General features: G+C 40.9%; 28 protein-coding genes, 1 long non-coding RNA gene and 3 other non-coding genes across 58 annotated transcripts; 12 read left to right on the top strand and 20 right to left on the bottom strand.

Annotated features, from left to right (window-relative positions):
• The first annotated feature begins 42,165 nt into the window (after positions 1–42,165).
• On the top strand, positions 42,166–76,949 carry sulf1 (sulfatase 1). 4 transcript variants are annotated; one of them, XM_084939234.1, is made up of 19 exons: positions 42,167–42,613; positions 55,476–55,655; positions 56,047–56,286; positions 56,953–57,104; positions 59,786–59,955; positions 62,607–62,757; positions 62,848–63,023; positions 63,176–63,304; positions 63,848–63,904; positions 65,925–66,051; positions 68,533–68,746; positions 69,277–69,523; positions 69,611–69,707; positions 69,803–69,897; positions 70,095–70,166; positions 70,936–71,108; positions 71,299–71,441; positions 71,669–71,792; positions 74,944–76,949. In XM_084939234.1, exons 2-19 carry the CDS (start codon positions 55,481–55,483, stop codon positions 75,891–75,893), a joined length of 3,492 nt encoding a protein of 1,163 aa, XP_084795360.1. In that variant the 5' UTR covers positions 42,167–42,613; positions 55,476–55,480; the 3' UTR covers positions 75,894–76,949. The 4 variants fall into 4 exon arrangements, with proteins under 4 accessions (XP_084795361.1, XP_084795360.1, XP_084795358.1 ...); XM_084939232.1 differs by having other exon boundaries at positions 55,361–55,655; XM_084939233.1 differs by lacking the exon at positions 42,167–42,613 and adding an exon at positions 46,683–47,134 and having other exon boundaries at positions 55,361–55,655.
• On the bottom strand, positions 76,619–114,337 carry slco5a1 (solute carrier organic anion transporter family member 5A1). Its single transcript, XM_084939236.1, has 10 exons — positions 114,256–114,337; positions 112,270–113,752; positions 95,608–95,740; positions 95,287–95,507; positions 89,506–89,670; positions 86,294–86,492; positions 81,770–81,929; positions 81,138–81,379; positions 80,973–81,037; positions 76,619–80,111 (listed from the first exon to the last, which is right to left on the bottom strand). Exons 2-10 carry the CDS (start codon positions 113,228–113,230, stop codon positions 79,654–79,656), a joined length of 2,604 nt encoding a protein of 867 aa, XP_084795362.1. The 5' UTR covers positions 113,231–113,752; positions 114,256–114,337; the 3' UTR covers positions 76,619–79,653.
• Positions 114,338–136,917: 22,580 nt separating this feature from the next.
• Positions 136,918–140,975, bottom strand: prdm14 (PR domain containing 14). The gene is made up of 8 exons (XM_084939231.1): positions 140,342–140,975; positions 140,019–140,072; positions 139,748–139,908; positions 139,388–139,658; positions 139,105–139,307; positions 138,663–138,764; positions 137,546–137,765; positions 136,918–137,145 (listed from the first exon to the last, which is right to left on the bottom strand). Exons 1-8 carry the CDS (start codon positions 140,973–140,975, stop codon positions 136,985–136,987), a joined length of 1,806 nt encoding a protein of 601 aa, XP_084795357.1. The 3' UTR covers positions 136,918–136,984.
• A 1,844-nt stretch (positions 140,976–142,819) lies between these two features.
• On the bottom strand, positions 142,820–201,746 carry ncoa2 (nuclear receptor coactivator 2). Of its 8 annotated transcripts, none has more exons than XM_084939224.1 (22): positions 201,635–201,746; positions 185,094–185,176; positions 173,540–173,647; positions 172,448–172,620; positions 169,324–169,427; positions 166,568–166,745; positions 165,018–165,206; positions 162,783–162,884; positions 161,425–161,565; positions 161,098–161,245; positions 159,343–160,687; positions 153,486–153,684; positions 153,168–153,374; positions 152,215–152,418; positions 151,654–151,783; positions 151,319–151,484; positions 150,905–151,201; positions 149,823–149,903; positions 149,158–149,629; positions 148,179–148,356; positions 147,654–147,858; positions 142,820–146,426 (listed from the first exon to the last, which is right to left on the bottom strand). In XM_084939224.1, the coding sequence occupies exons 3-22, from the start codon at positions 173,626–173,628 to the stop codon at positions 146,415–146,417; spliced, it is 4,620 nt and encodes a 1,539-aa protein (XP_084795350.1). In that variant the 5' UTR covers positions 173,629–173,647; positions 185,094–185,176; positions 201,635–201,746; the 3' UTR covers positions 142,820–146,414. The 8 variants fall into 8 exon arrangements, with proteins under 8 accessions (XP_084795350.1, XP_084795354.1, XP_084795349.1 ...); XM_084939228.1 differs by lacking the exon at positions 201,635–201,746 and adding an exon at positions 201,367–201,611 and having other exon boundaries at positions 151,328–151,484; XM_084939223.1 differs by lacking the exon at positions 201,635–201,746 and adding an exon at positions 201,367–201,610.
• A 4,020-nt stretch (positions 201,747–205,766) lies between these two features.
• Positions 205,767–213,325, bottom strand: tram1 (translocation associated membrane protein 1). Its single transcript, XM_084939222.1, has 11 exons — positions 213,027–213,325; positions 210,712–210,775; positions 209,729–209,850; positions 209,531–209,647; positions 209,387–209,445; positions 209,220–209,304; positions 208,958–209,028; positions 208,689–208,793; positions 208,468–208,611; positions 207,875–208,026; positions 205,767–207,310 (listed from the first exon to the last, which is right to left on the bottom strand). The coding sequence occupies exons 1-11, from the start codon at positions 213,147–213,149 to the stop codon at positions 207,240–207,242; spliced, it is 1,113 nt and encodes a 370-aa protein (XP_084795348.1). The 5' UTR covers positions 213,150–213,325; the 3' UTR covers positions 205,767–207,239.
• Positions 213,326–218,772: 5,447 nt separating this feature from the next.
• Positions 218,773–220,793, top strand: xkr9 (XK, Kell blood group complex subunit-related family, member 9). The gene is made up of 3 exons (XM_084940365.1): positions 218,773–219,198; positions 219,577–219,791; positions 219,873–220,793. The coding sequence occupies exons 1-3, from the start codon at positions 218,882–218,884 to the stop codon at positions 220,499–220,501; spliced, it is 1,161 nt and encodes a 386-aa protein (XP_084796491.1). The 5' UTR covers positions 218,773–218,881; the 3' UTR covers positions 220,502–220,793.
• Positions 220,794–271,859: 51,066 nt separating this feature from the next.
• Positions 271,860–334,617, bottom strand: eya1 (EYA transcriptional coactivator and phosphatase 1). Of its 6 annotated transcripts, none has more exons than XM_084939217.1 (18): positions 334,404–334,617; positions 304,341–304,468; positions 303,655–303,720; positions 302,236–302,313; positions 299,708–299,774; positions 299,182–299,327; positions 298,179–298,301; positions 293,874–293,956; positions 292,062–292,248; positions 291,291–291,433; positions 290,480–290,563; positions 287,148–287,237; positions 278,401–278,459; positions 278,131–278,291; positions 277,790–277,904; positions 277,323–277,444; positions 276,427–276,527; positions 271,860–274,136 (listed from the first exon to the last, which is right to left on the bottom strand). In XM_084939217.1, exons 2-18 carry the CDS (start codon positions 304,462–304,464, stop codon positions 274,056–274,058), a joined length of 1,830 nt encoding a protein of 609 aa, XP_084795343.1. In that variant the 5' UTR covers positions 304,465–304,468; positions 334,404–334,617; the 3' UTR covers positions 271,860–274,055. The 6 variants fall into 6 exon arrangements, with proteins under 6 accessions (XP_084795343.1, XP_084795342.1, XP_084795341.1 ...); XM_084939216.1 differs by lacking the exon at positions 334,404–334,617 and adding an exon at positions 311,804–312,408; XM_084939215.1 differs by lacking the exon at positions 334,404–334,617 and adding an exon at positions 306,139–306,247.
• A 24,952-nt stretch (positions 334,618–359,569) lies between these two features.
• msc (musculin (activated B-cell factor-1)) lies at positions 359,570–363,207 on the bottom strand. The gene is made up of 2 exons (XM_084939214.1): positions 360,434–363,207; positions 359,570–360,202 (listed from the first exon to the last, which is right to left on the bottom strand). The coding sequence occupies exons 1-2, from the start codon at positions 360,854–360,856 to the stop codon at positions 360,125–360,127; spliced, it is 501 nt and encodes a 166-aa protein (XP_084795340.1). The 5' UTR covers positions 360,857–363,207; the 3' UTR covers positions 359,570–360,124.
• A 95-nt stretch (positions 363,208–363,302) lies between these two features.
• On the bottom strand, positions 363,303–407,032 carry trpa1b (transient receptor potential cation channel, subfamily A, member 1b). 5 transcript variants are annotated; one of them, XM_084939205.1, is made up of 30 exons: positions 406,925–407,032; positions 388,366–388,474; positions 383,061–383,190; positions 382,676–382,801; positions 382,100–382,262; positions 381,755–381,930; positions 381,103–381,210; positions 380,837–380,945; positions 380,235–380,380; positions 379,372–379,508; positions 376,220–376,268; positions 373,941–374,040; positions 373,742–373,842; positions 372,545–372,720; positions 369,964–370,128; positions 369,702–369,816; positions 369,331–369,497; positions 368,823–368,913; positions 368,596–368,655; positions 368,421–368,513; positions 367,112–367,182; positions 366,829–366,985; positions 366,588–366,677; positions 366,185–366,354; positions 365,975–366,104; positions 365,327–365,509; positions 365,076–365,144; positions 364,746–364,847; positions 364,517–364,635; positions 363,303–364,183 (listed from the first exon to the last, which is right to left on the bottom strand). In XM_084939205.1, the coding sequence occupies exons 4-30, from the start codon at positions 382,769–382,771 to the stop codon at positions 363,970–363,972; spliced, it is 3,357 nt and encodes a 1,118-aa protein (XP_084795331.1). In that variant the 5' UTR covers positions 382,772–382,801; positions 383,061–383,190; positions 388,366–388,474; positions 406,925–407,032; the 3' UTR covers positions 363,303–363,969. The 5 variants fall into 5 exon arrangements, with proteins under 5 accessions (XP_084795331.1, XP_084795332.1, XP_084795333.1 ...); XM_084939206.1 differs by lacking the exon at positions 406,925–407,032 and adding an exon at positions 394,595–394,908; XM_084939207.1 differs by lacking the exon at positions 388,366–388,474 and having other exon boundaries at positions 406,925–407,014.
• A 228-nt stretch (positions 407,033–407,260) lies between these two features.
• kcnb2b (potassium voltage-gated channel subfamily B member 2b) lies at positions 407,261–498,875 on the top strand. The gene is made up of 3 exons (XM_084939210.1): positions 407,261–407,359; positions 408,391–409,102; positions 493,019–498,875. Exons 2-3 carry the CDS (start codon positions 408,518–408,520, stop codon positions 494,999–495,001), a joined length of 2,568 nt encoding a protein of 855 aa, XP_084795336.1. The 5' UTR covers positions 407,261–407,359; positions 408,391–408,517; the 3' UTR covers positions 495,002–498,875.
• Positions 498,876–498,967: 92 nt separating this feature from the next.
• Positions 498,968–515,181, top strand: terf1 (telomeric repeat binding factor (NIMA-interacting) 1). Of its 2 annotated transcripts, XM_084939211.1 has the most exons (15): positions 498,968–500,788; positions 501,225–501,308; positions 501,745–501,872; positions 502,253–502,339; positions 502,454–502,603; positions 503,965–504,074; positions 504,164–504,187; positions 505,507–505,604; positions 505,721–505,794; positions 505,884–506,087; positions 510,381–510,739; positions 510,845–510,902; positions 511,010–511,066; positions 511,157–511,190; positions 511,768–515,181. In XM_084939211.1, the coding sequence occupies exons 1-10, from the start codon at positions 500,605–500,607 to the stop codon at positions 506,043–506,045; spliced, it is 1,101 nt and encodes a 366-aa protein (XP_084795337.1). In that variant the 5' UTR covers positions 498,968–500,604; the 3' UTR covers positions 506,046–506,087; positions 510,381–510,739; positions 510,845–510,902; positions 511,010–511,066; positions 511,157–511,190; positions 511,768–515,181. The 2 variants fall into 2 exon arrangements, with proteins under 2 accessions (XP_084795337.1, XP_084795338.1); XM_084939212.1 differs by lacking the exon at positions 504,164–504,187.
• Positions 506,097–510,475, bottom strand: sbspon (somatomedin B and thrombospondin type 1 domain containing). The gene is made up of 5 exons (XM_084939213.1): positions 510,250–510,475; positions 509,114–509,308; positions 508,889–508,967; positions 508,118–508,294; positions 506,097–506,875 (listed from the first exon to the last, which is right to left on the bottom strand). Exons 1-5 carry the CDS (start codon positions 510,473–510,475, stop codon positions 506,758–506,760), a joined length of 795 nt encoding a protein of 264 aa, XP_084795339.1. The 3' UTR covers positions 506,097–506,757.
• Positions 515,182–517,441: 2,260 nt separating the features above from the next.
• On the bottom strand, positions 517,442–522,651 carry c9h8orf89 (chromosome 9 C8orf89 homolog). The gene is made up of 7 exons (XM_084939200.1): positions 522,190–522,651; positions 522,054–522,099; positions 519,505–519,599; positions 519,088–519,226; positions 518,556–518,663; positions 518,408–518,463; positions 517,442–518,140 (listed from the first exon to the last, which is right to left on the bottom strand). Exons 1-7 carry the CDS (start codon positions 522,386–522,388, stop codon positions 518,001–518,003), a joined length of 783 nt encoding a protein of 260 aa, XP_084795326.1. The 5' UTR covers positions 522,389–522,651; the 3' UTR covers positions 517,442–518,000.
• Positions 522,652–522,918: 267 nt separating this feature from the next.
• rpl7 (ribosomal protein L7) lies at positions 522,919–527,223 on the bottom strand. The gene is made up of 7 exons (XM_084939201.1): positions 527,163–527,223; positions 526,559–526,658; positions 526,295–526,461; positions 525,751–525,888; positions 524,078–524,187; positions 523,336–523,551; positions 522,919–523,027 (listed from the first exon to the last, which is right to left on the bottom strand). Exons 1-6 carry the CDS (start codon positions 527,174–527,176, stop codon positions 523,343–523,345), a joined length of 738 nt encoding a protein of 245 aa, XP_084795327.1. The 5' UTR covers positions 527,177–527,223; the 3' UTR covers positions 522,919–523,027; positions 523,336–523,342.
• Positions 523,198–523,290, bottom strand: LOC146380255 (small nucleolar SNORD12/SNORD106). The gene has a single exon (XR_014801408.1). It is a non-coding gene; the product is annotated as a small nucleolar SNORD12/SNORD106 (small nucleolar RNA).
• Positions 523,918–524,010, bottom strand: LOC146380254 (small nucleolar SNORD12/SNORD106). Its single transcript, XR_014801409.1, has one exon. It is a non-coding gene; the product is annotated as a small nucleolar SNORD12/SNORD106 (small nucleolar RNA).
• LOC146380253 (small nucleolar SNORD12/SNORD106) lies at positions 525,567–525,658 on the bottom strand. The gene has a single exon (XR_014801407.1). It is a non-coding gene; the product is annotated as a small nucleolar SNORD12/SNORD106 (small nucleolar RNA).
• A 1,689-nt stretch (positions 527,224–528,912) lies between the features above and the next one.
• Positions 528,913–541,146, top strand: rdh10a (retinol dehydrogenase 10a). Its single transcript, XM_084939198.1, has 6 exons — positions 528,913–529,545; positions 529,888–530,123; positions 537,467–537,565; positions 538,606–538,751; positions 539,335–539,466; positions 539,594–541,146. The coding sequence occupies exons 1-6, from the start codon at positions 529,260–529,262 to the stop codon at positions 539,715–539,717; spliced, it is 1,023 nt and encodes a 340-aa protein (XP_084795324.1). The 5' UTR covers positions 528,913–529,259; the 3' UTR covers positions 539,718–541,146.
• A 4,078-nt stretch (positions 541,147–545,224) lies between these two features.
• On the bottom strand, positions 545,225–650,258 carry stau2 (staufen double-stranded RNA binding protein 2). 2 transcript variants are annotated; one of them, XM_084939197.1, is made up of 15 exons: positions 650,148–650,258; positions 648,311–648,518; positions 646,725–646,855; positions 646,309–646,468; positions 643,736–643,871; positions 627,009–627,168; positions 621,115–621,222; positions 611,699–611,911; positions 611,451–611,588; positions 606,075–606,203; positions 603,105–603,162; positions 591,665–592,020; positions 577,721–577,834; positions 547,821–547,891; positions 545,225–546,738 (listed from the first exon to the last, which is right to left on the bottom strand). In XM_084939197.1, the coding sequence occupies exons 2-15, from the start codon at positions 648,507–648,509 to the stop codon at positions 546,645–546,647; spliced, it is 2,067 nt and encodes a 688-aa protein (XP_084795323.1). In that variant the 5' UTR covers positions 648,510–648,518; positions 650,148–650,258; the 3' UTR covers positions 545,225–546,644. The 2 variants fall into 2 exon arrangements, with proteins under 2 accessions (XP_084795323.1, XP_084795322.1); XM_084939196.1 differs by having other exon boundaries at positions 547,826–547,891.
• Positions 650,259–651,503: 1,245 nt separating this feature from the next.
• ube2wb (ubiquitin conjugating enzyme E2 Wb) lies at positions 651,504–661,668 on the bottom strand. The gene is made up of 6 exons (XM_084939202.1): positions 661,581–661,668; positions 660,688–660,779; positions 657,778–657,880; positions 654,122–654,277; positions 653,958–654,033; positions 651,504–653,834 (listed from the first exon to the last, which is right to left on the bottom strand). Exons 1-6 carry the CDS (start codon positions 661,593–661,595, stop codon positions 653,821–653,823), a joined length of 456 nt encoding a protein of 151 aa, XP_084795328.1. The 5' UTR covers positions 661,596–661,668; the 3' UTR covers positions 651,504–653,820.
• A 1,070-nt stretch (positions 661,669–662,738) lies between these two features.
• Positions 662,739–667,410, bottom strand: eloca (elongin C paralog a). 2 transcript variants are annotated; one of them, XM_084939203.1, is made up of 4 exons: positions 667,306–667,410; positions 666,803–666,829; positions 666,517–666,660; positions 662,739–663,507 (listed from the first exon to the last, which is right to left on the bottom strand). In XM_084939203.1, the coding sequence occupies exons 2-4, from the start codon at positions 666,804–666,806 to the stop codon at positions 663,317–663,319; spliced, it is 339 nt and encodes a 112-aa protein (XP_084795329.1). In that variant the 5' UTR covers positions 666,807–666,829; positions 667,306–667,410; the 3' UTR covers positions 662,739–663,316. The 2 variants fall into 2 exon arrangements, with proteins under 2 accessions (XP_084795329.1, XP_084795330.1); XM_084939204.1 differs by having other exon boundaries at positions 667,296–667,400.
• Positions 667,411–675,190: 7,780 nt separating this feature from the next.
• On the bottom strand, positions 675,191–707,929 carry jph1a (junctophilin 1a). The gene is made up of 7 exons (XM_084939194.1): positions 707,803–707,929; positions 707,183–707,682; positions 704,298–705,066; positions 685,351–685,469; positions 678,966–679,699; positions 677,945–678,041; positions 675,191–677,775 (listed from the first exon to the last, which is right to left on the bottom strand). The coding sequence occupies exons 2-6, from the start codon at positions 707,559–707,561 to the stop codon at positions 677,961–677,963; spliced, it is 2,082 nt and encodes a 693-aa protein (XP_084795320.1). The 5' UTR covers positions 707,562–707,682; positions 707,803–707,929; the 3' UTR covers positions 675,191–677,775; positions 677,945–677,960.
• A 1,074-nt stretch (positions 707,930–709,003) lies between these two features.
• Positions 709,004–714,869, top strand: gdap1 (ganglioside induced differentiation associated protein 1). Its single transcript, XM_084939195.1, has 6 exons — positions 709,004–709,200; positions 709,774–709,966; positions 710,451–710,624; positions 710,942–711,036; positions 713,296–713,410; positions 713,563–714,869. Exons 1-6 carry the CDS (start codon positions 709,042–709,044, stop codon positions 713,913–713,915), a joined length of 1,089 nt encoding a protein of 362 aa, XP_084795321.1. The 5' UTR covers positions 709,004–709,041; the 3' UTR covers positions 713,916–714,869.
• Positions 714,870–729,604: 14,735 nt separating this feature from the next.
• LOC146380245 (uncharacterized) lies at positions 729,605–733,251 on the bottom strand. Its single transcript, XM_084939193.1, has one exon. The coding sequence runs from the start codon at positions 733,177–733,179 to the stop codon at positions 730,522–730,524; it is 2,658 nt and encodes an 885-aa protein (XP_084795319.1). The 5' UTR covers positions 733,180–733,251; the 3' UTR covers positions 729,605–730,521.
• A 17,583-nt stretch (positions 733,252–750,834) lies between these two features.
• On the top strand, positions 750,835–755,538 carry LOC146380244 (peptidase inhibitor 15-A-like). Of its 2 annotated transcripts, none has more exons than XM_084939190.1 (6): positions 750,835–750,948; positions 751,105–751,431; positions 752,288–752,406; positions 753,346–753,478; positions 753,562–753,677; positions 754,397–755,538. In XM_084939190.1, exons 2-6 carry the CDS (start codon positions 751,156–751,158, stop codon positions 754,530–754,532), a joined length of 780 nt encoding a protein of 259 aa, XP_084795316.1. In that variant the 5' UTR covers positions 750,835–750,948; positions 751,105–751,155; the 3' UTR covers positions 754,533–755,538. The 2 variants fall into 2 exon arrangements, with proteins under 2 accessions (XP_084795316.1, XP_084795318.1); XM_084939192.1 differs by having other exon boundaries at positions 750,928–751,013.
• Positions 755,539–766,865: 11,327 nt separating this feature from the next.
• On the top strand, positions 766,866–782,532 carry LOC146380243 (cysteine-rich secretory protein LCCL domain-containing 1-like). The gene is made up of 15 exons (XM_084939189.1): positions 766,866–767,200; positions 767,746–768,116; positions 773,761–773,879; positions 775,697–775,829; positions 775,927–776,042; positions 776,193–776,293; positions 776,380–776,574; positions 777,217–777,277; positions 777,364–777,430; positions 777,633–777,763; positions 777,871–777,914; positions 778,011–778,083; positions 778,163–778,238; positions 778,369–778,502; positions 781,429–782,532. Exons 2-15 carry the CDS (start codon positions 767,856–767,858, stop codon positions 781,478–781,480), a joined length of 1,563 nt encoding a protein of 520 aa, XP_084795315.1. The 5' UTR covers positions 766,866–767,200; positions 767,746–767,855; the 3' UTR covers positions 781,481–782,532.
• A 12,746-nt stretch (positions 782,533–795,278) lies between these two features.
• dok6 (docking protein 6) lies at positions 795,279–850,260 on the top strand. Of its 2 annotated transcripts, XM_084939183.1 has the most exons (10): positions 795,279–795,438; positions 795,526–795,615; positions 825,228–825,335; positions 831,105–831,219; positions 834,880–834,999; positions 836,599–836,788; positions 837,175–837,313; positions 838,368–838,473; positions 845,841–845,873; positions 847,205–850,260. In XM_084939183.1, exons 1-10 carry the CDS (start codon positions 795,304–795,306, stop codon positions 847,357–847,359), a joined length of 1,191 nt encoding a protein of 396 aa, XP_084795309.1. In that variant the 5' UTR covers positions 795,279–795,303; the 3' UTR covers positions 847,360–850,260. The 2 variants fall into 2 exon arrangements, with proteins under 2 accessions (XP_084795309.1, XP_084795310.1); XM_084939184.1 differs by lacking the exon at positions 845,841–845,873 and having other exon boundaries at positions 795,281–795,438.
• A 1,854-nt stretch (positions 850,261–852,114) lies between these two features.
• cd226 (CD226 molecule) lies at positions 852,115–856,697 on the bottom strand. 3 transcript variants are annotated; one of them, XM_084939186.1, is made up of 6 exons: positions 856,231–856,697; positions 855,252–855,575; positions 854,714–855,091; positions 854,230–854,332; positions 853,874–853,928; positions 852,115–852,783 (listed from the first exon to the last, which is right to left on the bottom strand). In XM_084939186.1, exons 1-6 carry the CDS (start codon positions 856,412–856,414, stop codon positions 852,664–852,666), a joined length of 1,164 nt encoding a protein of 387 aa, XP_084795312.1. In that variant the 5' UTR covers positions 856,415–856,697; the 3' UTR covers positions 852,115–852,663. The 3 variants fall into 3 exon arrangements, with proteins under 3 accessions (XP_084795312.1, XP_084795313.1, XP_084795311.1); XM_084939187.1 differs by having other exon boundaries at positions 852,115–852,365; XM_084939185.1 differs by having other exon boundaries at positions 852,665–853,421.
• A 111-nt stretch (positions 856,698–856,808) lies between these two features.
• On the bottom strand, positions 856,809–890,656 carry rttn (rotatin). The gene is made up of 49 exons (XM_084939188.1): positions 890,478–890,656; positions 890,019–890,206; positions 889,514–889,703; positions 889,251–889,331; positions 889,066–889,156; positions 888,676–888,790; positions 887,009–887,159; positions 886,554–886,722; positions 885,751–885,941; positions 885,388–885,503; positions 884,318–884,485; positions 884,023–884,235; positions 882,859–882,971; positions 882,640–882,766; positions 882,178–882,303; positions 881,871–881,987; positions 881,174–881,313; positions 880,391–880,562; positions 880,207–880,306; positions 878,176–878,261; positions 877,511–877,628; positions 876,827–876,923; positions 876,670–876,735; positions 876,339–876,530; positions 875,247–875,489; positions 873,732–873,888; positions 872,047–872,213; positions 871,426–871,645; positions 870,246–870,374; positions 869,990–870,100; positions 869,051–869,209; positions 868,619–868,696; positions 867,678–867,876; positions 867,399–867,496; positions 867,226–867,313; positions 866,678–866,879; positions 866,225–866,315; positions 865,776–865,926; positions 865,403–865,540; positions 864,542–864,744; positions 864,244–864,349; positions 863,918–864,015; positions 863,601–863,678; positions 863,074–863,200; positions 860,590–860,783; positions 860,143–860,413; positions 857,402–857,505; positions 857,087–857,156; positions 856,809–856,968 (listed from the first exon to the last, which is right to left on the bottom strand). Exons 1-49 carry the CDS (start codon positions 890,506–890,508, stop codon positions 856,889–856,891), a joined length of 6,720 nt encoding a protein of 2,239 aa, XP_084795314.1. The 5' UTR covers positions 890,509–890,656; the 3' UTR covers positions 856,809–856,888.
• A 10,235-nt stretch (positions 890,657–900,891) lies between these two features.
• Positions 900,892–907,393, top strand: socs6a (suppressor of cytokine signaling 6a). Its single transcript, XM_084939182.1, has 3 exons — positions 900,892–901,326; positions 901,781–901,850; positions 902,185–907,393. Exon 3 carries the CDS (start codon positions 902,311–902,313, stop codon positions 903,919–903,921), a length of 1,611 nt encoding a protein of 536 aa, XP_084795308.1. The 5' UTR covers positions 900,892–901,326; positions 901,781–901,850; positions 902,185–902,310; the 3' UTR covers positions 903,922–907,393.
• Positions 907,394–938,147: 30,754 nt separating this feature from the next.
• LOC146380238 (uncharacterized) lies at positions 938,148–939,390 on the top strand. Its single transcript, XR_014801397.1, has 3 exons — positions 938,148–938,215; positions 939,047–939,135; positions 939,279–939,390. It is a non-coding gene; the product is annotated as an uncharacterized LOC146380238 (long non-coding RNA).
• A 95-nt stretch (positions 939,391–939,485) lies between these two features.
• LOC146380237 (uncharacterized) lies at positions 939,486–941,760 on the top strand. The gene is made up of 5 exons (XM_084940364.1): positions 939,486–939,866; positions 939,984–940,048; positions 940,457–940,636; positions 940,781–940,946; positions 941,099–941,760. The coding sequence occupies exons 1-4, from the start codon at positions 939,510–939,512 to the stop codon at positions 940,944–940,946; spliced, it is 768 nt and encodes a 255-aa protein (XP_084796490.1). The 5' UTR covers positions 939,486–939,509; the 3' UTR covers positions 941,099–941,760.
• Positions 941,761–1,007,018: the final 65,258 nt, after the last annotated feature.

Raw genomic sequence — 1,007,018 nt, 5'->3', positions numbered from 1 at the left:
TGGCATCTAATTAAATGGTTGACAGACACTAAACCACTTTGTTTTTCTTTGTTTCTTTGTTTTTCCAAACTGTCTCGAAATACGCTCAAAACAAGAATGTTACTTCAAAATATCATTCTTTATCATTTCACTTGAATAAATATTGTGTATTTGAGTTAACTTAGCTCAGTTCCTCAAACGTTATTAGCGAAAAAAAAGTTTGAAACAGAAATGAGACAAAGCCACGTTCAAAATGAAGGAAGTTTGAAGGTAAGTCCAGCTGAATTATGTGGTTTGTTCGGTTAATTCGTTTGCTTTTATAAATGCTATTTAAAAAAAAAAGTTATATACCTCCAGCATGGCGGTGGGCTAGCCTGTTATTGCGGGGTAATCACATGTCCTTTGATTGTCAACATGTCCACGTGTGTACGGAACATCTTAAATCACCCCAGTATTTAATTTTCAGCTATTACCCCAGGCAGCAGAATGAAACCGTTGACCATCCTTAGCCCAACACTGTAAACCAGAAGATATCTATCATTGTTGTGTGGATAGTTGAGGCTGTTAGGTTTGGCCGGGCTCCTGGTGCGTTGAAGGACATACAGCCTGTATTAAACAAGTGCGATGTTGTTTCTAGCTCAGCAGTTTTCCTAACGTTTACAGCTGCTCTGCCGTGGCAGATTATTGGCACCCACGCTCAACAGCTACAAATGATAGCAGAGACATTAGTTTAACGAGCGTTTTCTTTTTCTTCCGGTATTGCGATCTTAATTTTAATGATTAACGACATGGAAGTGACTCATCTCCTTTGGTGTGTCTGAAAAAAAAAGATCCCTATCAGGATTTGTAAATGCGTGCACGGTCCACTGGAACAACATGTATTTAATGCTGTTTAAAAGAAAATCCAGATGGACTAGTGAGGGATTACAAAGTGGATGGATAAACAGAAATCCTGTTGTGATCTCTGGCTGAGCGTGAGGCTTTTTCCGTCAAATCTCCATAAGAATCACAGACTCAGGAGTGCTCTGGAGCCCTGAGAGTACCCCTGTAGACTGCTATGGCTGAATTGTGAAACCTCACTATGTGAGAACAGTAGTCTGAGCTGTCATGTCTATATCTCTCCTTTTCTTTCTCGCAGACAAATTTATGATTCTTCTCCCTGACCGTGATGTGGTCAGTATCCAGATGTTTGGAGATCTTTTCAAAAGCTCTCTCTCTCTCTCTCTCTCTCTCTCTGTGTGTGTGTGTGTGTGTGTGTGTGTGTGTGTTACACACTGCCAGGCTTTGTGGTGGGTGAGGCTTAGACCTGGATCAGATGAATCATCCAAACTCAGCGTCTGTCTCTGGGTCAAGGAAATCTTTGTGCTAGCTTTAGTGTTATTAGTCTTTCAAATACAGGGTTAAAACCATGGTGTGATGGTGCACAGTGTGCTGGAAATGTTTGGGGTGGACTGAAATAGAATATCGTAGACACAAACAAAGGGTTAATCATTATATATGCCTTCTGTTGTGGTAGTTGACAGTGGGTAGCCACCAAAGCTCCCTTAGGCTAAGGAAAATCACCTTCAGTGCCTCGGTTAAATCATACTTGGGTTTCATTTCACTATCATGCTCTCAAACAATTCCTTCTGCTCCTTTCTCTTTTGTGTTTAAATTTACATATAAAGTTGCAGTGAATTTATTGAGCTTGCACATGGTGTTTTTTACTCAAGCTGTGATTTATTACACATTCTCATAGTGCTTTGTTCTAATTGTCTGCAGGGTACTTTTGCTTTTTTGCGTTTTCTCCCATTAATCCAAACCTTCTGCTTGGGTCGGTGTTTAAAATAACTATTTGGCCAGTGTCAGCATTTTATTTTTCTGGTTGTTTGTTTACTTTTTGGTATGCATTTCCCTTTTTCTTCATTATTCAAGTCCTTTAGGTCTCTGTCACAGTATTTTTTAGCATATTACCACTGCCTTTGGTAAATGCCATCCTGTTTGCAGACAGGCAGATGGCTGACAGATTGGTGCATCGCCACTTGCAACAATAAAAGATTTCCACGGAGCAATAACCATCTCAGAAAATGTCACAGCATACATTATTGTGCAATTATAGTTCTTTTCAGATACAATGACTCTTGAAGGAATAAAAACTGAAGGGAGTTTGGGGGTCGGACAGGCTGTTTATCATAATTAAAACTTCAATTTTCTTTTTCTTTTTAAATGGAACTCTGTAAGAAGCAGCGAACGAGTCTGAGGAGAAAAGAGCTGAGATTGGTTATCTTAATCCAGATGCTTTGCACTCATGTTTCCATGTCGATATGATACTCCACTGCCAATGTGAGGAGATAAATATTTAGGATGTCAGCAGGAGAGATTTGGGGATGAACTGGTAATGCACTGTCAGGTCCATAAATAATATGGCCTTTTGTATAATGAGAAGTGACTGTTTTTGTAAACTCGAGACCTTTTTTTAATCACTTTGGACACATCTGTGGCCTGATTTATGTCTACACTCAAAAAACCCAACTGTAAACTACCGTTTGAAAGTTGTATTCTTAAACAATATTTGACGGTCCATTTCCCGTGCAGGAGTATTTATTTTGATTTCTGGAAATTACAGCATTGGAAGTATTACTCACAGAATATTTTTGTCTTGGCTCCTTCGCTGATGATTTTTTTAACACTTAAGAGCCATGTACTGTAGGGGGTAAGTTATCGGTTGAAATGATACTGAACTTTTTATTTATCGGATGTTCATAAATATTAGTAATATGCATGGTAATATTCTGTCAAAATTGTCTTTACTTTCATACTGTTCTGAAAAGCCTGTTGTGAGCCAAGAAAAAATTCCAGGTATTATGTTTGTACATTAGATTAGGATCCCTCATGTGAGGAGTCGCACATCTATTCATTTGCATACATCGATATCTGCATTCAAACTGTAAATGTTGGCCAAGCATGGAGAAGGAGGACTTACCTCTGATGTAGTTACACTGGAAGCCCTGACACATCCTGACACATTTGTTATTTTCCTCTGCTGCTGCTGTGTTTCCACATTGAAAATACGCTGCAAATGCAAAAGACAGCTTGACAGAATCATAAAATGGGAAGGAGGCGCAGACCTCCTTGTCCCTTACCGCTGACGGCCTCTACTAAGTGCTCACATACCCAGTCTCATTGCACCTTCATCTTCAGCTGCACATCTGTCAAGTTCTGTTGCATTGTTACAGTGCAATGTTGATACAACTGTCTACAAAGACTTTGTCTGTCCAGATACTTTCTAAAGTACTTAAAACTGCCTTTGTGGTCTCAGGGATCAGATTTTTGCTGTGATGACATGGATAGACATGCTGACTGACTCAGAAGATAAAAAAACAATATTGGCCGTGCTGTCACAGCTGGTAATCATTTGATTTGGTAATAAGGGCTCTTTTGTAGTGTTCCTGTTATTTTATCAGCTCTCCGTGGAATGATTTCCCATGCAGGAAAAGGGTGGAGCAGGAATAAATGATGCTGCTGTAACCGGCCGGTCAGATGAGGGTTAGCTGCGTGATTAGCTCTGTTCGTAAATTTGTGAACGCCTGACCACAGGAGGACAGAAAATGTCTGTAATAATGCCAAAAAGCTGCACTACACCTGCTGCCTTCGCTCCCCTTTCTTCTTTCCTCTACTTTCAAGCGAGTAGTGAATGATTTACCTTTTTTGTTGTTGTTGTTTTGTTTTAAATTATTTCCTTCTTGTGCATGCAGTGCATTCACACTCATTCATCTGCAATTCAGGGTCACTGGCTTGTAGGTAACAGCAGGACAAATGGCAAAGATTAATTGTCACTAAGTGAGTAACATTGGAAGTGTTTGGTTCTTTGCATTCCCGATCATCAAGATGACGCCGTTTCCCCTCATCAAAGGCTTATCCTGCCAAGAGTCTGATGTCAACTTCCCAGCAATGCAGTGCAAAATGAAATTATTCAGGGGTCATGATAGGTTAGCTAGGTTTTGCTGAATTGGAACACGATGGACATACTGGAACAGGAACCAGTCACATTTGTTGTGATGAAGTTTGTCATGATTTGCTTTGGATGTTGTTAGTATCAAGATACAAAGAAGATGAATCTCCAGCACGAGGTGAAATTCTGTCTGACTCATAAGTGATTTTGCTTTGGCGGCACAAAGCGCTTTCCAGTTTCTGGGTTTCAGTTTCATGATTTTGAACAAAGAACGATTTGATGTTCATACCAGCTGTCCCAATGTATTTTTTCATCAAAAGGCAGGCTTAAATCTTGTTTTGATTTGGGGCTTTTTTTAATCTTGGGGGTTATAAATGTAATATTTATTCAAACTAAACAGGTCTGAAACCTCAGTAAGTGATTTGAAACCCCAGGGATAGGAGTGACTTGAAAGAAAATTTTGCCTTAAAAGATTACGCAGCAGGTAGGCTACCTCAAACACTGACTTTGGATTCGTTTTGCAGCCACACAGTGTTTAGCCTCCTATTAAGCAGAGACCATAAAGATTTAAAACTGTAGGTGAAAAAAAAAAGTACAATGTTGTAAAATTCTGTAACCCACAAGTGTGATCTGTACAATATGTACTATACTGTAGGCTTGAGAGCAGATGTAATAGTAAATGATCTCATTGGTGTCGGCACAAGAACGAACAAGAGAATAAAAAGGATTTATTGGGTAAGAGAAAGAACAAATCTGCTTTTTTTTATCCAAAGCAACTCTGCACTTACCATTGTACATTAAAAAAACACACGACTGTATAATAGGCACATCCACCAGTCCTAAGTACCAAGATGTCTGCCCATTTTATCATTTACAACCTTTAAAAATCACTTAACCACTGCTTGATGATGATCCTCTTCTTTAGACCCTCTCAAGTGGGCATTAACAACTTAAAAGAGAGATTTATCAAATTATTCAGTCCTGTGACTGAACATGAGCCATAAACGATTTTTAATCACAGTTGATGACTCCTGTGTACCGACTATTCTGTTCTCTGTTCTCCTTTCTAATGGTTCCCATTACGGGATCAGCACTCTGAGTCCTCCTTTGTCTCCTGCTTCATGTCAGTGGGGCAGAAGCTGCCTGTATAATTCCCCTTAAGATTGCTTTTGATATTTGGCTTTGGCTCATTTTAAAGAGAGACCGGTGAACGAATAAAAGGAAATCACTGATAACCAAGCAATTTTACTGTTCCTCCATGATGTCAGTGACAAGTTTAGCTCATAGTTGGACTTAAGTTTATGGATATAGCGCACTGAAGTTTAATAGTCTTTCAAGTCAAGGCCAAACAATGAGGGGTTTGGGGCTGATACCAGTTACTCTGATGTATTTCATGCTGAGAGGGGTCTGGGTCTTGCCAACAGTTTTGAGGGAGGAAAAAAAAAGACGTGCGGAGAAATAAGAGGGGGTTGGAATCGCTGTTGATGAATGTGTCTTGCCAGGAGCTGTGGTCTTTTTGACTCAGATTAGCTAGTAGATGCTTGGAGTCAAGGTTTGTGAACTGTGCCATCCATCCACAAGAGGGCACAGATGATGTTGCTGGATAGCCTCCCCCCAAAAGTGTTTCTGCTGATAAGTCTAGTGGGTCGGAAACTTCATCTTAACCTTCAGCCTGGCTCAATTCATAATCTGTTTTTATATGTACAGATGTTGTGGGTGGTTGGCTGTTGTTCTTTTTTCCTTTTAAATTGAGCTTTAGGAAATTGCAAACTTTTAAACAAATTTCAAGGGACTAATACATCAAAAACAATTATTATACACAGTAGATCATTTAATCGGTTATCAAAAAGGATCACTTGTGCCAAACAAATGTGAATTTTAACAAGGGAAATTATAAAGGACCGTTGGTACTTGCGTTTCAGTGGTGTGAATTTGCAAAGACATTTCTTGGCGAGCTCTCAAAAGTTTGACACATCTACAATGTTTGTTTTTTTTCCCTTCCTCAGGACAAGGCTTTGTGCTTTGCTGAACAGCCTATGATGCATTACTATGCAGTGATTATGATGATATCACCTATCCTTTAGTGCTGGATGTCAGATGTTGACACCGAAGACCGCAGGCTGGGCTTGATTTACAGGAGCATGTGGTCTGGGCTGCTGTTTGTCCTTGCAGTTGGTGTGCTATTACAAAGCCTTAGACTCTTTAGATGGGCCCATATGGTGAAGAAAGACATTCAAAGTTGTCTTCCTGTGGCTGGAGTTTGGTTTGGAGTGAAAAGTGGGAGTTATTTGTTCCAGGGAAGTGATTTTTTTTTTCTTTTCTAAACTGACTTGACATCTAAAACTGGCCTAACTGATGTCAGATACAATAATCTTTCTAGATGAAATTTGGGCTTGAATTTATAACATCAAACCATATTCTTAGCACGATCTGATTTCCTCGTGTTGGTGTTGTTCCCAGATCATCATACTAAATGTTGTTCCAGGATCAACATTGCAAGTGACCAATCAGAATGTTGTGACGTCATACTTTTGCGACTTCGGGAAAAACCGGCGTAAAACAAAAAACTGTACTTAAGCTGCGAGAAACCGCCTCTGTCCACCGATCAACGGACCCTGACCCTAACCCTGACGGTAACCCTTTAATAAACAGTAAGCAGAATTGATATTGTCCTTGCAACATTGGAATTTCATAAATGCACGAATGGCTTGGCGCGCAAAAGAATAACGTCACAACAATGTGATTGGTCACTTGCAATGTTGAACCTGGAACAACATTTTCATGATGGTCTGGGAACAACACCAACACGAGGATATCAGATCATCCATATTCTTAGCCATCATGTTTTTCATTAGAGTACATTGTTAAATTCTTTTGTCATCATCGTGCCTTCTCCGTTCAGTGTTGTCAGTAATCTGAATTCAGTCCATGTTGTACTATTAGCCTCCTTGTCCCCATAAACCCAATTGATACCTAAGGCTAGCAGTGAAGTGTAAACAAACAGGCAGCTGGTGAGACAGCCATGTGTCTTGGATGGAGCAGCCACCCAGCCCATAATGTAGTGCAGTTTGAATTGTTCACTCCCTCTTCTGTGGCTGTCAGGGCAGAACTGAGGCGTGGATACGACCACATAAAAGAAATATTTGTCCAATCTGTCCAAGCAAACTCCCCAATTGAGAACTGAATTTTCCCATCGCTTTGCTCTGTGTCTGTGTGACATGTAATTGAAAGAGGAATAATGCTTTGAACTGAGCAGGAGGCAGCCTTTGAATTGGAAAAAAACAGAAAAGGAAAAAAAACAGTTGTGAAGTGTAATGACCACTTACAAACTTTACACCTGTTCTGTGAAATTTCTGGCACATTTATTTAAATATTTTTAATCGGCACAAGCTTCTGTGTGTTTCTAAAGGGGCTTTTCCTTCTTAACAACGCAACTTTGCGTGGATCATACTTATTTGCAGAGCTTACACATTGAATTGAATTGAATGCACTTCATGAAAGTATCTTAAAGCCTTTGAAAAATAAGCTAGATCCTTATGTTTGGTCAATGATTACCATATGCTAATGTCAAATACATCCTCATTGCACCATAGTTTAAAGCTTGCTCTTTAAACAATCTGTTTCTCAAAATGCTGCGGTCCATAGATCTCTGCAATGTTTAGAAACTGTCAGAGCCTTCAGGTTTCCCAGACGGCTTTGCTACCAGTGTCACAAAGAGCCCGGAAGTCTTTTTCTGGTTGTGACTACGAAAGCGTTTATCTCTCAGTTCATGAGAGGGTGTTGGGTTTGCTGTCAAGAACTTTGATTCGTGTGTGTGTGTGGACTCCAGCAGTTTGCCAGTGTGAAGTGAAAAGAGTTGCCAGGGTGGTGAAAGCATGCTGTTTGCTCATGTCCTGACCTGCCGAATGGCTGAGGACACAGAATGGATTTTTCTTTGGTGGACTTTTCTTCTGACCTAGCCCCTCTGTGTTTGGAGAGACATGGAAACCCCAGCTGAAATGCACAGGCATTTTATTGAATGAGGGGAAGACTTAGGGCTTTCACCAAAGATAGTTTGAATAGGACGTAAGAGACGGGCAGTGAAAGCGGGGGGAGGTTGTTAGGATGAGGTCAGTATAAAGCGAACGATTCATGCTGTCATCATGTTGTTCTTCCACTAATGACTTTGGGTCAGAAAACACATTTTTGGTCAACTATGTGTCTAGAACATGTGGTAGAGTGATAGCAAATCGTGGTCTGCACCATAGTTGTCTGATGCAACTTGGGCGAGTCTGGGATTTGCCCTCTGAGGCAGTATCATAAAACTTCAAAGCCTGGACTTAAGAAATCATCTGGAATTGTTTCTCTACATGCTCTACATGCACTTCTGGAGCTGTGATACTGTGGAGATAGTCACAGAACAGCAGCACTTTTTTTTTTTTTTTTAAGTGGAAACGACATGCATCTCAGGAATTGCATTCAAGAAACACACCTAAGGGCAACCTCATGGAAAGAGGAACTAGCTTCAGTTCAAGTCATTGCCTCATTTGCCCTTGGTTAAAATGAATTTAGCATTTAAAGGAGCAGTCTGCAAATAATCCTGTGCACCATGAACTTTTCTTCTAAGTAATTGAGTTCACAAAAGTCAGGATCTTATCCTATAATGAGGGTAAAATTGGCGTGGGGGTGGGTGGTATGGATCGCACATGGAACTGATACTTGCTAACAGGTGTAGCACAACAAGGGGTGAAAGGTCAGTGAAGTTTTAAAGGCAGTCCCAGCCTGGAATTGCTTCTGGTAATGCGCTACTTGGACAGAACGAGCAACCGACACAAGTCGGGTTGTTGGTCTTGTAGTATGATCGGGAGTCTCTTTGTGTTGTTGTTTGTGTTCTGATTTTGTCATGTTTATGTTTTATTTCTCCATTATGGTTAAAATTGTAGTTAAATGCCTTTGAATACATGCAAGGATCACTATTTGATTGATATTTAAGTTAATATTTATGTTTGGCAATCTGGTTTCCACTGATTTATCACAAACAGTGGAGCTAAAATGAAAAAAACGAAACAATATTAAGTAACCCTCAGTCCAAATAACAGCAGCTACTTCCTGATGTTTAGACAGGACTGACCTATGCATTGTGTTAACACTTAATCATGGGTTTGCCTGGAGTTTGAGGTAACTGGTGGGGGGTAATAATAGCTAGACTACCCACAAAACACATTGTGCAGCTTCACAAAGCAAGCCAAGTATCATCAAAGTTCACAAATGCCTGAGACTTGAAACCTTAATGACCACCTCTTCCTTCATTTTTATCCTCCGCCCTCTTAACATTCTTTGCATGATACAGTTCGCTTGACAAGCGCTTGCATTCAGTTCAATATTCAAACTTTGCAAGCAAAGCAAAACAAGTGATCCAGAAACCAGTTTGACACAACATGACATTGCCCCATTGAAATGATTAAGATGTAAGACCACTGAATCCTTTAACAGGTGCTTTGGTCCTGCCTTAGGCAAACCCTGACTTTACTGTAATTGACACTGTTGAGTGTGGTAAAAAAATACATTGTCATTGGATAACAAAGGCTTTTCGAGATACAAATTATAACATTAAAAACCTGTTCCTACTTTTTCACCTTCTGAGAATACACCTATCAATTAAACCAGTTAGCTAAATTGTAGGTTAATATGCAGCCCTGTAGGTGAGGGGCATGATTGAAGGATTTGGCTCGCAGTGAACTGTGAAAAGACCAAAAACATATTGCCTCTGTCTTTTTCTTTTCTTGAATTGCACCAGCATTTCTTATTCAAATCAAACCTGTTCATAATAGACTGATTGCAGCTTACAGCCAATCTTGAGTTTTATTGCTAGACAGAGGTTATTATACTCCTCGTGGATCTATTGAGAGCTTTTGAAGGACTCCTCAGGTACTGAAAGGTGTCCATTAGACATTTAATACGAGGCTGTTGCATTCACAGCAGTTGCCACATTTCAAGAGGGTGCTAGGGAGTAAAGTTTGTCTGACCCCAAACAGTTGCCTGCCTGATCACAAGCTGTGTCTCTCATTGTTGTGATAGTGTTACAAGAAACCAACGTTGAGCTAAAATTAGGGTTACACATCAATACGAATTCTAATTCAGTATTTGAATTCTTTGGATTTCTACACATACGCCCATCAAGTGACAAATAGATCAGCTGAACAAGTAAAGCTAAGAACAGACAGGTCCTTTCTTTAGTGTTTAGATTAAGAGTCAAGAATAAATGTTTGAATTGATCTAGAAAGACAACAAGGATCTAATCAAATCCTGAGCGAAAATTCTTCCTCTCCTGATTATAAAAATAAGCCAGAAATCAGCCAGTTGTCAGAGATATAATCACTGTAGTTCACTCAATATCTCCCCCATGGCTGCAATAACACATGCGGCTACAGATGTACGAAAGTAGTCTTTCTTGTTTAAGACGGTGCTACTTAAAACTCTATTTGACAGCAGAGGTGACCGAGGCTAGACGTTCATTAGGCATAGTGGAACAGAACTTTGTTTCAGTAGCACAGAGCGGGCATATTAACATCAGGTTAAACCAACATTAGGAATGGGAAGGGGCCAAGATCATTAGAGAGGGGGTGAGAGCACTATGCGGGGTCAGGTTACATGTTGTCAACCCCAGACCTGCCCTGAACCTGTCTGTCAGAGAGGCCGAGGGTAAGAGGAGAGTGAAGACGAGGAGGAAGAAAATTGACGAGTGAAACATTTTGACACGCAGGCTTAGCTCAATAGCTTCTATTCAGCCAGACTGTTTCCTGCTTTAGGCTTTACAGTAGGAGAGGCTAATCAGACCTGATGGTTGTATTGGAAGTGTTTCAAATCAGCAACAAGACTAAGAGAATAAGTAAGCATACGTACTCATATCTTTACTGGTCTTTTGAACTATTAAAAAGAGCTAACAAATTAGTAGATTAAGAAAAAGAACAATAAACCAAACCATTTCAAATATTTTTAATCACTTTATTTATCATGTTATTGTAATTTTCTTTTCTCTTCGCAAACACAAGTAAAAGAAAAAGGCTTCTTCAGTGAGTTAGGATTATTTTATAGTGATGATTTAACTTCACAGTATGTTACACACTGTATTTTTGCATTAATCACTTAAAGTGTGTTAATCTGAGGCATATAGGTGTATGCGCCGAGCTACAAGCGGAGTCCCAGTGCTCTAAGATTATAATTTCCACATATTCGGCCTCTGCATTTATTATGCGAACCCTCTGAACTGGAAGTATTATGTTAGTGATTTGTTACTTCACTCTCTATTCAGCGCAGGTTTGTCTGTGCCCCGGATGTAACATCCTGCAGGGAGGTGTACCCGGCGCTGGGTCAAGCCCTAGTGGGACCAACAGGAGAGTCATTAGTTAGTGTGAGAAAGTTAAAACCGTGGAGAGTAGCAAAAATACGGGTGGAGCAACCCCCTCCACCCCACACTCTCCCACCATCCTCGTCTTCCACCAGCTGGCTAACAGATGGAAGGACCTGTTGGCCAAAAAAGTGAAGGGGAAAGATGGAAATGAGGGCAAGGAGGGGAGGGGGAGAAAAAAAGCAGTGACACATATATTGAATGATGAGCAAATTTATGAACGCTCAAATCAGAGCTTGTGCAGCAGTTACATCTCTTCCCCCTCAGTGTGGAGGATGTGCCGAGTGCATGTGTGTGTGTATAGAGGTGACATTTGGCTAGGGTCGCTGCTTGGGTTATGCAATGTTAGCATTTGGTGTGTTTGTTTATCGGGCTTGCAAAATGGAGGAAGTCAGATTGTGCGGGGGAAGGTGATGAGTACGTCCTCAGATGAGAGGGAGAGTGGGTAGCTGCACAACTTGCCGAGCTGACGGTTGTGCGTGTGTTTGCATTAGCGGTCAAGGAGCGCTGCAGTCAGAATGATCTCTGTCCTGCTGTTATTTACCTTTCACAGAGGAAACCAGTGGGTGTGGTGGGATCAACAGGGACTTGTCCTTCTAAATTTATACAAACACCGCCACCTCAGATCAACTGACTTCGCCCTGTTGTGCTACTGAAAATGATATTTTTAAGCTCTGTATGTGTTAATGAGTGCAAAACTTTTAAGATGTATGCACAGGTGGTTGCAAAGGAAAAAGAAGTGAACTCCCAGTTTAACTGCTTTTTCTGGTGGTCTTGGTTTCAGTAGATATATTGTATCTTTTTAATCGTGTATTTCTCAAAAACCTGTAATTCATTTGCAGATATTTTATATAGTATACTAAAAAAAAACAAGTATTTTCTGTTCACTGTGAACAGACCTGGAACTGGGTTTTTGAGAGCCAGCCTATTTCTATTTTAAGTCTTATAATAAATTCTTCTTTATTTGACCACATAAAATGACAAGTTTCAAACAGCTGAAAAAACACTTTTCTCACTAGTGTTGACAAAGATCATGCACATGTTTCATCTACACTGTTAAAATAAACCTGCTGTCACTGATTGAGAGACCTCTAACACATGGCACGATTGGGTGTGTTTTCTTTTTGTAAATGTCTTGTGCCATAGAACTATAAATGGCCGCTGTTGTTATATGCCCCCTTACAGATTTGTGATCGGGTTTATATGGACTCATTTGAGATTTTAGGATTAGAGATGTTACTACTGCTCATACAGCTGGTTTCAATAGGGAAAAACTTGATGTTCCCTTTCGTTTTGTCTTCAGGAGAAGGAAGGGATTTTGGGGGGGGGATGGAGTGCAAGTGGGGGGGTCTTCAGTGTGAGCCACTGTCTCGCATCATAATTTATCACCATGCTCTGCTTATCTTTGTTGGACATTTCAGAGACATCTTGATGTGGAAAACCTTTCTTCTCTCAACTCAACTGAGTTTTCTTTCCCACAGCTCTCGAGATATTTGGCAGTCAGACTATCTCAGCGGGAGTGCACTGTATATGCTATAGTATGGGTGAGGAGGTTTGCTTTGATTTGTCTGTTACTGGAGCCTGCAATGCCTTCTTGTAATGCAGTCCTGTCTGATCAGTTCCAGTAAGATACCAGGTTGGTGTGCTTTACTTTCAGTGTGTTAGTGTTTGATGATTCCTGGTCTAAGCTGTTTGGAAATAACTTTCAGGTCTATTGCAACTCTTGTCAGTGACTTATTTTTACTGTTTTATTTCTTGAAATAATCTCCAAACATACATTTTGGACAATTTAGACAATTCTAACAAGCTTGAAAGTCAATATTTATCATGACCACCTTTATTCTTCAAACCAGCCTAAACTATCTTAGGCAAGATTGTATAATTTCTTTAAGTAGTCTTCAGGAAGAGTTCTCCAGGCTTCTTCAAGGATATTCAAAGCTCTTCTTTGGGCGTTGGCTGCCTTTTGTTGTTTTTTGTCAAGATGATCCCACACAACGTCAATGATGTTGAGGTCTGGGCTGTGGGGAGACCAATCTATGATGATAGTGATGCACTGGCAGTGGGTTTGGGATCACGGTCATACTCTCTCCTGACCTCCTCCATACATATTGACAACTAACCCATCCTATTTCTTAAGGAACAGCTTTCATATGCTGTTAAAAATTACTGGCCTTGACCCTTAACTAACCAGACTCTACTTCCTCTGTGAACAGTTTTTCCCTTATTATCCATTTATTTAATTTACAGTGAGCTGTGCGCTTTTACAACAGTGTGAATGACAGTTCCTGTCATTACTGTATTTTTTACCAAAGCCCTTGCTTCCTCTTTCCCACCATCTTCTCCTCCTCCTACCTTGTTCTCTGCTGCACCTCCTTTACAACCCACAACTATAAAATGCTAATTTGGCAGCCTGTTGTCTTTGAGTTTGACCTGGCTTGGAGAGATTAGGGGTAGGTGAGGCACAGATGCTCTCCAGTTCACTGACTGTGAGACAATGGTCGTCTCAAGACTTTCTCTGGGAATTTCCTGTTCTCCTCCATGTTTTATACAGAATCATATCCCTGTCACAGCGCTAACAGATCCTCTGCTGTTTCCAGCTTTAAGGGAATTAGTCTCAAAAAGCTAGACGTCACCTGGCTTCTCTGAAAATCAGACTGAATATAGCTCTGTCTTAAGGGCCACACTTTTCCGCATCTCTCTTTATTGCCGTCTGCTCTGAAGGACATTCTTGGAAAATTTAATAGTGTGAGAAACATGCTTGACTTGAAGTCCTGAATACCTCGTTGAACAACCAGGAATGTTTAAGTGAGCATGCCTTTATTCTCTGTAAAGTTTGGGCATAAAGATGGATGGCATCCTGTTGGGTTGATTGACCCACTCATGTGTGGCACTGGCATACCTTGTGTTAAATGCGTTATTTGTTTTTTGGTACTTTACAATGCATTCATTGGATTTATGTCTGTCTGAACAGTATTTTTGAAGTTAACCCCCAGAGAATGTGCTAAAGTAAACTGTTATGCTTCTATGCATCCTCAGGGAGTGCCCATAAACCCAAACTCCTCTCACAACTGAAATCCCTTGTCTCTTGTAGTGGAAATGTGAGTGGAAAATTGCAGGGCATTTGGTAAGCATTCAAGGGTTGTTTTTGTTAGGTGTTGAGTCTTTTATACTATGTTATTGACCTAGACTGTCTGCTAAGTTAGAGATTATAGATGGCTGTTGTTCATATATTTGAGGTATAGCAAAGGTTCTTTCTGTGTTTTATGTGTTCATCATGTTTATCCATTCACAACTACATACTTTGTCTGTAGACCTATAAAATGTTTTAATTAGCTCAAGTTGTAAAAAGCTGTAGGTGAGAATGTGGAAAATACCTGAGTATTCTCAGCAGCCACAGTTTCACAAAACTGCTATTTGTGCTAATGTAGACAAGTTTAGTTTATAGTGCTAACATCCTTCATTGTGTGATTAGTCATAATGACCAGCTGATAAGATGTATTATGGGAGTACCTATTTGTGGTCCTTTTTTTTACAACAGCAACATAAGCAGCACCTCGATTATCTCACCTTTAAAGACGTGAAAAAGAGAGACTCTATGAAGTCCTGTGAAAAACTAAGTACACCCCCATGATTCAGTGGCTTGTAGAGCCACCTTAAGCAGCAATAACTTAAGGTTTGCATGACTTTATCAGTCTCTCACATCATGTCAGTTGAGTTGAGGTCCGGACTTTGACTTGGCCACTGAAACACTTTTCTTGTTGCAGATTTGCTGATGTGGGATCATTTTTCTGTTGCACGACCCAGTTTTAGCCACGCTTTAGCGGTGGCCTCACATTTACACCGAGGAGTTCATGTTCAGCTCAGTGACTGCAAGGTGACTAAGTCCTATGGCTGCCAAACAAGCCCAAATAATCACCCCTCCACCACCGTATTTGACAGTTGGTATGAAGTGTTTGTGTTGATATTCTGTTCTTGGTTTCCACCAAATGTGGTGCCGTACATTACAGCCAGACATATTCCCTTTGGTCCAGAGGATATTGTTCTTGTGGTTTGTACAGATGCAACTTTGCAAACCTAAGCCATGCTGCCCTATTCTTTGTAGAGAGAAGTACCAAAACTGCTTTTACAGAGGTGGTCATGCTTGTTGATGATCGGTTAATCTGGTTGCTGCTTACCTCGTAATTCATATGGAACCAGTAAGAGTGCAAAGTTCTGTATAGAGTCCTGTGAAAAAGAACGTTTAGATACAGACAGAAAAGATGTGAAGGAGGGGAATGTTCTCGACCTGAAATTCATTAAATATTGGGTGCGTGCTCAAAGTACACCAAGTTCAAAAGAGGCATACTTGTGTGCATTCATGTGACTTGATTTATCATGTCATTCTGTAAAAAGGATAGCTCAGGACTGAACAAAGCATTCCTTTTCTGAAATCCGCCCCTGTTTACAGACTCTACAAACAAAAATATCCAGTTAGTCTTTCATATAAATTTGCTGTTCCCCAGAATTTTATGCTTTCATAAGTTAATAAACTTGGCTGAGGATGAACTCTTACTGTAGATAAGCACCAGCACATGATCCTGGTTTTCCTCAATGGAAAGCCTATTTTATAACAGTGAAAAAAATCCAGAGCCCAAGTGCTGTTATAATTCATCTGCAGACTTTGTTTTTACAACTTTATATATAGGGTTTCTGGTATTCATCTTCTGAATATACAGTGTACGACAAAGGTGAGTATACCCCTGTGCAATTTCACTTTAATGTCAAATGAATCAAAAAATCCAGCACTTTAAAATAAGGTGCTTTCCAAGTTGAAAACTGGGATATTTGCTTGTGGGTAAAATGAAAAATAAAAATAACAGTTTAGAAATGATTTGTTTGAAGGCTTTTATGAAGGTTAGACAATGGAAGGCTTAATCTCTCTGTGTTGTGCCTCAGAGACAAGATGGTAATACCCTCCAATTACTAACTAGAATAGATTGATCTGTGGCTCAAGAGATGAAGTAGATTGTCTACTAATCAGAAGGTCAGTAGTTTGATCACTGGTTCCTCCTCTAGCATGTATGTTCCATTATCCTTGGGGAAAATATTGATGGCTGAATTGCATCTAATGCTAGTGTGTAAATAAATAAATAAATCCTCTTTATATAAAAATGTGCTTTTTTGAATATGTAGTAAGAAAGTGGCTTGATTGCTCAAATTGATTAGAAAAGGCACTATACAAATAAGAGTCCATTTATTTGCAGATATGTTCCCATTTCAGTTTAAAGTCATTTGCAAATATATATCCTCCACCATGCCAAAGGTTTTGCATCTTAGCTTTCCATTAACTATTTGCTCTATAAAATGCTGACTAATTAATATAAAGTTCCTGGAGGAGTTTTGTTTTAAAGATTAATATTTGTAGCATCTAACAGCCAAAAGACATTTTTCAGTACACATATATTTAAAAGGCAGAGTAAGTGAGTGTTGTCATTTAGAAAGCTGCTAATGTCAAATCTTTTGTTTTCATCTGAAACCGTTTTTCACTTATTTTCTCTTAATCAAACGATTTATTATTCTAGTATGCATTTCACCACTACTTGCAACATTATCCTTTTTATGAAGTGCAACCATAGGACATCTGAAACTCTTAGCTTTCGGAAGCCTAAGGCTACTGGGACTCTTATGTGACATAATGTAAATAAACTTTTGTATGTAAACTGACCTTCTAAAAATCTTTTTAAAATCTCCTTTCAACAAAGGAAAATATTAAGCAGTCCTTATGAGATGCTTGACTCGTTCTTGTATCTCAGGTATCCCTCTAAAATAGCTATTAATATGACCCAGCCGGTGCAATGTGATCAATATGTTTTCCTTTCTTCTTTCAAGTCAGGGACGCTCCTAAATGGGTCCTCCAGCTTTGACTTGTCTGGCCTTTCTCCCAGCTTTACTAATCAGGGACCTTTGTGTATGCTTGTCTGGCTCTTTCACAGTCAGCCTGGGAGCTCTCATAATTTATGAGTCATTTCCTAAGGAAAACATGCTGCCTCAGCAAGTCCTCATACAGGGATACTTATGGCTGCGACAGTTGAAGTCAGATTTGGTGGCTGGGAGGATGGAGGGGTTAGCAAAAGAGATGCAACAGAGGACACTGAGTCATTTTTGACAAGACGTGGGATTTACGAAGCACCAGTGACAGCAGTGAACATCTGGAAGGATGGCAAAGGGCAGAAAGGATTAGCGGAAAGCTAACAGAAGGAAGGAGGAAAGCTTTGGTCAGTTAAAAAATGGTTGAGAGTGAGTATCCAGAAGTAGTGGTGCTAGGACAAAAGGAAGTCACTGGGACAGGGAATGTTTTAGGACTCATCCTGGGTGGCTACACGAAACATCTTCATGGCAATCCATCCAATAGCTAAAAGTTAGTGTTGGATAATGTGCTCGCTAAGTGTCTCAACGTTAACAGATAGTTCTCTCTTGATCAAGTCAAGATCACCCAACTGACAGACTGACAACACAAGTTTTAGTGCTTTACACCCCTCTGTTAGCTAGATAAAAGGTCACTATATGCCCAAAACCTGCTTACAGTATTAATCATTAGTAATTTTATTCACATAAAATCATGTTATATCGTCCTCTGAGTGTTCATAGTTGGATGTCTTTATTTCTTCTATTCAAGGGTAATTGGCCCACAGCAGCAGTGATCCATTACAGTGTAACAGATATTAATGATTGACTGCCATCCTTGAGCTAAATACAAATGCTGTTTAATTACTTTTACATAAGAAAATTGAGGCTTCTTCTGTTTCCTATTGTGCCACAGTCCCACCTACTTCTCCAGTCTGTCCATCGCTCTCATTGCTTTCTTTTATCTCACTTCATCACACTCTTAAATCTGCACGTCTTAAGACAGGCAGCCCTTTAACCTTTTTGTACCCTAAGGCTACAAAAATAAACATTTCCAAGCATGAGGCCCAGCGTCTGTTCTCTCTTAGTCAGGAATTATACATGGGATAATTGCCATATTAATGTATATACATATCAACAGGTGTGTTTAATTTCCATTTCTGTTTGTCAGATTGTCATGGTTCCTGGTGTATTTTTGGTCAAAATGAATACAGGAACTGACTATAATGATCCAGAACATAATGTTCTGATTTGAGCGATTGATAAATGCCTGATTGCCTGATCTGATCTCCAAAGGTAAAATGCTTAAACTGTGAACATTTACTGTTCTGTGGAATGATTTGATCGATGTTAAGATGTGTATTTGTTTTTCATAAAGTCCATTTCTCGTTTACATGTCCTACAAAAATTCCATTGTCCATGACAAGTGGACAAGCATTAATGTCCAGTCCTTATTACACTTTAAAGAAGCTGATCCATTAAGCTCGGTAGTTTTGTTGGCAGCAAAATAATTTTTCCAGCATTATACCCATTTAACTTTTGTATCTTTGTATCAAGTGACTACATGATCTTCAATTAGTGGACTAATTTAGCAAATAATGTTTTATAGACAGTGTGTTTTAGAAACCCCCAGGGATGGGGATGTTATCTTCTCTTTTACTGCACTTTTGATAATTGTCTGTATTACAGAAAAGAATCTGCCATCATGGATTGGTTGCAGGAATACATAATGGAGTAAATCCACTGCCCTTAGTTGATGGGCGGTGCAACCAGATGTTTCTGAGAGGCTTAGTAAACAGAGAGCACGTTGTCATAGAAGCAGTAAATTCTGAGAGTGGGAACAAGGGAAAATGATCTTTTCAGATGGCTAATGGTAGTGGAGTAGTTTTCAGTTTACACCACAGATCTGAGAAGTACTCCCATCACAGGACTTTGTTCTTCAGTTGTGGTCTTGTTTTAAACATGCAATGACAGGTGTTTTTCATTGATGTTGTTCTTAACACAGTCTTTTAGTTTGCCATCTGTCTGCTACTATCCTCCTACTTCCCAGGGATTGGTGTTTATCTGATCTTACCTTGCCCCAGTGAGCTGGTTCTTTTCCTATCTGGATACTCAGTAGATTCATGTCTGTTTTTAAAGGTATAGATTCAAACCTGGGCCTCAGCTCAGCAAGAGAAAAGCAGTGACATTAGACATCTTTTTTTCTGATAATGATGAAATTATTAAAGAGCAAATAAACATGCCACCCCCACATTAGCGCAACCCTGCAACAGGGTCCTGTATTACTAATTATAACATCCTGTTGGGTATACGCCCACAGCCAAAATGTTGCAGTTTTAAAACACCACAGCAAAAAAGGATGAAAATAATATAAATAACTGAGGGTAGGGCCTTTGCAGATTAATGGACCATCCCAATTTTTTAGTGGGTCAAAAATGATGACTTTTGTATGAGTCTACTAATGGTTTTGTAGGAAAAACCTGCATATTGAAACCGTTAAAAGAATGTGCTAGTAATGAAATGTTTGGCAATTATTCGTCTAATTATGCATCAGCTTGCATGCATCTCACACTGTAAATAGACAAATGTACAGAAATGAACTCCCTGCACCTTTTAGTAATGTTTGTGTCTGTGTTGAAATTTCATTTCTGCATTTATTGTCAAGCCTGGCTCAGATTTTTAAAGGCTCAGTTGCAATAGCACAGCAAAACTGCTGTTAAAAGTTGGCACTCTCATAAATCAGCTTGAGGCAGGACAGCCACAAAGGATCTCAAGGGCATTACTTTAGCAGTGTCAAAAGTCTGCTCAAAGTTCTTCTCAGAGAGTTTAGCTGGATTGGTTTCTCAGTTGGGAAATCTGAACAAAGTCCTCTGGTAATAGATAAGGACTAATGCACAGATGATGACAGACGTATATGTTGTGTAGGTGCTAATGCAGGTTCATATAGCTGCTTATTTCTGAGGATGGGGAGGACATAGAAGAGTAGGTCATTGAGTTTATCTAATAGGAACCTCCCATCACAGATGTTTCATTTAATGGTACATGCCATCCTCCTTGAGCCCCCGGTCAAGTCAAAGTCCATGCATGCTCTTTTTTGCCTTGTTGTTGTTTGTACTGTAATTAAATCTGAATTTGAAATGCTAAAAAAAAGTTCAACTTGACAATTCTATTCTCAAGTTAAATCTGCAGCGAAGTCCTTTTTGTCTCCCAAGTGAACAGTAAGGCCCTAAAACAGATTCATATGGACAGCAGTGACAACTCAATTTACAGTGCAAAGTTGGGTAACTTATAACACAAGTGCCTTCACCAGCATCGAATGCCATAAACATCCCACAGGAGTTATGTTTCTGACCACCTGATAAATTTAAGTCCTGTGTTCACTCCCTCTGTAGCTGTGATGTGGTCCAGCAGCTCTTGTGAAACGATATTTAGGGCCTCAAGTTGCTGCAAGTCAACTATATTGTCTTCTAATAAAGTCCTTTTGTGACTGTAAACTGTCTGCTTCAGTGGCTGTGTCAGCTAGATGCAGCTAAAAGCTTTGAGATGGTTCCAAGAAAGGCAAAATTAAAAATCTCACAGGTCAGATGTATTTTTAACTTTTATTCAAGGGCTACCAGAAAAGATCACATAAAAATATATATTTTCTGAAGTTCAGAAACAAAGTTGTATCACCTGCAGATAGATACAATACTGTGAAAAAATATTTACCCCTTCCTGATTTATTTATTTTTTTGCATATTTGTTACACTTAAATGTTTTGGATCCAATGTTAGTGTTACATTTTTAAATTATGATTTAATCTATTAAAAACACTTATCTAAACCTACCTGGCCATGTGTAAAAGGGGGTGAAATGACCCCTCTTGTTAAATCATGAATTAACTGTGAGTAACCACATTCTTTGGAGAGCTGACTTCAATTTCACTGTCCACACCCATGACTGATTACTGCCAGACCCTTTGAACCAAAGAAATCACTTAAATAGAGCCTGTCTGACGAAGTGAAATAGGCTAAAAGATCTCAAAAAGCAACATATCCATATGCCATAATTTTATGAAACTCAAGAACAGAAACAAAGTAAGTGACATCTGTCAGTCTGGAAATGGTTACAAAGCCATTTCTAAGACTTTGAGACTCCAGTGAACCACAGTGAGAGCCATTATACGCAAATGGGACACTGCTGACCCTTTGCAGGAATGGGTAGCCTACCAGAATCCTCCAAGAGCTCATCGACGACTCATCCAGGAGGTCTCAAAAGAACAACATCTGAAGAACTACTGGCCTCAGTTAAGGTCGGAGAAAACCACTTCTGACGAAAAAAAACCAACAGTTGAACTTTTTCAAAGGTTTAAGTCCCATTTCATCTGCCCTAAAACAAACACAGGAAAAGAACATCAAACCAGCAGTTAAACATGGTGGTGGTAGTGTGATGGTCCTGGGCAAAATCAGATTTAAAGACTGTATTTTGTTATTTACTCTGGTTATCTTTGTGTAATATTAAAATTTGTTTGATTGTCTGAATCTAAATGTGACAAATATGTGAGAAAAACAAGAAATCAGGAAGTTGGCAAATTCATTTTCAGAGCCCTATATCATATTACATGACACATGAGTAAGAAATCCATGTGTCATGTGGATCCCAGCTGGTATCCCTCTCAGCTAAATCCACTGTGAGCTTGTGACTTAACTGGTAAACAAGACCATCGATTCAGTGGCTGGACAGCACGGATATTAATCAGAGGAGATGGTAGACCTTTGCCAGCTTCCAGTTATGTGCAAATAAGGACCCTGTTTTTGTTAACAGTACTGCCTTTCTTGGTTTCCTTGAATAATATTACATAGACACTTCCTAACTAACTTTTTCTAGCTCTGTGAATTCAAACATTGAACTGTGATGTGCCAAAAAAACCCCATCAAAACAAAATCTCTGAAGAAGATTTTGCCTTTGCATTCACTTTCTGGCCTACCGTAGAAGAATTGCTGGGTGGTCACACGTCATTTGCTTTTGAGGATATTGTCAAAGAAGTCAGTCGAGGCCAAGATTTTGCGTGTGTGTGTGTGTTTGTTTTTTGGGTTTTGTTTTTTGATTTATTGTTTTTGACATCCAGCCTTCTGTACAAGGGAGAAAAATATGTCCCATCCTTATATGTTGGTGGTCCATATTCAACCCTCCGGTAAAAGTTGGAATAAATTCTTTCACTAGAACAATCTGGTGGTAGTTTTCTTCAAATTTCTGTCTTTGCTTATTAGCGTTTTCGATATGGCCATATCATAAAATGTCACAAATGGTGTATTTGGACAGGTGTAAGGTTTGAAATGCTCCAAACTAGCTATGATGTCACAACGTGTCAAAAGTGAGGGTAAATTATCTTTCAACAGAAAACATTCCTTTGTTATGAAATTCTGCAAAGAACCCCCTGTTGGGCGTCTGAGGTTTATGGGATGGCACAGCGTGTGTCAACGACTGACAGTCATTACTTGCGATTTTGGTATCCATTAGTGGTGTTCTGTAATGGCCCTGTGGTGATTGTGTATCTGCCATAGATTTTAGTGGGTACAATCAAACTCCACAGAGCAGGAAGTAGGGGAGTAAATCTTTTTTTTTTTGCCTTGCTGAAAAATAAAGACTATCATATATTAAGAACTCGCTCTGTCTTTATATTGACAAAATAGTCAGTTGAGGTTTTGTTTAACGATTGATGTTAGAAATGTTTGCGCTTCATTCAGTGCCCGAATTTAAGTGTGTACTGCCAAATGAGTGTAAATGCCATTACTTTCAAAGTTCTTGACTTACTGATTTATGCTTTCATTTATGAGAATGCAAAATCCTCACCCCATAAAGATCAACTGCTTCATATATAAAACAGTGTGTGCTTCTGTGCTCCCAGTCATGTGATGGAAACAATATCTTCTACTCCATCAATGAGGCAATAGGGAGTTTGATTAATGATGTTGAAAAGACATAAGTAGCAGATGGTATCCTGATTTTGTGTTTTGGGTGAACTTGTGAAGTGCAACAGCTGTGAGGCCTGTGCTTATCACAGCTGTCAGCAGAACTGGGGCTTTACAGGGAAGATGGAGTCCATGGTTGTTTTTCTGGTGGGTTGTGTGCCTTGTAGGCACAGCTAATGGGTGGGCAGATTCTTGATGTGAGCCTCATTGTGAGAGCGTGCAGTGGTGTAGAGCTGGTAAGTATGTTGGTGATTTTCAAAAGAACTTTTAGACTGGTTTTCGGTGTGGTTATGCTTTAGGTTATGAGGTTATGCGCATGATGTAATGTCCTCAAAATGTCGTAGAACTACTGTTAATTCTTAAATTATTCTAAAGATTAAGCAAGACTTACAGGTCAAATATAGTATAGTTTCAGTATACACCCAGAATCCATATAATTGATTAGCTAATAGCTAACTGCACATCACATGGCAGCATCTTATTGCATTAAGGCAAGATGGCCTGCTAAAGTTCAAACTGAGCATCAGAATTGGGGGGTGTGACTTAGTGACTTCAAAGGTGACGTGGTTGTTGTAGATGGCCTGTTCTTTAGAAACTGCTGATCCACTGGGAATTTTCCCACACAGAAATCTCTAGGGTTTACAGAGAATCGCCTGGAAAAGAGAAAAAATCGCCAAGCATCAGTTTTCTGGTTGAAGATGCCTTGTTGATGTCAGAAGAGAATAACCAGACTGCTTTGAGTTGATAGTAATTCAAATAACCATTCATTACAACCGAGGTATGCAGAAGAGCATCTCTGAATGCACAAGTCAAGCCTTGAATCAGATGGGATGCAGCAGCAGAAGACCACACCAAGAACAGGAAACTGAGGCTACAATTTGCATACACTCTGAAAAATGTCACCTGGTTTTAGGAGTCTTAATCGTATTGTATTGTATTGTATTGTATTGTATCATTCACACCATTCTATTGTAATGGTGTGAATGATATTTTAAGAGTGCAGTGGCTTGTGGGTTTGATGGCAAATTGACCAGCATCATGATTCCCTCTTTAGAATGAAAATAAAAATATTTTAAGTAGCTTAAAGTTGTCCCACTTGTTCCAAGTGTGACACCTTGCACCAAAAAATTTAATTCAAGTCAAAATTAAGGAGTACCAAAACTCCATTTTAAATATTAACAGTGGTCATTTCATTTGTTACCTCTGACTAAAACTGTAAAATTATAATCTAAATGTCTTTAAGTTGTGGGACAGGCAATTTAAAAACTAAGGCATAAAAGTAAGGTTGGATTGGATTGAACATTATAATTTATGAATAGTAAAATTCTAAGTGCAGCATCTGTTCTTTCACTCATAATCTTAACTAGTGTAGGCCTATTCAGGGGGCTTAGATGATTATCCTAATCACCTAAAAGAAATTTAAGTCAGTCTGTTGACTGAACGCAGGAAAATCAAGGCATCTAAAAAAAAAAAGAAGAAGTCATTTTTGTACATATGATCTTTAACCAAGTGATTACTTGCTTTGGCATTTGTTGTGGAGAATGGGCCTTTTAACTGAGACCTAAAAGGCTCATTTAAAAATGAGCATAATTGCCATAAATGGACCTATCACTGTGTGTTTTCTGACAGCAAAAGAGTCCTGATGGTATTAAGAGCCATTATTGTTTCTCAGATGGAAACCAGGCCTTTCTCTAGAGCTCTGGCAGGTTCCTGTGTGTAGCACACTAATTAGTGTTGCCACCACAAAGACCTAAATGAGCCTTTTGAGAATCACATGGAACATTTAGAAAGGAGCTTCTGAACTTCTGAAGAGCATGATCATCATCATCATCACCTAACCTGATCCTGAGATTGTGTAGTCATATTGAAGGTTAAGGGGCAGCAGTTAATAACATGTGACCTGGTCCCTTAAAGATGAATTGGCCTCTCCCTAAATACAGTTAGACAGCATTTGGTTCTCATTTTCCATAACTGTATAGAGGATAATATATTAACAAAATGATCAGCAGATGTACTCTGTCTTTAAGGATCAAAGGGCCAGAAAATGTAACATCTAGCCATACTGTTATGAACTGCAGCAAATGCTCTTAAATGCAAAACCAGGATTCTTTACAAAGCTGAAAATTTTCCTACTTGCGGTGACCTCTGAAATATAATTTGAATAAATGAGGTAGAGGATTTATTATACTGGTGGGAAATATCAAAAATGAATTGCTTCACTGAAAAATCTACCTTGGTGTAGGTCCTTTTGGTGTATATAGAGTACCTCTCCAAATAGGAAATGAATTGCTAAGAAACAAATCCTCTTTTGGACAATGGTATACTTTTGCTTTAATTCAACTTCCTCAGGGGTTGTTTTAAGGGCAAGAAAGATGTTTCTGTCTTTATAGGATCAAACAAAGCTCATTTCAGCTGCTTCTAAAGGGGGCGGGGCACAGTGGGCAGCTTTGGGTGTTTGAAACGTATTTTATGTTTTCATGCTGATGCACTTCCCGACACAACCACAAAGGGCTTTGCGTCTTCTTAAACCAGGGATCTTTTGCTTGTTAGGTGAATGTGTAAAACCAGCACACTAGAGTCACTTTTCAGATAAAACATCTTCTGGTATATAAATCTAAAACTTGGAATAAAAATGTTTTAGATTGCAGCTTCTTTGCTTTCCTTTCTAGAGCTTTGGAAAGAAATGTATAATCTAGAAATGTATAAGCAGGTTTTACTGATTCTGACTCTACATCTATTGGGATACTCCATGTGGTAAGCAAGTCACTTGTGAGGACAGTCAGATAAATTATTTTAGCATTAATGATCTGTTTACATCAGCACAGCAAGCTTACACACTATGGCATTCTGCTAGCACTGCTTCAGTACACATGATGGATCAGTGGTTAATACATGAAAGGAAAGTAGCTGGGGTTGTGTTCTTGAATCTTACTGCAGCTTTCAATGTCACTGACCCAAATATTCTAATTGCTAAGCTTAGACATTATGGTTTCTTGCTTTGATGAAGAGCTGCCTCACTGGTAGAGTTTTTTTTTTTTCTGAGAATAAGAAAAAAAATTTTTACTCTCGGGATATCTACTTTTTTTGGAGAGTAAGAAGATATCCTGTGATGTTCCAAAAGTTTCAGTTGTTATTAATGATTTAGCATATGCTGAACTAGTTAAGTACGATGATCATTCAACTACGTTTTGTGATCTTGGTTGCAGACTTGGTCCCTGAAGCAACTATTTCAAAAGCAATGAGATCACAATTTCACTGCACACGTTCGCAGTAATTTTGGTTGTCCCTTGGTCTCCAGCCACTGTTCTCTTCAGTGTTAAGGCAAAAGTGAAGTAATGAAAGACAGACAACACTTTGTTTATGATGAAATTGTATATCCTGGATTTTGGCATGAACATATAACACGTGAAATGACTTTTGGCCAGCCAGCTTCATTGTCGGAATATTTTTTTGACGTTGTAGAAAAAGTAGTTTCATAGTATTTAGTTGTCTTTTGTTTCTTTTTGGTGCTTCTTTAATGTTTCTCTTGAAATATATTTGATGTTTAGGTTTTAATGTGTAAATGGAAATACTAATAAATAAAGCTGAATCCACTAAGCAGAAGCTGTAATAAAAGTAGAGTAGAATAAAGGAATATTAAGTGATTTCTTTTTTAAATTAATTGAGTCAAATGAAATTATGTCAGCCACCATTTGACTTTAATCTGTCTGTCTTATATCATTGAGTCAGTAATCTTTGTGACGATCACTGGAGAAAATTAGATTGGCATTACACGCACAGCTCTGTGGTGCATGTGTGGAGTTGAAGGAATTGTGGATACCAACTATCACTTTGGTTGGCTTTGGTCTTTTAAAATGCATTTTGGGTTAAATTGGTCTTAAACATGACGTTGTGGCTAATTTCTATGTGTGTGTATGCACCATGCATTATTGTAAATAAGGCATAACAACATCCTGGCCAGGCCCTCCTGTTCCTCCTCTCCTGGGCTCAGGTTGCAGCTCCCAGATGGTTCCTTAATCTGTAGGTCCCGCTCAGGTCAGCTCCAGCACAGCCAGGTAACACGAGCCAAACTCATAACTCAACCATCCTCCAAAATGCATCCAGAAACAGATGACTTTAATGTCTTCACTTCTTCTGAAAGCAAAGCCGCAAGGAGCTCAGTGAGCTATGGTAGCCTAACTGTAACTTATTATATACAAGACCTACAGCTGAGAGCTGAAATCCTCCCTGTGTGCTTTTGATGACAAAGCATCTAACGTGGAAAAGAGCTTGAACTTGATAGCAGTCAATTTACCCAAGACCCCGTGTGGTGTTAAGAAACACCTCATTTTCCATTCACTGCTGACATGTTTTTGTTTTTTTTAAAATCTCAGTCCTGTATAATGTATAGGTGAATAGACCTTGCACTGCGTTTAATAGTAGGACCAAACCACACCAAAACCCTCTGTGTCAAAGTCAGTGTGAAGAAATTACAGCACACTCCCAAGGGTTTGATCAACAGCCAGATAAGGAACTGCTTGATGGACTGGGTTACCCACCTTTGTAACCTTGGAAGAGAACAAGCACAACAGGTCCTGAGCCTGGATAAAATGCCTCCCTCTTGGAGTTCTCCCGTCTCCTCATGTATGATGTCTAATAATTTCCATGCTTGGATATCAGTTGACTTGACAGGATTTGGACATATTTCTGCAGCCAAGTTACAGCTGGAAAGCTTTTCAGGCCATCCTGAAGGGTGTGAATAAGCAGCTGACTCAGTTTCACATTCCAGCTTAAGTGTCTTGAAATTAGCCCCAAAAATTAAGGACCGTTGAGTCTGTCTAAATCTTTAGAATCTGCGCCTTTGATCTTTTTTATCCTGTCTGTTTGTGAATTTGACCCTTCTGTCTGACGTAAATATCTTATTGTCAGACTTTTTTTCACCCAGTTTGACTTTTTATGTGGTTGGTACTGACATTTTTTTCTATATAAGGCTTTGAGTTACTCTGCAAGGAGTATTGGTGATTCAAACAGGATTATTAGTGGTTTTTTTTCCATAAGTGCAACATATGTACCTTAGCTTTTTAAAAACATAAATAGATCCTTTTTCCTCTTAGCCTCCCTCTGGAAGCTATAAAACACCTCTTAAGATAAAATGTTGGAGTACAGGGTATGCTTTCAGCAACATGGAGACTATAAATGTGTCTTACCGGTGTGAGAACAGGGTTTTTTTTAACATTTGCTTTATGAGTAGTGTACCGTCTTAGTAAATTGACGAGGGGAAACTACCCTAAACGCATTGTGTAGAGTAGTGGGGGCTCATGTTTATAAGAAGGTGCAGACGTTTGTGCTTGTCAACATGTGTTTTCTTTTTTTGCGCTGATCCTCAAAGGATTCCAGTGATCTTAATGAAACCAATTTTCATATAAAGACGCCTTTTAGCTCTGGCTCCTTGCATGAAGCCAGTAGCATTTAGGACGCAGCCACTGCGAGGAAACCTGGCCTTTGAAGTAGCCTCTGGTTATTTTTCTGCTTGACAGATCAGAGCAACTGTGCAGAAATCAAAAGGGAAGTGCCCTGCTGCCGCAGGTAAATGGTAACTCGGGACTGAGACGGCATTTTGAAAGGTAATATGGCTACTGCTGAGTTAGGGCCATCTGGACAATTTGCCCTCCATCCAAATTCTTAAAAAAAAAAGTGACACCTTATATAGTGAAATTGTGTGTTGTGAAGATTTGTGCCAGAGCTATATTGAATGACTCATCAGAAATACTGCTGCACAACTCAAGCAAGGTTTGGTAATGGTGAGGTGTTGACCAAAGCCATTCAGGCGTGTCTAACCAATCTGCACTTCAATAGGATGAATGCAGGGGTGTGGACAAGTTCGGAAAATTCTTGGGACTCTAAAGATCCTACGTTGCACCTGGTGAAACTCATTTACTCCACTGGAACAGTAGGTACTGAGGGATGAGACACGGTCAATTTAGCTAAGTGAGATGCACTTCCCCATCACGGACTATCTGTTCTCTTAACCGTGGCAGTGGAAGGGAGGAGGGCAAAGTTTCCGCAACACTCGCAATTCATTTTTCAATACCCCCTGGAGGTTTCAAAACAAGCTCTGGGGTTAAGAACAAAATCACTTAGAGCTGTTACACTGCAATGGAAGCCTGGGCAAGTCTGCTTTTCATTGGAAAGGATCATGGGCGACGGAGATGGCTTACCAGGAAGGCTTAGAGTTGCAAACAATCAATGCCACATTGGTCCTCGACCCCCGCTAAGATCACAGATGCCATGCAGAGACACACAAACTAAATAAGATCATACATTTAAAGAGAATATAATGTTATATATATGAAAATTATGATAAATGATCCTGAGCATTTTATGTGTTTAGTAGTGTGCCCCTTTTGTTTGACCTACATGTCTCTAATTTTCACGACATAATGGTTATCTACTTGACCACTAACTGCACTGCAGATGTAGGGTCTGTAACAACTTTTCTATGCGACTTCAGATCTAGAAAATGTTTTTTTTCTCCTAAAATTTAACATCTAAAATAAAAGTAAAAGATTCTAAACTATATGAGGTGTGAGGTTGAGGCTTGCATTTGTATTAATAAGTGGGTAGCTAGTGGCATTTATTGTCCTTTTGCATAACAATGCAGCTGTCCGAAGAGTGTTTCTGTGCATGTGCTGGCACCTCAGTCCTCAATAGCGGATGATATCACCTTTACCTATAGAGATCAGTGCATAGAGTGTGTGTATCTCCATGAAAAGGCTGCAGAGTCACAAGTCATGCATACAGAAACCATTGTGCGGTTGCATATGCTTTATATAACCATCAATGAAAAATGATTTCTTTGGTGTTTCCTGTCTTTCTGAAATCTTCCATTTATGTATCCTGGGACTGGGGCTGTGTACAGTGCAACTGCACATGTTTTTAAAAATATCTATGGCCTTTTTTGTGGTTTGCTCTATAGATTGTCATTATGTAGTGTCGTTCTTTTGCCAGGTTGTTTTTCTAGACCAGTGGTGGAGAAGATTTTAGTTTTGTTTCAAAACGACAGCTTGCGGCTCTGCTGGGCTCAGGGAAACTAGGAGTTCCCGGAAAACAAGAAAGGAGTTAGAGAGCAGTGTGCGTAGAGGTTGATTTATCTGCAGTCTGAGCTTAACCTGAGCTTCCCTTTATCCACAAACCTCTCAATTCCCAGCTTTAAGCCCCAGAAAACACCAGCTAGCCAGGGAGGCTGATATGAAAACATATGTTTAGGGTTTCTCAGAAAGCTTCATATCTGATGTCTAAAATTTCTCAGTAAAAAAGTGTTTTATAACAATAACATGTCTGCTATAAAAATGACAAAGATTGCACTGTTATCAGTAAACACTCTCTTCCCAGGACAGCGTACAGGTCTGTGATATGTAACAGATTACTTTATAGCACCTTTATTGTTTGAGGAAAGGGTTGCCTTAGGGTTAGGATGAAGCAGCACTGAGGGGTGATATCTGATAATCGTCTCCTATCCAGTGGATGGCCAGAACAAACTCAAACTTGCCAATAATGAGTGGTATGTGTTTAAAACTGAGCCCAGAGCTGATGCTGATATTGGGGGGAGCCTGCTTTTGATTGGCTTTGCAACACATTTGCGCAAACGTCTGATCTTTTTATCCCATTGATGAGGCTCTTTTGTTTTGCTGCTTACCCTTTTCCAACATTAGGAGGAAGTGGGGCTTTAATTCTTGAATATGTTTTGCATCAACTCTGAGTATATTTGCCACCCTTGGGGAGTAAACTTCTTTTTTTTTTTTTAGCAAATAACCACATTTTCCCTAAAGTTTTTGCGTGCAGCCTCACTGTGTGCTTCAATGATGGGAACAGAGTAAGTCATTGAACTGTGTTTGAGTGCTTGAAAGTGGAAGAAATGTGAGATGGTTTTGTAATTAAACAAAAACTGAGAGAGAATAAAGCACTCGCAAATAAAAATCGATGGTTACCTTAAATACACAAAGTCCTTTGGTTTTGGCAGTTCTGTTTTTGTAGCTTTGCGGCTTGGTTTCTTTGTTCTTGTTCTTGTTAAAGGCCGGTTTTGGCTCGCCGTATGCCATCTCAAACACACTTCCAGCATGGATATTTGCAGCTCCTACTTATAGACAGAGACAGAAGCTGACTCTCCCTTGTGTCTCCGTGTGTGAGTCTAAGTGAGAGTGTGTGAGAGGTTTAGGCAAGCCCATCTTGGCTCTGTTTGAACACAGTAGGATAAAGTCTCATACATTTTAATAAATTGCCCCCATGTCAAGGAAGAAGGAGCAAACACAATGCCATAGGGGAAACGCTATTTGGTCAAAAGAATTGGCTTCCGAAGTGCAGCGCTTCATGTGTTTGTCTATGCAGAACTAGATCTTGGAGGTAGAGGGGGTGCCAAGTTAGCTTTTCAGCACCCAGATGGAGGTGAAGAATAGATACTTTACATTTGGTTCCCTTTTTTTAATACAATTGACTATAAATTTAAAACCACTGATCAAAATTAAATTCTTTATAGATTTTAAGAAACTACTTAAATGAAATAATAAACTGGGCCCTTGTTGACTTCATCAGCTACATTGCGACTGCAGTTTATCCGCCTGCTGCATGTGTCTCCACCTCATTTGTGCCGAAGAGGACTCTTTCAGATGAAGGGATTAAGTGAGAATCCATAACTAAAGTGTCGTGGCCTTCCTCTCGGACTCTCCCGACTCAGGTCAGAGGTCACGTGGCCGAACCAACACTCTGACTACATAAAATGTACTCGATTTCAGTTGGTCTGAAAGCAACAATGTGACGGTTAGGTGAAACAGAACATAATGTCCAAGTCTTGATGTGAAACATTAAGTAAAGCCGCTGCATTGTTTGGGGATTATCACTAATTGTGGGTCTTATTTGTTCTATTTATAGCTGTAAATAGTGGCATTTCTGCCCCTTTCCAGATGGCTTTCATGGCTAAGACTTGCATGCCCTTGACAATTGACTCCAAAAGTTTGGCTTGTGTACAGCTCACTGGCACCACACACACATCTCAGCCAAGTGCTCTATTTGCCTGCTGTGTGTGCCTGTGAATAATTTGGACCACAGCGGTCTTGTCAGTCAGATGCAGTGCAAAAGGGCCCAGTTTTAGGTGTTTTATATTCTGGGATATATTTATGTCCTAACGGCGGTAGAAAAGACATTCAAGTGAAAGCCATTTGACTTCCTGTTGATCTAGATTTCTACTTTTGCGGGGCCAGAAGCATAGTTTTCTTTGACTTGAGGTTGTGATTTCTGTTTGGCTGGTGACCTGAGAGGACCAGCTTGCCGTTTGACATGGAACACTATTGTGTAATGGCATAAGCAAAGATGCCAAGAACGTGGGGTTCATATGGCAAACTCAATGTGTTGTGGAAAGTGCAGAGAGCGCACTTTATAGGCAATTTCTGTCACACTTTTTGACTCTGCATATTTGTGGTTGAGCTGAGTTACTGTTTCTCCGTAATGGGATTTAGACAGCTTCCCAAAACAGAATGATTTAACCTGATTTGTCAATTAGCTTGCAGCATTTGGCTGGAATATGTCTGCTTGCAAAAGGCTTTAAAAGGCTTGATCTTTTTAGCAGCCCGCAATCCCACTTTACCTGGGCTACACCTCGGTTGTTTAAGGCTGTCCTCTCGCTAAGTCCCGCTTGGCCTGACAGCTATCTGTTTTAGGCGACACTAAAAAGCATGACGATGACCAATAACACTTTTTCACAGATCTTGTTATTTTGTTAGTTGTTTCTTGCATTTAAAAAAATAAAGATTCAAAGTATTAAATTAGAATACTTGTCTTTTTTGCTAGCTTTAAACCATCTTATATCCTGTCATTTTCTAAACGTACCTGTGCAGACAAGTGCTAAAAACTTCTCCACAGCTGCAAGGTTTGTATTTTTTTAATCCCTAAAGCATGTTTTTCTAAGCTATAGGCTATAATATTTATGACTGTTTTAATGCTGTAAGCAGATGTTTTGATTTCACCATGAGCTCAAGTGTAGTACAGTATTTGGCAAGGGGCCCATAAAGCCTTCATGTTAACCCCTTTCTTTCTAATGTGTGTGGTTTCCGTATGTCTAACACTATTACCATATAACGGAGGATGTTATTTTTCCAGTTTTTCGGGAGCTCAAACGGACCCTCATTGAGTTCAGGATTTTTTTAATTATTATTTTTGAAAAAATAGTTTTAGTGATGTATAAGAAACCAGGCAAATGCCTCTAACCGACATTATTCCTGCACCAACTCACTCGTGAAAGTCTTCAGTGATTCAGCTACATTTGCACTCTAGATACCTTGGCCATCTGGACAGGAAATGAAGAACGGGGAATTAAGTGGGGATCTTTTTAGGATATGAAAGCTTGAAAAAGAAAGCCGAGCACCCCTTTTCACAGTTTAAGCTTGTCTTAGAGAGACTGAGCCCGTTTCCCTTTTCTTTTACCTTCCTTCGTACTTTTCTCATTTTTCATTTGCTCCTTCCTTCCTGTCTTTATTCAAAGGCTGGACAACTGTCACTGTCAAAACAAAGTGTGCAGTCATCATATATAAATAAAGGCTGACTTAAAGTTTAAAAACTTGAGATCTTTTTTTTTTTAAGTAAAATGTAAACTTCAGATGAGATTTTAGATTTCGATTTGTGCAAACTTTGATCTGTGTATGTTTTAAATGATCTAACCCAACAGATATGTAGAAAATAATTTGAAGAGGTTAAAATTGTAGCTCAAAGACCTGCTATGCCCATTTTCTCCTTTTCTGGCTAGTGTGAGATTCCTGGCCCCAAGAGGGAAGATGATCACTTGCAAGAAAGATGTTCAGAATTCCTTTATAGGTTCTGTTTCTCTTTGATGGAGTGCATTCACTCAATTATTTCCACGTTATTTTTGCAAGAATATTCACATAATCAGAGATCTGTAACGGGAATCAGAGAATTAACGACGATATGCGGTCCAAGTTGCTTTGTCCGACAAATGAAGATTTCCGTTCTCTTCTTATTCTTCATCTTGTCATTGTTCTCTCTCTATGTGAATATGAGGCCAGCTATAGAACACCGCGCAGTGAAGGAGCCCCTTCACTCTTCTCATGCATATTCAAGCACGCGTGCACTCGCACTCACACATACTGTGAAAGACAACTTGGCTCTTGGTCAAGGGATAAAAACTAGTCCCGGGCAAGGAAGCTGATCGTCAGCCAAGCAGGACAGTTACAAAGTGGAGCACGGGAGGCCCCGCCATGTTTGCAGAGATCTAAAGCCTCTTTTTCTAAAGCTTTGTTTGCGTTTTGTTCGGTGCAGCAGCTGAACAGTACACAGAGAAGTCTTTTCTTACCCGTTCCTCTATCCGTAGCCTTTTAACTTTTCACTTTTTCTGACTCGGCTGCTTTCTGATAGTCGATTCAGTTCCTGTGTACTAAAGGAAATTATGTGCTTAATTGGATTATTGGGAGTTTTCTTCAAATGAGTGCTCACCCACCCACACAGTTCCAGACTCCTCTGAATTCTCCTTTGGTTGGGCCGTCTGGTGCATTTTTTTTCCTCCAGACTCCACAGTCTGCAAGATGAGCATGAAATGGAAAACCCTGTGCCCGTGTCACAATTAACTTTTTCGTTAAATTTAAAATATAAGTATAAGAAGTTATAATAAATACAAATATTAATTGTTCATGCTGCACTTTGTCTACCTTACTTATGCATACCATCACAGTAAAAAAAAATGCTTTTGCCTGCATGAAAGCAGGTCTAGCTGTCAGACATCTCTGCTGGCCATCACCTTCAGTGAGTGGCTTGGCCCAGTTTTAAAGAGGCACAGTAGTGTCCAAGTGCATGCAGGCATCACTGGAATTTGCACCTGTTTGAGACCTAGCTTCTTTGGGGCTTCTTTTCTGAAAGCTGGCTCTTGTTGTGAAGTATACATTCTTTATAAACCAAGGATGGAGCTCTGAACTGATATATAAAAATGTTTAAGTAAATCTTAAAAGGAGAAAGGTGGTGTAGAACAATAAATGGGTACAGGGTATATGAGGAGAGGACCAGGGAGTATAAAAGAAGCTGGATGAGGCAGTTTAGTAAAGGGGAGGGCACCCGCTGTTGTACCTATTCTCTTACAAATGATCTCTTACGCTGTGTGGCCCTGAAGCGGGTCATAAACATCCCAGTGGTTGAGCCGTTCATCTTACTGATTTTCCCCTAGTGAGGGGAAGCGGAGTCCAGGGGCACAGATTAAAAGGCTTCTCTTCCCACCCGCGTGCGAATCACAAATCACACAGAGCCTTCTCCTTTCTCAGGAACCCAACAAACACCCTGTTAAAAGCCACAGCCACAACCCTGTGTTTTTTTTTTGTTTGTTTTTTTTATCTTAGTGGCCCCCAGAAAACATAGTTTGTATTCTGATTCAGATAGCATGTTTACCAAGTTTGCCATGTGGACAGCAGTGCTGCAGTGGATGTTTCCTGGCTTGTCAGTTTGCTTCTTCATCAGGCATTTTTTCTTGCTCATTGCATTTAGTTTGATGGTTTCAGCGTATCATATCATTCGCAGTGCTGTTGTGTTGCACTACAGTACGCTCTAACCCGATCTGCCTCGTTCTTGCCCCGTTCTGCTGACAAATGAAAATTCTGTCCTTATTGTGGCCTGGGGCCAGTTAAGGCCTCTGAGGGGATAATTGAACAGCCTATCTGGCTAACGCAAATCCTAATTCTTCCTCTCAACAGGCCGCTGGCGGCATGCTTTATGGGATTATTTTCAACCAGGCATTTTGAATGTTGTAGCATACATGGCCCTTCCTTCCCACATACCGCTTTCTCCCTTTCTCCTTGGTCTTTCCTTTCACCTTTTCGCCTGAGAGGATTAGTAAGTCAGGCTTCCGGAAATGGAGCACCACTCTGTGAGGATGAGACTTCCAAAAGCGCCTCAATGACATGAAGAAGCTGAGCATTATAACAACGGTTACTCCTTTCTCTGGGTCTTTCATGAGTCCCGGTTTTTAGAAGTTAACACAGAGGGAATATCAGTGTAAACAAACAAATTTTTTTCTGACCCAAGAGACTGTTTGGAGTCTGCGGAGTACAGGGGTATGAGGGGAAATGATTATTTGTTGAATGCATTATTGTTTAGTGGTGTGGAAACTGTTTATTTGTGGCTACAGAGGAACTCTCTCTAGAGGTCAACAATATGCTTTACCAATACATTTTTTCCTTTATCGCTGATTAATCTCTTTATGGTCAAAAGCATTCTTTGCTGAGAGTCAAAAATATCCATGTCCCATTGACAGTTCCAGCAAAAGGGTTCAAATTCAGGTTGGGCTCAGTGAGCAGAAATACTCTTTGAACAGACATCTAGTTCTTGTGCAAAACTGCAAGCCCTCTCTTCAGTCAGAGAACTGTGATTGTCTGGGTTAAGTTCTGTTAATATCAGCAAATTAGATGAGCTTGTTTTAAAGTTTTGGACACTTACTAATAATTTGAATAGCCTAGTTACAAGTTAGTGAAATAACATACGTTTTAAAGCCAGCATTGAATTAAGAGCCAAAGCCAAACTTATATGAACAAGAAGCGAGAGTTGGATATTTTATTAGAGGGAAAAATCTGAATAGTTCCAAATCTACCTGGATCCATACATGGCTTTCAAGTATGCCACTGTCTCATTGTGGAAAGTACCAAAACGTGAACATGCTGGTGTGTGAGTTTCAATGTCAGACTCAGGCATCATCTACACCAGGATAATAAAAAGTTGCAAAGGTGAGCTTTGCAAAGGTGAGCTTTGCAACAGCATGTTATGCTGTTGGATTATTTCATAATAAATGGCACTGTATGAAAGATGTATTATGTTAGATGGCTTTCCAAGAGGACAGGACAAAAATATGGGACTGAGAATGTGGCAAAAATGCAATAATTTCATTTTTGCATGAAGTTTTAAACTTGTGTAATTGAAATCTTTATAATTCTATAAACTTTACATGCCTGAGCTACTTTTTTTCACTTGCTTAAAAACACAAAAGAAAAAGAAGTTAATTAACTAGTTGACATTAATAGTTAGTTAACATTAATTCATTGTCAAAAGTCCCTTGGGCTTTGCCTGTGAAACCTGGTGAGTACATGATAACTGTTGTCTTAGCTTTCATCTTACTTTGACCCAGGGAGATTGATCAGTATCTCTTCTCTGTATCTCATGGTTTACAGCACTGGTTCCCAGCCACTTACCGAACCTTAAGGCCATCCCAAATACATTTCCGTCATCCTGTGGTTTACCAGATCAGATCTGTGATAGTATTGATTTGTCTTGCTATCTGTTTTCTTGCTTTTCAGAAGCCCTTGAAAGGTCCTAATCCTACTTACAGAAAAAAAAAAAAGCTTTGTGGGTGGTCTGTGAAATTTCTGCTGTTCCCTCTGCACTGTCAGTGAATTTTATTGTTTTTCTTAACTCTGTACATAAAATACTTTACATACTAAATAGAAGGATAAGAATATTATTTAGGGATAAATTGAGGGTAGCTTGTAAGAGCCAAGTCATTTCCCTTATTACAAAGAAATACTTTGGGAGGTGTTAATTCAGAACTCGTATGCAGTAGTTAGTAGGTATTTTTTACATTTTTATTAGTACCAATACTAAGAAAATGGATGGAAATTTGTATGGAAATCTAATTGATCATTGCCTGACCTCACAGTATAAGAAGAGTTGTTTTTGGAAACGATTTGTCTCAATGAATGAAAATGAATGAGCTACTCTGAACTAATCTGTCATGTTCTAACCTGAAGATTCGATTATCCAAACATAACAGTGTGTTTGATTGTGACCTATTACATCTGCCAGAGAGGAGATGGCATATGTGGCATTTGATTGAAACCTGTTAATGGGTGCTATTATGAAAAGACCTCTTAATCCCATCACCATTACACTCAGTCTGGTTCCTGTAAATGAGTTCATTATGCGTCAGTGTGTGGATTCTTGTTGTCTGCAGCGCTGCTTGTTAGCTTAATTTACAATGGGTTTGGAAGAATAGGTGTCACCTTTGATGTTTGCAGGAACAGCCTTTTTTTTATCTGCTACATGCAGTGAAATAGAACGTTTGCATCCAAACAAATTTCACTATACTGTATGACTGATTTTTCACAAAGTAAAGCCAAATGTTTTCAGTAAAAATAGTTTACATTTATGAAGCATGCTAAAAAACTTCCATGCCTATATAGCCAACAAGAATTATCAGAGCCTTTGTAGAATTTTTATTACATGTGACATCGCAACTCTTTTTTTTATAAGAAAATGTCAGGAAGCTGTAGAAAATCTCAATAAAAATAGTATTTACTGATTTTAAACTTTATGCATTAAGTGAGAACATCTCAGATGCTCTTTTTCAATCACTTTCTTTATTTGAGCAGAAGAAAAATTAGACAAATCGTTTTAGTTTTGAACAGGAGGTGTCGTCTTATTCTTGCAGGGTGTTGGAATTGTGCTGCTTAAAAAAAAATCACAGCATTTATTTGACTCATAATGAAACAGAAAATACTGCAAATGTTGTTGTTGAGTGCAGCCACGTCAATTTAGTTTAATAATTAGCCATGCTGATTTATTTACATGAATAATGTAGTTTGGTATTTTCTTGCTAAAATAAGCAAGTCCTTGTCTTTTTTCATTTTACACAGCATCCCAACTCCCAACAAGATTGCACAAATGAACACTGGAGTACTGGATGTTAGTTTATCTGCTCCTCTGACCAATTCAGTAGCAACAAATACTTTTAAATGCAAGCCTTGCCGCTGGTTAGCCTTCTTAATAAACCCCGCTGGCCACTTACCCCTGGTATAGAATTCCCCGGGGAGTTTTGTAGAGACTAATGTAAGGGGCCGATGTCATTGCTTACATTTGTGCTTGTATGTGTTTACGTGTTAAATACTGTGTGGCCTTGTTCCGATGTTTCATGTTTGGGGGCTTTTTTGCCTCCTGGGTCCCGGCTCTTTTTTGTGGTCAGTTTTTTCCTTTCCAGAGGCAAACACATTTGTCCCTCAGGTTTTTTTACTTATTCGTACATTCCCTCACAACCATTTTGGTAGCTTTGGCAATCTCCCCCCAGGAATTTGCTGACATTTGTGAGTCCTTATATTTACACTATTATTATTCATCTTTATACTGAGACAGTAATTGTTATTCTCTAAATGATAAATTCTAAACTGCAGAAGAAATAATATCACAATATTTGCAGGCTGTGTTGACATGTAGTTGCACTTTTCAGGAGGTGCACGTGACGCTACGTGGAAGTTTACCGCTTAGGGTAAAAGGGGTTTCCAGTTACCTCATAAGTTACTAAGTCGGTTTACAGCAAAGGTCTAAATCCAGCGTTGTGTGAACAATCATGCTAAAGCATTATCTAAATTAACTTGAATTTTAATGGCCTCTGGAATATAAAACCTGTGTGTTTAAAATTACCGGTCAAATCTGATAAAAAACTGTTTAAAAGGTTTGCCCCAAATGATGTATAAGAAGTTATTTCCCTTCTGACATCATCAGTTTTAGTTCAGATTGCTTTGCCATGTCTCTCTCATGTCTGGTACCGGTTCTTGAGTTCTTGACCTTTTCCATGGCACTGCTAGTGTGGGTATCAGGTGAGATTCTTCCATATGTGTGGGGTATGTATTTAACGTTCACTGCACAATGACTTTAACTTTCTATTTTTTCCCTTAGACCTTCTTGCCTTTTGTCTATCACGTATTTATATCCCCTCTGCCCTCCCCTCTCTTTAATTCTTCTGCACTTTATTGACCAGCTGTGCATGTCATCTTGCATGACACTACTGTAGTACAGTTGGAGGTTAGAATGGTTTGAAAATACTTTTTAAAACAAGATAAAATGACCTCATGTCTGCCCAATCCCCCCACCTCTCAGCTTGAGCTGTAGCACTTTATACTGGCACAGAGGCAGAGTCACAGCTATGACACCCCTATATATCTCATTCAACCATAGAAAATGGAGCTAGTGAACCGAGGAGCCCCCCCACACTGGGCTGTGCCTGCACCTGCAAACCCAACTGATGGCTGGAAAGCTCTGAGGAAAAGGGGGGAAGTGAGCCTGAGGTCAGAAGAGGCTTGGATTCGGTTTGAGAGCAAAGCTTGCACAAGAGACAAGAGGTACCTAATAAGATACGTATAAAATAAGAGAAAACAACTCATCTTAAAGGTAATTTATGTGCCTGATGTCCCCGCTGATGTGCTTGGTGAATTATTTGTGCAGTCAGGATAGGGAGAAGGAGAGTGAATAGGGGTTACCAGAGGACCATGTTGCCCCCCTGCAGGTCATTCAGTCATTCATAAGATGAGGCCGTTTTATAGACCTCCCCCTGCCCTCGCTTTTGTTGCCCTTGTGTCCATCAGCGGAAGTGAAAATGGAAAATGGAGATTAATGGCGGTCGTGCAAAATGGTTGGCTTGTTTGCATAAACCATTGACCATTTTCTACCTTTTTGAAAGTTTGAATAGCCGTGGATAAGACTCTGGATGTTTTCTTCACAGAAACACACCTTTTAAGATGTTTACAGATGTGCTCAGCTTGTATAAAAACAGCCCCTCTCCCCTAGTGGGGCAGCCATCTTTAATCCAGTAAAGAGCACAGGGATTTGGTTGCCCCTGTCCTGCCTGAAGGCCCTTTTGAAACCTCTCGGCCGTGAGAATGGGGGCTTGGGGTTGTAGGTGTGGGTTGGGATGTGTGTAACCGTGCAGCAGGGGCTGGGGACAGTCTTTGTAAATTTAGTTAATCTAATTTGAGCTCGTTCCCCCCTCAGGCTCTTGCTCTGTCTCACCACTGCCCGTGTTTCAAACATCAGTCGGTGCTGGGAAGAGCATTACATGTCTGGGGCTTGTTTAGCTTAATGCAAACCTGCAGGGGAGATAACTAGTAGCATCCACTGAAAAAAGTCACTCTGTGTGGGTTTGTGCAGTAAAATAACATTAAAATATAAAGCTGATACAGATTTGGGACTATTACGCAATAAGGTGAAACTTTCTTTTAGGTATTAACCCCCCCCCCCCCCCCCCCACACACACACACACCCTCCCCCACCAAATGACTCATTATCAAGGGAAGTTGGAAAGTGGCACTCAAACTTTTGATTAATACCTGTCTGACAACTTCAAACAGAGGGCATTGTGTGTATGCTGCTCGTGCTTATGTAATGTAAATGAATCACTCACAAGCCTTTCTTTGCCGTTTCCCCACTCTGATTAACACATGGTGATGCTGTTGCATATCAAACGGGCATCACCTCATTAGTGCTTGCCTTTGAATTTATCCCTGAATATCATTAGGGTCTCATAATCCCTTTTTAATGGATCAGTGAGTAGGACAGTAGTTCAACCAACTGATGAACGTGACAGCCTTTCTCACCTAACGCTCCTCGTGTTTTGCGTGAACTGAGAATCGGATTGATTTGTTTAGGAAACTGAGCAGTAATTGTGTTGCCATCGAAAGACTGATCGTCAAAGGTGTTTGCTTAAACAGCTGGCCATCATCTAGTCAAAATATCTAGACGTCGCTTATCTCTTTTCTCCTTATCTTACTCTTTCCCTTAGCTTTGTCATTTTAGTGTATTCCCCTCTGCCCTCTTTTCTAACTTAAGGCAATAGGTGGTGAAGGGTTGGAATGCGGCCGGGGGACGTAAGGAGTTAACACACTAAGGTGTGAGGGCTGCTGCCTGCGCTTCTACGCTTGCAGATGTAACAGTTTAGTGCCAACAGCTTTCCCACCTCGGAGCCAATATAGAATTTTATTGCATTTTTTGAAAAGTATTATTTCTTTAGACCACATGCACTATAGATACAGGGAGAGGAATTGGGCGGGGGGATTGTTATTTAAGCGACATTGCCAGCAACATAATATGAAAGATACAAATTGTATCTCTCTATCTTCCCTACTTTAGCTCTTAAGCATGTGCCCCTCTCTCTCACCCTCTCTCCCCTCCCTTGCTCTCTCTTGCTTGCTCCCCTCCCCTTCCTCCTCCACTCACTCTCCCCGTCCTACTCTGCCTCTCAGGTTACGATGACTGGGGGGTTTTCTTGCTCTCATCTCGTAGAGTGTCTGTGTGAGTGTGGGGTGGAGGCAGTGGTGTGACCGACTGTGCGTGTGTGTGTCTCCCTCTGCGCTGTGCTGTGTCCTTGTCCCTGCCTCCTGGCAGCGAGGAGCCACCCAGCAGCCGGTCTGTGATTGGGCAGGGGAGTGGGGTTCTTGACACAGCGTGGTGCTGACTGCTTTGGGACGTGTTTCAACAGATGGTCGAGGTTAGAGAGTGTCATCACATTGGGGAGAGGATTAGAGGAGAGAGGTTGTCTTCCAGGAGCTGTGTGGTCCCCCCTACTCTTGAAACCAAGTCCCAGCACGAAGATACAAACCCCTCCATGAGCAAAGGCAGATCTGGTCAAGAAGCGTGGGGATAAAACTGAGAGGAATCGTATCCTTGCCTCTCAGTCAGCCAGCACTTTTCTCTCCTGCCTTCCAGGTACTGTACAACTTTTTTTACTCTTTCACTTCTTTTTTTGTCAGGTTTCCAGTTCTTTTGCAGAGCGTGCATGTTGTTGTTCATTTAGCAGTAAATTTCTGATTCACATTACAGTCCAGGAGTCAGGTATAACTCAGTAAGTCTGGACTTGTGAGCTGCGCTGTTCCTGCAGCCTGTCTGTGCTGCCCGTACAGCAGCTCAGTGTGTGCAGGATCTCATAGTTTTCCCTGTGAATGACAGGAATTCCCTCGGTCGCAAATTCCTCCGTCTCAAGGGATTAGAAGGCAGCACATTCCATTAATGTCATTTTTTCCCCCAGAACATGAGCGTTCATCAGTTCATTTTCCATTTTCCGAATGCCGATTATAGGAGCGTGAAAGGTAGCTCCATTACATTTTAAACTGTTCTCTCACTTAAAAGTATGTAACTGTCAGTATGGTGCAATCTATAAAAGATTACAGGTTGTGTTTTATCATGTTCTTATTTTAATGGTGTCATTTTTTTTATCATACAGAAATCCAGTACTGAGTTTAAATTGTTTTCCTTTTCTGTAATAGCAAATTAAGACACTTTTTTTTCGACATTTCCATAAATCAGCGTGGCATTTAATGTTCCTTCACTTCAGGCCAGATAAGTTTTTTTCATAAATCTCATTCAGAGTGCACCTCTGGCAGATCGTGTCAGTATGCGCTAAATGGATGAGCTGCTGAAGAGTTCTTTCCGGACAAACTGTCAAAGCTCAGCAGAGAGGGAGAGACGCCGGGAATGTGCACCTCACTTTAGCTATTTAGCTCAAGTCAAGTGAGAAGCGAAACTTGCCAGTGAAGTGGGAATATGATGTATAGTATTTATGCCTTGCTGCAGGCACTATGTGTGTGTATGAGGCATTTGCAAATGGAGACTGTGCAGCTGTGAAAAGTTGTGTGAACAGCAGCTGGGCTGAGAGGAGAGAAGGTTGTATGGGTGAAAGCTGCTGCTGTGTGAATTTGTGTTTACCTTTGTAAACCAGCCGTAGCTACACTTCCTGCTTGTTACTCGAAGTATTTAACACAACCACCAACAGGTAGTGATTAGTACTGCTTTAAGACCTGTAGAGTTGTTTGTATGAGCTGATTGTTAGAATCAATCAGCTGGAGACATGACCGACTGTCGTTGCTTTTGCGGTCTTAAATTTTATTAGGAACACCGAGTGAAACTGAGTATTAGCAAGCTTCTTAATAAAGAAAAAATCTAAATGTGGGTACATTTTGCCCCTGTCTGCTGTGTGTGTGGTACATTGTTGAAGTCCATCCAAGTGAACGGTTTGACTTTAATGTGTACTGGATCACTGTGCTCACCTACAAGTCTGCAAAAACCAGGGAATTTATCCTTTTGACCTAGATGGCAACATTTTACTGTGGTCCCATTCAAATCCAGTTCTTTGAGTAGACTGGCTGACTTACATTTCAACACTTTGGCAGTGTCCATGTGTATTACTGAATGCGAGGCTGGAGAATGATGGGGAACTTTAACTTGAAACTTTCGCTACTGACAAGACTGATCCGCAAGCAACGCTTAGACTCAATATTCTGATTAACTTACTCGGAACACAGCAAAGCAGCTTTGGACTGCTTTAAAACGCCATGCCTTATTGCCAGCGCAGAAAAGAAGATAGATCCTTTAAACAGTTTCTAGCTTAACTGTGGTACAAACAAGCGCATGAGCAGCTGCTGCAAATAATTACATTCTGGGGGGTAGGCGCTTGCCAAGACAAACGTTGTTCCAGTAGTCGCTTTGCCATCATTCAGATCTGCTTGCGGATGTATGTGCGTGTGTCTCTCTATGGGTGTGAAAGTATTCAGTGAGCTAATTTGTTCTTCTGATTAAGCATGCCGAGAGACTGGGTGTAAGTGAATGCTACCAAAAGTGCGTGCGTCTGTTTAAATACCAGCAGTGGATCAGAGATTTCCCAGACACGCATGCCATCTCATCATGAACAGGGCCAACACATTCATGGAAGAGTGATTACTGCAGGAAGTGGAAATGGCTCAAATATGCATATATGTGTGTTAGTCTAATAGACTGAACAAGATCTGTTTAAACGGGATGCAAACACAGTTTTAAACTTTTAGGTAACGCTCCTGTGGGAAGTCACTTTGGAGAAAAGAGGCACATGTAATGTCATACTGATCCAAGTTTCTCCATTTGAATTTTTAGCTTTTCTATCCTTACTTGTTCCTCCAAATCAGAACCATGTTAGATGAGCTTTGATTTGACTCTGCTTTTTGTTGTCGTCTCCAACTCATTCATCATGCTGCATTGCTTTGTGAACTTGATCCTATGTGACAGGAGTCAGATTTCTGAATTCTGTCATTTATTTTTTAAAAAAGAGTTTAGTTGGGATTGTGGTGACACAGGTTCTAGTATTGGATAATTATTTTGAATCAAGTAGCACTTAATCAGTTTAATTGGATTGAGACATCTTTGCTTTGAAGTCCAGTGGAATGACACTAGTTTAGTTTTTCCCCTTTTTCCCTCTCTGGAAAGTACAGAGAGCAGTGCTGTATAACTGTAGTTTGTGTGTGTTCTCTTGTGTGTGTGAGCATGTTAAGAAAAGATTTCCTAAACCACCCTCTCTCCTCCAGAACTTGTTTATCTCTTCAACTTAATGATAGTGTTCCTCATACTAGCCTGATTGCATAGTAGCGCTTGTGTAGATTGCACAGTCCTATCACTGCAAATGACCAGCATTTGAACAGTGAGCATTTGGCATGCTTTTATTTATGTGGGATCAAGAAAGGCTATCTTTAGATGAGTCAGCCACTTTCCCAGTTCCTTTGTTGACCTTACTGATCAAACATTGTTATGGAGTTTTGATCCATTTGCAAAGTGCACGTTAAATGCAGTCTTTTTTTTTTTTTTGTAAATTTCAGGCAGGTATCTCAAAAGAAATCTTTTAGGGGGTATTTGGGAGCTCATGATAGCACCCCATATGTTTGTTCAGCTTGCTATTTGAATGAGAGAGGTCAGGGCATGCAAACATTACATCCATCTCATTATTGGAGGGAATTCCTTATCCCTCCAACCTTTGATGTGGTATTTAGGACACCGTAAAAGGAGCAGCAATCCAGACACACATTCAGTACTTTACTGTTTTCTATGGCTCTCATCCCCTTTGTCTCGAGCCTCTGCCTTGATGACTAGTCAAAAAGGAAAGATGTGTTTTATGAAGAAAATGTTCAGTAGGTGGTTCAGCGACACAAAAGCCAGGAATGACCCCAGACAGCCCGTGCAATTGTGGCCTGAGAATTTACACAACAGGGGTAAATGCGGGTTTGCTAATGGTGGCTAAAAGTGCACTTTAATGGGTAAATCCTTGGTGAGAGAGGGAGACTGAGAGAGAGAGGGTTTTAATGCTTTTTCTGTAATGTTCACAGCAGCGTTTGTTCAGATGTCACTGCACATAGATGCAGCATGGACTTTAGAGTGAGAAAGAGAAAGCCAGGTCAAGAGAGCCACAGAGGGGGAAGTGGAAGCGGGATAAGATAAAGGAGAGGCCAAGATCAGAGAAAGGGAGGTGTGAATGTGTGATAATGAGGGGACGAAAGAGAGAGTTTTAAAGTGGAAAAAGATGCAGGGAGGTTGGATAATGTGTGCACTTTTGAAACACATGGGTACAAACATAATCTTCTTGCAGGACAGGGTTGTACAAAAGACAAACACAGAAAAGCTATTTACACACATAAGCACACTATGCACGAGCTCACCCCCTCTGTCCTCCACCTCCCAGAGGGCTGGACAGTCCCTGCTTTGTCATTTCTCTTGTCCAATAATCCTCCTCCCCAGGGAGAAGCAATCTGTTTTAGATTTGAAAGATAAAGGATCCTGCCTGTATCACGTACAATTAAGCAGCCGTCAGAATGCGTCGGCGAAAGTTTGGAGGGAGAAGTGCTGCCACTGGGGGGTTGCCCCTTTCATCCGCCGCCTTTCCAGAATGGATATAATGGGGTGGGAGGGTTGGGGGGATGTTGTTGGGTGGGGAGGAGGCAGAGGGAATGAATATGTTTCCTCACCCCTTCATTGCGCTCTACAGCTCGACTAATAGAAGCCAGCATGCGTTTGTTTCAGCTCTTCTGCTCCCTTTCTTTCCTTCTCCCCTGGAGCGAGCAAACACATTCAGCTTCTGCCAGCGCTCTCCCCTCCTCTGCCTCTGTGTACGTACACGCACAAGCGCTTATATGCGAGGACTTGGCCGTGTTCTGCTGGTCGCCTCCAGTCCTGTTTGACCTTATTTGATCAACACGACTCGGCCGTGTGGATGCAGAATGGCTGCATCTTTAAAGTGTTTGAACAGCAACTTGCTTTATAATGAAAAGCTCTATGATGGCATGACTCACATTATCGTCGTCTTGGTTTTCTCGAGTTGCCCGTGGCAACTTCAGCTGATTCTGCCTGCTGTCTCTTGAACATGTTTGGATGATGTAGTGGCTGCATTCTTCTAGGTTTGGCTCAAAAGTAAAAGGCCTGGAAGGATTCGGATGGGTAAGCTTCCTGTTCAACGCTACGCGAGCTAATTTATCTTTTTATCGAAATCGTGTTTTATTATTTCTTTATTTACAATGGAATTAAATATGGAAATTTTGCCAGAAAGGATAAAGTTAATTCAATTACAAATGACGTTGCTGCGTGCTTTGGAAAGCCACACACTAAGCCAGAGGCAATGGAAAGGAGATCTCCCCTGCGTACAAATTACAGGTTACGTGTCTGTCTGCGTTCAAGTCTGAGTGATTCATTCTCTGTTTGAGTGAATGACACGCACTCACAGAGTACATGATATCCAAATACCCGGCGTTCACACACACACATATCCAAAGGCATGATTGGGTGAGAGGGGGGGGAGTGCTGAACTGGCACAGGTGCAATGAGTCCAATACATTTTTATGAGTGGTATCATGTTGGTGTGTCTGAGTCATTGAGAAGTCTGTTTATGACATTCACGGTCACACAGGCTGGTTCCCATGAGCTATGTTTGTCTATGATTCCCAAAAAATATGCCTCCACATGCTTCACATTTTGGGGGTGTTTAGTTTCATGTGCCAGGAGCCGCACTACATTTAATAGAAGTTTCCTTTCTCAACTGTTACCACCTTTTTCACTCTTTCACAGAAGTAGGGGGATTTATAATACAAGATTAAACTAATTTACAGTCACCTGTCTAGAAGCTAGATGTAATAAACAATGATGAATTAGCATATTCTAAACAAGGATTTCATTAAATTGTTTTTATTGTCAATTAGTAACTAGTGGACATTGACAGAGTAGCTCATTTGTTCCTATTAAACAAATTCACCACCTTAGAAATCCTTTGCTTTTTCAGTATTCACAGAGTGCAAGAGAAAAAAAATAAAGTCACACTTTTCACATAAGGGAACAAAAATCATCCATCAGGCTTGGTGCATTGGCTCTCTCTGTGTTTCTCTCTCTCTGCCATCATGTTGCTGATTTCATGGAAAAGAAGTCAGTCTCTTTATTCTTGACAATTACCTCAGTGGAAACCCATTGAAGCAATTTGCCATAGCTCTCTTTTGTGGTAAAAGAAATAATTTATCTGGGGTATATTTGACACGTCAAAGAGACAAGAAAGCCACCCGTGAGTGAGCAATTCATTCTGCTCCCTCTCACTTTCTGGAGCACTTGTACTCTGATAGAGTGTTTCTGATGGGAGTGTGGATTTTGACAAGAACGTGGCTGGAGGAATATAAATGCGTTTTTATTTCATTCAGCTGAGGTCGTCTGTTGCTAATGGTTTCCATTCATGGCTTAGAATAGTTTAAAAAAGAAAACGCTTGCTTTAGGCTCATATAACTGTGGTTGCTGATCCTCTGATTGTGATTCCATGTTTTCATATCACACTATAAATCAGTGGAGTGGTTTCCCTTCTGTTCACTTTCTTCTCTGCTTCCTACCCCCCTTACCTTTTTCCCTTACCCACGTGAACAGTAAATGAGCTTTTCCATTTGTATACTTGAACCTCGTATACAAAGCCAAGCTTCTGCCTCTCTGGATATTCTATCTTTTCATTTAATCACAAACTAACTCAATCATGTTGAGATTGGGGTTGTATAAAGGCCAGACCATCTGTGGCAGGACTACTTGTTGCTCTTGTCGCTGAAGATGCGTCTGAGTAGTATGCAATTTCAGTTTAGGTCAGTTTTATTTATATAGCACCAAATCACAACAACAGTCTCCTCGAGACCCTATTGTAAGGTAAAGCCCAAGCAACAATACAGAGAAACCCTGCTGGAAGTCTCTTCCTGTTGAAAGGGAGTTTTTTCTTTCCACTGTCACCAAGTGCTCGCTCATAGGGTGTCGTCTGAATGTTCCTTGAGGTGACTATCAGTGTGATAATAAATATATAAATAAAATTGAACTGAATTGTTTTAAACCAGACAAAACCAGTGAGACAAACAAACTAAAATAAGGACGTGATGAAGGACGCCCTTCAGGCCCTCGGGGAAGAAAGCCGAAGGCAATAACATGCTATTATATAACACGTGGCTAGCTTACTTGGTGTGGTCTCTGGTTTAACTTGCTAACCTAAATTTGTCAGATACAATAATAGGACTTTCCACACGAACATTAACAAAAGTCTTAATGAGACTCTTCCGACAGAGCAATGTGCCATGTGTGGAACTCTTTAAGCTTAGCTCAACACAGTAGAGAAAGGAGGCGCTAACTTGTGGCACTACTTTGTTTTAATTACTGTGTTAAACTGACATGGAGGAAAACACTGGATTAGAAAGAAAAAACTGCCCAGCCCTCCTCCACCTACAGTTGTTTTATATACTTTGACAACGGTACAGCAGAGGTTACCAATAGGTAAACGTGTAGCACCAGCACATCATAACGTTATATATAAAATATATTGATTTTAAGTATTACCACTAATTTTAAATCATGGAGGCAGAAACGGGCCTCTTGAACTTTCTAAATTCCAGTCCGGTTACTGAAAGTATGATAGCTGTGTGTGAGTGATTGCCATGGATGCCTACATAAAGTTCTTGGTTTAGACTCAAAGAACTAAATAGCTGAGGATATGAATGTTTAAATACAGACCACCGTCAGACTGGGAACACACCCATACATAAATAAAATGTGACCTTTTGTGTTTTTTAATCATTTACCTCCTAATGTACTCAAAACCCACTCATGTTTCCAATAGGCTGCTTGTGGGCCCACAAGTCATTCCCACTTTGAAGTATTTTGGACCCGGATTCATTTAATTATACATTAAGATGCATCCATAATATTGATGGAGTGGAATGACAGCCATGGCACTACAAAGGGTCTCTCCCCAGGTCCGAGAGAAACATGTGGGGTTTAACTAATAGCTGTGAATGCACTAACTCCAGGTTCATGTTTCACTGAATTGAGGCCATTCTTCTTCATTAAAGTGGCCTGCATTGTACCCCAAACAAACCACATTCCAGTGAACGGGAAGCTTAAACATCTGAAGTTTTATCGTTTTTAATATTGAACAAAACAAAGATTCTGATTGTGCCTGTCACAGTAAAGGGTTTTGTAGCCATAAACGTGCTGGAACAGTGATCTCTCTTCACTACTTTGCACTTGGGTTTTCTCATTGGAATTTTTGCATAAATCTTACACCAACTTGGGCATTTTGGTCAAACAAATCAATGGAGTTAAGAGTCTGAAAACACCAAGGTTTGAGTCTTTTCCCAGTGCCTACCCACAGCCAAGTAAATGTACTGGGACAGAACTCTCCTTCAGTCGGCTCAGTGTGGCTGACGGGTGGGCCTTGATGGGTACAAGCGCTGCCCTTGGCCTGCCGGGCACAGCAGGCCCTGACACAGGCTCTCCTCAGTATAAAAGTCCCCCGTCAGCCCTCATGGCAGCAGACCAGCTGAATTCCCTCAGATTACAGAAATATTTGGACAAACCTCCATATTAATCTAAGTCCTCGTCTTATTCATTTTTTCCTCTCTGAAAGAAGGAGTGCAAAACATTGTGTCTTTATCTGTTAATCAGACCAGCCTGTAGTTTAGCATGTTTTATATCCCGACTCTGCGATGTTTATTTCTTTCTTTCAGCAGTTCTCCTATGGTCGAGGAATGACTATGTACTAAACGATTTTTACTGTTATTGCAAGTCATGCAGCCTACAGTCGCAGAGCAGCCTACAGAATTCAAACTATGCTGTTGGACTATAATTCCCCTCCATTGTTCCTCTGTGACTTGGCTGCCATAGAGATGGACTAGGCAAATAGCGAGGGAGCAAGAGAGAGACTGAACAGGAATAAGGGGGGATTTGAGGTGCTTTGAAATGGCCATTGTCCTTAATAGCAAGGCCTTTTTATGAATGACTGATTTACTTTAGAGGAGCATGGCATCTGGTTTGTGTTTGACTTGCATCTTGTTTTGGGAATGTGAACCCCCTCACCTCCAAACTCTCTGTGTTAACTTGGGCAAGATCCTCCTCTGTGAGCATGCATGCGCTCGTGGACAAACATGTGGCTGTTAGAGATACGCGAACTCTCGGCTGTCATCCTGCCTTTTTACATAAGAAGTCTTTCATGTGCGCTCTTGGGTAATCTGCTACTTTTCAGTCACAGCTGATAAATGTATAGACTGCCGCTCCTGAACGAACACGACTTAAGCCAGATGCAGACCATTGATGAAATGAAAATGTGGGCCAATCACAACCAGACAAGACTTTTGTTGCCTTCATACCTCTGTTTTCTTTTTTTTTCTCTCGCTCTCTCTTCAGACTTTCACCTCTTAACCCCTGTGTGTGGGTAGCCTCAGGTTGCTGAGGTTAGGTTAAACAAGCCACCATCAAAGCCATAACACCACTCAGGTCGGAGGAGGGTCAGGACGCAGCAGTGTGTGGTTTGAGGCCCTAACAAGAGGGCACAACTGCCAACCAGCCAAATACTGCTGCCCTGCATGGCTACACAAGCAGCAACTCTATTATGTTCAGCTTTACTCGGTGCACAAAGCACAGCTGTCTGTATAGACATACCAAATTACCGAGCAATGCTGCATGTGTTGTAGGAAAGCAAGTAAAAGAGCTGTTTTTCTACAAGTAAGAGAAAAAAATACCCTCATGAAAGCAAAGATTAGTACGGTGTTGAGGTGTGCTAAAAGTGTTGATTGCCATTAATCTGAAAATTGCACATCTTTTATGTATCTGGCAGCTGTGCATCTGAGACTCCATAGTGGCCTTTTTGTTTCAGTCCTTTTGAACTCCTAGGCATGCTGCGTTCCTCCCGTCCATGCCCAATATTTCTCCCCCCCAGCTTAACCATGATGAGTACAGTAAGGGCTCATTTAAAGGGTCATTACAGCTAATCCTTCAAAACAAAGAGTAAGGAGAAACAATGTGCTCCCTAGTCCTCTGACTGTGTCCAGTAATAAAGACCTCTTGTTCGCTCCACAGATGTATAGAAGTTGCCTGTTCTGCTGATATCACGCTACATGACATAAATAAATGAGTCATTCAAAATGAAAGGTTTGTGAAAATGACATGAAAATGATCTGCGAGGGATCGTGAAATTGGAAACATGAATTTGAACTCTGGAGGCAAAAAAGAATCAGTGATGATAACAGAAGATGGATTTGGAAGCCTAATAATAACTTTCACATTTCAGAAGTCATTCATATTGTTTTGTGTATTTAAAATGTACAAAGTGCCTAATTTATGCCGATCCCTGAATGTGCCTGAAGCCGTTAACTCTGTGTAACACTTTGTAAAGCTTTTGTACAAAACGAAATACACACACACGTGTGTTTGTACACACACAACTAATGGAGTTCATTCTGACATCTAGCAGTAGTTAAATAGGTGTTTAAACTATCCTGTCTGTAAAGCTTAGACACACTTTCAAATCTGGAGCAGATGTTTTTATTATACATTTTAAATAGAGCATATTAAACTATAAAGCATACCGTGCTGCTCTAGAGCGCTCACAGGATGTATTCTATATTTAAAACAAGCCAAATTAAATCTTCGTGTAGAGTGGACCTGTCTGAGGCAGAAATTGCTGCAGGGCTACTTGTTTTATTCTGATAAAAGCACCACGATGTGGTGCATGGAAGGAATATCTCCTAAGCATCCTTGGGCAAATTACATTTTTAATTCAAGTAAAATCACCTTTTTGCCTCTTTCTCACTCTTGCTCAGTGAATTGGAAACTTTCTGCATGAACTAAAGGTCACAATATAGCCTGCCATCTTTGCTTTATAAACAGCAGTTGCTTATCTCGACACTCTGACATGTCCTGTCACTCAGCTGCTCATTTCCTCTAGAGGCTTTACGCTCCATATGTCACATTAACATGAGGAAGTCAGGGCACTGAGGATATGATGCCAGCATATACTTGGGTTTTCTTTGATGATGGGTCACTTTGAGAAGGATGATCGAATGACTCAAGACCTGTAGAAGTCCTTTTGCTCCTAAGTGAACCTCAGATGGCCTAGTGAGCAAAGTGGATCAGGTGAAATGGACTACGAGCGGTAGTCCAGAAAAAGGGGAGGGGGCCTGCATAATAACAGCCCTCATTCTATTGGGAGGTTTTGTGTGGCGCTTTATTAGCCCTGCGGTCTCAGTCATTTCAGACAGAATAGCTATTGACTCCACTGTAGATCAGCACCACAAGGTTTGCATCAGACACCACAATGAACCTTCTTGTCTGTTTTGTCTAAGATGCAAGAAGAGGCCATTGCTTGGAATCGTTGGCATGTAAAATTGAATTTGCGCTGGGTGCTAACATTACACTCGCTGGCCGACTGGCTTACAGCTGATGTCAGGTCTTCCGCAGCTCTGATAGAAACAGAGACTTGAGCTTTTTCTAGATATGGGTTATGTGTCTTGTATATGGGAAGCGTTCCCAATTTGTGTAGGAGGACTTGGATCCACACGGCAGGAGAGTGTGTTTTTTGTGGGATAAAGGCTCGTCTATGAGTTTCTGCGTGTCACCATGTGTTTGTAAAGTAGTTTGTGTTGTGTGTGTAGCTCACTGCAAGGTTCTGTGCACTCTGCCACCTCGCACCAGAGGGGTGTTTGTCCAAACGGCGCCAGTGTTTGCACAGGGCTGTCACGATGACTGGGCTGGCTGGCTAGTCCAGACACAGCTCGTCTGAAACCCAGTACACCAAAGTACTCTTAAAGCTCTGTCTGAAGCTCTGCTTATCATATCTAACATCTAACTGGAGAAGCAGCTGAAATAAACAGCGTAGTAGAGCAGGGTCAACATTGGGAGGTGTTGGGTGTTGGAGATGATTTGCATCTATCTGATACACGACTAGAGTAGGTGTTTTAATTTCCTGATGCAAATTACCAAACAGAATCTTTACCGTCCTCGACTACCATCCGAACAACGCAGGTTCGTTCATTCTGGGCTATGCGATAGATCAAAACACTTCATTAAAGATACAAATCATTTATTAGGGTTGTTACTCTCTGCTGATTCGGACAGGCCTTTTGTGGAAATGATGGTAAGGGCGGAGCTACCCAGTGGGGTTTGGCCGGGCTCAGGTGTCATAGACCTGCCATTTGTTTTCAGGCCATTAACCCAGAATAGGGAGCAGTGTGGTGCCACTCAGTGGGACTGCTGTCCGCAAGGCACTTTTTCACAGGTGGTGATGAGGTTCTCATTATTACTGCGTCACGGTTCATCTCACAGGCAGAAGCCATTCTTTCACATATATTTTATATATATTTGAAGGCATCTTTGAATTCTTATTACCTTTTATCTTCATTCTGTAGCACAACACTACCGGTATAATGTTTTGAATTTCTTTAGACTGGCTTTTCATTGGTACGGGAATAAAATCTGAGCTCAGGTTTGTACTAATATACATTTTACTTTACTGATCACTGGAATTTAGTTGGAGCATTCAGCTATGATGACTGTTATAGTGAGCAAGAGGCTGCCAAGTGATGACTCAGTGGTCATCTGTGATTCCCGACAGTGGCGTTGCAGTTAATGTAGTGGAACCCTCTCCCTGCCTCCAGTGCCTTTTTTCTCCCCCCACTGGCCCTGTGTCATGCTTGACTCACCAGGGGGTGACTTTTGAGTGGCAGGTAAAAGGGGGGCCACAATTGGCTCATGCAGGCAAGTGGTTCTGGGTGTGCAGCCAATGGCCTAATCTCATCACAGTTAGCTAAACAGCAGCTGTCCAGTAGGGATGGAGACTTTCCGTGCACGATTGTGTTCTCTGACACAGTAGAAGAGTGGAAAACCAGGAAACGATAGAGAGAGATATAAAGAGAAAACTGTAAAAGTAGGGGACTCGCGGGATTCTCTGAGGTGAGATCTGTGTTTCTAGATCTTCAGTTTATTTGTTTTTGTTTAACTTTGACAGAGTTGAGTATTTTCTTTTCTTTCAGATCAGGGAGTTGAGGTTGAGGGATTTTGTGTTCAGTATTAATGGAGTTTCCATCTGCACACAGCATATATTTGAACTGCTGAATAAGATTTCCTTGCTGGACAGTTAAGGGCTAAAGCCAATCTGTTTTGGCTTCACTGTTTGTGGATAAACTGTTCTGTTTGAGTGTGATTTGTGACCATCTGCACAGAAGTTACCTGAAGTAAATGTGCTTAAATGTTCCAACAGGGATTCTGGCTTTCTGCAGGTGCAATGCAGTTTTCTCTTCCACTACTGCAAAACTGACCCTAAAGTTTCACCTCCCACCATGCTTATTGTTGTAATGTCTCCATACATTTTCCCCTCTTGTCTCCCCACAGTCCATCACTGCTGCAAGAGCTGCACAAGTGTGAGTGAGCAGCCCGGCTGGTTCTCTCCCTCCCCTTCTCTCCATTAATCTCCTCCATCTATCCATCCTCTGGCCTGTTATTTCAGTCACCATGCTGATTCACTGGCTGTCCTGGTTGGCCCTCCTGTCGCTGGATTGGGCTCCAGGCAGCTGGGCCTTCACCACCACCAGGGCTCAGGGCCTCAGAGGTCGCATTCAGAGAGACCGCAGAAACATCCGGCCCAACATCATCCTCATCATGACTGACGACCAGGATGTTGAGTTGGGTAAGGCTGCCTGGCAGAAACCCCTGGTCTTCCTGGAAATTTTCATTTGGCTTCTATTTTTTTCCCTATTTAAAAGAAAAAGTGCACAGTTTATCTAAAATTCAGTGTTTTTTCCAGTCTTCAATCCTCTCTGTTCTAATGTGTTTCTTTGTCTTTGTGGTGATTTGCATCAGGACTTCTGTAGTCTTTCTTGGCACATTAAATATTAAGTAGAGGCCATAAGCCACACCGGAATGGCCATCTGGTCTCTCGTGTGCTGAATTGTAATTATTTGCCTTTCAGAGGACTGAATCACAGATTAAGTAAATACGAGTGAAAAACAGTATTTGCGTGTGTTTAATAAGATTTCACTGTAACTGTACAGCACTGATCACGTTACCTCGCCCTCCAGGTTCTCTACAGGTAATGAATAAAACCCGCAAGATCATGGAGGATGGTGGCACTTCTTTCACCAATGCCTTTGTCACCACACCCATGTGCTGCCCGTCACGTTCTTCCATGCTGACGGGCAAGTACGTCCACAACCACAACACCTACACCAACAATGAGAACTGTTCCTCCCCTTCCTGGCAAGCTCAGCATGAGCCGCGCTCCTTTGCAGTCTACCTCAATGAAACTGGCTATAGAACAGGTTTGTGAATGCACACTCACACAAATATAATTGAGGACTCTTTATTTCATGCCTGTGGTGTGTGGAAAATGGCAGTTTTGATAGTGACGATGGTTCACCTGTATGAGGTTCTCGGTTCTGATTAACAGAGTGTCAGTCACTACTAGCTCTAATCTCCTCCTGGCAACGCCATTCATATGTTAGTCAATGCAAATTTATACAGTAAGCTAGACTCCACAAACCTGCCTGCCTGCCTGGCTGTCTGCTGTGAGAAATGCAAACACGTTGAGCGTGCCAGGTCGATGTCGTGTCTCATCAGACACTGTCTGCCTGAGTGATGGGCAGGCGTTGAACTGGGCAGCTCAGTGGGGTCCTGTGGGCTGCAGCTCGACTTGTGGTTTTGGAGTCGTTGCGTTAGTCTGCAATTAGCCGTCTCTGGGACAGCCTGGCTTCCTGCCCAGCCTATCCGAGAATGTTGTCAGGGAATCCAGGGAAAAGGAGACAAGCAAAAATGTTAAACATCACATAAGCGCAGATAAAGTCGCACAGTCACACAATTATGTTTTTTTTGGTTTTTTTACAGGCATCGCCTTAAGGAAGCAGTGCTTGTAAAGACTGCATATATAAAGAAACTGCATATTAAAAGAGGCCCATCTCTCCTTCTTTCTCTCATCTTTTCTTCTGCAGCCTTCTTCGGCAAGTACCTCAATGAGTACAATGGCAGCTACATCCCACCTGGGTGGCGCGAATGGGTTGGATTGATCAAAAATTCCCGCTTCTATAATTATACTGTCTGTCGGAATGGTTACAAGGAGAAACATGGTGCTGATTATGCCAAGGTATGTGTTCTCATAATTCATACGAAAAGGCTCTATTAGCTCAGTCCCTAATTTGTTTTGCCGTTATGACTTAATATTAAGACTTCACATGACAAATTGCAGGTTCCACTCGCTTATAAATACAGACAGTGAAGCAGCTTATGGCTGTGTGGTGATTCAGGATGGCAGGAATTCTCTCTTGAGGATTAAAGGGAACGAGCTGGGTTGACGCCTCCTCTTTCTGCAGCATCCTTTTATTATGATGCACCTTTCCTCAATATTTAGACGCTATAAAAGTGGTGCATCTTTATGAGAAGCCAACTTGACAACTTGTGACAAAAACCGACCTGCACTTGTTTTTGTCTCTCACTCTTATTCTTCCTCTTTGTGTCTCACTATCAAGTTTTGCAGAATGACTTTGTGCTGTAACACCACTGTTTGCTACTGCTGGGGGATGACTGTGGTTACACTGTCTTTTTGTAGCTCTAGATGGCATCGGTCATCAATCTTCCCCAAATGTTTTTGTAAGAGCTGTCAGTTTGTTTTCGCAAGTCCGTGCCAATATCTCCCTAGGTTGCACAGTGCTGGATATACAAGAAATCCATGTGGCGGGCTGGCCTATGAGATGGGCAAACAAATGTTTGGATTGCAACTTCTCTGCCAACTTGGACCAAGGTGTAAAATTACCCACAGGCTTGGGCCGGTGTGTTTACATGACACGGACTTGGTCAGCAGATTGTGGTTTACAACCAAATGGACACAATATTTTCTGTTTACTGCCAAAGCCCATCAACCTGCTGCCACCAGGACAACCGCAGTTCTTTAGGTTTGGATGGGGTGAGAAGGTCAGAGTATCTGTGCAGAGTGCATCTTGCACATCATGACACTGATTAAGCTACAGACCCTGCCCTGTGATTTCATCCAGTTAGGTCCTGTTTGATTTTTCTTCTGTAGGAGGATGAGTTAATTGAGGTTAAGGGTTTTGTCAAACACTCTTGAGTGAGATTTAGTTTCAGAATATCATCCAATGGAGTAATGCTTGTATTCAAATCCCATGACAGTAGAGCAACAACTCTAACAGCTGTGATATTATAAAGTGTCTCACTGCTAATTTGACAGATGTGCAATCTTGTAACTTTGAAAAAACAATAAATGTTGTAAATGTAAACCTATAAAACACTGGTGCATTGGCTGTCCTGTAGGTCATTTAAAAACTTATGAGGATTACAAATTAAATAGATGAATGATTTGGGGAAATGAAACCATGTACTAATGGGGTGCCGTTGGGTGAGTGCCACTTACTATTACCAATCAGCTCCAAAAGGGAAAAGTGATATTCTTCACCTCCCTGACTATTTTATAGTCACTGGCCAGGCATTCCCCACGACACTGTCACTTCCTTTTGACCTGCCAGAGCTCTCAGCAGCAGTGGCTCAGATTTGGGAGCTGGCAACATAAAGTGCACGGCGGTGCTTTGCCATGTGCACATAATCATCGGCCTCCACGGGCATGTACAGCCGCCAGGCCATTAAAGCTGGTCTAGCTGTAAAACCTATTAATAGAGACAAGATGAATCAGCCAAACCCACTTCTGACATTTCAGGGAAATCACCCGTTACCCTTTGATTCTCAGCCTGGCACTCCCTTTCATTTGTTGTATGCCAGGCAGCAACAACAGGTACAATGGTTGGTCTTCTCTTGGAAACTTGGCGAATGCTACTGTAATTTCAGTTCAAGGTGGGACTGCTGTACAGTGTTGTGACAATTTCACATTTCCTGTGTCTAAGCTCTTCACATTAAGTTACAATTACATTCATCCAGTTGTTCTCTCTTTGCCTGTGGTGTTTAATTTAGAGAAACACAGCATTTGGCATCTTGAGAACTGTTGTTGGCACTTGAGTCTACTTTCTGGTTTGATCCCTGGTTGCTCCGGTCTGTATGCCAAATATCCTTGGGCAAGATACTAACCTCAAGTTGCTCTCCCATGCATCCATCAGAGTATAAATGTGCGTAAATGTCAGATAGAAGAAGCATAGAAAAAGTGCTTGTATGAATGGTGTGAATGGGTGCATGAGGCAAATTGTATAAAGCGCTTTGAGTGCTTAGGTAGAGGAGAAAAGTGCTGTATAATAACCAGTCCATTTACCATTTATATTACCCAAAGCCAATATCTCAGTTTCTTAAAAGATATTTTGTTGTCACTTTGTGTGAAAAAGACAAAAGGAAGCAGGGAGATGTAGCAGAAAGTGGGCAAAATTAAATGAAGTTAGCAGAAAGCAAATTTATCACAACATGCTATTTAAAAGGGCCTGGCCCCTCGCCATCAAGTGGTGTCACATTCAATCGTGCAGAGATTCACTGATGAGGCAACTGCCCACATACTGTATACACATACGCACACTCATTTACACACACACAGGCAAGCTGCCAGCTGTTGACTCGACAGATTGGTACCGTAGTGTACTCAATGGCCCCACTTCATATCCCCAATGGCCCCTCTCAATTTATTTGAAAGTGACTAGACGAAGGCAAGCAACATGTCACGGTGATTGGACTGCAAATGAGTTATGAAAGCATGTGTTGTGTAATTTATTTTCTTTTTTTTTGGTGTATATTTTCCCTCAGTTCCATATTTATTTCTAGGTTTTTTCTTTTAGACTTTTCGCCCTTTTAACGGGCCTTATTTTTGCTCTTCTTTCAAAGGACTATTTCACAGACCTAATCACCAACGACAGCATCAGCTTCTTCCGCATGTCCAAGAAGATGTACCCGCACCGTCCCGTGATGATGGTCGTCAGTCACGCTGCTCCTCACGGCCCAGAAGACTCGGCGCCACAGTATGCCGAATTCTTCCCGAATGCTTCGCAGCACATGTAAGCAATACTGAGGCTCACATTATCATACATGCTCAAACATATACACTAATCAGGGTTTTGACACAGGAATTGTAGCCTTAGAGAAGAATGAAAAATGAGTGTTTAGGGCCCAGATTTTGATTTCAGCCTTTCTCTCATTAACAGCTAAATTGAGTTTTTGCGATTTGGTTTGCCTAACATTATTACAGTAAGTATGCACCCCAATCCCCACGAGATGACAGGTTGCTCTGAAGCCGCTGGGGGCGACGACTTGGCAAGCGTGAAATCAAAATGATTTATCATCCAAGAGTAGCTGAGGCACATACCATAGGGAAGATCGGGAATGGCTTTTTAACGTAGCACTGTGCTCTATGCCAAACCCACACCGGCCTCCAGCAGCTCTCATTGAGTTAAGGCAGCGCTGCAGTACTTTGGGTTGTTTCACTGGCACCAAGCCCTACTGCCTCACTGCACGGCTCAATGTGTGGAGGCATGGTGTTTTAGAGAATTAGATTTGGACTTGAAGACTCAATACTCCCTTTTCTTTATGTTTCCCAGAGGTTTTAGTGTTCCTGCCTCTCACTTTCTGTCACACTTAACATTGTCATCTATTTATACTACCCCTCTGTCTCTCTATCTGTATATCTCTGTTTCTGTCACTCTGTTTACCTCTCCCTCCTTGTTTCCCAGTGTCATCTCCTTCTCTCTTTCCAGCTCGCTCTGCTTACCCCTTCCTCCCCGCCTGTGCAATTCGCAAAGGACTTCCTGACCCCGTCCATATCAATCAGCAGTTTCGCCCTGGAGCTCCTAGGACCAGAGGAATGCATTGTGCGCTCTGGAACACCCTTTGTGGCATTATTAATTTATTTTTAGCTTGAGTCTCCGGGTGAAGGGGGTGGAGCTGGGGCCCACGAGTGACTAAAGGGGTTGCCCCAGTTATTGTGTGTGTGTTTGTGTAGATTAAGTGGTGAGATTACTAAGGAGAGCCCAGGTGGTTGGCATGGGTGGGTGTTTGTTTGACTATAAACTTTCATAACAGCTATGGAAACACTTTTTTTCCGATGTTCAAAAATTTCTTTTTATAGATGGGAATATTCTTGACACTGTTCCATTTTAAATTGGATTATGGAAAGATGACTTTGTAGTAGATGCCATCTACAGCTAGTGTGTTATGCACAGAGATGGAAAGAGACCGCGTGGCAGTTAAGGAGGAGCCGCTTCATAAATCAAAACAAGCGTCTGTGCTTTTGACAGCACCAATAGCTGGGGATGGTTTGATGTTAATGTCATTAACATTCCTCAGGTGCTTTTACTCTCTCTCAGATGCGAACTATGTTCCCGACCTATTTTAAACACCGTAGATTTGGTGCGGTTTGTCAATGGCATGTCTTTCCCTGCAGGGAGTGATAGATGCTATTCTGGCCATAGATTAACAACTTGCTTTATGGAAACTCTCTCATCTTCAAGCGTGCTTTGTCTTTTGTGGGGTTTTTTAAGGTTAGGAGGCATTGTAGGGTGCATGGAGTGCTCCTGTAAGCCGAGGATAATGTAGACAATAAGGTAGACCTACACTATATGCAACAGTATGCAGGTGTGACCTCTGCTACGGACTGGCGTCTTTCCACTGACATCTACATTCCTGGTTCCCTGGTGCTCAGCGCCCCCATACCTTGGTGGCCCATTGCCCAGAGACAGGTCCCTTTGTGGGTCTTATTAGACCGCCTGCTAAGTGGGTGAAGAGTTCACCCTTCTCACAAAGCAGTCCTGAGGAGACGAGGACAGAAGGCAGCTCAGTCACTGAGGGCAAAGTAGCTCCCAAAGCAAGTCTTCATTAAGTACGCAAATTTTGAGGCTTGGGCTGTTTATTCAGGGGTAGAAGCTGTTCATTTATAAAGTGGATTACTTAAAGCTGAAGGGACACAACTTCACTGCTTCTGAGATTCTGTGGGTTTCTACGTACATTATATATACTTAGTGTATATAATTTGTGTGCTATTTTGCTTTCAACTGCAGAAGATTTGCACAACATCAGATGTTCCGCTTCCCTTTACTGCAAGCAGGGGAACACTTTCCTTCAGCTGAACACAAACTTAACAAACGCAAGCACTTTTCTCTCTGTCTTGCCTTTGTCCAGTCTTGTAATTCCCCATTTTCAAATGAGCATAACTTCTTTGCTTTTTAGACCAGAAGTTGTTGCAAACCCGACTTTTGGACCTATTATTTTCTTAAGCATGTGCCAATCCTCAAATGACTTGTCTTTGCCAGGAGTGTAGTGAAGCGAGGAGACTTGTGTCTGTGTGAGGAGGAGAGATCTGGTCTGAGAGAGGTGTGGAAAAACAGTCAAGGTGCTGGGTGCAAAGTATTAAGACATTTTCCCCCAGCAAACTGAGCGGCTATTGATGCTTGTCAAGCACAGTGGACAACTGTGACACCTGCTGCTGAGCAGAGGTTTGTGAAAAGTAGCAGACAGGTGTTTTTGGCATCTTAAATGTTTTCCCCTTGGCTGTTAGGCGCTCTGATAAGTCGCATGTGGACACGTCCAAAATGTTTTTCGGACTTCTACATGAGTTAAACGGCAACACAATGAAAATGTTTGAGCTATCAAACCCAAATAATGCATTTTTTTTTAACATTCCCGTCTCCTTTCTCCTTTCCTTTTGCCCTTTCAGCACCCCGAGCTACAACTATGCCCCGAATATGGACAAACATTGGATCATGCAGTACACGGGCCCCATGAAACCGATCCACATGGAGTTCACCAACTTCCTGCATCGGAAAAGGCTACAGACGCTTATGTCTGTGGATGATTCAGTGCAGAAGGTATGAGTAATTATTAATGGATATGTAGTTACTGTAAATAATTGAGTAATCTACCATGGATCATTTTACTGATGCTTTTTTTTCACACAGATTTATGACATGTTGGAGGAAACTGGCGAACTGGACAACACTTACATCATTTATACAGCAGACCATGGATACCACATTGGTCAGTTCGGGTTGGTCAAGGGCAAGTCAATGCCTTATGATTTTGATATCCGTGTACCGTTTTTCATGAGAGGACCGAATGTGGAGCCTGGGGCAGTGTAAGTAACTACGCAAATTTTTCTGTTACTATAAAAACATTCAGTAAGTCTTTGCTGCACTCTTGTTGTCTTCTTTGAGTAAACTTCTGATATTTCAATCCATCAGTTTTATCACTTGAAACTTAACGTCTTTCACGCTTGTACTGTTCCAGAAACCCTCATCTGGTGCTAAACATTGACCTGGCTCCCACATTTCTCCACATTGCTGGACTGGAGATCCCTCCAGACATGGATGGAAAGCCCATCCTTAAATTGCTGGAACAGGAACGGACTGGCAACAGGTTTGTGTGGATCCATTATGCCATGCTGTAATGGATACTATGTACATGTAATTCCACAGCGTGCATATGTGCAACAACTCTTTCTATTGACTTCTATTGAGCAAATGCAAATTTCCATAGCCAAAATGATGGCTTTTGCTCCAGCTGGGCAGAGTGGGTTTGGGGCAATTTGGCAGATTTTCCTTGGCTGTGGGACTTTGGCTGGGAAACACTGAGTTTCTTCTTTATGAGGTTTCCTGTAGAATTTGTTTGCAAACTGAATCATTTTTTGTCTCCAGCAAACCCACTGTACTAACCGTGTATAAAAGGAATGCAAGATTATTGTGCCTTGCACTATTTATAATAAATCTGCACGAAAATGTTTTTACAGAAAAACTTAGCACAATCCCTTTAATACTAAAAGAGCATTACACCCGCAAGGTCCTGTTCTTGCTGTGATCAACTTCCATAATTCTGACAAGCTTTGTTCCCACCGTGCTGTAGCTGATAGTCAGTGCATAGGCCATATGAAGCTTATAAACTTTGTACGTTTTGTTTTCCCAGATTCAAACCAAACCGGAAACCCAAAGTCTGGAGAGACACATTCCTTGTGGAGCGAGGGTAAACCGGCTTTCTTTATTCCCTTTCCACACCACAAACACATCCGTGTCACTGTGTGTCACATGAACCTGATGAAAACATTTAAATGAACCCGAAATGTGCAGGGCTCGGTGCGTGTTCCCTTTTCGAGCAACGCATCTGCTTTTCGCGGTTATTTGTTATCTGACAGACATTTCCTGACCACATTCGGCTTGGACGGCAGTGATGGTGTAACCAATTGAAAGTGTTGTAAGTTGTTTGGCGAAGCTAAAATGCCTGGAAAATTATGACAGTTCACGCAAGGGGCGCTGACACATGTAACCAGGTCATTTAGGGGGGAAAAAAGAAAAGAAAAGCTATCGAGTCTTTGTCTCCTCGGAGGGGAGGGAGGGGTGGGCTTGCATATATTAAGTACACAATCCTAGATCATAGTCCTAAACTTGACTTAGCATGCATCGATGGAGACAGGAGGAAGATACATTTCAGTAACATGGGAGGACTAGACATACACAAAATAAACAAAGGCTAGCCAAGCTCTGGATGATGTTACCTGAGGAATAGCTGGAAGCCTCACACTCAATCCACTCACAGGACATGTCACCAGCTTTCCCATGGTGTGTGGAATGCAGGAGCCACACTGCAGAAAACACTTGACTATTTCCCCAAGGCTGTTTTCTGATTCCATCCAGTGTGTGTCCTTTCACAAACCCTGTCAGTTCTTTATTTAACCTCCTCTGCCACAAGATATATGTTGCAGAAAATGATACCTCCAAGCTGTCAGTCCACTTTTGTTCAACGAACATGCTTCGCTGTGCTAACGCCAGGGGTACACTGACAGAAACATGACAACCGAGGAGAGAAATAATCCCGTCAAGCTCGACTTTATGATATACAGTTGCCCGAGGGTTAAAAAAAACATAGGTTGAAGAAACAAGAAAAGAAAGCCATGAGGGCACTGGTATGAAAACGACAGGCAAGAGAACAATTGCTGGCTGAAGACAGATTGTGCTGGCAGCACAGTCTAACTGTGTAAAAGGAGAAAAATTAAAATGAAAAATATTGTATATTACAGTGTCACATTCTTCTTTACAGCTGCTGTTACTGCTACATCACCGCTATCATTTCTCACACGTATTCAAGAGAATAAAAGAAGCTTTTGTTAGCTTTGCTGCTGCTCATGTCAGCCAGCAGCCTGCTGACATTTAAATCTGTTTCTCAGTTAAACTCTGAACTTTTTTTAAATGACGTCCACAGGTCCACTTTTCTTTAAGTGATAAGATTAGCCTCCATTAACTTGACTCTATTGACACAAATACAGTAGTTGAAGTTTTATCTGCAGTTCCTGCACCAGTCATGTGATATGTTGTCTGATTTAATAACCTCACATGACCTTACAGTACTACATCTGAGCCTGTGAAATGCTGAATGACAGCTGGGACTGACTGTGTTGTTTAAAACTCCATCTACGTAATGCAGCAATCAGGGAGGGTCTTTAACAACTGTTTGCTCTTTAATCACTCTTGGCTGAAGGCAAGATACGTCAGCCAAGCTAGCGTGTGAACATTGGCTGGTTCCAGCCAAAGAAGACGGCAACAAAAAATTAAACCCTGCAGTGGCCCTCCTGTGTAAGGGGACAGGCTGTTCTGTGCCTCACTGGCATCTTCATTCTGTCTGTGACTGCTGTGACTAGTCGAGGTATAATGGAAGAGGAAGGACAGTGGTGTTGGCATGGCCGTAGCAGAGACTTAGCCAGTGTTTGTGGTGGTGGTTGTAAAGGAAAAGGGAACGGGGCAGTTGAATTTGATGCCAAGCTGATGGACCCGAGCAGCGGTGTGAGGCTAAGCTGAACTCCATACCCAGACCCTCTGGCACTTACACACACTACATAAGTTATTCATTCACTGGCCATGAAAACGCACAAGGCTGGCTATGACAGAATGTAAAAACAGGAAAGTTTCATTCACCTTGCGTAGCAAACCGACTCCCTGGAAAAGTCACTCACCACTTGATATGGTTTTGCTTTTCTTGTTTTGTCGTGTAGGAAGATCCTGAGAAAAAAGGATGACTCAGCGAGTACTCAACACAGCAACAGTCTCCCCAAGTACAAGAAGGTCAGAGAGACTTGCCAGCAGGCTGAATTCCAGACACCGTGTGAACAGCCCGGACAGGTAAAGGAGAAACACCCATTTACACACAAGCGCATTTCTTTTTTCTGCAACCTTTTGACCACATGAGTGCCCTGATATATCCACTAAAGAAAGCTGATGCAATTATTTTGAAGTGACCCCTTAGCTGCCTTTTGAACTGTTCTACAAAGCCACAACTGGTTTATAATTGGACCGCTTTACACCGTTTTGTGTTGCGCTAATTGGTACGTCCCTTTGATCTTTGCCCATGAATTTTCTGGCAGACCAACAGCCAAATAGTAGAGGTTGTGGCCCCGGAACAGACAGGCCAGAATAAGACAAATTATTACAAATGTAGAATTGTAGTGTAGTAGTATGTAGTATTCAATTACAGAGATTTATAAGGGTTTGGCTAATGCAGTCCAGATCCATCATAACGAACACCTCACAGTGTGTATAACAATGAGTTATTATCAGGAGCAATAGGCATCAGAGGTGTATACTGCATCATATAATGCAAGTGAAAGCTCATCATATGTGCTCATAAGTACATCTAGTGTGTTGAAGTGATTGCAAGCAGAGATGGGCAGTAATACGTTACAAGTAACGTATTTTATCTTTTTTCAAGTAAGGAATTACTATTGCAAAAAAGGTAATTAGATTGCTGTTACTTTCCCGTAAGCACGCTGCATTACTGCGTTACTAAAACCGTGATTTTTTTTTGCGAGAGTGTCTCATGACAATGACGTAAGCGAGTGCGACGTTCGTGGCAACAGCTGTGTGCAGATCAACAATGGATAATATATCGAGTGCAGGAGAGAGTATGAGCGTGCAGCGTTTAAAGCGTGGAAGTACTGACCTTACTTTGAGTTTGATTCCGTAAAAAGTGACAAAAACATTAGCGTCCGCTGCTCACTGCGTGGGAAGAAAACTTCTTTTTACAGTGAAAAAACCCCTTAACTTCCGTGCAAGCACAGACAAACTCACGGACTCTTCCACTGACCGCTGCGGCACACCTGCACCAGGGAAAACATCCGCCTACTATACAGGTGAAAATAGAGCAACAGGACCGCTGAGTCTTTGATTTTATTTATTTTCTGCTGTGTTTTACTTGCATTTATTTGAAAGACTGAGTGTAAACACAAAAAATATTTTATTTTATGTGCTGGAATGTGCAGAAAATAGGTTTAAATGTTAAACAAATTTCTTCCAGTCAGAGAATGTTGCATATAATTTAATGTTTGCTTGATGCATAAAGTTAAAAGATTAAAACTAATAAAACAAGTTTTAAAAAGAGACTTTTCCATTTGATTACATTTTCTATGATGGATTATGTAGAAAAAGTAGAATTGGGCTGAAAGATCTATCGCTTTATTACCTATTCAGGTTGTAAATCGTGTTTTTAAAAGGTAACTAAGTAACTAAGTAATTAATTACTTTTGAAAATAAGTAATCAGTAAAGTAACAGGATTACTTTTTGGGGGAAGTAATTAGTTACTGATTACTTTTTTCAAGTAACTTGACCAACACTGATTGCAAGTAGCTTCTTATTAATGGTTTAACTATACCTTCATATAAGCAACCTGGAGGCCAGTGAAATGTTTCTTGCTCAAAGCAAACAAATGCTTTATCTCTCCTTTTCATCCATGCTAACAAATTTGATTACAGTTATCTTATTTTGTTAATATGGAAAATCTCAACATGGATCGGTCTCAGGATGATATCCTGAAATTCTATATTATATTATTCTGCTTTTCTGCTGCTGCAGTGATACTCTTATACCTTTAAAGCACTCGCAGGAGGGCGAGGGAGAAGGAGGAAGAAAGATGGAGATTGTTCTCGTCCTCCAGTGACAATACATCTCTCTCTCGCTCTCACGTCTTGTCTGATGCTGATATAACAGCCCTGTTTGGTCTGTAAGCTCTTCCAAAAGGAACCCGATCTGCCTTATAGCCCTTTGTTTGGACCCTCGTTCCCACACTCAGCCCTCATCATCTATACCAAACTTTAGTGATGTGTCTCTTTCGTTTACTCGAGACCCAACAAGCGGCACTACTCACAGCAATTAGCTTCAAAACTTTCTTTTCCCGGCGTGAATTCATGTTGGGAAATGGCGCAGGGGATGTCTCCGATTGTATGGACATGTATTTACACAATTACCCTAGTGACGCACATAGTATGGACATACCCAATGTGAAAACGATATGGCTCTCCGCTTTGTTTTCCAGAAACCAGACAGACCCAATTCGCCTCATGTTTTAGTTTTGGTTGATCTTTCTCGCTGCTTTTGGATGCCGTTCTTTCCCACAGGCTCTGATATGTCTGTTAGAAGCATGTGCTCATTTTCTTAAAGGTTTAGTTGTGAAATCTCAAATTGTGCTGTCATGTCATTAACATCTAAGGCACTAATTAGCCATACCCAAAAAGAAATAAAATAAAATGTGTTCATTGCTGTTGCAAGGAAACTTTGGTTTATTTTTTTTTGCAAGCCTATCGTGCTACCAAAAGTAATTCTTTCTGCAGAAATGGCACTGCGTTGAGGAGATCACAGGGAAGTGGAGGATACAGAAGTGTAAAGGTGGTTCCAAAGAAGGCTCCAGGAAGAGAGCCCGCAGCCTAAAGCCCCGTGACAGTTACGACAAAAGGGAGAGGGCCTGCGACTGTGGAGACGCACAGTATAAACGATCCAAGACCGAACGCCGCTCCCACCGACAGTTTCCTTCCTCAACAAGCCGCCGTGAGTATACCCAAACCTGCTCTTTCTTCTTGTAATATAGAGGGACAGTGATTTAATTGAAACCATGGCAAAATGCATATACATGTGTGTAAGATTATTTCACTTCAAAAACAAGAGCTTTTGTTTTTGAACAGTCCCATTAATGTCTGTCTCTCAGTACTAGAAAGAGAAATCTTTAAAGCCTCAAGTTTTTATTCCCGGCAATGGATTTTTTATGCTCTAGCGAGACGCATGCATGGAAAAAGCAAACATCCTTCAACAGGTCCTGGAATTTATGCTCTGGACGTGCCTTTGTGCACGCGTGGGCTGTTGGGACTTTGTTATCAAATGGTCTGATGCCCTCTGATGTGTCTTGGAAATAGTACAACAATGGTATGAACATGTAATAAGCCTTAAAGATCCAGATAGGATATCCTACCAAAAATCAGTTGGTGTATTAGGATGCTGGCTTTTACTTCATTGCGATGTTGAAATGAGGTGGAAATGAGAGTAAAAAAGAAATACATAGCATCCTTTTTTCTTTGTAATAGGTTATCGCCCACGCTTCGTCCACACTCGACCTGCCAGGTCTCTGTCTGTGGAGTTTGAAGGTCAAATATATGATATTGACCTTCAGGCAGATGATCAGTCAGCTGTCCGTCCTCGTGTCATTTCCAAGCGTCATTACAACCCAGAGGAACCAGAATATGAGCTGGGGTCTGACGACGGTTCAGAGGAAATGCTGGCAGATGATACAAATGCAGTCGGATACCCGAACTCTGTGAAAGTTACACACAAGTAAGCAATCAAATTTGCCCTCTCACTTACATTTCTCTGCGTCAATAAAGTAGAATACAGCAGGGGGTGTTTTTGCATCTTTTTTAGGTGTTACATCCTCGTGAATGACAGCGTCCACTGCGAGAGAGAAATCTACCAGTCCCCCAGAGCGTGGAAGGATCATAAGAGCTATGTGGACCAGGAGGTGAGTGTATGAGGTTCAATATGAGGCTCTTGGACAGTTTTCTGGATATTTGTTTTTATCAAAGGTCATTGGTTGTATTGCTTATGTATTTCTAGATTGAAGCACTTCAAGAAAAAATGAAAAAACTGCGGGAAGTAAGAGGTCATCTGAAGAGGACACGGCCAGATGATTGTGACTGTGGAAAGAAGAGGTCAGTCACTTATAATTTCACTTTAAAAAATACATTTATCTCTCTAGTATTGTTGGAAAAGTTGATTTTAAAGCTTGTTTTAGGCCTTATTCCAAACCCTGCTGGATTACATGGATTTAAAAAAAAAACAACAACAAAAAAACAAAACAAAAAAACAACTTTTCTTCCACGGTCCTTTTTCTGTTCATAAAAAACAGCTATTATAGCAAAGGACACAGAAACAAGGCAGAGAGATTGAAGAGCAGGAATGATCAACTCCATCCGTTTAAGTGAGTTTCTCTTCCCCTTTTAATTCTGAGTTTGCCCTGTTTAGTTTCAGCATTTTATCTTTCAGTTAACACCGACCATGAAATCTGCAACTGATTGAAAATGTGCAAATGGTGTGTGCCGTGATGCTCTTTAACCGTACATCTGCATGGTGGTCCCTGCATGGCGGGTGTAACACGAATCCATCACTAAAGCTCATCTTCATTTTCGGTTGCTTTGTAGATCACAGTTGAAACACTCCATCATGTACGTTTACTTTGGTGTGTTAATGATGTATGCGATCCTAAAATACACACAGGTTTCTAAAGAAGGCATGCCATCTATAAATGGTCCCTCAATAGACTTTAAATGATAAAGCAGATGTTGTCATTGTGTGTCTGGGAGTGATTGAGTTGCATGGAACGACAGAATGATCCAGCAGAGAGGGAAATCAGTTAGTCCCTCAAACACAGTGATCGGCTCGCACCAGGAAACACTGGGAACCGATTATGCTTATGTAAAGCAGCTGTTTCTTGCAGTGCCTGCCGTGTGTTTGGGCTGGAGGAAGAGGGGACAGTGGCTAGAATGTCATTCCAGAAAAATTGGAAATACTGTAGTAAGGCCTCAAACATTAACGTAAACAGGCTGTCATAGCCTGGCATCAGTGAGGCCTTCTGGAAGTCCCCTTTGTATCCCCCCAATTACTGCGGTTAGTTGTACCAGGGAGGGTAGGGGCTGATGTCATGTTTGCGTCACGCCTTTGTAATCCTCTCTCACGTTTCTGTCTGACAGAGAGGCTGCGCGGGACATAGACGGGAAGGCCCAGTTGTACAACGAGATCCGCAGGAGAAAGAAGGAAAGGAAGGAGAAGAAGCGCCAGAGGAATGGCGACGACTGCAGCCTTCCAGGCCTCACTTGCTTCACACATAACAATGACCACTGGCAGACAGCTCCCTTCTGGACACGTGCGTTTATTAGCTTCAGTCTCCAAACATCAGCGAAATAATGATTGTTTGTTTGATGTGTTTAACATGATGTAGATCTGGTTGTCAAACATTCGTAAAATTTCCATTCATTTAATGAGTTTCACATTTTCGCCTGAAATAATGGTCAGGATTAGGACTGACGGCAGCAACTGTGTCATTTATTTCGTAGTGGGGGCATTCTGTGCGTGCACCAGCTCCAACAACAACACGTACTGGTGCCTGCGAACAATCAACGAGACCCACAACACGCTCTTCTGCGAATTCTCCACCGGCTTCCTGGAGTACTTTGACCTCAACAGTGACCCCTACCAGGTGGGTGAACATCTGTCTACAATCAGTCAGCTGTGCTCTCTCTCACTGCGTTTGTCTGCTTTGTCACTCTTAAACAATTTTCATTGGCTCCTGCGTTATAAAACTCATCTATTAAAGAACAGGTGCTGTTAGTAATTTTGCAAGTATTTACATGGGAATATAACAAGAAGATATAACATCATGACAATAAAACAAGTGTCTGTGTGTGTGTTGTGTTGTGTTGGCAGCTTACCAACGCAGTATATGCAGTGGATCGAGAGGTGCTGAACACACTCCATGCCCAGCTCATGGAGATGAGGAGTTGTCAAGGATACAAGCAGTGTAACCCTCGCCCTAAAGGCTTGGATACAGGTAAAAAAAAAAAAGAGTAATTAAAATAAAAGAATCTCCTTTCAGTCTGTTTGTTCCCCGTTTGAGTGAAGAACTGGGTTTAGTGGTAGTTGTGATGCCAATAAAGACAGAAACCGATTCTACACACAGAAGAAACAGACTGACTGAAGCGTGTAACAAGTGGTATCGTTAATATAACTCACAATCTGAGGGACGATGTGATAATATTTGTGTTCCAGTCTTCTGTGGTTTGAATCTGTCTCAGTCTCGGTCTTGTGTGTGTTTGTACATATCTGCATGGTGCATGTGTTTGGGGACGATCCACTCAGTTTGCTCAAATTTCAGGTGGAGGTCAAGTAATCATCACTGAGATATGCATTCCCTTTGTTTCCTGTGTTTTCTTCTCACATACCCACACACCCACACATGCACTGTGACTTGTCTTTCAGGATCTCCCACTCCACCCTACTGGAATATATTCTGAATTTATCAAAAAAAAGAAAAATACAGGGCCAGGTTACAGTTGTGCATCATGGCCAATCTTCCCCTTTGTGAGTCACCGAGTGTTAGGGATATTATTTGGAGGACTCTGTCATCACAGCAATTGAGGCTGTCGTTTTATTCGAGCCTGTCACGCATCGGTGCTATAGGCAGCCACAGTATATTTATTTATTTATTTTTATCACCGCCAATTGGTCCAAGGATCATTAAAAGAAGACATCCCAGTGATGGAGGCGGTTAATAAGTAATGTCACTATGACCTAAGCCTGTAAAGTCTGAGCTATACAGCGTTTGTGTGTGGCATGAACTGGCTGCGTTGTTTATGTCCCAAGGATAAAACTTTCATGTCTGTAATTACCAGCTGGAGAGTGGAGCACTGGAGCGGCCAAAGCTGCTCTGAGAAACCTGATTGTGTTTCAGCGCTGGCATGCTGGTCTTGTCAAATCCGTGCCAGCACATGTCACAAAACAGCCGAAAATCTCTTACTTGCACTGGCTGCCCTTTCTCAGTTACGGTGCCAGCTCTGTGAACCAATGAAATTACTGTTGTGGTTCAATCAAGTGATGTTTTAGTTGGAAAATTAGATTATTAAAATTTTAACTGTGGGGTGAAATGGGTCCAGCAGAATCTATTTGCGATGTGTGACTTAACCCTCAGCAATCACCTGACTGGATAACCTCGTATCCTTTTTGCTTTTGAAGGGGATAACCTGTAAAGTGAGCGCCTGATCAGACCGCTTAACTCTCAATCTCCTCATCTCTAAACCCAGCCCAGTCATAAGACCTTTCAGACTTTTTCCTCCGTTGTCTCCTCATTCCTCCTCCTCCTCCTCCTCCTAATCATCCAATGATTGCGTTTCTCCATAGCATATAGGAGCGGTGCATGAAGACGTCTTCAGTGTGAATGATCTGTTTATTTCCCTCCCACACCTCCTTGAATCAAAACATTAACAATCGACTGCTTTTATTTTTATCAGGAGGTAAAGATGGAGGAAGCTTTGAGCCACACAGGTATTCTCCAAGTTTTTGTTTCTCTTCAGTGGCTTATTTTTTTTTTTTCTCCTCCCTTTAACACCTGCATGGGCCCAACTGCCTCATTCCCACTAATCCGTCATACACGGAGTGCCGACGCTTCATCTGTGGCTGCATGCTGGGAATGCGCTAACAAAGCATAACAGATATTTTGTTTGTTTGTTTCATCCTGCGCACACAGTCTGTCTTTATATTTGCTCGCTGTGTATTGTCGATTTGCAGCAGCTAAGATGCTCTCTGCCACATGTTTTCACAGCAATGCTCAAGATGAAACATTTCTATCAGTTTCTTATGTTAAAATATCGATCATTTTAGTATCTTTTTATAGGATAGCATGGCTGTTTAAATAGAATAATCCCAAGTCTTAATAATGGATATTTCTTTACTTGAGGCCAAGCATCAAGTGCATGTAAATGACAATGCATGAAACCGCATCGTCCCCATAATGCATCACTACCTGACATTAAAGGAATAGTTTGACATTTTTGGGAGCTAAGCTTATATACAGCCCTGAATGGCGTGTACCTGCCAGGCATGAAGAATAGAAAGAGACTTCCAGGAATCTCCTCTTATCAACTCAATATATGTCTCGTTTGTTTAATCCTCACAAAAGCAAAGGGTAAAAACAGACAGACAGACCTTAGAGGAGTATCCATCTCCTCATCTTACTTAGGCAAAAAATAAAGTTGCCCAAAACTTGAAACTATTCCTTTAACACTCGACATTTCATGCCATGCCAGCCACAGTCATTCCATTTTGTCCCGGTGTAACGCGACATTCAGAATAGCTCTTCATATCTACTCGTGGCCATTAGCTAGCAGTAGAATGGACACTTGAGTTGCCGTGACCTCTCTGTCCAGGCACTGACCTCTGCACTTTTGACCTCTGTTTCTGGCACCTGCTTACCAGGCGGCAGCAGCATCGAAAACGGTCAAAGAGGAGAACAAGCCTCTCCTTCCTGTGAGTCCCTAAAAACCCGATGTCAGACAATCTCCATTTTCCTAGCTGCAAATAGTCCAGAAGAGAGCCGATTCCACGGGGACGGTCAACCAAAAGCGGCTCTGACGCTTCTTTTCTTGCACTTATCAAACTGAGACAAACTCTTGAATTTGGCTTTTGCTGCTACTTTTGTTTCTTCGTAGCATTTTGAATTCCTTTCTCATTTTTCCTGGGAATTACCGAGCACTTTCTCTTATTTTGCTTCATGAGTTTCATCTTTTGTTTGTTGACCATCTTTTTGTTTCCTCTGCCATTACATTCTTTTATTCCAGGTTGCCTGACTTTGCATTTCAGTTGAGCCCAGGCCCTTCATTAACTATATCATTACATATTACTTGTTAGTATATTATAATGGATCATTGAATATTTTTGTTTTTCCTCAGACTTTTTTTTTATTTATTCTGAATTAGCAAAAAGCCAGCATGTGTTTGCACTACTCATGGCTTGAGCTCAGGGTGAATACTGTGTTTTTCTAATGCTACTTCTGAAGCGTGTGTGTGTTGCTTGAGGCCTCAGACTCCTATACGTTGGCTGCTTTGGTGAGAGTTGGGAGCTGAGCGTGACTGCATGCCGACTGAGTGAACCTGAAAAGAGCTCCCCGTATTTTTCTGCTCCTCACAGTCTCTCTCTTTCTTTGACAGCACACAGCCAATATGGGAAGGACGACAAGGTTAAGCTACCCAACTTGACAGATGAGGAGGTGAACTGGCAGGGACTGGAGGATTTGTATAGCATAAACGAAAGCCTGTATGAATGTAGGCCTGACTACAGCCCCAGCCCAGAGAACTGGGACAACTTCCAGAAGGATGTAGATAAAATGTTTGCACTGCGACACGTTTTTAACAACCAAACCCATAAGCTTGACGACTCCACCCTGCCAGAGCTGGGCTCCGGGGCCGGGGGTGGAGGGCTTGAAGTGGGCAGTGGAGAAGAGCTGGCTTCTGCCAGTGACGTCTGGCCGGGCTTAGTCACAGAGACTCGCCTCACCACCCCCATCCCCAGCAAAATACCATCGGCACGACCCACACCCAGGCCCACATTGGAACAGAAACTGGAGCCTGCTGTCAACGACCTTCCCGAGAGGCTTGTAAGCGGACCTGAGACGTCTGTTATGTCAAAATCAGCAGTGATATCATCACCAGGTCTGAGTAGAGGCAGGGATGTCCTCCAGAGCGATACGTGGGCGCAGCTGCTTGAGGAGATTGAAGGCGAAACGTTTAGCGGGAATGGGCTGACAGAACTCGAAACGCGACACGATGATCTCTTGCGTACTCACAACAGCCTGCGAGCCCAGCTAGAACTCGGCCCCGGTCACCGAAAGACCATCAGCCCGCAGGGTCTTAGTCATAACCTGGACCCTGAAGAGGAGGATGATATTTTCCACGCCCAAGGCTTTCTCCCTTTGGTCTCGCAGACTCTGAGGCCTAAGGTCCATGCTAGCACCACAGGGAGCCCTCCCGCCACCACCATCCCCACCACACAGACTAGCACACAGAGTGTCAGGGTGGTGCTGCCTCAGTCAGCTCTGCCCATCACCTTGGACTACGAGGCCAGCGGCTCTCTGCCTCAACCCTCCAGTCAGACCCTCTGAGGCAGACTCACGCTCTGGCCAGCCAGCCAATAAACTTCCGGTCACCATAAAGACACGGTGACTAAGGAGCGCTAGCCAAGAGCGAAGCAAAAAGAATAATGCCACCTCAGTCAGTCAGAGTTGTATAATGAGTATTAAAGTTATTGTTTATTTTTTTACTGTTGCCTACAATTATTAGTAAACAGTGTTATGTTTCTTTTCCCTCAAATATATATAAATATATATATATATATATATATATATATATATATATATATATTAGAAAAAAGCCTTAATGCAGCTAAACTTAAGTGTTGGAATTAAAAATGCTGAATTCCACATGGATAACAACACCATTGATGTTTTTAATATGTTTTTATGAAAAACGGTGTGAGTGGTTAAACCATCTCTAAATGCGTGATTAGCATCGAGTTAGTTACGCTCCATTCATCAGTTTATCCTAGACCTGCCCAGTCGCAACAAACTGCCATCACAATCCACAAGCACTTTTAAACAGCCCTCCCCACCCAAAAAAATAACGACCCTGGTCCTCCACTGCCTGTCTGCTGTGAACTCAGATTTTATGAAATAATTTTAAAAAGGTTACAGAATCAACATAACTTTGTTTTGCTTTCAGACAATCACGGCACAGTTTAACAGTCAGCTACGAGCTGCGTGAAACACGACACCGGCTCACGTTTGTGTTTTGTTTTGGGGGTTTTTTTAAATAAAGATTTTCTTCACTGATCACAAGAAAAGCGCTCGCGTGGTAGAACGTCTTCCTCGTGTGGTTCTGTAACTTTTTAAAGAAACGTCACCGTACGACAGAGAATGGTGCTGCACATGGCCAGTTCATTTCAAGGTGGTTACATTGTGACACACTGTTACAGGTTTGTCCATGTCAGTAAAAGCCTAAAAGGTTCTCCAAGGGCAACGTTTCACATCTCCTATCTTGGAAACTGGTTTCACGAAGCTCCTTTTTCTTTGCAGCATTAGCCGTGTGTGTAGAAATGATGGAACAACTCTGGTTTCGGGAAAGCCACGACGCTGTTAAGAAATAAAACCTTTCACCCTCAAGTCTCTGTGTGTAATGATTCAAGCAAGTTCATTTTCTTTTCTTTATTTATTGATTTTTTTTATTTTTATTTGAATGACAAATATCAAGTATTCAAGGCATTTGTAAATCAAGTGTTCACAAACAGTAATTAGACTTTTGCTCCTGAGGAACACAAAGCAATAAAAGCTCAACTTGGAGAGTACAGGAAACTCACTTTCAGTGTAAATACTGAAGAAAAGAAAAAAGAAAGAAAGCAAATCTTGCAGTCAACACAAAGTCAACCGTGCCAATAGCAATCCAGACATTTGAACAGCAGGACACTGAAATCCAAGTGTGTGTACAGTACAGCAAAGTCAGAAATCGCCACCTTGGTGCGGCATTGCCGGATGATTCTCTAGCCGTCCCTGCAAGGAGAGCAGTTTGCTTCACCTCAAAGAGATGGTTTCATGCTTTAATAAAAATAAAAATCGAATTTTAAGAACACAGAAGGCCTTGGGCTAAGTAATATTTTGGAAATGTTACTGTTCTGCCTTGCAGTGAACATATTCCTAAGGTATTTTTGCACAGGTTTTAAGGATCAGAACAGAGTTTCATGAGCAGCAATCACAGTAAGTGAGTAGATGATTTGTAATCCTACGTTGCTAGTCCTCTTTAGAGTGCGTGATGAATACGACCCAGGGGAGGAAGAGCAGAGAATCATAATATAGGAGGACATTCTGGGAAGCATAGTTTAAACATTTTAATTTATTATGTTCAGTTGACGGATAACAGTTCAATAATCCCAACCTTTCCCCTTTGTGATGTAAAATGAACGTTCCCGTGTGAATAATACTGTTCAACCACTTTTTTTTTTTTCTTTTTCTAGCTTTAAGAATTTTTTTTAACCTTTTTAACTACAACATCATGGATTAGTTTATAAATATGCTTCTAACTACACGTGAGCTCTATAATATGATTCATTTGCTTTAATATTTACACAATGATGACTTATGAATATTTCATTTGAAGTCACGGTAACACTAAAAATTCATCTTTGATCTACCTATGATAATCTTTAAGTGGCAGGGCTGCTAACTCATACCAATCAGAATATAAAATACTGTTACTTTTATTAGACTTATGTATCCCCTCGCACGTGGAGAAAAAAATACTTCTAAAAATGTGGTTTAAAAAAAAAAAAAAAAGTCTCACATTTGAGTTTTTCCAATGCACTTTTATATATTTCTAACATCAGAACACAACAAGGCTTCAATGCTCCTGATTAGAGGAAGTTAAGTTATAATTTACTTAAACAACACAAGCCCAGTGTTACGGGAAACACAGCAGACTTTGCCAGAAAAAATTTAAACATCTGACTTAAATAAATAAATATCCAAGACAGCAGGTCATCTGTTCTCTCGATTATAACCTTTGGGGGTCTGAAGCAATTAATCCAGAGCAGTGATTAACTTAGAAACCCATAATTTCATAGTACAGTAGGTCTGACAAACAGCAACATTCACTGGCCTTCACGCGCAATCATTCTGTGTCCACTAGATGGCCCCAAACGCCCAATAACTGACATAAGGGGTCAAGCTTGCTGCACTGCTACTTTTATATTCTAAAATACTACTATGTACATCTGATGATCAGTAGTATGGAGACGCCTTTACAATACAAAGCCAAAATTACGCGTGTTCATCTGCAGGTTCATTCCATACAAGTCTTTTACTCTCAAGATGACGCTTTTAAAAAGGGGTTAAAGTAAACGGGAGTTTTGCCACTTTAAAAATAAATCCTACTGTCACATCTTTGGGACATTCAGTAACTTCAGCACATGGTAAGAGATAATGTACCGTTCTTATTTCCTTTCTTCTTTTTGCCGCCTGACAAATAACATTTTAATAACACCACTTGCTATGAAATATTGTTTTCTTGCCTATAGTCATTCTACACTGTACCAACTGGTCATTGCCTGCTTTGAGCTACATGGTTAACTTGCAGACGATCATCTGTGACGACCAATAAGTGCTGTCGCCCAGCTGAAGAAGAAATGACTGGCTTTTTAGTAGCTAGCGTTTACCCTGGTAGCTAGCCTTTTATACTGGACTGGCCAAGGCAGCCTGAGAGGCACTGTTAAGAAAAAAAAAATGAAGGTAAAGGAGGTGAAAGGATTAGAAAGCAGTCCCACTGAAGATGTGGACAACACCAGACGAGAGAACAGGTGCAAAAGGTTCAAATGCACAAGAGTATGCTTAACCTGCAAGTGAAAATGGGATTATCAAAGAATGGACAACAGCGTGGTGGTATGGGTGGAGCAGAGGAGGTACAGATGTGGAATACAGAGGGAGCTGTACACAGGAGCTTGCATAGTACAGGTTGTGCTTTAGACGCTGTGTTGATGATGATTCATCTGACTGTACATAATGATAATGTCCTGCCCTTTAACAGTAGCACCATGAGATGTCTTTATAGCGTCCAAACCTGGAGGTCTGACCTTCTGTGTGGATGCCGTGCGGCTGCAGCTGATGATATGCTCTTGAGTGAAAGAACATCTTTCGCTCTCCTGTCATCGTAAAGGACGAGCAGCCCTTTAGGTGTGGTGGGCGCACTTGTGTCTCTGCCTGTCTGTCCTACAGCAGCGGCGAACCCCCCGCTTGGCGTCTGACTGGTGTGGTGAGCAGACGCCGTGTCGTGCAAATGCACAGACAGGAAGGCACGTGTCACTATGAAACCGGCGCGCTCTCAGACGTGGGCAGAGCCTCGGTGGTGATGTGGCAGCAAGATGGGGGGAGTTATTGCTTTGAGGGCGTTGCCTGGGCAGCTGAGGCTGCTGTGGCCGCGGTTAAGCAGGAGGGCGGCTGGCGGCTCGGGCCGAGGCGGGATGAACACGGGGCAGGAACGGGTGCGCGCGTGGCTCTTCTGGCCTCCGGCGTGGCATATGAGCTCGCTGACAGTACCCAGTGGAGGCAGGTGCTGACGCCAGCGCTCAGCTCGCGCCTCCTTGTGCTTGATTGAGTACCAGGTGAGGAAGATGAAGACGAAGCCGACGAACTTCAGGCTGGCAGCCAGGCCAAAGTAGACAAAGCGGAACGAGGTCACATCGTACTCCCAGCAGGAGCCGTGCACGCCACAGTCCTGCTGCCATAGCATGCAGGTGGTGTCGATCACAGCACCGAAGTAAATGGGCGTCGGTATGTAGGCTGGAGGGAGAGAGAAGCTGTAGTTAATTACTTTAATTTCAGCCAACTGAATATAAACTATACAGTGGGTTGAGGCTGACATAACAATATTTAATTGAACTGAATTAATTAATTTAACTCAAATTAAACTTCCTCGCTAACAAACTTAATTTCACAGAATTCAAATACATCCTAATACATACAGCACAGTAGTAACAGTAACTGCACTGCAGTACCATTTCTCTACCACTTGGTGGCAATGTTTGTCTTTATGCCGATCAGAAACGCCGCTAACTTCAGTAACATTGTATAGGTGTATATAATGAAACTCATAGTTCACATTATTAGATTGTGTTAACTCTATAATCATACACACACAGGGCTCCACTGTGCATCCTTGCAAACATTTTGCAACTTTGTGACAACTTTATGTTCACACAGCAAGGCCAGGCTGATTGGATTCCACGCAAGGGCAGCGTTTACTCAGCCCGAGCACTTTTCTACACCTGTCTGCTCAAAAGTTCACAGAGGTGTGTTACAAGCTGGCACATCCCTGCTCTCTGTGGCGTTAGTGAGGACGAACAAGACAATAAAAGCTGGAGAAAAGTGGACTATGGAGAAGCTGTGAAAACATCAGATGACAGATTTGCTTGGCTACATGCTTGACGACACATCTTCAGCTGCTCAGAAAGCTGTTTGCTGTCTTAGTGATAAAAAATAATAACAAATACTCACTTTTCACTAAATTAAAGCATTTGCACGTCCTGTATGGGCAAAGTAGATTCAATGGGCAGCAATGATAAGAGATTCATCCAAACTAACAAGTTGGCAAAGCATACCGAGGACAGTTTTTCTATGTGGTGTAAATAATGGGTAACATACCAAGAGTTCGGAGTAAGACAAACTGCATCCCAAGAGCAAAAGGCCTCTCTTGTTCATCGACGGACCTGGGTAAAGGGAAACCACATTAGAATGAAAAACTGAGAACCCTTCAACAAAGGTTGTTAGATGTTCTCTGGCAAAACCTGGCAGGATAGCCTCCCTTACCTGAGTGTGACGATGATAGCGGAGGGCTGGGCACAGGCAGTGATGAGGGTGACAATGAAGAGGAAGATCAGGAAAGGGATGAGTGTGTTGCAGGTGCGATCACACTTCCCTGACATTGCGTAGCCGTTCTCGTTCAAGTACGTTTTAACAATGACGAGCTGGAGCTGGTTGACCTGGCTGCCGGAGGACGGGGTGATGACCTGCCTGCTCTGCACGCAGCCACAGTCGGTGTAGTTCCTGATCTGTGGGAGAAAACAACAATGAGAAATTGCAATTAAACTGAGTTAAATCAGAACAAAGCTCCGTTTAGATTCACATACAGACTGGATGGCACCACCAACACGGTGCAATCAGTGATCTAGGCAAAGAATCCAAACATTTTCTTTCCTTGTGTTGTTATAACTTCCTCTGGGACATTGTTGTACGCTAATTTCCTCTATTTGCAGGGCTACAAGAAGAGAATGCACAGAGAACAGGTCTTTGTGTATCCATTATGATTTGTGTATCCTCTGATATCTTTTTCCACTCACAATTCTCCGATTTATTTGACGCTTGTGCAATTATGTGACACAAACACAAAAGGAACTATGAGTGCAGCAAGTACGCAATCGCCCCCTCTATTGTGCACTCACCCCAGTGCTGTCGTTGCCGACGGTGCTGCATCCAGCCAGACAGGGGTTGAAGTAGGTTATGCCGTCAGAGCCGCAGACTGGAGCGTACTCGTGGATCCTGCAGCCGCAGTTCACGTTGCAGCTGCCCGTCAGGTTCCTGTGGGTCATCGTCAGAGTCGGGCTGCAGAGGAAAAGCGCAGACGCTAAGAACAAAAACACTGTCGCCTCACAGCAAGAAAGTCCCTGGTTTGAACCTCCTCATCGTCAGTGTGGAGTTTGCATTTCCTCCACGCAGTCCAAAGAGATGGATGTTGGACTAACTTTAGTTTTAAACTGGTTGTAGGTGTGAATGTGAGAGAATGCGTGTCAACCAATTGCGGCAGATGGCTGCCCCTCCAGAGGTTTTTTCCCTTACCACTGTCGCCAAATGCTTGCACGTTGGGGTTTTATGGGGCCATTCACAGCTTTGGCTGGTTCCAGCCCAGTAAGAGACCTCAGGTTAGATATATGTTTAAAAAATAAAAATCAGCGGGTGGAAGATGCACCAATAGCAGAGCACGGTATTTTAAAAAGTGAATTTTTAATCATCATAAAGCCATTTTTTTCCATTTACTTCAGTAATGTTATTTGTTTATTTTGCCCTCTGGCCTGACTCGGTGCTTATTTCTACCTCATATTTTCCAGCTGATTCAATTTTTCCAACTATATCAGTTAATGCTAAAATGCACCAAACAGTCTTTTTTTTTTTTTTTTTATACCCCACCCCTCATTTTTAATTTAGCAATGCACACGAGCGCTGTGTTACGAAGAGCTGGAGGCAAGGGGAATTGGCCATTCAATTTGCAGGAGAATTTAATAATTTCTTAAGCATTAATTTGTCCAGGTTAGCGTGAGTGCAATCTCTTTTTGCAAGCGAGAGCCCGCGGGAGGATCAGCATGTCACTTAGCGCCGGGAAAATTGAAAACAAATTTATGGCCCTATATGCAGCATTTTAAACCACATTCCCTGCTGCAAAGACAATTAAACTTGTCCCACTCTCCCTCTCAGCATGCCATAAAGTTTTGTTTCAAGGGTGGAGAAAAAGGGGGGAAAAGCATCAAAAAGCAATTAAAAAACTGAAATAGTTTCTGTGTGGAGCTGTATATTCAACAAAGAAACAAAGTATTATTGAGGAGGCTGCTGATCTTCCTGACAATCTTTACAGTTGTCTCTATATATAATCCGCCTTCTGATTAACTTTGATCTAGCCGTGTGGAATGTGTGATGATAGAATGACAGAAACAAGGGGGCATGAGGAAGTGACACCTCCACTGGCTCTTTAGGCAGTGTGGGAACAGTCGCTCTAAGCCAGACAGGACTTTGGCTTCATCTAAGCCGGGAGCAGTGAAGCGAGCCCTGGGTTTTCTCTGGGAAGCTTCACTCTGAGCCCTGCGGAACAGATGGGGACAGGCCCTAACAACACAGCGGTCAGGAGTGACGCTCGCAAGCACACACAGCTAACACTGGTGGGGCCTCTCTCTCTGATTATTTTTGACATGCCGTGTAATGGTAGGTTACTCTCGTTGCCAGTAATTTTTTTCATTACGTAAAATCTGCCAAACAGGGGAAAAAAAATAAAAAATCGAAACATTTTCTTTTACTCTTAAATCACTGGACCATCATTTTTCACAGGACCAGAAAGTCCAGGCTCATCTTTATTAGCTGTCACTGGAACGACACATTTGGGCTCGCCCTGACATAACAGTGTCACATTCCAGACTCTGTGTGTGTGTATGAGTGTGTTTGCATACTTTTTTTTTTTTTTAAGAAAAAGGCATTTAAGGCTCATGGAGTTGCAGTCTTGCAGCACTGATTGCACATGTCCTTTTCTAGACTAAACCCTGGCCTTTAATGAACCCTGCAAATTTTGCATCACTGTGCCCAGGCAGCGCTGCATGAAAAACCCAAGCACAGAGCGACGAGTGTGAGTGGTTTAATCGGCTTTGACGCTGGCAGACAATGACCAGGAAAAAAAAAAAAAAGGACAACAAACAAACCTGTGATGTCCGGAGGTTTATCAGGAACAAAGGTCTTGTGGGAAGATGCTGTAGCTTTCAATTAAGAAAGCCAGCCCAACACATTATCACATTACACTTTAGCAGACATTTAAGAACATTACATAACTCCACATGCCTCCTGGCTCTGTCCTTTTTTTGTCAGATAGTCCTCAGTCTGTCAGCAGGGGGAGAGCCGCGTCTAGACTAGAGTAAGAGTACAGACACAAAGGGCAGCTTGGGTTAAATATTTCCCGTGTGGGTGCTACCTGTGACTAGAGACCACCGCTGCTCGTAATGAGGAGGCCCGCTGGCTCACACAGTCTTGTTGACCCCTCTACAAACATGGGCTCAGACAAAAACTACAGTTACAATGAGTCAGCTCCAGGACTTGAAAGCACAGGGGCTTACTAGCAGTGTAGTAAATAGTCACCTTAATTAACTTAGTTATGCGAAAAGCACATTTCACATAGGTTAAGCACTGTTAAGTGTATTTAGTGGGATACGCATGGATACAAACTAGAGGTGGGAATCACCAGATATTATACGATACGATATTATCACAATAATTTACTTAAGGTACAATATTATTGCGATTTTAACATTTTGCAATATGCTAAATATTGCAATATTACTTTTTTGTTTTAAACTGAAAGTGATGTCTTCAAAGTTAACCTAACCCTAACCCTGTCATAAATGTTGCCATAAGATAGCGTCAATCTGATATCAGTCTGTAATTGAATGGGGTCAAGTTGGCAATTACATACAATCTGTTCTTAGTAAACTTGTGTGACAGAGCCATTAGCTTGCTGTGAATTAGGAGGTCAGCCCAAGTGCGTCCACTCTTGGATGGTTTTTCGGTTGAGCCTAATTAATGTAAGTTTTCTTGGCAAATAAAATGTTTGGTGCCCCTGTAAAGCTACACATATAAACATATTTACAACACTTCAGTTGTTCCATTAATTTTTCTTACAGAGCTCCTGTGTTGTTCTGTGGTGAGAGGGGAACCTTCTAGAACAGGGATGGGAAACTACAGGCCTCAAGGGCCAGTGTCCTGCAGGTTTTCGATATTATCCTGGGTCAACAGGGTGGAAAACCTACCACAGGTTTTCCAAAATGCACCTGAAGGACTCTCAGACCACGAGAAACCGAATCCTCTGGTCTAATGAAACAAAGATTGAACCTTTTGGCCTGAATGCCGATTGTTGCTACTGGAGGAAACCAGGTTCTGTTCATCACCTTATTATTAACCTCCTAAGACCCGAACTCTTTCATGGCATGCATTTTTAATTTCTCTTTGCTATTTGGGCTGATTGGGACCCGATGAGAGTAAAAACAAAGAATTACCTGATTTTTTTTTTTCTTTACCTGATTTTTGTTTCTGAGAAAAATGAGATTCACATATGAGGATATTCATTTTGAATTTCGACAGAACAATGGCAGTACAATGTCCTTGTAAGTGGACATCAGGCCCTTGTAGAGAAAATTTTGTATTTTGGTCTAAATAACCCAAAATGTGATGTCCACGTATGTGGACGCCAGGTCCTAGGATGTTAAATGATATCACCCAAAACCATCCCTACAGTGAAGCATGGTGGTGGCAGCATCATGCTGCTTTGTCAGCAGCAGGAACTGGGAGACTTGTCAGGGTTTAGGGAAAGATGAATACAAATGTAGAGAGACATCATTCAGTGTGCTTCAGGCTTTGGGACCACTCTGAGTGTTCCAGCCAGAGCCCAAACTTGAACCTAATACATTTTGGAATAAAGCTGTAAATCTAACAAAATGCGCAACAAGTGAAGCGCTGTGAATACTTGTTGTGTTCACTGCATTTGTATTATTTATCCCTGTATGCTTGCACACGTAACATCTGAGAATGCTAGCAGCAAACAGTGGGAGGAGAGGGGGAAATTATTACAGTAGATTTGCAATGTTTGTAATCAGTTTTCAGGGTCTTTTGCATCATCCAAGGTCGCCGTGTGGATGGTACCTCCGTGCGTCTGTGCGAGCGGGCTCATAGCTGAGTGTGCCAGCAGACCACTCCATATTTCTGCCCCCGGGGCTGACACGTCGCATGACTGTTTGTTAACTCAGCAGCAGGCTGCTGATGTGCTGTCGAGCAGCAGCAGCTTCAGAAATAGAGGTGGCAAAGAGAGTCACTTCAGCAGATGCCAGTGTTGCTAATTAATCATTCACACTCCCAACACCACACCACAACACATGAGGAAGATGGGAGCGCTGACAGCCCACACCCCTTCTCAGATACATCTTATACACAGTCTAGTCTGAGGATTCGGGCTTTGCAATGGCTCATTTTAAATGATTAATTTTGTTTTTAGAGTCACGCTTGCAAAGCAAAAAATCAAGACTTCGATCAGACTGGGAAAAAAACTAGTATGTCTATTTTACAACTAATGAAACCTCTTAAATGATGTTTAGATATTATTTTGAATGAAAAGCAATGTTAGGTTTACAATTCCTTTCCAATAACTTCTGTTTATCTGTCCTTACCCAGTGGTGTAGGGTATGTTGATGCCTCCTAGATTAATGCTCTCGCATCCCACTATGAAGAGAGTGGAAAAGCACAGAAGAGACACCCCGCTGCAGATCATGGCCAGCTTGGCCGACTCTCTTGCGCCGAGCTTCAACTTCTTGATGATGTAGCCCCCCAGCACGATGCCCACCCCGGCACTGGGTACGATGATCACACCTGAGAAAGACATCGGTGAGATGGAGAGGTGTTGCAAGCAGATAAAACGTGCCATGGAAAAATGATAACACTGAATGAATTGGTGTAAACATCTGAGGCACAGCTTTCTAATCAGGCACACCGACATGAATGCCAAGCGAGCTTGTTACGCGTTTATATGACAGAGTTTGTGAGTTTCGTCAGAAATGGTTGCTCAAGGTCACCCCACCTGTTTAATCAAGAATAAATTACTTTATCGAAAGCAAGAGACCAGACTAGGTTTGCTCCATCAATGTGACAAGGCCACGCTGTGGGTTAGCTGTGAGTCATTTCAGGCTGCAGCACGTGCTCTCAGTCCACCACAGCCAGTCAGACTGACAGCGAGAAGAGAGGCAACCCTGGCCTCTAGCAAAACAGGCCGAGTGGCAAGTGTCCTCGTGCTGGGGTCGATGATCAGGGTGGGTGCACATGGCAGCCCACGAGCCCGGCCGCACATGCTCACAGCCGGGTAATGAGCAAGACCGGGTCAGTCAGCGGGGGCGGAGGGCCGTCAAAGACAGAGGATTAGCAGAGAAATGATAAGAGTACACATAAATGTCATGTGGCTTCTCACCGTATCCATGGTATTTGTGTGTGTGTGTTAAAAGCAGAGCTCAAGAGGAAAAAACAGAAGACAGGACAAAAGGCAAAGTATCCTTGAGCATGCTCAGGGAGAACTAGGCAGAATACAGGTGTTTAATATTATCCTATAAGTGCATGTTTATATGTTTAAACCATGCACTTTGTGAGACATTAAACATGTACACATGGGGGGAAAAAGGCTCTTTACACATTCTTTCCGCATTAACAGCTATTAACATGAGAGGTTACGTGTGTGTCACTATATGCAAGAGGTGCTTTAAGAACCTAAGAAGAACTATAAGGAACACAAAGAGGGAAACTAAAGTGACAAATAGTCAAAAAACAGAAAGCAAAGCAGCAGAAGAGAGGGAAGGCTACAGCTGAGAGGGGCGTGTGTGATGTTACAGCTCTATCTCTGCAGCAACATCTAATGAACATGTAGCTGTGGCAGCTCTGTAACCAGGCATGATGCTGATCCAACAAGGTGGTAATTAATGTGATTTCAAGTTATTTCTATTTGATGTCTGTGAGACTATATTGCTATGCATTAAATGCAGTGCTAGCTCACTTTAGTTACACTAAGCTGAGTCATGTTTATTTATATACAGTACTGTGCAAAAGTCTTGAGTCACCCCTCATTTCTTTCTTGCTTCCCAGCAGCCAGACTTTCTTGGATTTTTTTTAAAGTGATCTTTTTGATTTTTTCTTCTTTTTTAACCATCAGCCTTGCAGCGTGCACATTTTACAAGTGCTCTTCAAATAAGCACAACTCCATTACTGTTTGTGCTAGAGAAAAAAAAGGTTCCTGAAAGATGAGATTATATTGTCTCTCACGGACAATAACCATATCCAACTCTTTAATAGCACTGAACTGGTCTGCATTGGTGCATCATATCTTTATTCTCTTTCCCCCTCCTGTCCCCCACCCCTCTTTCTTAAATAGATAACTATCATATCTGACATCATATCTCACAGTACAATAATAATATTGTATGGGTTGCATTGTTGTACTTTGTCATGTTTCTCAGGTCTTTGTCTGAATTTCTTATGAACATTACTTGTCATGTTCTCATGTTGTTGCTAAGGATTGTCTTATTGCACTGGAGTCACACTGGGTTAAATATTTACACTTGGGTTTTAAGGGGTATTTATTATTTTCTTTATTATTGTATTTATGGGTTGTACGGAAGCTCCAAATGCAATTTCATTGTTCTCTGACAATGACAATAAATACTTATCTATCTATTTTGTATTTTACAGCCACAATAGTTCTCCAGGCTATCTGGAGGTCTTTCAAAGTTTTGTGTTTGTTAACCCACTTAACACTGACCTATGAATCACTGAAGCAAACTTAACTAAAAAACAATTTTAAATTGTACCTTTAGGCAGTTTGTTAGTAGCAGCCTGTTATAGAGACATATAATTTGCTTCCATTTCTTTACTTGAATCTATGAAAAATGCCAAAGATAATGCAGCTTAAGAGACATAAAGGGGTATTTTTGCACAAACAAGGTGATTCCAGAAGAGCTATTAGCAAAGAGATTTGGATATCTGGCATATAAATACCAAACCTACACCTACTAAGTTATAACCAACACTTCCTTTGCATCATATCTGAAATGTATTCGGTCAGTCCAGCTGACTATTTGAGGAAGCACTATGCTCCCATCAACAGGAGGCACCTCTCCTCCTCGCCTCTAACCATCATCACATCCTGGCAGCTTGGCATCATTTGAGTAGTCATGGCAACTGCACCACCCGTTTGCCCTTACCCCTTGTATCCTGGCAACAGGCAGACGAGAAGAGGCGACGGTATTGTGTGTATATGTGAGAGTCTAAAAATGACCATATGTTAGCCAGCAGTATTCTTGGACACACACACAGACACACACACAAATACCCACACCTTCATGACTTCAAAGACATAATTAAGTTTTTAATCAGTCCTTAGCGTAGTAATCCTGATACCAGATTAGTTGTGCATCAATACCGCTGGCTCAGACGCGACTGAAGGATTAGACCGGTTCTTTGTGAACCCTACGTATGTGGTGCACAAATCGTAGGCAGGGTGGAGGGTCCGGTGTGTGTATGTGTGATTGTGCATATCAGAGAGACCAAGCTATGATGAATGTCGCCTGCAGAGACTTGTGTGTTACAGTCATGAGATGTAATGGAAGATTATCACTGAATGAAATCCAGCAGGACTCAAAGAGTCATAGCGATGTGCGCACGTGGAGAGGTGAGAACAAATGTGAGCTTAAGTCAGTACAGACTTAATCGATGGCTATTTTCTGATTGTAGAAAACAAAACCGACATAAGTACCATTAATAAAGTGAACCATCTGCCACAGCTCTTTCACTGGCAGCTAGTAGCAACATATTCACACCTACGAGTAAAGAAAGTCACACTCACCTGTGTATATGCTAGCATTGGAGGCAGGGATACCAAACTGTGACTCAATAAACTTGGGAATGAAGGTGATGAAGGCGGTGACAATGGCACACTCTGCTGTGTAGGACAGGCTGACGAACAGGAAGGTCATGTTGCTGAGGATCCTCAGTGCTGCCTTGGGAAGGTCTGAGGAACGACACAAGACAAGACGGAGCAGCTCGTTACCGTCGCGCTGTAATTAACGCGCAATCAATTTCTTAATTTGGCTCCCACTCTCTCCCACACACACTCTACATTCGCTGGAACAATCGGAAGAATCGTTGCAAGAAGAGTTGTAATTGAGAAAAGCCAAAACGAGCCCTAAGTAGTATCAGCCTTAGGTAATGTCAGAGTAAACAACACTTAAACGTCTATGAAACTCACTCAAATATTGTTAAATACAAAGATGCACTCAGCCTCGTCTCATTAGTCCGGGTAATTATTCTTGTTTCACGCACGACTGCAGAAGAAAAAGACAGTAAACAAACATGCAGATGTTCCGTGATTTCTGTGGAAAACGCTTTCTTTTTATAAATGAGCACAATTTAACCATTCATGCTGCCCTCTTAATTATCTCCCTTCATTATTTAGTTGTGCCTAGATATCGTTTTGAGCTTCAGGGGTTTCACGAAGCCACCGGCATGTTTGCCATACAGTGCAAACATGCGGATCATGTGCCTCTGTGCTGCATGCACAAAACCAACCAACCAATCTCTGCATTTACAGCCTGAATACTGTCATCCTTGGTTTATCATGACAAGGGCATACATGTCTGCTTGAGGGCAGTGTCCATATGATTTGGTCCCCATGATGAAAACAGCCCCCCCTTAATTCTGTCACTCAGTAGTCATGTGGTCTAACTGCAAAAGTGCATTACTGTTACCGGGCAGAACTGAGCTTCCTTGTCCAGTACATTGGTCATACTGGCTGAGAAATAGCAGCAAAGAAAAGTGGACCGAAGTGTTTTTATTGATTCAAAGATAAATATCTGGTGACAATAAAAAAAAAATGTTTGGAGCAAGTAAGGATTCAGGTACTCATACATAAACAAGCAGGGCAGATGGTTGCTGTCAAGACAAAACAAATGTGAGACTTCCATTTGAATCACTAATCAACTCCCTGCTACTAGCCTTTAATAGTCCCAGGAAATGTTTTTAAAAAATGTTTTTTTTATCCCAATGCAATTATGCAGTTATGTCAAAAATGCATCTCTGCATATATCTTATATACAGACATTAATGTGTGCGGGAATGATCTGGAACGACAATCCAGCACCTTTAATTAATGATCTATTAAATCTGATAGGCGGGTTACCATACTGCCAGCATAACACTGTCAAATGAGTTCAGAATTTATGATGACAGAGAAATCCTTTTCATTAATGAGAAAATAAAGACCTCCCACTCACTGCTATGCCCGGAACACATTCTGTTTTCTTCTCACTCCTGTAAACCGTTCATGGTGCAAATGTAAAGTTGCGGTCAGAGCTACAGAAGAGAAGCGAATATTATCAACAACAACATTTTTTTGTTTAGGGTGGGTTAAGTTGGAGATCATTTAAAATGAAAGTTGAATGTAGAATTGAGGTACACTCATTTTGTCTCATTCAAACTTTGCATAAAAATACTGTAGGCCACTACTAAGCAGTTTAATGCAGGCTAAACTGGTTAGTTTACAGTGTTGTGGTGAAGTTTACAGTCAGGACTTCATGTTGGACTGCTACGGAGCAGACGTGGTGTTCGTGGTCAATATTAGCTTACATCACAGGTAGCAGTCATTAATTTGTATTTCAAATTATGTTGATTAGATTCACTTGCTACCTTTTATAATACTTTCATGGTATTAAGGGGTTGGAAAAATCAGTGATATAAGTTGTGAAACATCGATATGTATCTTATTGAATTTAGCTGACTAAACACACAAAGAGCAGCAACGGTCAGCTGACCACAACCTCACAAAAGCAAGATTTTTTAAGTAATTCTGTTCCAGATTTGAACCCTAAAATTGGGTTTCAGATTTTAATCCCTGCTTATATCTTATAAAAAGATATCAGATCAGAGGAGATGGAAATATACAGTCTCTGCCAGGGATGGCTCCCTGGTTTCCCTGTTTTCACGACATATTCAGGACATTATTTCGGTGTTCTGTATATTTTATGTGTCTAAACCTTGTGTAAGACAAGCTTTCCTTGAATGTGCTTGTAAGAGGTACAAGGTCACTGGCACATATGGACTTCTCCATCTCTGCACAGCTAAGGTATACAATTTCAGGAACAGTTTGACAGAATGAGGATCTCTGCAATCCACAGGGACCTCAGATTCAAGCTACTGCTTCTCTATAACTACTATCCATGTAGTTTGGATGTTTGATGTGCCGTAGAACGCCCAGAACGTGCTGCAGAATCTACAGCTCCAAAGTCACCTTGAGCTGGAGCAAATCATCCTTTAAGAGTCTGTAGGGTTTCCTTTGATTATAACACTTATAACAAGAGACAAAAGTGAATAGAAAGAAAAATAAATTTGGGAAATGAAATGATATGGCCTTTACTTTTTTTTTTTAACTATTCAGAGGAAACTCAAAGAGTCAGAAAACGTCCAACCAACTTTAAGAAGTCAGGTCACAAATATGTCAGTAAAGCTTCTTTATTCAAATGGAAAAATTATATGTCATTACATTATAATGACAGCCTTATATTTTAATCATGAAAATCTTGCTCTTGCTGCTCAGTCTTTCTTCCATCTCTACAGTCTTTTTCTCTCAGTATGAGTGTGTGTGTGGTCTGATCAGTCACATCTGGGCACAAAAGCGAGACTTAGAAAACCTTTTAGCTGGAGGTGGCTCGCCTACCCTCTGCGCAACTGGCATCTCCAGTCTCTCCCTGCTAGTGTGTGTGTGTGTGTGTGTGTGTGTGTGTGTGTGTGTGTGTGTGTGTGTGTGTGTGTGTGTGTGTGTGTGTCCAGGGATTTTAAACACAAAGGTTTTACAGCCATGCGGCTCTCACGAGGGCTTCTTCTGACTCACACGCTTCAAAAGCAAATACCACAAAGCAAAGCAGGAACAAAAGAAAGGGCAGAAAGAAAGTGATGTTGATTATTATCGCCTTTTATTAAAGGAGGTTATTAGGAAGCCGGCCAGTGTGACTAGATGACACGGTGCCTAGATATGAGAATAGGAGTCTCAGTACTAATGCAACTGATCTTGTTGCAGGCGGGGAAATATTAGCAGCATCTGTCAGCATTATCCCAGATCAAATGGTAGGAAAAGGAAAGTGACGCTAATTATTTCATTCCTGGGAGGCGTGCTGTAACGCTGTCTGCAGGGGGACAGATGGTGAAGTCCTGCTGGCATCTACAGCAGCTGCTCCCTCAATCAGACAGACCACTGGCTCACAAGAGTTGCCACATTTGCTTTTCTATTAGAATTTATTTGACGACACCGTCAAATTGTGTCATCTATTTGATCAAGCCAACCAACAAGGTTGAAACACACCGACACGTTAAGCGTCGTTAATAGTCGCGTGTCACATTTCGTGTTGGTTAAAGATATAGAACGACAATTTACCGCAGTTAGTAATACAATGCACCGACCCCTATATCATTTTAGCTTTAAGTCATTGCGCGCTACAGTACTTAAAACTGATTTGAGAGGGTATAAATGCAAAACGCATATTTTGACATGAAATGACTCTATTCTTCAGACGGATGCTGACGTTTGGAGCTAAGAACTGAGTCTTGGAATCCGTTTTATCCTGTGAGAGGAATAAATGGCAGCTGAAATACCTGTGTGTGTATTTCACAGCATGCCAAGGTAATAAATCACATATTGAAACATGGCTGTAATACACAGTATGTGTCAGCAGTTGTTTATCCATAATGACAACATTTCCATGGGGAACTGCATTCACGCAGCAGCAGACCAAGGCCTGGAATTTTCCATAATCAAAAGTTTGTCATTATGATGTGTAAAAAAAATCAGTGTTAGCATTTTTCAGGGTTTGCTTATGATGTGAAGGGCACAACAACAAAAAAAGAAAAAAGATAGCTACTTCACTGCAGCATATCTTTCGCAGAAAGTGCTGAATTCGGGCTATGGACAAACAAGCACACCTCAATTGAAGGACATGCACAGTACTGAAATACATTCCAGATCCAAACACTGAACCTCCCGAGTCTGCGAAATTGGCCACAGTTTGCACAACAGCCCAAAACATTGTGCTGAGACAAATAAAACAGCCGGAGAGCTAGCTGTGGGCTGATGAAGCTATAACGCATTCATCATCATTCCAGCACACGTGCGTCTCTCTGAGACGAAATCCTGTTCCGAATGCTCCGACGTACACACGGGGATTCATTTATAAGCGTGCAGAAACCTTAAATGCGTGTTCAAATTTACAGCTGTGATTTTCACATATGCGAACGTGCACTCCTCTGCAGCTCAGTCTGTCTAGTCCTGTGTGTGGAAATGTGACTGAACTCTCTTGAGAGCTCATTTAAAAGAGAGAGCGAAAGAGAGAGCGAGAGAGCTGTCTGACTGAGAGCAAAAATTGCACAAGCGGTAACTGGGAAACACTAGAGCAGGACTCAGCTAGAGGCTCTACCAGGGAAAGCCGGGAGATTCCTGGGGCATCTGGCTCAGAGATGACATAAACTAGAATCACCACTTTGTAGCTGGAAGCCTCCAAAAACCAGTCCAGTTGCAGTTTGCAATCATGTCTGTCTAGAGTCTAGACCGATATGTGATTTGTTGTGAAGAAGGAATTCATTGGGCGGGTCTTTTAAAAAAAAAAAAAAAAAAATCACATTTTTCATTTTTTAGGGTGGTGCAGAAACCACAATCCAGTTCATCCTGAGTACAAGAAAACGTTTGTGTCAGATGTAATGAAAATAATCCAGGTGCACATGAAACATCAACAACCACAAGAATGGAACACATAAGAAGCTACAGCAACCTTGACCTTTGACCACAAAAATGCATTGCTTTGATATTACATTGATCACTGAAGTCGAACCAGTTCATCCTTAAGTGCGAGTAATCTTTGGTGGCAAAATCAACTGATGGACTGCACGACGATGATAATCATGATTATCATCATGATGATCAACACTGATTTTAATGACCAAAAAAGGAGCACCGCTTTCACTTTTGCTACATTCCTTTTAAATTTGTGCCAACTTGTGTTTGTACCTGTGCCAAAAATTTGAATTTTCTTATAAATCTGTCTTTTAACATAGCTCAACCAGGCTAGTGTAGGAAGCTTCAAGCAGCACAGTGCAGGGAACAGCTGCGATCAGCACATGCAGGCACCTGGTCGGTCCTAATTTAAGGAGTGCTTAATTTGCTTTTGCTTTGTGTTTTAATTGGCAGAGCATGTATTTTAAAATGGAGCTCATTTCATTGCAGGAAGCCAAAATTGTGACTAGGATTAAAATTAAGTTCACTGTGCAGCCATACTGTCCTGTGTGTGACCTTTAGACACGTTTACTGTTTATTTACTAAAGTTAATAGAACCTAAAGTCCACTAACACTTCCAAGGTTTATTCCTTCATTAGGCATCTATGTAGACACGCTCTTCCATCACTAATCGATAACATCTTTAAAGGAGAGTTCAGTGAACCTTGCACTACAGTATAAAATTACTAATCCCAGTCACTGATTGAATTAAAGGCTGTTTGGACATCAGTAGCTCATGGGTCCTTTGTGTAAGGTACCTAGAGATCCATCTATAAGGAATACTTAGTGAAAATAATGTTATCTGTTCCTCACCTTTAATATCCTTTCCAAAGCCCATGGAGGAGGAAACATTTTGGCTTTTGCTATTGGACTTTTCCTTCATCACGTCATCATCACTGGACACGTCACCCGGTGAGCCAATCTTCTTCTTCTTCCTCTTCTTTTTGTGGCGTGGCGGCAGCTTTTTAGGGAAGGCAAACATGGGGAAGATGACCAGAAGCATAGCTATGGCACACAAGAGAAAACCACTCCACCTGAAAGGAAAAGAAAAATGAAAGTTTTATAAAGATATCTGAGAAAATACATGATCATATCACAGGACAGCTGGCATGAGGAAACGAGCTTCATATTTACCAGTTTCCAACAAACCGAGGATCATTCTGGTCTATGTTGACAACAGTCTTGGGGTCAACATAAAAACCGATAAGGACGCCTCCAAGCAGGTAGCCAGCTGCGGGTCCAAGGGCTCCCATCACATACATGATGGCTAGAAGAGGCACAGACAGAACAGTCAGAAGTCTGCAAAACAAACACTTTGCAGCTTTCATTAAACATTATCAGGTATTTGCAAGTTTTGATGAGTGTGAAGCCTGCAGCCAGCAAAGCCTACAAATTTCCACATTAATGCTTAATGACCGACTGTTCCCAGCAACTGACTGCATCAGACCTGGAGGAGCTGTTCATTACATCACATTCATTATATCTTAAACACCTGCACTGAGATCAGTGGGAACTGCGCACCTACACCTCAGGTAATTTCTCACAGCTCATAAAGCATCTGAGGAAAAACAAAAGAAAAACAAAAACAAAGGTCTCACGATGACCTGTAGCTCTGACACACCAGCAGACCTTGTGTGGTTGAAACATTAACTCACCGAGGTCTAAGACCATCAGTTAGACAGCCAATCGTGCACCATCTCTTTGTTTCAGGAAGAGGAAAACTCATTAAAGTTAGTTGGACAAGTGGAAAAACCTCCTGTGGACATCCAGCAGACATTTACCAGTCGGAATGAGGGGGCAAAACTTTCTATAATTACACCTGGAACACTGCTGCTAGCACTTAATAATTACTGTGTGTGTGTGTGTGTGTGTGTGTGTGTGTGTGTGTGTGTGTGTGTGTGTGTGTGTGTGTGTGTGTGTGTGGTTGAAAATGTTGCCGTGAATGACAAAATTCATACCCACATGTAGACTTTGCAGTTAGAGATCAAAATAGCTACAACCCATATGCTTCTGTTGCTCGTCTCCCACACGTGCGTGCACACACACACACACACACACACACCTACCGAAATGCTCAGATTTGTTGATTTGCGTCTCTGAACTGTGTGTTCACACATGCTGGTGTTTGCTGTTTGTGACAGAGTGTTTAGCAGGAGAGGCAGCAGGTGTGCCGTGTGTCCACACCAGCACCCAAAATATCAAATCTATCTGAGACCAAATGAACGCGTCTTCTCAGCCAGATTACATAACACTCACACACACATATTATCCACCATGTAAGCTCGCCTTTGTCAGAATGGAAACTCAAACACCATTTCATCTCAGTCTGTTTAACCAAATGTTTCAGCTGCCGTGCCAACATTTGCATATAGCACCTTCATATTTTCATCCAAGCACTTTGGGTGTTGTTGGACATCGTTTCCTCTGTGGATTTTGGCCAGTAAAGTAGCCAAAAAAAAAAAAAGCGTATTTCTAAAGCCCAAATCCTCATCAAAACTTAATTAAATCAAGGCTCCCTTAAATAAAAGCACTGAGTAAAAGAAGAGAGGAAAACATTGCTCAACGGCCTCCTCTTGCCAACCTAAAGCAGACATTCACTAACAGTAAGCACAAGATGTAAGACAGCAATTCTCTGCGCTCAAAGTTTCTATATAAAAATATATTTTTTAAAAATGTAATGAAAACAAACAACCTATAAACATCTAAAAAAAAAAACCAACACATAACACATATATTAAAATGTATAACCAAGTTGTGGGTGAGCCTGGACATCTGTTAAGTTTTAGTCCAATAAAATCTACATGAACTGAAGAATTTCCTCTCCAGACACCTAAAGCTTCTGCTGCCTTTTTCTCCCTTTATCACGTTTGATCTTTTTAACTCATTTCACTTTGCCGTTTCTCATATCCTGCCGCCCGGAGAGTCGATTCACTGCCGCAGTCAAAGCATTTACACAGTGCAACAGGATATTAGCACCTGGAGACAATAAACAGTTCATTACAGTTGGCAGGGACAATAAGAGGTCTTATTGTGCCTTGGCTTTTGTGAAATTAAAAATGTCTCACAAAAACCACACATGAATTCTGGGAAATGTAGTGGAGTTTAAAGACAAGGGTGAATATGTAGGTAAACGCCATTTTATAGATTGCTGCAGATTCAAATTATCTGCCCCCGTCACGATCCTCTCTCATAGTCGCACTGATTCATCTGCTGATCCATATTACAGGCTGATCTTCTTCTTCACTAAATATCAGTATCTGTCTTAAAAACTTCCTATCAGACAGACTCTAAATGTCACTATCAAGTACTGTAAGCTTGACAAACTTGAAGCAGACAAAGATTGGGTTGCAAAGCATTAATTAACCCATTTTCCAAATTTCAAATATCCAAGAAAAGAAAATCCACAAATCCTCTTTTTATTCACTGCCCATTACATTAGTCAATAAACTATATCTGGTCCATGGAAATACAGACAACTGTAATCTGTAGATAACTTCCATTAGCAATCTTTCTCGGTATAAGGGTATAGCTAAATAACTAGTTATAGTTCCAGTGTCTCATAGACCTTTCCATTGTCCCAAATATAACACACCACAGTTTAAACACCTTCTGGCTTGAGTTACAAATACACCAGGTGCACCCAACCAGCATGTTGTCATGCAAAAGTTAAGCACCAAGCATGGTCCTTTGATTGCCCTCCAAACTCAATCCTCGTCATACGTGGGGGTCCGGGTTAGGACGGCCATATTTTATCCCCTTTGGGGGGGATTGTGTCTGTCCTGCTATCACGTTAACGCCATTGTGCCTGACTGAAGGACAAAGGGCGGGTCATAAACTGTACCTTAGTCGTTGCCCTATCCTGCCCACTTGGCATAGAGCCAAGATAGTTTAGATCAGCAGGTTGGGATGAAGGGATTGGAGGGCCGCATCCGGCCTGAAGGGCGACCGGGGCACAGGCATCGGATTGAGAAATATGCTGGCACAGCAGCAGCGCTCCATCAAACACACACACAACACATGCTGCGGTGGCAGACGTCAGTGGACTGCAGGGGTGCATGCCAATGAGGAACGCATGGCGCCCACAGGCTCATTTCACTGAATTACACAATGGACCTTCACCAGCGGCACCTGAAGGACAACATATTAAGACTTGATGTGGCTTTCTACACATGTAGAGGTACCGCGTTAGGAGCGCTGCATTGCAGTTACTGGTTTATCACTCTTAGGTTAAACAAAGTCGGAATCTAAATCATCCACGTGGTTATTCAGTTTGACTTTCATGTAGGCTGAGGTAACGGCTCAGCCTTCATGGTTTCTAGGCCTCAAAAGATATAAACTGAGAATGTAGTCACACCGCATACATGTTAAAATACACAAACAGAATCCATCTGAGCCACATAATCTCAGGAAACACAATCACCCCAGCACCAAAAACAGCTCAACAAGAAGCACACAGTTTCAATTACAACTCAGTGACTTCACCGGCATCCAAGGTCAGCTCTCCCTGCATCTTAAAAACATTAACTCTAATGTGCATTCACCCGCAAGTGTGAAAGGAGGGAGGCAAGGTGCATTAAGGGTAAGAGTGACGGAAGAGTGAGGTTAGGGTTTTAAACAGCTTCACTGACACCAATTTAGCAGTTCAGCTCCAGTGTTTGTGATGGATGGACACAGCAGTGTCAGGCAGAGGAGAAGAGAGGAGATTTACTCAACAATAATCCAGAAAGAGAAAGGCAGTAAAGCAAGAAACCAACCAGTCAAGCAGGAGTTTACACCCATGTCCGTCCAGACTTGTAGTGCATGCAGAGACGGCTGCGAAGGAATTTAATAAGAAGGTATTAAGCATATGTATATCAATGCAAAAAGAAAAACGCAAAATAAAACAAGATGATTCTGCAGAAAAGTAAACAATGCTTCAAAAATCAATGTTGCTGTAAAAAAGTTACAAATTCTAAAACGCTGGGGCAAGGTAGGCGCCTAAGATTACTGCTGCCAGTTCAGTATCTGACCAAATGTGATGTATGGTCACAATATGTGAGACAGAGAGTGAGAATAAAGAGCGAACATCAAGAAACAGAAGGAGCGCAAAAGAAATAAAAGAAGAAGCTTGGATGCAGTCTGCGGTGACTGATCCTGCTGTGTAACTGAGTGATAAAGCTTGCTCAGCAGCATCCCTCTTACATCTAACCTTCAGGGACCAGTTTTGCTCTGTTGTCTCCGCTCTGCCTCCTCCACACTGCCGGTTCCTTTGTATTCACGAGCAGCAGTGACTCATTCACAGCTCGTAGGAATGAATGAAGGCCAAAGAGAAAAAGAAGAATGAATTGAAAGAATTGGTGAGATGATTTTCACTGCACTCGGCCTTACTGCGTTTCAGCTTTTACGGCGTCATCTTTGGTAGTCACCAAGGCACCCGAAGTTGCTTGAATAGCTAGATGACAAGAACGGACTTTCATCCATAAAAATGCAATGGCTTCTAGTGACCTTCCATCCCCCTCCCCCACGACCTCTCCTGACCTCGTGTTCTCCTCACCCCTCACCAATGAGACTCAGCCAGAGCAGCAGAGGATGCAGAGCCACAGGACCTGATGAGAAAGCACATTGCGGCTAATGAAGCAGCTCCCTGGTGGTCAAACTAATTAGCGCAGATTAATGATTTGATTTAAGCACATTGACGAAATAAAAAGGACAAGACTTGCATCGTCAGTGAGGTCAAAAGGTCGCACAGCTCCACACAGCCACATATACAAAACCAAACTCTATGCAGTGACGTTTACGTGCAGCCAAAGTAAAAATCTCATTTGTTTTTTGGGAATTTATTTCTCTCCTGTGACCGTCCTGCAATAAAGGCTGTAGAGGTATGAGCCTCGCTCTGTAATCCTTCTCTTTCCAGCTCTCTGGCTGCAAAGCTTCGTTTCAATGAATTATGTAGCGCTCCACCTGGCCATTAGCCTACACCGCTCAGTCAGCCTCTAAACAAGCCCGGGAATGGATAGCAGGCAGCAGGCAGCAAGCGAACAACCTTGGGTTTGTATTCAGCGCGTTACGTGGGAGCTGCCGATTCTCTAAAAAAGATGCAATCACGTTGTCTCGTGAGCGTTACTTGAGCTTTGCCATATTGATTTATGTGGCACTATACATCACACGTTAACTATTCACTCTAGCCTAGGATAACAACTGAGCCTCAGAATGAGTTATTCTACTTTATTTAATAACATCTACTTTATGCGATATGTCAGCACAGAATTTTGATTTGCTGCTCTGTGGAGTTCCTAAAGCTCTTTGGAAAGTGTAGTAGCTGTTTTTTGGGGGGTTTTGATAGATGATCTATGCGGCGGCTGCTGTTAGAAAAAGAGCCACAGAAGGGAAACGCTGCTCTATGTATCCCTGTATTATGGGGATCAGTTCAGTCATGTGACCTCTCCAACCCCGAGAGACAAGAGGAGAAAAAAACACAATGAAATAGGGGAATGGCGGCATTGTCATGACAACTAGCTGACATAGCAGTGTCTTCTTACAAGTCCTAACCTTACAGTTTCACCCAAAGGGCACACATACACAAACAGAGTGAGGCCAGTGGGGCAGACTGCTTTAATATGCATGAGTTATTTATATGATACACACATACACAAAAAGGCATACATCTCTAAATCCATTTATTATGTGTTGATGATCTTTTGCAGGATGGATGTGGTCCGAATTATAATGAAGTACACATTTGTCATCACAGACTTGAAGGATGAGTTGCCTCTGCAAGACTGTGCATGTTTTTGCGTTTAGCCCCAAGTGAATAATGGGGAAAAAGTTCTCTGTACATACTTGTACAACTGCTTCCAGTCAGATAAGAACATTCAGGGAGGAGAATTAAATGGAAATCAAGAGACATGCATGAACAGATAGAGAAAATGCAATGGAGTACTGGCAGTGGAAATGCATGAGAATAAGGCATGAAAGGAAAAAAAGCTGAAAGCAACATAAGCACAACTGAGCCGACTATTACTAACTGATTACATTTAATACACTTGCACATTCGCTGTGTTAGTAATATGAAATGATAAAGGAATGCCTTGTACTGCCAGCTCCTAGTTTCGGCAACCAAAACAGACTGACTACTTATTAAAGTCAAACACTGTCGACCAGCCGGCAGATACCGTATCTGAGGTAACAACATAAATCTACGTGGGACACCCAAACAAAGCACAGCCTCATTTAATTGCATAGCTATACAGAACATTAAATCTGGACTAGTTTAATGATGCAAATCAGATCTATTACTACACATATCCATCTTTATATTTAAGGAATAGTAGGAATAGTGCTGGCACTCTATAAATGTTCTAGATAAAGTGAATGAAAACATGCTGAACAAGCAAGACTTTTCGATTTTCTTTATGAGATTTACACCTTTTTAAACTGCATTTTCATTTGAATTTACATTCAGGTGTCGAAAGCGGTGAAGGTCTTAATGGATTAAATGGGGAAAACTCTGATCTAGCAGTACAGCAGCACAGCCGGGTACAGACCCAGACCAAAGTCTTTACCGGGAACCCTTCTGAACTGCACAATCAAAGCAGTTCAGAAGGAAATCAACATTCAGGCCACCCGTTAGACTTCTGTACCGCTTTACCTCCAGGCATTCCCGTGGAAGCCCCTTAAGCAGAGACATGACAAGTCACAAGGAGCACTAAGAACTTGATCAGCATCTCAAGCCTGCCTGTCTCCTCCATCCTCTTCTACGTTCTGTTTCTGTACAACAAACTATGAACGTTTTCGCCTAATCCAGCTGTGAAAAATGCTGGTAATATGGTATATTATTGATGCCTCCAGTGTAAGACACAATAAAGGCAAGTGCAGGCCCATTCATAAATATTCTGTGCATGCTGCAGTCAAGCGGCACAAGTTGCGTCACTTTGAAACTGTGTTCTCTGTTATTACGTGTTATACCACAGCACTTTGCTGTGTAGGGTGCAGGAAAAATTCTAAATGTAATGAATTTTTCATGAAAGCTGCTACATGCAGGGGTTCCCCAAGCTCACTTGACAAAATCAAATATTTAGAAAACGAGAGGGGGGAAAAAAAGAACGAAAGGGGTTTTCTCTATTTTTAGCTGCTCCTCGGCTGCAGCAGAGAGCCTGAGGTACAGTAGTCAGCCAGCCAGTGAGGCAACACTTCAACCAGCCATGAATGCATACACATTTATCTATTTATTTGAATTAGCATAAAGAAAAACATCCTAAAAGATGGGAATAAAAAAATATTAACCGTTTTAATCAGACTGTCAGCAACGTCCAAAAAGAAATAGTGGTTCCAGCATGCCACTGCTCTCCCGTGGGAGCCGATCCACCCACACACAACTTCACGCTAGCGTGCATTAGTTGCGTCACAGACCCAGTCTGACACCAAATGACCATTTTCTGCTGATTCCATTGCTGGCCTAAGGCTTCTAGGCCTGCACTGGCAGCAAAAGTCCTCAAATCTGCTGCTGCTGATCTAAAAAAAAAAAAAAAAAAAAAAAAAAGAATCCACTCAAGGGGATGAAGCGATGAGAGAGCACAGCTGAAAAAGAACGCATGGGTAGGGTAAAAAGAAAGAAAAATCTCAAAAACATCTGGGAACATGACAAACCCAGCAAGCAACGCACATCAGGACTCAGCTCAGCTGCCCGCTCTTCCGTGATGTATTAAAATGTGTGAGTGGGCCTCGAATGCAAATCTGCCCTGTGTAAGATTTTAGGTTTAAGTAATGCATGGGAAAACAAATCTGCTTAAGTAGGATTTCCTCTCTTAGAACCACTTTCCATTTACTGTATTGCTGTTATTTATGGGTGAGTAATGTGTACCGTGTATTTTTTTTGCCACCCTCCCTTCAGTAAAACATGAAAAACAAAAACAAACCCTGCATTAAGCAGCGTACAATTCCATATATGCAGTTAATTATTACTTATAAGTAAGCCATGACTTATTTACTTTAACTGTGACGCTGCAGCAGCTGCAAGGGTGTTTTTGTGAACACTGTTACAACTGAAAATCTTTCTTCTTCACAATCTGCCCCTGTGACAAGCCAATGAAAGCAACACGGTTCTCTTTAAATGGCTTAGTGATGAAATGTCATTCAGAGGCACACGGGCTCAAGAGAAACGGAATAATTCCACTGCGTCTCCTCCCTTTTTTATTTCTTTACTTTACTTCACTTACTCTCAGAAGTCTTTCACGTGCTGCCACGTTTAGCAAATCCTTTTACTTAGCAGCCTAATCCATCATCATCTTTGGATTCTCCTCTTAATCCATCGTTCTTTGTGACTTCTCCTGCATTCACTTTACAAGATTTGAACAGAAAGTAGACAACTTTTTGTTTATCCAAGACTAAATGTTTATGGTTAATAAGTGAAGAGGTTTCTCTAAAAGGTAAAGAAACATTCAGATCAACACCTTGAAAAAAAATTGCAACAAAAATGTGATTTATGAGATTAATGGTATAATTAAAGCCTGTGCTGTGACTTTGTGAATCGTCACATAGAGAAACTTTTGAGCAGAGCTGTAGCATTTAAGGACATTTAAGGACATTTGAGGAGACCTTTACAGTACCTTCCTTTCATTTCTTCCCTGCCAACAGGAACATACTGGGGAGGGGTCCCAGATCCAGCCTGAAACACAACAAGCTGTGTGTTTGCCTGTGCATAGATAATGTTCCAACATTTGAGAGGGTGACAAATAATCTTTCAGCTGATGAGTGGCCATGAATGAGGCATCTGGGGGCTGAGGGTAGAACCACATTACACTTGGTGAAGCTGTGAATTCATTACAGCAGCGAGTTAGGTTTTCAGTGTGCCACAGGCTGGCACCTGCAGCTTTTCAGTTTCTGTAAATGACAGACATGGCACAGCAATCTGCTCCATGGCTCTAAAGCTATGCCCAGAATTTATTTGGCATCCTCAATACATCCTCCACTAGGACTATTACTTCTGCTACTCTTTTAAACCACAAAAATGCTCATTCCAACTCAAGAGCTCATTTTTTTAAAAAGAAGAAAAAGTTTTGTTCATACTCAAACTGACGTTTCTAGTTAACAATTTCCCCTTTATGACTTGGAAATTAATCACACACACTAAGCTAATTCTTAAACAAACAAAAAAATCCTGCTGTTTTCATTCCTGTGGGTGTGCTTTGCAATTCACAGCCATGTAAGAACTCCTGAGACAATTTGATTTCTGGGTATCTTGAAGGATGACAGGCGATCTAATGATCTCTTAACAGGGTGAATATAATTAACACAGGAGAGCACGACGAGAGGATGTGAAGATTACATAGCACAGCCTTGCTTTATTCAGATTTCATTAATTTGGTGTTACGCAAGTAAGAAAAGGACTGTGCTCTGCAGCAGTGCCTCCTACACACTGTGGCAGGAGAGTATGAAGCCATACTTGACGTTGAGGATGAGACTTTTCTGCCCTGCATTTTTTTTCTTTTTTTGTAAGTGTAAGCTTGTAGGAAAAACAAGTGTACAAGCCTTCTGCGAATACTTACCCACACTACCAGCCACCCCCCCAAAAGCCCTCAATTCTAACCCACACCCCAACTGCAGGTGCACACTCACATTCATATATGTGTACTCCCCCTCCCCCAGGCAAGCATCCTGCCAGCTCTCAACAGCTGCTCTCTCCAGGGTCACACCTGGAGCCTACCAACTCCTTAAAACTAGGTACACCCCCCCCCACCCACCCCACATGTAAACAGAAACAAAAGTGTGAAAAATGAACATTTTCGTAGCATAAAGTGTCTGTGCTAAGCAGAGGGATCCTCTGTTGTACCTGTACACCTTCCCAACCCACTAACCTCGCCACAAAGAGCAAACTCAGCTGCTGCCAACATCTGAGGACGACGCTTGTCAAAACACTGCTTCTTCAGTGAACTGTATCACAGTTGCATGTGTAGCCTAATAGTCCGTGTTGCATAATGCACGACCAGATTAATGCTACATTTACAAGCTAAACAGAGCCTGGCAGCATCGCTGCGAGAGACAGATGAAAGCGTACAGCTAAATTCGCCCTTGTCATCTGTGCGGCTGTCAGGCAACGTTTTTGGTCATAATGCCTTATTTTTTTGGCGCTTCCCGAAAGGCGCGCCATTGTGCACAGTGCGTCCAATGGGGTTAGGTCAGAAAGCGCTTAAAGACATCCATCTCATCCCACAGAGCAGCTCTGGGAAGCTCAACACAGGATTTATGTCCATTTATAAACCATTATAAAAATAAATCACTTCTTGTGAAGAGAAAAAAAAAAGAAGATCTGCTGAGTATCTGTATGGACAACAGCAACAGAAAAAATTTCATAAACAGAACTTTTTTTGTTCTCCACATGTTCTTGCACTTATGTAAATCCCATTAGCACTTCTCCCTCCAGCCACCCTCCCTCGCTCACTCTCCATCTGAGCAGCACAGGGGTCAAGAAGAACAATAGCCAGTCTACCGCTAAGAGGGCACAACACTGGAATGGAGTGAGATTTTTTTTTTTTTTCTCCCTCGTCTCTGTAGCAAAGCAACACTCTTAAAACACCCTGAAGCCTGCATCAACATGGAGATTGCACTGCGCAGAGGAGGTAGCATGCACAAGAAGGAGAGGAGGAAATGCAATTTAACTTAATGTGGTTGTACGGTGTCTGGCTGGTGTAACCCTGCGATCCCAAGAGAAAAGCCACTTACGTGGAAACCCAAAGCAGCTCCATCAGACAATGCGTCTTTCCGAGAACATGGCGTGTACTAGCAGCAGTACTCTCTGTTCTGATGGCCATCGCAGGATATACTGCACCCCTGGTAGCAAACATCTGGCAATTATTGACGCCAATTCATTTCCGGACCGGACAAAACAGGCAACGGAAGGCCATGTTTCTCATCACGGTTATGATTAGCTTAACAGCAGAAAATACACAGAAATGATTTTGAGGGTTTTCATCCAGCAGCGATGAAAAGGAAGTGGCTACTTGCAGTTTTTAAGCAATAAAACACTGTCAGAAGGATCTGACAGCTGAGTGGAGCAAAGCTATCCATATAAAAAGCTAAAGAAGTTGGGGTGAGGGATGATAGGTAACTTGTAACGGTGAAAATGTTTTTAGCAACTAAATATTCCAGAATAAACTATCATTAAATCGTGATCCAAGTCCTCAGATGGGGGACTAGACTTCTGCACAAACTGTTTTCAGGCTTCAGAAATTTTGGTCTATGACAGGAGACCAATCAGAGCTCTTTTTAAATTAGATCAGCTGAGATGAGTAATGTAAATCCCCCCCCCAAAAAAAAAGAGAGCGAGAGAGAGAGTGCAATAGGTTTAAAGTGAGGACTTTCACCTGGGAGAGCAAGGTTGCAATCCTGTTTAAGTCAGCTTTCAATTTAGCCCCTACAAAGAAGTGGTGCCAAAGGAGAAGCTTACTGCCTACTGCAGATTAATAATTAGGCATAAGTTAGATCCAGTCCTAAACAAGTTAAATAGCAAATGCGATACAGATAATCACTCTATTGAGGTGTCTATTAATTATGTTATACCCATAACACGGTCTTGTTTTCTACCACCAGTGTTCCCAATCCTCGACAGTGTTTCTGTGCTCTGAGAGTTTAACTACACCAAAAGGTCTTCTGAGAAATTTTTTTTAATTTGATTTCCAAAAAGAAGTCAGGGATCAGTGAGGATGTGGTGGAACAACATGCACCAAAGAGGCAGCAAGAACAAAGCAAGCATTTCTTTCCCGCATAGCTGAAAACAAAAGGACTTCTAGCATTCTTCATATCACAAAAAACTCTGCTGGCATTTCCCCAGGAACCTTCCCACACTGTCAAAACAACCGGCCACCACACTGAAAAACAGCCACTGGTCAATGAGGTTAAGCAATAAATACAACACACTACAATTGCTGCGGTTAAAAACCTCCACCACTGGAGACAAATTATTATGCTCACATGAACTTTTTTTTTTACATCACTTTTTCTCTTCCTGATGCACTATTTGAAGCACACACTGTCATCAGTAGCACAGCCACGCAGAGGTCAGTCGTTCACAGGCGTGTCATAGTAACAGTAGTAGTCCGAGCTGGCAGCCCCACAGAAAGGTCGCCTGCTCCTGAGTAACCCTGCAGGGCCAGTGTGGCATAATTTAAACCCTCCATGAGGACGGCAATGAAACGAGACCAGTCTTCTTTCTATATGTGTGCCAGCTTCTGACAGATCAATGTGTGCCCTAAACTGATCCTGAAACCTGAGCCCGTCAGCCCAGAGGGGCAGAGAGGAGCGGGGAGAAGGCGGGGTCTCTGGGGACTTCACTGTTTGCCTGACTATGTGCACAACCTGCATTTGCTTTGGCTGCTGCTAAGCAGACCAGGACACACAATTTAATGAAACTGACTGAGTGAGCAGAAAAAGGGACGTACCAGGTCCACGAGTGATAATCCTACATCAAAAAAATAAATACATAAACACAGTGAGGTTTAAACTGTAAACTTAACAGTCCATTCCTCCGTTGCCTCTCTAAGCTGCAGTACACGCACGCACTGCAGGAGAAAAGTCTGAGAGCAACTGTTCTTTCTAAATCTGTCAGAAAACACACCCCTTGTGTTCATGTGAGCATGTGTCTGTGTGTCAGCGTGCAGACAGCACTGCTGTTTAGGCCTCTCTTCATAAACTGGGCATCGCCTCCTTCATTTCCTATTCATCCTCCAGAGGCTTGATGCATGGTTTCCATGAGTACCTAATAAAAAATTAATAACTCAAAAACACCAATAATGGAAACTGGGATGGAAGTTTCAGAGAGACCTCTGCACTGCAAACTACAGTACTTAATGCAGAGGCCGTGAGGATGACAGCTAGGAGGAATCAATTAACCTTATCCTGTATGTAAAGCAGGTAGCTAGCTACAAGCGCCAGAGACAGCAACGTCTAGACACTGAAAGGTTATTAAAGAACAACAGAGCATAAACAAAAGGTTTTAATATCAGTGTTTTCTGTTTATTTTGTTATAAATTTAGCTCAAGCACGCCATTTGAAAGTTACTGTGGAATGCAGAAGGCAGTAAAATCAAACCCAGTATCTCAAGTTATTCCACGTCAATTACACCTTCTCTGCATCATTAGCTTGTAAATCACTGCGGTCATCAGTGGAGAGGGGAAAAAGACCCCATCTAATAAGCACAGGTTAAGCCACAGCCCAAAGGCTGGTATGGATGAAATATTCAAAGACAAACACGATTACTGATTAGTTCTATGGATCTCTTTGGAGACATTCATTTAAAAAAAACAAACAAACAAAAACAACAATTTTCTCCTGTCTCCTTCCCCTTTAACCACAATTGGTCCTTCCTCCCCTCCCTTCTTGTTATAAGGGAGTTTTTCCTTCCCACTTTCGCCTAGTGCTTGCTCATAGGGATCATCTGATTGTTAAGGGTTTGTAGGGTCTTTACTTTTAACTATAAGGTGCTTTGAGGTAGTTTTACTTATAGAGAACAAGTCACAACAATAGCTGAGTAAACTGAACAGAAATAACAAGAACAAAAGTGTTTCAAATACATCTTTCTTTCATTCATCTATTGCAAATGATTATTCTGCCACACAACAGTACCCACTGCAACGAGCCACCATCACACAAATGAAGTGACTTCCCAGACAAACGTTCACCATAGTAACACCAAGAATGGTATGCTGTAAATCTGTCCGAGCGAAAGAAGAGGAAAGACAAGAGGAAAGGTAGTAGCCCCTGTGTCCGTCCAAGTCATGTCTTTAGAAAACAGACGAGAGCGGCAAAACACACCATAAATGCTACACTGATGTCACCATTTGCTCTGAAAGTAGAGCAAAAAAGGTAAAGTTCAGACACCATGCCTATTATATTACCCCAGAGATGTGGGGCCGGAGTTGAGAAATGGAGTGATGGGCTCTGTGTACTCATGCAGACACAAAGACACGCATCATATATACATCTCTCTTACACATGTGCATGCCTTCTCTCTCTCCAAGGACACCACAAGTACCCTTCAACATAAAGCATGTTGTCCTACAAAAGAGAGCAACTCCTCCCCTCTGAGGCAGAGCAAATTGAGATAGGGTTTACATTAATGGGTTTGAAGGGGGGAGAAAAGGGGAGGCTTCTTCTAGATGTGGGTTAGCCTATATTTTTACAAAATGATTTTCTGGGTGAAAACCTGCAGTCCTGCTGTAAGGGCTCTTCTCCTTCCTCTGTTCAGGTTATGTTTACACTCAAACTCACAAGAAAGCATGATAAGCCATCGCTGTCTAGACTCTGAAAGATAAGAGTTCTCAAAGTGGATACTACTGAAACTGCGTTACCATGGTTTTCTGGGGATCTACAATACAAATAAGGTACATTTTTTCCCCGATTATCTGCTCCCTCTGACATGTCAGAACATGTCTGGTTTTCCAAACAATGCTTTACTGGAGTGAACAGATTATCCCTTTGTGAGCTCTCTCAAAATAGCCATCAAGGTCATCAGAGCAAGCGCTGCTTTTGATGGAAATCTGCACAAAGGGACGTCTTGAGCAGGACAACTCAGGGAGCATATTGAGCCCTTATGCATCTGCTGCGGAAATACCTTAGTAGGATGAAGGCGAAGCAAGTTGGTGTCTGAGACCGTTTGGGCCTTGTTTTTGTGGATGGTTCGATAGCTATGCTGCAATGAGTCGCTGTGATGAAGGGATCTGATCAATACTGGGTCTCGAGGGCAACAGTGCAGGCAGCAGAGCAGACTGATGCTCTGTAGGCTGCGCAATGCTGAAATAACTGGGCCAGCGTCAGCAGCATGGCTAATGATGTGAATTCATTTCAGTGGTAAAATAGGCACTAATTTCAAAAGTACCAGTAATCAGCTGTCACTGAAACAGATGCTCATGCACACCGGTGAACATATAATCAACGATTTTGATGACAAAAAGTGGACAAATCAAGTAAAACAGTCAGTGGTTCAAGAGTTTTGAACAGTTATACAAAACAACCATATATTCTCTGTATCTCTGAATGCCTGTTTTCATCTTTTATCTGATGTTTTTAGTGTAAAAAAATCAAAAATGTAATGAATAGATTGCATGACACAAATGTTACAGAGTTAGGCTACGTTCACACTGCAGGCGAAAGCGCATCAAATCTGACTTTTTTGACCCTATGCGACCCATATCTGATCATGGTATGACAGTGTGAACGGCACAAATCCGATATTTTCAAATCCGATCTGGGTCACTTTCGTATGTGGTACTGAATCCGATACATAGCTGATGTTTTAGAAAGCGACTGCTGTTTGAATGGTCAGGTCGCATTAAATCCGTCTTCTACGTCACTGACACAAGACAGACGCCAATTATCAGCGCCGGAGAAGCGCCCGATAAGACATCGCGAACGCTTCCTGGCCATCCCGTGTAGATGTCAGTGAAACTGTTGGGAAGACAACGTTGGAGAAACGTGAACATTTTATTTGTGCTGTATAATCTGCAGATTCTGACAGAAATCTGCAACTATCATTTGAAGCACTGCTCCTCTCTAAAACAGCAATAAAGATAATTATTAGGCCATATGTAAATAACTAAATAACTTTATAACTTAAAGCAAAATTGGGAAACGTAAAGTCTGAAACAAGTCTTTATATTAAGGGCCATCAGTCAAACAATACTGGTTGGTCTGGGTCTAAACAGAGCGTGCTGTGTGTGACATCTTCTTTTGCGCATGCGGGCCGCTTTGAGGGTTCACACTAGAGCGCGTTTGCTGTCACATTTTATTTGTAGTGTGAACAAGCAGACAAAAAAAATCGAATTTGATCAAAAAATCGGATTTGAGCATTAAGACCTGCAGTGTGAACGTAGCCTTAGTGGCCGTCTCCAAGACTGAAGGGTGCCCCATGTCCCGGTAACCCAGCTACAGTGCACATATAGGATTACTACAGTCATAAGCTACTCCGTGAGCTATTTAAAGTATGCGATACATCTATATAAATCCAATTAATCTGAGCAAACACATTAAGAGATGGGTAAAGCCCCAAGACAGATAAATAAAAGGAAACCTGTGAAGAAGTACACATAAGAACAGAGAAAACAGTCTGCTAACACCTCGAACACAACCTTGTCTTTTCTGGCTTCTTCATACACACACAAAACTTGGAGAAAACACGCACACGCAGAGCCAGTTCTGGTCTATTAATCATAAGCAACCTAGTTCTGCTTCTTGGTACAGATTCATCTCTCGTGTGCCTCTGGCCCAAGGTTGACTTTGCAGTCTCTGTATTTACCTCAGCGTGGTGCAGAGGTCACATGGCGTAGAGGTTTAAATCAGAATTATCAGATAAAATATTGAGGTATAAACGCATGCATTGTAAAAATCACATGACCCAACAAATTAAAAAGCAGTCTTTTAAATCTCTCGCAATAAAAAATTATAACCTTTCAGCCTCGGACGTTCCCAACATCCAATCCATTAACAAATGGAATGAAATAGGCTCGGGTAACCGATGCTAATTGTGTTACAAACCACTGACTGTGTAACCCAGCGTCTCGGCATTCTTCCAGCCACACACCAGAGCTGCTCGGTTTAACTGCGAAGTTGCTCGAGTCTGAGAAAGCGGTCTGTAAGCTTTACAGATTTATTTATATAAATTCAGCCAGTCTGGGCTGACCAAAACCAACTAAGTGCTTTATTGTTGATACATAATTCCTTGACTTTTTGCAAATGTCAGTCATAAGCAAGGAAAACAGAAGTGGATTAGAGGACGGAACAGATTTATCCTCTTCTGAATGCAGTGCCTCCTGTTCTGCTGCTACTTACCCAAATACAGAGATGCATTTTCTTTCTTCACATTGTCGTCCAGGTAGGTGGGTCCCAGGGTGTAGATTGGCGTTGACCCCATGCCCACGAGTATCTGGGCACAGATGAACAGTGCCACATACAGGTTGTGCTCATTGCCCTCCTGGTCGCGAGGGCACGATGCCACGTCCAGCAGTTCACGGCCGCTGTTGTTGCTGCTCTGACAAAGGCCTTCGTGGCCCGCTGAGGAGTTCATCTCTTGGATCTGGTAAGGTGGTGAGATGAAGTGGGGAAGGGAAAACAGCGCTGCGCCTACAGCGATCACAACACCCCCCACAGCCAGCCAGCGTGGCCTCTGACCTCTACCGCCGAAGTACGAGATGAAGACGACCACCAGCAAGCTGCCGATGTCGAAGCAGCTGACCAGCAGGCCGGACTCGGAGCTGCGCAGGCTGTAGCGCTTCTCAATGGTGGTGATGACGCTGCTCAGGTAGCCCGAGACCATCAGGGACTGGATGAAGGTCAAGTAGCACATGCAGAACAAGAAGCAGCGCGAGTCGCTCAGGATGACCCGCACATACCTTCTAGCTGGGATGCGGATAAGGCGGGTGATGGAGAATCCAAATTTTCTGCCACCGGAGCCTTTGGCCCTGTGGCCCTCCACAGGCAGGGAGCTGCTGAGCCCCACCATGCTGGACATAGAGGGGGAGAAGTCTGTTCTGGAGGAGGGGGATTCTTCCTGGCTGGAGTCTGGGGTTTTAGGATGAAGCCCGCAACTGTCCTCTAGGGCCACACAAGTGTGGGCTGTGCTGACCAGCCGAGGCTCGGCAGCCTTGCCACCCTGTTGACAAGGTTCATTCAGGATTGGTAGACTTTTGGACTTGAAGCAGTTCTCTGGCTCCATGTATTGGTCCTGGAGCTCACAGATCTCCAGAGACTCGGACATATCACTCCCAGTTTCATCATTGTCCAACGAAGCCATGGCGCAGCTGGAGTTTCAGCTTCAGTCGGCCCCTGGCTGCACTGACAAGTCTGCCAGTCAGTAACTAGTGCCACATGAGGACAGTGTAGAGCTGCTGCAGGGCTGTGCGCTGGAGAAAGGACTGCCCTGTCAGTGATACTGAGGCAGACTGAACTCCTCTAGTTATGTGCATGTTTTATTCCACATCCCCACTCACAGCAGCACCGCTCTGTCACAAGCAGCCTCCCTCAAAGCAAAACATCAGACTCCTAATATGCTTACAAGACACAAAACAATCCTGATAGCGGTAGCTCGACTGAACACGGAAAAACATCACCTTCTTGAACTAAAAACCTGAAGTCATCAACAGAGTTATCTGTTGACAACACATTTCCTAGAATGTAATCAACAACAAAAAGATGCTGTCACAATGATTTTCTTATCTAGGATCCCATGTTGATTTTGATTTTATGGCTCTTTGTTAGATGGCAAAATTGGTTCAAAGCTTCTGTTGTTTCCTTTGTTCCCTTGCTGTGCAGCATCCTAGAAAAACAATACAAAAAAGGGGGGTTAAGAAAAACATAATTAAGTATGGCTACTTCCAAAGTGGATACATTTATACAGGCCTAAATACAAAATACAGCCCTTTCCTCTTATGTCAGTTTGGTATTACAGTACATCTACACAGGATTATACCAGTCGCCTTGTAAAGCTTAACTGCTACACAGGACTGGAGAATATTTCATAACAAAAATTAAAAAAAAAATAACCCACACTAGCAAACACTGGTGTCAAGCTACCGAGGCGGTTAGGCAAAATAAAAACCCAGCTCTCCTTTGTCAAAACGAGAAATATAGCTAGAGAACAAAAGACCATGCTGTCCACAAACGTCTCAGTCATGACTTTGAAAAGAAATAAAACCCCCGATTCAACCGCGAGAGAAATATTACTGTGCTGAAGCTTAAAAGAAATCTGACCTCGAGGCTAAACGACAATTTAATATTTATTATAACTTTAACGAAGGGCTCAGAGGCTGGAATACTCACACAGGACTGAGGGAGGTAGCCTGTTGTTCTACACGGAGCAGCCACACAGTGAATGAATCTGTGTGTGATGCGGAGGGGCTGCTACTGCTGGGGGTGCTTTCAAATACGGTCGGAAATCATATAACGCAGAGTTTAGAGCCTGAAACAGTGCAGGAAAAAACTATAAAATGTTTTTAATTTTTTATAAAAAAAACTCGTAAAATGGAAAACGCGCTAGAACTGCATGTTTGATATGACTATAAGGATTTTCTTGTTCGAAGTGTATACTTAATTGAAGATTTACATGTTTTTAAAGTCCATAAGTGAAATTAGTGCTTTGTTTTTGAGCTCTGGGATATTGCAGTTCTTGGCCTGCGTCCTGCGGTTTTTCACCACGAACATTAATCGTAAGGCTGATTATCTTTTTCACAGTTTTCCAACTGTGACGGTAAAAATCCAACGCGGCTACAGCAATTTGAACGCCCCAGATTGTGGGGGTGAATTGTTTTTCCCACACCAGCCATACTGGGATTTGTAGTTTCTTTCCGTAAGCCCAACCTACGTCCATTTCTTTGCTTTATCGTAGAAATAATTGACTTCAGTAACGAAGCTACTTTCAGGCATAAACTACATCTGCTACTCGAGTAAATTCTCCGAAATGTAAATTTTCTTTCTCTTAACTTAAATTGCACTGACACTGTGACTTCATGTACCAGCATGCTTGTCAGTCCATATGGTCACTGGTTTAGTGCACTACGTCATGTGGACAGCTGGGACCCTTGCTGACATAGCAGTGATTGACTGGGATTGACAATGGCCTCTGAGCTTGCCACACTCTCTGAAGCCATAAATTTAAAGCAACATCAAGCGTAGTCATTTCATTTCTTTGAGACCACTGCTCCTACCACCCTGTCAATGATGAAACGGCCTCCAGGGATGCGCTGCAGTAAACACTGCAAATGACATAACATCCTCATCCTTGGACAAAAATGTTTTAACCTTTTATTAAGAAATACAAACAATACACAATAGAGATTCATTAATGTAAATCATGAAACTTGCCTTTTGGGGAGGACAACGTAAATGTCTCATGACATATATTGATATTTCTCAAGAGGACTGCAACACCACTTCCACTCATAAAAAATGAGATTGTAAAATACATTTGTTCATTTTTCACTTGTAAATGTAGATATTAAATGTAAAACATCTGGGCTGAAGGCTTTCCTTTTTTAGAGACTAGAGGCTGGCCTGTCAGAAAGATGGATCGCTATGCTGGTGGTCATTAATTAATTTCCTGGTCTACAAGCTACATCAGTCCTTTCCTCCTCTCATTCGGTGGTCTTTCAGCTCCTCCGTGGAGGAGCACAACTTTTACAGAGACACAATGTCCAGGCTTAACATTTGATGTTGTTGTTGTGATGTTCTGACATTGAAAGTTTCCTGTGACCTCCACACAGAGAGGTCAGTGGATTCAAACTCTGGACTTTCTTTTTGTGAGGCTGCAATGCTGACCACTGCCTATAACGCCTTTACATTTCTATCCAATGTAGAAAAATGTGATTATCTAATTATGTCCTATAATATTTGGTTATTATATGGGTTCAGTAGAGCCACCATTCACCTGGCAAAGTCATGAGGTCAGGACCTCCAACACAATATCTCCATTTAGTTCCAATCATGTGGAATGAATTGTAGATGTTCAAGAAGTATCTGTCTACTCCGCATACTGTATATTCATGGTGTACGGCAGAAATGCCAAATGCTGTTTTCAGAGAGGATAGCAACATTTTAGCCTTATCCTGGGGACATTTGGTTAGCCCATGACCTTTGTGAGAACAAGGAGAGTGAATGGAGACTTCACAGATGACAGGAGCAGCCTTTTCTAAAGGTTAACACGAACACGTTTTCTCAGGGATAGTTTTTATGGAGTTCAGTTCTGCTTTAGAAGAATCTCTCTTAAATGCCAGCAGAAGAACAAAACATGCCTCTTTTTGTGCAAAAGGACAAACAGAAATTTTCCCACATAAACAAGCAAATTTGTACCACAAGGGCCTGAACAAGACTGCATTTTAACAGTGGAGCCACTACAAAGCTTTCCTTCACGTCTAAATGGTTCCCACAAGCGCTGCCAGCTATTATCACTGCATTGCATTTCAGATATTCCCACCAGTAAGAATTTACAGCCACTTATTATAATGACTGCAGAATAGTTTATTACTCATAAGGGGTCAGAAATCAGATTTTTTTTTTTAAAACAGAAGGCTTAACTGGAATATACAGCAAATAAACATCAAAACCTTTAGTTTTATTTGTATTTGTAATGTGAAGTAGGGGTACAAACTAAGCGCTGGTCCCTCGGATGAGACAAGTACAACACTACCCTCTAGTGCATGGATGCATGCAGAGTAGCTATTAAAAGCAGCGCTTTTGGCTTTTTAATGATGACCAGTAGATGGTGCTTTGACCTCAAGATTAGCAGCTTCAACCACAGGATGCTTCTGGGAAGACACAGAATAACAAGCACTGCTTTTCCTGGTTGTAGACTACAAATGCATAGTTTATCTAATATTTTTTTTTCTGATACTAAATATGAAGATAGGCATTAATCAAGAAGAGCATTGCTTAGCCATATCTGCTGCATGTCTGAAAAACTAACCCTTCTCATCTCAGGCTCTCAGATTATTATTAGTAGTAACACCTGAAATGATGAGGTAAGGTTGCAGGCAGGTTAGATCAAGCTCTTTCAAGAACCTTCTAAGACACATCTTTACATGCTGGTTACATCTGACTAACAACTAAAAATCAGGCATATCAGATGTGGATATTTAAGAATAAATTGCACAGGTGCCCCTTAAGATTCATTGTGTATCCCGAAAAACAGAAAATGGCTTTCTCACCCATTAAGTGCATTATTTAATTTTTAACCTCCTAGGACCTGGCGTCTACATATGCGGACATCACATTTTGGGTTATTTAGACCAAAATACTACATTTTGCTCTACAAGGGCCTACTTATGAGAACATTATACTGCCACTGATCTATCAACATTTTATACGAATATCCTCATATGTGGCTCTCATTTTTCTTATAAACAAAAATCAGATATAAAAATCAATCTGGTAATTCTTTGTTTTTACATTCACTGGGTCCCACTGTGCCCAAATATCAAAGAGAAATTAAAAATGTATGCCATGGAAGAGTTCGGGTCTTGGGAGGTTAATGCTTTTCCTAATGTCCTACCTGAAGTATAAGATAAATAAGGATTATTTTGAACTTGACTCATGCAAAGCTACTCTAAGAGAGCCCAAGAATAAAAATCCCAAGTGGTAAATAATTAGGCTCATTCTTCAGATTCAGTATTTACATGATGCCATTACTCACAGTTTGAGTAGTTTTATGTCTGAAGATGTGGAAATATCTTCAGAACATTTTGGTCATGCTGAATAAGCACGGCTCTTTTTCATTCATTCATTCATTTTTCAAAGTTCTCTAAAAGTACACAATGATTTCCAGAGAAATTGAAACATTTACCCATATGTGTTAAACAACCTTGCAATACAAACACTTCCCACCCCCACCATAAATTAGTGGTTTGATCTTTCTGGTAGCATCTAAATCATGTGAACAGCAGATATGCTTCTGATTCATTTTCAGTAATTTTCTGTTATTTTTATCTATATATGGACTTTGTCAATCTTAGTTTTTCACAAATGTCCCACGAATGTCTAAACTGAATGATGCCATGTGGTGTACTGATCGCTGCTAGAGTCAATAATGCCAATAGTGCAAAGATTTCCAGGCCCATCAGAACTCCTGATATAATGGGGTTGAAATCCTGTTGCAGGGTTGAATGCGTTTTACATTTTCTACAATATTTCATTGGTTTTATTAAATGCAGATATTCAGTTATTAATGGGAATGGTGGAAGTTGTTTCACAATAACAATCCTGAAGGATATTTAAGCTGACTGGATGTCTACAGTAATTCAAATAATAACATTTTACAAGCAACGTTTGCACAGGAATAGACAACACGTCGAACCTTGAGGCAGATTGGCTACAGCAGCAGAAGAGTAACCACATCAGGTGTTACTCCTGTCAGCCAAGAACAGGAACCTGAGGCCACAGTTCACACGAATCATTACAACTGAAGACTGGAAAACATTCCCTGATTTGATGACTCTCAATTCCTGATGCAACATTCAGATGGTATGGGTTGGATATTTTCTTGACACACTTTGGCCCCTCAGTACCGACTGATCATTCTTTAAACACCACAGTCTACCGGAGCATTGCTGCTGACAACATAAAGCCCTTTGTGAACGCAGTGTAGTCATATTCTATTTGCTACTTCCAGCAGGATAGCATGCCATGTCACAAAGTTCAAATTATCTCAGGCTGGTTTCTTAAACATGACAGTGAGATCAGTGTACTCACATGGCCTCTACGGGCACTAGATATACATCCAACAGAGCATCTTTGGGATGTGATGAAACAGGAAAGTCACATCAAGGCTGTGCAGTCAACAAATCCACAGCAACTGTGTGATATTGTGTGACACTACCGTGTCAACATGGACCAAAATCTCTGAGATCCTTAATCCTTAAAGAGATATGATGTCTCATGTGTCCTCAAGGTTAGGATATTTCTACTATTTTTCTAATTAAATAAATAAAGTATGACTTCATTATGTGTTTAATTGTTCGTACTGAACCTGGAAATATTACATTTACACATTTTCTTATAATAATTATATGTGCAATGGACAGCTAAACTGGGATGCTGAGAATTACCAAAAGAACTTTGCTCTGATAGGGTTGAATTAAAGTGTGAAATGTTTCAGAAAATATTGTATAGTAATTACCAACATCTGGATGTTAAGAAGGGAAAATGTGTTCTCTCAAACATCACATTAAAAACAAATACTCAGTAGGCCTTTGATTTGGGGGATTTAAGCTTTTCGTTGTCCACTGGTCGATTGTACACAGTCTTTACAATACTCAGAGTGCTTCCTGCATATTTACTGTGACAGTGAGATCTCCCTCTGTCAGCTGATGAGTGATGGGCTCACCACCGTCATCAGCCTGGTCCAACACATCCCATGGCCTTGGGTCGGTCTCCCCCTGCCCCATCCCACACTCTTCCTGTTAACCATCCCAACTTTATTGACATTACAGGAATCACTAATGAAGCGCTGTCTGTTTCTTAGCTCACAGTGTCTGCCTGTTACAGGGAACAGCACACACACTGGCATGTTTGTGCATGAACATATATATATATATATATATATATATATATATATATATATATATATATATATATACACTGTACATGCCCATCCCCCACTATTCAAATCCACACTTTTTCCTGTATCTGCAGCCTTGAGCATCATGTCCACCGAGTGACATACGGGAAAAATCTAATAATGGTAGACACGGAGGTTTGTGCATCTGTAACTGGAAGTCAGGGGTGTTACTATGAATTCCTGGACCACTGAGCAAATGTGATACTTTCTTTATAAGAAATACTACTTAATCTTTACAATAACAATGCATCTTTTTTAGGTCTTTTGCTGTTTTTGTGTCACTGTTTGAAAAGATATAATTCAGTTTCTGCTGACTGTTGCATGTCTTCATCAGCTAATGGCTTTACAGCATCACGAGATTTAGGAGAACTCTGTGCTTGAACTATAACCCTCTGTGGTGCTGTTTCACCATCTTCTGCTTGCAAGAACGCCATCCTTGTAAATTAGCTCTTCTCTTTGTGCTGCTTTTCTAAGTCTACATTCTTGTGTTGTGGACAGGATCCCCGGTCTGTGTCTTAGGACTACTTCCCAAATTAGTTCACCTATTCACGCAGGCATGCATCTGGAAACTTCGCAGCCCAGAGAGCAACTGATACATATGAATGAGTCAAGCAGGTCAGGACAGAAGGTTGATGTAGTTGCTGTGGGGGTTTTTTTAAAAAGGGGGGAAAAAGTGCAAGAACCCTGAAATAAAGACCCCTGGTACAAGCCTGTGGAGGGCCCCTTACTGTGCAGAGCAGTCCTAGCAGATTGACCCCATGCTTATGCTAAAGTCCTCACCCCGCTTTCCCCAGCCCATCCTCCAAAAAACTCTGACCGCCAAAAGCCTGATTGGTAGTCCTGCTCACCCAATGAGAGCTCTTGTATAGAGGTCTCTCCATGACAAAGGCTCACTGAATGTCCCTTTCCTAATAAATCAGGAGGACATTAACAAATATGTGCCTTGTTACGAAAAGAGCACAACAGCTCCTTTCCCTGTAGGGATCTTTAACACTGATAGAATACAGGTTTGATTAGCAAAGTTAATTACGCAGTGATGGCCGAGAACCATCTCCTGCTGAGGGCGGCATTGGAAAACATCTCAGAGCTTAAAACTAATCTAATGTGATTATAGATTGCTGTAACAGTGTAAGAGTTAAAAACAGATACTTGAAATCATTATGTAGAATATATAAACCAAAGCATCATACAGTTCAATAAGCATAAATAAAATAAAGACACGACTGTGCTACACATAGGTCAAGCTGTTGCATTAACAGCCTACATTAACAGCAAGTGCTGGTAAATAATAAATGAAATCTCTAATCATAAATCTGAATGCATCAGGAACTCAAATGAAATGTTATAGTCGATTATCGTATATCAAAATTTAAAATAACTCTGCGCAGTGCATGCGGAGAAATGATCTCAGCTCGGGGAGTTAAATGAAGAGCAGCTGGCGGGTGAAGGTTAAAGAGTAAGCTGCTGGTATGAGTGCCAGCTTTTCCAGATCCTCTGAAGGGACCAGGAGTTTACTGTAAACAGTGGGATGTTTCAAGCTTTCCTCAATTCCCCCATATGGAAATGGGACATACCTCGAGGGCTTTGTTCTCCACCAGGAGCATCAACAGAGCTCTCACAGTGTTAAAGGAGAGACTGCCAAACATTTCATATTCATGGGAGACAATTACCTCCATATGAATGGAATAATTGAGGATTAAGCTGCTATCTGTAGTATGTGTGAGTGTTTCAGGCCCTCAGGCACAGGTAATCACCATCAGCCACTCAAACAGAGGTTCTGTCTTATCTGTCAGTGGAAAGGAAGGTGTGTATGTGTGGGCTCTACCTGCCTGCTAGCAAGTTAGCAAGACAAATGCTAAACTGATTATTTCTCTTGCATGTTTTCATTTTGAATAGGAAGCATGATTCCTGAAGAAAATAAAATATTTTGAATATGACTTTGTGACTGAAATAAACCAAACCCTCTGAACTGAGTTGGTGCTAGCGCGGGTGCTTCTAAAAGGGAAGCTCTTTCCTTTTGTTATCAAGCCACCCAGAAGCACACCAGCTCCACTGGTCTTCAGAAGCCAGGGGTACTTGAGTGTGTGGCTTCTTAACCCTTGAAGAGGATCCTTCTGCCCAGCTCATCCCACTAATTACCTTCTAGCCATACTGTAAATGGGCCACTCCTGATAATCAGCCTGAGCTTGGGGGGGATAATGAAGGAAATGGTAGTATTTCAATGAAAATGACAAGCTGGACCAAAAGGCCTTAGTTTGACAAGTTTTGGTAACAGTTCCCAAGATGCATTTGGTGAGCTAAGATCAATGCACATCTTAGATTGCAAGTGTGCTTCGTGTTACAGTTTGAGAAAACAGTAAGCACTGCTTTGTACATGCATCTACAAAAAGACACTTAGCACTAATAGTGAAATAAAAATAGGTCAGTTTAGTAGTTTAGAGTTTGTGATTCTGGGGCTTTGGATAAGCAGTTAAGGAAATGAGTGGATGAGATGAGATCATCACAAAAAAAAGGACAAATTAGTCGTTTTGTGTGCACATTCAAAGGGATATTTTTAAATTCAAACAGGTCTTTTGTTTTTCTCATTGTGCTGTGTAGACTTTTAGCTGATTTTAACACAATACAATACGCACTTATTTAAAATAATATAACTGTAAATGTAGTTTGGGAATACTAAAACAAACACTTTAAAGGATGAATCTTCTTTTCTCATTGTCCTCGTCCAGTAAAAGAAGAAAAGTCAGTTTTTTTTATTTACTACGTATTTACTAAGAATTTTAGGTATTTTTCACTCTAGTGAGAAATAAATTTGCACACTGTTAATTTCTGTCTTTTTGAGAGATTTGCTGATGAAGACTGAAATGTATGACATCACTGCCATTTTTTATATATTTATTCATTATTAGTGCAAAAAACCCTAAACAAACAAAAATACACAAGCTGCAGGTTTCTTTCCCTTTATTTCCTCTCTGATTTTAATCATTCTGTGGGCCACACACACACACACACACACACCTCTTCTTCTTACAGCGATCAGGTTCTTGAGACACAGCTGCTGACAGAGCAATGCCCTCACTTCTGTGGACCCACATGCACACACACATACACACATACACATATACACACAATACAGCGGTGTTTGCACTGTAATTGCCGCAACACTGTCTTTGTCTGTACCATAATCCCATGGATCTCATTGTTGGCCATACGTGCCTGCTCCTTCATTACTGCCGGTGCTCACCCTCCTCCTCATGCCCTGAACTGCCACCCCCCTAGACCCCTCCAAAAGCTCCAAAAGGCTGTCTTTCTTTCGCCCCACACACAAGAGAAGTGTGCTTTGCCACAAAGGGACTAAGCAGAGGCACAATTAGCCCTGTGACAGTAAGCCCCGCCATGGGCCAGGAAGCATGGCCCACAATGGGGCAAACTTTTATACGACATCTTAATGCAAACACTGGAGTGTGCTGCCCCGTGCCTCTGTGTTTAGAGGCCGGCCACTCTCATCACAGGTCTTTTGTCACTGAGAAACAAGTGGTCATTTATTTCATTTATTAGTTACCCATTAATTGAGGAGGTACGGTGTTTCTATTGAGGCACTGAGGGAGGTGGTGTCATGCAAGGTGGATGAGAAAAAGAAATCATCAGTGGGCTGAGCCTTTAATTGAATCCCATGCCAGTCATTTAGAGATTGCTCCGTCAATGATTATATGGGGATCAATACAGCGAGGGCGACTGTTGCCTAAGATGAGATGAGCACCCGGCCCTCGCTCCATCAAGCAGTGAGAAATCAAGCTCGCAACTCTTGATCTTGCTTACAGAAACTCCGACAACAGCCTCACACACACACATCTGGTGCTGGCCTTGTTTGTGCTGCTGAGCTCTTCCAACAGGTTTCCATCCCTGCTCTGTCTCTGCACTGCAGGCCCCACATTAATGATCGGCAGGCTTAAATAAACCCTCAGTGGTTGTTCTCTATCGATCAGGTGATCTGGCTATCAGATAAACTAACAGATCTATGAAGGACTCGCGTTGTAATTGAGTTGCTGTGGGAGTGTGCCTGTGCTCTGGTTTGCAGGCACATTCGTATACGCCCCAGGTATGCTCCATGTCGGATTATCATCATCATTTAGACACACAGTGTTGCTTTTTTTTTGCACGTGTTTTTCAAACTCTCAGCCCAAATGGGAGATGTTTTCCCCGTGCTAATTATCAGTTGTAAAGCAGATTGTGATTGTGGTTGTTGGTTTTCGTCCCAGAGGGGGATCAGTATTCATCCTGTCCATTGCACTGTGTGATTAGAAAGACCAGGGGGGAGGGGATTGAGACGTGTGGATTGAGATGTTAAACCAATTAATGCAAAGAACAGAAATAGCAAGCACATAGGTCACTTCACTTCGCTTTGGTCATTTCGTTGCATTTGAAAGATCTTAAAAATCATGGAGACACATGAGCTGGAAGGCTGGATGCAGAGGCCTGGGCTTAAATCTGTCCTCAGGCTATTTACTGCGTGTCTTCTCATGGTTTCTCTGTTCTAATGCAATAAAGACTAAAAAAAAAAGCTGCCAAAACTTAGAAGGGATGCTAATTAAATTAAACAAGTTTATGTGTCTGGGTATGTGCATCCCACTTGTGCATGTGCGTGCACCTGTGCTTCCCCGTCCACCTCTGAATACCTGTCAGCTTCCTCACCGCACACATCAAAACCGCCTCTCAGCTCAGAGACTTGTCTCAAGGTAGAGACATGTTACAGGACAACAACAGTCACAGTTAATGGATGCTCGGTCTGGGAGCTGCCTTCATTATGTGTGTGTTTGTCACAGGAGTTGAAGGGACAGTGTAATGGTCAGGTTTAAAAATAATGGGGCACAGGGGGATAGGAGCACCTGAGTGAAGCCCATTGCTCACATGTTACACTCATAAGCATGATCCTATAAGCACAAATGATATGAATGATGAACCAACCCTTTAAAGTTTAATTAGAAATTTAAATAACTTAAATATAATAATATCTTATGGACAGTAAACAGTATTTAACCCCTGCAATGTCTCCTTGTACATTGAAGCTAATGTTCAGCCGTCCAAATTAGCAAAGTCAAGCATGTTTCTTTCAAAGCAAAACAAATGAAGGATATTTGTGCGACAAAGTTCATAACCTCCCTTTTAAAATAACCAGCAGGAGGCCTGTTCGAATGACCTGACACGCACATCTGTGGCAACAGCGAGAATCCATAGATTCAGATGGGCTGTGATTCTAAATCAGTGCATGGAGCCCATTAGAGTTTCTTCCAGCCTTTCTCTTCCCTTGCTCCAGACAGCAGCGACGGCTTTTAAAAATCATCGCTCACAGCTGCTGCTGTAAATCTGGCGGGCCTCAGCAATCCGGCAAGAAAACCGAATGAGATCATCCTTTTTCTTTCACGTGGCGCTTCTGTTGCAGCGGTGAAATGTCGAGGAGGAGGACGATGATGATAAGGGTGATTATTGGCGATTTCTTCGGCTGTGTGTATCTTTAGGAAGAGGAGGGGTGTGTTGTCCTTTGTCTTGTTTATGCACACGTGTTTTTACACTTAGGAGGGTCTGCTCAAGGCGGGATGAATTGTCTGTCCTCGGGTTACTGTTTGGATCGCTTGGTTGATTGTATTTCAGCTGTTGATTAACTAAGGTCGGATTAATGTGAGAGCTATTTCTGGCAAAACAAACAGTGATGACTGTAACTCTGTCATTGCTCAGCCACTGTCTTTATAAATCGGTGCTTTATAAATGAAGCACTTAAGCTCTCTATCTCTCTTCAAGGCAAGCCCTATAGACCCCTGCTCTGCTTCTCTCCCCATCGCTATGTTCCCTCTTCCTTTAATTACTGTGTTCATGCTTGACGGGCACTGATGACTTGATTAAGCCTGCCGTGCACAGTTCCAGTCTCTACCCTGCTGATGAATGAGTCTAAAGCTTATTAACTTACTCATTCTGATCAATAAGGCGCTGGGCCTGAACAGCGCAAGGACAGAAGGGAAACTCTTGTGCCGCTGACCCTCTTCACTGGCAGCTGAGATTAAATCAAATCAACACACATGATTAGCATGTGTAACCAATCTGGATGCTCTGGGGAGATAGTACAGAGTACAGGTGGATTTATTTCCTGGACTACTCTTAGTCGAGGAGGCTTCAGAGCTTTCTTCCTCTGAGTTTCTTCAAAAGTACAGAATTATTCATTTCTCTTGATTATAAGTCACTATAAAACCATTTAAATGAGGCATAAACTTAAAGAAGACCTTGACCTGGAGGGAGCCTGAATGCAAGGTTGAAATGAAACCTGCTCTACATCTAAATCTTTTTAAATCAACACTTTATTTTTTGTCTTGATTCACAACTATGTGGTTAATCCATCTGAAGATCCATAGACTTCATATAAAAGATAGATCTAGGTACTTTTACGTCATCCATTGGTTTCTAGGCTGTTTTCAAGCCTTGAGTTCAGTGTTTTCTTTTTTTTTTTTTAAAGACAAGTGACCTTATTTGCGAGAAAAGGTGGACTTATAAATATGGTACCAATATGTTTTGGACCACCACAAAAAGAAAAAAAATCCATAAAAATTGTCACCTCGTGCATTACCGTGTCCTTCTGCTTGCTTGTCCTCAGGAGGCCTTCCCACAGTAGAAAGCAGAGGAAGGAAGGGTCACATCTAAACCCTTCTCCCCCGAGGAGGCCTTTCAGGTCCACCAGGACCTTTAGAGATGAGTGGCTCATCAGTGAAGCTAATTTGGCTTCCAATAAGCAGTCACTACTTTTTAGTGGTGAAGGTGACATCTCCAGTTGTTATCCACATGAACTGGTCATATCCCTGTCTGCAAAAAAAAATAAAAAATAAATAAATAAATAATATTCAGAATTTTTTTGGTGCCCGTGAATCGATCTTTTTATGGTAGGAGGTGCCATAATTGATGTTTTGCGGTCGGTGAGAAAAAAAGAAAACACACACACACATACACAGCGAGAGAGAGAGACAAGAAGGCTGAAAGGTGCTTGATTTATTTTTCATGTCAAGAAAACAGATGCTTCCTGTTGCAGAGAACATGCAGATCATATGATACCCACCCACTCCACCCTCCCTGCGATACGCCACCAAGTCTGAGAACTACCGCTGGTTTTGTTGGGGTCCTTAATGAACAGGACCTTGTAATGTAAGCTTCTGACTGTTAGCAGGCCTCACTAAGCTAAACACTGGACTGACCTCTGTCTCCCCTCTGCTGGCTACTGTGTTTGACGCATGTATCAGAGTGTGAGGAGGAAGGTCTTCTGGGAAGAGCCCTTTAAGATGATACGAGCACCATTATTGCCGACTGCGGGTCGGCTCCATTTCAGACACATTGATCTGCTCCTGGAGCTCGCTGGGCGAGAGCTGAGGTGGAGCCTGAGAGACGGACCCAGAGTGGATATAAAATCATGCAATGAGGGCTACTAATGCCACATGCTTATCTTTGCTCAGACCTGTCATCGGTGTATCCCAAAAAAATCCAAACAAATTAACTCTCCTCACACTTTCTGGAAAGAACAAAATGTCTGTATAGTTATTTCTTAAATAAAACAAAATTTGCAGATATATTTAAAAGGTCTTGAAACTTTTAGTTTTTTTATTGGTCCTCTGAAATGGCATTTTAACAGTGTCTGAAAGGTAGTTTAGTGAGGGTCTGGTAGTCTCAGAGTAGAGAATAAATCAATGTTAAAGAAAACTTCTGCAGAAACATGCTGAGTCCTTTATTTGAGTACATTAAAAACGTCTTAAGATCACTTTCCTCATGAGTCTATGTATGTTGCAGTTGTCTGCTCCCCTCCTTTCAGTTTGAGACGTGGCTTAACTTCCTATCAGCCTCATATGTAAATATGAAGTCTTTTCTAGAGGTGGAAAAACTACAGACATTTTTGACTTAAGTAGAAGTACACATATATGTGTTAAAAAAAAAATACACTAGAAAAAGTCATGAGCTTCAGCAGATGGGGGAACCCTAAGATCTGTTGCAGTTGCTCAGCGCAGGGAAAACAACTACAAATTCAAACGTGAGCTCCAACAGATTTTGTTTGTGTACAGACTTTGATCAGCTGACCTGCTGCTCTTGTGGATTTATACAACTGAATTCAACCTAAATCTGACCACGAGCACCACAGCCACTGTGCAACAGTCCAACACAGTGCTTTACTGTAAATTCACCACAGTACTCCAAGGTAACCTGTTTATCCTGCACAAAAGGTCCTTTCATGCAACATTTGAATAACACAAGGTTGGATGTTTCACAATATGAAAATACATAATTTATGAAAACACATCATATATAGATTATAAATGGTAAAATTACATGTAGTCTTTAAATCTGCAGTATATCAAGTGTCACTGATCAGATCTTACCTTTAAATATATCCCCTCTTCTTCCATCCCTTTCCCTCTTTCTTACATCTTTCTCCACCTCCGACCAAAACCGTTCTCACCCTTATCTCTCCCTGTGAAATACAGCAGGTGGACCTTCAGCTACCAACACACTGTGGGACAGACTGCTCGCAAACAGTTTGTTTTACATTTGAAATAACGTTGCTCCCTTTATGCTAGCCCCTCGTCTGTACCGCTAGCTAAATGCTAAAGTACCACAACTTGCTCTGGTCCACTTTAACTCCTATAAAGCCACAAATTATACAGTAGAAACTAAAGTAACGAGCCTGGTAAATGTAAGGAGTACAAAGTACAGATATTTGTGTTTAAATGTAGGGAGTAAAAAATTGTCAGAAATACCAAAGTACAGATACCTGAAAACGCTATTTAAGTATAGTAAAAATATACTTGTACTTCATTACTTCCCTCCTCTTGTCTTTTCTCTTCCTAGCACTGCTCAATGCATGATAATTATTGTATACTTATTTTCTTGTCAGTACCACAGATTAGTAAAGCCACAATTCCCATAGTGTGTGTGATAACTCAATTATCTGATGACACCTAGTATCACACTGGCATTGTTTCCAGTCTGTGATGTGTGTTTTCAGGATTATGCCATCTCCCCTGCCTTAGGTGCCACCTTTTTTTTGTACAGCTGACTCCCATCCGCAATTAAGAGTGCATAGGGCCAGAGAAAGGTGAGCCCTAATGCCAGAGAGCTTTGGTGGTTTTGCAGCTAGTGAGCTGTGTGCATGGTGGTTGATTGCTCCTGCTCTGCGGAAAGGAGTGTTTTAGTAACTAACCCTTTTTTTTTTACTTACTTTTCAGTTTATTGGCCAAAGCCTGGGTTTTGTTTTCCTTCTTTAAAAGTTGTCTCTTTCAGTTTAGTTAGTAATAGGAACATTAGTAAAACCTTTTAATTTATCCATTTTGCCCCCATGTCTCCTTTTTTTCAACCCAGACACCTTTTTTCCCTTTCCCTCATCCCTGGACCTTTTAAGGGAATGTAACAAAGGCTAAAACTCAAATTCAGCCTTTTTAAATTTCAAATGATCTTCTTCAAACTGGTCATCTGTTTAATTTAAATAACACATTTATGTCCATTTCTTTTCTGTTCGTGACACTGAATATTTCTGGAATTTCTGGACATCTGGAAAAACTTCCTCTTTGCCCTTTATTTGTCAGTCATATGTGCATCCCGCCTCTTTTTGTAGCCCATCTTCCTTGAGCCTGAATTGAAATGATTTAATTTTGGGCATTATTTAAATTTTTAATTTAATGTCAGCTTAGCATAGATTTTTGTGTAGCAGCTCGTAAGTAAAAGCTCACTTTTTGCCTGCTTGTATCGTGTTGTGCTTTTCAGCCCTCAGTTGAAGTGATTTACAACTTGTAATTAGGATCATTTAAATTTAGTAAACTGTTTAGTAAAACAGATACAATAAAGATGTTTGGACACAGTTTTATATCTGGTATGTAGACACTATGCACCATTTCTTCACTTCACTCCAGAAGTGAAGAATATTCTTGCAGACGTGTGCAGTTTTCTTCTGATGAATGCACATTAAGAGAGATATGGGCTGGCCCTTACCGTATCCTGAGGCATTTTCTATAACTATTATCTCAGTCAATAAGAACATTGTCAATAATGTAGTCTGGGGTGTAAAGTTGTGTGGCGTGAGCCTATATGTGTTGCTGAATGCTTAATTAAAAATAAAACAAACCAAACAACAATTATTCAGTTGACTTCCTGAATTGTAAACACTGTGAGGTAATAGATCATGCTTCAATGAGGACTGAAAACAAAGGACGGCAATGATTGCTACCGCTAATTAATTGGTCTGGTGTTACCAAATGAATCAATGAGCATCAGAAGATTGTCTGTGACCGAGATGAATCTCATGTGTTGGAGATTGTTAAAAAAAGCATAAACAGATCAATGATGTTCTACTTTATAGGCTTAGATATAGCTTAGATATCCATTCTGACTGATGTTGGAGTGTGTGTGGGGCCGATGGGCTGCCTGGAAACCAGAGCCGTAACACTAGCCCATTTAGCATATGGCATTTTTACCACGGAGAGGTAAACACAGTGGGGAGGCCGAGAGAATAGTAAAACACACTGCTCAGGCCAGATCTCCCTGTGGACCCACACAGGGTGGACACACACAGAGGACACGGTCCAATGACACACTGAGGTCATTTTGCTCAGTGCAGAAAGCTTTACAGCACTTTGATTTTTTCTTAAGTTTTATCTTCTGACTTTTTTCTTGTTTTGTTTTGGGTTTTTTTTAAAAAAAAAGCAAACTATGTAACTACACACAGTGGTCCCTTCCTGCTCTTCAACGCCTTCCTGTCTGCTCTCCGGGTCACTACGCAGCACTAACGGATGCTGATATCAACTGTCAAACCTTAAACCCTAATGGGGCTTTTTTTTAAAGTGACAATCTTAACAGATCAATGCAGTGCTTAGGAGTCAGGTTACAAAAACTGTCAATGACCACATGTGAAGGATGAAAGAAACAAGAAGGGAAACAACATGAACCTGGAAGCAAATGACAGAGACTGCCTTAACCATCCCCAAAGACATGGAGGACACACATGTGCATATATGCAGCTTTATTTAGAGCGTCTCTTGGAGTAATGACTACGCAGCCTTCCTTTGTCTGCTAGGGAAAACTTCCTAAGGCAAGGCCTCTCCAGTAAAACTGCTGAAAGGGCTTAAAAGACCAGCAGGGTGTTAAGGACTTAGATGCCGGGAAGCAGCACTAAGGTGACGCTAGGCTAGAGTGAGGCCATAAAGGCCTGTTAGGGTACATTAGTTGGAGGAGAGGATCATAAGGCTACATGAATGTTTCAGCAGGACGGGGGCATTTGCCTTCCAAGCTCTACTGTCAAAAAGCCATCATGACTCAGTATTGGGGGTGGGAATGGACGGCTGCGGCTCCAGGGCCAAGACGCTTTATTTTCCTGTGGCAGGGCACAGTCACAAACATTTGATAGACAATACACTTAGGAACACGCATGCACGGCGTGACCTGCAGAGCAGAAGCACATGTACTTTTAGCTGTGGTAGTGCACTCAGTAACCGCCTCATCATTTCATCTCCATCACTGTCAGCTCGCGCTCTGTTGAATCATTACCTCTGGTCTCCTGGATGAGCAGGTTTATGACTGTTTGGCCTCGGATTTGCCGATGTTTGGCACCAGTGCGAACCATCAGGTGCTTAAACAGTCATGTCAGTCTTGAGGTAGCTGCTAAACATCCACACCCTGGGGCCTTTTAGTTTCTTCTATCCTTTGACCTCACAGACCAGCGGGAGCTGACTGGGGTCACAGTAAATTGTTTCACGAACAATAGAAGCATAGTTAGAATTACAACATTTTTAAAGGCAAGGTAAGAGCATGGTATTTACAGAGACTGTACTAGCTTCAGATGACCCTATCACAAATAAGCACCTGGCGACAGTGGGAAGGAAAAACTCAATTTTTACACCCTTTTGCTGTGTTCCCCGAGCTGTTCTGAGCAATTATTGCAGTTTGGTGCAGCGCACTGTCCTCCAAAGGGAGGCTGCTGCCATCAGTGAGTGCCATTACTATAGTGGGCTGGGTGTGGATGACGTTACAGTGCACATTACTGTAATGAGATGATCAATCTTATTCAATTCACCTGTCAGTGGTTTTAATTTTGTGGCCGTCCAGTGTACACTCACTGGTTATAGTAGATTGCACAGCTCACTCCTATGCTCTCGTGATAGTCAGTGGGAAAATCAATCACTGGCTGTCCTGTGTGGCTGGTGACTGTGCATTCTCAGGGAAAAACTGATGAAGGAAACAAGGAAGATGAGGAAAAGACAAGGGTGCTTATTAGCTAATCCACCCCAAGAGGAATGAAATCTCCCACTTCCTCCATGTTCACATCTTCTGTGCTCTTTAGTATTTGTAGAAAAGTGACACTGGTACAGTAAGCTATGTGTAAGACTGTCTCTAAATCTTCTAAATCTTTATCTCTCTTTCCTCCCCCAAGGAAGGATCCATTCCCCAAGATGTGACAGTAAAAGTGAGAAAGTGAACTGAACTCTGGCACTTACTCTTTGTATACCATACAGGAGCGACACCCTCCAAGTGTTTATCTAAGTGGACAGCTTAGTCAGGATTAGCTGGACTAACAGCAAACATCTTTAGAGGCAGAGAGGTCACCTTGTCTGTGCATGGATGCGCATGTTTCAGGAGTACAGTGTCCATATGTTGTAAATCCTTCCCTCAGGAACAACACATGCAGTTATTCTTTTACTAATTCTTTCCCAGTTTTTTATTTTAAACGTTGCAGGTTTCACTACACTCACTGCAGAAAAGATTGATTTAAAAAAAAAAAAACATTAAGGATGCCTGAAGTGCCTTAATGCATGTATGCACCAGTATGAAGAAAATACTCACCCCAGAAAAGACTCATGCACAACTGGGGGTCTAACAACATGAGGCAGCTCTTCCAAAGGAATTACATGGTCAGCGTGTGTCAGCGGAAGAAACAAACAAAACATATACAGTATTTACACCAGTTCTCATTGGATCAAATCACCTTAAAAAGGTTCTGAAGAAGTATTTCAATGCATGCACATCAGAGGGGTCCCAAGAAAAGGTGGGATGATGTACTGTAGAAACAGAAGCAAAAGAAAGAGGGAGGGAGCAAGGGCAGTACAGTAACACTTAGTCCTCTCCTCACTAACCTACCACCAACTTCATCACCCGCAGGAATAACAGTTGGGCACGGACAAAAGCCTTGCGGCTAAAGACACTCAGATAGCACACAGAGAAAAACTTTTGTAAAGCGCAACGCATGGGGAGGAGAACTCTATAACACTTTCTAACATCCCGAATGACAATGCCACATGTCAGCCTACAAGAAGAATCACTGCTTTCGGCTTAGTTGCATATGAATTGACTCGAAAGAGAACCCCTGCAATCCATCAGGGGTTAAATAGTTCAAACAGGATGGATGGATATAAATAGATGGATTGATAGATAGGTACCAGAAGACTCAGATATAATGTATACAGTAGATTCTCATAGGTTGCTTTGTGAGTTGCTGGGGTTTATGTGAGGTGTGTGTTTGTAAGAGTGTGTGTCAGCAAATATGTTGCCCCATGGGACCACAGTGGAACCTCACACCAGCCCCCACAGGGAAGGATAAGGCCATCTGCCCACCCTACACACCAATCCCACCTAGAGGATACACACTCTCAGGAGCAATATGGAGGGGCTTTGCAGACAGTGTTTGATCTGCTTTCATCCAGCCAGCAGCATGCAGGATGCTGATCCTCTCTGTATGTCTACTCCTCTACTGTCCACTGTCCCAGTGGAAATCACTGGCCGAAGAAAACATCTTCAACCCGAGGCATGAATGGCAGGACACAAGCTGATCAGCTTCATCTCTCAGCTGAGGGAACAGGAGGGGGTGGCATAGCTCAGTAGGTCCTTTCAAACTAAAATGACTTAAGTCTAATATTTCTTTGAAAGAAATGGTCACACAGAGAATACCTTCTCTGAAATGTCAGAAAGCTGGGATTAAAAATGCAACAAAGTAGATTTAAAAGACTGAATTAACACATGCAAAAATCAAAAACAACTGCAGAGTCAGTGCCTACATGCTGTTGAACAACATGAAACTAATAAAATTAATTAAAATCAAATTAAATGAAAGATGCATTACAGTCATTCGAAGTACAAGTGAAACAACAGATGATTGAGAAATAAACAAATCACTGAGAGAGGACCAGAATCTTTCCTCTGATTCTTCTTCGGACTCTCTGGACATGGTGATAAAGAACCTACTTTCAGCTGCTCCCTTACTCACCAGGGGTCTCCACAGCAGGAAGCTGTACATGCTTGGTTTGGCTGAGTTTTTACACCAGACACCAGAGCTTTCTCCCAGGACTGAACCAGGGATCTTTTGTTAGTTAATCAAATGGTCAAAACGCTACACCACAGAGCCGCTACGGTGACAAAGAGGAGAACTCTGTCTAAAGTGAGAACCATGATGAACAATGGATCACATCTCACTCGTGAAATACTAGTCGTCAGAGGTTACATTCAATTATTTATCTCGATTAATAATCTGGCAGATGGCTGCCCCTCCCTGACTGGTGTAGACGTTTCTTTCTGTTAAAAGGGAGTTTTTCCTTCCCACTCTCACCAAGTGCTTGCTCATGAGGGGGTCGTCAGAATGTTGGGGTTTTCTCTGTATTATTGCAGTGTCTTTACCTTACAATATAAAGCCCCTTGAACCTGTGACATGTGATTTAGCTCTATAGAAATAAAACAGAACTGTATATTGGCTAAGAGAGTTCAGGCAAGAGGTGGTACAGGAAGCCACCCTTGTCAGCTTTTTCTTTTGTGTATATTTTGTGCATAAACTGCATATTTTGACCGAAATGCAAAAGACAATCAGGTAAACGCTGGATGAAGGGGGCAGTAGCAATCAAAACGAAACTTTGACCATTTATAAAGAACAAGAAGAAACATGTTTTAAAGTTCTCATGTATCTTTTTCATCAGTGAGTTGCTGTGTGGTTTGACGCAGGCTCAGGCACAGATGGACGCAGAGCTGCTGTGGTTGTATTTTACGAGTCCACTCAGCTGAAGGTCTGAGGCCTGTCTGGAGCAACGGCTAGCCTCAACATCAGACTACAGCACACACAAACACACATACACACCGACAGCTATTATGCAATCGATAGAAGCTAATACATCAGAGCATTTGACTACTCAGCTCTGTATGAGAGAAGAGAAGAGAAGAGCTAATCATGCATGTAAATGCATGATTAGCTCAATATTTGAATCATACCACTGAATGTTGCACTCTTACGGGACGCATTTGAGTGTTACAGAGTATCAAAGTATTGAAGCTGCTTTGTGGAATGTTATGCTCTATTGCTTCAACCTCAGAGGGAATTAACTGCCATAAAAACTCCACTCCTCCCATCATTAATATCACATTAATACAGAGACGAAGCCGATGGATTGCCCTTTAGAGGGCCCTGTTAGCTTGCCAGGAGGTTAAGTGTGAAATCAATCCACATAAACGACCTAAATAAAAATTCTTCCACGCTTTAGCGCTGAGTTCTAAATCAGCCAATCACAGAGGCGCTAGTAAAACCAGGATTTTAGCACAGCATGCTAACAATCTCAGTATTTCAGCTCTGGCAGCTCATTCTCGATTTTCTCCTTCTGTCTTTCTTTTTGTCTTTGTTTCGTGTCCCGTCCTTCTCCTCCACCCCTTTTGCTCCTGGAAGACCACAAAGGGGAGTATCTTGTCTTTTCACAGTGGGCCCATTCATGGTGGCTTGAGGGGTTGTATACGTGGGAGGGGCTGGTCCATTGAAGGTTGATCTACACTTGCTCAAGCATCCATATTTTGGCTATTTGAAGAGAGAGGGAGGCTGTTAAACACTGAGTAAGGAGGTGACCCCTGACCCTGACGACTGCTGTCCATCCATTATAGAAAATAAACAGAGAGGCTGGAGTGATTGCTAATCTCTTTACTGCTCTTATCTCTGCAGACAACCCAGGAGGAAGTCTAATTTTCAGTCTTTAATTGCTCTGAGCTGATGGCAACTTTGAATGTCTAATTTTTTTTTACTGGCACTTGTAAAATATCGTGCTTCGTGATGTGTTTTCACTCACTTTCTTCAGTGTCTTGCTTCATAGTTTTCCTCTTCTACGTTCTACTTGAACCTACCTTTGCAGTGTGATTGATATTACTCCTCCAAACAGTTTGAAGGATGGCAGCCAAGAGGTTAAAGGTGACATAACAGAGCACAGAGACAAAGACTGGACACTGTGTCATCTGTCAGACCTCATGCTGTTACCACCACCACACTACCAATTGGGGCTTTCCTTAAATTAACCCTAAGACACAGACACACACACACACACTTTTCTCTATCTATCTGATCTCAGGGGAACACATGTGGGACAGTTTGTGCCAGCATGAGGGCAGATGTCAGTCATGGCGACTGCCTTTGTGTGTGGAGAAATGACCCTTACTGCTTCATTTCATTGTCATTCATTTGGTCCAGTGGGGTTTGTTCATTTTTACTGTGAGCATGATGCATCCAATTCATCACGTGGCTTAAAAAAAAAAAAAGCTTGGCAGACTGTAAATGCATATGGAGTGACATGTGCCTGACTGGATGGATGCATGTATGGAATTGGGAATGGAGATTGCATTAGGCATGTTGAGATGCAGTTATGTTAATTTACATAAAATAAAACTCTTGCTTCTTGGTTGTAATGGTAAATAACAACTGTTTAAAGGTTTTATTCATCATGAAAACATAAATTAAAAAAACAACCAAAAAAAACCCCTTTAAGACTATTAACAAGCCAGAGTGCACAGTGTGGGCAGTGTTAATTTATTTTATTCGTTTTAGAAATACATTTTCTACATTCGGAAATAAACAAGAGCAAAAACACTCTTGTTGCATGCGCCGATTTTTGTTTTTTAGGTTAACTATGAAAAAGTGAACAAACGACGACACTTGTAGTTGCTTTCTGGCAGCTTATCATTACAGTAAAAAACATTATCATACATTATAAATTAGGAGGGGGTACATTTATACACAAATCGACTCAAATCTACAGCGATAAAATAGGTTTGCTTTTGAAGCGGTAGATGACGCAAGGAAATAATAATACTAATAATAATAATAATAATAATAATAATAATAATAATAATAATAATAGGCATTACAATGCATCAAAACTGTCCCGCACAACAATAGTAGAGAAGCTTTAAGCCACATGACAATACACAACATGTTCATATAAACAGACGCGGACACAGTTGCCCAGCAGCTCAAATTATCCAGTTATTTTCTACCTATTTAAATAGGCCTGTACAACAAATTTACCTTCATCTTTCACAGTCTCACCACAAACACTGCGTAAAGATTCTTCGCTGTGTTTGTGCTGTCTCAAATCATCTAGAATATATCACAGGATCAGTCATGTTTACAGAAGAAAGTAGAGTCTAGTTCCAGGGCCGATATTCTGGATTTAAAACTGTTAAGCCGCTGTAAGGAAAGTTTTGTCCGCTATTCTTCTGATGGTCCTTCAGCGGAAACAGGGACTCCTCCTGCAATCCTCTCTCCGGAGAAGACGGGAGAATGGTGCTGTCCAAGATTTGCCTTTCTGCGGGGAAGAAAAATACCAGAAAATATGTCGTTTAAAAAAAAGTATGCAACATTTTAGTTTGGCAGTTTGCAGTAGTTTTTTTTTAAGGGCATTGCCAATGACAGCAGTCTTTAGCAAAGCTAATTAATATTTCAACTGTCTTAGGTTAATTTTATTATGGAATATTATTATTATTATTATTATTATTATTATTATTATTATTAATTTTAATAATAATAATAATAATAATCGTACTGAACTTCTATTCCTCTTAATATTCGATTGCTTCAATTGCTTTACTGTAATGAACTCCTTTAGACAGCACCCATAAAAACGTCTGAACCCATAAAAAAACACCTGATGCCATGCTGTTAGCCTAAAACACTTCCCATGCGGGTATTTTAAATCGAGCGCTTACTTTCGTGGCTTTTCATGTGGTATTTAAGCTCCTGCTCTTCTTGGAAAGACGCTCCGCACAGCTCGCATGGATACGGCTTGTCTCTGGCGTGCGTCCGACGGACGTGGCTGTCGTGGGCGGCGTGGGAGGCGAAGGCCTTCCCGCAGTGCTTGCACTTGAAGGGCCTCTCGCCGGAGTGCTGTCGGATGTGTGTGCGCAGAATGCTGGAGGCAGTGAAGGCCTGGGAGAGTGGAGTTTAAAACACTGGGTAAGCGTAAATAAGCGCAATTTCAGTTGTCAAGATAAAGGCAAGATAAACGTTGTTTATTTTTTTTATAAGCTAACAGTTACCTTTTTCACAGGAGCCATTAAAAAAATATTTGTCAGAAAAAGTTTTTATTTTTGATTTTTTTAATGCCCCTTAACATTTCATGAATACTTTTGTTAAAGGATTATTTTTTTCCTGTTTTTTTGTGGCATTTTAGGGGCAGCCTAGTGCTCAAAGGCGGCAAAAACCTTTGGGCTCGTGCCACATTGCTAAAATAGTCGAAATAAAGGAGAAAGGGGAACAGCTTGAACAAAACGTCCACAGTCCGCATAAAAAGGGAAGGATATCGAGAACAAAGAACGAAAAACACAAAGAAAAACTTCTGCTCATTCCAGGGCCATAAAATAAAAGTATAATCTTGGCAGACAAAGGGGTGGGTGTACATCTGGCGATAATTAGCATGTAAGTGTCTATGCAGAGCGTGCCCTCCGCGAGGAACAATAAGGAGAGGCGCGTGCCAAATGCACCGTAACAGGAGGAAACCCGAAATGGTTGCGGCTGTAGTTTAAAGACGAACGAGTAGAAAGCCTGCAGGGCTAATAGAAGCAGGTTGGGAAAAACCTCTCAGAGGACAGTGTCGTTATTGCTGGTAAAACTATTTATGTTTCTAAGATTTTCATTTTATTTTATTTGTATATATTTATTTTTGGCAGCACACCCATGTCTTATTCAAACTATTCTGGCACCAGCAATTAAGTCGAATTCCAGGATTTATTCCTATTTTTCTTTGGCATCGAGCCAGTTGTCAAACAGTCTTGTCTTTGTCAAGCCAAACGCATCTTTAGAAAGAATTTAAAAAAAGCTTCTTACCTTATTGCAGTAGACACACTTGTACGGACGTTCACCCGAGTGCACGCGCATGTGTTTGTTGAGACTGGAGGACTGGGAGAAGCTTTTCCCACAAACCGAGCACTGCAGCAAATTCACATACACAAAGTGTCACTCGAATGCATTAAGCTCAAAATAAAGCTGAAAAGAACCTAACCTCATTTTGTGAATGGGTTTAAATACATTTCGGAGTTGTTTTCGCTTTTCAGAAACAAAGCAAAATGCAAGTCTCATATAAATGTTATTCTTTTTTTTTTCTTTTTTTCTTTTTTTTACGTCCAATAAAAATCTGAAGGTCCCTGTGACGCAGTATAGGAGCTGTTCTTTCAGCACCATCTAAAACTTTTCACAGACCACAACCATGTAAAGGGAGGTTTGTGTGGAAATCCCTCACAAAAGCAAGACGGATGCAGGGATGTTGTACCTTGTGAGGTCTGTGTTTCTCGTGGACGTGGAGGATGTGGATCCGTAATCTGTCCCTCTTCTCGAAAGATCTGTTGCAGAGGTGACACGGAAACTTCCTGTCCCCCTGGTCCACGCAGCGCGTGTATTTCAGGTGTTTGTCTCTGTAGTATTTGTACGCAAAAACCTTCCCACATCTGTCACACTTGAAGCCTTCGCTTGAATCTGGGGAAAAACTTTTTTTTAAAAAAACAAACTAAATATATGTATGGTGATTAAAAAAGTGAAGAAGATTAAATCCTGACCTTCAGAGGGAGGCGCCGCGTTGCTGTCCTCTCTAGGGTCTTTCAGTGTGAGGGGGATCCCGAGGAACTGGATGTAGCAGTCTCCGTACCACACCAAAAGCTCCTGGCCTGGCGTGATCTCTTTGCAGGCCTCGTAAAATATCTGGCCCTGGACCTGCACGGCAACCAGGTTCTGCTCCTCGGGAAAGCGAGCGCACTTCACCAGAGACATCCAGTTACCAGATCCCCCTCTTCCGTCCACAAAGTGACTGAGGCGGCCGTTCTCAAACACCTGCAGGGTGTGTTAGAAGTATTAGAAGTACCGACAAAAAATAATCTAGATAAAGACCAGTACTGTGAGGAGACAATTCACCACCCTACCTCCCACATCAAGGTGTTATCGTCGTATATTTTAATTTCGCTTGTGTTGACTAGTTTTCCTTGGAAAGGTCCAAAACGGGCGCCTTTAGGAATACTGCGTTTATCCGCAAAAACACCACAGCTCGAAGCGTTTCCCCAGGATGCCTGGAGAATGGTTAACCCTGCAGCACAGAGCCAAAGCGGTCTCAGATTTCATTACTCTATCATGCAATCAAGGTCACACGTAAAGGTGATTCAAATAAATAAATAGATAAAAATGGTGGCTTCTTACCCTCTGGAAGTTCAAGAGTTTCTTTGTCCAGTGGGAAAATGTGTGAGTCAGAAACTAAAGAGAAAACAAACAAATGTGAACAAAATAGGGAGATAAAAAAGGTTTCTCGTTACTATTTGAGCGGGAGTATTTGAGTAGTGTTTCATCTTTAACTGCATTACAAAGATTCTGATCGATGTGTTATATTCGGCTATAATAGTAGTGACAGGGAAACATTTATGTTTGGGGGATAGCGTGAAATCAAGGGCAGTTTTTATTATCGCACACCAAACAAAATGAAACGCCAGTCATTTTAATCCATAGTCCGTAATCTGAATTCTCACTTGAGTTTTCCGGCAGGGCCACTCCTGATATGGCGTGACCCATGCTACGCTCCTGGCTGCCGGAGTATCCGTAGAGCACCGTGAACAAGTCGTCCTCACTGAAGTTGTACGATGCGCCCTTTTTCTCTGTGGAATGGTCCGTGCTCCGGAGTCGAAGGAAGCTCTCCTTGGGCGGTGTGTTGGCGGATGTAGGAGCAGAAGAAGACCGTTCACTGGACGGGCTGCTGAAGTCTGAAGACAGCGGACCGGCGGCGTGTTCGGTCACCACAGCAGCCAGCTCCTCCGGTTTGGAGTAGAGTGGGTGTCCGGGCAACATCTGGCTCAGATACGGGATGCTGGATGCGCTCAACATGTGTTCGTGGAGGACCGAGGCGTTGTGGCCGGCCTGGCCGAGAAAGGGAGTGGCCCCGCCGTGCAGGCAGAGCGGCAGGGAAGCCTGAGCGTCCGACACCAGACGACCGAGGGACTTGAGCGGGTGGAGAAGGTTGTGCGTACGCGGGAAGAAGTCCACATAGTGATGAGGGCCGGGGAGAGGAGCTGGGTAGAAGCCGCGGGCAGGACTGCCCTTCAGCATGCCGGCTGGATAGCTCTTCTCCTTCAGCATTACAGGGATGCTGGACAGGGACACCGACATGACAGCACAGGAGGTGAGGCAAAGGGTCAAATGGAGCAGATGATGTAGCCTTCTGTGGGGAAGAGAGATAGAAGCAAGTGGGAGCGTGGGTAGAGGGGAGGGGGTGTAGTCATAAAAGTTTAATGTAAGAAATCTAAAAAAGGAAACAGGACATCAAAAGAGGCCGAACCCACCAGAACTGATTATTTTAATGAACGTAAGGCTTTACTTCGCTCTCCAGTTATGAACATTTCTTCCAAATATTTTAAGATTTTTCCAAACGTGTTAAGAAGCTTGGCAACCCTCTGGTTAAATGTGGAACTGATACAAACTGCAGATGATTATGGCTAAGAAATTGAAATCTACAACAGGTTCGCAGTGTTTTTCTTTTAAAATGAAAAGCAATGAAACTGTCGGCGACAGATGAAAATACTGCGCACATATCGAGTAAAGGGGGAAAGCAATCCGCAGTGAACTCGGACAGCCGATTTTGCATTATTTCCAGCTGAAGGGTCACACACAAGCCACACATCAAATGTTCATCAGAGGCTTTTCAGATGACCCCACTGCATGGCGGTGTGCTTTTTAGGAACAGTTCACCAGTCCGCCAGTAAATAGAGAGACAAATCAGGGTCATGACACTAATTAAAGAACCGCTGGCCAGAGCAGAGGTCAACATTAATGAAGCTTTTAATGACTTTTACAATCAGCCCGCTGTATGAAAGGAAATAGGGTCGCGATAGGAGTGCGTAATGCCCGCTGGGGGGGGGGCTTTAAAATTACTTTTTTAAAGGTACAAACAAATATGAATCATGTGAAATGATGACTGAAATTAAAGCGGACCGCTACAAACATCTTTGTGAACTTTAATAAAGAAGCTTACCTTCTGAAAAAAAATTAGAGGAGCTTCACGCGGGCGATGTGTCCGTCATGCCCAGAGGCCAGAGTTTGAACAACCTCCCGTGCTGTAAAATCAAACACTGCAGACAAACGTTCAGATTCTGCCGGGAGCAGCCCAAACTTAAGAGAGGATGTGCTGCTCTGTGGTCATCTGAGGGCACCTATGCCGTATACAGCTATCTCCTTACTCCTATTGGCCAGGAGTCAGCTCAACCTCATGCATTTCAATGCCACCCACCCCATAGGAATAGATTTTCTCAGGGCCAACCCACCCCCGTGTTCTTTGCACTTCGGAGTCGGCTCTCTTTGCCACAGTGAGGCCGATTATGAGAATGAGCCCAAGATTTCAATTTGCTCAGGAGGCGTGGAGTGGATTATCGTGCTTAACACTTAGACGCTAGAAATAAAGAAGAGATTTAAAAAAAAAAAAAAATAGCGGGGAAATGACCAGGCATTTATTAGATCACTGCTCCGACCTTTATTAAATACAAAAAAAACCAAAAACTTAAACCAATCCCCATCAATACTTCAGTAAAGTGCAAATGTAAAGTTGTTTGCTTTTTTATAAAAGGTTTTTATTGCTAATTTTAAACAGGCAATTTTCTTGTGCTCTAGATCAGCGGAGCTTCTTGTGTTTTTTGGAAAAAGAAAACAAACATAAGAGGCCTACACCTTCATAAAACCATTTAAAAAGCTCAGTTTTTACTAGCGAATGAAATATTTCATTCGAAACATTTGGCGATTCGATGACTTGCGATCTTTTATATTAATAAAAAAAGTCTACCAATTATATAACATTTACAATTGCTTATCATATACTGAAAGATATTTGTTCAACTTTGTTATGTCTATGAAAAACGAAATAAAGAGGTCACTAAGTAGCTAATAGCTTTATGTTTCAGTTAAAAAAACAAAACCTGAACACTAATCTTCGTGCGCTGGGAAATGAAATAAGAGTCGCTCGATTAAATAATGCAATAACAGAATTCTTTATTTACAAGGCAAATAGCATCAGCGAAGCCATATTAGTTCACAACTTGCATAACTGTGGTTTTAACTTCTCTTGTATATCTAACTTTGCATAAAACGCTCACACACTAGGGGTACAATGATCGATGCGGGTATACAGTGTGACTCGTGAACAATGCAGAAAAAATACCTCGGGGGGAGGGGGTAAAACACAACAGTAAGCTTTCTTCAGAAAGTCCATAGAGTATATTACATATTGCTTCGGTATCCCTATGTATCATCACCTTTGTCCATACAAACAGTGAGCGGAGGGCGAGGAGATGACCCAACACGGAACAGAGAGCAAAGGAGAACCATGACCAAGTTCCCAGCAGCTGAGAAGAGTTGAACAATGATGCACCCATTCAATATTGTACACAAGTCATTATACAAATTTATACAGACAGCGGTGTAATGTACAAGAACGGACAAAATCTAAGGCATTATGCTAGGGTTTTTAGCATTTCAAGGTTGCATCTTAGCTCTAAGAAATTGGCAGACAATACAAAAGGGCATTTAAAGTTCTTCAAAACCATAAGTTACAGAGGAAAAAAATATTTTTGATTCATGGGTCCAAAGCCTGGATATCTGTGAGGGGCAAAAATCATTTATTTGCTCCTGTCCTCATTATAAGTGCTAAAAAGGAAAAAAAAATGCACTGCTACCAACATGGCTTTAAGTCTTTTTAAAATCTTAACAATCTTTGGAAATTTTGCAAAGGGCTGTGATTCCTTTTTTTAAAATGGCTCAGAAGGCTGATTCTGCACAGCCGCATCTTTTATTTTTTTCCTTGTACAATCAAAACAGCATCTATCAAAAAGGTGGGATCTCCTGTAGGACAACAACAAGAACAACAAAAAAGCACCTGCAGAACAACCAAAGCGTTAATGCAGGCTTCCTTTGTTCCACAGTTGAATTGCTACAGCTTCAAATTTCATACAGAAATTAAAAGTGGGGGAAAAAAGGAAAAAGAAGCAACAATGGATAACGTCAGAAACACTGAGAAGAGCACGGTGTAACCGCACATGTCCACACCTCAATGCACCACCAGTCACATCCTTAGGCCTTTATGGACAATACATTCAGAGTGATTCTCTTCCTGTTTTATGATGTAACATTTACATCAGACCCTGTTGAGTGACATCATCATAAATTTCTTGTTTTTCCTGTGGGCCAAACCATGGTAACCATCAAATGGTTACTTAGAAAAAATAAATAAATAAAAAGAAAATGAGTAGAATTCAGAAATCCAATTGAAATGTGAAGATTATTTGGCTTGCTCAAAGTCTGTCCTGGGTTAAAATGGTCGATATAAAAAGTTTTTTGTTTTTTTTTTTTGAGGAAAATCTTCTGAGGTTAGAGAAGATGACTCGCTTTAGATCTTGTGAAGGCCAAACCAACCCCCCCGTCTGGTGGGGCACAAGAACAAGCAGGTCATTACTGAACACTTTATAGGTGAACTAACTGCCTGAGGTCATAAAATATGGCTAAGTGTCTGTCAGAGCAGCTCTTGTGAAGCGTGCAGTCTTAACTCTGACCTCTGCTATAGAAGAACGGCTGGAGGCAGAGAGGGTGTGTGTCAATATGGGGACCACAAACTAACTCCCTCTCCAGATCTCAGCCTATGCTGCATAATCTAATAGGAACGCTGTGTGTATGTGTGTGTGTGTGTGTGTGTGTGTGTGCTGTGTATGTATGTGTGTGCTGTGTATGTATGTGTGTGCTGTGTATGTATGTGTGTGTGTCTGTGGATGTAGACTTTCTTGGTACAAACTGCAATAAAAAACTGTGTTTAATACTGCATCCAAACGCAGAGGAAAAACGTGTCCTTTTTTTCCCAGGAAACTGTACAAAAATTACAAAAAGAAAAAACCAAACCAAAAAAAACCAAACCAAAAGATTCTCAAGTAATTGTTATTGCTTGTTTACAACACACAGAACAGTTTGCACCTAGCAGCTTGTATGAAGCATTTTTCCACTCCAGACAACATAGAAAGCACACTTTATCTTTTTTTTTTTTCTCCTTTTTTTTTTACTGTATGGCTGTGTTGAATTGATTTTTTTCCTTCTTTTATTTATTTTTGTTGTGTTCTATGCTAAAGGCAGAGAAGCAAGCGATAATCTGTACACTGTATACGCAGCACACCCATTTACAACCCTCCCTACCTCCCGCCCGCACCCCTGTCTGCACTGTACCAGAACTTTAAGAAGGTGAAGGTTCTCCCTCCACTTCCTCAAAAAACACACACACACACACACACAACCCCCCCCCCCCCCCAAAAAAAAACAAAACAAAACAAAACAAACACTGCTTTGCTTCAGGAGGCAGTTGGGGACCAGGCTGAGAGACGTTAAGCCCCAAGGAATAAAATAAATAGGAACAGAAAACGATTTTACTTATTGTTATGTACAAACTCTGTAATTAATTTCAAACTATATTTGATTTTGACATCTTCTGAAACTACATGACCAAAGCAAAATCCACCATTCAGGTTAATAGAAGAATCTTCTCAGAAAGAATACAACCATTGCTGTTAAAATTATAAAAAGAAGTGCCTCTTTCACAATTTTAGAAATATTCTTCTTCTTGCTACTAAGATAAAGAATAATCTACAATAATTAAAATGAATCTATACAGAAAATAAAACTTAATTTAATACACTATATAAACCTCTTTAATTAATCTAATCTTAGAATTCACCATTCAAACCAGTCTTCTGCAGTGTTTTCTTCCCCCCCACGTTCAGTTTCTCTCTCTCACTCTCTTTTTTAAACACCATATTTTTCACTCTACATCTTAAATTTTCACAACAACAAAAATATAAACAGAAACAAACAAATAGGAAAAATCTAAAAAAAACAACAACAACAACAATAATAATTATAATAACAAAAACAATAAAATAAAGAACAGCAAAAAGGCAAAATCGGCTAAGTGTCTGAGCTCCATCCATAAGTGTGAACATAACTTGGGAGTATTTGCTGCCATTCGGAACTATGTGGAAATTTCTCCAACGATCCAGAGGTTGGGGGAGGGGGTGGAGAATAAAGGGGGGCTCCGGGGGCAGAGAAGAGAAGAAATCAGTGTATGTGATCTTTCGAGATGAGATTGTAAATGGCCGCTGTCCACTGAGAGGAATACATTCATCTGAACAAAATCCACCCACTGCTGCCCCCTTAAGTCAGTGTACCCCACCAGGAGGCCTACAGTAAGTCACACTACGGTGAATGCAGGTGGACAGGCAGATTGACTGGCTCGTCACGAGGCTCTCCCTCCAGGAGGATTAGGCTTGTTGGGACAGATATCCGCGATCCTTCCCCAGCCAGTGTCTGAGTGGGATCCAGCTGGACAGACGGCAAACTTGAGCTGGGGAGGGGCGAGGGGTCGGGGGTCAGGGCATGGCCTGGCTGGTTCAAGGGGCAGTCGGTTGATTACGTGTTTTCTTTCTTTCTCTCTCTCTCTCTCTTTTTTTTTTAAAAAATAATTAAAGGGCCGACGCGCTTCTTGAGCCAGGTTGATCACTGAGGTCCAGGTGAGTAGCTCCATGGGGGTCAACAGTATTTCTGCAGAGAAACGGCACACTGTAAGTCCCAACTAGAAAGGCAGTTACTGAATCCGCAATTCAACAGCAGCACATCTGACTGGTTAACTTGAACTTGCAGAACCTAAACTTGTTTGCAGAGCGGAGTGCATTGTCGGCTCAAAAACAAGTCGGTAAATCACAGATGCCTGCACTAATGGGCAAACAGTAAATAATTGAAATAATCTAAGTGCCAATATTTTTCTATAATCCTGCAAGGGAGATAAATCAAGTGACACGTATACTGGTGTGTTACAACAGTCTCAAGTGCAGACATCGAATGGCAGCCCCTTGGTTAAATATTCATGGCCCTTTATTGGCTTAAAAGCATCGCGGACAACAACAGTGCTTTCCATATACCAAGCTAACAATACCAGTGAGACAAAGGAAGAAGGATTAACTTGGACAACATTAAAACAATGATAAACACCAGCAACTAAGTGCTGCCAAAGTGAAAACATTTTCACATTTAGTGAGTGGGAGAAGTAGCTTATCTACATGCAAGTATGACTTCACCTCTCCTAATGACGTAGGGTCACTCTCCTGAATGTGTGTAAAGGCTGTGGCGATTTGACAGATCTGAGGCCTTAAGGAGTCAAGCTCTCCATGTTAAGCCAACCAGCTCGTGAGTCCACAGCTGACAGAGACCGGTCTTTGATCGGCATACCCGTCTTTAGCCGTCTACAGTCTCAACGCTCCGGCTTGGAAGTGCACATTGCTAATTACATCACTGACCTCTAAGTTCAAGTTATGCAGCCGAACTACAGCAAGAAGAGTTACGTAAACAACTAAATTATTCACTAGCCTGCTGGTTCAGTAAGTGTACCCAAACACTCGGGGTCGTATGATAAGACAAACACTGATAGTAGAAGCCAGGAGTGGAGAGAAAAGCCTTTTAGTATTTCTTGGTCCCCTGATTACTGTGTAAAACTTTGTGGGGTCCATTCAGTTAACCTGGAACTGATTTCTACAGAGTACGACTGTAAAGAGATACCCTGAGGATATTACAGGAGCCCCTGAACACCTCTAATTCGGTCAGACCAAGCCCAATGATGCCCGACTGTGAAAGGATGAGAAACACCAGTGGGTATTTCCTAAACCACTCAAGTTTCACCATTTTTGCTCTAACCAATTAGAAAAAATAAAAAAGCTTCCTAATGTTGTCTCATTTAAAGAACCAATGTATCTGGACTGGCCTGAAAGTATTTACCTGTTCTTGCCCCATGGAGGGCAAGCCAGGTGAGGGACCCGAGGCCATGGACGTGACACTCATTTGTCCGGCCATCTGGCCCATGCTGCTGGTTGCCATGTTGGAGGCCAGTGACGCGTTGTTGAGGTTTATGCCATTGCCGTTGTACATGTTGCTGTTATTCGGCTGGCTGAACTGCGGCGATGCCTGCTGCTGCGAGAACATACTGCGGAGAAGAGAGAAGTTGTGTAAGTAAACACAAAATCAATAATATGAATGCAGAAAGAAAAGTACGTGACAACACTCACTTTGGGGTGTGACCTGCTCGGTCAGCCAGAGAAATCTGGCAAGTTTTTCATCTTTAACAAGTGGTAAAAACAACTCTATGGATAATGGATGTCAATACTCTCTATGGATATCAACAATGTTGTTGATAATCATGAATCTCCTCACGAGCCCTTCCTAAAAATAGCTACGCATATATTCATAGAACTCGAGTTGACAACATGAACTGATGCTGTAATGAGGTGCATCAGCCATCCTTACCTGTTGACTCCCATATTACTCTGCGGCCATCCATTCATGTCAGGGGAACCCTGGAAAGCAGCACTCTGCTGGCCCTGCTGCATCATCGGGGACTGTGTGTGGGCCATGCGGGGTGAAAGCAGAGGGCTCTGTGGTGTGCCGGGACCTCCAAATGTTCCATCTGCCTGTTGGCTCATACCTGTGGATCATAAGAGGTCAGCCCGACTCAGCCCACGGAGACTTGTTAATAAACCAATGCAATGAGTAAGGAAGTGTAGTCGACTCCATGCAAATGACACAAACATGCCACATAAAGACAAAACACTTTGACGAGCACCTCGCGTGATAATAGCCCATTCCAGAATTATTAGCCAAAATTTTATATTTCCGTCATGCATGTGACAAATAGAAGGCAGAGAACTAGAAAGAAAATGGATTGGGAGATAGGTCAGGAGGGAGAAAGGGGAGAGAGAGACCAAACTATTGCTCTGCAGGCACCCACAAGCCATAAATAAAAAGTTCTCTAACAAACCAGATTACCAAATTATATAGATCATACCCAGGCTGCATGTCAAGCTGTTAGACTGACAGGTACCAGAGATGATTCATGTCCTTACTGATCACAATATTTAGAGTTTGGCATCAGTGTGGAGCATGAAATAATGCTTTATTGTGCTTCTAGTGTCCCCTGGTGGAGCAAGAGTGAATAGCCAGGTCACCCTTTTTGGACAGTGCACAAAATAATAAAGACATATGGCCACACTTACAGACAACTACTCACAAGTTATTCCGTTTTAAAGAGGAGAATATTAAGTGTGATTTGCATGATGCAATGGAAGCTGATTATTCTAGTCATCAGTATATAAAGTTACAAATTGCATGATAGCAGCTACCAAAAAGCACATGAAGCAGCTCAGGTGGTCACATCAACACACACATACGCACACGAACACAGGTTGTAGGGTGAGGTGTGTGGTTGGCTGGGGTGGTGGAGCAGTACCTGAGTTGGGAAACTGAAAGGCACTGTGCTGCATTTGGGGGCTGAGTACGGCCCCGTACTGTCCGCCCATCATGTTTGTGTTTCCCATCATCATCTGTGAGGAGGAGGAGGGAGTGGAGGAAGAGGAGGAAGTGCCATGCAGGTGGAGGTTGGGGGTAAGAGAGGGCAGGCTGGGGGAGAGAGGAGAGGGGAAGGAGCTGGTAGGGGGAGGTGACGAGGCCAGGCCTGTACTGGTACCGTAGCTGGGCGGGTAGGGGAGCTGCTGGGGGTTGGCCTGGGGATTCCGAGGGTTACTCATGCCTCCGGCGGCCATGTTGGGAGGCAGGTTGAGGCCCTGAGCCCTCATGGCCATGCTCCTTTGCTGCTGGACCTGCTGGGCCTGTTGCACCTGCTGCTGCTGCTGCCTCTGTCTCAGGTGATTACTCAGCAGCTCCCGCTGACGTTGTGCCAACATCTGAGCATTGATGGTTCCCTTCAAGTAAGAGAGGTGGTTTGAATATAAAAAACAAAACAAAAAAACCCACTAACAGCATCTACAAAAAGCAAGTCTACACAACACTGACATCATAGCCTTTAATTTACTGCAAGCTATTAAAGAGATGAACCCTACCTACAGTCACAACATGTCTGTGCAGGCGGCTCATGTAATGATAGTGGGCATATACCTGGTTTGGAGCATTAGTTCTAAGAGGTAGGTTCACATTTGACACACCGCTCATCTGAGTCATCATTGGTTGGCGATTCTGCTGGAAGAAAAAACAGAAGAAAATGGTTGTTACAGAGAGAAATATACACTTTTTAACCCTCTGTAGCTGACGGAGATGCTGTGTGTCTAAAAAAAAACAAAAAAACAACCAAACAAACAAACAGGATTTTCAAGGAAAGCCCTCAAAGCACTAACACAAAACAAAACAAGACACCTCCTTTCCTATTGGTGGAAAAATACATCACATCAACCAATCACACACTTCTATGGCAACATGTGGTATTTGGTTGCTAAGGAAAAGGAGAAAAAATGAAAGTAATGGCAAAAGAGAGCGATATAAATAGCAAGTTTCGAGACATTTAGCATGTTTGGATTCTACAGTTGGTGTGTAGTGTAGTCATGTTTTTGTTTGTGTGTGTCAAAACAATGAGGCCACTCATTGTGTGTCAATGAAGCCACTACTGAATATCAGAAATGGCCAAAAAGCCACCAAAGGCAGATTGAAATGTACACGCTATCTGCAGGTGGACAACAGGAGTCACACACCTCGAAGGTTTCATGCCTGTGTACAAATTTAGCAAACAACAATTTATATTTGCATTTCAAGTTATGAATATGATGCATTAAAAATATTTACGGTATTCATAGTTTAAAAAAATCATTTCAACTTTATACTTTTAAAATTAAGTATAAAGTAAATTAAAAGTAGGAAAAAATGCCCAATTATATCCATGACCCTGGAGGGTTAAAACCCTTAAATAATCTAATTTTTATGAAGACACTGTTAATCAGGATTTGAAAATAACATAATCTATAGTTTTACATTAGAATTAGGCTAAAGTCCACTGGAAGCCTAATGCGTGGCAGGTAGATTTAAAAGTTCCTATGTTGTCATCGAAGCTGCTAAAATGTCACCCTCAAGGATAAAAACACAATTCCTGTCCGTGTGTTCGATCCTAAAGAGAGAGGTTATAGTAGAGTCAAGAATCAGTGAGCAAGAGTACTTCCAGCAGTGTCAGGACAGTCTAGATTCATGTGTACCTGCTGTGACTGAAGCCGGTGCTGGAGCTGCAGTCGTAGTGTGTTGGGCTGGTTGGGGACGACTCCAGTAGGCCTGAGTCCTGGCCGGGCCGGCATTCGCATCATTTGGAAACCTGGCCGTGGACCCATCTGGCCAGGCATCGGGTGGAAACCTGGCTCTTGCATGGGGCCACCAGGGTAGCCTCTTGGTGCCATGTGTGATGCTGGGGGACCGAACTGCTGGGTGTACATGGGGGGCTTCTGATCCAACATCACCGAGGGCTCCTGGGGGAACTGGTCTGGCTCCAGCGATTGGCTCTGAAACAGGCAGCCATATATTATTTAAAAAAATGCAGCACCACAAACAAAAATAATAAAACATCACTTAAAAACCAAGAATGTTATAATGTAGGTTTGGCAGGATGGAAATCCCACCTGTTCTACCAGAGCAGGGATCCCCAGAGCACGATCGAGCTCCTCCAGGCCATCAAAGTCTTTTAGTGCGGTGTACAGCTGAGACATCAGAGCCCCCTCGTCCACTGCGCTGCCATCACTTGAGCTGAGCCCTGTATTGCACAGCAGATCATCCTGGGGTGGAGCCCTGAGCGAAGAGGAGACACAAACAGATATTTTAAAAACATTGTCTTGTATATGCCACAGCAAACATTTAGACCAACAGTTAAACTATTAAAAAATATAGAAGTCTGATGAGAATAAAAATGTTAACTGTGTAAAATTATGCCACTGAGCTACGCTGGTAATGAGCTTACCTGCTCTGGTTTACAAAAGCTGTCTGATCAATTGGCATCATGCTGTCTGGCCAGGGGGCCGTCTGGTTGGGTGGAGCCTGTTGTTGTGAGAAATGGTCACCAACCATTCCAATGTCTATATCTGGTTGGGCTAAATAGGGAAGAAAAAAAGATTGGCTAAATATTAGACAGTGAAGTACTTATGGGTCACGATGAGGAAGCTGAAAACTTGAATCAAGAGTGAATACTCTTTAAAATAAAGGAACATGCAGGGTAGCAGATCTGAGTTAACGCCATGTGCTGCACTGTGGTTAACCACTAGATGGCAGCTTTTACAAGTATGACAAGTAGATATCTGCTAAGGAGCTTTAGATAGATCACAACTGACAACTCAGATCTAATTTCCACAAAGTACAAGTAATTTTGTTCTGGGTTTCTATACTGACATGCTGGAGAATCTGTTACTCTCTTAGGGGCTGGAAAATAGCTTTATTGCATTGCTCAGTCAGAAAACCAGCAGTGTGGTTCTTTCTGCATTTAAAACATTGTAATATGTATTTTTTTGGTACACAGCGCTCTTACCATTAGGCATAATTGGAGACTGCATCATCTGTCGGGGCCCTGGTTGGCTGTTGGGCCTCATGGGAGTACCACTGGGTCCCGTCCTTCCCTGTATGGCATTTTGATGGCCAGGGCCCGGCGCTCCTATAGGAGGTGCAGAAGCTGGGCCTACCCAGCCCTCCTGCTGCTGCATGCCTGGCCGTGGACCACTTGGAGCCATCAGTGCTGGGGGAACACACACCAATGAGAAAAATCTCAGGACAGATTTCAGTAGATGTCCGCTGCCCCCATGATGCTACATAAGGAGGAAAGACTAATATGTGGGAGTAGCAGTCAGAGAACTTTGTGCCAGTGTGGGTGATTGTTTCCTGTCACAGGAAGTGAGTCACAGTGCCATGGCATGATACGTTAAAGGGTGAGCGAGACACACAAGAGGAACGAAGTCCTTCCTCAGAACTCAGGAGCAGCTCTAAGTGTTACCACAGTTATCTAGGAGAAGAAAAATACATTTCTGTCTCTACTTGTTTGGCTGTTGTGAGACTGAAAGGTGGAAATCACACTTCACAAAAACCTGTCAAAAACTGAAAAGAGATTCATTACCGACAGTCAATCTAAACTGAGGAAACACATTCAGCGCTATGTAATCTGAGAAACAATGATCTCAAGATTTAGCCTCTGAGCACGACAGCCAATGTTTCAGGGTTTCCTTCATGCAGCTGAAGCCTGCTCAAATGTGATTTATCATTAGACTACAAAACTAAAACAGAAAGCTTCTGGTAGCTAAATACCTGCACAGTAACAAGCAAGATAAGCCACTCTTACAGACTGAATATTTTCATCTAGCAATCTGAGCATAAACAAGCATTTAAACATGGATTTAATTCATTTTTTTTAGGATATACTGAGGTGTGAAGGCAGTATCACACACATTCAGACAAATACAAGCTTCTGCAAATCATAACCATCACACCTACCTGCATTGACCATAGCAGCCTGGTTACCCATCATGCCATGGTTCCCCACCATGCCTTGCTGCTGTTGTTGCTGCATAACAGTGTATGGGCTTGTGGTCCTTATGGGGTACTGTAATGATGGCTGCTGGGGGGACATATTCACGTCCAGAGACACACTTCTAACAGACAAACCCCTTCCTGGCTGGCCTGGTCGAACACCGCCAAAGTCTGAAGACAGGAATAAATGCAGCTAAGCCACATGCTCATTGGAGTATTTTATGAATATACAATGTGGTTAGTGCACTTTTTTCTGTTTTTCAAACAAAGAAAGGGACTCACTAGTGGGTCCCATGCCGGGCCCGAGGCCCCGGTGTTGCGGCTGTGCAGCCATGACAGGACTGCTCTCAGACATCTGCAGGATGTCATTGATGATGTTCTGTTTGTCCATGGGACTGGGCAACGAAACAGGCCGCGGCTCACAGAAGAGCTGTGGCTGAGCGTTCTGCAGGTCATTCAGGATGTCATCCAGCTCCGATGACTAGAGGACAGATAGACAAGTGGGAAAAAAATGTGAATTAAATTTGCTGTTAAGGCTCCCATTAAGAAACCCTTCACTCATTCACCTGTAAATGCACAAATCTAAATTATTATTAAGCACATCTACCGAGAGCAAACTTCCACGAGGTGTCTTTCAGTGGGATTGGCCTTGTTTATAAAACAGGATAACTAGAAGGAAAAAAATGGAGCACTTTACATCAAATCTAGGCCAGACTTCACTTTGACTTAGCTTCCCAGATTCTCATTCTACTTTGCTCTTGCTGAGTGGTTCTTTCAGGAGGTTTATTACAAGTTCTCTACTTTTAAATCCAAAATTTTACCCCCACTGAACTAAGAAAACAACAAACACAGAAAACATGTGGCTACTTAAACTTTGTCCTTACAAAGTAAAACAGTAGAGCAGATATAAGCAGCAGTCAGGCTAATGCCAACTGTTTGAACTCCTCTCTGCCTCCTTACAGTAAACAGCTGTACTGAGCCAACTCTTTGCAGCCTGAAGCTGCATTCGTACACAGCTGGACTCTCTATACAATTTCTGTTTCATTTCTCCACACACACTCAAACGCAAGGGCATGCTGTGGACCTGATCTTGAACAAAAGAACTGGAAGAACCACAAAAGAATAAACTTCTTAGTGTCCGTTTCACAACACTGGCATGGCGTGTATTTATCTTTCTGTCACAGATGCGGAGGACACAATAACAGGAACTCTCGAATAATGCAGCTCAGTAAAACATCTCGGCAACCCACACCCTTTAAAAAAAAAACAACAACTGTCAAAGCATCAATAAGCAACAACCAAAAAGAAACTACAATTCCACAAAAGTGATCCGGGCACTTTCTAGCGAGGCTTGAGGGACTTTGAGTAAATAAGTTGCACTAGCTGCAACTGTCCACCAGAGTGCAGCACACACAGAATCACTGAATCCCCTGATCATGACATACTGTACAGCAGGAAAGCAGCACACCAGCACTGTTTCAATGTTGTACTTGACAATGACATGTATTTGTTGGACATGTAACTGCTGCTGCAGATAGAAGGCTGCCAAATATGCCTGATAGAACAAATTATCTAGACGGCTCAAGGACTGCAGCCTTGTCTCGGTTATGCCCAAATGCACTTCTTATTTATTTATTTATTTTACATCTTGGAAGATTTTATTTAAATAGTATCTCAGTACAGCCGAATATAGACAGCCGCACATAGCTGATCACAGCTAGAAGCAGACAGGATATGTAGGAAAGCTAGAGAGAGTAACAGAGTGAGGGGTGGGGGTGGCGGTGGTGGTGGGAGAGAGAAAAGCCCTAATGAGGTCAGGAATGATGTAATGCTTCTGTACACTCAGTTTGCTCTCCTCCTCCTCCTCCTCCTCTTCAATTCTCTCTCCTCCCATTTTCTATTCTCTCCACTTCTCCAGTTGCTTTTACCCTTAATGGGTCCCATTTCTATCAATTCATGTTACACTCCACTTTCAAATGCATGTTGGTGCATGTAATGCAATGTGAGCCCTCCTTTTCTGCATCTCTCACCATTTTACTGTATTTCATTTAAAACAAAATAATGAAAGAAATCAAAGATTTTAAAACCATAAAAAGGATCATTTTTCACTGCAGAGCTGATTTACATTTCCAGCAGCCTTTGTAGGACAAATACACAATATATATATGAAGTGGGACACATGGCTAGTGGTAAGTTGAAGCCACATGTGAGTTAGAAACAGCACATGTATCATAAAAGGCATCAAAGTAAACTGCAAGAAAACTATTCCAGCGCTCCTGTATGAAAGGAGCACTGCAATTTTCAGGGAGTGTAGTAAGATCGTGATGTTTGACCTAACAACTTCTTTACTGAGTCTTTAAAAGGTCCAGCAGAAAGAAAATCCAAATGGCAACTACAAAATGCACTACTTAAAAACTCTTATCTGTTGCAATAGTTGTATTCGAAACATTATTTAACATACAGTTTCAAAGCACGCTTTCAAAGTACTGAGCTGGTATTTAGTAACGGACCAACACTGCGAGTGTGACATGTGAGTAATCTCCAACTCTTCCATTAAACGTCCAGTGCCCTAATGGTGATGTGGACTTCAAAAGGACACAGGAGCCCTCCAGAAGCCATGATCTAGCGCATGAAATTTTGTAGGAAAGGGAAGTGAGAAAGGCCAAGAAAAGCAGAAGTGGCACTGTCAAGTAAGGAAAAAGGAAAGTCACCCCAGAGTCATGCTGCTCTTTTGTTAGCTAAATGTAAACAAGTGTTAAATAAAATAAAAGTCAGGACAACACATGGCTCCAACATTAATTGCAACACTTGCACAGACATCTGACATTTAACTGGGAGTACAAGTGAAGATTTTCTGCTTCTGCATTTGGTGCAGAAAAGTTATTTCAGTCATTCTTACTTTTTTGAGTAAATCAGTTGGAGTTTTTTGAGACTAGCTTAATTCCAGCTTTTTGGAAGCAGAATTTAAACAAAATTTCTTTTTTCCCCCCAGTTAGATCCAAAATTAGGTGTCGATTGATCAGCTAGTTCTTGAAGTTACATTAGTGGATGCAGGAAAAATAGGCAACGGAAAAAAACTTGGACTCACTTTGTGAAGAGCCAAAATGTGATAGCTCAAAGAAGCCACCAAAGGAAGTGAAGACTAGTCAGAGTTACTGTAAAAACTGGTGAAACCTGCATGCTGACCCATGTCCACTACTGAAAGCACCACTACTGGGAAATGTGGCCTAGTCTGACCACCTGTGGGCTTTTAACCCTGGGAAGAGAAGGCAGAAGGCAAGCTGATGAAGGTACGTTAATACTCTGGGAATATTCAACGGGGAAACTTTAGATTCACGCATTGATGTGATATATTTTAAAATATATCACCTAGGTAAATATTACAAACCACAGAAACACCTTAATCCATGATGGGAGTGACCTCTTTCAGCTGGATAATGTTTGCATCATAAAAATTCCTCAAGAATGATTTAAGAACGATAGTGGTGAGTTCAAAGTTTTCACTTGGCCTCCAAATTTCACAGATCTCAATCACACTGAGCATCTGTGGAACATGCTGGAAAGAAGGACCTAACAACTTGAAGAAATAGATCTACTTTAAACTTCTTGGTGCCTGAAACTGAAAACCTAAAAGCACACACTCAGACATAATGTGAGTACCGTGTCTCAACGGGGAACACGGTGCACCACAACACTGTAGGTGGTTTTGACGGTGTGGCCTATTGGTGTATACATGGTACAAGAAGAAGTCAATTTTAGCTTCAGATAGTCTTAAGAAAACAGAAAATGTAAAGATAGTGAAGCAGGTAAGAGAGTGAGTCAGATACAGCCTATTACTTCATTGGTCACCTAAACTTCTAATCTTATTTGGCAGATGTGACACAGCGAACATGTGACAAAGCCAGATGCTTTGGTCATGAGCAAGCACATGAAAAATGAAGTTAAAGATCGGATGAAGGAATAACAAACTGACTTCCTTAAATTAGGGATTAAAGAGCAGAGTCACTTTTACGGATTTAATATCAAAGATTATCATTGTCAGGGAAAACAAGCGGTAACTGCCTCGTCAATCGCTAATAGTCGATCTGATCGGCAGTTTGGTACAAGTCTGAACCACCCCTGTTTTCAGCCATACTCATAAGTCCATCAGAGCTCTGCTCTGATTTCTCACTTAGCTCTGCTCCAGCCATCAATAATTCAGCCCTCAACAATCATGAGGACGAGAAAGGCAGAGGAAGGGAAGGAGCGTCAGCGAGAAAATAGTGGGTGAGGTTAGTGGAGAGGAGGATGAGTGGACTCAAACTAGTACAGTCAGCTCTCACACATGGCCAAGCAGCAAGTCACCAGTAAGGAACAGAAGCCCACTCACACACATGTAAAGGCTCTAATGAAGCCTCAGCTTAGTGCACGTCTAACAAAATGCTCTTGTTCTAGTTAATGAGATCTGTTAAACTGGAATGTGTCACCACATTAAGTCGTGAGTGTGTTAAAGTACTAAAGGCAAAACCCCAGAATTCCCTCATTTCAGCTGCACTTTAAATGTAGGGCAAACGAAATCCTTTTAAAATACAGTCTAACTGTGTTCCCTTGTATACTGGCCACTTCCACAAAATAAAACCCTTTGGCATTACACATTAAAACCTGGATTTCTCTCAATTTCTAATTCTCTTTATTGTTTCTTGCACGTTCTGCAAACACACCACTCCCTCTCCCCTCTATCTCCATGGTAGCAGAGAGGACATGCAGGAGCATATGGCTCATCATTTTCACTCTGCCTGCCGAGGCTGGCCTCTCCTGGGGGTATCTACACCTCTCTCCTCTCCCGTTCTTTGTTCAGTTTAACAGCGGCTCTTACTGTATTATCCAACCAATCACCTTTCCCTCTTCTTCACATTATGTACCCCAGCACACGAGCACATACTGTACATACACTGCGAGCGTGCATAGCTGCGTGACAGTCTGTGCCGCTGTCTCTCTCTGAATGGAGAAAAAAAACAAACAAAGCCTAAAATATATTAAAAAAAATAAATAATAATAATTTTTTTTAAAAAAGATTGATTTTTATAAATTCCCTTAAAACCCACTCTGACGCAGGTTATTCTTTTGTAGGCGGACATTTCAAATTGGACAATCAAACCAGGTTATCTGCACTGTCTGATCCCTCAACCACAGTAAGCACAGTTTGCACACAGATTACCTTTTTATAAAAAGATGAACATGCATTTTGACAAAAAAATGTGACCTCTGTTCAGTGTTACTGACATTTAAATGGCATGCATGCAACCCAGACTACGTGACTGGTCGATGAAGAGGAAGCTAATGATACAGAGACAGAAAAGAAAAGGAAGGGCATTTATATAATTATATGTAATTTGTTGTAATTCTGCGGTTTAGCAGTGAAGAGTATGTGATAGAATGACACTTGCAGGCTTGCATAGGTGTTTAGTAGAGCGTGTCATGCGCAGGTTTCCTGTATGAAAGCTTGTGAGTGTCGGTGACGCCGGGTTTCTTTCCTGCATTAGGGCATCAGCAGGTTGTTCTAAACACTCTCTGCCTTGCTAGAACATCAGCTACAAAGAAATTTTGAGTTTCACCAGCAACACTCTGCCCGCTCACTTCCTTTGACTCCTTTCTCTCTTTCAGCACCAGTCTTGACCTGAGCACGGTGCCAAACCTGAGGAATCTGGCCAAAAGCAACCAGGATCAAATGGCTGAAGAACCACAGGGGCTCCTTCCAAATGTCACAGTTGTTTGAAGCTGGCGGATAGATTCCCTCAGCTGCCAACACACAGGCAGTGAAAGGACCTGATGTGTTTATATACATTAATAAAGAGCATACACAATGAGTTCAGTGTATATGATGGTCATTCGGAATGTATATATGCGCAACAAATATTGTTTGCCTTCTGCATTCCCTGACTGTTTGTACATTTAGCTGTAACATCCTGCATGGACGTGGCATCTGCTACTTAACCCAGATTCATGCAAAACAGAGAGAAGAGGCAAGTGGAGCAATAGAGGGCAGAAAACTTTTGCAACAGGCTAAAGAGGTTACAGTTAGTTTTGGGGAAACTCTAGTCCTTTACTCTTTTAAAAAGAAGAAAAAGACAGGAAACAAGATTAACTCCGTTAAACTGACCTGTTCAGCGCGGTCGTATCCTGCATCTTGTTTCTCCGCCTTGACCTGCGGGTGTTTGCCCCCTTCGACTTTCACTTCCCCAGGCTCTAGCTTAGGGACCTTATCCTTCATTACAGTGTCATCCTTATCCAGTAGGTAGCGTAGCAGGGCATTGTCCTTCTTCTTGGGGCTCAATGGCTCCTGCTTAGGAGTAATGTCTGCTGCAGAAGCAGCACTACCGGAACCCTGGGGTTGGTCTTGGCCCATCTCTTTGCCTGTAGCCTCTGCGGTGAGCTTAGCAAGATCCACGGGGGATGTACTGTTCTGAAGCAGTTGGTGGAGGATTTTATGTTTTTCTTTAAGGGACGTGGCGTGAGTGTTGCCACCCCGGACCCCTGTCCCAGCCTGGTCCTTGCCCTCAACTCCTGCACCAGGGGAAAGAGGCGTCTCCAGGGGTTCTGGCTTGGTGGTGAGCAGTTGCAGTAACTTGGTGTGGCCCTTGTTGTCATGTCCACGGCTGTGAGCATCATGGCCCTCGAGGGGTCCATCCCTCTCCTCCTTGGGCTCCACTAAGTTCCCCTCTGTTTGGGCCTGGGTGTGTCCCTGACTCATCTCTGAATGAGGTCCAAATGAGTCTCCTGAACCACCAATAGCACTGGTGGATCCTCCAAGTTTTGACATCAGATGAGCGTTTACCGCTGAACCTGGTGTGACCCCAGCTGGGGAGCCCATTTTCCGGTCTGGAGACCCTAGTGTATGTGCATGAGGGGGTCCATGCCCGTGTCCTACACCATGGCACTCACTAAGGGCCTGCAGAGCTGACAGAGAGCTGCTAGTGTAGCTGTTAGCATGGGTGCTAGCCGTGCTACTTCCTGCACCTCCAGGCCCTCCACTGCACATCCCCACTGGTGAGGGTGAATGCAGACCCCCTGCTACACGAGGGCTGCTTGCACCCCCAGGACTCCCTCGGTGCCTGGGTGATAGCATAGAGTTCTGCTGAGGTGGATGGGGTCCTCCGGCTGGGCTTGGGCTGGCACGAGAGGGGCTATTCATCCTCCAGTTGGGGCCCTGCTGTGGTGGTTGCATGCTCCCATTGTGGTTGTGTGGCTGAGGACAGCCAAAGCGGTAGCCCTGCATATGCCCCCCCATAGCCGTTGGTTCTCTGGGACCAGCAGGACCTGGGGGGGAGAAAGGCGTGCTGTTGCTGCTGATGGTAGTGTCCTGGCCCTGAGGCCCTGAACCTGGCAAGCTGCCTGGGGTTGGAGGAGTCATGGAGGGAGTGGAGGAGTTCATTGGTTTGGGAGCCATCCCTGTGGCCTGATTGCCAGGGCCCATGTCCTGACCCATTCCACATACTGTCTGCTCCCTGGATTTTAAAACACAAACACACACATTAGAAAAAAACAATACCAAAAGTTGTACATGGGAGTTAGAAATCTTAGAAAACTGGCTGCTTTAAACTGAAAAGGAAAAGGAACATTTCTGCATTTCTTCAAATACGCTTTTTACTATCATATGAATGCATGCACAATGAGATGCACAGAAAATCAATAGTGTTGTTTCTCTTTTTTTTGGGGGGGGGGGGGTAACATATCACTGTCTGATTTTGACCAAGAACACTTGGAAGCACATATTTTGAAAACCGTGCCATCCTCACAATTTCCATGAAGCCAACAGGCAGTGCTGCAGGGAACTCACAGGACAAAACATGCTAGCAAGTTGATGCCTCGGGTTTATGTCAGTCTTTTTGACTCACGTGGAGCAGGTAGGACATACCTCTGTAGGATGTGCAGGGACATGTAGAGCTGAGGTTCGTTGGTGGCAGACGAGCGTACCAGTTTGCTCTTGGTGTGGGCTGAGACGATGGTTCCGTCAGAGAGGGAGAACCGATAGATGGGGCTGAACGCCTGGCCGTGTCGGAGCACTAGGCACACATGTACAATTTTATTGATGGCAAAATAACACTTTTCATTTGACCATTTCCTTAATGTGGCTGCAGCCCCTCTTTAAACAACCGTTTCATGCTAATGCAACCATGCACAATGACTCTAATATCCAGAGCAAAAAATTAAACACGATTGTCCTCGTAGTTAATGGAATTACCTTCCTGCTGGTGTCTCTTTGCAAAAGACATCTCTCCGTCATTCTGTAGGTGGAACCTTTGGATGCAGCGCCTCACAAGATCTTCCCAGCCTGGCTTCATGGATGCTCGTAGCAGACTGGTATCTAGGGATGTTATCTTACCTAAGCACACAGTACGGGATTAGAGAGATCTTAGTCATAAAGGAAAGCATTTCGGTTGACATACACAAATGTAAAGATTTAATGTCGACATTAAAAATAAATGTCTCTTCTGTTGACTCGGCCAGGATCTCAGTGGTTTAATATTACTTAAAGAATACATTATAAATCTTTGTTTACATTCTAATTACAGCTTACCCAACACTAGAAATAGCTTCTGGGCTAGTAAACCGAATAGAAGGTCCTGACTATATAGGATTAGACATGGAAATACAATTACAAGTGCTGTCAGTATAAATTTAAAAAGACCACCATTTAGACATTCATTACAGCAGGTAATGAGTTCAGGGCAGCTCAGCCTCAACTATCTTTAGAGCCCAACAAGTACTCTCATGCTGCGTGTGTAAACACAGTCACAGCAGTGTCCCTCACTGGAATGCAATTTAAATGAAAGCATGATGCATTTGAAAGGGTGACAAGCACACTGCTGCTTGAATGACAGCCATAGGGACTGACTAAAGACTTGTCAAACTAACATCCATAATAGAACTATTCACAGCTCAGCACCATGTCCAAGAAGCTCTTGTAGGCATAACAAGAATGTAGAGGCAGTACTTTCAGCAAAATATGAGAGAAAAATAATGCTGTCAATCTAGAATAAAACAATTCACGGCAATTATTTAAAATTGTGCAGTCCAAATAAAGAGGCAAAGAAATAATAGCCCTGCCTAGATGCATGGCTACTGAGGTCTGTGTGGGAAACCACAGTAAATTACTATACATGAGTGACTAAGTGTGTGTGTGTCTGTGCCACACAAGTGGTACGGGTACATCAAAGACCAGGTGAAACAGACAGCTGTCTGTGTCTATGTGCCAGCGTTCAGGCAGGTACTTTACCTCCCAGAGAGCAGCCTGTGGTAGGAAGCTGGGTCTACTAAGTTGTTCAATCCTAAGGATCTTTACCAAGGATATAATATTCTTTGAATCCCTAACTGTAGTGCAAAGTGATTTACAAGCTGTTGACATCAAATAAGGTACTGCTGGAACTTTGCCTTACTAGAATCATTACACCGTTCTTTTGATGCAGGGCCAAGTTTTATTTGAAAAGCCACATATGGAAAGATGCTATGCTAAAACAAAGATGCAATAAAAAAAATCAAGAGCAAAGTTTTCTGTGAACAGCGGTTTGTAGTTCACTGCCGGCTGACTTGTTCGTGTACCTTGTAGGTCCTGACGTGTAGTGAAGCTCTCGTGCGTGGGAAGCATGGGTCTTTCCTTCGTTGGCACTCTGCGAGCTACACAAATCAGGCACGACTGAAAGTCTAAAAACAATAAAATAAATAAAGTAATAATAATTAAAAACTCAGAAAGAGAAAACAGAATAGCACAGGAAAGAAAATAGGAGATGGAGTATATAACAAAAAAAACCCAAAAAAAAAACCAGGGAGATAAAGAGAAGAGGTGAAAGGGGGGGAGAGAGGGGAGGGATGGGGTGTAAATGATAGAGACAGAGGGAGGGAAAGAAAATGAAATGCATGTTATTCCCAGGCAGCATAATTAATACAGTTATTAATGAGCATGGGGATCAGGGCTCCGCTCCTTTCATGAGGAGGAGCAGCTATCGCTGGCAAGGGAAATGATGAAGTGTGACCTTTGAAGGCATCTGTGTCTGTGTGTCTGTGTGTGTGTGCACGTGTGTAAGCGAGCTTGAATGCCCATCTCTGGCTACTCTCACCTGCAGGAACATCTAACACTGATGACACCTCTCCTGGCTCAACATTAAAGTCTGTGTGTGTGTGAAGCGCTGACTGACTGATGGCAAATATGACACTGCCAAGTCCCATCTAACTTTTTGGTGCCAGTAATACCCACACTCCCATACACGTTTCTTGTAAATGAATGCATACCAGAACACACACACACACACACACACACACACACTCCTATTAAAAAGCCTCTTGGGTGGTCCGACCCTCAAATCTGTGAATCTACATTAATTTCTTGCTTTCCATCGCCTCCCTTCCCCCTGTTTCTGTCTATAGCTGGACAGATTCCTGCACTGGTAACCACTCATCTTGCCTTGCCACTTCAGTACACACAAACACTGGCACACCTCTGGCCCGAGTCCTATTTGGCCTACTTGCCAAAGTATGGCTGGCAAACAGCTGGTGCACAAAAAGCAAGCCAGAGAGTAGGGGAAAAGGCTCTAACTAGATTTGGAGTGAAACATTTGCTTATTGTTTTAATTTGCCGCAGAGTTAAAGATTGGCAATATAGCCTTTGAACAAAAGGGATTTAGGCCGCTGTACAATCATAAGTCCTGAAATATTCTGGCTAAAGGTCGTTTGTAATGGAATTTTACACTCTTCAGCATCTCATGCTCCCATCTAAAGCCTTGAATACCACTGGAATAGCCCTGTGACCTCTCAGTGACTGAACTCCGAAAGCAGAGCAGAAACAACATACAATTTAAAATCGCTTCCCTGGAAAGGCGAGCAGATGTTTATACAAGCAGCTAACACAAATTCCTCTTCTTTCTTTACACACAAATGCTCCCAAATGTGTCGGGTTTGTTTGTATTCTGTTGTTGTGTTCAAGCTGTTGTGAAAGGTACTGAATGACTGCTTTTGCTGTTGCATTACATGGTTAAAGCACATGGTTCCCTTGGAGTCATAAGCCCAGGTTTGGAAGGGATGTACGTGAATTATAGATGAGCTTTAATGACAGCTGCCCAACCTCCCGTCCCCCTTGTGTCACTTAACTTTTCATGGGTGTAAGTTGAGTGGCAGCAGCACTGCTCTTCATCATTTGGCTATACAAATCCAGTTATAAGACAGATAATGGTCAACAATCAACACCCTATGAATGACTAGCAGCTGATTATTACTTTAAATGATTTTACATTGGGTGGCAACCAGTGTTTCTTAAAGACAAGCACGCTTTCTTATTTTCTTTCTCCAGGTTTTGTCGATGGTGTGTGTATATCTTTACACTACTTAAAAAAAAAAGTCTGATCCCGCTCACCTCGACTCAGCTCTCCACTGAAGAGGGCAGAATTCAGTCTAATGTTATACGAGTGCTTTTGTTTGCTTTTTAATTGAACGCTCCAAAGCAAAATGTCAGTTTTAATTGAATTCCTTTCTGAAGAGGTCTTTCAGTCCTCTGTCAAGTGTTTTAACGTGCTGACATAAGTGTGTGCAATTTCTAAAAGGGTCAGGTTGCTGAATGTTAAAATGCTTCCACAGATGATTCAAACACCTTTGTACTTCAGGCTATATTATTTTCTCGCTCTTGGAACCTAATCATACTATAAAACTATTTAACAAGGTTACTGCAAATGGTTTAGACTTAATCAAAGCAAACTATAACATTCAACGCAATTGTGTCTAGCAGGAAATGCTTAAGTGTGTTTCATAGGGTGCCACTTTAGTCTCCCTTTTTCCCTCGTTGCATACCGTCTCCTTCCTCCTTGATGGACTTGGGCTCCGAAACGGCAAAACACTGCATGGTCTCATATTTCTGCTGCTGCGGCTCGTGCTCGTGCGGCTCTTCCTGGCTCTCGCCGTGTGGATTGACCAGCATTCGGCAGTTGAAAGTGTGACTGTTCCTTCTTGGACCCTCGCTGGACCACGGGACACCATTTACTAAATCGAGGGGGAGGAAAGGGAACAGGAGATATTTTTTTTAAGCAAATTGTACTGCAGCAAAAACTGAACAACAGAACGCGGAGAATGGGAGCTGCAACGAGCGAGCCAAGAGAGGCTACCACGCTGCAAGTGAAAGACATAATGAGAGCAAGACAGAGAGAATGAAGGCAGAAAAAGTGTAAAAAAGAGAGGGTTGTTGCTGGGTAGAGATCAGTCATAATGAGCAGTTGGAACCCTGAGCCCTGCGCCATCTATCCACAGCTATGCATCACAGCCAGGCCTCCATATGCATGTCCTGTAAAACATCATTGCCAATCTTTCTTCTTCTCTCCAACACTTACACGGGCGCGAGCAAACACACAAGAAAGGGCACACACATGTGTAAGCGGCCGTGCGTGTACGTGCGCACAAAGAAAGAAACGTATAGTCACACACGCCACTCTGTTCACTCTAACAAACTCCCATCACACTCCATCTGGTTTGTGATCTCATTCAGTGCATTGATAATCTCCCAGTATCTGGGACACAGCCCACTGATCGTTTCCAGGGTGCTTCGCTCTGCGCTGCTCTCCCACCCAGATGGGCTGGGTACTCAGACCTCAATCCGAAGCGCCACGAGAGAAGGAGAGGAGAACTTCGAGCTCCTGATGAGCTCCAACGGCACAGATCAAAAATCACCTCTCGTGCGGAAGTCTTGCAGAGGCAGGATGTTAAATGGCCGCGGCTATGAAAGTAAATTCTATCTTACGTGACAGAATAAATGAAGTAAGGTGAGAATAAACGCAATGTTTTCCGTGTGTGGGCTAAAAAATGGGAAAGTGAGAACATGAAAATAGGAACTTGGTGAGCATTTGTGGCAGAGAAAGAGAGAATGACACAAATAAGTGAAGAGAAGGAGAAGGAAGGACATGAAATGGAAATATAGGAGGCGCACGATGCTGCTGACAGGGGAGAGAAGCCAAAAAAAGGAAGTTAATTAGCTGAAAAGGGAGGGAGGAAGAGTGCGAGCAAATGTTTGGGCTGAGCGTCAGCAAAAGGGAAAAATGAAGAACCTATAGGTTTTTGCAGCATCCTAAAAGTCTCTGTTAAACAGCTGAATCAAATGCTTTCTGACCGTGACCGTTTAAATGTTTTAATTAATCTGACATCACTGCAACAACAGCCACCTACAACATACCTGTTTGAATAGGGAGAACGAGAGAGGCGAGGGTGTTAAGAGGCAGCGGAAGCACAGCACAAAGGACATACATGCAGAGTCAGGAAAAGCGAGGGACATGGAATAAAAGAGACACAGTGAGACAGAAACTGACAGCAAGAAAAAAAAAAAGGGAAAAAAACAAAACAATCTCTGAACCAACCGAGGGATTTAGGCAGCAGGTTCTTGATGAACTCAGCATGATCCCCGACATGCAGCACGCTGTAGACACTGGTGTTCATCAGCTCCTCCTGGTTGTAGCGCAGGTACTGGGTCACGTTCTCTGACACGAACACAATGTTACCCTCCATGTTCACCACAAAGAAGAAGCCATCCAGAGCCTGGAGGATTAAAAAAAAGACAGTTCAGAAGTTTGTTCACTATGGACTGGGTCATTTTTCTTTCACTGGTTAATGGTCAGGATATCCAGTTTTAAGCATATAAACTCCACAAACGGATGCAGAGAAAGATGTATATATTCTGCTGAATTCTATTGTTTGTTTGTCTTATTGTAACTTAATTACCAATTAGCTCGTTAGCTCATTATCATTAGGGATGTTCTATTTGCGCCTACTGTGCCTGAGATGTGATTAGTGTGCTCCAGCAAGAATGCTTATACAGCACAAAAATGTTGGCTCAAATCACGGCAAATTCTATAATACGCAGTACTTCCACAACTCCCTAACAAAAAAGGAAATATCGCCACGTCTGGTTATTCTCCGCAACATCATCTAATGCACTGTTACCTCTATGATCTCAGAGATAATGCCAGGCGACTCAGTGAAGGCGCAGTTTATCTAAAAACTCCAACGACTGCTGATGCTAACATCCCCATGACAGCCGACACATGTACTAGTTGTGTCTGAAGAGGAACGATTAGTACGCCATGTGCCGGGTACATGGATCACTCCCACAGACGCTCACCATCGCTGTGGCTGATAAAAAGCAGGATAAAAGCATGTGCCTGCAGAGACGGGCGGATGTGAAGGAGGAGCAGTACTTAATTGAAAGAATACAGCCCCAGGTCAGCCATTACACACAAGGTGGTGTCAATTAGGCCATCAAATCACCGGGAGCTCTTAAAAAGGGAATTCTGCTGCTTGTAACGCTGTCAAGTTGATGTCAAGATAAGACGCAAGAGACTCTTCTCAAGGTGTCTCAACCTCAGCTTAAATAAACATTATCTACACTATACACACACTTGTCAGAGTGTAGGGTCACATGAATTGTTCAATGGGTAGCAACAGGATCTATAACGTAAATGTTTATTTTGTATCGTGTTGGGTTTTTTGCATCGTTGCTCATCTATAACTACAGTGTATATGTCTCAAACTACACTTCCTAACAAATCTACAGTGAACCGACAAGTCTGGATGTAGCAAACCCATATCCCGGGAACACATGATCATGTTGAGAAGAAAGTTTTCCTTTGCACGCCTTAACACAGCACGATCTGAAAATAGATTAAGGAGATCTCATCTATCACCGCATGAAGCAGAGCTGTTCCAAAATGCAACACGGTTGTGTAAGTCCAGTTTGCATGAAGAAAGGCCATGAACTGCACAAGTAGGGCAAACAAAAACAGAGCAAACACTCTAGTGCCAACGCCTGCCTTCCTCCAGACACTCTTGCATAATGTTCTTAGCCAATACCTTAATTTGCAACACCCTCCCTAAATACTAAATATAAACACTAGAGACATTTCTACAGCAACTACAAATTAATAAAGCCTGAATAAATACATTGTGAGTGATATCATAGAACCTATTGTTTTCACATATGATTAAATATTGCTACACAGCAGGTAATGAATTGCAGCAGGGTAGGAATCTGGGAATTTCTCTGGATTATTTAAATCTGAGCAGTGCTTTGCAACCAGAGTTCTCTCTTCTCATAAATTCTCGCTTAATATTAGCCATTTTCTACATTTCTGTCTTAAAGCAATTCAAACATGCCTCTAGTACTGTATGACAGTGATGCTTAACACTTTGTTGGTAGAGGCAAAAATATGCATGAAACACACAACAGCCTCTGTACCGAGTGGGCTAGCAAGGATGCAAACTACATGCCACAATAAATCATGTGACAGAAGAAGACTGCTCACAGAAGGTTAAAACAACAGCACACTAATGTTTCTTCACAGCCTTGTCCGTCTTTGAGCTGGCATGAGAGTGGGCAGCAGAAGGCCTTGAAGGAGGGTCATGGGGCGCGTGGGTGCATTTCCTGCCGACAGCCATACTCCGCAGAGCACACTGTAATTAGCCTGGGCTGGCGGACGGGGACATGGCTAGAGCGGAGCGGGTGTGAATGGCCGATCGCTGTGTTTTGGGGCTGCTGACAGATGGGAAAGCTTGCAGGCTGCACTGGTCTATATTTAGCTGCGAGTTAGTATGTCGATTCAGTGACGCTGGACCAGGAGAGCTATAAATATTCCATGACAGGACAGATCTAGAGGCGAAGGAAGAGAAGATGGGGAGGGAGAGACAGAGAGGAAAGAGAACTGAACAAGCAGGAGAGAGAAAGGGAGGGAGGAAGTGAGTGAGAGGACAGGCTCAATGGACTGATTCATCCGCCAGGCTGTTGCTTTCTTTCCTATTATATGTAAGCACTCCAGTGGTCCTTCGTGGTACAACGGGGCCCATTGGCCCGCTTGTGATTTATAGCCAATCAGGGGCGGATACAAGATGCTGGCAGCTTTAACTCCGCAACGCTCACACACAACCACGGCTGGCTCGTTTCTAATTGTTCTCTGTAGATGGGACACTTTATATAGCAATCATGATTTAAAGAGGAGAGCATCTCCTGCGCGAGTGGTAGCAAATGAGTGGAGTGTGGGGTACTTCAGCACGAGTCTGGCATTTCATAATATTTTCTTCACATATGGCGCTATGAGTAAGGAGGAAAAGGCCGTGCACCCACCTCCAGCATCATTGGTCCCAAGGCGTCTTTGTCGATCACACTTTGGCCTGTTGATGAGACGTCAGCCTTCTGCACCTCCTCCTCGTTTGCTGCTGCAGCTTTTTCTGTTAAAAGTGAAGTTAGTAAAAATTTAAGAGACTGTGTCAGGGCTCCTTACTGTTTCACAATGAGGAAGTTACTAAAAAAAAAGAAAACTGTAACGTACTGTACTGTCAAACATGGAAAAAGAAAAGGCTGAAACAAACAACTTTACTTTTCCTCTGAAACTAACCCACATACTATAAAAGAGGTCAGCCACTGATGAGTCTTTTAACAGGTATCCATGCTGCTGCAAAGCAAACACATCGGTCCCCTTTGTGAAACCACGTGGCCGTGGCTCACACCGAAGCACAGAGCAGCAGCACAGTGCGAAAGGTGTTAGAGCACACAGCTGCCTTGTGGGGGGCAGTCACTGTTTAGATTACTCTGTTATGCCAAAGCCCTGACAAACAAACAAACAAAAAAGGCCAATATGGAAACAATTAAGCATTGATGGTGTCCAAGCAATGTTGTTCCAAATTGGAAAACAAGTTGTAGTAGTCAATACTCCTGTTGATTTTCTATTAATGGATATGGAGAGTATGAATTACTGAGCACATAGATGCGTATGGCTTATAATTTACTACTGTTTTCATCTTATGTCCAATCAAAATCCACTTAAAAAAAAAAAACATAAATAAATATAAATATCCTGTAAGCTCCTGTACCTGTGCTATAATGCGGTGCATGTGTCCGTTTGAGTGGGTTAATAACCATGCAGAGAAGCCTTATGTTCAAAGCGTAGGCTGCCCTACTTTTAGAGATGATGATGTGAGGCGGAATATCATTGGTTTTTTTGTTGTTGTCGTTGTTTCTGGCTTCTTTTTTTGGGGGGGGGGGGGGCATTCGCACAATGCCAAGAAGCAGGCCGACCATATGGTGAATAAATATTGTGGTAAGAATCAAACAAAATTATCCCGTCCCTTGCATTTTCTTTTTGGAAGGGTGAAAGCAAATGCAGGGTTCCCTTGGCTTTGTGGGTTTGTGCACCATCGCACAGACACAAATTCATCTCTTTCAGCATTAATGATGTGTGCATCAGCAGGGCCTCTCCGGGCCCAGCGGGGCTCTGAAGACCAGCACAGCTGCCCTGGGTGCAGACCCATCACTCAGTGTCAGTGCGGCCCTCCCTGCCTTTCTGTCTGGAGAACTGTGGAACTGTGCCAGACACAGAGAGGGACTGACCAGTTGGGTAACAATTGCTGCTTAACACACAACTAACAAGACATTTGCTATATACTGTTCCTTCTTTCAGATATTTAACAATTTGCTCAGAGTTTATTTTTATATTTTGAATATTGGAATAAATAATGTACTAGGCTCAGCTTAGCAGCTACACAGACCCCAGTCCACAGTTTTTATGAGTCTTAACTGGGTGCTCCTGCCAACACGGAGTGTTAAAGAAAAAAAAAAAAAGCTGTAAAACTCTTGGCTATGCCATTATTCTAAAGGCTCTATAAGCATATTTCTCCACATATTGTCTGTGAAGGTGCAACAAGCTGGAAAGAGACACGCAGAAAATTGCAACCAGTTTCCAAATCAGGGTGGAAAATGTACGCAGACAGTGTGAGAGGAACAAACAGGGATGAATTCATTGCTTTTTTTTTTTCGTTCCTTTTTCCAAAGGCCATCTTCCCCACATGGCACATCTCTACAGGAAGTCACCAATCAGAGAGAGATATTAACTCACATAAGTGTATTTGAATACATGTAATATTGTCGCTATAAGCAGAAAGTAAACTAAATGTGGACAACAGAAAAAAAATATACTACTAAAAAATAACTACACCTCTGTTTCAGATCACATTAAACACATGAGGTGCAATGAAAAGCAAATAACAGTAGGACATAACATAAGCTCACAGCATCCCCGTTTCACTTGTGCAGGATGAGATGCAGTAGCTTCCTGCTTTAACTACACACACACACACACAAAAAAAGGTTCATCTACGTGGCCGCTGACGTATGGAGGACAAAGCAGAATAAGAAAATTTAGCCCTTCCCTCAGGGGTTCCTTCTGTACTAAAATGTTTTGCCTTCAGAGTCAGGCAGAGGATGTCACTATAGCAAAGGGTTAAAAAAAAAGAAGAAAAAAAGATGACAATGCAGAGAGGAAGTGTTGGAGGTAGAAAAGAAGGCAGCACAGAATTAGACATCACAAAAGGGGGTGGGAGCAACAGACACTAACAAGAATTTGATTGTGATTTTTGCATCACCATTACATAACAGTTGGCTCTGTGAGTCACAAAACATGATGACATCATCAGCTGGTCTGATTCATACACACCTCGAGTGGGCCACTCTTTGTCTACCAGCCACTCGGCTGTTTTTTTGGCTGTGCGATGGTAAAACATTAAGATCAGCACGTTCCTTCAAATTGAAGCAAGAGAAGAAGCCCTGTTTTTTTAAAAGCTTTAAGTGTTCTACCACTTACTAAAGACCCCTACTTCCACACACAACACACACACAAAAAGAGGCAGCAGCGAGTACAACCAAACATGCTGATCGATTTGCCTGATGTTCTGGCTCAGAGCGCTCCTGGGAAAGACTGGCAGCCAACAAAAAAAAGAAAAAAAAAAACTGCTCTGGCTCATCCACATTGTATGATGGAGTGTTGGAGGGAACATTAAATCAATTGTGCTGCTCTTTAATAAGAACACCAGTTACTGTGTATGAAACAGATCCCAAATCATAATATTTATGCTATCAGATCTGAGGTTTCTGTCAACATAAAGCCACCCGTGGAAGCTGTGTCGAACTTTAAAAGCACAACTAAGAACACAGCAACGAATTTGATTTGCAGCTGTGTCAAAGCCACTGACGTGTTTTCACTAAGGTTAGCCATGGTATAAAACTGGGCTTTATGACATAAAAAGCTGAAAGGGGAAAATTACAGAACTTCATGGGAATAAAGAAATAAAAAAATAAAATAAAAATAAACAGCTCAAATAACTCCGTATTCCTTTCACTGTTGCACTGTAGGGATCTTGATAGTTTCTGCAACAAAGTATCACATTTCAAAAATATTAGAGACTGCCATTTGTACCTTGCTCCTTTATTTGCCTGATTTGTTTCACAGTTTCCTTCAGGATTGCACATTTGTCAGGTTTGACATTGAAGTTGTCGATGTCGTTGAAGTTGGCGAAGATCAGCTCGGCGAGCTCTTCGATGTATTTGTTCTCGTGCTCGCGGTTACGCTTCTCGTTGCTCCGCTTGGGACTGCAGAGACAAAAACAGAGGGGTGAGAAACTGCACTGAGGACAGCAGTAACACAACACGGGCGATACAGATTGATGGCTAAAGGTTCAAGAGAGTGGAAGTGCATCAAACAGCTCCAGGGTAGCAAAGTCCATCCATCTATAAAACTACACCAGGGTTCCAGTGTCCACACATTTTTCCTGAATAGGGCTGAAGAGGCCTCTCATTTTGAAAGCTGCCAAATGACAGCACACTGGCAGTGCAATATATCTACTGAGGCATCGAGGAGAGTCAACACTAGTGTCAATTCATCCTTCTAGGAGCTTTCACGCTGCTAACATGGCACAAGGGTAAGCCAATATTACACTTAGAGCCCGATTAAATATAGGATTTTTAACATTCTTGCCGACTTAAAAACTCTTTATTTCAATATGTCGGCCAATATTTTTCTCTTTCGTACACATGAAACAAACATTTCCCCCACATTGGATCTATATAGTTATTTATTTACGTTCTGATTTGCCAGACTCTGCTCAGTCAGCAGGTGGTTGTGTTTGTGATTGGGAAACTGCAGAGTGCCCTCTGGTCCACAAACTATTCAGCGTCAGTCAGCTGAAGGGTGTTTCTCTCGTCTTTTCCTTCATTAACGGTTATAAATGCAGATACCGATAGATTGGCAAATAGCTAATATAGGTCGATATTATCAGCCTGCTAATAAATCAGGTCTACTCCATTTATGTTACAATAAGTTAAAGAAAAATGTGTGCAGGAGATTGTGAACCGGACAACTTTGCAAAGTCGTTACTCATTTGTGTGGACCGACTAAAACTGGATCTGACCTTTAGTGCATGATAACTACTTTGCCCCACATTACATTTAACTGTACACAGCAAAAACTCGCAGAAATGTCAAACACATAACTCTTAAAGGGACCAAATACCTGGGTCCAAGAAGTTCAGCAGAACATTCTTTGCGTTTCCGTGACTCTGCCCTGCCAGGGTCAGATGAGTTTTCGCCGACTCCACTCATCCTCAATGCATATCAGCGTCTGGAAAATGAACACAAAGAGGCACAAAAAAAGAGTTTTACATTTGAAAGAAATGCTTCAGCACTACAAGCATAGGCAGCTATATAATGTGAAGAACACCCCTGCTGGCCTGTATACATGCCAACATCGGAATCTGCATACAACACACGCACACTCTACAATGTGCTGGGGGCACAGGCAGATCCACTCCAGGAGAAATGAGTGAAAATGGAGCAGAGAAAGAGATTCAATCATTTCTCTCTGATGGTGGAGCTCTCCCTAGAGAGACTGAAATGAGAACACAGCACCTTGCCCACAGCACCAGACTGCACGCTCAACCATGTACCAAGAAAAACCCATTTGTTACACAAAACCAAAGCAAAGCTGGCGCACATTAAGAGCAGAGTGGGTTTACAATGACAACATGTGTTCTTTGTTTAAGTGCCTCTGAGAATGCTTCACATTGGTTTGTAAGAGTCGCTTAAAATTTAAATGCAGGAATCATATCTTGTCTGTTCTCTCTGAACTTATGGAACAGACTGTAAGATTTTAGTGAGTAAGAAATCATGTTGTGACCGTTTTGTGTTATCAGCTGAGACTTTGCTGAATTTGTCTCAAACCCTGCATGCCAACACGTTTTGAATGCTGTTTTTACTCCAACCCTGAAAGCAACCATAGGCTGCCACTAAATGAAAGACAATCAATTATTGATCAGAGTAATGTCTTATTAATTACCACCTGATCTGAACATCTGATGGTGCCTAATGGACTTGGGTTTCAACATAAAAGGATATCCTTCTTTATAAAAAAAATGCATTAAAAAAACAACATTGCGTTGGCTCATGCAACATGATTAACTACACCTTTTTCTGCTTTCGGAGTTTGACAGAGCAAGGGAGGGGAGGTTAAAGGCAATTAAGACTAAGAAACAGGCAAACCTGGAGAAAGAAAATGGAAAAGTCTTTCCTCACTACAGTGCCCAAGATTGGGGCATGCTGTGTTGTTCTACGCTCTCAGCCACTCTAACCATGGAAACGGCTATGACATACACACACACACACGCCGCTTTACTGCTCAGCCATTACATAAGGAAGAACAGAGCAGAAAACAACACAATGTAGAGCAGAGTGGAAAGGAAAAGCTCGTCAGAAGCAGGCTAAACTAAAAGGAGAGAAAGTGACCATGCAAACTTGAGTCTGGCTCCCTCCTGGCCTGAAATGACCTACTTTAAGCTAATGGTAGGGTCTGTGCACAAATGGATGAAGCAGTCATGATTGGCCAGAGAGACAGAGGAGAATCTGAAGGGTAAAAGACATTCGGTTGACAAGCGACTTGAGCACTGTTGTTGGCCTGTACAGTGAATGAACAGAGCATGATACACAAACGTCACTGTGCATGTGCCCTTGTGTTACGCTCTTTCAAATGCCATTAGGGTGCTTTCATGCCGAGGCACTGTGCTGTTCACTGAACGTATAACAGTCTCTAAAAAGAGAGGTTACAACTTTTATTAATGACAACGGAAACAGGCAATTAAACCCTAATAGCTAAGTGGCACTCTCTGCTCCGATTGGTTGTGCCCTGGCTTTCAGGCACAAGTTACCATGGGAATTCTAGACCTGATTGGCTCCACCAGCCCCGCGAGGCCAGATATGATTGGTTGCTTCCGTCTCCTTGACATGGCAGTAATGATGGGTCATTGTACGTTGAGACAAATAAGAGAGACTGGATGTAGAAGGCACGTCTCAATGACACCAATACAGACAGCCAGACACCCTGGCAAGCAGGCTGGTAGGCCATTTTTGTTGCTGGGGGAGGGCTCTGATCTTCACATGGGCAAACTAGGAAAGGATTTCTAATCCTGGAGAATGCGCTGGTTCCCAGGGCAGCTATAAACAGCTGGGCACTGGTGTTAGTACTTACTATACGGGAGCTAAGATTTGACTTAATTATCAACATCACCCCCTTGGGAAGAGCTCCTCAAAGCTTAAATGCTCTTGGACACAGTAGGTATGAAGGAAGCGAATAGTGGCATGCTCCCCAAGTGTGTCCCTGGCATGATAAATTCTTATCCCCATCCCCCAGACCTGAAGTGATGTACACAATTATGATGACAGAGATCTCAGAGGTAACACAGAACATCACAGTTATAGTTCCAAATGCAGGGATGGCTATGCCTAACGACTCTGCCGTGATCCTTACCGACTTCCCATATGCATATTCTTTATTCAATTAAAAAATAAATAAATACATAAATAAATAATTTAGAATAGAAACGAATAGAATTCAACTTTATTGTCATTGCACATGCACAGGTACAGGGCAACGAAATGCAGTTTCATACATTTAACACCATACTTGCATTTTGCTTGTAGCAGACTAGGTAGTAGCATGAGGGGATTAGTGCAATTCAAAACAATTTAATTGGACTAAATGATATTTTAATGCAGGCTATGTTAAACTCTGCAATAACAGGGCTGATGAGACTCAACACAGATTAATGACCGCATAAGAGAGTAACCTCATTATGTACGGGAGTGATTGGCATATTCTGGAAGGCATCTATCAAATGTTCAGTTCATCAAGCTGTCAGCTCATTTAGTTCATTAGTGCTGTAAGTTGAGACATATGGTCCATCACTCATTACAAGCTACCTTATGTTAGTCATACACAGTGTGACATCTGTGTAAGACCAAGCAGGTTTTGCCAAGATTCGCACAGTCACAATAAAAGAGAGCCGGGCCACTTCTAAACAAATATTCTTCACAAGCCAAAAGAGCTACAGAACTGACGGTTAGTACCTCAGCTGGTCATACCACATGTCCACTGGAGTAAGAAAGTGAAATTGAAAAGAGAAGTGTGCCCATACACAAAATTTGGGCCTCTCCATGAACTCTTCCTACGCAATTAGGAGTTGCACAATCAAATTAGCACACATGTACATGTTTTTATCTATATTGTATATTATGATTGGAGTGGGGGGAATCAACAAATAAAAAACAAAATAGTGTTGTGGAATTTTACATGGCGATACTGTAACAATACACAGACACTAAATATTGGTATTTCATTAAATAAATTAAAATAGTCAGGGAATAGTAGCAACAAGAGGGCTCATCTCATGCACCACCATCCTGAGAAAACATTAGCCGAGCAAATTTACATTAAAATCAACCCCAAAAAACACAAAACCAAAAAAAGATACCTCCTAATTCAGAGCAAGTTAATGAGTAAAAATTCATCAGCAATTTCCTTGCATCCACCAAACAAAAATTCATGGCTGCCTGGTCAGTGTACTGATTTTTTTCCCCCCCCACATTTTGCCAACGACTACGAGTTGTGTTGACTAAATGTGCAGTCGCGTGGCAACGACTGACTCCTACCAGGCAACCTGTGCAATCTTTCTGCAAAGAGTCGCAGCATGACTTGGACTGACTGCCACTGCACTCAGATAGATGGCCACAGGTTTGCAAATAATACTGATTTATAAATGTAGACAACTGGTTGCTGGCTGTATTCTGGTCATATTCCTATAGAACGGGAAGGCTGATGAGCACAAATGTAATAATTAAATGTGAATTCCTATGTATGTAGACAGCAACAGATATGCGTTTTTGATGGGTTATCACAGCTAATTATTGTATTATCGGATACATTTCCAAGTTGCATGTAATTGCCAACTTGACCCCATTCAGTTGCAGACTGATAGCAGACCAACTCCATGTTACATTAACATTTATGGCAGGTTTTTAGTTCTGCTATTGTATGCTTGACAATCATTTTACAGGGAAAAACATTTCTAAAAAAAGGTGCTAAATCACAAGGTTATTGCAATACTCAGCATATGACAAAATATTAAAAAGTGGAACAATATCATACACTGGGGCTTTCTGGTGATTCCCACATCTAATTATGATGTCATTATGTTGCCTAGCGGCCTCCTACCAATGGGTTAAAACCATCTATTTGTAATTTATGTACCTATAGCACTTCATAATGGTTCATAACAATAAGACATAATCTACATCTCATTAAAAAAAAAAATTGCTTTGCTATATAATGCCATTTTATGCTTTTTTTGTTGTTGCTCTTGACATTTGTCAACTATAAGGCATGGATCATAATCAAAATTAGATTATGAAATCCTCTTTAACATATCAGTATACACTGGATTAACACAACCTTTTATACCAATTTTTCATTATACACTTCATAATAATGGATTGGATTTATATAGCGCTTTTCAAGGCACCCAAAGCGCTTTACAATTCCATTATTCATTCACTCTCACATTCACACACTGGTGGAGGCAGCTACAGTTGTAGCCACAGCTGCCCTGGGCAGAAGTGAGGCTGCCATATCGCGCCATCGGCCCCTCTGGCCAACACCAGTAGGCGGTAAGGTAAAGTGTCTTGCCCACAACGACCAGACAGAGAGCCCGGGGATCGAACCGGCGACCTTGCGCTTCCCAAACCCCAGCGCCACGGTTGCCACTTCATGTATAATGTCTTTCACTTTTCTCAATGTGATTAACTATATCAGTTTTCAAACAAGCCAAACAATACCGCATCATGGGGAGTGTAGTAGTAACTATGGTAGTAAGCAAGTCAGTTTTGTTTGTTTGTTTTTTTAATATCATGAGGAACACCATGCAACCATGACAAACATTAGCCAGACTGTAAGAGACTATCTGGAATCAATTTGTTTAAAAGGGGGGTGTCTTCTACATACTTTACGGCTGGCTGCAGCGGGCTGGTAGGAGAGAGAGAGGAGGGAAAAGAAAAAAAAAAAAAAAAAAAAAAAATCAATGGGAAAGTACAATTCCATATAACATGAAAATGCAGCCATTCCTGTTCTATACTTTTTAAATCTACTTTGAGAAATTCTCCTCAAGGGCACATGCAGTAGTTGCTGCGCATGTTGTGGTCTAGTGTCTTTCACAAACACTCTGGCAGGCATGTGGTCGCCTGCAGACAGCCTTGCATGTACCATCTGATTACAGAACGTCACTCGTACACAAGCGGGCCATCACACACTGGCCGTGGAAACTATAATGCCTGCATAATAATGCACTTGGAAATTATCCTGTGGTCACTGAGGTCCTCTAACACACGTTTCCATGCAGATTTTCCACAACTTGAAAGCTGTTAGGTCTCAGCTTATGTAAGTGCAGTAAACACTTACCCACTGCCCCAAATTGACACTTCATTACAGTTTTACATCTTTAGCGCATCTGTGTGGCTGATTCACAAGGCTGAATTAAAGGTCAGGTAATTAAACCTCTGTAACAGCCACACCCACTACCATAGCAACACAACATGGATGACTTTCCAATAAAAGTATCCGATCCGTTTTAATCAGAATTATTGATTTTGTCAGAACTTAGACAGAAATGCAAATATGTAATGCTTTCCAGCATATTAAAACACCAAAGTGTAAATAAAAATAAACCAAAAAACAAATGCAAGCAAAAAGCTGGAGAAATCAATTGACTTTGAAAGTACTCTGTGCACTTGAGGGAGGTGCTCATAGGTGAGTGTCATTGCTTATATCTTAGGTGTCACCTAAGTGCAGACTCTCCACAAAGGACCTGGAGCCAACCAGTCTGGCGAGGATGGACTGAAGAGACAACGAGGGGCTGCTGCTAAGGTTGCCTCTGCTGCTTGAGGCAACCATCTTTCCTCTGATCAAACTCAGCTGCTTCAACCTTTAAATGACATACACTATTAGATGGCAATGAGCACATCCAAAGCACAAAACAGAATTTATCTGCATCTGTGAGGAGAGAATGGCACAATACAAAACACTTCACTTTTTTGTACAGAACCAGAGGAATTTGCTCTGCAGCTACTCAGCTGGGAAACAGTAAGATGAATAGATTAATCTGCAGTATCTCCACCTTTATGGGGTAATATGTGAGAAATCTTTTGAGCAATTTTAATAATTGAACTTTCATTTATGCACACAAAGAGGCTGGGAAAGAGCATTTTAATTCAGATAGGACTTTATAAACATTTACAACACCCTGAAGTAGGGCTGGGCGATATATCGAGTTTTTAAATATATCAATGTCTAAGGAGCTTGGAAAGAAAAGCGTCTGGACTTCTTTGAGTTGCTTGAAGACGTTTCACTTGGGAGTTTCCCCCCAAATCTTTGGGGGGGAACTCCCACTGGGTTTAAATCTGGGACTCCCCACGATTTGACCTTAGAACTGAAGAAGCTTCTCGGATGAGAGGTGAAACGTCTTCAAGCAACTCAAAGAAGTCCAGACGCTTTTCTTTCCAAGCTCCTTAGACTACGATGACCTGGATGACTGAGAACCTTCACAGACATAAATATATCAATATATTTTTATACGAGATATGTGACAATATCGTTTATATAATGTTACTCTGCCTCGCCTTTCTCCTTCACTGAACACAACTCCCCCATCGCTTCACCCGCAGGCAACAACAAGATGGACACGGCAGCTATCAAAGAGGAGCTGGTCGGTTAAAAGAAAACATTTGGAGATTACGATTTTAGTGCTGTCAGCGTTAATCTCGTTAAAATGACGTTAACACCATAACTGCATTAACGCGGCAAATCTCCATTAATGAGTTAGCGGGGATCACCCTGTGTGTGGGGCTGGACGGCGTCAAAGCGTTAACGAGCTAACCGCGCTAATACCTACTGTGCTTCAACATAATATTACCATATAGTGTGTGTGTAAGAACCACAAATGGCACCTGTTACGAGACATGGTTACAAAGCGGATTTCAAGCTCCAGGCTGTCAGTCACGCAGTAGAACTTGGGAACAGAGCAGCTGCGAAATCTGTCTTTGTTATTATGCTCAGCGTCTTTTAGTTTACATTTTGACTGTACAATTGCGAGCTTTTTGTTATGCACAAAACCAGCATTGTTTTATTTTATTTATGGAGCATTATTATTTAATAAATGCTGATAATTTATTTCGGAGTATTTTTTTTTATGTACATCTACGCTCTATGATAATAAAAGTGCCTGTGTGAGATCTGGGACGCAGCATGACTAAGAACTCTCTTTTTGTTCTTACTTTATGGCTTTGAAAAAAATAAAAATAATCGCGATATATATCGTATATCGCCATCCAACTAAAGAATATCCAGATATGAATTTTGGGCCATATCGCCCAGCCCTACCCTGATGTTTTTAGCTGTATTTCCAAACCGTTAACAATGCAACGGTTTCTGCTTCCTTAAATGGGTTTGTAATACTCTTAACAGTATACAGCTCATATACCCACAAAAGGTGAACCAGGCTTAATGCGTGCCACCAAAGGGGGCCTTTAAAAAACACTGAATCACCCATTCTAGTCATACTATAATGATGGGGGAAAGGGATGCAACGCAGGGGGGAGGGGGAGACTGTGTCTGATTGCCAAGAGGAGAGGGTATGTGCCAGTGTGCCATTCCTGTAATCATGTGGGTTAGCAGGGCTTTGATTATAGAGACACACCCAGTGATTCTGGAGCTCAGAGAGCTGGGCATGACTATGCATCAAACTGCATCAAAAGCTACTGGGGAATCGTTTGAAGTCTCCTGCACTATAATAATGAGAGCCCTTCCAGAAAGTGCAAAGCCTCTGTGGGGCACTGAACATTGTCTCGCTGGTGTGTAATCTCTCCTCAGTTGGCTCCTTGGTTCAACAGGCCCCCTGAGAGAGAAACGGAGAGCAAGAGTGCACCAATAAAGACTGCTTCTGGAGCGCTGCAACATGGTCCATTTATTTCCCACAAACTGAAGGGGAAATAGTGAAAGGGGAGGGGCACAGAGGACTCGTGGCTTCTCATTTTACGCTCTCGATATTTGCGATGGGTGAAAAGATGTGCAGAGAGTGCCAAAACACAAAGAAACATGACGGGATCATGTAAGATGGTATTAAAGACAAATGCGTTTGTCTTAAAAACAATATAAATATCAGCAAAATACCCAGTGGGGTGGGGTCTGCAGTGAACTGCTGACAGCTGCTGTTACCTTAAACCAGATGTTGTGATATTAGGCTTGGGCTGAGAAAGAGGCAAAAAGAGATGGAGGGATGTATGTGGTGATGGATTTAGTGTTTTGGAGCAATATGACAATGGCGCTTGAGTGATGGGTATTTCCCTGTAGATATATTCCATGTAGAGGAATCAATGGTGAACTGTGATTACAAGAATTCAGAGTCAGTAAATGAACAGAGCGGACAGCAACACAGCACGTTTTGTTTTGTCTTGGCTTTTGTTTTTTTTTTTCCCCCATTTAAGAGAAGGTTTGCAGAGTGTAATGGCTTGTGTTAAGTGGTTCAAATGAGTGGTTCAAATCCGCAACAAAGGTTAACTTTCAGTTCTCTCCTCAAAAACATAATCACTTACCCACCTATACGCTTACCATGACATTTAAACAACCATTGTTACGAGGGTTAGCCAGTAAACAAAGTAAATTCTTTATTCAAATTACATGTGTCCAAAAAGTTAGACACAAACACACAAACAGACCACTGCTGATTAAATCAACAGAGAGGTATGATATTTGCCTGCTACCAAGTCCCACTCAAGCATTTGTCCACTCTAGAATCACTGCAAGGTAATGGCTCTAAAGTGCCCGAGTGCAACCAAGAGCCCGGTCCCCATTTACTGAAAGCTGATCACGCTCATCAATCTTTTAACGCTGGCAGTCACTTCAGGATGTCGCAGGATGCGAAGCAGAGGTCTGTCGGTATAATAAGCACAGAGTGCTGGCTTCTGGCTGTCCGAGAAACACACAAGATTGGTCAGATAGGTGAAGTGAAGTGTCAGCTATCAAGGGATGGTGAAATTGATTAACTGGTATAAGTAAGCGACTCCCCACAACAATCCAGTCAACAATTCATCTGTGGCTGACAGCAATGCCAGAAAGGAGATTCAGATATCACTGCACAAATCAGATTATGGAAGAAGCTGGAAGTAGGGAAACTATGAGCTGATCTTTGAAGTATCAATTGCTTGATTATTTACTTGCAGCTGTATATGGCAGTACTAAAGGAATTACCACAGTTTCTACAAAGGTCAATAAAAATGTAGCCTGATCTTCATCTAAACCACAACTGCAGAAATGCACTGACGGAAGTACTGAAAGTGCGTAAATCTCTGTTTTAATGAATCCCCCTAGAGTCAGGTGTTCCAATCAAGGAGATGCTACTGAAAGTGTGACTTGCAGAAGGTTCCCCTCCCTATAGATTAAGCTATTTTTTATGTCATGTCTTAAGATTGAGGCATAATTCCCACCAACCACTCAGAATTTTCAAATGATCTCAGAGGAAGTGGCATAAAATTTAAGAAAGCTTAGAAAAGCATTTCTAATTACTTTAACATTCATGAAGTAAAAAAGACACCAAGAATGTCTACAAGTCATGTAGTCATCATCGTCATAGGAGTGGAACAAGTTTAAAAAGGATAAAATTCAGGTTTTTGAAAGGCCGAATTGAAGAGTACTGACCTTAACTGAAGTAAGATGCTTTGGCAAGACAGAAAGGTCTATTCAATAAAAAACAAACAAACACACAAACAAACAAAAAAAAAACAAAACCCCAAAACAAAACACTCAAATACTCAAGTATAAAAGGAACAGGAACAGTCTAAAATTCCTCCTAATAATTGTGCAATAAGTATCTGCAGGAAAGGAGTGTCTTTGTTACTAAAGACAGAGTTTCATGTTAATAGTTTAGTCTGATTGTGTGTCTAAAACTATGACTTGGATGTAGATGAGAACAAAACAGAGCACTCTAAACAGCTCAAACCTTATTTTGCAACTGTACTGTGCGGTGCTGAGAACTGCATACCATCTTTTTTTTTTTTTTTTTTAACATTCACTGTGGATCAGCACGTGGCACGCATTGAATCCACACAGACGCACTTAGAGTGTAGCTACGTTAAACAAGTGCAGGCTGCAGCAAAAATACAACAAAACTCAGCACATGAAGAAGAAAATCCAGTTTTAGCAACAGCAACCAAAACCATGCCTTCTTATGCAAACTATTATGATGATGAATCCCCTCAGAAAATGGTGTAAGAACAGTGAGCAAAACAATAATCCCAGGCAGCCCCAACTGAAATGTAACCTTTAAGATAACAGAAACTTAGTAGTAGTACTGGTTCCAAGAGTAAAACATTCTCTCCCCTCACACACAAAATGGTTGAAAAGGTCTCTCACTTGCAAGAACAGCTGAATCTGGACACTGTTAACCCTTTAAAGCCGGTCGGAGTGGGCACGCTCCGTTTTGCGTAACTATTTTTAAATCCCTGTAGAACCGGAACCACGTAAGCTAGCGCAATATTCTTTTTTGCATATGAAACCGGAGGAGTTGTACTTACATCTTATGCCATCGTCACGGTTTCCTTCCACATATAGCTTTGCAAAAATTGCATAAAAAGCGCTTGCTGGAACAAAAACATAATATTCCAGAAACATGCTTTGCCGTCCGACATGACCTGCCCGAAACCGGAAGTGACGTCATTTTCACGGAAAATGTCATTTTTTACTTGTAGGCCTTAAAAGCCCATACTGATGTTTTTAAAAGTTATGTTTGACTTTATGCTTTTCTGAATAGTTTCTGGGATGCTTAGAACTCAAATTGCACTGCTTTAAATTCTTTATTTTGATGCACATGCTGGTTTTTTTGCAAATTTGCATCATAGGTTTGTTTTTTGTTTTTTCTGCAGTATATAAAAATTGGTGTATCTCAAAAATAAAACTATGAAGACACTCAAAATAAATTTCCTGTTGTTGTAAACTTTTTTCTGCAACTTTTTTGTATTTAAAGTTTTGAGGGATAAACCTCTTAAATTTCTCCAAGTAGAAGTATATGTAAAAAAAACAAAACAAAAATGATTTTCAATTTTTTTGTAGTTTATTGCACTTTTTTGCAATTTATGTAGTTACTATGGACTTAATGCATACATATTATTAAAATTTGAGCTATAACAGTTGTATTGATGTATAGCAACTTGAAATGCTCCCAAAAATGGCACTACAGCATGTAAAAATATAAAGTAAGCTCTGGCGGCCTTGGTTCTATGGTAGGTCTTAAAGGGTTAAACACAAAGAAAGGGGTCAGGCAAGAGCTGTGGTAAATCAGGAGAGAGGGTTAAGAAGGCCTCGATCTCCAAAGGGAGCTCTAACCTGTAACCAAAATCTTCACTGTGTAGCTGCTCTTCTCTTAAAACTACAAAACTGATCTAAGAAGCTGGAGATAATAGAACACATGAACAAGGTGCTGAAGAAGACATGCAAGATTGTTTTCAGACAAGCTTGAAGACAAATCTAAACTCCCCCCCCCCCCCCCCCCCCAACTTATTAAGGATTAAAAAAAAAAAAGGTTTGAGCCTTGCATCATCAGTACATTTGGTCTCTGTGTTTGGAGAGGAGTGCTTATTTGCCATGTTGCACAGCAGAGTTGCGTTAAACAAGAATTGGCTTTGGCTTTGCTTCTCACCTTGGCTTCAGTCCAGAGAGTCCCTCAGGCCATTGCTGCAAGACGTTAATGCTAGGAAACCTTTATGCATCATCCACTTCTCCCTGATGAAAGAAATAACAGCAGAATTGGGGTCCACAGTCCACAGTGTGAATCAGCACAACTCAGGACATAAATTAAATCTGTAACTGTGGTATATTAGAACATGTTCTAAGTCAATAATGCAACATCTGCATGTTGTAAAGTGAAGACATATCACGAAGCAGAAAGCCTGGCCTTATTTTCTTGCAATTGTAGCATTAACAGTTTACATTAAGTTAGTGTGAAACTGCAAGTTAGTCGTCTGCAGTCTTATAATATCCTTGGGGACTGTGAAGCCTATTACATCGTGGAAGACAGTGAGCACCTTTTTAATCATGGCATACAATTAATTAGATCCAGAAAAAAAAGGTTTCAATTTTAAATGATATTCCCACTTGGGTAATTATAAAATGCAATGGTAACTTTAAAAAGGACTCTGCCAAGTTATTTGGCTACACTGGGGGGGGGGGGGGGGGGGGAGTAAATGAAAGGCTTCAGTAGCCTCACGCAGTCGTCCTTCTGCGTGAAGGTGCCAAGTGAGTCAGCCTCAGGAATTCACTCACGTGATGTCATGTGCTGACATAAGAGTAAACTGATTCCTCTCGTGAACGCTACACAACTGCACGGCTAGAAGCCATGTGGAAAGGTGATATTCGGCATTCTCAACTGCTGCACACGACACACTTCAATACCTGGCATCTAAGAGGAGTCAGGGAAGGGTTACCAAATACTTTAAAGACAAAAATAAATTAACAATTACTGTCAATCTGCACGAATTAGCTCACGTCTGGAAAAACTGCTACAGTCAATTTCATTTAAAGAAAAATGTCAGTATTACTGTATTTATCAGCTCCACCTTTCATTTCCTCTTTCCTGCATGGCTCTTAGTTTTCATCCTCTGGAGGAATTTTCACTAATGCGATCACATGCGCACTCACAAAAAACCCTTAATCTGTGGGCTGAGTGCGAAAACACTATAGAGTTGCTTTAACATTAATATTCTGTACATGCTCAACTGGATCAATACATGTCAGAAGCTATAATCAAAAATAAAATGGATCTCACAGATCTGTTGTTTGGATCATGAGGAGTTATTGCTATGATGCACCACAGGGGGGAAAGGGGTGGGTTACGAGTAATGCTGAAGCATCCTTCCCATTACATCACTTTAACTGGCAGGTAGCATCTCTCCAATCTCATCTAACAATATCAATGGTTCCTGTGACATAGGGAACCCGGTGGTCACATTACCGGTGTCATCGCAGACTAGGATCAAGAGTCATAGCAGAAATATGCAAGACACAAGCATACAAATTATGTAATTAAAACTGAGCAGAGCTGCCCCTAAGAAAAAGGCGGTGTCCCTTTAGATCCATGGAACCTTCATGTTGTGATTGCAAAAACAACAACAAAAAAAACCAAACACACACACACACACACACACACACACTGTCAAGCCAAGCTACCACTGTGCTTAAGCCGCAACATTAACTGAGTTATGTACTAACATTTATCCAGTAAGACACACAGACACACAAAAGACACTCGCTACTAAAAAGGCCACAAAACCTCAGTACTAGAAGTCACAAAGTTGCAGACTCACTAACAGTGCTGGTCACACAAACCTCGAAACCTGTCACTGCACTCTGTATGGCCTCAGTCCAACCATCTGTTGGCATTTAGAAAGAGGTCAAAGATCATGAGGTCAGAAGTTCAGGTTCCCCTTAAACAGACTTCAGCCAATTAAACAGTTAACTGATAAAAGACCGTTTCATTATACGCAGCAAAACCTCCCATTATCCTTAACATGAGAAAAAATCCCAGCTGAATGAAAGAGAAGCTACAAACTATGAGGGAACTATGAACTACTATTTTATCAAAAGCGTTTACTTCCAGGTTTACACAGCTATAAGGTGGAATCAAATGTGTGTGAGAGACTTGCACTCCACTCTCTGATATGACACATCAGATGGAGAGCTGATGCTGCTATGTGGATCTCACTAAATCAGGGACTACAATCACCCACTACATTTTTAGTTAGTGAAGTTGGGAGTCGACCACACTGGAAGAGGGGCTTACTAGAGAGGCAGCATGTTACCGCTGTGTTATATCCTGACATTAGTTTGCTCTGCTGTGATGCATACTCTGCCACAGGCTCTTCAGATATGCTATTCAAGACCTAATCAGCATTTCTAAGGAGCCAGTTATGGTGTACTTTACATTTGGCTTGTAGTGCTCATTATCCATGTAGATAAGTGCTGTGCTAATTGACAAGATAAGATAAGATAAGACGAGATAAGATTCCCTTTATTAGTCCTGGGGTTGGGAAATCATCACGGCAGAAAAATGAAGAGTACAGGAATAAAATAAATAGATATTGTTATTGTTAGTTTGTTCCTTGATTTTTGGTGCCCACTTAGGGCTGTGCCATATGAACAAAATCTCATATCCCGATATAAGAATTCTATCGTCCCGACAACGATATAAACCACAAAAATGTAACATTTTCTGTAAATTCTGTGAATCTCGGGCAGCTCGACTTGCGGGAAGTGTTTCCAGCTGCGCGTCGTGTACCTGGAGTCGAGTGTTTTAACTGATGCATGAAACTATACATTTTTAGACATAAATTGTAACGGCCGCCGCTTTCTTTGTGAGTATTTATTACACAGCGTGCTGCGGGGAAAAGCCTGTTCTAACGTTTGAGTCTAAGGTTTATTTTTTTAGCACCTGGCGGCTCTTTTTTACTTCTCATCTGTAAATAATCTGCTGTCTATGCATACAGCAACAGATATATGATTATCGACAACTTGTCACAGTTAGTTTCTGTACTATCAGAAACAGATTGCATGTAATTGCCAACTTGATCCCATTTAATCGCAGACTGACAGCAGTCTGACTCTGTCTTACGGTAACATTTATAACAGGTTTTAGTGACCATGTTGCTTTTTTTCAGCAAAAAAAAGTTAAGTATCATGATAATATTGTATTGTTGAACCTTAACAGCAAGACAGACTATTGAACATTGCACAGTTTGAAAACTATTGTACTCAGAGATATATCAGACCCCAGACAAGCCTTAGTTCATAGCCTTAGTTTGTAGGAACCGGGTCATGATTCCTGGAAAGACATTGCTGTTAAGTGACAAATGTATTTTTTGGCACATTGAGTACCACAAGGCAAGTGCCATCAAGTTCCATTATACTCAGAGGGCAGAAATTTCTAAAGCCAAAACTGGGTACCCCACACCAAAGCAATTTTGATGGGTAACAGTTTTGCTCTGGTTGATGCCGTTATCTAAAGCCAAAACTTAGTAGTTGCAATCCCTTACTGCTTACTGCTGTGAGGTGTTCATTTTGAGTCAAAGACTTTGTCATTGAGGCTGGGCTAAACAATGCTACAAAGCCAGCCAATCAGGTTTTCATTGGACAAAGGGTAGATAGTTCATGACCATAAGAGCCAGGTCACACAAGGGTTAACCACCAATGGAGCTATAGCTATGTGCCTTCTGAATAGGGCACTAATGGCAATCAATTTAATTTAAAAAAAAAAAAAAGGTTGATGCCTATCCTCAGGGGAATACCTGGCCGTTAAGTCCTTTAAGCCATTGTGAAGTCAAGATATGGTCAAGACGCTGTGGTAAAAAAAAAAAAAAAAAAAAAAAAAAAAAAGGCACACAAAGGAGAAACTGCAAGGTGTAGAAAATCACAATCAGTTGAACAGCATTTTGCCAAACTGAGATTTCCTACGATCTTGAATAGTTGTGATGATGATGATGATGATGGCGAGTGCTAGCTAAACAAAATCAGCCTGAGGTGTTGGGTTGAGATCTAGTGACCGCAAATGCAAACAGCACTCACATTATTCACATACTTATTTAAACACCGAGTCCCCCCCTCATATCTTATGAAGTGGGACATTGTCACCATTGAATACCATTCTTATCAGGAAATAAATGTGTCATCGTAGGATGATGATAATCACTCTGAACAACTTGTACAGATTTTCATTTACTGCTACAAAGAATACAAGCAGCAAGCACAAAAGGGGAGAGAAGGAAAGAGCCTGCTATCTAAACTATTTGACTAAAAATTCAGTGATTTTTAATCCAGTGATCAGTGAGATCAGCATATACAGAGATATGCTCGTTAATAATTCAAAAGACTGGTGCAGATGAAGCCCTGTGTTTGGTGCACTTACATATGTTGCTCAAATAGCAACAGCTAGCACCTTCAACTGTGACCTCACTGGCAGTAAACGCAAATGTATAACGACCGTAATGACACTAATAACGTGTGATGTAAAAGGTGAGTCACAGTGACAAGAGGAAGCACATGGATACGTGTGTGTGTAGCTAAAAGAGCCACAGGAACATGAGGCTGAGAAAGGGTGTGAACAGAAAGAGCAATCTGTATCAAATTTTAGGATGATCTGGAACTTGTCTTGTGACTTCTCTATATATCGACTGCATATCTGTGTGTGTGTGGGGGTGGGTCTGCCATCTTTTATTGGCTGTCACAGTTTGTAAGGAATTAGTTCCCATGGCGCCTGAAGCTGTACAGTGGAAGCAGAATCAGGATAAGGCTCCATGTTAGCGCAGAGGGGGGGGCAGATCAGCTGACACAACTATGTCACTTTCTCAGCCAAAGACTGAGACAATGTGACAGGCTAACAGTCACTGCAAACACACACAAAGACTGATGAATCTGCAAAAGGCTTAAATAAACGTGCTTCAGCTTTTAGTTCTGTGACAATAGCAAGGATAGGAAAACGGTTCCAAATGCTGTCTTCTGCTTCACGCTACACTGTAAGCATGAGCACGGTAATCATCTGTGAAGCATGTTTAGGGGGATGACTTTAAACCTCAGCATTACCTGATTAAGACAACTGCTGCTGCTCTGATAGTGGAACATGTAATTGGACAAGACAGACTAAAGACCTACGCAAAGCACCCTTCTCTTCCTCTCTCACCATTCCTTCCATTTACACAGTATCCCGCTAAAACACTTGTATATGCCAGGTCAAGTAGACCCTAACCTATTTGACCTACACTTGGCAAAGCACACACTGACTATCTCAGTGGAAATCACTAACAGGAAGCAGTCAGTAGTAGCTGAGTTGGTAGCACCACTGCCTCACAGCAAGAAGGTCCTGGTTTCAAATGCAAGCATGGTTATCCTCAAACTTGTGTAAATGTCATGCACTAACTTAGTGTCCAGGTGGCGGGGAAAAACCCACACAAAAGATTCTTGATCTCAACAGTTTCACTTCCTGGTTTCATAATTTGCCAAAAAAGAAAAAAGAAAGAAAAGAAAAAAACCCACACACAATCATCTAACACAACAGTAATTCATACTTTTCAAAACATTTCTTAGAGATGGACAAATAGAAAAGTTCCTTAAACTTGCCTTGTGATTGCTGGGGGTTACATATTCCTTATTGGGCACACATTGGATGTTAGGCTCTAAACGGCTTGAAAAGACTGAAGATCTGGATCACTTAAACTCTGGTGTCATGTTTTCTGAAGAACTGAAGCACAAATTAAATCTAAATTGAAAAGATTATAAATGAAAATAGCTTAGAAGTTTTAGTAGGTGCGATCTTCTGCCCCTGCAGTTCAACTTGTGTGTTCAGAGGTGCTCTTCTGCAAATCTTGGTTGCATGTAACCAGTGGTTGTTGAGTTACTGTTGCCTTGCTATCAGCTTGAAGCAGTCTGACCATTCACCACTGACCTCTGGCATCAAAGCGGCATTTTAACCCAGAGAACTGCCACTCGCTGGATATTTTCTCTTTTTAGACCATTCGCTGTAAACCCTAGAGATGGTTGTGTGGGGAAAATACCAGTAGATCAGCAGTTTCTGAAATACTCAGAGCAGCCCATCTGGCAACAACAACCATGCCACGTTCAAAGTCACTTAAAACACCCTCCTCCTCCATTCTGATGCTCAGTTTGAACTTCAGCAGGTCTTGTCGACGATGTCTACATAGCGTTTTACTGCATTTGGCCTCATTCCAAAATGTTTTATTCTGTGACTTCAAAAGAATTTTAACAAGACCCAACAATACCTTTCAGTCCTTATTAGTGCGTATTTATCTAGTGCATAATGGTTTTATACCTTTAGTGCACATGGCTATTGTGCACTAGATAAATGATGCCCAGCTTGTACCTGAAAGAATAACACATAAACTAACAGATAAAAGCATTTGGAAATTATTGTAGACTCCAAATGTCTAGGATAGTTTAAATCAAGCAGAGAACAGCAAGAGTAGCTGTTTGTCACGGGCTATGTAGTTCTTCTTTAATTGATTTTTATTTCTTTTAGAATTTTGTTTACTATAATTGCCTTTTTATCTCTGAGGAAAGACTTTGTGGACTGCCATGAGTGAAACTGGAGGAGGCATTTCTTGTCTTTTTTGTCTCTGTTGGTTACTTTTTCTTTGGTTATTTATTTAAGAAAGTAAGTACATTTTTGATTTTAAAAAATGGAATGAGAAAAAAAGGAGTTGAAGTGCCAGGCAACTTTCCAAACATTAGTGATATATTATTTAAATATTCAGTTTATGAGGATACGAAATTATTTCCTGTCAGCACTGCTTTTAATACCAAAGAAAGCTCTCCCCACTAGAAGAGTTGTTAAATTAAGATACTGTCAGTTGGCTTCCACAGCGTAGCATCAGTGCTCAGCCTCTCCTGTGTAATCTCCTCTCCAGCGAGGGCCTTTGTTTTGAACTCCACTGCCAGATGAGATGGGAGGGAGTTTTGTTTTGACAGCCCACATCTTCAGGTGCCAAAACCACAAATCTCTAGAGTTCAGGCATGAATGGTAGCACGTTAACATGCAAACAAACACATGCACACTCACATACAAACACGAGCGACAAATATCTGACAGTTCTGACAGGAAAGAAAACATTTTATTAAGTTATTAAGCATTTGAATGCTTGCACATGTGAATTTCAATTACCTTTTTTTTTTTTTTGCTTAAATCCGGACTAGAGATTTTTGTGAAAAACAGGCACTTAAATGTTATAAAATTCGCAAAAACAAAACCAGGTTCCAGCTTAAGGCCACTATAAGAGCTGGCCTTTAAGGATGTGTGTGGGCTTTAACTGCATCTTGGTTTTTTGACGTAGGAATTGGATTGGTTAAGGTTACCAAACAACTAACCCAAACCAGGCATTTATCCTACAAGCAAGTTGCATCTCTTTAGCCTAAAATTGTTCTCGTCTGTATCTTAGGTGGTGAAACTCCACTGTTAACCAAAATCAAAAGCAAATGTTAGAGCCACACTTTTGCATGGAGGTATGCATGCATACTTTCAGTACTCTGAACAAAGACTTAAGCTTACATCTCTAAGGCTGTCAGCCTCGCTGTCAGTATTTGCATGATGTGAGCCTGTTAAACTTAACATCTAGGAAAAAAAAGATGTTTTTGTGTAAAAAAAAAAAAAAAAAAAAAAAAAAAAAAAAAAAAAAACACTCAAAAGTGAAACATCACAGAGGAAAAACTCAACATACGTGTTGCTTTGTTTTTACTTCTCTCTCCTTCCGTGTTTAGCATGTAGTAGATTTAGATTGAGAGCTGAATAATTTGAGCAGTCAGACAATTTTTTTTAACTATGCTCAAACCCATCTGCTGTTTGGTCTCATCACAAGCTCTCTTCTACATTCAACAACAAAAAATAAATCTTTCAATTTTTACTTTACACTTATCATAATCGAAGCAGATTAGTTCAGCAAATTCTTGTTAATTATTTCCTCAATTATATAAAAGCCCAACAGCTGAAGTGCTGTTGTTATTTGGTTACAGTACTTCAGCTTTATACCTAAACTCTAGTCCAGATTGAAAACACAGGTTGGCTAAGGAGATTCCCATGCCCACGGAAAGCAGTAAAGACAAAGCACGCAAAACCACATTATAGGTCACTGACGAAACGCTGCTGAGTCAGCAGAAAGAGGTCGACAGAGAGATGAGAAAGATGGGAGGGTTAGGAGAAATCGCACTGGTCAGAGTTTGACTCTCACAATGTGCACAGAAGTGAAAAGCCTGAAACTGAATCCCCGCATTCCTCTGACTTTATGACAAGCGGGTGAGAAATGCTGCTGCTCTGCACATCATTCCCTGCCACCCTAGCTCGGCCTGTGATGGCGGTGGAAGTGCGGCGTTTACCTCTGTCCTAGAACAAGAGTGAATGCATGGCTTTCTCAAGACCAATTCACACTGCATATTTTTGGACCACCCACCCAACTCCAGCAGGCAGCTTGCTCAATCCAAGTTTTCTCTCCCTCCTTCAGTGCCAAGGATTCCATCCTGGGCAGTGGGAAAGATGCCAACCACATGCTAGCACCCAGAGCCACAAACACATTGTGGCAGAGGAAAAAGGCAATTCACCCACTCACACAAATTAAGACAGCATACTCAAAGACCCTTATCTACAACGCACTACATCCTGTCATGCATCAAATTAGAAAACGCCAAGCTCCCTTTATCATAAAGCTCTCCATGAATGTCTATTTATTTAGACATTTAGTTTTATTTAAGTAATCTTTCCATTACACTAGCGATGACTGTGGAAGGAGCTCCTCTAAAATAATAATGAGCACCTTACGCATTGTTAGATCTACAGTATTGTACAGCTGAACCATACCAGGTTGACAAACAAAAGGGCAAACAGCAGCAGAAGAACAGCCACACAGACATGTGACCTCTGCTGTCTCCTCTGGTAAAGCCAAACAGGCTGAGGGCACCTTCTTCTCAATAAGCAGTAGATATCACAATATCATTTAGCTTAAGAGATCAATATGCACTTTGCTGTGGCTGACCTACATAAGTGGAGGAGCGCAGAATGTTGAAATCATTGGATTGTCTGTGAGCATCACCATCCCGAGAGGCCTGGTGGAGTCTCCATGGGAGTAGGGCATGAGTCAATCTTTGTGTGTTGATGTTTTTAAAACATTAATGTCAAAACATTCTCAAACATCTCGCAGGGTTTCTCCTGCACAGAAGTACCCCCAGAAGAGGAAAATCACCAGCATTTGTAGTATTTTTTTTTTTAAACAGATCTGCTAAATGGGATTTCATCTCTTTAAATAGTTTCACTAAAGGTCATAAAAGGAAAATGCACCGATGTCCAAATAAGGCTACACAGACTGCAAGTTGATGTATCACAATTACACCAAAGGCCCATCTTAAGCCAGGAGTACACCCTTAACAGTGCAGGTGTTTCATAAGCTAACTGCCACAGAGAAATAGCCCGCCCTTATTATGATTAAATGCAAGATTAATAACATTTACTTACTGAGCTTAAATGTTCTGAAATATTACATTAAACTGACATACTCATTATTTAGCACAGACTGGTGTCCTACTGGTGTAGAATTTCCTTCACTCCCTCATGAAGCACCTTGACATCTGTTGGGAATGAGCTCTATATAAATAAAAGTGAACTGAAATTAATATCCAGTATTCGTCACGGGAAGGAAGGACACACATAAACTGAAAAAATGAGAGCGAAACTGACAGGAGCGACATTGTCAAAGGACTTGCCCATAGTTTGCTGTTAAATCGAAATTCTGACACAAATTAGCACAAACAAAGAGAACTTGTTGGCAAAGTGAACCTTTAATGCCTCCATACTGGAGACCCTTTGTTGTTAGCTCTTTCAACGCTATGTAGCTAGCCTTCTAGCCAAATTGTACTGACGCGTGACATAGTACAAGGACATATGCATTAAAAAAAATTAACATAATTGTCCAATAGATCAGTTCCAATCCTGTATATCAACTTATCTGACAATATATGATATGACAAAGCATCTTCAGAACTTTTCTAGAAAGCCCACAAGCAGTTTAACTAAAAAGAGAAACCATATCCAATGTGGTTTCTCTTTCCACTCCACATCGCAAATAGATGAGATGATTGATTTGAGTTCATTTAATAACACAATGAAAACAGTCTTGAAGCAGAGAGGGGATAAATCCCCCCCCCGACTTCTCCTCTTGGCGTCAAATCCCTCACAGCTTTTTCACCAATCATCTCGGCCTTGCTTCAGATACCTCTCCACTGCCGTTACACCCTCTTCTCTCCCTCTGCTGTAAAAACCTGGCCATTACCCCACAGCTCATCCCTCACGCCCACCCAGGACCTGTCACATTGCTGTTTCCATGACAACACAAACGCAGAGACAGCAGGGTGAGATGCCCAGCAAGACAAGGCATATAGATACCAAGGGGAGGGGTGCACCGTGTCAAGAAAACACTCACAGCATGTGATGGATAGATAACACAGCATAGGTAAATCTGGTACATCTAACCTACCTACAAACAAGAGCCACTTTAAGGTAATAATTCCCCAGTGGTCACTGTAAACTCTGTTAAAAGCAAAGAAACACACTGAATTAAATGTGCACACTTGAAAACAGACCAGCGATACATTTCAACATTCTCATAAATATGAAGCTGCACAACTGTGAGTGTTAGCTGTTGTCTTTAAAACATTAAAGCCCTCAAGTAAGTCAGAGGTCTGTGGTGATGGTCAGAGTTGACTGTGCTAAGCAGCAGACGCATGGATGTCATCTTCCACCCTGGTTCAAATGAGTCAGCTTAACAATGTTAGCAACTGTGTAGTAACAAGAGGAGTAGTTTTGTTCACCGCTAAAATGTGACATGGTTAAAAAGGCTTCTGATGTCATTATTTAAACAGTTGTGTGTTAAAATTAACCCAGCATTATCATTGTTCACCAGATTGCTCATGGGTCACAGAGGTACCATAGGACAGTGGTTCCCAAACTTTTTTTGCTAGGCCCCCCTTTGTTTTACAAGAATAATGTTCGCACACGCACAAACACATCCTCCAACCACACACACCCCTATTTTGCTCCATTGCGGTTTATTTCACACCTCAAACATTTAGTAAACAATTAAGCAAATACAAGTAATCTGCAATAAATTACAGGTAGTAATAAAATAAACTACTAACTCTGTTACGCTACGTCCGCACCTACACGGGTATTTTTGAAAACGCAGCTGTTTCGTCCACACGTAAACGGCGTTTCAAATCACCGAAAACTGAGATTTTTTTTAAAACTCCTTTTTTGCGTTTAGGTGTGGACGAGGACTACAGAGTTCGTCATGCAACGTCAAAGGTATGTGCCTTTTTTCACGTCACGCTGTGCGCCACGTTATTGTTTACATGAGATGAATTGCAGAATAGCAGATAGAGACGAAATACTGTTAATCTGACTATCTTCAGTTTTTACACGCTTACACACGCAGTTACTGTCCCTCCATTTAGAAAGGCAGAGGCATCACGGTGTGATTATTTTACGTGTAGTTGTTTTTTTCCTGTGTAATAATATTCAACATTGCTATCAATACATTTTTCCAAAAATGTCTCTCTGTGCAAAATGGGTTTAAAAACATAAACAGCTGTGGGATACTGTTTGTCCGGGATTTGAACCGGGGGAACAAATCGTGGCAGGATCAGCCTGATATTATATGTATCCCGCTGTAATTTTACTGTATAAAGAGCTAACGTCTCCAAAATGTCAGGAGTAGTTAGTCATTATGAGAAGTGTTTGTGAACTAAAAATCGCGAATGTGGGATACTGTTTGTCCGTGATTTGAAGAGCCCAGCCCGTGTTCCCGACGAAGGGAAAACCAATTGTGCAGGGGAGACCTACCTCGGCACTTGTGCAGGTGAAATCAAAGGGCAGATATGCTTCACCATATTTTCTAGTCTTTGGCTTAGAATGAAGTTGGTTTGGAAACATATTCAGCGATGCTTCATCTCCTGCTTTGCGTTTGTGTGGGAACCCCATGCTAGCAGTGTCCAAGCCCCCCCCCCTTTTTTCATACCGCGCCCCCCCTGCAATGGCTCTGCGCCCCCCTAGGGGCGGGCCCCACACTTTGGGAAGGTCAGCCATATGACAAGGCTGATTTCTCCAGCAAGGCTTTCCCTGGAGGGAGATCCAAGTTCTACATAATTTTCCTTTTGAAATTCCTTTTTTAGGCAACCAACAACCCCAGTGACCATCAGTTTACTCTCCAAGAAGACTAAAGAAACCAACTACAATAAAAAACTGTAAGCTCGAACTAGAAAACAGCTTACAACTACCTCTTAACAATCTTACCAAAACATATACAAGTGATTACTGTCAACAGATCATATTAAGATCATATTAATAACTCAATAAGTCATCGACTGCAACTGGGTTTCGAATCCTAGACACGAGTCTTCAGTCACTGTTTATTTTACTAAAACTAACTGTTATTTGAATAGAACTTTGGTTACAAGTCTAAAATATACAGATTTGCTAAGATAAACGTTAACGTACCAATAACTAGTTTCTGTGTGTCCAATGCAGCGTCAATCAGAACCTGTTGATGCCAGTGCTGTCTTTCCCCCCTCTCTTGTTAAAAACACATTTGTCTGAACACATGTCAGGGTGCCAGATGTCAGCTGTGAAACTACCCATGGCAACATTATCCGAGCGTCATGTTGACACATCTCTCTTTGCTGCATGCCTCTCAAAGTTTAGTTAAGAATTTATGCGATTGTTTAGCTTAATTGATCATACTGAATTACAATCTTCCACCCCCTAAAATGCGAAGCAGTAATTTTGCCAGCATCTGAGTGCTACCTCTCCTTTCAAATACCAATGGACAAAGATTACAGGAACCTTATGATTTAGGAATTCACCTGCGCATGTGGTATACAGTTATTCACACTGTACAAATAAAGTAAGATAAAATAAAATAAAACTGAAAACGAGCTGAGACCACAGGTGACCACAGCAATAAGAGTTATGGCAGGCAGACCCTGTAACAGGACTCAAACTTAACAGAATCACATGATATTATTATTATTGTTATATATTATTTTACTGTCTTGACAGCATTTATAAATTGCAACATGACCCCAGATGTCATTACAGTTTTTTCCCCCTCCAGGTCTAACAAAACTGTTTATAGTGCTGTGGGAGGATTTTCTTTACAGGTTAATGGAAAACTTAGCTTGCCAACTTATCGGTCAATAAAAACAATGTGTATCAAAAAAATAATAATCCGGTTTCAAAAGACTATTTTTCAAAGTAACGGACACATAAGCTTGCAGTAAGCTGTAAAAAATATGGCTAAATATACAGTTTTACATACAAAACTTTCCATTTTCACATGTGTTTTCCAAGCACATCTGGCATCACTGCAGCCACTGCTACCTACCAGCAACCACATGAAACTCACAAATCCCCTCTTTCTCAACAGTACGTGTTTCAAACGCTAACCTGTGAACACCTACTGAATTAAAACACTTTGAAATTGTTTTATACTTTTTGATACACCCCGTATCTAAATAAATCAATCATTCCTTTACCACTGTCAAAGTTGTCTTCATATGCCCTGCTTTGTCTGACAAATATTAAATTCCCTAAAATTCAGTTATATTCATTCACAGCCAAAGATGACATTTTGAATGAACGTCTGTACAAATCACTAAACACACAAATTGCATGCAATTCTATAATTGCACTGAAATCCAAAATAGACCCATTACTGGGGCTAGATATTAGTCCAGCTGTGCTAATGGAATAATAAAAAAAAAAGCCAAGAATTGGCAACACAAATGCAGCAGAACAAAGGTCAAGCTAATACAGTATCACTTCGTGTGACACAACAAAGCAACTCACAATAGGACAAAAGTCAGCACGTATATTAGGAGGGGCTTATCTCCAAGTTCACAGCAACATGTTGGCTTGATTTAGGAAATTACGAACACACTGTTAACAGGCAGTAGGATGCCACAAGGACCTTAAGGGCAATATACAAAAAATCTGTCACCGAGTGAGACAACAAAAAGAAAGCAAGTATGCAGGAGAAAGGCTTGATTCGAATCATGTGACGTGACCGGCACGTCTGTGCCACACACCTGTTGCTGGAGCTGCAGTTTACAATGCGCTCAGGCTGAGTTCTGTTTTTAGGAAACGCCCATCGCACAAATAGTGCCAAGTGAGTGTGAGAAAACTTCCACCCAGTTATCCTTGTATAAACATCCACATACTTGCTTACATGCTTGTGTGAATCCCAGCAGTCATTCTTTCACTCTGTTCAGTGAAAGCTATACAAAAATATTTTCCTTTTTTCTCTTTTTTTTGCTTTCTTCAGTAGTCTAGTATGTCTCCTCTTTTAAACTAGACAAAAAGCATACAGGCATCTAACAACAGCGCTGGAAAGCAGGTTTGCCTCTGAATAGGACTGCATTCCTTTAACCAGTAGTGGGCTGCCACATACACGTCATACAAGAGATCCACACCCCTTATCTAATACAGCCTGAAAATTTAAATCGGGTCAGCTCAGAGGACATCTTTACTTTCTCACAAGGACGAACAGTTTAATCTGCCTCGATCCACCACACACTGAAATACCTGAACAATTTTCTTTCTGTGCAAACTACAAAGTCAACAACTTCTATGCCTTGGAGATTAAATGCTGTTCAGGCTTGCAAAGAGGGATACTTTCAAAGCAGTTTACACACAACACATGCACACATGGATGGGGGGGGGGTTGAAAAAACCCACAATAAGTTAAAGAAATACACTTTTTTGCATATTCCTCTGGTCATACTTCAGATGTATGATTACAAGATGCATGCAGACATACATGCACAGCAGCACACATACACAGAAAAAACAAACAAACCACATTTGTGTCTGTTACATCTTCTCCAGAATTTGCATATGACTACTGTGAGATCTGACTGAATCCCATCTCATCCCATTTCCATATAAGCAGTGAAGCCATAGTCAAACCTGCGGCTGGACAGCATGTCATGTTAAATCTCGTATTGGTGATGTGACAAGCCCCGTGCACCATCAGGTGGGGAGAGGGATGCAATAGAAACTGCTCAACTGGTTCCACGGGATGCGCTCCTGCAGCATTACTGAGAGAACAGTTGACAGACATTGAAATGGCACAAGCTGTGTTGTCTGTATAGTCCAGAATCAGTCATGCAAGAGGGGCCCTTAAAAAGGAGAGTGCTGCACTCCTTCAACACAGGCACAACAATGCAACACACAAGCAGACCCACCACCACCACACACACACACACACACACACACACACACAAACAAACAGACACTGCATTAACGCCTAAAACTGTATTCCAGTTTAAGTTCCTTCCTCCACCAACATGTGACTGGTGCATGTGTGAATCCATGGCAATTTTACTCTTTTAAAGCAAAGCCAAAATACACTACAAAAAAAAAAAAAACCCTCCAGATTTATCCTCTTGCAACCTTAAGTGTAGTGCACAATCTGTGCTCGTGTCATGTGACCATGTGTCCATGGGCAACTTTGACACTTTGACTTAAACTGCTACAAAGTTACAGTTACAAAGCGCTCATTCTGACTGCTGTAACCAAGTCCACGAGTAGTACCGTCAAACACAGGAGAAACATTAGTTCAGGAAAAAAAAGAAGAAGAAATGAAAACCAGCAACAACAAAACAAAAAAAGTGGTCTATGCTCCCTAGAGAAAGGGGGGAATCGCCAACTTACCTAATGTGTCAAGTAGTAATGAGGCTTGGATAGTACAACAACAAACAACAACAGCCCGCTCAAGCACATGGTGATGGGAACTGTCCTGACTCACGTTTTCTGACAACAACGTTAAAAAAAAGAAGGAAAACATAAAAAAAGGGACTCCAGCCTGTGCGGCTACATCGTTAGCATGCTAACTGGGCTCCTGCTTACCCTGGCGAACTTCGTCCGGTGTTGTAGGCACGGTCTCTCGCTCACTCAGCACAAAAAAAAAAAACAGACAGACACACACACACACAATGACACATGAAAGTGTTGTGCACTTCGCATTTTCACTTTTTGCCCATTTCACATGCGGCCACCGCCGAATAAAAAGCGGAGCTCGTACGCTGCAGTAACTCCCCGCTTCAAGGCTCGCTTTTTGCCCGTGTCGTCTAATTAAGTTTGCTGCAGAAAACACCACCGATATAGGCGGCGAGCTTAGCCAAGCAGCTAGCGCTTGCTAATTTAAGCTAACGCCGAAGCGAGAGCCTGTGCCAGACAGACAAGACACACAACCGAGATTTGAAGAACCTCTCGCTCCTGCTCAGCGGATTTCACACACAAAAAAAAAACATAGAAAAAAAACCAAAAACACCAAGCCGCGTCTCGACAAGGAGCACAAACGCGTGTGGCTACTTACGATTTAACACTTTTGGCCGTGTCCTCGCTGTTAAATTCCGCTTATCCGAAGCAGCTCTGACCTTCGCGATAGTGAAACAACATTTCTGCTGGCTAACTGTGCCGCCATGTTACTCCTGCTCTGCAAACCAATGCCGAGTGTTTATCTGGCTGGTAGCGATCCTATCCTCCCCCCCCCACACACACGCCACACCACATCACGGGGGCTCCACAGCGCTATGAGCTCGGTTACGACCGGGGGACTCGTGAGCAGTCCTACGGCGATTTACCTGTCACGATGACCCGGCCACTTGCAGTTTGATTGATCGGCGTCGGATTTGGCAACATTTTATCTGACAAGCAGTTACTTTGACGCGCCACTGTGCCACGTCAGTGTCAATAATATTTCAAAAATGTGTTGTACTTTTATGCGCGGATCGAGCAACTCCCCAACTCCAGGTTCACACAGGAAACAAGTGCATTTTTATGTATATATTTAGAAAATATCCCCAGAGCTGTGGTGAAATGGCTCGTCAAGATGTGTGTAAATGTAAGGTCATAAAGATTTATGTGTGCCTATAAATGATGTGTGTATGCGCTGTGCCTTGAATAAAACGCCTGGTGAAAGCAGTGTTGGGCTTCACTTCAACCACAGCACTAAAAGTGCAATTTCGGTCTGTCCTGGTTAACCCTAGTTTAAAAATCGCTATTACACTCGTCAGATACAGTAAATGCATGAGGGAAATGTACAGCAAGGCCATGATTATTCGTCACACTATTCCACTTTGGTGGCTATTTAACGAAAGGGACCTTTAAAAATACTAAAGGGGCTTTAAAAACCTAAGAAATATGACAAGGCGTTTCCAGCTTATCTGGCTACCTTGATTTACTGTCTGGTCAACTATCTGTGGATCAAATGAGCAAGCAGGCGTTTTCTTTACATTTAAAAGTTGTACAGCATCACCTCCCAGTGGTGCAAAGCTGAAAAATTAGGCTTAGAATGGAAATCCCTCGGAGACCTTTAACCCTATTTGAAATACATGGAAATTGAAAATTACAACCTTAGAATTTTTACCTTGTGTGACTTTTTGCAAAATTTTTCATTCTTATGTTGCAAATCAAGTTCAACGAAGTTAACATATAGAGGGCTGTTGTGGCTCAGGAGGTTAGAGCAGATCATGTACCGACTGCAAGGTTGGTGGTTTGAACCCTGGCTGCTCCACTCGCTTTCATCGGAATGTGAATGTTACACAGAAAGCACGCTGAAGTTTTTTTTTGTTTTTTTTTTGGAGTACGAAACAACTGCTTTGTGGTACTTGGTGAAGCTGCTGTAACTCTGTAATAATGTCAAAAAAGAAACTTTGGCTAAACATCTTCCAAGATATGGCATGGCATGTGATGTATATATAAAACAAAACAAAAGACATTGTAATTACTATGGTATAACTATGGTGCCCTTACTATTTTCCCTAGATTTTTCTTATTACAATTTATTAAATATTTTATTTATTTATTTTTTTAAAAATCAGACCTTTCCCACCCGTTTGATTATAATAATAATAATAATAATAATAATAATAATCACTTTATTTATGAAGCACTTGCAAAGTGCTGAACAGCTATTTGAAGATAAAAAATAAATAAATAAATAAATAAAAAACTATACAGAAAAAAATACAACTTAAAAACTGATAACATAAATATTTCAGAACCAAGAGAACCGAGAGATGGCATGCCATGATACCCAGCGCCGTCTTCCACTCTCTCACATGTCCTTGATATAGTCAGACATAGTCAGACATCGTTAGCATATTTACTCAATCATATATAAAAAATAATGGTCATTTTATGTGTTAATAACAACAGCTGCAATGCTTTCAACAAAGGATATGAATGGTTGCCAGGTAACCTAGACTTTCCCAGCAGATCTTCTGATGGTGTACCTGATCTTTTCTTTCTAGATGAATATAACATATAACCCCTCTAATCTACTAGCCAGATGTTGGGCGCAGAGAATCCTTCAACCTCGAAAGAATGCACACTCTCGCCAACAGAGAAGATACAACAATCATGTTCACATCATGCTCACTAACAGAGATATTTAATGAGACCAACCCTGAGCAGTGAAATCAATAGAAATAGATTTACTGTTTATCCGCGTAATTTAGAAGACGTCCCAAAAATGGAACTTCGCAATCTGTGTAGCTTTATACAGATTCTACTTACAATCTCTTTGGAATCAATTTTGCATAAAAAAAATCAATCTAAAATTGACTGGCCAGGATATAAAGGGTGAGAATCTGAATTAGATCAAACAAAATACCTGAGCTGCAAATAGTTTCGTGTGTGTGGCCTACATATATTATTATTATTATTTTGAGAAAAACTATTAAAAGAAGGCAAAGCTATTTCCTATATATAAATCATAAAGTGACCATATCCCAGATTTTAGGAATCAAAGACTGCATCAGTTACAGTAGGGATAAACACATTGCTTTTCGTTACCTGTGCATGAAACTACAAACCAAAAAGGCTGGCATGTGGTTTTAACTGTATGAAGAGCATTGGATGTGTGGCTTGAAACTGGCTGTTTGAGTGGTAAAATAAGTCATTCCTGTCTTGTATTCAGTTGTAGATTAATTTACACATTTTTCATTATAGGTTTTGAGGGGTCTCATGTTGTTCATAATTTTCTGTCATATAACTAGTTGTTGTCAGAAGCTGACATCCACTCATGATGGGCATGAACATTATAGTAGTTATGGGCTTTTAATGATTTCTTTGAGGCCAAGAAATATTAACTTCTCATTAGTGATCGTGATTGACTATAACAGGTTAATTCTCTTTGCCAGCACAAAAATTAATTTGTTGGATTGATCAATACTCCGAACAATAGGAACGTCCAGTTGCCTCAGTGAACATCCAAGAAGGAGAATTGTAGCTTTATTTTTGGCTCAAACAACCGTACATAAGTACAAGTTATTTGGACATACCAATGCCATGGTCTGTAGGAAGACCCAAATTATCACCCTCAGATAAGAGGAAATTGCTCATGATGTTCAGGAACAATCACCACCATGAACCACCAAGGGTCAAATCTGCCATGAATTGGAAACTGCTAGAATACCAGTGCCGCTATCCATTGGTGAATCAAGTTTTACATTACAATGGGCTAAAAGGGAGCTGACCAAGAAAGAAGCCTGTGCTCCAAAATCAGCACCTTCAAGCTCGACTTAAATTTGCAAGTCTACCAAATGTTTTATGGCCATACAAAATAGAGATTGAGTTATTTTGCCACAATGACAAGAGGTACATTTGGAGTAGTAAAGGTGACGCTTTCAAACCCTAAGAACACTGTACCAACTGTCAGGCACAGTGGTGATAACATCGTGCTCTGGATCTGGTTTGGTACAAGTGGTAGTGGTACATCGAACAAAGTGGATGGAATAATGAAGAACGGGGACTACCTCCCAATTCTTCTAATTTACCTCAAGTCAAAAGCTAGATGTTTGAAAAATGGAAACAGCTGGGTATTCCAACAGGACAATGATCCAACAGCACACATCAAAACTTGTTCTGGAACGAATAAAGCAGGCTAACATTGTACTTCTACAACAACCTTCCCAAACCCTGACCTCAACCCTATTGAAAGTTTGTGGGCTATGCTTCAAAGTCCGGTCTGTACCAGGGAACCAACCAATTGAAATAAATGCTACCAATTGTGCCAAGAAGAGCGGTCAAATATCCAGCCAGAATTATGCCAGAAGCTTGTGATGGCTACTAAAAGTATATGGTTGTGGTCCAACTTGCTAAAAGACACTTAACCAAAAATTAGTGGGGGTGTATGTACATATACTTTTGACAATGCAGATTAGAGAAAATCCAAAATAAATTTGAACTTGTGCACCCAGTTCTTGTGTGTTTTTTTGTTTTGTTTTTTGAAGCCACTTATGTCGTTGAATTGTCCAATCCTGGGAAAACAAACCAAAAACATTTAAAAGAAATCATTAAAATCCCCAAATTACCATGAAATTCACACCCATAGTGAGTGGATGTCATCTTCTTACCACAACTGCACATACCTACGTGACAGAAAATCACGACAAACACAAAGCCCCCTTTTAACTTGTATAGTGAAACAATTAGAGATCTTAATTTCGGCGTCTAAAATAAAAGCTTCATACAGTGTTGAGGCATAATTCGTCGTAACACTGCCCCCTTCACATTAAATATCAGTGAAATGAACTATTCTTGATTTTTCACTCCAGGTTCCCAGCAGGTGTTGCATCTATGTAAGAAGTGATTGCATTCAAACGTTAAATACCAGGCTTCATCTAAGTGATCTCAACTGTGAGCCTCTTTCTTCAAATAAAAACTAAAATGTGTACACGGATATTAATACACAAGTCACAACTCAGAGAATTTGTTTTCAATACATTTTATTCCTTTATCAAGATAACCCCTCAGGACAGGTTCAGAAATCCACATGCGGCTTAAAGGCAACCACTGCATACCCAACGGGTTAATCTTTTGGAACAGGCCGGTGTTAACTGGGAAACTACTTGAAAACGTATTTGATTGCTCTCTGCAGCTTTGCAAATTTATCTTATGGCATGTAAATAAAAGGCATATCAACCAGGCTCATATGGCACAGTCAATAGTAGGGTAAAGGGAGGTGAGGGAGGGGGGAGGGTGTTAAAAGCTAAACAAAACATAGTTATGTTTCATTCTTGGTCCATGCTTTTACAACAACTCATTCATGTGAACATTTTTCAAGCAGGCCATACAAACACAGGGAAACAATTCCACTTAAACAGCAAATGAGGCAGGATCATACAAGACAGCAATTCAAACTCACTAAACCGACATATTGCCTGATTAAGTCTTTTCTGTCTCTCTTAGAAAGTCATCTCATCCAAAGCTAAAACACAAGGCGTGTTTATTTCTTAGAACTATAGATACAAACGCAACAGTTCATGATCTGATTACAAAGCTGTTCTGAACTCTGACACTTAATGCTACATCAGGTTACTTTGCTGGCAGTTTTGCACAATACTGAACCGTGAATCTACTTACATTATTACACAAAGATGTCTCCTGTTTTCCTCGAATGCTTTTTGCACACTCACCCTTATTCTTATTCATAAGGGGACTTTAAAAACCTCCATATTCTACCTTACGTTCCATCTATAGGTGTCCGCTGAAGAACGAAATGGAGAAAACACTGAGTTTGAGTCGATTTGTGACCCCAGTCTTAATCTGAAAGACAAAGATAAGATTTTGTTTCCTTTTTGCATCCCTCACTTAGGGGAAAACAAGAGACATTACAGGGAAATTCACATATAGTGTCTGCAAAATCCCCCCACAGAGGGGCAGGAGTCGGTGGCAAAGAAAAGGAGCAGAGCGAGCGGTTATAAATAAAAGGAGACGAAAAAAACAAAACAAAACAGAAGAGACGAGTTGAAATACACAGTATTTAGAAAAAGCATGAAAAGATAAAATGGGAGAAACATTAAAACACCGCAGTGATCATTCCTGAAATTTTAAAATTACACTCTGTACAAAAAACGCTCCGTATCAATAGGCACTTCTTAAATAAAAGGTCTTTTTTTTTTTTTTTTTTTCCATAGTTTATTTTCTTAATTGGTTTTCTTTTCATTCACAATAGCACAGCAGGGCAAAGATTCAGAAATGACAGTGTGCTGGATGAGAAGCGAAGCTGCATTCTGGTCCTTGAAGTCCAGCTGGGAGGTCAGTCGTGTGTGGGAGCTGAAGATGCGTGTCGTAGATCAAGGAGCCGGAGGATCTGCTGGGCCGGACGTGAGGAGGGGACAGAGAGTGAGAGGAGAGTTCTCTGAGGTGGGGAGGCGATGGAAAGGGCTGAGAGGAATGTTTTTATGAGGACTTCTCTTTTCTGGCTCTTGGTGAATCAGCTTGGTGAGAGTTAACTCCATTTACTCCGTTGGCTAAAAAAAAAAAAGAAGGAGAGATCAAAAATGTGAAAGAGCAGACAAGCCTTTAAGTTATGTACCGTTTTGTCATTTGAAAAACTGAAAAAAAAAAGACATTTAATCATGTATTTTAAAGAACAACTGTGGTGATCCCACTGTGTGAATGAGAGCTGTATTCAAATAGTGCTTTTCTACTCTGAGCACTCAGGGCAGTTTTCCACTACAATTCCTTTTATCGTACATAAACACTGCCCACGCTATTTTACTACAGAACAGTTTCATAGTCCAAGCTGAGCTGAATGCAAGCACCTATGATGATGGCACTGGAAGTGAGTGGTAGAAGGGAAGTTGGAGATGAGGACCAATTTGCATATGCACCACAAAGCCGAACATACTCCAAGAAAGAAAGGTGTAGAGTTACATCCAAGCCATTCTAGGGCATGAAAGGATTATTTACACTAGAAAATAGCTAGATATTATGCTTTAAATATGGAAAGTTGTAAGCTTAATTAATCCTGGGAGAGGAACCTCCAGCCATGTTTTTGCAAATAGGGAGCTAATTCATGCTCGTGCTCTCACCTTTGTCTTTCTTTGATTTGCTCTTGGAAGGAGCTTGTTTCTTTTTCAAGGTCTGAGCTTGGGCATGCTCTCTCCACCGGCGCAGCTGAAAGTTGATAAATTTCCACATCATAAAGGCCTGTGTGAGGCAGATGGCGGCCAGGACAGTTACCCTAGTAGAGAGAGGGATAAAAGCATCGCACTTTATCTCACGCACAAGACACTGGTAGAAACGGCACACAAAAACAAAGTAGGAAGTGTTTAATCTGCTTAGCACAAGACGCATTGTGGTTGCGCGTCATGCTCATTTTTGGACGAAGAAATGTGCACTTCCTTTTGTATAACGATGTTCTTGCTGTAGGTTTATTTTAGCTCTATACAACATGCTCTTAAAGGTCTACAAAGAAGGCCTCACGTCTCCACTGTGAGCAGTCAATGAGCGGTTCTTACAAATTTACATTTGCCGCACATGAATTTTTTAAAAAATATCAAGAAATTTTGCTTCAATCTCCACGAATTACACATTTTAAAAAAGGTTGTCCGAGCAAAAGAAATTAATTTCAGCTCCGTTTGCAAGTTCAGATATTTCAGTTTCTACTCTCAGAAACACTTACCGAACAAAAAGGACGTTAAAGTTTCCTGCGGCCCAATCGAAACCTTGGTTCTCAGTTGTGGAGAGGCCAAAGCCCACGGTGAGGACAGACAGGGACAGGGTGAGCAGCCGTCCGAGGACAAACAAGACCGCCCAAATGGTAAAACTGCGAAACAAGAGGACAAGTTTTAAGACTTTGCCCTCTTTCGCTTTCGATCTAAAACCTCCTAATAGTGAACTCACCCCAGTTGCCTGTTCTCATTGCTGAAGTAGATCAGACGGGAAATGTGGAACAGAAGCTCGACAAAGTAATGACACACAAGGAGGACCAGACCCAGGCGGTTCAGGCTGTAACACACAAAGAAACATCTTTAGAGAGTTTTTCATTACAAATGACAGGAAAAAACCCCCACAAGGACACCACAAACTTTCTCCTAAAGGGCAGTGTACAAACACGAGCCACACCGACTCACACACTTAATTAAAGGCTTTCTACAGTGGGCGCTTCTTACTTTAGAATGTAGGCGCCAGCGATGTGGACCAGGTACAGGGAGATGTACACAAGCTGGCGAGGAATATCCTCCTAAACAGTAAACACAAAGGGTGGGAGGCCAAACATGGTCAAAATATTTACAGCAGTGCGGCTCTGCACATGGTGATTTAAGCGAGAGGATGATGAGACTTTGAAACAATGCGGCTCGGCCGTGGAAGTCAAACAGGAAACTGCGTCGCATCGTCCCATCCCAAAGCGACTGGCTCCGCACGTCCTCTTACCTTCTTTGTCTTTTGGAAATACAGCTCCGGTAGAGCATGCAGCCAGTAGCCCAGCTGACAGATGTAGTAGAATTTCATCTGGAATCTGAAAGAAAGCGAGACATTACAAAAAGCTTAGAAACGTCCCAAATGATTGATGAATTTCCACAATCAGCATCACAACTTACGGCATCAGTGTATGCGGATAACCCTCCCACAGGCTGACTGGATTGGACAGGAAGTTTTCCTAAGAACAAGCAAGCTTTTAAGTATGTTTTATGGGGTCAGGCATAAGCAAACAAAAACCAAAGGCAGCTGGCTATTGTACGTACAGAGAGCAGGATGCTTGTGCCCCAACCAAAGGAGAAGAGGTAGAAGGCGCTGAGCTGGCCGGACTCATTGAACTTGCTGTGTTTGGTTTTGGAGAAGTGCTTCTTCCTGTTGATTTTCTGCAAAGATGACCAGCAGTGAACAATACAGAACCGTTTCTAACAGAGATGACCTTAACTCCGTGTCTTTATCCCACTTACGTCCAGCACATACTCCTGGATAATGGCATGCATTATGATAGCCACCAGCATGTAGAAGAAGATAGTTGCCAAGTCCTTGATCCCGTGGTGGAAGTGGTTCACGACAGTCTCCTCTGGTGCTTCTGCAGCACACAAAAGTCACGCAGAGTGAAAAATCAACACCCATCTGTGATTGATTCACATCCAAAATGTCAGGTGTGCTTTCCTGGAGTGAGATGTTTGGATTAGTGAGCCCCGGCTGTGCAGAATTACACCGCTTTGAAAACGCAAGAGACCGTATTTGAACCAATATACACGCTGAATCTCTTCTAGCTTTCTAAAGTTACATTTATTTCCATGCACCCTTGAGCTCAGTGTCCATAAAAACAGATATAGCCGATACGTGAACGCAGTTCCCAGCAAGTATTCTAGATGGACTGAGTGGTTTTGGTCATCATTTACAGAAACTCGTAAAGAAATAAATCCAATTGGTCGCTTGAAAAAGAAAAATACAGCAGCCATCATTGAAATTGTTTCAGAACACTCACTGCAGAGAGATTAGGACGCTGGATGCTATGTGGCTCATGAGATTCGAGCTGTAAATAAGTTACAGAATACGGCAAGTCGTCAGGTGCAGCAGATAAGAGCTGAATCACCGAGCTGGAAGCCTGCACACCACACACAGCACGAACAGGTCCTGCAGTCTCGGTATCTGAAGTCAGCTGGCAGAGATTCTGTTAACCTTGAAAGGAGCAGGACTCGGATTGTGAGGCCTATATTACACCTTAGCCCAAATTTGCCCGGCGCAACCTTGCCACAAGAGAACTTTATAAATCAGGCAGACTAAATTTAGCTCGGAAGCAGGGGGGGGAGAGAACCCTGAAATGGGTTTGTGTAGGGCTGCGTAAGTGCCACTTTAGAATCCAAATGAGAGGAATGCAGCAAGTAAAAGAAAGTACTGCACTGAAACATCTGTTCTCCCCACACACCACTGGTTAACCTACCATTTGTTGATATGGTGACGTTGTACTGGACAGTTATGAAGAAGACTGCAAACTTAGAGGTGACCTGCAGACAAAAGGCAGTCGTGTCAATCTCAGTCAGACAGCAATTGTACAAAATACAAGTCAAAATGCTTATTAAAAATGGAAATAATACATTTAGGATGTGTATGAATATAGTGGTAATATAACACACCTGCGTTAATGCTGTTATGTTTAACACAAACTTACCGATATTCAGTATTTTTACCTGTTCGCTTTCTCTGTTATGCTTTTCCCTATTCGGTCCAGGAAAGCAAACATATCGTCACTATAAACACAACTTTTCTGCACAATAGACACAATGGAAAAAACCACTTAGAGCTTATATTATAAAGTCTTTTTATTAAGCTATACACCACATAGACAAGATTCTGGGCCTTATCTTTTAATCACTGAATGCTGTGGGGTTGTTTTGGGGGGCCCTGGGCCCTTTAGCCCCAGTGAATGTTAAATCTTACCGAGCCATTTTGGACAATTCTAGGTTTTTCCAGGTTTGTGGGAACAGTTTGGGGAGGGTTTTTTCTGTTCCAGGACAACTGTGTCCCCGTGTATAAAGCAAGGAAAACGGGTGGATGCGTTTGGTTAGGAAGAACTTGACTGTGCCACCTTGATCTAAAAAAACAAAAACAAAAACCTCTTTGAAAGAAAGACTGAGCGAGGGCCTCTCGTTCAGCACAACGCTCTTCTGGATAAAAGGGCAAAAATTTCCACAGACACACGCCAAACTCTTGTGGAAATCCTTCCTAGAAGAGCGAACGCTGTCGTAGCTGCAAAGGAAGGGGGGGTGGGAACCAACTCCATATTATGTAATACCTATGTACTTAGAATGGGATGTCATAAAAGCTCCTGCAGGTGCAGTGTGTAGGTGGCCAGATACTCGTGTCCATATGAGTAAAAAGGCTTTTACTAATACAAGAAGTCAGAGTTTTTCCTTTGTGTCCCACTAATTTTGTGCAGTTATAGTTATATTTATAGTGGAGATATTTGTTTTCCTGGCCTAAAGAGGGAAAACTATAACAGAAAGCAAAACAACAGGTACAAATACTTGACATTTCTATGCCTTCCTATTTTTTTACTTTCATTTTGCTTATGTATTTTTTGTATACAACATTTTTAGTCAGAAAATTTAAGAACACGAGATAATGCATGACACTAAATGTGAATTATGTAGAGCAACAAACTCCTTACGCTCACTGAAAGTAAAGATAACTTAATCAAGGCAGGCGGCTAATGAGATATCAGTTGGAAGTTGCATATTAGTCCTTCACAGCAAGAGAACCCGGCTTGCAATAAATAAATATCTCAAAGCAAAGAAAAAAAGAGCTAAAGCTAAAGTAGCACAGATAAATCTAACAATTCCTGCAAATATCACGCTTTTCAACATCCACGCTGCCAACAGCACGTAGTTCCCAGGAGTTTTACTTTGGAAAGCACAAACAGGAAGCAGTTTTAATTATGGCCGGCTGGACACCAGCAGCGGTGGTGCTTTTTTTCCGCCTAGGATGAAACGCGCTTTGACATTAACGCACATTTGCTTCAAAGCAGAGCAGATTGAAGCGCGTTAAGAGACTGTCGTGCTGTGTGACACGATCCCGTGTGTCAGCTCGCTGTGTCCGGTCACGTCTGAAGCGCTCTCCCAGCTCCGGTGACAACTTTGAGTGACGGAGAAAGCGGGTTTCGGTGATGACAGCGCTGTGTGAACCGCTGCGCGATTGCCACGTAACACATACAAACTAACCCAAGTCCAGAGTGTTGCCAAACACCGTAACCACTGAGCTCGATAAAGTGCTGCAATGCAAACTTGCCGCTTGATGGGAAATTTCTGCAAAACATATCGCAAAAAAATACTTTTGTTTTTGGTTTTCTTTTTGCGTGCATACTCGATCCGCGGGCCTTAGTGTCGATGATTTTTTTTTTCTTAAATAGCTTGTCGAATTTTAGGTGGGAAAGCAGCCAGATGTGAGTGAAATAGTTCCCACGACGCTTTAAAAAACCCCCTCATATTTAGTCACTGTAAATAACATTACCCGAGAGCAGTTGAGTGAGGTTAGAACGCTCTGGAATGAAACGCAAACGCGAGGCCATCGTGATGGGGAAAAGTTTCGATTACGAGAGGAAGTAGTGTGAAGAATAGATCAGACAGCCATGTCAGTTCTCACGAGAACCGATTGGGAGTATTCGGCATTCATTCTAGCGATAATCCCCCTCACTTTTCCTGCCGAGCATCCCTCGAGTGATCCACAGTTTAAAATAAGCCATTCAACATGTGGACTCACCTCAAACATCAAGCCGAGGAGAAACACCATAGCAACACAGGAAACAATATCTGCATGGTTCTGGATGACAAACTCATGGCTCAGCACCGGCGGATTCTTGTTAGTCTTTTTTCGGATCCCCATGTCGACGCGATTCGTCCAACTTTTGCTTCACTGTAGCCGGGTTTTCTCCCTCCTCCTGCCTGATAGTAAGATATCCTTGTGCTCAAAGCTCCCTCCTGTTTCCTACATGCAGCGGGCCAGGCAGCAATTGAATGGCGTGTCACTCTTCCACTAGTGGGAGGGTCCACGGATAGAGCTGGTGCGCCTGACCAACGAGCCATCTTTACGCACAGGAGAGTAACAGCTGGGGCTCTCTGTCGCTGCCTAGAGGTTCGGAGTACAAGATGTAAGCTGAGTTTAGTGGCTGGAGAAAGCCTTCCCTTAAAATATTTTCTATCATATCAGCTGCTTAATTTACTCTAAAAATAACCTGGACCAAGCCACACCTTCATAAAGTAGATAGTGAGAATTAGTTTGCACTCTTATGTCATTTTGTTTAAGGATAGGGAAAAACACAATTTATGAGCAAATATACACTGGTCAAAAAAAAGAAAGAAAGAAAACTCAGTGGGTAGTGATGGGATTTCCGGCTCTTTTTAGAGAACCGGCTCTTTCGGTTCGGCTCACTAAAAAGAGTCGGCTCTTTCGGCTCCAAACTGGCTCTTCAGGTTGTTTTGTTGCTTTAATTAATTTATTATTAATAATAATATAAAATTATGCACAAAAGGAATTACTAATGTAAAAAAGAAAAGTGGTTTTATTTATATATGTTTATATATAAATATATGCGGTGGCCCCTAGAGACAAAACACGTACAAACTCCAAAAAGCACATACAAATTCCAAAACACATTTGTAGCATGAACTGAACTTCCAAAACAGAGCTACCTAGATCACTTAAATTACACAATTGAAAGCATATGTGTATTGTTTGTGTATTTATACACAAGCATTCATATATAGTCAAATAATAATAATAAAAAAAGTACATTTACCTGTTACTGCCACACACCAAATCCGGTCGTTGGTACTTGCTGGCTTGTGTAGCCACTAGGTAACAAAAGTTCAACACTGCCCCTAGCATCCTGGAGCACTTCTGTTGTCTTTTGTACGTGTTTTGAATTTTTATGTGCTTCTGAGGTTTTTACGTGTTTTGGAGTTTGTAGGGGAGACCGGGGATAGTTGTAACGTGGGTCAGTTGTAACACTTCCAATTTCTCCAATCAGGGCTAAGTTTCAAATGATGTGACTCATCCTGTGCATGCCCAATTCAGAACTGCTATCACATGTGAAAAATCAGCACATTTTGTTAAACACAGACAATTTAACACGAAAAAAGTAATTTGTATGCCAAAAAGTAAGTTTTTCTACTTTATTTCAATTTCTAATAGCATTATCTGCTTTGCAGTTAAACTCCTCAAACTTAAATTATGTTATTTGCATGTCTATGGGGATATATTCTGTGTAGGTCTTTAGTGCTAACGTTTTAGCCGTTGGCTGTAATGTTAGCTAGTTCATGGCTATAGGAGTCTGGGTTAGTTGTAACAATAATGCAGATGTTACAACTTACCACACTATTACTTTAACTTATATTAAACAAGTTGGGGCAACGACATCAGCAGAGAGAGGTTCACTGGTCGCTTTTGTATATGCGGTTAATGCCATTGGCAACACAATTCCTCCAATGTTTGTGTTCCCACACATACATTATGCAGACCACTGTGTCAGAGATGGACCAGTAGGAAGTCCTGGTAGTGGAAATAAATCAGGATGGGTGCAAGAAACAGATTTCCTCATCTTTCTGAAGCACTTTGCAAACCACACCAAGGTAAGCCATGATAAAAAGTAATGGAATTGCAATGCTGGTGAACAACTACATTTTTTCAGCTTCATTGTTATGTTCAAAATTGGTGCAAGAGTTGTAGGTTATAATGCCCACTGAGCCAATGAGGCCAAAATCAAGGAAGACCAACCAAAATTAATGAAATATTCAGTTGCAGAAAATTCCATAATTTGTCTTTTTTGGGGGGGTTGGAATATGTTCAAAAGCTAGATTTCTGCATTCTGTCACACACACATAGCTACATAAATGGCTCTAAGTGCATTCATGTGTTGAATAAACAAAGATTACATGTTAATGTTTTGTTAGTACCCTTATTTCATTGTGTTATATTTCACCCCAGGATATGTTACAACTAACCCAGACTATGGGATTAATTGTAACATTTCACTCTTTGTGTTTGAGACCATACCATGCAATGGGTAATTGTGCTGCAGAGAAAATAGCTGCACTATTTAATAGCCGAGACATGTAAATACTTTGCATTACATTTTGAATGCACTACCTTAAAAGAGCTCCAATTTACAGACAGAAATGTCAAAAATGTTACAACTATCCCCGGTCTCCCCTACGTGTTTTTACGTGTTTTGGAGTTTTTACGTGTTTTTACGTGTTTTGGAGTTTGTACGTGCTTCAGGGTTCGTACGTGATTTGAAGTTTGTACGTGCTTTGTCTCTAGGGGCCACCGTAAATATACTTTTATTTATTCACTCCACATAAAATGTAATAAATAAATCATATAATACAAAAATTAACTATTCACATTTCAACTTTTGACTATTTAAATTTTCAGCTTTTTCCTTTTACAAATTTAAAGTGAAACAACACAAAACACTGCAAACCACAACACAATTAAATATAAATTAAAATATGAAAACAAAAAGAACATGCATATTCTCTGTCATATGGACCTGCATGAATAAACTTTCTGTATCATTTATCATCTGCAACTGAAAATAGTTGTGGATGATTACTATACCTTTCTAATGTGACGTTGTTGTCCCTGGCTCTTTCTCTCTCTCTCCCTCCTGCTCTGTTCCTGTGCTACTGCTACCGCCCCTCCCCCCTCTGCCCAGCGCAAAGCACAAGGCTCGCATGCTGAGTGAAGCCGAAAAAAAAGTGCGAGAGAGAGGGTGAGCGAAAGAAGAAAAAAAACACGGCTCGCGATAAGGAGCCGGCTCGCGTCGTTCATGTCAAAGAGGCGGCTCTAAGAGCCATTTCGTTCGTGACCATCACTATCAGTGGGGGAAAAATAATGCTGGATACCCACAGTGATACAGGATGGTTCATGTGCTTGGAATGAAAGGATGCCACACCATTTGATAGAAATAATCATCCGACAGAGGGCTGAATTCAGAAACACCCCAAAAAATGATGTGGCAAATGAGTCCATTTTGGCCCCCAAGTGCTTGTATGCATGCTTGACAAAGGTGCACGCCCCTAATGAGATGATGATGGCGTCCAGGGTGGATCTCTTCTCAGATCTGTACAACCTGAGGTGCAACCTGGTAGCGTCAGATGGACTGAAACATGATGTCTCACAGGTGTTCTGTTGGATTTAGATCAGGTGAGTGTGGGGGTCAATCAATGGTATCAGTTCCTTCATCCTCCAGGAACTAACTCTGTTCACGAGGTTGGGAATTGTGGCATGCCAGGAGGAACCAAACCAGACATGATGAACAATGTTACAGCATAACGTTCTCCATGCTCAGTCTGATTCTGCTCTCGTCTGTGAAAAGCACAGGGCACCAGAGGTGGTCAACTCTGGTATTCTATGGCAAATGCCAATCAGGCTTCACTGTACCAGGAAGTGAACACAGAGCCCACAAGAGGACATCAGGCCCTCAGGCCACGCTCATGAAGTTTGTTTCGGATTGTCTTGACAAAGACATTCACTTCACTGGCCTGCTGGAGGTAATTTTGTAGCTCTGGTAGTTCTCATCCTGTTCCTCCTTACACAAAGAAACAGTTATGGTCCTGCTGATGGGTTAAGGCCCTATTCAGCTTCTAGAATAACTGCCTGTCCCCTGGAATCTCCTCCATGCTCTTAGACTTAGACTCAGCAAATATTCTGGCAATGGCACATATTGATGTACCATCCTGGAGAAGGTGGATTGCCTGTGCAACCTCTGTAGGGTCCAGGTATCGGCTGATGATATCAGCAGTCACACCGACCCTAGCCAAATGCAAAACTAGTGAACAAACAGTCAGAAAAAACGAAGAGGGAAAAATGTCAGTGGTCTGTTTAGGACACTGTCTCATTGTTGCTCCTCTAGTGCACCTGTTGTTAATTTCATTAACACTAAAGCAGGTGAAACTGATTAACACCTTCCTCTGGTCAATATGCCAGAGGTTTTAATGATATCAGCTGCTTATTTGACTCAGAAAATATACAGGACAAAGCCACACCCAGCCTCAGGCCACAGTGTTTGTTGCCCTCATGTGATTCTTATGTATATAGCAAGGGAGGAACTCAAATCTTGGCTCCCTTATGAACAAATGAAAAACATATGAATACATGTGAATTCTTACTTATAGACTTGATTTAGCCTATTTGAATATTTGACAAGATCCAAAAACTTACAGTGAGGATCCTGTGCCTGTTGTCATAAAAGGAAGCTACAGTAGTCATTGTTATGCCAATATCAATGTTTATCTATCAATATATTATTTATTTTTTTAAACTAATTTCTATTTTCGCCATTTCTATGTTTCACTTTTGGAAAAAGGGAAGGGCAAGCTGCTTATTGAGCTCAGGCAAAGGTAATCACATGCTTGCAGTAATCATTCAGATTACAGGAAATCCGCTGAGGTGTTACGTAACTTCACCTGTCTACGCCTATGTGCTCAGAGCAATTAAAAGGTATGTACACAGATCGTTGTGCACGAGTTTTCTGTTATCAAGTTTTAAAATATGTGGAAACCCGGGCATTTCGTCACTTGCTGGTGATATCAGATATGAAACTGTTACAGGGAAGTGTGAACTGTGACCCTGTTCCTATACACGTATACACATTTCCGACCTGACTGTATAGTTATGTAAGGTGGAGCCCTTTTAAAAGAGAAAGGACAGTGGCATTTACAGTTTCCTTCCCTGAATGAACACCTCTCTCCTCTCAGAGTGTACTGGTAAGTTAAAATGCTTGTGTGTGTGTGTGTGTGTGTGTGTGTGAGTGCTTTGTTGTAGCCTGATTTCAGTGTGATAACACGCGATGATAACTGTGTAGACTGAATATTATCAAACAGATCTGTAAATGACATCTGAAAATTTTATAAATCAGCTACCTGAACATAAACTTTTTTTTTAATTGCAGTGCTGTTTTATTCAAAATGTTTCTTTTGCCAGCTTTTGAAAATTCCTAATTGAACAACATAGATTTGGCTTATTTGTTGTGTGAAATGTAAGAACAATCCAGTCTCTTATGTAAGAGTTCTAATGCTCTGATTTTCCCTGATAGAGATAATCAATAATTGTTCTGTTACATAAATTAAGTGCTTATCAGGACTTTTTTATGTGTTCATGACATGGATCAAAGGTCAGTATCACACAGCACCTGACTAAAGTCACGCTGCATTTCATATCAATGACAGAAACGTATGTATGGGATATTGTATTTGTTTTAAATGTTATATACCTATGTGGTATGTGACTTTTGTTGCCATGATGCCAGGTCTCTCTTGGAAATGAGATTTTTAATCTCAATGAGATTTTTTACCTGGATAAATAAAGGATTAATAAAGAAACAAGCAGCAGTTTGTACAAGACAAAATGTTACACACACACAGACACACGTATATTATATATATTTCTTTCTTTGCTTGCCTTCTTTGCAGATTGACCAAAATGGCCCCTGAAACACTGGAAAGGGTCCACAGCAGCATTTCTCCAGACCCTTCAAAGCAAAACTGAACTTCAGGCAAAAGCACATCTGCCTGCAACACAGACGGATACTTCAAGTTTCAAGTGACAACACGATGCTTCAGCCAGACATTCGGTACACCAAAGTGCGATGGCTGTTAACCATCGCTGGAGTCTTCCTGTATGTCGGGGACATTTGGACAGACATTGTACTGGCTGTGAAATATTTTCAAGAGGAACAATACGTCTGGACTGGGTTCACCGTAATGTTTATTCTGATCGGGCTACTGGTTACTCAGATCTTCAGCTATGCCTGGTACTGGGATGACTTGAATGACCCTCTCTTAAACCCTGAAGGAAAAAAAGAAATATCAGACATGTCAAAACCTGGGCTTGTTGTCCTGCATGCATTTGGCTTGGGCATCTTTACCAGGTATGCCATTAAAATTAAGGCTTTCATGAGACCACAGTAGCCGAAGTAGGATATGACCTTTGAGTTTAACACCTGCAAATTAACTTGAAGTTGCTTGTTGTACCTACAAAAAGGAGTGCCTGCATGTTGTGAGTCAAAACGTGCTTTATGATAATCACGCACATTGACAAAGTGGTATTTAATAAACTGGAATGCCCACATTCAAGCTGTGTTCAACTTGTTGTATGGCATTAAGATAAAAGCCTTACAAATGAATCACCGTCTACGCAGCAATAGCACGCTATGCAATAACACGCTATGCAATAACACGCTATGCAATAACACGTGCACTGCAGGGTGGCAGCTTGTTTGTTTTCATTGTGTTTGCCTTGTCTCTAGGTATTACCACCTGCTGAAAGAGGGTTTCCAAGTGGTTTGGATGAAATCAAATGGCGATGGGGTGGATAAGCTGAGGGAAGTTCACAAGAAGCTGTTTTGCGTGGCCACCGATCTGAGCATGCTTAAGCTCTTTGAGACTTTCCTGGAGAGTGCCCCCCAGCTCCTTTTGCAGCTTTACATATTACTGGGCCACAACGAGGTCTCAGTCATGCAGTGTAAGTAGAGACAAAAGATACTCTACACATGTGTGCGAACTTGAAGAATCATTACTTACACTGCCTGTTCTTGTCTTTCAGGTCTATCTGTGGCCTTCTCCTTCTGTAACATTGCATGGTCACTGGTGGACTATCGCCGCTGCCTGCGGAGGTCTCTCCCCCATATCAGAGAAACGCCCTCTGGCCTCCCCACAGCAATCTACCTCCTCTACAAAATTTGTACCATCACCAGCCTCATTCTCAGCTACAGCCTCCTTCTCATACTGAGTATCTACACCACAGTAGCACTCACTGTCCTCTGGCTGCTGGCAACAATATGGACGCACTTGCTGGAAACCAAATTCTGCTCAGGCAGAAGCCTGGAGTTTCTCTACAGGGCAGTTGTAGGAGTCATCCTGACATTCACATTTTTTAATGTGAAAGGACAAGACACAAAAGTAACCATGACCACCTACTACATTTTCTACACCGTTATTAACATTATGTCGCTGTCGTTGATGGCTTTGTTAAAGCCGGAGCTGCAAACAAGCACTTTGCTGCTGACAATCAGCGGTTTAATCTGTGGATGGCCAGTGCTGGGACTGGTGTGCCTCATTTTGTACTACGTCCAACTGCACCCCAGAAGGGTGCAGCGCGAAGAGGATGAGGTGGACGACCCGGGAAAGGAAACAAAGTCACTTGCAAGAATCAAGAACTTCTTGAAACCTTAATGAAGAATTTCTTTTTCAAATTAGTGTAAAAGGGTTCAAAAAGACACGCACAGGTTCAATCGGCCTAACGATTTCACACGGAGATAAAATAAAGGAGCTTTTAGAGATTTTGAAGGTACCATTTGCACTATTGGTGGCTAGCTAGACAATAATATATGTGGTTGAATGTCTATTTTATTTTTTCTTTACCTATTTATTCTTACAATGTGCAATAAAGTAGGTAATCTGCAAATATTAATGAAAGCAGAATTATCTCTTGATGTTTTCACATGACTTTTAAATCTTAGAAGAAACTGAAAGACAAGATTAATAAAATAAAGGATTTCCCCCAAGTGTGTGTAGTATAATATACCAGTGATGAGAGCAACATAAATACATTGTTGTGCTTCTTAAAGGCTTGTTTGTCAGTGCATCACCCCACCCATATTAGCATTTCTACCCTTAGCAGCTTGGTGAAGCACCAACCAAAGCGTTGTGCAGTGTAACATTTGTATATCCAAATCTTGCAAGTGGACCTGTAGTGCATATGCTCAACACAGGATGGCGCCATTATCTAGGCTGTGAGCTCAATGGCGGCGTGAGCGACAGTAACAAAGCCACCAAAGTTGTTCTTTTAGTAAGAAAGCATGAAAGATTACTTAAAGATGGGGTCAAGCCATTTTTTAATCCGTCTAATGTTTTCTCCTTAACATTTTCCATAATCTTTAAAATTATACTGTAGTTGATTTTTTATGATTCCTAAGTATAGTATTTAAGCCTTTAACCTATATATCATTGCCTTATATCTCTTGTTTTTGCCGAAAAGTTTTAAAAAAAATCAAGTACAGGATCACACACAAAACAGGAAAGCTGGACAGTCGAGATGCTCACCAAGAGTTGAAGAGTGGATCATCTACCACTTCAGTAATGTCACTGAACTTGAATATTACTGTAAATGTAGCTACCAGAAAGATCCTCAGCATCCTAATACTCAGAAACTGAAAGGTGGCAACTAAACATCCCCCCTCCCCTCCTGAGAAGTAGTGAAGACAGGGGGTCATGGATGAGCTAACCAGAAATAACAAACCAGTGCTAATTTTGTTTTGACTACCAGCAAAATATTGTATGAGTCAAGCCGGAGAGAGCTGCGGACGCTGTTTCTTCCTGGCTTGGGCAGAAAAGGAGGGGAGGGGAGGGTGGCCCAGTGTGAGCTCACCTGGGAGGAACGCTGACAAACCGCAAGGTCCAGAGAGCACGATGGTTGTTGGCTCTCAAATAAGCGCAGCACGTCCCCCTCCACCCCCACCCTCACCCCTGGCCTTCCTTTAATTTAGCCAAACTCGGAGCTTTCTGACTTGTTTACTCCAAGAGGCCACTTTAACTTTCATCTGTCAGTTGTGCCGTGTCAGAAGCACTCCATAAAATGACAAATTTAAGTGAGGAACTTTTGTTGGAGAGGAAATGAATCACTGCCAGGTAGTGCACAGAATTTTACTGTGGAACCTCATCGGACACACTCCAACTCCACGGCGTGCATTTGATTTGTGCGTATTTAGAGAACACAAAGGTGATTAGATATAGTTCAAAAAGACAGAAATGTATGTGTAGATTGTCCGTGATGCTGATTTTTAACAACTTTCCTTTGGGTATTAGCACCTGCAGGGAGGACTCTCAACCAAAATCACATCAACCTTTGCATTTAAGATGATGAATGCACACCTCTCTGCCCTCTACTGTATATTTCCTCGGGCTCAGTGAACTAATGCAATGTAAATCTGCCAGAGGGATTTTTATTGGGAGAAGACACATGTGTCTTGTGCTGGAGTCCTAAGTAGTCTCTCTCTCTGTGGTCTTTGTCGAACTACATATGGCGGTGACTCACCACTGATAGCACTGCCAGGGAACAGTCGCAAGCCATTGGGATAAAATGTGTTGAGTAAAGCATTACCTCCCTGTCTCCAGGAGAAAACAAGCAGAGAGAACGCTGGCGTTGACAGCCTCACAGTAATTTCCACTTCTGGCACTGAGAGCTTAATACCCAGTAATCTCTAACTCCGATCTCGTTGAAATGCGCCTCCAGAAAATGCTGGAGCGCTCAGTGAGAATCTGAGAAACTAGACCCAGATCAAAGAAGAATCTTCAGAGCACCACAGGTCTCCATTTTGCCAAGTAAAGGCCTGTTCTTGCGGTGCTATCGAACACTCGCACAACACAGCAGCAGTACCAACCCAAAGGCATGCAATCACCCACTGTCACCGCCTCAGCACCGGCTCTGATTTGTCTGATTTGAATGGCACTCCATGTCTACATAAACAGTCTTGACCGCTGACCTTTCCATAACCACCGCTAAACTTTTCACCAAATCTTATCTTTTTGTTTTCCATCACTACATCCTGGAACAGCCGGTCAGAGTTGGAGAAACGAGGGGGGGATTCCTGGCATACACCATCCCCACAATTTGTACAGACACAATAAACCCGGGAAGGCAGGCTGTTTTTCATTACGGCTTCAAAGTCCATATAAACCATGATTAATGAAGCCCTAAGATGCTGTATGTCTTTAATTATTATGGCTTGACTGCTACACCAGTGCCTCAGATGCATTAGCAGTGTTGGCGATCTGTACACGTCTGCCTGGCTCGTTCTGACATGGCAGCGTCGCCTCATTCTGGGAGAATTCCTCAAATGTGGAGGAAGGGAGTGATAGACCCCCCCCCCCCCCCCTCCACCACCACCCCTTTTTTTTTGCAGTGGCACAGAAATTTCTTTAATCACTGTACATGCACACTTACAAATTAGGTTGGGCAGTGACAGATTGGAGAGCAGGCTGAGTATAATTACATGCAGTGGGCTGGTGTGTGTGATCACAGCGTGGCATTGCGTTACCCAGAGGGTTCTGTAAATAAAGCTCTCGTACAATGAATGAGGATATTGTATGCATTATGGTGGGTACAATGGTCTTACCATTGTTACTACTATGATTTTTGCTACGGAGTAGCTGTCAGTCTTGTATGTCAAGAGGCGCAATGAGGGAAAGTCAATCTGGGATTAAGCAGAAATTACTGTAGATGAGGTCAGTTGTTGCTATAATTCTGACATAAGGCATCAATTTGCCTGAAACAACGAGTCATCTAGCGTGGAGAATTAACCTCAGATAGACATATCTTAATTCTCGGGAGACATTCTCCTTATGTAGATATTTATTGTGCAATATGAATGTTGATTTAAAGGGATTGTCTGTTATTATATGGCCCTAATATTTGCTCTGGTTATTATATAGCCCCACATTTTTAATTGAAAAATGGAAATCAGTGCACTGATGTGGAACACACGTCTTAAACTGTTGACCTCAGCTCTATTAAGAAGAAACTTGGTGTTTATGACTGTTTTGAGCAAACAGAACAGCTCAGGTGAGAAAGGGGTTGTAGCTGATCACCTACTGCTTGCAGATTGATCCTGCTTGAGACTTAATGCTCCCTTCTATGTAGACTAGCACACGATTGTATGATATAAGTTCTTTTACTGGCCTAAATCAAAACCAGTTCCTTGGAGCTAAGCTAATAGAAAATAAACGTTAAAACAATTACAGGCGTGTAATTTCGGCTCTTCACAAACCCACATGTGAGTCATCTTTAGAGGACTTCAAAGCTCTGAAGCAAAGCGTGCTCCCCGCTCTGCGTCTTGTCCAGCCAGTGGGACGCAGAAACAAAGAGTGAAGAGGAAGCTCATTTGTATAATCCTCATTTAGTGCAGGAGGTTTATGTTTCACAGCCACGGACAATCAGCGTGCACTAACATAATAGTGCTACCCATCCCAGCCCGCACACGCGGTCTCTGCCGCACAGACATAGACACAGATAGAAAACAGAAGCCATGTTTATGTTGGGCACACTCCCACAGCGCACAAGATGATGGATTATCCAGTGTTCTTTATTTGTGCTGTGCAGGGTAGAAATATGGGTAAGAGGACCTCATGCATACAGCCTATGTATGGCAAATACAATCAGCCGTAAAATAAGATTGCATATTATGAATGAGCAATGGGTTCACACGTACATATGCACAAGGCTGCAATCAAACACACTAGCACACACACACACACATACACACACATCTTTTTGCAAGGGAAGCTTGTCTTGATTAACCTGGCTGGCAGAACCTGACATGTTTTTCCTTTTACGTCATGGCCTGTTCCTCGAGCGGCTCAGTGGAAGCCATCAATTCTAGTTTGTCTGCAGTTTGTCTATTTGAATCTTTTGCTAATCTGGATTATTCATTGATGGCCCGTTGGACTTAAACAGGAAGTGCTGAGCGATGGCCACTGTGGTATAGTTTTTAACATCATATATCATGTTTTCTTTTTTTTCTTCCTTCTGTCAAAATGGCATCAATCAGCATGGCCGCCAGTGAAAGTTTGTAAAATCCGTGGACTCCCTGTGGATTAGAGCTTTACCCCGATGAGAAACACAAATGGCAAAAGAGTCTTCTGATAAGGAAATGATTATGAGGGTGAGCCATGAAAACTGTAAGGGGGCGTACAAAGCATCTGTGACTTTATGAGTATGGGGGGACAAACGTTTTTCTCTCATACATTTTCTCTCTGAGCTGCGTACACAACAGCTTATCACCCCCTTGACAAGTTTCTTTTTCGCCCAGTATCACAAAGGCCAAAAATGTTGAGTAGAGCAAAAGATGCTATGCCTGATTATAACAAGAGGTCAGGTCTTTGATGCTGGTACGGTGAAATTTGTTATACGTTAAGCCAGTGCTAATGTGATTATGGACATTGATCCATTAAATCTACTGTAAAAACGCAGCCTACACTAGTTTTGAACTCGATACTGAGAAGAAATGTGAGAGGTGAAACATTAAAGACCCTTTGATGTAATATTTAACCCATCTGCAGTGAATGGGAGGGAAATGACCATAAAACTCCTTTTGGGCCTGAACAACAGGGACAGGTCGGTGTGAGAAATGGGATGTGTGATTTTCTCTCTGGTTTCTTGCGGTGCCATTCCAGCGTGCGCATGAAAAGGGGGCAACTGCCTGTCATGATTACCCCAGAGGACGTTTTATCAGGGCAATAAAATCAGGTTCTGTGTGGCTGGAATAGACTGTGGAACTCCCCCGCCTACTGGGATCGGGCCGAGTCTCAGCCTGCCACCCCATTCCTCTTCTGCCACGGCCAATAAGGGGAAAGTTTACCTCAAGTTTGGCTAAAAAGCAACACAACAGACTCAAACTTGCCTTCAGTTTGCTTTTTAGGCTTATTATTTTACTGTAGAACCTACAAAATCCAGATGGGCCATGTGCAGTATATGCCCAATCTTTTGGATATGGCAGTTTAAATATTTTGTTAAATATTTTGAACAAAAGATAGAATTTTCTTATAATCATTTCAGATTTTACACAAATTATTTTCTTTTTTTACACGTATATATATATATAATAGATATATTTTTATACTGATAAATAATCAATACTGATTTTAACTTACATATGATCTAGTTTCAATGTGAATTTATGCTTGACAAAACCAAATATAATGAATTCTAATAGTCTAATAAAATGGCAGCTGAGACCGTCTAAGCTAGTTAGCTTAATAAAATTAGCTACAGTCTCTTTTTGTTAATAAGCACCACTGTATCAAAGTGTTAGTTTATCAAGAGTGATATTATTAATGGGATTTTTATTATTATTAATAACTGGGGTAAAACATTTGCTTAAGCTGTAGCTAAAGAAATCTACACAAACAGGCAGATTTAAACTTAGCATAGCTTTATTGCTTCTTTAGCTAGCTTCTTTCTGTAATAGCAAATGCGATGATAGTTTTTAAAAATACTAAAACCAACTTAAACATTTTCATGGCATACAATTTTTCATTATGGCAAAACAATAAGTTTTTACAGTTTTGAGCAAACAGGCTACTGTGGTTTGCTATTGCCTTTTATCTAGAAATGCTCGGTGTTCATACCTCTAACATTACTGAAAATACAGTCCAATAGGGGACTTTCACAAGGCCATAAGGACCTAATTTTATTGTGGATCAGCAGCAATTTCCAAGTGATCCTTCTTTTCTTTTCAAAATGTGTCTTTCTCTTTTTTCTCAGAGTAATTTGTTTAGCACATATACATGAGGTAGTCTTTAGTTTTGTCTGAATTCATGGTCCTGCTATTGACAATTAATGATGAAACGTTCCACTAGCATCATTTCACAGAATTAATCAGGAATCCGATAACTAGAGAGTCACCCCCTTGCCTAAAAAAACCAACCTTCCAACTTCCTCAAACTTATAGAAAGCAGAAATGCTCGGCTCACATGACTGCTGCTATCTGTTTTCATTTGAGTGTCAAAAAGCTATCAACATGGCATCTCAATGGGATGTGCACAGTGCAAGGCCTTTTGGTCTAGCCCGTAATGCAACAAAGGTGTGGTGACTTAGTAATCTCCTTAAAAAGGGTCCCTGGCAAAGCCACGGGTTCACTCCTGGGCCCCAGAGTCTACCAGAGGAAACTACCCCCAAACCACCACCAGCACCTTCAGATCTCAACTCAGATAAAGCACACTGATGACATCACCGTCTCCCCCTCTTTAAAAAAAAAACATCCCAGTGGTCTTCCCTTATTAGCATGTGCAGTGTAGCGGGCAGCGAGAATAATAAAGCGCTCTCCCTCTCACACTGACTGAGCTATTTGGTTGAAACCACAAAGCCCCAGGCAGCGGCCAAGCTAAATAACAGTCAGAGGGAAGATGGTCATAGCATTACAATTAGAGGCAGTTTATTTTGCATTCTGCCTATGCCAAGGGGATCTCAGGCTGTAATTTGTGCCAAAGATGTTTGAAAGTTTAAGTTGTTGGAGAAATCTGTGGAAAGCTTATGAAGGTTTCAGATAGAGGAGTGCGGTCAGAGGTGACTTTGGGTGAAAGTTGACCAGGGGAAGTGGAAATGAATTAAAAGCTGTTTTTTTTTCTTTTCTTATTTTTTTGGACAAAGAATGTCTGCTGGTTTGCTCAAAGGTCAGGGAACGTACATAAGAGCAAGCAAGAATGAATGAAGTGCTTTATTCTTAATAAGTCATTGGAGAGCTCAAACAAACAGCCCCCTGCTTTTCCAGATTGGCAACGTCTTCTGTGATAGGAGTTTTACATTTGACATAATTATTATTGATCATTTTATGGAGCAAAAGTATAGTTTAGGCCACCCAAGGGTCCCGTCCACGCCGGGCTCCATGCATACCCAAATAGGGCTCTGAGTTCAGGCAGGCACATGTGGGATTTCCTCCCAGGAAACGCACACAGGCAGACACATACACACAGAGAGACTTTTAGCATTATTACAAAGCTCTGTTCAGGGTTTTTGGCTTGTGTAAAATATTTAGCTTATAAGGCCCTTTGCTGCTTTCGCAACCAACGGGGTGAGGTCTGCCTGTCGATGCGGATCACATTTGCAACGGTAAAGATTTCAACTTTTAGGAATATGGTCCACTGGGCAGCTCTGAATTGACTTTTAGGATTCATTAGAGGAAATATACAGACTACCTGCTGTGTCATTTTCCTGATGGAGCATCTGAATCTGCCAATCATGAGGTTAGACGAAACATAATATTAATGTATTAGATTCTAAAAATTTACAGGGGGTCCACAGGCTGTCAACTAGTGGTCACCAGAAAAAAATATAAGTGTAACCGCACCACAAATATCAAGTCAACAACAACATGCTGATAGCGGCTTTCATGCTGATATGGCATGAAAAATAGCTTTTGAGTATCATGATAAAAGTTCATTTACTTTGATAACAGCAGATTTTTGCTTAGTAGTTAATCAAGCCCATGATGTTATTATTAAACCTATAATTATTACTCTTATTTCTACTGGTTAGTGTATTTTTAAAAATCCGGGGTATGGTTTGGACTCAGTGTCAGTGCAGACACTTCTGAATTTATTTTAAGATACTATCTGACTTTGTGTGTGTGTGAATAGCTGTGTTCCTGGTTGATTTCTGTCCAGTAGATGGCGGTATATATACACGAAAACACATATCCACGGCCCCGGCCTTCCAGGGCTCCAGTCACCGGCTGCCCCTGTGTGACCAGAGGCCAGCAGTCAGACACCTGATCGGCCTCATTACACTCATCTCCACTCTGCAATAATTAGCCCGACGCTTCGGCTGGTTTCAAGCAAACTGTGCTTTGCCTAATTAGATTTTCAATAAATACCGTTCAGTGATTTGAGACAATTAGCCCGCCACTCCTGTATCTTCGATGCAAAGCTGTTCGTTGCATTTCCAGAATTCCCGAAAACAGCGCAACTAATGTCGTAAACGATTATGAAAAATATGCATGCATTATAGTAATAAGGACAGAAAAGAAAAAATTAATTCTGGATCATATTCCTTTAGTGATGGTAAAGAAAAGGAAAGAAATTTAATATATAACAGGCTAAATTTACTCCCAATTTTCATTCTATTTTTTTTAAAGACTAAGTTATTTTTCCACTAAAATAATAACGTCGATGACATAAAAAATGTGAAAAAAGTTGTAATATTCTATTCTTGTAATTTTAGAACTGAATAATACACTAAATATCACCGCATAATGTTTCAATTAATCTAACCGTTTAAATTGCACAACTTAGAGTTTAATTTTACACGTATGCGAAATTATTTATTTTGTTGTGTGTTAATTTTATTTTGCTTGGTCTATTTTGTTACACAAAATACATAGCAATTCCCTTTATGCTGCATGCCTGTTAGAGTATTGCTATAAAATGTAAATGCGTTAAAAATAATAACAAAAGCATCATCAACAACAACACATTATTATTATTATTATTATTATTATTATTATTATTATTATTATTATTATTATGCATAGATTTCTCATGTCGTAGTGGCTGAATAATTTACCACTGTATTATCTATCGATTGAGAAAAGAAGCGATCCGTGCGCAGCTCTCCTGCGGAGCGATATGGGCTACAGTAAATGTCTCACTCACAGCAGCGAGTGATCAATAATCCAGGGAGTTTGGGACAGTGGTGCAAGTCACATGACGGCAGATTCCATAAGAGAGGCAACAGGACAGGGCCAACCTTGACACTAAAAGGAATATTGAGTTTCAAGACAGTGAGAAGTTCAGGTTTCATGCCTAACATAGAGAGCCGCAATTAATGAAACCGGAAAATTCAAATCAAAGCTGTCCCGTAAAGGTTTTAATATAGTAGCTAATTATTTTTTATGAGATGCAGGAAAATAACATAAATTGTGGATTATTTATGAAAGTGCTGCAGTGATTTATGTTAATGACCTCTTCTTTATTTAAAAAGAGCATATAAAAACTGGCTTCAGTGTCTAAAGATTCCACAAAACGTTTTTATTTTATTTTATTTTATTTTTTACAAGAGCTAAAATCAAAAGTAAATCAACCACAGGTGAAAATTGCTTTTCACTTTTGATTCTGACACTAATACTGCCCTTCCTTCAATAACGCTCCCACCTGTCCTGCAAAGTGATAAAGCTCTTCATCTCACTTGCATGCCTTGCCAGGAAGTGACGGCCTAATGCTCCTACTTAATGATTTCCACAGGATAGGCTGTGCATGACAGACGCCAAAGAATCGGCCCTGCGCGCACACACACACGCACGCACACACACACACAAATACTATCTATAAGATGGATACTACAGTTGGTTCGGTGCATCTCAGTCTTGCCTGTGTTTATATAAGCTTGATTTTCACAACTGGAAAGTAATAGCCATCTGCCCAAGCAAGCTGGAGGGGTATCATATGCGAGCAGGTAACCAACGGCCATTAAAACCTCACACACCGAGTCCACGTATTCACACATACACACACACTGCAAGTTACTGCAAGAGTCTAAAAGAGAAGGAGAGGGAGGCAGAGATGAAATATAGTGCAGGCGCCTGTCTGTCAGAAACTCTAACACAGACAGGACATACCAGGCAAAGGAGCATGTCACTGATGATGGTGATGATTTATGTGTGTAATATTTGTAGATCTACAGCACAAGGCTTCCCACTATAGACGCGAAGGCGAAAGTGTAGGCAATATAGAAAGTCAGACAAGGGAAATGCCTTTTCATGTCTTTTTAGGGTTGGATCGCATTGCTGGAGCAGTTTCTTATACCGCAGCACCACATACAGCTGCCAGTGTACCGCACACGCCGATGCAGGGTTGTCTGCTTGTCACCAGACTGACCGGCGAGAGGAGTCAGTCGGGTCCTGGTTAGTTGTGTTCGCAAGTCTCGTCTCCCCAGGTAGTGTGGGAAGGCTAAACTCCCACCCCCCCTCCCCTCCCCACCTCAGCCTTTCCTCAAAGGGCATGTGCGACCCCGTGATGACATATGACCTCTTCAATGGCCCTCCTGAGCAGCATCTGTCATTTCCCACAATCCCGGGCCCATTTTCATCTCAGGGTAAGCTCGAAATTACAGGAAAGAACAGGGGAAGCTTCCTCCTGGCCAGCGGGACTCTCGTACAATCCACGCTGAGTCTATTTCAACACAGTGGGTTTGTGATAGGAGCAGGTCTTTGGCATCTACGCTGAGAAAAAGCACTTATTGTTGTTATTGTTTTGCGGCTTATAAATAATAAAAAAGAAAAGTTGAACTGCTTTGGATATTTTATTGTTTTACACTTAAAATGTTAAGAATTACATTAATCAAACATGCCTGTGCAGTATAATTTCTTTGTTCAGCATGTAAACTGCATGTAAATTTGACTATTCCCTGCAGTAACAATGTATCAAATGTATTAGAAGCTGAAAAGAATAGTTGCACATTTTAACATCTCATTTATTCAGACAACATAAGGAGTGCCCATTTATTCCCCTGGCTATCTGTAATGGTCTAATTACCCCCTAAAAGCTTCTCCTTTGGCGTCTTTGTAATGAGGCCCCTGTAGACTACAGGTTGACATAAGACTGCGTTCACAGCTCACCCCCGCTGCACCTTAACCCCTCCCGCTCTCACCCCCATCTCCGCCATCCAGCCTGGAGAGCCTAGAGCGGATCGACCAGCAGAGGTCCATCTGCACGGGAGAGGGCGAGCACAGACGGAAGCCATTGAGGTGGAACATACAGGAGAGGTCCTGACAAGATAAAGATATCAGGAGCAGACAAGGGCAAAGGAACATATTGATGGAGAGGGCCTCTCTCAGGGTAGGGTGACACCAGATACCTGCTATTTAAAACAGTGGTTTCGCTTGCTCATGGATTTGTCCATGCTGCAGTGCCATAACCTAACTGGGAGGGTCCAGAACTCTCTCTTCCTTTTCGTCTCTTCTCCACCGCCCCCTCCTCGCTTTCCGTGTCTTCATCCTCCAGACCCTAACCCTCTTTTACACAGTGTCAAGCAGACAAACACAGTCACCCCTATAACTGCTAATGCTGCCGACATAAGGCTCCATCTTTGGCCCCTAATGAAATCGGAATATGTGTTATGGAGTTTCAAACTGGATCATATTAAAACCATCCTTCCCTCTCTCCCAGACTCTTCCTCATGTCCCGATTCAGAGTTAACCATTAGTGTTCCTCTAGTCTTTCAGTGTGACGAGGGGGGCGGCTCAGGCTTGTCTGGCTGAGGGCCAATGCCCCTTTGAGGACGGATACCGGGGTCCAGTCTACCCACTGGCCATGCATTGTGTGAGTGGAGCCAAGTGACAGTGAGTCCTGGGCAACAGCTGAAAGACGCTGGCAGCGTGAGCCTAAATGGGGGAGGGGTTCAGTCTGGCTTTGAGCTCAGTCTAAATCTCCCAAAAGTGGAAACAGTGTAACAGAGAATTGTAGCCATTGTCTACAGAAGAGGAATGGCTCGACTCCCATTTTGAATTTTTTTTAATTCTTTATCAACGTTGGTAAAACACATGGATTCATCAAAGCAACATTTTGATAAATATAAAATCTTTTATTTTCCTGAGTTTCTATCAGCAAACTGCGATGTGCAAAACATTTACTGCAGTCAGTTGCGAACTTGCTCTGCCTCTTAAAGGTTTGGGTGGTTTGACCAGCACTGGTAGCTTTATTTGTAAAAGTGGCGTCGCATATAAAGCTAATATATAACAAACTTTGCAGCCGGTTGTGCTCAAACAGACCGACTTGTTTCCACGGTGAATAAAAATAGAGATCAGAACCAAAAGCATAAGCGTTTGTTTTAATTTTAGGTTTTTAAAAGCTACTCAGTAGAAGTTTTGACTTCTTAAGTTCTTACATTTTGGTCACTTGCAATTGTTGCTCGAAAAGGAGTCAAGCAAAGCATTCTGACCTCAAATATGATGATAGTCAAACCTCAATCAAGCCCCATCTTTAGACCTGCACACTACCAAATGACTGTAATGCACAGCACCTACATCAGTGTTCTGTCTTAACCAGAAATCTTCGCCTATTAGTCTGCTGCATCCTTTTACAGTACACTAGCCTTTCCTTATCCTCCTCAGTGACCAGCCCCTCCCATATCCCAAAGCCCATTAGAGCCCTCAGTCCCTTTCCCCCCACCTCCATCTCCCATCACTCCTGCCCCCTCCTGTCACATACCCTTGCCCCTGCCTTGTCACACCCCTGCACTGATGGATGGTCGGGGTCAGTGGTTCAGCTGTGGAGTTCAAGCCTGCGGGCTCCACCCACTCCCCTCTCTGCTCCCATCTTTTTTGCCCCCCCCCCTGCTCACCACCTTTTACTACTCCACTCTTCCCTCCCTCCCCGATGAAACAATGTCAGAAACCCAAAGCTGGGCGCTCAGCTGAGAAAACTCATAACTCTCCTTCAGCACCCACCTTCCCCAACACCCGCTGTTAACACTTTCATTCCTCGCCGGACCCTCAAATAGACCCGGCTTACTGGGGCCACATAAATCACCCGGAGAGGGTCAGGCTGGGCCTTACAGTCGGGCCTCACCTCACTTTGAATGGATAGAGACAGGTCACTTACTGTCACTGCACTGTGAGTTATCTCTTTATAATGACGCCACTTGGATGTCTGCGAATGTGTGTGAGCGTCTGGGTGTGCTTGGGTGTGTGTGTGAAAATATGAATGTGTCATTTCATTTTTATATAAGGACTTCTGAATTTTAATGTAGCTATCACGTTAATTTAGAACAATTGCTTTGGCTAGATTTGGCTGAGAGCTGCATTACCTCATAGCTTGGTGGTGCTTCTTACAGCACCACCAAGCTGTAAGAAGCTCGGTCCCACATCTGTCGAGCTCGAGCCGCGTAGCTCCTGATCACCCCTGTCCTAAATGACTCCGCAGCAGAGGTATCTGGAGAGTCTCAGATCGGAGACCTAAATCAGTACTGACACACACTCCGCTGTTATGCTAATCACAATGTTTGGGAATATTGAACAGACGAGGGGGGTCGGGACGGGGCCGGACGGAGTTGGGTGGGAGGAATTCCAGTAGTTTTGAAGCAAGGCAATTATCAGCATTAGCCTGCACCCCCGACCCAAACCTCCAAAGTGAGCGGAAATGGCAGCAATCAGGCCCGATTTCCCTCGGAGATGCTCGATGGGCTGGACACACACATCCAGGAGACACGGGCCCTCAGTCAGGGAGGGAGCAGCAGCACCAGAGCCCCACGAGGCCCTGACAGATTGAAGCTAAGCGGGGCAAGTCCTGGGGCTGACAGCAATGTTGCCAAAATTGCTCTTGGATTGACTAACAATTAAGATATCAAAAGAGATCACGGCAGCTCACTGACAGCTGCTTCAATTGTTTGCACCTGCTCCTCTGGTGTTCTGCACATGTCTGGCATGGATTAGGCCGACTCGTGCTGGCCACATTTCACCTTTCCACAAGTGATTTACTCCAGAATCATCCTCCTGCTTCACTAGCATGTTAAACACACCCTTTAGCTGCCCCTACATTAAGGAAGAAGGCGGGGACCAGGGAGGGCGGGGTAGATAATGGCTTCATCATTGTTGTCATTGTCACGAGCAGTATTGTTATCTGTCAGCTCTCCGTTTGCCACTGTTTGACTGCAGCAGTGCATCAGATGTGCAAATCTATGTTCTTTTCAGCTGAACTACACAGGTTCTGCTGATTTTTGACGGGAAAAGAAGCAAATTACTTTTTATTTATTGAAGCGAAAAAGATTTTTTTAAAAAAAAATGATTAAGCTGTCAGAATTTAGTTACCTCACTCAGGCAGAATTAAAGCTTGCAAATACTTTGTGTAGCCAGCTAAAAGTCTCAGGAATTTTCTGCCGCTTTCCTTGAGATCTTAAACAAGTTAAGATCTACCCGCAGATTTCCTGTGTTTGAGAAGTTCATGGCAGATTTTGCGCTGTGTTTTGGACCATCGTCCTATTGTAGAAGCCAGCCTATTTTCAGTTTCTTGTCTTTGGCTGACTGCATAATATTTGTTTCCATAATTTGCTGACATATCGTGGAATTCTCTGTGTGTGTCACATAACCTCAAAGTTGAATATTTTCCAGCCACTGAACAGTCGGCAAGGAGTTCCGATCATCAAATCCTTCTCATTTTTGTTTTTTTCACCAAACATAAAAAAACCATGTCAATAGCAATTGTTTCCACGATGACTGCCGTCACTGTTGCTTGCATACTTCAGATGTCTGCTTGCATTTCCCGCTGATGATTCTTCGGTGCTGCCTCTTGATGCTGCACAGTAGATCAATGCACCAGCACTCCTGTCAGCTACACCCAGCTCCATCTTTCAGTTTTGCTTTGCTCTTTCAGCCCAGAAGACCTGCGTTGGCTTCTTTTGCAGCTTGCAGCTTACCACATACTTAATACATGTGTGTGGGTGGTTTGTGTAATTCTTTAGGTGAAATTTTTTCAGTGTTTGAATGTCTTTTCAATACACTTGCAGAAGATCTTTATAGGCTTGTGAAAACAGAACTAGTGGTCTGAAATCCTGAAGTGATAAAGAAAGTCTTTGTGTAGTCAACTATTACCTACTATTAGAATATCCTTGTGTGGTAACGATAGATGGATGGACATACAGATAACCTGAAGTGCAGATGGACACAGAAATATGCAGAACAAGGCCAGTGTGCCAAACCTGTTCTGTTGTTCCTTGGTACACATGTAACAGGAAATTATGGTGGTGTCATTTTTGGCGTTGTTACTGTTGGAGGAGAGACACACATTCGAGCTTTTCCTCAAGGATTTCTATCCAAAACAGCAAATTCTACATATACCAGAGTAAGAAAAATGGTACCTTTTGAGTTTGCTTGTATGCAGACAGGTGCTGAGCATCCCTGCCCTTTGTCCTGAGACATCTGCTTGTAGACAGAAGCAGCTGAAGGATGAAGACAGCCTGGAAGAAAGGCCCTGTCCAGTGAGTACACACACACATACACACACTCACCGGTGCACACACAAAATAGTATTTTTGTGGTTGTGTGTGTGTAAGCCTGATTACAATACATGCAGTTCAAACAGGGCAACTCTCTCCTATTATCTTTCCATCAGCTTTAGGCTCCATTAAAACAGCCCTCCCCTCAGTACACAATAACACCAGTATTCTCCTATCTGTGTGCTGTCATTGTCCAGGCCCATAAGGCATGGTTACATTTTTTTTTTAACCTGACGGAAAGCTTCCTCTTTGTGTTCATGCATGTGTATCTGCCAGTATAGCTTATGGACCTGTGGACAAGCTAATTACAAAAGTATCCACCCAAAAAAATAAGAACAGGAAGGAAGGATATAGAGGTGGCAGCAAGTATACTCCTCCACTCACCACCTTACATAAACTACACACATGCACACACCAGTCATCCCCTTATCTGTCAGGGGGAGCCGAGGCCAGCTGTACCCAGTGCCAACCCTTTTGGAACCAGGCCAATCCCACTGGACCCTTTGGATCTTACTCTGGTGTGGGCTGTTGAGGCTGGTTGGTCCCACTGTGTAACTCTAGCTCAGTCTCTGACACAGTACAGGTATGTCCCCTGTGGCCCAGATTACCAGGGGACTGTGTAAACAGCACTGCTAATCTGAGGAAGTATCATGCTAGCATATTTGTGAAGCCTGTCTCAGCAAGCCTGTGTAGTGAACACACAAACAACCAATGCAACAGCTTTGGTATTTCATTTAGAAAGCCACTGCATAAACGTTATGCAACTGATAGTCGAGGTGGAAATTTAAAAAATGTTTTCAGTGCCAAAAAAAGAAAAGAAAGAGAAAACAACAACAAAACTGCAGTATTTGTCACACCTCCAGTTCTGATCCATCTTCAACATCAAAAATGTCAATGTAAGGGGGACAAAAACCACACAACACCACATTATAAAAGACGGTGCAGGCTACCTTTAAAAAAAATCTACCATTCCATTGATTTATGAAGTACTCAAGGCCTTGAGATTACTGTCATCATCCATCGCCATCTTTCTCTGAACCCATTCCTGTAGACTTCTGAAAAACGACAGCTATCACCTTGAGGCCTTCAGGTAGAATGCAGGTGTAAGTCACTTGAAAGTGGAAGCTACGTTCATATTTCATACAGTCTATTGCAGCGACACAGTTGGCTAGCTAGCTAACTGGGCGCCATCTTTGTGTCCTTGGTTGGTGCCCATTCCACTATATAGCCAGCATGGCTGGTGTGAAGGTTAGTGTACAGTGTCCCACAGTGTTTTAAACCCCTGTTACCCATCTCAGAACAATATAGCACTCTGTATGTGGCTGCATATGTAAAACGTCAGTGGGAAACTATTTATTCACTCCAAATATCAGATATAGGCACGAAAGTACACAATCTGAAAAACAGTCAATAAAAATACAAATCTTTGTACAGGGGTGTTAGGCGTGAGAACAATAAGTTTCACTTTTAGGACTGAGTTAACATCTGCACCGAAGACATAGCAAAACAGTCACAAAGAATTCCTCCTTTAACAGTGAAGTGTGTGTTTTTTGCATATGAATATGAGAGGAAGAACGTGTATTTTCTGTTTTTTGGTCTTTGACTTAAAATTACAGACAACCTTCACATAACCTTAATTCTCTGTGTCACCTGTCTTATCTTTTTGTCATGGAGAATTCATGCCCCTGCGTTTTTAAGTCACTTTAATCTGCTAACAGCTTGGGCTTGGGCCACTTGGTCATTTCTTAGGCCTTCTTTCCATTGTCCTACATGTCATCTCCAGGCAGACACTGTTTAGATATTAATGGCTGCATGATGAGATGGCCTCCTTACAAGGCCGCCCTTACTGGATAATTGATCGTGCAGTGAATGACATGATGTGGTTCAGGTTTAGGTCTAGCTTCTCCACGATCAGCGTTTTCTTTTTCCTTTATGGCCCATGTACTCTTTAAGAATAAGTTTACATTCCTTTCAGGTTGGCAAATTAAAGATGTACGCATTGAGACTTGATTAAAAAAAAAAAAAAATCACCAACACTATATATATAGTGGAAAACAATCTAGCTGTAAATAGAAAAAAAATCTGGAAAAACCATGAGAGAGATTAATCACACTTTTAAATAATAATTCTTACTGTGAAATACAAACATGCTTAAAAACCTCTGAGTGGTTTCTTTGATGACTTTTCTGTTGCAGTAACTAATCCCGGGCCAAATGAGAGAAGTAATGAGCATTCTTTTCTGACATGAGTTTGTATATAGGAGCACAACTCTAGCATGTAAAGAGAGACGCATGGAAGCACTTCTCTTCCTTGGAATAAAGTAATTAAGGTTCTCGCTCTCATTTTTTTTTTTTTGTGGGGGTGGGGAGGAAGAAACCTGCCTGAGCCAAAGAACGTAGCTTTCTGTATGCAAGTCGATCATCGCCGCAACTTGACATCCTGACCTGGACATTTAATTTATTGATCTTCATTTTATTCGGATGTAAGGGCCCTTTGCTCTTTTAAATTAATCCAGGTTAATTTGGCCAGGCCCCCTATCCCACCCAGCATGAATGGGCCCTCTGTTGGGTAGAGCTGACCCTGGCCACCCAGTTTTATGGGAATCTGCAGTGAATTAGAAAATCTGTCAATGCGAGAGGAGTTGCGCGGCGCGGATATGCCGTGTCACTCCACCTGTAAAAGAACTGCTCTTTGTCCATTATCTCCCAGGCTTACCTGAGGAGAGTTAACCTTGAGGTCAATAACATCTCCACGGTGTTTCATGACTGGCTGGGCCTGGGCTGGGGGTCTGAGGGGAGCCATTGTTAACATGCCGGCTGCAGACCCACACTTCCTCCTGCTTTGGCTCTCCCCATCGAATACCTCTGGGAAACAGATCTGTAAAGAGCAGCGACGGGAGCCATAAAGATGTGATCACTTTCACAGGAAAGGGCAACCACTGTACTAGTTTGTCTTTCGTTGTAGTTAATATGAACGGTTCATTTCTTCAAGTTGAAGTTACAGCACCAGGGCTCCGCTGAATGTAGTTTCTCAGCATCTCTCAGAACTTTTTTCTCTCACATTCATTCTCATAATTACACAAAATACATAAATCTACACTAATATTCCTTTCCGTACCTCTGAAACCAGGGATGTGGAACTCTTGGCTGCATGTTGTATTTCTCTTATTTCCTCCTTCTCACATGATTCATGCGCTTCTCTAGTGTGGCCTTTGGAGTTAAGCATGCTGGTATTCGAATCTAAGCATCCCAGATTGTAGTATAATTTGCTTGTGCATATCTATTGCTGTCCTTGTAATCATGCACATGGTATAAATAACTGAAAGATTGCTGGAAAGTTTTAGTTAGTGTGCCAGGCAAATAACAACTATTCTGTCACAGCACTCTTGCATTATTCCCCTCGATCCGGGCCCCGCTCGGAGTAACAGGAAAGATATTTATGCTCTGCCAGATTCAGATTGAAGATTTGATATGTAAAGGCCTATCGTGGCATTATTAACAATAAAGGATTATGTCTGCAGCTTCGATTTGATTATTCTAGCTTTTGCATCCGAGGAGACCTTATACAAATTGATGCATGATCGCAAGTCAACTGAGGGTATCTGTTTTGAAACGCTCCTCTGTTTGGATGGAGGCATTTGAATAGGATTTGGCCGGCATGTAAATAGTGCGTCGGGAGAAGTTTACACTGAAAGCAAGCAGACAGGCAGGTGCGGCGTGAGGGAAAGTCCAGGTGTGCTGACAATGGCAAAAAATCTGCTCTGTGTTGACTTCTATTGACCAGAGCAATATATAATAGAATGTACTAAAAAAGTGACTTGGTTAAATTATTGCTTTAAGTCACTTTATGGTGTGCGACTCTGTTAGAGGGCACAGGGGATGAAAGATTTGCCTCATTTGGATAGATATTTTCAAGTCAGTCGAGCATTTGTCAACAAAGGGCAACAAAGCGAGACTGAAAGCTCCGTGCCACACGAGTTGACAGTAATATTAAACAGTACTGGACTAATTACCACTATCTGTCCAAGGTGGATTTATTGTACCAAACAAAATCGGGGGACGGGTGTCTTTTATCCAGATGCTCATTACAGCAGTGCACACGCAGGCCGTGCTAATCAGGTATCGATCCACGACGTAGGATTAGAGGGCCCATTTCGCCTCTGCTCCTTTTCTTGGCAAACTATGTTGTCATTGCATTCACTAACAGCCCCAAGGGGGTGGTGCAGAGGCAAGGGAACGAGCTGGGCCAAGCACATCACCTGTTCCTGCAACCAAAATAGGACACAACTTGAGATTCAATTTTAGCAGCCAGTGGAGCTAACCAAAGGAGCGACGGGTGTAACGACCGGCGATGAGTGATGCTCGTAGGCCTTCACTCACAATCAACAGTCCCTGGTGGCCTCGTTTCACTATACCTGTCATTTACTGTGGCCTGCTATTAATAAGCCTGGACATTTGGATTTTCTATTCAAGCCTTTTTTGACATGAACAGTTTTGATATTAAGTGTTTGTTTTGAAGTGGTCATTTGAGTTTTCTGCCCTTTCGCCCCTTGAAGTTCTAATGAAACTCATTTCTGAGATCATGGAGCTAGGAACTGTGTAAGCTGAAAGGTCAGAAGAAACTAAAACAAGCAAATCCTTTGAGATAGTGAAAAAACACAACAAAAAAACCCAAAAAAGCAAGAAATCTGTATCTGGGCAATACAATCAAAAGATTAAAAGTCAAATAATCAAAATGGTCGGTAATCAAAATCACAAATATTCCTTAAAGGAAGATTAGGTCATGGCTTACTCGTGATTGTTGGACAGAGAGATCCTTTTCGTTGATTTCAGCAGCTGCATCTTACTTCTTCCTGCATTCAATTTGTGTCTCATCTTGCTGCCATATTAAAACACAATAAACCACAAAACAAACATTTGTTTTTGTTTTCTCTCTGGAACTAGAGCACTTTGAAATCCAAACCGGCTGCATTGTAGCTCAAACCGGCGCTGTGAAATCTAAAGTGACAAAGCATTTTTTTCTCTCCTTCCAAGCCCGTGGCCAGACGTTTCTTTTCTTTTTTTTTGAACCTGCTAAGAACTGCAGATGTTTCACTTTTTCATAATTTGGAAAATGTATACCTGCCTTTTTTCGGCTATTGTATATTTAATCCTTTGTGAAGGCTTGTGGTTATTTGCGGTTGTAATTAGGCTGTTTCCATTAAGGAATATTACTGCTAAATGGATCCATTACTCTAGGCCCTGCTTCGTCATAGGAAAATGCTCAACCACCACAGTGCCTGGAAGGAGGCCCAGCCTGGATCTCAAAACAGAAAAGACTCACACCTGAAAGAGACAGATGCAAAACCGGAGCTCTGAAATGTAATCTGAATCCATATATGCTGCTTATCTGGGTCCCAACAAAATAGATGTGATGTCCTCCGACTCCTGCAGGGATCCTTAATCATTACTGGACCAGCTGATACCTCCAGGGTGTGTTGCACTTGCCCTCCAAGTGGGAGGCAATCACTGTAGTTAGAGTTCACTCACACCAGAGTAAAAATAGGACCTCACTGCAACCAGGAAAAATCAGCGGTTGCCCGGTGATTGCGTTTCATTTTTTTGCTGTCAGAGACCAGCTGGTTGCCTAGGCAACACCCTCAACCTCTGGACGACTACTTTTGATCGTGATTGCACAGGTCACCTCGTGGGAGGCAACCTGTCTCCAAACAATCACAGTTTGACTCAGACTGACTTCTATTATTCTCAAAGAAACTGACCAAGGTTTGCAAACAGTTACCTTCTAATTTATAAACGCAGACAGATTGCCGACACATTGCAATCAATCGGAGCAATCAATCGGAGCAATGGATCTTTGCCGATAAGCTGGACTAGTTTGTGATGAATCTCTTTGCACTGGGCAACAAATTTATCACCGTGTTTAGGTGTTATTAAAAATGGATTGCATATAATTACCAACTCCACCAAATTCAATAGCAAACTGATTCCAGGCTGAGTCCATCTTATTGTCATTTTATTGCTGTCTTGACTTTCTTGTATCAAACGTACTTTTACGGTAGCAGATCTGTTCCCTGTGTTCAAAGCAACTATTTCATTGGTCGTGCTGTGATCTCCAACTGCAGCGTGACAAAAAATAAAATTAATCCAGCCACAATATATTTGCAACCAAAATTATCACTTGTTTCCCCTTGTGTGACTGTAGCTTTAGGCAACTGGTAGGTTTAAATCACTTCATCTGGCTTTTTTTAACACTGGGGAGCAGCAGCTATGCTCAGCTGTGTAGCAGAGTGTCCAGTGTGTTGGCTTAGGTCTGTATTATCTATGAGCTCAAAAAGCAGCTGAAGACTTATCTTTTAAGCTGGTATTCAAGTAGCATTTAATGTGTGTTACTGTGTTATTTTCTATTTCCTGTTCTGCTGTTTTTCTTGTTTTCCTTATAATTTTATCTTAAAAGGCACCGTATTTATCTTTGCTTAAGCTAACTGGACCATGAATCTATTGCACACCAGGATGGTTTGACTAAGAAGTGCAACTAATAAAAAAAAAAGTTGGTTTTATGTATTATTAAAATGAACTGCAGTTAAGCTCTGCAGGATTCCACAGCACTGAAGAGATAAGCAAGAATCATTCACTTCACCTATGCATACGCTGTATGACACAGGGACATCCATCACCACATGAAAAGGGACAGCATTTAACATGTACAATCAGTGGGGCCCTTATATAACATCTACGCTGTGTTCTTTAAGGTCTGTGCTGAAAACCTCTCCTCCCCGTCGGGATCACAGCAGCACTGACAGAGCCCCGGAGCCCGCGGCGGTTCTTGTCACTGATACCGCTGTTGTGCCCTAAATGCGTGACACTGACACTAGAATGTCACCTGGGACTTTATTTCTTAGTTTGCCTCCACCTCACCACTCTCATCCCTTGGGGTGTTTCCCAGCCTTGGCTCGTCTCACTCCTCCCTATTGTATTGAGACACTAAACAATGCATCCTAAAGCCTCAAGGCTATTTTTGCACCTCCAAGCTTTGTTGTACTCCATCCTCTGTCTTGTTCCGAAATGCACAAAATGACAGGGCAGATCAACTGCAGAAAAAAGAGAAAAAGAAAGAATGAGAATTTAAGGAACACTGGAATAGGTTAGTGTGGCCTATAGGGCTGTTCCACAAAAGGCCTTATTATTGTTGTCTGCCATTATGGTGGCAACCATAGCGTGACAGCACTGTGACAGCAGCTCTTTTTAGATTCAGTGCTGAGCGACGCATTGTTGATAATCACGAACAGATTGAGATCTTCAGTGTTCCATGAATTAAGAGTACTGCAGTTGGCATATGAAGTATGTGGGAAAGAAAAAGTCTTGCTATTAGTAATCTTGTTATTTCTATAACTGCATTCTGCAGCATTTGATTTAGCTGATGGGGAAAACCCTCCAAAAAGGGAAATATTGCTGCTCATTTTGATTGGGCTTATTTTGTTAGGAGCAGTTTTGGACGGTCTTTTATATTTGATATCAAATCAGTTTCCTGAAAAAACAACAACAAAACAAAACAATGCCACAGTGAACCAGGAATCCTCTGCCTAACAGATTGTTCCAAGTCATTACAAAATAATGCGCTTCCTTAAATTCTCCAGGAAATATGTGCTCCATAAAAACATGCCAACCCACAGTTTACTGGTTACATATCAGTGTATGGATTGAACATTCTGCCCTGTCTGTGCGGCATGCCTGTGGATCTCTTTCTTTGTTGTTATTAAGTGCCTTGTATCCTTCCCCTGGTTTAAACTGTGATGACAATGCTTTCCAAATCCCAATTATTTAGAACTCTGTAAACAGACCACCGCTTTCATGTGGGGAAAAACTACACAGCGAATACCCTCTAATAGCGCATATCAATTCCTATTAGAACCAGGGGGAGGGAAAGAGAAGAAAAAAGGAGGAGGAAAAAAAAGCAGGGGGGGGGTCCGATTATCCCGCTAACAGGCCAAGTAAATAGTACCATGTGAGTGACTTGGCTGAGATGGACACCCAAGTCCAGGGGAGTTAGAATTGCCCCAAAATCATCAGAGTTTAGGAGGCTAGGCAGAGTACCTGCCTTACCTCAGCATCCCGTCATCATTAAGGGCTTAGTGTCCCAAATGGATTTTACAGTCACTGCTCCGGGACACACGCCGGTCGACATGGAGGCTAGTAGCTGCTCTAGGCGGCTCAGCCCAATGAAAACCACTTGTGGAGTCAGTGGTGAACTCTTGAATAAGGGAAAGTCTTTAATTGCAGGACAGTGATCAAAGAGAATTACATCATTATTTTTGAAAATGTGGGCAATACCAGTTTAAAAGGTTCATCTCCTAAAAAATATATTTTCCTCACTTACTCCTAGTAGTACATCTCCATGTAGTACTTAATGGACTGATTTCAGTTTTCATTGCAGGCATGACACACCGCCATTCTGTAAAAAGCTGCTGGCGTCTAACAGACATGCACAGCTTGCCTTTAGATATCAGCGCTTTGATGGCGACAATGAGACGAGTCTTTCGTTCCCAGCTTGTCACATAAAGTACAACTTTAAAAAAAGCCCTTTGCCATCAAATTGAAATGCACTGGGTGTTACTTTTCAATATGCAGAGTTGTGAAGATATTAATCTTTTCCTCAACCCAATCAAGCTTTTTTGGTGCCTAAACCTGCCCAGCAAGTCAAATTGAAAGTAAAAAGCCAGAAACTAAACTAAATATCACTTGTATGGGTGCTCAGGCTCGACAAATAGGAAAACAAACATTCAAGTGACGTTACTTACTGATTGTAGCTTAAACATTTTTATCTTTCCTAACACTGCAAATTAAGAAATAATGTGTTGCACATTAGAAAATAAGCAGCAAGTGATCAGCAAACAAAGGAAAACAAAGTCCTGATCAAGAAATGAACCTTAGTTTTCTGGCTGGCAAACTTTATTTCATTGATAGTACTGTATAGAGCAACTTTATTGTCTGATCCTTTATTATCATACTTTTGCTGAGCTGTCATAAAAAATAAATCAAACCACAAATAGGCTAACTGTAAAAACAAAAGAACCAATCATACACATCCACATATATGCACCAATTTGGCACTATCCTGGACGTATGGTCATGTGACATAAAGCCAGTCCTCTATGTGCAACTATATACAACAATATAATTTATATATACAAACTTTATCCCTGACTATCATCATGTTTGGATAAGATACATGAGAAGATATGCACTGCATTCTAGAATTTAGATTAGCATTCTTTTAAAGTTCAGAAACGCTTCTAGGTGCATCCAACAGAACTATCCTGACAAGTGCTGATTCTGGCAATCTACCCATCAGTGTAACGTCTGCCTCTGCTGTCAGCCTCATTTGTGTGTGTAAATAAGCCTGAACCATGACCACAATGGCCTCTGGCTCAGACATCAACAATGGAAATGAGCCCCAGTGTGTCAACAGCCTCAAAGCAGCTTATATCAACTTGCTCATCCAGCTTCATTTAGGTTTTACCATGCCATTTATTTGTAAGAGAAAAGTTGATTTTTCTTTTTCTGTGAGGGTTGGGGAGATGGTCTTTCTTATGGTTATGTAAAGCATGTCTTGGACAAACAATAAAGAAAAACCAACACAAAACGCACTGATTGCCTGACATGTAATTTTGTAAGTTAGTATCACAGTGGCCTCGTGCAACCACCGGCCTTCTGTCACAGTGTCGCAGGAAGTGTAGCGCATCCAGAGAAACTGTGCACCGCTTTCCAGCCATGAGTCTGAATGTCTAAATGCAGCAGCACATGGAAATGGTTGAGCTGACCTCCAGCAGCCCAGTCAGTCCTGTTTGTGAGAGATGGAGCCTGTCTTTTATCAGTCCCCATTAGAGGGGACAGGAGTCTAGCGTGAGTATGCGAGTGTGTGTGCCTTTGTATGTGTGTCTTGCTCGAGCAGCCACATTAATCTCCATGAGTGAGCGCTAGCAGGTGTTAACCTATGTCACTCCTAATCGCCATGGCAACAGAGTCATGGCACCTGGAGGTGTTTGTGAGGCTGTGTCATGGTTTGATCATCACCTAAGCCCAATGATTCAAATTAACTTTTTTTCATTCTTTTTTTTTTTTAAAGTCTTTTAATAGAAGTGCTGATTACTCTAGCTACCACTTGTTAGCTTAGCTTAAAAAAACTTGACAACTATCATAAACAGCTGCTGCGACCTCTAACAGACAAATGGGCATATACTTCTGTTTCCCTACAAAAGACCAAACTTATCGCAAGTCACTGTCTACCAGCCTATTTTTAAGCCCAGAGGAGTGATTTGTTTTTGTTTATATATGAATCAAAATAACTAGTTATTTAGTTTTTTAAAAATCAAACTGACTTTTGATTGTCACCTTATCAAGAGTGCAGACTGTATGTGAAAGACGAAAGTAGTCACCCTTTTGTGGCTACCTGTGAGGACCCATCTCAACTTGAGCATTTCCTAGCTTGAGCGAGGAGTGAGGATGATGCACGCTGAAATGTGATTTCTCAATTACAAGGGTAGCTATCCCCTAAAACATACCCTACTTTATCATCTGATGTATTCTGAATAGATCAGTATCTTACAAAATGTGCATCCCGTATTATTAAATTTATTAAAGACCTTCAAAGGACCATTTGCTACGCTGGTCAACTTATGCGTCTGGTTGATACAGAGAAATCTGGATTTACCAAGCAGTTGGTTCCTGGTGGTGGCAGATGCAATGATGGTGTTGCTTCAAAAGCCTCTTTTTGCAATTCCTTTGGTTGCTAGCAGATTGCCATGGTTGCCAGTAGGTGTATGGACATTGCATGGAAAGACACTTTCCAAATGCTTGAAACCTGAAAAGGTGCAACGCAAGCTAGAAATAGGTAAGTAAGAGTTGTGCTTTACGACTTCAAAAGGTGCAACTTTTACTTTGAAGGCAAATGGTCTATGTTTCCAGTTTGTGTCACTCATTTTCATTACCAGTTGGAGAGTATTTGCAGATAAATTGGTGTCTTCCATGCAAACTAGAGATAACCGTGGTTGCGTGCTAATGACCAAAGCACTTGCAAGGTTTTCAGTGCAGCACTGCATGCCTTTTTTGTGACCGTTTTTACCTTGCAACTGGCAGCAACCCCCGAGTTGCACAGTTTTCTCTTGACAAAGCGGTAGTCAGATGGTCTCTAGGTCTGTGTTGTTGTCTTTGTAGGCTATAGGTCTAGTAATCAATAAGGTTACTTTCTCATTGACTTTTATATAACCAGATTTCCTTTTGCCCTCAGAAGAGTTGCCCCCTGCTGGCCGTTAAAAGTGTGGATTTAATATTCAGTCTATGTTCCAGACATAATGTCCCAGACATAATGTCCCAGACATAATGCAAATCAAAACTAACTGTCTCTGCAATAATTATTTCCCCAAGTCTTTAATGATTTGTTTATTCATAATGTAAAAAAAAGAATGACTGAGACATCTCCTAAATTAACAAAAAACTAAATTCAAGTACAGCATAATTTCTGTAAGGCCGCATCAATTGATCCTCTGTAGGCCTTTAAGCTCATGATGACCCTATCTTTTGGGATTAACTTCAAATATCTTCCTTACAGTGTAATCATTTCAGCTGAGGTCAAGTACTGATGGTTTTTAGAAGAGCTCTCTTAATGCACTCTTAAGTCGCCTGGCTCTATGTTCATCTGGCAGACAGAAGTAAGCAATGGTTTGTGGAGAAAATGCTTTGGGAGGACTTTGAGTTGGAATGCGCCGTGTTGTGCTCCCAGACAGTCATCTTATGGAGGCCCCAGTGTGGCTGCCACACGCCATGATTGCCAGGGGTCAGCGCCTGAGCCCGGACCCTTCAGCTTCATATGATTCAGGGTCAAAGGGTCAGAATATTTCACCGCTTGATGGCTAACCCTGACATTGTTCTTTAACTCTTCATCCTCAGGGACTGTACGAAGCTGAAGGATGTGAGCGAGTGGCCTACCGAGATCAGAGGTGGAAAAAAAGGAGTGGGACAGAGGACGACATAGTGAGCACTGCTCTCGATGGGAATCACTTTGGAGTGCGGTGGTTTACCTTCTCTAAAGGAAACGATGGCGAAGCCAAATGTAGCCAGCTAATGCTGGGTGGCAGCTCTCTGAGGCTGAGCCCCCTGGGCTTTCTGTCGGCTGGCCCAGCTGTCATCTTTCTAATGATTTCTTTATTTTGCAGGAAGAGCTTGTCGCCAGGGGGAAACGCGCCACTTCCGGCATGGGGAAACCCGACGCTGGGCCAGGCTGACGCTGAGACCCGGTGCGTCTGCAGCCACATCACAAGGGACCAACACACCCTTTCATCCTGCCTGTGTTTCTTTGCTTTTTTTCTCCCTCTATCCACACAGTCATCAGTATCACCCTTTCTCTGAGAGCTCCCACCTGTCCCTGGGGGGTTTTAACTTTACTTCTCAGTAGTAATAGTTTTCTTTTGACTTCTAAATGATTATTTAGTGTTCCATTTGTAGCCCATAACAATGTTGCTGATACTTTGATAATATCTAACTAGCTTCTAGGAATAACCTTCCTTATTCTTTCTGGTCTGCAGAGTATACAAGATTTGGGTTTGCTTTTTAACTCCTAACTAAGTAACACATGTGCACAATGTTTTTCCTAAAGTCAAGAAATTTCTTTTTTTGAAAGTCAACATCATAAAAGTGAAAAAAAGAAAGGGTAAAAGTTGAAAATCGTCCTTAAGCTCAAGCCACTTATTAACCATGACTGTATTTTCTTCCACTCCTTTTGAAATGGTTGCTGTAAACATACCAGTTTATAATCAGCCACATTAAAAATGGGTTTTGACCAAATATGAACCCTTGCAATTGATTTTTGTGTCATATCTGAAATCTATTAGTGAGCTCGGCCTGAGCCAGTTGGCTCACGAGCGGGGCGCAACGACTGATCTCACCCTAGTGAAGCATCTCTCCGAGGGCAAGCTCGAACAGATCCCCAGAGCCCCTCGCTTACTTCCAGCCCGCCATCAAAAACCTTGGGAAGGCCTTGAAGAAAAGAAAACCAAATCCACCACCCCCCCGCCTACTACTCCCCTCCACCCAAGCCGAGCATAATCAGGCCCAGCCTCCCAATCATGAAACCCAAGTTGAGCGCGACTTACAGCCGTTCCCCGTGTTTCTCTCCAGGCCTCTGCTGCTGATTGTTCCAGAAACAACAGATGGAAATTGTGAGCGTAAACATGTAAATATTGCAGGAGTCATGGCTGAGAGCAGCGTGGAGCAGAGGTCCTCCCTGCCATCACAGGGAAGCTATTAGAACATGAAACGGGGCAAAGCCTTCAGAAAACAACCACTTTGTGTCAGATGCGATAGCTGTCAGGGTCTGACACACAGAAGCATAAACACGCACGCACACACATAAACACACGCAGTCCATGCAAAAGAACATAAAAGAAAGGCTGAAATCGAGAGCATGTGAGAGATTCGAGTTGAGTCTGAGCTGATGTTATGAACGGTGGGAAGTGGAGAATGATGTCAATTTATTTGAAGGAAATTTACAGGACTGAAAGTGTAAAAAATTAGAATCCCTAGCACATTTTTGGACACAAAAAACAACAACAACACCCAAACTTAATCTAACAGAAAGCTAAAGATATAAGGCATCACATAAGGGAATATATATATGTGTGTGTGTGCATGTGTGTGTGTGTTATGCATGTAAAATTGCTCCAATTTTGGCGGATCTTAATTGTGGCCGAGCAATCCATACAGGGGCACCTGAGAGTCAAAGCATGCAGTGCGGTTGAAAAATGTAAACATTTTTGGAGACTGATTAGTATCCAAACCACAGGACCGTTACCTGTCAAGTCTGAGCACTGCGTACTGACTTGATGAATGTGTGTGTGTGTGTGTGTAGATTAGTGTGTATGTATATGATTATATATGATTGAAAATGAGGCCTGCCTGGGATACTAAAAAAGCTCTGGTTAGAATCAGAGTGTTTGCGCCGCTCTAGGCCGACATTGTCATTATATAATCTAAATTCTCTGTGATTTGATTTCTGACAATGCAGAAAAAAAGTCAATTTGCAGCGAAACCGAGCCTTGATGAACCCAACAAATGTGTGCGTGGGTGTGTGGGTGTGTGTGCGTTTCTTTTTTTTGTAAGACTGTACGATATTCAAAACTTCTACATCTGAAACTGAAAATATAAACATATTCTAAAACATAACCACAAAGATCATGTTGAAACGTCCATAAACTGTAGATTTTCTGAATGAAAACGTGTATGTTTAATGTGTAAGGATCGATGATAAAAACCTTCATTATGTTTCTGGAAATGTACACACCGATACACCGCTGAGACGGTGAATCTGCAGGACAACTGGTAAACGATCATCACTTTGGTTGGCTGTTAAAGGAGCGCCACTTCTTTTACTGCTTGGAGTAGTTTCATAACTTTTAGTCGTTCGTACTAAGTTGATGCTGTAACACTGAGTATAAAGCCAGTGTTATTCATGACACTGACATCCAGTTAGTGCAGTCTTATAAACATCACACAATCAGGGAATCAACCCTGGTATAAACACCGCTGACTTGTACTGCAGTGTAGAACAAACAGAAACCTTCATTCCCTCAGCTATTCGATCACTTAATGCTGTTAATCATCCTTCAGTTTTTCATTTTTTAAACATTTCTCTCTGTTATTCTATTTTTTTTATCATACTTATTTATTTATTTTTTGACCTCATTGTTGTTGAGCTCTGCCTTGACGTGTAACAGTGTTTGTGATTAGTGGTTTTGTGAGTTTGACTGTGGGAGTAGGCTGTGAGCAAATCGTCCTTCTTTTAGGATTAATAAACGTTGATCTGAATGTGAATCACAGTGATCGACAGCTTAGCCCCGCCTGGGAACACTGCTGGGGGCTCGATGCTTTGGAGAGGCTGCCATCGATATCAGTTGTGTAATTTTCTATTGGCAGGTGTGTGATGGCTGTGATTAAATCTGGGCTTTAGCCTCTGCCATCCGCATTATTGTGCCGGGATTCCCCGAGTCCCTGCTCTCCGGATCCTCTGTCACATTCTGTCATGCCAGCTTTGGGCCCTGCCAGCTGGCCCCGTGGCATGGCACAACACAGACTATGCTAGCCCCACAAGGGGCCCCGCCTTTGCTATTCTCTCTCCCGCTCTCTGACACACACTCCATCATGTCTTCTCACTCTTTTCCCCTCTTCTCTCCTCCTCTTTCCCATGCTCAATCACCAACCGTTTAAAGCCCCTCGCTGTCACCCAGCAGGCCTGTTTTATTTATTTTAGTCTTCTGCAGCAATCTGTCCATCATGCTTTGATGATCAGCTTGGTGCTGGGTAGCCACAGGAGGGTCACACCAGGTTTATGATGTTATTCATGCGGGCATTAGTGATTACCGCTGAATGTGTGGGACGTGCAGGCCTTCTCTTGGTGGGCACAGACTGAGACAGCGGCTAAAGGTCAGGCATGCTAAAACAGAGAGACTTCCTATTGATGTCTGACTGGCGTGTTTGTTCAAGAGCAAGGAGGCGAGGAGAGCCACAGTGGCTCTCATTGGCTTTGGCGGAGGCCACTTTACCTCACACACATAATTGGGGAGGCTTCAGCATGAGTTTGAATCATCTCCTGGCCGTCAGCATCATAATTATCCCATTTGCCCTCCAAACACTGACAAATTATTCTGAGGTAATCTGACCAGCTCTGAAAGTGGACAGGGTTGATTCCCTGATTGTGTGTGTGTTTTTTTTAAATAAGTGCATAGGCATAAAATAATAACCCTAAATGAGCACAGAAAATCAGCTAAAACCCTGCCAAAAGTTTAGAAAACACCTGTTTCTTTTAAGAGCTACTCATTGACCATGGTATTGTTGTCGCCCAAGTGTGTAAGTTTAAAAATCGGCACAACTCAAATGACACAAGGATCTTTGTTACAGGCACTTTTTTTTGGATGTGGCTATAAACTTAATGGCGAATCTGCACATGCGCAAGAGCTTTCAGCGGAGGCAAAATAAAAAACATGAGCACATTTGGTTTACCCTAAAAACATGTGGCTTGGATGAAAATCTGTCAGAGACAAATGCATTTGTAACTGCCTCACTTTCCCAATAACAAACATTTCTAATCTCCAAAGAAAATTCTCATAAATCTGCCTAGAGACAAATACAATAGATATATACAGCTTTATTGGAGCACACACAAATACCTCTGTAAGTGTGCTACACTCTCGATGTTTAACTTGTGCTTTTATACAACTATATGTATGCATGACTACAGCATGCACTACCTGTATGTGTGCATATATGTGTGTGCCATCTATTAAACTCTTATATTTCCATGTAGCTCAGCTTTCTCTTTTTTAGTGTCGTGACTGAGGCGGTTTACCGAATCAGAATTAGCCTGTGACACGTCAGGTGCGTACAGTATATCATCAGCACTGTGACCTCTTGAATAGCGCACCTCATGCTGTGAATGTGTCAATATTATGAAGTGCTGTCATCTGATCTAATGGGGTCCGTGTCAGTGGACAAGCTGTGACCCATGTCTGCGCACTCACACACACACACACACACATACACAGACACACACACAGGGGCCCATGTCATGCCGCCTATTCTTGGCTATTGTTTTAACAGAGCGCTTTACCCTTGTGCAATTTGTTGAGTGCTGTATTTGTAATGGTAGATATATCTGATTACATTTTTCCCTGCCATAAGTTCATGGCTTGCTTGCGCATTCGCGCTCTGTTGACAGGAGCGTTTTCCTTCTTTATTTGCTGATTTGGATTTGACGGCGTTCCTATTCTGTCGACTCAAAAAATATAAGTAAAAATTAAAAAAAAAAAAACAAGGCCAGAGAGTGAAAACAGTCCTTTGCCTGTCTCTGTGGGTGCAACATGCAATGCTGCTAGCTGTCTTGGACCTCGCCGCCTCTAGACAAAAACTGGAAAATGAGTATCTCTCTGTTGCTGCTGCGTTCACGCCCTGGAAAGCAGTGTGTACGTTTTCAGCTGCGCGCGTGCGCGTACGCCGCTGCGATGCCGGTAGAAGGCAGCAAATGCCAAAACACACAAGAGGCATTGGATGTGGGCTCAAAGAGGGTCTGTCTGCCTGATTTCGACACTGCTGATGTTTACAAAGACGTGGAAAAATACATGTAGAAAATCATCATTATTACGGCTTGTTTTTATTTCATCTGCTGCAGTACAGTATCTCCCATTGATGTTGCCTGCTTTAAACAGCCCCTCTTGTTTACCTTTAGTATCTATATCTGTTTACCTTGGGTGTGGGTGATTCCTTTGGGTGCTGAAAATGATTTAGACGATGACCTCATTCAGTATGCACACTTGTCAACCAAAGTAAGCATGGAATAGGTTCATACAGCACATTTTGGTGCAGGATTCTTTTTTTCCTTCTTCTTCTTTTTTAAGTGGATGGAAATGATATATTTTCTCACATAGCCCAATTGTCTGGAAACCTGGAGGGTTGTCACAGACGTAGCCAGCACAGCTCACGGCTGCCCTTGCAGACATGCACACTGCCAGTGCGCTCATCACAGAAGCTAATATTGTCAGGTGGAAGGGTTTCAAAGTGGCGCGGGAGCATACCGAAGCCCTGACATGCCTCGATCTTCTTCACGGCTGACGAAAGCCCAAAAGTCATTCAGACTCGTGATTTGTGCAAAGCACGAAGTGATCCTGCGTGATTCCGATTCACGTGCAATTCGCATACAACAGCGGCTGTGTCTGGGACTCGGTGGATCCCAATGGTAAAAGCCACATTAAAGGTGAGCGTTGTTATTCTCCCTTCAGTCCTGCTAGACTCATCAGTTATCCTCTATGGCCTCCAGGATGTCTGCCATCCCCTCCTCTCACTCCCCTGTTTGTTTTAAGAAAAATCCCGCTCTCAAAGTGGGAGTACGGAGTGAGTGCGTCTGACACAAAAGCAAAAACACATCTTTCATGTCTAAATAAATCTGACAAAGAAATGCTTTATGAACTGCCACCTGAAGGTAGCCCTAAAAGCCGCGGTGAGCAAAGTGGCCATAACGTTTAATCCAATTGGCTTCCTAGCTCCAAAACCGTCTTAGCAGATGGTAGGCTGTAATATGAAAGTTATTCACCCACTCACTACGGCCGTGCGTCTGTTATATCACCATGTCCTGTTATTCTTTATGGGTTCCATAGGCACTAAAGAGGAGAGAAGTTATTTTCTTTTCATTACTTCTCTCTCTTGGGGGACTGAGAGACTTGGTCCAGCTCTTCCCTTTCAGTCCAGAAATTCTTTTCAATTAAAGGCCTATCCTACCAGATGGTAGAGACATTAGTGCAGGACTCTGCTGATGTGCTGCCCCTGCAACCGATGGACAGCCATTTCATTTACCAGGCAGTAAATCTTAAGGCACCTATTGCCCCGCTGCACAGGCAGCCAGCAACCGACGACGCGCACCAACCCGACCGAAGTGTTACGCCTGAACTTTTTACCGTGCGATCGTCCCCCTCTCTCAATCACACATGTATTGTCTTTGCCACGGATCAATTAAAAGGATGAGGGCTAAAAAAAGGGCCATTTGTAAAATGGACGTCCTCTAAGAACTGAAACAGCAGCAGAGAGCATTGGAAGCGTGAATAATTTATCCCGAAACCCTATCACAGTGTTTGTATCAGTTTCCATCATAAAGCTCGGCCAGGGAGAGGGGGTGGAGGGGAATACATCAGCCCGCGTGACAGGCTCTGCAGGGAGGGTACAGTACAGGGTCTTCTGGGCAACCGCATACACATAAATCCACTCGCTGTCACCAGAGGAAGAAAATGGGAGGAAATGGCCCGGCGAGAGCATGGCATAAGGACGGCTTTCTATCAAAGTGATAACAAAAGAATTTTCTCTGTTAAAGAGGCCGCTGGTTTAATGTTGCTTTAAGGTTTAAAGTGTTATTTTAATACATTTTACAGTATAGTTAATGCCATTTCATAAAGACAGGTGGAATGACAAGAATGCCTTCCGATTTTCAGTTTCTTTTGGCTTTTTTGCAGCTTGTGCAAACATAGAAGAAATGAGAAGCCTCGAGAATTAGGAATAATTTCTCCCAGTCTAAATCTAGACTGTTTAAAACTGAACCATGTGCTTCTGTCTCAACAAATCATAGGTATCTTTTTCTGACTTTAAGGGAGAAATGCGCGATATCTGCCCCAAAGCAGCTGGGCAAATGCTCGACACTGTTGCCTTATCAAAGCAAACACATCAGCATGGAGGGGGGAGAAGTGATGCTGCACATGCAGGGAGACAGAAAAGGAAGGAAAGCAATAAAAGGGAAAGCCTAAATATATCAGACATGATAACACACTGGGTTTTCTACACCAGCAAATGCATGACAAAAAGCAGAAAGCAGACTGAAAAAGAGGGAATCAGATATCTGAAGATCAGGATGCAGACTGCTTCCTGCGGGCTGTGCGTCTACTTTTATGGACATATGTGTTAAGGCCAGTTATTGTGTAAACACTGTCTGCTATTTTCAGATAGATGTCAATTTTGATGCACACAGACAGTTTCTCTGTACTTTATCCATCTCTATTATACGTCTGCTTGATATAGCTTGGAATTTAATTATAGATATTGTATGATATATTTAGCCTGGGAAAAAGCGAACTGTAACGCGGTGTGTTTTGACGAAGGACATCATAGCTCATTTGCTACCCATTTCCTGTCACATTTGGAGGCTTGTAAAAACAGAGCTCCCGGTGAGTGAGTGAAAACCAGCGAGTCTGAGCTCACCTCACCTCGGTGTCCTGGCCAGTAATCACAGGCCTGCAACTCCCACTGTTCCCAGCTGCTGGGAGAAGAGGAGTTGGAGATTGAGTGACTGCTACTGCCAGCAGGCTCGCCGCGATCTGCGTCTGAAGCGTGGGCCAAACCTCGCTTGTCCCAGCGGAAAGTGCCATTTTCTGCAACAGTGAGTTAAAGTCTGGTCTCAGACGGAGAAGGGAGCTTGTTAGGCGGCTCTGTCTTCACCCACTCCTTGTTCAACAGGAGCGCTGGGACACAAGAGGAAATCCCACAGAGCTGAAAAGAGACTCAGTGAAAACCATTTTCATACACTGTTCAAGCTGGTAAAAGTCTTTGCAGTAGTTTAATTGATTACATAGATGGGAGGAGAGGGAACTAAATTAATCCCATTTATTTGGGTCTGGTGGTTTGATGATTGAGGTTTTGACTAACCCATAATATTCTCGTCTGGTTAGGAGGTTAGGAGAATCTGAATGAAACCAATGCTCTGCAGGAGTACTGCCACCTGAGGCATACCTTCAGGATGCATGACTCCGTGTTGTCCACCTCCTGTCCTCCACGCAACATATAAATATAGCCTCTGTCTGTTTTTTTTTCCTTTCAGACAGTAGAGTTTGAGGGTGAAGTGTCATTTTACTCAGCATCCATAAATAGAACGTGCAGAGCATATCCCAATGGAGGTGAATGCATATCATGTTAGCAGGGCTGAGTAGGTGCTAACCTGCTGCTGGCAACCTCCACACTAAACAATACTTGTTACAGAGAAACACAGAAATTGGATCACTGTTGTGTGAAAAGTGAACTAATGTTATGTGGAGTAAAACACAAGAAAGTGTAACGCAATCTAATGCTTATTGTTGTCAAGTGCTGGATCCCTTGACAGAATTATATTACAAGTAATTGAATAACAACAGGGATGTCTTTAGGTTGCATACTGGGCTATGTCTGATTGAAAATTAGCAAAAATGCTCAACCTGAATAAAGAAGAAATCAAATTTAAAATGTTATCTTATTTTGAGTGTTTCCTGTTTTCATTTTCATCTATCTCGGAAAGTTAGACATAGAGTAAAGGTGTGAATGCAAGCGAAGACAACACACTATTTAAACGAGGTCAGATTTGATGCTGTAATAGTTATACACTTTGCTAGTTAACGGCTAAATGCTAATTTACTGTGTAGCCCAATGCATTTCAATAGTTGAACACGAAAGATTTAGCATAAATGCTACAATAACAATAGTGCATGCAGAGAACACTCATTTTAGTGAATTCAATCAGCAAACACAATTCTAATAGAATGCTACAGAGATATTTTTAAGAGCCAGCTAAGATGTTAGCATTGCCCTCCTTTAAAAATTAGCTGAAGATGATCTCAGAAAATATAATCTTTTGACACTTAGACAAAATAAAGCAGCAACTTTTGGCTTTATAAACAAACTAAATATTTTAAAAGTTACAACCACTAAGCGTTCACAGCTTCAATTAGCTTCTTCCTAGCAACTCTGCAGATCTGGGACATATAAATGCTTACAGATTCATGAGTGGGATAGTTATACTCACACCTTCCTAGTATCGTGTTGGACGTCCTTATGCCTTCAGAACTGCCTTAATTATTAGTGGCATAGATTCAACTTGGTCAACTTCCAGATTCTGGTCTGTATTGCCACGATAGCAACATTTGCCAAGAAAATATCCCCATGCATTACACCACTGACATAAGGCAGGATAGATTGATAGTTTCATGGTGTTTACCTCCAATTCTGACCCTACAATGTAAATGTCTAAGCAAAAATTGAGACTCTTTAGACCAGCTGACATTTTTCCAGTGTTATCCAATTTTGGTGTACCTGTGTGAATTGTAACCTCAGTTTCTAAGTAATCCGGTCGTTAAGTGATGACGTGACGAATCCTACTACCTAAAGTAGTCTGCGTTTAATACGGCTTTTGTGTTGTTAACATGTTTAATGTTATGTATTTTCTTCTATTTAATCTCAAAAAGCTCCTAAAACAGTCAGTGATCACTGTTGACCTCCCTCGGCTTTTATTACCGCTAATCATTTATTTAAGCTCAGTTTGTAAAACCTTAGGATGTAACTACAGCTCAGCCCATGCAGCAGTATATGAATGACTAACCTCGTATTGTGGATGGATTATCTCAGTTGTTCTCCTGGCTGAAGTTTGGTCCTTTTACAGCATCCTACCATGCGATTACATTTGTTCCCGACCACCGAGAACACTCACGTTAACTTTTATCAAGTGGAAAAAAAGTTAGCTTGTTTATATTATGCATAGCTATGTCGCTAGCGGTCACGTAGCACATCATTATATACCAGCTAGCCAAACTTCAGTAACCCTACAAACGTCACTGCTGTTTAGTTTACTGTCTTCATTTATGTTGGAAGTGATAACAGAGCTGTACGTTTTAATTTGTTTCCAAAACCCCGCAGTCAGGACATGCTATATTGTATTTAGATAGAAGCTAGCGAGCTAACCTCCTGCTAACTTCTAACTCCGTTAAATGTCATAAATTCCGTTTTCATGGATGCCTGGATGTTAAACTCAATTGTTACACCTGGTAGAGCAGAACGCTGATCATTTTATTAAAGATGAAAGACTTTAGACAGTTTTTCAACTCTCAGTAATGCCATAGTGGTCGTTTGATATATGGACCTGCAGCGGAGTTTAGGCCCAGACACAGCTAGTGACGTCAGACTTAACAACCGGATTGAATAACAACAGGGATGTCTTTAGGTTGCATACTGGGCTACGTCTGATTGAAAATTAGCGTAAATGCTCAACCTGAATAAAGAAGAAATCAAATTTAAAATGTTATGCTCAGTTTCCAGTTCTTAGCTGACAGGAGTGGAACCCAGTGTGGTCTTCTGCCGTTTCAGAGATGTTCTTCTGCTTGTAATCCCAAGGTAAATGTTCCTTATGCACTGTCATTTTCGTAACAGTCATAAACAGGTATGTATAAATAAAATGGAGACTAAATCACATTTGTATTTGGTAATAAAGGCTGAATAAATCCTCTTAGCTTAATCACAGTTTGAGCATGGTATCTAACTTTGGCTGCTTTATTTTTCTGTATTATTTCAATAATATACCAAATGGTGTAATATGCCAAAAGGTCACATCTTTCTTTAAAGATCTGGGTTCAACTGAAAGTTTGTTAAAACTTTGCCTCTGAAATTATCCCACAGGGTTTCTGAAGTGCTGCCAAGTTTAAATCTGTAACAAATTATCTGAGCGTGTCTATCCTTAATCCCAGACCCTTAAACACTGACTTTGCCTTGTGGTTGGGTGAATAACAATGTGTAAAAAATTTCACACAGTAAGACAGTGTCATTTACAGAAACCTCAACATTGTTATTAACATAGAAAAGACACTGCCCCGTTTGAGTCTTTGACACCATACACCCCCTGATATTTACCTGAGCTGGTATCGAAAAGTAAGTTGCAAACCAAAAAAATATCCCGAGGCATAGAAAAAGCCGCCTGAGAAACCACTAACAAGTCTCCTTCCTTCCGAAGCACCCGCCTCCACCCAGTAAAAGTCTCTGAGCCGTGCCAGTGACATAAAGACGTGATAACTAATATAGTCTTGGCTACCTCGGTATGCCCTGCAGGCACAAGCCTATTGTTGTCATGCTCTTTTGAAGCCTGGGAAAAATATCAAAGTGTCGGAGGCTGACAGAGTTCGAACAATTAGATTTTGGCTCTGTGACAGGAAAACCTTAGACAACAGCAGAGAGAGAGACAGAGTGAAAGAGACTGACAGATGGAGAGAGAAAGACGGGTGTGGGTGTGCAATCATTTTGGTTTTTCCAATATCTGACATATAGGGCAAGGTGAGGAGAGGGGAGATGGAGAATTGCTGTCCTTAAATATGACTTCTTGAACCGCAGAGAGTACAGACGGGCCAGGATGCCAAAGATTTTCATTCGTCCTATTTTCAATCAGAACAAGCCTGTCAAATTAGCCCGAGATTTGACAGGCAGGGCATGAGAGGAAGAGAAGGAATGGCAGCGGAAGAGAACGAAAAAAGGAGCGTCTGGTCTAGCTAAAACCTGCGCTGTTCCCAGGTTCCCAGCCAATGCAGGAAATGAAGAAATCGGATCACATCAAAATATGCAAGCCCTATCATCCCGAGCACACCTTTCCAAAGACCACAGACAAGCCAGCGTAGAGTTTAGGAGATTAACCTTTAGCCAGATGAAATAATTTTATGGAGTTTATTAAGAGACGTGTTTTAACCATGAACAAAAAAATGCACCGTTGACGACAGTAAAATAAACCAAACGTCTAGCAGCCGTCTAGCAGACTTGCCAACTAATACAAAACTTCCCTTAAAAAAAGGGGGGATTATGAAATGTGGATCAAACAATCGAAACTAGAGAAGTACAAACAACAATCACTGTTTCTTGGTCGTTTTAGTAACGTGCCTGACCGACTGATGAGGGGTAGAGAGCTGCACGTTTGAAGCCATCCTGAGAAGAACACCTTATTATATTGCTGTATAGTTTAGCCAGTATGCAAATTGTTGGTACACTGGAGTGCTTAAGGTTAAAATAGCCCCATCATTTGCAAACCTACAACAGCCTGACACATTTTTGCAAAAATTCACAGTGCGCGGCGGCTTAGCTAGCCTCTGTGTCCTGTTCTTGGCTTGTTGAGAGAAAGACAGATGGGTGAAAGCAGACGGATAGCGGCATAAATAAACAACAGAAGCAAATACTGTGAGAAGAAGAAGCGTGCATGCAATTGTTTTGGAGCAGGTGGGGCTGTTTCCCTCATAGTATGCAGTGATTACTGTTGGCTGTGCTCCACTCAGCCTGCAGCTAGCAAAACATTATCTATGGCTCAGTCAATTCCCTTTGATTGGATTTGATCTTTTTTTTTGCAGGTTGTGAGCTGTCGTGGCAGAAACCCCATAATGCTCTTTGAAGCTTAAAAGTTTGAACCGTGTCCTCCTAAACTCCACTGTAGTTTACACGCTGGTGTGTATAGTATGATGCTATGGAGGGAAAAGTACATTTATGAAGTGTATGATGATGTATGACGCTGTAGATCATCCTTGCTATAATGAGAGGAGCAAAAGCCAAGCTCCTGATTAATTTAGCCCTCATTAAGTAACACACACACACACACACACACACACACACACACACACACACACACACACAAAATGCTGTTCATTGCCTAAATAATATCAGTCAGTCCATGACGCAAACACACATACAGCATTCAGCATGATTTAGAAATGTTTCCTCGCTGTATCATAACTGTTAGTTTTTTAAGCAGCAGTGTCCTAAATCTTTTTAAATGGTATTCTGAAAAAAAAATGGTGAGGATTATTCATTTTTATTGCCGCTCCTTAGAAAGTGTAGATGTTTATAGGGTAGGCTTTTAAAGTGTAAAAAGAAAAAAAAACCCTCACACATGCGTATCAGCTGGGTTTCATACCTCTCTTTTTCTGCTTTCGGTTGCTCTCTTCATTGAGACACAGGGAGCTCATAAAGAGGAAGGGAGAGAGGGAGAAGAGAGGGCCCGGGTGATGTAATTTGCTCTTAGCGTCAGTGAGGAGCAGTCCAGTGATTTAGCAGGAGTGTGCTGAAGACATGACAGAGACTAATTGCTTTCATTAATCACGTTTTGCTGGGCCCATTCCGAGGTAAACTAATTGAAATCCTCTTACCTGTCAGGGCGCCAACCATTGTGCACTCGGCAGGAGTCGGCAACGGTGGGGGCTGGGGAGGGGTGAGCAAAGGTGCAGGGAAAGAGTGCAAGGAAGGAACAGGCAGGAAATGAAGCTTTAACTACAAATAAACCATGTCTTTGTCTAGACAAATCTCTTTTCAAGCCGTAATGCTCTCTGAAATGTGTTAATGTCATGTAAAGTCTTTCAGAGGGCTGTTGGGCTGAGGCGAAGCCAAGCGCAAATGTGGCTTGGGAAGAAAGGCTCTTTTCCAGCATAAAATACCAAATCAAATTATTCCCCTGGTCCAGCTGCCAGTGGCGTCAGAGAGAGAGAGAGGCTTTAGGCCTTAATACCTTTGTGTATGACAGGGGCCATTACTGAGGCCCCTTTATGGCAGAAGACAACAGAGACATCAAAAAAGCCCGATCTCTGAGGACAGATGGGGGGGATCTGTGTAGAGATAGAGGAAAGTGCATTCCCCTGGAATTACTTTCGCTATCACTTAGTACACAAAACTGGAATACTGAAATCCAAATATGGAAAAAATTCACATTTACAAAACAATTTAAAAGTAATAAAAAGCACCTTAAAGGTTTGATAGCAACTTGTTTTTAATTAGCATTATTGGATTCGCACAAATTCTTCTAACAAGAATTTCATCATCTACCTTGTTGTAAGCCAGAGAAGTTACCTTTATGAATATTTTCACAAACCTAAAATTTCTCATTAACTTCACAATAAGACCAAAAAAAAAGATCAACCCCTGATGTGACCTGGGTGTCTAATCCAGACATGCCTTACGTTTAATCCGCAGCCAATCGAGAAAAGACAAATACATGTGAGGTGGGAGTTAAGGAAGTGGCCGCACCTGCACGTACGCACACTGACGTGCGCACACACATATACACACCTCTTTTTGGCAAGTGGTATTCAGGAATTGCATAGAGGACAAATCCAAAAGTGATTGCCGTGTGAAAGGCCCTCCTCCTGCCTTGAGAGCGCTTCTCCAGTTACGAGGTCACAGACAATTAGAGAGAGAGAGGATCAGACAGCTCCACTGTTGTCATGGCACTGCATGGCGACTCTCCTGCTCTGCATGCATACGCTCACATGTGCACCGCTGAGTCTAGCGATAATGAAAATCCCCCTTCTGAGAGCTATTTAGGAGTGACTCAAATTTTCTTTAATTACACACAAACACACCTAATGCTATGAATGTCAGCACAGACGCACATTCACGTGAGAACGTGCGCGCACCGATACGTCTCGTTGATTGCAACTGCCGTCAGCTAACACCTTGCACTTCCTCTTTCCCTCCCCTCCCCGCGTCCTAGACAAACAGTGCCTCGGGCTTCAAGAGCAGACATTTTTTTTGAAAGGTGATTGTAATTTAAGGTTCTGGAATGAATTTATTCACCTTAAAAACAACAAAAAAAAATCTCCTGATCTGTTGGGTGTTCACTGCTTCCTGAACACCTCTTGTCACTGCCTTCCCTTGTGGTGTAGTGAGGAGCAGAAGGGCCTGCAGGGACACGGGCTGACTCTAGATCTTATCGCTGCTACCATCCCGTATTAGGTTACATCCATTTTTTAATTTAGCATTCTGGGAGACAAGTCAACATTCACAATGAAGCCTTTATGATCTGCTTCAACTCAGTGCCAGGGATGAGTATTGCTCTTCGTCACTAGTATTAACAGACAATAAGCCACCCCTTTCCTTCAGAAGAGCAGACACTAAAATATAGTTAAAAAGATATTACTTCTGAAGCTGCTAATGTTAAAATTTGAATGTGTCAGTAGGCTCAGTAATGAGCTCTATAATGAAACTACCACATTTGCATTTCTTGATTCCAGGACAACTTGCTACACCTTTGCTAGGAGGCTTTGGTTTGACATAAAAATACAAATGTAGACTTCACATTGCTAGCCACATTCAAACAGGCCGAGAGACCTTTCGGAAACCAGCTGACAATCACTGATCGCTAAATTTATGAAAGGGGAAAGTCGTGCAAAGAGGCATAAGGTGCTCCATCGAAAAACCCTTTTTGCGATTGCTTTGGTTGCTTGCAGTTTGCTGCTGTCGACCATAGTTTTCATTACACTCACCATTACTGCTCTCCAAGCTATACTAAAACAGTTGGTTGCAGTACTAAGGCACAACGTTTAATTTGAACACAGATTTTTAAGATTTTCTTCCACTTGGAGAGTAGTTAGCAAGTGTTTGAAGACAAGCTAGCATCTTCCAGCTGCCAGCAACCAAAGTAATCGTAACAAGGTTTTCAGGCAAGCACCGAATACCTCTTTGCGACCCGGATTACAAATGTTTCTTTTGGCCTGTGTGATTGTGACCTAAGATGGCTAGAAATGAGGAAAGCTTCATTTGTATTTTTATGTTAAGTCAAAGCCTCCTTGCTTTAGTACAGATTCTACATGGTAAACGTACTGAAAACAAATCTAAAGGAAATGTCCTGGAATCAAGAAATGCAAATGTGGTATCTTTATTATGCATTTTCCATGCAAACTACTGGCCACCAGGGCCTAGTTGTGACACTCATATTATTTATCTTTTGTTAGCCATTTAGACAGCAGGAACAGCCAACTACTTGGAGAGTCTTTAGTAGAACTGGAAGCTGAACGAGAGAAATCACCAGTAACGTACAACTTTAAGACACAACTTGAATACACAAATTACACAAGTGATAAAAAATAGATGGGGTAAATTAGATATAAAAATGAGATGTAAAAGCCAAAATTGCCTTTGCTTTGCAGCCCTGATGTTTAGTTTTGTCCTTAAAGATTGACAGCATAACATCGGGATCTATTGGGAGTCTGCCTCAAGAATCAGTTTGTGAAATTCTGACTTCACTTCCCTCTGAATGATCCATCCTGTGTGTAACCTGCCTCTTGGCCTACGACAGCTGGTATAGCTTTCAACCCCGAGTCAACCTAGATTTGGATAAGCAGGTAAGAAAATGGCTGGCCTTCTGCTTTGGATTGTTTTTATGACCTCTTACGTATCATCTTGGACATCATAATAGTACATGGAGAAATCGAAAGCTTGATGGCATTGCTGTACCTTGTAATAGCAGATAGTGAATACAGTCACTGTTTGTCATGGATTATTTTTCTGAACTCTCACTCTACCCAACTAATCTTAGGCCTAAGTGACAGGCCTATCAGCTGTTTGTCATCATTAATATCCTTCAAGTTGCGCACCAGTTGTGACGTACCTCATAAGATTAACATCGTGAACTCTGTCAGTGTTGTACGCTTGTTTGGTGGTTCAGAGGAAGAATCATGAATTATGCATTAAGGTTAAAATACCTCGACTCTGGTTTATTCAGCCTGTAGGATGTAGGCCTTCATGCAGGACAAGCTTTGTGCATTCATGTCGAAGCTGAGAAATGACTACTGCGGATGGAAATGTTAACCTGAAGTATTCTTTTGGATTTAAAAGTAAGCTCATGAAAAAACATTTATTCTTTGATACATCAAGAAGTAGTAGGACAAGCCAGTGTCCCCTTATCAGTCCTGCCTGCCAGTGTGTGGGTGTGGGTGTTTTGAATGGCCTACTGTACAACATGTTCATTCAGGGTAGAGGTATAAAAGTTAGCGGGGGGTGACGAAAGAGAGAGGGCATCGCATGTGGTGAATGCAGGGTGTGTGTGTTGCAGGGCAGCCGGGGGCACAGGGAAAGAGAACGGGTTTAGGTTGTGGGGAAGGAGGGATGGAGGCAAGCCTTGGTTTCCTGTTCCCCAAATTCCCAGCTCCTGTCTGCAGAGCAGGTACACAAAGCCTCCCTTGAAGGTTTTGGAGACGGGCGGCGGGATGAAACGCAGCCACTGATGGTTAACAGATCTGTCCCCCTGGACTCCCTCCTCCTCCTTTCCCTCCTTTCCCCTCCTTCCTGCACTGCTAGCCAGTGCTGCGTTTGTTTACACTCTCCCAAGCCTTTTTAGCATTTTCTGGCCGGGCCGGTAGACTTGGCTGGACTCCATGCTGCTGATTGCCATATTCCCAGACCAGAAATGTCACTTACCACTTTACTCTCCTTCATCCCCCAGTTAAACCCTTTGTAATCCCCAAGAAGAGCGGAGTCACCCAGGATATAGAAAAATTTTCTCCTGTCACAGCGGCTCGTCACACTGTGCTACCTAACATCTCCTCTGAGTCCCGGGCCCAGATAGAGGCAGAAACATTTTCAGCCAACTGGAACAGGACATTAACATTCCTACTGGGACACCATGGCCCCAAGAAAGAAAAAAAAACTGACTAAAGTGAAGATACCATTAGAGAAAAACATGTGGCATAAAACAACTATTGTGCGCCTTCTTTTTAGACATAATGTCCCTCTGTATTTTCAGTTGATGCCAAAATTGTATGATTTTTTTCATTCTTACTCCTATTAGACTCTAAATATGGAATTATTGGAAGCTTTTTGGTTATCCTTATTTGAGGTTACTATTACTATTCCAACATTGTAAAAATTATAATGATTAAAAAAACTTGCGTGCTAAATTAGGCAAGGTTCTTCTTGTAACACTACTACAGTATTGAACTATATAGTACGCAAGCTTACTGTATAATATATAATACGATGAAATGCTATGAAGCCTTTTTGATGGAATCACAAGCATTATTTTGACTAAATGCCATCAGCATCGTGCTGGAGCTGTACACAATGAGTGTGTAGTGGAGATACTTGGAACAACCTTCATGTTATCATGTACGTAACAAGTTTGTGAATTGGACTATGTCCAAACCTACACTAGCATTTTTTTTAAAAAACAGGGATTTTTTGAGAATCTTATTTTGCCTCGTCCACCTACAAACACAAAACTGTAGTTTCTTCATCGCTGAACGAGTCAGAACGTTTGTTTCTGACCTAAAATGCCGTGTACGGTTGTACGGAGGACCAAAGCACATAGAAAAGACTATGGTTACTAAAGTACCAATGTCCTTCTAGACACCACCTTAATCCCAACAAATATTTAACCTGAAGAACTGTGTCCCAAAACAGAGTATTATTTCCCATTATGAATGTACTCTAAATACAGTTTATTTAGTTCTTAAACTATGACAAGATGCCAGTCTTAGGAACAGTTGTCCTTACCATATGTGCTGCACAACCTCAAGTTCTGCATAGTGTATTTAATTCATGCTCATCATGCTACCCACTGCTAGATAAAAGTTAAAACTGTTTGTTGTCCAAACAACTGAAACCGAAACTCCATGGTTCTTTGGGCTGTTCATAATTCGTTTCTTTAGGTTACTACAATATTTTATGGCTACCTGATGTCTGCCCTGATGCAACATTATTTAAATTCATATATAACATGATCGTACAGTAGCTTGTTGTTAATACATTATTATCATTATTACCATTTGGTAACGGTATTCAACTGTATTCTCAAACAACAGTATTTTACTGTAAAACACCCTTATTTTTTAAGTTTGTTGTAGTGAATACAGTGGATTTTATTTGCACACCTAACACGTTTCAGGGTACATTTAACTATAACTGACCCCTTAAAGCTCTAGAACAAATCACTCTTTGAATAAAGACACACACACACACACACACGGAAAACCAGAGAAAACTAGTTACCTTTGCTGTGTTTAGTATTTGAGGACATAAAATAAAATGAACAGGTTTCACCTTTCCTTCATTTCTTCTTAAAGAAGAAATATGTAGGGAGAACGGAAACATCACCCATGACTTATCGAGCAAAAACAAGCCAAGGTGGGACTCGAGGCTGTTTTATTAACAGATGACATCGAGTTTATTAAAATGGCTCAGAGGCTGTTTCTCCTGCCAGACGAGAGGGAGCTTGGCCTCAGTCCGAGACCTAACTGGAGGGAGCTGGCCCAATTAACACCCGTGAGGGAGGTCCATGCAAACACACACTTAACGCTACAAAAACTCACACAAATGCACATTCACGTAAATATGCTACACACACACACACACACACACACACACACACACACACACACACACACACAGACAGCAAACAGGGAGGTCTAGAAGGGCTGTTAAATAAACCCTCAGGGACCTGGTAGCTCATAGCTCTTGAGTTAGCTTAGAAGTGTTGCACTTGCACACTTACACGCAAGCACGCTCACAGTTGTGGGGGTGGCTTTAGCCGGGCCATATAAAATTGTGGCACTCACCTTCAAATGGAATGGTGCAGTGGGCCCAGTAAATACTAGGGAGTGTGTGTGTGTGTGTTTGACCACAGATGCAGGTGGAGGTGACGTGTGGTTGGGCAGAAAGTGAGCACAGGTCCAACTCTGGGCCTGGCAACGCTGCTTGCTCTCATAGCTACTCAAACACTGCAACCTCGCAGAGGTTATGAGCTGTGGTGTGAGGTTATTTGAAAGTATGCCTGGTGCTGCTGAATTTGCTTAGAGAAGGAGTTTCAATACCTGCCAAATTACATCAGTTGTTGTAGAAGTATTTTTGTAGGTGATACACAGCAGTGAGTTAGGGCTTAGGCTACAAAACGGACATCAAGCTACATTATAACATGTTTCTACTTCATCCATCTCTTTTCTCAGCAGCTTATCCAATTCAGGATCTCAGGGGGACTGTTGCCTATCCCAACTGTCCCAACCATTCATGCTCACGTTCACACATAGGATCAATTTAGAATCACCTACTGACCTAACATGCATGCTTTATCCAGAGAAAACCCATGCAGGCACAGGGAAAACATCCAAATTCAACAAAGAAAAGCAGACTACCCAGAAACAGCAGTGCCACACTGCTGTGTGTCATATTAATTAAACATAAGCTGCAGCAACTACTGCTGAGTTATGTCCAACTATGCGAGTCAGCTCAAGTCTGAGTGGGGCAACGATTGCACATCTGTTTACGTCATTCTTTTATGATCACTGGAACCATGCATTTGTCCTTCAGCTGTACTCCAAGTGTACTTAGAAACAAAATATAACAGGAAAGACTTCTTATCCATTGCGTCCACAGCTTTCCGTGTCCGCAAGCGAGTATGGTTCCGACCTCGATGTGGGACGCACGATGAGAGGCTCCATCCACAGTGACTACCACTGTACCTCAATGCTTTATTAACAGTCTGGGCTCTATCAAAACAACCACTTCTGGTAAGATTTCACACAATTTGCAACACTAGAAGCTGGAAAATCCTAATACAATACATGGCTCATCTAGCAGGCGTCTGAATGTGTGTACGCAAATTAACCGTGGCTGACCTCTACGCGGCACAATCCACTCAGCAAGTTCATTTACACCCATGACCAAAGTATTTTGGCCCAATCAGACCCTCCACCAACATACACTAATGGCGTGTCACAGTCTTGATTTACTTGAGAATGCCTCGTCTGCATTGGACAGGCATAGCTGTGGACACCCGGCCCCTTCGGCATTGACACTCCTGGCCGAGATCCCTGGCATCCACAGCTTCCTGATTGCCAGCTGTCCTTGTCCTACTCTGTCTGTCAAATCCCAGTAACTGAGAAATAAACAAACAGTAAACAAAAGGGCCTAGTTTAGCACCATTGCCCACCACAGCATGACAACAGGTTTGCCACTCTCGCTGCCTGCCAGTGCTAACAGAGCCATGCACTTGAGGAAAATGAGAATCTTGAAAGCACTCACGTAGGCATTGTAATCAGTGTCAGTGGGTTTGATATCCAGCCCCAAGACAAATAGCATCAGGCAAACCAAGAATGAAGAAAAGCATGATTTAATGTTCCAACAGCATGAGCTTCTGCTTCTTAGATTGAGCAGAAACTCCTCACAGCACTGCTGAGGGTAAAAGCTTTGTGTCAAAATGTCTCCAGTTCCCCCCTCTTTCTTATTGTCTCAGCCTGTGGACATCTGCTCGCTACAGACACAAATTCCCCTAAAGTTGAGACACACTAGCCACCAAGAGAACACAGGACTATTAATAGGCTTCCTGCTCGTAAAAGAGATGTGGCTCATGTGGATGTGGATCAGGTTTTTTGGAGGGGAGTTTGATATACATGTAATACAATATTAGTTCAATTGTGATGCACCGTCAGAGGCCCCCCTCTATGAAAATCTGCATGAAATCACTGTCTGGGCAAGGTCGTAAATCACCAATGATGTTGTTTATTATTGCAGTACAGTTTTATGGAGGGCGGGCACTTTGCTGGGACGTCCCGGAGAGGAATGCCCAACATGGGATCTGCAAGGTAGTGGTGCCTTTTATTTCTACAAGGATGTGGGTGGGAGTTCAGTGAAGATCAGGCCTCTTGAGAATTACGTGGTTACTGTTAAGACTGATTAAAGTACTGTGAAACCTACACGTAACAGCCGGGCCATACATCGCCCTGCAAAGGTTGGTAGAACTCGCCAGAAATGAAAGACCTGATAGAGGACTTTAAACCAGATGAGTGACACGAGCCAAACAGACACAATCTGGCTCTTGTTTTTATTCCCGTCTGTTTTGTCCGAGCAGCCAGAATGGCTGGCCGACACTCTCGACACCCACTTTTTCTTTCTCAAAATGTCTGGTCTGGTTGTGTCTGACTATTTCTGCCAGGTCTCTGAACATCGGGAAAACTTATCAAAGAGAACAGACCTCTATTCTGTGAGAGAGCAGCGCTCCGCTCCTCGAAAGAGAAATCCAGTCGGGACCTCAGACACCACTTAGTCTTTCAGCTGTTCAGAAGTGGGAAAAGCACATTAGAGGTCATTGTGCTGGTGCATTCCGATGGCAGCGCCCCGACTTGCTTTGTCCAGCCTGGCAGACGCACATGCCTCTCCCTGGCCATCACTCCCTCTCCATCTGAAGACATAATTGATCTGGATATTAAACGGGCCATGCGGCTCTAAATAAAATTCCATGCATGCTTAATTCTCCCACCGTGGTTTTGGAGGCCAGACACTTTCTTCCCTGTCCAGGCTAGTGTAACACACTGGACTGTCTTAGCTGTGACCACCTCATAAAATGAGGCTCATAAATATTTTTCATATGTTATTTAAACTAACTCAGCTCTCTTTGAATTGGAGTGGTTTGATAAGCGTAAATTATGCATGGAGGCTCCGTTAGACTATTAGGATAGAACTACAGCATTCTAAATATTAGGTTATATTTTGGCTCAGGTTCCAGAGACTCAAACATGCATGATGCATGTTATATATTGTTGAAGGTATCAAGTAAACTTTCTCACAGGAATGAAAAAAAAAATCAAATTAAGGAGAAATTCACCCCCATATCAAATGTGCATTTTTTCTGCTGAGCTGCCATGTATGCTAGCCATCTAGAGTGTTTTTGTGGCTTGCCCAGTTTTGGGGCTACAGAAATCTTTGACTCTTTTCTTGTGGTGTTGGAAGCACCAAAAAAATCTGCAAACTCTTTTGTCGCCTCCCTAAAACAAGCAGTCAGCTAGCTACCTTCAGCTCAGATGAAAGGGACACCCTTAATCTTTACATATTAGGAACTATTTTCTTTCTACGAAATCAAATCAAATCAAATCAAATCAATTTATTTATATAGCACTTTTCACAGGATAAAAACCACAAAGTGCTTCACAGTAATATAAAACAGAAATACATAGAATACATTAATAATCAAACATACAGCACAAATCTAACTAAAAGCCAACCTAAATAAATGAGTCTTAAGCTGCTTTTTAAAAGAATAAATACAATCAAGGCAACGTAATGATGGAGGGAGAGCATTCCACAACCTGGGGGCCACCGCTCTAAAAGATCTATCACCTCTGGTCTTAAAACAAGTTCGTGGGACAAACTACAGCCTTTGATTAGATGATCTCAGGAAGCGTGGAACCAGTGACCAAATGCTCTGAGAACGGACAAATGAATGGGATCCTCCTTGACTGAGATGTAATGCTAGCTCGCCTGGATCGTGGATGTAGACTTCTTCCCTCGGCTGGTCCCTTTAGGGGTCGGCACAGCAGATCATCTGCATCCATCTATTTTATCTCTGGCATCCTCTTCTGTCACACCAATCCTCTGCTATCCTCCTTCACTACAGTGGATTGTAGACAGAATACAGACGATAGTCCCACATTAAGGTGCTAATAACATAACAAAGCATGCAAGTAAAACAGTTTATACAGGTTTTCTTCTTCTCAGCAGAAAAATATATAACTTGGATTTGGGGTTGAACTGTGCCTTTAACAGAGATGCAATCAAAAACAGCGTAAATGCTTTAAGAGACACTTAAGACGCAGGCATTTCGAGAATCCTAATGTTATGTTATACTCTAACAGTCACAAAGACATGTCTAAATTCATATGTGGCTTTGATGTGTAAAAAAAAAAAGTCATTGGGAAGATTAATAAAGGGATGTGATTAGCATGTGTGTGTAAAGGGTATGGGCTGTTGTTTGGTCTAGACTTGTAAGAGCTCCAGTTTCTGTTTACTTCCTGGTATGATTAGTGTCTGAACCCTATGGCATCTGTGTCAATCTGGACACTGGTGGTTAGTCATGGTGGTTGTGGGGGGCAATAATGTTGCTCTTCAAAAAAACAAAAATGTTACATTTTATGTTGTAGTTTTAAAGAAAAGGGGACAAAATGCCAGCAACGTGTAACAGTTCACAAATCAGTTTTATTAATTTAAACACAATCAAATAATAATGTCAAAAACATCTGTACACATAATTTGCAGACACGACAATCTTTTGCGTTTTTTTTTTCCACAATGAGGCCCATGTAGTGTAAAGTATTTCCAGTTTGCATTTATGATTGCAACATAATTAAAAAAAAGCGTGCTGTATGAATCTATAAAACATTTCCTCTATTTACCTACCATTACCTTGATCTAGCAGCAATATGTAGATACCCCGTGTGATTGCCGGGGCGGGGGGGGGGAGGGGTACGTCAGAAGAGAGAAGGATTTGAATTGAAATGTAAAAGGACAACAGTGATCATGTGCAAAGGAGGGAAAGAAATTAGAAACAGAACGAGTCGGTTTCTGTTTAAGAAATTCACAGTCGATAGCACATGTCCTGTATGTTCACAAACCTCTCGAAGTTAGTGGCTTTTCTCTCAATGCTAATTATGGTTTCCCCGTCCACAGATGCAGAAGCGCTACGAAAAAGGGCTTCGTGTACTTCAGCTGCTTCAAAGAGGGACACAGAATGTATTCTCAAAGTCGAAATAAAAACACTACAGTATACAAAATTACGCTTGCTGTACAAGAGTTGTTATAGTGCTTGTATAAAAGATAATAAAACCTATTCAAGCCTGCTTTTTTGTTTGTTTTTTTCAAACATCAGATTTATTCAAATTTGACATTAAAATGGCTCTCAGAAATTCCCGTCTGCCGTATCCAAAACCCTCGTCAGAATTGTGTTTGCCTTTGAATATATGGGGTCAGGGCTGCAAGCTGGTGAAATGCCATAAGGACGCAAGGTTGTGAGCTACCTTCCTGCATAACTAAAGAAAAAAAACAATGTATATTTTCCCTTTGATATATGTGTCCGAGAAGGACGTATAGTAAGAAGAGACCTGTTGTTCTATATAAAGTGTGTGACTGAAGTTTCCTGTAAGGACGAGAAAACATCACAGAGTGAAAAGAAAGGTCCTTGACACTTGACATCCATGCTTTTGGTCTTGACAAAACAATTTATCACAAAATCCCAATATCTACATATTTTGTTTATCGAACGTAACTTTAACACATCAACACTTTCAGGCGTCCTCGCACAAGCTTGTGTGCGATGGGAAGCCTTTTTTTTAAAACTTCAATGAAAAAGCATTGCCATCTTTCAAGAGCATGTACCTAAAATGAATATAGGAAGGAATAGTCCAGTGATTACAAACTTAGACACACACACACACACACACACAAAAGATTTCCTCTGTACATGATTGTCTCAGCATTGTAAATAAAGTTTTTTGTAATTTTCTTAAATTATTAGAAAACCCCTTTTCTTCTCTCTTCCATAAAAGTCTTCCTCTCGCTGCGGTGGAAATCAATAGTACTTTGTAAAAGGCACGAGTCTTTTATCATCGAGGTACCTTCTCAGTGGCGCGGTGCCACTCACAAAGTGTCTGTTCATAAATAAGAAGCACAGAGCTCCCAGGCCGACGCTTTACAGAGGAGCACTTGCTTTGTCTTTCTGCCCCACAGCCAAGGGGAGGCTACGAAGTGGGTGAACAGAGGAACAGAAATAAAGCGGAGGCGAAGAGCAGACGTGGGGCGAGCCAGAGGGACGCAGAAAAGTCACCACCAGTAGCTGTGGGCCCTGCAGTTCGCTGTAACTGAGTTCTGGGGCGAAGTGAGGCGAAGCGAGGCGAGGCCATCAGTAGCTCTGCTCTCCTCACAGGTGTGAACCCTGACAGAGTCCCGGCACAAACAGGGGGCCGTAAAACACTTTGACAGCTTCAGAAAGCGGCCAATTCACAGTAACCAGGGCAAGCAGCTGCAGCGCCGTAAATTCACCTCGCTCTCGCTCTCTCTTTCTCTCTCTCTCCTTCGCTTCGCCGGAAAAAAGAAAGAAGGAAAGAGTTTAGGGTTAAGACGATGTGTGACCGTATGTCAGCACGTTAACCGTGTGCTCAGTCTTCTTTTTTCCGTTCTCCTCTTCTTTTCTTCCTATGTAGTGACAGACAGACGCCAGGCAGCACAGCAACACGGCTGTTTTTTTGGGGGGTTTTTTGTCTTTTTTTTTTCTGAGCTGTGGGGTCCGTGGCAAGCGTGGGATGGGGCTGGAGGGCGAAGGTGAAAGGTTGTGTGGTGTGCCGAAGCGGAGCAGGGGGTACACGTTGGTGGTGTGGTGCTACAAGTACTCCAGGTCTAGAGCATGGTGGAGGGCCATGAGGTCTGAATGGCTGGAGATCCTCCAGAAGGGCATGTTGTGCTGTGGGTGGAAGAAAAAGAAAATCAAAATTCTCAAACTAATTAAAAAACAAATTAATCAGTTTTTTAAAATTATCTTTTTAGCCATTTACATGAATGAAAATGACTTCTATTCCAATCAGGAAAATTCACCTTAGAGTATAAAAGAGTAAAATTGCTAAAAAAGAGATGTTAATGAGCAAAATATTTATTAATCCTTTTAGTTATTTATTAAAAGATGAGTGCATTTGTTTCTTTTCATGATTGCAAATCATATCAATTCATTTTGGAATATGTTATGGACAAAATATATACTTTTTAGTCAGCCTTTAACATAGAACACACACTGTTAGAATTGGACAGACCAATACTTGCAGGCCTTCTAAACTGATTTCTTATTCTTTATACTGCGGTAATATGTTTAGTGAATGAAGCAAGCCTGGTCCACTCACCAGGAAAAGCAATCATATCATTAACGCACCCCACCTACTCCTCTTGCTCCCTTGTGCATAAGTCCGTGCAGCCAAATTGTACATCTGTACCTGTAACTAATTTCTTTGCTGCATCAAAGTGGAGTTTTATACCACCAGACTAATGCACTGACTGTCTTTAACTTGAACAGAAATGAACTCCCCACAGTGTCTTTTGAATGAACCTCCTGCCTGCCGGTGTGTGTTTAGGACAGTGCAAATGAGCTGTTGTTCCCAGGCAAAGGATGGGGGGAGAAACCTGAGTCGTAGAGAATGAAAGGAGCTTGTCAGGTAGAGTCCTCAGCTCCTCAGTGTGTGGAGCCCATTACCCTCCCCTTATCAAAGGTATGGCCTCTCCCAGGCGTATGTTCCGCTTAGGAGAGCCTGCACTGACCCTTAAAAAGCTCTTTTGCTTTTTGTTTTGTAAATTGTCTTTGCTTTTAAGTTTAAAAGCTGGCGATGTTATCTCTGCTGTCTCTCCCAAGCGAAGGCAATAACTGAAGACAGGGATTGTGAATTTTTTCTTTCTTTCTTTTTTTTTTGTAAGTGAAGGAATGAGAACGGGGGGGAGAAGTTTCAGACTTTTGCTTTTGTAGTTCCACGATGTGTCACGTCTGATATGCGCCTCCTGACGGGTGAAATTGTTGTGTTATTTCACCTTCTCTCTGATGTTGACACAGAAAACTTTTACTGCATGGCATGTCGCGGGACTTGCACCACTCAAATGGAGGGAAAAAAAAACACCTTATTCTTCCATCAATGTCACTCTCCAACAACTCAAAGCTGAGTAAAAATATTTGCATCTTTTTCCACAATCATCCCTCAAGACCACATTCCCAGGGCGTGTTCGCTTTTCATAACACAGAGCTATTGCTTTACGCTTTTATCCAGGGTAAAGGCTCTTACTTCTCTCTAATAGCTGCCTAATCGCTCTGCGTCGGTCCTCGTGCTTCTGCTCTGTTTACGGAGAAACAGGTGAAGAAGGAGCTGGAGGACTTTCAAAGGGAAACTCAATGTCTTCAGCGTGACACGGCGGCTCACCATAACTGTCAGGGAAGTATTCTCCTGAGCCGCTGATTAATTTTCTAAAGAGCGTGTTTGCTGTGTGAGTCTCACATGCAGCATTTGCTTTACATCCAAACCTGACAGGAATGCTGAATGCACAAGATCTGGAGCAAGAGCCAACAAGTAACATAAAAAATGGGGAAGAGAAAAAAAAACAGCGAGACATCAAATTCATCTGAACAGATACTGTCATGCTTCCTGCAAGAGCGTGGGCGGAGGTCGGCAGCGAGCCCTCCTTGATCCATCTCGTACTAACAGGCTTGTCATTGCAGTAAATATTCTAATTTCATCAACAATGATTTAAGTCGCCCTTATGTGCGCTCTATTTACGATGCGCCTTCAACATGCCTGAAAGGGCTTGTCTAGCGTTACACATACAGCATTCACACTGCTCAGAGCAGCAAGCAGGAATATATAATTATGCCATCCCTCCCCTCCCCTGCTCTGTAAACCTGAGATGGTGGAGGAAGAGGGCTGATTACACACTACAGACTTTCTCTCTTGTGCTTGGATGCCGTATAAGAGGATAAACAAATGAAAGCAAAGCAAAGACTCTTGAGAAGGAAAGCCGGAGCGCTGATTCCTTTCTTTGCAAAAGTATGGCAGGTATGTTCGGTGTTCCCTCACAATGAACTCCTGACCTTATGAAAACTACTCACGAGTTCTTTGCTCCACACTTTATGTGGTTCTCATGGTTGTTTTCACCATGTAAATATACCCTAAAGACATACAAGTGTGCATGTTGTTTACTTTATCTATTATTTTAAAACCTCTTACCTTTTTTGAGCCTTGCTCCTCTTCTACCCCATCTCCAACAACAATGTAAACAACTTTCCTCCCGAACCGTTGAATTACTCTCTCAAAGCAGCTCTCCTTTCCTGTGAAGAAGTCGAGGGCAGTTTCTTAGTAAAGCCTTACGTGGATGCAAAAAAGATATGCAGGCACACACACGCTCAAAGTTGATTTAGGAGCCGAGGGTGACAAAAGCCTCTTTAAAACACCAAATTTACAAAGAAGGGAAGAGTGTAAACAGTGGGTTCAGGAAGGAGATGTGATAAGATTGTCTCCCAGATAAAGACAATCTTAAAAGCATTAACTTTGCCCCTCTCCTCTTTAAATCTAGAACAAACAGGCAAATCAGTCCTGCTACAGGGTCTGGTTTTGAAGACCACTGTGCTCCACTGTGTCTCTTTCTCTCCCTGAACTCTTAGCTGATGGGTCAGATATTGATGCAAGAGTGAAACTTGATGTTTATTTTGCATTTAAAACAGTAAAAAAAAGAAAGAAAGAAAGAAAAAGGGGAAAGTGAGGAGGTAAAAGCAGGAGGAGGAGGAGGAAGAGGACGGGGCCCTGTTGCGCTGGAATGACATAAATGTGCAGAAGTGGTTTCATATGCAGAGATTGAGCAGGAGAGGCCTGAAGAGGCCCAGCACAGGCCCAGCTCCAAGAAAATAATCCTAGGCTGATTGGGACTATTCCTTCACACAAGAACATCAACCCTCTCCGGTGACTCAATCTCCCACCCCGTCCATGCCTCAGTCCTGTCACTTTAGCAGCATGTATGTTGTAACTGTTTTTACCTCACCGGGGTAAAAATAAATAAATAGACATTTGTGTCTCAAAGCCACATAAAAAAATAAAACAAACAAGCTATTTCAGAATGCAGTCTTTACCTATTTTGGTTGCACTATAAATATTCTCGATAGGAAAGACAATTCCCAATCCGTAGAGCAGGACCTTAGCCAGGGCAGGGATGAGCTGCGTGGTGGTCACCAAGATATTCACACAGTTTGACCTGCAGTAACAAAGACAGAGGAGCAGAAAAAGAGGTGACATCATTCAAAATCACTCTGTGGGAGGACAAAAGAAAACACAGTGTGCAGAAAATAAAGACACTGCAATGAATCAGTTCTTTAAATAGTGTCCTGCAATGAAGGATTGCGTTTCAGCTCCTTTTTCAAGTCGGATCTCCTAGCACACGTATTTTTCTAAACGAGCAGATAAAGACTGTCTAAAAAAGACAAATGCATAGCATTGCTGTTTTTCTAATAATGTGGGAGTATGGGGTACTCCACACCACATACAAATTTATATATGTGCGGTATGGGACTGTGTAAAATTTTCCTCACTGGAGTCCTACCTTGAGTGGATTAATGTTAGTGCTTTCAGTGCCAGTGTTAACCAGGAGTCCGTCAAGGCTTCAATTTCTGCTCGCAATTGCAACCAGGCTTCCCTTTTGGCCGGGCCCAGCAGACCTGAAACGCAGGGTAACATTGTTTAGGTTGGACGGGCCCCCCGAATACCAGCGAAGTTTTCAAAATTTACCCTGACCAAGTGGTGGGGGCATGTGTGCTTTTAGAACGCACGCACCAACATGAGCGTACCCTCACACAAACACGCACATAATGAGGGAACGTACATCTGCAAAGTCATTTCTACTCAAAAAATCAGTACAGGGCAGCTCTGCTTGCCGGGGATTACCTCCAACGTTATTTTTGTAGGTGGTGTAAATTTCTTTTACTCGTCTGTAGCGGAAGGCCAGCTTTCTCATCCAGTCCACGCCTCCCCGTACGCCTGTGGCCAGACATAGGTTGGCACTGGTAGCTGCTGCATGGAAACCATCAGCGCTGAAGTTATACGTGCTAAAATAAGGGCAGAGAAAGAATGTGTTAGCACAAGCCTGTTTCACTGTTCGTGGCGGCCGAGCATATGATGCATTTCTTGTTGACTAACTATGAATCACTGCCTTACCTTAGATCCTGGCCGTTGTCGTCAGAGGACACATCGTCAATGTGTACCTGGTCACATTCCTAAAATACACAAAACAATCACTTAATTGTGTAATGCGGGACACTTCCTGTATGTTCCCAGTATTTTTTGTGCTCCCTGTAGACATTCAGCCTCCCCATTTCCTTTTGAATCAGCTCTTTCCCTTTTTGATTTACTATGCAGCAGCTCAAAGGTCTAAATAAAAATAAACTGTACCATCAGCCTGAAAGACATCTAAAGATGTGGACACTCCTGCACATAACCAATAAGCCTCAAACAAGAAACTGTAAACACTCGCCAGGTTTCCTCCTCTATGTATAAGATTACAGATGAACACACACACACACATATATATATATGTACACTCTACATAGTAGAAGGACTAGAGGTAGCTAGTACAAGCATCTTGGCACTAATGGTTTGTGCATGTGTATGTGTCTCTGTGTGTGTCCATCTCCAAACATATGCGCACACTCCTTTTCCCCTTTGGGGGTGCCTGGCTCCTCTTGGAAAGGTAGCAGGATTCTGCAGCCCTGCACTGATTCTACCGGTACACAGTAACACAATCCAGACTTTGGTAAATGTAACCTACTAGAAAAATTGAACCTGATGCTAACCGCCAATGAAATTATGACCTCTGATTGCTGCTGCGCCACACACCAACACAGCCCCGGGGCTAGTGAGCCAGCCAACCGGTAAAAGAGCGCAGGAGAAAGCAGACTAAAATAAAATCTGTTATTAGTTTTCCATTTATGGGAGCCCTCTAGTGCCTCCTCCTTCCTGCCCTCTTTCCACCCCATCAGTGGCGAAAGGTGAGGGAGTCCTGCCTTGGCATCTAGATAAGCATATGACATGTGGGGCAAAGAAAAACAAAGTAGCTCAGCTGCTATTTTTTTTCTTTGATGTTGTGTGGTTAGCAATTTTGCCATAAGGAGGTTAAGCAATAGCCTAGATAAGAGGAAAAAGGTTTGAAATTCATGCTATGTTACTTCTAAATTTGTTTCAGTCAGTTTTAATCCAGTGTGAATAACAGGGAGAGCATTTGATCCACCATGATTTAGTTTGTCTTCTCATTTTTTAGGAAGGCTAAAGATTTTAAAGTGGTTACGCAATTGCCAAAAAAGTTTGTCTCACCTGTTTAAAGTTATGTTAATAGTTTCTCAAGAAAAATGAAACACGAGGATGTGAATTCCTCTGGTCTCAAGTATGAAAAATCCCTCAAAAATTTTTGAGCTTTTTAATTAAGTTTCATCCGGCTGTTAAGACACCAAAACCTAGAAAGGACTTCCTTGTTTTAAGTCAGTCTAACTGAGGCCAAATGCTGACGTTATTACATTCCTCCCTAATGCTAGAGCAGGGTAAGGGTAAGGGCTTTGGACCGTAAACCTTTTTTATTTTACTGGTTCCCATCTGAACAAATTTTTCATCTCCCTGGATTTGTGGAGAGAGGGAGGGAAGAGCGACATGAAGAAAAACTCAAACCAGCTGTTCTTTAACAGAATTAAAATCTTGACCCCCAACCCCAGCTCTAATGCAGCCATTCTCTCGCCAAGCCTCTCCCAGCAAGCCCCGAGATCCAAAGAGGAAAAGACTTTGACCCCGTGACCCTCTCCCCTCCTCTCTGGGGCTCTGGCACCCCGATAAGGGGGTGGAAGGGTAGAGAGGTGGAGATGGAGAAGAGAAACGGGTAAAGGCTGGGGATAGAGTCCAAAGTGACCTCACATGGAGTGAGTTTGAAGCAATGTGTTTCAGAAGATGAACTGCCAACTGACATGGGTTGCAAGTGGGGACTTGTTGCTCTGTCGGCCTAATCTGTTTCCAGACACTCGCTGGCAGATCTTTAATAGTTGAAGAACTCGACAATTTGTCCCAGCTTGAGGGTCTGTTGCCAACAAACTTGTAGATAATTTGTGTTCACAAATAATCCCCAAATTTTCCAGAGAATAGCTCTCAACCCAGGCATATTGTTCCACGTAATTCTGTAAGCAGTAGAGGCGTGTGTGCTTGTTTCAGAAAACAAAAACAGCATCCTGGGTTAAGCACCTCATTAAGGTTCGTTTTAAAGACCTCCCATTTCGACGTAAGTGACTGGAATGCTTTTGTTATCTAGTAATGATCTGCTCACGAAGCAGACACAATAGGCTGATGAGCAGCTTCTGCCACCAATTTCACTGAGTTGGTTACAAAATTCTATCCCACTTTATTGAGCCTTGTTTAAAACAGCTCCCTATATTCTTCACTTGTAATGTTTTCTTTCAGAGTATGACACCGAGCGTGTATCAAAGCATATCTGAGAACACTGTTAGCACGTTAATAATGGAGCTATTTTAGGTCGTACAAGCGATACTTCACTATGGCATGAAGCACATTAATACGTCTCTGTAATTAAGCCAAACTGGAGCCATTGTACCTGCTCCCTGATTACGAATGATTTTTCATGGATGGGTCCAAATATTTAACCTAATAAACACATCAAACCCCAACAAATGTAAAGTGTTAAATATTCAAAGGGGCCAAGAAAAATACAGGGTTTTGGAGTTTAAATGTCTGCACCATTTCAACTTCATTGTTTCTGAAATGTTTACATAGTTTTTTGATTATGTTACAATGCTTTATTAATAGATGAAAAGGCTTTTTTGGTGTGTGTGTGTGTGTGTGTGTGCACGTGTGTGTGTGTGTATGTATTTTGGGTTGCTGGATGAATGAGAAGACTCAACTCAACAATTACGTTTCCCAGCTGGGGCTGGCATAAACCTCTGCACTGGCTCCCTGGGAAAGCTAATAGAGGAGGTTGCTGTGGGTAATGTCGTACAGTAACTCTTACACGTACTCATTAGGAGCCACTTCTGAAGGCCTCATAAACACCACAGGGCCATGAACAGAGCAGGTCGAAGACGACAGAACGAAGGAAACACTAGCAGGCTGTGGATTTTACAATAGTTTGTGGAAATTCAGTCAAAAGAGGGCAAATAAAAAAATGTACTTAATCACATGACCATAATAATTTATGACTTATATATTGCCACATTATGAAGGAGCAGTTTATTTGCAGTCGTGCAGGACTTCATAAAGTTAATAAATTATAGGGTCTTGAACTTGCTGTCGCTTGAAGGCTTAGAAGGAAAAATATTTTGTTTGTATAATCCTAACTATAGACTGACAGGCTTTCATGACGGTGGCACATTGAGGGGCAGTCAGAATTTCTTAGAACCTTTTGAACACCTCTTTTCCGCCGAATCCCCCCGTTCTTCCCTCACCAAGCAAACAGTGGTCTTTCTAAAACCTACAATCACTGCTAACTTACACCAGATGTTCCTACTGTACTAAGAAGTGAAGACCCTCCACCAGAAGCAATTGCTCCTTATGCAAACACCAAGTCTTTCTGTGAAATTCATCAGTGGCGTTCTTTTCTTTTATCAGAGTTCATTCAGCTACCGAGCAGTTTTTATCTGTACAGGAAAGAAGAAAACGCAAACTAAAAAAAAACGAATTGAAGACAGGATGCTTCCATCTCGGCATCATTCACTCTCTCTTCCTTTTTCTGTCTGTCTTTCCACTAGTCTGCTGAAAACCTTTCACTGGGGAGGAAGTTATCAGAGCCCTCTTTGTTCCCTTGGCATCTGTCATTAAGCAATCAGCGATGACGGCATGAGTCTTCCTGTAGCCCTGGATCGAGCTCAGAGTGGTGACTGCAGCAGTCAGAGGTAGGGAGAAGAAAGACGGGGTAACTCTGCAATGCATGCTACCAAAACACAGAAAGGACCATGTTTACTCCCTCTTTGACCATTCCCTCCCCCCCCCGATGAAGGTCTAGGTCACTGCCACACAATAGGGTCCACTTTTTAGATCCAAGCCGCCCCCTCTCTCCCCCTATCTCATCTTCTCTCTCAGGTGAGCTGTGTGTTTTGGCCACCCACCCCACACCACAGTGTGAGCGATAACAGCCATCATCGCGAAATTCCCTGTGACCCTACAGGCTAATGCCATGTGAAAAAGGCTCATCCATGGTTCGCAGGTTCTCAACACTCTGCCGGTAGAGGCTGTCACCCCCCAGTGGTCTGTGACCCCCAGCAACTTCCTTCTATGTTCCCACCAAAGGCACCCCTGTCTAGGGGGGTGAGGAGGGTGCAGATGGGAGGGGGGCCTGTGATTATCTGGGGGTCAAACACAGGATGTGGGTAACAAAGGGAGAGTTCTTCAAACCCACTTCATTCCAATCCACAATCTGTGCTTGAACAGTCATGGAATTCAAACAGCAGTGCCAAACAAAGCACAGGTAAGTCTATGCTGGTTTAAAAAAATCCAACAACCAGGAAAGGGGGCACAGAGGGAAGCAAACTGCATTTTAACAAAATGTTTTTTGGAGCTCTGTAGCTTACAGTTAGAAAAGAAAGAAGGAAAAAAGGCACACCCCACAGGTAGGCAACGGAAAGTATAAATTAGTTCTGTGTGATAGATGAGCTGCTCCTCATTATTTCTTATTTTTGGCACTTCAAATCCAAACCGCACCTCAAGGAGAGCAACATTAAATGCCATATCAAATCTCAGTCATTTCAGCATTTTCCCCCAGCAATGAACAAATCCGTAGTGAAGGAGTTTATCCCTGCCGAGTGGTCTGTTGTTTGGACAAATCTGTGCACTTTCCTATCTCTTCCTACACAAATCACGTTGCGCAGGTGTTGCATCTTTCTTTTTAACGCAAGACTAGAAATCTCCTGTAAAATTTCCTCATTTGTCACCAGACCGTAATGTTATATTTAACCATGAACCCTCAACCCTTAGTGGTGTATGAATCAGCTGTTTGAGGATAGTGGAGGATGGGGTTGATGTGGACCTCTGTGGAGCATAGATTGACAGGATGGCTTTGAAACCACCACTTTCTGTTTGTAGTCCTCCCAAAACACACCATCAACCCCGCCTTGAAACCTGATGGAGTTATGTCTGAGTGCAGCATCAGTGGCCAAGCAAATGATTAAAATAACCACATCACTGTGCGCAGACCCAAAGAAGCCCATCTGACAAAATATACCACATATAAAAATGTTGTAGTTTGGTTTCGGCAGCATGTTGAAAGTTGATAAATTTAAAAAAAAGAAAAGAAAGTTGTAATTTCTGGTTTCCAAGCTTTTTACTGGTGCAGCTCTTCACAGATTTATGTGCTATTATAAAGGTGTCTAACATGATAACAGTGTTGTGTTTTTGATTTCCTATGAATATACAAATAATCACTAATTCTGCTGTAGTGCTAACTGGTAACTGATCAAGTGCATGACTTAATTTTGTGATGCAATGAAAATCACAGCTAGCATCACAGCCCTGCTTTCCCAGGAATAAAATCACCAAGAAATAAACTATCACTAAAAACACAATAAAGCTACCAGTCATATAGAATTGCAAGTACAGGACTGCATTTCTAAAGTGGGACATAAAACCAACAGAAAGGCTCCACAATAAGAGGCTCTGGAGGGCCATTTCAGCCAGTAGGAAAAGGTAACCGTGTGTTTCACAGCATCTCTCATTAACAGGCAGCCCCTGGGTGAAAGTGACAGAGGAGTTTTCAACCCTGTGACTGCAGGCTGGGAGCTATAAAAGGTAGTCAGCTTACAGTGTTACAGGATTGTTACACAGGCATGTGTGTGCGAATGTCAGCGTTTGATTATACACTTACGTACAGTATGCATGCGTTTCCATATGTGTGTGGGTATAGCTCCACGTGTTTAGAGTGTGTGAGTGTGCGCTGCACAGAGCAAAGAGGTATCAGTGGACTAATTTAAAATGTTCCCACCTTTAGAGACCTCTCCCCCTCTCTTGCCCTGTGAGTAGTTTGCCCCCATGGCCTTTATTCTCCAGACTGGGAGGGTTGTTTTCTCACCCAAGGAGGCGGGAGACGGCAGCCCCCGTACCCCACTGAGAGGGGAACACAGGGGGCTCGGCCAGCGAGAAAGAGGCCCCTGGTTCCCACATACTGCTCAGCATTAGAGTTCGGCCTAGAGCAGCACACCTACAGTAAACTCACACCCCGAGCCACAGCAGAGCTGTCAGTCTTCTCTATGCGCTCAGCCTCAGTGGACTTCATTATACACATCACTTCAGACCATCAATTAACTCCACATGCAATCCCCTGCTACAAAGGCATTCAGTGAGGCCAATCTGCTATAATTCAAAGATGATAACAGGTTTAGTATCGTCAGAGTATGATACTGAAAAAAAAAACCCTCACCATTACATTGGATATTATTATTAACTGATTACAACCAGTATTTGTTCTGTTTTACAAATTGTAATAAAGTAAGTATTTGCTTATTTCTGTAAATACTGAAATACGATTTTTCTAACCAGAATAAAAAAAAAATTAATAGAGCTGAGATCGCCTCAGTATGGATTATTCTATACTGAGCATTTTTGATGATAGAAAACAGATCGTGCTGTTCATACAATCATACATCCTTCCTTTATAATAGAGCTTAATAACAAATGGCTTGTGTGGGACAATCGATTGAGAGAATTGCGCGTGCAAGTTGGGAAGGGAGGTCTTTTAGTGAAACTTCAGTATTTCTGGGACTCATATAAAAAACAGTGAATAAAAACAAGAGAGTGCTGATCCAGAAAAAAATGGTTGGAGGAAAAAGGGCGAGGGACAGAGAGAGAGAGAGAGAGAGAGAGACATAAGGGGGAAACTGATCCCTGTTGACCCCTTCGGCATGCCCTCTTTCTTTTTATGACTTTCCCCTGAATCGTCACTCACCAGCTCTATCAACACAGTCCAGCCTCTATTCACACACAGATACACACACACACACTAACACGCATTATACGCTGTGGCCTGTGGCATGTGGCCTCTGCAGACTCAGTACAATATTATGCTTAATTGTGGTTTTTAGATGTCCTATAAAGCAGCCCAATGCTTTAAAAACTTTGAATCTATTTTTTTTTTTAAAAGAAACCATATTCAAATTAAAACAATTAGGAATTATACACACTTTGAAATTTTATTGAGCTCCTATTTAATATCCTCGTGCAGTGGCTGTCAGAACAGTGTTAAGACTTAGATGGACCACTCACACACCGTCAGGCCACTAACTCTGCACCTGTGTTTCTGCACAGCCTCTGGGGTCTCCCTTTATGGCTTAGACCAAATTAGATGGACCATATGCATTTCTGCACATGCTTAAATACATAACTGCTGCTGGCTGTGGTATTTATAGTTGGACTCTACTTGGCTCTATCTGAGATGCAGGACCGTAAATCAGCAGAGAGGAAATACAACTGGTTAGGCATTGCTGAGACCTGGCACTTAACACTCACACTGGCCCTGCTCAGCTTAAGAGGAGAGATCAATATGCCTTCAAGAGAATGTCACTCCTCCTCTGGTATGATTGTTAGTGACAATTACTGCAGAATCTGCAGAGATGTCTTTACACTGGACACTGTAAAAAGCATCCCTACCTAAGCATACTACACCAATTTAAGCTGCCAAATTGAGTCCTTAACGCCTAAACACAAAATCAAATAGTACTGTTGCTGAGACAGAGCAGAAGAAATGTGTGTTCTGGAGTTTTGAAGTAGACTGAGCTGCCAATTCATCTGCGAACACTTTCAAAGCACATGAAAGGATCAAAACACGGGACAGATGTTGAGCAAAACCACATTTAAACATTGTCACAAAGTGCCATTTTTTTCAAATGATTGGGGCACATCTATTAAATAAAGTGCAGCTACAACAGCTTCTACATGGCCAGGGCATAAGGAAATATTTAACCAGCCAATTGTAGCCAATTAACTTTGATCACGATGACTGCACTTGGGATCTCAGTCGCTTGTCTTTTTGGGGGAGTATGCATATTTTCTTTCTCTGTCTCCCTGTCTCCCATGTTTTTTGCTCGTTCTTGGGCTTGCTTCATGTAGCACAGCCGAACATGGTGGTGAGTAATGAGACTTGGCAGGCCGGCCGCAGATCTCTTCACACTTAAGTATCAAACAAAACATTTCCTCTCCTGTGAGGTCAGCATAAAGCAGGACTCTGAGGAAAAAAGCAGGGCCGGTGGGATCAGATTCACCGGGAGAAAAACGTTGAGGCGTGGACAAAAAAAAAACTGCAAATATAAAAAATGCGATAAATTTGTGGACAGTTGCTTGTAAGTTGGGTTTGACATTTGAATCTGCACAGAGGGTATGCTTCATACCCATGCATGAAGTGTGTGTCACATTTGTTGAAACAAATGTGACACACATTTTTCTCCACGCCTGATCCTTCTATTCCTGTGCCCCAGGGGAAGATTTTACACTAACTGTACATGAATCAGGGGGGCAAGGGAGGGGAGGTGGCAGGGATTTCATGCTGTGACGGAGGGGGTCTGTGGTGTGGTGTAGGTGGACAGCGACACCAAGCACACAGCATGACACACAGACAGAGCAGCCACAGAAACACTAGAGCCTGACAAATTGGACTAGCTGCCATGGGAGTGGGAAGACAGTGGAGGTGGGGGGGCAGGGCTGGTGACCCAGGAGACTGACAGCGCATGTAAAATTCATGCCATCGCTTATGGGATAGATTACTAAGAGATTAGTAAAAGAGGCTCTACGCTACGTAACAGTTGCTTCTTTTACTAAAAAATTCTCACACCCCAGCACATCCACTCCTCTGGCCACTAAAATCATCAGAAAGCAAACTGAAGGCAATTGTGCAGAAACAAAACATACCAGAGTAAAACACACACAAACAGACTCACCTCTAAGTCGTTAAAGAATAAGTGCGTGTCGGCCAAGTTGAAGATCATTTCTTCCATCCTAAGGCCTAACGATACAGATGTTGGCGGGTCCTACAGAAAACAGACAAAACTAATTAAATCAAACCACATTATTCTGAAATATAAGTGTGTGTGTATATACTGTATGTTTGAAGAAGCAGATGAAGCAATGCAGAACAGTAAATAATGAAGTTCCCTGCAAGTCTGTCAATTAACACAGAAATCCCTTTAAATTCTACAGCAAGGTATTCCCATAAAAGAAGACATTAGGCGCACTTGAAAGTTTCAGCCTCTGTTTACGACCCTCTGAAAGGGACCAGAATAGTCATCAGAAATGCCACAGACAGACAGAATGAACCGAGTAAAACCATGCCTGTTCTTGGGAGGGGCAGTTAAATGGAAGAGCCGGGGTCACAGCCTCATCGTAAATAGCCCATTCTCCACATAGTTGTCCAGATGTATCATCTGATTGCTCTCTACATGATAAAATACGATTCCCTGTAAAGTTTCTTTAGTTAACTGACAGTCACTCCATTTGTTCAAAATTAAAACTGCAAAATAATTCAACAATTATATTAATCCCTATATCAGGCGCAACTACAAATTCCTCCTTAAATTGTGATCTCTGTCAGCAATGTGACACGTGCTGCAATGGTGATATGGCTGCACTGTCTGTAAGATAATACCAAGAGAGGAGTGAACAACACTGTAAATAGTTAATGAGCATGTGACAATGTGTGCAGTTTTCCTTTTAAAAAGTTAACGTATAGGCAAAATGTCATCAGATCATTCTCACATGAACATCTACAAAATTATAAACCCTAATGACTGTAATTGTAATGAAACTTCTTATGATTATAAAATTGTCCATTGTTTATTGTTGTTTTACTTTTGGGTTTTCATATATATTAATATTACTATTAATTAAATAACTTGAGAGATATGTTTACATTCTTTTTTTGTGCTTGTTTGTTTTCATACATATTGAATGCCTTTTACATTTTAAGTCTCAAATCAGCAGAATGTCCTCAGCAAGTAAAGGACAAAGTCAAGACAAAAGCTTCCCGTGGAGGAGGTTTTCCTGCAGCTGGGTGAGACCTGTATAAGAGACAAGCCAGGCAGGACCAGAAGCAGGGATTACAGAGTTAAACCACCTAAAGACACACCTGAGCTTTCCGCTGATTAGCTGTCACACCCCACAATGCTTATGTTTTCTCTAAAATGACAGAGTACAAACCACACAAGGAGAGCTCAATCCCCACTTCTAGAGGCTTTCTCCTTCCTCTTAACCTCCCAGTTTGAACCAATCTTTCAGTAAGAATTCATCAAAAATAATTAGCCTCCCACATGAACAGGCTACCAGCTCCCTCTTCCCAACCTCTGGCGCTGTTGGGTGATTCACTCTTATGGACTGGTTTGGTGGGAAAAGGCTGCCTTTTCTGCACAAGTGAATCCGTTCCAATTAAATCTAAACAATCAGTCAGTGAGGGAGTTAAGAATACAAGCAGGCCAGAAGGCCAAAGTGCTGCTGCTGTCACTGCTCCAGCACCACCTGTCCTGAGATGTCAGTGGCTTTAGGGGGACGCCAAGCCTCCCCCTCCACCCTCAAGCCCCTTACCAATAACAACCCCCATCCCCACCCACTTTAAGCTCTTGCTCTGGCCAGCCCAGTACCAGCACAGCTGGCCTTAGCCATCAGCTTTATGGGGGTGAGCTGCCTTGATGCCAATTAAAAGAGCTGATAAGAACAGCAGTGTGTTTATGTGTATGAGGGAGAGAGAGAGAGGGAGAGAAAAAAAAGTCAGAGAGTGTGCGGGTGGGAGGTCACAGAGAGTGAGCGAAAGTGTGGATGTGCACTCACTTAGATACACATCTATTTATAGCAAGTTTAGAGCAGCTAGGAGGGAAAACTGTTTTGTATCTTTTTTGTTTATGCCTGGCATCAATGAAAGCCAGAAAGGAGGAGAAGGGGGTGGAATGGTTGTGTTGGTTGTTAGTCTTAACTTTCTTTTCTAAGGGAGTTTATAGATCTGTATTTCAGATAAGGGCATGGCAGAGGGACAAAAACATGGGTTACAAAGTGAGTAAAATGGGCAGAGAGGAAGAAAAACAGAGAACAAATGAAAAAATCCAGAGTGAGTGGCTCTAGTTAGCTGTCGCATCCTATATGAGCTCTGATGGAATGGGCCATTATGGAGTTTCAGAGGAGCACACTGGAGACCCTATGTGTGATTATGTGTGTGCATGGTGCAAGAGACCCTCATGACGGAGCCACAGCTCCCTAAGCGTTTAGCTCTCTCTTTACGCAGCAGGCAGGGCTGGGAATAAAGTAAATAAACAGTAAAGGGTCGTGGGGCAGCCCTCTTTCACCCCCAAAACAAAACACTACCCCCATCAAACACCCCTCATACCAGAACAAAGGCACAGAGCATGGGCTGCAGACGCTAAGCTCTCTGACATAGGAGGAGTAATATGTCATTTTCAAAAAAACAAAAACAAAACACTGTTCTAAAACAAAATTAAAATAAAATGCATATTAGTTTATGAAATTCATATTAAAGTCAGTTTTTATATCTAGAAGGGGAAAAACAGACAGGATGATGTACTTTAAAGGAACCTATGACCTCAATATAACCATGAGAAAAGCATTCTGGCTTATTTCCCAAATTATTTGTTTTGAAGGTTTAAATTTAGAGAAGCAATTTACATGAAACAACAAATAGAAAACCCTGGAAAAGTAAACTCTTCATTTCATGAGCACACAAAGTTACATGGGATAGAAATGACCTTTCGCTATAATAATAAAAATATATGTTTGTTAATACATACATATTTGTTGAGTCTTAATTAAGCCAGGTTTGGCAGAATTTCTAAGCTCTAGTTTGAGTTCTGGCTGGGCTGTATTTAGTGGACTCACTCTCCTGCCAGGGTCTCCAGGGAGATCCCTGTCTGAAAAGGATGGATTGAGAAGCACTTAATTAAACTAACAATGTGGCATTTCTGAAGGAGAAAGGAACACTCAAGATGTGTCAATAGACATCCAGAGTGCAACTGTTGTGAGCCCCTACAGCCGGGCCTGGACGGGCCATGCAGAGCCCCCCAACAGCTGCAAAGAGCAGTCAGGTTTTTGTCAGATCTCATTGGACTCATTTAAAAAAAGAAGAAGAAGCAATTATCTATACATTGAGTTCTGCTCTATCGTCTCACTGTGGGGTTAGAGCAAAGTGAAATCTATCCTCTGCCCCCCTCCTTTTAATATTCATGCATTTTGCTGATAAAGTGAATGGCTACTGCCAGAGTCTGATGTCACTCACCCGTCCATATCTGTTGGCATAAGAACCCGTAAGCAAGGAATGGAAAATGATGATTGTTTCATCTAGGTCCCAGATGAAAACTCGCTAGAGAGATGGGGGGCAGAGGTGGGGGAGAAAGAAACAAAGAAAAACAGAGAAAAAAAGAGGCAAAATCAATGGTGCACTCTGTAGGGCTGCAAGGTGATCCTCCTGGTCAATAGGCCAGGAGCGTATTCGTGTGCCACAGGGACCAGGATCCATTTGCTTGGGTTGGTCACCGCAACACTTCTCTCACCACCCCACTACACGCTTTCCACCCCATGCCCTTTACATTAGAGTAATCAATAGTGACAAACTAATTAACTAGATATGTTAACATGCCATGATGTCAGTGTTTTAATGGCTGCTATTATCCTCAGTCAAATTAATAACATATTAATGAAGAGTCCTCGAAATTACAGCAAGTTTATTTTGACACATGGTCACTATCAAAGTGGGCAATAACACCACTGTAAGCAACAGCTAGTGAGCAGTCTTCAGTGCGTGGTATATATGTAGTACGTATCTCATCAGTGATGACTCACTTAATCACATGCCTTATTGTTTATTTATACGATATACAAAGCTCTTTATAGATGATATGCGTTTAGTGATGACTCATATATTCCACAATGCATTAATAATGCATTTAAAGTTAAGGAATCATGTCTTTAAGTATTAATGTCCATCAAGTGTTAAAGTTGGTGTGGCAGCCATATAGTAAGTGGATTAGTGTCCATGTGTCTCAGACAAGGCGAGGCTGTCTGTCGCCAAGGTAGCGGGTTCACCCTACCTCAAGGTCAGAGTCGGGCGGCGGTGATGGGTTGTTGTTCCTTCTTCCACGGCCACGTGACTTTCCATCCGAGGCTCGGCGCAATCGATCTGAATCTGAATCTTTAATGGGGGTTGATGGACTGTGGATGGTACTGTACTCTCCTGAAAGGAAGGAAAGAAGGAGGAAAGGGAGTATTAAAAGAGCGCACCGAAGACGAGCTTCTATTTGCTTTTAGAAAAGATGTTTAAAGGGACCATTTGTCTTGATGGAGGACAGACAGCATCCTGCAGGAGACATAACTTATAAGACTGCAGGTAACAAGCATGCCATAAATCAGATGCAGAACAAATAATAAAGGCTACTGTGCGCCATACTGATTTAATAAACAAGAGGTAATGGAGTGCATGTCAACTGGAAATAGCTAAAATGTCCTTTATCTAAATTGAATGATGGAAGTATGAAATTCTATTTAGTTAAAGCCAGCTGTCTTCAGTGTGAATGATGACAATTTCAAATGCAGTCATAAAATTCTGAGTGGCTTATAATATACAATCTCAGTTGCAAGATGATGCATTAATGTCACATGAAATTATGGAAAATCTTACATCTGATTTCTGTTTTATCTCACCACTAGATGTAGTGGCTCAAACTGTCCTGTTCTTATGTAGTGGAAGTGAACATTTTCTCTGCTATGGAGAGCAAATTCCAAGAGACACACACCTCTTACCAGAATCAAACTCGTGGTATTCAGGTTATACAAGGCAGGTCTAGCTGAGGTTTAATTCCTACCTGCAGGGTTGTCTGTGAGGGCTTGGCTGGTGATGCCAGTGGGTGGTTCCTGGAGGGTGTAGGTAGTGGTGGTTGAGGGCGTGCTGGGGCTGGTGTTGTTACTTGTCATGTAGGGTGAAGTGTAGGGTGAGCTGTTATAATACTGAGCATACTGGCCCTGGCCGAAGGCTGGATAACTCGGGTAGTCCTGTGGAGTAAGTAGGGTAAATTGAAAAAGTTGATAACTTTTAATTAGTTGATTAAAGTGATGGCATTTCATTTAGTCAGACACATGTAAGGGAATAAATTGCAACCAAAAACTGCTTGAATTCTTTCAGGGGAAGAACACTCATGATTTTCATTTCAGGATACAGACGATCACTTAGAACAACTTTTTATTAACCCCTATTGTACTTTTCCCTCTAAGAGCACTGTAGTGGTTCAGTGTTCAGCTTTTTACTTTAATTTGACACAACTCTGTAGGTCAACTCTGTGTGTCAGTGTTCCTCAAGGTTTCATTCAGACATCTTCCCAATAGTGATGAAAAGAGACGTTACACACATGATGTCATACACTCAAAACTGGACAGCACTGGAGTTTCTGTTCATGGTTTGTGGAAATGGTGCTGTGGTAATGGAGATGACAGAGTTAAAAGAGACATCATGTTCAAAATTTCTTTGAAGAATTTGTCCTAAGTTCACTGCATCTCATTTAACATTATCATCTCCATGGCTAGTTCATGACTTTTAGGGAATCCTTTTCTTAAATTCCCTTTTCTTAAGTTTCTGTCCAAAAGCCTGCCCAGTTCCAAGCGTGCAAAAGGCTGGACTTATTTCTAAGATGCTTTCCAGACAATGGGTCATTTTCTTGTCTGCAAATGCAAATGGAGATATTTGATTGTGGCTCAAGAGTTGGGAGTTCGCCTTGTAATCGGAAGGTTGTCGGTTCGAGCCCCGGCTCGGACAGTCTCGCTCGTTGTGTCCCTGGGCAAGACACTTCACCCGTTGCCTACTGGTGGTGGTCAGAGGGCCCGGTGGTGCCAGTGTCCGGCAGTCTTGCCTCTGTCAGTGCGCCCCAGGGTGGCTGTGGCTACAATGTAGCTTACCATCACCAATGTGTGTGTGAATGGGTGGATGACTGGATGTGTAAAGCGCTTTGGGGTCCTTAGGGACTAGTAAAGCGCTATACAAATACAGACCATTTTATCCTTACTAGGACCAGCGTCATAATACTGCCATCGTGACTTTTACATAAGTATTACCAGGGTGCTCACTCAGACATAAAGTCAACATGTTCAGAGAAGAAGTGCATGTCTGGGCAGGGATACATAAAAAAAGAGTCAAATGGAATGATAAGTTCAATGGGATGTTAGAGGGAAGATTTAGATCAAAACACAGAGGCAGACAGAAAGACAAAAGGTAGCAGAATTGAAGAAAATAACTAGGTGGTTTGGCAGGGTAATCTGAGAAATGCCCTGCACCAGTGTTGCTACTTTACAGTGCAGATTCCAAAAAATAAATGCAAACACATGTTCTGTTCTGTCCTACATCTGGACAACGATCTGTCTTATTTTTTCCCCTCCTCCTTTCCTCTGTGGCATAATATACATGTGTTGGAGGAGGTACGGTAGATAAGCCCGTGTACAAAGCTTTTGACATTGTGAATGATTTATGTCTGAATGTGTCATGGGTGATATGTAGCATATTGAGTACGCATGTTTCATGAAGATTTCCAAGATCTGAGGCTGCAGTTCAAACCTCAAGTATAAAATGATAGCTGCAAATTGATACCAGATTAGAGGAATAAGGAGATAAGGGAGAAATCCGCAGCTACCTGTTGCGTGCTGTTGAAGCCAGTTGAGTTTGTCAGGGAGTTATTTCCTGTGTACAATCCTGACGTTGTTGTGAAAGTCCCACCTATGAGGAGAAAAACATTGGAACTTTAAGTTATGTTACATCAAAAGACAAAATTAAATCTGCAGTAGTGTAAATAAAATGGTGCATTGTTAGGAGGGGGAAAAAAGATTCATCTTGAAACAACTATTTTAGTAGGTGAACAGAGGGAGGCCTCAGGGAGAGCTCCAAACAGTGGCCTTATCTTTCTGCTCTTCCTCCCTTATCTGTGATTGGATCAGGCCTGATGAATGACAGTGCAGAGGTGGGGGGGGGGGGGCAAAACCTGCTTCCAAGCCCGCACAATGCGAAGAACACAAGAGACTGTTGTGTGCGAGTTACCGAAGGGTGGCGTTGAGTAAAGGGGGTGGAAACGGTGGATGCACTCTGGACGGGACATGAGTAGGAGGTGGGGGGTGGGGGTATAGTGACAGAGATGTATATGAAAAGAGGGTTGAAGTTGGGGTGAGCAGCTCTGGCATGGTGTGCTACTGAAATCCAGCCCTGATGAATATGTATGCTTCTCCTTTCCACTTGTTCAAACTATGGTTCTTCTGGGTAATTAAATCACTCAAAAGGGTCGATAGTATCTAATGCCCTAATATCATACATGCTATGATTTGTAGCATAGGACAGCAGCAGCTGCCCTCTGGGACACAACATCTCTCCTCAGTGGCCATCCACCTGTACTGTCATGTCAACAGCAGGAGGGACAGCTTAAAGGGGTCCTACACTGTAGAGAAACCAGATCCTAATTCTTGAGATAACAGTTACTGTGACGATTTAAAGAACTGAATAATTAACATAAAAATCTGTCTTCATTTACATATTTCGATCCACGAATTAATATATAAATGTTACTTGTAACTATTAAAAAAAGGAAAAAAAAGAAAGAATTTGCCAGATTTTATTGCCCAAGGCTTAACGGCATTAAACTGAACTCAAATATTTATTTAATCACAAACAATGACTGTGAACTGGTCAACTAAGTAAAACTGGTTTATCCATTATAAAGATGTAGTGAAGGGGATTCCCATTTGAGCAAATGAGCAACAATCGTGTTTATAAAGAAGTTTAATTGCAAAATACTCATCGGAAAAGCTGTGAGTAGGGGCCACGATGTGTTGATGTGACTTTTATGTGCAGATTTCTCATCAACTCAAGTGCAATTCATTGTGATCCAAAATAATGACTGCAATTAAGAAATGATTACTTGTGGAGTTTAGTAGAAGCAAATTATTCTGCCAACAGTGTAATGCACACATTAAAATAAACAAAACTAAAAATCGAGGGTTTTGGTCAGTTCTGGTCACTCTCTCTCACTCTCAGTGACAATTTTAATTATTTCATTCCAAATGAATTGTTAAAAAACATTGAGCCCAAAAAACAGTGGGCTTTGTAACTCATTTCTGTCCATACAAAAGCAGCTTGTTTGTCCACATAGCCGCAGGGGACACAAAAAGGGCACCGTCGTATTCTTTAAACAATTTCTTTACCTATAACCGTAGTCATCCTACCAAGGCCAAGAAAGTATCCCACAGCTTCAGTGAAAATGAGGCAGGAGATAGATTTACTGTTCCTAAATGAGGACGTAATTACACCTTTGTTGTCAGACACAAACAGAGGGAGTTCCTTTCATCCTATGGTCATTGGCCCCATCAGGAGGGCCCTCCCACACCGTGACAAACATGAAGCAGCTTTCAGAAAGGGGGGAATGATTAGGGAAGTTTTTCTGTGTGGGTGGAGGGGAGTGTGTGTGTGTTTTGTGCGTGTGTCTTTTTTTTGGGTGCGGGGGTGATAAGGCAGTGCATCCAAAGCAGCATAAAGACATTGAGTTTTGACTTGTCAGTTAGCTACACTTGCAGCACAGTGGCTAAAAGATAAAAAAGAAATACCTTTAAATTACCAGAATTTAATAATTATTTGTGCCGCATGTGCAGTTTTTCCTCCAGCATGTTTTACATCCCGGTAATTATCAGCGTTGCACTTTCTTTTCTTGTTTAATATTTTAAGGGGAAGGAGATACGTAAAACTTTCCTGTGTTCGCTGAAGAAAGTTCAAAATACTGCGAAGGTTCAATTGAACAATAAGACAAAAACAAGGAGCAAAGGCCGCAAAGAACAACAAATTAGCCTAATGCACAGTTCAAACAGTCATAAAAGCTCTCGCTGGCAAGTTTGAGGGTTGCTCTGTGGAGAACAAGGAGCCACATAAAAGCTGAGGGGACCCCCACTAGCCCGGTGAGAATGAGCCCATGCTGTTTGGAGTGGTGGTGCTGGTTATAGCAGGGAGAGAAAGAAAGGGCCTTGTGGTTCCCCGGGGGGCATGTTTTCTCTCCCTCCCCCTGTCCTGCTCCAGTTAGTTCACTCACTCAGGACCAGACATCATCCCTCCCTCCTCTCCTCCTTCCCTCCTGCCTTCTGGCTCCACAATTGGAAGTCCATTTGCTTTGCTTGATCAGTCCCTTGCCATGGGCTATGTCTATCATCAGTGCACAATATTTGTAGCAGAAGTTTGTATGCCCCACTTGGGAATAGCCTATCAAGTCCAGATGGGGCTCTCCTTTTAAAAGGCAACCAAGGCTTCAGCTTCTTCAGCTCGCACTACCATTGGGACAGAATGCTGGAACCCAATTATTCACCTAATTAGCATCTGCTCAGCACCACCATAAAAACAATGTCTCTGTCTGTTTACGCTCCTCTAATATTTTTTGCCATTTTCGGTACTCCCTGAAATGCCCTACAAAAAAAGTGCCCCAAGTGTCCACTTTATGATTTGGTACCTTGACTTTAGCAACCACACAAAGCTCGATCGCATCAGAGATGAAAGCAAAGAGCAAAAAACATTAATCTAATCGTCCTCTGCCTTGACAGCTGGCCACAGGCTGGTGGCAGCGACACTGAAAGAAAGGGGAGTATCAGATGTGGAAAAGGAGTCTTTGGTTGGGACACCCAGGCCTGAGGCACATTGCCCAGGCAGATCAATAGGCCGGAGAGAGTAATGATGATGGTGTGGCGGAGGGCCAGAGCCACAGTTAGAGAACCCAGGGCCAGAATAGTGGTCAATCTGTCATCTTACATGGCTGTCAATTACTAACGCACTTAACGCTAACATGGGGGAAAAGATAGGCAGAGATAGCTGAAGAGAGTGAGGGAGAGGCTGAGATAGACGGAGGTTAAAAGAAAGACAGAGTAAGAGCATAATACTTAGAAGATGAATGGGAACATAATACAGTCATCATGAGTTAAACCACTAAGGGCAGGATAGCAGCTTGTGCACTCTGCCACACATGCTCTGACTTTTGTTCCTGTCGTTCTCTCTCTGCCTCTCCTTTTTTCAGGTGTGAAGTGTGCTCCAAAATCTCTGAATGTGGCCAACTGTATTTGGTTAAGAGGCGTGGAAGAGAGGCTTCCCCTGCCACATCTGCTGCTGAGCTGGTGTTATTTATTGTGGGATGTTCTGGGGGCTTTTCAGCAACATGTGGAGATATTTCAACTGTCACACTTTAGATATTACAGGAGAGAATACAAAGACTGCACTAGCAGCTAGCTTGCTCAGTGCAGAGGCTTTCTGAACCAGAGAGAAGCAGAAAGAGTGTAACAGATACACTCCACTGGGCATTAGGCCTGATCTACATTTAAACTGTATGGCTGGAGAGAAAGAGCACAAAAAGGGGGAGTGTAGGGTGCACAACTCATCTTAATCGGTTTCAAGGGCATAAATCTCTGTGTTCTCAGTTCTTAAACAAATGAAAATATGATCACAGGGAGAGAAAAAACAAAGGCTGGGGAGCGACATGGCTGCTGCCTCCTAAGTGCTTGCCATTTTTCCATCTGTGTTGATTCTTTTAAGAGAGGAGAGGAAAAGAAGGCAGCCGTTGTGGCTGCACATAACACCGCTGGGTTGCAACCACTATCAAGGGTGAGGGCGAGGGCTGTGCTGTGAATAAGTCTTCCTCTGCATGTAGATAAAACATCACCAGAGAGCTATGTTTCTAATGTAAAAAAAAAGTACAATAAACCTTATTTGGAAAGGCTGAATATAAAGACAGGATTTTGTGCATTACATCCAAAAAGAGACCCACTAAAGAAACAGCAAAAAAATAAAAAATAGTTTGCCATCTATTTCATATGCTGTTGGGTTTAAGTAAAATGTATTTCATCTTGTGGTGTGTTTTCTAACGCACAAATTCAAACTTCGGAAAAAATTGGGAGAAAAAGCAAAGAATTCACAATGATGTCCTCACCCTGCATCTGGTAGCTGTAGGGGGCCTGTCCCGTCTGTGGTGTTGTGAAGCCAGAGCTGTAGCTTAGGAAGCCTGTCTGTCCCGGGGATTGGGACTGACTCAAACCCCCCTCCGTCTTTATGCCTGCCCACAATGGACCTAAATCAGTTAGTGACACCAGATCGGTTTGATGCACAGACAACAGTCAACACAGTTTTAAATTACACTGGACAGCAAAGGGACACCACCTCTGTCTGTTAGCATAACACACTAATCACAGTGGATGACTGGTGATTATCTGTTACTGATTTTCATCATTTGTTGTTTGGAAATTTTATCTTGCGCTGAGTTCCATCACTCTGCACAACAGCACACTACTTTGCTCGAAAACCAAAACGCATGTTTGGATTAGGCTTGTTTTATTTTATGATTTTATTAATAACTGTTATTATCATTTAGCAAAGGTCACATGAAAAATGCACAAGTAACAAAACATTCTGCCCGTGTTTGTGAGCTACCCTGACCACTGTTTTGGCTGAGTCAGTCACAATGTAGTCTCTATGCGACGGCAGATTGCAGGACTTTATTCAAATAAACAGTGTAAATTCCTCCACATATTGGAGAGTCTTCTGGGGTCAAAACACTCCAAAGACTTAGGACAAATAAAGTCTACAGTAAGCGATGTACTCTATGCTTCTCTTGCAATGCCAGAGGAAACCAGTTCTTGTTTTCAGATTTATATCAGTAATCTTTCTGATCTATCTGAACAGCTTCATAAGCAAATTTTCTTCTATTGCACTGCAAGACAATATGCAGGCACTAAACAACAACTCAGCATCTCTGTTGGTTTTGGTGTACAGGAGGAATTCTGGGAACATGAGCAAGGTACTTTTCCTAAACTTCATGAAGAAAAAAAAATTAGTTGTGCATTTTCAAGACTTTGGGTTAATACAATTTCAATAACTCTGACATTATTAACAGACTCTCTCCAGCAAGAGGAGGCAATCATTTGTGTTAATCTTACCATAAGCTGGTATGCCATAGGGCTGGCCAGGCTGGGGGTAGCTAGCATAAGCTGCGGCCTGCTGCATTCCTGTGGTGTACTGCGCCTGTCCATACGCAGCCATATTTTGGGATGAAGGGGTAGGAAGAATATGCGGATATGTTCTGCTATTCGAGAAAAGAAACAAGAAACTAGAGTGAGAAAAGGAAGGCAGGAAAAGTGAGGCCCGTGTTTTACCCCCAAAACCATAACACAAACTTTGCTAACTGAGAAATTCCTTGTGATTGAGCTACTTCGTTCTAAACAGCCAGCCAAGCTGTAAGATAGACAGCATAGCAAAGCTCATATACATAGTGAAAGAACAATAAATGGCAAAGGAAATTTTTGCAAGATAATAATTACAACAGATTTCAGAGTGCCCTGGCTACAGACACCCATGCAAACAAAGCCAGTAGGAAAACCCCCATCTAGCAGAAGGATCTAATTAAAGAACGAAATGAAGTTGGATGCTGCTTATTTTTTTACAGAAAAATAAAAGAAACCTTACTTGGAAGGGTAAATCTGTGGAGAGAACTGGTGCGTTTGTCTTGGGCTGAAGCCACTGGTTCCAATAGCTGAGGAGAGTTAAAAAGAAAAGAGGCAAGCACATATTTAAACATTAAGAAATAAGGTAAATATTATCTTTTGCCAACAGAACTTCTGGATTCCAAGGAAACAGTAATTACATTGCATTACTCTATTTATTTTGGTAACCTTATTTAAGGTTGAAAACCGGAGAGTTATAATGAAGCAAAATAATCAGGTAAAAACATCAGGTCCTCCTGCTGACCCACGTATCTCTGAGATACTTCTGAGCCGCTATGACAAACACTGGTGTAAACACACACACGACGGCCTGAATCAGTCTCGGCTTGTGGCTTAAGATGCTTTGGGTCTTTCTAGCCACAGCCATATCTGAAGTGACGTCACTGATTGGAGCTAATGAGTGCTGCTCGTTTCATCACCGGTGCTCTTAAGGTTGAAATACAAACAACTCTACAAGATTTTTTTATTTTGAGTGCAGAAAAAATTATTTAACTCTAGATTGCCTTTGTCAGTCATGCTGTATGAGGCTCTGGCTCTCTGTGCAATAATCAGGGGACGCTCAAACTCACTCCATCCATCTTCAATTTTGTACATATTTGTACAATTCCCCGCCTTCATCAGAATAACTATCATATGCATTCACTTGTAAAATTAGTTCTAAAATTACTACACTAATTATAGTTGTGGGGTATGTAAAATTGTGCAATATCAGCTGTCTCACTCCATTTTCCTATATAGTGTTAGAGGGTTTCTCCCAAAGCCGCCTCACAGATCAACCCTATCTCCAGTCAAACTGTGCAGGTGAGACTAGGTGATAGGTAGATAGGTGCAAAGTTGGGAAATAAACTGAGACGGAAACATTTTTTTAAGCATCAGACATGGTAAATCACAGAGATGCTGATTTTTAAATATACCTTTTGATCAACACAAAGCCCTACTTTAGATAAGACAGGCAACTTTAACACAAAGCTGCTAGCAAGCTCAGATTAAACTGAGAATTAAACTAGCTAGTGCGGTTTTAAGTCAAACAACTCAAAATGTACTTTGCATTCTGACACATTCACAGCACGGGGTTCATTTTTCCAGCTTGTCAAATAACAACAGTCACAAAAGTACGTTTAATATCTATAATTTGATTATTTGTAGAAAATCTTCCCGGTTACTGTTGCTGATGCGTGTGTGCATGTGCACCCATGTCAACCCACAGAGCACGTGTACGTTAACAAAAAATATAAATTTACTTATAGGACTCTGGTAAATAATTCTGAATAGAAAGAAAATCTTTAAAAAGAAATTAAATTTGAGAGTGGAAGAGCTACCTTGAATGCTGTTTTGCAAATTTAAACTTTAAATGTTAAAAAAAAACAAACAATATTAGTCATATTGAATGAAATCAAAATAAGCTAATAAAATGCAAGAGATGGCTGTATAAATTAAAACCTGTTAAGCTTGACAAAATAATTCACAGTTAGTTTAAAACCACAACAATTCAGGGAAGCAACAATCTCAGTCTCGGCATTTAACTGTACCGGAGACGCAGTTTTAAAACATCTGTCTAATTGGTCGTGACATGTAAAATAAGGGATTTGGTTGCGGGGGGCGCTAACTGTATGTAACTGTAAGCCCAAACCCCTCACACACGTTATTAATATTGAACACTTTTCCCACATCAGTAGCACCTGCCACTGGACAAAACTTGCTCTTCTGAAGAGCGCTTTGGGTTTCCCCCACGGAGGATATGGGGTATAAGATTACTAAATTTCATTAATACTGTCAGAGACAAAAGTCATGCCGTGATTTATGTCCTCCGAGCGTATAGTATCAAGCATTTAGTCAAACAGCTTAGGAAATAAAGGCAAATTAGCAGCAGGTTAATACCATGTACAGCTGCACATAGTGCTATTAACAAATGTTTACAGCGAAGATTTACTGCAGATGGTGGAAAAAATAAACCCCCCAAATTTTAAATAGTTATAATTCCTATGATAGTTCCAACAATGCTTATCATACTCTGCGGCCTTTGTTTTATTTAACAATGTGTTTATGTTAGAGAGTGTGTGTGTGAGTGAGATGTTTCCTTGCTGAAAGGAAGGTGTGAAAAGCCTGGCTCTGATAGGCCGATTGGGTAACAGCCCGTGGAGATCGAGGGCCACTGGGATAGCGCGTCACTCCACCGGACAGACAAGCTCAGTGCATTACAGGTCATAATTCAGTCCTCACTGACATGGGAACCAGTGGAGTGAGGACACACACACACACACACACACAGGTGCAAGCAAGCACAGCATATATATATGCTGACAGTTGAGGTAGATCCCCTTGTTCTTAAACACACTACCACACAAAAACACACATTGTAATGCAGTTTTAGCTGAAGGGACATTTCCCGGGTACCGGCTTATCAGTCAGTCATCTCTATGCTCATCTGCTGTGTGCATGAGAGAGAGGCAGTCGGACATACATTTACACACACATACCAAAACGTCTCACCTGATCCTGAGAAGCTATCTAGAGAGGTGTCTGCTACTGAGGTGGCGATTTCGGTGCTGCTCATTGGTTCTGTTTTAACTGCAAACAAAGAAGACACATTCTCAGCGAGAGCACCAAATCAATGTCAGGAAAAAAGGAAAATCTTGTCTCACTACATTAGGCTTCCACATTTTCACAAACAAAAAATAATTTTTTGGAAAAAAAAATAACATTTGATAAGTGTATTGCATGTAAAATAAGCTAATTTAAATGCACGATACATTTGCAGTAGTCTTATATACATGTATTACTGAATTGTCTAATTATTTTTGGTAGCGTATCTCCTAAGATGGATTTTCTTTTGATCTCTTGTTATTTATCTTTCAGAGTGACAAAATAGAAAAGATCAAAACTGCAATAGGAAAGTTTTTTATCTACTTAAAAAAGAACCATGAATTAAACTTTCATACGAGAGTGGATTCTAGTAAATGTAAAATACTAAAGCTTTCTATTATTAATTTAAAGAAAATAACCTCCTGACATGTCAGCACTTAGATGTGGGATGAATGAAAATAAGTGCAGTAGATGTGCGTTAAAGTCGCTGATAAAAAGCGATACACAAGTACGACTGAAATGTCAAGGAAATATATGGTGTATAAAATCTTTTTAAGAGGGTGGGGAACGCTGTTTGACCTTGATGCTATTATACAGCTCAGCAATAGATTTGCAAAGACAATTTCACAGCTATCTGACAGCTCAGGATTCTTTGAAATCTATCCATTTCACTTCAGGCGGGCTGAAGGATTGTTTTCTTCCTTTTTTGGAAAAACAGATTGACAATGTGGGCAAAGGAGTCATGCTCAGTGGAATCCCTCATGGTTGAAGAAGCCATTTGCTGTCATGTTTTACATGTTTCCACTATGCTTGCTCAGTGCAGGAACATATGCTGACAAAGGGTAGTTCTTTTCAACAGCACACTGATGAAAAATAGTGGTAAATGCATGCATAAACTAGCATTCAGGTCACAGAGCACACAATAACCACTGTATTCAGGAAATCAGCATGGAACAACCAAATTAAAAAATTAAGAATTATAATGCTTATATGCAAGTTCACAGTACGACCAATCACTAACAATGAACTCAAGTCAAGTCTGTGTCAAACCATGCTTGAAACAGAATGCCACAAAAAAATAACAACAAGTACCAGAGTTTCTGAATGAAAGGCACAATAGTTGAGGCGATTTTATAACTTTGCAGCTGGTAAATAGTAATATAATTTTAAGGGGAGATTTTAAAGAATACAAATTTCTTCATGAGTCAAGTAGATGGTTCAAAATTACAATGAGTGCTTTCAGTTGAGTTGAAACAAACAAACAAACAAACAAACAAAAAAAACCACCAAGTATTGTCCTTTCATTGGCACCAACAGTAGACAAACCTGCAGCGGACTGTGAGTTTGAACCTAACAACCAGTCTGCAGTGGTAAGCATTGTGATGTTATCACCTATGGGAAAGACAGAATGGCAAAGGAACACATGACAGTCTACATCATGACTACGGGTCCTGTGTGTCATGAACAAACAAACAAAAATAATAAATAAAAAAAATACTTCTAAAGCTTATCTGACAATGTGGTTCTTTTAATAAATTGATGTTTTATGATTTGGGCACGACTGCTTCACTAAACAAAGGCTCAGATTTGAAGCACAGGTGAATCGCCTGAGTGACTATAACTATGTAGAGTAGAAACCATATGCAAAGTGCCATCATTTCCATTTGTGGGCTTTGAATAATTACATGGGTGCTTAAATAAACAGCTAATAGTCACGAGAAAACGACCAACAGAGGTACTGAACTGTGTTAAGGCTGAGAACCAGCAAATGTCAAATGAATCCACGCCCCATTTTAGTATCTCGTTAATACTATATTACAGCAAAAGTGTTGATAATATATCCTAAAAAACTTCTAAATATCAGTTCAACACTCACGCTGGCTTTATTGCTGTAAAGTACTGTGATAAAATCCTTTTAGGTTTACTGTCACAATTTTCAGTTATTTTAGGAATTTTAGCAAGCATTACAAGAGAGAAAGGTAAATGTACGCACAACAGCACTGCACACATACCTTCAGTGCCATTGGGTGTCATGGAATTGTTACCGATGTGTGAGTTGTCAAGGTTGGGACCATTAGGAGATTCACTGCTTCCACTTACTCGGCTGTGCGGACTGGCTAGATCCTGCATTTCCATAGACCTGACGACACACACACACACACACACACACACACACACACACACACACACACACACACACACGCAGGCACACATCAAATCAAATTAGATAGTCTGGTTTCAGGGAAGGCGCAGAGCTCTCATGCAGAATTCTGTGTACACAGCGTGCACGGTATAAAATGGTGAACATGAGAGAGTAAAAAGTACAGAAGATAAGGAAAAAAAAAGAAAAGTGTATTCCACTGCACTTACAGTAGAAAAATACACAATTTAATGCAAGTTTACTAATTTCTATCTTGCATGTGATATTTTTCTACTTTACTACTTTAAATAAAGCAATTTTATGCTGTGCTAAATGCCCAGAAAAAAACAATTATCAGATTAAAATGAAAGAAGTACACAAGACAAAATGTTACACCCAAAAAAACCCTGTGTGGAACAGAGTGATAAAATGACTGTTAAGCATTTTGACAGCACAGTTTGAGATTTCTCACTGGCAGTCACAATTTAACGTAATGTGAACGCAAAATGTTTACTCTTAATTTAGTCTGATACTTCTTGAAACAAAAATGGCCTTAAGTATATATCGTTTTGTGCGATAATGAAGACTGTTAACAGATGTTTGCTGGTTGGAAGCAACGCACAGCATGCCTGTTAAAAACGCAGCACTCTGCTTGATTATAAGAGTCTATGCCTCAGTGATGGGCAGATGAGAAGCTCATGAGGCATGTGTTTGCTCTGGCAAGCTCCTTAATTGTTTCTGTGTTTATACAAAAGACCACGGCACTGAAAACCTTATTCTCTCTTCTCATTTGTGCGCTCAAAGGATCTGATTGAGCACAGACAATGGAGCTAAAAGAAGGCACGAGTGATTTGAAAAAGTATGGCCACAAACTCTACACCCCATTTGTTTCTGCTGCTGTTCCCATTGCAACAGTGAGTTAATGAAATTAGGATAAAATGTTTTGTACGTTATACTGTCATTTTTAATTATATTGCAGGGTTTGGGGTATCTCTGCTATCGACAAACATCGGCCTTTACAAAAGGCCACAAAGATAAATGCTCAAGCAACTCTGAGTAGTCTGAGTGATATCAGATGCCACCAAGAAACAGAATTATGAGATAAAAACATTAAATTATGATATGCATTCACTGGGTTTAAAATAACATTACAATGATATTATGTTATAATACTTTCCAGTAGATTTTGGCAGACGTAGTCATTTCTTGGGGTTTAAATCCAAATCAATTATTTATGGGAAAAATATATATACATTTAGGCAAGACAGTACACACCAAAAAGGTAATTATAATTAACAAAAAACAGCAACACAAAAGTCCAAGTCAGTCTTCTTCACGCGTGCTCCAGTAATGGAAGCTGCATTGCCTTTTTCCCAAAGGTATATTAATTTACTCCTCCCCTAAAAATATCACACCCGCTAAGCATACTCTTAAGGATGATCCAGAATAAACTGACCCTATTTCTTGCACACACAGCTTAATCCTGTTTTTTTTTCCCTTTTGCCAAACTTTTTTGTCATTAACTGACGGCTAAAAAGCCTCCCATCTCTAATCAGTCAAGCCGAGAAATGCCGACAGTTCTTTAGCAGAATTTCTAAAGCAATCTCTGATGCCACACAGAGAGCTACATGTCTCTGATGCTCCTGGCACTGGCACAACTGTGCTCTTACCTGGACCTAGATGGCTTTGAGTCCTCTCAAACCACACTCCCTTTCTTTATTCTGCCTCCACCTGCCCCAGCAGAAACAATGTCACTCCTTGTTATTGCAGCTCGATGTCACAGTCCGGAGCCATCCATGACACAAAAAGGCTTGTCTGAGAAAACATTATTGTTATTCTGGAGCAGAATGGGAAGAGAGGGCTAGCTGGGGAACAGAGGCTCACATTGTCTCGCTCTGAGCCGCAGCCCCGCTCCACTGTTGTTTCCTCCTCCAGGTCCTCCCTCCTCCCTGAGCAAGGGGAGCATGGCCAAATGACGGAAAGGTGATTCATCATTGGTCTACGACAGCTGCAAACTGGATTAGCCCTCCCCCAATCAACATGCAAAGCGTCTTAGCCAAGGTAAGCAGGAAGGGGTGGGGTGGAGGGGGGTGAGGGGGTGTTGGGAAGGGGGTGAGGGAGTGAAGGTAGGCAAAGGGGTGAGGGGTTGTGGATAGAAGGGGGCTGAGGGCCAGTAAAGGGTGGGAGAGCCTGCCTACTTTCCTGCTTGAGGTAGCCTGCTGCTGCTGGAAGGAAGATGGGACTTGTTGAGCAGTGGCAAGTCAAGCGTGACACCCCTAGCATCTTCAGCAGATCTTTCATCTGCAATTGACACTATCTGAAATTTATCAGCACTCCTCCTCTAGGCATACTGACAGGTCCTAATGACCATCAGGGCTGTCTTCCCTAGGCCTGCCTGTGCCTGGGGCACAATAGAAAAATGCACAACTTCACAGCCGACTCACAATGGCCATGAAATAAAGAACGGGAGAAATACACACACACTTTCTTTGTGGTAACACAAAGGTTCATGCTTATGTCTTTTTTTTTTTAGCACACAAAGACACATAACTCATTTCTGTATGTCTGCATGTGTACACACACACACGCTCATGCACAGGGCACTACAGAGGCCCCCAGATGAGTGGCGTAGACACACACACACACACACACACACACACACATACACACACACACACACAGGGCACTTTAGAGGCCCTCAGATCAGTGGTGCATCTCAGACAATGAAAGAGACTGGAAAGGAGAACATGGAGAGCATATGGAGCCACATATGTTTCCTATGACGCTACGAATGCCTCTATTACTCTCCTTTAGCTGACAGTTACATTTTGCTGTCCACTCCCACTCTGCTTGTCTCTCTGCAAACATCAAGCAGAGCCATATACTTGCATGGCTATAACACTATATTAGACCTGACTCCAGCCCACCATGGGAATACAGGGTCCAAAAAAGGTCAAAGGTATTCATATGGTCAGGTAAAAAAAAAAGAGAGAGAGAGAGATGGAGCGAAAGATGTATAAAGTCTTTTTTCAAAAATCCTGCCATGATTTTTTAATGGCTGACTGTTTACATGAGCCAGGGTAACCTGAGCTCCATGGTCTAAGGTTTTTTTTCTTTTTTTTCCCAACAGGCTTTGCTCTTCACACCGAGGCAAAGCCTTCATGAACACCATTCCAGCTTTACAATTTGCCTTCTCTCCCACTGCTTACGATACAGCTATCTTAGCAAAAATAACCGGTATATTTCATTCTCACACCTCACTTTTACTTTCACAAAGCACAGACAACAGCATTTCTTCCTCCAATAATTTCTTAATGCTGAAATACACAAAAAGGATGAAAAAAATTACAACATGAGTAAAATCTATATTTATAGAATAGAAAGAAGAGGCAAAAGCAATGGAGACGAAAGAGAAACACATTTTGCCACAGAACATTAAGAGAGATCACAGAGTTGGGGGAAGCTGTGAAGCGAGAGTGTTGTGGTGGGCTGATGTGGTATGGTGCGTGTGGTGGCTGGCTTCTCTCTTCAACAGTTCATGCCAATAAAGCCATTACCATAGTGGTGTGTCAGCCTTTGCCAGCAGGTGAAACCAGCCAGGTGAAGGGGGTGAGGGAGAGCGGGGAAGATGGGAGAGGAGAAGGGAGGGGGCTTGGATTTAAAAGCAAAAACATGCCTTTCTTCATCATCGCTAAATATTTAGTTTTTTCTTTAAAAAAGGTCTGCATTTAGCATCTTTGATGTGCTTCTTTACTTCAACCTGAACTGCCAGGTCTTTGAAGCTAACAAGAACAAAGCCTGACTAGATGAAGCGTTGGAAGTGTCATCAAAAGAAAGAAAAAAAAAAGAAGTGCCACAACATGCTTCATTCAAAGCTGTTAGCAGGCTTTTTTTTTTTTTGTTACGCTTTACTTATTTCAAGACCTGCATTTCCAAAGATAAATATAGCTACAGCCAAGCTTTTAGCTAGATCATCTGAGCATGCAGGGTGCCTGACCAAGCACACACTGTTTCTTCTTCTTTGCTGCATATACCTGTTATTATACAAGCAAGGGTTGCTTATTTTCATATACGCACTGACATAAAAAATTGTGATTTGTTTAGTATTTTAAGATGTTAATGCAAATTTAAAAAATGCACAAGACAAGTAAAAAGTGGCATTTTTCAGTCAATACCCCCTTTGTCATTTCTAATACATATTTATCGTATAATCTGCACAAAGTCTTTTGTATTTTACAGAGTATATAAGCCATGTGTTGTGTGTTACAACTTTTGCAAAACAATGCTTTAATCAAAATCTAACTTTAAAACAACTAATCCCCACTTAAGCTGGTCAGCTGAATCCACATGGTGGCCCAGGAAAAATAAATCCACTCGCAAAGAATGTAGATGCGGACAACAATTGGACACAGATGTGAGTGGAATTAGGCACAGTTTACAAAATGCTACACTTCACTTGTGTCTCCATACGAGGCCAAAAAAAAAAAGCCGGCTGCCAACAAACGCAACATTAAATACACTGGTGCTTTTTCACCCTGTCAGTGTTATTAATTTTACATAAGCACTGCACATTTCTGATAAAATGAAGTGACAAGTGAAGTTCAATACTGTTGTATTTTTAATATCCTTTTTTTGTTTACAAGAAAAACTATTTCTGTTGTTTTATTTATTACGACTTCATCATGGCCCATATATCTTATTAAAAAAACAAATCTAAAGATAATTATTATTACTTAAAATATAATACATTACTTTGTTTTTTTTAATGCATACATATAATGGAGGAGTATTCTTTATATTTTAGCACTGCGTGCGACGTGCAGTGACAATTGAAAGTGCATGGTGCTTCACATGCAATTTAAAATTTTGTACTTGTCTACAATTAAAAGCACAATTATTAACAGATGTGCTGTTTGTTGATGTGCAATTTGTCGCTCTCATTTGGTTCAATATGACATTGTGCTCCAGCAATTCGCTCAATGGCTACATTAAATCTGTTAATACTGTGCTCTTCAACCCTCAAAATTATTTCCAGAAGGCCACTTTGCCTTTGAGGGGCCATCAAACAAGATTTAAGGTGGACATTTTATCACAACCTGCCTACCACCGTGACCGCTGCAGAATGAGAGAGGCTTTACGAGAAAAAGGTGAAAGAAAGTCCAGGGACAAATCGGAATGATTATGAAGCTTTAATACTCGTTGTTTTAATTTTCTCAATCCTGAAAAAGCTATTTGTTATACTGAGAAAAATTTGTACTTGCACAGAATAGGAAACAATACACATTTTAATTAGACTTCAAATTGACAATGCCAAAGGTTGCAAAGTAGTTTTAGCAATATCTTTTTTTATAAAAACAAAAACATAAATCAATTAAATTAATTCTGTGCAATGCAGTTGAAATGAAATACATTTTCTCAGCACCTTGCTTTTTATTCTGACTCTGCATAAACATATTGCCCTTTACACACAAAAGGCACGAAAGTGGGTATTAGTGGTTGAGGACCTGCAATAGCAATCATCAGGAAAGCTTAGAAAAGGCTCGGAGCACTCATTTCCTGCTCTTTCAACCACATATTCCAGATCTAAACAGGGGTGTGTTAACAAAACAACACCCCACAGTATTTAGTAAACAACCCCTTTCCACTAAATGCCCAGCATGGGCTACTTAATAGGTGCTTTCCTATTACCTTCTTCCTTCTCTCGAGCTCTCTTCCACCCCTCCATCTTCCTCCCTAACAGTTGAGTGAGGCTCGATCAATTAGCCGTCTGTGTCTTTCACCATTTTCAATCTCCTCTCTGAGAGAAGAGGATGAGAGCTTGGCCGGCTAGACACATCCATACGGAAGGCATCAGTCCTTGGGCAAACAATGCCACCATCACCGCCGACCACTCCTGCTTATAAACACTGCTGCTACACATGCATGAAGCACTGCAGCCAGGCAGAGAGACCCTGATCTCTCTCTGTGTAAAGCAAATACACAGTGTAAACAGCCCCAAATCAGCCTGCTCATTATCTGTTAATTGGATAAATACGGTTATTGTGTGAATGAATGGCTGCAGCAGGCAGTCAAACACACTGTCATGTTTGTCTACATAGAGCGGAGGCTCACTAGGCGATCCTAACCTCTCTATTTCCTCTCTTTCATCAGCACACACCTTTTCTAAACTCCAAAAAAGGGCAGGCGTTTGAAAATGGCAAGAATTAGAGGATGAAAAAGAAAAATATTTCAGAAAGATGAAATGCGCTTCACACGGACACACACACACCATACAATAATTCCTCGACTTGAGATGTAAGCCTGTGATCATACGCAGAACATTAAACCAGAACATCCTTCAATTAGAGAGGCTAGTGATTACAGTGGGTGAGTCATCTTCGCTACACGTGAAACACTGGCGAGCAGAGACGCAGCACGGCCGAGAAGCGGGGTCTGTTGTCGTGTTTAGAGGCTGTGAGCCTCTCAGGTCTTGCAACATTCCTCGCTTCAGCAGATGGCATTAGATGTCAACTGCTTTGACTGTGCTCATTTTGTTTGTTCCACCAGTAACAAAAAAAAGGAACTACGACAGTCCAGCATCTTTCCCACACTTCAACAAAATGTAGTGTGTTAAGGAAGAAAAAAAAAAGAGGCTCCCATATTTCAAATGTGAATTTTGATGTATTTACGGTCTTTGTATTATTTTGAATGCCACTAAAGTCATTGGGCTTTTCAAAAAAAATTCAAATATATTTTTACTCGAAGGTCAAAAAATTAACTTCAATTTTTTTAATGACTATAAAAAAAATCATATCTGTTTTACACTGTAATTTACATCAATAAATTATTATTTTTGTAGACATATTTGACTGGAAACTTGTAAAACTCAGTCGGACTGTATGTAGTATAAAAACAGAGCTTAGTGTATGATTTTGTGTAATTTTTTAATTTTATATTAGCTGGATTTACTAACGTGAAATATAATTAAATACTTTTGCTATCTATCTTTATCATTAATAAACTGCAAATACCGCGTGAAATTTAAACCCTTCCTTTTGAGTTTGTTTACCATTATTTTTGTAAGATGCATTCAAGTATTACATTTCTTAAATTGCAAAAATAAGGGTTGTCATAGGTGCTGTTTTAAAAGATAATGTCAGTCATAATTGTCACTCTTTCTGCTGACATTAATACTTTAATTGAGTATTATATGCTTGCTTAAACACTGACAGAAATGTATGAAATAAGACAAACTTTCACACACACTATAAGACTCAAGAAATACTGATCATGTCAAGACAGTTAGTAAACCAGAATGTCAAATAATTATCGCACAGAAATTAAAGTCATACTCACTAGAATTATGGTTGAATCACTGTGTGTTTATCCCTTCTTTATCTTCCTTAAAAAAAAAATCTTCTTGAGAAAGATCGTTCAGTCCAGCAGAGCGGGTGGCAAACTTTCTAAAACACGTCTCAGCTGTCCGTAGAACCTGTAGCACAATAAATGTAAACTACAAAACTACTTTTTTCTTTTTCATTTTAGGTGTTGGAACCCATTGAGCCCCACGCGGTATCTCAGGAGACTCAGTCCCATTGAGAAAGAGAGTTGTCCGATTACTGCTTCAGGCAGTGACTAGTGAGTGTCTGAGGAAGAGGGAAAAAAAGAGAGAGAGTGAGCGAGAGCAAGGGAGAGGGAGGGAGGGAGGAAAAAAAGGCAGTGAATGAGGGAAGGAGAGGGAGGCTGCTGTCGTTTGAAAAAGCAGAAAAGTTGCTCGGTGCTCTCACAGGAAGACTTTGGGTCTGGAGGAGGCACGGGGGAGTTGTGCCTCACACCAGCTTCCCATATGTCATTAACTCAAAGCTTTAAGCAATAGAGTCCTCTCCAGATTGTATCAGTGGAGACTAAGACAATGAAAAGGCTGATCTCTCCACTGCCCTGTCTGTCCACTGCTCTGCTCACACACCCTCAGGGCTCACACTTTTCTTCTCCCCCCTTTCTCTGTTGTTTTTGTTATGCTCTTTTTTTTCCACCACAAACCACATTTTTTTCTTTCTCCTGTGAGCCTTGGGTCATTGCTGGATTTCTTTCTGTCACAGAAGGACTTCAGAGAGTAAACAAGGGGCTAGGTCATTAGCTAAGGTGATGGGAAGCCAGAGGTTTTAAAAGCGGCCAAGAAACTCGGCTCTGTTCATCTCCACAGCACTCTAGTGGAAGTCCTCCGTCAACACATAGACACGGCATCTGTGTGCAAGGTAATGACTGCCTTCTGTCTGCTCCAGGTTATTATTTCAACTGCGCAAAGCAGCAACACAAGGCCACGCTGCTACTGATGAGCTTGAACTGGTGATTTATTCAGGCTGGTGATGAGGCGTGTACAGATTTTGCTTCAATGTATCATGACATTTTTTTTTTTCAAGAATATCAAGTCTGTGTAAATAATGGCTGAGATATCAATGAACTGTTTAAAATATGTTTAATTTCCACAAAATAAAGCTGTGGGTTAAATACCAACTGTAGTACTGACAAATGATTACCAAGAAAGAGGAAACCATACATTTACTATGGTAAAGAGGTGGTGAGAGAAAAAGAACACCCACTGCCAGAAGAATAGCGTGCTGTGTTAGTGGCTGGGCTTTTTGTGTGCTACTTGAATATCTTGCTAACTCCCAGTCAGTTGGTGATGATAAGAAATTAAATAATGTCACACATGTCACCGAAAGAGCACGTTCAAATCTTTATGATTATGATAGTATTTATTTAATATTAATGAAAATGAGTTAATCAGTTTGCACCTGATCAGCTGTAGTGTTCAAGGCCCATACTGAAAGCAGGTCGCCACCAACCGGCCTCTGTGTAGCAGTAGTCAACGAGGAGCTGACAGAAATAGATCCGGGCTGCACTACTCCTGATTTTAACACAGTGCAGTAATAATGTGGACGTGCCTGAAATGCAAGCGCTGCCTGCCTTTCCAAACCCTCAGCCCACAGGTAAATCCACAGGATCACATTGCAATATCAGATCATGAAATATATTGCACATTGAACAGATTCTTAATAGCTAAATTGACTAATAGATGCTTGGGGGCTCTCAAGTAACTAGTTCTAATAGCAGACGGGTACACATGCCAATTAAGATGCTACATTCATTCAGTGACTCTCCGTTTTAAGTGGCTGTGTAAAATTAGATTGAGATGTAATTTTGCAAGTGAGTTATTTTCAAATTGTACAGTATAATTATCCAGAGTTGTTTATGTCTCATTGAGTAAACTCAGATTTTCCTCTTACACTCTTGCATGCATGCTGCATCTGAATGTTGTGAATCGAAGTTTCAATCAGTCTAGCAGTTTTACTGCTAAACTACTATGTTCATGTCACGGAGTATTAAATTTAAGGTCAATAAATGAAAATTATCTTACGGAAAATAGCAGATTAAACTTCGAATTGAATTGTCAATATTATGAGTTTTAAAACTGAAGTTTTGCACACAATCAAAAAGAGCAACGATATACTATCGCAGTTAGGGGGACTCAACATATTCAAAGTAAAAAAAAAACTTGCAGATTAGAGCAATAAAATAATCGTTTGTGGAACTGTAAAAACTAAGAGTGCCTCTACATCTGCCAGATGGAAGCGTAACAAAAGATGCACTGATACTGTTCGACTGACATCAGCGCTAAAACACCACTTGCCAAAAACTATATCAAGTAAGAAATTTGAGAAGAGAGCTAAGATTAAATGCGAAGCCGTTCTTTATTAAGGATTATCTTGATGGGACTCAATGGTCTTCATGAGGGGCTGCAGGGATGCCTAACTGCAATTTAGAGTGAGGAGAGATCTGCACTGTCCTCCACTGCCAATAGGTTATCCACTCAGCTTCTTGCACACATGGAAAGAGAGACTTCAATTCCAACTGGCTGATGCAGTTTTTCAGATAAAGAATTAAGAGTTAACATAGATCTAACTCAAGTAATTGTGGCAATTTTTTTACTCTGTTGTTCCACAAAGGAGAACATCTCAGTAAAGTGAGTTTACCTAACTTGACAAAGAATATATAAACAGTGTGAAGGGAGCAGGAACGGTGTGACAAGGGATCAAGTGGTCCAGATGAAACAAAATGCTAACACCCCGGTGACAAAGTTGCAATATTTTCATATGCATATGCTGCAAACTTGTTTGGGTAGAACTACTAGAGTGTTTGCACAATGTCACACGTTGGAGGATCAAGTTCCTTTTTTGACATACGTCTCAGCAAAGCATTACATTCAAAACCTTCCCCCAAGGAGAGAAATCTGAACTTGGGATAACTTTGGATAAAATAACAGTTTTATATATTTATACAGACATTACCGGGTGAAGTGTTCACCTTTTAACTATGGAGAAAATACAAAAAACCCCCTGAACTATACAAACCTCCCACTCCTAACTTTGCCCCTGACCCAAGTGTGACGTGAAGTTTCCCGGATCGCAATTTGTCAGGGAGCTTGGTAAGTGCTAGTTGCTGGATATTCCTGAGCTGTTCAATGTGTAAAGTTTCCTGTTCAAAACAAAGCAACACAGAGCAACATATCCTTGGTAAAGAAAGAGTAGTCTGATGACCAAGGGAAATACAAGATCACTTTCAATACCATTCCACTCCTTCTCTCTTCGAGTGCATGCATTTTCTTCTGAACTCTGTAATAGTAGACTTAAAAGCAACTTTCCTAGCAACAATGACAACTCCAGCACTCGAAGCAAAAACAAAAAGCAAACCAATGTCGTTTTGATGACCAAAAACATGTTAACACATTTCAAAATGTCTTTCTGCATCCAGTATTCAAGTAAACAGAATATAACATTTGCCCATCTAACAGGCTTTTCATTAAATCCAAAGAGAATCTTTGATGATGATAAGCTGCCACCACAAAAAAGATTTTGACAGTGCAGACAGATAATTTTGAAATCCCTCAAGGTAAATTAGTAGCAACTCAAGTGCTTTCAAGTGGTGAATGAAAGTTCTTAGTGAAGCCTGAATTCCTTATAAACAAACATCAGGTTGGATTGGCTCGCTGAGGAGCAGCGATAAAAGTAAACACAGCATACCTCGACATGAAAATACACTAGCACTTTTCTCCAGAAAGCAAGGAACAAAGGAAATGGTTAACCTCAGTGGACGTCACAAGTTAAATGAACAGAGTGACCTTAGTGTTGCAGTCATCTTGATTCCAAATAAAACACGAGAAACATGTTTTGAATTATGAGAAAATTCCATTTAAGAAAAACACACACACACACACATACACACACATATATATATATATATATACTTAACTCAATCTTATTCAGATTTAAGAATTTACAAAAGCAATTACTATATTTTGTAGTTGCCCCGGTGCTTGCTAACTGGCATGTAGTTAAAAACTCTCCATGGACACATTTGTCCATGAATACGCCATAAGAGACAAGTGTAGTTTATGACCAGTGAAGCACACCTGGGGAAAGTCTATAAGGAACCCTGAAAATCCTCAGACAGATACTTTATTGGTCTCCAATGGCCCCAAAAAAGCCAAACAAGCACACTTCAGAGACCTATTACTCAGAATAAGACATTGCTAGGGCTGGAAGTAAGCTATCACTGTGGGCATTACATACATAATATACGTCCTGCTGAAAGATAAAGAAATTTTTAATAGAACATTTGTTCTAATAAGTAAGTGAAATGTGGATTTTTGATTTATCTCTCTTGGAATTTGGCTTAACAATGACCTAACTTTCCTTGCAAATATAGACACACATTTTACAGCTGACATTAACATATCTGTACATGCAAGAAAAAGCTTTACCATACCTAATTGTGTAATTGATGTTGTTTTCATCTTTCGGTGGACATATTTTGCAAAATTCAGTGAAACATTTTATAGATGTCTGCACAAGAACAAAAACTAGATTAAAGAAGAGTATAGTCCAACCTATGAATACTGGGAACTTATGTAATTACGAACTGATGAGTAGGAACATCAACATGTTCTCCAGCTTTAATGCTCGTGCAACCCAATGGTATGCTATGACAGTATGATCTATAGTTTGCTCTTATCACAATCTCTAAAGCTAAAAACACTGAAATATAAGGCTATAAAATTTTAGAGACGGATATATTCTAAATTGCTGATTCTAGTCATGAATGTGATCTATATGTTGCTGTCCATATTAGAAATAAAGTTTGCATTGAAAACTGATCTTGCATGGCTTTACGGAGAAATTATTAACCACGAAACAGGTACACTTTATCTAAGCTGTTTATACCCTAACAACCCTTCATAATAGCATTGAAATATAATTTTAAAAAATGATGAAACAGCTATTTTTGTATTTGTTTCTTTATTGTGCTCATGTTACTCATAAACGGCTCCATTATGCAAGCAGGGAAAAACAATTTCACCCTCTACAGTCGCTTGTCTTTTTTATCGATATAATTTTGCCAAGCCTCAGTATTCTGAAATCCAAAACCCAAAAAAGTTTCATAATTTAATGTAAAAAAGTTACACAGTGGATAACTGCTTTCAGATGCCTTCCCCGCAAATGCAATAACAATCAGGAAAATGAATCAAAACATCTTGAAGTGGCACATTTTTGTCATTCAGCAGCAATTTTTTGGCAATGCACACAAAAGCACATTTTCACTTGATATAACAAATTGTGGGATCTGCTTATAGCTGTCACATCATTTTAAAATTTGCAATCAAGCACAGAAACAAATCTGAGTGTAAAGAGGGTTCTTCCTCAGTAGGTTTAGCAGATATTAATAACTGTTGTGATAATGAAGAGTAAGACTTTAGAATTTCTCTAGCATTCTGGTTTAACTATACAGCCTCACAGCAACACTACTAAATCTAAATTAGCTGCACCCTAAAATACCAATATGTTTGGTAATAAATTTTCACCACCCCTTTAATGGCAGCATTTGTCAGGGTTGCCCCAACTGTCTCGGACTTCTGACTTGTGCAACCCAGGCGGCCAGAAATGTGGCACTCCCCGTCTCTTCCCCAGCTGCCCAGGTCAGCAAAGCACTACAGGCCAGGCCACTGATCAACAGGCTTGCAGTGGGTCTGGCCCGCAAGGAGGCGAGGGGGGGGGGGGGGCAGGTCATCAGTGGAACTTATGTTCACCACCAACCAACTCCCAATTGGTTAGAGTGCAAAATGCAGACATTATAGACATAACTGCCGCCTCTCAAACCCACCCCTCCAGGCAAACTCTCTGTCCTCCTCTCTGACTCACTTACCAAACCCCCACTAGTCCAACCACTGTGACATTTGTGAAGCCAGGAGTCCACATAACAAAAACACATTAGGCAAATGTCTGGGGTCAAACGTCTGTTTGAATTGGCCAGATGAAAGACACTTGGATTGGGTCTGTGCCATTCTCCTCAGTGACTAAATACAGTTACAAAACAGGCACTGCTGTGCAAGCCAGCGGTTTGTCTTACTAACAGAAAATGCTTCCACATTCAAGTTGCAGTGCCATATTTGCCAAGGGATGATACAAGAGCACAAATGAGGATTTAAGCCAGGGGCATTATCAATCAGCTATTTGTCTTAAATAAACAGAAATAGCACAGACCGGAAAATAACTTATATTTAACCTAGATCCACATTTGTTCTCAAAGAAACAAGTGCATGCAAACATAGCTTGGGTATTTCCAGTGATGAATGAGCACCGCCACTGGACACCAGCTTTCAGTAATTTTTAACTCCTCGACACATTTAACAGCTGGGTTTATCTGCATACTCTGCACTTCGGTCGGCTGATGCGTAGATTATTCATTTATTTTATACAGGAGCAAGAAACACAATGAGCTCCACAATAAAGTTGTGAATACAGTTAACAAACAGCAGCTAGCTAGTGAAATATTTCCAGATTTTCAAAATAAGCAATGCATTAATTGTAGTTTCAGACAATGCAGGAGGAGCACTGACTCTAATATATACATATATATATACATATATATATACATATACATATATATATATATATATATATATATATATACATATATATATATATATATATATATATATATATATATATATATATATATATATATATATCACCTCAAAGTACTTCTAGGTGACTTCTGTGCATGTGTCTGGTACTTGTTGCTGCAGCCATCGCGAGTAAGGGAGACAGCCTTTCATTTACTGTTTTTCTTAGAGTACTACTGCTGCACTATCAATATCCAGTAGACAGGAAGGGCTGTCTAAGTTACTTTACATATGAAAAAGCAAAGATGGCACCGCCAGGAGAAGCGCTAACAGTTTAAACCAAGAGGAATCAACGAATACATAATTTACTGAAAAGTCAGTAAAGAGTTGAGATGCAGTTCATTTTCTACAGACACTGTGAATGAAATCATTAAAAGTCAATGATATGCCATGTTTGTTTCCTCTTGATGTGTTCAGAGCAGCAGTGGCCCCTCTAAAAGGTGACTTCCCTTATGAGGAAATGGAATTTGCAATGCACTCCACTCAGAACACTCTCCCTTTGTGCTTGTGAGAAAATATGTTCTCTGTCTCTCTCTCTTTTTTTTTTTTGGTATAACTGATTTAAAGAAAAACAATCTCAGAATTTACGCTTTTCTCTGTCAATATGGCTCGTGTTAGTGTGCAGTATTTCTGTGTATTTTAGTATCAACTTAAGTACAGTAACACCGCAATCCTATTGCCAGTCTTTAATTAAAAAAAATACATTGTTGCAGGCAGAAGGTAAGGGTAAAAAGATACTTCTTGCAGAAAAAAATAGATTTGGTGTCTGCCTGTTTGCCTGTGCCAAGTTTTCTCTTATGCAAATGACTCAGACTGTGAAGTAACAGCTGGATTTAAATGGGAAAGCAACAAACCAGCTACAGCAGACATGTAACCAAAAGAATGGCATTAAAAGTGTGCAGTACCTGGAAATGTATTGCCAGGTCAGATTAACGCAGTGTAAAAGGCTTTAAAGATGGCAGTAGTTGATTGTTAGTTGAATTAATGTATTGAGACTATAACCTACATGAATTCCTATTGATAATTCATCTGGTGTAAACGTCCATCTAACAAATATCCTCCCACTCTTATGGGATCTCAAAATAACTGACCAAGTAGCAGTCTTATTTTTGCATTGCATATATGTAATCTAAATGGCAATGCTACAGATGATGAACTGATTTAAAAAAAAGAAATGCTGTCACGGACATAAAAAAAATTTGCAACAACATGCATATAAAGCAAACAACTGTACAATATTCACAGCCACAGCATTAACAGGACTTGTCTACAATTGTTTAGGTCTCCTTCGTGCCATCAAAAGTTCTTTGACCCGTTGTGGACATAAACAAAGGACCTCTGCAATTGTATTGTTGTGTCTGACACAAGGACACTGGCACCAAATCTTTTGGGTACTGTGAGCTGCAGTGGGAGAAAAGTGGAGGTGGGGGGGCCTTGGTGGATCGTGCTTGTTCCGAAACAATGTTTGAACAGAACGGGATCAGTAGAGTTTGAAGCTTCAGCTCTCGTTTGTACTCCTTGAGTTGTCTTTGAACAGATATGCTGGGCGTACTGTAGCACAGAGGGAGCCTGCTGCCATAGGTGCGTGCTGGTCTGCACAAATGTCTGGGACAGTACATTTCGTGGCTGATCTGTGTAAATGTCTCTGTGAGTTGAAACAAAACTAAGAAAAATGGTGGTACACTTCTCTAACAAGTGATATTATAGTGTTTTTTGCATGCTGTGTGTAAAGGCAGTGAAAGAGACAAGAGTAAAACTGGAGTTCAGCTTGCTACAGCTGCCAAATACCTTCAGGGAGATCTCTTCTTGAACTCTGTACATGGCACCTTTGAAAAATAATATACATTTTCAAACCTGTGAATCAGAGATAAATTATCACTTTAATAATGAGGAATCCCGGATAAACCTTTTGATAGTCAAACATCACAAGGGGAAAGTGTGATGAACTGCTAGTAACCTCTGATGATGAACGCATGATTCATCAATACCAGCAGATCTGCATGTCTTTGCTAACAAAGCCACAACAAAGAAATTCTGGCCGACCGGGACTTTGCCTCTGACTCCAAAATAAACACTATTTGTTATAAGGAGCAGACAGAGGGAAAACCGGGATGAGAGTGTTAAGCCTTCTTCCTCTCAACTTTGTGACTCAGTTACTGAAGCCCCAGGTGTTTTTTTGTTCTTAAACACATGTCAACTCTCAGACTATCAACACCAACATAAACTTTGCCTAAAATAAATAAATGAATAAAACTGTTAGCAATACTTTCTCTGCCTACTACTACCAACTAAACAGACATATAAATAGCTCAGCAGCCTACCATGGAAACAAACAACCGCAAAGGCTCGGATCAGTTACAGGAGTAGCAACTTTTTATAGGTCACAAAACTTCCAGTTGCCTAGGAAACAATGTGGAAGAACAGTGTGCTATTGGTTGCAGAACTGGTAATACTGGTCGGGGCAATTAGAAGGCCTATTTTGTTGAAGGAGGAGTATCAGAAGGCTGACTTTGAGTAACTGAAGGCTTTGGTCATTCAATGGGCATGGACTGTTCTGTTAAAGCCGCACCTGGGCTAAGACAATTTGAACAACTCACAATGGGAAGAAATGCCTGTTTATTCTGGTGTGAGCTGTTGCAAGTATCTGGTGGAAATTTGTCTAAAGATGGGAGAATGGTTTAACAAAAAGCAACTTTCTGAATATTGATTTAAATTGTTCATGCTGTAGCCAAGCTTATGTGGCAAACTGTGGATCTACTTTGGGAAAATTTCAACCCGAAGTACTGAGTGTCAAACTTTTATCTATAGTTAGGTCTAGAAATTCATTCTAGTTTAGATATACTGAGGGCAAGAAAACCTTTAAAATGGAGGTATTTTTGACACAAAGTTGGTTAACACTATCTTACTCTTGCATCTTCAAAAGGCATGAACTCTGGACCATTTCAGGAGAATCTAATCTACACATCATCCAAATTTGCACTTTCTCATATGTTGCAAACAATGGAAGATATCCCTCGTTATTTGCATTCTTCCCAATGAAATTACTCCATGTGGTTTAGGTTGTATCTGGGCAGACATGGACAGTTACCTGAAGCACATACTCTACAAGATTTGGACATTAGCATTTTGACATACAGCTCTGTGATTCTAGAAAGATTTGGGGCTGCAGTGCATGTATAAATACAGCTCTAGATTCACAGCTGTGGCTCTCAGAGGAGCCTGGCCCATCCATTGCATGATGACTATGCAATTTACAAAATTACAAGCTAGCTGAAACCCTGCCCTAAAGAAGCCCCAGACTCTGCCTGAATTATTTATTAACTATTGATGAAGGCTGATAAATGCACCCCGCTCACCATCCCAATGACATTCTTGTCTCCTGCCTTGAGCCACTTCTGCCACTTTGTCTGCCTGTATGTTCCCGTGATACAAAACTTAGCAAAATGTGGATTTTGTTCATTTATAACACAAAAAGGCAGCTGTTTTCAGCAATGTATCATCTTACAGCTCTCAACTGTGCTGCTATCTCTGCAGCCGGGGGACCCAAATAAGTACATTACCAAGCCAGCTAATTACAGTTTCACACAGTGCGACAGTCGACATCTTTCCCTATTCTGTTGGCCAGACACCAAAGCGTTCTAATGTGCTCACACAAGGGGAATCAACATGCCAATCTGATGGAGATATACAAACATCAACAGAGAACTACCGGCATAATTTTGATTACTTCCTTGCCTTAGGTATTAATATAAAATCCATCAAGCTTTGAGAAACAGAGGAAAACATTACTGTATATTTGAGGAAAGGAAAAGTGTTACTTTCTTTTTCACAGTGTGGATAAATCTTTCAAAACACGTACAAATGCATGCAAAGACACTAGTACAATACTTAAGAATTTTAGGGATATTAATTGACCAATAAATATGAACATTATCAAATGACATTTGAGCACTTGAGCAGCCCCTTTGACTGACCTCTGGGACTGGCTGTCCACATCTCCACCACCAATATCTCTAGCAGCTGCAGAGCACTTAATAAATTGCACCTTTAACAAAAGGAAAAGGTGATGAATTGAAAAATGTTTAGCCCTTTCATGCATTATTAATGCAGCCTCTCCCTCAAATCGGCCGCTGATAAATAATTAAAATTAATCTCCTTATGGGAGTTTTCATTATAGGATAATTTAATTAAATGAAAGCCCAAGGACCTCTGAGGGCCCTGAGCCACTAGGGCCCCATGCCCTACTCCTCTAATGGGTCGAGGACAGGAGATTGTCCTGGTAATGCACGGGAGCCCATACATTATTTAATAGATCCCACTAAGTAAGGACAGATCAATGATAACTTGTCATCTCATCAATGTGTTGAAAGCATTCCAGAGGCCACTGCAGAACAAATCCCAAAACTGAAAGAAAAGAATATCCGTGCACACACATAGAAAGTAAAACAGTTGCAAACACATACACATTAATAGCAGCTATGGATATTCTCTAGTTGTGTCTGTGCATTTTACTGATGTGGTGGATCAAGGACGACGAGGTAAGATTGCTTCGGTACAAAAAGTTGAAAGGTGCAAGATATACACCTGATACAAACAATATCAGCATCAAATGGGAGCCTTTAAAGACAGTCTTGGTAAACAAGAGAAAAGACTACTGCAGAGGAAGATGGGTCCATGCTCGTCTCGACTTCTGGAACACAGGCATCTAATTATTATAGTGCACTGATCACAAAACATTATCAATGATAACGTACTCATCTAGCTCACACCACAAACAGCAACCCCACAACCAGTAAAGCAAATAGTACCTTTAATTTTAAATACAATATACTGCATAAACATGTATGGTAGAGTCACATTCATGTCTATCTGATAGGGCTTGACTTGTCTGTGATTAAGGATACCATTTGAAGTCATGGTGGAAAATCAACATAAATCTAGGATGGAAATAGCAACTCTTAAAAAGTACAGCTTGGTTTCTAATTATGCAGAGATCACATTGGGCACTGAAAAAGCTAAAGAGTCCCTTTAAAAGAAACCATACAGAGTCACTCAGAGTTTGGCAAAATAATGCCGGATAAGTTTTAGTAAGGAGTGGTGAAAATATGATTTTATTTTGCTTTTGCCAAAGCCAAGCAAATAAACTGAAATTCCTTCTGGTTTAATAATAATTATGGAATATGTAATATTGGCAAAACGTGTTTCAACCCCCCCCCCGGTATGTCCACTACATGCACACATTTCTGCTAGTACAAGTTTTGTTGCAGTTTAAAAATGGTAAAATTCAAATTCCAAGATGGACCAAATGACTCCGAGTGCCAGATTTGACCCAGGGGCCAGATTCAATGATTAATACTGTAATACTTTAAAATAGGACTTACACAAATTAAATGAATGCAATTACTATGCTTAAAGCTTAGCGGGAAGTGCATGTATATGCACGCCATGTCTGAATTTAAAAGAGGAAATCTTTAACATAAATATTAGCATTTTGTGAAAACAACTGAGTAATTAGTTTAGGGGATAATAAGCTGGGGTAGGCACACAATGAAAGAAAGCATTCTGGCTTTAAAATGAATAAAAATTGATTGTGTCCCAATAAAAAACGAATTGCCAGAGTGTTAACTGGATTCCCCATAAACGTCTGTAGCAGTCCCTGGCCGCTTTATTGTGTGCTAATGCAATAGAGAACACTTAGCAATAAATGCTCCTCTCTGATGAGCTCACAGAGGCTTTCCAAGATGGCCTGATGAAATTGTAAAAATTAGATTTGAGCTAGCTGCTAATGACTCCTAAAACAAAGGAAACTCTCCAAATGGAATTAGCCTGCCCTCTTCTTCTCTAAATACATCATATGTAAATTACTGTCATTTGGAGAAATATGCTTGCCTGGAAGGTAAAGCCTTCATTAGAGATCTCAGTAGGTTTGGGACTCGAACAAGAACTCCTCTAGGACATTTAAAAAGTTTGAGTACTGAAAGAAGGTAAAGGTATTGTTCACTCATGGTAGCAAATCAGAATAATGACCAAAGAACTTATTTTTGATTATTTTAGTCAAACCTCATGGATTATTTTTCACAGATGAGGACACAGTTATCTGCTCTGAGAAACAAATACAGCATATCTAAGTTTTCATTTATATAATCCTCATTTGCATATGGATTATCGTTAGTGAATTACTTCAATAATGCAGAACCACGGACACCAATGAAGTGTCTGCTCAGGTTATTCATTACAGTTTATTAAATAAATGGCTCCATGGTGGCAATGTCAGCTATTAGCTGCATGTTTATTTTAAGCTTTTTTCATTTGCCATCATGCAAGATTGTTTTCTTAATCATAATAAAGTTAATCCAATATTCAGTCTGACTTGCAGCAAGGACGTTGTTTCCTACTACTATTAATATCCAGATGATTGCAAAGTGGTCTTAAAGGTCTGTACAAGGAAGGCATAAATTTGCTTTTTAATATCAGAGTTATCTCGTGCTTACAGCTAACATGAGAATTAATTAAACAAACAATTAGCAAATGAATGAATCATCACTTTGCAGTCATTTGGGCATTAATGAGGTACATTAATGAGGTTATGCTTGAAAATACTTATTAATGAGCCTGTGAAAACTTGGACAAAAACAAAATTGCTTTTATTATTTCCCTGATCAAAAAGGTTTACAAACTGGTCACAATAGGCAACTCTGGAAAATTTCATAAAGAAAAACAGTGTATTTTGTAGTATTACACAGCAGTGTTGTCTTTAATATGCTTAATCATCCATAAAACAGTATTTTTATACATGAGTAGCCATAGGGCTTGGTGTTGCATACACAACTGCACTGATGGGCAATAGTCAGTCGTGCAGCTCGGTTCTAAAATATTTACACAACTCAACCCAACAGTTATTTGCCTTTCTAACGAAGGCAGCACTTTACCACTCAGCAACCATTCACACTGCTCTGTACTGTTTGTATAAGACAACTTTGCAGGAATTACTTACCAATTAAACAGGATAGGTAGTGTTTGGCTGAGCTGGTCAATAGTTTCCTAATATAAACAGAGGGCTTTTGAACATTACTGTTGTGTGTTCATACCAGGAAAGTAATTCACTTATCAGGGCGTTGTTCTCATTTAACCCTTGTTGAATCACCTGACTTTGTTGGTAGACTTGGTTTTAGATAAAACCTCCAATTATCAGACCTCACAGTGTGTCCTGAAATAAAATGTTTACATGTAACACCATGGAGTTACATGTAAACATGCATATCAATAATAAATTAAACATTAAGGATTACTACACATCTGCATGGAAAATACTAGCTGACTTCTAACTATGTTTTCTATTAATTTGATTGTGACTAAAAACAAGACATCTGTTTCTCTTTGTATTACTGTTTGCTGGACACATGTCTGTGCAACACTGAAGTTTGAGGCTCTTCTGGGGGAAACATATGGAGCAACAGCCAGACTGCAGCTGTGGGGTATTTCCACCGTCCATAAGTGCCTACCTATTAATGGGCTTATAGAAACTCAAAATAATAACTTAGATCTGTCAGACTGTTAAAATCTCTCTAATGCAGTCATTTTGTATCAAACCAAAAGCAGGCATGCAGATAGCAACAAAGCCAAAGGGTACAATACGCTCTAATGTCCCAAAATATTCACTCCACAATATCCTAGACTAACACCCAAGAAGCCAGTGTAACGGATAACCATCATGTAAAAATAAAAGTTTGCCAACCTTGCATCCGAAAATAAATAAACACTACCAAATTAAATGATCTAAATCCTCTATTTAATAAAAAATAAATAAATAAAAATTAAAAACAGAACATAAAAATTCCAACCGGTGATAAATGTCATAACTAAAAACATTGCCAGTGAACACAGTTCATTCCAAGTTAAAACTGTGTGAGGCAAATTAAAAAAGAAACGCAGAAATAAAATCAAGAAATGTTGCTGCATTCTGTGGGTCTGAGCTTCTTTAAGATGGACTGAGACAAAACAAACAGGGAACATCTGTTTTGTAATAAATGCAAAGTAACTGTGATAATATGGTAGTGCATTAGTGCACGTGGGTAACCACATATCTGTGAAGGCACCATTAAAGCAATAAAGAGTGGTTTAGTGTCAACCAGGCAATGTTTTTTGCAAGACCTTGCGCATTTTAGCAAGACACTGCCAAACCCATTCAATACATATTGCATGGTTCCATTGTAAAATTGTCTGGGTTAAGTCTAAATTGACATGCCTGAAGATTAGACGTGTAATCCAGAGAAAACATCGGGCAGATGATGAAATAAAAAACTACAAAAAATGATCCTTTGAAATGTAAAGCAGCTGGAATCCTGTATGAAGGAAGAAAGGCTATAGCTTTCAAAGCTACAGCAACTACAGCTCCTGAACACGTAGATGTAGTTAATAGACAATGCTGAGAGAAGCAGCGATGCAAAACAATGTTAAACATGCCTCTTTTCCAAGTTTTTCTGAAATGCAGGCCCAGCAACCCACCTGTCGAGCTCAGGGAGATATGTTTTATTCTGTTTTATTTTATTCTTTCTCTCTCTCTCTTGCACCCACTATGTCTGCATAAAAGTGGCGAGGGCTGCACCTAAATGCACTGTTTTGCAACAACAGCACATGTATTTTAAAAAAATCTCAGTTTCAGTATATGACACATAGCCTTTATTCTATTAATTAAATATACTAGAGTTTAAATGATTTGCAAATCATTACATTATGATTGTAGACACCATTGACTTACAATATGTGCTGAAATTCACATCTTATCAATCATATCAATGTTCTTTAAGGAGCGGATTACAGTAATTGAAAGTCCATACTGTGACAGAAATAACTGTTCTCACACAGGGGCTAGACCCACTGGTGCCTTTTGCTGTCTGTTGGCAAGAACTAAATATATTTTCTGCATTCTGAATGGCATTCCACTCTAACGCATATGTGCCAGTAGCTAACAGTGGATGAGAATAAATAGCTTTCTTAGCCAAGCTTTGAGACATGTAAAAGATGGGTGTTAATGTCTGACATGTACGCAAATTATCTGTAGCGATATTTAATATCTTTAAGCATATAAGCAGTTGCAAAGAAGTATTTTGTATCAATATCTTTGCATTCATATATTTTTCCATTAATAACAAGACAGATACACTAAAACTTATAGAAAATGACAGCGTAATAACCCTTCTGGCAGCGTATCAGGGCCTAATTTCTAGGGATCATAACAGTAAGCCAGAATTATGTCACCCGGACCACCTGTTCCCTGAAAACGTCACTGGTTTTAAGTAGTTCCGGCATGCATCCAAAATGTGAACTTCTGAACCACAGTGCTTACTTCTCATTTGTGCAGAAGCAGGAGGCAGCAGTGTGTAGCAACAGGCACTCTAATTTCGTGGCAGTAGAGGGAAGGTTTACATAAGAGACGTGCTGTTCTGTGGCTGTCACTCAACCTGCGTCTGAATGGCAAACACTAGAATGAAGCCGATGCTGTTTCATGTCACCTGAAGGCTAATAAGAGATTAAACATCAGCAGCCAAAATGCTAATTATTGCTCAGTAGCCCCGCAACATAGCCAACAAACCCATACCTTTGGAAATGTTCCATTAAAAGTATCAATTATTATTATAAGACTATTCAGGATTTTTTTTTTTTATTTACAAAGAGAGCATGCACATTAAAAAATATATCTGATGCTTACTTGCATGATGAATGCTTTAAATATCAATATTAAAGAAGATTACAGAAATAAGACTTTTCTCTGCTTGGAGAAAAGGCAAAATGTTCTGAGTTGCACTGCAAGCGAAGCATGAACACACTGTATATTTCTTTTGGACTGGGGTTCTAAAATAGCTGTGCAAGCATTTGTGGACCACACACAGCTGCTGGTGCTGGGGTTCTGCTCACATCATTGGAGTTTATGCCAATTAGCTGTTAAGACTATTTGCAGGGTGTTGGTCATAAATGAAAATAGATGGTCCATCCTTCAAAGCTACTCACCAACCACTGTGCTTGGTATGACTGGCAATAAACATGTACATGTATTTATAAAGGTTTAAAAGATATAAATAAAAATAGAGGCAAATCACTTAGCTGCTTTAAAAAAAAAACTAAGTTTTTTTTATTACTACTTTATTCCTGCTGCGAAAATACTACACAAAATACTACAAAAATACAACTATGAGGGTTTTATGAAACACCTAAAGTATAAGAGGGGCCATGGGGGAACTGGATTAGCTGCACAGGACTGTTAAGTGAAATGGCCTTACTGAGGAAACCAGCCCAGCAGTGGACACTTACAGGGAGCAGGGCCATCATACGCACTAAGGCCAGGATGCTGACAGTAGAGCTCAACGTAGTCAAAGTTTTTCCAAGGCTGAACAGCCTAGTCATTACCTCTACAAAAGGTTGATAAACGACAGATAAGGTGCCACACAGAGTGCATCTCAGCACTGTGGAATACAGCAAGTCATACAGTTTGGGGACAAACAGCACAGACACTGGCAAGCAGGCAGAAGAGGGCACTGTTTTCAACACTGTTACATAGAGTACACAGAGTACAGTACAATGAGAAAGGCATCACTGAACAAATTCACCTAGAGGACAATTTTTTTTTTTAATTTATATTATTTTTTCCAAAATTCACGTCTTTCTGCAGTGTTAAATTTGATGCATTCAAACATGCTTTTCTTATCAAGGCGGCCACTGTCTGTCCTGTGACCAGAAAGAAAAGTAGCCCTGTACGCGCTCCATTTGCTCCACGTGTTAAGGTGTCTATTATGTGTGAAACAAGCTATTTTTCTTTAGCTGTGCCTTTTTGACTCTGATGACATAATGCTGTGGGGAGAGCTGGTACTCGGGAAACGCTCCGCTCCTACTTTTATACACCTATTTAAGAACAGCAGCCTTTCACACCGAGTTCAGCAGGAAGAAGCAGTAAAATTAAATGGGAAAGGCCTACAGTATTTCATAATTAATAGGCAGCAGTGAGAGGAGAACAGTCCACGTTGACGTAAAAAGATCAACAACGTATAAAAGTGATCATTCATTCTCCAGAAAATCACAGACAAAAAAACCCCCAGTGCCCTATGTTGTTCCTTTAAAAAAAGAAACCAAAATCATAACAAATTTGAAATACGTGCCAAGCTTTTTAAAATCTTTGATTGCTTTACTTTATTTGGCAGTCCTACAGAGCCTCTACTCTCCTTGCCTATATGATCTAATTTGTTACTGAGGTGGTCCCCAGCTCGTACCTGGTCACCACCTGCAAGCAGTACTGTAAATTACTTGGTGGGCTTAATTGCCCATGTCCGCTGTGTTACTATAAACTACTAGCACTGTGCTAACTCTATTGTCAGGTACTTAATCAAGGCCACCAGATTTATTTCCATGCACTAACTCTGGGGACAACTGCAAGCAGGTCTGAGTAATTGGATTTTTTTTATTTTGCATCTAAAATTAACCACCTATTCTTAGTGAGAACTGGAGTTTGGAAATGATAACAATAATGATATCAACCAAAACCATATGAGGCCTTGCCTTTCATACTGGGAGCTGCATTATGCACAATAGAGCCAGATGTTGCTCGCACTGACCTTACCTGGGGGGGTATGGTGCCATTATGCCAATCACACACTGCAGCACTTTAAGTCACAGACCTAAGTTGGACTGGAGAAACTCAATTATTCAGGTTCTTACCTCACACATACAAAGCAGTAGCAATGGGTATTGAGTTTAGTTCTTCCAGCATTCACCTACGGCAGCAAAGTACAAGAAAGAAATGAATAATCACGCATGAACTTGGACACATTTCCAAGTAAAACTGCTGTTTTTACTAAAATCCTTTGACAAACTATTTCAGTAAAAAGCTAGCAAGACAGGCAGATATTGATTCAACAAAGATACTTTTTTCTCTCTTCCTGTGAGCACAAACAAATAACTGTTACAACATTAAAATATACACATACAGATTTAATTAGGCCAGTTGACTAATACGGGTTACATTACACTTCAAGAAGTTAGCAAGTGACTCCAGCGCATATGGGAAAGAACAAAAAACCCCAAAACACAAACAAAAAACATTTTCAACATAAAGTAAAATAAATTAAATGCTAACAATTTCATTAGGATGTGCTATATGAATTACATACATTTAGCCTCTAAAAAAATTTATATGTTTTCCCATTTCAGTTTTTTTCATTAAGTGACTGCACATAGTAGTGTGTAATATAACTCCTTTTAGTCAGTGCAGTAGACGAAGCAGCGGAGGGCGAGAGAAGAGTGAGCACTGGGCAAGCAGAGGGGATGTGGTCTATGTAGGGATGTCAGAAGCATAATGGGGAGCTGAGTCATAGGTTATAAAAAGCTGTCATTAGGGATTTCTGTCCTCAGCAGCTCATCACACAGGACCTGTGAATTATTTATTACTCTGGAAACTCAAGTGCCCCTTTACTCCACGCCGCTTGGTTTACTGCACTTCCCTTTTCTTGGGCTTGTTAAATAAAAGCATACCATTTAGGTGCTGTTATTAAAGTCTTTAATAGGATAGAGTATAAAAACAGAAATTAATTTTATTAATGTGACTATTTTGCTGATTTTATATAATGGATATAATAAATTACTGCCAGTGCATGCTCTTAATGAGAACATTTATTTACAATTAAAGTGTTTGGATTATTAGGATGTGCCCTGTATTTGTTCTGCCCTCGGTCCAAATGACCACCTAATTAGCACTAATGTAATGCATTAATAAGGGTGATTGTTATTAGATCTGTTTTTTGTTTTTTTTAATAAATCACAGAACAATCCCACCAGCAAAAAGTCTGTAGTCTTGAAAAGGAATGGAACGAATGGAAACATGACAACCAGGCATCTCACATTAAGTTACATTTTCTTTTTTTTAATATATGTCAAACTTTTTAAGCCATGAAGTAACATACACCATCGCCAGCATATTCCAGAAATGACTTTTTTTTTAAAAAAAGAAGGAAAATCTACTGCCCCGCTAAATCAGTCTCCCTTAATTTTTTCCCCTTGGTTTTTGATAGCAAAGTCAATGCAAATCAGCTCAGGCATTTTTCCTCACTTTGTTTTGTTCTTGGTATATGAAAATGGTTAAAAATCCCATGGGTCAGTGAAAATGATCCCTCCACTCCAGTCGCCTGCTCTAAGTCAGCCAAAACATTCCAGACTTCAAAAGACGGCTTTGCCTACCAGGGCCATTTCAGTGTCCCAACCTCCACGGCCCAGGAGGACTTGGTTATTTGGATAAATTAATTTCTGGAGTCTGCCTGAGTTGCAAAAACAACCTCCCGCCTGACAGCAAATTAGTCTAACAGAAAAAAATAGAAAATATATAAGGTTAAAGAGAACACCCACTTTTTTTTCTTTTTTTTTTGTGTGTTTACTGACAGCTCTGTTGCACTCACGCTTTTACATGTTTCTGGAAATTTTTAATAAAAGAACAAAAAATATTGTTGAAGATATCTGTAAACCTATCTGCTGGCAGGTGAAGAGTTTCAACAGTCAGCATCAGCACAGAGGCTGTAAAGCATACTGTGTACAGTACACAGCTGACAGGCTGTATACCATAAAACAGACTCATGTAAAACTTTAACAACTGTCAGTGGTATTGAAAAAAAAATGACATAAAACTGAAATCTGCCGAAGCCTCAAACATTTGTAAAAGAGAATAATATAAACCTGAGAGCACAGACTGTGAAAATGGGGGAGGAAAACGGTTACGGAGGAAAAATTATGCAAACAGATGAAGACAATCCAGAATTAATGGTCCGCAACATTTTCAGGCACTCAAAGAGCTGTCCAAGGACACCATGGGGGAGACTGCATGGCCCCAGTAATAGGAGGAGCATGTAACTTCAAAAGTAAGGAGAACAGACTGGAGAACTTTCCTCTGAAGTCAAGTCTTAAAGAAAACGTGAAGCATATGTACAGTACAGTAGGGAATCTAGTACATGTGTGAATGAAAATTGTTCTCCTCATTGCTGCAGACATGATACATTGCAGTATTTCTACTGCACAGCCACACTTTAAGAAAAGTGATGGATTTCTGAACTCAGATCTTTGGGTTGCAGCTGTTCCACCTCAGGCCACTGAGGATACACACACACACACACACACACAACAGAAAAGAAAAGAAATTGGGTCAAAACAAAACAAGATATTCCACAATTTCAATAAATGTGTCCATAAAATACGGTATTCAGAGGATGTGAGATCACCCTATGAAATATAAAAAGCTATAAAAAGTATTGACCACAAGTCACAATAAATATGTCATTTACAATGTTGTGGATTTTGACCATATTCCAGACCCCTCTTATAATAGATGATATTTCTGAAGGGCAGTCCACGGAAAGGAACATTAAACTGTGGCTTTGTCAAATGACGTAATCAGAATGAGAAGACTATTACAGAATAATCTTATAACAATTAATCTATTAATCAAAAGGAATGACAGCTATTTTGATAACAGGTTGATTGTTTTAATTATTTAGGATATTTTGAAGCAAAAAATACCAAATGCTACTTCTTTTTTATTATTTCATATGTGAGGATTTGCTGCTTTTCTTCAACTAAATATTGAGTGTTTAACTGTGTATTGGTTCAAACATTTTTACCACATCGTAAATGATGTTAATGCTGTTTAACAATGTTTAATGTTTAACCATAAAAATAAAATAAAACCAAGTTTGGAAATAAATGGATGCTCATGTCTGTGCACTGAAGGCTAAAATACAACAAAACATCTAAAATTCAGGATACTGGTGAAGAAATTCAGCTTGATTATGAACATCAAGAGCCTGCACGCATGACACTGATTGGTGGGAATCAGGGAACCACCGCCTTTACACAGTAGGTCCAGAGAGCTGCTTAATTAGCAGTGCAGGGCTAGCAGAGGGCCTACCAGTGCAAAATTTGAATCGTGATGGCATAACTTTGACATAACCTACACTTCTGTCTTGCTGATGTGATTCAGCCATACATCACAAAACCTCTGAAGCAGAAGAAAATGAAGACAAACTATATCATACAGGAATGGGGAAAACAGAGGGGGACACACAATCTTTCCAAGGACTTTTGGTCTGAGGGAAGAACACCATGCATACTTGAGCCAATCCAACATACACTAAGTGAGGAGAAAATGTCCATTTTTAACCTGTTATCCATCACTGTCAAATGCGGTGCACGGTTAAAAAAAGGGGGAAATAATTAAGCAGAAAAATGACTGCAGTCTGGGGCAGAATGGATGAGAGCGAAACTCAGGTACAGCTCCTGTCAACTTGAGCAAATGATATTTTGACAAATGTCTCTTACGCAACTGGTACGTAGATCACTGCATTTCTGGGTGTAAAAACACGTTTTTATATATGTTATTGAGGTGAGTCGACACATGTAATGAATCACAGTGTAGTGCAGGGGCAGGCATAGGTCTTCTTTATTGCAAAATGTGGCCTGGTGCTGCTTTTTTACAAATTCAATTAAGAAAGTTCAAAAGTGTTCATACTCTTTGACGCATTGTCAATTTTACAGAAGGATAAACCGCTTGAAATAAAAGAAATTTAAAGAAAACTTCAAAACACTGAATTGCAATTAAAATGTTTACAATGACGTAACTAAAATAAACAAACCGATTCACAGTCACCCTAAAAGAAAAAGCCGCAGTTTAGGGAGCTTTAGTTTCTCACTGAGCACCGATCCTTCCGCAGCTTAGACTAGCGCTGTGATTCAGAGGACTGTGAGGCTGCCCCGCTGAAAGTAACCCCGCTGTCCCCGCCCATTCTGGAAATGGCTCAATATCACGCTGTCAAATTCGCCACACAAGTCAAACAAATACTGAACAACTGCGCAGAAATGGCCAACAGAACAAAGAGAAAAGGCGAAACGAGTGGTTTGACTGCTGCCTACCTTGCTGTTATGTACCGCCGCTGTCACCACATGCAACAAGTATCCATGTCCATAAAGATTAACGCCAGAGTCGGCTGGCCCGTCAACTTTTTTTTTCTTTCTTTTGCTGGCTGGAAAATAGGGAGGGGGTTTCAATCACGTAAAAATGCTTATCATTGTCCGTCATTAAAGCTAAACGTTTTCATGGCAGCGGAGTCGGAAGGTTCCAGTGAATTGGCAAGACATCCGCATGCGTCTGTGCGCGAGCGCTGCTCGCTGGTATCAAATGTGGCAGGCACGAGGAAAGCTTACCCAGGGTATAATTCACTTCACTTTTGGCTTCAACAAGAGGCTGTTACTTGTCGGTGCCATATAATTTAATATATATATTTTAACCGCAGTTGTTATCAGTAAGATTAGCCCACACCACCATTTTGGTTTGATAGCATAGTTTTATAATTAGTCAGAAAAGACAATCATTCAATTGCCTTTTGAAAAAAAAAAATCCACTTTTTTAAATGACATTTGCTCTGGTGAGTCATAATATGATTATTTGTAGTTACAGTAATCCTCATGTCTCGCAATTTTTGGATATGAATTAGAGCGCCACCTACGGGAGCCATTGTTTAGTTATCGGTTTTTGGCTGTTAATGTGTGTATGAATGCTTCCTGGTTTTTTTTTCTTTTTTAGCATTTTAGTATAGCATAGTTTTAGACGATGACGAGGAGGAAATAAGAACAAAAAATTCTGTTTATGAGGATTTCTTTTCAAACTGATTTATGCTCTTTTCTTCTGATATTGTTCCTTTCAAGGCTTGTAAAACAAGTCAAACTGAGTAATCTATAGAGGATGTATACACTATAACAAGAATACATACCAAGGAGGCCACCTGTAAAAAACAATAACAAAAAAAACAACTTTATTGTATAAACTACTAGGATAAATTCTAGAAACATCTGTAATGTAAATTAATAATAATAAATTTGCTCTTTATTCTGTTTGTGTTGCTGCAGTTTTCACTTTTAATTGAGTGTTACAAAATTCCAGTTCACTGGCAATATCAGGAATATGTTTTTTCTTGCACTATAAAAACAGTTTCAGTTTGAAACAGCAGCTGAATGAATGCGGCATTCATTCTTGCGTGAAAAGCCTCCATATAGTAAAGCGATTGTCATTCTGCTACTTTGATAATATCAAGTAATTGAGCTAGATGATTGGATGGACAGCCTCTAACAGCCTTCAGCAATACATCACAAGACAATTCTGATGATTTGTTGCATCAATTGACTGTTCACATAATCTCATTTGGGTCTGAAAATGCACTCATCCAAAGGTTCCAGTCCAGGCCTTCATTTTAGCACAGCAGCCAACACACCTTCAGATAAAGGGATGCGAGTGGATGAGAGAGTGCCACATATCCTTGAGAGCATTTTTTAATTTCTTGGTGCTCCATCTGTTGAAATGATAAAGTGCAGCTATAATGGAGTGCAACAAGATTAAATTAATCAGGTTTGTCCATTATACCGCCACAGGCTCTTCACAGATGATTGCAATTTTCTCTGTCAGGCCCATTATTGTAAGATCTGTTTAGTGGGTTGATGCAATTAAAATGGACTTAATGTAAATTTAACAATACAAATAACACTTCTGTCTGTGTATGTTTAAGAGGGGTGCGGCTGGAGGGTCCTGAAGTGCAATGGTAAACACCCACTGTAACCATTTTTAACTTCAAACAAACCAGGGTGCTATTTGATTAGCGTGGACTCTGTGATCAATAACTATGTTTCATGTTTTCATGTTCTCTGTGATGTCAAAGGATCCGGTTGCACAGACCACCCTTGTCTGGACATCAGCTGTAAGGAACACAACACCTTCCAGAGGCATATCATGATGCCCATAGATCATTAGAACCTGGAGAGAGGGGAGTTTAATGGAGTCACTCTGATGAAAGCATATAAAGTGAACGCCTTCAGTCTTGCGTATGAATCTCAGGGCCAAGTACAGTAGGTGAGGCCGACTTGAGAGAATTGTATTAATTTTTCCTGGAGCTGATCTAATATCTTCCTGATTGGTTGCTTCCTTCTGCTGGATCAGGTCACTGCCATGGGACAAAGCTTACAGGATGTGTACTTAACAGGAGGAGATCTCGGCCTAGCGCCACAAAGCTCCCACCGCCACTTAAACGCAGGAATGGCGGAACTGTCACGCTAAAAATGTCAGATGCTTTTTATTCTCAGCACCTCTATAATTTTTGATTTACGCAAGACTGTAAAATATAACAATGCACCCGTGCTTTGTCTTCACGGGGGCACTCTCCTGCACATTTGAGGACCCGTTTTTGAGGGTTTTTTTGGTGCAACCTCATTTTTGTGAGACAGTTTTCATGGATCCATCTAGAACCGCACGTCAGCCACATCTGTTTTAAGTGATTTCACTGGACACGAGGCGGTTGAGGTTAGGTCTATTGTGACTAAATGAAGAATTACCATAACCAATCAGACAATGTACTTTATTACATTATATGCAGCATTTCATTTTGAGGTCAGGTGTTTTGCATTATTCTCCTATCAGATTACAGGTAAAGTGAAATAACCTACACCTGAAGAAAAGCACACATTTTCTTGATTTTTGTTTTTCTGTCTTTATTATCCTTCCTTTAAGCACACAATGAAATTTATAGTACCCCGAGTGCCACCCAGGTAACCTGAGGAGGTATGCGCCAGTGTGTTTGTTGGAGGCACCTACCTTTCACACGAGGTGCATTCCAGTGGTCGTGGCAGGCCGACAACAAGTCAATCAATCACACTGTGCCCAGCAGTAATTCAGTAGGTGTCACACTATCTCTTTTGTTAGCCACAGGACGGCAGGGTGAGTTCACAGAAGGAAGAAACAACAAAATGCTTTTTTGGAAATCTCCCAAAATCAGATTATGGAACAAACCCTGCAGTTTTTATAAATAACTGAACAGAGTAACAATTTATGCACAGTTTAGGACAGCAATGCATTTTTATGCTTTAAAACTAAGGAATGTGGTGCATGGTTTCTATGGGTACTGCTAATATATGGTAGTCACTATTCAAATTAAAGATCCAATCACCGAATTCCCTTTTTGAGCCTGCATGCTTCAGCTTCAGATCATAAATTGTGCCTTTAGAGGAGAGGCTTTTCAACCACCCATGCAAAAGTACTCCAGAAAGAGTAATTAATTGCCATCAGCGAATTTGTATATGTTGGACTTGATCAGCCTCCAAATATAAAAAATATATATATATAAACAACCCAAATACTTTGATTCATGGCTCTGGTGTCTGATATGGCTTCGATGTAAAAGCTGTTCATTTGCCAAATCAAATACCCCTGCTAGTATGCAAAAAAAAGCGCAGTTCAATCTGCCTTCTATCAGAGGTGTTATTTGAGAAGACGCGTGCCCGGGGTTTGAAAGCACAGTGCCAAATAATGAGCTGTCTGTTCCAAAAAAACATTCAAGGCAAACATACAAGCACTGGCATCAAATGCCAGAATCTTCCACAGAAAGAGCTTACAAAGCAGCGGTCCAGTGGAAGAACATAAAGTAAGGGAAACTTGCAGTCAGGGGAAATCCTCCAAAACTGTTTGGTACAAATATTTGGTATGTGCGGATTCTTTTTAATATGTCATAAAGTAAACTAGCAACAAATGCCAAATCTTCTCCCTCCCCATTTACTCCTTGATTATTGATGAGACATCCTTTTCAAATTAAACAAGGATCTCTTAAACTTTTCCAAAGCTGGCAAAGTTTCATCATATAGAGATGAAACTTCACCAGCTCAGGGAGGAGATATGTTACCCTATTTGAATTATCACCTTGCCTTGAGTCTTTTTGGCTTCTAGTAGAAACCACATTTGGAAGAAATAATGTACTTGAAGGTTAAAAATGTCATAAGGAATTCCAGAGAGTGGTTACCTTATTGACTCTCCTTGGATATAATATGATTCCACTGATGTGCTATTCTTAAATCTCACTCCTTTCCTTTATGCAGACACCATTTTCCTCCAGGTTTGCCTTACATATGTGTGCTGCTAATACAATAACTGGTAAATTCCAAGAATAGTCGCTTATTGGTCCTACCATGGCATTTGCGCCAGAAGGTTGTATTTCATGATTATATTATAATTTTCTTTTGAGTGGGAAATGCATCTTTTCTCTTTTTTTTGACAAAAAAGACCACAGACATATGGTGGGACTGACTTAATCATATCAACTTTTTACTTTGGGTGTACTGAAAACATCGATATCCGAAACTGGGAAAAATGCTGGCTAGAAATGTGCCTCATAGCAATAGGTCAGCAATAGGTGTGGCTGAGTCCTGCAGACGGATAGTGATCATGTGGATTAAACTGCATTTAGCCACACTTGTCTCATGGGATTTTCCTTGGCTACATGCAAGCAGACACTGAGCCAAGGCCCAGCTCAGTATTTTGACAGCAGAGCCAGAAAAAACAAAAGTGTTTTGCTTTTCCCGTTGAAAAAAAAAGTGAGAGAGAAAGAAAGGAAGATGTAGTGGAGAGAAACAGTAGTCCCTCAGCCACTGCCTTACTCAATCCATATGCAAGGCTTAGAGGCAGGAAATACCCACAATTCAGTGTAATCAGGGGTAGAGGCCGCCTACCCCATTGGAAAGGACCTGGTGGAACTGATTGGGCACCATTAAGGCAAGCAAGGGTTGAATATGCATCACTCTGAAATGTTTCATTTTCATGTACAGTCTAAGTAATGAAAGGGAACGCGATGTATCTCCTATGAAACTTAAAGCAGAAATGGACCAGTGAAAGAGTTTGCTGTGTTTTTTCGGTTCACCTCTAATAGAGCAGCGTCACTCTGCTGTCAAATGCCTGTGAGATCTATTTTCTTTCCTTTAGAATGACACATTTCCAAGTTGCAAATCCTTAACTCCAGCACACTGCTGCCTGCTCGCTTTGAATTACAAAGGCGCGTTTGTATTTTGCTCAGTTGCGTTGATTATTCACAAAAAAGTGATTCTTTTCCACCGATCACAAACAGGACTTCAGCAGCAAATGAAATGCTTTCCTAGGAAGTCAACAGTTGTTTGACAGACTGGTGGGTTTGTTTCATGATGAGGGAGAACTTCTGGCATGTTAAACCATAATAACACTCCCCCCGCAAACTAGCGTGCTAGACTCAGCCCCTGCGTCAGAACCAGAGCGGGGTTTCCCAGCTATATACAAACGGATGCCGACTGACTTGTTGCCTGTGCTGCTTGACATTCATGGAATCTGAGGAGTCTGCATGTTTACTGATAGTTAGTTTTGGTTTTTCCCTTTTGAGAAAAAATTGAGGAGGCTGGAGGAAACAAGGAAAGCGACAGCTGATGTGGTTAGGTCGAAGGGAATGAACATCTGCCTTTGATTTAATGAGTGGGCCCAATAAAGAGCCGTGGTGCTGGTGCAAAATCTGCCTTCCTCCGATTCTCTGTCTCCTCCTAGATTCTCCCTCACACTTTTTCTCACTCTTTCTCTTTATTCAAAGACCATCATAGCCACCACATGACTCTGTACTTTACGATTTCTTGATTCTTCTCCTTACTGTTCATGTCAGTAATTTGCGAGCCACTGACAGCCCAATAAAAGACAACAACAGCAAAAAAAAACAACAACCCCAAATCGAACATTGGTCTATACCAGTCTGAGTTGGACGGAGCAAGAGCAGTTAAATCCTTGATTTGTACCTCTCAAAACTCTCACAAGTCCCCTGTGCCCCTCCACCCCCACTCCCCACCTCCCACACAATTCCCAGTTCAACAGAGCTCCCAATATGAGGCGCGTCTGGTCTACTGTGACAGCATATGGTTATCCACTCAAGGTGTCCGGAGGCACTCATTCTTCATACACTGAGTGCCGGCCTTATTCAGTCAAAGCGGGTACCACATTCAAAAAGCAAAGAACCTGTCCAACATTAAGAAAAACAAGTTCACATATCTGGCAAGAAAAGGTGTATTTTTCATTTGTTATGCTGATATGGTAAATTGGATTTAACAGTTTCTCCTACTTTCTCTCTCTCTCACTGCACAATCAAAGTAGCCCCCCCCCCTTTTTAGCAGTTTGGTTCGTCTGGCAAAAACAGATCCTCGCTGAATGCTAGTGAAGAGTAAACACACCAAATTAGACACCGATTACATCATATTTTTTAAAATGGGGGCTACAATGGCATCGTGTGAAGTTTTATGAATGCTGTCAGTTGCCTTAGAAAAAAAAAAAAACAGTCACCATGACAATTATGTTTACTTTAAGAAAACATTTTCCCTGTTAAATGCACAATTCCTTAAGTGCTTAGCAACTCTGCACAGATGCTTGTACTGTAAACATAGTGAGTATTAGAATGGCATGAACCCAGATATGAAGAAAGGTCTGCAGCCACTTACCACCTAAACTACTTTGCTTTTTTATTTGTAATATCTAAGATTTACAGTGAAGCTAATTTTGCTCCATTTTAATGTGTTCCCCTTGGCAGATTTGACATACACCATATGTTCCCTGATTGAAAGATAGATATATGCAGCATTTCTTGTATTGCATGGCGACACAGGCAGGCATGATGGAGACATAGGCTTGGAGTGATAGCATCTCTGAAAGGCAGCTCCCCTGCGTTAATGGGGGAGTTATCCTATTAGAGCCCCTCCTGTGCTGCACTCCTTTTCTGCAGGAGAGCACCCATCACTGCCTGGTCTGTCCTGCACAGGGGAAGAGGCTAATGGCCTCAGCTGCACACAGTGCTGCCCTCTCCTCCCTCTCTTTATCAGCCTCCTGTCTAACAGTCTCTGTCTCTCTCATTGTTTCTTCATCTCTTCTTCCTCACTCATGATTCCCAGGATCAATAACTCTCGACCGGTGCCCTTACACTTCCCTCTCAACATGTTGGTCCATAAATCACCCCTCGCTCTTCTCCGGCAGGAAGGATGCCTCGGCTAGAAAGCATCTCAGGCAATCTCGGGTCAGGTGAAGAGGTGAGGACAGCTTAACGGACTGTCCTCAATAACACGCCGTCTTCTATTGTTTTCACAAAAGAGGGGTTTTTTTTCCTTTGGTCCTGAGCCACAGGATGGGTGGGGAAATAAATTAGGACGCCATACTAAGGTGTTACCCAAGACTTTGAACACATACTGACTTTTCACAGAAAGACATGTGAGCTATTTGTGCAGCTTTAATGCACGCTCAGACATAAACAGCCTGAAGTAAAACTGATGTGGGTTATTTTTTAATAAGGTATGTTGATTTTTTGTTGTACAAAAAGAAAATTTACCTTAATGACCTGAGAAAATAATTAATTAAAATGTAATTTTTTTTTTAAAAAAAACTGTATGCAGCAGCTACAGTGTTGTAAAAAAATATATTTGCCCCTTTCTTGATTCTTTGCAAATTTAGATCATCAAACAAATTTGATATTAGACAAAGATAACCTGCTAAAATACAAAACACAGTTTTTAAATGATGATTTTATTTATTAAGTGAAACAAGCTATCCAAATCTACCTGGTCCTGTGTGGAAAAAGTAATTGCACCCTAAGCATAATAACTGGTTGTGCCACCCTTGGCAGCGAGAACTGCAATCAAGCATTTCCAGTAAATGGCAATGAGTCTTTCACATCACTGTGGAGGAATTTTGGCCCACTCCTCTGTGCAGAATTGTCTTAATTCAGATACATTGGAGGGTTTTCGAGCATGGATGGACTGTTTAAGGTCATGCCAGAGCATTTCATTTGGGTTTAAGTCCATTCTTTGACTAGGCCACGCCAAAAACTCTCGTTTTGTTTGTTATTGGCCATTCAGAAATGGACTTGCTGGTGGTCCTGCTGCATAACCTGGGTGTGCTTGAGCTTTACCATCAATTACAACAAGTCGTCCAAATCCTGAAGCAGCAAAACAGCCCCAGACCATCATATTACCAACACCATGTTTGATTGCTGGTATGCGCTCTTTATGAAATGTTCTGTTAGTTGTGTGCCAGATGGGACTCAAACGCTCCACAAAATACAACGTTTGTCTCATCAGTCCACAGAATGTTTTTCCAGAAGTCTTGGTGATCATCAGGACTTAATTTATAGCAAATAAAATGTCTTTTGTATTGTTGAATCATGAACTCAGACCCTAAACTGACACAAGTGAAGCCTGCAGTTCTTTAGGTAATGCTCTGAGTTATTTTGTGACCTCCTGGATGAGATGTTTCTGCACTCTTGGAGAACTTTTGGTGGGCTGGCCATTCCTGGGAAGGTTCTCTGCTGTTAAAATATCCTCCATTTGTGGATAATGGCTGTCAGTGTGGTTTACTGGAGTCCCAAAGCTTTAGAAATGGCTTTGTGATCCTTTCCAGACTAATACATGTCAAATACTTTGATTCTCTGCTGTTTCTTTAGATTGTAGCATGATGTGTTGCTTTTTGAGATCTTTTAGCCCACTTCACTTTGTAAGACAGGTTCTATTTAAGCGATTTCTTGATTCAACTGGCCTGGCAGTAATCAGGCCTCTGTGGCTTGTAAAAGTGTTCCAAAAATCTGGTAAATCACCCTTAATTCATGATTTATCAAGAGTGGCAACCACTTTTTCACACAGAGCCAGGCAGGTTTAGATATCTTTTTTCACTTAATAAATGAAATTATCTTATAAAACCTGCAAAACACAGGTTAACTTTGTCTAATATCAACATTTATTTGATGATCTACAAAAATGCAAGTGTAGAAAATATGAAATAAAAAACAAACAAAACTAAGCAATCAGGCAGAGACAATTACTTTTGCAGCTGTTCCCTTACCACAGCAGGTAGCTCCACATGGCACGGCAGGGTTTTTACACTAGTTCCTGATGCAACCCCAAAGGGATTTGTGGCTCCATCTAGAACTGAAGCAGAGTTCTTTCATTTAATAGGTGAACATGGAAACCACTACTCTATGGAGCTTTGTCTATATAGCTCTGCTTATAAATACACATTTTGTGGTGACACACATGATTAATAGAGGATCAACGACTTTCAGTACCACCTCGTAAGGGGCAACCTCCACTAGGGTTTAAATACCTGGGACCCTCCACCATTTGGTTTTAGAACTGAAGAAGCTTCTTCAATGAGAGATAAATCATAATCAAAATAAATAAATACAAAAACAAAACTTAAAGAAGTCTGGTCACCTTCTTTTCAAGCTCTTTAAACATTAGTACACGAAAAGCAGCTTCTATGGAGACTGTGATAAGAAACAACGAAACTGCCCTACTTTAAAATCACCTCTTCTGCTTTCCATGAGATATATACACAAACATAACGATCATTTAAACATTACCGTAGTTTAAAGGTAAACTATTCTCACCACGCTCTTTTTTCAAAAGTGAAAATCAAAGGGAAAATAAATCTTTAAAAATGTCAGGAGTCTGCATCTTTGCTCCTCAGACTATTCACTTCCTTTAGCAGAGCTGCCTGCTGTTTTTTTCTTCTTCTTCCCCGAAAGGCAGCAGAAAGACATTGACCTAGGCCTCTCTTATAAGCCCCTTGTTGCCCATCTAGTCTTTTAGGGTACATCTTCAACATAATTGAGGACTGAGGCGCATGACATTTTTATGCAATTGAGGCATATCAGCGGGGGTGCCCTGAGATATTACGGAAGTGCAGGGGGAAAAAAGAAAACATAAAAACATAGAGCGCGATCAACTGGGGCCTGCCTGAGGCTGCGCCAAAGCTTGGTTCAACAGTGATTACAAATTGTACTCCAGTATCTCATGACATCAAAGGGGAGGGGTGTGGGGAAGGTGACACAAGCTCAGTGGGAAAGGTTGATGATATATGGTGTGAGAAGACAGGCAGTATGAGCCTCATTGAGGGGCTCATGCGGAAACATTTTGGACAAACTCTCGCTGGAATGTGTTTGCCCTTGTGACCCATATGTTCCTGGCAACATTCAGTCAAGAAAGAAAGATGTTGTTGCTTTTCCTCACAAAAGATGCTCAGAAGCTGTAGTCGGAACAAAGTCAGGAAATAGCAGTGGGCTTAGTTTATGCTGTAACCATGAGGGATTAAAAAAAGAAAAAAGAAAAAAGAGACACAGATCACATTCATCTTTAAGTCTTTCACTGTTTTTACCACATGTTTAAAAAGTTAGTATGTTCAATGGGCCGTTGCACGAGTTCTTGGGTCTCAAATCAACCTCTGTGCTTCTTTTGTTTCTATAGGAGCTGAATGGTGGCAGAGTGGAGCCAAAAACACACAAACAGTTCAAAGAAAGTAAAGTTTGATGGGCTTTTTGTGCCAACAATTTATGATTTTGAGTCAAAGGTATTTCTAGAAGAGGCCAATGTTTTTTCCTACCAGACTATAACTGCGCTGATTTACACCAGCAGCTACAGACACATTAAATTTCACCTCCTCCCTTTTGCACTAAACTTTGTCCTTTACCACAGCACAGGTAGACCATTATTCCCTTTGCATTACGATAAAGAATAGATAAGTGGAGACTCATAGCAGACAAAGGCTTTTCTATTGCAAGTGTGGGTAATCGTCTTGGGGAAGGAGGCACAGTGTTTTGGCAAATTGCACCAGATTCATCTGGCTATAGGCATCCCCTTTCCTGCTCTCTCCTCAGGTTTCCTCCACCCCATCACAGTGCGAGGGCCTTATCACACTGCCCACTCTCAATAGGCAGGGCCGACACTAAGATTTCAGATGCAAGCCAACCTCTCTGAGGAAACAGGTGTCCCCTCTGTCTGCCTGCAGTTGAGGTCCTGCGGTGGAAGCATGGGAAAGGGCAGTCACCGCAGAGGTTCTACCCCAGCGGACAGGTAACAGTGCGCCTTTCAATTCAGCCCGATTTCAGCTAAATTGGCATCCTTTTAGGAACTTGGGGAAGCAGTTGGAAGTAGAAAATAAAGAGCGGAAATTCGCCCAGTGATTCCCAGCTGACTTGAGGAGTACGGTGTTCTCACAATGGGAAAGGAAAGAAACTATTTTGATGTGTAAATGAGATAAGAAATAAAGGAGGACTTAGCAGGGATTGTTTTACTTTGTTGCATACTGTGGAAGAGACCTGGCTAATTAATGTATTCATTGCATTCAAAAACAAAAAACACTTTTGATTCATGTGTGGTCTCTGTGTGGGGAAATTAGTGAACAGAGATTTCAGCACTGAGTGTCATTTCCTGAGGACAAACTCTTATTTTTAGGCCAACGCAAGTCAAGGGGGCTTTCTAGCCTTGTGGTGCGCAGGTCATTTTGAAGAGATCAAAAGAGCTGCAGCAAGAGCAGCCCTGAAGCATCCAGCTCATCACCCTGACCTTTGAGCAACGATGCAGGTGTGCAAATTTAACTGATGTTTTTATTACCACTTCAATTCTTCTTCTTCTTCTTCTTCTTCTTCTTAAGATTATTATTATTATTAGACCACAATCTAATTAGCTATTTAAAAAAAAAACCTAATATATTATTACTTAGTAATTAAGGGAAATCACATTGGTAATGTTTACCCTCACTGACAGCCACACTCACACATCACTCATAAATTTAGCATGCCATAAACAGTTAGATCATCAAAGTCAAGCCTAGCCTCAAGCACCATCTGGGGTTGAAGGTACAAAGACATTTGCACATGTCATTTAAGGACCTATACGCCCAAATTGTGCAGAGTGATAATATATCGATGGGAACGCCATTAAAAACAGTTTCAGGCTCCTCCTGGATTCATTTGCGCTGACCCAGAATGCAGTATTTTCTTAACACAAGCAGCAGGCTGCTTTGATGTTATCTCCCTATCCAAACAGTGGAGGGCCGGCTGCCCCTGCCCCGCCTGTGGCCACGAAGGACGGCGTCGATTAATCACGGTGAAGCCTGCGAGAGCGCGCTCATAAATCGCCTCGGCGCTCCTTAAACAGGAGAGTCCCAGGGCGCCACGCCGTCATTTATCAACACTCTCCCCTCCGGATGAGGAGTAAATAAAACTCTGAATATGTAACGGAGGGGAAATGGAGGGAAGAAGAAGTGGGGAGGGTTACCCGGGATGTTGAGCATACGTATTGGTGTAATGGTAAATAAAGAAGTAGCTAAACTATGACCTCACAGCAGTCATCAGTTTATTTTGTTTATTTGTTGAGTGTTTGCTCCTAAATCACGTCCTTCCTGGTTACTTTTACGTGACTGTACGGTAAATTAACGTCATTCTTTTGCCACTTCAATAAAGCCCATACTGTGTGACAGCCCTGATCAAAGAGGTACATGAGAGAACTAACAATCATTTGACTGGGTTTTAATGGCTTTCTGGGGCCCATTTCAATACATTTCTTACAAACAACATTTTTTGTATTTTTTGTAGTTGAAATGTGACTAGTTCACCTGTCAGGTAGCTATTAAATGATTAATAAATAAATGAATTTGTTAACTGAGATAATAATTGCCAGACAAACCAGAATTGCTTCATATAAAACTTTACAAAGCTCTTTCCTCTTCACCTGGGTTTTTATTCTGTGGTGTCATGTAGAGAGAGAGAGAGAGAAATAGGCGCCATGGCTGAATCATGTTTCTCTCAGTTGGAAATTAAGAAAATTGCATTATCCTGGTAAAGCACATTACAGCTTGTGTTTCTGATGCTGTGTTATTTTAGTACCTGTATACATGTGTTATGGAAAGGCAATGGCTTAGAAAGCTTGTGAGTCAGAGCTTGATTTTGTTTTTTTACTTTCTTAAAAGAGAAAAACTCACAGAAACCAGATTAGGCCATCTAATGATACTTACTGTATAAAGCCTGAGGTGACCCAAAATCAACTTTAATCCATTATTTAAAATCTAAATGTGCAAACTTGTGAATCCATCCTTTGGATGAACGTCAGCATTTAGACTTATCCCTTACAACATTAGAAGATTGAAGACAATTCAGACACTTTCCCAGGATTTCTCTTTGGTCCTGGCTGGGAGTGTACACATAGCTCCTTGTGTCCAGCAACACTGGAGTCCTGGGAGAATCTGGGAGAAGCAGCAGCAGAAAGAACTATCTCCATCATCGGCGCTCACCAGGCCTGTCCTCACACTGGCAAGCCCACAAAGCCTGCCCGGAGACAGATGACAGGGCCACAAAGACAACACAGGTGGCTGGCTGCAGACCACCTGGAGCAGGAAGGCCCAGCCACGCTAAGAACTCTGGGAGACACCACAGAGGGGGGAGTGTGGAAACAGGGGAAAGAGAAAATACAGAGGGAGACTTTGCAGAGTGAGAGATGAAGAAGTCCATTACTCTGAATGAGATAAAAGGAGTAGACACAACTGGCAGGTGACACTAAATGATTTCACCTTTTTCCTATTGTGGGCTTTTAAAATACTCAGCACATTTTTGTACCATTTACTTGCTTGAGCTTCCTCTCAAGACTTGATAAGAGAAATAAAACCAGGTAGCCGCCAGTTGGCTAAGCTTAGTAGAAAGAGATAAACCTCTAACGTTATTTGAAGGCAGCAAATTCTCCCAGCAGCAGGTATCACAGCCTCTTTGAATCTCAGTAGCTGTATACATCGTTTTATATGGAATAAAACAGTGTGAGTGCTGTAACAAACAACTTTGGCCAGAGCTAAGTAACACCCTTTGTCGCCTTTTCAGTCTTTGTGCTGAGCTATAAGCCAGTTGGTGGACTGTGAGAAAATGTGAGAGTGATGTTAATTCTCTCATTTAACTCTCAGCAACTCCTTTCAGGTAAATTGCACACAATCATAGATAAAGACAAAAAGAAAAAAGTTGTGTGCCAAAATGTTTAATTGTTATGGCGTATTGAGGGAAATCCCGCTATAATAAAATAGCAATATTGACCTAAAAAATGTTTTTAGACCTTTCATCTCACTCTTTTAGAAAGCAATATCACATAAATTATATAAAATACCTCCTTCCCCCAAATGACATCAACTTTCATGTTGTTTTTTATAATGATTGATAGGCTCATCAAAGCTAAACCTAAATCTATCACCAGCATCTGTGACGGGCTCGTATCAAATGTCACAATAAAGTGACTTACATCAAAATTGACCCCTTTCTCCTATTTCCTTTAACAATACCGTTTAATAATGATATGGTCCGTCACGCCCCATAGTGCAATTACATGCCCTGCTTTCAAGAGGTTTTCTCCTAACCAAGATGAATCTCTCTCCTGGACTCTCGTTCATGCGCACCTTTGAACTGAGGGAGATACTTTAATGCCATGACCTCAATCCATCCCCCCCTTGGAGAGCACGGGGAACTTTTATCCAGACAGCACAATCCCCTCGATTAAAACCTTCACCATGCTGGAGAGTTTGTTGGGCCATCATTCCTTCAAAGCAACGCTGGGTTTCCAGAGCGTTAGAGTGGACTTTGTAGCCTTTTTTAAGCATATTAAGGGTGGACGTGCCAGAGATAGAAAAGGAAAATAAGGGACAGCATAAAAAAATCAATCCCAGAGCAAGCAGGGCTGATTAGAAACAAGCACTGAATTCATTTTAAAATTGTGACCTGCTGATGTTGTTAGTTTTAAATGGTGGGAATAGCACACTACTTAGACTTTACTGGCTGCTGAAAGAGCAGTTTTGGAAGTTCATCTCAACAGATTGATAAGCCTCAATTATGTTGGTGCATTGAAAGCCAAAAGGAAGTTAGAAAGGAGGTTTTCTTGAAATAAATACCAAGCCAAAGGTCTGCTATTCTTCTAAAATCTATATTGGCTTTGGAAAATAATAGTAACCATGTATACTAATATCTTTGAAATCCCACTTATATTATCTTAATATCTTCTTAATATCTTCCTATCTGTCTTTGCTATGTTTTCTCCCACTTGTGAGCTTTAATCTTCCGCCTCTCAGACTTCATTTTCAGCCTCTTTATCTCAATACTCTCCTGCTTTTTATGCTCCACTCTCACTTCATCAGTAGCGCTTCGCTGTGTGCAGCCTCCTGTGTATCTGCATGTCTGACATCTGGGTCCAAGCCTCCATGCCGGGAGCCCTTCACCTCCAGCGTAAGGGCCTGCCTGTCTGCAAGTCTCCTCAACAGCTGTCATGAAAACCAAACAGACACTCTTAATTGGTGTTCCAGACTCAAGGAAACTGGACTAAAATATTTGCATAATTTTGCTGAGAATGGAGGAAATTGTTAAAACATGTGAGTCAAGGCCCTGGTTGTTGCAATCCTACCCCTCGGGCCGAGCAGCTCTTCGGTGCCACCCAGCGCCAGTGGTGCCAAGAGGGAATGGAGCGAAGGGGGGGGGGGATGAGGAGAGGAGAGGAGTGAAAAGGTCATTCGAGCTGATCCTATCAGAGTGTCTCAACTTCTCGCACTGCTCAGAGCCAGAGAATCCTGACCCAGTCCGCCCGCAGTATCACATGAACGCAACTCTGGCTAGTTTTTGTACGGGCAAATTACATTATTTTATCCAATGTTGAATTATGGGAATAACCTCTTGGAATAACCCAAGATTAAATTTAAACTCGGTCAAATCAGAGTTTATATCTCGTTGCTTCACACAAGGCAAAGCTTTTTATTACTGCACATCACTGAAGATGAGTATTAACAAATAAACAGTTAAAAAAAAGTAAAAAAATGTTTTCATGTTGGGGTGAAAAGATCTAAAAAAGAATAAGTACCCTGTGCGCATCTATGCCAACAGTAAAACTTACATATTTAGGTCATAGTGACCCCCCCCACCCCGTAATTATAGTGGGTTGTAGAGTGTCAGATTTTGTTATGGGGCTGGGAGAATTCATGAATGGCATAGCTGTCTCTTTTCTTTTTTTGTGGAAGAATCAAGAATAAGAGTGGGAACTTCTTTTGAAGTATAGTTAAAACATAGAGTGATTAAATGTAACTCAGTAAGAATTGTTTAAATCATGGCGATAATAATACTAGAATAATAATTATATTAGAAGATAAAAATCTAAGTACTTGTCCATCAAGGCGCCAATGGAAGAGATATAAAGGGGGGGAAACCCTGTAAAGTGTCTTAGTAAAGTGTTGAGCCACCTTCACATTGATTCTTGGAGTCTCTGGAAGTCTGCTGGGGAGAAGTCTGCTCACTTCTCTTGCTGTGAAGGCCGTACTAAATTATCTACGTCATTTTTAAGCTCATCAAATTATCCAGTAACCCCTTGTGATCTCCATATTGCAACACTGGCATGCCACAAGAGAGCACTCCCTTGAGGATAGAAATCATCCCATGTGTTGTTTTTTTTGTATTGGTTGTGCAGTTATTGTTTCGTCAAACAGAACAAGTGGAAAAAATGCTGGAAAAAATGCCCCCCAAAGACCATAGCCACAGCCACCGGATTCCTTCATTGCAGTGATCAACTTGTGGATTTCCTTTTATTAGTCACCTGTTTTAGTGTGCACACTATATGCCTGTATGTTAACGTACTATATCACTGTATTATATACAGACCCTGTCCACCTCCGTTCTAGTTCCCACACAGTCAGACAGAGGGGTGGGTGTGCAACAGTTACAGCTGAGGCAAAGCTGAGTAATTAAACTAGTCTGGGCCATGTGGAAAAGACATAGAGCTTTAAATGCCCTCGCTGGAGATAACATGAGCACTGTGCAGATAGATCGCATGGGAGCTCCCCGTTAACTGGAGATGCCAGCTGCACAGAGACACTGCAGCGAGCTTTGTCACCTTGTAAATGAAAAAGGAGAGACAGAGAAGCGCGAGGGAGTCGGCGAGCGGCGTTGCGGTGTGTCTTTTTGTTGCACACCAGAGGGTGAGGAAACCGGGAGGGGAACACGGGGATCTGAAATTGCAGGGTGCTTAATAAAAACGTGGAGGAGGCTGGTTTGAGACGCATGGAGTAGCTCAAACAAGCATCAGGTGTCTCTGGGATTTCAAAGGAAATTTCATGCTACAAAACTGTATTTTATGGTCCTCAGCTATGAGAGATTGTGAAATTCAAGCCTATGATTGTTGACATTAGATATTATTAAGTTTTCTCATTTGCAATATAGATGCAAATGAGCCATCACTGTTTGTACATTTCAATGCGTAAAAAAAGGCCAATTACAAATCCACCAGAGCCACAAGTAATTATTATTAAAAAAAAAAACAAAAGAACTACTCTCTGTTTCTGAGGTGTTATTAGATCTAATCAAGTGAGGATGAAGTGAGTAAACACATCATTAAACATTCAGTCCTTATGAATACAACATAATTATTAAATGATTATGGTGATTACACACCCACCAGGGTTTGTGACGTGTCGTCATTATCGCACAGATTAATCAAAGCCACGGGCTGAGGCAGCAGGCCTTTTGCATGACTTTCTTTCCAAAATATCAGCATTCAGTCATAAATAATAATGTATTAGTTTAGATACAGCATAATCACTTTCAGGGAACTGTGTTTTAATATTGCTGAGCTGCATCTATACTCTGAGCTTTGATATAGATGAGAGAATTAAAATATGACACATCAGAAAATGATAAAAACAGGTTCCCTAATATTAGCTGTGTGTCCGTTATTAGGCACCAATTAATCAGAGTGACAGGCCCAGAATATAAAGAAAGACGCCTACATGTGCAAAGAGAAAGCCGAGATACAGAGTGTGCGTGAGCGTCTGAGTGGGCACCTTTCCGTTGTTGCGAGGGAGGAAGAGATAGTGAGAGAAACACTGATTGTGTGTCTTTTCAAGTCTGCGACTATGTCTCTATATGACGACAGAACAAACGGGCTCCTCTGTCATGCATGGCCTTGAAAAACCTCTATGGATTTAGGGCTCCATCAGTCTGTCCTTGAAGCTGCCTGTTTGCCTCTTTCCACACCACCGACTAGCCAAACAGCAGGATCCTCCACCTCTCCCACGGGTCAGGTCCCTCTCAACTCCCGGGGTCTTTGATCTGACCGACAGAAGAAGGGGGTCTGAGAGGGCTTTGGGAACTATAAGCTCTGTCTATGAGTGTGATGGGGTAGTAGACTGAAAGCCAGGGGGATGGTTAGGGTCAGGTGGGGTCAAAGGCCAGTGCCCATCTCCACTGTCCTCCTGTTTGTTGGCTGTGGACTGCTCTCGCACACACTCAAGCGCACAGACAGACACACGCTTACAATTTATGCTGAAAACCATAGAAAGAACGATCACCTGTTTCCAGGTGCTCTCCACAGCATCTTTCAGATTGCTACTTTGGTTTTCCAGCCTTTAATTGTGTTAATTTATACCGTTATCATCATATTTACCCACAGAAGCCCATCTCTAAAGCACTCTCAAACAAACTCAGTGTCTAGCTGGTGAATATAGCAGAGTGTTTAACATTTACACATTGCATGTATTCTTTATTGGTAGGTGTGGCAACCAAAACACATTTAAAAGCAGAATAATTCAATTTTGGTCCAAAATTAGTTGGGTAGTAGAGGAAGTACTACAAATAACAATTGCTGATGTTCAGATGTGTAAAGAGCTGCCACTTTACACGTCATATGTGCCAGCACAAGCTGTATTGCATACATTTCTGAAACTGCCACCACTCAATTCAATTTCCAAAAGACACAACATAGCGGGGAGAGAAAGAGTGGCAGTTTTTCACATCTGTCTTCTCATTATGATAACCTCACCGCTCACCTGTGCAAGCACTCACCCATCTGTGTGATGCGGGGGGATACACATGTAGATCTCCACATGTGCCCCTCATCTCTACACCCTTTCCCTACAGGCAGCCTCTCCTGACCACCGCACAGCCATCAGTCCTCTACTCACTTCTACCCAGGACAGCCCCCTTTTGAAGGCTGAGTAATTAACGTGCCATCTGATACACCATCCGGCCATAGAGGCTCTCTTGGGGAGGGAGGGGGTTTGCAGACACGCACGCATTCACATAGACACACGTACATCTCATACACGCACAGACAACCCTGCATGCGCACTTGCAAGCCTACAGGTAATCAATCACACAGTGTTAACTGGCCAAGTGTCACTGTCAGCTGTGTCTTATGTATGACGGTGACCCCAGGGTTCGCCCAAAGAGATCATTTTGTGCAGTAATGATAATCCCCACTCCAGCAATTTGGCTCTGGATGTATCATAAAAAATGATCCCAAATGTATGGTGACGATGAAGATCTCTGGCACTTATACAATGTGAATAATTTGGTTACAGGGAACTATTTGACGTTCCAGTTCAGAGTCAAACTGAGTTTCCTTTGAAAAACTTTCCAATTTGAATCAATTTTCAAGTTAAAAAATGAAAAGACGCTATTATTTTGAAGAAAAAAAAAAAAGCTTCAGCAAAATTTAAATGAGTGTAAAAACTTTTTAAAAAATCCCTCAAAACTGAGTAACAATTGGCTGATGATGGGAAACAATTTGACCAACATTTAAAGTACAAAGTGAGACAACTTTATTACTGCTCTGTGTTAATGTACTTCTACTGTAACACAAAATTCAGATATTAATCTCTCTCTAAAAAAAACTAAAACTTTTGTGTTGCACCTGTGCAGACTAAGCCCTCCTCAGAGGCATTAAAGAAGAAAATATTACATTAAATGTCTCTCTTCCACTTTTTTTTTTTTTAAGACATCACGTTCCACATGATAACCGTGCAAACGCTTTGATTTCTGATGTGGTCATGGAAAGTTCAAGGCTCTTAGGAAAAAAGGTTGGATTTGGGATTTAGTTGCTGGGATGTGGCAGTCAGAGACCCTTGACAGAATATTTTCTCCTTAAGGTTAAAGGTGATGCAGGGATGTCAAAATAAGACTGATGCCTGAAAAAGATAGCCTTCCTGACATTTATTTGATCTTGTGAAAACACTCCGGGCACGTAAATGGTTTCATTAGAGCAATTTTGTGAAACAATATAAATGATTTCAAAAATTGTATAGATACATATCATCCAAAATATTTATTTTCTCTTTTTGAAATTGCACTTTAAAACCTCTGCCTGTATTCCCCACTATTCCTTTGTGAATTAAGGATTTTGGGGGTTGTTTTTTTGGCATCTTAAAGATGCCTTTTGATGTGGACAGCACAGCCACGGGCAAAGTGCCCGGAAAGAAGAAAAAAGAAAGAAAAGACAAGAGAAAACAAGAGGAGAAGAATGTGGAAAAAAGTTCTAATCCACAGTTGCAGGTGTGTTACATTTTTGTTGCCCCAGCAAAGGTTCACAACAGAGTTGATGACAAAGGGTCGGGCCCCATGCAGCCTATTGTGGCCTCGAGAACAATATGGAGGCTGTGAATGGCTAATCCCTCTGGACCGCTGACAGGTTAGCCCTTTAAGCAACCTGGGGACTCATTTCTCCACTGGGCTGGGCTGCTGTCTGACAGGGATGGGAAAACCCGGGCCACTTACTGAGCCCTCGCCCTGAGCAGATAGTGGGAACCATTGTAAAGGAACATATTATCTCCATTGTCAGGTTGTGGCCATCTTTGTAACATCAGAAGATGAACTCAGGGAGAATATGCCACCGGAGGGCGAACTGGAATGACGATGGTACCAGCTTAGAAAGTGTGAAAGCTATTCGGTCTAGTGGCGAGGATTTTAGTGCAAATCCTTGTTTTAAATAAAAAAAATTTCTGACCTCATTAGGGTTATGTGTTAATGCCAAAGGAGTCATCTTTTTAAAAGATGTTTTTGTGTCATTTATATTCCATTTAATAATGAATTTATGGATTTTTTTTTTCAACCTAAAAAGAGTGTTTAGGTAAAACTTTGCATGTGGGATTTCTTTCATTCTTTTTTTTAATGTGCACCTACTACTGGGCACAAATGGCGTGATTCATAGCTTGTTTATTGCAACACAGTAATTTACATATCTGCAGAACCAAAACCAGCAGGAACTCAGAGACAGTGGGTGAAAATGTGCAGTCAGTGTGAACATAAAGCAAGCATAGTGGGGGGAAAAAACCTGTTGGTGTGAATCTCTTTGTGAGAGAGAAAGAAAGGTGAGGACAAGATAATAAGCCCGAGGGGCACCGCCCAATCCTTGTAAACATGGCTTGGACTGTTTCACATGCCCTGAGAGCAAACGCAAATATCTGTTTCTTCTGGCTCCTGTTTGCAGGAACACTGGAACCAGGACGCCACCCAAGAAGCTCAGCAGCTTACCCAGTCAACAGACAGCCGTGCAAGGCTGATACTCCTGTCCTGTCACCCAGTTAGGGAGACAATGGTGAATGAGGCCAAGCAAGGGCCTGGAGGCTTGCGTGGATGTTGTTTTTATTTTTTGTCAATCCGCCTCACCTTCAGCTCTCTTCGCCCCTCCTTGTTTGTGCATCTTCTCTGCCATGTTCTTCTGCTCTTTTATTATTCACTTGCGTCTGCCTTCCCTTTCAGCGCGTCCACCTCGTCTTGCCACAAAGAGCCTGAATCCTCTCCTGAGAGGAGTCTACCAGCCCTGCGCTGTAACCCAATCATCTGACAGAAGAGTGTGTCATCTCCACAGAGTAACAGGAAGTCTTGTGCACCAGACAGATCGCCTCGCTGCGTCTGCCCCTATCTCTCACACTCACGCACCAGAGAAAACAGATACACTTTTTTTCTCCCTCACTTTAGTGACTACCTTAAAAAAGGAAGTTGCTGAGATCACATCCGTATTCATAGAGATGTAGGCACATATAGGCATACCATCAAAGCTAATGAGAATACAGCAAGTTATCTTAAGAACTAATTACCGATAATACAAAATACTACATTTTATATTTTTTTTTATTACAGAAATCACCTCAACTAATCAATTGTAGGTTTGTTTTTTAAATTAAGCTTGGACACAGGAGAGGAACTAATCTCCCCATGGAGAAGCAGGTACATTAGCATGATTTAAACATTTGGGGATTAGCATATGCCTTTTCTCATTAGCAGTATTGGCGTACTTGATTCTGAACAACAAACATGCTGACTGTGGTTATGAAAAGGTCAAAGCATGTAGGCTGGATTCCTGCAGTCTGCAGGCCTAAAGTCAGTGTTTTTGGGGTAGTTACAACGGCAGCCTTCCTGAACCCCCCGATGTTGGCTTTGGAGCTACACTTCCTTCCTGTTCATGGAAATTCTTCTACAAATAATAAAAAAAAAAAAAATTCAGATGTACAAAAAAAAGGGGAAAAAAGAAGAAAAAACTCGATGGTGCTGAGCCTTGATGGCTGATTAGGTAATTTTATATCAAAACAGTGTGTTCATTCTAACAATATTTTTTTTTTTAAAGAATTATAAATGAAATAAAAAATATATATAAGACAAAGAAGAAATACATATTTCAGTGTAGAATGGAAACGAGAACCAAGAGAGGAAATAAGCTGCTGGTGTATTCTCATTTAAATTATTGTTAAAAATAAATAAATAAATAACCAATAAAGGAAAAATCACTGAAAATCAATGTAATATCAATTTAACATCATTCTAAATACGCTGTACAATTTTAGGAGGGTAGTCAGACTTTCAGTTTGGCCTTACCCTGATGACTTACGTGAAGATGTGCTGACCTCTGCTGGTGATAAATATTCAAACATTTTGTTTAAAATAAATGCATTTAAAAGTCTCTGATTGACAGTAGACTCATTTCATTTCTGATTCAGCTGACCTTACAGCTCTACATCTGGATATTTAAAACTTTATCAGATGGGGAACCGTTTAGGGTTTCCTGCTTTGCAATAAGAAAAGAAAACAAAAGACTGAAAAAAAACCCTATAAATGCAAAGGACTTCCGAGAACACTCTAGGATTGAAAGTATTGTCACTTTAACTGTTTCTAGGATGTTTTATTAAATTAGGGGTGATTGAAATTGAGGTCTTTTTTTGTTGTTTTTTGTTTTTTTAATTGACTTCTACACACTTGGATTTAGTACAAACAAGTACAAACTACCTCTTCTAACTTCTTCTTCTGACTCCATTAGAATAGATAGAACAGAAATGGTTCAGTATTAACTGTGGCTTTTTAAAGCCCAAGTGCCAGCATGAACACAACGCAGAGGCAGCTAAAGCCAGTCACTATTGTTATAACTGACAGCTCTAGTTTTACACCATACAAAAATGTTCCCTGATGTCTCTGCTTTTATTACCTGGACCCAGTGCAGGTGGTGGGAGACAGAAGGACTCTGACCAAAATAACGTCTCTGATAGACAGTCTCCCACCCCATGCATGTAAATGCTGCTGAACTGCAGAGCTCCTTCAGTGACAGACTGCTGCATCCTCGAAGGAGCGTTTCCGCAGGTCCTTCCTTCCTGCAGCTGTCAGACTGTACAATCAAAACTGCTCCCAACAAACACAGATGTTTACATCAGCACTGTAACTTGCACTATTTTATCAACCGATTCACACTACAACCTGGTTTGCCTCTTATCTGTATTTAATTTTTTATTAATTTTAATAACTGTACAGAACTCTGTTTTTGGTAACTATTTTCCTTGATGTAAATATGTAAAAATATTGTGTATGTTTCTGTTCTGTGTCCTGTGTCCTGTTTGTTTGTATATCTGTTTTTCTTGCTGCTGTTACAACCAAATTTCCCCCTGTGGGACAATTAAAGGATTATTCTATTCTATTCTATTCTATTCTATTCTATTCTATTCTATTCTATTCTATTATCCAATACTAGATGACATGGCTTTAATAAAGAGTTGTTTTTCTTAAAATACGTACAAATCCTGTATGCTGAGATGAAATCATTTCACTTCTTTTAACAATATTAAACCAGAAGAAGCAAACTGACATTGTCCATTTACTTAGAAATGACTGTCACTGTGTGCGTGTATGGTTGTAAATTTAAATCAACAATAGAAGAAGCATTTTTACCTGGAAACTGTGGACTTTCTTTTTCTAAAAGAGTCTTTCATACCCAATCTACAAAGTTATGGAAATTTAAATATACATTTAAATATTTTTTCCTCTCATAAATGCGATTAAATTAAACTTCTGCGTGTTTTGTTCACAGTCCTCACCACTAGATGCCACTCATGCAACATTTACAAAATGCATGAGCTCTAAAACACAGCTTAAGTCTCATTAGGCGTCTTCATTTGCTCTGGCCAGTGTTGACATAAACCGAGACAAATTGTTTGGTTTGTGAAAAAACCCAAAAAACCCAAAAAACCTTCAGTCCTTCAGGAACTTCAGGAAAGGAATCAGCTCACTGCCCAAATATCATCATTCTGTTGATGTGCCACGCTTTGATTAATGGCAACTCATTTGCAGTGCAGTCAAGTTGCACATCAGACATTTACAAGATGCTGTCCCTCAGTGTCACATTTTTAAGTAGATGGTACGACAACAGGCGGAGTGAGTGTGAGAAGGCAGCTCATTAGCTGTCCGGGTCCAAGAGAGTGGCCAGTTTCTCCCAGGAGAGCAGTTCAGAGTTCTGGGAAACTCACCAACGCAGCAACAGCTGCAGCTCTACATGAACCTGATGAAAACTCATCCTCTCCCCTCTCGCTTTCTCTTTCATTTAAACCGTTTTGTCAGTCTGTCCCACCAGACTGCCCGGGCTTGGATCTCAGCCCATCTGTACTCACATCATTTTGGGGGGTTTAACTGGATAAAATGACCCCCAGATCAAGAGCTCACCGTTATCCATTCTCTCTGCCAACTAAGCATGGAGTTGGATGAGTGTGTGTGCTCCCGCAAGAGGGATATGCAATGTATGGAGGGGTGCAGAAGGTTACTGAGGAATTCTACCAGTGACCTTTGATTTTTTCGCTGAACTTTTCACCACTCTTATATGAATGTGAATATTATCACTGTGTGGTGTGGTGTTCAAGACTTCCAACCTCCTGTTGCCAAAAATGAGAAGTCATGTGTGGCGGCTCCAAGCAGCTGATATGAGGACTTAGAAGAATTTCTTTAACCTTGTGACCACCACAAATTTAGCATTTTGATTTGGTTGAGCCACTTATTTGGACCTTTTGTGACAACGCTGGAGATTTTGTCACATTTAGAGTTCATTACGGAGCCTGTATGTGTGTGACGGGTCCAATATTTGCCCTGGCTTTATCGTTTCAGTGCATCTATCAAGAATGTGTACACACTGATAATTAAAAGGTTTTCATGTCTTTCTAAAACATGTTTTGTTTACACAAGTGGCACAGATATTCACATTTCTAATTTGTTTTTATCGTGTGAGCGCTTTCTGATGTTCATCTCCTGCAGATGTGCCGAATTATCCAGCAGTTCTCAATGCATGGATACATGCATATGGCTAAATGGTGAACTTCTATGGAAACAATAAATGCAGACAGATTCTCACATTGTCTCAAATGCAAAGACTTTAAAACACAAATACAATAAATAGATCTACAATACAGGTGAATTATTGTGGTTACTGTCATAGTGTCAAGCCAAACTAGCAAAAAGCAGAAAGTATTTTAAGTTGTGAGGTCTTTTGTTTTTTAAAAAATTCCCTCATAGAGCAGAATGAAAGAATCAAACTGCAACTGGACATCATGCACAGGCCGAGCTGCCGAAACTGTTTAACGTATCAAAAGTGTGTTCAGCCATATAACAGTTTAATGATGCTGTGCACAGACTGATGGGGTGAAAGATATTAAAGACGTTTGCTAAATCCAAATTTTACACACAAAAAAATCAAGCATAAATGAAGATTAGATGTTACACTCAGTGTAAATGTGACATAATACTGATTTCAGCAAACATGCACACAGTAAAACATAATAGTTTTAAATTCACAGTCATTGTTTAGGGCATGTGGTTAAAATGGGGTCAAACTGATGCCCCTCCTTTTTGTTTTTGTTGTTGTTGTTGTTTTCAGGTTTTAGCCGAAGAGCTTGAGCTTGGTGGGTGAAGACGTGTCGCCTAAGCTGTTGCTCCACAAAGTCTCATAGATGATGAGATGTCTTCCTCTGACCTTCCTGTCATCATAAATGGCCAGGTCTGTTGGAGAAGAATACAAATTCATTTGCTCAGAATGACAATGGTTAATTCAGAATTGCTTTCATTTTCGGAAAAATCATGCATTCCGTTATGTCAGCAAAGATGACAATAGGGTTCATACTGAAAGTCAGAAGCAGAGGACAGTTAGTTTTATAGTTGCTGAAGCAATGTGTAAAAGTATAAAAGAAAAAGTTGATTTCTGTCATGGCTGTAAAAGTTTGGCATTCATACCAGACTGACAGGGTGTGCAAATCTGCTCTCGAATCGGTCATCCTGCAGAAGCTGCCTAAGGTGGGAAATGTAGCTAGAAGCGAGACGAAGGGTGTCCAGTTTGGAAAGTTTGGTGTCCGCTGGCACCCAGGGCAGGCTGGTTTTCAGTCTGGAGAAGGCTTTGCTCAGCACTCTCATCCTCGCCCTCTCCCTGGCGTTAGCCGCGTTCCTCTGCGACTGTCGCGTTTCCCTCTGGTGCGCTTTGGAAAGTCTGTGCTCCTGCTTGATCCTCCCCTCAACACCTTCGTCTTGCAACTCCTCCTCCGAGTACCGGCTGGGATTATAGCAGGTGACTTTCCGCGCGGTGGCCTCCAAGGCAGCGGTAGTCCTTTTGTGGCGTGTCTCGTCGTCCTCGGCATCACTTGCAGCAGAGCCAGTGGACATGGCTGCTCCACCTGCGCCTGGGGAAACAGACCGGAGTGGCACTGTGGACGACAGACAACAGTGAAGTAAATGACGAGAGGCTGCAAGTCAGCACCTCCTTTTTAAATTTCCATTTGGTAACCCTGGAACTTATTTCCCACAGAAGCGCTAAAACGTCAACCCTTGATTCACTACAGTACCATCTGCACGAACTAAAGACAGCTCTGTCTAAAGAGACATGGCCTAGCTATCCCTCTAATTTAAGTGTCATGGACTTGGCATCTGCACAGTTTTTTTGCTGAGCATTTCTCCTCCCCCTTTTTTGTCCGAGCGACCATGACCTCAGTGAGACCACAACTCCATCTCGTTGTGTAAACTGTTAAAGACACATGTTTCTCATTTGCATCTTAATTTAAAAAAAAAAAAAAGTTAAGTCCTGTCAACTATTTGCCCTCAGAGATAGTTAAAGCAAAAGATGCAGTGAAGTTCCTCCAAAGCTGTTTGTGCAATAATTTTACCCTTTTTTCTTTTTTTTTGCAAATTCCTTCAACATTCTAAATTTATTGGAGAGCATGAATTCCCTGATTTAGGTTCAGTCCATTGCAACAATTACAACTACATTATATTCAGTAAAAAGTCCTCCGGTTTGTGGTCCCACAGATGTGTTTTGGTCTCGAGGACCTTATCAAAAGTGTTTAATCCTTCGCTGCGTTCACAGAGGGATTGGGTTTCTGCAGATGGAGCAGCGCTTCACACGCAGCCTGTGTGTACCAGCCCCAGCTGTTATTGGTTCCCATGACATCTGGAGCGTTGGCATGACATGGGTGTGGCAGAGGCAAGGAGGCACCATCTTCATTCTTGTAGTATCACAAATATTTTTACTGGGTGTCTTGGCCATATTTGCATTTCTTTTGTGCATTGGTTTGGTGGTTTAATCAGTGATATGAGGACTGAGCTGTAGAGCAGAGGGGAAGAGGGACAGAAGTGTCTCTGCTGAGATCCCATGGGAAGCTGACTTTTGTGCAACACTAAGAAGACCACTCGTGTTCCAGTGTGATGCAAACACTTTTCAAAAATGCAAACAAATATTTGGAAGAAACTTGAATGGCCACACTTTCTCTTCAAGTTTTGAGTCATACTTTCTCTGCTCGCGCCGTCTCTTTGTCTGTCAAGAAAGATATTCCCAGAAAATCCCAGGTCCCTGTTTGCTATTACACCACGTAATATGTGTGAAATTTTATATTTTTTATGACAATAGCGAGGCATTGCCAAGGATTACTTAACAGCAGCTGAGATGTATGCTTGATTTTGGCCAAGCATACATCTCATGGCCCCTGCGTGGCTGCAGGGGCCATGAGAGAAAATAAGGAAATTACTGTATGGCACTGGGCCCGATGCCGCCTTGTACCCCGACAGTTAAGCTTTATTCCAGCATGTTGGCTTCAAGTCACACCTTTCTGAACAACTAAAAACCTCAGTTGTAATATGATTGATTGTTACCAGTTCCAACAATTTTCCTCTGTCATAGAAGAATAATAATGCAAGAATGTTTCCTTAATCCAAGGACACATTCCTCTGCTTCCTGTAATCCTGCTTTTCCAAGCAATTTTCACAAAAGCAGAGATCAGCTGCTGCTTTGAGGGATCCCTCTGCTCAGCACACCCTTGGATATGTCACGACTCTGAAATATTAGGTTCTACTTGTGCTGGTATGACAGTCAGAGCTTCAGGCGTGCTGCCAACTCGTCCTCCATCACTGCATCCGTCAGCAAGGTGAGTGACACTCTTGAAGGTGCGAGTTATAGGATCCTGCTGACTGATTTGATTTTCTTTTTACAGTGTTTCTCTTTTAAAAAAACAAAAAAAAAACAGTGAAAGGTATTGGCTGTATGACACATATTTCACATTGCTGCTTCATTCACTGTCACCGAGAAACAGGTTGAGATAAAACTTTGCTCGTTTGTCATTTTGTGCATATTGTGCTTCAATAAAAAGAAAGAAAGTGAGAAGAATAATAAGAAGAACATATTGTCCAAAAAATAAGTGTAATTGATGGCTACATGGTTATTGTATTTGCCTTGGGAATAATTAGATTCAGGGCCAGCGATAATAAATAACACTGAAAACTTGACTTGAAGGGAGAGCAAGCATCTGTCCGTCAGCAAAGACTTTCAGGGGTCTTGACCTCTATCACAGCCCAAAGCTGGGAAAACCAGAGAGACAGGTGCGGGCTCATGATGTCATAGGCCTGACTCAGTTTCCCTCCCAGCCACTTATGATTCCCATGATTGCCTTTGAAGAAGCTTGCAGCACATTAAGCTGCTGAGTGAAAAAGCGCACAAATCAAAGACTATAACCATCAACTTCTGTAACCTTTTTAATTTATGTATTTATTATTGTTTTATCCTATTTAGTAAGTTGTGCCCAACAGTGTGCTGGAATTTTATGACAAAATATACGATGTAGGCTTCTGTTGATGTCATGATGTTTATTTGTGTACCATTTTACAAGAGCAGATGCGACAAAGCGCATCATAATAATGACAGAAACAAGCCAAAGAAGATGGCGCAACAGCACACATTTCAGATGGACGATACATAGATGCAAGCACACTGTTATTGTAGCTACAAATTCTATGTTTATTATGTCAATCTAATGAAAAACTAGATTTAAATTAGGTTTGATGAACCTTCTTATCTATAGAGTAAAAGAACAGGAGTTGGACTTCAAGCCACTTTACAAAAAGTGTGTAACAGAAATATGCCAGTACTCCTTGCACACTATGAAATCATTTATCAGTAGCTCACTGGTATAACTTAAAAGTAGCCTACAGGACAAGAAATGTTATTTTTTTATCCAACAATGAAGGATTTTGCAATAAAACCATTAATATTATCGTTTTAAGTATTTAATGTCTCAAGAACCACATATAAGTTAGGACAAGTCTATTAATAACAATATAATTAACTGTTACTACTGTTACAACATGGAAATAGTGAACGCTGCTGTTAAATTGGAATATAAGTGATTACATTTATACCTATTTAATATCTTTTTATGCCATATAGATCTAGTCTTTTCAGACAATTCACTTTGCAGTGAGTTTAGTTGTCACTTTGTGTTGTTTCATCGTCTTCATTTTCGCCTGGCCTCGATGGCCTTCATCAGTGGTACCCACCGAGATGTAGTCTCTCTGTTTGGTTTAGCCTGACCTAAAGCGGGCCACGTGCTCCCTCTGACGTTCACGGGGCCGTCATATTCGTCAGCCTCAGAGGCGATCTCCATTTTCTGGATGATGAGCTTTACGAGGCAGTGCTGCTTCTCTAGCAGGCATGACATCTCTTTCATTCTGCAGGGAAAATGAAAAACAAAGACAAAACAATCAATTCATGTCACTTAGTGACAGACTTCATTCACTCTTGCCTAGATTTATAATGAGACTGCTGGAAGGTCAAACTCCTGGGTGACTTGATGCGCTTACTATAGAAACAGAGATACAGAGTGGGATCTGTAGGGGTCGCTCATGCATCAAAAACTACTTTTCCTTAATTCCCACTTTAGCTTTCAGCATGCACAGTCTAGATCATTGTACCTGTAATACTCATCCATTACCTCAATAATAAGCTTGCACACTTTTATGATTTTAGAAACATGAAAACTGACTTTCATGTGCATGCCTTACCTGGTCTTCTGCTTTTTGAGCTCATTCTCGATCAAAGTGCATGCCTTTGATTTGGCTTGCAGATGATTCCAGACTTCATTGGTTTCCTCTTCACCATAGAAAAATTTCTTCAGAAAGTGCTGCAATCAAAAATGTGAAGGTTTAATAAAGGAGAAAACTTTCGCTGCTATGAGTTATAGACATAAATCATCATGTTGCACATCATCTGTTTCTTCTTTTTTTAGCTTACCCTGGAACACCTGTGATTGGGATAGATGGTAATGTAGTTTTTGTCAACTCGTTTCATAAACCAATAAGGGAGCTTATCTTCCAGAGCGGTGTGCAGATCAATCTGGGGTCAGAAGGGCTGGTATTTAGTCAGGGGTTCGATTTTGGGCGAGGAATATATCATTGATATCATATATATCATCTTGTTATGTGTCAGTGTTCCATGCATTTTGTTAAAATGGCTCAAGAGCAAAACACCACAACATCAAAAAAAGAACAAGGCAAATTTAAAAAAAAAAAAAATCCAAAGTATTTTTTATGCTAAAAAAAAAAAACCTGGTTTAATACAAACCTGCATGGCTATCCGTTTCAGCGCAGCATTTCTTTGAACTTCAGCAATGTCTCCAACTGCTAAACCAATCTACAACACAATCAAAGAATCTTTGGTTAGGACCTTTGAAAATACAAAGCTTATGACAAGAGCATGATTAGATAAAATTGCTGTCAAAGCACTAGAACAGAAATTATTATAGTAACATACAAGCCAAATGTATAGCCACATAAACTACTTTAAGATGCAGCTGGGGATCAGGGTGTGCTTACCATCAGGTTCACGAGCAGGATTGGCATGAACAGAACAAAGACCACAAAAATGAAGTATGTTAGGATACCAAAAGGTAGTCGATGATTCAGATACTCATCCAGGAAGTTGTTCTGGTAGTTCAGTTCCCCGACCATCATCACAAAGGTTTGTACCACAGAGAGCGGCACGCTGTTAAACTCCCTCTAATGATACAAAAAGAACAGCAACGTGTGATTGCATGTTAGCAACAATCAGTCTAACACTTTATTATAACAGACATCCAGATGGCCTAGGTTTTAATCATTTCTGTACCCAGCCTGGACACTAAAGAATTGTTCTATCCCCACAAGTGTTTTGTGCAGGCCTAAATTTTGAACAACAGTGAAGTTTTAAAGTTAGGTGACTTAAGCAGCCATGTCAATAAAATATGCAGTGGTGCATGAACACAGCGTTCTGGTGGCTTTCTAAAGTGTGTGTGATGGTACAAGAAAGGGTGAGGGGAATGTTCTTACAAAAATTGTGACCTGATGTTATTAAAAAGGTCTGCGTGTTACTGAAGGAATCCTCTGGAGATCATTGATATACATGCAAAATTTTGAAAATCTGATGATACCCTTTCATCCTGCAGGAATTGTATGGTTATATGCATCACTGCGTTCTTTTAATACCTGATTGAGCATCAGGGCATGGAAGGCCAAACTGAAAGCCAACATCAGGTAGAAGAACAGCAATACAATACGGACCAGTGTCTTCATAATCTCCCCGAACATCACAACATAGATGCCAACTCCCTCAAACCTGAGGAAACAGGAGAATAAATAGGTTGGTGACCTCAACTTTATGAGAAAGTGGAGGATTTAAGTCAGAGTGAATAGTACCTCTGGAGATAAAGGAGAAATCCAACCCAGGAATCTAAAACTGCTATGGCCCCCGCTTGCCAGTGTAAAGAACCCTCTGCATTGATCATGAGGGGGACGACGAACAGTATAGAGAAGATGGCTGAAATCCAGTCGCTCTGGTTGGAGTAATCCCTGAAGTATTTCCAGCGCTTTGAAGCAACGAGATGAATAAAATCAGGGGTTTTTTCAAATTTAACAGCTAAGCTTAAGCATGGAGGTGACATTCTGACTTTTTGCTATTCAGTAGGGGCTGTAAATCTAAATCTGGGGGCACGCATTCATCACACTTGATTGCCTGTGTGTCCACACAGACCCGGTGCTGCACAGATTTATGGGCACATGTTTTATGTGAGGTAATGACACTTCCATAAGAGGACAGTACCTGCTGTGATATCTGCACCACTTCCTTTCCTATCGAGTAGATGTTCATAACCAAGACCATCACCATGCAGAAGGACAAGGACACACGTTGCTGTGAAACAAATGTTGAGACGTACTTTGAATGGCACATTTGTAAAGATGCATTTTTCTAGTAATTTGAACGACAGATCATTTGTTTTCAATCACAATTTCCTCATAATGCTGTCAGAGTCATTATTACTCATCACAACAGCCATTAGTACCTCTGTGAAAGATACAGGAACCATGATGATATTGTGCTCGCCCGTGTCACTAGTGTTCACGGAGGGTCTCAGAGTCACTATAAGGTGAGTTAAGGGCAGCAAGCCCAACAGATAGAGAAACATGTTGAGCACGTGAGCTATGCTCCCATAAGCAACCCTGTGGACAAAACAGAGGACACCATGGACCAATGGTCAAGGTAAAATGTTAACTGGAGCTGGACTAGGGTGAATAAATCTGTAAAAATAAATATGGGTCATGGGTCAAGTCCTCCTGAATACTCACCACTTCATTGCCAGATACTTTTTGCAGACGGGATGGTTGAGGAGCTCGATGCGGTTGTACTGCACCATCGCCTGCAGGAGGTGTAACAGAATAATGACCCACAGTCAGTACACACAGCACATTTTGCACAAGCAGTGGTACTCACTGCAGAACCAAAGGGGTTGCGCTGGAAATAGTCCAGCTCCACCGCTCTGTTGTTTGGGTTTAGGGCGGAGACAGTGAGAAACTTGACTCTTGACCCTGACTGTTCTTTATTGACAGCAAGTTATTGACGGCCTAACAAACGGTGACATCAGCAGGAGTAAATTGGTGCTGTATTTTTTTAAAACATTTACGGAAAGATGTTGTAATTATCCAAATAGTGCAAAGCTATCAAGAAAAGAAGGGGTGGCTGCTGTGCGGAGGACTGGAGGAAAGATTGCACAATGTATCTTGGCCTCAGTGATTTGGCACAGGCTGTTATTAGGTCTCGGTGGACTTGGCCACTCACCAAATTTGTGAACATTTGCATGCAGATTAAACCCCGCTTGAACTACCCTCTGCTGGCAATTTAGGTAGCACAACGAGCTGAAATTGATGCAGATGTAACACTGTAATAATATGTCCAACCTTCATGGAGGTGGCAATTTTCTGTTTCCTGATGAAAATGTTTTGCAGAGGTGAACTGTTTTTTGGCCATTTTAGAGGCTACAGCTAGTGTTTCTCTTTACCTGTTCTCTTGTAACATACTCAAAAGCTTTTAGTTCACAATATTTATATCGATAAGGGTGGGCTGAATGTCTGTAACGGTGAAACCATGTAAACAACACATGGAGGTTGTAGCAAGAACAGAGGAGAGGCCTATTATTTGTTTGCCAACAACCAATCAGACAAGTTTGCTTCCTGATGAGTGCTAAGGGCAGAGTGCTGTTGGTGGCATCACAGCAGGGATGCTTGAATGTTCTTTTGTGATTTTTCAAGGCAGGAAGAGAGTGGGGAAAAAAAAGGCACAATGAACGTCGTTATAAAAGTGTCATCGTGACTAAACTATGTAGAGAAATTAAAAACATTTCTGAATAGGCCACACACTGCGACTATGTAGTTGTCACTGTCACTTTCCAATAATTAATAGAGGAAGTGTCATCACTGCCCCTGAGGAGGGACAGGCAAATCCTGATCCCATAAGTTATCAAGGCAAGCGGTGAAGTCTGCAGAGCCTCATTAGATGCTGATGCATGACAGAAATAGAGCTTGAGTGCTTGTGAGTCATGTGGAAGTACAACATTTGGATTCTGAAGCTGTTAAAAGAGTAAAAAAAAGGTTTGCTTACGTTGAGAGCGGCCAGTGGCTGAACCTTATTCCCATTGTAAATCTGCCCTTTCACTTCAATCGGAGCTTGGAGCCATTTGAAGTCATATTCAATCTAGGCCACAAAAAGAATTGTTTAATCTTTTTCCCGATCAGTGTTTCAAACAATATGTTTAATGCGTGTTTTGTGTGATTACGTGGTAATCAGGGCTATTGTGGTCATCATCAGATTCCCTCACGCTGCGGTCCAAAAGATGCTGTTGACAGAAGCGGCACAGTGACGAGGAATTAAATCTTTAGTAAGTAACAACAGATCACACAACACAAAAATGTTGAAAGATGTGAGTTATGATGACCGTATACAGTGGTTTATGACATGGATTTTATTTTATTTTATTATTTCTTTATTTTGCCAGCAGCAAACCTTGTAAGTTTCAGGCAGAAACTCAATCATGTCTAGTATGGGGCATCGCTGACTACTTTCGGGATTGAACAGACTTACAGCTTCAGCACACCTGCAAGAAAAAATAATAACATTACAGACACGACTATAACCACTGGATTGTAGAGTCACTTTAATATTTCTCAGTGGCACATTGCAGGCAGCTGCAAATAGCAATTCACACTACTACCCACATTTTATTGTGTGGCATGGCATGACTCCTAATAGTGATTGATGATTGTGAGTTTGTCACTTGAGGATTAAATGCTCCCTTATAGCTTGAGAAATCTATCCTACCTCTTTCACTAATTAGATTGGGCTATCTGAAAAAAATCATTGTCACAAACCCACTAATCAGTAGCTGACATTTGGGAGATTCATAGTTTTTACAGATCCAAGAAAGAGCTAAATATTGCACGGATAAATGAAAAAATTATTTAAGCTTTTTGTTCTTTAATATGCTCTATTTGTTTTTGTATTGACAAAATACCTTTCACAGTCAATTACAGCATTGACCACGTCTTTTCTCCCATTTTGCAAAGCCTCGTGGAGGAATGAAGTGTGGTTCTTGTTTAAGATGATCTCTGCCCCCCTGGCCAGCAACAGCCGGACCGCAGCCACGTGTCCACCTCTCGCTGCGATGTGGAGTGCCGAGTTCTGTCAGTACAACAGAACACACCTTCTCAGATTCATTACAGTGTGGGGCGGATGACTTATTCGGAGCGAATGGCAATTATTTGTGTTTTAACCTTTAAACTGGAAAAATAACCCCAGTATAAAAATCGTCAGGACAAATTAATTAGTTCAAGAATAAATATTACAGATCACAGTGAAATTTTTTGGAGTAACAGGAAGCAATACCCCATCCTCATCTGTTTTATCCAGCAGCTTGAAATTGGCTGCCAGTAGGATATCCATCGTTTGTGTGTATCCTTCAGAAGCAGCGTGGTGCAGACAAGTCCAGCCCTTGTAATCACTGTCAACAGGACATTTCTCTACAGGTTAGTATACTGTAAAAAACGATCACTCAAACCATCATGTTCCTTTAATATTTTTGAGCAGTGTACTTTTTATGCTTGCACATGTACATGTTTCTGTGCATACAACGTGTGTTTGGCTTTACCTGTGGAAGAGAGCTCCTTTGCGCAGCAACAGTTGCACCACTTTTGTGTGTCCCTCTTTTGAGGCCAGATGGAGTGGAGTCAGGCCACGCTCATCGCCTTCATTTAGCAGACGAGAGTCAGTAATGGACTCTAATAATCGGTGACATGTATTGATGCGGCCATACCTTAAAAAAAAAGTAAAATCACTGTATTGTCAAGAAATGGTAGAGCTCCATACCTCTAGACAATTTTATTGTAAGACACCCATGGCAACTGTTGCAGATTTGAATCTGTAGGCTGTAGGCTGGGTAGCAATAAAGGCTTAAAATGCTAGGAGCGGTAAGAAGAACAAAGTAGAAGTGACATATTTAGTTGGGAGATTATGTTTTGTTGTCTCTGAACCTTTTAAGCAGGTCAGCAGTATTGTCTGTACAGTAGAGAATGAGGCTTCTGTAAGAGTTAAGGTATGATATCATAGCATGGCCTTCATCTGCCCTCTAGTTCTAATGAAATGGGTGTTCATGATAGAAAAATCTATAATAATAATGTTGAAAATCCACCCATTAAACACTGTGAGTAACATTTTGTTCACATGTGCCTCACTAATTAAATGCTGTTCCTGTGACAGCTCCTTTGGGTCACTACATAATGTTTAAGGTATGTTACTTGAATTAATCTTCTAAAAGCTTTTAGGGGCATGAATGTATTGAGGTTTTATACAGCTGAACAGTAAGGAATGATGTTTTATTATTCGTCTGTCCATTTGATTGACTACAAATCAAATGGACATACAGTACAGTGCCAAAAAGAATTTCCATCCTTCCAAATTTCTTAGTTTTTTGCTTATTTTTAGTTCCAGATCATAAGACAAATGTAAATATTAGAGAATGATAACCTGAATAAATACAAAATGCACTTTTTAAATGATAATTTCAATTATTGGGGGGGGGGGGGGGGGGGTTAAAGTTATCCAAACCAAACTGGCCCTGTGTGGAAAGAGTAATTGTCCTAACTACACACAGGACTGATTATTGCCAGAACTACTGAATCAAAACATCACTTAAGGAGAGCCTGTCTGACAAAGTGATCTCAAAAAGCAACACATCGTGCTACGATCCAAGGAAACTCAAGAACAGACAAGAAACAAAGTCACTGACTTCTTCAGTTTGGAAAGGAATACAAAGCCAATCAAATGGAGAAAACCTGGAACACTGGGTAATCTTCCCAGGAGTGCCTAGCCTAATATAATTACTCCAAGGGTGCACTGATTACTCATCCAGGAGGTCAGATAAGAATCCAAAACAACAACTAAAGAACTGAAGATCTCACTTGCCTAAGTTAGGGTCAGAGTTCATGATTCAACAATAAGATTGGGCAAAAGGTTTCAAAGGTGAAAACCACTGCTAACCAAAAATAACACAAACACTCGTCTCACATTTGCCAAAAAACATCTTGGTGATCCCCCAGACTTTTGGGAAATATTCCAGGACTGACGAGACAGAAGCTGAACTTTTTGGAAAGTTTTTGTCCCATATGTAAAATGAACACTGCACTTCATAAAAAGAACATCATACCCACAGTTAAACGAGGCGCTGGTAGTGTCCAATGCGACTGAATTAAAAAAGGTCTGTAAAAAAGAGTGATCCAAAATTCCTCCACAGTGATGTGAAAGACAGTTCTTGCAGTTCTTGCACATCCAGTTATTAGTCAAAGGAGCTCGCAAAGAAAAGCGTCTGGACTTCTTTAAGTTGCTTGAAGACGTTTCACCTCTCATCCGAGAAGCTTCTTCAGTTCTAAGGTCAAATGGTGGGGAGTCCCAGATTTAAACCTAGTGGGAGTATTCCCCCCCCAACATTGGCATCCTCGAAAGAGTGACCTTTGTCCTTTAGATGCAGATGGACAGCTGAGTCTTGTCCTGTGGAGGTGGCTCTTCTATGTTGTGTCATGCGCTTGTGAAGTGGCTGAAGAAGCTTCTCGGATGAGAGGTGAAATGTCTTCAAGCAACTTAAAGAAGTCCAGACGCTTTTCTTTGCAAGCTCCTTTGACTACGATGACCTGGATGACTGAGAACCTTCACAGACATCCAGTTATTAGGTTTAGAGGAAAATTACTTTTTCACAGCACAGGTTTGGATACCTTTTTTCTTTCCCTTAATAAAAAAATCATTATTTAAAAACTGCATTTTGTATTTACTCAAATGATCTTTGTCTAGTATTAAAATTTGCTTGATGACCTGAAACACGTAAGCGTGACAAATATACAAAACACTAAGAAAGCAGGAAAGAGGCAAATACTTGTTTATACATGCATGGACGGATGGATGGATAGCTACCTTTGAAATTCTGTGTGGATGTAACAGCTACATATAGTGTTTTACAATAACACTGGAGTTACACTGGCACACAGCACTAGATGATATTACAGCTAAAATTGTACTTGAAATTAACAAACAGAAATGATTTATATGCTACACATCATCCATCATACAGTGGTCAATATCATCTGATTAATTTCAACAGCCATAACTTTGCATTTGTTTGAACAAATCCATTTCCAAAGTTTGTGTAACTGAGTGAAAATCTATGCTATGTTAAGTCTTACTGAGCAGCGAAGTGCAGGGCAGACTTCTTGTCCTTGGACTTGCATGCGAGGCCAAGTTTCCCCGAGAGGCCCAGCATGTTCTTCACTGAGTCGTGGATTCCCAGTCTGCAGGCGTAGTGGAGTGGGGTGCAGCCATCGTTATCCTCACAGCTTAAAAGTGCCTTCACACTGTTGAGCTAAAATCCAATGCATTATGAACACATCTACTTCATTCTTACTGTACAATCACAGGCGACCACTTAGGTACACCTGTTCAACTGCTTATTATTCGACATATCTAATCAGCCAACCACATAGCAACAACTCATTACATTCAGTCATGTAGACATGACCAAGGTAACCTGCTGAAGTTCAAACTAAGCATCAGAAATGGGGAAGAAATGTGATTTAAGTGATTTTGAATTTGTTTTTTGGTGCCAGGCGGGCTGGTTTGAGTGTTTCAGAGACAGATAAACTACTGGGATTTTCCCCGCACAAGCATCTCTAGGTTTTACAGAGAAGAGAGAAAATAGCAGCAGCAGAGGACCACATCGGGTCCCACTCCTGTCAGCTAAGCACAGGAAACTGAGGATATAATTTACACAGGCTCAACAAAAATTGGACAAGAGAAGAGTGAAAAAACATCTAATGAATATCAATTTCTTCTGCAGTATTTTGATGGTAGAGTTGAGAATTTGTGAGAGGAAGGGAGCAGATCTGCGGAAACTGTGTAATGCTGTCATGTCAATATGGACCCAAATCTCTGACGAATGTTTCCAGCACCTTGTTGAATCTAGAAACTGTACCTAACAAAGTGGCCAACATGTGCATACTAAGCAATGCAAAAAATTGAAATGCTATATTTTATGCACATGACAAAATTGACAGTTATCCATACTCGAACAGAAACTACACAGACAAAAATTATATCAAAATTATTGTTATCTGCTATTCTCACACTGTCTGTCTTTGTGTATCATTTTGAAAGCTGTAACAGTGATGTAGCTTCAGGAAAAAACTCACAGTGTTTAAAGGACTATATGGCTTTGGCGAGAGTGTAATGAACTTCGATCAGCTGGCTTTGAAAGCACCCAACTTTTGAAGGCTCCAGGCAAGCTGATCAAGGACAGTGCAGTAATTAGATTCCAGCCACTTAATGACATTTTTGTTTAAGCAGCATTCAGTGCATTTAACGAGCTACCGACTGATTGGCAGTACCTGCAGTACTTCTTCCGGGAGGTTTTTCAGGCCCTTTGGCTGCAGAATGGCCAGGTGAAGAAAGTTACAGCCACATTTGTCTCTCACATTAACGTTGGCTCCTAAAAAATCATTAACATTTGCATAAGTGTTTACAACCTGTATTATCAGGCAAATTATATGAGCACTACTGGTGGAGAAGTCATTTACTTTAGCTCACCTTTTGACAGCAGCAGAGCCACAGTTTTCCATGCTCCACAGCTCGCAGCCAGCAGCAAAGGAGAGTTTCCCTTGCAGTCGGTGCTGTTAATGTCTGCACCCTGAAGATAGAATGCATTACAGCTTTAAAGTTACCTCTTTAATTTTAGCATACAAATGAAAAGCATTATGTGTGCATTAGCAATGAATACACCTCCACAGTATTCTCAGTTTTAAGAGGATCAGCGAACACATTTAAAAGTCCTTTTAAACAAACTTCATTAACTTAGCTTCACCAAATCAGACCAATAGGTGATATTTTGTAATGATAGCAGAAAAAGTAAACAGTGGGGAAACAATTTGATCCCATGCTGAATTTTAAATACACTAAATTACAAAGAAATGATGGTAGTCTCATTTTAATGGAGAGAGGCAGACTATCAACCAAAACTCAAGAACAAACAAGTAACATAAAAGATATAAATTGATTTGAATCTAACTGAGTGAAATACGATTAGCTGTGTGCCACCCATCTGGCACAAAAACAACAATAAATCAATCCAGCAATCCAACAATTACGGATACTCCTGAATATGTTATGTATATAGAGCACAACTCTCCACAGAATTACTTTCTTCCATTTCAGCTTCTCCACCAACATAGACAAGACCAAACAGCTGCCAAAGGACATCAGGGACAAGATTGTAGACCTGCACAAGGCTGAATGGGCCACAAAACCATCAGTGAGAACTGGTGCAATTATTCAGAAAAGGGAGAAATATAAAATAACCATCAGTCACCCCCGGTCTGTAACTGCATGCAAGGTCTTGCCTCGTGGGGTGAGGATGATCACGAGAAAGGTGCTGGATCAGGGACTGGTTAATGATCTAAAGGGAGCTGGGACCACAGTCACCAAAAACATCATCGGTAACACACTACCTGCAAGGTCCCCCTGCTCGAGAAGCTACATGAATGGCCTCGTTTTAAGTTTTCTAGTGATTAAAAGTGGTGTTGTCAGATGAAAACAAATTCGAGCTCTATGCCATCAACTATAAACGCCATGTTTGGAGGAGGAGAAATGCTGAGCACGACCCAAAGGATATCACAGTCAAGCACAGAGGTGGAAGCATTATGCTTTGGTTTTTCTGCTAAGGGTACAGGACAATTTAACTGCATTGACGGACAAATGGACCGGGCCATGAACCTCCGTCCCTCAGCCAGAACACCAAAGATGGATTGATGATAGGTCATCAACCCATCAAACAAACGACCAAACAACAAAGGAGTGGCTTAAGAAGAATAAGGCCATGGAGAGTTTCTATAAAGACGAGTGGGCCAAAATGCCTCCTGAGATGTGTGCAAACCTGGCAGCCAGTCTTTCCATACTATGTCATGTTTTGTTTGCCGATCAATGCTGACATCCAAATCAGTTCATAACTTTTATGTAATGTGTGTTTTGGATTTCTGGCTGATACTAGCAGTATCATTCCAGAGTAGAATGAAACTACCATAAAAATTAGACATGGTTCATTTCTTTGGAAGTGAGCAAACTTACAAATTGAGCAGGGCATCAAATAATTATTTCCTCTGCTCTATAGTTAGGGTAAACACGAGAACCTGCTTTTGCACACCTCTATCTGAGATTTCCACAAATATATGCACATGTGCACGTTCCCCATCTAACGTTTTTAGATGGGGAACTAAAATAGCACCTAAACGAAATAAACATTTCATGAACCACACATCTTTGTGTTAAGATTTGATGTTCTGCTGGCACCTGCAAGGTGAAATCACCCCGTGCAGACCACCGTTTTATAGTTTTTGAGATAAACACACTAAGGTTCATCTACTACTTGCCGCATGTAAAAGAGTAGACTTGAAATAAACTTGGACTACGCTTCCTACCTAGCAACACCATTCTATTAGAACCATCAAAGTGCAACAGATGGTGACAGGTGGTCCACAAGCAATGGGCAGCACCTGTAATATTTACTCAGGAGTGTATTTAAAATAGCAAATATTGTTTAATTGTAGCAATGGGAACAAACATAGTCGAGTGGAAGATTTTACTAATTGAAATCCAACCTGCAGTGAATAGAGATTCACATCAGAGATTCACAGTTTATTTGCCTTTTAGATTTCAGCATATGTGGGGGGGACTGCTGTTTTTATAATGTTTGTGTCGGTTTGATGCACCGAAGGATAAAAAATCAATCAGAAAATATCTGACAATAAAACCGGACATGTCATGTGTGTAACAGCTGCGTGGCGTTTGTGTGTATTCATGTGTATCTTATTTACCAGAGAAATTAGGTACTCCGCCAGCTCCGTGTGATCAAATATTGTCGCCCTGGAAAAGTAAACACAGTTGTTGTAAACCAGCCGTTCAGCGCACTACTTTGTGAGTCAAGGTCTTACTCATGCTGTCAGATAAGCAGTGAGGATGATTTAGTTCTCATTCGGCAACATAATAGCCAGATTTCCCTTTATTGTCACACTTTTATCTTCAGGGTTGTACGGCTTCCCTTTGTTGACACACTTTAATGACTAAGTGTTTGTGTTCTCCATTAAGAAAGAGACTTATGTGGATGATTTTCCCCACAACTAAATGATGGACTGAAGTATACTTGATCATCCAGATACCGGACGACATATTTCTATTGTGCTTAAAAGGCCTTTTGTGGTATTACAGGGAGTGCAGAATTATTAGGCAAGTTGTATTTTTGAGGAATAATTTTATTATTGAACAACAACCATGTTCTCAATGAACCCAAAAAACTCATTAATATCAAAGCTGAATGTTTTTGGAAGTAGTTTTTAGTTTGTTTTCAGTTTTAGCTATTTTAGGGGGATATCTGTGTGTGCAGGTGACTATTACTGTGCATAATTATTAGGCAACTTAACAAAAAACAAATATATACCCATTTCAATTATTTATTTTTACCAGTGAAACCAATATAACATCTCCACATTCACAAATATACATTTCTGACATTCAAAAACAAAATAAAAACAAATCAGCGACCAATATAGCCACCTTTCTTTGCAAGGACACTCAAAAGCCTGCCATCCATGGATTCTGTCAGTGTTTTGATCTGTTCACCATCAACATTGCGTGCAGCAGCAACCACAGCCTCCCAGACACTGTTCAGAGAGGTGTACTGTTTTCCCTCCTTGTAAATCTCACATTTGATGATGGACCACAGGTTCTCAATGGGGTTCAGATCAGGTGAGCAAGGTGGCCATGTCATTAGTTTTTCTTCTTTTATACCCTTTCTTGCCAGCCACACTGTGGAGTACTTGGACGCGTGTGATGGAGCATTGTCCTGCATGAAAATCATGTTTTTCTTGAAGGATGCAGACTTCTTCCTGTACCACTGCTTGAAGAAGGTGTCTTCCAGAAACTGGCAGTAGGACTGGGAGTTGAGCTTGACTCCATCCTCAACCCGAAAAGGCCCCACAAGCCCATCTTTGATGATACCAGCCCAAACCAGTACTCCACCTCCACCTTGCTGGCGTCTGAGTCGGACTGGAGCTCTCTGCCCTTTACCAATCCAGCCACGGGCCCATCCATCTGGCCCATCAAGACTCACTCTCATTTCATCAGTCCATAAAACCTTAGAAAAATCAGTCTTGAGATATTTCTTGGCCCAGTCTTGACGTTTCAGCTTGTGTGTCTTGTTCAGTGGTGGTCGTCTTTCAGCCTTTCTTACCTTGGCCATGTCTCTGAGTATTGCTCACCTTGTGCTTTTGGGCACTCCAGTGATGTTGCAGCTCTGAAATATGGCCAAACTGGTGGCAAGTGGCATCTTGGCAGCTGCACGCTTGACTTTTCTCAGTTCATGGGCAGTTATTTTGCGCCTTGGTTTTTCCACACGCTTCTTGCGACCCTGTTGACTATTTTGAATGAAACGCTTGATTGTTCGATGATCACGCTTCAGAAGCTTTGCAGTTTTGAGATTGCTGCATCCCTCTGCAAGATATCTCACTATTTTTGACTTTTCTGAGCCCGTCAAGTCCTTCTTTTGACCCATTTTGCCAAAGGAAAGGACGTTGCCTAATAATTATGCACACCTGATATAGGGTGTTGATGTCATTAGACCACACCCCTTCTCATTACAGAGATGCACATCACCTAATATGCTTAATTGGTAGTAGGCTTTCGAGCCTATACAGCTTGGAGTAAGACAACATGCATGAAGAGGATGAAGTGGACAAAATACTCATTTGCCTAATAATTCTGCACTCCCTGTATTTCACTGCACATCACAGCAATGGCATCTAAATAAGAATGAAAACACAGAGGGAGGACCTTTGTCCTTTGTTCTGCTACTGTCAGTGTCAACACAAATAGCTTTTAGATAAAATCTATGTGGATGGGAAGCAAATCTTTATTATGTAATTATATCATTATCGCTTTCCTCAGGCTCGTCGTTTTGTTTGCCAAGCATAAGGAGTTTATATCTAATTATCTTGTTTGCAGATGTGTTTTACTGTTGATATGATGCAGATAAAGTGGTCTTTATATAGCATGAGCAAGCAAATGAGTAGCAATTGCAATATTGCATATCTACACAGCTTCATTGGTATCGCAACAAAGATCATTTTAATTAAAACAATGTCCACCAATAAAATTATGAACTAGAATTAGGAAATAGTGGAAACTTGCCCTTTTGTGCTCTCGTTCACTGACTGTTCAGCACAAGGAACAGAATATATATACACTCTTGTCTATGGAGATTAATTTAAAATTGGATGCTGAGATACAGTTAATAAGATATTGTTTATTTTCCATTTTGGAGTCTCAGCAACTCTCTGTTCTCTCATGGGTCAGCATGGTCAGGATGCTTTGCATTTTGTCAACAATGAAATTTGCATTTCAAAAAGGCACCAATTTTAAATTCTACAGAAAAGCAATTTGCAAAGAAGTTTCTGTCACAGTCTTCTGGCCGAGCGCCTTTGGTTTCTCCCCCTCACTTATGACCAAAACCATGATAGAGAAGCTTATATGCTCCAGGTTTCAAAACAAGACCATAAACCACTGAGTGTGGTTATGATGCCTACGCCCATCTTTGACAGTTTGTGATGGCTACTATCAGCCTACAAAGCCTACATAACCACATGCAGCTGCATTATTAAGTTTTATCAACACACTCAAAAAATATTTATGCCCCAAATGCTGACTTTAAATAATCTGAATCGATTTAAATGTTCTATGTAATTTTGTTACATAAGTACAATGTAAAACATTAGACTTAAAGAATCTGGTCAAATGAAATTTACTTGATCAGTATTGATTTAGTTTATACTGAGTATATTCTCCTTAATGATTAATTATTTGATTAAATACACTGGGTTTTTTTTGGGGGGGGGTGTTTTTTTTTGGGGGGGGGGGGGGGGTTGATCCGTGCACTAATTTCCGCATCGGAAATGAACGACAAGGAGAGACCCACCTGTGTAGAGGGGTCTGACATGCACCATCAGTGAGATTGATGATATCTTCAACTCGCTCAACAGAAGACAGCATCAGTTTGATGACCTCAAGAGCACCCTGGGTGCAGGCCAAATGAAGCGGTGTAGACCTGTCGTTCTAGAGTCCGACAAACATGGATACATTACAAGTGATGAATGCGGAATATGATGCAAATTTACAAGTTCATCACACACAGTTATGTCTGCTGCATACAGAAACCCTGTGGAGATTTTTATAAACCTGCAGCGATGTAAACTGGCACAAACAGAATATGAATAAGTATACTCGTGCGTGATTCACACAAAGAAATCCTGCAAGTTTCCTCTGTGTAACATTAGCAAAGTAAGTCCCAGACTTCTTGGCTGAACACTGGGGACTGTAACACAAGCCTTTAATGAGATAACCAGGACTGGCAGGAGGAGGCCAGTGATCACTCCACTCAGCTTCACAGTGTAAGTGGATGTAATTTGTATCAATTTGGCCAACCGAAGCTATTACTGTACTCGCTACTGCTGATGTAGCTCTGGCCACTAGCCCAGGGCAAGACATAACGATCACTCCCAGATGGGTGTGATAAGACTGACGGGTTCTAACAGTACAAAGAAGGCGACCCTCTGGTGACAACGTGTTTTACAAGTGTTGGAATCCAGGTTTGCTTAAAAAGCAATGCAAATCTGGCACAGTAGGGGTGAAAACCAAAATGTGTAATCCGGCTATGGCATTCTGAGTAGTAGGTAAAAACAGTGGTGAAAATCAAATGAATGTATGCCCAGTCTTTTTGAGACGGTTTATGAAAAGGCCATGTAGTGATTTACATCTTGTTATCTTTTATAATAGAAGTACCTGTTGCTGGTCAACTTTGGCTCCAGTAGCAATGCAGAGGCGGATGGTCTCGATATTCCCACCACGTACAGCCAGATGCAGGGGGCTGCTCTTGGTCTTGTCTAAATAGTTCATGTGGCACACAGCCGAGTGGCCTAACTCCTCTCCTGTCAGGACAGAATTCAATAAATTGTTTTTATATCTTGAACGTGAAATGCAGTGAAAATGTCCATAATGGCAGTTTCTTATGACCATCTCCGTCTTTGACTTTTAGTGGCTTTCTTGTTTTGTTTTTAGCAGGCAGACGTAATGAGTAATGTGTATATTTAACATGGGCTGTGCAAAAAAAAAAAAAAAAAAAAAGACAGCATACAAATGTCCTAAATATTTTAAGGTCTTACTAAACTTTGTCCAAAAGCACCAAAGTTACCAAACAGACCTCCCACTGTGGATAAACATACTATCATTTGTGATGTCTAGCCTACAGAAAATACCCCAAGTGCTTATCTGGAGGGGGGGGGGGGTAATCTACCAGCTTAATATGCTGCTTGGCCTTGTAAAAAACATTTTCATTGCTGTCAGCACTTTGAGTTTTTGATGATAGCATTTTTCTTTCATCATACCAGCCTTGAGAATGACTTCCATGGCTTTCTTCGCACCTGCGAAGGCAGCAGCGTGCATGGCGAAATGGCCAAGCTTGTTCTGTTGGCAAAGCTTCGCTCCATGCTTTAACTTTGATGGATATATGAATGGATGAGAAGGCAAAACAAAGAGACATGGTCTTTTGTCAGAAGCAAAGCTGCAGCAAGAGGAAGCTACATGATGAGTTCACAGTTATCATTTGCAGTAAGGTGTAGGTACGCGGTACAACGTGGAGCCTCGTACATACCAACATGCTAAGAGCCTCACAGTTATTAAGGGAACAAGCCAGCATCAGTGGGGTGTTTCCAAGGTCTCCCTTTAGATTGCAGTCTGTACTGCTGTAGGACAACAGCACCTTCATGAAAGAGATATAAAAACAGTAACTAATTTTAAGTACAGCATAAGTAAAAAAGGGGGCAATTGAATAATAGAAAATCCATCAAGCACATCAACGTAATAAAGATTAAATAAAGACACAAAAAGACAAGGTTTAGCCATTCCATAATGCCCCAAAAAGTACAGTACATACGATGTAAGGTGGGAAAATATTGTTTGTTATTTGACTAAATTACCAGCTAAATTTTTAAAAATTTGTTTATACTGTAATTAAAATTATCACACTACTTAAATTTACTTTAATTCCTGCAAAAAAACAACAAAAAATTTATTTTTTTTACCGTTTATTGTAGTTTACCTACCTTTAACTATTTGCATCTAAATATAATAACATACACAGAAATTACATTTAATCACAGGGGATTTACACCCTTAGTTGAGTGCTGTATAATAAAGTGCTAGAATGCTCTGCGTTGACCTTGTTAACTACAGGAATTCAAGAGAAAAACACACTTCCTGTCCTTTAAATTATTACATCAACTGTGCCGTATCAGCCTTCTCACCCCCACCAGGTTGCTGTGTCCATGGCTGACAGCCAAGTGCAAGGGGGACAGGAGGGCAGTGTTGAGGATGTTGGGGTTAGCCCCCAGGTCCAAAAGAGCCTTGCAGCTCTCTGCCTTGTTCCTCTCCACTGCCCAGTGAAGGGGCACATTGCCCTGCTCATCACAGCTGTTCAGGACTAAGAGACGATACAAGAGCATATGCAGAAAGGTTCGTATGCGTATGTATCAGATATAATATGCAAAAATAATGTCCCTCTTCCATGCAGTAACTTTAGAAATGGAATTACGCCGAGTCACAAAACATGTTGCGTTGCGTCTTGTGATCGATGACTTAGGTGCACTTACCCTGTGCATCTGTGACAGTGGAGATGAATTGAATGAGGGTGATGTGTCCCCCTGCGGCAGCGTGATGAAGGGGACTGGCTCCACATTCATCTTTTTCCCTGAGGACCTCTGGGCTCTTCTTCACTAGGTTCTCCAGGAGAGCTAGGTCACCCTTCTCAGCCAACTAGATGATATTATATAGAGTAATATAACACAAAGAATACAGAATAGACGTGTTGATTTTTCTGCTTTCCAGTTTGTTCAAAGTGTGTTTTACCAAAGAACACACTATGCTAGAAGGCATTTCAAACTATTCTTGTGTGCCTTCTGATATAATCACTGGAGTATGATATAACGGCCATTTGTTAGTTTTGTATAAAAACAGACTTTACAATCCAATTCGTTGAAAACTCATGTAATATTATTATTATGTAATACTAGAATTGTTTAGGCCTCCTTAACCTCCTCCTTAAGGATACACTGGGCTGGGATTAATCCGAGTTACATAAACCTTCTCATATTGTGAATACTTGTGGCAGAAATAAGTAAGTTTTTTACAGACATGCATATTTTTTTCAGTAAGTTTTTTGCCCTCACCTCAAATATATTTCGATTTGCCAGGCCCAGATCGTCATCCTCTATCACATATGTATAACAACTGTTTTGCCGTGCAACATCCCTGCTGAAGTTCATCACTTAGCTGAGACTCTGTGGACATGAGCCCTAATAAAAACAAAGAAAGCAGTGACATGTGTGCATGTGAACCCCAATGCTCACACCTGTGCAAACTGATGCACATGACAGCAGCAGATTGAAAACACAGATAGAATGATGCCATAATTTCAATCAAGCCACAGATGAGCAAGCCTACTTAGCAAGCTAGAAGAACTTAGAGCGTAATGTGATAGATAGCGCAAATAAAACCTTAAGGCACAGGCTTCTAATGTTTAGAGGGGACATGGGTACAGGACATTGTCTTTACCCAGAAGGGTATTCACATCCGTTGAGTCTTTGTGGTGGGGGTTGAAGCCCTGCACTTGAAGAAAGCAATTATGTCCTCCGCAGCTGCAGGTCAGCTTGTTTGAGCCAGTCCCAGGTGTCCTTGCGTGGTCCTGGGTGAGTGAGATTGAGATAGACCTTGTAATTTTATTGCCTTCAGTCCCATCGAAAGGCCAAACAATAAATGGCATATTTTTTCTGGTGAGCAAATTACTATTGAGAATCTTCACTGCAAATCTCCTTCACCTACGTTATTTGCCGTACGCTGATGTTGTTCCTCGGGTCAGAGCAGGAGCTACGTTTTACTGTTTGATTTGCACATTTTGTTGGTGTTTTATACACACTGACTAATGCTCAGTAACAACCTGATCCAAAAGTTTAAGCACTAAAACATAAAGACACCACTTCAAATATCAGCAAGTCAAAAATGATCACTGAGTTAATTTTTATAGGTTATTTATAGGGTTTAATTTAATTTACAGCTTTTAGTTAGTATAGTTTGGTACACTAATAATGCCCTTAGTATGCTATTGATATATCATTAGAGCAATATAATAATAAATAAACACTTAAATCGCGTAGGCCTGTGATGGACTGGCCTCTTGCCCTTTGGCCGCTGGGATAGCTTCAAGCCGGACTAATGGGTGGATGAAAGGATGAGTGTCTAAGATGCTGTACTTAAGACACACTTAGCATATGTATGCATATTTAATCATATTTAATAATATGGTCTTCTATTTGTTACTTGCATTTGTTGTTTTTTTTATTATTCAAATAATTTTTAAAAAGCATGCATTCCAAAGCGCAAGCATATTTACATCACGGTAAAGGTTTAGTTTACATTCTTTACATATATAAAAGTACTGTAAGTGCAACTGTTTCTGGAAAACATGTCACACCACCTGTGATGATTTTTAACAACATGAGTATAACTTGTGTTTAGCTAAAGCACTAAAGTGACATCGCATGCACTTGATCAATGAAAGATGCTACTAACATACTAAACTAGTCTCTTTATGAAAATGAAGGCTAATGAAGACTTTTTATTCTGGGGGTTGTAAAGTAATGCTCGAAACATCCAACACTTGGATTTGGATTATTGGCAGATTTGCAGTTTGCATTATGAGCCATGATCGCCCATCAATATTTCAGCACTGCCTTCACTGATCTGAATACTTGAGTCCATTACCTCTACCATACAAGTCATTGATATTTCATGTCTTATGGTCTGTGGTCCTGATAAAACATCATATTACAGTCCAAGACGGCGTCACCTCATTTCCTTCTAATTTGGCGAATTAGATAACGACCCCACTGCATATCCTCCTCCCTGTCATTACCAGGCAACTGAGGTAAATAAGTGCCATTGGTTTCTCTAATTGATTTGCTTATTTAGTTTGCAGATGGTTTTCAGGAAGTGCACTAATAGGCACTGGTAAACACATTTTCCAAACGAACCGGAAACAAGCGGGAGATATATTTAATTTTAACAAGGAGACCCTTGCATGAGTGCACATTGTTCACATTTAAACTGAATAGACTAGCATTACTCTCACAAATTGTGTTTACTTCAGAGGGTAAATTGTTAACACTATCTTAAAAAATAACGAGTAGATTCGAGAGTGGAGAAATAACAAGTGGATTAAAAACAGCTTCTGTATGTTGCAGTATTAATTGTTACATAAATAATGAACTCTAATGGACGAAGAACATAATGAAGTGTGCAGGCTTGTGGGATAGCTGACATTTCCATATCCGCTGCTAATAAAACCAGAGATCAAATATATATAGTCATATATTTAATCAATTGAAACAGCACTCTACATACTTTCTACAGAGTAAAATATTCCATATCTAATCGTCATTAAATGTTAAATTTGTCCCCACGCAAACTCAAAACCTTAAAGACAACATCAAAGACATTACTTACTGTAACTGTGAGATGCTGCTACTGAGCTGAGCAATCTGGACGTTCTCCTCACTACTGCCTGTGAAAGGGCTTTAAATAGTGTGGTGAGCTGGCTATTTCCCTGTCTATCTCCCAGTCTAATGCAGGCAAAATGCTGCCCCTTGTGACCGAATGGCTCTCGTGCTGTTTTCACAGAAGAGAAGAAAAGCCTGTGGTGTAACGTGATAGGATATTTAACTGGCAGCATTACATTAAACAGCAAACATGATACTTCACTCTCCTTCACAATAGGGTTTAATTAATGTGTCTAGATGTGAGTTGCTGATGCGTTTACGGATTTTGTCGTCTCTCTCATCTTTTCCCACAAAAGGGATGACGAACTGAAGAAACCAAAGCTCATGCTCATCTTTAAAACGGGGTTGAAAGTATGTAGGATTCTGCCTATTAGTAGCATCTGAAAGTCAAGGCTCCCCTCAGATGAAACTTGACCACCCAGCTCCACATGGCCTACCGTATACCATTTATCCAATCAGTGATTAGAATGGAAACAATAGCCTTTTATGTTTGTTTGTTTTTTGTGAAAGTCTTGTGCTTCTGCTCTGAAGTGACTCAGCAAGTGACTAAAGATGACCTTAAAGACCTCCTTGTTGAGGATTACTGAGTATTCCCTAGTGAATCTTTATCAGGCAGGATTATCAGATAAGGTGTATCATTAACTAAGGATTATACCAGCATTTCTATTCCACATTAATCAAGAGACTAAGTGTAGAGTTGTTCAGATCAATATGAAATGTGTATTAAAGTTTTGCTTGATGTTCCAATTATGGAATTAAGTTGGATATCATGTAAAAGAAAATCCTTTAACAACATCAAAAGAAACTAAAAGCAGGCAAGCCATTCTTTTAAAAACTAATAGAGTAAAAGGAAACTTAAAGACATTTTAGCCATTTCTTAAGCTCCAAGGGTTGCAACCTTCGCCTGCTGGGTGCTTGGATTACGACTTCCAAAAATATCCCAAAATAATACCTATTAAACAAATTACAAGGGAAACAAAGAGAGATTCATTTCACCAGTGTATGAATCATAATGACTTTTTAGATCATATTACTTATCGTCTAGTTCCACTTCTCTTCTATCATATAAAAATGTCAGCGTCTGGAAACAACAACAGTTGTATAGCACGGTTGAGGATTCCTGACTTTTCCTCTAATGCCACCTTGTGGCATTTTTAAGTGAAATGTCTCAACCACTAATGGATGGACTGCCATGCAATTTGGTGCAGATATTTATGAACTAACAACTGGTGTTATTAGATTAAAATTTCAGTTTGTCTAAGACAGAATCAGTGGAGAACGTGCAGTTTAAAACTGGCAGCCAGAAAACTTTTATGGCCCAATCAGTGACGATTTTGTCCTAGCGAGCAAATATTAAAAACACAAGCTATAGTTATGAAAGAACTGTTAAATATAGTTAGAGTTACCTCTTGAAACATCACCATTTTTCTGCGTATTTAGAAGCATCTTAATATATGGATATCTGTATTGTTATTATTATTATTATTATTATTATTATTATTATTATTATTATTATTATTATTATTATTATTATTATTATTATTATTATTGTAGCTGAAAACACACCTTTTCCTGAGTTCATTCATGACAATATACATGCCAAACTGATGGTATTTCACTCCTTCACTACTGCACTTCTCACATGGATGGATTAATAGGCCCAGATGCAGTGTAAGCCACTCAGACTTGCAGGTAATTTACCCCCAGTCACTGCTTGTGCTGCTACAATAAAAAGAAATCTCATGTACTTAAAAAAGTATTTTCCCCATGACAGGACATGTCCAGCCACAGAAAAGGTCAACTACTACTCTTTCTGCATGCATTTTTAATCTGTGGAAGTCTATATTTGTAAAAACGATGAGAGAAGTCAGCGGGCTGAGCAGGAACCAGAGGACAGAATCAGTGGAGAACATGCAGTGGGGTGCACAACGCACAAGTAAAACCAGCAGCCAGAAAACCTTCATGGCCTAACCAGTGACAATTTTGTCCTAGTGAGCAAATATTAACAACTAAAAAGATGAGCTATGATTAAAAAAGAACTGTAAAAAATAGTTAGAGTTTCCTCTTGAAACATCACCATGTTTCTGTTTCTTTAGAAGCATTTTAATATATGGATATCTCTATTACTTTAGCTGAAAACAGCTGAACAGAAATGCCTAGATGTTTGAAATCTGTCTTTAAGAATGTACAAAAACTTTATGAAACAACCAAATATTTATTGCAAACATCATGAAACTCTGAAAACGAGCTGTAATTCAAAACCTGACACAGCTTTGATTTATAGGCACCATTTTGTGATTTATGAAACAATTTAATGACAAAACATTTTTATTAGTTAATTAAAGATCCTTAAGGTCTGTTTTGCTGCACACCAACAAATAACAAACCGGTGTATTAAATGTCAGCAGGTATATTTTAACCACATCCTCCTCCTATAAGCCTCACAGAGCAAAACTAATATTTGTCCGGTTATTGTTCTTGCGAGGTTATCTTTGAAGTGTGTCGTTGTCCAAGGGGAAAGCCACACATGCAGCAGATGTGGAGTCACAAAGCATGTATTATCTCTCCAGCTGAGATTGATGACTTTCTAGGCTCACGTTGAATGCAGTATGTACAGTAAACACTATTGCGCAGCAATAAGTCCGTGTTTGTCTTGGAAATTTGCGGTGGGCGCGAGCGCACAAGTGATGAGGATGTGTGTGTTTTGACTAAGTTTGCTTTAGGAACAGCATTCACGAGTGTCCCTGTATGTGTGATGGTTATTTAATGGCAAACTGATTTGAATAGTATTTAGATGACAGGCAGGTGTATTTAGAGCGCAGCAACTTCTAAATGGCGAAGTTGGGCTGTGTGCATCATATGACTTCAGGACAGGTTATGAGTCACACACTGGGCTCTAGTGCTGGAAGGGCACCTAAGGGCAGATTTGCTTCAGGGCATGCAAAGGGTGGAAAAATCGCCATTAAAAAAAACAAAAATTCATTTCATACATGCTTCCACATGCACAGTTATTTGATATCGCTATATTATTAAAACACTGAGAAGTTTATTAGCAATTTTGCACATCTGCATGGTTTTGTTAACTGTGATGCATGTGAAGGAGGTGTTTAAATTGCCACGGTTGCAGAACGAAAACCTCTTAGTTTACAAAGTGTAAAAAGGGTACGTTAACGTGGCTGAGAGCAGAGATATGTTGAGTGCATTAGCGCAGAGCCGTCCATCAGAAGTTTGCAGTGTTGTTTGCGTGCGTCTTTATATGCGTGTGCAACTGTGTTGGTGTTTCCATCACTTATAAATGAGGTTACCTCTTAAGTGTGGCGGTGACCTCGGGCAGCAGACCTACGGCTGCCAGTCTGACTCCTGCTGAAAACCTACTGAGCGTGTCTGGTTTTTCGTGTGTCACCAGTGAGTGATCTGCAGTGAAAACAAATAGTCATTTCCCCATCCATTAAATCAACAGCACAAACAAAACATTTTATGATGTTTCCAGTGATTTTCCTCTCTGAGAATGACTGGCTTGTCAGCCATTGTAAACGACTCTGAAATGAGGATGCAAATTTCAATAAAAATATGTTTGCACAGGAAATCTCTTTAGTCATACTGGGGATTAGATTCTTTCTAAGCATATAATTAAGAGCTCAAAGGATGCTTTTCAGGCTTAACTGAGATATGAAATTATGCCATGGAGACATATTGTTATACAGTCCGCTTTTGGAAGGAAGAAATGTATGGTGCTTGCATTGTCAGTGGCATTAAGGTGGAATACAACAGTGTTACGAAGGTTTTGGTGATCAGTATCATTGAAGCTGTGTGGAAAGCAGGTCTCTGTTGTAATTGAGACATTGAGTATTATTGGGACTAAATAAATAAATAAATAAATAAAGGTTAAATTTATAAAATAAGCTGTAGTAGAGCTTTGTTAAAATACTAGTGTAGTCATTTTGAGTCTACATTGGGATATCTAGTTTGTAGTGATAGTGAACTGTAGTACATTCAGTTGACTTGTGACAAGTCCTCAGTTGTTTGTCATCTTTTTCTGCATCAGTGAGGGTAAATTCAATGCTGGAAAACTCTCTGTTATATTACCCTATATATTTTATTTCAATTTCTTTAGTTAAGTATATGAAAAATACCAAAAATAACACAGTTTGGCAATAGTATTTTATCCCAACAAGGTGATTCCCAAAGAGCTATTAGTCAATAACTTGGCATATCTCATTATGGTCTTGGGCCTTAAAATATCTGAGGAAATTGGACAAGTGGTGGCCAAAAGAAAAAGCCAATAGTCTAAAAAACTGAGAGATGAAGCTGGCCTTTCAGTTGATCCATCTACTGTTCACTGAAACCTCATCAGAGATGGTCTCTGTGGAAGTGTGGCCATCAAGAAGCCATTCTTTGGGAAGGCAAACAGGGAGAAAATGAGTGGGAACAGTCTTGTGCGATCGTGGGTCAAGAGTTGGGAGTTCGCCTTGTAATCGGAAGGTTGCCGGTTCGAGCCCCGGCTTGGACAGTCTCGGTCATTGTGTCCTAGGGCAAGACACTTCACCCGTTGCCTACTGGTGGTGGTCAGAGGGCCCGGTGGCGCCAGTGTCCGGCAGCCTCGCCTCTGTCAGTGCGCCCCAGGGTGGCTGTGGCAACAATGTAGCTTGCCATCACCAGTGTGTGAATGGGTGCATGACTGGATGTGTAAAGCGCTTTGGGATCCTTAGGGACTAGTAAAGCGCTATACAAATACAGACCATTTACCATGGTCAGGAGATAGGTACCATAGTGAGTGTCTGCAGCCACCACAACCATGCAGATCTACTGGAAAGTGTCTCGCCGACAACAGCTTCATTTTTCAGCATACTATTAGTCATGGATTGGCCTCCTCAGAGCCCCAACCCAACACTATTGAAGCAGTGGGAGCAGCTGGAGTTTTAACAATAAGTGCTTTTAATAGGGGCATTGTTTGGTAATTTTGCAGCCTGTTGTAGTTTGCAGCAGCTCAAAAACATGTTAAAGTTATAGTGAATGAGAATCTGTGCAAGAGCAACTGAATCCCTTACAGTAAGCAACATGTAACTGCTGCAGTTCTCTTACTTTTATTGTCTTTCTTTTCTTTCACATCAAACCCCAGCTGCTCTGAGATGAGCTGAGGTGAGCTCAACTGCACTGTCTTGAGACTGCTGTGAGCATTATGAGTGCTGGAACCCCCTTGAGGTCTAAATCCTTGATCCTGGTGCTCGTGATTATCTGTGTTGATTCGCACCAGTCAAATTGGAAAAACACTCATGAGCTACACAGACTGCTGCTGTTGCTTGTCAAAAAAAGTATCATATTATTCCATCCCAGCTACACCATCTGTTCAGTTTGTAAGGCCGTGCCCTCACACACTTGGAGGGGAGTATTGTGTTTGGTGGCGGTCCCTTTTTTGTTTCGTTTTCGTTTTCTTTTTTTTATTATTTGTATTACAGACGTACAGTTGATGACATTCTTTCCACATATCATCTGTGATTAAATACATTTATGCAAGAGATTATAGTAAAAATTGTCTCTCACCAAACAGACACCACAACAAGACCAGATTAGGACTGAAGAAGAGAAGAATGTGTATTGCAGCTGTTTCTCTGCTGCACCCCGAGGACCACTTCTCCTGAGTCAACCTTTAATCCTCTTTAACAGTATTCTTCCATCTGTCATTGCTGTGTCCTGTGCACGTTGTTAACACTATAGTCACACTTGAGTGACTGACCTGAAGAATCATTGCACCAACACAGGCAGCGACTGGAAACATTAGCTTCAATAACCAAATGATACTCATGAAACTATATGCATCAAAGAACAGAAAATATGAACAATCTGAGAATGTAGTACCAACCATCATATAGTCCAGTAAAGTCACACTACATAGATTCAGCAACTATTTTATTACGTATGCCTGTTCAGCTCCTTGTTAAGGCAAATACCTGTTTTATGTCAGCAGCTCAAAGCATTTAGACATGTAGCCATGGTGTAGCTCAGTGTTTCCCAACCTTTTGGAGCCACGGCACATTTTTCACATTAGAAAAATCACAAAAACAAAACAAAAATGTCACAAAAAGCATATTGATAACTTCTCCCTGCCCACCAGGCATAGCAGAATAGGTTTGGTTTGTCCCCAGTATACCTTTCTTGCTTTCTTCTGACCTCTACTCAAGCTAGGGCCTTCATCTGGGTCGGAATTTTCTCCAGGACCCAGGTCAGATTGACTTTTTCTTTTCAAATATTTGCCTATTGCTATTACACAATGCATGACTATTATGTCATTTCTTCTTTGGTAAATGGTAAATGGTCTGTATTTGTATAGCGCTTTACTAGTCCCTAAGGACCCCAAAGCGCTTTACACATCCAGTCATCCACCCATTCACACACACATTCACACACTGGTGATGGCAGCTACATTGTAGCCACAGCCACCCTGGGGCGCACTGACAGAGGCGAGGCTGCCGGACACTGGCGCCACCAGGCCCTCTGACCACCACCAGTAGGCAACGGGTGAAGTGTCTTGCCCAAGGACACAACGACCGAGACTGTTCTTTGTCTTCTTCTGTTTTACTGGCAGCAACCCATTTAATTAGAGCAGGTAGTTGTACTGCCCTCTAGTGGAAGAGAATGTAATTATTCTGCCTGTTACTAACGCCGGTCACTTAGAGTACTAATGAGGTGGAACCAGATCATCTTCCACGGCACGCCTGATCATTTCTCCGTGTTTGGGAAAGACTGGTGTAGCTGACCTGCTGAAGTTTAAACTGAGCATCAGAATTGGGAAGAAAGGTGGTGCCAGATTTGCTGGTCTGAGTATTTCAGAAACTGCTGATCTACTGGGATTTTCCCCACACAAACATGTCTGGGGTTTACAGAGAATGATCTGAAAAAAGAAGAAAATATCCAGTGAGCAGCAGATCGCTGGGTCAAAACGCCTTGTTGATGTCAGAGGTCAGAGGAGAATGGTCAGACTGCTTGTTACAATCAAGGTCGTCTTCAGTTTCTTTCTAGGCTTGACTTCAGTGGTTTTCCTGCTGTTTATGTTGGGGTGGTGTAGTTTTGGGTGTGTTTCTGCCTCATTTCATTCACTGCAGGGGTGACACACTCCTAACCTCAATGTTTGACTTTGTTTGTCAACTCTCGATTTAATCCACTGAATAATACACAATGCCCGGCTTCAGATTCTCCTCCCATTGCTTTCACCTCATCTTCCACAACAATTTGCTTTTCTCTTTTTTTGGCTTATGGCCATTGCTCATTAAACTATCAATTAAACTTATTTAAGGGTGTATAAGCTACAAATGAGATGCTTCTACTTTTTTAGTGTCAGCAACATAAAAGGATCAAACTGTAGAATTATTCCAGATGAAAAATGTTTTTTGGGTGAATATAGCTGAGCTGAAGATGTTAAGATTTTCACTGGGAGTGACCAGAATAGACAGGATCAGAAATCAGTGCATCAGCAGGACAGCTAAGGTTGAGTGGTTTGGAGACAAAGTTAGAGAGGCAAGGCAGAGAAGGTTTGGACATGTGCAGAGGAGGGATGGTGGAAATATTAGACAAAGGATGTTGACAAGGAAGGTGCCAGGCAGGAGGAGAAGAGGACGACTACAGAGAATATTCATGGATGTAGTGAAGGAGGACATGCAGAGGGTTGGTGCGACAGAAGAGGATGCTAGGGACAGGAGGAGATGGAGGCAGATGATTCTCTGTTGTGACCCCTGAAGGGAGCAAGAAGAAAAAGAAGAAAAGTTTCTTCTTGTACATGTCTACCTTGCTTTTCTCGGTGACACTGTGTAAATTTCAAATGAATCCTTCACGTTTCATTTTTGCATCTGAACACTTTATAAACATACATAGGCCTACATTTTTGTAGTACTCTTAAACCTCAGTACTCAGGACTCTCCAAAACTAATAAGGTTTTAATAAAAGTACAAAGTGTCTGTCTTGAAATGGTAGTAAAAGGGTTTTTATTTATTGATTACAGAGTTGAAACGATGGACTGACATGACATATGTGAAAAAGGTTTTGATTCTTTACTATTTTTTGCACACTTGAGTATGTGTTATGAGAAATACCTTTACTGTTTTGAGACAAGCATTGAGGGAGGTGAAAATTACACTCATGGTATAAGGAAATAGACCAAAATGACTGAGAAAACTGCAAGTGTATCCTGTATCCACTGTCCATGAATTAGAGCAGCAGTTTCATATAAGTCATACAATGTATTTCTTTCATTAATTGTTGCTAGGGCTTTGTTGCTAGGCAGAACATACTATATACTTCCACCTCTTCAGCATATAATGATCAGATTTTCAGTATAAAAATGACCAAAATCCTAGTAACATCTTCCGATTTGTGCCGGAGTTCATATAACCACAGAGATGTAGGCTGACAAACATTTAAAGCTCAGCTCATTCTTGCAAACTACAAATGCCGGTTGTGAATCGGTAAGCTGATCATGACTCATTGTTGAGTCTTACCTACTTGACACACGCAATGCTTGTTAACCCTGACGCCAAAGGGGGTCGTGCTTAAGTAACTTTAGCTGTGATCCTAGCTGGCCACTGGGGCAATGTGTCACTGGTAACAAAAGAGGATTACTCTAATTGTATTGCGTAATTAGCTAACATTTGCTTCTGCAAAAGTGCATGGAATTAGAAGGAAAAAATACTCTTTAATCTTTTTTTTTTTCAAGTTTTGAATACAACTGTGAGTCTGAATTGTTTTGGTTGGAAGGACGGCGAGAAACAGACACGAGAGTCAGCGCACCGCTCCAGGATGCTCTTATTTTCTTGCCCTTATTTCGTGACTACGGATGTGTGAGCTGGAAGACTGGCAGGCATTGTGGGTAATGAACTGCATCCACACCACTGCAACTATTATTTTTGAAGGTCAGTGCACGGGTCAAGGCAGCTACACCCTCCAAATTGTGGTAATGAGTGTTTGGCTTCACTGTCTCACTTTACTGAACTGCTCTCAGCGATGAAATGGTTTGCACAGACCCGCTTGGCGTTTCACACTGCAGGATAACAAGGGCCCCACACAGACAGTTTTAACTGACTGCAATAAACAAAATAAATAAGCATGCATCAGAGTTAACTGCGGGCTTGATTTACACGGCTTTCCATTATTTCTATCAGATAGATTTGGGAATGGAAGCAGTAGCATCGCTCATGTGACATATCCACATCAGTGCAGGAGTCAGACTAGCTGACACAATGAGCTGCAACAGTGAGCTAATGAGCATGACACCACCTTGTGGAGACAACACAGATTAATGATTGGAACACTTATGCTGAGAGACAAATGGAAGGAGGTGTTTCTATATTTCAAACACGCCCTTCATAAATATTATGTGGTGCTTAAACACGCAGCCTGTGCCATTTTTTTTAACTGGAAAGGAAATGCTTATCTGACAAATGTGCAAATATGGCTTTGGAGTGCAGCACCGTCCACAAGAACGCGGCACCTGTGGCTGTTGTTTTTTTAATATTTTTTCCAGAACTGCTGCATGAAGGACATTACCTTTGAAATGTCTTCCACTTTGCTGTTTAGGAGGCAACACCGAATCAAACAGATTCCTCGATTTTTTTCTCCACCGCCAAAATCCAATCACGACTGATGAATTTTGAATTGATGGCAAATCTTTAGACCCAGGCACTTACTCGAGTGATGCGGCTCCCTGAAAAATGAGAAATGGGCGGAAGAAGCATCGGAAGGAGAGACAGCAAGGTGGAGACGGCTCAAAGAGAGAGAGAGGGAGAGAGGCGAGTGAGGATACAGTGGTAGATTTATGACTTCTTGTTTAGAGCATACTGCTGAAACAGACTCATAAATGTTTTTGATGGTCCACAAATAAATTATTCCCAGCATGTCGGCTCAGCACACAATAAATAATTCTAAAAAAAAAAAAAAAATTTAATCATTCTCTAACCTTTCAATTTATTTTGGAGAAATTTATATGAGGCCATATATACTGTAAAATACATACAGCCAAGGCAGGGTCTTAAAATATGCTTCTTCTTACCTCATGTATCACCTTTAGATGTGTAAGATTTTTAATGAAGTTGTACATTAAAGTAAAAATGTTGTGCCAGCATTATTGTGAGAAAGCCCCAATGTGGAAATTTTAAAAAATATATTTTATAATATTTTATAATATCAATATTTATATTGAATGTAAATGTAAAATTCTATCGGCTGCCTCCTTTGTGCAGTAATGTAAGAGTATTTGCTGTGAACCGTTTTCACCCTTTAACCACCTCCTCTCTCACAGCAAACAGCTTCCCACATACACAGGTCAAGAGGCTTACTGTAAAGGTGCCCTTTGTATAACTCGATACTCATTATAACACACTGTTCTCTGAGGTTTTTGTTTTGTTTGGGGGGGGGCACAAATGCATGCATGTGTACAAAAGCAGACAGAACTTGATGCAAGTGCGCGCGCCCGCTCTCATGAGATGCATTCCTGTGTAGGAAGATGTGAAATGTGTTGGTGTGGGTGCCTGCTATTGACCAGTGTGTGGGACTAGATTTAAAGTGTGTGTTTGTGGGTGAACTCATGTGAGTTGGCGGAGGTTTCCCTGGAGAAGGAGGGCAACAGAGCTGACCTTGCAGTTTAAAAAAAAAAGGCAGATAATTTATTCATTGCTGTTGCACAAATTTCCCTCTATCTACTATTAGGTGTTTGGCTTTTATCTCAGCTGGTTTTAAATAGTCTCTTCCTGCATCCTGCAGATTATTGATTCCTCCAAACACTCTATCTTTGGTTTAGGACACACAAGATTGAGATCAGAATTTAAGACCTTATCAGTGTGTTTTCAGCGACTTCTCATTCATAGTTCGGAAACAGTTTTGTACCTCTTCCAGTCCGTGCTTACCGATCTCGCTTCATTGTGTATTTTTAAACCCTGAAGCTTAACCCCATTGTAAAAATGTCTCTTATCGGACAGAGTCCAGCTGGCAATGTCAAACAGATGGCTTTATACCCTCTAGGTTTCTATTCAGAATAAATTAGTTCAATAAAATACCGGGAGGGCTTTTAGAGAACAGACAATTAAACACCTTGCATAGAACGCAGTCCAGCTGTATTTCAAATGACTGAAAGCTTATACTGATGAATGCAGTCATTAAAAAAGACAGGACTCAATACCGTTTCAATGGACAGTAAACACCCAGCCAAGCTTGTGGCAGAATGGGCTGGAAAAAAACTGTGTTGTGTACTTAAGGTTAAGCTGTCATACAGTGTGTTTTACTCAACAGCAAGAGAAGCGCGATGATGTTTAATGTTGATTTGAATTAATCATCCCATAACTTGCTGAAAGCTCTCAATTAGAGCTCCATTAATGCACGTGGGAAAAATGTGCCAACGATATGCTTAACAACAGAGTGGCTGCAATATATAAACATTTAAATCCACTAAAGTAATGGAACCCATCTATTGTCACAGCATGAGGGATGATGGGTTTTAAATTGGTTTGCTAAAATCAAACAGCTACAGTTTTAATTCCACGGGATGTGGGAGGATTAGCTTTAAAAAAAGAATTAAATGTTAATGACTTTTATAATTATTAAAGAAAAAAGATATTTCTGGATGAGCTATCAAACTGATCACCTGCTCCTCTAAAGTGACTTTTGGCTCATATTAAATATCTGAGCGTGCTGCCAGTTGGAGGTCCCATTTCAGGAATCCCATCCAAATATCTGTATTTCATGTACCGTTGGGTGGTCCAGCTGTCTCAGGCTACAGCACTCCCACTAACTAGGGTTTACAATGAAACATTCATTGAATCCTACTCAACATAATTAAACTGTTTTAACTTAATTACACCTGCAGCAGTCACGGTAATCAAAAGGCTAGAGTTTGGATAGCACACTAACCTCTGCTCTGTAACTTACACCTCGGGGATAATATTACCGTCTCTGCCAAAGGCCTGTCTGCCGTTTCCTTTCAGGGCTTTATTCGTTTTCTCTCTGTCTCCCTTAAGGGCTTTCTGCCACGGGAGCTCCCAGAGGCAGGTCTCTATCATATCAATGTCCTCCAAAAAACAGAAACTGTATTCTTAGAACAATGACCCAACTCCCTTGTGAAAGAAAGCTTGTGCCTGATCCCTTCACAGGAAGGTTAATGTGGGTGCAATGATCCAAGGACCGCCAACTGTCCTCAGGGGTCCTTCTTTATGATGACAGCAATAGCTCATTTTGATACTTCTCATTATGACTCCACGTTTGGACAAGGGCTTGGACCTGTGTGCTAGGTAAAGGGCACATTGAGTTGCTTGGGATTGCTAAGCCCTCTGCATGATGGATGAGGGGAAGGGGAGTCTTAGTATTGAGCTTTCCTTGTCAGTGGGGATTTGAAGTGTGGGACATGTGTCAGATTTATAATATACGTTTTTTTTTAAAAGACATTGTTTCCCAAAATCAGTGCTAAAGCTTAATAGATTTATGTATACGTAGTAGAAATTAGAGCTTTACTTCAAATGTATTTTGAGAAATGGGTACTCCATTTCTCCACTCTTCACTGCAATCTCTTCACAGAGGAGATAAATATCTAGACTCCTTTCAGAAAAAAAAAAATCTATACACCCGGGTCTTCCCCTGGCTCAGTTTGAAGGGTTGGTAGTTCCTAATGTAACTGATACAGACAGGACAGGGTATGTGAGAATGTGTGGGTAAGACAGAAAACACTCAGAGTATAGCCTGCCTTAGAATTACAGAGGCAGGAAAAACCTTATTGACTTCTCCTGATGGCTAAGTATATTGAAATACCAGGCAATAAAGAACTGCGTGTGCATGTGTGTGTGCGTGTATGACACAACATGCAACACACAAGCAGACCAACCTGAAAAAAACCACAACAAATGCTTATGTCAGCCTTTTAAGAAGTGCATTGGCATTATGAGCTGCACTCTGCGTTCTGTATATAGACATGAGTCCAGATTTTTATTAGACCCACAGTGTCGTCTTTAGATCAGAATGAGCTACTGCAGTCTTTGTGGAACAACTGCCACCTTTAAAGGCAATTGGATGATATACAGCATTGCGTTCTCTAAGAAATAAAATCTTTCTTGCAAAAGTTCCTTTTCGGGTTGTCTCGTAACTTCACTTTCTGCAACGGCCCCATTCTGAATCACAACAGTGGCCTTCCAAACTAATGGACAGTGAAAATGCTTACACACAGTGTTCTGGTGAAATGAACCTGAGAGTCTCACTGTGTTTGTATAGTACTTGTGTCTTGCTGTATAGTCAGAGGAAGAAAGGGGGACAGAAATGGATGCATAGAGAGGGGAGGCACTGTTGCATTTTTCAGTTGAAATCAGAGGGATTACCTTAACTGTGGATATTTGCACAATATACATAGGTTGTGTGATAGTAAAGAAGAGAAACCAGAGCTCTGTCTGGGTTAAAGCACTATGCAAGAGCAAACCTGCTGGTCAGCACTTCTGTTCACCATATTTTCTTACCAGTGCACAGTTTATCTACAAGTAGAGTATTGGAAAAGTGCCTGGCCCCTAATGTGCAGTGGATAATTTAAATAAACCAATTATTATTTTTTTGTTATCACCATTATGAAACCCTCATATTGTCAATGCATGTTATATTTTAATACTTCACATTCACAAACAAATGGTTAAATTGTCACAACCTGAAAAAGTATGAACCTGTTCCTATTCCCACTGCAGGAACTAGCAGCCTGTTGTAGAGCAGCCTGCACCTTTGTGCATGTTTCCTACTGTGTATAAGGCTCCTGTGGGACTCATTCAGGGCTGTTCAGGGGGGGAGAAAAACATTTTTTTCATGGAGTAGGTGTTATGGTCTTGTTTGTCTGTTTCCTGTTTTATTTTAAAACAATCTTTTTATTTTATATCTTAAGTACAGATCCCTTAAATGGCTGAGCAACACATTCAACGCGTCACTTCCAGTGCAGTTTCTGAGTTGGTTGAGGTTTCACCTATTTCTGAGTCTGACCTGGGTCTTTAGTCCTGGTCCAGGGTCTTCCCAATCCCACATTAGCCAACGTTCCTCCTGCTCCTCAGTTAGATGGCATTCCTCACACTCCCTAGACTGACTCAGATTCTCCCTTCTTTCTTCTTTCTGAGTCCGAGCCAGTCGATATCTTCTCTGTTCTTGAGTCTCAGTTATCCAGTCTTTTCCCAAGTCAGTAGACAGTCGCTGAGCTGGCCGATACCACGTCTGTTCCCTAAGTTGGCCTATGACCTTAACAGCCCAAAATCAACCAGTGACCTCCAGTCAGCTTTAGAGTTGGAAGGACGCCCTCTACATAGTTGTCCTTGGCCACTGACCTCCATCTATCATCTGTCTGTGCTGTCTAATAGCTGTCTACTATTTAGATCTCAGCCTTCTGCATGTCCGTGCATGGTGCCCTGAACTCCAGCGTCTCTGTCACTAAGCACACACTGCTGCTCAATCCCCAGAAGATCCTTACTTTTGCTGCTGTTCCCTTGCTTGACCTCCAAAAGGGCTCCACCTTTCAAAGTTAGCCTCCTGAATGACTCTGCCTGCATAAATACAGTCCTCTTAGCCGCCCTGACTTCCTACTAAGTCTCCTGAGGAATGCCTTGAAGGTGCATACCTTTATAGGTGCACTTACTTAAAGCTGTCAAAAAATTACTTTACCTTGTGAGTCTACTTCTTTAAATATTTTATACCCACAAGTTCCTGCAGTGGAAAGGCTGCTAAGCAGTTTAACTGATGCTTGTTCCCCAGCTTCAAATGTTCCAGTCTTCTGTATATGACACTTCTCTGGGTCACTGACTGTGTAACAAGTGCCAGGAATCACCTACTATCAAGGACAGAAAACAAGACGTAGACTAGCAACGATTTCAACAGACTGGCTTAAATGAAAGACACTTTCTCAGAGCATGTCCATCAAAAGCCTTCTAGCAGTTTGCATTATGCTTAAAGTTCAAAATGTGGAGCCCTGAATAAAAATCATATCATCGGTGGATGCTGATGGTGTAGTAATGTGTGATTATTTACAACAACTGCTCAGTTTTTATTGACTTGACAAATTACTTAATACCCATATTCAAGGTCATTACTCACTCCTACTCACGCACACAGAGTCCTGTTGGAAGTGGTGCTGAAGTGAGGGGAGATTGAATGTCAATGCAATGCCATCTTCATTAGTTAAACCCAGAAACAGCTCAGTGCTGAGTTCCCTCCTCAATATGACCGCAGACGCACGTCAACAGGTAAACCGCAGGAAACAAGATAAGACCAAACCGTCTCACCCAGTTTGACCTACACACACACACGTGTTTGCCTGCATACATCGACATAGAGCATGTGTGGACATATATAGTTAGCTTATTATAGTCTGTATGTGTTTATCAACTTTTTAAAGCAGGAAACGCAAACAAATGCACAAATGCACAGCACATAAAGTACTGATAAAACATCATGTGTATTAATGAACGAAAAGTTATTACACAAAAAGAGAACGAATGAGCTGCTGCAGGCAATAATATGTTGTGGCAGTTGCTCCTTTACCTGGTAGTCTATTAGAAGGATACTCATGGGTCTTTTAGGCTTGTTTTAGCCATAAAGGACATGATTCTCCTTCAAAAAGACAATTTTATTTGCCTTGCAACACATTAGCAGTTAACTACAGTATCAATAATACAATGGGCTATAACACCTCAGTCCAGTATGTGTGCTGGTGCTGTAGAAAACTCTCCTTTTGCTATACTTTTTAATGTTAGAAATATTTAACTAACATTGCTTTTTCACTGTGACTTTGGACTTTCTCACTTTGCTTTCTCTCCTCTGTGCTCATTTGTAAGCCGAGGAAAAGATTTGCCCATCACGGTATCCCTCCCAGGATTGGGAAAGTTTTGGTTTCCTGTCCAAATGATTAATCTTTCACATTATTTTGCAGAAAGAGTCATAACACCACAACACTACCTGTGGACCTAATTACACCACTGACAACTGTATCAATGCAACTCTCTGACTAGGGCAGTGCGAGCACAGGAGCCTCTGTCTTCGATCAGTATAAATTAAAAAGAAATCATCTAAATGGATTAGCGCAGCCCAGCATCAATATGAAATGCTGCTGATGATGATATAAAAGTTTGCTTTGTGTTTGTTTTGCTAAGTCTGTTGCACAAAACCAGTCTTTTATCATTAGAAACAGCTCACCTTTTTCCAGTGCAAATCAAATTTCTAACATCGTTAGCATACCCATAAGTGTGTTTTTAACATACTAAAAGACATTATTAGAGAAATGTTAAGTCATCAGTATTTTTCTCAACATACAAAACATGTGCCTAATCTTTCTTCGAATGCTGGTGATCAAAGCATTTCTTCTTAACTTATCAAAGCTGGTGATACTGAAAAAGTTTTATTAAACATTAGCGTCATATTATTAGACCTCCGATAATGTTGTCAAGCCAAAGGCTATTTTTTTCTCCAATTTCTAACAATGCACAGAGCGAGCAATTGCCATTCTGATCCACCCACTTAGGTGACACTGTTAAATTTGCTTTTCTGCTTCTTCAGATTCAGTATCCAGTTTCCAGTTTAAACTCCATTTGCTGAATTACCCCAATACAGCTTTTTACAGGGACTGTTGAAGATGAAGCAGTATGCTAGAGCTACAGGCAAGCCTCAGAGGGGTAGATGGGTCTCTCTGCCATTACACCAGCAAAACATTAGCTGGTGAGACGGATCAAACAACAGAAACTGTGGGGATCACAATGAAATTGGAGTAGATATAAATATAGAACCACAAGCACTTTCCTGAAATTACTGTAAAGCAGCAAAGGGAGAAAACATTGTAACCAAATGCATCTATTGACAGATTATGAGAGCTCTGAAAATGGAAAACTGAAAATGACATTCTCACAATGTAGCTAAATTTGGATTATAATCAAGGAGAGGAACTGGACCAAAGGACCAAAGGTTCAATGACATAGTCCCACTCGCTCAACTGAAACACGACGGACTGATATATGCTGCATTCCACTATCACTTTGAGAAACTGTATGATTCGTTTACAAGAGCTTTTAATGACTTAGAAGATTTTTTCCAAGCTCTATAATTTATCACTACTCTTGAACTTGCTGTACCTTATTCCAGCAGTTTGAACTGTGTAGCTGTGGATGATCAATGAACAAATGAGTGATCTGTCAAGTGAAAGGCTTAGACTGTTATTTCAGTTCAAGTCTAGAGTGTATCCCTGAAACTTTGCTTTGAACTGAGAGCTCAGCTCATGTAAAGTTCTTCAGCTCACCATATTCAACCTGAAAGTTTTGTTATTCTGAACGAATCATTTGCAACTCAGCCATCTGGGTGGAATAATTCTTTTTATAAAACATTGCCACTTTATTAGGTACACCTTGCTAGTGTCTGGTTTGACACCCTTTTACCTTCAGAGCTGCCTTACTCTGTTTTCCTCTGGAATTGATATATTTTTTATAATTGTGATTCTGATTAATTGTTTGTGGCACAGATTTAACAAGAGGCTGGATACGTTCCTCAGAGATTTTGGTTTATATTAATATGAGCAGTTTGACCATTCTCCTCTGTCCTCCGGCATCAACGAGACAAATATTTTCTCTTCTTCAGAGCATTCTCAAGTGATGGTTTCTTCAGGAAAATCCCAGTAGAGTTCAGTAGTTTCAGAAATACTCAAACCAGCTTCTCACACCAACAACCATGCCGTGTTCAAAGTCACTGAAATCCCCTTTCTTCCCCATTCTGATGCTTGGTTTGAACATGTCTTCACCATTTCTACGTGCCTAAAGGACTGAGTAGCTGCCATGATAGATATTTGCAGTGTACAGTACCTAATTAAGTGGCTGGTGAGTGTCTTGCATTGCAAGTAAAAATAAAAGCAGTTTTGCTAATGTTCTTTTTACATGATATTATAAAGGCTGTGACAGAGCATTATGCTCCAGAGAAGTCGATAGTTAAACGACACATGGAGCTCGGGTGCAGACTGAACATGCTGAATTGTCCATCGGAGCTTAATGTCTCTGGCAGCCACACCACTTCATTGCTATTCATTCCAAGGTCTCTCCTTCCTGTCTTTCACTTAAACGTACAACACACAGTGATCACTGCTTTCACACCTGCCCTGATTGTAAAAAAAAATGCTTACCCTTATAAGCTGTCTCTTGACAGTAGTAGCAGGTCAAATTGCCAGAGTGGGTGTTTTTGCAGCAATTATGCCAAGTACATTATATTCACATTATCCTGCTGCCACAAGCACTTTGGGTTAAGGTGGGACACTGAGCATCTTGTCTGCTCTGCAAGGCAGTGTTATTCACACCGATGAATGCAGATGAGTGTGGTGCAAAGTCCTGAAATTTGGAGAAGCTGTGCTGCACCGGATGTGGCATTCTGTGTTGGGAAAACAGTGATGCTGAGCTGTAAGGGGGGAAAAAACAAGACTCTAGGATCTATGTGTCTATGTGGCAGCGTGTATCCTCTGCTGTGCTGTGCTGGACACGACAATTTTTTTTAAGAGCAATTGACAGGCAGTTGCTGCAGAGATACCAATAATAATATAGAAAGAAAACAACACCCAGTCAATTAGTGATCCATGCCCCTGGATGTATTATGCAAACATAACCAGCATCACAGAGGGGTGATCAATCATGTTTGTTTGTCCACAGCTAACATCGGCTCCAGAGAGAAAGCTGAGACCAGAGCACCATGGACATACACTTTGATAAATGCATTTTTTTGGGGTATTGTTTCTTTATTTTGATTGATGGCAGTGAGAAGTGACAATAGACATGGGGAGATGGAGAGGGAGATGACATATTGCACAAGTCCTTGGTTGGATTTGAACCAGGACTTAGTAGTTGGTACATACTTAGACCGCTAACCCCTGAGGGCAAGCCTACATAGCATACATGCAGTTTGTAAAACCAAATACCAAAGCGTGTTCATTGTGTTGTGTGTATTTTTGACACATTAGGTGATGCTGGCAGCATCAGAGGTAAACAGGTGTGTTTTGTGGAATGAATGAAGACATGACATAGATTTATGATTGCAGTCTGCAGCTGACCGTTACACTGAAGGCCACTGCTGCCCACTGTGGGTGGATGCTTGTGTGGACCTTGACATGACCAGAAGCTAAAAATAGCAAAAGAGAATAAACAGGCTGCTGCTATGGTGTGTTTCCTCCCTCTTATTGACAAACACACACACACACAAATAAAACGAAGCACGCACCAGACGCTGTCGCACCCACACGCACAAGCGCATTTGAGCACTGTGTCACGGCATGCTTACAAAGTCTCCGGGCTCACATTTTTGCAGCCTCACATCGAGCCATCCAAAAACCTTTCCAACTTTGAACTTTGCAGAATAATAAATGACAAAAATGGAAAATTACATTACATTCAAGCTGTCAAAGCAAGGATCAGGAAGCAGTAAAAAAGAGAAAGCAGATTTTTTTAACCTTATCCACCCATGTGGGGTTTTTTCTATCGCAAATATTCAAATCCATGACAGCTTCCTATAATAGAAAGGTGTTCCAAACTGATTGAATGCTTATTATTGTAATTTAAGTGGATTTGACTTTTGCTCTCCCACTCCTGCAGAAGCTGACAGTAAATTACAGCATCCATATTTCCTCTCTCTTTCACCATGCACGCACACACACACACGCCTATTTAACATTTTCTTTTTTAAGATCAGCCCATGTGCTTCCTTCTTATGTGAAACACTCACACTTTCAGAACCCAGTACAGTAAAAGGAAGCTGAAAAATCATTGGTGTGGTGCTCCTCGGTGTATCTGTCTAATGAGTGTGTGACGAACGGGCGATGATGTGTCTCTCTTATGTGCTGACAGCGTCAGAGGCAGGAGCTGTGGGGTGCGAGTGTGTTCACGGTGTTGTTTGGATGATGGAGTGGACACATTTTATGACAAACTGAAAAGGGAAAATACAGCAGGCAGTGACAGCTCATGGATGAGACAGCCGGTGCAGTCAGTCAACTTCTCTTTGGTCGGAGATTGATAAGAATGTTACAGAGAGAGCAGGTAGGGGGGAAGGAGGCCAAGTACTTTCTTTTGAATTCTTCCATGAGCCCGCTATCACGCTCAAACTGTGCGAGGAAATCTGACGACTACAGACGCCCAAGGTTAATTGGCCAAACAAGTGATTCAATCATTCAGCGGTAACAAAGCAGCAATGCTGGTTATCTAAATATCCAAGCCTATCTGGCTCTGTGGCCCAAAGTGTTTCTTCAGCATGATGCTACAATTTGGGTTGCTATGGCAACAGCCCACACAAGCACAAATGCCCACATAGTACACAGGAATGAGAAGAAGAAAACTGTCCAAAGAAAACAAACATTTTATAGTCTTTGTAACCTGTTGGAAAGTTGGTAATTATAGATATCAAGCTGGTAACTAGAATTATTCCACCCACATGGTGGGATGGATGCAGGCTGCCTTCAACTCCCTGGAGTACCCGCGCATGCAGGTGGTGTTAGCACAGGGCTGGAAGCATCTACAGCAAGTACACATTACTGCACGCAACACAAATCACTGCTGTAGAAGCTGCACAATGTTGCCCTGTTGCGCTACCTCACGTGGGATAACTGATTGGCTGCCAGTTTCGCAATAATTAATGAAAGGGGACACAGTCGATTACTCTTAATCATTATTCGGTACCCTCATTAACAACCTTTGTCATCAGCAGTTTTCTTGTCAACAGCAGAATATTTTACATCTGTCACTTAGGGGTCATAGCCATGCTTCACTGCAGCAGACCTGAGGCCTGTCATATTAATACACCCCTGATAACAAGGGGTTAAATGAATACATCTTTAAATCATTACCTGATTAAGTGGTAAACACTTTTATTGGGGTGTAAAATAATAGATTCTTTGCATTTGTAGACTCGCACAAATCCTGCAATCCTCTTGCCATCTTTTAAAAAAGCAGTCCCAAAGCAAATGCAGCTTAGTCTATGCACTAGACCGTCAGATTGCTGAGGTCACATTCAAACAACTAATCGGGGTGATACGTGATTGCCATGAGTGTGCTGTGGGAATGTACAAAATCTGTGAAGACCACCAAAACAATACTGACCTTCAAACATTGTGCCCACACAGTTAAGAAATAGTATAGGCTACATGCACACCAGGCTCTCTTTAGTCAGTGCAGCAGTATTGATCAATTGTCACTCGAAGGAAAGAACATGGCAGAGAAATTGATTACACATATGCAGCGTATAATCAAATTTCTGGAAAAGTGCTTAGCTAAGGAGGAAATGTTCAGTTGACACATGAGTAGACTCTATAAGAAAATATCACCGCAGCACTGGACAATATTCCTGTGCACTGAGAGAGCGAGAGATGGAGAAACGGGAGCAATCTGGTGTATAATGCCAAATACATGTGAGATTTTAGCTGTTTTCCTTACAATAGGTGGCGGCCATGCTAGTGTGTGAGTGACCGAAAGTAGTTTGGTAAAATGTAAAAACTGCTATCCTGAGAAATTTTGTTGAAGATTATTCACAGCAGCGTGTTGTGATAATCCAACTTCAAATCTCCACCGAAACAGGAAATACAGCGCAATATTTACAGTCACACCTACGGCAAGGAGTGCACCTATCCTTTGCTACCAACACTTTACGCACAGCAACGATAGGCCAGTGGTGTATTATATACTATAGACGTATTGTAAAGATTTTGCTTTTGATTTGCCGTGCGTGACTGCTCTTGTAGGATAATATGATCCAGGATTTCGCTCAGTAACTTTAAAAATCTCTGCTCTCCGTGATTACAAATCGAACACTTCTCAACTGAACATTTTGTTCTGTTTTAGAAAAATAATATTCCGCCCGCTTCTGATTTGGTTTCACCTCTAGGATGTGGTGCAGCCCATGTGCGCCCCTCTGCTCCTCCTTATGTAGTATACAGCGGGACACTCCGCAGTTCGCTTATCCCGTTCCTTCTCGTTGCCTTTTACGCGCTCTACGTCTGCAGTTACAGTGATTCAGAGCCCCTGTCTTCAAGCTTTTGGATGAAGGCGCAGGACTCATTTCCTCGGCGTTCCCATGGCGAAACGACACTGTCCGTTCTCCCGATGAACATTTTCAGAGGAAGACGTTGACGCTTTTTTCTTCTCTTTTCGACTCATTTTCACACAAAATGTGGGGCGCGCGTTCTCTGCGCGGCGGAGTGCTTCCTACAGCAATAGCCGCTTGACTGAAGGGGAGATCCCGACTCCCTTTTCGTCCTCTGCTCCCTCAGGAACAAGAGGAGTTTGCATGCAAAAGGTGGTTTGTCAAGGCAAGGTGAGACTCATTTTTACACCATATATTCTGCTGTTTTTCTTTTTTTTTCTTTTGTTTTTTTTTTTTAACTCTACTTTGAAGTGAGTCGAAAACGAATGTGCGCTACCAGAGCAGCAGGGGTTGTTAGACTGATTTAGATTGAAGGTAGGTGGTGGACTGAACACAGATAAGAAAAAACAGCAGTGTAACAGGTATGCGATGTTTTCAGATTATACTACTGTTATATTATCCGCGCGATTTCGCTGTGCATGCCCCTCTTATACACATCCATGTGGATAGTAAAATTGGCTTCCTAGTGGCAAATTCGTGATACAGATAATACGGCAGTTGGGAATGTAACTAAAAACTGTTGCATCCAGGAGTACTCCCATCATTCCCTGCTACATAGACTTATTTCTCATTATTTTTTATGTTTTTAATTTATTTTTTAAACCCTTGTGCGGCTAATTAGTAAAAGGGATATATTTACAACTTTTAATTATAAAATATTTAATTTTATACATATATATATATATATATATATATATATATATATCTACATCCCAGTCAAAATAGTTTTCCTTAGTAGCTTTTTGTTTATGTGCAGGGAGTTAAATTTTACTGAAAAAATATGACTCTAATGATATATGATAATGAGAAGTTAAAAATTGTTGCCTCACATGCCTCCAGATTGGTGCATCTAAACAGTAATGGCACATGACCCATTTGGGCCAACGGGCTGCACAGAAAGTAGCAGGAGTTCATTTCCTCACTACAACGCTGCTGGAGTGGAATGCAAAGCAAAGCAGCCATACTGACAAAATCATTGATTCTGCCTAACACCTTCATAGAAATGTGGGATCAATAACGCTGCACGGCTGATGCTATTTTTTGACAATATGAAGTAACAGGTGACTGTTCCCAACTGAAGAGATCGCATTTGTTTTCTAATTTTGGAGGTGAAATGTGTCTCTTTTGATGCTGCAATTGATTTAACTAATGTGCCATCAGTCACTCACTCATCTCACACCCTCTCTCTTTTGTTTTCTCAGCCATGGAGGGACTTGCCTAAAGACGAGCCAACATAACCGACATAAGAGCTTTAAATTATTTTCCCATATTTCGGGGGGGTGAGGAGGTCAGTTTAACATCTTCCCAGAAGTCTCCTTTTCCATCACCATGGCTGAGAAACTCGGACCAGTCGGAGTTAAGCCCATCAACATCCGAACTGCTCCCTCGCTTCCCCCTGAGCCCATCGACATAATCCGCACCAAAGCCCGCTCCCGCAGAGTCCGCCTTAACGTCGGGGGTCTGAACCATGAAGTCCTGTGGCGGACCCTGGATCGGCTACCCAGGACCCGGCTTGGCAAGCTTCGAGAGTGCAACAGCCACGAGTCCCTGATGGAAATCTGTGACGACTACAGCCTGAACGAGAACGAATACTTCTTCGATCGGCACCCGGGGGCCTTCACCTCCATTTTGAACTTTTACCGCACAGGCAAGTTGCACATGATGGAGGAGATGTGCGCCCTGTCGTTTGGCCAGGAGTTAGACTACTGGGGTATTGATGAGATCTACCTGGAGTCTTGCTGCCAGGCCCGTTACCACCAGAAAAAAGAGCAGATGAATGAGGAACTGCGGAGGGAGGCAGAGACAATGAGGGAGAGGGAGGGAGAGGGAGAGTTTGATAACACCTGCTGCCCGGACAAGAGGAAGAAACTGTGGGATCTCCTGGAGAAACCCAACTCCTCAGTGGCTGCCAAGGTAGGAAACCCAAACTGGAAGTGCGATCACACCGTCTCACATTTCATGTTCACATTCAAAGCTGAACATGCTCCCTGGATCACAACGCATTGCAGACATGGTTATCAAAGGCCAGATCTATCCTGTAAAAACAAAAATACTGATGAGTTCATCGGTTTGAAATGTAGTGAAAGCTGCTGTCTTTGGATAACAATTTGTACGGATGGAGGAAAAGCAGAATATAGGGACGAAAAATCATCCTTAAGTAAAAACGCACAGTTCTAGTATGAGTGGGAATCACTGGACTAGAAAGAGTTTGACTTCATTTGCTTTGATGAAATAATCGGTAGGAGTGTCAGCTTCTGGTCTGGCTTTCTTTGCCTGGATAAAATAGACCACATCTGTTCATGACTTGTAAAACGGTACATTTCTTGGACAGAGCGGTACAAGCATATATTCTCATGTGGCTCTATTATGCGTAAGTCTTACTGATTAGATGTATTTCTTTCTCAGTCAGACTGTGAGTCAGGAAAATGTCATAAGGTGCTTGCATTGCGTATCGATAAATACAGTTTCTATAGCCCTTTTTTATAAATACTTGTATATAAATAAAGGCATCTTTATTTGGTGTGACTGAGGGCTGAGGTAGTCATCGGTGCAGCTGCTACCCACCTTTCCACATGTTTAGAAAAATGCTGCATCAGTCACATACAGCCCCGTGTTCATTCATGCCCTGAATCAACATGATAAATACTACAGACATCAAGTGACTGTCTTGCCATTTTGTCAGGGCTGCTCCTTGTAAAACGATAACATCTCCTCCTCCTCCACCTTCTCATTCCACCCTCACTCAGTCCTCAATTAGGATGGTCAGCCTTGATGAAATCCAATCACTGGTAATTTAGTATCCTGATCCCATCATCAAGCAGTGCAGGCGGGGCAGGGCTCATCGGGATTATATTCCACGTCAGAGGATCATAAACACAGGGACCTGTGTGCGTGACCCAAGAAACATCATCCCCGTCGGATGTACTGTACAGTGCACGTTGGATGATGCATTGTTCTGAGCCCTTTTCCATTAAAGCAAAAGCTTTTTCACTTCGACTGGGACAGTTTGGAATTCGTGCTCGATTCAATTTTAGACCCCCGGTGCTAAAATTATGGTGCAATATTCAGCTTTGAAATGGCAAAAAATGGTAATGACTCTCAATGCATAAAGTTCAGCTCATTTTACAGGCTGCTATAGATGTTTTATTTTTTTCCTGCCTTCCTGTATTATATCCATATAGCTTGTTTACCCACACATCAACTAGTGATATGTGACTGACGAGGACCCCGCCTCACCTCGATGATTGATTTCATCCTCAACGGGGGAAGCTTTATATCACCTAAATTAATTAAAGAGCTGGCAATATTTAATTTAAGGCAAACCTTGGTGATAGCAGTGTAGTAACTTGATATGTGTGTGGATTTTAAACTGATAAGTCCAAGTATAGTCCCTTAGTCTCCAGACACGTCTACGTATTGCTGACCTGTACACTATTTCATGGGGAAAGCCTGTGAAACCTGAAATTCCTCCCTAATTCAAATGGCACTGACGTTCTGCAGACTGCTTTGCAAGACGAGCTTGAATGTGACTCTAATGCCTCGGCTTTGTGATTTCACTAAGGTTATCTGCAGTTGAAAGTACATTTGGAAATAACCTGCCAGGGCTGCTGGACTGTCAGATGGCAGCTCCCTGAGGTCAGGGAAGCCTTTTATGGGGCACATATTGTACGTGCCTTGAAAGCCCTTTACCAGGGAAATGCCATTACAAGCCTGGTACACAGCAATGTGCTTTTATTCAAAGCAATATGAGCCCTTTGTCAAATGCAATCACAGAGTCTTACGGCATAGAATATACACCTTCCCTTCACTCTCTTTGTTTTTCTGTAAAGCAGGCTTTATGAGATTTACGAGGAACCCAGTCTGACACTTAATGCTAACGCTGGCCCGCTCTGCCCTTAAATAAAGGTAACGCATAAGAGGGCCGACCTTTTCAGAAGGGTCCATCAGTTTAGGATTTCATTCTTTCAGGATTTCATTCATGCTTTGGGAGCACTGGCAGAGGAAGGGAAAAGGCAGAAGCCTAGCACACACTGCACCAAAACAGAAAAAAAAGGTGCTTAGAGAGAGCCACAAGTGAAGGGAGAGCTGCGGTGGACAAGATAGTGGCAAAGGAAAGCCCTGAGAGAGAGAGAGTGATGTAAGAGATGAAGTCATGTAAGTTACGCCTCAGGATGCTGAGCTGGATCTTTGCAAATCTTTCTCAGTGAATTATGAATGGTCCAAAGAAAGAGAACACTCGGCAGTGCGGTGGCTTCTTAATGTTGCTGTGACTTTTGGTTTAGTGCCCTCTCGCATGGGTGGGTGGGAGGGGAGGGCACTGTCGGGTGTTTGGCGTGCGAGAATTTCATGTAGAAGAAAAGATCTTCCAGGCTCGTGCACTGTAGTGCGAGCTCCTGCGAGTTGAATTAAATCACACATGTAAGGGACAGATTTCGTAAACGGTGTGTGAGCGCTCGTAGTGGTGGTTAGCTTTATGGGGAGTTACAAAAAGTTGCGCTGTTTTCTAAACAGAGGTGCAGTCGGTACATTTTAATATCAAGCGCAAAAAATTAAAAGAACCTTTTTGTAAACGTTAATATTGTTTAGTAAATCAGTATAGATGCAAATAATAGAGTTTCCACCTCTTACATAAAATGCTGTCACTGCACTCTCTTTGTAAATACAAACACAAACACACACGTATATACATTTTTTATATTATCTCTACTTGTCAATTAGATACTGTATATAATAATTTAGTGGCAGTTGTGCTCTGAAAAAGAAAACCTAAGATGGTGTTTGCATCTTTTCCCTCCTTGAGGCTATAATTTCTTGTAATCCGGTAGAACGTGTCATCCTTGATATTGAGCCAGAAGGACGTAGTGCTGCCCCGACCTTTTTTGTTTATAATGAGTCATGGGTATAGTTCTACAGCAAATATTCTTAACACTAGCTTGCACAAGGAAGTCGTATTAAAATGGCTGGATTGCTTTGGGAAATATGAATTTATTTTTGCCTTGATGTTTCTCTGTGTAAATGCGCTTTAACAGTCATGATGCCAAGATGGCAAATGTAACTTGTGCATGCAGTTTGTAACCTGCCTGTGTTTTTCCACTTGAAGTGTTTTTTGTCAGTGAGATGGAAAATGTGATTAGATGGCCCCAATGCATTTGTTTCTGCCTTCAAATAAACACAATGGTATGCAAAAAAAAACCCCAAACCAAATCGCGTAATAAGTATCACGATGTTAACGAACAGTTGCTACAGATCTTAGCGGTTTAGTCAGTATTAAAAATTATTGCTATTAGTCGTGACATGGGTGCATACAGTGCTCAGTTTTAATAGTGCAGTATGCAAGAGCGGCATCTTTTCTTAATCTTGATTTGTTTCATGCAGTGCTTGCAGATAAACCTTTCAGAATATTAATAATGTAATGCACAGTATTAGAGCTTTAATACACCAGTGACTCTAAAAGAGAAAGTCTATATGGGCAGCCCCGGAAAATAATAGCAGAGGATTCAGAGCATTTTAAAGAGATCAGTGTTTCTTTCTGTTCCCCCACCCTCCCTACCCAGTCAGCCAGCCAGCCAGCCAGCCACCCACACACACACACACACACACACACACACACACACACACACAGACCATGTCCAGCCCTATGCTTGCTCCTAATGTGGATTTGCAACATTACTCTCCCCTTTATCTAATAAGCTAGTCTAGCTAGTGGAAATGGTAAGCAGTGGGACTGCATGGGCGCAGCCTTGTGCTGTTTGGTCCTCCCACACTTGGAAGCAGCCAAAGTCAGTCCACTGTTGATGATGATGATGATGATGACACCGTATAAGGAAGCTGTAACAAAATACCTTACTGTAACACACATCCTAAATGTCACTGTGTGAATGTCAGTGTTGTCATAATCATCCGTCTCAATGTGGTGCGGTAAATCCACAGTACACACTGCCGGTTTGGCTTTGTTGGCTCATTTATAGGATCGCATATAGAACGGGACATCTGAGACGGCAGAAGTGACAATATTAATGCGTAGCTTTGGATGTGATAGGAGCAAATTCAATTAGCATACTGTTGTGGCACGACTCCACGGCGTTTGATGCCGCCCGTTGTTTCACATCAGCGCAGACAGCCCCTTCCCGTCCATCCATCTGTTTCCTTCCAGGCTTTTATAGCACTGAAGTGAGCATTTGGCCTTGTGTGTACATCGATGGAGTTTCTGATATTGCCTGAGTGAAAGATGAGTGGAAATGGGGAAAGGAAAAATGAGCGTGGCCTTTTGTCACCATTAAGTAAAATGTTCTCTGTGTCAGATTCAAGCAGCAGGTGGACCCGCTAATCTGTCTTTCATAATCATTCTTTCATCTCTGCCTGACTCGTGGTCTGTTCTCAAAAGTTTAAATATATAAGTGCTGGAATATTATTGACAAAAACTCAGCTTGTTGGGGAAATACGTGCGTTGTAGCTACTTTTTACCTATGTTGTGAAAAGCCTCTCCGATTAATACCGACCTTGACTTTGCAAATACTATTTGTGCCTCCAAGTTTGTTTGTTTTTTCAAGCAATGCATCCATGTACAGGAAGTAAAGGTAACTCAAATCTATGGGAGTTATCGTGTTACATTTGAAGAAGTTATCAGCATAGCCGAAGCGAGTTTGTCATCTGGACAGAGCGCACCTTCTCTCCTCGTGTAGTCTCCTCGTTGCATAAGCCTTCCATCAGGCCTCTAATCAGTACAGCCTAGCATTTAGACACCAGCACCTAAATCCTCTTTACCCAGCATTCATAATCAGATAAGAAAGAACCTGCTAGATTATAGGTGGCATGAGTTCTTATAGTCCCGCCATGAGAAGAGGCAGAAGCATTTGTCATCAGGATGTTCCAGGAAAAACTTTACCCCATCCACCGCTGCCTTTCTTCTCTCTCTATGTCACCTGCAACAAAATATAATTTTTGAGATGATCTTTGGCTGCGATCACTTGTGCAGTGATCAAAAAGTTTAAATATTGTTTTGGGGATAACAAGAACTTTGCAAGAGCCCTGACAATAACAAGCAATGGATTTTCATTCCCTCAAAATATACCCTGGATCAGTTTCATCTATAAAAAGAAGTGCTTATGTTCCTTCATTTAAAGCGTTTTTTGATGGTGTCTTCTATTGTTTTCTTTGACAAGTGGCTGATTTGTTGTATGCACATTGAATACTCACCAGTTTGTTCTGCTATTTAATCACTCTAAACATGAATTTCCACACATGGACAACAAATGGCACTAGCGCTGTAAGCAGTAGAGTACTTTCCACTGTCCTTTGTTTTGTTAGTGCTGTCTGAATTTATAGTTATGTTACCAAGCAGCAAATATCAACTTTCCTAACAAAAGCATTCCACATTGATGAGTACTATGACATCTGTTGACAGGGTCATTTCACGTGGCTCTGTAGGAATAAAAATTCATTAAAACTTCTGAAATCCTGCTTTGCAGCTCGAATGTAATACTGCATTTATTTATAAAGGTTTACACTCATGCCTTAGGTGTGTTTGATTTTCTCAGATTGCTGTAATCGACCGCTACATGAACAAAAATAGTGGTAAGTGTGGCATAAAATACACACAGATAACATTACACTGACATTTCATCACGCAAAAGCAATTTTTAATTTGAAATACCCCGAAAATTGAGCTTGTGTCAGATTATCCTGCACTGCTAAGAGGCGACTGGATCTCATGTGGATTTTACAGCAGAGGTATCCCAGGGTCATATTTAAAATGAGGGGGAGGTTAGGACACTGCAGTTCTTTATTGATCCAAACAAAGCCTTGTATCTGCGAGGGAACGTTTATAGTGATGCAAAAGAGGTTGGGGAAGACAAATAGGGGGACGGCACATAAAGTTCATCTGTCTCAGTACTAAATTGTTGCTGTATATTTTATTTCAAAAATTCCCCTCCATCAGTGTATGCGTTTATTGTGACACACACTTCTGTGACAACCCAGTGCTGCTTTCTTTAGTTATGATCACCAGTGGGATTTTGCGTGCCGAGGAATTACAGTTTGAACGCAGCTCAGTGGCCATGGCATCCCAAAAGAGCCCAGGGGCCTGTCTTACGGCTAATTGCAGTTGACCATGCGTGTAGTGATTCATGAATGAAGACATCATTAAGTGAAACTCATGAGGCACGTCTAATCCTCACTATGTTAGCCACACAATTTAACTAATACAGAAAAGGAGAAGATCAACAAGCAAATCCTCTTTTTTTAAGCATTGGTCTAAAGCATAAACAACAAGGTCAATACAAACCAAAGCTAATGAGTGGCCAGATGGTGTGAGAGGGCTGATAGCTGAAGTCTATTAAGTAACTGTGCTATTATACCCTCAGTTTACTACCTCACCTACAACTGAGCAAGCTTGGTACGGCTATACTGTTCTTCCATTATTTTTATATTTAATAAATTAACTTATAAATTACCCTGTATAGTGATAGTAAAATATATTAGAGGGAGTGGTCAATTAATTTTCCCTAATCTTATACTTTAATTGCAGAACAACAAAATTATTACCACTTGGACGCTGCCCCCCCCCCCCCCCCCAAAAAAAAAAAAAAAATTAGAATTTTTTTTTTAAAAAAAAAAAAAAAAAAATTGGAGCAATAGCTGTCCTTTGAACAATGAAGAAAAATTTATTTAGACAATGACCTAATTGATTTATCAACAGGCCAATACTATTAGTCGGTAGCTACTTGCCAGTCTATCAGTATCAGCATTTATAATAACCGATATATTAATATTTAAAAAGTAACGAAGAGACGGAAGAAACACCCTTCAACCATATCACGAGTGTTGATGTTGCATAGTTTTTCCACCAGAGGGCACCCTGCAACTTTCCCATTGGAAAACCATGTTTGGAACACAACAAACAGCGGATCTGAGCAAAGTCGGGCGTCGTGTAAGCAAGTAAATAAATAACTTGTTGTAAGGACCCGACACGCACACTGGATTTCATGCACTAAAGGTTTGTATTTATTTTCGCTTAAGCAACTGTATTTTGATGTTCTGGCACCAGTCGCACAGGAGCAGCTACTTCCTCCTCCTCCTCTCCGTCCCTGCCGTCACTATTTAAACATACAGAGAAGAAGAAGAGGATCACCTAGAGCGGTCACACCTGCCCTCTCTGCCACACCACGGCACTGCCCTGAGAGCTCACTGTAACATCCCTCCACTGCAACAGGCCAGACCACACCCCTGCCACATAACTGTTTTGTGTGTCTGAAAGAAAAAAAATGGAATATTGGAAAATTACTGGAGTACTGAAAATAAAAAAGTATTTGTATCAGTCCTAAAAACACTGTATTGATTGTGCTCTAATTAAATTTTTCTGTGTGTCATAATAAATCTAACTTGTTTTTACTACCCTTTTGCTTCAATTTTGGTCTCTACCAGCTGCTGTGGAAACTATTTGGCTCTCTGGCTGCCAAATGTTTCACATCATTAGCATTTCCTTCTTGCCTTTCTGTACACGACAGGTGGTGCGCAACAGTGGGTAAGAGTCTGTATGCCAAAAACAGCTGCCTTCTGCTGCAAAGCTTTGTAAAGCTCTGCAATAAACAATTTCTTCCATATATTCCACGTTGCACAGGGCATACCTCAGATCTGACTGCCATCAAATTCCTACATAAACCCCACTGAAATGCTGGGAGTGGCTGCATATGGACCACCAACGAGGGCTAGCGCTGCCCAGTGCTGGCAGCTCGAGTGACGCCCAGAGTAAGAGGTTAATGTGTTCCTTCCTCCTCCTGCCTTCCTCATCTCCTCCCTGTTTCCTCCACTGCTGTCTCTCAGGGAAGTTTGCTCACCCTGTCTGTTGTTCTTTTTTCTTGTCCCAGAAGAGATCAGGAATAGGGAGAGATGGAGAGACGACAGGTGCGAGAAGAGAGTCATCATTCTAAATGCTATGAGCATCGGGTCTCTTTTACGTGCTCCAGTAGTCCCCCCTGCACAGACACACACATTGTGTATGCTGAGCTCACAGCCAGTCTTCCAAATCTCTGCACATACATTGAATAAGACACGCATTTTGCCCTCAGTAAACACACAAGCAGACACGTCTATGTGCAATACACACACACACACACACACACACACAATAACACACCTCTTTATCTGAAAACCTTCAAATGCTGCTGAGCCAGCTTTCTATGGGCTTCACAACACAGCGAGTGAGATGCTGTTGTCTCCATACCATTTAATAGTCTCCCCACCCTCTTCATAGCCTCCCTTTACATTTCTTTTTATCACCTTCACCCTACAATCATCCATTTCCTCCTATATACCTCCCGCGCCCTTTCCTCTCTCTGCTCTGTTTTTCCATTCTTTCCACATTTCTGTCATTACTTCCCTGCAGCGTGAAAGCTGAATTGTGATCCTTCTTGCTGTTCCATCTTGGGAGCATTGACATGGGAGTGCATTAGTATTCATTGTGGTGTTTATATTTGGCTCTCAGTCCTTCATGTGTGTGACTGACTACCAGTCATCAGAGAAGTGCATCCTGATCACTGGCTCAGTGTCTTCACTTTTTGTGTAATACCAGAGGTGCAGGACAGTATGCTGCTGGTTCTACCTAGAAAACAGATGTATGGTATAAATTAAGATATCACCCACTGTTTGTTTGAAATCCAGCTGTGACTCTTAGATATTATTAAGTGACCCCAGGCATGTTATTTTGGACAGCATTTAGATGAGAGGGTGGGATCCAGAGTTGTCAGCTAACTTTAGCAAGAATGGCTAGCAAGGTTCATCCATAGATTGTATGGCGCTACGTAACATAAAAGTAAAAACTATTTTACTCTGCATAACCAAAGAGCGGACTTTTTGAATACATTATTATTATAATAACTTCACAACAGCCTATAACGCTTCATAAAATCAAACACACAGAAACGCACGAAAACACTGCAAACAGTACACATGGCTCAAAGTTAGAGCTAGTTCACTCCTAGTTCAGTAGGTCTGTACTGTAAATACTCAACTTCTACAGCTGGGATATTTTTGGGCAATTGTGTGTAGGAACAGATTTGTGGAATTGCTTTGGTCTCTGAAACTATTTTAGTTTTTTAGTTTTTCTGTTTGGCAAAAATGTTTCCAAGTACTGCATTTTTATTTGGTAGAATCTGCAAGAGTTGCTCAGTGACCTGATGAGACATTTCACAATGTTTTACAAGTGAGGCTACATAACAGAGGAAGTATTAACACAATTTAAAAACAAAAAAACCCCAGAAAAACCAACGTGGGTGAGATTAGTTAGAGGTTCTGAGTGTCGCTTTTGATTACATTTGATTTGATTTAATTGTCCTGATCTACGCAGCGTACTGGATACAGTCACTCAAAGCAACAAGACCCCTATGCATAACTTTAAGCCTTAACACCATTTAAATAATGAGCTCAGTTCAGCGGTTATGAAGGGAAAATTTGTTATAGATAGATATGTTGGGATTGGCTTGGCTTTTGAGAACAGCCTCAGGTGGCTGCTTCAGGAACTGCAGTTGTGCCATAAAAGCAGAATCGCTGCTTTTAAAAAAACAAAAACATTGAATATGCATTGAAAATCCTGACAATAAGAGGGGATTTCCTAAGGAGGAAGAGTCCTTTCAGTCAGAATGAAGTGTGTAATCAACTTCATTTTACTTGTTTCCTCAGAAATGCTGTGTTTGCATTGTTTCCATGGTGACCATGGTGTGCCATGGTGACTTATCGACACCCAGGGAGCAATTCATCTCTATACAGGCTGTGTGTGAGGCAGAGCAGCTGGTACCTCAGCCCCCACAGCCAACCCCTGATGCAAATTTAAGGGAAACACTTCTGCTCTACATTTTAAGCACGGTTCACGTCTCACTGATTAAAACTTGCCTTCAAAATACTTTCCCCCCCCACTGGGATCATTTTCTTTTTTCCAATTAGGTGTCTTCCTTAATTTTCTGCTTGTATCATTTATAACAGATGCTTTAACAATTCTCGCTGACACTAATATTATTTCCTATTTTGCAGTGCAGCATTTAAATGAGTTCACATTTTCACATATTCAGGGAAAACACTGCCTTTCAATTATGCCGAGATTTAAAAATGAGTTATCCTCTGCTCAAAACTTAGTAAAGCAGTGAAATTGGCTTTTGTGAAAGTCCTGTCTAGGGCAATCACAGGGTCTCCAGAGCATCAGTAACAAAAGAGGAGCTTGATTTTGCAAGACAGGGGAGATGTATTGGAAATCTCTGCTCTATGAAGGAGCCTCTGAAGACTTGATAGAAAAAAAGGAAACCGACAGAGCGAGGCTGAAGCAACCTGGTAGCTTTCGTTGCCTCATGGATACTGGCTTGATGAAGCAGAAGCGATTGTGACCGGGCAAACGGGTTTCCCTCTCATTTCCACCACCTCCTCCTTTCTCCAGTCTTAAGCTTTTTTCGGTCTTTTTCCTGTTTTAGCTCCTCTGTTGAACCGCCTTCATTTTCATATCCGTCTTTCCCTCTTTTTATCACTTTTTTTTTCTTGTGTCATCATGCCGTTGGCGTTTCTGTGGGAAGTGCTGCCAGCTGTTTGCTGTCTCCCCGCACTCCAGGAAGTGACAGAAGAAATGATTATATTGCGTGCTCGACGCAAGCCTCCCACATCTTTTGCCTCACCACCAGAGCGCCTTATTGCTGACCACAGTAACTTTCCTTTGCTTTACATGCTTGAATGCTTAAATTTCATCTTACTGAGAAAGTTAATCTAAATACTTTATTTCCATTTTCTGTCACAACAAGATGGCCTGGTAATTCCCAGACCATTCATGGAAGCAATAAGTCATTCACACAAATCACTAATGTGCCCTCAGCAGGAATGGGCAGTTTGTATCTAGTGAGGCAAAGTGACAAGAGGCCTTGATACAGCTCTTTGGCTCCCTAGTGTGATTGTAATCAGCTTAGTGCCAATGAAGAGAGTGACCCCGGCTGGTCAGAGTGCACACAGGGACGATGACACACACACACACTACACACAGACCACGTGACCTATGTCACATTTAACAGTATCCCTGTGTGTAGGTGCAGATGCCTGCTCTCCACTGTCAGCAGGCAAACATTTAAAAGAGGTCTGCATTCATCTTGAAGTCTAAAAGCCCAATAAATCTGTGCCTTATCTGAAGTGCTGTCAGAGACATAACAGCACAATTTTTCTTGGTGTTTTTATGTGCTGCTGCCAGCTCAGGAAGGATCTGTTCTCCATCTGCATGATCTGGAAAGACTTTTGGTCTTTTGGGTGTTGACATTTGCCAGCACCTTGCCAATCGATAGGGTGACTCTCAGGTATTGACCGGTGTGCTGAAAGGTCCACCAGTCTCATTTTATTTAAACAATGCAACGTCAGTGGCCAATGAAATACAGTGCTGCTTCTAGACTTGTGTGCCTTTCTGATGTTTGCCGGTTCTCTCCCTCAGCTGCGACCAATGTTGTGTATTTTATGTCTAGATCCTTTTGTTTATTTTTCCGAACTCGGTGCTACTTTTACAGCATCTCAGCTCCTTCCTTCATGCGATTCACCTTCAGTGGCTCACCGTTAAGTTGACTCTCGTTACAGCCTCCTTTGATTATCCATATCTCTTGTGTAAAATATACTTGTTTGCCTCTTTTTCTCTGCCCTGCATCATACTTTAGTGTCCTGCAAACATTCACCCTTGCTCCCAAATCACTTGTTTCCTTTAAAGTGCGGGAAGGAAAACAAAAAAAATGAGATTTCAGATGGATTAGGGTGATGGTGGGATCCCGCCTGTGCTGTAAAACTACAAAATTTGTACACACCATCTTTCAGAGTTATTAGAAACATTACTGCTTCTGCATAGAGAGCAAGGATAGCAGGAAGCTTTAGCACCCAGTACTGTTAGAGTGCAAATTCTGTAACATTTTGCTGGAATTCCCTTGAAAGTGAAGATTAACATTTAGATCTGATTATATTGTGTTATATCTCTTTTAAAACATGAACATCGTCAATATAAGCAAGGTTATATACATGCAACAATGGCTTCAACAGGAGTGGCTCTTTTGGGTTATTTTTTCTACTACTTACATATAAGTATGAATTATGAGCTAAAATAGCCCCTGAATCTTTTTTGAAGACACTCACATACACACAATAGCGTTGTGAGGTCTGTCAGCAGTGGCACAGCCTCTCCTCCTCTCATCTTTTCTGGTGCCGTGCGCATGCAGGCAGGTTGATAATCACGGAGGAGCCAGAAGGCAAAAGCAGGTGGTGGGTTGATATTATTAGATTTATCTCACAAAGTCTTAAAACCTAGTAAGTTACACTTGTGTTTTTTGGAGTTTAAGTTGTTTTTTGTTTTTTTTTCTGAAACTGTGTTGGGGTGTTCATAAATGGTGAAAATTACCCCAAACAAGCAAACGTGTGAGACGTGTTTTGATTGTGCATAACACTTTAAACATGAGCAGAAGATTGCACGTGAGCTATTCAAGTCCCCGGATTTATAAAGTAATAATAATGACTTGAGTAGGTGCCGCGTGCAAATAAAAGAGGTCAAGTTCCCCAAAGAGTAAATGAAGTCTGTTTGTGCTGACTCAGCAGAAACAATATTTGAGGAGAAAAGATGCATATTTCTCGCTTGTGTTTTGAAATGTCACCTTGTAGCCATTTTTTTCCCCTTTACCTTTCATTGAATTTGCCACATATTCTGTTAGGATAAGCCAAACCTGCTGTAAATCTTTAATCTGCCTCGCACCCACACTTACTGGCGTTGGCCACTGTTCCCTGGCACTGGCCCAAATAAAGATTTTTAAAGTATACTTGTTTTGCAATAAATCCCCCTTAAGTAGCATGACAGTATCTAAAGGCCACCTAAGACTCTGAAGCAATTTTAGCTTTGCCTCCTATTACAAGGTAATGAATAAGGTGTCTAAAAGCAAATAACAATACTAATGTTGATGGATGAGTGGTGATACGAGGCAAAGGAGCAGCCGCCTTTGTCCCGTTCCCAGTCTCGCTATTCTCACGTTTTCTGTCTTCTTGCGTTCCCCAACTATACCATCAAGCGCTTTGGGTGCCTTGAAAAGCGCTATATAAATCCAATCCATTATTATTATTATTATTATTATAACAGTTCTGCCCTTTTTGAGTGACACTAACCTCCACGCAACTCCACGCAACAGATGGACATCATAAAGCTCTGTATTAAAATTCTTTACATTTTGACGCTATTAGAGGCAGAAGTAAGGAGAAGCTTATCTCTAAAAATGCCAACAAAACTGCCAGGTCGCCACATTACGACACATGGAGGTGTACAGATCCGTTTGTAATCATGCACACACTAAAACCTTGATTTTCTCTTCACTAGTTGGAAATACAGGGAAAGATTAAGAGGTCTCACTTAAACATATAGCTGCAGTATGAAAGGGCAAAGGCTAATGCGGATTATAACGTGAAGCATTAGATCGAGTAAGGTATTGATTCGTCCATATTTGGATGCATGACTCATATCTGTTATTGTTTCAGTACGCACTCATTCTCGTTCTTCGCATGTCACAGCCGATGAAACCGTGCCCTTTAAACATAATTTCAGCGGAGGCAATGAAATTTACAAAGTGATGCACTTGAAGGTTTACCTTTTGGCTGTATATGCATAAGAGCATACTGTAGAGGCAATATCTTATGTATGCATGTATAGATTTGTTTGTCTGTGTGTGTATTCCTCTGATCAAATTCAAGGCCATCCAGTGTTTCCTTGGTGAAATAACTAAAGCTTGCATTTAAGAACCTGAACAGCTGATTTGTTGGGAAGCTCTTTTTTGTGTGCAGTATTGTCCTGTTTCATGTGATTTTTTCTGTAGATGCAGATGGTCAAAAATTAGTACAAACGTGTGAGACGTGTTTTGATTAGTACATTGTGAATTGAATTAATATAAATCAGAATTTAATTTTTCAGGACCTGGGGACCAGAATTTCACTTGCATTTCTTTGCTTTTTGCAGACTAATACTTATTTTTAGTTGTTAAGCACAGATCCATGCGCACATACTCTCACCAGCCACTGCACCTGTTGAACTTCTCGTTAGAACAAATATTTAATCAGCCAATCACATGGCAGCAATCAAGGTATGCATTCAAGAACCTGAGTGTGACAAGATGACCTGCTCAAGATCAAACAGTGCATCAGAATGGGGAAGAAAGGTGATATAGATGATTTTGGACGTGGCATGGTTGTTGGTGCCAGGTGGACCAGTCTGAGTGTTTCAGAAACTGCTGATCTACTGGGATTTTTCCACACACGCATCTCTTGGATTTACAGAGAAAAGAGAAAATATCCAGTGAACAGCAGTTCTCTTGGTGAAAATGCCTTGTTGATGTCAGAGGTCAGAAGAGAATGGCCAGACTGCTTTGTGCAGATAAGAAAGGACCAGTAACTCAAATACTGACTCATTACAACCAAGGTATGTGGTACACATCGAACTTTGAAGTAGATGCTCTACAGCAGCAAAGACCACACTGGGTGTCACTCCTATCAGATATAAAAAGAAATTAACATGGTTTACCAAAAATGGAGTGTATATCCCACATAGCAGACAGGTCTGGCCCGGATGTGATGTCAAGCCAGCACTGCTGGCTGACTTCTGGCATGGTAAGTGGTATATCATCCAGATATGGGCCAGGTCTGGCATAGATGGCACTGCTTATGTGATGGCATGGCATATCTGGCCCGATTGTGGTTTGGTTTTTGTGGCCCAGGCTCATAGAAAACAGGTCTGGCCTGGATCCAGCATCAAGCTGGTACTTCTGACTGACTGGTGTCATGGCAGAGTGTATGTCAACCAGATGTGGGCCAGGTCTGGCAATGATGGCACTATTTATGTTCCTATTTTCCTATGTTAGTTAGAAGACCCAAATGCCATGTTGCAATACTATACTGCTATGGTAGTCAACGTTTCAAATGCAGTGTGCACTTTATCCAAAACCTAATGAGGGTTTACTCAGAGCTGTAGCTCAGGAAGTAGAGCAGGTCACCTACTGATCGGAAGGTTAGTGGTTCGATTCTTGGTTCCTCCAGTCTGTATGTCAGGAGTGTGAATGTAGTTTGGAAGCACTCAGTTTAGAGAAAGTGTGTGAGTGTTGTATAGAGCACTTTGAGTGATCCAGGAGAGTAGAAAAAGCAGCATGTAAGAATCTGTCCATTTACTGTCTGAATAAAGTTTCACATGTTCCTTTTGCACTATTATGTTCCGGCACATGTTGTTATTACATGGCTTGATTAAGGTACACATTAGGCTGACATCTGGGGCCAGAGCTTAAACTGTTCTGGGCCAGCAGAGGTGGCCCACACATGTGCTGGCCCATGTGTGGGCCACCTCTGGCAAACCAGATCTGGGCCACCAAATCGCTGTCATTCTTTGCGGTATGTGGACCCTGTGTAAGCACATTGTGTGGGCCAGATCTGGGCCATACCAGTTTTGCTATGTGGGATGAAGGTACTTCTGACTGAGGACAATTTAATCCAATCAAAAAGAAGAAAAAAACATAAAATCTTTCCAGTTTCATTTCAATTCTCTATACCGCTTTACATTTATCTCAGGATTCTACAAAGATTGAAGCATACACATTCAAATTTGCATGCTGATATATTTTACATCAAAAATTTGTTTGATTTTTTTTGTTATTGTTTGCATTTTGGCTTGCTTTAGCACTGCTTCATTTCTCTTCTTGAGATGAGTAACCCTCTCATTTACAGGTTTATACAGCCGATGGATCTCCTCCGAGTTAGAGGAATGTGTCTGGAGAAGCAAACACACTTTGCCAGTGGAAAGTTGTGCCAGAGGAATGTTGTTTATGCTTAACAGTTTAAAAGTTTAATAAATATTAATTTAAAAATGTTTACCATTTTGCCTTGTGTAAGAGTCACACTGATTTAATCATAGTGGCGTAATTTGTCTTACTGAACACCAAAAAATTCCACAAATTACTCTTTTCTAATTGAAAGCCAAAGTCTGTGTTTTTGCAAGGATTAAGTCTGGCGTGGCGAGGTATAAATCCAGCCTCGTGTGCGTCTGTCTGACGAGCACACACACCACCAACCTGATGTGCCGCTGCCTTAATCCTCTGTGACGGCACAGCAAAGTCTAAGGGCAGAAATTAAAAGCCCTGTTCCGTAGTATCAGCTGCCACGACCCAGTCGCCTGCTTGTCACAACAATCACACGCTCGTGATGGCAAGGAATCAATTAGCTAACTTAAATAACTAACAGCTAACTAACATAAATCTGATTAAGTCCAAATAGGCCATAGGTGGGCTCATTAAAACGATTGCCTGTGTGGCCTGGCTAGGAGAGGCTTAATGGGGAAGGGTTGGAGTCACGTAGGGACGGTATGGGTTGCTGAGGTTGACAATCTAATCTGGAGGAAACGTTTCTGTCTCTGTAGAAAAATTCAGCAAGGGGAGAGGTTAAAAGTGGACTTAAAGAAGGAATTGGTTTGTATGTTAATGTTAACAGTGGGTCAGACTTACATAAGTCATCTGAAAACAGTAATTTGTAGTGTCAAACCCCACATGCAAATATCAATCAGCTATTTACCTTTCATCATTCATTATTAAACAACTTTCTAGCATCAGTTTGATTTTATAGTAACTGTAAAAGTAAAACAGAGCTTATCTACATGCAATATATAACATACTTTGCATATCTGATAAGACTTGCACATTTTATGATTTATTCATAAAAGTGGCTTTTTCGCTTGATGTAGGTAAATACTGATGCAAGTATATACTGTGTAGTGGGAGTTTGTGTGTTACCCCTGGGTTCTCCAGCTTCCTCCCACAATCCAGAGACATCCATGTTAGATTAACCAGTGGTTCTAAATTGGCCATAGGTGTGAATGCGAATGTGAATGGTTGTTTTTCTCACCTGTCTTAGTGCTTCAGTAGACTGGCAGCCTGTCTGAGGTGTACCCCACCTCTTGCCCAGTGGAAGTGGAAGCTGGGGTCAGCTCCAGTGCCCCTGCGACCCTGAATTGAATAAGAAGATGGATGGTTGGATGGATGGATGGATGGATGAATGGATGGGATGTAACAGCCTTCTAAACCGATGTTAATGTTGAATCTAGAATAGAGGTAAAATATTTACTAACACAATGGACATTTTTTTGAGTTGCCTGATTTTCCGAGTCGTTGGCATGTTGAATCATACCTTATTTTCTATGACCATAGTTTTTCCTTTATGTGCATTCTGTGGTTGACTATTGAAGAAACTGTGGATTTTGCATTATTGTAAAAGGTTCTTCAGACATACAGTCATTTGAAAATATATTGGGTCCATTTCTTTTTATGCTTTTGCAGTGTGTTTTTCCATGCATGCGTGGTCACATCTCTGCCTGTATTCAGCAGGCGTAGCTCACTTACCTGCTGTAATAGACGATGTATAAGACCATTCCTATTGGCCCCTACAGGGGCCTGTGCCAGACGACACAGTGTACAGAGCCTGCAGATTACATTAGCGCACACTGCTTGCATGTACGTATAGCGTGTGTGCATGTCTGCCTGACTGTGTAGGAGTGCAAATGTAGCACTCTGCAGCCAGTCATGTAGAACATTGCATGGGCAGCATCATTTGAAGCACATTGCAATTCAAGTGTTCTGCAGAAAGTGTGAGCTCCATTCACAAGAACACATTAAATACCATCTAACTAGTAAATGTCAAACAAATTTCCTTTCAGTTCCTTTGTTCTTTAACATGGACTCTAGATGAGTTCCAGTTCTGCTGAGACAGTTTTTTTTTCCTCTGAACTTAAATAGTGTAATCATGAAGTCTCCAACCTTGTTAGCCAGACATATCTGCTTTGTGCTTTGAGAACACATTCATTTGTGTCTGGCAGCTACACTGAAGTCTTATTCTAAAGAAGTTATTAAGAAGGATGCAATTTGATATAAAATATTGATGGACACGACATTTACTTGAATTGCAACAAAGTGCTAGCAGACATAAATGGGAAGTTTGGGGTAAGAGGGAAAAAAATGAAATATGGAGCCACCACAGCCACAGAGCGAGAGGTGAGCTACACTGTGTCACAGTAACAGACTGCAGCAGTTGGAGGGATAAAAGCCTATTATGAGGAAGTGGAGTCGACACAGCTTCACAGCGACGGCGCTGTGGCTGAGGTTGGGACTCTGTGCCCATAACAGGAGGCTATCTCCTATTTGTGAGATGTTACTGATAACTTAGGGCTCCTCTCCTCTAATGCTGCTGCCTTCAGCTGGAGACTGCCTCACACAGTGTTCATTGTGAGGCCACATAGTAGACTGACTATGGAAGAAAAACACAATTCTGAAAATCAATAGCTCCTAAATAATTTCCTAACTCAGTTTACTTGATGTTCGGCTCAATCTAAAAGTTTCATCAATATTGCTGTCAAATGAAATAATGTTATATTTGGCAATGCTGCTGGTGACTTCCCCCTTCCTTGGCCACTGGAAAATGAGCTAAATGTTTAATGACCCTGTGTGTTCAGCCTGTGCACTGAAGTGTGGCACTTTTTTTTTTTTTTGCAGAGCATATGTTCTGTTCTTTTGGTGGAAAAGCTTCCCCCATCAGCTATCAATGAACTGACATGAATCTCCCATCACAGAGGTCTCTCTGCTTTGTGTGAACACTTTTTCACCTGACTTGACTTGTGTCTCGTATTATGAAGTTCGGAGTTTATGTTGTTCATATAAATATATCTATACATGAGGGGACATGTTTCGTTTTAGCCAACTGAGCAGAAACTGTGACAGAGCATAATGTACAGTAGGTACAAGCACAAACAAGCCCAAGTAAGCGCGTCAGGTCTGGTTTGGGATGCTACACATATTGGGAAGTTTGTGATCTGGAATGTGTTGATGAGGTTTAAAACTGTTAGCTAAAAACAGATGTTTCTCCCCATTTTTATTCTCATTTTCACCTCTTTCTAACCTCTTACTTTATCTGACTTTCTCCTTTCCCCCTCGATGACAGTCGCTTTTTCTGGCATCCACCCACACGCCTGCCCCCTATCTCTTGTTCTTTTACCCAGCAGGGAAATCAGCCCTGTGTTTTACCTATCCCTTGGGAAGGAGATCACATATAACCTGTCAGCCCAAATTTTATGCTATTTTATGTATTCTAACTTCTTACAGTTGAACATAACCGGTGCTTGAAATATATATATATTTAAAAGTGGCCTTTTTTTCTGCTTGTATCCTCTGGGAAGACTCTAAATGGCAAACTCACCGTGGCAGTAGTGCAAGTCATCACACCGGCTAATCTGATGCCACCTCACAAGGCAAATTAGGCAAATTAGCAAGTGAGCCGTGCATGCGCCAGTACTAATCTGGCATAAACACAGACAGGGCTATTTAAAGTTCAATCTCCACTGCAACAGGTTAAATTTAGCGCAGCTACAGAAGTGTATGAATATCACTTTATCATCCTGATAACTTAATCCCTCCTTTGTGCGGTCATGCAGCAGGCAGAAATTGAAGGGATGGAGCGAGCAGTCGGACGGGTGTAAGTACGTAATAATAAGCTGATGCCTGAAACTGAACTACAGGAAAATACTGCATACTTTTGGAGATACTGGAAGGTGGAGAGACAGTGGAGAGGGAATGACCACAACTGACTTTGAAAGTGATGGAGAACAACTTGTGTTTTATGCTTGTGGTTAAAGCTAAAGTTTTTGTGTGTGTGTTTGTTCAGAGAGAATATGAAAGTTGAAGCAGCTTCAAAGGAAGCAGCAGGAGTGCTCGACTCAGATAGTGGGGTGTTTAAACACAACACACTCCCACACAACTGCTTCCAAGAAGCTGAACAACCCGGGGAGAGTGATGTTTACTTTATTCCAAAATACACTTGCAGACTATGGAGGATATGTGTGTGAGCTTCTTTCTCAGTCTGAGTGTGTGCTACACATTGCTACAAGCCCTATCACTGCTCACAGTGCCACTGATTAGTATTTAATCAAGACTTTTTGCTGCAGTTTCCATTTGACTTTAATGCAATTACGTTTCTATTCTCATGCAGAGCCGCATCTTTGATGGGTGGAGCACATTTATCGGATTGGGTTGGGGTGCAACAAGCTGATGAGCTTTAGCATGAAAAACAAAATGTAAATGTGGACGTAAAGGATATAAAGGAGCAGAGTGGCATGTATGGAGAGAGAGCAGCAGGAAGTGAAATAGTGAAATAGAGATGGGATGAAGAAACAAGAGATTGAAGGATGGAGGGTGGGGTAGGGGGACTAATGTGTCCTTCATGGGGAAGGGCTGGACAGAAATGGCTCAGCATGAAGCTAAATTGACTCCATTACAAGAGCAGTGCACCGGAAAGCATCAGTGACATCACCCAGCCATCCCAGACAGGCAGTTAAAACTCTCAGAGGAAAGGATGGGAGCAGCCAGTATGACACAGCCACAGCTTGTGGGTTAGGTGTGCTTTACCGCTCCTTTGCATGTTTTTACATGTAACACAGAGAGAAGAGCATGTGAGATACTTTTTTCGACATGCTTGTAAGTTAGAAAAACCTACAGTAGAAATCAGGAGTAATACCTGTTGAGGAGTGTCCACACAAACACATTTTCACTCTTCTACGCACAGATGTAGTTTCACCTGTGGGGAAAACCAAGATGAGACCTTAAGACGTACAAATACTTTAGAGCGTCGTCGAATGGACTGAATCATAATGTCCCAGAGGTATTCCACTGGATTTAATTCAGGCGAGCATCAATTCAAAGTCAGTTGTATCAATTCCTTCATCCTATAGAAACCTGCATACTCACGTCACATGAGGCTGAACACTGTGGTGCACCAGGAGGAATCTAGGTAAAAATGTAGCTAGACCTACCTAATGGTAGTCAGGGTGCCATTGCCTACCCTGTAGAGGTCTGTGCATCCCTCCATGGATATACCTCCCTAGACTATCACTGACCCACCACCAAACTGATCAGGCTGATTAATGTTACAGGCAGCATAACGTTCTCCATGGCTTCCCTCTCGGTGAACCTGCTCTCATAAAGGAGCAGATACTGGACCTGCTGCTGGGTTAAGGGCCTTTTACAGTCCTGCCCAGCTCTCCTAGAGTAACTGCCTGTCTCCTGGAATCACCTTCATGCTCTTGAGACTGGGAAAGCCCCGGGAACACCGCAAACCTTCCGGCAATACAACATATTGATGTGCCATCCTGGAGAAGTTGGATTACCTGTGCAGCCTCTATAGGGTCCAGGCATCGCCTCATAATATCAGTAGTGACACTGACAATAGCCAAATAAAAACTAGTGAAAAAACAGTCAGAAAAGATGAGGAGGGAAATGTTGATTATCAACCCCCTCTGCTCAATATCCCAGACGTTTTACTGACTTGATGCTGCAGTAGTAAGTCTTCTTTTACTCTTTTTTATCAGAGTATCATTGAAATTGGGGCACACTGTACCAACTGTGTTAATTATGCCTTGAAAAGTTGTGTAAATTTTCAGAAATCTTCAAAAAGCTCTCTGTGCACAGTCGCCTCTATGTGTCACCTTGTCATCTTAAATGTACTGTATCTTGACCCACACACTGCATATAACTGGTGCAAACTGCTATAACATTCTATGAGTTTCAGAGAAAACAGGTGCGACACATGCAACCATCAACACCTCCACTAAAAACAGAGTATCTAAATACAAATTGCAGTTAAAATTCTGGGCTAAATCCTACCTGCCAGCCGGGATCAGCAGCAACACACTGGAATCCACGTCGGCTCTGTTCCAGTGTGAGATTGCTCTCACACAGGCTTAAGAGAAGGTCATGCTACCACAAGCATGGGAATCACGAGCCACTGTGTTGTGTTGCTTTGTGTATTAGTCTGCTGATACGCACACGAGGGTAATGTTCATTAACATGGCCTGATTATTGATATACTGACAGATTGTGTGGTTCAAGTTAATCTCCCATGTCCACCTCACTTCCTAATCCTAATACCCATTGTAAGGCTGCATTCACTTTTCCTTGTTTCCAGTGTGATTTTTAACACTTTGTCATTATCTTTTCCTACTTGGTGCCTAACTCTGTGTTCCAACTGTTGACTCATATCACTGGGGGCTTCCTTTGAGTTCATACCCCTTAGAGTTATTTATAGAGAAAGAAAAGACAAGACGGAAGATGTAACCAAGACAACAGTGGATACTTTCACACTTCCCACTGGATTGGGCTGAATGTAAAAGAAAGCATGCAATTATGTCTCTTTCCTTACTGTGATACAGCTGCATGATTATAGAGACAAAACATGCACAAGCTGGTGAATACATCCAAACAGAAGCAACCGGGGAACACAGCGTGCAGCTTGTAACCCACTCAGACAATAACTCTTGTGATTGTGTCGGTCTTTGTTCTTCCTGCGTTTAAGGTTTGTGCCAAAGTAGCGCTGACATTCACTTAGCCCGCACTCCCCATTGTGCAAAAGAGTCAACCTTGCATTGTCTGTTGGCTTTGCTCTGAGTATGAGCAACACCCAGGTAATGAACAATGAACAAGGGCAGAAAAATATGGTATGCACCAGCGAGCGACTGATTAGGGGAGGTTAGAGGAGTAATTATGCAGCTGTATGGAGTAGTTAATTAAAAGGAGCACTTGGCAGATCAAGCGCGTTAGACACGCTGAGCACAAGATGGAGGCGCCTCGCCGCAGCTCTGGCCAGGACAGTGGCAATTGTGCAGCTGCGTACTTTCTGGCCACTGGCCCAGGCCTTGGTTCGTGCCCACGATCTCTCCTCCACTTCCCCCCCGATCAATCCCTGGCCTTTCTACAGAGCCAGAGCGCCTGCTGTCTGTTTTTACCCGGATTGATTTCCATCTGTTCTTTTTTGAATCTCCTATGAAAAGTAACCTAGGGGGAAGAGCCTCACATGGTTTATGCTGCAGAACTATGTTGTTTAACCTACTAGTCTCGTCACCTTGTTCCTTTTTATTAAGGGTGGCATCATGCAGAGGAATGGCATGATGTTATCAGCCAGCTGGTCTTGATCTGTGAGTGACAGTAAAACACGATAGAGGAAAGGTGTGGACAACAGGTCCAACTATCCTTCACAGCAGAAAACACTTCATGTCCTTCATGTTGTGTTTTAAATTTCATCTGGGCTTGAGTGAAATCATCATTTGAATCTGTTATTCTTCTGTGGCATTCGATCTCCTCAAGATAGATCCTAATTCTCCAGACTGTAATCTTTTTTGTTGCAAAGAGCAACAGCAACAGGGATTATCATATGGGTCTGTTGAGTTGTAATTAGTACATCAGAAGAATACGAAAGGACATTTTGGCCTTTAGAATTCACTTAACCCCGGTTATCTGCACTGATTTGATCTGCTTCCCCTCTTACTCTCATTAACGGGGTAATTATCAAACAAAGCCCCAAGCCACAGAACTGGTAGCACAACATTTGGTACAGTAGGATAGCTTAGTTATCGTGCCTACATTAATTACACACATCCTGACTCAGCCTTTGTTAAACGCTCTAATGGTTTCTAAGTAAGTGTCCTATAGGCGACTAATGGCACCTGCATTTCTGCACGTGTTCCCGATCAGAGCCACCGTATCCCAACATTTACTAGCAACACAGTGACCCTGCTGCAACTGTGATCCCTGTGGCCCCAATCATCACAGGGTAGCGCTCCATTACCACAATTAAAGCTTTATGTTTCAGGTTGACAGGTCTCCCACTTCAGAGGAGGTGAAATGAAAGACACAAAGAGGCTCATGGGAAAGCAAGCACTGGGGGAGAAATGGGCAGAATGTGGGTTTGCTCTGAAGGGTAAGGGGGGGGGGGATTATCTGTCCTTGCATTTATGCTAATGAAAATGCTTCTACTTCTCAGTATTTGAGTGGGGAGGGGATTTTATTTCATCAAGGGGGAGAAAAAAGGACTTCTTGATAATAGGAAACAGGAAAAAAAGAAAAGTTAGTCCTTTGAAAATAGCGAGGGAGGGAATAAAGACGCAAGAGTGGCAGCGAAAGGCAAAGTAAAGGACAGAGTTCTTTTGATGAGTTGGTTTGGTTCGTGTGACAGGACCACCTTTACTGTTCAGGTGCACTTTGCCCAGACGTGAAACAAGCTGACTAGGACAGCTCTTTGGAGTTCTGTGGCGCTTATTTCCCTCATCAAAGGCCACTGCATTTTAGAAAGCATGACTGCAATGTTGGCTGACTTCGTGAGTGATGGTTAGGAGAAAAAATGGGTGTCTTGCACATTTCCATTCACGTCATAGCAATCGTGGACCACCAGAAGCTGCTTTCGTTGTTTTATTAACTTGCCAGTAAATCTGTGTTGCTGCTCTTTGTTTGCATTTGAAATACTGACTTCACAAATAATTAATTTGTACTATTGGTTATCCTCTTTTCACGTCAATAGCCACTATACAGGAGGTATTCTGAATAATGCCCATATTGTTGTTTTCATACTGGTGGCAGCAGACTCTAGCATGGTGTAAGGTTACCTCATTAAGATCAGCCTCTCTGTTTACTGTATACCTGCTTTACATATAGCAAGAGGTGGATTAAGTTACAGCTAGTGCACCCAAACATATCCTACTGCTGCTACTTTGCAAGTTTGGCTGCAGAGACTTTAAAAACATGTCTACAGATCCAAGCAACATTATGTATTTTTGATTTGTTTAAATGCAAATGTTTAAATATGACAGGAAGTAACGATGAAGAGAAGCGGTCCGATAAAGAACTTCACGCTGCAGGCTGCAGACTTCCAGCTTCATGTTGGCTTTGAAATCTTTATGAATATAAAGTTGCTGATTTTGAGAAAAGCTTATAATTTTCATGTCTGCGCTGTTTTAGTTGATTTATGTCTTATTAAACTTTTGACAGGCTTGTATTTTTGTATTTTTGACTTGGTTTGTTTCTTCAGTCATTCACAGTTTAAGGCAGAAATATGTGGAGAAATATGAACAAGACCATTTAGTCTAAATATATCCAGTTGGAGGTGTATTCTAAGGTGGAAACAGGGTCCCTGTGGGAACGCTGTCCCAGGGTTTATTTCTGTCTCGACAGCAGGACTAACTTCACTGTGCTCTACCTGTCCTATGAATGTGGCAGACTCCCCCTTATCCTTCTGTGATTCCACCCACACAACAGCAAGCCAACATGACCGTTGGCAAAGTTAGCCTTTCCACATCACAAGAGAATGCACACACACACACAAGAAGAGGGAGGAAGAGAAAAGAAGACAGGATGTGAAATGAACAACATGGACCATAACCTAGGAGATTAATAAAAGAGGGAGATAAATGGAAGAAAGAAGGGAAAGAAAAGTGGCTGGACAGAGATGCAAGAGAACGACAGAAGGAAAAGGAAGGAAGAGATGAGATGATAGAATACAGTAGAGACAGCTGAGTCACTTGGCTGCTGTCTGAATAATCAGATATTGTTATTCATGTGGATCATGCTGCTCCATACTGCCACGGGCCATGTGCAAAAGCTGAATGACTATAAAGAAAGCGAATGACAAGCTAATGGACTTCTGTGGGAGTGCAAGGAAGCACTCAGAGGGAATCTGTGTGGATGTCCACACTGTTTACTTGGTGACATTTACAACATCATAACATCATTGGCTCATCATTGGCTCATCATTGGCTCGTTTTCACACTTTTTTTTTACTTTTTTTTTGATGGGGGGAGTCTGTTGAGCTATGGGAAGACAAATTGAGCAGAGAATCAGAAAAGGGAGTTTTTCTTGTCTTTGAACTCTACCTGACAGAGAGAATAAACCTGTTTTCTGTGAGATGATGCTGGTGGTTTCAAAGGCAATCTCTCTTGGATTATTCCCGTCTTTTATATTTACTTTGCAGAGAACAACAGCTATATTGCATTGCCAGAACAAACACACACGGATATGCACAGATGTACAGTATGTACACCCACACCTCCATGCAGAAAAATATGCAACACAGAGACTTATTATGATAAATATATACTTTAAACATCATCTAGTCATACTCCATGAATAAATACATATTTGATATTTCTCTTTTATGTTCATACATCGAGGCTAGCAGTCACACAAGGGCCCCCCCTTACCTCATCAAACTTCATAACATCCATTTCATGTGAAACCCCCAGATGAAGGGCAGAACCCTGAGCTGAGAACCATGTGTGTGGCTACAGTAATATCTTTTATTTCCTCATCCAATACAAAATTCAGTGTGAAACTGTTTCTCTCCTCACCTCTCTGTGGTGTTAGCACAATCCAAACACACAGTGTGTATCGTCCTCATACTTTAAGCAAGCAATAACGCAATATTGTATTCTCCCCTTTGAGTCCCACAGTGCTGCAGACCATCAATTATGAACAAATTCAGGGGTTTGATGGGGTGCTGTACAGCTGGATATGGTACGTGATGAGGAAAATCTGCAAATTTATTCTTTCGGGCGGTGTGGAGGAATTGCTGCTCTGCATATAGTTTCGCCACATGCAGGAACTCGTGGGCAATGTAAAGAATGTGAATTTAACTGTGGAATCAGGAAAAAAATCATCTACGTCAGTATTCTGTCAGTCACATTGGATGCTAAGGATATTCGTCCTTTTTAAAATGTTGCTTTAGGAATACACATAAACAAATAAATGATTAAATATCATCACAGCACTGCCTGCTGAGCAACATCTGCCATCTCTATGCAACTTACCCTTGTTGTTTATTTCTGCATTTTTCTTTTTTAAGGTTCAAAATCCTGCTAGCTTGTTAGCTCATATCCTTTTCTGTTTAGACCAACTCTCCACTGTAACATTGCATGAACAAGGCTGTTATTTACTTTATTTTGCACCAAGCACACAACAAGCTGTTATGGTAAAACTTTGCTTTTGTATATCTATGTTTCATGGTTGATTTCGATAACCTTATCACCACTATCTGCATGCATTTCACATGCACCGTGGCTATGCTGGTAACACACTTACTCAGACGATAAGCTTGTTTGCATATCGTTGAGCAAGGGATGTGATTTTTGGTGAGCTTTCTATTTTTTAGGAATTTAACCATGCAATTCAGTTATTCTTTTATATTTGGGTTGCTTTAATTTTAGCAAAACAAACTTTTTTGGGTTTTTTTAATTTAATAGGATTCATTTAGGGTTACTTGGTAAGCACTTGCTCCTGATGACTAGTTTGCTTTTAAAAAACAACAACATACTCTTATAACTAGGAGAAAATAGGCACTAAAATAACAAGTTATGTAACTCTAATCCAGCTAATTTGGCTCTCTATCACTTCATGTATGAACTAACTGTGAATTGACATCCCTTAACTGATGATCTATCAAGTGTGAACAGTAATGTGAAGTGATAGTGACTTAATCAGTTCTTCAGGGTGATCACGAGTCTATGATTAACCCTGCATTCATGTATTAAATCGTCATTACTGAGGTTTGTGTGTTTTATATAAAGTGTTACCCAGATATTATATAAATAAAACAACTTTGGAGTTGGTGAAAGCTCACTTTTTGTCTATTTTTTTCCATTCAGTAAAAGCTAACTACCCCACACAGAGCTCTAGCCCCGAGCTAGAAGTACTGGACTGTCTCTCCAGTGAACACGGAAAGACCGAATTAATAAAAAACGACCTTAAACCGCTGATAAAAAAAAAGCCCCCTCAAAACATTGAAAGATGTTTGCATTACTGGGATTAATAAATGCAATTTCAGCTTCAAAGAGTAATACCTTGCAGTGGTCATTACTAAAGAAACAAACAAGCACAGCAACATTTGGCAAACTAATGTGTTACTGCCTGCCTCTGTGTGAATGATATACAACCGTTCACGCATGTGGCTCGAGTTCAGACGTGACATGAATGTCAAAGCATTGTTTAAAATGATATGATTGAATTAGATCACAAAAATGCACTTTTCACTGTTACCCTTAGAGTTAAGGCTCAAAGGTTATATAAGTCATCAGCTGGGTAGTCTTTACGTGCTGTTACGTCTTCCTCAGATTCAGACTGAGTGTTTCAAAGTAAGCAAACCTCACTTTTGTGTAGATTTTTTTTGTTTGTTTCTAGCCCAAGGCCATAACATCATTAATGCTGAAATCCACTGTGTATCTCGTGAGACCTCTCACAACTCAGTGAATTGCAATGAAATGAAGTACAACCTGGCTCTTTGCTATAATAGCTTCATGTCACAGCCCTCTCTGGAAAAGTTGAGGCGATGAGCAATTTGTTATCATCAGTGTGCTCGTCAATTTGCCTGCATTTGGGGAGTAATGCAGTCGTTGATCAAGACAGAAAATTGATGGGGAAAAAACCCAAACTAGTAAATTAATTTTTAAATTCTTTTGTACGTGTTTAGTAGTTGCTTAATCCATGAAGATAGGCTGATGTGGCAAATGGAGTCGTGCAGGCACTCAGTACGCTGGTATTAATTTGACATCCAGATATAGACGAAGAATGTGGGAATCGTTACAATGTGAGGGCCATTCTATCCCATATTTTCCTCGTCACGGAAACCATTATTCTGTTTCATTTGTCACGAGGCGTGCAGGACAGCCCTTTGATTAATGGGGCCTTTGTGTGGGTGTGCAGATCTCCTTCTTTCCTTCCTGCCATTCCTGTCTTCATTCCATCCCTCTTCTCTCCCCGTTTTCCATATCTCCTCATTCAATTTTTTATGCTTGTTCTATCTGACAGAAACAGTCGAGCATGTGGTGAATGATTTGTGTCACTGCCTCTTTTTGGATGACACATAATGGGCATAATGCCGGAAACATTTGTGATTGATGGGAATTAGGAGTGGGTGTGAGCAGACGGCTGTCAGTCACCTTGAAAAGGGAAGGATAGATAGATGGGAATGATCAGTGTAATTTACTAGTGTAATTCAGCTTTGTGGTAACGACGTGTTTGCCTCGGGTTTGACAAAATCTAATTACAAATTATTGTTATTGTCACACTGACCAGGACTGATCATCGCTGCAGTGTTATGAGATGATCTTCCTACTCTGAAGACGGCAGCCTTTGACTTGTTTTTTGGAAGATCCTTCTTTGGAGGAGTTACACTGACTGCCTCTCCCAAACCTCTCTGTGACCTCTCATCTCCGGGGCATGAAAGGATGACAGTAATTAGCCAGCCTGTTGAGATTGGGGTGACATTAGCCTTGGTCTAATTTAACGCGAGCTGCTTCTATGACACTCTGACGCACCTGAAGGGTTTCATCGGCGGATAAAAGAACGTGAGCAGAATTTTCTTTGTTGAGCCAGCCCGGTTTTATTGAAAGCACTGATGCACTCTTTTATCACAAAAGCCCGTAAACAGTTTCTCCAGTCCAGCGCTATTAGCAATTCTGTCAGCGAACAACAGGTGAAGAGATGTAACGAGGATCAATGTGGAGCTTGAAATAACCAACACATTATGGAACGTTCCACACACTCACATACCACCAAGTTGCTGGCTATTACGAGACGTGGTGTTTCTCTGTGATGGCAGCTTAATATGTGTGATGTGCGTTAGGTAGGCTTACTAATGGTCAAAAACACCTGCAGTGATCTTCTGTTACAGTTGCATGTTGTAATTTGCAAGGGCTCCACATGAAAGCCATCATTAACAGCTCAGTGATGTTGCTGACTGCAGGAAGCGGTGCGGGATCAGTTTGAAGGCTTTTTATAGATTCACGTGCAAATACAGAACACGCACCATATGTTCATTAGGTCGCTGTCATGCCCGATTATAACGTTAGACAGACAGACGCACGATCAATATATTACTGATTGCAGAGATAAGCGTGTTAGTACATAGTGAGGCACATCTCCGTCCTAAAAGTGTGCCTCAGGAAATATTCACTTTATTACTGCACCATTGACATCTCCACCCACTGATAACCATCAGCTGTATCAGCTGCTGGTCTCAAGCAGGTCTCACTTCATTAACAAAGCCATTGTCTCTGACGATGCTTATCAGGATGGGACGGACACTGAGCACAGATGTGCGTGTGTGGGTGTGTGTGAAGGTCTATTTTTTTTGCAAGTGTCAAGGACTTGATGACTTTCCTTATTGTTTCTTCTGGTCATGGTTTGACATATAGGATGCACCGGCCCGTTCAGCGCACAGTGCAGCAGGTGTGGCATTGCATGAAAGGCTGTGTTAACTGAGACAGAGAGTTTGTCCGTGCTCTCTGATGAGACTCATTTCAGCAACTTAGAGAAGAAAGCCATCATCCTAATGTCCGTCGCGCTGGCAATTTGCAGATCCAGTCTAGTAGCCACCACCAGCACATGACTCAGTGCTAGCCAGCTGCGATTTATCCATGGCTTTTGCCATGTGCAAATGATTCATGGCTCTACTTTATCCTTACCCATGCAGCAAGCATAGAGTCTGGCACACTCCCTGTAACTGCCTGCATTCATAAATCATGTATCATATGTATTGATTTGCTTTTATGCTATTGTTTATACCTCTTGCCATTTACTGTAGCATCGTTCCCCTGTTCCCCCTTTTTGACATACTACATTTTATTGTATCTTATCTTAGATGTTACTGTTAGGACTCATCTTAAAGAAATGTGTGCATTTAGATCTGTAATTTGTTGCACAAAGTGGATTATAAAGCAAGTTTTCCAAAGATATTGCATAAACTGTTTATGGATTACAGCCATTTTTATACATAGTCCTCCATTTTCAGAGGCTCGATAGTAATAGTTCAGACTTGCATCATTTTAAATATAAGCATTGTTTTTAATATTTGAATAAAAATAATTTGCAGTCAGTGAGTGCCTGAAGCTTAAAACCCATGGACAACACCAAATGTGTTTCCTCCCTTGAAATGCTCTGCTGGGCCGTTAGGAAAGGACTTTTCCTTCAGTTGCTTCTTGTTTTTTTGTTTCTCTCTTCAATAACTGTAAACTGTACTCTGTTCTCCAAAAGTTGATTCTGTTCATCTGGACGTAGCGTTTTGTGGGAGAAACGTTTTGTCACTCATCCAAGTGACTTCTTCAGTCTCAGCTGACTGCAGGTTTCCCAAATCTTATAAACAGTACATTTGCATAATGACTGAAACCAGCCCACTGAAGGAACGATGGGCTGGGAGGTCAGTTCCTTAATCTTAATTATGCAAATTCTCATAACCATTGATCAACAACCACTGACCAAAACCCACTGATCAATGGCCATGAGTACCATTCACAGAGAGTTGGGGAATGGCTGCAATCATAGCATTGTAAGATGGCGAAAGATGCACCCTTAGGCCCCCTCCTTGATTCAGAGTTGGTCTTTCCCTTTTCACGTAAATGGCCTCCTTGACTCCGCGCTCAAACCAGCGTTCCTCCCTGTCCAAGATGTGTACATCCTCATCCTTGAAAGAGTGTCCACTGGCCTGTAGGTGTAAATAGACTGCAGAGTCCTGGCCTGACGAAGTAGCTTTTCTGTGTTGTGCCATCCGCTTCGCCAGAGGTTGTTTGGTTTCCCCGATGTATAAATTCTGGCAATCCTCCTGGCACTTAACAGCGTACACTATGTTACTCTGTTTGTGTCGGGGGACCCAATCCTTGGGATGGACCAATTTTTGGCGCAGCGTGTTTTGGGGTTTAAAAGCCACAGAGACCCGGCGTTTAGAAAAAATGCATCTCAACTACTCCGATACTCCTGACACATATGGGATCACTACAGGTTTTCGCTTGGGCAGCGGTTGTCCTTCTCTCCTGGATCGGCTGGAGCTTTCTTTTGGCGCCTTCCCAGCTTTGACAAAAGTCCAGCTGGGATAACCACATTTACTCAGGGCCTTCTTGATGTGCTGTTCGTCTGCCTCCCTGGCCGCTGTGTCAGTGGGGATGGTGTTCGCTCTGTGTTGTAGCGTCCTGATGACACCCAGTTTGTGCTCCAGTGGATGATGAGAGTGAAACCTTAGATACTGATCCGTATGTGTAGGTTTACGGTACACGTCAGCTTTTAGATGTCCCCCATTACTGATGGAAATCTCACAGTCTAAGAAGGCTAACCTGCCACTTTTCATATCCTCCCTGGTGAATTTGATGTGTCGGTCCACCGAGTTAATGTGACCCGTGAAATGTGGTACGTCCTGAGATTTGATTTTCACCCAGGTGTCATCCACATATCTGAACCAATGGCTTGGTGGTGTTCCAGGGTAGGATAGCAAAGCCCTCTTTTCCACTTCTTCCATGTACAAATTGCCCACGATGGGTGAAACTGGGGAGCCCATGGCACACCCATGTTTCTGCCTGTAGTACTGACCCTTGTATGTGAAGTAGGTGGAATGAAGACACAGTTCCAAAAGCACACTTGGTCGATGCTGAGAGTGGTCCTGCTGCTGAGGTTGGGGTCATCCTGTAATATCTTAGGGACTACATCCAATGCTTCCGTGACTGGGATGCAAGTGAAGAGAGATGTAACGTCGTACGAGACTGTGGTTCCATTTGCCTCCATAATGACATCTCTCACGTTCTCAACAAAATCCAGGGTGTTCCGGATGTGATGTTCAGAGCTGCCGACCAGCGGGTTGAGGATCAAAGCCAGAAACTTGGAGATGTAATAGGTGACCGAGTTGATCACACAGACAGTCGGTTTTAAAGGTGCACCCTGTTTATGTTCCAATTAGATCAGGTAACTGACTCGGCCGCTGAAAAATATCCCATTTCCTTTCCTCGAGAAACTCTTTGGTTGCTTTCGGAGTATTTTTTGGATCATTATCCATTTGTATTGTGTCTGATTTGTTTTGTAGCATTTGGCTTAATCTGAGGAGAGAGCAGAGAGTATAGGCTGGTAAACTTCACAATTCACCCTGCTACCTCCTGTTGACTGCCGATTTCGGCAGTGGAAGGTATAACTGGTTTTTAACTCTTTGAACTTAAGATATTATGTCTGCTTAATTTGTCATGAAATAACAAGAAAATAGGCCTCAGCTGGCCATGAAACCGCTTGTCAGTCAATTGCTCATTCATATTTTAGGCTTTGAAAATGGTTGACTGTGTATAGAAATGGTTGTAATCAGCATTTAATGCAGCATTTTTGTAAAACTCCTTAAAGCTGAAAGTCTTCAGTTCAATCACATGCTGGCTGCTTAAGTAAAAAAAGCAAAACTGCAAAAACTGTGTCTCTGTCCAACAAATTATGGATCTAACTTTATATACTTTCAATTGGGAATACAAAAAATTTATTGAAAATGCAGATACAGCTGTCCTGTTGGGTTTTCAGACAGTCCCCTTTTAAGGAGGTACATTAGAGTAAAACAAGCATTAGCATCACAATATTCACATTAGCTGGCCTTTGTGGTCCTTAATGTTAAACTGTGGGAGGATGCCACTAATTGTTGGATACTGAAACATCTATAAAGTGTATTATGGGAAATAGAGATGGTAAAAGCCCTTAGATATTACTGCCATTACCAGGGAAGGCTTTCTAACCACAAAGGGCCATCCTCAGTCCCTAGTGTGTTCTTGAGTCAGAAAGCTAAATACACTTGTTGGAAGAGAGCCTGTTGAGCTCAATAGATGCGGAACATTACACATTTTAAAACTATACCATTAGCTGTACCCACTTTATATTTTAATGGGTTGCAAAGTGGAATTAGGCATGCCATGGTTGGTTGTAATACAACACCCATACAGCAATTAAAGAGGCCGATAATGATAAGAATTGTATGTAGTGGGTATTTAGTGTCTTTCTCGTAAGCACTTGTTGTCACTGAGCAAGGATTTTACTCTTTACACCAAAAAACGTCACAGGTGCACAGAGCAGTGTTGTTGCTGAGATAAAGCACTGTTTGTTTTTTGTTTTGTTTTGTTTTTTTCCAAGTTACATAAATATGGGATTCAGAGATTCAAAGTAAACTCAAAATAAGTGTTAAATTAATTCAATTCAAGTCACTTTAAAGAGCTACAATATATAAACCCCAACCAGTCAGTGATCCTGTATGACTAAGAACTTGGCGATGGTGGGGAAGAAGAACTCCCTTTTAACAGGAAGTGATCTACAGCACAACCATGAAATAGGTGTGTATGAAATATAAGAGTAGTGTTTCTGGAGGTCTGGACCTGATGATGTTCGATTACAGACTGACTTTTTTTTCCATCCACACCCTGCAGGTAGAATCACCTGCTCGTATCTCCCATTTGTCTCAATTCACGTCGCTAGGATGGATGGTTATTTCCTTGGTGTAACTGCTCTCGATTATAATGAATGGTCTTACTATTTGGTTATCAACTCATGTTAAATTGAAAGCTCTATGAAGTGGTGTTCTTTTCACTTTATTGATGCTCTCAACAGTTTATAAAAATGTCACAGCGTTCGTTTTAGACTCAACTGCTGAGGCAGGGTCAGTGAAGAGTGCTGTCTTCAAGTTCATCATGTCTTTTATGTGTACTGTCAGAGTGCCCTCCTGGAAAACACAACAATGACAGTAAATAATTGGATGGATGTTGGCATCCAGCCTACCTATCACTTTACTGAGCGACACCTAACACTGTTAGGTGCACAGTGTGCAACAAAGTCACCCAAATGCATTCTGTGCAGTGTTTAGTGTGCCGACACACGAGCTGAGGTACACTAATATGTAAGTTACACTTGTGCATGCAGTAAAGCGTCAACCAAAATAAAGATGTAGACTTTCTAAAGAACTGTCTCGCTTCATCAAATATGACACCACAGCTGGCTTGCATAAGATTTTCCACCTATAGATTTCAGCGCAGGACATCCATAATTCATAACATTGTGACATATATACAAGACACTCACTTTGGTTTCTCTGCATGTGCGTTTGTTTGCATTTGGCAGGGAGACGGTTGGATCGTGTTTAACAAGCAGTATGTTCAGAGATGTTCTTTTTGACTCAGTGTTCACCAAGTGTTTGACAGAGGGTAATCTAGTTAAAAGGGATGGGAGAAAGTGTATGTGTGAAAAAAATATATATATACATGCTAATATATATATATATATATATATATATATATATATATATATGTGTGTGTGTGTGTGTGTGTGTGCTATGTGCTATGGCAGTGTGCATCCGTGTCTTGTAGAAAAGATACACCAGTTAAATGTTAGTCACATAAAGGTGTTTGCAGCAGACAACGACAAACAGGCCATAAGCCCAGTGCTTTATTCGTGAATTTTAAATATTGTTGGGATTAAACAATTTGCAGAAGAAGCATCTTATGATCAAAAGTTATCATTAAAAAATGACTAGAAGACAGCATAGCTGACTTGTGTTTTGAGAAACACTCTGACCTAATGAGTGTTTTTTTGTGTGTGTTTCTTTGTTTGTTTGTTTGAGGAACCATTTATACACGACAAGTAACCGGTGAAGTGTGTAATTGGATGCTCTTGTGTTTTTCATCACATAATAAAGGAATCTCTCTGGTTTGCTATCAGCAACTTCATCCATTAAAAAGTTTTGAGCCCGCTTCCATGGAAGGTACAGCATCTAGGAGTAAAATGTCCCCAGTTACAGAAACCAAAGTGGAGGGGAGCTGAGCTCAGTTATCCCCTGAACCTCATCATGGAAGATATGCTTTGTAGTTACACAGCAGTGCAGTTTTTGGCACCGGTTTTGATATCCGACCGCTTCTTCTAGGTTTTCACAACGCTTCAGCTCAGTGAGCTGGAAGTGTCAGTGATGCTGTGACATTTTGCCACCCAATAAACCTTCTCTAATGACAGCCAAATATGACCTGTGCTCTATGAACTATCAAGCAAACAAGGACGACCTTGGTTCCTCTCTAGCAACCATCTCTGTTTCACACTGACCTCTTGATACTCTGCTACAAACACCTGAATGATGTGCTGATTTAAATATATATGAGTCAGATGAATCTATCATAAATTCGCAGTTTGCCTTAAAATTTGGAACGCAGTCGGCAACGATGAGAAATTGCTTAAAAATATTGCTGTTGAAACAGCAAGCAAATTCAAATGAAATGAACATTAATACAAATGTGTGTAGCGAAACAGCTTTCTTCTTGTTTTCTTCTCCTTTAATCAACTCAGGAGCCTTAAATTTATCTTGTGGCTTTGTAGAGCACACCCAAACCTCCACTTTGGGAAATACCAAAGTATAGAAACAGCTCCTCTTTATGGAGCTACAATAACTTTTTGTTGTCATTTTTATGTAATAATTTAAGTATTAAATGTAGGACTACATTTTCCTGTTATGTTATATTCAAGTTTTCTCATTTTTTTTTATTTTTAAAATCCACTAGAGCAGCTTTGCATGATTTACAGTTCAAAAAAAATTTTAATTATACAATGGATAATTTATACAATCCATTTTAGCTCTTCTCTCTTTAACGACGACCTTCTGTTTAGCCAACTTTCTTCTGATTGGCTGCCGATTGTAAACAGAAGTTGTGAACAGTAGGTGCATTTGGCTGTTGTGCTCACACTCTGAAATGTCCCTCTCTTGATGTGTTATCAATCCTAGAGAATAAAAACTGTCTGAAAAGCAACATTCAAAGCAGTCTGGCTCACTGAAATTGCTTCTACATAGGTCTGACCTCATTATTTGAAACTTTGGCCATGTTTAATATCCATCAGCATCCACTAATGTGACACTAAAGGCACAGAATAACGAAAAGCATAATAGGTCCACTTTAAATAAATGATCTGACTGCTTCTTCTATTACAGCTGCAGACCGTAATGGACACAAAGAAGTTGGATGATTGTGTGGATATGTGATTTATGCAGGGGAAATAAGAGTGAGAGAAGAGTCATCATGACCTTTCATCAGTGCTAGAACACAGTTGCTTCTGTTTCTCCTTAAGCTTGGAGCTTTTTCTCAATGTCTGTATTTTCTCTTTCTTTCTCTTCTCACGCCTTAGAGCCCATCCTACACAGCCTTGATCTAAATGAGACACAATCTCAGACTTTAACCCCAGCATCTTCGTGGTGCCTCAGCAAGTAGCAGCATGCACATTGCGTCTATATGCTTTATTCACACGGCCCTGTAAGGCAGTAACACAATTCAATTAAAGAACAATTGAAGCCATAATTGTGTTCTAATTGCCATTGCATTATTGGCTTGTTGGCAGAGTCACTAAGATGTCTTGGTGTGTTTTCCGGAAAGCTGCTCGCCCGCATAACAAGAAGCGATTGTACCGGAAGTTTTGAGTGGAAAGAGAAAAACCCACTCGGATTGAATTACTTTGCCATTACTGACCACTTAACAGTGGAGACTTTGGCATTCCCTCACACAGTAACATCTAGGTTATGAAAGTCTTGATGGTAGGCACTCTATTTCACTTCCTGGAGACTGAGGTCTGAAACAGGAAACTTAGAAAAACACATCCAACTGCCAAAGTCTACTGTTGGGACTTGAAACTCTCTAATGTAGCATAAAAGTCAGAAATGCAGTAAACATTTCAATGAAGTATGGAGGTTTGATTCATTTCCTAAATCAACTAACCTTAAAGAAGGTCCATAGGAAGCATCAGAGCTAAAGCTACGGTGGGTACCAAAGCCACAATATCATACATTTGGAATTTGGTGCCAGTACTGTTGAAATAAACTTCAATGCTAAAACAATGTCTTTAAGCGAGCACTTGGCAACAGTGGGAAGAAAAAACTCCCCGTTAAAAGGAAGAAACCCCTGACAGAACCATGCCCAGGGAGGGGCAGTCATCTGTTGTCCCCGCTTGAAGTGAGGAGAGGGAGACAGGACAAAAGACACACTGTGAAAGAGAGCCAGAAATGACTAATAACTAGTGATTAAATGCAAACACATGGAGAGTGAAGAAGAAACAGTACATAGTGGGAAGCCAACAGCAAATTGGGCCTATTGAAGTGTAGCTAAGGGAGGCTTTAAGGTCACCTGATCCAGCCCTAACTAAATGCTTTATCAAACAGGAAAGTTTTAAGTCTAATCTTAAAACTAGAGAGCGTGTCTGCTGATTCCAAACTGGGAGCTGATTCCACGGAAGAGGGGCCTAAAAAGCGAAGATCAGAAACCAGAAGAATCATTGACATCAATACCCTTTAAACATACCGTACTTGTGATTTTTAATTAGCAAGAAGCTGGTAGGAAAAGTGCGTTTAGTATGATTTGCTTAATTACATGCTGTCATGTGCAGCCAGGCTTCTCCTGTCCTGGGTTAGTGTTCTTCTGCTGAGATGGCATCACATAGCGATCAAATGCTTGAAAAGAAAACCTGACAAAAAACAACCCTAAAAAAACAAAGGCATTCGATGGTGTCTGCTGATAAGGCTAGTTACCATGGTGACAACATTTAATGGCCCTTGAGTTGTAAAGAGTGAATCCTTGATTAGTCCTGCCCTTGGTGTAATTATTGGGATGGTGATAAGATTGAATCAGGGATGGTTCAATACTTTCAAAGAGGTGAATGGGTCTCTATGAGCTTCAGAGCCCATCCAAACCAGGACTCACTGTTTTTAAGCCGGCCGACTTCCTGGTAGCTCACATGGATCAGGTCAGTGTCCATTTTCTGGAAAGAAAATTGCTGGACTTCTTTGAATTAAATTAACGCCTTTTAAATTTAAGATGTCCTGTCACTTTCTTTCCAAGCTCCTTAGATTACCATGAGAACCTCCACAGACGTGTTACCACACGTCTGTCCTGATGTTACTGCTAAGATTGGATAAATTCTGTGGCGTGTACTTCAAGTTTCAATGCCCTGTTGGACTACTTTACCAGATGTCAAGGCTCTGTGTGCGGGCAGGCGGAGGTGAGGATCCAAACGCAGGACTCGTGAAGCCAAATTTCAACAGAAAACCACAGCTTTATTACTGGCAACGAACAAAACATGAATAGAACAATGAATACTGGAACCGGAAACACACAGGCAGAATCTGAGGGTACGACACGACGCTGGGGCAAGGGCAAACACAGGGCTAATATACACAGGGAAGTAATCAGGGAATGGAAGACAGGAGGGAGACACAGCTGGGAGAGATCAGGGCTAACAAGACAAGGGAGCAGTAAAACTGAACATACTCACATGAGACACAGACCTTCACAATAAAACAGGAAACATGAATCACTGCACAAAGACACAGACTCAACACTGAGAGGCAGACAGAAAATAATACATGGAACTCAAACTATACATAAGACAACAAATCCTTAACCACGAATAAACAGAAACATGAAACTCTAATAATAATCATCATCACCATCACCAACACAAGCACTACAAGAGAATAAGAAAACAATCCATAATGCAAAAAACACACCTAACATAACAACTCAAAATACTGGGTCAAACTGACCCAGAACCGTGACACCAGAAGCGTTTTACAGTCCAGCACAGGTGTAACAACTCTGTGATCGGCCCCCGGGGCAGAGGTTTTTTTGTACTGCAGCAAAAACAACTTCTCACATATTCTCTCTCTCACACAAACACACACACTCTAAGTGCAAAATATATAGCAATAATTAATAATAATTCATAATCAGCAAAACTGCAGTCAGAGATCGGGGGGGAATAGACACATTTATTTAAGTTTATGATATAAACTCACGCCATCTTCTTTAACTAGGCAACTGGAAGTTCAAAATAGATTCAGCCTTGCTAAAATAACTTATTATTGTGACTACTATAATGTCTGTTGGCAAGGAATAAAGGAAAAAAGGTCCTCATAGACTGACTTGATGGGTCACTCATTTATAGATTTCGTCATTCAGCAATGACTTCCAGCAGACCAGCTTTTAGATGTATCATTTACACGTACTCCATATTTTCAACATGTGCGAGGTAACAGTGTTTCAGTCCTTTACAAAGATACACAATAGTCACCCATCAGAACGTCACCCATTCAGGCCTCGTGCTCAGCAAAGTCATTGACAACACATTCTCATCCCGCTCTCGTCTCCTGTCTTTTCCAAGCGCCACCCTTTTGCTTTGGTTTGCTAAACATAATTCAAAATGCCGCTGCGCTGACGAACTGCTCTATAAGAAAAATGAATTGTTGTATAGGTGATGTCAACAGGTTTGGGATCATTTTGCACAAATGCCAAGAAGCAAGGTCAGGAAGTACAAGTAATATATTTCCCAGCCATCAAAACTTTTGAGAAAAGTTTGAATCAGTGGGATGTAGAATGACTGAGTTAACATTTGCAGAGCTAAAGCTCAATTCATAAGGAAAATATGTACTGAATGTGATAGACGCATGACTTCACTTCACTGTAACACTGGGTAAAGTATAAGAGGATGCCCTTTTCTAGGTCTAAATTCAACCTTGTCTGGTCTGTAATTGTTAAACATTTCCTAATGTAGCAAAGAAAAAATGTTAGACAATGATCTAAGTGTATTAAAATTTGCTGTATAAGTGCTTTCGGCACACAGTGCATTTGTAGAGTCGCATTAGCTTCTAGGTTTTGAGTTCATAACAGAAAGCACATTTGCCTCTAATGTAAGAGCAAATAACTCTCTAATCTCTGCATCCTTATCATTTATTTAGAGCTGTTTTGCTCCCGTAATTATTAAAAGCAACCCATTTTTTCGGCTCCATAAACGGCGCCTCCTGCTTTTCCTCTGAAATTATCCATTTGTTAATTAGCAGCAACAGAGCACTCTGCAGGCAAAGGTTGTTAGCTGCTGCACAAGAATATCCTCTGCTCTGAGTGGGCCCGTGCTGCTGACCCTTTGTTTGCTGCACGGTTGATTGTTTGCTCCTCGCTCGGTGTAACACATTGTTCTGCTCAGTCAGGTCAGCTCGGAGACGCACTTGTTGTATCGGTTATATAAGTGCCGGTTTTGGAGAATGAATATTTGATTGGAGCCCTTAATGCAGAGTGAGCGTTCAGATGAGGAGGCGGTCAGTAGGCGGAGAGCAGCGAGCTGCATCTCTGTCCAGGGGCTGGCAGGATGCCAACCAAAGGAGAGCTTTTACTGTACCCACTCTACTCCTCTAACTACTCTCCAATGTTCTTTTACACTTCTCTCTTCCTCTCGTCTCCTCTCTGTCCTTCATTTCTTGGCCCCATCGTCGTCCTTTTCATTTTGGCTGTCAGTTTTTCCTCCTCTTTGCCTTCAGATTCCTCTTTATTGCTGATTTGCATCTTCGTTATTCACTCTCAAACTCAAACAGAGTCAACACAAAAGTCAGGGGGCATTTGAGCGGTTTCCAAATTGCTGAAGAGAATTCAAGTTCCTTGGCTGGGAAGGATGTGAAATCTGTATAGTGGGATGTGTGCACATGGCTAGGCAAGTGCTCATGTTTATGTATATGAATGCATGTGCCTCACAGCTTATTAAAGACATGGGGGGATTGAGTCACATGTATGATTACTGATTTTTTACACATGCTGTTTAAGGTTGTTGGTTGGTTGAGTTGATTATAATATGTAAATGTGATGAGTTATGTAATCATTGATAAGAGCTTAATGGGCTAATATCAGAAATCAATCAGTGCTAAACAGCAGTAGAGGACGATCCCTGTGGATCATATCCTCCCCACTGAAAGAAAAGCAAGGTGATAAGGAAAGCTTTCTGCTGAAATTATCTTTAGATGTTGCTCAAATTCTGCCCTAATAATAGAGGGGTGAGCCGTGCAGAGAAGGAAAATGAGCCCCAGGGCCACGTTCGGTTGTAGAATAGTAAGTAGTTCCTCTCACCGCACTATATTTTCAGTTATTTAAGCTTTAGCTTCAGTGCTAATTGCGACAATTAGTCATGGCCATTTTTGTTTATAAATAGGTCGCGTAGCACTCTGGCATGCTGCAACACGTATCTCGATGCGCAGTCCACAACATCATGCAATTAGAAAGCATACATTTGGAATCATTCAAGGCTGATTTCATTAAGAAAAGAAAAAATTACATATATTAAAAATGAGCCTTTAAGCAGGAAAATAAAGGTAAATAGTGCATATCAAAACAGCAGAACAAAAATGACACGTGTTATTATCAGATGAGGATATTGGCATGTTAACTCAGTTTCCAGGTCTGTGATTGTTCTGAAGTTTTGCGTGTGTTGGGACCTGCCCCTTTATTATTTTCAAACAGTGCTGGGATGCATTTTACCCTGAAATCTGGCATCTAGGTAGTTTGTAACCTGGTGCAAATCATGCAGGTTTTACAGCTCAGTGCATTTAATCCATTAGGTGTCCAGAAAGCACCTCACATTCACCTGGGCAACCCTACTCAAGCCTTGTTTTATGACTACTTCAACACTGTGATTGTAGATATTTTTGCCAGTGTGCTCCATATATATTGTTTTCACACTGGTATCATTCTAAGAATGAATGAAGTCTATAATTAGACTATAACTAGCACTGAAGAATAAGGTCAAAGGAAGTATTTGCACTGATTTCATCTTATCTTTTATTTTATTTTCTGTCATTTAGGATCATGCCAAAGCTATGCTGCCATAACAGATCTAAACAACACTAAAAATGATTCAACTGTAAGCCTGGGGGCGAGGCTGCGGTCAGCTTTGTTGCAGCTGGTGTACTCACAGATGGGGGGAGGTCAGATAGACTGAGGCTGCTGTAACTTATTTCATCCCTTAACTTGCTAACTTTCCACAGTTGGACAAACACAAAGTCAGGACTTATCCTCAACTGTTCCAGCCAGCTTCTCGTCCTGTTCGTCTGGGTGTCTTTTTAGAGGGTAGAGCCTTTGAGGAAGGGGTGCAGCCGTGCGCTGGCGGTTTTACAGCTCGCCTCCCTCCATTTTTCCCCATAGGGGAGGTCATGGAGGGAGGGTTGGCTCACCACTCTAATGCCTCCCTAATTGTCGCTCCCAGGTGGGTGAGCGAATGATAGAAAAGTGGAGAGGAGAGCGGGATAAGAAGGCGGGGGAAAGAGAGAGTTCTCTTGGAAAGGCGCTGGCGCTAATGATAGCACCGCAGACACACAAGGAGAGCCAGGTACACGGCTGTGTCCCCACCTAGTCTCCTCGCACCGGTGCACATCGGGACACAATCCACAGTCACATGGAGCATCCCGCTGAGTAGAAAGCCATAAGGAAACAGCAGAGCAATGGCAATACACACACTGACAAGAAAGATGCAGGAAGAGAGAGGGTATAAGGGAAAGAAGGGCAGAGGAAGAGACAGATGGTTAAAGGTCAGCAAGGAAGGATTGATGTTTTTCCTCACATTATCAGCTGAAGTTTAGCTGCGGTGTCACTGCAGCGTAGTATGCATTCAGCACAATAGTGTGTTCTTGAAAAAATCCTAGTGGCATCTCACTTTAACCTAAAACGCTGACGAGATCTCCCAAACCGATGTTCTCACATTCCAAATGTTAAACACGGCTAAGAAGGAAACAGCTGTTTGTTTTATTTCCCCTGAGATATTTTATTTGAATATTCTTTTGACATTTACTTGTTGGATCTGTGTGTAAGGTCCCAGTGGGTAAAATGTGCTCCACTTGTGCTGTGGCATTTAGCTGTTGCCATGGCCGAGCACTGTATTTACTGACTGCAGGACACAGTGACTCCTTGACAGCTGTGTTTAAGTCCGGAGTTTCATGGGCTTGTCTGCCGCTCATCTTCAATTCCGAATGGCACACAAATAATTTGAGAGGCTTTAATTCAAGATTGCCGCTTTTGATTTTTTTTTATGAGGCCAGAATTTTCATCTGTAAAGAAACTGCCTGCATAAGTAATGATGTTTACATTAAAAAAGGGGGGGTTGAATTACGTTCTGATATCATAATTAGAAGTGATTGATTCCCTGCACAATTGTTATTAATTTTGTTGTGAAGAGATCATTATGTAAATTGAAAGGACCGCATCGCATTAAAATGAACGGTGCGTATGTGAGCAGGGACTCATTAACTGGATCTACAAAGGTTTTCTTGTGAATGATTTTCTTCTAGCCTTTGCTCCAAAATCAAGTTATTCTTAGCTTTGGTAGCTCCAGGCAACTGTTGCCATGCTTGGTGGCGCAGGCTTTTTTTTCTAGCGGCAGGGAGGGGCAGCAGTAAGGAGGGTGAAAAGAAGGTGATTGGTGAAATGAACCCAGAGGACCATTGATTTCCGAACATGGGAGATGCTGTGCAGCAGTTTGTTTCCACAGTGGAGTAGGCAACCATTGTTAAACAGTAATGCTTGCATTGTCGGAGTGTTGATCGAGAGGGTTGTCTCGTGGTGTGAGAAAGCATGAGGTAAATTAATGTGTAATGTGTAAATTCGCAGGAGGGGTTTGTGGGCTGTGCAAGTGGTAGGTTTCACAAGCATTTACCTGTGCTTGCGTACCCACTGACCTGCACGCAAGCATTTGCATACTGAATGTGAATGCATAAAGCAAAAGCTTAGTCCTTCTTCCTGGCCCGGTGTGGGCAGATGTCTGTGGAAAACTTCCCAGAAAGGATGGATTTCTCATGTAAACATTTCAGGGTTGTGTTAAGCTAAGAAGCTTAACAAAATCCATGACATTTAAGTCTATAAGAATAGACTTAAATGTCATGGATTTAATTTACTTTGATTCATCTGCCGTACGAAACTCTATAGTCTTTGTGACTTTTACATCATATCAGTGGGAAATGCGGTTTAAAGATGCCTGTGATGGAGAGGATGTAATAGATGATTTAGTTCTTTTAATAGACTGTGGTTCGAATAATCAGCTCACTTCCTGTTCAGTCTGAACCTGAACTCTGACACTGATCACTTGACAGAGAAGGTTGTGAGTCTTTTCACACAACTTTGGGTTATCGTATTTCAGGAACCAAATTAGAATTGCTTATTTTTGTCTTGATCGTGTGCATTTAAGGGTTAATATTTTCAACATTCCCAGAGCGGCCGAGTGACTTTATGATTCACTTCAGTAGTCTAAAACTCCTCAGCTGACTGCTTGTACTCTTGCAAGAGCAAATCGATGTTGGACTTGTTGACTTCTGACAACATGGCACTTACATAAGACCCCGCTATGCAGCTGACCTGAAGTGTGCTTGAACTGCTGTCTTGAAAAATAAAAGGCAGGCGCGTTATTTTCTCTCTTTTTTTTTCCTTCCTCTTTTTACTCTCGCTCTCTTCTTAGCTTCAGCTACAACTCTCCCTCTCTAAACTCTGGTATTATAATTACAATTAGATGAAGCGATGTAGAGTGGTGTTTTCTCCTTATTATGCCATGTCTAAATGCATTCAGATCTGTTTTAGGTACTTGTTTGGGTTGGCTGCTACCTCTCCATCATCATCGCCAATGTGGACGTGATGGATGGAAGCTGTATCGGCTAAATTCTACAGTGTCCAGTGATCGCAAATGAAACAGGCAGGAGTGTGAAGCCGGCGTTAGCCTTAGCAGCAAAGGTTAGGACAACAGATTGAATTTCCTCAGCTTTGCTTCATCTATTCATGGATTTATCCCAAGTGAGCTTTAAGCTGGCATTCTTACCTCATTAATTCTGGTCTGAAAGTTTGTGTGTGTCTGCCTGTGTGTGTGCAAATGTACTTGGGTGTGTAGTAGTGCTTGCTGACAGCGTGATATTCCCGCTGCTTCTTCACGTCACAGCACAGTGGCAGTGTTATTAGAAGGTGGCAGTTTGGGAAGCCAGGGTAACTTGTCTCTGCCAGCTTCTAAACTCACTGATTGGATCTTAAGAGGTTTAATTGTTTATTTGTCAATTTTATGGAGAAAAAGCACAAAATAATTTCTTTTATGTGTTTCTGTTCATACCCTGCACCACTAAAAAGTACAAAAAGGTAAACATGAGATGTCTAAAATTATATTCAAACCTCAGAAAAAAATCAGTGTGATATGATCACAGTCCTGCCGTCATTCAGAGGCAGAGGAAAATGTTTGCCTTTGCTCGATTTCCGAGAAATCGTTGTTCCCTCACACAAAGAGAGACACAAAAGCTAGGCACCCTCTGGTTATTAGGTCAAAGTCTCATAAGCTGCCATGTGAAGTTCAGAGGAAACAAAGCTAAAGTGACAGTAGCTCTTAATTTAATCTCATACATGAGAGATAATATAACCACATAACGGTTGGGTTATGGTTTAGGGAATCTGCTGTGTGTCCCAGCAGATTATGGTTTGTCCGTAGGTGCTCTCTGGACATGCATTTTACAGTTTACGGAGTTTCTTATCGAAGAGAACAAGAGATAATACTTTAACTTAAATAAACATTTGTCAAAGAGGAATTCAGCTTGAAAACTACAAAAAGTTTGTTGCAAGCTCATTCAACCTGAATCACATCAATTGCTTGCTGACTTCCCAGAGATGACCTTTGAGGGGAACTGAGAGCCGGGAGAGCTCCAAATGAAGCAAGTTATCAGAGCTGTTAGCCACGTTACACTGTTCGGTGTTATTTAATGTAATCTCTCACAGTAACTGCTCCACACAAGCATACAGACAGCTATGAAAAAGGAGATGATAGTGTAAATATGAGGCACTTCCTTCTATTACTTCTGCAAAATTAGCTATTAAAAAATGAGAAAACTGGACAAATGGAGGACAAATAAAGAAATGGCAGGCTTAAAAACTATCTGCAACAGATGAACACTATCTGAAAGTCATGTTATTAAGAAATAGGGAAAAGGAAAGACCGGACACAGGACCTGAGAGATGCATCTAAACCAGTATTTACCATTAAGGGAATTTTATTATGTTTTACATATTTATTTGGTTTTCTTTGTTCTTTTAAAATGTAATTTAAGTTTGTAGTGCAGTAAAAATAAAACATTTTGGGCAAATGTAAAAGTGACATCAGAGCTCAAATGTGATATTTGGATGCAAACTATATTGTAATATATTTAGAATCTCCATATACCAGTATCACTTCCTAAATTTTATCAATGCAAACAAAGGCAATAGAAATGTAGGCATAGTTTTAAAGACAAAGGAGTGAAAGTTATGAAAGTTTGACCTTTTTGACCTTTAAGAAGAGATAAGAGGTTCAAAGTAACATGATATTTACATATATGTCACCTTAATGGTGTCAATGGCAGTAGGAAACATAGTTCTGAACAGCTCTTTTTAGCATTGTTGTCCATTTAATCTTCAGATCAATCTTTTGACCTTGAAGGAGAGGTCAGAGGTTAATTGTGACATGATATTTTAAGTCTTTACATGGTGCTTTCTATATGTTACAATATATAACACACCTGTAAAAGTCTCAGTTTCTAAGTTCTAAGTTTGCCTTTAAAACCTTGGTGGATGTAAGCCGAGTTTTAATGGTCCCACTCTACATGCCTACAAAGCTGTGTCAGAATTCAATTTGATTACGGGGGATATCCTACAGCTTATTTACAATAAAGCTCTCTCCAGCAACCTGGGACACTTTATTTCCTGTGGTGAAAGCAGAATGCCAGCAGAAATATAACAAAATCCAATAGTCGGTGTGAACATTAAGTGAAAAGTAATAATAATACATTTTATTTATAAGCACATTGAAAGACCTTCAATGTCACCTTACATTAGTACAGCAAAATAAAAACATGCTCAGTTAAATAAAGAAAACAAATAAAATCCCAACTATAAAACGAATCAAGGTAACAATAGACTAAGACCAAGTTAGAGTCTCGAAAAGTCACAAAATGAATCAATTATAGTTAGAAAGAAAATCAGAAACACCCAAAAGGAGGAACATTTCAGACTTCTAAAACACAGAAACTGGGATTGGCCTGCTGCCACTTTTCATCTGTTCAGGGAAACATTTAAGTCCCACTCTTTATGTGTGTTAAATCAGTGTGGGTGCAGTACTCCTCTAGGTAATCAAATTTCTGCATCAGCCAAGCGAACAAAACTGACTTTACTCCATTTCCACTCTAATTTTCGTTCACATGAACGGTGACAATGTGATTAAAAAACAGTTGGGTATAAACACACTCTTGACAATGCTTCTCAAACCAAATAGTTTATGTGAACATGTTCGAAAGAATTCCCCCCGACACCTTCTGGTGTGTTTTGGAAAGGAAAGGAAAGGAAAGGAAAGGAAAGGAAAGGAAAGGAAAGGAAAGGAAAGGAAAGGAAAAGGGGCAGTGTGACTCAACCCTTTCTTTTTATAATATTTCACTTTGGGTGTAGTATCTTCTCTTTTCCCACATATTCTCCCTTTTCTCTTCACCTCCACTCTGTTGTAACCCTTAACTAAAGATACCCAACCAGCATGGCTGAAGTCATCTAAATCCCATTTCCATATTGCTGACTGTTTCTTCTTAATCACTACCTTGCAGTTGTGCCCCTGACAGTCTGACCTGCCTCGACCTCCCAAACTGTCACGTACTCCTTGGCCTGAGGGTTGATTTCACCTCTGAGATTCTTTGCCACCAACTCTCTGTCTCCTTCCTTATCTTCCTCTGTCACCGACTGTTTTTCCACAGGCATCTGTGAAAATATGCTTTTGAGTAACAGCAGCAGAGCATACGCACTCCTTTTTACAAGTATCAGAAAGCTGCAGCACTCAGGAAAGCCACCAGCAGTCATTTTATTTTTTAACACCTGCAAAGTTTAAAAAGAAAGCCAAGTCGCCCCTGTTTCTTTTATCGATCCAACTTCAGCTCGAATTCTGTTTTCCTCACTTAAATCTCATTTGACAAGCATATCATCGTTAAGCAAGACTGTTTTATTCAGCAAATCAGGTTAGCACGAGGGGGTCATAGCTGTGCCTTCTCATTATATTTATGCTATTTATAAAGCCAGTTCTGCGTGTAATTTTTATAACCCATCACTTTTGATTTAAACTGAAACATCACCGTGCCAAGTGGAGAAATCCAATGTTACGTAATGCAGAAAATCCTTTGAGTATAAACAAGCTCACTTTGAGTGCTTTGTTTTGCCTTATGGTGCCTCATGAGTTAAACACTGATCAAGATACAGTATACTGTGAGCAGGATATAAAAATATGAGGGAGTAGGGCTACAAATCTGTATTTATGACTGTTATCGCTACAATATAATGTTATGACGGCCTGGGCCTTGAGTTGAGGATTGAGCTCTGTTTGTCTGTCCATCTGCTCTCATGTTGACAGAACCTGGGGGCACGATGTATCTTGGCAGCGATTTCTGATATTTAAAGCCGCATTAAGCTGTATTTTCTGAATTAAGACTGAGTCCAATGACTCCCTGTAAAAATCAACAAAGCAAGTTGGTGCCAGTTCCTATAAAGTTCAGGGCAGCCACTCACAGGGCAGACGCTCACATAAACTGGATGGACGCTAAGCTGATGGTGTGTATAAGGGTTATTCCAGGGAGTGTTGTAGTCTTTATGACCATAGTCTTTAGAAAATTGCTTAATAATGTTTAAACAGCATGCTTGACAGACTAATGATGTAAAACAAAAAATGGCCAGACTTTAAGACTCACTACTTTTTGGTACTCTTATCAGTCTGTTACCAAAACGGATGCAGTATTATAGCTAAATAGCTTAATTTAGCATTTCCATTTGTTATAGCTGTCTTATTGCATTATGACACAAGTTGCCAGTTTAATGGCACCAGGAAAACAGCAGCTACAGGGCACTACGTATCTTAGTACTTCCAACAAGTCTGGAGACTAACAGGAAGTAGTTTTTCCACAAGGAATTGTTAAACTCTTAAGAAGTAAGCAGAAAGTCTCAGCTCACACTGGATCTTAAATTTTGTTAGGTTTTAACAAAATACTTTGTCAGTGTGTGCAGTTTGTAACTTCTTAAAGCCAGATAAGTCTCATGATTAAAGACTTTCTGCAGAGCCACTTCCAGATTTTTCACAGGTTGGCCAGATGAATGAACTTTGCTGTATTTTTGACAGAAAAATAACCATTCCAAGATCTTTTTTATTTTATTTTATTTTTTTACATTTTTTCACTTTATGTAAAAATATCTTTTTTGACCTATTCTTTGGTCCACCAGCTGCACTCTTAAAAGAGATTGATAATTTTCTCCGTAACGGCATTTTCCATAATTTCTTTTTAAACACCTTATCCAGCTCTGCCAGCTATCACAGAACCAGCCGATACAGTCTTCTCCCATTTTACAGCGGGGCATTTGTGGGCAAGTTTATTACAGTTACATATTGTGGATATGGTAAAATTATGACATGTCTTTTAAATCACCGTAGCAGGTTTCATCTGCTATGATCTTATTAGCAAGGTTTACTGCGTTGCTTCTAGGATTCATGTTTCACATCACATTTTATGTTGCATATTGCATATTATACTATGTTCAATCAATATTACACTGCAGAACAGAGGATACGGTGTCCTTCTTGTGGATTAAAGTAAAATGTAATATACATAGGAGATAAAGCTCAGTGGGCCAAGTGAAATTGAGGGCTACCACACCCTGAGAAATGAGCAAACACTCCAAGAGCCCATAAAGGAGATTGTCCCACTCAGCCCAAAAGACACATCGAAGCGGAGTTGGCGCATTTTACTTCTGTTAAAATGAGAAGAGGTAAAAGTATGGAGGGAAGAAAAGCACCTAATCTTAAAGCCCAGCAGAGTAGATTGCTTCATACTCACACATACCTTGCCATCAGCACAATATAGGAGGAAAAAGCAATCGAAAGTTGACTATATTAAGAAATATGACTGCCATAGCCAATATTCCTGATACTTGGTCATCCTTACAGGCTGTAATGTCCGTCTATGGCCACCAGTTCATAAAATACAATAGATTATGCTGCTAGGCTATGGTCACCTTATCCATCCTCTCATACTGTGGGATGTAGAAAATCATAACATTGGTCACCTCATTAAAGGAGAAGAGGAAGAGCAATCATGGTAAAAGAGACAGCATTAAAGCGCTACAAAATACTCACATACTCACCCATAAACACCTACACACTCACAAGCACTCTAAGAGGTCATAAATGACTCCCATAGTATTAAATGTGAGTTATTTTAAGTAAGCGGTTAAACATATTGAAAGTAGTGGTGTTACCGCCGTGTCACATTTGGTCAGGCATATTTTACGCATATCAATTGGATGCTTTTTAACAAGTATATTATATATATTATATATATTATCATAAGCAGGGTGATCATCTCCTACCACGGCGTGGCGTTTTTCAAAGCATATAAAAAGAAAAGTTTTGTTAAAATGTTCTCGGGAATGACTTTTTGTTTCAGGAAAAGTATCATCTCTCTTGATTCAAAATGTGGAAAATTCAATACACCCGCTTTGTCATTGTTCCTGGAATAGCTGTGGCAGTATTGATTATGGTACTCTTTTGTTTTTGGCAAGGAGCACCAGTTTCTTATTCTGGAGGACAGAGCACTTAGAAAGTGTTTCCCCAATATACCATCCTTCGGCCTTCATCATCGTTCCTGAAAAGGAGCCTGCAGTTTCATCATCATTTAGTTTGTTTCTATTAGAAATGGATATATATATCGTATTATTGAAATAATTTTAGCATCATTGTAAACATCTGTATGAGGACTACACCAATCGAGTGTCAGCTTGGTGTGAAAGCTGCAGATGATACACATTGAGGTCGTAGGTGATTGATGTATGTTAATGTGAACTTGTGGCTTCTTTGAGGGATGCAACATTATATGAGCCTGCTCCCCAGTTGTTCCACAGCTACTCTACAAGTAATAAATAATTGAATGGCTTTTGGAAATGAAGATGGATGAAGGTTGAAGAAATGTCTATATTTCTCACCAACGTTAGGATAGATTAAAGTTTAATTAACCCCTCTGGGCAAATAGGGAAGCAGAAAACTTTGCAACTTTATTTTTGCTGAAGAAAATTGCTGCTGAGTAGAAAACTACTAAGAGGTTCGCCCAGTATGTGTCAGTGCATTTTAACCATGTTATCAATGGAAAGGCAACATAATTTCTATTTGGACATCTTCGTTATCTTTAGCACACAGTAGCGTGTGTTATCACTTATTTTTAGTGATATTTTTAGTTAAAGAATTTCATGCTCATATTGTATAAAACAGTGATAATGCTAGTAGCTTCCTTGCTGAGATTTCCAGGAAAACTACTGCTCGAAAAGTAAATAAAATAATAAGGGAACACTACAACCACACATCAGAGCTCAGATTTTCAATGAAATTTTTAAGTTGGAAATATGTACATCCATTACATTGTTAAGTTTGCATAGAACAGGCATAGAAACCTAAATCATCAACCTTACGAGTGATTGATTCAAAATCACACCAGAAGTCAAACTGTATAAATGTACAAATACTTCTATTTCTATCTGTTTGTGTTTAATACGGTGATAGAGCAAGAAGCTGTTTAAGCATAGGTCAGAATAAAATCTGGAAATGGTTAAAATACACTTTATGGACAAAAGTTCTGGGTTACCCACACGTTACACTTACAGGAGCTGTGTGAAGTTCCCAGTGCACAATTTATGTACTGATGTTAATGCTAGAGGACGTTTGGATCTCTGCAGATATTTGGAGACTTTTATACATTATGAGCCTGAGCGACACCACTCTGTAACTTGTAACCGGTCCTAAGTGCTTCCACTTTGCAGTAATACGCTTACAGTAGGTAAGAAATTTCACTTACTGATTTCTTCTGATGGTAGCATCCTATTACAATACCATGCTCAAGTTTATGAGCTCTTAAGAACAACCAATGTTTGTAAAGGCAGACTGCATGCTTTAATTTTATCCACCTGTGGCAACGGGACTGAAAACACCTGAATTCAGAGAGTACTTTTGTCCGTATAGTGTAGCTGCTGTGGCTCTATCCAAAGTAGTGATTTCATACAGTTGGTTATATTCAGTGTTAGGCAGGCTGCGTTTCTCTCATTTGTGGCTTTTAACTAAGATAAGGCAACTAATCACTGGTTGATAGCCTTACTGTGTAAAGAGATTTGTCATCTCTGTAAAAGTCATCTCAAAAGTTTTCATATTTAAAGCTGAAAATCCCCAAATCTTAGAGTGAACCCCGATAGCGCAACAAAAGAAAAGAAGACAATAGAGAGATGAGAATGAACGAACAAACAATTAACTTTCAAAACTACAGCAGTTGTTTTCTCAATTCAAAAGTGTTTATTTGGTGTCTTTAAAACAGAAATGCAACTTTTCTTCTATCCCATTTATTTTAAAAGTCGTGAAAACAAATTCAAATGAGCACTTAAAAAAAACCTTGTAGAATTTAAACTTTTCCCCTATTTGATGTAGTATCTTTGTTCTACTTTCAATTATATGTCAGATTTTAATTATTTACAAATTCTTTACATTTTACAAATTGTGTCATTTAAAAAAAAAGAGAGTTGTTCAATGTATAAAATCACTCCAAATTTCCTTTGGCAGCACAAGCGTTTTATCACACTGCAACAAAATGTTGTTTCCTGATGACCCTTCAGATTTGTCATCTCCCGAGGACGGATTATAAAGTGATGCACTTCCAAACTCCTGTCAGAGCACAGGGTCAAGGAGAGAGATACATTTCTCCTCCCTGTATTTTCTTTCATCTATGGGCTGCGTCCGTTACTAGATATTCAGCGATAAATGACACAGGGAGGATTATATGTCTATCTAAGATTCCTTTTTTCTCACTTCTCTGCTGCCTGACATTGAATGTATTTGTCTCACACACACACACACGCACACACACACAGCAACAATTTGAGAGAGAAGTTCAATAAGTAAAAAAATCTTGTACCTCACAGTGTGGAAGAGGACTGGGATTGCTTTGCTGGTGTGATAAATACAAAATATATACACTACATAAATATGCATAAGCCATATGGTTATTTAGAAATACAAGAATAGAAGCAAAAGTGTTCAGCCCTCCTGCAGTCGCAAGCTAATGATTCTGCTTTATGCTGTTTGTTGTGTGGACAAGCTGTTCAGCCCAGTCTGTGCACGACTGAAGGGCAGGAATGCTGCTGTGCTGGGATTATGCTGGATGTTCAAAACCGTATGTGTACAATAAATTCCTTGTGCGCAATGGTTCACTGCTGCTTGCAAAATCACTGCAGGCAAGTAAAAATATAATAATTTTTTAAAGGAAAAAATGAGTCCTAAAAATGGAAGGATATACAGACTTTTATTAAAGATTTTTTTTGTTTGTTTTAGTTTTACTTGAACCTTCATTATTCAGATTTTTGCCATTCTTATTAGGCTTCAGCTAAAAATAGGTAAATCTGCATTAAATGATCAGGCTTCTTGGTAATCATCGAACTTTTTATTATAATTGGCCTGTTGTTTACTGACATTTCTTATTGGGCTTGTGAAAATGCTCTGACGCACTTTACATGTGCACATAAATTGCATGCACAGAGAAACCCGGGAACACACAGTTATCTCTCCATCGATGCTAGTGGATGCTGGAACCACGAGGCAGTAAAGTGAAGGTCACCTTGTTTTTGGCCCCTGCTGATAAGCTGTAATGTTGTCTTTTATGTGATGCCATGCTCTCCAAGGACCCTCTTACCACAGATGATCAATACTCTAAATCAGACAGTCGCATTATGGCACTCTTGAGAATCTGTGTTTTTGTCTGGGTCTGTCCGTGTGTGGCCAGCGCGATTAAAATTTAGTGCAGGATGTAGTTTATTATATAAGAGAGCTTTTCATTCATGTTAGTCAAGCTCTGTGAGTTTGTGTGTGTGGCGCGTGTGCGCGTGTGTGTATACATTAAGTACATGTTTATACCTATCTTTAGTAATGCAATTATTTGCTCAGTCATTAGCTCGTGCAAACCATAGTCCTATCTAATTAAGGCATTCTAAGGTACCTAAGCTGGATTTGTCTCAGTTGACATTTCAAGACATTCAGTGCTGTTAATATGGTATGAAATTGGGGTTTTCAGGCAAAATGTCATTTTTATAAGCCATAACATTTGACATTTTTTTAAATTGGTCTTCAGTTCATCAGCAAATTTCAGGTTTAAGCATTTTCAAGTTTAATGCTAAATGAATGACAATCAGTTGACTCGGAAACAAGCAAGAAACTTGACCTTTTCATGGAAAACAGGAGGTCTGGGGGGTTTTGGGGGAGTTATCATGTGTGCACATGTACAGGTTGGAAGAATCAAGTGCCCACAGCCTGTAATAGCCACCTTGAAGGTTCACCTTCAAAACTCCTGATTACGACTCGTACCTACTGCTTTCTCTCTCCTGATTTCCTCCACTCTCTTTATTCCCCTGTTCCCCAATTTCTCCATCTACCTCTGCTGTAATTCATGCATGTCCTCAAAACCCATCACCTCGCTGTCTGGGAATATCACATCATCGAAAGCAGGAATTGCTCCTAGGAATTGCATCTTTCGGTCTCCGTAAATGTGTGTATGTCACATACCAGAGAATGGTGTCTTTTTGGGGGGCAACCCCAGTACCCCTTCTGTGTAACAGGATCAGTAATACTGCTGCATAAAATCTCATTAGCACATCAGCAAATGTGGAAACCTACATGAGGACTGATCATAACTTTATGTCTCTGTCGACTGATATTTTTTATTTAGCTCATTGTGTCCTCATCTCACACACAGGCCTGTAATTTCTGCTGCCAGCTTGTTTTTTATCTCCTCCATAAACGATAAGCATAACTCACCACTCTCCTCGCAAAGCAGAAGAGGGCTTCTGAAACTGCAGCCGGATATGTTGCTATAAACAATCCTGTGACATTATTTTTGTCTTTCTTCATCTCAGCCTGAGAAGTGATACGTGGTAGCTGAGGGAGGTGGCGAGCGGGGAGGACTGCGTGAGAAAAGGTTGAGCGATTTTGAGCAGGATAGTTGTGAGTGTGTGTGTGTGTGTGTGTGTGTGTGTGCCGAGAAGGAGAGTCTCAGAGTGAGGCAAGCTAAATGAAGAGAAATCCAAATCTTTCAATTAATCTGCTTAGCTCCCTGGTGGGCAGATGTTGTGGAGAGACAGCAGCAGGGCCCAGGTCAGAGCAATAAATAGACAAGAGGAATAAAGAGTGAAAAAAACAGAAATGAGAACTTCATTGCAACAGACCTCTACGTAATCTTTTCTGCCCTTCCAGCCACCTTGTCTTGTCTGTTTCTTCCGTCTCCCAACCATCTGGTTTCAGGGGTTACAAATAACTTACCAGTGATGCGGCTACTGCTCAGAGTCTGTTTGGTGCTCATCCTTGACACCTTACAGTCAGCGTCATGAGATCAGCTTGTTGTTTAATCACATAAAGAGCTTGACAATAAGTCAATATAACATAATTTTTCATAACAATAGTTTTTAAGGTGCATTTTGGTTTAGATATATATGATAAGCTTATATTATATAGATATATGATGTCTATATAAGATATATAGGCTGAAAGTCTTCCTGTGTTAACCTTGTGGTCATTCCAGTCGTAAGTTTAAGTGTTGCATCCTGTGCTTTAGTTCATGCCAATCTAAGCCCAGACAATTTCATTTATAAAGCACTTTGAAAACACAGCCACTGACCTAAGTGCTGAACATTGAAATAATGTCTTATTTTCTATTAGTACTAGTTCAGGTTGCCTCAGTGTATCTGTTCCTCCCTCTATCTCATCTTTCTGTGTTAATGTTTTTGTCCTCCAGTGTTCCCTTAATCTGTGTTTATGTTTAATGTGAGTCTTCTTTGCTCCAAGTTCACCATGTGTTACAATTTATGCCTTTATCACTTTGGTTATTTCCTGTTTTACTTTGAAGGTTTGTTTTATTTTCATCTCCTACATTAGCTTTGTGTTCTGTTTCCCCCTGATTGTCTTCGCCAGTGTTTTATTATCCTCCTTCTTAATCAGTCCTCTGTGTATATATAAGGGCATTTTCATCTACTCTGGTCCAAATCAGTTCATTCATTTCACAGTAAGTTACTGACTTTGCACATCTGTAGTGCCTTGCTGCATCCCAGAATACAACTGATGCGTAGCTAAGGTTTTTTTTAGCTCAAACTTGCAATGTTCACATGGTAGTAGGGTCGGATCACGGTTGGATCACATTAACGCCATAAACGAACCGCTCTGGAATTCATTTGGAACCGCACCGATACCAACTCCTCCAAAGGGTCTCGGTGCTGTTGCTTTTGTCCACACCTGAGTGCGGTCATTGTGTTCACGCCTGCACAAATTAACCACACCGAGGGGGGAAAAAAACAGAGTTCGATTTAAATGGACTAAACACTCAATGTAATTTATAATTCCATATTGTCCGTAAAGTTCCCTGTGTCCATACCTGTGTTTTTCTTTTCCTTTTCTTGTTTTTCTTGTGTCTTTTTTTTTTTTTTACTTCTGTTTGTAACCTACATTAAGAGCCTGCTTTTTCTTGTTGAAGTCTGCCTCTCCCACCCTTTCACTCCAGACACTGACAGTTTCAGCTTTTAACATTAACAGTGGTCCTTATCTTACTTCCACCAAGTGCTTTGATTTGCCTAAACATAAATGTTTAGTTTCGGGAACAGCTGGGGTGAAACAGATGAGTCCATGTTTAGCAGATGTTGAGTGTGAGCCATTTGTATAAATAAAAAAAAAGACAGAGAGAAAGAAAAAAAGAGGTTTCTCTTGTAAATGTACTAAGGTCCAGTCAGATTGTATATACCATAATAGGAGATTTAATCCCCCCCATTTTCAATGTCTTTGCTTTTATATAATATGTATTCCATTTATAGTAGACACAACATTTTTTGTTTCTGTTGCTGATAGCAGATAGATTAAAAACAGAGTGCACTCTGTGCTCTAACTTAAACTTATTAACTTAACAGTACGTGCATTTGCTTTACCTTTCCCAACAAAAAGAGGCTTCTTCCTCTTTTTAGATGCTTAAGCGCTCAGCCTTCCAATTAAACACAAAGGAAGCACAGGCAAACCAGCAGAGTCCATTTCCTCACCTAGCCAAGATTATCTCAGACTTTAATCAGTAAGAGGAAAAAATGTTGTAATGATAAATAGCTGATGATGAGTCACACTGTGTGTGTAAAAGTAGGAAGCTTCTATCCTCATTATATTCTGACATGAAGTGTAATTTAACAAACAGCAGAAGTCTCTTATATTTTGGGAACCCTGTTCTTCTTTGGCAGGGAGTCTTGCTGTAATATATAGCTCAATTTGCGTTCTTAAAAAATAGAGATTGTTCAGCAGCGCTTTAATCAACACTGGCATGCTGTCCACTATCTGATAAACAGGCTTACTTTATTTCTGGTTGACAGTCTTGACAGGGACATCAGATAGGGAGGCAAGGACAGGAGCCAGAGGTGGGTGGAATAAAGAGAAGCAAAGGGAATAGACAATCAAATCTAATATTCAGTGGGCTTATACAGTTTGAGCAACTGCCTGAATCCCCTGTTACTTACTTTGATGGGCCCTGTGAACTACAGTAATTGAGTTGCTTTAACCAATACGCTGAGCCCTGTTTTGAAGAATCGTTCCCCATATTTGAGTTTATATTCTCACTTATGAATTACATTCATCTCCTAAACAACAAGGCGAATTGAGCTGCACCAACACTCTTGCTCTTTCTCTGAGCTCACAGGAGCTTATCTAATACCTCAGTCTACAATAAAGGATTTTAGTTCTTCAGTTATTAGCAATAAAATTCTGATAGGTATATATCTGCTGAGAGCATACCGTGTATGGATTATCTCTGTCTGAATATATTGGAGTAATACCCTGTTTGATAACATGCTTCTGTGAGACAGCCTAGGTGTTGCATTGGTATTCTGAGATCTAGTTCCTCGGCGAACAAGCTCTACTGAGGGGTGAGGAGTATCTTAAGCAGAAAGAACTGGTAGCTCTTAAGAGAGATAGATTAATCCAGAATTTTTGTACCCATTGCAAATGGGTATGATTGATTTGGCTATTATATCCTACAGGAAATGAAATTATGTTTTCTGCCCCAGTCTGTAGGAAAATTCCTCCTTTTAGGGTTTCCATTAGTGTTGCGTGGTTTCAGCTAGCCTTTGTGTTCTCATTTTGGATCATTTTATGGATTAGAGATTATCTCAGTGTACATAAATCTTTTCATCAAGGCTTTCTTTGCTGTGCCACAGTATAATCTTAGATCAAGTAAATCAGCAATATTATTGCGTAATCCTGTGGATTCATTGTTATTTTAATTTCTTATTCACTGTTCTGTGGTGCCTCTTTGGGGTTTCAATCATATTATGGTCGATAAGATTGTTGCATTGCACATTTTTTGTCAAATTTGAATGAAAGAATAGCTCTGTGTACTTTGGCACCACATACCTGTAAATACACTTTGTTTAGTTGAGCTGCTGTAGGTTTATGTTATATGAGAAAACTGGATTATTTATCACAATACGAAAAGTCTGCAGCAGGGAAAAGGTTAAAGCTAAGGTTAACAGCCATTGCATTGGGTATTTTCTCAAGAGTTTCTTAGATTTTGGTTGTTTTCCAGTTTTATTTTGAAAGTATTACCTGCCTTGTTTGCCTTCAGTTCCTTTGCTTCCTGTCTACCTTCTATTGGTTTCACCTGGTCCTCGTTAGGCAGCTGCACCTTTTCTCCTATTCCCTCTGTCTCTGTCTTTGTTCTTTACCACTTTTCCTCATGTTGTTTCTTCTAAATTTTCTCCCTGCATGTTGCATGTTTCTTATAAAGTGCAGGTGCCATGCGTTTGTGTCATCTGTGATCATAACACAAACATCACAGTCAGGCTGATTTTTAGTGGACACAGTGTTTACATCGTTCATTGTCTCTGTTGTAACGTGTTCACACTTTTTAGTTGGCATGAGATTAAAAGTTAAGCCAAATCTGATGGAAATGAATAAAGCGTAATAGGTAAAAAGTCGGGGATCACCAAAGTTGATGAGGTTCATTCTTATGAGTGTATTTATAAAATTTCACAGCAATCCCTCCAGTAATTAAGCATTTTTGGACAAAACCATAAATGTGAGCCCTATGGTAGAGCTATCAGGGGAAATCTCCAGAGTGGATTAGTGTGTTACTTCACCTGAATACAATGACTACCTTTATAAAACTGTGTATGATAATCTTGTGGATGCTAATAGATTTCAGTGAATGAAAGAAAAATGTGACTTGCCGATGGAACGAAGAGACATTCATGGTGCTCAAACTTTCTTGAGCACCATGAAAGTCAGCGTTGCATCCACTATTTCTTGAACTATTTCAGTATTCACCAAATAACCAACAAAAACACCAGGAGACCAACACTGGCACATTTACAGCCACACTTTTCTAGCTTAGATAGAAAACGCCTGGCGCTTCCTCCAATTCTAGCTCTCCAGCCTACTTATTTGTCAGCCAACAGCAGATACATCTGGTCCCTCCACTCTGTGTGTTGCCATGTTGCGCTTGCTAGCACCACAGCTTGGAGCCTTATTAGCACCAACAAATTTGTTCTTGACACTAATTACAGCTTCACAGTAAGCACTGCAATGGGCTAGACAAATGAAAGGCACCAATCTACCCATCACCGAGGCCTTTTTGTTCACACAAACAGTGACAGGTGTGGCGGAAGAGGGAGGAAAACAATGGATCCTCTTTTGCTGTTGGGTTAAAGGTGGTCTCTTAAAGAAAAGAAGAGGAGGAGTCTGGGATGGGTAACAGAAATAATAAGAGGATTTCTTTTTGTCTTCATTCAGGCCCGAGGGAAGTTAATAGAAGGTTTCCTCTGCCTTAGTATCCCATGTTTCACAGAAGACTCGTCTGTGTCTGTGTCGGAATCTGTCCTTTGCTGTTGTAGGTTCATCGTTCATCTCGTGTTTTCCATCTAACCGGATGCTATAACGCAAGGCAGAAGTAGCCGTCTGTGGATGTTTTTCATTGCTGCTGTGTGAGATAAGTCTTGGAGTTCCTGTTACAGGTTTCAGTTCCTGCCTGCATAGGTGCATCCCCTTGTGAAATAATCCTTTATGAAAAGCAGCAATGGCCTGTGACTATGCAAGTGTCTAAAAATGGAACAGTTCCCCCGATGTCAAGTTACTCTCAGCCCTCCAAACATCCACTGTGAAGGCTTATGGTGGCAAAATGTTGGCATCGGTAATGGACTCACTCACAGGACTTACTACTTTAGAGGAGTCAGGATGCAACTGATGATGTGGAAGGTGTGTAGGCGGCCCCACCAACGCTGCTGCAGATCAGTGGAGAGAGGCAGGAGAAACTGCCACACACTTGCACAAATACAGATTGTGCTCCTACACTCAGCTATTGCTCTGAAGTGAAAGCAGTGAGGGACAGAGAGATGGGTGTATGTGGGTGTGGATATGTGTGTGTGTCTTGAGGAGTGTAGATTATCAAGGGGATACCAAAGATTGTGCTTGTTTTCTGGTCAGGGATCATAAGCCAGGGTGCATGATGCCTGGGGTGTTTTAGCAGCTGGGAGGACAGTAGCTCTTTCAGGGGGGCCGGCATGCTTGGACTAGCCTCTTATTTACAGCTGAAGGTGGCTTACTGTCACACAAGAGTTCTTATGATTTACTTTAGTTGACTTTGGTGTAGTTTGTTAAATGGGTTAGAATTCTCACAGACGTACCCAGCACTGACTTGAGTTGCAAAAACTATTTCAAAGCCAATTCATTAAACTTTTCTGTGAACAACAGCATCTGGCACATCTTTATAGTGCTGATAGCATAAATGCCAACCTTTGGGCAGTACAAGCAAGATAAAACAAACACTAAAAATTATTTGGAAAGGCTTTTTATCCTAGGTCCACAGGATGTACACACTGTGCTTGAAACTTGGCTTGACTGACAGTGAAACGGAGAAGCACCAAATATGGCATGGATGCAGCAAAGACTCTTGGGGAGATTCCTTGGTCCTCCCACATCTACTTCCATCTGAAGTATTTTGTGTCAATGTGCCTGACTCCCATCTCCTCCCAACCAACACACACACACACATACACACACTGTGTCTACGCGAATGCATGCACATAGACAGGACAAGCAGAACAGTAAAATTAAGCTAATCTTTCATATCTACTGGAGAGCTCTTGTATATGCAGATTTTTTTGGCCCTGTAGCTGAATTCTCAGGAATTTACAAAGGAAATGAATCTAAAAATGAAAGAGGAAAAAAGCTGTAATAAAGAAAGAAATAAATTACTAGCCCCTAGTTTGAAAGTGTGTGTGAATGCAGCTCATTAGTCATGAAGGAGGCAGTGGTAAAGGATATTTTTACCCAGTTCCTCAGATAGTCAGACACGTGACCTTGTTTCCTTTGTTCTTCCCTTCTCTCTTATTACGTCCTTCTCTGATTCATTTTGTTGATGCTCTGTTTTTTCTACCCATTTCGTTTTTATCACAAGAACATTCAAAGGTTACTTGTTTTTCATTCCACAGCTGCTATATCAGGTACACGTTCTGCTGCTTTTTAATACAAGATCTAACATGGTCAACATGACCTGCTGAAGTTCAAACTGAGTATCAAAATGTGGCAAGAAAGGTGATTAAAGTGACTTTGAATGTGGTGTGGTTATTGGTGCCAGACGAGCTGATCTGGGTATTTCAGAAACTTCTATTTACTATTTTTGCACACGACTATCTCTGGGGTTTACAGAGAATGATCTGAAAAGGAGTTCTCTGTGAAAATGATTTGCTGATGTCAGATGAAAACAGCCAGACTTTTTTGAGCTGATAGGAAGACAACGGTAACGCAAATAACTGCTTGTTACAACCAAGTTATGCAGAAGAGCATCTTTGAAAGCAGAACATAAGGAACTTTGAAACAGAAGACCACAGCAGTTTCCACTCCTGAGAGCTAAGCACAAGAAGTTGAGGCTACAGTTCACATGGGTTCACCAAAGTTGGACAATAGAAAATGATTTGAAAAAGACTGCCTGGTCTGATGAGTCTAGGTTTCTGCTGGAATGGTATGATCGGAATTTGATGTAAACAAAATCAAATATGGATCGATCCTGCTTGGTATCAACCGCTCAGGCTGATGGTGATGGCGTAATTGTGTGGGGGATATTATCTTGGCACACTTTGAACCACTCATTACCAAATGGAGCATTGTTTAAATACAACTGCTGATTATTGCAGCTGTCTCAATCCAATAGAACACCTTAGGTATGTGGTGGAACGAAGTACTAAGGCAACCTGGTATTAGAAAGGTGTACCTAATAAAGTGTCTCATAAGTGTATTTCATTCATAGATGAGTGTACTCTTGCTTATAAACAGCCACCCAATAACTAAATAAGTGAAATGCAAATATTCCCATATATTCCTTTTTAAGCATTTCACTATTGCAGTTTTTTCTGTGGAAATTTTATGGCCAGTTTCCCCCCCCCAAAACACTCACCTGATCCATCCTCTACAGCCTCCCTTTTGGGACCCATGAAAAGTCTTTGAACATTTACACTCCTTTAAATAGCCTACCTGCCCAAAGTGCTGACCCAGAACAGGCAGCTCCAAATAAAGATAAAGTAAGTGGAAGGCATTTGTAACAATTCTTTACAGACAGATCAGCATTATGTGTCGGCAGATCCATTAAGATCAAAGCAATGGCACACTTGGGAAACAAAGAGAGAAAGTTACAGATTAATTATTAAGAGAGATTGATTCAGCAAGAAATGCCTCGCCGGGCCGTGTCATCTATTGTGGTCATTTGTCTCTAATGGTCAGTGTCTGAGCCTCTAAAGGTCCACAGGGGTTAACCCTTTAATTCTATAAGCCTCATTATGTGCAAGAGGGAGGTTAAAAATAAGTTTAACTAATTAAATGAATACAACAGATTAAATTAATGTTTAAGCATATTTGGTGTCCATACAAATAACATTTGTGTATAATTGCTCCCGCATGTGGTATGTAGGCATTCAAGAGCATAAAATTTGCCCTAAAGGCATACACATGTTCTGTGTGTTCCCAAAACAGCCTCAAACATCATCGCACAGACATAAGAGAAAAATATTGTTTGTTTATCCAGCAGCCCACAGTGAAGCCGCATGCTCCAGCGCAACGCAGCATACGAGTGGGTGCCGCTTGCTATCATCAATATCTGCCTGCTTTGTGGTTATAAACTTGACTGTGGCACACAGAATCATATGGGAGTTTGCTTGTCAGGCATGATTACTCCTAATCCTCCAACAGATGGCTTCAGCAACTTGTCTCTTTTCTCTCCCTGAACAGAGACATTAGAGAAAACAAAGACCGCGTCACACTGCGCTGATTCTCCATCCAGTCATTCACTCACAAGTGACGATGTGTTAGATGGGTGCAAGACACCGCTCTCAGGATTTGTGCTGAAATAAGGAGATGAATTGAGAGGAAAGAAAGGAGGAGAAGAGCCAGAGGCAATGAAGGCAAATATCAATATTAATAGGGGTGGGCATTACGTGACAACCAAAGCATGGCTGTAATAAGCTTATTACAGTTGCGCTGGTGGAATTAAAACAGATCAGACCGAGTTGGATCAAGTCTGCTCCAGATGACGCCAGTTGGTCAGGAAAGTAAATTGTAGTGTGTGTGTGGTGTCGAGTGATTCTCTTGTACGCTCTCTGATGCTGCAGATTGTTCTTAGGATTATTTTTAGAAGTGCAACAAGGACTCTCGACATTGTCAAAGCAGGGGTGGTTTGTCACCGTGGCGCTGTATATAAATGATAGCTGTAGCCACCTGTTATTCGAAGAAGCCACACCTTGATCATGCATAACTTTTAAGCAGAGTTGAAGTTGCTTCCTACATGGGTGTCACAAAGTCCTGTGTAGAGACTGTTTTTTGTATGTAGCTGTCCAAAAGTTAGGTCTTTTCAGCAAGTCTGTGGGGATTGACACCCTCAACTGGTGACTCTATTTTCTGCTTTCATAATTGCCACTTGATGTTACGCAGGGTTTTGCAAAGGCTCCCAATAACCACATCGTTATCTAACCATAGGATTTCAATTTCCACCATATTGAAACATAAATTTGCAAAGCAAGGTCACAGATTCCTGCAAGACTTCAAAGGCTCATCTAAGCTGTAGTGCTGTCTCTGTATGTTACTGGGTATTTACTTAGCGTGTGATTCTTTCTGACAATAGACACTGAAAAAATATGGATCTGGAGGTCTTAATTTTATCTGCGATTTCCACAGTTCCACAGCAGAAACACTAAAGCGTGGGGCGGGCAGTGTTGTTTTCTCATCGTGCAAAATGAGACGGAGAAAGTGAGGGGATAGTCGGAGGGGAATGCAGTCATGGAAAGCAATGTAATCTAGGTGCCAAGGTTAAAGCCACTGATGTTCACGTGGCAACTGGTCTGAGACCACCGGTGACATCAGAGTGTGGTCTGCTGTCCCCAAGCCTAATTTAGCCACAACTGCTGGCAGCCACGATAGCCACTGTTCCTGTTTGTCAAGCAGAAACTACTGATGCCAGCGATGACATCATCATTCAGATGCACCGGAAAGCTTTTAAACCCAAGACAATGCACACACACGTTACACAAAGACCAGCAGACAGCGGTTCAGGAATATCGTCTTTATGTGCTGCAAGCGGAGACAATATTTGTGTCACACTGGTATCGCGCCAAAGTCCAGCTAGTGTTTTTATCCTTAAAAAGGAAGACTACGTAGATGCAAAAGGAGAAAAGGGAGAAGAATTAAACTCGATTTGTTGAGGACAAAGAAATCTGACTCGCTGCACCACTAATCCCTTTGGTCCATCCGAGCGCTCATACCTCTCAATCCATTATTACAAACATACCTCCCAGTTTATGCGAGCTCATTTCCCTGCAAAGCCCTCCCCATTAATTCTGATGAAAATTTCAAACAGGCTTTTCAAAGTAAAAGCCCCACACTGGGAGGCCGTGTGACCTGAATTAATGAAAGAGAATCAATATTTGACATTGATTGTGGTATTTCCTGAGAGCACAGGGTACCTCAGCAGTCCGTTTTAGTGCCATAAATTTTGAAGCACGAGGCCGAATGTTGATGGGAGGTCAACACGTATAGTTAGAGGCTTCTAATGCTCCTCATTACATTGTCTGCTAATGGGCCAGTCACTAAGAGCTGCATGATTTACCGCAGGTTTCTTCCTGTCAGTCACATTTATACCCTAACAGAACAGCAGCGAACATTTCTCTTCCCACTTGACAGTGATGATACTGTGCATTTAACTCTACATGATCATCCTGTTAAAATTTTACAGTATTGTCAGATCCTATAAGAAGTGTCCTGTAATTGTATTTGTTGCACTATAATGTGTTGCTATGCTAGTTTTCTTAATAGTATGTAAAGGTATTCGACCTTGAAAGCCAGGAGCGGCGATTAACACTTGTTATATTCTACATTAGCCTAGTCATCTTTCTATGTGTGTGTGCAAGAGAGCCTGCATTTCCTAAGTCTTGCCCCAAGCATATCAATCGTGTTAAGCAGTGTTGTGGAGAGTGGTTATGTTTGTTTGCTCAGCGAAGAATCACTTTGCCTGGTGTTAGCTCGACGTGCATCACTAGCAGGGTGAGACAGAAGGGACTTATGTTCTTGTACCCTTGCTTAAATTATGTAGAGGAAGAGCTCCCCTGCCGTTTGGGGAAACTTAACTGTAATAAATTGTTTACCTGCTGCCACACAGCAGAGTCAACATAGCAGAACAAGGGAAAGGGATCAGTGACACTGTAAGAGATACAGCCAATTATTTTGACCTCGACTTCCTCCAGCATAGGCAGCTGGAGCAGGCATCACAGTGGGAAGTGTTGTTCAAATGTTTTCTTACTCAGTTTTGCAGAGCTGGGGTAAATAAGTAGGAAATAAAAGTTCAAAAAGCAGGGCAATTTCTGAAAGCCTGCAAACTCTTAGTAATAATTCTCAAACTTTTTCACATGCTCAGTAAGAACTAAAATCTAAAGTTATGAATTATAAATGCAGGTTCGCTAAACTTGACCATTAAAGCTTTCATGAGAGCACAAAGATTTCTTTTGTCAACTCTGGTCTTACAACGCTGTGATTCGGCTTTTGTAGAATACAGCCTATCCGTTTGTTTTCCAAGTTACATCAAGAAAACCGTAAATAAACCAAACAAAGACATCGTTCTTTGATGACATCTGCAAAATCAGACTGCTTACGCACAGAGATTTACTCTTTAGCTTCTTTTCCACTGGGCTTTTATTAGAGGGAATAACTTAACTCTGGTGTTTGAGAAGGAAAGACCCTTACATCAAAGAAAGAAAAATGGGAAGATTAGGTCATCGGAGAACATCTCTGTTTTATAACCTTTATGTAACCATAGACGAAATACGTCTGGCTCCTTCTTAATCAAGATATAATTTGCCAGTTTTATTGTGTTTTCTCCTTGTGCTACATGGGAATTATTAGGCTTTTAAAAATGTAGCCTGTGACAGTGTTTGCTTTTTATTACTCTGTAATAACAGTGATTAATGGACACTTAGAACCTTTGCAGCTACAACTAAATATATTAGCAACTCCAGACACTCATAGATAGATAGATAGATAGATAGATAGATAGATAGATAGATAGATAGATAGATAGATAGATAGATAGATAGATAGATAGATAGACTTGAAAAAAACCTCAGATTAAAGTTCACAGGTTAGCTGTGTTAGAAGTAGCCTGAACAGAGCTCATTTCTTGTGAGTACATTGTGTCTTTTCTGCCTAACTTTGTCTTGTCTCCTTTCTCTTAAAGACAAACAGTACCGTGGAGCCAATTTTATTAATTAAGGAAATAAATTCATGATCTTTCAGCGTGTGCACAATTTTAATAGGATTATATACAAGTCAAGGTTTAATTGTTTATTCGCTCTTTACAGGATTTTGGTATGAGCACAATATAACATTTATCCTTCCTCTTTGTCACTCCAGCATCATTATCACCCTCTTACTTGTTTCATTTTGTCTTGCTTGGGTAAATCCTTATTCTGTATTCTGCTGTGGCTAAATAAGAGCATGCTTGTCAAATAAAATTTAGCAAGGGTGCAGTAATAAAGGTTTCCTATTCATCATTACAGATTTATACCCAAAATTACTCTATTTAAGAATTTGTAGGCCTACATTTGAAAATAGTAAATACGCCTGTCAATTTTTTTGAAAGGCCAGGGAGTCATTCATGTGTTTGATGAATCCTATTTTCAATCATATGAAATCATATAAATGTGAGAAAGTAGCAACTCTTCAGCTAATGACGTGCAACCTGCCTGTATTATGTTATAAAGTTTTTGGTTTCTTTTATTATTTTAAACATTTCAGAATTTCAGTATTTTAGCGAGCAGTAACACATCGCTGCTCCGCTTTGCTCAGTTTAAAGATTTTTAAAGTGTTACAGCACTTAAGCCGGTTTGTTATTATGCTGCATGTATTATACTGTGGACGTCGAATTATGTTTGCACTATTAATACTGACAGCACTCTTCTAAACAGGGAGTTCAAAGGTCACCTTCATCCGCAGAGCTTGTGCTTTGCACATTCAGCGTGGCAAATTCTTGCCAGCGTGCTGGTTAAAAATGGCTCTTCCGCTTGAAGTGCAGCATTTCTTCTGACTAAACCGTTTCATGGCCCACATGTAGATTTTTTTATGCGTTTGGATTTGTGCATCTACAAGCCTCCTGGGGGCTGTTAACAATATTATCGTCTTCAAGTTTTTGCCTTTAATCTTTGCCTCTTCCTGCGTCTCCTCATGTATCTTCAACCCTCTAATTCTCTCGTCTCTCATCGTAATCCCACACACTGGGCTGTAAAAACTGTGCTGTGGTGCACTTAACCTATGTACTGCAAAGGTACCATCAAAATATTCAGGATTCACCGTCTGTGTGGTCGTGCAACACCAGAAGTTCCCCTTTTTGTGCCTCCTCATCCTCCCGCAGGGGCTTGCAGTTTGGGTTTTTGAATCTGCATGAGCATTAACATCATTCTCTCTGTGTATGATTCAGAATAATTGTAATAGGATTTGAAGTCTATCTTTGGTAAGGATCTAAAGAGGCTGTAAGCAGTTACCTTTTCCCCCATGTGAGGAATAATAGAAAAACAATCTGGTAGGCATCCAGCTTCTTTTGGCTGTGGGACTATTGTGGAAGCTTATCGTCTTACCGATTTGATAATCCCATACCTGTTCTAATGCAGCTGTGGCGATCAACTGATTTGACTGGACCATAAGCTGGATGGTCACACTGACTCATTTCATGCAAAAATGTACTTCTGTACAAGCGACCTACACAGAATACACACAAAACTCTGCTTCAAAAGTTAAGTAAAGTTCGAAGTTAAGTAAATGGACTGGTTCTTATATAGCACTTTTCTTCCTGCTTTATGCAGCACACCTCACCAATCCTTAAGTGCTTTCTGTCTAACATTCAGACTCTGATCTGAGGTTATGTGGGGTTATTATCTTGCCCAAGGATATTTGGCATGCAGACTGGATAAGCCAGGGATCGAACCACCAACCTTACAATTAGTAGATGACTTGCTCTACCTCCTGAGCTAAAACCAATGATTAGTTATACCGCTGCAGGCAAGATGTTAAGTGTTTATGGTTTTCAGATGAGGCATCCTATCCAAAGGATTAAAAATGCTTTTCTAATCCTTTGTTTTCTCACAAAAAAACTGCAAAAGTGTGATTTGTACCTGATGTTTACGCTATATTTGGTAGTAATTAGCTTGATAAAAACATCACACACAAGATTTTACTGTGAACATGTTGACAACTCAAAGCAGTACACTGTCTAAGTATATCCTCACAACTCAGATGACTGTAAACTTTTATCTGTGCTATTAAATACAACATAAAATGTAATTAATTTATTCTAGCTTGGGACTTTTTGAATAACATCTGTTAAAAATTTGCTCTTTCTCTCTCCTACACTTTCATTGTTTCACTGCTCGCAGTCATCTGTGTGTGCCTGCATTTGTGTGTGTGTGTGTGCGCGCGAGTGTGTCCTCATTTGGATTAATTAGAGGAAATCTCCCGTGAAGAGCGGGGGCGTCCCAATCTGGCTTTTCTCAAGGACAAGCAACTTATCAATAATACCCAGGCCTCCACCCCAACCTACGCTACCACCCACTCAGATGTACACACACTCATTCTAACGCCATGGAAACAGTCACCCAGTGCCGCTCCCAAGCCTGGCGATCATCACTCTCATTTGCTGTGGAACAAAGGCTGGTAAACGTCTGACTGCTATTACAGCTCCCTTATCAGTGCCCCCTGCTTGTCTCAGCCATGAAGCAGCACTGAGCTCAATTGCTCAGTCATTCATACCACTTTTTTTTTTTTCAATATCACATTTCTATTGTGGTCTGTTGGCTGTTCTTTTGTTGCTGACAACCACTGACTATGATCCAGTATGAGTCATTACCAAAGCAAACATCATGGGAAACTGCAAGGGAGAGAGCAGCATGTGTTGCTCTTCGTAAAAGGGGTTGCCCCGGCTTAGATAATTGCAGAAATCGCTCTAAGGTGTGTATTGTTGTACTCATATGTGCAGATGTATTGTACTTGTATTTTTATTTTTATTTTATTCCTATTTATTCTATTTATCCCCTTTGTATATTTTTATCTATATATGTCTTTGTATTTATATATGTGTGTGTATGTGTATATATATATATATATATATATATATATAATATTCTGTAACTCTATAACTTCTGTCGGTGCTGTGCTTATTTGGAACCGAATTTCCCAGAGGAACCCACCCGAGGGATTAATAAAGTTTTATCTTATCTTATCTTATCTTATCTTATCTTATCTTATCTTATCTTATCTTATCTTATCTTATCTTATCTTATGTAGGTTTGAGTTATAGACTTTCATTTGCAAAGCAAGACATCAAAGCACAAAATCTCCACTAATATTTCCATTATTTTCTTGTGAAAACAGCTACATTACACACATGAGAACCACAGATCCCATTCACAAGTTTCTATGGTTACAGAGACAAGCGTCAATATGTTATTGACACCATGGTTGCTAAGGTTCTCTATTTCCCCAGAAGCAGACAGCAAAGTCAAGGTGTTATATGGTGACTGGGACAAACTGAAATTACAGTATAAACCAGAATTTTGGTGAAAAGATCAACTAGGGCAGCAAAGCAGCGAAGATAAGTCAATGCAGAAGTTCATATAGTCACATAAGGCTGGCTCTGTCTTTAAATTTGGTGCACGGGAGTTAAGAGTAACAAGTAGATGCCAACTAGCCCAGTGGCTCCATACTAGGTGTCACCTCTGCAGATTCAACCCTTACTGTGATGTTGGTGCCATCTGGAGCACTTTTTATGAAATCATCTGACAAATAATATCACCTGCTGCATGCTTAATTGTAAAAAAAAAAAAAAAAAAAGGCGTGCCGGGGTTTTAATGATTAGAATTTTAGTGATATTTATGTGTTACTTTCACACGTATCTGTGTCTGTATGCAGTCAACAATCTGTCGTCTGATCTGAGGATGATCCCTTTTGTATACAGAGAAGTCATGGTGAACTCAATGACTGCAAGGTGTCCAGGTGTTTTGCAGTCACGAGGTGTTGTTGTGGCAGGAAAACCCAAAGCAAAGCCCAAATCACCACCTTTCCACCATCCTCCTTTACAGTTGGCAGGACGTGTTTGTGCCGATATGTCGTGTTTGGTTTTCATCAAACATGGAGCTGTGCATTATGGCCAAGCATCTCCACTTTGGTCTTGAGGACATTGTTCCAAGTCAAGTCAAAGTTTATTTATATAGCAAATTGCATTTACATGCTGTAGTGCAGGCCGAATGAAAGTCAAACTAATTTGTTTCAAAAGCTAAGTTAAACAAGTGTGTTTTGAAACGGGAAATTGAATGATTGAATTGATTCCGAAGTACGAATTTCAACTGGGAGATTATTCCAGAGTCTAGGGGCAGCGATGGCAAATGCAGGGTTACCTCTGGTTTTTAAACGAGACCCTGGTTGCATTAGGAGCAGTTGGCTGGAGGATCTTAGTGCTCTCTTCGGGTTGTACGGATAGAGGAGATCAGTTAAGTAGCTAGGGGCCAGGTTATTTAGAATTTTAAAAGTTCAAGAAATCTTTTGATTTGTTCAGATGCAAACCTAATCCATGTTCTTTTTAGAGGCTTTCTCCTTGCAACCCTTTCAAACAAGCCATACTTGTTTAGTCTTTTTCTAATTCTAATGTCATAAATTTTAACATTTAAGATGCTAACTGAGGCCTGTAGAGTCTGAGATGTAGCTCTTTGGTCTTTTTTTGTTCTTTGACATTTCAGAGTCTGACCTTGAAGTGAATTTGCTGGGATGGTCACTCCGGGTGCCGTAAAGGTTTTCCACTGATTAATCATCTTTAGAATGATGGACTTAAAAGGGTTTTGGAAATATCCATATAACCCTGCAGACCAGCAAACTGCCATAACGTCTGCTTTTGTAGAGGTCCTGATGATCAGTTAATTAAGTGCATCTCATTATGAGCACCTGGCTGCTACTTACCCTCTTAATTTTCTATGGAAGCAGTAATGGTGTACTTAGTTTGTCACATACAGTTTCAGCATTTTGGCTTCAGTTTTGTCAAATATATCATGATACAGTGTAATATGCCACGTGTTGCCATTGTTCCTCATTTTAACACCTGCTAAGGACCAGATGATTTTTTATTAAGAGCTGATACATAAAACAATTATTCTGTAATTTCATCAAATTTCAAGCTTTTTTTAAATTAGTTTTTATTGGCTTTGGCGTTTGTTGCTCTTGCTGTCTGTTGTTTGAGTTTTTATTTACTTATTCACTTACTTGGCTGCTCTTGTGCCTGTCTTGTTTCCCCGTGTCAGCCTCACTCATGAATAAATTCATGCAAACATCATCAGGGTGCATCTCATTAGAAAGAAAACCCATGTTGTCAGTTGACTTGTGGTAAACAGAATTTGGTTTATATTTATTGCAGACTCCCAGCAGAAAGACAGAAAAAGACATTCCAAAAAATGAGGCAAAAATATAGGCTGTGTGCTGAGGCTCGCCTCCAGAATTGTTTTTTTTTGTGTGTGTGGTATATAAGTTAAGAATATTTTAGTGCTGAAGACAAATGTGAAGGCACTGGCCTGTCCTTGCAGGTGAAGCTGTGAAACAATAAGTCAACAAGGTAGAGTGAAGCAGTGTAGTTTTGCAGTGTCAGCATATAACTTGAAAGAGACTTTGCGAGAGCAACAACTGCAATTGGCATAAAGTGCAGATCTGAAGCCAGTAGACACATACTAGTCCACATTTTGAAATGATGGTGTTTAGGTGGATGCTGATGTTGTGGGGAATATAAAAGAAGGGGAGTACCACTTAGGGCTCAGCATTGTGCTTTCTTCTTTCTTCCTCCTTACACTTGATTGGGATTAGCTGGCTCCTCGGTGACCGCTAGTCTTTCTGCAGTCCCAACTGAAAGACAGACACAAAGTGTGTGAAGGATGGAGAGGATAGCTATGGATTATCACAACTCGCTCTTTTGGCATTAAAATTAAGCTTGAAACTTTCTAACCCAACTCCAATGAACCTCCTTGCAGCAAAAAAGACAAAGCTGCAAACATTTTCTCCTCCTTAATTCAGCTCATGATGGTGAAGAATCTCTCTCTTATGGGCAGAGTCACTCTTGAGTTGACTAAAACAACAGCAAATGACCAGTGGACTGGTAATCCCAGGTGTCAGGGTTCTTTCCAGTTTGAAATATCCTAAAAATGTCCTTAAAGCACCTCCACTTTAAACAAAAAGTTTCCCCCAAACTGCTAATGTTATCTATATATATATATTGTTGGCATTCACCATAGCATTTGTACAGGCTGTCAGAATTTTTTGCTTTGAATTACAATGCGCCAAGTAACCTCTCCTTACCCTGAGATCTGTCTCTGTCAACCTGCTGCTCAAAGGGCTTCTGCAGAGCGCTCAGAATGGCAAAGAGGCTCAGCATCACAGAAAAAACTATGTTTAAGTCACAAAGCTGCTTTCTACTCGACTTGCGTTAGTAGTGCTCGGAGATATCTCCATGGTTACACAGTTTGACTCAGACAGCAGGGTGACGTGTAGTCATTGAGGATAACAGACAGAGGTACGAGAGGGAGAAGGAGGAGGGGGAGAGAAAGGGAGGGATTTTCTTTTTAACCCTTTCGGGCTCAAATTAAACTTTTTGTTGCTAATACACAACCAAGTCCTGCAGTGGTACTTCTGAGTAAAAAAAACTCATAAAATATGTATGTGTTTTTATGTATAGTTTTTAACTGTTGCAAATCTGCAACGCCTGCCTTGAGAGGGTTAATAAGAGGGCGTTGTCTCTAAACCATAAGAGCTGGCTCAGTGTGACACTGTGCGTCTTTTTAAGAGAGGTGGCGGCGTTGGCCAGTGTGCATATGCGTGTGGGAGGTGTGTGGAAGAGTGAGTTTTTGCTGCGAGGTTTTCCCAGTCATATCTGTGAAGGAGAAGCACCCGGGAGAGGTGACAGGAGAGAAAGCACCACACGCGCACACACTTATGCATCTTCTCCACCGCCGCCCCGCCTTTCCCTCCTCCCGCAGCCTCCACACTCAGATGGATGATGTTATCAGGAGACTCGGGGGGAGAGGAAGATGGGAGCTTGTAAGAGATCCTTCCATGTTGTTATCTGCATATATACAGGCAAGCTCCCCTGCAAGTTATTTGCAGCACTCAGCGCATCATGAATATTAACTGTTACATGGTCCAAGTGTTTGTTTCTGCTTCCTCCCTCTGGTCTATACCTCGAGGAAGTGTTGATTATGGTGCCTTGCCCTGTGTGATTAACACACCGATCACTACACAGGCACAGGGGCTAGCACACTTAGCGGTAATTATACTTAGCCCTGCTGACTGCTCTCTCCAGCCTTGGCTCTGTAACCCCCTGAAGAGACAGAGTGGAGGGAAAACAGGACACATGGCTGAACATTATTAAAAACGTAAGAAAGTAATCTGTTGTTGTTGTTGTTGTTTTTTTCTTTAAAAAAAGAAAAACCGTCATATGCTCCTACAGATAAGATGAAAATTATGACGTATAAAGTAAATGTGTGTATGTGTGTTGTGGTAGGTACTGGCTTTATCTGTGGACTGCCTTCTGCTCTCTTCTCTCGGGGGGAGGATGTCAGAGGCACAGAGGTTAATAATGCTGTCATGCCATAAGGGCCTAAGGCTTGTTCATCGTAGAAATGCACACACACAAAAAATTGCCATAGCAGCAACAAAGTAATGATAACAGGAGACAAAAGGCATAAAAACATGCAGACTTTCAGCTCTGCCTGTCTCGTAGCTCATGGCAAGTTCTTACATATTTTACGAGTAGTGGAATTAATTTTATAGGATTTTTCTCCTGATAGAAGTAGTATATTTTGTTTATTACTGCAGGTTTTAAAATTGTGAGGATTTGGCATAATTTCATAAGTTGATTCTGCTATATTTGTAATTTCCACTGTGTAATAGGAAATACAACTTTATGTCAGCCTCACAGTCAGTACAGCCTGCACTTTGCCCGCCTTCTCTCTCTCGCTCTCTCTCTCTCCTTCGCTCTCTGTCTCTTTTTCTTCCTGACATTTGTCTTGTGAAAGTCATGGGCCATGTTTGGCTGCAAAGTGGCTAAGAGGGCAGCAGTGTTGGACTGATTACAGAGGAAGGACAGAGAGAGCCAGACGAAAAGTGCAAGAAAGATTGGTGTGATTTTGAAGTTTGCCAGAACTGAGAAAGCTGAAAACGTTGATCTCTCTAAGACATTGACCTGAAACTCAGTTTGTTCTTTACGTTAAAGTCTTTGTGGTGCTTTCTGCATGTCTTTCCTCGCTGCCCTTCCTGGGAGGCCCGGTCTCTGCGGGAAACACTTTTGCAGCCAACTATTAATTTGCCAAACTGCTGAGTCGACGACCAAAATAGCACCACGCTATGGGACATCTTTTTTTAATGGACTCGTGAAGCATTGTTCAAGTGCAATCATATCTCTCCTAAAGACTGTACTGGACGTAGAGATCAGATAACTTAGGTAGATGACTGTGTTACAGGATGGAATATGCGTTAGGGATCTATTTCAGGCGGCAGATAGCGCAAGGATGCTATCAGAGCTTTGAATAAATCCATCTCAGGCCCTAACTGAAGAGTTACAAAGTTTCTCTCAAAGTTGGGAGACAAACATGACCTAGCTGTCCTAGCTGACTCATGATGTCTCATGATCTTAAGGTGGTGCTACTGTAAGTGTGCAAATGTATTTAGTGGCAGCTCACTCATAAATGTTGAATTTTACCTGAGTGCTGTGCTGCATTGTGACCTAGTGAAGGTACATCGGTCAGCTTTGCTGTAATAGGCTTCCCTGTTTACTTATTAATAAAATATAATGTTTATTAACTCAGTATTAACTTGATAGCATTAGTTGAAAATGACATTTCATTGTCAAAAGCACAAGCTAAATGTTAGCATTCTCAGCTAATTAATTTAGCATCTACAGCAGTAACCTATCAGTACTTTACAATGATGCCGACAGTAAATAATTTTCTAACCATAGAAATTTCGATCATTGAAAACATCTCGATTTTTTAGCAGAGTCAGAGAAAGTCTGTTATATCTGCAGTGTGGAAAAATCATCTTTTGGCCTAAAGTTGAAAGTAGGCTGCACTTACCATTAGCCAAATGCTACGCTCTCTCCTCTGGGGACAGCAATCCACAAATCATCCATCCCATCAGAACTGTATGCTGCCAAGCTAATCAAATTGAGCATAACATTAGTTCAGGCACCCCTCGAAGTCAGGCTCATCTGCAATCCCAGTAGAGCAGCTGAAACCACATAAGCTGATGGCTCAGATACCCGTCTACAAGTCTAATTGGCTGTCTCATACAGGACAAACTTTTTAAGCTGCTTCAGCTCTCCTATACTTGCAGCACAAGTGCAAGCTGCTCTGCAACCCACCTTCACTTTTTACATTGTATTTGGTTTAGTTAATGTCACTGAGGTCATGGAAGGACAAGAAGGTCCCAGAAGAGAGCCATGCTGGCAAATATAAATTACAGCAGACTGAAATGCAGTGAAATACAGTGATCATGACTGAATTTGTCTTATCATTGTTGGTATGCTTTTGAGATAGTTTGGCATTGCAAAGCAGTGATTCAAACTCATGTCAGTTGGAGATTTTGCACACCTGAGTTACATGCAGGCCTATTTTCTGCTCTGTTTATGCACTGCATTAGGGTTCAGAGATAATAAAATAGCCACGCTCATATTGGAAAATTTATGGCGGCCTACTTTTTTGCTCATGAATCATTAAAGAAGTGACTTATAAAAGAATTGGACCTATAAGCAGAATCAATAATGGCACTGGTTTCAGTGAAAGCTTATCAATATCCATCCCTCCGCATATCCATGCCTCCGGAGTGCAACACGGCAAAAAGATGACTCTGGTGCACTTCTCTCTTATTGCTGTTGTTTAATTGAATTAGTAAAAGTCTTAATGAGCTTCGCCTAATGTGTCGTTTGAACAAACACCAAAGGAGGAATTGTCAGCACATTGTGTCAGCTAATGCGTGAATTTCTATGTATGATCTTTCAAACTGCTAATCATGGGCATGTCACTCAGTCCAAATTGCCTCTAAGCTGTAATCGAGCACCACATGCTGACACACTATAACTGTGTTGCCTTTTCTGTGCAGGCGTGTTTGTGCGACTACTGGATGAATGTACTCTATAAATATTTCATACTAGCCCACTTCCCTCCCTGCTTCATCAAAAAAGGGAAAAAAAGAAAGAAACACACAAACAAATATCCCTTCGGTATAAATAAAGCCTGGACAGAAGTGAAAGGGCTTTGAGGGGGAGTGTGAAAAGCTTGCGCAGAAGAGTGTGTTTTACAAGACAAAAGCAGGAAACAGTGAAGTTTAGCAAAGAAATCAGACACTGCAGCCAGTGGGTCTTAGTGGGTCTTTCAATATCTTTTCACCTGTCATATTTTGCCTAAAAGTTAACTTAAAAAGTTGGGTAACAAAACGTGCAGATGGCCTACAAGCAGATGAGTCCTGGTTATTGATTAAGGTTTCTTCTCATACACTGTCAGGCCCACTTGAGCATTATTTGTGCTGCTGAATGAACCCAGCACAGTTTCAACATAAACTGGCTGGAACCTTCTGGTTTCTTCGTGCTGCATGCCTCCAGCAAGGATAATATGAAGGTGACAGCGAGTTCTGCATCTCCTGTTGATGTTGCCGTGCTTTGCAAAATAATCAACAAGATAAAATGTTTACATGCAGAGATCGTCTCTCACACTGATTGTAAGACACCTCACTGAGATTGACCCTGAAGACGTGACTTAAATCACAATGTGACTTCTGGCGAAAGCTCCCGAGCACAGTTGGGGCACATAATATATTCTAGCTGACTGATAACAAATTAAATTGTAAGTGACACAGAGCGGTGATACTGCATTATGCTTAGACACATTGGTCATATCCACTGCAATTATTGACTGCACTTTGAGCTGTCAAAAGTTTATGAATAGCTCAGTAGATTTCAGAAAATAATCAGTATTCATTATCACGCATCCAACTCTGGAGTCTCTAAAAACTGTAGACCAGACGGACACTGAACTGGTTTATTTTTCTCATTTTGTTGCAAATTGTAACAAAGCAGTGTTGGACACATGAAGTATTGTACCAGTTTCAAGAAATTCATTTGGATCAGATTCATCGTTTTTTGTCCCCAGTGCTTTATGAACTCGGTAATTTTGTCTGCAGACTAATGGCTTTAGAATTGAGGCTGAAATCGTAATGGCTGGGCAGTTCTCCAAACCTCTCTGAACCTCGGAGGATCTACGGAACAAAACATTTGATGGCCAACAAATATCACCATCTCTTTCTGTTTCTCTCTTGCTCTCCCTCTCTTGGTGAATGCCTTGGAAACTGGCCATAGTAAAGGCACTCAACCAGACAGAATGGTGTAGGAAGGGTGGGGTCCCCCCCTGCTTTGCTGCTGATTTATATTTGGTCTCTCTAAGGGTGTGTGTATTTAAGTAATATTCCAGCTATGTGTCTTATCATGTTTGTTCACTGCTTCCATTAATTGTTGTCAATTGCTAATTAGCAGAATTTATGCACAAAGGGGGATTATACCTACATCCTGCATGTGCATCTAATAATGAGAATAATAGCGCAATGGGCATGTGTAAACTTAATAAAGTAATTCATTACATTAGCAAAGTAGACTTTGCACAAAGCCAAGTTGTCATGTGCCATCCAACATCTTATGGGGTCATAACACTGGAAGAGATACAGACCAAGAAGATTAAATACCACACAACTCCTGAAATCAATCCACATTACCATAGCCATAATCATCTGGATTGATTCTACATCAAAAAATTATCATACCTGAGGAAAGGCTCAATTTGTCAAGCGCAAATTGATGAACCAAGTGGGGGAGGTTTGGCCAGTGGGGACTTGTGGGGTGGATCTTAGTCCATAAGAGCTTTGGGCAGGGTTATCAATAGGTTCTTGCTGGACTTGGCTCAGTGTCCATAATTTGATGTGTACACAATCAATAGCCTCTACCTAGCTGGCAGGTGGGCCACTGGTGTGGTGCAGAATATTTTTCATCCTCACAAGAGCTTTCCCCTCTCAAAGTCAGGAACGATGCGAATGCAGGCAGAGGAGGTGACGCAATAAAAGGGATGTAGTTGTGCAATCACGAGCTGCCACTGATGACAGGACACTTATAGAAGAGTTAGTGCCGCTATTGACGACCTCTTGAGGAGGATGTAGAAAGGTGATTCTTGCAATTTCAGGAGAAGTGGTTGAGATGACAGATGGCTGAAGATAAAGCTCAAGAGAGGCACAGAAAAGCGACTCAAGAGGGCTCTTAATGCTGTGACTCCTGCATGTTTTCTCCTCTGGATCAACTTCACTCCCCATTCTCTGTCCACCCAGGATATCTTCAATTACTTTTAAGGATCTGCGGAATTAAATCATGAGGAGAGTATGTTTGCTACGGCTAAAGAGCATTTGCTTTCTTTCATCAGCTTATTTTAGTTTTTTTGGTGACAATACCTGTTCCAAATTTTAACCTCTTGACATCGTCATCTGATTGTTGGGTTTTTCTCTGTGTTGTTGTCGGGTCTTTACCTACAAAATAAAGTGCCTTCAGGTGACTGTTGTTGTGATTTGACGCTTTATAAAAAATATTGCACTGAATTGTTTTGAACCACCTTCTGCTCAGTTGTTATGCATTCTCTGCTACATGTGGAGCCAACAGTGCTACAGTCGGAGCTGCTTTGTTGTGAAAAACCACATGACGGCTTCATGTTTCAATTATCCCAAACATCTTTTTATGTATTAACTTTTCATATAAGGAAATAGTTTATCTCCAAATACCAGGAAAACTGTGATAGTCCTACCATGTATCGGTTGAGCTCCAAAAGTAAGACATGACACTCAGAACTTTATTTTGTTAGTTGTCTTTCTCAAAATCTCAAAGTGAACCAGCTTCCCAGTGCTGTCGTGCTAAGCTGTCTGGGTTTTTTTTCCGTGGGTGATCTGCTAAAAATGCTTAAATGTATGAATGCAAGACAGCTACCAAGAGAAGTGCACATTAGGTGATCCAAGATGAGCACACCTCATGGGCGTGAGCTCATCACATAACATACTAACCAAAATAATGCAATATAAAAATGCAGGTATTATTCAAATGTTTCTTTCTGGGAGCAACATGACAATTCAGATCAAAGGGAGAGAGCTCAAGGAAAATCGATGTTGTGACATCAGGGCAAACTCTTCTCCTGTGAATTGATTGACTCTATGAGGTTTTAAAGGATAGACAAATCTTCTCTGCATACATCTGAAAGTCCATGTGATGCACAGAGAAGAAATCCTTCATTACAACAAAAGTCTGCCTTACAGACCCACTCGTGTGTACGATTTGGCCTGATTGTGCTCTTATTATTCAGAGCACAATAAGCTGTCTGCTACTATAGAGCCAGTGGAGAGGGAGTACAGCAGCCCGATTGGTCACAGGCAGCTAAAGTATGTCAAACACCAGCTAATCATCTCCATGCATTGACCGCCCGTCTAAGCCAATCAGGAGCAGCCTGACCATGACCTGACTGCTATGCTGATCCTGAGGCAGAGTCACAAGAAGAGGAGAAAATTTTCAAACAAACTATGAAAGAAGTAAAATTTCCTCGCAAAAAGGAGCCTGATGCTTAAAATCAGTAATAAAGTAATAATAAGGTATGGTACTCATAAACCTGGTGTGTTTTAAAAATAAATTAATAAATTGTACTTGAAAATAAATTGACATAAAATATAATGTTCTTACATATTAAGTCTAAATATATTTTGATAGATAAGTATAAAATTTATGTATTTAATAAAGCTATAATTACCAGTAGTTTGATATTTAACTTTCTTAATTGCTTTTAAATGAAATTGCTTCATTTTAACACAACAAGCATTCACCGTTTTGCCAAGGTGCGTGCAGGCACATCGGTCAGTGGTGGAATTGACAGATAGTTTAATCTCAGTTATCTAACAGTTTAGAGAGAAGCTCCACAGATTAGAAAGTGGCCGCATCTGTGAAAAATCTTCTTTCACTTCCTGTGTCTGTTTGCCTTCGTCCTCACAGTCACGTCTAGGTCAACCGGCTTTACTGTGCTTTCTTTTTTTTTATTTTGTTCTTTGTTTTTTAATCCACCACTCACGACATTTGATGCTATACTTAATGCAACCGCAGATGCAAATCATGAGAAAAGAGGAGTCCAAGTAATTGATCTCCTTAACTACTCCCACTCAATAACAGTAGGTTAATGCAAGCCACCTCAGCGCTTCTTATCCCCGAGCTTATACGGCATTTGCCGAACACAGGTTGCTCGGGTGTGTGAAAGTGAGACAGCGGGGCTATGGGTCAATGAAAACATTAATCAGTTTGTCTCTGTCTGTGTGTTTGTGTGCGTGCCCGCATGTCCATTCTTTCAGCTGTTCATAGTGTATCTTTTGAAGTGTGGAACAGCAGAAGATTAACTGTGTCCTCTGAGGCAGTTAATGTAAAATCTAAATAAAGAATCGACCTCTGAAGAATGACTTACCTCTTGCCTGCACGTCAGTAAATCTTATTTACATATACTCCGCTCCATACTGTACCACATCAGAAAATCATCTGTGTAAGACACAGTATACCCCCAAAATTATTATCTCGTGCTCTTATCTGCTCTTCTACCTTGTTGCTGTTCAGAAACAAGAGTACAAGCAAAGGTCTTCCGATCAAATTGTTTGGCAGCAGGGAGTGAGCCTGAAATGCGCTTGCCAAAAAGTTGAGGGGTATGGAAGAAATCTGCGTCCTTACTATGACTCCACAGCTCAGTGCCAAGCTTGCCCTGAGTTGCCTCACTTAGCTGCTAATAGGTTTAACCTAATCAGTACCAGCATTCATTTAGCGATAACACTTCCTCTGCTGAGCCAGGACACCACCTTCTTTATTCTGCTTTATGATTCCATTTTTCCTCTGTATTAGTAGAAGAGATCCTGCTTTATTTAAAAACAGCAACAACAACAAAAAAAATGCATTTATATATGTTTGCTTCAGGAAATGCCACTAGCCTTCTGACCACTTTTTCCAGCTTGTCATTGTTAGCCACAGGCTAATGGATGGACTACAGCAGCGGTCCCCAACCCCCGGGCCTCGGACCGGTACCGGTCCGTGAGTCGTTTGGTACCGGGCCGCGAGAGTAGAGGCTCAGGTGTGAAATGTATGGTTTTCAGGGTTTTTATCGGTTTTCAGCGTTATTTTGTTATTGTTTTTATCGTTAACTCAGTTTTCCTGGGTCTTTTCACGTGTGTTATGAATAAATCTTCTTTTTTTCGGTACCGGTACTAGTTTTATTTTGTTGTATTTATCCGCGACACCTTAAAGGCCGGTCCGTGAAAATATTGCCGGGCATAAACCGGTCCGTGGCGCAAAAAAGGTTGGGGACCGCTGGACTACAGAAGTGGTTGACCCCTAACCACTGCAAGAAAGAAAAAAAAAAGTATTGCTAATATGTAATATTTGCTAAATTAATGAAGTCTCTGCGGAGATACTGTGAGCGTCTCCAGACTACACATTGTAAATTTATGTAAGATCATCAATGTGTTCTGCAACTTAATGTGATTTGTGATTAGTATTCAGCATGCCTTGTTTTCCTATTTGACTGAGTCACTTCAATCTCTCTTCATTAGATTTTAATAGGCTTTATATTGCTCGAGTCACAGAGGGCTTTGCACAAAAGAATGCTAATTTTTCACATGTCCTGGATTTCAGTCGGTGTTGTGATGCAGGGTTGCACCGAGTGTAGTGCAGAGATGCTTCACCTGTGTGGGAAGAGACGCTCAGCTGAGCAGAGTTGAACTGGAGAGGAATAAAAAGAGGACATCAGCTAACCCCAGCAGCATTGTAAAGAGTTTTATCTGTAGTTGCAGCGCAAGAGGGAAGATATTCAGCTCATCACGTAACATAATGTCTTCGCCATATATAGATGACACACTTGTTTTATAAATATTCAATCGTAGTCAGTGCATCTAAGGCCAGATTTAATCAATCTGTTTCAATAAATCCTCATCGAGATAAAGAGCTGCAGCTAAAACTCAGCTTTATGCTGTGCTGACCTCATGGCATTATACAAGATTATTATTATACCATCCCCTCACTGTTCAAATAAGCATACGGGAAACAATATTTTCACTGTATGTTTCATAAGAAGAAACAATATTTGTAAAGCTTTGTGCATTTTTTAAAGTGAAAGTAATGAATGAAAGGGGAAGTTTTAGACATTTGCCAACAGGTGGCGCCAAAATCCTTTTATTCTTTTATGTGGTGGGACTACACACACACATACACTCATGCGCGCGCTCACAGTTATTGTCTAAACAGATTTCTGGCCTACTTACTACCCTTATTTAAATGACTTCTCAGTCAGTAAGCTCCGCAATGCTCCATTCATTTAATCACTCATTGGTTCCTTGTGTCATTTTCCATTATCTTGCTGACCTATCCTTATGTAATACTCTAGCATATTCTATATTCTTTATATGGATAATGGAGCTCTGATATTCATGAGCACGCCCAGAGTGCCTTTGAACCAAAGACAGACCCTCCATTAGATTCATATCATATACTGGAGACCTTTATTTATACATCTTTTAAAATCCTTAATGCAAATCAGGCAGCCCTGATTATTCAGAGTGTGTCCTCTACCAGTGTTAAACTAATACTTTCTTCATTTCTGTCTCTCTTTTCTAGATTCTAGCCATCATATCAATACTGTTTATCGTCCTCTCCACCATCGCACTTTCCCTCAACACTTTACCAGAGCTCCAGCACAAAGATGAGTTTGGCCATTTCAATGATAACCCCAACCTGGCCCATGTGGAGGCCGTGTGTATTGCCTGGTTCACCATGGAGTACCTCCTTCGCTTCCTGTCTTCTCCGAATAAGTGGAAATTCTTCAAAGGCCCACTTAATGTTATTGACTTGCTGGCCATTTTGCCCTACTATGTCACCATATTCCTAACAGAGTCGAATAGGAGCGTGCTGCAGTTCCAAAATGTACGTCGTGTGGTGCAGATATTCAGAATCATGAGAATACTGAGGATCCTGAAGTTAGCCAGGCACTCCACGGGGCTCCAGTCTTTAGGATTTACTTTGAGAAGGAGCTACAACGAACTGGGGCTACTTATCTTATTTCTTGCCATGGGCATCATGATATTTTCCAGCTTGGTCTTCTTTGCTGAAAAAGATGAAGATGCCACCAAATTCACCAGTATTCCTGCCTCATTCTGGTGGGCCACCATTACAATGACTACAGTGGGCTACGGTGACATTTACCCACAGACGTTGCTTGGAAAGATTGTAGGTGGACTGTGTTGCATTGCAGGTGTGCTTGTCATTGCCCTACCAATCCCCATCATTGTAAACAACTTCTCTGAGTTCTACAAAGAGCAGAAGAGGCAGGAGAAAGCCATCAAGAGAAGGGAGGCTCTGGAGAGAGCCAAAAGGAATGGTAGCATTGTGTCAATGAACCTAAAAGATGCCTTTGCTCGTAGTATGGAACTGATGGATGTAGCGGTAGATAAAGGAGAAAACAAGACGCCTCTTGACAACCATCTGTCGCCTAGCCGCTGGGGCAGCCATACCAGGCATGCCTCTTCTGAAACCCATCTGAAATCACCTGACAAAAGAAACCCAGAGTTTCTGCCGGAAAGTTCTCCCCATCACATAACCATCACCACAACTGGAAGTCCACAGCGGACAAGCAGGACCCCACAGCACCTTAGTGCTCAAACACTGGAGGAGATGTACAGTCAAATAACCAAGTCACAGTCCTTCAGCAATCTCAACACTACAAGCTCCATGAGCACTCTGAGCACAACTATGACTGCCCCGGCATCACCGAAGAAATCCCAGAGCCCTGAATTTGCATTAAAAGAGGAGGTGGGGATGGAGATGAAGGAAGTCCAGCCCTCCTTGCCAGAAAACTTTGGAAGCTGTTCAGCTGGCATCGAAAAACAGAGTTCAAACTCAGGCGAGGAGGATGCTAGATCATGTCATATCAGACACCCCAGGGCCCCGCCACCTCTGAATCTTAGCTTACTGAGGCCCAGTGATGACCAGAGGTTTCTTAAAGATGGTCTCTATGAGTCTGTCAACCCAAGTGATGGATCAGAGCTCTACATAGACGAAGGGGAAAGCTTTAACAGTGCTGTGGAGGATATCCAGGGCTCTCCAAGACGGATTAATCCTCTAAAAATAAAAGGGTTGAAGGTCAATTACACAAAGACCTCTGCTGAAGGCCCTCTGACACCACCCAGTACTACTTCTCCTGGAGACATCAGCTCCAGCATCCTGGAAGATGAGTCTCCAGTGGGAGAGACATCACCACTCATCCCTAGTTCAGAGGGGCTTCTTCCAGTCACAATGGAAGGCGTCTGCCCTCTGGCCCCTAAGAGGCTGGTGGTGGACACCCCACCAGGGGATGAAGATCCACAATCCACAGAGAATCATGAGGAGAAGCACCTGATGGAGGTGGCAGGAGCAGCGGTTGCACCATTGTCACCCAAGACAGCAGCACAAAATAGCACCCAAGGTGTGGTTGGGGCAGGCGAGGAGGTTAAGCCTGACAGCAACCAAAGTGGACACAAAGTAGAGAACCACATGTTTACATCCGATATCCACCTGATACCCGGGGATGGCAGCCTCTCTCCAACATGTGAAACCAGCATGTGAATGTAAGGGACATTTGAGGGTCAACAGACCTAGTACAACCTCAGCCTGAAGTTTGGGAGAGCAGGGAGGAAAGTCAAGGGTGCAGCGGTGGCGAAAGATCTTTTTGCATGGCATGACAAGTCTCTTATACTTGTGTTGTTGTTGAATTGCAGAAAAAGAAACTGCAGTGCTTTGTGCAGATCCTGGGAAAACAGTGGGCTCAAAGAGGACACTTTTGAGAAACAGAGAATTCATCAAATCACGTACACGCAGGTCCTCCAGATGTACATAACGTCTCCTTTTCTAGCAAAAGAAGGAAATGCACAGAGGAACTGTAAAAGCATGCTTTTTAAAAAAAAAAAAAAATCAAAGGACAGATATTTTACGGTGCTTAGTTTGCTGAAAGCGCTCCACTGTAAATACTAGGACATCTAAGGCAATGACAATGCACAAGATGGCAAGGGAAGACAGTCACTGAGGGTACTAATATTTGTAATGTGAAAAAGAAGGGGTAGGGGTTTGGATAGACAGCCCTCAGATTGGGTGTTGCATCGTAGCGACCTATAAAAAAACAGAAACATATCATTACCTTTTGTGGCAATGCAAAGTGTTCTCATGATGGCCCTGTTTCTTTGTTTTGTTTCATTTTTGTTTCGGTTGGTTGTTTTTTTTTCTCGTGAATAACAGATGAAGCTGTAACGTTGAGATTAATATATTTGTTTTTCATAGAAGCTGTTGAACTTTCAGTTTGAGCATCTTTGAATTCATGAATGTGGGAAAGAAGGATAAAAACACCTTGAATTCTCTCTAAAAAAAAAACAAAACAAAAAAAAAAAAACACCTGTAGTTGCCAAGTATTTATCAAACCAGTAAGAAGATGAACCATCAGACACTAAAGCTACTGACAATATTTATCACGCAGTTTCAGGCGTTAGGTCGAGATTTAAGATGCTCCTCGTTCAGCCTTTTGATTCCATCCAAATCAGAGGAAACGATCTTATTTACTCTCTAACATCAATTATATAAATAAATATATCTATCTATCTAAAAGTAGTTTTAAGAATGAAACGTGATAAGTAGGGCTAGATTGGTTGTAGGAAAAGTCTACAATATGTAGGTGAGACTCCATTTAAAAAAACAAAAAAAAAGAGGTAAGACTTATTATTCACCAAGGTAGATTTGGTCATTAACACAGATATATGTGTTACACTAATCATTATCTATTTTGGCTTTTTAAAAGGGGTAGATTACAACAACAAAAAATGACAGTATTCCTTCTGATATCAATGGACCAAATCAAGCACACTGGCAAGCTTTCTTCTATCTCGAATGCATTATAACATATATGGTATAACATGTATTTTGACAGTAGGTATGCTTTTGGAGTTTTTTTTCATTGTAGTTTGTTTACCTGCATTGTGTTCATTGGCCCATCCTCAGCAGCCTCATGTCAATGTTGACCTTTGTTCCATACTACTGCAACTTTACCCAATCCTGCTGATAAGTTTAAGGCATTTTTTTTGTATATCTGTGGTGTCTCGGACTGTAATTTATCGTGTTTTATTGTGAACAATTTTCAGTCAAACTTAAACCCAAAGGATTTTTTTTTTCTCTCGTCGTCTCTCTTGCTTTTGTTTTACACTGACTGAAAATATATCTGTTCTACGTTGCCTTTGATTCCAATTTATTGCTGGAATATTTGTTTATTTCTTTCGGCGTGACACGTGTCGGCGTAGACTAGCGAGGGGTTTGTGAAAGCCACACAAACCGGAATGGCAATGATAGGAAGGAACGTGGGTGAACTATTTTGTTGTTTTCTTTCTTGTTATCATTCTTTTTCGCTAATCATATTTTGGTTGTTTGTTTGTTTTACTGAAAGGTGTGGAATGTGCAATATCGCATACTGCAATCTATGCAGGCCAAGAATTGTGGCACTTTATTTTATGTCTATGGGAATTTGTAAGTGTACAGGCAAAATTTACTTGTATTTTTCAGATGTTATATCTTTAATATGAGGCAAAAAGAGTAATACGACTACTAGGATCTCACAAACAATGCAAATGAGAATCTGACTTTTACTTTTTCATATTGCGTGACTGGCAAAATGCTGTTGAGCACCTTAAAGCCAGGTATTAATGGACCTCAAATTTGATTATCTGTCGGAATAAGAATCCAAATTGACCACCAGGGCCTTTTATACTGCTATTAGATTTACATAAAAAAATCTAGCAAATGTGTGGAAGATATTAACATTATCTAATTTTAATGGCCACAAACAAACAATTTTCTGTTTTTTGTGAATTATCGTGGAGAATGAGTCTATTTTTTCTAAACCAAAATGGAGCACGACCACAATTTCCTGCCATATGGTGGTTGAAATGATGCGTGCCTTTTCATAACACGGCTGTTTATGAGAAGGTAGCGAGTCATTTTGCTTTGTTCATATAGCACTGTACAGAAAAAAAATTCTAATTTTATAGGAAAAATCAGGTCTTTATGTAATAGAAACAAGTAATGATATTGAGTTCTCAGGTTTTCTATAACTCTCTGATGTTCTGATTGGATAGATTATCTGTTTTGTTTTGTTTTTCTTGAACAGCTAATGTCAGCTAGCTGCTTCTGTACTTTTTGAGAAGTGTTGTTGTCAAAATCCACTTCGATGTCTTGGCTTCCAGAACAGGGAGCTGCAATATTTCTCCCTTCTTCTGAGTAATGTGTGTACCACATTCAGTATCCACTCCCATCAGTCTTCGGAGAGGCAGGAAGAAGTACAAACAAAGGGATGGGCATCTGACCATTAAGGGAGGCGAAGAGGGAGCGCGGCTACAGCCAGGAAGAGATCCCTGCTGTCTCTGAGCTGATCCATCTGATTATTTCCCATGCTGACACCAGTGAGTGCTCCGGGCCCTCCAGCTTCAGAAGCTCTAACCCCATGGCATGCCTCAGGAATAGCTACGAGTGGGTAAAAACAAGGCGAGGACAAGAAAAGAAATGGTTCTCCCAAATGGTTACATTGTGTCAGTTGTGGTCCATATTTTCTTTCTTTTGTCTGTGTACATACAATTTGCCCAAAGTAGCATATTCTGACTCAGTGTTCAGAGATTCATGTGAGACCTCATGGAGTTACCTTTGTGATATTACTGATCCCTCATCAGAAACTCAGATTCTTTGGTACTCTCTGAAGTAAAATGCGGAGTCAGCAGTGGTCTTCGTTTGAATTTTCATCTCTTTTTTTTTCTTTATAATAAAGGGAGGTTAGGTCATAACCTTCTTGTTTGTAAGCTTGTACTTTTTTTCTGTACTCCAATTAATCCTTCATCCCTTGTTTGTAGTAATCATGTCTCTGTGTTAGCCTCGAGTAATCTTTCATTTTGACAGGTAGGGTAGAGAAACAAGGGATTTGGATTGATCAGCTGTATCCCCTCGGGATAAAGTTTGTGTGGATACTGCAGCTAATTCTGTGAACTGACAGCAAAAAGGACTGTGCTCTGTCTTACTGTCTCATGATGGCGTATTCATCTGTGATGCTGTACAGAGTGGAAACGTCGTGTCTTTACCCTCTCTGAGAGAATGGGTATTGTCCGTGTCACTCATACCTGCTTTCCTTGCTCCTTAAAATGCAAACAGCATCATTGTTTGTCCTTATATCTCTGTATATTCTGCCTCCTCCATTGTTTTTTCTGTTCAGCTTTGAGAAAGCATTATCATCAAGACACATCCTGACCTACAGACTGTTTCTGTACAAAGCAACATCTTTGTATGCATGTAGTAGTCTGAACAATTATGTGACCACAGAACACTTTGTTATGGTATGTATGTCAACATTTGTGTAGAGCATTGTTCCTCATTGCGTCTATTAGCATATGCAGAATAACAAATAAATGTATAACTCCTGCGTTTGTGTGTTTGGTGTTCCCTGCTCTGCATGTGAGATGATGATTGTAGGCCAGGAAAGTAAAAAAGAGGGGGGAAAAAGACTTAAGTTCGAGTCAGGACACCAATTAAAATAATATGTTGCATTTGCTGCAAGAAAGCAAAGTTGTTTTCCATATACAGAAGTGTGGACAACTCAGCAGTTTGGCTGGTTGATAAATGATTTATTACAGAATGGAAATGCATTCCGTTCGATGCAATTAATGTAAGTGTGCATTTCCAGGCATGTTCCAATGCAACTAAACAACATTTACAGTGTGTTTAGAGGGAAATGCATTCTCTGTCCAATAATAATTTGCAAAGTAAAAACCAGTTAAGCCCAAATAAGGCTTGTGGTGTGGTGGCAGAGGCATTCACATAGTTTCTTCGCTTCTAGTGTGGCAACAATTTTACTTAGTTTTATATTTTCTCTGTCTTTAACTTTATCTTTATGGCCATTTTTGGTTAGTTTAGGAATATAATTATTGGGTTAGGTTAAATAGTTACACTTTAGGTTTCTGTTAGGTTTAGGGAAAAAGGTCATTTCTGATAAAAACATACTTACAGTGTTAACTGCATTTGAAGGTTCTCATTCAATTCAATTTTATTTATATAGCACCAAATATAGCACCTTAAAGTGCTTTACATTTTAAGGTAAAGACCCTGCAATGATACAGAGAAAATCCTAACACTCATATGACCCCCTGTGAGCAAGCATTTTGGTGACAGAGGGAAGAGAAAAGTCTCTTTTAACAGGAAGAAACCTCTGGCAGGCTTAGGGAGGGGTAGCCATGTACCCCTTGGCTTGTTAGGGGTGAGGGGAGGAAGATAAGTCACTGATTTGCTGGATTACCAAGTGGATAAGTTAAGATAATATAATTACATATTTGGAAAATTCTGAATTTATGACTCAGTGCCTAAAATGGGTCAGAAATAAGAAAGAAATAACACAAATGGCAACAAAATATTTATTACAAATGTATTTTTATTTACAAAAAACACACACACACACACATTTTTGTTGCTACAATCAGTTCTTCCAGACCTGCTTCCAAGTTCCATGAAGGGTCCTAATGAAAGAACTGATACAATCAGAAAAGTAAATAAAGTTGAGGCTGTTATAACTATTATAACTGTTATACTCAGCTGATTTCACCTGATACCCTGCACAACCTGTATGGTTCACAGTGAATGATCCAATAAAAAGAAAATATTCCCAAAGCATCCCACCCCCAAAAAATTGTCAATGCCAGAGGTCAGAGGGAAACGGCTTGATGGGCTGCAGCAGAAGAAGACCACATCAGGTGCCACTCCTGTCAGCTAAGAGGCTACTTCAGCAGGGTAACATGGCAAGTCATAAACCTCAAATCTTAAACATGACAGTGAGTTTTCTGTACTCAAATGTTTTCCACAATACGAAAGGCAAGTTTTCACAGTTTGACTGCATAAAAGGTTGAGAATTGCTTTATACCTAAAATTAAATACTACCCTACGAGTCTACAAGTTATATCTGAAACTTAACGCAGTGAACAACTTCTTCAACTTGCAGTTGCCTCAAGTTGTTTTGGCACGATCTGAACAAGGTGATATTGATATTTAGTTACTCCTCCTGAACGCCAGAGGGCGCTGCAGTCCGATTAGCGAATTCAAACTGGCTGGTAAATGGTGAGCGCGCGGGTGTTTTTAAAAGAAAAACAGGAATACACATAAACATGGCGGCTGAAAATAATAACAGAACCGCTTCAGATCTAAATAACCTCGAAGAAGGTGTCAGTTTTTCTCACATTACCGCCGTAGCTACAGGATGGATGTCGGACTTCATGTTTCTAAGTTTGTGTCGGCGTTTTAAGGAGGGCAAACGTGATGAATTCAACGAAACGCTCTCAGCTTTCCAGAGTGAGTGAGGCACCTAGGTTACGTATATTTATGCTAAATTTATGACTATTCCAGTGGTGTTAGGTTAGCTTCCTAAGTTTACCATTAGTTAAAGTTTAAAAGTTGGTAAGGACAAATATTAAAGAACCAAATATCACGTAAAATATGACAGATATAAAGGTGAGATATGTTTAAGGAGTAGACGCCAAAACAGCGTCCGAGGTGAAACTCTTTAAGCCAGGTCTATTTTTATGTATTTTTTCTTGTCTTTTTTTTTGTTGAGACCTGTCATGTTGTTGTTAAATGCAACTGGCACCTTTACTCAGAAAAACGAGAGGAAGAAGGACCTCTCGTTGGTAACTTTAATGTAAATATACGTGCAAGTCTTCACAAAGTTTCTGAAAATGTTGTGCCTAACACAATTGTTTTTTCATTTATTCTTCTTTTTTTTCCTCAGCCATTCAGAAATTATCTCTTAAGAGAAATGAGAAAGCAAAGATCTGTGACTTCCTGGCAAGAGTCATGCACGGAAAGCTGCTGGGTAAGAAAACATGATGCCACACTATATTAAAATACACATTAAAAACTATTAAAGGTGAGAAAGGGGTTGGAAATCACTGACTAAAAATGTATATACCCACCTGTCTCTTCATCAGTGATGCATTAACTCTCCGTGGCCTAGATTTGTGGACATTTGTCAGCTCCACATCCATGATCTAAATCTCCCGTTACATCCACATCCCATCTTGACAGTGTCTACCTGCATTGAGTTTCTGCCATGTACTTACTACTTACTTACTGGATATTTACGTTAACAAGGAGCTGAGTAGTTATACCTAATAAAGTGGCCACTGGGGGTATACTGTTTTGCTAAAAAAAAAAAAAAAAAAAAAAAATTAACAGCAGCAGACTCTTTCTGTCCTTCATCCTAGTTGGCTTCCTGTTTCCTTGTCCTGTAAAACACTGTTTTTCTTCAGATGTGCAGTTTGAAGATGATGCCTCTGTGATGCCTCTGATGTCGGCTGCCAGACTCTGGTCAGACCTCAAAAACACTGTGGCAGACGAAAGTTTGTTTAAAAACGTTGCCATCCTTTTGATTGTACAGGTAATAAAGTTTTGTTTTGTTTTTCCTGCCTCAGTATGGGCCTTTGGGGGATTACTTCACTTGTAATTGAGCTACAAACAATATAGGGAAAGAGTTTGTTTCACCTCATATGCATTTTTCAATTTTGAGAGCACAAAGGAGCGTCATGCTTGAGTAAAAGAAACGGTGATTAACAAAACTAGTTAAAACACGATCCATTGCAGTGCTGGTGGTTTTCCTTTAGCTCTTTTTGAGGGAACTAAACATTTTACTATGTGGGGGGGAAAACACAACACCAGTGCCGAAACTATACAGATGTTTGATTATGAAATGAGCAGGTCCTGATGTTGGCTGCATGTATTGATTTTGAGTCTAACGTCATACATTTACCCTGTGCCTAGTCTGTTGCTGTCTGCTTGGAGAAGGGTGAAAGGTCTTCTGCCTCCTCTGCCCTCAGGTGGTTTGAGAATAACCTTGAACTTCCACAGGTCTGTATGGCAGTTATTCTCCCTTTCCTTTTCAAAATAAAGGTCAATTTTGGAACGTTTTAGTTATTCAGTAACAGATTTTAAGCGATTTTAACAACTAATGTGTTTTAACAGGGTTTGAGAGTTAAGCTTTCGAAAATAGTTGCACAGGAGGAGACTTACCACCCATTCCTCATGAGCTTCAGCTTCAGTCGCCTGCTAGAGACAGTCCAGTCCTACTTGGATGCCTATTTGGAGAAGAATCCCTCTGACTACCTTCTCACGGTACAGCACCTGCAGAACCTGTGTTTTATGTCACAGCCAGTATCAGAATGAGATGAACACGGGTCTGCTCAACTATGTGAAAAATCACACTCACTACTATCATTGTCAATATTGAGATCACAATTCGGAGAATTTTGAGAATAACCTTTAGATCCTACAGGTTTGTGTCTCAGTTATTTAAAGCCCTACTAGGTCACTTTAAAATCAAGGCCAACATGATGTCCATCCCAACCTTAGTTCACAAGTTGTTTGTCAGGCCTACATAACTTAAAATATTTGTTTAAAAAACTAGACTAGATATATTTATACGTATTATGTTTTAGGTTCTGGGCTGAATATTTTATTTCCTAAGTTGTAAGTTTAAACTTCACTTTAAACTCTTAGAAATGTTTTGGGTTTTTTTGCAAAAAGTGTTGTTGACTTCTTTTGGATTTCTGCTTTTGGGGGCACCACAGGGGATCATCTCACCCTTTCTTTAGCATCATCTTTTGTCACACCAACCTTCTGCATATGCTCTTTCACTACATACCTCCATCTCTGCACATGTCAAAACCATCTCAGCCTTGTCTCTCCAAATTTATGTCTTAGCCAAAAAGTATAAAACCCCTTTGCACTTTTTGTGAGATGGAAGGTTTTTTGGGTAAATACACCAATCAGTGGACACTAGTCATCACGGGGACTCTGGGGCTGCATAACAGTTACAGTTTGGCCATCGTCATAAAATCCACAGATCTGTGCTCGCCCACTTTTTTTCTGCTTTTGACACGTGGACTTCAAGCTCTGACTGTTCACTTGCTGCCTGATATATCGCACCTCTGGATTGTTGTGAAGAGATAATCACAGCGCCTGTTTTAATGCTGTGGCTTGCTGATGGGTGTACATGAGGTGTCCAAAGTTTCTCAGTAGTTAACAGGCAATGCTTAAACAAGTTTTTGCAGATATTAATTTCTCCTCCTCTTGTTTTCTCCTTTTGTGCTGAAACTACGCTCTTATCCTCCTGAGTAATGGCGCTCAGACCAACAGAAGGTGCTGATGTGACGTTATCAGTCATAGCTAATTGACAATTTGTCATCAAATTAGTTAGAAGGGCAAACTGCTGCATTCTGTAGAGTCGTCCTCAGGGCCTAACAGACTCACTTATTCAGGAAAGTTTTATGAATGATTTACGCAAGCCAATGACCTCTTGATGGCTGTACTTGGAAGGGTATGCTAATGACTGCTCTCATAAATTTTGCTTTTCATTACAGCGGTACTTGGACCAGAAAGTTAGTTGTTTTTAGAAGTTTATGAAAGGGTCATATTTATATGCATAAATTAGCAGAGCTAAATGTCTGTGTTATGTCTACCTCTCCGATCATCAGGCAGCTTCAAAGATGGTGCAGTCCTCACACAAAACTGAAGGTTTGGAGGACGAGGGGCCTCGTGACAGCTCTCTTTCAAAGAAGGCCAGTGATGTCACGGAGGACAGAAAGTAAGTCGTAGTATTTTTGAAAAGCCCCATTTATTTAAACTCGGCTTCTCCTTCATGCTAAATATTCAGCTTTATTTATGTCCTAACAGGAAAGGAAACACCACATGTCACAGGTCAGTAAGAATATGTTTAACACTCACCAGACACATTATTAGGTACACCTCGCTAGTACTGTATTGGAGCCCATTTTGCTTTCTAAACCGCCTCGATGCTTCATGGCACAGATTCAACAAGGTGCTCGAAACATTCCTCAGATATTTTGGTCTATATTGAAATGATAGCATCATACAGTTGCTGCAGATTTGTCAACTGCACATCCATGATATGAATCTCCTGTTCCACCACATCCCAAAGCTGCCCTCTTTGATTGAGATCTGGTGACTGTGGAGGCCATTTCATAACAGTGAACTCATGTTGTGTTCAAGAAACGAGTTTGAGATGGTCTGAACTCTGTGGCATGGCACACAGCCATCAGAACATGGTGTACTGTGGCCATAAAGGGATGGACATATGGCAATATTCAGGCAGCCTGTGGCATTGTAACAATGCTTGCTTGGTACTAACGGCTGATTCAGACTTTTGTGGCCAATGCCTTTGCTGGCATTCACATTTGTGCACTACGCATTACAGTTATGTCCCAATCTTTTATATCCTCTGCCAGCCTAAATGATTCTAGGACTTCTTCTCTTCCTAGGTCCCATTTTTCCAGTTTCTTTTGGGGGGTTTTTGTTTAGTTTTGTTTTCTCACCAGAGGCTAAAAAAAATGTGTCCTTGGTGAAGTTTTTCCACTTCTTTTTACATCCCCTCACATCAGTCCTGATAGTTTAAGGAATCTCCCTCGAGGAATTCAATCTGAGAGTCAGTATATTGACGCAGGGATTGATGTTCTCTCACTGATTCATTCGAAAGAAGCAGGAAATGCACAGGAGGAATCAAGAGGCCACTCAAAGTAGTTGGGGTGCGAGTTTCAGAGGGGTTTCTGATTAGGTACCTGTGACATAGATTTCACATAGAAGCATAAATCCTATTTCGGGGACAGGCCAAGAAAATATTCCCTACAGCATCAGCCTGAACCGTGTTTTCATATTGTTTGTGCCAAATTCTGGCCCCCACCATCAGGATGTGCAGTGTGCCCTTCTGCTGCTGTCGCGCATCTTCTTTGACATTTGATGCGTGATTCAGAGTTGCTGCATATTTTCCCACCAGCTCAAATCCATGTTTCCATTCTCCCCTAACATCAACAAGAGATTTTCACCCAGAGAACTGTGGCTCACTGGACATTTTCTCTTTTGGGACCATTCTCTAGAGGTGGTTGTGAAAATCCCAGTAAATCTGCAGTGTCTGAAGTACTGCCACGTCGCATTCAGGGTCACTTAAATTACACATGTAGGTTAAGGAAATAATTGTGTCGCACTGTATTACTCTTCCACAGACCAAAACGGAAACTACTCTCAACCATAAATACAGATGTGTGGAAGCCTGATACATGCAAGAAGCGTCATTTTTATCTACGTCGAATCTCCAGTAATGGTGGGTTTTAATTTTCTTGTGGCTTTGATTGGTTTCTGAATTTTTCTTTTGAAATTTATTTACCAGCACATCATATTTGAGCCTGAATACAAGTAAATTAATTTCAAACCTTACAGCATCAGAGTTATCCCAGATGACAGAAAATTCACCAGACACAAAAAAGGTACAAAAAACAAGAAAACCCCCTCAAGTAAGTAGAACCAATTAATCCACAAATCAGTTTAAGGAGTCAGTTTAAGCATAGAAAGCAGGAGTTTATGTTTTTTCCTTTTTATCTAGAAATGGACCTCCCAGCTGGACAAGTACCTCAAGGATGGCATTAAACGTCACGGGCAGGGGAAGTGGTCTCGTATCTTAATGGATTATGACTTTGAAGGACGCACCGGCACCATGCTCAAAGACCGCTGGAGAGTTCTAATGAGGGCACATGAAGTGGGATAAAGACACACAGAGCTTCTCTTCGTACAATGTAGCATTTGACCTGTAAATAAAATCACCTGATTTTTCTATTGATTTTTTTTTTTTATGGTTTTAGTTGCATGCTCTGCTATGTTTGCACTGAAACAATTTGCCACCAGAGGGTGCTCAAGCACAGAACAGTGATCTGGGTAACTTGGTCTGCTGTGACTGGGTAAATTTGACAATGTGTGACAATGTGTCAGTAAAACATAATTGTATATTTCACTCATTTAGTCTTTTTTAGTTGACCAGCTAAAGCTGAGTTAGTTCCTTAACCGTGTCAGTGTATGTGCTTTGCTGCTGCTGTGTGCACCCAGTCATACCACCAGAGAGCAATCACAGGAAACGATGTAAAAGTTTTTAGTTTTTTATATTTAAGGCCACGTTTTTTTTAGATAAATAAGGTGTAAGGCAAGACATTTGGAAAAGAGTACAATAGCATTGTTTTATAACCAAAATAAAAGGAAGTGTGCTTAATGTGTGTGAGGGAAAAGGTGAAATGCTGTACAAGTGTCTTTCTATTTTAATGTGTATGAAAATCTGCTATTTAAAAATACTTTACACTGATCTGGACCATATTAAGAGACATATCTGCAAAATTAGGCCTCCTCTTAGTGTTGATAGAGAGACGATGTGTTGAGGCATCTGGCTGCCCACTGATGATTGGTTTTTAGATGTTCACGTGAAATCCATATCAGATGAAGACAAAACTGTGTTGTGGAGGACAGGCGCACCGCTGAGTTTTCTGGATCTTCTTCCAAGTCCCGCTGCACTGCGGGTTCCCCACCGCCTGCCAGTGGAGCACAGTCTCCCTGCAGCACAGTTAAACCACTGGTTTCATACCACTTTATGCACATGGTTTCACATAGTCATTTCACAAGATCTCAACACCGCTTAGCTTAAGGCAAGGGCACATTAAGTGTTGAAGCAGAAGGTGGACTAATTTTGTAGCTGTTTTAAGTTTTATGAACTGATTTAGATTTTTATGTGAAATCGTGCAGTTAGGGTTTTGTAGACAGGAACACAATTTCCATAACTTTGGCTCTGTACGGTAGTGCAATAGATTAAAGTGCAATGCAATTTCAATGCAGACTTTCAGCTTTAATTCAGCTTCTTTCAGGGGCTCAAACTGGATAAGTGAGCATAATCATAACCAAAATGTTTACCTTTTAGGATTTTGTTAGTTATGGTTGACAGACTGACTGAATGCCATGCACATTAATGAGTTTCCTCCTTCCTGGTGGTTTTCCAGGCCTTTAGTTTTTTTGCCATTTAGTTTGCTCTTCAGGAATTGAAGTGCATGCTCGATTGGGTTGTGTTCCCTTCTCATTCTGTCTTCCATCTTGCAAGTATTGCTGTATGCTTCAAATAATGAAACATTCTTAGTCTTTTTCTTCTTAATATAAATATTATACTTTCATTAGTCCAAACAAATGCTGTTTCACAACTTGTCTGGTATTGTTAGATGTTAAAATTTGTTTTTTCTGCCCCTGGGCAATGGTTATCACTTGGTTAGGTGTTATGAGGGGTGTTCTTTTACCATGGAACGGGTCATCTAATCATCTACAATTATCTAATTATCAATGGAAAATCGTGCCTTTTTACTTTGCTTAGCACACCATTGAGTTATTATCTCTTTGTTAAACATTCACCACTTCTAAAGTTCCACCTCTCTCACAGGTTTTTACCACTGAAATCTGGAAGTTGTGAGTTCAAACCCACAGTTTTCAAATGCAAATGGTACACTTGGAATTTTTCCAGATGTTTTACGTTCAAAATTGCTGAAAAACTAAGCCGAGAAGCCCACATCTGTCCATGAAGCAGCTTTTCAGTCAGATATTTTGGTCCCTAAAGAAAAAGGGGGCTACATAATAAATAACCACCATTCCTAAATGTTCCTTCAGTTTGTAAAAAAAATAAGAAAAAAAGCTGAGAGTCTGCCCTTTTAGACCACATTCAGCTGTAAATTAAATGTGTTTTGGTAAACAGCCAAACAGTTTAAATATATCTGGACTGGAGGAAAAACACATGTAAAATGGCCGATAACTGCATACTTGTCTGATTCCCGACCGTCTCCCTGGCAGCTGCTGGTATTGTTTCGCATGGCAGGAGGTTCACATGCCACACACACGTTAAAGCCCTCTGTTATGTAGCGCATCCACAGTGTGTGGGGCCGGTTCTCCACAGTGCAGTGGGGCGTCCGTGACTCTAGCTTGAATTCCACACAAAACCTAAAGGGCGACAGGATTAGTGTAATGAAGGTGAACAAATAAATCCTGGAATACTGAGACAGTAGAATTCAAACAAAATAAACCCTTAACGCACAGGAGAGGGACATCGAGGCATCATCACTTGGTTAGGCGATATTGGGAATTACTGATCAGTAAAAAAGAAAAACCCACTTTATCCCCAGTAGCAGGGACACAGCTCTAATGAAAGGAATAACAATAATTAAGCATATAGATGCTTTGAACTGCTCGCAATACCGCACCTACTGTCATCCCAACCTTTTGTGTATGCGCTTTTCATGTGACAGCCTTGAGTATTTCATTTCAAAGGATTGTTGGCAGTCTTTCAGCATCGCTATGTTTAATGGTCTGTAGACAGAAGGCCAGGTGGGCAAACACCTACAGGTAGCTCGTTGGTAGGAAAACGTTGAGCTGTTATCTCCTTTCAATTTCATTTGTGATACAAAGCACAAAAAAAGAGGTTTTTCCCCTGAAAGCATTCATGAACCTTTCAACTCTTGAATTCAAAGATTCTTGAGGTCTGTGCAGTTTCAGAGAGCGTCTGCAGGCTTTATAGTACCATGATATGAAACCTACCCAGGGTTTAGGGGGTTTCCGTAGCTGTCGTGCTTGGGCCTTCCCTTGGCAAACGCCATGCTGGTGATGAATGCAGGACCTGATAAGAGAAACCAGATCATCTATGAATTACAAAACAGGCTCAAATGCAAGAAAATATGCATGCAACTTCACACACACACACACACACAAAAAAAAAAAAATGCAGATACAGTAAAACCAGAGAGTGTTCATCTGGTTGTATACCTGAATTGAAGCCACAGTGTCTACCCAGGTGGTCTCTGTATTCCCTGCAGCCAGCTCGTTGCTCAAGGCCGGGGCAGGGCTGCCCACTGTTGTGGGGCTGCTGCTCTATGTGACGAACACGGATTCGCACCGAAGGCTGGCAGGGTTTGGCACAGCCGCTCCAAAAGCTCCAGTCGCTCACAACACAGTCCTGAGCTGGATGTTGGCACCAGTATCAAGAGAGAAACGTTATTAGAGGAAATCCTCTGTTGCAGCGAACAATTAAACTGCATTTAAACCAAAGGCTCACTCCCTAAGATCTTAGCTTTTGTGCCAGGATTACAATTCCCATCGACAGTAAGATATACCATTGATCTTTAAGGGATGAATAATTATAATATTCTGGTGGAAGAGTGGAATGTGACTCAATATCCAGGAAATAACTTTTGATTAATGAAGCATCGATTGTGACTTGTGGAATTAGTGCTTCCTGCTCTGCTACAAGTATTCTGACAGTGCGCCAAGTGCGCCGCTCAATCAGTGACTGAGTCCTGTGATTTATTTTCTTTGTGCCTGCTCTATGATTCCTCTTTGATGCATTAAACATTCAGATTTAGTCACGACTGGCCCATAACACATATTAAATGTGCCTAGCTTGTTTGACTGTAGCTGTTATCGCTACAACTGATTGACAGAACCACATTCTTAAAATATTTGTACTAATTCCATTATGTGGGCCAGCCAGCCCACTGAAATGAGGTTAGGCTCAGAGCTACTGGGGTTATTTGGTGTGCTGATTATTTTTTGTAATGCGGCAGGTGAGACACATGCAAGAAACACAAAATCAGAGATTATGTGAGGTTTGCGCCATGTTAGAAGCTGAAGAAAACAACAAAAGACACAGAAGAGTTGGAAAGGACTGAAGTTAAATGCACACAATTTGACATGTATGGGAAAATGTGGAACGCATCCACCCATGCCACTTCTCTCATTAGAGGTATGTTGTGTGATAAGCAGCCCACTAATGACCAGATAGTGGGGATAATTTGTCTTGTTTTATCTTCTGGACAACAGATTTAGAAGATAGCAAGAGGTCGGGTATCATAAAGTTAAGGTGCGCACCAAAAAATAAACAGTTCCATCCATTCATCACTCACCTGGACACTCTGTGAAGTAGTCAAAGCAGCAGTCTTTAGTTCTGACGCAGCCTTCATCACAGTAGCATGTGCCGTGCACACGGTCCATCCTCCAGTCAGTGGTCAAACAGTTTGTGTCTCTGCCTCTGCAGCACTTCCCTGAACAACCTCCACTCACCAGGTGGTTCTCACCTAGAGCAAAAACTACCAGCAACCAGCAGGCAAACTCAACAGAGAATCCCATCATGATGGAGTGAGGCCAGAAGTCAACCTCTGAAGTAAGATGCCAGCCTCTTGGTTTCCCCCCAGACTGTGCTCACACACGTCTCTACCTGTGTTTACTCCTGCTCTGGTTCTGCTTCTTTCATGCTCATGACCGTGAGAGGGAGAGGTTGGAATACCAGCCCAGCCCAACCCAGCCAGGACTGAGCTCTGCCACAGGAGCCCTTGTGACCTGGAATTCCTGTGTCCGTCTCCTGTGTCCAGCCCTTCAGTTTCCCTCCAGAAACAGGTCTGCAATGCAACCTACAGTACAAAACACCCAATTCCAGCACTGGCTTTCGTGTTGTGTGTGCCTGCCTTTCCTCAAAGCTGGTGTCTCTCTCCCTGTTCCCAGCTGAGCACCTCCCTCCAGTCGATCACACTCGGGAGGAGACGATGAGGACAAGGGAGGGGTGAGCTGGTGATGCATGCTTTACCATCCCGCCTCTGTTCTTTCTTTTTTGCCTCTTTCTTACCTGCCTTATTCTTGTTTACCTTTTTTCTGACCCTCTTTCTTCAGAATACCTGTGACCTTCTGCCACCCCAGGTTTCCGAGTCCCAAAAGAAAGGGAGGAATGTGAGAATTTGGCAGGTCTCCAATCAATTGTTCTACTGTATAACACCGCCCCCTTCTCACCTCTCTCCCTTTTTCTCTTTCCCTTTCAAGTTCCTGTAATCCAGCAGAAATCCAAACCGTTCGGGTATGATTTTGTCTGTGTGTTTGTTTTGCTTGTGAGGTTTATGTAGACTAAAGATTAGCTTCACTGAGTCAGAGGCTGTCAAAAAAAATCTACATATCAGCTTCCCCTGAGCTCAGCCATAAGTAAGGTAATTGTTTTATGCGTGCAGTTGTTTCCTGCAATTCTGAACATGTGTGCTATTTGTTTTAAACAAAAACAAAGGACTTTTAATGCACTACTCAATTCCTAAATGCTGGAAGCTAATTCCTTCTTGACTTTGTTTCCAGTTTTATGCTTATCTAAGATAACCATCTACTGGTTGTAGGTCATATTATGAAGGCAAACAAGAAAGTGGTATCAGTCTTATCAAGGAAACAAAGAATCATATTTCCCAAAATATCTGACTGTTCCTTTTACAAATCACTGATAACCTGTTATATACTGTTATAAACTGCATACAACATGAAAACCCATTTAAATACAATGCTAAGAAAACATTATCTGCCCCCTTCCTGATTTTTTCCATATTTGTAACACTTAAATGTTTCTTCCATCACACTATACATCCATCCATTCACTTCCGCTTATCCTTTTTCAGGGTCACGGGGGGCGCTGGAGCCTATCCCTGCTGTCATAGGGCGAGAGGCGGGGTACACCCAGTCTGTCGCAGGGCCAACACACAGGGACAGACAACCATTCGCACTCACATTCACTCGCACATTCACACCTAGTGGCAATTTGGATTATCCAATTAACCTATCCCCACAAGCTGCATGTCTTTGGACGGTGGGAGGAAGCCGGAGTACCCGGAGGGAACCCACGCAAACTCCACACAGAAAGACCCCGGCCTGATGGTGGAATTGAACTCAGGACCTTCTTGCTGTGCGGCAACAGTGCTAACCACCATGCCACCGTGCTGCCTATCACACTAATCATCACACTAATTATAATATAAGTAAAAAAAAAAAAACCTGAGTAAATACAAAATGCAGTTTTTAACTGATTATTTTATTTATGAATAAGGAAAACAACGTATCCAAACCTACTTGGGCATGTGTGACAAAGTAGTTGCACCTCTCCATGGGAGAGTTCCCAGTAGGAAACCATGGCTGATCAAAAAGGATAAAAAGACTCATCTCACATTTGCCAAAAAACATCTTGATGATCCAAGACTTCTGAGAAAATATTCTGTGGTATGACGAGACATTTCGAGCATTTTATAAAAAGAATATATGATGGTCTCGGGCTGCTCTGCTTTTTCAAAGTCTGGAAGACTTGTTATAATAGATGGAACCGTGAATTCTGCTCTTTACCAGATGATCATGAATGATTCATGTTGAAGTGCTTTGGTATGACCTCAAACAACCCCTAAATGTAGATATATTAAAACGATTCTGCAAAGACAAGTGGGTCAAAAATTCCTCCACAGTGATGCAAAAGACTCACTGCTAGTTATCGCAAATGCTTGATTGCAGTTCATGCTGCCAAAGGTGGCACAAACAGTTATTAGGTTTAGGAGGCAAATACTTTTTCACAGTGCTGTACGTTGCACAGGAGCTCCAGTTTGCATTATTTACAAACCACAGTGTAGTGTTAATATAATTCATAATTCTTCAGTAAAAACTGAAACTCCTCAATGTGAAATGAAAGACTATCAACTTTATAATGCAGGACAAGCCCAGTCGTGCCCTCTTTAATGGCATGATGGAGGGCTACACAATATATGGCAAGGATTTCTAATGCTGCTGCTGATTGATGATGACAAATTGGAGAGGGCAGACAAAAACCATTTTTTACTTATATGCTCCAGGGGGCCTGACTGTTACTGTTGCTGAAGAAGCTCAGCCTCTTCCACATTATTACGGCCAACAAATGGGGCCTCTGCAGGGAGCATCAGCAGGAAATGAGGCCTCATCACGCCTCCTGCTATTGAAGAGGTAGACACTAGTAATAACTGGATACTTCGCTGTCTTGAAAAATAATCTTTCACAAGGGGGTCTGGCTGGGTCCTTTGATTATTCTTCATGCTATGGAGCAGGTAGGTCAAGCGACAGTAATAGCCTTCATCTCCACCACAATCATCAGCAGAGGCATCGCTAAGAAGCAAGTGTCTGAATCAGTGAAAGTTAAAGTTAAGTTAAAGTTAAAGTACGTTAAAGTTAAATCTACAAATATTAAACACAATAAATAATCCAAGCTGTGAAGTATCTTACTTTTTAACCATTTGCTTTCTCATAAAGTCCAACTATAGTGCTGATTTGATCTGTCCACTGATGCAAGACGTTCAGCAGCATCAGCCTCAGCATGAAGGAAGCGCACATCAAAGCATGTGTGTTTTCCATGTGACAGGCTCCCAGCCATGGACCTCCTGCCCTTACTGCTCATTTGTCGGAGACAATCAGCCTTACAGCAACACACCCAGTCATCTTAGTGTACATCGGTTAATGTTTCACAAGACGGGGAGCAGTAATAGAGCATATTTATGATCTCCAAACAGTGTCGCAAGTTGCTGCGTCATCCATCCCCTTCATTTGTGGCAAGAGCAGAGATAGAAGGAGATACAAAGAAAGATCGATTTAGTAATAAATGAAAGTCTGCTGTCCTCCCCTTCTTGCAGTGGGAAGGTAGAAGGGTCAGCCCTAGCTTCATCTCATCTATATGGGGAATGTAAACTGGCTCTCCTCAAGGGAAGACTTGACCTGGGTTCCCATAGTTTCAAAAAGTTTCTTGACATCAAAACCTCTGGTTGACAAATACTAGAATTTACCTTTACAAGATGGCATGTGTTGTAAAGATGATGTCATCCATGACTAAGAAAATGCTTTCTCTGTGTTGCACAGAAACTTTATTTTTAAGCCTTTCTATCAAAAAACAGAAAAGCAACATCAAAGCGAAAAAAGACCCAAATGTTTGTTCTTAGAGAATATTTGATTAGAGCTGGTCGAAGTAATTAGTTCGAGTTTCTTTCTTCCTGATGAGTACAGTCGGTTCCTCCCACATGAATGGAAGCCTTTGTCTATTATCTTCTCAATTTATAGCACATTCTTTCACGTCTACATTTGTACATTTGGGTGGTTTTCCAAGTGCGGGAGTGTTTTGCACCGTCTGTTCTTATTATCTGTTCTTATGTAACTGAGTTTCAGTAGTTTCCTTCATTGTAACTTGAGTTCATCCATGCACGGGCATTTTATCCTATTTCTTGTGGATTATGTATGCATCTATGCCACACAGTGGCATGAGTTATTATTTAATGAGTTGAGAAGTTTGGTGTTTGACATAGGGCGAGTCTCCAAATCACACTTTTAAAAGTTTTTAAAAGGGCGTATTCACAGTGCAAACACTCAGTGAGCCTTGCTCTTCATGTCGCACTTACAACAGCGTCTATTATGGCAAGACGTTTTGTATGTCCTTCTAATGATACTCCATTCATTACAGGTCATTACTGCTGGATAGTTTACGGATCCAGCGGTAGGCCCCGGAGAGGACTGATGGCACTCTAGCAATGGCTCTACAAGCTGGCTGGCCTTGGAGAGCTGCCAGTGTAATGACATCAGAGAATGTGATATTGATGAAAGTTTTTCCCCTGCCTGATCCTGACATCGTCACTGATAATTGTCCCCTCATGAGTCACCTCACCTGGCATATGGATCCATATGTATGTAAATCAGTGCGGACATTAGCAGCAGCCGGCAGATGAGTCAAGATGTGTGGGTGGGGAGTGAAACCGAGCCCTGCCCCTGAGAGAGATGATGCTTCGAGTAATGATAATGGCTAGGTGGCAGGGTGGAGCTATCGGGGTAGATTTCATAAATCACATCGTTAAATGTCACACAGCAGTGGAGAGGTTAGGGCCTCGGGCTAGTGCGCATGCATGCGTGCGTTTCTCTGTCAAGGGCAAAGTGTGTAAATATATATATCTTACCAAACATGTCAAATTTCACTGATGCCCGTGAATAACAGATCACTCTGGTAAGATAGATTGATGACATGAAAATAAACAAATGTCACCTGACCTGTGTGCAAACATTTTGAAATGATAAAATTACAATTGTTGTTGTTGTTGTTTTGGTTTTTTATACGATGCTCTGAAAAAGACAAAAAAGATTTGACCTCTTTTTTATCACTGTATAACTGTCTTTTAGGATCCTTAAACATAATTTTTAGACCACTGACAAACTACAGACTACCAGACATGTTTCCTTTTTTATGCTAATCCAGACACACGGGGTCCAGAGTATACAAACGAAGGGATAATTGTTGTGCACGGCAAACTGCATATGATCAACATTTTCAATATAGAAAAGCGCTGTGCTTGTCCACAGGCTCGAGCTGGCTCTTTTCATCTCATACCTAATAGCGATGTTAGCACAGGGTTTCTTCCTCTCTGTCAGAAAAGCCTAAATTGCTCAAACTAAAGGACTCTGTTCAGCATGAAGAGTGGCCTCGGAGCCTATCTTTGGTGCCTGTCTATCTCGGTGGCCTCAAAGTCTTTTTCTGGCATCTGTCTATGTTATACCGAGCCGTGACTGCAGCATCGTGAAGGTCAAAAAGCTGAGTTGTAAGCAAAAATTAAAAATGCACCACATCTGAATGAATAAAAGGAACAAACACAAGTTTTTCTCTAGTATAAAAATGCACATAGTTTAAGGACAGCACCAGAAGTGGGAAGATAAAATGATCAGCAAGAACACGTGTTATCAAGTCAGCCACAGTGAATAATAATAAAAACTTACATCTGAGTCTCCTGAACTGTTTCGAGGAAACCTTGTCTCATCAAAATTTATATAGCAGCACAGCATATTTGGGAGATTTTTGATCTGAGGTGTTGGCACACAGGCTACATTCTCTGATCCTTGCTGATAGAGTCACCTGGCACAATGTCAAGTCAGGTGAAACAGTAACACAACCTGGCTTTTTTTCTCAGTTCATAAAACGCGTTTCTGATGCTTTCATGCCTTTTGTGTGAGATAAAATGAATTGGCGTTTTCGTCATTATCGGATCCTTGACTTAAGTGACAGTTGAACTTTTAATTCAGCACTGTCTCGTTTGTTCAAGGTTCCTGTGGAACTACAGTGAAACGATAAACCACTTGTGGGCAGGCCCCAGAACAGCTCCTATTAAAGACCTCATTGTTGACTGTTTGTTCCAGGTCATTTTGTTTCACTACACTTGAAAGGGACGCTAAAAACCCTGCAAGAAGAGGGAGCCCCGGCCTCCATTTGGGCATTCATGCACCCCCTTCCCTTGGTATGAATAAGGGGATGGCTCTGTGTTTCTAGGTCACTGTGTGCCCCTGAAATGCACACCTCACAATCCCGGCGGAGGGAGGGATGCAAACAGAGCCTGACGTTTGACAACACCTCAGTGCTATTTAATAGGGAGCTTAGGCACACACTCCCTGAAATTAAACACAGTTGACAGTTGAGTTTCAGAGCGCGCATACTGACTGATATCCTTGATGATGGCTTCTTCTCCTCTCCCTTACTGCTTTGTTTAATCCAGCAGAAATGCCAAAAAGAGAAAAAAACAATAACTGAAACAAAAACTCTGTTAAATGTATATCAGACTACGTAGAAGCCTTCATCTGTCACTTTCAGCACTAAATGATCTCAGCTGTTTCCCCTGCATCTTTCTGATTGGCACAGGGTGACGCAGAGGGGAGCTGTAGCAGCGTGATAACACGCATCAGCAATTAGTGGAAAAACGATTTCAGCCATTAATTCTTTCTTTTCTTGTTCCGTCTTTATTTACACACAGAGCCAAGTAAATTTAATCTTATTAAATTTTAAAGGGTTGTAAAGAAACTTTAAAATGACGTCAGATGTGATATTTTCACAACCTTTACTTCCACCAAAGGGACAAAACTTATAAATAGTTCAAGTAATGAATTAATGGTTCAAATATGTAGCCAAATACTGCACAATTATCCAGTATAGACGGCTGTAGAAAGTAGCATAAGGACCAGTTCTTTTTATATCTATTCAAAAATACTCATATTTCCTCACACGTCCCGATTTCTCTCTACACAAAAATAGACAGTTGCATGGCTGCTGTCAAATACAATGAACAAGAGAATTCAGCAACAAAACACTGCGTTGTGTGGGACAGCACCACATTCTCGGATCTGGGGGCACAGTTTTGTGTCTGTTTTGTACATATGGAATGCATATTTTGCAAATTGTAGTGGTCTATATGTAGTGTTTGCACCAAAAAGTGGTGTGACGGTCCACATATTAACCTGTGTGGTGAAAAAAAAGCTATACACATGAAGGAAGGTCCTCAAAATAACAAAAATAAATTTATTTAATTTCAGGAAGACAGTTAACAAGGCACAATAATGGCTTTGCTAAACTATTTACTATATATGTCAATATTTCACTTACTTAACAAAGCTTAGATATGCTGTATGTCTGAAACACTGTGGTAACGATGAGGCCAAAGATGGACACCGTATGAAATATGATACAGATGATACAGAAAGAAATATGGCCGTATTATACAAGAGCCATTAGAAAGCTAAATTAAATATCCTGCATGCAGATGCTGGGTGGAAAACTACTGACAGCTGTGCGTCAGACTGGAAAATGTTTACCTAATATTCATCACCGGCATTTATTGTTGCAGCAAGTCCGTACTACATGTAATTATGAATCCCAGAATGTAACCACCAGCCATACCAAGCAGCAAACTAATATCACCGAGGACAAACAAGCAGTCAGAACGAGCCACTGAAATGAACATGGCGCCCTAAGTGGTTTATTCTGTTCCGTCGTTGGCACAGACTCGAATGTTTTTAACCTCGACCAGTGTGACTGGGAAGGAGGTGATTGTCAGGATGGAGTCTTTCGAGGTTTTCTCATTTTCTTGAGCTTTTCCTGCCTCACCGTCTCGCCCTCCAGAGAGGACAGCTCAGATATCCTGTGGATGAAAGAGCGAGAGGCTCCAGCCATTGGGTCCGGATAGGACTGGCCTGTGTGGCGAGAGAAATGGAAAGAGATGGAGAGAAGCACAGGGCATATTTAATCTCTAAATATCCTGCACACATTTCCCTGTCATTAAGTAATAATAATCTTAATTAGAGATAAACTCTTGAATAATATGCCGCATGGTACATAAAAACACAAAAAACTGTTTGCTGTTTGTTTTTTCACTTCAAAGCTAATTGTGCTGTAAAGGCAGTACATGTGGACCTGAGAATGAAGGCTGAGAATGAAGTCAAAGCAGGAAGTGAACTCACTTTTCTGATTGTTTTTAACAGTCATTACGTTGGAGGATGGATATTTCACCTTGGGCCTGCAGACGACACAAGCACAACAGAGGTGGCTGCATTGAGAAATAACTGAAAACACTGGCTTGGTCACATTTTGTTTAGAAAGCCAAAATACCTGCCAAGCTTGCAGTTCTCAACCGAAAAGGTGTTTCTGCCACTGAGGACTAAAGCTGAGGGAATGAGGACGGCTGGATTTGTGTTCAGTTTATAGCTTTCAGGGTACCTGGAAGACGTAAAAACATTAAGGAGTATAATGAACACAGAGCTGACATTTTACAAAGCTTCAGACCAACAAACCCCACTTTTCCCTTTAATAGAAGATTGAGAATAATTTGTTATTGAGATAATATTTTTGTGCAGCATAATGATTTTCAGTTCTAGCTAGAATCGCCCTTGAACTGCCAGAAAATTAAACATTAAAAGCTACTCGAGCTTTTCTTTTTTTCTGACAGATAATGCATGCGTGTCAAAACAATACTTTTATCTGGCTGCTGTTTCTCTTTCTTCACGTTATCTGTCATACCCTGCATGAGACTGTGACTCAGTATAATAACTAATATCTGTGCAGCTGTCTCATGAAATATGCTTTTTTTTAAAGAAATTCCAGCTACAATAAGCTGCCCAAAAGATGTTAATCCAAAGGTTACCCCAGGGTGAAGGGTCGCCCTGTGTGGCTGTGGGAAAGCTCCTTGGAGAGGCTGAAGGATGGGAGGTTACCAGGTCTGTGCACATGGTAGTCTCTTGGCAGTGGAGGAATCACAGTTTTGGTCCTCTCTAACATCACACCTTAAAAAGGGAATAAGAAAATTGCTCTGCATTAATTCCACTGTCAGGTTATATCTGTAAGTTTCCCGCAAGTATCTAATGTCCCACTTTGGAGCGAATGGAAAGGGACCTATAGAAACTATGTAAGACAACAGCTCCACCTGTTGGCAGTCAGTTCACACAAACCCCATGCCACAAATTTAAATTCAGCCCATTTTGAGTGGGGAAGTAAGAAGAAACTCCTTAGTTTCCTCTCAGTTTTATTAACATAAGGCTGTCTCCTGTTCTGCAGTTCTTACATTTTCTATCTAACAGAAAGCGCCTCCCGCTGAGATCCCTCTCTGGGTTGGTGTTTTGCAACTCCAGCTTGTCATCTTTGGTTAAAGTAGGCATCCTAGAAAAATTGGAGAAAAATATATCAGCACACGTGGATTCTATATTTTAGATAGTTGAATACCACCTAGAAAAAAAACAAAAACATGTCATGGCACCAACAAATGTCAAAGTTTTATAAAGAAATACTTTTTTATTTTTACATTAAATCAAATAAAAATGGTTTCAGTAACAATCTTTATGATTAATCATCATGAATTACTTACGATTCACTGATAATTTTCCATTACTGATTTGTAATGGAAAGTCAGCGGAGGCGTAGCGGAGGCCCACCTTCAGCAATCATTACTTCCACTGTCGAGTGGCATGCTGTGTTCCCTAGTGGAGTTTTATCATGTTAAAATGCTGAATGGTGATTAGAAATCCCCCTTTTTCAATAATTATGTTAGCACTGTGCTAAAGCTGAGCGTCTGCTTTGTGGGTTCAACTGTAGTCTCAATATGAATTTTAAAAAACAATCTTCCCTCTGAAACTTGTCAGAGTATTTTTGTGATTTCCCGTATGGAAAATTGTCAAACAAAACAATATTTCATACAATAATTTGTGATACTCTCATACCACTAACTCGCTCAACAGCACCAGCTAACACCAACCTCAATAAAAAATATATGAGAGACCCCTTCAAATGACTAAGAAAGAAGGCCAGTGTATGAGTCTCTAGTGTCAGAAGCAGGGATGCCTCATGGGTCCTGAACTGGATAATGGTCAAGAGGTGACTCGTGAATATGGTCTTCTGGGCAGAAGTGCAAAGAAAAGGCTAAATCTGAGACTAGCCAATAAAATAAACAGATTAGAAAGGGGGAAAGAGCACACTGGACAAAGGGAGGACTGGAAAATGTACCGTGGCCAGATCAAGGTAGTTAGATTTGAAAGTTAGAACAATTGTAAATGTAGTAGAAAGGAAAATATGCTGGAGGAGTCCATACACTGCCCTTCAAGCAGGTACAGTAGAAGATTTCTACAGAACAAAAGGGATCTTGAACAAGGATGTGCAAAATACTATTACTACATTTTGCATATGTGTAATGCCATATGCTTTGGACACAACTTAATCAGAGCTAATTTCATTTTTCAGCAGCACAATGAACCAAAGCACAGTTTCACTGCAGGGAACTATCTAGAGAGGAAGCAGCCAGCTGGTATTCTGTGTCTAATAGAGTAGCCGGCACAGTCACTGCATCTCAGTCCTGGAGAGATGATGTAGGAACACTCTGGTCATACGCTACGTATAAAATACAGATCAAACCAGTCCGGCTTACAGTAAGCAATTCAGGAAGCACGGGGTGAAAAGTTTCCAGATTAAAAAACTGACAGCTGAAATCTGCAGCTCTGTGATTTCTGCACATGGGCAATTCTTTTACAATAAAGTTTCATTAGCAAATCATTATTTTGCAATGTCTTGACAGTATTTCCTATTCAGTATGCAAAAAAGTATGGCTTTTCATTTAAAAATATGACATTTTCTTGGTGTTATTGAGCATTATATTAAGGGCGACCTTGTCTCAGGGAGTGGGTCATCTACCAATCAGAAGGTCGGTGGTTCACTTCTCTGCTCTTCCAGTCTGCAAGTCCTGCAAGGATCCTTACCCTTAGGCAAAAAACTGAACTCCGAGTTACCCCCCAATGCATCCATCAGGGTGACTGTGTGTGAATGTTAGACAAGGTCGGTAGTGCTTGTATGAATGTGAGTGTGATTATGTAATGAGGCTTGAGTCAAAGAGTGTTCAGTTATATAAGTACCAGTCCGTTTATGTATAATTCTTGGATCTTTTATCATGTAAAATACCTTAATATACTCATACTCACCCTAAAACAGGGCTCTATAAAGGAAATAAGTGGTTCATGTTGTGGGCTGGATATGGAACCCAGGAAGGAATTATTTATGGTTATCTATGTAGCACTAAAAATGCCATAATCAAAATTAAATGACTGAATAAATATATTGATATGCAATTAATTGCACAAATGTTCAAAAATGTGTTTTATTCATACAGTATGAGATAAACTGAAATGCATTGGTGTTTTCGTTTTCCTTTGTATTTATTTGCATCTCTATGCAATTTTTTACATTTGTTTTTATGGAACTTCCGCATTAATTTGTCTTATTTTATGTTTGCAATCGTATCTTTATGCATTTTTGAGCAAACCTGATGATGTGGAGTAGCCAATAAGTAGGTGCCAGCCTCCCTTACTTGCATAATAGGTAAAATAATAATAATAATAATAATAAAATAAATAAAAACAGGCAGACATTAGTCTAGTGTTAATTACGTTGGATTACAGTAGTTCGGGTCTTCCATACCAGCCTGACACAGAAACAGTAACGCTACCCACTCTCTTTTAGTCTATACTAGCATAGTGGTTAAAAACGAGTGTGAAACACTGTGAGAACATCTCTTTTATTATATCTGTGGCGTAGCGTTTTTATAGCTTCCAAAATATTCACATAGCTTACCCTCCAATTATGAAGCCAGTCAGCTGAGGTTTCCCGTCCCTGGACTCTACAACACAGACAGCGCTCAGCATTTTACGGACCGTTAAGCTAGCTTCTTTGAATGAATCTGGCACATTTATGGAGCACGCTTACTCACTGCTCAAAGGTTGTATAACAGGAAATTTCCTTGGTTGACTTTGCCTTAAAGACGCTTGCCCTCCACCTGCTCCCATCCTCAAGTTCCTGTATGTCGGATATCCAACCGCATCAGGGCCGCGCTGCCCGCAGTTCGAGCTTTCCCGGGATATTAGCCCCTTTACGGTGATTATCGACGGGTCTAACTGGCAAGTTATCATGATGGAGCAGCCGCACGAACATCTGCTACAGACATTACCTTAGTGCTATACACAGCTACGACACAGCTAACGGTACATGGGTTAAAACCGGTTATCCCCGAGCAGCAGTGCTAGGCTGCAGCTCACTCTGGTACAACCCTAACGAGTCATCACGTCACCATGGAAACAGGCTTCAAAATTCGCCTGCATTGGTTTTTTTTATATTTAGCTTTCTGTGTTTCCTAACCAGGTTTGGTAATAAAAATGTACCCAAATACTATGTCCTATAATACCTAAATAAATATATATGTATTTTATCCATTATCCCATATCCATACAGGCTACAGTTAGCCCACAATTATTTGATAAATGCAGTAAATTGCCTTCAAATATAGTTTTTAGTTAATTTTTACAAGTTAAAAGTGTGTCCTTGAGAACTACCCAATTTATGTAGTCAACTCCCTGGGTGGATATTATATTAACGCTGGCTAACGCTGGATATTATATTACTAATATATCAAGTAGTAATGTACACAACCACACCCACACGTAAATACCAAACAACCTGCGTGATTCATGACACATTTACACATTAATGACAGGACCAGGAAGGTTTTTTCCTCCAAATTTTTATTGTACATTTTGAGTCCTTTTGAAAACCTGGGGGAAGAAAATAAGACAATGAGGTAAGAATTCTGATGTAATATAAAGTCTCAGCAACACATCTTTAATAAAAATAGATAGCACTCAACATGTATCCATGTTTGGATTTAAATAGATTTTCAAAGAGAAAGATCTCCCAGTCGGTGATTTAAAGCTCAATGACTAAAGATGTGGTTTCAGACAATGTTGGCTTATTAACAAGTGGTTTTCACCATAGTCGATAAGATGGGGAAAAAAGAATATGCATCATTAACCACATCAAATCAGTCTACTTTCAAAACCTGCAAAATATCACTGAAACTCACCACGACTTTAGTTCATCCTCCTGATCAGTCTGTTGATCTGATCCTCCCTGTTGCCGGCATCTCCTCCCTCCACGAAGTGTGTGGTCTTCTTGTTCATGCCACCGCGTGGGGACGACAGCTTGAAGGGCCACATGAAGTTGTTGGCGGGCTTGAAGTTCTTTCCAACTGTGTAAATCTCATGGATGAGGTCCTCAACACAGATGATGCCATATTTGCCTACAGATGAAAAGCGTTTAATAAATTGAACTGTGTGCCAGCTTTAGCATTTAAGTGTTTCATTTCAAAATTTTAAAAGCGAAGGGCTGATTAAACCAATAGAGGTAATCCAAGAATGAAACTGCTTGGAGCAACTCTGGCTTTTCTTCTTTTAATTTAGACAACAAGACTCATTTCCAGATGTGCTTGCTGCCATTTGAAGCGCTGATGTTTTCAATCTTTTCAGGCACAAAGTAAAACTCTTTGAGCTTGATAAGCAAGCCTCATCTTTCCATTTCATGTTCCCAAACATCTGACCAACAAATACAGTACAAGCCAAGAATTATCAACTACAAATCTCTCTTTGGTAAAGTCCTGTTAGGTTGGCATGTGGCTTCAGACTTAACTGGCAAAGTTTTCAACCTTTTTTTCACCAAAGTCGATAAGACGGGGAAAAAAGTGTACATCATTAACCACATCAACCGCCAACCATTTACCTAAAAGATATACTACAAACATTTTCAACAGCACTGTAACGTTTCCATACCGAGGGACTTCTCCACCAAAGCGTTGTCTGTGAGGGCAATGCGCTGTTTCCTGATCTTGCCGTACCCACGTTTGTAGACGAGCTCGCGCACAGACTTCAGGTTGGGGTATCTAGAGGGGAAAAAAGCAAAGGTTACAGTTTTGAAAGGAGCACAAATCAATGATGTTAACGTGTGTTAATTTATAAAGAAATAGGATTATAAATACTCATTTTTGTTTTATTTAGCTCAAAAGATACTTTAAATTTCAAGCATACCTGAAAAACACTTGTTTTGTAAATCTAAGTAATTTGAGTTCTTCTAATGAGTTTAATTTAAGAGGCATTTACAAAATATTAAAATATGAAGCCCAAAACATTAAGAGCTCAGATTTCATCTCTCCAAACCTGGCACTTTCATGTCTAAGCAGTGGTGGGCAATTTGCCAAAAAAAGATTATATACATCATTGTTTTGGGGAAGAAGCATGATCTACAATCTGAATGGCAATTCTCCCCACAGATTTAGTAAAACTCATTGCATTAACGTTACAGATTGCCTGGATACTAAACCTGACAGTTCAAATTTAGGCTCAAGACTCAACTGACCAATCTGAGGATCCTGTTTTAATCTAATTGGTATGATTGAATGGTAACAACTCAAATTTCTGCAGCTTTGATGCTTCTTCCAGGATATTGTGCCACTGTATAATGCATCTATAGGGTTGTTCTGTGTTATAACCAATCCTGCTTTGCTAAGATCTTATGAAGGAAAAAGTTTAGTTTTAAATATTAAATCTACACAATTCCTCCCAAATGCAGATGTGCCAAATTAATACAGTCAACAACATGCAAAAAATGTTAAGTCAGTTAAATACAAAGTTAAATACAGTTAAATACAAAGCATTACACAGTGGCAGATGATGGTGTTTCTTGGACTCCATCATAGTATAAAGAAATATCAGTAACCTAGTACAACATTGGGAACAATATTGCATCTACCAATACCAAGTTATCTGCATCAAAAGTGTCACTTAGACACATCCAAACAAGACTGACATAAATGACCGGACAGGAGTAACCCCAACCAGCTATATAAATATCAAAAATGGAAGTCTTAAGGTGACCAAAAAGCAAACACTACAAGTCTAACCTACAGTGTACTCCTGTGCCAAGTAACACACACTTCCAGAGGGCTGTTGTAGTGAAGATCAGGTAAATTCTTCCATTACAGCAGCACACAGCAATGTCAAACACACAGAGCACAAACATTTCCATTGGGTCTTTAACATCAAGACATTAAAGCTTTGTGAAATATAGCCAAGCATTTACTGTGTTTAGTTTGACACTGGCTTATTTTTCTATAAACTGTTTAACAGTACTTTAATGTGTTGATTTCAAGTGTCAGTGAATGACCACTATAGTAAATGCCAGGTTACAAAAGTTTCTGGCTGCATCATTACAGTATGAAGCCAACACACATTTGTCAACACACACTGGCACGTACCACTATGGAATGTGGTTTCAGACAAAACTGGCTTAGTTTCAGTCAGTAATCACCATGGTCGATAAGATGGGGAAAAAAGTTCAGCATCATTAACCACATTCCAAGTGTATCACCTATTTAGAGACGTGCTAATACCCCCCACCATCGCTTCTTATTTCTGAACAGCAGGTTTCAGAGTGACACAGTCCTTACCCCCAAGCGATGTAAGGCTCTGCAATTCTGAGCATGTTGATTGAAGCCTTGTTCAGCTTGACAAAGACACCATTGAAGATCTGGCGCAGACGGAGCAGCTGCAGAACTTTGCGGACCTTGGGGCTCACACCGTTGATGCTGAAAAAACAAACAAACAAACAAACAAAAAATGTTGTGATTACTGTTTGGACTTACCATCAAAGTACAACTTCCTAATTAAGCTGCTTAGAGTGGTTTCAGAACATTATTGGCTTTTTATTACAAATGTGTATCAGCAGAGTCGATAAGTCGGGGAAAGAGCATGCATCATTAACCACTCAACTGTATTTATCCACAAGGACTGGCTTAATCATTCAATAAAAATGACTTCTCAATAGCAACTGAATTAACAAGCAACTGAGCAGCTAAACACAAAGTAGTAATGTATGAGGCTCAGCTGCTGGACATCCTCTCATGTGGCACTGCCTGCACAACACCTTACAACTGATTGTGCAGTTCTTTTAAGCCAGATACAGAGGAATCCCAAGCAGTGCGCATCACTCACCCTCTGATCCTGATGACAAAGGCCAGTTTGGGCTCAGCTGGCACATAGAAGTTTCCCACTTTGCGAGCCATACGGCCCATTCGTATCTCACGCCTGTACATCTGCCTGTACTCCTTGTGGTACTTCTCAGCCCTCTTGTAGATCAGTTTCCTGGTCACCTTGCGGACCTGAATGCAAAAGGGAAAACACGTCGAAGCAGTTCAAAGCTCTATCCGATATCTCCATCCATACGGGAATACTTGTCTGCACAAAGCTTCACTTTACCTTTTTCTCAGCCAGCAGCTTCTTGACACGCATGGCCTTCAGGGCCGCGTAGGCCTTTCGCCTTTTCAAAAGGCTCTCAGGGACCGCCGGAACCTTTTTTCTGTTTAAACGTTAAAAAAATATGTTGTAAGGAAAAAATCCGAAGCGAGGTGGTGGACAAGATACCTGAACACATGTACATCGCTCAACAGAAACGATGACTGAATCATGGGGGCTGCTAGCTTGCCAGTCTGTCACTTGCCGGCTTCCACACAGGTAAATACTACTTCATACAATAGCTCTCGAGACTAGAGAGGTTTTACAACAGCATAAACTCAAAGGTTGCTGAAATAGCTGACTATTATTTTAGTTCTAATTTTTTAACCACAAGAACTGGACACTTGTAAAATCCACAGATGCTAAAGAGACAGCCATGTTGAACTCGGCTATATAGACTCAGTTATTATAAAGTACCCTTAACAACAGTAATAATCACCATCTGTAACAATACTGCTATTATTCTATCGTACATGAACTAAATAGCTTATTCGCGTTGTAAAATTAACAGCAGAGGCTAGTTTAATGCTGGATGTGATTAGATTTTAACACAGAGGGAAACACTCACTCTGCGTCCGCCATTGCGATCACCGAGAAAGAGACTTTTTCATTTGCGCATGTGCGGGATAAAAGCGTTAGGACCTCTGCGGAGCGTCCTTCCGACTGCCTGATGGATAAATTATAGCGATGTATTCAAAACTAAAGTTAAGCAAAATCCGCTGTAATAATGCTCTTGGATAAATCCTCCCTTAAATTTATAGGTTAATATATCAACAACTATTTTCTAAGACTGCTGTAAGGAATATTATTGTAATAACAAACGCTTTAAAGGTAAGGACACGGTATAATACGTATTCTGGTGTAGACCTACCTGGCCTTATTTTAATACATTATTTTATATTGTTTCTTTTTTGTCTTTTCGTTTTTTAATTAATCTAAACGCTACTTTGCCCGACTTCCGTGCTACAGGTGGCGTTATGCAGCCATCTGACCAGCAGAGGGCACAAACACTTCATTGTGCAAAGCACGATCAGAGAGCGCCTGTAGCGTTGAACCTCCCGCCCAGCACTTTGCTTCAGGCTGTATAACAGACACTGTTCTGTCCCAGGAGGTTATGAAAAAAATCATAAAATGATATAGACTCGATTGAAGGCCACTTATTTGTTCATTTATTTATTTTTATTTTACAGGCAAAATGCAAGACACAAGTTTTAATTTAATTGTGAAACGTCGCCCAAATAGAGCTTTGCCATTGGTCAGCTTCTCAATTTGACTGTTCCAGTGCAGGTAGTTTTATATAAAAAATGTTGCCTTGTATTAAACGAGCCAGCGTTAAAGTCCATCAATCATTTAATACTCTTGAAAAAGCAGAGTGCCTTTTTTATCTGTAATTTTCTTGGCTTTTTGGGCACATTGTTACATTTGGAGAGGACATTTCCCCGGAGGTGTTTTTCACGTATTTGTTTTATCCTTAGAATCTACAAAGGATTCTTCCATCAGCTGTTTGTTCCTCAGACACGCCCACAAAACAAGCACAAGTGAGAGGCTGCTGGCAAAGGTTGCACAACCTGGAAGAGGTGTAAACAATAGCCTGAGGTGTGGGGGGAGCTGCAAAGCGGCATTGAACGTGTTCACAATGGAGACGATTCGTGTGTGCCTGTTTTGTTTATTATTATTATTGTAATTAAAGGGTAATTAGGCTATATTAATTAGGAAGAAACGTGATCGCGTAACGATTTGCGCGTGGAAGTATCACTTTTCTGGCCGGGTGCGTGGCTTACCTAACCGACCGACTTCACTTTCCTCCGTGGGGATCTCAGGGAATCATTGCAGGCAAAGCTGGGATATGTCTCGAGCTGGCTTGTAGCTTTAAGTGTAGTTTCTGATTAACAGAAAAAATAATGTGTAACATATAATAATAACGTAAAGTGGGAATACTTTGTAAACATGATATTTTAGTTTGCTCCACGTATGGCTGGACATTGACCTGGACTTACAGGTCCAGTGCGGCCTGATCGGTGGCTCGTGGCTTTCTGAGTTTAAGCTGTTAAGATTAATTATATCTTTAAACAACTTGTTATCAAACTTTACATTGTTGGGATTTTCCTAAAACGCGCAAACACGCACGCAGAGACGCACAAGTAAGCAGTCTTTTCATACAGGAGGGAAGCTTAATGTCTAATCTTCCTTGAGGATACAAAAAAAGTCCGAGATTCGTGTTAAAATCTTTCAGGTTACATCACCTTCATTCTGACAGGCGCTCAAGTCCCTCTCCTATTGGGTCCAGCGTTGATGGCTGAACAGCATAAATAGCGCCTGAGGTGCGCTCCAGAGTGAGATGAGTGGAGAGGCAGCAGAGGAAGTAGGAGGCTCACTTGATAGTAGCTGCTCATAACTCACTGCAACTGTGCGTTATAGTGGCAACTGGACTCTTACCGAGCAGCATCTGAACTCGCACTCCACTCATACATCTGTCCTGCATGCGCCTAAGTTTCTTTCGCATTTTTTGTGTCTTTTAAACCATATTTCTATAGGCCGTTATTCCTGTGATCCAAGTTTGTCGGTGTTTCCCTGATCCTGTCTGCTGCAAACAGGTTGCAAGAAGGAAACAGTCCCCTGCGCGTCTTCCGCCGCTTATTTGAATTGATAGAAAGCTTTGGCCAAGATGATGATAATAATTGCGGAGTTCTTCGTAGTTATTCTGAAGGTGCTCTGGGCTTTTTTAACTGCCGGAGCCAAGTGGATTGTGCGGCCAAAGGAGAAAAGCGTGGCGGGACAGGTGTGCTTGATCACCGGCGCTGGAAGCGGCCTCGGGCGGCTGTTCGCCAAGGAGTTCGCCCGGAGACGAGCGATACTGGTGTTATGGGACATAAACAGCCAAAGCAACGAGGAGACGGCGGAGATGGTGCGCCAGATTTACCATGAACTGGACACTCCAGTAACCAAAGACGGTAAGAGTGTTTTCTTTGCAGCTTTAAGGCTGGCAGCCGGCTTTCTGGGCGGTGGAGTGTTATTTAAAGAACACACACTGCAGTCCTGATCAGTGTAAGAGTGAATAAACTAAAGTGTGTCAGAGGGAGTCAGTTAAACTGGACACAGCCTCAGATTTTCAAAAGTTTCATTTTAAATAACCAAACAGTGGAATGATACTTCCATATGGAAACAGTACATTTTTAAACAGTTTCACCTAATTTCGCTGTATTAACTTTCATAATCTTAATCAACCTACTAAACACACTTTCACTGATCATCTATTGCTTTCCCTCTCTTTTATCCCCCCCCCCCCTCTGCAGGACCTGTTGGAGGGGTAGAGGAAGTCCCACCTTTCCAGCCGCAGGTCTACACCTATGTGTGTGATGTAGGGAAGCGCGAGAGTGTGTATTCCACAGCGGAGAAGGTGCGTCGGGAGGTGGGAGAGGTGGACATACTCATCAACAACGCCGGCGTCGTCTCTGGCCATCACCTCCTGGAGTGTCCCGATGAGCTGATCGAGCGGACCATGGTGGTCAACTGTCACGCACACTTCTGGGTGAGCCGATGTAGAAGCTGTTGTAATAAGGCGACTCTGAGGTTATTGTGAAGTTATAATATGTGTGCCCAAGTTTCAGTGAGAACAGTGTTGCTGAATGTGTTAACTGTGATGCCAGGTTCACAGGAATGTCTCCGCTCTGACTCGTATGCCTGTTCATAATCTTATCCTTCTCTGTGCCAAACTGAAGAATCAAAGGTGTGTGTGTGTGTGTGTGTGTGTGTGTGTGTGTGCCTCCAGGCCTAAGAAACTATGACCATAAATAGTTGCCTTGCATGTTCAGATTTCAGCTCCACTTGCTTTCATTCTGCCAGAGGAAAGTCACGGGTTTGGCTTTTTTAAATCTTTGCCTTTGCTCCGCTTTGGCAGCCACAGCCGATGATGATCCCAGAGGTATGTCAGCGGCTCTGTCTCATCTCCTCAGCTGCACAGATCTGCACAAACCGACTGTGCGTGATGGAAACGGGGTTCTGTACGTAGGTTGGATCTGTCTTAGATCAGCTCACCACATTTTGCTGGCAGTTGGTGATTTGTTGCATATCAGATTTTTACTCTGGCTCCGTTCCTCGAGCCTTTCAGTGTGACTACTTATCTGAGAGGCTACGTGGACTTGATGGAGTGAATATGCTGCGCTTTAGATAAGCATAAGCTGTAGCGTGTAACCAGTTAAGCGCTATCACAGGTTTTTTTTGTGTGTCTGTGTATTTTTGGGGTGTGGGAAGACTGTGGTTGCAGACTCCCAAAGCTATTAGAAATTTAATAAAGAGCTTTATTCATTTTAAAGATGGATGTTTACTCTTTTGGAGCCTTTAGACCAACCTTATGAGAATCGATTGCATTTCACCTGTGGAACAGCAGCAATGACTGTGTAAATTTGGCTTATAAGCTTTGTTTGGAGTAAACCGCATGGATTGAGAATAAGTCTTTCACCTGGCAGGCTGGTTCTGAATTCACCACTTCATGCGTGAATTTAGTTGTCACAACATATTGTCAAGTGATCCAGAATACCTTCCTTTTTGAGGCTTTGGCCCCAGGCTCTTATCTTTTTATTTTATTTGTTGTTTACAGAGAACGGCATTCTCAGTCATGCCATGAAACCACAGTGACTTCAAGCTTCCTAATCGAGCATGAAAAATCTCTTGTGGTATCGCTCACGCAGGTTGTGCGGATTTCCTCTTTAATGGATGCCCCATTCAAGCATTCTGCTGGATATTTCAGTGCTCTTTAAATCCAGGATTTGGAGTCAGGGTCCAGTGATTTGGTAGTAGATTTTTTTTTAAAAATAGATGTTTGTGTTTTCCTGTATTCTATGGTGAGCGTGGTTTCTTTAGAGGTGTGTGTGTGTGTGTGGAGGGGGGGAGCAGATGAAAGAAGGACTTAATGAATGGTGACAGCCAGAATGGAGGATGTGGTTCATTAATGACACAAGCTAGATGAATAGAGATTAAACTAACAGGGGCACTGTCCACTTTCCTTTCAAACTCACTGCAGTTAGTCACTGCATGCAGGTGGCAGGTATTATATAAACCTTTTGATTTTTTTTTTTCTCCCCTTTTTTTTCTGAACAACAGGTACCTCCAACGGCTTACTTGTGGTTTTTGACTCAACAAATAACTTCAGTCTATGTCCGCGTCGTGAAAGGCTTTTAGGCCGGCTTTAAAAACCTGTTAAGGCACGTGTTTTCACATGTTTTACAAAATGCTATCCCTAAAGGTATGTTAAAGGAGAATTTGTATTTGAAAAGTGCAAGAACAGCTATTCAGATCAGTTTACAGAAGCAGGTTTCCAAGTGTGCTTGCCATTTTTTTCACACTGACAAGCTTCTCTTATCTTTTTTTAAAAATATATTTTGATGTCTCAGCAGTGCGCGTAAAGAGGCCTGGTGTGTGTTTTCTTTAGGCACGCATCGCACTCTGCTTTTTCCGTGTCACTGTTTGGCAAAACACTGTAATGGCAATGTCAAGCCCTCCAAACCCAGCTTCCTCCTCTCCATAATCCCGGACGTTTTTTAAACAGCCACGATTTCAACTGCAAATGGCTGCAAGTTCAAAGCGTTTCCCACAAATGGCACAGCTGGGTGTAAAAATAAGCAAGTCCTCATTTGTTGGACAGAGTATTGGAATAAGGCAGGGATGGAGTTGTGAGCAGGAAGCGGATGGTAATCGTAGTGTCGCGTGGGTGTCTGCCAAACAGGCCCGGCTCAGACCCCACACTTCTTCTGTCTTTCTTCCACAGGCCCCTCTGACTCCTCCCAACCTGATTTGGAGGCAGTGGGTGCAGCTGCATGGGAGTCACGGAGGCCAGTGCTGTTCATCCGGCTCTGCCACACACACGCTAACCGCTATGATTCAGTCCCTTCCTCCCTTTAGGTTTTTTATGAGAAGGGGGGGGGGGTCATCACTTTGAATTTGTCTGACGATGCTTTGATTAGTCCAGCTGGCAATTTGTGATGTTTGCAACTCAGTTCTTAGTCATGCTGGGAAAGGGGCTGTGCAGTCATTCCACCAGTGTCACCAGAGTTTGTTTTTGAGGATTAGCGTGTGTGTTTAGTGGAATGACATGAGAGGAAATTATCCTCAGCATCTTGAGCTGGTTACCCAACAGGTGGCTCGTGAACAATAAGCAGCTATCCGCCCTCTCGTGGAAATCCTACACCTCTTGTGCGACAGCACGAACTCACCGAGTGCTCGGGAGCGACACGGCGGGAAAAGAGCAGGGAAAAGAAAAGGGGAAGGAAGGCACTGCCGTCCCATCCACAGGCGAGAGGGTAATGGTAAGCTGCTGCTGACCCACTTTATCTGACAATTGGTTTCTTGTCTGTGGATCAGCTTGACAAGATGCCAGGCGACAGGAGCCAAGTTCCGCAGGCCGCATTCCTGCTGTAGCCAGAGAAAGGAGGCAGCCAGGCAGAAGGGTCCTACTTGACTGGTTTTATATGGGCCCCTCCTCAAGCCCAGTGCACCTGTACCCCGCAGTGAAGCTAGCCATGGCCGTGTCACTGTTCTCCTCCCGCACATACCTGTTCATGGGCTGTAGATAATTATATTTTTCTAGTGTTTTGGTCTGAAGATTACCCCCATCCATTTAGCAGTTTAGTTCTTAAAATGACTGCGAAAGAGTGTTCATTATGATTGTTTGGTTTTTTTGGGAGTTTTTTTTATTTTTTAACTCTTTTAAATTCCTTGTTCTGTCCAAAGATTTTATAAGATGGTACTAAAGAATATTTTTCCTTTCATTACAAAAAAAAAAAACTTGACTGATTCTTTGAAAAAGTTGTTTTTCAGTTCAAATAGAATTAAACTAATAAAGTGGATACTAAGAAAAGCAAAGGGATAAAGAACAAAAAAAGATCACGAGATTCTGTGAATCATCACTCTGAGCAGCTATTGTGACTAGGGATGGGTATCGTTTAAGTTTTCTCCGATACTGGTGCCAAACCGGTACTTTTGAAACGGTGCCGGTGCTTAAACGGTGCTCAAACCGGTGCTTAAAGAATGGAGAACACACACTTTGTCCAAAAACCTCTCATGTTTAGCTGTTTTTTTGTAAAAAGATAACAATGTTAGCCTTTTCTGCAGCTATGGGGCATATATGGTATCACTCTTGGCTGGAAGCAGTGCTTAAACAATGGAAAAAACACAAACTTTGTCCAAAAACCTCTCATGTTTAAATGTTTTCCACTTTTTCTTTGGTCATTTTAGCCTTTTTTGCCAGGGTGAAGGGAGTATCTGCCATCAAACAAGAAGACAGCCGCATGTAGGACAGTGTTTGCTAGTTCACCTTACATGCATTAATTTAATAACGTGGTTAGCGTACTCAACGTAAATTACACACAAACAACATTAAGCTACTCACGCAGAGAAGAACGGCTGCTGCTGCCATCATCATCCGTCCTCATTTCTGCTACACTGGCAGGGCTAGGGGCCAGGACTCTCCTCTTTGGGTTTTTGGGGGATGTTGCTAATTCCGGGACCGATAACAGGCACCACACCCGCAGTAGATGTGCACGGTGTGAGGTCTCGCAGCAAGCTATCAAATACGGCGCATTTCTCGGCTTTAAAAAAAAACGCTATGCGTCGCCAGGTGTTTCATCAGATTTGAGGTGTGACCTCCTTTGCACAGTATCAGCTTAAAGCACTTGCTGCAGGCTGCTGAGTTTGCATCTTTTGCTGTGAAGTACAGCCAGACTTTGACCGCTTCGCCTTGGGCGTTTTTAATCTGTAGCTCTGCTCTAAAAGAACGTACGTACATGGACCCGCCTACTATCCTCGGAAACGTAAAATGATTGGCTAGAATCTAAAGTGTATCACAGCTCAGGAAAAAAAAGCACCGAAATGTGCGCTGCTTTTCGGTCTGGTTACTACCGTTTATGTCAGAACCGGTGCCATCATGGCACCGGATACCGGTACCCATCCCTAATTGTGACATTAATGGTTTTCATACAATATTCATTACTTTTTTATAGAAACTTATAAAAAAACATAAAACATTTTTATAGGAAAATGTTAATAGACTGGTGCTTATATAGTGCTTTACTATTCTCGAAGCACTTTATACAACTTACCTCATTCACCCAGTCACACTCAGTCATACAATCACTTTTTCTCTCTGCGTAAGTGCTTTCTATACAACCTGGGGATCAGTATCTCACCCAAGGTTACTTTGGCGTTGGACTGGAGCAATCAGGGATCAAACCACCAACTTTGCGATTGGTAGATGACCTCTACCTCCTGAACCACCACAAAAGCAGAATTAAAATTATGATTTCATTATTCAGATAAAGCCCATGGCTTAAAATGTGACTATAAAACAATTATAATTCCTTATCCAGCTCCTAATTTGTCCAGAAAATCAAATTGACCAGTCATAAAACACCATACCTGGGGAAAACCTGAGCCTACAGATGAGCTTTGAGGTTATGTTTGTGCACTGATGTTTTCTAGAGAGCAGTTCTCCAAACTGAGAGTTTGAGCTGTACGCAGGGGATGGCTACCACTTGGTATGGTCAATACAACATAACCAATCTGCATCAGTCATCCCCAATGACCACTAACGTCAGCCCAGCCCACTCAGATTTCATGATCTACTACAGGATCGGACAAGCTCCGGAGCTCAGGCATTTTTTTTTCTCCCTCCCAACTTGGTTCTCTCGTCCAGGGAGAAGTCAGCCCAATTAAATGGCCATCTGGTCCTATGCAAAGGCCAATATTTTGTTCATATTCCTGTTGGTCAGGCGCTAGCACTAATGCAGCCTGACACCCCAGCTGCAAGAAGCTTTGTGTGGCTGAAATGCTCCTGGGGGCACGCACCAATTAGGGGGTGCAGCGGGCAGGGCACCCCCACATAGGCCAAGGAGGCCCGGCTGTGTCAGCGGGTAATTTAGCGGAACAAGGGAGCGTTGAGACCCAATTACGGCAGCTCTGATGTAAGACACGAGACCCCGGTTGCCTTCACACATTTTGTGTCTGAGAGGTCAGTGGGGGTCATACCCACATGCCAGGATTGCCATGAGAAGCAGGACGGGTGGGGAGAGATGGGACGGTCGGTCACGTTTAGACCCGTCCTCCATCAGAGGAAATCATCCTTTCCTCTCAGTTCCCCTCAGACCACTCAGCAGAATTGTCCAATTGAATTTGTGTATTGGCTTTGCTAGTAATGTATGTGCCAGATCGAGTCATTCCCCACTCTCTAAAAGTTGCTGTGGGAGTGGGGTGGGGGGGGGGACGCTGGCTCAAATCAGCTACGGGCATATCTTAAGTTAATGCTTCATTTGCACGCAACTCCCTCCCTCTTTCACTGCCATTCTGGCTCGCAGAGGTCTTTCTCAGCTTTTGCCCGGGCTTCATGTTCTCTCACTCCCTCTCTTTAGGCCCCATCATTCAATGAGTTGAATATTGCAGCAATTTATGTCCTGGAAAAGTGCAGATGTTTGGAACGGAGTCAGATCAGTTATACCTGACTGTAGAATAAACTCCGAAGCGATGAAGTCACCTTCCTTTAAACCACTCTGTAAACGTGAGTTATTGCTTCCAGTTTTATTTACCTCACTAAACAAGGAGAGGGACCTCTAAACGCAAATGTCAAGCTTAACGGAGATTACGCTTCAGGTCAGTAGGGCCGATGCAGTTAATCTCTGGGTGCAGTTTTAATGAGGCTCGTCCTCCCCCTACCAGAGGTTTCACGGCTGTACTACCTGGTACCGCGCTCTCTCGTCTCGCTGGCTCTGCGCTCCGATCCAGGAAAATGTTTATAAAGGAGGCTGAATCGTTTCTCTACCGTGTTAACCAATATAACAGCAACCACAGAAAACAGCTTTCTTTCCCAAAGATGTCTTGGAAAGGTCCAGTTATTGGGCTGAAAAGCAATACATACTGCAGGCTGTAGCTGTAGCCCCTGTGATGATCATTATTTATTAATTACTAGGCTATTTGAAGTCTCAGTCTAGTGTGTGTGTGTGTGTGTGTGTGTGTGTGTGTGTGTGTGTGTGTGTGTCTTGCCTCAGTAACATTTTAACAGTCCTCAAGGACGCGTGCATTGTTCTTCACTATGGCAGCACACATCTGACTGGAATAGATTTAGCTCTGCTCCCAACAAAAGGCCTGATGGTTGTTTTTGTAGACCTCCTAGTGGGAGAGTGATTGGTCAGTTCCTATCATTGCCGTCACATGTCACACCTGCTGATTGGCTCACGCTGTGTCCAGGGCAACTCCAAAGTCAGCTGACGGGCAGAATGAGGAATGAATCCATAGGTTAATCAAGTGTAACGGCTAACTCTGTGTGTGCTGCTCCTCTCACCGCCCTCGCTAGCTCCACCGGACTCACCAGTGGAACCGCTCCAGTTAGAAACGCTTTCATCTCGTAGACTGTTCTGCTGGCTGGCGCTCCAGCCGGGCGCGAGGCCGTGTAGGTAGATGAGAAGCCGGACTGTATTGTTGGAAGTGTTGAGTGAACGGAGGCCCGTGATTGGTGTTGTCACCAGCTCTTTAGTGCAGGGCCCAACGGCGGGCACCAGATCTGTGTGGGAAAAGCACAGACTGTACGGAGAGGGCGACATTTCATCTTTCCCCTCTTCAGTAACTGACTCGGAAAGGATAGAAGTTCTATGTTTATATTTTCAAATGCTGCACCTCCAGCGCTCGGTCTGTTTTTATGCATGTTATGAATTCTCATTCAGACGCCTCTCTCTGCATCACCATGGAGAAGGGAGAGAAACAGAGGAGGGGGGGATGAGAGGGAAGGCAGAGAGGATCAAAGGGCTCTGGCACAGACAAACTGCACAAGTGAACTAACCTTCCTCTTTTTTCTCTTTGCCCTTCTGTCTCTTCTGTCCTTCCCCCCTTTAGACCACCAAGGCGTTTCTCCCCAAGATGCTGGAGCTGAATCATGGCCACATTGTGACGGTTGCCAGCTCCCTGGGTTTATTTAGCACAGCTGGAGTGGAGGTTAGTATCATACACAACAACACATGCACATCCCATCTTTCCCACCATCCAAAACCAGTGCTGTTCCCCAAAGGCGTCCGTGCCAGCTAGCACACTGAGACGGGGGGAGGTTAGGCCCCCTTTCTCTAGTTGTCCCTCCACCCGTTAAATTTAGGAACACAGATGAGCATTGGGAGCCTCTTATAGATTCCTCTATCTTCAGCAGTGGGGGTGTGGGGCCCCTATTGGGCTCTGGCCCCAGGGCCAGAATGAGCTGACAGCTCCCCCGAGGGACAGAGACATCTTCATCACTGCTTTGTGAACAACTTGGTGCCCACTCAGTATTCAGTTCACAGCAGCTTTCAATGGATATGGTTTTGGTTTTCCTTCCTATAGTTTTTTTTTTTTTTTTAATGCATAATAAAATATTTACTGGGGGGTCATTTAACCGGTGGTCCTCCTAGAATGTTTCATTTTCATATGTCAGGGAACAGAGCTCTCATTTATCCCCTTAGCTGAGAACAGTATCCATTTCTAACAGTCTGTAGGGATAACATTTGACTTTTGTTTAAGCATTTATCCATAAAAATTAAGCCTACTCTTTTTTTGGTCACGCTTTTACGGTTCCTGGAAATGCCTGAAATGTCATTTCAGACGTGCAAGTTAGAACCAAAGCCTTCGCCTGTCATGTGGGCACAGACCAATCCCTTTGTCCTCTTTCTGTTTATCGACATGCATCTGTGTTTGCCCAGGTCTTTTTCTTTAAAAAAAAATAGATTATTTCCACAGTGAACCACATCAAAACCTTCCCGCCAAGCAGTGCAGTCTCCTGAAGCATTGGAGAAGAATGCTAATGAAACCGTAGAACAGCGGACTCACTCTGGGTTTTTTTTTTTTTTTTTGTTCTTGTTGTTTTTTGTGTGTGGAGGATGTATCATTAACAGCAAAGAGAGACCTCTGTGGCCACGGGGCATATTTCATAGTGTTCTGTAGTCCCTGGGTGCAGGCAGGGGGTTTACGGAGCTAACCCGTTCTCTCTCCCTCTCTCTTCATTCCCTCAGGATTACTGTGCCAGCAAGTTCGGTGCCATCGGGTTCCACGAGTCGCTGAGCCACGAGCTGAAGGCCTCAGAGAAGGACGGCATCAGTATGACTCTGGTGTGCCCGTACCTGGTCGACACAGGAATGTTTAAAGGCTGCAGGATAAGGTTAGCGGCCAGTGTGTCCTCTTTAATAAGCTTTCGTGCACCTGCAGTGAGTTTGTCACCTGTAATCTCCACTTCATTAAACGGCCTCAAACACCCATTTTTAAAACTTCAAAGCGGCAGCTGACAATCTGTGGTGTTACAGTTATTATAAAGTGAGTGGTATTCCTTAGGTCAACACTGCTTAAACAAAGAGGGCTACTTTGTTTTCCCAGGGGAAAACCTCACCAACAGGTGCACCTGGGCTAGCCTCCTCTCCCCTCCGCCCTCCGTGCTGCTCTAATAGTCCTCACTTTGTTTGATGGGTGCAGTCAGCAGCTGGCATGTGCTCTGTCTTTATTGCCCCACCATTTTGGAGCAATCCTTAGTACCAGTATCACTTATGTTCATGGATTTCCTGAAGTTTGTCAGCGCTCCTTGAAGTGTTCTCAGACTTCCTCTCATGTTTCCAACCACGTTAATTTACTGAATGACTTCAATCATCCCTAATTGTATTTCCTCATAAATTTAATTAGTTTAACTAAATTTGACGCACATTTTCCCTGAATTCCTTTCTCAATGATGACCGTGATTTCTTTCCCTTCAGGAAGGAAATCGAACCCTTTCTCCCTCCTCTGAAGCCAGAGTTCTGCGTGAAACAAGCCATGAGGGCCATCCTCACCGACCAGCCCATGATCTGCACGCCTCGCATCGTCTACATGGTTAACTTCATGAAAAGGTGAGCTGCCTCTTTTTTGTTTTAACCCTCCACCCCCACCCTCCCGGCCCACTCCATCGGCCTTCAGTGTACTGCGCAGGGGTATCCAGTGTCTCTCGCTAATCTTATCTCCGTCCTGTCTCCACAGCATCCTGCCCTTCGAGGCCATTGTGTGCATGTACCGGTTCCTAGGCGCCGACAAGTGCATGTACCCCTTCCTAGCTCAGAGAAAGGAGGCCATGAACAACAATGAGGCAAAGAATGGGATCTAGGGGGTGCTGTTTGCAATATGAACAGGGGAATTTAAACCTGCAAGTATGAGGAAACAACCACTGAGGACGGAGATGGAAGGAAAAAAAGAAAAAAAAAAGACTGAATCTAGACTGGTGCACTTGCATTGAGCAAATGCAAAGGTTTACCATATTGTTCCTCTGGAACAAAGAAAGCTGTGTACTACAAAGGATTTATTTTTGTCTTTTTTTTTTTTTTAAGTTTGTTTAAAGAAACCAGCATCTATATACTGTGTCACTAGTTTTGAAATCATACAGAAAAAGATATCCAGTAATTAACTATTTACGTAATGTAGTCACCAGCCTTATCTAGTGTCATTGTGGAAATATACAGTATGTTACTGTACAAACAGTAATCTTTTTTCACTTATTTTATTTTTGTAGACATGCACTGTAATTTCTGATGGTTTTTGTTTATCTTCTTCTGATTTTTCTACACTGCCAGCATTCTCCGTGTAGAAAGGATTAACACAGCGTTTCCGTCTACCCCACACAGAGGCTCTTTTTCAGTCAGGAAACAAGTTTCTCCGGCTCTGATTTTTAGCTCGTGCCATCAAAAATAAAGTAACAGGAAAGAAAAAAAAATCCCAGCATTTAAGTTAACTATACTCCTTTTTTTCTTGTGTTCAGTACTTGCATTAGATGCATATAGCGTATATTAATATCAATCCAAATGAAACGTTGCAATAGCCAGATTGTAGCGGACTGTAATCTTCACAGCATTTCCAATCTAATGGGATTCAGCAGTGTCCCTCGGCGGTCCTGTCACTGCACGAGGGAGTGGCGTCCTGGGCTGAATTGGCATGCGCGACACATTCAGAATGTACTGCTTAGGGAGAAATCCAGTTGATGATTTTAATTTCTTTTTTTAATGCGTTCATAATGTAAATTTGTTACCTATTGTTGTATTTTTTTTTTCTTTTTAAAAAAAGCTCCACTTTAAACTGCTGTTTCAACACTGATGTGATTGAGGGAAATGTATTAAAGACAGCTTTTCATTATTATTTTTTTCCCCTAAAGCTAACACCTGCCCAGTGTCCACCTCGTCCAGTTAAAGTGTATATGTTTAAATATTGTGAATTACCCCAGTGTCCCCAACTAACTGTGTCCACCATATTTGATAAATGACTGTTTTATATACCCTTTTTATTATTATTATTATTATTATTATTATTATTATTATTTCCCTGAATTTCAACTACATTCCAATAGGCATCATTCCTTCAGTCACAGTGATGAGCCTAAATTCTCTACCTCTTATTTTTTGCCTTTTTTTTTTTTTTTTTTTTGACAGTATGACATAAGCCTCTTTTTGTAATTTTTCTGAAGACTGCTCCATAGAAGAGCAAATGTGGTTCCAATGTTTAGTGTCTCTGCCTAACTTAAATTAATAAAGTGATTTAGATTATTACACGGTGTCTTCTTAGCCGCCAGTCAGCACGCGACTGTCCGTTTGACTTATACTGACATACCACATGAGTGCAACATCCAGCCTGCAGCTGTCATTCCACTCCTGTTTTCCCACACTTCATCTCTGCATCTAATAAAGGCACAAATGCTCTAAATCTAAATATAATCAAAAGGGGAAACTCGCATCCTGACCTCCAGCAAAGTGTTTACACCCACATTCCTGCCTCTAAGTCTGGTGACCTGAGCTGCAGTCATAAATTGCACAGCGATGACTGTAGTTATCCACTCTAACCTCAGATCAAACCATTATTCAGCACAGAGCACCATGAAATTATTTTGAATTCAGTGAATTACTGCAGTGAGTGACAGGAAAGAGGATCTTCTGCAATGCTGATGAATTTCTTGGGTGCAGTTTCCATTGTTGCAGCGACACCCACCCAGCCCTTTTCTTCTCTTTTCGACTAGTATCGGTATCACTGCCCTCGAACGGTGACTCAGGCACCCTTTAGACATGGGTGTTGGCTAAAGATGGTAAGAATCATTTGTCTTTGTAAGTAAATATACTCTTATATGCAGCACACGCAAGCATGTGATTTTTTTTTTGTTTGTGCTTACCCAACAGTCTGAAATAGTCAATCAAGGTCACAGAAAGTCAGGCGTGTCACGCTGAACCACTAAAAAGGAAAGAGGACCTAAAAGTCATAAATGACAGAAAAGGCATCAGAAGGTCAGAATAAGAACAATAAGGACCCATTGTGCCACAAAAACTCTACCGCTTCTGTCGGAGCTGTTTATGTATCTGACCCTGACCTTTTGCTTACCCAGAGGAGGGGAAAATCAAATTTCCTAATTGGTGTCAGCAAAGCATCACATTATCATGAGCGGCATTTGGATTCACATGTTCAAATTGCTGAGTTGTTTGTGCTAGGCTTGGAGTTGCCTTTGAGGCCACATTCTTGGTATTTGACAACAACTCGGGGGATTTTAGTGAGAGACGGTGCAGTTTATTACAGAAAGTCACACACCAGCATGGAAAAACTGACTGCTTTTATTTATAAAATTGTGTAAATCTATTTTAGAACATTACCAGTTCCGAATTATGTCAGTGAATTAACTGAAACTTGAGGAAAACACTGATAAGACAAAGACAATTTTAGAAACCGACTGTGCTGTAAGCCCTGGTATTTCTTGCAGTTATCCTGTAGACGTGGCTTGCACACTTTCTTTGAGCTGAAATTAGAAACATTTGTAAATGTGAGTTAAGCAGGGTTAAACTATCTCGAAATATAGTAGCTACCAAAAACAAAATGACACTGAAATACTTCATAATAAGCAAACATTTGTATTTTTCATGTACTGGATTACCACCAAGCACTGGCATAATACAAATCTGCAAATACATTTTTCTCTTTAAGCATCTTTCATGTTAAGAATTGGTGAAATGACTCAAAAACAGCACTGCAGTACATACTCACTGCAGGTCCTGTGCATTTTTTATGAGTTATCTTTAAAAAAAAAAAAAAAGAAGTATTTTAAACATTTTAACAGCCATATTTTATAGTAGTTATGAAAATCAAATAATTCTCATCACTCTAACTAATAACACATGTTTAAATGTGATCAGGGTTCATTAGAATATAATTTCCCATAAACAGATTACAAAAATCTGATTACAAAAACCCAATTGAATAAAACTCATTACCAGACGCTGATTTTTTCCCCCCTTGTCTGGACTCAGCTAATCAATGTCATGTCCAAAAATGCTTAAGTTGTTAAACTGGCAAGTCTTGGCGTTAATCCTCCTCACAGCTATCAGTGTGATCGCGGACACTTATCTCCCCACAGAGCAAATCGATTCCTTTTGTCCGCCACAGACAACACAGCCGTCCTCCAGACACTGCTGATCGGTCCCTGCGAGTTTCTATCGAACCTCTTCGTACAGCGCTCCTCTGCTGTGACTAATCGGGGCTGGATAAAGTTGCTCGGTGGCAAATTACTTCTTATAGGAGGGAGCGTTGTACTGACAGTCTCAATCCCTCTGTGTACAGAGGCAATCAGCACCGAGCGCAGCCATTTCCAGCTACTGTTGGGACTGAGTGAAGCTCAGTAAGTATGTGAAACAACCCTTTACATAGAGTGGTGAAGTACACAAAATGCAAGAAAACTATTAGGTTTTTGCCTTGTAGCGTTTCTTGGACATTCATCAACTTCTACAGGATTCCCCTCCCTTTTTTTAAAATCCTGGTGTTAAGTAGGAGGACTTCAAGAAGGGGGGGTCAATGAGACATAATTCAGACGGAAAAATCAATGACTCTGGCATTTCCTTTTGCATGGCACAGACAAGCTTCACAGTCCCATTGATTTTGTTCTATTTTGGGACGTGAGGCTCACTTCCCATATTGGTTGGTTCAAAGTGAGGCCATTCATCTTGGGTCTAACATGGCCTCAAGCTGGTCCGCCACTACCTGAACAAGCTTCTGGAACAGAGATCTGCTGCTAATGTATGTGAACAGCTTTGGCGCTCCTCAATAGCTAGCAGATGTAGCTGCCAGCTGAGTCCATTAGTCAGTGAAGCTGAATTAGAGCGCCACTGTCCCATTCGCTCATACATTTCTCTAATGGGGGAGAGCACAGCGGGTCTAGTGATGCAGAGACTGTTGGATTTCTGTAGAACGGCACAGGTGGTGGAGTTACATGAAGGAGGCAAGTAAAAGTGACAGAACGGGAACAGAAGTGTGAGATCGATAAGGTGGATATAATACACCCCTGTGCTGATAATCTACAAGGAGAGCACACAACTGTGTCCTTCATGACAAGGAAGAAAAATGACAGAAGTAGGTTTGCTTGTGGTAGAGATTAACTAGCTGGAATGATGCGGAGATTTTGTAGTTATTCATTTGTAAAGTAAAGTGAAAGTGAAGGACATCTGGGAACTTTTTGGCAAATAAGCAGGTCAATGTGGACATGCTGTTTCCCTCAAAGACACTTCAGGAAATTAAACTGTTACTTATTAAGGAAGCAGCTGAAATTTGTCCTCAACAAGTGCAAAATTTAGCTATGAAATTACTCAATTTCTCAAAGATTTACATTTTCAGGAATCAATTCAAATCTACCAAAGAAAGGTAGGAGAAGAGTAGTGTTTTAGAACAGCTGAGTGAAATCCATGATGCTGATCCAATAAGAAAGGACCAGATGTGAATGTGTCATAAGAAAATCCACCAACATCCCACACTGGAAGATCTTTATCAGACAGGAGGATTTATGTGACTTACACACGGATACAGACAATTCCGGAGGACTCACTAACTTTTTCATGTAACTGAGAAACAGCAGTTTGGGGAGTTCATCCATCCATCCATTCTCTTCTGCTTGTCCTTATCAGGGTTGTGGGCGGGCTGGAGCCTATCCCTGGTACCATATGGCTAGAGGCGGGACATAAACCCTGGAAAGGTCGCCAATCTGTTGCAGGGCAGTTTGGGGTGTTAATTTTGGACATCAACATTTCACTGATGACTAATTTTGACAGCCAGAAACTTAAAATCATTGTAATCATAATAATGCTAAGAAAATTTGGGTTCTGGGATTCATGTGAATACCATCCAGGACTGGTGAGTGACGGCCCAATGGCGCTCCCCGATGGCAGCAGTCTCCCCCAGCAGGACCACATCTCCCACTTTGAGGGATAGTGGGCTACACCTGTGAAACACCCCCCTTCCTGTCACTGTAACATAGTTTACCTCCACATTTAATCCCTGAGATTTCTCAATATAGAAAAAACAAGCGCAATTACGAGTTTTTCTACACGATAAAGAAATGAACGGCTTTTACTTTGGTTTAGTATGAAGGGGAGAAGTTTTTATGGAAAATTGATGAAAATCCATTTAAATAGCAGCAGGTAACATCCCATCAGTGTTCATTCGCCAGCGCTAGGCTCTACAGCTAATCTAAGCTCACATTGTCTCCTTTAAAAATGTGCCAAAGAAAAGTGGCTTTTTTAGAAAGAAAATGGCATTAATTTCATTCACTGAGATATTGTTTTTTTTACACCTGTTTGAAGAAGCAAAGAAGAGACAAAGAAGCAGTTTTTTCCACATGAACTGAGGTGTTTTTACTGCATTTCAGTAACAGACACAGCCTTATTACACATCGCACTCACAGCGAAGAAGAAGACACATCCTCAATGTCAGTGGACAAAGTGATCCAAAGTGGCCTTTAGGGAGAGAGAGCCTGCAGGTTAGAGCTACAGGCTCTCTTCAATCAAAAGCTGCACTCCAGAATGCAGGCATTAAAAGCACCCAGTTGATGCCTTGGTGGGTCAATACAACACACACAATGGGTGTAGATGTGATCGACAAAACTGTGGGGCGGAGGGGGGAGGAAGGGGGGACGATCCACTGACATAAAATCACTGGAATGGAGAGAACTTTTCATGCAGACCGTACAAAAAAAACCTCTCTGGAGTTATTCTGAAAGCTTACTGGCACTGGAGGATGTGTGCAAAAAAATAAAAAACCTAGCCACTGTTGAGGAGAACTGGCCTATTTTATGACCTAAAAAGTACATATGGGGCGGCCCATTCACCGCCGTTGATCAGGTGATGCTCCAGTGATGCTATGCCAGTGCGGGGTCATGTTAAAACAGGTAGGCCCCCTCAGGATGTGAAAAGGTTAACCCAACCTTTCCTCCTGGGGGGTCAACACTTCTACTGATTACTGCTAACACCAGTTTTGTCCTTTTTGTCCACATGAAAAAAACTTTTCTGTGTTATTTTTTGGAATATGATACTCTTGCAAAGTCATACACATCCATATAGATAGATCAACTCTTTTTTTATGTCAGCATACAAGGTAAGCTGGGTGACTATATATGAAGACAACAACTACAACTTTCACAGCACTGGCATTGGTTAATTTTAAATACAGTACTCAAGCATTGTTAGATTGATAAAATCAAATAAGATCAAATAAAAAATAAAATAAAAAATTAAAAGGAAATATAAAACCCCCGAAGAAAAAAAGAAAAGCTACTGTATGGAAGTTGGTTTTCTCCCCTAATGTGTTTCTTTTGTATTTCAATGGCATGATGTACATTATTTGTTTTAACCATACCAACATCTATCCAAAGGGAAAATTGTCTATGCAGGGTATCGCTTTGGACTTCCCTTGATTTTACACAGTACCATGCATTTATCATTAGCTTGTATTGTATTTATTCATTTATCTTGTCCTCTAAATTTTGACTGAAATCATCAATAAACGTGTTAAGATAGCGTTGTCTTCACATAGACTCGGGTAATGGTGTTTTAGTCGGTCATTTCTCGGTGCACATCCACCCTATTGCATGTTGACAGGTTTTGCAGGATACAGTGGCGATCGTGAGGGGTAGAGAGGGTAGGGTGGGGACTGCGGGTGGTGGCTGGAGGTTATGTGGGATCAGGGTTATAGGAGGTGGGGGTGGGAGTGTGTATGTTGAAGGAGAGGTTCGGGGGGTTGTCAGCTCCTAGACGACAGCCTTTGAATCCTTGCAGACCTGAGTGGTGGTGCCTGAGTTAGTCTGTTTAATGTCCGTCCTCCCTCCCACATGGTTCAGTGGTCTGAAACGAAAAGTGAAACTGTGAGTTAGGAGGGGAATGCTGCCAATAATTACTCCTGTACTGGGAAGTTTACTCTACGGGTTTCTCATGAAAAGATTCCCTCAGTCTTTGATGAGTAATACTTTGTCAAAAAGAAAAACAGGTGATTGTGGTTATAAAAGAACGTCCAAGCGGACAGACTGAAAGTGCCTCAGCTATGAGTCAAGACACTTATCAAGCCCTTGACCTCAGTCTGTTTCACACTAACTGATCAGCTGTGGCTCCTGTTCTTGGGCTGTTTTATTAGGAGGACATAATCATCTCTGATAGCACTGACAATGATAAGACAGTAGGTTCAAATTTGTACTGCTTTGTGTTTTCATCTTGGCAACGGCAACCATCTGAAAACAACAACTGAGAATGTGCTAATAGAAAAGTATGGGTGACTTAATGAGTCTGAGGACCACAAGGGGAAAGACTGGAAAGAGAAAGGAGTGATTAACTGCTCAGGTGAAAGAGTAATTGCTGCCATATTTGCTCCTCATTTCTGTTGGTGACGTAAATAAAGCTGTTGCAACACTGCAGTTGTTTTTCCTCCCTTTTGTTCCTTTCCCCTTTTTTCTTCTAAAGGAGACACAGGGCTGTAAAAAACTTTTTTCTTCTTCTTCTTCTTCTTCTTTTTTTTTTCCAGGGCACACCTACTATGAAAATACACCACAGGCGCTTGACAGTAATTTCCTCCCCGGTTTCCAAAAACCCCCCTGCGGTGCTCCTGCTTTCCCACTTGATTCTCCGTTGTCGGCCTTCCTCCTTCCTTCCCTCCCTTCCTCGTCGTGGAGGAGAGAATGAATGAAGGGAAGCCCTTGTGTCTGTCATGACTGAGCCTTAATGGTGATAGCGATCATGCAAAGTATTCGGCACTGACAGGAACGTAGTGCATGTAAATACATACGCCTACCGCTGCTTTCCTATGGAAGAAAAATGTCGAGCGGAAGTGATGGACGTGTGTGCGTGGGTGTACACGGAGCTGATCTAAGCCTGCCATCACTGGCTGGAGGTGGTTAATAAACCCAGCAGCCATGTGGGCATCATTCAGGTCTTACTGTACCTTGATGGGGCCATCCACTGGGTCCAGTCCCTGCTCCGACAGCTGTTTCAAGGCACTTAGAGCAGCCTGAGAAGAGAAGGAACAACAGATGGTCGAGTGAGTGGGGAGGGAGGGAGGGAAGGAAGGGAGATTTGGGTGGGAAGAGAGTGAGTGTCACCCTTCAGCTGCTTTTCAAATAACACTTAGTCTGGGAAACCTGATGCCAGCAGGACACTTTCCCTTCACTCTCTGTTGTCTTTGGCTTCTCTCCTCTCACTGTTTATCTAGCGTTATTGGGTTAACATTTCCACTTTATGTTTTGGCTGCTCCGCATTTTCCTACGTCAATCCAGAGTGACATCTGTATTCGTGGCGACCGTAGCTAAACAAAAGCAGCAGGTCGGAATAAATCATAAAGTTTTCAGCGCACAGTGCGCAGAAAAATCCAATCAGTCTAGCCTAAAAAACACACTAAAGACAGACAAGTGTGTATGTAACATTTTTATTGTTAATTGTGTAATGACTTAATTAGGGTTAATTTGTGGCCGAGAAAGAAAACTGTAGTGCAGCCTCATGTGCTCGACAGAGTATTTATCTTAGAATTTACCGTGTCTGCCACATTTAGCTCATAATCACAACCAGCCACTTGAAGCAATCCGATGCGATGTCATTAAAAAACGGCACTACATGCTATCTATATTTTCAAACTTGGACCAAAAATCCCATGAAGTCATTTCCTTCCTGCTCATTGCCTGCCTGCCTGTGGCAGCTTGAGGGGCTGCTAGCAAAGTGAGAAGGGTCCCGCCTGCTATCATAACATATACAACATGTGTGGGAGTCAAGGGGTGCAGCACACACACACACACACACACACACACACAATGCAACTTGGGCCTGGAAGGCAACAACAACAACAAGCGAGTTTTGTCACCAGTGTTTTCTTAACATTTGTACTGTGACATTAAAACTTTACAACCTCTGACCACAGTCTGATATAACAGCTGTTTACATGTCCCGATATGAACTGTTCTACCTGATCTTGACAAGTGTGAAGGAAAAATCATAGATCCTTCCATTATTCTTAACCTTCATCTTGGATGAAGGTCGAGATGACCTGAGCACTTTTGTTCCTCTTAATACAGATTGAGGATACAGGGTAGGTGGGGAATATATCCAACAGCAGAACTAATACCACTGGTATCAACACAAATGACCCCCTAACGAGGAAGCACTTGGCGACAGTGGGAAAGAAAAACTCCCTTTTAACAGGAAGACAACTCCAGCAGAATCAGGCTCTGGCTCAGGAAGGGGCAGATATCTACAGGGTCACCTGATCCAGCCCTGACAATACGTTATATCAAAAAGGAAGGTTTTAAGGATAATCTTAAAAGTAGAGAGGGTATCCATCTCGTGAATCCAAACTGGGAGCTGACCTGGGAGTGGGACCTGAAATCTCATTTTATTTTTCCAAGGAGACACAAGTAAACTAGCAGTCTGTGAGTGAAAGACTTTCGAGACTTGTATGTGAGCCGAAGGATTTTAAATTTAATTCTGGATTTAACAGGAGCCAGTGAAGAGAAGCCATATGGGAGAAATATCCTCTCTCTTTCTAGTCTGTCATTACTCTCACTACAGCGTTTTGGATCAACTGAAAGCTTTTCAGGGATACAGTGGTCCAGTTTAGAAATGATAAATCCATAAACATAATGTTTCTCAGCATCACAGAGGGACAGGATGTTTCTAATGTTAGAGATGTTGCGCAAATGGAAGAAAGCAGCCCTACATACTTGTGTAATATGTGCATTGAAGCACATATCCTAGTCAAAAAAACGACTCCAAGATTCCTCACAGAGGAATGTGAGAAATTCCTCAAGTTTATGCCATCCAGACCAAGTAATATGGTTAGATATCGTGTTTCTTGGGCCTAGTACAATAACCTCTGTTTTATCTGAATTTAGAAGCAGGAAATCATAGATCATCTTTATGTCTTTAAGACCTGCCTGTAATTAAACGAACTGGTCTGTGTTTTCTGGCTTCACGTATAGATAAAGCTGGATATCATCTGCATAGTAATGAAAATGCATGCTATGTTTTCTAATAACACTGCCTAAGGGAAAAATATCAATCTATATGTCTACACGAGTGATCACTGTTGGAGATACTAACACTTTGTGTCTAAAAGTACACATATTATCTGTCTGAGGAGGAACTTGTTCTACTGTTTTGTCTCTGAGCAATTATCTGTTATGGTGCTGGAGAGATGAAGAAAGACCGCATGTGGGATACAATTAAAACTGAATTAGTTTTATATAATTAGATTTACATACCTAAAATGAAACGAAATATAAAGATAGGCCAAACACAACAAAACCAAATGGGATGGAAGTCAGCTGACTCACTCCACCACCTTACAGCTCAGTTACACTTGAGTAAAACTTGAAAGGCAGCTTCGTTATGAGTAGGAAAAATCAATGGTTGCCTGGTGATTACATTGAACTTTTTTGCATCTATCAACTAAAAAGTAGTTGAGGTGACTATTAATTGAAAGGTGATTATATATGACACCTTTTGGGAGGCAACCTGTGCGCAAATAATCGCGGCTCCACTCGAACTGGCTGCAGTCGCTCTCAGACAGCAATAGTTGTCGATTTCTGTTGCAAATCTGTGAGGTTCAGGCTGGACTCCGAGTGTAAGGAGTTTATTTGATTTTCTGTGTATGTCCAATGCAACAAATTGCATGTAACAGATTGCATGTAGTTGCCAACTTGATACTATCCGATTGCCAACTGATAGCAGACCGAGTTTCCCATTTTATTGCCAACTTCCTGCTTAAAAGTTGGTTTGAAGACAGCATCTGACTGTGAATCATCATCGACCTCGTAGCAGCCATTTCAAAGGCAACGAGACCACAAACTCATTGCACACCTTGCATTAATTGTTGTCATGTTGTTGTCTCCAACCATTGTTTTCCTTAGTGTGATTGTAGTACTGCGTAGTGGAATCAGATCAAGTGAATTTTAATGTCCCTGATAATTCAGCAAATTTCATCACCCAGTGTATCCAGTTACACTTCTTTCATATACTTTAACGTACTATAAAAACTCATTGTAACAAAGAGGAAAAATCCCAACAGTTTCACTTTATTATTCAACACACATCTGCTATGACAGTGGCCTAAGCTAGCCAGGACCCGTTACACTTCATCACTGGTTAATCAGAGTCGAGATAAGACACAAGTGGTTTTGCGCTCTAGATGAGTGAGATGTGATGACTGGCTGAGTTTACCTCATTATGAAGCCCACCAACGTCACTCAGTACTTTATTCTTATAATAAATTAGCCATTCTCCTCACAAGGATATCTGACTGAGAGGCATTTTCTCTGATAGTCCAGAATAGACAGACAGAGACGTCTCCATGTGAATACCCATTTGTATTTAAGCCATATGCAAGCGAGAGGAAACATTAATCATGCTTTAATCCTGAGAAAATATGAATCCCAGTACATGCCATATCACTATGTCTCCATGGAATGCAATATGCACAGAAGGCTGTTACAAACTATTATCTGTGTGCTTGTGTCCAAAATAATTTTAAAAGTGTTTCACTTCAAACTATGAGAAACATAAACCAGGAACTGTAATTTATGACTGACAGGTGCAAGGGTCAAAATCTGGTTTGTATCCATCAAATTGAGGGGGGAAAAAAAATCTGTGATGCGTACAGGTACTAAAAAATCTACAACGCTAATAGCTGAACTGATGTAAAAAATTGATACTGCTGAGTTACTACTTATAGGCCCTTTCTCCAGAGACACAGAAATGAAGTGAAGCCCCTCTGAGTCTGTAGCAGATAATTTATGGTTCGGGTTGGGCTATGTGTGTTTTTTTTACTCTGTGAGCATCTGACAGCCAACAAAGATTTAGAGGTAGAATATACTTGAAGAGATTTAAGGCAAAAACCGCCCAGAACATGACAGATTATGGGATTTTTTCACAATTACACTGTTAATAACCACAGATGATACCAGGGGAACGCTGCTGTAATGCTTGTGATGATTTGTTTTATAAATATGCAGTTACATGTCATTTCACAATGGTCAAGGTTGTCCACATACTGAAGTGGGAAGTCATCAAGATAAGAAGGTAACCAGTCAGATTCATCTAGCAGATATGATCAGTATCATACCTGATCACAAAAACAGGGGCAGATATCCTGTTTTCTCACATGACAAATAACTTGAAATCAGCCTTGCCATAAACTTCTTTTTTGTTGTATTTAAGCAACCAGATTGGGACCATTTTCTCCCTGAGTAAATAGCTAGAGACCATCTGTTGGAGTGGGAGGGGTGCTGGTGGTGGGGTAGGGGCTAGAGATAAACAGCCATAAATCAGGGGGCTTGACAGTGGCAGCGTTGCTGATATACGACAGGCAGGCATAAGGGCACAGCAGCACAGTGAAGGACACGGAGCCTAAGACAAACACTGGGCCTATCTGTGGGAATGGCAGCCAGTGAAATCATTATTTTTCTAATGTGATAAGTTGACCATCGTTAGAGTCAGTCGCTACACTGATGCATCAACACAAGGAGAGTGTGTTTAGTCTGAGGCCGGGAAACGCAAGGTGGAGGTGTTCCATCTCTGCCATGGAGCAAAGAGACAGTGAGAGGCGGGTGAGGAGACAATGAGGAGGATGCTGTGCCCCAAGCCGTTGACAAATGGAAGAGGAAAGCAATGATTTTTGAATTTGAAGCTTAAAACTAACTAACTAGAAAATTGTTTAATATCCTCTTAAGTCTCTGCCTGCTTTCCCACTCCCACATACCTCGCAATAGCTTCAGTGGTGTAAATATTTGGTTGTGAGTTTGAGAAAGTTAGAGCCAGGTCTAAATCCAAAAACAAAAAGGTGTGGGAAAGGCAGTTTGTCTGAAACGGTGAGATCCCCTGACAAGCATTTCTGAGTATAGCATAAGAACAGGATTACATATGATCATGGACAACACAAACTATTAGTTGTTGTTATTAAACAATGCCCTGGTCTGCTTGGACAAATGGACAACGGTGCCTATATATTCAGGAATGTAGTCTCAGAAATTTAAAAAAAAATGATGAGGAAATTTTCATCACTTGGACCCAAGCCGAACCTCACATATGAAATGTTTAATATGCCATGTGTAGCCAACTTTAAAACAAACAAACAAAAACCAAAAACAAGATCACGTTTTTTGCAAAAGCAACGTGCTGACACAGAGCCCCCCAGCAGGAAGTAACAAGCATGAAGTTCTACATACAAGTTTACCTTTTGTTATAACATGTACAATTCTAGTAACGATGCACGGATCAGCCCAACATCAGTTGGGTTGGGCTGATCTGCAAATCAGAGGACACGTACTGCATCGATGCCTGGTAACTGTTTGTTGTGTCATATCAATTTTTGGCTGGTAAAATGTTATAAGATGGTTTGAAAAAGAGCTTAAAGAGTTTTAATCGTATATTTATTTATGACATTAGCTAACTGGGCAAATTAACAATCCCAAGAAAACAGCATTATACTCTTTTTACCTCACAGTCATAGAGATGTAAAACACTGGTGTCTCCTGTGTACTTTCTGCATTTACTAAACATCCTGTGCATTGTGTGTGTATTTCCATTCGGGTGTTATTCAAATGTTTGGACGTTTGAAGCACAGTTTGTCGAATCTACAGGGAAACCACTCCAGTTATTCCAGTTATTCCTCTTTATTTGCTCTAGCTCTAGATAACAAACCAGCACCCATCATTAATGCAAGCCTGGTAGCCAACCTGAAGAACCCCAAAAGCACTTCACACATGAGCTCATCCATCTATCTATCTAGCAGTCCCGAGTTCAAAGGCTTAGACAAACACTGGTTGAATGTGACAGGTCTGAGGAGGATCTGTAACCATGGCTGAGCTCCTGATGTGGAGTGACAAGGGTGGCTCATTTTTCTGGGCCTGCTGCGCTCTTAATAGCTTCACCGACAGAGGCTACACTTCCATCAGCGGCTTAGCCAAACAAAGTTCAAGTCCCAGAGGAGTCTACCGCATCAGCATGTCAGATCTGATGGATCGTTGGATCACATTGACCCTGACAAATCAGACCCCTGTATCAGCTCTCACTACTAGACAACTGAGTTTCAGAGAAGCAATATAGACAATCTGGGGAACAAAGAGAAGACACAGCAGAATGCTGAGAACCAGGGATCAGCGTTTTCAGACTTCGAATCTCCATCACTTCATTCTCTGACCTTTAGCAGCCATCAAAGACACCAAGGAGGCCCCAATTAGGTGAAGACCACCAGCATATCATTCAGTCTTGCATGTTTGCTTTCTGCACGTATTCTGAAAGAAAACATTTGCCTACTTTTTTCATTCTGTTGGGTTATCAGATAAGATCCTGTTTATGCTCTACAGAAGGCAAGATGACAGTCCAGTCACCACTTCAGTACACTCTGGGATAATCCACAGAGTACTGAAGTGTCTCCCTTTTAACCAAGAAAAAGCTTTGTTCTGGTTCTGTGCAGTCCAGCACAAATAACCCTTTTCTAATCTCAAGTCCATTCTATGAGAATCAGAGGCAACCACCCCTCCCCTGCAGCTGAGCCACAAACCACACCACACTTCCATTCTCACTTTGATCAGGCTTCATTGTCTAAACCAGGGGTCCCCAATCCCAGTCCACGAGGGCCAGGTTTTAGATCTCACCCTGGGTCAACACACCTGAATCACATGATTAGTTCATTACCAGGCCTCTGGAGAACTTCAAGACATGTTAAGAAGGTAATTTATCTATTTAAATCAGCTGTGATGGATCAAGGACACATCTAAAACCTGCAGGGACACCGGCCCTCGTGGACTGGGATTGGGGACCCCTGGTCTAAACCATGTGGCATTTAAAAGGAAAAACGCAAATTCTTCTTGTTCTTAAGACTACAATCCACCCCAAGCTGCTACGCCAACATGCATACCAAAAAAAAACCCATTAAGCGTGAGAGACTAACCTGAAATGAAACCAAAACTGAAATCATTCATGAGCTGCTCGACAAATAATAATAATTATGGGCAGAAATTGGAGCGCTGCATCGCTTACAGGAACAATATTAGCCAAGACACACTTCCTCACTTCTACCAAGTACCACTACACACACCCCTGTTATACACAAACCACAGCATTGTTACACAAGCACTTCCAGTTTCATTGAAGAACTTGAGACTGCGATGGGGTGGACGAACTGTAACTCAAACTGTTCGCTTTTGTTTGTTCAATAGTGCAATAACCCTTCATCCTCTCATCCCGCAAAAAAACATGCCCAATCTTAGTAATGGTTCAAAATGTTTAATTGATGACAGGTGACTGTTCTGGGGCTGCTATGAGATGGGGACGCAAAGAACATGAAGGGGATGCAGGACAGCTGCTGATGAGGATGATCTAAGGGATATCCACTAGACTAAACAATGACCAGAGTGGATATCAAACAGGGTGTTTTACAGGGAGGACCTGGGAAGTTGGGAAAATGAGTGCGCTCATGTCGGAGAAGTTCTGAGGCTGGATATATTGTTCTGTAGAGGGTTTGTTCTGTTTTCAAAAGGCCACATAAAACCTTGACAGTGCTCCCTTTTTTGCGCTCATTCCTCAAAGCAGAAAGAAATATGAGATACCCGGGAAGAGAAAACCCCAGCCATCTTTTTTTGTCCTTTGTTAACCCTGTTGTTACCATCATGTCATCACGTCAAACCTTCCTCTGATCTCCAATAAATTCTTTCAGATATACTTTGCAGACCCTCTCTTCTCTTTTTCTTAAATATCTGCCATCTACTCCTCGGCTTCATCTCATCCCTTGGCTTTCGTTTTCCGCTAAATTCTTTCCTTTTTCCTCTACCCACATCAAAACCCTGGACAGGGATCACTGGAACATTCCGGGACAGCTCGTGCAGAACACCTGTGTGTGCATGAGGGCTGGCAGTGTATGCTTCTATTTGTTAATGCGGTGTGATATGTACATGGATTCTTGAGTAACTACAGAGAAAATGTATTCAGATCCACACACCAAACCTCTTCCTCACTCTCTCTCCAGATTTCACATCCTTTCCCACATCAGAGGCATGAATAAAAGAGGCAGTGTGTGCCTGGCAGTGGCCTAGCTTCAGCCTGATATGACGTTAATTCCTCTGAAGTAGCACTTCATGTATGTGGGTTTGCTTCTTTCCAACAGTGTAGCAATTGTAATGTGACAGCTAAAAAAAACCTTCTCTATGAGGAATTCAATTTGATTTCTCCGTACGACTCGGTCACATGTGCATGCTTCCACATTATGCTGATCTGAATTCCGGGAGTGGATAGTGTTTCCCTTTGTGCATCTTCCAGGCGTGATATTAGCCCTGAGGACTGGCTGAGCTAAGTTAGCGGATAACGGCTGTGGGGCTCCCCAGGGGAGCAAGCCTCTGCTGACATGGGAAGCCATAAATAAGGGCCCGGGGCGCAGCACCATGTCATGCGTCATTTGGGCCAGAGAGGCCTGCTTTATCCCCTTCCACCACCGCGCTGCTGAGCATGGCACCTCCTAGGGCGTAAATACAAAACATATGGGCAAAGGGCGAGGGGCAGAATCACCTCAGCATACCATACTTCTGCCTTGTCAGCAAAGCATCTTAGAGGATAAGCAGATACAGACGGGCTCTGTGATAAGACTGAGTTAACTTTGCCACGATATAACTTTTCAAGGAATTTTATCACTGGGCTCAGTTATTTTTGATGCGATAACATTACATCAGCAGAAGCCGCATGAAGCAGATAAAACTGCTAGCACTGTTTTTAAACTGTTAGCACTATCCAGTCTGTATGAACCGTTCAGTATATATGGCTTGCAAAAGAAGAAAGAATTATATTATTTAGTATTCTGCTAGAATTCTTTATTCTAACATTGTGTATGCATACATACATATAAATAGAGAACAGATTTAAATTTTAACTGGAAGTCACAATTTTCCTTAAAAACATAAAAACACCAGTCAGTTGCATTTCTGTGCTGCTGTGTGTAGTATACCAGTCCTTTGCCTTCACTATAATCCAATCTAGGTCAATGATAAGCAACTGCCATCAAGAGTCTCTGACACAGCAGAGAAACTTACATTTCCAATAAAATGAAGGTAGGGACACATTTTCAGTGAGAATGGATTTACTCAAGAGAACCTGTGTACGCCTGCCAAATTACTCAATGATTGTTAATGAAACACTGACTAAATTCTCCTTTGGATGAGATACAGAGCGTGTGGAATGCATTAGTGACGGGACTACTGCCTGTGAAGATACTCAGTCTGTCAAAAAAACAGCCTCAAGGCCGGTGACTCACCAACCTGACCACTGACTAAGCTGAAAGTTCCCTAAAACGTAGATGCCTTGAATTTTTATGGAGAAAAAACCACCATACAGACACAACCTGGATAATGAGACCATCTGGATGGACTATTCTTTTATGATTCATTCAATGAACTGAGATTATTTGATTCATAATGTTAATGGCATGCCTATGTGGATGACACAAATAAAAAAACCTCTGATTGTAAGTCTTTCAAAGTACTGGGAAGTTGAGATTTTCATAAAATGTCTTTCTCAAGTTCCTTCTCTGGGATTATAGTAAAGTCATGGTGGGAGGTTTGGAAAACAGCACCTAACCATCCATTTCTATCAGGTTTCCCTGCTGACTGCAAAACAGAGTTACATCACCCCGTCTCCACCTGCAGGGATCCACCTTTCTATGCCAGAGGGAGCAGCTTCTATAATCCTGGACAATTGGACTCAAATTGCTCTGGGGAAGGCACAAAAAGCGGTGGGAAGGAAAGCCAGCCTTCAGGCACTCGCTCTCTTATCAGCGCAGAGATAGTGATCGGCCCCAAGAGACGTCCCATTTCTCTCTTTTCTGTGGGCTAATCTACCTTTCCTTTCGATCTGACTGTCAAAGATGGATCCTTTCAACTGCTGTCTCCCTGCCAATTCTCAGTGTGTGAGTTTTAAAATGACAAACTCACACTGTTTGCTTGGTGATGAAGTGCACAGACAAGTTAAAGTGGGCAGTGGTACGAGGGTGGGGATGCAAATGTAATAGCTGTGGTTGTTGCTACACAACCAAAGGAAAAAGACCTTTCCTACGTGCAGGGTGGAAGCTCAAACACAAGAGGTAGGATCCAAGGTCTTAATCGCATCCACAATTTGCATAGATAATAACCTTAGCAGAGATACCACATGAAACAAATCAATCTCTAATGAGGATATCAGGGTGGATGTCAAAGAGCATTGCTGGCTGTTATCAGCCCTCCCAATTTAAATTGTAGTCCAATTATTTCTTCATTGTGGGATAAGTGATAGAAGCTAATATCCTGTTTGTATTAAAAATGGTTCAGACAAATGAGAAGTTGGGTAAGATGAGTCATCAGGACAGTAACTTCATGCAAGTTAAAAACTCCTATACCAATGTGATTGTCTTGAGTTACGAAATTTTTTAACAGTTTAGGAACAAAAAGAGAACTTGAGTGCAAGACTGATAGAGACTTAAAGTTATTAATCATCCCAAAACCTAAACATAGTTATACTGTGACTCATTCTAAAGCATTACTCTTTGAATTTACACCCAAAACATTAAAAGGTTATATTCATTGTGTTTGTTATCCACCTCCCCCTTTTTTAATTTATTGGCTTTACATTTTTATCTAACTGAATGCTTGGCACACATAAAGTGATTATAGTAGTTGACTAACAAGCATGCAGGTTTAGTTTAGTTTATTATTACACTCATTTGGCTTGTAAATGAACCTGGTCATTGCTGTTAATCACACTATCTATTTTGTTCTGACGCAGAACGGTCGGGACAGTTAATAGTTAACTGTTAATGCAGGAAAACAACTCCAAGTTTTTTTGTAGGGATATAGGAGATATAGGTTTGTTGAGCATTGCATCCATTTACTTGACTACATGAGCTCTTTAGAAATACAAAAACTATTAGAGAAAACAAATGGTAAATGGCCTGTATTTGTATAGTGCTTTACTAGTCCCTAAGGACCCCAAGGCGCTTTACACAATCAGTCATCCACCCATTCACACACTGGTGATGGCAAGCTACATTGTAGACACAGCTGCCCTGGGGCGCACTGACAGAGGCGAGGCTGCCGAACACTGGCGCCACCGGGCCCTCTGACCACCACCGGTAGGCAACGGGTAAAGTGTCTTGCCCAAGGACACAACGACCGAGACTGTCCGAGCCGGGGCTCGAACCGGCAACCTTCTGATTACAAGACAAACTGCCAACTCTTGAGCCACAATTGCCCCAAAACAAGTCCATAAAAAACGTTCCCTCAAATCTAACAGCTGCATTGTCAAATACAGCAGCTTCAGAAATATCGATAATGCCTATTTGTATTTTATACACCATACCAAGTACACTGGTCAAGGATGTTCCAGTGTCATTTACATGTAACCAATCTATCTTTGTGAAAAGGTGCTGCAGGATTTGAAAAATGTTAGAATTTAATCTTTACTTAAAAACTCCAACAGTATAGCATTACATCTAACTTACTACATGAAATCTTTAAAATAAACGAATGAATTACATGAACACTTACGCAGAAATTATTTGAGTGTTTTCAGTTCGGATTTATAGCATGTTGTACTGTAGCACACAAACAGCAATGGTCAATAACTTGTCCTAGATTTCAAAGACCAGAACACATCAGTAGGATTAAATAAACTGGGACTATGCTAATTTAAGTCAAATTTATGAAATTCAGATTCCAATTAGTTCATGTAAATGATCGTTTGTTGAAACACATAAATTGAGGTTTACAGGTCTCTGTGCTAGCACCAAGAGTTTTCATGTTATACAAGCTTCATTTTGGCAAAATTATTAGCGAATAGCTTCCACTGCTATGCAGACACAATGTTGTGAAACATTTGTGAAAGAATAGGTCTTTCTAAAAAGGTCACTGAATTCCACTGAAGTATTGTAACAGGATGCTTTCATTGCAATAAGCCAGTCTATAAAATTTCTTCATTTGTAGAGCTTCCATGATCAACTGTATTATTGTGAAACTGAAGAGTTTAGGAGCCACAGCTACTAAGCCACATAGCGGCAGACCATGTAAAGTTACAGAGTCTCCAAACGCTCAGGCCCACAGCATGTAAAAGTTGTCATGCTGACTCAACAACCTTGTCTGGCATTAACATCAGCACAAAACCTGTGGGCTGGGAGCTTCATAGTGTGGTTTTCCATAAGGGCTATGCCATATTATATTGACTGTGATAATACTGGTATAAATTTTTACATGATATAAAAGTATCATATCACCTTCAGTGTTTAAGTCCCCCAGTGTGTGAGCTAATTTAACAACCTCCAACAGACAATGCTTTGCAAAATTTCCTCTAAAAGTGGAATCAACAACAATTGAGGCAAAAACAAACTGTCAACTACAACCAGGCTATGAAGGAGGCCACACTAGGAGCTATGATGAGCGACTCAAAAGTAAACAAATGACTCAACCAAGCATCACTAGCTTCACTTGCTAGGTGGACATCATTTAGGAAGAGTAACCAGTGCAGGGAAATTACTGATGCAGTTAGATTGTAAAAAAGCACAGCTTTAAGCAGCTGGCTAAAAAGTCTGACCGAAGATACGAATTATTTTTCAGTGTTATGATTGAAAACATTGCACAGGCTCCTGACGAGTCACAAGGTTAAGTTACTTTAGTTACTTAACTAAAGCAGCGGTCCCCACACTTTTTGGCGCCACGGACCGGTTTATGTCCGACAATATTTTCACGGACCGGCCTTTAGGGTCGCTGATAAATACAACAAAATAAAACCAGTACCGGTACCAAAAAAAAGGAAGATTTATTCATAACACACGGGAAAAGACACAGGGAAACAGAGTTAATGCTAAAAACTATTTTAAAAATAACGCTAAAACCCGATAAAAACCCTGAAAACCATGAATTTCACACCCGAGCCTCAACTCACGCGGCCTGGTACCAAACGACTCATGGACCGGTACCGGTCCGTGGGCCGGGGATTGGGGACCGCTGAACTAAAGCATTAAGCAGTTATTCTTATACTTACTACGTAAAATGTCTGGGGCAAACAGTAACTGTGCTACTTTTGACTTCTGCTGTATCACTAGATATATTGTTGAGTCACTACTACTGCACTATAAAGTTTACTGCTTTATACTGCTTACTGCTACCAGCACCATGTGGCAACAAATTCACATTTTGAAATAGCCAGTGAGTCATCAGTGACAGAAGCTCATTTACTCACACTTTAAATGTTGCTGCCTGCACCCCCACCCCTGACCATATCGTAAGAAATACTATTATCGCAAATGTTCTTGAAATATTGTGATTTAATTTTGAGGCTCACCCCCAGTTTCCATGAATGAGCATCTCCTGTAGTTGTAACGACTAGGTGGCCCAGTACTTTTGCCCATATAGTTTATTTATGTAAGAGACCAAAATAAAGCAAATCACTTACTACAACTGAATCCAAGTGACATACATTTTGTCATTAGTTGGTGAATATGAGGATCTGTGTTGATGTCTGCTTGTCTGCCATTTTTGGGGGGATTGTTTGGACTCGATCGTAGAGACTTTACAACGCACCAACTGCGCATGTGCCCCTGCCAACAACTTTGGCCGTCATGTGTCAAGCTGTTGGTGTGTCAGAGTATATTCAAAACTTTAAAATTAAGCTGAAAACTGTCCATTGTGACAAAACTGACACACTGATATTTAATATTATCAAAAATTCCCAATAGTTCACAGATAGCCAGTCATTGATGAGGCTTTCTCAGTGGTTGTATACAGGAAATTGTTCTGAAATGGTGCTACATACATTAGAAAAAAAAGATTTTTAAGCTTTATAACTTGCTGCCTTTTCAGGAGAAGCTTGTAGGCGTGAATATAAAAAAAAAAGGAGCCTCTGAAAGCAGTATATGAAAGGGTTAAGATACAGAGTAGAAGATGTGCTTAGGCTATATAGTGACAGAAGCCAGCTGTATGTAATAATCCTCGACCCTCCATCATGAGCCTTTTTATATTTTTGTGTTAGAGACAGCAGTGTGTATGCGAATACATGTTTGCTGGACAAGGACATCCGGTAACAAGAGAGGACATGGAGTCAGACAGCGTTTTACACATTCTTCCTCTTGTCTCTTGTGCTTTGTTGCTCCCTCAGCTCCTTTTTGGACTTTAATCACCTACTACACACAAGGGACCCATCTTTAAAACCTGTTGTGCTGCTTTATAATTTGCAATGGATCCCCACAAAGCTGGTGAGTGTTTTTCATTAGAATCATAAGAAGCAGACAGACATTTTTATCTTACACTAAAATCCAAAGAAATACTGAGCTGGGCCTGAAACTCACTGTGTGACAGGAGCGACTGAGACCCATCATGCCTTAGCCCTTCATGTGTTATGAAAACCCTACTTTGTTCCTATGGCAACTGGCAGTGTGTATTGAGAAGACAGATTATGTATAAGGCATGTTTACAGAAAACAATTAATTCCAGCATGCTTATATCAAGAGGCAGGCTTTCCTGGTTTTCTGATGAATTGGTTGAGGGGCCACATAAACTAGCCAAAGATGGAACTAGATGAGAATAAAAGACTTTTAAATGTTAGCCTAATGCATCTGCCAAGTTAGCATATAGCTGGCAGGCCTGTCACAAACAACATGAAACCGACCTCTACAGAAAAAAAAACAATGTTATGGACTCCAATTGCAAGCACATACATGAGCAAAAGCCAAACACAGAGTAGGTGACGTGATAAGCAAACATAGAATAGCATAGGGATGGTGAGCCTTACACACAACATAAAAGCAGCGTGACACAGTGTTTTCCAAAGGGAAGGGATTTCTATGTCTCTGTTTATCCCTATCTGTATATGTATAAGGTTTTATGTGTCAGGACATAACAAAAATATTGTCTGGTCTTTACAAGTTAAAGTTGGGTAAATACAACTTCAGCTGAACAACAACACGCACTGCACTGTGTCATTATTTGACAAAAAACTAAGCTAAAATGCAGCTGTAGGTGAAAAACTAAGCACACCTTTACTGCTTCAATAGAAATTATGGTAAGCAGCAGCAAGGTGCTGCTAGATCAGACAGTGCAATGCTTAGAGAAATTGCAAAAGACCCAGGAACTAGATCTTAGACTTTACAGGCCTCATTGAGCATGTTAAATGTTAAAGATAAGTATGGCTTGCTTAGAAGGGTTGCCAGGAAAAAGCCTCTTTTCTCTAAAAAGAAGCAGCACGGCTAGGGTTGGTAAAGTTGTGTCTGAAGAAACTACAAAATGTCTTTCGAAAAGATGAGACCAAAGTAGAAATGTTTGGCCACTCTGGGCATAAATCATGCAACCACAGCAAATCTGCATTAACACCTCACACCAACGGTAAATAAATAATAATAAGATAATTTTTATTAGTGAAAACCTCAGATCTGTGTGCTTTTTTCAGATGCCTGTATATTGCATCGATACTTGGTGGATAAGTACAACACTAGAATGTAATTTGGTTAAAATGTGAACACTGTAAATGTTTTGCTTAGTCACAAACTTCCTTAAAATGAAGCTTTTCATAAAATAAAGAACACAATTAAAAGCATTGTCTGGTATAGCCAAACTAAATAAGTCTATCAGTGTTAACTTTTATGCAGCTGCACAATACAAAGGCTATAATCTGTTATTCGTTATCAACGCTTTGCTCTTGCCCATTAAATGAAAGTGAGGACTTATCTGTGGGCAAGTTTTAATGAGCAAACTCACACATTTTTACAGCATGGCAAACAGACAGTAAACACCAAGACTGTGCTGTGTTTTTATGTGTATTAAGACACAGCTAATTAGATGGTGAACAGTAAAACAGTGAGTAGAATCGTAAAACAGGGAGCAGAGACAGGTCTGAGTGAGGGATCAGGTACAAGTAACAGACGTCAGAGTCAGGACACAGCAGGCCACTGACAAATGATCGAGGTAGGGTTTCTCATTTGTGCTGCCTTCTCTGTGGTGAAAATGTAAATAACAGACTTTCTTATGTAAAAAAGACCCCTCCACCCCCTTCACCAAGTACCCCTATCCCTCTATTCTTCTACTCCTGTCTTCTCCTGTGCAGTGGTTGGTCCCATGAAGCAGGGGTCAAGGTACTAATGGAGGACCTTGTGTGCCTCTGGAAACACTTCCCCCCTCCACCACCACCAGCAACACTCTCTGCTCACTTATAAATCAAGTAGGCTTCATTGAGAGTGTCAGGGTCCTCTGATGTCCTAGCCATGTCTCATTTCAAAGTCCTTCTGAAAGCTCACACGGTTCCACGTTTACTCACTGGACACAAGGGAGACGTGTACGTGGGAGTCAGTGTGAGACTCAAAGAGAGAAAGACAGACAGAGAAGCAGAGAGCAAAAAAAAAGGGAACGAGTTTGGGTTCAGAGAGAAGGAGAGGGAAATCAGGAATAGAAGAATGGAAGGGGTCCCTGAGGGAAAGTGGGAACCAAAAAACAAAGGTTTATGTACCAACTGTGCTGAATTAAAGCTCCTATTTGAAAGCATCTCCAATAAACCACACCAGTTTGGGGAAAGCCATTAACTGCATCACTCAAACAAGATGCGTGCATATATGTGCATGTGGGCATTTGCAAATGAAATAGATAAAACAACTTCCTCTACTGAACACACACAGTTTACAATGCACTTATAGAACTGCAATCAAAACATAATTCCCTCCCTTGTGGTAAATCGAGGTGTACATTCTGCAGAAGTACATGCAATCGCTGAGATAATAACACTGCGGTTTCCTTTAGTGGAAGTAATCACAGCAAAACACAGATGAGTAACATATGGATTTAAAATAATTTTTCTGGACTGCAGCTTATTGTTGTAGTAAGCATTCATATACATCATAAAAGGAAACAATGAAATTATGTAGTTTCTAAAGAGACACACATTTGTAAAGCGAGCATATAAGAACGCCTTTGATCAAACTTTAAAACTAATCAACAAAAAGATTACAATTAGCACTTTCTTTCATAATGGGCTAAACTGTTTGAGGTATGGAGTCTACTCCTTAAAAAACATAATTCTCCAGTCACACAGTCCTACAGACCAGTTGCAACCGCCTGGCAACCACCAGTCACTACAGAAAAATTAGCATTCCCTAACTGGTTGCTCGTGGTTGCTGAAGCCTCATTCACAGAGCTGTCACTAACCCCTTGGTAACCAGCGGTTATCCCTTATCCCTTGAGGTCACGCTTGCCATCTCTCCCCTTTTACCAGCCATATAAGCAACCCAATAATATAATTGAAAGGGGAAATTAGCTACTTCTTCTTTGCATCTTATATATTTCACTGGAAAAGCACAAGTTAAAAGCTCTAGCATCAACTCTCTGGATAACGCAGATCTGTAATTCATCACTGAATAGTGCTTCAAGAATCACAGTCAATGACTGTTTCTCTTTAGCCCACTAAAACCGTTTTTTCTTCTGTTGTTAGCACTGTTTTTGTCACAGGCACTGTCTCCTGTTTCTGACCATTTGCTTTTCATTTCTTTTGTTGTGCAATTTTCCATTTTCAGGACATATTGCTTTGAGTTTTCTGTCCAGATGCTTTGAGATCTTCCTTTCGTAATCTTCCCGTTTTGCCTGTGCCATGTTTTAGACACAGCTGACTGGGAACAACCAACATCTCTTGCCACACTCTGTTGGGTTTCCATCTTAAAAGAGTTGTACAACCCTTTGAGCGTTTCAGCTGACAGCTCTCTTGTTGGGGCTGTGCTTCCATTAAATCGATCAGGTGCAACAGCTTCTTAAGATATGCAAACACACACTTTTAACATCGGACTATTTTGCATATTAAGCTTTGATTTAAAACAATTTTTTCCTCTTAAAAAATGCCATAAATTAAAATCATTTAAAAAAATTGAGTTATGCTTCAGTAAGCCAGACTGTTCAGCAATTAAATAACATTTTCTATCATATCTGTGAACATCCTCCATGCATAGTACACTATCTGAAGTAGTCATTTCTAACATATAGCACACAACAGGATATAGTTCACTTCATGTTGCTAGAAATACGAACAATTAAATGTGTAGTCTCCCAAGGGGTCCAACAAAGATGAGACATGAGAGTATCAAACTGACATTTTCTTTCTCACATGCAGCTACATTGTGTGACCTCTAGTGAAGTCCAGAGCTGCATTGCATGTGTGAAAATGTCTTTATATAACCAGAGTCAGTGATTAACCTAGCTTAGTAAAAAAAAAACAAAACACTGGAACATGGGGAATCAATGCTCTTCACACGTAATAAAAATTGCCTAGTAGCATCTCTAGAGCAAAAAAGCAATTTCAAGGAGATGACATGTCTGTGGGAAATTTAAGGTCCCTGCCATCATGCAATCATACAGCGCTATCCATAAAAAGGAAGCTTTAACAATTTAATTATGATATAAGTTGTTAATGAGTAAGATTAAGAAATGATGGTAGATGTTTTTTTGTTTTTTTTTAATCTCAGTCCCCATAAAATCAATAAAAGCTGCTGTATATATGTAATTCATTGCCCTGCAATTATGTTCCTTTGCATATGCATACACAAAGACATATAAGCTTTTCCCCAGCAAAAGCCTAAAGAAAGGGGTTTTCACCTAACGCTAACATGTTCCCATGCAGTCCCCCAAAATCCCAAGTGCATAATGCTGGATGTGGATGACACTGTGCTTGATTGGTTGACAACTAGACTGGAAAAGGAAAGAGTGCTACAGCGGATTTTAATGGAGAAAAAACTGTGTGAAAAAAAGCACAACAAAACATCCAAAAAAGAAAAAAATACAGCATGAAAAGCCCAGACAGTGGCTGCAGTGTTGCATGCTGCATTTTCCATTGTTTTTAACACCCAACTCTACTTCAGCTCTTTGAATGTTATAACTCCACTCTACTCAGCAACTGGCTGATGGCTTGACAGCAGCACGAGCAAGACTAGCCCAAAGACTGGTACCACAGACTTTGTACACTGCCTCCATCGACTCTACAGGTATATGGACCATTCACAGACTGCCACAGCTGACAGTAGTCCTTGTTTTGCTCTTGGTGTAGCAACACACGAACCAGGTCAACCTGGAAGGTTTCTCTAACCAGAGCCTGTTATAGGCAAGAAGCTTTCCAGCTCGCAGACGCTCTTTAGAGCAGGCAGTGATAGGAAAAGACAGCAACTACACTGTCAAAACAAGAACATAGCAGTTGTCTACAAGCAAATCGTGTCATTATCTCCAACAAATAAAAGGAGACAAAATAAAATCATAAAAAAAGACTAGCAGCCCTGTAGGGGAGCAGTGTGTATTCAGTAATGTCGGTAATGTTTATGGCTCTATAATTGCCTAATCTGACACAGTGACAAACATATTAACCAAAGATATCTTGTAGTCTCAGCCCTTTCAATATTGGACAGCAGTTGTGCCCGTTACCCATTATTTGTGACTTTCAAACAATGCCGTATAGAGTCATTTGAATTACCAGTAGATCAGAATCACGTAAGTATTTGATCAATTAGATATTTAACTTGGTGCAGGATGCAGAGCATATGATAGAAGTCATACTGAAGACAAAAGAGGAGGCACATTGGTTGCTAAGATGTGCAAAATAGGGGCTCATCAGCCTTAACAAAAAAGAGCGAATGCCCATGTTTCACTTGCCACTGTAGCCTCTTCCTCTCACATTTATGTAGTGACAGTGTGGTTTGCTTAATCTTTCCTTATCTCCTTTAAATGCAAAGGGCTGGGCTGAATTTGCATATAAAACAGAACACAAGTTGTCACTTGTGACTTTATTTACAGAGGAGATTTAGTAGATCATGAAGATACTGTTAGGAGGCGGGCAGGCACACACACACACACACACGCACGCACGCACGCACGCACGCACGCACACACACACACACACACACACACACACACACACACACACACACACACACACACACACACACACACACACAGAAAGTGTTAAACCGCAGGGGTAAGTGACACCTTAATTGTAAGTGGTGTTAACCTCCTATGGGACTGTTGTTTTGAGTGTTTCAAAATGTCTGTTGCTAGAGGCCTGAGAATTTGTTCACATCGGGATGAGGGGGAGGTGGCTGTGGTGGTGGGACTCAGACAGACAGAATAACATTCCCCAATTGCTACGGTCATTTCCATAACTCAGTACACATCCAGACACACTGATCACCGCTAGAGGTTTAGTTATTTGCAGCTGAACACTTAAGTAGATTGGATAAAACAAATCACTGGTAATTCTGTATGAGGCAGGAGGAACCTCGACTTCTGCTCCCCCCCCAAGAAGCTGTCAGCAAAACCTGAATGCCAGTAATTTCGGTAAATAATGACACAGTATTCAGTGGGAATCAAAAACAACCGTTGCAAACAAATAGGGTGTACGCATCTCGTAGATCAGATTTCATCAAGTCAGGAAAGCAACATAGAGCATAATTACAACTCATAATACAGGTCATTGTGCAGCATGTGTGTTTGTCTATGTGTGTGTGTGTGATTGTATTTATGCTTGTGAGATAGACATGTATGCCTGCAATTACTGTCAGGGTGTGATATGGTTTTGGAGCAGTCCTGCGATGATTAATTCTTTTTTTCTTTAAGTCTTTTTAACCACAAGAAGTGTCGTTCCATATCAAGTCAAAGGATTTTATTTTAAATCCAGAGATTTTCCTTGAACAATAGGAGCTTGGTATATTTTGCAGCTTTCCAAGAACAGGATGAGACTGACAGTTTCAATGTTGGTTTGTGTTTTATCTATGTCGTAAGACATTGGCCTGGATGGCAGTGGATGAAGAGATTAGGATGATTAATGCACATCACTGTCACAACTGTGCACCAAATGGATTATTTCCAAAGAGCTCAAATAGACAGAGGAAGGCTGAAGCTCTGAAAATATCTTCTTGGCATCACTCTACTGCTGTGTGGCTTGTATATTAGGTCAACAAAGCATAAGTGGATTCGGTGAAACAGCTTGCATAACACAGATTATTAAACAGAGGAGAAATATTAACCTTTGAGGAGCAAAACATCACTGTGCTGCCATTAGAAAAAAGTGATTTCCCCACAGATGACACATCTCACACATTGTTACTGAAAGATTGCAGAGCAGAGGAAAAGATTAAATGCATGGTCCTTATCTTGGGGACCTTTTCAGCAAGGCGAGCTATCACTCAGTATCAAATGACATGAAGCTAATGAGCAAAAGACGCTACAAACAGCAGTGGGTAGCCCAGCTCTCCTTTACCTCCCACAGAGGTGCCGAGTGAAAGAAGGTGCGACTGCTTTACAAACCTTTATCCGCACCTAATTTGTGTGCGTGAGAAATCACGCGCAAAACCTGATGCCCCTGAAGGCTGCAAAGTCACTGCCAAAACATCTTGCTCTTCTCACCATGAATGTGATAATGAATTCGGCACCTTTGCTTGTTCTAAAGTAGTCACACTGGTCTGGGAGAACAATTCATTTCAATAAAAACATAAATTATTCTTTTTGACAGAATTTTGATTAAAAAGGAGTTATTTGCGCAAAAAAGCCAATATATGACAGAATGACAAATCTGCTAAGAGAAAGGAACTCACTCTTAACGTTATTTGCTCTCAAAGTGTATTACATCTCCAAAACGTCAGCTTCAGAGACACTCCAAGCAATGGAACGTAATCCAGATTGGGAGGCACAGTAACACTATCTGCGAGCGAAAATTGCACTAATGCCTGTATGTGAGTGTCTAAAAATTGTACTAAAACGTGTCAAATTACTTTGTAGCTCATACCTTACCAACACGTGCTGACAGCCTGAAACGCAGGCCTTTTTAATTTTAGTTTTGGAACAGAAGTTATCATACGTTTTGCTAGCACTTGTGGGTAAACTGTGTTTTTGGATGTGCAGTCATTCATAAATGTGTTATTACTAGTACATATTAATTATTCAATTCAATTCAATTTTATTTATATAGTGTCAAATCACAATAGTTGCCTCGAGATGCTTTGTATTGCAAAGGTAAAAACCCTACGATAACACAGACGACTCCTTTTTAGCAAGCACTTGGTGAAACCAGAACCAGGCTCATATATTCCCAAAGCATGGATGACGGTTAGTTCAGTGATGGTCACCAGGAGAACACTCAAATTCCCGGACAGGCTATGTAACGATGGGCATCTGGCGTAAAAAATAGCCCAAATCAAATGCATCTGCTGTGGCGACCCCTTGTGGATAAGTGAGTAGCTAACAGATTTTGTGGTTAGCACTATTGCCTCACAGCAAGATGGTTCTTGGTTCTAACCCTGAGTGGGGTGTTTCTGTGTGGGCAGCCCAAAGACATTGGTGTTAGGTGAAATAGTGATTTTAAACTGGCTGTGGACATGAGGTAGATAAAATGTTTTAAAACATATAGTACAAATATGGTCACTATTACTAGAAAATTGCTCTATTAATGGCAGTCCATTCTTTTTACTTAGATTACTTTGAAGTGAAAATCTGATTGGCCCGAGGACCATAGTGCAGCTTTTTGAGTACACTCTTCTCCACTGTAGTGGAACAAAAACAATTTGCTAAATAATGGACTAATGAATTGACCAAAAAAAAAAAAAAAAAAAAAAAATCAAAACAGATTAGCTTGTTTTGGCAAATCCGTGGGATGCACAATCGAATTGGAATCCGGGGAGTTTGGAGGTCTAAGCCATTGCCTTGGGGTCTTTGCCATTTTCCAAGCCAATACAGAGCAGTTTTGTGGTTTGGTGTGTGTCTGGGGGAGCTTGAACTACAATGTTTACATTGGTGGTACATGTCAAGGTCTCCCAGCAAAATCTTCCTTGTTAAAAAGACTTATCACACATTAACTGTTGTGGCAAATGAGTTTGTAAATGATACAAGTCTACTGGAGCAGACTTGTATTGTTTACACATGCATACAACTTTCTCACATAATGTCTAGAAAAGTTCAAGGTTATAGTGCATGTGTGAAAATGGCTGATGTCTACCCTTAAAAGCTTTGGTAATGTTCCAAGAGGCCACTAGGAGATATCAACAAGTCCCCTAATGGGCAAGTTCATGTTTATTCCTACTGGCGTTCTCTAGGTAGCGAAAAAAGAGTCACTTGTATCTCCCATTTTCTCATTCCTTGCCTCAGCAGTCTTTTGTTTGCCCAATTAATCAGTTTCTCTGCAGTTCTTCTCTAGCCTTTCCCTCTTAATCATTTACACCTTCCTCTTCCTCCTCCATCATTCTTTCACTGCTCTTCTCTCTTCCCGTCACACTCTAATCTCCTGGTCTGAAAGGTGTTTCCTGAGGAGGGCAAGTGGGAAGACAGGCAGGAATGATGGATCGCTCTATAGATACTTCGCTTTGTCTCTCTCTGGGGTAGGGAAAGGGTGGTGATGGGTAAGGGGATAATCATGGTTTGGATACGTCTGACAGTGTGAATGTAAGGTATGAGCTTTTCCTTAGCAGGATTTAGGTTCTACAGAACCTTTAGAGGAACCTACGGGCACCACCTGTAGTAATCTCTAAATGTTCAGGTAGCTTCTGGGTGAGGGTTGTATTGCTTGATGTTGGTGACTGCTAAGACAGGTAATTATTTATAAACCAGCAACTGCAATAAGTTTATTTTCCACTTGCTGTTTTTGGCTAGGCACAACAATGTAGAGCTTAAGACTAAACAAAGTCCAGGTCTCATTATGTACTATATAAAGAAAAAGACATCCAACCCAAATATGCAATAGTGGTCTGCAGTGACTCGCAATAACGTAGTGTAAACAATACTTGCATTTCTAGCTGATGAGTTCTTCAACTGACCCAGTTAACAGAAGCAACAGACCAATTCTCCTGCAAGCCAAATTTTTGGATCATTACACTCAGTTGTGACTTGATATCAGCCAAATATTGATGGCGTCATTTATTTTGTTCTGAAATGACCCAAATTTTGTGTCAGGATGTTGTTTGCCAGAAAAAGCGACAAAAACACAATCCGAACCAGGGTCTTCCTGGCTCAGAAACTGGTCCTTGATGGGCGACTGGCATATAAGTATAGATTCAGGGCAGGACACTGTGTTACTCCAGCTGATTGAAATTTATCTATCTTCCTGTCATTTTTGACCACGTCACAAGTGAAATCGCAAATAAAAATCTCTTTTTCTTTAGTTCTGCCAAAAAAAACCCTCCATGCAGGCAATCAGTTACTATACACATTTAATACGTTTAATTAAAAACTGTCTCCAGTCCTCATTCAGATGATTGGTGTTTCGATGTCTGAGTGACAGACCAGTGTGCCCTGTGTTCTCCACATTCAGTGATTTAGGATATGTCCAGGTGCTGGTTTTGGTTACAAAACACTGGCACATAAAGAGGAGACAGCTAAGACAGATAAGCAGGGAGAAGAAGCTGTTCAACAGCTGCCAGCCTGGTTGGGTAACACTCCAGAGGACCCCCTGAGAGGAGCACAGCTTGGGGTAACGTCTGCACTGCAGTCAGGGAGGAAGACTTCAAACACAAGGCTTGTACAACCTCTGGCCCTCTGCAGCTCCCTCTCCTGCTGTTCCCCTGAGCTCCACGGGGGATCTCTGAAGACCATGCCAGCAGTTATCCTACTATCTTCCACTATACTTCGTTACTTTCAGCTTTTTTCTCCTAACTTAAACACAGTAAACATGGGTTTATAATAGTGATTACCAGCCCTTAAATGCAACCAAGAAACTATCCACTAGCACTGTAGTAAGTGTTGTATTCTTTGCCTTAAAAGGCAACTTCCTTTTTAAATATATACATTTTAAAAATATAAATCAAAGTAGAGGTTTCAGGCATCTGCAGTGGTCATGCTGTAGCCTATTCCATACTCAATTGGGTCAAACATGAATCCAAGCCTTTTCAACACATTTCATGTAAACAAAGACAGGAATGTGTTTAACATTTAGAGTCCCTAAACGGGCTCCTTATAGCTCTGCCCTTTCATCCTTTGTTCCAATATCATTGCTCTGCCAGAGCACGATCAGATTCCCAGTCAATTTTACCAGAACTGTTACATTTTCTGTGGTATAAACGAACAAAAATGGTCAAGAGAGCAAGAAAACAGTGTTTACCTACTGTAACCATGGCGTGGAATGAATTGGGAATAATAGCACTGGCTCAGCAAATAATGAACCACTTATGGAAAACTTTGCCTAACAGCTTCATGATAAATTGTTAAGGAATACCTGGAAAACCTGGTACAACTTAATAACCAAACATCCAGAAAAAAGTGGCCCTCATTACCTGAAAGAATGTCTGCAACACATTTTAATCCTAACAGATTATAGTCAATGTGTCACATCAAATCAGCCAAAAAGTGCCTTTGCTGCAGGAAACCCAAGCAGTCACAGCTGACAATCTTGGAGACAGGGCTCCTGGGACCCAGGGTGGCTCAGCTGAGGACATTACTGCACGCAAAGCAATCCCACACACAACCAAATGCACATAGACACACACTAGAGTCTGGTGGCAGACAACAGTCACCCTGTCATCTTCGATTGCAGGCCACTCATGTTGGACCAGCGACACCTTACACTCAGACCAGAGGGCCTCGGCCCCCCTGGTGTCCCACTGCCGCCACAGAGGGACTGCCAGAAGAGTTAGTTCAGCTCTGAAGAACAAACACAGGAATCAGCCTGTCCAGAAAGCATGTAGTCATATCAAAAATATGTCTAAATACAGTATGTTACGGAGCCTGTTATTTGTTTTTGGAAGTGAGATAAAAGCTGTTTGAATGTGAATTTAACCAAGAAAATCTAATTTAACTAAAATGAATTAATACAGTATAAAACCACAACACAACAACAGTCTCCTCACAGTGCTTTTTTGATCATGTAAAGACTATATAGACTATAGAATAATAGAGAGAAACCCCAACAATCCAATGACCCCCTGTGAGCAAGCACTTGGCAACAGTAGGAAGGAAAAACACCTTTTTAACAAGAAGCAACCTTTTTCAGAAACAGGCTCACAAAGGGGCACCTATCTCCTACAACTAGCTGGGAGTGAGAAAGGACAAAAGACACACCAAGGAAGAGAGAGGGATTAAAATTACCTAATGATTAAATGCAGAGTGGTGAACAAACACAGAGAGAGTGAAAAGAGGTGAGTGAAGCAGAAACAGTGCATCATGGGAAGCACCCAGCAGCCTAGGCTATTACAGAGTAACTAAGGGAGGGTTCAGGATCACCTGATACACCTGATCTTAATAACAAGTTAATTTATCCTTGCTTTTATGTGACTTAGAAAACAGGGTTATGGTACTTTTAAAAGGATACATTATATCTGATTTCTCAGCCCATGTGTGCCTAAGCTGTTCCTCCATATTAAATAAAGGAATCTATCATTAAACCCTAATCACTAATCTTCCTTTTATTTAACACCTCATTTATGGACATGCGCTTGTTCAAAAACCTAAGTAAAGCCTGAAATGCCAGAACCATGCAAACACAATAGAAAATGAGTACTATGGTTTTTTTTTTCCAACTCTATTTTGTGTTTGCAAACTCATTCATAACTGTACTCTGTATTATGCATATCTTTCCTTTAACATCATGGGCAGAGAAGTATGGAGAGGATTTCCTCTGGCTGTGGATCTTTATCAGTTACTCTGGCCTAGTAGACATAAACCTCCACCAGAGTGCGGATAACACTAGAGGAAATTCCCAGCGAGATCATAAATTGAGTCACCGCATGTTACTGTGGTAATTTTGTGTGTGTAGCAACAGACAGAGGCTCCAGGAAAAGTTTTTTTATCAGTTCGTAGCGCTGACATTCCCAGTTCCATCTCATCAGATTTACAATCTTTAAATGTACATATTAAATTGTGAGATGAGAGTGCCTGTGAGTGGGTGCTGAGGCATTTGGCCTAGGAGACACATAGCTCACTCACTCACTTAGTAATTAGCAAGTTAAGGACATAACAAATCAATCTGAATTTATGAAAGCGCATGCCTAAAATGAACTAGGAGACCTTTTACAATAACTTATAAGTAAGTCCAGGGAGTGTCAGGTGCAGCCACTAAGTGACATGCACGTTTACAGGAACTGACTAATTGGCTCTTTCAGCTTTTCTGTTTCAATTGTAACATTGTAACATGTGACGTCATAATTTTGCTTTAACTAACATTTAAATAATTTGACGTCATTGATGTAAGTATGGAACTGTGAGTCCATAAAAACAGGATGACTGAGGGAACAAATATAGTTGTTGTGTTGCTGATTGTTGCATCGCCTTACTGTTTGTTTGTTTTTTAAGTGCTGTCTCAGCATTGAGTCTTGCCTAGTAGTACTTCAGGGGCGCTCAGAGCTACTTATCCTGGAATTTATACTTTTTCCCACCACGGAAACAGCCCATAAAGAGGTCATACAGGGATAGCTTCCATGGTTGGAACATGTAAAAAAGGAGCATGACACCCTAATATGACCTGCTAGTTCCTGTGATGGAAAATGGTCTATGGTAAAGCCATCCAAATGTGTGATGCCTTCAGAATTGTTAAAGTGTTGTGGACTGAAGGGCTGCTGGGGGTGACCCCTTATTGTTAGGTGCTCCCTTTGTGGACATACTCTTCACTGTACTGAGAAGAGGAAAAGAAAGGCTTTCTCTAACAGTCGGTCATGCCCCAGTGCTCCTGGCAACAACAGGTCCCAAGGACGCAGACCTGCCTGGCCTATATTGGCTTGGCTCTCAGTTAGCGGTGGCGACACTAGCCCCCTGTCAGCTGGCCCAATCGGGGCCGACCAGGCCCTTTATTAAAGCTTTGAAGACTGCTGAACAAAGAGGCGTCCTATGTTTAGATGATAGATTGTAAGCAACTGGTTTTCTGCTTGGGCAACACAAGACAAAGAACCTCCTTCTGAATGCAGTGAGTACGCGAAAGAGAGTGAGCGAGAAAACTAGAGAGGGAGGGAGGGAGAGAGAATGACAGGGTCTGCCATAAGTTTAATCAGATTTGTGGATGAGGATTATTTTTGATGGATAGAAAAACTAAAGCTGTCGGGAAGAAATGCAGTGAGTGAATATTACCACGGGTGGGTCTAACACCCTGGTGATTAACAATAAAAGCAGAGATTCTCTGTTAATTAGAGGATGAGACCTGTCAAAGTCTCACAATACGTCCTATATAGTACACCATATACAGCATATGGTACACTTGACTGCACCAGGAAAGGAAGCCCGTCTGATAACATAGTGGGACAGTTGCAGTTTATTTTTATTATTATTGCAAAGTATAATAGAAAATCAAGATTAGCTAATGATATTTACAGTTTAATATGTACTCAACTTCTTGGTCCGATTTTTGGATGGATAAAGTCTTTGATTCAACTGTCAAATGTCTTTAATAAGATACTTGATTATTACAAGTATCTGTTTATAATATTTGATATGTTATCTTTCACAAGCATGACTATCAGTATTAGATTCAACTGGAAAAACCAACTTGATTGTACTGATTCTGCAGCACTGCTAACCAGCGAACTAACTATAAAATATCATTATTTCATTTCTTGCCATTTCATATTTCTGTGAAATGTTTTTGCAATTGTCAGATTAATTATTACATTGGAAAAAAAACATTTTTTTTTTTGGTCAGGCCACTGTAACCATTACCAATGACCACCAGATTTTAAATCAGTTTGTCCATGAGTCCAAGTAAACATTTTTGCCAGATGTAGTGTCATTTGTAATGAACACTCTGCAGGTGTCTTAGATATCCCCTTCACAAGGGGTAGACTTGAGATCACAGTGACCTTGGACTTTGACCACCAAAATCTATTCAGCCCTGACTTTAGTCCAAGTGACCATCTGAGCCAAATGTGACTAAAATACATCAAGGCCATCCAAAGAGATATCATGTTCACCAGATTTGGATGGACAGGCAACCAAAAGCATAAACGCTCGGGCCATGGCTGTCACTGTTATGGACCCATAAAAATCCAATTTAATTGCCATGAAGGATCATTGATTACAGTCCACAGGAAGATTTGGTCAACTCAGAGCGCTTTATAAATATATAAACGTAGGAAGAAATATATTTCAGTTTTTTTAAAGTGGATATATCTATAGTCAATGTACTTCTTAAAATATGTTATGGTAGGAAACCCCCCAGTTTGAAAAAGTAAACACAAGGATCAGCACAGAAGCGTCATACTGCTGTGGATGCATCAAAATACATTTTAGGCAACTTATGTTATGTATGTGGCGGGGTGTGCTCTGTAGCACTGCTGCAGGGAGGCTGACACACCAGAGCTGCATCAGCTCATCATGCCTCCCATGCATTAAAATCTGTGCTGTGTCCTGACTGTGTTGTTGTTGTTGTTGTTGGTGTGTATGTTTGGCTGCAAGCTGAAAAGCTGCAGCCATGTGTTTGTAACAGCAACCGGTTAATAAAAGAAGTGGGCTGGAGAGCATGAAAACATGGCAGGGTCTGTTGTGGATTTGTTACATCATGTTATCAGTCTCCTCAAAGCCACTGGACTTCTTTGACTAACATGAATTTCTCTGCAGAACACTGAAGCTGGTAGTCAATGGCCTTGATTGTTAGTTTGTTTGAAACACTGAGTTTGACTTTGATGTTTTAACACATTACACTGGACCCTTAAAAAAGTCATAAAGTAATCGACTCCAGAGGTAAACTGCTCATTTGTGCTTTAATAAAGCATGGATGTTGTGGGGTTTTTGTTTAGTGTACTTTACATTCAGTTCATTGATAACCACAAAAACAATAAAAACAAAATGGGCATATTTTTTAAAAGCATCCTCAATTTACTGTTATTGTATACAACTTTTACACAATACTGAATGCATCTAAGCAGACTCACCTGGTCATGGCTGGCTTGGAGGGTGCTCCCAGTGCCGTGGAAAGTCATTTGCACAGGGGAGAGAGTCAGATAGGTCACAAAATCCTTACCACTCTGCGCATCACTGTACTGCACCTGGACAGAGGTAGGCAGATAAAGTGAGTTACCTCAGATAATGCAGGAAAAAGAAATCAACGCAGAAAACACAAGGGAACTGAAGCATCTCAAGCTTTTAGTGGGATGCAATATTTTTTGAAGTGGTTGGCTTGAGAGTAAATCTTCCATGTCTAATAGCCACCAAGGAGCATTTGTGGGCAATTATCCCACACCGTACAGAGATGGCATTAGGGGAGAATGAATGCAAGAGTGTGTATATGCAGTTGGCAGGGGAGCATCAGAGGGGTTAGTGATCACATCACTGGTGACCCCTCATCACTGAAAGGTTAACTCTGCAGGCATTCCTAAATGGTGTGCAATCAGGACTGTTATGACATGATGCTCCTCTGGGACAGCCTGCCCCTGATATCCAAGGGCTTTTGGTAATACTGCCTGCTTGTCTGCCCTACTTCTCACTAGCTCTCACTCTGCGCATGTATCTGTATTTGCATTGGTTCATCTGCGTACTAGCCTGCCCTACTTTGGTCCAAGACAGCTGCAGGCATCTCAATAAAAAGTAGGTTTCTCAGTAACTGTGAGAAACCGAAAGGAGTAAAATATCTGACTGATGCAGAAAGACAACAGGACAGAAGGAACAAGACAGTGACTTCACATTTGAGTGAGCAAAAGGGTAAAAAAACAAGTAAGCAGGTATGGAAGATTATCACTGTAACACAGCTTCAAGCTTCTGCAGTACAAAAGGGCACAAGCTTCAAACTCTCATCATATATAAGCCTAATCACACACAATCTTATGCATCACTTACATTACAGCATGTATTCTAGCAGGATGTGCAGAAAATATTTTGATATCAGTAACTGCAAAATCTCTAAACAACAAGTGTGCAGTGAGCTTCGTCATATTTTAGTTGTCTGAATAGAATCATTTCATGCCAATTAACAGAAAATGTGTGTTATAAGCACAAGCCTGTGTGTGCTCCTCTGTGCACCAACTATCCGACTGGATCAAAGTTTCATCTTATCTAGACCTTAATTCAGTGGTTGTACAAGCTGAATGTGTGTGTGTGTGTGTGTGTGTGTGTGTGTGTGTGTGTGTGTGAGAGGGTATGCACACCAAAGTGGCTGTATACGATCTGTGACTGAAAGCTTCCAGAACGAGATGTGTGCCTTTCCCTCCCAGTGATTTACGATCAGCCAGCCAGACACACTGAAGTCTGCCTAAAGACACAGACCCATCGTGACACACACACTCACATACCCACACACCCATCATAACATATACTCACACAGAGATATGAATATGCGCACACAAAGATATGTTTGTGTGCGCTTGTCATGTTACATCCAAAACATGCACACACTTGTGGGAAAATTCATGCAAACCTGCTGATGAAGAGATGGGGCCACGGTGATAAACTGTGGAAAGCTATTTTAAATGTGTATGAATCATTAATGCAGTAAAGTGAGCCACAGAAAAAAGCATTCCCTGACAAGTTATTCTCCAATAAATTGTCTAGAGTTCAACATTAAAGAGAGGAAAAGACAGGAAGGAGGGGTGAAAAAAAGAGGTACTTTTTGAGGTAAGAAAAAAAAAGGTTTTGCAACAGTAATCCTATGGCACAAAGTTTGCAAATGAGCTAAAAATACTCATATTCTTGAGCGATAACCATGTGTGACTAAGTTTAGACTACACAGTTATAATTCAGCGTCTGAACACAGAGACACATACAAATCTTTGTATGTGTTTAACTGCCCCGTATGCTGGTGCGTTTAGGCAGGATGGAGGCCTGTGTTTAGGAACCTGTGATGTATGGTGTAATCACGCTGTCTGATCAGCGGGTACTCTGCACGGTTCGTCTGTCATAAGCTGTCAGGACTCCAGCTGAGGGCGAGGCCCTTAATGGTGCTGGAGGAAACAGGCGTTCTTTTAAAGTCGTTCACTGGAAGGAGATATACACTTATATGCATATCAGATTTCTTATAATTCACAACTTCTGCCATTGTCTGCGAGGGTACACGTGTGTGTTTTTAGCTAATAGTGAGTACAAATTACAAAGTCAGTATGCTGACTTTGAACGGGCAGAGATCAGGAGCTCTCATACACAGAGTAAGGTAAGTGGCAGCTGTTGCCTTTGGTCATGACAAAATTATTAACTATAAACTTGTTTTCATCCATCCATCCACTGCTTATCTGAGTCTGAGTCGGCAGTGTAAGCAGACACCCAGACCTCCTTTATCCTGGCCAATTTGTCCAGATCTTCAGGGGGACACCAAGATATTCCTAAAATAGCCAAAAGATGGAATCTTTCCACTGTGTCTTGGATCTGCCTCAGGAGAGGGCATTCCTGAAACACCTCACCCAGGAAGCATCCTAGTCAGATCTCCAAACCACCTCAACTGCCTACTTTCATTGTGGAGGAGTAGTGGCTCTACTCCAAGTCCCTCTGGAGTTATGGAGCTCCTCATCCTATTTCAAAGGCTGATTCCAGATACTCTCTGATGGAAAGTTCTAATGACGCTTGCATCAGAAATCTCATTGTTTTGGTCACTTTGGTCATGGCCAGGGGTGAGAATAGCAACGTAGATCAGTCGATCATGGATCAATCAGCCCTTGTTCGTTTTCTCTTCATAGTGGTGTTTTGAATCACTTTTCATCTGGTTCCCTACCCAGGACCAATTTGCCTTGAGACACAATACTGGGGCAAACTCCCACCAACAAAGTAGCTCCTGGGATCTCTACAGCACCGGGTAAAGGTGTTGATTCCATCTATTTTGTGAACCGCTTATCCAACTACAGGGCTGTATCCTATCTGAGCTAACATTTTGTAACAGGAGGGATATGGCATGACTGCAGTTTTGTGTGTGATCCATTTCCCAGAATAAAGAAACTGTTAAACCTATTATGATCAGTGGTTCCTGATGTCATAGTTTTTCTTCTATGTAGCATTGCATTCTGTTCATTATTTGTCATTACCATTTAGCTGCAAAACTATGTAAGGAGTAGGGTTTCTTTCTGACCTCCCCCAGAGATTTCCTACACTTAAATATCTTAACAACTACTGGATCATATCCAAAGTATCCTAATGAATTTGGCTATCCCCTAGCACAGCTCTTGGTCGATTATGCTTTGTTTTCTTTGGGGTATATGTTTCAGTCCCCCCTCTGAGATCTGGAGCTGGAAACACTTCCTCTTTAAGCCTGTAATGCCCCTGACACGCTGTATGATACTGGATCATAAAAGTACACATGACGTAGTCAAGCTAACAGCAAAATTGCTGCTAAAATAGCAAAGTTGGCAAGTCACCAAACATCAACAGGAGGGTTTTCTTTCTTGGTGGCTTTTTGATAAAATAGCAAAGTGCCTGATTATGAGTATTTACCAGAGACTGTGACCTAGAGGAAGGACAGAAATTTTCGTGATCTCCCAGCATCAAAGAACATAATGGCATCATCTGATTTATGATGATTTGTTGGAAACTAAAATAAATGAGCATCTTAAAAACAAAGGTCTATTCTACCATCCAGGCCGTCTGTTTTGAGTGCATGTTTGCATGCATCTGTGAGCGCATGCATTCTAAACAGGCCAAACTAATCATCCCAGGTCCCATCACAGAAAACAGCCTCTAATCCACTTCCTTCAGAGACAAAGAGGCAGGAGAGTTATGCAAGGCCTGCGATTGATCGGCGGCACTAATGTGGAACGACCTTTGACATCTGGCTTCTAAAGCTGGATAGCTCCAGTGCTCCTCCTCATTTGAGCAAACATGAACATGCACAAACTGAAACACAACTGCAGTCATCGCTCTTGCAGCCATGCTAAGAATTTATCTTTAGTGCACAAATATGCACGTCCACAGACAAAAATACAGGCAAAATATCCAAATTCAAGCAATCCATGATGAGGATTGTGCTACACAATGCTGTTAAGGTAACTATGAATGCAAATATCTGTGTAGTCACGTTCTCCATGTGACTGCACACTAAACTGAGTGTGAGTGGCACACAGTCAAAAATTGCAGAAATAACTTGGACTTCACAATAAAGTCTCCCAGGCTGGCATTGTTGGTGAGAACCAATTAGAAGTCCATGTTGAGCAACTTCAGTGAGGACTCAAAGGCCTGTGAGTGTTCGAAGGACTCTGTTAATATACCTTTGGCTTCTTTAATGGGCAGGAGGCTGAAGGCAAACAAAGTGGCTGCTCTTAAAAACTTTAAGTGCACTTTGCCTGAATCACAGAGAGATGTCCTAAGAAAAAGAACAAAGCAAGTTCCACTTTCTATTGAAACCAGTCCATTATCAGAAACTTCCCAGAGGAGTTTGCTAAAATAAGTGCAATGAGTGACATGAGAAAATTAACAATGGAATATTTTACTGCAATCACACATGTCAGGCATGCAAGCCTTTTCAACATTTGTAAAAGGTATCTGTTTCAACTGCTGACACAGTCCGAAGGCTGCTGTTTTAGCAAAACAGATAAGATCGTATTTTGATTGGTACAAAGAATTATTTTTTGAGGTTATTGAAGAGAAAAAAAGAATGATGTAATCAGACATATACATAGATTGGTGTGCAATTACATCTTCTAACAAAATAAACAAACTTTTTAGGTAATAACCCATTAGGAATATATAGGAGCAAGCACCATCTCGAACACCGTGGCTCATTTTTTTTGCATGTAACTAGAGACAGGCTACATACATACTGCGGCTAATAAGTTACTTGTAATTTAAAGATCACAAATAGTTCTTTAAAACTTTATATGAAGTCAGGGCTCTAACATACAAAACATGCATAAAATTGCTCATTTATTCCTAAAATTGTCACAGTTATTTATTGTCAGCAGATTAGACATGTGAGCCTGGCATCTCAGATCAGCTGTTTAAAAGCTAACAATATGCTAGCTAATGTTAGGCTCGAACATCCTAAAGATCAACACAGCATATCGAAACTCTAGCTATATTGACAGCTGCGGTAAACAGTGGATTGACAGCCTACAATCTGCCTGTTTGTCCTACTGTGGCCACCATAGCTAGGATTATGTACTTGAATTGTGAGGGGTAAAAAACACAGAATTAAGTTGACTGCAATCTCTAATAGACTGACTTTAGTGGTGGGATTTTACACACTGTACCTTTAAGCAAGCAATAATGCAAAGAGACAAGAACTGAGGTTAAAATTACAAATGTAAGGAGCCAAAGGTCCAAAGTAGCAGCAGAGCAGTTACTGATTCCAAGATCAGAGCAATTATCCACTTTTTTTCAACAGCTAGAAAAACATTACTGTGTGTTTAAACAGATACGAACATTTTAATTTCTCCTATAGTCCATAAAAGCTATTTCTCCCTAGAACAATCCTCTTGATTACTCTTTCGGAATTGCGATTTATAGAAACCAGTGCAGGGCCCTTTAAACTCTGCAGCAGGAGTGAGTGAAGTCTATCATGGCAGGAGGAATGGGGTGTGTCAGCAAAACACACAGCTGATTCAGGGTGCCAAAATTTAGCTGCAGTAATTCAACAACGCTGGTCTTGAACTGAAATCCAGAAATATGACATTATCTAGTGCGATCTGCAGAGGCCAGCATCTATGTTGAGCTCAGTGTGTGTGTCTCTATAATAAAAACACAAACACCAAAGTCAAATAGAGGAACACAAATGTACACACACGCACCATTACTGCTTTTGAAAAGACAGAATAACTGTACAGCAATACATTTACAAGGGTCTATTAAATAGAACTCCAAACTCAACACTTCAGCTTATCAGGTCCCCACCAATACACCAAAACAACTAGATACACACAGACACACACACAGACACACCTTCATTTAGTAAAGAGATAGCAGACACTTTGGAAAATACCCTTACCTCCCTTCAAGAGACTGATACCACTCAAATGTAAGAATGAAACTATAGTCAACAGTCCACGACTACTCTGTCACTTACTGTAGTTTCATATTTAGGAGCATTAAGATAGCTATTATGGGTATTTCTGTAACTTTTGTAAAAGCCAATGTTTTTTTACAACTTCAAAATTGATCACTTTATTGTAATCTCATTCTTTAAGTCGCTGCCCACAGCTCGTGGCCGCGGATGAGGATGGAAGCATCTATTAACTTAAATCAGCAGCTCTGCTCTCACGACCACCGTCTCTTCACCGCAACAGATCGGGCCAGCAGCTGCATCTCTGCTGACGTCCCACCAATCCTAAGACAAGTCTTTGCAACCGGGGATTGGATCGTCAGGGTCGGTGAGGTAAAAATGGATAGTGTTTGTTTTCTCAGTGCTAAAATAAAATGCCCACAAGTCGTGCAGAATTTTTTTAAGTGGTAAAAGAAAACATTCATGAAATTGCTATTGTAACGTTACGCTGTTCTGTGGTCACAGTTATCATAGTACGAACCAAATATCCAGAGAGATTTGGGGACAGAAAACAACACAAAGGGGGCATTTTCATTCTGTGATTTTATATCATTAAATTGTCAACAGATCACTTGTGACTTTGTCTGCAGCTTGTGAAACAGCTCACTCAGTTGAGAAGGAGTTGCAATGAATAGAAGCATCCAGGCTGGAGACTTTCTGAGGACAGCGGCTTATGTGAAGAAAATAAAAATAAATAACTGTTTGGGAATCAAAGCGGTCAGTTAACACGCCCTCGGTCTCCTAATGCTAAGCCTGCACTGACACAAAACTGCAATCACAGTGTAGTTTTGAGAATTACATGAAATATGATCAATACTATCAAAATACAAGAGAACAAAGGCGAGTAAAAAACGATTATGCTGCATATTCAAATTTGCAATATGCTGCGCTCGCACTTGAGGGTATATGATTTAAAGGTTTGCAAATGGGCTTGATTGTGGTGTAAAAACATCATCACTCAGTTTTGCCAAGCACACAGACGCAGGCATATCCACTAACACGCATACGGAGGGCCACCATGTAAGCAGAGACTGCGCGCCGAGCCAGCACAGCATTAGTGGTCTGATTTATACCACCGACAAAACTTGTTTTCGAAGATCGCTCTTCACACAAATATGCCGCAGAGCGCAGCTGGAAGCCATCACCCTGCCGCGGAAATCAAACGTGGAGGGATTAGCCATCCCTAAATGTATTTTCTAATGCAAATCCCAGAGTAAACAGAGAATAGAGGGATGAGATGATGACAAGGAAGTTGGAAACAAACTGTTAGAGTCTTTGAACGTTTGTACCAGATCAGGCATTTGATGTTAATATAGAGAGATGAGAGTGAGCAATGGAGATTGGAGAAGAGGGAAAGGTGGAAAGGGAGTGGTGTAGAAAGTGCCAGGGTGGGTACGAGGTGGAGACGGCACCATTTGAAGTGGTTTTTCTGCAAAGCCAAAGAGGGAAGCGTAGAGAGAAGAACAAATACCGTATAAGTGTGAGAAATCCTGGGAACTGCACTGAATGGATATCAACACCAGTCACTCGCCAAGGATAGTGTTTTCATTAACATGGGATTTCCCCCCACAAAAGTTCTGCCTCCAGCACGGCAACAACTACATCCCTCCATTTTCTCCAAATCCATCTTCCAAGTTAAGCCTGCCGTGACTAGTTAAAATAACTCAGCTGATTAATATCTCTGTTGTGTTATTGCTTTGGACAGAACTGATAGACACAGTAGATACAAATCAACTCCTCTAGACACAGGCTGGAATGACAGTGCAGTGTGCTGATCTCTGTCCACTGTAATGCATACCCAAGTAAGTAGACCTTATCAGTTTTTTTAATCCACTAAGTGGTTACATATTTGTACATTTCATTGTGCACCTTTTACTGCGATTCTGTCAATGGTTTGGGAAACATCAAGTAATCTAATATGTTATGCTTTAATGTAAGAATTGTGCAGGTTTGTTGAAAACTAGGTTACACTTAAGAAAGTGATTCTGTCATGTGTCTCACTGCAAATCCAAGATACAAACTCAGGAAGGGTGTAAATTCTAACTTTTGCTGAAAAAAAGTTACCCCTTTCACTCTATCTGCCGATATAGCTTAGGGTTTTAAGAGTATGAAGAGCAAAACACTATTACCATTGCCATTATAGTGGACCTTATTTACAGAGAAGCCCATTCTTACACTTCAAACTGAAAAATTTGATTTTTTTAAGTAGTAAAACCCAGGTTCTCCCAGTACAGCCTTGTATTGTTTGCACCTGACCGAACAGATATTCTCATATTTTAAAGCCCCAACTGTCTGGAGAGGCAGAGTAATGGCTTGCATTTTACTCCTGCTACACAATCATGAAACATGACCTGAAGCGCTTGCACATAAATACAAATGAGGCCAACCTGAAAGCGCGATATTGTGCCCCAACACATTCTGCCAAGTGTGACATGAGCTTTCAGTTTGACCAGTAGCTTGTGGAGTATCTAAAATGTGCAAAATTCAAGGAAAATACTGCTGTAGACTGAATGCTTAGTGACTCCATAACCTGTTCACAAACATCCCAGTACCAGGAATGCATTAGGTGAGTATCTTGAAAATAAATCTGCAAGTAGACTGAAAACATTTTATAAAGAAAAGCCAAAGTTATTATTGAAAAAGGAATTTTCTGCTGAAACACTCAATATTGGTGCACACATATGTGACTCCTTTTGATAACATTTATACTCCCTTCTTTTTCATTTATCGACTTTTAAATATGTGAAATCCTGCCAAGCAGAAAGTGCCGCTCTGATAAATGCCTGCTTAGTTTTAAAAAATAAAATTCAGGTATGAAGGCATGAGGAGGAATAAAACAGGTCCACAGCAGCAGATCTGTTGTGGTCCAGATGTGTACCATAGCACCATGTGGAGCTGATGGGAAAAATATCATTAGCATTCCATCAATCACCGATATCTTATATAAACTTGTTCCCCGGCTCATTTCTTACTGAGGTAACATTTAATAATATGAGGCGGTCAGCAATAACTGACTGGTGACTACCAGAGTCAAACACGTAGAAATGGACATAACATACAGAAACATGATAGAAGTAGTAGGCCAGGAAAAAGGTACATGGACACAGAAACTGAGAATCTGTTACGTAGCTTTCATTCACTTCTTCATCCTGTTCCATGTGTTGTCTATTACCTCCTGCTTTGTTTTGTTTCTGCCCCACTTCCAGCACACATACCCAGCGTGCCAACAACACACTAGCCAAATTAATAGCAAATACACAGAGACACACATACGTACAAAAACACTGGAATAAGTGACAGCATCCTTGCTCCAAGCTGGCATGAGTACAATACACTGTTGCTTATCCAATCGGAGCTTCCACTAGAGGCCATTTTCCAATCAAATCAAAGTGGGGCTTAGCAGGTAGGCCCCGGCTTTTGTTTGCAGCGCTGGATGGATGAAACAGACACTATGAGAATGTCCTTCGTTTTTGATTTGTTCCTTTCATCCACCACTAGGAGGTCTCTGTAATCCGCTCACTTGGATGACATAATTACATTTTTCTAATAATTATACATCAGACAAGCAGATTAATATTAAATTGCTAAAAAGATCTTAGTGTGGATTTGACTACTCGTTTGCTGTTGAGTATGGCTGACAGGAAGACGGCTCAACACAAAGCAGCACATTACGTGACCACTGGAAAAGCAGACAAGTGCAGCTTTTGGCAAAAACATTTGAAATCTGTGGTGATTTGGCCACAAAAACACATAAGAATACATAAGCCTTAAAAAGCCTGCCTAGCATGGCTCTGTAAGCAACCAGAGGTTCTCATTACAAACCCACATGATATGAAACATCCCCTCAATAGAACACATATTGTCTGCGTGTCTCAATTACAGCCTGAATTCCTCACTTAAGAAATGCGCACACACACACATGCACACACACACAAGCACACGGGAATATGTGAGTACACCGATTATGGTTTGTGTATTTATTCACAGAAACGCATGGGAGGATGAACAGACAAATATATTTGCAGCAATGTGAAATGGGTTACAGTTTGTAATGTTTGGCAACAACACCAACTTAAACTTTACACACAGGCTTTGCCCAGCTCTTCCATTTCCACTAAACAGAACCTGCTGTGTGTGTGTGTGTGTGTGTGTGTGTGTGTGTGTGTGTGTGTGTGTGTGTGTGTGTATTTGCGCATATGTACAAGTGTGTCTGGGCTTGGCCAGGCAGCAGAGCTCTCTCAGGTTACACACACACAGGAAGGCTCAGAGCAATAACAAAGGCCTTTCAAAGGAACCCTCAGCAGGTTAAGATAAAATGTTTTCGCTCAAACTGATAAAAAGCATCTGCAGCTTAAATGAGCAGGCGCTGGTATCAGTGGCGAGGTATGTGCAGCAGATCGGCCGGGACAGATTAAAACAGACAGCGGGTTGTCTCCCTCTTGGACGCACAGAGACCTAAGAGCAAGTGTATGTGTGCGTCCAGTCTAGTACTGACAGAAACACCTGTGAGGTTTAGTTCCAGCTTTAAATCCTTGGCGTGCCAATAATGTGAGAAACAGAAAATGGATAGGGTGTTATCGAGCAGTTCTAGGTTGTACGCTCCACACACAAGTCCCACTGTGCTGTAGGACAACCGCTGTGATGATTCTATGATACTGTAGACTCGGCAACCTCCAGCACATACTTTAAATGTGTATTTTCATTTTTCTTTTTAACTGTCCAAATATCTTCTTTATAAACACACGGCTGATGAAGAACACATTTTTATTTGTAGCACTGTTCTAGAGGGAGAAGAATTTGGACACAGTTGTTGATCATATTTATGCATGGTCATGCTAACATCTGTCATGTCATGTGTGATTACTGTATGGGTGTAGTGCTGGAGGAGAAGGGGGGGGGTGTCTTTAACTTTTTTTAGTTGGAATTATTAAATTTATGACATAATTGAATCCAGTTTAAATGACAAGACTTTATTCCACAAGAATAATAAAGGTTAAAGCAGCAAGAAAGTTCACTGAGCAAAACAGGAAAAATTCAGATTTTTGAACTTTTTTTTTCAACTTTGAAACATTTGCTTCAAAGATGGTGATCAAATTCGCTTGCGTTCAGTTGGCATCGTCAAAGCGACTTGTGAATTTCTGTATATGTAGATGCCAAAAGATTTGAGATTTTTAACTGATTTATAACAGTTGATTGCCATATTATCACAAACATATTGCATGTAATTGCCATCTCGATCCCATTTAACTGCAGACTGATAGCAGCAGACCGACTCTGTCTAATTGCTGCTGTCTTGATGCATCAATCTGTTTGTAATGATATGGCGATTAACTGTGAAAAATCTGTGAAAACCTCAAATCTGTTGGCATCTACATATGCAGAAATTCACATTAAACAGAATTTCATATTAACAACTTGCATTTGGAGTCCAGCCAGAACCTCATAGATCTGGAGCAGTAATTCCTCTATATATAGCGGTGCAGTAGCTACAGGATGACCATTTAGCAACAAAATGACATGGGTGACAACTTTCCTTTTTGATAGGAATATAACCAGAACAAAACCAGCTGGTAACCAGTTGAGTCGAGTCCCCTATTGCACAGAAAAACAGAAACTGGTTATGCTCACTGGTAGAAACCGACTCCGACCAGATATCCAGCAAAGTGTGTATTAGACATGCTAGTCCACAGTGTCCATTCCACGTGTTGCCTCTCAAAAATGTGAAATGGACATGTATGCAGAAGTTGCAGTAACAGCAGAGAGAGATATTTTATTTCAAGCCAACATACAAAAAAAATCACGGGAAAGTGTTTAAACAGATATTAATAACATATTTACATGTATATACATATTAGCCGCTTAGCTTAATCGTTTCTGATGATTAAGGACCCTGGAACACACTTTATATGATTTTTGCTCACTAGCAACTTGTTGGCTTTAAATATATTATCTTCCCCTGCTGGAAATGCAGTTTCCGTTTCATGTTTTGGAGAGGCAAAGCGTGAAATGGACACGGTGGACCAGCGTGTCTATTACACATGTTGGTGTGATACTGGGTTGCTGACTCAGGTGTTTTATTTGGAGACAGGCTTCCTCCTACTAGGTGACCTGTGCAATCACCTTGCTATCAAACGTAGTTGCCCAGAGGTTGAGAGTGTTATATTCTCTGGGCAATCAGTTGGTTGCCTCAAAAATGCTAAAGATTTTAATGTAATCAATGGGCAAGCACCAATTTTTCCTAGGAGCAAAGAAGTCAACATCCTATTTTATTCTGCGCCAATAAAAACTGCATGTTGAGATCTGAGAGTGTGTCCAATGGAAATGAAACAAAATCTGTCAGACAACCAATAAGGCTGTAAACAGAATGTTGTTATATTATGCCACTCACTTATTAAGGCTATGTAAATGTGAAGAAGTTAAAGGGTGACAGGTTAAATATTTACCAAGAAACTAACATGAATAAAATGTAACAAAAAAGTAACAAATGAGAGCCATCAGGATCTGTCCAAATCAGCTCATTTGGTGTTTGCTCTGCAGTAGAAAACAACATCTGACAACCAATTTCTTGTGGGAAACCCCGTGGTAATTGAAGCTGGTTAAAATTTGAACCAGAATGTCTATGAACTGTGTACAATGGAAACCATGGGTAGTTTAATCATTTGCTTGTTTTCTCATCCAAGTAAGTTTCCCCAATCTGAACTTTGTACTAACTATGCTGAGGTACTTCCAGTGACAGAGTGACACATTTAATGAATTCACCTATATTACTGCCAATAAAAAATGTTTGGTAAGACTGCAAAAGTAGGGCATAACTAGGGATGGGTATCGTTTAGGTTTTATCCGATACCGGTGCCAAACCGGTACTTTTGAAACGGTGCCGGTGCTTAAACGGTGCTCAAACCGGTGCTTAAAGAATGGAGAACACAAAATTGGTCCAAAAACCTCTCATGTTCAGCTGTTTTTTTTGTAAAAAGATAACAATGTTAGCCTTTTCTGCAGCTATCGGGCATATATGGTATCACTCTTGGCTGGAAGCAGTGCTTAAACAATGGGAAAAACACAAACTTTGTCCAAAAACCTCTCATGTTTAACTGTTTTCCACTTTTTCTTTGGTCATTTTAGCCTTTTTGGCCAGGGTGAAGGGAGTATCTGCCATCAAACAAGAAGACAGCCGCATGTAACTATGATGATGTTTGCTAGTTCACCTTACATGCATTAATGTAATAACGTGGTTAGCCTACTCAACGTAAATTACACACGAACAACATTAAGCTACTCACGCAGAGAAGAACGGCTGCTGCTGCCATCATCATCCGTCATCATTTCTGCTACACTGGCAGGGCTAGGGGCCAGGACTCTCCTCTTTGGGTTTTTGGGGGATGTTGCTAACTCCGGGTCCGATAACAGGCACCACACCCGCAGTAGATGTGCTCGGTATCAAATACGGCGCATTTCTCGGCTTTTAAAAAAAACGCTATGCGTCGCCAGGTGTTTCATCGGATTTGAGGTGTTACCTCCTTTGACAGTATCACAGTATCAGCTTAAAGCACTTGCTGCAGGCTGCTGAGTTTGCATCTTTTGCTGTGAAGTACAGCCAGACTTTTGACCGCTTCGCCTTGGGCATTTTTAATCTGTAGCTCTGCTCTAAAAGAACGTACGTACCTGGACCCGCCTACTATCCTCGGAAACGTAAAATGATAGGCTAGAATCTAAAGTGTATCACAGCTCAGGAAAAAAAAGCACAGAAATAAAGCACCGAAATGTGCGCTGCTTTTCGGTCTGGTTACTACCGTTTATGTCAGAACCGGTGCCATGATGGCACCGGATACCGGTACCCATCCCTAGGCATAACACAGGCCACTTACCATGTAACAAAAATTATTTTTTAGATGTACAGAAATTTTAGAGGTTCACCTCTTTTGCATCTTACCTGGAAGCCCTGGATGCGAGCCAGGTAGTCCAGCTGCTGTGCTGGCTGCACCGAGACACCACAGGCCAGGTTCTTCCCCTTCATGGGCAATGAGGCTTCGGCTGTGGGTGACTGACCGTTCAGCAGCAGCTCCCTGGCCATGGTAGCGGTTGGGCTGGGTGAGGAGGATGAGCCACTGTAATAAGAAGGGTGTCCTGGGGGTAGCGGGGCAGAGCAGGGCCCCATGTCTTTTGATGCCATGTAGTTAACGGAGTTGCTACTGGTGCTCCCGGGGCCCGGAGCACTGCCACCTTGCTTTCTACTGGCCTCCATCTCCTGATAGACATCTGGGCTTAGGTGGAGCAGACCCTTTTGGGCTGGAGGGGTCAAGAAGGAGGGGAGGAAGGGAGGGAGGTGAAGATTTTAAAAAAAGATGTTAGTATGAATAGATAAATGGACACAAAGAAAAGTATAAAGAGTTAAAAGAGGCAAAACAGAATAAAGGAATGACATTAGGAAAGAGAACAGAGAAAAAGGTTATTATGGATCTCATAATTAAGCGTTGAAATCTCATGAATACAGATTCCTTAGCTACTTACAATAAGACAATACCAAGGAGTGTTTGTCTATGTGGGTGCCCAACTGTGTCCATTTGTGTGTCTACAAGTGTGAGCTCCTAAACTGGCATTTCATCACCAAACATAGTTGACAGTTACTTGTGTTTTGGCAGGTCCAAGCACTATCAAAGCGTCTGCTGGGAAACACACACACAGCCTCTTTCTTTCTCACTCTCAAACACAAACACAGAGACACAAACGGAGCATCCACCAATATCAACAGAGTGTCTATGACTTCATCTTTGATGGAAAACAGCACCGTCACTTCACTGGCATCCTGCTCCAGTTTTTATGTCTTCAAACATAGACCCACCCGAACCTCAAAGGAAGTTTAGTCACAGAAAAAAGGTTCTTGTTATATTATTTTGAAAATAATGAGGAAATGTCCCAAATGGCCTGGCCGAGGCACCTTTGTGGTCTAACAAGTGAAACTGGACAATACTTGCTGTAGTTCTAGCCAGCTGAACACAACAGCACCATTTTAAAGCTTTCTGGACTCTGACATCACTGACCTGAAAGTGTTGCAGAAGCAGGAAATGCCCATGGGTTGGGATTCAATACGTTTGTTACTCTGTGGCCGTGGTGAAAGTGAAAGGAAGGAGTACAAGGCATTAAAAGAATGCAAGGAATTGTAAAGAGAGGATAAAAGAAGGAGGATGAGCTGGCAGCTCGTTCAGATGGAAGAGGATGTGGGGATGAGTGAATGTGAAACCCATGAGGAGCCTCCAAGCCCAGCCAAGGTCACCAGAGACAGGAAGACCAGCTGTCTGTGTGTCTGTGCATATGTCTGTGGGCTTGTTTGTGTGTGCATATGGACCAACAGCTGGGAGAAAGCGCTGGAGCGAGCACTTGACTGACAGGTCACTTCCTGTTTCAGTTAACATTTACAATCACAGACAGAAATACACAAACAAGGACAGAGTTTTGCACAATTGTAGCTTACTCTAGTGTAAGGTTTCTGGGAACCTGCTGACAGTATTTCCCATAATGAACAATGAAGTTTGCATTCCTTTCCAGAGCAGCAGAAAAGCTGAAGGAAACAAATGGAATCCAGAACTTATTGCTCGTACTACAACAAGTGGCCCCTTGCCAACAATGACACAAATGCTAGGACTTTTCCCCCCTCCTCCCAATCATGATGACAACTTTAATTTGAATTTACACAAGTAAAACTTGCAGGCCTGCACATTCTGAATGCAGCATCATAAAAAATGAAAGGTGTTAGCCAACATGACATCAGCAGTGGACAAAGAGAATTGGAGGGGGGAGGGGGGAGGGGGGGGGGAGGAGGCAGTCAATGTGATCCATGTGAGTTTCTGTGACTGCCCAGTGCATGTGAGAGTGTTTGCATGTTTGCATGTGATTGAGTACTTAAAGCTGGTGTCAGATGGTAAGCGAGAGCGTGAGAGCAAGAAACAACAAGAGTGAGACAATGGACGAGAGACAGTGGGAGTGAATAAGCAAGAGTGGCTGGATGTGTTTGCGCGTGATGCTGGACAGTGATTGTGAAATTGTGTACATAAAGAGAGAAAGTTAGTGAAAGGGGAGAGCGGGAGAAAAGCAGGCTGAGCCTGAGAAGTGGGGAACGGAGGAGTAGGGAGAGCTTATTTGTGGTACCGGTTCCAGGCAGTTGCAGAGGGGTCCCACCCAGACTCGGTGTCCGGTGGGCCAGGGGAGCATTGGAGGAAAGCCAGAGCCAAGCATGAGACTGATCGAAAACAGATAGGGCCGAAGCCCGCCGCTATAAATCACCACTGTGGAGCAAGACCTTCACATAGCTTACACATGCACACAATGCACACACACACACACATATGAACAGCAGGAAATGAAATGTGGCAACTCAAGTGAAAAGCCGTGCTGCAAGACCCATGGGAATAGAAGGGAGAAAAATCACCCTCTTACTTCTTTTACTTATGCTTTCTTTTTATGCTCTCTTCCTGTCTCTAAGCCACCCTGTTTGTTGTAGCAATGCCTTCCAGAGCTTACATAGGGCAAAGGACACTGACGCGCACACACACAAAGAGTAAAATGAGGGTTGTAGGTGCCTGAGGTGCGTGTGTGGGTGTTTTGTCTGGGAATGGAAAGAACAGAAAGACAGAGGGATAAATGGACAGCCCTTGACATATTTACCTACTTTCTCCCACTATGCCTTATATAACGCAGAAACATTCTTTGTGTGGAGCATAGCTCGTCAATGACAGCATTGGTTATGTGCAGGAAATTGCGTTTGTGTTACCTCAGGCTAGTAAATGGAAGAAGATCAAAAATAGGGTTAACCCATTTTTGGGCTGCCAATATGCAACAGCTTTTAAAGCTAAATTTAAAAAAAAGGTTTCGACAGAACTGAGTTTTTGAAACCTTTTCAAGGGTTCCTTCCTGCTTTATGTCCTTTTCTGCTATAACTACCTGAAAATGGACCAAAGGACATGATATTTGCCACGTCAGTTACATACATAAAACATTAAAAAAATCAGCTGACAATAATGCTTATTAGGCCTCTATATCATCCTCACATTCTGAAGCAGCTGGTGTCCTTTGCACGTATCCCTACATGGGGCCCCTGTAGTGAGTTTTCCAACTAAGATGCCATTGCAAATGGTTCACTTGTTGTTTGGGGGGAAAAGAGTGAAGTTTGTCAGCCTTCTGTGGCCCTCTAACACTTTTGAGCCCCACGGAGAGGCCTGTGGGTAATGTTTTAAAAATATATCTCGAGCTACACCTAAAATGTGGACTGTGGTTCTTCCTTTGCCTGTGATTTTTAGTTTTCGCCTTTAACCTAGCCTAGTTTCTACTAACCTAGCAGACACACAATGAATAAAATGCCAACGATAACCTCCAGCAGCACCTCTAATTGCTCTAATTTCAGGATTGAGCCAAAAACAAACCATTTAAAATTTGTTAGACCTGAGGTATCCACTCACTAGAAGCAATAATTAAATCACACAGTAAAGTCTCTCTAGAATTTCTATTAACAATCAATCTAAAAACTTGAATATCCTGTTTTTATGCCATAACAGTGCAGACTGCAATAAAAATGCATGGCCTGACTGTAAATGGAATGCCATTATTATAAGTGTAGATTTAGGAAATGCTAGAAAACCTTTTTCCTGATAGCCTATAAATGTAACTTTCTATGCAAGTCTTAGTATAATTTTACCACCGCTTGGTAACTAATAACAGGACTTTATACCCTTTGGCACTGAATTAAAATTACAGCAGCAACAGATTTATATTTTTGAATAAGTTATTTTTTCTTAAATTGTGACACTGTGTTAATTGTGACCAACAGTCTTTTAAGACAGACAACAGGAATGACTGTGGCTGATAGTAGGATATGATCTACTGTTATCATCTACATTAAAATAAACCACAGTATGCTACTTTAGGGGATAGGTGTATGGGCTCAAAATGTGGTCATAAATATTTTGTACTTGTAAAAAAGATTTGTATGTGTAAAAAGAATTTGTGTGTGCGTAAAAAAGATTTGTATGTGTAAAAAAGATTTGTGTGTGCGTAAAAAAGATTTGTATGTGTAAAAAAGATTTGTGTGTGCGTAAAAAAGATTTGTATGTTTAAAAAAGATTTGTATGTGTAAAAAAGATTTGTGTGTGGACTTAGCCTAAAAAAAACCCCTGCAAGTTACAAGTACGAATTTTGACCCTATTTTTCTTCCTTTCATCTGATTGGTCAATGTCATGTCAATCACAAATGTAACAATCCAATCAGAGAACAGATGGGTTTGGCTGTCGGAGGGGCGCTTTTTTTGAACTGCAGGTCTTTGAAGGGAATAAATGCCCTTTTACATGCCAACCCAGCGTTTTCCTTCATCACCACGAAGGAAAAACAGTCTGTGGTCGTCCGAGTTTGGTGATTTTTATGTCACAGGTCTATGTGTTTAATATAGGGACTTCCATAGCCTTTTCAACAGCGCTGTGGACCGCGGGGTGGGGGCGGGCAGTGTTTTGGAAATGACAGTCTTCATTACAAAGCTTTCTTCGTTATGAATTAGCATACATGTTTTTATTGAACATTTGAAGAATCAGCAAAAAAAACAGAAACTCTTGTAGAGGACATAAAGTCAGAGACAGAAAAGACAAGGAGCAGGTGCATCTATTACAGGTAGAGCTGCTGCAAAAACCCACAGAGCCCAGCAGCCAGCGCAACAAATTCTGGATCCTTTGCTTTTAGTTAGCAGTTAGCATTAGCAGCACATCCTGCATCCGATGTGAAAGGACTTTTATGCTGCACACTGTGACTCACAGCAATGGTCCCGGGTCAGCCCTAACTTTGTGTTAAACTAATCCTAAAGTAATAATGGTATTTCTAACCACTGATATAGCACAACTTTATCCTTTCAACAGCTGCTGAAAGTTAGGGGACCTAGCTGCTATCGGATATTTATATAGAGATCCTCCAGCTTCAAACTGTATTACCCTTCAAGGACCTGCAGTTCAAAAAAGCGCCCCTCCGACAGCCAAACCCATCTGTTCTCTGATTGGATTGTTACATTTGTGATTGACATGACATTGACCAATCAGATGAAAGGAAGAAAATATGGTCAAAATTCGTACTTGTAACTTGCAGGGGGGTTTTTTGGGCTAAGTCCACACACAAATCTTTTTTACACACACACAAATTCTTTTTACACATACAAATTCTTTTTACACATACAAATCTTTTTTACGCACACACATCTTTTTTACACATACAAATCTTTTTTACGCACACACAAATCTTTTTTACACATACAAATCTTTTTTACGCACACACAAATCTTTTTTACACATACAAATCTTTTTTACACACACACACAAATTCTTTTTACACATACAAATTCTTTTTACACATACAAATCTTTTTTACGCACACACAAATCTTTTTTACACATACAAATCTTTTTTACACACACACAAATTCTTTTTACACATACAAATCTTTTTTACGCACACACAAATCTTTTTTACACATACAAATCTTTTTTACGCACACACAAATCTTTTTTACACATACAAATCTTTTTTACGCGCACACAAATCTTTTTTACACATACAAATCTTTTTTACGCACACACAAATTCTTTTTACACATACAAATCTTTTTCACAAGTACAAAATATTTATGACCACATTTTGAGCCCATATAGGTGTCAATGAGAAAAGACCAAGGTGCAAATAACAACCCTGAAGACACAACAAAAAAAAGTCTTGTAAACGTTGCGGTCAGAAAAAATAATTGTTCCATGACCCTTATACCTGGTTGTTCCACACTTTGTAGTAGGAACTGCAATCAAGCCTTAGCAATAATTGGAAATTAGCCTTTCACATTGAATTCTTCTTTGCAAAACTTTTAATTCAGCTACACTGGTGGGTTATTGAGCATGAATGAACTGCTTATGGTCATGTCAAAGCATCTCAATTCAAAATTTTCAGTCATGTGACCGACTCATCATCCTAGCCGTCAATTATTATCTATCCATGGAGGAAAAACTAAGATATGAAGAGAAACTACATCCATACTTTAACCTGGCAGGTTTATTGAATCCCTAAAAGTGGCATCGTCTTTCCCAGAGTACCCATTTGGTCATTTCTACCTGTATCTGTATGTGTATGTAAAAAGAAAATTCACCCTACACTGCTGCCTGGATGAAAGCTTTTAAAGTAAGGAAAGCTACATGAATTTTCGATCTGGATGTAATTGTAAGTGTTACCTAGCTAACTCAAACAAACTACTATAAGTAAATCTTTAGTTTTGTTGACTTGGACATTCACAGTGTAGGACCAGAAAAGTTCTGGTAGTATTAATCAACACATTACTATCGTGTCATAACAGTAAAGTTGAGCGAGTATTTTTCTCATGTCAGGTAAATCATCCCTACAGTTTAAATGAGACGCCACTGACAGCCTGAGTTGCTGTTAAGAAGCAGGGATTGATGCAATTTGTCCTCATTTGGCAGGTTTAGGTGAGGTTTGCTCACATGTTGGTGCCATTTTCTACACCATTCTGGCAGCTATAAATAAACGTTCATTAGTGCATTGATTAGTGCATCCAATAGCACAGCAACTATCTGGCATTTTGGCTGAGTTAAACTTGAAAATGTTGAAAGTATAGCTGGAGGGTAAAGAACTGCAATACTGTCAGTTGGGCGTGTCCCAGTAGCTCTGACGTCACACGAAAACTTTGGATAGGATTCAAGTCCGGACTTTGATGGTCCGGACCTTTGTTGCAGGCTTTGTTCATGGCTAAGATCATTTTGGGTTAGGGTTTTTTTCTTTTTCTTTTGAAAGTGTACTAAACTAGCCAATAGGGTTGGGAGTAAACAAATCGTTTACTTTTCTAGGCATCTGAAAAAAGCAAGTGCAAATATGGGATACAGTCAGAGTGGATACTAGCCAGGGGCCTAGGTACTAGAGACCTTCTTGCTCCATAGTATAAAGTCTAAGTTGTAAATTCATAATTCTTTGGTGACTTTACAGTGTATAAGTTGGGGTTCTGTGTCTGTCCTCCTGCACAATTTATCAAAGCAGCTCCCTTGCCTAAACATTTCCAATAGTGAGAATGTCTCTGAAACTGATTATTACCTCAAGCATGCAACACTTGAGGTAATAAGGGACTTTGGAGATGACTTCATTCTCCCTACGCTGTTTGGAGTTAATTTGAGAAAATAGGTATATCCACATACGGTACAGTGAGACAAGGGAAGAGCATGGCACAACCAAATGATTGCAACCACGTGAACTTAGGCTTTTGTGTTTTTTGTTTTTATAACATTTGCTTCAAAGACGGAGACCAGGTCTGAGACCACTTAGATTCAGTTGCTGTCTTCAAGGTGACTTTGGTGCGTCATGATGGTGAAAAACAGCAATAAGACGGACTCAGTGTGCTATCAGTTTGCAGCTGAATGGGGTGAAGCTGGCAATTACACACAATCTGTCACTGTTAGTAAAAATATGCATATTAGCTGTGAGAAACTGTAATAAATCTGTTGCCTTCCTCCACAAATAGTGATGTAGTTGCTGCAGAAACGCAATTTGTAAAATGACACAGGCACTCTTGCAGATGTGCTGCACTCAGTGGTGACTCAGACTGATAGCAAAATGGCAGTCTGTCTGCGTTTACAAATTACATGGCAGCTCACAAATCTGAGAGTACGTGCAGTTAGGCCATGATTGTTTAGAGACAGGTTGCCTTTCACCACACGACCGGTGCAACCACCTTAGAATTGAAGTCATTACAGGCATTTAACCTCTGATTGCAGCTGACTGCTGCAGCTACCTGCACTTGATATTGAATGTGATTTTTCTTAGCAGCACAGAGACTGCCGCCCTTGTTTTACTCTAGTGTGACTGAGCCAATTCTAAATTCATTGAGGAAGACAGATTTGAAGAAGTTTTTTCTATGGTAACCTTCCTTTGGTTCAGACTCAGGGCTGGGCTTTCTAACATTTTTACACATTTTACACTAAAAATCTGCATGATATAAAATACGGGGTGGAATCAAACATATTGCTTTCTCTCGTGGCATTATTTGAACAGTGGAAGAAAGCAAATTAACTGAAGTATATTAAAATTTAACATAAAAAATATAAATAAAACCCATCCTGACTACACAGTGTAGTAGTGAATGTAGAGAATTTATGGGGGGGTGGGGGGTGTGTAATCACTACGGAAAAATGTGTTGTGACATATCATCACTGTGGGTGACACACTGTGATAGTATTGGACGGTGAGTTATTCTTGGACTCTCACTCATAAGATTAAAGTGCTTCTGAAAAAAAAAAGTCTCATTCAGAAAAGATCCGCACAATAAGTAACACTGCCATTATAAAGAGTCGAAAACAGATGTTGCTACATCAACAAAGATGGCTAAAATATTGAGGATTATACGTTTAAAAGTTTTAATTTTATTCACCTATAAACACGGGCCCTGTTCAAACACTCGCAAAGTTTGAACAGCTGCGAGGAAAAGAAAGGATTTTCACCCCCCCCCCTTTTTTTTTTTACCCCCAGCCAGACTTCTACTTATTCACACTATACGTCAAAACAAAAGACAAACAAGAAACATCTTCCATTCAGCACTGACAGACATACGCACACAGAAAACTGAGACCAGCTGTATCTGTTTGAATGAGTTGTAAATGGTGTTTATGCAATAAATATTATTCAGACATTAGCGTCGTGTGAGTGTTGTGCAGTTTGGGCAACTTTAAAGAGCTAATTAGCAGATAGTTAAGCCTCATGCTGAGTGTGAGATAAACTAAGTGGAAATGGCAATGGACCAAAGGCACACTCCAAGCCAACAATAGGAACAGTCATCGAAAAAAGGAAGATTTTGTTTCCCAAGAGGCTCTACTCTGGAGGTATTGGGCAATGACTGAAGCTCGGGCTTCCATAGAAACCACAACCACCAAAATAGTTTTTCCAAGAGAACAATCATTTATCTACAAATATAATTTAGATAATATATCTTTCAGAAACTCGACTAAATCACAGATTTGAGTGCTATAAAAATTGTGGCACAGGCTCAGTTCTCATCTGGGTCCTGCCTATCAAGTCTAAACCAGCAGTGAGCAATGCAACAAATCTGGGCGATTACTCTCTCAACATAAGTGTGCTAAGCATGACATCCATTCTCCTCTCCAGAGTGAAGCTGGATGCCCCATGTCAGGGAGCCGGAGCTCTGCCAAAACCCTCCATTAGACCAAAGTGACGACAGCACATTTGAATCTATTAAAGCTATCTGTTTTCCCCTCTGCTGCTCGACATCTCACAGATTGTTCATTTGAGTCACAAACTGCTCTTTCTCAAGCTGCTGGCATTTACTTTCCTAGTTTAAAACTGCTTACATCTGCTTTTTTTTTTAAAACTCAATCTAGAACATCACAAAAATATAATCAAGCTCAGATACTTACATGCTTAAGCAACACCATGACAATTAATTCTTTGGAAACTTCTTTCACACGTAATATTAAAAAAAAAACAAAAAAAAAACTTATGCCACATGTGGCACGACTAGAAAAATAACACCACTGCCAGGCTCCGGAGACAACAAAACAACTAAAAATAGAATGTGAATTCTTGAAATAGCTTCTTGACTTTAATGTGAGATTTTCGGCATTATTTTTTATTTTGATTACAGACAAGACAACCAACTTAACAAGAGACACTGATGGAGGCCAGCTGTTTTAAAATTACACCCTTAAGGTTCTCAGTGAAGAGTCCTTTGAGACAAAGCCTCTTCTATAAATAAAATGCCCTTTAAGGCCATCACATTCCTATGTAAGATCTTACATATATCCAGACAGGAAATGTATTTTGCATTAGCTGACCTTTTGAAGATGTCCATAAGGTGAGATAATGATCTGTTTCTCCTTTGTATCTGTTTGTACATTAACAGGCTTGGGCATTGTCCAGATATAACAGCAATAGCAAGGCTAACATGGTGATGTTTAGGAGGTTAACTATATTTACCATCATAGTTTAGACTGTTAGCATGCTAACATTTGCTAATTATAGTGAGCGATGCCATTAGCTTTGGTCTTTCACTATAAACCAAAGTCAAAGCCATGTATTCCTTTTTGTACTTGATTATCCCACTAGTGAGAAATTTAGAGGAAGTGTGTTCATTCATTGTAGTTCATGCTGGACCTACACACTGGACCAGTTAATTGACTGGTATTGTGATTTTCACAACCATGCTGCTAAAAACCTGCACAGAGATCCAAATTGAAATAAAAAATAGCTTAATATCTAGCAAAGACCTACTACTAATCTTGTGTGCTCAATGCACATTTTAACCACCGAATGCCTTTTTGAGCGTTTATTCCAGAGCATGGATATCACCACTTCTGTTTTTTCCACTACTTTGGTCCTTTTTAGCACTAGTTTGACATTCTGTAATACTAGTTGTAATGATTTATTAATTACTTATTCTGTTTCAGCAACTAGTTACAACACAAACTTTACTAAGGAAGCTGAGCCAGAACCTGTAGCACGAGAGTCACAGGTAGTCAGCTATCTGATGCATTTGTGGCCTTCTGGATAATGTAAGCCAGACAATGTCAGGGGAATCAGGTTAGAGTATAACAGTTTCCTTTCATACATTTAACGAACAACAGGTGATAGTCTACCTGAAAATTACTCAATTTTTATCATGTGGTGTTGGCTAGGTAGAGCATACTCAAGGCAGGTCACATCTACCCAATCCAATGGAAACCAGGCAGTTACCCGCTCTATTTAATGTTTAATGTCCGATCAGATGAGCACACATGGAAATACCTTTACGAGATCACTACTCAACTGCAAAACATTTCTCAAGTAAATAGTCTAAAAATCTTTTATAGCAAACTAGCCTTGTGTAATTAGCGTTGTGTACATTTTATTTACTATTTTGTTTTTGGTCTCATCAGTTTGAGAAATCTGCTAACTACTTTAACCACTGATGTGATAAACCTTGTAAACATGTATGACAGTTGCAGTGTCTCTATGTGTTGAGGATTAAGGGTATGTGTATGTGCACATACCCTATACTCCTGTGCACTTGTGTGTTAATCCTGAGTGAAAGGCTATGTTTTCTGCACAGGAAGGCAGCGGAGGGACTCCCCGGAGGGCCTCTGTGTGCCGGCCCTGTAAGCCTGTGTGAATGAGCCTGAATTCGCAGGCTCCCCACGAGGACGCACGGCCAATTAAGCTGACAGTCAGAGGCCCATTGACCAGTCACAGAGATTAAACGCCGGGCCATCTCGGTGGCTAAAACCACCTGCAGGATGGAGGGAATGATGGAGAGCCAGAGAGGAGGAGGAGAAGGAAATGGAAAGAAACACGGGGAGACGTGCCGATACTCACTGTTGCTTGTCGCTTCAGTAAAAGACGCCTTTTGTCCATTCCAGCCTTTGTTGTCCATCTGTAGTGATGTGGAGAGAAGGAGAGAAGGGGGAGGTAAGAGAGATGTAGATTCTTGAACAGACAGCTTCTTCACGCATGTCAGACAAGTTCCTTCCTACTGTTTGGTCAACAAAGAGACGAGTGCTCACAGGAGGGGATGCTTAAGGAGCCTAGTGTCTCTAGGCCAGCTACTTAATTAGGGGGGTTGTCAATGTTTAGTAACAAAAAAAAAGAGGCTCCTATTCAATGTGTTACTTCTGCTGTGGTGTGTGCGTCTGCTTGCACAAACACACACAGCCACAAACACATGTGAAACACAAACAAATCATTTCTCAAATGTGTGACAGCTGAGGAGATGACATTGCTGTAAACAAATTCACCCACGCTACAGTGGAATTTCAGTGCAAGAGAGCTCACAGCTCACAGAGAGAAAGGAGGAATGGAAGGACGGAGTGAGAGAAAGCGCTCGAAAGAAAGACAACCTATCTTACAAAAGCTACAGAGCTCTGGGTTGTCTGAGATCAAAAGAAAAGTAAGGCGTTTAACTAATTCGTACAGAGACGTTGTCGGAGTTGTCGAGCTATTGCAGAGTCACGTATTGGCCTATAACTTTGTTCTGTCTAAATATTGTTTCTTGAGTGTAACCAGACAGGTCTCACCTCTTGCCAGAAATTAGCTTAAACAGGGAGACTCACTGCTTATTTCCATAACAGCAGACTCACATATCTGAAACCTTAGAAAACAAAACACAGTGGTTTATAGGACTAAAGAATGAAACATCCAATGATGTGATTTGATTACATGTCTGTAACGTTTGACATTCCCCTGGAGACTCGTGTAAGTGGGGCATTCAGTGTGCAGAGCGTTTAAAACTTTCAAAAACTCCTCTGCTGAAGTCTCAGTAGCAGTAACTACACAGAAGATCAAAGTAATTAATGTCAGAGCTGAGGAAATCAAACTAAAAGGAAGGAAATTACTGGCTGCAAACTGAGATGCGCTTTCTTCGGAGCATGTCATGTTTAACTCTCCTATAGTTCTAAGATTTGGTTTTCTGAATAGTATACATACAGTATATGCAGCATCATGTATCAAACTAATGAGCTGTCTGGGGAACAATTAACATTCTACAGAGAGACTGGTTATGTAACTCTATCTGATTCTGCTCCCTTGAGCTTAAAAACCAACAAGGTGAATAAAGATGTTGGTGATCAATGGTTGCTTGCAAAACACACATGGTTCAGAGAAACTGAACGGGTTGTATAATAGGTCAGCAGCACTGGGATTTGAGATAAATCTGGGAATTGAGTATCAGAATTACTGTGCGGGGTTGTAGCGATGAGATAAAGTCAGGGCAGTGCATGAAGTTTCCTAATTAGTTCTTCAGCATACAGCTTTATAGGTACCATCCGTTATCACCATTCTTCTAGCTCTGATGCTAATAACAATTGCAAAGTGTTATTATTTGGGTGTCTCTGCTTAGACTGCTGCCCCCTGCAGCCCAGACCTTGATAGGCAAAAGGAAAAGTGACAGATGCAATAAAAACCCATTGGAATAACTCATGAGTGTCTGTAATTAAGTAACCTAAAGCAACCTACATACTATACATTTATGTTGCACTCATTAGCCATTATATTAGGTACCCAAAAGGACATTTATGTGACTTTGAACATTGCATGGTTGTTGGTGCCACACAGGGTGGTCTAAGTATCTAAGTATTCCAGAAACTTCTGACCATTCTCTGTAAACCCGAGAATGGTCCAAAAAAGAGAAAATGAGTACCAGTTCTCTAGGAGGGCAACAGTAACTCAAATAACTACTTGATACAACAAAGGTATGCAGAACAGCATCTTTAAATGCGCATCGAACCTTGGTGCAGATGGGCTACAGCAGCAGAAGACCACACTGGGTGTCACTCTTGTCAGATAAGAACAGGAAACAGGTGCTACAATTCACAAGGGCTCACCAAAATTGCAGAACAGAAGATTGGAAAAGTGGCAGGATCATAATTTCATGTAAACAACATGAAAACACCGATCAACCCTGGGTTGTTTCAATGGTTCACACTGCTGCTGGTGGTATAATGGTGTGGGTGATATTTTTGAGCATTTCCATACTTTCATAGGTCCTTTGGTACCAGCTGAGCATCTTTTTAATGCCACACCCTACTTGACTAGGAAGGTGAGCTGTTGTGACCATGTCCACCTCTTTATGACCACACAATATCCATCTTCTGACGCTACTTCCAGCAGGATATTACACCATGTCACAAGGCTCAAAAAAATCACAAATGTATTTCTTGAACATCACAATGACTTCAGTGTACTCAAATGGCCTCACAATCAATCCAACAGAGCACCTTTGGGATGTGATTCACATTATGGATGTGCAACTGACAACATTTGCAGCAACTGAGTGATGACGTCATGTCAATGTGGTTCAAAATCTCTGAGGAATGTTTCCAGCACTTTGATTAATCTGTGCCACGAAGAATTATTGCAGTTCTAAAGGCAAAAGGGGGGCCAGCTTAGTGCTATCAAGGTATAACTAATAAAGTGTTCACCTCTTCAACAGTTTTAACATGTTTTCACTTTAGTAGCTACAAGAAATCGGAACCAAATGTAATCTGTGGATCATATTGATATATTCATATCATTATGAAACAAATGAGATAATTTATAGATGTAGTATAAGAAACCAGTGCTGGGAAAGTTTACATTTCTAAAACGGCTGTGAACAAAACCTTCTGTATAATTAATTGTGTGATTTATTTCCCCCCCATTATGTAGAATCTTTTAAAACTTCAAATAACATTCAACAATATACAACTACTACCAGTCAGGAAGTAAGATAAATAAACAGTTGTGCAGCAAAGTGGGAGGCTTGTATATAAAACAGATATGAAATATACAAGCTGGCGAAGGCGTTTTTACCTCAGCCGGGTTCTGAGGGACTGTGGAGGCCTTGTATCCCAGCTGTAGCAGCATAGCCTCAGCTGCATTCCGCTTGGCAACCTTCTTGTTGGGCCCTGTTCCCGTGGCAACCTCATTATTCACCTTCACCTGTATGGGAATGGAGGAAAACACGCATATAAAGAAACCAGTACACACAAGTGAGATAAAGACAGTAGCAATATTTGCTGATTCACAATTGAACATTCTGGTTTTGCTGATGCATCCTGTTGTGATAATGACTAACTGTTCCTTAGTTTAAAAAAAAAAAATTTCTTTTCTCTCTTTTTCTGAGCTGAGGCAGCCATGCAGTGCACATTGCACAAAAAGAATCTGAGTGAAGTGTTTGTTTTTCAGTAATCCCAAAACATTAAATCTGTCTATACAGAATGTAAGCAGAAATTTCCAAGAGAATATCAGACGTCGTTATGTTATCCAAACAGACAATTACACTGTACAAATAACATTCTGGGAGCCAAAGCCTGTGAACTGCCAGGCCTCAGCGCACTCAGTCAAAGTGGTCTGACATGCTCGCTAAGTACGCATCTGAATACATCAAGAAGGTCCCAACAGAAGGAGAAGGAAGGAAGGCCTCAATAAATTCCCCAATCACTAAACAAACACAATCACTCTTTTATCAAAATTTAAACGATGATCAGCTCCTTAGAAAGCGTTTGACAAAAAGGTGGAGCCCTTTCTGAAGTGATGGCTTCAGACAAACGATACGAAAACAGAGACTCATTTGAGCCCTGCTGCCTACCAAAGGAAACAATGTGGAAATTTTAGAAGATGGAGTGGACTACACAAAAGAACACACACACTCACGGGGACTAATGTGTGCATCAAAGAGGCATGGAGAATAGGTTTGAGGCTGAATTACCGCCTGATGCTAAGAGAAGCTCTGTTCTTCACATGAAAGAAAAGGATTATGGAACGAGAGACTAAGTGGGAGAGTTTGACTGGGAGAGGCAGCCAGGGAAAGATGAATAGGAAGAGAAAAAGACAGACTGCTGTTAAAATGGCGAGCATAAATAACACCTCTAAATGCACACGTTTAGCAATTTTACGGTGTGAAGCGGTGTGGGTTAGTACAATGCCACAATCTTTCCAGGAGTATATGTCCCAGAAAATTCACCCCAAAATATGGTCAAAGAATTTGCAAAAAAAACAAACAAACGAATAAACAATCAAACAAAAAAAGGCCTCAGTTAGCATGTTGAATTTTAAAGTTCATGACAGCACGATTAGAAAAAGACTGAACAAGTGTGGTTTGTTTGGAAGGGCTGCGAGGAGAAAGCCTCTTCTCTCTAAAAAGAACATGACCACATGGCTTAGGTTTGCAAAGAACAAACCACAAGCTCTCTGGATCAATGAGGCTCATTCATGAGTATTTTCATGAAAACATTCTTACCCTGTGCAAAAAACAATCACGTACACAAAATTACTATCAAATTTACTGCCATTAGCTCATTTCTTTATATAAATAAAGATGTTTGATGCTAGGTGACATAGAGAAAGAGATGTATGAGAGAATCCTGCACGTGGGTGAAAGTCCAACTGAAGACACTAGCTCAGGCTGAAATAATTGAGGTTAAAATATGAGGTTAAAAGGGCTAAAATATCTCTACCCAAGAAACTCATTGTGGCTCAATTTTTTTTTAAAAAGAAAAAAAAAACAGTTTGGAAATCCGAATTGATACATAAAAAATTAAATAAAGCACTAAAAGACTAAAAAAAAAAGAAAAAAAAGGTCAAGCACAAGGAGCAACCAGATTGGTCACTCCAAGATGAGAAACTTAGTTCAATGGAAAAAAGAAATCTAGATTCCCCGGTATCCACGGAACAGTACCAAGAACTGTATATGACACTCAGCAATCGCCTTTTCATTTGGTATTTCATTTTCTTTACCTGTATTCTGAGCATATTTTTTTTTGCTTTGCTGTTTACGATACATATGAATGTTTCACACGCTAATCAGTGATTCATTAATATTGTTGAAAAAATGCTGAAAAAATTTAGAAATGTTTTGGAGATATAAATTATGTGAAGGTGTGGCTGTCACAGAAAATTTAAAAACACAGCTTTTTGTCATCTCTGCTGAAACATAAGTGAATTACAAGCAGCACACTAAGTCCAACATCTAAAGACGTTTTTTTTTTTTCACATGAAAGGTGGGACAGAATATCAAAGCAGCAACATAACTAATCACTTCCTCATGTCAAATACTTTCAATACACACTGAAGCCAAATATCAATATTCTTATTAAAACACTAAACCAACTGTAAACTGGCTGGTACAATTTCTCAAGAGATGAAGTTAGGAAGAAACTCAGAGGGAAAGTACCAGACAACACGGTTAGCAGGGGAAAGCAAATCAAAGAGCTAATTCATTGAATCGATTAATTAAAAGTGAGGAGCAATAATACACAAAGATTCAATTTTCTCTTCTTCTGTTATAAAACTATTGCAGCATACTGCTAAAGACTGTATACTGCAGAATCACTGTGTTGTGAATATTTATTGAGTTCATAATTGAATAGTTATTGAACTATAGCGCTGTATGGATTCCCTACTTTACACAATGAGCTTGACTGATTTGTTAGAGCTTAATAAAACATTTTCAAAATCATGTAATGATCTGATTTACATAAATGTCATCGGTATTTACCTGACAAGTTCTTTTAAAATCAACAAAGCATTTCTCAAGATTGTCCTTTAATCTTAATTGCAAATTAATTTTAACACGTGGGTAATTAAAGAAACACATTTGGCAGAAACAGTAGTTTAGCTTTAACTTGTAAAAGCAGGGCAGGTAAATTAAAGAGGGCAAATTCCAAGTTTTAACTGAAGCCAAGTTGAAACTTAATTTCAACTTGCAGACACAAATTATTTTTTTTCTCCTGTGATTTTTCATGCATGACCTCAAATAGGCTAAACAACTCTGAAAGAGATAACTGTGGTATCTGATGAGATTTCCTCATACAAAGATCCTACTCTGTTTACTGGACTAATAATAAACACCAAACCACCCGTAACTAAAGGTTGCAGCTGACAGAGGAACATGACATTTTATGAATACTAGCTCCTTAATTCCAGTATCATCCTGTGGTACAGAAAACAGACTTCGTGCCACCAACAACTTGAAATGTAATAGCATAAAAAAAAGTTGGCTGCTCCAGTGATGGAAACAGGGCTGTAAAGATGGATGTTCATCTATTCTAAGCTTTAACAGAATCTATAAACATAATAAATGCTAAACAGAATGTTTCACAAAGGAATGCCGAGCATGAGAGACAAAGAGAAGAGAAAACGGTGAAAGGAAACATGAGGAGGCCCAAATCATTTTAATCCAACGTTGAAATGCAGTAAATGAAAACAGACTTTAATGTTCAGTTATTCTACCACGTGTTCCTGACAAAATAACCATGTTTGCACCAAATGCATTAAATCATTTACATGTCTTCTGGTGACTAAACATTAACCAACAACATTTTTTCCCATTCTTTGACATAGTAAATAATAAATACTGCAAAGGCAAAACTGGAAGTAGGTTCCACACTTAAGAACAAAGCTGGTCAGTGGTGCAGGAGAGGAATAGATTTTTTTTCTGCACATTAGCAGGCTGTTCAAAAACGACCTTGTTTGAACAAAGAGGAGCTTGTCATGCTAACACAGTTAGGGATCATAATCCCTGTGGAAACCTAAGAAACCTCGCACCCACGTTCATTATCCACATATAGCCATCCTCCGTGTATGTAGTAGCCTGAGATTCAGCAGATATGAGCTAAGCTCCTTGTCTATAACCCTTTTACTTCCTTAGGACTACTTAGCAGGCCACGTTGGCAACGGCAATTTATTTATTTACACAGCACATTTCATTACAAGTAAACTCAATGTGATTAAAAAACGGTAAAATAACACAACAATAAAGACCTAGCTATGTAGGACTATGATACCTTGAGGCACACACAGTTATTAAGTGTACGTCTGTGAGAATAAAAAGGTTTTAATTTGTTTTTGAATGCGGACACAAATGGAATTGACGTCGGGTCAGCGGGCAGCTTCTTCCAAAGAAGTAACTGAAAGCACCCTCAGCACACTCAGATCTAACTGAGAATAGTTGAAAGATCGGTACCTGATGACCAGAGAGCTGTAACTGGGTTATAGACACTGAGCAAGTCAGAGATGCACTGAAGGGCCAAACCACTGAGAGCTTTATGAACTAACAGAAGGACTTTAAAGGTAATCTTGTATTGAACTGGCAACCAATGACGTTACTTGCATACATGTAAGGCTGCTACAATGTGGACAAGCTGAAGACGTCCTACTGATGATTTAGATAATCCCGTAAATAAAGCGTTAGACTACTCTATCCTGTTTGATATGAACGCAGGGGGCAATGTCTTAGTTTGAGATAAGAGCAGTCCTGGTGACTTTAATAAAATAATTGTCAAATTGAGATCACTGCCCAAAATTATGCCACAGTTCCTGACTTGCTCACTGTGTTTGAGAGAAAGAGATTATAAGCATGAATATATTTTCTGTCTCTGTCTCTTTTTGGAGCAACAACAAATATTTCCATTTTGTGTATTTCTTTTAGTTCTTAAAGATTTTAAAGTCAATTTATAGTTGATTTTTCTATGATTTCTCTCAGATCTACAGCAGGTTCTTTCAGCCATCTTTACGTTTTCACTATTTCTCCAAGGTGCTCAATCGATAATTGTCCATCATTTCATCACATGACAACAGTACTGGTAATGTGTACTTTTTACTTTCCTTTTTGTTTTGGCAGGTGAATGAAATACTTCTGAAAATATGCAATAATAATCAGAGATAGCAAAGTCTAAAACATTTGTATATGTGGGTCAGTAATATCATCCAAAAAAACGCCAATAAACTGATTATATTCAAAACTCAGTTAACTGTCAAATGGCAAAAATTTGCAGCTAAAAATGATTCTATACAACGATCACACCACCTCCTGCTCGCACGCATGCAGTATTCAAAACTACAATTAGTCGTCGATATTTCAATCAGCTGTTCAATCACTCTTATCAAGCCAGGTTTTTGTTAGAAGGATAAAATCCAGTTTATTAGTAACAGTGACATCATTAAAAATAAAAGCCTAATTTGCTAAAGATCTAACATTCAGAAGCGCAGAGTGGAAAGTGGACTGAGACAAGGTGGGTTTGATGAGTACAATGTGTTCTTTGTGTATGGTCTGCAGTTAATTCCTACTTTAATATGAGAAAGTGGTCTGGTATTTGCAGGACATCATATAGTTTGCAAAAAACCTTCAAAATCCTAGTCTGGGAATGTCTTTTCTTGTAGTAGCATATTCTGTGACCAGGAATGTACCTGCATGATGAACTCCCGACGTCGGGGCATCCCTCTCTCTGAGAGCAGCAGGTACTCGGGCTCCTTCTCCTTTTTGGCCTGCTGGATCTGGGCTAGACGGCTGATCGGGTTCATGCCCTGTCCATAATCTGGTCCTGTCTACAAGGAAAAAAAGCCAGTGATGATCTCTTGTAATAACCATAATTATTTATTCTGCCGTGCTTCCCTAAAATCAGGTGTGTGTGTGTTGGTTCACTTTATTAAAGTACTTTGAGGATGGTCTTAGTTCGTTTCTTGTAGTGTGTCTTGGGTTTTTCCACAGTGGGTATGGAGGGAAGCTTCTTCAGGTCCTGCAGGATGGACAGAGCGGCACGTTTCTTGGACAGCTTCTTACTGTTGCCCTCACCCTCGGCAGAGAACTCCCCCACGGTGACACGGGTCAGGAAGCTTTTCATGTGTGGGGGCCCACTCTCCTTCAACACCTGCAAAGGGTTTTGGAGAAACACAGATGGGAGGGTTTTTTTTCATAAAAGAGAAATTAAATAAAAATGATAATATGAAATCTGAATTTATATATGTGTGGGTTTTTTCTCCTGTGCGTAATATGTATAACGGAGTGTGTGCAAAGCTCTCTGTGAGCAACTACACCAGGTGGTCCAAAACATCTGCTCTCAATGGTCACACACTGCTACCCACCCACATGTGGGTGTGTTATCCATATACAAAACACTCCAAACTGAACAACACTGACGCACAAACACACATATGAAAAGTAACATGTTCCTAGATGACAGTCTCTAGTGATGAAGGCTCAGTTTCCTTCCTCTAGCCTCTGGTCACCTGGGAGACCTAAAACAAACACCGGCTGGCGTTAGGTCATGCTTCTGCAATCACATCTACTTCAAGTCCAACCACAGTGTGCGAGTGTGTGGATGTGTGTGTAGCAGGTGGGGTTCTTATATAGGAAAACATGCTGGAGGAAGAATTAAGTTTCACACACTTACTGAGTCCAGCTCTACATGTTCGGTGAACGTGGATCGGTTCCTAGCTCGATGGCTTTCTCCCTTGCTTTCCCTGCTTTTTTTGGTTTTTTTGCTGCAGCAGCTGTGTGCTGCTTTGGATTTTTTCAGCCCCCTCCCACGCTCTCTCCTGATTTTCTTCATTTGAGCTTAATTTGCGGTGCAGACAGCACAAATTGTAGTAATCAGATGCAATCTAGCAACAGTTGATTTGAACTCAGTGACCGATAAAACTGATTAAACTGATAAGCGGAACCTAGAGCATTCCTCAAATACTTCACACATCAACACAGATTAATACCAGACCTTTGGGGAAACAAAGGATAATGTGTCCATACCCCCTCTTCAATCTACACGACACCCAAAAAAACAAACATTTTAGTTCAATTAAACTGAAGTGACAAGGCAAGTCCTGTGCATGAAAACTAAACAAATAGAAGTCAGGTAGTGAATGTTTAGACAGATACCACACATACAACTATGGCCACAAGTAAAACAGAAAACTCAGAGCAGACACGCATAATTTTAATGCAATTAACATCTTTTATCACATACATGATCACTTCTTTTCTCTTCCTACTCAACTGACTCCAACATTTTCTTAACAGAGGATACACTGGCCCCCATGTTTCCCATCACTGTTAACCTGTCAGCCTGTGGGCAGTCCTGCACAAGGAATTCAAGTATACAGCAGGTTAGCATGTGCGCTGTAGTGAAGCCTTGAAGCACTAGCTGTCCAAGACATCAGGCAAACTTACTCCCACCCAAGGGATCTAACTCTGGTCTTGCTCATCACCAGAAAAGGGAAATGTAACATGGCAGCTCCTTGTATGTTACAACATTCAGTGGGACTGGAAGCATCCGAGTCAGATTTTGTTTTTTAAGGCATAGTGCTGACGATGACGTCGCACATCACCGGCCACACTCAGCTAAGATTATGTCACTTTGAGGAAATAGAAATGGATTAACAGTGAAATGTGTATTTAGGGCCATAAATATCTAGATAATAACATTTTTGCAATAGATTTTGAATCAAACAATCGACATGTGACTGACTTTCAGCCTTACTTCAGGGGACTTAACAAAAGTACTGCATAAAGGAATTACATCGATTCATTTTTATACAGAACTTCACATATACTGATCCTGGATGTGAATGTCACAGTAATTCTGGCCTTATCTAAACTGTTCTTTTTCTAGGATGGAATGATTGTACAGCACACATCTTTAATGACATTAAAAAAGAAGAATTGGTTGCTAAAGTTTTAAGTTATTTCTCTAATCCACATAAACATATGCATACACTCACTTAAATAAGATAAGATAACCTTTATTAGTCCCACACGTGGGAAATTTGTTTTGTCACAGCAGAAAGTGGACAGTGCAAAGTTATATAGCAAAAATTAGAGAACACAGGAATACAATAAGAATAAGATACTGTGCAAAACTGTACAGAATAGAGTAGAATAAAATAAAATAAAATAGTATATACAACAGGATAAAAATAGAATACAAACGCGATATACAACTGAGTAAAAATACAAATCCACTTATTCAATCTTTTAATAAGTGGTGCTGAAGGTTCTGCAGTGCCTTTCACTTGAGGGCTAAGCTCTACTAACTTACTGTTTGTGATCATAAATGACTACAACTGGTAGCTTTTCTTCTTTCCACATAAAAAGGAGTTGTTGTACAGCACTCATTAGATTGACCAATACAACAATGGGAAAGTCCAGGCAACTCAGTAGTTCTGAGAACTGGAGATTTATACAAGTTGGGAGCCATTTTCTAAACAACTGCAGATTCCAAGATCATCATAAATTAAAAAACAAATACATAAATACAAGTTATTCAGATGTGTCACCACTTTGCAAAGGTCTGGATGAAAGGTTTTATAGTCAGACGAGACAAAGACTGAGCTATGATGGCAATAAATTTGACCACAATGACAAGAGGATGTTTGGAGGAGTAAAGGTGAGGCTTTCAAAATTTAAGAACAATGTACCAGCTGGCAAGAATGGTAGTGGAACCATCATGCTCCAGGGCTGTTTTGTTGCCACTTGTATTGGTATATTGCAAAAAAGTGGATGGAATAATCAAGAAATAGGACAACCTCAAATTCTTCAACTTCACCTCAATTCAAATTAACTAGATAGCTGTTCCTGCAATGATCCCAAACCCACATCAAAACTGGTTTTGAAATGGATAAAGATGGCTAAAATTGAGCTTCTCTAACGGCATTCCAGCCTCGACCTCAACCGTTTTGAGAGTTTGTGGACTATGCTTCAAAGCAGGGCATGTGCCAGGAAACTAAACCAATTTAAATAAACTCTGCCAATTCTGCCAAGAAGAGTCATCAAATGTCCAGACAGAATTATGCCAGAAGCTTGTTGATGGTTACTAAAAGTATCTAGTCAAGGTCCAACTTGCTAAGTGACATTTAACCAAAACTTACTGGGGGGGTGGGGGGGTACATATCTGACTATGTATGTCTACTTCTGACCCTGTGTGGATTACAGAAAATCCGAAATAAATAAATAAACTTGTGCACCCAATTCATATTTTTAAAGTAATAAAAGATGTACTGCATGCTCTACAGTCACTTTACCTTAGAAAGAGAGAAGTTCAAAGACACCATTAAAAGCCCTAAATTACCGTAAAATCGATGACTTAATGTCTGAAGTCTGGAGCCCTTTGACATCACCTAATGCTGTTTCATCTTTTGCAACGCTCTGCTAGGCCTTTATTGTAGCCATCTTCACTTGTGTCTTGTTTGTGGGTCTCTTTGTCTTCAGTTTTGCATTTAATAACTAAAAAGTATTAAATATAAATCAGGTATTAAAGTATTAAATACAAATTAAATATAAATCTTGGGTTGACATCCGGTGGCTGACTCGGCCAATTCAAGAATATCTTTGCCCTGAGAAACTCTTGGGCCATTATCCATTTATTTACTCATCCACTTTGACAACGACAAGCCTGCTTCCTCGACAGTGTTCTTAACTTGGCTAGATGCGATCAAGGGGTTTTTATAAACACTGAAAATATTCTGCAATCATCTCCTTAAGTTGTCTTTTGCAGTCTTTCAGATCTTTGGGTGTTGCCATGATGGTCAGTGCTTTCCTTGTTTTTCAGAAGTACCAGATTGGGGACTTGTCACTCGTAGAGTTTTATTATTGAAGGTTTATCTTTAACAGTTACCAAATGCAAGTTCAATAATGACTTTTTATCTGGTTAGTATGACATGATTAAACAAAGGAACAGGGCTCAAAAGCGACTGTCAATTCACCTTTAGCATCTGAAAATAGAGGAAAATGCACAAAAATGGCCATATTTCATAAATAGTAATGAAGAACTTTTGCTTAGCCCTTAAATTAAAGCTGAAAGTCAGCATTTCAATCACGTATTATTTTATTTAATATCAACTATGATGGAATACATGAATAAAATGACAAAGGTTCTATATTTTTACAAATACCTAAGGACCTATATGTAAAAGACAAGTCTTTGATGCTGTTGTAACAAATAATCAGATGTGCAAGACAGGAAACCTCTTCAGCTCTTCTCAGTTCTATTGTCACTCAAACCTTCTGTGTCTCCTTGTTAATCACACAGAACATCAAGTCTTTAACATTTAGTGAATAAGCAGAGACTCAGTCAAGAAATGTTCTGGCACATAATCTCCATAAACAGAAAACTTAAAAGAAAGAGACAATATTTTGGTTTTCATACTGATTAAATTAGGTATGACATCAATTATTTAATGAACTGTTTTTGGCAGGCAGAATTTGTCACTATTGGACAGAGCCAAGTTAAATGTTTCACTCGTCTTTAGGGATGACTGTAGCTCAGGAGGTAGAGCAGTAGAAAAAGTAGAGAGAACTAGTCCATTTAGCATTTACACATCTTACAGGGGCATTGATCTTTACATCTAACTCTTGGTGAGAAATCTACTATTTCTTGTTTTGAATGTGTACAGCAGTTACATTAATTAACAGAGAAAAGTCAATGTTCTGTAACTACATTCATCCTCTTTGTCATTCAGGAAGGTGTTTTTGTGTTTTTGTTTTTTTTTTACCATAACAGGCTTTTCAGAGTGACAGACTCACACAAATACTGGAGCATAAGCCCTCCAGAAGTGTTCCACTTGCTTATAATTCATCTGTGCTGTTTAAATTGAAAACATAAAGTCACCAATGGGAAGAACGAGATCAAATGTGGCCTACATGGACATATGGCAAGTCAACAAAAAGTATGAGACAATGCGTATATATCTACGCATTCAATGTCACCCACTCTTGGCACACGATGGCGGCAGACAAGCTGCAGTCAGTCTCCTGGCAGACGACACGGGATCTGCGCCACACCGATGGGATTTCAGCACTTCCATTCATTTACACGCACAGTCAGACACACATACATGCAAACAAATAGACAAACACACCCGTCTGCCACCTAATGACAAGGATCAGATTGTATACAGGAAACCTTTGGTAATTCAATGTTGATTTTTTTTAAAAAATCCCATCTATTCTTGTCTCTTTATTTGTTCTTATTCAATCATGTCTCCAGCTTCGCGTGGAGACATTAATACCCTGAGCAGTCTGAGGATTTGAGCATGCGAGAACTCAGGTACTCTAGAAGAGGAGGCTATGGGAGCAGGGTAGGACAATAGTAGGGACTGGTAAAGGGAAGAAAGGCTCTTTTGTGATGAGTGGTGGATGGACAAGCCCTGAGGGAAGCTGATTCTTGTAAGATGGGTGGTTCTTGGCTCGGACCCTCTTCTCTTGTGTCCTCCTTGGAAAAGGAGCCTCCGATCCAACACACAAGCCGTGATTTATAGATTGGTTCCTCTTTGATGCTGACATCTGTTTGATATTGCCTGACGGGGGGATTAAATGAGCCAACTGGCTCTCAGGGTGGCAACGACCCTCATCGCTGCAGAGGGATGGGAAAGCAGACACTCGCTAACAGTGACTCACGGGTAATTTCATGCCCCAGTAAGGGCAGGGATGAGCTGATGTGAAAACATGGTTTCTGTGAAAGGCATTCACATGAGAGATGACCATTACTGTTTTATGTGGGACGCATCTATGTGTGTTAGATGAGGGTGTGCATCAAAGAAGATTCAGTAAAGAGGAGAGACATAAAGCTAAACTTTGTCAACTTAGTTGGAATTTAATGGACTGAGTGTGCAAAATGAAATCCATAAAAACAAGTAATTCAGTAATTCACACTTGATCTCCAACCACAGCATACCGGCAGAGCGAGAACATACTGCATCTAAGAGTGGGGATTAAAGTGAATCTGCTCAAGAGAAATGAAAGCTATGAGGGAAAGAGAAATGCATGTTATGCAAGGAGAGGGAGAGGATAGATTTCAATCTCTGTGCTTGTAATTTTTCTTTAGTTTTATCTTTAATTATTATCTAGTATGTTGGTTTATGGAGTTCCACGTCCAGAAAGACTGCCGTCAATCTTAACAGATCAAACGCTAACAGTCTCGCCACCAGTGACTACTCTGAAGAAAATTGCCGGTTCAAGTCAACTTGTCAGTGGAACAATCGTTTAATTAAGCGCCAGTTTAACAAATTACTTCTTAATGAGGGGAGATCCATCAAAAAGTGCTCTCTATTTTTGTTTCTCAAACAAAGTACTGAGTGTGATATCTTATTGTGTAATTCTTAAATAATTGGGTTACATTCACAATTTCATTAGTAGTTTATCCTTTTACTTAGTGACACTTCATCAGTGTGTTACTGAAAAATGTAAACTAGTGAGAATATGATTGTCTTTTTATAAGGAAAATGGGGTTCAAGTGCTTCAGGATCATTTAATACCCACATGTAAGTGACACAAATAGAAGGTAACTCTATTGTAAAGTGATTCAACTCGATTAACTGTATCCGGATTATCTTTTCAGTCCTCTTTCCATTCATCGCCAAATGGCAGCTCCAGCAACTGGATAAGCAGTTAAGAAAATGGATGGACGAATGTTTCTTTTTTCCCTTCATTTACTTATTTCTTTGATTTCCCTTTTTTGAAGTATTTCTTTCTTCTTCTTTTTTAAATGTGTGTGGCCATTTGTCTTTGTTTTATTTTCATGGCTGAAAATAAAACAAAGACATTAAACATTGAATTACCAAAGACAAATGGGAGTCTGTGATGGGAGGTGTGGGGCGTAGCTATCAGGAGGCCACTGGAGGGACTGAAAAGTTTTGTATTTCTGCATTAATTTTTAATCCCTAGAGGTTACCGCTTGATTCAAATGCCTTGTTATATGTAATCACATGCTTTGCCAATTATTTATTATTTATTTATTCAAAAATAAATAATTTGTTGATTATTGTTTGTTGCCATCTGACCCTTCAACACTTGCTTGATGTAGCGCAGAAAAAAAAATGAACCTGATCCCTCTGATTTAAATAATTATATCCTTTTACAGTAGAGGGTAGACCAAACAAACCGAGCTAAACGCTGCTGTCAAAAAGCGCACACAACTCGTAACTTGTGAAATAGTCAAAGAAAATGAACTGTTGACAGAAATGTAGGGAGATGGTGAAAGAGAATAAGTGTTGTGAGAGAAAGCACATGGAGAATATTTACTGATTTACTGCTCATCAGACAGCAGTAATGAACAGTCTGTCTCCAGACTGACAGTGAGCAGAGGAGAGACCGCTCGGAGGAATGTGGCTATGTTCTTCTTTTAAAAACTGCTGCTCTCAGCCTCCAGTTTGGAGGGACTGAAAATGAAAGCGAAATGACTGCTGCCAGTGACAAAGACATAACAGATAATGAATCATGTCAATCCAGATTTAGCTGGATGAAATTATTAAAAGCAGTTCCAGGAAGGTAAGTGTAATTCCTCTGGTTCAACGCAAGGTAGGACTCACAGGGTAACCATTCCATACCCTAGTGAGTAAATACATTTTGTTAACAAAGAAGTTGAAAGGTGGAAGGAAAAAGGGAGGATTGGATAGCTTTGCAGATAATTTTTCCACTGTTGTGTAAACTCTTATTAACAAGCAAAGTAAACACAGTGAGAAGATTTTACTTCCCTTCCTCTCCTTACAGTTCATTTCCTCTCAGCCCATCTTCACATCCCCCTAGTGTCTGTGAGGAACTGCCCTCTGTAATTTTTGGGACTGATGTAAGAGAGGTGGAAGGGAGGAACTCTGTGGAGGAAGGGAGGGGGCACACATTGTAAACGGAGCCTCTCTTGTTTTTGGCACCTTGTTGAGTGCAGAAGAAGAAGTGGGGAGTGATGAGGGAGAGAATATTGGACGAGTCAGCTGAGATATGGTGAAAGCCAAGGAGCACTGAACCAGCGGGTCATACAAGGACACACTAGATTTCGTGGATTAAAAAAAAAAAGTTGTGTTGTGACTCTAATGGTCAGAAAAGATGTGGTAGGATTCCCTGTAGAATCCAAAGGAATCTTGTCAGGCAAAGCTAGTAAGGAACTTAATCCTGGTCATATCCAGTGGACCATGTCAGGGAAACACAATGTTTTAAGTTTTGGATGTCAGGTTTTACCAGCTGATGCAAAAAGCTTTTCCCAGAAGCAGCCGTGATTAAGAAACAGAAACTACTGTATGCCAAGAAAGCCCATCCTGAGGTGGCATTAGACATGACAGACAATGTACTTCACAAAAACGAAAATCCCTGAATACAATGATTACACATCCTTAACTGTAAAACCAAAAAGGGAGCCAAATGCACAGAATTACCAAGTGCCTTTGCTCAGGTTTTGAGAAATGCATAAAATCCCTGTTTTAATGGCAAAAGGCAGAATTCTGATAACATATTGAGGCTTGGTTTAGCAGATGATGCTAGTAAGTAAAATTCATTCATAAATAAGCCTGGTTTTAAAGCCTTATTAAATGAGTCTATTAACGATCAGATACAGTGTAAAGTCAGTACAATGAGCTTGACTCAGGAACCGAATTTAAGTTAGTTAAACATAAAACAAACGAGTTAAGAGGCAGATTTTTGAATGGTGTGATTTTGTCATCATAGTTAAATTTAACAGTAAGTTTGTACAAATAAAGCCTACTCAGAGAGAGCAGCACTCAAATAATGGAACAAAGCTCTGCAGTCTTGTGCTGTGTAACCGTTTTGCCTTCTGGGCAGGGATGGGTGTCTAGATTGAAATGTGATTTAATAAAGTAAAGTGTCTTTTAGGGGTTTGTACTCGATTAGCACCAGCTAAGCTGAGTCACCAGTCACAACACCACACCACTGAATCCATTCCCACATGCTTAATCAATTCCATAACCGCACTGAAACACACTCTCATATGTAATGTGTCTCACTAAAATAACAGAGCTCACTGACGCATAAGTAAAGGAAACGTCCGTCCTTATAATAATAAAAAATGCATTATTAATGAAGGATTCCCACCGTGACTCCTTCAAATTCCAGCATGTTATCTTTTCACACGGCTACTGATGAAAACTATTTTAGAAACACTTCCCACATTTTGACATTACACAAACCCCGGACACCACGACTATTTACACATCATCTCACTGCACAGTTCATCTTCATTCTGCATTCCTTCTGTAATTACGTCAAGGAAGATCATAACTTGCAATTCCCCTTGGTACCAATAATAATAACATTGCACGAACATATCCTTGTGGGTATTTCTCATATTGTTCTCACCTCAAAATTAACAGACAAGTTCCTCTTGAGGGCAATTTCATAGACCAGGCTGATCTCTGATTTACTGGCATCAGCGCCTTCCTCCGTCTCCCCCTTTTCCTCTGGATTCTGGAAAACAAATACAAGATTCGAAAGAGGGAAATGTTTAACAAAGGTCTGTCATTTAATACAATGGTAAAATGATAACGAATATTTTTTTTTATTTTCACAATTTCCAATGAACAGTGACTCAATGTTTGACATGTCATCAAACATGGACAATACTGAACTGCACACCAGCAGTGTGGACGTCGGCCAACCTGCCACAACGAGAAGCTTGTCTGTATTCTGGAGACAATCCTTATCTGATATGGAATTAAAAACTTGGTCCTCTATCTGCACTGGAAGGCCTCTTAAATTGATTTTCTATTAAATTTGAAATTTTTATAGTGACAAACTGTTCCAGCTTAAATTATCGGTTATAATTTGTAAACATCGTAAACTGTGTCCTCCTTAAAACAAACTAGAGAACAAGAAAAGCTTAAGATCAAAGGATCAGCGCTCACGGGGAGAATCACACATTTATATCTAAGAGACAGGCTCGATGACATTTTACCGTTAAAAATTAAAACAATTTTCTGTCTCCCACAAAAGCAAAAACTAATTAACCTATGAAGCAATTCTGGACTTAACATATGACGGCTCTGGGTTGAACTTACGGTTGAAATTACGAAGCTAGTGATAAGAGCAACTTACAGTAATTCTTAAATTCGTTCCCGTTAATGTTTGAATTGAAATCTTTCAATTTGTCATCACAGTATCCTCTGCTGATGATAAAACCTAGTTTGCAACACAGATACCACGTCACCAGGCACACAACAAGGGGCTTTTTGGTGCTATCTGTCGATGAATGTAGCCGTCTCACTTTTTGTCTGATTAACTCTGAATGACTGCAGTCTTTCCCTTTGGACTCCTTTCCTTTTCCTGCCTCAGTACATGACCTAATGGCACATGACTAACACTGTGAGATCTCTTAAAATTCACAAGAAGGAGTCCTACTGCACTTACCCCACTGGGTTAAAGACATACAGATGGTAAGAGGCATGTGTGACTAACTTATGCTGAGATATACGCCATATTCTATTTTGGTCTAAGACACTTAGATTTGCATTCATCACACAGTAACATTAGTGTGATATTGATCATAAAAATAAAAACAAAGTCACAGGTTTTTGATTCAGCTGTTGCTGCCTAGCAATTGTCAGCAACCTTCAGCAACTACTTGCCAATTGGTCGGGGACTAGCAACTGGAGACTTAGCAGTGTGAAGAACTCAACTCAGGGATAAGAGAAAGAACTTGGAAACTGTAGAAAATTGTTTATACCTGCAGGTAAAAAAGTCTTTTTTAGACCTTTCAAACAGAATGAGGACTAAACTTGAGGCTGAAACAGCAGCAGTTTTGTTACATAGTATTAATTAAGTTTCAGAACAGGAATGTGAAAAAAATTTAATGTGAAAACAAAGCAAAGCTAACTTGCTGCTGATTGGAGTAAAGGCTGTTAAAAAATAACATGGCCTTAAGGATGGACACTCATCCCGTGATCTAAATATGTAGAGAGGGCATAAGTAGCACACAATGATGCTACTTATTCCCCCTCTACACAAACAAAAAACATTTAAAACCAATCAGAATTTAATTTAAGGCAATTTAATGCTTTTTTATGCCATTATTATTATTAATAGCATTTTAAAGACACAGTTTTACTCCCTCAAGGGAACCTTAGAGAGCTGGTTAGGTTTAAAAAAAATAAAAGGTGGTGACAATGATTTGTTTGGTATTTATTTTTTATTAGTCACAACTATGGCTAACTAATAAATAAGCACCGCTGTACTATACAATACATATCTAATGTGCTTAATGCCCTGTATAGACACGGACATGAGAGAAACTTGAAAGTGACTCAGTGCTCATCTCATTTTTTTCCCACTGCTCTCATTTCAGTTCTAATTTGGATTCATATTTATCATGATCACGTTTCTGTTTCACTGATATATTTGATTAATAGCATGAATTAATCTCAAAGCTGCATTAACAAGCTGCTCGATAAGTTTGGGTGCAAACCGGAATGACTAAGCAGACCTGGCAACCTTCCAGTGACAAAGACAAATAGAGGGCTAACTCTGATTCCAGCAATTCATCTATTTATATAATAGTATATAAATATAAGAAGTATAACAAGAACCCATACAGAACTCTCAGATATTAACAATCACCTTGAAGTAGCTATTGTGAATGAAAAGAAGAAAAACATTTCATTTTTATATTTAGGTCAACTGATTTTAAAAAGGATCATCAAAGGATAGGAAGAAGAGGCTCCCAGAGGATGAAAATGAAATTCAGTAAAATTAAAGGCAAGCTTGTTTGTTTCACAGAGCTTGCACCTTGAGCTTTTAACTTTTCTCAAAGCAACATGCATATACAGAACTGTGCAAAAATCTTGACCTAGCTGTTATTTCTTTAAACTTTGTTTCAAGGAGCCAGGCTTTCTTGTAATTTTTGAAAGCGGTCTTGATGAATTCAAAGTTTTTCTTTGGACATTTCCTGCTTTTACAATTTACCTGACCTATTCAGAGAATATTTTGTTTGTTAAGACGCTTTACACTGACCTATGGATCATTCAGGTGTAATTAATTTGGTACCTAAATCAAAGGAAGAACGAGTGCATCTACACATAACATACAATTTAGCAAAGAAACAATTTTTTATGAGCAGCCTGACACAAAGAACACTTCTTCTTCCCATGTCTTTTTGCACCAACAAATAACTTCTAACCAAACACTTGTCCCAACTCCAGCATGTTGTGCAGTATCTCCTTAAAAAAATGTGAGGAAACTGATAAAGTGGAGGACAAAAGAACAGTCATCAGGCCTATCATCACTGTCAATATGTATGGAGGGAGTCAGGAGAGAGGTCTACAGTTACAGTGGAGTCTCTGTCATGGTTCGAGGCTAGTACGTTTATGAGAATGCATCATTTTTGTGAAAGAGGTAACTTATATGGTAACATATATTTATGAGTATAGTATCTGTTTTTTCTATTAAGAAACTAAAAAAATTACTTACTGTGCCTTTAAAGAAATGACAAGAAAGCTTTTCTAAGAGAGTTCAGGCCTGCATGTTTGCATGTTCTAATAGGTCACTGCACCTATTTCCCAATTTCCCACCACGGTATAAAGAAACGAAGGCTAGCTCAAAGCTAAACTCACTAGTGGGGATATAGTCATTCATTTAAGCATTTAATCATTAAAATTGCAGGTGTTTTATGATTCCCGGGAATATATCTTGTTGCCCCACTGGTGTATAAACAGTATAATTACAGTGTCATTGATATTTACCTGCGGTCTTCCTCAAAATAAAGGTTTGACAGCCCGTGGTGAAAAGAAACATTTTATGCCGGAGGGCGCCCACTTACACATGTAGGATCACACAGACTCATGCAGAGACAGAATGAAAGACGTATACTGTAGACAGAATGTTCCTCAATTTGTAAATCAAGACTCAGAAGCAGCAGCAAACAAAGAGCTCATTTATGGAGGCCGACGCCACAAGACAGCAAGGCAGGCAAGTGAGAAGAGCCAAAGCGTTTTGAATAACCATCAGCGATGCCAGGCTGTGAGGATATGGGGTAATTTGATTTCCGGTGGGAGATGATAACAACAGTTAACAGCTATGCCCGAGGGAAACTCTGGAAAGGTACAATGACGCTGGGAGTAGGCAGAAAGAAAAGCACAAGAAAAGAGAAACAGGGGAAGAGAAAATAACCCTGTGCCAGGTGCAAACTAAAACTATGGAGATTGCAGGGCTTAAATTGTACATTGGAGTAATTAGAGCTGAGTTGGATCTGGATTCAATCTGATGAAAGGTGAATATGCAATCATCTTAGCAACTGCAGAAATATTACAAAACATGATTTAGAAGCATCCTCTAAGCAACACCAAATCAAAATAAAGAAAAAATCCTTCCACCTTTAATTAACGAAGGCATTTATAACAGTGGGTAGGATGAAAGCTGCAGAGGAGGCTCCAAAGAACAGAGGAACAATCTAAGTGTTTATTAGCTTTGCCAAAGCTTAGAAATCAACCATAAGATGTCCAAGACTGTGTGCTCGTGGGTGCTGGAAAGCATGTACAAAGCTCTCAAAGCTGAATTCTGTTGATTTGTGTTGTATTTGTGTACATTTTAGAAAATTACGTTTGCCAGTTTAACCGAATGTTCCCCTTAAGTTGTCTATAATCGGATGGACTGACAGCTACCAATGGATTACTTTGATACAGAAGAAATATTTAAAACTGGAGGATTCTCAAAGCTGCAAGGTTTTGTGAATCTATATGTTAAAATCCATCCAGACCTCCAGAGAGTCATTTAAAGACCCACTAAAGTACTCAAAACTGCCTTTGTAGTAGGTCCTGCTACACTAGGTGAAAGCAATACCCGTCACGTTGATACTGACAGTGATACTTGTTGTACAGAACAGGTATCAGATTTATATCATGAATAGCAGCCAGGGCTTTTATTTGGTATCGGTTTAGTAGGAAACTTATGGCACTGAACACCACTAGTTTCAATTCTTTTTCAGTGTATTTCAACATGCCCAAATATAAGTACGAGCCAACTCCATGTGTGTATACCAGAATAAGGATAAAGACTGTAAAGAAAGTACACTGGATATTGAAAACACTTTCTCAGAAAAAGTGACGAGACCAACAGGACTACTGTCCAGTCATTGAACTCTAGTCAACCCTACTTCTGAACCAAATCAAAGTAAAGTTCAATGTCGCTTTCAACAATTTCAATATGAACTCTGAGAACTACGTCACTATTTGTAGAGGAATTTCTGAATCTGTTTCAAATCTATGAGGTCCTGGATGGACTCTGGATGTCAGCAGGTAACATGATTTTCTGTGCGTGTACCTGGCAGTACAACTGTCTTGATGCATGCTCGGTCATCCAGGTAAGACAATCACAGAATGTTCAGATGAAGAGAATCTAATTTCTGCACTAAGGCACAGTCCGATTGAGTCTTATTGCTGTTTCATCACAGTCTTGCTCTGACTGTGAGTGGCCGCAAAACTCGTCCCCATCGGAGCAACCATTTCAAAGGCAACAAGACCGCAAGTTAATTGCACATGGTCATGAGGTCCAACCAGTTTCCCCTAGTTTAGCATTATGCAAGATTATTATTACTCAGTTACAATTTTTGAAATTATTGCAGTTTCTTATAAATAGCTCCAAATGCAAAAATAAAACTATAATAATGTTTAAAAATACTGGCAGCTGCTAGTGCTACCCATCAGCCTCCCATTCGATGCACCAGTAGTATCGATTTTCAAATATTCTTGGGTAAAATACAAACCCCAAGTTGTTCTCTGATGCATCCGGAGCGTGCATCGGTGTGTGAATGTTCGAAAGCACTTACATAGGAAAAGTGTAGAAAAAAAGTGTTTGTATGAATGGGTGAATGAGGCAAGTTGCATAAAATCGCTCTGAATTCTCAGAGAAGAGGAGCCCTATATGAGAACCAGTCCATTTACCAATCCTAGGTGACTTCCTTCTTAAGTTATCACATTCAGAAGATTTTCTGAAAACATGACCTCTGACCTATGACCTTGAGGTCAAGGTCACTGAGAGTGGAACTTGTCTGAGATTTTCAGTAGATGCATCTATGGTATGAATTAAAAATCTTCCATCAACTTGTTCTCAAGTTATCACATTCACAAGTTTGGTTGTCCAAAATTGTCTGTAAGTCAATAAGACTCAGTCAGAAGTCAGTAGAACTTAGTAAGTGCAGGTTAAACATTGGGAAATATGCAATGTTATTGTAACCTTTCTGTTTTTATGTGTTTCCGCGTGTTTACCTGTGGTGGCCGCTCAGGGATGGGTTCATTGCGGAGGGCTTGCAGGGCCTTCATGGCAGCGTTGTGTCTGGCTGCTTGGCGAGTGCGTCCTTCACCAATAAACTCATGACTCCCTACAGACAGCTGCACATAGAAGATCTTAGGAACAGGATAATGGTACCTGGAATTAAAAAAACCCCACAAAAAAACATTAGCAAGAAGAGAAGATGTATCACGAAACTAGTAACTCAAAATATGGCAGATCAGGAGTGCACATTAAAGGACATTAGACGATCAATGTGTCGTCTTACCCTTAAGCGAAGGTTTACATCCGCTTTAAAAACAGATGCTAGGGAAAGAACTGGCTCTAACATAATGAGCCAAGTTATCAATTCTCACCGTTTACACCATTTCCAAATTAAAGGCCCACCACTTCATCAGGGTCAATTACTACACAATAGCCTGTTGGCCAACCACTTGAAAAATGCAGTGCTATTGAATCTCAGCTCAGGCATGCAAAACAAAGCGCAGGGACATATATCCTCTCTTCTTTCTTCTTGCCCCAAACATAGATTATTCTCTCTTTCTTTGGGTCCTGACAGAGTGGGACTGAGCTGTCACTGAGCAGATTTAGAGGTCTGCGTGTGTAATACCCCCCTCTCGGGTCAGTAGGAGAAGGGCTGAGAATGTCTGCTGGACTGAGGACAAGGAAAGAGAAATAGTGGGAAAACTAATAAGAGAAGAGAGACGTTTTTTTTTTTTAATATCCGCCGCGCTGTTCGCTTTCTTCTCAGCCAATATACACTTATACTCATGAGGACATACAAACACCATATGTGGTTGACACAAATGGATAGCAGCAGTTAAGATTTATGGAAATGGGTCTTGACTCAAGTCTGGTTCCCAAACTGTATTTAATTTTTTCGTAACCTTTTATATCTATACTAAGTAAATACAGTGACATCTTTGTCTTGTACAACGACTAATTGTAGAAAACTGAAACTGCCTTTAGAGATATACAGCTTTCCTTTTTTCTGTGTTCACATTTCTATAGAGCAACATCCCACTTGGTGTCATAGTCCAAATAACTGATTGGGTGCGTGTGGGAATTTGGGGAAACCCAAGAAGCTTGATGATCCTGGACAGGAAAATCAGCGTGCAATGGAAACTTTTGCAGTTTCTGTCTCAACAAACTGCACACATGCACGTTATTAAATGAAAAGGTATCAAGGAAAACGAACCCTAACTCAAGAGCCACTTTTTGATATGTATAAAAGCTACAAATACCCTGTTGTGTGTACTCTAATTTAATAACTAAGACCTTATGTTATCATTAATTTATTATCTAGTGTAGTACAGTACAACAACACAAAGAGCTGCCATGCTAGCAGCTTCCGACAGTGGAGCACTAAGTTAATGATAACATCACAATGCTAACAACATACTGAAATTTACCATATACACAACATGAGTTGGGGTTCACAATATGGGGATCATGGCCTCAGTTCCTTTTGGGGATTAGATATTTTTCAGGGATTTATCCTAATCTCAAAAATTACAGTGGCTCCATCGTGTCATCATTAAAAATTCACCTTACTTGCAAAAAGTTCCCCAGTTTAAGATAGGGAGGAGACACATTTTTTAAAAAGTTACTGTGCTAGTGCCAGTAGCTCAAATAAATGGGTGGGTTGGCTGAGGAAGAGCAACTGGCATCAAAACCTGTGCCAAATTAAATATTAGGATCCATCCACGTTGGTGATCTCTTGGGGAAACATGGGAGTAACCGTAAGTACCTTCTTAGTCAAAAACAATTCACTGTGGACAGTTGCGGCCAAGTGTTTGACGTAGTGACAAACATGCTCTTACTTTTAAATTCTTCATCGACTCCTGCCTTGTTCCAAGATGTTATTACTCTGGAAATTCCAATTTTACCATAACTGATGGAAACTGCATCAAGTGCATATGTAATTAAGAACCAACAATAAAATCCAACTTGAAGACTTCATTAAGATTGACACTGATAATTGTTTTACAGTGTTCAATAAAAACATTCATTCATTACTTACAGCATCACAAAGGTCTTCTAGAAGAAATTCGAGCCATTTGACAACCATCTTGGTAAAATTTCCGAGAGATTAGTTCAAGTTAACAAGAAATGAGTGGGAGAGGCATAACTTTGACTTCAACACTTCACGACTCACCAATGAAACTTGATAAAATGTATAAATATTTGGCTGATTGTGCCACAGATTACGGTTTAAAAAACATTTTATACCCTCACAAGTTAGACTTCTGTTACAGGTTCCTGGAGTTTCTTGAGATTACAGCTCAATCCAAAGCATCTGAACAAATGTCACAATCATGAACCTCTTTGTGTAACAACATGACTCACTTGGCATTACAGCTTTTCCCCATGAATTTCTTTTCAAAATGATTAAAGATAACATATCTGTTACAGTTACACATTGCTTCTTTTTTTAAAAATCCTCCCTTTTTTCCCTTTTTTGTCTTGAATTTTCTTAATGTCTTGTTCAGCAGGCCCTTAGAATGAGTCAGCATATTACTCCCAGAATTCCAGCAGGTCTTTCTCCAGCCCACAGGCCTCCTCTCATTCGTCTGCTCTCAACTTCTGGCCACAGGGGCCTTCCCTGGGCGGGGGCCTGTCTGGCCCTCACACGTCAAGTGTGGCCCCAGGGTCTCAGAGGACATGCCAAGTGCAACATGGGCTCCAGCCAAAAGCGCAGAGCTGAGACGGGAGCAGCTGGGGCTGAAGCACTGAATACAGGTGCAGAGAAGAACAGAGAGAGGGGTAAGAAAGAGAGAGAGGAGTGAGACTGAAGGAGAGAAGAAGAAAGGGAAAGAAAAGAAAGGGAGAAGAGAGAGAGGGGGACGTGGAGGGATGCCTGTGGGAGACTCGACTCCACAACGTGGGAAAGTAGTGGCTTACACACAAGCAAGTAAGCCAAGAACACAGGCGAGCACATATACACTCCGAAAAAAATTACACACACGGCAGGAAAATCACATTAGTGCTCGAAAGAGAAACACCTCAGCTAAACCAGCATGGTCTGTGTTATCAATCATTATTTTTGTTGTTATTACTGCTACAGAGAGCAAATTGAACCAGAACATCTGAGGGAATGTGTGGAAAATTCTTAAAAGGAAGAGAAAAACTATTAAAAAAAATAAAAATTGTGTCGGCTGATGACGCAGATGAGTGCATGTGCGTATCTAGTTATGACTCAAGGGAAAAAAAAAAACCCAAATGCTGCAGCTCAATCAAATGATAACTCATCAATGTTTAGCAGTGAGTAATGAATTTGACTTTGAAGGCACAACCTTCCCTGCGGCTCTCTTTGATGTTGGCCATGTGATATTACTTTTTCATCTTAATCATTCAAAGACTTATGTCTGAACATACAAAGAGACAGATACACTCAAAGGTTCTAGTTTTTTTTCTTCCAAGGCCACACACAGGCCTGCTGGGAAATTGGACATTTGGCGTATTAATTATCACTAAAAATGACAGTGTGACATTTGAGCTGGAAACCATTTTCAGTTGCATGAAAAGTATTTCCTTTCTAAATCGTTATATATGTTATATATGTTCCTAAATGAGCTGATTTCTCAGCCTCTACCTTGACATTTTTATTATTTCTCAGTATATTTATATTCACAGTAACAGACTTGTTTTCATTGCCTGTAAATCTGTAAATTCTTACACTAACGATATGTTCACACACTCACACAGAGAAAAATACCACTGTCAGAGAGCCTTTACCACAGGAAATTTAACGAAAATGTATCACACTTAAAGCTAGTTTTCCTTGCCTTCATTTTTCAAGTTAGGCATCATTAAATATAAGAGACCCATCATCCAAATTAATCAAATCAATTCTGCACAGTCAGTAAAAATAAATAAATAAATAAATAAATAAAAATCAATATTATCAATAATATAATTCAAGATGTCTCAAGGACTTATAGAGATGGCAGAAAGAGAAAAAACAAAAAGGTAAGCATGACCTCAGAAACACTCCACTATCATGATGTCATTCAACTGTTCTTCAGTTATTTGAAAATATAGTGCAACAATATCATTTGTTATATAAAAGTGCATGTTGCATATAAATGAACGCATTTACAGTGGAAAGACGAATTTGTTGGTTTTTTTGCGAATTTGATTCTGTGTTGAGCTGTTGCTCTGAAAACATTTTTACAGTTGGGCATAGATCTATGCTGCTGGGTTCATTTGATTATGCATCTTAAATATAACACACATGTTCTTTAAAATATGCTTTTAAAAAAGCTTCCTTTGGCTGGTCTCTTATTTCTAAGGGGTCGCAGTAGATGGATCTATATTATTGATTTGGCATAAATATTTAGGCCGGTCTTGAAGCAGGGAGGAGACACACATCCTTTGTGTGTTAACTGAATGTGTTAACCACTACACTATGGTTAAAAAAACATGTATTGCATGGGATAAAGTATTTTTAGCCAGTATCAGTATGGTGTCATAGGTCATATTTCACATTAGAGTATTTTTTCTCTAACAAAAGTCTTTTACTACAAAAGCTCTAAATCAGCTGTTGGCCGACGGCTAAGACTGTACTAAACTAGATGATCCGTACTCTCTTCAAACATGTTTGACTAACAAAGCCTAATTTGGTGCGCCCCATGCCCCCAGCCCTCTTATAGGAAGTACACTTCATAACTTTCAGTGGAAACAGTGCAGAACAAAACATTAATATAAGATTAATACAAGATGGTGGAAGTGGTGATTAATGTGAGGGAAATATTTATGTGGCAAATTATGAGCCCCTTAATACCAATCATCATGGTTTTGAGTTTAAATAGAAGTTGCATCACCTTCTCACTTCTTTACCATCTTGAAATGACTACTTTTAATATTAAATTGCACTACAGCTTGAAAGGAAAACTGTTTTCCTCACACCAGTGTCATAAATTTCATAAGGCAATGCGTTTAGTCCAGAATCTGAATCCAAAAGAAGCCCTTTGGGACATGGCAGACAAAAAAGATTTACAGCATGAAAATGCAGCTGGCGACTCCGAAGAAAGGAAGTGATGCTGTCAAGTCAGTATTTACCAGAAAGAATATTTACAACAACTTGTGGAATCACTGAGATGATGAGTTAAAGCTATTATGAGAGCAAAGATGGGCTTTACAGACTTGAAAGAAATCTATTACGCTCATTTCCAGAATAATTCTTAGACTCTAATAATGTAGCTTTGCATCACTCACGGTTCAAAATAAACCTTATTTAACTCAAAGTGGATCTTTACAAAGACACTCGCTTCATCCACTATTTGAAACCAGCTCTTTTATATCCTTCACCTCCCTTATTAGCCAGCTTTCATCTGACTGGATGCCCCTCTCAAACAGAAGGTTTCAACAGGAGGTGGGTGGGGCCTCTGTGCTCACAGCGGCAAGTCTGGAGCGCCCTCGGTGGCTGTATAAATGGTGGCAGGGCTGTGGTGATGTCACAGTTGGCTCACAAAACAACCAATGTGGCGACCATAATGGGCCCTCTCTACTCTCACTGACATCACTGGGAGAAAGGGTTCGAAAAAACTTCCTGAAACTCAACATTAGAGCATTTTTAAGATCAAAGATTACTCGCACGTTCATTGATGTTGTTATTTTTATAACTTGAGCATTAATGATTATAAGAGTCATGACAGAAAATAAGGAAAATCAAAAAAGCTCTGTTTTAACAAAGGAAAAATTCTGAGACCCATTCCATTTAGCCCATCTACCAAAAGCTTTAAAGTAAGTAAAGCATCGTTTATGTGTTCCTCTTATACATGGAATGAAAAAGTAACAATTCTGCTACAACAAAATGCTGCAATGAGAAAAAAATGGGCCAATCAGACACAGATAAATGACAGAGCATGAATGAGGGAGGGTACTGGCCTACTTGTCTTCCAGGGTCACTGAGCTTTAATACCAAGATCTGCTAACCACACATACAAACATGAATAGCGGTATGTATGGAACCACATTTACACACACACTAAGCTTTTGAAGGGGGGTGGGACTGCACTGGAAGCAAAAGGGTGACAGAGATCTGGGGGGAAAAAAATACAAAAACTTGGACAGACTCATTCTTCCACCAGCTGCATTTTCTTCCAAACTCCTGCCAGACCTTTACTTGTTTTCTCTCCCTCCCAACTTCCATACTTCATTCCCTGTGTCCATCATTGATTGCTCTCCTTCCCTTCAGCCTCACGCGATTGCACATGCAAAATACAAAGCGGTGTGAGAAAATAGCCCATGTTGTCAAGTAAACACAGTTTTCAAAACATCTAGTGTCATGGTGTTAGGTTGTGTATTAAGATTTCTTTGGACCCTGTCTGAGGTTACAAACCACTAATCCACATGGGAGAAGCTGATCCAGTGTGATGTTCGAGGAGTGGTTCCAAATGAAAGTATTTTTTTGGCTCTAATTGCTCATTAAGCATGATTTCTGGAGCCCCCTGTACATGAAACTCAAAAACAAAGATTATGGGTGCTTAACTCAAATATGTCCATGGCCAATGTCTTCTTTTGTTTATAACTTGTATGAAACATTACAGACGTTTTTATTATATATTCAAGTTCTTTAAGGGGGATCTGCAATGCATCTAAAACCGCGGGGTAATTCAGGGTTATTTTTTCTCCCATATATACTGTTATACAGATGGATGCGATGGATGGATGTTGATCAATGGATCAACATATATTGATGTTGATCAACGGATCAACATATAGAAGCCAAAGTTTCTACAAGTTTTGATACTTTTGGCTCTGTCTGATGTCACTAAGAGCGGCTATTATTAATATGGTTATATCAGGCACACAACTGAGGCTCTGACCACAGAAGACGGGCAACAGTAACTCAAAAAACCCTTTGTTACAACCAAAGTATGCAGAAGAGCATCTCAAAATACACAACAGGTTGAAGCTTGATGTAGATGGGCTACAGCAGCAGAAGACCACAGCAGGACAAAGACTGGAAAAACGATGCCTGGTCTGACGAGTCTTGATTTCTGCCACAACATTCAGATGGTAGGGTTAGAATTTAGCGTAAACAAAATAAAAGCATGGATCCATCCTACCTTGTATTTATGGTTCAGGTTGCTGCTGGTGGTGTAGAGTGGGATATTTTCTTGGAACATTTTGGCCTCTCAAATCAAATAGAGCACTTCTAGGTAATGTGGTAAAATAGTGCTTGTGTGATGCTATCATATCAACATGGAGCAAAATGGGGACTGTTTCCAGTACCTTGTTGAAGCCATGAAGAATTAAGACTGTTCTGAAGGGAAAAGGAGGTCCAACATAGACCTAGCAAGGCGTACCCACTAAAGTGTCCAGTATGCATAAATGCCCTCTGTTATGTTGATCATTAGACAAAGACAGTGACAGCCAAAGACCACCCAGAGCTTTGAAAGTGTCAATGGAAAGCATTTGTTTATTCCCTAACATCAATTTATAACCCATCTAAATCTATACAAATGAAAAATAAGCTTTTGGTTAAGGTGCTTGAAAATGTAGCTTAAAACAATGTCTGGCTTTAGATTTTGTTTTTAATACTATACAGACAAAGGGAGGTTTTTGAAAGCACAAACAGAAACAGAAAGGAATAATGGGAGAGAGAGAGAGTGTGTGTAGGATCTGTGTCAGTTTCACAAAAGTCACAATAAGTGTTACTCAGTGAGTGGTTCCATTAGGCAGCTGTGACAGAGATAAACAGATTTGCTGTCAAGCCTTTAGTGTTATAGAATTTAGAGTCTCGTGGCATTTTAATATAAAAACATCAAACACACAACAACGTGTCAAATCACTCAGGTGTCCAGTGAGAGAACTTTAGTAAAATAAAGTGTCGACCTAAGACTGAAGCTCTCATTTTATAGTTCATTTAGCATCCCTTAAAAGCTAGTCTTGCCACTCTTAGCCCTTGACGGAGCCATAACGGCATTTTTCATTATAACTGGGAGAGAAAAAGCTGTCCATGTAGAGTCACCAGTAAACTCTGATAAGAAACAATTAATAGTCTTGGTGACTTTCCATCACAATAAGGTTCAAAAAGCTTTTTTGCCCCATAGGTTGAACTTCTACTGTGCATGTAGGGCTGCCATGATTAGTCGACTAGTCACGATTACGTCGACTATCAAAATCGTCGACGACTGATTTAATAGTCGACACGTCGTTTGAAGCTTTGTAAGATCCCAAAAGACGCAGGAATTAGTAGGATTTAAGAGTGTAATAACGCACTGAAACAGAAGATGGCAGCACTGCATGTACAAGGATGCCAGCTGCCGTTAAACGCCGAAGAAGAAGAAACTGTGTCCCAGAATTCATAGCGCGGCCCTGCTCAGTTTCCAACAATGGCGGCAGCTAGTTAGTTTTAATGTTACTCTTATTATTCTTTCTGGGCCACAAAATAAACGTTTAACATATTTTCAGACGAGAATGTAGCTGTGTAAACCTCAAATATCTGCTCAGTTTATCAAGACACCACATATTTTCAAAAGCACTCCGACGTTTTCAGAGACGTCTGTTACCCACTAGCTCGTTAGCTAGCCGGGGGCAAGGCTCACTAGAGCCGGTGAGAACACCGGACTCCCGGCAGATCGTTTTCAAACCCACCGCCGTCTTTCGCTACTCAGGTTAAACATGATATATAAGTCACTTAGATAACTTAAAAATGTTATTGTTTGGCATTTTTCAGTATTTTATTTGTTCCTGAGTAAATCGGTTTCGGCTTATCAGAAGTGTGAGATGCTCGAGAATATACTCCGGTGTCCTGTTATATTTTAGATAGCAAGGAGCAGACGGCTGAGTTTATTAAACTCCACCGAAACAATCTGCAAACTTCATTAAAATTTAATAAACTATCATGTCTTTATTTTTAGTTAGCACATACTTTAAACACTTAAAGCTGTAAGCTAATGATAGTTATATAAGAGCAGATGCATGCTGGTGCAATAAGCTGTATGTTTTACGTTCAATGGATGATGATCTGATTAGTCGACTAATCGCAAAAATAATCGGTGACTAGTCGACTATCAAAATAATCGTTTGTGGCAGCCCTATGTGCATGTAGAGTGCTTCATGACGCCAAGATGATTGGCTAGTGCTTCTAGGTTCTGCAGATGACTGGCTTTTGGGGGGAAGGGGTGGAATATGTCACAAGAACTGCCACATTCAGTGACATTAAATTTTCCCATAGATTTTTGTTCAAGATTCATCGACTGGTTTGTCTCTCCGTTGCATTAAATCAGAGATTTAATATAACTAAACCTTACATTCTGTAGATTTTCATTAAAGCTCACCATGGGAGCAATCTATTTCCTCCCTCATATTCCTCCAGTGTAATGCAGACAGCTGGTGTCCCTTATGGACAACTCAAATCACCGACTTTAAGGACAGAAGATATTAATCTGGAATAACGAACAGGCACTGTGCATAAACCAAAGCTTTCATGACTTATTTTAATTAAATTGTCAAAAATGACAGTGTTCATTGTTTTTACTGTTGTGGTTTTCATTTTCTACAAAAGATTAAAGCTCTCTTTGTGCATGCTCTGTAATCAGCGTGCTGTCTTGGTGCCCTCCTTGTACTCCCATCACAGCTGTGTGTAGGTCCTGCCCGCTCTATTGCTGAGCTGCAGTGGTGCATTAAATACTGTTTCCATACATGATAGTATCATTTATAGTAGCGAAACTGACAGGTAGCATACTCCAGGGAAAAATATTAATGTGCTAGAGTAAAACAAAAAACAAGGCTTGATTTCATTAGGTTAGTAATAAAAGCAACCACTGGAAAATAGTCTATTCTTTAATAATCTGACTGAAAACAGGCATCGCGTGAATAATTCTGACTTCTTAAGCACAGAAGACTGTGCCAGTGTGCGCAAACCAATTATACCACTTGTGCATTTATGTGACATAGCAAGAAACAGTTCTTAACCCCTTTGCCCTTTTAGTGCCAATTGTTAAGTCTTGGCTGACTGAGAGGAATGGCTGGCTGAGGATCAGCATAAAATCAGAGCCTTCTGTCCTCATTAAGAATATTACTTTGAGACCTGCTGTTTTATGTTCATTGTCATTAAAAGGGAAAAACTAATTGCTTTGTTAAAAAAAAAATAAAAAAATCTTATGCCATTTTCTGAAAATAAATACTACGAATTTCTTATGGCCAGATTATTACGATGTGGTTTCTGTGTCAGCCATTATGCCTGTCACAGTTTTTACTTTGTATTTTTATACCAACATCTCTAAAGCAATATGCAACACAATTTTTGCCATTTAAATGCATCTAAAAATTAATGAAGCACTCTAATTGAGTGCTCCAGGCACCAGATAGGAGACAGTATGTATGAATATTTGCATACTATACAACTAATAAAGAAATAAAAAAATAGCAAATTTAGTGACTTAGCAGCAGGCTAACTAGTTAATTTATCGACAAAGGCAATGTTCTAGGCAATACTACTTATTTCTCTTTATTGCTTACTGCTCTTTGAGTCTTTCAACCAGATGAGAACAAAGCTGTTTAAACAAGCAAATATCCTGCTGATGTGTGCTTAAAAGTGTTTTTTCCCCTTTTTTTGGCTGAACTGTGGTTTGCTTATGCTGAGAAAGAAACACAGTGTCAATTACTTACTATACAGGATGTAAAATAAAGACTGGATGATATGATTCCACTTGTAGGACCACCAAAGAAGAAATGCAGAATCATTTAAAAAACAAACTCTGTTTTGACTTTGCATGCTCTGAAGAAAATTATAATGATGCAAGATGACAGTTCCTAAAAAGGGGGAGATGCATATTTCAACCGTGTGTCTGCTGCTGGCTTTATTCAATTCAAAGTAAACCAAGGATAAATTTGTAATAGAGTTGTGATATTTCTGTAATCTTCGTCACATCTTCCAGTGACGGATCCAACTGCAGCAGAATGATGATTGTGATGTGGACCTCGTTCAAAATGTGGTTTAAAAACGTTTGAATCTGTTTTCCCAGAAACAGGAACCTATCCGCCTACAACGACTGAGGTTAGAACATCTGGGTGTAGCCCTGAACTATAAACTAAACTGAAAATGTCTATCTACAAAACAGTTGAAACACTTCTTACAGGTATAACACCTTTAAGTGCAATTTGCCAATCCGTATCCTGGTGGCAATGTTTAAGAAATAATCTAACAGTCTAAATGAGATCACAAACCACTACAGGAGTTTTTCTGGAGACTAAACTAGGTGCACTCCAATTTACAGACATAATGGGTGAACATAATGAAATTGCTGCTGTTAATACTCTGCAGCACCAGAAAGTAGGACAGTAATGTGTCCCTATGAGCTGATGTGCATTAACCCGTGATGAACCATGCCAACAATGGGTGCAGATGTTATGATGTGTGCTATGTGGTTCTGGTGTCTAATGCCCTAAATAAAGAGCGATCCAAATTACTCAGCAAACAGCCAGGAACGTCAACCATTCCTCTTGACAGATGTTTACTGCAAAGTACTGATATTGCACAGCAACTAAGGAGGTAAGGCTAATCGCTTTGAGTGCTGCAGCAAAGTGCACAATTTCTTGAGAAGAGATTCAAGTGTTATTTTTGCGAAAAATGCACAGACGTCAGTTCTTTGTAAAAATGCCTATTTAGTCCTCCGACTCCCCCTAACAAACATCCTAAAAGGCAGCATTATGAAAGGTGATTCCACTGATTTAGCCTACTTTGTACATCATGGCCTCAGTTCCATTTTTAAATTCAATGCATCAAGGAAGAAAAGGAGGAGAGGAGGACACACAGGGATACACAAACAAGAAAATCCACTCAGAAGAGAGGAGATGAAAGGAGAGCCCAGACTTCTTTGTCAGTGAGTCTGCTGAGCACAAATCATTCCAAGCATTTGTTTATGTTGGATCTGTATTTCACTCCTCCACCCCCAGTCTCTTCAATAAAACACTGCTTTATGAGTTTACACCCATTTGTGCAATTAAGACATGTTATCCTTTAGTCTGGCTTTCCGCCAATGTTAATTTATCTACTTATGTAATTTATGATTTAGACACACACACGAATATGTGGAAAATTTTTAAGGAATAATGCAATAGGAGTAACTCCTCTGAAGTTTACCTTGGGGGGTTTGGATGGGCAAGAAAACTGTATCTGTAATGCCTTACTGGACAAAAGAGCACACAGTGTCCCGATTAGGCCGTTTGAGACTACAAAGCCCAATTGGCCAGAGAGCACTACAGAAAAATAAACCTGAGTGGGAGAAAGTGAGTGAAAAAAAGATGACTGTGTGTGCAAAGGGAACCTCGAAGGATATCTAATACCTCCACAGTAGAGGAGATGACATGAAATGTTGAATATAAAAAAGCGCTCATGGGCAGATTTGCCTTTTCAATGGGACAGGTTGCCCCAATTAGAAATGTAGATGACAAAGTACACCTGTGTGTCTGTGTGTGCCCTTTGTGTCTGTGCTGCTGTCATTGCTGTTTGATGTTATACCGTTTTCCTGAAGGCATGGGAAGGGTACTCAAATATCCTTCCATTGCAACTGTCTCTTCTTATAGTTCTTACATGAAAGTGATTTTACACTGACATTTCCATACAGCTACAGACCAAGTCTGGAGCACAACTGTAATGCGATTAACCCTTTATATGATGTGACATTCAACAATTGAGGAATATGCAGCATTTATTGAGGCCTGTGTATAGACCAAAAAATAGAAAATTATACCTGATATATTTGTAAACCCTGAATGTAATTTTTCACAGGACCTAAAGTTAAATTTGTTCCCTCCAGTTGTTTGTAGGAGTCTTTCTTCTGTGTTAATTACATACCTTTAAGCATCATACAGCAGCAGGATCCATATGAGCACCTCCAAAGCTAAAGTTTTGCAAACATTTTAAATATGTTCAAGTACTGTACACAGCCAATAACTACTGTATGTCTACTTGGACATGGAGGTACAACTGATCAAGAACAGTGAGAACAACAGCATTCTTACTGTTCTTACAGCATAAAGAACAAGAACAGTAAATAACACTCTAAGATGTACTCTTTTTACCCGAAAGAGGTTAGTGTCATACAAAGCATCACAGAATAAACCATCTTTGTATAGCAACCATCCTGAGGATGAGTTTTTAATTCACCGTGAGTTGGTCTTTTTTGTTTTATGCTCCCACGCAGATTATCTTAGCAGTGGCATCATTGTGTACAGGGAGGCGTTTCAAAAACAACATGCAGATGTAACCTCTCTAATCATCAAAGTGACTAACAAAACACAGCAGCAAGCAGCCTATGAAAAATGAAAATGGATTTTATTATACCATAAAAATTATTTGGATGATTTATGAATGTAAAGAATTTTCACTTAATTGTTTTTTTTCCTTTTTTTGTTTTGCCCTTATAAATAGTTCATTAGTTTAGTTGGGGTATTTGAGCTATAAGTGAACTCTCTGCGGGACTATTCAAAGGGGGACACTGGTACAAATAACCCAGTGGCATTAATAGTGAATATAAATATTCTGCCCTTCCTGATTTCATGTAATTTTATGTATTGTATAACACTTCAAATTATTTTTTATCATAAGTCCACCAATATATTCAAAGCAGGCCTTTATGTGTAAAAGCATTCCCTGTAATTTTTGCTGATGTGCACCCATGTACTCAACCCTGAAACCAAACACACGAGACATCCCATTTAACCCTCAGTGTAGGCTCAGTATTATTCAAGCTCCCTTTTATCTGCTAAATGCTCTATGTTCAATGCTCACTAACTGCAAAATGGATAAAATGTAGTGGATTTATCAAAGTTATTCCACTGAAAACAAGTGCCTGCTGTGACTGGAACCAAGGTCAGTAGGAGCAATGACATCGAACCACTACATCCATCCAATGAGCTAGAGGCCACTAAAACGTATCTGTGGGTTTCTCAATACAAGTAGAGATTTAATAAGCAGTAATGTTTCTCACAGTTGATCTAAAAATGCTTTACAAACCAAAGCTTGGGTCTTTACTTATTCTCCTACAGCTATACAATAGCAGACTGGCCAATATAATATAAAACAGGCACTGAATTTTCAGCAGTAAAGGTGAGTCACTCTTCCTCTCAGTTTCCTACAGAGAAAGCAGTAATGGCCAGCGTAGTATCTGAACATCATCACAGGAGGAAATGTCACAGTGCAAAGCACCCCCAGTATTTCAGCCCACTGTTCTTCCAACAGACATGATGTTGGTGTCATAACCAAATGAGGACTGGGAGGAGGTAGGCGGCTTCAGGCCGCTAAGCTTTGCTCTAACAGGGAAAGTCCTATCCAAATTCCAACTCTGACAGAATGCAGGATGCAGGCGCCCCGCCCCCCTGAGATCAGAGCAGCAGGAGGAAAGCTGGGAGCGTCGTGGATAAACTGGAGGGGCGCAGTATGACTCATTGGAATCAGGTGTTCCAATGATAACACAGGGGTTGTCCGTGAAAACGGTTGATGTAACCAGATTTCATGATAACACAAATATTTTTCCGATTCTATGATCTTTTTTTTTTTCATAATCACTCGGGCTAAATTTCCACACATGTTTCATAGCAGCTCAGTAACTGACTGAGTGAGCTGATCACTGTTGTTCAATGGTGTGGTCACGTCTGGATGATAGCAGAGATGAATCACTGATTTAAAGATGGACTTGGATGGGAAAGAATTATGCATAAGTCCTTTGCCATAAATAAGATTCATTAAGACTCTGATAAATGCACATTTCATATTATCGCTGTATTTTCTCATCAGGGCACTTTCTGAATGAATCAATACTGGTCTGGGCGGTGATTAGCGCGCTGATAGATCATAGCCAGACTGCCCTTTTAATGGTCAGATTTTCCATCAACATGACTTTGGATCACTCTTATTCATCATAATAGGTAAGGGCATGGGCATGAGGAAACCTTCGTTTCCCTGCACCATCATTAAGGTGACCGATTGTGGATATGGCCTGTCACTCTGCCACATAGTTAGTCATCTAAGTAAGAGAATTCATATTCAGAAGGTCTTACTATCATTAATCGGGGCTTGACTACACTGAAAGAAAGAGACCTCATGGAAACATAATGACCTTGGAATAATAAATGTCTTTCTTATGTCACTTCTGTTTGAGACACACACGTCCTCCAACCCCCTTTCTGCTTCCTTTACACAGTGCCATAAGAAAACAAAACAGGCCATGAGGAATAGATACTGCCTGTCTCCTCACTGTGACATATGACATTGACAGACAGATGCTGGAAAACAGATTTTCTCCTCTACCCCATTTATCTTTCACCCCTGTTTGCTCCTGCATGGATCAAATAGTAGAAGATGTGAGCCAGATGCTAGACTGTCTCCTGACTACATTCGGTTACCCAACACTGCAACTGATTGACTGACACCTTTTAAAAAAATAAACTGCGCTCAGCAGAACTGATGGCAGAATGCTGCACCTAATAACATTAATGAACAAAAATATAGATGGAAAAAAATCTCTTCTTCATGACATTTCACTTTGCTTAGTGCTTTAATATTGAAGATGTTAATTTAAAATCCTTATGATTACAACACTGAACCCATACACACAGAAAAGCTTTCATAAATTCACCACATTCCTAACTTGCAGGTTACAAAATGGGATCTAAGGCCTTCACTAGGCACCTAGAAAGAAGTGTTATGGGACTTTACATGAGGAAACACTGCCACCTTGAGGGGATTATAATTTGTCCTGAAAATAACACCAAGTATGTCAAACAATCCTAGATGAATACTAACTTTATTAGGAACAATGCACTCTTTGGAGCCGCATAACTCAACTTCTGTTAAGTTGTAATCACAACATATGTCAGTATTTAAAATAATATAGCATTTAGGAGACTAATTAATATAACTAAATGTAATATTTATCCTAAGCTGACAGTTGAGTAAAATTGTGAAGATACGCTTGTGGGATAAAACTAAAAACCAAACAAACTATTTGTGCACTGTCCAAAACAGAAAACAGATTTCCCATTGTTTTCCTAACTGGGAGTAACAGGGTATACCTGGATTAGCTCAGCAAATTCACAGACCTACATAGCATTTCTCTCCTGGGGGAGAGGAGATCATTAATTGCACCTCTGTGGCACTTTTACAGAGTTTAGGAAATGGTTGGGTGGCTCCAGCACAGAAAAAACAACGAAAGAAAGTTGACAGAGACAAAGTGCACAGGGAACCCATGAGGGCACCACGTTCATCAGTTTAGAAAACATATGGCGCGGAGAGCCATGCCTGACACACATTTAAGCCAGTTGGGATCAAAGAAACATCATCTAAAATTTATCAAGACCATGTCCACACCAAGTCAGATGAATGTCAAAGACCCTCTCTTCCTCTGTATATTACCGCAGATTATCGACACCCACAACAAAGAGAAATGCTAATCTTGGTGGTTGGATAAAGCAAAAGCTGTTGCATTAGAATCAGCAAGCATGTGCTGTTGTTACAAACAATGCAGCAGTGATGGTAAAACAAAGAAAACCTAAATCTAACTTTGGTTGGGGTTCCAGGTCGAAAGGTGAGTATAAAAGACTTTACTTAAAAAAAAAGAAGCTCATCTTGTCATGAATAATTTTCCCCCACCCTTAAAGGTTGAACAATAAACCAATCAGCAAGTAGCTTTGAAACTAAAATGAATAACAGCTGAGCCAATCGAATCATTCATTTTTGGGAGCTCACCTTTGGTTAAACATCCCTCTGAAGTTGTAATTGGCTCTGTAGTTGGGCATCGGCTTGGGATCCAAAGGCCTGTAGATAGCCGGCTCCCCTCTCTTCATGGCCAGACCATTCAGCTCGACTGTGGGTGTTATACTGCCTGTGTGAGTGAGATTGCAGATGCAAGCACGGAAAAGATTAAAACCAAGACAGGGAGGTTTTTAAAAACACTGATGTGAACTTGTTTTTCTGGCAGCAGCAAACAAAATGGCTTAAAATGGTCCAAGCAGTCTAAAAAGATGGAAACAAAATTTTTTCTAGAAAAGACACACAGGCAGAAAGCTGCACTGTGCAGCCTAACATTTGCCACGTGAAACTGCATTCTAAGTAAAAAGTACCCCCAGGATGCATGCACCACTAATACCACCACTTCTCAGTGATGTTGCATAATTTATCACAGGATTTTTTGGACTTTCTTAATCCCATTAAAAGCCTGGCTTTGAGGCCTTTTACCACTACAAAGTCGCAGAGGGCAAGGGAGGTAAGTCCAGACTAGTGGTATTAATTTGGCTAGTGATAAACTTTAAGCCTGTTCCTAGGTTTTACTGAGACACTTTATACTGTTTTTTTGTTGTTTCCGTGAACATCAATTATCTGAATATTCCCAGTTGCTTGGCAGCAATGCTGGGAAGAAAAGTCACTCAGATGAAAAACCAAAATGCCCCCTAAGTACATAAATGCATTGCACTTTAAATTCATGATTGTACAGACAGGTATAAATTAACTTCCTCTGTAAAGGGACTTTTTAGCTCTATCCAGTGAGCTAACATCCAATCCATACTTTTATTTTAACACCAGACTTTAAAATGAATGAAGTGAGTTTCAATTAAAAAAATCTAAACATTGTTTCCAATTTTAGGAGGATGAGACAAGGCGAGCTACTAGAAGTGTAAATGCATGGGCTTTAATGCTAACTATAAATTCCTGCAGATGTGTGCACACAGAAATGAACAGCACAAACTTGGTTTTAACCATCTGCAAGAAAATGAAACTGCTTCTGGTAAACAGGTTAAAAAACTGAAAAATGTTCACAGTGCTGTCGTAATTTTAGATCTTGTTCACAGCAAACTGCCATTAAAAAAAGCACAGGATTGATTCGTGTCTGCAAATATCTAGGGTAAACTGCTGGAGTCTAATATTATGTCAGATGAACTGCAAAATTTATGTTTGCACAGACAGATGACTGTAGATTTTGTCTTTCATCTCCTACGTGGAAACTAGGGAGTGATTTTACCATGACCAGTAAAAATAGATGGAACAATTACAACAAGATGTTTCATATGGTGACCAGACTTTAAAAACTGTGAGCCTATTCTTGACAATGGCTCTGTTCCACTGAAGTATTTTAACAGTTTGACCGTAAAGTGGAGTGTATAATACCAAGACCTAACCCTGCAGCAGCTTTATCAAGTTCATCCATTGTTTATTTGCCATTTATTCCATTGGATACTCTTGTCCACAGGATGTGGACCCTAACCTTTTTATCCATGTATCACTAGCATCACAAGTCAGTAACTCACTACAGCCTTTTAAACTCCCAGTAAGTCCAATGAAGAAAAAATGAAAAAAATGTGTCCTTTTATCTGATCTTCACTCTGTTACACTCTTAACTTTTTGATTATTGGCGAGTATTTGCTATTCCAGGAAGCATAGTAGTGACTATGCCTGCGTGGGTTGTCTCTGGGTACTCTGGCTTCCTCCCATAGTCTTAAGACATGCTTGTTTGGTTAACCGGTGATTCTAAATTTGTTACAAGTGTGTGTGTGACTGTCTATCTCTGTCTTTCACCTTTCAACAGCCCAGATACGCTCCAGCCTCTCAATAATCCTAAGAAGTAAGTAAGAAGCAAAAAAAAAGAATGTATAGCTTTAATATTTGCTCGTCTATGATTCCAACTTCAAACAGTATCAATGAAGAGGTTAAGCTTTTAAATGTTAGACATAGTGCTAGCAACTAACTTTAAGATAGGCCCGGATTGTGCTTTAGGATAACAGTGGACCAAAGAAACAAGCTTAGCTTGAGAAAAATTCCTCCTTACAACAAGGTTAAAAAATACTGTAAAACTTTTGGAGGATGAAAACCTGCTTTGTTGCCCTCAAAGATTTGAGAAATCTTGACACTCTTAGTTAATGAACAGGGAGTAAAAGTACCTCCTTCTTGGCAGCCTCATTCTCCCTGGATCTAAAGGCAATATCTTCTTTCTGCTGCTACAGCTGAGCCACAGCCCAAGTTAACATTTAAGTTCTTCTATAAGACATACAGTGTTAATCATTAATTTAATACCTAATAATATATGAATAGAGTGCTGTCTATGTTTCCTGTAAAAAAAACACCTCCATTTTTAAGAGTTTAGCAGATTATAACCAAGCATCAACTTGTTTTGCAGCTTTTTCCAAATGGTTCAAACATTCTTCTTGAAACTATAGCAGCTATCACACACATAGCCATAGAAACAGTAAAAGGTGCAATTCATGGTAATCCTTCCCAGCCACTTGCTTTTTTAACAGTTAAAAGAAATTCAGTTGTGGCTGCAGTACCTGGGTTACTGTTGATGTCAGCTTTAGGGGAGCGGGGCGCTGGCCTGGAAAGGACACTCTCAGCCAGTGCTTTGGCAGCTGTGGAGTGTTGCGCCTTTTTAATACTGGTGCCCTCTGCCTCCCACACCTGCTCCCCAAGAGTCAGCTGCACGGTGAAGATCTGGAAGTGACACCCAGAGAGGAAGACATTACCCAACATTTTTATCAATATCCTTCTTACAGAACTTTTGGCAGGAGTTCAGTTCTCTCAGCACAGCCAATAACTAATTACTAATTACAAAAAGTGCAAATGCTTTATTTATTTAGCACATGTGGATGTGTGTCAAAACAAGAATTACACTGAACTACCTCCTGAGATTTATTAAATATTATTCCTTCCATGATAACGCTACATCTGAAAAACTTTTTTTTTTTACCTTAGCGTGTGCAGGGCCTCTCTCATTGAGGAGCTTGTACTGTGGTTGGATCCTGTTGAAACGGGCTAACTCATTCACCAAACACATTGGAGTTTTCTCTTTAGGGTTTGCCATGTTCTCCTGGGGCGGGCCTAAATCATATCAGAAGACGACATATTTAAAAACATGGTAACTAAAGCACTCATCTATCCATCTTCTTCCACCTATATTCATGAACAAATATCATTTTTTAATATAAGAATTGGATACTTCCACTGAGTGACAAGGGATGAGATATTAGCAGCGGATACAGCCACTGGAACACTTCTAACTTGCAAATAAAATGCAAACTTGTTTTATTTTTATATGTAATTAAGGGGAAAAATCAGTAAACAATCACTTAATAAATAACTAATAAATGAATCTGTTTATAGGACAATATTGTAAAGTGTTTTTTCCTTCGTGTTGTGGTCAGTCCGTGAGCTACTGGCTTATAGTGCAGCGATCGTGGCTCAAGAGTTGGCAGTTCGTCTCGTAATTGGAAGGTTGCCGGTTTGAGCCCCGGCTCGGACAGTCTCGGTCGTTGTGTCCTTGGGCAAGATACTTCACCTACCCCTCTGTTGGCCAGAGGGGCCGATGGTGTGATATGGCAGCCTCGCTTCTGTCAGTCTGCCCTAGGGCAGCTGTGGCTACAACTGTAGCTTGCCTCCACCAGTGTGTGAATGTGAGAGTGAATGAATAGTGGAATTGTAAAGCGCTTTGAGGGTCTCGAAAAGTGCTATATAAATGCAATCCATTATTATTATTATTATTATTATTATTATTATTATTATAGCTAACATATGACAGGAAGTGTTGGCAGAAATTCAGTTCCTAAATCATTATTAAAGAAGCAGTGGTACCGAAACTTTTCTGAATTTAGGTTAGGTCATGAGAAATAATGAGCAGTAAAAGGAACATGAGATAGAGCCCTTTAGGCCAGTTACCTAATTGCCTAAAGTCAACTTTTTATTATAGAATAACTATGCAAACACACACATTGTATTGTACACTTGGGTACAACTATAACCTTCATCATGCACGCATTTGTCTGTATGAATCATTGTTAAGGTCTTAAATCTATATCAGTATTATAGAGTCATAATATATTATGACTGAGGTTATGTAATTTTCACAGAATAACTCACTGAATCATCCCCCAAAATGAAAACACACTAATGAAATGTAGTCCATCATTTGTTGGAAATCGCAGAAACTATTGATCGCTGAGCATGTAGTGGCCATGGAAAGCCAATAGTCAGTGTTTTTGTTTGTGTGCGTATGTGTAGTTTTTTTTAAATCACATTGCCCCCTGTTGCAAGAGTGAAACCAGGAATCAAATATTTTAGCCCTTCAACACTCTATTTTTTGAATAAGCAGAAATTTAATAACACAATTTTACAGATAAGCAGTTAAATACCAACCACTGCCGTGGGTGATGGTATTTTATTTGCAAAATTGTTAACCTACTGTAACAGTTTTTAGTTTTCATAGATAAGTAGCAACTCCACACATGATGCAAAATAATAACTAATTTCCCCTAAAGACAAACTTGGGGGAAATTCTACCTGGCGGTGTGGCAGACACAGGGGCGTCCCCATATCCGACTGCAGGAGCAGGGCAGGCGGGTGTGGGGGCCGGGCCTGTGCCATTGACGGAGGGCTGCAGACCCAGGGATCCTTGACTGGCCATGGCCGTTGGAGGGACTCCAGGGGAGAGGCCAGGACCAGCCAGGGGCGCTGAGGTCTGTACTTTCACTTGAGCCATGCTCTATTCCTGAAAGCAGAACAAATTTGAAAGCTTTTGTTAGAAATACACTTACTACACTGTAATTATAACTACTGAGTAGTTTAAAAATAAAAGAAAATCAATATTCATTCACTAGCAGTACACAATACTGCATTAAGCATCTGTGAGTCTGAGCACAAATGCACATGCACAGTTTAAAGCTAAATGTCATTTGACAGATTTCTCTGGGCTAAGCCTGGAGAACAGACTTCAAACTGAACAGCCCTAGGCCTATCTCACATTCTGATCCACTGGCAGCTAATACACCCAGACAATGAACCTTTATTTGAAGGAGCTTTGCTCATGTTACGGCTGAAAAAACTCCCTGGCAAAAAGGAGGAATCCGCTGGTTGTAGCCTGAACAATGCAATCTATATTAAACCACATTTTGAGGGACACAGCCCATTATCAAACAAATAAGGGTCAACAAATATCAAACAGCAGAATGAATTGTAGTATTTATTTATCTCTTAAAATATGCATGCAATATTTAGCAGAATGCAGTTAGACACAGTACACAGGCTGTGACTGTGTAATTTATGTAACATAAGCATATATGCTACTGTGTGTTTTTGTCTAAAAAAAAAATCATGATTAAGGTGATAAAAAAAGTCTATAAGATAAAAAACAATTGCTCTAAAATGGCTCCCACTTTTGAGTCACACAAATAAGTGGCAGACAGTGATCTGAAATGAAGGAAATACTTTGAGCATCCCCACAGAGGTCAAAACAAAAGGTCAAAGCTGAGTTGAACCCCTGGAGTTTTGGAGAAATTCAGTGTCATCCCTTGGACACTGCATGAAATGCTAGCTTTGAACATGGCACATTCAGGTTTTTAAATATTGCATATCTGATTTTGCAGGTGTCACTTCTCTGTATTGTTTAGGGACCATGTTTGAACTGGTGTAAACATCAGCCAAGTTTGCACGGTCAGAAAATAGCTAATAAGGTTTAAATGCACCACAATTGATGTATCTCTTACTGTAATATGACTTTTATTCATTGCATGTCATGAAGTTATTCCTGTTTAATTCGTAGGTGCATCATGCCTGCCCGTGGGGTACTTGTGGTGATAGTCCCTCTTGCTTTTCTTTTTACGCTCTCACAGCAACACGCACAAATACAGCGGCAAACAGCTGCCTGTTTGCACGGCTGTCTTTCACTGCAAGTTGAACATGGGGGTTGTGTTACGTTGGGGTTGACTGGCAGAGCTTCAGTGCTGTCTGCAACCCCTGAACATTCATTACTGTGTCCAGCTTAGCAGGAAGCTAACGTTGCCAACAAGATATACGCCGTTTCTTCCCAATGTCAGCTCCTAAAAACACACAGACAGAATAGGCAAGCATGCATGCTGTCATGAATATGCCTTTATGGTTTCCCCAGATGAATAAATCCTATCTAGCCACCCTCAGTTGCGATACTTTAGCCGGTTAAAGCTCATCATGGCTGATCGGCCGAGCACCCTTCTTGCTAGCATCTCCAAACCGCCCCATCCTTCTCGAAATTCTGGGGATTTTCAGTCAACCCTAATATCATATACGAGTTGGCGACAACGTGGCAAATAATCCACAGAGTATCCGACAACTATGGGAAAAATATTTCAGGACATTTTTTTACCTTTATCCAGGGCCAGACCCCAGTTACACCTCCAACATTGGCAAACACTAAAGAGAACTGGATGGAAGAGGAACCGACCACCTTATTTGTCTGGGTAAAAAAAGAAATGAAAATACGTGTCACTGGACTCAACATGGCGTATCCATGTAATATTTCACGCATAAAGCTTGTGTTTAGCTAACCTTGTTGTGGCTGCATATCGCATATCGCTAACGTACTATGAGCGGAGTTTGAGGTGAATTTTGAATGAAGCCACCCCCGCCGCGGTAAGGATGGTTCAGTCCTGGTGCGCTTCCTCGGATCCCACAGTGTAACTTTTGATTCAGAAACAAAATTAATATTTCCAAAGTTGTTTTGCGCACATTTGTATTACCAAATGGATTTTTAGTCTTATTCGTAAGTTTTGCATTTTACAGGTCCGTGTTTCAGTGAAACTTAAGGTTTTGTGCTAATGCTATAAAATATAGTTTTACTTGGAATATTTCCCCAACCATCCATTGGGAATTTTCTCTATTTGATTAATTAATTAAAGCAAACCCTATGACTGTCTCACAAACAATCTAGTCAGAATTCTGCATCAAGCTTTATTTGGAAAAGTCCTCGCTGGGGCAGTGGTATTGTACTAAGATGAGAAATTTTAAAAAAAGAAAAAGAAAAGATGGCTAGGGGTGGGTGGGTAACCTACATACACTTTATATTTAACAAGGAATAGATAACCATAAAGGGAAAATATCACGAACTGCTAATCCCCAGATTTGACAGCTAAAGCGTCTCCAATAGAGGGCGTCACTAAACCACTTCTCCCTGTGTTATTGTAGACAGAAAAATATCCAACAACAAATAGAGCAGTATAAAAAACATAATTCAAGCAAAATAAGTGAAGTAAGTAACTTGATAACAGATTTTAATTTTACTTGGCCAAACGCATGTATATCTATTGTACAATCTGAAATTACCCTTTCCCCCTTTGTTTTTGGCTGAAATAATTTCTCACACCATAACGGACAAGTTAAAAATAAACAAAACAAAAAACAAAACACAAACTTCAAATGAAAGCTCCATTGCTTTCAAAAGCGTCAGATCATCAGTTTTCCTGCCACACTACATATTTATCTTTGCGCATGTTTCACAAACCTAGTGCAATTCCACAGGTACGCCTGAGATCTGTGCCATTCACTTTTTACAGACAGATGGAATTACAAGCTTCTGAAATATGCAGTTTATGTAATGTGTCACTGTCACACATTTATCTTCTTTCTCAATTTGGTCATCATCCTTCTGCCTTCAGAGCAGAACTACTCAGTCTTTTGCAAGCTATTTAAAAAGGAGAAGAAAAAAAACCCATACTGTTCAGACTGAGGTTGAATAAAAGTGAATCTTTGTTTTTATTATTGATTATGAAAATGAACAGGCACCTATTACATGGAGCTTGCACATCCCAGAACAAAATTTCAAATATAAATAACACACCCTTATTAGTGTTGACCACTCACAACAACTTGCAAGCTAAGAGTTCAAACCACATAAAAAAAAAAAAAAGTAACCTAAGGGGGAAAAAACAAAACAAAAAAAAGAACAGCCAAACCCTGTAACATAACCACAAGCATGTTTAAAAAAAAAAAAAAAAAAAAAAAAAAAAAAGCCTTTATTGATCCATTAGGCATCTCTCTGCACTAATGCTGCTGTGACTACATTTACACAATCAGTGTTTCAGTCAGTCTTATTCTCGAAGCAGTGATAGCAGATACGACCTTATACAATGAAACTAATAAAAAAAAAATATTGGTTAAATAGATGTCCTTAAATTATCAATATAGTTTTTTGTTTTTAAATCTTCAGATAGCCATGTGCTGTGGTAATCTCCTCTACAGAATAGAGCATCATCACATTCACGCATGTTCATTCAAGAAACTCAGCTAGACCCTGGAAAAGGGGGGAAAAAAAAGAAAGAAAAAAAAAAAAGTAGTAGATACAAACAACTCAAGATGGAAAAAATTCAAGTATCTCTGACTGGATGGCGATAAACATGTCTTTAAGAATGGAGTGATTACACTTTGAAATGAGCACAGCCTCTGGAGGTGAGCACTGTTAGCATCCATCCTATAAACCGTGACCTCAGTTATGGAATGACTAAAAGTTGCCACAATGTTAGATGCCAATAAGAAAAAGTAGGGTTTGAAACTGCATGCACCCCTACTGTAAAACTACTTTTTTTTTTCCCTTTTTTCCAAAACCAGCTTTACATGTTTGTTGCTGACCGTACACAACCTAATTGGCAAAAGATGCAAAGTTCCAATGAAATAAAGCACTCCTATCATCATTCTGCTATAAAGTTAATGCATCCTTTGCCAGGTTCTTGCACATCATCTAACAATTTAAAGACGCATGTATGTACAGAATAGTTTCAGACATGTTACAAGTTTACAACATAACAGTCTCTTTTGGTGAAAATATAGTTAAATTCAAAATCTCTGATAGGTGTCTTTTTAGAGGTGATCTCTTTATTGAAAAAGTACCTGAGCCAAAACTCTGACCAGGGGGAAGAGAGAGAGAGAAGAAAAAAAAGTATTGTCGTCATACATTCTAGAAATACTTTGTCATTCTAGAGATAAAAATGAAGATTTAAAAAAAAAAAAAAAAAAAAATTCAAAAACATACTGACCCGTCAAAAGCACCCCCTTTTCAAAGTATCAACTAGTTGGGAAAACAAAATGCCAAAAAAAAAAAAAAATTCAAACATTTCAGAAGATTAAAGCATGAAATAATAATAAAAAATATATATCATACAAATACAAATGGATCATGCGATGACATTCTTTAAATGGAAGAGAGGCTGATGCACGTCTTTAAAAGGCTGGACCAGAAAAGTTCAGCCCAACTTTATGAGGAGACAAACGCCGAGGTCACTGGATGACTCCTGGATCTACCGTCATGCCTGTGCTATTCCCGTGTGTACCGAATTTCAGTCCGATGGCAGGAAGAACTGCAACCAGGTCTTAAGAGTTGGAAGATGAAGAAGAGCGCGTGTGCTGTCGATACAGTGGTTAAAAAACTAAAACCCTTGAACCTGATAAGCATCGAGGACTGCTTACAGTACACCTGCAAGTTGGGAATAACGTAATAGTGCCTTTTTAAACTAGATACCATCACAGTGCATGTAGTACTACTACTAATAATAATAAAAACAGATGAAGCATTTTCTTGGGGTTTTGATGGTCAAATCCCTTCCAGAAGACTGTTAGATTTCTCTTTGTAGGCCCCAGCATGCATCCACCGGTTATTATTGCACAACACAAGGACCTTAAAATGCAGCCACACACAAACAAAAAAAGTAACAATGATAATCTTAAAAGAGGAATTATAAGTATCAGTACAAGTCTGCCTTACTTGCTCACTGCATTGTGACCTTTTTGCCCTCCCCCCAAAAAAAACGGATAAAAAAACAAAACAAAACAAAAACACACACAAAAAAGGAAGAAGTTCCATCTTGGGTGCAGCTAAACGTTCCGTTATTTTCTATTTTACAACCGACTAAAACATGCAGCCAAGAGCCTCCAGCGCATGGTGTCCATTGTTCCAGTCAAAGGTCAGAGTTCAAAGACTGAATGATAAAAAGTGCTTTACGTAGGTCAGTAGGACTTCTCTCTTCTACCATTAATACAAAGGTTGTACATTAGCATGTATCATCTGTGAAGGCAAACAAGACAGCATGAAGATTAGAATTACAAGTAACAGGAAACAGACAAAAGAAAGTTTCAAGTTCAGGAAGTGCTGAAAACAAATAAGACCTTTTTCTTTTTTTAAACTCACCGTGATACCACCATTTTGTTTTCTTTGGGTTTTTGTTACATGTTCTTACATAAAATGAGTTATCGGGCGGTCGTCTCTGCAGAAAACAAAAAGCAGCAATTAGATTTAACATTTAACACGTGCCCACAAACCGCTACCGCCCACACCGGGTGTCGCACACTTACCTTTTCTTTGCAGCTTGACAACATGCTGATAATGCTAAGACAAACTGATTGCACCGAGAGCGCTGGCGACCAATCCTCCGTTAGGATAGATAGACAGATGTGACCGTTGCTATACACATGCGGGTGGACAGGTATATTCTCTCCTGTGAACATTACCTGCACAATGAAAGCAAAGCAGACCACATCAACACAACTGAATATGTACAAATAAAAATCCCATGAGGCTGGCGAGCTTTAAGATCCTAAAGAAAGAAGACGCATAAAAAACAACTTTGGGGTGGTTGGGGTTTACATGTGTGGTCAAAGAGCCAGCTCGGGGATGAACTTTGGAGAAAGCTAAAACATTCATTCCCATCAATTAATGACAGAAAAATAATTAGACTTGCTGCAGGGTTAACCCACTACTGCAGGGATAGCAAACTCATTTTACTTTGTGGGCCACATGTAGCGAGCTGGACCAGTGAAGCTTTCCCTTTCTTTATTGTTGATTTAGTGACCGTTTTACATAGTGGATATTTTGTATACCTTGTACAGCACTTTGGTCAACAGACGTTGTTTAAAATGTGCTATATAAATACACCGATTTGACTTCTGTCGATGTAAAGATGCTTAATTATGGATTTAATCTCAGATATTTTAATGGAAGAAAAACCAAAACCTTGTCATTTAAGTCCACAAAGCTGATTCTGTTCATCTGGATGTCCAGTTTTCAGTGGGAGAAACGTTTTTTCACTTATCCAAGTGACTTCTTAAAAAGTAATGAGATGTTTCCCCCACTGAAAACACAATGTCCAGATAAACAGCATCAGCTTTCTGGGATTTCTCTTATCTTGTCTTATCAGTAGGAAAAGCTGTAAGACTAAGAAGCTGTAGGACTAACTGTGTAAACACAGTTAGTCCAAAACTTATGCCTTCTTTCACGTCTTACTAAACTGTCCAGTTGGTCGGACTGAAGGCTTTGTCGGGCTGATTCTGGCCCCTGGGCCTTATGATTGACACCACTGCTCTACAGGGATATGAGGCTCTTGGATTAGGACAGAGGGGCCGGGACACGGTGAGAGAGAGAGGAAAAGCGAACAGCTTAGGGAGAGCTAGAGAGGAGATACAGCATGTTTTATAAAAAAGTAGACACGTTCTATAAAAAGCACTGGGCTACATTTGACTTTGAAAAAGGCACAAGAGTGAGGGCCAAGCAGGAAGATATGGGAAGTGTGAGAAGCAAAAAGCTAGAGTCAGAAGTGCTAAAGTAGAGAGAAGGGGGAGCGGGTAAAAAGGGTAATGAAGGGTTGAGTCAGTCTGGCACCAGACCGGGCCTCACGGGAGAGTGCAGGCTCCACATCATGAGGGGTGGGGGGGGGGGGTGATTGATATGAATAGAAAGCACAGCTAGCTTTATAGTCTAAAGATCAAGACAAAAAAAATAAAAATAAAAAATCTCTTAAAATATTTACTCAAACCTCCAAATCACACCAAGCCAACAGCGTCTGTAGGTAACCTAAATCTTCTGTTTCACTAAGATATCTAGTCTCGGGTCCATGCTGTGCCTTGTTCTAGTGCTGAATCTGTGCTCACCACAAGTTTCAATATTTCTAACTTTAGAAAAAGAAAAACAGAAGTAGCCTCTGTTTTGTTTCATAAGGTGGGCCTCTAATTTGCATGTGCACAACTGCTTAGAAATCAGAATCACCCCAAAAAACAAAAAATAAAAATAGAAAGCTTTTTATTAAACTCTCAATCATTTTTACCACAACTGAAAATTTCTGTGAAGAAGCAGCAACTTTTGACAGTTCAGTGTCTGGAACATCAGCCTTTGTGGGTTCAAGTTCAGTGAGGAAAAAACACACAGAGGAAATTTCATACTAGTGTGTGTACCATTCTGTCAGCAAAGTGTCTCTAACCAGAACAGAAAAAAAAAAAAAAAGGTATGCAGCCCCAGTGAACACAATACCCATCTCAATGTGACAGTGAAGAGGTGATTTTAATGACACTAGGCAGAGCTTCAATGGAAAAGGCCAAATCTGAGACTAACCAATAAAAGAAAACCAAGACTGCTAAACGCTGCATGCATTTGACTGAGAAAGGCTGGAAAATGGTGGTAAGATCAAACAATTCCACCTTTAAAGTGTTTCCAACAAAAATTGAGATGGTTCGTTTTGTAGTGGGTAAAGGAAAAGATTTATATAAGATTAAACGAGATGTCGAATAAAGAAGGGTGACCCTCTATTTGGAAATGCCATGCTGTAATGTGCTGGAAGCGGCATGACTGGACCGCACGCAGGACAGTGATCTAAAGAACAGCTCCGAAGTACACAAGAACTCTTTATAGAACTGGTCAGCTCGGGGTCTGTCTTTAACGGAGACGTTACTGCAGTCACCAGATCTCAACCATACCCATTAGATTACCTCAACAAATTTGAAACAACGATGTCTGCAACGGTTCTTTGATGAAAGCAAAGTCTGAAGGCCAAAAAACAGATGTGAAAATTTTAGGTCGAGCCCAAAGTTTTCCAATTCTGTCTTATTTAAAGCTGAAGTTATTATTGGAGACTGATTCTAATCTTAAAAATTTTGTAAGCATTAAAAATAAAATAAAAAATTCTAGAGAATACTCTTTGATTCCACATTTCATTCTAATGATGATTAGTTTTAATTGCAAAGCTTATATTTTCCCCATGTGAATGACACAGAATGTTCAAATGACTGGTGGAGTGATGTGCAGAGCTTGGATGGCTAAAACATGTCAAAAAATGAGTAAATGAAAAAATAAAAAGCCCTTATACAATTGTAACAATCTAAACTGTAAGATTACACAACACTTTAAAATTTGACATCTTTGTTTTAGAAGATGCTGCACAGGGTTAAAGTTCTGGTAGGAAATCTGGAGTTTCTCCTGTGCGCATGTAGCTGTGAAAAGGCTCAACAGAAACTGAAGCTGTTATGCAAAAATTGTCAAGTGATTTTGATCAGACTTTGTTTTCTTTTCCACGACAATAATAGGATATAAGGTGAAAGAGAAGTTCCTCCGGAGGCCCCAGGAGAGGACTTCAACAGTGGATAAATCTGATAGTGTGTCCTTCCTATTTGAGAGGGTAACAGCTAAGTAGCTCAATTTATCTAATTTTCTCTACCTATTTTTAGACGGGCAGGCTCCTAATCAGTGTAACAAGACTGTTGAGTCAAACTAATCCCATCAAACATGGCTTCAGTGAGACTTCTGCACTGCTGTCTCTCAGTGATTCCAAGCCAAGATTCATTGCACTAATGACCATAGAGCCAAGATGTTTCATGAGATTGCAGCAGGTATCTAGCCGATGAATATAAAAGACTGTTTCTACAGCTCTTCAGTTTTTGAGTTTATTTCAATCGGAACACCACTGTGGACCATGAACTCAGGAATATCAATCTTTGATATCAAGCTAGGAATAGATGTGGGACATTAGATCAGAGTAGCAAACGGTATAAAGGAAACATCATCAGACCAGGTTCCAAGTCCTTTGTTCATCTGCATCTCCTGCACCCACAGTGCAGACAAAACAGATCCATAAGACAAGATGATTAATAAAGTGAACTTATAGATAACTTCAGACAAAGTGCTTTAAAATGTTTAACATTTACCCACACACCTACGCACAAACAATAATGACTGCTGAGCTTACCTGAGGTGAATCAAAAGGATATCGACTACTAAATTTGAAAAGCAGCTGAAATTTCTCTCCTTCATAAAGTGTGCCAGGTGCTCCCTCCATATCTACAATCCACCTAAAAAAATAAAAATAAAAGCACAATATTAAAATATGTCAAACAAAAAAAAAATTACATAAAATAACACAGATCACCTTGAGATAATCAGGGTCTAATAGTCTCTGACTACAAATCAGAGTGATGTAAATATGAAAAAAGGCCATTTTCTTTTAAATTTATGGAGTTGGTGGAGGGAGATCCCATGTCATTAAATTTCAACATTAACTCTCTTAAATTACAACTTACAATAACGTAAAACTTAAAATTTCATTAACTTGCACGAAAAAACAAAACACATTTTTAGAGATTTACACAAAACAGAGGAAAGAGGAAACCACAAGGAACCACAAAACCCTGCGAGGTTGCCCACAATTTGCATGGAGGAAATGAGCAAATTTACCCTCGATTCACCATATTAGCAGAAGAACCTGCGCCTTTAAGGGACCCTGGGCCTATACAGATAAAAACAGCACAGTTTGAATGAGGTGCACCAATTACTTTTGCGTTCCTCATTGCTGTGTGTAAATCCAAATTGCAAGAATCAGTTGATTTGTGGTTTTGGGGGGTTGGAGTAAAGATCTTGCAAATTTTTGACAGGATAAACTACTCAGGCTTTTTCCTTTAACCTCATACGTAGTGTACTTGACAGTGAACATAAACCTTCAGTGCTTTGGGAGAAAATGGCATTTCTATAAAAGCAAAATTTGGTTTATGAGTGATAATGTGCTCTGTGTTCAATCTTACAATTCTGGAGTAGGTGGGAAACAATGACAGCTTCGACATTATTTCTGTTAATAATCTGCCGTTTTATAATTTGGCAGCAGATTAGCTAGAGACAAGTACAGAACCACATGTAATTATCATTAAAAAAATAATAATAAATCATACACAATGTGAGCAGCTGGTTCTGCAGTAAGTGTGTGTAATCAAAAGCTTTCAGTTTGACTCATTTCAGTGACATTCAATATTCAGCTGGGTTATGACAGTGCTTTAGTAGTAATGTGATATTCTATTGATCTACTGGACAAAATCTATTTTCGCTTCGGTGGCCAGGCTACAGAACTCTGCTGACTGAGCTGCTAGCAATTCAATCCTGCGCAGATGATTGCAAATACAGAGCCTTGGGCCTCTGGGATGAAAGACAGCCTACCTGCACCGCACACTCTTTACACACACACACACAACTCAAGACTGCTGAATGCAGCTTCATTGGTGGCAGAAACAAATTGAGTGCAGAACAGTTGTGGGGCTCATAGTAGAATCCTTAGAAGAAAAAAGCATCACAATCTCTGCCCTATTTTTTCCCATGCAAGCAGTGCAGACAGGACACCAGAGAGTCTTGTGGCTGTTATCCAGGTTTATAGCCTCATGCCTCATTCAAATCTAGACTGGTACACATGATCATTTAAACCTACATATAAAGTCTGTTCTCCTTAAAACGTTGCCCTTGGAAAGGGTCAGTCACAGTGTCTAAACGAAGCTCCACTTTTCCTTCAAGAAGTTCAGAGCGAGGCCTGATCGTGCTACCAACTCATGCCGAATACAGTCAGGGACTTCAAGGACATCACACTCAATGTGCTCAAATTCCCTATAGCCTGGTGATTATATGATCCAGTCAACAAAAATAACACTAAGACATTTAGTGAAAGTGTAGGGACAAGGACAAATGAGTACACCTGAGAGGCCCAACAGTGCCTTTAAGCAGCAGTTTCCCTGTTTACATTAAGTGACTCATTACACCATCAAGCTAACCAATATAGCACCAGCACACAATACACTTAAAAAACAAAACAAAACCATTGACTCTCAGTGTTGCTCGTTACAGTACAAAGTGTACTATATAAACAAAAGGTGCAAAGCTGAAAACACACTGACCCTTTATTGCGGTAACATACCAGCTTGTGTGCTTCTATGCCAAGCACAACAAGAGTATGTCATACTCCAGTCAGGATAATAAAGACATTTCATGACCACAGTCAATCGTGACAACAGAAAGTAGCACAAAGACACCTTGTGACATCAGAGCAGAGCGTTTAAAAAAAAAAAAAAAAAAAAAAAGGACACACCTACACATGCCTTGTCAGAGAAATTATATACAAGGATCACAAGCCAGCAGGACTGGTTAGGAGACTTGGCAGTCATGCAAGGCATTTGTCAGACCAGGTGATTGTTATCTAATGAGGAAGATGCCACCATAACTGACCAGTGACAAACACTCCAATGTGCACCCTCTCTTTCAGACGGCATTGGAGGCCAGAAACCATGCCATACAACTCGAAAAGTTAGTAACTTAACAAGTCCATGCTTCAGCTTAGAAACTAGTCTCAAATCCATTTAAAGACTACAATTCAAGTCATATTTCCTGCTTATCAGAAACCATATGAAATGGCAACAGTAGTCATGGGGTTTAAGGGGATACATCACGACAACCAGACAGAAAGGTCAGCCAAGCAACCTCTGTTTCTAGCCCAACTCCTGCATGCCAGCCATTAAATATTTTATAAGGATGAATAGTGACACTGTGCATTAGAGACACTCTACGAAGGGCCTGTGGCTGCCAGTTGCTGGAATGACCCCAATTCCTCACCACTACACACTGCTGAGGCCGTGGTGTCTTACCTCCAGCCGCAGCTACCTTTATGGCATGCGGCATGCTTGCCACGCTACCCTTTTAAAGGGATGAAACCTGGCATTTCACAAAGCCACATGGTATTTGAGCAAACACGATAGGCATATCGGTGATAAAAACCCAGAAGTGCTGCCACTCTGAAACAAATGAGTCACAGGAAATTAAAAAAAAAAAAGAGAGAGAGAGAAGGACTTACTGTGTAATGGTGTTCTGTACACTTTTTTCATTGAGCGTCATTCCTGGGGGTGGATCGTTTTGCAAGGCTAATAATTCCTTTTGTAGCCTTTTCTGTGGGAGAAAACATGATAGGGTTTATACCCCCAAAAAATAAATTTAAAAAAAAGTTGAAATACTGGATCAAGTCAAGTAAAATCAAACAGAGTAGTGGCTGAGAAATTTAGCACATGTGTTCATCAATTTTATTAAGCGGCCCATACCCGGAAAAACACTGATACCTCAATGATAGTCCAATGAGGGGTTACCGTTTATTATGTTTATTAGTAGTTAAACGTGACCCAAACAAAACGATTTCAAAGAGGTAAGTGTTTAAAAAAAAATGTATGAAATTTGCTTTGCTTTTTGATTTATTTAGACGTTAACAGCCAGTCAACTGAACAACGCAGTTTCTGTGAAAGTGATGCACCTGTTCAGCTGTTCAGGAGGAAACTGCAACTGTTCGATCTGCGCACCGTCTGCTTAGCTCACTGTGGTGAGAGCCCGGCCACTTAACCGCCAACATTTACGGGAAACATCGGAAATTTTTCCACCTCATATCCTTGAATTATCACGCCTTTCTGAGAAGAACCTACACACGGGCCAAGTCATCGACATACAGTTCCAGGAAGCTAGCTTCTACTAGCCTTGACTTGCTGTGGATGATGATGATGGGCTAGTTGTATTGCTAGCAAAGAGCAGCCGCTAAACCTGAACAGTTGAGGATAAATGTCATCGATTTTACAGTAACGTCACCACCACTTTGGGCAAATACGCGTAGGTAAGTGAAGTGGTCGATAAAGTGCCAGGAAAAAAACAGCCGGGAGGTCCGGTAAAAATCACAAAATAAGCGATCGCTGTCAATTGTGTTCTTACCTGCATCGACGCCATGATGGAAACCCCCCCTCCTCAGCGCAGAGTGTAGAAACGTACGTCAGGCGGTCACGTGATTTAAGTTGTTTTGACAGCAGAAAACAAATCCACACGAACGTGTGTGTGCGCGCCACCGTCACCGCCAAGATGTCCGTAACATTTAGCAGATTTATCACAGCATTTCACCAGCGATAAAGACAACATAATATTTATAAATCCAACGAGGTGAAACGGGACTTCGGGCACCTCCAGTGACCTTTGCTAAAGGATGTATTTTAGTTATTAAAAGACAGAAACTTCCTACCTTTGAGGTATAACATGATCGGTGGAGTAACCGTGCCTAAAAATGAGAATAACATTGGTTTCTACAACCTCTAAGTGTGAGAGTAATGACTCATCATGACAAAATGCTTCAAGGAACAGACTTCCTGTGATCATCAGAGTATTTAATTACATTATTCGAGCTTTTAGCTCGTTATGTTATCTTACTGTCATTTTTTTAGGTGTCAGTGGCTTAAGCACAGGAAGCATATTCATTTATCTGTGTAAGCAAAAATTTTGAACATTTCATCCACTTGAACTGCAATTTGGTCTAACCTCCTAATGTTTCCTACAGCGAAAATGTCTCTTGGTAGCCAGAGTTGCATCAGATGTGATATAAGCTCTCGCCTCACCATGGGAATTAATACTTGGGTGTATCACATGGCATGGCTGGTAAGCACTCCATATAGGCACCAGTCAAATGGATGGACACAGGCAATGTAAATTTCTGAAACTTGAATGTGCAAGGCAATGTTTATTCAGAATAATAAGATCACATCTATCAGCTTTACATTTTTATGTAGTTTAAGTGATCACTGACTTTTTTATGAACACGGAAATTTCTTCTATAACATGCAACACAAAGCCCTTATGTCATATCACTTTATGGGACTTTAAGGAGTCTGTACCAATTGTTTTATCCTAGAGTCATAAATTCACTTCTTGATGAATCAGTGTCACGCTGGAGCAGTACGAGCACACAGTGAGTCCTTTCAGTTATTTGTTCAGTATCTCCTATAAGTTTTTACTTTAAATCCACATTTAAGAGTGTTTAAACCACAGCAGTTACTGCAGTTCTCCTACGATAGTGTAAAAAAAAAAAAAAAAAAAAGAGCAGTATTTTCAGATTCAATACACATTTTTATTTCAGCATTGCCATGCTAATTAAATTACAGACATCTGAGGTTCGTTCATTTTCCAAACATCCTTATCTGATCCGTATAAAGAGTAAACCCTTTTAGTAGATCTCCAACTACTGATGTGAAAAAGCAAAACAAAACACTGAATTATCTATTTTAGTGTATACAACATCCCCACTGTTGCCTTTATCTCAAATATCTTTTTTTTTAAACTTCAAAAGAGAATAAAAATAGGAAGCATGTTCATTGTGGAGATGGTACTTCATTTCATGAGGCACAAGGTACCAAAGACTGGAAACAAAGTGCTCACCAAATACGTCTTTATTAAGATGGTGTGGTGAGGAGAGATTTCTGGGGGGGCACATTTGTCACATTCTGCTATATCCATTTAACATGTTAAAATGTCATCTTTTAATACTAATGAAACAACAGCAAACCAAAGAAAAATGATTATTTTTCATATGAAGTGAATAGCAAAACAAGTTAAATACTCAAAAAAAGAAGAAAAAAAAACAACTAAAAATGTTTTAAGCTTTTTTTCCCATTATCTTTGCAACTTTAGCAATCCAAAAAGTTTGCAGCCATGAGTAGTTCCAGTGCGATCTCCGGTGCGATGGGGAATTCGGGTATTTCTGTGGAGCTGTTGGTGTAACGGACCTTGTAGGTGAAATACATGCAGACCTTGGAGAGGACATGAGATGGAATCTCTCTGAAATTCACTTCGTTGGTTTCATTCTCAGCAAATTGTCCTGCAGATAGACAATATCATGTTCATACATTAAAAGAACATATACAGGGATTTCCTCAATGATGTAAGCTTAATTTATAGGGCTGTGTTGAATTCCTGCCATTGCTCTGCCATCGTGAGCAAAACTGGGCTCTTAATGTTGGTCATGGATTTGATGAATCTGGAACTAAACAGTTACTTTTACAGAAACTGTGGAAGGAGAAACGATATCGGAGCCAACTGAATCTATAAACATATTGCTAGACTTACGAAAAAAAGAAAAACAGCATGTCTTTGCACTGATGCTACTGGAATAGCATAATGAACAAGCTAGATACAATTACTGAGGTATTATCCTGCTAATGTGTTTACACCGGATACTGCTACCAAACAGCCCTATCACAGTGGTTTGTGTCTATGCCACTGTAGTTACTTTTCTGTTAAGGTGCACATCAGCCTACAGTGTCAAGTAAAGAGCTTCAACATAGATTTAAGTCTTGCACTGAGCATAACACCTAAAAACACCTTATTAACCAAAAAAGTATCCTGAAAGCTTTCCAGTGTACTGGCCCAAGTAATAATAATAATAATAATAATAATAATTATAATAATAATATTACTACATTTTATTTGAAAGCGCCTTTCAAAACACTCAAGGTCACTGTACACAGTAGAATAAAAAGCAACATAAAAGCAAGCAGTTTACACAATCATAAAAGCACAAGACATAAATTTAAAATAGCAGAGTGGAGAGGTTATGTGGGATAAGCTATTTTGAACAAGTGAGTTTTGAGTTGGGACTTAAAGAGAGAGAAGGAAGAGATATTTCTTAAATCAGGAGGTAGGGAATAGGGCTGGGCGATATGACCTAAAATCCATATCGTGGTATAATTTGAAGCATGTGCGGTAACGATATATATTGTGATATATTCTTTTTTTTCCTGTATAACGTATTTTCCACCCTAAAAATCCTTTAATTTTCTCAAAAATCAAGAGTGCGCCTTATGTATGAATTCTGGTTGTGTTTACTGACCTCGAACCGATTTTATGTAATACACAGCGTGCAGAAATCTGTCAAAAAATGCTTTAGTACAACTTTGGTAAGCTACGAAGCCGCACTGCTTGATGGACTGTCAGAGCATTACGTCTGCTGTAGTAAGGAGCCTCGCAGATTATCTGGGTCCAAATCTCCGTCCGCTTCAGGTCCCAAAGTCAAACGAACACAGAGTTAAAAACTGTCAAAATTCATTCATCTTCAATAAAATGATCAGCGTTGCTGCTTTACCAGGTGTAACAATTAAGTTTAACATCCAGGCATCCATGAAAACAGAATTTATTTAAATTTAACGGAGCTAGAAGTTAGCAGGAAGTTAGCTCACTAGTTTCCACCTAAACATGTTCTGACTGAGAGATTTTTGAAACAAATTAAAACGTACATCACTTCCAACATAAATGAAGACAGAAAACTAAACAGCAGTGGCGTTTGTAGGGTTACTGAAGTTGGGCTACCTGGTATATAATGTTGTGCTGCTACGTGATCGCTAGCGACACAGCTATGTTAGCATAACATTAGCACAGTGAAGCTGGAGGATGAACACCAACTTTTTTCCACTCGATGAAAGTTAACGTGAGGGTTTCTGGTGGTTAGGGACAAATGCAATCGCAAGGCAGGATGCTATACACGGGCCAAACTTCAGTCAGGAGAACAACTCAGATAATTCATCCACAATACAAGGTTAGTTATTAATATACTGCAACAACATGGGAATAAAACAGCTGCCAGAGAATTCAACATTAATGAATCAATGGTATGGAAGTGGAGGAAGCTCAGTTTTTGGCTTTCCCCATATTTCAAAAGTGCTTCATCTCTTTGCTATTACTGTCGACCGGCATAATTTGCAGATGATAATGGTTGTACCCGCTGCAATGCTTTTGACCAAAAGAGGCGCATGTTGACATCATCAACATGCACTATCGCGGTAGAGCGGTATAGTCAAAATCTCTATCGTTGGCCAAATTTATATCGTTTCTATCGTATATCGTTTATATCGCCCACCCCTAGATGGAGCCAATAAACAGAATTCTGCATGATGATCAGAGCAGGATAGGTAATCAAGTAAAGTCGGGCAAAAATATTTACAAGTTAATTGGAAAACAGACCATATAATGGATATTGATAACAATAATTAATTTAAAAAAGCATTAAACTGTCCAATTAATTGTAATTATATGCACCTACAAAGATATTTTTGATCAGGGATAAATGAGGCAATGAATAATGGCATTTGCACCAATGAAATCCTATGAATAGTATTGCTAACAAAGGGGGAGCACAGTGCCATCAACTGGAGAAACAGAATTAACCTGACTGAAAGCAATAACACCATCTTCTACAAGCACCACTATGCACCCTCTAACAAAATTAGTCAAATAATAGTTCACATGATGATCATGTGGTTGAGGTACTACAATGGGATTTCTATATGTGGGGTTTTTTTTAATTGCGAAAAGATTAAAAAAAAAAAAAAAAACCTCCAGTAAAAACAGCAGCAAAACAAACGTTACGTTCTTCAGTGTTTAAATACATTTGGTTCCAAATTCCAATTACTACTCACACTGGATTAAAGTGGACAGCAATCCAATAGCTTGCAAAGAAAACTGTGGAAGCCGTTTCTGCCACAAATTGTTATTTTTCTCCGATCCGTAAATCAAAATTTTGATTTTGATACGGCTAAAATTGGGGCTGCGCTACAGGTTAGCATTGGTCAGAGACTAACTCAAAACACTAAGAAAACACCTCAAAATTCACACACAAAATTTTTTTTAGTTTCGTTTTTTTTGAAGCAGATTGGCAGAAACAAGCTACCACTGGAAAAAAAAACCTGGCATGACCTTCAAAGTGCAACAAAATTACTGGAGAGCATGACCAATGAATGTATGTATGTATGTATGATAACATTAGATTACAAATCATTCAAGTTAAAAAGTTAAATTTGCTCCTTTTTAACAATGTCAGTGTCTGAATTCTCACCTGGCCCGCTTAACATGGCTTTGATAGTCCCAGATGTCAAGGCATGTTCTCGTTTCACAATGAACTCGTGGCCATCTGACGAGATCAGCTTCACATACATGGCATCTGGCCCTTCGCAGCCACCATAGGTTCTCTCTTCACCATCTGTGAAGTAACAGAGATGACAACCAACAATTTAAAACAGGTGTACGACAACAGTTACTGAAGTGGGACGAAGAAATGAGACCTCAGTGTGGCTACTTTAACGTGGACAAATGGGAATTGTGGATTTCTAGCCATCACTCACCCATGTTGTTCCGGGATTTCTTTAATCCTGAAAAGGAAAAACATTAAAACATCACTCTTTTTGGGGCATAACTTGCAACTCAACATTTAATCGGCTAGATTACACAACGGTTGCCACTGTGTTTGTCAAACTGCAGGTTGTTAAATGTTAACGCTGGCTATCCCGTCGAATATGATTTATGACAAACGCCGCGTAAAGTTAGGCCCGTTAAAACAAAGCTAGCTTTCGTTAAGAGATATATGAATATCTTCACCTGTAAATCCTCTTCATCCATCATATCTAAATCACACAGCAATGGCTGTGAATTTATTCATCTATCTTACGTGTACGCAGCCGTCAGGGTTAGTCAGCTCTGGCTAAAACCTTTCCAAAAAATTGATATAGCTTTTTTATTTTACCGCTTCTTTACAATGTAAAACTCAAACCACATAGTTGACTTTGACATACGGCAATACATAAAATCACGTAACGGAAAAGATACATGGATTCTTACCACTATGTACCTTATAGCGTAGAGAAGATTGTGTTTCAGCTAACGTTAGCTACCAGGATGTTGAAACCCGGAACCAGTATGGGCGAACACACGTCCGCAGTAAATTTGTTCCGCAGAGTCGAAAAAGAAAACTGCCCGGCTCTTTGCTCTTATGTGTATAAAAAATAATAATATTCATATTACTATGGCTAGCAACCTTTTCTTTTTAAAAATAAAATATTGTCTTCTACGATCACAAAATACGTGTCAGGATAATGAGCTTTTAACTGTCCGCTATTGTATATGAGTCAGCATATCGAAATAATACATTAAGGTAAACAGATAAGGCTAAATAAGCAGAAGAAGTAAGACATTTTCTGGGTTTTTATTTTATTTTATCATTATTATTTTTATTATTATTATTTTATCAAGAGCTCAGATGACTAAAATTGGTTTACGGGTTAATGCCTTGTTAATCCTATAGAGAGCGCCTGTGTTCAAGCTTAACCTCTCCGACTGTTTCCACTGGGTTTGTGACGAGCGACAGCAGGTGCTGATTGGACATGACAGAGACATTTTATAGGGCCATAAATCTGGATTCAAGAAAGAAGAGGCGGGGGAGGCATGTACTCTGTGCTTTTATATCTTCTGAAGTCCAGCCAGTACAAAATATTATAAGAATACAAAATATCATAAGAATATCGAATACATAAGGACAACATTACAGCAAATGGGTTGTCGTACGCTCAGATTCAGACTGTGTCTTTGCCTGGACCTCTCTGCCTGGAGGTCTTCATGCAGGAAAAGTGATGACTGTTGAAATCTGAGGCTCACAAATGGACGCAGAGTTATCTGAGCTGGGACACTAAGAGTAGTATACTGAGCATGCCTGGAAACTGTACAGTTTGATGCAAGAGTGATGAAGTGTATGTTCCTTACGGATAATATTGTGGGACTGTGATATACTTTTTCCCTCTTATTCTGATATCTAGGGATCCAGAGTTCACTCACCAGTGGGAGAAGGAATCCATTTTCCAAGACATCATTAGCCAGTTATTTATAATTGGCTGTGCTGGGTTCTGCCATAGATATCAGTGAAGAGGCAACACCAAATCTGATATTTATTTTTTATTGCAAGGATTATATGCTGTTGCTTTGTGCTCCAGAAGGTTCTATCACCTTTGTTGCCTATTGACTTTCTTTCTCTTCCTCCCCCCCCCCCCCTCTCTCTCTCTCTCTCTCTTACATACACAGACACACAACCAAAAACAATCACTGACCTTCCAGTCCCCCATTACACCATTAGTGCTTATGATCAGAGAGGACGGGTGGCGGCGGCCTCTTTGATGTCCCTCTGATACGACCCACCCGGCTGCAGCTGCTCTCGGCTCTATTTTGGGGAGGCTGCTGTGGGCCCTTACAACAGGGCTTCCTTAAACCACACAAACACGCAGAACACATGCAAACACTCGTGTCATGTGCAGTGATACCATTCATCCCTGTGACAACTGAACTCTATACAGATCACACTTTCTTGTACCCACCTCTGGTGCTATGGAAAAACTTGAGCCACCAATTATTTCTTTGTATTTTTCTAGGAAAATGAGAAACGGCTGCAGCTATTTATTGAAAAGTGGAAACATACATGGAAATACAGTATATAAGGCAAAATCTGAGTTTGTGTAATTCTAACAACCTTGAAATACAGCTTTTTTTCTTCAACACAGCCAACTCTGTTGGGGAAGCTTTCTTGTTATTTCTTTAAGTAGTCTTCAGGAATAGTTCTCCAGACTTTTCCTATCAAGGCATGCTTTTGTGCTTCGAATCATTTTCAAGCCATGTCAGGTTTAATTCATCACTCTGAAAGACCTGTCGGCGTTGATTTTCAGTCAAGTTCTTACCTCAGCATTTCCTCCCTGTTTTCCTTCCTTAAGAATGGCTTCCTCACAGCCAATTTTCCACTGAGGCCATTTCTTATGAAGCTTCAGTGAATAGTCGATGGATAAACTAAAGGGCCAGATGTGTCTCTTGGGTCTTTGTTGGATTTTATTCCCATTTCTTAAGAACAGTTCCTTAGTTTTTAAGGACATACAGCACATCCTGCCAAAATATGCCGATATATATAAAAAAATAATAATAATAATTCCCCACTCGCCCCTGCGGGCGGTTTATCCTTCAAGCTCGGGTCCTCTACCAGAGGCCTGGCAGCTTGAGGGTCCTGCGCAGTATCTTAGCTGTTCCTAGGACTGCGCTCTTCTGGACAGAGATCTCCGATGTTGTTCCCGGGATCTGCTGGAGCCACTCGCCTAGTTTGGGAGTCACCGCACCTAGTGCTCCGATTACCACTTGGTCCACCGTCACCTTCACCCTCCACATCTTCTCGAGCTCTTCTCTGAGCCCTTGGTATTTCTCGAGCTTCTTGTGTTCCTTCTTCCTGATGTTGCTGTCATTCGGAACTGCTACATTGATCACTACGGCCGTCTTCTCATGTACCACCACTACGTCCGGTTGGTTAGCCACCACCATTTTGTCCATCTGTATCTGGAAGTCCCACAGGATCTTAGCTCGGTCATTCTCCATCACCCTTGGGGGCATCTCCCATTTTGACCCCAGGACTTCCAGGTTATACTCGGCACAGATGTTCCTGTACACTATGCCGGCCACTTGGTTATGGCGTTCCATGTATGCCCTGCCTGCTAGCATCTTGCACCCTGCTGTTATGTGCTGGATTGTCTCAAAGGCATCTTTACACAGCCTGCACCTGGGGTCTTGCCTGGTGTGATAGACCCCAGCCTCAATGGATCTTGTGCTTAGTGCTTGTTCCTGTGCTGCCATGATTAGTGCTTCCGTGCTGTCTTTCAGTCCAGCTTTGTCCAGCCACTGGTAGGATTTCTGGATATCAGCCACCTCCTCTATCTGCCGGTGGTACAGGGGCCTGTCCTTACATGATGGTTCCTCGCCTTCCTCCACTTTCTTGGATTTCTGCTGCCTGAGGTATTCACTGAGCACGCTGTCAGTTGGGGCCCTTCCTTCCACTTAGCGTACAGCCTCAGGGTGCTGGACTTGGGGTGAAACCCTCCATGCATGGTAAGGAGCTTTCTTGTCTTGATGTCAGTGGCTTCTATCTCCTCCTTTGGCCAGCCTATTACCCCAGCAGGGTACCTGATCACGGGTAGGGCGTAGGTGTTGATAGCCCAGATCTTGTTCTTACCATTCAGCTGACTCCTCAGGACTTGCCTGACCCTCTGCAGGTACTTGGTGGTTGCAGCTTTCCTAGCTGCCTCGTCATGGTTCCCATTCGCCTGCGGGATCCCCAGGTACTTGTAACTGTCCTTTATGTCTGCAGTGTTGCCTTCTGGTAGTTTGATCCCCTCTGTTCTGGCTACCTTCCCTCTTTATATATATATATATATATATATATATATATACACACACACACACACACACACACACACACACACACACACACACACATATATATATATATATATATATATATATATATATATATATATATATATATATATATATATATATATATATATATATATATATATATCTATAAGACTATTTTTTTGACTATTTTTTTGGTGCAAAAATACTTTATACCTTTCAAACTGTGTTACATTTGCCATTTTTAATAAAATCGACTAAAGAAATGGGAATAAGCAGTGTGTTTTTGTGAGAGACTGTTATTAACAAATTGACTAAAAATACAGTTTAAAATTGGTTCTTTGCTAAATAGTCTGTTATATGAAACAACAATGGTTCACCCCTTGAGTTTTGTACCGTTTATATTCTTGCATGATTCACAGGTCAGTGCTAAGTGGCTTAAAAAACATTCTTCTGAAAATGTTCAGGTACAAGAACTGCACTGAAAATCAGGAAAACCAGCCAATGTCCAAGAATAACCTTGTAAGCCTTCCAAACAGCCTGGGGAACCATTGCTCAAGATCACTTTAAAATATTAAAAAGAAAGTCTGGCTTCTTAGAAGTTAAATATAAAGAAGTGAGGGGTGACTCAAAACTTTTGCATAGTAGTGTAAACACGGTCAAAGTTTCAAATAACAGAGTAAGTGCATGTACAATTAATTCAAATGAGGCAAAAGCACAAATGTCGGAATGCTCTAAGTGATCAGTTCATCTTTTTATTCTGCTCCGCTTGCCTCTGTATTGTGTCAGTGAAAGGGGATAGCTTCATGTGGTCATCTGTGCTGTGCACTATACCCTCACCAACCTCCTGTTCAAAACCTCTGTTTGCAAAGGCTAGCCAATCAGTAGAGACTCAAAGAGACAGTGGTCTTAGACGAAAAAGAGCTAAAGCAACTTTTTTTTCAGACAGATCTTCAACTGAGTGGCCACACCAAAGTTGAGTATAAGATAATTAAAAATGAGTTTGAACTGTGAATAATTCAAAGCTACTCTAATGGAGTCCAATAAAGAAAATATGCATATGGAAATGACAATAGTGGGCATACTTTAAACACTTATCTGCTGATTTTTCCATCATTAATGATAAATGGCAAAAGTGGATATGGTGTTGTGGGAAGACTCTGTCTCACTTGTCTATATTTACCAGCACACACAATTTCCTCTTCTTTATACCACAGTTTTAATTCCACATCGGTTGGTCATATGTAAATACATTAGGACCATTTAAGGAGCAGTACAAGAGAAGCCCTGAATGAAACCAGGTCAGCATTATAGTCATGATAGGGAAAGATGGGGGATGAATGTCTTTGGGCAATTCTTCTTCAGTGAAAAGAAGGGGAGTCTTGTCACAGTGAATCTGAGTGTACTGTTCCTTTAGCCTGCAGCCAGCCACAGCGCCCTGCACTTCTCATGTTGGTCTTAATCCCATGAAGCTCAGCATCAGCAGCCCATGACATGGTTCAAAACAGAAGCATCTCAATATCAATTTATGCTAATTGTTTAAAAAGTCTTAAAATCCATGAATTTAAATTGTATATGAACTTTTTATATAAAAGGATTTGTTTCTATTTCTTCCACAATAACTGTGTTTGTGTAATTCGATTTACCAGAAAATTAGTGAGAATGTAAAGTATCATATGTGGCAAAGTGCCGCTTTTGATATCCTGTCTTTGTTTACCTTGTACGGTGGTGGGGTCCTCTTATGTGCTCCTTTGATAAATAGGTGAGCAGGTAGAGCTGTTGATCAAACAAATGGGTTGAGGAGAAATAGGTGCTGACATAGTAGTATTTAGCCAAAATGCCTTTGAAAATTGCAGCTAATGGTGAAAGCAGTAGGATGAAACAATGCACTCCGAGTCAGTGAAGCACAATTATCACGAGCCATGCATTAATGGTACACTCCTGGCATTGTGACGATGAGTGTAAAACCCCAACTTATGCATCCGTTAAGACGAAGCCATTCGCAGCAAATAATGCATGAGGAAAAATAGCATTCTCCAAATCTTTGAGAAGTCTTTTCTGGCTTGCCTCAAGTTTATATATTTATTTAATGTAGTTCACGCACAATGAAAGCTTCAGCAGACAGATAAGTGGATGTGACAACCATTTACTTTGAGTAGCTTGAGGCTAATGCGTTATGTTGAGGCTTGCTTGTTTGAACTATTATGACTCACCCTACAGACCCCTGTGATAAAACCTTCACCATGACTCACATGTCACTAAATAAACAGGACATGGAGGTCCTTGTGCTTAAATGGCATGCGTTGCTCTCTTAGGGTCCCAAAGAAGTGGCACATTGAGGCTCGACAAGTGAAAAAAGAATCTGCTGCGTGTTTAAATAATGCAGGTAATTGTTTACTTAAAAGTGACAGGTTTACAGTTTGATAACTGCTATTTGGTTCTGTTTGTGTAAATATGAGGAACAGATGAGGTGATGCTAAGCAAGGCAAGCAATGCCAAACATGGAAAGGGGATCTGCTTAATACTGATGTCTTAGCAACACTTCTGAAAAACGCTGCCCACTGATATCTCCTCACTGCTTACTAGCATTAATCCAATTTTAGAACTGAGTTGCTTTTTGCTCTGAAGGTGGAGGCTTGGTCTCAGTTTGTTTGACCAATCGGCAGCAAATTTCAATTTGCTACCCAAGTCCTTAGTTTCTATTAAGGCTACCTGTTTAGAACATAATTATAAGCACTATATAAATATTGTTTTAGAAAGGCTAAATATAAGGGAAAAAATGTATGTCAGGTGTCTGCTTATGTATTTTCTCTGCTCTCCCCTATTGAGTCGCACACTCACCTCACGCCCACTAAACTGGGTGTAGAATCTCTACCCTGGTTCAAAATTATAGCTGTCAAAGAATTTTGTTAAATGGCCTCTATAAGAAGGTACGATATGCTTATAAGGTTTTGGTTTATATTTGTCCAACTCAGCCTGTGCAACCAAATCTTGTCCCACTTGCTCTGCCTTATTAGAATAGTAACAGAGATATTCTATACTATTACTGACAAGTTCTGCTTCACATAGGGGTTTTAGTTGCCAGGAATATATACCCTCCAGAATATTCCAGAGGGACACAGTCTGAACAGCAATACGACACCGTAAAACCATAAAATTAAAAACAAAACAAAAAATCTCCCAGTTTTGCTTTTTTCTCTTGGAGTCAGGGCAGAGACCACGGCAAGTGCAACGACATGGTGTTGCTGATTCCAGGCAGGTGCCCCTGCTGGCGTAACATGACACTAATCCAGGGCTGATCAGTGGTGGAAACAGTATAAACTGACTCGAGACAAACTGGGGCACCTGCGTGCTTCTGAACAGCTAATGTGAGACCCTGACTAAGATACTTTGATTTCGTGCCTGGTGTTTTTCCCCCTGGATCTCATTATCAGAAGGTCAACAAGAGGTCACTGTTGCATGGAGATAGGTAGGAGTGAACATGAGACTAGAATTTAAAACATTTTTACAAGACAAGTAGAAATCCTTGTATCCTTCCAATGAAATCTATCTGTTGATTTTATTTGGAATTACTTGTGTTGCATGTATGCTGTCCTCTATAATATACTCACCAGCCATTTCATTTGGTATCAGGTTTGATCCTGTTTTGCCTTCTTAACCACCTTAATTCTCCATGGCATAGATTCAACAAGGTGCTGGAAACATTCCTCAGAGATTCCGGTCCATATTGACATGCTTGCATCACACAGTTGCTGCTGATTGGTCAGCTGCACATGCACGATGGCCGTCTCCTGTTCCATCACATCTGAAAGGTGCTCAAATGTGGATTGAGATCTGGTGACTAGTGGAGGCCATTTGAGCACAGCGAGCTCACTGTCATGTTCACGAAAGTTTGAGATGATCTGAGCTTTGTCGGGTGTTATCCTGCTTGAAGCAGCTTTCAGAAGATGGGTACACTGTGGTCATAAAAGTAGACATGGTCAGGAGCAATACTGAGGCAGGTTGTAGCGTGTAAATGATGCTCAGTTGTTACTGAGAGGCCCAAAGTGTTTCAAGAAAATATCCTTCATACCATTACATTACCACCAGGCTGAACCGTAAATACGAGGCAGGATGAATCTATGCTTCCATGTTGTTTTGACCCTACCATTTGAATGTCACAGCAGAAATCGAAGCTCATCAGACCAGGCAACATTTTTTCAATCTTCTACTGTACAGTTTTGGTGATCCCCTGCGAATCTTACCCTTAGTTTCCTGTGGTCTTCTGCTGCTGTAGCCCATCTACTTCACGGCTTGACATGTGGCACATTTAAAGATGCTTTGATTGTAATTACAGCTTTTTTTTTTAGTTACTAGCCATTCTTCTCTGATCTGAAGTTGATATTTTCTCGTTTTTGGACCATTCTCTGTGAACCCTGGAGATGGTGCTATCCCAGTTTAGGGATAGCACTGAGTGTATACCATGATACCTGAAAGGTGAACTGAATGGTAAACGAGGATCAAAATACAAGAAGAAAGCATAATGTTGTTTAACAAGGCATAACATCTTTATTGTTATACACATAACTTCATCTCCAAAGACTTTGCACAAATCAGTGGGGTAATATGAACCTTGCGATATCAAAAGTCTCCCACAGTTTCTTGTTATTTCCTAAAATACTCAAACAAATACATCTGCTTTCCACATCCCCAATGGTACATACAGTACATCCAATTAGAAATAAAGATTTTTTTTTCCACTGTCAAACATTATCATATGTGCATTACATTACCAATTACAAACAAGTTATATTCATTGTCAAAATAGGTGTGCAAATTGTTAGAAAAATACCAACTCATACCAGATTCTGGATTGTGCTCTGTAAAAATCCTTATAAATAGTATATAATAATCTATATAAATGTCTCTAACATGCAATGTTGCAATTCAAAAAATATCCCATAAACAGACTGTTCAGGTAAACCCTCTGAAACTCCAGCCTTAACCTTTATTTGTCTACACCATAGTTTTCTTTAAATAAATGTCAGTAGTTAGTTTTTCAGTAGTTCTGTGGACGGTTTGCAAACATCAAACTGGTTGAAGTGTTCTCGAAAAGTAACGTGCTACTCATTCCTCCACCAAGGCAGAAGGATGTGATGGATACCATTTGTGTGTTTGCCAGCAACGTTATGCAATAACTACTGAGGCCAATTTTCATGAAACGTGGTGGAGAGGTGGACTATGGGCAAAGGAAGAATTTATTGAATTTTTGGTGCAGGTTGGATCACTTCCTTTAAAACTGTGAAACAGGCTGCTGGCCTTAGTGGAGGATGAGCGCTCAACTAGTTTCATAAGAGACATTATAGTAAAGTTGACCTACCAAGAAAAAAAAGGACTGCATTAAAGAAAATCTAGACATTTTAAAGCCCTTTCTGTGATGACCAGTGTTCACAAACACATCAGCTATACAATGAATAAATAATTAATCTTGGTACAGGTGACAGTAAATGTCCGCCGTATATAAATAACCACTTTGAAAATCAAAGAAACTCATGCCATACCTGCAACAAAGACTACAAGCAGCTACGATGAGGCAAGTTAAAAGCATGGTTCAGGTGATGACAACAGTCAGAGTATTTCCCACATACAACAAAGTTAAGACAAGGATGGCATTTCTTTCCCTCCCCCCCGCTTCCTCATCATTTTTGAGGTAAACAGTAGTACTGTTAAAGACTTTTGAAGGCATCTCTCTTCTCCCTGCAGCCACATTCCCCATGGCCTTGACCTGAATAAACTGTCCACAAAACTGTCTCGATCCAGTCTCATAAGCAAGCAAGCATTTCTGGGCTTACACAAGCAGCTGCGCGAGCTGCGTTTTTGCATCTTATCAGTATAGTGAAAGCAAAGAATAGTGACGAAATCCAAGCTAAATGGTCTACGCGTGTACAATGAAATAATTTTCCTTCCGATTTCATAAATAAGACATTTGTTACCCTCAGAGTGAGCGAGCTTCTAAAGTACTGCTTTCCTAATCATAATGACTGCTGTCAGTTACCACTTCTCTCAAAACCAGCCTATTAAAAAGATGCGAGTCTCACAAAATAAATGGAAATAAAAAAGGATGTTCATAATGGCCATACTCTAATCTTTTGAAAGTATAAACATATTGCACTTTCAGTTACGTGGTTGTGTAACGTCAAATTACAGCTCAATTGTTGGAAATGAACAAAGGGAAAGCAAAATGTATTTATTAGTTCCGAGAAGAGAACAGATTTCTACAAGCAAATGACGGCAGGTAACCAACATTGATAGAACATCTATGAACAAAAAACTACGTTAGAACAAAAAAGAAAGAAAAACAAAGTGTTCAAAACTGTACCATGCACGGGGAGTGTTTCAAAGCAGTGTATCCTGGATCACAAAGGACGGAGCTTGAGAAAGGTGCAGTGATGTTTGGGTTAACAGAGTAAGACTGGCTAGTGACCGTGCTAGCACTGACTGCTGGCAGCGGCCATGCCCACTTTCCTCTTGCAAGAGTGGCTAGAACCCCAGAAAACTCTCCAAACACCCAAAGCGCACTCCTGCTGCGACCGTCCCCCTCTTCAACCCCTTCCCCCAACCCTCGAGCCGGGCTCACATCTCCCCATCAAAACGTCAGATGGCAAAATAGAAAGGCAGCTGTTTGCTCCCGTCATCTAAAAGTGCATCTCCACACTCTTCCAGCACAGTCCGTCAGCCCACTGCTATCGCTGCCAAGGCAGTGGAAGTGGGCTACAGAGACCTGTGCTTGGATCAGCACATGTGTGGGTTTCAATTACGTCTTCTTTTTTTTTTTTTTTCATTTTATGTATTTTTTTTTTTTTAGATTGCGTGTGTTTGGTTGCAATTTTTAAACATTTTCTTTATCGCACTAGACACAACATTTCACTTTAGCTTTTAGAGAAGCCAAAGGAGTGCTAATTCACGGGGCTGGCCCTTAACAAGGCCAGTGTCAGGTTGGTGTTATCGTTGCCTTCCTCTCGATTCTCTTCGGTTTCATGCTGATTCCTTTGGCCATCCCCGTGTTTCACTGGCGGCGTTTTCATGTTTCAAGGCCGACGATGCAACTGTACCAGTTGCCATGGTTCCGCTGGAACATAAGACAGTTTGTTTGTAACTTTCTGGATTTAATTGAGCCCTGTCACATTTCAGATGCACGCTGAGGCGCATCAAGGAGACGAGACATTAATTCATGCTGTGATCATTGATTTCTGTTGGAGAGCAAATATGGGATGAAACAATACAGTAAATGAGCTTACCTGAGACACAGCATCATCATGTCAGAAAATGGACAAATATAATTGCGAGGCCAATATTCAACAGCATTACCATAGCAACAAGGATTGAGTTAGGACCCTGCAAAAAAATGACAAAATATATAAAAATCGTACAGTAGGGAATCAAATGATCTGTACTGTAATGAGACCTCAACGTGTAACGTGTTAGGATCCCTGTATATAAAAGATGGCGTAGCCACCATGACACCACCCACTGATTCACTGAGCCTAGAGTCTAGCGTTGTGGACATTTAAGACTTTTCAAACCAAATGTCACAAGTGACATAAATGAAAAAGTTAAAAAAAAAAATCCAGGAAAGTCTACCCTAAAGCACATCCTGATTTAGCATCTATTTTATTTTAAATGATTTACACAAGTATTAAATGAACGTCATGCTGTATTAAATAAGACTTTAAACTAGCAATTGAGCTCATCAACTCCTAGGTAAATGTTTATTCAAGTCATAAAGTCATCAAGTCATGTGGGAAGAAAAACTGTCATATTGCAGTTTCCAAGTTCCAAAAGTTCATCCTCTTTCGCGTTTGCAGACATCCATCTTTTATATACAGGCCATGTTTCAAAGTCAAAACATGAATGTGAATCAATAAAATATAAAGAATAAAGTGGTATTGAGGGTATCACGCTACCTTTATCTTTCAAAGAGTTGTTGCAGTTCAGATTTATAGTACTAGCTTAGTACAATACAAGATTAAAAGTTTGGGTAATCAGTCATTATTTCATACTTTCAACTGGAATTAGTCATCAGACAACTACTGCAGAAGCTACCTAGAATGAGTCTGATATTTAAACCTGCTTTAGACAGAAAATTGGTTAATGAGATATGTGTTTGTGTCCCACCTTTGTGCTAAACTAAGCTAATCCACTGGGTGTAGCTTCTCATTTACAACACAACTTTCAGCAAAAAAGCACAAATGCGTGTTTAAGTCAGATATTTTTCCAAAACCTTTGCTTTAAAGCACACTTTCCCATCCTGTCACTTACTGTTTCTTCCGTGCTTTCTGCAATTTCCATGCTTGCTTTCTTTGTGTCTGCGAGGCTCTTTGGCTTTAGGGAATCCTGCTTCCTGAGTTTCTGGTCGCTCTTGCTCTCCCGTATAGATGCTGGCTTAGGAGTGGGTGTACTAAAAGATCTAGGGGGTTGTGGGGGCATACGTGCCAAAGCCAGGGCACTAGGCTCTTCTTCTGGATCCTCAGGTTCTGGGGGTGGAGGGACCCTTGTAGGGGCCTTGATGTAGTAACTGTGATATTCAGTGTGGAGCTGGCCATTGACTGGAATTGCAGGAGGCTGTGAAGGGGGCACAGATGCTGGAGTGGGTTGCTGAACTTTAGTGGGTTTAGGTGGAGCCTCGATTTGGGCCTGAGAAGCTTTGGGCCCATCGGTGACGGGCTGCCGTTCTTCTTTACTCAGCTTCCTACTAGACCGCTCATCCTTGCTGGTCTTCTGACTTAGTTTCTCTTCTTTGCTAATCTTGCGGGAAGGTTTTTCTTCTTTGCTGGTTTTGCGGCTGGTGCTGTTGTTGGTGAGCTGTCCTTTCTTCTTGCTGGATTGAGGTGAGGGGGGCGGTGTGGTTGCAGGGCTGGTCGCAGGAGAGTGGGGAGGCGTTGTGCCTTTTCGGTAAAAGTGGGGAGAATCTCTCGGAGAGCTGTCCTTCTTTTCAACAGGGACCTCTTTAATCTCCACTGGCTCCTTTAACTGCTGTTTTACATAGTCGGGACCTGAAGAGGGGAGACGGCTAAAACGCATTAACGTGACATACTGTTTGCTTTCAACACACAGATGAAATTTAAACCACATCTACCCTCAAGCGCAGTTAAACTTTCAAATAAAATATTCATCAACATTATATTGAAATTCAATAACTCCGCAAAGCCTAGAAAAGAGGGTCACGGGGAGACAGAAAGAAATGGACTGATTAATGCAAGGTCACAAACAACATTTCACAAAGAAAGCCTCCCCTGCATGCTCATCTTCATCATCAGTCATTCTCTTTTATCAGTATGTCGCTTTCCTGGAAAGTCTTTTCAGTTCTTAGCATCCAATATGGCCACGCAGATAATGAGAGGTGACCCCGAGGTACAGCACTGACACGCTTTGATGCGAGGAAGATCATTCCTTTTACTACAGAAAGAGCTTTTGGACTGCCTGGGTTAGTGGACGCTCACGGACTTCGAGACTAAATGAAAACTTCTCTTTCAACTATGTAGATGTTAAAATCTCCTCTAATATCCTTTTTAACGTGCAGACAATAAAGCTGAATGTAAATGTAATTTCGCATGTGGGTAAAGTGACACCTTATCTGTCCCTTCTGTTCTCCTGCTGAATTAACATTTATTAGAGACATTAAGCTCTTTGTTCGCCTGTTTTTCTCCCCTTCGCCTGAATTAGATGGTGTCAGAGTGACTAAGAGGAGGGATAATGTTGCTTTGTTTGAAGTATATCAGGCGGTATGAGCAGAAAATGATTCTCTGCATTCCATATGATAGAAATAAATAAAGGAGTTATAGAGAAAAAAAAAATATATATATTTGGCTGTTATGCTCTATCTGCACGTTGACTCGTTCAGCACAGACTCACTGAGCTGGAAAATGGTTGATCTCAGAGATCAGTCTTGTCTCATACATGCCTGACACCAATTAAGCTTGCACAGTACGATTTAGTCTCAAAGAGTTAACATTAATTTGCCACTCATCAGTTCTTGGAACAATTACGCAAATCCAGAAGGTAACAAGTCTATCCAGTCTCATATGAGTGTAATCGGCCTTACTGGGGAATCTTTCATGCCTCAGTACTCTTAAGCCCAAAGTACTTTTCAGCTGCGTGGCAGCCTAATTTGTTTCATAGCCACCACAACCAATAAGACCCACTACAAACAGACATGGGGACATTTGAACATCTGTGGGGCTTAATATATCTGCTGAGCTTAATTTCACACCATAGCTCAATAAGAGTTAGGGCCTCGTGGGCGGATCCAGGCAATTTCACTATGGATGGGGACGGATTCCTTCAAGAGGTTCCAGGCATTTTCTGAATGGTTCTTGGCACTTAAACACTCCCCTCTCCCCAACACCACAGCCTCAAACAGATAGAGGACCACAACACTGGGCGTCAGGAAAATCTACACTTCTGCAGCCATGCTCAATTCCAAACTATGCCGATCATGCTTTTCCTGTTTCAAAATAAGACTTGTGAATATACAGGATATATTTATGATTGTTTTGTAGATATTTCAGGAAGTCTACATCCTCTTGACAAGTTAGTGAAGATTTATTAGAGCTGCTCTTCCAAGGAATCCTGCCAGGTCAGCTGGAACATGTACTGGTTACCCAAATGGCTGTGGTGTTTCTTTCCGTTGCGAACATTGATCAACTGGGCTGAGTCTGCAGCCTTCTCAAAGAGGGTCATTAAAATAGGCCATGATACCCAGCCATGACCAAAACAAAAATACTTGAGATACAAACACAGATAAAAATGCAAGTTTCAGCATTAGGGAGATTTTTTTTGTATCCTCAACTTATTTATTTTCAATAACTCAAACACTTTACTTTCTTCTCACACGATTGTTGTATCTTTGAGGTTTATTTGAATGCGAGCTTTTGTTTAAGCTGCAGGATGCCAGTTCAGTTTATGTTAATCCACAGCACATTTTCTGCTCCACTGCACTCTTAGCAAAACACACGCTCTTTCCCTCTCTCTGGCACCCACACGCACAAGATCACACACACACAAAACACAACAGATTGGCTGCTTAAGACCTAACCACCCCTGTCCTTAATATGAGATGAACAGCGGTAGCAAGGGGAAAAGCCTGGGGCCGGGGTAAGTGTGGGCATCAATATCTATGCATAATGGGGGGAGGCGGGGGGTGGGGGGTGGGGGGGGGTGGAGTACAGTATATGCGATTACACATCTGCTGCCATTGTGCATCTGAGTACACCTCAGCTTAAGGCTCATAGGAGTCAAGAGTTTTTGGATAAATGATGGCAGGTCTACATGGAAATGCACACTTCCACATAGCAAACTTTGCCACCTAGCTTTATTTTTCCACACGGTAGTTAAATGAAAATTCCTGGTTTATCTGCTTTGACGACTCATTTGCTTTTGTTTAATGTATTCTTACATGGACATACTGCGTTATACATGCGTTGCACATGTATTAGTCTGTTCTATGTGCTGGGATCTCAGCTTGCTCGGTTAGATTTAAGATACATAACTCCATTTGCAGCTTTTGAGATTTTCTCTTTCTTCCTCCTACTCACACTGGCAGATGGGCAGAGGGAGCTGTTATTGTTTGGCCAGATTACATTCACTACGGTTACATAGCCTACGCAGACACATGCAGAAATTAGTGACAAACTAAAGAAAAAGCTGAACCCTTGACCCCGCACTATGAGGACACGCTGTGAGGGGATTTTGATGGCAAGGCTTGGATCCACTTGTCCCCACTTAGAGGGAAGGATCACTGCAAATCAATACAAGGCATTTCTCCGTGATCACCTATCCGATAAAGAAAGTGGTCTTTTCTAGGATTACAGTAACCCCATTCACAGGGCATTAAGGGGGTCACTGAATGCTTTTATGAGTATAAAAAAGGGATGAATATTTTATGCTATGGTTTTTACAGTCACCACATATTAGCCTCTTTACTCTCTCTATATATTTTAGACGAATCATGTTCAATCCCTTCAGTAGGTTTCCAGAGAGGCTCAACACATTGCTAATATGCTTTAGGTTTTTTTTCCCTTTTGATTTGTTACCCATCTGTATGCATTTGAAATTATGTAAATAAAAGATTTCCCTACTGTCATTTGCTAATGGGTGAATGTGATCACTGCCTGACTGCGCTTTGTTTGCAAAAGCCCACATGCAAAGAAGAACCTTGAAGGCCTCACATGCACACACGCTGACAGGAGGGACTGACAGTAATATATCACCACCGTAATGCAATGTTTTGTCTCTGCCTGTCTGCCTTATTCTACTTTTTGATTACGACCATTTCAAAAAAGTGGGACACATAAGTAGTTTTTGAAATCTGGTCAGTCACGTAAGGTAATTTATATCCTGTATCCCTGAAAGTCAAAAGAAGGTTCTGATTTACTTTAAACTTCACATGAGCTACTGCGGTAAAACTTACTGCACACCTGCTGCTATGAATAAACAGCAGCACCTGCCCACGTCTGATTTTCAGCCTTGACAGGTCGAGGCTTTTATGGTTCCGCCAGGTCCAAGTGCACCTTGACCGGGTCAAACAGGGCAGAGCAGGACCCCCTGCTGGTCCTCTCACCCTCCAGCAACCCCCCCCACGACCCATTGAAGGAAGGAACAGCTGCTCTGCCTCGGCCCAATGGAGGGGGCGAGTGTGGGACTGAGCTCGTCTCAGTGCATAAGGATTTCAGCTATGTCTCCATTAGACACCAGTGAGCACACATCGGCACCAAATATAGCCCAATTAACGTCACGCCACAGGCCACGCCCAGCTAACCCTCTCTACTGCCTCTCCAGGGTGCTGTGTGTGAATCAATCATAAAGGTCAGGGTCCCGTTCCCTATGACCCTCACATTGCTTTTGAAGTACACACTCCTAATCTTGGTGATAATCTCCTATGAGTACAAAATGCCAGTTATGAACAACAGCGGGCTTGGGCCCGTTGTTGCTACCCTAGAGGATTTGAGTTTGAACATCTTTGCCTCACTGTAACATCATGACAAACAAGGTTATAACAGAAAAAATATTCTAAATAACTTTTTCCATAATTGAGAGCAACAACTGCTGTAGTCGCCTTACAAAAAAGCTGCAAATAGGGGTAGCTATTTACACTCGAACATGACCTAATTAGCAAAAGGGCAGAGCACAAACCAGCAACAATCCTAGAAAATCTGAGCTAGACTCTACAGAAACCAGCTTGTTCATAAACAAGATATAAATTAATACACGATTTGACTCTTTGCAGGTGCCCCTCTGGCTGTCAGCTGGGTTTACCAGACACGCTTACGTAACTTGAACGTTTAAATGCTGCGGCTCAGATGTCGCCCTGCACTGCACATTATTATGACATCGGCCACTCTCTCATTCATGATCTGACTTATAAGGCAAGGACACTCTCCGCACAGACTTGTGAACCCGGAGATCACCCAGCCTGCCAAGCATGACCACTGTTTTCCACAACACAAACAAGTCTCCCGATGTCTCTAGCTCCCTGGCTGGCCATTTCTGCGGCTTAGTGAAGGGACATGCTTGAATGGGTCCCATTGTCAATCTATTTCTCACCCTCTATTTTGCGGTGGCTTTTGGCAAACACCCAAGGTCACTAGCTCATAGGCGTAAATATATTACACCAAGTGGAAGAGGAAAGCATAGTATAGGTCTTACACTGTAAATATAAATAAACAAAACAAAAATAAAAAGGTGTGCAATAGCACCTCTCAGGGATTCAGTGTTTTACCTGGAGCCCACCTGCACCACAAGGTTTTTAGCAAAAACACACCTCGCTCTATGACTATTAATACAGTAGGATATGACCCTAAAGCTCAGCTTATCTTGTAAATTACATAAAGAGTTGAATTGACGTCTCAACTGTGAACTAGTGTATAGTGTGAAAGGGTTAGCTGGTCATGCGTCACGTAGATAGAAGATATTCCTGTCCGGTATTAGGAACAAAAGACCTTTATTGATTTAACTCACAACCACCCATAAGCCATTTCTACACTCCACCAAAGGACGAGTTTATGTAATGCAAAAAAAAAGAACAGAAATGTTTTACATTCACACTTTTTTTTGGTCAGAGTTTATCACTGCAAATTTTAGCAGGCATATCTGAGCTGTTACTGCAGGCCTTTGAGGGCTAAGACAAAGCTTTCGGCCAGAAAACAGTAGCCGACTGTGCTTTGTCTAAGCACAAACACAGTCCTCCATTGTGGTGCTACAAATCATCTTCAGTACCTCTAGTCTTCGATTACAGACCCAGAACTCCAGTCCCTGCTCTTTTGTGCACCCAGAACAAGCTCATTACTGACTCACACACAGTCAGTGTAAACAACCCTAAAACTATGCAAATACCATCATTCACACACAGTACCCAACCCCTTACCCATTACCCAGTCGCAAAAATGTGTTTTCATGGACAAATTAGTTGTTGGATTTTAGATCAGCTTGATTTTTTTCAATGTCCCACCGATGGGTGTGAATCACATTCGGGCTCCTGCGACAGTCTTTGCTTTAACTGCAGATTCAGTGCTGGTTTAGCACACCTGCAGTCTGTTTTGTATTCCGACCATAAAATAGTAAGAGAGACTACAATTTTTGATAATTAACACACTCTAAAAGCCTGTGATGGGAACATGAAGCATAACAAGGACACAAGTAAGATTACCTGGCTGGTAGAAGTTGGGTGAGAGCTCCCGGGCAACCGCCCTGGCAATTTCAGATTCATGCACCGCAGAGATCGCGGCCTGGTCTGCAGCCTCACTTTTTGTCCTAGCATGGGCTGTTCTGTGAATGCATAAACAAAACTAAGTGTTAGAAAAATGGAAACAATGAAGAGCTGCTCTCCACCATGTCCACAGTAACAACACAGACATATAACGGGCACACTGGTGGGCAGTGCCAGCGTAACCTGCTGCTCTGTCATCAATCATCAAAGAACCTTGTATTTAAACCTTTTTCAGATCTATACATAAAATAACATAAAAAAAATCAAGAGACAGAAGAGTAACATGTTTTGAGATTAATATAGGGGTATTAAGGAAATGTGCTGTGATGAAGCAGAGAGAGGCCAAGGGTGACCAGCTTAACAAAGCCTTAAAAAAAACTCAGCTGAGAGATATTGTGCGTGTCCACATGTGAAAACACGCAAACCATGGCTATAGGCATTATCTCTGTGCCAGGGAACGAAGATGTCTCTCTCTCTTCTACCACTGTGGTTATTTAAAAATAAAGACACCAAACAAACACATAAAGATCATCAATTAAAGTTGATTACTCGCTTAAATATAAAAATGACAGTGACAAAAAAATGCTCAAGTGATATGAGACAAGTTCAAGTATCACTTTAAGAATTGACAGCTGTGCCCGCTGCCCTGCTTAACCCCACTCATCCCTCTTCCTCTCCATCTATCTCGCACTGTCCTGTGTTCTCTCTTTCAATCAATGCTCCTGTTTTGTTTTTTTCCCCGATCCTGCTTCATCCGTCTATTGGCTCATGCCATCATCCCTCTGCATCCCTACTCCTCCCCTCCCTCCCACCGTCTTGCTGTTAGAGTGACCCCATCCGGACAGATGTCTCTATTTCTGTCCTTGGACTCTGGGGCTGTCCTGTTTCAGAGGACAGGAACATTAAGATATTAAAATTCATGAGGAACCAAGAAATAAGCAAACAGACAAAGGACATGCTGAGGGTATGTTTGACCAGCTGCAGATAAAAATTCGGATTCAAGAATCTTTAACAGTATAACTCATAATGCCTCGGTTCTTGCTGCGCTACAGGAATTTCACTGGTGTGGCTCATACCAGGCACACTGTAGCATTCATTGTCTTCCTTAGGAAAGCTAAGGCAGCTAAAAATTGACAATAAAGCATTCCAGTTACATCACACCACTGACATGCATACTGCTCGCCGCACATGCTATCAGAAGGACACCGAGGCTTCTATTTCTGCAATGTGTGAAATATCCTGCTATGTGAATGGAAGCATGAATGTGCCTCGAATGTATACAGCATGCCCATGGCATGTCCTAAGGATCTTCACAGAGGAGTGGGCATTAATTCATGGCCAGACAGAGGAAGTGATGCAGACTGTTCCCAGACAGGATATCTGGTGGTGGGAGGTGACAGGCGGAGAATGATGGGAGTAGAGGTGTGATAGAGCACTGGGACAAGAGGAGAGTGAAATGGAAGGTGAGAAAACATGGGCATGTAGAAGACGGAGATGAAATGCATGGTTCTTTTTTTTGCCTGACATATAGCAACTGTACACATGGACAGTTCACTGTTGTTCACTTTTTACATGTGACTTTTTGCAGATTCATTCATCTTCCTGCTTCTGAGGGAAAAATCTAGATCACCCTGTAGTTATATTAGAGGGTTTTCCCCAATAGGAGCTCCCGATGAGGTAATGAGCTGTGAGAATTGCAGCCATAAAAATCTGAGCAGAAAGACAGCAAAATGCTTCACCGAGCAGATGATAGCTCTCTGTACTGCATGCATCACCCCAGCCAGTTAGTGGCATGCAAATCCTTCCAACAGAGAGCCAAAGTATGCATGAAAACAAACTCTTCACACATTATGAAATGAAATGCACTGTCTTTGCCATGGTAGAGGAAATGAAAAAAAAAAAAACCTGGGTAAACAACAAACAAACGCAAACTCAGGAGTGACCTTGGAGAAAGTTTTTGGAGCGGCGACTTGTAAGACAGTCTGCCCATGAATACAAAGCAACACCTGTTCACGTCTAGCTTTTGGGTTGTGCAGACAGACCTGTGCGGGGATGCTGGGGAGCCTGCTTGCACACGCGCAGGCTGTCACGCACAGACACACTTGGCAGTTTGTAGACATTTGGACAAAGCCTTAAAAGGGTGCAAAACCTTGAAGTGACTCCTTCTGGAGCGTCATCTGCGAGATGATATTGATAAAGCCTTGCGGCTGGCTGTTTCATTAATGTGACAAATGAAGAGTGTGAAAACAGTTGAGTCAGTTTGGCAGCGAGTGTGGCGGATGGTCTTTCTGTCTATGTGTATTTGAAACATGGGGGAGAAAAAGAAGGGGGGGAAGGAGAGAATAACTGAGCCAAAGGAGAAAAGTGGGAGCAAGAGAAAGAAAGAGGGGGCGAGAGGCTGCCCCTTTAAAGACTCTTCGGCATTTAGAACTGCTGAGGTATGCATCTCAGCCCCTCTAATTTTACTGTAGGGTTAAATTTCAGTCCTCAGGCCACAGGCAGCACGGTGCATCACGCTATAAGGGCTGTTATGCCTCGGTCGCGTGCTGAATACAGTATTATGTGTGTACGCGTCTGTTGTGTGTGTGTGTGTGCAAATTCCCAATAGTGAGGCTTCAGTCCATCACTCCCTAGGCTATGGCCTATTTGAGAAATCTCTTTCACATATGCTGGCATAGTTTTGAACCCCTCTATTGCCTTTCGGTCCCCTCTGCACCCATCCTGTTTTTATTTTCTGTCATTTTTCTGCTCTTTACCACACTGACCTATTCCCCTTCCCCCTCAATCCAAGCTTGATAGCTTAACTGGAATGCTTACTAGTACAAGATATTAGATGAGTCTTTACCTTGTCTGTGATAGACAACAGCTATCCTTTAAACTCCATCACTCTCTTTATTTGCCCACAACCAAGAGCAAACTATTGCTACTACAAAGCAAGGGTCATGTTCCATTTGTCTGCTCTGAGTGCACAAATCAGTGCATGAAAGGATATAATAAATTAACAGAAACTGCTGTCCTATATCTTGGCCAAACAATCCCCGCTCCAAAGCAGCAGCACAGACAGTCTGCACAAATTAGCACTTAGCTTGCCCCGCACATATATCCATGCAAGGCTGCTATTGAATTCCTGGCTGGTGCTAATTCAGGATTACTCAAGCATGACTAACACCATTAGCGGTTAGCTAAAACCGACTCTGAAATTATTCAGGAATTATTCTCGGACTGAGGCCTTGGCTCATATTACCAGGGGCTGCAGCAGTGGGGGACACAATAGCTTTTGCAAATGAGGTTCAAAGGGAAAGATGGAGTGGCTGTTATTATGAGATAAGCTAACATTATGCTGAAGAGAGAGCTGTGTTGCTGTATAATGGAAATATTTATGCACGCTCATGTCCGACCGATAACATGTATTGTACTGATGTTTGGAGGGGATGGGCTCTGTGCTCAGTCCTTTCTTCTGTTTTGTATTGCCTTTTTTTTTGTACTGTTACTCTTTTTTAAGGACAAATAAAGAAATCTTTGTTTTTATTTCACTGTCAGACTGAAAGCTTTGTTCTCCCTGATATGCCACAGTATGCACAGACCTATCCATACACGTCAACGAGGTTGCTGAGGCAAAGACTCGGTGACTGCAGAGGCTCAAACCTCCTCTGGAATTAACATCAGCGAAAAAAACTGTGTGCCTGGAGCTTCATCACATGGGTTTCCATGATAGAGCAGCTCCCGTTGGTGTGATATGTAGGTAGCATGTGACAGTGTTTAGGCAACCAATGTTTAACACCTGTTGACTATGCGTACAATAAGAGGAGTATGTAAAATAAAGTAATCGAGTAATCACGGGGTTAAATATGTGTGGAAAAAATAGCAATGATTCTGTACTATTTGCCAATTTCTGATTTCTGCCATCATGACATCATTTTTTCCTCCCCCTCAGATTTTGTATTTTTCATAGAGGTTGAACTAACAGGTAGAGACAAACTGAGAAGCTGTTCCCAAACAGACTTCATTTCTGGGAAGAAGAATGAGTAGAATCAGTTTTGATTAAACAGGAAAATCCCCAAACTCTGCCAACATTTTTGGCTGTGGATTACAAACAGACCTAATCTCCCACTGGTATTTTCTACTCAAGAGCTATAAAGTGAACCCTCCACCTCGCCTAACCCTCATCGGGTAACGGGCGTAACATGCAGGTATGTGAATCTATCAGGATTTTATTGTGTTCTTCTCAACACGGCACTGATCTGCGGTACATGTTTGGACCTCTGATATGTTGAAGGCCTGATACGCTCTTCGTGCCGTTATGAATCCTTGGGCGTGTTGAGAGAGTGACACAGAATCTCTTACCGAGATGATCCCTCTGGTTTTGGTGAAGGGCAGTGGCGGGGATTCAGACCTCAGCTCTGTGTCAACACTGTTGGTGAAACATGGCCACAGCTGATACAGCTAATGACACAGAGGGGGAGGGAGTGATGTTGGCTAAAGAATTCGCAGCAGAGAAACCGCTTATATTTGCTTTTCCAGTTGAGCAAAAGCAAATATAAGCAATGAAAATATGAGAGGCTTGATGATGAAAAAAAGACTTTTGACAAATATGTCAATTCAGATTCACTCAGTTCACCTATGTGTTCCCAAATATTTATTTTATACATATTATATACATATAAAGTGACAAGTAACTCATATAAGAGATCGGGAACTAATAATATGAGTTACTAATAAATACTGGGACATCAAATTTAAAACAAATTCCAGTAAAAAGACAAAGTGGTTATTAAATATCTCACAAGCTAACCTGTATATAAGAATGACATACAATCCTTAGAAAAAGTTAGCAATGGATATATTTAAAAGTTTGAGGTATTTTCACATTCAATCCAAAGGTGATCCAATGGTGATTGGGGCTTGGTGACATGGTGCGTACTAAAAGGCCCAAAGTGTGCCATGAAAATATCCCACACAATACCACACCGCCACCAGCACCAGCCTGAGCCATTGATAAAGAGTGAGTTGAATCCATGCTTTCTATTCCAAATTCTGACCCTACCCTCTAAATGTCGCAGAAAAAAAATCGAGACTCATCAGCAGCGATTTTCCAGTCATCTTCTTTCCAATCGCAGTGTGCCTGTGTGAATCAAAGCTTCAGTTTCTTGTTCTTAGTTTACAGAAGTGTGCTCTTCTGCTGCTGTAACCCAACTGCTTCAAGTGTTGTTTGTTCAGAGATGCTGCCTGTCAGCAGTCTGGCTATTTTACTCTGACTTTTGACACCAACAAGCCATTTTTCACCCAGAGAACTGACGCTCACTGCATATCTTGTCTTTTTCAGACCATTCTCTGTAAACTCTAGAGATGGATTGTGTGAAAACTCCCAGTAGATCGACATCTTCTGAAATGCAATGCCATGTTTAAAGTCATTTAAATCACCTTCTTTCCCCATTCTGATGTTCACTTTTGCTGGCATGTGAGTGGCTGATTAGGCAATTGCCTTAATTAACAGTAGACACCAAATAAAGTTGACATACCTTCTATGTTCCCACAGAGTAGGTGTAACAATTTTAAATTTAGGACAAAGACGATTCTGGTATAAGAATTAGTGCTGACATTTAAATTGTGTTGCTGTATTAGATATAAGGAGAACAAATGTGCATTGAACATTAAAATTCACATTAAAATAATATCAGATAAAATAAGGAAAGTATTCTATATTTATTAACCTTTACAGAATAATCAGTACTGATAAGAACTGATAAGAATAGTTTTTCCTGTTGCTTAACATGAATTCAAGCTGCTCCAACACTGACATTGTAAACACACATACAAGGCTCCCATGCAAATCAAGCCATGGCGATTATACGAACATTATGCACGCATACACATCAATCATATACACATTCAAACATATACATGCAATAGCTTTTGACCTGCACCTTAAATAAAACGAGCAACCTCCCATGCAAATGACTGCGTTAACTCCGGTTTACTCTCTCTCCCTCTCTCACATATAAACACAGATTATATCTGCAAGAAAAACTTAAAGGCCAATTAATGAGATGTGCCCTAATGAGGTCAATTGGGAATAAGTGTAAAGAAAGGGCAACTATAAACTGCTCTTGCATTATTGCATTAAAGCAAACATGGCTGATAGGAGTCCACGGTAAATCTCCAACTGGAAACAGGCGTGTTGCACAAGCCTTGGAGGATGACTGTGTTAAACTAACGGCGCTTCTTCACTCGGCTAATTTATAAGAAAATCATCAAATGACTGACATGACGATGACGGCGGTGAGGCAGTAACCATGGTAACCACCAGAGACACTTGAGCGAGCTGTCCAACCAGGCATCTGGTCTGTATTAATGAATCTGCAAATGAACGAGCACACAGCCTAATGTATGGGAACGCGTTTATGCACGTGCAAACAGACACAACACAGCTATTTTTAAACTCTATAGAAATAAAAGCACTTAAACTGACTCGCATAATGCATAGCTTTGTAACATAGCTGACAAAAAAACAAAGCACCCCCCTCCCCACAAACAAACAACTGCTCCACGGTGTGTCTAATTTAACTACGACGCTCAACATCCGAAGCTGAACCTGCACGAGTAAAGGTCACATTGCCTGGCAACCACTTGAGCTTAAGGAATAGTTTTAATTATGGTCTGTTCTCTCTTTCCTCCAATCTCTTGCAACTATTCACCCCACTGTCTGCACACACACACACACACACACACACACACACACACACACACACACACACACACACACACACACACACACACACACACACACCCATCAATTTCCTTTTCAGTGCAAAGCCAAGCAGAGCATTAGCATTAGGTTACATCTGCCCACTGCTAAATAAATTGTGATGTAAGGTTCACGCAATCTGCATGTTCTGGCTGTTTCATGAACTAGCCGGAAGACCTGTGCAAAAAAAACTCCAACCCTGATAATGACACATAAAGTCTCCTATTGCAGCAATCTTGTCTCATTAACAGCAACTACAACAGCTAATGTTGCAAGTGTCAATCTCTGCATCAGTTAAATCATCTAATTGAGTGCATTAAAACAGACGTGGCTGACTGATTCGATTTTATCAACGTGCCACACATGAAATAGTATGCCCAGTGTATGAAAAGAAGCTCACAGGACACTAGTAGCAATTATCCAGACCGATATCAGAACAGCACCATAACTTCCAGGTAGTAAACAGATAATGCTGCTGTCTTTTCCCAGATTAGAAAAAGTAGGCGGCTAAGTTGTAAACATCTCAATGATTAAACAACCACTTCTGTCATTATCAGTGACATTTCATTAAATGTAGACCTGAAATCATCATATTGACGGTACAGAAAAAAATGTGATTCATTCTCCGCTTCTACTAATTCACATAATTCACACAGCATGTCATCCTACAGGAAGTATTTAAATCTGCTACCTTCAAGGGCAAAATGTACTATTCTCCTTGCAGCTGAAATTAAAGATCTTTGACTTCTTGAATGGGATTTGGAGCCATAGTTTAGATTGATTTGATATGATTCATCTCATAAGGAGCAGTCTTACAAACATGCCCCGATAACCCCACCCTTGCAACGCTGTTCTGTGAAAATCCTGTTAAATGTTTCCCAACTGGTCTTGGCAGATGGCCACCCCTCCCCGAGACTGCTTCTGCTGAAAGTGTCTTCCTGTCAAAAGGGAGTTTTTCCTTCCCACTGTCGCCAAAGCGCTTGCTCATAGAGGTCACATGATTGTTGGGGTGTTCTTTGTTTTCTTTGTATTGCAGTTTGTACTTTACAATATACAGCACCTCGAGGCAACTGTTGTGATTTGGAGGTATATATAAAAACGGAATTGAATTGAAGTTAACAGAATTTAAATCATCTTATCATTTAATAGTCATTTAATATAGGGAATACACATGCGTCATACATTTGCAAGTAAATGAAATACCCAGTATCTACTTATTTTTAACTTGTTGACATCTCCCAGAGTGAGATGAAACAGATGAAATGTCCTTATAGACTCCCTTCTACTAAAAGAAATGCATCATGGGTATGGCCACACACACAGCATCATGTCTACATGTGATTACAACAGTGGATGCATGCTTCAGGAAGAGATGCTGTGTGGAAAAGCAACACTCTTATTCAGCAATAGAAGTGATAATTCTATAATCCAATCCGTGAACAGCTGGAGTGAAAGCAGCCTAGCTAGCCAATCAGAGTGGCTGAACAGATTTAGTGGGGCACATCAGTATCCAGAGTTTAAAGACCCATGGCTGTGTTAGCTGTAGGTACAAAAATAAAAAGATGCTTTTAGAGATTTTGAGATTTGCTTCAGACAAACTTAAATGACAGATGTAGTGTTCTTGGTGCCACAGATAAACAGACATTTGCAATTATTGTTAAATGTTTGTTGCTGCCATTCTTTATCATTAAAAGCATTTATTCCTGTTTTTTATGTGACTTTAGGGTAAATATAAATACATGTGAAAATGTGTCTGGCATGTAAACATATCAGCCATACCCACGTAATTGGGGACTGAATTTTAAGGATTTTAACGTAATGTAAATTACTTTGACTTGTTACTTAATGAGTTGAGTTTCCAGAAATTAGAATTTAATGCAAACTACTGATGAATTACTTGCAGTTTTGATAAATGATGTTTGATTCTTTTGTTTTCTAGTTCCAGCTCCTTAAAGATGAAACTAGATTGCCAACTGAACCCATTTGAAAATCTTACTTTGGATTCATGTATTTTAATGTCATTTTAAAATCCATACAAATGTTGAAGAAAATGACCAGAATGGACCTGTAATAGGATGACAGCCGTTCCTTTTGTACCCCTGCCTCTCACTCTATCACAGCTGGGATAGGCTCCAACATCCACACGACCTTGATGGATAAGCCGTTAAGAATATCAGTGGCTGCACTCGTACTCAGGGTTCGGTTTAAGGTGATCCAAAGTGACGTGTTTTGTAATCACATTACATTTTTCAGCAACACGGTAATGTGATGTGTTATACTAAAATTAGTAATCAAAGTATGTAATTGCTTGTGTTACAATCATTCTTCAGGTACCTGCACCTCGGGCTGATAGAGTAAAAAAAAAAAATCATCAAGCATCCCTTTTTCTTCCAGAGCTCTTAAAGTACAATCAGCTGATTTCACTTTAAGTGCAGAGGAGGAAAACTACTACAACTTTTCAGGAGCCGGGATATAGACATTACTTTTATTTTTATTGCACAAAAAAACAACCAAACAAAAAGAAACTAGAACATGATGGTAAAGTGCATCAAAGGCGGAAACAGCTGTTACGTTGCTAACAAAACTTTGGCTGTTTGCAAGCATCTGCACAGACAGCGTGCTAACACAAACCTAGCGAAGAACCCAGAGTGATGACAAAGCTGAAAGCATGCCGACACCAGCCCAGCAGCCACAGCCTGATCTCCAACTCGTAACCAAGGCAGGGATGAGCAGTCAGCCCTGTAGCATTGTAGCCTGTACACATTTCTAAAGTAGGATCACTTTAAGTATCTTTGTGCTGGTTTTCAACGTTGCATTTTGTTGTTGGTTTTGTGTTCTAATGTAATAAGTAAAAGAAATATTGTATGTGCAGGGATTTATATCACTGACTGTAAAATCCAATAGAGACAGTCAGAACTGTCTGTATCGTACATACTGCAAGGCTAAATATGGCAAAAGCATTGAACTTTCGGAGTAAAAGTCTATTAATGCACTGGAGAGACTGTCACAGTCCACATGCTGTGGATACTATTTTGAGGTGCTGTTAAGTTTATTCCCTGCTGGTGATGTTAACCCGTAAATCAGTGCATTAAACTCAGTTGCACGAACATTAATTTACACTCAATCAGCAGTTCTCCAGGATGCCTTCCTGAAATCTAGCAAAGAATTATAAACCACAGCTGACTGATGCTGATTTTACATACGATCCCATTTACATATTTCCCAGAAAAGCTTATTTAAATTAACGCGCACACACAGTGCGCCATTCTCTGAAGTCTTAGTTGCTCACTTTTCAGAAACACTGCTTCTCTCTGTGTGTGTAATACAAAACCTGACCTACTCCACGGATTCCAACCCTCATTAACTTCTATTACATACACTATTAATTAGACAAGATGATGCACCACAATGAAGAAGCAGTCCATCTATCTGCTGGTTAATAACCAAGCAAATGTAGTATTCTAGGACATTCATCACAAACTAAATTAAGGAGCAGCTAAACAGGAAATAGAGGAATGGGAAAAATAAGCTGTACAGGGAGTACTTTTAAATATTTAATGACCGCAGGTGAACAGCTACATGAGTTAACCTCTAACAGCCACGGCCTCCACATGACTCCCTTCTACTGCCTCTTTGCCTGGCTGACTCATCTCAGTCTTCCTCCAGAAGCTGCAGAAATATGTGCCATTCTCCAAGAGATTACAAGACACAGTCACACACTTCTGGCATGTAGGTGAAACCCAATCCTATCGCCACTGCTGTGGACACAGCCCAACACCCCAATCCTGCAAAAACACAAGCCTCTGCTCTGTGTGGAACAAAGCTTTCTTACAGTAAGTCAGCAAATTTAGTCTATCCCAGTCCTAATTTACACATATTCCTCCTACTCTTGTTAAGATGTATCTTCACGGTGCCAGGAAACGGTACAAACTCCTGTTCTTGGAGGCTGCGGACTGATTTTGTGCCAAAAATCGTTCTTTCTCGCCTTCCTACTGTTTCCCACCAGGGAGGAAAAATATTAAGAAGGAAGTAGAGAGAGAGAGAGAGAAGAAGCTTTCAACTCTCACTCTTGACTTTTTTCCTTTTCTTTCTTATACCCACAACTTTCAAACTCCACTTCAACACAACCCCAATGACATCCACAGGATTGTTTTTCAGCTCTCTGAGCCACGTAAGACATCAAACAGCTGTTTTTTTTACAGCTTGAGTAAGTGAGTAAACTGACTTTGATAAATGAAATTGCTGGAGCGCTCTATTGTCCACTATATTAATATCCTTACTAATACTGTGATAATGATTTCAACCACGTTGTCCGGCCAACAAAAACTCAGCCCCTGCTTCAACTGCTCGCATGCTTTTCATCCACCGGCATCTTTCAGAAGCGCTTACTGTGACTTAATATATTGGTAATGTGTTGAAGTACAGACAAATATTGCATTACACAGTATAATTTGATTTGGTCCGTGGGTCATGTGAAACTTGCTCAACTAAGTCATGATATATGTGCCGTTGCCTCAGCGACATTATTTATAGAGCTTTAATAGCCCTAGCTGGGAAATGACTCTGGTCATTAATGATAACGATGCAGATAACCTGAGGCACACGTGGCAGGTTATTTTATATGTGTGAGTGCACGAGCATTGATTCTGTCAGCAAAAAAACCAAACAAAAACGCAGTGTTACGTCACACCATCGCACTGCCATAAATAAAAGAGAGGGAGAGGTTTAATGTGGGATAAATATAATGTATGATCCTGCTCGCTTTACTCTGACCCGTGATTCGGATCGCTGGCAGCCCCTCACATGCTTACAGTTACTGCTGTATACCCGCGTGCCTTTTTGCTACTGTACACGCCGTCACTTCGTAAAGAGCCAAATTTGACTTGCTTTTTAAAAGGCGTGTGAAGCTGGGTGGCACCGGTACCCCATTAAATGTATGCGAATGCAGACACAGGGGGAAAAAAAAAGAAGCAACCTAACTTTACCACTGCGACTATTTGAAGCAGCATTGAGGGACAGCCAAGATGAAATCTTACATGATGTACTGACTGTTGGGATTATTTTGTTCACTTGTTGAAACACCGGATGATCTATAACTCACTACAAAAAGGGCAGGTGGTGAGTGGCTGAGGTCATCCCACAGCAGGTGACAAACAAACAGGCCGGGGCACAAACGCACCGCACACATTGAGCTTTCTTTGTTCTCTAGCCAAATGATGGTCGTCTTATCTGATCTCTCTATGCCCAAACAGACACGTGTTAATTGAAATCCCATTTATATGGTATGGACACACATACAGCATTCTCACACATGCACACACACACATTTGGAAGAAATGATAGTGTGAGTGAGATGGCGGGCTGCTATATCAGTGTTGGGACGGGTATATATTCCTGGCTGGTGCTGATAAGCCAACTGATGCCTTGCCTTATTTAGGCAGTGCTCGCTGCTGACACACTAGCAGAGAAGCACACGCTGCATGTACTCTGACTGTATGTGTTTGTCCAGCAGTTAATGTGAGCTGGAGTATGTATGTGAGGCATTCCTGTGGGGCGATAGTTAGGCTCCCAGTATGAATGCATATAGACAGAAGTGTGTGTGTGTGTGTGTGTGTTTGAGAGAGAGATATACATGGACAGAGGGTGAGATGTTACATGGATACCTGTGCACATGCATATCTACTGTATCTGCTATGTATTTGATCAAAAATATGTAGTACACTGATTTTAGTCTGTCATTCTAGATAGCATGCTCTAGTTTCAACTCCTTTGCTTAAAGGTAGAATATGTAAGGCCTAAAAAAGATGAACTAAACTGATAAACTCAAAAAGAAAAGCAGCTGTCTTTCTCCAACTAGGAACCTAATTGGTGATTCTGAATCGGCTGTAGGTGTGAATGGGTTATGAGTTGATCGCCAACCTGTAACAGAGTGGCGATCTGTCCAGGGTGTATCCTGCGTTTCATGCTATGACAGCTGGGATAGGCTCCAAGTAGAAGAAAATATTGAGAAAGTGTAACATCCAGGATTCTTAAGGTTGTGCAGATTACTCTGTCCACGTACTGCAGAAATTATAGAAGTTTAAAGGGCAAAAAAATAAAAGTAGCATCACTTAGAATTAGGGCTGAGCGATATGAGGAAAGGAAGGAATATAACAATACACGATTTATACCACGATATGATTAAATAACCTCCAAAACCAAATGTTATTTTGGTTTTGGAGGCCTAAAATTGCCTAAATTACTACTGGTATACTCTACTGGTATAATCAACCATTCAATATTTTTTTTCCATTTTGCAATGGATGCCTTTTCAGCTGGTGGAATAAATTTGTGCGACTGCTACCTTTTGCAGCAATAGATTTACAAAATGTTTTGCAAATTGGCGCGTTTTGTTCAACATCATCCATGTGAAATCCAAACAAGTCTCATTCCCTCGCTCATCTGAAACTCCCGCTGGCGCCATGTGTTTCCCTATCTGGTGGTATAAACACGCATGCTCAGCTCAGGGCGCCAGGTAGAAAATTTTTACCGTTGGGAGCAAGGGAGGGGTTAACGATGCATTTGCAGCATGTGGGAGGAAAAAAACTCACAGTGAATAACGTGCAGACAGCTTAATACTGCCATGGCAATTTATACTCAGTGGTTACGATAAAGCTATTTTAACCATCGTACGTGAAAAACTCACCATACATCGAGTACATTCGATGTATCGCCAACCGCTACTTGGAATCCGGACCAGCTGGTGGTTGTTTATTGCGAAACAATAGCAACTACTGGAGTAAGACATGCTACATAATGCACCTTTAACAAATCAATTATCTCTGTCTCTCACATCTCTTTACAAACTAAGCAAGTTTAACACGCACAGTCAAATAATCCACGGAGTATTATACACAATGATCCTGAAACATTTTAAATATGTTGAATCAATGATAGTAATTATGGCTAGTTTTTATATTATACCAAGTCCTATTACTATTACTGACTACAGTTATAATGATCTCAGATGGTATCAAAGCTGGGCACACTTTCCAGGAAAATTGGAGCCAATGAACTACCATACAGATGCAGTCTATTTCTTGGCCACCAGGGGACTGACCTTGTGGTTGTAAAAAGACTTCTTCTAAAAATCCCATTGGACACTGCATGGATCATGACCAAGAAAACAGCAAAGGTACAAGAGTGAGGACATAATTACTGAAGGAAGTACTCATCCCATAACGCACTGCAAATCCAAGGTTCTCCCAGCAGGAGAAATATACAAGGAGGCAATGAGTGATGTCATGGTGGCTACATCCATCTTTTTTACTGTATATAACAATAGATTAATCAGACTCTCCACAGCGTGTCCTTGTCCCATCTTCCTCCCCTCAACCCAAACCGAAAGTAACAGATGTCTGCTCCTCCCTGACCCTGGTTCTACTGGAGGTTTCTTCCTGTTAAAAATTAGTTTTTCCTTCCCAATGTCACCAAAGCGTTTGCTCATAAGGGCTCATACGATCGTTGAGGTTTTCTCTGTTTTATTTGTATTACTGTAGATTAATTACCTTAAAATATAAAGCACCTTGAGGAAACTGTTGTTGTGATTTTGCGCTATATAAGTAAAATTGAATTGAATCCAACAGTATCCATTAAATTATTGGTTCTAATGATCGACTGCACCCATGGAAAGAAAAAATATATACATCCAAAGATCTGCTGCCAGCAATCTCAGAGCTGGGTCATCCATAAATCCAATACAAATTCAGACTCATGTCTATTAAATTTCATGAAAAACTATAGCTGCATTTGAGAGCACTATGGACACTATAAACACCCTGTCAGAAGTGAAACTGTAATGTGGAAAACAGTTAGTCTGAATGTTTTGCTCACCAGTGTGAAGGAAAAAACAGACATAAAAATATCATCTGTACATATAAGGTGTTGGTTAACCTTTTACTGGAGCCTGCAGAGCAAACAGTGCAATTGAACATAACACACAAAGTAGGTCTCTATGAATGCACTGTGTTTTTGCTCGTATTTCTCATTCTTAGCATTACAGAGGCAGTAAGCCAAATTAAACTAATATGCAAGAATTATTGAATTTCTGTGCTTAGCAGCTTTTGTAAGGTCAATTTAACATCTCTGCTTTTATTAGATAGCCTACAGAGTAACAGTTTAGCCAGGGATGTGTAATCAGGGTGGACTGCTCTGTGGATATACTGACAAACTGCTGAGTTCCCAAACTGCTGATCTGTAACAAAAAAACAATTTATGGGAGAAGTATCATGACTCGGTAAACTCTTCAGTGGCACATAGAGTCACTTATCTCAGTTCACAGGCCTGATACAACCACACCACACCACTCAAACAAAAACACACACACACACACACACATATGCATGGACACACTGAAAGAGCTGTGTGTGTACAGAAGGTCACTTTACACAGATAAGGGCAAATGACAACTGTGAATGAGAGACACAGAACTCCACTCCACTCTACCACATCGCACTAGCTCTCTATCGACTGGCTGATCACGAGCATGAGGTCATTGGCTCCACCCCAGAGGCTGATGGGATAGCTCTTCTGTACAGTAATCCACAGGGGAGAGGCCGGTGTGTCCTCTCTATGCCCTTTTTATTATACTCTCCCTTCATTTCTGTCCACTCCAGACTCTTCAGAAACCTCTTGCTCAGCAAATGTGCTGCACTTCCGATTTCATTCAATCAACGTCTATCCCCGGCTTTCTCGTTTCCATCCATTTCACTCCCTGTATCCTCTACGAGCCCATCTCCCCCCCATTCCCTGTGGATCCGCTGGGTACACTCCACATTCAAAGACAGAGAATCATGTGACTGGAAGTGGATCGATACGAGTGCATCTTTTGCCCGGCACTGTACTGTATAACGATACTTACATAACCTGCTTGTAACAGTGACAGTCTGCCATTCTGGCTCTTTATAACACAACTGCACTTTTAAAAAGAAAGAGAAAAAAAATCCAGATTCCAACCAGGCCGCAGAGGAACCTGCTTTGAGATTTCCAGCTGCACATGAAGTAGTGGCACATGGCATCCAGTAATTTGATCGCTTACTTCAGGGGACCTCGTTGACTGCCATAAACACTTTGCATAAGCTCGAATGCTTTTGCTCTTGTTGCTTTATTGCTATGAATTAGGTCATGTGCTTCCTTGTGTAAATTGTTGCTCTAATGCGCAACAGGACAGAAGCTCAGATGGCTCATTCTTATCAAAACATTATCCCTTTTCTTATCTTTTCAATTTAGGTTAAGCCCAGTCTTCGTGGCTGTCACTTACATTGATGGAAGTCCCATATTAACAAATATCCACAGTTTCAAAATAAAGTATGTTCAATCCAACTAATGTACTCTGCATTCTATATCCTTGAAAACAGCACAATAAAGCATCTTCCCTTCCTGCTTGCAGGAGATGATCTATTGTATTGGAAAAAACAATAGCTGCTCATAGAATGCACTATTCAGAGCACTGTGGTGCTCTGGATGACTGGGTTCACATTTGAGTAGCAATGCTCAGTCTACCTTTAACCTTAAGATTGAATTTTTTCCTGGTTAAAAAACAAGCTTTTGATGATTATTCATTTAGTCCACAAAATGTTGAAATAATGAATATGTTTGTAAATCGTCAAGGCAATGGTGACAGTTTAATACTGTATAGTTGTAGAGCAGCCCAACATGTTAAAAACATTTATCTTTATCCAGATTAATTGTCGGGCTTTAATCGTGGCCGTGTTCCTGTGTCGTTTAGTCAGTCTCTACTTTTATGGGAGGTCATGTTGGTCTTCACAGAGAGAGGATGTCACTGATGGGGTCATCTCGCACAAAAGCCAAATGCAACTGGAGTTCAAACCTTCTATTTGTAAGGGATAGCCAATCAGGAAGTCCTTTTGTAAGACAAGGCTCAGTAAAAGGTAAAAACAATAATTAATGATTTAATAAACACAGTGCTACAAAGAGCTTTTTCTCAAAATACACACATTAAAGCGAAGCATGGATATCGCACTACACAGCTCATGCAAGCGCTAGTGTGAGCCATAGCCACAGCTATAAAAATGAGTTTTCACTATACGCATAAAATGAACCACTGATTTAGTTCACTGATGAGCTGAGGAAGGCTGCTGCTACAACGTCAAATGTGTGGCTGCTTCTGGTTTTAAAATAGGAGTGTTGAACAGTTAAAAAAAATGCTTGATTAGATGATTGATTAGACCGACGGCTGGAATAACGTCTTGGCAATTCTGTTATAGCACCGGAAAGGAATTGCAAGGGTTTTTGCATGATTTCTAAAATATTAACATGAACACCTGTGGATTTCACTGGAAGGCAGTGAATGGAAGCAAGGAAATGAGAGGCTAGCTCAGAAACTCAGAAAACTGAGCAGGATTACTAGCTTGGTGAAAAAAGATCATTTCCAGGGCTGAAGTCCAATCTGATACCACTGATGTTGTAGACAAAGAAATGTAGGAATTTGTGTATCGTCAGAGGAGGTGGCTGGGAATCCAGACTGAGCAGGATTAAGGAATCTGGGAGTGTGTTTATTAATGTTAGTTAAGTCAAAGAAATAATGTATTCTTATATCATTTAAGAGATGACTGAAGGTAGTTAACAAAGGTTTCAGTCCAAGAATAAAAATGTGAAGCTCATGAGCATAATAAGCTCACGTTAATGAAATAAGAAGGAAGATCTAATTCTGCAACCAAAACAAGATGAGTACAGTGCTTTTGTTTTCTCTGGTCAGTAGCTTTGAACACCAATCTGGTAGACGCTGGAGCACAGCAGTAGCTGTGGAAACGACCTGGTAAAAGCAAAAGAGTCTCGTTGGTGTAGGAGGCAAGACAAAAAAAGAGGGAGGGGAGATAGAAACAAAAAGCCAAAACGAGTAAACCTCAACACAAGCTGTGGGAGTCAAGCAACCTTCAGGTGAAATTATTTTTAATAGATTAGTAAGTTAAAAAAAATGCTTATTAGCCCAATGCCAACAGGTGTTTTAAACTGGAAAGCAATCCCTGTGGAGGGGTTCTAGCCCATGAAATCCAATGGAAATGTTCATGGATAAACAGGAGTAATAGGTTATCTAATATTTTACTTTATATCCAAATAAAAATTACATTCCCCACACCCTCTACTGCTACTTTGTAGTTAGCGTATTTATAAAACATGGGCATTTTAAACTTATTTAATCACCTAAAACATAAAATCTGCAAAATTGTGAAGCTGTGCCCAGCAGGAAAAAAACACTCACAACTGAATTGACTGGTACATCAAGGTAAAAGTCAAACGATGGTTCATTACGCTGTGAACTAAGAAACACACGTGTGCTTTTAAGTTTTTAAAATGCTTGTTGATGTGTTTTCAGGGATGCAAATTCATGCACACGACTTGAAAAGGGGTTCGGTGGTGGGGAAGAGTGGGGGAGGGAGAAATCAAAACATGGTTGATTGCAGAGAGACCTTTTCACAGCTTGTACACATCCCCTCAGTCTTCAGTCTAATAATTCCCTGATGCAATGAAACCAGAGGATGTCAAAGCGATGCCGCATACCCTGAACTGTGTCCCAGTAGGAGGGAGGCTTTAAATGAAAAGGTCACATCTCATCCACCTGTTAAAGAGCAGATGCCACATCAGAGCAATGCTTGGCAGCGGGAGCAGGTATTGGTACTGGGCGCACAAGATGAGCTTGGCATAGGAGCAGGTATGGCTATAAAGCTCACGCACATGAACTCACAGACACTCGGCTACAACGCAAATACACACACACACACACACACACAAAGACACGCGTGCAAGATGCCTGACCCCTCTCCCTAGGAATGAAAGACACGGGCAGAGAATAGAAACAGAACCTTTTCCAGGGATGATCACACTGGCAACACAAAAACCTCGACTGTTGATGTTGCATAAAGGTCGGAGCTGTTGTCATGGGACTTCACTTATACAAGACTGAACCTTCAATCAGACCAGGAGATATTTGTCAAACAGGACACTGCTGTGACTCCTCAGTGGTGAAAATAAATGCCTGAGGATTTTCATCCTGTGTGGGCTTTTTTTTTGTATTTACACAGTATACACCCACAGGTACATGCAGGAGCATGAATGAACACACACCCACACATAAACACAGTACCTGGATGCTGCTATTTCCACTTTACTCCTCGCAATGGCTGCAGCCCTCTGTGCCCCCTCCACAGCCCGATCTACCTTCTCTTTGGTTTTGGGGTTCTTAAGAGGAATCAACTGCTTTCTTATTCCACGCACCAGCACATTGTTTTTGTACTTCCCTTCTTCTTTGGTGCCGTCTGGGAAAACCGTGCACCCGTAACCATGGCGCTTATTGTTAAGCCATTCTCCTTCATATTTCATCCCGTTGGATCTCTCTGATACACCAAATCCATTGCGCTTGTCATTCTTCCACTCGCCCATGTACGTCTCAGTTGTGGTGGCGTCCACATGGTCCTCCTGAGGTAGGTCCTCATCTGGCAGCTCGCCATCACCGATGGATATGGTTGAGTTGGCATCGCTTGAACTGATGCGGCTCATGGTGGCGTCACTTCTTGCAGAGCTGCGCTTGCTGGAGATTGAGGTCCGAGAGTCAGACTTGCGCAACTGTCGCAGGCTGCCAAAGAGCGAGCCGCGGCGGAACAGGCCCTTCTTCTTGCCGGTGACAACTTCGCTGTCCGAGTGGAAGTTGAGGACGAAGCCACCGCGGCTGCCCGTTGGAGTGTCTGCCGGGGAGGAGAGGTCCTGGAGCACTGCACCATTGCTCTGCTCAGAGCGCAGGGAGGCCATAGACGTACGGAGTGGAGAACGGATGACAGTGGCCATGCCATAGGGAACACTCTGACGCACGCCATAGCCGTGTCGCATACCACCCATCCATTGGCCTTGATAAGTTCCTGAGTAAGAGGAAGGTACAGATCAATGAGTAAACACTTAGTCTCAATCGCTACTTCGAGCCTATAATTCTTCATGACTTTGTAAACTGATTTTAACTATAAGATAATGCTTTAAGCTGAGGTGACCTTGTGATTGGTAAGTTGTGACTGGTCAATAGGGCACAAGTATAGCAACGATATGCACAGTACTATGTGCATTTACTATAAATATCCCTAAATGTGATTAGAGCATTGTGTTGTCAGCTAATGCTTCAGTTTACCTATATTTAATTTGCTAACCAAGCTGGCTAACTAACACTAGCATTAGATGATAACCTCCACAAACCAGTGGGGTGACAACAAGCTGGTTATGTCCATTTTCTATTGCTTGCAATAAAACTGATGATAATCTGTGATTATATACATGCCTGAAAAGCTCATTTCGTTTTACAGCAACTTTAAAGCCAAAGCAGGGTAAAACATTTTTAATAGGCTACTCATGGTCAGAAGAAAGCTCCTCTGTGCTCCTCATGCACACCCTGCGTGTTGTTGACCAGTAACTTTCTATATCAGCAACAAGACCTTGAAGCCTTGCTTTGTTGGTGCAAGAGTATGTCAGCTAATGAAATGTTTTTTCTCCTTTCACTCAGATATGGGACTGTGAGCATAGCTAACCCAATCACAGAGATTTGATTAAGGTACAGATACTAAAGATCGCTTGGGATGAATGTGAATCACTTAGCCAGGGGCCTATTTTCAGGCAGCCACTAACTCCCCCACTGACAGTAGGCACATTCACCACCATCCGTTTGTCTGTGACGACAGGGAATTGCTATGAGTCACATAATGAGGAGAATACTTCATTAATCCCATTTGGTCCTGCTGAGCCCAATGAGCAGGTTGTCGGCCTACCCTACTGTTGCTTCTTCAAAGTGTCATATTACAATCCTGAGCCTAATAATAAGAAAGGCTTGTTAATCCAGGGCCTGAATCTCATTCACCAATGCAATGAAATAAGCCATAACGGTCAGATTCTAACAGAAAATGATATACTAGTCAGGGGAGGAATTTAGATGGATAAACAGGGTGAGATTAACAGGCTGGCTCTGTGCTGCAGTTCAATTTGGTGACCCTGCAGATCAAGTTATCAGGATGTTGCGGAGTCAGACAGCCAGATGTTCTGTAGATCCTCTAGGATCAGCTGGTTCCCAAAGCCCAGCCCTCTGTAACATCATATGTGAGGCATTTATTCTGCACCATAAGGCCTCCATTAGGGGAGGATGATGCTCACAAATCACCCAAAGACTTGCTTGTTTTATAACAGGAGAGGCCTGAACAACAGGCAAGAGCTTGTTTTTTAGGCTTCCTGCGATCTTGTCTCCCTCATCAGACACAGGTCCTTACATAAACGCAATCTGTGAACACACCAATGATTAGTGAGATGACTGACCTCTCATTTTCAGCAAGTACAAGTCCTGTGTGGGACTTAGCTCTTTCCACTACAGATGTGTGAGTTCTTTAGTCTAGACACATGAAGAATAACTTTAAATGCTACCAAAAACGAGCACCTTCTCGTGCTTTATACACATTACACTTCATTTAAAACGGGAGCATGTGCACCCTTCAGGACATGTGTTTCTATAGTTAAGGTTCAAAGGGAGAAAATGACAGTGAAGCAAGTGATTTGAGTTTGAGTCTTTAATTGACTTTAAATGGACTGATTTGCTTTCCAAACTCCTTCTCCGGGAGGCATGTTTCCAGTGAGGAGCAGTCACCCTCCTCCCCCTGTCATATGAGGAGCAACCGGTAGTTGCCAAAAGAGATGTCCCTTGGAATAAAATAGGAACCGTGATCTTAAACGGTATTCAAAAAGTTAACGTTACCACCGGGGTGAAGAGTCAGTTATGCTGGGTAAACGATGAGGTGACTGACCACGATGCGCAGTGCGCAATCTCAGCTTATACTCAGCTCATATCAGATGGAGATTCACGCGCTGGTGTGTTACAGTGAGCCTTCCTCAGTTTGAGTCTGAGCATCCTACACACGAGCTACATAACACATTACCACTCACCGCCGTTAAAGCGACACGCACGCTAAACAAGCGATGTGCCATATCTATTAAAACCTGGTGCCTTACCGCCATCTCCATAGGTTTCGATCCCATATCCATCCTGTAGACCGTTGCTCCAGGTCCCGTCGTATCTAGCAGGTGTGTTGTGGCTTTGCCGGACGCCGTACCGACCCTTAAAACCATGACTCCACTCTCCTCGATAGATCCACTTTCCTTTATTCTCCACACCCAGCCCATGACGCTTCCCCTGGGACCAGTAACCCTTGTAGGTATTCCCGCTGGGCCAGGTGTACACGCCAACTATTTCAAAGCCGTGCGACCAGGACCCGGCGTACTCGCCTTGGCCCTTGGGTCCGGTGCAGATCCCATGTCCGTGGGCTTTGCCATCCTCCCACCCCCCGCAGTATGTGCCACCATCGTCGAAGTCAAACCTTCCGCCCGTCATTCAGATATAGACTGGAAATAAAGCAGATGGTGCGCTGCTGCAGACTCAGGATTCTCCAGGACCTGGGCTGGAGGATCCAGGACCGGTGGTGTGATGAAAGGATGAGCCAACAAGATGATGACTACAAGAGCAAAAAATAGGAAGGTGAGGATGGTGGACTGGCGCTTCCAGACACTGACATGTAATACAAAAGGCATGCGTAACGGTAAGTGTAAAGGTATGAATGGTGGGCGTCATTTACCGGAGGCGCACGCTGGACTCTCCGTTGTGTGTTGCTCGTCTCCCCCCTCTCACCCACTGATCAAAGGAGGGAGAGAGAGAGAGATGTACCGAGCCCCTGTTGAAGAAAGGCGCTGGGCCAATCGCAACGTCACGCCACAGGGACCTCCCACTCTCCTCCTCTCCCCCCTCTCCGCAAAGCGCCCGAACGCCTCAACTTCGCCAAAATAACGCGCCACTGCCAAACTTTACATTTGAAAGACCCGCCTCGCTTTACACAGACTAAATTCCTCAATTATCACTTCCCATAATGCCCCCATTACAAAAATATAAGCTCGGCCACATATGATTCAATCCTCACCCATATTACATAATATTATTATATGGCCTATTTTGTGAGGCGATGGTCTGATGCTGTTTTAGACATTCATTCTTTAACACACCCATCACTTTTCTCTTGTATTCGATACGCATCCTGGATTAAGTAGCCATATACTTTGATTTTCTAAATTAAATATTAATATTATTATACTTATTATATTATTAAAAAAAGATCAATCATACGCTGGGCAAACATTTCAGGCAACAACTCCTTATTTCATAAGTATTAAAAAATCAATTCTAATAAAAATGATTCAATGTATTATGTAGAACATGAAAGAAACCATAGTTTCATTTACCTGCGTTTAATGAGTAAGAACCAGTATCGCTTTATATTATAGCATTGACTTAAAAACAAAACAAAACACACATCAGTTTTTGTATCAGGCTGATAATATTCAGACTCGAGTGCGCCAGTAGCAGCCACAGTGTTAGATAACAGCGCCCTCTGCTGTACCAGCGTATTCATTGCACTGCCTCAGATGAGGAAGGGTGGCCTGTGACGTAGTAAAGGATTGAACTGTGCACTTTAATGGGTGTTATTTGTTGTCTGACTTTGTTAATTATTATACTTGGGATTTTAAATTTGGTACCATAGTTGTAGTTTTTTCTATTCATTAAAAGAAACCCTTAGTAAAATATTTCCACTATGCTAGTCTCAACAACAAGGAGCAAGAACATGAACTAGCAGGGAGGGGGGTAAGGGTGCAAGAGAGCGCAGGTTTCACATGAATACCAACACGTGAATGCGAGAATGTATTTAAAAATAATTACTTTTATTCATAAATACATAAAACAATAATTTCGCGTTACACTCCGAGCCAGAGGGGGGAGTACTTTGTCGACCGCGACGCCCCCTCCTACAACAGTAACGGATAAAATGGCGTCCGAAAACAGCTCTGAATCTCAAGATGAGAAAGCAGCTCTTATAAACCCGGACTCAGAGCAAGATGTTCGTCAGGAGTGCGGCACAGTCGCAAAACAGCGCGAATCCAAACTGACGCTGTATCACTGGACGCAGTCGTTCAACTCTCAGAAGGTGAGTGTCATTAGCCTTTCAGCACCACAGTTCAGTGGACAGCTCCCCATAACAGGGTTAATTATGACACTGTAGGACTGCAAAAACAGCCCTGCTGCTGTAGGTGGTTTAGGCTTTGTATAAACCCGTTCCTCTTTGTTTTTTTAAATAATTAAAACAGTTAGTAGCTTGACTGCCTTTCAGCTCTGTCACGTGTAACAGCAGCTCAGGAGCACATTTCAGTGTATAGACATGAGTTTTCCATCCTTCAGGGTGTTTCACAGAAATACAGCAGGTTTTCAGACATGCTTATTTTCACTTCTCATTTCCATTACTTCTTAACAGAATCATAAGGAGGTTCAGCTTCTTCTCAATCCACCCACCTAACTATTCATGCACTTTTGCTGTAAAAAATGTAAAAAAAAAAAATGCATCTGTAATGTTTAATTAAAAGCAGGTGCTGACTGGATAAACGAGAAGCCAATGATTTATTTGAAAATTGTGGGAGGAGAAAAGAGAGCAAGATTTTATTGGCAGGGAAATAAAAACAAGCTTCCTCCACTGTCCCAGTCACAATAAGTTGTTGTTTTCCAGGTGCGTCTCGCCATAGCAGAGAAAAGTTTGCACTGTGAAGAGTACGACGTGAGCCTTCCTCTCAGCGAGCACAATGAGCCGTGGTTCATGCGTCTGAATCCGGGTGGCGAGGTTCCAGTCTTAGTTCACAATGACAATGTCATCTGTGACCCAACGCAGATCATGGACTACCTGGAGCAGAACTTCAATGACGGTGAGATTGATGCAGATGTAGCTGCTAGTCCCTAGAGGAGCTGCAGCCCAAAGCTCTCATTTATGACACCAAAACTAAAATATTATATCAAGCTTCAGCTTCTTAGAACCTTCATTTCATTGTATTTCCTGTCTGCTTTTATGCATTTCCTTGTATCACACATTTGTTGATTTTTCAATAATTTCATTGTTTTTTTTTTTTCTAAATTTTTATTTTCCCTTGGTGTGCACTGATCCATAATAGCTAAGGGTCTGCATCAAATCACCTTAGAAGGAAAGGACATCTGGTAAGCATGAAGTCATTTAAGGAGATACCCAAATGTTTTTAAATCCTCAGGGATGAAAGTGAACATAAAGGCTTTGCTGTCATCATGTCTTCTCCCTAACCTAAGTCAGTAGTGTATAAACCCATAAAAAAACCCCATAAGAAACAAAAATATTAAATTCCAAAATTTGATCCTTTTCCATGACTTGTTTGTCTCCAGAGGGCACTCCGAGGCTGGTCCCAGAAGAGGGCAGTACCTACTACCTAAGAGTGCAGCACTACAGAGAGCTGCTGGACTCACTACCCATGGATGCCTACACCCATGGCTGCCTGCTCCACCCTGAAATCACTGTGGACTCCCATATACCAGCATATGCTGCCACATGTGTACGAAGTAAGACAATCTGAGCATCATAGCTGTACAATTTTCAACTGAATATCAAAAGAGACTGTACACTATACCCTTAGTTATCCTAAATCAATTTCTGCCTTCTGAATCATTGTACTTAAAGTCAGATAAAAGCTAAAAATATATATTTTGTAACTTTACATTGATGTGCAATGTAACCTTTTTTATGATTTAGATTAAAACCTCTCATTCGCACATGTTGATACTGGCATTTCTTATTTCAAGACTCTGTAACAGTGGGATTAATTTTGTGCCTCATCATGTCTAATATTTTTCTTATTACTATTTTTTTGTGGTGACAGCACAGATCGGAAGCACACAGTCAGAGCTGATGAAACTGGCAGAGCAGAACCCAGAGCTCAAAGACGCTTATATAGCAAAACAAAAGCGCCTGAAAGTAAGTTACTCTAATTACCAGAGAGCCAAATGTCTTTATCAAGTGTCCAAATGAGCCTTGGCCATAGAGACACACTGTCCACAGCATGTTTTTGTTAAGTAATTTACTACAAATTATGTAAGAGTCACTCAGAAGTACACTGAGTAGTGAGATTTCAGACACCTACTAATCCTCTGTAATTTAGTTAGTGTCATTATGCCATCTGGTCTTGCATTGCAAGAAGTGTGCAACTTTATTTTTGTTCCATTGTGCAATTTTTAATAAAACTTTAGTGAACACATATGGAATAAATCTGGATATTTATAATTGAGCTATTCATATATATTAGAGCCATTTCTTATATTTTGTAATTTGATAATATATTGTGTTATTTAATTTAGTTTAGCCTGTCACGGTTCTTATTGTTTTGGAGCAACTGTAACCACATAATTTTCTTAGGGGTTAATAAAGTATTCAGATTCTGAAATATAAGTTAAAGAATTCAGACAAACAAAATAGTGCACATCAAATGTAGTAAACCATAAAGTAAACAGAAGCTAACTAATAAGCTAAAGAAGTGGTAGCTAGCTAGCTAGCTTTAGCAATACTGCTGTTAGTAGACTCCTAATGTAAATATGTGAAATGTAAATGTAAAATGTAAAAACTTACTTTTTTCCCCCCACACATGCAGTATTATCTGCAGCAGAGGCCTTTCATTTTTGAGGAACCAACCTCCTTGCTAATCATGTTCTTTTAATCACTAGGCAGATGTAGCTAACTTCCGCAGTAGCATAAGTTTCAGTTAGAACAAAAAAAACAAATAAACCCAAAACAAAACAGATAAACCAAAAAACTAGATAGACCAAAAAAATTAACATTTCAAAAAATGCAGTGACACTGTGTAAAATATAAGTAAAAACAGAATGAAATGTTTTGCAAATTTTATAAACCCATATTTTCATCAGAACACAAAACACATAGCAATTGTTAAAAATGAAAAAGAAGAATACTGGCCAATTTTGAATTTGATCGCAGCAACATGTAAACAGAAAACTGTGTGTCATCCACTCTTTTTAATAACAGTATGTAAATGTCTGGGAATTGATATGCACAGCTGCTGGACCTTTAGGTGAGGAATGTTGTCCCATTTTTGTCCTATAGAGGATTATAGCTTCTCAGCAATCCTGGATCTTCTTCATCATATTTTTCATTTCACTATACATCAAATATATCTAATCACGGAAAGATCTGGACGGCAGGCAGACCAATTCAGCACCCAGACTCTTCTACTACAAAGCCATGCTTTTGTAATAGACACAGTATTTGGTTTAATGTTGTCTTGCTGAAGTTTGCAAGGCCATCCCTGAAAAAATATTATCTGGATGGGATCATATGTTCCTTTAAAGCTATATATGTCTTTCAGCAATGGTGGTGCTTTTCCAGCTGCAAAGCTGCCATTATGCACCCCCATGCCATCATAGATGCAAACTTATGAACCGAGCGCTGATAACAATCCAGGTGGTCTCTCGCCTCTTTAGTCTGAAGGACACGGTGTCTGTGTTCGCCAAAAAGAACTTCACATTTTCATTCATCTGACCAAATAACAGTTTTCCACTTTGCCTCAAAGAAGATGGCGGTATTTCTGGATTATGTTCACATATGGCTTCTTCTTTTCATAATAGAGCTTTAATAAGCATTTGGGAATGTCACAGTGAACACACAGTGATTTCTCTTTCCATGACAGAATCACCCCAGTTCTTAATGCAGTGCTGTCCGAGGACCTGAAGATCACAGGCATCAAAAATAGATTTAAAGCTTTTTTCCTGATTCTCTGAATATTTTGATGATGTTATTTACTGTAAATGATGATAATAATGACTCATTATTTTTATAGCCAGTCATGTTATTGACCGTCTGCCAGTTAACCTGATTAGTTAGTCTTTTCTTGCCCCTGTCACAACTTTTTTGAGATCCGTTGCTGGCGTCAAATTTTAAATGAGTTAATATTTTTCATAAAATAGTAAAATGTCTCAGTTTAAATATTTACTATGTTTTATATATTCTCTTATGAATAAAATATTTAGTCAACAATAGTTACAGTTCTAATTTATTCTGTTTTTATTTAACGTTTACAGCATCCCAGCTGTTTTGGACTTGGAGTTGTACCACAATGAAGACATTACAATCATTCTGTGCTGTAGCAGCCTATCTGATCATTTTAGTCACTTTCTGTAAGTCCACTTAAAGTAAATATACGCTATGTGTTTATATTTTCTGTAGTCCAAGTTATTTGACCATGACAACATGAAGTACCTGAAGAAGCTTCTTGATGAACTGGAAAGCGTGATGGATCAGGTTGAGACAGAGCTACAGAGAAGGGTGGAAGAAACACCAGGTAGCCACAGCTGTTTGTCACATAGCAGATACTGTATTAATCAGTCAAAATTTGAGAGCTGTAGCTTTTTAAATAACATGTAGGATGCTTTTCTTATCTTCTTGTATTTCTTATCTTCTTGTATTTTCTTCTCCTTCCTCTTCCACTTGCAGAAGAAGGCAACCAGCCCTGGTTGTGCGGTGACTTCTTCAGCTTGGCTGACGTCTCCCTGGCAGTCACCTTACACCGGCTGAAGTTTCTCGGCCTCTCTCGTCGCTACTGGGGCAACGGTAACCGCGTGAACGTGGAAACATACTACGAACGTGTGGTGGAGCGCCCAGCCTTCAGGAGAGTACTGGGCCACGTCAACAACATCCTGATCTCTGCTGTCCTTCCTGTGGCCTTTCGCGTGGCCAGGAAGAATGCACCGGCTATTGTTGGTACCACTCTGTTGATAGGCGTTGTAGGAGGAGCCACATACCTCGCTTTTCTTTACATGAAGAAGAGGCTGACTGCCTTCAGCTGAGGGAAACTGAAGTGGTTTGAGACCAAAGAGGGGTTTAAACAAACTCAAAGTGTCTAACGCTATAACACCCAGCATACGAGCAATTAATAAACATATGTTGCCCGAAATTGTTTTTTTTGGGATGCTGGTTGCACAAAACACACTGCTGCATCACGCACCAAAGGATTGATTAGAAAGTCCAGCCAGTGCTTTTGCATGTTTTGCCATTAATCAAAGGTGCCACATCTGATGAGTATGCATCTGGATAGCACTGTGCATATTCACCAGCAACGATTTGGTAGGCAGTATGAAAAGTATGCCAACATATACAAATGCTAAAGTAGTTGGCCTGAAACAGATAATAATGGAAATATGATTGGGTCTTGCAACAAAAAGGCCATTTTAATGGGCAGATTGTTTTTACAGCACATGTGGCTGCACATGAATGCGCCATCCCTCTTCGGAAGAATCTGGACCATCCAATCATAACACAGCAGTGACGCAAATATTAGGAAATACGAGTAGACTTTCATACTGTAGCTAAAGTGATGAAAGCAATTACTATCTGAAAGCAACATATTTATAAATCCTGCACAAAAGGCATACTTGATATATATTAATGAACTAAGATGTGCACAAGCGCTGAATAAAGGCATCATTGTGTGTATTTTTTTAAATTAAGGATCAGTTTTGCTTAACGTGTGCTTTTCATTTGTTGTTTAATCAATGCCAATATTTGCATGTTAGGAAAATAAAATAAATTAAAATCTCTGTGAGCAATTTTTTCAAATCTACATAGGAAGCTGTCTACTTTTTTGGAAAGCTCATTTTCACTGTATCCCCAGCCTTCACATCTGCATATGTTTTTCTGTGTAAATGATGCTTCTGTGTTTGATAGATTGACCGCTTAACGATGGTCGAATGAGTACCGTTACAGTCAATATATCTGTCTAAAATTAAACTGCTCCCAAACAACCTCCAGTGTTCCCTGTCATTCAAATATAATTAGGAGTGCCATTAAAAATTCACGGCACACCATCGCTTAATAAGCTATCGTATATCCTACAGGTTTATTCAAAGAGAAAACAGCTAGAAACCACTCGCATTTCTCAGAACCTGGATGCAAGTCAACATCTACAGTAATCTGTTTGCCCAGTCGCAACCTCCAGGCCAACGCTGACATTTAACATATGCTCCCCTTTGATTTAAACTCCTCCTCACGTGAGCTCAGCCCCCACATAAAACAGACACATGCTAGACCTTTCAGCAAAGTCTGGCCTTTGTTGCACGGAGCTGGGTAGTGTAGCTGTCAAAGACATGCCTCACACGTGTTAAAGCCACATGTGAGCAAAGATGTCAAAAGACTTAAGTGAGGACTAGTGTACAAGTCTGGAAAATGCTGCTCTTTTGAATGGCAACCATAATGACATCATCATTTTTGTTTCAGAGTGCAGATGGGTTCTCTTGGGAGCTCTGAATGCATAAATTCTGCTGTAATTTAGCAAAGTGAGTGACCTACATTTAAAAGATTTTTGTGCCATATTAAAATTAAAATTTTCATTTGATTACAGGAAACACTAACAAAGGAAGAGTAAAAAGACTGCTTTGCAAACAAAAGCATGCCAGATTATACATATTATTTATTAAATAGAAGACGGTATCATTAACCCTGATTCTGCAACAAAACTGCAGTACTCTGACCCTATAAGCATGCATATTTACCACTAGAGGGCAGTGTTTTGTCAAAAACCTACTCATGCCAGTGAGTCTTATGGGAAGGGTCCAAATGCAGCCTTGCAGACCCAAGAAGCCAACTTCATGATACTACACAGAACAGTCATCAGGAAGTGGGGCATGCTCAGTAAACTTCTGTTTGTTCCAAAATACACATAACACTGCTACTTTTTACATATGTGGTGGAATGCGTTCAGATACATTGATTTTTTTTCTTAAGGACTTCTATATACAAGGGCAATATTTGAAGCCAAATGTGATTCAGCCCACTGACCAAATAAACCCCTTTCTGGTGCTGGTTGCGATCACAGGTTGTTCAAACGATTGGTCCTGACATCTCGGTATTCCTTTGTTTAAAATCCAGCAGGTGGTTCACAAGAATCAGCTCCGCACTTTTCAACAATGGTGACTGTTTTCTTTGTTGCAGACTCATTATGATATATTATGAGCAGTGAGTATACGAGTGTATCGCTCAACCCTCAGCACCCAGACATGTGCACCAAAATATTTGGATTGCTCCAAACACAGGGTCATGTGTTTATAGGCACTGGATTTGACAAATTAGCAGATGCATTTAAATGAACTGTTTCCAGTATTTTATTGTAAATGTTCTCTTCCCTGGCTTTTAATAGTATGTGGTTGTTTTCTGTCAAAACTTTAGATAAAATAGTTTCCTTCTTGAACTGCATTGCATTTACCTGCTTAATAAATGCGAGAGAAGTCTTGTCTGAGCACAGGGGGGTTTCTAAGAGTATTAAAAGGCTTTAACTGTAGGTGAACTGAATCACACTCAAGGATAAGATTCTTTTCACATGCTGACACACACACACACACACACACACACACACACACACACACACACACACACACACACACACACTTTAAGCCAGTCGGGCCTTGAAGGTAACAGCTTCCATTACTTTGCACCACGTGCCCACCAAAATGCAAACTGCGTGAAGAATGAAACATTATTTAGAGAGAAGGTCAGATTTTGCATACTTCCCTACCTCTGAATACCCGACGAACCAAACAGAAGGCTGAAAAGTGGTCAGACACAACCCTTTCATTTCAAATAAACACCTCCTTTTAAAGTGCACTGATGCCTTTAATGGTACCACCTAATGATTGGAGGCTGTGTAAGGTCAGGGACTGACAGGGGTTGTGAGGTGAGCAGAATCCATGTAAGGTTTCATGCATCTACCTGGCAGAAGACTATTACGGATAGAAAAAATAAGACACCATGCTGTGGCTGATGTCCTTGATGATGTGGCACTGGAGTGGAGGCTGCTTTGACCTGGTGGTTCCTTTGTGCTGTAATACGTAGACCCATAGATTATTTGAATCTCGGTTTAGTGCCTCTTTAAACCTCTTTGGCATACTTTAAAGATGGTGACTGGCATCAAATCAGACCACTAAAGCAGAGCTTTAGCGCTGCTGCCTTTCAAAAAAAGAAAATTAACTGCATCACCAGCTCCCACTAGTTCTTCATCCCCCTTTCTTCCATGAAATCACTTTTCTCTCAACATAGTTCTTCTCGCTCTCTTTTCTGTTGCTTTTCTCAGTAGGGAACGTCTGTGTGTTGGGAGGGAGTAGAGCAGGTGTCTGTTTTGGAAACGGAAAGTTGCATGGAAACCCCCAGCAGGCATAAAGACGAGCAGAAATGAGCGCAATAGAGGCTTGCGGTACAGTGCATCTGGGTGGCTGAAAGTGATGGATGGAAACCAGAGGCTTGGTGATGCAAGACAAGGGAGGGGTCAAGGACATTACTGACCTCAGGGCTAAAACGACTTGGAAAACAGACCACGGAGCAATGTGAAAGCTGCAGAATGACCTGAAATTAGGGTTGTCAAAATCGAAAGCAGTAAAAAAAAAAAAAAAAGAGATAAGAGTGATAATTATTCTTGCTAGAGCAGGGATTTGCTTGCAGGATTGCAAGTGTCTGTGCAGAAACAGGAGACAGGTGGACAGTTTGGGTGTTGAAGTAAGAGCTGTGCTGGATGTCCGCAGACAGGCAGACTGGGTAAACAGCAACCCACGCAGCAGTAGCTCGCAGCTGAGCTGACTTCCCCGTGATTCCTTCACTGCCAACTGAGAGAGTGGGATCATGACTTTTTACAGCAAGAGACTGTGAGCTGGGGTAACATTAGATTTGGGGAAATGTGGGATGCAGAAGGAAATGTCATGACAGCAAAGAAAAAGTGGTGATATAAACTTCTTCGTAACTGTTTTCCAGAAACTAGTGAAGTAATCAGAAAAGTGGAATCATCTAATCATCAAACCCTCCGTCACATCTGCAAAACCAGAGCAACAAAACGTGTCTTGCTCTCTGATTAATCCAGACAAATGTCGAAGATGTTGGAGAAGATGATGACCTCCATTTGTTCCTTGTATATACAGTGAGATTACATAATAATACTGTAGACAAGGCCAAGAAAGACTACCTCAGTCAATAGAACAGCAGCTGTTTCGCTCTTTGTGCAACCACAATTCTATTACTATTGTTGCATCACACGTCAGTCCTCCTGTCTTCTATTTCATTCTCTGATGGTTACTTTGGACACACAGTTTAGAACCAATGGGGAGAGATGTCCAGGGTTTGCTGGCGCTATCAATAACGTTCTAAAAAACCACCAACCTTTTCCAGAAAGCAGCCGGCACCACCTCTTTTAGAGCATCTGCGATATACTGTTTGCTGAGTCGACAGAGGTGGGACCTCATGATGTTGACACTACTGTTAAAATGACCCCCCGCTGGCTCGCCCTTCACAGCTTTATGATGAAACCCTGTGCCACTATTCATCCCCACATGTGCTCCTCAAATATTTAAACTTGGCCTACATAAACACTGCTGTGCAGGGGAGATGGTACCCGACGCCTTTTGGAGCCGACCTGCCGCATTATAAATCTCGGTTCAATTGGCCAGATGTGGCCAGGTCAAACACACCATCAGGTTTTTATTGTGCAAATGAATTTTCTGTGTATCATGAGGTTGCCATTTCCAGGAAAAACTACTGCTTTCAGTGGAGATCTAAGGTGATGTGGGAAATTATTTCTCAGCAGCATTTTCAGTGCAGCTGTGGCGGTGTTGGAGTTAGTTGGTTTGAAGTGGTAAAACATCCATGAGTCAAATGGACACGGTATACTGCAACAGAGGTCGCTACACCTGCAGTCTGTGCCTGTGAAAAAACTCTATGAGGAGCAACACAAGGAGTCCATGAGGAGTCCATCTTTCACACAGAGAACACTTCCACTCCCATGATCCCCCCTTGGCGATAGGGTGTGATTTAAAATGCTATATAACACCTAACATATGTCAAAACAAAGGAAAGACTTGAAATTGTCCTTAGATATCAGAATCAGTGAAAGACAGTAAAGTAATGAGCATGAACTGCTGAATAAGAACTACTCTATGCTTATGGGTTCTGTGACAGGTGGCGCATAGTGTATTATTTATCCCTTCAGTTCCCTCAAAGGTGCCCTTAAATAACCCACAACTCCCACACATGTGTGTTCATCTTCTGTAAATAAAACGTATAATCTTGCATTACCTGGCAGCCTGTGGTTCGGATGCATGCGACAGCCAGACATGAGTCCTCGACTCTGAAAGAAGATGTGAGGTTTACACACATCCCTCAACTCTGAGGTTCTCAGTTTGGTTTTACAGCTATGACTTAAGCAAGCCAGTGAACTAGCAACATCTCACATGAGACCATTTTTCTGCACTCTGCACTAGTTCCCCCCGTGTTTGCTTGGGTTCTCTCCAGGCACTCTGGCTCCCTCCCACAGTTCAAAGACATGCAGTGTTAATTTGGGTTTGCTCTTAGCCATGCATCGGACTGGTGACAAACATAAAACAGTAATGCAGAAACATAAATTAAAGTGGAAAGGATCATTCCAGATATTTTTACTGACTGTCAGCACACAGAAGAAATATCAGAAATATTAATGGTTTCACTTACTGTGAAATTTTATTGAACTGTTAGTGGTTGTAACACTGACTGTAAAGATGTCAGATGCATGCAGTTGCAATGATATCATACAATAAACCTACACTTGCCCGCTCCCTTATTCACAATGTTCAGATTAGAAGACTTTTTACACCAGATGCCCTTTTCATCTGAAACTGGGCATCTCTTATTTGTTACACAAATGTGTGTAAACGACTACACTATGGATCCACCAGGTAATGATGTCATATGATATGAAATTATATGATTATATAAACAGTAAAAGAGAGCATTGCTTGGCATATTCAAAACCTTCCAGTCTATGAGCACAACAACTTAGCATGACCACATTAACAGTTTTCTGTGCACACAGCCATACACTGTAAATAAAAGATGGGCATGACCACTTTGGTTAGTAAAAGCACGTTTATATCCTCAAGGTGAGCGTTCAATGCCATCTTGCTGGTTTGAAATTGGACATGATGACGGATGAGTAGCTTCAACTGAAAAACCGAGTGACACCGTAGACCCGCCCTAAAACATTGTCTGCTTTATCATCATTGTAACAGGTACCGTAATTTAAAAAACACCAAAAAGCCCATCATGTTATATTCAGTTATTTAATTTAATAGAACAAAATTATTTCACTCACCAGGAAAGTTTTTATATTGCAATCATAGATCAGTTGAAGGAGGACCTGATGACTTCCTACTAGCAGACCATTAAAAAAAACACGCTTCTGCTTCGGCTTTGCCTTTCACACACCAACAGCACACACAAACATCCTTTTATGTTGCAGTCTATAAAGCAAGCACACACAAACACTAATCTGTTGCCCATTGGCATTATTAGACATTCATTTATAATGTGATTGTAATTGTCTCCTTCTGTTATGCCAATGAGATTGTAATGAAGTTATATATTGCCCTATCAATGCAATCTCGATTAGCCTTTCCTCATATTGATAGCTGTGAATGCTACACGCAAGGCAACGAGAAAAATCCAAGTGAGGAACCGAATCGATGAAAATCGGCTGAGCTGGAGCGCTCTGATGGCAGCTTGTCCTCTCTGAACTTGTAAAGGCAACGACTGAGCACAATAATACAATCTGACTGTTGTTGCAAAAACTCTTTTCCTGAGGGGAATTTCCTTTGACAAAGTGAAGATTTGAAAACAAATCCTCTTTGAGGGGGATGAAGGGGGGTGGGTGGGATGTTTGTTGTGGGCATCTGATTCTCACTGGGACAGAAGCCTTTGGGATTTGGGGTTATATTTGATCTTGCAACCTTTGAACTGGTGGTATAGTTCTTTAAATGTCCACTTATCTTCACACAGACGTTCCATTTGTGTCCCAAATTCCACATCTCTGTTACAAACCAACATGCTATTTTCAAGATGGCTGCCAGGAAAGGAGCCTTACCGGGAGTGCGCTGAGACTTGAGCAAGCTTCAAGCTCAAGGTGATTCACTGCTGACAGTGAATGCAAATTGCTGCTGCTGCCACAAAACATCTGCTTTTGTTCTTTAAAAGAATACTTCATAATCTTAATAAGGTTCTTCTCTTTTCCACCATATCAACTATGCATTTCTTTTTTGTTTTTTTGTACAAAAGGCCAATTAAGGAGGTACACACTGTACTACCATCAGACTCTTGAGGTCACAGGGGACAAATCAAGAAGCTCAGAGGATTATGCTATGAAACTGAAACAACAAAATGAACACGTTGTAACCGGCATCAAAATTAAACACATGCGTGACACACTTAGTTTCACAGGATGTCAGCCATAACATACCCCTAAAAAACTTAACAAAGACATGAAAACATGCTGACTCTGTGGATTATCTCTGAGAAGTGAGCAGGATAACAGGTGAAACTATATATGGTATTCTAAGCAGGCACTGGAAAAGCAGATTATGCATTGGCAGGATTTTTGCGGCCTCCTTGCCAAGCACAATACTCGACATAATGAGAAACACTTGTTTCGACATGAACAATCCACCAAGCCGCACAGCATTCGAAAGGAACCGAGCGAGCTCGTGTTTTACTGTGTCATTAACACTGATTATTTTCGGTGGCCTTGGCTCGCAGCCGCAGAGTTATCCCAATGTGACATCTCCTATAAAAATATATGGCTTTATAAATGCCCTCGAGGTGTAGATCGCAAGTGGCGCACAGGAGGTAGTCTATACGGTAGAGCATTTTTGAGGAGGAAACAAAACATTTCAAAGGAAATGAAGAGAAAGGGCTGCAACACAAACCATATTCATAACTGCTTCACAGGAAACTGGCTTTTCTTTTTATTGCTGTCTTACGATGAATACTTTGTCTTGTGGAGCCCATCTAACACGAGATACTGTTACTGAAAGAACAAATGAATAAACAATGTGTTTCTGTGTGACCAAATGTTGTCCAAGCGAAACAAATGAAACATTTAAAAAAAGCCATAATAAAATGACAGCTTCTTCTTTCTAATCACAAAACCCCCCGCATGTTGAATATGAAAAAGAGGAGAAATAGCTAAAGGACAGTCAGTCTATCAGGGGGTTTCTGTGATGCCAAAGGTTAATGCTCTTCTTTCCATCTCTTATGAAACAGTACTGTAACTACACCACTGGGATTTTAAAGTGAATGCATCTGTTGGGTAGGGATGAGGAAAACTGCATGGCAATAATCCTTCAACCAGAAACAAAGAGACTCATACACAATCCTCCCGTGTCTGTTTATTTGAAGCCCATTTCAATTCTGTTGTTTAAAAAAAAAAAAAAAAGCAAAACTGAAAATAAAATGAGCTTTAAAAGTTTCTTATTTGGCTGTGTATCTCAGCAGTGCGATACAAAGAGAAGAATTAAATGGCAGAGGGTTTTATTGACACGGCTGTATCGATGGAGGATTGGAGAGGTCTGTTTTCTCTGACTAGCCTGAACCCACTAACACCAGCCAAGTGGAGAAAGACATTTTTTCCCCCCCATTCATTCCCCTGAATGAATGGGGGGGAAAAAAATCGTGGCTCAAAGAGTTGGCAGTTTGTCAGTTTGTCTTGTAACCGGAAGGTTGCCGGTTCGAGCCCCGGCTCGGACAGTCTTGGTCGTTGCCTTGGGCAAGACACTTCACCTTCTGCCTACCCCAGAGGGGTCGATGGCGCGATATGGCAGCCTTGCTTCTGTCAGTCTGCCCCAGGGCAGCTGTGGCTAAAACTGTGGCTTGCCTCCACCAGTGTGTGAATGAATAGTGGAATTGTAAAGCGCTTTGAGGGCCCTGAAAAGCGCTATATAAATGCAATCCATTATTATATTTTGAAGCTCCTGCGCCTCCTTTGGTTTATGGGCAAGAAATAAATGAGACATGTTTCTTTATCTGCCACAAAACACTAGCGTTAGCAAGAACTCACAGCACTGCCCAGCTGTAGTTAGCAATAGTAATTGTTAGTTATAGTCTCTGGAAGAAGGACAAAGTACATGGTGGTTTGGTCTGGACTGCATTATGATGACTTCAGTTTTAACCACAGAATCTGACCCATAGCCTGACACGTACGATCAACCACTGCAGTCACTGCACAAAGCGTGCATCTTTGAAAGGTCAAGTTAACATGGTCATGTTTTCATTTCTAATAACTGAAAAACTCTTTTTGCACTTTAATGACTCCAAAATGCAAAATGCTTTTGAATTATTCTTATTAGTCTCATTTCATCAAGGCCTACTTTTTTGGCAGGTAGTTTGGCGTCAACCTCTTCTAAATCCAGTTGTTTTTGGTTTAGGCTAGTATTTAGAATAGAATAGCTCTTTATTGTCATTGTTACAAAAACACTGAAAGGCAGTTCAGCATCTCCCCATGTGTGTACACAATAGCGTAAGTATTTACACAATAACACAGACAAATTTACATTTACACAAGAAAGATATGTACAAGTTATACATACACCTGCATACATACGGATACAACCATACATACAGACACGCACATACATACATATATGTATATATGCATACATATATACATGCATACATACGTACACACACATTTCCACATACATGCTTACATATATATACATACATGTATATATATGTCAGATGGCTTGACTAAAGAGACTAAAGAGAAGACAGACTATCCACCTTGTACTCAGTTCAAACGCCTGCTTCTCTGATGGTACGGAGGTGTGTTAGTACCTGTGGTATTGATACCATCAATCCTGAAAGGTACACACAGGTTTTAGAACAACATCCAGACATATTTTTTAGTTAAGGCCTTGCATCTTTCAGTAAGACAACGCCAAACTGCACTTTGCATCTATTACAACAGCTTTAAAGCTGTAATTTTGCTATACTTGAATGACAGAACATTGCTCGTCCAGAAGTCAGTAAACATGATCCTGTCCCAACTTTTTGGGAGTTCTTTTTTTTTTTTTTTTTTTAAGATGGTTCATTTCTGAAATCAAGCATTTGCTATGTTTTCTATGTTTCATTGTAAATTGAATATATTTTTAAAAAACTGTCTACAAATGACTGTACTTTTTAAAAATGTATTTATTTATATTTTTATTTACGCTTTATCCAGCGCTGAAGTTTGGAATTGGGGTTGTGTTTGAAATTGCATGGCACAGGGACATCTACCTTTTACAGTTATACTTTGTATTTTTACACTCTTATCTGCCACACGGATGTTTCCGATACTCAAAACTGTTGAGCCGGTGAGGTGAGGGCCACAACTGGAAAATGTGCCACACACTGATACAATATAGTCATTTTGAGATATAAGTTCCAGTCATGCCAATCTGATGCTGAATTCAGCTGTTTAGTTCAGGCAACAAATTATCTTTAAAAAAAATGGTGTTCAGAGCAACACGAGTAAAATGAATTAGTCACGTTTTCTTGTGTTTTCTTGTTTTATTACCATGGCATTCAAGGTGCGAAGTGGAACTGCATCGTGGGCTTCATGCTTTTGGAGGATTGGTGTGAAGACTCCATTTCTGGATGGCAGTTCTGTACTAACAAACATTTGCACTGATATGGAAGTCTACTCACACCAACAAACTGTAAATGCTTAGTTTCGTTCCTTTGAGTGCAACCTCTCTGAAGATGATGCCATCTGAGTGATTCCCTGCTGTTTGTTGTGTTGAGTATGAATTATTATACGTCCTGGATGACATGGATTGATCATCACTCATGCCCACTCATGCCCTCTCTCCTCAAAGTTTATCATAATAACTCCTAACAAACAGCCTTTTCCATTCTTTGCAAGTCAAATGTTACACTTACGTAATAGTGTATTATCTTTAAAGTTGGAAGTATTACATTTAAATGTATTCTGAACTGACTTCAGTTAAAAGCTGTGTTAAAACTAGACGTAGTGAAGCTGGATGGTGATAATCTATTGGTTCATTACAAATGCTACCAAGGACTTATTTGAAAGGAGCCTTGTCATACTGATTATAGACCTTTAAAACTTACACACTCACTAGCTGCATTGTTAGCTCTACCTGTTGAGCTGCTCTCAGTGCATTTAGACACATAGACACGAGCAAGACAACCTGCTGAAGCTCAAACTGAGCATCAGAATGGTGCGGAAAGGTAACTGCTTCAAGATCTGACATATTGTGGGCTACAATGGCAGAAGACTACATGGATGTCCCCCTCCTGATGAGTAAGAACAGGAAACTGAAGCTCAGACACGGAGTCACCAAAGTGGACAATAAAAGATTGAAAGAACATTGACTGATCTGATAAATCTTGATTTTTGCTGCCAATTTTTCTTAAGTACCATGAAAGCATAGATTTGTCCTGCCTTTTATCAATGCTTCAGGCTGCTTTATTGTGTAATGGTGGGGGAAATATTTTCAGGGAACACTTTGTCCATCCCTTATTGACCACAGTGTGTCCATCTTCTGATGGCTGCTTCCAGTAGGATAACACACCGCGGTATAAAGTACAAATGATCTCAAACTGATTTCTTGAACATAACATTGAGTTCACTGTACTCAAATGGCCTCCATAGTCAACAGATCATAATCCAGTAGAGCACTTTCGGGATGTGGTGGAACTGCGTGATGCTATCTTATAAATATGAACCAAAATATCAGAGGAATGTTTCCATCACCTTGTTCAATCTGTGCCATGAAGAGTTTATGCAGTTCTGAAGGTGAAAGGTACTAGCAAAACTTGGTACTAGCAAGTGTACATAATTAAATGTTCAGCAGTTGTATATGATAGGTTATAGGTTTGTGACAAAGTGGAGGAGCAGTTGCAATGCTCTCCATTTGTCCCATATGTGTTTACCTTTTTTTTTTGCACATTGTACACATTATTCTGTTTCTATGTATTTGCTATGATTTGCTATTTGTGAAGTAACATTGCTTCACTCACTATCCCGGGTTTGTTTGTGTAAGCGTTTTGTTGCCGGCAAATCAAACATTCTGCAAATTAAGACAAATACTAAATTATGTTTCTTTATACTTTATTATGTTACAGATTAAGTCATTTGTTCATACTTACTTTGTTTGTCTTTTCAGTTATCATGAGGGTCAGGTGTGGGGAAACGCCCGCCTGGCATTTCCTCATTTTAAAGTCCTGATCATGTCACACATGACATCATCAGGTCAAACCAAGTGGAGGGGTTTCTTTTTCCTTTTGTTTGTGTTAAGGTTTAAAGGGATTTGTTGAATGTTTTTCCTTTTGTTAATACTGCCATTTAGTTGTGTAAATGTGCATATTAGAAGTGTGTAGAGGTTTTGTGTTTTTGGATAATCTGTGTAGAGTTTTAGATCCCTCAGTTGAGTGAGTGGTACTGGCTGGGCAATTGGAGGAAAATTGATGGCCCTATTTAAAGCCAGTCTCTACCAGACGCAGGAGAGAGGAGAGGTGAGCTGTGTCACCAGAGCCATGTTATGGTGAGTTCATTGAATTGAATTGAATTGAATTGAATTGAATTGAATTGAATTGAATTGAATTGAATTGAATTGAATTGAATTGAATTGAATTGAATTGAATTGAATTGAATTGAATTGGGGGAAGTTTTGTTAAGTTACATTAAATTAAGTTCACTGTAAATAAATTGCTCACCTTGGAAACCTAAAATGTCTGCATAGTCTGCTTCCCTACCACCTTCCTTGACGTTCGAGTCTGACTACTTCACAAGGTTATGTGTTTAGCTTTCTTCCTTTACACTTAACGCATGCCTCAGACAGAGTACTCAGAGTATTTCAGAATAAAAAGTATATAACAGAGAGCAGAGGCAGAAAGACATGGGAGGAACAAAGAAGCTGGAACTATCCACTATAAAACTCTCACCCACACCTCTGACTTTTAAGTTCACTTATGCAGACATATTCAGATACAGAGTTTGACCTCTGCTTGTCCCTGCCCTGCTCTTCTCTGTCAATCCAAAAGCAATTCAGACTAGGCTCAGCCAAGCAGAGCCCCACATTACCACAGGTCATGCGTTCTGCAGCTCACCTAATAGACAGCCACACCAAGCTGACCCCACTGACCAGAAGTTCAGGCTGTGGCCACAGAAATGAAAAGGGGCTTTAGGCAAATCAAAATAAATTCCATCATCACGTGCATGAGTTGAAACTCAAATGTGCCACATAAACAAAGGAAAACTCCTACACAGCTGGAGAGTATTTTTGTCTAAGAGGGAATCCGCAACCTATTGAGGAAAATAAGGCTGAACTTCCAAAGTGTAAAATTAAGGTAGGAAGGGACAGTATATCAGGGAATTACAATTGTGGTTAGTGCTATCTGGTGTATTTTACTCAGTTATATTGGCTTATGGTGAACGGATTACTGCTGTACAATAGTCCATATATCAAACGATCACTATGGCATTACTGAGAGTTGAAAAACTGTCTAAAGTCTTCCATCTTTAATAAAATGATCAGCGTTCTGCTCTACCAGGTGTAACAATTGAGTTTAACATCCAGACATCCATGAAAACTGAATTTATGACATTTAACGGAGTTAGAAGTTAGCAGGAAGTTAGCTCGCTAGCTTCTATCTAAAAAAAATATAGCATGTCCTGACTGCGGGGTTTTGGAAACAAATTAAAACGTACAGCTCTGTTATCACTTCCAACATAAATGAAGACAGAAAACTAAACAGCAGTGACGTTTGTAGGGTTACTGAAGTTTGGCTAGCTGGTATATAATGATGTGCTATGTGACCGCTAGCGACACAGCTATGTTAGCATAATATAAACAAGCTAACTTTTTTTCCACTCGATAAAAGTTAACGTGAGTGTTCTCGGTGGTCAGGAACAAATGTAATCGCATGGCAGGATGCTGTAAAAGGACCAAACTTCAGCCAGGAGAACAACTGAGATAATCCATCCACAATACGAGGTTAGTCATTCATATACTGCTGCATGGGCTGGGCTGTAGTTACATCCTAAGGTTTTAAAAACTGAGTTTAAATAAACGATTAGCGGTAATAAAAGCCGAGGGAGGTCAACAGTGATCACTGACTGTTTTATGAGCTTTTTGAGATTAAATAGAAGAAAATACAAAACATTAAACATGTTAACAACACAAAAGCCGTATTAAACGCAGACTACTTTAGGCCCGGAAGTAGGATTCGTCACGTCATCACTTAACGACCGGATTAATAAGGTCACAGGGACTACACTGTGTAAAGAGCCTGCCACATTAAGTATAATGGGTTTTAATAAAAATGTTTCTGCCTCAAGGCTTCATGTTGAAAGAAAGCCTCTATATTTAACCAAATCCAAATAATTATCTGAGCAACTTTGCTGCTGGATGCCTCCAAACTCCATAAATATGCATTAAACTGGTTTGGACTGTAAACAGAATCATGCTTTCCATCTAAAGTATTTTGGTTTGTACACTAAAAAGACTTCTGTAAGGGCTGCTGAACTGCTCCAAATGATGACTAATTTGGCAAAGTGTCTGCAAAGCCTCAGTAGGATTGTGATTTCAGAAATATCCCCAGTTGTTCTGGGAATATTTTCTTTTTTTTTGTTTGTTCCACTTTTGTCTTTTGTTACCGGTCACCAGTGCCAGAATGTTAGACTCCAGTGAAAAGTCTATGAATCTGTGCCATGATGAACGAAAGCAGTTCTGAATGCAAAGGGGGGCCCAATCCTGTACTAGTAGGGTGTACCTAATAAAGTGTCCATTGAGTGTAAAGATGGTCTTTCAATTAAGAAAACGGTTGAAAGCCTTTAATGTTTTATTTCCTAGAGCATCCAAATGTTTTAGCGATTTTAGACCTCTATCTTTCCATGTTAACTTGAGCTACAATCCTCTATATTCACAATCAAAATATGAGACAGTCAATCTAAAGAATCTGGAGCTTTCAAATGGACCTCAAAGATTTTCCCAGGAATACCTCAAATAACAACCCTACCTCAGACTTTGAATACTTCGTTTTAAGAAACCTGAGATGATACAGTGGAAAGTTTCTGTCTCTGTGATTATCTTCCTAAGACTCTAAATGTTGGGTTTGCTTTTAATTGTTCACAAGTCTGATGTTGATTACTTGGTAGTAAAGCTCCAAAAAACATTTTATTATCACCTTTTCTACTCTCTGCTCTGTGACTACAGAGTCTTGAAATGAAACATGCAATGTTATTAAATCTTCCCGCTTGGTGAGTAGTTGGCATCCTACATGCAAACTGCAGATGACTATGGCAATCTGATTGCAACCAAAGCAATCACAATTATGTTTTTGGTGCAGCAGACCCTGATTTCACCTGGCAACCACCACAAACCAGTAGCTTTACCCCCAAAGTTGCCAGGGGTGTGCAGCGCTGTGGTCCATTGGTCACCTCTCCGGTGACGGCAGGGTGTGGAGACGGGAGCTGAGCCGAGGAAGCCTTCATGCATCAAATACCAAGAGTGTCAGGGGAACACCGGGGAGGACGACAACAAAACTAAAACAGGGAGCTAAGAACTTAATCACAAAAACTCTACTTCACTACCGTATATTTTCAATGTTTTTGTCACTTTTTACAGAATCAAAGTCAAAGTAATGTCAGTACTTCCAAGCTTTAAACCCTGCATGGTCGTACTCTCTCCTGCACTCCATAGTATCCTTTGTTGATCTGCACACGTCTGTTGCTGCCACGGACGTCGCACGCTCGTACGTCATTGTCATGAGACACTCTCGCGAAGAAAATGACGAGGATTAGTAACGCAGTAATGTAGCCTGCTTACGGGAAAGTAACAGTAATCTAATTACCTTTTTTGCAATAGTAATCCCTTACTTTACTCGTTACTTGAAAAAAGTAATCAGACTATGCGGTGTTGCCCATCTCTGGTCCAAATACAGAAAGTATCATAGAAAGATTTAAGGTATCGTGCCACATTTGACCTCTGACCTCTTGTTCATGGTTAATAAATTAAGAGTCAAAGGGAAAGACAAATTTGAAACTTTGTTACTTACTACCGTTGTTTGGAATAGATAGGAATATAGGGAATTCTATATTTTTATTTAAAGACAGGACTCACATGTTTTCATTTCTAGTCTTTAAAACCTGTCTCTACCCATCTAGTATTAATTCCTTCTGGGATGAAAGTATGTATATTATGCACACACACAAACACACATGCAGCTATTACCCATTTCTTGTTTTTATACCTAAGATGAATTATTGTTGAATGAAGACATTTTTCAAACACATGTAAAATGTGGCCAATTGTGTTTATTGGGTAAAGGAAAAGGTAGAAGGGGGAAAAGGGGGGATAGAAAGAAGGAAAGAGAGAGAGGAGAGAAAACCCCAACTATCCCCTCTGAGCAAGCACCAGGCGACAGTGGATAGGAAAAACTCCTTTAAAGTGAAAGAAACCTAAAGGAGAAACCTATGGCAGAACCAGGCTCAGGAGGGGGCAGTCAACTGCCGGGACTGGTCGGGGGGTGAGGGTGAAAAAAGAAAAGGGAGGGAGGGGAAGGGGAAGGGGGAAAATGAAGATGGAATAGAGGTGGAGGAAGACGAGGTTACATCAGGTGAGAAGCAGCAGTGTCTCTCCTCCAGAACCAGAAGAAGCGTTTTTTCTTCTTTTTCAGATACTCTTCCACGAGCACTTTTTTCTCAATGATGAGGGTTTTCAGCTCATCCATTGTTTCTGTGTTTTCTTTCTCAAGTTTGCTGCATCTTTTCACCATGTCTTCTAATTGTTCTTGTTTTTCTTTAAGATGGTCTTTCAGTTCTTTAACTGTTGCCTCCTCTATTCGCTTTGCCTTGTGCACATCTGTGTGCATGTCTTCCAGCTGCTGGTTTCTCTTCTGGATATCTTGAAGTCTACACTGCAGGTCTTTATGTGTTTTCTGTTGTTCTTGCTTTTGCGCCTGGATTTCAGTGTTTTTGTGCTTCAAGGTCTTAGAAAGTTCTTCAAGTTCTGTATTTTTTCTCAGCATTTCATTGATGCTACTCTGCATCGCTGAGCATTGATTTTCCAGTTTTGTCTTTTCTCCTTCCAGTACAGTTGTTTTGTACTTCGTTTCATTATACAATTCTTGGAGTACTTGATTTTTCCTCTGGAGAATAAGTTTTTCTTCTTCCTGTTGTATTTTCTGCTGGTCTTTTTCTTGAAGCAGCTCGTTATTTCCGTGCACTTTTTTATCAAGCCTGATTTGGAGCGATCTGTGTTTTTCCTCCATCTCGTCAAGCTTGGAGTCCATTTCCTTCTGTTTCATTTCCATTTGCTTCTTGTTTTGAAGCAACTGTTGATTTTTGTGCAGAGTTTTGTCATGCTTCACCTGCAGAGCTTTGTGTTTTTCCTCCATGGCTTGGAGTTTGCTCTGCAGGTCGCTCTGCTCTACGGGCTGCTGTTTCTTGTCTTGGAGGATCTCCTTATTTCTCTCCAGAGCTTCATCAAGAATTATTTGCAAGCCTTCATTTTGTTTCTCGATGTTCCTCAGCTTGCAATCCATTTCTTCCTGTTGTATTTTCTGTTGGTCTTTCTCGTGAAGCAACTCTTTATTTTTGAGGAGTGTTTCCTCAAGAGTTATTTGGAGCATTTTGCATTTTTCCTCCAAGACTTCAAACTTGCGGTCCGTTTCTTTCTCGAGCATTTCTTGTTGCTCTCTCTCTTGAATGAACTCTTTATTTCTGTGCACTTTTTTATCGAGCCTGATTTGGAGCGATCTGTGTTTTTCCTCCATCTCCTCAAGCTTGGAGTCCATTTCCTTCTGTTTCATTTCCATTTGCTTCTTGTTTTGAAGCAACTGTTGATTTTTGTGCAGAGTTTTGTCATGCTTCACCTGCAGAGCTTTGTGTTTTTCCTCCATGGCTTGGAGTTTGCTCTGCAGGTCACTCTGCTCTACGGGCTGTTGTTTCTTGTCTTGGAGGATCTCCTTATTTCTCTCCAGAGCTTCATCAAGCATAACTTGCAAGCCTTCATTCTGTGTCTTGATGTTCTTCAGCTTGCAATCCATTGCTTCCTTTTGTATTTTCTGTTGGTCTTTCTCGTGAAGCAACTCTTTATTTCTTTCCAGAGCTTCATCAAACATAACTTGCAAGCCTTCATTCTGTGTCTTGATGTTCTTCAGCTTGCAATACATTTCTTCCTTTTGTATTTTCTGTTGGTCTTTCTCGTGAAGGATCTCTTTCTTTCTCTCCAGAGCTTCATCAAGCATAGCTTGCAAGCCTTCATTTTGTTTCTCGATGTTCCTCAGCTTGCAATCCATTTCTTCCTGATGTATTTTCTGTTGGTCTTTCTCGTGAAGCATCTCTTTATTTTTGAGCAGTGTTTCCTCAAGAGTCATTTGCAGCATTTTCAGTTCTTCCTCCAAGACTTCAAGCTTAGAGTCCGTTTCTTTCTCGAGCATTTCTTGTTGCTCTCTCTCTTGAATGAACTCTTTATTTCTGTGCACTGTTTTCTCGAGCCTGATTTGGAGCAATCTGTATTTTTCCTCCATCTCGTCAACATTGGAGTCCATTTCTTTCTTTTCCATTTCCATTTGCTTCTTGTCTTGAAGCAACTGTTGGTTTTTTTGCAGAGTTTTATCATGTTTCACCTGCAGCGCTTTGTATTTTTCCTCCATGGCTTGGAGTTTGCTCTGCATGTCTCTCTGCTGTGTGGACTGTTGTTTCTCTTCTTGGTGGATTTCTTTCAGTTTTTCCAGAGCTTCGTCAAGCTTCTCTTGGAGCTCCTGATTCTTCTTGAGCATGTTTTCCTGTTTTATGCTCTCTTTTTTCTCCTTTTGGAGCAGATCTTTATTTTTTTCCAGAGCTTCGTCAAGCTTCTCTTGGAGCTCCTGATTCTTCTTGAGCATGTTTTCCTGTTTTATGCTCTCTTTTTTCTCCTTTTGGAGCAGATCTTTATTTTTTTCCAGAGCTCCATCAAGCTTTTCTTGGAGCTCCTGATTCTTCTCGTCTTGGAGAGCCCATTGTTTCTCCTCAATAATACCCCGTTTTTCTTGAAGCTGGTAGGATAATTCTTCTAATTTAGCGCTCTTTCTCTCATTTTCTTCCGTCAGGATCTTAATCTTCTCTCTGTTCATGAGATTTTCATTCTCCATTTCTTCCAGTCGCTTTTCCTCTAACTCTACCTGTTCATCCCAAGGAAGAGAGCTGATATAAGGGTCTAGGGACTCATACCATGGAATAGAGCTGGGGTCAACTTCTTGTCTTTCTTGCTGTTTCTGAGACATGTTGGAGTCTGTATACCGTGAGTACGGAAAGGATCCAAATGTTTGAAAACTTTACTGGTGAACGTTTGAATGCTGCTAACACAAGTGCTGCAAATAACGGACTAAAAGTTGTACATCCTCACCCCTACTTAAGAATTCATGAGGATCAAAGCTTCAAAGGATCAAAGCTTTAGAAGCCTGTGACATCAGAATTCCATAAGCCAATGAGGTTGTCACATGACATTTTTGAATGAGGTCATATTTTTGTATGAATTGTTTTTTAAATAACATCAACATTCCGTAAGCCAATGAGGTTCTTACATGACTTTTGAATGAGGATAATTTTTTTACTTGGAAAATTACCAATAAAGTTTCAATCCCTGTTATTTTTGTAAAAAAAAAAAAAGAAGTATTATTGCAATAACATACAAAGTGAGTAAAGAAAGTAAGTAAAAGTACAGTTTTATTTATACAGCACCTTTCAAGACAAATTCATTTTGTTTGCGTTGTATTGGTAACTCGTTGAAGTGTTACTGGGTATCATAACCAGACAGTTTGCACATACAGTGAGTGAAAGCATTGGGTGGACTGAATCAGGGTGTAGAGGATGATGATTTGTGCTGAAAAATAGAAAGTCCAGGTTTTTTCTTTTCAGAAAAAGCAACTGCATTGAGTTAGAGAAGCTACAGTTGGTCTCTGTGTGAGACTCACAAAAAGAAAGAAGTATAAAATGCATAACAGGTGCATGTACAGCCAAATATGGGCATGTGCACACTTTTTTTAATCCCTGCTCTGCTGGATGGAGTTCTGCCAACAATCCCCACAGGCCTATTTAACAATCTCCCTCCCTCAAACTTTATATCATATGCTCCTACATGTGTGCGTGTGTTTACGTGTGCGAGTGTGTGTGTGTGTGTGTGTGTGTGTGTGCGTCACTGTGTGAACTCTGAATTGGGTGCATTTTACGGTCTTTCTGCCAGGCTACGTCATTTCTCTAATGGCTCCGTGCTTTCACATTGGCAGCGTTACGTTACATGAATCATTATTTACAAAGATATGGGCAAAGGACCAGTCATGAACACACTTGGGTTCGGTAAAAGCACATTAACTAGTAATTGTGTGGCTGTTGTAGCATTAATACAAAGAAACAGCATCAGTTTTCTCCTGCATGACATCATTTCTGTTTAGTTTTCTGAAGTCAGCCCTGAAACCAGTGCTGAACAACAATGAGAGAATTTTTAGCATTTGATTTTTCTATAATGCCAACTAACATTTCTTTGCTATTTACCAGTACTTGGAGGTAAACATTTATGCTCTAAATGCTGCAGATAGGTCTACCTGGTTGAAAGGGAAAGCAGAAAAGAAGGGAATGTTGTTTTGGGGGTCTTAATAGTATGTCCTTTGAGTGTGTTTTACGTCACTACCACCCACGGCTTTTCCTCCACATATGGTGAGGTTCCAGGAATCTGTTTCCTCAGCCTGTTCTTGATGACATGGGTCACATCACTGACACTGCACATGCTGAGGAGAGATGGACCAACAGCTCAAGGCTTAGAACACTTGGAGGGTGACTGTTGGCTTTAGTGTTGGATTATGTCCTAATCTTCAATAAAAAAGAAGTAAAAAGGCTTAAAGATCGATGCACATGAACTTTCAAAGCTAAGAGCTTTTACTCTGGTTTTAGTGGTGGTTTTAGCGCATTATATTTAATGCCTGTAATAAACCAGATGTTTTCCGGCAAGGTGGCAGAATCATCAAAAGCAAATAGGCTTAGTCACTCTTATTTTTTATTTTATTTTTTTTGCTTTGAGCTTAAAGATTGCTTCCTTTCATATACTGGGTATGAGAGCTAACAGCACTTCACACAAGGAAAAGGTAACACAAGCAACAAAATCTGCCTCCCAGTACACAAATCAAACATTATGTCTCATTTGCATAACCTGTAAAATATCAACATATAAAGCAACAGTTAATGATGGAATAAAGGAATAAAAAACACGTTATCTGTGCACTTCTTGTGTGTCATTTCTGTTATGGTCCTCGATTTTGACACAGGGTTTTGTGTTTTTGTTCTCCTTTTTAATAATCGTCTTCACTTTGATTCTTTGGTTGCTTATTGTGTTTTCAGCCTTGTTTCTTTTGTGACAGTTACTGTTGTGTTTGTGGTATTCCTAGCCTTCCCTGAATTTCCAATATAAAGTTAATTCTCTGTCTCAATGTTAGTGAGTCCCTGTTTCATGACTTCCTGTATTATTTTGATAGTCATGGGTCTGTAGTTTACTTCATTGTGTCCAGTTTCAAGGTGTCTCCACTTTACCCTCATCACCCTTAGTTGCTTAGTAGCTTTTTCCTTGCTAGAGTTTCCAATTACCCTAGAGGCAAGAGAGAGGTATCCTCTCTCAGCTCTTGATTACAAAGCAAATAAAACAATTTCTCTAAATGTCAAGGTGGTCTTGAATCTTTTAGGCAATAATGTCACAGTAGCTGTCTGATGTCATTTTGGCTTTTTTTTCCATGACAGGTAGACAAACACAAGAGATGTAAGAAGACAAGCAGTATAAATGACTTAACTTTCATTGGCTAGATGCCTCTTTTTTTCCTTCACTATACTCTCTGTAAAAAATACCGCAAATCCCAGAATGAGGGACACTATCAAAATAAAACTCGACCCTTTCTGAAGGGTGGAAATCCCCAATTTAGTGGGCTTTAAATCAAATCCACACTAACACTTTGTTAGCCAGAATCTGCCTCATTCCCATATTATAGCAATATCTGCGATGCTAAAAAAAAGTCTGGATAGGTGGCATATGCAAAGTAAAGATATCTTCATTAAATAATCCATTTCACACCCGGTGGTTCTTGGTGTAAAGGCTGTCTCTGCATCCAGCTGCAGAGGATTTGAGGTAAATCTGAAGCTCAAAGCCTTCCAGTTAAAACAGAATGAAGCAGCCTGTGGATTCCCACTTAGATGCCACTTGGATGCAGCTGAATGCTAAATTGAAATATTTATGTACACTTGGCCTCTATTTACATACTGTGGTATTTGCACTTTCCAGACTTTTGACCACATTTGAACGATCAGCTAATCCCAGAAGTAGGTGTTCTTGCAGATAGCAACTGCAGATTTTCTCATTTGAAAAATCCTTTAACACTGATACAGTATAAGAATACAAAACTTAACTACTGACACTGATGTCTCAATACTAGCAATAAAATAACTAGTATTGGTTATGGCATTTATCCACACAACTTGATGATCCGCTGATATGTGAATGTGGATATTGATATTGATATTTGAACCAAGTTGCAGCTCATTTTAAACTTTATACCAGATAATTATTAGTATGCAGCCGCTGCTATCATGAATTCTGAAAACTTAATCAGTTGCTCATATTCCACTGCTTGTTCATGCAAACGTCTAATCAACCAGTCAGCATTAGGTTTGTAGAAATGGTCACAATGACCAGCTGAAGTTCAAACTGAGCGTCAGAATGGGAATAAAGGTGATTTAAGTGCCTGAGTTTCTGAGTATTCCAGAAACTGGGATTTTCCCACACAACCATCTTTACAGAGAATGGTCTGACAAAGAGAAAATATCAACTGGGCTGCAGTTCTCTGGGCAAAAATGCCCTATTGATGCCAGGCAGTTCAGAGGTCAGAGGAGAAGAGTCAAACTGTGCCAAGCTGCTAGGAAGACAGCACTAACTCAAATAGCCAATCATTCCAACCATTGTTTGAAGCAGAGCATCTCTGAATGCACATTATTTCTGACCATGAAACAGTGAGTGGAAGATCACATTGAGTGCACCTACTGTTAGCTAAGAGCTGGAAACTGTAGTTATAATTCACAGGCGCTCACGTTGACTGGTCTGATGAGTCTCAATTTCTGTCACATGTTAGGGTCAAAAAATTATCATAAATAACATAAAAGCATCCATCCTGCCTTGTATCAGCTGTTAGAGCTTGTGTTGGGGTGATGATGTGGATGATATTTTCCTGGCTCACTTTGGGCTCCTTGTAACCAGCTGAGCACAGCCTGCCTGAGTATCATTGCTGACCATGTCCATCACTTTATGAACACAGTGTACCCATCTTCTGATGAGTGCTTCCAGCAACTGTGTGATGCTATCGTGTCAATATGGACCAACTATCTCTGAGGAATGTTTCCATCCCCTTGCTGAATCAATGCTGTGAAGAATTGAGGCAGTTCTGAAGGCAAAAAGGCATCCGATCTGATATTAGCAAGGTGTACCTGACAACGTGGCTGGTGAGTGTATTTTAGTTGGGCCATTTTAGCATTTAGTGCATGCTCTGCTTCACACCACATCCCCATTTCCTCTTCCTCTATTACCACACTAGATAGGCTCAGCTCACGCCAACATTTTCAAGATAGTTAATTTGCAATATCTTGGCAACAACATGCTTTTTTCAAAGACTTCAAATATCTGGTCATCCCACCCAGCGTGGAAGAAAAAAGTAATCCAGCTGCTGTATGATTCATGGAAACATTCAAAGCTCAGTGTCTTACCATGCATCAAGAAAAGCCAGTGAAAAAAAGAAAGAAAATTTTGCCAGCTGATCTCACTGTCAAATTTTATGAGTAGGTAATATTACATAATTTGTTGAGCATATGCGTCCTCACAGTAGTTGACACCACCGGGTTCTGTGTCCAACACAGAGTTCGGACCACCTTATTCTCCCACCATCCGCAATCATGCAGCTGAGTGGATGCTGATATGTGAATGGAGAGCGCTTAAAAGAACACCTGTTTTTCTTATTGACGGCCGTGTTTATACCAGTAGCATATCCACACTTGTTGGACAGATTCTGAATAAAGTTCACAGACTGTGTTATTGGCACAGGGGAAATGTAACTGGGTGAGAAGTTATTTGATAGCAGACACACTATCCTTGCTTAAATGCATTGTGCATTGCATATTGATAGGAATGACTTTTACAGATGCTATAAAAGCTTTCAGAGAAGAAAAGTGAAGTTGGGTCTTTTACATAGAACACCTGGTTCTGGTTTGGTAATGGACTTGATTGTCTGCTAGTCTGCATCAGTCAAATAGGTCACAGTAAATATGGTCATGAATAAAAACAGTTCAAGGCAAATTTGGGCAAATAGCACCCGCACTCTTTAGTGACTGGTTTGACTGAAGCTTGCTAGTTTTGGAAAGAAATTAATACAGGAAATTGTGGCGATGATGCTCTAACAGTGACAGAATTTCCAACCATAGACTCCATCCATCTGGAATCACTCCGCTACTGTGTATCTGGGGACTGAGCTGTTCGGGTCAGAGGACATGGAAAGGTTTGTCATTAAAAGAGTGTTGAGAAATACCTCGGAAGGACACTGCTACTCTTCTGAAACGTGGCCCAGCCAATAATAACAACAGACATAGAAGGCGAGGTGTAATGTTAGATGACGGGAGTGGTTGTAGAAGTTTTACAGACGTTTTCCCGCTGGTTGTTACTTCTCTTGGATGTTTGACCTGCTTGTGTGATGTTTACAGTTTGACGTTGAAATATTTTTGCCAAGTTCTTCAGCTTAAGCTAGAAGGCTGTGCTTACTTAAAATTTGAATTTGACACCTGTACACATGTTTGCGTTGTGCGCTCTTGATGATCAATATTTCAAATGGTCCTTCTAGAAGTCCTTTGAAACTGGCCGATGTTCAGAAAGTAGAAAGGACATCCACTAGTAACAAGGTCCATGGTTTTATCAAGTCTTGTCACTTGAAAGCTAGAGAAACCCTAACACACACACACACACACACCTGAAACAACTGAAACTGCTGTAAACCTCTACGGGTCCATGTGTTAGTGCAACAGCATGATGGCATCATCTGTTACCCGGTTGAGTCACTGGAAAAGCTATATTAACCACTTATGTCATGAAGTATTACTAGAAGTACTTTAATGGAAGAAGGAGATGTTCCAACATGTCTAAGTTTTAATTTAATTTCATGTCAAGGACAGCAAAGTTTATTTGCAGCCCATTATCATATTGCATAAGTACCAGTGGGCTTTAGAAGCCTTCAACAGTGACACTAGTTTAACAGAAGTACACAGTGGATGGATGACCTAGGTGAAAAAAAACCACAAGCAAAATGATAATCCCACCGTGCAACATGTAGTTAAATTGCTAAAATAAAAATTCTGAAAATGCTCAAATTTGATCAAATTCAAGGGGGCAGGTGAGGTAGGGGTTAAAGGGAAGGTTGAGTGCATTGGGAATTTTGTAGCGTGTCTAAAGTGTCAGATAACTTCAGGCTGAAAAAAATAAGGGAATGAACTAAAACTGAGAAGGATAAACCAGCAGAATACATGACAGACATACATCCTTCACTGTCCTGATTTTCATAATGTATGTGAATGTCAGAGCTTACCATGTGTGGCATGCCATCACAGTGAAGGACATCGAAGAAGAAAAAGAAAAGAAAAGAACAAGCCTTAAAAGTCAGCTTTAAAATGACAGCTGATATTTTTTTCTCGAAAGTTGCCTGAGCTCTTAAAAAAAATCTCACTTTCTAAACTTACAATAAAAATAGTGGTTGATAAAGAGACAAAGTATATAATAAGTTATTCATTTGTGTGCATGTGTCTATCTGTGTTTTTGTGTGTTAGGGTGGGGCAGCGATGGACATTTCAGACTCCCTGATGAGCTGCAAGGACGGTTGTGGATAGTCTGGCCTGGAGGAAGGGAAATCACCATTTCACATCTGTCAGTGAAATCAACATTACTTTCCCCCCCGTTTTTTGTCATTTTTGGACAAATATCAACTGAAAAAGGACAGACATGGTTTGATTTAGTGCATTGAAAAATGAGTATGGCTTTGAATTCCATGCCTTTTCATATTTCATTGGACCCTGCCACTGTGAATTTTCTTTCATTGAACCGACAGCTGTAGGTTTTTCAATACATTCACACAGCTGCTCCAAGAGCTGTAAATTCTTTGGTTTCTTTTGCCAACAATTCCAGAAACCAAAGTATCTGCAGTTTAGGTTTGCTTTATTTTCATTTCTCTTATGGCCTACACTGCAGTCTTATATCCTGAGGTGCTGCTCATCTGCTTAAAAGCAGTAAAAACAGATATTAAGACAAGTTCTTGCATTAATTGCAACCATGTGCAGCTGGTGGGAGCTGTAGCTGCACGTGCAGCAGCCGTGTGTCTTGATGAGTCTCTATAGCAGTTTGATATTCAACAGGAAACAGGGACAGGAAATGTGCACTGGCTTTGCAACGCTGGGATACATTGGACTCACTGCTGAACAAGCTAGAACAGAAATCCAGCAGCTGGTTGGATTTGTTTTGGCCCAGGGTTGACCAACTCAGTCCTCACTGATAACAGTTTCTGCCACAGTTCTAAAAGTTCTATCAGCCCAAATTTATACATTTATACAGTCATGCAAAAAACGAAAAATTCAGTCATGGTAAAAACTAAGTATATGGTCAATGCTTCCATAGGAATTAAGATGGTAAGTAGCAACCAGGTGCTGCTAATCAAATGTACCTCATTAGCTGATGAAGTGAGTACCTGGAGAGGTTTTGACTGTTTTCTGGTCTGGAGCATTCAGGTGTGTGTTAACGCAATGCTATAGTCCTCGTAGGATTGGACGTTCCAGCAAATTCACCCTGCAGCCGGGCCATGCAATGCTCAGAGAAACTGGGAAAAAAAGTATGTTAATGTTAAAGTTCATGACAGTACAGCAGGAAAAAGACTGAACAAGTTTGATTTGTTTGGAAGGGTTGCCAGGAGAAAGCCTCTACACTCATCTCAACAAAGGACATTGCAGCATGGTTTATGTTTGCAAAGTTCAATTTCAAAGTGATGATGTCTGGCCATAATACACAGTGCCGTCTTTGGTGAGAACCAAATGCTGCATATCAGCACAAACACCTCATACCAACTGTCAAACATAGTGGTGGAGGGGTGATGGTTTGAGCTTGTTTTATACCCACAAGACGGCCACCTTGCAGTTGACTATGAATTCCTTTAGTGTTTTAGAGTCAAATGTGAGGCCAGAGTGACGGAAAAAGAAAATAAGAATCAGTGTGTTGCAATGACTGAGTCAAAGTTCAGATCTGAACCTACTGAAATGCTGTGGTCCTTAAGAGAACTGTACAAATGAATGGCCACAAATCTCAGTAAACTAAAGCAATGTTCTGAAGAACAGTGGGCCAAATTTCCTCCATAAGGCTGTGAGAGACTGATAAAGTCAAAACATATAAATTAGTTACTAGTTACAACAAGCTTCTGAATGATTGGTGCCTAGTTTCGTATAAAAGTGAACACTTTCGCATGACTTTATGACTGTGTGAAAGCTTTAGTTTTTCTAACTTTTATGAATAACACCATACAGATTGAATGACAATCACAACAGTGATAACATAAAAGGCTTAAACTGCTGCCAATCGCATCAAAACATTACGCACAAGTGAACACGTTCCTCAGATCAGGCGCAGGGCTACGTAAAAGGAGCGGTCTTCAATTACACAGTCATGAAAAATAACAGTGACCTTTGGATTGTCCCCGAAGTAACCTGGCTTAGTTTTCATCTTTTCTGATATGCTGAACTTTGAATGTGCACCATTGCTGTGGAGAAACATGAGAAGATCTGCTGCCAGTACAATGGAAAGTCATCACAGGAAGTGAAGTAGTAATTTGTTGTTTTTTAGACTCTGACTGATCAAATCCATTGGCAGACGTTAGAGTGTATGTCAGTAGTATTGTCAATCTTCTGATCGTGTTTACATGTGTATGCATAGGAAGACTTGGAATTGGCCCAATGGTTTGAGCCAGTTGAGCGCTAATGTGTGAAACTATTTGGCACATGGGATTATCATGAGAAGCAGCGCCAGAAGAAGAAAGAAAATGGGAATGCTACCAAGATGTGCATGAAAGTCAAAACACTTGCTGATGCAATACAGGTTAAAACCACCACCACAATCCACAACAGTCAGACTTACACTCTTATTTTTACACCGCATTGGCTGGAGGTTTATGGAAACAAAGACAAAGTTTACTATGTGAAGCAAGTCAAAAGAGTAGAATTACAAAAACATCCCTTGCATGATGTAAAGTTTTGAATTAAAGTTTGACAGAACTCATTAATATTGGAATTTTTTCACCTGGGCTCCAGAAGATTTTCGTCATATTCTACTAACGGGATAAGTGGAAAGACGTAAGGAACATGTCTACAAAAACATGGGGATTTTTATTTATGAGGAAGGGAAAAATGACACTATGAACTCTTAGCTCTTGCCTGTAGAACAACATGTTTTCAAAGACTGTTCAGAAACCCCTTGGCAACCTTTGGTCTCTAAGGGAAGCTTTGTATTCCTGATTGGTTGGCAAAGTTGCAAAGAGGGTACTGCACCAAAACCCAATTTTGTTTGTTTTGGTTGTTAGTAGATTGCTGTAGTTGCTCAAAGTTTGCATAGATGATGCCACTCACTTGAAAAAGTACGACTCAAACTGGCAACTGAGAATGTTTGACTTCAAAGTAAAACTTGTGATGTGTTGCTGGATAGGCGAAACTTTTCCTTTGAAGGTGAACACTCTCTGCATCCAGTTTGTGTTGTACTTTTTCCAGTTTTTCCACATTTTTCATTATCGACCTGTGATTATCAGTTGGGCTACCTTTATGACTGGGCTTTGGCAACTAATTTCATAGCTAAAACCAGCATTCTCCATCAACCACTTACCAACTGATTGGGCAACATACATTTTCCCTTGTGAATGGCTGTTGTTGGGGAGGTCACCAATCAATCTCTAGGCCTGTGCGACTGGGGTCTTAATGGACTTGGCATCCATCATTGACAATTTCTGTAACTTTGCAAAAACCAGCAGTTCAACATAAGGTAAAGTACAATCCTTTCCCATGCAGGAGGTGGTAAAAAAATTGTTGCTCACACTGTAACTTTATTTTTGACTTTCTATAGATCCACTCAAAGCTTTGTGATGTAATTATGAAGAATGGAAATGAGTTGATAAACACTGTTTGATTGACCAGTAGGTGGGAAATAGTAGAACTGCTTTTCCATGAGTTTCATATTTTCCAAAAACATATCACAGTTACCACAAAATAATTGAAGCAATGTTTCTCTATCATGGTGGTGACCACAACTGCTCAGTATTTGCTTCATAAAACTTGCCTCGTTTGCACTAACCTGAAGAACCAAACCGTAAATTCTTACATGGGATGCCACCTGCCATAGAGCGTTTAAACCTTATAAAATGAGTGCTGAAATACATCAGAGGCTGCCTTAATTACATACAAAGAGTTTTGGAGAAATGACTAAGAGTGGGCATCCAGCATTAAACCTTGACTCTTCCTCTAAATGGATATTTTCCAACATATTCCCATCACTGACCCCTAAAAACAACTGGGTTCTGGCTACGTTTTTGGGAAATACTCAGTAAAGTATGAGACACTGTAACCGGTCCAAACTGTGCTTTGGAGAACTTTGAAAAACCTAGAAACAACATAAAGTCTACTGCAAGGATGACGGAGATATGGGGCCAAAAGAGGGGACTCCCAGAAATCCACAGAGACTTTGCTCGATCTTTACTGAAAATCCATCACTTTCATGGAACACAGAGCACAGGAAAGCTCAAGCTTTACAGATAAGCTGGAGCCAATACAAGCACTGATGTCATCATAAATACGGCCTTGGCAAGACCTTGCTAATGATGGATTGATGATTATTCATTCAACGTCACTGGCCCAAGCTTAAGTGAGATAAAACCCCAAGAAGCCTGTCTGATACTGAATTCTTACGTTTCTTTTATGATATCTTTTTACGCACAAATGTGAGAAGCTGAGAGGCTGAATTCCAGGATTTGAGTTCTTTTAGTACACAACCTCCTGAACTCTCCTCGGACTCTGTGGCTTGAAAAGAAAAAAATCAGCACTTCAGCATTAAACAAGCTTACAGTTTAGTAGCATCTTGATGATTCTGTTGGGTTAAATATCTAATACAGAACCTAAACTTAACCACTGTAAAGGGAAAGCTTACATAACAACTAAGATCATGAAAGGAGCAATCAAGAGTGTAACAATGGTATCACTGGTGTTATTGTACTTTGTTGCACGAGTTTGCTGGCAGGTAGCTAGTTGAACGGCCTCTAATAGGATCAAGGAAGAAAATCTGACATAAAAAATAATCCCACATAACAATTTGCATATTCTTTAATGATGAATGGTACAGTTCACCAGATGTCACCGCTGCACTCTGAACAGGAATTCTCCAAGCTGCAGGCCTGTGCTTCCCAGCCACATAAAAGCTCTTTCCAGGTGCCAAATAAGCAAGGATCAAGTCTTTAACCACCCACGTAGGTTCTGATACTCAAGCCTTTTCAGCAGTTTTTTTGTCTTTTTTGAGAAAAAGCATTTCTTTAGGACTATTAGATGATTACAAATCCTAAGCAACATTATGACTGTATGAACTGCAGCACATAATTTCAGTAAGGCGTGCAGGTGGTAGGTATCTGTTCTTGCTTTTCATCTCTATAAAAGCTACTGTACGATATGTAGGTTCATCAGAATAAAGTTCATTCCCATTACTTTGAGACAACAGATTTTACTAGATTTAACAGGTTAGTGGCTGAACTTTATTAAAGGGGCGATTTTAAAAGCTATAAAAGCTATAGCAGCAGGAAACAGTTTGGCTCTTATACTTCTTATAGTGCTACAACTTAATCTTTATGCTGGATTCAGCTCACGGTAAAACATGGTGCCAGTAGCCGCATCCTGGATACTTTCTAATTACCTATTGAGGTTTCTCCCCTGACCTCATACATACTGTCTGCTGTAAGAGATTTGAGCCAACCACTCACTGGAAATGTGTATTCCTTGACCGGTTGCCATTGGTGCTAGGAGTTGCTAGGAGAAAGAAACTGCTTCACCAAAAACCTCCTACAGATTGCTTTGGTTTATAGCTAATGACAGCAGTTGCCTGTAGTTTTTATGCGTTTCTGCAAACACTTGCTAACTCCTAGCCAAGTGGTAGTTCAACTCAAAAAAACTTCACTAGGAAGCTTCACCTTCAAAGTAAAAGTTGTGCCTCAAAGCTACAGCCAACACTTTTGAAAGCGTTTTACTTTAAAGGCAAACTGTTTCCTGTTTTGTTGAACATGTCAGTTTCACTGTGTGGAGAAGCAGGACAGTGTTAATAGACAACTCCGTCACTTCCATTCAAACTGTGACTGCACCACTATGCTAGTGACCAAAGCAATCACAAGTGTCAGGGTCGGACAGTGCCCCGACCGGTCGACCTGCCTGAGTCCACTCTATCCTCAACCGTGACAACAAGGGGGTTTTGCAAACCTTTGGAGAATACTAATTTTTCCCTGGTTACAAGTGGTTGCCAGGGAATCACTGACTGGTCTGTAGGTCTGCGTAACTGGGGCTTTCGCGTCATTTTCCAGTAACTGCCATCAACATCCAGCAACCACTCACAGCTGGACAGGGAATACTATTTTTTTCCTTGGGACAGCTGGTTGCCAGATGGTCACTGACCAGTGTCTAGGCCTGCGTGACCATGGAGGCCTTATTTACTTGATCCAACATTGTCACTGTGATTGTTACGAAATGGTGGACAAGTTCACATGATTAGTTGTCACATGTCTGCAAAACCTCAATACATCATAAAATACAGACAACACTGCTAGCATTTATCTCATCTAATTTAGCAAGAAACTAAATTAGCAAATACCTGAACAACTTCTGTAAATATTAAAAAATAAAAGGCAGACTTTGTTGGAAAAAAAATCACGGATGCCAACACAACGCTGAAATACTCTTGTCAAAAAATATTCACAAAATTTACCATTAGGCGATGTCTCGAAGAAGAAATATTGGTTGTTTTGATTTTTGCCAGGTCATGGCTGAGTCCAAAGTGATAGTTTTTTGTGGCTGCTGTCATAAAGATACATCATAAAAAATCTCAGCTCTAAATTTAGCTCTTGCTGGAGTTTTTCATGTTTGCCTGTCTCGTTCTCAGCTGACATCTGAACCTCGTGAGAAATCTGTCTGTGACCACAGCCATGTCTCTGTCCAGTTTGACAAGGCCCAGGCATCAAAAATGGCTGTAGATGTCTAATAGATGGGTGAGAATATCTGGGGGCAAAGGAATGTAACATGTCAAAAATAGATACACAAGCTGAGTGGCTTATTCCTGAAGAATCCCCTCCGCTCGAGCAATCGTCAGGTTTTTCCCACACTCTAAACAGTGTTACGGGAAAAAGGGTGTTTAATTGTGTATGCTCTGCTGACATAATGTTTGCTAAGTTTGTCTCTAGTACTTTATAGGCCATTGACCAAAGTCGTTGGTACAGCAACTTGCTAGTTTGTGTATTGTCTCTCATGCCTCTCAGGTTTATTACCTATTTTATGTGGGAGCACACTGGTCTTTAAATGCTGCTGATCTTAACCTCAGGTGCTCTCTGCGTTACTTGACGTATAGTCTTTAACTTACCTGGATGGCCTTTATAGTCTGTTTCCCTCCTGTGATAGGACAAAATCACTTTAGATTTAATTGAGAAGTCAAAGAAAAGGGCTATGACTTTGTTAAATTGGGTTATCTCTCAGAAATAAGTGGTTTCAGTACCAATTAGCACTGCAACAATCCTCTTGTGGGTTAGACACCATAAAAAGTTACTTTATCAGTGATATTATAACACCACGATGTATACACAGTCTAAACAAAGCAGGAATTTAATTTAAAATCAAACTAGAGCTCAGTAAGGGCTCTCTGAACAGAAGACTGAATTATTTATTGACTTAATTACTGCGCTTGTTTCCCTTTGGACAGCAAAGGAGTAATAATCCACCCCTGAACTTCTGATGAGGACACTGGGTTGAAGTTTTCTCACCCTTTGGGATTTTTTTCACTTTAACAACTGCTGTTAAAGGTACCAGACTGTGTGAAACGTACACTATTTGCTATGTGACTGTATATTCCACTGATACAATGTTTAACAGCTGCGTGTGGAAGAAAGCAACCGAGACAGCTTGGAGTTAGAGGCTGGGCTCTTTACCAATGTAAACTAGTCTTGAAATGTCACTATTTCTTTCTGCCCCATAGCCAACAAAAACCAACTCATGACATCACAACTTCCCCACCCTTGTACTGCCCCAATGGCAAAAAGGTAATGTTTAGCATAAAGTTGTTGGTTTGTTTAAAGTTTCTTTTATAAAACTCAGAGTATAGAGGTTTTAATATGACCTCTTCAGTCACATGTATTAGTCTACATGGTTGATTGAAACGAATAACTTGACTTTCTGAGGAATTTGATATCGAGGCGAGAGCTTGCAGATTGTTAACTGAGGTTAGCATGATGCCCATAAACTGAGAACATAGACTGTATAAAACTTAGATATAACCAATGTTAGGTCACCTATTGGTCTGGACTCTAAAATTTAAATCCTCAGTGTTACTCTCTGCTTGTATTCTCAATCCAGAAGTTACCATATTTGAAGAAGGTGCAGACCTAACATCAGCTACCTCCAGCTAGCTAGCTAGGTTAGTGAGCTACATTCACAAACTGCACAGAGATATGACTACTAAGTAGTGCTATGAAACAGGCTGAGCAAACAGAAGCACCAATTTCTTGGATGTTATTTACCAAACAAAATCACGATATTAGGCAGATATGCCCATTTAAAAGTTTCAAAAGGAGCTAATGTGAGTTTGGCGACTTGGTCTTAGCAGACACAAATACTGCCTGTGCTGGTATAAGTTATTAAAAAATAATCACCCATGTAGAGCTTTCATGATGTGAGAAACTATCCAGAGAGGTCAAAACCTTTTTTTTAATATGCTTTAATGCTTTTAATGCTGTAAAGTTGGGAATTTTAAGATGATAACCTATGAGCTGGGAGAGGACAGCTCAGTTAGTCCCGCTTATGAGACATCGACATTTTTGCTTTTTTGTTTTTCATTAAATAAACAAACATTATATACATTTTGATATTAATCTGAATTTATTGCTTTGTTGATTCTATGCTTATCCAACCCACTTTGTGCTATCTGTTACACAGCTCTATATCGAAACAGAAATGAAAGGTAGTATTAATCTAAGCCATAATTCACATTACATTTAAGAGTTAAGAGCGTAACTCCTTACCCAAATGTAAACTCTCAGGATAGCCCTGTTAAAAAATTATACACATAGGCACTGCTATAAAGCTTTTCAAACTGCTCTGAAAAGTGTTGGTCTTTTAAGTCATTATGCCTCTTTTTCATACATCCATTCACATGCTGCCGATCTCTTTCCCATGCATGGTGGATTCTGCCAGCGAAGTAACAATAACCTTGGGTGGAGTGCACAGCTGAGCTGGAGTCTACAGCATGTGCTTTGATTGCTGGAATCATGGACAGAGCAAAGAGGCATCCTCAGGAGATTGTGTTACTTATTGAACTGTCCAAGCCAGAGCGATGTACTCCAGACCATGGGTCAAAAAGTGTCCAACAAGACTAATTTGCTTCATCTTTTATGAACAGAGAGTGCATAGTTGTATGTGAGGCTCTGCACTATTCATGCAAATTCTATTTACTCATTTTCCTCTCTGTACTTGAGTTTTGAAACCTTCTGCCATCTAGAAACGTAATGAAACACTTGTTGAGTCTTTCTATGGTCTGCAGGCTATTCTTTCTTGCTTTCCCTTTTCCTCACTAGTGCACCTCATCCCCTCTGCTGTACTGGCATCAGCTCTAGGACTCAGGAGGCCTCTGGAGAGGGGGAAAAGCATGAAGGAAACTTGGAACAATATGTTGTAGGTAAATAAATGCGCTGTCTAAAAAAGAATGCCTTTTCAAAACATACCCAGGCCCCCTTGAAGAAGCATGTGCCCCAAATAATGCCCCAATTACTCTACTGATAATATGATAATATACTTCAACCTCTTTCGAAGTCACTGGGTTCACTGCGCAAACAAGGACCAGCACTCTGAGACTGAGGGAATATCATCTGGGGCCTTGAGGAGCTGCACATGAAGTAGTTGTGTGTGTATGTGTGTGTGTGTGCTTGCAGTGTGTGTGTGCTTGTATGGGAAACAGAGCAAGGGGGATAGACTTACTGTAGAAGTACAGTATTCTATTCAATCCCGTTGCCAGCTTTTGCACATTGAAACTGAACTTTTGACTCTGTTATTTAGTCTTGGATCAGAGGCACACAGCTGATTAAACAGTGTGAAATTCAGCAAAGCAGGTGTATCTTAAGCTAATCTGATGATATGGATTATAATATGGTAATAAACCCGAGGATAAGATCTCAGCACTGTGTTGATTAGAATCTTTGGCCGGTGGGCTGAGCTGGCTGGAGAGTGGCCTGACTATTGATACCATATGAGAGGATGAGTCAAAATACTGAGCAGATGTGATGGTGCAGAGTCACAACGGGAAAAAAGGAAACCTAATTACATTTTATCTCAAAAGGTACTGAATTGGCTAAATAGAATTATATGTAGACAGATATAATTCCAACACAATGGCTTTAAAATATGTGCATGAAAAATATTTTTGGGGTTAAATGTACTTTTTCGTCTTTGACTAGCTTCTACAGTTCACTCAAAGGTAAGTACAGGTCTCATTGAGTTACTAGAGTCAATCTCACATCTCAAAACCTGTCATAGCCTTTTTAAAAAATCTGCCTTATTTCTGAGGAAAAAAAAACTGGGTTCACATCTGAGTATTAAACAAAGTGCTGGATCTGTGCTGGGAAGTAATTAAACTAATCTGTCATGATTCATCCTCTTACTCTGACGATTTTCCATCCCAGTGAAACCACAGCGGTGGAGAGCAGGAGCAGAAATGTATGGATGAAGTGAAATGAAAGAGAAAGTCTTTGCCGTGCAACCCGCTTGAATGATATATCCCTTCCACCAACTGCACCACCTGAAAAGGACATCACTTCCAAGAAGATTTTTTTGGGGAAAGCACCAGTTGCCGACTGCAGACGAGGGGGAGAGAAAGAGAGTGAGAAGGGGGAGAAAAAGTGTTCCTGCGTCACGTTGCTTTAATTTGTTCACCAGCTGCCAATGAAAATGATGACCTGCAGAAGGTTTTTTTTTTTCTTTTTCTTCCTCTCTCTTGGCACTGAATCTGCACTGGCAAAAACACATAGCTGGAGGCACACTCTGAACAAGTGTAATCTTTATAGTATGATGAATACCACAAAGAAGGCTGATAGGACGAGACCCAGCTCTCACACTGATTTCACTGATAAAAGTGCTCGCGTTTGTGCTGAATATGTGATCAGTGGCGCATGCGGCAAGTGCAAACCTGTCACCTGAATGTGGAGCTAAAGTTTGGTTATTAAGAACAACTTAACCCTCTAGTCCAGTCCATTTACTCAGCATTAGTAAGATAACCTTCCCCCCTCCCTCCAATAAATCTGTGGATGAATCACATTAAAGCACGTGCATGATAAAGACCTGTGCCACAGCTTGTTTTTCCTTGTCGTTTTACTTTATTAACGCTTTTAGGAAATTAGGCAAATTCTACAGGGAAAGGATTAAGAGGAAACAAACACAACGCCTCTCGGTGATGTTCTGTTTCAGGTGTCAAGGAGGGGCTCGTCTACCTCCGAGGCAGGCTCACTTCCTGCATTCCCCATTACCATATATAAGCCCGAAAAAACGGACTTCTGAAACACTCACAAAGTTTGCAAAGCGCAAAAACTACCCACTTGCAGCCCTCCCTCTCTCCGATCCCTCACTGAGGCTTTAGAGGTGATACCGCCTTGGCAACGCAGGGACAAGGTACCGCCGCGCAAGGAAAAGTAAGAGGAATGAGACCGGTGTTGCTGTACTGTATTGTTACAAAGAGGGAGGTTTTAAACTTGATGTAAGCGTACCTGGATTGAAGTGCATCGCATTTTTAAACGACAATCCATTAAGTCTCTCTCTTTCTCTCTCTTTCTTTTTTAATTTTTCAGAGTCATCCAGGACGTGGGATATTCTCTTCTGCGGTTTGCTAAAGAGCAAACATGAAACCTCAGCTATTTACCTTAGACTTAGTACTCTTGTGCATATCTTGCGGAGCAAGTGCACTGGCAGTGACTATTCCTGTTGTGTCCACGTCCCCGCCAGCCGCCAATATCACCAGCCTTGGCGCAGCGCTCGACTTTGGAACAGACACTGTGACTTTTTCAAAAACCAGGAGGAAGCGGTACATTAGTCAGAACGACATGCTCGCAATTCTTGATTACCACAACAAAGTGAGAGGCAAAGTGTTTCCTCCGGCATCCAATATGGAATACATGGTAGGTAACAGATTTTGATTTAAAAATATATATACATATATTTATTGCACGATTTTACTGCAGCCATGTGTTCCATGCACAGGATATTTCACCTCCAACATGCACCAATCAAATATAAGAGCTATGAAAGTAATGCTAGCTCATTTTAATAGTCGCACTACTTTATTTTGGAAGCGTTTTTAGGGTCTACTTGACATCATCAGCTGTTCAGCAGATCATGCTGCAGCAGACCACCAAGGTAGTCACTTCCAAAAGAAGAGGGGTCATGTATGATACCAGAAGCCTGCCGTAATGGAAACATCCAGTTGACCTGTTAGATGTTAAAGAGTTTCAAGTCCAAAAACAGACTTGATGCTTGCATTTTGTTCATTTGGACTTTTTGGCTATTTTGGCTGACAAACATAAGCGCTTAGACTGATGTGTTTCGATTTAAAACTGCCATTTCCAGCTCTTACGTTGTGTTATAAGTAAAATATTATTAGTGTTGTCCTTTTCCTCTATAAAATCATTCGACTACTTTTTGTTAAAGGGCTGCAGTCATGATCCATTCCTAATGGCACCCTTGTGTACAAGTGTACAACAAGCTGTTCAGCCTTCATTCATTATAATAAAAAATGTATTCCTCGAAAGGGTCACTCAGTAAGGGTGACTAGGAAACAAAGTGTCTCCTCTTATGCAACTAATTCGATGGATGATTTTTGTGTTTTGCCATAGTAACGCCTGCAACATTGCTAAGAGCTCAGTGTGCCAACTCTTATCTCATATCGCGCTGCTAATTGAAGATCTTGTGCTGATATTTTCCCCTTGGTTATGTAATGGGTTTTCTTGCTTCCACCTAATCTCTGTGTGTTTTTAGGTGTGGGACGACACACTGGCAAAGACGGCCGAGGACTGGGCTCATGCCTGCCTGTGGGAGCATGGGCCGCCTCACCTCCTCAGGTTCCTGGGTCAAAACCTCTCAGTCAGGACAGGACGGTGAGTGACCTTTGACCCCCCTCCCTCCCTTCCCTGACATCTGCTGACCCTCTGTCAGCAGTCATGGTCGTTGCCTTGTTGCCCCCTTCTTCTTTCCCCTTAAGGTTTTTCCACTGTGACCTGGTGACTGGCTAAGGAATGCTCCTGTGACCCTTCAAATAAACACAAAAACCTTGCTTTCAGCCATGACCCATGAGGACAAAAGCCTGTCCCTTTTACTGGGTCTTGATTTTCCATTTGGAAACAGAGGGCACCTTCATGTGTTCCTACTTTTAGATTTTATTGAGGAGCCACATGGAGTACAGGCTATTTGAACATGTCCTTCTAAACTCATTAATACATCTCTAAAAAAAAAACAAGGAAACTGATGTTTCTTGTGGAGCCACAAAAATTGGTGAAAACCCTTTTTTTTTTTTTTTTTTTTTTTTTTAAACTTTTTTTGCCAGTATCTTAGTGTATAGGATACAAACATATCTAAAACTCAATGTGAAGAATATGATTTTTAAAATCATTATACTGACACTTATATATATCACAATATATCAAGGTGCTTTATTCACGATTCCTAGAGCTGTTTATGTGGCACTGAACCATTGAAAACCATGGAAACCATTGAAAGTCGGTTATTATAGTCATACCGAGGTGAGTGACTAAACTGGAAAACTAAAGGGTTTAAGATATGAGATGTCAGCCGATGGAGGAAACTAAAATATATTCACACATACCTGGACAAAACTAGATCAGGGCTATAGTAAACAGTTCTTTAATCTTCTTCCAATTTGCCAAACAAAATAACAGATTTTCATAATTTTCCCATCATTTCCCCTGCTGCTAGTAATTGCAAATGCTGTGATCTCCCATTTGCTTGAAAAAATTATAATGACACAAGTCACAACTGATAATATGAGTCTTGCTGAAATTTAAGTGTTCTATTCACAGATATCGATCCATTCTTCAGCTGGTGAAGCCGTGGTATGATGAGGTGAAAGATTACGCCTTCCCCTACCCCCGTGACTGCAACCCTCGGTGCCCACTCAGATGCTACGGACCCATGTGTACCCATTACACACAGGTAGTAGTCGCACACTTACTCAGGCTACAGTAGAAATGCTGCTGGGGGGACTTCAAGTAACAGCTGCTCTTTTTAATATGCAGATGGTCTGGGCAACATCCAACAAAGTCGGCTGTGCCGTGCACACGTGCCACAACATGAATGTGTGGGGTGCGGTGTGGAAGAGGGCGACATATTTAGTTTGCAACTATTCTCCTAAGTAAGTGTACTTGCTAACCTGACAGTTAACTGTGTGGTTCATGTTACACAATCTCACGTAGTGTAGCTTTCACGCTGAAAGGAAACCTTTTATTTCTAATGAACTTGTTAACCTGATGACGACACGCTGACGACAGGCTTAATCCTGACACAGTTTGCTCTGTTCTGTGCTTAGCTGCGAAATGCCACCCATTATGGTAGGCGCACCAAAGCACCGGAGGGCCACGAACCAAAAGAAAAAGTCTCTAAATATTTCAGAGAATCAAAGAACACCCAGATTTGTGACTGACTTGTGACCCGAGAGTCTTTAATCTCACTAGTTTGAGACATACGTGTGAGAAGAACTGGCGCATGACCCACTTTTAGCTTGCTAACTGGGAATGTGGTCTCCGTGCTCTTGTGCTTTACACGGTCTACAACGAGAAGTTCTGTGCATGATGATAGCTGGCTCTGGAATATGCAATAGACACTGAAATCTGAACCTTATGTTTTTTACACATGTAAAAAAGCAATTTCACACCCATTTCCATTTAGGGATCGTACTCAATGTTTCAGTCATATACCCAAAGATCTTCTACACCAAGTAGTCTTTCTGCTAATGAAGACCACAGAATGACTGAAAAAATGGCTGAAAATCTATTGCTTAGGCAACTGCTACTTCCTTTCTAGCTCTGTGGTTATTTTTGTGGTTCATTCACACTAGATGTTACTGTCTTCCAGGGGTAACTGGATAGGAGAGGCTCCCTACAAAGTAGGCGTACCCTGCTCCGCATGCCCTCCCAGCTACGGGGGCTCGTGCAGCAACAACATGTGCTTCCCCGCTCTCAAGACAAACTACCTGCACTGGTTCAAATAAACAAAGGTTTCCTCTCAACATAAGCTGACAACCTACAGTACCACAGAGACATTATTTTAATCCAGTAAGGATTTGCACAATAGTCGTGGACCACGCTAATTTGTATATATGGGCTTATTTAAAGACAGAAACATGCATTTAAAGGCAGCGTAAAATTTTAGCTTTGATCACTTGTAAATAATCTGTAAATTAATTTGTTTTATACCAAAACTGCAAAGACTATTTTAACTGATGCAATATATTTAAATGTAAAATGGGTCCTTTTAACAGCGCAGACTGTACAGTGCGTGGTGCTAGAAACACATTTGGTTTTTACTATACCAGTTTACAGCTGACAGTGTGGTAATAAAGGACATTACTACCATCACAACTCCTCATAGCTGCTCACTTTGGTGCTACGGGCATCACACCACCATGCTGTGTGCTCTGCCTTCACAGGAATGCTCTGATATAAGGATCAAAGCTTTTGACCTCAGAGGGGAAACCCCCCACACTGACAGTGTCAGCAGCTTATAAGCTCAAGTGTGCTGCAGTTCCAGCTTGTGTCCGGCAGCAAGTTTGTTGACAAAAGTGCAGAATATACATCAGTTAGAGTGTGAAAGCAACTTGTCAAGTTACACAACACCTCAGTGGTTGAACGTTTGTTTAAAGTGCAAAACAATGCATTTTCTCTGTGTACCATTACAGAGACTTCATCCGTTTGGGCATTTCACAGGTTTCATACAGTGTTCATGTCATTTTGTATTCTAAGAAGCACATAAAATCATTTGACCCACATATCTGTTATGTAGTCATATTTGTTATGGAGACTATTGGTATCCTACTGTATATTACCACTATATACAGTCTATTGATGTTGTTTATGTATTTCGTTATAATCACTGATGTAGCCAAGCTTTAGGCACTTGAGTGCACCTTAATTGTTTGTAAATTTCCAAAATACTCAAAAATTATTATTATTTTTGTATATGTAGATAATCATTATACTTTGATTATCTTCAAATATACTGTAAGTTATTCATTTTTATATTGTATATATATATATATATATATATATATATATATATATATGTATATGTATATATATATGTATATGTGTATATATATATATATATATATATATATATATATATATATATATATATATATATATATATATATGTATATATATATATATATATATATATATACATATATACATACATATATACATATATATATATATACATATATATATATATATATATATATATATATATATATATATATATATATATATATATATATATATATATATATTTAAGTGATATTAATTTTTGTTTTGTAAAAGGATTGGAGTGCAATGAAATCATTTTTAATCAATCAGAAAAAAAAGAGTTAAAAAAAACAAAAGAAATTAACATTTTCAGCACTGATTGTGAACCTTTTCTCCGTTTGTGTTTTGTACTTGTAATAAAATGTTCTATTTTGATTGTTTGTTTGTTCCGTTGTATGTTTTGGACAGCTCATGTCGTCCCTCTGGCTAAAAGCAGTATCATTATCCAGCGTCTGCTCTGTGTTGTCTTAAATTGATTATCTTTCTGACTCTTTGATTCTCAATTAAAGAGTGCCCTTGAAAAGCCCCACATCCTGCGTATCAACAGCAAAAACGAGGAGAAAAGAAAACATCTTCAGGCTACAACCGAATCCTAATAAGAGAAGGTTGACTTTGGCCCCGACGGTCTGTGTCTACATAAATGAACAGATAACTGATAGGGTTTCAGGGGACTGTCATGTTTGGGTTTCTCCACTGAAACCATTGACCTTACTGAGGGGGAGAAGCAAGGAGCAGCAAGAATGCTGGATGTAGAAAGAGGCGTATCATCGGAGACGTAGCCAAATTGTAAGAATGAGATGGTCTAAAGAGTGGATGCAGAAAAATTAGTAAGAGGTAGAAACACAGGGAAGAAGACGCTGGTGTGCGCAGCAGCATTGCACTATTAAACACTTTCATGATAACCTTTGCTTAGCGTGACAATTTCAAACCACTTCCTGCACATTTTTGCAGCCAGAAAGAGCAGCCCATTCCCTGGAACTAAACAGCAGAGATTTTTTGAGGAACACATTAGTATGCATGTGAAAAAATCTTCCCGTCTGTGTAAATGCCAGGTCCTGCGCCAAACAGATGATAGTGAGTGTTTAAAAAGTCACATCATCAGGATGCGGAGCGCGATGCGACGACCAGTTAGACAGTCTGCTGTGGATGTTATCCATCAATGATTGAAGCAGAGCTGAGGTTAAGGACATGGGTTTGGGCTGGGATGAAAGCAGCTTGTGATGGCTCGAGGGCATGAGCAAGAAAACACCTGCAAATGAAGTGTAAATTGGAAAGGGAACAAATATGTCCATAACATTCATGAGTTTGGACTTAATTCAGCTTTTTTTTTCCTTCTTCTTACTAATGAATGAGTGGAAACACTTTGAAAACTTCTACTTGACAGTTGATTTACACTTGAAACCCGATGCCGTTTGTTGGAGTTTGTCATTTATGTCATTTTTTTTTCCTGTAGTGACGCTTTTTAAGCTTTTTTCAGATTTCTATTTTGACATCGTTGTGCAGACCCAGTACTCTGAAGGACACTGTTATCAGCTTGCTAGTTCCACAAAACAGACTGGCTAGTCTTAACGTGACCCCTCAACTCCTTTTAGCAGTGACACATCAAATGACATTTTAGCTGCTTCTGTGGGCAACTGTTGCTCAAGAGGTTGAGTAGGTCATCTACTAACGGGAAGGTCAGTAGTTCAGTCCCAACTTATCTAGTCTGTACCTTGATGTATCCTTGGGAAAGATACTCAAGTTGGAATTGTCCCCACTGCTTTTGTGTGAGTATGTTATTGTAAGTATAGAAAAAAACGTGAACGAGGCTTGTAGTAGAAAGCATTTTGAGTACTCAAACTGAAAGGTGCTTTATAAATACTGGCCCATTTGTTACTCTTCAAATGCCAATTTAAGATCAGAAATTTGGTGCGTGCGCTTGGCTGAGGAGCCAAACATGCAAAGCTACCATCTGTGGGATCTTAAATGAAAGCCTCTAAGTCAGAATGATGTCTAGATGCATTGATACTGTATCGCTGTGGATCTTCGGTTTGTCTCAGATAGCTGGCCTGCCGGTAAAGGACAGCTGTTCGTGACGGGGCTGGAGGACGGCTGAATGATGGTCACCTCTCCCCAATGGAGTATCTGGTGCTAAATAACTTGTAAACAATTTGATTCTGTGTCAGGGTGTTGTGGTAACATCTATTTAACGGCAGCCCTCACTCTAGTAGGGATGGCTGTACCTTAGGTGGTTGAGCAGGTTGCCTACTATCCTAAAGGTTCAGTTCACTGGCTCTTCCAGTCTACAAGTTGCTCTCCGATGATGATGATGATGATCAGAGAGTATAGAAAGGTATAACTGAGGCATGTTTAGTGCTTTTTAGTGCTTTACCAGGAAAGCCTGCAGGTTTCTGGTAGCCAAACTTTGTCAGTGCACCTGGCCAGACTAACTGCTGACTCTTTAAATACTTTTTCTTTGGATGGCTTCAGCCTGGTTATTTTAGGTTTTATTTTATACAACACCATACACCTTACAGTCAAACAGCCAAAAAGCTGCTGACACTTTAACTAACATGATTGGGGTTTTTTTGTGCTTATTTTTGGTTAATAAATTGTACAATTTGGTTAAAACTACGTTTCTCCCATGATTTTTTAGGGCTCATGATCATAACAACCCACACGTGGTCTTTCAGTTGACTTCATTCAGGAAAATAAGCTTCAACTGTTTTTATATTTAAATTCCGATTTTTAAGAGTTTATATTTAAATGTATTTTTAACCAGCAAGAATTTTTTTTTAGTATGATGCTGCTAATCCCTCACCCAGCACGTGGTAGTTAAGCAAGAAGAATAAAATCTTATGAGGACCCACTCAAAGACCAAAAAAAAAAAAGAACGAGTTAAACACAATCAGAAAGCTGGAGAAGTAAAACAGATGTTCAGTCCCCAGATGCTGCAGCAATAAATCCACTTCAACTGGCTTACACTGTCGGCCTGTGCCAGCATCTACCGAGGCGATGATGATGCATCTGCGATCTCATCTGAAGGTGCACCACTTTTCCTAATAACACATGTGAATTACCGACCTGTCGGATAAACTGTAACTGCTGAAACATTTAAGCCTCCCTCAAGTGTGAAGGTGGTGAAATGTTTATTTACAAAGAGGATGGAGACTTCATAAGGACCTTGGCAGGTTGATAGATTATGAACCAGGAGCGGGTGAGCGCGAGGAGTCAGTTTCCAAATGTGCAAAGAGCCATCCAAATCTAATAATGGCGAGAAGTATGAGAAAGACTTTGTCACAGTTTGAGTATAATAACGAAGAAGAGGGATAAATCTTTTGTGTGGATGGTTAGAAGGGTTTTTTTAAATATATATTTGGTGCACAGCTGTAGAAAAAGTCTCCTCCACTTTATCGTCTCTGTACTCTACAACCTCTGTGCCCTCCCTGACTGCTCAGAATGGTTGAAAACTTGGCTTCGCTTCCCCTCAGAGGGGATATTGGGAGAGACTTCATTTTTATTCAGTGTATTTTTCCTTGTTCTTCAGTCCCCCCGAAGCACAACAACTATGTTTAGTTTGTTCCCCTTGCAGCTCAACCATCGGAAATGCACCCCGTGCCCTGTCCAAGCCTCGCTCTGTCTGCAAACCTCCCAAAAATCCTTTACTGGCATAGCAGCAGAGCAGCTTGAGGACATCAAAATGGAGCTGCTATTAGGAAAGAAAAAGCTAAAATAAGGGCTCAGTGAATTTAAAAAACCAGCAGTGTAAATTCTGTTACGCACAAGATCATAAATCACCTTGTAATGCAAGCATAAACGGGTTGGGTGAAACTGGCTTTTAGTGAGCTTAGAGAGAGGAAGAGTGTCTGCATAGATTTTTTTACTTCCTTGTGCTCATGGGGCGAGGGGAAAATAAATAAGTCAGCAGAGTTTTATTGCCAAATAAAGATCTGTCACCCTCAGGAGCTTAGACGTTAGGCTGCTGTAGGCTGAGATAGACACATCATTATCTTTGAGAACCACACTCACTGCAAAGCTAATGCAGCTAATCCAGAAAGTCCTATAGACAAGTGTTTTGGATGATAAGGAAAGTTTTGCATATAAATTATCAGAAATTAAAACTGACAGATTACCTTGATGCTTGACTTTGTCCTTCAACTCAATGAAAGGCCCGTCATGAAATCGGCTCATTGGGATTCGATTGGTCAGAAGACTGTGATTTTATTGTTCATGTTGGCTTAAACAGGAACAATAAAATAATACAATAGAAACAGCCTCTCTAATTTTGAGCTTTATAAAACACGTGGACAAGAGTCAAACTCATGCTCTGTTTGCTCACGTTCATTCTCAGTTCCTCGTTACAAGGTGAAATGAAAAAGTAATGGAACTTGATTTAAATTTGGCTCCCTTCAAGGTCATTTTCTTGTGCAGCTCTGCACCACATCCAAGACTTTTCCTGGTAGAAGTTCTCTTTTGCCCACTTGCACTTGTGCATTTGTCGTTTTTAGGAAGAAGGGAGTCTGGCCAGGATGGCGGATGGTGAGCAATGAGCATGTCTTCAGTGCAGACATGGACCATAACTCAGGTACACATGTCAGGATGTTACCCCGGGGAATGAATTCTTTGCAAATGTGAAAACATTTGCAAGCAAATCTTCCAAAGAGCAATCCAGACATAGCAAGGATATGTGGTGGTGCATTGCTTCACAAGGTGTTGACCTTGAAGGAGAGATTGGCTTAAATTAATAAGATGCTTTTCATCAGCTGGATTCCAAAACTTTTTGTGAGTAAGTGCGTGGGTAAAATACTTCAGTTTTACAAACTCGTGGAATTTTTGTTTATTCAGCTGCTTCAAAGGTCAAATTTAAACATCCTTATCAATCAAATAATCACCCACAAGTACATATTCACACCTCCGACAGGTCAGGGATGAGCCTGTTGACATACCTGTTTCCCAGAGACTGACATCAGCTACTCGAAGTATGTTTTTGGCTCTCCTCAGATGCTGTCATGTCCATGCTGAAACCCCATTGTGTCCATAAATGTCTTGGGGAGTTAAATGCAGGGTGACTTCTTCTTTTCTGCTGGATGCCCTTACTTCAAACAAAGAGTAAAAAATAAAGCATTTCAGGTACACAAATCATTTGCGGTGTCTCAGGCATCTATTTTTGTCTATAATGCTGTTTATTCAGGACAAAGCTGTCATAATATGGGTGGGAAACATTTCATTTCACAGAAGGTTTTCATGGCTGGGTTTAAACATGCTCACCACGCTAGAAGTACCCAAGCGAACGCTGATGTTTCTCGCAATCAGCCGCAATGAAATAAGACACCAGTTCAGTTCGAGCTGGCTTGTGTTACGGTCACTTTTCTTGTCTGGTGACTTTTCCTTGGCAAAGTAAGTTTCTAACATGGTCTACTAAAATATAAATAAAGCATATCTGGCATACTTCAGCATAGATATTCAATTTTACAACAAAGCACATAAGCAGGGTCTTGTCATAAAACTGTATAGTCTATATTCACCATATGCAACATTAAAAGTAATTATATGCTTTCAAACTGACATCTCAGACCTGCAGTGGCCATAACATTGAATCTACAACATGTCTAATGTTGAAACAAGCTTCACTTGACCCGTCTCGCTTAGTCTAGGAACACAAACTGAGGCAAAGGTTGCCCGCGTTTGGTGTTTGCCTTCCATATCCTATTGTAGTCTTTGTTTTGGATGGGGCCGAGTTAGCCTCCTCGCAGGGCCTAGCAGGGACTTCAGACAAGCGACATCCTGCAGCTGCAAAACACGGGCCAAAATCAATGTCCTCCCAGAAGCACAGTGCTGGGAAAGTGCTGCCTAATCAGATGGGCTTCCTCCTTCACTCTCAACTCTTTTTTACACCCTCAGTCAAACAAGCTCAGCGTGGCTTTGATGCTGATATCAATTCATGGTACACTGACCCTTTTGCTCCCACATTATGCGTTGCATTTTCTATTCAGGGTTAAATAAAACCCCAAACCCTCTAAATTCATAAAAATAACCCTGTCAACTGTTCTTTTTTTGTATTACTGAGTTGGTCACTGAGAAAGGGTTTCGACATCCAATGCGGCAAACCAACTTTCGCTTCAAATGCAAGAAACTGCATGATTATGGGATTCTCTCCCGAGGAGAATATAAGGTGACATTAGACCGCAGTGTATTTGGCATCACTGTGTTGAGTTTCTTTTGGTTTCAGTCGGTTTGTGAGCAAAAGCAGTAATCTGCAAACATTCAGTTCAAGGGAGCCACATTTCTGCTAGGATTACTCAGTTGGTAACATCATGAAATCTGACATGAATCAAGGGTGTATTTAGATACCCACAATTCCCCAGCGTCTATTGTCTCTACATCATCACTTTAGGTTTTTTGTTTGCTCAGGATTTTACCCTAATAGCCTGAGCGATGGATAAGTGCCTCAGTTTACCCAGAGCTCCTTTTGTGGTGTTACAGCGGGGGAGCTGAAGCATTTTAGCCTGTCATCAGGAACTGAGGTTGACTGAGAGATCCACAGTGTATATAAAAAGATACTGACACCTGGTGGTTATGGGAAGATTTGATATTTGTCATGCATTTCCCTACAAGCAAGTCAAAATGTTTATAGATACTACATATTATAGAAAGAGCCAGTATTGTTCAGGAGGCAGCACACACTTGTGATTCAAAAGCCTGCTCGGTGTCACCTCTGTATCTTTTTAAACGGCAGTTTTACAGATTGCAATTTAAAGCTTGAATAATACTGTGTGTAGTGATGTGTGACATATAGAGTTTCTCAATTTTGGCTTTTTAAACTGCTCTATATTATTGCTCACTGCATTTCAAAGCAGCATTCATTTTTCTGCATGCATGAAAGCATATGGAGCAACCTATGGAACAAGGCATGGTGGGGTGTTTTCAAGTTGTCACACACAAGCAACTTAAGAAAACACCCACAAAGCAAATTAAATGTTCAGTACTCTGCAAAAGACTTTGTGTCTTTATATTTTGCTTCCAAGGAGCCAGGCTTTCTTATGATGTTTTAATGTGCAGTAGCTCTCCAGGCTTTCTAAAGCCTTTCCAAGTTTTTCTTTGGACATTGGCTGCTTTTTCTGACATTTTTGGTCCATGCCTTGTACCTCCCCATTTTCAGATGAGTGGTTTTTCTTCGTTAAGCCACTTATCACTGATCTCTCAAACATTCAAGCATAAAAAGGAACCTAACTCAATCAATCAGCGTTGTGTCTACACATAACAGTATTTTTGCACCAACAAGTGAATTCCCAAATTAGCTGAAAGCCTGGCATATCTTGGCATTGTGTGCAGTTTGTCCCAAAAGAAGAAGTGGCAGTAGCATCTGAAAGTCATGTCAAAAAAGAAACAAGAACAAATCAAATAAAGACCTGATACAGCACCTGAGCCCTTCAGTTGATCCGTTCACTATTCCCTGAGAATGGAATAAAAGGCAGCCAACATCCAGAGAAGAGCTTTGGAAGTCCTACAGGAAACCTGGATAAGTATTCCTGAAGACTACTTAAAGAAATTACAAGAAAGCTGCCCAAGAGAGTTAAGGCTGTGTTGAAGAATAAAGGTGGTCATACCAAATTTAGACTTTTGAAGAACTGTACAGATGCTGCTTTTGCCTAATTTACTGTATTTCCATGAATGTTTGCACGTTTTAATAAATCACTGGACCTATTTCCTATTTTCCGAGCAAAACATGAATAACTGGCTCAAGATTTTTGCTTAGTATGGTATTACAGGAGAGTGTACTGGGTGTACTGTAAACCAATAAGACATTACAGACACAAACAAAGGTGATGCAAGGTTTCAGACTTTCAGGGCTCTTAAAAACCATTAAAAAGCAGCGAAAGGCTCAGAGCTGAAATTACACATAATGAGTACTTTTGACACGCTGTTGACAGTATTTCTGCTCTTTGACTTAAGTGACACTGTTTTATATTACTTTTACTTTTGTGCAGTAAATTGGGCTGTGAAGTTTGGCAGTGTGGTTTAACACAGTTTCCTGTAAATGAAAATGGAAAGTGAAACAGAGGAAGGGATGGAAGAGGAAAAAAATACAACAGAAATTAAAAATGGTCCTCTTTGTGAAAGTTACAGGAAAAATAAAATTACATATCGCAGAAAAGAAGTTTCAATCCAACACCAACAGAAGACTAGTGGATTTAAAACAGATCGTTCAACATTTGTGTATTAACGGCTTCGTATTTCTGTTGGACACATTCTACCAAAATCCCTGATTACAACCCTGCAATAAGACCTGGCAGGAAAACAGAGAACAGTTTGTGCACCACTCACGGATGCATTGGCATCTCTTGACCACAAGAGGGTAGACACAGACAAACTAATCCCAAGCTGGCCTGCAGGCGATATCTTAGGCAGCCTTCTGCTGAACGCTGCTGATAATGTCACAAAAGCAATGATGTAGAACAGCAGCCAAATGACCTTGATGCTCTTTACTCCCACTTTCACCCCAACACCGTTCCAACACTCTGACCTCAATTGAGCCCAACCAGAACCATTAGAGAGCAATGTGCCAGATAACATGGGCCAACAAAAAGTGTTCTTCGAGTCTGTTTGTGTGGTTTGCTGCTGTGTCCAGAGGCTACTGTTGTGTAGATGCGGGGCCTGGCACGACCGATGCATTCTCCTGGGTTCACGGGGTTTCTCGCAAGACCACATGCTGAATGGAGGAGGTACAGAATGGAGCATCTGGGCCCACATGGCTTCACAATGGCTGTGTGGGTAAGACAGAAAGTGCGAGGAGAGAGAGGAGCAAGCATAGAAGTGGAGAAAGTGAATGTTTTGGCGTGAAAACAAAGGCAGGCAGAAACTTCAGGTAGAGAAAGCAGAGGTAACAAAAACAGGGGAAAAAATATGAAATCATAAGAAAAACAACCCAGTAACAGGTACAAGATAGCAGATGCAAGAAGAAAGAAAATAAAAAAAGAAAGAAAGGCTGCTAACACAAGACGCCTAGGCATGAAATCATTTATATTGCTCTACTGCTGGCACAAATAGTGTATATTTACTGGCAGGCATTGTAATAACATTAATCAGAGAGTGACTTGCGTGTTACAGATGGCCTGACCTAAATTACCACACTATAAATCATAGAAATCCCTGAACAGTTGGTAAATATTTCCTTTATCCACACAGTTTAATGTTCATACTCGAGGTCAGAGGCATCCTTTCACAGTCAGACTTTGTGTAATTCAGCTGCAACTTTCATGTGATTTAGGTCCTTTCACACCCTCGGCCCATAAAACTTATTTTGAGTCTTTAAAATAATTGTATGTTTTATGTATCGGCTCATATTTAAGTTGTGAAGGCATCTGTGCCAAGACACACACACACACACACACACACACGGACAAACGGACGACGCCACCACTTTGCCGCCTTACCTCTCACTCTCCTCCTGTTAAACAGAGACAAACACACACCCACTGAGCTCTCTTCCTTCAAGGCACATGTTTTATCTAAATGTAGTGCAGCATTTTATTCTGCTGCAGATGAATGAGTGTTTTCAGAGTTGCGATCCCTCCTGGGAGCGGTGAGCAAAGGAAGAACATTGCTATTTCAGCTGCTGTGATGAGGACTTGGGAAAGTCCTGTTGGGTCTGACAGCGGAGAGGTGGCTGACGCTGGAGCCGGGGTCGAGGACCCCTCGCAACTGACCCGGGAAGCAGACAGTGAACCCCAGGTTTATGGAAGTTCAGAGGGAGTCACCAAAGTGAGCTCTGTATCACATTTAATGAAGTAGGTTAGACAAGCAGAGGCAGCCTGGAAGAAAGGCTTTTATATACGTCTTGTTCTCAGTTCCCACTGATAGTTCATCAGCTGGGGGCTGTGGTGGAAGAAAGTAAAGGAACTCAAGCACACATTTATTTGTTTTGTTTCTATTGCACTATTTATCTGACAGCTAACAAAATGCATTTTTTAGGATTGAACCAGACGTGCACAGTCAGCTTGGCTTGTTTCACAGCATGACTACGAGAAGCTTCTGTTGCAGTTTCCATAAAAAAATGTATTTCAAAGTTTAAAGGTAAAATCATGAGCTGTACCTCTGAAAAGCTACTGCTTACACATTAACAATCCAATATAATAATAATAATAATAATAATAATACACCAGCCACAGGCCCATTTCTATGCAAAGATAAACTGCACTTATAACTCTTTTAAGCTAATTGTGGGTTTCATAACTTCATAGTTTCATTAAAATTATACTTTAGTCCACTGACAAGTTGTTTCTTGAAAGCCAGACTCTGTTTATAGCTTTGAGTGCAATGCCACACCTTATTAATACACAAACGTGTATCCTGCCCAGCATTACATTTGTTTATAATACATCAGTTGTGAAATTTGGCACAGATTATAAACCTTACAACTTCAAATTCATAGGCATCCACACATAGCTGAGTTTTCTGTGTAGTGCTTGATACACCTGATGTGTAAGTGCTAAAAACATCAAGGAGTCATAGAAACAAGGGGATTTGCTTAGTGTTGGGGGGTGGAGAGCAGGGGAAAAACTGCTGCACATGCTTGTCTTGGCCAGCCTGCGGTTTATTGTAAAACACAAGAACATTGTGCCTCCCCTGGTGGAAAAGTAAGCCTGTCCGGGTAGAGGGGGGGTAAACACACCCAGGTCTACTGTTTCCACATGTGCCATAGCTACCAGTAAAAAATGACCAGATGACAAAAGACAAAACGTGCCTGTTTCCATTATGGAATTCAGTCTGTGTTGCAGGAGAGAGCGGGGAAACAGTGACAAGTTCGCGGCTTGGCTTGGTTTACTAGTTATAACCCCCCCACCTCAGAAAAAGGAAACAAAAAGAAGAAGAAGAAGACAGAGAGCCACCTGTGAACAGCCAGACCTGGGAAAACGAGACCCAAAGATGAGGTAGATCTGATGTAAGTTAATGCGGTTTTGGACAAAATCACTTTCCAGGCTGAAATCGCAAAACGCTAATGACGAGCCAATCAAAGATCAGGTGGTATAACTAATAAATGACGTCACGATCATTATAAACTCATTGTCAAAATCAATAAATATAAAGAAAACGTTTATCTGATTTTTTTGTGCGTTTTAGAGTCTCACAGTATAAGGTTTACTTTCTGCCCGCATCACTGGAGAAAGAAATATGCACGCACTGCCCCGGAAGCGCACAGAGGTCTCGCCATGAAGCGGTGTGGGCTGTTTCCAAAGTTAGGAGAGGCGTGGTCAGGGGCGGCTCTCTGGAAGCCCAGCCAAGTTTAGGATAAAATGTGGATAAGTGATGCTTTGGCGGCTTTGGTGCAAAAATCCTGAAAGAAGAAAGACCGACCTTCTTTTTCTACTTCTTCTCTTTTTTCTCCCCCAAACTGATGAAAACCGAATGAAGCTACCACATCACATCTTTGATTTACGTGCTATGGCAGCCAGCGACAATCATCACACCGCTCCACCTGAGCTCTGCAACACAAACTGAAGGCGGATTTTTTCCCTTCTTCTTGCTGCACAAATTTCATCGCCAGATCTCTGTCAGAACCTGAAGGAGTGGGCTTCTTTCCAATTCATTAAAGGTAAATTATTTCCAAAGTCTGCACTAAATCACATCACTCCATTTCTGTTTTAATATGCATTACTGTTCACATTTTCCATTAGATATTGGCTCGTTATATCAGCTTCTGTCAGCATCCTTGCTTGCACACACACTTTCAGTGAGAGCCTGTGTTTATACAGGCTTGGTAAAAGCAAATCTACATTATTCACCATCCTGTACCCTTAACTGCATTCATTGCAGCTGTGCTGTTTACTGTGATTTGTAATGCTGTGTTCTTTCCTTCTAAAGCTTCCCTTTTATTGTTTGGATTTAGGGGGAAAGTTGTAAAAATTGATTTCTTTAATCCAGGCTTAATCCAAACTAGTCATTCCCAGCCTGCCAGCTTACCCTCACTGAACCCCATTAGCTTACCTGTGGCAGCGCACCAGACTAAGTGCCTGCAAGCCAACACACTGTCCTCACCAAGTTCAATATTGACCCAAGTTATTCAGCAAATTTGATACAGGACTCCAACTGCAAAGCTTCCAATTATCATTTCTTTCTCTCCCCCTCTCTCTCCTTCAGGGTCCTTGTCAGCTGACATTGTAGACAAAGTGTGTCTGTGCTGGCACAAAAACATTTTTCAACCCTATCCATCCTGCTCGAGTTTATCGTTATCACCAGCGTGTCCAAGGATGAGGCTTGGGTCCCTGCACCGGCTGAGAGGCGTGTCCTTGCTCCTGCTGCTCCAGACGACGACGTCCATGGTGATGCTTCCAAACTCCACAGGCTGGGAGCAGATTTTGGACAAGTATCTGGACGAGGACGGCGACTGGTGGGAGGCCAAACAGAGGGGGAAGAGGGCCATTACTGATAGCGACGCTCAGCTCATCCTGGACCTTCACAACAAGCTCAGAGGCCAGGTTTACCCTCCTGCTTCCAACATGGAGTACATGGTAGGTGGAGGTGTTGTCTGTGCGTCTTCGGTGATTCATAGTTCATGCAGTTAACGCATGTTTTGACCCTTTTCTGAACTCTCGCACATTTGTGGCCCATATAGCTTAGTGAAATGACCCAGTCACCAGACTTCCTGGCGTTTGTCCCACTTGGCTCACACTTGCAGCATGCCAGCATCTAAGCACCCTCACACATGAGCCCAAACACAAAGAGACACACACACGCTTAACTTTGTACCCACGTGACTTTGGTCATTTTTGCCAGAAGCGAAGAATTTTCACCACCTTGCCAATGATCACATTTCTCCAATGTTTTTTTTTCTGTTGTTTTCTTTTACTCATGGTAAGAGATTTTTTGACTTTATCCTTTGGCCATCACGTGTATGTACAGTACCAGATCACTTTTCACAGTGCAATTAGAATCTGAGCACGGCACCAGGGCTTGATTTACCAGCTGCCCCTGCCCCCACTCCCCTCACTAAACACACACGGGGGATAGCACACCTTCTGAAACTTAGCAATCCACAAATCTGAAACTTTTCCAGAAGCACTACGTGTGTAGGCGCAGCTTGACCACTACAGCGCATTGCCTGCAATAGTTAAAAGGGTAAAAATCAATGCAATGTGCAGAAAGTAATGAGATTTTATCATCTTTTCATCCACGCTTAAAGAGCTATGGAACAAAAGGCAGTATTATTCTGTGGTAAAGGCAAATAAACAGTTCCTGCTGGGGGCAGTTGCTGGACTGTGTAATTGTATAATTGAGAGGTTGGACTTGAGGACCTCTAGTGTGTGTGTGTTATAGGTATGTGTATGTGAGACGCTCAGCCAGGCTGGCTTTTGGTTAAGGCCCACGCTAGTGGAGAAATGCTGAGCCAGCAGCACACAGCTCTTTTCTACTGTCTCCTGTTACACTTGGCTGTTTTTTTTTTTTCTTAGCTGCAGGGGCACCCAGGGGTGAAATATGGAAAGGCAAGCAACAAGAGTACGTGAGGTGAAGGAGAATGAAAGTTGGCAAGAAATGCAAGATGAAGTGAAATAGAGGTGTTAAAAAAAAAAAAAAACCCTCATAAAAGAGTTTTTTAAATAGGAAGAGGAGGCAGCGTGAGACAGATGGAGGGAGAGAAAGCATCGCAAAACAGGTGTCAAAGTAACTGAAGTGAAGGTGAGAAAAGAGGAAATGAGCAAAAAGGAAAAAAAAATCTGAAGGGGCACGCAGTTAGGAGAGACGGCAGCATGCAAGAATAGGCACCGAAATCTCATGTGCAGTTTTGTAGATGTCAGTGTGTTTCAGACAAAAGCTGTTCAGGTCATATGTAGAGCAGGTCTTTTGGTGATTTTTAGCGCTTTATTTTTAAAAGGGTGCTCCGTATTCCTCCGATTTTCCTTTGGTCCGTGTTGAACTGCTGTCACCTTTCAGAAACCTCACAGCTTCACTGTACTGGAAAACTTCATAGACATGCTCTCCTGCTCTCCTGACACACTCAGGCATGCAGACACACACACACACACAACAGACATCCGCACACATAACCATTTGCCCATCAGCTCTGTTATTGTCTGCCATTGTATTAAACCACAACCCGAGTGACCCTCTGTGGCAATCATGACAGAGACTCAGAGATAACATCAATTCAAATCCCCCTCTTTCCTTCCCCTTATCGGCTTCTTTTTCTTGCCCTCCCTCCCTCTCTCTCTCTTTCTGCCTCCCCTCTCCCTTATCCCTGTGGCTCCGTTCCCATTCTGTCATTATCCAAGACAGAGGCCCAAAAAATTCCCCGGATAAGCATTCACACTCTGTAGCGGTCCACAAAGCTTCGGTAGGAGGACCGCATTTCTGCCGCTCACTCAAATGTTGACCCCGCAGGTATAAACAGAGACGTGTCAGCGTTTGAAGCCCTGTAAGACAAACAAATGGCATCCTGGGAGAAAGAGCCCCACCTGCTTTGATGTTTAACTTGGCTCTGCTGGTCTGCGCTCAGGTCTGAGGTTACAGTGATGTTAGCAATGGATGATAAATGAACGGATGAATCAAGAGCTCTGCTGCCAAATGTCGAGCCTTTTAAATCATTGATGCGTAATGTGTTTAAAAAACCAAAGAAGCACAATAACAAAACAATAAAAAAAGCAGGATAATACATTTTCACTGGGTTAATGTCTACGGCTATATGGACGAGCATCTGATGCAAGGTTTCTTGCACTGGAAGTCATACACCAGCCCGGAGATGAATTCCCTCCAGTGTGTGTGTGTGTGTGTGTGTGTGTGTGTGTGTGTGTGTGTGTGTCTGTTTTTTATTACAGGTTTGCTCAATCACAAGGCGTGGGGAAGAGAGCATCTGCCACAGGTGCTCAAAGCACATCCAGTAAATCCCATGTACAGTACTTTGGAACAATCCGCCCTGAATTACTTATAATTAAACTCCTGCAAAGCCTAAAAGACAAAATAACAGAAAATATGCTCTCTTGGGACCTCACCTGCACTGGTTGCCGAAAACAAGTGGCACTCTCGTTGGAGTCCAAATAGCATTGTCTATAAAAACATTTAAGGAGCTATGACCACAGCCTGCAGTGGCACTGTTTGGTGACAGAGATAGACAGGTTTGGAGAGCATCCCTTGTGTTTGATTGTCTTTGGCATTCCCTGACTTATTGAAAATACTTTCCGATTCCTTTTTGTGAAACCTGAGCCGTTACACTTATTGGCACATCCTTCAAACCACCTGTTCAGAGGATTTTTTTTTTTTTTTTTTTTTTTTTTTTTGGGGGGGGGGGTTTACGGAGGTCATCCAAGTGCTCTTTTATCCTCTAGACAATGCCATGAACTGAGGCCAACATTCACCTACGCTGACTTAAAACACTTTGGCCTTCCATCCAGTCCTGACTCATCAGCCTTTTTTTAATAGTCTGTAGAACCTCTGAAATCCATCCTTCACTGCCTCCTCCAACGCCTGTCATGCGTTTCGAGCTACAGTTTGGCCAGCTCGCAATTCCGTCTGTTGAAACGGCTTCCTGTCATTTGGTTCATCTGCAAAACACTGGCTGCGTAACTCCTTCTGCAATTTTGCAAATGCGATTTTCTCACCCAGCAATGATTTGCTTTGCATTGTTGCTCAAACCATGCCCCCTGTTACAGCACAATAATAGGGAGATAATGGTGTTTGCTCGGCGACAACATTCAAACAGTGGTCAGCCCCGGGAACTTTGATATGAGCTGGTGGGAGCTAGAATGCACTGCATGAATAATTGCACGCCATCTCAAGCTGCATATATTGATGTGGGAGTCCAAAGCTCTCAGTACACTTGCTTAATATAATGCCAAGATTATAAACATTGCTCTTCCTGCAAATGCTCACTATGAATGGGTTGCAATTGCACTTTTCATAAATATTTCGGGGAATGTCATCATAAAACTTTTCGGACCATTGACTCCAATGACGACTCAGTAATGTGTGATAGAATAAAGAACGGCATGGGTATAAAAATGAGCAGAGACACATTTACACAAACTGAGGATACACATCTTTCCTTTAATTTGTCTTATTATTTTCCCCTTGTTGTTGACTATTGTTGCTATACCGTTAAGATTTGTATTGCTGTAAATTAAGTTACCCATTTGCATCCCATTGTTCTCACCAAATCATATCAGGCCTTCTGTTTTCTTTTTCCCCAGCTTTGGTTTCCCAATTCCCATGTCTGTTCCCTGCTTTTCAGTATTATTCAGCATGCACCATTGATTATGAGCAGGAAACCCACACTTGCAAAGGAAGTAGCCCTCTGGGCCTTTGGAATAGAATCAGAAAAAAAAACTGCCACAAATGAAGTGTTAAGCGAAATAAACAATGCAGTGTGCACGGCGCTGAAAGACTCAAGCAGAGGAGGTGTTTTTCTTTACGGCCCCGCGGAACTGTGGTCGAAGTGGGTGGTGGGCGGGGTGGTTCGCGGTTACAAGGCCTCCCCTGCTGGGCTAACTGTGCAAACAGCAGCAGCTTGACAAGCCAGCTGTACTCTGTACAGACTCAACAGCTGAAAAATATGTGTCTCGGTCAACACTTTCTCAACCTGCTTTCACTGCATCTTTTCAGGACAGTGGAATGAGTTTCTCAGCTGGACGGTGCCGCTTATTTTATCATTATTTAAGACGTGCCTCGAGATCATCGCACATCACGTCTTTGTGATACAAACTGTAATCACCAAGAGCTCCGAGAAGCTGCAGCCAGAATTTTGGGTTCTTTTTCAGGCTTGAAGCCTGTTGTAGTTGCGGTCACAGTAAAATGTTTTAAGACACAGAACCACCAATTTAGCACTGCATACTGTATTTCAGTCTGCTTATCAGTCTGTTTTTTTGCACAAGGATGTCATTCTTTGAGAAGAATCAAAGGGAAAATATGCAGATATAAACCAAACTAGAGTTGACTGGTCTCCATTATCCTGCCAAAAAAAGGGATGCGCAACAGATAAGGCAACACCGACATTTATTTGAGGCTCACTGCAAGCAGAGGTCACGTCTGAGCGCAGATAGGATTTCAGGTAAACAAATTCTCATTCCTGTTTTAGCCCCGCGTCTGTCACTCAACATCTGACCTTATTGTACAGGAACGACCACGGGCAACTGCAGGAGAGGTTGCTGTAACTCTGCATCCTTCTATTGATGATGGATTTTTATCTGTTTGTTCAGTTATGTAACCTTCCCACAAGGCTCTGTTTTAAAAACTGACATTCCGCTCTGCAGTATCACGTTGGCGTCGCTGATTTTTAACAAACTCGTTTAACGGGAAGAAACAGCTGAAGAAACTGCTCGGAGTTAAGAGTTAATTTGCAGCACTGCCAGACATCCTGTTGCTAAGTAGGTGTGCGGTGCAGTTGTTTCTAGAGGGACGGACAGTGGAGGTGGTTGGTGGAAGTTGAGGGGGGTTATTTTTGTATGGTTAGTGGATGAGATTTCAGTGAAGGTAAGCTGAATTCCAGGCCCCAATGTGTGAAATGCAAATATTTCTGACAGCTTCACCCATATACTACTAATACATGTGTTCACACCCACTAATGCACATCAACTAATTGACTTTCTGGCAGAAACCTGTTATATAAGTCATCCCACACTGGAACTGGGAGTAAACGAACACACGCCGTCCTTCAGAGGAAGTACAGTTGGTGTTTTTCTAGCATTTTTATAGTAGAATATAGGTCAGCAGGGAGGAAGGACACTCTTTGCATTCCCAGAAAACCCCAGAATGGGAATACGATCCCTTAGTATCCAACCAGAGCTAAACTTGACTGAGAGGGCAACTCACAGAGGGAAAGTGAAACAAAAGCATGTACCCAGTCATCTCACTAGAGACATATGGAAGTTATTACTAAAAAAAACTTTTTTTAAAAACTTCTACGACTTCCAACTTCCAAGAAAAGTCAGCTGAGTCGAAGTAGGAAAGGCAAAAAGCTTTACTGCAGCAGCAGCAGCTCCTAGTTTCTCTTCCTTATCATTATAGGTTGAAATGGTGTGCTATTTCCCCTCATGTTACTGACCACAGAGCAGTGTTTCTCTAAGCTCCTTTACCCTATAACACATTGAACTGGTTTATATGCATTTTATCACCATTTTGTTACTTTTATAATCCAGGAAACTCATTTCTCCATCTCGCCTCGTGCAGGTGTGGGACACAGAGTTGGAGCGTACTGCAGAGGAGTGGGCAGAGACGTGTCTGTGGGAGCACGGTCCCGCCGGCTTGCTGCCGCAGATTGGACAGAATCTGGGGGCACACTGGGGAAGGTAAATAATCTGTTATTACAGACAGTTTATGCATGTAGACTTTTATGCTATCAAACACTAAAATTAAATAAGTTTGGACACTTCAAAAGGTTTTCAAAGTGCTCTGTTGTACTTTAAGTCAGCGGTCCCCAACCTTTTTTGCGCCACGGACCGGTTTATGCCCGACAACATTTTCATGGACCGGCCTTTAAGGTGTCGCGGATAAATACAACAAAATAAAACTAGTACCGGTACCGAAAAAAAGAAAATTTATTCATAACACACGTGAAAAGACCAAGGAAAACCGAGTAAACGATAAAAACGACCGGTACCGGTCCGAGGCCCGGGGGTTGGGGACCGCTGCTTTAAGTGACCAAGTAAGCTGTAGTATAAAAATCTGGTGATGATCGAGGCTGTTTGAATACAATGAAGTCACTCTCGTGTTTAAGATGACAGGCTACACTGTCATCATAAACGGATGGTCAGCAACAGTACTCAGGAAGGCTGACATTTAAACAACGTTCAGTTGATGCTAAAGGGCTCGAAGTGTCCAAGGAAAATATCAACGCAACATTACACCACCAGCAGACTGAACTGTTGATAGAAGCAAGGACGGCTCTATGCTTTTGTGTTATTTACACCATCAGTTAACACCAGACACAGCAGAAATCGAGACTTATCAAGTCAGACAAAGTTTTTCTTCTATTGTCCAATTTTTGGCGAGCCTGTGTGAATTGTAGCCTCGGTTTCCTGTTCTTAGCTGACAGGGGTGGCACCCAGTGTGGTCCTCTACTGTTGTAGCCCATCTGCTTCAAGGTTTTGATGTGCTGTGCGTTCAGAGATGCTGCTCTGCCTACGTTGTTGGTAACAGGTGGTTATTTGAGTTACTGTTGCATTCCTGTCAGCTCAAAGCATCCTGGCTGCTCTCTTCTGACCTCTGGCATCAAACAGGCATTTTTGAACAGAGAACTGCTGCTCACTGGATATTTTCTGGTTTTTGGACCTTTCTTTGCAAACCCTAGAGATAGGGTTGTGTTGGAAAATTCCAGTAGATCAGCAATTTCTGAAATATTCCAAGCAGCCTGTCTGACACGGAAAACCATGCCACGTCCAAAGTCTCTTAAATCACCCTGTTTCTCTATTCTGATTGGCAGATAAGACATTTGCATTAACAAGCACTTGAACATTCGCAAGTAATAAGGTGGCCGGCGAGTGTACAATATGTTACCCATGACTGGCATTTACCTACTGCGAATGAGACATCAAACACACACTGTGGCATATATGCGAGTGGACTCAGACTTAACACAGATTTCTTTGCTCCTTTATTTCACTCAGTCTCCTGCAGAGCTCCAGAAAACAGCGCTGCTTCACACAAGAGACGCTTGTTCTGCATCTAATCATATCACTCCACAGTCGAGATGTCTGCTTAATTCTAATCAGATTAACTGGCAACACCTGGTGCCAGATCAGTGTCCTTGGTTACTGAGCACAAATGCTGATTTTCAGTTAGAGCACTCTGTTTGCCAGTGGATGATAACTATAGGTGGCACTACATGGGTTTATTAAGTGTGCTTGCCTCAGAGTTCTTGTGTCAAAACAAATCAAGCACTCCTTATCTAATGCTCGGCCATATTTACCATATACATATATATGCATTTTAACATAACTGAATATCCGAGCACTGAGAGCTTATACAGTATATTACAAGACTTAAAAAGACAGTTGTAGTGAGCAGTGAAGAGCTTAATGCCAACATCTACACCAAAGGACTCATAAGACACAAGATATGTTGCTTGGAACATTCTAATCATAGATGTGCTTACTGATCTCTCCAGGTATCGTCCACCCACGTCCCATGTTCAGGCTTGGTATGATGAAGTGAAAGACTACTCCTTCCCTTACCCTCAAGAGTGTAATCCCTACTGTCCCTTCAAGTGTTCTGGCCCAGTTTGCACACATTACACACAGGTAGCTATGGATCATGACTTCTGGAAACCTTACAAAGGTGCAATGAGAACATTTAAGTCATCTGTTTCTGCTTCTCCGTATTGTCCTTCTTTTGTAGCTTGTCTGGGCTACCAGCAGTCGAATTGGCTGTGCAATCAACTTGTGTTACAACATGAACGTGTGGGGGCAGATCTGGGCCAAAGCCGTCTATCTTGTCTGCAACTATTCACCGAAGTAAGCAGATATGTTGTGTACCAGCACTGTGAAGAGTTAATTATAGTGTCAGGCCGTTTTGATGTGACATCACAGCGATCACTTGTAGTTAAAGCAGTCCTGGTTTGTCTGTGTTCAGTAGTTTTTTTTTTTGATGTTTCATGTGCACAGGGGAAACTGGTGGGGCCATGCACCTTACAAACATGGGACCCCATGCTCTTCTTGTCCCCCCAGCTATGGAGGAGGATGCAAAGACAACCTCTGCTACAAAGGTAAGAAAAAGCCACACATAGAGAGAGGGAGACAGAAGTCGATGCAAATAACTCATTATCATGCCTTGATTTCTGTTTTATTTAAGGGCAAGATGACAATTCATATCCACTGCAAGAGGAAACTGAAGAGAACAACTTTATTGAACCAGAGGTCCCCCGTACCACAAATCCCCGGGCTCGGGCCTCCAGACCTGAGCCTCCCAGTTTCCCCGCTCCAGCCCCTACGCAGCCCCCCGCAGAGGACCTGCAGAAGAATGAAATGGTCAACACACAGCAGATGTGTAAGCTGCCATTTGACTGTTTATTTTGGATCTAGTTTCCTCTCGAAATGGGGGGTGTACAATATGGTTTTAGGTCTGGGAGGCGCAGAGAGTGGAAGTGGAGGACAATATGTGCTGCAAAAGAAAAAGAAACCTGTAGCTGCTTGCTCAGGATTGAGCTAGCGATGCTGAATAATAAGTGCAAAAAGTAGACTTTGACCTTAAATATTTTTCTTGCAATTTATCTTAAATTGCTTTGATGCTGTATAGTCCTTATCTGTCATCTCCCTGATTAACCCTGGCACTTTCTGGAGTCTACTCAATATTGCAAGTCATTCTTTGGAGCAGAGAGGGGAGGTCTATATTAGCATGAGCCCCTGAGTGTGTGTTTGTTTTTGGCTTGCTGAGAAGGGTTGAGGGGTGAGAGCGGCTCACTGTGGTTTTTAAATGGCTTCCTCTCTGCAGCACATTAGGGCCTGTGCTTGTAAGATGAGACACATCCTCTAGTTTTGCTGACCACCCTGAACCTGAATTCTTGTCTTTTATTCTTGAAGCGTCTCCACTCGAGTCTTTTAGGAACTAGTCATCTGCATCAGAGCCGCTAGTCCACATATGCTGTTTCCTGCAGGAGAACTCAAAGACCTCTGTGTTTATGTGTTACAGCCCAGCTAGTGACCTGTGACACTAAGCTTCGGGATCAGTGCAAAGGAACAACATGCAATAGGTACAGTGAAGGCGAAGCATTAATAGGGTGCGGTGCAGAATGTACAGTTCACATATTCACATGGTTATTTTTGCATTGACACACAGATACGAGTGCCCAGCTGGATGCCTAGATGCTACAGGAAAAGTAGTTGGCACAGTGTACTATGAAATGGTGAGTGCACATGTAGCTAGTGTACTCTGAGGGAAGATTAAAAAAGATTTGGACGCTTCAGTGTTTTTTCATGAGGTGTGCAAGATGAAGCTTTGGGGAAAAAGATGTTTTGTACTTTGAGGATACGTCTTAGTGCTTATTTATCCAAATTCCTTACTAAATACAGTATAAATGGTGTCTCATTGTATCTCTTTTATTGCAGCAATCCAGTGTGTGCAGAGCTGGTCTACATGCTGGTGTCATAGATAATGATGGAGGATGGATGGATGTAACAAGGCAAGGAAGAAAGGACTTTTTTATCAAATCCTACAAGAATGGCGTCCAGTCACTTGGGTGAGACGGCAATAAATTTACACCAATGACAACTGATAGTTAAATATAATGAAAGTGAATAGAAATAATAACATCTAATGTTGGTGTATTCATTTTCCCCTTGACAGAAAATATCAAAGTGCTAACTCCTTCACAGTCTCCAGAGTGACAGGTTAGTCTGTCACGCTGTGCATGTAGATATGTTGTCATTTGTTTCCAGCTTCTCATTATGGGCTTTGCTGACACTCACTGTGTTTCTTTCTTACAGTCAAAGCCATCACATGTGAAACCACAGTTGCACAACTGTGTCCATACGAAAGGCCTGTAAAACACTGTCCAAGGTATGCACCTCCCTGTATCGCACACTCTCTCTGGTTATCAGAGCTGCCTAGCATCATGTCTGTTCATCATTCGTCTTAGGTTATACTGCCCGAGAAACTGTGTAGAAGAGAATCCTCACATATCCAGAGTGATCGGTACCAGAATATACTCTGATGTAAGTCCCTGTTTTTGAAGCTGAACTTGTCAGACACTAATTCACACTACTTTGGGGCTGTCAGCATTTTAGAGACAGAAATGAATGAACATTTCTGACATGTTTTCCTTCCTCTTGCATGCTCCTGTAGAAGTCCAGTATATGTCGAGCGGCCGTCCACGCCGGAGTCATCAGGAACGATGTGGGTGGTTACATCGATGTGATGCCAGTGGACAAGCGAAAACACTACATCGCCTCGTACCAGAATGGCATTTCCTCAGAGAGGTATTGGATGACTAACTATATATAGATATAGATGGATGGATGGATGGATGGATGGATGGATGGATGGAAAATGGTTATATACACAATAAAAGAAGGACAACATAAATAATGCATAACAGTATCCTATCTCTGTTTTATAATACCAATATAGATATATTGTTTGGGGGGGTTTACTGGTCCTGTGTCAGCATTCAGCCTTAATACATGACAGGAAAGTGAAGAGGTTAATGCACTTGCACCCAGAGTGGAGCAGTAAGAAATCAATGCCTCTCAGGTATCCACTCTCCTCTCCTTCTGGACCTAATCATTTCAAGATGCAGGTAGTTACATCCTGTATGCAGTGCACGTGGTAGAGTCATTTGCATTCTTGTAGTTTAAAATAATGAATTGCTTGGCAATTAGTGTACACAAGAGGAGTGCATCTTTGTGTAGTTCTAGACGTGGTTTGCTTTCTGGTAGTAGGTCAGAAAGGACGACCAACAAACAAGGATTTAAAGCTTAATATAGTCAAACAAATAATTAAAAACAACAACAAAAAGGACAGAAATAAAAAGCTAATGCGTGTAACTGAGGAAACAGGGTCTTGTTACCATTTATCTCAAGGGGGGTCAATACTGAATCAGATTTTAGACAATTTTCTTGCTTGGTTCTAACAGGAAAGTGGATGAATTAATGCAAATCGGGTTGAGGAAAGAAGCTGCAAGGATTTATGAAGGATTTATGTGTAAAACATCTCCTCATTTATTTGGTAGAAACGTATCTGGTTACTTGTACGGTCACTTGTAATCTAAATGAATCTGTGAAATGGCGCTCGATTGCTCTAATTTGCTACATGGTATAGAAAGAGAAGTCGTCATCACCGACAAGCTGACTTGCTGCATTTGAAGTTGCTGTGTTGCTGAATATTTATTAAATATAATACAGCTGAAAAGTAGCCAGCATTACAAAAGCTAAAAAGATGAAATATATGTAGCACAGACAACAAATATCTGCAAAGAAATTTCTGTCTGTGTTTGTTTCTTTGTCTCTCAACTCCTCTTGGACCAACAGGAGTTGAGCGACCAAACTTTGCACACAGGTTTATCTTACTCTTCTGAAGGTTCTTACCTATATCAAATATTATGACATCATCATGTTGCCTAGCAATAAACTAAAATAATCGGTTTCAGTAATTATGCTGAAATAACTATAACATCTTGTAAAAGCACTGTGTCATTTTAATTTCATAACAAAAACATGTTATTTATATCCATAAAAGTTAAATTAGGTGTGATATGTTATAGTGCCGTCACATTGCTTGGCAGTCAGCTAACAATGGGCTGAAATGGGCTATTTTTAATCTTTTGTTCCCTCACAGTGGTGGTTGCTAATGCTTACATCCGCATTAGCAACCACAAGCTAAAATGACCAATTTTTAGCATATAAAGAACATCTAGCATTTCTGTTGTTTTTGTCTCCCCCTTCTGGCAGCAAGAATAATTACATAAACACAGCTGACAATAGTTAATAACTTAATATTAACATCTTTTTTAGACTGTAATTCTTTCTCTGAACGAGTTCCTTTTCTGTCTAGAGCACCAGAAACATTCCTTTTCTATAGGGTGTTTCTACAACACGCCTAGCTGATATATTCTTCTCCATCCTGCTCTGTGGTTTCTCCCTTCTTTAGTTTTGGCAAACCGGTTATTTTTTGATAATACAAAATTCATCTCTACTGGAGTGCCAGCATGGGAATGTCACCACAGATGCCAGATTCAAAACTCTGGTATACTGGAAAATACACATCCATTTACATGGCTCTGATAGGTTTAATCAGCACTGTGTGAACCCACTTGGCGAGTGCTTGGATGTAACAGCTGGTCATGTATATGTAACAGCTTCTCCAGCTTTAACAATGCCACAGCCAAGGACAGCAATATACATAAGATGAAACGCCTCAGCTAGTTTGCAAATAGAGCACTTCATCGTCGACATAGGGGTGTACATCTGCTTATACTGCCCGACATTTTTCATTTGTCTAATCCGACGAAGAGGGTTGAGAGTAGATTACCTTGTTTGGTGCCATGTGCTAACACAGAGCAGGAAACAAGAGATATCACTGGTTTTTACGGTGGCTGTTGGAATGTTAAGAAGCTTAAAGCGGCCTATAAAGTACTCAAACAAATTCAAATCTGTGCTGTGTAACGCTGTCTTCTGAATGTAGAAGAATCAGCAGATGTGATCTTTGAGTCTGAAGACTCAAAGTGTCTCTGATATAAAATTAGAGATTGCTGTTATTAAATTCTCCTGCAAGCCAAGGTATTGCTATGCTAATAAGGTGAAAGCTTGTGTTGAATTTATGCTGCACCACCTTGCAACAATATTAAGGCCACAGGTTCCTACCAGCCTCTCTTCAAAGTGACCTAGATACAGTGTAGTCTGTTCCAGTTTTTAAGAGAAATTAAATTGCACCTACTGTGGTCTGCAGAATCACTACACTTCCCATGACCTATGTAGAGGGGAGACTTGCATTCACAGCCTCATTCATTCAAAGCCCTTTCCTCCTCCTTTTCATCTCCTTGCTCTTACCATGCCTGTCGCCACTTAATTTATCTTTGTCACTCTGCTAAGATACCTGACGTCTGCCCATCACTTATCTGTCTCCCTTACCTTTACAACATATCTGTCTTTGCTGGGTGACCACATGAAGTTCCTCGTGTTTGTGTATTAATGGGTGGTTTACCTGTTTTTTCACTGAACTTCAGCCTCCATCTGTTTGTGTCCTGTCTGTCATCAGAGCGTCAGACGGCACACCGCCACGGACATTTCTCCACAAAACCAGTCGATCTGTTTGTGTGTGTCTGTCATGTAGGCTGGGACATGTTCTGTATCTGACACATGCAGCACCCAGACTCACTCTCCCTCTTGTTGTTCTCCTTCCCTGCAGCCTTCAAAACCCTCCCGGAGGGAAGGCGTTCCGGGTGTTCGCTGTGATTTGAGAGCCCCAGAGGGCAGCTTCACCAAACAGAAAATCGCACTTGTGCTGTTGAAAAGGTGGTAATCAAGCCATGTTGTCAAACTCAATGACTGAAATGTTTCTGGCTTTGCTACACTACACGGGTTAGAGGTTGTCACTATGGCAACGGAAGCCCAGCAACAAAAAAGAAACTTGACATGCACGCAATGAGAACCATGAGTTTTTGTCAGCTTTAGCAGGAAATGTTAAAAACTGTAAATATTGCTGATTACTTTGTTGTACAAATTTGTTAATATAGTATTACATTTGTATTGCCTTTGTAGCAAATATCTGTGTATGAATATTAATTATAGAAATGTATTATATGACCTTATAATGGCACTTCAGAGATAATATCACTTTTATATTAAGTCTGGCACATTTATTGGTGCTTTTGCTACATTTTGTACTTTTGGATTGGGGAAATTTGTTATTCATTTATTTTTGTATGGTTAGACACTATATCATTATAACTTGTAAAGGATGCTGCTATATGTTTTAAGTATTGTTGCTGTGATCACCTGTTCGATAAATTTCTTTGTAATTTTCCAGAAAATGTGGTTTAGTTCAAACTGCCTGCAGGTCGGGAAGTATGCTCATCTCTCCGGGGTTCACCATTCACCTTTCATTTTGAATTTTATTTTACTGGATGTTGTTGCTCCAAAGAAAAATGATGCCCAATTAGTAATCGTTTTTGATACTGATACAGAGAAACAAAAATACGTCTTAAAAATCTCATACAGTAGGTCGTGCAGTATACTTCCATACAGTATGCTTTCTTTTAAGCTGTAGTCGTTACAATGGGCAAGCAACTCTATTCTCATCTCTGTTTTCCTTGCATATAGATTTTCCTAACTTGGGATTGTTAGGAAAAGTTTTGCAATAAAACAACAGAATGACCACCCATTTCTATTAGCCACTTTCTTCTTCCATTTTAAGTCTGTTAAAGTTGACTTGATTTAAAAAGCTGTTTGCATTATACATTTATATACTCTCACTTGCTATTTCATTAGTTGCACCTTGATTGTACTGAGTTGGACCCTATTTGCCTTCAAAACTGACTCCACTCAACAAGGTGTTGGAAACAATCCTCAGAGTTTTTGGTCCATATTGACACGATAGCATGACACAGCAGCTGCTAATGTTTTATCTGTGCATCCATGATGCAAATCTCCTGTTTCCCAACATCCCAAAGGTGCTCTAGTGGATTGAGATCTGGTTATGATGGATGCCATTTGAATACCGTGAAATCATTGTCATGTTCAAGAATCCAGTTTGAGATGATGTGCCATGGTGTGTTATCCTGCTGGAAGGAGAAAATGGGTACACTGTGGTCACAAAGGGCTGGAAACGGTCAGCTAAAATACTCAGACTCTTATATTTAAGTGATTCTCATTTGGTTGAGAAAAATCCCCCACACCATTACACCACCAGTCTGAACTGGATGTTCTCATGTTGTTTACACCAAATTCAGAAATTCAGAGCCTACCATCCAAATATCACAGCCTGTTTAAAGTGTATCCTCAGTTTCTTGTTCTTAGCAGATGTGGTCTTCTGCTGCTGTAGCACATCTTGTGTTCAACTTGTGCACTTCTGCATACCTTGGTTGTAACAAGTGATTATTTGAGTTACTGTTTCCTTCCTTCAGCAGTCTGCCCATTCACCTCTGACCTCTGACATCAACAAGGCATTTTCACCTAAAGAGCTGCCACTCTCTGGATATTATTTGTGTCTTTCGGACCATTCTCTGTAAATCCTACAGATGTTTGTGTGGGGAAATCCCAGCTGATCAGCAGTTGCTGAAACATTCAGACCAACATCTGAGTCCATGCATCAACAACCATGACACCTTAAAAGTCACTGAAATCCCTTTTCTTCATTCTGATGCTTGATTTGAACTTCACTGGGTCGTCCTAACCGTGTCTACATGCATAAATGAATTGAGCTAATTCATTACATTAATGAGCAGGTGTATATACCTGGTGACTGCACATAGGAATTTTTATAATTAATAGGTTCACCCAACCCAAATTACCCAAATAATATGGAATAAACTTTTGATCCACTGCCCTAAAATTGTAAATGAAAATATATTTTTGAAAAATTAGAAATTGTTCAGACTTGTTTTGGAATACCTCCTCAGTGTCTGCCACCAGGGAGAGAAGCTATCACTCCTCATTCACTTAGGAGCAACAGTCGAACAAAATGACCAGTCAATAATAGATTTCACCATATCCATGTCTGGCAGTGTTATGATGTCTGGAGGGCCGCAATAGGTCTTGAATTAAGCCGTCAGTCTTTGTTACTCCCCAGACAAGTGATACTAAATTTTATGGCCTTAATGTACAGCCACCAAATGTGACACAGTATACATGGATTTATGTTCAATTAATTGTGTCTGTGCCCGCAGGTCTAATCGTAGGATTCATAATTACATATCTGTGTAAATTAGAAAATGTCAGTGTACAAATAGAAAAATACAGGCAGACCCTCACAAAAACTAACAGTGAAAACATTTAGAGGAGGCTGATTCATGTTTGTAACTTCATTTAGACCATATAATTGCTCCAGAACTAGAGAACAAATACAGTAAAATAGCACTGAAACATATACTACATCTGCTCACGTTTAAATCTAAGCAGCCGGTATATACCATGTATAGATGTGTACACATGGATTGTACATAAGCCACTGTGTATTGAGTTTTACATAATGGCATTATTTATCTTTACTCTGACAAACCATTGCTCTATTCATATTTATATCGATGCTTGCTGCAGTGTTAACACATAAACACATCATGTTTTGATTAATCTTGATCGCTTGCCTGATTGGCCGAGCTCCACAGCTAAAGGGGCAGTGGAGAGACTGATACAGAAAAGAGAGCCATACATCAGACAGGTGTCAAAATTCACAGTGGGATGGAGTGATAGGTGGCATTCAGAGGCTTGGAAGAATGAAAAGTAAGAGGGTGAGCAGGATGGTGAAAGGGAGGGGAAAAATAGGGAAGAGATAACCTGAAGGTTTGAGACAACGGTCTGAACATCTTAATGATGTGATGACGCTGCAGTCGCAACTGTGGGTAAGTGTAATGAAGATGTAACTTTCATGAAAGGCTTTGTTGGACAGTTAGCCTATTTATTTAAAGAAGAGGTGCAACACATTAGTTGAAAGTGATGGATTATTGTGTGCTTTCACATGCAACCCACCGAGACTGCCCACTGGACCCACCAGACAGCCGAGGATGCATTAGGTGCAAACTGACAGAGCGACAGCTATGGGCCCATTAGGACCAAGGAGACTGAGTACCGTGAAGACAGATGGGATGAAAGACAAGCTTGCAGCTAGCAGGGTCTGCATGGTGCCACCAGTGTTTTCAGACTGTCGTTTAAAATAAGGAAGGCCATTAATAACCCCCTCACTCCGCTCTGCTCTGCTGCAGTCTGGCACTTCTTGCGGAGCTAAATGTGGCGCTGCATGGCAGCAGACTGGCAGACTGTGTCAAAGAGACCGCATATACCCGAGGAGAGGGGAAGAGAGAGGATAGACAGGCAGGCAGCGATATGTGTGTGTGTGTTTGTGCATGTGCTGTACATTTGGGTTTAATTGTATTTTTTTACTTACTCACCTGTTTGTTTATGTACAGTGTCTGGCCCAATATAGTTGGATGGGAATCAGATAGCAGTGATGCAGTCAGGGAAGCCGTCAGCACCGAGGTGAAAAGTTATGGTTGCCAGTGGTAATGACTGGATTCCTTCTTGTCAAGCCTTTACTTTGGCAGACAAACAAAACATAGCATTTGACAGGGAGTGGGCTTTTTTTTTTACTCTTATGATCCAAAAATATTACACGTACATAGCCACACTGTGAATTAGTTTTTTGCAAAGATGGAGTGGGTACTTTGGCGGAGAAAAAAAATACGCTTTTCCTGAGTGGCAAGGTGAGTCATATAATTATTGAGTTATTTTGGGCCTAGATGCTTTTAAAACAAACCTCTGACAAATCTTAGACATTTGATTTATAACAACCATTCATTAGCAACCGCCTCTCCTGTGACCAACAAACCCGACTACTTGAGTGAAGTTTGAAATCATACAGCATGTTTTCGAAATGCTGCCGCAGTGCTTAAAGGTGGAGAGTTGGCTGCAATAACAAAATATCAAAAATGATACTTTGAATGTGTCAATCAAGAGGCCAAAGGTGCGTGGTTCAACATCAACAGCTTCTGTTTGGCTTGTTGCCCGTGCTTATGTGCTTATCCACCTTAAAAACACAGAACGGGTTGCCTGCACGCTTGTGGTCATTACTTCTATCCCTGCCTTGCAGAAGCGAGAGCAATGTGTGACACGCTGTGTGACACGCTGAGCTGCAGGCAGTGTGATTTAACAGTGTCAAACTAATGGTTAACTTCGTGTGAATGGCTATGTGTATCTGTTACATGAGCCTAAGTGGTGCTTATTGGATCCTAGAACCAAACAGTGCCATTCGAGAGCGCTGTACCTGCAGCGGCTACACAATGTCAACAGCTGAGCCTCGGCCAATGTGTTGTACCAGGTTAATTACGGGGCGCTTTAACAGATCAAATACACCCTCTGTCTTCCAATCCAACACAAATAAAAGAGGCTTTCCGCAAGAAAAGGTTCCTTTGTTTCACAGAAAATTAAGAAATGTGAGCTCTTGTGCTGCAGAAAGATTATTTTGCCCTTGTATACTCAGGCCAGTAAAGCTAGTTAAGAACATCTGGCAAAGGTTTTTTTTTTTTCCTTTTTTCTTTGCACATTATGCTAAACACAATACTGTGCATCTACATATTAACATGGTAGCTGCCGCACGCTCGGTTTTGGTTTTCCTCTCACTTGTACTCTGTGTGTAAACACTGATTAACATAAATGAATCTTACTTCTTCCATGGCAAAACTGCAGCTATATTTTAAATGCTTCAACGCTAAGAGCGGAAAAAAAACTGCCCACAGATGGTTTATAGTCAACAATTTACACACATACAACACCAGCAGTGACATTTGTTCCTGTATAAATAAAGTGAAACAGTTTTATGCTGTGAATGCAGATGTGGGCCACATGTAGACGTCTTTTTAAAACAAGCACTGAGGACCAAAGTTGGGAAAGTTGGGCTTACAGTACCTCACCAGGAGGGGCTGGCTGCCTCCCAGACTGCACGGCTGGTAGATGTGCGCCTCAGCATAAATAAGGACAAGTCTGCATCAAAATAGCTTCTTAAAACAACAAATTAATACATATTTATTTGTGAAGTGTAGGTTTTATTATTTAATTGAGCAGTCCAGCATCTCTCTCTCGCCAAAGGATCAATGTTTAACAGCAGCCCTACTTCTGAATATAATATTTCTAAAAATCAACAGCTAAACAGGCAGAGGTTTCCTGTTTATCCTCCAAATGCAGCTCAATTGAGAATGAATGAATTATAACTATAACAACAGTGCTTTAGCTGAGATATGTGCCAACCTTTATGCATAAAGCCATGGATAACAACAGGAAATGGACTGAATTTCAAAGAACCCTGCCTCTCCGAGGCACAAGCTGCATGTAAAGCAAACACAAGTCTGCAAAGTGAAGCAAAGATACAAATGTTGAGACAGAGCTGGAACAAAGTATAAGACACCTTCCAATAGAGCAAGAAACAGACTGAAAAACTACATGCTGCAAAGTTAAGGGTCATGGCCAAAAAAATCAGGCCAAGCACAGCAGATGGGCACACACACTTCTTTGCAGTCAGTCATAATACTAGAAAAAGGAAGTGGAGGAGTCTTGGGCCAAGGCCTAGAGGGCTCAGGGATAGTGGAAGAAGAGCAGAGCATGGAAAGTGAATACTGAGAGAACTCATAAAACAATGCAGTTCATAGTAAACTACCTCAAACAGAATAAAGAAAGTTTATTTTCAATTTTTTTTGTGCAAGTCAGCAAAAATTATTCCTTTTGTAGCCGCCTGCAACAAATGGAACAGTAGAAAGACTTATGAGCAGCGGGCAAACACACATTTCTATTTCAGAAGTGTAGCACTGTGTTTATATTGGGATCATGGTCAAGGTGCACTGAGTGCAAAATATAAAGAGCCGCAACGAATCAGGCACCGACGATGGGCCGCAAAATCACGGACTGGGCAGTCCCTGGACTCTGACGTCATCGCTGACCTTTCATGTATTTATGGAGGAGGTTTGATTTCCACTCTTTTTCCATCCTCACACACGAGCCGTTGTAACGCGGGCCGTGGAGGTAAAAGAGTAGCTTTGTTCTGACCTGGATGGTGAGCACTGGAGTCGTGTGCTTCTGCCAGTCCCGAAGAAGGATCCACAAGCCACAGCCATTGAGAAAGGCACAAGGATCACCTGTTTTATATTAAATCTGTCAGATTAAATACGGAAGTCAATAACCCGCGGTGCTCGTTTTAGCCAAATTTCATGCTCTGCTGCTGATCATGTCACCAACAACTGTTTCTAAACTGAGCCTTGGAAGAGAACAAACAGCACTTGGAAACACATACATGAATCTGCTCTTAAAGATTCACCGTCATATTAAATGAGGTGCACAATGACAAATAACAAGCAATCACAAAGCAGCCTGCATCTTCCTATTTGAGGTAACAAACTTTTTTTTAAAGGATTTAAAGCATATGTGAAAATACCTTGATCTATAACAGACTAATTTTTGACTTCATGCAGCGATCTGTAACACAGCTTATGTTGATTATTCATCACTTTAGGAATTTATAGCACATGAAGAGAGCTTTCATTACCATACAGAAGAAATATGAAGACATTTAAAAGGCCCCTTCAAAGTACTCCTAGCACTGCAGACAATATTGCCCTCTACAGGGCATACACATTAGTCACGCTTGTCTGTCCCTGCTCATTACTCTTTTTTTTTAAGTATATGAGGCTGTGATCAGTTAAACAGACTCAGCATCACATGGGCTAATTAATGTATAATTACGCAGTATTTAAAGAGCCTGAGGACCAGTAACTGCAGGGTGGCAATCTAAACACCCTAAGCCATGCTCTTATCTGTCCTGCACCGGCTCCTGTTTAGTTGAAGACCTTTAGCGACCTAGGATGTGCCAGTTTACTCTGACCTTTGACCTTACAGTAGAGGGCACAAAAGATGAAGCGCTGCAAATACAAAACATGTTGTTGCCGTTATAACTTTTAAATTAATGTGATGCATAAAAAAGGTGATGTTTAAAGACAACTAATTAAAAACGAATCAGAATAACAACTCCAGAAAACCCGATATCTAATTCCAGGCACACCGGCTTTAATTCATCAAGAGTCTCCTAATATAAAAGATCATTAAAATGAATGAGGTGGCCACATAAAGGACCTGGTGAATGATCCAAGACCAGCCCCTCCTTCACTTAGAGAGTTGATAAATTCAGCTTCTGGTGTCCAAATGAGGTGTGCAGTATCAGAAAAGAAGACCAAACAGGCGTGTCATCACTCTTGGGGGTGGGTGGGTGTGGGTTGAGTTGAGTCACCTATTTTACTCCTCAATCTTCTATAAGGGGCTGAGTGTGACAAAGTATGGATTCAGCCTCCTCTGGTTATTTTCTCTGAGAAGTGCCACAGCAGCACAGCTATTCTCCAGAGATCCAGCTCGGGGTTCAGGCTCACTGTGACACAAGATGGACCCCAATTTAAGACACAAAGAGTGGGTCAAACCGACATGAGGCATAGCCTTTCTTTCCTTGAGAGTCATCTGTTCCCTTTCAATTATTGTCCCTGTGTCCTTGCCTCTCCTCTCCCCATTTTTTCCTCATCCTGTCTGCATCTTTTCTTCTTCACAAACTTTTTTATTTTATTTTATTTTTTTTACCAGTTTTCTCTTTGTGTTTTCGTTCATCCTCTTTGATTAACATAATGGCCACTGGTGTAATTGCAGAGTTTACACCCCAAAGTTAATTGTCGGACTAATGCACTCATTTACAATTATAAATCACCCCCGATGCAAATGCGCTCTTTATTCCATTTTCGATAGTTAGGACTTTAAAACAAAAGGTGTATCTGCTAAATCACCTTACGAACGAATTTGCAGAAGCAGACATCGTGCTGCAAATTAAATCTTAGCCTCGGTTCTGCTATTTTTGGTTAATTTGTGAGGAGAACTCATAAGAAGCTTATACACTCTGTTCATACCCTTATCTTTGACTCAAGTAAAGGACCCTCTTGACTTGCCCACTCTCATGATTCACCTTCTATTGAAGGACAGAAAAGCCCTCTAACCACTTCTAGCTCTAGCTGTTATGGAGTAAATCACAAACATGTCATGGCCTGATCCGCTGGGACTAACACAACCTTTGCTGTCCTATAGTGTGAGACTAACCAATGTCCTTCTTGCATGGGCAAGAACCCGCTGAGCTCAGAACAAGCCACATCTCTTATTCTGAGAAATTGGCATTTTTTTCTTTTTCCCCCCTCTCTCCACTCTCGCTTTTCTCCTTCAGGCATTGACATTTAATCAAACCCAAATCCCATTGTGCCTATTAACATATCAGGCTGATACGAGTTGCTGTAAAAAGCTCGAGTACAGGAACCCGGAGCAGATCATTACCATAACTCTGCCTGTGTGATCTCTATTTTCTCGCCTCCGCCTACGTGTAAAAATGCTTACCTGGCAAACAACGAAGCACAGAGACGCATTTCTCTCCTTCGCTCTCCCCCTCTTTTTCTCATTCACCATCACTTATCTTTTTCGAAACATGTTAATTATTAAGCTGTTTGTGCTTGTGAGTGCTTGCCAAGTATCACTGAGACAAAGTAAGCATTTAAGGCAGTTTCAATATTTCACCACACCATAAAAAACATTTGCGTTTAGCTCCGCAGTGACCGAATAAACAGCTCCGGGGAGGTTTTTTAGGAATGCTTGGTGCTCTAATGGATGCTGCGGTTTCTCAGTCTTCCCCCGTATTAATCATCATAGACATGAAGGGAATTAGACAGGTGATGCGAAACGTGTATGAAAAATGGTGACGATTATGAGGTCAATATTTGATAAGTTGCCATATTGGAAAGGAGTTGTTTTCCACAGCTCAGCAGATTTTGGTTACTGACCTTGGTGAAGGTCTCTCTGCTCCTGAGCGAGTCTCGCCACATCTGACCTCCGTTGGCAGCCGTTCATGTATGACGGGGCCGTATGTTGATTTGCGTGGCAGCCTGCACGCTGTGGAGGCTGCCCCTCTACCTGATACCAACCGGAGACCGAATGATTGCTGGTCTTGTATCACGGCAGGCAATTATTTCCCCAAAAACTAGGACAGTCCTTGGTAATGACAGTCACCAGAGCACAATATTTAGTGCAATAAATAAGAAATTATTGCTGTCAGCATTGTTTTCTTAGAGAGAGGATGACAAGGCAGTGGGAATGGAAGAGCGCCATGTTGTACAAAGAGGATTATGAAGACAAAACAACTTTGACAAGTCTGAAATTTGAGGACACATCCACAGAGACACGAAGACTATCAAAGTCAAGCTGTTTGTTGGAGGGGTGGCAGCTTGCTGTTCTGCGTGCCCCTGTGAATGTGAAGAAAGCAACACAAAAAAAAAAACAAGAAAAGAAAAACAGAAACTGAGTTTTACCTCTGGTCTTAAAAGCTGACACTTGATAGGATGACACTTCTCAAAGTGGCAGCCGTCAATGCCGCACTGAAAAAGGGCCTCCAACCAGCAGGGGATATTTCATTTTTGGTGAAACACAATAAATAAATAAATTAGTACTCGCAATAGGATAACTGTGCCGGGATAAACCGGAAAAAACACAGGCTGCTCTGGAGTGTTTCTGTCCTCATTTTTACAATGAAATCTGTGGCTTTCTTGTTGTAATGCAAAGTGTTAGACAAAAGAATCTGGAAAAACCTCTCCAGGAATTAAAAGCCTTTGATCTTTATGTAGAGTTTTGTATACTTTATATAACTCTGTTACATAAGCCCCCCCCCCCACACACACACACATTTTAAACAACATAAGCAATGACAGCCACTCGTATCACTGCACCTGAAGCATCTGCTGTCTCATACCAAGGATTTCACAAGCTACGGCTGTACAACCTGAGCTACGCCTCTCACTACATCAGGATTAAAGCTCTGGCAGGGATCAGAATTTGCTTCTGTGCTTTTATTTTCGGTGCTTTTTGATTGCCAATCTGCAGCATTGTATCTGCTACTTACAAGCTCCAGCCGGCGGTGCCATGCTTTCTACTGTCTGCTTTCCTACTATTCATTTGATCCTTTAATAGAGCACTCACCTATCTGGTTGCATTATTCAGCAAATCAAACAACATCAATTCGGGGCCGCCTAATAATCACAAAACACAGAGCTCGCACACTAGCAATCTCAAATTGTATTTCCTTATTAGCGGACTGTCTGGTGAAAAATATGGAAATGCTATTCATACTGAGACAGGTAATAACCAAAAGGCAAGGTACAAAGTGCGTCGCAAATTAGTCTGAACACCAAGCTCTGTTGTGTATTTGCATATTTTCTTTGAACATTGTTGAGGAGTAGAGAGCCGAGGACTGGATTTGAGTGGTTACTTGAGGTTTCAAAAGTTACAGCAAAATTCAGTAAACAAGTAGTCTTATTGAATTCACTGCATGTTAACAGTGATCAAGGAGAGCATCTTAATCTTGACCTTGAGCACCAGCTTATACGCAAATTTAGTGATAAAAAGGATGAATGGCGAATGCCAATAATGACTAAAACAGTCCAAGTCTGTACAGAACAAAGGAACATCAAGATATTGCAGGTAAATCAGTTTTGGCTAATTGTTGTTGAGTCACAACCTGATATCTATTATATGGGGTTAGCAACAAATAATCACTTGAACTGGTTACTCTGCTGGTTGTTTTCTCTATTAACTGATATAAGAAACAGAAAAAGACGCTACTTTTTTGCTGCTGTCTTCCCTCACAAAGGTAGCTCCCCCTGTTTGATTTGGCAGCGTTTTACACTGGATGCCCTTCCTGATGCAACCCTAAAGGTGATTTTTTAAAAAAGGATGAAAAAAAGTTAAACTTTGCAAACCTGCTGGTGACTTTGTTTGTTTATTTATCTAAAAATACTTGTATTGGAAGGTACATTAGGATAAAGGCGTAACAATTCGCGTTTCACGTTAGGAAATAAGGAAAAAGTTTTACTGTAAACAATTTTAGGTAGCGTGCAACTTTCAAAACTAACTAAAACAGACTAACCTAACTTAATGTTAAAAAAAAAGAAAAGAAAAGAAAGAAAAATCTGAAGTTACAACCCAGAAAACACTTAATAACTGTGGGCTGGCAGCCTTTTCTCAACATCTAGCTGTGATTGAAAAACTGTTTAAAAATGTACGTTCGAGGTTGCAGATGTTACCACGATGGTCACACCTTCAACGTTGCCTAAACATCCTTGTTCGACTTTATTTTAAGTGAAAGTTTGTGTTCAAGAATGGCTTTCTACCATATCTTTATAAGAAGTTTCTTTATAGAACGAATAAGGCAAAGAGACAATCAGCACCTCATTATTGTCTCAACCTCATTCTCTCAGGTCCGTCATACGAGCTAACAGGTCCCTCTGAGCTGACTCACATATGTAAGAGCATTCCCGAGTTGATGCCGACATCACAGGATCACAGATTCGGAGAGTCCAATATTAATTTCATTGTGTCACAAATGAGATAGAATTTAGATGAAAAAAAATGTACATAATGTTTTGTTTGTTTGTGGTTTTGCTTTTTAAACAGGCTGGTTATGTTAGTCTGTGTACTTGGAGGAGACGTGTTGATGACTGTCTTCAGCAGTCACTGTACACAACAATGTACCAAACATATTAATTGTCATTGTTTTAAAGAATATACATTTAACTCCTTATTTACCTCTATTCTACACTCTACGGTTCAGTTTTTGGTCTAGTAGCACAGTTTTCATCAGGAAGATGACATCGGGATATCAACCATTTTTGGTGAGAATCATTAAATAACATAATAAAAAGACTATATTATAATTCTGTTATAATTATTAAAATAAATGGAGTCATAGGAATAAATTTAGCATTTTATTTGTAAGATGAAGGCTGAGCTATTTATTTAATCCAAGAAAATATGGGCAAGGAACTTAAACAGACATTGAAATTTGGATTGACTAACCAGCAAAGATCAGGCAATGTGATAGGGACATTAATGGATCTGACCAATCAGCAGTGGCCTGGAGCATTTTGAACTCCGGAGTTTTTCAAGACCACAGTTGTGGTCATAGCATCGAAACCAATTGTGGTAAACTGATGAAACCCATGCATTATACAGTTAAACAATTATTATAGATGTTGAGATGGGTGTTGTTAATGCTGGATTTCTAGAAATGAGTGATATTTGTAACATAAAAATGGTGGCACCATATTTGATCGTGTGCCCTGTTTACCTACCATAACAGTGATAGTCCATTTTTAGGCACGCACCAGATACATTTAAGGAGCCATACTTGTGTTATTTACTAACAAAAATACACTATTAAAATATAGACCAGTAGTAAATGGTATATTTGGATGTTTCCTCTAATTTCTATAACACTCTACAGTGATCGGATGAGAAATGTAACCAATTTTCAACATTTTCAGGCTAGAAAGGGTACAGTGGGATCTTTTTTTCTGATGATCTTATACTTAAATTGCACATAATTGGGTATTTGTAATTTATTTAGGAAAAAATTGGTCCCATCAGTAGTTATTATGTTGTTTTTTTAACTTCTTGTCATATATTTACAATTCCCATGTCAGTGTATTTTGTTTTCAGTAGCTCAACACTTCAGTGTTATTGTTTTCCTTCAAGTCTGGCTGGATATTGACAAAAACCTGTTTTTCTTTTGCAGCTGTCTGCTTGGCTCTTTTATGGAAGTCAACCTATCAAGTGCTGTGACATAAAAAAGAACAGCCTGTATTAAGGTGTATACACATGCTCAGTTCAGTAGGTGAACTGAAATGAACTTAAATCTTTGAAGAAAATATCATGTTACCATGATACAGCATGTTACCATGTTACTGTGAAGCTGTTGCCTGCGACTGGTCAGGGCTGTGCTTTAATATGTTTGTTACAGTTTTGGACATTTCCATTGTGAATGAAAAAAAAATGTTCTTAAATAAACGTTACTTTAAATTAATGTGCTTTTCTATGTTTTTTATATACACACTTTTTTGGAAAAACGTATACCCTAAAAGGGGCTGAGGAACCATATTATGGTTATTTCACTGAACTAGATTTGCCATAAAAATGAAAACAAAATTGGAAAAAGGCACACAAGTAAAAAAAAAGTCATGTAAGATGCTCTAGGGAAATTTTGAATTTCCATGTGTTTCCATGAGTAAACCATAAAGGGTTAAAGATCGTGCTGCCTGTCATGAAAAACATTATTTTATAAGGCTACAATAAAATGAGCACAATATTCTGAGACTGAGAGCTTAGTCCTGCTAAAATAGACTAACAGAGGAAATAGAGTCCAGCATTTTGGACTAATGCCAACTAATCCAGTAGACAACCATTACAGTTTCCACTGATTCCTCGGGGATATTAATCACAGTAGGTATGACTCCCACTAAGTGACTTTTTGAATTACAACGATTGCAAAAGGGAAAGGGAGAGGAAGGGGATTTAGTTTTTGAACAAAGTGGGCTTTTAATATGAAACTAAATAAAAATGACCCCCCCACCACCACCTTCCTCAGCACATATCCTCCACGCCCCCCTCGCCGGTGCGCGGTGGTGTGGTCCAGGAAGCGCGCCTCTGCTCTCCTCTCCGGCTGAAGTGAATCAGCTGACGAATGGTATCTCCCTCCTCTCCCGGATGGATCGCGCCGCTGAAGCCGGCCAACCCAAGCGTCATACTGGCTGACACCGGAGCAGGTTGCCCACCTCTCGCTCTCCTCCTGCTGGATGTCACACGGACCGAGCCTCAAGTAAAAGATTCCGCTACTCAAAATTAAAAAAAGAGAGAAAGAGAGAGGTTACTTTATTTTTCTTTTCTTTTTCCTTCTTTCGGACAGGAAGCCGCCAGCTTCCCTCTCACCATGGCTTCTAACTTCAACGATATAGTCAAGCAGGGATACGTGAGGATACGGAGTAAGAAACTGGGGGTGAGTACTGTTGCACTTGCTGTCTTGCGAGGCGGTGGAGAAACAGAAGGAGGAGGTGGTGTAGGAGGAGGAAGGAAGGAAAGGGAAGAGGACTTCCAGTTGTTTGCAGTCAAGGGCAGCTGGATTAAGAAAGAGGCTTTAATTGCTCCACGGGCAAAGCGTCCTGCTGTGAGCTCTTCAAGAGGGAAAACAGATTAGAGAAGCTCCAGCAGCCGCCAAGTTTCACTCGGTGCTTTCTGCACAAATACTTTGGAGGTGATGGTAAAGTCTGGGTGATTGACAGCCGGTGTCATGTGCGAGGGGTTTGTGAATCATACCCTGTGCTTGTTGTCAGCCATAACTTGGTTTTCTTCCAGAATGTTAGCCTGCAACCAGTCTTATGAATGTATAAGCTCGAAGAAAGGGTAACCAACTTGGTAGATTTAATCAGTAGATTATAGGGATATAAAAATATATGTAACGTTATAGTATGATTAGTCATATGGCATACATTCCTGTGTGTAATAAGGTAATGTTAGTCCCTTTATGGATGATGTGTGGTAAAAATAAACACTCTTTCATACAGATGTTAAGATGGGAAATACTTCCTACTTCCTAATAGTTCCTACCTTTATCATACAGCACAGGCTGCGCTGTACTTTACCTCTCTTTCAGCCTTCATGAATTATTCCCAGCAGAATTGAAAAGTCTCATTGAAGTGCGCCTGATTCATTATGATGGCAGCTCCTCAATGCATTGATTAAGGATTTCTATTGAGATACAGAAAGGAGGAAAAATGGCTTGACTGCTTAAATTGAAATGAATGATATAGATTCAATTATGAGTGCCTTATTGTCTGACTCATAAAGCCATCTGCTTTTGTTCATACTTCCAGCTCATTACGCTAACAGAGCGGGCACACTCCCTCTACTCTGATGAAGTGTGATGATGGGGGCTAATGATGTCTGCCTCCCCTCATCATCACCTGGCTTCATCAACACTGTTCTGCCATTGTTTGCTGCTGTTCAGGATATCTTTGATTACTCTTTGATAGTAACAGTCGCTTTACAAGCCGCACGAAACAAATGAAGGCGCGAGACATTTCTCGTTGTTAACATGCAAATCCGCCTGCTCGTACACAGCTCAGTTGACTCAGTGTGTTTATTTCGCGCATATGCTATTAGTCAAATGTGGTCAGAAGATGTGGATAGCCTATGACTTTGCAAAGCAAGTGTGAGGACGCATGCTGTGTTGGCTGAGCTCGTGGTATGGATGCCATATCGCTGCCAGCTCCGCATCTCATCCTGCTGTTTGTGGAGAAAAGCAGTTTGTGTCCTGCTCGCCCACTCCCTCAGCCCTCCACCGCTTGCTGCTGTTTCATCATAGAAAAGTCATGCTGCGATCGCCTCAGAGCACCCTGGTGTGGGAAGATGGAATGCATTTATATGTCCACGCTAGGGTTAGTTATTCCAGGACAATTCTCATTCGGAAACAGGCAGAACAAAACAACAAGAGCGAGCAGGATCGGGCATCCGTGTGCCTGAATCAACAGGCGATTTTTCTTCTTCTTTTTCTGTTGCATTATTTTAAGTGTTCTTGGGAGGATTTGGAGAGGGATGAAAACGAAAATGCGTGTCAGATACACTGGAAAGATACACCTCGAGATAAATGGGAGTTATTCACAGTTGTCTAGAAATGTAAAAAAAGGTTGTTTTGCAGCTTTTCTCAACATAAACCAGAGATTCTATTAAGCTTAATTCATTATTTTTTCAATTTTCTTCCTGTTATCGATGATTCAACACCTCAGTAATGTTTATGTATGTAAAACAGAACACACGAGGAACGTACTGTACAGAGAGTCAGATTAGAAGGGTAAATGAATACATGTATTTGGATAGAGAGATGTATTTACCTCTTTGCTTCTTTGGGTTCTTCATCAATAAAATACAGGCAAATCTACATAATGGACCTCATTTCAGTGCAATTACACACAGCTCTGAAGTAATAAGAATACTTATTTCAGTATTTTGCTTTATTTATGTTTACTTCTGTTCACATTTTCTCCAACAGCATTCCTGCTGCAGCTTACCAGAACATGCAGAGCCTTTGTTTTATTTGAGCAAACTGTCTAACAGTTGTTCCACTTAATATCGTCAGACAACACGACAGTGTCTGCACATGTGAAGAACTGAGACTGATGCCTTTTAGAAATTTTTAGTGATCACTAAGGCAGTTTTCATTGTATTAAAGTACAGGGTGGGCCATTTATATGGATACACCGTAATAACATGGGAATGGTTGGTGATATTAAAGTCCTGTTTGTGGCACATTAGTATATGTGAGGGGGCAAACTCCTCAAGATGGGTGGTGACCATGGTGGCCATTTAGAAGTCGGCCATCTTGGATACAACTTTTGTTTTTTCAATAGGAAGAGGGCCATGTGACACATCAAACTTATTGGTAATGTCACAAGAAAAACAATGGTGTGCTTGGTTTCAACGTAACTTTATTCTTTCATGAGTTATTGACAAGTTTCTGACCACTTATAAAATGTGTTCAATGTGCTGCCCATTGGATTGTCAATGCAACCCTCTTCTCCCACTCTTCACACACTGATAGCAACACCGCAGGAGAAATGCCAGCACAGGCATCCAGTATCCGTAGTTTCAGGTGCTGCACATCTCGTATCTTCACACCATAGACAATTGCCTTCAGATGACCCCAAAGATAAAAGTCTAAGGGGGTCAGATCGGGAGACCTTGGGGGCCATTCAACTGGCCCACGACAACCAATCCACTTTCCAGGAAGCTGTTCATCTAGGAATGCTCGGACCTGGCACCCTTAATGTGGTGGTGCACCATCTTGCTGGAAAAACTCAGGGAACGTGCCAGCTTCAGTGCATAAAGAGGGAAACACATCATCATGTAGCAATTTCAAATATCCAGTGGCCTTGAGGATTCCATTGATGAAGAATGGACCCACTATCATTGTACCCCATATACCACACCAAACCATCACTTTTGTTGTTCCAACAGTCTTGGAGGGATCCATCCAATGTGGGTTAGTGTCAGACCAATAGCGGTGGTTTTGTTGGTTAACTTCACCATTCACATAAAAGTTTGCCTCATCACTGAACAAAATCTTCTGCGTGACCTGAGGGTCCTGTTCCAATTTTTGTTTTGGCCATTCTGCAAATTCTGTGCGCCAATCTTCGTCATCCTCGTTGAGATGCTGCAGTAGCTGTAGTTTGTAAGGGTGCCATTTGTGAGTAGCTAATATCCGTCGAAGGGATGTTCGACTAATGCCACTCTCCAGTGACATGCAGCGAGTGCTACGCTGTGGGCTCTTGCTGAATGAAGCTAGGACAGCCACTGATGTTTCTTCATTGGTGACAGTTTTCTTGCGTCCACATTTTGGCAAATCCAACACTGAACCAGTTTCACGAAACTTAGCAAGCAGTTTGCTAACTGTAGCATGGGAGATGGGTGGTCTCGTAGGGTGTCTTGCATTGAAATCTGCTGCAATGACCCGGTTACTGCATTCACCAGATATCAACACAATTTCGATCCGCTCCTCACGTGTTAACCTCTTCGACATGTCAATGGCTGTGAACAAAGAGAAACTTGTAAATAACTCATGAAAGAATAAAGTTACGTTGAAACCAAGCACACCATTGTTTTTCTTGTGACATTACCAATAAGTTTGATGTGTCACATGGCCCTCTTCCTATTGAAAAAACAAAAGTTGTATCCAAGATGGCCGACACATATACTAATGTGCCACAAACAGGACTTTAATATCACCAACCATTCCCATGTTATTACGGTGTATCCATATAAATGTCCCACCCTGTATATTCTTGAATGCTAAATGTACAACCCAAATTGCGTCCCCAAAAAGCTGGAACACTGTGTAAAATGTAATTAAAAATAGAGTGCAATGATTTTCAAGTCTCATAAACTCACATTTTATTAAAAACAGAACATAGAGAACATAATTTGAGCTGAGAAAATGTGCCATTTTATGAAAAATATAAGGGGAATTTAAATGTGATGGCATCAATGAATCTCAAAAAGTTGGACAGGGTCGCGTTTACAGCTGTGCAGCGTCCCCTCTACTTTAACCAACAGTCTGCAAAAGTTTGGTAACTTAGGAGAGCAGCTGCTGGACTTTTGCAGTTAAGTTTGCGTCTGATATAAGACTCTACCTGCTCAACAGTCCTGGGTTTTGTTGTTATATTTTTTTCATTTCACGATATGCCAGATGTTTACAACTGGTCTAGGACTGCAGGTAGGTCATTTCATCATCCACACTCTTCTACTACAAAGGTATGCTGTTGTAATACGTGCGGTATGCAGTTTAACATTTTCTTGCTGAAGTATGAAATGCCTTTCCTGAAAGGGATGAGAGCATATGTTGCTCTAAACCTGTATATACCTTTCAGCACGGATGGTGCTTTTCCAGATGTGCCAATGTGTTGCCAAGTCCACAGGCACTAATGCACCTCCATACCATCAGAGATGCAGGCTTTTAAACTGAGCGCTGAACAAGCCAGATGGTCTCTCTTCTCTTTAGTTCATGTTTTCTATAAAGAATTTCAAATGTTGTTTCTGTCTAACCACAGAGTAGTGGCGTTTCTGGATCATGCTCACATGCGGCTTCTTCTTTGCCTGATAGAGCTTTAACCTGCATATATGGATATACACAGTGTTCCTGATCCCATGCAGTGATTTCCATGAAAACACCCTTTGCCGCCTGAGAGACCGAACATCACAGACACGCTATATTGATTTTCAGCCTTTGTGCACAGAGATTTCTCCAGATTCTTGGACTCTCTTGCTGATATTATGTACTCTACATGATAAGATATTCAAAGTCTTTGCAATTTTAAGTTGAGGAACATCTGAAATTGAGCCACCATCTGTAGATCCAGGCTTTGGTAGATCATGTTACTGACCGATTGCTAAGTAAGCCAGTTAAATGAAAGAGTTAAATGTGTCATTTTAAGCATTTGATATGTTTTCTTTGTTCGACTGTGAATAAAATATTTAGTTTATGGGATTTGCACATCATTGCATTCTGTGTCCTAACTATTTTGAATTTGGGGTTGCATAAACATTGGTGAAACAGCCTCCCGAGAATGTTGCTACAGTGAAATCTAAAAGTGGATGTAAATAAGGATCTACTTGGTCAAAAATACTTGACACAAGTTGACAGTTGACAATTTCTGATGCTCAGCTCTGAAAATATATCGAGCCCTGCCTGTCAGCAGGCAGCTTATTTTTTTGCAAACTGTCTCTGCGCTGCTTTAAGTCTAAGGTCGGAAAGGTTTCTGGTGTTTTCCTTCTCATGTGATGCTTGTTTAATGTTTTAAGTGCTTTAAAGGTCTCTGAAATATCACATATCAAGACTTTGCATCACAGTTGACCTTCTGGTGCTCCCACATCGGCCTCTATTGTAATGCAGTGCCATTTAAAATGTATTTTACTTTTTTAAATGTTTTTTTTAAAATTTTTTTATTAGAAACAGTCCAGTGGTTGTCCTTATGTGATAGGTGTTAAAGGGGCCACAGCAACACCAACAGCTTTGGCCGAAATCCTCAGCATCACTCACTATGATTGGCTCATTTTCAAACCCCATCATGTGTGAAGGTTGAGGCCATGAGGTCAGGTCTGCTTCCTCTCTCGCCCTCTTTTTTCTTATTTTTTTGGAGGCATTTTTTGTTTTTGTCCATGCACATGAATGTCAACGATTTCCTACATTAGCCAACGTCTTTGTCTCTGTGTTGGCTGAAGAGACAACGGTGCAGTGTTCTTGAATGCACAAGCAGTCTCTCTTTCCTTTCCTTTCTCACATCCCCCCTTCCCCACCTCTCTTCCTCACCTCTAAACCCATTCTCTCACCTCTCAGCTCCCAGTATCTCACCTGTACTCCCCACACGGAGCAGTGATGCTCTCATCTCCTCTGCGCTATTTTATCTCCCTCGCTCTTTTCTTCCCCTTTATTTGGCTATCTCTCTTACCTTACCCCCTTTCTCCCTCACCTTTCTCTCCTTCACTGGTTTGTAGACAGCTGTGGGGCCGAGCACAAAAGCATCCTATTCATCACCCCGCGCTGCACCCTCCATAACCCCAACAGGCTATTCCCCCTGACACAGTGCAAAGGCACACACACACACACACACACACACACACACACACACACACACACACACACACACACACACCAAGTTGGCTTGGTTCGACATTGAATTGGCACACACATGCACCCGACAAACAAGTAAACAATCTGCTGCCAGAGAACAGTGTGTGGATTCTCAATTAATTTTAATCCTGTGGCTTTGTACCATACAGTATTTTTTTTTTGTACAACATGAAAATAAACTAAATCCTTACAAGAGCCAGAAACAAGTGAAGTGCTTCAGTGCAGAGAAAAGCAAAATCTAGCAGCGTCTAAGAAACAGCAGTAGCGATATTTCTGTCATCAAAACAGGTTCTTTGTTTCCTTTCAGTGAAAAACGGCTGATGCTATCAGTGGGATGGACTCCTCTTGAAAGGCTGAATAAGGTGACCTTTGAGTAATTTGTGTGTCAGTCTCAGTACAGTACATGTTTCCCAAGCTTAGGAACACTGCGGTAAATATAAAAGGTCAACTTGTGAATATTTTTCTCCTCCCCTCTGCGTCTGTCCAACTTTACTTTGAGTCTTAGCAAAAGCAGTCAATTTAAGTTTGCTGGAGGTGAGTTTGTCTGCCAGTCTCTGTATTCACAAACATGTTTTGACACTTCAAAGAAGCTGTAGAACAGATCCTGGTTCACAGGTAGTTGGGTAGTACTTTAAGAGGACAGAGTGCTACTCACTCCCTTAGATAGTATTGGTTCTCGCCACATGAAAAAAATAACAACAAAAGACTTCTTTTTCATAAAACCTTAATTTTCTTTTGTTAGCACTGGATCACATGACTGCATGTTAGGTTAAAGTAGCCGCTCGTATTGAACAAGCGTACTGTCATTATCATGTTTTTTTTCCTCTACTGAGAGCAGCCAAGGCAAAACAGTTAGCTGGAAGACGATATAAAGCTGCACAGAGCTGAGGGAGTGTAAGGAGTTATAATTCTCTGCGGGTATGTGACAACAAATGACCCCATTCACATTACACATATTCATTCAGTGAGCTGGAATAAGTTCCTGAGATTAAGAGTGCTGTTGGAAATTAAAATCAGCGAGCGTACCTTCGTTGTTCCAGACTGCACAATTGGTCAACTTTCACCTTTAAATTTAAGCACAAATAAAAAAATTGGACCCCGCAAACTAACTTCGATCTTTAAAGCACAAATAATATATAAGCTTTGCTGTCCGTGCACGTCATAATAGCAGTAATAAAATTGAGAGGGACAGCTCTAATGCCATCTAAGTGTATTTTTGAGAGTGCCTTAGTCCAAGCACAGCATTAAATGTCAAAGCAGAAAACACATTAAAAATGCATTATGTCTGGTCCGGAATGAGGAGGAGTGAAAAAACAATCAGTCAAAAAGTCTGAATATAAGCAAATAATCAGTAAACCAATAATCTGGGCTGCAGACTGAGAGCTTAAGTTATTCATCATCCTAGCACAAGGATATCATTTGCAAAAAGATGAATACAGTCCTGTTTATAGATTTGCAGAAGTGATTTGAGGTCTTAAAATGAGTTTTTTATGAGTGAACCATTTTGCAATCTTGTGCATGCATACAGTTTGTTTTGTTGCAAATAACCCTTTGCGATCTAGAAACTCGAAAAAACAAGCAAACAAGTAATAACTGCCGGAGTTTATTGCGTCTTAGATTTTCACCTTTGGCGTTGGTGGGGGGGAATTAGATTTCAGTGTTTGATAGAAAAGACAATGGAAAGATTTGTTAGAAACTGACAGAGAGGAATAATTTGTTGTGATTGAACGCATGACATTACATGGAGTAATACTTCCATCAGCCGCACTGGCTCGGGGGTTAGACACTAATCATGAATGCTTACTCATGGGATAAATGTAACATTCGTGAATCCATCCGTATTTGCAACACTGGGCAAGAAACGAAGGCTGGAAATAGAGCTGAACAGGAATTTCCATTCCGAGCTGAAAAGATTAGCAATTTAATTGTTTCGTCCAACAAAAGCAACCTCTTTTTTTTTTTCTTTTTTCAAATATAACAAGACACTCTCCAATTTCACCATCTCACATGTGACAAGCTGCTTTTGGACCATTTTATGCCTGCTTTCTATCAACAGCTGTGATCAGAGGTATTGCATTTTAAGGTTTTCCATCCATCAAATTTAGTACATCTTCTTAAAATGTGGCACAACTGTTTACTTGGTTTTAACAATGAACTAATTATAAGTTGGTGATCCATGTTAAGGCCATGCTAAAACAAGATTTTTGGCTATGACTCAAGGATTTGTACTCTTGCTACGGTAATATCTCTGAAAATGGTCTAACTGGATAAAATTATGTCCAAAAGGTCAAACATTAACTTACTTTTCTGGCCATCATTCAGAGCCACAACTCAACAGCACAGAAGATTGTGGCCGTATTTCACTTTTGGTTGGGTCTTGAATTAGAGACACTAATCTAAACATATGAAATTCCTTCAAAGTGGTTATATATTAAATCTATAGCTCTGGACAGATATTGATTTGTACTGGCTGGTAGAAGCATATAAGCACAAGGCGAATGGGATTGTGTTTTTCTTTTGGAATAAAATTTCCTCTGTGCTACCAAACCACATCTTTAGTAAAACAAAAACAAATGCTTTGCTTGCAGCTTAAAGTGCACAGGGATAAAGACGCTAACAACACAAACAAAGAACTTTTGCTCTTTTTTTTAAACACTTAATATAAAAGAAGGGAAGAGTTGTTACTCTTTAAGTACTCCTCTGGACTCTCTACCCATCTCAGCGTACAGTCACTCCCACCATTAGCTGTTATCAACGTCCCTCCTTTCTCAGTCTCAGCTGTTTTTGACTTACAAGTGGGTATTTGTGTCCAGTATCAGTGGCCTTTATGTGGAAAGCATGTATTGTGATGGTGTGTGGGTATGTCCCCCTCCCCTTATTGGCACACAAGCACCCACCAAAGCAGAAGCAAAGGAGTGGAGAACAATGTGTCTATTGTCCAAGATGGCACAGCCATTTAAGATAGGATCTTGCCACTTCCATGCACTCACTATTAACAATGACAGGCTGTCCAGAATGGTGGATGTCAGGAGATTTTTCATCCCAGGAACTGTACTTGTCAGTGGAGCGTAGAAAATACACTGTCAGCTGTGTTAGACTTGCAGCAATTGAGACTTCCAAACAACATGGATAAATGTGGCTGAGGTTGTGCAATGAAGTCAGGTTATATCAATTAGCAAATCAGTCATTCTTTACATCCAGTGGGCAAAAATTAGCCGCATTCTGCACTTCGTCTCTGATTGCCAAAGGAAATTGGAGCTGAAGAAGACAGAGGATTTTTAATATGACTAGTTTTGCTTATGATTTTATTTGTGCCTTGTGGGTGCATGCAGCCTACTTTTAGCTCCTCTTTTTGTGATAGATTATTTTGGACTCAGTGCATTGACTCACAGATATGCAGAGCCATACGTTGTGTGTTCATTTCCATTGGTTTTCATCAGCTTCCTCCATCAGATAAACCCCGAAGACAAATCGCCACCTCTTATTGGCCCTGATGAATTGCGTCTCTAACAAGATATGGGAACAACAGCCCAACAATCATTATTCATGCTGAAAAATGGGCCTCTATTATATAGTCACGAATAGTCATGAATAAATCTTTGCCAGGACCTCACTTAAATATTTTCACATTATTGATTTCAGTTGTTCCTAATTATCAAAAGAGGTTTTTGTCATGGTAGGGGACGAATGCTATAACTAGTTTGTCATTAAAGCCACTCGAATGATTACGACCAGCAGAAAGGTTTTTTTGTTACAAATATCCATTATATCAACACTGCTTTTTTTCTGCTACTCCTTTTTCTCTCTCTCTATATATATATATATGACGTTAGATTGTCTGCTGGACTGTCTGTCTAACACTTTAGCCCAGACTGAAAAGTCTTCTATATATACTCACTGGAAACTTTATTAGTTACTCGTATTCAGCTGCTTTTTAACGCAAATATATAATCAGCCAATCACATAAAAGCAATTCAATGCAATTAACCATTTAGAAATGGTCAAGATGACCTGCTAAAGTTCAAACTCACCATCAGAATTGGAAATAAAGGTGATTTATGTCTTACAGTTCTGCATAACTGCATAACTTTGAAACAGATGGGCTTCTACTGTGTGTAGAAGACACACAGTAGAAGATCATAAAAAAGTTGCCCAGCCTGAGTCTTGATTTCTGCTGCAATATTCAGATTGTAGGGTTAGAATTTGGCATAAACATTATAAAAGCATGAATCAGTGCTGTCTTGTATCAACAGTTCAGGCTGATAGTGTTGGTATAATAACGTGGGTGATATTTTCTTGGTGCACTTTTGGTCCCGAAGTGCCTGTTGGCCCATCCCTTTATGACCACAGTGTACCCATCTACTGATGGCTCCTTTCAGCAGGATAATGTGCCCGTCCTCAAAGCTCGAGTCATCGCAAATTGGCTTCTTGAATATGACGAACAGCATAGCTTATGCAAATGTCACCAGATCTCGATCCAACAGAGCACCTTTGGGATGTGGTTGAACAGGAGAGTGTCATCATAGATGTGGAGCCTACAAAACTGTAGTAACTGTGATGCTGTTATGCCAGCATAGACCAAGATCTCTGAGGAATGTTTCCACCACCTTGTTGAAACTATGCCACAATACTTACTTAATACTACAACACTACAATACTTCTATAATATATTTATAATCGCTTGAATTTCCATGAAAATTGCAAATGCATGATCCAGGCATGTTATATACTTAAAAAAAATCTATTGTCACAATGAGAGCTGCATTTCTGATTTTGAATGAAGTATTAATTAGCTTTATAACCTTTGCCAACCTAATTCTCTATTGTGATAAATTAATGCTGCTGTGCAAAGACCATTTAGAAAAAGTCAATGCAATAAAAGCTTAAACCAATCAAGCTAACACAGATAAATATATATTAAATAAATGGCAAACCATCCCATCTACCCATCTATCTTTACCTTAGCGTAAAGACAGCATGTTCCCATCTCTTCTTGGTTTAGTCTATTTAGCGATAATATATCCATTCTAGATCACATCTTTCTTTCAAGTGATACTTTTAGGGAAAATCTCAATAAAGAATAGCAATTTATTGAGATTCTCCTCCAAACTGCCTCAAGTCATGAACAGATTGGATGTTCCTGTAGAATCACTCAATGTGCTGTCATTTAACCCAAGGTATGTCTCTGAGAAGTGTTTTACAAGAGAACCTTGTAGAGATGTCTCAGTGAAATGAATTTTGCTTTAAACTCGAGCCTGTCTTGTGGCTGAAAATAAGAGCTATAATAATCTAATAAGGTGTTCACAGATACATGTGTTCCTTAAATAATGGCTATAGTATGTTGCTCCATATCCAAGTCTATTTGATCAGCATCTCCCCCCGAAATTAGAGTGGGACTTTACAGTCCTCTGTAGTAGCTTTTTGCTACTTTGTGCAGATACACTGGAGACTCGCCTATAAAACAACAGGCCTAGAGGAATCTGTCATAGCTCCATTAACACTTCTGCTTCAGCCTCCTCTTCTTACCTTCCTCCCCTCATTAATCAACAGACCAGCCCTCGGGGTGCAGCTCTGCAGCTACGCTCACTTTCAGTTTGTGTGTCCGTGCATGTGCGCATTGAGTATGTGGGCATTGTGTTTGCGTGCGTTCGCATGTGTGCATGGGTGACTTCACGTGGCAGCGTGTAAATGGCTAGTATCCAAAGGGAATTTACTGCTAGGTTTGTTAATTTTTGTGTCTGACTAGAAGTCAGAGATCCTGTGTCATCAGTCAGTCATGCTTCTGAAAGTGTTGCCAAATTCAGTTTAGCCATTATGCGATCTAGAACGGTTGTTTCAAATCCAATCTTCTGAAATGAGCTGTTAAAAAATGACATTTGTATACACGGATGCAAAAAAGAATCAGATGAAGTTATTCTTGGGGAGAAAAAGACACAGCAACCTTTTATGTTTGAATCACAATCTATAATGAGTTCTTCTCCTGCAGTTACCTTTCATCAGCCTGCTTGCCAAGCACATTCAGTACAGTGTACAGCCAAAGATAGCCTCAGCTGCGTGTGCGTATCTGAGCTAAAGGGCTTGTCTTTGTGTCTGCGTTCTTAATTTAATCACTGTGGCACATAGGTAAACATTATTATGGAGTTCTTTAATAAATATTTAAATATTACACCTGTTTTGCTTCAAATGCAGCCAAATAACCTTGTTGAATAATGAAAATTTTCCCATTCTGTCAAATGAACACAATTTTTTTTACATGGCACTAATTTCTGGATGCTCTATTATTAATGCATTGTTCAAATAGCCTTGACCTTAGAGTCTCATGTAAACTAAGGAAAAAGGAAGCAGCTCTTGTCACCCAAAGGTGTGGAAGCTCGTTTTTTCCTGTTTATTTGTGGCTGAGTTTGTACACTCTCCTTCCCTCCCTCTTTCTTTCTCAAGGGAGTTCTTTTAATAGTAAGGAGGTGACAGTTTACCTCTCGCTGAGCACCGTGGTGACAGTTTGGTACCTGCCCAGCTCGGCATGAAATGCCTCGACTGCCTTGCCTTCAAAAGCAGCCTGCTCTTAAAATTTGCACTCCCGTTCTAATGAGCCAAAATGACCTCAAGTGTAGGCCAAAGCAATCTGATCCCATTTCTATTAAACAGCTTTAATATTTCCGTGAGAATTATTGTTCAAGGAATGAATTTTGGGTAAGGACTGCCAAGGGAAATGGAGCACACAATAGTAGCCTTGGCAGTAGCACTTTGAGTGGATCATTTAAAGGTCATAATGGAGAAAATAGTGGCTCTTAAGAGTCATAAAACCATAGAAAACATGCAGTTATTGGACCAACTTCAAAGTGAAATATAAAATAAAAGAAAGAAAGGGAAGTTAATGTGTCAAACTCTTGACCCACGATGTACGCTGGCGGATTAGGATTGAAGTAATTTAACAAAAAGTAAGTTTGAAGTTCAGAGCAGGGACTAGGGCGCGCATTAGCTGCTGTTACACCCCCTCCCTATTTATACACATACACCCCCCTCCCTTCCCCTTATGTTCCCAATTGTTCTCTTTCATTTCAGAGAAATGTCTGTTGGGCAAAGTGATAATTGCATTCCTCAATGATTTCATGCTGAGACACAGAGTGACACTGAATCGTAGCCCACTTATTCCAAGGGAGTGTGTTCTTTGGGAGGAAATGAGACAAAAACAATATGACAAACTCCATCGGACCCCGTTCTTTGACATAAAAGTCCGCATTTTCCTCTCTTGCACACGCGCGCGTTTATTCCCCCCAATGTCCTCTTTGATTTCGCAAACCTAAATGTGGCTGAGTCAAGTTAGTTTCAGCAACACAAATCTCTTGCTTTCTGGTTGTGAGGAAACGGTCGTTGCAGACACAGAGCTCGCTGCTTCCCCGGCTAACCATATCAGAGAAGCAGCCTGAACATCAGTGAGCGAGTACCTCTTTAGAATTAATCCTCGGGGGGAATGAATGCACCAATGCATGAGGATTACTTGCTTTTAGAGCTTCTGATGAAATTCAAATAACAAACGCTTGCACAAAGTGTCCTGGAAAACACTTGGCGTTTCGTAATATCCTGCTAAACATGCAAATATTCGGTGGAACGCTGCACAGTGGTCTGTGCCTCATTTGATTTCACAGTCTTTATTGATATGATAATCAAGTGGTCAGCTAATGGTAATTAAGCTCAATCGGTAGAGTTGGATCATGGTTGTGGGAAAGGAAAAAAAAAAGCTGCTTTCATCCCTTTACTTTATATCCTCTTCCCACAACAACTAGTCGGTCACTTCTAAGGCACTGTATTTCTAACAGCCCCTCACCTGTTGGCCTAGATGCTAATTTTGCCGGTCTTGAAGCTGGCGGCGACGAGAGCACCAACATACTAAAGTGGAAAATAAGGCTTTGCCTACATTACATCAAGACCTCAGTAGATTTTTGTGCTTTTTCTGCATTCAGCCCATGCCCTCCTTCATTTATGGATTTAGTTCAGTTTAACATTCAGCCTGGCTACTGGATGCATAGCGCTGGACAACTTATTCTAGTATTATAACAAAAATAACACTGCGTCGCATTGTTGCTCTCTGTCTGCAATAGCCTAAGTAGGCTTGTTGGTGAGGCCCACAGTCAGATTCTTCTTTGTCTGTGTGTTATTGTCTGTGAAAGCTCCAGCCTTGTACATGGATTAAATGGAAATTGCAGTGAGTGTGTGTGTGTGCAGAGGATTGCTGACTTAAGCTGTAATACATAAAGAGGTTTGGATGAGGGATGGTTTAAAGAGCAGGCAATAGTCATAATGATGACTTAAAGCAAAATTGGCCCGACAAAAAAAATGTTTTACACATGCATGCAAGTCCAGCACTGCTTTGAACGCTATAGCCAACAGTGTCTGCCAACCTCAGTGTCACATTGAAATCAATAGCGGTTAAAATATACGATAGCATAACTTTGCTGCAGCGAGGAAAGCAACATTATAAAACTGTACTGGTAGATTATGGTCTTATGATCACAGTGTAACGCTTTATTATCTGCTTTCTTAATAAAACAGCGTTAAGTCTCCATGAATCCGCTTGACACAAGCAATGCGTCACCCTGTTTACACCACAGGAACATTTCCCCACTACTTATCTTCACTCTTTCTCATACCTGGGAGAGAAACTTCAATATTGACCCACATCTCCTTCAGAATAATTTGGCTGCTATTTTTGTGCCGTGCTTAAAAAAAAGAAAAAGAAAGAGGAAAAAAATGCTCTGCAACAGTGGCTCTGACGCCTGAATCCACACAGTGTGTGACATTTTAACTAATGTTGTTCTGCTCAAGGCTGCGCAGCCCAGCATGGGTCAAACATCTCCCTTGTCTCTCTCTCAGTAATAAGAAATCAGCAGTAGAAACACTTTCTCTGCGCCCAACAGTCTTATTTGCATGAGAATTGGAAAGATTTTTTTACTAAGACTGTTTTCTGGCTTTCTAGGATGTGAAAAACACTAGTGTATGTCAAGTGGCAACCTCTCTTTGGAGTTCCTCGAATAGCCTCTTGAGGCTTGCCCCAAAATTGACTCATTCCTCATAGACTTCCATGTTAAAATGTTCAACAGCAACATGTTTTCCAGCCTGATACAGAAATGTTTTTTGGTCTCCATAGCTTTTTTCCTGCCTCATGACTCCTGTAAAAGGTCCACATTTTAATATAACTTACAACATTTTATCATTTTAGATGGTTTTTATTAGTGGTGTGGCCACTTTAACGGTCATTTCGTCTATTCAGCAGTTTTACTAAAACACTGAGCTGACATTTTCTTTTCATCCAAAGGTACCAGCTTCTTCTTTAAGGTGCTCCCTTTAGGGGATCATCATCCTCCAGCTCACCCAATCCCTACTGTCCTCCTCTGTCACACCAACCCTCTGCATGTCCTCCTTCGCTTCGTCCATGACTCTTCTCTGTGGTCTTTCTCTTTTCCTCCCACCTGGCAGCTCCATTTTTAACACCTTTTGTCCAGTATACCCCCCCCCCTCCTGCACATGTCCAAACCATCTCAGCCTTATCTCTCTGCCTCTGTGTTTGTGACTCCCAACAAAAATCTTCATCTCCATCTTCTGCCTTTTTGTCAGTGCCACCGTTACCAAACTATACATCACAGAAGGTCTCACTAATCTTGTAAACGTTCCCTTTCACTCTTGCTGCTATCCTTCTTTCACAAATCACCCCTGACACTCATCTCCACCCACTCCACCCTGCCTGCACTCACTTCTTAACCCCTCTTTTGTACTGTTCATTGCTCAGAATGCTTGACCCAAGGTATCTGAACTCATCTACCTTTATTACCTCTGATCTGTGCATCTTCACCTTTCTGCTTGCCTCCTTCTCATCACACACTTCCATCCTGTCTTGTTTCCACTGACTCATTCCTCTTATCTCCAGAGCATACCTTTACCTGTCCATCCTCTCTTCTGCCTGCTCCCAAGTCTCATTGCTGATCATCAGTGTTGTCTGCAAATATCATAGTCCACAGAGACACCATGAATCAGTAAACTACGGATACACTTTGGTAAACAAGCTAGCGAGGCTGTTAGCTGCTAAGTCTCCAGCCTTACCTTCTCATTGAAATGGTGTCAGATCCATATTTGACAAAACTTAGTTGAACAAGGTCAACTGGTTCAACTGATTGTCATCACATATATGTAATAAATCTATAACCAAGCAGCAACTTAGTGGAATTAAGCTTGTGGACATGATTAAAAGATCAAACTGGGGTTTTCCCGCATAGTCATCTCTAGGGTTTACAGAGAATGATCTGAGGAAAGAAAAAAATATCCAGTGAGTGGCAGTTTTCTGGATAAAGAGGACTTGTTGATGCCAGAGGTCAGTGGAGAATGCTTTGACCTAATAGGAAGACAACAGTGACTCAAATAAGCATTCATTACAGCCAAGCATCTCTGAACACTCAATGCATTGAACCTGCAATTGATTAAACGCAAGTATTGTTGCTGACCATGTCCATATCCTTTTATGAGCACATTTGGGGTGTTGTGAAATGGGAGAAACCAGCTGAGAAACCATCATCAGTGTGATGGTATCATGTCAGTGTGGACCGAATCCTCTGAGGAATTTTCCAGCACCTTGTTGAATCTGTGCTGTGAAGAGTTAAGACAGCTCTGAAGACAACAGTGATTCCAACCCAAGATGTACCTAATAAAGTGACTGTAAATATGTTATGTCTGTGAATTTCAGATTCTTTTAAACCTTACGTAAAAGAGGTCGCTATCAATAATTGTTCTTAATGTTTTTATGACAAGTTCTATTAAGTATAATTTATCTTAATGGAAAGCTGCAGCCGGTTGCTGCTGTGGCTCAGGTCTATTCTTTTTCAGCAGCTGCTCTCACCACCCTTCTGCTTTCCCTTGGACTCTCTATTTGCTGCTATTTTTCTTATTTTTTCTATCGCCTGGCCTTATCCAATTTTCTCCATTGCTCTCTTTTATTACTGTCCATTACATGCTCTTTTAATACCGCCTGCCCTTGCGTTCTTTGTCATATTGGGTAGACGGACCCCTTGCTTTTGGCGAGGAATCAGCTGGAACCTGTTGTCCGTCATATTTCATGCCACATTGTGACTGGGATCCAGTTTTCAGCTATGAATACTCGACAATGAATACTGTGCGTAATAGCACACAGACATGGCCAAGGCCTTAACACATAAAATAAGGGTTGCTAATACTCTGATATTACATTTTGGGACCAGTTTGGCTCATGAATGTTTGATGAGAATGTCCAATCATGCATAGACAGAAGAAAGAGATGAGGAATGGGAGAGGAGAAATTTAGAAGAGAGGGACAGGCAAGAGACAAATCAGGGGCTTGGAGAGAAAGTGAGGAGGAGAAGTGTGTGTATGTGTGTGTTTGGGATGGAAAGGGGGAAGGTGGGGGGCAGTGATTACTTGCTGCTGAGGTAGCACTGCATTACACATGAGGATTTGGAATGGCCCAGATAAAGTAATCTATGATTAACTGGGGCGCGGCTGGCTTGCCACCCTGCCAACAGCTGTAGTCAGGGGCGAATTACAAAATTATGGGATGTCCAAACATTTCAGATGCGGCGGGAAAAGTATTTCGGTACAGGAGGCGAGAAGGTTGGGTGGGATGGGAGTTATGCATGAGGTCAAAGGTGACAGCCAGCGGCTAGAGGAGAGAGTGACACAGGGCGCGGTGGTGCAATTAAGAGAAATTTTGTTGCAACCTTTGAATTTGGCTGAGAATTTTAAAAATTCCGGAATAGTCCTGGGAGGATTTTGGGGAGGGGAGCCGCAGGCCGGGGTCGTGGTCGGAGGAGTGATCGCTGCGATGACTGCTGTAACAACTGTCCGACGGGATAACAAATCAAATTAGAAAGATGGACACCCCAGCACAGACCCTGCCGCCGCCTGAAATTGATTGCTAGCACTAGGAGCTGATATTGCGTGGTCTGGACTGTCATAGTCCATCAGGCATCATTATCACCGAGGGAACAGTAAACCTTATGCAGAGCTGAATGAGGAGGGAAACTTCATCCACACTATGCTGCTGGCAAATTAGACAGAAAACAACAACACAGACAGAACAGTGCTTTTCCCAATGTTTGTTTCTTAATGTGTTCTTATCATTTCAAGGTCAAATATAATTTCTGTTCGGGATGCTGTAGAGCAAAATTTTCCACACCTAAGCTGTGGCTAAATCCGGTCTGTTACTATTATGTCTAAGTGTCGCGGGCCTACCTTGATTGCAGGGCTCTTATGTCTTGTATTGCCTGTAAGTACAGCAGCAATCATCTTTAAATCATAGTTTGTAAGATATGAATCATCAAGAGGGTACAAACCCTGCCCACATTTGTCCCATCTTTCGAGTATCTGAGGGATAATAAAAGCATTTGTGCCTCTGAGGTATTACGATCGTGTTTCAGTATTCACTAGTTCTCCCAATCTAACAGTCAGCTATTTTTATTCCGCTGTGTGATTAGTCATTTAGCTGAAGCGAGCTGTCATTGGAAATCATTTTCACGTCTTTAGACAGTTCCTCAGTTCATCCAAATAACGAGTGATTTTGCCTGTGGGGGGAATAGGGTTCATATTTTATTGAGAGGCGAGACAGTTCCTCAGTAACGTCACAAGTTTGATAATGTTCCATGAAGTGAATGGACTTTGTGTTCGAGGCCACTTACAGAAAATGTCTGCGGCTCAAAAGATGGCTCATTACTTCGTTCCATGAGGTGTCTGAGCTCTTAAATTCTTTTCCAGGCCTGTCAGTCAGGGCTTTATACACCCCTGCAGCTAAAAATCCTAGCGGATAGGAATCCAAGTTGAACTTTAAGGTATTTATGGCTACATTAAATGTCACTACATCGTAAAGCAAAGTTATTTTATAGATAGACGGATCTGTTCTCAGCTTGCCTTTGAACCATGAGGAGTCTGCTTCCATGCGATCACACTTTGGCTCTGGTACTTCTTTCTGTCTCCTCATGCAAATCTCAGTTGTCGTACTCAATTTTGTACATTTATGGGGGTAACAAATCCACAGCTTTGGAGATCCACAGTTTCAGTCCATACCTCGTAATTTAAGTGGGATCCATAGGAGGAAATTAGGAAATGAACCTCATTTTATCACATGCATGATTACTTGATCACAATGAAATCAGTGAAGGAACAAAAAAACAAACCAGACCATACTATTTCCACTCCAGGCTTTACTTGAGGGACCTTTTAAATATAAATGCTTTAACAAGACTATCATCCTTTAACCTGGAGCTACTGACGACTCCAAAAGACTAACCGTCCTCTTCATCCTCCTGCTCTTTGCATCGACTGTTTAAAACAACATGTAGGACACTTAAACTGTCTGTTCCAACACAAAGCTTAACTAGCAGAGTTGTCCCTGCAGTTACACAGCTGAAGGGAGTCCTCTCTTCATCTGACTTGGCTGTCACATAATCCCCTTGACGTGTCTGTGTTTACGTCCATGAACTGAGTTTCTGCACTTAACTTTTACAACGTCTCTCCGTCGCATGGCCAGCTATGTTAGTGAAGTGGGGTGGCAGTGCAGCATGGAAAAAGGCAATCACAAGACAAGATTATTGAGGTTTGTATTGCAGGTTCACTAGCATTGCACCCTAAATACAATTCATACCAGCTATGATAGCACAGCTGGTGTGAATTGCATGCATTGCGGTATGAGTCTCTGCATGTGTCATCATGGCAAAATGTTGTTTTGGAAAACGGATTGCTGCTGGAATAACAGCGGAGGGTTTTTCCTGACTTAGGATGCACCTTTGGGGGTGATAGTAAATGCAGCAGTAAGCATGAGATTGTTTTTAGCAATTGCGCAAATTCAACATAATTCTGTTCCTCTTTTTTTATGACAATTTGATAAACAAAAGCCCCATTATGCCTAAGTAAATGAAACCTCAATTAAAAAGATTTGAACACTGGTGATTTTCCTGTGGTTCTGACTAAAACCTCTTTAGGGGTGTCAAAAATTCCCATAAGCAGGAAAAAATAAACATGCAGAGGCAGTTAGGAGTTTGGCAGCTGTTTCTATGGCTGTCTGTGGATAGACAGTGTTTTGCAACACTTTATTATTTCTGAAGTTTAAAGATGGTTGTAGTCCCTGTAAATCTTGAGGACACGTCTAATGATGTAGTAGTGACTATTAAACAGTTTAAAAATGCATTCAGCCTGATGACTCCTCTCACATTATTTAGTGCATTGCTACCAGCTAAGTAGAAAATCTACTATATTTTATTTGTTGAGAGCCTGCAGTGTGGTGAAAATTACACATTTGCTCAAGGTCAATCCTACTAAGCCAGTGCTGTAAAAAGCCATTTTCAAGATATTCTATTATTCATCATTTTTAGCAGAATTGAAATTATGGTTTACCCACTCCACAGCTTATTTCACAGGTTGCTGAAAGTCATCCTAATCAAAGATCTTGAGCACTTTGAAGCAGGTTGTCATCAACAGTTTGCATGATATCACTCCATGTATTCTTTCCTGAATCCTTACAAGAGGAAGGATACAACTGACTGTTCTTCATGGTAGAAAGCTTACATGGATTAGGAGCTTAGCCTTTCTTTTTGTAGAGCCAGACTGTTGCATTATAACTGAAGAGTTTGGCCTTTTTTTTGCTTTTTTTTTTTCATCTGACCTCAAAACATGTGCCTTAACAATGCCCCCATATGTTATTTTTGTTGTCACTTTTTTGAAATGCAACCTCTTTTTGCCTACTCATTGTTACCAACTTAGGAAATGACAAAAGATCAAGGTCCCGTGGACAAACTCAGTAGGAGAGGTTTTTTCTGACCTTTTTGAACAGATATAAATAGACCTTCTGTTTATTTATACGTATTGTAAGATGGAAAATACATTTTGTGCAGTGTTCAGTGCTATTGAAAATGAAGAACCTCTCGTCAACATGCTCTCATGAACAGAGTTTCTACAATTTGCCACGCAGTTACATGCAGTTAAAAAACAATGTTTTGTTCCATATTTTTGTCTAAATTCATGAGACAACTTGAATTCCTCTAAGATTTCTTTTACTTTTTGGGTAAATTCAAAGTTCTTATAGTTAATCTATTTTTTAGATTTGTTGATGAAATACAATAAAAGTTGATATGAGGTGATAATAAATCCATCATTTTGCAATAATTCCCATTTAAATATATCTACAAAAGCCTATTTTAAACCAATAATCAAAGGATTTCTATTTGCTTTCTTCTGTTTTTGGTATGTAAATTTATGAATAAAGAGGACGGCTGCACACATACACACATATTACATAAAATCGTGGGCAACTTGTGTTGAAAAAAATAATTTTCTTTCATAAATCATTCCAAGATTGTGTTAATGAAGTGTTACATTTTTAATGACCCAATCTCGTCTGGATTCCAGCGGCCCTTTGGGTTCATCTCGCAGCCCCAAATTTAAATGAATACACAATAAAATGACTGCCTTAAATCTTCATATAAGCCTTTTCATTTTTTCTGACCTTAGCAGGCTGATGGATATTGGGGTTCACTGAAAGCAGCATTTTGATCAGTGGGTCATATTAATAAGAGACTACCATACAGGTCTGTATTTAATATATCTGAAAGCATCCTCAAAGCTGCCAATCAAGATTACGGGAAAGATTCAGACACCAGATTTCAGTTAAGTCCTTGTTGAAGCTGAGGAGGTGCATGATAATTAGACTTGCTCTTTACTCTAATCTGTAAAGCTGAACATCTATTAAGACCTCGGTGTGTTCTCAGAATACTGTAAACTAATATGAGGAGAGCCACTGTTGCTCTGGATATGTAGGCTATTTTCAGTGACATCTGCGCCATGACTACTACTTTACTGACAGGTAGATCTGCTTCTGGGACCCTTCTGAAACGCACTCCAGTGCATCTGGTGGAATAGTAAGCATTGTCTTGAGTGGGCGCGATCAGCTCCGGTGGCTGTGTCAGAATGCACTGCAGCTGTGCCTGGTGTATTTTAGGGTTTACTTACAATTGCAGCAGTTGAAGCTGTTTTATACCACAGATCAGTGAGCCTAAGATGCAGTAAGTGTTTTTGGACATTTAACCCATTTTTTGTTTGTAATTTTGTCTCTGTACACCACCACAGAGGATCTAAAATTAAACAACCAAGATGTGATTGCAGTCCGGACTTTCAACTTTAATTTCAGGGATTTTATAAAAGTACTGCATGAACTGTTCGCGAATTACGGCCATTTTTATAATATAATTCCCTATTTCCAGACGCTCAAAAGTAATTGGACAAGCTAACATAACTTTAAAGATAAGGATTATTTTTAATACTTGGATGAAAATCCTTCCTGGTTCCTCCTTTGAGATGCTCTGCTGGGCTTTTACTATAGTCACCCTGAGTCGCTGCTTGTTTGTGCGTCTTTGACGTCAGTTTTGTATTTGATAACTGAAAAGCATGCTCTGTTGGGTTGAGATCAAATGTCTGACTTGGCCATTAAAGATGATCTAATTTCTTTGCCTTGAAAAACTTTTGGGTTGCTTTTGCAGCATGCTTTGGGGATCATTGTCCATTTGCACTGTGATGCGCTGTCCATGGCTGAATGTGAGCAGTGAGTATAGCCCTGCAGACTTCATAACTCATCCTGCTGCATCGCATCATCAACAAAGGCCAGTGGAAGTAGCATATGCCCATATCATGACACTGCCTCCTCCATGTTTGGCAGATATTGTGGCTTGCTTTGGATCATAAGCTGTTTCTCTCCTTCCATACTTTTCTTTTCACATCAATCTGCACAACTAAATCTTTATTTCATCTGTTCAAATGCTTTCTAGAACTGCAGAGGTGTTTTGACAATTGCTTGCTCACAGTGGGCTGTCTGATTGTTGGGGTTTTCTCTGAATAACTGTACAATATAAACAGTCTTGAGGTGACTGTTTGGCCTTAATCAAATAAAATTGAACTGATTAGAAAACTGAATTAATTCCTAATTAATTAATTTTGTTAAAAAAAACGTTTTTAAAAAAAATGATGGCTTCCTTCACTTACACCGACATCTCTCCCAACCTCATTCTCCAAGTTTCAGGAAACGGCTACAGAATGCAAGTTCAAAACTTAGAATAAAGTCCAGATCTTGCATGTGCTTCATTTGTTAAGAAATAACAAGGGAACAGGCCTCACCTGGCCATGAAAATATTTGTCAGTCCAATTATGTTTGAGCCTCTGAAAATAGAGCACTGTGCATGAGAATGGATCTAATTCCTAAACAGTTAATGCAAATTTGTCAGACGCCTTGAATTCAAAGTCTGCACTTCAATCAGATGCTGGTTGTTTGATTTAAAATCCTTGGGGCTGCAGAGGCAAAAATACAAAAATATGGGTTATTGTCCAGAAACTCATGGACTTAACTGTACATTCAGGTCCATAAGGTTTTGGATAATCATAATGAATCGTTTTTATTTTTATCACATTGAACATACAGACTTTATTTTAACATGAATTAATATTCACAGGATTTTTTTTTAACCAAACCTGGAAGTGCTAATGCTTTGAAACTCTCCTAATTTAAAACAAAAATTAATGTATTCAACTTTTTATTTTAAGTCAACATTTCTTGAGTCAGAATTAAATATAAAGCTGAACAAAAAATGAGTTCTTTCGACTAAATTCCTGCATGACTCTTTTTTTTACAGTGCATAAATTTGCGCCCTGGTGTAGTCATCAGGAGACGTGGTATCTCTGTCAGCAGACGGATGACACACTTGATGTGGCGGCTTCTCTCTGTTTTTAGATTCAGTATTTCGGTGCCTGGATATTAAAACCCAAACAGGTTTTGAGGATTAAAACTGTCTGTTTTACAGCTCAGAATAAGAAACTTGGTACCAAATGTAATCTTGTTGATTTATTCTGTGCCAACAGGCAAGAAACCTAGTTATTGTGTGGTGAATGCCATCGCATGCTGCTTTTTATGATGATAATAAAACACATTTAGTTGCCATCTTAGACGACGCAAAGTGACAGACTTACAGTTTTATTTTATTGCACATTTTTCCTCCCAAACTTTTACCCCTAAAAGTAAAAATACTTGTTCAGGTTAAACCATCAAGACAATAAAACTGATATTTCCTAGTTATTATTATGCAATAAGTCTAATGGGATTGACTTCCCACCTTCACTGAACAATATGCAGCTTAACCACTTTGTCTCTCATCACCACTGTGGCAGCACTGTTGCTTCTACCCTTTAAAGGTTTATGTAAGTGAAGCCAGAGTCTCTTTATGAAATAACTCATCATTCTTGCTGATTTGCGATCTCTTTCCTGATTGGAATAAATTGGACTGATTGAAGGCGATGTAATTTCTGAAAGCAAGAAGTAGATTAACTTGTTAAAAGCAAGTGATTTGATGCACAAGTGACTTAACATCAAGAGTCAATCACAATTATGCTGTCAGTAAGCAATCAGAATAACTGAGGATGAGGAAGCAAAGTTGGCAGTGCTCAAAGCGGCATGCAGTTGCTTATTTGTTATAGGTTTCTGAAAATCTGTGTAGTGCAAGCTTTGCCTATTTTGTGTAATTAGCCTCAGGTATTTAGTGGAGATGGATCTGCTCTAACTAATCGCTAATCAGAGAACAACTCAAAGCAAATCAAGGTTGAATTATTTTCTCTAGAACTGTCTTCATCATTGCATTATTTTTTTTTAAATTCCCTGAAACTGGTTACCGGTAATTGGTTTCTTGTGCCAGGCATTGTATTCCTCACTGTTCTGGCATTAAATGAGTCACACCAAACCAGCAGATAGTCTCATTCACGTCTGTGTAATTACAATCAGTGTAGGAGTGTCTCTGAATAAGACCCACCAGCAGCACCAGAGAATAGGACTGCCTTGACAAAGCATTGACATCTGTGGAACAGGCAAAATCCATTCATACCCCCTAATTCTTATTTTGCAGGAGCTATCTCACTGAGCTTGCTTTTGTGCTGGTATAATTACTTAATCTGAGCACTCCTAGGGTGAATTACTTTGTGTGCAGAAAGCAAGCACCATTGCTTTGATTCAAGCTCCCAAAGGGGAATTGAGTCTAGTTTTAATTTTACTGTTTTAAAGTTGCAAATGCATGTCCATTGTGTTTGTGCTTCTCTCCAAGCCGCAGCCTATTTTTGATTTTCATCGTCATTATTATGGAAATAAATACAGTATGTCCAGTTTAGAGTAATATTTAACCCCTCCTTTGTTTCCTCACTTCTTTAAAGGATTTTATGGATGGTGTAGGGAATGATCCACAGTGCATTAGTGCAGAGTGTGTAGTGTGCTGTTTTCTGTTGTTTGCTGTTTATAATGGGCCTGTGCAACACTTAACTAGAATGGAGGCCCATCAAGGCAGACTGATAAGGACCTAGGGATCCACCATAGTCAATTACTGCAAAGTGCCAAGTTCAACTCAGCGGGCCTTTTATGAAGTACACCAGCTGAGTAAACAAATTAATCGTACGGCTGTGGTTCCCCAATCCAACCATGCGACCCAGGGCAATCATACATCAGAGAGAGTGAGCGGCTGTCTCCACCAGGAAGGGTCCTACTATTAAAGATAGGCAACCACATAGGACTCATTAGCTATTGGCCATCGCACTTGTTTTGCTTCTCGACTGCACTGTTCTCTTTTAATAGCTTTTAACACCCCGACACTGCCTTTGTATGAAGATGGAGGTGATGTTTAAGAATACTGCCATTTCCAAATGCCTTGTCGGCACAGCAATGCCGATAAAACAAAGTAATTAGAAAAACATTGTCCTGCTAAAATCTACCGTTAAAGGAAAAAGAAATATTTTTGAATATATATATATATATTTATAAGGCAAAAATTGGTCTACAGGTGCACATGCATGAATCTGTGTTTTGTGTTCAAATGAAGCAAAGAAGCAGTTGTTTAAAAAGTTCAATATACACTATAAAACCAAAAGTATTCAGTCACGCATCCAGATCATTGAATTCAGGTGTTCCAATCACTTCAATGGCCACAGGTGTATAAAGTCAAGGACCTAGGCATGCAGACTGCTTCTACAAACATTTGTGAAAGAATGGGTCGCTCTGAGGACCTCTGTGAATTCCAGTGTGGTTCCATGATTGCAACAAGTTCAGTCGTGAAATGTTCTCTCTACTAAATATTCCACAGTCAGCTGTTAGTGGTATTATAACAAAGTGGAGGTGACTGGGAATGATAGCAACTCAGTCATAAAGTGGTAGGCCACGTAAAATCACAGAGTGTGCAGAGGTCGCCAACTTTCTGCAGAGCCATTCACCACAGATCTCCAAACCTTATGTAGCCTTCACATTAGTTTCATGTCAGGAATGTGTTTATGGTCAAATAAACATGCTCCTAAACCTTATGAAGCTGTTATATCTGCAAAGGATGGGACGACATCATATTAAACCCTATGGATTATGAATGAGATGACACTCAAGTTCATGCGTATGGAAGCAGTCGACCATTGCTTGAGATGCAGACTGGCAGTAAATACCATAGACCAGGGGTGGCCAACTCCAGGCCTCATGAGCCGGTGTCCTGCAGGTTTTAGATAACACCCTGGGTCAACACACCTGAATCAGGCCTCTGGAGAACTTCAAGACATGTTGAGGAGGTAATTTAGGCATTTAAATCAGCTGTGATGGATCAAGGACTCATCTAAAACCTGCAGGATGCTGGTGTTCCGAGAAACCGTCCTACTCTGGCAAATCGTCCTACCTGTATTATAATTTGACTTTTGACTAATCCAAACCCTAACCATAAGAAATATTCACAATGGGTTAAAAAAATGATGTAAATTTGGGGTTTGTGTTACGCGCATGCGCAGCGTATGCGCAGAAACAATGGGTAGGATGGTTTGTGAGGGAGGATAGATTCCCAGAACACCGGCTCTCGAGGCCTGGAGTTGGTCACCCCTGCCCGAGAGGGTTACCTATGCACTATCTAGTTGGACAATCTAATTCAGGGGTGGGCCACTCCAGGCCTCAAGGGCTGTAGTCCTGCAGGTTTTAGATAACACCCTGGGTCAACATACCTGAATCAAATGATTAGTTCATTACCAGGCCTCTGGAGAACTTCAGGACATGTTGAGGAGGTAATTTAGACATTTACCAGCTGTGTTTTAGACGCATCTAAAACCTGCAGGACGCCGGCTCTCGAGGCCTGTGTGGCCACCTCTGCCATAGAGGGTTACCTATACACTATGTAGTTGGACAATCTAGTTGCAACCAGCAGCTAGCTTCAAGGAATAAACACCAAGCAAATGGCCTGCAGTGTGGATGCACGTTTAAACAAAAAAAAATATATAAAAATAATTAAAAAAAACCCCATCAAGTAAAGCAAGGAAACATAATATCAGGACGATATATACATTGCAAGTTATTTTGTTTTCCCTCAAACACAGTTATTTACCCAAGACTTTCTTTCTTCACTATCTTATTGATGACAGCTAATGAACTACTACAACTTTAGTCTTTCCATTATTGGAACCAACTCAAAATGAGACTTTTAAATCATAGTTAAACACTTTTAGAGCCTCTTGGAGTGAGAAAATATAAGGTTGCTTTTCAGCCCCCTCCACCCCCAGTAATCACTATAATGCACAGTCATCTCCTACACCACAGAGGGCCACAGTACATGTCTCTGCATGAGAATATTGGCCCAAAGTTATCTGCAATTGCAATCACATTACACCAAGTTTAAACTAAGTTATAAAATTGCAATGCTTAAACAGCAGTTTGCAAACTCTAAGGAATACAGGTTATTTGTTGAGTTTGAAGTGTTTCGAATACATTATTGTCTATTTCAAGTTCTGCAACAATATGTGTTTGTGTAGGCACAAAATCTAAAGTAAAGCTTTAGCGCTGGCAGTTTTAGGCCATATTTGGCTTATTGATAATAAATAAATAAGCACAGCAGAGCACCACAGAGAAAATCTATTCATAATTGGATGAAAATATTCAGAATCTTGGATTTCAAAAATGATTTTCCATTCCACCAAAACATTTTGATTTGATTTTCATTTCCCTCACATATTTATCCGCACAGCACCTTTGACATCTTAGGCATCAGGACACCCATTTCTTAAATTATTACATTTTCCCATTATTTCCCCCCCATGAGTAATTATCTTGGTTATTTAACAGTTTTTATCTGCTTTTATCCCCATCTGCTCTCTGCTCTGCTGTGAAAAGGTTATGTCACCAAACTGTGCGCCCAACAGGATTTAGCAACATTTTAATCTGAATCTGACGACAGCTGGATGGATGTTGTTTTCTGCCGGCGGTCATAAATCTGATCCAAACCACACCTTTGTAATCCCAGCGCAGCAGGTTTGGAGTGTTTACAGTGAGATTATGTAACCTTTCGAAGAACAACTCACAAATTCCTCCTACTCATTTCATAAACAGCCTTTTAGCTTAACTCAGCACACCTCGCAGTTTTGCTGCTGTAGTCTGGCATGACTTTAGATAGATACTACTATTGTTACTCTACATTTCAGCATCTTTATCTGATGCAGAAAGTTGAATACCCTTATTTAACAAGTAATAAGAAGATATATTTTTACAGGATTATATTTTTCATATATTTTTCAATAGATCGTCATGAATGTTTATTGCTATGACATAAAAAGTGCTCAGGGGCATTTAAAATATTGTTCTTCAGAGGAATGCAGATAATCTTACCATCAACATGAAGCCAATTAGATGTTTCCCAATGCTGCATCTTATCAGTAATTTGCTTGAGGATTGAGAATAACAGATCCTTAAATGTAGCAGGTCCAATGTCTGAATGTCCTCTGTGCCCATAAAATATTAACATTACAAATCCAAGGCATGCACTTACTGGAGTTGCCACTGATCCAAGTGAAATCTTAATTTCCGCAGTGGAAAAACTGCTAGCAACCATCATAAGCACGTTGGTGTGGGCAGGTTCTCGGTGGGCCTTTCACTCGGAGTGACCCCAGCGAAGGTCACAGGTTAAAGTTGTTCTTCATACCACAAGTGCTACTGTGTCGAGGTGTTTGACCTCGTTTTGATCCTTTCATTCTCAAATAAAATAACATTTCCCAGAATTCATAGTGGTTAAGTATTCAGCAATCAGTGTAAGGATCAGTGTTATCGACTTTTTGTCAGCGCTTTCCAATTTTAAATTTGATGAATGAGCCCTGAGGTCAATCTATTTTTCCTTATATAATATCCACAGCTTCACTAATATATTTATTCACTTTGCTTGGACGTTTTGCTGGTTTTGGGATTTTTTTTTTGGCATTAACAGTATGTTTTGATTCCAGGATGATAGCTCATCTTGCTAATTTTTCTATCTAGTTGATTTTATTCTGGTCTGACTTTCATATGATGGTGTAGTTTTATATCTGCAGTTACCATAATATTTGTTGTCTGTTGTCAGATCTTCCGGAGGTGTTGGCTGGTGTTCAAGAAAGCCTCGAGTAAAGGACCCCGGCGGTTAGAGAAGTACCCAGATGAGAAGGCAGCCTACTTCAGGAGCTTCCACAAGGTAAACAAATGACTCAAAAACATCACTAACATCATTCCTTTTTTATTAACTGTTTGTCTTGATGTCTTCTTTAGTAGATAAAATGATTATTGAGTACTAGATCAACATAATTGATTGTGATTTTGATCCTATGGCTGTGACTAATACGAGTTGTGATCATCTATCAGTTACTTCTTGATTAATCTGTCCATCGCCCTATGAAATGACAACCTCATTTTCCCAGCCCAGTGTAATGTCTTAGGTTAAGACAAGGAGTTCAAAATATTTAAAATAATATGTTAAAATTGATCAGGGAATTTTAACATTTCTGATTAAAAGAGGAAATAAATAATCCATCTTCTTAGCTGTGGGGATTAGGATTACTTTTTCATATGAAAATCTGTGGCCTTATCTGTGGCTCAAAAAGGATTTTCTTTAAATCTGAAGATGTTTAAAACATCATATAATGTTTAAATAATTTTTGTAGAGACGCACCGATTGCAGTTTTCTCAACAGAATTAGGTTTCTGATTTTCCTCCAAGTTTGACCTGCTGATAACAATTTTTGCTGATTCCACCTTTACCTTGACCTTGAAGTTTTGTTCAGATTTTACTGAACAAAACCAGGTGCAACAGATTCATGTAACACATTTTAGATACATTGTTTTCCAATATGTTTATCTCCATAATCTTTCTCATTACTGCTTTGATCCTTTCCTCTTTGAGGCTGCCGGCTTGTGGCTTGGGAAACACAACGGTTCACTTTAGCTAATTTCGGGTCTCCACTCACTTCCACGCTAACAAAGTAGCGTGTGGCCATGAGTGTGTTCTTTTCTGTTCTATTGTATGACACATTATGAACAAAACAAGTACTCAATAATCACTCTGAACAGCGTAACATATTACATTGTATTTATTTACACAGTGCTGACTTTTTGTGTGCTGTACCAGTACCACGCTGTGGTATTCCCAGTGTTGGAGAGAAAATTCACATTGTGGGTGGTGAGGATGCCAATGTCACTCAGTTCATTGGTCGATCATGATAATGCAGCATGTAGTGACCGCATTACCGTGAAATTAGGAATCAATATTCATAATCTCCAGAGTATGATTCGTGATGATTTAGTAACACCCTGACCTTTCGTCTAATGTAATCATTAGACATCACTTTGTATTTGACTCTACTGAAGTCGATGAAACTGTAGCCTCTATAGAAAACCATATATGCAACACCCAGTGGGTATTTAAGGTCATTAGAGGACCTTGAAACTAAAAGTTTGTCCGATCTTTGTCCTCTTGAATCCCAAAAGAAGATTAAACCTGCTGTGTGACTCCTCATGTAGCAGCCTAAGGTACTGTCTAAATGCTGATGACATTGACATGCAGAGCACAATTGTGCTCTGCATGTCAATGGCTGCCGTCTTGTCAATGGCTGCCGTCGGCTGCCGTCTTGTAATTACAAGACGGCAGCCGAGTTTCATTTTGCAGGTTGGCCAATTGGTGGAATTAATTTGCTTCAGCTGATAAAATCTGATGGGAGTGGTCCCCCAGTAAAAATGAGATGTCAGGAACTGTCCTCTTAAAATCCTCCTGTCCTCTTCAAACTACAGAAACAAATGTTCTGGTAAAAGTCTCATGTGAGACAAGATATATGTATATTTTTTTCAATTTCCAGCACGACTTCTAAGAAAAGTATCTGCTGCTTATCTTTTAAGAGTATATTACTCACAAGGTGCTTTTTACACTGAATAAAAAGATTATGGAATATGGTTGTGCACAACTGTGCCTTGTTTTCATCTTGATGTATTAAGTTCTGTCCATTGGCCTCAGATGATGAAGTTAAGGATCTATTAAGACACAGTTTGCAACTTTATCTTGTCCTTTGGGGCCTTTTTCCTCCCTTCAGAAAGTAATAATCCAGAGTATAATATCTCACTCCCTGCCTCTTAAGCCCTTTGAAATACTCCAATTACGGCTCATTATCATGGTGAGTGGAGACGATGTTAAAGGAGTAGCACTGTGAACTATGTTTTATCATAATGAGGGGAGATAACTGCAGATAATAGGGGACTGTGACATCAGTTTCTCATAAGGCGATATGTTTGAGAGAAGATTTAGTACTCTTTACTACTTGTGATTGTGAGTCAGCTGTGAGATTTTTCATTTTTGGTAGAATTTAACATTTTTTTTCCACATTCCTGTCTGAGAAAGCTTGTATACAAGCTAGGTAGGTGTTTTGATCCTTTTCCTTAGCTCGCTTTGCTGCTACCGTATCAGCCATGTATTGTGAATGAAACATCTCTATGCCTACTGCATCATGCTGTCACATGGGGCATCCTGTGTGGCTGTAACTCCCCTCCCAGAGGGATCTCATACACCCAGTGCTGGAGTGAGCGATGAGTGCACACATGCACCAGTGCGCCTGGTAATGCATCGCCACAAAGATCAAGAAAGGTCCCGTCTGAGGGCTTCATTCAACGCTGCAGTGCTTTGGGGGGAAATAGGCTGCACTGGTGGCTGATTTACACAATCAACACAAAGGGGATTGGCTTTTTTCCCTTTCTTTCTCCATTCCCTCTTCTCTCTCCCACTCGTCTCCCTCTCCCTGTGCAGTTTTTGCTGTCTGAGGAGCACTGGTCCACGCAGTAAAAAGTCCCTGAATATTTTTAGCTCTCTGAAAAGTTGTTCTCCTTTGTGCTACATTTCCTGAGCTCTCCTGAGGTCCCGACAGGAGCAGTTAACATGAAATGATGGAGCTGTAGCTAAATGCCTAATTTGTACACATGGATGTGGAACTAACCAGCAAAGCAGGGAGAGCTGAGCAGACTGAGCCTCACTAGTGCAGCTGGTTGTTCCTCCAATTTGGTCTATATAGCAAAAATTATTGTACAAACTATGTTGCACTTTTATACAAACACCGAATGACTAAATTCATATTTTATGTCTGTTAAATCAGAACCAGATCTCATCTGAACAAAATCCTGTAGCATGTGTGGGGAGGGTGTAAAGTTTAAGCTCGCTATGAAACTCCATAATCAAGATTTGCTTAATCATCCGTTATCAGGGTGGATGTCAAATTGTTGAATCTCAGCTCCTGTGCATAGCAAATGGGGAATGGAGGAAAATACCACAAGATGATCTTTTTATAGTCAAATGTCTTGGGCCACACATCCTTTCTTTATATTTTACTTCCAAGGAGCCAGCCTTTCTTGTCTTTAGCACTAGTTCTCCAAGGTATCTGAAGGTGGGTTTTTTTTAGCTTAAACTATGAAAAATGCAACACATAGCATGCTATGAAAGGGATAAAATTGTATGTTTACACCATCAAGTTGTTTTCCAAAGAGCTATTAGCTAAAAACCTAGCATATTTGTCAGCATGGCATGTAGTTTTTTCTTTTAAAATGTAGGGAAAGTGGACAAGAGGACAACAAAAGAAGTGGCAGATCTAAAAATCTATTGACTGAAGATGAACTGAAAATCATGTCCTTAAGAAACCGCAAAAAAATAGAGTAAAGATCTGACGCAGGACCTGAGAGATGCTCTGGACCTTCAGTTGATCCATATACTATTACCCAAGGTCTCATCAGAAGTGGTCTCAGTAGAAGGGTCCTTGACAATGAGTAAAAAATGAGAAAAGCTGACCTAAACACACAAGGGAACACTATCTGTCATGGATTGGGCTCCCCAGAGGCAGAACCTCAAAGCCCAAGGAGGCATTTCTGAAGACTACCTAAAGAAATCACAATAATGTTTCAGATTGTGTTGATTAAAGGTGGTCATAACAAATATTGACTGTCAAGCTTGTTAGATGTGCATAAACTCTTGTTTTAGTCTTATATTTTTATTTTGCTGCAAATGTTTCAATAAATCACAGCTTCAATTGTTCATTTTTCTAGCAAAATATAAAGAAATGAGGGGTGGCTCAAATGACTAACAGTCGTCCCTGTTTTGCACAGTACTGTATATTCAGGTGGATGAGGACTTGAAGATCAAGTACATGTTTAGAATAAGAATTTCTTTTTTAGATCAATGTACAACTGCAATACATTTTACATTAATAATCTCACTTTGGACACTGCAGAAAGAGAGCCAGCAGTAATATATTCAGCCAGCCAACGTTGGTTACTTTATTGTTTATTATTTTCACAATAGGAAACTGCTGTTTTAGATTATAGCAGAAACACTGTAAAATTACAGTTCTATGCTGGAAAACCAATAAACAGTACTTTACTGTGATTTAACAGGAGAGATCGTTAGCCGCTAGAAGACGAAGCCACTTGATGGAGAACAGCTGTTTTACTCTAACACTGGCACTTGTAAAACTAGCTTTCAACCCCATGTCGACCGCTGTTAGATGGAATTCTGTTAAATTTAGTTCACAGTTCAACCAGTTTGACTTCAAAATACCTGCAAACCTAATTGCATTGCCTCAGCCGCTCCTTACGTTTCATGCTAATTAGCAAACATGAGCATGCTAGTAGGCTAATCTATTTAGAGAAGATGGTAGTATGACTTGGGTTCCAGTTTTCCAAACATGAGATTTCTCTTGCGCCTCATGTCTGCTATGCATGAAAGCTAAACATGAATAAAGATGAAGAGGAAAGAATGGGAGAGGAAATAGGTCTCATCAAAAATGATTCACTATGCTTGGACTCTAGCACCTCAGGCTGGGAATGCACCCAAATCTCTCATTTCACACACGCATCACACAGATAAAGACTAAAACATGCGCAGTTACACACTAAACACAAACAGAGAAAGAAAGAGATGAGAGGCTGGTGACATTCACTGCTTAGAAATTCCCAGCGTTGACGCTTACTTTGTGTCAGTTATGAATTGCCTGCCCGAGGACAAATTCATACCGTATCTCATATGAAATATTTAGATACCATCTTTGAGAGGGGATAAGAAAAATAAACAAACGGGACAAAAAACAAAGCACTTCTTATCTTTCAGTATTGTAGCCTCTGATTTACTTCTTCATCTGTTGTATTTCCAGTTGAAGTTCAATATTGCGGGGCAAATGCATTAAATCTAATACTATCAAACACAGAAATCTCAAGTCCACATATCCTGTGTGTGGGTAAGGTCTGGTCCCTTAACTTTTAACAGTCAAAGTGTACTATACAGGGAGCCCAGCTAATTCATTCCCAACAGTCTGGCAAACTGCCCACAGTTAGCACACAATGGACTACACTAATGTAATGGGTCTTATCTACTAGGCAGAGTGAACACAGAGAAGACTGTTGAACAAAATGGCCTGTAAATGCGGTTTATATTTAATTAAATGTAATCTTCTCTTTTTTTTCATTTGCTCAATCAATCTCCTGGTAAAGTGATTTAGATGCTTATGATCGCGCTTCTGTCTATTGACTGGAAGGGCAGCTTTGAGGAGATGAACAATAGATGTGCTGTGTATACCGAAAGAGCACCGGGTCATGTTTATTCATAGGGGTGCCTTTAAAATAAATAACATACTTACATTTTACACATCACGCTGCAGCAGGCTTTATGATGCAGGAAGCTGACACTGTGTGTGATTTCTTACTGTTTTAAGCTATTTTTTGTAATCAGCCGAATAACTACTTCTGTTTACGTATCCCTTAAGATCACCCCCATCGCCCTTTTTTGTTTTGTTTTGTTTTAATTCACCCCTTTAATGCTAAGCCTCTAACTGCTATTGCAATTTCAGCAAAGCTGTGCAAGGCTGCAATTAAACCATGCTGCTGCAGCTGCTGCTGGTAGCTGTGTTCATTCAAGGCAATATCCTCCTGCCACACTCTCTTTTTAGATCACTGAGCTCCATAACATCAAGAACATTACCCGGATGCCACGGGAGACAAAAAAGCATGCTGTGGCGATCATCTTCTGTGACGACACGTCCAAGACATTCGCCTGCGAATCAGGTAAAAATCAAAATTACTATTTTTTTTTTTCTCTAGCCACTTCGGAGCAAGGACAGCACCGATTTCAAGTGTCATTTCTTATAAATACGTAAGGTGAGGACTGGCGGCGTGGTTTTTTTGAAAAGTTTGACGAGAAGTGGAAGGAGAGTGAGAAGTGAGAGGTTGAAGGAGAAAGACAAATAGAATGAGTGAGATGAGGGAGGCAGCGGAGAACTGGAGTTTAGCCAAGTGATGCTCATTTGCCGCTATATTAAGAAGTGGGAGGATCTGTTCCGAAATATTGATTTTCATACTGCAGGTATGAAAACTGATATCGGGCATAATTTGCGGCGTGTTTCAACTCAATTATAGACTGTAACAATACAGATTGTTTCTAATACGTGGATAGACAGCAAAGAAGGCTCTGGATCTGCACACGGAAGGGTTTTTTTGTGCAAAGCTGAAAGCAGAGGGTTAGGTAAGGTCGATGCACCTTACTTAACATCTTAACTCCACTCTTGCAGGTGTGCATTTGGAAATATTCGCATATGACATGGAGAGTTGTGAACTCGTATCTTAACTCTCTCCTCTGCTGGATCAGTCCTCTCACCCCAACATATGAGTGTCTTTTTCCCCTTTTTTGACCGTCAACCTTCCACATCTGATATCCTTTATTTCCCTTGCATCACATGATATCCACAAGTGTTAAACTTGTGGAAATTAGCAAAAATGTGGCATCCTGTAAATAAGAGGTTCAGGTTGTATCAGATTTAAATTTGGCATGCTGCCTATTTTCTACAGTGCAACAACAGTGAGTGTATGGATTTAAAAACTGGCATTTTTAAAGTGCAGTCATTTCTTAAGGCATTCATACAAATGTGCCAATAATTGGATGTTCACTGTTTTTTTTAAAAGCAAAGAGAAAAAGCAGATAATTAGGTCTCATGAAGCTCTCTTGATATTTTAGTTTTTTAAAAATAACCATTTTATGCCTCCATCTAAGCAGTACCGTGTTGTTTGGTGTGCTGTTGAGGAAACACGGGATGGAACAAAGGAAAAATCATTTAAAATTCCTGACAGCTTTGGGTGCATCTGACAAATATGCACATAAGGAGAGATGAGCATGACCTGAAGAGATGAGAATCCTGTCAAGTGTGCCAACTCTTTAAATTCCACAGCCGAATGGGGCCTGACAGCACGTATACAAGTGGATATACATTTTGCATTTGTCTGGATAACGGCACCTTCTCCTGAAACAGGAAATACAAAGAAAGCTCGACTGTCTTTTGATTTGATTCTCACATATACTGTCACTCCAGCTTCATCTTGCCAGCACATCCATCCTTTTCCACAGCACACCTCCACACTGAGACATCCTCCCGCAACATCTCTTCATGCATGGCACATGGAGTTGCGAGGTTGCCTCTGTGCTGATGAACTGTTTGCTTAGCTGATTTTCCACTCACTGGCCTTAAAAAGTGTGGGAGTTTAGAGGCCAAGAAGGCCATGGCAACTGAATGAGAAAAGCTGAATCTGGGGAGGCATGAGGAAAGAGCTCAAATTCAGAGCTGCTGGTGCTGCCTGTAAATGTGTGGCTCCAAAGTTTCACTTTTTTGTATGTGTGAATGAAGCGCTCCAGGCAGCAGCAGACCTTTCCTTCACCCTGCAGAGTAATGTAGATCTGTCCCATTGACAATGCTTGTCAGAGCTGAGCTGACAAACAGGTTGTCTTGCAATGCCGGCAAATACGCCAGGAAGGCACGCCAATGCTCTCTCGCATTTTACACGAGTGCATGAGGATTTTTTCGTAAGCAAACACAGAAACATGGTAGAATTCCCACACTTGCGCATGTGTCTCTGTACACATGAGTGGCCATAGTTACAAATCCCAGTGCTCCCCAGGGCCAGGGAGCTTCAGAAAGATAAACAACTCTGGCGTTTGCCTCATTTCGCACTTCAGTGACTTTCACCAAACATTCATGTAAGACAATTGGAAATCTTCTGCACTGTAAACACAATTTTTCTGACTTAACAGGAAGGCAGATTGGTATTCACACGTAACACACTGCCACACAGACTTCCAGATTTGATCCATGAAATCATCTGTTTCCACTTAGCCTTAAATTAAAAAAATCTGTCTCACAATAAATGTTCTGCTTCGTTTCCGGCTTTCATCCGTAGCAGGCGCAACTTCTTCCACGCAGCTCATTTCCTTAATCCAAGATTGTTGTTTTGGAAGGAAACAATAATTGTCCTAATTGTCCAAATTTCTCAAAATTATCCAACAATGCTCATTCACTGTGGCTCTATGTTACTAAACATAAATTTGGAAGTTAAAGCCCCAACACAAGGCTCGTAACCCCGTGTGCCCCCAAAGGTGTCCTGCTAAGGCACCTTTGGAGACTATTAATACCACCTATACATTAAATATGAATACAGCTGGTTAGCTCACCTCATTACAGCATTTCAGGGAGTTATTGGATCAGATGATTCTGTGTAAAACCTCAGCGGCACTTAAAGCGGTACCTTCACTTTGCTTTCTGTAGGGATGAAATAAAAAAGAAATGGTAAAAAAAGAGCCCTCAAATCTTAACTTCAGCATTTTGGATACATTCTTATTTTCTCGTTAACAGAGGGACGTAACAAGGGTTTGGAAAAAATAATAATGTCACGTTACTAAGGTGCTCATGTGCACACTTGTAAAGAGAGACGAGATCCTGGAGTTGCATTTCAATCAAATCCAAACATTTTGCACTTTAAAGGACTTTAATTTGTCCCTCTGTGGGGAAGGAGTAACTGTGTATGTAGGAATATGGAAGATGAATGTTGCATGTATAAAACAATGAAATAGAACAAAAAGCAGCAATTATTCCTTTAGTGGAAATTAAAATACCACGAGGGAAAAAGTCATTTACTCTGTGGCTCTGGACCTGCTGCGTCTCTGATTCACTCCTCCAGCCAATTATTGTTCCTTGTGAGTCATGCATCCACTTAACCTGCTAAACACAACCCAATCAGAGGCACTGCAGGGCGGTCCGTTAGCCTTTTCAAAGTAAAAGCCATCTGATGTGTTACACATTCATGCTAATTTTGACAACCTTATTTTGGAAAATGCAAAATGATTGTAAAATGATACCACTGCCTTTCTACACTAAATATGACTCTATAGCCAGGTAATATGTTTAATTGCTTATCGTGGTGGAAACATCCACCCTAACTATGTCTGAAGGGAAAGAGAGTATAAAACTTTTAAAAAAATGTTGAATTCATGTATTTCCTTTCCAGCTAACAAGAAAAACTCCTTCTCCAATTTGGGAAATAGCTTATTGATTACCTGAGTAGATTATCACTAGTTTCAGATTTACTCTGGCCATATTATTTTAGCTGTGCTACTTATATTTTATAGCCTTAGAACTGAGTATTGGCAGATAATGGAGGAGAAACCCCGTCTTCATCTGGACAGAATCCACTGCCTTTTTTAATCTGCACCAAATCAGTCAGACTGATCCCCCCCAGTCCTTTCACTGTTTGCTGTACTGTTGCCTTGTGCATGTAACGCATTACTCCTGAAATTCCATGGATGGTTTATTTCGTATGGTAGTGTAACACGTACAGCATGTGTTGTCGTGTATGTGTGTGGTTAATGGTGGACATTCCTTTATGCTGTGCTGCTGTGTGCAGAGCTGGATGCAGAGGAATGGTGTAAGCTGCTGTGCATGGAGTGCCTGGGCAGCCGTCTCAATGACATCAGCCTGGGAGAGCCAGACCTGTTAGCAGCGGGGGTGCAGCGGGAGCAGAACGGTGAGTGCCCAATTAGTCCCTGCTAACACGGGGCTAACACAGACAGCCATTCAGGGTCAATCTCTCTCACTCAGCCTGCCACCGAGCAGTTAGCTGATGCAGTCCAGGCCTTTATGTGTTAAAGCAACTAAGACCTCAGAGGGTTCGGTGAATGGAGAACAGCCGCTGTCCAATTAGGCCGGACTAATAATGGCCTTTTTCTTTTTTCTTTTTTTTTGCCAATACCTGATTCGATGTCCCATGTTACAGCCCATACATACATTAGCACACACAAGGGCTCAACTTAAGACTTCAGAAGAGTGTGTGTGTGTGTGTGTGTGTGTGTGTGTGTGTGTGTGTGTGTGTGTGTGTGTGTGTGTGTGTGTGTGTGTGTGAGCGAGCACAGGTCAGTCACAGGCTGCGGCCGGGGCTCTGTTCCAGGCCTAATGAGAAGTGCTGTGCATCACTGGCTTCCCTCATAATGAAGCTTGTCACAGAGATGGATGAGATTATGGCTCCTAAAGCCATGTGAAAAAAATGTGCCTCCCCACATATTCCACTTACAGGAAATGAAAATGGAAAAGAGAGGAGACAACAGGGCTCTGCTATCACAGTGGAACTCATTCCCTGTGTAATTTGTAAAGTCGCGGAGGAAATCGAAAAGGCAACAGGCAAAAACGAGCAGTTTAAAGTCGAAAAAAGGGGGCGAGGAATTGAAAAGAACCTGCCGTCATTTCAACCCATTACATCCCGTTGCGGCTGCAGAGTGAAATTGTACTCCTCAACATGAACTTGGCTTCATTCGTTTACGGTATCAATACGCAACGTTTTGACTGTGCCGGGTGTGGGGAGCCAGTTGAACTGTAACACTCGCTCTCTCTTCAGCTGTGGCAGAAATCCTGCTGTTTGTTGCTCCTACAAAGCTTTCAGCAAAGTGTTATGGAGATTAACTGAACTCGTACCTCTCCGCTGCCTCTTTGAGTGAATGAAACAAAAGGCTTTAGCCTGCAATTTCAATTAGTAGCCCTCCCCAAACAGCAGGGGCTGATAATTAGATCAGAGTTCATTTTCACTGTCCCTAAAAATACGCCACACCATGACACTGCCATTCTCTATCTACTGCAGACTCATGGCTTATTTTGAATCATTAAGTGTAATTAGTGAGAACTAATTTAGATCATGGAGGACTTTTTCCCCCCCCTCACACTGTCTCTCTGACTCTCTCTGTCTGCCTGCCTCAGAGAAATGGTTTAATATGAATGGGCAGATTTGGCTCACTGATTCCAGTGCAGCTCACTGGATGGCCGGTTAGACCCACTGCGGTTGAAGTCAGTAAAGTACTGCTTAAAATGCCTTCTGCATCGTAGTTTTTCTCTACTTCTGCGATAGAAGCCATGTTCAGTAACCTTGCAATATTTCAATAATAATAATTCATAACCTTTTTTAAAATTTAAACAAAACCGCAGCCCCCGACTAGTCACCTCATGTGGCTTATATTTTATCCACCCTCTAAAGCACCATTTGCTATTGTGAATGACACAACCCACATCTACACTCAGTTAAACGCACTCTTCGCTGTGGGATCCCACCTTCAAGTACGTCTGCTGTGAATTGTTTCAGAACGCTTCAACGTGTACCTAATGCCCACCCCCAACCTGGACATCTACGGGGAGTGCACCATGCAGATCACTCATGAAAACATCTATCTGTGGGACATTCACAACGCTCGCCTCAAACTCGTCATGTGGCCCCTCAGCTCCTTGCGCAGATACGGCAGAGACTCCACCTGGTTCACTTTCGAGTCCGGAAGGTGCGTGTGTGCGTACGTGCATGCAAATATTTCATGCCTGCTGTTGTCTTACGTGTGATTGAAATGTTAGCAGTGGGAGTGAAAAACTTAGTTTTGGAAAGGTTATAAAAACTTCAACAAAGCAACTTCGGATATCCGAAACATCCCAGGATATCAGCATTTGCCGCAGAGCCCTTCAGGCGACGATGTGACAGGTGCCTCTGTGAACGTGTGTCTGTGTTTGTGTACTGTATCTACTCACGCATGTGTTTATGTGTTTGACTCCAGCGGGCTATTATAGTGTCTCTCTCTCTGTAACTGAACAGTCAGCCATGCATATTTGTAGATCAGCAATCTGAGAGTGAGCGCGATCAAAGTGGGTCTCTGTGTGTGTGTTCCTGGCGCAGGATGTGTGACACAGGAGAGGGTTTGTTCACGTTCCAGACGCGGGAGGGGGAGATGATCTACCAGCGGGTCCACTCGGCCACGCTGGCCATTGCCCAGCAGCATGAGAGGATGATGGAGGAGATGGAGAAGAGCTCCCAGGTACATTTGTGCTTTTTTTCTCTCTCTCTCTCTTCCGTTGTTTATCTTATATCCACCAGCCACACTTGATAAGCCCGACAACTGCCTTCTTGTACCGCCAGCATAACAAGCGGCTAATAATCAATACTGGTATCAACATGAAGTTGTTGTCGAAATAATTATGTATCGCTAACATAGTGAGCTTCACTTTCTGTAGTTAAAGCATCCTGCTGACATTGATGCCAGAAGAAACACAAAGACTCCATCTGTGCACACACTTAGACATATATTACTGTAATTTAATAAAACACCTTTTTTCCTCTGGTATTTCTGCAGCTCTTTCCCTGCCTGTTTGAGGCTGATCTGAGGAGCATTTCATTGAGGCTTTTTGCAGAAAGCAGGCAATAGGTCATGATTTTCACACACACAACACACATTTCTCTCTAGGTACTGTATTGCCGCTTTGGACCAGGAGCCCTCTGACACCCTGCCGTCTTGGCCTCGGTTTCCTCCTTCCACCACAACATCATCCCGTGCGTTTCTTCCTTCCTCCCATCCTTCCCGCTATCGTCTGTATTCTTTATGTATGTAGGCCTGCCTAGTGTTTGATGAGCCTTGACCATATGGTCATGCTCCTCGACCCCACCATTTGGGAACTTTTCCAAATGCAGCTACCCTTAGCTCTATAAAATGTACGCTCAGCAACAGAAAACTGACCGCTCATGTAGCAGAATGGGGGAAATGGCATATTTACTGCTGGGTAAATCCATATTTTTTTCAACACTTAATGTATTTCAAGCTGCTTTTTCTAGACGGGAGTCTTTGGTTTCACATTGAACGCAAAAATATAAAACGCATCATTCCCTGGCAAAACAACACGGGGACCCCGAACGAGTGTTCATCTCACCCATCACGCAGCCATTCATAGCGGAAACATGCCATTCAGTCTCTAATATGCTGTATTACCCATGCTGTTTGTTTACTGACTATGCAGAGCAATTTCACCTGTTGTGAGCGACTGACTGAGAGTGACAGAAAAGTGAGAGACACCGTATGCGTTCTCTGTCTGTTCCAGAGCCACTCCAGAGAGACGCTAACTAAGTCCATCTCCCTGCCACGCAGCGCCTACTGGCAGCACATCACGCGTCAGACCAGCGTGGGGGATCTGTACAGCTACCAAGGTACAAACAAGAAGTCACTAATTGTCATATGCACGGGTTGGGGTTTTGGCTTGCCGGCAAGACTGAAAAACTGCTAATGAGGATTACACGACAGTTATGGCTTTAGCTTTTACCTCTGTGTATTTCAGCACTATATACTTTTTGTGTCTCGTGCATTGGCTGGTAGTTGCATTTATCTCATGTCTGGCATGCAAACTCAGCCTTATCTGATGCACATCTGATAAGCTTGAGTTCAAGAAAATGAATGCAGATGAGTTCCACTCATTATAGTCACAAACTCAACACAAGCGGGTGAGCTCTCTCCGCTTTGCTATTAAGATCTTTGATTAAATGTTAGGCTCCTATTGAGTTTAATCATACAGAAAAATTAGCCAACAATAATGGAAAATATCCAGATTTAGGTTCAAATTTGTCTTAAGGTAGTCAGATCATAATCTAAGCTATGAATAAATGTATTTATTTATTTTCAAATCTAGAGGAAATTCACAACCATATTCATCTCAAAGCGTGTCCTTTTGTCTTAAACAACAACTTACAAGTAGAGCTAGGAGTTTCTGTCTCCTGAGTCTGAGCTGGGAGCTGAGACTCTTCCTGTTTTCTTAATGACACAAATTATTTTTTATCACATAATCACGAATTGCCTGCGCGCTATTGTTCTTGTCCGTATCTAATACATAAATGAGACTAGGTTGTAAAAAGAATGTGCACCCTTAGGATAATGGCATCAGCTAAAGCTAATTGGATTCAGGAGTGAAATCAATGAAACATGATATATGGTGTGAATCAGGGATATTAGAGACTTTTGATCTTAAATAGCTAATTTTTTTATGAAGCTGTGGAATGTTACAAAGTTATCTTCTTTCTTCCACTCAAACAAAGTCAGTACAAATGGATAAAATTTAGTTCTTTAGCTTCTCTCTAGAAGTGGATGCCTAAATAGATAACTTCAAAAGTTCAGAGACTTAAAAAAAGAAGCCCAAAAAAGGCTTTGGGTTAACATCTCTGTTCCACTTTGTGAATCTGCCATATGCAAATCAAGCGGAAAGACTGCACGGAGCCCGGTGTCCTTGGCAGAACACAACAGAGCAAGTTGCTTAAAAAAGAACATCACTGCACACCTTAAGTTGCCACAAAGCTCCTTCATGCTGTACTGCACCTGAAAAATCTTTTGTGTGCTAATTAAACTAAGGTTAAATTGTTTGGGAAGAACACGTTGCACTATGTATAGCATGAAAAGGCCCTGCATGCCAACATGAAAACATCAAAAGGTGAACTGAAGCGAAAGGGGGGCATCGCGATTCGGATCTTCTTTGTCGCCTCGGGGATTGGACGGCTCGCCGTCATTGTGCGAAAAATGAATTCTCGAGTTTGTGAAGGTATCCTCCAGGATAATGTCAGGCTGGCTGACCAGCTGAGGCTCGGGAGAAGAAGAAGCTGGGCGATGCAGTACAAACATTAAAGCAAAGCTACTACAGGCTAAAATGTAACCCAGTGCACATACGCCCAGGAGAGCGGCTCACACCTGAATATTGAGAACTTTCTATTGATTCTACATATGGATCTGATTAGAATAGAATAGAATAGAATAGAATGCCTTTATTGTCACTATACAGTTGTACAATGAGATACAGAGCATCTCCTACTCAGTGTAAACATGCTGGGGGGGGGGTACAGTTCTGCAGCGCTATGTACATATGGACAGTATTAACATAGGGGAAAAAAAAAATAATAAAAAAAATTATATATATATATATATATATATATATATATATATATAAAATGTACAATATACAAGCCGTAAGTAATATGTAATAAATAGTGTTATGTATATACAGTTGAGTTATTGCACATAGAATTGGTATAAATAGTGTTATGTATATTATTCACCCATTCTCAGTTGATTCCTGTTCAATATTCTGTGCTTGGAAAGGAAAAGAAAAAAAAAAAAAAGGCCTACGCAGGTTTTCAGTGTCAACCCAACTATTGTGTTATCTCAGTCTAGAAACACAGCAGGAAAAAAAAGGCTTTGTGACTCACTCCATTGCCATGAGTGTGACGTGACTGTTTTGGGATGCGCAGCTGTCAGAAAAACACGCCGGCATTGATTAAAAAGGAATCGGCGAGCTTGGAGGTTTCCGGTGGATTTGACTATTTGGAACCTGTTCTTGATTTCCATCCCTGTTCACACCTTCTAAGAATTTGACTGATGTTCTGAGCTCTCTGAGGATGTCTTTTTCTTTGATAACCAAAAGCAGAGACGCACAAGCCAATCTAAATTACATTATAAAAGACAAGAATGATTTGTGAAAGAAAGCACATTCGTGTTTGCGCACGTGTGCAAGTAAGCGAGAGCGTCTCGAACCGAAGATTAATAATGCAGCAGGTGGTCCGTATGCGTCCAAGCTCAGCCCTGTTTGTCCTCTGTGTGCACTTAATGTACACGTATACTTCAGAAGGAGTAAGAGAGTGTGTGTATGTGTGTGTGTGTTTAATGTCTAGATGTAGACCAGAGGCAGAAAGGTGATTAGTGAGCTGATGCGATTATGCTCTGTCCGTGGTATTAGTTGATTAGTAGACTTATCTGAGGATTATGGGCCTTTTGGCTTTCACTGATAGAGCTAAACAGAAAGCCAGGCTAAGATGAAAGTCGCTCTGACGTCATCATTTTCTTTTGAAAAGCTAAGGCTGGGGTGTTTTTTTTCTCTTTTTTTCATTATCATTTAATTGTGGCCGATAAGCTTAAAAGCAAAACGCAAGTCTTCCATTCCAAACATCAACATGTTTTTACTCATATACACTAAACGGAGAAGCTTCCACCTTGGGGTCATTATTTATAAGCTCAGTCACTGTAAAGTCTCCTTTTAAACTCTTCCTCTCCAAACTCTGGTGAGCAGAGGAGCTTCTCTCTCATCCATCACCTTGGCATATCCACTGGTCCTCCCACACTTTCTCTGCATGTCGGTCCACGTTTGGAACAACCCTCCACCTTCTCCTGCTCGTGCACATTCTGCTTTGCTATTATCTCTCCACCCTTTCCATGAATAAATTGAATGCATCAGTGTGTTTGAGGACGTTTGAGGTCTCGTCAGGCGAAGAGGACAACAAGGTTGTTCTGGGGAGTGACGGGAGTTTAAGTCCTGTTGCGACATGGGATGTTTGGGATGTCGGGCGGGGTGGCGATTTGCTTAACATGGCTGTAAGACATGGATGAGGACGGCCTCACACATTAATTGCATTGATTCCTTATTGGCAGGCCTGCACCTCCCTGGAGGTCAAAGCATCCTTTCATTGACATGTTCCATATTTGTTCAACTGGTTTTAACAATTGATTGCTACAACCAGGTAACAAATTAAAGGAAAAATCAACATACAGTGTATAAGTAATTTGTTAGGTGACCCACTGACTCTCATGAGGGTCTCTGGAAGTCAGCTGGAGGAATGAACATCATTTTTCCTGAATCGCCCGTAAATGTTCAGCTGGATTAAGATCTGATAATTGTGAAGCCATAACATCTTTATACTCATCACACCTGCTGTCCACTCTCTACATAGCAGGGTATAAATGTGTTCAAGCTTAGCAGCTTCATAATGGTTTGATGCACTGACCCTTCTCTCTTGAACATATTTACTCTCAAGACACATTTTGGAGCGACTTTTGACCCCCAAAATCTGAATGAAGCTGCAAACCATAATTCAGGGATAAATAATTAAAAACGTTACCACATCCAGTGGGATATTTATGATTATTTGGAACTTTAATTTGTCATTTGTTATCTATGAAATCATTTTACCAAAAAAATAGTTTTTTACTAATAAAACTGGAAAAACTGTGAAATGCAGGAAAAAATATTTATTAACATGTTGAGCACTTTTTAAAAAAAAAAAAAAAAAATGGTCACTGCACTCTTTGTCCCAGTGAATCAAATTAAAACTAGCCTGTACTTTTGTAACATATAGCAGTCGAATAGAAAAAGTGATGATAAAAAGGCCGGTTTCAGTTTAGTTTAAATTCTAGTTACTGATCAAGCGTGCTGGTAATAGCTTTTTTATGTCTGTGTTAGATCTGTGCCGTAGGCATGCCCTCTTTAAACCCCACGCTTTGACCAAATATAAACCTAGCTAGAAATGTAACCACATGTTGCTATCGACGACAGGTATAAAAGCGGTGATACCAGTGGACACTGGTGTAGACTACATCATAGGCTCTATATATAGATTCACTGCAGAAGTGTAATTCAGGCATAAGCAGCAGCAGTAAAGGAAACAGGTCTGTCCACTGATAAATCATTTGTTTTCCTCCATGACCTTTTGAACTTGGAATCCATAAGTAGATGGACTCAGTACTACACATGTGTGTGTATATGTCCAGCGTTACTGAGGTTCAGCAAATTTGAGACAATGCACTGAGTGATAGACCCAAAAAACAAAATCAGTGTGAAAAATCCACATTTTTTTTCCCATTGAAAGAACCGCTTTAAGTGATGATGAATTAAAGGAAAATGTTTTTAGAAATTCTGCTCTTCGTTACCAAAGTCGTATCAGAGAAATGGAGATGGGCACAAGAACTCCAGATTTGAGACCCCTGGAAGAAACCATGCTGGAAAAATGCCCCACAACAGGATTACAGAGCCACCAAATCCATTCATGGGGGGATCAGAACAAAACTGTCTTTGATTTGTTAACAAAATTCTTACTAAAAGAAGCCACTGCAGCGGACATGGCATCCACTACTTTGAGTAATCTGTTTTCTATCTATTCAACAGCTAAACACATAGCTTAAGTTGGTTGTGTCTTTATAAACAAAGGTTTGAATATGAATATGCAAAATACGGAACACGATTTATGATCCATATATATGGTCTGATTAGCATTGACCAATAACATGTAATCAGGCTCTGATTGCATGCAAGGAACCAACCCTGTTGTTTCCCTGAATGTAGAAGAGCAAAGCAACAGTTCAATTTTCCATAATAACATCTTGAAACCTTTGGGGGGGTTTCTTGCTTTTTTTAAAGAATTATCTGCGTTCATAAACAATGGACAAAATATCTTGGCTGTGATATCTGCTGGCTACACCGGAAGCTCTGAAATGGTGGCACTCATTCCAAGGGACTGAGTCATCAGACAATAGCCAATGGGTTCCCAGATTGCAGCTGACTCATTATGTAGTTATCACTGTTAATTAACAATATTTTTAAAAATCAGACTAAGTTGAAATCGGTGCCTAAAAATATCTTAGAAGCTCAAAACAGTCTGTCTTTCAGTACACAGACAGATTTAAACACACTCAGTAGACATGGCTGCAGGTTGTGAGTTTTTCATTTTTTTTTCTTTTTTTAATAATTATGCTATTAGCTCCCAGAATAATAATTTGGATCCTAATATAGGTAGGAAGTCAGATTCTTGGACCATGATACAGCTGGCTGTGTCTGCTTCCTGGCTGTATCACTCTGTGCATGATGAATATCCAATCAGCACAGTCAATTTGCTGAGTCATGCTCGGGCTGCTTTCAAATACCCTGCAGGTCCGGTGGAATAATTAAGGAACACAGTCTCTTCCCCCCCCCGCTGAGGTTTATTCACCTATTTGTTCATTTCTTTGTGTCAGTAAATGTGTGGACTTGGCAGTAAAAGTAGTGTCACTCTTTTATTCAAATATATTTAACATCTGCTTTTTACTGAGCTGGAATTGTCTCAAAAACACATCCCAAAAGCCTTGTTTGCTGTAACTGACAAAGATAATGCTAAAATGCATCTTGTTTAAAAGAAAAGAGAGCTTTTCATCCGTTTTCAACTAAATCCAGCCCCATCAAAGCATTCAGCTTTTTTAAATATGACCTTAGATTGGTGTTTTCATCTTCACAAGATACGTCATACTGAGACAGGTTATGGTTTATACCGCTGGTTTACTCTCTTTACTCTAATGTTATTCACTCTTTTGGATTTCGGTGAAACTGCCGTGTCCTCCGAGTTTGCTGATGCAGAGGAAGTGCACTTTAAAGTTTTCAAGTTGAAAAAAAGCGAGGTGCCACGCCTGTCGGAAATGGTTCAATTACCAACTCTAATACTGGGAAGGAAAGGGACGGGGATGCTTGTGTTTTTTCGTGTACCCATTTTTGTGTGCGTGCGCATGTTTCGCCTGCACGCCGTCTTTCTCTCTCTCACTCCTGCATTTTATTTTGCTCTGTAGTTTAGTAATGTAGCATTAGCAATTCTAATGAAATAGAGAGCTGTACCCAGTTTGATCGGCCGGGTGCGATGCGAGGGGATTTTTTCCGAGAGGTAGCAAGTATCAAAGGGACAAGACGATAACCCCGCCTTATCTGCGACAGGCAACATGAAGTATTGTAGATGTATAGTAAATGCAAAAACTGAACCCCATGAAAAATTTATTGCAGGTAAAAGTTAGTTTCTTTCTTCTTGGTGGACGTCACCGCACATTATATGAATCAAAGCTTAAGTTAGCGACCTAGTCTCTAGGCTGGATCAGATTGATATTTTATCACTTACAGCATGTCGTTACCCCAGTGGCCCAGTGCCCAGGAGACGCAGCCGTGCATGTTTGTGGTACGTTCAGCCCGGGTTTCTCCGGTTACAGCTGTTTCTAGGATGCCATCTGCGTTGTTGCACTTTGAGGAAAGAAGATGGAGAAAGGTGCATGCGTGTGTCCACACACACACACACACACACACACACACACACACACACACTTGAATAGCTGCCTCTGTATCCGGCTCTGCTATTCTGTCAGTGTGTGAGAGGGCCCTCCCCTGCCTGTACTGTCTGCTCCGGCCCAGCAGCTGCCACCCCAGGCCAGATAGAATGACATGACCTTCCCTGGTAATGAAAAGGCACTGACAAATCACTGTCTGCTTCTCACAGGGATAGACGAAGAGAGGAGATGCTGACACCATCATCGCTCTGTGCTTTTTATTATTATTATTTTATTTATTTATCTTGTAAGAGTGTCTGCTTTACGAAAGCGTGGCTCTCGTCAGGGGTCTGGCACCGCACAACAAACACCACTGTTTACCACTGAGGAGATGATGAGATCCACTTTGCCCTCTCTGTCTGCTCTGGGCTCCCTGCCGCCCCCCACCTTTTTTTTTTCTCACCCAGTCTAAATTGGCCTTGGTTGAGGAGAAGGATTGTCTTGGCAAAGATGTGAAAAGGATATGCCTGGTTGCGCACCAGTCGTTGCAGCAATCTATTAAGTACAACGCTGAGGAAAGACAAAGTGCACCCCCCTCCACCCCCTCATTTTAAAACTTGCAGTGGGTTTTTTTCCCCCTTTTCCTACAGCACGGACACTGTTACATTTAAATCCTTAAGCTAGAGCCTTATGCTATTCTTTTCCTTCATTTCAGGGAGTGGTGGAAAGGAAAGACTAGCAGACAGAGGTGTGTATGTATGACTCACCTGTTATGGCTGATGCTGTGTTGGTCTCATCCTCACACCCACACAGGCCCCTCTGTGCTTCCTCCTGCAAGCTGTTCCCTGAACTCGCACAGGAAAAATGCCTTTTCTGTGTTTTCCCTTCTCAGTATCTTTCTTTAACTTGTGCATCTTTTCTTTTTTACATGCCTCCATTTTTTAAAACAAGACTTCTGTCTCTGTGGTACTGATGTACGCTCACAATTGACATTGATTGCCAGGTTGACTGGGTCATGTTTTATATTCCGCGTTGTGGTGAAGTGGCAGCGTGTCTGATCCCAGTTCCCTTTGGGTGCCATGATATCTGGTGCTGCTGGCTGTGCGCGTGGGTTCTGGTATGTGTGTGTTCTCTGTATAACAAATGGTTTGCACAGCTTAAAGTCATATCTGCTAAGAAGCATTTCAGCACCAATAACAGTTGTAAAAATCACAACTTTATCCATGCCCCTTGGGAATATTAAAAAAAACAATCAAATTTTAATTTGTTAATCAAATTTCAATTAGCCTGCATAGGTGAATCTGAAATGCCTGAAAAATATTGACAGCAGCAACTTCTCCCAGCTGGCTATGTTAGCTGGCCCCGTGTATGCTGTAGGTTAGAGTTGATTACAGCGTTGTGTTAGGTTTTGCACCTCCTGCAATATTGATCATTGGCCACTTCCTCCTTGTTTGGTGCATGATCAGCAGCTTGCCAGCCACTTTATCCCCAACCTACCTCCGTGTGCACGTCTCCAAACCGCATTCTAATATATTATTAATGGTCCCGCGGTTGCACAAGAACAGCACTCCACCCACAAGTATCCATTACTCACTTTCAGTGCATTTTACCAATACAAACTGCACAACAAATTGGGCCAGTTAATTTAAATTAAGGTGGAGAGGGAGATGGCAGGGGACAGAGAGAGACGACAGCAGTCGAGGAGGATGAGAGGGCCGAATGAAGTTGTTTATCTGAGATGAAAGGTTGCTTTTATGTCACATCTGTTACTATTATACAGCTTAGGGTTTATAGATTTTGTATATCTGAAAAGGACCTTCACCTTCATCAAAGGGCTTTAAAAGATTGTTTTAGCAAAATTGAGAAGCGTCGTTCTTTAATCTCCATAAAGATATTTCCATGGACGGTAGCTAAGCAACAGTTGCACCATGACTATATAGTTTAAGAAACAATACTGTGTTGCAGTGGAGTTCCAGATAAATGAAGCAGATCGGCTAATTTTACTCCTCTTAACAAAAAAGAGGAAATAGAGAGGAAAAAAAAGTGCTCACTTGAAGCTTTTCTTTCTCCCTCTCAAAGGAACGGGCCTGATGATGACTTTCATCCCGAGAGCACAGACGTTCCCCAGCTTTCTGTCTGATGAGCCTGAACAGGAGGAGAGCCAGCACCAGCGAGAGGCGCCGTCGCCCTCTAGTGGCTGTGAATCTAGTTGCAGCCTGAGACCCCTTCAATGACAGAGAATTGCTCCATCGACACTGGACTGAACACTTTACCCACTGCTTTAGAGAGGATGTAGAAATATGTATAGCGACATGTGTAATATATCATTTTATGGTGATAACTTACAGACAGTAGTGTCAACTGTAGAGCGATCGGTACGCGAAAAAATGATCTCGAGGAGGATTGTACCTATTTTTTTGTGCGACGTGCGACAGCTGAAGTAGCTTCAAAGATTGTACCAAAAGGAAGAAAAAAAATACTTTAACTGTCGCTTTCAAGTGTTTTATGTTGTCATTATCCTTTTAAAGCCAGCATGATTCTCCCCATCCCTGTTTTAAAGCACTACATCATACCTTACAAAACCTAAAAGCTACTAACACACCGCGGCCCGCTGTAAACCAGTGTCAACTTTTATTACAAAACTCCTGAAATGCCATCAGGCTCGCTCCATTGATGTGCAGCCTCGGCAACCAATTCATGAGAAATTCCACCAGTTTTGACTCAAAATACTCCCACACTCGCTCGATGCTGACGCCAGTGATGGATCAGCTAAAGTCCTGAATGAATACAACTGGCAAAGGGAAATAGTCATTCAGATATGTGCTTGAAGGATGTAGTAATGGACCGTCATGTCAGAAATGATCCAATGTAACCTTCGCACAGCATCTGCTTTAAAACTGCCAACCTTACCTTTTCACCAGAGCAATTTGATTTTAATAGCCACCAAGCACGTCGTCATCCGGTTCCTCTGAGGACTGGTTCATTTGCAAAAAGGTGTAAAGAGAGACCTGAGGGAGTAAGCTACGCAGAGCAGAGGTGATATTGGCATTTTGGGTCCAGGATGTGCTCTGTGGCAATTAAACATCATAACTACTTTTCATTCAACTTAATAACACAGTTTAATTTTGGGGAAAATAGATTAAAATCAGTGCATTTCTTTGAGAACATATACTTTGTTATAAAGTTATTCTATTGCCTGGCACTCCTATTTCACAAGCTCAGAAATCAATCTTCCAACTTCAGTATATTTGTCCACTGATATGGAAAAAAAAAAAAGCATAAAATCACTTTACCTGAAGTGGTTAGTGCTGATAAGCACCTACTCTAGTTTGCCTAAGGGTTACCTGATACTATGTTACAGAATAAATGGTAGCCAAGAAAAGACACAATATGCGGAACGTGATACCAACATTTTTATAGTTAACTAAAACTAGATGTGAAAACCAAAACAAAGTTAGCTAAAATAATGATAAAAACTAGACTTTTGAAAAGAATTAAAAGTAGCTGAAATGATTTTGTGAACTCATAGTTTTACTATTTGTTAGTTCAGTAAAAGCTTTGATGGATATGTTTATTGAGACTTTGAATGGCTACATGATGGTGAACAGCTGCCTTCAAAAAATGGGGTTTTATTGTTATACGTATGTCAATTTTTCTTAAATCTTGCCTTTCACATATTCCCGACACATATTGGTAATTAAAAAGACTAAAAGTCATACCGAAACAAATGTACCCTAAACTACAGTGAAACATTCTCCGACAATAAAAACTGAACTGAAACTGAGCTGAAACAAACAAACCCACTCTTAGCTCTATGAAGGAAACTGATTTTGTGTATCAGCACATTATTTCTTTTTTCATGGGGTTTTTTTTTGGTACAGAAGAAATGAAACAATGTAACAAGTTTGAAACAGTGAGGCTAATGTTTTTTGTTTCCAGGCTTTGTGATTGGCTGATGGCTTTGGAAACAGATCTACTCTTTTAAAGAAGACAAAAACAAAAAAACGCCCACACAGTTTCAAACCCAGCAGCCTAACAACTAACTACCCCTGCTAGTTCCCTGCAGCCCCCTTTTTCCATTCGCTTCCATTCCTCTCTGTAGCATGACGGAAACACTGCTGTGATTATGGTTTCTGCATCGTCCTCCTTGAGTAAGAAGTGCCTTCCGACACACAGACCGTGGATTGTGAGATCTAACCAAAGCAACGTCTTTGGGTTTTGAGTTTACCATCGCTGACCAGACAGTTTACTTGGAATCTTCAAAACCGCTTTGCCACGTTTCCTTTTTTCCCGGCTGTGAAATGCCATGTAACAGCATCAATACCGAGTATAACCTGTTAGCCGTGGGTGGCAATCACTAGACCCAACTTCATCTCTAAATATTTGTGGTGATGTTTTTCATGCATCAAAATTATGACTTTTTTTTTCTTGTTCATTCTCCAATACTGAAATTACAGCATTTTGTGGGTTAATCACAAAAGTTTCCAATGACAATCAGTTTTAGGCAACATAGGAGTCTCTCAGTGTCAAATGTAATCATTTTTAAAGGTGGGTTGTGTTTTTGTTGTTTGGTTTTTTGGCACTGATGCTCTTTTTTGTCTTGGTTTTACATTTGAACAGTTTCTAAAGTACAAGCGCTTATTTTGTGTTTCGCAGTCGTCACTTTATTTTGTGCAAAATATTATATTAAAAAAAGAAAAACCGCAATCATGTAATTAATTTTATTAATTTAAGCCACAGATGATTGTTAGCCTGCATCGCAGAGTCCACTGATACAGTTGCTGGCCACATTTAACTAAGCTGTTGTATAACTGAGTTGAGTCTTAGCTCCAGTATAGTAGTTCCATTGCACTGGCAGCTGTACTGAGAGGACTGGAGAAACTTCTAGTTGATTGTGTTTGTCATTTGCCGTTTTATTTTTGTTCACTGTAGCTATTCACTTGTTTGTAGAAGTGTCATGAAGAGTTGTTATCATTACTATATGATTGTGTTTGTGTCTGCCATGTTTTGTTCTCATAGATTATAATAGCACTTTTAATACATGAGTGTAGGCCTACAGTTTTCACTAAATGTACATATGTAATGTTTTTGATGATTTAAAAAAAAAGGTAATAAATTCAATGTTCTGCCATGTATCAGCTTTTTTTTGCCCTTTATGCCATCAGGATTCTCATTAGGTACATGTAGCATCCTTTTACTTTTTATTCTTTACACTTTAGTTAAGCTTTAGGGGAAAACAATATAGTAATGGGGAAAGTTTTGCAATAACACACAAGAGGAGTACAGTCATGTGAAAAAGAAAGCACACCCTTTTTCAGTTCTAAGGTTTTACGTAGGAGGGATTAAAAAAAATCAGGTGGTACATAACAGGTCTTAAATTCGGGTAAATGCAACCTCAGATGAATCAGAAGGCACTGCATGTTACCCTGGCATATGTGTTGTTATTCATTCGATAATGGCTGAGCCAAATTCAGAAGCAGCGTGCTTACTGCCTCCACAGGAATTATGAGGTTCAGTAACAGTGATCATCGGGAACTGCGAACCTCTATGAAAGCTGATGTTTTACTATTTAGCCAAGGACGAAGTAATTTTCTTAGGGTTATATTTCCAGACAATTTAAAGTCCATGATTCTGCAGCGAGAAAGATGATTCACAACAGGACTGCATGTCCCAGCAAATTCACCCCGAGGTCAGGCTGTGCAGCGCTCACTGACACTGCACCCAAGAGCTACCTCTCAGACTCTACAGACCTCAGTTTATACATTAAATGTTAAAGTTCATTCCAACAAGACGGATGTGTGGCTTGTTTAGAAGGGATGCCAGAAGAAAGCATCTCCTGTTTAAAAGGAGCATGGCAGCACAGCAAGCTTGGATCTAAACAAGCCGAAGGACCGTGGACAGATGAGACCAGCATATCAGCACACCTCATATCAACTGTCAGACGCAGTGGAGGGCTGATGATTTAGGCTTGTTTTGAGTCAACCATGAACTCTTCTGTATACCAAAGAGTGTAGAGTCAAATGTGGGGCCATCTGTCTGACAGTTGGACAAACTAGGTCATGCAACAGGACAATGATCCCAACTACAGCAGCAAATCTACAACAGAATGGCGGAAAAAGTAACAAATCAACATGTTGCAAAGGCCGAGTCAAAGTCCTCAACCTGGTTGAAATGCTGTGTTGGGACCTTAAACTAGCCGTCCATAAACAAATGCCTTCTTTATAATGAAGAGCGAAAATTACCCCACAGTGAGAGATGAACAAAAACAGTGTTTTCATACTTTCTGCAGTTTCGTTCAGTTGAAAAACATGAGCCCCTTACTCTACTTTTTAACATTGTTTCTGTGCATGCCGTGCTAAAAGCCAGAAAGCGCCTCTTCAGATCATTAGTGGCTTTGCGGGTGGTGGTTAACACACTCTTCTTTGACTTACGCTTTCAAGCTGAGGTTTCAGATAGAAGCAAACACCTCATTCTTTGCATCTGTCATTTTGGTTCACAAACAGATGTACGGCACACTTCTTATCTTGGCTGTTTCATATGGTGGTTTGACAGATCGTTTTGTGTTTCTTTTTCAGAGAGCCAACACTAAAAAGTAAGAAAAGGGTTAGACACCGAAGTTACAAATTTTATTTAGAACGTAACCTAAATTTGACAGATTACAATGAAAATGTCACCAACGGGAAAGAAAAATCCACCTGCAGTAAATTATATATAGGCGTTCAAATTGGCAGACATCTCGCAAATTGTCTGATGAAATCGAACAGACTCTGCAGTCATTCGCCGCTTTGCAAAATGCTGGATTTTTATGCGGGCTGCTTTCCTTTTTAGATCATCACGGCTCATCTTTTGCCCACGTGTCACCTGGTACCTCTTTGTGGGTTACAGGAAATGATTTGCTTTCTTAGAAACGACTACAGTCATCGATGATTCTGTCCAATTAGTCTACAAACTCAACTACACCTAACACAGGAAAACAAAGGGAAGCAGAGGCAGTGACACAGTTTTATTCGTACCACATGAAATCGTTTACAGTCACACACATCAGCAGTTTCAGTATGGTTGGTCACGCTCGCGTCATCTTTAGTGCCATCCCAGAATGTACAGCTGCAGATTCTTGAATTGGAAGCGAATTGAAAGCAAAAAACAAACTGATTATATTGTCCCTTTATGCTCCACATTTGTCTTGTTCTTAGCGGAATAGCCCGCATATCCATTACTGCCTCTGCCACTGCCTCCATTTCTATGGAGATAAATGAATTAGATTACACAAACTGCACACGGCTTAACAGTACTACAGCATCGTAAACCCTAAATATTGATTTACGAAAGCAAGCTCGGAAAAACTCTGGAAACAAAACAATAAATACAGCTTGGAAAACTTTTGACAGCTTATCATAAAATCATTTTTACAACAGGAGAACAACGACAGGAACAAACACTCATCAATAAACAGCAGGCACACAAAGTCTGAGCAGCTACAAACTAAGCACAGGATTAGCTAATTAGAGCTTAGCTCCTGCGCGAAGAGTGTGATGTAACTAGAATGCAGCCATCCCAGACACAGAGCCCGTTGGGGTAAGTAACGGTCTCAAGTGATGGTACAGTGCTGAGTGACTGCTTTTCTCTTCCGTTAGATGATTAGACACCATTGTCAATCCCTGAATGGAAACCAGGAGGGATGAAAGTAAAAAGGAGGGCAATTACAAAGGCTTTTGTCAGTCGTTTTACTCGGGGGTTAGAGAAGTGAAAAGAACGATTACACGGCCCTTTGTCTTGTCTTCTGCGTGATTGTTACTGTCAAATACTGTTATGGCCAAAACAAATATTTCCTCAACACTAATTATGCAGTACATACTACATTTAATTAGAGGGAGCAAGGCTGGACCCAAACAGCCCCTGTCAGCGTTCTGACTCGCAGATAAGCACCAACTTGTTAGCTCATTTGAAACCACGGCGTGAATGCTAATCAGTGTCAGTGTGATCCACGCATATAATTACAAGATATCAAATAAATTATTTGTTCATGTGAACACAGGTGGATTTTTTCTTTTTTCTCAGATAAACTTTGATGCGCTTTGTTTGTGAAAGGCTGGAAGGCACACGCACACAAAGCTGTGACAGATCGACATCATCCAGTACCTCGCGTTTGTGCGTGTGTTTATTTATTACACTGTCGTTGGTGCGATGTGGTTTTCATGGATCGGACAGTCTGTACGTTGGCATAAACGGGACAGTTTCTGATCTGTCTGGACTTCTTTATCCTGGGACACATGGGGATGTTCTCATAGAAGTTTGGCTGTGAGGATGTGAGGAAGTGAATGTTAATGCTTTTTAAGCCATTACACCAAAACAGGCAGTAGAGGTGAAGCAGCTTGGCAAAATGTAGTTACTTTTTCCACCAATATGGGCTCACGCTAATAAATAACACATTCATATTATATCAAAAATGTGTAAAAAGATCAGCTAATTATTGAAGAGCTTGTGTATTTATTTACATCAAATAATCAAACTCAGGACATCGATACTGTAACAACATTTTAACAAGCTGCTTGTCTTCAAAAACACTTTCAGTTAACATTGAAGTTAATTAGCATTAGTTAAATGAGTGGGCGGTGCCATTAGCTGAGATTAGCTGTAAAGGGTGATGGTTTTGTAATTAAGTGCAAGTCTGATGAGAAGGTACGGGAGTGCCTTAAAGGTGTCGAGAGTAAAGAGGAGAGTAGATAAAATGAACGTGGCGATGCCTACCTGTCTCTGGGATGGGTGCAGTTTCACTCTGTACTCCTTTCTCTTGTTCCTCTTTCTGCAGGGTTTTCAGACAAAAAGAAGGATTTTCATTACTGTCCAAAAAAACCCAAACTTAACTGAAGATTTCCAAGCTAGTAATGATATTTTCTTATAAACACATTTCTTCAAGGAGCACAGGTTTAAACAATTAAAGGGTGATATTTGATAGGCATGTATGGAGCTTGAGATGGAAGCATGCTCCCTAAACATCAGTGTGTCAGCGTTATCACACTATGAGCTAAACCATCGGTGTTCCCTCCGTACTTATCTGTGTTTATTGACAGAGCACCCCTTACTTTAGTTTGCTGATATCTTACCTGTGCCTCATAACTGCTATGATGATGGCAATAAGTAGACAGAGTCCAGCAGCTCCAACCCCGATGTAAATGTACATCATGTATAACGACAGGCTGAACCAACCTGGTTATGTGTAGGAGCGAGAAAAACAGAACAAAAATCAAACAGGGAACAAAACAGTGTGAAAATTAGTTTTCTGAATAATTCTATGTCACAAATTCAATTTGTTCCATGACACACATATGGTGCAACCAGTGCTTTTTCAGATACGCAGTGAAAAAGCTCGGACTTTTAACCACAAACCTCTGTGGCTTCAGCGCACTGAGCAGCTGTGAATGTACGAGTGACATCACATGCTTTGTTTTCTTTAATTTCATTATCATCACTGGCCTTATTTACTTCCATCCACTTCTTAATGTCAATTCACAACAAATTTAAACAATCACAGACACACACACAGCTGAATGTATGCATGTCTTCAACTTCATGATGCCTGCTTCGTACCTGAAGCCACAGTGGTGAGCTGCACGGTGGTAGTTTGCTGTCCTGCATCGGTGTTAAAAGTACAGCGGTAGAAACCGTTGTCTTCCTGTGTCACGTCAGTCAAGTGCAGACTCATATCCAGGCTGTCCTCGCAGCTGACCCGGCCCCTGTCGCTGTAGTCCTCCGCCACGAGGCCTTCCTCCACCTTCTTGCACACTCCAACAATGGTCCACGACTGGCCGTGCAGCATCCTCTCCAATATGACCTGGTTAACGGTGCCATTATGCTGATAGTTACATCTGATGGTCAGGTTGCTGTTCTGCTCTACTAGCAGCTCTTCGTTTGAAACGGCCTCCTGTGTGGGAGTGGGCTCTGTGGGGTCTTCCTCCGGTGGCTCATCTGTAAGCGAAAGAAAGAAATCTAAAAATATGTGATGGAAACTACAGTATGGCACCTTTCTAGGTTTCATATTTCACCATTTTTAATCACTAAGCAGGGGAGGTGGGAATGATACTAGACAGCTCAGAACATGCGCTCTGACGCTTTCTGCCATATTTACCTAAATCCTCCACCTGAATGTGCCGGGTCCAGGGTCCCCGAGGGAAGGTCTGAACCGAGCACTCGTAAAGCCCGATATCCTGATGGGTAACGTTCTTTATGGAAATACTGCCATCCATGGGACCGTTCTTCAGGAACTCCACTCTCCCATCGAAACGATGTGATAAAACCACTCCAAAATCAGGGTGGAAAACAGCCACTGGATTTTTTTCTGACCTTTTTGTCCAAGACACCATGCTGAGGTTGCCATCCCAGGGGCACAAGCAATGCAGAACCATCCCCTCCTCCAGCCTAACTGTAGCAGGCACTCTCTGCTGGACAGCAACTGGACAAAGGCATTGTTTTTTCTGTTGTTAACATATGAGTCATGACACAACACAGATAACAAAATAGCCATAAAGCTACAAAATTACACATTTTTAAGAAGGAAGGAATAAATCTAACGTTCATACAGTTTATTCTACTATAATAGTTTTCCTTTACTGGCAGAGAACCTCTATTGGGTTTACACATACACAATGAGAGCCCTCTACTTGAAGAGTACCAGAGCAATTCACAACTCTGAGATCATCCCTCGGCCTATGGTAATTAGGCTAATTTAAGCCAGAACACATAAAAACAGCTGACAATAGCTGGTGATCAAGCCTCCAAGTTTTTCCAAGCCTTTTATCTGAGCTGAATGACAATTTGTCTCAAATCCAGTGAAGCCCTTGGGAGAGCCAAGTCTGGAATAATAATGTCTAGAAAGACTTATGATTACAGGCTTATCGACTTTAAATAAGAATGAAAAGTTACATTTTGTTTGTTTTTTAATGATTTAGATATCAGAAAATGATTTTGTTAGATTACTTTAAAACAGCCTTAAAGCCATCAGTTTTAAAATTGTTAGTAAAAGTATTTGTTACAGCACTTTTTCCAATTAAAAAACAAACACTGCAAATTCAAAGAAATATATTTGAATTAAAAAATAAAGCCCATACCTTTAAGAAAAGGGAGAAAGATAAGTACCACGAAGTACCAGCAGTCCTTTTGTACAGCTTCCATCTTGCCCCACAGAGGGAGAATGAAAGCTGCATTGATGAGACGAGTGGAGGCACCCAGGCTACACTTCCTGCTAGCTCTGTCGCTACAGAGAAGCACTTGAGCTACTGGGGCGCACTTCATGATAGCCCACTGTTTACTCCTTCCACACAGAGGAGCACTTTATCACCAGGACTGGGATTGGATGGCAAACTTGTGACATAATACTGCTTGGTGGCTTTTATGATGAAGTTTTTCTAGAGCAATATCTAAGTATAATTTAAAAATCAAAATCCATAATAACATATTACAAATTTGAAACTGAAAGAGGAACACATGCCCTGCCTCAGTTTCCTGTGAACACCAAAGATTTCTTCCCTGTGTTTCTTGAATACTTTGTGACGATTTTCACCAGTAAGCCAAACGTGGCACAGTGTGGAAAAGCACCTTACCACCACTGCCACCACCACAAACGGTGAACTGAAAACACCAGTGGTCTCAAAATGAAAATGTATCAACTGGAATCAGACCAAACACGACAAGCTAAGATTATTTTAATATAATTCACATTTTACAGATGGAAACGTGGTACAAAAATCCATAAAAAACAAACACCGTTCAAGTATTTAGCAGCTGAGAAATGTTTTCAAGGCACTCCAGTAGGTAGGTGTTCATGTGTTCCTGGTTGCTGTCTGCATCTGCATTTTACAAATAAATAAATAATAAGTAAGCACAAAGAGTGGAATGTGGAAAACCTTCAAATGTACAAATTTCGTACAGAGACAGACGCTGATACGAAACAAAATTCATGCCTACCCTTCTTTGCGATGGTATGAGCCTTCTCAATTCTCAATCTAACAGAAGGACACTTCAAAGCAGTCTTGGCCTTTGAGAGAAAATGAGGAACAGATTATAAAGAGGATAGTAGTTTGTTTTTTTCATAATCAGGAGATTAAAAAACATTGATCATCTTGGATGAAAGTGAGAGAACAGTGAGGCAAATCTCTCTTACAGGCAGACAATCAAGCAGGCAGAGGATTTCATTTGCCACGGATCAACCATAAACTCAAATACCAGCCATAAAAGCACTAAAATAAAAGTTTTAGTACTAGGATGTGTGTGTGTTTGTACCCTCTGATTGTTATGGAGCAATGCCCAAATTGCAGAAGCTCCCATACAGCGGGTCTCCATCACTTTACTTTCGAGGCAGGATAGCAGCACCTTCATGGCTTTGTCTGAAAGAAATAAAGACGCGCAGATCGTTATGGGGGATTCGCAACTCAATAAGACTTGAAAATGACTTTTTTTGGACACATGCTAGATGCAGGAAGTCTCTTCAGTGCCATAAAAATGAAGAAAAGACCTCAACGAGCTCCAGCTAAAAGAGAGCCCAGAAAAACACAGCTGTAAGCAACACGCTATAAAATGGAGAAAAAAAACAACAACCTTGTTCTACAATGGAAAATTCGCTCCACTCACACTCATCTCCAGGCGTGCAACAGCTGGAACTTATTCTATATGACATCCGTACCAGCAAAGGAGATCCACCAAAAGATAAGAAGTGGTGGACGTTTGAATCAGTATATAAACATAAAGACTTTGATTCACTGTATAGGACTCTAATGAAGTCACTGTGGGGGGGTTAAAAAGAAATAAATAATAATACAAATAGTTATGACATACATAAACAATTACTATGTTTAATAAAGTGCTCATCATTTTTACCTGATTCAACTACCAACGCTGTGGAAAGTCCCAAACCGACAGAGGTTTCAGATACCTGGGGAAAAACTTGCTGTTTTCTTAATGTAAACAGATTAATCACGAAGTCAAGAAAAGTTCAGGATAATTGTTTTCTAAAGTTTTACAGGGTAAACAACATGAAGCTGATCAAGTGTTTACAATGAGCGCAATCGTGCCATCTGATTTTTCCACCCGGCACATCTGGACTGATCTAATGTGGGAACTCTGAACAGAGCTATGGAAGTGGTACTCTAAGCTTTGTAAGGTTGGTCTGCTTATTTTCCAACTGACTTTGAATCAAGATTCCAAACAAAGATGAAGAAGACATAATGGCAACAAGTTCTGGACCCAAATCTGGAGCATGCAGAGAGCAGGCGCCTGGTTCGGCCTTGTTGTATTCAAAACACATCTGGAAAACCTGACAGACTTTTTTTTCCCACTTCAACCACAACTCACTGAAACTTAGAGGAGAGTAACAAAGCGAGAACAGATTAATCACCGGATTACTGCCTGTGCATCATCTGCTTTTACAGTACAGGTCCCACAGCATTATTGCAATCAAAGTTTCCTTGAAAGTCTCAGTAGCCTCTGCTCAGTAATTTTAATAGCACATATTTTCTTTGCATAAGTCAGATCTATTAAACGAAGGCTGTTGTAAGCTAGTCTAGACCCTAAAATTAACTTTAACTTAACAGCAAAAGAGTTTATTTCATGTGCAGTGAAGTGAACAAAGGAAAAACATTTTTTCTCCTCTGCTATTATCTGAGTGGCATATCTCGCAGCAACATTAGTCATAAGTCCGTAACTTATTTAATCTTGCTGATTTTCGATCAAGCAATGAGATTTTTTTTTTGCTCATTTTCTCTATTGTGATTGATGGAAATCTTGCTGTATGCAAAACACAGGAAACATGATCTTTCCACAGGAAACCAGATATACGGTCACATAGTTTTTGCACCTGGTCCCACAACTCCCACCTGCAGCGTGCACTGCATGGGGGACACGATCGGTCTTTCATTCTCACAGACTTCCTTCGCTTTCATCTCTGTGTTGTAGAATCACTGATAGTCAGATCTCTGTTGAATTCAGCCCACATTTGCAAACATAAACTTAAAAGGGCTTAATATATTTTTAGTAGCTTAAATTCTCAAAGCTGTTACTGATACCACTCAAGTCTCCATTCTCAATTCAGAAGCTCCGCATCACAGTAATATAATATGTGCACTACACCTAGTATATACGATACTATTCATACTGTGTGTACTTTCAAAAGTCACTTTCTGTTTGGTTTCAGTTTAGCAGTCCTGACAATATATCCCAGTCCAAGCGTGCCAAAGTTTGGCACGCACGAGTCTGTTTTGTTTTGATTATTTTTTTTGCACATGATGTAAAACTAAGCAAATAAACAGCGTGAGAGTATTAAATAAAGACCAGACTGTTCATTTTCAGTACATTTGATATGTTGCAAACTTTTAAAACAAAGCAATGATAAGTGGTATGTTTTATTTTCCCTCCTTACAATCTGAGTCAGTGAAGCCTAAGCAACTAACGTGTGGGCCCATTAAGCTTTTGCAACTCTACAGATAGGTTTGTTTAAAAAAGAAATCTGATTTAAATTTAATGATCACTCTTTTACAAGTTTGAGGTTCATGCACAGAAGTGCAAATAATGAGACCTGGACAGAGCAACTTAAAAACATTAGACCACTAAAAGAGATCCACAAGTTCATAAGAAGATGACCTGGAAACGGTAACTCTGGGTAAACTGAAAATCGGGTATGTTTTGTTTTGCAGTTTATAGTTGCAGTTAAAGAACTTCATGATGGTAGCACAGAAGTAAGAGAAACTGATCTAAGATGGCTTACTGATGCAAATGGGCTACCACCAGAAAGCACATACCTTAGGTGCACCACAAGTCCCTCTGTGGTTGATGACTTTTACGAAGAGTGAACAAAGTGACTCAGCAGGGAACATTTAGCTGCACTGAATTTTTCCCTAATCACTGACTTGCACTGTGGACACACAATGCTGACAAATCTGCTTACTGAACTTCCCCTTTTGATCTTTTATTTCTTTTTTTCATATCCCTGAGTGAGATTCCTAAATGTAATCCTTGCTTAACTTCCATACCATTGGCAATGATGTGTGACTTGTTGGCAGGGCAGAAGCAGAGGTTCTGAAGGGTGAGCAGCGCGTGCCGTCGATGTGGTGCCAAGTCTGCCAGCAGTTCCAGCGCTCCGGTCAGCCTGAGGATACTCTGCTGGCCGTCCTCTGTGAATGAGAGACTGGCCAGCAGTCTCAGCCATAGGCCCAGAAGGCTCCAACCACTACTTACAGACGTGGCTTTAACACCAGCAGCCTTGGGCACCGGTACTGACAAGAAGGCTTGAAGGAAGTTATTCTGAGAATCACAGAAATGAAACAAGAGTGAACAGAGATTAAAGTTTCAGTCATAACAACAGTGAAAGAGTTTTAGAGAGGGCAAGAGCGAGATTTCCTAACATCATTTTTTAACCTTTTTCATTTTAATCTCCTACTTGTCTTGCCCACTAATTCTATGTACATAATGTCTCTTACCTTCTGCAGGAGACATCTGCAGTCACGGGACATGACTAGGTTAGCCAAGAGGGAGAAAGCCAGATTCTGGATGATGCTGTTATCTGGGGCAAGCGCTGAAGCCAGCTTCATGACAGAGTGCATCAGTGAGCTAGTGGAGGAGCTTTTAGATCCTGGTACAAGGCCAGGGCCACTGCCACAAAGAGAACTGCATGCTGGGAACAGAAAAAGGAAAATGGCTTTATTAATCTGCTCTTATTCATTTATATTTATAAGAACATTAAAATAAAACATGCTTATTTTGCCCTTTGTGGATGTCTGGATCTACATCCCTCTCTCTCACACACACACACACACACACACACACACACACACACACACACACACACACACACACACACACACACACACACACACACACACACAAAATCAAATACACATAAAATCACATGCCTGTACTACACTGTGAAATCTTGTGTCTGGACTGGAATCACAACTTCTTTCGCCAATTTCAGCATTTTCAGTGAAACCAAGTTTTTCTTGTTGTTGGAAGTACTCTCACTCTTTTGTTTACCTTAATGCTGGCTAGCTCGCCAGACAGCAGCACTATTAGCTGCATAAACAGGCCTTGTCTTGCACGGCTGTCTGCCCACCACACCTAAACATCTCCACGCGGCTGCATGGAGAGCTTACTTTGGTGTAAAGACAGTCTAGCTAAATGACCAAAATGATGGAGACAAGTGGAACTTATGCACCAATACAGAACATACCATATATGTGAAGGAAGAATACAGCCTTAAGTGCTGACAGGCACAAGCTAAGAGCCAGGAAAAACAAAATATGATGAAAAAAGAGTCCTAAAGTAACTTTAAGCCTTTCACAGGTGAAATCGGAGAGTTTCAGAAACACTTTTGAAAAGCACTTCATTTATTTAATATTCAGTCACCACGGAAATACTTGAGTGATGACAATTAGGCTCGTTTGACTCTGGGTGGGAAGTAAATCATGTAGCTACAATTCTACTAAGAAGGCACATTCACATCAGCATAACTGACATGACTAATTGGCATGGATGTACATTACACACAAAATACAGAAATTAACAAGCTTAAGTTGAAGAGAATTCACGAGGCAGCCTGAAACTGACTGACATTTCTTGTTGGAGAAAATGACAGCTTGATGGTTTTGCTAATCCTGGATTGGAAACAGGCATATGCTGATCTTAGCCTGCGGTTATCTCAATACCTGTCAAGAAACCTGGTGTGTCATAAAACTGACAAGGGGGATCTGCTTTAATAAGTAACCGTTTCTCTGATACGAGTCAGCTGCCGATTAATTATTTTGCAGCCATGCAACATATACTTCAAAAGGAGAGACCCCTGCATGTAAGTGGAGAAAAAAAATGATTTTCATTTGTTTTACTTTCTGTGTGTCTGAGGGAGCAAGTTTTGGGCTGCTCCAAAAATATCTGTGGAAAATATGTGTGGCACAGATGAAAACAACAATCCGACTCGAACTAGCAGCGTTAACAAAGCTTTGGATGAAGGAGGTAGACTGGAGATGAAAGGTTCAGCAGAAATGTAGCGGTCTCGGGAGACCGAGTGGTAGCCTGAGGGTGTATGGTGTAATACTGAGCCTGGCTGCATGCAGGCTGAACACAACCTGCTGTTCAGTTAACCTTTAGGGAAATACTGTGCCTGACTTCACTGCTTTCTGGTGCTTCACAGCTTGAGCTTATGGGGGGTCTAAAGCGAGGGAGTTTAGATCAGAGCGTGCACACGCACCCACTGAGGAACTGATGCCAATCAAATAGAGATATGCATACGCACGCACGCACAGATGCACACAATTTTAGAAACGTTCATAATTGTTGCACATAACGCCCCCCCCCACACACACACACACACACACACACACACACACACACACACACACACACACACCACCAATGATGAAACTGATTTCTAAGCCAGTCGCACACGCATGCATGCACACAAACACATCAAAGGTACCACAGGCTGTTTATCAAAGTACATTTTCCCAACCGTTTCCTTCCTATGAATCTTTCAATTTTTCCACTCAAAAAGGTTTTTTTTTCTCTTTTTCTTGCACGTCTTTTTGGTTTCCACATACATTTGCATGATGGAATACTGGTACCCCAAGCAGCACAGAGATGCTCTGTTCCTCCCCACATCATGCTCTAAAACTGGCTGCTCTGCATACAGCGAGACAGCTGTGCAGCCTGAACTCTGGATGTGACACTGTGCCTATTGTGAGTGGCAAGCAAGAAGGCACTGGGTCTTATACAGTTGAGATGCAATGCAGCTCTGTGGTTATTAGAGAGAACAATGGGACTCTCAGTGCAAAGTGTGTATGACTCAGTCAGATTGCCAACTACAGACAGAGGCGATGGGCAGGCACGGGCCAGGCACAATGCCTACACAAACACACAGGCATACACACACACACACACACAGGCAAACATAAACACACAAACATGCAGACCTGTTGTGCAGTTGGCCGTGTAAACGCACAGAAGCTCCAGAACCACCTCCATAGTTGCGTCGTCTAATAGGAGCCAAGGCCAAAGGGCATTGAGCGCCTGTGTTAGGTGAGCATCTGTGGCAACCACCTACAAACGCAAACAGATTTTACACACACGCGCATGATTTATACAACAGCTCCAACAAAGATGACAGTAATCAACTTAAAATGCCTCAATATTTTCCTAAGCGTGCAGGAAACGCACACAAGGCGGAGACTGATGGCAGGGTAAACACTGCAGTGGAGCCTTCATGGCTTTTTAGTCTGAGCTAACAGACAGTGACTGAAAGGCCACTTAGAAAATGAAAACCAGCTAAAAAGCCTCATAAGTAATGCCATTATAGGGTGCGAGAAGCTAAACTTGCTGAGATGTTAGCTGAGCCGTGTGCATTTAGGCAAATTTCATTCACAGAACAGCGCCGGTACTCTGGGGTTGCATTAAAAACCAATTAGCAGTGGGGAATTAAAAGGTAGGCACAGAGGCTTACTTTGCATTCATCGTTGCAATAAAGAGCACTCCGCAGGATCTCCACAGTCAGCTTGACTTCCTTCAAATAGCCCTCTTCCTGATAATATGGGAAAACAAAATAATAAAGTCCAATAGGCTTCATTTTCCAAAGTTAAAAACACTCTTTACCGCAGTCATTAAAAGCTTATAAGAAAGTAAGCAGACTTTCTGCTGACAAGTACAACCCATATTCATAACATTTACCCAAAAACTCATTCGTGTTCAATTCAGTTTGTTATTCTATCCAAAGGGAAAAGAAATGCTGAGATTGGAAATTTCCAGCCAGTCTGTGCTCACCTTTTTGCGGTGGGAAGCCTTGCTGGGCCGGACTGACTCCAAGTGGAGCTGGGTATGAGTTTGCTTCAGCTGCTCCACACAGGTGTCAATTAAACCAGCTAGAACACAAGACAATCCGAGGTTCACACCAAGTTAAACTATCACCAAGATACCACGTTTCTACTGTTATCCAAGCACTTTTTAACACAATCACAAAATAGCTCAATAATAGGCTTGCTTCAAAGATGAAATTTTAGGGACACGGTTTAAAAAGATAGATGAACATAAAGAAACCAGAGTAAATGACAGGTGATAATCTAACTCCAGCCTGACGTTTGGGGGATTACCTTTAACTGCATAGTTTTGAGCTGTGGGGCTGCAGGCTAGCAGTGTCATCAGAGCTCTAGCTGTAAGCTTCTTTAAAGGGTCCTGAGTGGTCCTCTTCTCAAAGCTCTGGCATCAGAAGTTGAAGCAGGACAGTGATTGAGCTGCACAGTAACACACTTTCAAATTCAAACTTTTTTACATAACATTGACCAAAAGCATATAACTCGATTTTTTGTTCCAAAATAATTGCTAGTGAACACAAAGGTAGCTGAGTTAACAACACAGCTGATTACTTTAGAGACCATCACCCCATCATACCTGTAATAAGAGCTCACACAGCTCGCTGGCTGAGGGACTATTCAGGACGTCTGAGAGAGATCTGACATACTTTGAGTTTGAGGTTGTGACCTCTTGACTGCGGCTCTTTGTTTCCTCTGTGAAAACTGTACAAAGAAACTGCAGAGCCACCGTGTGAAGGAGAGGCTGCGCAAACCTCTCATTTACGCACACCGATAACGTTCCTGCAGACACACGGGGAAAATGAGAGTAAAAAACTGCAACCCTGTGATAATTAAATATTTGTTCATGAATGAGGCAGTAGGTGCGAGAAGTAAGCACACTAATTATTTGAATGGCACCAAGATATCGTGAACATGTAAACTCAAAACTACACGCACAAAGGCTCAGCATTATTTCACTGGACTCATCAGACTTTCCTGCTGCGCCATTAATCACACAGGAAGACAAGTAGGGGTAGTATGAGGACAGGATGCAATTATCGTATCGTAGCATCTGTTCAGGAAAGTTAATACAAACAGTAATGATGCAAAAAGCATGTTAAAAAGACAGAATTGATTTTTTTCTGCATCAGATTTAAGGCTGCACAATTACACCTAAAATGCTAATCCTGATTCTTTAGTCAGTTACCGCAATCAACATAATTACACCTAATCACGGTTATCAGTCTTTTATGATGTAAGACCGCATTTCATCAAGCAAGAGCTTGTGTCTTAAACCTCAGTGGGCTGTTTAAATCAAATGGAATACATAAATACACAATAGTATATAATTGTGCAATATGAGAAGTGATCAATATTACAATATAAAATTCTGTAGTCCAAATTACATTATGCCCCCCCCCCAGTTTTGCTCGCATACCGAGCCGAGCAACCTGCGTACCTGCAAACGCTCGCCAGTGTCTCCCCAGCGCAGCACAGACAGATGGGTGCGCTGCTGAGCCGTCCCTCTTCACCAGAGTAGCCAGGAGCATAAACACGTCTACCCAGCACATACAAACCATGTCGCGGGTACCTGCGTCTGAGGAGGGAAAGGGTGAGTCACAAATTTTATGACACAAGACAGCCACAAAGAGACACAGAGTGCACTACAGGGCATGCTGCAAAAAGAGTGGGACCAATGTCCAAAAAGGACTTGATTTTGAAGAACTGTTTAGGTTTTTTTTTTTGTTTTTTTGTTTTTTGGGGGCATACATACAAATTTTGGAAAACAGTCTATATCATTGTTTCCTTTAAATATAATATGATTTTCTGACCTAAACCATTAGTATCCAGCATGAGCACAGCCACCAGAGAAGACAACAGCTTCTTCAGGAAGTCCATCTGTCCAATCGGCTCCTCGCTCACTGTGACATATGACTGCAGGAGTTTTGAAAAGCTGGACAGGAACTGAAGTATGGTGACAAACTAGAAAGGAAAAATAATGCAGATATTTATTAAACAGTTAAAATTTAAAAAAATAAAATCATATTATTAAAAACATGTCCAAAACAATGGTATGTTTTGAATATGAGCTTGTTTAGTATTCCACCCACACTGAAATCTGGAGATGCTCTTAGATAACCTCGTGCTGCACTCAAATGCACTGTTTTGCTTTGTTTTTTCAAACCAGCCCACAGTTTTTTGTGGTAAGATATAATAATAATTGAAACGTTAAAAACGTTGGAAAAATTTCTTTAGATGCGTCTAACGCAGTAATCCTCACCTGGCGTTTGATGTCCTCTCTCTCTCCTGGAAGGATGTTTGGCGTCTTCAGCTCAGTCACACACTTTTCAACGGAGCCAAGAGCCACCAGACTGAAGAAGAAAATAAACATGATGGAGAAAGTGTGTGCTTGCAAGGAACCAGCTAGAGGGGGATTAAGGCTACAATTAACATGAATTCTGTAGTCAAATATGCACACTTTTATTTAAATGGTGAAAAAAGGGGGAAAAAATGGTGCAGGAATGCAAGGTGTAGTTTTTGTATCTGTATTTTATGGTTTTTGTGTTTACAAGGACAAAAACTTTCTGCTTTTGTTTTTTTACAAGTCTATCCCTTAAATGATTATTTGCTTAAAAGAGCAAACATTTAAATCAATGCTTGCTTAAGATGATAATACATCAAGGGTGGTGAGGTTGAGCTGGTGTTCATGTGGACTCAGCATGTGACCTCTTACCTGGCCAGAGCTTGAAGGAGCTGGTTATGTCGGATGGCAGTGAGGGTGAAGTCTGGCAGGATGGCCAGCAGGTTGGTCAGCAGGCCGCAGTGGGCCGTCAGGAGGTCAGGCGTTACCTTGACAACGGGTTCCACGGCCAAGGGCTCGCCCTGTCGGGAGTCCTGCGAGGTAATAGAGTTGCTGGTGTCTGTGTCGCTCTGGCCTGCGAGACACATCAATAGAGGGCTAACAGACACACTTCCTGAAAAAGGGTTCACATATTGTAAATCACGTCTCTGTCTCTGGCTACCAACCACTGACCACATAATCAAAAGCAGTAAACCAAAGAAAAGCACTACTTTCTACTAAATAACAGCTGAGCACTACTTTCTCAGCTGTTATTTAGGATGCTCACATAAACACAAAACTTGGTTTAGTTTAAGACAATCAGTAGCCATATTGAGAGCCACTGTTTCAGAAGGGAAAAAATGAAAGGTTTATGCAGTACTAAGAAGTAAACACACAGTTTTACTGAGGCTGTTATCCACAGACATTTCTCATTTCAGTACCTTGAGCCATCAGTCTGCTGACAGGGGTATCTTGTGTCATACTCAGTGGGGAGGGAGCCTTTGGGGAGTGTGGCCTTGAATCTCTTATCTATAATGGACAACATTAAGATGTGAGGATCCATTTGACTTTAATGCAGCGGTTCATTTATTGGTATGCATATTGCTGCGCTGACCACAGTGCTAGAGGTGGAGAGAGAGCTGGAGGGTCTGCTGGAGTTGACTGTGGGTGCTGGTGGGTTGCGTCCCGAAAGCCACAGAGAATTCTCAGAATCTACACAAGCATATAAACAAAACAACAGATACAGATTACAGCAGTGTTATAAGAAAATGTAGGGGGAAAAAAAGGGAAGAAAATCAATAATGAAAGTCAGTGTGGATGTGTACTGCTGGAACAAATCCACATTATCAGGCTTGAAGAGAGTAATTAAGGAAAATCAAAAGAATTAGCTTACCCGATGAGGCGCTCTCCTGAAGTCTTGGGCCACAGTGAGAGCCAACACGAGGCTGGATGTAGAAAGTGTACCTGCCACAGTAACAACTGGAGGCAGAGAGAGCCACATGCTGGAAATACTGACAGTGATAGAGCAGAGCCTGCAGTGCTGGAAGACCCACCAAAGACACCCCAGACACTTCATCGCGAACACACGGGTGCTGGACGATGAGAGGGCGACAGGAGAATAGATGTTTCAGTATTTAATGCAAACATTATATTTTTATGATGCAATTATGATTCCCATTGAAATTTACAGATTACAAACAAAGAAATCAAAGAGAGTTGAAGAAAAGGACAAAGTGAAGAGGCTGAGGGCATTCGTTAAGTTGCGCCACTAACGTAAGACATTTCATTCATTTTACAAATGTCACTTCATAGCTACAGGATGACATTTTGTGTCCTAGTTTTATTTTCTTTTTGTTTTTGGATCTTTCTTTTCTTTTCATATAGCCCCTGCACAGCTAGGCAGCAAGTGTAACCGTTTCTGCTTTCTTTTTTTTGCACTTGGCCTGCTTTGTACTTTGCAATGTTGTGTGCATCAGATTTAGTAAACAACAAGCTTTGCTTTTATAAGATAAGAACACACGATACCTCCCCCCCCCCAATTTCTGACTTACAGCTCCCTTGATGAGTAAGGGTATGCTGAATTAGTTTGATGTTTTGACAGATTTAAATGTGATTTTTGGGGGGTTTTAGTGCTGGAAGCCTGCACCCTCAGTACAGCTTCAGTTCTAGCAACACCCCTGAACCCTGCAGGGCTCAACTAGAGAGGAGAGGATGGTTTGGAATGGAAAGGAGGGACAGAGAGGGGATATAAAGAGAGAAAAACCAAATGAGAGAGAAAGTGAAAACAGTTCATGGTCTATAAAAGCTTTTTAACTGGCTGGCAGATCTGCTGACCTGCCAGTGGGAGTCCTTGGCCTCCTCTGCGTTGGCAGGCATAGGCATCACCAGCAAGTTCTGCAGGATAAATGCAGCCTAGACACACAAACCATTTAAAAAAAAAAAAAAAAAAAGGACACACACACACACACACACACACTGAGTCAACTTAAACTAAATCAGCAACAGTGCCATCTGCCTTTATTTGGCTGGCAATACATTCAAGTCCAGACTCATTTTCTGACCACTCATTAGGTGAAAATGAAATTTTCTTTCCTTCCACTGAGACATATATACTCTGCAACTCATAGTTTACCTATCACTAATCATCTCTGCATGTTCTATATATTCACCCAAGAGTCCTCAGGTTAAACCATTAGTGATAATAATCAATAACCCAGAATATTTCTGGCTTTAACAGTCAGCACAGTTGCAGTTCAAACACTGTACCTCTCTGCGGACCATGCTGCTCTCCTGTTGATCCAAGAGGATGTTGAGCAATGTGCCCCACAGGCCTCCACTTATGTTCTGACAGCTGGCACACAGAGCCTGGCACCCGCTGGGCATTGAGGATAGAGCTGCACCTAAACTCAAACTGGCAAATCTCACCTGACATGAAAGAATAAACCCACATTTGAAACGAGGAAGAGAGAACACCGAGATGAAGCTTTGTTAAAGAAAAAACAAAACAAAAACATGACATGTTAATGTTATGGTACACATCTAATGCAATAAATGGGAATTTGGTCATGGTGGTTTTTATTTTTACTATAATATCATACTGACATTTAAACTGAAAACATAGTCTTCTTTGTCAAGGGAGTCTCTTAGACTGACTTGTGTGGGAAGTCATTTTTGAGCAGTGCATTTGGTACGACTAGCTGTCATGTACTTCCTTTATGCCTGTGAGCTCTTGTGCAACTGTTACAGGGTTCTTCCCCTGCCCCAGAAGCCAAACATCTAAAGCTTTATTTTAAAAACAGACAGGGTTTACAAAAATGAAGGTGAAAAATTAAATGTAAACTCAACTCCTTTACTCCCTTACAGCAAATTCATATATTGAAGTATAAACACTAAATAAACATAGCCCAAAAAGTAAGGACATTTGTGTTTGGTTGATTATTTCGTTGTTGTAACAGTGCTACTTGGCAATAAATTACATAGTTGTCCAATAAACAACACCAATTAAGAGTCAGTAACAGAATAAGCTGTTTGGGAAGTTTTTATTGGGCATAACGCTGCTGCTCAAACCACAAATGCATTTTCCTTACCATTTAAAGCGACATAAACAGGCCTTCTAACAATATTAGGATTTATTTCCAACAAACAAATAATCACAGTAAACATAGTTTTCATGTTATGTTTGCATATAAAAGTGGCGCTCATTACCTCTTGATCTCGGTCCACCCATAACGGGATCAACCATGCTAAACCCAGCTGAGAGGAACTGGCTTCCTCGGCAGCTGCTTCATTCCCCAAAGACCACTGTGGAATCATGTCCTAGTGCAGGAAAAAAAAAACAACTTCAGTTTTACTCCAACGTCTTTTAATAATTTGCAGAAAAGTGTTCACTAACTATAAAGACAGTAGGATCTCAATTCTAGAGCATGTTTTCTGCTGTATACTGCAGTATGTCGGCACTTGCCTTGTCCTTGTTTTCAGACATCATCTCATGAGACAAGTGAAGCAAGCAGATGACTGCATTCTTGGTAACACCTTTCCCCATGAACGACAAGGAGTTGCCACCCCACTCAACATAAAATGAGGATATCACCTGGGTAGATAACAGAATATATTGGAAATATTATATCCTTATGTGCCAATTAAGACTATGACACTATCTATCTATATAAAAAGACATAGATACAGTGCAGAGGTCGTTCATATTTGGTATGTAGTTGTTATCCAATGCTACACCTACTTTCAGTGTGAACACCAAAGGCACAGTCAGTTGAGCAAACAGAGTAGTTGCTTCTGTGTTAATGCAAAGTGTATGCTTGTCATGCAGCCCAATGCATCCAAATGAAAATTAAATACAGCTGAGACTAATTATTTTTGCTTTGGTGTGCCATCAGGATGTGTGGTTGCACATATGAGCAGATGAAGAGAGAGAGGAGCCCAAGGCTTGCTGAGATTTGGGCCTCTACTTTGCCAGGAGGAGGTGGGGGAGGAGTCAACGAGGTGATCTATAGCAGGTGAGAGGCGGGCGAAAAGGTTAAAAAGCCGACGATGAAAGAGGAAGATATCTTAATCTGAGAGACCGAAGCTGCCATTACAAATCCTAACTGCAAAAGCAAATTAACCTTCAGTCTCCATTAAATGTTAATTTATGTCAATAAAAGCTGGCCCCCAAATAACAAACAAAAGGCTGTTTCCGTGTAAACAGAACTGTCTGTTCCTTGGGGGTCTTCATTTCAAAGCAAAAATAAATGTGGACACCTCTGTGCTCTGGACTGCTGTGCAAGCTGGTCTACACTGAGTTACGCTATTGTTTTATGGACCGTTGAACAGCTGAACAGATGGAATAGGCAAGGTTGATTAATCTCATCAGCATCTTCACAGTGTGGCATGTCTAATCAATGAATGTTTTTTACCTTTTGTTATTCATGTCCCGTAACCACATTTTTGCTTAATTTTAATTAATTCCACAGAAAGTACTCTGTTTGCCTTTTTCTTCATTTCTGTAGGCATTCTCGTATCTGATGAGAGGGGAAAAGTTTCGGCACTTGCCAATGCAGCGCACGAGCATATGCGCACACACTGTGCAGACACAGAACTTGACACTCATGCCACATGCAAATACAAACTGATGGACAAACACATACCTCTAATAACCCACTGAGATACTTGGAGCAAAGGGAGCTGGGCTCCAGGTCAGGGCAGTGGGAGCTCCAGCCAGGCTGGGCAGTCACGCTGATCATGCCCTGCAGTGTCCTCTCCAGGCTGGGAAGGCCATAAAAACGTGGTGCATCAGACACCCGCAGGCTCTGAAGCAAACGGACGGCCAGCTGGCTCTCGAAGGGGCCGGCTAATGCCAAACATAGCCTGGACAGACAGGAAAGGAGAGAACGAGAAAGACAGAAGCGAGCAAATCAGACAGAAAAAGGCAAAAAGGGCAGAAAAAGAGTGATAAAGACTGAATTATTTATACCTAGCACTACAAAAAGGTATTTTGTGTAAAATATGGCTGAATGTTTTGGTAAGGCAAAAAATGCCTCAGCTGTAGTGGAGAAAAAGTATTTGATATGTTAGAAGCAGATAAATCTCAATGATACGCATCACATTATAATGTAAAAAGGAAAAAAAACATCTAACCTGTCCAATGTAATTACAAAGTTGTGTTTTACTTAAAAGTTCAAATTATTTAATCTAAAAAAAAAGAACCACTGGCTGTCATATGTGACTTCACCAAAGGAAGCCACAAGTGTGTCTGTGTGAAAACCTACCTGTCAGTGGTGAGTGATAGGCAGCGGAGTAAGGTGTTAAAGAAGTGGGTGAGCTCTCTCTGCAGTCTTTGGCTCACATGGTTCTTCACTTCTTGATGCTCCCCTGTGCTCTGAGTTGAGGTCTGGGTCTCCACACCAAGCAGCAAATTCAGTAGAGACACAGCATCCTGGAAGATACGGATACTGTTGAATTGTACGTAATTATTTTAAATTCACCCCCATAATTTGTGCATTCCTAGCTAGTAGTGTTGAGTGCATTTACTTTAGTTATAGAGGTTTTAAACTGAAGGGAGAAAAGAAAAACTGACTTGTGGAGTATTATGGAGAGAAGGGCGAGAAGTGTATGCAAGCAACCACCTCCTTCTCTCCCTAAAAACCTGCCTCTGCAATGCCAAACAGCAGAATTTCATACTGAGCAGTGCACACAGAGTGGGTAGTTAATCCAAGTCTATGAAGTGACAGATGTTCCTGAAACAGCTCAGTAATTACAGAAAAAGTCAGAGCAGCACTGCTCACCCCTGCCAGGCATTCAGTGTGAGTCTTCGTTAGCTGCCAGGGGAGGAATTATTGTTTACACACACATTAATGAGAAAGCCAAAGTGAAACTGATTAAATCCTAAAAGCAGCACTGAAAAAGTGAGATGATTTTTCTGTTAAGGTATAAAAAAAAAAAAACTATGAATGTGACTTTGTTTTAAGGAAATAAGGAAATAATCTCTGCCACAGGCCTGAGGTAGAAAGCTACGAAACTATTTTCAGTTATGAAAAAGTAATATGCTTGTGCGACGGTGTGTGTGTTTGTGTGTGAGTGATTTATCCATGCTTTGATTGCATATTTATAGCTTTCTGCTTCTAACCAGATTACCAGCTAATGGAAACACATACACACATATTTTAATGGTACTAACAAGGTGAGCTATGGTGTGACACATAAATAAGATGAGTAAGGTATGTATGGATAAGATGGCCACTAGTTTAATGGGAAACTAGAGTGCTCAATGAATCCATAACTAAACATAATGTGTACACGCTGTGAAAATGGCTGTACATTAGTAAGATAAGATACCTTTATTAGTCCCACAAGGGGAAATTTCATGTTAAGGCTCCCGACCTATTGCACGCAATGGTGGCGCCATCTTACCCTCCGACCATACATACATTACACAAAAACATCACATGGGGAAGACAGGTCAGAGAGGTATAACAATGCACCACATGAGGACAGATAAGGAGAAAAAAAAATAACTCCCCCCAGACTGAGCTCCAATAGGGAGATCAGTTTGAGAACCAAAAAAAAAAAAAACACCTCTGCACATAGCACATGAAAAAAAACTCTTAATACACCAGAGAAACACACGACAAGCAACAGGGATGGGTAAAGGGTGAGAGACAGCCAATGTAGACAGTACATCTGGGCCTGCAGCCTATGCGCTGGTCTCCTTGATCCACCGTCAGCATCGGAAGGGAATAAGGCAAAGGCGTTTGGGGGGGGGGTGCGTGACCAGAGTTCAGCTAAGACAGTGTCCTTCGCCCTGCCAGGCTAAGTAAACAGTAATCACTACAAACTCTGTGTAGCTGTCTGTGTTTGAACCATGCTAAACAGCATAGCTCCTGTTAAATAAAATGAAACTATAATGATTTTTTTTAAAGTGAGGTTTTTCTTTCACACATGTCATGATGTGTACCTGGTTGAGAAGCAGCTCCAGTATCCAGCGCAGGTCCTTGTCCTCTGAGTCGGCCGCAAATTCAGTGTGAATCCGCGTGAAGTAGGCGTTCAAAAATGCAATGATGCCCACCAGCAACCTTTCATCCTCAACACAGGCTGGGCGCACCTGGAGAAACCTGCAGGGAGGAAGAGGAGGAGAAAGAGACAACATTAGAAGAAAAACATGGTTGAGAAGGATAATAACATTGATTGAATAACACTGATCAGATCAGAGAAATAACTGACATATCTGAGTGTGTGTTTATGGAGACTTATTCCAAAATGTCTTCATTGTTACTGAAGTATTACATTTCATTCATCGCTGTTTAGTACCTTGTTGCGTCCTCCTTTTGTCTTCAGACCTACTTTAATTCTCCTTCTTCTTCTTCGTGGCACAGATTTATCAAGGTGCTGGAAACATTCCTCAGAGATTTCGGTCCATACTGACATGCTACCATTACACAGCTACTGCAGATTTGTTGGCCTCACCAGCAATGACCCTCAGGTAGGCTGTGGTGTTTAAATTACGCTCAGCTGGTACTAAGTGACCCGTAGTGTGCCAAGAAAAAAAGATATGCTTTACACTATTACACCACCAGCAACCTGAACACTTCAGCCATATCTGTGTGACTTAATGCACTGGAATACCATCATGTGATTGGCTGATTAGATATTTGCGTTCATAAGCAGATGAACACGTGTCCCTAATAAAGTGGCAGATGAGTGTCTATGCCTCACTCAGTTTTGCTAAATACCCATTTCCAAAAAAACTGAGAACCTGTGTAAATATAAATAAACACAATGCTACCAGCTTATTCAAATTAAGGGAGAATAGTTCAAAAAACATTTATACAATGTTGAAAAAATACATGTTTATTTTGAATTTGATGTCACCCACTCATTCGGCTAAGCTTATATCTGTGTTGCATCACCATTTCTTTCAACAACACTCTGTAGGTGTTTAGGAATTGAGGACACCAGTTGCTGTAGTTCTGAGAGCACAATGTTTTTCCATTTTTGCATTCTTAGGATTTGAGCAGACCAACATTTCAGGGCTTTCTTTGTCATATTTTCGGTTTCATAATGTGCCAAATGTGTTGAATGGATGACAAGTCTGAGCTGCAGGCAAGTCAAATTAGCACTCTTACTACAGAGTCATGCTGTTATAATGCATTCACAAATGTCACTTGGCATTGTTTTGCTGAAATAAGCAAGTTGAAAAAGACATTGTCTGAGTGGAAGCGTACGCTGCTCGCAGACCTGAATATATTGTTCAGGTCTGTGCTCAGTTTTTGCCTGTGCTACAACATAAAGTGCATTTTTACAAGTATAAACATTTCACATCTCATTTTCAATATTTGACATATTGCCTATACCGAATTTTAATCCTTGAATTCTATCTTTATTTACATTTTACACACAGGATTACATTTACTGGTTTTGGTAACAGTGTGAGAAAAGTTCATAAATCCTTGATTATAATTATCTAGTGTACCTGGTCACTGCAGCCTGCCAGCTGAGGGAGTGAAGGGTCTCCCTGCATCTGTAGGTGGGAATGTGTGGGAATGCCAGCCTGTCAATCAACAGGTAGATGCTGAGCCTGGAGAGAGCAGAGGCCACAGAACTGTGCCCTGATGCGGTGACGATGGCCTGGATACAATCCTGCAGCGCAGTGGGAAGGTGCACTGCCTTCAGCCACAAAACTTGTGTTTCTGACAGCTTTAAGTCGGGATGGAATCTGAGGGGAATAAAATGTTAATGGTTTAAAAATGTATATATATATTCCAAATTAAAGCGCATGACTACTGATGAGCTGGCAAGTTTATTGCTTAAGCAGCAGCCTCAGAATGACACTAATGACTGCATTAACAGTCATATTTGATCACCAGTCTAGTGGGATGAGACATTTATGATTCATCAGAAGTTTTGAGAATTTCTTACAACTGATTAAAGCAGAGGTAGTCATGTTTTTTTCGAGTTTGGTAACAAAAAAAACAATATCTGAAGCTGATCGCTTTGATACATAGCTATACTTCACATAAACACTAAGTACAAAGAAGACACCCGTCTATCTTATTGACTAATCAATCTTAAACAAGTGCTGTTTTCCCCAGTCACAGCATTGTGTGAAATTCAGTTTAAGATGGACTAATCCATCCATGGTGTGCTTCAAACATCTGTGCTGTAATCAAGCTGGTTGAATTTGGGAGAGACACTCTCATTTGTTTGAATTAGGTCACATTAGAAGTAAATGAAGACAGATGAAACACAAGATGGCAAGACTGAATCTAAAACTTCACTGCAATGCTCTACAACAGGGAATGTTTTAAAAGAGTGATATCTATAACTCAAAGCCTTTTCTCAAAAAAGAAAAAAAAATCCTGTCACAGAATTATTGCTCAGGTAAGTTTCTTTGGCAGTCTACTAGACTACTTTGCTTGACACAGAAACATTCATCTACCATGGTGTCCAATCTCTAATTTAATCCTAATTTTTAAACACAAAAAAGAACACACATGAAACGCATTAGTGCAATGGCCACACCTAACATTTGCACATATACAGTTGGAAATATGAAGGAGCTTACTCGTTGACATCTCTAGCAACGCCACAAAGCTCTTGAAGGAGATTATCTATCCCAGAATGCCACGCAGTGTTCCAGGCCACCTGTAGGGCTTGGCGGGCAGGGTTAAGAGTTTGGAGGTCAGACGAAGGCACCAGTACGCAGCAGTACGGACTAACAGCATGATGAGTTGCTGCCTGAAATGGAACGTTGTACCTTGAAGAAAGATTAAAAACAAAACTGTGAATATTGTCTGTCAAGTGTTTTAATGACAGGGAAGTAAAAAAAGTGGCAACGAAGCACAAGGCAATATTTAACACTGCTGCTGACCTCCAGAAGTTTATGAAGGTCTTACCTGCGTGTTACTGCCAATGGCAGGGAGAATGGTGTGACGCTCACTTCTGTGGTGGATGTGTCAGACCTGATGACAGAAAAAGAGCACTGCAGTATTAAAAGGATGAACATTAACACATGCACAAATGGAAATTTAAAGAGAGGAAAATTATGCTCACCATAAGTCAGTGCTGGCGATCTCATCAAATAGCAGTAAACTCATCAGAACAGCAATCTCACTTCCATCGCTTTTGTTCTCCTTCAATATCAACGATGCTATAATGAAGACCAAAATAGGCAATTTACATAACAATGACATCCAGAACTTTATCACTTGAGTCCATAAGAAGATTACAGAAGTAATAGTGAAGTAGTAGTTTATATTGCAAGAATTTATTTGCGAAAATAAACTTGCAAACACTTTTCTTATTAAATGTAAGACTCCACTGAATTTAAAATGTGGTTATGTTTAAAACACTGCATATCTTTTGCATGAATAAATTTCAATAAAGCTCTATTTTCTGTCTAGACCTGACTAAAACTATTACACAAATATACATAAAATCACTTGAATTTAATGTCTTTTAATTTATAAACCGAGTTACATTTTAGCTCAAATTTATGCAACAAATATTAGAGCTGCTGTATATATTACCAACTACTTTTAAGACTAAGCTGTAAAAAGTGCACGGCTGCTGAGCCGAACTCTGTGGCAACAAGTTGCATCATACTAATATGCTACTTACTACAGTGTGACAACATGGTTAAAAGCTATGCATCAGTGGATGACTTGAGAATATGGCCCCGAGCTACTCGACACAATGTGTGTAGCTGTTATTTAATGAGTTGTCTTGTGAATGTACCCCTGAGCAGTGTGAGGAGCAGGAGCTGCCGCTCTGCCAGGCTGTGCCTCAGAGATGGATCAGCGTACACCAGCTTTCTCAGGATACATACACAAGGCTCCAGCAGACAATCAAACCTCTGGGGAAAACAGCAACATACTCACTCGGTGTTTAATTGCAAGGAAAACACAAACAAAGCCACACGCTGCCTGTCGGCCTCGCCTTGTTCTGCCTTTCACAAATGCACAGGATTTCTTTAGTGTCAGTTCGCATAAGCTATACCTAAATTCTGTGACTGTGAAGGTTGCAGGCAAGGGAGGTTGGGGACAAATACAAGTCATTCTCTGTAGCCCTGTTACTCCACATCCATGTAGCGAGACATGTTGGACGATTACCCTCGGCAGTTTCTGATTAAAAGCCTGGGAATGGTCAGCAGACTGCATCAACTACAGGCCAGAAAATCACAGCTGACCAGGGCCTGTCTGACAATATTTATACACGCCATTTCATCCTTCTATCATCCACGGCTCAGTGGTTTTCCTGCATCCACACATGAACTCACGTGAACACATATAAACATGGACATATACATAAAACGAGACAACATGTGACTTTATATATTTGGGTTATTGAGTTTCAGTAGTAACTGTTTCAGTAAGCATCTACAGTCTGTTTCTTCTATTTACCTTGTTGCCATTTACACACTCCATAATTACAGAAAGGACTTTATCTGTTATTCCAAGGTTCTTTAGTACTGGGTGCATTGCTGTGTCTAAAGGAAAAGAAAGAAAACCGTTCAATATATGTCAAAACACACACGCACACACAGTAAAGTATTGGGAAACAACAAACACTGGTGCCCTTACTACAAATTGTAGTTTTAACACAGCGTTTTGCTTATCACAGACTTTTATAATTGATTTACATTTTAGTGAATGCAGTTTTTGCAAAGCTTTTTCTGGGAGTAATAAGACACTGAAATCATCAATTATCCAGATGTAAATTAACATCTCTAAATCCTTGTATTATCACATTCTAAATCTGGCCTGGATGTGCCACCAAAGTCAGTGTTTCCCAATAAAAAATCATTTCAATAAAAATAAAAAGCATTTTTTTCTGAAGCAAAGCATTCTCACAGTGGAATAGCAGTGTATCTGAAAACCACCAGGGTTTTATTCATTACAAACCTAAGGAACAAGTTCTGTCATTTTGCAGGGAAGTTCCAACTTTTGAGAGCTGACAATAAGGAACAAAATCTGTCTAACTTTTGCAAAACATTATTTGCTGTTTGATAAGCTGAGGATTCATCTTTTCTATGAGCATTCGTTTCATTCCAGCTCAGTGTGACAGTTTCTGATGCTGTTTCGCTGCTCTCATCTGCTCTCAGTGGCACCATGCATGTGTCTTCCAAACTCCAATACATGTGTTTGTGTAACAGACACACACGGAGCAGAGGAGCTGATGACAATTTACCAAGTTACTGTAAGTAAAACTTGCAAAGAATAACATTTTATTCTGTGCAAATGGTCAGCTGACGATGACAGTTTTTTGAGATAATGTGGATTACTGAATATAGCCCATGCTTTCTCCTCCTCTCTCGCTTGAAAGAGCTGAATGTAGACAGTACATTTCCTTCTGTATAATAATATGATACAGAAGGAAACAATAACAATCTATTAGTTATTAATCTTTGGCTCTCTTCCACAGTGTGTCTCTTCCCTCACCCTCATCCTGTCGCAGATGGCCGACCCTCCCCGAGTCTGGTTCTAACTGAGGTTTCTTACTCTTAAAAGGGAGTTTTTCCTTCCCACTGTCACCAAGTGCTTGCTCTTGGGTCATCTAATTGTTTGGGTTTTCTCGATATCATTGAATTCTCTTCACCTTATAATATAATGCACCATGAGGTGACCGTTGTGATTCAGAGCTACATAAATAAAATTTTTAATTTTGCATTGAACTGTATAGCCAGAAAACTTGTTGTTGGGGCTCACAGATGTAGATTGGAGCAGGTATCCAAATGGTGAAGCAGCAATATTAGCACAATTCACATGCCAAATAAGACAAATCGATGCATTAAATGTGTGAGTTATACATATGTGCAAAGTATATGTAGAGGGTGGAGCATAGCCTACACGAGTGATTGATGTCACTTGGTGTTCTTCTGTTGCTCTGCAATTTAGCTGCCAAAACACTAGTCAGCAGTGGAGTTTTCCTCCAGATGATTAAAAAAAAGATGGCATAAGAAGTAGCTGGAGTAGTAACTTAGGATTAAATGGCAGTAATGAACGGGCCAATCAAAGTCATCGTAACTACATGTTGACACAACTCACATTCCTAGAGTAGTGCACGTTAGATCATAGTTTAAGTTATGGCGTTGAGTTTTAAAAAGGTCTGCGATTAAGACATACCTATGATGCAGATTCAATGCAAGAGCACAAATCTTAAGCTACTTAAGACATGAAGGATTACTATAATTGAAAAAAAGAAGCTTCTAAATATGTAATTTTGAGGAAAAAGACAATGACAGAAGGATCTTAAAATATACTTTTACATATGTAGTCTAATCTAATATTAAGCAACTTGCAAAGGAAGGCTAATAAGTTGCTTTTACAAGCTTTAACCTGCCAGAACAAATATTTAACTTGGAAAAATATTAAAATCAGACAAAAGATGAGTTTATAATACTACTATAAATATAGCTTTTACAGATATCTCACCTTGTAGCACCACAGAAAGCTGTTCTGCAGCTGATCTTTTCAAGGTGATATCAACCATGTCTGAGTAGAGGATACTAAACAGCTTCTCAACAGATTCCACCTAAGACATAAAATAAACACATAGGTAAGCACTTACTTTTATTAGTGCACACATCAGTTTTGTGCTATGTATGCAGGATTATACCTTTAGAACAGACTTCTTGCTGGTATCAAGTGTGATGTCTAAAGGGTTTTTAAGGCAGAAGAGGTTGGGGAGTGAGGCAATCATTTGTTGATCCAGTTTTGGCCGGGCTGTATTTGAATCGTCGCTTCCAGTGAGGTGGGGCAGGAATTGCTGTACTGCTGCTATTCTCACACTGTTAATAATGAATAATGAAAGAATATAAGCAGGTGTAGTTAAGGACTTATAATTGCTGCAAAACAACCTAATTCATGCGATGAAGCAAAAAAAACAAAACAAAAAAACATTTACAGTTTGATTTTTCAAACAACAACTCAAGAAATAGCTGGCAGTGGAGGCGGCGGCTCTATTACTTGCTGCCAGAATTTACCAGGGCTTCTCTGGTGTTAATTTCCATTTCTATCAATATTCATAGATTGGGACCGGATGAGAAAGTGTTTTACACAGGCCTCGAAGAGCATTTGGTTGACATGACAAGCACCTGACAGCAACACAGAGGCCTAATATACCCACCACAAGTTGGAGAGTACATTTTCAGGCTCTTGAGTGTTTGTCTGGCTAACAAATAATCCCGAGAACCGACGTCAAAATCATCAAACAACTCCACGAAAGGAAAACGGAAAAAAGAAAAGAAACATGCCAGACATCCAAGTATACTCATCACAGGCACAAACACACACATTTGTGATATGCACACAATTCCGGGCAGGCACAAAATGCTCAAACGAGCACAGAGAGAAACAACAAGAAAGAGCAACAAAGGAAAGACCCAGAGAAGAGACTCACGCGGGCTGCTTAGTGAAAAGGAGTCGCAGTGCCGCCTTTAGTTTGGCTGTACTTGGGAACACACTGTCTCTTGCCATGTCCGACATGTCACTTATCAGCAGGATGCAGTTTCCCAGTGACTCCTCGGTGCTGGCGTAACCCTGCCGCACACAGACACACAAACACACACAATTCTCAAGACTGCCTTGGCAGACAATAAAGCAAACAATGGGGAATTCCAGCTAAGCGGTGCAAAAGTAAATAAAATATGCATCACTTTGATTACGGGTGGTTTCGTTTTGTCTCTCGTTGACATGGCGGGCCCATCTCTGAATGGCCTTCTTGAATTAAATCACACTTGACAGCCTAGTCAAAGCCTCATGTATATTCATGAAGAATTTCCTGGCTTTCTGTTGCCTGGAACTGAACAATTAATAAAAAGTTTTTGTTTCTCTTCCCCCTCCACTCAAAAAGGAAACAATATAACAGAATATGTAAATGAGAAAATAACCAAATTTTTCTCACTGGCAGCTCAATGCACAGTCTTTGTGGTCCAAGAGTGCTAATATTGCACTTTTGATCATAGCTGTTCTCATTGTGGGCAACATACACCCATTCTTCCCTTCCATAAATATTGTTTAATAAGCTCCAAATGAGATGTGCGCTTTATGAGCTCTGCAGTGCAAATACTACTGAGCCTCTGAAGAGATTACAACACCTGTAATATGGGCATGACCGGGTAAAGTGCCTCATTGAATCTGCCCCAGGCTGATGCTGTCATCATCAATCGTCCCTTGAGCAGGAATAGCAGGATATCCTTGGCAAGAGCATTCACCTATAGATCACAGGTAAAGTGCTGAGTTCACAAAGGCATTGCTGATAAAACATCTACTAACAAGTACTCCATGTGACAACTTTGAAATGTCTAAATTATTACACCAGTTTAGCATGTAATGTCGTACTCCATTATCAGAATGAGCTCTCTCAAAGGTCTAAAACTTGAAAGGTATAAGTAGTACATTTACCTTTTGTGCCGAATCTTGGAGTCCAAAGGTGCTTATTTCATAGAGCACCCTGTGGTGGAGAAGGAAGCTAACTCCAGCACATGCCCCTGGTTCCTGACGTGTCGCATTCTGGATGCCAAGGCAGTCCTAGGGGTATATGTAATCACACCAGAGCACATCATAAATTATCACTATTCTCACTTGTGCTCGCATATAAGAGTTTCAATTCACTTTAAATGTAGAAACTCACTCTAGTCAGTAATTGGCAAAATGAAAAGAAAGACTGATTTCAAATGTCAAGTGGTTTTTTTTATAGTGGCCTGTCAAAGAGCCGCGACTCATCCATCTTCATCCCACTTATTTACATATGGGTGCCTCACTAAACAGGCTCACATTAAGGCTATATCACACTCATATATTTTAACCATGACCCTCCGCACTCATCCAAACAATGACTATCTATATAAGATGCCTTGCTACAACCTTGACCAGGTTTGAAGTACATTCATATGTTTCTGTCTTGACGAGCAGTAAAGGATGGGCCAGCAGCTTGAGGAGGAGTTTCTGGCTTTCCGTTTGGAGGAGGGGACTGGGCTGTTCAAACTTCCACCTATAAGAAGATAATCAAATGGATTTTAACTAACTTCGTTAGCAAAAAAAAAAAAGTCATTACTATGACTGACTTCAGATCTGATGTCTTACAGATAAGAGCAAATGTGAACACATTCTTTGATGATAGGCAAGTGCTGGTGAAATGGAAGGCCATCTATGGCTTGGTCTGCCAGCTCCACTAACTCCAGCCAATTTTTCTCCCCCTTGAGAAAAAAAAATACAATGTTTAATTAACAGTCAAGTAGTGATGAGATACAGTCTGAAAAGACTTCACTATAGTCATATATAATCATATACTTTGTTCAGGGATAACATTATGACCACCTGCCCAACACTGTGTTGGTCCCCATTTTGCTGCTAAAACGGCTCTGACCCATTGAGGCATGGACTCCGCTAGACCTCTGAAGGTGTGTTGTGGAATCTGGCACCAGGTCTGATCCACTTCCATGGATCAGACGTCTTTGTCTGGCAAATCCCACAGAGGTTTGATTGGCATCTGCACAATTTTTAGGTCAAGTCAACACCTCAAACGTGTTGTTGTGTTTCTAAAACTATTCCCGAACCGTTTTTGTTTTGTGACAGGGCGCACCATCCTGCAGAAAGAGGCCTATGGGAGTACGGGGTAACACCGTTTTCACGAAAGGCTATACGTTGTCTGGACCTGAGGTAGGTGGTGCATTTAGAAGTAACTTCCACATGGTTGCCAGGACACGAGGTTTTCGTAGCAGTATACTGCCCAAACCATGACACTGCCTCCATCGGCTTGCCTTCTTCTCATAGTGTATTCTGGTGCCAGGTGTTCCCCAGGTACATCCTAAGATGCACCCGGCCAGCCATGTGACGGGAAAGAAAATGTGTTTCATCAAACCAGCCAATCTTCTTCAATTGCTCCAGCCTTTGCTCCCCACGTGCATCAATGAGCCATGACCACCCATGACCATGTCCCTGGTTCAGCACTATTCTTCGTTGGACGACTTTTGATAGACACTGACCACTGCAGACTGGACACAGAGATATATAGCTACAGTTTTGGAGATGCTCTGACGTGTTGCCTAGCCATCACAATTTGATCCTTACACTCAAATCCCTACGCTTGCCCATTTTTCCTGCTTCTAAAACATCACCTTTGAGATAATCACGTTTACTCACGTCACCTGTCAGTTGTCATATTGTTATGCCTGATCAGTGTGTAGTGTATCCATATATATACGTATAAAGGATGCCTAGTATTTGTATTTGATGTGGTGATTATACCTCCGCTTGTGCTTCCCTGAGAAAGATGCAAGTGGATTCCATCCAGAGGGCAGCTCGGGTCACCCTCCTGTAGATTTCATGGCTGTCCGAGTTCACCTGCTCCAAGTAGGCCACTGCTGTCTCTTGCATGCTGGGTAACAAACTTCCCAATGATGTGTCCAAGCATAAGTGGAAAAGAGCTGTTGCAGTGTTTTCTGGGAGATTGTCACTAGCCTGTGTGATGTTCATAGAATGATTAACTTTCAAATGGAAAACAGTAACTGAATCAAAGTGATTCTGTCACACAAGCACACACCTTCTCGGGTGGGAGGATGGTCTGTAGGAGTTTAATGGTAAATATGGCAGCGCCTATGTAGGCTATTCTATGGTGAACCTGAGAATTGTTGGGAATATCCACTGAACAGCTGTTGTGATAGCTCAGTATATCCCCCAGTAGCTCCATGCAGGTTTGCAGCTTCTCTTTCTAAAATAAACACAAGCAAAAATGTAGACAAACACACACACTGCCACACAAACGCACCAATATGTGCACATGTACTCGCACTGTGTGAATGTTCACACACACTCAAGACACAGCTTCTGGCTGCGAGCCAAGAGAAAAATTGTTCGTTCCAGGGGTTAGGAATTGAATGTAATCAGATTTCAGGGTTATTTTGGGACGAGATACAGATCCACCCTATCTCTGTATGAATAAATTGGAACAATCTATTCTCAGCCACTTTGTTCTGGGTGTAAAAATTGTTCAATGGAAGATGAACACCAGCAGGGGGCAGTACATGCCCTCTGCATTGCTGAGGCGGGCATGAACAGTTTGGTCCATTCCCACAGGAAAAACCTAGAGGTTTGGCACACAAAAGCTGCTCTCCACATAAAGATGACAAAATAGTTCTCAGGCTGCAAGGCTCTGGGCATGTATTAAACAGCAGAGGGCCACAGGGGCCTGGACTTGACAAGTGTGTAAATCCCCCTGCAGAGGAACATACCCTTTAAAACAGCCATGCAAGATAACAAATGATTCTGCATGGTAAAAAAAAATACACCTGTTTAACACAATCTATTGTGTGGACTTTATGCATGTAATAAATGAAGACATTTACTAGCCCTGCAATTCTGTGCTGGGATAAACCCAAGGGTACAGATGGGAAGTTTGCATGTATGCAAGAAGTGCTTTATAACCAGCAGAAAGCCTCTGTAACCTTTATATAACACATAACGCTCAATCACGTGCCCGCAGTTCTCCTTGACAGTCGAGTACCGTATGCCTGTGTGTCTGTGGCAAATTGTCTGGTGGCCAAGTCAGTTCCCCTTTTCACTGAAGTGTCTATTCATCTACATAAGAGGCTGTCATGAGTTGTGTTGACTTGCCAGCTCCATCCCCGCCAGGCTGCGATCGTCCCAGACCAGCTCACAAACGCTGTCCCCAAGCAGGAGGACAGCATCACACAGCAGCTCCAGAACGCGATGGAAAGCATGCAAACCTTCTGAGAAACAGCAGAGTGAGAGAGAAAACAAAGCAAGAGCGGAAGAAATGTTTTGACGTGATCAAATAACAATGGAGAGAATCCAGTCAATGTAGAGAAACAGGTGAGGGAATCTTAAGTTCAAAAAATTAAAACAAACAAACAATTGAGACTGAGACTATTGATTAATGGCTTAAAAAATTGTTTTACCACTCATATTTGACCAAATAAGATCATTTTTAAAAAAGACAAGCATACTGACACTTACCTGTCTTAAGCAGTGGTATGGCACACTCCATAGAGGCAACAGTAAACTGAGCCAAAGTGAGCTGCCGCAACTGCAACTCCAACACATCTTCTACACCTAGATCAGGAAGCTCCACATGGGCCACATCTGCAGGTGAATGGGCCATCTGTCTGGGGGCCTGGACTGCTCCTCCACTTCTGTGTGAGCTGCCACTGGATGAATTGCACACAGACGGAAAGACAACTGTAAATTTGTGATCTGTTCTTGGACCATTCAAATGCAAGGAGTGACGTATCCGCTGTATAGGGATGGAACATAAAAATGAATATGCCATCACATGAATCAAACCTGATTTTTAAACACTACAGACCGGCCGCTAGAGGGCTCCTAGTGTTGTTCATATTTAGAAGAACATCCTTCACAGTCTTTCTTTTCTTTCACACTGCTTTATCGTCTTGTGTGGGCTGCTGGCGTCACTAGTGATTTTGTCATTATCAAAGCCGCAGAAAACCCTACTGTGCACAAATTCTCAAAGAAATGTAAGACTCACTTCTTAAGCCTAATGAAAAGAATCGAAAATGTTGAATCACGTCAAGAATATCATTTCTACAAGCAAGGTAGAATGACTAACGTAATACCACGCACGCCTCAGAAGTGTGACAAAAAGCTAAAGGGAGTCTGTACTCTAGGTGCCAATATGATTACTAACATCTATGCAAACAATACCTTAAACAAGAAAAGATACACAAAAAGAGACACATTTTTATTGTTTTTTTTTAACTATATATTTCAAACATACAGTCATTTCGATTTCATACACGTACCTATTAGAAGCTGCGTCTCCATCTTGACCATCTCCTCTGGCTCTCTGGCTTGTGCGTCCCACTAAAGAAGGCCGGGGAGAGCACTCGGACCCAGGAGAGGAGGCCCCCGAACGCTGGGTCCCCAGAACCTCCTGGGTGTAGGAGAAGGACGAGTTCTGAGAAACTGGATCTACACATCCACAAATAAATAAAACAAATAAGTTAAATGCTTTGATATTTGTTAGACATTGATTTGTGAATATAAAAATTAGGAATTCACGTTGTGGAAGCAATATGTTCTAGATCGGTTCTAGACTTGAGTTACAAGAAAAATACAGCTGATTAACAGAGGTGATAGATACCAGGTAGTGATTTACTGATCATAAGCATGCAAAAATAGCTGAAAAATCACCACATAGATGACAGTGGAAGGTATTGATATCATTATTTAAAAACAAGTAAAAAGGGCACGCTACCTTGTTTCGCAGAGTAGAAGCTTGGGTCTTGATGAAAGCGCAGCCGCCTTCTTAATCCCACACAAAGCTGCCGGAGACAGGAAAGAGCCGACAAGTAGATGTAGCCTGACTCCTCTTTACCTGGACCCAGCCTCAATAGGGCCAGAAGGCTCTGCAAATAGAACGGGAGATTAACGGCATAACAGATTACATTACTGCTAAGGTGTTCAGTGGATGAACACCTTGTAATATCCAATAAAAGTTTATTGCAAATGTGTAAAAACTGCATATTAGTCAATTTACAAAGCTACGCCGAGACAAACACACTGTATACCAGACTTAAAGTCAAGACTGACAGAAAAGCCGTAATAAAGTTCACTGGATAAAAAAGGCAAATGGAATTGAATTATTGAAGCAGCAATTTGTTCAGAGTTCAGATTCCCTGCCCTCTGAAGCTAATGATGTCATGTATCTAAATTCAAGCCTTTTAATTTTGCTTAATAGCTGCAGTAGCTCGAAAGAGGACCAAGTAAAGCCACAAGAAGTACTTTTCTGTAATCATTTCTTTTTTGGTGATGACACTGCTGGGTGACAGTATGTTAATGCTACCGTGAGACCGATGTAATTTAATGCACCACTTTATTAATTAAATAGTAATGTTCACTGTGGCTCATCAGGGCAAAATGATGTCTCCCCCAAAACTCTTTTTATGCCAGTGAAACAAAGAGCTCACAGAACTGATGTGCTTTGTTACCAAGATCACAGTGGGGAGATACATCACACGGTGTTGCTCGCTTTAAAAGAAATGGAGACGGAGTATGTATAGCTGTACAAAGTGGAAACTCATTGCAGACTTCAGTATTACGACCCCATGGATCAGCTGCCAGCAGAAGCCAGCAAGAGCCATCGAGGTCGACAACTGTTCAAAGGCTGTGCCCGACAGCGTCCTGTTATACAGAAACTCTGCTGCTCAAGGAGGCCTTTGAGGGAAGAAGCAAAATGTTCTACCAAGGACTTTCACACCTTGCAAGAGGTACATCATGACAAAACTACATCCTAGCAGCAATCTAGTACCTGCTCAGCCAAAGTAAGCCTTCGGGAGCCTCACAGCCTCCTACAAGATCAGGGACGCAGAATTATAAATGGATGCTTTGTTCAAGGACACCATTTGACAGGTTATTATTTTGACAGTGGTTGGAGTGGCCATCCTATAAATCCGCTATGAGCTGGTCACGCTAGCCACTCAAAACAGCGCACTGCATCTAATCGATGTGAATACCACTTAGCTAGAAAATAAAACCAGACTCTGATTTCTTGATTGGCATCTTCAACTTTGTTTCTTAGGAAACCAACAGTGAGTAAAGCATTTTCAAACCAAGCGAGAGCAGCGTTTGTATTCAGTACAGAGATCGTTTCTGAACATAAGCACTACACATGATGGTTGCTAAAAAAAATCACAGTCTATAAAATAAAAATAGTGAGAGCTCTTCTAATGCCCTGATAATTAAATAATGGAAATTGCAATCACTACAGCATTGTCTCTTTCTGGTCGAGTGTGAACATTCTCTTTATATAAAAAAATAAAAAACAAAACAAACAAACAAAAAAACTACAAACCCCCCAGCATAAATGTATAGACAATAGACATGTATACACAATAACAGTGAAAAAACACCCAGATTCAATACCTTTACAATGCCCGGCCTTTGCAGAAAGATCTCAGCAGGAAAGTCTTGCATAATGACATCACACAGAAGTTCACAAGTCGTTCGCACTAGGTTGGGATTGCTGCTCCCCAAGGAACTGTTTCAAAAGAACCACAACAGAGTTATTTTTAGTCTCACACGCTTGTGGAGTTGATTAATACAAAGAATTTCAGCAGTAAAGAACAACACGAATACTATGCAATGTATAGAACTGGGCATAAAAAAAAAACAGGTTTGAATTCAGAAATGGTTGAAAAACAAAGCATGAATAAACAATATTGGTAATAATCTTATTCTGTCTAATTATAATACAATTAAACTGGGTGAAAAGTGTAATATACTACTACTTAAAGACATGCGTTTGTTTCTTACTTTTCATTGGAAGAAAGTATGTGCCTGTCTGTGTTTGTCAAAGTCAGCCATGGAAACACAGAAAACTTCAGACATCTCACAGATTCGTGCTCTATATAATACAGAGGTATAAAGCATGAGTCCTTTAAGGAAACAAAAATATCATGCATAAAACATTAGAGAAAGATTTTTCAAGCAAAAGGAACCTGCTATCTTGTGAGGCGGTATATCCATATTATTTGGCATGCTCTTGTGGAAATAACCCATTTTAGGCAAATCCTCTTGAGCTGAAACAACAGAGACACGAGACTTGTAGCTGGGATAACATCTCCGTACTAGAAAGTTTAAAGCAGTTTGGTAATATAGACCATTTCAACCAAACTGCTTCTAATATCATATTGTGAAAATTTTGTATTTTATGAATGACAGACGCTAAAGTTAAACAAATAATTGGCCTAACATTGAACACCTTTCGAAGATGTACTACGTGGTCCATGTGAATAGACAACTGCGCGACTGGGGAGCAGTTCTGGTAGGTGGAACAGCTGGTCCAGGGTTCCATCAATGACAGCTCGCAGGCTGGGCTCCACGTTAGGAGACAGTTGGGTGAGAAAGTCCACCGCCCCAACGTCTCGCAGCATCTGGGCTGCACTTGGATGCTCCAAGACACAATAGTGCATAATCAGAAAACTGGAAATTATATGTCTTGGTTTGATATTGTGTAAATTTTATACAGGTGACATAAGGTTTTGGAATCATGCGGTGAAAATCAGGACAAAAGTAAATCCTTCATTAATTATGCATTTTAAGCCTGGTTAGCTTTTGGAAAAAGAAAAAAATACTGAAGCTAAGGCTAAAATTACATTTAAAGTTCACGAGTGTAATTTGCCATCTGGCAGACTGCTCTTCTCTAGCTACAATTCTTGATTTATTCACCTTGCGTTGCATCTATTATCAGTATACTTCCTATCTACCTTTGATAAGGTTAAAAGCAATTCAAGGGCCTCTTCCTTCATTGGCACCTCGGGGAAATTGAACCACTCCAGAAGATACACAAACAGCATCTTCTCCTGGACAATATCATGGACTGAAATCAGGGAAAGATCCAGCTTGCATAAGATGCTCTTCAATGCTCGCACTCTTATCTCCACCAGAGAATGACCTGAAAGTTATGAGAAATCACAAATATTGAACAGGGGAAAATTGGAGCAGAGTTAGCAAAGGTAGCTACGGTTCCCTGACTCGGGGTTCCTTTACAAAGTTAAACAGTTTCATGATAATTTAAGTGCTGTTATTCCAAACAATGACAGCCACATATAAAAGTTGAGAGAGAGCTGCTATTGTTAGCGGCTAACGGGTTTTGTCATCATAAATTATAGTAAGCTATAGTCAGCTTCTTGCGCGGTATTTTCCTAGCTAACAGTTCAACTCACCCATTTTCCTTATAATGGAAGATAAATCCATGCTCGGTGTCAAGTTATGATAAGTTCTCCTGTGTTAAAGTTAAGTAAAAGCTTCGACCGAGGTTTGTACATCTGCTGAGCTGTTGTTTGCCAGTGTCATGTCAACAACGTCTGTTTTCAACTACCGCGCCAGCGTCACTCCACTTCCTGTGCAGGTCAGGACCGGGTGCGTTTACTTGAAGCAACGGTGTAGGAAAACTGATACACTGCAGAATTAAAGCTCTATTTTATTTTTACATTAACACAAGTTACCTTGAAGGAAATATTTCAACTAACTTAAAGTAAAATATTCGTATATGACATAATCATAATATAACATAATAACATTTTCATTCATTTAAAATAAATACGCCACTCAAGGGTCAAAAGAATCCCGAGGGACCATAAATTATCAGCAGCTGCAAAAAAAATAAATAAACACCTTAAAAAAGTAATAAGAATAAATCGACCTGAGACAAACAGTGTGTCTTTTAACTGTATAGAAAGTAGACTTACATTCAGACAGTGACAAAAAAGTTAAAGTTTATTTATAATGAAAAGGGTAAGAATTAATGTATTGATGCAAGGGTTTGTTGAAAGTTGATATTCCCTGGCCTTTGAAGATAGTGGTATCATGTTTTTAACAAACCCCAGTGGTCATACGTGGCAGGGATCCATCTATTTTTCTTTATAGTAGTGAAACTTGCGGTGTTATAGTTATAGTCAGAATTTTACATACATTCATCATGGCCATGAATGTCAAAATAACGTTGGTCTTTTAATGATTTCTTTGGACTATTCTTTTTCCAGGGTGAAATGATTCCACAGCATACATATTTGATAGCTTTAAAAAACAAGAATTGAGTGGACAAGTTTGAATTTATTTTTAATTTTTTCTCATTCAAACTGGGTCAGAAGTAGACATACAGGCTCAAATATATACACAATAAATACATTCACATAAACCTTTTAATAAGTTGTAATAAGTTGTGCTAACTTCTCATTAGTGATCAAGCATGACTGAAATTTGCAGTTGCATACATGGACAGGACAACTGTCTTCTAGAGAAGTTTTTTATCCTTAGATGAGACAAAGATTGAGCCACAGTAGCAAGAGGCTTTCAAACTTACAAGCACTGTACCAAATGTCAAACTCGGTGGTGTTAGCATCATGCTCTGGGCTCTGGTACATTGCACAAAATGAATGAAATAATGAAGGACAGGCACTGTCTCTAAATTCTTCAACTTCACATCAGTTCAGCAGCTAGATGGTTGAAACTTGGATATTGTTGGGTGTTCCAACAGGACAATGATCCCAAATGCACTTCAGAACTGGTTTTGGAATGGATAAAGCAGGCTAAAATTAAGCTTTTGGAATGGACTTTCCAAAACCCCAATCTCAACCTCCTATTGAAAATTTGTGGAGTATGCTTAAAAGGGTACCAGGAAATCAACTAATATAAATGAACTTTACCAATTCTACTAACAAGAGCAGTCGAATATAAAACCAGAATTAGACCAGAAGTTGGTTGAAAGCTATCAAAAGCATCTGGTCGAGGTGCAACTTGTTAAGGGACATTTAGCAAAATATCAGACGGGATGTATGTGTATATTTCAGCCTGTATGTATATTTTGATCAGTGTGGATTAGAGAAAATCCTAAATAAATTCAAACTAAAAGCTGAAACCTACCATGAAATTCAAGCCTATGGCGAGTTGAGATACATTTCTAACCACAACTGTATTTTGCCCTCCCCTCTAATCTTACCAACACTGATAACAAAAGTCCTGAAACCATTTTAGTAGAGGGACCTGAGACCTGCTTAGGAGATGCATGCACTGTAAATCACAGGCGATCAACAAATGTCTGTCTCTTGTCGGCATCTTGTTTGTCATGACCCATGTGATGTGCAGTTTGGTTACAGACCACTCTCATTTGATCTTTTGAAAGTTTCCACAAACACCCTGAAGCAATTTTTCTTTCAAGCATCAGCAGTGTTTTAAGGCATCTCTCAAAAACTCTGAAAGGCAGTTGCATTGCTGACATACTGAATAAATTAAATCTTAACAGCATCTATGTCATCCTGTCATTAAACACAGATGCTCTCAAAAATCAAAGTTGATGTGATTCACGTCTTAACACGACTACAGGTGTAAATTATTTTCATATTCCAGCTGTAGAAGCTCTCACACTCGAGATGGGACGTGGATGTGATCCGCAGACAGGGTGATAATTAACAGACTTGGCAAATGATAATTTGATATCCTAATAATATAATCACACAGCTTTTGTAAATTCCAGGAGGATTTAAACCCATAATTAATTTGGCCAGATACTATAGGGCATGTTTTACTATCATATTAATGCATTAAGCATTAAAATGGATATAAAGTCTAATCCAAGACTCTTTTTAAAAATTTCATCACATATAGATTCTTCTCAGCTTGCTTCAAATGTATATACAACATTTTATTCCATCACAGTCTTTGCCAACATCAAATACAGCTTTATTGCTCCAGAGAGCCACGTATGAAACACACCACAAGGTAAGCCAGATATTCTAATCTAAGGTGATGTTTCATAGCTGTACTATTAAATGCAAAATCCTATTTTTATACATCTATTCAATTTTGGATGCATTTGTTGTTGTTGGGAACCTTTGCATCTTGACCAGAATTAAAAACAATGCTTTGTGGGTTGGAACAGAGCTTGTCTGCACAACATGAGTCATATTGATGGGCTTGCCAGAGGGTCCATTGACCTGTGGAGGTTAAAAAATTTATTCCAGTTCTCTCAGCCTCTGATATAGTACACAGGGCAGAGTTTTTATGAATGTTTCTGACATTCTACAGATGTACAATGAGAATACAAAGTGAGAATTCTGACATCCGAGCAGCTGAGGAGGTCTTCTTTTACCTGGAAGAAAAATACATTGCCCTAGGTCAGACTAGGAGTTTTCAGTAGCTGTTGAGTATTCACCAAAGAGTACATCACTTCATTGTTTGACAACCACGCTGTGTCTTGGATCACTTGTTAACACCAGCTCCAGACAGGAAAGAAAACAGAAAAACAGAATAATTGAAAACATGGGGTAAGGTGAAAACATGGTGTTATCCATTATCCCGTTTGTTTGTCATGAACTCTGTTTTCCCCTCTGATATTTACACAAAATCTCCCTATTTGGTGTTTTGTACTCCCATCTTTTAATTTATATTTAACACTCATCCTGATGACATATTTAACCCTCCTGATATTTCAACCATAAGAAACAATCATAATAGGAAAATAATAATTATAGGAAAATTTATTTCTTCTCAGAGCATTATTAGTTAAGTAATAAATGTCATCTAAAGAAGAAAAAGCAGATCATTGTTAGTATTATTGCACAGTTGCAAATCTGTACTTTTCTTTAGTGCAAATTGGTGCTTTTATCCAGAGCACAATCCACATTAATACTTAAAAGTTTATTTACCATCCTTTCGCTCTGGTATCCCTGAAATTTCAGTAATTTCAAGTAAACATTATTTGTGCTGGATTTATATGATGAAACATGCTGGGTTTGTAAATCAATGAAATGAGCACACAATAAACACAAGCAGCCCAGTGATGTCATCTCTGTCTGTGTCTGGCCTGGGGCCTCCTCTTGGTAGTTTATGGCTAATATACCTAACGTAGGAGGTTTCCAGGAAGCACCCTGGTCAGATGCTTGTACCACCTCAGGTGCTCTTCCTCACCCTTGAGAAGGAGTAGCAGTTCTACTCGGAGCCCCTCCTGATTGGCCAAGCTCCTCACCATATCTCTACAGGTAAGCCCAGACACCCTTTGGAGGAAACTCATTTCCGTTGCTGGTATCCACCTTCTTATTCTTTCAATCACTACCCACAGCTCGTGACCAGAGTGTATACTGATTTGTAAATCGACAGCTTCACTTTCTCACTCAGCTCTCTTTTTACCACAACATACCAGTATAGTGTCTGCATCACTACTGATACAAAACCAATCTGTCTGTCCATCACTTGTGAACAAGACCCTGAGATACTTGAACTTCTCTACTTGGGTCAGCAACTCATCCCTGACCCAGAGTGGGCAAGGCCCCATTTTCCAGCTGAGAACCACAGCTTCTGAAGCTATGATTCTAATTATCATCCCAGACGCTTCTCACTCAGCTGCAAGCTACCCCAGTGCGAGATGGAGGTCACTCCCTGATAAAGCCAAGAGAATCACAGTCATCTTCAAAAAAGCAGAGATGAGATCCTGAGGCCACAGAATCCAACACCATCCATCCTCCTAGAATTTCTGTCCATAAAAGGCATGAACAGAATCTTTGACAGAGGGCAGCCCAATCAGACAGCAGTACCCACCAGGAATGAGTCAGAAACTTTGCTGGACATGCAAACCAAGATTTCACTACATTTGTATAGCAACCAGAAAAAAATTAACACCAACTAAAGCTGTAAACACACACTACAGGCAGTTATAGCACACAATCTGTCTCATTCTATGCTCAGGGCTTGCCTTTCTACCTTCCTATCTTTGTTTTGAGACCAAAGGTAACACCTTTTTCAAGCAGATTTTCCATATTGCCACACAGTCATGTCAGCAGGTGTAGTTTCGGATTAAGGCTTGCAACGCAGCAGTATCACGTCTCCTTTTCATGTGTGCATGACCAGGGAACACCCCATCTGTTTCGAGTAATGAGCCTGTTTTATCCATTTCAAAACCAGTTGTAATGTCTGTTTGGGATCACTGTCCTATTGGAACACCCGACTGTGCCCACATTTCAACTGTCTAGCTGTTTACTTGAGATGAAGTTGTAGAATTTGGAAGTACCCTCCTTCTTCATTATTTCATCCACTTTGTACAATGTAACAATGGTGGCAAACAGCCTTAGAGTATGATGCTACTACCACCATGCTTGACAGTTCATACAGTGTTCTTAGGTTCTTAGGTTGCTTGCCATTGAGGCCAAATAGATCAATCTTTGCCTCATTTGACCATAAAACCTTTCACCAGAAGGCATTTGGCTCGTCCACATGGATAGCTAAAACTTCCAGTCATGCTCAAATTTGAAGGTGTTGATTTTGTAACGGAGCGGTATCTGCTCTCCTTTTCATGTGTGGCATGAAAAGGAGAGCAGCACACTCCAGCTGTCTCAGGTAGATCCAGGGATGTCTCCAACGTTCATATAACTTTGAATCTGGGAAGTTCCCTATCCAGATGATGAAAGCTGCAAAGGAAGCTTTCTTGTTTGTAATGACTGACAAAGTACTCCCACAGAAATATTTGGGGGTCCCAGGAGACCTTTCTTAGTTTTCATAAATGGAACTATTTATTTCGTTAATCTTTGCTATCTATCCTAAATTAAAGTATCACAAAGTATCAAGGGAAGGACCTTGATACTTTGTGATACTTTAATTTAGGATAGATAGCAAAGATTAACGAAATAAATAGTTCCATTTATGAAAACTAAGAAAGGTCTCCCGGGACCCCCAAATATTTCTGTTTTTAAAAAGCACTAATCAAAGCAGAAATGAAAAACAATCATGTAACATCACTAGGAATAAATTGGCTGAAAAAGTAAAAACAAATTAGAATGATAGACAAAAACCCACCTGTGAAATATGACAAAAATGCATCTGCATGGACCCCACTCGACAGGGTGAGGGTTAATTTAAGGATTTTTAACATTGTAAATCAGAAAGAGCTACTTGTTATCTGTCAGCTATTTCACATCAGGCTAAATTACTCATATGCCAGAAACCACCTCGGGCACTTTACGAATGTAAGCCCGTTCTCTGAGTGGAAAGCATGCCAATTTAAATACTTTGAAGCTAGATTTACTCTCAAAGCATCTCAGTGTTTGGATTCTAAAGCCAATCATGAATCATTTACTTGTGCCAGACCGTACTGGGCAGCACAAATAAAAGTAATGAGCACTAAACTGTTGATGTCTATTCCATTTTTTAAGATAACTTGCAGAGACTAAAAGTCCCATAGAGATTTATAGCATAAGCATGGTTGAATCTTACTATAAAAGCAAGATCTGCCACATTACAGATATTCTCCTTGGATCTTTCCTTTGATTTATTAAATGAAAAAAACTAATATTCTCCCAAACTCAAACTATAGTGCTGATTTGGTTTAAGTAACTTTCTCATTAAAGTATGAAAAAGGGCAAATCATAAATAAAAAATGGTGTAAACACTAATAAGGCTTCATTTTGGTGGAACCGACACACAACTGTACATCCCTACAAAATCTAGCACCTCTCTTCCTACTATTACTTCCACTTGCCTCCAGGCCATCAGTACCAGCATGATAAATAATGATGTCAAATTAAATGCCAATAAAAGTGACATCATCCTCATTGGCAGAAAGAACGCACCTTCCAGAAATATGGCCATTTGCTTTTTCCGTGGGGGAGAAAAAAGTCATAAAAACTGTGATTTTGGGTAATACTCTCTTGTTTTCCACTCATATTAATAATGTCTCATGTTTAGCCTTCTACTGTACTATTTCAACACTACATTATTTTCTTCCTCAACGCAACATGCAAGTTCTTGCTCTCACCCTGGTCACCACTTGCTTGGATTACTGTCATTCGTGCTGGCCTCCCCAATAAACTTTTTAATCAGCTTGAAATGGCACAGAATTCAGTAGCAAGGATCATTATCAGCACCAGGTCCATCGATCATATCACACCCCTCCTCATTCGGCTTCATCTCATTTGCTCTGTTTTTTGTTTTACTGCATACAACACAAGTATCTGCTCTTTACTTTCATGGGCCCCCACCCCGCCCCTTTATCTCTCAGATCTCCTTCATCCTTAAATCCATTTGCATACTTTACACTAACTACTACTACACCACCTCCATCAGCTACACTCTATTACACAGGCTAAATCACAGTTCAAAATTGCATGTCAACTATAATATTTAGTTGTGTTTTCCATTATGCCTGCTGCTAGTTTTGTGTTTGAAGGTGACCTCGGGTTGTTTTGAGAAATGCAGACAAATACATTTCTTCTTCTTTCTTTTTCTTCTTATCATTAGAAAGGAGAAGTTGTTTTTTACACTGTGGTTAACAGAAGCAAGATTAACAGTTTATGAATATCTGGAAGCTGCAATCAAAAACTAAAAATATTTCTCCCTGTTTTAGAAGAAATAGATAATAAAATAAAATGCCATTAGAACATACTGGTATGACACCAAGAACCTTTTTTTTTTTTTTTTAACTCTTTGCAATCATGCCAAATGGGAGGGAAGGGGGGCAATTATCACTAACACCATTTAGATCCACCTTTAATGTGTTTTTCATGGTTGTGGAGCTAACTATTTAGGCCAGGGCTCAAACAGTCCATAGAGGTGACTCAATAGCTGGTAAAGGCACACAGGCACATTTAGCCATTTGGTAGCTCCCCAGTTTGATTGCAATGACTGCATGTTAATTTCCTGCTCTCTTTTCTACACCTCATTTGTATGGCCCCTGGATGCTATGCAACCCCCCTAAAATCAACAGTTTTTTTGTAAGTTAAAAAAAAGAAAGAAAGAAAAGATTGTATACTATAATAAGAAACCCTCACTTTAGCAAAAATATTCAAAAGCTGAAAAATAGTAAAAAAAAATGGAGACATCCTCTTCTCTAACCTCTGCTCTCTCTCTAATAATACGTTGAATTAAAATACACAAAAATGTCCACATGTTTCACAAGAGCTTGCTAGGTGTTGCTATTACAGCTTTTCATGCGTAAAACCAGGTCAGCTCAGCTAATTACCAAACCATTATTGTAATTGTCCAAAATTCAGCAGCCCATATGGCAACAAAATAAAATGAGCTACTAGCAGAATTACCCATGTGAAATCAAGGGTGACGGCATAACGGGCCCAGAGAAGAAGATGAGCAAGCATGGACAATTTATTTATTGTTTTAACCAGGCTGCTGTTGTGATTGAGCTCTATGACTCAGCTATATAACTGAGTCATTACCTTGTATGCAGTCACAGTCCATGTAACAACAATCAATGCACATCTCAGAAGACCTTAAAAATCTGAGGAGGGGAAAAGGTAAAATGAATGTGATTACGAAAACCCATGAGATCACAGCGCTACGCCATCATCATAACCTAAAATATTCAGATCCTACTCGAGGTAAACACTTCCTGTCTTATTCTATAGCCACTCCTGAAACAAAACCCAAGTGGTCCCACAAGCCCTGTCACAATCTGACATGCCTGCTGTACCCGTCTTCCGCTCTGCTGCAAGTGTTGAGGATATGAAGGTGGGCACCGAGGGGAGCCCCCCCCTACAATCCCCCGATGGCAATGAAGTCAAGTCGGAGGCCTCAGTCAAACTGAGGCAAGCGTAGCCACATTTTGCAAATAATTTATGGCTGATACAGTGTTCATTAGAAATTAAGATGAAATGCGGGGAGCCTCCCCTCGTGTAGGGATGTCTCATTAAAACAGCGCAGCCTGCTCCACGCGTACAGTCTTCCATCCTGACTTGCGATTCAGTGTTTTGAATCGTGCTTATACATAAATTCAAATTATTTGGGAAATATTGATCTGAAAAAGAGAAGGAGACAGAGAGAGGGAGGGAGGGAGGGAGGGAGCGAGCGAGAGACGGTCATATGTTGTGCCGTGTGGCGCTTGATAACACAGTGCTGATACTCAGCTCCCATTAGAGCAAGATATCTTTTCTGTAAATTCTAAACAGCCTGCTATTAGCAACTATTTGATCTGTTTGTGCTGTCATGACAAAACAGACTTATTCCCACAGTGAAGCATTTACTTGTTTTTACAGCCTGCCAACAAATACCAACCACACAAAAGTTTGTTTGTCAGGTCTAATTTAGCTTGTAGAAACATCGCATCCTTGCTTCCCAGTGTCCTTGGTGTTATATCTAAAGAGCTCCCACCCCTCCTCTCTAGCCTCTCCTCACCAGCCCTCCACTCCCGTGCCAACACATCAAGCGAAGGCAGCCTGATCAACCCTAATAGGGCCCGGTAATTAGAGTCTTTGCATAGAGCCTGTCTGCACGCAGCTGCCCTAAGCAGGTTGGGGAAGGACTGCCATACACTTGACAGTGTGGAAAAAAACAATGTAATGTTCAGTATATGGACCAAATTAGCCTGGCAGTAGTAAACACAATCTACTTTAAAACAATACTGACACTAATTAGGCAACCAATGTATCATTTCAGAGTTCAAGTTTTAGTTGCTGTATCAAGTACTTGAAGTACTTTGAGAGCCAACTTGATGCCGTGCGAATACAAATTAGAAAGACCTTTCTGCAAAGAGGCCGAGCACAGCCAGCATTAGGGAACAAAAACAGGTTTGTAGCTCTGCTGTTATGTGATATCTGCAGTGGGAAGTTGATACTTGATTGCTGAACTGGGGACTTTACATGCCATATGAAGTAAATGACATGCGAATAAGCAAGAAACAAACAAAAAGTATACATACTATGTGGCCAACTTAACATTAATTAGCAGCTATGCATATTCACACACTGTTTCCTGTTTACAGAAATTTGAGAAGAAAAAAACAAATGGAAACAAAGCTGAGAACAATGCCTTAAAGTTTTACATTTCTCTACATTTCTTTACAATAAACAATCAGGACATGACACTATGGGTTAATGACTGGACTACATATTAGTGATTAAGGACAGTTACCCCCACCCCACCACTTCCAAAACTCTTCAGCCCTTCATTATAGATGCAACTTCTGTCACACTAAATCTTCCTGTGCTGCGGTTCTATTATGAAAAGTCCAAACAGCTTGGATCATGCATTTTAAAAACCACTGTCTGCGAGAGGGCGGTTGCACCTTATGAAAAATAATCTTTTAGTCATTTGTTAAAATGCAAAATCACCCCAGAGACTGCATCGCTAATAACTTCACACGGCCCAGAAAGCTGGCTCATGTCTCTGCAATCATGACTGAACTGAATGGGCAAGTTTTGCAAGCAACAACTCCCCCCGCCCCCCAAGTTTAAGCACTTTCTCTTTTCCAGTAGCTTTTTCAGCAGTCCTTTTTTCAGTTTTTCCTGTGGTGTAACACTTCCACTTCTGATGCAGCACAGAAATGTGGATGCATCTTAAATACTTTTACTTGAGCTAAATGGAAAGTGTGTTGAATTCTAGCCTACAGGTACCCTTTCAGACATCTTTACATCTTCTATTTTTGCATCTAACCCCAAAGTATAAAGCATTAACAACTCCTTGCATTAAAGCAGTTAGTATTAAATGTTTTCCCAGATTCACATTTAAGGGTATAAATAAATAAATAAATAAATAAATAAATAAATAAATCTCAGAAAAAAAAATATTTTCATGCTAATTAATTTTTTTCTCCTTGATTTGATGTGCACATGATGTCGGAGTAGCAGGGCTGTGTGTGGTTGTGCTGGAGCTGCTGTGTGTCTGATTCGCTGCATCTGAGTCCTCTGACTCTGCTCCCACAATTCAACAGGCAACAAAGGAAGAAAGGAAGAGGCCGAACGCTAGAAAGTGTTAGCCAACCTAGGCTTGAAGATGTCAACTTATTGTTTAATTCTGCTCGGCAATTTAAAGCTATATGTTTAGAGTAGCACAGGGTCCTGCCATATAATCGCTTTGCGCTTTCTTTTTTGCGTGGGAGCCGACTGAAGGGAAGGTGATGGTAATGTTTTCGACAGAAAGCGCTAACAAAGCTAGCTGGCTCAGGTACTAAGCCTGTATAAGTCAAGCTAACATTAGCCAACAATCGTCAAGGAGCGAACCTTAAATGAAGGTGTTGTGCAAGGCGAATGCGTAAACCTTCGTGCTGTCTTGGCCATCAGTACAAGCAGAAGTGATCAGGTAAGAGGCTATATCGTGCGTGTTTACAATAAGTGGTTACAGGTATTTACAACGCACTTTTATTGTAAGCATGCTAACACTGATCGTTAGCAAAATTTTATTATAGCATCTGAGCAACACAGCAGCTCTCACATTGGCATCGGATATGATCTCGGTTGGCTTTGTTTGTTGTTGTTGTTGCTATTTCAATTGCAATGGTAATCATTGTAACCATCGGTGTTGCAATATTGGCGTTAAAGTGAAAGGCTAACAACCGGAGCTAAGCTACATCCATGCTTTTGTGTCCGCAGGCCTTTTCAGGTAAGGACAAATGTAGCTGAGGTTGGTCTGGTTATTAGAAACCACTTTAAATGTTAATGTGCGTGATTGACGATGCACGTTTTCCTCTGGTAAATTCACATGTTAATCAGACGTGAACATTTCAAATGAGCTGGCTTTGTGTTGTTTTTGGTAGCATCCAATGAAAGGTGGTGGAAGTGGAACTTGACCCAGCCAACTGAGTCACCATTTTCCTGCTCATCATGGTGAGTAATCAGGTTGCTGCTGTTTTTGGTTATCAGACATCTGTTCGTGTTTGAGGATCTTAAATTTGAAATATTTAGTGAATTAGATATTAAAACTGACGATATTGTTTGTGTGTGTGCTTGTTTGTTTGTTTTTGTTTTTTGGTTATGTACAACTTAAAAGAGAGAGTGGGAGACTGTGTTTAAGGGCCACAATAACCTTCTTCAGTGCTTTATTTTTCTTTATGTGGTTCAAGGGCTTAAGTCAATATTATGAACATAATAAATAACAATCTCAGAGTGTGCTGTAAAAGTCAAACAAAGAATATCTTGCATGTTTTTTCTCTCACTACAGGGTTTAATGGCTCCACTGTGTGCATGACTTATTTCATGTGGCCTGATGGGAGGACACGGTGGATAGTACTTTCATCAGGATACCAGGAGAGCCATCCCATGCCCTCATTTTGGAGGGCCTGTCAGAATGAAGAAGATAAGCCTTAAGACCATCCGCAAATCACTCAGCATAAAGGGCAAAGAGGAGGGTGACTTTGTCATGCTCCAGCAGCCCTCAGTGACTGCAGAGTTTTCTAAGGATGAGTCACTTTTTGGGGGCTGCTACACCAAAGAGCTTTCTGCCTGTGATATTGCTAGCGAAGATGAAAAAGGGGGACAGAACAAGGGCCGCTCAAAGAGTGAGACTCTGATGGGATCGCTAAAGAGAAGGCTGTCTACCAAACAGAAGCCGAAAGTGAAAGGCGGCGCCTCAACCATAGGCTCAGTGGACGATGAAGACACCTTCTCATCTAATTCTGTCCCGATCAGCTTCAATGAGGTAAAAGCTCAGAGACCCCTTAGATCTGCATCCCTCCGGAGTCACCATTATAGCCCTTCTCCGTGGCCTCTGCGGTCTGTCAACTCTGATGATGCGTGCATCAAAATGGAGGTAAAAGTTAAAGCCATGGTTCACTCTCCTAGCCCAAGTCCCAACTTAAACGGTGTCCGGAAAGAATTTCATGATTTCCAGATGGAAGGGCTCCTTCAGGACCAAGCAGAGTCCTTAAAGAATCTCCAGCAACCGCAAAATGGTGAGCTGCATCTAAATATTGATGAAAATGATGTGCCTGTGGTGCTGGGGTTGACGCCCCAGGACTACATCCAGTACACAATGCCTTTAGATGAGGGAATGTATCCCGAAGGGTCTCACTCTTTCTGCCTGGAAGGTTCCTCTCCTATGGAGGTGGTGACAGAGGCAGACAATGGGTCCCTCCACACAGAGCAGGGACAGGAGGAGCATGAACTGGTGAATGGGATGCCTCCAGATATATTCATGGAGACCTCAGTCAATAGTATTCTTATTGGTTCTGCTGGCATGATGCTCCAAAACTCAAGAGTGGAGATGCCACCTCCCCTTTCTCCACTCCTGCCACCCATGACTAGTAATGGACATATTCCAAGGACATTTTCGGGCTTTAGCTCTGCAGACAGCCAGGTAGCTGAGAGGGTAAGACACCACCTCAACTTTGACCCAAATTCGGCTCCTGGGGTTAGTCGGGTATACGACTCAGTCCAGAGCAGCGGGCCCATGGTTGTGACCAGCCTGACGGAGGAGCTGAAGAAGCTTGCTAGGCAGGGCTGGTACTGGGGTCCCATCACACGCTGGGAGGCAGAGGAAAAGCTGGTCAACCTGGCCGATGGATCATTTCTGGTCAGAGACAGCTCTGATGACAGATACCTGCTCAGCCTGAGTTTCAGATCACAGAGCAAAACCCTCCACACCCGCATCGAACACTCCAACGGACGCTTCAGCTTCTACGAGCAGCCCGACGTGGAGGGACACACATCAATTGTTGACTTAATCGAACACTCTATCAAAGACTCAGAGAATGGGGCTTTTTGTTATTCCAGATCTCGCTTACCAGGATCTGCAACCTACCCCGTCAGACTAACCAACCCAGTATCTCGGTTTATGCAAGTGCGCTCCCTGCAGTACCTTTGCCGCTTTGTCATTAGGCAATACACAAGAATAGACCTTATCCAAAAACTGCCCTTACCTAACAAGATGAAAGATTATCTGCAGGAGAAGCACTACTGAGGATACAGATGGTAATTTGCACTTTTGTGTTCAGTTAAGAGATTTACAAAAGGGGTTTACAGACAACTACAGTTTTGAGATGATTGGTTCTGGTGGCTCTTGATTTGTGTCCGTGTGACCCTGTCACTGTTCGGCCCTTCATTCCACTGTTCTGGAGTTTTTTGCAGGAGGCTCTACTTCCAGAAATGTAGGCCAGCACATCATCTATCGCAAAAACACAGCAGAGATATACAGCCAAGTAATCTCATTCACAAGCTGATGTTGGTTACATCTACAATAATCCAGCTGTGCAAGTGTAACAGTTTTTTGTTAGTTTTTTAAAAAGAAAATATATCGGCATTGAGACTGCGGAGTAGGGAAAAGAATATTCCTCTAAAATTCTATCACTTGTTAAATTCAATCTGTAGTAGATATGAAGGATGATTCCAACGTGGAGCGGTATTTTTTTAAGGTCTCTGCAGACTGACCAATTTGGCTCATCTTTTGCTGTTTTTTTTCCTTCACTTACAACACTCAGACTGCAAATGAGAATATTATGCATTTGTACTGTGCTGTTAGTCAAATAGAAAGGTAGGGCATCATCATATTTGCAACGACTGACCTATTATTCTGATTATAATCTTTCTTTTTGCAAATTTACAAACCTAACTCCTCATTCAGAGGATTAAGTTTCTACGTGATGCATTAACAGACCCTTTATTGGCACGTGGCAGCACTTATACGACCAATACTTAAGTGCTTCTGTCTTAATGTGGGACGACTTTACTTTTGGAGCTTGTCACATGGCTTGTTTTCAGCCGTACTGTTAAACAGATAGGCATTTATAAACATGATTATCTGTTGATGAAAGGTTTACCTTTAGCATCCAGGATTTACAACTGTATAGCAAAAGATGTCCACAATCTGCCAGTCTGCCAGAGCCTGATCATTGAAAGACGTAGCTTTAAATTATATGGCTGCATGCAGCCATTATACATTGTGCAAGCCTAAAGGTACTGATAATGCTGGATTTTAATGTTGTGCTGTTTGTGGTAACAGCATAAAGTTTATGTATAAACCTTTTTAAAATATGCTAAAAGTGAAAAAAAAAATCTGCTTTGGGAATGTTACAAAAACTGCACCGCAGCTCAGGCCTAACAAGTTTGTCACTATGTGTAATGCTTTTATCTGCATGTTATAAAGGCTTTAAGACTGTCAATTAAAGGCACTGTAGAGCTACACTAATTGAGAGAAGATGTCACAGTAAAAGGGGGGGAGAGATTTTTGGCTGTTATTAAAGCGCGACACTGAGTAAAAGGATGTTAAATGCGCAGTTGCATTTACCTTGGGCAGTTTATATATAGACAAAATTGCCCTCAATTAACTTACGACTGGGGGGGGTGCAAATAAACAAACAAACAAACAAAACAAAAACAGGTCTCTAGTCAATTGACAATCTGAATGTAGGGATGGCTGTTTCTTAGTCTCTTAATGCCTGCAATGAGCTGGACACAGATCAAAAGAATCCTAAAACTGAGGAAGCTTAGGTGAGCGGATTTGGGAAAGCCAGAGTTGAGTCCTCCTCGCCATCTCGGAGTGATGCCAGTGTTTCAGCATATGACAAAAGTTCAGTCACAGCTGCATGTTGTCATTAGTGTTACATGGGTTTTCAGGACATGTAAACAGAGGCGTAGAGTTTTTGTCATTGCTCAGTCACATTGTTCTCAGTCTCCACAGAACTGCACTACCCCACGGATTATCTCTCTACTGGGCTGTTTCTGCCAGAGTAAAGGGAAGAGCACACAGTATGCTACGCAAGTGCTTTATATGGATACTTGACAGGGAATTGTGCTTTCACATTATGAATGAGCATTTCTTTATTATTATTATTATTATTTTTTGACATCAGTGTCCTTAAAAGTATTTGGAACAACGTTGGTAGGTCGTTAGCGCATAGTTCTAGATTGTTAGCTGGAAACGGTGGTGTCTGCGGAAGTTACTATGAATCTAGCACAGCAGAAATTAGATAGGAACTTTGAATGGTGTTGCATGTTTAAAAACGTAACCTTTTAAAGCTTTTGAGTTGTATAGGAATGAAGGATTTGGGTCGTGCGTTCGGCTGTGTCGAGAGATGTTTCTGTCACAAGCATTGGCTGGATACTCTTTGTACAAGAAATGTATTTTTCTTTCTTTTTGAATTCTTGATTTTTCTTCTTTTTTTTTTTTTTTGGTTATTTTGTTTTGTGACATTTGCCATCTGGGGGATGTGGTTGTATAGAGGGAATGTGCGCTTGTTTGAGGTATCCATTTTTATCTGCCTGCAGACCATTTTCAGAAAGCATGGGAAGCATAAAAACTACATTGACACATTATTTGCACTTGAACATTTTTTATACTTGGATCCTCTCCTGCCTACAGTTTTCCTTAAGATGGTGTGTGTGTGTGTGTGTGTGTGTGTTTGGGTTTTTTTTTCTTTTAATTTTAATGGTTAAATAGTCACATTTGTCCCTATGTGTTCATATAACTGTCAGATTAAAAAGAGTTTTTGTTGTCATATCTGTGGGATAAAAAGGGTAGTTCACCAGCATCATTTCAAAGCCTCTGCAAATGCTCATTGGCTGTCAAGGAATGGGATCACGGCATGAATGTTGTTATTAATCATGTTTTCAGTGTGTTTGTATGTGTTTCAGTTGAAATGTGAAAAATAAAATGTTAGTCTTCTTTTTTTCCATAATACTATGTTCTTTTAAATGTATTGCCATTAAAATGTTTAATCTGTTATCAAATTTTGACACGCAGGAGCCAGTTTCATACGGTATGCTGCTGTGATTTCTCAAAATACTAGTTTATTATTAAGCATTATTGCCTTCAAAGTTTGATTCCAGAGGTTGATGCTTGTTCAGACTGCTGACGCTTTTTGTAGTGAGAACAGCTGTTAAGCACTAAACAAGCTTCGAGTTTTTGTTTGTTTTGTTGTTTTGTTTTGTCCATCTCGGTGAGTGAAGGTAATTGTTTACAACATTACGTTTGGACATGCCCCTCCCTTTTATTTACCCTCTCTCACGTGAATATCTTGGTACAATTTGAAAACTCTTTGTTATTATTTTTTTTTTCTTTTAATGTGTTATACACATTTGTGCTGCTTATAGATATGATTGCCTTTCTTGTATTTAACAGTGTGGGCGGGGCGGGGGGCGGGGATAGAATGTCACCAATGTAGATGTATGTACACACAGTGACTTTGGTTTTCATCTTGGGAGAGCAAAGCAGATTTGTAGTCAAAGGAGAATTAGTAGCGATTAGTAAACCCTCTGTAGAATTACCAGTTCACTCCAGTTTACATTGGGTGTCCACTTTCCAAAATAGATGGTCTTTTTGTATTTTTCTTTTGGGAAAAAAATCAACAGTGATTTATTGCACATTTTGGATACAGTTCAAGAGTTTTTTGTATCTGCCAATTATAAATTATAAATAAAACTATATTCTAAAAAAAAGTGGTTTTTAAAGAGTTTTTTATGGCAGGATGAAGCATGCTGATTTTGTTTTAAACCATACTTTGTTCCAGCGATGCACTCGATAAGAGCCGGGTCATGCATGCAGCCGTGTTAATGGGTAAATCACGGAGGTCTTAAGGAGATTCATTCCACAGTGGGTGCAAATTGGCAGCTGATCCCAAAGCCCCGGTTTCCTAATTTACAAAGACAATGCAGGCGGTCTTTGAATACAACTGAGTGAAGCAGAGACTCTGGGGAAAGATTAACAGCAATGCTACCATCTTGCTTTAACTTCACTTTAAGTTGACTCTGGAGAAATACTGAGTGAGTTCTTGTGTTGTAAAGTGAGAGGAGAAGATGGGAGTGGGGTAATGGTGTCAGCTGTGGACTTGGATCTGCTGAAACATGGTTCGCATGATGATTAGGAGGTAGGCTTTGTTAACTGCTGTGTCTGACAGGCCTCTCTAGGCATTTGAGGTGAAGATACACAACTGTTTACTCTCGCCGCCCGGTTCGGGATGATTTATTCATGGCGCACACTGGTGGTCGCATGTCATATAGAGATGCCTCCATCATAAAAGGACTCATCTCTGCCTTCCACTGTTACCTTTTTTTTTTTTTTTTTTTTAATTTGCAGTTTTTCAAACTGTTTATATTCAGAATATAGCGGGGGAGGTTTAACTTTGCTGGCAGAGTGCAGCCTGTCATATTGTGACACAGCATCTCAGCAGTTTTGTATTTGTCTGCAGACGTCACATTGGCCTCATTCACCTTGCCAACTCATACCCAGGAAGTTGCCTGCGTTTCCTCACTTTAATTCAATTCAATTCAATTTTATTTATATAGCGCCAAATCACAACAAAAGTCGCCTCAAGGCGCTTCATAGATACAGAGAAAAACCCAACAATCATATGACCCCCTATGAGCAAGCACTTTGGCGACAGTGGGAAGGAAAAACTCCCTTTTAACAGGAAGAAACCTCCGGCAGAACCAGGCTCAGGGAGGGGCGGCCATCTGCTGCGACCGGTTGGGGTGAGAGAAGGAAGACACTACATCACTTTTGTGTGGCTGTTTTGAAGAAATGCTGTCACTTTTGTCATCGCTTATGCTGCTTCAGCATTTAACTCCTCTGAAGAAGCAATCCTGACACATCACATAAATGGAAATTTAAGTGCATTCTGTCCAACATACATAATCTACAGTTTATGTTCATGAAAGTCAATAATCACAGTTTGGTCTGGTGTAATGTGATCAGTGGGAGGAAATGAGCATTTGACACTGTGATTAATTTATAATTACACCCCCTTACAGAGAAATGAGCAGTTTAATTTTATAGCTAAATATAATGTATCAACAAAATCACAAAGGAATAAGGGAAATGAGTCTTAACGAGTCTCAACTTAATTATTAACAATTATCAAGGCAGCATTAACAGTTAATTGCACCACTTTGTTGAGTAGTATACCAGCACTCCTAGTATACATCTTTAACTTGACCTCCATAAAAAAGTCCAAAGATCTATTAAAGGATGTGAGGAACAAGACTGCCTATTTCCACAAGGCTCGGATGGACTATAAAAACACCAGAAAGTAGTTTGGTAAGAAAATTACAACTTTTGGCAGTTTGAACAGTTTGGAATGACCCCAGAACTGCATAGCAGGATTTCCTTAAATATCTCAAATCACACTGAGTGTGTGATTTAATAAAACCGTTGGTAACTAATTTAGTATAAATTCTTGTGGTGCCTATAAAGTACCCAGGCTCAAGAAAGCCATTGTTCAGGCCCCTCTTAAGGTTACCAGTGAACACCCAGAAGATCTGATGAGATTTGGGAGAATGTGAAGTTGGTAGATGAGACTTAAATTGAGCTGTTTGGCATCAGTCTGTTTGCCATGATTGGAGGGAAAAGTAAACCATCGCTACTGTCAAACATGGTGGAATCATTATGCTTTGGTGGTGTATTTCTGCCAAGGGTACAGTGCGATTGAATCCTTGGCAGAAATACACACTTCATGTAGAAATACACAAAACATTGAGGGAAAGGGCACTTGGTCAGGGTGCTTTGACTAATTTCACAGGGTGTGTATTTTCTTGATTGTTTTCTTGATTTGATTACCAAGCAAATCCAAAATTGAAACGATAAACCGCTCATTTTTCCAAAGTGGTTGAAATTGAGAATTTACCAGGGGATCATATTTCCAGCATTAAAGAGAGTCCGCCTACATGCTTTTCTTCACCAACAAATATGTCTCTGTTTTCTATGCAAAGCAAGTGGACTACAAAAGAATATCTCTGCTACGCAGAAAAAACTGCATTCAAAAGTATTTTAGGAAATATGTTTATTGGCTTTCTTTTCATTGTGTATGAGTAAATTGACATCATTAGTATTTAAAAAGGTACGTGGGAAACTATCACTAGCCATTTTTAGTTTACCTTACTTAGCATGAAGGCTAGCTCAGGCAATCTCTAATAGCAAGTCTGCCTAACAGCATGTCTGATTTATGGAAGCCCGTTTCCGCCACTAAAAAAAGAAAAAAAGGATCCATAACTCGAAATTTTGAGTTATTTTTCTCAAAATTTTGACTTATTAACTTGAAATTTTGAGAAAAGTTACGCGAAATTTCGAGTTAGCTCTGCTAATCAGTAATCTACATAGATAAAAACTGGATCGCAACAAATCGGCGCTTTCGAGAGTACGTTTGGTGATAGTAACGCCATGTGATTCAGCTAGTAACACAAGGATTTCATAATTTGTGAAGCCACGCTGAAAATAATCAGCAATTTGTACATTGCTGATTATAATACTGGTAGCTTAGCTGTAGCATTTGTAGCTGAGGGCTTCAGCTTCCGGGTAACAAGGAAATGACGTCATTCACGTAGATTACTGATTGGCAGCGCTAACTCGAAATTTTGAGTTACTTTTCTCAAAATTTCGAGTTAATGAGTCAAAATTTCGAGTTATTTTCTCGAAATTTGATGCATCCTTTTTTTTCTTTTTTTTTTAGTGGCAGAAACAGGCTTCCATACAGATTTTACTAAATAAGTAGATTCAGGAAAATATTGTTGCTGCACTAATGAATAGTGGAAACCTCACCCAGCTTACATTTAGCTACCGGCCCCTTCAAGTGATAACCAAAGGCCACTCTGCAGGCTGTGCATGTTCATATACAGATTTCTGATGTTAGAGATTTCTTGTTGCTACCAAAAACCTGCTATACACTTTGTTTTGCTACAATGTTTCCTTGCAAAGGTGTGAAATGGTGAGCACGGGGCGTTTGGTTGGTGCATTAGAGACGCTGCCCACTCAGCAGCAGTTTGTATCTAAACTCTGCTATTTTAAAAAGGGATGGAAATAATAAGAGTTGGGTGATAATGCTCTAACACATGCAGCTCCTTTGTTTTCAATAGATCGGTATTACTATTTATATCATTAAAATCATTATTTGTTGACTTGCCTTTGACTATGCTAACCTCTAGCACCAGCTGGAGTCTAATATCAGGATCCCTTACTGACTTTTTTGATTCTTGGGAGAAATTTTTTAATCCCCAAACTAAAATATGTTTGTTGCATTTCTCTTTTGGCACAAAAGTGCTCATTTGTGAGCCTTTTTTTCTTCCTTCTTCTTTTCTGTGTGGTTCTTAGTTTGAAACTGTTTACTCTGGAGACTCCATCCATCAAGTGTCTGCTGTCTCAGATTGATGATGCGCTCCTGCCATCTGGTGCACTGCGTGGTGCACCCATTTTTCACCTACAAACAGGGATGATGTTGACAGCTTGAATTAGCCAGCAAACATATATATTGCTTTAAATTGTCATGCCAGGAGAGCATCAGTAGGTCTAGCTTGTAATGATAAAGCTGAGGTTACCTGCTGGCTACAGATGTCTTTCAGCTCAGAGTGAAAGGTTCAGCTCTATTAATGCTTGTCATCTCATGCCAGCAGTGCCATACACCACTGAGACCCTCTCCTTCCCCATCTATCATACATTAGGCGCCTCTGAACCCCAATTAGCCCTGTTAGAGACAGGACTGCCTTCATCATTAGCAGGTCTCCACTGAAACAACAGCTCATCGTGCTATTCACTGTGATCATTCTTCACAGTTTCCTATGTACTCGTGGAGGGTATGTTTGCTGAATTTGGCCTGGAAACTACCACTCTGGGTGTCTCACACTGTATGCCTCTGGGTTGCCTTTCATCACCATCCATTTCTAAAAGCAGTGTGTCTCCCAACCAAGCTGAATTTAACAAACAAAGTGGTTCAAATGGTGAAGATTGGAGTCACCAGCTCAAGTCACTGTTACAGACAGGCGCAAGAACTCTGAATTCTTGAGAAGCGAGCATGGTTAATGACCAGAAAATGGCTATTCCAGATGGCCCCAGCTCCAGGGTGTAAGCAAAGAAGAAGCTGGCCACTTTGATATTTGATTGATAATCTTTCATCATTCGACACTCACAAAGTAATCCCTTTTGTTAGACTCTTTCATGCATCACATATTATGTGATAAAAAATGTTATTTTCTTATCACTATTATGCTGCTCTGTGAGATATTATCTGGCAGCAGGAGGAAATGTAAATCAGCTACCTGCGAATCCTATAAACGATCTTTCAGAAAGACATTGTTACAATTTCAGTGGCATAGCCACACTGACATTGACTAGTGAGAATATTAATAATATGCAGGAATTGTGTGTTTATGTGCATTTCGTGCTAGTATCTAATGCGTGGTTTCCAGCACTGACTGAAGGCCAAGGGGAGTCATAACACAGTCATAATTATGTCATTAAAAAGAGTGACATCTGGAAGTTGAGGGGCATCGAGCAGCACAGAGTCACACCTCTTTCTCTCCTTTGCCCCCCGTGACACTGACAATGCACTCTCATTCCATCCAACAATCTGCCCATCCTTCAGCTGGGAGCTGTGTGTGTGTGTGTGTGTGTGTGCCTGGGGCTGCAGTGTGGTGTTGGGAGGGGTGTGGGGCTTGAGGGTGGGAGAACAGGTGGCAGCCATCAGGAAATGGATGGGGAATGTTTTGAATGGGAAACTTGCCTCCATTCCTCATGGAGTACCTGGGTGTCTGCCCTTCACCAGTGGTCCAAGAGGCACAGCGAGGACGGGAGAGATGAAATGAGAACAGGTGGTGGTTTGTTGCTTAACGAGGAATGGAGTTCCCCTGTAGGTCTGCGAAAGCACAGCCAATAGAGCGCTATGGACTTCACCTTCGCAGCAGGAACCCTGCTGCTCGCAGGTCCCAGCGGATCGCAGACTGTATCCAGAACAGGAGAGCTTTACAAATGAAGCTTAACTCATGTGAGTTTGGCAGCTGCAAATTACAAATTTACCAAAAGACAAAAAGTCCACCGCCAGAACAAAATGAACAATGTGTAATTAATGACATACCTGCCTCCAATCTGTTTTTGGTCAAGGGCCAGGCTGCCATCATTTTCTACTTTGATTGAATTGCAGTTGCACTCCCAACTATTTGAACTGCCCCAGTCCCTAAAGTGCTTCATGCTCCCGCAACTGAGATGTTGCATGGCAATTAACAGCTCCCCGACCTCTGAGTGTGCATTAGTCAGCGGGACCCCGCCCTCCTCTGCAGCCAGCCCGCTAATATCCCAGCCCCAGCTCAACTCTAACGTGTCAGCTACAGTACCTCAGGAAGCTTCTGAACCCTCTGGTGTTGATGAGCTCATTCTCTCAGTTCACCACACCTCTGGTGTAGCATCTGCTTTGTAACTGTCAAACAAAGCCTGAGCTCATTGTAGCTGTAAGAAAAGAAACCCAACTGTTTTTGCATACGCAGCTATCAGTTCTTCCTCTTTTTTTTTTAAATAACATTTAACAAACAATTTAGCCAGAGTTGTAATTTCTCTTCCTACATATCATATTTTTTCAAGTAAAATGGGTATCCATCATTTTTACTCTACGTGACTGCGCAGCTCAAACATTTCATCTCCACAGTCACAGCTCCAAGGAGGCTGATGTGATCTAATCACTGAAATGTATGCTAATTGTGCTGTTTGACATCAGTGGCTGAGATTCATGAAACTATCAAAAGTGACAAATTCTTTCGAGAGAGATAGAGAGAGGGGAGGAAACAAAGAGAGAAATCATCAGCGTGTTTTTATTTGTTCCAAAAACTCTTTTCTCTCAGCTCTTTATTAAATTGAGCATCCCCAGAATGCTTCCCAAAACTGTTTATGAGCTCTCTTAAGTGTTCGGGTATATATAGTAACTTTAGATTTTATTTTTTCATCCATTATGGTTTGACGCACTCCTATCGTGCTGTCTTTGCCAACCCTAAAGGTTTGAAATTTTAACAAGCTTGGCATCCTTAAAGCTTGATTACATTATCTCAGGAGCCATGCGTATCTGCAACACACTACATTAAAAGCTACATCTCTGGAAATAGTAAACAAATGAATTAGGTGAGAGACGGATTTGTTATGGCAGCCTTGGCTCCCTCCTCAGTAATCTATTGAAGTAGAAAGATATTTTGCTCAGGATGCCTGTGATACCATCACAGGTGATTTGCAGTTTGTCCCAAAGGACAGACTTGGTGTACTGGCATTGGTCTTTATAAAAGATAAAACGATTCTGAAAGCTTATAGGTGTGATGGATATCTACAACTGGTATCCAACCTAATGCTTCACATATGTAAACAGTTTTGGAAAATGTATCATGTGTATCTAGATGTTTAAAGTGACGTCATGTTATTTTAAAGGGATCCAAGCACCTTTAATGCAACAAATTTAATATTATATGCACTTGTCTGCCCTTTCATTAGGTACACCTATTCAATCGCTTGTTAATACACATATCTACTCAGGTGTCTCAATGAATTTAGCCATGTAGACAGGGTCAAGATGAGCCTCTGAAGTTCAATCAGAATGGGGAAGAAAGGTGATTTAAGTGACTTTGAATGTGCTGTGGTTGCTGGTGTCAAACGGGCTTGTCTGAGTATTTCTGAAACTGCTGATCTTCTGGGGTTTTCCTGCACAGCCATCTCTAGGGTTTACAGAGAACGGTCCAAAAAAGAGAAAATATCCAGTGAGTGACAGTTCACAGGGAAAGAAAATGACTCGTTGATGAGGTCAGATGAGAATGGCCAGACCGCATTGAGCTGATAGGAATACAACTAACTCCAGTTGCCACTTGCTACACACAAGGTATACAGAGCATCTATCAGTGCACAATACACTGAACCTTGAAGCAGATGGGCTACAGCAGCAGCAGGCCACACCGGGTGTCACTCCTGTTTGTTAAGAACAGAAATCTGAGGATGCAATTTGCACGGGTTCACCAAAATTGGACAATAGAGGGCTGGAAAAATGTTGTTGCTTTGATTTCTGCTGTGACATTCTGATGCTAGGGTCAGGATTTGCTGTTAACAACATGAAAGGTTGTTGGTGGTGCTGTAACGGATATTGTGTTTTCTTCACACACTTTGACCCCGTTAGTGCCAAACTGGAAATTGTTTATATGCCACAGGCTAACTGTGTATAGTTGCTGACCAGCTTTTCTATCTGTTTTATGACCACAGTGTACCCATCTTCTGATGGCTGCTTCCAGCAGGATAATGTGCTATGTCACAAAGCTCAAATGAACCAAAGTGGTTTCTTGAACATGAGCTTTGGGATTCACATCATGGATGTGCAGCTGACAAATCTGCAACAACTGTGTGACGCCATCATGTCAAGACGGACAAAAATCTCTGAGGAATGCTTCCAGCACCTTGATATGGAAGATTAGGGCCACTGAAAAAAAAAGAAAGTGTGGACATCTTTTTCCCCCTAGGATTTGAAGAAAAAAGACGTCACCACTTTTTTTCTTTTTCCAGTGGCCCTAATCCTCTTCTGTACCTTGATGAATCTACACCATGAAGAATTACGATAGTTCTGAATGTAAAAGCCTAACCAGGTACCAGCAGGGTGTACCTAACAAAGTGGCTGATGAGTGTGAAATCCTTGCCGTCTAGGCTGGTAAGTTGGCTTTTGAAAAGAATTGCCGTGAAATTTTGTAGAACATTTATGATCTCCTGAAGAAGAATTTTCAGTCTTTAGAGACTTCCCAACTGCAGGTGAAGGTAATTACTCAGAATAGACATTAATGCTGTAAATTCAATACAACATTGTATCAGGATGGTGTTAGAAACAAGAAATGCATGAAATATATGAAATATATCAAGCCAACATAATGATGTGACTTTTTTTTAGCGATTTTGTTACAACAATTCTTTAAAATATAGTCTATATACCCTGTGTACACAGCGTGCCCCCTGATAGAGAACATCAGAGGAACGAGCTCTAACATTGACATAAATCTGAACCAGCACAGGGATAGCTGGCTTGAACGTGGACCTGGAGGGAAGTCCTTTAAAAATAGATTTAAACTGAAGGGATTGTGGGGAACAGAGGCTCGTGTCTACCACTTGTAGATATAATGCAGAACGAGTGCATTTCCCAAGATAAAATCGTATTATTTACATCTCCTTTTCGGCCAATAATAAAATCCAATAGGAGCATTGAACAAAAAATGTTTTATGAGCTAGCATGTGGTTTCATTTTACAATATCAAGCCTAAAGAGTTAGTAGAGGGAATCCTAATCATGACATGGGCCATTAAAGTCAGCTAACAGCCTCCTCAGTGGCTATATCAGTTAATCTTACTGACGTTGTCTTGAGTCTCTCTTTGTCAGTCTGCCCATCCTTTCTACACCTAAGATCCCTGCAGCATCGTAGGCTCGGCTTGAAATCCTTCAATCCCATTACATTTTGTAAGCTGTCTTTGCCTGAACAGGACAAGTCAAATAAACTTGTCCTGAATTTGCCCTCTTGTCCTCTTCCTGAAAGAAACAGTATCCCAACAAATGTCCCTTACGTACACCGTCAGCACCGCCATTTAAAAGTGCTTAATGAAACGTGGCATAGTAAATGAAATACTCATTCATAATTCAGGATTAGGTTTTTAATGGGTGACTCCCAGTCGCGTAATACATCGCCGCCTCAATTGTTTCCAGTTTGTAAATAATGTAATGCTGTCTTGATGAGTAAAAGTGGCCACGGGCCATGCAATAGTAATGAACTGTGGGAGCGGGCTCAAGCAGAACTGAAATAATTCTGTTTGAGGAGGACGGTTAAATATCCACAGCTGTCATTAAACAGATCTACAGGGATGTGCTTGGATAAAAGAATGTGTTCCTTTATTAATTCATCTCACAAACTGTCAAGCTCTAAAGACTCGGTGGTTTGTTTAACATGAGGGTGCGAATGAAGAGAAAAGGCGTTGAGGTTTGATTGGAGGCAGTGTTTCCTAATGGCAGGATCGAGGATGTGCATAATTGTGCGAAACAGAAAAATCGTTTTTTATTTACGCATTTTAAAACTCAGCAAGCCTCAGTATTAAATCTGCCCTTACATTACACACGCCAATAGCCTAAAACATATAAGGGCTCCACGGTAAACCTTCAAAACTTTATTAAACAACATTTAATATTATTATTTTAGAAGCTCTTCATCGTTTTCGCTCAGGTCTGAAAGGTCAAAGCGCCTCTTGAATCAAAATCAAAACCACTACATGCACTGATTGAGCATGATGAGGCAAATGAGTGTTCCTGAAAAGGGCGCCTCAGTGCTTCTTGTCGAATAAGAGCCCTGAGAGACATCAAGTGGTCTTTGTGGTGTGTGATGTAACTTGTGAGTAGGAAAGGGAAAAAGTAAACACACACACTCACAAACAAAAGAAATAAAGCACATTCACAGCCGATTTGGGTGTGTCCTGTGATACATCCCTGAATGAGGTGAACAATCACGTTTACGTGACTTAATTCCTTGAGGGACATCAAAGAACACTTTTTTTTTCAGTTAATGCGCCATTTTGACTAAGTAGCTTTAGTCCATGCATGTCCGCTCCTCCTACTGAAGTGTGCCATTCAGTCTGGAGTGTAAAAATCCTTCCAAATCCCCTCGAGAAAAACAGCAGCTTAAAGGGAGGCTAGTGTGCACTACCCTTGCTCCTCCGCTCTCTGTAAGACTATATTGGAGGACATGAATCACTTTTGTCATACAAGTTGTGAGCCATGAGGACATGAGTGGAAGGGACAGCAGGTTGTGACCCATGAGCAAGACTGGAGAATGATAATTCCTTTTTTTTCAGTGACCTTTTGTTTTGATCGACAGGGACAGTTTGGGATACATACACCAGTTCGTTAGGCACCCACAGCCAGGCCATTAATGTGATGCACTGAACGGCTTCGCTAATGTGCATTTATTTTTCTATTTAATATCAAAAGAAAACAACAGATTTTTCAAATATGTTTTAAAAACTGCCCTTTATTCGTCTTCAAAAACACTCAGCCTGTCATGATTATTGCATTATCCTGTGTGACCTATAGATGTCCTTGTTCAGCAAATGATTCTGTTTCGATCCTGCACTAAAAAAACGAGTTCCCTCTGTTTCACAAAGTAAAAATATTACATCCATTCCAGAAAATATACTGACATAATATCACCTGGTTGCTTTCAAGCTGGCTGCGTGTCTCTTGTTTCTCTTTACGTCTCTCTTTTTCATTCTCCGGCTCTCTGGTTTTTATGTGGATTCCTTGCAGTTCTAAATAAAGATGTGTTGCAGAGGGAAGCCTTTTGGAAGCTGCAGTGCAGATTCATCTCCTCTGTAGCCTCTACAGAGGTTTCTGTAATTCAGCATCCGAGACACAAGTTGATCCAAGAGAGCGCAGGCAACTGAGAAGTTCTGTGGTTCACTCATTGTGAGAGCAGAAGTGTTTAATCATAATCCCTGGAGTGTTTTAGAATAATTGACCCAGACTGCATCTATTAAATTTAACTCGCGGGCATGATTAGTTATCATGATCAGTTATTATTTTCGCTGCGGCTCAGCAGATTGCTCTGAGGATTTTTTTGGTTGTTGTAACATTCTCAGTAGTTTCACAATTTCAATGTTCGTCTTATACATTTCACCAAATGCTCCTGGGTTGTTTTACAGGTGCATTTTGTCTTTTAAACATTCAACATCATTCTGTGACGTTTCAAATCCCCCATTTGGAACTGATCACAACATGTGATAGACATTTCTCATTGCTGCAGGTGTTTTGGTGTATATTTGGGAACTCATTTTCCACCCTCAAAAATCCATTTTTATATATAAATATAAATATAAACCCTCAGCATAAACTCACATTTACAGGAGTAAATAAGCAGTATGTAAGGCTTTTGGATCTATGAATCACAAAGGTAAAAGACTGTCAGCTGCGGTGCTGCAGTGCCTAGATCTTAACGAGTGAGGAGACAAGAGGAATGTGGAGCAGACGTGGGTGGTATTTAAAACTACATATAAATAAATAAAAGGTGAAAATAAATAAATAAATCCTACCTACATCACTGAGCTGATAGCTATCTCTTGCGAGATGAATCCAAATAGAGCAAATGGAGGACAAGCTGCTTAATTTTCTCGGGTTAGCCTTGAATCTTTATATTGCTGCAATATTTCTATTCCGCACATGTTTACTTATTTTAACCTGGTAGAATTATCATTCAGTTTGATTACACCTGCGACTCATATAGTGTGTAACGCGTCGTGTGAAGAAGAAGAGAGCATTTAACCGGTATCACCTTGATAGACGTTTGAGGGTTTTTTTTTCTTTCCTTAATCACGTCGGGGAATGGATACTATGAATGCCAACCATTAAAGAGCACTTTTCAGCTTATTATTCAAATTGAGCTTTCAGAAATACAAAAGCACCCCAAAAGTATGGCGTTTTAAAGCCGCCATTGACTGCCATTTCTGCAAGAACAGGAAAGAGCTTTGTCATTGTTCATTTTTCAGGAATTACAGATTTCTTTTTTGTTATTTTTTAACAGAAGTGGATAACAGGAGCTGGTGTTCACCTGTACAGTTCAAGAGAATGTGCTTCACAGAGAGGCGAAAACTGGTGAAAGAATACCGTCAAGTGTCAAATTAGTGCCACAAAGCAACAAAAAGGATAATTCATATCTCTTCAGCCGTCTTTCCCTTTCCAACCAGTGAAGCTGGTTTGCAACTGCACAGGTAAACCCCTCCTAATAAAGATGACATGATTAAATTAGGTTGGTAAGCCTGCAAATCCAGTATATCACTCCTAATGTCCTTTCTTCTACTACAACCCTCTGCAAACCGTGCCTTTTAATTTCACCCATATCTTTCAATAAGTTTCCGTGAAAACTGTTACCTTACTGGAAAAGGTGTGGCCTCACAAGCGGTATGCAGAGAAAACACAGGGGCTACAGCATTAAATTAAAAGTCAAGCTACTTCTAGATGTCCCCTGTAATTTGTTCTTTTTTAAAGCAGCCACAATGCATCTAAAATAGCAATGGATCACATGTGAAAGGTGCCATTTAGAACACGTTCGTTGAATTCCCCTCCCTGGCTACATTGTTAGCTTTTAGCTCTTTGAAATCCTGCCACACACGTTAGCGATTAGCTAAGCTTTCACTTTAAAGTTAAAGAAGGCATTTATCAGTGACACAACAACAAATAAAGACAAAAGCAATGTTCTTTAAACAAGAAGTTATTTGCCAACAAATTTGCCTTACCTTAAAAAGTGTTGTGTTAGTACCCCCTAATTTTATAATTTAGAAATACAGTTTCGTTGTTTGTTTTTCAGGCTGTTTTGTCAGTGTGGCCCATGAACATGAACTTTGCCCTTAAGCTCCAGGAGAAAGTAAACATGTAAAATATTGATCGCAACACCATTGTTGATTCCAGAGTGGTCAAACTGACAGCGTTACATCAATCCCCTATATCTCCCATAGGAAGCGTCTCTTTTGTTGTTGTTGTTGTTGTTTTTATTGCTTCCCTCCATGCAACAGAGCAGAATGCAGGAAGAGCAACACTGCATTGCCTATGGAGCTCAAAGAAATTCAAAGTCCTGCTCAGGGACACTTCAGCAGCACTTCAGCCACATCAGTCCTGGAATCATGGTCCTTCAGTCTCAGGACAGTCTCTTCTTTTCACTACCGCCTGTATTGCAGACTGATTTACTCACTGCAACAACAAGAAAACTTACATGTATGAGATACTGTTATATTTATAAGGTTCATATTTCACACAAATGACTTAAACTTCAAGTTGTTCAGATTCAAACATTTCTAATGGGTTATGCATACAAGCTTCAAATAGCTCTAGATTTTCACTTTCACACAGTTTTTGAACTCTTTCTACGCTCTGTATGTCAGTGGTAGTCCATAACCTTGATATGTTCCTATCAGGCTTACAGCTCTGGCTGTGAGCACAGAAGCCCCACTCACTAGCTGCACTAATCTTTAATTTGCATATGGGAGCCAATCAGAAGAAAGCTGGCTTAAAGGGAGTGAGACAGAAGCCTTATTGGCTTGTTTCAGGCAGTGGGATGAACTGAGAGCTTGCACCTTGTATTTTGTTGAACTGTGAATCATGCAAAGCTCTAAAGAGTCCAAAAAACAAATACATGGAGCTGAAAATGAGCACTAATCGTAATTATTAGACTATTTAATAATTAATTTTGAATTGGGAAATTCCACAGTTAAAAGTATTTAAGCCTATTTAGATGATGTTGTCTGTTATTTGGATCGGTCGTTAGATGAAGCTTTCATTTTGCTCCACCACTCATACTGCAAAAAGAAGCTCGTTATTCCACAATAAAGAAAGTTAAGGGAAACATCTGACATTTATATGGTAAAATTTTCGGAGCCTCCAGAATTCAGGTTTGTTCTGGTGACATGGTGCGATTGCATTTTTCATAGCTGATTTGATTTTCAGCCAGGACTTAAAGAAGAATCCCCACCAACTGACTGCATCTCTGCCAGTTTCCCAGCAGGAGTGATATGCACTGAGCTGGGTTCTTATTTGTTCAGGTGTGGTGATAGACATCCAGTGAGAGCAAAGCAGAAGAGGAAAATAATAGGCCATATTCATCCAACTGGCACTGGGTTCCTTGGGGACAGGAAAAAGTAACCTAATTATAGTAGAAGATGTAGAATGTCATGCTGTTGTTATACGTAAGCTCACTGTATCATGATTCAGACATACGGTTGTTCTTTTTTATTTGGCGATGGAAAAGAATAAAATTTGCAGAAAGCTTAAGCACCTACAAAAATATGTTTTTGACATTTTTATGGAGGATATCTGCTGCCTGCTTACTTTAGCTCTTGTAGTATAATAATCAACGATGGAGATGAAAAGCGTGTAATGATGCTTTTCATCTACAGAAGAGAAAACACCTTAGATATTTCAGGTGTTTCCAAAACGCTGTGGCATACAGTATGAAAGCAGCTTAAATCACTTCAAACAACAGCAACCACTTTTTTCTACCTACCTCTTCCTTCCTGTTACTCATCTTTGTCACTAACAACCCCGCTAATCCTTTGACCTGTGCAGAGTGTGCCACAGGAATGCAAGGTATTCTCCATGGTACCAGCTGGTGCACCACTTGCGCCTGTTTGATCCCTTGGCAGACTCCCATCCTGTTTAAAGTGTATTTTTAGGATATTAGAAAAATGTAGAAGTGATGTTGCCCACAGTAATGTTGGGAAGATGTGTCATCTTGCTTGTGCTAGTTGTCATGTCACTTCTCATTAGTTTCTTCCAAAATGTTTGCAGAGACAAAAAAAAAACATGCTTAAGAGTAAAGAAAAGGATTTTCCTGGTCAAGCTGTGTGCGGTTTTCCTGGGTTCACCATAAATGTGTAGGTCATGTTGATACATAAACAATTTTTTGCATTTAGGAGGACTGATACCACCCCCACATCTGTCCATTTAGCCAGCAATTAGTTAGCTTTGGGTAAAAACTAGAAGCAGCTATCTGGCTCTGCCCCAAACTACCCAAATCTGCCAGTTTCCACCTCCAAAGCTCGCTACTTAACAGTTTAATTCTTGTTTGGCTACACAGCTTGTGTAGCTGTCCCCTGGTTCGAGTCTTCATGCAAAGCTAATCCAACCAGCTGCTTGTTTAGCTTCAAACAGACATCAGAATGCTACCAGCCCTTTCCATTTAACTCAGCAAGAAAGCAAAGAAGCAGATCAAAATATCCAACTTTTGATTGAGGCTTCAGATAACGACATATTCAACTTCAACTTGAGGCCATTTTGTTTTTGTTAGACGAAATTGCTTTAGAAATTATGGAGTGCTAAGCTGTCAATTAACACTAGCAAGCTTAGTTAGTAATCTGCATCCATAAAATGTATGAGTGCAACGAACAGACACAAATACCTGCTAATTAGTGTTAGGTTCATTCCTTCAGTGCTAGATTGGATCAGCTCGAAGGATCCTCTGCTGTGATCAGTTATTATGTTGTTAGCTGTGTCTGACTAAACGTGCGATCGTCAAACAGACAGAGGCAGACTAGCCGTAAATAAGCGCGGAAGCCATTAAAAAAAATATTTTTCACTTCGACTTCGAGCCACGAAGTGTTATGACAGTCACCGATATGTAGCTTACCAAGAACATGAATGTGTAAGCTTTATTAGCAGGTAAACTGTTGTTTGATTTAAAATAACAAAAAGCACTAAAATGAGCCCTACAAAGGGACATGTGGATATTTTTTAATACATCTAAGTAGGAACACTAGTTTTCTCTTCTTACGATCAGCAGCATTTGCTGGTCTGAGAATGAAGTCTGTCCATTAATGGTTTCTTGTTCATTGTTGCTATTAAAAGCATCACTAACGAGTAAGAAAAAGGATCACTGGCTGCCACCTTCTTCACAGTCTCACATGAAGGTGTGTGTCACGTTAGATGCTAAAAATCTGCCCAGATGTAGGTTTTCTCTTTTAAAGATAGTGGCACTTTTTTACACGTGCACAGCAGATTTGAACTTCTATGAGAGAGCGCTTGATGGAGGAGCATGTGAGAATCCAAATGCAGGTGATAGGTGGATTCACACTAATCAAGAAGTTGTGGTACGTTGTGCGTTTTGCACACTCTGCAACCTCCTTATATGAAATGGAGGATTTCCAGTCCGGCATACTCGTGTGAGGGTCTCAATTTTATTTCATTTGCATTTTGCAGAGTTCATGGGTGACAATGGCCGTAATGCCATGTGACATATCAAAAAGAAATCCACTGATAAAACTGCATAGTTATTAGGAACAAAATAGGAAAAACCTGTCAATTAGTCAGTCATTAACTTCAGCTTCAACTTCTGAACTTTTTAGTTGATGGTTTCATTTTTTCTAAAGAACCAGCTGGGAGATGCAATGTCAATGACTCATTAGGTAGTACTAAATATGACAAATACTAACTATGTGAAAATCAATCATATTTCCACTCCCTGAGCAATTTCCCCCAATTAAAGCAAAGCACCATAATATGTAGTTCCTCATTACTTCAGGATTACTTTTACATTATCTACTACTTGTACAGACAAAGTACACTTGATCACCTCATTGTAAACTTGAAATCTGACCCAGCAGTTGCATCTTTGTAACTGATCCAAATGTGTCCCAGTTCTGGTGTAAAGCATTGTAATGGTTGTTACATAAGAATTCATTAAAACATGTCTGCAAAACACCTTCAGTTCTGGTGTTACTCAGTCTTATAATTGTTTAGAGTTCACCAGCAACACTCCCAAGCACTTTCACTATGTTGTGTTAAGAGGGATTTGTCAGTGACAATCGATGGGGGGGTATATCACTGTTTTCCTCTTTTCCCGCCCCTCAATTTTTCCATATTTTGCCATCTTTCTCTCCTCCGCTGTGCCTCTCTTTCTTTATTTCAGACCTGCCGCTTTGGAATTCTTTCTGTGTTCCTGCTGTGGTATTGTGGCACCTCATTCACATTAACTGGTGTCACAGTTTTCCCTTTGTTAATCGGCAGTAAACAACATGGCTTTCTGGGGCCTCTGCGTGGTATAGGGACATATTTTTACCCCGGCATAAAAAAGCAGCAGCAAAAAAATACAAAAATAGCAAAACAAAACCAAGAAAAACAACAATACATGATTAAAGTTGATGCTTCTCACACTCCACACTGTGCACGATGATAAAAGGTGCTCAGACATCCCAGTGACAGGTCAAAGCAACGCGCACAGCTAATTGATGCTGCCTCGGAATCTCACCGGAGTATCAGAAACATTCGGCAGCTTCACATCGTTAGTGCGCATGTTTATCCTCCTGGGTGAAAGCTGCATTCAGTTATAATGCTTTTCGTCAAACAATCGCTTTCATTTAGTACCTGCCTTAAAACAATGAAAAGGAGGTCAGGTATTACGTGTTAATTTCCACTTGATATTGTCATGATTCATCCCTTTCAGTTCAGCAAATATTTTGTTTTGCTCAAGGCAACGTGCGCTCACTAAATCAGACCTCTTTTTAGAATTATGTCAACCCATATTTGCAAAACTTGGTTTTTAATTTCAGAAGATTCTGACATTTCTTGTCTGGATTTTGAGTCAACTCAGGAGCCACATCGCTTCTAAACGTTGCAGAGGCAGATTAAGAACTTGAGAGATTAGGTTTTGATATTTGAGATTAAATATCTCAAATACTATATTCAATACTAACTGCTGCAGTAACACTGATAAAGAAAAGCAGACTGATGATTGCCATAATCACTCTGTTATAAATAAAATAAATATGACCGTCAACCATCCTTCCGTATGTACTTGTGTGATGTGTAATGCATAAAAATGCTGCTCTCAGATAAAGATCAACAAAACTCTTAATTGTTAACAAATTCTCCTAAATCACAGTCATAAAAACTAATCCCAGTATAAATAATTTTTCTTGCCAGCAAACCCTACAGCACATCCTCCACCTACACCGATGTGTGTGTGTGCGTGTGTTGTGAGAGCCCTTTCAGCTGATTAAATATGTGAATATTTAAAAATGACAATTCTCAGCACAGCTGCAGATAGTCGGCAGGTCTGTTCCTCGGGGAACAGCCAAGCTGTTCCTGCTGCATTCAGCACCACGCACCGTGCTGCACGAGGAGGCTCCAGCACCATTGGAGGGGGCTCCATGTCATTTGTAGAATCTGATTTTACCCCATAAATACAGAGCACTCGGCACGTTCAATGTACAAAGAAGGTGAACCCAGAGGGCCGTGGAGTGTTTGGCTTTCAATTAGCTTTTCCCTCCCTTCTCTGGCTCCACCATTTGGCTCTATTTGACGACTGGCGATTGTGGCAAAGCGGCCTCGGTTACCTCTGCTGTGATCATCTGTGAAGGAAGGCAAACTGGTGACACATTTGATCTGCGTGCAAACCTGTTGTTTCCATCAGATCTGTTTGAGTGGGAGGAAAGAGACAGAAGAGGAGTAGTATATCGAGACAAGAGGTCAGGGATATTATTTTTCTTCTCATTTTAGCATGCAGTGTAAAGATTTTGCGACTTTATGCTTTTTGCAAACAGATTTAACCTTACATGACTTCACTTAACATTCCTATCCTTTTTTGTGCTTTTTGTTTGCTTGAACACAAAGGAGCCATTGTGCCAAGCGTGCCCTCGCTGTCTTATTTTATTACTAGTAGAGAAGATGGGGCCATGCCCCTAGCACTTGAATTCTTCAGAGCAAGAAGTAGGACAGCTGTCATTTACATTACAAAAAATATGGCAGGGATGTTTACGTGATTTTGGATGGCATGGAGGAAGGCTACCCATGTCAGAGCATAAAATTTCCACTTGTCTACACTGATGTGTACTGTGAAGAAAGGAGTTTGCAGTCATTTTGATGCACATAAACCATCATGAAGGTGAAAACTGACAGCAAAACAGTAGTTTCAAATATTATAGAATTACTCCAAGCAATACTATGATCCATAATATGTATATAAAAGATGACATCATCCACTGGTTTCCATGGTGCAAGGGGTGGATCTGACTCACAAACTGGGGCTTATTAATCAGTTTAGTTGATTGATAAACTAAATCTAAAGCATTGCCCTGCTTTATTGTCTATTCCAAATGGCACCATCATGTACAAAATGAACAAAGTGTTTGACAAAATGAGATGTGAAAACAGCTGTTAATACTGTAAACTGATTAAGAAGGTGTTCAGTCATGTCATATATAATTTGAGTAGTAGACTTTTTCCCCCCAATAGACATCTATTTGCACTTACTGCACACCACAAGTCGCCACTGCTGACTAATAGAAAGAATGTGTCATGTAATGCTGTGCTGCAGGCAGGTTTTGGACCCAATATGCACAACTCAGGAGGCAGGATGTGAAATCACTTTCACTTTATTGCAGGTAACTTGCAAAAGATAAAATAAACACAGAGCAAGATTAGAGCAGAACATGGGGAGACCAAAGAGAAGAGGGGTACATAGCAGGAGTCATGAGGGACGACATGATAAAGAATACACACAAACAAAGGGTTTAAATACAGGTGCAAAGTGTACACCCGGGGCACACAGTTAAAGAAAAGCTAAATGAGACAGGGGAAGCAAAATAGAAAATAATGTACACAAGATGAGGGACTATCAAAATAAAGCAGGAAGTAATACACACACTGAGATCCAAGCTAAAACTCGTAGCAATAACTGAAGGCTAGTACCATCTTATATATAGAGATGGCACGATACCACTTTTTTATGTCCGATACCGATATCATAAATTTGGATATCGGCCGATACCGATATGAATCCGATATAGTGTGTTTTTTAATCGATAAAACATTTTTTTTAATATCTTGCTGCATTTTGTATAAGTTCAAACTCAAGTTTAAACCCCCCCCACTAAAGCTATTCTGTTATACCTGTATGCAAAAAATACACTGCACCCAAAATATTTCATAGTTCAGCAATACTGATCAATCTAATAAACTTAAACCTACTCCATCCTCCCTATTCTGGTATTTTAAAGAGTAAGCAACCTAACTAATAGGTAACTAATTAGGTAACTAATTAGTTACCTAATTAGTTACCTAATTGGGTAACTAAAAGGGCGCAAAGTGGGCGATAAAGGGTTGTAAACTCCCAGAAAAAAAAACAAAAAAAAAACAAAAAAAGGGAACCACCCCCCACCTCATGATGCCTAATTGACATAATCAACTTTAATTTGATGCAGTGTAAAAATGCACAAAAATCAATTATTTTTCTACAATATTTAAATAGATTCAACATCTTTCTTCAACAGAACTGCAGACTGCACAGATCGTACCTTCCCAAAGGAATAAGTACTATAGCTTACTAGGGTATATTAGACTTAATAGTTACTATATGCAGTAATGGACTTCTATACATTTTACATCAGATTAAAACTTTGGGTGTAAGATTCAGATAATTATTTATTAAAAGCTAGACATTAAGAATGAAAAGTATGTTTTTGTGCCCCCTTTTCCCTGTTAATGCCCTATCGGCCCCCCTGGCTAAACTTTGCTAGATCCGCCCCTGCACAGTTACCAGCCGTCAGCTACATAGAAAAGGATCCTGGTGTAGAAAGTAATATTAAATAAATTCTAACAACAGCTTATCAAGCTTAAACGTGCTGCTGTTGTTTATCCCCTGGTTTCCTCTTTCTGGCGCGAAGTGGGCCAAAAACAAACATGAGAGACGGACTCACGACAGAAAAGCCGATCAGCTGATCATTAATCAGTTTCATGATTGAAGTAGCAGCCGGAGAGGGAGAGAGAGAGAATAAGAGGCAATCGCTCCATATTTCGGTTGTTAAGCTTAACGCTGGAATGCTTTACAAACATTCAGGGATGAACTTACACACTTGCTTTACTTCTCTCTGGGATAACTTCCTCGGAGATGAAATTCCGGTTTGGTAGCGAGGCTCCAAATGCTCAACCAGACCGCAGACAGGTCCTGCACGCCACAGCCGCTCTATCACGTGATGCATACTGCTAGACGTGCTACGGTTATGAGCTGAGTTACGCCATGTCGCAAGTTTTGTGAGGTGCTTTTTTGATATTTACTGAATTGGATTAAATTTTTTATTTCTCTCCGATATCCGATCCAGTAATTTAGGTCAGTATCAGACCGATACCGATACGTAATATCGGATCAGTCCATCTCTACTTATCTATACAGTCTTTTTAAAGTATCAAAATATCGGTGTTGTTGGACAGTAGGGTGGTGCCATATTATAATTTTTTTGGCCTTTTTCAGCTTTATTTGATAGACACGGTGAAGAAAGGACAGGAAAGTGGAGGCAGAAAGAAAGGGGAAGATATGAGGTAAAGGGCCGCGGGCTGGACTCGAACCCGGGCCAGCTAGCCCCAGCCACACGGCACGTGGTCGTTGGTCAACGCACTGAGTCAAACCGGTGCCCAAGCCATAGTATAATTTTGTCATAAAAATGTGTGATTTCATGATATCCCTACTACAGAATTCCCATGGGTTCACACACACACCAATCAGACAAGCTCAGACAGATCTGACTGCCAGAGTCTCGAGTCAATGAAGATTTTGTATAAAAGGAGCTACTTCAACATCCTCCAACAAAACACAATGCTTTGCAAAATATGCAAAACAATCCGGCTAAAGGTGGAATTTGCAAACTTGTATCACCACTTGAGACAAAAACACACCGTTGGAGAACAGTCAGGGTATGGAGGCATGCAAGGAGGAGAAACAATCAACCCTTGTTTAACCCTTGTTACAACATCCTAGTTACTCTGAACTCTAATAAGTTAACAGTACTTAAAAACGTTTAGCAAACAAATGACCATAAAACTCAGCACGTTTTACTTAAGACAGCTAAGATAGGACAACTTGTTTATTGTCAGTGCACAGTACAGCTACATTTAGTTTCTCTAACTTGCCCTAAGTTGCCCTAACTTAGCTGTCTCACGTAAAATGTTTCTTTTAATGCAGGCTAAGGTCAAATTAGCTTAGTTCATGCTAAACTAAATTATTAGACAGTTATAGCTTTATAAATTTCCTGGGAAGACACTACCTATGCTACTTTCGTGCTTGCGTTTATGCTGTGTCACTGGATATAAGACTGTCACTACTGTTGCCCTTTAAAGCTGTTGCTGCTGCTGTTACCTTTTGGCAAAATATTCACACTTCAAATTAATCAGTCTGTCATGAAAGATGGCAAATGTCTGTCATTTTATTAGCATTTTGTCCGCAAACAGTAATCATAGATAAAACAGTATTTTGTTTTCTATATCATCAAAATATTGTCTATACTGTAAACCGTGGGATAATTTGGAGGATATATTGCTCACCCCTACTGGACAGCACCAAATATGTAAAAGTCTAAAGTTAAAGCAAATGCTAATGCAAGTGCATGGGCACACAGTAAAACAACAGTTGCCTTGTAAATTTAAATAATTGTATGTTTTTTAAAGCTCCAACCGCATTTAAAGCAACCTGCTAGCTGCGGTCCAAGCTCCCGTTGCCTAGGTAACCCTCTAATTTACCACTCCCTCATAGGTCAATAAATGTTACGCTTTGCTCTCATTTGTAGTTTTTCAATCTATTGCCTTGAAGCTAGTACTATGCGATAGGAAAAATCTTATAAGTAAACAGGGCCGGTATAGCCAATATCACTATTGATACTTTTAACGTATTAACTTACTTATTAACTTAACTTATATAGGGGAGAGCAGTGTGAGTAATTGTAACTTGATACAGGATGAAAAGCACTTGGATCTCCCTCTGTTATCTACTTTGTACAAAATATAGTCCTAAACATGGTTTGCCCTTAGTAAACACAGTATTATCAAATGAATATCAGCACAACAAGCTGATTTGCTAGTTTGTTCTGTTTAAAGGTCAAAAAACAACCTAGTTATAGCAGATCTGAGCCCACTAGCTAACACATTAAAATGTATTTAATTAACCAGCACAAATCAATATGATTGAGGGGTTTTAGGCATTTATATACTCCACCTGTTTCAGACAGTATTTTAGTCCTTCAACTGCTGCGTGACCACATGCACCTACACTTTCACACAATGGCAGTCTGATATATCATATCGCCTGCTCACTTAAGTTTGCACATTGGATGCTGATATTTCAGCTAGCGAGTGGCTCCCCTACCTTTGAGGATCACTGGAGTCGTGCTTCAGCTCTCCCACTGCTCGCACACGCTCCCCGCCGAGCCCATCTGCAAGTTCATCCCCACCTCCCCCAAGCCCCTCTACTTGCGTCAGGCGTGCCCGTGAATCGCCTCGCTCACTCTTTCCTTAAGTGCATCTCAGACTTTTGCCAGCCCTCTGCATCACACTTCAAAACACACACACACACGCACACACACCGGAGAGACAGGAGAGAGGAAAAGAGGTCAGTGGGTCTCCTCAAACACAAAGAACCTCTTGAGGAGCACTGACTAGTTTACACTGCACTCAATTACCTGTATTTGATTATTGACTTCTCTGATGTTTAGCTTGTACAAGTGCTGTTGGTAGAAGACACTGTTGCCTCAGATCCCCTTGCTTTCAGCTCTCCTACCTCTTCTTTTCATTCCTCCACTCCTTTTTTTTTAACATTAATCTGAATTTTTCTCACCTTTTCCTCATTTTCACCTTTCAACATATCATTATTACCTAGCAACAGCCATCCATGTTTCTCTCTCTTCGGCCACTTTCATGTGATTTGTACAGCTTCTTTTCATTTATCTACCTCACGTTCCATCTCTAATAACTGGCACATAATTTGGCAGACACTCGAGGAGTTCGCTCAGTGTAGAAATATAAAAAGAAAACACATCATAGACGTGACGTAAACAGTCTCTAAAATATTCCTTGCGTACACATTTTCCTTCTTCATAGACAATAAAATTGCACACTGTAGTTATCATTATGTCACAGTGTTGCTTACAAAGCAAGTGCTTCTTAAACCACGCTGATTCAAATGGTTGAATGCACTCAAGAACCTTTAAGTATCAGGGTTTGCCTCACAGAGCTACACAACATAATGAGCCGGCTCAGCCATGTTTAGTCTATTGCAAATATGCCTTTCTCTAGAGTTTACTGAGGATTTCCAAGGTTTACAGATTTTGGCTTAAGAGTATATAGTGAAAAGGTGGATAAAACCTGGTTAAAAAAAGGGAATAGGCGCTATAGCTTTAAAAAAAAGAGCTGTGTACGCTTTACCATCTGCCAGTACTTAGTATACTGTCAGTGCTGGTGATAATTTGTGAAATAAATTACTTTAGATTTGCACAAACACCTTCTTTTTCATTTTTACTGAGTTCATTCATTTTGTTAAGTTACCATCACTCGGCCAGCAGGTCCTTTACTGTGAAGCACCTTGTGAGGAGAAAATTCTTAAGAGGCAAGAAACACAGACTCAGAGATTTTACATGTACATGGACGATGCCCCGTCACAGAGGGAATCGCGCCGGGGCTCCCAGTACATTCTTTATTTATACTCAAACAAGCTTTCACAGTAATAGGTGTGGCATGTGTAGAACTCAAATAACATCTCCTTAAAAGGAGAGACCGTTAACTTATCTGTTGAAACAGGAGCTTATCTGTTGAAACAGGAGGTAGCTTTTTGGCTGACACAGCACATTTTTCTGCACACAATGTCTCACTCCCTTTTCCTGCAATTGTCCAATTCACAAGCTCTTCTTCCTTTAAATGAAGCTACAAATAAACATAACACAAAACTCAAAATCTTTCAACATTCCCTCCTGTTGTAGCTGCATTTAAATATACAATAGATACATCAATGTGTTTCAGACACAGACCCTACATTGTGAGTGCTTTCGGTCTAGTCGTCATAAAATGTGTATCATTCAAACATAATCATTCATCACATTAGTTTCATACTCATCGTCTTCTCCTTCTTCCTCCTGTTGAATGTTTCTAAGTAATTGTAGAGCATTTGTCATATTGTCAGAATGCACATTGTCTGGAATATAAGTACAACAAGTTGTATTAAACAAAACACACAGTCCGCCCTTTTCTGCCAAGATCATGTCCAGGGCAACTCGGTGTTGCATAACAGTTATTCTTATGGCATCAATTTCCTGATTTTGCTCTTTGTTGATGCTGGTCGATGCATTTAAAAACAGCCCAAAACGATAGTCCAATAGTCAGGGGGTCACTGTGGTTTAGGACAATTCCTGAATATTGATAACCTAGACTGGCAAAGCTTGCTGCGCATGTCACTTGGGTCATGTTCATAGGTCTGCCATATAATGTAGCATGCTGTGTTGTAGCAGGCATGTGTGAGCATATATAACAATCTTTGCCTTCTGTGCGATTATATATGTATCTATACCAGGCGTTGTTCATCCAGGGATGGATGTGGTCCTGTGTCACTTCAGCCAGGTGTGAGTTGTCATATGTCCATGCCCTTCTATGCAAGTTGGCTTCTTGATCCTTTAAGTGCATCAGGGTCCATGCTGTAAGCAGCAGGGCCAAGGTGGTAAACAGAATAATCTTCATGATGACCAGACACACCGATTTGCTCTGGTGAGTAGACTACAGGCGAGAAGTAGAAGGCGGGATATACCCAATCAGCCCTCCCTTCACCTGTAGATCACCAAAGAGTCGGGGTGGTGGTGTCTTTAGGTTGTGCTGTCACTCACTTCCACTTTTTTGCAATGACTCTGGTGGATCCAAGAGGGCCTCTCAGCGATTTTGCAAGCTGTTGGTGTCGTACCTGATCGCCTGGTTGTAATCTGCAAAAGACTGGAGAAGCGTCGCACAGCAGTTCAAAACAATATCCCTATTTTCTACTAGTTTTGCCATCCATTCTACTAAAGTTGTCTCTCTAACAGATTTATCTATTGGTTCACTTACATCAATTCATGCATCTTTTCACTGAGGTCTGATTCAAACTATCTTACTTCTGATTCTTTCCAAAAATAATTTCACATGTAACAATTTGTATATGTGTGTTTTCTATTTTTGTTTACCTCTTTGTTGTGATCTGGTGGACATCTCTAAACACCATCATGAGTTCAGGCTTCAATTTCAACCCAATTATACTCCTCTGGGCTTCACCTTCCCACTGGCCCCTGTACCCTTCTCAAAGTGTCCTATGTTGTCTTGTGATATTTTGCCAGCCAGGCAAAATATCACATTCAGTGCCTTTAAACAGTTATGTCACACTGTTCTTACCAGCCTGCTGTTAATTCTTCAAGTCCACGATGTTCTGTTGGTCTTCATCAGGAGATTGACTGTCCTTTGAGCTTCTTCTCAGGATCGGGACAAGTGGGAGGTCAAGCTGTAAAATTTTAAGCCAAACTCTGGCCTGTTTTCTCCCAATTATGTTAATCTATGGTTTGAGAAAAGTCCACCTTTATTTATTTGTGACCTGTATTGACACACTAAACCATACCATTAATATCATTTTCATTTCTTTTCTTAAAGCCTCCATTTGCTTCATCTGGCTAGAGTCTGTTTCTTCTGTTTTTCTCTCTGGGTGCTCACTCCTTTTATGGGCATGCAAAGTTCCTGTCACACACACACTTCCTGTTACTCTCTTTTGTGTTTCTACAGGCTAATCAAACTCATTTTGTATTTACAATCTATAAACCCTCTGTAATTCTACTAACTTTTAATCTAAAATGTAGCATCATTCACACAATAATTTCATAATCCTCTCACACACACTGCCTTTTAAATAAACTAAACTCTTTGCATTTTTATCTATTTCAGGCATTTTCTGAGTCTCTGTTTTATGGTGCCGTTAGTTCTCTCTACTAACCCTGCACTCCGTGGATGATAAGCACAATGATTTCTTATGCTGAATCCTAGTGCTTCAGAGACCTTACTGATCACATCATTGACAAAATGTGTCCCATTGTCTGATCTCATCAGAGAAGGGATACCATATGTTGGAATAAAATAATTACATAGACATTTTGCAACTGAGATTGCATCTGCTTTTTTCACTGGATAAATCTCTGGCCAGTTTGAAAACACATCTATGATCACTAAGGCATATTTTGATCCTTCATTCAATTCAATAAAACCCATGTGGATGGTATGGAATGGATGAGGTGGTGTGGGGAACTGGCCTTTCTTAGGTCTTAAGTTTCCTTGTGAGTTGTGTTTTTGACAGATTAGGCATGTTCTTACAAATTCTTTTGCTGAAATTTCAAAATTTATAGTGTAAAAGTAAAAGTGTGTATTGATTATCTATATCATCCCTCCTGTTGACACATGTGTTACTCCATGTGTCACTAAGGCTGCTGTTTTGTGTAGAGACTTTGGTAATATTGGTTTTCCATCACAGACCATTAAATCATCTTTCAGTTGTGCTCCACATTTCAGCCACTTGTTCTGTTCAGTGGTTGTTGCAGCTTTTTGTTCGGTTTTTAGTACGTCAAATGGTATTTGTGGGCAGTATTCGGATACTAGTAGCTCTGCCGATTGTTGTGCAGCCTGTTTTGCTGCTTGATCTGCAAAATTATTTCCTTTTATGACAATAGAGTTGTCTTTTTGATATGCTGCACATTTGCAAAGTGCCAATTGTTTTGGCAAGGTGATCACTTCCAATAAGATTTTTAATAAGCTGCCGTGTTGCATTGGGTTACCCGTAGAGGTGACCATATCGCTGTTATGCCAAATTTTTGCAAAGTGGTGCACTGCTGAAAAAACAAACTGGCTGTCAGTGTATATATTTATATTTTGGCCTGCATACAATTCATATGCACATATGACTGCATACGTGCAGCTGACTCTTTTACTGCCTCTGCTGCGGCTACACAGGCTTGCACATGCAGGCAGGCCTGACGCAACAGAGTCTAATTTACACGAGTCTAAATTTCACCAGGGATGCTAACAGGCGTTGTTTTTCTCCAAATGCCTGTGTTATCACAGCTTTCATATAACCTGCTCCTCCATCTACACGTAAGTAGAAAGGCTTATCATAATCAGGCAATGCTAAAACTGTATCTGTCTGTAATGCCTATTTTAAAATAACTGAAAGCTTCTTCTTCTTTTTTCTTCTCTATAGATGCAACATTACATTTTCACTTAAGGCATTTTTAGATAATTTCTAGTTTTTCAAAGAATTCACACATCTCACACATCTTACATATTTCAAACTTTGAAGTTAGGGTTTTTTATATATATATATATATATATATATATATATATATATATATATATATATATATTTTTTTTTTTTTTTTTTAACCTTTGCATTGCTCACAGCTCATAGCTCACAGCTCTAAAACTAGGCATTTGTAAATCATATGCCTAATCACTATGTGTCACTGTGATCCACAAGTATGGTCACAAATTCATTTCCAAACCAACAAAATAAAATAATCAAACAAAAACAAAAAACATACATGAGTCAGGACACAAAAAGAAAAAGAAAAAATGCTGCCACTGAAACAAAGCAGAAGTGTGAGGGAAAAAACTGAGCTCACAGACAGCTGCATGTGTTGGCTTTTAATAGCATGCAGCTTCTGCTCTAAAAAACAAATAAATAAGAATAAAAGAAAATGTGTAACATGCTCATCAGCTTAGCAGTGTCCACTTATTTAATTCAGTTTCTCAATCCTGTAGCTTTAGCTGTTGTCTACAGGGTTTGGCTTATTAGTTGTTATTATAGGTGTGCTCTATATCTCAGTAATGTTTCATCTAGGATGAATGACAGGTTTTCAAGCAGGTCAAGTGCCTCTATGCACTTAATTAGTTTAGATATTTTCTTTATTTTCTTCATCTCATATGTCATTATACTGAGTTTGAGCAAACCTTAAGCTTGATGCAGACTACTTCATAACAATCGTCCACCTCACATCATAACTGACTAAGATGCTTCTTATTATTAATATTAATATTATGTCATTATTAATATTATCATCTTTTTCTTTCTATATCATAACAATAGTATATTACAATATTTTATTAGTGTATATCACTATACTACTACTGAGCCAATTTAATAGTTAGGATCATCTTACTCAGCAAACAGATAATTTAGAATTCATCCAGTCTGCGCAGATTTGCTTTTTCTCTGAACAGGTTTGTGCCTACTTTTTTAGACTGGTCTTCTGTTTGCCTCATCTCAGATCCAACCTTCGGTCACATTCGTTCTCTCTGTTGCATGGCGAACCAAGCAGTTTATTATAATATATTATTTATATTTTATTTTGTATCCATCAAGGGCTTCGGGTGATCTGCAGTTTCACCCTTTCCCAAGCTGGAGACATTTACCTTTTCACACACTTTCCTTGGCTGAACAATGACACAGCCTTAATGTACCTTATGCATCTCTCTATTTTATTTAATAGGTTTTCGTGCGAATTATTTCCTTTTATTCATTCTATACATTCTGGGCATGGTCATCATGCCAACTGTGTTTCATTGTTAATATCAGTTTACAGGTTGTTATCCTTGCTATTATTAGTTTCAATACGTTAAAAATAAGTTCTAATGTAATTTTGTCTTTGTTTATTTTATTTTTGTACTTCTTATATTTATATCTATTCGGTGGGGTCTGTTTCCAATATTTTTAAACTACTTTAATCTCTAGTTTTCACTTAATAAGGGTTTTGTCAGTCACTGCACTGTAGTGTGACCTGATGCTGATTTTACTATTAAAGTATCTTCTGAGAATTGTACTTCCTGTGGTTTTCTGTTCAAAACGGTTTTACATGCTCCTGTATCACATAACATCTGCACTGGTTTGCCATTAACATATACTGTCAGCGTAGGTTTGCCTTTTACTTCAGACACTAATTGATAGACATTAAATACACTGTTAACCTTTGCTGTATTTTTCACAGTAAAATACCACAAAATGCCCAGTAACTTACCTGAAAACATTTCTACAGTTAATTACTGTAATTTGCTTTGCATTATGGGTATATTAAGGTTATTTACATTTACTTACTGTATTTTTTAAAATTGCGGTAGTAGTTATACCTACCGTTAACACATTAGCAGTAGTGCTACTGTATTATGTGATTTGAATGGTTCATCATACTGTTTGTGTATTTTTACTCTTTCAGTGGTTGGTTGCAATAGTGCATTACATTTTAACTCTTTCACTGCCAACCATTTCCAGATTTTCCTCCAACCTATGCCATTTGTCAGTATGATACCAGTGAAAGTATTATGGTTTTGACTTTTTAGGGGACTTGCCTGTGTGAAAGGTTCAAGAATTCTGATCATCTAATCTGCTGCATGCAGTTGTATGCACATGCACAGCTGCTGCAAATGTGTGCTTGCCACTGCGTTGCCATAGAGATCAATTCAAGTGACAGCTGCTCCTGGGGAGAGGGAAAAGAATGCAGAAAGGCCTCCTTGTAGGGAAATTTTATAAAGCAAGGTTCTCCAAATCTCTCCCAAAATTCTGTGTTTTCTTAATTGACTTCCATTCATATGTAAAGACTATAAGGTTAACTACAAATAAAAAAAGCAGAATTCACATTGCTGCATCTCCATCACTTATCTCTGATTAACCCTGAACAAGATTCACACTTCCTTTTGTTAATTTTTTTACTTGCCACTATTCTGTTGTTGGATTTCACTTAGGTTGTTGCTGCTGTCTGTTTTTGTGTAATTTTGTACTTGTGACAAGTAGTGACTAAAGTTATTTAAAAAAGACGCAGAAAGGCGAACTTCAGTCAGTGGAGAATATTGTAATAATTTGGCGGAGGCTTCTCAGTCGAGCAGTAACTGAATTGCTCATTTACTGAACGTGCAACATGTACAGAACTCTTCTGGGAACTAGTCAACCCAACTTAGTGAAACACACACTGAATGCATGCTGGCCCCGCCCACCCACCTACCTCTACCAACCACCACTCCATATCCTGACTGACATGACCTGTGATCCAGTGATTGACAGGAGAGGAAAGACAGGCCAACTTTGTTAACTCTTCCTTACGATATGCTCGAAAGGACAAAAGATTTTGCACCTTGTTATTGTTGGACCTCTGTGTGGAAACTGCAAACGGGACGTCATAAGGTAATGCAAAGGACTCTCCTACCTAACATACTCGTTTATTAATTTTTAAGAGCATATATATTTTTTGTGTGGGGGAGGGGGGGGGGGCTTAAAATCGGTGTTAGCTTGGTCGAAATAGCACATTAGCTGAATTATTCTGGAAAAAATAGGTTGTGTGTGTTTTTTTTCTTTTCTTATTTAAATATATATTTAGATATATATTTTCCACGGGGAGGGGCGAGGAACACAGGCGCAACGACAGTCTTTGTCTTTTTCCCGCCGAGTGTGGTGCATTGTCCTCCTGCGCTTCTGTTCTATGACTATTGAGAAGCTGGCCACGCTAACAGTGGGACATTTAGCTTCAGCTCTTTGAAAGACAAGACAAAGCAGCAGGTAAAAATACACATTTAATGAGAATAAAGAAAGACAACTTTTTTTTTGGAAATTTAGAGACTGCTAAAACAATCGTATCCAGTTTTGAGCTTGCTCATGTAGGTTAGCCTGCTTTATTTAATTTTGTGTGAGCTGCAGTACACAACATTAAAAAGTTAATATAACATTAGGTTGGTGGCGTGAGGAACTCCAACCTAAGTTTAATATTTATTATTTTTTTAAGTGGGAAGGGGAGAGCATGTTTTTTTTCCTTTAATACAACGTCTTCCAGGGTCTTTTTCATAGGAAAACCATGTAACGTCTGTGTTAGGTTGGTCAAAAGAGCAATTAGTTGAATTATTCTGGAAAAGATGGGTTGTGTGTTTTTTTTCTTTTATTTACTTATGTAAATATATTTTTCAAGGGTTAAATAAATGCAACATTAAATTAACAATTGTCTCTCTGTCTTTTCCCGCCCAGTGTGGTGCATTGCTGTCCTCCTGCCCTTGCTGGCCGCGCTGACAGTGTGATGTAGCCTGAGTTCTTTGAGAGACAAGACAAAACAGCAGGTAAAAAGACATATTTAGTGAGAATAAAGGTAGACAACATTTTTTTGGAAATTTAAAGACTGCTAAAACAATCTAACCCAGTTTTGAAGTTTCTCATGCAGGTTAGCCTGCTCTAATCTCAACTGTGGTTTATTGTTTCATAGGTTCCATTTAAAAAGCCAAGGAAAAGGTCTACCAGGGAAAACAATGAGGGTGATGTTGCCATCAAAAGGGGGAGATCTGAACTTGATAGCTATGGTTGCATCAACTGGCAACCCACAACCCTACCAGAAGGAGAAACGACTGAAACTTTGGAGACAAAAAGACAGACTATGTCAACTGTCTTCAGATCAGCAGGTCCTCAAGTAATTGAAACAACAGATGTAAATACTTATATGTCTTTGACTTATATTTACCAGAGGCACATGCTTAATTCTTGGCCTGCCCCCACCTTATGTGAGGTTCAAGAGCATTGGCCATTTCTTTTTACTAAAAGAGGCCTCTGCACTCACTTCCACACACTCACAGATATTGAGGTAGAGACACGTCTCAGTGAAGCCCTTCTTACGAAAGGAAGGAGAATTTTGAACTTCTTTCAAAGCCAGAGACTTCAGTGGAACAAGGAGATTGAACATCTGCTACGTGAGTGCGACAGTGCAAAGCTGAACCACAACCAGATCGCCACAGCAGCCATCCTTCTTCTGATGAAGTACTTCCAAGAAAAAGAGGACTCAATCTTCATCTTGGCTGACGTAATTATATTTAACATTTTACACATGCACTCTCAATACTGTCAACATAAACAAAGGAAAAATATTTCAATGATTTTGGGTATCATCATTCAAATCAGTTCCTTTTGTGTTTTAAAGGCTTTTTCCACCAAGATGTCTGTTGAGAGAGAGATGACCTTACCCATCACACCAAGGGTAATAGCGCTTGGGAAGTAAATAGTTTCAATCCTCTTGTAATATTTTTGTAAAAAATCTATGTAATTATTGTGGTATTTGTACCCACAACAACTTACGTAACAGGGGTTTGTCTGTTTTATATTGTATAAAAATAGAATACACACAGTTTGCTGCTGTTTCTCTTATTATTTATTATACACAATGACCAACAGGAAAAAACAGCCTAACATTTCAGCACAGGCCAAAATGCCAAAACATTAGGCAGTTTTTTCCTGTAATTGATCATAATTTTCATTACATAATAAATAATAAGAGAAATAGCAGCAAACCGTGTGGATTCTATTTTTGTACAGTGTGAGGCCTGCTATCCAGCATTCTTGTGGAAACCTTATTTGTAAGGGTGAGCACATTGTCTTATTGGACTCTTGTCTGTTTTTAGGGAATAATTTCATGTCTGCAAGCCGCTGGATGATCAGTTTGGAGGGCAAGGTATTTTATGAGCCTGAGCAGATGCATGACTTTGCCAGCACCCTTGCTGTCTTCTTTGCGTCATACTACGTTTTCAACCTTGAGTATCAGGAGTCAGCGTCCATCACACTGGAGATGATACAGAGGTAAATACTTTACACCATTAAAGCTTACACCATTTAAGAATGAAATATATGTGATAGCTTGACTACAGTTGCAGAAACATATAGGTGATTGCTGTAATGTATGTTTTAATTTTGAAATTAAAGCAGCCTTTTTTCCGTTAAAAGGTTCTTTGTGAGGATCAATCCAGACATGGGAACAAAATGCCCTGCAAAACTTGGTACAAGCCGCAAGACAGGTCGTGTCGTAAAGAGGAAGGTTACAAGCATCAGCCCTCGGATCACCACCGTCCTCCAGCGGCTCTCTGAGTTTGAATGGAGGACTTCCAACTAGGTAAGAATACAGAGATGATAATATCTTTTACATAGCTGATAATTATATACATACTGTACACACATCCATACAACAGTATGAATGATCTCAGACAGATGTGAACAAGTGAATAACCTGAGCAAACATGAATATTGATGATGTGTCTTTGACAGGTGGTGATAAAGACTACGCTGAACCCGACCATCCTGGTAACGGAAATCTAAATCCCATGTCACATTCTATTTCCTGGGACCCACTGATAATTATTACATTTTGTAAATAATTTTTGTTTTACAATTGTAATAGCTTATCTAATGTTCATGCTGGTGGGTTTGTCCTGTTTTTAGTGGAATGAAAAACTGTTTTCCTTAAAAAAATCAGACACAGAAAGGTGAAGGACTGTGTAGTTTTCATGTACGCTTCTATTTATTTTGGTTATTGACATTGTTTTTATTCAGTTGAAAAATGTTTTTCTTGTTAAAAAAAAATTATCAACAATAAATGTTGGTTTAATTCACTATTCTGAGACTACTTTATTGAATTATATTGTTTTTTGTAAATGTTCTTATATTGAATATGAATGTTAATATTATTTTATATGCTGTAAAACACAATTACAGTCTAAACAAATTATACTGTACACAATTACAGTGTTATACCATAAACCACATTTGCAGTACAGTGATACTATAAAACTTAATCACGGTAAGTCTTTCTAACTGTAAACCACGTTTACAGTAAAGCTGCATTACCACAAACAACATTTACAGTAAAGCTGTTATACTGTAATATATGTTTACAGTAAAGTGGTTGAACTGTAAAACATCACAACAGTAAAGATACTGTAGATCAGTAATTACAGTAACTTACTGGCAATAGTGTTGCCAGTAAGTTAATGTAAAAATACAATAAAATGTCTAACAGTGTACTTCTGCGTCACTTTTGTCATTTTCATTTGGCTTTTTCTCATTTAGTCATTCATTTGAATATTGTCGTTTGTCTGTTTTATGTCTGCAATCTCTGGCGAAAATGCCCTTCCTTGCTATAGTTCCAGCACGTATTATCTCTTTCTTCACTTCTTTCACGTAAGTCTGTCTGTCCTACGTATCTCTGGCCCTTTCCTCTAAATCCTCCTCTTCCTCTGCCTCTATTTCCTCTCCTCTGTCCCTGTCTGTTACCTCTAAATCCTCCTGAGAATGCGATAAACCCTGTTTCTGTATCTAATGTGAAGGTACCTGTGCTTGCAGTTTTTTTTTTTATTACACGGAGAGCGTGCTCGGCATGTTGCAATGCGTCAGATAGTGGTCCCGTATTCATTGTGACCCAGTGTTTTTTGACGTGGGATTTCACTGGGGGTAACACGCCATTCAGGAATGCATTTTATAGCTGCTGTTGGTAAGGACCGTCAGGACCTTCATTGTAATCCATTCCTGAATGTTGCCTAAAAACCGGGCGCAGGCGGTCTAAAAAATCGGACGCTGTCTCATTTTCTTTTTGTTTCTTTTGTTTATTCTCACATCGTCTATCTGCCTCTCGCTTCCACACTTGGAAATATTCTAATTCTTGCGTGCGTTTTCCTTTTTTTCTTTAAATTTTTTGTTTCCCCTACTCCTTTTAGTAGGGCTTGTTTAAGTTGTGATAGTGCAGATGGGCTACATTTTCCTTCCCAGGTGGGACATTTGGTCTTTTTAGGATTTCTCCATCTTTGCACACTAATTTGTCCGGCGCCTGGACATTTTTTTTTTCTAACCACTGCTCGTCAACAGTGAACTTGGTGGGCTGATTACCCATTAGGACAGAAACTGCAGAGCCTTCTCTGGTATGAGACTAATAGGAGTGGTTACTAACACGCCCTTCAACTCCACGCTATTCGTGGAGCGGTGTCAGTTTTATGAGACGGAACCCAACCGTTCTTCTTTGTCACCAGTACTTTGGCTACTGACAGGAAATAAAATAACAATAACAGTGAGAGTAATTCAGCAGCGTATTGTGCTGTTTAAATCAATTCACTCTCAACACACAGAAAACACAAACATTTATTACACAATCGCGCAGATCCTTTCGGCGGATCAGTCCTAAAACACCCGTGCGGTGGGTGAGCCCTAATTTGAAATCCTTTCGGCGGATTACTCCTATTTTACACGTAGATCCTTTCAGCCGATCAGTCCTAAAAACCTCTAATTTGAAATCCTTTTGGCGGATTAGTCCTATTTTACATGTGGATCCTTTCGGCGGATCAGTCCTAAAAACTCCTAATTTGAAATCCTTTCGGCGGATTAGTCCTATTTTACAGATCCGTGCAGTGGATCAGACTAATTAAACCCTTTCGGCGGGTGAGACCTAAGTTCGTTTTACGCGAGTGTAAGTGAGTGGTTTCTTTACCTCCCCAAGATTCTCTGGCTATGTTGGAGGTCAGCCACTGGATCCCAGCGTCGTGGACCACTTGATAAGAACACTGGCCAGAACCCGAATTTAAACGTCCCTGGACTTTCACTCCTTCCTAGAGGAGGCTGTCGACAGACTTCAGTGCGGGCTCTCCACGACGGCAGGATACAGTGTAGACCTCTGTTTGGAGTCGCAACAATACAGTTGATGCTTCCTACTCCGGCTCGAAGGACTAAGAAAATGTGAGGAGAAAACTATTAGGAGGCAAAGAAACCCAGACTCAGAGATTTTACATGTACATGGACGATGCCCCGTCACAGAGGGAATCGCGCCGGGGCTCCCAGTACATTCTTTATTTATACTCAAACAAGCTTTCACAGTAATAGGTGTGGCATGTGTAGAACTCAAATAACATCTCCTTAAAAGGAGAGACCGTTAACTTATCTGTTGAAACAGGAGCTTATCTGTTGAAACAGGAGGTAGCTTTTTGGCTGACACAGCACATTTTTCTGCACACAATGTCTCACTCCCTTTTCCTGCAATTGTCCAATTCACAAGCTCTTCTTCCTTTAAATGAAGCTACAAATAAACATAACACAAAACTCAAAATCTTTCAACACACCTTAATCTAGGATGCCTATAGACCCTGTCCACACGTATGTAGCGTAAAGCTGGCATGCTCTTCTTTTATGCAGTTGGAGATGATTTTCAAATCAATGATTGTGTTGACAGGAAATGAGAAAATCCCTGTTTATAAAACACTGATGTACATGTGGATGTAGACCCAATGACCTCTGCTGAGCCTTCTGTGTACTGGCAACATGTGAGGGACTGATCACAACTGTTCAAATGGCCACTGAATCATTGTACTTGTCATCTTATCACATGAGCATTACATGTAAATCACAACACACGACGTCGGAAGTAATAAGCAAGTTTTATGAAAATCATATGCTCAAGTGAGAAAATCATAAGATATTATATTGCCTGTGTGCTAAACAACTGGTTTGATAGAAGAACAAAGGAAGTATTTCTTAAAGATTCATACTATGTACATGCAGCTGACAGTATGTAAAAGTACTGAGCTAAAATAGCCCCGAGTCATAAAAACAGTCCAGTAAAATGTGCTCTCCTCTAATGAGGGTTCCATCCACATTTTGCTGAAACTGTTAATATCATTTTATAGTTATTTTCAAAGAATATAATTTATGCTTCTATTGAATTGCAAGTCAAAGGAGCTTGCAAAGAAAAGCGTCTGGACTTCTTTAAGTTACTTGAAGACGTTTCACCTCTCATCCGAGAAGCTTCTTCAGTTCTAAGGTCAAATGGTGGAGAGTCCCAGATATAAACCTAGTGGGAGTATCCCCCCACAGAGGGACAAAAGGACCCCCTGATGATCCTCTAATCGCCTGAGCCAAGGTGTGAAACTGGGTGTGGGTCCCAATCAGCCAGAGTTTCGGGTGTGTTCATTGTGAAACCTGGCCCCACCTTATCATGCGAATTCCTGAGGTCAGATGGCCCAGGATGTGAGTGGGCGTTAAGGCGTCTGGGAAGGGATCTCAAAACTGGATTATAGATGGCAGAGAGTTGGTGTCGTAAACCCCCGCCTCTGTTCAAAGATGGTCGCTCACAGTGGACATAGATGGCTTCTTTCACTCCTCTTTCAAACCATCTGTCCTCTCTGTCCAAAATGTGAACATTGGCATCCTCGAAAGAGTGTCCTTTATCCTTAAGATGCAGATGGACTGCTGAGTCTTGTCCTGTGGAGGTGGCTCTTCTGTGTTGTGCCATGCGCTTGTGAAGTGGCTGTTTGGTCTCTCCAATGTAGAGGTCTGGGCATTCCTCGCTGCACTGTACAGCATACACCACATTGTTAAGTCTGTGTTTTGGCGTTTTGTCTTTCGGGTGAACCAGTTTTTGTCTGAGCGTGTTGCTGGGTCTGAAATGCACCGGGATGTCATGCTTGGAGAAAACTCTCCTAAGTTTTTCTGATACACCGGCTACATAGGGGATGACAATGTTGTTGCGTCTGTCCTTCTTATCCTCCCTCGCTGGTGTCTGGTCTTCTTTTCTGTGCCTCTTTGCTGACTTTAAGAACGCCCATTTAGGATAGCCGCACGTTTTGAGTGCTTCCTTTACATGTGTGTGTTCCTTCTTTTTTCCTTCAGGCTTAGAGGGAACATGTTCTGCCCGGTGGTGTAGGGTCCTAATTACTCCAAGTTTGTGTTCCAAAGGGTGATGGGAGTCAAAGAGGAGGTACTGGTCCGTGTGTGTGGGCTTCCGGTAAACTTCGATGTTGAGTTTGCCGTTCTCTTCAATGTGCACAGCGCAGTCCAGGAAAGGCAAACAGTTGTCCTTTGTGTCTTCCCTGGTGAACTTGATGTTTTTATCCACAGCGTTAATGTGCGCAGTGAAGGATTCCACTTCTTGTGTCTTGATTTTGACCCAGGTGTCGTCCACATATCTGTACCAGTGGCTGGGTACTCTTCCTTTGAAAGAGCCAAGAGCCTTCCTTTCCACTTCCTCCATGTAAAGGTTGGCTACAATAGGTGACACGGGGGAGCCCATGGCACAGCCATGTTTTTGTCTGTAAAAGCCTTCGTTGTATTTGAAATATGTAGTGGTGAGGCAGAGGTCTAACAGTGTGCAAATCTGATCGGGTGTGAAGTTGGTCCTGTCCTCCAAGGAGCTGTCTTCTTGTAGTCGTTTTCTGACAGTCTCCACGGCCTCCGTGGTGGGTATGCAAGTGAAGAGAGAGACTACATCAAAGGACACCATGGTTTCATCTGGATCCAGGGTAAGTTTCTGGACCTTGTCAGTGAAGTTGGTGGAGTTCTTGATGTGGTGTGGGGTATTCCCCACAAGAGGAGCAAGGATGGTAGCAAGGTGTTTAGCAATGTTATAAGTGGCTGAGTTTATGCTACTGACTATGGGTCTGAGTGGGACAGCTTCCTTGTGGATTTTAGGAAGTCCGTAGATGCAGGGTATGGCATCCCCTGGGTAAAGGCGGTGATATGTAAGGCGGTCAATAATTTTGTCCTTTTCAAAGTCTTGAAGGCAAGCTATAACTTTCTTTTTGTAGCTGCTTGTGGGGTCTCGCTTTAAGGCTTCGTAGGTATTGTTGTCACTGAGGAGAGTAGTGATCTTTGTATGGTAATCTGTAGTGTTTAGGACCACGGTGCATCTTCCCTTATCAGCTGGTAAAACAGTGATGTTGTGGTCTTTGCTCAGGGAAGCGACGGCCTTCTTTTCCTGTATTGTGAGGTTGGATGGAGGGACTTTGGCACTGGAGAGCGTGGCTGAGACTTTCATCCTGATTTGTTCTGCTTCTGTCTGTGATAATTTATTAATCCGTATGGCAGATTCTGTGGCTGTGATGAGGTCCACTATGGGCAACTGTTGTGGAGAAATGGCAAAATTGAGTCCTTTGGCTAATACTCTCTTTTCAGGTTCAGTGAGAATCCTGTCTGAAAAGTTCTTAATCCATTTCTCCTGACTGACTTCAGGTGTGTTTTCTTCTCTGGGTTGTGTAGGTTCAGGATGAGGAGTGTGTGTTTTTGAAAGCAAGGTGTGAAATTTCCTGCGTTGCCTTTCTTTTCCTTTAGAGTGTTGGGCCCGCTGAGCCTTGTCCACAAACTTTTAAACCTCTTCTAAGATTGGAGAGGGTAGAAGGATTTCCAGTTCCTGCAGGGTCTGGCTGATCTTGATCTGGAGGGCATCTATGGTGAAATGGACCTGTCTTATCCTTTCACTTAAAAGGTGATTTTGTGCTCTCTGTAGAATCAAGTCTGCTCTGTATCCCCTGACAGTGGATCCAAGGCGCAGGCTCTTAGGAACAACTCTGCTTTGTCTACATCTTAGTTTGAAACGGAGATGGTTCCTATAATCCGCTAGTTTCCTTGATTCCCTTTCATACTCCCGCACCAGTTGAAGGGTGTTCCTCCCAAAATGTACGGCAATATGTCTGAAAAGAGAGTATTAGCCAAAGGACTCAATTTTGCCATTTCTCCACAACAGTTGCCCATAGTGGACCTCATCACAGCCACAGAATCTGCCATACGGATTAATAAATTATCACAGACAGAAGCAGAACAAATCAGGATGAAAGTCTCAGCCACGCTCTCCAGTGCCAAAGTCCCTCCATCCAACCTCACAATACAGGAAAAGAAGGCCGTCGCTTCCCTGAGCAAAGACCACAACATCACTGTTTTACCAGCTGATAAGGGAAGATGCACCGTGGTCCTAAACACTACAGATTACCATACAAAGATCACTACTCTCCTCAGTGACAACAATACCTACGAAGCCTTAAAGCGAGACCCCACAAGCAGCTACAAAAAGAAAGTTATAGCTTGCCTTCAAGACTTTGAAAAGGACAAAATTATTGACCGCCTTACATATCACCGCCTTTACCCAGGGGATGCCATACCCTGCATCTACGGACTTCCTAAAATCCACAAGGAAGCTGTCCCACTCAGACCCATAGTCAGTAGCATAAACTCAGCCACTTATAACATTGCTAAACACCTTGCTACCATCCTTGCTCCTCTTGTGGGGAATACCCCACACCACATCAAGAACTCCACCGACTTCACTGACAAGGTCCAGAAACTTACCCTGGACCCAGATGAAACCATGGTGTCCTTTGATGTAGTCTCTCTCTTCACTTGCATACCCACCACGGAGGCCGTGGAGACTGTCAGAAAACGACTACAAGAAGACAGCTCCTTGGAGGACAGGACCAACTTCACACCCGATCAGATTTGCACACTGTTAGACCTCTGCCTCACCACTACATATTTCAAATACAACGAAGGCTTTTACAGACAAAAACATGGCTGTGCCATGGGCTCCCCCGTGTCACCTATTGTAGCCAACCTTTACATGGAGGAAGTGGAAAGGAAGGCTCTTGGCTCTTTCAAAGGAAGAGTACCCAGCCACTGGTACAGATATGTGGACGACACCTGGGTCAAAATCAAGACACAAGAAGTGGAATCCTTCACTGCGCACATTAACGCTGTGGATAAAAACATCAAGTTCACCAGGGAAGACACAAAGGACAACTGTTTGCCTTTCCTGGACTGCGCTGTGCACATTGAAGAGAACGGCAAACTCAACATCGAAGTTTACCGGAAGCCCACACACACGGACCAGTACCTCCTCTTTGACTCCCATCACCCTTTGGAACACAAATTTGGAGTAATTAGGACCCTACACCACCGGGCAGAACATGTTCCCTCTAAGCCTGAAGGAAAAAAGAAGGAACACACACATGTAAAGGAAGCACTCAAAACGTGCGGCTATCCTAAATGGGCGTTCTTAAAGTCAGCAAAGAGGCACAGAAAAGAAGACCAGACACCAGCGAGGGAGGATAAGAAGGACAGACGCAACAACATTGTCATCCCCTATGTAGCCGGTGTATCAGAAAAACTTAGGAGAGTTTTCTCCAAGCATGACATCCCGGTGCATTTCAGACCCAGCAACACGCTCAGACAAAAACTGGTTCACCCGAAAGACAAAACGCCAAAACACAGACTTAACAATGTGGTGTATGCTGTACAGTGCAGCGAGGAATGCCCAGACCTCTACATTGGAGAGACCAAACAGCCACTTCACAAGCGCATGGCACAACACAGAAGAGCCACCTCCACAGGACAAGACTCAGCAGTCCATCTGCATCTTAAGGATAAAGGACACTCTTTCGAGGATGCCAATGTTCACATTTTGGACAGAGAGGACAGATGGTTTGAAAGAGGAGTGAAAGAAGCCATCTATGTCCACTGTGAGCGACCATCTTTGAACAGAGGCGGGGGTTTACGACACCAACTCTCTGCCATCTATAATCCAGTTTTGAGATCCCTTCCCAGACGCCTTAACGCCCACTCACATCCTGGGCCATCTGACCTCAGGAATTCGCATGATAAGGTGGGGCCAGGTTTCACAATGAACACACCCGAAACTCTGGCTGATTGGGACCCACACCCAGTTTCACACCTTGGCTCAGGCGATTAGAGGATCATCAGGGGGTCCTTTTGTCCCTCTGTGGGGGGATACTCCCACTAGGTTTATATCTGGGACTCTCCACCATTTGACCTTAGAACTGAAGAAGCTTCTCGGATGAGAGGTGAAACGTCTTCAAGTAACTTAAAGAAGTCCAGACGCTTTTCTTTGCAAGCTCCTTTGACTACGATGACCTGGATGACTGAGAACCTTCACAGACATATTGAATTGCAACACATTTCTAGTGCTATTTTTCCCCAGCCATCATTTTATCAAAGATTAAAAGGGTAACTGACTAAAACCTCCCCCTTTTTTTTTATAAACCAACAAGGCTCGAAAATAGAGACTCAAAAATGACCAAGCAACACCTCTAAAGAACAGTTTTACAAACACTGAACATTATAACCTTTGGGAAGGTATGATTTATTGCAGGTCTCTTGGATACGACTGCACAAGCTGCAACCTAATCTTTCACCCAAACCTTGTTTTAGCTTTCTTCCTGTGCCATTTTTCTGGAGTCTTAATCATACCCGCTATGAAAACAGAAGAAAGTAATTTTTGTGTATTACGATTTTGAGGTTCTTCCCTTAAAAACACAGTACACGGTCTAATGAGCCAAGCCAAGAAATCAGAATTGCAATCACTGTGACCTAGAGTAGTCTCATTATTATTTAGACAATATTCTAGGGATTATAGTTCAACATTTGTCATTTTAAAGATCTTGTTTCTGTAGCCAGATTTCTTTTATTAGTATTTAGTTACAGTGATCTGCTCCTCGTGGTACCTGATCGGTATCGACTTTAGTTGGATAATTCATACCTTTACATTTTATGGTTGGCTGTGGAAATCATGCAAACAACTCTTCTCTCTACATCTTCAAACTTCACTCTTGATTGGAGTCTCTGCTCGGGCTAGTTCCATTTCCTCAGTACATATTTGTTCCCAATGTCAGATCATAAAGGTTTTTAAACATTATGTCTGTTTCATCTTGGAAATGACAGAACGTAAGAAAGAAATTAAGTCAGTTTGAAAGAATCAGGAAAATAGTTTAAACTTTTATTATGTTCCTGAAATGTTGTTGTGTTCCTTCACTTGTAACATATGTCAGTATTTGTGTGACTGTGGAAAAGTACTCTTCGAATGGATTTTGTGGAGGATAGTAGTACCCCAAAAAGTTCATCTTCATCTTCATCAGATGAACAGAATCAACTTTTTGGGATTTCCTTACCTGGATGATTGAGCATGCATCAAAAGGAGAGTAGTAGTCATTTGCTGATAATCAAATGTACTTCAGTGATGAATCATCAGCAAGTGTGACAGAAGTTTTGCCAGGTTGCTGGCCTTGAGCATTTAGATATATGGTAAAGGCCACAATCTTCCAAGAGCTCATGCTACATCTTAGTCTCTACAGACCTTAGTTAGCATGTTAAATGTTAACATATAATTAGAAGACGACTGAACAAGTGTGGGTTGCATGCAAGGATGGTAGGAGAAAGCCTCTTCTCTCTAGAAATAACAGGAAGATGGATTAGGTTTTTAAAGATGCATCTGCACGAGCCAAGCCACAAACACCTCATACCAACTGTCGAGCACGGTGGTGAAGAACTGATGATTTAGGCTTGTTTTGCACTCCCAGGACCTGGGAATCATGCAGCCATTGAGTCCACCACGAATGCCTCTGAGTACCAAAGTACTCTAGAAACACTCAATTGGGTCATGATCACAAGCACAGCAGCAAATCTCCAACAGAATCACTGGATAAGAAAATAATTCAGGTGTTGTAATGGCCCAAAGTCCAGACCTCAACTTTATGGAAATGCTGTGACAGAATGTTAAGAGAGCTGTGCATAAATAAATATTTGCAAACCTCAATGAATGAAAAGTGGGCTAAACGTCCTCCACAAAGATGTGAGAGAACTGATAAAGTTGAAAAAAAATGTCAGCTGCTCCAGCTTTTTGCTACTAAAGGTGGTTCTACAAAAAACTATTTTTAGCAGAGCTGCAGAGTTCATGATTGCATGTAATAAATACATGTGATCCGTCTTTGCTTTCCATAGAATTTTTATGTCTTACTGGAGTATTATTATGTCTGTTTTGACATCTTATATTGTGTAAAGTTTTCCCTTGCCTCTTCCTTTTAGACAATTTCCCAAGCTTAAATTCTCTTAAATTCACCCTTTTGTTCTCTGAGACTGCTGAGCCCTGATTATACATCGTTTCTTGTTTTTTAATGCTTTCACAATGTCATCTTCTCTAAAGACTGAACATGCAGCTATTCAGGGGTGTGAATGCTGTAAGAGTGTCAGCGCTTCTAAAATTTCATGCAAATAGAAAAATATATCTGAATATAGTGCAAAAACGTATACATAAGGGATATGTTGCAGTTGCACATTAAGGTTACTGAACTTTTAATGTCGCCCTTCATGTTTTTTGGGAAAACTACACATTCTATGGAAAGACAACACATTTAAAACCACACATTTAACTCATATCACAGACAAAATAAATGATTGGCAACCCTAGTCAGACATAAATATGATTTAAATTGGAACCCAGAACTCATTCACACGATTCCTGCAAATTTCATTCTTCTTAATATGCTATTTTGCGATAAGTAAAGGGTAGGCAAAATGTAGAACATCTCCTTGCTCATGAATTATAATCTATTTGACAGCCGCACAGTGACACAGACGATGCTGTGAATGTGCCAGATCCTCGGAATATTTTTATACCAAGTGAAACTGTATTGCTGAAGCATTAGATGGCAGTTTGTAGCCCATGCTTTATTAAAATCCTGCAAAATGGAGGTTAAAAAAAAGAGCCATGCATCCTGTGATGAAAGAAGTGAAACTATACTTCAACTCAGAGTAAAATGGTTCTTTATCTATTATTCATCAGCGCACTGAGGTATGTTTATTGAAATGATTTTCACTATTTTCGTTTTTTTTTTTTTTTTCATCTCTCCACCTTCAGCTAAGCATCCGCTGTGAAGTCTATCTGATGCTGCTTGTCGTTACCTATCACTGCGAGTTCGCATGGTCTCGCCTCACCTCGGAGGTAAGGAGCAAAGTTCACCTAATTAGCTTCAAACCCAGCTGAGCTCCCCTCTGACAGGGGTGTGGTGCCATCACAGATACAATATCACCATATTCTGTAGTGGAAAGAGAAAAAAAAGCCGCACATCACATGCCTGACAGACCAGGCACCCATAGGCTTCCACCCCTACCCTTGCTTTTTCTCGTCTTCTCCACCCTCTGTGTGTCTTACTGTCTATCACTCTGTCACTCCCTTTCTCCCCTCCGAACCCCCTTCTTACTTCCTTTTCCTCCCTCTCTTCTTGTCACCTGCCTTCACCACCTACACAGCAGTCGGCTGTACATAGCAGCTCCAAGATAACACCGGAGCCCGGACAGCCAGACACCTCATTTATCAGCTCATACTCTGCTTGTTCGCTGTAAAGCCACAGCAATCCTGCAACAGGCTACTTGATCAGCTTACGCTAATTAGGGAAAGGAATATGTTTTGGAGAGCTCATTACAAAAAAACCCAACAAAAATGTATTGGCTTCCACACAAACATACAAAATGGTGCAAGTTTATAGAAAAGAGCGATTTACTCGAGTTTTAATTCCTCCACATGGTAAAGTGATTCACCAGTGCGTCACGTCCTCACAGTTATAATAAAGAAATACCAATGCATCACTCCGCTTTTGATTTCTCATTTAAATGCCACATGGATGGTGGAAACTATAAGGATGAAAATCGTGTAATGCAATTTCTATTCCCTCCCTCACAATATTCTCTTGATATTCAAATTAAGCCAGTTATTAGTTATTAGGGAGATTGGCAGGATGTCTGCATGGCGTTCTCTGTCAGTATGCAAATCTTTCGGTTCTGAGGACCCATGGTGTCATTACTGTAACCTCTTATGTAAAGAGTGTTACCTGCGTGAAGAGCAGCCAGTTGTGTTGGATGGTCCTCTTTCTATGGAATAATGAAGTTGGGTGGCTGAGCAATTACTGGCAATAATATGTGTGAAAATATTGTGTAGTGCACAAATCCACCTCTGCAATTTGTGGCTGAATTGGCACAGATACAAATCCACACGATGTCGTTCTCTTGCTTGCTGCAGCTACTTGCTACCTTTAAAGTGCCTTTTGTTTTTCTATTTCATGAGCTTTATTAAAGGTTTACTTAAATTGTTAGACTTCATAAATCAATCACGACCCTCATTAAGGTCTCCCATTTGATCTCAGACACACCTCTTTTGATTGTGCCTGTGCCCGGACAAGCGGTCGAGAAAATGGATGGATGGACATGAATGTTTGTTGGTTTCAGACTCTATGCAGATCATAAACAGCGCATAGAGACAGATCATGTGACAGGACAGAGAGCAGTTTCACAGCGGACCAATTAACTAGTCCGGTTTATTGAGAGCGATCACTTCATTTTTCTGGTTAAGTAAAAGTCTGAAAGCTCATCAGTGGATTAATGCTATCAGCTAATGAGCTAAAACAACAAGCACCCAGAGCTGCAAACTCATTGGTTTTTATTTTAGAACACACTAAACTAAGACCTACACTGGCCACTTTGTTAGGTACATTTGTTCATAGTAGTTATTGATGCAAATAATTATTAATCAACCAATCACACGATAGCAACCTGGTGTATTTAAGCATGTAGACATAGTCATGATAACCTGGTGAAATTCACACCGAACATCACAATGAAGACGAAAGGTGATTAAAGTGACTTCGACTGTGGCATAGTTACCGATAGTATTTCATAAACTGATATGCAGTGAGCGACAGGTCTCTGGGCTAAAATCTGAATACACAGCACATTGAGACCTTATCTAGCAGCAGAAGACCACATCGAGTGCCCCTTCTGTCAGTGAAGAACGTGAAACTAAGGCTACAATTCACATCTTCTATGAAGAATTTCAATTGGTATGAAGATTGAAGGACGTTGTCTGGTTCAATCAATATTGATTTCTGGTGTGACACTGGTAGGGTCAGGAAAACCTCAGAAAGTATGGATCCATCCAGCCTTGTATCAACAGTTCAGTGTGCTGGTGGTGTGGGGGATGTTTTCGTGTCACACTTTGGGCCCAGCAGTACCAACCGACCTTACCTTTATGACCACAGTTTACAGCAGGACAATAAACTATGTCATGGAGCTCAAATCGTCTCCAACTATTTTCTTGAACATGAAAACTATACTCAAATGCCTCACAGACATCAGATGTTAATCCTGTACAGCAGCTTCAGGATGCGGTGGTATGGGAGATTGGCATCATGGGTTATGCAGCACCTGTGTGAAGCTGTCATGTCAATGTGGACCAAAAACTCAGAGAAGGGTTTCAGCTTCCAGGAACAATTAAGGAGGTCCAACCCAGTACTAGCAAGGTGTGCCTAATAAAGTGGCCAATTAATGTATATGAGTTGACTCTGCCTAAATGAATAGTACTACTGAACTTAAAATTGAACTGGAAAACAGTAGCACACCCTTTTGTTCTGGAGTTCTTAATATTTTAATTCTTAGATTTTATACACATCATGATGTGGCTATTAAAGTTCTTGACCTTTAACACAAAAGCAGTGATGCTGCTGTATGGTTTCTCCACCTGATAGCATTAAATACCCTGCTTTTTACATAACTTGCATCACTTTTTCATGTTCAGCCTTTTATTTTGGTGGTTTGATTGTTTTGGGTTGCAAAATGCCTGGGTGTTAAAATGCAGTCACACATTTTATGCTCGATTCCATTAGGCGCTAATGTTAATGTGGCTGTGTTAAATAGATGTTTACATAAGGTGAAGCCAAGCTCATAGTGAAGCTAACCCAAAATCAGCCACAGTATATTTAATCATACATAATGGCTGGCACACTGGTTAAACAGAATCAACCTGCATCAGCCACACACTCGGGCTGATTCTTTACTCGGCACTCTCACTCATTTGAGTTAACTTCTCCCACATTCTCAGGCCCACCCTCTGCTGCACCTCCTTGTCCATCCATCCATCTGATTGACAGGTTATGAGCCAATCCCGGCACAAATGACTCTGAAACACCAGGAATCCAAACCAGCTGGGTTCAATCAATCTCACTTAAACTATTCTCCATCGCAGCCACGCTGCCTAATACTGAGACAGGAGAGAGGGCAGTTCCACTGTAATGTTATCAAATCGCTTCTGAAGCGCTGGGGCGATCACTCTCCTGCAGATTAAAGGGGAAGAGGAGGGTAAAAGGGATTTGTGTGTGAAGGGGGGGAGGAGGAAAAACAGAGGAGTAATTGTGCCTTTTATTTCTGCGTTTTAGGTTGTGAAAGCAATCATAAACAGGGTGAGAAAAAAAGGGTAGACACAGTGTCAGACATCAGTTAGGTATGAGGAGAAAGTCATAATAGCAGCTAGAGTTCTGTTAAAAGGGGCGATAAAATTGAACCGACACAGCCATCTGTGTTTGGGCCAGGGAAAACGTGGCAAGTAGAAACCCCTGAGGCTTGTGTCATGACAAACTCTGCTATGAGGACAAACACTTGTAAAGAATCGTTCGGACTCTATTGACAGTGCTTCCTCTGCTGAGGGTGCGTGCCCTTCGTTCTAGGTCTGATGTCATGGGGAAAGTAAATTTATCCACAAACCCTCAGTGGTGAACAAGTGAACTTTCATTATTGCAGATTCTGTCGACCCACAAATAACTTCACTCAAGAGACAGAATGATTGATACTCTTCATCATCTCTGCCTCCCTCCTCAGCCCCCCTAATTCAATTCCAAATAACTGCAAAGCTGTGTCACCCATACCAAGGAACTCACCAACACAGCAACGCTATTGATCCACAAACACCACAGAACCTTATGCATTTTTCCACATCGAATGAAAGAGCGAGAGAAGGAGAAAAAACAGACCCCCATCCTTGCAATAGCTCCTCAGAGCTCAAAAAAGAAGGGATTGTAATAAGTCCACTGTTGCACCTAAGGAAAAAATGAGCACATGTGTAATGTGTATTTCACATTTCACAGAGGAAACATCATCCTAGATAAATGTTCTTAATTTTAGTCTCTCATTATAATTAATCAAACTGCACGCATGCACACACACACAAAATCCCAGCCTTCATTTCACTGTCCTTTTCCCGAGGTTACAACCAGTCAGCATCCTTCTCCACTCCTGAATAGTCATCATTTTTCTAGCCACAGCGGTATAATCGGCCCCGATCAGGAAGCCCCCGGACTCTGAATGAAGCACTTTTTATGCAGAAAAGCCCAACAGCTACAGTAGTCTCATCTTTCTGTTTTCAGCAGGGAAGGGGGTGAGCTACAGCCGAACAGCACGACGGTGTTGATGGTTTCTCGCAGACCCTCAAGTCTGTGTACATTTCAGCAGGGCTTCAAATTTATCACATCAAAGACACAGCAAATTGCTACATAATTCAGTTTAGAAAAAAAAATCTGCCAAGACTGCAAAAAACAAAAAAAAAAAGGTAAAGGGGAAGAAAATAATGTCTAAATGTTCCAAGAAAATGGAGTGTTTATTGCACATTATTCGAGGTATTTTTGTTCTTGAGAAGAAAAGTTTTTAGTGTTTAAAAGCACATTTTTCCCCCTGTGTTGACCACCTGATTTCATCTGCTGCTCAGCAGAGATGACAGTTCCCACGATGCTTTGCTCGAACAGCTTAGCTCAGCAACCGGGAAAAACCAAGCCAAGACTCCAAAGACACACCCAGGAATACAACATCTGGCTTAGTCTCAGTTTCCTTATCTGTCCCATCGTATTCATCCACACAGACGCTCGCCCCACAATTTAGACTTTGTTTTTGGATTCTATCTCCCCTGATGTTAGGGTACAAACTTAGTTTATGATGGAGCTGCATGTGATTTAATATCACCGGATGATATAATGCATTTAACAATGCACCCGGGTAAATATTATCAGTGAGGAATGGCTCATAAAGTGGCATCAGTCTGCGGTAGGGATGCACAAGTGTGAGATTACGTGACGTCAGAGATGAGTAACTGACCTGATTAGACCACTTTGATAAACACTGAGAGGATTGTCTCTCACGCTCACCTCCTCTCTCTACCTCGCGTTGCCTTGCTCGTTAACTGCCTGAATGGCGCTGTGTCTGAACATTTGCTTGTATTTGAAATCCTCCCCACCTTCACACAGATTGAATTAATGCCAGAGGAAGAAAATAGCCCGATAAAAACAACAGATGCACTGCATTTTTATACAGTCCCTGTGGAATCATCTAATTTCTAACCTCTGTGTTTGTACATCCCACCATCTCTTAATGCCCCTAACATACTGTAGGATGAGGGTGAATCTAAATGAAAAATACATTATTCATATTCCCACAGAGCCACAGAGGGTGGCTGCCATGCCAGGATGCCTCACCCATGCCCAGAAAGGCAAAGAAAGACAAAGCCCGCCCACACAATTTATTATCAGTTTTATTGATTTTCCCTCGTTTGGGGGTGGGGATGTCTGGCAACTATATTGTACCCAGAATCTGTTTTTTACGCTTTTAAAATAAGTTATGTGTAGCAAGTCAAAAGTCTGACTTAGTCAGCCAATGTTTTTCCACCTTTTCTTTTAAAAGGATGCGCTTGAATAACAATGAGGAAGAAAGGATGATGGCGAGGAGTGAAATTTAAAAACTGGAGTAGAGAAACAGAGAGAAAAACCCAAAACAAAACACAACCTCCTTCTGCCGTCACGGTATGATTTATGGCTCAGCTGGAGAATTACATGTAATGATTCAGCATGTTGATCAAGAGTTTGTACAACAGTGTGATCCAGAAATATTGCACCCGAACCCACAACAGACAGCAACGCAGATCAATTACTCCGCAGCTCCACATTGTGCATTCTGCCGTTCTACCTGCGGCTCCAGCCTATAGCCTCACTACATCACAGGATAATCATCCCACCGCTCTCTGCAACGTGCAACTCGAATGTGGATTCTTGTCTGACACACTTTAGCAGCTTTTACTGCCCCGAAAAACAAACAAACAGAAAATCAATCGTGCACATTTCTTAGTGAGAAGAGAGGGGAGTTCAGAATTTCTCAACCCCTCTGTTACATTTCAATATCGCTGTGTGATTCATAGGAAAGAGCCACCACGAAGACATGTAAATTATTAAGTAGTGACTTGGTCAGGCTGTGCTGTAGCTACAGAATGAGCAATTACTTTTTCCCCTCCTGGGACGGGAGGCCGTTTATGGTTTTGGGTCAAAGGGGAAGACAACCTCCACAGGGCAAAGTAGAATCAAATCCCTCAATTACTGATCTATCATTTACAGCTCAGGCTGAAACAAAATGGGGAAGCCTCTGTATGGATAGTCTGCTGTTACACAGAGTAGACATGAACAACCTGCATAGGCAAAATCTACACTATATTTTGGGGGTGTGAAACACAAGGCCCGAGTGCCAGAATCAGGCTGCCAAAGACCCAATCTGGCCTGTTTTTTTTTTTTTTTTTTTTTTTTTAGGGGGGGGGGGGTTCTGCATTTAATACAGCAGCATTTTCATAGTGTGCTAAAAACAGAGATTTACTGTTGAATTAAGACTTATTTCTATATTAAATGGGATTAAATGTGTAGTTAAATATCTTTACAGGAAACAGGAAATTCACTGGATCGGCCCACTTAAGATAAAAGTGGGCACAATGTAAAATGGGTTTAACGTTCCAGCTATAGACTATATATGAAAGATGGATGTGTTCACTGTGACATTGCCCATTAGCTCATCAGGACTTTTTTAAGCCCAAATCTGAGAATTTAAGCCATAAATGACCATATTTGGACAAAAGGAAGCATTTTAGAGTTAGCTAAGTGTTAGCTAGAAGTGTTAGCTAAGTTTAAGCTAACACTAACCAGCTTGGTTGTACTGTAGACTGTATGGACACATCACAGCTACACAGATGTTTAGCGTTTACATGTAAAAATACTAGATTATCACTCACCAAAACTGGAGCACAGACTTTAGTACAGCTGGTCTTTTGATACAGTTAACTTCAAAGTAATCAATATTATTTGCAGTTTGATGTGTGGAAAAAAATGCTAAAGACGCCATTATGTCAGTACTTTTACAGTAGTATACACAAGTATTTACACATCTATATATGCTTATAGTTTTCTTGAGGTTTCTTAATTAGTTATTTATTTTTAAAAATCTTTTTGGAGGCTTTGGTTGGGACACTCAGCACAGCTGATTCCAGGAAGGAGCTTGAAAAGGTCATTTGTTCATCCTTCGTGAGTGAGGTGGATGGAGAGGAATGACATTTATATTTGGGCAGGTTAAAGGAAGTTGGCTGATTTTAGAAAAGTAAGATATCCACATAATACATAAAAACATGTCTTCAGTGATTAATTTTGAATTGGTGTTGTTTTCTGAACGCCAACAGAATTTGAAGCTCATTTGGTAAAAAGCTAGTGTTCATATTCTCACACCGTTCCCACTCTTAGCATAACAAACCCAGAAAAAAAGACATCTTCATTGTCAGTGGCTTTGAATTGGAATTGCAGACACAGCTACAATATTTGCTTAAAATGGCTGGAAAGTAATGCAGACATATGGTGCAATTTAATCCACCTTGTTATAAGCAAACCTTGTAAGATCTGGCATCTGTTTCTTTAATAGGCTTAAGGAGGAAAGACCTTGCCCCAACCATATCCACCCACTGTCCTTCACTAACCTCAGGTGTTTTGTGCATGTCAATGTGTCTGCAGCAACAACGACCCACTCCCTTAATCAGAAGCAAATCTTGTTTTCAATAATTAGCTGACAGACAAAAGGGAGAGAAACCTCATTTTCCTACGAGACTCAACTCTGCTGCAAAATCAATATAATGAATGTCTAATGGCAAGCCTGTTTGCTTCCACCAGGAAGACGTTAATGCAGAATTAAACACATGTCAGACCTATCGCATGTTCTTGTTCCCACTTTAAATTCACATCAGCTGTAAGAATTCTCACTAATAAACACGTTGCACTGAGTGTTAAATGATGTGCCGTAAACAATTTACAAAATGAGTGCTATGAATCTTCTCACTTTCAAGTACTTTGTTAAATGTAAATCTTAAAAGTTACAATACTGGGAAATCTTGGCTTACAAATGCCACTGAGTTCAGTTTATTTCACCGAACCTTCTGTCCCCGATTGTGATCGTTTGCATAACTTTTACAGACGTGAATGCTTTTCTTTACTTTTCTTTGTCCCTGTTTAGTTGTGTGTGTTTTTTCTCTCCCATTCAGCTCTACAGTATCTCCAGCACTTCTGCCCACAATGATAGCGCTGAGTGGAGATAACATGCGGTGACAGAAACCCCTGGAATCCGGTGTGTGAGACGGATCATAAATGCTCACGCATCGTTGGGGGATATCAACCCCTGATAATGCAGTCATCTCACAGCGTGCTGACAGGAATGAATTGAGCCTGGAGACGACATCCTGGAAAAGCAATAGTGATAAAGAACTAATTAAAGACGGTAAAAGGTGAATATGATTTTGGGGATCTGTCAGTAATTGGTCACATGAAAGATACTGGCAGGGTGCAGACGTTGCCGCTGCTCTCCCTTATTAGGCTTTTATGTGAAAATTAATGTATTTCAACCTGGTGCCCAGGTGCTGGAGGGCTGTGCCATGGCCTCCTTGCCCCTCACAAGGTGGGAGATCCACAGAGCTGTTAGGAAGCGGTGAGAAGACTGCTTCCTCTCAACAGTTTTAATTCGAAGCCACAGCTGAAAGAGACAAAGACTTAATTTAGAGGAAATTGGTTCTACAACACACAGCTGGGGGAAAAAAAACTAGTAAACAAAATGTAGTCAAAGACACTTTTTTAGTTTCTGTCTGACAGTTTGAAGTTAGTATGAAGCTGCACATTGAATGGCCAGCCCATTCTCATCCCCGGGGTGTTAAATACTGCCACTTTGTTGGTTTCTCAAAGCCAATAGTGTCTTATAGGTATAGATAGGAGAGGGTTCTGGGAATACTCAGACACATATCCCAACTTCTGAAATATGCAAACTTTACCTTTGGATCACATTTAAATGCACAGGTAGGTACAGACTTTTAAAGCTGAGCTGCAACCTTGTCCTAAATCTAACCAAGTAGTTTTCTTTTTCTGCCTAAAATCAATCTGCAGCTAATGTAGTCAATAAAAGCAAAGCCACAGTGGACACAAACCACAGTCTCCTGAAAAAACTGCATGTTTAGGCACCAAAACTATAACTAACTATAAGTTTGCCTTTTGCGTTAAAGTAAGTGTTATAAAACTAAATGTGAACCATAATTTACAAAGGCCTGTCATACTGTTCATTATCAAAAATCAATCAGTGCTTACCATAAAATGTTTGTGCAAAAAACAAAAGTAACGATTTAAGTATCAAAATCTGACGTATTTAATTCGGGAAGTCAAATTTCGCTGTTCATTTTTGCCTAAAGAGTTCTGCAGTCTTAATCTCACAGGAGAGGTGAGTGAAAAGAGACCTGAAAATAATTGTGTCGACTTAAAAAAAATCCAGACATCTAAAAGTATTTGTAATAAACATTACAAAACTGTTAAAACAGACTTCCATAATCTGACTGGCTGATATTCAAGTTACCCTAATTGTTCACATCATTACAGTGGAACCCTGACTTACGAAATTAATTTGTTCCCGAGGGTATTTCGTAAGTCGAAAATTTTCGTAAGTCAAAGCACCCATCGCGCCTTTTGAGTGAACGATAGGCTATAGGCTAATTGCTAACTGCAACAACAATACGTCGTTCAAGTGGAACAGCAAAGCGCAAGTACGAAAGCCAAGGGGGTTGTCACATGATTCGGAAGGCATTGTGGGCTCAGCCAATCAGAGCCAGCAGATTTCGTTACGCGGGCATTTTGTCGTAACACGGGCAGAAATATTGCCGTTAAGTGCCTTCGTAACTTGAATTTTTCGTTAAATGGGGTATTCCTAGTCGGGGTTCCACTGTATTTGCATATTAAGCAGCATTAAGGTGCCAGTAGTGGCAACACAGTGACACTTTCTTCGGACATAAGGATCATGCACGCTGATATTTCTTGTCTTTGTATCAATATCTGAGAAACACAGTATATGGAGCTGGCTCGACGTTGGCCGTAAAGATTCTGTATGCGCTGTATATAAAGCAATGGCTGTGCTGTATAGCTGATTGAAATTCACCAGTGATAGCAGAAATTTTGAGCATCACACTGCAGCAGCATGAAAGTCTCCAATATAAAAATCTATTGCCTAATTAACTGTCTTACTTGAATTAATGAAGTGGGTTGAAAAATATTCTTTAAAGGGGTAGAGCGGCCTTCAGACTTGAAAAGAATAACGTGCGCTTATTTTTTCTCAGACATATTTTTCCTCGTATTTATCAAGTTCCATTGTTCTTAAGATCTACCAATCAGGGAAAAAGATGTTTTGTTAAACCATAAGAGCAGGCTGTTCAGCTCGACTGCGTTTCAGTAAACTCTTAGGAATATGTACACTGACTCTCTCTCCATAGATAAAATCAAGACCAGAGTAAATGTGGAACCTTTTTTTAATGCCAGACAGGGCTATTGCTCAGACTATTACAGCTAATGGCAGCTTTTATGGGTTTGTGAGATGCCTTGAAGTCTTATTAGCTTCCCGGCGAATTTTCCATCCTGTGGTTTAGTTTTACTCCTCACTGGCCAAGACACAGATAGTAAGTTTACAAAGTTCCAGCGAATTCATTTATTGTTTAATCCCTCCCCGAGGAGACAGGTGTCAGCCCGGATCTTATCGGCTCTTGCATAATGAGAAAAAATGATGGAGCTGGGTTGGATCCTGCAAAGGTCACCCGATCACACCCTCTTACAGAAACAAATGGAATTAATGAAAGCAGTTTGTCTGGACCCCTTCTCTATGTTGCACGCCTTCAGTCCCTCATTATTCTCTCTTCTTCCCTGTCCTCGTCACACACACCGCATTCACTTTCAGTGTCTCAACTCACCAGATCGCCTAACTGTGCAACTTTTACAATCACATCCAGCACATTGCGCTATCTATAAGCTGTTTCAGCAGTGTCTCATTCCCAGCTGAGTTTCATAAAATCATTTTAATAAAGTTAGACATCATCTTCGAAGGGACAAAAAATAAAACCGCTTTTGTATACCAGGGAGAAAAAAAAAGATAACAATAAAACGTACCCCAGAAACGGAACATGATTGGATTATTTCCTGCAAATGTATTCTCACAGAGGGGTAAGATATTGCAGCCTCTAATATAAACAAGAATTCAGCAAAGTTTGAACTGCTGGGTGGAAAAACTGCAGATGGGTAAAGAACAAAGGTAGCAAACAGCTTTTAGGCAGTGGAGAGGGCATGACAGCTCAAACAATGCATTTCCTGCCTGGAGTTTTTCATCTAATCTAGTGCATTCTTAAAGGTGTAGCAAACAAGACCGAGAGAAGTGCCTGACATGGATAGTGAGCACATCAGGGTCGGTGTAGCATGGAGACTCACAATTCAGTGCTTATCGAATTTCCCTCTGGTCCAGCATGAAAGGAATGTACACCTAGCGTAGTGTGAGTTTTTCTTAGCATGTGGTAGCCTTCCTCCACAGATCAAAAGATTGTGTCCTAACTCAGACAGAGGGACAGAGAGAAGCCTCGAGGCCATGCCACCCTCAAGCTGTTTGCCAGATAGGGAATCAGATACGGAGGTTTTCTCAATGGGCTCTGCGCTGTTATCACCCGTGCACAATGAATATGCTGTCATACAGAGGATTATTTCAGCTGAAAGAGGGAGAGTAGCTGAGTTTTTTTACCGGATTTTTACAAAAGATTTAGAAAAAAGGAGAAAGCCTAACGACTCTAAAGAGTTGATACATCCAGTCGATATTCTGGGATTTCACCTGGGGGGGTCTCCTGCCGTTGTGTTTTGCACTACTGACTCACAGTGTGTGTACGGAACACTGCTAAGTTTAGACTTGTGTATGTTTTCTTCACAAACGAATCTAGTTCGTAATTGGCAGATGCAAGGGGTGAAATATTGACTGTGTTTGTGCGTGCGTGCAAATGTTGCTGCGTGTCAGTGTGTGTGCGTGCGTGCGTGTGTGTGTGTGTGTGTGTTTGTTTTTTTGGCTGCTATCCTGGTTTCATCTCAGTGTGCTACCAAGGAGACGTAAGCCACTTCCATCTGCCTCATGTTCCAAGTTTCTTTGTGTTCCTAATAAAAGACAGGAAGTTGAGTTTAAATCAAATTTCTATCACCACACCGATCGCTAATTAAAGGATAGTGGCGAGAAGAGAAAAGAAGAGAACTTTCTCTCAACTTCACTGACTGACAAATTATGACAGAACAGACCAGAACACCTGACTGTAAACTGACTACTGTACACAAACTGTGCAACAGATGTGTCTTGTAAAAACCAACGTGAACTAATATTGAGATATTTTCTTTTCTTATACGAATATAAGCTGTTAGAAAAATACATGCATTTGGAGTTTACAATATTGCACACAATAAAAATGCATTTAACCTCCTAAGACCTGAACTCTTCCACGGCATGCATTTTTAATTTCTCTTTGATACTTGGGCATATTGGGACCCGATGAATGTAAAAACAAAGAATTACCAGATTTATTTTCTTTTTTTTTTTACCTTATTTTTGTTTTTAGGAAAAATAAGAGCCACATATGAGGATATTCATTTAAAATTTTGATAGAACAGTAGCAGCATAATGTCCTCGTAAGTGGACATCAGGCCCTTGTAGAGCAAAATTAAGTATTTTGGTCTAAATAACCCAAAATGTGATGTCCACATATGTGGACGCCAGGTCCTAGGAGGTTAAAATATTTAAGTTATTTAGTAATTAACATTCCTAATCTTTAAACTTTTTATTGCAGTGTTTTTTACAAACAAATATATATATTAAGATTAAAAAGAACATTTTTAGACAATTTAGTGACAGAGAGAAAAAAAACATTATTGTGTGACACGGAGAAAGAAAGAAAAAACCTAGAAGTTTAATTCTTACCGTCCTGTTTTTCACATCAGAAACTGGATCTATACTTGATGTATTGCTGAACATGTGCTTATGAAACATCTTGCAAAACAAGTTGAAGTAAACAAATTCTTTGTTAGTCAAACTTTAGCCCCACTGAGCAGTTTGGTAGACTTTAGTGAAGGCTAAACTGGTTTACAGTTTCAATAGTACACCAGTACACAGCAGACATGGTGCTTATTATCAATGTTAGGTTAAATCAAGGTCAGCAGAGATAAATCATTGCATTTAAACTGATGTTGATTGGATTGAATTCTACCTTCTATACTAGCTTTTCAGTATTTTTGGCTTGCAAAGTCAGCCACCCAGGTCACGAAATCTGTGTATAATTTGAATTCAGTTGGCTAAATCCACAAAGAGCAGCACAGATCAGCTGACCACAGCCTAAATCAAATTATGTTACTCATTTCTTATTTGTAAGTAATTGTTATCCCCACGATGCACTGCACCTGATCTTAGGGTTCTGTCACCTACCAAATTCCACTTTAACCCCTGTTTACAAGTCCTATGCTTAACTGACTTGGATACAGATACAGAGGCAGTTTCACCTTGGTGGTTTTTGAGAGCAAGGCTACATTTCATCAGACAATGGATGTATACATACAGATGTATATATATTTATTTAATTATTTTCAACTAATTCATGAATTAAGGCACTTCTAAAGGCACAAAAGAGTCAAATCTGATAGTAGGATAGTGTACTTAATAATATGTCCAGGGAGTGTATGTTCAGCTCCCCTCTGAGCAGGTGTTTAATATTCTGTAACAATCTGCAATCATATTAAATTCAGTGGTTATTTTCCTCTCTAGGCAGCAAAACAACAGCACTAATCATTGATGAGATAAAGAAAACAAAATAAATGGATCACAGTCAGGGTCAGGGTTAAAGTCTGGGTTAGGGTTTGTCTAATTAAGATGTTTGGATAGAATCTACATCTTCAGCATTAATAATAAAATATCCAAATATGCATTTAAAGCTGATTCAGACTTTGGTGTGGTGTTTTAAACAGACACGACCTTTGTAATACTTTCTCATTTACATAACTGTTCAGTGAAGTGAAACACCTATTCAGCTGTATCACTTTGTGTTTTTTTTAATGTAGAAATACTTTTGCTTTCATGTACCACAGCTTTATGTTTCCTGTTATTCAGTGTTTTGAGAAAACTCTTGTTTTTCCCAGCTTTAACAACTCTCATGCTGGCGGCTCTTTCTACAACACATGTAATCAACAGCTGGATGCGACAGGTTCAAACATGCTGTACCTGGTACCTTTTTATGGCCAGACGTAGGAAGTCACAAGAGGGAAACACATCATTACCAACTTTCTTAAATTCGACTCAAGCTAAGTAAGTGTTTGCTTCTTGCAACCAGAAACTTTTAATTGAGACAAATTCAGCTGCTTATGGTATTGTATTGGACCACTAAAAATTAACAGGGTCCTAATTAGGTCACATTTAATAATATTTGGATTTTTGTTAACCCACTCATTTGAGAAAAAGTTCTCAACTCTTTTGTTGTTCCTTGTAGGGGGACAAAGAACCCCGAGGTTCAGGCCTATGCACAATATCACAGTTTTAATGAGGTGATAGTCAAATTTTGCTGTAAGTAGGAATCAACAAAATAACGAGCAGAGTGATATCTATCACTGTTTGGGTATTTCAATGTGGAAGAAGCGGGACAGTGATCACTTAAGGAACGTCTAATAAAACCAGATTGATCACAGAATAGCTTTATCCACCAGGAATACTGGGATAAACTAAAGTGAAACCATTTGTTATGTAGCAAGGAGCAATAAGGACTTCAATGCTCTGAGGGGTCATTTGATCACTGATAAAAACTTAGTTAAAGTGATTGACAGCCACAGTTTTGGACTGGATTGGATCGCAAATATAGACTTACTTGGCTGCCTTTTGTTGGCTTGCTATCGTGTGAAAAGGGTGGCGCAAACTGACTTGACACGCTAACTTGATGTACGTTCAGTTGAAATATCGCTTTTGAGATATTTAAGGTTTCATTTTACTACAGTGCCTCACTGACTTGAAATAGCATGAAATTTGGCAAAACATGCTGTCATGAAGAAATGCTGCCCAAGACAGTTTGGCTACGTCAATGCTGATTTTCACACAGCAGCTTCTTTTATAGTCATCCTTTTACAAACATCCCCACTGTAGCAAATTTATCATTTATTTTGCTTTGTGTTACTTTACTTTAGCTTTTTTACAGACATTAATAGTTTCATGCAAACTGATTGGTTACTAATATTTGTTTTCTATTGGACGACATCTTGTGAAACAATAAGGAATTAATCACAGCGCAAACACGAGACTTTCAGCATCTTTCTGAGCAACCGATGGAAAGTTTACTTTGCCGAGTTTGCACCTTCAGGTACTTGATTTTAGGAGGATTCCTTGATTAAAAACTCCAGATGCCGAACTTCAAACAATGACCGTTAATTTCACTTCAATTAACACTCAACCTTTTTTGTTTGTGTTTTGTGATTAAACCTCTAAAACTCAAGTTTACAAGTGATACCCAACACTCATTAATTGCATTAAGAAAGGCAACGTTAAATAAAAAGCACTAGTCAAAGGTAAGATTCAAATGGTCAAAATGACTTGACAGTAACAATGTTACTAGCACACGCCAATGCTAAAACAATGCTGTGATATCTTATATCTAAAAGTGCATTTGAAAAAGAGACTGACACATTGCCATTTGGAAATGAGTCAGTTTTCTCTGGTGGTGGTGTGATTTAGCATATTCAAAAGGTGATTTGACAAAAGTTTAAAGGCTGAAAAGGACATTGTGATGTAACAACAAATGGGAAGCTGCTCAGCTATCCAGAACCTTTGAATATGGGAACTATAACAATTGGTTTATAACACTGAGCTGCCTAAAACTGATGGACCTTTAATTTGATCTTACTTACCTTACTTAGCAAACTTTGGGGAAATAATACCTTTGACAATGGATGTTTTAATATTCATTATGCATTTACAAAGTCTACATACCTTCCTACTATTCAGATAGACAAAAAGTTCCTCCATGGACAACTTGTAATTATCCCAATCTGAAATGGCAAAGGAGGCCCAGTTGGTTCATATAAAATAATTAAGCAACATAGCAAAAGCAAGAAACGTTTTACTTTGCTCTTCAACGCAGTTAATGCCATTATGGGGGAGTAGCTTTATCACAGATCCCATAACACCACAGGGAGTGTTTCCATGTTTTAATCAGGTGCTAAGTGGCTTCAGCTCAACCGTGGATGGCTGTACCTGCAAAGAGCTTTGGCTGCTGTTTAATGAGGAATCACATTTAGCTCTGCCTCCGAGTGTGAATATCAAACACATCTCAAAGTATCTGTCTCACTCTGTTTTTTTCTCCCCTCATCACCCCGTCCTGCTTTAGGCCTGAAGGTTTTCATTTTTGATGATGGCACCGTGAAAAGACAGACTGGGAGACAGACTGAAGCCTGGTGGATGGCTGCTGTGTACTGCTGCGTGTGTGTGTGTATACAATGGCTTCGGCAAATGGGTTCAGAGCATGTTTGCGGCTGTTTTGAGTATTTTAAAATATGAGAAGCATCCAGACGATTGTTCTGGCCTTGTGTTGAAGAAATGAAATTAGATTGGCGTTAAAAATAGGGTCTTCTTTCACGGAAAGTGCAGTTTATCCAGCTTCTTGCAAAAATTGTAATCAATCATGGCTCTCAGCACAGTCTACCTAAAAATACACATTTATATTATTTATATCAGTGTCCAGATTAGTGATTTCAAGCTGCAGACAATTTGGGAACAAGACTAACAAAACAAGTTTCAATGTATTGTAGTGATTATGCTGATATAATTTTATGTTGACAAAGTAAATATTATGAGCTACATAAATAGTACTAGATTAAAACATTTAAAAAAAAATCAAATCTTGTGCTTCCCTGTTTAAATCAAATTAAATTCAGGACATATGGGCATCAGATTAAAAATGCGTTATGCATAATCAGGCACCATTAAATCCTGTTTTACCATACCTGGCTCTTTTTCCACAGTGATATGTACATTTGTGTTTCCAACATGTGTAACAACAGATAATTGAGCAGGTTCCGGGTAACCTTTGCTAAACAGCAATGTGTTCGGTAATGATGATGTCGACACAGTAACCTCTGCTGATATGCAGGCCAGATGGCCAGCCAAGTTGCCCTTTCAGAACCCTGCTATGCTCGGTGAGAGATAGTGACAGCCTGTGTGTGTATGTGTGTGCGACTGCATATGTGTGCCTATTGTTGTAACATGTGCAATTCATAGCAAGTAAAGCAGAATAATGCAATATGAAAGCCTACCAGAAGAAAAGTGCTGTTTCTTTTTTTGTGTGTGTTTGTACTTGATGTTGTTGTCATAGGAATATCAAGACTATAGACTAGAAATAGAAGATGTACACATGTGGAGAAAAAAAGAAGGTGAGAAAATTTTCTATAGATTTCTCAACTTTTGACTTTGTGAACTTGAGTTTTCATGTTTGCCTAATTACAATATTTTTTTTAAAAAAAAACTTTAAAAATGCATGGTAAGTTAAAGTTAAATGTCCCTTGACAGGTTTTGTTTTCTTCCTTATTTGTCAGATCGATCTACATAATTGGTTTGGCACAGATTTTTACAGCAGATGCCCTTCCTGATGCAACCCTCCGATTTATCTAGGCATGGAACCAGCAGGGCCAAGTACCTTTTGCTTGTTAGGCAAATGTGCTAACTCCTACACTGTGGAAGCACATAGTGTTTTAGCTAACTTTCAGCTGTGTCCTCTTAATTTTATTTATTTAGCATTTCTTCAGCATGCTACAATCACTGTAGGGAAAACAGTGGTCGGAGACTACAGAACGATCCCAGTTATTGTGACCATGTTGAAGGAAATTGCTTGCGTGAAATGGTGGCTTGACATATGGGACCAGGTCTGCAACCCCTTGCAGTCAGTCCTTAAAGTGTTTCTGATGCATGAAGATAATGAACTAGTTTTAAGTTAGAATTAGTCTGCTATAAATTTGTGATTAAATGACATGCAATCTGTTTGTAGTAATACTATGATTAACTGTGATAAATCTGCTGCAGTCTGCATACACATTAACTACTTAGATTCAGAGTCTAGCTACAACCTCATAGATCTGAATCAGAAATTCCTCCACAAGCAGTGATGTAGTTCCTGCAACCAGGTGACAGGTGAGTCGAGTCACAAAGAGATGAGTTGAACTCTTTGGAGCAGACTTATGAGTGCAGATTGACTCAGAGATTTCAATGTGCTGGCAATCTGTCAGCATTTTTGAGCCTTTTATACTGTTAATATTTCACGCTCACAGTGTTGTGTGAATCAGTTTTCACCCAGGCTATGAATTCCTTTATAATAAATCTCTATACCAAAATTCTGAACTACAGCTCTGATGAGGATGTATAAATAGCCTATCTGGCATTAATGAATATATAATTAATCCCTAATAAATGTTTCAAAGAGCAGGGAGAACGTATTTCTTTAAGACTCTTTTGTAGAGAAAAAACATCTATGACGCATTATCCTTTAGACATGAAAACATAATTGGCGTAATAATTTAAATATATTTTTTGAAAGTGAAAGTTGCAAGAGCACACTGGAACGGTTGGGATTTATTCAATTCAATTCAATTCATTTTATTTATATAGAGCCAAATCACAACAAAAGTCGCCTCAAGGCGCTTTATATTGTACAGTAGATACAAAGAAAAACCCAACAATCATATGACCCCCTATGAGCAAGCACTTTGGCGACAGTGGGAAGGAAAAACTCCCTTTTAACAGGAAGAAACCTCCGGCAGAACCAGGCTCAGGGAGGGGCGGCCATCTGCTGCGACCATATCATTTCTATATAATTTATTATACAACTGTTAAACACAAACATTATCAATATTAATGGAAGATTAATTAATACTTAAAACCAAAAAAACTGCTTTTTGCAAACTAGCCTATGTGTTCAAAGCAGTGGTAGGAAACCCTGCATGCACATGTGTTTCCCACACTCACTGACATGGCAGCTCAGGTACCTTTACAATCTTATGACCCCTCCCGACCCCTCTTACGATCTCTCTTTTCATCTCAGTTTAATCTCTAATTACTTTATTTTTACATTATTTCGTTACATTGCAGATGCTTTTGCTTGCAGGTGCAGAGCTTGTTTCTGTGTCGGCGCACACTCTGACCTCTAGATGACCTCTGTTCCTTCTGTGCCATCGTATACGATCACTCCTATGCTGTTTTATGTCACTGGTTCAAAGACCAGCAGGCGTCTGTCTCTGCGGCAACCTTGCCAAATGCGATGGGGACGCAGACAGTTCTCGTGACACTAACCCATAAAAAATACACACAGACGTGGCATGTAGACTTTCATAATTTCTAAATCTCCTAAAGCCACCTTTTTCCTTCATTTGACCCACACTGGTGTATCTAAAATTCATCTAGATATAGATCAAATATGACTTAATGTACAAAATCTGTAGCACCTGTAGAACAGGATAAAAGTCGAAAATATTTAAATTCTTGTGTATTTTAAGTGACTTTAATAAAATTAATCACATTTCTGGGTAAAAGAATTACATATATATGTTTTTTACTGCTATCAAATGTCAAAACAGGTTCAATTTCCCCTGAACTGTATGTAAGGGTTAAATATTACATATTTACCGGGGACTCTTTATTTATTTGATTTTTACTGTAGAGTAAGATTCTGTGCAGACTAACGGCAGAACTGATAAAAAAATGCATGGGTTGCAGGGTTGCTAAGTAAAGCAGTATAATACAACAGGCTCAGCATTTGCTGCAATGCCATCTGACACATCACAGCAGATATTTCTTTGCAAAACAGTAAAACTAAAGGTAGAATTTTTGTCATTGTGAGATAACTGTCCAGTGTCGTAAAACCTTATGATCTTGTTTTGTTTTGTTTTTTTCCTATTTCTGGGTTGATTTTATACTGAATACTAATAATGCACGCTTGGTTTGCTTGTGAGTGTTTACAGCAGCAGAACAGTATACTGTACGCAGAATTAATAAACTACACGGGGCATATATACAGAGTAATGAATGAGAGTGTCACCAAGTACAACAGTGTGACTTACTGATGCGTTTTTAATACTTACTGCACACCAGTGGAAGAATGTCACTGGAATTATCTATGTTAGGCTTTTGCTACACAGGCATTACTTCACAGAAGAATGAATTCATTGTCCATGTTGGAGAACAATAAGGCAAAACACAAAATCTCCTCTGCCATATCAATCAGTATTCTCATGGTTATGGTTTTGCTTGTTATTTATTAATTTCGATGTAATGGGACAAACTATTTTAGCAGTGAAATCACAAGACAGAAGAAACAAGGAGAAATCTTCTGTTTCTGTGAGATTCTGGGGAAATACCAAAGCTGTGCGAGCAGGTGAGGAGAAATCTGGAAAGCTCATTGGGTTCTTAACTTGTCAGAGCAATCCAGGTCGTCCCCTAAGGGCGAGCTGGCTACTGGCATTTTTCCTGCAATTTGTTATGAGAGTGAGTTTACATTTTGATTTAATAAGGCCCATAGGTATGGCCTCAAACAAGAATCAATCATCAGGCTGGAGCAAATGAGCCTCTGGCCAGCCGAGAAACAAGTTGACTGGCTGGGATCAGAACAGCCAGGACTAACTCAGTCATTCTATTTCCCATTCTCTCTCCTTTCCCTTCTTTCCTCTTTCTTCTTTGAGACACACACACACACACACACACACACACACACACACACACACACACACACACACACACACACACACACACACACACACACACACACAGGGACACGACGGAGCTGACATGTGGTAGAATTGCGCCAGTCCATATCAGTCATAATAGAGCTGGTTTCCATTTAAACCAGCTATCAAAGACTTTGTCTACCCTCATGATTGTTAGAGGCACATGAAGAAACTGTTTCACGTGAATAAAATATGGCTTTCTTACAAACTGAATGAATGCAAATGTGTTTTAACCACTGAATCGCTTGCTGCCTGGAGACATCAGAGCCTGCAGGGCCATACTTCTCTGTGTTCCATTTCTCATTAGCGTCTAATACCTCACTCCCCTCGATATGGCCCTGAAACCTCCTGATGGAACATCCATAATTGATTCTGATTTGAGACCCTCATTACCAACAAGTGACTCTGTTTTGGTGTGTGCACATTCAGTTCCAGAGGGCAAGTCCTTTGGAGTGTGAGTTTAAGCGTCAAGTTCACCCCTCGTCTCGGTTTGTGCGTCTCACAAGGAAAGAGAGTTTTTGAAAGAGAGGAAGGTTTGACATCCTTTGGAGTGTGAATCTTACTTTCTTTTCGTCTCATTTCCTTTGTTGCACACGTACACACACGCGCTGATACACACTAACGCACGCACACGCAGGCACCTGTCTTCGACTCTGCTCTTTTGGAGCTCATCTTTTTCTTTTTCTTTTTCTGCATCTCACACAAAACAGAAGCTGCAGGATGGTCTGTTTTGCAGATGGAGGCAAAACGGTAATGATATCAAAACCGCCTGGGTGACATTTACAGAGGCAAAGTATTTTCACTCTTTAAAAAAAAAGAAAAGAAAAGAAGACACAACAAATAAACAGTAGCCAGGAAAAAAAACGGAGCTGTACAATACATAGCGTTTCCATGTGTAATTTTCTCTCTTTGAGGGTTTGATTGAGACGAAACATCTCCTCAGTAGTGCTCCATCTTGAAAATAAATTATAGTTCCTTTAGTAAGCGGAGGGGCCAGGGACTGGTTCTCTTGACACTGGAAACACTACACCCATGTGATGAGATAACAAGCTTAGTGGCCCTGACCTTGCCTAATGGCACTTCCGTCATATTTACCAAACGGTATTTGAAGCAATCAGACGAGGTGACTAGATTGACAACAAAGCAATCACACCCACACAGGTCTGTGCTCATGCGGCAGATTATCCCAACTACAACCTGTTCGTGACGCAGGGCGAACCAGAAGGCTCTCATCACCGGCGCACCAGGCTCCCTCTCTCGCCTGTCAGGGCAAGGGCACCATCAGCTCTTTGTTCTCCACTCTGACTTCATCACACATGATCAAATCAGAGCATGAATGTTTAAACAACAGGTTACACCATCCCCACCTTTTTTTCTTCCTCTCTTCTCTTTCCTACCTCGCTCTCGTCCCCTCCCCATCACTGCTTTTTTGTTAAATGCACGAATGCTGGAATGTGAATTAAGTCTTTAGGCGATATTCTTGTCTCCATCTCTGATGCTTTCCCCGCCTGCGCAGGAGTAACAGCCATAACAGCTGCAACAGCAGCGGCAGCAACCATCAAAATTCTGAGAATCATCCAGTTCGGTCCCTAAAGGGTTGCCCTCTTTTGAGGACAGCCTTTAAAATGGCTTTTGGTCTTGTCAGCCATGCTAATACAGTGTAAGACACTGAAGAGATAAATACCTTGGTGACAAATAAATGTGTTGTAAAAGGGGCATTAATCGCAAGCTTTGTGAGACGTGTGTCCTTATGACAAAGGAGGGAGACATTTGTCAGTCTGTTCCACAGATGGCCCCACAGAGCCCTTGATGAATCACCTCCACCTTGCTTTAACTGGCCGCAGAGGCAGCTGCCCCACGGCCGCTCAATCTGCAGCCGTCTGGCACCCAATCTACTACACGGGTAGTAGAAAAAAGAAGCAAAACACACACACTTTTCACTTTGTCCTTTTCACTTCCTTAACAGGAATACCTTGTTTAGGGGGATATAACATCCCATTTTTTTCTTGTCTTGCTTTTTTTTAAAAAAAAAAAAAAAAAAAGAAATGACGGTGATCACAAACAATTTTTAAGAGCTTGGCCATCATTTTCGTTTTCCCTTGCAAATAAGCCTTACAAACTTAAGGGTTTTGTTAAAGACCACTTTGGCAGTTTACTCATGTTTCTTGGCCCATTTTCACTAAATGCTCCCAGCACCATTAACTCGGTACATTTTTATCACTATGGACACGACCGATGGCCATATAACAAAAAATACATACAAGCTGAGATAAACTGAAATTAAGTTTTAATGACCTAAAGGAAATATCTTCTATAATTCATACCCACTTCCATGGAAAGTGCACTGGCCCTATTAACCGATAAAGCCATAAGTTGCAGCCCACTGATTTGCTGTTGTCAAAAATTACTACTGTGCATATTTTAAAGTGTATACATTGTCAGTGTATGATGAGTTTTTGAGCCCAGCATTGGTTTTTCTTTTCTTTCTTTACAGGAAATGTTTGATCCCGACAGTCTTGTTCTGCTCAGTTTTCTACAAGACACGGCCCAACATAATTTACTAACTACTCCGCTGCTGTTGCGGTCCGAGACATTTCTGTCATGGACCCGGGAAGTGAACCGCTCTCGCGCTCACAGAGCAGAGTGGTCCTGGCTCCCTTAATTGGTCATGCAGTTCACAGCGGATGTGATTAATCACTGGCCAATTAGCCACTGGCACCTGTGCCAACGCTGGAGAAGGCTGGGAGTGCAACTCAAGTGAGAGTCACTACCACTCAACTCACTTGTTCTCTAAAATTGTTTTAATGACTTTCCCACTTCATGTTTTATTTTTATTTCTCCAGTGCTCAGCGTATACTGCAAAGGACTCCCTGCAAGCGAAAACGATCAATTATGCATGCCATTAAATATGCATATCTCTGCCTTTGTTTATTCTATTGGAGTACACTGATATTTCTTTTTCTCCTCCCAATGATTTAAAAGGAAAATTAAAGCAGGCTCTTTCTTACTTATAACCAAGCGCCTGATGCTCTTAAGCTTTGACAGTGTTGACGAATATGACCCACAGATGACTTCCTGTGTGACATCACTGCTAATCTCCTTTCCGCCTCTGTCTGTCAGCCAATCAATACTGTCTCCGTCCCCCTACCAAGCCCACAGGGACACTTCCCTTGGCACCTCGGAGTATCTAAATCCTTTTACAGTGAAGCCTTCCGCCCGTCTCACAGCTGACTGATGATCCTGTATTACACGTTGAACTGACACAGAGAATAGGCACTTGATGGAAATCCTCCATCCAGAGAGAGAGAGTGAGAGAGAAAGCGAGTAAGGGAATAGGGGAGAGAGAAGGAGGGAAGCATCTAAATGCCGGCTTGGGACAGATGCCTAGTCTACTCATGACTCAAAGACATGTGTTGAGGCTGGAGGTTGGAGGGATTAGAGTGCATAATAGATTTTAGAGCAAGGGAGCACTGGTGCAGCCCCAATTCAAACACTGCCTGGGCCTATAAGCTTCCCAGATTGCAGGAGAAATAATAATACCTTATTCCTTTTTTTTTTCCTGCTAGTGAAGAGTCACTAATAGCCTCTTAGGAAAATCCCAGACTAGCGTCAGACGGCCCAACTTTGTTTCGGTTCAAAGGGCTTTCCTCGACCATTGTTGCCTTGCCAGCGTCTCATTGTTTAGATCTCCAAGAGTTCCCTCTCGACGACGCACGTCAAGTGTTTCTCTTCAGCTTTAAAAGACACCCATCTGCTCTGCGCTTGTATCTAAAACTAAAAGTAAAATCTCAGCTAAGAGTCCTACTGTTACTTTTAATGATGAAAATTATAAGGGCACAGTGTTGCTGCTCTTTCTGTTTACGGACTGTTTGTTTATCTCAGTGTTGAGGATCTGCGGTGAGTTAATGTGATCTGAGCAGAAAGATTAGGCCCTGACCGCTGACCCTAAACACCACTAAGCCACATGGAGACAGATAGGGCTATTAAAGTACCATAATGGAGGGAGAAAAGTGACACCAATTAGATTAAATGTGTTAGATATTCACCAAGCCTTTTTCCCTTCTAATTTCTCTTGGCAGAGAACCAGCAAGCAACTCAGGCTGGATAACAGAAGATAATGATCTCATTACGGTACACACTTCTTTTACTCTGGAAAGAACCTAAGAGAACATGGGGGCCTCAACCATGACTGACATACAAATACACACACACGGGCATTGGTCAAATACAGGGAGTGCAGAATTATTAGGCAAATGAGTATTTTGTCCACATCATCCTCTCCATGCATGTTGTCTTACTCCAAGCTGTATAGGCTCGAAAGCCTACTACCAATTAAGCATATTAGGTGATGTGCATCTCTGTAATGAGAAGGGGTGTGGTCTAATGACATCAACACCCTATATCAGGTGTGCATAATTATTAGGCAACGCCCTTTCCTTTGGCAAAATGGGTCAAAAGAAGGACTTGACAGGCTCAGAAAAGTCAAAAATAGTGAGATATCTTGCAGAGGGATGCAGCAGTCTCAAAATTGCAAAGCTTCTGAAGCGTGATCATCGAACAATCAAGCGTTTCATTCAAAATAGTCAACAGGGTCGCAAGAAGCGTGTGGAAAAACCAAGGCGCAAAATAACTGCCCATGAACTGAGAAAAGTCAAGCGTGCAGCTGCCAAGATGCCACTTGCCACCAGTTTGGCCATATTTCAGAGCTGCAACATCACTGGAGTGCCCAAAAGCACAAGGTGTGCAATACTCAGAGACATGGCCAAGGTAAGAAAGGCTGAAAGACGACCACCACTGAACAAGACACACAAGCTGAAACGTCAAGACTGGGCCAAGAAATATCTCAAGACTGATTTTTCTAAGGTTTTATGGACTGATGACATGAGAGTGAGTCTTGATGGGCCAGATGGATGGGCCCGTGGCTGGATTGGTAAAGGGCAGAGAGCTCCAGTCCGACTCAGACGCCAGCAAGGTGGAGGTGGAGTACTGGTTTGGGCTGGTATCATCAAAGATGAGCTTGTGGGGCCTTTTCGGGTTGAGGATGGAGTCAAGCTCAACTCCCAGTCCTACTGCCAGTTTCTGGAAGACACCTTCTTCAAGCAGTGGTACAGGAAGAAGTCTGCATCCTTCAAGAAAAACATGATTTTCATGCAGGACAATGCTCCATCACACGCGTCCAAGTACTCCACAGCGTGGCTGGCGAGAAAGGGTATAAAAGAAGAAAAACTAATGACATGGCCTCCTTGTTCACCTGATCTGAACCCCATTGAGAACCTGTGGTCCATCATCAAATGTGAGATTTACAAGGAGGGAAAACAGTACACCTCTCTGAACAGTGTCTGGGAGGCTGTGGTTGCTGCTGCACGCAATGTTGATGGTGAACAGATCAAAACACTGACAGAATCCATGGATGGCAGGCTTTTGAGTGTCCTTGCAAAGAAAGGTGGCTATATTGGTCGCTGATTTGTTTTTGTTTTGTTTTTGAATGTCAGAAATGTATATTTGTGAATGTGGAGATGTTATATTGGTTTCACTGGTAAAAATAAATAATTGAAATGGGTATATATTTGTTTTTTGTTAAGTTGCCTAATAATTATGCACCGTAATAGTCACCTGCACACACAGATATCCCCCTAAAATAGCTAAAACTGAAAACAAACTAAAAACTACTTCCAAAAACATTCAGCTTTGATATTAATGAGTTTTTTGGGTTCATTGAGAACATGGTTGTTGTTCAATAATAAAATTATTCCTCAAAAATACAACTTGCCTAATAATTCTGCACTCTCTGTAGTACACTCAGTTGAGGCAACAACAAAAAAAAATCTCGTTCACAGCCTGCATGATATCTGAGTGAATATTTAATTCAAGACCAGACAGACTATCTGAGGAAAACCAGAACATGCTACAGCTTGTGCTCCTTGAATTATTAAGCATTTTAAAGTCTTACCCATCCCCAAAAGTTCCCACTGCATTAATTAAAGTAGTTCAGCTGGAGAAGCTATGTAACATTCCCCTTGATGAAGGTAGACAAGGTACAACCATTACACTGCACTCTGGAGAGCATTTATGCTTGCCAGAGCTCTGCGTGCCCGTGTTGTCTTGTCTATAGACTAGAATATGAGATTTTAAAAAGCGGGACTAAGTAAAAGAATATTAACCAAGTGCCCCGAGTCACAAAGCGGCAGCAATAACCATTACTGTAATAGGAATAAGGTGGTGGTTTTGAATTCCTCAAACTGACTAGAGCAGGGGTTTTTTAAAATCCAGACTGCCTGTGGTCATCGATCTGTCATGACACAGCTCATGTATAATTATTAATAGCTACAAAAAAAGAGCCTGCCTTGAGTTTGCTTTAGATATCGCTGTGTCTTTTCAGTTTTAAAGAACAGATCAACATTTAAATGAATCTGTCACTGAGAGGTAGATTAGAGAATCAATGCCACTGTTTTTTGTGACCCACCACGGGTCAGTTTACAATCTAGGAACCCAGTGGCTATTGTTTTATGATGTAGCCTCTGTGGACCATGATTATTTCAGAGCTTCAGGTGTAGCCAATGGATATCTAGACCAAAACTTTCCTTTTCATACACTGATTACTGTTTATTAATTCAAAGGCAAAATGGCCATGAGATATCAGATGGTTATGAGATTGTATTTTATCCCTAAAAAACAAAGTGTTTCGAGGCTTTATCCTTCGAGGTATAAGTTGTCATCGGTGACGAACCAAACCTCAACCCCGACTCCAACACCAGCACTAACTGTAAATCTAATATATGCAATTTTAGCTTTTATAATTTTTTTTTCTAAAGCCTTGTTGTTCAGGGGACAAAGAAAATAACTGATTCGTTCGTGTATATATCTGGATGTCAGTTCGGCAGTTGGGGCTGTTGTTGGCAGAGTTGGGACCACATCTGAGGAGGCAGAGAAATAATTTCACTAGCTGGACCCCCGTCCTCCTTTTAGGTTGGGCAGCGTTTTTTTTTTTTTTTTAGTAGATAAAAGCAAATGGCTTAATCAAGAATTGAGCTGCGGTTTGGGGAAGGTCTTGTTGGGGACTGGCAGCGGCTCCCAGGCCTGGCAAAAGGGGAGGAAGGGTGGAGCACGAAAATGAGAATGAACAGCTTGTAGAACTGTTCTACAAGCTGTGTATCTCAGGTAAAATAATATTATTTTACTATTTGTATATTCAGCACTGGTGCACATTTTGAGCTACGAGCATGCTTGTTGCTAAATGCTGTGGTCTGATTGCTCAGATCTGTTTATTTGGATCAGAAGAACAGGCCATTCGATCCTTATACAACCATTGCAAGAGCTTGGTCTGTAGAGCCGGCAATAAGTCAAGGTGGGTGATGGGCTCCGCCAAGGCTGCCCTTTGTCACCGATTCTGTTCATAATTTTTATGGACAGAATTTCTAGGCGTAGCTAAGTGGAGGAGGGCTTTCACCTGGGTGATCTCAGGATCTCATCTCTGCTTTTTGCAGATGATGTGCTTCTGTTGGCTTCTTCAGGTGATGGCCTCCAGCTCACACTGGAACGCTTCGCAGCTGAGTGTAAAGCAGTCAGAATCAGCACCTCCAAATCTGAGGCCATGGTGCTCATCCGGAAAAGGGTCGAGTGCCCACTCCGGGTGAGGGACGAGTTCTTGCCCCAAGTGGAGGAGTTTAAGTATCTCTGGGTCTTGTTCACGAGTGATGGGAGAAGGGAGTGGGAGAATGACAGACGGATTGGTGCTGCGGTTTCAGTGATGCGGATCCTGTACCAGTCTGTTGTGGTGAAGAGAGAGCTGAGTGTAAAAGCGAAGCTCTCAATTTACCGGTCGATCTACGTCCCTACCCTCACCTTGGTGACAAGCTGTGGGTAGTGACCGAAAGAACGAGATGGCGGATACAAGCGGCAGAAATGGGCTTCCTTCAAAGGGTTGCTGGCCTCTCCCTTAGAGATAGGGTGAGAAGTTCAGCCATCTGGGAGGGGCTCAGAGTAGAGCTCCTTGACATCGAAAGGAGCCAGTTGAGGTGGTTCAGGTATCTGACAAGGATGCCTCCTGGACACCTGGGTGAGGTGTTTCGGGCATGTCTCACTGGGAGGAGGCCCCGGGGCAGACCCAGGACACGCTGGAGAGATGATATGTCTCGGCCGGCCTGGAAATGCCTTGGTGTTCCCCCAGACAAGCTGGAGGAGGTGGCTGGGGAGAGGGACCTTCTCTGCTTAGGTTGCTGCCCCCACGACTCAGCCCCGGATAAGCGAAAGAGGATGGATGGATGGATCAGAAGAATCCAGCTTGGTTCAAATTTGTCCTGCGAATTTAGGTGATCGGTGTTAACAGCTGTATCAAGAATAGGTGAGTCAAATTTTGTTTTAAATCTGCACAGATTTTTACAAGTTTGGTGAGTAGAAATCACTGGATATAACAAAATGGCAACAACAGCTGTTCAGAAACATCACACAGTTGAATAATAAAAATATATTTGTCCTTCTTTGTCTTCTTCAGCAACAAAGCAATCAATTATAAGCACTACTAGCATCACTGTTTGATAATAACTCACTGAAGTTAGAGATATGCATGACAACACCAAAGTGCCACTGTACTAAAAATTGTTTAACAAAATGCATTTGTGACACACGGGGAACACTAAAGCAGTGGCGCCAGAATGTCCTGCTAAAAAGAAAGATTCTTTAAAATACAAGGGGGAGCAAGTGAGTCAGATACCCAGGGCATAGAGATGAAGCAGGTCTGATCAGAAACAGTTTATTACTAGGCCAGGGAGCACAAATAAAAACACCCTTAAAATGTACGTAATAAAATGTTGTCAATCTACTAAAACCTAAATAAAACAATTCTAAAACCCGTAAAACTACCATTTTCTACATTCACTAAAAACCTCTGCTATAATTATGCCACATGTTCATTATGGGTCCATCAGCAGGCCAGGATTTCCTTCTTTAGAGCAGAGTCCACGCCAGCCTCGTCTTCGGCAGACAAGGAAGAGCCTCCCATCTTCTTGTCCTTCCACTGGCCCATCACATCCCAGCTTGCGTTCTGCACCCGAATCCATCATGCGACCGCCACAGCTCCCCATGCGTTGGTGTCCTGTAAAATAACAAATAGGGGCCAGAACAATGGTCCCAGAAGCGGCCCTGGCTCATGGCCATGGCGACCCTCTCCCAACCCAGCTGCACCCAGTAAACAACAGTAGAGACCCTACTAACAAATGCAGGCAGAGGTAAACCTCTGCCCTGCTGCCAATCACACGCGTTGTCTCCTACTGTTGCCGTTCCATGAGGTCAGGACTGGGTTGCTGTGTCACGCTGGCCATCTAGCATTAACTTTCCAGTCCGGGGCCTCTCTCCTTCAGTGCTCAGCTAGCCTGCTTTTAAAAGGTCTTTACGCAGCTGATAGGCCACCTCTGGACACACCCATGCCTCAGCAGGTGGTCCCTATCAGCTAATTTGTCCCATGTGTAGCCAGTCCACAGTGGATTAAAAACTATGTCACATAAAACACTAAAAACCATGCAATAGAAACAAAATAAAACCATGCAAATAAAATGACACTCATAAATAAACACTAAAAATCAGAAAAAAAAACAATATACAAGATAAATACAAATTTCCACTGTGTGACACATTCACAAACAACAACGGACACGTAACATAGATGTAATGACATGGCTTGTTTTGAGATCAGCTACTTGTAGCTAAAATTTCCAAGAAGACAGTTATCACACAAGATGAACATGCACGTAATGCATACAATTATTCCCTGAAGCTACATAAATGTTGATAATGGTGGTGAAAGTAAACTTTTAAAGATATTGATTTATTTCTTTTTACAGAATACTATATCACCTCATCTGCATGAATTAAAATCAAAATCAAATCTTGCTTAGTGGCCATTTGGTGTGATACATAAATCACTCAGCTCCAACTTTTTTCTTTCTTTTAAACAAAAGTTCCATCTTGAATAACAAATGTTTCACTTCCGGGGTCAGGCACTGTGCAGAGACTTTTCTGTTCATTGTCCGCCAAACTTTGAATAATTCTGACTCTCAGCAGATGCCACAAGTTAAAAGTCGTGAGTCACATTTGGTCTGATGCATTACTGGGTCATTGTAGTCCATCTGCTCTCATAAGACACTGGCACTTGGGTTGCCAGCCTCCCACCGTTTTGACTGTACTCATTTGTAGTGTTTAGAGTGCATTCATTAGGGTTGAGAGGAGCACATAAAAATAATTCACCAGCAATGAAATTCCCTCTTTCTGTTCTAGCTAACAGTTTGGACACTGCTGAGTGGGTTGAGCACATCTCTTATTTAATTTGAAACCACTGCATACTGTAAATGACAGATATTTGTGATTAAACAGTTTAGACCATCAGCAGACATGTAAAAAGCTAAAACTTTGCCCCTACACCCCACCCTTTTTTCCTGCACGTGTGCTTCTCTCTGTTTGTTTCTGCTTGTGTGTGCTTCTCTTACCTCTTACTGAGTCCATCAGCGGTCTCACTTGCACCACTATCCAGTCAATCATTGCCAGATCTTTCCATTTACCTACTAATGCTAGACCTGCCAAGTATTTTGCTTAGTTCTTCATTTCCTTGAGAACTTGCATTTGAGTAATCTTGTATTTCCTGCACTTGAGGTCCACTTCCCAACCTGCCTGCTTCAGCCAGCCTTGCTTTACCTGCCACACCATCTCTCTCTGTCTGCCACTCCACTCTGCCTCTCATTCATTCATCCAGACACTTTCTCCACTCCCTGCCTTTTCCTCAGACTTGCAGTCTTGAGCCATCTTTAGTCCTAGGCCTTTCACCATACCTCTCCATTTCTAACTCCATTATTCCTGCTATAAATCCTGTTCAGCTTCTACTCCAAGTTCTGCTTTTGAGTTCCAAATTTTATGAACAGGCAGCTGAAAAAAAGAAAGTTAAGTTACTAAGGTCTTGCTGGAATATAAGATAAACCTAAAATGCGAGTGATCGACTTAATTTGTATACAGTGTTAATTTTGCCAACCAATAATTTTTGTCATAGTTTTTGTCAATGACCATTTTTTTCTGACAAAAACAAGATGACACCTAAGTAAAAACGGATGCACAAAGACACTTTCGTCAACAAATAAAAACTAGATAAAAATGTTCTGGAGAGATGAGATCCAATCAGAACTAATGAAGTTGTGTAGAAAGTCTGGACAAGTTTGGACATGATTGAATCGGAAGTAATCTTCTTGTGCTGATAGGTTCGAGGCGTACATTTGATTTGCTCCCAAGAAACAGTTTGTGAGGGAGGTTTCAGCTACTGTAGCTTCCATGCTCCATGTTTCTTGTGAAAATGTGACGAAATGTCAATGCAAGGGAGGAAGAGATGGACATGTGGACACATTTTGATGTCAAGGAAAATAAAACACTTTGTGACTAACTCTCACTGGTAAGAACATGAAGTTTCCCCCCTCATATTTCATTTAGGTGAAACAACTATAGATTTAAGGCATTTTCACACCTAAAGTTCATTTAGTCTGGTGCGAATCAGTTGATGAGTTTTTAAACTCGTGGTTTGGCTTGTTTGCGAATGCGATTAATGTTTTCACAACCGCACAAAAGAAACTGCACCAAGAGGCAAATAAACCCAAGTTCGATTTAAATGGACCAAACACCTCATGTGAAAACACCCTTAATTGATTATAGTCTTGTGCTATTTAGTCAACAAAAATTTCCAAATATAGATGCCTAAGTTATGAATAAAACTAAGGGACATTTTCATTAAAACACTACAACTAAAAATTGAATCAAAAGATAAATCAAAAGATGGTTTGTTAGAGGTGACTGTAGAGGTAGGACAGGTTGAACACTAACCAAAGACTTGGTGGTTCAGTACCTGCTACCTACACTGTCAGAGTGTAGGCACTAACTCCCCCACATTTCCCCTGATGGATCCTTTGGCTTATATTAGAGATTAGATTAGATGAAACTTTATTAATCCCTCGGGTGGGTTCCTCCGGGAAATTCAGTAAATTTCCCTTGTATTAGTGTGTGAATGAGCTACACATCAGAATGGCTAAAGTTGAAAGGTATTATTTAAGTACATTTGATGAACAAACCACTAAGAAAATACATTATACTTCAGTCTTTTTCCCCCTATTTTGCTTTTAAGTACAGCTTTATGTTGAGGAGGTTCAATTATGTGTATTGCTCAAAGTGAAGAGGGGGCTCCAGGTTCCCTTAACAGGTACTTGAAAATAACTCTTTATTTATTCTATTAAAAGCACTGTTTGCAATCTGTTACCTCAAATAAACCTGACAGACTTTGAAAAGTAAATATACAAAACTTACCGAGAGGCCATGGGAATCAAAATACTTGAGAAAACTTAAATGCAGTTTCATTATCCATCTATCTTCTATTTCTTATACTAAATCTGTTTTGGGAGTATTTCTATGCCAAAGTCCTTTGAGAAGCCTTTTCTTTCCAATTATTGGGTTTGCGCTGGAGTCTCCAGTTGGTCGTGCCTGAAACACATAACTTTGCAGGCAGGAGGCATCCAAGCCCAGCCACCTCAACTGGCCCCTTTCAGTGGGGAGGAGCAGGGTTTTTTTTCTACTCATGGACACCATTTGGAGGAAGTTAATTTCTAATGAATTAATTTGTGATAGTATTATTTCTGTCACTACCTTCAGCTTGTGCTATATAAATAAATTTTACTTACTGCCAATGCGTTACGTTGGTAACGCATTGGCAGCTTCACCTTCATCCTAAACTCTCTCTTCACCACAAGAGACTAATTCAGAGTCTGCATCCGTGGCACTGTGTCTGCAGTGATGTGCTACCTTAATTGTCTCTTCATAGTATTCTTTTAAACTGTACTTAGTCTTGCTCCTCGTTATGGACCAATTTGCTTTGGGATACCATACAAGGGGAAAACTGCCCAGGAGAGCATAGTTTCTGGGATCAATAAAACATGCAGACTCCTCCACCATGACAGGTGGCAGTTCATAGAGGGGTGAAAATAAAAATAAAAATAAAAAATGAAAGAGAATAAATTTAGACTCTCACTAAATAGTCTTGGCTTGGAGCTGGCAATGCAGACTAAAATTGTAGATATATTTGACTCTACTTTTCTGTCTAATGTTAGGTCTTAAATAAGCGCAGCTGTCCACATAAAACACAATGGCAAGACTTTGACTGATAGTTGGTAAGAAGCAAAGTGCAAATAAATTGTTCACTCTCATATCTTTCATTGGCTGATTCCTTAGAAATGCTGCTGCCAGTTTTCTTTCCTCCCTCCAATCACATAAAATGGTCCTGTCATTAGGAAGTCACTGCTTCATTCATTTGATGCAGACTTTTTTTCTCCACTCTTTACCTTTATTTTTTCCATGCTTACTCACTACTTTTCTCTTTCTTTTGCGCTGCTTTCAGACTTGCACAGACAAAGGGCCTAAGTGCAAGGCTGCAGCTGGCATCAGGGCTCAAACCTCATGCTAATCATGGCAGAAGAAAAACGATGGTCGTGGAGAAAAAATATGATTCAGACCTAATCTTGCGACTTGCTATGGCAGCTTACTGGTGAAATATTGTGCCCCAAGGGCAGATTTGGCTTCCAGTTCTTTTCCTCTCTTTCATCTTCATCACAGTCTAAAGTGTTTTTGTAAATGTGTGTGTGGTCAGTGCTTTGTGTGCAAGCATATGAAGCTTTCTTATGTGCAATTCCAGTGATGCTGATATCAGTTGTATCTTCTCAGTCATGTGCATTTATTTTTAAAGTCTGTTCTCACGCCAGCTTGTCAAATTGACAAATTCTGCAGTCAGAGAGAGACACACAAGGTGTCCTATGTTGGTACTGACACACCTGTCACATATGTGTGCTTCAGGACCCTTGGGGCATCACATTTGACCCCACCCCCATAAAATTGGAGCCGGTGATTACAAGGGGCTCGGTCGAATGGTCCTGTAGCAGGATTATAGAGGAACAGGTAGCTGTTCTGAAGTACAGCCCAGAGGCATCTCAGAACTTAGCTACTGCTCATAAAGTCAGACTAGAAGATGGCCTAGAGGCAAGGAAGGGTGCAAGGGCGCAGGAGGGAATGCTCAGAAGGGTTGATCTGAGATGTCTGTGGAGGAGTCCAGTGGCAAAGATGGGTCCTTGCTGGAGGCTGACCAGGGGGGCAAACAAGAGGCAGGCAGATGAGGCGAAACCACAGAGAGGCCCATGCATCACAATTAAAAGAGGGGACAGCGGAACAAGCTCTGGTGAAGCATCTGATGGCTTTGGAGTAGAAACAGAAGCCAAATAATTTGGGATGAGATGACACAGAAACAGGCACAGACAATGAAAACTAAAACTAGAAAATCAAGATAGAGACCGAAACCCAGCAATATCACAAAACGGAAACTCCTAAACATCACACCTACAGGATGGTTGGACATGGAAACCAATGCCATTAAGCTTCAGGTGCAGTGATGTCCTGCTGACGTTAATGGCAAAGTAGGTTTGGAGCCTTCCGGGTATTTAGTCAACTGAGAGGTAGCAACTTTTAAACACTACATCCCTCAGCACTTGGTGAGCCTGCTCAGAAATTGTACATGATTTGCCATATTAAGAGACATGGCCCAATACTTCATTTGTATCAAAGTCAACGAAACAAACGCACACAAAAAAGTGTAAAATGAGTCACAGTCTCCATAGCTAGAGTCAAAACTGCAGTGTTTGATGCTGTGGGATGGCACTACAAATTTCTGTTGTTTTTTTTTTAGCCTACCTTAAAAAATACTTTTATTGGTTAGGCGAATTATACATTTTTTACAAGCCTGGTAATCTAAATTTTGATGCTGTTGAATGCTAAACCCCAGGCAATCTGAACATTTCATCTTTCGATGTCCTTGCCACAGGGAATGGAGTGAATGTAATTGCTAGGGAAAATAATGACTTCCTCAAACAATGACTGAAAGGGCCACAATGAAAAAAACATACCCTGGCTTTGCAAGAATATAATCAAAAGAAAAAAAACCCTGCTTTTTCCTGAATTGCCTCTACATCATGTACAATTGGATCGAGGGCAGAAGGAGCATCTAGATGTGATAGCAGTTCTCTGGGCTTGCTTCTCGGTTAGGCCAGATGGCATCAACCTCCTCATCTCTCGGTGTGTGTAAACAACTCTTCGCAGCGTGGTCCTGCTAACAGAAATTGTATTCTGTTGGGGCAAGAGTGCAAAAATTCCCGTAATCACATCTTCTCCCTGCTCTTGAAGCAAACGGGCCAAAGGGTGTATGTATGATGTAGGATCAAAATGTAGGAAATGGCAGAATAAAGAGTGAGATTGCTGTGTGGCATGGTTGTAGTTTGACTTGTTCTGTAATGTCATATTTTTGTTTCTTTTTTTTCATTCTTAACTGCATTGTGTTTACAAGAGCTTATAATCCCACTGAAATGGGTCTCACCAATTCAGACAAAAGGTCACACAGTAGATCCGGAGCCACTCCAGTCAGTCAGAATCATTCCCAGCATCCTATCATCTCCTCTCCTTTTTGTTTTCAGTGTCTTTATCTCGAGACGCCAGCCTTCCAAATGGAAAAAGGGGCCTTAGCCTGCGAGTTGAAGCCAAATACCAGGGGAAGGTAAAATAGAGTGAAAGCATATTACTGTGAAGTGTTCCATGGATACATAAAAATGGGGGGAAAAAAATCATCCATCTCATTTCCCTGTTGAGGGCCTCTTTGAATTTTCTGAATGATGCTGGAAACAGATTCAGTCCCCTCAATCCTCCCACTGTGAATGTGCTCGGAAGATGACCATAATAAGAGGGGCGGGCTCTGAAAGCCATCAAATCCTCTGGAGTGCATTGATAAGGAGCTAGTTCTGTGTGTGTGTGTGTACTTACTGAGGGTTTGTCCAGTAAATGAACTCACACTGTATGTGTGTTAGGGATGGCACAGGAGTCCCGGCAGGTAATTAGCAAATGAACTGCCCTACCAGTCTTTATATTCTTATTTTCATACTGTCATCTTCTTTTATATTTCACCATTTTACTTCCCCCTGAAATACCTCAAAACTTTATAAATCTTTACAGGACCTGTTATAGCCTTAAGTTATTTCTAAAGCTATTATGATGTTGGCATTGTTGATTTTTTGTGCGTGTGTGAAATATCTCAACAACCATCTAATGGCTGAAAATGGCAAGAGGCACCCACATTCTCGGTATGCAGACGATTAATCACCTAAAAAGAGGAGAAAACCTTAAGTTAACTTCCAGATATTATAAATAAATGATTGAATAAAGACAACTGTAATCTTTGCAAGAGACTTCCACAATTTTTGTCTTTGTTTTTAATGCAAATGTTAAAATGGAAGCGATACTGCATATACTTTGCTTTTCACACTTTGCTTCTGCATTTTGTCTCAGTTTTTTGTTAAATAATTAAAAACACAGTGTAAAACTTCATGTGTTGTTCATCCCTGGTAGGGGCCAGATCATTTTCACGATGTTCCGATATGTAAAACCTTTGACTTGGAAGAGAGCGCACTTTCTTTTTTTCACATGTGCAATCACAAACAGCTACTAGCATGAAGGTCTTGTGTTTCTTCCCCTGCGCAGCCTTTAACATGCTGAAGTTACAGTGCTGGGTGATAAAATAAAATACACTCGCCGTTGGCCAGTCACAAAATTAGCAGAAACCCACACAAAAACTTAATTGCCTTTGCCATCTGCATTGATTTGATTAAGACCATGCAGTGTCATCCCACAGGATAATTTCAGAATCCAGTATTTCAGAAATACATTTGGCTCTTTCTTCTTTCTCTTCTCACACAGGCGCTCTATTATTATCGCAAAGAATAAACGCACAAAAATATTTTTTTCAATGCCACAGAACTTGGGAGTGCACTTTACAGTATGCAGCTCTTGCTCATAATTCAAAATGATGACAATCAGATTAAGTCTACTGTAATCAGAGAAACACCAAATCTCATGACATGAAAACACAATTAATCACTCCACATTGTTTGTATCTGAATGACATTTTACTTTTATATTGACAGGGGCCATTATTCATCTCTCGTTTCATTGCTTTGGTCTGGTGATACATCACTGAGTACTTTTCACTCTTTTTCACACAGCTATCCACGAAACAAAGGGAAAGTAACACTTACACTTAAGGTACTAATCTTTTGATTATCCCTTTACTCTTGACTAAAGTTTTACTGAAACTATTTATGTTCCTACAAATATTTGCGCTCGAGGTGTTTTGCTGCCACTCATTTCAATTCCACTGCTTCGCAGCCCTTGAATGTACCTTTAGGCATCTTTAAATTACTTTCTGTGAGCATTCAGAGTTCAGAAGGAAGTGGAGTAATAGCATACGATGTGGGCTTTTCAGCGTCCTTTGTTATTACTGTGAATGTAACTCTAATTCAGACACAAAGCCTGTGTTTGGCTGTGTAACGTAAGCTACTGAAGCCTATTCTGAAACAATTTGCTTTCACCATTATTAATTAGCTGACATCATGCCTCACTTTCAATAATTATTAATATGTCTGTTATTGTACTACTTCCCTTACAAGACATTCATACACATTAGATGTGTCAAGTATAATTAATGGTTTTTAATAAATAAAAAGAGATTCCTTGTAAGGGAAGAGATGCAGGAAAAGGTACAGTGCAACACTGTATTAAAACGTATTGCAATGCTGAGAAAGAGGAAAATAGTCATTCATCATGCCATGCTAATGTCCATGCTTCAGTATCCACCAATCAGCTACTGTGTGTGTGTCTGTGTGTAGTGCAGATAGTCATATTCACGTGCTTCTGAAGCATCCGAGTCACTAGTATGCGGTTATCTATGATGTAGGTCCTCATTACTCCATAATTGACCTGGTGATAAAATGATCGTGGTTTGAGTAAATCATTCTGTCCATACCCAGATTGACTTGGCTCTGTGTGCTTTTATCGTCGGGCTCTTCACACGTAAACGAACAACTGACGATCCGATGCCGGCGCTTTGTTTGAAGCATGCGTACAAAGAGAATCCATCCACAATGGAGAGCTGTCACTTTGATTTTCTTACCTTTCGCTGGTTGGAATTCAAGTATTTGTTGGAAATTTGTTAATCAAAACATCTTGTGTTTAAACCTTTATTTTTATGTTAATTTAGAAAGTCCTGGCACCATCTGGCACGTAAGGAAACTAAGCACAGAATGAGATAGAGATTCTCCAGTCTAAATCAATACAGCTTAATCGAAGCCACGAGATCTGATGAAAGATCTTACAAGGTCTCACAAAGGAAGTTTATTCCAAGTTTTAGCTTTCTCTTTCGGTAACTCTTCTACCTCAGAAACTCAACAATTGTCTTGATGTACTTCAAACGCAGGCTCCATGTGGCATCTCGCTGCGCGCACCAAACATTTGTCAAGAAAATGGAGCTATCTGGAGTGGAGAAGTGACTTTTCTGGGATGCAGCACGTTAAATTGTTTTTTTTCTGACACATTATGGACATAGATGATTTTTGCAGTACAGTAGCAGGCAATTGGGGGTTTCTTCTGCACTGAACCTTCTAAGAAGAAAGTTTACTAAGAAGTTTACTTTCTAAGAAGAAAGTTTACTCTCAGAGAAAGACTAATTACACCATCCTTTTATTTATTATTTGGTATTGCAACACGTCCAAATATGCAAAAGCGACTCTGTAAATGATATTTCTGCACATCTACACGGGAGTGGGCAGTCTTTTAAGGGACAAATTTGTGATTAGATTACTTTTTTTTGTTTAAGAAAAAGTTGCATTAACGCATTAGACCACTAATATTACATTTACCAGTTACTGCCCTTTAAAATATGTATGTTAGCACCTATATCTATCTGTAATCTGCATCTGGAATAATGTATAATTACAATTTTCTCACAAGATTTGATAAGGCTTAGCGAATGCATGCTGTCTGATTTGACACAGAAAACATTCACAGTGATTTTAGTTGTTGCAGGACAATGTAATTCTTTTTTAATAGATTTGAACAAAACCACAGACCTATAGATATGATCATGGAAGTTAAATCTGGCTAATGAGAGTCCTTTCCAACCACCTCCTGCAAACTGAGGGTCCGGCAATAAATGTACTTCTTGTATTAAAACTAAAAATTATGCCTTGATATGATCCAGTTAACAAAGTAACATAACAAGGAAGCAAATTATTGCAATGTTATCGTATAGAAATGTTGTTTCTAGCTGACAGACTTCAGGCTACATCTACCCAACGAGTCCAACAAGGTGAATTCCAAAGCAGATTCCTCGCCATACTGAACACCTTGCAATAGAGATTGGCTGCATGAAACTGCTAAATGTAAGCTGATACATAAGAGTTCATGATTTGGCTCTTTGACTTTGCAGCAAGCAACGTTCTACATCTGCTATTAAGTACAGCAACAATGTAGACTGGATGACAGAGATGCTAATTGGGTTTTATGCCTTTTTTTGTTTTTCATAGATTGTTCATTTGTTGTCTTGTTAAATCCTTATCCGTGCAACTAATCTTTAGTTTTAGTTGCACTTTGTATTTAGCACAAAGTAGTTTTTTTTATGGCAGCACAGAAAAGCTCTACAATGATTCTATTAGGAAAAGAATGTCTATTATCTTGCATTTGTGAAAGTGCAATTGCTATAATCTCACAGGATTACTTTTTCATTTTTTACCGGCACTTATTTGGCACTACTGACTCAGGCTACGTCCACACGTACCCGGGTATTTTTGAAAACACAGATTTTTCTATGCATTTGCACCTTTCGTCCACACATAAACGGCGTTTTTGGTCACTGAAAACTGAGATTTTTAAAAACTCCGGCCAGGGTGGATAATTTCGAAAACTCAGTTTTTGCATTTACGTGTGGACGAGAAAAACGGAGAAAACGCAGCGTCAAAGGTGTGCACCTTTTTTGACGTCACAGTGTGCGCCTCGTTATTGTTTCGGTGAAATGAATTACTACAATACTGTTACTGTTAATTGTACTCTCTGCTGTGTTTAAATGCTTACATATACACACACAGTTACTGTCCCTCCACACAACGACTCGGTTCTGCTTCTATGCCCCAGCTTTGTTTACTATTTCCCACCCAGGCTTCTAGACTTCTGATTGGGCAACATTTCTACACGGTTAGGAATATATCGCCACCTGTTGCTTTGGCATGTTCCTAGCAGCGTTTTCCTTCATTTCTGCGTTTACGTGTGGACGGGATTATTTTTTAAAAACGAAAATGGAAAATCTCCGTTTTCAAAAATACCCGTGTACGTGTGGACGTAGCCTCAGACTAAAGATACTTTGATGCTAGGATTTAACCAACCCTAAGCATTAGGAGCTGTGGGAATCCACTGGCTCCTAGAGGCCAACCCCAGGTGTACACCAGTGCCTCGGTCAAAGGGACTAAAAATGCAGCTTGCAGGGGGATAACTTGCAAACTCCCCACAGAAAGCCTGTGACCTTCTTGCTGTGAGGTTAGCATGCTAACCACTGAGCTACCATGCCGACAACAGGAAACTACTGTTGAAGTTGACTTCAGAAATCAGGGCAAAAGTCTTTATTAAGCATATATTTCTAGAGTGAATTTATTGTATTCAAACTCAAATTTGTGGCCCTGTTTTATAACTGAAAGAATTAATATTGTGCAAGAATTTGTACAAAAAAAGTTAACAGGCTCAGGCTCATGGTTACAGTCATTATTTTCTGGTCTTTTTAAGGTTAAATCCCACTAAGTGGCTTGGCTTTCCATGGACCTGAAAAATAATGAAATACAATGACATTCCTCACATAATAAAATGGCCTTTGTGATATTTTTTTAAATACACTGAAACAGATTGTAATTCAAACACAATGAGAATGTGTTACCGGTCATCTTATCCTTCTCTATCCCTCAATAGGCCTCCCCTTGGTGCTGAACCCCTTGCGAAAGAGCAGACTCCATCTGCAGCAGGTGCGGGTCTAATGATGCTTTGATGCCATATGTCAAATCTCATCACTTGCTGAGTCGACTGACATTTCCGTTGATAGCTCCTAGCAACAGCATTACAAGTGGTCGACTTTCACCTCGCCTGCAAAGAGCTAACAACGACAAAAAAAAAAGACAAGGAGAGAAATATTTTCAGAACCACTTTCCAGTTTGTACACATGTGACAACACTTTCATTTTCACTTTCATAACAGAGATGTATTTTAGGATGCAAATTATTCTGAAAGTAATGCAAGGTCATTTGTGAACATATGGTAGTGCAAAACCCTTTTTTTAAAAGTCTGCCAGCATGCTGTACAGTGTTTTTGTAACACTGATTATACATCTGAATATTTCAATGTGTGAGCATGAGTGTGAGAGTGTCTGTGTGCACGGGGTTTGTGTACGCCCATGTCTGCCGTCTCATGTCATCAGTAGACAACTTCTGATTATTACATCAACAGCAGTCATGTTTTAATGTCTCCTTAAATTGTGCTTTTTTGGGCAAATCATAGCTCCACAGCCTACACTTGGCTGGCTGAGTAACTAGTAATCATTCCACTTTGGTTTGATGTGTGGGGCGCTGTCTAGTCACAGCCAGCCCATCAGAGTCAAGTGGCATGGAGTGATTGCCTGCATTGTGTCAGTGATGGAGATCGAAGATATTGTTTGTCCTTGCACAGTGTGTATGAAAAAACAGAACCGAGACAATAAAAAACACACCGGAGCTGTGTGTATCGTGGGTGTTTGGGAAAACTCAAGGCCATTTCTTTGCCCCGAAGAACCCGCGCAGGAATGCAGTTGCCACAAAATACACAGCATTACTAAGATGGTTGTCAAAGCTGCAGGAAAGTGTATGTGGGTTTTGTCCTAGTAAACGCTTTTCACTACACACAACAAAGATAATTGTTATCATTTTGGAGAAGTGGTCACTTATTGCCATGGTTAAGAGCCATAGTGATGGTTAGCAACAGGCCTCTTAAGGAGGATATAGTAGCGTGATTACTTTTTACAGTTAATTTGGCATTTGAGAGTAAGCTTGTTTGCTGTCCCTCTGGGAGGCTGACATCTCTTTCTTTGAATAATCTACACTTTCAAACTTTCTAAATTTCAAATCTGGCCTTAAAAAGTGTGCTTTTTCCCCCTTCATTCAAACATACAGAGATTAGATTATGGCAGAACTACCAATGCTAGATTCTCATTTGCCACTGGGAGCAAAGTGAGCTTCAGCGTCTTATTCAAGGACTACAAGTCAATAAGTCTGATTTTTTTAAAAAGAAGAAGAAGAAGAAGAAGAAGAAGAAGAAACGGGTTTAAAATTTCAGTTCAATTCAGTTTTATATAATGTATATAGCACTTAATATTGAAATATAATGACTCTACAATAATACAGTGAAACCCTTACAATCAGACAAGGCCCTATGAACAAGCACTTTAGTGAGAGTGGGAAGGAAAACCACACTTTGAACAGGAAGAAACCTGCAGAACCAGGCCCAGCTATCTGCTGTGACTGGTTGGGGGTGAGGGGACGGATTGAGCATATTACTACTAGTATAGTGATTACTAACTTTCTTAGTAGTTGGTTATACACTCTTTGGCCACTTCATTATTTACACCTTGCTAGTACCAAGTTGCACCTTCTTATCAGTGAGATTATTTAAACTTTATGATGTGGCAGCCATCGGAAGATGGGTACTGTGGTCATCGAGGGATGGACATGATCAGCAACAATACTGTGATGTTTAGACAATGCTCAGTTGGTACTAATGGGCCCAAAGTGTGCAAATTAAAAAACTCCCACACCACTACACCGCCAGCAGCCTGATCTTCTGATATAAGGCATAATGGAGCCGTGGTTTCTAGTTGTTTACATCAGATTTTGACCATCTAATATCGCAACAAATGTGACCAGAGAACATTTTTCCAATCTTCTCTTGTCCATTTTTGGTGAGTCTATGTCAGAGGTCCCCAATCCCAGTCCACGAGGGCCGGTGTCTCTGCAGGTTTTAGATCTCACTCTTGGTCAACACACCTGAATCAAACGATTAGCTCATTACCAGGCCTCTGGAGAACTGCAAAACATGTTGAGAAGGTAATTTATCCATTTAAATCAACTGTGATGGATCAGGGACACATCTAAAATCTGCAGGGACACCGGCCCTCGTGGACTGGGATTGGGGACCCATGGTCTATGTGAACTACAACCTCAGTTTTCTGTTCTTAGCTGACAGGACTGACACTCTGTGTGCTCTTCTGCTATTCTTGAGAAATAGTTATACTGAAAATTCCCAGCAGTTTCTGAAATAATCAGACCAGCCCTCCTGGCACCAAGAACCATGGCACATTCAGAGTCGCTTAAACAACCTTTCTTCCTCATTCTGACTTCAGCAGGCCATCTCGGCTGTGTCTACACAGCAGTAGTTGGCAGTTGAACAGCTGTACATAACAAAGCGAGTTTAATTTTCATGTAACTTGCCCAAGTATCCTCAGTGTGGGGTAGGGATGGGTACCGGTATGCCATTATGGCACCGGTTCTGACATAAACGGTAGTAACCAGACCGAAAAGCAGCACACATTTCGGTGCTTTTTTTTTTCCTGAGATGTTACACACTTTGGATTCTAGCCAATCATTTTACCTTTGCAAGCATAGTAGGCGGGCCCAGGTACGTACGTTCTTTTAGAGCAGAGCTACAGATTAAAAACGCCCAAGGCAAAGCGGTCAAAGGTCTGGCTGTACTTCACAGCAAAATATGCAAACTCAGCAGCCTGCAACAAGTGCTTTAAGGTGATACTGTGCAAAGGAGGTAACTCCTTGAATCTGATGAAACACCTGGCGACGTATAGCATTTTGTTAAAAGATAGCTTGCTGCGAGACCTCACACCGAGCACATCTACTGCGGGTGTGGTGCCTGTTATCGGACCCGGAGTTAACAACATCCCCCAAGATCCCGAAGAGGAGAGTCGTGGCCCGTAGCCCTGCCAGTGTAGCAGAAATGATGACGGATGATGATGGCAGCAGCAGCCGTTCTTCTCTGGGTGAGTAGCTTAATGTTGTTCGTGTGTAATTTACATTGAATAGGCTAACCACGTTATTAAATTAACGCATGTAAGGTGAACTAGCAAACACCGTCGTAGTTACATAGAATGACCAAAAAAAAGAGGGAAACAGTTAAACATGAGAGGTTTTTGGACAAAGTTTGTGTTTTTTCCATTGATTAAGCACTGCTTCCAGCCAAGAGTGATACCATAAATCCCCTATAGCTGCAGAAAAGGCTAACATTGTTATCTTTTTACATAAAAACAGCTAAACATGAGAGGTTTTTGGGCAGTGTGTGTTCTCCATTCTTTAAGCACCCGTTCCAGCACCGTTTAAGCACCGGCACTGTTTCAAAAGTACCGGTTTGGTACTGGTATCGGATAAAACCTAAACGATACCCATCCCTAGTGTGGGGTCAGACTCACAAGACTCAGTCACTACAAAACTAGCACAAAAACTCCAAACACATGATTTGCGGTCCAGCATTTTTTGCCTTTAACTTAATTTCCAATAGGAGCAAAGTTAACCTTTGTTGCATAGTGTAGCAGATATATATATATATATACAAATATATTATTATAAATACAAAGTTGATATAGTAATAAATAAATAAATAGAAAATTAATTGGCATGTAAAGTAATTAGGAAGAGGAAATGTCAGTTAGTCAGACTTCATTAAAAAGTGATGTCTACAATTACCTCTGCTGTTATTTTTCCCCCACATTTAACAGTAAATATGTACATAGTAAATTTCTCAGTATAATTAACTCAAATACCAACACTTGAGTGTTAAAACAACGTCATGTTCTGTGACCGTACAGAGTCTCCCCTGGATGTCACAGTTGTCTTCTTTGCTTTTCAGCTTCTAATATGTAATTGGTACTGTCAAGGTGAGGCACCATTTATCAAAGGACCAGAAGAGCAACAATATTTTTCTAACAGTAGCTGTATAATTGACTCCTAAATGATCTGCATGGCCCATGGCTGAGATGTATGCTAATACAGCCCCATTCTGAGCTTTGGCGTCAATGTTGTTAAAGGTGTATTCTCTCCCCTGATGGCCTCTAATCAGCTCTGCTCAGCCTAGCTAACTCCACCTGGAGGACTGGCTACTGATTTTCTGTCAGAAGGAAAAGCACACCATAATTATGCTGCCATTTGAAATTCCATCACTCTCCTTTTGCAGCAGAAATAAGATGCATCTCATTGAAATGTATGTGGAATGCTGGAGGGATATATTCTCGGGTAAACCTTGTCTTTTTAATTAAACACACGGTGGCCTTGGTGGATTGCTTGTGACACAGGGAATGATCGGGGCACTTAAAGGGCTGCAGCTCAGGTAAATATGCCTTTAATGTCCCAGAGGGCAGCCGGAGAGGGGTATTGGGGGTGGGGTGGGTGGGTTGTATGACTTGGCATGTTTATGGAAGTTCAGAAAGCATGTTTAAAAATTGTCACCTTCTAACTCTGAGGTTAAACTGCAAAGCAGGACTCATTTAGAACCTTAGAAGCTGCTCATGCATCAGATATTAAAGCAGACAGGTGATGGCGCTCATGATAGAGGCAGACTACAAGGCACAGGACCATGTTCTTCCTTGTTCCATTACAGACATCTCATCCCATCAATCCCATGTGAAGCTTCACACTCGGTCTGCTCCCAGACGTGACTCTGCTGTTTCTAGCGGCAAAACGAAACATACACATTCATATGGATGAGCTTAATATCTGACTTTTCTAATTAAGAAAAGACAAAGAAAAAAAAGTGCCATATTTTCTCACATGTGTCGAGAAAAGATCAGTAACTCGGGAAAGACAAAGTCAAATGACCTTGACATTTCTCTTTGCCGAAATGCCAGTAGATTATTCAGTCAAGTGAAGAATGAGAGACAGGCAGGAGAGGAAACAGAGGGAGAGACAGAGAAGGGGAAAAAAACAACCAAAAAACCAAAATAGAATCATTCTGAGGGGAAAACAGACAATTTGAATTTCCACTGATATTCCAAAAAATATTTTTAGCTGTATTTACAGACAAGTTTTTGTTACCGTAGCTGTGAGAAGCTCCAGTATGACTTTAGGATTAGTTTTCATTGCGTGGCTTAATGAGCTCTGGGTCATCCTCTGAAACGTATGGTCTTCCTACATGAATACAGTATGTGTGTTTTTGCTGGAGGGACGTGGGGAGGTCGCTGTGGGCTCTCTGACTCAGACCTCCACCCCCCTCAATCTCCTCTTGCTTGGCTGCCTCTCACCTCTCACCTGCCCTGTGGCCCGCAGCCTGAAGACAGGCACTGGCTAATCTTCCTCCCCCCCACACCCCCATTCTCCTTCACTCGCTCCTCAGCAGCCTCTCACAGAGGACAACAGGGTCTGACTACCAAGCTCACACTTTGACTGCATCGTTCACCTTAAAGAAAGCCTGTGACTAACTGCCACTTGATGGTATTAAAAGATCTTAAAGCCTGCAAAGACAGAACTGTCAGCAGTTTCGATTTCCCACTACTCACGAGGTCTAAATAGCATTACACCCAGCATGCTGTGTTTCAGTGTTATCAAAGCCATGTTACAACGCGCAGCTGATCTCCGCTCCTTGCGGTCCACGTCCATGTCCCTGTCTTATTTAATAAATGCAACGTGCGGCCCTGCTTCCCTCCTGTCCTCATTGTTTTGCCAGAAGTGCTGTGTCGCTCCGGCTTGTCTCCTGAAATGTGCATCTGCATCACCTGTCACTCTCAGGGAGGCATGCCATGTGCTGTTTGATTGACGTCTGGATCCGCTCACTGAGAAGGGGCCGTCTCTCACACGGTTCAGTGCGCCAAAATATGTGTGAACAGAAATGAGGACATTTAGGTAGAATAAGAAACTGTGAAGACGAGGAGGGGGGGAAATAAAAATAAAGCTATATGAGTCGAATTCTGCTCCCCTGCGTGTGTGTGTTTGTTTGACAGAGCATCAGTGGCTGCTTATGTGTGCATTGTGCTTGTATTCCTGAGTGTATTTCTGCATGCAAAGATGAAGGCCAGACGGTGGGTTTTTTTCTTCTTCTTCTAGTGCCTCATCTAATGTTTCCCAGCCAGGACAAGCATCCCAGCAGAAAAATGACAGGTACACAGGTGTGGTTTGACAGGGCTCATCTGCAGGTCTTACACGCTGTACGAAACCAAGGGGTGCATTAACACTCTGGGGTCCGATTGACACACACATACGCACACACAAATCTTCTCTCCAAAAAAAAAAAAAAAAGAGCTAGCATGTGGGAGGAGGCTTTGATGTTCTTCAATCCCTCAGTGTCCTTTGTGGTCACTTTTTCCTTGTTGCAGGGCACTGACTCTTAAACCAGAGCACAAATCAAAGTCCTGTGTGTCCTACTGATGTCAGTGACAGCAGTGAAGGTCAGCTTGGCAATTTCTAATTTTTGCGCAAGTTGCCACGGTTGGGAAATCCTCTGTTGCATCATGAATGAAAAGAAAATTGTATTTCTTGCTATGTAACCCACCAGTTCAGACACTTCCTTTCTTTCTTGATGCTATGATTCATTAGCAGAATTACAATTACTGACATGTTCATTGCGGTGCTTTGTTTTCGCCCATCTGATGGAGCCTTTAACGGTCACAATCTGCAACGCAAGCCATCGAAAGCTTTCCAGAAAGCCAACCGACAACTTAGCAACCGCTCAGCTGCTTATGCGCCTTATTTATTCAACAATCGGCATCGTTAGCATTCTTCGACACAGCGAGGCTTGTGTGTTTTGATAAAAAGATTCGCAAACTGGCTGAATTCACCAAAAAATGAAAGGTTCACCTTTGAAAGAAACAATGTGCTGTTTGAAAATGTGTCTCTGACAGTTGCAGAACACCCCCCACAAGATTTTTGAACGAGTGGAAACTTGACAGTTTTGTGACTGTCTCCATGGAAACGGTGAGAGGGTCTCATTAGGGTAGTACCAGAAAAATCTGTTTTGGAGGAACAAAACCCCTGACACAAAAGCTGAGACCGGCACCATTTTAAAAGAAGTTAAATGACAAAAAAAATTACAAAAAAGGAAAAAAAAAACCACAACAAAGGCTCGGTGGAGTTTTGCTTGCAAATCTAACAAAAGTCAAACTTCAAAAACAGGACAGTCGAGGACTGAGATTATTAAATGTATTTGCAAAGCTGCAAATTCAAAAATGACTCTTGACACAGACTATGAGCTTACTGTTGCACCAGACAAAGCTACTTTTCAAGGGTAATCTCTCTTACATATCACTGATAACGTTTGCCAACAGTTTCACAGGCATCCACATCATCTGCGGTAGTTTGTCTGCGCGTCTCTTTCCTTCAGCCTCACAATGCATTTTCCCACCCTTAAATTTTACACCTCATAATATTTTTACGCCCACGTACAGATGTAACTGGCACTGGCATTTTTTTTATACGAGACTGCGCTTTTCCTTCGAGGAAATTGTTTAGAAATTCATATTCTTCTCAGCTGACACATTAAAGCCTTACCCATTTCGCTTAAACGCTGGAAGGACAGCGTCAGCAATGTTTAATGCAGACGGAATAAACTCGTCGCTGGTTATTCACTCTGTGATTCGACGCCTTTAATTATTTTCAGATTATAAAAAGGTGAAATCAAGAGGAGTGAATGACTGCGTGTTCAACGATAATGAATTACCAGCTATGCTTAAACCTGAAGTCATGTTTTTTTCCCCCCTTTCCCTTATTAATATCATTTTCAGTGCATAGCAACATGTATTTTAATTCAGGAGTCAGTGTTGCTAAATAATGAACTAATGTTCAACTTGCACCGCATATTCCTGTTTTATCTCTGTGAAATGGCCTGGGGATGTAGCATAATGTAAAATAATGACAAAAGCATGCCAGAGGAGGATGCAAAGGGCCACAAAGAATGACTTGGAGTCATCACTTAGTTATTAAACATGTATCTTCCTTAATTTATGGACGTCAGGGGCAACTTTTCAACCAAAGTTAGATTTTTTCTTTTTGGGTGGGGAGTGCATGGGCTTGTGAGTTAGCACTTAACTAATGTATCAAAAAATTGATTTGCCATTATGTTTCTAAAGCAGTAATGAAGTAAATCTTATTCAAAAGATAAAGGTAATGGAAGCTCATCCCTTGCTTTTAAATGAGATTTTTTAAAAAGCCAGGTCCAGCTGGGTACAAGGACTTTGAAGTTTATTTCCTTATTTTCTCCAGTCTTGAATACAAATGACCACAGTGCATTTTGGCTCTACTTTTCCATACTTAATGGCAATAGTGGTCGCGTTTAGAGTCATCCCCATGTTTATTGCCTATCATAAAATGGGATTAATCGATAAAAAGCAAGCGACAAGCTATTTCCTTATTTCAAATATTTTTAGTAAACGCCCAAAGTATTTTTTACGACTCCTCATTAAAGACTTCTTTGTGCACCATCTTTCATCTTCATGCCTCCATGTAAAATAACATCATTAATGTTATACTGAAAACGAGTGAGAGGGTGAAAACGTTTGCATTTTCTGCATCCGGCTCAGGAAGCTTACTCCAGCTGAGCGCGGAGCCGGGGAAAAGGGCCACAGCGTGCCTCGTGGAAAGCTGGGAATTAAGATGCATTATGCCAGGAAGAGAGGTCTTTATTTATGGGAGCATCCGGAATAGGCAGAAGGAAATATAGAAGCAATACCTGGGGAAAGTGCTAAATAGTGTGGGACCATTCCCAGGACAGGGATACTGCAGGAAAACCAGGGGAAGAGCTGGATGCGGCTAATGAGAGCAGCACTGGATCCAACATATGGGGACTTTATGCAAATATGGCAAAACACCTGAATAAAATAAATGAAAAGCTAATGGCCGCGGTGGCCTTTCATCACGTCACCATACACCTCTGAGCCGTGTTTTTTATATGTCAGCTGCCAACATGTGGGTACGACTACATCTTTTACCTCACAGGTGATATTAATTACAGTTAATTCCAAAGCAGTCACGCATGCGTCTCATTATCGACGCGCTACACACACCGTGGCTCGCCGGGGGAGCTGTGCAACAGAGAGGAAAGAGTATACATGTGTGCTCGTGTGTACATCTGCATTTTGTGTACACGTGGATATGAGCTGTGTGTGCATTTATCTCATGTGACTATTTCTGGAATCGGATGATGCAGTGTGAGTGTTTGGCAGGTATCCACTGATTTAACAGAGAGGGGTTAAAAAAAAGAGAGAGCCAAGTGAGATGGGGGCTGTGTGACAGGAGAGGTTCTTCACAGCGAAGGCAAAAGCAGGGGAAGGCGACGGTGAGACGAGCCCAAAAAAGAAAGAACCCTCTCCCAATTTGGAGACCTGCTCTTGTCTCCGTCTTTCTTTTTCTTTTTTTTCTCCATGCCTTTTGACATGGCCTTCACCCTTGTGTGTCGGCCCTGATGGCCTGCAACGTGCAGGGAGGAGGCGAGCTTGTTCTCCTCCACACACTCTCAGCCTCTCCTGAGAACACATGACAGAGAGCATCGAGCAAAGCAGCTCCAGCTTTCCTGAGTCAAATTCCCCAGGCTGCCAGGGCCCCGCCAAACCAGCTCCTTGCTACCCCTTTTTTCACTGTCTCCACCAGACTATTTACGATCAGCAAAGAGACAGACAAAATATTTACTAATCTTCACACTTGAATGGTAAAGAGAGGGGGGGGGTTGAGGGAAGAAGTATAGTATAAGGCTTGACAGCAAATTAGTGCCCTGCCGTGACACATGCGGCGGTGTGGCTCGACAGGTCCCCCCTTTTTCCATTTTTATTATCATCCATGCTTGAATTATTCAGTGGCAGCCATTAGCATAACAGCATCCGTTTTATATTTAGCTCCCCCTATGTTGAGTGTGTCAACATTTCACTCCAAATATCCTGCTAACATCCCTGACACGAGGAACGAGGCAGTGGTTTAGAACCAAGTGCAATTAATGACCATGAAGAAAAGAGAGAGTGGGGGGGAAAGGCTCAATTTTTTTTCTTGGTCTTTTAGTTTCAAAATCACAAGCCTAATGTCTTTTCACTCGCTATGAGGGTGAAAAAAACAAAAATGTCCGTAGTTTTGATTAGCATGGCAAACAAGCGGATTTTAATGGCATTTGCCAAAAAGAAACTGCCACACATTTCTAGATGTGCTGCAGCTATCACCCAGTCTCATTTGTCACCATTAGCTGTAATATGAAAGATCCCTCATCTCATCTTGGAGGTCTAATTTGTTGGCTTGCAATGGGAGCCGGACTGAGCAGACTGACGCTACAGTGATGAAAGCACTCAATGCTCTTCTCCCTTACTGAGTGAAATTAAAACCTTTACATAGCAGTTAAAGTTGATCTGTATGAGTCACTCCACAGTGACATCTTTAGAGTAGATTTAATCGAATAAAATTTAATTTCTTTACATGATATATGCAGGAAACGGGTCACCAAGAGTTGTGTGTGTGCGACTTATGTCCGCAATATGCTTGCGACTGGCATGTGATTCCATCTCGCCGCTGCTCCTCATCCCCACCAGCTGTACACTTTGACCTCCCACTCATCTTTGATCCACTGTCAAAAGAGCTTGCTCTCTGCTGTTGCTCAGCTTTGCAAACCTTCACTTCTCACTCCAGATTTGGGCCTGAAGTCACTCAATGCGAGCTTCTGACAGTGTGTTTGAGGCAGCTCCCTGTTTAAGCCTTTAGAAGAGAGAAGAGCCATTTGTAATTCGTTCAAACCAGAACACCTTCCCGAGCGGCCGAGTGCATCACAATGCATGCAGTTTGTTAACTTAATTAGACTGCAAAAGGTTACAGAATCAGGGGAAATAAAGCTGTCAATTTGACAAAAAGGAAACACAGGGTCATAAAACTGTCACATTTATATATGTTAAAATCAGCATATTGATCAGATATATATTTGTGGTGAGATAATTAGAAACAATACAAAATGTAAGTATTTATGTGCTGAGCTCACAGTACATCAGTCATTTTAGAGAGTAGTCTGACCTCATATATGTCAAATAAAACTAAGTTGAGACTGTTTGCATGCAGAGTCTAATATGTGTTCCAGCCCCTTCCCGTGTATCTGAAATAGTGTTTTTTTAAAAGCATTAAAAAGATGCCAAAAAAAAAAAGTTTCCAGGCACATTTTTAAAACAAAGGATTAAAAATTAAACGAATAGCACCGGCAACCCTCGGTTTGTTTCCCTACATAAATCACATTCGTGCATCTTCGTTTCACTCCATGTTTCCGGGTTATTTAAAATCAGCTGTTAAAATATAAATAAACTTATGAAACGCAGATAATCGGCGTGCTTTTTTTCAAAGAAGAAAAACCCACAGACAGCAAATCTGTGAATGCTAACAGCATAGAAAACGGCCTCTCTGTAAAACAAACAATTAAACCAAACCCTCCACGTCTGTAAGAGTGACTGTCACGCCGAGGCCTCTGAGCAAGCTTGGACAGCGCTGATACCCACTGATGTCACACTCATCCTCCAGTACACGGTGGCGAGTGTTTTCCCTTCTCCTTAGGACAAATGCTATGTTTTTCTTTCGTTCTTTGAACTTCCTGAATTTGATTTACAGTGCAACTCGATGCTGGCGCAGGAACTGATTTTCGCTCCCTTCCTTTCTATCTGCATCAGCATAGAAAAGCACTGCATAAGGATTTTCACTTCCTGCACTCATGCTGCAATGTACACTAAAAAGTTTTCCTAAAAGAGGGGAAAAAAGCACTAAACTTTCCAACAGCTTTGTTATACTGTTACAGGATCTCTGTTTTCTGTGTCTGACGGAGTTGAAAATGCAGAACACAATTGGGGTTTTTTTTTCAGCACGCGCACTTTTGTGTTGTAAAATAAACAGAACAAGCAGCTTAACACTGACAGTCACATCCCGAACAGAGACTGAAGACGTGTCACCTGTGCTGGAGATTGAGGAGATGCATGTCACTGCTCCTCAGGCTGTGACACATGTCTTGTTGGGCCGGTAAAGTTCCCCCTTTGTCTCCCCTTCTCACTGTGTTTCACAGCCCAGGAAAGGAACATGCTCCCTTTCTATGCGCTCCACAGCCTCCTTGTTCTCTCCTCTCACTGTAACACTGCAGTATTTCAGCATACCAATAACACGGACTGTGGGGGATCCTCTCTTTCTCACTGTGCTGCCAACCACCCAGGTGTGACTGCATGTCAAGGAACAGTCTCACTACAGCCACAATTACACTCTCCTCCTGACTTTGCACTGCCAGCCTCTCTTATTAATTCACGACTCACAGATGTAGCCGTACATATGTATGCTTCTATGCACGAAGCATTCGTGTTCCTACAAAGTACAAGGACGAAAGTCAGTTTTACCATAGCAACACACAGAAAGATTAGGATGTGTGTGTATATCGGTGAGTACAGGTTTACTGGACAGAGAATTATGGGTTTAAATTAGAATATTGATATAATTTAAGAGTATGATCCATTTTCAGCCCACAGCTGCACAATGCGATTTTATTTGTCAATCGTTTTCTTGTTCTTTTGTTATTTTTAATAAAGAAAAAACATCAAATCCATCCTCAAATCGCCTGCTGATAAAGCCAGCCAAAGTAGGAAGATCTGATGATACATTTTTTGAGGCAAAATGTGATTTTTTTTAAGAGATGATTTCCTGGTTGAGACTGCTGTTCTCACCAGTAGGCGTCAGGTGATTGACAGAGTGTAATATAATGTGCGCGCTGACATGAAAGCACTCATCTCAGTCACAACAGACTAACAATAAAACACAGATGAGATGAAATTATGACTTTATCTAGACTTTTTTTGTACAAAAAATGAATGACAGTCAAAAAATACACTGTTAAAAACTAAATCTGTAAAAAACGGTAATGTCCTTGTAATTATCTACCAGTGTGTTATCTTTGTTTTT

This window comes from Perissodus microlepis, chromosome 9 (genome assembly GCF_051167445.1).
Source record: "Perissodus microlepis isolate ML-2025 ecotype Zambia chromosome 9, ASM5116744v1, whole genome shotgun sequence".
NCBI classification, from domain to species: Eukaryota; Metazoa; Chordata; class Actinopteri; order Cichliformes; family Cichlidae; genus Perissodus; species Perissodus microlepis.
The sequence above is the reverse complement of the archived record's forward strand: the minus strand, read 5'-3'. Positions and strand labels throughout refer to the sequence as shown.

What these genes read in the sequence shown, in the direction of transcription:
- ube2wb (XM_084939202.1), bottom strand. An exon ending in ATCCTTTTGATTCACCTCAG is followed by an intron (nt 654,278 to 657,777) that starts GTAAGCTCAGCA and finishes TTCATTGTGCAG; the next exon opens with GTAATGTTCACAGGAGAGAA. An exon ending in TGTCAAGCTGCAAAGAAAAG is followed by an intron (nt 654,034 to 654,121) that starts GTAAGTGTGCGA and finishes TGTTTTCTGCAG; the next exon opens with AGACGACCGCCCGATAACTC.
- slco5a1 (XM_084939236.1), bottom strand. Translation starts at nt 113,230, where the DNA reads ATGGCTTCGTTGGACAATGATGAAACTGGGAGTGATATGTCCGAGTCT. An exon ending in AACATACCCTACACCACTGG is followed by an intron (nt 81,930 to 86,293) that starts GTAAGGACAGAT and finishes TTTCCTCTGCAG; the next exon opens with CCCGACTCTGACGATGACCC. An exon ending in TCGGCAACGACAGCACTGGG is followed by an intron (nt 81,380 to 81,769) that starts GTGAGTGCACAA and finishes TTTCTCCCACAG; the next exon opens with ATCAGGAACTACACCGACTG.
- trpa1b (XM_084939205.1), bottom strand. Translation starts at nt 382,771, where the DNA reads ATGAACTTCAGCAGGGATGTTGCACGGCAAAACAGTTGTTATACATAT. An exon ending in GGAAGTCATTCTCAAGGCTG is followed by an intron (nt 380,381 to 380,836) that starts GTATGATGAAAG and finishes CTGTCCTGACAG; the next exon opens with GAGAGGAGTTAGGCCACTCG. An exon ending in CCAAAGTTGACCAGCAACAG is followed by an intron (nt 379,509 to 380,234) that starts GTACTTCTATTA and finishes GTCGGACTCTAG; the next exon opens with AACGACAGGTCTACACCGCT.
- ncoa2 (XM_084939224.1), bottom strand. Translation starts at nt 173,628, where the DNA reads ATGAGTGGAGTCGGCGAAAACTCATCTGACCCTGGCAGGGCAGAGTCA. An exon ending in CCTGCTGCCTAAATCCCTCG is followed by an intron (nt 165,207 to 166,567) that starts GTTGGTTCAGAG and finishes CCCTCGATTTAG; the next exon opens with TAAATGGTGTCCCGTGGTCC. An exon ending in ACCGGCTTCAGTCACAGCAG is followed by an intron (nt 149,904 to 150,904) that starts GTACACATGAAT and finishes TTTTTCTTCCAG; the next exon opens with CAGAATCGCCAACCAATGAT.
- kcnb2b (XM_084939210.1), top strand. Translation starts at nt 408,518, where the DNA reads ATGGCTGAGAAACTCGGACCAGTCGGAGTTAAGCCCATCAACATCCGA. An exon ending in ACTCCTCAGTGGCTGCCAAG is followed by an intron (nt 409,103 to 493,018) that starts GTAGGAAACCCA and finishes TCTCTTTTCTAG; the next exon opens with ATTCTAGCCATCATATCAAT.
- rttn (XM_084939188.1), bottom strand. Translation starts at nt 890,508, where the DNA reads ATGGATTTATCTTCCATTATAAGGAAAATGG. An exon ending in TCAGGAGAGCGCCTCATCGG is followed by an intron (nt 867,497 to 867,677) that starts GTAAGCTAATTC and finishes ATGCTTGTGTAG; the next exon opens with ATTCTGAGAATTCTCTGTGG. An exon ending in ATTGCAACGATGAATGCAAA is followed by an intron (nt 863,201 to 863,600) that starts GTAAGCCTCTGT and finishes TTGCGTTTGTAG; the next exon opens with GTGGTTGCCACAGATGCTCA.
- msc (XM_084939214.1), bottom strand. Translation starts at nt 360,856, where the DNA reads ATGTCCACTGGCTCTGCTGCAAGTGATGCCGAGGACGACGAGACACGC. An exon ending in TTGCACACCCTGTCAGTCTG is followed by an intron (nt 360,203 to 360,433) that starts GTATGAATGCCA and finishes CTTCTCCAACAG; the next exon opens with ACCTGGCCATTTATGATGAC.
- rpl7 (XM_084939201.1), bottom strand. An exon ending in GAGCCTTACATCGCTTGGGG is followed by an intron (nt 524,188 to 525,750) that starts GTAAGGACTGTG and finishes TTTCCCCTCTAG; the next exon opens with ATACCCCAACCTGAAGTCTG. An exon ending in TTTGGTGGAGAAGTCCCTCG is followed by an intron (nt 523,552 to 524,077) that starts GTATGGAAACGT and finishes TTTCATCTGTAG; the next exon opens with GCAAATATGGCATCATCTGT.
- LOC146380237 (XM_084940364.1), top strand. Translation starts at nt 939,510, where the DNA reads ATGTCTTTGACTTATATTTACCAGAGGCACATGCTTAATTCTTGGCCT. An exon ending in ATCACACCAAGGGTAATAGC is followed by an intron (nt 940,049 to 940,456) that starts GCTTGGGAAGTA and finishes CTCTTGTCTGTT; the next exon opens with TTTAGGGAATAATTTCATGT. An exon ending in ACACTGGAGATGATACAGAG is followed by an intron (nt 940,637 to 940,780) that starts GTAAATACTTTA and finishes TTCCGTTAAAAG; the next exon opens with GTTCTTTGTGAGGATCAATC.
- LOC146380244 (XM_084939190.1), top strand. Translation starts at nt 751,156, where the DNA reads ATGAAACCTCAGCTATTTACCTTAGACTTAGTACTCTTGTGCATATCT. An exon ending in CTCTCAGTCAGGACAGGACG is followed by an intron (nt 752,407 to 753,345) that starts GTGAGTGACCTT and finishes TTCTATTCACAG; the next exon opens with ATATCGATCCATTCTTCAGC. An exon ending in TGTGTACCCATTACACACAG is followed by an intron (nt 753,479 to 753,561) that starts GTAGTAGTCGCA and finishes TTTAATATGCAG; the next exon opens with ATGGTCTGGGCAACATCCAA.
- terf1 (XM_084939211.1), top strand. Translation starts at nt 500,605, where the DNA reads ATGGCGGCTGAAAATAATAACAGAACCGCTTCAGATCTAAATAACCTC. An exon ending in AACGCTCTCAGCTTTCCAGA is followed by an intron (nt 500,789 to 501,224) that starts GTGAGTGAGGCA and finishes TTTTTTCCTCAG; the next exon opens with CCATTCAGAAATTATCTCTT. An exon ending in CCTCTGACTACCTTCTCACG is followed by an intron (nt 502,604 to 503,964) that starts GTACAGCACCTG and finishes TCCGATCATCAG; the next exon opens with GCAGCTTCAAAGATGGTGCA.
- socs6a (XM_084939182.1), top strand. Translation starts at nt 902,311, where the DNA reads ATGAAGAAGATAAGCCTTAAGACCATCCGCAAATCACTCAGCATAAAG.
- xkr9 (XM_084940365.1), top strand. Translation starts at nt 218,882, where the DNA reads ATGCTTCAGCCAGACATTCGGTACACCAAAGTGCGATGGCTGTTAACC. An exon ending in GGCTTGGGCATCTTTACCAG is followed by an intron (nt 219,199 to 219,576) that starts GTATGCCATTAA and finishes CCTTGTCTCTAG; the next exon opens with GTATTACCACCTGCTGAAAG. An exon ending in CGAGGTCTCAGTCATGCAGT is followed by an intron (nt 219,792 to 219,872) that starts GTAAGTAGAGAC and finishes CTTGTCTTTCAG; the next exon opens with GTCTATCTGTGGCCTTCTCC.
- LOC146380243 (XM_084939189.1), top strand. Translation starts at nt 767,856, where the DNA reads ATGAGGCTTGGGTCCCTGCACCGGCTGAGAGGCGTGTCCTTGCTCCTG. An exon ending in GTCTGCAACTATTCACCGAA is followed by an intron (nt 776,043 to 776,192) that starts GTAAGCAGATAT and finishes TCATGTGCACAG; the next exon opens with GGGAAACTGGTGGGGCCATG. An exon ending in CACAGTCTCCAGAGTGACAG is followed by an intron (nt 777,915 to 778,010) that starts GTTAGTCTGTCA and finishes TCTTTCTTACAG; the next exon opens with TCAAAGCCATCACATGTGAA.
- c9h8orf89 (XM_084939200.1), bottom strand. Translation starts at nt 522,388, where the DNA reads ATGATAACTTGCCAGTTAGACCCGTCGATAATCACCGTAAAGGGGCTA. An exon ending in TGTTATACAACCTTTGAGCA is followed by an intron (nt 522,100 to 522,189) that starts GTGAGTAAGCGT and finishes TCTGTGTTGTAG; the next exon opens with AGTCCAGGGACGGGAAACCT. An exon ending in TGTTAAAAACAATCAGAAAA is followed by an intron (nt 518,141 to 518,407) that starts GTGAGTTCACTT and finishes CTCGCCACACAG; the next exon opens with GCCAGTCCTATCCGGACCCA.
- prdm14 (XM_084939231.1), bottom strand. Translation starts at nt 140,975, where the DNA reads ATGTCGGTGTCCCTGTCCAGCATCCCTGTAATGCTGAAGGAGAAGAGC. An exon ending in AACTCTTGAACTTCCAGAGG is followed by an intron (nt 139,909 to 140,018) that starts GTAAGAAGCCAC and finishes TCTGTGCTGCAG; the next exon opens with GGTTAACCATTCTCCAGGCA. An exon ending in CCACATGAAAAGCCACGAAA is followed by an intron (nt 137,146 to 137,545) that starts GTAAGCGCTCGA and finishes TCTTCCCCGCAG; the next exon opens with AAAGGCAAATCTTGGACAGC.
- eloca (XM_084939203.1), bottom strand. An exon ending in AGCCATGTTAAGCGGGCCAG is followed by an intron (nt 663,508 to 666,516) that starts GTGAGAATTCAG and finishes GTCTATCTGCAG; the next exon opens with GACAATTTGCTGAGAATGAA.
- sbspon (XM_084939213.1), bottom strand. Translation starts at nt 510,475, where the DNA reads ATGATGGGATTCTCTGTTGAGTTTGCCTGCTGGTTGCTGGTAGTTTTT. An exon ending in CTACTTCACAGAGTGTCCAG is followed by an intron (nt 509,309 to 510,249) that starts GTGAGTGATGAA and finishes GCCAACATCCAG; the next exon opens with CTCAGGACTGTGTTGTGAGC. An exon ending in ACACTGTGGCTTCAATTCAG is followed by an intron (nt 508,968 to 509,113) that starts GTATACAACCAG and finishes TTCTCTTATCAG; the next exon opens with GTCCTGCATTCATCACCAGC.
- dok6 (XM_084939183.1), top strand. Translation starts at nt 795,304, where the DNA reads ATGGTATCTCCCTCCTCTCCCGGATGGATCGCGCCGCTGAAGCCGGCC. An exon ending in TACGGAGTAAGAAACTGGGG is followed by an intron (nt 795,616 to 825,227) that starts GTGAGTACTGTT and finishes GTCTGTTGTCAG; the next exon opens with ATCTTCCGGAGGTGTTGGCT. An exon ending in GACATTCGCCTGCGAATCAG is followed by an intron (nt 831,220 to 834,879) that starts GTAAAAATCAAA and finishes TGCTGTGTGCAG; the next exon opens with AGCTGGATGCAGAGGAATGG.
- eya1 (XM_084939217.1), bottom strand. Translation starts at nt 304,464, where the DNA reads ATGGAAATGCAGGATCTAGCCAGTCCGCACAGCCGAGTAAGTGGAAGC. An exon ending in CTAACATTAATCCACTCAAG is followed by an intron (nt 277,445 to 277,789) that starts GTAGGACTCCAG and finishes TTGTTACTGCAG; the next exon opens with GTCAAACTGTGTGAATATCT. An exon ending in AGGAGCAAGGCTCAAAAAAG is followed by an intron (nt 274,137 to 276,426) that starts GTAAGAGGTTTT and finishes TTCCACCCACAG; the next exon opens with CACAACATGCCCTTCTGGAG.
- rdh10a (XM_084939198.1), top strand. Translation starts at nt 529,260, where the DNA reads ATGATGATAATAATTGCGGAGTTCTTCGTAGTTATTCTGAAGGTGCTC. An exon ending in ACTGTCACGCACACTTCTGG is followed by an intron (nt 530,124 to 537,466) that starts GTGAGCCGATGT and finishes TCCCCCCTTTAG; the next exon opens with ACCACCAAGGCGTTTCTCCC. An exon ending in TTTAAAGGCTGCAGGATAAG is followed by an intron (nt 538,752 to 539,334) that starts GTTAGCGGCCAG and finishes CTTTCCCTTCAG; the next exon opens with GAAGGAAATCGAACCCTTTC.
- stau2 (XM_084939197.1), bottom strand. Translation starts at nt 648,509, where the DNA reads ATGGCTCAAGTGAAAGTACAGACCTCAGCGCCCCTGGCTGGTCCTGGC. An exon ending in ACTTGTCTGTTAATTTTGAG is followed by an intron (nt 611,912 to 621,114) that starts GTGAGAACAATA and finishes AACCCTTTGCAG; the next exon opens with GTGTTGAAGGAGAGTGGGCC. An exon ending in GAACTAAGACCATCCTCAAA is followed by an intron (nt 611,589 to 611,698) that starts GTACTTTAATAA and finishes TTTTCCTTGTAG; the next exon opens with ACAGGACCAGATTATGGACA.
- gdap1 (XM_084939195.1), top strand. Translation starts at nt 709,042, where the DNA reads ATGGCGTCCGAAAACAGCTCTGAATCTCAAGATGAGAAAGCAGCTCTT. An exon ending in AGTCGTTCAACTCTCAGAAG is followed by an intron (nt 709,201 to 709,773) that starts GTGAGTGTCATT and finishes GTTGTTTTCCAG; the next exon opens with GTGCGTCTCGCCATAGCAGA. An exon ending in AAGGGTGGAAGAAACACCAG is followed by an intron (nt 713,411 to 713,562) that starts GTAGCCACAGCT and finishes TTCCACTTGCAG; the next exon opens with AAGAAGGCAACCAGCCCTGG.
- tram1 (XM_084939222.1), bottom strand. Translation starts at nt 213,149, where the DNA reads ATGGGGATCCGAAAAAAGACTAACAAGAATCCGCCGGTGCTGAGCCAT. An exon ending in CGTCACCATATCAACAAATG is followed by an intron (nt 209,851 to 210,711) that starts GTAGGTTAACCA and finishes TGTGTGCTGCAG; the next exon opens with AAGCACCAGAGGAGACTGTC. An exon ending in CAAATCAAAGAAAGACAAAG is followed by an intron (nt 207,311 to 207,874) that starts GTGAGAGCACGA and finishes TTTTTTTTTTAG; the next exon opens with CCAACGGAGTAAATGGAGTT.
- cd226 (XM_084939185.1), bottom strand. Translation starts at nt 856,414, where the DNA reads ATGAAGTGCGCCCCAGTAGCTCAAGTGCTTCTCTGTAGCGACAGAGCT. An exon ending in CATTCAGGTGGAGGATTTAG is followed by an intron (nt 855,092 to 855,251) that starts GTAAATATGGCA and finishes TTTCGCTTACAG; the next exon opens with ATGAGCCACCGGAGGAAGAC. An exon ending in TGCACCCATCCCAGAGACAG is followed by an intron (nt 853,422 to 853,873) that starts GTAGGCATCGCC and finishes ACATCCTCACAG; the next exon opens with CCAAACTTCTATGAGAACAT.
- sulf1 (XM_084939234.1), top strand. Translation starts at nt 55,481, where the DNA reads ATGCTGATTCACTGGCTGTCCTGGTTGGCCCTCCTGTCGCTGGATTGG. An exon ending in ATGGTGCTGATTATGCCAAG is followed by an intron (nt 57,105 to 59,785) that starts GTATGTGTTCTC and finishes CTTCTTTCAAAG; the next exon opens with GACTATTTCACAGACCTAAT. An exon ending in AATGTGGAGCCTGGGGCAGT is followed by an intron (nt 63,024 to 63,175) that starts GTAAGTAACTAC and finishes GTACTGTTCCAG; the next exon opens with AAACCCTCATCTGGTGCTAA.
- jph1a (XM_084939194.1), bottom strand. Translation starts at nt 707,561, where the DNA reads ATGACGGGCGGAAGGTTTGACTTCGACGATGGTGGCACATACTGCGGG. An exon ending in GTGGAAATAGCAGCATCCAG is followed by an intron (nt 685,470 to 704,297) that starts GTACTGTGTTTA and finishes ATGCATTCACAG; the next exon opens with AACAGCCCATGCTAGGACAA. An exon ending in CAGAAAGCACGGAAGAAACA is followed by an intron (nt 678,042 to 678,965) that starts GTAAGTGACAGG and finishes ATTTTTTTGCAG; the next exon opens with GGTCCTAACTCAATCCTTGT.
- LOC146380245 (XM_084939193.1), bottom strand. Translation starts at nt 733,179, where the DNA reads ATGTCTCAGAAACAGCAAGAAAGACAAGAAGTTGACCCCAGCTCTATT.